The 1,105,374-nt window shown below is 46.2% G+C and overlaps 3 protein-coding genes across 6 annotated transcripts; all 3 read left to right on the forward strand.

The window, feature by feature from the left end:
• Positions 1-36,624: 36,624 nt before the first annotated feature.
• On the forward strand, positions 36,625-649,087 carry FBF1 (Fas binding factor 1). 4 transcript variants are annotated; one of them, XM_085616957.1, is made up of 33 exons: positions 36,660-36,912; positions 68,164-68,274; positions 69,651-69,847; positions 74,649-74,786; positions 75,634-75,661; positions 83,646-83,687; positions 83,992-84,082; positions 93,391-93,454; positions 136,430-136,480; positions 137,054-137,198; positions 141,462-141,542; positions 162,143-162,256; positions 167,949-168,099; positions 189,758-189,891; positions 221,643-221,745; positions 282,593-283,006; positions 285,998-286,087; positions 367,452-367,534; positions 368,980-369,090; positions 401,532-401,581; positions 444,335-444,469; positions 445,864-445,964; positions 449,661-449,867; positions 461,932-462,039; positions 512,840-512,979; positions 515,909-516,027; positions 539,259-539,381; positions 543,777-543,962; positions 557,910-558,086; positions 563,018-563,155; positions 563,245-563,362; positions 592,779-592,909; positions 648,652-649,087. In XM_085616957.1, exons 4-33 carry the CDS (start codon positions 74,784-74,786, stop codon positions 648,733-648,735), a joined length of 3,522 nt encoding a protein of 1,173 aa, XP_085473083.1. In that variant the 5' UTR covers positions 36,660-36,912; positions 68,164-68,274; positions 69,651-69,847; positions 74,649-74,783; the 3' UTR covers positions 648,736-649,087. The 4 variants fall into 4 exon arrangements, with proteins under 4 accessions (XP_085473085.1, XP_085473083.1, XP_085473087.1 ...); XM_085616961.1 differs by lacking the exon at positions 368,980-369,090; XM_085616959.1 differs by lacking the exons at positions 68,164-68,274; positions 69,651-69,847 and having other exon boundaries at positions 36,625-36,912.
• Positions 649,088-739,337: 90,250 nt separating this feature from the next.
• Positions 739,338-819,252, forward strand: MRPL38 (mitochondrial ribosomal protein L38). Its single transcript, XM_085616962.1, has 9 exons — positions 739,338-739,548; positions 767,153-767,332; positions 777,175-777,309; positions 782,834-783,042; positions 793,792-793,864; positions 810,257-810,302; positions 810,541-810,699; positions 817,867-818,003; positions 818,497-819,252. The coding sequence occupies exons 1-9, from the start codon at positions 739,461-739,463 to the stop codon at positions 818,631-818,633; spliced, it is 1,164 nt and encodes a 387-aa protein (XP_085473088.1). The 5' UTR covers positions 739,338-739,460; the 3' UTR covers positions 818,634-819,252.
• Positions 819,253-900,331: 81,079 nt separating this feature from the next.
• On the forward strand, positions 900,332-1,023,786 carry TRIM65 (tripartite motif containing 65). The gene is made up of 6 exons (XM_085616963.1): positions 900,332-901,766; positions 936,302-936,397; positions 972,212-972,445; positions 973,234-973,408; positions 1,016,714-1,016,800; positions 1,018,489-1,023,786. Exons 1-6 carry the CDS (start codon positions 900,879-900,881, stop codon positions 1,019,088-1,019,090), a joined length of 2,082 nt encoding a protein of 693 aa, XP_085473089.1. The 5' UTR covers positions 900,332-900,878; the 3' UTR covers positions 1,019,091-1,023,786.
• Positions 1,023,787-1,105,374: the final 81,588 nt, after the last annotated feature.

A 1,105,374-nucleotide genomic window follows, 5' to 3' on the forward strand; every position in this document is an offset into this window, starting at 1 on the left:
CAGGCAGTTGTCAACCATATCCAGACTACCGCGAACATCCTATCATCTTTGAGGTTAATTATCAATGTGCTGAAGTCACACCTGGCTCCTTCTCAGATGCTCCTCTTCATTGGAGCAATTCTGGACATGGTTCGGTTTCATGCCTTTCCCCCAGGAAAGAAAGTTCTGGACATTTAAGCTATGGTCCTGAGCTTTCAGTCTCTGTCCTGGATTTCGGTGAGGTCAACTCTGAGGCTGCTGGTATTGATGGCATTATGCCTGCTGGTCGCGCATGCCAGGTGGCATATGTGGGCTCAACAGTGGGATCTGAAGTTCCAAAAGGTCCATCTTCAAATGGACCTCTCGGACCTTAATCAGAGGAGACAGCAAAAGATTGGGTCAATGGCAGACCCCTCTCATCTCAGAATTGACAGGTGTGACCGATGCATCACTTCTGGGTTGGTGCTGTCATCTGGGCAAGGTGGAGATCAGAAGCCTCTGGTCTCTGCCAGAGTCCCGGCTCCACATTAACCTTCTGGAGCTGATGGCCACCCACTTTGCATTGAATGCCTTCCCTCCATCTATCAAGGGAAGGCTGATACATGTGCTCCTGGAGAACATCACCACCATATGGTACTACAACAAACAGGGCGGGTTGGGGTGGGGTCATGGACCCTGTGCCACGAAGCCTTGTGCCTCTGGAAAGGACTGGAGAACTGTAGTAAGGTAGGATCCTTCTGTCTGGTTACCCCCACTTTTTGCCTCATGTTGTAACTGTTTCTGACTAGTCTGACTGGGCTCCTGCTAATCAAGACTCTGTGCTTATTCCCTAAATTGGACATGGTGAGTACTTGGGTACACTCCAGATTGGCTACTGGTGTACCCAGATAAGTCCCCAGTATATGGTACTAAAGTATCCAGGGCCTTAGGTACACCAGTGGTCTCCCATGGGCTGAAGCATGTATTTTGCAACCCATGAGAGACCACTCAAATTGTGACTCCAGGCCTACCATTGAAGCCTGTGTAAGCTGGTACTAGCACCACTTACGTTTCCCTATATCGGAGGTAATTACGCTTAAAACCTATAAGTCACCCCTAAGGCAGGTCTTTCAATCCTGAAGGCAGGGTGCTGGGTCCTAAGTGTGAGGGTGCCCCCTACAACCTTCAGAGTCCATTCTCCCGGGTTGTAATTGCATCAGCCATTATGACATATAGAGTGGCCATGCGTCATTACGTGATGACCATCTCTAAACTGGCTGTAACAAACCCTGTCATGCTTGGTATCAAACATGTTGGAGCTGTAAAGCTCTAGAATAAGAGTGCTCCCCTTTGACCTATATTTATTTACCAAAGATTAAATCTAGTATGGGTATACATACATATTTACAACACAAATACATATATAATTATTTTTTTTAAATGTATTAGTATTATTTTTATCCTTTTTTAACCAATGCATTGAATGACTATTTTTTTTTTATAAAAGTGAGAAATTTTCTTTCCTTTTTTATATAAACATCATTCCAGTTTTTCCTACAAAAATATATATAAACTTGTTAACCCCCAATTGAATAATCAATCCTATATCAAACTCATTCATTCGTCATAATCGTTCAGTCATACAAGACACATGTACACATCTGGGATTAAGGGAAACCCAGAGATGTAAAATGTTTCCAAATACACAATGGATAACCAAAACAATAAGGTCTGGACACACGAGGTTGACTAGCGTTTCGGTGGGTTGACACACAACGTGAACCACCTTCATCAGGACCTTGCCCAAATAGAATAAAGTGTCACACAGGCAAATGAAAGGGGGTACACATTTCCTGTGGGAATGTTCCCACTTCTCAAGCAATGCGCAGGTTTGAATAGAACTTATGGCAGCAGTACCTATTTAATAAGTGGCTGTCAGTTCACTTCACCTTTGATATAGTATATGTATGGGCTTCAGGGTTTCTTATCCATATAGAAGCAGGACCACGGCAGAGATATATTAAAATATTATAAATGCATAAACGTAAGGGATTGCCTCTGTATACTTAACGAGCTTAAAAGTAGTATGTTCTCAATCGCAGTTTGGAAATATGTTCCCACAACATAACCATGAGTGCTCAGCTGAGCATGCCTTCAATAGATGTGCCTGTATTTGCAATAGCGTCCCTCTGAAAGCTTCGCGTCCATCAAGTTCTACCACACTTGGAACCCCATCATGCTTGGTATCAAACATGTTGGAGCTGTAAAGCTCCTCCGAAAGGCCCTCGGTGCTCCTGGTACCGGCCTTCCAGAACCGAACAGCAAATGCTAGGGCTGCTTCCGACCAGAGACATGGTTCTGCCCTCCTGCTGTGGAGCCATGCGCGAGCCGGGGAAGGCAGAACAAAAGATATCCTCCTTGCATACTCCAGTTCAAACCAATTCAGGGAGCCATTGGCTCCCGCACTGGCGTGAAATGGGACAAAGGACATGGGAGTATCCTCCCCACCGTCCAGCCCCTCCTGTGAATCGTCCCAAACCCGTTTCTAAGGGTACATAAGGGCTTACCTGTGGGTGGGTCCATAGATTTGTCGTGGGACAAGATTAAGATCATACACCAATTCAACTTCGACCGTCTGGGCACTCTGGACCTCGCAGCACTTCACGTTCCGAAGCGAGACTGCAACTGGGAAGACTCCTGCTGCTCCTGGTCTCTTCGCCCTGCAAGTCTGCTTTCAATGTCTTTGATTGTGCTCCATATAGGTTCTTCACAAGGCCTGTGGACATCCAAGACACCGAAGGAATCTCCCTTGCTGTAAAGGAGTCACGCCCTTGCATCTGCAGGCACCGCAACGCAGCTGACAGGTCTGCTTATCCTGGGCTCCCATGAACTACGAAAGGCTCAGCAATACAGGAGGTGGTTCTGCAACTCCCTCGAGGCCTGCGCTGTCTTCATACCGCGTTTGTGGCCAGAATCCCTCATCGGAACCGCTGGAACAGAACCCCTGTGCTCCGCATTGACTTGCTGTTGCCAAGGCTTGTTGACTCTCCTGTAGAGATCTTCGGGCTCCAACCTCAGGCCACTTTGCAGCCGAGATCTTTGTCCTCACCGCATCCTCTGCATCGTGGGCCTTCTTCATTGGTGAGCTGCTCGAGGTCCTCTTGGGAGTCCTGTGCCTTTGTCCTGTGGGTTGTCTTGAGGGTCTTCTTGGGCTTCAGTGGGCCCCCTACTTTCTCGGATCTCCTCTGACTTACCTGCTTGTGGTGAGTTACCTGGACCTTTCTGGTCCCAACATTGCACCTTTATCGTTGACTACGTTGTTTGCCACTGCCATGGCTTGTTGGTGCCCCTGCTGGACACTGACCCCCTGGCTCTCGACATCTGACGTGGGACAGCTCGTAAACCGCTCCTGGTCTTCCACAGTGTCTCCTCGTCTGCACAGCTGCAACTACAAGGGCACCGACAACCTTCTGCATCTCCGACATCGGTGAGCATTTGTCTTCCATGCCTCCTGGTCAGGCCTGACTGGCAAAAACGTTATCCCCTCTGCTTGCAGGTTCTTCTCACCTTGAATCCACCAGACTCCTTCGTCTTCTTCTTCAGCACCATTTTTCCTGTAGTCCTCCATTGTGGTCTATGGTGGTTTCCGACGTCACTTGACACCTATGCACCCAGCTTCCCTGGTGTAGGTATCCTGGTTTCTGGGGTATCCACGGGTGGGGTGGCTCTCCAATCTTCCATGGGGTGTCTTCAGGGTATACTGGGAAGGGTCCTTTTTCTTTAAAACTACAACTTACCTATTGACTAACATTGAGCACTTGGTTGTGTTCCCACTCTGCACACGACCTCTGTGGGGTCCCTAGATACTCACCTTGGGTGGCTCCTTCTGTCCCCGGCTCTTCTATGTCTTCTGGGACCATTCCTATCTTGAGTCGTGGTTCACATTCCACTATTTTAGTATATGGTTGGGCTTCCCCCTGGAGACCACTGTATATTTGTGCTACTTATGTGCTCTATTTGCAGAGTAATGTGTGTATTGTGTTTATATCTCCAGGTAGGCGATGATACATTGTGTTAGTAATAAAATACCTATTTTTAGAACTACCCTGTGTGATTCTTTTTCACTTAACCTATACCATAAGATTACGTACTGGTAAAACAAACTGCTTTACACTCCATCTGGACTAAGCCTGAAGGCTGCTCTCCACAGCTACCACTTAGAGAGCTTTCTAAGGTTGTCTAAGAACACTAAACTCACCATAAGGGTTGTCTGGATTAGTGCAGGGTGCTACCCTTACATAAGGGAGTACCTTATACTAAGCCAGCCTCTCACAATAACCAAGGAATTTTCCTGGTGTTAAACCACCTGGCAGTATCATTGAATATCAGGGAGGACAAGGTCATCTGTCGATGTCCGACAGATCACAAATAGCAGCTACACTTTGAGGTGGTGCACGGTCTCTTCCACAAATGGAGAGAACCTTGGCTTGATCTTTTCGCCATCTCCAACAATGCGCAATGTCTGTGCTTCTGCTAGTTGGAGTTTCCAAGTCGTCTTTCATTTGGAGACGTGTTCTGCCCCAAGAGGATCTCCAGGCTCCTGTATGTCTTTTCTCCAGTAGAACTCCTGCCCTAAGTTCTCAAGAAGATCATGATAGACCAGGCCCAAGTCATCCTAATGTCACTGGATTGGGCATGCAGAGTATGGTATCCAGAACTCTTAGGCTTGAGCATATGTCCTCCAATCAGGCTGCCTCTTCGGAAGGACCTCCTGTCTCAGCCACAGGGCATGGTTCTGCACTCGGGCTTTTGCAATCTCCATCTTCATGCTTGGAGATTGAGCGGCAACAGCTGAACACTTTCGACCTTCCTCCGGAGGTGGTTTATTTCATCTTGGCAGCCAGGCATCCCTCAACAAAGACTGTATATGCCTGTTGTTGGGACAAATGTGTGGCTTGGTATGGCACTCGTCAGATTGACTCCCTCCAGGCCACATTATCCTACATTCTGTTATTTGTTTTGTCTCTTGCCTGGCAAAGATTTACTTTGGGCACAATTAAGGTTGATCTTTTAGATTTCTTACAGTTGCCTGATCGGCCCTCGTTGTTTTAGTCACTGGTTGATCTGTGATCTTTGAAAGGGCTGCAGTACCCGTTTCCCCCTTCTCCTTTTGGTATGCCACAATGGGACCTTAATGTAGTTCTTACTCATCTGATGTCAATCCTTTTGAGTCACTTTACAGCTCCTTAATATCAAGACTGTGTTCCTCATTGCCATCACCTCTGCACAGCGTGTGAGTGCGCTTCAGGTTCTTTGCGTCAGTCCACCTTACATGTCCCTTTTCCAAACAAGCTGGTTCGGCAGACATGAGCATCCTTCCTGCCAAAAGTTGTGATGCCATTCCACTTCAGCCAAAACATTACCCTACCAGCATTCTATGCTCTACCTCAACCATCTAAGGAAAAGGAAAGACTTCATCGTTAAGACCCCAAGAGGGTGCTGAGCTTCTACTTAGATCTATTAAAGGCCACGGGATGGATGATCAGCTCTTTGTGGGGTTCTCTGGAGCGAAAAGAAGGCAAGGCCATGCAGAAGAGAACCATCTCCCGCTGGATCAGGCTCTGCTTTAAGATCTGCTATGCACAAGCCAAAAAACAGCCTCTGGAAAATCTGCATTCTTATTCTACCCGGGCCAAAGCTGCTAACACTGCATTGGCACACTGAGTTACTGTCTTAGACATTTACCTGGCGGCTATGTGGGAGTCCCTCCTTATGTTCACAAAGCAGTATTGCCTGGATAGCCAGGTTCAACGGGAGAGAAATTTTGATTGGTCGGTCCTCAGTGGTCGCTCCCCCGCTATGGCGGAGGAGCGTCATTGCCCCACTGCTTTCAAGCAGTGCGAGAAGCAAAAAGCATAAAATGATAATAACTTTCAGTTATCATTTTATGTTTGTGCTGCTTTGCAGGCGGGTGGGTGTGGCTCCTCTGCTCTCGGATGCAAAAAGAACAATTGATGGACAGAATGCAGAACAATGTCATACACTCACCCCAGTACAGAGATCTGGGCTTAAATCCATTGTTTTTTTTTTTACTCCCCATGCCATTCCAGTTTGGACCCAGCCATATGCAAATCAGTCTTGACCCTGTACCCAATTGGAACAGTGCAGCCCGAACTGCCAGGCCAGGTCCTCCTGGACTGGAAACGAGCATCCTATGACCGGTTTCGGGGTTTCAGCCCTCATCAGCCAGGATAGCATGACTCCAGTGGCATGGAGAGCACAGGACCCACGTCTGGGCATACCCGTCCCACTCAGGGTGACAAATGCAAAAGAACAATTGATGGACAGAATGCAGAACAATGTCATACATACACCCCAGTACAGAGATCTGGGCTTAAATCCATCGTTTTTTTACTCACCATGCCATTCCAGTTTGGACCTAGCCATATACAAATCTTGACCCTGTGCCTTTCGGAGCAGGACCGGGCAGGAGTGGTTTGCCCACTACTAAGTGCGCAATGACTGTTTGGTCGGCCCTCTCGAGCCGCCCAAACCTGCATTATAGCCTGCATGGAGAACATGCCCAGCCCCTGGCTGAGTGCAGTGTCATGGCACCCAGATCAGTTAGCGTTGCTTAGGGGAGGGAGCCTGGCTGCATGTATAACTGATGTATAAGCTGCACAAGAAGCATGCACTGTAGAGGAGCAAGGAGTACCACAAAATGTGCCTCAATCAGAGTTCCCACATTGTATGTATCCAAGATGGTGTTGAACTTCAGTTTCATGAGGCAATGTGTCCCCAGATTAAGACAACTCCCATAACATCACAAATCAGAAAAATACAATCAATGTAATAAGTGGGCCCAGTCATTCTAGTTCTAGATCAAAGTCCAAGTTAAAGTGTTTTACTACAGAATTCAAAAATTAAGCATTACAGAGTCAATGCCATGAAGCCTCTCGGTAAAACAGTAAAATTATGCATAGAATGCAAAAATCATACATTATTCTAAGTCCCAAGTGCAGCAAAATCGGCATAGAACCAGACAGTATCCCTAGTAGAACAGGAAAATCTTCTGGCTCACCACCAAAATCAAGGGTTTGTATACATCATTTTCACATATGAAATGACCAGGGGTGGCTCCTCCTCTATGGCAGAGGAGCGTTGCCGCACTGCTTTTAAGCAGTGTGAAGAAGCGAAACATAAAATGATAATAACTTTGTTATTATCATTTTATACTTACTGATGTGTCCTGCTGCTTTGCGGCAGGTGGGCGGGGCTGCTCTGCTCTCCGGGCAGGGGAGGAGTAGTTTTCCCACTCGAAAGTGCGAAAGGACTTTGTCCGGCTCTCTCGGGCCGCCCAAACCAGTCATGGGCACTTCCCTGTTCTCCATGCAGGCTGCAATATAGCCTGCATGGAGAACATGCCCACCCCTCCAGCCCCTGGCTGAGCGCCGTATCATGGCACTCAGACCAATCACAACGCTGCATTGCAGCGTTGTGATTGCCTCGGTGGAGGGAGGCTGGCTGGCTGCTTCCTGTTCCTGTCGGAGGCAAGAGAGCAGGAGAGGAGACGATGCAAGACCCAGCCTCAAGATAAGTTTTGATTTATTTCTCTTTCATTTCGTACCCCCTGCGCGAAACCACCCACGTCCCCCTTCCCCCCCCCCCCCCCCCCTCATCACAAACCCTGCGCATGCCCCCACCCCCCACAAGCCATGCCGGCCGCCGCTGGAAATTACAGAATCTGCAGACTCACAGTGGTGTGAACAAATGCAGCCTTTTTCTCAGAAAATCAGGGTACATGAAAAATATGTCATATTGTCTTAACATCTCAGCACTATCACACTACATGAATTATCATTCAGCACAGTCTATGCTAACGTTGTGCTAGAACAAAACTAAATACATGAACAATAACGTGGTATATGAATGAATAGCCACAGTAAACGAACCGAAGGATATTGGTAAATGTTTCAAGATGTGACAAAGTTCATCAACAGCATGCTAACTGGAAATAAACTTGTATATTTTAGCTTGACTGTGTGCTGCAGAGTTGGCGAAGATAGAAGGTGGGCAGGCGAAATCATGAGTGAGAGGGAAGACTTCACTCACTCCACTTGGCCTAGTTGCGCACCTGCAGCATAGTACATTCAAAATGAAACACAATAAACACAGTAGACACACACAACACAGAGCGACAAAAGCCAAGACCACGACACACACACACACACTCCATAGCAGGTGTATAATTTAAGTATTAGTAACAATAGGTCACACTGTCATCCAGCTCTAATGAAAAATGCCACTGCCACAGCTGTTATTGATTCAGGCCATGCATGGATGTTTATAGAGTCTTATATGAAATGACAATTTGCATAAGGTCAAAAAAACGAAGACAGACACTAGAAGTTGGTGGGTAGAACTTGCCCCGAGCATGTCCGCCTGGCCCCTTTTATAAGCAGAGTCACCTGACTAGTGACGCCTGTGTTGGATGGGTGCGGGAGCTGCTGCATGACTTGTCCAGCAGGATGCTACCTTCCTCCCAAAATCTAAAAGAAAGGACAAGGAGTTCAACCTGAGGAAACAAACAAAACAAACTAGATATCACATAGTACATCAGTCTTTAGAGTCATCAGCAAGACAGCAGTGGATGCATGGGCGGATGACGGTGGCTGCAGCAGGACATCTCTGCACATATACATACTTTAACTTCTGTGAGATAAGAGAGGAACACTTGTTTAAGGACATCCAACACCTGGCTGCATGCTGGCTGGAGTCATATCCATTGTGTGGAGTTGGCTCACTCTGCTGATGCCCCATATGATTCATAGTTGGTGGCAACAGTTTAAAAACCGGGTGCATCAGGAATGTTGTCGGAATCTATCGTGAAGCTTGCATTGGTGGTGTTGCTTGACACCTTGAAGACAGTCTTGGTGTGCTGCAATCTTTTGAAGTCTCTGCTCTTATACCCCCCTAACTCCTGGCATCCATTGGTGGGGCGGTCTCAAGTCCATCCCTTGTGGAGGCCATTTGGTTGGGTTGCCATTGGACTGAATGTTGTCTGCACTGTGGCTGCATGTGTGCAACGTCTGGGATGCTGCAAGACCAAGTAGCCACTGCCTAGTCGCTCGTGCAACCACAGGGGTAGGTGGGTCCTGGTTAAGACAAGCTCTCGCCACTGGGATCAGATTGCAGGCAGCGTGAGCAGGTAGTCGCTGGTTGACTGATACTGCAAAGTATCGCTGGTGCTTCTTGTCAGTTGGTATAACGGTCTTGGACTCCACTCTGGCTGTTCGATGCTCCATCGGTGGTAGTGATGATGCACAAGACTAGGACTGGCATAAGGGGGTTGCCAGTCGTGAGTGTGTATAACAGGTGGTGATGACTTGCCTTTATGGTCGCAGGCATTTCTTCTTGGGTTGACCACAACTTGGAGTGATGATGGCCAGGTGCTTATGTTCTTTCATTGAGGAGGCCCCTGTATCCTTCAGCCTGGATACTCTGTGTTGCTGAGCCGCTGGTTACAATGCCTGGATGGTTATGTTTAGTAGCGTGGGGCAGAGATTTGGTTTGCGCATACTTGCGGCTTAATCTCAGTTTCCCAATAGGCTAGGGGTAGAGACTTGGTTTGTGCATGCTCGTGACTTACTCCCAGTTCCCCCCGCTGGGCTTGAGGCTGAGACTTGGTTTGCGAACACTTGCGGTTTACTTGCAGTTCTCCCGCAGTGCTGTCACCAGCCCATCCTTCTTTCACCTCAGTGGCTTCTTTGTGTGGATAGATGTGTTCTGTAGGTGGCTCGAGTCCTCTCAAGCATGCCTTCCAGGCCTGGCCACTCTTGATCTTCCCTCCCTTCTAAGCTTGGATGGTCATCAGTTTTCCCAGTATGAACTGGCAGGTCACACTTTCTTCTCCTCTTTCCTTGGTGCTTCAGCATGCACCTTCTTTCCACTTATACTGGTGAGACTTCTCATTGCTCAAATCCGCTCTCCTTCAGGAGGCAGCGGTGTGCACCATCTTTAGGACTGGCCAACAGGGCCTCTCAGTGGTCGACTGTCTCTGTAGTCAGACCACTGGCCCCAGGTGCTGGGCTCTGACTTGGTGATAAGTGTAGTCACTGATCCCGTTCTCTTCTTCTTGAGTGCGGTGTGGTGTTAGGCCACGTGTCATGTGTTCACTGTTCAAGAACCTCTTGGAGCTCCTACTCCGTGGATAGGTATGTGTGACTGACCCTCTGCCTCAAGGGCCATACAGCTGACTGACTTTTTTTTTTCTGGGTCAGTGTAGCGGCATGACACATGTTGCTAATTTCTTTCTTAGGGCCCTTCTTGGAGGTCCTGCTCCATAGTGTTCCCTTTTTCAGGTCCTTCTTCTGTGGGCAGTAAGGAGCTGTGTTTTTGCCTCCTTTTTCTAGGTGGTGCAGGACTTGGCCTTGTGGCATCGCTGCTATTAGGCAGGGTTGGTGAGGTGTGGCACGCTTTGCCAAGAGGGTGCAGGACAATGATGCCCTAGTATCTTGACCACAGTTGCGGAATTGTATGCCTCTGTCCATCTTCTGGCCTGGCCTTCCTTTCTTTGGACAGGCTTGGGTAACAGTGTGGTGTCTCTGGGATTCCTAGTCTCTTTAATGGGTAACCTGGGCTAGGTTGCACATCATGCTCTGGGTCTCCTCTGATGCGGCCTCCATTCCTTCTTCATGTGAAGACCAGGGTTGGAGCACTCTCCTTCCTTTCGCTGTTAGGCTCATCTACACTTCTCATCATCTCGTTGAGGAGATAGGCCTCTGACTACCTCCTCTCGAGTCAGCTCTCTGGTGGTGCCACAAAGCAGTAGCGGCCTTTTCTTTGGGCTTGTCAGAATGAACCTGTGTGTCTCTGAGACTAACCGATGTGTTCGTCTCTTGGGCTTGGTGGCATTGTAGGCTTTGTCATCTTGATCCACTAGTGCTGTCTCTCTTTGGCAGTGTTCCGATGCGCTGGTGCCCTACAAGTCCTTAATTGCCTTTATTCTGTCCCCTATGTTGCAGTTGAAGTGCTTTCCTTTTATGCTTATTGTTGCCTCTCTGGTGTTGGGCATAGGGATGTACGCTACAGGGCTTGTGCACTCCTCTTTGTGGTATAGGCAGATGACTATGTACAAGGAAAGGGCTGAAGGGCAGCTTGCTCCTTTCTTCTCCCTAGTGGCTGCCTGTCCTTAAACTTTGTCAACAACCTTCAGGTGGGGTGTGAGGGGTGTCCGTCGTCTCCAGGTTGGGCTGATCTCTCCTCTCCTCTCAGTCTGTGCTTTGTGTCTGGCAGCACGGTCCTGAAGCTCTGCTTAGAGATTGTTGGCCTGTGATTAGTTGGTACAGGATCTTTTTCCTTTCCTGTGGGAATCTATTTCTCCGGCCTTTCTATAGCTGATAAGTCATGCTGAGGGCTGGGTGGCAGTGGGGACAGTTACAGAGCTCTCTTAGAAGGTGGTGGTCATGCAAAAATGCCCTTAGCATGCTCAGCCTGCAGCTGCAGTTTGGCCTGCTGTAACTCAGTCTCTTGTGGTTCTCCCTTTGCCCCTGGCCACTGGTTCTTTGCTGTTGGGCAGTAGGGGTCAATACTTATTGCCCACCAGGTCTGTGATAGATTTTCAGGCGTGCTTCATTGAGTTAGTGCTCCGAGTCTCTTTTTTGTTTAGTAGGGTATGCCCTGATATGCTGGTGCCCCTTCAGGCAGTGGCAGGGCTTCTCAGCCTTTTGTGTTTCTGAAGTGGTACAGAACTTAGGTAATGGTTGCCTATGTCCTTAAAACTACCAATTGTGATATATATACTTGACTCCCCCTTTGTTTTTCTCTGCTCAGGAGTAATCAAGTGTCTCGCAAGCTTAGTACCTTTGGCTTATTTATGGTGCCAGTGGCTGGGTTGGTGGCTTAGTGGACTAATACGTCCACAATAGGGGCCTGTATTTGACCTCATGGACACAGGTTCAAATCCTGGCGGGTCCATTCAGCCTTTCATCCTTCTGAGGTCGATAAAATGAGTAAAATTGAGTTGGGTAGCAATAAACATCTGATATTCAGTGCCAAGATGTCTATGGGTGAACGTGCACTTTACAAATAAACATGTTATGTTATTTGGCCCCTAAGTACTGCTCCTCCCCCATCCATTTTGATGGTGATAGTCTAGTGCAGTTCCAGTGCTCATCTGCAGAGAAAATAGATATGATGGGCCATACTTCCAACTCTGAGGCAGCGTGTACGGCTGGGAAAACTGCTGTGGTGCCTGCACTGGTAAGTCCTTGGGGCAGGTTTGCCCTTCAAGTGCTTGTTTCGCTCATGAATGGGGGGATTTGGCGCCACCCTAGCTCATGAATGTGTGCATCATATTTAACAGTGCCTGGCACTCTTGTCCCGTGTTCCTGTTCCTCCGATGGAATGTTCCCCCTCCCCTTGATGACAGTAGACTGGGTGGCTCAATGCTTGTGGGGGAGGATGCTGCCTGCTTCTGGCCTATAACTACTATGTGTCACAAGGAGGCAGGTTAGCAGGATCCACAGTGGGCAGGTTTCAGTAACCACAACTTTTCTGTCTCCAGATTCTTCGGCCGATCTGCCAGTTCTTCACTTTCATTTGTTGGAAATTGAGGCATGCGTGACACATCTGATGGCCGCTTCCTCCGGCACGGTCGGAGTGTTTACCTGCCTAGATCTAGGTTGCAGGGGCTCTGCAGGGTCTTTGTCATGTCTGGCAGCTCCTTCAGCTGTAGCCGCACACCTCCTCACCTTGCGGGGACAAGGATGAGCCCTTTCCTTGCATCATATAGCTGCGGCACACCACCAATTGGCAATACTGCACAGTGCCTCGTGGCGGCCTCAACAGTACACACGTTAGCTTTTGGACCTGGCCTTCTCTGCAGGGTCACCTCCAAATTCTTTACCTATAACCCTCCACTTTTTGATTAATTTGTTTGGTTGACCTTAAGACTCTGCACTTTACCACTGCTAACCAGTTCTAAAGTGCTTGTGCCCTCCCCTTAAAAACATGGTTAAATGGTCTTATACCCAATTGGCATGTTTAATTTACTTGTAGGTTCCTTGTAGAGTGGTATACTATATACCCAGGGCCTGTAAAGTAAGTGCTACCAGTGGGCCTGCGGCACTTACTGTGCTACCCACTTAAGTAGCACCTTAAAAAATGTCCCAGACCTGTTACTGCAGCCTGAATGTAGTTCTAAACTCCTATGTCGACTTGCCATTTAAACCCTCTTACCAAGCCTTAAAATCCCCTTTGATTACATATGTTACCCTAAGGTAGGCCTTAGGTAGCCAATAGGACAGGGTGCTGTGTAATTGAAAGGTTGGATATGTACTTTAAAGTTTTTCATGTCCCGGTAGTGAAAAACTTCTAAATTCGTTTTTCACTACTGTGAGGCCTACCCCTCCCATAGGATAACATTGGGGAATCCTTATTACATTTAATATGCTGTGATTCCTAATTGGGAGCAGGTAGATATATTCTGTTTGGTACCTATGAAATTGAAATGATAAACCCTCTTTAATGGTAAAGTCGTATTTTCATTTTCCATTACAATTTTGAAAATGCCATTTTTAGATTTTTTTTTTTTTTTTTGACATCTTTTGGAAAGTTGGCATTTTCCTGCCCTTAGCCCTTTGTGCCTGCAGCCTGTGTTGGGATTACATGACTGGGGTTGGCTGACAGTTATACTTTGTGAATTCCTCACAGACAGTCACGCAATAGAGGGATTAGGTCTGCCTCAATGGGCCATCTGCTGGCAGGATGGGAGGGAGGAGCTGAGCACAGCCCCACTTACAACTGAATAGTCTGTACTCTGTGAAAAGATGTGCCAATCCACAATGTGCTGGTAGGATACTTTATTAAATATGAAGAACAACAGGAGGGAGCTGCCAGGAAGCTCTCCAACAGTCAAAACCTCTCTTCACCCTCGATTCGAACCTTCACGACACACGTAGCCTAACCTCGCGTGGCATGTCTTGTGAAGTAGACTCATGAGTCTATCCAAATGCACCACATCTCTCTTCCCATATTAACCCACACAACTTAGTAGGCTTAGAAACAACTACCTAACAGTAAAATAAAAAAATTGTAAAAACAAAAAAAGCAGAATGTGTGTGTGTGTGTGTGTGTGTGTGTGTGTGTGTGTATATATATATATATATATATATATATATATTCACTGAAAAAAAAATAGGTTTCCGCCCGTTATAGTTAGAAATTAGCATTTAAAAAACCTTTCAAATTCACTGAAAAAACCATAGGATTCAGAGATGTTGGACATTTCACTCATAGAAAACCATAAAAATTCTCCTGTTATAGTTAGTTGAGCTAACTATAACTCGCATCCCCGCAATGCACTGCTGATGACGTCACATATTACATCATTCATGACATGGTCAGTGACATCACTGATGACATCACTGATGACTTCTCAAATGACAGCACTGATGACATCGCTGATGACATCATCCAGTGAATGTGTGTTTCTATCAAATGTAAATGTTTTATATATATATATATATATATATATATATATATACCAAGGTGTATTGAAGAATGAATGGGTGTATAAGAGTCAGGATGGATGATTAAGTAGGTGTGTGACTAACTGTATAAGTGAGTGATTAATTGTGTCTTGCTTAATTCATGTGTTAGTGACTGATACAGACATTCACACAGTTTAGGTTGTCAGTTGGTGTGTAAGCAGTTCCATGGTAAATGAGGATCTATATGAGCTATTGAGTGCTTGTCTGAGTACCTGAGTGTCTGTGTAGGTGGGTGGGGGGTGAGACTCTGTGCATAGATGTGTGAGTGGATAATTCACTGGGTATATGTGTTCAAGTCTGTATCTTTGAAGGGCTGTATGGCTTGGTGAGTGTGTGTATGAGTGTCTTGGTGAGTAAATGGATGCCTCAGTGGTACATGAGGCATCATGTACCACTGATGATGCCTATATGGAGTAACTCCATATGTGAAAGGCAGTATGTATGAGTGTTGGACTGTATAAATGACTATATGTGAGAGTGAGTGATTGTGAGAGTGCTTGTATGGATCAGTGTGTGCTTGTATTAGTTATTGTATTAGAGTGTAAGCATGTGTTAGTATATGTTTAAATAAGTGATGTGGTATGTGTATACCTGTACAGGTGAGTAAATGAAAGTGTGATTGATTATTTCCATTACTGACTAGGTGTGTGAATAACTATGAATGAGAGGTGGTGTGTGAGTGTCTATATAGATATGTGACTGGATATGATAATGCTATATTGATGGGTGACTGTATGTATGAGTGACTGTATGGTTGAATGAATGGATGTGTGTGTAGGAATTAGTGAGTGGATATGTACTTACTGGTGTTGGTGTGTTCATGGTTTCGAATATTATAGTCTGTATTTTAGAGTGGGTGTATCGAGTGTTATATTAGGGTCTGATAAGGTGCATCAGATTTTGACTTGGATGATGTCATCAGTGATGTCATCAGTGATGTCACTGACCATGTCATGAATTATGTAATATGTGACGTCATCAGCAGTGCATTGCGGGGGCGTGAGTTATAGTTAGCTCAACTAACTATAACAGGGGAATTTCTATGGTTTTCAATGAGTGAAATGTCCAACTAACTATAACATCCCTGAAACCTATGGTTTTTTCAGTGAATTTCTAAGGTTTTTTAAATGCTAATTTCTAACTATAATGTGCACGAATCCTATGGGTTTTTCAGTGAATTTCAAAGGTTTTTTAAATGCTAATTTCTAATTATAATGTTCATTAAACCTATCTTTTTTTCTGTGTTTTTTAATTATCAACCCATTCTCAACTTGGTGAAAACTGCAAATCTCACCACTCTTCCATCGAAACCTTACGCCAACAAAATCGCCACAAACGAGAGCCACAACTAACGCTAATGAAATGCAAAGTAGGCGTTCCCGTGCAAAGAAAACACCACTTCCCTCATATTTTCAACGACCAGCCAAATCTGCAATGCGATCCAAAAAGCAGGCGATAAGCCGAGTTAGCAGTAACAAATGAACATCAACCTTTAACTGGTGTAAGGAGGTCGACTATCTACTCCGTGAATTGGACCCAACTCACAGTCACATCTAAAGACCAACACGTGATCGAGCTACTGATCATGCAGGTCCGACACGCAACAAGACCACAACACCCAGCGACACCACCACTAGAACCTCCCCCCCGCACCATCGCCCCTACTACCACCAAGGCAGTGCAAAACAGGACAATGGACCTTCCCAAAACACCATGCCCCTCAGCCACACAATACCTGAATGTTGGCAGATGTGGCAACCAACTATATATGAAGGAGGCAAGTCACCCTTCAACAATAAAGCACACAATGCCAAGTCTAACGCTGATGTGCTGCACAGACCTCACTATGCAAAGCACAAACCTCTCCATGTGGAGATATACTGTTGATACTTGTAGTATAGTGCACAGTGAACGCAACCATGTGGGGAAGATCTCGGTCATGTAGCTGTGTTGTCCCCCCCTGGAAGCGGAGTGGGCTGCTCCAACGTACGCCACTCCAGCGTAGCAGTATGAATAAATAGGCCAGGCCCTAGGCGTGGTTCACTTGAGGGAAGACCAACGAGTCTGTCACAGCGGCAGCCCTCACCCTGGCACATGGCTGCCGCCATAACCGCGGGCCTCCTCGACACAGGCACCCTGTGAACCCTGGGGCACAGCACCGCAGACTTACGCCTGTACTGACTACTGCCTTCGATCTACACTGCGGACAGCAGCGCTCACAATTCAGATGCAGTGGCGATTGCAGATGTCGCAGTCCAGTTCGCAAGACACTTTGCTTCCAGTGCGGCTCGCCCGCATCATCGCACGGTGCGCACACGCTGTGTGCTTCAGGTGCTACTAACTCACTACACCATAAATTATAGCCACGTAGCTGTGCGCCCATCCTGACCTCTGCCTCCGCCCTACACTGGGGTTACACGGTTCACAATTCAAGATTAGTAGCGATGCAAATTGTGTAAGACAATATAATGGGTTAAGAAGACCACATGCTCCCAATCTGTGCAGCTCAAGTCTACATCACCTGCCGGTGGGCCTTTGCTGACCGCTGCCTCCGGCCTACACTGTGGAAGACCGATGACACGTGGTGCCAATTAACCCTGTTCAACACAAGCCGATCCCACATGTGTAAGTGTGTCCTGAGTCCTGAATTGCAGCGACCACAGCACCAGACTCCCTTCGATCAGTGAGGGATATTTCCATATGGAAGGCCGGCGACACGTGGTGCCACTGAACCTGCACTACGCAGACCGGTGGGGCCACCAACGTATGCACGTGGCTGTGGGCCCTTGCTCACCGCTACCTCTGGTCTACACTGTGGAAGACCGGCGACAAATGGTGCCACTAACCGTCTTCAACACAAGCTGATCCCACATGTGGAACTGTATCCTAAGTCATAATGGTAGTGACCCTAACTCCGTGAGACAACCACAGCACCAGACTCCCTTCGATCAGTGGGGCATATTTCCATATGCAACGGCGGCGACACGTGGTGCCAATAACTCTGTTCACAAGCCGAACAATCCCACATGTGGAACTGTGTCCTAAGTCCTGAATGACAGTCACCCCAAGTCCGTGGCAGCGACCACAGCACCACACTCCCTTTGATCAGTGAGGGGTATTTCCATATGCAACTACAGACTCCAGTAGGCAACTAACTATCACAGTCCTACACCCTACATATTATCCTTTTAGTATCCTCGCTTCAAGATTATTTTTTTATATCAGTTATAGCTTTACTACAATGACCAAATTAATCTTCAAATGCAAACTAACATGGAATAGCAGTCTACACTACAGGCAGTACAGCTCACAATTCCAATTTTAAATGCTAATTTCTAACAAGATTGTACTCAGAAAATACAACACTTCGTCAATGTATTCTATACTTTTTTCATCTTTTCATCATACGCCTACACTGCACTCAGTAGGGCTCACAATGAAAATTATTTCTTCATTCATTAACTACAGAGTCTACTAGGCAAGTAACTATTGCAAGCCTCAAATCTACATAATATCCTTTTAGTATCCTTTATTCTTGAACATTTTTGATATCCGTTATAGCTTTAGTACAAATGATCACTCAGCAGTCTACACTGCGGGCAGCAAACCTTACCATTTGAATTTTGGACACGTGGTGCCAACTAACACTGTCCAACACAAGCCGATCCCACATGTGTAACTGTGTCCTGAATGGCAGTGACCCCAAGTCCGTGGCAGCGACGACAGCAGCATACTCTTTGATCAGTTAGACATATTTCCATAAGCAAGGCCGGCGACACGTAGTCCCACTAACCCACTTTAACACAAGCTGATCCCACATGTGTAACTGTGTCCTGAGTCCTGAATAGCAGTCACCCCAAGTCCGTGGCAGCGACCACAGCACCAGACTCCCTCTGATCAGGGAGGCATACTTCCATATGCAAGGACAACAGCACATGGTGCCACTAACCCTGTTCAACACAAACCGATCCCACATGTGTAACTGTGTCCTGAGTCCTGAACGTCAGTGACCCGAACTTCGTAACAGCCACCAAAGCACCACACTTACTTCGATTAGTGAGGGGTATTTGCATATGGAAGGCCGGCGATACGTGGTGCCACTGAACCTCCACTACGCAGGCCGGTGGGGCCACCAACGTATGCATGTGGCTGTGAGCCCTTGCTCACCGCTACCTCTGGCCTACACTACGGTCAGCACGCCTCACAATTCAGATAGAGTCCTGATTCCACATGACGCAGTCCAGTAGCCAAGACACATTGCTCCCAGTGCGGCCCGTCCACACCAAGCACCATCACAGGCTCATACAGTCTCAATACTTCTGGTGCCACTAACACTCTTTAACAGAAGCCGATCCCACATGTGTAACTGTGTCCTGAGTCCTGAATGGCAGTGACCCCAAGTCCGTGGCACCGACCACAGCACCACACTCCCTTCGATCAGTGATGCATATTTCGATATGCAAGGCCGGCGACACGTAGTCCCACTAACCCTCTTTAACACAAGCCGATCCCACATGTGTAACTGTGTTCTGAGTCCTGAATGGCAGTGACCCCAACTTCGTGGCATCGACCACAGCACCAGACTCCCTTCAGTCTTATTTGTTGTTCTTTTCTTTAAATACATTTTTTTATATGTAAATCTATACATGACTAAGATTCTTCTTTGTCCAACCGCACAGGGACACTTCCAGGCCCAAGAAGGTTGTTGGGGGTATGATGGTAATGTGGGAAGAGGGTGCGTTACCTGCTGATGTGGGGAGAGGCAGCGTCAAAGGGGTATCTATCACAGAAAGAACTCCGATATGTTTTCACAAATGCCTCGGACAAATGCCAGCTGACGGACTGAATCACAAAATGGTTTTTCAATGCTTATGTAGTGCGAGTTATAAACAGTTCACACTAAGGCTTGCAGAGGGCCAGCTGTGGCCCGTCCGCTCGACTCAGACGCAGTACTACGAACCATCCGTGTTATTGTAGCTATCCCTGCCCTGTTCCGTCGTATGCCACGCCACTGTGATTACGTTCCGACGTTGGCCCCACATAGCTACCTGTAGCAGGCGTACTCGCTGTTGGTGTGCAGGTCAGTGGTCTAGTTCTCAACATCTCACGGCCACTCCCTCAGGGCAGGTTTGCACACACACCACACCCATCTGGCTCATGCGTCACAGGCCATGTGACCACGCAAATATAATAGATCGACAACGTCACATCCTTTATTGCCGGTGCTGACTAGATGGCGGACGCTCCACGTGTCTCAACCATAAAGAGTCTTTGAAAAGTTGCACAGAAGGTTAGTCGCACCCTGATCTGTATAGCCATCAGGGGCCTACCACCCCCTTGGCGCGGACTTCAGATGCACAGGGTTAGTACCACCCAAACCTCATATGGCCATCAGGGGCCTACCACCACGTGCACACACTTGAGTTCCACAGGCTTTGCGGCCCCAAAAGCTGAAGTGGTCTCCGCCATCGATGACTCAGGACTCAGCGACGTATGAGATCTGCCGGGCCACGGAGAAGCTGATGTTGTCTCCGCCATTGATGACTCAGGACTCAGTGACATGTGTTAGATCTGCCGGGATGTGGAGAAGATGATGTGGTCTCCGCCATTCGTGACTCAGGACTCAGCGACTTCTGTGAGATCCGCGGAGAAGCTGATGCTGTCTCCGCCATTCATGACTCAGGACTCAGCGACATATCTGGGATGCGGGAGTTTTGACGTGCACGTGGAGTGCCCACTGCTGCACACTCCGGTGTCACCAAGGTAATTTTTTGCTCCTGGATGTGCAGAGGCGGCAGTGTCTGTCTGTCTGTCTGTCTCTCTCTGTCTCTCTCTCTCTCTATCTATCTATCTATCTATCTATCTATCTATCTCTCTCTCTCTCTCTCTCTCCTTTTCCTTTTAGCTCTCTAACTCTCTCTCTTCCTTCTCCCTTTCTCACGCCCTTTCTATCTTTCCCTCTCTTTTTCTCTCTGGCTTTTATTTCCTTCTCTGTGCCTCTCTCCTTTGATATGCCCATTACACAAGTCCTTATTTTGTGCTTTATTTTCCAGGCTCTGTCGTCGATATCCATGGTCCCCACAGGAGTGTTCCGCCTTCTTGTTTTCTATTATTTTTCTTACATTTTGTTTATTAGTTTATCATTTATATATATGTTAATAAAAAAATTACTTTTGCAAATAGTTTTTCGTTCATCGTTTACATATATATTTATTAAAAAATTAAGTTAAAAAAAAAAAGAACTAATAACGTTTTTGGTTGTTCTCTTCACTGCTGTGTGATTTTCGTGTTCTTATTACTGTTACTTGATGGAGTCCACCATGGTGTTAAATTTTGGGGCACTTATCGTGGGAATACTGGTGATGTCTGCAGTTTACACCAAGTTCTGAATAGTGTGTTAGATTTATCTCAACTTTACTTCCATTAAAGTGCTGATAATGAAATGCAGACTAGCCGTTCCCGTGCAAAAAGACACGAGGTGCACCTTTGCGATTTATTCTAAATACTAAAATCCTGTATTGAATTGCACTGAGGTAGTGGCTGCACTTACAGTGGACACACAAAATCAATTAAGAACTCTCATTGTATTTATATTGATTGGGAATAGTGCGTAGTGTGGCAAGTGCTGGATCTTGACGAGATACACTGCTCAGTTCGTATATTGTTCTGCACACGAAAAAAATCACATCACAACTTTCACACCAACTGCAATGCAAAACAAATTCCGGCGATAAGCCATGTTAGCACCAGGTATTTTACACCTGCTTTCTGCTGGTGTTAAGCAGGATGACTACCGGCACCATGAAACGGAACACCCACAGGTGCCATAGAATCAATGAGCATGATGCAGGGATACCCATGAGTGCCACAAAACTTATCGGAACAAATTCAGGAGTGCCAACACCCCCCAAACCCGCATCTGCGCAAGTGTGTCCCTGTGGTCATTGTCTTAGCATAATAGGAACGGGCCCTGCAACATCACAGTGTGCTGTCACCTCAGCGTTGGCAGTGAGCCTGGACATGTAGCTACGTACGCATCCTCCTGCATGCACAACCGGCATGTGCTGGTCCGGAGTGCACGAGTCAGAGCAGGGGTGTGCCTATCCGGCAAGGGGAACAGGGTGTCTCGGACATGTCCGTGTACAGGAAGTGCGGTAAGTGTGTCTCTGTGTTCTGGTGTGGCCTGCCACAAAGGCCGCAGCACTCGATGTTGTAAAGTGCCATGCACCACCTCCAAACGACACTGTGATGGTGTAGTTTGACTGTAGCAGGACATGCGCGAATAGGCATTACAATGGTGTGCCATACGAGTGCACGAGATACAACCGCGCACCGTAGAAAAGTGTGGGGGCTCGTGGGAGGGAGAAGCAGCTGTTTGGCAATGTAACACACAGGGAACTCGCCCATGTGCCACGTGCTGGGCATCTCATCCATGATAACCACGGTCGCAGACATCCCACAACACCAACGACCGCCCTTTGTACACATCCTGTATGAATGCAGCGTGGTCTTCATTTCTATGCTCGTTCAGTGGTGTGATGTTGGCGGGTTGTGTGACTTGTGCTCCTTGTTGGTGTGTTTCATTTTGGCCATTGTTTGTCTATACTTGTGCTGTACTTAATTGAGCATACGTGCCATTCTGCCCATCTCTCCCCCCCCCCCCCCCCCCCGTCCCACCACTCCCTGCTTCTTCCTCTTCCTGGTGCTGTTGTGTCTATAATTTTGTTGCTCCACACATAAACACATGTAAAGAACAAATTAGAATAGTTCCTTGATTCTTTTAGGTTTCAAAACTTCTCTCTCTTGGTTTCTTTTTAATTTTCCATATAAACCGTTTTTTTGATATTCAACAACACATAGAAGTCAGAGGTGCAACGTATTCTATCAACACACTTTCTAGAACATTCTACAACACGTGCAGGTTAAAAGTTCATCAATTTTTTTAAGTTCAAACAGTGCCTTCCAAATGCAAGTAGCAGCTGTGGTTCAGTTGAGCAAATTTTATCCTACGATATGTACTCCACGTTGAAACTGCTTTTTCTTAGCCAATCACAAAGATGCTTTTCCACAAAACGAATGTGCACCCTACTTTAAAAAAAGAATGCTTTTCAACTCCCAATCGCGTATCGTTTTGTATGGCAAAAGAAATTACTTCCCCCATCTTTAAACATATCTCTTATTTTACCAAGGAACTGCATGAGCTACAGACATCTTTCCATACCTTCCAACCATACCTTCAAAATGCTAGTGTGGCTCGTAGGACATAGCTATATTTTCAGGTGCAAGAGGTATGCAGAACACAGATGCATTGACTTAGACCTAGGTTTACAAAATTTGGACATGAAATGGTTTGCACAGAGAAGATTGAAGTTGCACCAATTGCTACCTTTGGTTAAAACCTCTTTGCATCTTCCACACCCTGACCTCATGATTGTGCATTGTGGTGGAAATGACCTAGGCACATTGACAGGCATCCGGTTTGGAAATGCTTATGAAGGACACCCTTCGACACCTCAGCACAGCACCATGTGACTCTTGGCAACAGCTCACATAATTTCCACACCAGCCTCGAGGGCCTTCAGACCCATAGGGGTGAGTAGTTTGCGCTTTACAAATACCGTATTGATTTGATACGCGCAAATTTACCTTCGCACTCCCTGTATAATACCCTCTAAGCACCATACACAAGTTACAATGTTCAAAACAAAAGTTCCTCCGAGTAGGTCTAACTACATGCTAACACTACTTGACAGATGTGGCACAGCGGTCAGAGCACATGACTTCACAGCATATGACACACAGTTTGGACTCACGCTTTCATCCCCGACTCCGGCAGCACCTCAGCTTAGCACCATGAGACTCTAGACAATACTTCACATATTTTCCGTACCCCGGGACTTTCAAACCAGTAGGAGTCAGTAGTTTGTCCTAGTAGGTATAAACACATGCTGACACTACTTCCACAGGTGTGCTGCAGCGGCCAGGGCACATGACTTCACACCATAAGACACAGTTTAGGCTCACGCTTTCATCCCCGCCTCCCACAGCAGCTCACCTTAGCAGCATCAGACTACGCAATACCTCACTTAATTTTCATACCCAGCACTTTCAGACCGGTAGGTATGAGTAGTTCACTTCGCACCCCCTCTATAACACACCCTAAACACCCCACAGAGGTTACAGTGCTCCTACCCTCCTCTTTCCCACATCTTTTGCCTTTTTCCCCCCTTACTCGCTTCAACAGAATCACAGAATGGCGGCCAACACTTCCTAGTTGCAAACGCTTGCAGCGCTCGCAGCCAATCAGCAGCAAGCTCGTGCTCATAACGCCTCAGCCAATCAGATGGCAGAATTCCCAAATATCGATATCTGTACATTTCGATATTTCTCAAAAACTACTGAATGGATTTACACCAAATAAACAAATGCGTACTTTCTAAACCATGATCCTTCTCCCTGCCAAATTTGGGGTAATTCCGTTCACCCGTTCGACCTGTAGCCTTGTCTAAAGTTTCCTATGGAAATTAACATTGAAAAAACACGTTTTGGGACCTCCCTTTTTTCTCGGCCCGCCCTTGACGATTAATTAACCCCCAAACGTTCAACATAGGAGCTGATTTCAACAAAGAATTCGTTTTGACAGTGTCACGAAGATTCATCAATCGGCGCCAAAGTTATTGCAAATAGAATGTTGCCATTTTCCTATAGTAACTAGTTTCTAACTATAACTACCTACTGGCGACTGCCAGTAGGTTATATATATATATATATATATGGGACTCTTGTCAAAGAACGAATATCTGTTCCTCAAAAATGATTTTCCAACCACAGCTACCCTTTACTTTATTCCTAAGGTCCACAAGGGCATTCACCCGGTACCAGGCAGAACCATTATCTCTGCACGGAATAACCTTTTGGAAGCTATGTCTAAATATGTAGATTACTTTCTCCAACCTCATATGACCGCTTTGCCGTCCTTCATCAAGGATACTGGGGATTTTTTAACTAAAATCAAGGCAATTGGTTGGCAATCTACTTTTGTTTTAATTACACTTGACATAGCCTCCCTTTACACCAGTATTTTACATTCTCAAGGGCTGAATGCTGTCAAACATTTTTTAGATTCCCGTTCCATTAATTTCAAGGACCACAACACCATGCTCCTTCAAATGATTGAACTTTGTCTCAATAATAATCTATTTTTGTTCAATAAAGTACTATTCAAACAGTTGAGGGGTGTGGCTATGGGGGCATGTTTCTCTCCAACCTATGCCTGCCTTTTGGTCGGTTGGTGGGAGGAACATGTCCTCAGGGCCGACCACAAAGACATATGGGATGCACACATCCGGTATTATGGCAGATACATAGACGATATTTTTATCGTCTGGGAAGGTTCCAAAGAGGAGGCCTCCTCATTTGTAGCTTCTATTAACAACAACACAATGAACTTACAATTTACGGCTACCATTAGCACTGAGAGGGTGGAGTTCCTGGATGTGGAAGTGTTCATTATGGACCAACACATAGAAACTAAACTTCATAGGAAATACACTGCTGGCAACTCTATCTTACATGCCAGCAGTGCACACCCACCACATCTCATACGTAGCATACCCTACGGGGAATATCTCCGTCTACGCCGCATTTGTAGCCGTCAATGTGACTTAGAACAATGCCAACAGGAGGCTACTAACCGGTTCCTTGCCCGTGGGTACAAACCGGACAACCTTAAAAAAGCCCTTGACAAAGCTAATCTTTGTTCTCGGGAAATCTGCCTAAACACCGGACAGCCTCAAACTATTAGTCCTAGTTTGGAGGTGGACACAGAGGTCATTCAACCTATCAGACTCATTACCACGTTTTGTAAACAACATAAAAGCCTGCGACATATTATTTACAAGCACTGGCCTATTGTTTTAACCGACATGACTCTGAAATTTTTACTGCCCAATCTACCAAACATCACTTTCAGGAGAGCACCCTCAATGAGGGATGCGTTGGTTAAATCCAATCCTGAAGTCACGGAAAAGATCACGTGGCTAACACGCTTTGGCTTTTTCAAATGTGCTTCATGCCGTGCGTGAAAATTCGGAATTAATGTTTCTGAATATTGCACTGCATTTAGCAATGTTCCGGTACAAATTAAACAACATTTCACGTGCCGCACTGACTTTGCGGTTTACGTGTTAGAGTGTACCTGTCACTTAAGATATGTGGGGAGTACCAAACTACCGGTTTTCAACCGCATCTTACAACATCTTCGTGCGATTGTCAACTCGGACCCCACATATCCCGTTGCACGTCACTTCAAAGCCATTCATGCCAACAAGGTCAGTGACCTAACTTACTTTGTGATTGGGGCGGTACCACCTTCAATTCGGGGGGGTAACAGAGAAAAACAATTACGCCAGTTAGAATCCTCTTTCATCCTATTATTGGACACCAAGATGCCAAATGGGATGAACACGAGTGAGGATTTGCATACCTTTTTGTAAAATATGTTTCATTTGGGGTCTTTTATCTTTATTCTGAATTTGGTTATTCCAACAGCACTCACAACTTCAAACCAGCGGTTTTTTTGTTACTGGTAGTTTCGTATAGTATGAGTATTCACTCTAATGCTTCTTGCTCGAGTTTTTTTGCTTCATTTCCCTTTTTTGTATTTATTAATTTTGTTCATCCCAATTTATGCTTTCAATTTTTAGTTTAACTTTTATTTTTTCTTTAACCTTTTTTCATTGAGAGTGTGTTATTTGTAGATTCAAGAAATGAATTATTGTTGTTGTTTCTTTCTAAAACATGCAAGCCGTGGTTATGATTTGAAAATTAGCATTTTAGCACTTAGGGGCACTTGCCCTGTATTCCATTTGCTATGAACTGCTTTGTTGCATTTTATGTATCAATGTGTTTCATTAACCCGGTTACTTATGTTTCTGACTGATTTTCGGCATCCCTTTAAGGAAAACACACTCTAATTTGTAGTATTTCAGTTATGTCTATTAACTCTAGCATCATGATTTGGTGAATCTGATTTTAAATTGGATGGTCCGGCACCAGCGCGTCAGGTGATCAAGATCGCGGAGGCGATCGAAACGCGTCTGAGGCGGACACTTGTCTGACAAATGAATTAAACGTCAGAATTGAAAATTTGGAATCGTTTGGTGTCTTTACTTTTGGACGTCAGCATTGTGCATGGTGAAGAGGTCCTTACCTGCTTTCAGCTCCCTTTGTCTCATTGGGGAGTTCAGGACTTTGCTTTTATATATATATATATATATATATATATATATATATATATATGTATTGCACACAAAATAAAAGCAAAGCATATATGTGCACAACCATGTAACCAGTATCTTTCTCAAATATGATTATATAAATTCCACATAGAATATTATATTGACAAATCTGCCTTCTACATACCCACGAGTGTAGACTCACCCTGTGACATAATCTTCATGCCGAACCGGCTTCTGTCTAACCCTTGTGGAACAATGAATAAGACCACCGTCACTATGTTCTTCAAACCTTTGTCATATTTGCCTCTTTCCATTCCGCGCACCATGTTCTCCATTATCGTTAATGGCACCTTCTATTTCAGTCTTTAATCAACAGTCTGCAATTTTTACAACTCCACTCATTTCCATCACTCAATGATACGATGTAACCTTCTTAACCAGTAGAGGATTAGATAATTTGGCTAACTTTATAGTTGCGTCCTTTCATGACACATACCCATTCTCCTATTCCAAAACTTCTCCCTGGTCCTTCAACCTTCTCCTCCCATTTTCTTCTTTCCACTCCTTAGGGCATTGTAAGAAAGTGGCTCTGTATATACTGCACTAAAGTAAGGTTCAGTGTGCACAGAGTCTGCAGTCCCCAGAGGTTTGGCAGAGGCTAAAGTTAGATTTAACCTTACTCTCTAAAGTGGTAACTTGGTCGAGCAGTAAGGCAGTATCAGAGGACAGTGTAAAGCATTTGTTGTACACACTCAGTCAGCAAATGGTCTCACACACTCAAGAACTGAACTCTAGGCCAATGGTTTGTATATAAAAATATATAGTTGTTTTATTTTAGAACCAACAATAGGTATCAAAATATACTTTCTCAGAATGAGATGCTTTAGTTAAATACTTTCAATAGGCAATAGACTTTTGAATGCAATAGTTACAGTTGTTGCAATAGGTAACACAATTCAAACACAATTATAACATTGAGCTCAATGAGACTTTTTAGGTAAATGCAATTTCAGTTACTTTACGTATCATTTACTCGGGGTTGGATCCTGGATTCAACCCTGGTGCATTTCCTGTAAACAGTTGAAAGAAATCGTTTTTTTTTACACAGGCGATTTTTAAGGAATATTTGTACGTTTCAAAAATCGACACTTAGAAGAATTTCTGGCAAAAACCAGGCAATGTTATCCTATGGAGGAAAATCAAGTTATCGGTAAGTACGGTTGTAATTACTTTTCAGGGTCAGTGCTGGGCACCAAGATCCACCCCTGAGATCTCTCCTGATAACATGTGAGTAATTTCGTTTTCGTTGATCGGCTGATTTTTTGTGAATATTTTAAAGTTTCAAAACTCGACACCTAGAAGAAATTTCAAGTGAAACCAGTCAATGTTACCCTATGGAGAAAAAGTGAGCTATCGGCTTTTGGGTAAGTACTCGACTGGCAGAGTTAAGGTTCTGGGCATAGACTCGGGGGTCTCCCAGGGTCGGGTAGGTACAGTTGTTACACCCTCAGCGGCACAGGGGCAGCCAGGTGCAAAGAGAGTTAGGCCCAATGTTAGCCTATGGCGGGCAGGGGGCCTTTGGTTGGTGGCTGCTAGCAGGCAGGCCACACGGCTGTGGGAACTGGGCTCCTGGTCACTTGCTCAGGGCAAGTGGGGAAGAAAAATAGGACAGAGGTTGTACTCCCAGGGGCACTCGGGCGGCTGGGTGCAGGGTGCTTTTGAGCCATTGGGAGCTCAATGGATTTCAATGGAGAAGCTTGATGACAAACAAAGGCTGCAAGCTTGGGGACGAAGATTCTTCAGGGGCGACCACCACTTCGAGAGGTAAGTTGGGAAGCCGTAGGTTAGGTAGGCACCCAGGAGCTGGGCACAGGGAGCCGCAGGGGTGTCTTTTCGCGTCGGGAAATCTTACCCTCAGCTGATCGCGGTTGAAGGGGTCCCTGGTTTGAGGCTGCATGCATCGTCAGGAGCGTCGAGGTGGGTCCTTGGGTGCTGGATTCGGGGTCACAGTCGACGGGGGGGACGTCCTCGTGGTCTTTGTCCACTCCGGCATATGCCAGGCTTGGCGGGTGCAGAGTGTGCAGGAGTTGCGGTTTCTGGTTGGCACCAGGGGCTTGTTACTTGCTTTGAGCAGAACCACTGCTCGTGGGAGTCCCAGTCTTTTTAGAGTCACAAGGCAGTCAGATCCACCGAGGTTTTTGAGGTTGCTGACCACTGGAGACGCCGGGTTTTAGCAGGAGCAGGTTCGAGGGTCGACAGGCCTGTAGGGCTGGGTCCATTTCAGTTGGTGTCTTCCTCTTGTTAGCAGCTGCACGGCAGGTCTTCTTTCTTCTTGTTCTTCTTGCTTGTTTCGGATTCGGGATCTGAGGAAGGAAGGTTCAGGGTGCCCCTAAATACTAAATTTTGGGGCGTTACAGGTAGGTAGAGGTCAGGGACCAATGGGTCCCTTCCCTGGGGTGGGTACACCCCCTATCCTGGCACTCTCCAGTGGGAGGGGGGCAGGAGCCTAATCCTGATTGGGCAGGGCTCCCCATCCTCAAGATGGCGAGAGCCCGGAGTTGTGCTTCACCTCGCCTCCTCCACCCACCTGAGAGGTGGGGTTGGCAGAGGCTGGTACACCCCCTTTCCTCACTTGGGTTTTCCCGCCAGTCTTCCCGCCAGAGTGGGGGGTCAGAAACGGTGGGGGCCAGTTGCTGAGTACAACAAGTGGCCTGGGGAAGCTCACAAAGGCGGCATGCCTTTGAAGCTTCCCCTGCCCATCCTAGGGGAGGAGACCTAGCACCTCGCCCAGGATGTGCATTGTTGCAGGCCCAGGAGAGTGGATGGCTCTCTACCCAGGGGTCCAGCAACATGTCTGCTAAGTGGCAACCTAGGCAGCCTCTCAGTCAGGACGCTGGATGTTGGTTAGGTTCAGGGGGCATCTCTAAGATGCCCTCTGTCGTGCATCTTACATTAAATCCCACACTGACATCAGTGTGGGTTTAGTGTGCTGAGAAGTTTGATACCAAACTTCTCAGTCTTCAGTGTAGCCATCATGGTGCTGTGGAGTTCGTGATGACGACCTCCCAGCACCATATACTCTTAATGGAAGCACTGCACTTACAGTGCCCCCTCATGCACTTGTACCCAAACCACGGCCATAGTGCACCCAGCTAGAGGGGTGACTGAGGTATGCCAGGGCAGTGTGTTTGTGGACATGGCACACAGGGATGTGTGCCATGTAGACTCTGTTTTGTTCTGCACCAAGACACTCAGCCTGCAAGGGCAGTGTGTGTGTGTGTGTCAGTATACAGGGCCTCTAAGGGTGGCACAATAAGTGCTGCAGCTCTAGGAGCCTTCTCTGGACACAGTGCCCTGGGTACATGGGGTACCATTTACCAGGGACCAACCTGTGGCCAGAGCTGTCAATTGGGTTTTGTTTTGGGGAAGGAACACAGGCCCTGGGGTCCTGATTGGCAGGGCTACAGAGCACATCAAGTCAAAGAGCATCAGTAGACTGGCAAAAGGGGGGGGGGTTTACTGCCACAGAAACCCACTTTCTCACAGGCATCAACCCTCTCACTTTTCTTTCATGCATAACCTCAAACTGCACCTTCCCCGTGACACTGTTGGGCGTGGTATGATAATCCCACACCAATTTGACCTCCGCCCTTTTCTATTGATAACCTTGGCTCAATGCCAGCTGAAAACCCTCATTTAAAGTTCTATCCCACCTCTCCACAAGCCCATTGCTCTGAGAAAAATAGACTGAAGACCTGATGTGATCAACTCCATACAATACAAAGAAATCCTTAATTTCCTGTGAAACAAACTGCATACCATTGTCTTTCACCATCTGCTCAGTTATCCCTTCTCTATGCCATAATTCTTCCAAGAATTTCATCACCACCTGAGATGCCCCATGATACGTAAATTTCACCTCTGGCCACCATGAATAATAATCAATGGCCACCAGGGCAAATTTAGGTCATAAACCCAATACTCGATAAGGACCATAGATGTCCAAACCCAACTTCTTCCAAGGCGCATCCATTTTGTCCACTTCCACAGGTGAATATTCAACTGTCTTTTGTGATTTGTCGCTCCACGCACATGATAAACAACCTCTTATTGCCCTTCCCACCTCTTTGTCTAGTCCTGTCAACCAGTACTCCAATCTCACCTTGTGCTAGGTTGCACTCATGCCAGCATGACTCTCGTGTACTAATCTCACTATACGATTCCTCAATACCTCTAGTGCGACCAACAGCTAGGCCCGGAAGACTACTTCACCAATGATGGATAATTCAGTGTAAACATTCCAGAATGACTCTGCTTTATCAGAAGCTTTACCCTTGGCAGCCATCTCCACACCATATATTCCTTCACCTCTTGCAATGTGACGTCCTCACTGACTGACTGTACCCAATACCCATGAGATATCTGGCCCTCTGTGAGTATTTCCACATTCACCACAAGCCAATGCTCCTCTTCTTCAATCTCTCCAGTCTCACTTTCCACCAGTAACCCTGACAAGCAGTCAGCAACTAAATTTTTTCTTTCAGGCACATATTCGATTCTGAAAGTGTATTCTATCAACCTCAAAACCCACTTTATAATCTTTGATGAAACCTGATCTGTACCTATCATATTAAACACATCCACAAAAGGTTGATGATCAATGCAAATCACAAAATCCATATCCCACGTGAACTTCTGAAAGTGACACACAGCCCACCAACACGCCAAACCTTCTCTCTTAATAGTAGAATATGACAACTTGGCACCTTTCAAATGGCTTGAGGCATAAGCAATGGTTACCGCCTTTCCATCTCTGTGTTGCATCAAAACAGCACCCAAACCTACGCCATAAGCATCAGTGCAAATTATACATCCGTCTCTTGTGCCGAACGGCTTCAATGCTGGGGATAATGCAATTCTATTTTTGATCAAATCAAAATCCTTCTGACATTTCCCAATCCATTCAAATGTTACATTTCTTGCCAAGAGTTTTCTCATACATACTGTTTTCTCAACAAACGTCAGAACAAAACGTGAATAGTACTCCACCACTCCTAAAAATGACCTCAACTGGTCTTTGTTACATGGAGCAGGTGCTTCCTCAATGGCCCTCACCAACTTCAACTTGGGCGCCACCCCCTGATCATTTAAGCAATGACCTAAGTATTCCACACCTTCAACCCCAATTTTGCATTTCTCAAGTCTGATGGTCAATCCACACCTCTGCAAAGTTCTCGGCACTCTCCTCAATTCCCCATCATGCTCTTCCATGTCCTTCCCAAATACCAGGATGTCATCTTGGAAATGTCACCTTATTTTCTTTTTTAAACAACTAGTGCAGGGCGCTTTGAAATAAAGTTGACGTGTGAGTCCAGTCCAAAAGTCATATGCTTGAAACGGTATTCTCCTTCTGTAGTGACAATAGAAGTGAGTGACCTTGACTCTGGATGTAGTGCAATCTGATTATATATACTAACTACAGAGCCAGTGTAGGGTAATACTTAGCACCTTTGACTGTCATAAACATATCACCGATGTTGAGAAGGGGATGCCGATCTATCTAAATACTTTTGTTTAAGTCACGCTGATGCACACACAACTGCAAGTCCCTGTTACCCTTCTTAGCTAAAACTACTGGAGCCACCCACTCTGAGCCTTCAATTTCTTCAATGATATCCTCCTGGCATTACCTCTGCAGTTCCTTCCAGAAAGGTTCTCTCAACAACAATGGTACCCCACAAGGCTTGTGTGTTATGAGGCATGCGCCCTCCTTCTAGATAATTTTGAGTGCAAACCCCTTTAACAAGCCTAGTTTCTCCTGGAAGATCCCTGGTAATTCACTCTCCCACTTGGTCTCCCCAACTATATTCACCTAAGTTAATGCCCCCAACACTTGATCAGGATATTTGGGATCCAGGCTGATGTTAGGTTCTCACTGCTGTGGCCAACCTAAAAAATTTGACCCTTGCTTGGCCACATACACTTTGGAGAATGTCTTTTCACCTTGAAACTCCATTGTACCCATCCAATAACCCACCAAGTCAATGGGCTGATTCCCATATGCCACAAGCTTTTCTCCCCACTATTTTCCAACTAATGTTTAGTGTGCCCCTGAATCTGCCATCATGCGCGCTTCCACTCAGTTAATGGTGACACCACAAAATGGATAATCTCTCACCCCCGAATTTCCAAACTCTCTCGCTTCCAATAGAACTTTTTCCTGCAAATCCTGCACATCTTTCTTGTCATGCAACACCTTAATACTTTTCTTGTCTGCAGACGAATTAGCCCGAAACCCCTTTCCTTTACAAACTCTTGCAAAATGTCCCCTCATTTTACACCTTCTACACACTTGGCCCACGGCTAGACAAGTAGGATCAGTCGCTTAATGCCCCCTCCACCCACACTTGTAACAAATCATAGTTCTCCCCACCTCCAAGTGTTTTTCTTCATGGAATCCCTCACTTCCTTCTTCTCTCTGGATGTTTTATACACTACTCCTTGAACACCATCCAATTTCTTCACATCACCTATCGCCATCTCCTTCATCCCTTCTTCCGTGCTTTCAGCTATTTTGCTATATAAATGCAATTACAATTACTTTCTGTAAAGGCAAGCCCTCTGTGTTCAACAAGCTTTCTTGGACCCTCTTGTCTCTCAACTTTTGTAATAGTTGGCCTCTCAACATTTCTTCTAGAAGCCCCTTGTAGTTGCAGGTAGATGGCAAAATCCTAAGCACCGCAAATTTGTCTACAGACTCTGCTGGCAACCGTGTTTCTAAAAAAAAAAAAAAAATTGTAATGCTCCACCACCTCATTCTTCTTCTTTCCAAAATGTAACTCCAATTTCTGTATTGCCACCACATAGTCATCTCTTTCCGAATGACCTTCATCAGGTAACAATGGCAAATGTTTTAAAATACTACTTTCTTCTGTCCCCAAACAATGCTGGGGCATGGCCAATTTTTTCGAAGACATGGTAAAGTCCTCACCACGCACAGCTTCCACATATGCTTGGAAATCTTCCTTGCAATCATCCCAAATAACACTTGGTTGTCCTGGCAAGTTCAAAAATGATGATGATGCCATTAACCCTTCCATTGTACTACCAAATGCACTATATAAGACCCACTACCAAGAATTATACTCCCTAAAATGCAGATGACATTTGGCAAAGGGACAACAACTTAAATAAGAGGTGTGTGCATCACCGTAAATGAGCATACTGGATTGCCAAAGTTGTTTTCTTATAATTCCTTTTTTCCCCCCCTTATTTTCTGTTATATATTACCAACTCCAAAATGTATTCCTGTAACTGCATGCACATAGTGTGCCTGTCAATGAAATCCTGGTGAATGGATGATCACCCAGCCAGGCGATGATCAGTGGACAGGCAAAGCTTAACTCCCAGCTACAGGTGTGCCTCTCACCGTAATATGGAAACAAACACCGCATTTCAGCAAACTTCCAAAGAAAACGGCAGTTCATCCAAAACAGGGCTGCAAAGGTAACAGCAATCAATGGGAACTTTCCCAAAGCTTCAAAATAGCCACCAGATGTGCTGCGCATGCCTTTTCTGAAGTGCGTGGGCTTGTTTCACGATGCACCAACACCTAATATATGGCCACATAAGAGCGTCGGTCTGCACACTAGCAGTGAGCTTCCACTCATGCGCAGACCTCAAGTATAACTCTTTGCCTTACCAGTGGCAGAAATTGTAAAAAGGAGCTCAATCTTTAGTCGCGGTCAAATCAATTGCAGCTAATTTTTCCAATGCCGCACCGTGGCAACACCTCACAACCTCCCCACACCGTTTCAAACTGCTGCATTGCAAAGGTGTTCTCCTCCTGAGTTGCTGGTTCTCTTTTCGTCGCCATTGAAAAGATGCGCCGATCCACAATGTGCTGGTAAGATATTTTATTAAGTATGAATAACAACAGGAGGGAGCTGCCAGTCAGCTCTCCAATGGTATAAACCTCTCTCCACACTTGACTCGAACCTTTACCATACATGCAGCGGGAGCTTAGCCGTATGCCGCATGTCTTGTGAAGTAGACTCATGAGAGTCTAAATACAAAACTACGCCTTCACACATGGGGCCTAATGACGTTTCATTGTCACTGCAGCTAGCTTGGAGCCAGGGCAGGGGAGTCAGGAAATTCCATGCACGTCAAAGAACCTTTTGAAGCTTCTTCCACCTTCCAGAAGAAAAGCACTAAGGTATAAAAATAGGACTTTCAGACCCACTCTTCAGTTCTGCGGAAGGACTCATAGATGACTACCTGCTGCTGTGCACTCTGCCAGACTGCTGCTGTACCTGGAAGGACTGCTTTGCTGCTTGGAGTCTGCCTTGAAGCCTCAGAGGCCAGCCCTGCTGCTGAGCCCTGCATCTGCACCTGCACCCAGGACTACCAGAAGTAACTTGAAGGGCCACAGGGACATAAAAGACTCTCACCATCTTGAACCTGCACCTGGACCCAGCCTGAGTGAGTCCTGAACCCCCAAGAAGTGTCCCACCAGTCCTGGACACTTGGTTGTGGTGCTAATGGTGCCCAGATGGGCAATTCCCAAAACTGAGGACGTAAAATTTGGCCTAAAAATTGCTCTGAGAACCAGGAGGAGACCGGAACCAACCTGCTTGCCTATCCGCCCAAGGTACTTAGCCGGTTGGATTGACTTAGCAGCTCCTCCCACCACGTCCTTCTCTGCATCAGCAAATCCTTTTTGGCGGTTCTTCGCCAAAGGGGTATCCAGCCTCATGGAACTGTCTTCGGTTATAATTATCTGCTTCATCAAACTGGAGTTTTCCTACTTCTATTTCGGTGGCTAAGCCCGAACGTAGAAATCTTCACCCTGGCTTTGACCCGAGGCCATCCGACGATGAAACTCCCTCCTTGGACAGCTCCTGCAGCCTTTCCCTGCTGAAATTTACCTTCTCAGACACTTTTCTTCAAGAATTTTTCCAAGTCCAAAGGTAAGTGCTGACCAGGCTCAATCCACTTCTTGTATCTACATCGAGGTCAGCTTAACTTTTGACTTTGACTCGGTCTCACACGACAAGATGTCTGTGGTTGGTGCTTTGATCTATTAGGTGCTAGTTTTACAAAAAACGTAAACATTCATAACTCTGGTTCTACTGATTGGATTTTTGTCGGTTTGGTGTCAAATAATGTATTAAAATGTACTTTATTTTTCTTGAGTTGTATTTTCACTTTATTATTGTTTAAGTGCTGCATAAACACTTTACACATTGCTTCTAAGTTAAGCATGACTGCTTATTGTGCCAAACTACCCCCAGATCAAGCATATGTTACTTTAGTGACTTTCTGTGGATCATACTGCAAGGGACTGTGGATTTTGCTTAACCAGGGCTCACACCCCAGTCAACCAACAACTCAATTTCTCACCTGACTGGTAATGCCTGTATTGGATGGGTGCGGGGTGGTTGTTAGCACTGCCCCTAGTAAGGGGCTACTGCATGACGTCCGATTTTACTTGATCATCACCTATGGAATGACCATCATTCTTTTGCATGATTCCCCAGCTAATTCTCAGCGCATCGATTTCAGATGACCATTAAGTTAAATGTATGAAACTTTAAAATGTATGAAACTTTAACTATAATTTATTTCAGTTATTTGAAAGGACGTGTAATTCTACAACAGTTCTTACAACTCGCTTGCTGCCTTTTCTCTAATTCCCTTTGCGAAACGCAGCCGAGCAGGCATGCAATCGATCCAACTTCCATTTAAGAACTCGGTGGGGAAGGGCGGTCATGTGGGCTGTGTGGTTGCTAAGAACGCCAAAAGAACATTTCTCCAATAGAAACCAGCCGTCTGAAACTATACTATAGAAACTATACTTCCCATGTGGCTTTGCTGCTTGGTCCCGGAAGCAGATCCCCCAAAAGTCGGATGTGTTGTGACCGTCTGTTGCTGGTGGAATGAGTTTATTATGGCGGTAAGAAAGAAGTCTCTTGTGCTGTACCGTGACCACCCGGGGTTTTGAAGGATGGTGAAATATGGCGCTGGACTGACTGAGTCAATCCGACAGCAGACTAACAGCTAGCGAAGGGCCTCGGAGTTACAAGGAGAATAATGCTGCTAAAAGGTGGTAGCCATAGCAACAAGACGACGCCACTGGAAGTATAGCGAGTACGAGGGAGGTGAGTTGTGCTTTGGGTAGAGGCTACAGTGAAAAAACGTCCGCATTTTGAGGGCTTGTTTTGTAAACATGGCTCCAGTCCCTTTGCCCGCACAAAGGCGCTGCGGTATGATCGTCGTCTTTCATTTTGGTTCTATGCCCCTCTTAACTATCTCACAGTCACAGGACGAGCAAAGATCTCCCTTTTCGCCCTTCATTAGCTGTAAAATGTGCCCTGGGAGCTACGCGTGCGGGGTCGTGTATAATATCGCTTCAGGAGCACTTTCAGCCAAAAAGACTCCAATCTAGCCACATGCGAAAAAACAGATTTGAAAGTGTGAATGGCCTCTTTACTGGAGACCTATTCTGTGAGAATACTGTTAGGGGTTAGATCTTACTTTGTGCGTCTTACGAAATGCTGACATTTTGTCAGACCAGTAAACAGACGCATAGGGAAAGTATTATTTTCCCAAGATCAAACAGTTGTTAAAATAGTATACTCAAGACTGCAGTACACTCATACTTGCTGCACATGTTGGACAATCCCATTATATCGGATTTGGGGGACTATACTATGAAACTAGACAATTTCTCAATCCCCAGGTATTACCCAGTCCATATTTTAAACCCATTCTCCTTTGCAGCTTCTACGTTGATTCTAAATACTCTCATTGGTACCAAAAAGGGACCAGTGCAATACGTTAAAAAAGTGATAACTCAAGACCACCCATTTTGGCCAAATAGGAAGCCCAGCATTCAAAACAGTGTCTCCCGGTTTCACAGTTTCCATCTAGCCTACAGCTGGGGCGCGAGTGATTCTGATGGCAAGGCTAAGCAGCTACCCTTAACAGGAAAATGTCACTGTGTTGTTGGTCTTACACATGCTTTAGGATGCAGTATTTATTTCCAGCATGTTTAAGTGAAGTGAAAAAACTGAGATTAGATGTCAAGTATTGTAATTCCATGGCTAAAACCTACCCACGGGAACTCATCTGGTTCTGTTGTCTGACCACCCTAGTTACTTGCTCATCTTGTTATGTGCCTTTTCAGATTTTTTTTTTTTAGCAGTACCTGTCTTTTCTTTGGGCCATGTGTCAGTAGGTGGTTACTTGGTAGTGACGTGTTCGATACTTCTATTTATCATTTATGTTTCAAAGTTTAAGGCAATTTCATTCCGGATGGAGATTAGAATTGTTTATTTTCTAAACTTCTCTCAAAGTTTGCAATAGAAGTCAGGGCTTACTCCAGGAGGAGTAAAGAGATTAGAACATAGTATGAACAGTAATCACACCAGATACCCCCAATGACCAGGTGAGGTGTATCTTGTAAGATGGTTTGATTTACAGGAGGAGGATTTAGAATGAAAATCCAAAGTTGTTCTACATGACTCATAGTCCCTCTACCCAGCAAATGGTTTCCAGTGTCTCGACGTGTGCTGAAGTGTCCTGCAGAGTAATAATGAAAATATATCCACCCTAGTGGGGCTGATGTGGGTGTTAAGGAACTTGGGTCAGAGTGGCACAGTTTAAATACAGTTCTGGGAGGCGAAGAGACAAGTGCAGTTTTTCATTTGCAGGACTAGTGTTAGTTTGCAGCGATTAGGGGGGGATTTTAAGTGATGGGGAGGGGTGTGGGCGTTCGTTGAGGGAGTGCTATCCTGATGAAAGACAGTGAGGGGAAGGCTTAAGGGCTGTTCCATGAGCAGTTGCTATGTTGGAATGTGCAAGGCTGAGGATATTGTTATGCCCAATGCTCTATTGTTAGGGCTGGAGCCAAGCAAGCCTTCCTGTAGTTGAATCCAGAAATAACCTAATCATGTGTCACAGTAAGATCACCAGAGTTTGGAAAACTGACATTGCTGGTGACTTGACAGAAACTGACTTTCATGTTAACTGAGCAGATTTCCTATCAATGACAAAGTACGCGAGCTGTCACTGATGGTGTAGCCTCTTTTGTACTTTCCAGCACTGTGTGGCATTTGCCCTTATAAATGACATGGCTGACTTCAGAGGAGGGCTCCTACCGCTGCACAGGAAGTGAGGGCTGGTCTCCAGACATATACTTCTGAAAGTCCCTGTAATTGGCGAACAAGGGAAACTGTCAGTAATGGCAATAGACTTAATGTGGTTGATGGAAACTGATGCTAGTTGTTTGGAGAAGAATTGATGCTGAAGGTGGCTGAGGGGAATTGTCACTGATGATGACTGTTGGAACTGGCTCTGATGGTGACAGGGGAAAACTGGCACTGATGATGGACTGAGAGTGACAGATGCTGATGCTGACTGGTGCTAATAGTGACTGAATGTAATTAGAATAGATGGTGACTGATTGGAATAGGGGCCACTGGTGACTATAGAGCAGTGGTGCTGCTAGGAACTAATAAGGACTGGTGAGTATTATAATTGATAAGACTGTCGCTATTCGAGATTGAGAGAAACTGTTGCCGCTGCTTTCTGAGTGGCTCTGGCACTAATGTTGATCAATGGCTGCGTGCACAAATGGTGTTTGGAGGGGTTTAGTACAAATGCTTATTGGGGGAAAATGACAGGAAGGTTGACTACAGATAACCGACCTGTATTGTATGTGGAATTGGTGTGGATAGTGATAAGGTTGACTTATAACTGATGAAGAATAACATAGTGGCCCCAATGGAGAATTAGGTTACTGGCACTGATGTTGGCTGTGGGGAACCGTGACCTCAGACGTGTAAAGGGAACTGGCCTTGATGGAGTTTAGGAGGAGTGGTGCTAATGACGGCTTGAGACTCTTACTGATAATCCCTGAGGGGAATCTGGTGCTGATGATGACTGATGGGAACTGATGCTCCCCTCAAACACTACCAGCGTCCTTTCCCCTTGGTTACCATCAGCACAAGATACACTCAGGCATTTTCAGCGACGATCTTCTCAAGTCAGCAGCATTAAATCTCTTCTGGGACTTTCAGTGTCAATTCCCCTTAGTCATCGTCAGCACCAGCTCCACTCTGGTACTATCAGTGTCCATCTCCTCAAGGCATCATTAGCATGAGTTGTTGTGAAGCAATATCAATGCCAGCTCCTCTTAGTTTCCTCAGAGCCACTATTCGTTTCAGTACCCTGATTCTCCATCATGGTGAGTTTGCTTAGTCTTCATCACTGCCAGGCCAATCTTAGTTGCGATCCACGCAGTTGCACCTTCACAATCTGTGGCAGTTATGCAAGAATTCACATCAGCCCCAGACACTTCCCAGTCACAATTATCAGTGCCAGTCACCACTGGTGTAGGTTTCCCTCAGTTACCTTTGGTGCAAGTTGCCATCAGGCACTATCAGCGGCAGTTCCCGTCGGTCGTCGTCAGGTGCAGAACGCCTCGGGGACTATCAGTATCCGAGTCCGTCTTGGTTGACATCAGCTCTCGATCCCGACAGGCGCTACCCTCTGGTGCAGATAATAACCGAGAGGAAGGGACACTGACTGCCTGAGTGGACCTGGTATTGATGATGTTTGAGGAGACCAAAGACAGCTGTGAGAAGCATACCCCCAAGGTGACTTTCTCAAGCGGACCTGACAATGTTGCTGAACTGAAGGGAATTCACACCTGTGAGGACCCAGGGGTGACTGGGATGGATGAGGGCATCATTTGGCTGTCATTAATAGTGACAAGGGTTTTTAGGGCAGATAGAGATTGAGGAGAATGAGCTAATGAGTGAAAATACGTGTGCTGATAGACTGAACTAGCATGATGAGGACTCTTGCAATTTGGTACTGTTGGCCACTGAAGGTGCCCAGCACTGGTGGTGCCTAAGCAGAACTGGGACGTTTGGTGTTTAAGGGTACTGTCATGGCTGGTGATTAAGGGAAACTAGCGACTGAGGGAACTTTAACTGGTGCAAAGTAAAGGTGTGGTGTCTCAGAGGAGCTGGCGCTTATGGAGTGTGAGAAGACTGGTGCTGCTTGTGAATGATCTGAATTGCCACAGATGGTGACTGTGGTGAATCAGCATAATGGTGAGTGAGGGCAACTTACATAGAGAGTGACTGGCTCAGTTAGTGACTTTGGCGAATGGACATGCATGATGATTAAGAGAAATTGGCACCTGTAGAGGCTAAAGGGAATTGAATCCAGTGAGTGGTGATTGAATGCACTGCTGGTCACTAATGGGTGTTGGCCTGGATGTTGACTGAGAATGCTGGTACTAATCTATAGAGCACAAACAGACTTTGTGTGAGGTCTTTGAGGAGGTAGTAAATCAATACCCTATATAGGTTATAGAAAATGATATCCAATGATTTTCTAGACACCAGAATATAGGTTGATTGAGGCAAAGGGACTGGACAGTCCCTAATAGTGATGGTCTGAGAAGCATAATGCGTCTCGCTGCGCACTCTCATCTGCTAAACAGAAATCCAACAAATACTTGTAAAGAGAAATAGGCCCACCTATGACAAGCAAAGGAAAGATCAAACCAAAATAGATGATTAAAGAAAGTGGGCCCCCTAAAGGATTCATCCAACAGTCAAAAACATGTCCGGCTGGGATTAGATCATCACATCTTGGATAGAAATTATTTTGCTACGCTCTCCGAAGTGAAAAAATGAGTTCTCTCCTTAAAAATAACCTTAAGTTTCGAAGGGTTAAGAAGGAAAGCTTGGGCTCCCTTCGTCTGAAATGAAGGGATAAGTTGGCGAAATTGCCAACGTTGTTGAACAGTAAAGTGACAATAGTCAGGACGAACGAAGAAGTCCAGTCACTTTCCCCTTCGTTTACGATCTGGCAGAGCAAGATCATACAGGGCTTCACGCGCCAGAAAGTTGTTCAACAAAATCAAAATAGCTCTTGGTTGGTTGTTAGAGGCCATGCCAAAAATCTTCTTAGGTTGGAAAGGGAACCTGTGTGCTCTGAGAAGCTCGCGGTCCCACTGCCACTGGGTTAGCTCCGGAAAAGCTTCAGAAAAGAGCTCTATAATAAACTGTCTGATATGAATCCCTTCACTTCCTTCGGGAATGCCTAGAATGCGCAAATTATTGCATCGTGATCTGTTCTCTAAATCCACAAGCTTCCAATTAAAGTCCTCCTTTAGATTAACAAGAGTAGAGAGCTGGGAACTCTGCTGGGTCAACACGTCTTCGATAGCAGAGATCCTCCCCTCAGCCTCCTGTACTCTAGCAGAGTTTTCGTTACATGTTTTTATCACCCGCCTTACGTTATTTTGGAGCTTACGTAAAACCCCTTACATTCGCAAGTTCTCGGCTCTGGTTTCTTCCCGGTGTTGAACCATCACTTGGTACAGCATATCTAAGGTAACCCCCGATGTCTGAGAACTCTGCAGCGAATCGCTTAAATCTGGATGAGTATTTCCAGAAGGAGAGATAAGAGCAGGAGATTCTTGGTACTTAGCAGCTTCTGGGTTTGCTGATGAGGCGCCCCCCCCCCCCCCAGGACAGTATTTTCCTCACCCCCCCCCCCCACTCCATTCGAGCAGACGGAGAGTCACCGTTGACTGACCCTTTTTCGCTGGAGTGATTAATATTATCTTGAACCCCAGCAGTTGAGCTAGAAATACTAACATCGTCTCTCCATTCCTCATCCCCATCCTGATCTGAACTTTCCACCTCCAGCGCGGCTGATAAATCCGACATTGAGTAAAAATTCCCTGCAGAGTCAATCGAATGTACGTCCACAATGTTATCAACCAGCTCCTGAGAATTAGCATGGGATATGGAACCAACAGTGGAACCAACAATGTTATCAGAAGACATACCCTGGGATTGGGGTTTGGGGGAGTGGGGAGGGGGGGTGTGGGGATGGGTCAAGCAAGTTCAGGATTATTGCAGTTAACTCGTATTCTAGTTTAGCAGAGGAAGTTACGAATGCTTTGTATTATATAGATTTAAGTTTTCTCTTTTTTTTAAATTCTGAATTATGTAAAGAGTGGGGAGAAATGATAAATATACAAAAAAGAATGAATCTGAAATGGCCAATTTAAGAGTATGTTCTTGGAATATCTGTGGGTTGAATGATAAGCAAAAGAGGGGTATGTGTGCCCACATTATTCAAAGTATGCGAATAGATGTCCTCTGTTTGCAAGAGACACATCTGTCATGGAATGATAGAAAATGTCTAAATGATCTAGGAATGCATCTTGTGGGATGTACGAGTCAAGGAACTACTACTAGGGGGGTGGCAGTTCTCATCAGAAAGGGGCTAGGGTTCTGTAATCGTGTCAAAACTGATCAGGTTGGAAGATGGGTCATAATAGAATTGTTTCTAGATGGTAGACAAATGACTATTTGTTCTATATATGGCCTTAATTCTGATGACCCTGACCTTTTAAATTTTGTAAGTGTCGAACTAGCTGGTTGGCCCACTCCATTAATACTTTGTGGGGATTTCAATATACATATTGACAGAGATGTCAACCTCACTTCAGAGATTCCTTATTTTGGGCTTAAGAAGAAGGTTTACAAGGCACTAAGAGGTTTAGTTTCAGAGGTTGGCCTTTCTGATGTAGGGTTTGTAAAAAGAGATACGGCACCGGGATTTACATTTTTTTCAGCCCCACACCGGAAAGTGGTTCACCTAGATTATTGTTTTGTGTCTTTTGTACTTTTAAATAATATTACCTATGAGGTATTACCTAGAATAATTTCAGATCACAATCCCATATTAATTGAGATTAAGCATGGATTGGGTTCATCTCCGAAGATAAATTCTTGGACATTTGAACGTAAACTTCTGGCTGACCCATTGTATATTGAACACATGTCTAATTGGATTAAGCAATTCTTTGATATTAATCGTGGTTCTGCCTCCACTCAAATGGTCTGGGATTCGTTCAAGGCCGCGGTCCGGGGAGAAACTCTGTCATACTCTATTAATAAACACAGGTCTTCCCGGGCCCAACTTATTACCTATCAGAAGTTAGTATCAGAGTGGGAGGCTAACTTAGCTTCTGCTATTACTGCAGCCCAAGATATTGAACCTATTAAATCAACACTTGCCATACACAAGTCTAGGCTCTATGAGGTCTTTGCTTTGAAATTGGCGGAGCAGGTCACAGTGTCTTGCTCCCAAATTTATGAAGTGGGGGAAATGACAGGTCGGATTTTGGCTAAGAGGCTTAGTCAGCAGGAAGTGTTCAATACTGTGAGTGAGATTCAGGGGGACTCGGGTCAAATTTATACTCTACCGGAAGAAATTTTTGAGGTTTTTCGCTCATTCTATAGCAAACTTTATACTGAGGAAAATTTATCATACTCATCAGAATCCTTGTTAAATTTTTGTGGAGCCGATAACATTTCCAAGCTAACTGAGGCTCAATCTGTAGCATTAGATGTAGAAATTTCATGGGATGAAGTAGAGGCAGCTATTCTCTCGCTGGCTTCTGGGAAAGCCATGGGGCCAGATGGTATACCATTAGAGTTTTATAGAGTATTTAGATCCCTCCTCAAACAAGATTTTCTTCAGACCTGCGTAGAGGCTCAAAATGCGGTTGCACCCCCTTCTTGGAGTCAATCGAAAATCAGGGCGTTTCTCAAAAAAGGCAAACCCCATCTTCTTCCTTCATCTTTTAGACCAATATCCCTTATTAATTCTGATAGTAAGGTTTTTTCAAAGATCTTAGCAAATCGTATATCCAGGGTAATCTCTACAGTAGTATCGCCTTTACAGCATGGCTTTATTCCTCATCGAGATACCTCGGACCATGTTAGGCGAGTAATTACTTTAATGGATCGGGCCGAAACGATGCGGTGTGATTTAGGTATTACCCTGTTGGATGCCGAAAAGGCATTCGACAGGGTAGCATGGTCATATTTGTGGGAGATGTTAGCAATAAAAGGGTTTGGTCCACGCATTATTCTTGCCTTAAAATCTCTCTATGTATCCCCCACATCTTGTATAAAATTGGGCTCTAAAAAATCTCTTCTCTTTCCTATTTCCAGAGGTACTCGTCAGGGCTGTCCTTCTTCCCCACTTTTGTTTGCCATTTATATAGATATATTTTTAAACAAACTGAACTTAGCATCTGAAATACCTCCAGTTTCCGTTGCTAATAGTAATTACAGAGCGCTTGCCTACGCTGATGATATTATAGTACTTACAACTAATATCTCGGAAGCTCTTCCAGTGGTTGAAGACCTTGCTATTCAGTTTGGGGCCTTTTCTGGGTATAAATTGAACATAGCGAAAACACAGAATGTATTTATAGGTCAGATCCCTCCCCCATCGATTCCTCTAGTATCTGTAGCGACTTATTTGGGTATTCAAATCACATCCCCTGTATCAGATATCCCAGCTATAAACTTTAACCCGGTTCTTCAAAATGCAAACTCTACACTTGAACGGATTGATCACCTTCATTTATCTTTAGTTGGTCGAACAATGTGTTAAAAATGATTATACTCCCAAAATTTCTTTATATGTTTCGATCTATTCCACTTGAGTTTCCCCTGACTTTCTTTAAACAATTGGAAAGATTGGTATCCAGGTTTATCTGGGGTTATAAAAAACATCGCAGGGCATATAAAAAGATGATTTTACCAAAATCTAGGGGGGGATGGGGAATTCCACATTTTTTGTTTTACTATGCTGCCTCTGTTTTACAGTTTATTTCTCCTTTGATTATTGGGGAAAAAGTAAGGATTCCTCAGAGTCATTCACCCTCTATATATGAACACTTAATGGGAGAGGAATGCCGTGGCTGTTTTCTCAAAAATACAGAACCAAGTTACTATAAAAAAATTAAATTTAAGACGTTGAAAGCAGCCTTTGGGGTATGGAAGTTAGTTAGGCATCAATTTGGAATTATGAAACTATTGATTTATACACCTTTTTCTGCCTCTAAAATATTCCCTCCTGTTTTTCAGGATGCAGTCATGTCTAGATGGCGAAATAAAGGAATTTACTGTGTGAATGATATATGGCAGGATAGCCGGTTACTTACCTTCTTGGAATTAACGGAAAGGTATAAACTTTCAATGCAGGATTATTTTAAATATTTACAGATTCATAGTTTTTTCTGTTCTCTGTCAATGTTGGAAGTAGCCGGCATTGTAAGGATCCCACTCATTGATAATCTGTTTGTTAAAAAACGAATTGGTTATTTGTTGGACCCGGCCTCGTAGAATGGCCCTCCGTGCCACCGAAACCTGGTACCTACAGCCCAAGCACACGGCCCAGCCGAACCTCCCCACCAGGACACACGCACCGACCCGGACATCCCCGTCCCTGGCCTCTCTCCTTTCGGCCACCCCGGGCCCGCGTGCCCACTTCATGCACCAAGATGGCCGCCCGGCCCCAGCGCGACCCGGGCCTAGAGGCGCCACTCCGGCTGGAGGACATCACGCTTCCAGGGGATGAGAGAGGGAGGAGCAGTTTCTATCGCACCTCTGAACTCCCCCGGGACGATGGGTTTCGATCGGCCCTCCGGCCTCCCTGAGGGCTGGCTCCATGCCTGCTGGGTGTCTGGGACTCCTCCCGACCCGGCCCTGAAAGGATCAAAAGACAATAGCAGGAAATCCCGACAAGCGACCCCCAGGTGACAAGACCCCTGCCTGCACAGACTCCGGACATCAAAGAGGGGTCGACCTATAACAAGGGGTGCTCTAGGTCTGTCCGGCAGATTCGACGCTGGAACAACGAGAGCCTGCCGACGTGGTCGCGGCTCCTGGAACTTGGACCCACCTGAGCCCTGCTGAGTGACTCGCGGCTCCCTGAAGATCATAAGACCTCCGAACTTGTACCTGAGCCCTGCTGAGTGACTCGCGGCTCCCTGAAGATCGTAAGACCTCCGAACTTGTACCTGAGCCCTGCTGAGTGACTCGCGGCTCCCTGAAGATCGTAAGACCTCCGAACTTGTACCTGAGCCCTGCTGAGTGACTCGCGGCTCCCTGAAGATCGTAAGACCTCCGAACTTGTACCTGAGCCCTGCTGAGTGACTCGCGGCTCCCTGAAGATCGTAAGACCTCCGAGCCTGTACCTGAGCCCGCTGAGTGACTCGCGGCTCCAACCGACCCTCACGGTCCCGCCGGACCCCGACTACAACATCGTATCCCCCAGCTCGAGGATTGTGAGCTGTGCGCCGGATACGTCCCTGCTTGAACCTTTACCAGAGACTGTCCCGCTACCCCCTACCCCTTCCGAGACTCTTGAGCCCGTGCTTACCTTGTACATATTTGCAGTGATAACCTACTTGATAAAGATTGTTTTCTCAGAATACCCGGTGTGGTCACTCTGTGTCGTGTGGTGCCAGAAGTACGATCCTAGATACGAGATTCCTCCCCCTGGGGAATCTCCCGCCAGTGCCCGGCTACGATACCTTGAGGGTGGGACTCAGGGTAGTCAGGACCCCTTCCAGGCTCCTCTGAGGTCGCCGTCTAACATTGGTGGCAAGCGACGGGATTCAGGCCCATCACCTAGAGATCGTACCGTGAACAACGGAAGCACTACCGACAAAGATGGCAGAAGGAAGCGCCGTGAGCCCCGCAGAAACCAGCGCCAACAGGATGTTCCAGGTGGAGCAGCTAGAAGAATACACACACAAGGAGCTAAAGCAATTTTGCAAAGAACTTAAAATCGCTACCACTGGTCTCAACACTAAAGAGGATTTGCAGAAGGCACTGAAAACTTGGGTGGAGACCGGGGCCTCCCGCCCGGAAGGCACGGGGGAGCTCCCCGACGAAGCCGAACCCCCCCAAAGTGGAAGCAGTAGCAATCAGGTGCGAGGCACCGTACCAGACGGGGGCCTATCCCCGGAAGAGCTCGCGGACAGAGAGAGAAGCCGCAATCCTGAACTCGAGTTAGCCAAACTCAAAATCGAGGGCGAATTGAAGTTAGCGGAAAAAAAGCTAGCAGTAGAGCAAATGCGTGTACAAGGCGAACTAGAAGAAAAGAAGCTCCAACGGGAGCACGAAGGAAGGAAGCTCCAACTAGAGCACAAACGCAGCTTGAAAGAAATCGAGCTCAAGGCCAGAAGCGAGGAAGGAAGGCCCCCGGGAAACCGAGAGACAGCCTCCCCAGCGGAACAGAAGGTCCACATCCCCAAGGATGTGGTCAAGGAATATTATAAAAACGATGACATTCAGCAATGGTTCAGGGCCTACGAGGTCGCCATGACCTCCCATCGGATCCCGCAGAAGGACTGGGGGGCAGGGTTGTGGGGGCGGTTTCTGAGCGAAGGAAGGGACACCCTGCTCGACCTACTCCTCTCCCTGCAGACCTCCTACAGCCACATGAAAGAGGCTCTACTCACAAGATACGGCCTCACCCCAGAAATGTACCGTCAGCGATTCCGGGACTGCCGGAAGATCCCGGGCACCACCTGGGTGGAGTATGTAAACTTTTTCAGTCGGGCCTTCGATGGGTGGATCAAGGGCAGCAAAGTCACCACCCTTGCCGAACTCACTGACCTCATGTTGTGGGAACATCTGGCTGCGAACTGCTTCATAGAACTACGTCAGCATCTGCTTGACAGCAAGCTCACAGATCCCCGGAAGCTGGCTGTGGAGGCCGACCGCTGGAGCAACACCCGGGTCTCCCGGGGCATGGTAGGAGAGTACCCCCGAGCCGGTCAGGGACCACCCCGCCAGAGAGGGGGAGGGAACCAGGGAGGGCAGAGAGAGTCCCAGCCTAGCCCCCCGAAGACACAACCTCCACCTTTCCCGGCGCCCCCCCCACCGGTGACAGGGCCCCCTGGGAGACGGGGACACCGGGTGACCGGCACATGTTTCCGTTGCCAGAAACCCGGGCACTACGCCAATGACCCAGAGTGCCCCATGGCCACCCAAGTCTCCCCTACCACCCCTGCGAGACAGATAGCCAACGTAGCTCTGGGGGAGGAGGTTGAGGAAGCCGAGGAGTGGGAACCCGCAGCAATGGCCCTAGTATCCCTGGGAGATAGAGAGATGATCCCTGGTAGCCTCCTACCCTCCAACACACAGAAATACGGGCAGCTCGTCAAGATCAATGGCCACCAGGTAGAGGCCCTGCGGGACACCGGGGCCAGTATCACCGGTGTCCTCAGGCACCTAGTCCCCGAGGAGCAGATCCTCCCCAACGTCTTTTGCCCCGTAATATCCGCAGACAATAGAGAAAGTATGTGTCAGGTAGCCCTGGTGCCGTTTGAGTGGGGAGGGGTGATAGGTAAACTCAAGGTGGCCGTAAGAACCTCCCAGCCGGTCGACTGCCTCTTAGGGAACGGCCTAGAGAGTTCTCCCTGGAAGCACGTCGAGCGCAAGGCCCACCTAGGAATGATGGGACTCCCCGAGTGGGTGTGCGCCACCACCCGATCTATGTCAGCCCGGCTCCCTCCCCGGAGAGAAGTCGAGAACACCCCGATCGAAGAGACCAGTACAGTCCCCGCCGAGGGTCCTCCCGTCCCCCCAACAGAAGGGTCCGTCGCCCGCGACGAACCCGCACCATCCGACCCCGCCCCGGTCCCCGAGTTGGGAGATCTACCCGAGTTGGCCCATTGGCGCCACGAGGGCGGGCCCACTCGGGAAGAGTTTTGCCGGGAGCAAGCCACTTGTCCTTCCCTGGTCGGACTGCGGCGCCAGGCCGAGGGCCAAGCCGCAGGTGACCAGACCGGGACACACCGAATCTATTGGGAAAATAGCATCTTGTACAGTGAGCAGAAGTCGGTGGAGCTGGGATCCGGACGGGTACTGGTGGTACCCCTCCGCTTCCGAGATTTCCTCCTGGGCTTAGCCCACGACGTCCCCCTCGCCGGCCACCTGGGTCAGGACAAGACCTACAGCCGACTCGTGACCCATTTTTACTGGCCTAGAATGAGAGCAGCGGTAGAATCCCACTGCAAGTCCTGCCCCACGTGCCAGGGTAGTGGGAAGAGTGGGGGGAAGTGCAAGGCTCCCCTCCAACCCTTCCCGGTCGTCAGTACCCCTTTTGAACGGGTCGGAATCGACATCGTGGGACCACTGGACCCCCCCACCTCCCAAGGCCACCGTTTCATCTTGGTCCTCGTGGACCACGCCACCCGCTATCCTGAGGCTATTCCCCTACGCACCATTACGGCCCCCGTGGTGGGCCGGGCCCTGATGGGGATCTTTTCCAGGGTGGGTTTTCCCCGCGAGGTCGTGAGCGATCGCGGCACTAATTTTATCTCGAAGTATATGACGTCCCTGTGGCAACAATGTGGGGTGTCCTATAAGTTCACCACCCCGTACCATCCCCAAGGGAACGGCCTAGTAGAAAGGTTTAATAGGACTTTGAAAGGGATGATCGCTGGCCTAGAAGAGCCCCTCCGGCGTAAGTGGGACGTCCTGCTCCCCTGCCTCTTGTTCGCTTACCGGGAGGTCCCCCAGAAGTCCTTAGGGTTCAGCCCGTTTGAATTACTCTATGGACACCCCGTCCGAGGTCCCCTCAGTTTGGTTAAGGAAGGGTGGGAGGCAGCACCCCAGACCACCCCCCGAGATGTGTTCCAATACGTCCTGGCCCTCCGAAACCAGACCAGGAAGTTCCGAGAACTGGCTGAGGCCAACCTGGAGGCAAGTCAAGAGGAGATGAAGCGCTGGTACGACCAGAATGCCACTCTGGTCGAGTTCCAGCCGGGCCAGCAGGTGTGGGTCATGGCCCCCGTGAAGCCTGGCGCCCTCCAGGACCGATGGACTGGGCCCTACAAAGTGGTTGAGCGGAAGAGCGAAGTCACATACTTGGTGGACGTCCAGTCACCTCGGGATCCCCTCCGGGTCCTGCACGTGAACCGCCTCAAGCCTCACTTCCAGCGGACAGAACTGAGCCTCCTGCTGGCCACCGATGACGGGGCCGAAGATGAGTCGGATCCCCTCCCGGACCTCCTGTGTGTCAAGGAGCAGGATGGCTCCGTGGAAGGAGTGAACCTCTCCCCAGCCCTCACTGCTCAGCAACAAGCGGACTGCCGCCAGCTCCTAAGAAAATTTTCCGACCTCTTCTCCCTGACCCCCCGAGTCACCAACTGGTGTGTTCATGACGTGGACACCGGGGACAGCCCGCCGGTGAGACACCGAGCCTACCGTGTTCCCGACCGGGTCCGGTCCTGCATTCAAGCGGAAGTCTCGAAGATGTTGACCCTGGGGGTGATCGAGCCCTCTGACAGTCCCTGGGCCAGCCCCGTGGTCCTGGTCCCGAAGGCAGCGGCCCCCGGTGTCGCCCCCGAGCTCCGATTCTGCGTGGACTACCGGGGGCTCAATGACGTTACCCGAGCCGATGCCCACCCCATTCCACGAGCCGACGAACTCATTGACCGACTAGGGGCAGCCCGGTTCCTCAGCACATTCGACCTCACCTGCGGATACTGGCAGATTGCGCTCACCGAAGGGGCCAAGGAGCGGTCCGCTTTCTCCACCCCCGATGGGCACTACCGCTTCCGCGTAATGCCCTTCGGGATGAAAAATGCCCCGGCCACTTTCCAGCGACTGGTGAATAGGGTCCTGGCCGGGCTAGAACAGTTCAGCGCGGCATATCTGGACGACATCGCTGTCTTCAGTTCAGAGTGGAGTGAGCACCTCCAGCACCTCCGGAGGGTGCTAACCGCCCTGCGCCAGGCAGGCCTCACAGTAAAAGCCAGCAAGTTCCAGATCGGGCAAGGATCCGTGGTCTACTTGGGGCACCAGGTCGGGAGTGGCCAGGTCGCCCCCCTACAGCCAAAGATCGACGCCATCCTGGCCTGGGAACCACCCATCACCCAGACGGAGGTCCGAGCCTTTCTGGGACTCACGGGCTACTACCGAAGATTCATTCGGGGGTATGGCAGCCTTGTCGGCCCTCTCACAGAACTCACGTCTAAAAGACAGCCAAAGAAAGTGCAGTGGACGGCTGCCTGCCAGGAAGCTTTCGATGCCCTAAAAAAGGCCATGTGTACTGCCCCCGTCCTCCAGGCTCCCGACTACGCCAAGGAGTTCATAGTCCAGACCGATGCCTCCGAGCATGGCATTGGGGCCGTCCTGTCCCAAGTAAATGGCCAAGGCCTAGACCAGCCCGTCGCCTTCCTCAGTCGGCGGCTGTTGCCCCGAGAACAGAGATGGAGCACCATAGAGCGCGAAGCCTTTGCCGTGGTCTGGGCACTCAAAAAGCTACGACCCTACCTGTTCGGCACCCATTTCAGAGTCCAAACTGACCATCGGCCCTTGCGATGGCTCATGCAGATGCGAGGAGAAAACCCCAAGCTACTGCGGTGGTCAATCTCCCTCCAGGGGATGGATTTCACCGTGGAACACCGCCCTGGTACGGACCACGCCAATGCTGACGGCCTCTCCCGGTTCTTCCGCCTCAGCGAAGAGAACCCCCCAAGCTGATGGGCAGTTCTCTCCGGCTTTCAGCTGGGGGGGACGCGTGTTGGACCCGGCCTCGTAGAATGGCCCTCCGTGCCCCCGCACCACCGAAACCTGGTACCTACAGCCCAAGCACACGGCCCAGCCGAACCTCCCCACCAGGACACACGCACCGACCCGGACATCCCCGTCCCTGGCCTCTCTCCTTTCGGCCACCCCGGGCCCGCGTGCCCACTTCATGCACCAAGATGGCCGCCAGGCCCCAGCGCGACCCGGGCCTAGAGGCGCCACTCCGGCTGGAGGACATCACGCTTCCAGGGGATGAGAGAGGGAGGAGCAGTTTCTATCGCACCTCTGAACTCCCCCGGGACGATGGGTTTCGATCGGCCCTCCGGCCTCCCTGAGGGCTGGCTCCATGCCTGCTGGGTGTCTGGGACTCCTCCCGACCCGGCCCTGAAAGGATCAAAAGACAATAGCAGGAAATCCCGACAAGCGACCCCCAGGTGACAAGACCCTGCCTGCACAGACTCCGGACATCAAAGAGGGGTCGACCTATAACAAGGGGTGCTCTAGGTCTGTCCGGCAGATTCGACGCTGGAACAACGAGAGCCTGCCGACGTGGTCGCGGCTCCTGGAACTTGGACCCACCTGAGCCCTGCTGAGTGACTCGCGGCTCCCTGAAGATCGTAAGACCTCCGAACTTGTACCTGAGCCCTGCTGAGTGACTCGCGGCTCCCTGAAGATCGTAAGACCTCCGAACTTGTACCTGAGCCCTGCTGAGTGACTCGCGGCTCCCTGAAGATCGTAAGACCTCCGAACTTGTATCTGAGCCCTGCTGAGTGACTCGCGGCTCCCTGAAGATCGTAAGACCTCCGAGCCTGTACCTGAGCCCGCTGAGTGACTCGCGGCTCCAACCGACCCTCACGGTCCCGCCGGACCCCGACTACAACATCGTATCCCCCAGCTCGAGGATTGTGAGCTGTGCGCCGGATACGTCCCTGCTTGAACCTTTACCAGAGACTGTCCCGCTACCCCCTACCCCTTCCGAGACTCTTGAGCCCGTGCTCACCTTGTACATATTTGCAGTGATAACCTACTTGATAAAGATTGTTTTCTCAGAATACCCGGTGTGGTCACTCTGTGTCGTGTGGTGCCAGAAGTACGATCCTAGATACGAGATTCCTCCCCCTGGGGAATCTCCCGCCAGTGCCCGGCTACGATACCTTGAGGGTGGGACTCAGGGTAGTCAGGACCCCTTCCAGGCTCCTCTGAGGTCGCCGTCTAACATTATTATTATAGACTTTTTTTGGATACCTGCCTAGATGATTTAGCTGTTCATGCAGCAAGATGGGCTGAGAGGTTAGGTACCAAGGCTATTTGCTTAGAAGAATCAATCACCTTGGCTAATTTGGTTTTGGTTACTGGTAGATCACGTACTCAGCATTATATGGCTGTATTTGATCTATATTATACGCCTTTAAAAATTTCAAAATGGGGTGGGACGGCGGGAACAGTATGCAAAAGGTGTGGTAGTCAGGCTGCAGATTCGATACATATGTTTTTTGCCTGTCCGCGGTTAGCGCCCTTTTTTAGAGGCAATACAGACTTTTTTTTAACATAGTGCTTGGGTCCTCACCTACTCTAACGGGGGAACTTGTTTTGATTGGCGTGAATTCAGATACGTTACCAGAAGGAAAACAAGCCTTTTTATTTATTTCTATGGCTTTAATTAGGGCTTGTATAACTCAAGAATGGATTAGTTTATCTCCTCCCTCATTTGAAGCATAGAGAGCGCGTCTCTTAGCCTCCTTTAATATAGAAAAAGCTATTTATAGAACAAAAGGCAGAAGGAAAAGTTGTTTTGGTAGAAAAATTTGGGACCCTCTTCGGCAATGGATTCAGGGGGAGCTGGCCTGAATATTATTATTGTAAATGCATTTCTTGTATTTTTTTTTTTCTCTCTTTATTCTTTTCCGTTAATTTTTCTTCCTTTGTACTTATTGTACTGTCAAGTTTGTAGTAATCCTGTATGCCTTGCAAAAAATAAAAAATATAAAAAAAAAAAAGAATATAGGTTGATTGAATATCTCAGTTTTATTTATTTCAAGAACAGAAAGAGGCCAAGATGTATTTCACAACATAAGAATCGCTTAATCATGGCTAATTTATTGTCTTTAATAGTATGAAATAAGATGCAAATTTCCACGTCATACACAGACATTAATCAAAACCAGTAATAAAATGAATGAGTTATAAGTTTATAAATTAAGAAAATAATCATACATAGAAAAGTCACAATTGCTAACAAATCATCTAAGCAATCCCCTATATTGACAATTCATTGAAGTAGAACAAGAAGAAATCGTGCAAAATATAAACAAGATTGTGCCAAAACCATGCATTATTTAAAGAAATATATCTGTAACAACCAAAGTGGAAGTGGTTTTATAGAGAATAGTCTCTTTCTCCTCTTCACCACGTGGGAAAACCGATACAGATTATAAAAATAACACTGTGAAAAGTGAGACAAAGAGTCAGAAAAAAACACAAATGTTGACGGAAAAAGAAAGAATCGTGACAGGGCCCTGATACTAACTTGGGGAGAGTAGCACATGTGGGGAGTGAGGGGAACCGCTGTAGATGATGACTTTGACAAACAGACACTCGTGGTCACTGAGCCAGTGATATCTGAGGGAATTAGTGACGACAGAGAATACTATCACTTTTAGTAATTATATTTATAGTACAAATAATCACAATGTTGTATTAAAGTGCAACCAATTGTGTGTAATATTAAACATTGTTTACAATTTTGTAGCATTAAAGTTGTAGTAATCTAATGTACTTTATACTTCACTGCAGTATCAATCTGCTGTCCAATTTCCCATCAGTGTTTAGAAGCAAGAGGCTGTATCCTCAATCATGTTTCTTTAATTGAACATTGCTTTATACTTTTGTTCTGCTTGGGTTTTCGGATCAGATAGAACCCGCTCAACAGAGCCTCTTTAACCCAGCCAGAACGTTACCCCCTCCCTAGGGCCTATTCACACCTAAGAAACCACATATATATATATACCACCTAAGGACAGGGAATTCCTACTATATATATATACCAAGACCTCTTATAATACAAGTGGCGGCCTCGCGGTCCTAAATGGACCCAGGACTTCCTACCCAGACGGCGGCCTCAGCCTCGCGGTCCCAAACGGACCCAGGACTTCCTGCCCAGACGGCAGCCTTAGCCTCGCGGTCCCAAACGGACCCAGGACTTCCTGCCCAGACGGCAGCCTTAGCCTCGCGGTCCCAAACGGACCCAGGACTTCCTACCCAGACGGCAGCCTCAGCCTCGCGGTCCCAAACGGACCCAGGACTTCCTGCCCAGACGGCAGCCTTAGCCTCGCGGTCCCAAACGGACCCAGGACTTCCTACCCAGACGGCAGCCTCAGCCTCGTGGTCCCAAACGGACCCAGGACTTCCTGCCCAGACGGCAGCCTTAGCCTCGCGGTCCCAAACGGACCCAGGACTTCCTGCCCAGACGGCAGCCTTAGCCTCGCGGTCCTAGAGGGACCCAGGACTTCCTACCCAGACGGCAGCCTTAGCACAAGTTCATCCTATAATTACCACGACATACAACAAGGGAACCAGTGTTACTATGTATCAGATCACACAAAGACTGCTAGTTGAGCACAACCTGTTCCCCAGTTCGAGGGGCTCCTTTCTCCCTTATTCAGTTACCACTTACCTGATCAGGATTAACATCTGTTCATATCAAGTCACAGCTGACTAGAAGAATAGGCTACCCTCTTATACAAGAACACGCAGCACATGTTGATTCACTACAAACTGGATACTTTATTTAGTTACTACATACACGCTCACAGAATACATATCACATATAACCTGCAAAGAAAAGTGAAAGATTAAGTTGTACACTCTAATAAAAAGGGGTTGACATCACCTTGGTCGTATGTAGCCTGCACTCAATGGTCATCTAGGTTTCCTTCTCGTCTGTGCCTCGGCTTCGCCTGGAAGTCACACCTCCGCAGTCACGGATCTACTCCCCTCTCCTTCTCCGAGTCACTGGGACCTCTTCCTCATCGGCTACTCTCTTTTCTTTGGCTATTCTGTTAGAAGAATATCTATCTCTCGGTTTTTCTCCACCTTCAAGTTTGTCATCTGTCTTCCCTGGAATAAGTAGTAGCTTTACTGCTAACGGCCAGGTGCCGCCTACGGACTAAAAAGCAAGTGCCAGTATCTGCCTCAGACTTTCACTAATATAGAGGTGCATTTTCTCATGGAAAATTCCAGCCCGTAACCTGCCGCCCACCAAATTCTTGTACCTCCCCGTACCAAGGACACGTTCCCAGCCGGCCGGCCTGATGTAGTGTCTTCGGCATGAAGAAAAATACAATCCTTCGATAAGGGCCGGCCTGAACCGGTTCTCTCCAAGCGAATAACACCTCATAACTAAAACATCACCCTCGACCTAGAAACTTTCCAAGCTGCCGGAGCGGAAAGAAAGATGGAGTCTCTCCCGTTTAAGGCCTACCAGGCCTGGATTCAGCACGGCTCCATGAAATACCCTCACTATAGAACAGATTACCCCTAATACTAACGAATCTATCCTCTAGGATATATGTGCAAACCCTGATCTATGGGGAAGAACACAGGATCATGTCGAAGAGCCTAATAAATAGGCTCTATACACTACTCTAACCCTTAGACTTGGATGGAAAGAGACTGAAGTCACATTAGTTCCCCTTAATCACAAGAAAGCCGGGAAAATCGAGCAGTACAACTTTCCTAAGACTTACCTGAAGAATGGGCTAATTCTAAAAGCAAATTCTGTTCCCAGAAGCTAGTTTACCAAGGTATCATGAAGCACTTTGTCTTCTATAAAAATTCACATCTGGGTTTCCTGTGAGGGCTGTGGCTCACAACTAAACTGTGCAGCCCTGTTGCGCTTCTTCCAGACAAAAATAGTAAACCTCAATTGACTTTCTCCCATACTGCCTCACAAGACTTGGCCATTTTATCTTGCCAAGCTCTCAGTGTAGCACAAGTCATGTAACAAACTCTAAGCCGCCAACAAAGGGGGGGAATAGGAACCCGGATCGGGAGGCTTACTTCCCGGCGGCTCAGCTCCAGTGGTTTACCCAGTGGATTTATTCTGCAAGGCTCCCTGCGGAGAAAGGCATGGGGACACTATTGAGTCTCTGCGTTCTATACCAGATCTTCCTGAACTCCAGGTGACTGCTGCAGGAAGGTACCACAGACCTGCGAGTTGCTCAACACTACTGGTGACGTGTTCTCCAACGCACCCATGTCGACATGCTGTATGCTCCCGACCTTCCACTGTGGGGACTGGAGCAGATAGCTCAGGGAGACGCATTGAGGAGCCTAGCGGAGTGATCCACCAATGGGGTAGACCGAGTTGGAGACCTCTACAGAGATGGGGAATTATTAACATGTGATGATTTCGCAATCAACTTTAATGTATCGAGGGGGTCAATTTTTATTACATCGTGCAGTAATGGCTACTGTGTGTGACCACTGAGGTACAGGTACGGAGGAGCCCCCACATCACCAGTGTTGCCAAGTCTTGTGCACCACGTCGGGTCATCTCACGGCGGTAACATGCTTATACCAAGTCTTGCGGCGTGACATTACCACACCTTTGATAGAGCTGTGTGAAAAAATGTGAAGAGGACATTGCACTCCCATTCACGGAAGTGGACTGGACCAACATTCTTACGGGAAAATATACGATGTCCAGGAACGCCAGATTTAAATTGATTAGCTTTTTCTTCCTGCACAGGGCTCATCTCCCCCCAGTAAACTCATCCGACTTTTCTGAGCTACTGGGGTGGCCTGCAAGGTGTGGTGAAAATATGGCAGAGATGTTTCCCATGGTGTGGTCTGGTCCCCTGTTAACAGCCATAGCTATTTCTTTTTTTTAACCAATTTTATTGAGTTTTTAAGCAGGCTTACAATGATGAGATCCTGAATACAGTTACAATAGTTGGAAAGCAAAAAGTAAAAAAATTAGAGAAGTAGGTAAAAACCTTTGTCGCGGTTGCTCATTGCTCCCAGTTGTAGAATTGAAATAAAAGGAAACATTTCAATGGTCTGATGCCCAATCTTGACTACTACATGGTAACAACATAGTAAAGTTTTATTAAACCACTAAGTTCACTTCTGTCAGTCCTTGTGTTTGCTGTTTGATTTCTAACCTTCCCACAACTAACCCCCCTCCTTCTCCTCACCCCAAGCGTGTCGCTTGTAATCGGTCCGTATCTTTGCACAATAGGGTTGTCCTAACGTTGATCCGTCTCTCGCCCTCGTGGGATTATGCGGCTAAGTGCTGGGTTGAGGGGCTATTGAGGTAGCGAGCCCGGACTAATGTACTGCAACCAGCTAGATTCAGTGTCTGTGTACTGGAGTTAGTCGCTGTTGTCAGGGGCCTCCTCTACCAGGCTGTCCTCCCTTTCCTCATCTGGGTGTTTTAGGAGCTCCACCAATGCCATCCATGCCCTGGCTGTCTCCAAAGTTTTCTCGTTCCCTGTCCTTTTTTAGGTCTCGCTGAGCCAAAGGCTTGAAGAGACATTTTGTATGTGGGATTTTCAAAGTGCTACCCACAGTCTTTTGGCTGGCCTAAACCTTGAGTGCACGATCACATGCACGTGCACAGCTGCTCCCACTCCCCCCCTCCCTTCTCTATAGCTTTCTTTCACTTTAGCCGCTTTGACCCTTGCATTACCCCCTCCCTTCTCACCCAGCCCTTTGATGCTCTGCTCGATTACTTTCACTTTCGCCGCTTTGATGTTTGATTTTTATTGCCTTTGTTTATGTGACGGAGATCCATTGCATTTGGCAGAACATTTCTGGGGCCGTATTGCATGAAATACACCAGGTGGCGCTAACGTGTTTTACAGAGCACCATACAGCTTTAGGAGCGGAAAGGAGCTATCCCTTTTACTTGTATTAAAATGTATTTTTAAAGGTGTCTCAAAGGATCCTGAACATAGTTTATACTAGCATGCTCCAATACTGTCCGTATTTCACTCCTGATTGCACTGGCCTTCCAGGTCCTAAGACTCAGACTCATGATTTTACTGTTATTTCAAAACCAATCTAACATTTGTTTTGTTTTGGGTATTACCTTAGTAAAGCATACCTATGTGATCTTACTCTCCTTGGTCAGTGTTTTATTATGGATGACAAGATGTTTTCTCATTAGGACTCGCACCATAAGCCTCTTTCATTCCAAACATCTGGAAACGCATTCGTCTCTGTAACTATATAGTAATGGCTTTCAGTTACAGCTGGCGGAAATTATGCTACACACCTATTTATTGCCTTCACCAAACGATTCTGCTTTCACTGGTGTGACCATAACTTGCCAAAATATTTTACTGATGCTTTCGGCAGTGTCTCCACTTCTGTCTGATCACTCCTCAAATGACACCTTCCTTAATCCCACCCACAAGCAAGGTAAGCCACTCAATTTTATGCTAATTTCAAACACTTTATCCAAATCTAAACCCATCATCGCTCCATCTGACATCACACATTTCACATGCAAATCAGTTCGCCTCCTTGTAGATCGCTCTCTCATGTACCCATCTGCTGTAGAAAACAGGACCCCACTGCTCTCCCTGCTTTCCACGTGATCTTCATAAAGACCTCACTTCAGTCTTGCACTACAGCTCATACAACTGCTTCATTATCCACCTTGTACCAAAGATAGGCCTCAGCCATGAATTACACTTGAAATAAGAGCGCATAACAGTAAATGAGGGCAGCAGTACATAAATGGCGAAAGCACATATTCACTGCTAACTTCTTGGTTAATAAGCAAGCCCTTCCTACACTGCATAATGATCTAGGAGGTGTCAAATCTATCTATTTCCAGGACCTCATTACCTCACCATCCACAAGCGCTCTGTGCAAACCTTCAGCTCTTTACTCTCTCCATCATCTTCAATTATCAGTATTCTATTGTTCATCCTTACCTGCTCATGACTTCACCCTGCTACATCTGCTCCAAGATTAACACTATAATTAGTCCACAGTGCTCAAGTCCTCACTCGCCTCAACCCTGCGCAGTTACATTATTACGATTCAACACAACATCCTCCTAACAAACGTTTCCTCTTATGAAAGTAGCTAATCCACCCTGTGCCCCCCCCCCCTGTAACCATTTCGTCCTCCCTTCATCAAATCTTTGCCTCTTTCATCCAACAGTTTCCCCTGCGTTTCCCTTCGCACTGACTGCCTGTCCTGTAACCGACTACTCAACCCTCTCCTGTGTTCGGGACCCTTCATTCCACTATCCTATCCTCTCCTCTGTTCTTGTCTATGCTCATACTCTTAGATCGTTCTGCCTCTCCTTTGATATTGCTGGTCACCCCACACTTTTCTCAATGAGCGCACGGGGCATTAGCTGGGTACCAGCCCTTATGCTCCTCAATAAGCAGCAGCAATCGTTGCAGTTTCACCAAGGTGAGTGTAGTAAAAGTTTATTTTACTACTTTCGATAACTGGTGCCTTTCGCAAACAGAAAAGGTAATGACAATGTATGGCACATTACAAGATGGCATGTTTTAATACTAGGGCTTCTGATTATATGCATAACGTTTGATCTAGCAGACATGATTGAACATATGGTGAGACCCTTAAATGAAGGCTTAGGGCTCAAATCACAAAGGGACTAATATGCAATAAAGTTACGTGTCTCTTCACTCATGGCAGAATCTCCACACTGCACTCACTGCAGTGCGCTGGACAGAGAGGCTGCCCAGAGTGCAGAGACTCCACACTTGCACCTTTACTACACGTAAGTCCCTTTGCAAATCAGACCCTTAACCTCTACTTCTTTGTGATTTTTAAAATAAAGAGAGGGAAGCATTTATAGTAAAAATGGAAAACTCGTGTCTCTATTTACAATGCAGTTATTGGTTGTTTTTAACTTTCAAGAAAATAACACATTTGTTCTTAAACGACATCCATATCTTAAATCACACATTTTATGATTTTGACATTTGGAATTTCATGTCATACCCTTCACTTGTGCCCATTCCCGACTTCTTATACCCTTGTTATCTAGCAGTGCTTTCAACACCACAGGCCATCAAATTCTGGACGGAACGGCCCTAAGCGGTTTCGCCCATACCTCTATAATCACACTCAAATGCTAGCAAGCATTGGCATAGCCAATAGGTCTCGCCTTTGGGACCGTTTAAGTGTTTAGTTATCCAGCATAATATCCTTGGTGCAGTAACATTAACTGTTGCATGGCTAAACACTTATAAGGTCCCAAAGGCGAGACCTATTGGCTATGCCAATGCTTGTTCTATTTGCATTCTGACTGCTCCATCGCATTCTGCGCATTTTTCAAATTCTCTCACCCATCTGGTTATATTAAGGCCTCCCCTCGCCTTCCAGTGACTAGTGATATCCCTTTTGGCCAGTATTAATCCCAGATCCAAAAACGTACTCGTGAATTGTTTTTGGCTGTGTGGGGGAACCAGTGCAGCAGACAAAAACCTGGGGATGCTACAACCTCTCTATCTGTCACATTCGCCAATACTGTGGTCACCCCTTCCCAGAAGCTGCCCAAGTTTAGACACTTCCAAAGCATATGCATAAGTTCTGCTCCCTCCAAGTTGCAGCGGGGACAAGCGGCTGATTGTGTGTCAAAGTAGGTGTTAATCTTGCTTGGGGTGAGATATGCCCTGTGAAGGATATAGAAGTGCACCAGTTAGAATCTAGCGTTCTTGGTGCTCTTCCAAGCTCTCTCCACCCCAGGGTTTTTCAGCTATAGTCTTGCCCAGATCTGCTTCCCATTTGAGGCGAAATTCAGTCAGGGGTTGTAGTGTTTCATGTATTATGCATCTGTAGAGGCAAGTGACCGCCTTAAAGGTGCCTGCTGCTATTGCTACATAATGACAGACTGCTGCGACTGGGGCTCAGAGAGTCACTCCCACCAGTGTTTTCGTATGGCTGCCGTGAGAGCTGAGTGTTGGAGAAAATCTTCCTCCGCCAGGTCGTATCTCTCCTGAAGATCATTAAATGGGAGCATAGCACTCCCCTCGTACAGATCTCCTATGACAGTTATTCCCACTTCTCCCCAGGCCTCTAATCAACGCCACTTCCCCCATAGGGTAGAGCCTCACAGATAGTCGGTGGGATCTCAGGCGCGTAAGGGCTCCGAGTCTGCGCTCGGCGCAGGGCCCTATTCCAGCATTTCCGCACTGTAAGTAAGTCAGAGGGTACTATTTTGGAAAGAGATTCATCAAGGTCCTCCTGGAACAGCATCCATTGCCTTTAGAGAAGAGCTCATTGTAAGAGGCTCAGTGGCAAAGATGCTTCTTGACCTCTCAGCAGCATATTGGTTAAAAGTGCCATACAGGGAGAATACACTGCCACCTGTGAATTAAATGATTTCCCTTACAATGGAACCAGGAGATTTAAATAAGCTTTGTGTTTATTACACAAAACAAACCTCCTTGTCCATAATTTTTTATTCAGCCTCTACATTTGCTGTCTAATCCAACTAATCAACTGTGGGGGATGTGCCTTCATACTCTACAACCATGACTGAGGAGTACGACGTGATCGTGCTGGGCACCGGGCTGACGGTGAGTGAGGCGAGGGTGCAAAGTCTATGCGTCGGGTTAGTAACCGAACACAGCCACGTCCTGGTCGAGAGAGCATGGCAAATTTGGGGCGGATGTGTAACCTGGGGTGATCACTATAACCTGGGGTGATCACTATAAGTTCAGACATGTGATCGTATTAGCACCTAAGAAGAAAACGTTTGAGCCCGGAGACCGTAGGATTGGAGCTGCGATACCACTGGATCCAACTGTGATCTGCGCTGCGGGATGCTCTGGTCCGCTGCTGCACTTGTCGGAAGCACTGAGGTGAGCCCCCATGCACCATTAGACCACGGCAACATCGAGGTCCACATTGTGATCCCAGGAGCCCCCAGCGCACCGGTCTGTGCAGCAGCCCCATATTCTCCCTGGTCCTGGCCTTTTTAGGAGCATGAGCCGGCAAGAAATATTTTTACAAGTCCTGCTTGGGGATTGTCACTGCGCGACAGCGCTTAATTTGATGGCGGAGACGGTAAGTCTCAACATTGCTAACAATAACTTTGATGTGTCTGGGAACTGACGGCGCAAAATGGCGGATCGCGAATCTCCTTGATAGGAGTTCCGTAGCGGCCCATCTAAGACTCGGATTGCCTTGTCTCACATCGGTTTGAATACCTACACCCTCCGATTATGTATTCATAGATTCATGGCGATTCTTTAATTAAAATGGCCTGACTCTAAAATGGCGACGATGTATTCGCTGTGAGAACTATCCTGCCGGCTTCGAGTCTGCTATCTTATACAAGAAAAGAGCACGTTCATTTGTTGTGGCTGCGTTCTGAGCAACTGTATGGAGCATTCTGAAACGGGGGACACTCGCAACCTTCTGTTGTCCTATTGTTGTTCAGTGCCTGGCCTTAGTATGGCGACCATGCAAGGTCACCGAAGATCGGCTATTTCGGTTGGAGGAGCTGCGTACTGAATCTCAAGCGTGACCAGACCTTGTGCTTATGCGATTGCTCTACATGCGAAGAACTTCGATGCTCGTCCGATTTTCCTATCATGGCTGTCCTTCGATACCCACGACATGGAGCCACCATTTTGTTGTTTCTTGTCCTTTCCCTCGGTCCATTGGACTTCATCCTGCCGACCCTCAGACATTGCTCCTCGGCTGAACTGCCTTATCTCTTTCTCCCCCCCCCCCCCCCCCCCCCCCCAGGCCCCTGTCTCTCCTATCGTCTATCTTTTCTCCCCCCCTCCCTCTCTCTACCCCCTTGGATGTCTTATTTCTCTGTTTACTCTGTAGATAAGTAATATACAATCATTTTTAGCCTAATCGTTGTGTAAATGGAATCCTGAGTGAATTTACTATTTGCATAGTTACAACTCTAACCACTAGTATATGTAGTAGTTCTTTGTACTTAATATTACTATTTTGTGATTCTGAGCTTTCCCGTTTGCATCTCTCCCCTGAGTGACTCTACAACGTATACATTTCCTTTTCTGCTCTCTATATCTCTTCCTTGTGGGACTCTTCAACTCGCTGACTCCCTCCCTTATCCCTGGTATGGCGCCCCTTGCCAATGCACTCCCTCTCCCCTTGTTGGGGAAGGATCCAGTAGGTAGGCCTTGGAGTCTCAGAGACCCCTCTGAGAGAGTCAACTGCGTTAAGGGAGCCTCACACAGTGGAGATGTGGGAATGATACCACTTCCCCTGGGATCACAGCTTACCGTATCTTGGACGTGGCTTTTACTCGTCTACCGGTCTGTGCCCCCCTCACCCTTCCCCTCCTCTCTCATGCTCTGTCTCTCACCCTCCCCCACTGCTTTCCCTCTTTCTTTCTTTGTCTACTTCCCCTGCTCCTATTCCCTCTCACCTGATTCTTTTCCCTTGCCTGCTACGCCGCCTAGCCCCCTGTCCCTTGTGCCCTTTGACTAATCACTCCATCTCCCCTTGTTGGGGAAATATCCTATATTTATACTCTGGAGTCTCAGGGATCCCTCTGAGAGTCCACAGCGCCAAGGGAGCCACTCGCAGTTGAGGTATGGTATGGCGCCTCTTGCCAAAGCACTCCCTCTCCTCTTTTTGAAGAAGAATCCAGTAGATAGGCCTTGGAGTCTCAGAGACCCCTCTGAGAGAGTCCACTACGTAAAGGGAGCCTCTCGCAACGGAGATGGGGGAATGATACCACTTCCCCTGGGATCACAGCTTACTGGACTTTGGACGCAGCTATTACTTGTCGACCGGCTTGTACCCCCGTCACCCTCCCCCTCCTCTTTCCCTCCTTCATTCTCTGTCTACTTCCCCTGCTCCTACCCCCTCTCCCCTGAATCTCTCCCCTTGCCTGCTTTTTCCCTTACGTATATGTCCTTATTGTTTGTCTCGACTTAACATGTAACTATGTAGCTATGCTCTAAGAATTTGTAACCTTTGTAACGATGTAACCTGCAACTATGGTCTGATACTCATGTAGAGCGCTCTGATACCCCCGGGTCTAGCCAGCGCTATATAAAACCTTTCAAATAAATAAATAAATAAAAAATCAATCAAACGGTGGTGTCTCCAACGAGTAGCTCGGGAGCTACTGGTTGCCCGCCAGTACCTTCAAAGTAGCTCTCACATGAGAAGTCAAGCCCAGTATCAAATTCATAGAGTAGGTGCCTATTAAAGAAGGCAGCACTGCTCATCTTACGATCTTTAGAGTGACAGCCAGACAAACCTAGAGCAGTAACTCCTACTAACACTCAAACACACACACTGTATTGGCATATAGGGCCTGGCACTTGACACTCTGTATCCAATCTCAATATAACTAAGTCACAAGGAGATTGACCATGTTGTAGATCCCGCTTTATCAGTCACAACATTTGTGTGAACAGTGGACCACAAAAGAAGTATGGCAGTAGTATCCTGAGCAGTAATCAGTGCTGACACACCAAATTGTGGGACTGCAGGATTCAGAGTGAAAATGGGTCAGTTGGGTGCATGATCAGCTCAAGACCTGAGTAGAAGAGGGCATGATCCAGACCATAGAAAATTAAGAGGCTCATCAGCATTTATCTGCGTCCATAATAAACACTTTTGCTTCTTGAAAGCAATGCCTGGTGTCCAGGACCACCAAATGTGTATGCTAGCCCCATCATAAGGGTGTTATGACATAATTGGGTTAGATCCTGTCATAATAGTGCCAATGGCATAATAATGGTAATCTTTTACTATTTTTGATTTAGTTGTGGTATACTGGCAGCCATCATTCACATATTAGGAGCATGACTGGCCTACATTTACCTGTTCCTGGCATAATAATGGCCATGACTGATATATGGTCTCTGGGTTTTCCTCTGGAAAACTGAGTTTGTTTGCCCACAGTGGAAAGTGGTATTTGATACATTTTCAGAAGCTAATGAATGATAATTCAAGCTAGGCTGGGGAGATCTACTGCTGTACTTATGTTCTTTGTGCAGTGGGGCATGTCAAGATTTGATTGTTACTTCATAAGTCCTGTGGCAGCATTTTATATTGATGAACTATTTCCAGGCATTTCTGGTGGTCACCACACCTGGAATACTTAGGTTGTAACAGCTGATAGCCCTGCTTAAGGTGACAATAGTGTACTGTAGTCACTATTTTACAGTTCTAAAATTTGCTAGTAGCTTTGGAAGAATTTCCTTGAGCAGAAGTAGCTATCACTACAGAAAAGGTTGGAGACCTCTGGCCTATGGTAACATATGTAGGCAGAAGATAAACAGGCCTTCTTCTGGCTGTAGGTTGATTACTGATGCAGCATCAGCAAGTGACCAAAACCACTTTTATTTTTGGATGCAATGATCCCAAAGAAAATCATGCTGTTAGACAACTTCAGCAAGCCCCTTCAATTTTCCTGGCTTCAGTCCTTGGGTCGTCACCCTGGTTCAAAAAAATAAAAACATTGCCCTCATGTTTGATTCTAGTCATCTAAATATTGCATCCTCAATTGCAAATACTTAAGAAAACAATAATAATACATGTACTGCAATCTTAAAAGTGAGTTGAGGTCACAAGATCACTGGTCATGAAGGTCTACATATGTGCACCCAAGAACCAGATTAAAAAACTACAAGGGATTTACCCCTTTGTTGAAAGTGTTTTTCAAATAATACATCTATTATATAGCAATTAATTCTGATGTTTGTGCCATATTTAAGCATTGTAAATTAAAGTGTTACTATTTACCAAATTAATTGTACTCATTCTACTGTCTTTGGAAAGACACAAAGTGAAGTTGGCCTTGCTGGGATTCAAACTCTAACATGCAGGTCACAGCTTGTGTGAGCTGCTAGCTTTTAACTCACTAAGCCCCCCTGTCGACTAGAAGTGTACTCTTCTAGTGTAATGCGAGTAGTTTCTGGGGCTTAATGCACTTTTGAGGCACGTATGAGACAAAAGAGTACTGTAAATTGCTGGTGAAGTAACATCTTAACAGCCCTAAAAAATACTCCTAACTTTAATGTCCTGGTCTCTATTTCCTTTAACTAGAAAATCATGGTAAATCGGTGATTATTTGTGTGTCTATGTTGCATCAGTGGCAAAGGTGCAAGCTCCAAATTATTTCTATTTATTCAAAAAGGTAACCGTATATTAAACTTAAAAGTAATGTTGCTCAGATGGACTTGAAGGCAGTTAGACCTGGAGTAGTGGTCGACTTGCAGGCATGTCTGGCAGAGTTGGAAAGTGACTAACTCTAGTGAGCCCTTGTTGCATTCAGAGGCACCAGTCTTTTGGGAGCAATCTAGATTTCCCTATATGTCAGTCTGGTTCTGTAGTCTTGTCTTTACATTCCCAAAACTATTTTTAGTGAGATATTGGGGGGGAAATTCTGTACCCAGTGGAGCTTGCACGCAATGTGGAGCTGGCGTCTTTTATGTGCGCGTGACTAGTGGTGCCTCGGATGACTTCAGGAGGCACTGGTTGATGGGTCAAGCTGATAAGTATGGATTCTCATCATTATGGCTGACATTTTTAAGTATAGGGACTTAGTACTCGGAGTCTTGTATTTGAATCGGTATGAATGGTGAATGGATAAACGGCACCAATGTTTTTAGTTAGTTTGGGGTTGGGGGGAGGGGGGTGGTTGTGGGGTAGGGCTATATTGAGTATTGTATTGTTCTGCTCTCTGTAGGTGCAGGACAAACCACTCAGGGTGCAGGCTACTAGTCTCGTTTGCTTACACTAATTGACAATGTTGGAAATGCAGTGGCGCATTGCTGGGGTGGTGGATCTTTGTCACTTGGTTATCAGATTGTAGACCTGTTGGTTTTTGTTTATCGTAAAATGCACAGATGACACATGGATACCGGATGTAAATGTGATTGCTTTTGTCTGGTGCACAATAAAGATATTTTCAAAAAAAAAATGAATGGTGAATGGAGTTTTGTGTTTCTTTTTTGTTAGAGGTTATTTGCGACTCACCATACACTGTGGACATCCTATGAATACGTGGACAGTCATTCCTCTGAAGGCATCACAAAATTGTTTAAGCAACATTTCAGGATAAGCGACAGGGTGAGTGTTGGTTCCCAGCTGTATTGTATAGGAGATAATCAACTTATTGCTGTACAGCTTGTGTTTAAGTTTTAACTTTCAGCAGGCACATACAACTTTGAAATGTGTGGTGTATACACAAATGTATCTGTCTGCACGTGACGTATTGAGCCAATAGGCTATCATTGGAAGCCTTGGAGATTAGAAGGGCACTACTAAAGGATTCCTTAATTCAGAATAGAGCTCAAGGTGATTAGGTGAGTAATTTCACCTTAGTAGGGAAACACACACGTGTTGATTTTTCTGTCTCTTTCTTGAGTAGGGTGCTTTCATTCCTTCACCCTGAAGAAGGCATGGCATAGATGCTCACAACGGGTCAAAACAGAATATACATGTGGCCTCACTGTAGGACTGAGTGGAAATTTAAGGAGAAGAATTTGCTTGTCTTGACCTTCAGATTGACATTGAGGGATTGTACAGCTGGGCCTGACAAACGATTGTACAGACAAAGAAATGCCATCATTTCTTTCTTAAACATTATCACACACTTTTCACTCAGCACGAGCACTTTTTTGTCTCACCAGTGCGCAGTGCACTTAGCCTAAATGGTCTGGTTGGTGACCTATTTCGAAATTGCTTCCACAGTATTGCATATTCTATTTTTTCTTAAGCTTGTGTGTTTCTTATAAATCTATTTTCATTGATTGTATATGAGGAGAGATTGGATAACCCCCTATGAACTAAGAAAATGATGATCAATTTATTCCAATAGACCCACTAATGATTTGTACTGTTAAAAGCCCAGGTTCTAAGGAACACAGCTATACCCCATTAAGTATTACATACATTATCTAAAGCATTTTTCAGGGTTCGACGGACCTGTTATGATTTACATTGTTGGGCATTTATCTAATCCTATAAAATAGCTTTTAATGAACCACATTGAGCTTACTTATTCCTGTAGCAACACCGTAATATTGAAGCTATCGTGGCTCATTGTTGCTTTATCAGTCCAAACCCTAGTCTAATGTACGCTTGAACAGACCACTGTGGGAGGCAGAACATTTGCATGAATAGATTGCATTGGACAAGGTCAACCCAAGAAGATAGTCTAGCATGAAAATCTTTGTTACTGTAGCATAAAGCAGAAAGAATGTTTGCCCTTTTTACTTCCAGAGTGGGAACAAAAGAAGTACCTGTAATCTCACTAGGTAATCGTGATAACATAGCTAAGAACAATGCTGATTTTGACTTTAAAGTGTTTGAATGGAAACGGTGGCCACCTTTCTCATATTGCTATAAGGCAAGGTATTCGTTTCAAAGGTCCCTTGAATATTCAGTTACTGTCCTTTCTCATTAAAGCATTTTTTAAACCAAATAATACTTTTTTATTTTAGGGACATTCACTTACTGGAAGTTGATGTCACAACTGGCTTCCAGGGCAGTAAGTAGGCCTGTAGGCCACCACCTCTCTTGTCTAGTGGATGGTGCTGTCAACATATTGTACAATTGGTACCTGCTTCCCACCCAGCCTTGGAGGCCATGGCTTGTCATTCATAAGGGCAATACCTCTCTGCAACATGCACATTGAAGGGTAAGAAAGCTGACACAATTTTTCCTCAAGCATCTACTTGTTTTTATTGGTTCAGAGATCTGATTACCCTTCCCTAGTTTGACACAAACCCAGCTGTCGTGATACAGACACTGCATGACCTTGGAGTAATATCTCTGGAATTGCCCATCGATGCAGCTTGTTCCTTAGAAGATTTCACTTATGCTCTCCAATGCAGTTTGGAAATCTTTACAGCATGCACATAGTGGAGTACTGCCACGGAACATGTTGGCTTTCATTTACCCAACCCTTTAGGTGTTCCATTCTCAAAGAGTCATATAATTTTGCATTTACATCAATCAGAGCCATCTTTCTGTAGTTTTTGAGATCTGATCAAGGGCCATTTCTGTGTAAGGGGTGCAGAACAGAGCAAAGCCAAGTGTTTTGTATGTCCGTAATTCTGAAGCACACATTGAATAACAAATTTAAATATATTGACAAGAGGGAGATATTCATGCTTAAAAACCACAGGGGGTGGTGGCACTATCTGCTCTGCACTTATTAATGATCACTCTGTCCCTGGTTGCCAATCATATGAGGCTCTGTAAAGCATGGTAGTCTCTTCAGAAGCATCATAAAGAGATTTGTTACGTATTTGCCATTAATCTGAAGAGATACTGATGATGTGGGCTTTGATCTAATCTATTGCTGAATTTCATTAGGTTCCCTTTTGGCTTCCCATGTTGCTCTTTGATGTGGGTTTGGTTGAAAAATTCTTCACCGACAAGTTGATGGTGCCAGCAAATTTTTTGCCTTGCCATGGCAGACCAAGCTGTTGCTAACAAAATGTTTTCGCTGTTGTCACTTAGATAGGATACCAAGTCTTTAACTGATGTTGTTTCCAACCAATTTCATATTTTTTGTGGTCAACCTCCTATTACTTGGTAGTCTCATGTAATTCTTACCAACTATGCAAAACCGCCAAAGACCCCCAGCCACTGTGTCTTTTGATGCACAGTACCTCATTTAGACCGGTTGAATATTTTAGGAAAGTGGTCGCTCTCCTTTCTTAAAATTATTTAATATTTGTTAATGGCCTGAAACAACCAAAAAAATGCAAACTTGTAGTCAAGAATGGTCATATTTGCCAATTACCCATATGAAATCCCTTGAGAATAATTCACTCACCTGATAACTATGGTGCAAAGCTTTCTTGGCAGAACAAAATGCCCTTTATTTCTCTGACCAAATTCTGTAACTCTCGATGGGGGAATTGGAGCAGCTGACATAAAAGTGTACTATTGAGCATCCCAGTTGTTAGTCATTAATGAATGAAATCACATCGCTCAGCCAATGAGACTGAGAAATGGATCATGTGGTGCGATGTACCCTGCCCATTATCCATGTGTTGGGTACTCACACATGGCTCTAACCAACCCTGCAGTGATTACAATGCTGAAAGGATGGAGAGACACCCAGTGAGACATGGGCTGGTTCGTAGACTAACTTGGGTGAGTCTGTTATGATCGGGGGGCAAGGCTTGGTCAAGTTAATTCATTGCAAGGTTTTAAAGGATGGGATGGCATTGTAGTATGAAAAGTTGGGGGTGTTTTTGAGAGCCCCAATCTATGTTTATTTGAGGACTTTTAGGGAAACTTTTATCTAATCAAAAACCTGTTTTTAGATATCTGCAGTTGAGACACACCTTTCTCCCCTAACAGGGACCTGACAGAACATCTTGAGTTTAGCCCACTGGAGAGGAAACCAATCGGGTCACATGGAGAAATGTAAGCTATCTACCTAACACCGATCCACCGTGCATTATTCTCCTGACACTGTCCTGGAATTATGGGAGCCGTGGGAAAAGGACGTGGGCTCCCTAGATGGCGGGGAATGACAATAAGCTTGGAAGGCCCAAAGGGAGGATTATTGAACTTTGGTGTTTTCACCGAATGTATTTCAACAAATCTAAATTATGGATATGTGTCATTCCCTCGATGACTATGCGGCGGGGACACAGAGCTGACATTATCCATACTGTCTGCAAGTCTCCTCGGCTCAATCTTCTGGAATTAAATTTGTAATGAATTAAAGAGAGTAACAGGACAAACTATTTGACTATCTCAAACTGGTGTAACTACACAAACAGTGAGTGAAACAGGAACAGAAATAAACTGTCATTAATCCATCTTGGCTTACTGCTAGTAAAAAAGATAATGCCAATCATTCGCAAGACTGAGACCTGCCCAGCACTGAAGACTGGGCAAAAGGGATGGTTCCGTCCAGGGCCTTAAAAGTACCCAATTACAAAGTGAGTGGATGTCTGCATAAATACTTAAAGGTCTGGGGGGATTAGATGGACTATCGAGGCATTGCCATTGACCCTTACCTGAGGTGGATAAGCCCAGAAATGAAATGATAGATGGCATTGTGTGTTTTTTTAATTTTTTTTTTAGAGTTTTATATAGCGCGAACTAGACCCGAAGATATCAGGTATCCGAGCGCTTTACATGAGCACCAATTTCGTTACAGATGGACACATTATGTTTTTTTAGGAACAGGGAGATTAAGTGATTTTCCCAGAATCACAGGATGTTAAGCGTGGTTGCCGAGACTGGAACCAGGTTCCCCAGCTTCGAGGTCCACTCCTCTAACCATAAGGCTACATCCTCTCCCTCATTTTTTTTTTTTTAAAACCGTTTTTATTGCAGAATCACAGGATAGGCAACATACATACACAGAGGCCCTGCACCCTACATCCTCTCCCTCATTGTGATGACTTTACTAAATTACACCATATCTTATTGTGGAAAATTGCCTTGTGTTGGTTGGAATCGCTGATTTTGAGTGTGATTTCTAAAACGTGCAACTGTTCTTTTAATGCATACCTTTCAATAAAAAAAGATTGCCATACTGTTTTAAAGAGTGTGTTTCATTCCCATGAGGCAGATAAGGCAGATAATTGTGTGATTCAATGCTCGTAGATCTAAAGCAGTTCGGTCATTGACTGCTTGACACAAGTTGGGCCTACCTGAGCGAGAATGCTCCAAAACTGAATATTGGTCTTCCTACTCCCTTTTAGTAAATCACAGTTGAAATCGCTTTTGACCAATAAAAACATACTTGGGGAAAATAAACTTGTATTGTAGTACATCTAGTAATTGGCATAGTAGTTGTTTGTTTTGTAAGTGATGCAGGTTAAAGTAAATGTTCATGACAATAAAGTCCAGTGCGTACATTTATATGTTAAATGAAAGACCAAGATTAGAAACGTGGTCCTAGTGACATGGAATCATGTGGTTCCCCCTTCAGATCAGGGCTGTACTCAGTTAGCAATGGTTTCCAAACAAAATGTAACTCCATTCAGAATTCATAGACCCTGCTTCTGGGGTGGGGGTTGCCCTGCCTAGATGTAGTGTACGCCATAGACAGTCTCTTCACTAGGTGGGCCTTGTAGGAAGTTTGCAAAAGCTGAGTTTTCTGACCGATAGGACCACTGCTGGCACAGAAGCAGGAAGCTTTGACTTCACCAAATACATCCAACTAGTCGACACAGAGCCATAATTGCAGAGACTCTATTCTCTTTTTATTCCCATATTAACTTAATTGGATAGATGAGCTCTATCCTTACTATTTACAGTATTCTGCAGCAGTCACTTGACAGACTCTTAACCAATTAGTCTTATTAGATATTACTCTGTTAGAGATAATTCTGACCTCAACATAAACGTATTGTTATGTACATTTACGAATTGCAGCATTAAAAAATGGCCTCATTGTGGGATGAAACCAGTCTCGGCTATTGACTGAGAATAGATTCTTCGCTGTCATCTTACACTACGAATTGTACCTCACAAACACACCTAGAAAGGAGGTTTGATTACCACATTGATAGTCTTCTTGCAAAATAACTCGTTTGAACTTGATTGGTTTAGTAAATATAATACTTCAGTATGGAGCACTGAAACTCTGATGTGTGCCATCCCATAATTGTAATACATGTTTTAGTATGTGCAAGCAAGCCTTCACAGGACCATTGGACATGTTAAAGTGATTGTGTTTCCACATTATCAGTACTTTATAGCAAAATTGATATATTTATTAAAATAATACTCCCTAATGCTTGCAAATGACAGTTTTTCATTCTGGTTTAAATGGCATTGTATGCACCACTGCTTTAAACAGCATGTGGTTTTACCATAAGTATATTTGTGATCATATTGTTCTTGACCAGTGGATCCTGTAGAGTGTATTGGCTCTGATGTTCAGGTACTCATTCCAATGGTTATGGGCAACCAAAGAGAAGGAAGGCACAAACACTAGATTTTGGTTGGAGCTCTGATGGTGACTAAGAACACTGTTGCACATGAAAGCTGAGGGATTGGAGATGGTGGTGGCTGTGATGGTAACTGAGAGAATGTCATTGATAGTGACTCTGGCTACTGAAACTGAGAATAAGGTATTGACACTGTTGGTGAGGTTGGGCATTGAAATCAATGGTATGGTGTACTGACACTAATGCGATTCTGCATGTTGACACATCGGGATTTGGGTACTGACACTGTTGGTTACTGAGGGGATTGCCACTCGAGGTATATGAAGGCCCAAGTACTGGTGGTAGCTTGAGTCACTGGCTCTGATAGTGACTGGGGCTGAAGATTTGTACTGATTGTGACAGAATTGGTTCTAGTTGTATCATAGTGACTAACACTCTGTGGCACTGAATGTACCTTATTTAGAATATTGTACTTTCAAGTATGAAGACGTTCCAAAGGTTAGCCTGCTACTTTGATGACCATATTTTTCTGGCAAAGAGAATAACACTTTTGCATTCTTTTTTCAGGGAAGACCTGGTGTGATTTTCCGAATGACTGGTGGAAGAGAGAATCAACAAGAGACCCAAGCATATATCACCTGTGGACACACACTGGAGGTGTGACTCGTAATGGGGAGAGCCAGAAGTTCCTAAGAGTAAAAGATGGTAAGCAAATGATAGCAGTAGTTTGGGTGAGCGGCTTGCAAAATCGAATGAGGTGAACTGTGCTTTCACCTGGCACCTGACCCGATGTTAAATTCCACTTTAGCCTCTCTCGCTACTAGGATAGACATAGGAAACTAGTATATTAAATCAATGTCAGTCTGTACAAGAGTAACCCAGCACATAAGGGTTCCTACCTCTTGAGGCATAGCTGCATCTTCTGACAGTGTGAGAGATGTGACTGTCCCCACTGACTCTCTGACAGCAGGAGTGGTGTTACTGCTACACAATGATACGTTAGGCTAAGTGCGATGACTAAATGAAACAGTGGGCTTTATAGCCTAGGAAACCTAAATGAAATGATGGCCTTTACACCCTAAGCGAACATAAATGGACAAAGGAATCTGGAGTCTAGACATTCTAGGTAATTTTGCTGAATTTCCCCCCTCTCACAGCTGATTGACCGTTACTGCATCCCTAAGACAGTGAGAGGAGTTATGCCTCCCCCCCACAGATAGCAGAAACATTGTTCCTGACACTCTCTGCTAGCAATTGCTGAGCCATTGCACATCGCTATATTTGGCAGACTATCACCATGTATTTCCCATCTTTTACATCAGAATATCTGGAGCACTGACTCAAACCATTCATTAAATTTCCAGTAGGTTTGTTTCATAATGAGCCTCCGAAGGTAGACTAAAAATCTTGAAGATCCCTATCAGCTGCCCTTTAAAAACCCACTATTATGTGTGGTTTCCCATCCTTGTAGCAGCAGCAGCTGAAGCACCTAGAAGTAATTAAGAAGTCCTTCATTTCATTTTTCAATAATCACAATGTGTTTCTTTTATAGGCAACAAGAAGCAAGAAAGGCCTAAAAGGTAATCTTTGATGTGTATCTATGGCTGCTTTCATTTCTCTGTAAAATCTAAACTTAATATAAAAAATTAAATAGCTTTAATCATTTTTCTAGAGAGGGGCATACATTGTTTGGGAAAGTTACTGTTTGACAGATTGGTAATATCAGGTTAAAGACAGCAGTTTTGACAGGTACAACCAGCAACACAACGTACAGCGTTAAACACTACATCATTGTGTTTAGTTGGAGCTTGTTATGTTGGGGTCAGCTTTCATAGTTGTTCAGGTAGTGTGTTTCCTGGGGTTTGCCTGAGATAATACCCCTGCCTTTGTGAGGTGTCTTAGGGTTAGTCTAACTACAGGTGTGTGTGGGGACCAGTGCGTTTGCCTCAGCATTTTCAAGCTGGCCAAGATATGTTGTGAATGGGTCCCAGATGTTGTGAGGTCGATTTGCTGGGGTAATGAGTGCTCAGTATGTGGTCAGTTGCGTTTGGCAGTAGGAAACATCGGCGAGCCACGCCTTCACGGATGGTGCTGTTTTGCGACCCCAGTGCATCTCCACCCTGTTCTTGGCCAGCAGCAATAGCTTCGCTACTAATCATTGGTGTGTGTCTGAGTTTAAAATCTGGCGGGGGGTCTAGCGTAATGGTGCTTATCGTTTTGTATACAGATCGCCAATATTCCGCCACCTTCAGGCAGTTCCAGGACAGGTGCATGAATGTGGCTTCCAGTGCGGAGCATCGTAGCCAACTCGCATCGTTAGACAGGCCTATCCTATTTAGGTCCTTCGGGGTGTGAATAGATTGTATGTAAATATTTAAAGTATATCAGTTGTAATCTATAGTTTGGAGAGAAACACTCTGTTTGTAAAATCTTTACTTTTAGTATCAGTCATCGTGCTGAAATTGCTGTGTTCTGCACTGTGCCTATCTGGGACAAATATACTGAACAAGGATTGCCTCCAATCAGATTGCTGTTCGAAATACTAGTGGATAAGTATGGCTAAAGTAAAACTGGTGTTAGTGAAAGTTAATGATCGGAATAGGGCTAAATAAAAGAAATGTGATATTGCACCTGTTAGAGGAAATGAAAACAGAGATTTTCTTGTAAGAGACCCACAGGACATCAGGATTTAGTAACTAAGTAGTCATGGATATAGGAAACCATGTATTCAGACACCACTACTGCAATACGATGGATGTCAATTATTATTAGGAAAGACAGGCATTGAATATTAGAAGAAGAAAAAAAGAATGGGTCTGGGAGATAGCTTATTTTTGTTTAGTAAAGGAAACGTTCTTGTTGCGTACAGTGGCAAGATCCATCGAGGTTTGGAGGCTTCTTCCATCAAAGATGATTTTTCACCAAATAAACAAAACAACTATCTTATTGTTTGGCAGACATATTTTCATTAAAGAAAATATGAACCCCCTTCAATGCAACAATGTATAGTCCCCAAATAATGACGGTACTGTAGTTGGTTTCTGGTAGATGTCACTAAACTAAAGATTGACCAATTTGAAAAAATGAAACTTTTCTTTTTTTACTCAAATAATTATATTAACATTTTTTTTTTGCAATGGCAAATATGTGTTTCAAATATGTTGCTTTGTGGCTTTCTTTTTTGAAAAATACATGACGGGAAAGTGAGACCTTCCACATAAAAGACTTTACTTTAGAAAGCAAAGCTTTTTTAACTAGACCCTAGTCTCCAGCTGGTAAATTAGATGATGGAAATTCGGAAAACCTTGGTAATTAAATTCATATACTGGTTCCAAAACAAAAAAACCTGTTTCTGTGATCCCTTCAGATTTAATAAGCGCTTTGAAGGTCAATACTTTTGATGATACCTATCTTGCTTTGTGTGACTGCGTGTTTGCTATGGATTACAGGTCTGTCACACAGCATGCCCCAAAGTTCCACAGTTAGTTTTCACACCCTGCGCAAAGGCAACAGACCTAACTTGCACAATATATATCCCATCATTGTCTCCTGTTAGATATGAGCTGCTCTCTCAGTAGGTGGCCCTTCTTTCCCTCAATGCCACCCCTAAGTTGACTCTAGGGTTGAATGCTTTCTTATTGACTATCAATATAAATGGAGATAACAATCTAGTGACAAGCACTGCAGATAAACATTTGACTTTTTTTCAGAACCTTCGCCCAGGATTCTGAAATAACATCTCCATATCTAACAAGGCCACCACAACCCTATTTCAATGTAGGAAAGATCTAAAGACACAGCTCTTATAAAAAAAAAGATTTACATTGTGATGCTTGAACAAATCACTCTCCACTCAGAACTCAGTTACCATCCCTCCCCTACCCAAGAATTGCACATACTATTACCTACATACCTTCTTTTTTTATTGAACATAATCTCCTGGAATTTAGCACATTTACCTTTGAAAGAAAATGCCTTAGGAGGTCATTTTAGAACGGGTGGTTGACTCTCCAGTTCACTATAGGCTATGTACTCTTCTACCTGGTGGAGATCTCCACCTGCCTGGGGCGAACCTTAAAAGTCTTCATTGCAGACCTTGATGCTCCATTGCACTAAAGGCAGAAAACTGTGGCTAGCAGGCGTCATGTTTGTTTCACCCACTCAACAACGTTTTTTGTTTATCAATAACAGAATCCCAACAATCCCTGAGCAGGTGTGTTCATTTGTGTTTTTTCCTGTTTGGAACTTCTATGCTTATCATGGCAGTTTCAAGCAGTAAAACGTACAGCAGCCCTGCTGACATTTATTAACTGACTGACGTGTGGCAAACAGACCATTTGTTAAAGACTTAGGACAACAAAGCCTGCTGAGGCTTCGCCACCTGAACCTTGGCACTTGGCCCATCTCTAAATGGGGCAGACCAACTGCAAATTTGGGTGACTGTTAGAAATGGGATTTCTGGTTCGCTAAGGCTTGCACCAAAGCCAGGCAGAAACCACCACTCTAGTCAGGGCAAGGGAGTTACACACCAAAGATAACTCCTGCTTCACCCCCTTGATAGCTTGGCACGAGCAGTCAGGCTTATCCCGGAGGCCATGTGTAAAGCATTTGCGCACGCACACAGCAAAAACATACCAGGCACACCACAAAAGGAACTCCACACAAAAATAGCCTTTGCATTCTCATAACACATTAGAATAGTAATCACATAATATACATTTTGCCACCTGGCACTAGGTCATATCTACAAAGGATTATATACACCTGACAGGGCCAACTGGACCACTGTCAGAACCATCACAAAGTGAACTTAGTAAATGTAGAACTTATCATAAACCTAGAGCACAACCAGTAATTACTGGCAACTTCAGCATCATTCTGTAACATAAACCACATTATGCACAGTACCACATTAGGCGCGAATTACATTCTGCGCCAACCTCACCAGCATAAACACATTATGCAATCCTCTCATAAGTCTAAACGCATTAGACCCTCACCTCCTAAGCATAACTCACATTAGGGGCATAAATCACACAGTGGAACATAATCTCACTAGCATAAACCATAATATGCGAACCAACCTCATAATCATAAAACTACATTTAGAGGTATCAAACCAGGGTGCGTAAAACATACTACATGAAACACATTTCCTAGCACCACATAAATCACATTAGGGCCTGGCGCCCTATTAACCTCATAGTCCCCCTGGCCAACTGGTCTTCTCAAAGGGGCTCAAATGCCCTGTGTCCAGAATTTCAGGGTGCTGCCAATGCAGCAGAACAGAAAGCGCGCCATTGCGCTGGGGCAGAGGAGTGCATCTCACTCCTATCTCTCAACACATGCCCCAAAGAACTTTGCCTAAACGTTGCAGCTGGCACTAAGTGCTGCGCAGCTGTGAATACCAAATGTGGGGCACTGGCACTGACTGTGCCCTGCAAACAAATATGCCCCAAAATGTTGCAGCTGCCTGCGCTCTCGAAGGACAGCTGGGATCAGCCATCAAACCACAGGCACCACGATGCCTCTGAACCCCCACTGGAGCCCTATGCAAACATCATGCCCCACGTTGGAGGGCGGGCACCGACAATGTGCTCCTCAATGCCCCCAAGTCGCAGCTGCCCCCTAACAGTTGGGGGCCGCTGTCTAAATGGCCAAAACGGAAGGGGAAAAGCATGGGTACTTATAAAATAATTATGCCCATCGTTGGAGCCACATGGGGCTCGAAAACCATCATGCCCCCGTTGGAGCCACATAGGCTCTTAAAACACCTATACCCCACGTTGGAGCACACAGGACTTTAAAACACAACGCCTGGCGTTGGAGCGGCCCACTGTCAGGTGGGGCCGCTCAGAAGATAGGCACTGGTGCCTCGATCTCACCTCCCCTCAGCCATCCCACTCACTGGGCTCTCTCTCGACTGGGGGGGGGGAGGTCTCCTCTTTGCGCAGCATCAGGCGGGGCTCTCCTCTTCATACGGGAGCCCCGTGCTGCTATCGGCGGTCTCGGACCCCCTTCACCTGGGCCCCCTCCTGGGACCCAGGACATAAACGCGGAGCCTGCGAGGCTCCAGGCAGCTTCTTCCGGTGGGCAGGACTTCCTCTCCCGGCCCCGCCCACGTCCCAGGCAAGGTTGACTTCCGGGTCGCGCTGAGAGTGGCCCGGAGAAGACGTTACCCACGGCTTGGGCAACGGTGGTGATTTTCAATCTCGGCGGCAGTGAGGGGTAGGCTCCCTCGTAATATAAAATATAAAGCAGGCCCTGCAGGATCAGCACCAAAGTACAGAACATTTTCATGAGGTCACAGCCCCTATATTTATATCACAAAATCCCTTAGTGTCACAGCACAGGGCTTGGGGGATACCAGTTAGAACCGGTTTAGGGGAGCTTTGGAGCACTTTGTTTTGCTCAGCTCCTCTCTCTTTTGTCAGGTGGAGGCTCAGGGATCAGACGCACCACAGGTGGCGGAGCTGGCATTGTGGAGGGAAGGCACATCCCTATTCAGGTCCCAGGTGCAACTCCTCCCTCCCATCTGCATGCAGATCTCTCTATTCACCACTGGGCTGACTCCCCCTTTCTCCTAGAGCCACCCACACCTCTCAGCTCCGGTCAATCATAAGCTAGACATGGTTCACTTCAGGCAGGCAGGCACACAGTACACAGAAATGGCAACTTCTAAAAGTGGCATTTCTCCACCAGTCACCATAAATCTGCACACACCATTGCGCAGCATTTATCCTCATGAGTTCATACATACTAAACTCGACCCTGCACTCATCTCATACCAGGAATTACCATGGACACACTCATCCCCAGTGCATTCCTATGGGAGGGCAGGCCACTCTCACCACACATACACAGAGAGCGCACGCACTTTACACTGGACCACAGTGCTAAAGTGCTCAGAGGCCTAAAATCACCAACACCAGGTTACAGAAAAAGACTAGGAGAATGCAAAAAGTTTCGGGGTGAACCTGCCAAAAGGGCCAAGTCCAACAGTGACTGTGAATTTGCTAATTACTGGAAGATGCCCATATCCATGTTTGTCATCCTAATTACAGATTGTATATATGCTGAAATACAATAACCTTTTCCAGACTTTAGTTAAGTGGACAGAGTCTAGATTCCACTGTTAATTAGCAGTGATCATTCCATCCTGCTTACTTGGACAGAAAAAGGCCTTGCAAGAAAAAACATTGCAGTGGAGAAATACTGCAATACCAATACACTTGTGTCCATTACTCACAATCAAAGATGGTTAACTTGGCCTCACATGTAGTGTCCTCTTCTGCTGGGAGACCAAACAATCGTCATGACAAAGTCATCCAAGTACCTAAGAATAACTTCGTCCTGCAGTTGGAAAATCACCTACAATAAACATCAATTAGAGCAGATGGGTCTTGTTAGAGCATTTTACAAAAAAGGCTTTAATAAAACCTTTGATCACATTTTTAAGGCGGTGTCACAAATCTGAAGTATAAGCACCGGCAGCATAATATGTGGAAGGCTGGAACGGTGTCTCTACAGCTGCAGGTGCCTTAGAGACGGACAAGACATGAGTACATACTGAGAGCAGTGTCCAGCAGCCCACTCTGCTATACAAACACAAGAATGTTGTGTGAAACCGATCACATGTTTGACAAAGCATGCAGGGAGCCCTTCAGATCAGGCCAGAAAAATGCTTATGTGCTTCACCTCGAAAAAGACCTAGGACTCCGGAACCTAAGGGAAAACTTGCTGGCTTTCCACAGCCCTGACACTGGAAAGAGGGGTGGTGAGTAAAAAAGCTCCTCAAGAAACTCCTTCTAGAGAAGAATGAATGTGACAGAGCAATCAAAGGAAATCCCGCTATGCCCAGACAAACAGCCAGCCAACCATATTTTGATGCAAGAATTTGGCAACACAATATATTACCCATCATGACTTACTTCAATAGCCTCTTGATCAACCATTTTATCTAAGCTGTTGCCACTATTTGGAAACACTGACTTACTTCCCACTCCTTGCTGGGCCTTTCCTCAGTTAAGAAAAGAACCATCTAGCTGGTGTTTAAAAAATTAGGCTTCAGGTTATCGATACTATTGAAGGCACACATTTTTATGGAGCGGCTTCTCACTCCATGCCAGGGAATTGAAATTGCTGAGTAGCAGCTAAATATTCCTTAAAACCTTTCAATTACAAATGTTCATAATAGATATCTATGTGTATATGTTATGTCTAATGTAGACATCCACACCAATAAGTGACTATACCCTAGGAGCCAAAACTAAAAATTGGATTTATACCAAACGTGGCTCACATGATTATTCTAGCTTTCCCTTTCATTTTTTCTTAACATTTTTCTCTTTCTTTCTATTTTTCTTTTGAATTATAGTTCCACTTATTATTCTTTTGACCATTCATGAAAGAGCTCAAATTAAAATAAATATTTAAGTTTGAAACCATTGTCACCTTTCACATGAAGAGGAAAAAAAATCAAGCCTAACCAGAAAGTGTCATCAAGTACAATGGGGTGACCCAGTGCCCCTCAATGGTTAATTTTCCACATTAACCAGAAAGCCTAGCATTAACTCCACGTGACAATTGGGTCAATTTAACATGTTTGCACTTAGTACTAAGGGCCTTTTTGGAACCAATATACATTCTACATCAAATCATTGTTATACCAATATCAGGCTAAAAGATCATTGAGATCAAGTGAAGGCTCAATGATAACCTGCACTCTTGCAAACACCAAAATACAACAAACAAAAACATTCTCTCATCAAGGCATTCTTTTATGGATTACTTTGGTCGCTTGCTTAGCTCAGATATCAAACTTCAAACACTGTGAAATGGCTCATTTCAACCCTCAGATTTTTCAGAAGTAAAATGCCATTTGGGTAGTTCTGTCTCTTCTTGACCGTTTGTCCTGCTTGCCCTTTCCACTTTATATAATGCTAGTAGTTTGGAAAACCTTGCAGCCTTTACATGTGATGGCAGTGAAATTCTGTAGAAGGTAAAAAATATGGCATTTTGAGACTGGTCAAACTACATTCTCCATCTTCAAAGCAAGAGCACTTCTCCATGAGATAACATGTAAAACAATCTCTTTCTCTCTCTCTCTCACAGATGCACACACTCCTCTTTCTTCTCTCTCTCTCCGCTAATCAAAGCAATAATTAGAGCAACTGAGTGTTTGCATCCCATTTTGTGATCTGTAACTCTTTGGAGCCAGTGGTATAAATCTTTGTGGGTGACTGGTGTCTCTGGGAGAACAGCTTCAAATATTCATCTTTGTTTATTTATTTTGGAATAACAATAATTTCAGTATAAAATCCTGTCATTTATGGAAACTAAAGTAAACTAAAACAAATGTTTGAATCTAATAATAAACTGGGGCGTGGCTACCTTCTAACCTTCACATCGGCTTTGAGTGTCTCTCTATATGCATTTCCATATCTAACATATTTGTACAAAAATACTAAATGGTGAAGATGGTAACTGCTCCTCATGGCATCTACGTTGGTTGTGCTGTAAGCATAATTCAGTGTCATGATGCATCTGTTTGTCTTGTTTCAGGTTCCATCGATGACGTGCTGGGAGGCCTCCTTGATCAGGATGGTAATGCATTTTCTGTGGAATATAAAGTGATCTTATTCTGACCACTCGAGAGACTGGCCTTAAGCAAATGTTAACTCTGCTTCAGACAGTTTCCTGCTTTATTTACATTGTCCTTTACCTCCTCACTACAAAACATGAAAATCTGTCTTCCATCAAATGTAATGAAATAGTATTTTTAAAGTTTTGTTTGGGCCTTACTTGCATCCTCCCAAAAATCATTTGGTTGCATGCTAATTCCTTTACCTTTTATTTGGTGTCTGATTGGCTTTAGCAGGGGCTCTGAAGACTTATTCTTCTGTTTCAGATGCTACCATTCGCAAGACACCCCTAGCCTCACCCCTTTTAGGAGAGGCTACTGGCAGACCAAGGGGTATTGTCTCTACAGCTAGTAAGAGGTGAGTAGATTCATACCAGTATCAGGTGAGAGTATGTTGATCCCAATGTGAGACGGCTTCTTAAGTCACAGCTCCCTTTCTATTTACACACTGAGCATTCATCCCCTTAAAGGGTGGTGGCAATGTCAGTATCTTTATTGTGCATGATTGAGTAAACTCCTTACACACAATATTGCTAAAGGTATAAAATATGTACAATGCATCCATATTTTCTGAATTATATGCAACAAATCTATCCAGAACTAGTTGTAATTCCACCAATAATTGATTAGTGATTACAATTTCCAGTGCATATTGCATAATGTGAATTTTTCAATACACCCCACCCACCAACATCGGTGAAAATGCATGTGTCTGACCTAAAAAGTGAGCCAGGGCATCTGTATATATAAGAATAGTGTGCAGGCCAGTGCAGAGTCCTGCTCCAATTCTATATTTCTGGTCATTCTCTATGATGTGTGTTCCAATTTGTCTAGCTTGCAGCTGCCCTGGGTGTAGTGATACAGAGATTGTGTTGCTCATAGCATGGTGTTAAATGTCTGTGCAACGTTACCTGTGCTCTGACCCACATGCCCCCTCATTGCCCCAGTTTTTTTAACACTTCTCTGATAATTTAGTGTAGGTCTTACTGGGCTCCCACTGAATATAGCAGAAGGGTGTTTTCAACATACTAAAGACTGGCGAGTGAATATTCAGTTTCTTACCTACTCATGCTGGTATAAGTGACTGTTATGATCTACTTGTTATTGTTGACTTATCTGTTTGTAACCAAGAACCAAGTGCTCCTGACGGACTAAGCACAATGTCATACTTTGATGAGACCTATAGGGGAAATGAGCTCCCATGTTTTTTATGAAAACCTGGATCCGCTTGTTTATGTCTTGTTCAAGTGATGCTATACTGAAAAATCATACCATTGGTTAAAAAAAGGTGTTTTCAAATAGTGACTCTTCGGTTGCATCAGACACTCACAGGGCACTTCCAGCTCTGTCTAAGTTGAGAGCAGCAGATCCACATTGGTAATATCTGTATGTCTGTTTCAGGACATTCTCTCAGATCCCATTTCTACCACTGGAGATTCTGGGAACTCTGATATTTCACCCTCAGCTTGGTAACTTGATAGAAGCTTGAGGTGTCCACAAAGTGCCCTATGTGCTTGATAGCAGCGAAGACACTAAGATGTTGGTGCCTAACACTGGCTTCTGACCAGAAATGTTGCAACTTAAATTAGTATTTGCCAGCTGTTGTATAGTGGAAATAATCTGCATACACCAGTATGAATACCTGCAGCTCCATGCAACCCAGTAGCCCCCAATGGAGTGTTGCAAAAAGGTCCTGTAAATGGTTTTATTGTAAGATGGTTGTTGTAATCTAGGAAGTTTATAATGCATCTACTCTCTGTTGCTGTCCTTGCCTTGCTGCTCAGTCTGTGTGATGTCATCGGAATGTTGAGTGTGTTTGAGTGGGAGCAAAGATCAGTTGGTGAGATGGGCTGAGCAGCAGGGAGGCTGCTCCTGGTGGGGCATCAATGGATATTAATCAAGGCCTAATCTGAACTTGTTGTGGATCCTATCTAGAGAATAAAGCTAAGATCTTGGACCACATCTCATGGACTACCTAGCATTCTTTAATTGTAACACTGGCGACGAGTTAGAAGAACCTGAGTGCTGATTGGACTTTTAAAAGTGAAGAAATCAATTTCTGTAAGTGAATCATCTGGATTTGAAGGAACCTGGCAACCCTGATGCCCCACCAGTGACCCTGTCAACGGTCGCCCACAACTCAAGGTGCCAGTTCCTGCTACATTGTCTCTGTATTGGCCTGCTGTAAGATTGGAGTGTATAACCTTGGATATGTTTTTAACTATGATGGAGTCTGTTTGAGCCATTTGTGGTCTGGGAAGTCTGGCACACGATCGTTGCCCCGCACCTTCCTTGAGTGAGGCTTGGAGGAGAGAGCTGATGTGCTGCTGCACATTTCTCGTGGTACTTTGGATGTGTTGGATACATGTCCTGTAATAGATCAAGACAACTGAAGTCTGAACCGGCGGATATCTGGAGGAAGGAGTGTTGGATTTATTGAACTGTGGAGGTATTTTTATAAGGCTATCTTAAGCATTTTCAAGCGTCACATTTATTGCGGTTGACTGTTACGTTGGGATTTGAAAGCGTCGCTCGTGCCTGGGTAGCGCGCGCAGAAGTACCTGTGAGCTGGTCAGCGGGGAGGTTGCCATGGATCCACTTCGATGAGCGCATAGCCTGCATGCGATGACGTGCCGTGAGCCATCCGGCGCGCCGTCACCTGCGTGCCAGCATTTTGGGATTCACGGCTGATTGTAAGAGTGGGGACTTTCCCGTGAAGCAGAAGCGCATTCAGTGGAGCGCAGTATCGCAAGAAATGGAGCGGCGAGACACGGAGTAGCAGGGAAGATTTCTTTGTTAACTCTTGTTCTAAAACTCTGATTGTCGTTTTTTCTGACTATAATTTAGAGATGGAATGTTACAAGTCCAGAGCTAAGTTGGCAGCCAATTGGGAAGTTTTTTTTTTTTTTCCAAGTCCTGCGAATGTTACTGCACTGTAGTGCGTAAATGGGTGAGGTAGGGGAAGCGTTATGTGTTTCCAGTCCTGTGAGTTGGTGATTATGAGGGTTGTCCTTGTTTTTAGTATGTTGAATAAGAGGGAGAAAGTGAGTATAGTGTCTTTGGTTGTGTTAGTGTATGTTTTGTTAACTTTGCCATGTGCGAGGTGTTGGTCTGTGTGTTTGAGTACGCACGTCAGAAGATTCTTAATGTGAGTCTTCTCAGACTTACCTGTCTGGTTTTACCATTTGTTAGTGGTTACCTCGAGTGAGGTCTCGGTCTGTGTGTTATGGGTGCGCACGTAAGAAGACCTTTGTTTTAAGTCTTCTCAGACTTGCCTGTCTGGTATTACCCATGAGTTGGTGGTTGCCTCGTGTGAGGTGTCGGTCTGTGTGTTATGGGTGCGCACGTAAGAAGATCCTTACTAAGGCTTCTCGGACTTACCTGTCTAGTTTTACCCATGAGTGTTGGTTACTTGTGTGAAGTGTTGGCCTGTGCGTGGTGGGTGCGCACATTAGAAGACCTTTGTCAAGGCATCTCAGACTTTTCTGTCTGGTTATACCTTTGGGTTAGTGGTACCTCGTGTGAGGTGTTGGTCTGCGTGTTATCAGTATGCACGTTAGAAGACTCCTAATGTGAGCCTTCTCAGACGTATTTCTGGTTGTACCCTTTAATAGGTTACTTGGTGAGAATGGTTGGTCTGTGCGTCATGGGAGTGCACGTGTAGAAATTGTTTATCTTTTTATCATCTTGATTTGTTTGTCAGGGGATGCAAGTTACCCTTTTCAAGTTTTTACTTGAAGCTCATTGGTTTTGGGGATGTGTGTCTTTCTATCTTCGCACAGTTTATTTATTTGGCCTTGTTGCATAATGTACTTTGTTTTTGCATTCTACTATCTTCACAATTTGCACAAAAGTACATTGTTTTTGCATGTTCATATTTTCACTAATTTGATGAGGGGGGGATGTGTTGTAATCTAGGAAGTTTATAATGCATCTACTCTCTGTTGCTGTCCTTGCCTTGCTGCTCAGTCTGTGTGATGTCATCGGAATGTTGAGTGTGTTTGAGTGGGAGCAAAGATCAGTTGGTGAGATGGGCTGAGCAGCAGGGAGGCTGCTCCTGGTGGGGCATCAATGGATATTAATCAAGGCCTAATCTGAACTTGTTGTGGATCCTATCTAGAGAATAAAGCCAAGATCTTGGACCACATCTCATGGACTACCTAGCATTCTTTAATTGTAACAATGGTCTACTAGTACAATATTGGTGAAGGAGGAAAAGACTTCAGGCCAACAAATCTGAGTGCTGGGTAGCACTTACTCATTGCAAGCTGAATTTCTGTCTCACATTCGCTGATAAGCTAAGAAAGCAAGGGGGATTTGTCAAAAATCACACTTGCCTGAAGTTAGAATAAGGATTGATGAATAATAGAAGATCTAAAACCTAACTTAACATGAAAAATGCAAGTATCATAAGTTCCCAGAGTTGAAAAGGAAAGATGTGATTAGTCTGGAGTCCATTTTGATGCTACCTTCGCCTAGTTCTTGCAATCTTAGGTTGGGCATTATATAACTGCATAACATCCAGCACAATTTTGTCCTATTAATCACTGAACTGGATTCAGAATTTTCATTTGGATTCTTAGGCTATGTCATCTCTGGCAATATTGCTTCAAGCATTATGGCATTAAGTACACATTAAAGCTTCAAGTAAAGCCACAAGCATTGAAAACATTAAACTAGAAAGCTTTTGCTTGGTTGAATTATTATACATCTAAAACATTGAAATTATATAGCACTTATAATATTAGTAGCGCTCAATGTGTTTCATTGAACATAAGTAGCTCTCAGTACAGAAAAGGTTGGAGACCCCTATGATTCCATCCAATGTGCATTTCATTCAGTACTTGCCATGTAACACCAGCTGTTGATAATAACCTTTGGGAAGCAATTCCATTGACTTCCCAGTACTGAACTTCCAAACCTGACTGCCCATTGCTGCAGCAGCCACCAATTTTCAATGACTTTGCTCTCCACTTTCATGAGTTTCATGTAGAGTCTAGTATAGGAGGCGTGAAAGTATAGAAAATTGATTCAGAAGGGGCAGAGGACCCTTCCACTGCCTCAGAATCTCTTGTCTGGTGTGGGGATCGAGGAAGAAGAGGATCATAAAAACACTCCGCTATTTTGAAACACCAGGATAGTTCCAGTCAGGCTTATCCCACTAGACATGATATCCAGGTAGCACTGCTCCAGGAAACCCATCTAACGAAGTACACGGAGGCGAGGGTGGGCACGCACTATGCCGGGGTTGGGCTGGCGCCGTCGGCATACACAAGGGGGGTACTAACGCCCATAAGAAAAGGCACTCCATTCACGATGACTCACTCTGTAATAGATGACAGGGGGCGCTACTCCATACAACAGGGCAAAATGCATGGAACACTCTTCACCATAGTAAATGCCTATAGGCCGAACATAGACGACCCCGATTTATATGTAGACATCTTGAATGCGCCGCTGCCACACTCAGAAATAATATGGGCTGTGATCTGAACACTTATTTGGACCCTTGCAAAGATAACTCAAGCCAGCAGGGTGGGCACAATTTCAAGGTGGCCAGTGTTATAAGGAACGGGATGGTCGAGCTGGGCCTGATCGACGTCTGGAGAATCCGGACTTCAGATAGGTTGGAGAGCACCAACACATCCACCGCACATGGCAGCTGGTCCAGGCTTGACTATTGACTATTGGCTGGCGAGCAGAGGGGTGAACGCCTGGGTGACAGACATTGGGTGACTGCCAAAAACATTAATTGACCACAACCCGGTCAGGCTCAGTATGAAGAATCCAACATACACGACAATTTACGTGGAGGTTCAGGCCTGTTGCACTGTTAGATCTGACCTACAAGGCCACTAGGCTATCATACAATATTTCACAATAAATAAGGGGTCGGTGAGTGAAATGGCTACGCTTTGGGAGGCCTTTAAGGCCACCATCAGGGGAATATGCATCAGTGCAAGTGCAGGCATCCTCAAGGACATCGGGGGCAACTCCAACGCACGGCAGCGACCCTGAAATAATTTGAGCAGGAATATGAGGCCACTCCGAGTTCCGACACACTACCTAGAGTTCGAGAACTAGTGACGAATTACAATGAGTTAGCAGCCAGGGAGATACGCTACCTGGCTATCAGACACGTTATGAGGGCGTACGGAGAAGGAGGGAGACCTGGTCATAACCTAGTCACTAAAATAAATATGGGCGGTGGCCAACACAGTATTATAAAACTAACAGATAACACATGGGTGGATCATTACGACCCTAGAGGAATCCTAACGCAATTCATGAGGTTCTGTGCTGATCTTTATACATCGAGAGGGCATGTGAACCCAGGCCAACTGGAGGGCTACCTGGCGGATATCGCGCTTCCATGGCTGTCCAGTGCACATTGGCAATACCGGAGTCAGCCAATTGGGGAGATCGGTGCAGCCATACGAGCCTTACCAATTAAAAAATCAAATGGCCCGGATGGACTGACCAGTGAATTCTATAAAGAGTTCGCTGATCTTTTAATCCCATATCTAGAAATGTAAAGGGGGGCATATGAGAAAGGTAAGGTACCGCCTATGCTTTGGTAGGCCCCGATAATCACTCTGCTTAAACAGGATAAGACTCCGACAAGGTGCGAATCGTATCGGCCATTATCCCTAAGAAATATAGACGCAAAAATATTAGCAAAGGTATTGGCCTCAGGGCTTCAACCGCTGATGCAAGCTATGGTACTTCCCGACCAATCAAGATTTATACCGACTAGATTTACCTCGCACAGCCTGCCTACGATCTTTGCTCCGTATCACATACTTAATCCAGCCCAAAAGGCTGCAGCGGTTATGTTAGATGCTGAAAAAGCATTGGACTCTATCGAGTGGAGTTACATGTTCAGAATATTGTAAAGAATGGGGCTTTCAGGGCTCAGCATAAACTGGAACAAATCAACCATAATTCCCCTTCCCGAGTGCACAACTCAGCACGAACTTGAGTATCCTCTTGAATGGTCAATGGAGCCAGTCAAGTATCTGGGAATATGGGTACACAGGGACCCGGATCTGGTAGTACGTGAGAACTACGGCATGGCACTTGATAAGCTAGAAAAACAAGTGAGCAGCTGGATACATTTGCCGCTGTCACTTGAGGACAGGATCGCCCTTATAAAAATGGTAGTACTTCCCAGATTTCTTTATCTGTTTATTAACATTCTCATTGCATTACCCAGTCAGCTGATTAAAAATATACTCTCTCAACTGGTAAGGCTCATCTGGTGGGGAAGCAGCCACGGCTTAAGTGGGAACCGCTCACCTTGGACTACAAAGATGGGGGCTTTAGTGTGCCAGCTCTATATTTGTATTATCTATGCGCCCAAATGCACTTTGCGCATTACTGGTCTAATTCTCATGGATACACCCCGCATCTAGTGGTTGAGGACGGAGATGCACATCTGGTCCCCCTGCGGAGTATACCACCACACCACAAACGAGGGATACCCAGAACCGAAATAAATACAATAAGTTGCACTATGGCAGCCTGGCAAGCTCTGGGCCGGAAGGCTGACAAGCTCCCGCTATATGCCCCGCTGCTCCCACTAGTGCACCATCCAGCCCTATCGGTCACGCAGAAGATAAGGGCGCTGAATATACTACAGGAGGCAGGTATAGTGAAAATGCAGGACATCTGCCCGAATGGCAGGTTCTCATGACGGAGGATTTACAATATGTACGAAACCAAACACCGATGTTTGCATTCATGTACCATAGACTCAGAGCGGCTGTGAGGGAGCTCTACCCCACATTCCCAGAGGAACCATCAATGCTACTTGCCATACAGGTGCTCTTGGGTAGTCCCACGCGGCACAAATTGGTTACCAAATTATATAAAACGGCTAGGGATGAACCATTGACTGACCCGAACCACAGCTTAAACCGCTGGAATGAGAAACCCCAAATTACGCAGGAGGACTGGGTGTACTGTTGTAAGCAGACTGAGTTGTTAACGGCTAACTGCAATTTGCACATAATTCACTTCAAATAATTACACCAATTATACCACACGCCAGCTAGATTGCACAAGTATGGAATTACGGACAGTGATATGTGTCCGAGATGTAGAACACAGGCAGCGGACTTTCTGCACCTCGCATGGGAGTGTCACCGGATACGTGGGTTCTGGGAGTTGGTGGTTCAACAAATGCATATCATGACAGACACCACAATACACTGTAGCCCGCAGGTCTGTTTGTTGGGCCTCATTCAACACCCGATTGGAAGAGTGCGTAAAAACAATTGCTTTGTTGTTGGCCAAGAGGAGGGTGGCGGTACACTGGGGCAGTAAGTTGGCACCCAAGCTAGAGCGCTGGATAAAGGGCTTGGTGTACTGCAAAGAAAATATGGAGCTTTATGCTGAGGAGTTGCCAGAGCCATCGAGGCCTAAAGACATTTGGGGGCCTCTTACGGACTACTTGAGGACAACAGACAGTTCTGATTGAAGGGGGAAGGCTGAACATGCACGAGTAATCATCTGTGAAACAGTCAGATTGTATGATGTTAACATCAGATGTGTTGGAACAGGCAGGTATTGCATGTTGTTGAGCTGTAAGAGGCGGCTGTTGTTGCGGGCTGGAGCAATTTTACGCTCCACCCAACTGAGAGCAGACTTGGTGTTTGCTCCTGCTTGGCAGGAGGTTTGAAAATGGTCCCACCAAGCCAGAGCAAACACAGGTTTTACTGCCACAGGGTGGGCTCCCTGGGACATAGCATGTGAGCTGGCCAGGGAGGATAGGGTTCCCCAGGGCCTTTAATGGCTCAGGGAGGGGGGGGGAGGTGTGTGTGTGTGTGTGTGTGTGTGTGTGTGTGTGTGTGTGTGTGTATATGTGTGTGTGTGTGTGTATATATATATATATATATATATATATGTGTGTGTATATGTGTGCGTGTGTATATATTTATATATATATATATATATATATATATATATATATATATATATTTTTTTTTTTTATTTTTTTTTATTTTACAAAGCGCTTTGGGATCCTGCACGTTGACGGGACAGTTCAGTGCTTATGACTTTGATGAGGTAGTCTACATTGGTCTCCCTGTATCACTCTTGAGGAAACTTCAGGTGGTCATGAATGATGCGGCAAGGTTGATATTCAAGCTGCCTCGAAAAAACGCACGCCCCTCCCTTGTTGCGTCATCTGCACTGGCTACCTATCAAACAAAGGGTAAGCTTCAAGGGCTTGTGCATTGCACACTAGTCCCTGTTTGGTGAAGCCCCCAAATACATTAGATCGTTTGAAGCCCTATGTCCCGGGCCGTCATCTCCGTTCCTCGCAGGCCACTTTTCTAACCTGTCCCCGTTTTAGCATGACGACACTTGGTGGTCGAGCCTTCTCGGTCTTTGTACCCCAGATGTGCAATAAGCTCCCAGAGGATTTGCGCAAGGACACAAAACTACTCTCATTTCGGAGGAGGTTGAAGACCATGTTATTTCTGGAGGCCTTTGCTTAGGCTTATGGGGGATTAGGCTAACTTAAGCGTTTCTGCCATGTTATGTCTGTCGTCTATGAGGAAGCGCTTAGAGACCTTTGGTGATTAGCGCTATACAAATGAGAACAAACATAAACATAAACTTTGCTCTTACAATTTCCTTGGTGTCTTCGGTGTCTCACAGGTCAATTGGGGATGATGAGTTCTTCCGGAATTTGGCACAAGATGCCGGAGTTGCAGATGGTGAGGTAAGAGGTAACCAGTAGACAAACTGATGTGGAATATTTAGTGTAGAAGGATGGGTGTTTTTTTTTATGCCAAGCTGTTCCACTCAGCACTGCCACATCACAACATGACCCAGTTTGTTCTTTTGTCAGTGGTCTGCCTTGATAATAGTTAAGAAATGCGTCCAGTATCAGCTAGTTGGTAATACTTTGTATTAAGCAACATAATCTCACCAGCGCTTTCATAGGCCACTGGGGCATTGCACTTTTCTTGTCTACTGAGACAGGCAGCTACACTAACCAATAGAAGATGGCCATGTGACAAATGTAGCAGGATTCATTTGAGCGATCAACGCAACCATATGCTGCACAGCTCAAACATGCCACATCCCCAGTGGCATCATACACAGACTACCAGATTCTGACGAGCCCACAGACCTAAGAGATTTGCAAGCAAAAATAAAACTCTTCATCTGCAGGTCTCCAACAGTAAAATCATACAGCCATTTTATTATTTATTTTATTTTTAGAGTTTTCTATAGCGCGAACAAGACCCAAAGAAGGGTATCGGAGCGCTTTACATAAAGAGCAAGGTGTATAACATATTAGTGAAAAACATTGTATACAAAAACATAGCATTAAAGTAGCAGCATATAGGAAAAGGGTCCGGGTGAATAGCAGCAGTGGGAATTGTTCTGAAAGAATAAAAACAAGATTGAGTTTGTGTTGGTCTTAGCTTCGTGGTCTCAGTGACTCGAGAGTAGAGGAATTTAGGAGGTTGTATAGCCTGGGTCGTATTGTGCTGATTAAAGGTAGGAATTTGCTCATCAGGAATAATGTTGCTTCCTTTTTGAAGAGAGGCGTAGAGGAGATTTTTCTGATGTATGGCGGAAGCGAGTTCCATATTCTTGGCGCTGCTCCGGAAAATGCTCTGTTAGAGGATTTAGTCTTGTTGAAATGTGAGGGTTTCAGAAGTAGGTTGTCTGCGCTCCTAGAGTGTCTGTTTCCTCCTGATAAGGTACGTTTTTGGGCTAGGTACTGGGGGGTGTTGTGGTGTAGCGCCTTGTGAGTGATGCAGGCCTTCTTTAGGTGGATTCGAGCTTCATAGTGTAGCCAGTTGAGTGCCTTCAGGTGTGGTGATATGTGGTCATATTTCCTAGATCCTGTTATGAGTCTTGCTGCGGCATTGAGACAGGCTTTTAGAGGGGCGGTTGAGATTTTGGGAAGCCCTGAGAGGGTTGTGCATTCGTACTCCAGACTCGAGATAACTAAGGACTGAACTGCAGTTTTGAGGTCCGATTTCTCGATGAATGGCTTCATTTTTCTGAGATAGCTGAGGTGGAAGTGGGCGTTTTTAGCCAACAGGTTGATATGACTTTGTATGTTACGGTTCTTATCCAGTGTGATTCCAAGTGATAAGGTGGAGTCCACCAGAGTCTGCGTCCAGTTCAGAGCAGTGATAATTTTGATCCACTCCTTTGTCACCGTGGTGTTATTAGGTGGGGAGATTAAAAGAAATTCATTTTTTTGTGAGTTTAGCTTGAGGAAATTGGTCGTTAGCCATTGGCCGGTCTTTTCGAGAGCTAGATTCATTGTCTTTATCTCTTCGATGGAGGAGATCTTGATGTACAGTTGGGTGTCGTCCGCGTACATGTGGAAGGAGATGTTCGCCTGCTGTAGTAGATCGGTAAGTGGTTCGACATATAGGTTGAATAGCGTGGGGGGTAGGGTAGACCCTTGTGGAACTCCTAGTAGGTTAGGTGAGGAAGCAGAAAGATTTTTGTTGATCATGTACGATTGTGTTCTGTTTTCCAGGAAGGATTTGAACCATTGAAGGACTTTCACAGATAAACTCATCCTGTATTCTAGTCTTCTTAGTAGTTTGTTGTGATTGACCTATCAAAAGCTGATGAGAGGTCGAGTAGAACTAGTAGGCAGGTTTCGTTTCGGTCAAGAGCTTGAAGGGCGTCGTCTACTATGTGCAGGATGGCTGTTTCTGTGCTATGATCAGTCCTGAAACCCGATTGGTGGATGTTCAGTAGATTGAAGTTCGTGATGTGTTGGTTTAGTTGTTGCTGAACACATTTTTCTAAGACATTAGCTAGCATGGGAATGTTGGTTATTGGTCGGAAGTTGTTGGGGTCGGAGGTGTTAGCTGTGGTTTTTTTTAGGATAGGGGTGACTTGTCCTGTTTTCAGGCAATCCGGGATGTGACCTTGTGCTAGCGAGGCATTGATGATTTTGCTCCAGAGAGGTGTGATGATATGATAGAGGTGGGGTAGGCAATTTGAGGGGACAGGGTTATTAAAGTGGTTATCCGAAAGAAACACGTTAGTTAGATTCCTCACCTTAGAATATCCCCAGGCGTCAGGCTGGATCCGTCCAGATTTTTCATCAGCAATACCCCTTGCGCGTCGCTAGGCGTCGTCTGCGGCTCCGCGTCCGTCGTCGGCGTCGGGCGCCGGAATGACGTCGTCAGAGTGCTTAGACGCCGCCCTCGCGCGCTGACGTCAGTTCTTCTTTTTTCCGCGCCAGACAGCGCCGATCTGGGAAGAGCTTACCCCTTTAGTCACTTTTTGACTAAAACTTTTTGGACTCCTTTGTCTACTCGATTTGAACTGGTGCCGGTAGGATGCCTGGTTTTAAAGCCTGTGACTCCTGTCATCGAATAATGTCGGTGACGGACCACCACCGCCGGTGCCTTTACTGCCTGGGGGCCGACCATGATGCGGAGTCGTGCCTTGACTGCCAGGCCCTGAGCTCGAAGGCTAGGCGGGAGCGGTCCCGTAAGCTTCTTGAGCTCCGACACTCTGCTCCGCGCCGTTCACGGTCCCGGTCCAGGAGGAGGTCGAAGGACCGGTCGCGGAGCCGCAGCCACCACCACCGCTCGTCGGGATCGAAGTCTTCAGGTAAGTCGAAGCATGCTAAGAAGTCTAAGAGGCGACACCGCTCTTCGGACTCCCCTCGCCGGTCACGCAACTCGGTCGAGGGTCCGGGTGATACCACCCCCGCGGCTCCGTCGGAGCCGCAGGAGCCGCGTCCGTCCCCATACCCACCGGTCCCTGGGACTGACGAGACTCCGGCGGAGATCAGTGCCTTCCTCTCGGCCATGAGGGGCCTGGCTCCGCCGTCGACGCCTGCCAGTGCGCATTTGGGCCCCGCGGGCTTGACTGGGCAACCTAGCGAGCCGGCGGCTCCGGCGCCGTCGTCGACTTCGGTCCTGACGCCGCAGGTACCCGTGGGATCCAGGCCTGGATCTCAGTCGGTGCCGGTCAACCTCACGACGCCTCCTCCGCCGGCGCCGACACCGGTTCCACCCCCGGCGCCGTCTCCGGATGACACCGTTCCCCGGTTCAGCCCCGGTCGGGCCTGGCACCGGTGCGGCGCCATCCGGCGCCGCGGCAGACGCCAATGGATGACAATTTCATATACAGTCCGGCTCCGATTATTCCCCCTGTTTATCAGGAATCGGATGACTGGGGCGACTGGGAGGGGTCTGAGGACCCTCTGGCCATGCAGGCCAACTTATCTCAGGACTGGGCAGATGAGCTGGGGGATGCCAGTGGTCTGGACACCTCCCCGGACACTGGTTTCATCTCTCCTCCGACTGTGGCTTTGGAGGAAGGTGCTGCATTTTCAGTGGTGCTGCACAAGACGGCCGAAGCCCTTGGGCTGGAGCTGCCTGCTGTGGCCGTGAGGAGTAACCTCCTCACTGAAGTGCTTCAACCTCCTTCCCGCCCGCTCCCCCGGATCGGGAATCCAAGAGGTTAGAGCAGTTCGGTAAGAAGCTGTTCTCTTCCCTTAGTTTGGGTCTGCGGTCCTTGAACACCGCTTGCCTCTTGGACCGTTATTCCCACTCTCTGTGGGATACGGTGGAGGACGTGCTGCCCCAGTGTCCGGAGGAGGCGCGGACGCAGCTCGCCCAGGCTCTTGCCGACGGGCGGGATGCAGCACGGCATGCTATTCGATATGGACTAGACACTACGGACTCGCTGGGCGATGTCAACCACGGTGGCGCTCCGCCGCCACGCCTGGCTGCGGTCCACGTCTTTCTCAGGGGATGTCCAGAGCACCCTCATGGATATGCCCTTTGATGGCACTCGCCTTTTTGGCGAGAAGGCGGATAGTGCGCTGGTGTGCTTCAAGGTCTTCCGGGCTACGGCCAATTCTTTGGGCCTCTCGGGACCGCGACCGCAAACTTCCGCCTTTCGTCCCTTTCGTGGCCAAGGAAGGGGCGCCCCCTCACGTCCGCCTAGCCACCGGCCGCAGAACCAACCTGCACGCGGTCGCGGATTCCGCCGAGGTGGTACCGGGGGTCAACGTGCCGGTCAGTCCACATCAACCCCGGCAGCATCCGCCTCAAAGCCCTCCTAATCTGTGCTTTCAGGCCCATTCCACGCCAGTGGGAGGCAGAGTTCGCCATCACCTGCTCCACTGGCGTTCCATCACGTCGGACAGGTGGGTGCTGCAAATCGTCTGAAGGGGCTACTCCCTCCCCTTCGAGACGACCTCTCAAGCCATGCCACCGCAGTGCCACTGCATGTCGGGGGATCACTTGAATCTTCTACGGGAGGAAGTTGCAGCCCTCTTGGCCAAGGGGGCCGTCAAGCGCGTTCCTGGTCAGAAGTAGGTCATGGTTGCTATTCCCACTACTTTCTGGTTCCCAAGAAGGGCAAAGGGGGCCTACGCCCTATCTTGGACCTCAGGAGCGTCAACGCCTTCCTCCGGAAGGAGAGGTTCAAGATGCTTACCCTAGCTCAGGTTCTGGCTGCCCTGGATCCAGGAGACTGGATGGTAGCGTTGAACTTGCAGTGCGCTTATTTTCACATTCCCGTCCTGCCGGCCCACCGGCGTTACCTGCGGTTCACGGTGGGTCAGGAGCTTTTTCAGTTCACGGTGCTCACCTTCGGCCTCACCAGTGCCCCTCGGGTGTTCACGAAAGTGATGGCGGTGGTCGCAGTTCATCTGCGCAGATCAGGGGTTCCAGTCTTCCCCTGTCTCGACGACTGGCTGTTGAAGGCGGGCTCGCCCCAGCAGGTCGTCTCCCACCTCCAGACTACGGCCGACCTCCTGCATTTTCTGGGGTTCTCCATCAACGTGCCGAAGTCGCATCTGAGTCCCTCCCAGAAGCTCCTTTTCATCGGGGCGGTTCTGGACTCGGCGCAGTTCCGGGCTTATCCTCCGGAGCAGCAGGTCCGGGATATTCAGGCTCTGATTTCCATCTTTCAGCCTCTATCCCGGGTTTCGGTCAGGTTGGTGCTGCGGCTTCTGGGTCCGATGGCCTCCTGCATCCTGTTAGTGCATCACGCCAGGTGGTGAATGCGGGCTCTGCAGTGGGACCTGAAGTTTCAGTGGGCCCAGCATCAGGGCAACCTGTCCGACCATGTCTTGATCTCGGAGGGCACTGCAAAACAGTTGCAGTGGTGGCTCACGAACCGCGATTGGGTCAGCGGCAGATCCCTCTCCCTACCCCACCCGGAGCACGTTGTGGTGACGGATGCGTTCCTCCTGGGATGGGGGGGCCACATGGGGGAGGCGGAGATCAGAGGACTCTGGTCTCCGGCGGAGTCTCGGCTCCATATCAACCTTTTGGAGATGAGAGCGATCCGACTTGCACTGGGGAAGTGTGGTGCAGGTGTTCACAGACAACACCACCGCCATGTGGTATTGCAACAAACAGGGCAGGGCTGGGTCGTGGACCCTTTGTCAGGAGGCTCTGCGCCTCTGGACATGGCTGGAACATCAGGGCATCACCCTGGTGGTTCAACATCTGGCGGGCTCTCTGTACGCCAGAGCAGACGAACTCAGCCGCTGGTGCATGATGGATCACGAGTGGCGTCTCAACTCGGGCGTGGCGCAAGGCTTCTTTTGGCAGTGGGGAGAGCCTTGGTTAGATCTATTCGCCACCGAAGAGAACGCGCAATGTCAGCAGTTCTGCACGTTGGAGTTTCCAAGGCGGCACTCGCTCGGGGACGCTTTTCGTCACGAGTGGAGTTGCGGTCTGTTGTACGCCTTTCCGCCTATACCACTTCTGCCCAGAGTGCTGAAGAAGATCAGGCGCGACCAGGCCCAAGTCATCTTGGTGGCTCTGGATTGGGCACGAAGGTACTGGTATCCCGAGCTACTCAGTCTGTCAATCGATCCCCCGATATACGACTGCCTCTTCAGGAGGACCTTCTGTCGCAGCAGCAGGGGACGATCCTCCACCCGAACCTGTCCAGTCTCCACCTTCATGCGTGGACATTGAGCGGCGACAGTTGATGCCATTTGACTTGCCTCCTGACGTCTGCGATATCATTCTGGCAGCCAGGCGTCCCTCCACTAAAACGGTATACGCCTGTAGGTGGAACAAATTTGTGGCATGGTGTACAGCAAAGGCTGTGGATCCCCTTTCCGCCCCTCTTTCTGTGGTTCTCCTCTTCCTTCTTTCTTTCGCCCAGCAGGGCTCTGCTCTGGGCACTCTTAAAGGTTATCTTTCTGCTATCTCTGCCTTCCTTCGGCTTCCTGATCAGCCTTCTCTCTTCACATCCCCCGTTGTTTCACGATTCCTTAAGGGCATTACTCACATGTTTCCTCCTGCTCCTTTCGTAATGCCTCAGTGGGATTTGAATCTTGTTTTGACATATCTGATGTGAGCTTCCTTTGAGCCACTTCATAATTGTCCTCTTCATCTCTTGACGCTTAAGACTGCTTTCCTGGTAGCCATCACCTCTGCTAGAAGGGTGAGTGAGCTCCAGGCTCTCTCTTCTAAGCCTCCTTTCCTTTCTATTCATCCGGACAAGGTTGTGCTCCGCACTCGCCCTTCCTTCCTTCCTAAGGTTGTGACTGCCTTTCACATCGGGCAGTCTGTTACGCTGCCCACCTTCTTTCCGCCTCCGCATCCCTCGAAAGAGGAAGAGCGGCTCCACCGTCTGGACCCAAAACGTGCGCTCTCCTTCTATCTGGACCGCACAAAACAGTTCCGGGTGGATGACCAACTCTTCGTTGGCTACGTGGGCGCTAAGAAGGGGCGGGCGGTGCACAAGCGGACCATCTCTCGGTGGGTCGTTTTGTGCATCAAAGCTTGTTACTCCTTAGCTAAAAAGGAACCTCCTGTTGGGCTGAGGGCCCATTCCACTCTGGCCACGGCGGTGACGACTGCCCTGGGTCGGGGAGTCCCCTTGCAGGACATTTGTCAGGCAGCAACGTGGGCCTCGATGCACATGTTTGCCAAGCATTATTGCCTGGACAGCCAAGTCCGGAGAGACAGCTTCTTTGGCCGTTCTGTTCTCCAGGACTTTCTGGTGTGATCTTGGTTCGCAGACCCACCACCGGGGTTGGTATTGCTGGGGTATCTATTCTAAGGTGAGGAATCTAACTAACGTGTTTCTTTCAGATGAACAAGTTACTTACCTTCGGTAATGATGTATCTGTAAAACATTAGTTAGATTCCTCACCGACCCACCCATCCTCCCCGTTCTGTAAACCGACATCTAGGGTTAAGGTTATCCTTTTCAGGGCCCTAGACTTTTTTGGCACCAGTGTCGGTCTCTTGCATGGCTCTGCGTTCCTGGCGCGGAAAGCTATGTACAAGAACTGACGTCAGTGCGCGAGGGCGGCGTCTAAGTACTCCGACGACGTCATTCCGGCACACGACGCCGACGATGGACGCGACGACGCCTAGCGACGTGCAAGGGGTATTGCTGACGAAAAATCTTTCCGGATCCAGCCTGACGCATGGGGATATTCTAAGGTGAGGAATCTAACTAACTAATGTTTCTTACAGATGCATCGTTACCGAAGGTAAGTAATTTGTTTGTTGAGTTTTGTAGTCGCTAGAATATTGGTGATGTCATTAAGATCGTATAGTTTGAAAGTAGACCAATGAGAGTTATTTTTGGGCCGCGGTAGCTCATATAGTACAGAATTATCGGCTTGAATGATCATTGGGGAGACTGAGTTAATTGCTGCAGCACTAAGCTCGAGTTGGAGAGAGTTCGTTTTTGTTGTGAAAAATTAGGACAATTTTTCCCTGCTCAGCTGTGATTTCGATGTTAGGAGTGAGGAATTGGCAAATTTGTTAGATTGTTGTTTCAGGATTTCGAAGCGCCCCTTTGGTCTATTTTTAGCCTTGTCTAGTTCTGATCTGAAAAAGTCTTTTTTTGATTGTAAAATGCTTTTATTGTAGGAGTTTCTAGATTTCCGGAGAAGTTTAAGATGCTGGGGGGGGGGAAGGATGTTGCCTCCATTTCCATTCCATTGATCTAAGATTGCGTCTCTCTTCATTCAGGGCTCCGCTGAACCATGTGTTTTTGTCTTTGTCTGTAATTCTTTTTAGTTTTGGTGGAGCGGCTTGGTTGAAGACTTTGGTCATCGAGGAGTTATAGAGAGCAGTGAGGTCATTGATGTCTGACATGTTGTGGGAAAGGGGGGGGTGAGAGCCTTCTCACATTGGGAGGCTAGGTTGTTCCAATCGATGTTTTTTGTGTCTCTTATCTATTGTTTTGGCTTAATTTGTTTCACGAAAGTTTTCTTGTGAGCTGAGGGAATTTGGAAGGTGATAATGTGATGGTCTGACCAGTCACAAGAAGTAACTGAGAGCGATTCAATCGTATTTTGTTTAGAGATGATCCAGTCGAACGTAGCACCCTTTGTGTGAGACGACTTTGAGATGGCTTGGATCAGGGAGTGGTCTGCTAGGAAGGTTTTGAGGGCGTTAACCAGCTTGTCCAAGGGGTTTTCCCAATGGAGATTGAAATTGCCAATGAATATGTCATTGGAGTGAGGGGAAGAGTTAGAGATGATGATTTCCATAAGATGTTCTGTGAACTCTGCGTTCGGACCTGGAGGATGGTAGAGTACATGTAGTTTGTGGGAGTGGATGTTTGATGATTTAACAGAAATCCCCAGGTATTCACAAGTGTCCAGGGGTTCCAAGTGAAACTTCGAGATGGTGATGTTGGAACGATGTATGCAGGCTAAGCCTCCGCCTATTTTGTGAGTTCTGTCTAGTCTAAGCCATGGTTCAGTGAATGAGATACTGCCACCCCACCATCTGATACGACCACATATGTTCCTCCTGCATTAAACTCCATGTTCAAATGCCAAATCACTCTGTTTATCACTGTCTTAACAATGAACCAGAACATAATAACCAAAACACATCATCATATGACAAATCAGACCACAGTCCAGTCTATATGGAAACAGTGGAACAACATGAAAACAGCTCACAGATCTACAAGACCTTAATATTTCCAAAGTAACTCCAGCAGTTTCTAGTTATCTGTCCTGGGGTGTCGAGGTGCAGAGGTGCTGGTCGGGTTGGTAGCTTTGCGCTCTAAGCCAGTGGAAAGAAGGGGTGGGGGCACCTAGAAACAAGCTGCTGAGAGGGGCTTGGGGACAAGTCCAGGAGGTCCCAATCGGGGCTCGAGTCACAAGGGTCCTGGTAGCAAAGCACAGCCAGTTCATCGGTACCTGGGCTGTGGCGCTGGGTTGTAGAGTAGATAGGTCGGCTGGGCACTGTTTGTCAAAGGTCCTCGGGTTGTCGGCCTCACCGGTTGAGGGTGAAAATATCAGGGTAGCTGGGCCACTCTGGCAAGGGGCCTCTGTTGTGCTGTCGTCCCTCAAGAGCTGCACAGTCTCTGTGCTGTTAGAGTCCCGACTGGACTTAAACAGTCCTTGGTTGCTGCAAGGGGTCGGGTACCCTAGGTATTAGGATAGGATAGGATATATGTTTGTAGAGCGCTCGTATGCCGTGGCGTCTTGGCGCTAAGGGGTGAGAACCTAGTTAGGCCTATAGCCTGTAGCATTCGCCTATGTTGTAGCAAACAGCCAAGTCTTCAAGGCTCTCCTAAAAGCCAGTCTATTAGGTTGAAGACGCATGGCTACAGGCAGCGAGTTCCATAGCTTTGCCGCACGGTGGAGAACGCTCCACCACCCCATCTTGCCTTCCTAATCCTGTCCAGGCGGAGAAGATTCAAGGTGCCAGACCTTAGAGATTGGGCGGGAATATAAGGTCTAAACAATATGCGCATAGCCCTAGCACCTCCTCCGTAAAAAGCTTTGTGGACCAAACATAAGGCCTTGAACTCAACACGATGCTGAATTGAAAGCCAGTGCAAGGTTCGGATAGCCGCAGAGATAGACTTGCCTCTGGGTATATCTAGAAATAATCTAGCAGCAGCATTCTGCAATGATTGAAACCTGTTCATTTGGGACTTATTAATTCCCAGAAGTAGGCCATTGCAGTAATCTAACTTGGAGAGCAAGAGGGCTACTACTACTGATTTCTGTTGTTCCTTCCTAATGAAGGGAAAAATCTTCTTCATAATTTTAATTAAGAAGAAACAAGAAGAGGCAAGACTATTGACTTGGACCGAGAAAGTTAAATTACAATCCAAGATAACCCCCAAATTTCTGATCTTGGATGCAGGGGTAGGACATTCCCCGGCTGGCGTTGGCCACCAGGATGCATCCCATCGAGGTTGCCCCTGGCCAAATTCAATAACTTCTGTTTTGTCAGTGTATATTTTTAGGAAGCTATGGTTCATCCAAGTTATAATCTCCTCCAAACAGGCATGAAACCTAACAGCCGTGTTCTCTGTATGTTTAACCATGGAGAATATAAGCTGAGAGTCATCAGCATATGATGTAAATTCAAAACCATGCCTCCTAATCAAACTGGCCAGTGGTTACATATAAATATTAAAAATGGTAGGTGACAGTGCGGAACCCTGGGGGACCCCACAGGGCAGGAAGAAGCTCTCCGATTGCAAACCCTCCCAACATAGGCTCTGCACTCTCCCGTCCAAAAAAGAGGTTAGGAGGGACAACGCTGAACCCCCGATACCCACATCTCGGAGCCGCTGAACCAACACCGTGTGGTTCATGGTGTCGAAGGCTGCCGACAAATCAAGCAGAACCAAGACTGCATTTCCCCCTTGATCCATTGTTCTGCGGATCTCTTCTGTAACTACAATCAGGGCAGATTCAGTCGAATGATTAGATCTAAAACCATGCTGAGTTACATCCAATATTTCATTGGTCTCGAGGTACTCAGTCAGGGTTCTGTTCATTGATTTTTCCAGGATCTTAGCCATTATGGGCAGGCCAGCAATCGGCCGGTAGTTCTTGAGCTCTAAGGGGTCTAGCGTAGGCTTTTTTAAGATAGGCCTAACAGTGGCCATCTTCCAGCTTGCTGGAAAGCTGCCTGACTCCAGAATTTGATTGAATAATGGCGTTAGTACCTCCCCAATCCTATTTGCAACCCGGTGTAGTACCGTAGCCGGGCAGGGGTCTTTAGGTGATCCCGATTTTAAGGAGAGGAGTAAATCACCAACTTCCTCTCGACTAATCATAGGCAAGCTAATTAGTTCCCTCGAAGGTGGTCCCACTGTCGCCTGTAAATGTTGCACTATATCTGGAAGCTGACAGGCTTCAGAAAGGTTATCGTAGATAACTTGAACCTTATTTTGAAAGAAGATTGCCATCTTATCTCACATTATTTGATCAGGATGAAAAGAGTGCCCAGTTGGGATTTAGAGAGCAAATTTACTGTTTTAAAAAGCTCTCTGGAGGAGTTTCCCGCTTCCTCAATTTTAGTGGTGAAAAACAACTTTTTTGCCTCTATGATTGCCATCTTGTATTCTTTGAGGGCAGTATTATAAATCATTTTTGCAGATTTATCGTAATCCTGCTGCCATTTTCGTTTGGCGGTACGGCATTTCACCTTTATGGCTTTGAGATGGGAGTTATACCAGGGGGAAGTCGGCTTATGTCTTCTAATGGTAGACCATCTTTCAGGAGCTACCTGGTCAGCTGCTATCTGGAGCCAGTCGTTAATATCGGAGGCCGCCTCATTGCTATCCTTAAATCGCAACCTGGGGCCTGTACTAAGAGCCACTAATAAGTCATCTGCACTGACTTTATTCCACCGTCTGGACATGACTTTAGTGGGTTTTATTTGTTTCCGCAACGGTGGAAGTGAGACCTTAATCCTAAAAAGCACCGCATAATGATCTGTCCATGGCAAAGGAGTAACTTTTACCACGTTTATGTTCGAATCATTTGAAAAAATACCATCCAGAGTATGGACCGCCTGATGGGTAGGTTCTGTGACCAACTGGGTGAGTCCAAAGGTGAAAAGATTGTCAAGAAGTCTTTTCGTATCAGAATTGTCCCCAAGATCCAGGTGAAAATTAAAATCCCCGAGTAGCAAGAACGGGCCGTAGTCAGTTTGCGACTCTAGATAGGTCATCAAAAACTGAGCAAATATCGCTTTTGGGCCGTGGGGGCGATAGAGCAATAGGCCCTGAACATTTATTATGTTATTAATACTAATGGTAAAATGCAAGGCTTCTGCCGAAAGATCTTTAGTGGCATTTATTCGCAGGTTTATGTAATCTCGATAAACAATAGCTATGCCCCCCCCTCTTCCCACCTCTCTGTCTTGTGAAATCACTGTGTAGCCTTGTGGCAGGGCTATGTTCCAGTCCGGACATGAGGCGTTATCTGCCCATGTCTCGGTAAGGAAAATGATGTCTGTGTTAGTACTTCGAATCATATCCTCGATCTGATACTTTTGTTTACTTAATGATCGAATATTAAGCAACATACATTGGATATTTCGTTCCTGAACACAGAAGTTGTAACCAACCACTTTAGGCCGGGGGGGCCACTTTGGATATCCCTTGGGGTTTCCACAGTTCCACCTTCCCTCCCTCCTATCTTAGCGCTGATCAAACCTCCCAAGCAAAACGGACAGTTAGTACACTCTATCTTACTTAGAAGAGTTAGGTCGTGTAATTTACACGATCCTTGATCGAAGGCTAACAGCTCCTCCCTGCTATATTTTCCGGGGCCGAACCGGCCAGGGGCTATGGCGCTGGACGCGTTACGGGCGCAGACGGGCTTGCCTTTGGCACGCCGCCAGCGCGCCCGCTGCGCGCGTCCTCTGCGCGTCTGCCCCAGCGCGACTAATAAAGGTTCCGTGATATGGAGAGCAAGGAAAGACTAACGCGCCAACCCTGTGTGCTGTGCGGGCCCGCTAACATCCGGGGCCCGCCAGGGTCAAGCGAGAGTCGGTGCGAGTAATAGAAGTGAGGTAAGGGCTCAACAGTAGCAGATTTTGAAAGTATGACAGTTAAAATTTCCCCCCTTCAGTATAGCAGCAAAAGTGCAAAGTGCATTTCAAATGTAACGATATTAAAAACGTATTGTTTAAAAAGCAAGCACGGCAATACAGTAGCAGCAAACAACAGGGCTATCATCACCACAAGGTTCTCTCACCCGCTGCGCGTCCACCCCAGCGCGACTAATAAAGGTTCCGTGATATGAAGAGCAAGGAAAGACTAACGCGCCAGCCCTGTGTGCAGTGCGGGCCCGCTACCATCCGGGTCCCGCCAGGGTCGAGCGCGAGTCGGTGCTGTGCTCCTCTGGTTTGTCCTGGTGTTCTCTCTCTGGGAGGTTAAACGGGCAGATATGACCTTTAGGAGCACATATCCCTTTTCTTGAGGGGCCGTTGCATCAGGCTGGCCGGGGAGCGGCAACACAATAAACTGGACTCTGTTTCTTCTTTGCCTGCAGACTGCAGGGGAGTAGCTCCTCTATTCCAAGGAAGATTGATTGCAATTTGCACAGGGCTGGCAGTCTACCGTAGTTCTTGGTAGTTGCTTGGCTGCAGGACGAGTCACTCTGTCACGATTGTCGAGACTGGTGCAGGCAGGCAGGGTTTGGCGCCAAAAGTTCATAGCAGTCTTCAGTTCTCAGTGTCTTGCGGCTCTTCTTTGTCCTTTTCTTTTAGATCAGTCGAACCTTAGTTCCTGGCATCAGGGGTGCCTCCTAAATATTCAATGTAGGAATGTTGAGGGGAGTGACAGGTAGTAGCCAATGGGCTATTTACTTTTAGGGCAACTATACCCCAAAAATGGCCACTTCCTATGGGAAGTGGGCATAACCCTGACCCAGTGAGCTAATTCCACCAAAAACCAAGATGGTGAAATTCTAGTTCTCGTGTTCACATCAGGTAGCCCACCTTAGAGGTGGAACCAGCCTGATGGGTAACACGCCTCCTGGCTAGTTAATTTTCCCACCTGTCCTGGTGCCTAATGAGCCCAGGGCAGGGGGTGGGATTTCCCCTGTCTTGGTCTCATATCAAAGGAGGTAAAGGCCTTTGAAGCCTCCTGCTTTGATATACTGATTACTTAGCCATCCTGCTTGGAGGAGGTGACAACACCTCTGGCCAGAGCAGGCATTGTTTCTGCCCTCAGAGAGCATGGGCTCTCACCTGCAGGGGGGTCAGAAATCTGTCTGTGGTGGCACGTTGATCCACACCAGTCAGCCAACACACTAGTAGTCAATAGGTTTTCAGGGGTCACCTCTAAGGTGTCCTCTGGGTGCATTTATTGACAATTCCATCACTGGACTCAGTGTGGGCTTATTAATACGAGATGTTTGATACCAAACATCTTTAGTTTCATTGAAGCCATCATGTAGCACCAGTGCCCAGTACTCAAGATAGCTTCCCTGATCACTGGCAATATCCAAGAATCTACATGAACATCACAGGGGCATATCTGCGTATGCAGATATGTACACACACGTAATATAGTGCACCATGCCTTAGGGCTCTATGGCCTGCTGTAGGGGTGGCTTACCTATACTGCATGCAGGGTCTGCTGATATGGCACATAGGAGGTGTGCCATGTCGTGTCTTCACTTTTCTCCGCAACATGTCATGCAGCCTGTAATGGCCGTTTGCATGTTGGTGCTGAGGGGTCCCTTAGGGTGGCACGATGCATACTGCAGCCCTTAGGGACCCTCTTTAGTCTCCTTGCCCTAGGTACCAGGTTGCCATTTACAGTGAGAGCTAAAGGTATTGCCAAGTGGGGAAACAATTGTACAGTTTTAGTGAAAGAGATCTGGCACCGGGGACCTGGATAGCAGGAACCCAGTGCATTTCTGTCAAAATTGCATCAAATACCAGACAAAAGGTGGGAGTGACCATGTCAAAAAGTGGCACTTTCCTACATGTATCACTTAAACGTTGCAACTGAGAGCAGTCTATCTTGCTCTGAAGGTTTTCTGCTCAGCATTAATGTGTTGGTGTCCATTATGACCAAGCAGACCATACCAAAATGTAATATTAAACATACAAGGTGGCATGAAAACCATATAACGCTAAAAGCAGCTCAAGGTCTCCAGGTCACAGCTGCTCCTACCGTGCCCGTCAGATTTTGAAGTAGACAAGATAATGGATCCTTGAAAGAGAGTGTTTGATGATGACAAGGTTTTCGAGGATGTTTTCACAGAATAAAGGAGAGCACAAATACTTTTTTTTTTTTGCCACCACGAAAATTTGAATGTTGAGTTTTACAGAGCCCAGCTAAAATGTGAATGCTGTAAAGGTAGACCAGTCAGTGATGAATAGCTTTTCCAGTAACCCTCTCCTCATGAAATCTCTGACCAGGCTTAAACAACAGTTATCCTTATTGCTGTGGACTGGTGCGGTCTTTAGTGGTACTCTGTCCTAAGAACCCTCCAGGTAGCTTCCTATTTAGGTTGTCAAGCAAGGTCATACATAACAGCCTACTATTACTGAGTCGACTGCCTGGTTGCTTAATACGTCCAGCACTTTCATCTAAATAGCAGCATAGAATGCACGCAGATCTCGAAAGATTAATCCCATCCTAACACACGAACATTGTATACCTTAGACTTGAAGTGATTCTTCATTAGGTGTCTGGCAGAACAACAAACACGTGCCAAATATGCGTAGTATTGATTCCACCTCGTGCCTCTGTAATCCACAACCAGACATTCCCTACCTCTTTATCTCACTCTGGCAGGTTCCTGCTTTCTGCCTTTGTCACAGTTTTTCTATCTTCTGCTTCCTCTTTCTTTTCTCCTTGCGTGTTTCACTTTCTTCCTCTGGGTCAAAGTCTGATGAGGAAAATAAGTGCAGAATGAGTGCCGGTGGGTTCCACTTGCAACCTCTGGCTCAAATTGAGCACCTAATTTGACTCTCCTAGCTAGTTTTAGTTTTTGCCTTTCTCAGTTATCGTTTTTCACTTACTCTATTATTGAAGACATCATAGGGGCCATAAAATATTTTTTCCACTATCTGGAAGATATGCCCCATTAAATCTAATGCAGTCAAATATTGAAGGTCCTATATTTGAGTCCATACCTAAGCCAGATTCTGTTGCATTGTTCTGAATACTAAAGATGCTTCATTGACAATTCTCGAAGCATCTTAATAGGGCTCTTTCTGATTTACTCAGATCAAAACAAAATCCCCTATTGGTGCCCAATATGGTTTTAGGAAAAATCATAGTACAGAATCGGCTTTGGTGGCTGCCACAGAGGAGATCAGATCTATTCTGTACAAGGGAGCTGGAATGATGCTATTGGACCTATCCGCAGCCTTGACACGGTGAGTTACTCCGTCCTTTTGGATCGTTTAGAGGAGATAGGGATTTCTGGAACAGCGATCTGGGTCGCTCTTTTCTAACTAAAAGGGAGCAGTCTTTTAACCTGGTAGAGTTCATGTCTAAAGCATTCTCATTGCCATTTGGAGTCCCTCAGGGGTCGTCTCAGAGCCCACGCTGTTCAATGTGTATGTTGCGCACTTAGCTAGATTGATTTGCCCTTTCGGCTTTTCGACCATTTTCTATGCTGACGACACCCAAATTGTGGAGTCGATTTCCAGTGATATTGAGGATGTCTCACAACGCTTCAATAGTTGCATGAGCAGGGCTGTCTGTTGGATAAGTCAAATTCCCTTAAATTAAACTCTGATAAAACAGAGGTCTTCCTTTTTGGTAAGGATGTTTTCTTTGGTGGCCACAACATTTGGGTTCCCTTCCTCTTCCTATTCCAAAATTTAGGAATTTGGAAGTGATTTTCGACTCTAATCTCACTTTTGCTTATCAAAGCAACAAGCTCTATTCCTCTTGTTTTTGTCTTCTAAGAATGTTGAGGAAGATCTTTCCTTTCATCTCCTTTGATCTGCAGAAATCAGTGATCACGGCATTGGTACTCTTCAGGTTGGATTATTGCAATGCCCTGTATTTGGGCATTCAACAACGCTTTTTGAAGAGACTTCAAATTTTACAGAAAGCAGCTGTCCATCTTCTCTTGAGAGTACCTACATTTAAATTGGTTTCTCACAAGCTAAATGAGCTACATTGGCTGCCAATTAAAAAGCGAGTTACCTTTAAGGCATTCTGTTTGGTCCATAAATCTCTTCTTAATACAGGCCCAGAGTATCTGAGGAAGTCCTTCTCCTGGTAAATGGCTTGGAGAGCGCTTCGTTCTGCGGCATCCAAAACTGTTATTATCCCCAAATGTTATATAGTCTTTGGGGGGGGGGGGGGGCAGAAGTTTTGTCTTGCAAACTCTGAAATAAACTGCCCATCCAGTTAAAAAAATCTGCCTAATCTTACATGTTTCAGGAAACAACTGACATCTTGGCTGTTTGCACTACAGTATTAGTCTAGGCTTTACTTAAATCTCAGTCTTTTATATACTTCCTTTGATGCATATCTTTCATTTGCCAGCGCCAAGACACCACTGGGCGTTCGTTGCACTTTTTAAATAATATCAGTATCAATTGATAGAGAAGAGAAGATAACTTTTTTCTCTATCCTGGGAAATGTTCTTTTAATTCATAAACATCCCAACTGTAGGAGAGTAGGGTCTGCTATCCTATGGTCACCCCAAATTTTTGCTTTTTGCTTCACTGGTTTTTGACATATTGAGGCTGTGGGCCTGCCAATCAGACCCCCAGCCTGCTGTTCTCTCTACTAAATTAAAACTATGCACCCTAGGTGCATAACCAATTGGAAGTGGATCACCCGGTCAGCCCCTGTACCAGTGTACACTAGGTACCCAGGGCATTGGTGTACCCAAGGCCTGCCAAGGGCTGAAGCATGTATTATGCCACCCCAGGCTTGGCCTAACAATTTGACACAACTGGCTGATCACTCAGCTGGGGTAAGTTGGTGTAACCACCTCTTACTTAGGTGTAGTATACCTATACCTAACCTTAAATGGGACACCTGGTAACCTATAAGTCACTCCTATGGCAGGCCTTAACAATCCTGAAGGCAGAGTGCTTGGTTCCATGTGAGATGGTGCTCTGGCATGAGCTGAGCCTGTCTGCAGTGGTCGGAACAACTTCCTTCTACTGTTTCCAGATATCGTCATACCATATACTCTTAAGTGCATTATGAACCTCGCGGTTAAATGCCATCTTTGGTTTGGCTTTATCAAAACATGTCGAGTAAGGTGTCATACGAATTGGAATACTAACCCCTCGCCAATTCTGGCGACGGGGTTAGCATTCCACCCTTCTAGAGGGACACGACATGTACAGTACCTGAAACCCGGGTAAAATCAGACATAGCCTCAGCTCCACAAAATGGATGCTGCCACCACAGACACAAGTCTGCCCTCCTGCTGCTGGGAGTCCTTCCAGCTTGGGAGGTGTGGACAAAGGGTTTCCTGCCAGGGGAGGTGCGTGCACCACCCCAGACAGGATTTTGTGTATTGGTCAGGTAGGGCTTGAAAGAAACCAGACATGCCTGTGGCTCACAAGGAGCCTCGGTGCATATGCCAGTTCAAACCGGTCCTGGGGCACACCAGTCCCGGGCCTGGGGCGAGCTGGACAAAGGATTGGGGGTGTAACCACCCCCCTTCCTGGTCCCACCCATAGGGAGGGACCTAGCAGGTAGTCCGGCCCCTAGAATCCGCTTAAAGGTAGGAGCTGTGTCCTAAGACTTCAGACATCCTGGAATCAACTTAACACTAAGAAGAAGACGGGAACTTCGACGCTCTGCTGCACAGAGGACTGAAGCCAATCTCCCCTGTGGTCAGGGAGTGACCACCTTGCTAACGCAAGCACCATCCAGCGAATCAACGTCTGCTTTGCCGCCGCCTCCCGCCGGAGCCCGAGCCCAGAGACTGACAAGACCTGGACCTCCAGACCTCTCACCGCCCGATCCACAGTCCCTGAAAAGAGGAGACCCGTGGAGGCACCGAGACACGTGGAGCCAGCCATCTTGGAACGACTACGATAAGCTGACAAGTGCAACAACCGAGGCTCCCTCCAAGTTGTGCTTTGGGATCTGAGAAGCCCAACACCCGAGCAGCATCTGCACCAAAGGTGAGCCCTCCAGCATCTCCACGATCTGCGTGGGGCCCTTCTGCATTTTGCCACTCGACGCGCCTAACCGGTTGCTGGCCCGCTGGCTAGTAGCCATCTTGGCGACGAACTCTACGAAATACACCGCTGGTCTGGTTGCTCCAGACTGGCCCTTGCTCCCCTCCAAAGGAGCAGTCCTTCTGACCTTGCTGGTCAGAACCATCAGCTTATTTCATCTCCTACAACAATTGCTTTTGCCAAGGCTTGTTTGCTTCGATCAAGTCGCCGACAGCGAGAGCCTGCGTGGGACAGCTCGTGAACCGACTCCTGGACGTCGTCGACCTCCAGGGACCACGTGGCTGCAGAGACAAGCTATACCTTTCTTCCTGTTTGCACCCGACATTGCCTGGTACCCACCTGGTGCCACACTGGTCACTGGCTAGTGACTGTGAACACTGTCCCCTCTGCTTACAGGTCTTCAACATCTCCGATCCACTCTGGGATCCACTGCATCTCTCCCGGACCGACCGCCTGCAGCATCTTTGGCTTCAAGCTCCACGGAACAGATAGAAGAAACCCGACGCACTTCGAGGCCTATGCACCCGCTTCCTGTGGGTGAGGTAAAGCTGGCACACCTGTGCCCAAGTGTAGTATTACATCTCTAGTGCCTGTGTTCCAAATCTTGAGTTCCTAGTCCATCCGGAAGATCCTCTTTGCAGTAACTTTGTACTTTTTACGCACCCATTGAAACCTATGGGAGCACGCGTGTGACTATTTGCTCTGCACACGCCACCCGTGGACCTCCTGGTCACTAACTGACGTTCGCTCCTTGTAGGCCCAGCGATTCTAGAGGCCCTAGGCCTTTTCCCTTTTCTGTTCGTGGTACTTATACCACTATTTTAGTATATGGTTCGAGTGGCCACCAGGGCCTATCCATATAAAGTGCAACTTCTGTGTATTCTGTGATAATCTTGTTTGACGATTTGTGCTCCTGTGCTCATAAAGAGACTAGGGGTTACTTTGAGAAATAAATACATATATATTTTGAATATATATCTGTGTGGTGTCCTTTCATTGGTATAAAAGGGGGTTGCATTTGGTAAAACAGCTGGCTTAACACGCTTCACGAGTTTAGCCTCAAAGACTGCTTAGCCTACGCTACCACTAGGGCAGCTAGTCCGAAAAGGTTGACTTACAACCACACCATAAGGGTTGCTTGGCATGGTACAAGGTGATCACTTTAACTAGTGAGCATCATATACCAGGCCAACTTCTCACATTGGTGAGCAGCGGTTGGATTTGAGCTTGCTGTGTTTTACCATTGTAATCTCGTGGTTACCAATTGAAAGATCACATAGGTACCTGTAGGTACATATAAAACAAGATTAGATATACTTAAGTTCTACTGAACTTAGTTGTTGTAGAGCAAAGGGAGTAGCACACCCTGACTACAACTACTAGATAGGTTTAGTAGGTAAACCCAAGTGTAGGTAGATTGCAACAAATCCACCCACACTTAAGAGCAATGGCCGGGGCAGAGGGGTCCACTGTACCCATCTCTGTTGAGAGTGACCCCCAGAGGGCACCATCCAGCTTTGCTACCCTTAACCAGAATGAGCTCAGGCATTTGGCAACTCTTAGAGGCCTTAAACAGCCCAAGAACCCTACCTCTGCTGAGCTCAGAGAACTCTTACAAAATGATGAGAATCAGAGAAAACTCAGGAAAGCTTCCCAGTTAGCCCCCTTAGGGTCAGGAACAGGAGGCCCCCCTTCTGAAGATGCCACAGAGGTACCCCCTTCCAATAGCCATCCCTTAGATGAGCACCATACTACAGAGGAGGAAAGTGATGGGGATACAGAAATTGGTGAGGATGAAGGGAGAACTAGCCCAGTGCCAAGTGTTATACTTGGCCCAGCTAAACTAAGGCTATTGGGGACTGACAATGGGTTTACCCCATTGGATCTCCCCAGTGGACTTAACACAGGGCTTGGGAGGCAAAGGAATTGCTCAGGTGACTCCAATGCTTCTCATGGCTCTAGAGGCTCTCAAGGTCACTCCAGGAAAAGGATGACCACCCCTCAGAGGAGGGAACATGAGGCCAGAATGCAGGAAGCCCAGCTGAGGATCAGGAAGCAGGAGCTAGAAGTAGCCCTGATGGAAGAAAAACTGAACAAGGCTAGGCAACCTAGAGAGGGTGGGTCTATACCCACTGGTGGCAGCATTGTCCCTAAGGACAAAGATAGGGTCTTTGACAATAGGAACCTGTCTAAGGTTGTGCCCCCCTACAAAAGTGGGGATGACATCCACAAATGGATAACTGCTCTTGAGAGAGCCTGCAAAGTACAGCAGGTTCCTGAAGACCAGTGGGCAGCAATCCTCTGGCTCTCCTTTGAAGGAAGAGGCAGAGATAGACTCCTCACTGTTAGAGAAGAGGATGTCAGAAACTACAGAGTCCTGAAGAGTGTTCTGGTTGATGGGTTAGGCTTAACCACTGAACAGTACAGGTTAATGTTCAGAGACACCCAAAAGACACAGACTCAGGACTGGTCTGAATATGTTGAATGTGCCACTAAGGCTTTGGAGGGTTGGTTGCTGGGAAGTAAGGTATCTGATTTTACAGGATTGTATAATTTGATGATGAGAGAACAGATTTTAAATAACTGTCAAAACCAGCAACTGCATCAACACTTGGTTGACTCTGATCTGACCTCTCCCCAAGAATTGGGAAAGAAGGCAGACAAATGGGTCAGAACCAGGGTTAAGCAAAAGAACCAGAACCAGGGCCAAGGGGGTGATCAGAAGAAAACAGACCAAAAGGGTGGAGATCAGAAATCTAAAGACCAGAAGTCTTCAACAGGGCCCCAAACTACTGCTAAGGAGGGTGGGTCCCAACAACAGTCCAAAAAGAAGAAAGAAGGTCAAAAGAAACCCTGGTGCAATCATTGCAAAAATACAACTCACTGGACTAGTGATTGCAAAAAGGGTGGAGCCCCCAACACTGTTGCCCCTAAGGCACCTGCTCCCAGTACTACTGTTAGCAGTGTTGGTCCCCAGACAAAGGGTGTAGTGGGAATCACTATGGGAACTGAAGGAGATTCTGACTTAGACAGAACCCTGACACAGGCAGTCTTGATCTGTGATGGGGACATTGATTTGTCCCTGACTGTGAGCCCCAGTAACCTGGGCAAGTACAGACAGACTCCTTTAATTAATGACAAAGTGGCTCAAGCCTACAGGGACACATGTGCCAGTGTCACTATGGTGACACCAGGCTTTGTGGACCCTGGACAGTACATACCAGGTGAGAACTACCTGGTGACCAATGCCAGCAATGCCACTACTTCACATAGTGTGGCAGTTGTTAACTTCTCATGGGGAGGGGTAACTGGCCTCAAAAGGGTTGTGGTTAGTGCAGACCTCCCAGTAGAATGTTTGTTGGGCAATGACCTAGAGAGTTCTCTATGGTCAGAAGTGGAGTACAGGACTCATGCAGAGATGTTAGGTATATCATCACATGTCCTTGCTGTGACCAGGTCACAGGCCAAAAAGTGCCTCACTGAACCTCAGGTCTTGGATCCTGGAACAATGGACCAAGCGCCTACCAAGAAGAAGAACAGGAGGGTCAAGGCTGTGCCTTCCCCCCTGCCTCAGAGTGGTGATCAGCCTTCCCAGGAAGCTGATCTAGAGGACCCTGAAGGAACTGTCCCTGAAGAGCTTGAACCTGATCAGGTTGAGTTTCTGGGGACAGGGGGACCTTCAAGGGCTGACTTGAGGCAGGCTCAGTTATCCTGTCCCTCTCTTGAACCCCTCAGACAGCTGGCTGCTGCTGAGGCTGCTGGGAATGCTCAAGGTACCCATAAAGTGTATTGGGATGAAGGGCTCCTTTATTCAGAGGCTAGAGACCCCAAGCCTGGTGCTACCAGGAGGTTGGTTATACCTCTGCAATTTAGGGGCTTCCTTCTTACCTTGGCCCATGATATTCCTTTAGCAGGACACTTAGGCCAGAACAAGACTTGGGACAGGCTTGTCCCTCACTTTCACTGGCCTCACATGAATGAAGATACAAAGGAGTTTTGTCGCTCCTGTGTTACCTGCCAAGCCAGTGGCAAATCAGGTGGCACAACAAAGGCCCCCCTAATACCACTACCTGTGGTGGGGGTCCCCTTTGAAAGAGTGGGAATAGACATAGTGGGTCCCATGGACCCTCCCACTGCATCTGGGCACAGATTTATACTGGTGGTAGTGGATCATGCCACCAGGTATCCAGAGGCAATTCCCCTTAGGACCACTACAGCACCTGTTGTGGCCAGGGCCCTGCTGGGAGTATTCTCCAGAGTGGGGTTTCCTAAGGAGGTAGTATCTGACAGAGGTACCAACTTTATGTCAGGATACTTGACAGCTATGTGGAAGGAATGTGGTGTCAACTACAAGTTCACCACCCCTTATCACCCACAATGCAATGGGCTTGTTGAGAGATTCAACAAGACCCTAAAGGGTATGATCAAAGGATTACCTGAAAAGCTCAGGCGAAGATGGGACATCCTTCTACCCTGCCTTCTGTTTGCTTACAGAGAGGTCCCACAAAAAGGAGTTGGCTACAGCCCCTTTGAATTGTTGTTTGGGCACCCTGTGAGAGGCCCACTGTGTTTGGTGAAGGAAGGATGGGAGTTACCTCTCAAAAAGCCTAAGCTAGACATAGTGGACTATGTACTTGGTCTCCGCTCCAGGATGGCTGAGTATATGGAGAAGGCATCCAAAAACCTTGAGGCAAGCCAGGCCTTACAGAAAGCTTGGCATGACCAAAAGGCTGTCTTGGTTGAGTTTCAGCCAGGACAGAAGGTATGGGTGTTGGAGCCAGTGGCCCCAGCAGCACTCCAAGACAAATGGTCTGGACCCCATACAATCCTGGAAAAGAAGGGAGAGGTCACCTACTTGGTCGACCTAGGAACTCCCAGGAGTCCCCACAGGGTACTCCATGTTAACAGGCTTAAAGCATATGTTGACAGGGCAGACATGGGCTTGCTCATGGCTACAGATGAGGGACAGGAGGAAGAGAGTGACCCTCTCCCCGACCTGTTGTCTCAGAACCCTGAAGATGGCACAGTTGAAGGAGTGACCCTTGGAGGCAACCTCACTGCCCATCAGCAGACTGAATGTAGACAGGTTCTACAATCATTTTCACATATGTTTTCCTTGATACCTAGTCAAACTGACTGGTGTACCCATGTGGTGGACACTGGTGACAGTCTGCCTGTAAAGAACAAGCTTTACAGACAACCTGACCACGTCAGGGACTGTATAAAGGCTGAGGTACATAAAATGCTGGAATTAGGTGTCATTGAACCCTCAGAGAGCCCCTGGGCTAGCCCAGTGGTTCTGGTCCCCAAACCTCACACCAAAGATGGCAAGAGAGAGATGAGGTTCTGTGTGGATTACAGAGGACTCAATGCTGTCACCAGGACAGATGCACACCCTATTCCAAGGGCAGATGAGCTCATAGACAAACTAGCTTCTGCAAAGTTTTTGAGCACATTTGACTTAACAGCTGGCTATTGGCAAATCAGATTAGCTGAGGAGTCTAAGGCCAAAACAGCATTCTCAACCCCAGGTGGGCACTACCAGTTTGTGGTGATGCCCTTTGGTCTGAAGAATGCACCTGCCACCTTCCAAAGGCTGGTGAACCAAGTCCTTACTGGGTTGGATGACTTTTGCGCAGCATATCTGGATGACATTGCTGTCTTTAGCTCCACCTGGGAGGATCACCTGATCCACCTGAAGAAGGCTCTTGAGGCTCTGCAAAGGGCAGGCCTCACTATCAAGGCTACTAAGTGCCAGATAGGGCAGAGTAAGGTTGTATATTTGGGCCACCTTGTAGGTGGAGGCCAAGTTCAACCACTGGAGAGTAAGATACAATCCATCAAGGACTGGTCCCCTCCAACCACCCAGACTCAAGTTCGAGCTTTCTTGGGCTTGACTGGGTACTACAGGAAGTTTGTTAAGAACTATGGGTCCATTGTGACTCCTCTTAATGATCTGACATCCAAGAAGATGCCCAAAAAGGTTCAGTGGACAGTAAGCTGTCAAAAGGCATTTGATGACCTGAAGGGGGCCAAGTGCTCTGCACCTATCCTGAAAAGTCCTGACTACTCCAAAGAGTTTATTGTCCAAACAGATGCTTCTGAGTTGGGTGTGGGAGCTGTGCTGTCACAACTTAATGTAGATGGTCAAGACCAACCCATTGCTTTTATTAGCAGAAGGTTGACCCCCAGAGAGAAGAATTGGTCAGCTATTGAGAGGGAGGCCTTTGCTGTGGTGTGGGCCCTGAAGAAGCTGAGGCCATACTTGTTTGGCACTCACTTCAAGATTCAGACTGACCATAAGCCCCTCTTGTGGCTAAATCAGATGAAGGGTGAAAACCCCAAACTGCTTAGGTGGTCCATTTCCCTACAGGGGATGGACTTTACAGTGGAGCACCGGCCAGGTACTGACCATGGGAATGCAGATGGTCTCTCCAGGTACTTCCACTTAGGACATGAAGACGAGACTGGTCAAGGCTAGTTTAATGTCCCAGCGTTTGGGGGGGGGGGTTGTGTAGGAGAGTAGGGTCTGCTATCCTATGGTCACCCCAAATTTTTGCTTTTTGCTTCACTGGTTTTTGACATATTGAGGCTGTGGGCCTGCCAATCAGACCCCCAGCCTGTTGTTCTCTCTACTAAATTAAAACTATGCACCCTAGGTGCATAACCAATTGGAAGTGGATCACCCTGTCAGCCCCTGTACCAGTGTACACTAGGTACCCAGGGCATTGGTGTACCCAAGGCCTGCCAAGGGCTGAAGCATGTATTATGCCACCCCAGGCTTGGCCTAACAATTTGACACAACTGGCTGATCACTCAGCTGGGGTAAGTTGGTGTAACCACCTCTTACTTAGGTGTAGTATACCTATACCTAACCTTAAATGGGACACCTGGTAACCTATAAGTCACTCCTATGGCAGGCCTTAACAATCCTGAAGGCAGAGTGCTTGGTTCCATGTGAGATGGTGCTCTGGCATGAGCTGAGCCTGTCTGCAGTGGTCGGAACAACTTCCTTCTACTGTTTCCAGATATCGTCATACCATATACTCTTAAGTGCATTATGAACCTCGCGGTTAAATGCTATCTTTGGTTTGGCTTTATCAAAACATGTCGAGTAAGGTGTCATACGAATTGGAATACTAACCCCTCGCCAATTCTGGCGACGGGGTTAGCATTCCACCCTTCTAGAGGGACACGACATGTACAGTACCTGAAACCCGGGTAAAATCAGACATAGCCTCAGCTCCACAAAATGGATGCTGCCACCACAGACACAAGTCTGCCCTCCTGCTGCTGGGAGTCCTTCCAGCTTGGGAGGTGTGGACAAAGGGTTTCCTGCCAGGGGAGGTGCGTGCACCACCCCAGACAGGATTTTGTGTATTGGTCAGGTAGGGCTTGAAAGAAACCAGACATGCCTGTGGCTCACAAGGAGCCTCGGTGCATATGCCAGTTCAAACCGGTCCTGGGGCACACCAGTCCCGGGCCTGGGGCGAGCTGGACAAAGGATTGGGGGTGTAACCACCCCCCTTCCTGGTCCCACCCATAGGGAGGGACCTAGCAGGTAGTCCGGCCCCTAGAATCCGCTTAAAGGTAGGAGCTGTGTCCTAAGACTTCAGACATCCTGGAATCAACTTAACACTAAGAAGAAGACGGGAACTTCGACGCTCTGCTGCACAGAGGACTGAAGCCAATCTCTCCTGTGGTCAGGGAGTGACCACCTTGCTAACGCAAGCACCATCCAGCGAATCAACGTCTGCTTTGCCGCCGCCTCCCGCCGGAGCCCGAGCCCAGAGACTGACAAGACCTGGACCTCCAGACCTCTCACCGCCCGATCCACAGTCCCTGAAAAGAGGAGACCCGTGGAGGCACCGAGACACGTGGAGCCAGCCATCTTGGAACGACTACGATAAGCTGACAAGTGCAACAACCGAGGCTCCCTCCAAGTTGTGCTTTGGGATCTGAGAAGCCCAACACCCGAGCAGCATCTGCACCAAAGGTGAGCCCTCCAGCATCTCCACGATCTGCGTGGGGCCCTTCTGCATTTTGCCACTCGACGCGCCTAACCGGTTGCTGGCCCGCTGGCTAGTAGCCATCTTGGCGACGAACTCTACGAAATACACCGCTGGTCTGGTTGCTCCAGACTGGCCCTTGCTCCCCTCCAAAGGAGCAGTCCTTCTGACCTTGCTGGTCAGAACCATCAGCTTATTTCATCTCCTACAACAATTGCTTTTGCCAAGGCTTGTTTGCTTCGATCAAGTCGCCGACACCGCCGACAGCGAGAGCCTGCGTGGGACAGCTCGTGAACCGACTCCTGGACGTCGTCGACCTCCAGGGACCACGTGGCTGCAGAGACAAGCTACACCTTTCTTCCTGTTTGCACCCGACATTGCCTGGTACCCACCTGGTGCCACGCTGGTCGCTGGCTAGTGACTGTGAACACTGTCCCCTCTGCTTACAGGTCTTCAACATCTCCGATCCACTCTGGGATCCACTGCATCTCTCCCGGACCGACCGCCTGCAGCATCTTTGGCTTCAAGCTCCACGGAACAGATAGAAGAAACCCGACGCACTTCGAGGCCTATGCACCCGCTTCCTGTGGGTGAGGTAAAGCTGGCACACCTGTGCCCAAGTGTAGTATTACATCTCTAGTGCCTGTGTTCCAAATCTTGAGTTCCTAGTCCATCCGGAAGATCCTCTTTGCAGTAACTTTGTACTTTTTACGCACCCATTGAAACCTATGGGAGCACGCGTGTGACTATTTGCTCTGCACACGCCACCCGTGGATCTCCTGGTCACTAACTGACGTTAGCTCCTTGTAGGCCCAGCGATTCTAGAGGCCCTAGGCCTTTTCCCTTTTCTGTTCGTGGTACTTATACCACTATTTTAGTATATGGTTCGAGTGGCCACCAGGGCCTATCCATATAAAGTGCAACTTCTGTGTATTCTGTGATAATCTTGTTTGACGATTTGTGCTCCTGTGCTCATAAAGAGACTAGGGGTTACTTTGAGAAATAAATACATATATATTTTGAATATATATCTGTGTGGTGTCCTTTCATTGGTATAAAAGGGGGTTGCATTTGGTAAAACAGCTGGCTTAACACGCTTCACGAGTTTAGCCTCAAAGACTGCTTAGCCTACGCTACCACTAGGGCAGCTAGTCCGAAAAGGTTGACTTACAACCACACCATAAGGGTTGCTTGGCATGGTACAAGGTGATCACTTTAACTAGTGAGCATCATATACCAGGCCAACTTCTCACACCAACCTACTCCATTTGAAACTTTGAGCATTGTTGGAAACTGGTCAATTTGATCTTTATTTGGACCTTTCCTGCTTTATGAACTCATCGGAATGACACTGCCATGCCTTTAGGCACAGTGGCATGCCTGTGTTCCTGAAATGAGCAGTGCTATCATTCTTCAATATTAAAGGTGAGTTCTATACACACCTTTTCTTGTTATATTTTTTTTCCGGAAAGATTAAGTGGGCTATTCAGCCAAATGAACTTTATTTGCCAATGTGCATTTCTGGATGACTCTTAAAAAAAAAAAAAAAAAAGTCCAGACTATATAATTTCAACAAGCAAAAGACACAAATAAGGGCCGGAATGCGGAACAAATCAAAACATTCATCCCCAGTCAAGAGATCTGGGTTAAACCCATCATTCTTTTTCTCACCATGCCACCCTAGTTTTGACCCTGCTCCTCATGGGAACAGTACAGCCCGAATTGCCAAGCCAGGTCCTCCTTAGAACAGAAACAAGCATCCCTTAATTTCAATAGACAAGTTCCTTTATGAAGCGCTTGGAGATTGTGATACACCGGTTAGGTTTTGCCTCATTGGTGTTCCGCAGCAGCACCTTCAGGCAAAGTGTTGTTGTTTTAATAAACGACCTTTGGCACGTCACAATGCAAAAGTAAGTACCTTTTTTCCTATGCAGGTGTAGGTAAGCTTCCACTTAGATAGCAAAGTTTAAGAAAAGAGTTCCCCCCCGCTTCTGCTTTTCTAGCAATAGGAAAAACAAAAAATAGATTGCTTCCTTTAGGGGTAAGCTATCCGCAGAGCTAGTACTTCTCTCTCTATGAGAGCTCCCTTCTGTTCCCCTGAGAGCGCCTACAACTACCCAATGACCCCTTTGCCTGCTGCCCGAGCATACCTGATGCCACACACTCCCACAGCAGACTTCTCAAACCTTAGCAACTTTCGACCTATCTCACTTTTTCCATTTCTGATTAAGAAATTTGGAAACGTTTATGAACAGCACCAATTCTGCCCTGGTCTCGGTTCTGGATGACTTTTGTATGGTGGCAGGAAAGACGCACCTTGTTGATTTGTATTATTAGGTCTGTTTGCTGCCCTCGATACAGTCACACAAAATTCTCATCAACAGACTGGAAGGGATTGGGGTTAAAAGCACGGCTCTCAGTGGTGTAGGTCCTATCTGAAGAACAGGAATCCAGCAATTCACCTTCCCCCTTTTTCATTCCGCGTTCTGACCGATTAATCAAGAAGTCCCTTGGTAATCGTCGCTGAGCCCAACACTTTTCAACTTGTATCTAAATCCTTTCTGATTCAACTGATCTGGAACCATGGGATCAACTTGATTTGATCATCTCAGTGGACCAATCTTCCCCAGCCTCTTTAGTGGCTTTTCTCGCCTGCATTCATGGTACAACCACCTGGCTTGGTCAAAACTCACTTACATTCAATAAAAAGAAGACAGAGGTACTCTGCTGCTTCACTAGTACTATCCCCTGGTCACTGTCAGCGAATCCCTGGGCAGGAAACTGCGACACTCCGGTAACTATGCTTTCATCTTCACCCTGGATTAAGAGGTAAAGATTTAATTACGATTATACTCTCATTCCCTCCAGTCAAATGACAAAACTCTCATCTACTTCTAACTCGCTTTTGAAGATATTGTGGAAAGTCCTGCTTCTTCCAAGTCACATATGCCCTCTGGTTGTCCAGGCCTCCGTTTTGAGCAGGCTGAATTATTGGTAATGCCCTCTTTCTAGGTGCTCCAGACTACCTAGTCAAAAAACTATACCAAATTTAATCGGCCGCAGCTAAACTTGCCTTATCTTTCCCACAGCAGGCCTCTCCATCCAAAGCTTTTGATTCCCTCTACTGGCTTCCGGTGTTCAAAAGAATAAAAAAAAAAAAGAAATTGCCTGGTGTATATAAGGCTATTCATGACACTGGTCCGTTATACCTACAGCATAAATTAAAGAGTTATACACACTGCTGCTCACTTCATTTGGCAACTTCTTATCTATTCTGCCAGTCTATATTTAGAAGAGTGAGATCTGATGACTGTGCCATCTCTGTTCAAGCATCTCACCTGTGGACTAGTCTTCCTCAGCATGTCCGCTCCAATAACGATCTACCACAATTCCTAAAGGACCTCAAAACTTGGCTGTATACCCGCTAACAGGTTTTCCTGTTCAGTACTCCTTCATTTTTTCGGCCGCTTATCCAGCAACAGGATGCCTTGTATAGGCAATAGATGTGCTTTACAAATACATTTTATAATAATAATAATGTAAATATTATTAATATTGCAAGCTTTGAAAAACTAATAGGTCTGGCCTTCACATATTAATGCATGGAAACACCATTTTTGCATGCCTGTGTTTGCATATGCTACTACAGTTAACTCTAGCCTATTGGCTTTGCCAAAGCTTGTCACTGCCTTGCACCTGCATTTTGCAGACTGCGTATTTGCTTTTTGCTTAAACCTAGGAACACATTTTTGCCATAGTCCATGTGCGACAATACCAGCATAGTGACTTCTTCAGCTGACTAATTGTTGATTTTGTTTGAGACACTGGACTAAATCTTGACTTGAAGATGATGTAGTCAGAGGCTGTTTTTAATAATTTAGTCTCAGAAACCGGAACAGTATTCAAAAAGATTGGGAAGACGTTCTAGCCTTGCAGAATCCTATAACCCATGCTTGATTGCTTTCAAGCAGAAGAGAGCGCAAGTGACATTCTGCAAATGGCAGCACAATAAAAATGTTTTCCAGTATCCTGCTCATTTGAAAGGAGATACCCAAGATGGAAAACTAGTATTGCATTGCAAGTAAGTAATTTTTCTAACACTGTTAGACCTGTCAGCCCTTTGGGTGGTCCCTCCTCATCATTATTTATTTTGTCCCACTTTTGCCTCAAACCCTGTTTGAATTTTTCCTTTTTGGGAACCACCAGACTTTTTAGTGTTGCTGCAGATTCAGGGAGCCATTTTAGCTACCCCTGAACTTCTGTCTGAGGGCCTGGAGCACAAAATGGTGGCCACCTGTGACATCACCAGCATCCACTGGAACCTGCTAGCACCTTCCAGAACATTCCAGAACCCTGTGACAGTTGGAGGCGGTTTAGAATGTTGGGAAGCTAAGACAGAGAGTTGGCAGTTGGAGCTGGCAGTTGGCACCTGACTGGTGAGGAGTGAGCAGCAAAAACGTGAAGGAGGAAGGAGTGAAGCAGCAGGGGTGGAAACTTGTGCCTGGAGTGGGGTCCATAAACCCACCCTTGATACTAGTCCCTACTGACGGAGCCCAGCCTAGAGCCCTGTGTGGGAAGAAGTCAGAAAAACCATCCTGAGGACCTGGACAGCAGGAACAGGCCTTAGAAACAAGAGAACAGCAAGATCCTGACCTGGAAGCTGGTTTCCCTGAAGTCCGACGTCGAGTAGCCTAAGACCTGGAGCCCGAGGTGGAGAAGCGGCGCTGACTGGAAAAGCAGACGTCGTACCCGGAGCCGCCAGAGGTCGAGAGAGGGCGCCGTCAGAGGTCGTGAGGAGTACCAGAGGTCGAGGAGGAAGTCACCCGAGGTCGAGTGAGCGGCGTCATCGGAGGAGTGAAGTCCGCCCTCCGGAGTCGTCGGAGACCAAGGTGAAGTGTAACGGAGGTCGGGAGTGAGGATCGCACTCCGGAGTCGCCGGAACCTGTGAGAAACGTGCCGGAGGTCGGGAGTGGAGGTCGCACTCCGGAGTCGTCGGAAACCTAAGGAGAGGAGCACCGGAGGTCGGGAGTGAGGATCGCACTCCGGAGCCGCCGGAAGTCGACATCGAGGCAAGGCCGGCCGACGTCATCGAATCCGAGGTCGCCATCGGACCGGAGCCGCCCGAAGTCGACATCGAGTAAAGACTGCCCGACGCCATCGAATCGGAGGTCGAGATCGAGCCGAGGCCGCCGACACCGAACCGGAGCCACCTACCGGCGTCGTCAAGAACTGACATTGTGCCGAGGCCGCCGACATCGAACCGGAACCGCCTCACGGCATCGACACGACTCCAGCGGCGTCGGAGCATCAGAAAAAGGGCAGTAAGTGGAGTAGAGGGCGCCTAAGGCCCTGTGGAGACCTGAGAGACTGCTCTAAGGGGCTAGGGAGGTGCTGGAACCAACCTGACTGTGCCAGGGGTGAGCTGGGACTAATCTAGAGAGGTTGTGTGGAGAGAGAGAGCCAGGTCTCTGGTATTCCCCCTCTTGATCTACCTCAGTTTAGGCCTCAGCCTTGTCCAAGCCAGGGAGTAGACACCCTCAAGCCTTCCACATCCCCACAAGCTGTGCCTGGGCCAAATCAGCCCTTAGGAGTTTAAAAGTGATCTGATTCCATGAGTGTCACTGTCAGCTTTTAAGTATTTATTAGGGGCACTGTATTTATTGTATTTAACCTATTTATTGTTCCACTGTATTTATTGGTCCACAGTATTTATTGATGCACAATATTTATTGGTTTACAGTATTTATTGCCTCAGAATATTTAATTGCCTGTCTGTATTGCACTTTTATTTAGGCCTTCAGTATTTATGATCACCCCTATTTATTGAATCATTAAGCCAGTATTTATTTGTCCTGCACTTTCTAAAAAGTTTGTATATTGTGATTGTTATTTATTTATCCAATCAGCAACTAAGAGAAAAAGCAGATAAAGAAAGATATTTTCATAATTTTTACGGTGTAGAGTCGTTTTTGGAACGGATGCACGCATGGTTATTGTTTGGGTATGTTGTATGCTTAGCACGGAGCCTGATTCCTGACCACTCGAGCCAAGCTACCACAGTGTGTCCGGAAGACCACCACCACCCCTTCTAGTGTGGGAGTGGTTTTCCAACATAAATTGGTGTTCAGTGGTGGGATAGAGCTGTGCCTACGTATACTCAACAATAACTGTGGGTAGTCCATAGGCCTACACCGGGAGTTTTCTCAAAGCGGCCTTCCTAATTGTGGGTTTTTGTTTTTTCCAAATTTACTCTGGTGGTGGGAGGAGGTATTATTAAAGGTACCCCCCTGCATAGTTACTGCACAAAACCTGTCCTCTAACCTAAGTGGGCGAGATGGAGTTTGTACTAGAAAATCTAGAAACGTACACTGTGGCCCAACTCAGGGAGTTTTGCCAGCGGGAGGGGGTGTATTGTCCCCCAGGAGCAAAGAAGGGTACACTCCAAACCAGCTTAAGGGCTTGGGGGGAGGCACGCCGAGAAAGCAAGGCTGAGGAGGAAGACAGGGATGGAGAGCCTGACCCCGAGGGGGCTGAGATGTACCAACCTGAGGTGGGGAACCTGTCAGCAGGGCCCAGAACCATTTCTAGGAAGGGCAGCAGTGCCTCTAGCGGTGGCTTGTCTGAGGTGGAGTTAACAGACCGGAGGGAGAAAAGACAGCTCACATGGGACTTAGCAAGGCTGGAGAAGGAGAAGGAGGAGCAGAGGATGGCCCATGAATTACGACTGAAAGAAATAGATCTTCAGATCTTGAGAATCGGGGCACAACCTGTTCCTAATGGTGGCAGCCAAACCCAAGAGATCACCAGGGAACCTAAACCATACCTGCCAAAGGACATAGTAGCTAGCTATGGAGTGGGCGACGATATCGCCAAGTGGCTAGCGGCCTATGAGGTCTCATTGAGGGCCCATGGGGTTCCAGAGAAGTACTGGGGAGGGGGATTGTACAAGTACATGCCTCCAGCGGGTAGGGATGCTTTATTGGCCCTCGAGGAGGATGAGCAGACCCACTACCCCACCATGAAACTGGCGCTCATCAGAAAGTTTGGACTAACACCTGAAAAGTACAGACAGAAGTTCAGGGGTAGTCACAAACTGGGCACGCAGAATTGGGTGGACTTCCTGGACTATGCGAAGAAGGCAATGGAAGGTTGGATTCAGGGCAGTGAAGTGAGGAACTACGAGGGGTTGTTTGACCTGTTACTGAAGGAACACCTGCTCGAGAAATGTTTCCCTGAACTGCGGCAACACCTGGTGGATAGCAGGCTGACCAGTCCCCGGAAGCTTGCTGAGGAGGCGGACATTTGGGCTAGTACCCGGGTGTCCACAAGGGGGACTGGAGGGGATACTCAAAAGGCCGGACAGGGCGCCCCCCAGAAGAAAGAGGGAGGGGAAAAGAAAAAGGAGTTCTCCAAAGGCCCCCAAAATAACTTCCAAGGGAAGGGAACAGGATTCACCCCTAAGGCTAACCCGCCCAGAAACCCTAATCCTGGCCAGAGTCAGCAGCCAAGGGTTGTCCATTGCTATGAGTGCGGTGGCGTTGGACACTATAAAGGAGATCCGAAGTGCTTGAAACGACCACCCCCTCCCACTGGAGGAAAGACCCCCGGAGTAGCTAGTGTAGTGCTCGGGGAGGAGATGCCCTTAACTAAGGGAAGGGAGTGGGCGGGTGTCACTTTAGTGTCCCTGGGAGAACGGGAGATGGTTCCTAAGATCCAGGTGCCCGCAAATACCGCAAAGTATGGGCAATGGGTCACCATCAACGGCCAAAGAGGGGAGGCTCTGAGAGACACAGGAGCCAGTATGACTATGGTGCGTAGCCAACTGGTGTCTCCAGAGCAGGTAATTCCCGATGTACTCCACCCAGCCGCGATGGCTGACGGCAGAACAGGCCACTATCCAGTGGCCGAGGTTCCCTTTGAATGGGGGGGGGGTTGCAGGTTCACTTCGAGTTGCCGTAAGCCCTGCCGTGCCAGTCGATTGTCTGCTGGGGAATGACATGGAGCACAACGCTTGGAAGGAGGTGGAATACCGGACTCACACCGAGATGCTGGGTACACCTGACTGGGCCTGTGTTAGCACAAGGTCCACGACTACCCGAAGAGGGAGTTCATTTCGGCTGGAGCCTGGAACAAAGGCCCAGCCAGCTGCCAGTCAAGGGAAGAACCGAGGACAGGAGGAGCCTGCCTCGGCGTCCCCACCCCGTAGGACGGATAGGCCACCGGAGGTGGTGGACCAGGAGTCTGCGGTGGGGGACGTTACCAACCTGGAGGACCTACCCATCCCGGCCGAGTGGCACGTGGAGGGAGGCCCGTCCAGGGAGGAATTCTGCCAGGGCCAGAGGGAGTGCCCTACCCTTGAGGGGCTGAGGCGACAGGCCGAAGCCCAGGCAGCAGGGAACGTTGAAGGGAACTACGGTGTTTACTGGGAGGATGGCCTCCTCTACAGTGAACCCAAGGCACCCCTACACGGATCGTCACGAGCCTTGGTAGTCCCTCAACGTTATCGAGCCTTCCTTCTGGAGTTGGCTCACGAGATACCATTGGCAGGACACCTGGGGCAAGACAAGACCTTCGCCCGTCTTGTCCCACACTTTTATTGGCCTCAGATGAAAGTGTCGTCCGATACCTACTGCCGGACATGTGTGTCTTGCCAAGCCAGTGGGAAAACAGGAGTGAAGCTGAAAGCTCCCCTGGAACCACTGCCTGTCGTTAGCACCCCCTTTGAAAGGGTGGGCATCGACATTGTGGGTCCATTAGATCCGCCAACTACAGCTGGTCACCGGTTTATCCTGGTTCTGGTGGATCATGCCACACGGTACCCAGAGGCAATACCTCTGAGGACCATAACAGCACCTGTTGTGGCAAGGGCCCTGATGGGAATCTTTACCCGAGTGGGTTTTCCCAAGGAAGTTGTGTCCGACAGGGGGACCAACTTCATGTCAGCGTATATGCGGGCAATGTGGAAGGAGTGTGGAGTGACATACCGGTTCACCACTCCTTACCACCCCCAGACAAATGGTCTGGTGGAAAGGTTTAACAAAACCTTGAAGGGCATGATCAGAAGTCTGCCTGAAAGCCTGCGGAGGAAATGGGACGTCCTCCTACCCTGCTTACTTTTTTCCTACAGGGAAGTGCCACAGAAGGGAGTGGGCTTCAGTCCCTTCGAGCTTCTGTATGGGCACCCTGTACGTGGACCTCTCAACCTGGTGAGAGACGGATGGGAAAGAACTCCCAGAAAGCTTCCCCAGGATGTGGTGAGCTACATGCTGGCCTTCCGGAGCCAAATGGCTAAGTTGTGGAAGCAAGCTTCTGACAACTTGGAAGCCAGCCAAGCAGTGATGAAGGCGTGGTATGACCACAATGCTCACCCGGTGGAGTTGGAGCCTGGCCAGAAGGTGTGGGTGATCGAACCCGGAGAGCTTAGTGCCCTCCAGGATCGCTGGTCAGGACCCTTTGAGGTGTTGGAGAAGAAGGGTAAGGCTACCTACTTGGTGGACCTGAAGACCCCTCGTCAGCCCCTGCGGGTGCTGCATGCCAACCGCCTCAAACCCCACCACGAGAGGCCCGAAGTCATCTTGATGATGGTGACTGACGGAGGAGAGGACGTGGAAAGCGAGCCTCTCCCTGATCTGTTTGCGTCTCAAGAGAAGGATGGGTCGGTGGAGGGAGTGATTCTCTCCCCATCTCTAACTCCTGAACAGCAGGAGGACTGTCGCCAGGTCCTGGGGCAATACTCCTCATTGTTCTCCCTTGTCCCGGGTAGGACTCACCTGTGCGTCCATGACGTGGACACAGGAGACAGCCCACCTGTGAAGTCCAAGATCTACCGGATGTCAGACAAGGTGAAGGCCAGCATTCATAGTGAAGTCACTAAGATGCTGGAGCTAGGAGTGATCGAACCTTCTAGCAGCCCCTGGTCCAGTCCGGTGGTGTTAGTACCAAAAGCTGCACCACCGGGTGCCCAACCAGAACTGAGGTTCTGTGTGGACTATCGGGGACTGAATTCAGTGACCAAAACTGATGCTCATCCGATCCCTAGGGCGGATGAATTGATTGACCGGCTGGGAGCTGCCCAATATCTAAGTACCTTTGACCTTACTTCAGGGTACTGGCAGATCTCTTTGACTGATGGAGCAAGGGAAAGGTCAGCCTTCTCCACGCCCAATGGCCACTACCAGTTCTGTGTGATGCCCTTTGGGCTCAAGAACGCACCTGCCACGTTTCAGCGCCTGGTAAACCAGATCCTCACCGGAATGGAGAGTTTCTCTGCTGCTTATCTGGATGACATAGCCGTCTTCAGTAACAGCTGGGAGGATCACTTGCGTCACCTGCAAGCTGTTCTCCAGGCCCTGAGACAAGCTGGATTGACGATCAAGGCCAGCAAGTGCCAGATCGGTCAGGGGTCGGTAGTGTACCTTGGACACTTGGTGGGTAGGGGAGCGGTGCAACCCCTCCAGGCGAAGATCGAGGCCATCATGGCCTGGGAACCCCCCAAGACACAGACTGAGGTCCGAGCATTTTTGGGCCTCACGGGATACTACCGCCGCTTCGTGAAGGGGTACGGTACCATCGTAGCCCCCCTCACGGAGCTCACGTCCAAGAAACAACCTCGACGGGTAGTCTGGACGGAGGCTTGTCAGCAAGCCTTTGAGAGATTGAAGAAAGCCATGTGCGAGGCCCCGGTCTTAAGGGCCCCAGACTTTTCCAAGGAGTTCATTGTCCAGACAGATGCATCAGAACATGGCATTGGGGCAGTGTTATCGCAACTCAACGAAGAGGGTCTGGATCAACCCGTGGTCTTCCTATCCCGGAGACTACTTCCCAGGGAACAGAAGTGGAGTGCAATAGAGCGTGAAGCCTTTGCAGTGGTATGGGCTCTGAAGAAGTTGCGGCCATACCTGTTTGGCTCGCACTTCCTAGTTCAGACCGACCACAGACCCCTTCGTTGGCTGATGCAAATGAAGGGGGAGAATCCCAAGTTGTTGAGGTGGTCTATTTCCCTACAGGGAATGGACTTTCAGGTGGAACATCGGCCTGGAGTGGACCACGCCAATGCAGACGGTCTCTCAAGGTATTTCCGCCTTAGTGATGAGAACTCCCAAGGGGTTGGGTAGCTCTCCCCACTTTCAGCTGGGGGGGACGCGTGTTAGACCTGTCAGCCCTTTGGGTGGTCCCTCCTCATCATTATTTATTTTGTCCCACTTTTGCCTCAAACCCTGTTTGAATTTTTCCTTTTTGGGAACCACCAGACTTTTTAGTGTTGCTGCAGATTCAGGGAGCCATTTTAGCTACCCCTGAAACTTCTGTCTGAGGGCCTGGAGCACAAAATGGTGGCCACCTGTGACATCACCAGCATCCACTGGAACCTGCTAGCACCTTCCAGAACATTCCAGAACCCTGTGACAGTTGGAGGCGGTTTAGAATGTTGGGAAGCTAAGACAGAGAGTTGGCAGTTGGAGCTGGCAGTTGGCACCTGACTGGTGAGGAGTGAGCAGCAAAAACGTGAAGGAGGAAGGAGTGAAGCAGCAGGGGTGGAAACTTGTGCCTGGAGTGGGGTCCATAAACCCACCCTTGATACTAGTCCCTACTGACGGAGCCCAGCCTAGAGCCCTGTGTGGGAAGAAGTCAGAAAAACCATCCTGAGGACCTGGACAGCAGGAACAGGCCTTAGAAACAAGAGAACAGCAAGATCCTGACCTGGAAGCTGGTTTCCCTGAAGTCCGACGTCGAGTAGCCTAAGACCTGGAGCCCGAGGTGGAGAAGCGGCGCTGACTGGAAAAGCAGACGTCGTACCCGGAGCCGCCAGAGGTCGAGAGAGGGCGCCGTCAGAGGTCGTGAGGAGTACCAGAGGTCGAGGAGGAAGTCACCCGAGGTCGAGTGAGCGGCGTCATCGGAGGAGTGAAGTCCGCCCTCCGGAGTCGTCGGAGACCAAGGTGAAGTGTAACGGAGGTCGGGAGTGAGGATCGCACTCCGGAGTCGCCGGAACCTGTGAGAAACGTGCCGGAGGTCGGGAGTGGAGGTCGCACTCCGGAGTCGTCGGAAACCTAAGGAGAGGAGCACCGGAGGTCGGGAGTGAGGATCGCACTCCGGAGCCGCCGGAAGTCGACATCGAGGCAAGGCCGGCCGACGTCATCGAATCCGAGGTCGCCATCGGACCGGAGCCGCCCGAAGTCGACATCGAGTAAAGACTGCCCGACGCCATCGAATCGGAGGTCGAGATCGAGCCGAGGCCGCCGACACCGAACCGGAGCCGCCTACCGGCGTCGTCAAGAACTGACATTGTGCCGAGGCCGCCGACATCGAACCGGAACCGCCTCACGGCATCGACACGACTCCAGCGGCATCGGAGCATCAGAAAAAGGGCAGTAAGTGGAGTAGAGGGCGCCTAAGGCCCTGTGGAGACCTGAGAGACTGCTCTAAGGGGCTAGGGAGGTGCTGGAACCAACCTGACTGTGCCAGGGGTGAGCTGGGACTAATCTAGAGAGGTTGTGTGGAGAGAGAGAGCCAGGTCTCTGGTATTCCCCCTCTTGATCTACCTCAGTTTAGGCCTCAGCCTTGTCCAAGCCAGGGAGTAGACACCCTCAAGCCTTCCACATCCCCACAAGCTGTGCCTGGGCCAAATCAGCCCTTAGGAGTTTAAAAGTGATCTGATTCCATGAGTGTCACTGTCAGCTTTTAAGTATTTATTAGGGGCACTGTATTTATTGTATTTAACCTATTTATTGTTCCACTGTATTTATTGGTCCACAGTATTTATTGATGCACAATATTTATTGGTTTACAGTATTTATTGCCTCAGAATATTTAATTGCCTGTCTGTATTGCACTTTTATTTAGGCCTTCAGTATTTATGATCACCCCTATTTATTGAATCATTAAGCCAGTATTTATTTGTCCTGCACTTTCTAAAAAGTTTGTATATTGTGATTGTTATTTATTTATCCAATCAGCAACTAAGAGAAAAAGCAGATAAAGAAAGATATTTTCATAATTTTTACGGTGTAGAGTCGTTTTTGGAACGGATGCACGCATGGTTATTGTTTGGGTATGTTGTATGCTTAGCACGGAGCCTGATTCCTGACCACTCGAGCCAAGCTACCACAGTGTGTCCGGAAGACCACCACCACCCCTTCTAGTGTGGGAGTGGTTTTCCAACAAACACCATCTATCTCTACCATCTCTGGTTACTATAGATGCAGGACAGGTCAGGAAACCAAGGCTGGCTGCATGCAGGAAGCATGCACCTTGATCACAAGTAGGATGCATGAGCAAAACCACAGGGGGTTCACATGCAGAAAGCTCACAACAGAGGATAAGGACACCTGCAGGACAAGTTGAAAATGCATGTATTATTTTGTATTGTAGTTGCAAGGAACACACATTGAAGGAATGGGTCACAAACAGGAGGTGTAGGAAAGGCACGGGCCACATGCGGGTAGCCTGCACTGGATGAATTGGTCACCAGCAGGAGACGTGGGGAGAAAACGGGATGCACATTCAATTAGCATTCAGTGAAGGTCTTAGCCACTAGCAGAATGTGTTTGAACGGGATAGGGGAGTTAAAACACACACAGATAATGTATGGAATACTTACTGGAGTGCCACTGGCAGGACGAGTGGGAAAGGCATACGGGCTCCACATATAGGTAGCTTGTAGCACAGGAATAAACCACCACCACCATGTGTGGCAAGGGCATGAAAGCATGCACCAGAGGTATGAGCCAGAGGCACTGCAGTTAGTCCACAGGGGGCCATCTACAGGGAATGCAGACCAGACAGATTAGCTCCTACACAAATCATGAAAGCATATGAAAGAGCCACATTTAGAAAGCATACTCCAGCGGAATGGGTCAGTGGCAATGCAGTATGTCACAAGGAGTCTGTCTACAGGAAGTGCACACTAGATGAGTGGACTACAAGCACAAATCATTGGACGCATATGAGGGGCCTACATTCAGAGAGCACACTCCAGAGGAATGGTCCACCATCAAGATGTGTGGGTTATGTCGGGGAGGGGTCACATGCAGGAGCATGCATTTCAAGAAAGAGGGGCTACTGGAAAAGTGGGTGATAAAAACATGAGTGACCACTTGCAAGGAGCATGTATTGGAGAAACAGACTACGTGAAGAATGCATGGATACAGAGTGGCTCCCATATGCATTGAGATTAGCACTTACATAAGGACTTCCCCCTCCAGTATGACAAAGGGGAAGGACACCATAAGATCACATACGTGAAGCACTGGAGGTTGGAAGGAAGCTCCTTCCAGTGGAAATGGGAAAGGCTTATAAGAATCCCATTCAAGGAGCGCAAACCAAGGAAACCCTAAATTCTGATAGAGATTTTACTTTTTCAACGCCTATGGTGACCTGCTAGGAATGAAATTGAGGGGTTCCTATTACAGTAGGAACGTCTCAAAGTCATCAGTGCAATATTTGCAGCCATGCCTGGCATGGGTGGGCAAAGGGGGTGATCTCATGCACAGCGTGTAGCCAGTGCAGATCTTTAGGCAGCAGAGTGACCTTGATCTCTCTGAATGACCACATGACACGTATGATAGCTCATTGCACAAACTTGCGGATTACAAGCCTATACCTGCGGCAACACCCATCCAATTCATACATTAGGGTTTTTCTTATCCAAATGTTTCCTGTTAGAACAAACCATTGATCTGTGTCAGGCTATCATTTCGCTCACTTTTACCTTTAAAAAAATATTATTGTTACTAAACATCAGTATAAATGAGGTAATTGCACGGGTCACTACTTAGTAACTGGCACTGTATGTTTGTTTATAATCATTACCTTTCATGTAACAATTTAACAAAAATATCCGGGTCGTGGTCTTGTTTCGCCAAACAGAACCAATAAGAACGAACCAACATACCCTAAAAGCACGGACTTGTAAAAAGGCAGTACATAACCTGCAGACATGATTTCCTGCCGACATGGCCCAATCTGACAACCCTAATGGCACTATAATGTTCAGTGCAGAGCAAATCCCTTGACCTTTTTTGTGATTGTCACCAGGGTGCAGGGGCCTGCAACAGTTTGCTGAGATCGTCTAGTAAACCACTGTACATACAGTTATTTAGCTGTGACCCGGTAGACATGATAGGACTTTTAGCTGATATGTTCTTATAATGGGAAAGTGACGCCAAGAACCAAAATACGTGTTACTATTAGCAGAAAATAAAAACAAAATTGGAGAAAGTTCGACACCTGTGTATGTGGTTCTATGTCAACTAATATCTGGGTCAAGTGTTATGACCGGAGTGAATTGATGGTAATTTGCCATCTTGAGGTTCGCATTAGTGAAGGAAAAACTAATCATTGCAATGCTGAATATGTGTTGACATGCGCAGTGGGGTTCCAGTCTCGTACCATATTGGGAGATGTCTGATATGCACCTGGATACTTATTCTGTCTGGGCGATAGTACTTCAGCTCCACAAAAATTAAATATGAAGTTGTCATATTAATATCATGCTGCCTATTGTATCCAAAACAAAACCACCTTATCCTGTGTATTGTATCCATAGCATGTTACATAAATGTAGTTTGAAATGCCAATTTTACCAATCATTAGCAAATAACATCAAAGAAATATGCATAGCAATGACAATATGCTACTTCAAAAATATACTTCTTACAACAGCACATTTAAAGCATATTTGCATGCTACATTTGTTTGATTATAAACTCAGCCAGATCTGTTTATTTTGTCAATGCTTGTGCCAAATAGCTTTTGACCCTCTAATACTTCTCCATTTTCTGTGACTTCCAGGAGTCCGATGTGTCTGATGTGGACCCGGTTGCTTTGCTGCAGAGCATGCAGGTAAACTGGTCTGTGTTCTTTATCTAAGTATGTCTGCTTTGCTGGTCATTCACTCGTTCAAAAACAACTAATTTGTAGAGTTTCTCCCTTCTAGTTATCTAGCCCCTCTAGCAGCAACACAAACGATCCTCACACACAACACCATGCTGCAAAGGTAGCAGCTCTGCAAGATACTTTGGCACATGCAGAACTTGAACAGCACAGGCAGCAGCAGTGCATTTTTCACGTACATAGAGAACGTACTGCAGTGCCAGCAGCACTGTAGACAGGCCACACACAGTCTGAGTAGATGTCTTAGGAAAGCTTGTTCACTTCACTCGCAATAGGATTATATTTTTACTCTTCTATGACCAGCACTTTTTTTTGTATCTCTTCTTAACTTTGTGTCCTCTTCTTGGATCTGAGCCTGAAGAACCAGTTAGATTAAATGTCTAAAACTTGCATTCTTCCAGTATTATCTACCATTAAGTTCTCAACTGTGGATTTGAGGATACTGCTCCAATCTTCTGGTGAATGTGCATTTTACACAGCTCATCTTTTTACATGACATGTCTTCCTGTTTACTCCCTGTAGGATATGGATGACATGGATGCTGATCTTTTTGGAGTAAAAAAAACCAGGTCCGCTGCCAGTAAAACCACTGCAAAGGATTCTGGTATAGGTGGAGTTACTGGGGATACCTTAAAATCTGCAGTAAAGCCAGGAGCCTCGGTGAAAGGTAAGCAATAGAACAACACCATTATTACACAACGTTCTGTCTAGCTGCCCTGCCCTGTTCTGCTCAGCATAATCTATATTCTCAAATTCGATCTCTAGATATCTTCTTACTTCAGTATGGCAACCAGTTCCCCTATGTGGGCTATAAATGTCAACGTCTAGTCATTATGACTTTTTCAGCTCCTCTTTGCTAGTTTGTTCTGTCGCCATCTACATGGTCCCACAGCATCACAATGGTAATGCAGTGCTTTAATCCTCTCATGATTATGCCTTAGATCCACAGCGTTAGCTCTTGGCCTCCTTTCATTCAGCATCCAGCTCTGTCACACAACCTCATGTTGGCTTCAAATGCCCTTTGGTTGCCGTTTCCTGTGATAGACCCTAGACTCTCCAGTGCTAGTTCTCACTGCCATGATCCTCTCAGTACATTGCTATTTATGTTCCTGTTCCCCTTCTTGTGAACCCCCCTGCGTTACCTCTGTCCTGTGCCTCTCATTTTGAGCCTCTCACCACCCCACTGCCGACATCCCTTTGAACGGGTTCCCTACTGACTAGACTTCTCTGTGTTGTATCCCCCGTCAGTCTGATCCCTTACCTCATCATTAACTTCCCTCGTTATTTTGTTCCCTATTATTTGTCTGCCACTCCATCCACCTCCATAATGGTTACTCTAAGTGACTTTCTCTCTTCCCAGCTTTTTGGGAATCTCCTGTGCCAGCAAATAGGATCACATACGCTTTTCAAAAATATACGTGCGCGGTATGTTTTGCTGTAGATACACATTCTTTGTATACTCCTGTCATCTAGTGTTGGGTCCAGATGTGTGCATGTTGTTTTTCTTCTAAGATGTCTTTCAAGTCACAAGGTAAGGTGACTCCTCCTCTTGGGAATAGTGCACATGGGCATCGACTTAATATTTAGATTGTTTTCTTTCCGTTATCTCGTTTGGACGTGTATTACAGCGCACCGGTTCGAGACCGTTTCCGTGATCCTTTCAGTGAGTAATCCACTCTACCCTCATCGGTATTGTTTTCAAACACGTTTCTATCCCTCGCGTATCGTAATTCAGAAGACTCACACCCCAGTCGCGGCCTACAGGCCTCACCTGTCCAGGCTACCTTATATTCATTTGACTCCATCAATGACACTCTGCTGATGGAACAGAGTCCATGTCGATTTTGCCCACGATGCCGTTCCAAGTACCTGCGGACCGACCTTCATTAGGTCTGCAATCTGTGCTTATCCCCAGAGCACATAGAAAAAAATTACTTCACCAATAACTTTTGGAGAAGAGGATAATCCGCCTTTAGCCTTTTTACCACAATACAGAACTAGCTGAAAATATCACTGAATATGTCATGGCTTCCCTAAATTTTGAACAGGTGCCAAATAGCTTGACTTATCACTTTAAAGGTAAAATTACTCTATATGTGCCTGAGCCTTAACCTGCTCCTCCTACAGGCAAACCATTATTAGGGACCAAAAACATGAGGGGAGCATGGGAAATACCAAGGGTCACTCTCACATTAACTTGTAATAAAAAAGACAATGGAGTAAAGAGGAATAGCACATCACGTAGAAATTCACAGGGTTCATTAGTGCCAACAGAGCCGCAACTTAAAAAACAAACTCATTGCAATATGAGAATTGAGTGTAGCTGAGTGCTATTCATCAATGTTTGTAAATCACTGACACCTCACAGGTACACCTAGAGTGTGTGAGCTGTCGTCAAACACAGACTCCCATTAGCAGGTGTTGTACCACCAGTGCTTAATTTGAGTCAGTTTTTGCAGGTGGGGGCCACTTGCGCTTATTTTTGCAGACCGGCACTTTTTTTTTTTTAACAGACTTTGATGCAGAACAAGAGAGAGAAAGACACAAAGGGGTGGGGAGTCGGAAAAATAGTTAAAAAGGGGAGAAAGCAGAGAAGAAGAATCTGGAAAAATGAGATAAATTAGCAGTCAAGGTCTGGTGGTGGATTAAAGAGACATGAGGTTGAATCAAGACTATGCAGCTTCAGTATTTGTCACCCTGAGCTTCAATAGCGCCAGTTGTGGATTTTATTCAAAACTTTGGGCCCCTGCACTTATTCTTTTACAAATTAGACTCTGTGTACCATAGTATCCCCGTTGAAACTTCAGGTAAATTGTGACCATAATATCAACTTTGGAATATCGTCAAGGCTGAGTTAATAATAGTAAATCTCCACTTGTCCTGACGATATTGTAGGATGATATTTCATGGTCGATAATGTGAAATACAATCGATCATCTGTGTCTTTTACTGTGTGTAAGTTAGTTATTGATGATGTAAAGGAGAAGCTGACTCATAGGTTTCCTACCTGTAAGTAAAACGGTGGCTTGGTGCCTCTAAACTGGCACTGCTTACTGCTTTAGCATAGTGATTAGCATATGACATCACCTACAATGTGCTGGATTCAGTAGTTGGAATCAAAGTATCCCAATACAAACAGTAGTAAAATTGCTTATTGAGAAGAGACTGAACATTTACTAGGTCTTATGTTGACTGAAAAAACGGCTGAATAAAGAGTGGCTGACATGTTCCACTCCCTGGAAGAGAGTTAAACAGTTGCATTAGCTCCCCCAAAAAGGTTTGGACGCTCTATTTACAATGATCCTGCAAGGTCAGCGTTTGGTTCATGGCAGCGAGGAGAAAACTTACTTGGTAAGCAGTGAATGCTATAAAAGTAAGACACAGTGTGACATTTTGAAGTCCCTGAAAACAGTGCTAAGTAGGCACAATGACAAAACACAAACCATAAGATTAATAGAGTAGTTACTTACCCTAATGACTCATAGGCTAGAAAACGGAATGTCTCCCAGATGGGGCGAATCATAGATTCCAAACCATATGAAGTTCTTTAACAGCAGGCTGAAAATGGGTAGAGTTTTGTGTGAGAAAGCTGCTCTTAACGCTCAGGGTTAGCTGCGATTCATTTGCAAACCTTTCCATAACAAATACAAGAAAGAGTTCCTGTGACGAATATTTCTTCATTATGAGTAAGTTGTAAGCCCAGTCTGCTGCTGTCTCTGCAGCCCTCAGTAAAAGAAAATTATAAGGTCATTGTGATCTTTTATTTTAGAAAAGGAGGTGAGAGCCTAGGAAATGCTGGTTAAATGTTTTATAAGAATGCCAGCCAGTACAGCCTAATTAACAATAGTTGATCATTTTCATCATCTTTGCTGCCAGAATACTTTTGGCTAAGGGAAAGGATGTGGCTTTACCGCATCTGCAAACAACGAACGACCAATTACTTGATGAACAACTAAGTTGTGTGAGAAGAAATGTTTGGTTATCAATTTGTGAATTAGTATTTAGGGCAAAGTTGTTTGACTTTAATTTTAATGGCAAAACCTATCTATCTATCTATTTATCTATCTATTTATCTATCTATAGATATAGATGCATATATAGATACATATATATAGATATATAAAGCTGTATATTATTGTGTGGCTTGACCTCCTCAATATAGTTTAAATGTTGCTCAATGCTTCAGCGACACACCGGTCTTGCTGTCGAATGGCCTACGAAGAACACTGCCGTACAGCTCTTGGAGCTTTGCAAGAAAGGATGCATGAGAGGAAAAGCAGATTTGGCTCTCTATACCACAGTATTAAGAGTGGTTGAAGGACAAGTTAGTAGATATCAGAACAGAAGTAAAGCCAGAGTGGTAAGGTCTTCCTTGCGTCTTGTACTGTTGAGTCACGAATGATTTTACAATTGTTTTCTATCCTGGAGGTAGCACGCACTCTTCAGCAGTCTAGTTAGTTGAATCCACTGCAGAGAATGTGGGGGATCCGGCTGCTGAAAGTCTGTGATCCCTTATTACCTTTCACAAGTCTCAGACTCTCCATTTGCAGGCCTCTGGGCAATTGACTGATTGCTCCAATAGCAGGCAATGTGTGCACCCATCATGCTTATGATGCATTTCCATCTTTCATTGGCAAGTGATGCAAAGTTTGAAATATATTTAATTTTTTTGTTACCACTTTAAAGACCCTAGAAATGCCGCAAAGAACTCAAGATAAACAGTTCAACCTGTTATCTATGATTGAGCACCCTGAAAACTCATCTGTGAAATGCGAAACTGTAAAAGATACTGCAGTTTGTGGCCTTGGTTGTAAGGGGAACATACAACCCTGATGTGGGGTTTTCTAGGCTCACTCGCTATGATTCACATCTGCATAAGATCACTTGCTATTGCAGGAAAACGTAATGTTGCTTTCTTACTTCTCCACAGAACTATCCCAGGTGACTGTGAAGAAACCGCTCTCAGCTCCCGCAGACACCAGTCGCCAATACAGAAAGCTCTCCTTCGATGGTATGTTCAGTCTGTATCCTGGATGAGAATGTGTTTGTGTGCATGATTTGAGACCTGTGTTGAGGACCTTTGTGTGTCTGTGTTGGGGTGCTTTCTCTCCATGTAACTCATTGGTGTTACAGAGCTCTGGGTGTTTTAATCAAGTCCGTTCTAGAACCCTGCATCCTTTTGATGCAGGCCAGATCTCGAGGCTTCAGGAGTGTGGAGCTGTCCCCTCCTGATGAAGAGCTCGTTTTAGTTGCTTGAGATGAGTGGGCCTACTTCCTTTTGATGGTAGATTTTCAGTCTTGAGGGGAGTGGACGCGAACTCTATTTGATGGTAGATATCAGGTCTTTTGGCCTGTTGAGAGTTGTTGCATTCCTCAAATGGTGGTGGATAGGAATTGTGCCCTGTGGAGCGGGGACCTGCCTCCTTCAAGTTGTAGAGATCATATCATGGGGGTCTCAATATTATGAGCCAGCCCTCCTTAACATAGTAGCTATCAGGTCCTGCTAGGTGCAGAAGAGTGATACTATCATCTTTTAGTTTATAGCGATCTAGTCTTGCATGCCTGACAAAAGCAGAACTGCCTTCAAGACTTAGTAGAGGTAAGGCCCTACTGGCCGTGAGGAAAGCAGCCCCCATCCTATATGGAGGGACATCTTTAGATGCCAGCGCACCATGGAACTGCCTTCATCATATAGTGGACAAGTTTAGGAGCTCTGGAGTGACTGTCTTCTTTTGATAATATCTGTCATGCACAGAGTGCCTTAGGGGAGTTGTCCTCCTTTTGATGGTAGAAATGAAGTGCTAGGGGCCAGAGGAGTGTGGACTTGCCCTCCTTCAGATGGTAGAAATTTGGTCATCTTAAGAGTGCGTTTCCTTTCTTTACATAGAGGTCAGAGAGTGGAGCATGCCCTCCTTCAGACAGTAATGGTCATGCTTAGTGTCTGTAAAGAGTGAACTTGCTATCCATTTGATAACTACAGCTGAGTTCCTATGGCCCAAATGAGAGTTAACTTGCATCCCTCAGATACAGTTCAGGCGCTATAGACCTATATATTTATGAATTAGCCCCATAAATTATATTGTAGGAACAACAATTGGTCCAGACGTACCTCTTTTGGAGACCGAAGGAGGCAAAAAGACTCTTCAAATTAATTTACTGAGTCACCGAGAAGATTTTTTCTTTACGATTACTTCAAACAAGAGAGTTAAAATACTCTTCCAACATACACCAGAGAGAAAGACAAAACAACTGAATTCAAGAGACAAAATCTTTTTTTTTTTTTTTTAAATGTATTTTATATTTCTTTATTAATTTTTGTCTTTCTTGGAAGGCACAGACCATGTTCATATACAATACATTTCTCTCACATGACAACTGATACCATGAACATTCCAAGTTTGAACTCCGGAATATAGACGTATATGCTCCTCCAGAGTGGTTTGCCAATTTAGACAAGGATTTGGTGTGCGGTAAACAAACTTTAACTGAACCCCCCCCGCCCCCCCTATCATCCCCAACACCCTCCCCCCCCCTCCCTCCTGCCGGTACCATGCACCTTAGGTCCGATTTTCTTAAGCACTGTCTGGGGTCTCCACCTATCTCCCCTCCTGACTGTGGGTTTCCGTCCTAGTGGAGTGCGTCTCATCGGGCAATACCTGTGTGGACTGTGGGGCCTGCCCCTCTATCTCCTGTACCATCATCCCCCATGCCAACAGTACCTCAGGCAGTTTGTCATCTCTTCTTGTGTCGCGCATATGCCCCTCCTCAGCCAGTGCTCATTCTCTCAGGTCTGTTCTCCAGCTTGCTATCTGTGGCCGCTGCTGCGCCAGCCAGTGTATTGCTATCCGCCGCCTAGCTATTATGAGCCCCAACACCAGGAAACGTCTTGCGTTTAGGGTCTCGGGGAATTAGACCGAGGAGACATGAGCTCGCCTCCATGGCAATCGTCCAGCCGGTTATTCTGTGTAGGTCCTCTAGGACCTCCATCCAGTATGTCTGAATTACTGGGCAGGTCCATACCATATGTGGAAAGTCTGCCTGAACATGGCAACATCTGGGGCATGTTGGATCCCTAGAGATATCAATGGCGTGGAGCCGACTGGGTGAGAGGTAGGTCATATGTACTATATTATACTGTATTTGTTTGAATCTGTTAGAGACCGATACCTTGTGTACGCTGCCGTGGATCTTCTCCCAGTCCCGCGGTGTAAGTTCCTGCGGACACACCTGCTGCCATTTCTCTTCTACTTTTAAGGGTCCAGGTTTTTTTATCTTTCCTCAGTGCCCTATATAGATGGGTGACAAACTGCCGCTCTCCCGCCATTGCTATCATCTTAACCAGGATATGGGTGGGTTCCGGGGCTTCAGGGAATGAGGGCCATAACTGCCGTGCTGTGGCCGCAATCTTGGCATATTGCAGAAATTGCCCCGGTCCCAAGTCAAAGGTAGCCACCGCCTCCTGATAGGTAATGAACCTATTTTACGGGTATAGGTCAGATAACATTAGGCAGCCCTCCGGCCTTCCATTTGTCAGTCGACATAACCCGCTCAATTTGAGCGAAGGGTGGCATAAGCCAGAGATCAACTCCAGGGCGAACGGTCACTCTCGGATAAGTCTCTTAATCACATGATTCCAGATCGCCGTTAATAGTCGTACTAATGGAGGACAGGGCTCCCGAGACCCCCCTGTCCGCCAAAGGAGTGCCCCCTGCTGCTGGCCCCCATATGTGTCCGCCAGTAGGGCTCTCTCCCAGGAAGGGTCTGTGTCCAACCATGCTATGGCATGCTGCAATTGCGATGCAAAATAATAAAGCTCTAAGTCTGGTATTTCCAAACCGCCTTTGCCCCACTTGCGTTTCATGACCTCCAGATTGACCCGGCACCGTTTCCCGTTCCATAGCAGTTGTATAAGCAGTGCGTCTATTTCTTTAAATATCCGATGAGGGAGTTCAAAGAAGGATCCCTGCATCCTAAAGAGGCATCTAGGCAAGACCACCATTTTTATCAAGGTAATCTTCCCCACCAGCGAGAGTTTGAGTGTGTTCCAGAAGGTAATACTGCCCTGAAGACCCCTAATAATCTGCCCTATATTATGGTGATCGAAGATGTCCCTGTCTCTGGCTATCCATAGCCCGAGATATCAGAGTGTGTCTGGTACCCAGGGAGCCCTATCTCAGGGGGCTGGGCGTCATCCCTTTCGTCTGGCGGTCCGATCGCGTATAGTTGGGATTTTAATTTATTATTGTCAAGTCCGGAGGCCCCCGCAAATTGCTCCAAAACCGCAAATAGCATCAACATGGACTGGGTCGGTTGGCGCAGGTACACCAGTGCATCATCGGCGTACAATGATACAATATGTTCCGTTCCCCCCACTCAAATGCCCTGCCCCTGAAGTACCCCATGGAGATGACAAGCCAATGGCTACATTGCCAGGGCAAACAACAAGGGGGAGAGCGGGCACCCCTGTCGCGTCCCCCTTTCTATTGTGATTGTATCCGACAAATATCTACCCGTGCCAGCGGGTGAGCATATAGTAGTTTCACCCAGTTCACAAAGCCCTCCCCCAACCCCATCTTTAGAAGCACCTGCCACAAGTATTCCCAACGGATCGAGTCGAACGATTGTTCGATATCAAGGAATACCTGGGTACTCAGGTGGGCCGCACCATCCACTGATTGCATAACATGAGCGAGACGACGGATATTCCTCAACGCATTCCTGCCAGGCATACAACCGGACTGGTCATCATGAACCAACTGCCTAAGATACGGAAGGAGCCTGCCGGCCAGCACTTGACTGAGAATTTTAAGATCCACGTTCAGCTTTGAGATTGGCCGATACGAACTGGGGAACATGGGGTCCTTCCCTGGTTTGGGGATTATAACGATCAGGGCTTCGAGCATGGAGTCTGGGAGTAAGCCAATCTCGCCTGCTTCCACCGTGATTTCCAGGGGTTTAGTAATTAAGACCCCCCATACTCCTTATAGAGGTCAGCCGCCGGGCCGTCCATCCCAGGGGACTTCGCGATCTTCAAATGGGCGATTGCCGCTCTGATCTCCTCCCCTCTAAAGGGGACCCCCAGTGATTCCTGACTCTCTGGGTCAAGACATGGTAGTGCCAGCTCGGCAAGGTATGTCTCCACCACCTGTGGTGCTGTGGGGGGGCCTGGGTTCTGAATATATCTTTTGTAGATGGGTGATAAATGCTCTGTTGATCTTGTGTTGTGTATATACCATTTGGCCCCGCTCCGTTTTGATTGATAAAATCGGGAGAGGCTGCGTCTCCATCCTAATCAGGCGCGCCAATAGGCATCCAGCCTTCTCCCCCTCTGTGTACCAGCGGTGTCTACTCGTGGTTCTATTGTATTTTCCCAGTGAGTCCCAGATGTTCCCTATCTTCCGTCGTAGTTCCGCCCACTTGGCCGGCCCTTCCTCAGCAGTAGGAAGCCCTCTTTCTAGAACCGCCAAGCGCTCCTCTTGTTGACGTAAATCCTGTTCCAGCACTCTCCTCACCCCCACCTCTGTGGACATACACACCCCTCGCAGCACAACCTTCATCACATCCCATTCAAGCGCCCTAGTGCTAGCCGTACCCCAATTCAGGTCGAAATAGTCGTCTAACCCCTTCGTTATCGCGTCTTTGTATGTTGGGTCCGTAAAGGCTTCGGTGTTCAGTCTCCACAGCGGCACCTTGGATCGTGGCCGGTTTAGAGTGTACAATATCATCAGGGGGGAGTGGTGAGACAAATAGTGGGCCAGATACTGCGTCTCCTCTACCCGGGAAGCCGATGTCATCTGGATAAAAAAATAATGAAGTCTACTGTATGTGTTGGCAACAGGTGTGTGGCACGAGTACACGCGACAGCAGGGATTGCGGTGGTGCCAGACGTCTAACAGGCGATAGCTGTGGAGCATCTGGCGTATGGTCTCTCTCGCTTTTGGTTTGGCGTCTGGTTTCGGGGGGGGGTGTCTGTCCAGTTCTCCGTCAAGGGCACAATTAAAATCTCCTGCGATAATCAGCTCTACCTCTGGATCCAGATCTAACTGACCCAGGACCCGTCCCAGAAACTCTCCATCGTCACTATTTGGGGCGTATATATTTACCAGACTTATGCATCGTCCATCTAATGTCCCCTTCAGCACCATGAACCTCCCGTCAGGATCTAGTCTAGTGTTCACCGCCTTGAAAGGGACTCCTGGTGCTATCCATATAAGCGCTCCTCTAGCAAACCCCAAAAAGGAAGTCGCAAAAAACTCGCCTCTCCACCTGCGTTGGACGTATTTAAGACAGTCTCCCCCTAAGTGTGTCTCCTGGAGAAAGGCTATACTTATCCCGTATCTTCTAAGATAGTACGCCACCCTAACCCGTTTAACCATGTTGTTAAGCCCCCTAACATTCCACGGTATGAATTTATATTTCTGGTTGTCGCCTACCATGAGTATGATATCTGGTGGTGCCGTGACCCCCGTCGTTCGTGTGGAGGATCCCGCCAGTGATATAGTGTGACCCCGTGTGCTGAAACCTCATAAGACAAGCATTGATATGACAGAGTATAGTCCCGCTATGAAACTGTGAAACATAACAATGTAAACTCCCAAACCCTCCACCCCCCTCCCTCGGGCAGTAGTACTGCATTCTCATAACCCAGCCGTGGTCTGAGGACTCAGGACTCCGCCCCACCGTTATCACCCTCCCCTTACCTCACCCCCTCTCCCCCACCCAATCAAGTCAACTATCACGTTCCAGTAAAAACTTGCACTAGAAAAATAACCCTTCCAATCGCAGATATGTAGCCAAACTGTCTGGCACCGCGCGTCCCCGCCCGACCAATGGTCTAGCGAGGCTGCCACAGCGCACTACAGTCGGAGTGTCTAAACTGTAGAATGGCGGAATGGTGCCCATCCCCTCCATAACGCCTCCGTCTCAATCCATCGCCCCTGGGGCTAGTGGCCCCTCAAGTAAGAGCTCCATGGCCAGGTTCAGACCCATCTGGGCCAAGTCCTGTACTTCGTGTCGGTGAATATTTACCCACATATTTCAGTTCGTTAGCTGGCCTTCAAAGTCTCATGACTCCCCATCGGCTGGGCTGGCGGCACCACCCTGCTCCGACTGCGTCTCCTGCACCAGACACAATGGGGAAAACTGATTCTGTGTCTGGATCTTAATCACAGTAAAGTACTCCACTATTATTCTTATCAGGTTACTACTTGAGAAAAAGGAACCAAGAGAACAGAAAAAGAGGCACTGGGATGTCGCTACGTGAAGCAGCCCCTAACGGAGTCGTGTAGGAAAAGTCCTTGTTTTAATTTATTTTCCCTCACACACCCTAGTGGTGTCATGCTTCATCATCGGGACACCGCGACCCCTATAAGTCGCGGTGGGCTCAACCAATATTTCAGGGAGCACTTGGATAATATAACAGACCAGGGGGATAAAGATTAAAAATTCACTGCTCGACCCCAATATCCCTTTATTCTTGGGTCTGACAGGAATATTAAAATAATTACAGTAGGGTCGTATGGAGAGTTATGGTCCTGAGACCCTAAGGCCAACATGTTTCAGTCCTTAGATGCCCAAAAAACCAAGTTTGCTGCTAGGACTTTCTTCAGAGCTATATGATCCCCTGGTATAGACAGAACAGATAATTACCCTATCCTGTTTACATAAAGGGCAGATAGCTGCTCCTTTGTGTCTCGGTATTATTTTTGATGTTGTGTCACTCCATCTGTGAACACAAAACAACAGAAAAGATAGGGCATGTATCTGTATATCCGAATCTTCAGATGCTAAATGGCACCACAATGTGAGAAATGCCCTCATATAATCCCAGTGAAAATAGGTAGTGCTCTTGTAATATTGTGTGTTAATTGGAACCCATATCTGATATCAAGAGCATCCACTGCAGTGGTTTTGTATTTGCTATTTGCCTTTTTGTGGTATATCGTGCACCCAAGTGACGAAAACAGGAAGAGAGTCCTGAATTGTCCATACACACAATCACACGCTCGCCTTCATACACATCGCTTAATAGTTTTATAAAGATTTGTTGAAACAAAAAGGACAAAACGTATAACTTCGATGTTCTTACCCCGTTTGGAGAGTGATAATTCGCGTGAAATCGCGCTATTGCAGGGGTATCCCTGATTCCCGAATTTTGTTGAGAGACAAAAGACAAAAAACAAAAGATACCGGACCATTACATTATAGAGGTCGGTTGAAAAAAGAAACTAAGGCACAAGGCGCGGGCAGCGTAACAAGGTATTATCTCGTGGTGGCAGTCTCAAAAGCCAACGAGATTACCATAACCAGAGCTACATGTAAAGTACTCACGGACTGCCCGGTCTCTCCCTTCTGATCACCTACGCGGTGTGGATTCCATCGGCTTGAGGCGATGTTCCAACGCATGCTCCAATTTTAAATGTCCCGGATGGAAACTGTCCATTTCCGGGTGATGACGCGAGATCACTTGATTCACGTCGATGTTGCCGATGAAGTTATAAAGTAAACAAAAAAGGGAAAAGAACCTGTTATTTTTATTAAAAAGAGCAAGTATCGGGTAGGTTTGTTTAAAGATTCTGAATCCCTCTACATTGCTTTTCATTAAGTATAGAAAACTATACGAAAGAAGTCAAACCTGAACCAGCATCAGTGATAGACAAGCATTTGCAATGCAATAGGTCTCGCATTTACGCGAGTTTAAGCTATTGGCATTGTAAATGACAAAGCCTTTTATTTATGTTTTTAAAACTAGAACAAAAATAAAAGGCATTATCATTTACAATGCCAACAGCTCAAACTCGCGTAAATGCGAGACCTATTGCATTGCAAATGCTTGTTGCATTTGTCGCCCCGAGTGGGACGGGTATGCCCAGACGTGGGTCCCGTGCGCTCCATGCCACTGGAATCAAGCTATCCTGGCTGAAGAGGGGTGAAACTCCGAAACCGGTCCTAGGATGCTTGTTTCCAGTCCTGGTAGGACCTCGCTGGCATAATTTTTTGCCTTTGTGCCAATCTGTACCTCAGCCTGTAAGAGATAACTGGTCTAAAGTTTGTGTAGTTTCTGCTCGGGTTTCAGGTCTCAATTGCTCTTTCACTTCCTCCCTACATCATGGGGTGTATGTATTCAGTAGTTAACAATATCCCATCTTAAAAAAAAAAAAACACTTGAATAAATAAAGAAAAATGGTTCACGACTTCTGGTTAGGTCACCAATTCCCATCCTTAGCTCGCAGGTGTCCTTTTGTTCCTTCAACAACCCCTCCGCCCGGCATATGTATTGTTGGCTCTTTTGTGATTTACCCCCGGTTTTGGTGACCGTGCCCACAGCATCCCGCTGCCCCCATGGCTAAGCTGGTGAGTCCTTATAATTTGCGTGTCTCTCTCTCACACAAACCCTCACCCATCATACCTCCAGGCGCTGCATCCCATAAGACTGTAGGTGCACCTCGTGGTCATCACACACGACAAGAAAACACTCCCAGTAGAGGCTCGGGTATAGGTGAAGCTTGACATCAGGGCGAATTAAGCGCTTTAGTGACTCATATACGGGGAGTAAGCGCTATACAAATGCTGCTGTACAATACTGCCCTCCTGTTTGCTTTATGCTTATTGGAGGTTCTGCTCACTCCTATGGAGTACATTTTAGTCATTCTTTGCGATTCCCAACATTATCAATGTTTGTCCGACCGATAATGTGACATTCCTAACAATATTCGCAATAACATGCCAACATTACTGGTAAAGATATGAATGAAGTTATAATGTACAACTGAAAGGAAGGGATTCGAGTTCCCCAAGAAAGTTGTGCTGCGGAGATCGGTTGCATCAGGTCTCGAGCACGTCTCCTGGCCCGAGGCTTGTCACCGAAATACTTCCCACATAAACTGTGCTAATAAACACTCTACCGTGCATACACAAGCGGAGGAGCTGCACATTCCACCTAACAGAAAGCGCACAGAGAATATCAACGGGCAGGAAAGCGCTACACAAATTCTACAATACAGTAGACTGACTGATGGCAGGGTTAAGTGAAAAGTGCCAGGGCCGGGACGATAAAGTTACACAAATTGCTATTTAAACGCATCCAGTGGGCACCAGTAGCACATGGAAAATAATGGACCCCGAAGAGAGCCGTGTTCAGTCCGAATGTAAACAGAAAAGTTGGTTGAACTTAAAAATAAGAGCGTCCGAGCTGTGAAAATTGTTCAATGTACTGCAAACAAGCAGAAATAAGTTCCAATTAGTTCTTAACAGAGGCGCAACTAGAGCCAAATTTCGGGGGGGGGGGCTGAGCAAAAATTTCGGGGGGGGCTGAACTGTAAGCAATAGGCAGAGTGGAGCTGCAGGGGCTCTTAGAAGGGGTGAAAGAACAGCGAGGCCTCATTAACATGCGAATGGTCTTTTAAAGACCTGTGAAGTGCTCGGGTGCGGCTGCTTCTTTGCCCAGGAAGCGGTCTCATCCCGGGCTGCCACACACGACGGGGGGGGGGGTGCTGAAGCCCTTTGAGTCCAATGGGTGTTGCGCGCCTGGTTCTTAACGACATCGAACTCCCTCATAATCGCATTAGTGTTATGCAAAAACCTAGGGCGGGCAGTCTATAGCAGCAATGGCCGTGAAACATAGCCTTAAAACTAGAAAAGAGTGCCGAGATAGATATTTCAGCTCTAAGCTCTCCCCTCAAAAAAATGTATCTATGTTCTAACTTTTGGAAAGTTTTCTTCACAATACAAACTGCATGCAGCTTTTCGAACACGCTGCCAGGCAGACAATCCTCAAAAATCCAACATAAAGCAAAAGGATTAACAGGAGAAAAGTGCGTGGTGGAACGATGAATGTATTTGGTCGCGATAGTTTTCTGTCTCGCTCGTCCTAATAAACTACAACGCTCTTTGAGTGGGGTGTTTACAAGAGTACATGCAGCTCTGTGGCTCCTTTAACTTACCAGGGCAGCATTACCCACGGCACTCGCGTAAACATTTGCATATAAACCGACATAGCGAATAGACGTTTAGGGCGTCGTTTCGCGGCTCAGGGCTCCTGGCGGTGCGTCCCGAAGCTGCTGTAGGTGAGAGGTGCCTTCGAGATACACAAACCAACACGATCCGCAACTAGCCCAACCGGACGGCTCCGCATGCACTCTCCGAAGTAACCACTTCGGCGCCGCCGTCTCTGCCGCAAATTAAAACAAGTTGACTGAACCTTGAAGGGATGCAGGAAAGTTGAGGATGGACACTGGAAATTGTTAATTTGTGCTGATGGTTTCCCCGCATCCTCAGGCTCCCTACAATTGGTAAAACTTTTTGGAAACAATGTGCAGGTAAAATGAAGGGGTAACAAAAGGGTGCTCTTAATAGAGTTGCTGCTATAGGGTGCCCCAATGATTGTATGGGGCTAACATAAGCATGTAGCATTAGGGTTAGAGCGGTGGACCTCGGAGGGGGGGAACCGGGTTCGAGTCTCGGCAAGGACGATGTAACAAAAATTAATGTGTCAATCTGTAACAAAACTGGTGCTCATGTAAAGCGCTCTGATACCCGATGTGTGGGGTCTAGTTTGCGCTATATAAAGCTCCAAAAATAACAAGCAAATCGCTGGGCAGAAAGGTAGGGAAAGCAGGAGCTTCTGAAGGAAATGGAGATAAGGGACTAACGAAGGTAAAGAGAATGTCTCCGTGAGCCTTGTGCTCGGCTGGGGCCTCGGGCATGTTTACTACGGGAACACATGGGAATGCAAAGCCATTAATCAGGCAAGATGGCTCTGTCTCCCTTCACGCCCAGGGAGGAGGGAGATGCGAGCAGAGCATCAAAGGGCTGGGTGAGAAGGGAGGGGGGAATGCAAGGGTCAAAGCGGCGAAAGTGAAAGTAATGGAGCAGAGCATCAAAGGGCTGGGTGAGAAGGGAGGGGGGAATGCAATGAGCAGAGGAGCAGCTGTGCACGTGCATGTGATCGTGCACTCAAGGTTTAGGCCAGCCAAAAGACTGGGTAGCACTTTGAAAATCCCACATATAAAATGTCTCTTCGAGCCTTTGGCTCGCGAGACCTAAAAAAGGACCCAAATAACGTTGTAGGGAATTATGGGAAATGTAGTTTTTTTGTCCTAGAAGACCAGGTGAGTGGAGTCTTCTGTTTTGTTAAAAGAGAACAAGTAACGGATAGATCTATTGAGAGATTATAAATCCATCTACATTGTTCTTCATTATGTACTACAAGTTGTGCAAATAAAGTCAAAACTGAACCGTCATTAGTAATAGGAGATGGCCCCAAATACCGTTGTAGTAAATTATGGGGAAAGTAGTTTTTGCTTCTAGAGGACAAGACAAAAGGGGAGTCACCACCTGATAGATGACCTACTTTTTATGTTTAAAATGTCAGAAATAGAGACTATGTCGATTCATATTAATTACTACTTGGTAATTATGGGAAAAGAAGAGTATATTTGAACCAACATACTCAACCCCATCGCAATGTAATCGGGATAGAGTAAAGAGGGTACTTCTCCTTCTGGAATCTCCACCCTTTGTGTGTTTGGAAAAAAATGAGACTATTTTCAAAGAATATGTCGCCTAATAAGGGGACTAGATAATGTTATCTTTTATGCATATGTCCCCAGACCATGGGCATTAGTAATGGTATCCTGATGATTTAGAGAAAGGAATGATGACATCTTGTATCGATATCGAGTGTCAGGAGTGTATGTTTACCATGTTATGTTTGATTGTAACTACATATCATAGAATGTTGATATTTCAGCTCTTTATATTAATTTGACTACAAGGAAGGGAATCGTTAAGTCCATGGATGTGTGTTTTTAGGCGATACACCCACCGTTGCTCTCTTTCAAGAAGTTTCCTTGTCAGATCACCTTCACCTCTGACCTTTTCGATCACAGTCCAATGCACATCCATGTCTGTGTGTTGCATCTCAACAGTGGGACGTCAGTCTAGTGGCTGTAATTGCTCTCCTGGTGGTACTCTTATGTTCGCTGATACAAACCTTAACTTTTCTTCCAGTCATTCCGATGTACATCAGTTGGCATGGGCACTTGATCATATAAATGACTTTGTCACTATTACAATTTGTATGTGTCCTTTGTTCCCTAGTGTGGTGCATGCCCAGTTCAAGCTCCTTTGTATGTTTGGTTAATGGGCATACTACACATGCTCCGCAAGGGTAGTGCCCAATGACCGAAGGTTGTTGCCAAAGTGTTAGTTGTTGTGATGTTCTTTTCTTTAGATCCGTGTGTATCAAATTGTCTCTCAGACTTTTATTCTTCTTGAAGGAGAACATAGGTTTCTCAAACTAATTTGTTTGATGTAAGAATCTGCCACCTTTTATTAATAATTTTCTTGACGTCATTAGATGATGCGTTGTATGTTGTGACACAGATGATGTCTCCAATAGAGCAGATCTAGGTGTATTACGAGATCTTTTCTTAGCTTTTTCGATAACGTGTTTAGGATAGGCTCTCTCTTCTAGTTTCTTTGTCAATGTTTCTGCTTCAATTTTGTAATCATTTATATCTTCGCAGTTCCTACGTATACGTAGAAACTGGTCAATGGGAAGATTTTCCCGGAGAGAGCGTGGATGTCCGCTCTCAAAATGCAGAAGACTGTTTTTATCGGTCGGTTCGGTGTATAGGGAACTTGACAGGCCTTGATCTTTTGCCCTGATTTTTATGTCAAGGAAGGAGACTTCATTATGATGATACGTCATGGTGAATTTTAAATGTGGATTCAGTTGATTAAGCCACCCATGAAAGTTAGACAGAGTTACTGCCTCTCCCTTCCAAATCAACAGGACATAGTCGATGTAACGCCACCACTTACAGATATTAAGGGAGTAAGGGTTGGCTGACCAGATATGTTGTTCCTCTATCTGGTCAACATACAGACACGCTATGCTAGGAGCAAAGGTGCTGCCCATCGAAGTGCCATGGACTTGGAGATAGAGCTGGTCTTCAAAACTGAAGATATTTTCCGTTAGTGCTAGACGCATCACCGTGATGATCCACTCAATTGGGGCATCCCAGGTCCAATGTTCTTGTTTTAGCCGGTTTTCAATTACCCTAATGCTCTCCTCTTGAGGGATGCTTGTGTATAATGCTTCTACATCCAAACACACCAGTAGGTTGTTTGTGCGGTCATATGTAATTTCTGATCTTAGATTTAGTAGATGTTTCGTATCCTGTACATATGAATTGATACACTTGACCAGTGGATGAAGGAACCAGTCCGTGTATTGGGAGAGAGGTTCCAGAAGGGACCCAACGCCAGACACAATGGGTCTTCCGGTTGGCGGTATTCTTTCTTTGTGTATTTTTGGTATTGTATAAAATACTGGGACTCTTTGATCATCAGGATTCAGAAACTCATGTTCTTTTTTGTTTATCCAGCCATGGTTCAAGGCTTCTATAGTGATAGTGCTAATCGTTTTTTTCAGACGCGCTGTGGGATCTTTGTTAATCTTCCTGTAGAAATTGGTGTCTGTCAGAAGATTCAGGCAAGAAGTTCTATACGCAGTTATGGTCTGGATCACAGTGGCTCTGCCTTTATCTGCGGGTTTTATGATTATGTCATCTTTCATACTCAAAGTTTTTAAAGCCATCCTCTCCTTTGTACTGAGATTGTCATAGATATTGTATTTTGGTGCTAGCTCTTCAATGTCTTTCGAGACGCTTTCCTCAAAAGCAATAACTTCTGGAGGCATAAGTGATGTTGGAGGAAAAAAGTTTGATTTTGGGCGTAGTGCTGTATGGGAATTATCAGTCACAGATGGTTCTTTTCCCATAAAAAAAGGGTTTTACACGTATCTTCCTGAAACATTCACTTAATTCACAACGTAGTTGGAATTTGTCCAGGTATGTTGTGGGAACGAACCCAGGGCCTTTATTCAGTACTGCTATTTCATCTGCATTCAAAGAGAGGAGACCAAGAAGAGGAAACTTTAATCAAGGGTTCCAACCACCTCCTATGTATCCATGGCCAAGTCCATTTGGCCCTGTACAGTTTCATGGACCTCCACAATTTCATGGGCCCCCTACATACCATTCTGCGCCCTGTTTCCAACCAAATTACAACCAAACTTGTTTTTTAGGACAGGGCGGCAGAAGAGGAAGACGAGGCAGGAGAACCAATACAAACAAACCGGTCCAATGGGAGGACAGCAACACTCCTATGAACACACGGAGCATGACAAAAGGACCACAAAGCGGGGTGAACAACAACAAGGACTCGTGGTGAATCTTTCAGACCTCTCTTTGAATGCAGATTAAATAGCAGTACTGAATAAAGGCCTTGTGTTCGTTCCCACAACATACCTGGACAAATTCCAACTACGTTGTGAATTAAGTGAATTAAGTCACTCCTGACAGGAAGAGGCAGTCAAGTCAACAGCTGTAGAGGTGTGACACAAGAGAGGGGCAAGCAAGGGTAACTAATTTTCACCCAAACCTCACAAAATGTACGTACTTATAGAGGATGCAGAAACAACCTAACCATTCAAGAGTTAAACCTACTGTTTCCAAAATGCTACCCACACACCATGGGCAAGCAGGGTTAGGTGAAGCAAAAAGGAGGAAAGACAAAATAAAGCGGGTAGGGGGAAGGCGAAGTAACACCCGTTTTGAATTATTACTGTGGCGGAATTGCTTGTCGTTATTTTTTGTAAGTTGGGTTTTAGGAGATATGCACTGCGGGCTAGAACGGGACTTAGAAAAAATAACAACAAGTAATTCTGCCATAGTATTAAAGGGAGCCTGCACAGCGATACAAAATGAGCATGCTTTTAACAGTCCAGTTAGCCGTGTAGCAATACAAAAATAAATTAATAACATGTACATACACACCAAAAGCGGCTGAGAGGCTTGCCTAGTGTGGAGTCATGCCCTCTCCTCAGAGCTCCCCACGCATACTTCCCCGCCCTTCCTGCCGGGGTGAAATTCAATCAGCCACCAAACACTGTGTATGTAGTACTGCTGTCACTCAATTAGCATAAGGCGTTCTAGAGGAAACACAGAAGGTACCAAGTTGAATTACAAGCAGAGGGAAGAGATGGCAAAAAGAAACAGGAATCGAAACCGGACAGCTGCAGGCATAGGTTTCCCAGGGCCAGTTTCGCACAAAGTTCTGTTAATAGGAGTACTGCACGGTTCCAGAGCCCTTACACAGACCAATGTGTCACTGTGTAAAATGGTACACCCTTCATCAAAACGGGTGGAAAAACAACCTTTTGTTAAGAGCCTCTCGCGTATGCTGCATTTAAAAAAAGTGATCAAAGCGAGGCGCAGCCGCAACAAGCCGTGGGAGGGGTCTGCATCTGAAAGCCAGCAAACAACGTTCCAAACTTGAGGCAAGGTAATCTAAAGAAAAAAAAAGTGCACTGCAACTACTGTAGACACGCATAACGCGCTTCCTGGGAATACCCTAACAAAATCAAGTGTGGCGCCCCGCGCCTACTGTCCTCCTCCTGTCCCCAACAGCGGATGAAAGGGTGTGGGAGGAGTTGAAGCTGCGACGGAGTGTGTGGGACGCACAAATTCAGCCCAGTGACTGACGAGGAGGAAGGGAAAGAAGGGAGGGGGGTAGTGAGAGCGAGGGAGGGGGAGAAGGGAGGGGGAAGTGGGTGGAAAAACAACCTTTTGTTAAAAGCCTCTTGTTGCGCGTATGCTGCATTTAAGACAAGACAAGCCCGGTGGAGCGTGGCGCGCGCGCGCTTGGGGGCGGGGGAGCGCATACCAGGCAGGGGAGCGGACCCTTTGAAGTGCTCCCAAAAAGCGGATTGCATGGCGGCACGATGCGCGTTATTGTGCGCGTGCTAGCCATGCAATCCGCTTTTTGGGAGCACTTTTAAAAGCCCCTATAGTCTCGCTTTGCGATCGCAAGGCGAGACCTAAAAACCACTGTATGATAGTGGGTGCTCTTGATATCAGATATTGGTTCCAATTAACACACATTATTACAAGAGCACTACCTATTTTCACTGGGATTATATGAGGGCATTTCTCACATTGTGGTGCCATTGAGCATCTGAAGATTCGGATATACAGATATACAGATACATGCCCTATCTTTTCTGTTGTTTTGTCTTCACAGATAGAGTGACACAACTTCAAAAATAATACCGAGACACAAAGGAGCAGCTATCTGCCCTTTATATAAATAGGATAGGGTAATTCTCTGTTCTGTCTATACCAGGGGATCATATAGCCCTGAAGAAAGTCCTAGCAGCAAACTTGTTTTTTTGGGCATCTAAGGACTGAAACATGTTGGCCTTAGGGTCTTAGGACCATAACTCTCCAATAGACCCTACTGTAATTATTTTAATATTCCTGTCAGACCCAAGAATAAAGGGATACTGGGGTCGAGCAGTGAATTTTTAATCTTTAGCGTGGTGTCCCGCTGATGAAGCATGACACCACTAGGGTGTGTGAGGGAAAATAAATAAAAACAAGGACTTTTCCTACACGACCCCGTTAGGGGCTGCTTCACGTAGGGACATCCCAGTGCCTCTATTTCTGTTCTCTTTGTTCCTTTTTCTCACCTGATGAGAATAATAGTGGAGTACTTTAATGTGATTAAGATTTAGAATCGGGAGGGTGTACGCCCCCTTTTTCTCCTCTTGACCCTTCAAGTATTCAGGACTTTGCGGTTTCTGGATATCTAGTGTATTATCTGTGTCTGGATCGCCTCTCTCTCGGTTAGTAGGGTGCCATCCGGCTCTACCATGATGCGACCTCCGTCTGTTAGGTCCCGTTGTCTGAGTCGCTGTTCTGCAGTGGAGCGCTGCTGGTTCCATTGGCGTCCACTCCTCCTCTTCTGTTCCTGCCATCCGTGGTTGTGGTCCTGTCCTGTCCAGCCAGGCCCAACGAGTCCATCCATTCCATCACCTCCTGCGGAGTACCAAAAAAATTGACCCTGTCCTCATATTGTACGCAGAGCCGGGCCGGAAACATTAGGCTGTATCTGATATGGAGGTTCCGCATCACTTGACACCCAGGAAGTCGTTTCTCAGGTCGTGTACCTTTTTTGTGTAGTCTGGGTAGATGTGAATGGCCTGATTTTCGAACCTGGGGACCGTTGGTGCGAATACATTGGACGATCTTGTTCCGGTCCCTGAAGTTAAACAGACGTGCGATCATTGCTCTAGGTGGAGCTGCTGGTTTAGGTAGGGGTCCGAGGGAGCGATGGGCCCTCTCTATCGCGAACGTGTTAGAGAGCTTAAGGTTTGGGAGTGCAGAGCCAATCCATTCCTCCAGAACAGATCCACCGCCAGCCCCTCCGATTTTTCTGGAAAACCCGAAAAGCAGAGGTTGTTCCTCCTTGATCGCCCCTCTGCGCCGTCCGCCCTGTCTTCTAGCTGCGCTGTGTGCTCCTGGAGCGCATATACTGTCGCACGCAGTTGTTGAACTTCGGTCTGTAGTGTGCTCTGGCCTCCTTCCGTGGTGGTAACTCAGTCCGCCACTTTCCTTAAATCCAGGTGCAGATGGTTGATGTCCATGGCCATCCCGTCCATTTCCGACTCCAGTGCCGTTCGTGATTCCCTTATAGCCGCCAGAATGTCAGACGTGTCACGGGCCGCTGAGCCGTGATACGGCGCCTGTTCCTGGTCAGGTCTAATGCGGTCAGCGGATGTCGGCCCGGCACTGTGTACCGCATGATTTTGTTGGTCTGGGCGCCTCTAAGGGATCTATCTCTCCCCATAGCCGGTGAGAAAGTTGCAGGGCTGTCTTTAGTGTCTCCTCCCTCGCATTCCAGGGATGCCAGGGCCGGCCTGAGGTCCACCCGGAACCTGGGGAGATTCGCACACTTGTCCTGTGCTGCCCATGGGCCGGGACACTTTGTCACAAAAAGGAGGAGTGCCTCCCAATTCACCACATTCAACGTCTGCACCCCCAGCCCTCTCGTCAGATCGGCTCTTCAGGTCCACGGCCAGTCAGTGCCTCCACCACACTGTGGAGCGAATGCCCCAGCCGCTGCCCACCTCCTCAGGGCGCACGACTCGCCGTCACAACCAATGTCCTCACACGGGAGGGGAAGACTCACCTCCAGAACCGGGGTCCCTAGTCCCCTCAGCCCGATGTCCGCCAGGCAATGCTGATGGCTCCCAGTGACTAGGTAGCAGGCAATGGCGAGTCAGACGCGGCCCAAACTGCACCGCTGTCAGACTCCAATCATACACACAGGTAAAGTCACTGGTCAAGTGCAGGATCTCCATTTTCGTCTCCCCCACAATACGGCTCGTCTTACAGTGAGCCGTTACTATTTGAGACAGGCCGGGGCCGCCATCTTGAAACTCCGCATTCTACCGGGTCTCCTGGCGTCCAAGGCAATTTTTTCCGGGCCACGGCTCCGTTCTCCAGGCATCCGTTCCTCAGCGCCGACCCCGTGCCCTCCCCAGTGCCAGGATCCGGCACGCGCCAGAGGGGGCCGAGAGGGCCGGGCGCAACACTCACGCAGCCCCGGCGTCCCCTCAGCCCGGTGGTCTGCCATAGCTCCCACGTCACCGGATTCGCCGTTGTAGCCCCCAGGCATGACCGCACAGGTCGAGGCTCCGGAGACGTCCCGGGCCCGTGCCCTCACCCCCTCCGCACTCCAGAACAGCTTACAGTGGCCCGCTGTCCCCTGGGTCAGACCTGGGCCGCCATCTTGTCAGGTAGGATTCCAGGGGGATACAAGTTGATTTCTCCGGCCGCGGGTCTTTTTCACTCGCCCCGACCGGGATCCTCGGGGCCGGAGGCTACTCCAACGTCAGATGTCATAAAATGGGACACAATTCCTTCAGGATTATAAAAGGATTCTGTCTGGTGGGGCAGGAGCTACACCACTGTACGTCTAGCCGGCCATGTTGTCAGGCCACGCCCCCTCTCGACAAAATCTTCTTTGTAGAGTGCCCTGTTGTTTTCTATGGAGAACCTCTGGTTTGCAAAAGCACTGCAGGCAGTGCTTCACCTTGCCTCCCTCACCTGAGGGGTGGAGTTGGCAGAGGTGGGCACACCTCTCTTCCTCACTTGTCTTTTTTTCCGCCAGTTCTCCTGCCCACAGTGGGGTAGAACCAGTGGGGACCAGTTGCTGAAAGCAGCAAATGGTCTGGAGAGGCTCACAAAGGCGGCATGCCTTTGAAGCTTCCCCTTCGTGAACCCTGCCATTCCTGGGGGAGGAGGCTTGTCACCTCGTCCCAGGATGTGCATTGTTTCAGGCCCCCGAGAGCTGCAGCTCTCGACCCAGTGGTCCAGAAACATGTCTGGTGGTGGCAGCCGAGGCAGCCACTCAGTCAGGTCACTAGAAGTTGGTCGAGTTTCAGGGGGCCTCTCTAAGATGCCCTCTGTTGTGCATTTTACATTAAATCCCACACTGGCAACAGTGTGGGTTTAATGTGCTAAGAAGTGTGATCCCAAACTTCACAATCTTCAGTGTAGCCATTATAGTGTTGTGGAGTTCCTAATGACAAACTCCCAGCACCATATACTCTTAATGGCAGCACTGCACTTACAGTGCCCAGGAATGGACTTGGGCACTGTAGGGGTACAGGGATAATGCACCTGTACCCTCACCACTGGCATAGGGCACCCAGCTAGAATGGTGACTGATGTATGCCAGGGTAGTGGTTTGTGGGCATGGACACAGGGATGTGTGCCATGTCGACTCTTCACTTTGTTCTGCACCAAGACACGCAGCCTGCAAAGGCAGTGTGTGAGTGTCAGGGTACAGAGCCTCTAAGGGTGGCACAATAAGTGCTGCAGCCCTTAGAGACCTTCTCTGGTCACAGTTCCCTGGGTACCTGTGGTACCATTTACCAGGGGCTGATATGTAGCCAGAGATGCCAATTGGGTTTAGGCTTCAATGCAGTTTTAGGGAAGGAACATAGGCCCTGGGCACCTGATTAGAAGGAGCCCAGGGCACACTCAGTCAAAGAACATCAGCAATGCAGCAAAAGGTGGGGGCATACCATGCAAGAAAGAGGGCTCTTTTTCACATGCATCAGATTAGGAGAGTGGGTGGTCAACACACTCTGAAGGAAACGTGTTGGTTCCAGAAGAAATTAGTGTTTAATCGAATCAACATAATTTCAAGTGAAAGAGAAAGAAGTTTTCTATATAAACAAAGATAGAGTTAAAGCAAACGGAGCCCAGCTCTATTAACATTAAAGTGACTACATGCACCGATATGCGTCATCTTAAAACCGTGCAAAAGTGAAATTGTTTTTCTGTTTCCATCCATGTTTATAAGCGAATCTACCTTAGTGGAAAAGACAAATATTACTTGCAAGGAGAAACGATTCCTACATTTGATATTAAATCGGATAATTACAATATTATCTTTGTATGCTGGTTCAGACACCTAATTAATAATGAATGTGGATATATAGTTTATACTGTGGTTGTGATAAGTATGTTAATTTATTTTGGTCCCATTTGGGTGTTCAATATTCATAGTGTTGTATCTTTTAATCATTTTCAATTCTTGCATCTACAGATGGCTGTAAGCAGTAGCCACTCTTGAATGTGAGAAGAGGTTTTAGTGACAGGGACATTTTGAGTGTGGAGCTGTATTTAGTATTTGTGTCTGTGCTCATTCCATCTCTCTACTCTCAATATTTGTGTCTTTGCCCCGTAGAGTTTGACGACCCTTTGGCCGGTCTCTTATCTGATGAAGATGACAATACTGCAAAAAAACGTCAAGCAGTAACCACAGCAGTCTCTGAACGTGCACCAAGTACTGCAGTCAAGGGTGAGAAGGGTGATACTTGGGAGTAGGGGCAATACAGTGCTATTTCCCTATGATCAGTGTCCACTCCAGTGTGTAATAAGATGAGTATGATTTAATGGAGCAGTGTTCCTACCTATGAATGCGAGCTGTTGGCTGCTAGAATACATGTGGATCTAGTCTAATGATGAAGGGCACACCTAAGGAATTTTCTTGCAGTTGCTCAAAGGATTAAACCTGTCCTCTGCATTTGGTCACTGGCATGTGACTGCTACAAATCAATATGCACTCCCCTCCCATAAAAAACAAAATCTTGCAAGGGTAATATATTTATGAATCAATGCGAGACATATCACCTTGGGCCAATGACGACCAGTGGTTATTGGTTTATTTACCAGTGGTGTTCTGGAACCAGAGTACCATTGGATGCCAACCTTAATAATCAAGTACCCTATTTAGCATCTGACTCTTTATGGTATTAAAGCAGAGCTAAATACCCCTCCATAACTGCTTGTCCAGTTAGTTCTTTACTTCATAAAGGAGAAATACTTTAATATACATAAGAACAATACACTGAGTATTGTTAAGGTTATCAACAAAAAACAGAGCTCTCTAGCCAGAGAAATATGACCCCCAAATTTCATTATAGAGTTTATGCACTAATCAACATAGTTATTTAGTATGGTGTTGGACATCATTTGCTATTAAGTGGGAATGAATACCTGAGCATGCTTGCACCTTTGGAACTTCAGCTTTAGCATCAGTCCTTTTCCAAAGATGGTGTAAAAACTAACAGTAGCTCAGATCTCCGCTCATAACGTGCACTTAAAAACAGCATTGTCTCTCTTGCTGCTCTTCAAATCTTTTTCTTTATTCTGCTGAAACTGATTTTACATGCTGTGGCTGTAATTTTAATGAGCTTGAAAGCACTTGCATGCCCACAGACCCACTTCTATATCGGGTCTACGTTTGTGAGACAAAATGATAACTTGTAGACCTGCAGGACCAATATCTGGCACCCACAGACTGGGGACAGTAGATGAAGTGCTTCTCATCCACTGGTTAGTCACAGGGAGTAACAGCTGGTTTTGTTGTAGTTAACTCAAATATCTGTGCGGTTCAGCTGCTTAAAACGTCTGAACCACCTTTGATAGCAGAATAGGTTAAAAAATACTGGACTCGGTGTGACGTCCTCCAGAAAGATCTCTGGAGGCAACTGGAAGGTCCACACAGCACAGATGGGTTCAGGAGTGAAGGAGGCTTCCCCTCCTCAGACGTATGAGATGACCGGTCTTTCCGTGAGCCCCAGGTAATAGTCATTTGAGTTGATGATAAACTCAAACAGCCTGCCTGACTGAGACCTCTTATCCTAGAGCTGACATTGTTCCACAATGACTCCCATAGTCTCTTTAATTAGCGGAGTACTCACAGGCGTGCAGCCTTGCTAAAAGGTGAAGTCCAGCATCTTTTCCACAAGCACGTCTTTCCTTACACAGCACGTCTTTCCTTACACAGCATTCCTCTTAAATCCTGTATCCAGGCCTGTCCCTAGTCTGAAATGTATATAGTGACAAGCTGAGTGAGTGCTATCTCTGGAGCAGTCTTCTACAGCTCCATCTTGAATGTCAACCAAACCCTGAAACAAGGTACAGACTAAGGGACCTGTTATGTATGGTCATGGCTTACCAGTGTCAACATCTGCAACCTCTCTATTCTAGTCCTAGATAAATGAGCATGACTGCTGTATGAGTAAGTTATAAAGCTGGCTCTTCTCCTGGGCTGTTTCAAAGTGGCCAAGGTTAAATGTAGATCTGCTCCAGATGCGGGGTAATGTTTTTCAGAGATGCAGATCTCAGCCGAAAGGGTGGGAGTGTCTGTTAGCACTCTGGCAAAGAAACTGCCCCTTCAAATACCTGCTCTGTCATTTCCCCCACCCAACAAGAAATACAGTTGCAGAACTTTTGGGGCGCCCCGCAGAAATCCGAGTGATTGCCGCCCCAACATTTAGCAGAGTGCGGCTGGCGGGACCTACTCGTGCACCTCAACCACCCGCTAGGTCACATTTAGCCGAGATATGCAAATGGGTAAAGTGGTTTTGAGCCCTCATTCCAGGCACACTGTGTACAGACAACCCACATAGAGTGAATGCGGGCTCCACGGACACCATGTGATCACATGGAATAACCGGAGTTCTGGAACTATAACACGGGAAGGCCTTGCGATGTTGATAATCGGATGGTTTGCGAATGCAAACTGACTGTGGGGCAGATTTATCATCATTGTACTTTGCGACTCCTTATTAGCAAATTTTACTGATTCGCTATTAAGGACTCGCAAAATGCAACGTATGTAGGTTTCGCAATAATAATTGCGATTCCTACATATTCCTTAATTGCGAATCGCAAATTGCGATTCGCAATTAAGGAATACCTTCCAATTAATTCCTATGGGCCAAGAGGCTCATAGGAATGAATGGGAAGACATTCGCAATTTGCGAGTACCCAATAGGTACTCGCAAATTGCGAATGCAATTTCAAGGGTGCCAAAAGGACACCCTGTTGCACCCCTGAAATATGCATGTGTGCACATGTGGCACACATACATGCCCATGAGGGCATGTATGTGCGCCACACGGCACTTTGAAAAATGCAAAAAAGTGAATTTTTCTAGGAAATCGCAAATTACCACCAACTTGAAGTTGGTGGTAATTTGCGATTCTTTAAGGCCAGATCGCAAATTTCGGGTGCTTCCAGAATTGCATTTACGGAAGCGCAATTTGCAATTCCTTGAATGCATTCGCAAAATAGGAAATCGCAAATTTTGCGATTCCTTATTTTGCAATGGCTAAAAGGCTTTTTCCTGTTCGCAAACGGGCCGATTCTGTGAATCGGCCTGTTTGCGAATGGGATAACCCTTGATACATCTGGCCTATGATATATCGGACTCTTAGTCTAGGAATTGGCAGAATAGGAGGGCTTTGAGCTGCTTATGAAAGATCGAGAGAGGGGTCATTGTTCCATGATAGAGAGGCAGTCCAATGTGCCGTGGGTGCTCCTTGAGCATGATTGTTTTTATGTTGTACATATTTAGAATTAAGGAGGGTTTTCCTCATGGCTGTATGCACAAGACACCAAGGGCCAGATGCATCAAGCATTTTTCTTCTCACAAGCGAATCGGCTCGTTTGCAATCACAAACAAATGCGTTTGCGAGGCATCCAACCCAATTTTGCGATTCGGTAACCTGTTACCGAATTGCAAAATGGGTTTGCAGTTCGCTGTTTGGAAGGGGCGTGTTTAGGGCGTCCCTTCCAAATAGCGAATCCTAACAGTATGCATGAATGTTTTGTGAATGTGAATGCAGTCGCAAAATATTCGCATATTACCACCTACTTCAAGTAGGTGGTAAGACATTCGCAAATGGGAAGGGGTCCCCAAGGGACCCTTTCCCCTTTGTGAATGTTTGTAAAAGCATTTTTAAGAGCAGGCAGTGGTCCCATGGACCACTGCCTGCTCTTAAATAATGAAAAGAAAACTTTTCATTTTTCTTTTTGTAAAGCATCTTTATTTAAAAGCAATCACAGACATGGTGGTCTGCTGATCCCAGCAGGCCACATTGCTGTGATTTTTGCGATTCCTTGGGGGTCGCAAATTGCGACCTACCTCATTAATATTCATGAAGTAGGTCATTTGCGACCCCTTAGGAATCGCAGAAAGTGAACTGCACACTTTCATGCATGCCGTTTTGCGATTTCCTAATTGTGAATCGCAAAGATTCGCAACTAGGGAATCGCAAAACATTTTTTTCATGCATCTAGCCCATAGGAATGAATGGGAAGCCATTCCTTAATTGCGAATCGCAATTTGCGATTCGCAATTTAAGGAATGTTTATAAATCGCTATTTTAATAGCGATTTCTACATGCATAGGCTTTTGAGAGCCCTAATTGCGTTTCCTTAATAATCACAATTAAGGACTTGCAAAAGCCTACTTTGATGCATGTGCCCCTAAGTGATTTTGGCTGTGATGGATAGCCATTTCAGATTTCAAAGTATTGGGATGAGGTGGTCACATCTACCTGGAGAATGAATAGGTCTCGCATCTGAGTTTAGAACAGGTCTGAGTGGGGCAATGGATATTTGTGGGGGCTCCTGCACAAATTGAGTTTCTGAAGTCTAAGTACGTTCTCTTGCATCCATGTTTGGAATTGGGATAGACAGCATCATAGGTTGCCACTAGCTTCAATCTTTGAGGTTTTTAAATATAATTGAATTTCATCTGCGTCTTGATTTAAGGTTACAGCTGAGTTTTTTTTAGCTTTATGCTTTTAATGGTTCTGTGTACAGATTAAATAAGGTTGAAGCTAGAATTGAGGCCCGAGGAACACCACAGAGCATTTTGATGGTGGTGTAGGTGGCCGTATAGACACACCTTACACTTGACCACAACCTACACTTGCACTTACCACCCTGCATGCATGCCCCACACATGATAAAGGTAATGGGTCACAGTTTAAGAAAACTGAACGGCACTTTTACATGGAGGCCAGCAGGCATCTCCCCCAGCAGGTTCCATGTAATACAGGTAAAAAGACCATTCTGCATATAAAATTACACCATTACCACTGCCGTTTTCTCATATTCTGGGAAGATAGGGCTGCAGCCATTGTCTGAAAGCGGGGTGCTTTCCATGGCTGTGCAGTGAAGTTTCTGCCCCAACAAGAGGAGCCATAATTTTGTCTAATATTAATTAAGAGACCTTTGGGGTCATGCAAGCAATTATCAAAAAATATGCTGTGTCAATGAACGAATTGTCCTTACTTCCTTGCTTAGTGCTTCTTTGCCTTGTAAAGGAAAAAAGTGCTGTGTTGTATTTTTCTGTTGTTTCTAGTGGTCTGCAAGTACCACTTGCTGACAAGGCTGTTTCATATTGCTGACTGAGCATCTTGCTCTCAACTTGGAGGTAGTGAAAACATGCATTCGTTGGTTCAGTGGCTTTGTCTCCGGTTGCTTAGCTGTGTCAGACCTTGCTTGCTTGGTTTGTTTGTGTTAGGGGTTATGTCTTCCTGAACAGCCATGATGTAGCAAAAGAAGATTCTACACTTGTTCTGTAGCTGTTCATCCTAGTAGGAGTTGTGTGAGAATCCCCAGCACAGTATCCGGGATAGACAGGAGCTGGCATTCTGACAATGTAATGTGCTGATCGATGAAGCTGCAGTGCTAGCCAGTGGCATAATACAAAATGATGCCCCCCCCCCCAGCAGAGTGTGAAGAGGGCCCCCTTACTCTCCTATATCTCACATATATTGGCCTTTGATCGAATGGGGGCCCCCTGAAGTGTTTTGGGGCCCTTGAGGGATTGGGGCACCCCCTTGGCTGTATGGGCTTGCAATACGCCCCTGGTGCTAGCGTTGCTCAGAAGTTTGAAATCCGGGTATTGGGAAGGTAAGAAGGGATCTACTCCCAGGCTAAAAAGACGTGACATGGAGCTTTTTAAGAGGACTCTTGAGTGCCTTTCACCAAAATCTGCATGTTCTGGAATTAACTGCAGCTGCAGTTTTTCTGGTACATCATAACATTCCTTTAGAACTACTTATGGAGAAACAAAGCGTAGAGAGAGGTCACATCCTCAGGACTTGCCTTCAGCTGTGAGGGGCCTAATATTTAATAGTGGATTCTGATAAGTTTCATATGAGCAATTTCCTTGCTTTGTTTCACAGAGACACCTATGGCCCCTGCCGCAAAACCTATCGCTGCCCCTCGCAAGAAAGATGAGCTCACTTTTGAAGATGATTCTGATGACCTCATGGATGCCCTGGGGTTCGGAGACAGTCCTGTGGTCCAGCGGAAGGAGCATAAGACTGGAGACAGGTGTGGAGTCATATTTGAAGTTCATGGTGTGAGAGTGTAGTGGAAAAGGTTAATATATAACAATATTAGAAATCATATGCTGGTTAGTGGGGAAAAATGAACTAAACATGAATGAGCAGCAGTAAAGCACTGGGCCCGTTCTGTATCCACTGGAAGCACAAAAATCAAGCGGCAGCAAATGGCTGAAGACTTGGACCTCTAATTCCAGAACAGAGAGTCAGCATCAGCATAAAATGTGCTACAAATAAACCTCTGCCCAGTCATAGGATTTGCTGAGGATAAAAGTCCCTCTCTGCAGGCGGAATGCTGCTGCGCTAGTATAGCGCCACAAAGTGGCAAAGAGTCAACTTTGTTGCCCTAAACAACAAGCATTGGAAAAGCCAATAGGTCTCGCCTATGGACAGTCCATTCGCTTTGGCACTCGGATTGGTATCGAAAGGGCGGGTGGGTGTTAAAGGGTTTATTTTATTTTTTTGTGCTTCTGGGAGGAGTTCAAGAAAGCCAGGAGGGAGGGTATTAAGGGGAGAAGAAACTGGGACCAGAGTGAAGAAGAACCAGGATGGGGGTGGGTAGGGGAAGGTAAAAAAAAACTTAAAAAGTGGTATGATGCAGCCAACGTTGATCATGTCATAGCACTGGCAGAGGAGCACTTATAACATTGATTTAATCTGTGCTGGACCCATGCGCCACAAAAAAAAAAGGAACTGACACGTGGCGAGCGCTGCCCAATTAGAAGGCATCAAAAAAGAGTGACAATGTTTCAAGCGAATGGTAAGTAATGGACTGGTTCCAAGCCCATTATAGGGCACAATAGTCTTGCAAGCGAGAGTGCATGTGCATGCTCATGCAGGCGAGACTTAAAACACTAAGGGAAAAATAGGGCATCCTATTAAAACTAGCTAGTTGGGGGTGAAAGGTTAGCACAATACTCCAGGAGGAGTGGAACTTCCTGTCGTCCAGTTAAAACATCACAGTATGCTAGGTTAACCAGCAACGTTCTCTGGTATGCCTGGGGAATCACTATAGAGTCACCACTCAGTGAACTTGAAAAAGAAGTAGCTGTTAGCAGCAGCACTGATATCCCTCCCATCTTGGACAAAACTGCAGAACTTTTATAAAGAGTTCCTTTACAACCGACCTTACCACCACAAACTCTTGCAACTAATAGCTCCCTATTTGGGTGTGAGGAGGTACCCAAGTGCACCAATTGCACTCGCCGTGTTTCTTTGCATTCAAGCAGAAAAGTTTGTGCCTCTAGTGACCAGAGAATTGGACTGATCTGAACACTTCACAGGAGGTAATAGTACTACCTGCTGCCTCAATTAGATCTTAAAAAGATACCTGCCTTAATGGCTCTGGTATACTGTAGTACCTTCTTACGCTGTAGCAATGTAAATGTAACTTTAAGTGAGGAAACAGGCTTTTTGTTGGTTTACCCCCTTCCCACACACACCCTTTTGCACCTATTTTTGACTACTAGGTACTGGTGTAATGACTTTGAAATGCCCTGAGCCCTGCTAAAATGGTGTATGTTTAATTGGCTTGCCCCCAGTTGGCATAGCCTTACTTACTTGAAAGTCCCCAGTATATGGTATGAGGGGTATCCAGGGCCTATAAGTTAGAGTGTCCCCCAGGGACTGCAGCACTTGCTGTGCTACCCTGAGTGAGAAAATGTAAAACATGGCTCCCAGTCTGCCACTGCAGACTGGAAGAATAGTTTGAAACTGCTAACTTGACTTTGCCATTTAAAGTAATGTATGTAGGTCCCACCCATTTCATGCTTGACAATCCCTTCCAGACGGACCTCAAACTATGGAATAGATACATAGATTATATTTTGAACATCTGGTAGGGCCATCTCCCAACGCTGTGTACCTTTACTGAGTGGCTCAACACCAGGAACAAAAATCTCAGATTCACCTACGAGTACAGCAAGCATTCGCTACCTTTCTTAGATCTGTTATTATATCCTAAGGATGGAGGTATTTTCTCACAGTTGTGCAAGAAACCCATGGCCCGAAAATCCTCATTATCTTTTTTTTTAAACACTTTATTTTCAGTATATAAAACATTCAAAGTTTGTATGAAAATCACTTCATTCATCACATTGTAAAAATCATTGTTTAAGATCTACATGTCCAGCCCAATAGTACTATACAGTTATAGGATCACAAAAATGAAATATCATAACAGATGTCATATTCAAGAAGTCTTCCCTCAATCCCCATCCCTGTTTAATCCACCGATGCACAGGATACTTATGCCCCACTGACCTTCGGCCGAAGTGCACAGCAGAACCACGCCACCCACTGTCGCCCTCGGCTTGTATGTTAATGCTACTGAGACGATCACCCCACTCCCTCGGGCACAGTACCACTTTCCTCCTGTGAGCTGGAGGCTTGCTTAGTATCCTCCACATATTTCCGGAATGGGCCCCTTATATCCCTGGGGCGGGACCTAGGGGGCGCGAGGCTGGCATAAGTCTCTGCATTAACGTACTTTGGGTACTGTTTTCCTACCCCAGTGTATGGTAACCTCCCGTTTGGCCAACAATAGTTTAAGCGTATGATTTGTGCGGTATCTAAGTGGACGTGGATCCCAAGATATTTTACCGATTCGGTACACCATTCTAGGGGATATTCGCATTCCCACGGTGTGGTGCCCGTGGTTAAGGGAAAAATGATGGACTTGTGCCAGTTTATGCCCAGCCCGGAGAATCTGCCAAACCGCAGAATTTCTTTAATAAGGGACGCTAAGTTGGTTTGGGGTTCACGGACGTGTAGAATGGTATCATCAGCATAAAGGGAAACACGAAGAGGGCCAGTATTAAACTGCAGTCCCTGGTGGAGGTGGCGTTCTTGGAAGTGTTGAATCAGTGGGTCCATTGCCAGTATGAACAAAAGAGGAGATAGGGGGCAGCCCTGTCTGGTCCCACGAAATAATTTGAAGGGCCTGGACAGCGTACCATTTAGACGAAGCCTTGCCGTGGGCCTGCTGTGGAGGAGCGCTGTGGTGGCAATGAAACCCAATGGCATGCCCATTTGCTTCATCACTGCAATGATAAATGGCCACTCTAAAGAGTCAAAGGCTTTCTCCGCGTCTAATATTATTGCGGCCGCGGGGGTATCCAGATTTATTCTGTGAAGGACTGAGAACAGTGTCCGAAGGTTCAGGGAAATGGTCCGGTGGGACACAAAACCGGACTGCACTGGGGAAATAATATACTCCATTAATTGAGACAACCGATTTGCGAGGACTTTAGCTAATATTTTATAATCTAAATGTAATAGGGATAGTGAACGATAGGACTCACAGAGCGTGGGGTCTCTGCCAGGCTTGGGTAGGAGAATAATTACAGCCTTGCGCAGTATGGGGGGGTGGTACCTGTTTTTCCAATGCCTCTGCATACACCTCAATGAGCTGGGGTACTACAAGACCCTTATACTCTTTATAAAAATCCCCTGTAAAGCCGTCCAGCCCAGGAGCCGTGCAGCCCCGAATGTTGTCGATAGCGAGAGCAACGTCAGCCTCTGATATGGGCTCAGCCATGAAGTCTTGCATATGTCTTTCCAGATAGACCAACGCGAACTCGGAGAGATAGTCAGTCTGGGCTGTATCGTCAGACTAGACTCTGGACGTGTACATAGGTGTAATAGTCTAGGAATTTGTCACGGATATCGGAGATGTTGGTAAGTGTGTGCCCAGAGGCGGCGCAAAGTTCAATGATGTACAGTTTGCTATACGGTGGCCTCAGCATGTGAGCTAGCACCCTCCCCGGTCTTTCCCCTTCACCATAACGCCTGGCTGTGTGATACTTCCCCAGATATAATATTTCCCGGTCCGCGGTGTCTCTGCAGGGTCCAGGGTCCATGTGGGGGTCGGAGTCAAGCGTTGCGAGGTCTCATTCAATGCGGGACATCGTATTGCGGAGGTCCCTGAGTACCCCAGCGTGTTTGGAGATACATACACCCCTAATAACTGCCTTTAAACCCTCCCATAATACCGCGTAGGAACTCACAGAACCGGTGTTTATCTCGAAATAGTCCTCTATGGCTTCCCGTACCTCCGCCTTGAAAAGTTCATCATGCAGGGACTTGCTGGGGAAGCGCCATTGTCGTGCATATCCCTCAGGCCGTGGGAGTTTCAAACGTAACACTATCGGGGAGTGATCTGAGTATGTCCTAGGGAGTGTCGTGAGTGAGTCAAACCAGTCGGCGTATTCCGGTGAGAGCAGCCAGTAGTCTATGCTGGTCCAGGTGTTATGCTGACCTGAAAAGTGAGTGTATTCAGTGAGAGTTGGGTTTCGCTTCCGCCATATATCTGTCAGTGTGTGTTGCTCGCAGAGGCCCGTCAAAGCTTGTCGCGCCCAGGGTTTGGAATCGGGCCCGTGAGGTGCTGTCAAGTCTAGGATCCAGTAGCAAATTAAGGTCCCCTCCTAGCAAGAATTTATGTGGGTCGTGTTTCATTAGCTGGGCATTCAGCGCAAGGAAGAACTCAGGGGAATCAGTGTTCGGGGCTTAGACGTTGACCAGGGCGACCTTGTGGCCATTTAGGGAGCCTGTGACAATGATTGATGTACTTGCCTACCGGGTCACGGACAACCTTACTGAGACTAAAGGAGAGTCTCTGTGTATTAAAATTGCGGTGCCCCTTGCATAACCACTGTAGTTGGCAAAGAACCTATGCACTCCACCGCTGGCACCGAATTACGCCGCATCTGTGGGTGGGAGATGTGTTTCCTGCAAATAGGCTGTGTCTACTTTTTGTCTAAGCAGGTAGTGAAGCACCTGCCGTCGCTTACGGTTGTTGTTGAGTTCCCGGACATTCCACGACATCAGGGAGAGTGCTGAGGGACCTTCAACATTACCCAGTCGTGCCATCGGAAAAGGGTGTGTAGTCTAGTTTAACAGAACAGCGATGAGTGCGCAACATTGCTAGCGATAATGAACAAATGTGCAAATTACAATTAGTGATGTGAACATTCCAATCGACCACTCCCCACCCAGCCACCTTTCAGCCCAAAGGAGGCCAACCCTCTGTATACATGCATCTAAGAAGTACAAATCAACTTTAAGTTTGACTGATGTTGCCCAAACACAGTACCCCAGTGTATAAAGAAACAAACTCAACGGATACACCATGTGGGGGGGGCAACACCGGGTCGGGGACCGGCTAGCGGACACAATAATGCAAAAATGAATAACATTTTCCCAATTACCTACATTAGAATGATTAAAATTAAGCAAACGTGTTAACCAGTGCCTGGGTTAGGAAAGAGTTCTTCACTCGCATCTGAGCCACTATGAGGCAGGGAAGGTTGACTCCCCTCCGCGGCGGATTGTTTGTTCCGTTGTTTAGAAGTGCGGCAGAATTCTTGAGCCTCAGTCAGTGCGTCAAATATTCGAGCCCAGCCACCCACATCTATTCTCAGTCTAGCAGGGTAAAGCATGCCATATTTGAGGCCTAGGTTACGCAGAGCGGCCTTCACCCCATTAAATTTACGTCGGGCCTCCTGTACCATCGATGTAAAGTCAATATCCCTCCACCGGCACCTGCACCCCCGCCAAAGATGGTGGGCTGGCCCTGCGTGGGTTTCGAGGGGGCGCGAAGCCGGGCAGCGGAAGTTGGGGGAACCACGATGGCGAGCTGGCAGTGGGAGTGGGGGGGCAAAGAATCCGACGCAGTGCCGCCACTCACCGCATTGTTCACTTCAGTGTTCGGTAGTCGCCAAGGCCTCGATCTTGTTCTCGTCATGAAAGGCGCCTTTCCACCCAGCCGCCGGCTCCACCCCGCGCAGTCGAAGCGGGCTGCAACTCCGCCGTTCAGGCTTCTTGGAAACTGGAACTCTGCTCCGATGGTAGAGGGCACATTCCGCTGGCCGGCACTGTACTGTTAGGCCGATTTACATAGCGATCTTGTAGGGAAAATGCCAAGGAGCCGGGTCGCCCTCCGGAGCTTCTCTACCAAGTGACCATCTTAGCCGCCAGTTTCCACCCACATGCGCTTCAAAACAACTTTCCAGTGGTACAGTTCCTCAGTATCAGGAGAAACTGTACAGAACTTGAAAATTTCAAAAGACCCACAACAGAACTGAGTAACAGTCTTGCACAGAACCTCATCCGTGAAGCGGCAAAAAGGGCCAGAAATAACCATAGAGAAGCTCTTCTGAAAACGCTCCCCAAACGCACTTGAGAGAGAGTGGTGTGCGTTAACTCATTCTGTCATCTGACCGATACTGTAAGAAAGGCCATTAATAAAACCTGGCACATTCTCAATACAAGTGAAGGCAAACTTGAAAGACCATTGTTTGCCCTTAAATGGAGCAAAAACATTAGAGACATAGTTGTTCACACCAGACTACTTATGTCCCAGAGAGAAAGTCAAGATATGTTATGGTCTTTACCACTGGGACACTTTCCTTGCAGTTCCTGTTCAGTCTGTCTTCTGACACAACCTCAGGCCTTGGGCGAGGGACACCGCGGATGCTACACATCCATACTGTAGCGAGGATACGGGATTCACTGCGGGCATTGCTAAGTTAGCATATGTTAGTACACGCTTGGTTGCTATGTTGCCGCTTTTGCACACATTTCTACATGACTTTGTTTTCGCAAATCCTCTGCTTGTGCTCGTTCACATGAGAACCGTCTACCTTTCACGTTTCTTGCTGTACTCTGTGAGTTTCGTCTGCACATCGTGTTCAAGGTCGAAAACAATGTCCCTTGTTAATCTGCTTTTGTCAGTCCCCCGCATGTTAGACATAATACACACACAGCTGCACTACTGAAAATCATGCATGTATGTTAGGCACTTCAAGAATACCTTTCCAGAGAGAAGAATGTAAACTTTTGCATCTAAACCTGGAGGTATGGGACCCCCCTGACAAAACCCAGAGGTCTTCTATTTCTATAATAAACTAGTTCCTAGGACGGGGAGGGTGGCAAGGCACGGTAGTCCTTTTTCCACTATATTTATAAAATGATATCCCCGTTCATTTTTCCATGGAATTGTAACAATGCTTACTATCTTGTGTTTATGCATTTTGCTGCTACTATTGGCCCGTATATTGCATTATAGAGCACGTTAGTTAAAATAAACATTTTAAACTATACGGTGTCTCTGATTATTCACATTGTGGACAAGTATGAGTGAGTGAACAAAAGAGTGTTCTTGCTCCTGCGATTCCTGGGAGAACCTGAGTTACATGTTCTAGGATGTCTAATCATTGGTAGCTTTGCTGTAGTACGGAGAACGAATGAGACACTATAGCTAGTCGGATTGGGGTTCCGGGTACTAAGGTGGGTTTTTGGTACACCACTATTCACTGAGGTCCTTGTTTCCTGCGCATAGTTCTGTATATGTGCAGAATCCTTGCAACAATACAAATAGCAACACTAGTGGGGTCATCTAAGTCATCACCTGTCCCTGCAAACTCCAGTATAACTACCCGCAAGGTTAAAATCCGGGTAGTTGAACACCGCTGCTCTGTGAGATGCAAAAAATCCAACACAAAACTGACCAGACATATTTTGACCGCCCTTCATATTGATTAAGAGATTAGATGGGTTATCATAGACGAACCCCACTACACCACCCACATGGGCAACCAGGAGACCTTGTTGTTCCAGAGAGAACAATGTTGGATTTTCAGACTCAAAAGTCACTTACGGGGGCTGCCCGATGATAGTCCGTGGACTGCCCTATAACGACCATGGTCTTTGGCCATCACTCTTATACAAAGACATGACTACCTACATAGGGGTCCCTTCCATCATATACTTTTCCCCCATTGTATTCATAATACTACCTTGACCCATGCACATACTTCCGCGGCTTATATGATTGGAATGAGGAAATCATTAACTTTACCATTGGCACCTACTATTGCCCTCAAATCCCTTCGTTAATATGCACCTGTGGCTTGACACTCACACCACATGCTTCAACTATGGCTCTCCAGCATTTCTCCATGTCACATATTTTAGGGTCTTCATTCTCTTCATTAAACCCCTTCAGGCATCCCTCTATTACTCCTGAACACCTGACTTTTTTTCTGCTGCAGATACCATGTTTTTGTACACTTTCAGACACATATGAAATACAGTGCTGCTTAATTTATTTACATTTACATACTTTTCTACATGAGTATGATTCTGTATCATGTTATATGAGACCCCTCTAATCCTGCTGGTCTCTGTTGCAAAGTCTATCGACCCCATCATCCCATGATGCCTGCCTATTCGCCTGTGGGTTTATAAACACTATGTTTCCCATGTTGCCCGGAACACCTGCTCCTCATTAAGTACCTGTGCTGATGCACATCCCCTTGAAAGGCACACCCGTCTTCAATCTCGCTGGGAATGCCATTCAGGGACCTCACAGACAATGAGCATAACAATTTTTGAATTACTCTCATACACATTGTTACAGACTGGGTAACAGGATTTTGGTTGCACCCGAAATCCCCCCTGTAGATGTCTTTCTCGATGCTCGTACTATTCAAGCAGCCTCCCCGTACTGTCTCCTAGATTTTGGATGCCCCGTGTTTTTTTCACGTTTCATACATACAATTGTTGGTCGCAAAGCTAGGAGCTGCGACTTGAGACCATATCTCACTCTTTGATTTTGGTCTAATAACACATAAGGGATCCCAACTGACCCCTCACACATTACTCTCACCTCATGTAGAAGTGATTTAACATTTTAAAGGTCTCTCCTGGGCCCCCACACCCCATTGATCTCCTGTATTATTATTTCATCTGAGAGCAGACATTATCCAACTTTCAGCAAATAGCAGTTTTCTGCATTATTAGAAATGGTTGGCACTGCTATTGCTGCCTTCCCACAGCAGATATTAACCTGCAAATACATTTCTGTATATATCTAGTGGCCCCTTAGTCGCTTGCTATATGCAGCCCATGATCGGGACTGATTTTATTCCTTTTACTATTGTGCCATACAGCTCTGCGGTCTAAGAGGCCTCTCGAGGCTCAAGAGTGAGCAGAACACTTATGTTACGGGTAAGATTACCCATCACTCTGCCTCCAGCACTAGTGTGCAAATTGGTGGAGGGTACTTGTCTCACTTTCTCTCTCAGGTCTACAAACTTCACTTTAGCAGTAGACTTTTACATTGTTGTCATGTACTTGAATGCTTTTAATGATTGTGTTTCCAATATTTAGTACGACAGTGGACCCCATGACTAAGACATTGTGGGCTATCGTCTGTATCACCTGGCTTACTATTGTTTGACCAGGATCAGGTTTTAGAATTGTTATTGCAGTGTGACTGTACCATTTTGGTCCCGATGAATGCCCCTGGACTCCATGTAGGGTCACTCCTGGGTACAAACATGTTGACCTCGCATAGGGAGTATTTTTTCCAAACTCCCTGCCACTTATCCACTGGGGGAAGCAGCTTAAAACTGATATTGAGCCCACCAGCAAAGAGAGGCTGCACCGCTAGCCACCTGCTGCACCTGCACATGGTGGCTAGCAAAGAGAGGGACTGTGCCTGCTGTGTCCTGCTCATTGAGAAGCTGTCTCCGGATCCCAGTCAAGCCAAGGGAACTTCAAGGGCTAGCTAACTGGCTTCCTGTTCGCAGCACAGGGACACAGCAGCTGATGAAGCCCGGTGGGGCAAGTTGGTAGCCCAAAGTCTTGAAGCCGCTACCACCACCGCCACGCAGCACCAAGGACCAAGACCCGACGCACCTGAGTTGCACCTGAGTTCGCTGAGCCCGGGAGAGCTGTAGGAGAGTTGCTGTTACCCTCAGAAGGGTAGTAATCAACCCACAAAGGATTGGTCTGTGACCGCGACAATGTGTGACTGGCAGCTCAGGAAGAGACCAGTCGACTGCATCACATCCACAACATCCTTGGAGCATCTTCAGCATCTTTGGAGCATCTTCAGCATCCTTCATCCCTTGCATCAGGACCACTTCATAGAAATCCATTGCAAGGCAGATAGAGTGCCTGCAACTGCTGAAGGACTGCTTCTTCTGCGAAGGTGACTGTTCTTGAGGACCTTGCTGGTCCCGTGACCGGCTCCCTGCTGCAGTTGGTCGCCACAAGAACTTCTAACCGACCTCATTGACACCTAAGTTTTCTTTGAAAAAGTTTCTAAGTACCTAATTCATTGACTTTGCCAAGGCTTGTTCGCGGTTGAGTAAAATTGCATTGATTGATTATTGCTTGTAGAATTTATATCTCTGGAAGCCTTCAGTGGATCTTTTTCATTCTAGTGTCTAAAATGTCATAAATATACTGTCTATTTGTATACATTGGTGTCAGATTTCGTTTTTGACAAACATTTTATTAAGCCTCTTAAAAAATGCAACAACTATTAATATAACAATACAGGTCTGACATCAGTCATCTTGACGGAGAACAGGTACATACTCACAAGCGCCTGACAAAAGGGTCAGCATGATCCACAATACAATGCAGCGCAAAAGCAGGCTATACATGAATACTCAGGAAATGACAATGTCAAGTTCCTGGATTTCAGAGGGGGTCCCTAAATTACTGCCTTTCCCTCATGACGCCTGGAAAGAGAAGATAACACACAAAGCCAAGTAAAGCATGGCTGCTTCAATCAGTGGCGTTAACCGATTGACCAATGTCTTTGCAAAAATCTTGATCACCATGTTCAATAAAGAAAACTGATGATAGGAACAACAGCTCTCGAGAGGTTTCGCAGGTTTATGAATTACCCCAACCTTTGCCATCCAGAGGTCTGATGGCATGGAATGTAACAGGCCAATAATCTTTGAGGCAGTAGCTTAAAAGATTTCCCTGGGAAACCGTTAGGGGTGGGGTTTTCCCTGCCCAGGAGCTGAGTCAATGCTACTAAAAGTTCCTCTTTTCCAGGCTTGGTTTCAAGTGAGTCCCGCTCCACAACCGAGAACCGCAGTAACGGAAGCTTACGGAGACAACGCTCCACCTCTGCCCCGCCTAGTCAGTCCTCCCTAGTATAAAGCTGTGTATAAAATGCTGCAAACTCACCCACAATCCCATTTGCGCTAGTGAGTTCCACCCACAATTGATCAATTATGTGCTCAATCGGGGAGTGTTTGAGTGTACCACATAACCAATGAAGGGTCTTGCTGGCTTTAACACCCCATAGATACGTGGCTAGGTGGTGCGCCACACTTCCGAACTTCGTCCATGTGTAACTGTTTGATAGTGTCCTGTGTATGGATAAGGCTTCTGAGGGTGACTGAAGACAGGAGACCCTGCTGTAGGTACTTAGTTGGTGCACTCTAGCCTCCAGGTTCAATAGTGTCTGATCTTGTCATTTGTTAACCCATGATTGGTAACTGATAATGTCTTCCGTGGTTGGTGGTCTTGAGAGCCTCACAGACCGTGCCCGGGTAGGCCACCGAGCCAGCGTTAATCTGCAAAATAGAACCAACCCTAGCGGAAATGTCACCTATGTTCGTGCGCGGGAAGGAGCCAAGAATCCAGACGCCAGTGGAAGTGTGGAGCGGTGTGTTTAAGCTGCACAAAAAGCTCAAGGGGGTGGGGGGGGTGGTCAGAGAGCCCCCAGCTAATATTTGAACACTTATGACCCTGCAAATATCACAGCTGGGAAGAAAAAAAATTATTGATGCAGGCAAAACACTGGTGTGTGCCAGAGTAGAAAGTGTAAGCCCTCTTGTGGGTAAAAAATCCACCAACAGTCCATAAGGCCCAGGGCCATAAGGAAGTCAGATAATGGAGAACTTTGGCCAGCGTCTCCGCAGTCCCATGTGAGCGGTGTATCCCCCCCCCCCCTGTCCACCATACCATTGAAATCCCCCCCTCCCAATAATCTGGGTCCCTCTGGGAATCCTGCCAAGAGAGTGCCCACAGTCCGTCCCCAAACACGATGCAGATAGTGGAGAGTGTGTGTAAATGCTGGCCATTGAGATCCGGACGCTGTCCAGAAGATCAGCGATCGCAACATATCTTCCCAACCTATCATACCATGTGTGCATAACCCAAAGAGGAAGTCCCCAGCAAATCAAAATGGCAACACCTCTGGAACCCTTGGTGATCCATGCAAAGCCCAGACGAGCAAGGAAAGGCCATCTATTTCCTAGGAAACGAGTCTCCTGAAGAAGCAATATATCAAGATTATGTTTGTGTGTGGCACCTAAAACTACACCTCTCTTGATACGGCCAGAGAGCCCATCAACATTTCAAGATAAAAGTGTAAGGCCTATTGCCCCATTACATGCGTGCCTCTTCATGTGATAGCTGGATGAGTGTAGGCGATAACAGGTACAATAATCAGACAGCAACCCACCCTGTCCCCCTCTCTCCCACCTACCCTGCACTTCTGAAACAAGAAGTATCTGTCGCATTGCGGCGATGGGACCAACCTGAACAATACAACACAAACAAAATGCGATCTTACCTCCTCCAACCCCCCACCTTTCCCCAAGAAGGAAGCAAAAACAATAGTGCAAAGAGAAAATGGAGCAAACAGAAGTGAAGCAGAATCCACAATAACCCCCATATAAAAACAGTTGGGGAGGGAGGACAGTTACTCAAGACCTCTTATGATAATGACCCTTGACAGCATCCAATATAAGGTGTGTTATGTAATGACTAACTCAGTACAAAGGGGAATGTCGACAAGGAAGATAGGACAGCAGATATCTTTTTGGTGCAGCATCTAGGGGGCGGCAGGCAGGGAACCTTTTACATGCATCTCCTGTTGTGCACAAGAGTTCAGTTCTGACATGTCATCAGGTTGAAAGTTGTCGAGTTTACCACCCCTGCACTCAGATCTTGCGTAGTCTGCCTCACCTGAGCACCGTCGGGCCCATCTGCTGGATCGCAGATGCCTGGTGTGCATCTCTGGGTCCGTTGCATTGTACCCATCATGTCACCAGGCCAGCTATTGGTTCGGTCTGAGGGGGCACCGCTCCTCCACCCACTCACAAACCTCCGCCAGAGAGTCGAAGAAAAAGGCGCACTCCTAGAACATAACCTTCAGTTTGTCGTGATAGAGCAATATGGAATGTGTGTTCAGATTTCTCCGTTTATGTTTAACCTCAAGAAAGGACTTGTGTTGTTGTTGCACCATACATGTGTAGTCTGGAAAGATCATGATCTTCCGGGACTCAAACCCAATGGACGGCTGACCGTGGGCAAAAAGAAGGATCGCATCCCGATCATGATAGCTCAGCACATATGCAATGAAAGGACAGGGTGTTGCCCCCATCGGAGACCTTTGGGTCAAGTCTGTGAGGGCCGTGTCAATGTCCATACAGGAGGACAGGGAGTCCGGTGGCATGACAGACGTTAGCAAGTTATGCAGGAATTTCTCTGGCTCCAACCTTTCGCAACCCTCTGGGAAGCCTACAGAACTAAGGTTTTTCCTGCGGGCCCTCACTTCAGCGTCCTCCACTCTTGAAGCTAGTTCTCTTGTGACCACCTACATTTTAAAAATGAATTGTTGCTGTGTTCTGACATAGTCCTCTACATCTGAAACTCTGACCTCTGCTGCTGCAGTCCGTTACACCAAGTTCCCCAGGTCTAGATGAAGCAGCATTACACTGGGCGGACCTCCCCAATACTTGATTCCGGCACCTCGTGGGACTGAGTGATACCTGCCAGGAATGCGTCCATATCCATTGTTGGTGGAGTCACCGGTGGGGAAGGGATGGTCTGGGGCTGTGCAGATGCTGATTCCGGACGCACGACCTGCAACCCCCATGGATGTACTTGTTTATGTTGCTTTGCTTCCCCATTGGTGGATGATTGTCTTTAGTCATCTCTGTTAGAACTTCAGTTTCAGCGCTGATGCAGACGTGGCCCACCAGCCCTCACCAAGGATCCGGGATGGGTCAGCACGAGCAGTCGCTCAGGGAAGAGGGACAGACGATGCCAACCACTAGCAGAAATCCACAACTCCCAGGGGTACAGTCCACCCCTGCACCTGCTCGCCCTGCAGTGTCCCTTTCCAGTCCAACAAACGGAGGAGTACACTAACCCCAGGTATAAATTTAGACTGCCTCAATGTCTCATTACTACCCAAATCAGTTAGGTCATGAGCTACCCCACATGCCCACTCCGTGCGCACTCCAACCACCAGCAGAGGACCTGGCGCCTCCAGGGCCTACAGTGTCCTAAGAGACCTCGTCCCTTGTCAGAAGCACATTAGTGTCAGAGGCAGTAGGGCAGGGCGTCTCAGTCCAAGGATCCAAGTTCAGACCCACCTGGGTCCCAAATGCCATCTTCTTACCCCAAGGGGAGGCCAGCAGGTCCACACCAGAAAACACGTGTGCTTTCTAAGGAGGGGGAGGCCGCACTTTGTCTAAGCCGCTTCGTGACTGGGACCACGCATACTCTCCCCCATAAAGCCCACTGTCCCCCACTTAACACAGCATTGAAAATAATCCTGAAGGGGGAGAGGGGGCTGTGTTCACTCGGGCATGTGCAGCCCCTCCTCACTCCGCCCCACTTACCCGTCCCACTCAGCCCAGGCGGCGGCCCAACCCGCAATGTCGCCACCTCAGTCCCCCATGCCCAGACACGCCAATCCACTGACCAGGCACGGCTTGCTCGCGACCCTCACAGGCCACAAGAAGGTCGCCATCTCTTTTTAGCGGGCCACGACTTCTCTGCGCTCCTCTCGATGAGTGTGGCCCCTCAGTCCTATCCGGGGGCAAGGAACAGAACTGTGATGCGCAGTTGCGCTGATGACCGTGAACAGCTCTGCACAGGGCCTCAACGCTTTTGTACCTCCGCAGCCGTAAGGATCCCTTGGCCCAACCCAGGTAGGCCTCAAATGGTGGTCTCCACTCCAGGCTGGCGCAGGATGGCAGCAGCCCCCCTCAATCCCCAACGGGGACCAGAAGCAGTCCAGTGAAACTCTACCGCCCAGATGAATGCGGGCAGCACCAACCAGGTTTGCGCTTCCTTTGCCACACACAGCCGCAAGAACCATGCGGTCCGACTGCTGTAGGCCTCAGCTGTCAGCTTGCACTTCAGGTCACCTCAGGGTGCCTGCAAAGCCCACACAGGGGCAGCGACAGTCCCCTGGGGAGGTCCAGGAATCGCAGGAGGAGTGTCTCCACGTTCTTGCCACCAACAATCAATAGGATCGTGTCAGGATTATTAAAAGGTAGGTCAGAGCTCGTTGAAAGTTCTGCTGTCATGTTTGGCAGTTCAGCCACGCCCCTTAGTGTAGGAATCCTGAGTGTTGTCAGTGATTAAATAACCAAGTCTTGAGGAGTTTTCTGAACTGAGTGAGGTTAGCGCAAGAGTGGATGTGAGGCAGCAGTTTGTTCCAGTGATGGGGAGCCAGGTAAGAGAACGAGCGGCCACGCACTCTGGTTTTATATATCCTTTTGGGGCATAATAATCGATGGTCGCTAGATCTAAGTTGACGGGTGGGGAATATAAGGCTTTAGCTTCTTTTTAAAGTAGACTGAACCCTTCCCCTGTAGTGTTTTCAAGATCATACACAGGAGCTTAAACACTGCCCGTTTTTTTTATGGGCAGCCAGTGGAGCAGTCGCAGGAGGGGTTCAGATGGTGTCCGACGGGGACGATTTAGGGCTAGGCGAGCTGTTCTGTTTTGCACTACCTGCAACCTAGAGAGTAGGCCTTCCCTTAGGGAATTGTCATAGTCCAATCTACTCACTAATAGTGCCTGAATTCGAGATTTTGTGGCTGAGAGAGGTATCCACGGGAATACCTTTTTGAGCATTCGCATTAGGCCAAAACATGTGCTGAGATGCTTTTCACATGTTCATCCATGGATTGCTTGTCATCCAATATGACACCCAGATTCTTCACCCTTTTTTGGGGGGGTTGGAGGCTCACCCAGCTCAGGAGGCCACCAGTCAGCAGACCAAATCCCGTCAGCCTTTCCGAATAGGAGCATCTCAGTTTTGTTTGTGTTGAGCTGCAAAAAGTTTGCAGTCATCCACGCTGCTGTTTTTAACATGCAGTTTTACATTTTTTCTTTAGAAACAGCGGGGTTGGGTTCTATAGGTATTATCAATTGTGTGTCATCCGCATACGAAATGGTTTCAAAACCACATGATCTGATAATCGTAGCCAAGGAGGACACAGGTTTTAAAAAGAGTGGGACTTAGAATAGATCCCTGGGGTACCCCTTTGTCCACGATCGTGATCTGAGATGTAGACGAGTCTAGCTGCACTACATGTGTTCTGTCTGAGAGAAAACTTTCAAACCATTTTAGCGCCATTCCACTGACACCAATCTCACTTAATCTTTAACTAGGATTCGATGGGAGATGGTGTCAAACGCTGATGACAAGTCTTGGAGGATCAACCTGGTTGGGGTCCCCTTATCTAAGGCCAGCTTTATTGTGTCCGTAACTTCCGTTGGAGCTGATTCTGTGCTATGTGATGTGCGGAAACCTGACTGGGAAGGGTCCAGTAAATTATTCAATACTAAATATAAATTATTTGAGAGGACCAGTCTGTGCTTGAAACAGCAGGGGCCTGCGGAGTACACTTGAAAAATATGTTTTTGAACCGACAAAAGGAGAAATTAAACGATAACATACCAGCCTTAGGGCTTGATTTAGATCTTGGCAGATGGGTTACTCCATCCCAATGGTGATGGATATCCGGTCCGCCAAAATATAAATCCCATAGGATATAATGGGATTTATATTTCAGTGAACGGGATATACTTCACCAGTGTGACGGTGTAACCTGTCCAACTGGATCTAAATCAGGCTCTCAGTCTTCACAGTTAGTCAATGCCATAGAAAATTTTGTTTGTGAATTGTCAAAACAACGAAGTGAAAGACTGGCAGCAAGGAAGAACTTAACTGTGCATAGCTGCATGTTTTCACTTTCCAGTTCTTCACAGCACAGACGAGCGGAAATCAGGCACACAAATGATATTTATGATAGTACATTGGGAGAGTGCAGATTAATTTGAGTGTGATTTTCACTAAGCAGCAAGTTAATGTTAATTTTGTACTAAAGTCTCATCTCCTGTTCTAAAGGAGCCCAGCTCGTTATCTACTGTTCCAAATGTTTGAGCAAACTGATAACTTCGAAGTTAGACCAAACAAGTTCACACCCATGCCTATGCTGCAGGCAGACTATTGATCTAAGACTTTACAGGAAACAAGTCAGAATTGGGAAAATGAACAAGAAATACTAAGCTTTTATCTGCAATTTGTGCATTTCTGTGCACACAATAAAAACATGTGTAAATATATACACATTTTACGTTCTGTTTTCTTGATTTCAATTAGTGAAAGTTAGCGATTTGCATGCTACAAACTCTTGAAAAGTCCACTCCATGTCATGGTAATATTGGAATTCCCACATATACATGATGGAATGAGTAAAACGTCTGGAATTCTTAAAGGAGAAAAGATGTTTTGTTTTTGCACTTATGACAACCTACTCCAGGACCATCATTTCCTGCTGCACAGGTTTTTAACAGGATACACATGAAGGCACACATGAAGACAGAGAATATATTTCTTAGGTTTGTTTTCTGTTCTAAAGGCATTCCTGGCGAAATTATACATGTGAAGAAGTATTCTACTACTTTTTAATTCAGAGAGAAGAGACATCATGGAGAAGTACTATTATTAGTAACTTTTCATTGTTCCCTCCGTTTTGTTATTTATTTGTCTCTCATATTCCACAGAAAAAACTTAGTAGAGGTCTAACATATCTAGAATGCAATTTTATAGAAAGAGAACAAAACTACTTATGTGGCCTTAGTAAGCTGTATCATCGATTGGTGGTATATGCCTGATTAAAAATTGCTAAAACCATCATTTACAGGACGGTTGTTTCTTGTATATGTTAAATCTATGAATGTAGTTTGTCAAAGACTTCATGCTTATTCTAGTACAGGAAGCAAAACAATCCATTTGGGTCCTTTTCAGATATTTCTTTGCAGCCACATGGGCTACTTGTAATCCTTTTTCCGAACACTATTCTTTAGCTACAATAATAGTACATTTGATTTATGCACTCCTATGCCGTTGTGTCTGTGCTGTACTCGAAAAATGGGGATGGTGAGATTTCGACTCTTGTGATTTACAAGGTGACCCTCATGAGTATCACCTTGTAAATCACAAGAGTAACAGCCTTATTATTCATTGACGCAAATAATCTTTGTTGCAAATCAAGATTACGCTATTGAACTTCTGCACTTAATAGCGCTTACCTCGGTAAAAATATTATACAGTCACATCCGATATCTCACCAAACCCTATTTTTCGAGTACAGCATGGATACGATGACATATTGAGTGCATACATCAAATGTACTATTATTGTAGCTAACCGGAAAACTGTGTGTTTGTCTGTCTTGTTTTAATGTTTCTTCCTCATTACAGATAAATCTTTAGAGGGTACTACTCTCTAAGCCCATAGTGCACCTTAGCGAGTGCAGCACATATTCGGTCACTTATAATTTTTTTGACCTCACACTTTATACACATAAGGTCCCGAAGAAAGCCAGATCATTTTCAAGGCCTGGCTGAAACATGTTGACCGCAATGGATGTGGGAGATCATAGTTAACTCCGTGCACATCCGCCGCCTTGTTTTTACTAATGCCAAAGGCCCACCTATTAAACAACCCCTGTGGGTAGTGGGACCCGAGGACAGTTTTCAACTCACATTCACACAAAATCACAGCACACTCATTCACCAAAACCCACCCCGCTGTAAACAGGCGTAGCACACCCCGGGCACGCTCGGTGCCACCGGGTGGGGCCCGATGATGAAGCATGCCACCAACTAGGTTGGTGGGTGAGGGCTTTCATAAAAAAAAGTTTTTCTTCTCTTTATAACTGCACAGTTTCTTTTGCTCTCTTAACATTAGCTACTTCCTATTGATTGAGTAAATGTTCGTAGGGGAAGAGAACTAGCTTTCTTCTTCCTCCCTCTCTTTTTGATACTAAATGTTCTAGAGTTGCCACATGATTCTGATAGCCCATCTGTATCTGATTCTCAGACATTCAAGACCAAAGTAGTCCCCTCATTCTATGGAATGCCCACCTTTGTTAGCAGAAACCTCTGGTTTTGCATCCCTTCCTTTTATGGCCCATCTTAGGCACTTGGATTTTGAGTGATGGTTTACAATCACTTTAAAAAAACCTAGTGATCACCCAGATGCTAAGGGGCAATTTACCAGCCATTAGTATGAGGACAGATGGCCCAGATTTGTCATTGCGCCTCATTCCACACAAGCAACCCGATTGCCTTCTTATTTGGGTGTTTTGTTATTGACCTCATTCCAAGCAAGCAACTTGATTGCCATTTTATTCGCGTGGTTTTACTTAGTTTTCAACCGGATAAGTTCTGATATTCAGGTGGGTGGACTTTTGCAACATTTAATTAGCCTTTTACTGTGCTGTAAATGTAATGTAATTTCCCATCAGAAAGCTATACTTGCACAAGCATTAAGCACTAAGGGAATTTTAGGACCCTATGCCTGCCATGCCTGGCTTAAAGTTATTTGCGGAAATCTAGTAAGTGAATTTCAAATGGTTTCTGTAGACATTTTGCGAGGAATGGTAGCTTCCCTTCATCAACCCATGTTTAGTTGGGTTTTCTGTTGCTGCCTGCCTGTTTCCAAGATCCAGAACAAAGGAAGACTAGACAAGAAAATTAGGACAAGTTACTCATTAAAGTGACATTTGACTCTTTTAGTCCTTATTAATATTTAATGTTTGGTCTGTAGTGCAGTTGTAGCTCTAAATGTGTAAGTGGGCTTTACATGTGATGGAGTTAAAAGTGGTTTTACTTACTAGAGGAAGGAAGGGGATCAAGAGGGAGGACGATCATGCTGGTACACATACTTCAAATGTATCTGGAAAAGGTAGATTTTCAACTGTTTCCGCAAAGCAAGTAAATCTGCTCAATTATGAGAAGGCCAGAAAGAGCGCTCTATTATCAGGTCCCAGCTTCAGACATGGACTGCTTTTGAGTCCAAAGAAGAGTTCTTGTCTGATGTTTGTTGCAGGAGTGATATCTTGATTTGTTGTCCTCGCTAACCACCAGATAAGTTGAGAAGTTATGCCAAGAAGGCAAGGGAGTCTTGGTGAAGAGCTTTGTGAGTAAGGCAGCTGAATTTGAATGGTATTGAGGCTTAAATAGGTAGTCAACGAAATTAATTTAGTATCGGTATGTGATTGGATTTTCTTATGGTAGGTTAGTTGAGTTGTATTTTTGAAGACCACCTTGATAGGAGTGAGATATGAATGACCAACACCTGAGGGTACTGCATTGTTCTAGTCAGTTCAGGAGATCACCAGTGGCTTTGCTTCCATTTTCAATCTAGAAGATATTTAGCTTTCTTTCAGAGCTTGGAAGAAGATGTTAGCCGAATAGTTAATTGATGTTGGGTAATAAGGTTCATGTGTTATCAACTGTAAAATCCAGCAATTTCATAGATGAGAGGCAAGGGCTGGGCGAAAGTTGCTAAGCAAGTATTTCTTTCAGCACTTGGTGTCCAGCTTATTTTTATTCTGTGGACTGGTGAGTATAAATTCAGGCTTTTATTGGTTTAAAGAAGTTGTTAGACATTCATTGCTTTAGTTTCTTGAGGCGTGTCTTCAGTGTGATGACTTCAGCTTTACAGTACATTTTTTGGATGTCTCATCATATTGGTGTATGCTGAGATCAGACACTTGTATTCTTGTATCTGATTTGAAATGAGTTCCAGATGGAAATTGAAAAGTAACTGAGCCAGTACTGATTCTTGTCGGATTCAGCATTTTATGTAGGATTTAGAGGAGATGTCTTTCCTCCACTTGATCTAACTTCTCACAATCTGTTTAGTTGTGTAGAACTAGGGAGGAGGTACTGAAGAAGAGAGGCTGACTGGGGTATAGGGAGACTAGGCCGGTCTCTGGCTGCTCATGTTTCTGCTTCAGATTGATCACTATTGAAATATTTTAGAGACCAGGCGAGTTAAGTAGTATCGAAGCACTGTGCATTTAACACTACAGGTAGGAGAATCCAAATAGGGGTTAGATGTTTAATTTAGACAATTGTTTGATTGTGAGCCAGTGCAGTATCTTCAAGGCTAGGAAAATTAAGCAAATAAGGGCAAAAGTGATGTAGGATGCATACTTCTGAACTCTATTTAGTTGCAGTAATGTATTGGCAGACAATCATGAACCTGCCCTGCTATAGTCCAGTTAGGACATTACTGTAGGGCGGGCTGGAGTATTTAGATTTGGTTACAAAAAAGTAACTGTGCACCTGGTCTCACTGATTTAACACATGAAGTAGTCACGTAATGATATGTGGTGTACCAGGAGGAAGAAGGGAAGAGAGCTGAATGATAAATGTGCTTTGGAATTGACACTTAGGTTCTAGAGTTGGAAGGAAGATCGAGGTCAATAGATGGCAGACTGTTGTTTGTGTGCAGCACTCATCTTTGTATGTGTTAATTCCCTATTCATGTTTTCTCTTAGTTCGCCCCTAGGTTTGTGAGGATCCACCTTTTAAGCAACATTGTCCATGTATGAATTTCCTTATCCACGTTAATTCAACTATATCTCCAGTGTGTATCCACTTCCTTGGGAAGATCCCTCATTTATGTGATCTGTGCAACTCCATATTTTCCTTTAGAGTCTGAGTGCACCCCCATGTTATATGCCATGTCTAAAGCTTTTGCGTCTCTTTAATTCCACCAGTGAACTCCCCCGTCCAGCACGTTCCAAATTGGATGAGCTCCTTGGGCGCGGGACACCATCCAAGCTTCTGGAGCGACCAACCACAGGAGAAAAGAAGGAGTTCAAATTAGACCCGAAGTACCAAAAGCAACCAGGTGAAAGTTTGCCTTTAAAGAGAGACTACATCATATGATAGGACCCTCTTTCCTACATCTCTACCTCTCTGTCTTCTACCTCACTCCTTCTACTCTTCTGCGTTCCTTGTCTTTCACTCATCTTAAAACATCCTTCTACTTCCCTCCACATTTCCTTCTTCGAGTCTCTCTCTCTTCCTTACTATGTCCATCTTGGTCTTATGCTCCATTTATCTCCTTTCATCTCCTCTATTTCCCTTTCTACCTTGTCTATCTTTCTTATTGTGTCTATCATCTCTTTGTCTCGTTTGGTCACTCTTGCCCTTTCTCTACTTTTTACTCATGCCACTCCACCTTTTTTGCTTCCACTGCTTATTCTTCTACCCCTTCTCTTATACTACCTTTCTTCTATTAAGAATTATTGAACTTCTCTCTTTTCTTCCTTCCTCACTTCTTGGTCAACTTCCCGTCCTTTCCTTACTTTTCAACATCCCACCCTCCACTCCTTCCCCTCATTCACTAACTTCCTGTTCTGTTCTTCTTGTTCTGCTTTCCTGTCTTTCATGTTTACCTCCTCGTGACTAATACACCTTTTTCTTTGTCCTAACTATAGTGCGCCTAATTAAATATTTATAATATTAAGGGGCAGTTGAAAATTAGAAGTGTTTTAGGATGGTGCCTTGTAGTGATAATTAAAAAATGTGAATTTGATAGCTTGGGCAGTTTGAGATTCAGTTGCTGTGTGATGCCTCACCTACCTTAAAACACCACCCCACTCAACCCACACATTAAAGCTGAATTATTGTTTTTACATAAATTGTTTATTGATTCTAACAAAGGAATTCTTCAAAAATACTTCATTAATCTCATAAAATGGACATATTAATTATATCCTCCCAATCTATAAGAATCTGCGAAAAACAATTATGAAAACGGGCACCATAGCACTATCATTGCACTCACATAAACAAAGGAACTGCAGAAGATTAATATGGGTTGTCAACTGCATACATCCAACTATATTATTAATCAAAAAGCTGAGAGATCCTGTCACCCAACCCACATCAAACTGGCACCTCCTGAGCTGATATACAAATGCCTTCCACAAGTAATCTACTCCAGAGTGAGGTCCTCCTGTAATCCAACACCCCAATCCCACTAAGCAGGGCAAATCCTGACACAACTTGACCTACCCAGGACCCCAATATTAAGGACTGATTTCTGCCAATGAGGGATCAGAGGACAAAGAGTGCAGAAGCTATTAGAAGACAATTCATTAAACTAGGCAGGCCTGCTATATACCAGTTAAGACGTCACAAGTAAGGGTTTAGGCATGGTTCCCACATCTGAATGAAGATACCCGCCTGGTCATTGGTCTTGATTGTGATGCGTTCACAGTCAACTATCAGCCATTTTTTATGAATCCAGAAGAGAGGGTGTCCTATATTTTAAGTTTTTGCTTCTGCCAGTGCAGTTGCTAGCCACCTATATCTGTTTTTAGGGACGACCATATTGTCAAGTAATGCAAGTCATTAGGGTGTTGCCCAAAAACGGCATAATGTAGTGCAGCCCCACAGAATATAAGCAAGATGGTATGCACTGTCTCCGCAACTCTAGCACATACAGTGAGACAGAAGATCAGCTATACGCAGCCGGAGCAGAGTCCAATACCAGTTATGAAACATTTTACAAAAAAATAATTTCAACCTGTAAGAAGGTCACTGGGATAGAGTAGGTCTGATCAGTAAAACTGAATTCTAATATGCATACTAACCATTTGATAGGAAAGGCTATAAGACTTCAAGTGTATTGTGGTATCTATCTTTACTATACCCGTAGACAAAGCAGACGAGTTGACTGGTATGGAGAGTGCATATGAACCATGGCACTCGTTATGCTATGTGTATTTGTTAAGCATGCCATCACCTACAAGGGTATCCTGGTGCTTTAGCATAAGGGTGTTCAGGTTCCATAGTAGAACTATCCTAATTGTTTGAAATATGATTGTTTGTTAAACTTTTGAATCTGGACTAAATGAGTTTGTACCCTTCTCTATCACTGTTTGTCTGTTTTTTATATGCAACTTCGAAGCGAGATGGCCTCTACATGTCATCCATGGAGTGTTTGCTACCCTAGGCAATTGTGGCCAATATCATCCTGTCACTCCTCACCCTTCCTGTGAAAAGCCATACACACATTATTTTTTGTAACCTATACATCACACCCTAAAGTAAGATTGTTACTAATTGCAAGGTATGTGCCAATTTCAAAGCTCTCTACACAAAAACATATCTGGGCAGGCACACTCATGCCTGTGGATATACCTACCAGGCAATGTTGAAGCATTCATTAACGAATGAATAGATTGTTTTTAGAAGCATTTGTAATTCAAAATAATCAACTTGGTGTCAGAAATACATCAAAACGTATGTCTGACATGAATTATGAGATTTGTGATCATGTTTTTTATTAGCGCTCTGAAGCATCCTCCACACAGCTTGCACACTGCATGAAAGCAACAAATGTTATGAATATGGAAAGAACATTTAGATTTCCTTTTCACCACTTTTACACTTAAAGGAATAATTGAGTTTGGAAGTCACTCAAGAGTGATTTATTTTAAAGCGAATGTTGACTTACCTTGGTTAACCTATTTAAAAAGTTTTTTTCTCTCTATTATTTTCTGGATGTAAGTAGCAAGTTTTTTTTAAATAAACATTGCTTCAACTGAAATAAGGTAAGATGTTTTTACAGTTTCATAACACTGCTAAAAAAAATGAAATGGATGATAGCAGACGTTCACAGATTGATCATCGTTAAAAACCATCATTGATACATTAACAGTACAGTTATTTCTGATGGATACATCTTACAGTAAATTATTCCTTACTAGTGAATATTCCCCAGGTATCAGACTGAATCCAGAAACTTTAAAGCAGCACTCCTGTGTGTTGGCAGGTGGCATAGTGCGGCTCCACGCTAACGTCGTTCCTCTCCAGAAATGACGAGCGGGGCTGCATATAACGCCACCTACGCACCCTGATGTTAGTTACTTTCTTTCCGTGCCTAAAGATGCAGATCCTTTGCTACTCCTTCGTCTTTCTAGACCCTTTGTAGCAAAAAACATTACCAATATGTAATGGAAATATCACATCCTAAGGTAATCGGGTTCAAGCTATGTAGGGACTGTCGCTATCAGATGTCTTTACAGACACTCGTGAAGTATGCCTATGGTGCCTGTGGGGAGGCCATCTGGGAGAGTTGACCTCTGGTCTCCGGCAGAAGCTCGACTCCACATCAGTTTGTTGAAGTTGAAGGTGATTTGCTTGGCGTTGAAAGACTACCTGCTCACCATCAGAAGAACGCTGGTGCAGGTGCTCACGGACAACGCTACTGCCATGGGATACTGCAACAAGCAATGTGGGCTGGGGTATTGGGCCCTGTACCAGAAGACGTTACGCTTCTGGAAATGGCTGGACCGCCAGGGGATTTCCCTGGTGGTGAACCCCCTGATGTGATCTCTAAATTTAAGACAGACATATTCAAACGCTAAATCTTAGCAGATCAGAAATGGCAGCTACAGCCTGGCTCGATCTTTTCACCACCACCCCCAGAACACACAGTATCAGCACTTTTGCATGCAGGAGTGCGTAAGAAGACACCCTTGCATAGACTTATTCGGCCTAGAGTGGAGCTTAGTGCTCCTGTATGCCTTATTGCCTCTTCCTCTCCTGCCATGAGTTCTGAAGAAGATCAGAAACAACCAGGCCCAAGTCATCCTAGTGGCACTGGTTTGGGCCAGGAATGTATGGTACCCTGAAATCATGGGCATGCGTATCTGTCCTCTGCTCAAGCTGCCACTTTGGAAAGATCTTCTGTCTCAGCAGCAGGGCAGGGTCTTGTACCCATCCCTGTGTAGTCTGCATGTCCATGCATGGGGATTGAGCAGCATTTCACCTTCCTCCTGAGGTCGTTGATTACAGTTTGGCGGTGAGGCATCTCTTTGCGAAATTGGTGCATGCCAGCCTTTAGAACAGGTTTGTGGCTTTGTGCAGGATTCCCCAAATTGATGCACTGCAAGCCAAGTGACCATTATTGTTTTTGATAGTTTTGCCTCTGGCCCAGCAAAGCTTTGCTTTGGGCATTGTTAAAGGCTATTTGTCGGTTCTTTCATCTTTTTTGTGGTTGCCGGATCAGCCTTCTATGTTTAAATCACCTGTTGTGATGCGACTTTTGCGACACTTGTTCCTAACAAAACTCTTTGTACTGCAACAGTGGGTCGTGAATTTAGTTCTCACTTTTTTGATGTGTACCCAATTTAAGCCGCTGCACAGTTATCCATTAAGGCTTCTGATGTTGAAAATGATCTTTCTCATCGACATAACATTGGCTGTGCATGTGACAGAGCAGCAGGCTCTTTCTGTCATCCCACCTTATACAACATTGTTCCCAGATAAGTTGGTGTCGAGTACCCGAGCTTCCTTTCTGCCGAAAGTGCTCACTCTATTTCATGTCACCATTCTTGTGTTCTTTCCTCCACCTCATCCGTCTAAGAAGGAAGTGAGACTCCATTAACTGGACCCTAAGAGAGTCAAAGGGCTAGATATACAAAGCTTTTTTGTATTCGCATAAGGTCCGATTTGCGGAATAGGGCCATTTGAGACCTCAAAGAGGCATTTTGGCAAGTAAGAAACCCAAATTGCGATTCAGTAACATATTACCTGAATCACAATTTGGGTTTGCAATCAAATACCAACATCAGTATTTGAAAGGGGCTTGGTCAGGGAATTTTTTTTCAAATAGCAATTTGGAATGGTATATATTAATATTTTGTGACCAAAATCCGTCTACAAAACATTCATGCTTTACCTACTAGGCAAATGGGATGGTAAGCCAATCGCAAACAGGAAAAAGTCCACCTGGGATCCCTTCCCATTTGAGAATTTTTTTAATAGAATCTTATAAGCCAGTTACAGTTCTCAGGTTTTTTTAAAACACACCACACATAGTTTTACTATATGGAAAATGGGTTGCATTTAACAAAACAATGCTTTATTTAAAGCAATTGCAGACATTGTGGTCTGCTGACCTTAGCAGGCCACCAGCCCTTTGATGGCTGAGACTTATAGTGTGTCAAAGTTTGTGACCTATCTCATTGATATTCATGAGGTAGGCTTAATTGAGCCACACTACTAATTGGGTTTTGGCGAACCGACTTATTAGTAAAGAGGTCAGTTCGCATAAAACAGAATGGATTTAGTAAAAGTCAGTGCGCAATTTGCAGTAACTTTTACCAAATCTTTTCTTAGTATATCTGACTCTTCTAAGCTTTTATATAGATTACACCAAAGAACGTTAGGTGGAAAGATTGATATATAACTTGTTCGATTGTCCCAGAAAATAGGCTTGCTATGTTTCTGCAGTTCCTGTTTCAACTCTGGCCACATAGACATTATGTGTGGATCATCTTGAACTCATTTTCATTACAATGCACATAAATGTTTGTTGTTCTTTATTACACTAGTTTAGATCCCTAACTTGACTACTAAGGTAAATTCAGATTACCTTTAAAATAAAATGTTAATCTTTTCTGGTACAGCAGTTCCAGAAATTGGCCTTAGTCTCTGAATTGTATTACAATGAAGCTAGTCAAATACAAAGCTGAATTGTCATGTTACTGTCTCATCTAATATAATGTGCTCCTAGTAAATATATATATATTTTGTTAAAGGTTTTTTTTTTGTGTTAAGACCGAGGAATGGCTGAGGCAGCGGTCTCAATAGCAATGCTTCACATTTACTTGGTCTTTTAGAAATGAGCACCCTTGCAATAACATATTCTTGCTAGTATTAGTCATATTCTGCTGCCCCAAGGAAATGTCTAGGTGTACTAGGTTTTAGGCCACTATTGAATTTAATTTAGAATAAAAATAGTTGTTTACTTATTCTTCTAGCTAGTTCCATTCCCGGGATGCAGTTTTAAGATGTTGGTCTGTACTACTGTTTTTTTTTTTACATAGGATGGCTAGGCCTACCACAGTATAGCTATTGGGTACTAGTCACTGAAAGGACATGTTAACATTACATTTCTACACGTCCTACTTTTAAATAACATGCAACCGGCCTTTGGAAACTACAAGGACTACGTGGAATGATTTATTAATATTTTAAAAGGATGTTTTGACCTGGCAAAGGGGTCTATTTTGACAGGTCAACTTGCAGTTTTTACACTGCTACAGTCAAGCTACACTGGTAGTTCTGAAGTTTAACTTACAGGCCCTGGGTGCATTTGAATACTAGGGACTTGTATGTAAGTTAAATTTACCAATTAGGAATATGCCATGTCAACCATATTTAAAGGGAGAGCACAGGCACTTTACCTCATGTTATCAAGGGTAAAGTGCACAGAGTTCTAAAAGTAGCAAAAATATAGGCTCCATAAAAATCGAAAAATACGGTGTGACCATGCTGAAAATGTGGATGTCCTCAAAGGCTGACCCCAGCCAAGAGCTAGAGTATACTAATCAATCCATCAATGGACTTCCCTGCTCAGGCGATAAGCCAGGTTGCCACCTCTGTGATGGCACATTTCTCTGCCCCTCTGAACTTACCTGTACCCTTCTGTCAACATGTCTCACACACTAATTTTGGCCATAGGAAATACTTCTGCTCACCAGCAGACCCCACCTGGAAGACAGCTAAACCTAGCTAGCTCACTGATGCGTTCCACTAGGGGAAAAGTACTGCCATGGCCAACAACGTTGTGTGGCCCATTCTGACCCTAGATCAGACTTCTGTCCCCAGTCCAGGGTAAGTTCCGCCTAAAAGGCTGATAACCAACAGAAGCGGCTGACAGTGTGAGGGACCAGAACTCTGGCTATCCACTGCTAGGTGGAGGCTCTAGTCTAACGTCTTGGGTATGCCAGCCTTCTAGCAGTGGGGCTGCCAAGGACTCCCCCAGTTGCTCCTGAAGTCTCTCTTCTTAGGTTTCTCAGAGTGGAGGGGGGGGGGAAACCCTTGGGTGCTATACATCCTCCCTCGACTCTTTCCTCCGCCATCTCAGGGATTACACCTTGTAGATGGCCTGTCAGTTCAGGGTCTGCACCCTGGGACTGAACAGGTGCCTGGCAATCCAGGATTCTAGTACAGATACACAGTACCCCTCAAGGGTGACACACTCGGTCTGTGTCATGCACGGGGATGCCTGAGGCAGGTCAGTCTTATTGTGCCCTGACCCACTGGCCCTCCCACTGTGGATGGCACCCACTTCCTATCCTTTAATCTTCATCTGGGCAACTATTCTTTCCACTTGTAGAGAGGAGAACTAGAAATCTGTGTTAATGGGGTGCCCTAGGCGACTGACCTCATGTCTCTTTTTTCATTAACAGAAGCTCATTGCAACAGATGCAGTCAATGGGCATCTAGGGATTGATAATGACCCTCCTCTAATTAAGGACCTCCTCCCATTCTAGGATAACATGGCTACAAGGCGGAACAAGTCCTGCCAACGGGCCTGGGTCACCTTACAGATCTGTCCTGGGGAAACCAGCCTTGCTACCATTATAGTCTGCCTGGCACATGTTTACCGCAGAGCAGTGACAGGGACCCCATTCACTCTGACCTCATGTAAAGGATGGCTACCACCCTCCAAGATAATGAGCTTACATTCTAGGTTAACTTCCCAACTAATGTATACTAAGGCCTGCTCTATCCTCTCCTCCTGGGGCCACCATTCTCCAGGGCTATACTGGCCACCTTTGTGGAGTGGCCAGTCTCCACAAGTAGACTGACCTGCAAGCCACCTCTGGGTGGCTTCCTGGGAGATACAGAATCATCCTTCTTGTGCCCTGAATGGAGACAGTTATAACATTGATGTCTGGGAATTCTTCTCCTCTAAACAATTTCGGAACCGTTTTTGGAACTTCTCTGTATTACCTTTATGAAGGAGAATCTGAACCATTTTTTTTCCTGTGGCCACTCCTGTTGACACTCTGGTGCTGATCCAGAGGTCAGCTTCCTTACCAAGTTCTCTGGTGCTGCCGTCCTCTAGTGACTTTTACCTTACAGGCATGCATTTTGTACCATATACTAGGGTCGTATATGTATGTTAAATATATTAATTAGGAATATGCCAATTAGACCATGTTTAGAGGGGCAGCACATGCACTTTACCACTGGTTAACAGGGGTGAAGTTTTCAAAATTCTAAACCAGCAAAAATATAAGGTTCGGTAAAAGATGAAAAATACAGGGTGAGCATGCAGAAAAGGTGAATTTTGTACAATGGATCTGTGGTCTCCTATGCGTATAGCATTTGCTACAAAGATTGAAATGTATGTATGTATGGTACTTCTGTATTGTGAGCCTAGCCAAAAGGCAGCAGAGCTCTGCACATAGTCAAAAAAGCAAGCTTAAAGTCATTGAGTAATAGGAGAGCAAGCTGGATTGAGGACAGTTAATGCATTGTGATGTAGTGTTCTTTAAAGAGTTGAGTATTCAACTCTTTCCTGAATTGTAGCAGCGTAGGGGTAGACCTGATGTCTACAGAGAATGTGTTTCCAGATCCTAGGTGCATAGATGGAAAAGGCCTAGTTTCTTGGTTTTTCCTTTGCCAACCAAGTGGCGGAGAACCACCAGATATGGTGAACTTGTCTGCAAGATAAGTCAGAGGTGCTGGTTGGGATAGTTTTGTTAATGATGGAGCTAGTTTTGAAGATGGTAAGGTGCAGGCGGATAAGGAGAGTCAACAGAATTCAATCAAGGTGGGAGTGATGTGATCATATTTCTTTATGCCCTGGATGAGATGTCCTGCGGCTTGTAGGATACCTCAAAGGGGTGTCGGTGTTGAGGCCATGGAGTAGGGCATTACCATAATCCAGATGCAAGAGATGGACACCATTTCTGAAGTTGCTTTCTGGAACAAACAGTTTGACTTTCTTTGAAAGATGACGCTCATACCAGAATGTCTTTTTTTCTATTTACATTTTTTAAAGTAATGAGTTCCTTTAGGGAGAGTTTGATGCCCATGGTTGAATCCAAGTGATTTGGCATTTGGTGAGTGTAGGGGTTTGAAACCATCAAAGTTCATGTAATTGAGGCAGATTTATACTGTATCTTGTTTGTTGTTCTTGATAAATAAAAGGGATTCTGCCCTGGTTGAGTTCAGCTTCAGCTAGGCATTGGCCATCCAGGTTTGAATCATGTGCATGCATAGTTTGAGGCATTGGATGTCTGAAGCGGATGAGACTTTTATAGTTTAAATCTTTTATTAGCATTTTCAAAAATATCCAACGGTTACAGCAGCAGGTTTTAGTCTTCAAGGGTAGACGACCCCAGAGGGGGGCGATACAAAATGTTATTTTGTGCTGAAATTGAAATTAATACAAAAAAATAAAGGAAACCCCTTCAAAACTCTGCCCCCCAAATCCCCACCACCCTTCCCCACTCACCCTCGTGCAAATCAAGAATCATTGTACTGTTGCTGATTTGTTCATTGTTCCAAAGGCTTCTCGGGCTGAGGGGCCTCCAAAAGACGCAATGACACAAATGGGCCCCATAATTCCACAAATCCTGCCCCCTTCCCTGTCAATAAAATTGAAATCTTGTCCATTCCCAGTATGTGCCAAAACCTTTGTAACCAATTTGTATGCGTGGGGATAAGCGCAGTGCCCCAGGGAGCTAAAATGGCTTGGGCAGCTTCCCTTGTCACCATCCCTCGGGTGGATCTTAAGGGGTATGTTAATGGATTCGGGAAACCTAGTAACACATAGGCTGGGAATCGCTGTACCTGTGTGTCTAGATGTTTATCTATGTCATCTAGGACTTGTGCCCAGTATTGTTGGATCTGAGGACAGCCCCACAATATATGTATCAATGACCCTCCGCATCCCCGCCAACCTCTTTCGCTTTGCGTGGGTTTGATTTCATGTAACCTGACCGGTGTGTAGTACCAATGTGTCGTGATTTTGGTCAACGTCTCTGTGAGTGCAGTACTATGTTCAGTGTGGCGGGCCCTATAAGCTATGCCTTCCCAGTCTTTAGCGCTCAGGGTCCGTACTAGCTCATCCTCCCATCTTGCCTGTCCCGCTTGATATGTGTGTATCTGTGTTGGAAGTAAGATAGCATATAGATCGGAGATCAAGCCTTTGTCTGTCGATTTTGTAAGGACTAATTTCTCGTATTGGGTTATGTGACGTTGTGCATTGGCACAGTTTGAAGGGTGTGTGATCCAGTGTCTAAGTTGTAAATAGTGAAATATTTCGGATTCAGGGAGCCCAAATTCTTTGCGCATTTGGGGGAAGGAGAGTAAGCCCTCTGGGTTGAAGAAATGACCCATGGAGCGGCAAACCGACAGTTTACAGGTTGCGAAACCTGTCGCCGTGGTTCCTGGGGTGAAGTCCGAGTTCTCGAAAAGGGGTGTCAACGGGGATGGGTAAGTGGTCAGACCCATCTTGGTGCTAGTGTGGTCCCAGGCAGTCATGGTTGTCCAGGTTATCGGGGATAGATATAGATTTCGGGGCCTTTGTGCTTTAAGAAGAAGCTGGATCTTCCAGAGGGACGTGCCCGCGATCGCTCTATCCTGAAAGAGCGAAAGTTTCTTTGACTCTGGGTGGCTCCACTCCACTAGATATCTTAGTGGCGCCGCTTTGAAAGCTGCTTCTGAGATACCCAAGCCTCCGGCTTTGGGTGGGAGGTAACTCAAGGATCTTTTTGTGCGTGGCTTCCGTCCCTGCCAGATGAAATGCCCTAATTCTGACTGGAGTTTGGCAATCATGCCCTGTGGTGGGGAGAGGGGCAGGGTCTGAAAGAGGTACAATATCTTAGGAAGGATCGTCATCTTACAGGCTGCTATCCGTCCCACCCAGGAGATTTGGAGGTGTTTTCACCTTTCTAGATCATGCCAAATTTGTTGAAAAAGCCCCTCATAGTTACTATCTACTGTTGCTTGGACCGTAGGGACTAGATTGATCCACAAGTATGGAATTGTCTCGGAGGCCCATTGGATAGGGTAGCGGGTGGCCAGGTGATCTACTGTGCATTGAGGCACAGAAAGATTAAGGGCTTGAGATTTATCCATGTTTATTTGGAACCCCGATGCCGACCTAAAGGCTCCCAGTTCCCCCATAAAGGCTGGTATAGAAGTAGCTGGATTCACCAGAGATGCCAGAACACCATCCGTGTATAGGCTAATGGAGTGCCTATCACCTCCAGTAATGTTGTGATGATCTCGGATCCTCTGGGCCATTTGGATCCATATAGAGAGCAAAAAGCAGCGGGGATTGATGACTACCCTGCTGGGTGCCTCTATGAATTGGGAAGGGAGTGGAAGTGTAACCATTGAGACGAACTGTCGCGGTTGGGGCTTGATAGCAGTTTAGAATGTGTGTCCTACATTTGTCCCCGAACCGAAAGTGTTTTAGAACTTGGCCAGTGGACCTGGTCAAAGGCTTTCTCTACGTTGACCGCTAAGAGCATATATTACCCTTGCGCCCTGCCCACCTTTTCTGATATACAATCACAAAAGACATGGGTTTTTGCATATATGATCTGCACATCCACGAATACAGTAAAACACACAAATGTACATATATATTTCGAATCGCATATAGAGGTGCTGTCACGGTGTCAACAATACCCACCCATCAGGGTATAAACAACCATGGGACGAGACCCAAGGCAACGTACAAAGTCAAAATACACCTGAGCACACCCAAGTAGAGTCACTATAATCCAAAGGTTTTAGTCAGAACCTCAGCAATATGAATAGTAGTTTGGAGTGACCTTTGTTTTCTCTTTTTTTTGTAATTGGATATAAAGAAGTTTCCCAATCAGGTCCTGTTGCAGATTATTTTATTCAACAAACAACAGCGCAGAGCAGCAGCAGCCGACGCGCGTTTCGCCCACCGGGCTTTTTCAAGGCTGCAGGAAAATATATATAAAATAATAATTGTACAGTCATCAAATATAATCAGTGAAAATCACCGCAGTGAATAAACACATAGAAACGCCCTTAGATATCACAAATCAAAATTACAAATAGATAAACACTTCTGTCATTGGTTACGTATTCTTCCGTCCACATAGATAACAGACAGACGTAGGAGACGCAACTCAAAACCTCTAATGACATGATTGGACAGGATAGCACATGATGATTGAGCCAAGGCTGAGCAAAAGACATTATTTCTGTTAGGATCAAAGAAACACCATCCTAGTTCTGATAAGACAAACAGCACGCTATGTCAGGTTAGCCCATCTTAATGCATGCATCTTAAAAACTGTAAGAGAGCCTATATGAGTCTCCTTTCAGTGTGATCAATATCACACATGACCAGATCTAGTCGAAACCTGATTGCATGTAAGTAATACAAGAACAGTTTTTTCTATAAGTCATCATGACACTCCAAAAAGTCAATGACATAACTCCAACAATATCAGAAAATACCACCACCAATACACCGATAGTGCAATAGAACAACTTTGTGAATGATACTTTACATTACAAATATTTCTCTCACCTAGTAAATCATACCAACGTCCCCTGAATTGATTAAAATCATGCGCTGTGAATCCGTCACTATCTGGATTAATTCTGATAGAAGAACACATAAGAAAAGGAACAAATGTTGAAGCCGAAACTGGATATAAAAGTGAGTTTGGTTATACTCACAAGCGTTTTAGGAGTCATTAATAAAACTGTTTCTCACCCTGTTAGATCCGTGTCCACTTTAATGTTCTTGTCGAGTTTCTAAAAGGCAGCCTGGGACACGTAATCGAGCCGCATCACATGTTGTGATTAAGGTACCCCTTCAGGTGCGGGAACCAAAATAAAGGACCTTGATAAGCCCTATATTAGACAATATCAATAATATAGTTTTACTAAAAGTGCCCAAAAGTAAACTTAGAAAATTCTAAGTATTAAAAAACAGAGGACGAACTACATCGTTAAAACTAATGTGCTCCCGTGAGCGTGTCTGGCTATGTATTGGGCGTGATAGCATGGAGCATGTACACTCGGATCCGGCGCTAAGTTCTTCGGAGCAATAGATCGATATTATCTCGTTTAGGCTTTACCTGAATGTCGCAGCAGTGTCCTAACGAAGACGCGTGGCAACTCGGCGTGTCTGTAAACGCGGGTGCCATTAGAACCGTCTATTTAAATCTTACTCAACAGTCATAGAAAGCGGACTTGGTATTGTTGTACCATTCAGTATAGCGCGATTTCGTACAAATAGGTACTTTTGCCTCACTAATACTTTTAGAGTTTTAACTTTTGGCCATAATGTAATTTACTTGTGAGCATCGCCCATTAAGAGGCATATCATGTATTAAAAGTGACAGTAGTCTAATAAACATGAAAAAAAGACTAGCTGCCCTCGTCAATGGTTGGTATTTCTATCTGAATATTGGATGCGAGTATCAACCCACTGGAATTAAATGTGCAACTAGCTCCTGAATTCTCATGGGCATGTATGAAAACAATACGTGAGGAGCATAAACATGCTGAGAAAATCCCCTGATGACTAAATCACTGCGGGGAAAGACTTGTAACAATATAGTCAAAAAATGCACACAACTCATAGGTCGTGCACCTATTCATTGTGATCAGCAATTAGTACAAAATGTATGTACAAGGTCAAGAATGTCCTTGGTGTCACAAGCACATATTGACCATGCATCTATTTATCAGACAAGCAAAAGTACCGATAACCTGTCCAATACCAGTAACAGCTAACGGAGGACTGGAAAATTAAGGACTCACTCCAAATGTTGATTTGGTAATATTATGAAAGTGTCGATGGACAAAAGAGTTAAGAAGGGCTAAGAGCCCAAGGTATACTGATACGGGATCATGTAATCACATGCCAATCAGCCATTACAATGTTAGAGAAAGAAGAAATCAGCAGATATAAGGAATAGTGCGTATGTCAGTAAGAGGGCATATGGGTGTCTTAACTTGATTCATAAAAATTCACACAGCTCTTTATCACGATTTAACCCGTGTTCCACCGCCCTCAGTCTGATGATCCAAGTACTCTCTAATTTGCGTAACTGCGACGTCATGTCGCCACCCCGTACATTCTGACTTAATGCATCTATGCCATGGAAGCCAACTTTCTGTAGGTCAAATGGTGTGTGTTCACTATTGAAATGGACTGCCAGAGGATATTGTATATTGTTGTTTCTGATGGCACGAATGTGTTCTTGAATCCTCTCCTTTAAAGGTCTAATTGTGCTTCCAATATATATTTTTGTGCACACACATTTGATACAGTACACAACCCATTTGGTGTTGCAATTGATAAATCGTCTGATGGTATAAGTTTTCTCAGTGTTATATTTAAAAGTGTTGATTTTGTGAAGTCCATAACAACATATATTACACAAACCACACCTAAAAAAACCATTAGGGGCAACGGGTAACCAGGTAGATTGCTGTTCGGGAGGAATGAAACTCGGGCACAGTTGTTGTCTCAATGTTCGCCCTCGTTGGTGGATCATCTGCGGTTTTGGTCCAATCACACCCTGTAGGCTGATATCATGTGTTAAAAGATGCCAATGTTTTCTCAGAATCTTATACACATCTGAACTCAGACTAGTATATGGAGTGATAAAGGCACTCTTTGATACTTTCGAGCTTCTTCTCTTTTTTTTAGTAATAATGGATAGTAAGTTTGTTCTGCTGACTTTGTTGGCTTTCTGTCTTGCTGATTTGATTATGTTCCTGGGGTACCCTCTCATTTCAAATCTTTTCTCTACAATGCTAAGTTCTTTGTCAAGGGAAGTTTCAACGCTACAATTGCGTTTGATACGGAGCATTTCTCCAAGCGGAATAGAATTTATCTGTGAGGATGGATGTGCACTACTGGCGTGCAAAATCGCATTGCATGCTGTAGCTTTCCTATAGGGTAGACTGACAAGTCTACTGTCATTCACTTTGATGGTTAGATCCAGGAAATTGACCTGCTCAGTGCTCTGATTTTTGGTAAATGATAGGTTGTAGTCATTATCATTGATGTAAACAAAAAATTCCTCTAGGGCACTGCTGGATCCCGCCCAGAAGAATATGATGTCATCAATGAATCGTCCCCAGTATAGGATATTCTCAACCAGATGATCAGGACAATTCCTCCAAATGTGGGTATGTTCAAAAAGACCCATATACAGGTTTGCGAAAGATGGAGAAAATTTAGCTCCCATTGCCACTCCTCGTACTTGGCGGAACCAACAACCATTATGGGTGAAAATATTGTTGTCTGTCTCTAGTTTAATCATTTCTACCAGCATCGTGGTGTGTTCATACAGATTGATGGGTCGACAGTCTAGGAAATGTTGTACAGCTGTTAAGCCCCTATCACAAGGTATACTGGTATACAAGGAGCAGACATCCATAGTAACCAGAAAATGATTTGGTGCCCATTCTACATCAGCAATTTTGCTTAGAATATCCCGTGAGTCTTTAATGTAAGATGGTAAGTTGATTACATGAGGTTGTAGATACAGATCGATGTATTCAGAGATTTTTTCTGTCGGTGAATCAATGCCCGAGATGATCGGTCTCCCTGGTGGGAAGGCACCACCTTTGTGTATTTTCGGCAAGATGTATATGCACGGATTGGTTGGTTTGGAATTGAATAGATATTTGAATTCTGTATCTGAAATTAAACCCAATTCTTTCCAATGTCTAAGACTGGTCTCAATTTTTGTAATGGTCATGTTCATGGGGTTACTACTCATTTTGACATAGGTGGTGTAGTCTCCCAATTGTCTATCAATCTCTTGAATATAGTCAATCCTGTTCATTAGTACGACGTTACCTCCCTTGTCGGCTTCTCTTATAACAAGGGAGGCATCGCCAACAAGCAAATTCAAGGCTTTTCTCTCATCACTAGTAATGTTTTGTTTGGTCTTTATGTTCCTCAAAAGGAAACGATCCTCAAGTTTATACAGATCTCTAAACACAAGTTCCTGGAAGATGTCAATCGCATTGGGGCCTGGAAAGTGGGGGGTAAACCTGGATTTATTTTTTAGACCACTGTCTGAGTCAGAAAATGTGTCCAAGTTCAGTTCACTAGTAATGTTATCGATCGACATAGGAGTATCATGTTCATCCAGAGATAAAAGGAGTTGTATATCCTTTATGTCCCTGATGGTTTGGACATTGTTAGGATTTTCAATAGTCCCTGGCTCTGGCGACCAATTATGTTTGTCTAGAAAAAATTTATGAAGTTTGAGTTTCCTAGTAAGTTTAAAACAACTCACATGGAGTGTTGTGAAGTTGGGGAAAGAACTCGGACAAAAACCCAATCCTTTGCTGAGTAATTTTATTTCATTGTTAGTCAAAACATGATTCGACAGGTTTACAACATTGATTTGATCAGTGCCACTTATATTCACTTCATCAGTTACATTTGCTGTGTACGGGCCCCCGATCTGGTTGTTACTCCCATTCTTTCTTTTGTTGCGGGATCTCGATCTACATTTGCCCCTCCTGGTTTTTGTGTGCTTCTCTCTTTTTGGAATGCTTGTTTGTTTCCCTTCCTGAAGCGTTGCAATTCTAAAAAAAAGGGGTCTGCATTGTTGGATAATTGGGGGCCTTGAGCACCAAGTGATTCACTACTCGTAATGCTACTGATACTAGAAGTGTCAGAATTTTCAGGTGTCTCTAGTCTCTGGGGTCTATTATCAACAGATGTTGATGGTCCGCTCGTTCTAATGTTATCGAACTTTTTCGCAAAAGTGTAGACCCTCCCACTTAGATAGTCTCTCTCATCCCGTTTGATTTTTTGTGACTTTTTCTCTTTTAAATAGAGTTGATGTTTGTGTATTTCTTCTTTGAGTATGATCAAATTACGTCCTGTCACTTCAGGTAGATTCAAATCTTGGATTTCTTTCTCCAAGAGTGAGATTTCTAACAACAATTTTTCACGTTTCAAGTCTGCATCTCTGATAAGGATGTCCATCATCCCCACCGATGAGTTAAATAGAAGCTTTTCCCATTCCTTGAGGTGTCCTGCATTTAAATCCTCAAAGGATGGGAAAATCAGGATACGCAGTCCCCTTGGCACTTGTTGTTTTTCAATGTATTTACGCAGGACAGTAGCGTCCCACCATCTTGAGAGCTCTTGTTTTTTGAGCCTCTCCAGTCTTAGAAATTTCATTTTAAGTCCTTCCTTTCCAGAGTCCCTAGTTGATATTGTTGGAGTTATGTCATTGACTTTTTGGAGTGTCATGATGACTTATAGAAAAAACTGTTCTTGTATTACTTACATGCAATCAGGTTTCGACTAGATCTGGTCATGTGTGATATTGATCACACTGAAAGGAGACTCATATAGGCTCTCTTACAGTTTTTAAGATGCATGCATTAAGATGGGCTAACCTGACATAGCGTGCTGTTTGTCTTATCAGAACTAGGATGGTGTTTCTTTGATCCTAACAGAAATAATGTCTTTTGCTCAGCCTTGGCTCAATCATCATGTGCTATCCTGTCCAATCATGTCATTAGAGGTTTTGAGTTGCGTCTCCTACGTCTGTCTGTTATCTATGTGGACGGAAGAATACGTAACCAATGACAGAAGTGTTTATCTATTTGTAATTTTGATTTGTGATATCTAAGGGCGTTTCTATGTGTTTATTCACTGCGGTGATTTTCACTGATTATATTTGATGACTGTACAATTATTATTTTATATATATTTTCCTGCAGCCTTGAAAAAGCCCGGTGGGCGAAACGCGCGTCGGCTGCTGCTGCTCTGCGCTGTTGTTTGTTGAATAAAATAATCTGCAACAGGACCTGATTGGGAAACTTCTTTATATCCAATTACAAAAAAAAGAGAAAACAAAGGACACTCCAAACTACTATTCATATTGCTGAGGTTCTGACTAAAACCTTTGGATTATAGTGACTCTACTTGGGTGTGCTCAGGTGTATTTTGACTTTGCACCTTTTCTGATATGTAGGGCTTGTTTAGTATTGTCGCTAGTCTGTCTGCAGGGGATAAAGCCTGCTTGATCCGGGTCCACTAAAAAGGGGAGGTATTTATTGCTCCTATGAGCTATAATGCTAGTGTATAATTTTAAGTCTATAATCAAAAGAGAGATGGTCCTATAAGAGCTGCAGCGTAGTTTGTCTTTACCCGGTTTGAGCAAGACTATTATAGAGCCCGTGAGCATCTGAGCTGGGATCATCCCCGGTTCAAAGAAGGAGTTATAAAGGCTTGTAAGAATGGGTGCTATTATTGAACAATAGGACTTATAGAAAGCCGCGGAGAACCCGATGGCCGAAATGACCTCCTCAATGAGAATGTCCTTGTCAAGGTACTCCGCCTGTTCTGGGAAGAGCGTGGAGGTTTTAGCCTCACTGAAATACTGAGATCCGGCCTCTGCGTCTAGAGATTGGTAGTTATATAAGTGCGCATAAAATTCCTTGAAAGCCTTCGCTATGTCAGGACCGTCGGAAACTAGATCCCCCTGTGTAGAATAAATCGCCGAAATACCCTGATTTTGTCTTTTGCCCCGCAGAGTGTTAGCCAATTGGCGGCCGCATTTGTATACCCCCATGTAGTAAGAGTGGTGCAGGCGAAGGGCAGCGTATTCTGCCCTGTCTGTATCCAACGCTGCCAGCTGAGTGCGGGTGTTGGTTAATTGGCGCCAGACCCTAGGGGCACCCGTGCGCTGGTGTATGGGTTCAAGTTCTAAGGTCCTTTTGGTAAGCTCCTCTCTCTTTTTCCTGCGGATCTTATTGTCTGCTCAAGCTATTGCAATGAGTTCTCCTCGTATAACAGCTTTAAGTGTCTCCCACAGTACCGCGGGTGATGTCTCGGGGTATCATTGTGTGTGTGGTAGTCTTTAAGTGAGTGTTGGATTTGCTTTATAACATCTTTGCGATGCAACATGGAGTCCCTTAAGCGCCAGAACTTGAAGGGAGGGATAGCCAGGGAGAGACACAGCGAGATCTCGACCGCCCGTGGTCAGACAGCGTAGCTGTGTGTATATCTATGTCTTTCAGGAGTGAACGGAATTCTCGTGTTCCCAAGAAGTAATCTAGCCTGGCATATGTTTTATGTGCATTAGAGTAGAATGAAAATTCCTTGGACTGTGGGTGTTTGGCCCTCCATAGATCCACCACTCCTAGCTCATGTAATTGCACCTGCCCTTCATTTGACAGAGCCCCTGTCTGGCCATGTCTCTGTACTGATCTATCCAGTGAGCTATCAAATACTAACTAAGTTGAGTTAAGTAGTAGCACCAAGTGATCCCCGGTTCCCAGCGCCCTCCCCAAGGCATTATGTAGAAACCCCTCTTGTTTCTCATTAGGAGCTTAAATTGAGCCGACCACTAATAACCTCCCGGCTAGGGAGAACCAGTGCAAGAGAAGTCTGCCCTTGATTTCTTCGACCTTCTGCTCGACCACTCCCCTAAAGGATTTGGCCACCAAAATTGCCACTCCTGCTGATTTGGAAGGCGATGAGAAGAACTGCTGTGGAAAGGCCCTTGACTTCAATCTATGGCAGTCCCCAACTAGGAGATGAGTTTCTTGTAACAGGCAGATATCTGCAAGAGGACTCAAGGTAATTGAGTATTGCCCTGCGCTTAATCGGATTATTGAGACCTCGTACATTGAGTGTCTTTTTCATCATATCTTGGGCGGCTCCTCAGAGTACCCAATTCAACTAGACAGAGCTCACCGGGTGAGTCCCTCCAGACAGAACACTTCTAACCCATGAAAAAGGTCACGGACAAAACCAAAGATGTCCTCCCCCTCTGTTTTGGACGCCACACCCCCGAGATGTGATTGCAAGTCGATGTGCTGTTCCCGGAGATAAAGAACTTCCTGTTGTAGCGACTCTGTCTCCTCTTCTCGGCCCCCTTCTCTGTCCTCCAGCTCCGACACTCGCTCCCCCCGAGCGTCCACGTCACTCCGAGTCTCCTTAATTTCTTGCATTTTAGAGAATGTAGCTCTTCTCGTAAGGACGTGAACAGAGCCTCCATAAATGTGCGGGTCACTGGCTCTTCTGAGGATTGGTCAGCTTGTGACCCTAGCATGCCTCACTGCAGATTTGTGTCCTCTGGCGTGGTCACCCCTGGGCGTCAGAGTAGTTCTTTTATTGAGCCGTCTTCTTTGGAGGGACTCAGCCGGTGAGCTCTGTCCAGTTGAATTGGGGACTCTGGGGAGCCGCCCAAGATATGATGAAAAAGGTCACGGACAAAACCAAGGATGTCCTCCCCCTCTGCTTTGGACGCCACCCCCCGTATACGCACATTGGTTCTCCAGGAACAATTCTCTAAGTCTTCGAGATGTTATTGCAAGTCGATGTGCTGTTCCCGGAGATGAAGAACCTCCTGTTGTAGCAACTCTGTCTCCTCTTCTCGGCCCCCTTCTCTGTCCTCCAGCTCCGACTCTCGCTCCCCCCAAGGGTCCACGTCCCTCCGAGTCTCCTTAATGTCTTGGGAGAATTCACGTTTTAGAGAATGTAGCTCTTCTCGTAAGGATGTGAACAGAGCCTCCATAAATGTGCAGGTCACTTCTGAGTATTGGTCAGCTTGTGACCCTAGTATGCCCGACTGCAGATTTGTGTCCTCGGGCGTGGCCACCCCTGGGCGTGAGAGTAGTTCTTTCATTGAGCCGTCTTTTTTAGGGGGACCGGACACCATTATGATGGTTCCAGCTCCTTTTGCTATAAATGTTCACCTGGGTCTCAATGCCTCCTCTCACCCTGAAACCGGGTGGATTCTGTGACTGCTATGATGTAGGTAGAGCTTCACCTCTTGCGGGCGCTGCCTCGCTGCCCTTTGCGAGCCACAGCTGGTAGGTGTGCAAGCAGCTATGGGTCTCGGAGCTCACTGGGCTTGTCAACTTCACGGGGGAACCCCCTCCTCGCCTCAGCAGGTCAGGCTCTCCCTACGCGCCTGGGGACAGGCGTCGTTTTTGTGTTGGCTCCCAGTGCTGGAGGGGGCACTTTGCTCCCGGGTTCCTCGGTCCCTCGCCACCCCTTCTTACTTCGGGCTCCCCCGCATGTGATGTTGAGGAGTAGGCCTGGGCTAAATTTCCATTCCGCTCGCGGAAATTGCGATAATTTGAAATTTTCGCATTCCGCAGCTTAGCGATAATTTGTTTCTTGCTCGCGCTGTAAAATAATACATTCTCGCGCGCGATCGCCTTACCTGAATCCCCGCGTTTGCCGACAAGTTTTCCCGATCCGGTCGCGTTCTCCACAAGATGTTTGATTGTTGGTAGCCATTTGCGCTGTCTCGCGACAGTTCGTGCCCGCAGTAATGTCATTGGTCGCGCGATCACGTCTTTCTTCTCGCGATCATGCACCGCGAGAAGAGTGAAAACAAGATGGCCGCGCCCGCGAGCAACCTCATGGGTAAGTTGGCGAGCCGCGACCACGCAGAAAATACCGCGAACGGGCGGGAAAAAAACGTTCGCATCTTCGCGATATTTCCACGTGTTTGCGGAGATTTTTAACATTTTCGCGATAATTTGCAAAAGTCACTTTCGCAAATTCCGCCCACCCCTATTGAGGAGTTTAAGTTTCGCCCGAGATTTAGGCCACAAATATCACAGCTGCCGCTTCCCTCCTTCAATGGCTGCTAGACAGTAGGTACTCAGTCCGGGCCGATCCACCCGGCGAGTGGGAGAGATGGAGGACGGGTCCCGGAAGGGCTTTCTAGCGGCTCCGCTCCGACTCCGTGGGCTGCTTTCCTCCCCCCGCTCCGTAAGTGATTTAAATGTACTCAGCCCCAGGTCTTGCTTTCAATTTCTGGTCCTCGCGCCTTGCCGAGTGTTTCAGCTAACCTCTGTGGAAGCTCGGTGGAGGGGGAGTGTGCTGCTAAGGCTGCCCTCAGGTGTAGCCTTCCTCCTCAGCCCTTCGGAGTACGAGGCCGTGGTGCTTGCGTGCCTCCGAGTCCCGGGCATGGTTTACGTACCGTGGCCTGCGCATCGTCCCTCTCCTGCTGCCGAAGGCGTTTCCCTCCAGGCTCCCCCAGGACACGAATTCTGGGATTCCACAGCCTCCTGCTATACCACAGGCTCTGATGCTCACTCCGGTGGTAATAACCACTAGTAATGAGTGGGTACCCCTAGATTGATTGAGGTAGAGCAAAAGGGGAAAGAAAACCAATAAGACAAGAGGGTGCTCCACCTATCTGAGTTCTATAAACGCTAATAAGTCGTTAAATCAAAAAAATCATTCAGGCCAGACCAAATATGCAAAAGGAAACGAATGAGCTAATGCATTATTATGACAACATTTATTGATTTTTTTGTTTATATTCCAAACAAAAGCGATTTGGTGTCAGAATTCGTAATTATTATATAATAAAATATGTACAACACAAATATCCCCAAAAGTTTAACAATTTAAATGGACAGCCTGACAACCCTCATTCATCCAACTCAAACATTCAAAGTCCCATTCACAGCCTGATTTAATACTCCACTGATCTCGCTAAAACTTTCAATCTATATCAAACGAAATATTCCGACCAAAAGATGATATGGATAATTTGTATCAGTTCAGAGATCAAAGAATAAGAAAAACACGCCAACGCGCGTTTCGGTGCTGTCACCCTTTCTCATGGGTGTCACCTTCTTCAGGGTGTGAAAAGTGTACGTTTCAGGGTTCCAAGGGGCCTGTAAAGTGATAAAAAAGATGTCCAAAACATACATATTGTTTGTTGATTAGAACTAAGTAAGCAATCTATAAACCAATACATATGTAGCAGTAATATTAATTAACCGCCGCACGAGACATAAATGGCCTGGCCTGAGGACAACAAAACTTGATACATGATAAACTAGCCCACATAATAAACTGCACAAAATCAATAAACTACATACAAAAACAACCAATGTTCGAAAGGTATAGATAAGATAAGATAAAAGACAAAAGGAACGCTGAATAAATGAAAAAATTATAAAAACACCAAACATTGAAAAGACAAATAAAAACAGAACAAACAAAGACAACAAAATAAGGTAGTTTAAAAAATAGTAAAGAAATAAAGAAAAGTCAGAACAGTATAGACTAGAGATGGAATTCAAAAGATAATTACTTATAGTTACTCTAACGGAAGGGGATGGACAGAGAAGGGTTTTGAGCTAAATACAAAAACTCACCAAAGCGTAGAAGCAGAAAAAGAAATCCCGATGGGAGTGTTAGGAGTGATGAATCCGATGTGTCTGTAAAATAAATGTAATATAAAGGGGATATAGAGGAAATATCGCAGGGCTCAATATGAAAAGACCGTAAACGACATACAAATAAAGGATACCTAACATAGAAGAGCAGCAAACAAACTTGCTTGAGGATTCGATGAAGTAAGGAGATACGGTATTGGAAAAAATTTATGTAACCACGCTGAAGATAGAAAGGGTTTCACGCAATGCGTTAGTTTGCTCTGGACTGTCGTCTATCTGAAAGAAACAGAGGAAACAATACAAACGATAACCAGGACACATTACATTGTATCAATTGCAGGATACTAATGTAAATATTTTCAAAAAGGTTTGTTTAGCAAACAAAAACCGGTCACAAAGGGTAATATTACAGATAAAAATATCCCTGCAGATCGCCGCTTACTCTAAGAGGACTGGCGATAAGTTGGGATAAATAAGACAGTGCTCAGTTGTGCAAAAAGATCCGTATAGATGTTTGCGGATCTTCAAAAAGAGCAAACTAGCGCATAAAACACCTGGACCTAGTGAGATGATAATCACGTTAGGACAGACACGCTGCAATATAAGCAGCCAAAAGATGTGGTGTAAATCGAGTAGAGGGTACCTTTAATCTGCTAAGCAGTCACGTGTAGATGAAATGAACGCGTTAGTTCCGAAAGATTCCATCCGCTTAATGAAGATGATTTAAGTAGTCCAATTTAAACTCCTAAAATGATAATAAACAGGAGCTAAGGATAAACATAAAAGATTGAAGGCTAACAAGAGCAGAATTAAAGATAGGTGAGAATGATCGGACTAGGCGATATCACCTGACAAGTAACTGTTGAAGATAAAAGGAGCTGGCCACTCGATAAGGTCATGGACGCAAACGCTCTGCCAATAACAGTTGTAAAATGCTCGCGAAAACTAGCGGGATTTAAATAATGCCGAGGAGACTGACTGGTTTGAAAACAGCCCGGAAGAAGGATCTCGGAAACACGTGATAGTGGCCAGAATTTAAACAGACAGGATCCCAAAAACATAGATACTATTGTAAAACATGGGCAGATAATTTCAAAATGTACATGAAACACGATCCTTATGAGAAATTAAAAAACAAGAGGACCCCTAGACAAAGTAACAAAGTAGGTGGCAGACAAGTTAAAAAAATAAAATAATTAATAATAAAAAATCAAGAAACAAAAAATGCAGAAAGGTCCTACCCATAGGTCATTGTAATGGAAAACATTTATTCAGAAGCGGAAATCTACTGGGTAACAGAGGCCCAAGAATGTTTCACGGAAAATACACGGGGATTCAGGACGCTTAATAGAATGTACAGCTGGTTAAAATGAAAACCAGGAAAAGTCTGAAGCGAGAATAATTAACTGCTATTTATTTAATAGCATTTTCCTATAGAAGGGATTCATTCAGGCCATTATTTTTGGCGTCCAGAAGAAAAATCCAGAATACCTCCCGTTTTTTCCGAATGTTGTTGTCATCATTGCCTTTGTGGCAATGTATTTTTTCCAAGATGGTATAGCGTAGATCATTTTCACTGTGTTTGGCCTCTTTCCAATGAGACACCAAAGGGGCTAAAAGATTCCCACGTCTAATATTAGACCTATGTTCTCCTATGCGAACTTTGTATTCCCTAGCTGTTTCTCCAACATAGGGAAGTTCACACGGGCACAGGATAACATAGACGCAATTGGAGGTTCTACAGTTGGTCATTTCGCGTAGCTTGATGGTACGGTTGCGGATTTTGATGTTGTCGTTTACAATAGCATTGGGACATGCATGCATGTTCCACACCTATGATGACCTTGGATAGGTTGTTTTCCTCACTCCGGTGGTGCTTGAGCCCCGAAAAGCGATGATTAGGGCGATGGCGGGCAGGGGAGTCGTCGAGGCACTTCCTACCTCTGCGCCATCTTGGCCACGCCCCCTCAGATGAGACTTTTAAGTAGAGTTGTGTATCATCGGCATATTTATGAATCTTGATGCTGTTATCTGTGATTAAGCAAAAGACACACAATTGATGGACGGAATGCAGAACAAATCTAAACATTCACCCCCAGTCAAGAGATCTGGGTTAAATCCATCATTTTTTTGCTCACCATGCCACCCCAGTTTAGACCTGGCTATATCCAAATCAGTCTTGACCCTGTGCCTCATGGGAACAGTCCAGCCACAACTGCCAAGCCAGGTCCTCCCTGGACAGGAAACAAGCATCATAGGACCGGTTTCGGGGTTTCACTCCTCTTCAGCCTGGATAGCTTGAGTCCAGTGGCACAGTGAGCCCAGGACCCACGTCTGGGCATACCTGGCACACTTAGGGCGAGAAAGCAAAAGACACACAATTGATGGACGGAATGCAGAACAAATCTAAACATTCACCCCCAGTCAAGAGATCTGGGTTAAATCCAACATTCTTTTGCTCACCATGCCACCCCAGTTTAGACCTGGCTATATCCAAATCAGTCTTGACCCTGTGCCTCATGGGAACAGTCCAGCCCGAACTGCCAAGCCAGGTCCTCCCTGGACCGGAAACAAGCATCCTAGGACCGGTTTCGGGGTTTCACCCCTCTTCAGCCAGGATAGCTTGATTCCAGTGGCACAGTGAGCCCAGGACCCACGTCTGGGCATGCCTGGCGCAAATAGGGCAAGAAAGCAAAAGACACACAATTGTGATTAAAGCACTAAGTGGCTGCAGGTAAAAGTTGAAGAGGATAGGAAACAGTATAAAACCCAGGGGGCCTCCACATGTAAGAGATTTTTTGTGACCTGGAGGTGTCCATGTGAACAAATTGGTGTCTATTGGAAAGTTAGGAGGAGAACCACTGAAGGACATTACTGGTGAATCCCATTCACAACTCCAGGGTGTGTGTATGGGTGGGATGGTCGACTGTTGTAGGGAACTGAGAGACCCAACAATATCAGGAGGCATGGGCATCTTCATCTGTGGTCAGGAGGGCATCGTTGATGATGTGTAAGGTGGACGTCTCCTTGCTGCAGTGTGATCTGAAACCGTACTGGTAGTCATGCAGGAGATTTTTAGCATTGACATGATCTTAGAGTTGAACATGGACTGGTTTTTAAATTATCTTGCCGATGAATGGTAGGTGAGTGATGGACCAGTAGTTGGTGAGGTCATCAGAGTCTAGTTTAGGATTCTTTAGGAGTGGGAGGATCTGGCCATAATTGAGAGCTTTTGGGAAGATGCCTTGAATGAGGGAGGAAGGGACAATGTTAAGTAGGGGTAAGAGAGCTTTCCGAGAGAGCTTTAATGAAGGACGAAAGTAAGACGTCATCTTTATAAGAAGTGGCTTTTAGGGACTCTGTATGTCAGCCAGATCTGGGAAAGATATGGCTTTGAAGGCTGACCACTGCGGGATTCTACCAGAGAAGTTGGGTGTGAGTAAAGACCAGGCTTGGTGTCCTTGCTGTGCTGTTTAGGGTGTGAAGAATAGGTGGGCCTGGCAGGGATTTAATGCAGTTCTTGATTGTCGTTAACAGTGTTATGCTTCTGTTGGTGGCTTCCTTGACGGTGATGGTATAGTACTTTGCTATGGCTAATGTGATAAGCTGTTTGGATGCTGCGCTGATGGCCTTCAATATCAAGAAGCCCTCAGGAGTTCTGTTTCTCTTCCATTTTCATTCCAGTCTGCAAATAGATTGTTTTTCAGCAGGGGCTTTAGAATACAAGGATGCTGAAGGCTCCAGCTTGCACTTGCGTGTTTTAATTAGGCCGTGGACTTTCACAAAACAGTCCCAAAAATTGTTGAAGTTGTTCAGAAGGGTGTTGGCATTGGAATTGGAGCCAATGAGTAAGAAATAAGTTCAATTATTAGATTTTCTGTGGTGAAGTCATTGAAGGATCAGAAGGTTTTGTCCTTTCTTTTGTGTTTACCTTGATTCTTTGGTTGTACCCTGATCAGGAAGATAGGGATAGCAGAGTTGTCAGTCGAGTCCAAGCTTATTTGTGGTTTGCATTGGATTGTTTGTGATGTTGAAAAGACTAGATTGAGGATGTGGCCTTTGTAGTGTGACATGCTGTCCTACATTGAGTGTGTCGATGAGGTTGAAGAGTGTGTCTCTTTTCGTGATGCCAAGCATGAATCGGTCCCAGATCCTTTAACTGCTGCCTCCCCATAGCCGATATTTCCCTCATCGGTGCTCCTGCTGCGAGCACATAACTAAGTTGATATCCCGCTCTGCCAGGATTAAGGGATCCAAGGAAAATTCCCCTATGACCAGGCTGGTCTCTTTCAGAAAGGTTTTTTGTCCTTTGTTAGGAACCATACACAGAAGCCAGACATCCCATACACCATTGACTTCTACACACCTATCCTCTTTGTCCTTTTTTCTGCCACCTGTGGGTTTATCAATGTTCCCAACCTATTCTCTTCATAGAAATTTAAGATAAGTATGTTTTGGTGATTTGGCAGGAACTTATTCTCGCCTGATCATTTTGTGGAAAGTGTGTCTCTTGAAGTAAGCAAATGCCTGACCCCAAGGCAGATAGCTCCTACAAGTCACTCAAGTGTTTGGGTTGTTCAGTCCTATATGTAGCAACTACCTGTAACATCATCATGTCACAGTTTCATACAGTTCTCTGTACTCTAACCCACTGATGTATCTTACATATGTGGGTGTTTGGGGAGTGGGGGGCAGGATGCTTTATGCCGTATGTCAGGTTTGTCTCTCTTCCCCTCTCATCTATCATCAATACCCATAGTCAATTCCAACAATGATGATAAACAACTAAGCAAAGTTTGAATCTCTACCACTAGGATGCCTCTGGAAGTTTAAGGACTCTGAACAACTGTGTAGACCCTAAAAGAGGCAATAGGTTTAAGAGTTAACCTCCTTCCGAGCTCCCACATATGTGGACTCCCACCAATAATTATATGTCCACTATCTTGTGAAGGCCCCAGGAGTAGCTCAAGGTGTTCTTATCAATCGCAGCTGCTGCTCGCCTCAAGTCACTGTTGTCTTGTGTGTAGGTGTCAGAATCTCTAATGACCTGTGCAGGTGCTGAAAGATGCTCTCTCCTTATTCACTGTCATCTCAGCTGAGCTCAGATAATTCCCACTGCATTTCTGGGAGATCCTGTGCCACCTTTCACTAATTGTCAGCAGGGTTCACTTCTTCCCAGAAGAGGGCCTCAGTCCCCTGCAAGGTCTAGTCCCTATGCAGATTGGAATGTTTTTAGTGAAGGAAAGATGCATAGTTTTTCTTCCCACTGAAAAAACGGTGTAAATGAGTGGCCTCATCGATGTCTGATGCCCTTTTTCCATAGGAGATTTGTAGCCTGCTTAAATGCCTTGCATTTTGCTGAATTACTGAATTACTGAGAAAATGTATTGTAAAAAGAACTGCGCACCAGTGTAAAAGATTGATCCCCCCTGGTGTGCTTTGTCCATGATCCTCTCCTTGTCGGAAAAGAAGTGAACACTCACTAGGCAGTCAGGCGGAATGTCTGCCCGGTGACATTGGAGCCACTCTGTGTGCTCTACCATACTTAATGTGTTCTTCTCCTGCTCCTGCCAGGAAGACAAAAACACACTGGCCCATGTTGCCTGCTTCAACCTAACTGTTCTCGCCTGGGATGAAGATTTCTTTATTTCTTTAGTGATTGCAGGATTAGTGTTGCTTTTCCATCTGTAGCATACCTGGTTGAAGGTGCTCACAATCGTTGACCTGCTCATCTTGTTCTCGTCCAGCATATGCACTCTATATTCCTGCTCGGAGATGTCTTCTCGTAGCTCCACTTTGACTGATAGTATTTAGTCTTCAAGTTCTTGAAAGGCTTGACGAAGGAAACGTTTGATAATGGTTCCCCGTTTTGTCTGGAATATGTTGTCTAAATCATCAGACGAGTTCCTCATTATGGTCTTTCCAGGATAACTGGTAAACTTACAGATGGCTCCCTGCTGGGAACGTCTTTTATGTTTGAGTCTTTCCTGCCTCATCCTCTACTCATGGTAAGATGGGCAAAGACAACAGAGCCACTGGCGTATTTATGAGGTATTTCCTCTCAACTCCCCGGTGTGGCAATATCTTACCTGTTATGGTTCAGGGTACCTTACTTGCGCCCTACAGTGATCTGGGCCCTGTGTGGGAGGAAGGCCACATGCAGCCAGTGGACCAAGATTAGTCACTCTGCATCCGTTGCAGCCCGCTGGGAGAAGGACTGTGGTGTGGAAGACCCCTGTGTCTATCCGCCAAATAGAAGAGTGCAGGTGGAGTTGCTGAATCACATTCCCCACTAGGATTCTGGCCACCCCACCCTCAAGCAGAGTTGGTAAACTTTGTCGTCTGAGGGCTGAGTGCATTGTCTCCAGTGGGGAAGAGGTTGTGTAGTGAGAGTTGCTGTGCAGCTGTATGAACAAAATGTGTCCCATGAATTGATCAATGTCTTTGTCTACAAATACACACTCATGCCTTGCATCAGTGCAAAATTACATAGGAGAAGGATGATCGCTGCCCCACCTGCCATTTCAGTCCTTAGGTCTCACAAACCTCATTTGTGGGACTTGTGGTCGCCCAGTCCTGGTAGAACGGGGTAGGTGTGTACGAGACACGGACTCGGCGTGTCAAACGCGAGGAACTCCTTGCGTTCATCTACCAGGAACTGCAGTGGAATATCCTTAAGAATTGCTAGGGTAGACCGAGCTGCAGGTAATACCGTTTTGTGACAGAGATTGCACACTGTTTATTTAAATATTAGTTTAGATGTAGATAGACTAACATTTTTATTGGTCCTGAAGAATCGCCAGAGAACTTCTCTAAATGGAGCGAGAAACATGTCGACCTAACTGAGGCAGTGTATATAACTTAGTTAATAACTCCGAGTTAATAACACTAGACCTCAGAATCTTTTAACTAGGGGAGAAGACTTCCTAATAAATTAGTTGAGTAAGTACTTCGACCCCTATTTTAATACCCACACATCTTTCATCTACATCACTTTAGAGCCCCACACACGCACGCATCCACCGGCTTCATTGGATTTAAAAGATCTCCATAAAAGTGCTCCTTGAACAAGAGCCCGTCGGGTATTGCACCAGCCGACTCGACGCAGGAGCAGCCCGATGATGATGCAATACATTCAAGGGGGTAACGTAAATTACGATAGCCCTGAGTTTGTGTGAGGGCCTCAAAATCCAGTATTTTAAGTGTCCGTGAACACATTTTTCCCTCCCCTTTCTCATATCTTCCTGTCAGGAACAGCCTTGTTTTTGTTGTTGTACCTATCCAGGGAGACTCAGCTGACTGTCACTGCAGGTCACCATGAACATGCAGCCTCCATCCTGCAGGTTCACACTCTGCCCCTCAGCTACCTTGTTACAGTTGTCACTCCCAGGCTGAGGTGCCATTCCCAGTCTCACCTCTGTGATGAGTAGTTTCTCTCTGCTTCTAGACTTTGTGACAGGACTAAAACACAGCTACATTGTGGTTGCCTGGTGGGGACCTTAAGCCACTAACCTATCATTTTTGATTGCCTGACCAAGCCAATCTTGTCCTTTTTTTAAAATCCTGCTTCCCTGTTGACCCCTTGTAAGTCTCTCCCTCTTATACCATTCTACGTCTTCCAGTCTGACTGTTGCAATCTTCTACCCAAGCACTCTTGTTTTTCCACCCCTTCCCTCTTTTATTATACTTTCCGTCTGACCTTCTGCCTTTTTCCCCCTCTATCTCCCCCTTTCTCTAGCCCTTTTTTAAAATATTTTTTAATTTTTTAATTTTTTTTTAAATTCTTTTCTCTTTTTTCTTTTCTTTCTCCTATAAGTCTTTCTGTCTGTTCTCTAATTTAGAACGAGCCTAGAAAGAAAGCTGCCTATTATTCTACCTGTGGTCCACTTAGCTCTTTGATTAGCACTTGTTGCTTCAGTGATTGAAAAATTTAGCTTTCTTTCAGGAAGGTCAATTCTAAGGCCATCTGCTGTAAGTGGCATTTACATATTGATTTATCTGTGCGAGCATCTTCTGTACTCATTTGGCTGCACATTACTGTACACATATAGAACCATGAAGCTGTGACTCTGATATTTTTATAAGTATAATCTTGTAAATTCACAATCTAGTGAAACACCAAAATATGCCAAAGCTGCACTCTTCCCATATAAACATTTAGCCAAGTTGGGAAGTAAACACGTTGACAGATAAGGCTTCAGGCCTACAATTAGGCATATGGTTCAGATTTATGATGGTCTTGCATGCTGCAGAAATATGTGTCATAGTATAGAGGTTGAGGTACTGGCCAGCTCAGGTAACAAGATAGCTCTCCATGCTATACCAAAGCAGTTTGATTAAATTACGCATAAAGGTCAATGAATGGTTGCCCTCCTACCCAGTTAGTGGATTGTATTAATAACATAAAACGTGGCCCCTTAACAACTGTGCAATTGATTATTCAACTAAATTAACTAATGGTTCAACTAAGTCAGGTGTTGGCTTTAATTATTTCCGCAGTAAGTTGAAAATTGTGACGCGATATCTGTGATTTGGCCGAAGAAAGGGTGACCTGCTTGTGAAGTGTGGTAAACTAGTCAGTGCTTTTTTCTTAACAATTGATTTATAATCTCTTTTATTTTGAAGAAAAAGAAGATCCATGGGCAGAAGATGACTTTGTGTTCGGTTCTTATCAACCCACCATGTCTTCCACTCCTGAAGGCCGTCAGTCACGCCGGCAGTCTGTGAGGTACACCAATATGTGTCTCTAGTTTGGGCTTTTTAATTAATTTGATTGCATTTTCTGACAGAAGACAATCCTAATAAAGAAAATCTAATCACATACTGCAAAACAGAAATTCTGAGTTTAATCACAACAAGCATTGGCATAGCCAATAGGTCTCGCCTTTGGGACCTTAGAAGTGTTTAGCCATGCAACAGTTGCATAACTAAATACTTATAAGGTCCCAAAAGCGAGACCTATTGGCTATGCAAAGCGGCCATGCGGGATCACGATCAAACACCAAAGCGGCCGCGAAAGTGAAAGTAATTGCGTTAAAGCGCGGCGCCCGCGCACATGCACTGTAGCTCTAGGCTGGCCTGGTAGCACTTTTTGGAGCCCTCTCAATAAGTCTCGCCAGACCAGCGCATGCGCTGGGTCAGGCGAGACCTAAAAATGGGGTGGTGGACCATGCACGTCAAATGAGTTTAGTTTATCCTGAAACCACAGAAGAATAAACATTCTGATGGATACTTCGAACTGACGATTCCTCCCATTGTGAAAATTCCCAAAGCGCCAGACTGGATTAAGAAAAATACTAAAGCATTACTCCTGCACACTGGTCCGTGGTGCAATGTAGCTCTGCACCAAATTTCTTCTACTCCGGAAATGATGAATGGAGCAGCATATAAACACCACCAATGCATGCTGATGTCCGTTTCTTTCTTTTCCTGCCTTTAGATCCAGAGCTCTATTCCTTTCATCATTTTCTTTTTCTCAGATTTTTTTCAGTATGCAAGGGAAATGCCCCTTCCTAAAACAATAAAGTTTAAACCTTGTAGGGACTGTCGCCAACTATTGTAGAAAGATGGTGATAACAAAAGTTTATTGGGGCACATGTCCTTAAAACCTTGACAAACAGTAAAGCTTGATAGAAAAAAAAGCAATTAAATTAAAAAAATCTACAACTCTATGAGACCAAACCAGAGAACTGGAGAGAACTAGAGAGAAGCGCCAAAGTTCGCTAGGCGGTCTTTAGTGTATGTTGATTTGTTGGTGCTCTGGAAAATACTGCTTTTAAACCATTTTAAATGTTTTAAAAACGCAACCTCTGCTAATAAAAACCTGTGTTTGAATTTGCACATGTATTTTTAATAACTGAATCTGACCTGTTTTTAAAAAAATTGAAACCGACCGGTACCTGTAGCACTTTTCCCTTACCGACGCACCCTCCCAAGTCATCCGCACTTCCGCTTGCCCAACACGGTTTAGTGTTTAGGGGGAGAACAGCTGCCGCTATGCAGAGCTGATTGGTTTAGGGGCGGAAGGGGAGTACCTAAATCGCCACTCTGGAGCGGACTAGCAGCGAGAACTAGAGAGAAGCGCCAAAGCTCGCTAGGCGGTCTTCAGTGTATGTTGATTTGTTGGTGCTCTTGAAAATACTGTTTTTAAATTGTTTTAACTGTTTCAAAAGCGCAACCTCTGCTGCTAAAAACCTGTGTTTGAATTTGCACATGTATTTTTAATAACTAAATCTGACCTGTTTTTAAAAAATTGATACCGACTGGTACCTGTAGCACTTTCCCCTTGCCGACGCACCCTCCAAAGTCATCTGCACTTCCGCTTGCCCAACGTGGTTTAGTGTTCAGGGAGAGAACAGCTGCTGCTACGCAGAGCTGATTGGTTGAGGGGCGGAAGGGGAGCACCTAAATCGCCACGCTGGAGCGGACGTGCAGCAGGCGCGCCGAAAGCACCCCAAAGGCAAGCCCGTCTGCGCCTGTCTGCTTCCGACCGGGTCCAGGGGCCAGGACCCCTGGTCAGTTGTTGTTGTACTCAGTGAAAGAATTACAGACCTTAGCCTCAGGAAACTATGCTCTAAGCAGCAACGTTGTAGCTAAGATGAGAGAGGTAAAAATCCTGAGGGAAGATGGAGGTGGCAAACCTATGATCCCACCTCCAGTATCCCGTGAATACACCATATCCAAAAACCTGCCAAGGTTGAAGGTGCCGATCCTTAACACTTGCTCCTTACAGAAGAACCACCTTGAAGTCTTCTCACTCTTGCAAGATGGGGACATAGACCTCCTGGCGCTTACAGAAACCTGGTTAGGTGACATCTCAGTCCCTGACATCATTGCAGCGTTACCTGGAGACTTTGATGCCCTCTGGCATAACCGTGGAGACAAAACAAGAGCAGGGGGCGTGGCCATCCTTTTTAAGAGGCAGCTAATGGTCACCAAAATAGTGGCAAAGAACATTGATAATGCAGACATACTCGGGGTTAAAATCTCATTTCAAACCTCCTGTCTTCTACTCCTGGTAGCATACCGTCCCCCGCGGTCACCCCCTGCTTTAATGATCTCTTTTCGGAGATTATCACTGACCTCTGCTCATGATACCAACGACTCCTTGTGGTTGGGGACTTCAATTATCGTTTGGATAAGGTACCGAAAGAGCCACTGGCCTGCCAATTTGAGACAGCACTGGGCTCAATGGGGCTCCATCAAGTAGTCGATGGCCCCACTCACACCAAAGGTCACATCCTGGACCTCAACTGGACCTCGCAACCATGGGCTAGCTTAATAGACATCAGCCCCTGTGCCTGGTCTGACCACTCATTAATTAGCTGCTGGGTACCGATGAACAGCCAACTGTTTCAACCACCCCCAGAGTGGAAAAAGGTGCGAAGCTGGAAATAAATTGAGTCGGCGAACCTAGGGGACACCCTACGCAGTATCCCCTCCCCTAAATTTAAGACCGGAAACTTGGACCAGGAAAGTGAAGCCCTTACCGGTAGACTGTCTGCAGCCATAGACCAAGTGGCATCAGAGCGGAGGGATAGGGTTAGAGATAAGGGTAAGGGGGCCCCCTGGTTCAATGAGTTTTTGAGGGAAAGGAAGCAAAAATTCCGCCAAGCTGAGAGACGGTGGCGTAAAGCTTATGACCCAGCCGAGCTGAAAATTTACAAAACTTTACTTACTCCATACAAAAAAGCTATTATGACTATAAAAGCTGAATAGTACGAGACAAGAATTACAGTTGCAGCAAATAAACAGAAAGAGAGTTTCAGAATATTGAAAAAGTGTGAGCGGAAATTGGTAGCTGAGCCTATTGACTGCAATACTTTTCAATCCTTCTTTCTTCAGAAGGTCAGCGATATCCTCTCTGAGATTGATAACACCCCGATCAATCAGAGCTCCCTGTTTCAGCTCCTAGCTCCACGCCCAGGGAGCTGCTTACCACCATTCCCGAACTAGACTCAGCCTCTCTAGCATCTCTGATGAATCGAACCAAATCGGGTTCTCCTGCAGATCCCTGCCCTCCGAGGATCTTCCGAATGGCCCTGCCCGGGCTGGAAAGGCAGAACCCCACCCAATTAAATAACTCCTTGGACTATCTGCCATCCAATCTGAAGGAGGCCAGAGTCATCCCCCTGCTAAAGAAACCAGGGGCAGATACGACTAATCCAAAAAATTATAGGCCCAGCTTCCCTTCCTGGCGAAAGTTGTGGAACAGCATGTCCTTAAAACACTTTCGTCCTTCCTGGAGGAACACCAGCTTCTCCAGGGGCGTCAGACAGGTTTTAGAGCCCATCACAGTACTGAGCTAGTGATGCTGTCAGTACTTGACGAGCTTAGAATTATGTTATGTTATGTTATATATGCATTTATAACGCGCACAGATACTCTGGAGTGTCCCGGCGCGAATTATGACTGACAATAAAAAAACAAGTGCCCTGATTTTACTAGATCAGCGGCGTTCGATACTGTCAGCCATGCACAATTAATGGCTCGACTGACTGCTCAGGGCATCCGCGGCATGGCACACTGCTGGCTTGAATCCTTCCTGTCAGGTCGATCCCGGAGGATTCAGCTGGGCGAGCAGGTATCGGACAGGGGCATCCTTACTTGTGGCTTCCCTCAAGGCTCTGCCCTGTCCCCACTCCTTTTTAACATGTATAAACAGCCATTGGTAGCGGCCCTAGCCAGCTTGGACTGCAAAGTCTTCAACTACGCGGATGATACCCAACTCATCCTCCGTATAGACAACTTTTCCCATGCACATGATCTGGCACAAAATATTCTCAGATTTACAGCTAATTGGATGACCGCAAATTCGCTGAAAATCAACCCAAATAAAACAGAAGTCCTGGTTATCCCTACCAAAAGCAACCCTTGGAGCGACCTTTACTGGCCCCAGGAGCTAGGTGCCACCCCTTTACCAGTGCCGGTCGTGAAAAGCCTGGGCATAAAAGTCGATTTCGAGCTGTCCATGGCCAACCAGGTCACCTCAGTAGTCGGCACTTGCACAGGCCTCATGCGGCAGTTGCGGAAACTTGTCCCCCTTCTCTCTACTACCTCATTACAGATGATTGTGTCAGCCACTATTGTCTCAAGGTTAGACTATGGCAATGCCTTCTATATTGGCCTTCCCCAGAAACTTATAAATAATCTACAGGTGGTACTGAATAATGCAGCCAGGTTGATCTTCATGCTTCTAAGAAGGTCCCACGCCACCCCACTGCTGTGTAACCTGCACTGGCTCCCCGTCAGGCAGAGAGCAAAATGTAAGGGCCTCTGTATTGCCCACAAAGCAATCTATGGCCAAGCCCCGACCTACATTAAAGAACGCCACAAGAACTATGTTCCAGGCCGTACATTACGGTCTTCTGAAGCTTGCTGCCTGTCCCTTTCGCGGTACAACACCGCATCAAAAGGGGGCAGAGCTTTCTCCATCCTGGTTCAACAATTATGGAACCAGCTACCTAAGCACCTCCGCAAGGAACCCACACTCCTCCTGTTCAGGAAGCAGCTCAAAACGTTTCTGTTCAGAGAGGCCTTGGATACAGTTTAACTCCTTGTTCATGCACTGTTTAGGACACCGCTAGTAGTTTCTGGCCACTCTCCTCAAAGCGCAAAGAGACCTGTTGGTGATTATGCGCTACACAAATACTAGTTAACAATAACCATATAATTTCACATTGAAATACACCTGGATTGTCTAATATTACTCCCTATCTTTAACACACAATAAAACACATGCGAGTCTCACAGCTATGCCGGACACAATTCCTATTTGTCAAAAGTGGAATCCCCTTCAGCCTAGAGAAGATAATGTCTGATATTTAATAAATAGAGGTTTTAAAAACTTGATTTGCGCTACTTTAAAATACAATCTTTCAAAATATGGCAAACGGATCACTTCATCTTTTGGCCAAACGCACACACACCATTATACATTCGCCAGCTTTTATATCACTGTTGATGAGAATAGACTAGATTACACACACCTTAATTTTAAACGATAATTCTGAATAGGCAGACAAAACACATATGGGATAAGACCTCTATGCCCTAAAGATTTATGAGTAAGAATAATGGAGGGTCTCATTGAAAGATAGTGATCATCAATATTTGTGGAAAACATGGCTGCTGTATCCTTCAATGAGCAATTTGAAGGGAAGGAATCCCATTTTGAAATTTAACCTGAAAAAGTAAACCGCATTGTAAATTAATTGAACCTATAGACAACTGCCCTGGCCCATTCCCTTTCACTAATAAGGATTTCCTTCCAACGCAACCTCTAGATTTTGGGAGGCAGATTACCCAGAGCTAATTGGTTAGACGACCTTAGGACGCAGACGCCGGCCATAAAACACCAGGACATGAGATTAAATTCATACCGGATGCCTTGAACCATTGACATTTTGGTAAGCACAATAATCTTTTGAGGGCAGCTCTTTTAAGGGCATCGTAGAAATAGCTACGCTCCAAGCAAAAAGCACTCTGACCCACACAGGGCTAAAGGATGAGTTTGCCTACTCAAAGCTTTCATTAAGGAGGTCCATGAGAAACCACCATAGGTTGGATTGAATTTTACAAGTGAGCCTGTCTAGATCAAGATCCTGGTCTTTGTATAGTTCATTTGGGACTCCCATCTCCGATTACTTGAGAATGTGGGGCCCAAATATTTATATAGGCTCACGATCTCATTATGATAGGCATCCAAATGCCATTTAAAGTTCTTTACTTTTGTCCAAGACCAGAATCTTTGTTTTCGCCAAGTTTATCGTTAATCGATTTTTACATACAATAAAGACCTAAGGCAACTAATTTCCTCTGAAGACCCATGGCTGTATAATCAAGCACAACCAAGACGTCCGCATAAAATAAACAGGCAATGTGGGTGGAACCCATTTCAGGGGAGATCTACGTAGTTCCTCTTAAAGCAGCAAGTAAATCTGCCACATGAAGACTAAAAAAGGTGGGGGCAAGGACACAGCCTTGCTTCAGCCCCTTTTAAATATCTATGTTTCTCGATAGTCTCCCTGATTTATCCAATCCCACCTGAGCCCAATTATATGTGTGGAGCTTGTGATTTGCAGAAAGCAAATCTGTCGCCAACTAATTTCTGTGAAATATCCCCACAAGGTGTGCCTCTGGTGTCTGGGATCTGGAGCTTGTGAAGCTGTTTGTCACAATGCACCACGATATTCTACGCTGTCCCCAGTCAAAGTCGAGGACAAGATCCTGCTTCCGCTCCTTAAGTTGTACCCACATCAGATCTTTATTGTGATTGAAGACTTAAAGGTAAATCGAAGAAGGAGCACATGATGTCTAAACTGGAATCTGTCCCTTCCTGCCATTCTGGAATTCCAGAGAAGGCACAAAAAGGTGTTATTGTGCCACACGGTTTTTCTCCTGGGGAGCCAACTTCAAGTCTGGTCCGGATGCACCCTGTTTTTCGAGTGCTGTAGTGACGTTGCAGCAAATTGGGTCCTTTAGGGAAGCTGTGCTGCACATTTTTGACATGCTTCAGCTTTCTCTGGCATACCTCCGGACGCCAAGGCACCGCAAGGGCCTCTAGTTGGCCTACTACTCCCGGATTACCCTCTGCTCCCTTTAAGCCTGCTTTAGGTTTTGCTCTTGCTTCGGTGCTCACTTCCGTTCCAACTCCACAATCTGCGCCGGACCTTCCGACATAGGTTCTGGTGCCAGAGAAGGATCCACTACCTATTGTGCTTAACGGCTACAAGCCAAACTCATATCAACCATGGTCAATGACGTGCCCTTATCCCATTTCAGCATCACCAATTGGCAATCCTTCTAACTCTGACACACTGCCTTTACCGGATAGTTGCACACAGACACAGATTTTCAGCTCAAATTAAGACCAAAGTCAGACGTTTGGTGATGACTGAGACAAAATTGTCCCATAGTGTGATGAGGAAAACTGGTACAAAGAACTACAGAATGAAAATGGCCTGGACATCTCCCCAGACTAGATTAGTCTCCCTTCCTGTTCCAGTCCTGCCACAGAGGAGAGTGCATCATTTTCGGTGGTAAGTAGAATGGCTACAGAGATCCTTAACCTTGAGCTCCCAACTTTAAAGGTTAAAATGTACACGTTTATTAAGGTCCTTCAGGCTTGCCAAGCACCTACCAGTCCTCATTTGCGATTTAATTAAGTCCCTATGGATATGATTTTGGGCACTAGGAGAAAGCCATGTTCTGGTTTTCCTATCAGGGAATAAGTTGCTCATTGCCACAGTGACTTTCGTACGTAGCATCGAACTCAGGATAGCTTGGTGGTGTAGGTGTCTACCAGCACAGTCAACTCTAACGCTTTTCCTACATTCTCTCCTGACTGCATTTCCAAGTGTACAGAGACATTCGGCAAATGCATGTTTTCATCCACCAGTCTAGTCCTCCATTCAGTAAATGACATTTGCCTCCCTGGGGGTTACACCCATGTACTATGCGACATGATCAGTTAGATCTTACTGGCGGTTCTTGGTGACTTACAGGCTTGTTTATACAGGACTATTAAGGATGGCCAGAGTGCGGCTAAATAGATTTTCTGATAGAGATTTACAACTGCAGATTACTCACCTTTAGAACATTCCCCAGGCGTCAGACTGAACTTTTTTCAGCAGTACCTATGTGCACCTGTCAGTGGCACTGTGTAACACTGCACAATGCTGTTCCATTCCAGATATGATGCGTGGAGCCTTTACACACACACCACTCCAGTAAGCTGATGTCCGTTCCTTTTTTTCTGTGCTACCAGATGTGGATCCAAAGCTCCCTCTCGTCTCTTTGAGACACTTTACCTCAAATAAACTGTGTCCAAGGGAAATGTCACTTCACAAAATAGCAAGTTTTAAGCCTAGTAAGGACTGTTGCAAACAAATGTCTGTTACAAATTCTCATCAGGTTTGCCTGTGGTGCCTGGGATCAAGCCATAACTCTTTTAAGCCTGCAATAACTATGCGTTGCTTAACCCAAACGCCATATCAGACTATGAGGTAAAGCTCTGTCGCCAAGCACCAGAAGACTTCACAACGAGACCATTCCAAGTCGAAGGGTCAGTATGGGTCTAGAAGTCACAGGAGCCGTTCTCGAGCTGGAACATTGTCACCCTCCAAATGTTAGGGTAAGTCGAAGAAAAAACATAAAAAATCCAAGCGGGACTTTGCCCCTTCCCGCCAATCACATTTATTCGAGAAGATGAAAGGGCATCGCCATGCCCCTCGATCTTGCTCCTAAAGTCAGTCAACCTTGAAGCCCTCTTCACAACTGGTCCCGGCACAACCAGAGTTTCTGGGGTCATCTGCCACACTGAGGCAGATGAAAGAGTTCCCCGGGGCCATGTTCTGGCTCATCATACCCTTACGGCGGTATGGAGCTGAAAGGCCCTTCACCTGGGATACCTCTTGTGGTTTTGCCTTCGAGGCTAGTTGGATACTCCAAATCCACCAATGGGCCTCTCCTAGCTCCTGTATTGACCCTGCCTCCGGAGCCACGCTCCACATCTGTACCCAAAGTCTCTATGCTGATGCTGATTCCATAAACACCAGAAGACGAGATGCTCATTGTGCTCTCCAACTCAGAGTTGGCACCAATGTGTTCGACTAAGGCCGCTTCCGATTTCCGACAACGTGCTGACCCAATGCACCTCTTAACTTGACTCCTCTGCAAGGACGAACACATACGCTGTATTCCTTATTTTGTACAGATTCGGGCAACGATCATGATGCAGGTGATGAGATAGGGTACCATACCACGAAGACAATTGGTAGGATGACCTACAAGAAGCCAGTGGCCTTGACACTTTCCTTGAGTCAGGACTTCTCTGACACCCAGGCCCTGCCACTGAGAGTGCATCTTACGCAATGGCCATTCGTAGGGCAGCCAAAGATCTTGATCTCTAGCTCTCCACCTTAGAGGTTAAACCCTTGTCCTGATGGAAGTACTACAACTGGGGGCAAACATCTACTGAGCTCCTCTTCTTTAATGAGGCAGTTACAGATGCTCTCTTAGAAGTGTGGGCCAAACCTTTCTCTGGGCCCCCAGTCAATCGCCAGATTGCGAGACGTCACCATCCTGCCCCAGGCGACCCCGCATATTTGTCTCTGTACCCCTCACCTGAAAGCATAGTGGTGCAGGCAGCCACAGTAGGATGCACAGATGTTTTACGGCTGAGGCCGTGGCTCCCAACGCCCCTGATGGTCAAGGTCAGTGAGCCACTTAGTCCACTGCTCTCCAAGCCACCTCCTCACAGCCCCACCTTCCAAACATCCTTAGGGTGCCCTTAGTGCAGCAGGAGGGGTTGGTCCTGTAGATAGTATGAAAGGGGTACACCTTGCCCTTTAGTGCCCATCCGACGCACCTTCCAATGTTGCCAGAATGACTGACGGAGGACCATATGTCCATTTTAGCCAAAGGGGCTATCGAGATGGTTCCTTTTGGCCAAAGGGGCTATCGAAAAGGTTCCTGCGACAGAAGTAGGTTGTGGTTGTAGGTCATGCTACTTTCTGGTGCCAAGAAGGACGCAGGTGTTCGTCCTGTTTTAGACCTGCACCCTCTCAACTCCTACCTGGGCCTTGTGTCCGGAGGCAAAATGCCTCTGGAAATAACTGGACCATTAAGGGATTTTCCTGGTGGTGAACACCCTGGCAGGATCTTTGGCTCAGCTGCTAATGTCTAGCGGATCATGAGTGGCGCTTGCACCCAGAGGTGATGCAAGGTCCCTTCTGTGAATAGGGAGAGTCTTGGCTTGATCTATTCGCCACCCCCGAAAAGGCATAATGTCAGCAGTTTTGCACGTTGGCATTTCCAATGTGTCTCTCACCAAGAGACTCACTCTGCCTAGAGTGGAACTTGGGGCTCCTGTATGCCTTCCTGCTGATACCTCTTCTGTCCTGAGTTCTCAAAAAGCTCATGGCCAAATGGTCATCCTAGTGGCCCTGGATTGGGAACGCAGAGTATGGTATTCAGAACTCATCGGCTTGAACATCTGTCCTCTGATCAGGCTGCCCCTCCTGGAGGATCTGCTGTCGCAACAATGGGACAGTGCTCTGCACCTGGGCCTTTGCAATCTCTACTTTAATTCTTGGAGATTGAACTGCGACAGCGGAACACCTTTGAACTTCCTCTGGGGGAAATTGATGTTATCCAGACAGCCTAGACAAAAACTGTACCTGCACCCTCTCAACCCTACCTGGGCCTTGTGTCCGGAGGCAAAATGCCTCTGGAAATAACTGGACCATTAAGGGATTTTCCTGGTGGTGAACACCCTGGCAGGATCTTTGGCTCAGCTGCTAATGCCTAGCGGATCATGAGTGGCGCTTGCACCCAGAGGTGATGCAAGGTCCCTTCTGTGAATAGGGAGAGTCTTGGCTCGATCTATTCGCCATCCCCGAAAATACATAATGTCAGCAGTTTTGCACGTTGGCATTTCCAATGTGTCTCTCACCAAGAGACTCATTCTGCCTATGGTGGAACTTGGGGCTCCTGTATGCCTTCCTGCTGATACCTCTTCTGTCCTGAGTTCTCAAAAAGCACAAGGCCAAATGGTCATCCTAGTGGCCCTAGATTGGGAACGCAGAGTATGGTATTCAGAACTCATCGGCTTGAACATCTGTCCTCTGATCAGGCTGCCCCTCCTGGAGGATCTGCTGTCGCAACAATGGGGTAGTGCTCTGCACCTGGGCCTTTGCAATCTCTACTTTCATTCTTGGAGATTGAACTGCAACAGCGGAACACCTTTGAACTTCCTCTGGGGGAAATTGATGTTATCCTGGCAGCCAGGCAGCCTAGACAAAAACTGTACCTGCACCCTCTCAACTCCTAACTGGGCCTTGTGTCCGGAGGCAAAATGCCTCTGGAAATAACTGGACCATTAAGGGATTTTCCTGGTGGTGAACACCCTGGCAGGATCTTTGGCTCAGCTGCTAATGCCTAGCGGATCATGAGTGGCGCTTGCACCCAGAGGTGATGCAAGGTCCCTTCTGTGAATAGGGAGAGTCTCGGCTCGATCTATTCGCCACCCCTGAAAAGGCATAATGTCAGCAGTTTTGCACGTTGGCATTTCCAATGTGTCTCTCACCAAGAGACTCATTCTGCCTAGAGTGGAACTTGGGGCTCCTGTATGCCTTCCTGCTGATACCTCTTCTGTCCTGAGTTCTCAAAAAGCTCAAAGCCAAATGGTCATCCTAGTGGCCCTGGATTGGGAACGCAGAGTATGGTATTCAGAACTCATCGGCTTGAACATCTGTCCTCTGATCAGGCTGCCCCTCCTGGAGGATCTGCTGTCGCAACAATGGGGCAGTGCTCTGCACCTGGGCCTTTGCAATCTCTACTTTCATTCTTGGAGATTGAACTGCGACAGCAGAACGCCTTTGAACTTCCTCTGGGGGAAATTGATGTTATCCTGGCAGCCAGGCAGCCTAGACAAAAACTGTATATGCCTGTCGTTGGGACAAATTTGCAGTTTGGTACACACTTACAAGATTGGCCCCTTTCAGGCAAAGTTATCCAACATTTTGTTTGTTTTGTCTCTCACACAGGTAATGCTTTGCACACTGTTAAAAGATTCCTTTCAGCTCTTTCTGCCCTTTTACTATTGCTGGACCAGCCCTCAATGTTTACAGGTTATGTTATGTTAGTTTATTTTTGTATAGCGGTAAATCACTGACAGGTCTCTAAGAGCTTTAGAGAGAGTGGCCAAGGGCCAGTTGGTGGTAACATAACAGCCTCGCAGGGGAGGGTTAGTTAGACAGTTTTGAGTTGTTTCCTGAAGAAGGGGAGGAGTGCAGGTTCCCTGTGAAGGTGATCCGGCAGCTGGTTCCAGAGTTGTGGGAGTAAGACAGAGAACGCTCTGACTCATTCTGCCTATGGTGGAACTTGGGGCTCCTGTATGCCTTCCTGCTGATACCTCTTCTGTCCTGAGTTCTCAAAAAGCACAAGGCCAAATGGTCATCCTAGTGGCCCTAGATTGGGAACGCAGAGTATGGTATTCAGAACTCATCGGCTTGAACATCTGTCCTCTGATCAGGCTGCCCCTCCTGGAGGATCTGCTGTCGCAACAATGGGGTAGTGCTCTGCACCTGGGCCTTTGCAATCTCTACTTTCATTCTTGGAGATTGAACTGCGACAGCAGAACGCCTTTGAACTTCCTCTGGGGGAAATTGATGTTATCCTGGCAGCCAGGCAGCCTAGACAAAAACTGTATATGCCTGTCGTTGGGACAAATTTGCAGTTTGGTACACACTTACAAGATTGGCCCCTTTCAGGCAAAGTTATCCAACATTTTGTTTGTTTTGTCTCTCACACAGGTAATGCTTTGCACACTGTTAAAAGATTCCTTTCAGCTCTTTCTGCCCTTTTACTATTGCTGGACCAGCCCTCAATGTTTACAGGTTATGTTATGTTAGTTTATTTTTGTATAGCGGTAAATCACTGACAGGTCTCTAAGAGCTTTAGAGAGAGTGGCCAAGGGCCAGTTGGTGGTAACATAACAGCCTCGCAGGGGAGGGTTAGTGAGACAGTTTTGAGTTGTTTCCTGAAGAAGGGGAGGAGTGCAGGTTCCCTGTGAAGGTGATCCGGCAGCTGGTTCCAGAGTTGTGGGAGTAAGACAGAGAACGCTCTGCCCCCTTTGGATACGATGTTGCAATGTGGGGTGGACAGGCGGCAGGCCTGTGATGACCGCAATGTGCAGCCCGGAACATAGTTCTTGAGGCGGTCTTTTATATAGTCTGGGGCATTTCCATAAATTGCCTTATGGGCAATGCAGAGACCCTTAAACTTCGCTCTCTGTTTAATGGGGAGCCAGTGCAGCTTGCACAGTAGAGGGGTGGCGTGATTGCTTCTGGGGAGCCTAAATATCAACCTGGTTGCGTCGTTCAGTACCACTTGCAGCTTATGGGTGAGATTCTGGGGGAGACAAATGTATAGGGCATTCCCGTAGTCTAGTCTGGAGACAATTGTGGCTGACACTATCGTCTGTAGTGATGCTGATGAGAGGATGGGGACACATTTCCGCAGCTGTCTTGTGTGCCCTATACAAGTTCCAACCACTGTGGTGACTTGGTTGGCCCAGGAGAACTCGGAGTCTATTTTTATGCCCAGGCTTTTCACAACGGATACTGGTGTGGGGTGTCACCCAGCTTTTGGGGCCAGAAAAGATCGTTCCATGGATTGTTTTTTGTGGGGATGACAAGGACTTCTGTTTTGTCCGGGTTCATTTTTAGTGAGTTGGTAGTCATCCAGTTTACTGTAAATCTGAGGCTGTTTTGCGCCAGCTCCTGAGTATGGGTGGAATTATCGATCTGAAGGATGAGTTGAGTGTCATCCACGTAATTGAAATTCAGCAGTCCATGCGGGCTAGGGCTGCCACCAGGGGCTGTAGGTATATGTTGAAAAGGAGCGGGGACAGTGCGGAACCCTGGGGAACTCCGCAAGTGAGAGTGCCCTTGTCCGATACCTGCTTCCCCAACTGAATCCTCTGAGATCGACCTGACAGGAATGATTCCAGCCACTGATGTGCCAACCGCGTATGCCCAAGTTTGTGATTCAGGCCAGCGGTTGTTTATGGCTGTACATCACCAGTTGTGATGTTTCTTTTTGATAAGGCCTGCAACATTTGTTACCTCCCTCTCCTCTCTCTCCTTTTCTCATGCCACAGGGGGACCTTAACTTGAAATTCCCCTCCAGCCACTTCACAGCTGTCCTTTGCGGCTCCTCTTCCTCAGCGCAATATTCTTTATCACCATCACTTCGGCACAGCGAGCGAGTGAGTGAGTGAGGTCTAACCGTAGGTATCTCCCACAATGCCCTATTCTGGATCAGATCCTTCCTAACTGATAGGATACAAACTGTTGTCCTAGGAGAATTTTCTTCTAAAAGATTAACTGATCATGAGGGGTGTACCGCAGGGGTCATCCCTCGGACAAGCCCTTTATAATAGCTATATTGTCCCTCTTGTATCTCTGATTGACTCCTATGAAATCACAACTACGTCTTATGCGGATGACACCCAGTTGATCCTCTCTCTAGACAGAAGGTCAACGGGCCCTTAATTGAATTTCCAAAAGTGTCTCCCCAATGTTATTTCATTAATGCAAAATAATCATCTCAAATGAAATTCAGAGAAAATGGAAATTCTTCTCTTCGGAAAACCTAATTCTTTTTCTGTTATACGCTGATGGCCAAACCCAGTCCCCTCTCCACCAGACACAGAGTAGCAAGGAACTTGGGAGTCAAATTTGACATTGAACTGTCTTTTCAACTGGCGGCAATAGCTGGGATGTATTTTAATCTGGTTAAATCTCTTTAAAAAGGTTTTCAATTCCTTCCCTGCATCGCCAGGATAACTATAGCGTTTTCCCCCATCTAGTTGAGACTAGACTATTGCAACAGCATATGTGCTGCCTGCTCAAAAAAGATAATTTACAAACTGCAGATGGTTTAACACGCAGCGGTTACAGCTCCCCAAACGGAGTTCTGCATCAGCTGCTTTAAAAAGACTTCACTGACTTCCTATACATAAAATAACCTGGGTAAAACCTTGTTGATAGTATTTAGACCATTCAAGGCTACGGGCCCAAGATACATAACGGCCAGATTTAACCACTACAAGACCCTGATAATATTGGGATCCTCAAGTGCAGATCTGCTGAAGCCCCTGTCATTCAGGCTAAAATCATGAGGTGGAAAATACTTTATGGTGCTAGGCACCAAAGCTTTGACTCAAAGGCCAAGACACCTCCGATTTATAGACACAGAAAATGCATTTTTAAAAAACCTTGAAAACTTGGTTCTTCCAAACGCCGGACACACCTTCAACTAATTGTTCCATTGTGGTGCATGACAAGGTTCGCAGTACAGTGCCAGGATGCTCAACTAGGAGTGACAAGACGCTTAAGAAATTCCCCATTCATTCATTCATTCATTCATTTATGTTAACCCGCAGTACACCACCTTCCACCCGAGCCAAGGCTGCCACTACTCTGTTGCACACAGTGTACCCATCCTGGATATCTGGCAGGCTGCTATGAGGGCATCAGTGCACTTTGTCACAAAGCACTACAGATCTGATCCATTCTACAGACCCACCACACTGAGGAGATGCTGTTTTGGTATCTATTCCCAAGGTGAGCAATCTGCGGTTAGAAGGAGCCATCAGAAGAACAAGTTACTTCCCGTCTGAAACGCTATATTCGAGGCATATGAGCTGCAGATTACACACTGTGCATAGATCGCCATCTGGTGTTGGGCCCGGATGTTTGCACTTGTTTTTGTCTTGGAAAGTCTTTGGAAGTCACGAGGTATGTGACTCCTCCTTTGGATCATAGTGCGCATGGGCATCGCCTCCATCCTCAGATTGGTTTTTTCCTCCATTGGGCTCGGATGTGTTCTCGCGTTCCAGTTCGGAACAGTTAATGGTTTTCTCTTTCGACGCGCAATCCTTCCCATCTCGAAGGTATTGTTTTCGATCGCGTTTCCAGCCACACGCGACCCTTCAACTTCGAAGTCTTCGATTCCGGTCGTCGACAAAGGCCTTTGGGCCTACCCGGGCCTCATCTCCGGCTCATGGAAAGGACGCCATTTAAAAAGTGTCCTCGATGTGGGTCGAAGTTTCCCCACACCGACCTACATGAGGTGTGCAACCTCTGCCTCTTACCGTAGCACGAGGCCAGAGACTGTCCAGCTTGTGCCTCCTTCCGCTCCAAAAAGACCATCCGGGACCGACGAGCTCAAAGAACAATGGCGCGCTCGTCATCTTCGATCCCCGACGACATCTTTCAAGAGGACGTCGATGTTCCGGAGCAGGGGTCGAGTCGAGGAAGCTATCATCAGCGCCTCCGAAGCAGATGATTCCGACGTCGAAGACATCACTCCAGCTCAAAGGCCCGTGAGTACAGACGTCAAACACCGACCCACTCCCCCTCCCCCCCCCCCCCTCGACACCATCTAAAAAGGCTTTGGTACCACCTCCACCTTCGGGCCCAGGTGCACGCCGAGACACTGCTTCCCATGCCCCGCCTTCGGGCCCGGTAAAGAAGCCTAGTAAGCCTTTAGGCGACTCAGGCTCGAGTCAGCCTACCCTCGGTACCGAAAAGCAACATCCGGCACCGAAGAAAAAGGCGTCATCTACCTCATCCACGGCGGCCGCTGCTCCCACATCGAAGCACTCGTGTCGAAGCCTAGCACCAGTTCCTCGGCACCGACAACACCCTCGGAGCCGACTAAAAAACGCCCGCCGAAAGGCCCCGATACTTCCAAGCCAAAGACGTTGGAACCAAAAAAACAGCAACCGGTTTCAACTGATAAAGACACTTCAAAACTACACGGTTCCAAGCCTAGAACCGCTACCGAGTTGACGCCCAAAAAGCTTACGGCACCAAAGCCCTCGGCTCCAAAGAATCTGTCTCCCACAGATGAACTGTTTAGTCCAGATCCTACCCAAAGGACTTTAATGAAGGATCCTAAGACTGGTCATTTAATGCTCAGCATCAAGAAAAGACCACTAGAAATGCCTGCGCCCGCACCGCCACCAAAGAAGAGAGACTGTGCTACCTCTCCATTAAGGATTCCTTCTCCTCTTCCTCCTCCACCTCCTCCTCCCCACCACATCACTCTCCCACACCATCACCTACCCCAATAGATGATGATGATGACAACACCTCAGATGATGCAGGGGGAGGTGCCGACAATCAACCCCTTGGGGACCCTACTCCTACTGGCTCCCCTGACTCCTGGGATGATTACAGTGTCCCAGATGTCCCTTACACCCCACAAGATGATATTTATCCCTCCAGGCCTTCCCCCCCCCCCCAGAGGACAGTATTGGATTCAACTAGCTTCTTCAAAGAGCTGCCCAATACCATGGGGTGGCCCTGCATACAGACCCAGTAGGGGAGGATTTTCTTATGGATACCTTTGATACCACACAAAGGTCCACCTCAACACTGCCCATGCTTAAAGGGGTCAATAGGCACGCACCAGAGATCTTTAAAGACCCCATCAGGGCTCGGGTCATCAACCCAAGAATAGAAAAGAAATATAAAGCTGCCCCTACTGACCCAGTACACATTAAGGGCCCCGCACCACTAGACTCCCTAGTAGTCTCTAATGCCAGAAAGAGAGCAAATTCCCAAACGTCAGGTGACGCACCACCACCAGACAATGAATCAAAACTCCTAGACGCCTCTGGCAAACGCACAGCGTCACAGGCAGCAAATATTTGGCGCATTGCTAACCCCCAAGCGCTCCTAGCCAGGTATGACAGGGCACATTATGACGAACTTGAGTCCATAATGCAGCACCTCCCTGACAAATATAAAAACAGGGCCAGTGAACTAATCCAAGAGGGTAAGACCATCACTAACACCTCCATCCGCTGTGCCCTAGATGCAGCAGATACCGCCTCAAGGGAAATCAATACCAGTGTCCTTTTGCGCAGGCATGCCTGGTTACGTATATCAGGTTTTAAACCCGAAGTACAGAGTTCTATACTCAATCAGCCTTTTGATGAGCAACACCTATTTGGCCCCAATGTAGACGTATCCCTTGAGAAAATGAAGAAGGATACAGAAACCGCCAAATCTATGGGAGCCTTGCAATCGCAAGCTCCCAGACGGTCCTTTCGTCGCTCATCCTTTAGAAGCACCCATCGAGGCTACTCCTCTGATAGCCCCTCCACCTCTTACAAAGCTCCCGCACAATCCACCTTTACTAGAGATTACCAAAGGGGTGGTTACAGGGGGAATAACAGCAAAGGCAGAGGCAAAAACAACAACTCCCGCTCTGCCTCCACACCTACCCCATGACTTCCCTCCACACCTACCCCATGACTTCCCTCCACTTCCCCCCGACTATTCCACTCCAGTCGGGGGAAGACTCCACCAATTTCTCCCTGCCTGGATAAACATCACTTCAGACAGGTGGGTCCACGAAATCATTCAATCGGGCTACTGTCTCGAACTAACATCTACCCCCCCCAAACATACCACCCAAACACCGTCCAATGTCACAAGAACATTTGTTACTGTTAAAGCAGGAGGTAATCTCCCTCCTACAAAAAAGTGCAATAGAACCAGTTCCCCTGCACCAACAAAACAAGGGAGTCTACTCCCTCTATTTTCTCATACCAAAAAAGGACGGATCTCTAAGGCCTATTTTAGACCTCAGACCCCTAAACCTATACATACATTCAGACCACTTCCACATAGTCACACTTCAGCAGGTCCTCCCTCTGCTTTCCCAGGGCAATTTCCTTGCTACTCTAGACCTCAAGGATGCCTATTTCCACATTCCCATTCACAGCGCTCACAGAAAATATCTCAGATGCGTAGTGGACGGTCAGCACTATCAATTCAAGCTACTCCCATTTGGAGTCACAACAGCACCAAGAGTGTTTACCAAGTGCCTAGCAGTGGTGGCAGCACACCTAAGAAGACAACACATACATGTCTTCCCATATCTAGACGACTGGCTTATAAAAGCCAAATTGTACAATCAGTGTGTACAACACACTCACGCCACTATTCAACAACTTCACGACCTGGGGTTCACAATAAATCACGCCAAGCCCCAGCTGCAACCGTCCCACACGCAACAATACTTTGGTGCCACAATAGACACCTCAAGTGCGCTCGCCTACCCCAGTCCCGCCCGTATAGCGAGCATCCAAGCTCTTCTCACCAGATTCCAACCGCAACACTCTCTTCCAGCTAGAGTGTTCATGCAACTCATAGGAATAATGACCTCTTGCATAGTCATAGTGCCTCATGCAAGACTCCAGATGCGTCCTCTCCAAGAGTGCTTAGCACGCCAATGGAACCAGGCTCAAGGTCAGCTGACAGATCTGGTGTTGGTAGACGGTCGTACCCATCGCTCTCTGCAGTGGTGGAACACCAAGAACCTTTCCAAAGGGCGACCGTTCCTCGAGCCAGTTCCTCAAATAGTCATGACAGCAGACGCATCGCTCTCCGGCTGGGGAGCTCACCTACTACATCATACCATGCAGGGCAGGTGGACACCTCAACAAAAGTTACTCCACATCAACCACTTGGAGTTACTAGCCATATTCCTAGCCTTAAAAGCATTTAAAAAACAAATATCAGGGAAGACTGTCTTAGTCCGCACCGATAACATGACAGCCATGTATTATATCCAAAAACAAGGCAGGACAGACTCTCTGCAGCTCTCTCAGCTTGCACAGAGCATATGGAGGTGGGCTATACCTCAGAACATTTTTCTCTTGCCCAACATGTCCCAGGAGTCCAAAACACAATAGCCGACCTCATGAGCCGTCAAACACAACAAATCCACGAATGGGAACTTCATCCACAAGTTCTTCAACCATTTTTTCAGATCTGGGGGCAACCACAGATAGATCTCTTCGCCACCCAAGAAAACACCAAATGCCCAAACTTCGCCGCCCGGTATCCTCACCCATTGTCCAAAGGCAATGCGATATGGATGAACTGGTCAGGCAGATTTGCGTACACTTTTTCGCCTCTCCCACTCATTCCACTAATGGTGCGCAAACTACAGCAACACTCATTAACGCTCATCCTAGTTGCTCCAACTTGGGCCAGACAGCCATGGTACACCACACTGCTGGAACTCTCAGTAGGTCGCACCAAAAACTACACCTCTCTCCACGCCTCTTAACCCAGAACCATGGTAAGATCCAACACCCAGACCCAGCTCAGCTCAACCTAGCGATCTGGCTCCTGAAGTCCTAGAATTTGGTTACCTTAACCTTCCTCCTGACTGTATGAACGTCATCAAAGAAGCTAGACGGCCTACCACTAGAGCATGCTATGCAGCCAAGTGGAAAAGATTTGTAGTATACTGCCATAACAACAACACTAATCCCCTAGATGTGTCTATCCAACACATCATAGGCTACTTACTACACCTCCAAAGATGCAACCTAGCCTATACCTCTATCAGATTGCATCTTGCTGCCATAACAGCATATCTACAAAATAGACAGCATCTCTCACTTTTCAGAGTACCTGCCATAAAGGACTTTATGGAGGGACTCAAAAGAATAATTCCCCCCAGAGTACCACCTTCCCCTGTGTTGAATTTAAACATCGTTCTCACAAGACTAATGGGGCCTCCATTTGAACTTCTACATAAATGTGAGCTACAATTCTTAACATGGAAATCTGCTTTCCTTGTAGCCATTACTTCTCTACGAAGAGTTAGTGAACTACAAGCACTAACCATTCAGAACCCTTTCTCCAGATGCATCTTAATAAAGTGGTTATCCGAACTAATCCTAAATTCCTCCCTAAAGTCATTTCTCCCTTCCACCTCAATCAATCTGTAGAGCTGCCTGTATTCTTCTCGCAGCCACAAACAGTCGCAGAAAGAGGTCTTCACACCTTAGATGTCAAAAGAACACTACTATACTACATAGAGAGAACAAAACCCTTTCGTAAGACCAAACAACTATTTGTGTCTTTCTCACCACCACACAAAGGCAACCCCATATCAAAATCTGAGATAGCTAGGTGGATTGTCAAATGCATACAGATTTGTTACCACAAAGCAAAACGTACACTATCTGTTCCTTCTAAAGCCCACTCTACACGAAAGATAGGGGCTTTAATGGCATTTTTAGGGAACAATCCTTTAGATGATATCTGCAGAGCAGCTACATGGTCTACACCGCACACATTCACAAAACACTATTGTGTCGATGTGCAAACTAAACAAGACGCTAGTGTGGGCCAGGCTGTACTCAAAACACTATTTCAAACTACTGGAACAGATACTGGTGGTCGCCGCTAGGAGGGGATACTGCTTTACAATCTATGCACAGTGTGTAATCTGCAGCTCATATGCCTCGAACGGAATATTCTGCTTCCCAGTATGCATCTGTTCTTGGCATGTACAGCTGCAGATCTACACACGCCCACCCGCCTCCCCGGCTACCTTTATCTGTTCCAGTATTATCTTACTTAGATACACCACACATGGGCATCTTTCCTGTTTCTTACTAAGCTCCATCATTTCCCTGCTGGCGAAAAACAATCTGAGGATGGAGCCGATGCCCACGCGCACTATGATCCAGAGGAGGAGTCACATACCTTGTGACTTCCAAAGACTTTCCAAGACAAAAACAAGTGCAAACATCCGGGCCCAACACCAGATGGCGATCTATGCACAGTGTGTAGATCTGCAGCTCTATATGCCAAGAACAGATGCATACTGGTAAGTAGTATATTCCTTCTGGTGGATATGCTATCTAACTGCAGATTATTCACCACCCTGCCACCTCCCTGTTCTGTGGAATGGACTCTTTTTCCATCTAAAAAGGTTCCAATCGAGAAATCTGCTCACTGTTCATGCCATATTTTCTGATAGATTGTGCGTCTGAGGTTGCGGACAAGCCTGTGAAAGACACTGACGTCCGCACATATGGGTGGCACTTATATGTGGCTCTGTTTGTCATTTCCAGACTGGAACGAAGTTGATGCGGAGCTACACAGGGACACCTACCGCAAACATGAGTACTGCTTTAGAGTTTTTCCAGATCCAGTCTGATGCCTGGGGAAAATTCACAAGGTGAGGGATCTGGGGCTAGATACAGTATCCCCAGAAAGAACATCAAATGACAACTTTGAACTGAGAATGATAGACATAGAAAAGAGATTCATCACAAGGACTCTGGAATTATGCTTAGTTATTTTAGGGGACCAAAGGTTTAAATATTTTTTACAGATGTTATGGAGTGTAGCTGTCTGAGGACTATGCCACTGGCAAAGGCCTGTGTCAACAGACTTCCAGAATTAAGAATTAAATAGCCAGTGCAACATTTATCAAACTGTTCTGTCACAGAAGATTGGTTCAAACCGGAAATGTTTCACAAGAGACTGGTTCAGGCAGATAATGTCTCGTAGGACACAGCTGCTTCTCAAAACAGTGCTCCTGCCAGTGTCTTGAGTGACTTTTGATTGGGAGATATACTATTGTGTTAAATTTTTACTCAAGATACGTTGTAGTTCAATTTGTCATAATTTCGGATGATTTTCTCAAAACTTTGTAATGAAACGTTACTCAATCTTGCACATGCCACAATAAAACCACCCCAAAAACAATGAGACTGTACTCTCCTCGCCGTTAGTCAGTATAGTGAGGGGGGCTGAGGGATGTATCACGAATCATCTATAAGAGTGTCAAAATATTACAAAAGACAAATGAGCCTGGAATATTCTTTGGAGTGAATATTCACTCAAGTTCAGCTCCCCTCTACCTACTATACCATCAAAAATCTTTTCAACATCATCAAGATTTTCTTTGAAAGGAAGTGGATGCCATACTGCCACATGTTCCTTCCCACCAAAAAGGAACAGGAATTTATAACTTTCTGTTCAGAAGAGAGGACCAAAAAGAGAATTCATACTCGATCTGAGACTAACAAACCAATGGATACAGGAAGAAAGGTTCAGAATGTTGGTGTTGCACTAGATTTACCCACAGTTACATCAAGGGGAGTGGATGAGCGCAATAGACTTACAAGATGCACACTTCCATAGTCCTATCATAAGGAAATACATACATTTTGTGAGGTTTGTGGTAGGAAAAGATCACTACCAGCTCATAATTCTGCCTTTCGGTCTGAAGTATGTTCCTCGCACATTACTGTATAGCAGTGGTTTCTGCTTGCCTCAGGAAGTTAAAGCTCTTCGTGTCAGGGAATTGAGGCCCAGTCGAGGATCTCCAGTCGCAGACTGATGGAGAACTCCTGGTCTTGACTGTTTTGGTCTGCCGTAGCTAAGGGCAACCTCTTCTAGTTGCTCCGTTGCTGCTGACACAGGAAAAATCCAAGCAGGAAAGTGCTGTCCAGAAAAAAGCCACAGAGCAAAAAGCCACGAAGAAGTCCGTGGAATTCCCGTGGAAGAAAACATGGCGAAGAACCAGAAAGATTCACACTGGAGGCGACCCAGGAGAAAATTACAGAACTGCAGAAAGAGTGACTTGAATCATAGGGGACGAAAACCAGTAGATTAAGGAGCAATGAACACTAGTGCAAGTAACATGCAGCATTGCAACACAAAGAATAGGTAGGTCAAACTAGCTTCATAGGGAATTATGGGAAGGAGAAAGCCTGGGGGAATAGAGGCACTATTAGTTTCCTCCATGTGCAATCCTCACCCCTCCAGGCCACAGAAAGAGGCACGATGACACCGGCGGGTCAGCCCCTGTAAGGTGAGTGCTCCCTGCTGGTGTGCAGCTCGCGCTCCCCGCCGCTGTGTGCAGCTCGCGCTCCCCGCCGCTGTGTGCAGCTCGCGATCCCCGCCGCTGTGTGCAGCTCGCACGCTCTGCAATTGTGTGCAGCTCGCGCTCCCCGCCGCTGTGTGCAGCTCGCGCTCCCCGCCGCTGTATGCAGCTCGCGCGCTCTGCAATTGTGTGCAGCTCGCGCTCCCCGCCGCTGTGTGCAGCTCGCGCGCTCGGCAATTGTGTGCAGCTCGCGCTCCCTGCCGCTGTGTGCAGTTCGCGTACCCTGCTGGTGTACAGCTCACTCTTCCAGCCGGCATCCAGCAGGGCATCCCACCCGCCCAACAGAAATTTAGACATCGGGCAGGAGGCGAGTGGCCTAGCCACACTTCGTTTATCCATGCTTAGATGATTGGATGATAAAAACAGCATCACTGGATCAAATAATGAAGTATTTCAGACAAGTAGCGAACATCTTGCCAAGTCCAGGATTAAAAATCAATTTACAGAAATCCAATTTACTACTTGAGAGCAAAATTAGACACCAACGTTGCAAAAGTGAAGAAGAGACTCACATCTATCAGACTGAAATGTTGCAGAGTGAGTCAAACACTTCAATCAACCGCTTAGCAGATTTCTTAATTACTAGGATCGATTGCATCACGCATCTTCCTAGTTTGGAATTTCAGAGTGTATATGAGACCATTACAGCAGTGCCTGGAAGACCAGTGAAATCAAAAAACAGGAAGTTAGCCGAACAAATTGACGTTATCCTAAGAAGCACTCCATTTATTCCCTAGGTGGTCTCGGGCAGCCAGTGAGGGGAGTTCCATTTCATCAGGACCATTCCACACCATAAAGTCATATGCATCACTACTAGGATAGGGTGTTCACATGGACCATCTACAGATACATGGTCAGAAAAAGAGAAGTTCTACCATATCAATTTGCTGTTGAGCTAAGGAACGAATATATGCACACACAGATAAACACTACAATTACATATAAAGTGAACAACGTGAAGTGAATACAGAACTATAAATATATATATCACAACACAATATACAAAGGACACATCAATACAAATTAAAAAAAAACACATTTAGACAAAGTGTAAAATATTTCGTCGATGTATCAGCCCAGTTTCGAAATTAATCTAATTATTCATTGTTCCGGGTGATCATTTGCACTTGATAGTTAGCGTCGACATTTCAACCCCAAGGACTATTGCGAAAGTTTAATCGTCTACAGGGGGTCTTCTTCAGGACTAAAAAACAATCTGTGTGTGGCCTTCTAAGAAGTTCCACCCTGACTTCTGTGACAGCACGACAACTTGTTCACAACGAATGACCTGTTTATCTGTGTGTGCATATATTCGTTCCTTTTGAATACACAATTTATATACATTTTCTATAACTCTCAAAGCAATGCATGATTTTTTAAATTTAATTTTGGGTTTGGATGCAACTAAAATACGTAAAATGTTTCCTTAAAGGGCAGTCCTATCAAGAGAGAACGACACTAATTGATTTCAAATGTTAGGCTCTTTTGAAGCTAGTAAGTGGCAGAACCACTTTTCCCTTAAAGCATAGATCCCCAGGTTCTGCGTAACTGGGCTACCCCATTGTCTTATATTGATGTTTAAATTATGGCACAGTGAAAACTAGCTTTCCACTTCCAAGCAGTCCATCTCCCGATGGATAGTTTCTTGCAGTAGAGTTTGTTATATCTTAACAAATAAACCACTTTCTGGTAAGCATAATGCCTGTGCAACTAGAGAAAAAGCAGCTACAATGACTCCATTGAGAAAAATGCCGATCTCTAAGATTTGTTTAGTGGAGATCTATACATACCTTTTCTAGACATTGCTGTTTAGATTCAGATTCAAAAGCAGATGCACAAGTCATCCAAGCCTTTCTGTGCTGTCTATTTAGGTGTCATTAAGGACTGTATGCTTTTCTCTCTTGTCTGTGAAATATTTTGGGATGAACTTGCTGTGAGAAGCTGGCCTGGTATATGATGTCAACTTATGTAAGTGGGCACCTGGTACCAGTCCAGACAACCCTTATGGTGATTTAAGAGGTCTTAGACAACCTTAGAAAGCTGTCTAAGTGGTAGCTGTGGAGAGCTGCTTCCAGGCTTAGTCCAGAAGGAGTGTTAAGCAGCTTGTTTTACCAGAATGCAATCTTATAGTTTAGATTAAGTGAAAAGAACTACACCAAAGGGACGATTACGACTGCGGAAGGCCCGTCACCACCAGCCATGCGGTGGCGGTCCTTCCGCAATCTTTCCGTGCTTTTCCCCCACCACAATACGATGGTGGAGGGAATCGCTCTAGGACCGTGGCGGACACAAAGACTGTCCTCCACCGGTCCGCCTAAAGCAATCTCACAGATTGTCTGGCGGACGGTCCTCAAGGCCAGATATGTTGGCGGTGCCTAGCAGGCACCGTCCACCAAATCATGATGCGGGCTACAGCTGGCATTTCCATGGCAGGGATGCCGCTATGGAAAGGCTGGTGGGGAATTGTGACAGGGGCCCGTTGTGGGCCCCCAATGTGTAGGGGGGAGGTAAGGGTGCACTTGGGGGTATAAATGGTACCCGCCTACATTTTACAGCACCACGTGGCAGGCAACGTGTGGTGCCTGCCAAGTAGTGCTGTGAAATGCAGCACCCGGCATTTTCGCATCCCAGCGGGTGCTGACGCAGTGTTAAAATGCAGGATCCATCGGCCATGGTGGCGGACGCATCATGATCTGGTGTGAGGGATCGCCGCATGCATGGCGGATGGTCCCGGTTTACTCCAGGATGGCGGATAATGAGCCCCCCGTATTTATAAAAATATGTATTTATTATATAACACTCTGTAGTACGTTCCAATATCTCTAACACGAAGATAAATATAATGCACACAATACTTTAGCAAAGAAACACAGTAAATAACACAGAATACACAGTGTACCCCAGGGGGGACCAAACCATATACTAAGAAAGCGGTGCATATACTTCTCGGTGTAGCCTCAAGAAACCCTGTGGAAGACAGAAGCTTGGAGAGCCGCCCCACCCTTGGATACCCTAGTGCCCACGTTACCTGTACCAGGGAATCCAGGTGCATCCGTGTGAAGTGGTTATGGAAACCACCGTTGAACCCAATGGAGGACTTCAGGAAAGTGCCGCTGTTGCAGAAGGAGAAAGTGTTCGGTGGAATCCGAAGGTGGATTCTAGATGAGAGGTATCTGCAAGCAGAGAGGACAGAATCTATGTCACTCAGGGGTGACCAGGAGACTTGGAAGACGAATGCCCTCCAATGTCGGGTGTTGCAGGATGGGTGACAATGACCTTGTCTCTGCAGCTGTGAGAGCCAGGAGCCACGCACAAGCTGTCCCACAAAGGATGTAGAGTTCTGAGGGATTGGTGTCCGGCAGGAGACCCAACAAGCCTTGGCAAATGCAACCAATGCAGGAAGTGAAGAAGGAGCAACGTCGGGACCAGCAAGTTCCAGGGGACTCACTAAAAAGCAGGGGAGTCAGGGCAGGCCCTGAGCAATCTGGGGAGCCCAAAAGTAACAAGTGTGACCTTCAAATGAACCCACAGGCTGGAGGCATTGGAGTCGGCAGAGGACCCCAAGCAGCTCACCAAAAGATGCAGGCCATGGTGCACACGATGCGATATGGACGAACACTTTGGCCACTGGAGGTGCTCGAGGTTGGGGCTACTTGGAGCCCGAAGATCTTCTTGGAAGGAAGCCAACAAGCCTTTGCAATTGCAAGTTGGACGAGGTGCACATGGGTTCAGAAAACCACCACCTCTGTTGCAGAACCTCACGGAGTCCGTAGGAGCTCAGGATCAGCAGACCAGTAGTCTTAGTTGCGTTGCCTGCGAATGCAGGGGAGTGACTCCTTCACTCCAAGGAAGATTCCTTCAAGTGTCTTTGATGCTTCACAGGCCTTGGAAGGTTCCTGTATGATGCACATGCACAGACGATGCAGCAGACTGGAAGGGAGATGAAGTTAAGCCCAAACGAAGTACAGTGAAGTCCAGAGTGCCCAGACGGTAAAAGAAGTGGTCTCTGATCTGAATCTTATCCTATGACGAATCTAGGGACCTACACCCAGGCAAGCCCTTAAGTACCCTAGGGAAAGGGTTGGGAAGATTCAGGGACCCTCCCAGGGAGGGTCTGGACAGGGGAGAGGTTATTCTCATGTCCTTTGTCCAGTTCCGCGCCAGAGCGGGAGCCAACCGCCCCCAGGACTGGTTTGAACAGACCTATGCAGGGGCACACAAAATGAGCCCCTCATGGAGACTTTCTGGCGCTGACAAGTGCACCCACCCAGTCCCAATACACTAAATCCTGTCAGGGAAGTTGTTACACCTCCCTGTTTTAGGATGCCTCTTGTTCCACCTTCCTCTGCTCGAGCTTGGTTCAGCAGCAGGAGGGCAGAAATGTGTTTCTGGTCGACAGCAACCATTTTGTACTGTCCGGCTCTAGAAGGTTGGCACCGGGAACACGGAGAGCCTCACGGAGGGCTCTTCCAGTGCTTGGAATCATACCCCACACACCGTTTACAGTGTGGGAGTATGATTCCAACATGTTTGATACCAAACATTATAGGATTCGTTGCATCCAGTTTCGAGATGGTCATTGTGTAATTACGTGGTGCCCCTTTAAATAGTATATGGCTGCTTCACTGACAGTCTGGTAGAATGTACTCCGTAGGCTGTAGGGGTGTCCTGCTCATGTACGGGCACCCTCTCACTTAGAACCAAGCACCCTGCCTTCAGGATTGCAAAGGCCTGCTATAGGGGTGACTTATAGGTTTTAAGTGCAGGGACTAGAAATAGAAAACCTATATCTTTAGTAAGTGGTACACAGACTACAATGGCAGGCTCATAGTTCCATTTTGAATGGTCTCTCATGGGTGGCAAAATACATGCTTCAGCCAATGGGAGACCTCTGGGGTACCTATGCGCTGGGTACCTTAGTACCATTTACTAGGGACTGATAAGGGTACCCCAGTATCAATCTGGGATGTACCCAAGTACTGAACAAAACAATTAAGGGAGAAAGCAGCTAGACTGGGGTCCCGATTAGCAGGATCCCAGTCAGTCTAGTCAAAAACAACATCACAACAAGCAAAATGCAGGGGTAACCATAGAAGCAGATCCTATTTTCCTACACTTGCTATTCTGTTCAGTGTTTATGACTATTGTTGAGAATCCCCCGAAAGAGAACAAAATGTTTCTTACCCCTTCTAGGGAAATCCTCATCAAAGTCATAAGCAACCCTTCCTCCACCCTGGATAAGATGTTTAAAACAAAGGGTCTTTCTACTTTACCCAGGATCCTATTATCACCACAAAAATGAACTGATGTAGTTGCTGAATAGGTGCATGATGGGACACTGGAGGAAGGGTGAAGCCCCTAACAGTGGCAGTTTTATGGCTTTTGGGTGTGCAGTCTGCCTGCTAGCATTGCCCTGCGTTCCCTTTATTTTTCCTTTCTGAAAAAAGATTAATATATATATATATCTATATATATCTGCTTGCACCAAGACCAGGGAGCCCTGCTCGCAGCAGTGCGCGTACTGGGTGAGGATCCCTTACGTAATCCACAACACACCTCTCTCAACCTTTCAAGAGAGACGCGCACTGCGGTGTTGAGAGGACAATATTTCCGCTTTATTTAATCGCTATTACAAAGCTGAAATCCCTGTGCACTTGCATGATGCCTTGTTCACATGAACATGTCATGAAAAAATTGATAACAGCCGTTGGACAAAATAAAAGAGTTTTGTGGAAAAAAGATGTGGAGGTTGATCTCTCCAAAGAGTGGAGTATGATGGTTGGCTAGGTTGCAAGGTTGCTGTTAAATACCTAATTTATATTAATTTGGTTTAATTTTTTCCATCGCACTTAACTGATGCCTTCGAGCTAGCACAGTATTTATGGCAAACACCCAAAAACTTACATCTGAAAGAAACACGTTATAGATTCCTTACTTTAAAATTACCCCCAGGTGTCAGACTGAATCCGGAAAGTTTTTTCGTCAGCAGTACCTCTGCGCGTCGGAAGGTGGCGTCGGTCAGCTCCGTATCTGTCATTGGCGTCGTGGCCGGCAGGATGATATCACCGCAGCTACTTAGACGCCGCCCTTGTGCGCTAACGTCAGTTATGTTCTTCTATTTTTTCACACCAGCCAGCGCAGATACGGGAAGAGTGGTACCTCCAGTCACTTTTTGACTGAATTTTTCTCGACTTTTGTCGACTTCTTTTTCGAGTCTTCGACTCCTGATGCACGAAGGATGTCTGGTTTCAAGCCTTGTGGGTCCTGTCATTAGATGATGTCAGTGACGGATCCGCACCGCTTGTGTCTCTGTTGCCTGGAGCGCGACCACATCCCCAAGTCGTGTTCCGACTGCCGGTCGATGGCGCCGAAGGCTTTGCGGGAGCGGTCACGAAAGCTGCTTGAGCACCGGCAGTCGGCTCCGCGCTGTTCGAGGTCCAGGTCACGAGGGAGGTCGAAGTACCAGTCGCAAAGCCACTATCATTCGGGTTCCAAGTCTTCGCACTCGGGGTCGGGTAAGTCGAAGAAGTTGAAGAAGCATTACCGCTCTTTGACTTCTCCTCGTGGGTCGACCGACCCGATAAGGAATGCGGGTGGTGCCCCTCCCGCGGCTTTGCACGTGGAGCCTGAAGAGTTGAGTCTGCGTTTCCCTCCCTTTCCAGGACCCGGAATGACTCCCGCCCAGCTTCGTACGTTCTACGGGCCGATGCATGCCATCTTTGGGTGACCCGAACCCGCTGGCGCTCCATCAAGCCCCGCGGACTCGGTTGGGGGACCTAGGCCTTCTCCGCTGGCTGCTCCGGCCCTGACGCCGCAGGCCCTCCTTGGATCCAGGCCTGGATCCGGATCAGCGCCGGTTGACCTCATTAAGCCTCCACTGGCGCCACTTCCTCCAGCACCACTGGCGTGTTTGACGCTGGTCGCCCCCCCCCCGGCCGGCGTCGGCCCCGGCCTCCATCCTGACGTGGAGCCCGATGCAGCGCTGAGAGGAGTTTTTGTGCCCCTGTTCATTCCAGGAGTCCCTTTTCGACCAGAATGGCACCCAGAGGATGAGGAGGAGGACTGGAATGGGTCAGGTAAACCTCTGACTGACCCGTTGGACAGTGAACAGGGCTTGAGAGAGGAACTGGGGGATGCCAGTGTTTTGGACACCTCCCCTGACCTTGGCATGTTGTCTCCTCCTACCGTGGCTACGGAGGAGAGAGTGTCATACGCAGTGGTGTTGCGTATGGAGGCCGAGGCTCTCAACCTAGAGTTTCCAACGGTGGCGGTCAGGACTATCCTCCTGACAGAGGTGCTTCAACCGGCTGCAAGCTCTTCGGAGCAATTGCTGTTGTTTAATGAGGCTCTCACCAACGTCCTCTTGGGCACGTGGTCCAGGCCCAACACGGGGGCTCCCATGGACAGGATGACTGCCCACTTTCCTCTCCCAACACCCTTCCCCAGAGAGCTTGGTTGTCCAAGCCTGCACTTCCAAAAGCGCATTGCCTACCGCTCCACCGGAAAGGGAATCCAAGAAGCTGGACTATCTTGGAAAGAAAATGTTCTCTTCCACCAGCTTAGGACTGCGGTCGGTAAACACCGCATGTCTCTTGGGCTGTTATTCCCATTCGGTGTGGGATACGGTTGCGCAGGTGCAGTCTGTGTCCGGAGGAGGCCCAGGCAGTGCTCTCCCAGGCTGTCGACGCCGGGAGGGATGCAGCAAAGTTTGCCATCCGTTGTGGGCGGGACACAGCCGACTCTCTGGGCAGGACCATTTCAACGTCAGTAGCACTTCGTCGCTACGCCTGGATGAGGTCAACTGGCTTTTCAGGGGATGTCCAGAACACCTTGATGGACATGCCCTTTGATTGCCGTCACCTTTTTGGTGACAAAGCAGACAACGCCCTAGAGCGTTTCAAGGACTCACGGGCTATGGCCAAGTCCTTGGGCCTCTCCACCTGCCCTGCGCAGTCTGTTTTTCGCCCCTTTGGTGGCTACGGAAGGGGTGCCCCGCTACATCCCGCCCAGAGCCACAGGCGGCAGCAAGTTACCCAACCTTCGCGCGGCCAGGGATGCAAGAACAACTGTCGTGGTTCCGGGGGCCAGCTGGCGGGCCAGTCCACCAACCCCCTCCTCTGCAGCAGCCTCCAAACCATACTAGTCCGAACTTTCAGGCCCATCAAACGCCAGTAGGTGGCAGGATTTGCCATCACCTCCCCCACTGGCGCACCATTACGTCGGACAGGTGGGTTTTGCAAATAGCCTGAAGGGGCTACTCCCTCCCCTTCGAGACTACCCCTCCAGCCATGGTACCGCGATACCACCGCATGCCGGAGGATCCTCTGGCCCCTTTCCAGCAGGAAGTTTCGGCTGCCTTGGCCAAGGGAGCCATCGAGCGCGTTCCTGTCCCAGAAGTAGGTCGTGGTTGTTACTCCCACTACTTTCTGGTTCCCAAGAAGGACAAGGGCCTGCATCCTATCTTGGATCTCAGGGACGTCAACCGCTTCCTCCGGAAGGAGAAGTTCACGATATTGACACTGACTCATGTCTTCTCTGCCCTCGACCCGGAAGACTGGATGGTAGCGTTGGACTTGCAGGACGCTTATTTTCACATCCCTGTCCTGCCGGCCCACCGGCGTTACCTACAGTTCACGGTAGGCCATGTGCATTTTCAATTTACCGTGCTCATCTTTGGCCTTACCAGCGCCCCTCGGGTGTTCACTGAAGTGATGGCGGTGGCGCAGCTCATCTGCGCAGATCAGGGGTTTCAGTCTTCCCCTATCTAGACGACTGGCTGTTGAAGGCGGGCTCGCCCCAGGCAGTCGTCTCTGACCTTCAGACTACGGCCGAACTCCTGCATTCGCTGGGGTTCTCCATCAATGTGCCAAGGTCACACCTGGTTCCCTCTCAGAAGCTCCTCTTCATCGGAGCGGTACTGGACACGACTCTGTTTCGGGTTTATCCTCCCGAACAGCGAGTCCGGGTTATTCGAGCTATGATTCCGATCTTTCAGCCTCTATCCCGGGTTTCGGTCAGAATGACTCTGAGGCTGCTGGGCCTCATGGCCTCCTGCATCCTGCTGGTCGATCATGCCAGGCGGCATATGCAGGCTCTGCAGTGGGACCTGAAGTTCCAGTGGGTGCAGCATCAGGGGAATCTGTCTGATTTCGTCCAGATCTCAGAGGGCACTGCTCGACAACTGCAGTGGTGGCTCTCGAACCAGGATTGGGTCAATGGCAGATCTCTCTCCCTTCCCCAACCACAACTCACAGTGGTGACGGACGCATCACTTCTGGGATGGGGCGGCCACATGAGAGAAGCGGAAACCTGAGGCCTCTGGTCTCCAGTGGTGCCGGGCTCAGCATTCACCTTCTGGAGCTCCGGGCGATTCGTCTTGAACCCTATGTCAAGAGGCCCTTCGTCTCTGGACATGGCTAGAACATCAGGGAATATCCCTGGTGGTCCAACACCTGGCATGTTCCCTGAACGCCAGGGTGGACGAACTTAGCCAAGGGGCATGATGTTTCACGAATAGCGTCTTCACTCGGAGGAGGTGCTATGTTTATTTCGACAGTGGGGATAGCCTTGGTTAGATCTATTCTCCACCGAAGAGAACGCGCAATATCAGCAATTCTGTGCGTTGGAATTTCCAAGGTGGCACTCGCTAGGCAACGCCTTTCGTCGCTAGTGGAGCTGCGGTCTGTTGTACGTCTTTCCACCTATACCATTTCTGCCCAGAGTGCTGAAGAAGATTAGGCGCGACCAGGCTCAAGTCATTCTTGTGGCCCCGGATTGGGCACGAAGAGTCTGGTATACAGAGCTGCTCAACATGGCCATCGATCCTCCGATCTGACTGCCTCTTCGGGAGGATCGTCTGTCGCAGCAGCAGGGGACGGTCCTCCACCCAAACCGGTCCAGTCTCCACCTCCTTGCATGGAGATTGAGCGGCGGCAGTTGATGTCTTTTGACCTGCCACGCGAAGTTTGTGATGTAATCTTGGCAGCCAGGCGACCCTCCACTAAGACGGTATACGCCTGCCGGTGGAATAAGTTTGTGGCGTGGTGAACAGCAAAGGCTGTGGATCCCCTTTCTGCCCCTCTTTCGGCCATCTCTGCCTTCCTTTGGCTGCCAGATCAGACTTCTCTTTTCAAGTCCCCGGTAGTTAACCTTTTCTTGAAAGGCTTAACGCATCTCTTTCCTCCAATCCCCTTCGTTATGCCTCAGTGGGACTTGAACCTCGTTCTTACCTATTTAATGTGCGCTCCCTTTGAGCCGCTTCACAACTGCCCTTTAAGACTCTTGACTCTTAAGACTGCTTTCCTGGTAGCCATCACTTCTGCTAGAATGGTGTGAGCTCCAGGCCCTTTCTTCCAAACCTCCTTTCCTGTCTGTCCATCCGGACAAGGTGGTTCTCAGGACCGTCCATCCTTCCTTCCTAAGGTGGGCACTGCCTTCCACATCAGGCATACCATTACTTTGCCCACCTTCTTTCCGTCTCCGAATCCTTCGAAAGAGAAAGAAAGGCTCCACCATCTGGACCCAAAACGTGCGCTCTCTTTCTATCTGGATCCCACAAAACAGTTCCGGGTGGATTAACAACTCTTTGTTGGCTACGTGGGTGCCAAGAAAGGACGGGCCATACACAAACGCACCATTTCTCGATGGGTTGTGTATTAAGGCATTCTATTTTCTGGCTAAAAAGATGCCTCCGGTCGGGCTACGAGCCCATTCCACTAGGGTGATGGCAGCCACTGCTGCCTTGGGAAGAGGAGTTCCTCTAAATGACATCTGTCAGGCGGTCACGTGCGCATCTCTGCACAGCTTTACGAAACACTACTGCCTGGACAGCCAAGTCCGGAGAGACAGCTTCTTTGGCTGTTCTGTTCTCCAGGACTTTCTGGTGTGATCTTGGTTCGCAGACCCACCACCGGGGTTTGTATTGCTGGGGTATCTATTCTAAGGTAAGGAATCTATAACTAGCGTGTTTCTTTCAGTTGAACAAGTTACTTACCTTCGGTAACGATATATCTTTAAGAAACATTAGTTAGTTATAGATTCCTTACTGCCCCACCCATCCTCCCCGTTCTGCGAACTGATTTCTAGGGTTAAGGACATCCTTTCAGGGCCCTAGTTTTGTGCACCAGTGGTCAGTGTCTTGCATGGTTCTGAGTTTCTGGCGCGGAAAATAGTGTACAGAACTGACATCAGCGAGGGTGGCGGCTAAGTAGCTGCCGCAATGTCATCCCGGTGGCCACGACGCCAACGACGGGCGCGGAGCCGACCGGCGCCACCTTCCGACGCGCAGAGGTACTGCTGACGTAAAAACTTTGCGGATCCAGTCTGACGCCTGGGGGTAATTCTAAGGTAAGGAATCTATAACTAACTAATGTTTCTTACAGATTAATCGTTACTGAAGGTAAGTAACTTGTTCAATTGGTGCAATGTAAATTATACTGATTTTTTTTTATAGATTGTGGACTTGTCCTGCAATGCATAGTAGCAGGTCAGAACCCTTATCATCCAAATCAGCTTGTTTGTCTTCCCTGAACAAGGAATCCAAGACCACTAATTTGTATACTCCGGACTATTGCTGGAAAAGCTACACTTAATGATGATGTGGAAATCGAAATTAAGTATCCAGTACTCAATATGTGAGCTAGATTTTGTCAAACGGACAGAAGAGGGGTGTGTAGTCCTGAGAGGGCAAGGCCCATAAGAAACATAGCTGAAACCCACACCAGTCACAACTCTAACTAGTCCCAACGTTCAAACTAGAGGGAAAAAAGTTTTGAAAATTGGCTAGATGTCACAGTAAGTCATGTGGAGGTATAAAACGTTATCTTTTAAGTGTCTGGTTACTGTCAGATGTATCTAGCAATGGAGACACCCTCGAAGCACCTGGCATCTACTGGACCTGTTTGAAACAAAGCTGGAATTTTAGGGTTAATAACCCTTAAAATGCAATATTTGTGAACTGTAGAATGTACAGAGATAGTTTAAGTGATCTCCTGAAGGGGTGGTGCAGACTCACAGTAAACAGTCCTTGAATGTATCACGCACATCCTCAGCTCTATGGATATACATGTATAGATGTTCTTTTTTTTAGTTCACCTCTAACTTGCAGTGACGTTCTTGTGACTTTTAGACAGCTTTCTTCCTAATAATATCCTGCATGTGAATCTTTTGTTAGCTGAGCCATGTTCTTGGTGCGCGTGGTCATTATTGCTTCTCTCATTAGTGGACAGTCACCATTCCTTCTTCCAAGGGACAGTATCTCAAGTGTAGTTGTCTTGGGCCCAGCCTTTGGGGAATTCAGCCGCTTGGGATTACCTGGTTCTGATCAAACACATTTTCTGGACTGTGAGCGTCCGTTTTAGACCAAATCAAATACAAAAAAACAACCATTGAATCAAAATTGTGTATGCACTCTCTTGAAAGCTGTTTATAAGGATGTTTACCCCCATGAAATATAGGTCAATTGATACTCATTTAAAGTTTTCTGTAAGCACTAACAGTCTACCATATAATTCCAAGTCGATAGGTTTGAAAGTCAATTTCAAAGGAGATTATGGGGGTGCTCTTAAAGACAACTTTTAATGATTTACTAGTTTGGTCTCGCGTAAGCAGCACATGCGCTGTCTCTTTGAGACATGCTGTTATCTACTCTGTGGTGTAAGTGTAAGCCCATTGCTTTTAATTGTTTCTTTGTTGTGCCTCTCGTAAATGTGTGTTTTTTACTGGTCACTTAGTTGTATTTGTCCTTCCTTTCGTTGCTTGGTTTCCTCCCATGGGGACTTCCCCTGTTACTTGTATGCTTACTCTTTTCTTAATTATGTGTTTGTCGACGCACTATTTTTTTGCTAGGTTTGGCTCGTTTTCAGGTTCAGAATGGCAAGAGACTCTCCCTTCAAAATGAAACGCAAGTTCGACATCCAGCCGCTACTGCCCTTCCTCATCCCTGCAGCACTCCAGGCTTACTTAACAGGAGTCCTGCTGTTTCTAACCATCACTGTTTTTTCCCCGGAGTTTAGTTATACATTTTTCTGCTTTTTGCAGCTCGTCAAATGTAAGTAAGTTGCTCTTGGCTTCTGTGGAGCCATGAGGCATTTCAGCCCTCCAACTCCCCCCTTGTGCTTTTGTCCCATCCCTCATCCCTCCTGACATGTTACTTGCTTGGTGCGAGCCCTCCGAGCTGGATTCAGGAATGTGCAGCCGCTCACATGCTTACAAAAAACATAAAACAGACATGTTTGCTCACTTTGATGTCCTCCTTTGAGGCCCAAGACACCCAAATTCTACCTGATAGGATGTGACCTTTAACCCCTCCTGCCACGTTACTTGTTTCACAGAGACTGCTTCCCTGGGGCTGTGTGCAGAAGCGTTTCAGGCACTGCACCGGTTACTGCTGGTTTTAATCCTAGTACAAGAAAATGCTTATCTTGTGCTACCTTTTTAATTTGTGTTTGTCCCACAACAACACGCTAAATTAGTTACACTGAGCATCTTCTAAAAGACTGGACTACGCTTTTGCTTTCAGATGCTGCCAGTGTTAACACGTGGGCACTAGTATAAGAAGTGTATTAGACTCAAGAGGACTCTGAAAGCAGTCTGCTCGTTTTTTTATACAAAGTAAATTAGCTCATCTGCCTCACCTGTGGCTTTTATGACACTTTGGTGCAGTTTCGTTTTTAATCACACTCCGTTGCTGCATCATTTTATTTACACAGAGCCAGGACTTTTATTGTCACACTCTACCTTATATCAGTCTTGTGTTTATTGTCCTGTGATTTAACTGTGATTCAACCATACATACCATGATGCATTCAAATGATATATAAATAATACATATTAAGTATGTCCTTTGCTTAGTGTGCTTTGACTTATCCCTTTACTTTCATAACAATTGTATGATTGTTTTTGATTTTTTGCAATTGAAACTGTGCAATTGATTGACCCAACAGAACACACTGTGGCAGCTATCAAAGGGTGCATTTTCAGCACAATTTTCACAAAAGCCATAGATTTTGAAGTGGCACTTATTAAAAAGGAAGTCCTCTGCCTGACTTTGGGAAGTTGTGCCATCCTGTCCTTTTACATTCTTCTGGCTAACCCTATGGTTTCTCCCAATAAGATTTGCAATTAGAACAGGCAGGCACAAGTTGCCAGCATTGATAAGACCAAAACACTTGAAGACATTTTTTTATGTTCATTCTTTTTTAATAGGATTGTTCAGTTGTAGATAATGTCTTCTTGATTATAAATAAGGTAACAAAAATACTTATAACACTTTTTTATTATAACTTTTCAACATGCTGCACAGCAGCCACAATGCTCTACAACATAGTTTAAAGAAATTGGCAAACTCAATAGCTCTGGCTAAACACTTATAAGGTCCCAAGGGCAAGACCTATTGGCTATGCCAATTCTTGCTTTTAAGTCGTTGTAACCGTCCACTCAGGTCCAAAGCGCACAGGTTTCAAAGACAAATTGCAAAAGGTAGTTTTTAAGCTTTCAATTAATACAGCAACGTGTGCACTTAAAAGTACATGCCACTCAATAACTCTAGGGAGGCACCCTTCAGAAGCTTCCATGTGCCAGATTGTGACAACTCTTCCAGTAAAAAGTTATATGAAAAAAATATAAAAGGGTTGGAATGACTAAATGTGATACAAACAATAATCAAGAAAGCAGTTACTTATCTTGAAAAGGCTTGGGCCTTATTCAATGTACATAGCTTTTTGTAAGTACAATGCTTCAGTTCCATGCAGTAGCTGCACCTACATGCACTAGATATTATTGTTGTCTTGGGTTTGCAGTACCTATCAGCTAAGAGTTCTGTGACTAGATTGGTAATCTAGATGAGAAACTGGTGATCAGGTCCTGAATTCGTGAATATGGCACTGTTTTCTGTTCATGGTCTTCTAGCCAAGCGGTAGACCACCCAGCATACGTAGAGATTGCTTTTATGGTCATCTGACCGAAATAAAGCTATCAAAGAAGTAACATAGAGATTTACATCTGGCAAGAATCCCCGAACCATGCTGCCAGTATGAGGATGCACTTGAGGCTCACATGAATTCGAGCAAGTTTACATGTTTTTTGACAATGATAAAGAACAATGGTTCCTTCAGAATCACTGAAACTCACAATATGTCAGGGATGTTTATATTTTGTTTTTCAGCAACAAACTGTTGCTTTGGGAGCTTGTTTTTGAAATAGAAAAAAGGTTTGCTGAGCAACCACATAAAAAATGGCAAAGCTTCAGTATCTTCAGAAAGTCACTATGGTGGTTGCTCCTCTGAAAGCACCTGCCTGGTGAAGATCTCTCAATATGGGCTTCTACAAGGACAACAGGGTTACTCCCTTTGCTACCCTGGTGGACTGACGTACCTGCAGCAAAACTCTAAATTCTCTTCCAGGGGATCCTCATCAATAGTCATAAGCACTGAATATTCCCGCCCTTGTGCGGGGACAACGGAAATAATAAAAATTATATATGAAAAACATATATATACAGCTCTATATATATACATATATATATATTTTCTCATATCAATGCAGCTCCCATCTAGGAAGCTAAACAATGTAATTACACACATAAAGACTGTATTTGCAAATATATATAAAAATACAAGAGGGCAAGTAGCAATTGAACTCTGTTTTTTAATGAGCAAAGTACTCATAAATATCAAACTGCAAATAAAGTAGACATTGTTAGCCTACAGACGGCATTGTTAAGCAATAGCATAGAAAATGTAAGCATTTTCAACAAAAACTGGCACCGTGCCTTTAAGGCATCCATGACCCCAAGCTTCCCATCATGCCTCAGGGGTGACAGTTAGGTCAGTTGTTCTTTCCGGCTCCTTCAGTCAGGACCCTGGTTTTTCAGCTCTTCCTTTTTTTGGCTTTTAGTCAAGAAATACTATAAATCTTTCAACTTTTTCTGCCTTCACTCGACGTCTTTTTGACTTGGAGTGAAGGTAACACCTTTTTTGAGTTCAGAAAGGGGGTTATTTTCTTCAGAAATGCCTTCTTTATTCGACTCTTGCCCTGCCTGTGGCAAGAAGGTCAGAGCTGATACACATCCTGTGTGTGTTTTCTGCCTCCCTGAGACTCATCCTTCTAGCAATTGTCATCATTGTAAGACGCTATCCAGGAGAACTTTAGAAGAAAGGGAAAGAAATCGCCCTTTTGGCCTCTCTGAAAGAGGTAGGTCTCCTGTGAGGCAGCAGAAGAAGAAAAGAACTCGATCGACGTCGAGAAAAGTCACAACCTGTTCTCCATCGGCATCGGGATCGATGTCGAAGTTACCGGCGGTGACGAAATCAACATCGAAGACTTCAGTGATGCCGGCGCATCATCGACCATTGACTACGAAGACTTCGTCGGCGAAGGTAACAGGTCCTCCGTCGACGCTAGGGGAGTGATCGACGTCGAGACACAGTGCTCCGTTGGCGCATCATCGGCGCTCGATGTCGAGGCATATTTCTCCGTCGTCGCCTCGTCATCGGCGATCGACGTCGAGAGGCAGATCTCCGACGAGGTCAATCCAGAGATCTTCGTCGTCGAGGCACAGTACACTTCCTTCGACGTCGAGGCAGAAGTCTCCGTCGAAGCCAGGTGAAGAATTGTCGACGTCGAGACATCATACTCCATCAGCGACGCCGACACATAAGTCTCCGTCGAGATCAGGCCAACGATCTTCGACGTCGAGGCAGCGATCTCCGTCATCGGCAGTCCAACGCCGATCGACGTCGAGGCATCAGTCTTCAGAACGAGGAAGGCAGACATCCAAGCAGGGCCCTCCTTCTACGTCGGGCAGACGTTCGACGTTCGACGTCGAGAGCAACGTTGAGTCCACCTTCTAAGAGGAGAAAGTCAACGTCGAGGCGGACGTCTCCGTTGAGGTGACAATCTGCGCAGAGGCGCTCCAGATCGCAGTCGAGGCATGCATCCAAAGAAGCCTCACCTCCAGTAAGCCTATCCTCTTCACCTTCATCTAGGGCTGACTCGCCCGGTTCTCATCATGGGTCAACGTCCAGGTCTCCAGAAGTGGTGATCTCAACTTCATGCAGCCCAGAGTCACGAGGACACAAAACATCTCCAACCAGATCACGAGAGAAGGTGAACTCTCCTCCTCCTGCAAGGTCTCCCGAGGGACGAGAGAGGCGCAGATCGCCTTTCATTCATTTATCACCACGGTGGTACAGGCGGTTGCATCACTGGGCCAATCCATCAGCCACAGGAGTCCAGCTTTATTCAAGCCCTCTCCACAGAGCTTCGTTGTCTCGTCTAGTGGAGGCTGCTGATAGAGAACGTCCTTCCTCAAGAGTCAGGTCTCGCAGTCGCACTCCTGCTCGTTCCCACAGTAGTAGGTCTCGATCTAGAAGCAAGAGAAGGTCGCACAGATCTCCTACTCCGTCCTCTTCATCCACTCGGTCTTCTCACAGAGACTACTCGCCTACTTTGACACACACTCCACCATCGAGGGTCTCTCCGGTGGATGATATCTACACTTTCCAGGACATTCTTGGTAGAGGAGCTACGAAGCAAGGTATTCCCATGCCTACTCGTCAAAGTAAGTCCTCTGTGATCTTCGAAACCCTACACAAGCGAGAAGAATCCAGACCTCTTCTTCCAATAGTACCAGGCCTCATAGAGCCAGTAATGGACATCTTTCTCACTCCGGCAAATGTAAAGACCGCCCCAGTGAGAATTTCTAAAAAGTACCGCTCACCAGAAGACGATCCACTCTTTCTTAGGGCCGATCCTCCCCCAGATTCTGTCATAATTGCTGCGGCAAAAAAGACCCATGCTGTTGCCTCCTCCTCTACAGTGCCTCCAGACAAGGAGAGTAAAACACAAGATTTGTGGGGCAGAAAAGTTTGCGGCACTTCCGCCTCCATGTTAAAAGTCTCCAATGCATCATCTCTTCTGGGCAGGTATGACAGATCGCTATGATACTCACTACAGAGGTTCACGGAGAAATTGCCAGAGGAAGACCGTAAAGATTTTGAGGAAATCTTGAAGGAGGGCAGCTCGATTTCGAACCAGGTTATCAGCGCTGCGGTGGATCGGCTACACTTTCAGCCCATGCTTATGCACATGGAATATGCGCAAGAAGAGCATCTTGGCTTAGACTTACGGCGCTTAAGCCAGAAGCGCAGGCGCTTCTCCTGAACCTCCCTTCTCTGGTTCGTCTCTGTTTGGAGCTCACACGGATGAAGAGATGTCCCGCATGAAAGCAGAACTGGACACAGTGGGCCTTGAGAAACGGAAGCAATTCCGCAAAAGATACAGACTTTACAACCGGCGATCCTCCCAACAGAGGTTCCAAACCCCTCATTGGCAAAAAAAATCAGGATCCGCAAGGTCAACAACGATCACAGTATGGAGGCAGATGCCCCTCCAGAGGAGGAGGAAACTAGCGTCAAGGCAACAACTACGCCAAGACGCAGACAAAACATTGAGGGCCCACTTCCCCTGTCGCCGTTAACCACTCCAGTGGGGGGAAGTAGTGCAAATCATCTCGAAGAGTGGCGAGCTATCACAAAGGACCAGTGGGTGCTAGCTACGCTACAATGGGTACTCTCTACATTTCCGACACTGTCCTCCCTCAATCCCACCAGCTCCATCATCGAGTCACCAACTGAAGCTCTTACAGAAAGAGGTGGCCACCCTTTTCAGAAAGTCAGCCATACAGAGAATTCATTACTTTGGTGCTCTGATAGACTCCGAGGTAGGAAAAGTGTTTCCTTCGGAGGAGAGACTGTTCCCTCTTACAGAAATGCAAGCTAGTTCTGCGCGACACTGGGTTACCGGTTCGTCAGATTGCCTCCGTTAGGGCCGATGGCATCCTGCATCTTCCTGGTCCCCAATGCCAGACTGCGTATGCGTCCTCTTCAGCAGGATCTGGAGGACAAGTGGGACCAACAAGCAGCTCGCTGGGACAAAAAGATAAGCCTTTCACACGCAGAAAAAACCTCCATCCTGTGGTGGATGAAGGAGGGGAATTTGCAAGTTGGAATTCCTTTTCACCAACCCCCTCCTGTTCAATCTCTAATCACAGACGCCCCATTACAGGGTTGGGGAGCCCACATGGGGTCTCTCCAGACTCAGGGCTTATGGTCAACAAAAGAACAATCTTACCACATCAACCTGTTAGAGCTGTGGGCTGTTCACCTCACCCTCAAGGCTTTCCTCCCCTCGATTCAGACAAATTCGATCTTAGTACAGACAGACAATACCACCACCATGTACTACCTGAACAAACAGGGGGGAACACGTTCACTCACTCTGTCATTGGAAGCGCAAACGCTCTGGCATTGGCTCCTAGCAAGGAATCTCTCGGTCACAGCAGTCCACTTGCCGGGAAAACAAAACGTGAAAGCAGACGCTCCCAGTCGTCACTTCGAGGACAGAGAAGACTGGGTTCTCAACGACGAAGTCATCGAAGGCATTTTCCAAGAATGGGGTCGTCCCACCATCGACCTCCTCTCGGACGACGAAAATGCAAAATGGCAAAACTTCGCCTCAAGGTTTTACCGACCAGGGTCGAAGGGGAATGCCCTTTTGATCAACTGGTCGGGGCATTTGTGTACGCCTTTCCACCTCTTCCGCTAATCACGAAGGTGGTGACCAAGCTGTCTCATTCGTGCACCAGGATGATACTGATTGCCCCGGACCGGCCAAGACAATGGTGGTACCCGGACCTTCTGCACCTATCAGAATGCCCTCACAGGAAGCTGCCGTGCAGACCGGACCTGCTGTCCAAGATGAACGGGAGGATTCATCACCCCAACCTTCCCTCACTGAACTTGGCAGCATGGCTCCTGAGGTCCTCCAGTATGGCCACCTAGGACTTTTTGAAGGAAGCAAGAAGACCGTCCACAAGGCATTCGTATGCATGCAAGTGGAAGCGGTTTTATATGTGGTGTGTGCAAAACAATTGTAATCCAACCAAAGGTCAGGAAGAGGTCATCCTTCCTTACTTACTTTATCTGGCGGAAGCAGGGTTGAAGTTTTCTTCCATTAAGGTGCACTTAGCGGCGATAACTGCATATAGACGCTCACCTTCTCAACCTTCTTTATTTCAGTTACAGGCTGTTAAGGATTTCTTACTGGGTTTAAAGAAGGTCTACCCTCCGGTTCGGCCTCCTTCACCACCCTGGGTGCTAAACCTGGTGCTATCAAAATTGATGGGTCCGCCTTTCGAACCCATACACAAAGCAACCTTGCAACATCTTTGTTGGAAGGCGGCTTTCTTGGTAGCGATCACGTCAGCTCGCAGAGTGAGCGAAATACAGGCTCTCTGCTCTAAAGAGTCTTATACAGTTTTCCATCTTAATAGGATCGTGTTGAGAACGCATCCCTCTTTCCTTTGCTAAGGTGGTGACAGATTTTCATGTGAATCAGACCATATCTCTACCCACCTTTTTCCCAATACCTCCACTCCAGCTGAGAGGGCCTTACACTCTCTGGACCTGAAAAGGGTTTTAAAATTCTATCTAGACAGGTCCAGATCTATGAGAAAATCTGATCAACTATTTGTTAACTATGAGTCGATCAGAACTGCTTTTGCAGCTTCAAAGCGGTCCATCTCCAGATGGATAGTTTCATGTATCAAACTTGCTTATCAATTAGCACAGAAGCCCCTTGGGTTTACTCCCAAGGCACACTCTACCAGAGGAAACGCAGCTACTACTGCTTTTCTTCATAACGTGCCCATGTCTGAAATTTGTTAGGCGGCAACTTGGAGGTCCCTCCATACATTTACGAGGCACTACTGTCTAGATTCAGACACCAGAACAGACACTCAAGTAGGCCAGGCCTCCTTGAGGAATCTGTTCAACAGCTGATTTCGGCAGTTATTATTTGTTGGGTCATGTTTTTACTCTCATTTGTCTGCAGGTGGTTGATGGGCTTGCTATTCTATTCAGTGCTTATGACTATTGATGAGCATCCCCTGGAAGAGAAAGATAAGTTACTTACCTGTAATCCTAGTTCTCTTCCAGGGGTATCCTCATCAAAGTCATAAGCCACCCACCCGCCTCCCCAGGCAAATGAGATTCTTTTCTGAAGTGTTAAAGGATATCTTTGTGCCCTGTCCTTCAGGGCTATGCAAAGAACAACTGACCTAACTGTCACCCCTGAGGCTTGATGGGAAGCGTGGGGTCATGGCTGCCTTAAAGGCACGGTGCCAGTTTTTGTTGAAAATGCTTTCATTTTCTATGCTATTGCTTAACAATGCAGTCTGTAGGCTAACAATGTCTACTTTATTTGCAGTTTGATATTTATGAGTACTTTGGTCATTAAAAACAGAGTTCAAGTGCTACTTGCCCCCTTGTGTTTTTATATATATTTGCAAATACAGTCTTTATGTGTGTAATTACATTGTTTAGCCTCCTAGATGGGAGCTGCATTGATATGAGAAAATATATATATATGTATATATATATATATCCACAAAAAAGAACTCCATTACCGGGGGCCTCCAACCCTGCAGGGCGGCTTCTGCCTTCAGGAATGGAGAATCCTGTTGAAAGATGCAAAGCGAAGAAAATTGCAGAAGCCCAACTCCGATTTAAAACCATGCTGTTGTTTTATTCATCATCAAAGTGGCAGCCAGTAGACTCATTCAATCCTGACGCGTTTCGGCGATCGTGCCTTGTTCACAGGTGAGTTCAAACTGATGTAAAATGTCACTGCTTAAATCCATGTGGTCACGTGTCCTGAGGTTATCTCCTACAGGCCCCAGAATGCACCTATGTTGTTAATTTATGTTCGTTCAGTGGTGCGCTTTTCAATCTATGCTTAATAGCGTCTCTTTAACACCAAAGTTCGAGTTATAATCATTTTTATCTTCAGTGCAGACTGTTCATTTAAAAATTAGCTAAGTGCATTGTGTTGCTGCCACTTAATCTTGTTTGCACAGAAAACGGAATCTCCAGAGAGAGGAAAACCTCCCTCTTCACCCTTTCTCACCTGCGTAATCAATGTTACCACGGAAGTCCAATGCTAAGTGCACAGGCAAGCAGGTCATGCCCCCTCATTAGTATCCACAAAAAAGAACTCCATTACCGGGGGCCTCCAACCCTGCAGGGCGGCTTCTGCCTTCAGGAATGGAGGATTCTCAAGATTAAGTGGCAGCAACACAATGCACTTAGCTAATTTTTAAATGAACAGTCTGCACTGAAGATAAAAATGATTATAACTCGAACTTTGGTGTTAAAGAGACGCTATTAAGCATAGATTGAAAAGCGCACCACTGAACGAACATAAATTAACAACATAGGTGCATTCTGGGGCCTGTAGGAGATAACCTCAGGACACGTGACCACATGGATTTAAGCAGTGACATTTTACATCAGTTTGAACTCACCTGTGAACAAGGCACGATCGCCGAAACGCGTCCGGATTGAATGAGTCTACTGGCTGCCACTTTGATGATGAATAAAACAACAGCATGGTTTTAAATCGGAGTTGGGCTTCTGCAATTTTCTTCGCTTTATATATATATATATATAGAGCTGTTTTTCATATATAATTTTTATTATTTCCGGGGTCCCCGCACATGGGCGGGAATATTCAGTGCTTATGACTTTGATGAGGCTACCCCTGGAAGAGAACTAGAATTACAGGTAAGTAATTTATCTTAATCCTCTTTGTCATTGTTGAACTTCAAAGATGGGCAGTTTATCATGAAAGCTTGTATTTCATTGATCTTCTAATTTATGAGGTGCAAGGCATGCTGTCACTAAATTTGATACCTACGTTTATGAAAAAGTTATCCCTAGTTGATTAGTTCTCTTCAGCCAATCTGCATAATGCAACAGATAGGGAAATAGGCATCTGTTTCTCAGGTTTGCTATTCCTGAGAATTTCTTGCATGCTTTATGTTCCTCCTGTGCCTACAGTAGGATAACAGAGCCCTTTTGGAGGCTGTACATTTTCACTTAGAATATGAATAACGACACAGCCTGGGACTTGTATCAGTTTTGTGTCTTAACCGTAAGTAGAAATATTGTTTCTATGATCAGAAGCAACAAATATGACTACCTCCTGTTTCTCTTTTTTTTGGATTTCTTATCTCTTGTTTTGGGTTCCTGTGCCTATTCTGTCACTGCTATCTGAAAGGTTCAACTCTAGAGTACAAAGATTCTTTGTTCCAGCAGAGGTAATGTCTGCTGCCTCATATGGTTCTTAGTGATAATTCGGCTGGTCATTCTTTCACCACTGATTGACAGCAGATAAAGGCAGCTCAGGCTATGGCGTGAAGTGTATAGGATTTACATTTTTTATTAACAGTGCTTTCGTCCCAAATGCGAATCAAAGCAACCTTAAAAAAAGAAATAGAGAAGAGGTATATGTATATTCAACTTCAGTCGGCCAAAACAGAAAAACAGGTGGGCACTCCAAGAAGCGTGTAAATGAAGTTATTTATTTCAGCAGATTCTAACGCACGGACGTGTTTCAACAAAAGCCTTTCTCAAAGTGTGTAACTGACATACCTGCTTTTCAACCGATGCAAGAATTGCTGGATGAAAATATGACATACACACAATTTGATGAGCAAAGTGCCTGTGGATATAACAAAAAAGATCGGGGTATGGAAGTAACCCCTTTTAAACCAAGCTCCAGCTTCAATCCAATTACGCCTCGTGATGCCATCGAGCTATTTCAAGAGCAAATAGTGAGTGAAATTAAGAAATTGAATCACAAAGTCCAGAGGTTGACACGAACAAAGAAAAACAAAATGGACATTCAATACCACTCATTAATGACAAAACTCAAATCCAACACGGAATTGATTATACGTAACTCTGACAAGGGAGGAAATGTAGTCTTATGGAATAAAACGGACTACATCAAAGAAGCAATGCATCAGCTCCAGGATAGACAATGCTATCATAAATGCGACCAGGCAACTCTTAGGACAACATACAATACATATAGGATGAAATTGATAGCCTAGAAGAACGCAGGGCTACTAACGCAACAGGAATATTTATTCTTGCGAAACGATCATCCAGTAACGCCCATTATGTACTTTATCCCTAAAATACATAAAGACCCCGCCAAACCACCAGGAAGACCGATTATTTCGGCAAGAAACAGTCTCCTGGAGTGAACTTCTGTGTAAGTAGACTATTTCCTTCAAGACTTTGTACAAAACTTACCCTCGTACATCCGGGATACTGGAGATTTTTTATCCAAAATCCAGAACTGTGAGTGGAACAATGATTATCTTTTAATAACATTAGATGTTTTCTCACTCTATACATCTATAAACCATCAAAACGGTATGAGGGCTTTGACACACTATCTTGATCAGAGACCACCTGAGTTTATACACCATAGTAAAATGCTTAAAGATATGGTCAAATTCTGTTTGAATAATAACTTCTTTATATTCCAGAACACTTTATTTCAACAACTACGAGGTGTAGCTATGGGGGCCAACTTCTCCCCCAGTTATGCATGTCTCCACATGGGATCGTGGGAGGAGCTGGTCCTACTCAAAGAACATGAGGAAGTAGTCACCAAAAATATAAGGGTTTGGCTAAGGTATATCGATGATCTTTTCATCATCTGGCAGGGGACCCAGCCAGAGGCAGAAAGATTCATTGAAAACCTCAATATTAACAACTTAAATTTAGAGTTCACAGCCACCATAAGTAATCATATGGTCAATTTTCTTGATGTACAGGTCTATATCAGGGAAGGAAAAATTGCCACCAGATTACATCGTAAAAAACGGCTGGAAATGCAGTTTTGCATACTAGGAGCTCTCACCCGCAACATCTAATACAAAGTGTACCGTACGGTGAGATGCTCCGATTAAAACACATTTGTAGGAACAACGATGATCTACAGTTGGCCCAACTAGGTAGTCAAAGAAGGTTTCTTGAAAGGGGTTAATCTAAAAAAAACAAAAAAAACGATTTCAACTGCGATAGTCAAAAGCAATACTATGAAAAGAGAAACCCTATTAACACCACAGTTAGGGTCAAATAGAACGAGACCCAATGATTCAAACAATCAGCAAGATAACAGCGAAGAGTCTGAAACCTTCAGATTCATCATTGGCTCTAGTAAACAAGCAAGAGCCAAAAACAATATCATCAAGAAAACTGGACACTTGTCCTAAGCGATCCAACTATAGGCCATCTACTACCCACTAGGGCAGCAATTACCTACAGCAAAGCGCCTTCAATGAGAGACGAGTTAGTCCACAATGATCCTTGGAACTGTACAAAAACCATGTGGCTTTCTCAACGAAAGGGCTTTTTAAATGCAGATCCGGCAAGGCGTGTCAATATGGGGTAACAAATCCTCCTATAGAACACCCTTCAGTGACACCCATATACTGAAGCCTGACATGCAAGTCAGAATTTGTAGTCTATGTGCTGGAGTGTCCCTGTGGCCTACGATATGTAGGAAGTACCATCCTTCAAGGCCATAAGAGGATACTCCAGCACATTAAGGCTATTAAGAATAGTGATCAGACCTACCCAGTGGCACGTCACTTTGAGAATTCCCATAGTGGAGAACCCAAAGACCTTACATATTTTTTAATTGACTCAGTGCCACCAAACAAAAGGGGAGGCAATAGGGAAAAGGTCCTGGGAAAGCTAGAAACGAGATGTATCTTGGACAGTAAGCAACCAGGGGGTCTCAATGGAACGGAGGATCTTTGCACCTCCCTCTGACACTTGATACTGACAGTAGCTGTTGGAATTTTATAATTAAGAGTCATAGCAAGGCATCAAGAAAACCGCATATAGCCCCCTTTTATAACCATCACAGTTAACTTTATAGGTTTTAGCTTTTATACACAGAGGTGAACTACACATGGCACTTTACTTGTTTACTAATTTGCACTTGCACTTTTTTTGAATAACGCAATGGGTAACAGACATTGAACTATTAGTATTAGTATAATAAATGCACAGCTATGGATAATATATATCTAGTGAGGTTAACATTGTTTAATGAATAACGATGCTTTTTGCAAACTTCAAATAAATCCCTGCCTTGGTGATATTAGGTATTTAAACCGGGATGTTTTAGCAGCCATCTATGCTTTCTGAATCCAGTATTTTACAGAGCATTTAATAATGAGTTTACAACATCAGAATTAAGATGTTTAGCAATGAGTGGCTGTTTTAGACCTATTCTGTACTGAAATTTTAAAATATATATATATATATATATTATATAATGGCATTATATAATATATTATATATATTATTATTATTATATATATATATATTATATAATGGCAACCAGTCGCTGTATTATAATAGTATGTCTATGTTTATGTACCTTGCGTTTTACATGCACCAGTCACTTTGAGAGAAATGTATAAAAATGGTTTAAAAGCTGACCAACAACTGTAGGTCGCGTCATGTGATCTAGGGCCCACGGGCCTGAAACACGTCATGGCTGTGGTTTGTTGAGCTGCCAATAAAACAGCTTACTGCACGAATTTGTGGTCCGGGCTCCTGTCCTTCACCGTCAATCGAAAAACGAGAGGAGTTGCGGTTATATATATATATATATATATATATAATAATGGGTACCCATTTGAGTTTTTTAAGCGGTACTCCACGACTTAGAGACCTCATCTTCTCCGGGTGGTGGAGGAGGCACAGGAACGTGGCTGCCTCCCACAAGATTGGTGACATGCCGAGGTGGTCGTGTTTCACAAGCCGGGCCGGCCTCCAGACCAACACACATCATATCGCCCTATTTCTCAACTGAACGTAGAGGCTAAGATCTTGGCCAAGGCCTTGGCCTACCGCCTCCGTTCCCATATTGCCTCATTGGTCCATTCAGACCAAGCTGGTTTTATGCCTCAGAGGGCGAAGAGACATAACATTCGACGGGCACACATCGCCATAGACACTATTCGGGGGCTGGAGTTGCCAGCCGCACTCCTGCTTGCAGACATGGACAGGGCGTTCGACTCCCTCAATTTGCCCTTCTAGACCGCCTGAATATGGGCCCATGCTTTTTGTCCTACTTAAAATTGTTATATATGCACATTACAGCGTTGGTCCGTGTTACGGGGTCGACCTCCTTTACTTTCCCTATTGGAAGGGGCACCTGACACGGGTGCCCGCTGTCGCCATTTCTCTTCGCCTTAGCGATGGAGCCTTTGGCGGCATGGGTGTAGATTGATGCACAGGTGACCGGCTTTGAGTGGGCCCGGGGACTATCGGACAGAATTGCGTTATACGCGGATGATGTCCTGTTTTTTCTGACGGATGTCAATAGAACAGGACCACGACTACTCCGGATCATGGAAATTGTCGGCGAGTCGTCAGGTTTGTTCATGAACCCAAGTAAATCCGTTCTGTGCATGCTGGGGGGCCAGGTGGAACTTGGTGCCTGGGCTTCGGTGGTGCAGGTCACCGCAGTTGACATAAGGAACTTGGGGGTCTTTTTGTTGGATTCTGCGGGGGGTCTTGGGAACGCAATATCTTACAGGTGTGGGCGCTTGTGCGCGACAAGCTGAAGGCCTGGTCCCACACGCCCCTTTCTCTCTCTGGTCGGTCGGCCATCTTTAAGATAGTTTCGGTGCCGCGACTCCTCTACCAATTAAAGAATTACCCCTTCTCCTTGTCGTGGTTTCGCCAGGTTAATTTGGCTCTGGGGCAGTTTCCGTGGGCAGGCAAGACACCTAAAGTAGCGCTGTGGACGTGTTTTTAGTCAACCTACTGTGGCTGGTTGGCCACCTCAGATGTCCACTCCTATTATACTCCTGTTATATGGCCTCGCAACTATTGATCTTAAACGACTGGTGGTACGGGGATAGGTCTGACCCAGCATATGTGGTGGAGTGGCGGCGCATGGGGACAAACACTTCACACTATTCTATATTCGGCCGCCATACGTAATGCCCTGCCATCCGCTACTAGGGTGGTTTTTCAGGTGTGGCGGCAGGCTCTACGAAAGATGGGGTGGTGGGGCAGGTTGACAAAGGAGACTCCCCTGTGGTCCAATGGTAGGTTGCCGCAGTTGGTCAATTAGGCGGGCTTTCGAGACTGAGATTATATTGGGATCTCTACCCTGGGAGACGTGATGCGTGGTACAGTCCTCAAGTCTTTCCAGGATCTCCAGAGTGAATTCCAGATGCCAAAAACCCAATTTTTCAAATACCTGCAGTTTAGGCACGCTGTCCTCCCAGTGTTGTGGATTTGGAGTCCCTCCCTGACTTTAGTCCCATCGAGGCTAAGTTGTTTAAGGGCGACCTCCAAGACCATAACATTTCTAAGCTCTACCAGCCCCTGGTGACGAACTGCCCCACTACACTGGATAAACTCAGGGTGACATGGGAGGAAGACCTTGGTCCTCTGGAAGGAGGTGACTGGACGGAGGCGCTGGGTGCCCCTCGGTGTCCAGCAATAGCAATGCTCCTCCAGCTGGTCCAATTCAATTATTTGCACCGGGTATATTATACTGGGGGTCAGTCTGTGGAGGGCAGGTCTGGTAGCATCCCCTCTCTGCCTGCGATGTGGTCAGGAGAATGGCACTTTGTTTCATACGGTCTGGCAGTGCACGGTGCTTACGAAGTTCTGGAGGGGTGTGCTGGCCTGCCTTGTGTGGTTCTGGGGTGGAAGCCTCCCTCTTCACCTAAATTGGTGCTGCTGCATATAATGGAGGGGGTGGGGGGAAATAGTCATAAGCGCCACTTGATGTTATTGGGTCTCACGCTAGTCAAACGAGACATTGCAAGGCAATTGAAGGCAGAGCCTCCCCCCTCACCCCCTCCCCCCCCCCCCGTGGGCATGGTAAAATAGCCTGGATTTCAGTATGGGCCTGGAGGCTCCCATTTTTAAAGCTCGGGGGTGTCCGCAAAAGCACTTTAAGATCTTGAAGAGGTGGGCGGACTATAGAGGCCTCTACATTGAGCCTATTTCTATTGGAGATGCTGCTATTTGGGGTTAATTGGGCAGGACAGTGGTTCAGGGATTTAGGGATTCAGCAGGATGTGTCATCAGGGAGGTGGGCGGGTACTTGTTGCTTTATGTGTGGTGCAAAGTCAGTGCATTGGGGGAGTTTTGTTCATGTATGTTTCTTTTTGCACAGTACATATATTAAATGTCAAAGATATGTTTTTTTTCTTATTGTATTATAGAAAATGTAGCAGTCGGCCTCTGGGTCACAGAGCTCTGCATGGTATTTGTCTTTGACGCAATAAACATTTTAAAAAAATAAAAAAGAATACTTCAGTTCCATGAGTCATTTGCACTTACATACACTAGGCTGTTTGCCTTCTTGGTATGCAGTACTTATCAGCTATGAGATTTCTGTGACCAGATTAGCACGGTAGACGAGGAGTTGGTGCTCAGGCACTGAATTAGTGATGTCAGAGCTGTTTTCTGTTCACCATCTTGTGGCCTTCTCTCTTTCTCTTAGCTAGAACATAGTGCATTTTTTAGGTGGCTCTAGAGTAAATGAGTGCTCAATGTGTCTTTGCTTCTTTCATTCAGATGGCAACGTTATTGAATCCAAAGGCTATATTGACCTTTGCTGGTAATATTTTTGACATTGACGAAGTGTCTAAGAAGATGCCTTGTCTGTGCTACAATCTACCAACCGAATAATTTTTAGTTCTGACATAGGTTTTCCTTTCAAAAGCCTGCAGTGTCTAAAGTGCTGCACTTGTTATTTGTATCTCATGTCTCTCCTACATAACGTAACATACGTAACAAGGTGGTTCTTAGAACAAATCCTAAATTCCTTCCCAAAGTAATCTCTGCTTTCCATCTTAATCAATCTGTAGAGTTACCAGTGTTTTCCAAAACCCACATTCCGTAGCAGAGAGAGCTCTTCACACTTGACGTCAAAAGAGCTGTACTTTATTACATTTACAGGACTAAACTGTTTAGAAAGACAAACCAACTGTTTGTAGCTTTTTCTCCACCTCATAAAGGAAACCTCATCTCCAAAGCTGGAATTGCCAGGTGGATAGTCAAATGCATTCAAATATGCTACCAGAAGGCAAAACGCACATTAACAATGCCCCTTAGATACTTTCGGTATTTGCAGATCCGTCATGCACTATGCTCCGTCTTCCCGGACGTTGCCTCCATCCCGGAGTATTCCCCCCTGGAGGATAGAGTGCTGGATGGACACGTTCCGGACAGCACGATCTCACTGATCTACAAAAAACTGATCAATGACCGCTCGGGATTGCTGACTGCCCTTCGTGAGGCTTGGGTTGCCGATGGACTGGAGCTGGCCGACGAGGACTGGACCTCTGCGGTGGCCTCCCCGAAAGAGGTGGCCATACCGGCCCGCCTTCGCTTCGTCCAGCTCAAGATACTCCACAGGGTCTACATGACGGGGCCAAGGCTCCTGCGTATGGGCTATGCTGTGGACGGGTTGTGTAAGCGTGGGTGTGGTGCTTTGGGGACCTTTCTGCATATCTTGTGGGAATGCCCGGAGGTGGAGCGATTCTGGCGTGGTGTGCATGAGGTGCTGCGAGTGGTTACGCATGTGGCGCTGCTGCCCGAAGCGAGGAGATGCCTGTTGAACGTGTGGGAACCTGCCGACTACTCGGCGCCACAGACGTGGTGGGTGACTCTGGGATATATGGTGGCCAAGCGCGATATTGCTCAACTGTGGGGATCCCAGAGGTCCCCGACTGTCTCGGCCTGGAAGGAACATATGGATTGGTGCATGTTTCGGGAAAAGGTGGTGTATGTGGCGAGAGGTAAGCCTGGGACATGGGTGAAAGTATGGGGCCCCTGGAACGCCTACCGCGGGGGAATCTGTGCTCCGCCGTTGTTGCCCGATCCGTCGCCTGCCCCGTCCCCTTAGCCGACTCATCTCCCCGGTACCGGGCATTGAGTTTACCCAGCCCTAGTCCTGATCTCTTCCCCTTCTTGATACTCCTATGGACTGGTAGGGTCCCCCTTCTAGGGGAGCACATGCTGCTATTTCCGATTGTGGATTGCCTTGTGGGTTTGTTTTTCTGGTTGTTCTTTAAGTTTAAAATGAAACCGTACAGTGGGGTCCGGATGGTGTGGCTATCAACGCTGCTAACTCCTGTGCATCTTCCTCAGCCGCAACACGCGCTCTACAATGTGTATCATATGCTCCTTTTGTCTGCTAGCGGCCGGCCGGAAGGTTGTAGGCCCATCTTTGTATATTTTTTTGAGTTTTGTAATAAACGGTTTAAAAAATAAAAATAAAAAAAAACAATGCCCCTTAGAGTGCACTCAACACGCATACTAGGGGCTTCCATGGCATTCTTAGGGAACATTCCCCTAGAAGACATTTGTAAAGCAGCGACATGGTCTACTACACACACCTTCATCAAACACTATTGTGTAGACGTGCAGGCGAAGCAACAGGCTTCTGTAGGCCAGGCTGTTCTTCAGACACTTTTCCAGACCACTGCATCAAATACAGGTGACCACCGCTAAGGGAGACAGTGCTGTACAGTCTATGCAAAAGTATGAATTCTGCAACTCATATCCCTCGAACGCAAAATGCTACTTACCAGTATGCATCTGGTCTTGGCATGTAGAGCTGCAGAATATCATACGCCCACCCGCCTCCCCGTAACCTGTATCTGTTCCAGTTTTATCTTACTTAGATACATTCACATGGACATCTTTTCTGTTTCTTACAAACTCCATCATTTCCCATCATGGCGAGAAACAGTCTGAGGATGGAGTCGTGCCCGTGTGCGCTGTCGTCTGGGGGAGGATTCACCTGTCTCGTGGCTGCAGGGGACTTTTTCAGAGGCAGTGGCGGGGTGGGGGCGTCCGAGCCCGGCGCCGGATGGTGATCTGTGCAGGGGTATGATATTCTGCAGCTCTACATGCCAAGAACAGATGCATCGTTAAAGAGCTCTCCAACCCCAGCGCCAGCAACAACGACATCATGCCATCGCAGGGCCTCTGCAACTCACTCGCCATGTTCTTCCACCGCAAGATCGCCGATATACACGACGCCCAGACCACGCACCCAACCACCGAACCAACGCCCCCCACCACCACCCTCTGCACCTGTACCCCCGTCAGCACGGAAGACACCACCCACGTGATGAACACCATCCACTCCGGCTCCCCAGCTGACCCCTGCCCCCACCACATCTTCAACAAAGCCGACTCCATCATCGCACCCCATCTCCGGAACTTCATCAACAACTCCTTCGCGTCCGCCACTGTCCCAGAGAGCTGGAAGCACGCAGAGATCAGCGCCCTCCTGAAGAAACCTACCGCGGACCCCACGGACCTCAAGAACTTCCGCCCCATCTCGCTCCTTCCCTTCCCTGCTAAAGTCATCGAGAAGACAGTCAACAAACAACTGACCACATTCCTCGAGACGAACGGCTCCCTCGACCCATCGCAGTCCAGATTCCGAGCCAACCACAGCACCGAGACCGTCCTCATCGCAGCCACCGACGACATCAGAATCCTGCTTGACAACGGGGAAATTACCACCCTCATCCTCCTCGACCTATCGGCCGCATTCGACACAGTCTGCCACCGCACCCTAACGACCCGCCTCCACCACGCCGGGATCCAAGGAAAGGCCCTGGATTGGATCACCTCCTTCCTCTCCAACAGAACCCAGAGAGTCCGTCTCCCGCCCTTCCGCGCCGCAGCCACCAAGATCATCTGCGGCGTACCCCAAGGTTCCTCACTCAGCCCGACCCCCTTCATGGTCTACATGAGCCCCCTCGCAGCCATCGCACGCAACCACGACCTCAACATCATCTCCTACGCTGACGACACCCAGCTGATCCTCTCCCTCACCAAAGACCCCGCCACCGCCAAAACCAGCCTCCAGGAAGGAATGAAAGACGTCGCAGAATGGATGAAGCTCAGCCGTCTGAAACTGAACTCAGACAAGACGGACGTCCTCATCCTCGGACCATCTCCCTCCGCCTGGGACGACTCCTGGTGGACCTCTGCACTGGGCACCGCCCCCGAACCCATGGACCACGCACGCAACCTGGGCTTCATCCTGGACTCCTCCCTCACGATGACCAAGCAAGTCAACGCCGTATCATCTTCCTGCTTCAACACCCTTCGCATGCTCCGTAAGATCTTTCGGTGGATCCCCACCGGAACCAGAAAGGCGGTCACCCAGGCCCTCGTCACCAGCCGACTAGACTACGGGAACGCCCTCTACGCTGGAACCACAGCCAAACTACAGAAAAGACTCCAGCGCATACAGAACGCATCCGCACGACTCATCCTGGACATACCTCGACACAGCCACATCTCTGCCCACCTGAGAGACCTGCACTGGCTCCCCGTCAGCAAGAGGATCACGTTCAGGCTCCTCACCCACGCACACAAAGCTCTCCACAACATGGGCCCAGAATACCTCAACAACCGCCTCATGTTCTACACACCTACCCACCAGCTCCGCTCTGCCAGCCTCGCCCTCGCCACCGTCCCTCGGATTCGGAGAACCACCACCGGAGGAAGATCGTTCTCCTACCTGGCTGCCAAGACGTGGAACTCCCTCCCCACCCACCTACGACTTACCAAGGACCATCTCTCCTTCAGGAAGCACCTCAAGACCTGGCTCTTCGGGCAGTAGCAGCCCCCCCCCCCCCCCAGCGCCTTGAGACCCTCACGGGTGAGTAACGCGCTCTATAAATGTTCATGATTGATTGATTGATTGACTAGTAAGTAGCATTTTCCTGTCCAGCCACTCTCCCGATTCTGATGTGGAAGTGCACAGCGCAAATAATTTTAATCGCTAACACTTACAATAAAAGGATCCAGAGCTTGAGCAGTACTGCAATTATACACCGTGAGCAAACACTTTAAAGGGTGTGTACCTCTATTTTATTTTAACAAATCTGATCGTCTCTCTTGCATCTATTAGTCAAAATCTGGGTACAGTCTGTGGCAGGTCTTTTTCGTTCACCCTTTAAAAGCTATTTTAAATGTGCACTGCTTATAAATTTCTAGGACCTGCAGCCCTTTATGCGAATTAACCACATCTAAGGAGTGCCAGCTCTCCAAGTCACCCATATGTTGACCCATCCAACCATTTAATTACTCATCTTAGCCCTCACTCCCCACATCTTATCTTCTTCCTCACCTTCATCACGCCCATACAAATCTAGTTGATACACCTTAACTGCATGCCTCTCTCTTGACGTATCCCCCCTTTCCCTCTCTTCTGCTCTACAACCTTGTCTCATTTGCTTAAATAAAACACAACCTAGAGATTAGTAATGGTATCTGAAAACCAAAGCGCTATAAGTGGAAAAAAAGTGCAATAGCTGGAGCCATTAATTGATTAGGGAGGAAATATATTTATTAGGTCGAGCCTGGGCAGCGCATGCCCTGCTCTGCGAGGCATGCTGTATTCAGGTATGGAGTTGAAGCTCCGCCCATCTTTTCGATTGGCTCCTGTTACTGTTTCTAAATGGCTGATTTTGATTCATGAAAAGGCTTAGTAGACCCTCCTTAGTACCGGCTTGTCTGCATTTGTAACCTCCCTTAAGGACTGGACTTTTTACCTGTGTTGTTACATGGTCTGTTTTATCTACAGTCTGTGAGCAGTATTTTCTTTAATGATTTTCCTCTATTGCAGGCACAAAGTGCTTTCCTGCAAGGGCCCCACTTTGCCTTCGGTGCCTGCGTTAACATTTTTATTAATAGGGCCACCTTGACAAACAAATGCTTTTTTTTGGAAGGGCTCCCCATGCCGCGCTTTCAGTTTAGTGGCGTCTACCCATCTTTCGTTAGACAAGCCGCGTCTAGCGAAGGGTGCACAGCTGTCATTCAACTGGGGGCGCGGCGAGGGGCGCTTTTAAAAAAAGAAAGCATTTGTTTGCGGTGCAACGTGTCTCGCATTTGGGAGAGTTTGGGCCCTTGACATTGTACATGACTGCCTTTTATTTATGTTTTAAAAAAACAAGATTTAGATCGAAGGCGTTGTCATTTGCAATGCCAATAACTTGGACTCTCGCATGTGCGAGACCTGTTGCATTGAAAATGCTTGTTAACATTGATCTCAGCTGAAATAACGTGCATGAATGAGAAATAACATGCTAACTTTCCAGCTGATGTGGGAGACTGTACAGGGGTAACTGAATTCTGGGATCATTTTGTTGATGTATTTACCAGGACCTGTTGGCTCTGTTTAGAAAGGACATCTCAAACAAATTTATTGTATATAATCCCCATAACATAATTGTATTTCTTAATGTGGCTGTGTTGACATGTATAAACTAGATATGGGCTATTTAAAAAAAAAAAAAAAACTGCAGGGAGAAGGGTAAATCCAAAAAGCAGGAAAGTCCTTCATTATTTATTCTATTTGTGAGCTTCCGTGACATGAACTTCTAATATGCGTATGGTTCATTGTATTATTTTATTGTGCTGCCATAAAACAAGTCAAAACGGAACCAAATTATAAATTGCTTTTCTTACTCTTACTGATTGGGTGCTTGGATTAGGGCTAAGATTGGCTGTAAGGTCCTGGTCTCATATTGGTTCTAGATTTTTGGGCTAGTGTTGTGATTGGATAGTGTTAGGGCTAGGGTTCACATTGGCTGAAGGGGTCACCTGACTACTAGGGCTATAAACGGCCAAGGCTTAGGGCGTCTCAGCCCGGGCATCTCGGCTAAGGGTGGAGAGGAAAAGGGTGAGTGCCTGTTTGAGCCTGTTCGAGACTGGTCGGGACCTGGGCCAGAAATGCTGCCCATTTTCCCATTCATTAATACTCACTCTATGTATGTGTTCCTCTGTATGTAAGCATTAATTTCACTATAGATATGTACCTATCTTTGTGTATTGCTTTGTATAAACATGTAGAATAATTATGTTGTTAAATAAACCACACAAAAAATATATATATATATATATCTTTGGTCTACATATACTTGCTTCTATTGTGCATCTATGTATCTCCATGTACTTGGATCTGTGTGTCTGTTACTTTTCTCCTGAAAAAGCATATCCAATGCACTACCCTATTACTCATCCTGTACCTCTATCAATATCTTTAATCTGCATATACTTACCTACTTTATGCATCTATATACTCTCAATGTACTTGTGGATCTATATATTTATCACTTTCTTCTAATTTAGCATTTCCAATGCACTATCCTATTTCTCAGACTATATTTCTCTCAATATATCTTCTAGCCCAACTTTCTGACTCATCTCAAACTTTTTTCTACTACTCTTTCTAATGCACTACCCTATCTCTCACCCTATCCATCTATCTTTACATCCTCTACACCCACTCTCTCATTTATCCCAAACCCCATACCACTACTGTTACCCAAAATAACCCTTTCTTGACTCTCTCCTACTCTACACCTCCTTGCATCATCTGACACTTCTTTTCCCATACCGATCCCCCACAAAAAACCTTTCCAAACTCTTCCCTCTGATTCCTCCCCTCCAAAAACCCTTTTTACTCATCCAAAAGCCTCCTCCTACTGCTTTGACCTAAAAAAAGAAATCCTTCACTCTTATATCCCTCCACTATCCTTTTCAACCAAAATACCAGACCAACATGTTCACTTCTCTAATTCCATATTCCACTATACTAATTCACCACTAATCCTTTATGGGTTCCAGAGTAACGTGCTACCCGCCAACAAAGCGTTTTAACACCTCATCAGGGTTACTAGCGCTATATAAATGCAAACCTTTCTCACTTTTTTACCCCTCCCCAACCCTTCTCAATCCAAATAACTGACTAACATATCCACCACTCAAATTACTTCATATTTCACTATACTGATTTTCAACAATAATCCTTTATGGGTTCCAGAGTAGCCTGCTACTTGCCAGAAAAGCGCTTCAACACCCCATCAGGGGTAACAGGCGCTATATTAATGCAAACCTTTCTTTCCCTTTTATCCCTCACTCAAAATAGCGGACTAATATCTACCACTCAAATTACTTTCATATGTTCACCATACTAATTAACCACTAATTCTTTATGGGCTTCCGGATGAGCATGCTACTCGCCAAAAAAGCGCTTTCCTCTTCTATCCTTCTGCTATCCTTCCGAATCCAAATAACTGACTAACATATCCACCACTTAAAATTTACTTGCATGTTTCACTATACTAATTCAACACTAATCCTCTATGGGTACCGGAGTAGCGTGCTACTCGCCGAAAAGCGCTTCGACGCCTCGTCAGGGGTAGTAAGCGCTATACAAATGCAATTACAATACAATACATACATTTCAATTTGCTTACCATTCTCTTTAATTTATTACTACGGTGCTTTGCTTTGTCCTCTCGTCTTGTTTACTAATCTCTTTTCTACTCTATTTTACAGATTCTCATCTGAGAATATCAATGAGGTTAAACCGGATCAAAAGCCAACCACTCCAGCCACAGCGAGCCCTGCACGGGGTGGCCGGAATGGGGGCGATTGGTTGGGATTGAAAGATGAAATTCCAGAATTTGCACTTAAAGAAGCCACTGCTTCACCTAAGGCTACCCCCTCCAGTCCGGTCATAAAACGCGCCTCAACAAGCCGTCCTCCATCTGGTGCCAAAGTAGCGGAGGATAAAATGAACAGATCCGGTCTGTTGGAATCAAATGCTACTCCAGCAGAGGATGACAACTGGCTAAGCAGTGCCTTGTCCAGAAAAAAGGCTTTGAAGCAGGAGAAACTGGAAGACAAGGGGTCTGACACAGTGGCTCAACGGGGACAGGAAGAAAGGACAGAGAGCCATCCTCGAGTGAGGTGAGTACTTGAAATAACAGATCGCCTTGCAGGCACAGACTAAGGTGCTTTGGCCAGACTGTGTGCCGGTGTGCCTGATTGTATTAGATTAATTATTTGCTGCATTTCCGGACTAAAACATTTAGTCTTAACAGTGTAGAGGTCACACAAAGTCCGTGTAGTTTGCACATCTCCACATCAGTCTGCCTCAGTGGACTGTAGGCAATCTACTGGCAACTTTTCGCCTAGATCAGGCAAGCTAGCCACATAAAGCTGGATAGTCAGTCATACTCAGTAGTGCCATCTTAAGGATTTTTGGGGCCTATGGCATGCCATATTTTGGGCCCTGTTTGGAACAAATTTAAATTAATTGCCCATTTCTGCTAATTCAAGCCCTTTTAATGCTGAACAATATTGTATTATCCATTAAGTATGGGGCATGCACAAAAAAAGCCAAAAGCTCAAAGCTGCCCAGCAACTCGTAACATATTTTTTTTGTTGAAAAAGCATTAGTTTAGCTATTCATTTATGCACATATATTTCGATTAATTTTGTCTTTCAACAACATTCGTTTATGTGGTCTTCAGTATTTAACTATAATCAGTCTGTTGTTCCCATAGGAAGACACAGTTATGGTCACTTCATGGGTTAAGGGAATTTGGTAAATGTTTAGTGAACTACTGTACTGCAAAATCTTAAAACAAGACACAAGCACATGGCACTTCAAAAGTAACTTAAATTGCTAGATATTCGTAATCTCCAAAACTACCCTTCAACGCTGGCATTCTCTCTGCATGCAATACTGCTCTGAACTGAAGATTTTCACCATTTAATTATTTGTAATCTTACAATTTTCTCCTTAATTCTCCCTCTCCACCGTGCCCCTCCTACTGTTTTTCTATGTTTACAATTCTCTAGCTAAGCAGTGACCCTCAACTCTGCTAAGTGACAGAAATGGGAGTTTTGGGGATACAGGAGAAGGACAGAGAGGGTGGTATAGCAAGAGAGGTCAAATAGATGGAGAAGGGAGGTGGACCCAGAGATGAGGTACGGAAAGACATCAGGTAAAGAGATAAATGTGAATTAACTAATAAAAGAAAGTTTACTATATGACTAGTGAATGGTAGAGAAAGAATGAGAGGTGGAATGGTGAGTAAAGCTTTGGAGTAAGGTAGAGAGAGCTAGGGATGTGGAAAAAGAAATCTAGAAATAAGAAAAGGGGTAGGGTGCGCCGAGAGGTGAAGTAGAAAAAGAAGAAAGGGAGAAAGAGAGATGAGTTATTGAGAGGAAGAGAAAGAAAGGGTAAAGTGAGGTGGTGAAAGAGGTATAGAGTGATGCAAGGCAAAGAGCGGGGAAATATGAGAAGAGGTATATAAAGAAGACAGGTCAGGTAAAAGATAGTGAGGAAAATAGAGAATGATTGCTAAAAAGACACGAGGTGCAGGGAAAAAGTGTAGAGACAGATGTGAGGTGGAGAAAGAGGTTAGTTTGAAACAGAGGTGTAGTGAAAGATAGTGCTGTAGGGTTTGGGCTTTGTGAAGGAGAGAGATGTATAAAGAGAGTTAGAGATCGAGGTGAAGTAGATAGGGTAAGTTGAAATTCAAAAGGTGGTGATAAGAAAGATGAGCGAGAGGAAGGAATCATAGAAAGGGTTTGAGGTAGAAAGAGAGGTGGCAAGAAATTAGTAAGTAAAAGAGGTGAAGTATAGTCAAGGCCGCTGGAATTATGTGGTAGGGGACGGCCAAATTATGCTGCAGTAATGCAGCACATTTTATAATAGTGTTACCTCCTTATTTTGTAATTTTTACACTTGTCAATCACTGTTTAGGCATTGGTAGCACATCATTAGTTTCAATTTAATATCCAAATACAGCAATAAGCAACAGAAAAGTGACCAGTCAACTTTTGCAAAAGGCTGTCAACTGCAAAGCAACACGTGCCACTGTACTATTAGTAACCTTTTAACCATTTGAGCTAGAAACATTTAGTTAAAATCTGCAGATTATGCAGAAGATGATGGATTATGTGGGAAATGCAGCAAATCCATAATTATGCCAAAAATACTGCGGCCGCACAATCGTATTACTCCAGTGGCCCTAAGTACAGTGAGCAGAGACAGAAAGAGAAGAGGTTAAGAGTTGTGATAGTGAGCAGGCGGTGAGGTAAAAAAAGTAGTCTGGTAGAAAGAAAGAGTTGACGCAGTAAAATATCTAAAGCGGATGAACCTCACTATGTGGGCAGCAGAACGCTTTGCAGAGAGCAGGTCAGGGTGTATAGCACTTTGCATTAAACATTAAAGGCAACCACAACACTGTCACTTTTAAGAACCAAGAGAAGGTAAATTGGTGGATGAATAATCCTGAGAGAGGACAGTAATTGGAGGCATCTGTGATATTGATTATGTGTTGACAACGGAGGTGAACAGGTAGGTTCTGCAGACTTTACAGAAGGTTTACAAAATATTTTCTCATGTGAATGTATAGCATGTTAAAATTAAAACCTGGTGAGAGTGACTTAACCTGGAAAGTAATGTAGCGCCTCAAATAAAGGGAATAGTTAATAATTCAAGATCATGAACAAAAAGCAGCCATGGAGGGACTGATGGGGGGCATTCTCTTCATAAGTCTCCAGGAAGGCGGAAGGAGTGGGATGTCTCCTCATTGGTTGCATAACTTTTATATATAGAATGCAATTGCAATTCTATGCCTAGTAGGTCTGTAATATGAATACACCATAAAATATCTGATGTGTGCAGAATAATACGGTAACAGTTACTACAGCCCCAAAATGCACATTCTTTATGCAGAAAGCAGTGTTGGTTTTTACAAAAATGGGCACAGATTTTATAGAATGATGGACAGAGCTAGGACTGTTAAAATTGGATTGTAATTTTCCACTGCCTATTCCCTGTTTAGTGTGTTGTTACTTCTTAACAAATATGTCTGTACCTGACTTTTCTGTGCCTCTCAACAAATTGCTGACTAATTAAATGTTATTGCCTATTGTTTGCAGTAAACCTTCACCCGCTCCAAGTACACACCAGGAAGCCTCCAATATGGCAGTGGTGGATGCTGCCAGGCTCGACGGGGCAGAAGCATCTAGGTAGATATTTTATAAATAACGTCATGGCAGACCTTATTTATGTGTTAGAACTCTTGATACATGCAGATACATAGTAGATAGGCTACAGTTGTGCACTTGCTTTGGTAGTAGATACTCTCAGTTAGAACCTTGGCTGACACAGGTTTTTGAGGGCAGATTTGGACATAAATATGGGTGCAGATGTGCTGGGCATAGGTTGCGTAATGGCTGATGTACAAAACTGGACAGGTAGTATTTTGTGTTGCCTGGGATCATAGTCTCTCTTTGACAGGTAGTGTACACGGGCTATAGAAAAACATGCTGACAGATGTGCAGACTTTAACAGGTAGTGCACATAAGTCGCTGGGTCACCCGGAGATCGACAGCTCAACTGAACAGATGAATCATATCAGTTGTTTGGTGACCTGCCTGTGGATATGCTAAAATATGGATGATGTTGAATAACTTGTTCATTGATCTGCTCTTACAGGCTGATTGTGCGTAGGTGTTTTTGGGTGCTTGTGTGCTTAATTAGGCTGGGGTAGCGTGGAAGTTATATGCTCACGTGGAGTACTGATGTTGGATAGCCTGGGACTAGATTAAACGGATCATGTTGGTTAGGCTGGGAACAGATATGCACAATTAGTTAAGTGAGCTTGGTAACATGTATGTTGTGTGAAACGTTTAGGTGTACTGGTACTGGTGTACTGGTACTAGTTTGGTGTTTTTCCATGCATTGAATTGGAATTGTGCTGCTGTTTGGCAGCCTGGAACTTGATTTGCTTTTTTGGGTTATTAGAATTTTGGATGCAAGGGAGCATATATGCACGGCCGAATGGATCCAGGGGCCTGCAACCCCGGATCTTTTGCTTCAGAACCTCTCCGGTACTCCTCTGAGCCTTGCGGTCCATCTGCCCCAAGCTTTTACCTTCTTACACTCATAAACTATCACTTACAGAGAGCTTGAATAGATGCCTTCATTGTGATTGGCATTTCACTCCCAACCCTCACTGGCTAGCTCTTTCTGTGACCCCAGCCGATAGGTCACTTAATTTTCGTCTCTTTTCTCAGAACTGTGCATTTGTGGACTGGTAGAGTATAGAGCTTTATGTGGGATTTTTACTCGAAGTGCTTAAATTAAGATATTTTGGATGTTTTTGAATTTCAGAAAAAACTGGAAACCCTCCACAAATATGAGCTAGGAATTTGGAGGTTTCTATAGAAAGCATTGGTTACATTATGACAACTATATTTGAAGCCCCTAAAGTACTCTCAATCAGGTTTACATCCCGTAGATCAGGATTCATCTAGTATCTCACCTAAATAATGATTTTCCTTATATTTACCCATGATGCCATAGACACTGAAATATTTATACTTGTAAACAATTGAAACAACTTAATCATTTTAGGCATGGAATGGTAAGACTTCCCGTACAAAAAAGATAACTCCGTTTCTGTGTACGTGTAATTTAGTTGTATTCGTAGTGCACAGAGGTCACTGTGTGACATTGAATGCTTGTATGCCAGTATAAATTGCCTCTTATCAAATGCTTTTAGGGCACCTGTGCACTGCTATTTATGGAGAACAGATGGCCTGCTTGCTTTATCCTTAGTTGTACTGGTAGCGATTTTGGTGTGGGACAGACGACACAGCGACCTCATGTTTGGTCCCACTCCCCATCACCTTACTAGCCTTATGCCCATTTGGCCTGTGTGCAGGATCCATGAAACTTAGAGAAAACTCTACTTTACAAAATCAGTAATGAAATTTATCTAAAGACATTTTCCATCTATTGCCCTAAACAAAACATTCCTCATTAAAGAGAACAGTTAAGCCACTAGCTGGCTTAACAAATGTAGGACATTGAGCCGGCAGCAGTGACAAAGAAGAATGTGTCACTTGAAAGTAGCAAGTCGTAGCATCGTCCCATAATACTGCGTAGTGACAGTCATTGAATTTCTTTCTCTCTGTAACAAAGAACCCTAAAATAGGAACTCTTCCCTATGTCTATTGCAACAGTGTCAAGGTTGCCTAGATATCGAGGATGCCTTTGTGTTTAGGCTTTCTTGTCCTTGTGGTTTCATTTTAATGCAAGAAAGGTCCCTGTCAGGCACATGAGTACCACTTGGTTAAAGGCTTTATTAAGGGATTCATGTAACAACAATATCCCTATACCAGAAGCTTAATTGCAGAGAGGGCTTTAACAGTGATGGACGCACAAGCATCATGCAGTCCTTTATGACAAAAGGTAGTTCAATATTGTTGCTCGAATTGCATTCCCTTAAAAATCAGAAGACAAGAGACGTTTGGCAAAACAGGAACAGTTTGTTTAATTAAACAGTTTGGCCGGGAGAACAGTTACAGGCAGAAGGTCTGAGGACTGTCTCAATTTACATTGAGTTTGAGACTTCTTTAAATCCAATATCACAACAGCCATAAAAGGTTTCCGGCGTGCCATATATGGTGAGGAATGTTGGTTACTGCCTTTAGGGTCATAAATTAATGGTCAGGTGGGTCTTGACCTGCATTGACAGAGTGTGGCCTGTGGTGAATTTGGCCAGAAGTCCGGCATGGGGATTGTGTGATCACTATTTGTGGTAGGCCGATTGGCTAAGTGTTCCTAAGTCATGTGGTATCTCATTTTATGGTGTTTTAGGAGCACATACCCCCACTGACGATGTGTGATTTATTGGGGAAATCTCCCTTGACTCTCTGACCATTGTAATTTTGCTGCGTCTATCTGTGGAACTGATCAGGAGTTTCCTGCCAGAGTGTTTGCCTGCTAGCTATACACCCTCTCACCTGTAACCCATCTGTGGAAATGTGGATTTTCCTGATCAGTTATGTCCCCTATCTTGGACCCCAACGGTTTTATATGCATGTTACAAGTACATGTATGTTCCCTCCAGTTCCAGTTTCTAAGACGCAAACATATGTGTGTCTACCGTCAACATGTTCTCTGTCAGATCCGCCATCAATGGGCTGGATATTCGATTCCTTAGTATGAAAGGCCACCGACTTTATATGGCTAAGTTACTCCATTTTTACAGTTCAGGCGAGTAGGCCCGATTCTGTCCTCAAAGCCTTTCCCTGCTCTCTGTCTCTGACAGCTTCAGCTTGAGCTCGCATCTGTATCCATGAACTTTGTCCTACTCCCTGTGCAGCTAACGGTGCCTGCCTCGGCTAGTTTTCGCCTGTCTGCCAAGAAGTTGTATTTCACCTTCGAATTATCTATTTTGCTCTTCAGCCGGTGCATTCCTGTCCAGTGATTTAGGTAAACATTTCCTCTAGCTCACAAGCAAAGGACTCAGCCTTTCCGTCCTCCTGCAAGTGATTCATAGCCCTGTTGCCATGGAAAGTTTTCTGCCCCTCGCATCTCATATAGACACTTAGACGCTTGTACACGCACACAGTCAGTATAGAATAGATTCTGTCCGAGAGTCTCTTCCTTGTGGATAACATAGTTCTTTAAACATAGGATGTTAGATATGATTTGGGATTAGGATGACTTGACCCCAGACTTCTCGTCTCCACATGTAGAGCTAAATGTCAAGTCCCCTTCACCCCCTAGTTGCACGTCAATTACACGTCATGCTGCCGCGCGCGCATCTATGCCAAGTATTATCTTATAGATCCACCTATGTCTGATAATTCTAACCAATCATGTTTCTTTTATTCCTTATTACGCCTAGTTTCGATTATGTCACTGTCACGTCATTTTTCTTATCAAATGTTACGCCTTCTACATTCGTTTCATTGTAATGTACTTATTATAAAAATACATGTCTGTTAATAAATTATTGTACTTCACTTCCTGAACCTTCGTGGTGACGGAACCTGAGGGCCGCGACTCGAGTCGGCCATTTTGAATGGAATAAAGCCCATTAGAAACCTCTTATACCACGGATTCTGCCTCTTGTTATTTTGAGCTATTTACTTTAATTTAAGATTCCGCATGAAATTCAGTCCGGTAATATTTATTTTATTTACCACATAATGGCGCCCGAACAGGGACACTTTCTCATCTCACGCGCCGGCGGTGCGTTGCAGGCCCGGTCTCCTGCCACAGCTGGACGGACCATAAACGCGTACCAGCAGGATTTCCTGTAAGCTCCCTCCGGTCAAGCGGGGGCGACTGAGGCTGCGATCAACCCAGACGAGGCGGTGAGAAGTGCGAAGTATCCCGACCAGAGCCTAGCTGAGAGAGCAAGATCCGAGGTATACAGAGGCCCACCAGGTTTTCCGAAATTCCGACGTCCAGAGGGTCCGATGTCCGCAGTTATCGAGTCCTGTCCATTCTCTGAGGCCTTCCGTTTCAAGGAGCTACTCGGTGAGTACCATCGCCGGGGAGGCGTGTTGACGCGCACATAGGTTGTGCCGGTCAAGACGGATTTGGGTACACAAATCCGGTCTGCACTGTTTAGCAGTGTATATGTACTGTTTAGCAGTATATCAAGTATTCCGAAGTATTCAGTTATTGTCAAGAATTCAGCGTGGTGATTAGTTAGGCAGACTGTCATCATTGTCGATCATTGTTATAATGTTTAATGTTTAATGTTTAAAGTATTCAGAAAATGTCTTGCATATTGTGGTATGAATGACTGTTCATTGTTCACTGTTCATTATTGTGTTTCTCGTATTAAGTAAGTTCAAGAGTAAGTATCAGATCAGTTGTCAATATGCCGCTCTTCTCGAAGTTAAGACAGATTACTACCAGAAAAGGGGTGCTTGAAGAAGCAGTTCCTATTCCTCCTAGAGACACTCCAGGACATTTCATGTACCATAAACATGGCTTAGATGCCATATTGTTTCTTGATCTATGGGTAGATTATACCAAAGGATTACCGGAAAGTCAAAGGTGGCCCATAGCGGGAACCTGGGATGCAGAGTGCATCATGAAAGTGGAGGAAGAGTTATGGAAAAGAAAGGTCAGACAGTCACAGAAAGACGCCGTTGAGTTATGGCGTAAAGAATCTCACAGACGAACAGAAAAAGCACGTAGACAAGAAGAGAGGAGTAAAGAAAGTTCAAATAAAGTTCAAGAAAATCTATTAATTGAGGAAGGTATCCGAGTGAAATCAGAACAAGTAAATAGACAAAGAAATGCTCTTATGAATGGTATGTATCCCCTTCTAGCCGAAGGACTACCTAAGGCTGTTACGGAGGTGCCAAAAGACTTGCCACCCCCGTTATTTCCAATTAAGGTACATCCAAAGGGGCATCCCAGAACCGCAGAAGATGTTTTCCTTTCCTCATATCTAGACGATGCAGCCCCCGAGTATGCTAACGCCACACCACATAGACCGTCTGGCGGAGGGGTTCAACGTCAGGATCAGGTATCTGTCCCCGTGCAACAGCAAGTCCCGATACAAGCATCGGCAAGCACATCTGTTTCCGCATCTGTTTCCGCAGTCGACTCTACAGGGGTATCGACACCCATAGTTGCTGTATCACGTTCGACGAACCCTTTCACACCCGACGCCCCAGATGGGGCCACGGGAGGTGCTAGCAGTATTTTTACACCACCTAGAATAAATAAACTTGTTTTTCAAGAGTCAGCACATTCACGTACACCTAAGTTCGTAAATGAACGTACGCTTAAGGAACTTCTTGTAAATTGTAGATATGACCCGGTGGTTGGTAAAGAGGACGAAATGGTCCTGGCATCATTACGTATCAAGGTTACCAGGGATGGCTACGCATCTAGATAACATATATCATTTTGTTCAAACAGGACGAGATCCAGGATGTATTAACAGAGCTATGGAATTCCAGAAAGTAGAGATACAAGGGGAACTGTTACGTTTCCTCATAAACTGTGTGATCAGAAATCAAGATCGTCCGGGGGTAGACCGGAATGCAATGCTTATTCTTACAAGATGGAGTCAGAATATATCAGAAGGGAGACACGATAAGCAAAATTGTATAATAGCCATGTGCCGAAAAATACGTAAAGAAATAGAGCGTATTCATGAAGAGAGATTGGGAACAGACGAGTTTGAGCAAGATGAAGTGTCCGAATCAGGGGACTCTGCAAGACAGTCAGAGACCATAGCCTATGTAGGCAGAGGAAGATCTTGTGAAAATACTAGATGTTTTTCTGATCCAATACACTCTGTATGTCCAAATAATAGCAGAACGTATCCGACGCCTGTAATAAATCTGAAATCTCCTGAACATTCGTTTCAAGCCGCAGATAAAATACTACGAGAACGAAGGGGTTATCACCTCCTCGATTCCATGGATGAGCAAGAATTAGCCAGATCAGCCGTTCACTGGATTGTTAGTCCTGAAAAATACGGTGATGAGACCGTAGCACACACGTTTCTCAACCTCAGTACAGATGAACAACGTTTAGCTGGAATCTATATGATTCAGCAACTCCTCATATTATATAAGAGCCAACATGCTGACCCTGGTCCTTTACCTGATATATTAACGGAACTACTTACGTACAGATGGAGAGGTTCTAGTAACAAGCTAATTAAAGAGATATTAGTGTCACGTAAGCAGTACGTCCTTTTTGTAAATCCAGATTCTCTCTCCCTGCCCCCCAGAGAAAGAGCACCGTACTACATGGATAGACAAAATCCTCTACGAGAAGTGCACCCAATAAAAGGCGAAGACAATGAGTTTCACCGTGTATTTGTTTACACACCCATATCAAAAATGGAATTATTAGAAATGAAAAAAGTAGTACCTAGTCATGACAAAGACCCAGCGGGTTTCCACCGAGAAATTAAAGACATGTTACTGATGGGAGAGTACACCTTTCCTGATATTATGACGATTTTAAAAGTGCTTTTGCCTGCTGGCATATATGAAAAACTGAAAGAAAAAGAGTGGGAAGTGGGAGACCAAAAGATAGACTGGACAGCATTAGCAGAGGAAGAAAGGGGCCGAGCCGCAGGTTCAGGGCTCGGGGATAAAGTTAAACTATTACCAGGTTTACTAGTACAGGTACTGCCACGTTTATTAACTACAAAAAAGGAAGATTGGGGTGCAATCACAGCCTGTAAACAAAAGCAAGATGAAGACACAAGCGATTATTATGCTCGATTTGAAAAATGTTTTGGTATAAATAGTGGTATAAAAGCAAGTAGTGACTCATATCCACATTTATTTGTGACAAAATTAGTGGAAAATGCATTGCCTCCAGTGAAGAATAGAATATTGAAATTCGAGAGTACCTGGCAAAGTAACACTCCGTCGCAAATGCTACAAATGTTACAGTATCATCACAATAGAATTAGGGATGAACAAGAACACGAGCATAGACGCATGAAGGATACAAAAATGAAAATGCTAGTTTCTCAGACAGTACCAGCAGATGGTCACAAAAAGGGTGTGACACATTCTGGTGATTCTGCAGTTCCTGTAAAGGGAACCTGCAATTACTGTAAACAACTAGGCCATTATGTACATGATTGTCAAGTCCTGAAACGAAATATAGCTACAGGTATTGCAAAAGAGAGACCACGATTAGTTAGACAAGATCAGAATGAAAAAGGAGCTATGCAGCATGGACAGTCCGTGCCAGTTCAGCAACAGTCTATGCCAGCCTCACAGCAACCCATACAGTTTGTGCCAGCTGCACCACCGTTGCCTACTACTGCCACACAAACCACAACACAACAAATGTATCAGACTGCACAGTATGAATACCCTGAGTATCAGCGTTACGCATGAACCAGCCTAGAGAGGGAAGTTGACTTACCGCTTATCGAGATTCCGGTAGATCAAGAAGGACCTTATGTACATAGTGAATTATTAGGTCAAGATAGAAAATTCTTACTCGATACAGGGGCAAGTCGAACAACCATAAAACATAGTGAAGTTCCAGGGGCACCCCTCTCAGGCTCTCAAAATGTTTCCCTTGGTTTTTCAGGAAAACCTATTGTTAATGAAGTATCACAGCCTCTACCACTTACGATAGGACCTTTGACACGAATTACAGATTTATTGCTTACTAAATCATGCCCAGAAAATTTGTTAGGAATTAAAACTCTGAAAGCACTAGGAGCCATAATATGTTGTTCTCCGGAAGGAGTAAGGTTGTTTTTGCGTGATTTTAAAGGTCACTATGTGTCTAGAGACATGGATCCCCGACTACAGATTTTACCAGTACATCTATGGGCACAAGGCCCTACGGATGTTGGCTGCATGAACATTACACCCTATCGAGTTACATTGAAAGCAGGAGTGGTACTACCACGAATGCGACAATACAAGTTACCGCATGATGCTGTAGTGGCTTTGTTGAAAATCATTGATGAACTAATTGCCCAGGGAGTAGTTGTAGAAACAGACTCCAATGTATGTAATTCACCGATAATTCCGATTCTTAAACGAACTGATCCTACTGCTCCGCCAGTATACCGATTGGTTATTGATTTGCGTGAACTAAACAAGTGTATTGTACCACAATTCCCTGTGGTCCCTGATATATCATCATTGTTGACAGCAATTGATTCCGAAGCAACATTCTTTACTGTAATTGATCTCAAGAATGCCTTTTTCAGCGTCCCAATAGATCCGGAAAGCCAATACTTGTTCGGATTCAGTTTAAATGGGCGCAGCTTTAAATTCTCACGCGCTCCCCAAGGATTTACAGAAAGCCCCAGCATCTACAGCCAAGCACTGAAACGAGAACTTGACAGTATACACATGCCAGTCAATACTGCACTGCTTCAATATGTCGATGATCTGCTGATCACCGCGAGAAGCGAGCCAGAATGTGAAAAAGCTTCTCTGACAGTTTTACATTTCCTAGCCGACAAGGGGCACAAGGTGTCCCCTTCTAAGCTGCAATTCTGTGTTCAGCGAGTTATTTATCTTGGTCACTCGCTGTCCAAGGAGGGAAGGCAGCTTACACCAGACCGTATCCAGTTAATTGCTAACATGTCAATACCCCAGACACAGAAGGAGGTGCGGGCTTTCATAGGCCTCACTTCATATTGTAGGCAGTGGATCCCTCAGTACGCATTTCTAGCAAAACCACTCATTCAGTTAACCACACAGGAGGCAGCCACATCGACTGTTCTCCCTTGGACTCAGGAACATACACAAGCTTTTGAAAGCCTAAAGGAAGCTTTATGTCAAGCACCTGTTTTAGCAACACCATGTTATAGCAAACCTTTTACACTCTTTGTTACAGAACGCGAAGGTACTGCCTTGTCAGTACTCACTCAGGATCAAGCAGGATCACGCAAGCCATGTGCTTATTTTTCCAGTACATTAGATCCCGTAGCTCAGGCTTTGCCTGCATGCCTGAAATCAGTGGCAGCGACAGCTTTAGCAATCAGACAAAGCGATGCCATAGTATTAGGACACCCATTGACAGTACAAGTACCACATGCAGTAGAGGTTCTTGTGAACCGAACACAAACGCAACACTTGACCATAGCAAGACTTACCGGTTATGAACTGACATTGTTTCAACCACACATAGAGATCCGACGGTGTAATACATTGAATCCTGCTACACTATTACCTGTAATTGGAACAGACCCACTAGCTCATGATTGTGTTGAAATCATTGAAATAAAGACGAAACCTAGACAAGACTTGACAGACGTTCCATTGTTAGATCCAGACCTGACGTTGTATGTAGACGGATCATGCATGAGAGCAAGTACAGGAGATTTAGTGGCCGCGTATGCAGTCACAACAGACACTGAAGTTATTGAGACACATTGTATAGATATTCTGTCAGCCCAAGCAGCAGAACTTATTGCTCTAACGCAAGCCTGTATTCAAGCCACAAATAAGAAAGTTAATGTATACACTGACTCACGTTATGCATTCGGAGTTGTACACGACTTCGGCGTGCTGTGGCGAGAGAGAGGTTATCTAACGTCCCATGGTGCCCACATTCAGCACGGACCCCTCATTCATGCCTTGTTAGACGCAATACATCTACCCACTGCTATATCGATTATGAAATGTAAAGCACACACGAAGGTTACTGATACCATTTCTCAAGGCAATGATTTAGCTGACAGAACAGCTAAACAGACTGCTCAGAATCGCACATTAGACATGACAAAGCCAATAGTTCAGACACCAACACAGTGTATGACAATTAAGGATCCCACACTTGACGTAATTGACATACAGACACATGCCACAGCAGAAGAAATAAAGAAATGGACTGAACTAGGAGGGATCCAGACAGATCAAGGATGGATGACGAAGGAGAAATCTGTATGGTTTCTCCCCGATTCCATGGTTCAAGCCATTATAGCTACAGTTCACAGTCCAGCACATTTAGGAGAGAAGGCTATGCTAGACAGCATTCAGCACATTTGGTTCAACAAACATTTACGAGCAGCAGCTAAACAAAAAGTTCGTACCTGTATGATATGTTGTCAGTTTAATCCAGGAAAGAGTGTTCCCGTAGAGCAGGGTGGATTTCAGCCTCCTGACCATCCTTTTGAAGTCCTCCAGATGGATTATATTCAGATGAAACGTTGTCGAGGATTCAAATATGTCCTTGTAGTTGTCTGCGCTCTCTCCCGTTGGACAGAGGCGTATCCCGTATCAGATTACACTGCCTCGACTACTGCCAAGCAGCTAGTTCGAGAATTCTTCCCACGGTACGGTTTACCACGTGTTGTATATTCAGATAACGGTCAGCCTTTCTCATCCGAATTAATGAAACATGTCTCACTCCTGTTGGGATATCAGTGGAAATTCCACTGTGTCCGACACCCCGAAGCAGCAGGTCTCGTAGAAAGACATAACCAGACACTGAAAATCAGACTGTCCAAAATATGTAGAGAGAAAGGTGTCGACTGGATAGTAGCATTACCAGTTGCACTCTTTTACATGAGAATGGTAGCACACTCTAGAACAGGGCTATCCCCGTATGAGGTGATCTTTGGTAGACCGCCGAATATGTGGGGGACGCCTATACCACGTAAAATAACTGATGTTGACTGTAATATGCTGACAGATTACCTGGCTTCCTTGATGTCTGCACTACAATCTTCTCGTTCACAGGTAGCTGCAGCCTTTCCCGACAACACTGAGGCGAAACCCCATGACGTTGTTCCGGGTAATCTTGTCTTTGTGAGAAATTTCGACAGGAAGAGTCAATTGGAGCCCAGGTGGAAAGCACCCAAGTTGGTCCTGTTGACCACAAGAACAGCCGTGAAGATCGAGGGACGAAAAGGGTGGATTCATTCCAGTCACGTAAAAAAATTTCATGGACTACCTTCAGATATAGACACTGTGCCCTGCACTCCCTCACAGACTGATTCAAAACTTCCTTTTGTTGAACTGAATGACTCTCAGTGCTATAAACAGAAACTCAGGTCCAGATCTAAACTGTCGGACGATTTGATTGTTTAAGTCCTCTCCAAGGTGAAGCGGTTGAATCTGTCCCGACATGTATCCCTTAGGTCTGAATCATGTAGAGTCCAGAATCATAATGAAACGACATGCTTATTGTAAATTACTGCGTAACCACTGTATTGTGACATTATTAATTTTGTTTTTATTGAGTATTTTAGTAATTATTACGAGTATGATTTTGCATATGTATCATCCTGTTTCTAAACGTGTTCTCAATATAACTGATGAACATTCTTTTAGTGACCTACCGCCACATGAGTTGTCTTATAGACTTGCGCTGCGCAATAACACATTCATTAGTATGTTACATCATTCCCATCAGACTAGTAATGCGACCAATTGTTGGGTGTGTGGCCGACTCCCTCCCTATCAGAATAACAAAGGAGTTCTGCCTTTCTTTCCACATCCGTTCACACACAATGGCTCCTGTGGAGCATGGTTTAGTTTATTAAATTCCATAGACCCAGACACAGCAGTTTATCAACAACATTGGATATGGGGAAATCTGAATCTAGTTTTATTCAAAGTCTGTCACCCTAATAAGGAGGGTCACCTCAGTAGAACAGGAACTGATCTAGAAAATGAAGTGTATAAATTAGGTAATTTTACACCTAATCTTATGATTTTGAATGTCAAATCCGAAGTTGAACTAATTCTGCCCACTATGTCAGTATTTCCAGTTAAGGGTGAATTATGTGTTAGAAAAGTTGGTTCCAAACACATGGGCCATAGCCAATGCGTTACTACAGTAGAATATAGTGATCAAGGTAAATCTTCATTTAGAGCTTCTCGCCATTCCTACTTCATATGTGGTCAGACTGCATATATGCGTCTGCCTCTAGATTGGGATGGTACCTGTTACATAGCATTCCTTTTGCCACCTGTTTTCCTAGCTCCCCCTGATTATTATCGAAATGTTCATTTAGTACACAATAGAGAGCAAAGAGATCTCCCAGTTGTCGATTATACTGAGACATCATGGGACAAGTATGTAGATTTCAATAAAGGTATCTTTCCCTATATAGGTACTATATCAAATAGTAAGCTGATACGCAGACTCACCAAGACTCTTGAAGCTGTAGTAAACGAGACTATAGCCGCCCTAGGCAATCTGACAGAGGAACAATCAGTGATGAGAATTGTTGTTCTCCAGAATCGTCTTGTCCTTGACGTCATCCTGGCCGATAGGGGCGGAGCTTGCAGGGTCATCGGATCCAGCTGCTGCATATTCATACCAGAAAATTCGCCATCTGTATATAAAGCTATAACACGCCTTCATAAGATTGTAAGCCAGATACACGAGAATCCAGACACTTGGACGTGGTCCGGGTGGTTTTGGAGTGTGATATCAGCCTGGGGATGGAGAGTTCTATCTTTCCTAGGTATTGGCCTTCTTATGCTCTTCAGTTGTTGTCTATGCCTGCAATGTGGACCAGCGATTTGTGGTCTGTGTGCCACATCGTGTATTCCACATCAAAGTTTTCGCTCAAGATCCCGGAAGAAGAAAGAAGAAGAAATGATGCTCCATGAGCAAATCAATGGAATGATGAAGATTGATGTCTCGTGAAGGGCAAGAAGGGGACAAGGAGGGAATGTGGAAATGTGGATTTTCCTGATCAGTTATGTCCCCTATCTTGGACCCCAACGGTTTTATATGCATGTTACAAGTACATGTATGTTCCCTCCAGTTCCAGTTTCTAAGACGCAAACATATGTGTGTCTACCGTCAACATGTTCTCTGTCAGATCCGCCATCAATGGGCTGGATATTCGATTCCTTAGTATGAAAGGCCACCGACTTTATATGGCTAAGTTACTCCATTTTTACAGTTCAGGCGAGTAGGCCCGATTCTGTCCTCAAAGCCTTTCCCTGCTCTCTGTCTCTGACAGCTTCAGCTTGAGCTCGCATCTGTATCCATGAACTTTGTCCTACTCCCTGTGCAGCTAACGGTGCCTGCCTCGGCTAGTTTTCGCCTGTCTGCCAAGAAGTTGTATTTCACCTTCGAATTATCTATTTTGCTCTTCAGCCGGTGCATTCCTGTCCAGTGATTTAGGTAAACATTTCCTCTAGCTCACAAGCAAAGGACTCAGCCTTTCCGTCCTCCTGCAAGTGATTCATAGCCCTGTTGCCATGGAAAGTTTTCTGCCCCTCGCATCTCATATAGACACTTAGACGCTTGTACACGCACACAGTCAGTATAGAATAGATTCTGTCCGAGAGTCTCTTCCTTGTGGATAACATAGTTCTTTAAACATAGGATGTTAGATATGATTTGGGATTAGGATGACTTGACCCCAGACTTCTCGTCTCCACATGTAGAGCTAAATGTCAAGTCCCCTTCACCCCCTAGTTGCACGTCAATTACACGTCATGCTGCCGCGCGCGCATCTATGCCAAGTATTATCTTATAGATCCACCTATGTCTGATAATTCTAACCAATCATGTTTCTTTTATTCCTTATTACGCCTAGTTTCGATTATGTCACTGTCACGTCATTTTTCTTATCAAATGTTACGCCTTCTACATTCGTTTCATTGTAATGTACTTATTATAAAAATACATGTCTGTTAATAAATTATTGTACTTCACTTCCTGAACCTTCGTGGTGACGGAACCTGAGGGCCGCGACTCGAGTCGGCCATTTTGAATGGAATAAAGCCCATTAGAAACCTCTTATACCACGGATTCTGCCTCTTGTTATTTTGAGCTATTTACTTTAATTTAAGATTCCGCATGAAATTCAGTCCGGTAATATTTATTTTATTTACCACACATCAATCAGTAATCCGGGGCCTAGGTTGCAGGGCCATCCTGACCACGTGCTTGCGTGTCGTGGTAGATGTGGAGTTCAGAACGGGTGATTCTATTAATAAGCATGATAGTTCATTTTTGTCGAACAACGCATGAATATTCATATTAACATTCCTCCCGCTAGTTGATACTTCAACTACTGTATCTAACTCATGTGTTTGTACCATTATTTTATTTTGGTCCTGCTGTTCCCTGTGCTTCCTTTTGACTAAAACAACCTCCCTTATTACTTGCGTTTTACCTAGTTTGAGGAATGCGTTTTCACAGCAGGTGATCCCCAATTGTATAACCCTGAAAACCAATAGAAACACAGTGATAACTGGCAACAGTGATTTACACAGACCGGATATCCACCGTGGGAGCTAGGAGAATCTATTCAAGAACCCCTCCTGCTCAGGGGCACCTCCTTCACGCATGCTTCTCTGTAGGTTATTCAGTGCTTGGATGGCAAGCGTCAGTGTTCCATTGTCCATGTTGTTGCATGGGATAAATGTGCCTATCTTGGCACAGACCCCTCCCTCCATTGCAGTCATTAAGTTCAGCACATATTGGTGCTACATTATCATTGGACAGATGACTCACGTTGTTTCCTCCATCGAATTGAGGACTAGTTAAGTGCTCCTCATCTTCTTTTTTTTTTTAGCAAGTAAGAGAACCTACAATGGATATTATTTCAAAGAAGTGACACAGTAATTTGACAATATCATTTATGAGTGCCTAGAGGAATGGCCTCAAACATAGAAATCTTGAAAATTAATTAATATAATCAAGAGTGCAATTAATCAAAAAATAAATCAGTAACTGGTGTATTCTTTTTTTTTGTGTAGACATTTATGATCAAAAAAATACATTTGAAGGGTACAAAACAATATGCACATATCCACAAGTAACAGAGATTAACAGTCTTCCAAATAGAAATATCTACTCATCACTTATGTAAGTCACACATTTCTAAAACCTATTTACAAATAGAACTTTTTCTATAACATTTAGTAAAAATTCCTATATAACAATATTATTTTGTTGAGAAAAATGGGTTCAACTGGTCAACGTAGACAGGAAGAGGAAGTTGGAAACTGATCAGGGTTTTGGTCTTGTCATGTGATACATCTAGTAGACCATCTTCAGGAGAGAAAAAGTTCTTATGTAGAATAAAGACCCCCTCAAGAATAAATCAATATAAGACCTGGAGGTAATAAGTCCAAGTAAATAGTTGACTCTTGAAGAAAAATTGTACCACCGGTATGTCGTGCACGATAGGCATAATTCACATCGGAGCTGTAAACAGGTAGTGACGCTGTCTGGATTTGGCAGGTCTACAATGGCATTCTTGAATACGGAAGGCACCTTCCGTATTCAAGAAGTTCAGCAGTGCTTCAGTGAACAGCCTGAATTCTTCTGGAATGTCTTTAAGCTGAGCCCAACCAAACTAGTCTGTCGCTCTCTTTTAGCGAGCTTGGTGCAGCAGGGTGGTCTTTTTCTTCAGTTGGTGCTGGTACAACTCGGTTAGTTCTTCTCTGGGAATGACTAGCGTCAGGGTGTACAAGGTCCCAAGGGAGCAAAGCCCCCTCCAACCGGGAGCCAGTTGGGTGTAGGCATGTTCGCAGTACTGCCAGTAGAAATCCATCAGATTAGAGGTGCCCCATTGCATATCCGGAATGTGCAAAATCACTCTGCAGTTAGCATTCGTGCCCATTGGAAGCGTTTCTTTTCCTCTGAAACATGAGGAATACAGTGTAAGTTTCTGTAAAATTAGGGGTTGACCCTTCCGTTCTAGCCATGTGTATCCACCCACCTCGGTGTCCCAGGTTTCCTGATATGGGTTAGCCATACTTTCATTGAACCCTCCCCCATGCGACCCATTCCCCTTTTTATCCCTGAGCTGGACAGCCCTACACAGGAATTCCATGTCAGTAGGCCACTTTTGTTTAAAAAAGACCGCCCCAGATACGCTAAGGGGCCACCCTCCGTCCACAGATGGATGCCGGAACGGACGTGTTTGTGCACTGAGTTGAGGGTTTTGCTAACTCCAAGAATCTCTTCTCTGGGAAATCTCAAGACCAAACCGTATCTTCCCCTATAGTGCCCTTCCTACACATTTTGTCCAGCTCGTTTTGGATATCATTGGGTTCAGTGAAGAGATATAACGCTGTTGGGTTGGTGTCATATCAGGTTTACAACTACCCTAGGTGGCTCTATCTTGTTAGGCTGGATCTTGGCCTTTATTCTACAAGAATAAAGGTAAATGAGGCACTTTGCTTTTTTGGAGGCTACCTCTTGGGACAGGTAAAGCCTATCTGCGCCTACTGCATGTGGGATCAGCGAACAGACATAACATGACCTAGCTGATGCTTGGGAGCCGACTGAGATCATGTGTTGGTAACAAGTGTTATGTAGGAGGGCACCATGTAGTGTTTGCGGAATGCTAGTGTTTGGTTTAGTGTAATTGTTGGTAATGTATGAGTGGTCCCTACGCATGCACTGTAGTTCCCCCATTTGTGAATCTCTTTTAACTCTGTAGTTCCTCAATGATAGGTAGGTGTGGAACTACCCACAGTAGGCAGATCGTACTTAACCATTCAAGTATACATAACTTTTGTCGTACTATCGTAGTTCGTGGTGTGAGTCCTTTTGGAGCCATCTGTGCTACTCTAGTGGCTGTGTTTCTTCTGTCCAATTGGAAAATGTTTGCAGTTTTTAGTTTAAAGGCATCACCTTCATGGAAGGGTCTGATTAAACGTTAGGACGATGCACCCGCAAAGGTGTTAGGCAGACCCCTCGCTGAGGGCCCGTGAGTTTTCTCTCCTTCAATTGATGCAAGTTTGAAAATGTCCTTTTCCATCTGGGTCTTGAAGGCTTACGAAGAAAACGACACTGGTGCACTTGCTGTGTTGGTTGTTACCTGTTTTGAAAGAACTTTGTTGTTTGTTAATTCAGCTAGTATGCAGCCTGTCAAACATGCTTCATTACTGATAGATTCCGGAGGCCCTGTATTTTGTCATGGGGGTGTGGTACCGTCAACCTACTAGTCGCGATCTAGTGAGACATCGTAAGGCAATCCCTGTTAAAACGTCTTTGAATGGTATGGGGAGTTGTTATCCTCTATATCGATCTTATTTTTTATAAGACGTTGAGCCACCTCCCCCCTCCCCCACCCCCACCACCATCTCCCCAGGGGCGTGGTCTTTTGAGCCCTCGACATTTTTAGTGTGGGATATGTTTGTGAGGTGGATCTCATGAGAACAGGGAGTGATGGGACTGAGGCTCCTAGTAGGAGTACTATGGGTGAGGCTCAGTCTCTCTATAAGTGCGTGCCTCGTGAACATGTTTTTATGCCTTTGTAGCTCTCTATTCCCGGCACGTGGTGTGTGACACAGCCCTCCTTCATGGCCTCAGATGGCTGGTTTTGCTGATCTTGACCCTGCCTTTATTCCAGAATCTTCCTTTTGGGCTGGATTTTGGGTGTTTTCCTTGAGCCGCACCATTTGTTGTTTTTCCTTGCCCCGCTGGGAGAGGGTCAGAGGCTGCTCTGTGGTCCTTCCACCTCTCCTATACTGCCCCCGTGGGATCATCAGTTAGGGCTGACTGTTTCCTGGATGGTGCTTGTAGGATTGGAGCAAAGTGAGCAAACTATACCCGGAAGGGGGTTGAGACTGGCCTGGGGAGCACCCGATGCCCTGTGATCCCTCTGTTGCAGAGTGGAGACTTGGAGACCTCCAACCCTGGCACCCCTCTCTCCCTCGGGCCATACCCCGCCTTGGAAGGCTGTGAGCCCCCGACTGCCATCCCAAGCTCATCATTATGCTGAGGTGGGGTGACCCAAATTTTTACAAACCTAAAATTGGCTCATTTTTCACAAAAATGGGAGTAGGAATACAATTTAGTATCACAGAGGGGCGCTGAATGCCCAGCAGGCAGCCAACACTGACCTCCGGCACTATGGGACATAGACTAAATACAGGCTAAAAAGGCCTGCCACGATTTTGCCCAATTGCTGGACCCTTGCTGTGGTTGTGAGTAACCCTGGGCGGTGAACTTCGCTCTGCTTGCGGAGTTTGCACTCATCAACATCAAGTTGGCGAGCACAATCAAGGAAAATCCACCTCCCGGCGAGATTTTTCTTCGTTCGCGATCGTCCATGTCAAGCTGGCGAGCGCCAGCGTGGAAAATCAACCTTCTGGTGAGATTTCTCAACACAGGCGGTTGGATTTCTTATTGCGAGTGGTCGCGTGGGCTCGCGACCGCTCGCGTTGAAAAACTGTCCGTTCACGTTGAGAAAGTTGCCGCTAGGGTAAAGAATCTACTTGAGCGGCAGAAAGAAAGCAGCGCCCGCTTGCGCTGTGCATGGCGTCGTTCGCAATGATTGCACAGTGCAGACAAACACCCGGCACTAAAAATCACCAGAACTGCGTTAATCGAACGGGCTCCACCACTTGCAGAGCTCCACATAGTGCAGCAGAGTTTTTTTCGCACTTCGCGGAGTTCCGTGTAACTCTGCAAACTCCGCCCAGGCTTAGATGTGAGGCAACCGTCAGACCACCCTGAGGCTGAGCGTAGGGCACGCTCTGATTACCCTGTGCTTGGTACTGAGGAGGGGCGTTCACAGAGGTTTGTGGCAGGTGGACCTGGTTCACTGGCCTCTGCTGTTTCTGCTGGTCATTGTATGCCTTTATCCAGCACCTCTCTTCCAGATGACCCCGCCTGTGGAAATAGAAGCACTCTCTAGGGTCTGGTTGTGACCAGCCCTTCTGGCCTCCACTACCATAATTTGGTTGTGCTCCTGGACTGCCTGTTTGGTACCCTCTAAAGTTTTGCGGTGGCGCCCCCATTGTGACTGATGTCATCTGTACAGTTGCGGCCATCGTTGCCCCCTCGGGCGGTCTTTTTCAACTTGTGTTTCTCTTTGGACCTGCTCCTGCTTCTCCCTATCCTTCTCTTGCTTCTTGTGGTAGTGGAGCATATGAGCTTGTATCTCCCACCAGGTTTTGGTGTCTAGCCCCACTATGCTTTCCAGCCCGCTTTGTATCTCAGTGGGTAACCCTTTTTAGGTCTCTCCTGAGCCAGCGTGCACGTGCTGCTCTGCGAGGCTTCTAGTAAGGACATCTCGCACATCTTTTCCTTGTGTTGTTAGGTCTTGCGAGCCAAAGGCTCGAAGAGACATTTTATATGTGGGATTTTCAAAGTGCTACCCAGTCTTTTGGCTGGCCTAAACCTTGAGTGCACGAGATCACATGCACGTGCACAGCTGCTCCTCTGCTCATTGCATTCCCCCCTCCCTTCTCACCCAGCCCTTTGAGGCTCTGCTCCATTACTTTCACTTTCGCCGCTTTGACCCTTGCATTCCCCCCTCCCTTCTCACCCAGCCCTTTGATGCTCTGCTCGCATCTCCCTCCTCCCTGGGCGTGAATGGAGACAGAGCCATCCTGCTTGATTAATGGCTTTGCATTCCCATGTGTTCCCGTAGTAAACATGCCTCCAATAAAGTTATGTTTTGATGCTATAGACTTGACCCACTGAGCTTTGTGTTTCCTAGGTGAATGTAGTGAAAGGAAAATGCCTTCAAAAATAGGGCCCTGCCTTTCTGGCCAGCGTCTCAGTGCAACACCTCAAACTGTCAGACTTAATACAGCATGTCCACCGTTTCTAAGCGCTGAAAATACGAGATGCCATATTACACAGTTTAACAATACCCATTTTATTTGGTGGGAAGCTGTGTAGGCCTTGTCTGAATTGAAGTAGGGGAGCTCATTGAAGGCTCTGCCCACCTTGCAAGGCTCGCAGCAGCTGCACCTCGCGGGCCCCTTTACTGGATACACCTCGGACCAGGCGCGCAACACCCATTGGACTCACAGGGCTTCAGCCCCCCCCACCTGTCGTGTGTTGCCCCCGGGATGAGACCGCTTCCCGGGCAGACACAAAGCCGTGCCCGAGCACTTCACAGGTCTTTAAAAAGACCATTTGCATGTTAATGAGGCTTCGCTGTTGTTTCACCCCTTCTAAGAGCCCCTGCAGCTCCACTCTGCCTAGATTCAGCCCACCCACCCCCGAAATCAGCGCCACTCTGCCTACTGTTTAAAGATTCAGCCCCCCCTCGAAATTTTTGCTTTAGCCCCCCCCCGAAATTTGGCTCTAGTTGCGCCTCTGCCTCGGACCTCATCACACTAGCAGCTGCTGCGCTCCATTCAACAGCTTCCTACACATTTTACACAGTTCCTGTTTTATTTAAACAGATTCAAGTTGCTTGCGCGGTTAAAAGCTGCCCTTTATTTGGTCTATTGTCACTTTCGTTCAACAGAAGAGTGAAACACGTAAATAACCCCCTCTCCCCCCAAAAAAACTTACTGTTGGGATTGTTGTACTTGAGCCGCTTTTCGTTCTAGGAGGGGCTGGGTCCTTACATCTTCACCACGTACTTTTCAAGCGCAGTTTGTGTAGTCTTCCATAATTCCCGAGTTTCCATTTCTGAGCGTTCGATTCATTCTCGAACATTGCTGTTTGAAGAATAGTGCACTGTGGTGTAAATGGAGTAAAGGTATCCTTAAAACGTCCGGGACTGCCCAACATTATTATAGGTACGACACTGTTTAAAATATTTTTTCTGTTAAGATTTCGTGTGGCAAGACGAAGAATCTCGTAAAAACGAATATTTTTCTAAGTGTAGAATTAATCAGAGCTGAGCCTCACCGCTGGCGTCGGCTATAAGAGTTCGGATCCCCCAAGGTAAACTCAGCGTTCCATGCTTAGGAGGTTGTTAAATCCAGTACCTTTACATTGGAGCTAATAGTAACAAATGCTCTTTAGCGCTTAGAAAAGGCAAAATCGGTGTTAAGCGCTATGTAAATATCACACCATTGTTCTGTGAAGGTTATTTGTCTGCAAATATTAACATATTGCGGATTCCTTGTGCTCTTTAAGATGCCAGGGCTAACAAGCATTTGCAATGCAATAGGTCTCGCATTTTCGCGAATTTAAGCTATTGCCATTGTAATTGACAAAGCCTTCTATTTATATTTTAAAAACTAAAACAAAAATAAAAGGCAGTTATTTGCAATGTCAATAGCACAAAGTAGCGTAAATTTTCAAAACCAACACATAGATAAAAGGTTTGTCATTTACAATGCCAATAGCTCAAACTTTTGCGAATGCGAGACCTATTGCATTGCAAATGCTTGTTTTTATTTCCGGCCAAGCATTTGATTGGCCATTTGCGTAAGGCTTCCACAAAAGAAAGCACGCAAATGGGCAATGGCTCGGGAATGTCCCGCCTTCTCTTGAAATGTTCCCTCCCATAGCCTATGGGTCTCGGGAGCGAGCAGGGGCGCACAGGCTGCTAGCTGGCTGCTAACTGCATTCCTGGTGTCTCAGGTTACACATGCGGCGCGCGCCGTGCTTTTGCCTGTTAATTTCGAGCTGCCTTGAGAATCTTGCCCAGCATGCCCTCTGACTTCCAGGAACTGGACGGGGTAAAGTTCCGGAATTCCGGGAGCCGCGCCACAGACCTTCCGAGTCCAGATTCGATCCGATGGTCTTTGGTACACATGCCCACCCGGGTCAGACATTTCGCCACGGAAAAACAAACAGTCGCCAAGTGGAAACTGCCAGGCAATTAGTACTGCAATGCAGCAGCCATACAGTGTTTGTGGGGAGGGGCTTTCCCAGTAGTTATCTGTCAAACAGAGTTTTAGAGGAGCAGCCTAATCCGTAAATATGAATGGTTACAAATAGCTGCAGCAGAGATGGATTCGTTTTTATTAACTCGCCAGTGTTATTTTGTCATCGGGTCTGAAAGCTTACTAGAAGGAATGCTCACATAATGTTCCATAATGTTTTCATTCTTTTTTTTTTTTTTGCTGCTGCTGCTCCGGGGAAATATTTTTGTACGGAGTTCTTCGAAGCTGGGATCTACGCACAAGAGATATGGCGCCCAATAGGTCCACCTGTGGAGATACGAGGAGCGCGCCCCCCGCCTCAGCACCACTGGTCGACTGCTCGGAACAGCTAAGAGCGTATTTACAAGCCCCTTGCGCCCCTGGTGTGTCACTTTTAATATGGGAAACAGTGACATTGGGGCGACACACGGGGTTTGTAAATAAGCCCCTTTATTTCCAGTGCCACTGAGATGCACAGGACATACTTTCACAATCTTTTTTATCCTTTATTCATTAAAAAATGCTTTTCATATAAACATAAACAATTTGTCTACTTAACGTTCTGTTCACGTTTTTCTGTTGACGAGATTTGCTTTACATCTATTTGTGTTATTGTTTACTAACAAAAACACAGTATAACGATTAACTGCGCTATCTCAAAAGTCATAGGGCTGTGTTATAAAATTAATCGCAGGTTAGTGCCACACTGGCGTCTTGGCGCTATTTCTATCTTTAAATCCACGCAGAGGGAGTACTCGTAATGAACAGGACGCCTGCGGTGCAATTGTCGTTTAGCGTTTGGTGCTCACCCTACTCGCCTCTACAAATATTTAAACAAATGTCATATTGGAAAGCTAGGTTAGAGGCCACAAATCATATATTTCAATGAAATCCTGTTGCATTTTCAGGGGAAAAAAGAGATGTATTTTTAAGACACATTTTACGTGTTTTTCTTCATTTGGGCTTTTGCGGCCAAAGTTCTTCTCTGCGCCTTGCTGCGGACTTCCGACAAAAGAGGCTTTATCGGAGAAAGGGCTCCGAATGAAAGTTGGATGAAAACTGCCTTCAGGCGAGTCTGAGGCACAGCTATGAGGCCCACTCTGCTCCTACGCGCTACCGTCAGCCTTCAAGGGCAGACAATGGGCAGAGCTACCGCCTGAGGACCCGGGTAGCCCGCTTCCAGTCTCGGCGTCGGCTCAACATCCTGTGATCCTGGGCAAATCACTTATTATCTCGGTGCAGTAAAAAAACGAATGAATGTGTCCTTCTGTAATGTAACTGGTGCGCATGTAACGCGGTCCAATGCTTTCCGGCACAGGATGCGCTATATAATTGCATAAATAAAAAAATGAATACACCTCTCCCCTCCATAGCCGTGCCCCCTCTGACGTCATGTTCGAACTCTTTCATGTCGCAGGGCAGCCCCCGACATGGTGCTCTCACAGGGCAAATTAAGTGAAACTTTTGTACAGCCGTAGTGAACAGGCTGCGCTTCCTTTGTGTCGTGTTTCCACTGACTGTGACAGTGCCCGTAACCTAATGTAGGAGTGCTAAAATATTAATTGTGCACATATGTATCACGGACGTTCCCATGGCAACGAACCAGAGTTAACGGCGAAGGCAACAGGCTGTTATGCTGGGACATACGTCTTTCATTATTGGTGTACAGTTTGAAGTCCAACATTATCAAGTACAAAAAAGGTTATTTCACAGCATGCGGTGCACATATTCTCTGTAATATAAACAGTGCGAGGACACACATGTTTAGCAATCAAATTGTTAACTCGATTTACTCTCTCTTTCCAATTAAATAAGTGCAGGTACTCCATACTGGACAGTAGCCTGCCCATTTAAAGCACTGCTTTCATGTAAATCAGGTGGGAGAAAGATACCAATCCAGTGGTTAAACTGCACAATGTGGAGCCAGAAAAACTGGGATCAATCCCGACTTCCCCGCTTGACCAAATTGTGTGACTGTAGTCAATTGTGTTTTTTCACCTAGCCACATTATCATATATGAAATGACCTTTAAAAACTGGACTTCAGGGTGTGCGCTGTACAAAAACCTCTTGTCTTTGATTTAATAGACTATATTGTTGCTTTGTGTACAAGAAACTAATCCCCATACATGACGGCTGTCTTGCCTCTTATTTCACTAGTGCATTGTTGTCAGGGGCAGGACATACATTATTTTAAGTTCACGTTTACAAATGATCATTTTTAATAAATGCATCACAATAACAGCGATTTAACTTGATGCACTAATTTCAAAACTTTCACATGTTAAAAAATTTCATTTTTGGAGTTTTGAAGAGGATTTATCATATTTTTATGTACTGTTGTGATATGATTTAGACGCAAAATATTTTCCTGGCTCGTTCTCTCAGGGCCAAAGCCAGGCCCTTGGCTCCGCTCTCCGTTAGTATTTTTCCTCGCCCAACTGCAATAGTACTGAACGGCTCAACAGCACACAGGTTACACTGGGCAGAGTTGTGGTGCCTGAATAACCACTGGCATTAGATAACTGAATTGTCCTTATCTCTCAACCAGAGGAGACTGTCTGCGCCGGCCTTGTAGTGGCTCGAACAGGAAAAAAAAAACAGTCACCATCTTGCTGGCTTTATAACATCTTGGCAGATGGCAACAAGTCTAAGGTCCTGAACTCATTTATATCCGATGCCCGTCCATAAAAGAAGCAATAAAGAGAAAAGATAGATTGAGCTAGATGTAAACAAAATATTTTAGAGGTAGAGTACTGGGAGTCTGCACGTATTGTCTTCTAAGCAACACGTATATCTAGGGGAGATTTAGTGAAAAACTTTAAGCTAATGCTGGCTCAAAGGTGTATGTTGGGCAGAACTGGCAACACTGGGAGCAAGCACAGGGAAGTAGCTACACTGTATTTTCTAGGTTCTGTAATATGTATTCACTTAGCTCGGCTTTATCCGTCAGACCGAAAAAGGCAACCCGATGCAGGAAAAACAAGCGCTCGCCATGACGTATTTGCTCTGCTTTTTCTGCCGTCCCACTTGGACGGCCTCGCCTGCTAAAAGGTTTCTTATCTTTATGGGGCCATGTGTTTGGCCCCATAAAGATAAGAAACCTTTTGCGACGCAAGGAAGGCAGACAAACCCGTCCAAATGGGACGGCTCAGAAAGCCGAGCAAAAACGTCACAAACACCTCTTTTCCAATGGCTGGCCACCATTTAGCATAAACGGTGACGCCGGCCAATGGAAAAGAGGGGAAGGGGCTTAACCCCTTTGCTACCAGGCCTTTTCCCCCTCCTGTGCCACGCCCTTTTTTGGCTATTTGGGGTAGTGCGCGCTGAGGCCCCTGTAACTTTTTGACCACATAAGGTATCCACGCCAAATTTGCGTCCTTTTCTTCCAACATCATGGGGATTCTGAGGGTACTCAGGGTTTGTGGATTCCCCTGGAGGGGTCACAGAAATGAGCCAAAATACAGCAAAATTTAGTTTTTTGGGGGGAAAATGGGAAAAACGGGCTGCAAATGAAAGCATCTTGGTTTTTCACTGCAAGTGTTATCAAAAAAGAGTTTGTGGGGCTGAAATCACAATTTTCCCAGCTTTTAGGGGATACCAGACTTTTGTCCGAAACCCAACATTTTTTACACAGTTTTGGCATTTTTCTGGGACATAGCCTATTTTTGCTATTTTTTGTGCTTTCGACCTCCTTCCAGTTAATAGTAGAAATGGGTACAAAAGCAATAATGGATCCTGGAAAGCTATACATTTTGGAGAAGTAGACAAAATTCTGAATTCAGAAAGGGGTCATTTGTGTAGATCCATCAAGGTTTCTTTATAGAAACTAACAGTTAAATATAGGATAAATTGAAAATTTGTTGAAAAAAAGCACCTTTTGTGTCAACGTTTTCACCTGTAACTTCTTCTAATTTTGACAGCTCTTTGAAAGCAATATACCGTTACATCCGCTGGACATTTCTGGTTGTGGGATATATAGGACCTGTAGGTTCACCAAGAACCCGACGAAGGCAGAGCCAAAAACTGAGCAGCAACTTGCAATGGTTTTTTATTATGTACCGGGTATTTAGTAATTATTCTGTAAAAATGTGTACATGGAAAAATTGGTATGAAAGACACCTATGTATTTCTGAAATGTGAACAAAATATAGAGTTTAGAAACAGTAGATATTTGCACATTTCCGAAATTGGGAATACTCATACTAGCATGAGAATTATCAGTCATTTTTTAGAATGACTTCTTTTTTACACAATGTCTTTCATTTGGAAGGCAGAAATGCATCGAAAGTCAATAGGTAATAACAGTTCCTTTACAAATCTGAATTACCCTAAGTCTCCCGATAAAAATGGTACCTCACTTGTAGGGGTAGGCATAGTGCCCACGACAGGAAATGGCTCAAAACCCAACGTGAACACACCACATTTTCATAATGCAAAATGACCCTTTTTTAGCAAAGTGCCTAGCTGTAGTTTTTAAACCATAGCTCTGCCGGCACCTAGGGAAACCTAGCAAACCTATACATTTTTGAAAACTAGACACCCGGTGTCTAGTTTTCATAAATGTGTGGGTTTGGTAGGATCCCCGAGGTGGCCGCCGAGCACCGGGCCAAAAACCCAGGTGACCCCCCCTTGCAAAACCAGGTCGTTTTGATGTAGGCAATTTTCATGTCGCCTCAATACGTTTTGGGCCCTTGCCTGTCGCGGGTACTTGGGCCTCCCACACGAGTGAGGCACCGTTTTTATCGGGAGACCCGGGGGAACGCTGGGTGGTAGGAAATTTGTGTCAGCCCGGTGGTGCCACAACTTTCCCACACAAAAATGTGTGGAAAAGGTGAATTTTTCAGCTAAATTTGAGGTTTGCAGGGCATTCTGGGTAAGGAAACGTTGGGGGATCCACGCAAGCCATACCTCCCTGGAATCCCCCGGGTGTCTAGTTTTCAGAAATGTGTGGGTTTGGTAGGTTTCCCTAGGTGGCCGCCAAGCCCGGGGCCAAAAACTCATAGGACCCCCTTTGCAAAACCAGGTTGTTTTGTGATAGGTAATTTTGATGTCTCCTCAATAGGTTTTGGGCCCTTGCCTGACGCGGGCACTAGGCCTACCCACGCAAGTGAGGTACCATTTTTCTCTGAAGACTTTGGGGAACGCAGGGTGGGTGGAATTTTTCGACCCACGCAGATTTCAGAACTTTCCACCACAGAAATGTGAGGAAAATGTGTTATTTTGGACACATTTTTAGGTTTGCAATGGATTCTGGGTAACAGAACCTGGTGAGAGCCAGTGAAGTCACCCCATCCAGGATTCCCCTCGGTGTCTAGTTTTAAAGAATGTACAGGTTTGCTAGGTTTGCCTACGTGCCAACTGCGCTAGGGCCCAAAATCCACAGGGATGCACATTGCAAAAAACAATTCGGAGCCCAATGGGCTTTCTGCCGCCCTGGGGGGGAATCGGAGAAGGGGGTTTCATCCTGATATGCCCCTAAAGGGGCAGAAAGACTGTGGCTATTTTTTGTGGGGGCATTGGTATGACCATTTTGGGCAGCCCCCACGCATAAAAAAAGCCTGCGTACTCGCTGGCGCCTAGTGGGCTTTCAGCCCCCCCCCCCCAGGGGGCAGATCAGGGGCCACTGCCACCATATGCCCTCCCGGGGGGGGCAGATAGACTGGAATTTCGGTGGGGGTGGGATGGGGTAATGTCATGCCCATTTTGGGGAGCCCCTACCCCTACACTAATAAAACAAAAAAATCCATGGTTTCTAGTTGGCATTCTGCGCCCCCAGGGGGAGCCTGATTGAGGGCTACAGCTCCCATCTGCCTCCTGGGGGGCAGAAAGACTGTCATTTTTGTGGGGGGAGGGTGGGGGCATTGGCGTGCCCGTTTCGGGCAGCCCACACCCTAAAAACAATTGCGCTAAAAAAAATCCCTGGTGTTTAGTGGGCTTTCTGCCCCCCCCCCCCGAAGGGGCAGATTAGGAGCCAATGCTCCATCTGGCCCCCGGGGGGGGGCAGAAAGACTGTAATAATTGGGGGGTGGGGTGGGGTGGGGGCATGGGCCTGCCCGTTTTGGGCAGCCCCCACCCCTATTTTTATTTTTTTTGTAAATTCCCTGGTGTCTAGTGGTCTTTTTGCCCCCCCCGGGGGGCAGATTGGGGGCCAATGCCCCATCTGCCCTCCAGGGGGGGCAGAAAGGCTGTAATGGTGGTGGGTGGGTGGGGGCATTGGCGTGCCCGTTTCGGGCAGCCCCCACCCTATAAAAAACTGAAAAAAAATCCCTGGTGTATAGTGGGCTTTCTGCCCCCCCCGAAGGGGCAGATTAGGGGCCACTGCCCCAGCTGCCCCCCGGGGGGGGGCAGAAAGACTGTGATTATTGGGGGGTGGGGTGGGGGCATGGGCCTGCCCGTTTTGGGCAGCCCCCACCCCTATTGGTATTTTTTATAAAATTCCCTGGTGTCTAGTGACCTTTTTGCCCCCCCGGGGGGGGGGAAGATTGGGGGCTACTGCCCCCATCTGCCCCCTAGGGGGGGCAAAAAGACTAAATAATGCCCAAAATATTTGGGGAGAGCAGAGGCCCTTGCCCAAGGGGGCGCCCCCCCCTCCCTGGTGTCTAGTGGGTGGATCCCTGCTTGGGGATCGCCCTCCTGTGGCGATCTCCAAGCTGGGATCCCTTGGGGAGGGGTACCATTGGAAAGGGGAGAGTCTCCCCTTTCCAACGATACCTCTCCCGTCTTTCTACGTGTTCAGGGGGCTGAGATAGCCCCCTGAGCACGTAGAAAGTGAAACTGAAATGAGCCTCTTGGCTCATTTCAGTTTCACTTTCACTGTAATGACGTCGGCGCGACGTGCGCGCCGATCGTCATTACAGTGAAGGGGGGGGGCCTCGGGAGCTGGGGAAGCTCTTCCCCAGCTCCGAGGCTATTTTGCATGAAAGGGAATCCCTCTGGTGCCCGCACCAGAGGGATTCCCCAGGGTATGCCTCATGACGAGCTGGACTCGTCATGGGCACAGCGCGACTGTCCTCCATGACGAGTCCAGCTCGTCATGGGTATACAAGGGGTTACTGACCCTTACAGAAAATAACCAATGTCATTAAATCTCGCCAGCAAGACTGCGCATGTGCGCAGCCTACGCTAGCGAGACCTAAAAATACAAGTGGCCCTCTCAAACCGGAGACCCCGGTGCCACTGCACCTGCTGCCGTAATTAAAGCTACGCCTCTGTTGACAATAGAGCTGCTGCACTATAGCTGCGCCCCTGCTGGCGAAAGAGATACCCTGGTTGGTGGATAATTAGTCAGCGTTGCTGTGCATGTACAAGAGGAATGCAAAAACAACAGTTAATGGACAGAATGCAGAACAATGTCATACATTCACCCCAGTACAGAGATCTGGGCCTAAATCCATCGTTTTTTTGCTCACCATGCCGTTCCAGTTTGAACCCAGCCATATGCAAATCAGTCTTGACCCTGTACCTCATGGGAACAGTCCAGCCCGAACTGCCAAGCCAGGTCCTCCCTGGACTGGAAACAAGCATCCTAGGACCGGTTTCGGGGTTTCACCCCTCTTCAGCCAGGATAGCTTGATTCCAGTGGCATGGAGAGAAAGGGACCCACGTCTGGGCATACCCTTCCCACTCGGGGTGACAAATGCAAAAACAACAATTGATGGACAGAATGCAGAACAATGTCATACATTCACCCCAGTACAGAGATCTGGGCCTAAATCCATCGTTTTTTTGCTCACCATGCCGTTCCAGTTTGAACCCAGCCATATGCAAATCAGTCTTGACCCTGTACCTCATGGGAACAGTCCAGCCCGAACTGCCAAGCCAGGTCCTCCCTGGACTGGAAACAAGCATCCTAGGACCGGTTTCGGGGTTTCACCCCTCTTCAGCCAGGATAGCTTGATTCCAGTGGCATGGAGAGCAAGGGACCCACGTCTGGGCATACCCTTCCCACTCGGGGTGACAAATGCAAAAACAACAATTGATTGACAGAATGCAGAACAATGTCATACATTCACCCCAGTACAGAGATCTGGGCCTAAATCCATCGTTTTTTTGCTCACCATGCCGTTCCAGTTTGAACCCAGCCATATGCAAATCAGTCTTGACCCTGTACCTCATGGGAACAGTCCAGCCCGAACTGCCAAGCCAGGTCCTCCCTGGACTGGAAACAAGCATCCTAGGACCGGTTTCGGGGTTTCACCCCTCTTCAGCCAGGATAGCTTGATTCCAGTGGCATGGAGAGCAAGGGACCCACGTCTGGGCATACCCTTCCCACTCGGGGTGACAAATGCAAAAACAACAATTGATGGACAGAATGCAGAACAATGTCATACATTCACCCCAGTACAGAGATCTGGGCCTAAATCCATCGTTTTTTTGCTCACCATGCCGTTCCAGTTTGAACCCAGCCATATGCAAATCAGTCTTGACCCTGTACCTCATGGGAACAGTCCAGCCCGAACTGCCAAGCCAGGTCCTCCCTGGACTGGAAACAAGCATCCTAGGACCGGTTTCGGGGTTTCACCCCTCTTCAGCCAGGATAGCTTGATTCCAGTGGCATGGAGAGCAAGGGACCCACGTCTGGGCATACCCTTCCCACTCGGGGTGACAAATGCAAAAACAACAATTGATGGACAGAATGCAGAACAATGTCATACATTCACCCCAGTACAGAGATCTGGGCCTAAATCTATCGTTTTTTTGCTCACCATGCCGTTCCAGTTTGAACCCAGCCATATGCAAATCAGTCTTGACCCTGTACCTCATGGGAACAGTCCAGCCCGAACTGCCAAGCCAGGTCCTCCCTGGACTGGAAACAAGCATCCTAGGACCGGTTTCGGGGTTTCACCCCTCTTCAGCCAGGATAGCTTGATTCCAGTGGCATGGAGAGCAAGGGACCCACGTCTGGGCATACCCTTCCCACTCGGGGTGACAAATGCAAAAACAACAATTGATGGACAGAATGCAGAACAATGTCATACATTCACCCCAGTACAGAGATCTGGGCCTAAATCCATCGTTTTTTTGCTCACCATGCCGTTCCAGTTTGAACCCAGCCATATGCAAATCAGTCTTGACCCTGTACCTCATGGGAACAGTCCTGCCCGAACTGCCAAGCCAGGTCCTCCCTGGACTGGAAACAAGCATCCTAGGACCAGGACCGGTTTCGGGGTTTCACCCCTCTTCAGCCAGGATAGCTTGATTCCAGTGGCATGGAGAGCAAGGGACCCACGTCTGGGCATACCCTTCCCACTCGGGGTGACAAATGCAAAAACAACAATTGATGGACAGAATGCAGAACAATGTCATACATTCACCCCAGTACAGAGATCTGGGCCTAAATCCATCGTTTTTTTGCTCACCATGCCGTTCCAGTTTGAACCCAGCCATATGCAAATCAGTCTTGACCCTGTACCTCATGGGAACAGTCCAGCCCGAACTGCCAAGCCAGGTCCTCCCTGGACTGGAAACAAGCTTCCTAGGACCGGTTTCGGGGTTTCACCCCTCTTCAAGCTATCCTGGCTGATGACGGCTGATAGCCAGAAACCGGTCCTAGGATTCTTGATTCCGGTCCAGGGAAGACATGGCTTGGCAGTTCGGGCTGGACTGTTCCCATGAGGCACAGGGTCAAGACTGATTTGCATATGGCCATGTCTGAACTGGGGTGGCGTAGTGGGCAAGAGAACGATGGATTTAACCCAGATCTCTTGACTGGGGGAGAATGTCTGCATTGTCAGCATTCCGTCCATCATTTGTTTGTTGTAGTGCATGTACAAGAGGTCACGATTTGTGAGTGAGGCCTTTTATATCCATTTAGAACTGCAGACATAAGTTGGTAAAATCCAAACAGAACTTTTTTCGATCATCTTAGCTACAGCCCTGGTTTAATCTACGTTCTCCCTGCCTGCACTACCCCCACCCCATCCACCTCTTGGTCTACCCAGACGTTAGCGGTGCGGGGACAGCCCTCATGTGTACAGAGGTCATTTGTTCTCACCTCAATGCCATCCTCTGGCTCCCAAGTGCGCCCCTTGGCCTCAATGCTATGGTGTCGCTCAGGATTGTAGGACAGTAGCACCCAAACCCTCTCAGCTTGTTAAAGTCTTTCTCTTGGCGGAGAATGCGAGGGGGAACTCAATGGGGGAGGAGGGGGTTGCTCCCTAGATTCTATAGATATGCTAATGTGATCATCTTCTCCATGTGTGCTGGTGTCAAAGCGTTGGGGGGGGGGGGGGAGGGTCACAGGTTGCCTCCAGCAGCCCCCTGCCAGGAGAAGAGCCGAGGTGCAGTGCTTTGTTATGAGATACGGGCCCTTGCTGTGGGTGTGCAGTGCTCATGGGGCTACCTTCCAAACTCATTAGCATCTAAAAGAGACACTACGGTTCCAGAGTCCTTAACATTCCAGCCAGAGTCCTGGGCCCTGCGGGACCACACCTGCAGAGTGTAACTTAGCTACACAACACTTTCTACTTGAATGACAGGGCAAACCACGTTTTATGTGCTTAAATGGGCAGGTACTGTCTGGTACTGAGTATCTCAACTTCTTTAATTTGAAAGGGAGAGTACCTGCATTTCTCAGAGTGGCAAGTGCCGGGACTTCTCAGGAGCAAACAGGTACTCTAAATAGGGAGTACCTGCACTTCTCTATATTGCCATTGAAAGCACTGTGTATATGTAAACACAACAGATGCAGAGCGTGCGCCTTTATGTGCACGGTCATCTTTTGTAACAAATTATACGTGCACACTGAGTGATCAAACCTTATAAAACTTTATCGACTACTGCATGCACCCTGTACTCCGCACACCTGATTTTATAATGATTGTCCGCATGCACGATAGTCAGGTTTTGAATCAGGGATTTGGTGTCTTCGGGTTCACTGCGATGTAGTAAAATATCAATAGCAAAGATTGTTTGGACTTTTTCAAGCCCATTCTATAAATATACTTATGAGAGAGATGTTAGAAATGGGGGGTCTCTAGTTGGCAATGGTTTGCACCTTTGTCCAAATAGGGACCCTTCCTTCTAGTAAGATAAGGGGAATACACTATTGAAAATAACCCCTGCTCACCCCCTTGGCAACCTTGACCGAGCAGTAAGGTTTATCTCAGAGGTAGTGTGTGAAGCATTTGCACATAACATACAGTAATACAGTGAAAACACTACAAAGGTACATCATACCAGTTTTAGACCAGCATTGGCATAGCCTTTGGAACCTTATAAGTATTTAGTTATGCAGTACAATATCCTTGGTGCAACAACATCAACTGTTGCATGTCTAAACACTTATAAGGTCCCAAAAGCGAGACCTATTGGCTATGCCAATGCTTGTTTAAGAATATTGTAGAAAAATGTGACGTGTGGGCCTGTATCGGTCCATGGTGTCTGGTTTCCTGTCCCCATTTCTCCCTCATTCTATTCAGGAATTTGTTTATGCTTTTCTCTGGCATCGTGGTCTCTGCCTTAAGCCCTCCTACATCTGTGTGTTCAGAGAATAATTCCCTCAGGGCTGTCCAGATCCTGTGGCGATGTGTATTAAATGCGGCCCGTCATGCTGGGTATCTGTTAGAGTGATTGCTGGAATGCGAGCCTGGGCGAACACCATGTTCATCTGCTCCCCAATTAGACTGCTCAGCAGAGTGTTGATATCTCTTTTCGCTAGGTTGATACCTGCGGTGTTCTTCGAGAAGCATGTAATCCACATCTCTGCCCCATGCGGCAATGGCGGTAACTTGGTTCTCAACCCCTCTTTATTCATCAGGGCCCATGGCACGTATACAATCCCGCTGTGCCCTCCTGTAGTTACGGGTACCCTCTCATGCTAGGTGACTCTACAGTATACCCTCTCTCAAGGCATCGTGCATGTAGAGGAAGTCCTACTTAGGGTTTCCTCCTTCATGCCTGATGCTGTCTTCTGCCACTGCCATGTCTTCTGGTTCAAACTATCCTTTCCTCTGCCAAGGCCAGTGATAGTGGTCCCTCTCCTCAGTCCAATGGTCTAACAGGTCACTAAATGGGTACACAAAGGTCTTGCCTTCCCTCTTACCGATTATCTCCCTCGGGGTTTGCCTATGTTATGTTAATTAATGTTATGTTAATTAGTTTTCTAACGCGCGCAGCTACTCCAAGGCGCAAGCACAGAGGAACTGAGAGCATATCCATACTAAACAAAGAGATGAGTTTTTAGCAATTTTTTAAAAGACACAGGATCTTCAAAACTGCGAAGTGCAAGCGGCAAAGCGTTCCAGGCCTGGGCCACCAAAACTGCAAGGGAACAGCCACCCAGCCTATGCCGATGAAAACGGGGAACCTTTGCCAGGCGAAGAGCGGAGGAGCGTAGCAGTCTCCGTGGAACATAAAAAGAGAACCGTTTCTGCAAGTAAGTTGACCCAAGGCCATGCAGAGCACGATGGGCAATTGTGATAAATTTAAATTTCACCCGGGCCGCCATCGGAAGCCAATGAAGAGAGCGGAGATAACCTCACACGCTACTTCTTAAGGGAATCTCTCCCAAAAGCCGAGCCGCCGCATTTTGCACCACTTGAAGTTTGTTAAGGGAGTATGCCGGAATCCCCACATACAGCGCATTAGCGTAATCCAGGCGGGAGAGAATGAGCGCGCGGACTACTGTCTCTTTCGCCGCCTGTGGGAGAAGTGGGAGAAATCTCAAGATTTTGAGGAGGCCAAAGCAGCACCCTGAGAGTCTCTTTACTTGGGTGGCAAAAGATAAATTATCCTCAAACCAAACTCCCATGTTCTTAGCAGTGCTACTGCTAGAAGATGGTGGCAAGAACTCAGACGGCCAGATCAGATCTCTAAAACCAGGGGAAAAGTTACCATACAAGAGTATCTCCAACTTGTCTTCATTGCATTTTAATTGGGCGCCCGCAAGCCACTTAAATACCGAAGACAGGCAGAATTGAACAGACGCCACGGATTCCTCATCTTTATTCCAGGTGAAAAGTAGCTGGGTATGGTCAGCATAGACGATCACCTTAGCCCCCAAATCCTCAGCCAATATGACTAGAGGAGTGAGATAGATGTTAAACAAGAGGGGGCTAAGGGACGACCCCTGTGGGACCCCAGTAGTAACCGGCTGAGAGGCAGACGCTGCCGGTGGAAGCCAGACTTGTTGTACCCGACCCTCCAAAAAGGACTTAATCCAGCCCCAAGCCGACCCTGAAACACCAATCTCCGCGAGTCGGTCAAGCAACAAAGAATGAGGAACCGCATCAAATGCAACCGACAGGTCGAGCAGCACTAAGGCTGCTCTCTTGCCGACATCAAGGCACTCTCGAATAGCCTCAGACACTTCCACCAACGCCAGTTCGGTGCTGTAAGAGGACCGAAAGCCCGACTGAGCTGGGTGCAAGATGTCCGCTCTCTCCACGAACTCAGTCAGTTGTCTATTCACTACCTTCTCACAGACCTTGGCGATACTGGGAAGAAGAGAAATGGGCCTATAATTCCCAGGAATCAAGGGATTGAGGGCAGGCTTTTTTAATAAAGGAAGAATTTTAGCCTGCTTCCAGTCACTAGGGACTCGGGCTTCTGACAGAGAATAGTTTATAATGTTGTTCAAATCAGGATTAACAAACTCCGCTACTGCCGCCATTAATCTGGCGGGACAGGGGTCATCAGGAGAACCAGATTTTAGTCCCTTCAAAATTTTTCAATGTACTAGACAAATCGAACGGGAAAAAATTACCCAGGGAGTTCCTAGGAGAGGTAGGATCAGAGGAAGACGACAAAGAATTAGGTGGACACAGTATAAAGCTTGCTTGAATCCCTCGGATTCTATCCATAAAAAAATTAGACAGCGTGTCACACCAGGCATCTGTGGCTGGCAGAGAGCTTGACTGTGCCTGGGTGACATAAAGCTCTGTATAATTGCAAAGATTTCCTTTGAATTGTTTTGAGCCTGATCAATACGGACAGCATAATAGTCCCTTTTAGCTTGAGAGATAGCAGTGTAATAAATTTGCTGTCTCTGCCTAAGCATACCCTTTGCCACCGGGCAGTACTCACTGAGACGCCAAGAGCGTTCCAGTTTTTTACAGTCTTGTTTCAATAGAGTCAGCTCAGCTGTAAACCACGGTTTAGAAGGAGTCTCCCTGGTGCGCCTTGCCGAAGTAGGAATAGCAATGGTAGTCATAGTAGACCGAACCCAGTTGGTAAAAGCCAAGAGTCTCCCTTCCAAATCCTGTGGAAGTGCCGGCCTACAAGTGGTCAGAGCCATTACAAATTTGGAGGGCTCAATTCTTTTAAATGCTGATTTGCAGGAGGCAGGGATCGTCAGACTAGCTGAGGCCACCTCCCAGGAAAAAAAGGTCAGATGATGATGAGACCAAGAAACTGGAAGGGGGTCAACAGCTATGATGGAAAAGTTAGAACAGATGGGATCGAGAATATGGCCCCCTTGATGGGTCGGCCGAGTGACCCATTGAGAAAAATGGGCGAGCTGAAGAGTGTCAAAGAACTCTGATGAATCCGTAGAATCCATCTGATCAAGATGTATGTTAAGATCGCCCAATATCATACAGTGGGAAAAGCGCAGAGCCCGTGCGGTCACTGCCTCGCCCCAAGCTTGAAGAAAGGCCTTCGCACGGCCAGGGGGTCGATACAGAGTTTTTCTTAAAAGTTCATATGGTTCGAATTCGATAATCAACGTTTCGCTAAAATTGGATGTTGATTACGTATGTGGCCGGCTATCAAACCGCTACTGAAGACTGTGTGACTTATAGAAAACGTTGATTATCGAATTCAAACCATATGAACTTTTAAGAAAAACTCTGTATGCCATACATGAAAGCCCTGAAGAAGTCTCATTGGAGACGAAACGTGTTGGCTATGAGGACATGAAATGTGAAATGTAAAGAACTTCTACCTGTGAAAAATAAAGAAGAACATTTCTCTATGAAACATACATCTTGAATTAGATGTCTTCGTTATTGAGCAACTGTCGTTGAATATTAATATGTCATGTCAATATAAATGTACATAGTGCTGAAACCTTTTGCATTGAATGTTGTTGTAGGACTTGTTCCTACTTTTTAGGGAGTAAAGAGGGGAGTACTCTCTGGTTTTGTGCACTATTTAATAATTAGACACAATATTCATTTGTTGTGTGCAGACTTGATCAGCCTCCACCCTCAAGTTTTGGTTTCTATAATAACAATACCAACCTGCTGGTGCTCTCATGTTTTTTTTAGCAGCTGAAAATACATTCAGAGGATTCATCAACCCTCATTATTCAAGCAACACACATTATACCATAGGATATTTATAATTTTTGAGATCTCCCTAGAAAGAGGTCAGGGCATCCGCAAACATTCTGGAACCTTTTACATAAGGTTGGGGCCCTTGGATGGCATCTTCCTCTATTACCTTCAAGCCATAGTCATTTTGCCAAGGACACCATATTTTAAGGAATTTCTGTGGACACTCCTTCCCTACAAATTACTTTATCAGCTCCTGTGCATTGGTCTATTCCCATGCACCATCATGTTTTAGTTGGATGTGATGAGTTCCCCCATTCATGTGCTATGTCTCTCGGGGTAATCATCAGTCCCATTGAACACATTGTCAGTTCAGTCAGAGCAAGGCAACATAATGTGGTTTACCTAGAATCACAAATTATATCATGAAAGGTACAGTGACTACAAGGCTGGACAAAAATTTCCACCCCTCCTCCTCCTCCTTTTTTAATTACCTGTTTTTCCCTGCAGGATGAATGCAAAAATGAGTCCCCTAAATTTCATATATTCACTATCCAAGCAAGGCCTACTTCATAATGAACGCTTCCAACATTGTAGGCTAGGTGTAGAAGTTTAAGTTGGATTAAACTCAAGCTTGCTTGATTCGCCATCGCACTGGGGTGCGTCAATGCTGCCTCCTAATTACAGCCACCAGAGTGCCATTATCTACCTCTATCTTGCCCCTAATTTTAGCCTGGCATTCTGGTGTGTTTTTAATTGGTGTGCAGTATTTTAGCGAGACAGTCTTCCTCATTCATCAATCTATACTGTGTCCTAAAGTGGGGCTGTTTTAGGAGAATGGGGACGCAATTCAAACTTCACCTGCAGTTGGGTAAATGTTTTGATGCATTTGGCTTGTCACTGTCATCCAGAGCAGAAACCCTATGAGGTCCCATCTCCTAAATCGCTGTAGTTGGTCCACATTCTCCATTGCATTGCTCTACCCATGAGGGAGTCATGCAAGTTAGCCTATCCTTCCACCACAGTGCCATAGTAGCCAGTCTTCACATCTTTATCAAAGTGAGTGTGGCCTGCAGGAATCTAGTTGGTAGTCCTCCATCATATAAATGAAGCATATAAGTTATATCGCCCATCGCTTACTTGTGTAACTTAAATGACTACTCTATAGTTGAGGGACAATTCCAGTCATTGATAACAACCAGTAGGAAAGCCCATAGTACTACCAGATGTTTACAACACAGAAACCATCAATTACTCTCTGCATATAGTGAGAGGTCGACGAGTCTCCTCCAAGACATCCTCCCTATCTAGCCACTTTAGTAGGCTAAATCTGGTAGAGTGTTAAAGCATAAAGCCTGATTGATCCAGATGCACGAGGGAGGGCCAGGGGATGGCTTTGTCAGTGCTTTCTTTCTTCACTCTTTCAGGTAGCATGAAGAGATGTCTCAAGGTGGGACAACCTTCTTCCAGAAACGTTTTGGGCTGAATGCAACAGTGTGAAAGTTGTTTCTCCAAGCACGCTCTTCCACATGGTCTACACTTTACTCTAGATCCTTGGAAGTAGTCACTAGTTGCATCACTATAGACTTGATCTTGATTTAACAGTTGCCACATTGACTCAAATATTTTAATTTTTCAGTTCCAGATAGATTCAGGTACACTGTTTATTGTTTTCCGGATTTCCTCAGTGGATAATGTAGGAGCTGCAGAATCACTCGCCGCTGCAAAGAGCCTCATCTGTCAGTAAATGGACTGGGTTTTGTGTATTTGCATTGTTTTGCATTTGTCCTGTTTCCTCGGATTCGGAGGAGCAACCGCATTGTTCAGTGTCTGCCCCCCCTTGCTGATCAGTACAGCCAGAGATCAGTACAGCCAGAGGGGGGTGGGATTTACCACTCTCATTCAGTTATGAATCATAGGCCCAGTCCTGCACACTCCTCGTTGACATTTTTTAATAGGCTATTAACAGTTTTCACCCTTTGACAGGGAGGGAGCCAGTGCTTTCCATAAAAGGCGGTGATACCTATGGGCTCCTCAGAGCACAAGTGACACTGTCCACCTAATCCTCTCTGAGCTTGCAGCAGTCACTCGTTTAATATTTCTACCAGAAAACTAGAGAGGAGCAGGATTTTTGTCAATGGAGCACCTTTGAGACTGCCTCACCGCTCCAATACCTGAACTCCTTCTCAGCCAGCCCGTGGACACCACTTGGCAGGAATCAGCCCTTTTAGCAGATGTATTTTCCCTTGCCTGTCACATCAACAGCCAGAAGGATATCTGTTTAACAGACAGGGTGCAATTGTTCTCTTCCTTGGCTTGAGATGCGTCACTGACCCTACACTAGACCTGAGTCACTTCTCACCACTCCTGTTATATTATGGGCAGGCACTGCTGAGTCTCAGCCACTCCAGCGGTCACAGGTCTACACAGATCAAAGAGGCAGCCCCACCTAACTTGACCACCACCACCAGGGTTTTTCACTCTCTTGCCATCCACATCCTTGGCCTGGCTCTACTTTTCTGGGCTGGATCTCTTGTGTCATGTCCCCCTATGTGATGCACTTATGTTTGGACCAGGCTGCAAATTCAGGAAAATAGTCTCCCTTCACACTGCTGCTACCAGCTCCACTGAGGCGCCAGGGATTAAGAAGGAAACATTCCAGTGTTGGAGAATATTGCACTTATTAGGGATTTTTACATAGGGTTACCGCAGCTATTCTTAGCAGAGCACGTCCGCCATCTAGCCCTACCTGCCTATTCCCCCATTTTCTCTTTCTTGGCATTCAGACATACGTAATGGGATGAAAAGTATCACTGTTAGAATACAAAGCTCTTGCTAAGATTGTGATCTGTTGAGGGACACAGGATTTTAATTTCTCTATAGTGAGCTCTTGAAGTATACACTGGTCTGTGAAAACTATCCCTATTGAGGATGTTGTCTATACTATGCCAGATGGGCCTCTAAGGACTTGGTTCAAAGGGCACTTAAGTTGATGTATGCAGTCTGTTATGTGAGTCTTTGAGACCTGCCAGGTTTATCATAGCCAATAACAGATCCATCCTAGGACAGTAAGTCATATTTTCACCAGTGCTATTTGATAATGACCCCAATCATGTTATGGCTATGTCATGAGTGAATAAGTTAGAGGTTTTTAGGTTTTGTTTCACTTTCAGTCAAACAGAAAATGAAGCAGCTCTTATTCTAAACCTTGTTTTTCAACCTGATTGTTCTTTCGTGTTGGTGGTACATTATAGCACAAACTCAAAAGCTTAGTTTATTACTTAATGATTCTTATAAAAGAAATACAAATAAAGCCATTTTGTGGACTAGAAGTAGTTCTCTGATTTTGTTTTTCTTCATTTATAATCTGCTACCAGCTCTTGTTATTTGAATAATATACCTCCGTTGGATGTAGCAAGCACTGCCTTTAATTTAATAGATTTGGGCATAAACTGCGGTACAATGTGAGTATTCTTACTTTTCATTAGCTTTTCATTATTTCCCAAGCACTGACTATGGAGAGTAGCTGTTTTCTGGAAGAGAATAGCCTTCGTCTAAATCCTTAGCATATGAGTTATATCTCTTGGCGGAGTCCCTGCTTCTTTTCGTTCTTTCCACTTCTCCCATTTGTTCGGTGTTGTTGTGGCCGGATGCCTCATAAGACTCTGAACTTTTTTTTAATGAGAGGGATTTGTATTTTACCAGTTCTAATGTTCCATTTAGACAGTGTCCCATGAGTAGAGGTACTTTAAGCCCTGTTATTAATTTATGAACTGACAGACATTTGTAGTGTAATTCCGCTTTCTGTAGTCTCAGTTCTAGTAGTATGCTGAAAAGATTTGCATAAATACTATAACTTTTTTAAGATGTCTTCCTTTGTAGATTTAAGGTTTTTGGAGTTTCTACAACAAAATACTGATTTTAAGTGCATCTCCTTCCACTTTTTAGATCGGGCCTACCAAGCAGTGTAGCATAACACCTGTTGTGGGTTTACCATATGCTTGTAGCCTGCCCATTGCTTACCATTGGTTGGTTTTATTGTCCCTCTCATTTGCTTGCTTTTTGTTCAATGACTTTCTGTGTTCCAGCTTTTCTATCTTTTGTTTTTCACTTCCCCGGAGCATTGTCTCTTTACTGTCTCCCTGATTGGATGGCTTCTACCCTTCTATAGCAATACAAAGAGATGATGAACAGAATGCTGAACATTGTCTAACACTCCCTCCTCCCCCCTTCACAGATCTGGGTTAAATCCATTGTTTTTTGCTCATCAAGCCACCCCAGTTTGGAATCAGCTATATGCAAATTAGTCTTGACCCTGCTCTCCATGGGAACAGTCCAGCCCGAACTACCAGGTTCTCCCTGGACCGGAAAACAAGCATCCTGGGACCAGTTTCAGGGTATCACCCCTCATCAGCCAAGCTAGCTTGAATCCAAAGGCATTTCGAGCATGGGATCCACGTCTGGGCGTACCCTTCCCACTTAAAGCAATTATAGTAACACAAAACGATGATGGACACCACTGGTTTCAAGCTAGCCTGGCTGATGAGGGGTGATACCGTGAAACTGGTCTCAGGATGCTTGTTTTCTGGTCCAGGGAAGACCTGGCCTGGTAGTTCAGGCTGGACTGTTCCCCTGGGGAACAGGGTCAAGGCTGATTTGCACATAGCTGATTCCAAACTGGGGTGGCTAACTGGTCCCCGGATGCTTGTTGTCAGTCTTCCATCAGCCCCAGGAACAATGTTCAACAGAGTTATCCTGAACTGAATGAAGTAACAAGTCGACTCACTGTTATGAGATCAGCGAGCTGGCTTCTGCAAAGACTGATTCTGTACAGACCAGATTGCAACACTGCACATCATCATTGAGCAGTCAATGGAATGGAATTCCTCCCTCTATGTCAACGTCATCGACTATGAGAAGGCATTCAACAGCATGGGCAAGGAACCCCTTTGTAAACTCCCCCACCACTACGGTGTGCCAGATAAACGGGTGAGAATCATCAAGAACTCTAACAATGTAATAACCTGCAAGATCGTCTAGGGAAGACAGCTCACAGAATCCTTCGTAGTGAGGACCGGAGTCTGCCAGAGTTGTGTGCTCTTGCTTTTTCTCTTCCTGCTGGCCATAGACTGGATCAAAAAGACATCACAGCAAGTAGAAGAAATGGGATCCAGTGGACACCTTGGACACAGCTCCACGACCTGGACCTTGTAGACGACCTGGCTCTACTCTCCCATGGCCATCTACAGATGCAAGAGAAGACAGACAAGGTGGCAGCCACATCAGCACAACTTGGCCTCCACATTCACACGGGAAAAACCAAGATCCTGAAGGCTAACATAGCCAGCACAACTGCAGTAACTCTTGCAGATGATGCACTGGAAGAGGTTGAGGCCTTCACCTACCTGGGAATTGTCATAGACGAGCAGGGCAGGACAGAAGCAGACGTCAAGGCAAGAATCGGCAAAGCAAGGGCTGCCATCAACAAGCTAAAGAAGACCTCTAGCTCCAAGGATCTAACGCTGCAAACCAAGATCAGGCTTTTTAACACCAACGTAAAATCAGTCCTTCTGTATGAAGCAGAAACTTGGAGGACAACAGTGACCATCACCAACAAAGTCCAGACCTTCATCAACACCTGCCTGAGAAAAATCCTCCAAATCTGCTGGCCAAACACCATCAGCAAGAACCACCTATGGCAGCAGGCTGGAGCCTCAACACTAGATAATATTCTTGCCCTAGCCTACCTGGTTGAACAGTCCACCCAGGAAAAACACTGCCCTTTTTTTGCTTGCTTTGTGGACTATTCTGCAGTCTTCGATGGCGTCAACAGGAATTTACTTTGGCGAACTGGGGGATCCCAAGGACACTGCTGAATGCAATCATCACTCTTTACACCGAAACCTGGGTACGCGTCAAACTAACCCAGAATGCTGCAACAAAGAAGGTGTATATATACCAAGGGCTGAAACAAGGCTGCGTCTTAGCACCTTTGTTTTTTAACTTGTATACTGCAGACCTTGGTAAATAAATATCAAAAGCTAATCTGTTAGCGCCTAAAATTGGGCAGACCAGGTTGTTTCTAATGCAGTATGCAGATGATATGATTCTTATGGACCAGACAGGTCTGCAAAGAGCACTGGACGCATTGAGCATCTATAACGACGCCAATGAACTGACAGCCAATGCCAGTAAAACAAAGGTAGTGATCTTTGGAAAATATGCGAATAAATTAAAACATAATTGGAGATTGGGCAAATTGAAAATAACCATGGCATCAAAATATAACTGTCTGGGGGTTTGGTTTATGGGCAGCAGCAAGCTCACTTCACACATTTTGACCATGGAAGTAAAAGCTAAGGTGGTGACGCACGCCCTGTGCAAACTTAACTCTAAATTGCACAGTCCATCTGCTAAATCAAATCGAAAGGTTATAAAAGTTAAGCGACTACCCTCAATCTCGTATGGGCACTTAGCCTTTCCTGGGGCATTGGTCCATACCATGGAGTCTGCCAACTGCTGGGAGTTCAAACGGATCTTTCAAATTCCTGCCCACGCACGGAATGTCTTGGTGCGGCTGGAGTTCGGCCTAAGCAAACAATCCTATTAACACCGGGCATCGATCATCCGTTACTATTGATCAATATGTGCAGCACCTCCAAATACAATAAAAGCAACCTTGAAAGAATGTTTTACAAAAGGTAAAAACCCCAGGGCTGATTTTTTTGCCTGTGTCAAATTAAATCTCGACATGTCCACCTGAGGGAAGTTTATCCATCAAACAGGAATTTTAAAAATGGATTTAAGGAGATAAGTAACTCTTTTATCTAAACAAGATGACCTAGGGCTAATAGAGACCTCTAGAAGCAATATACAGATCTTAGCCAGCTCATACAAGAACAAACTAAGCCAGCCATATTTAAATTCTGCACTGGATAAACCAATTTTAAAACAAATTCTTTCAGTCAGACTTATGGTTTTGCCAATTAAAGACATTAACGCTCGCTGGAAATCCATTGAGACGATCACCTCTTGCAGATTGTGTCATCAATGGGATACAAATCAAAGGGGAACCATCCCTGGTTCCACCAGGTTGCACAGCCATGTCGCAGTATGAATCCAATGAATTAAATTCAACCTTATTTTTAACTTCCTTTTATCCATATTTTTCTAAAATTCTTCATCCTTTTTTTACCATTTATTCAATTCGTTTTATCCATACCACTGCTCCCACCAAGATGTTAAAACGGGCTCCAAGGCACAGGTTGGTTCTACATGTCATGATGTTTATTAAAAGAACCCAATGCATTCCGGGAAAAATATTCCCTTCGTCAGGGGCATCGTGACATGTGCTTTTTCGTCGAAAAAACCATTTAAAAAATGCCTCTTCAATAAGAAGACTGATTCTGCAGTTGTTACATATGCCTTTTTCAAAACGTGCCGCAGCGCGTGTGATGCGTTTAAACTGCAGAATCAGGCGCAGGCTCAACCTCAAATTTAGCTGAATAAATCACCTTTTTCACACATTTTTGTGGGGGAAAGTTGTAGCATCACCGGGCTGACACAAATTTCCTACCACCCAGCGTTCTCCCGGGTCTCCTGATAAAAACGGTGCCACACTCTTGTGGGAGGCCCAAGTACCCGCGACAGGCAAGGGCCCAAAACGTAGTGAGGTAACATGAAATTTGCCTATCTCAAATCAACCTGGTTTTGCAAGGGGGGTCACTTGGGTTTTTGGCCCGGTGCTCGGCAGCCACCTAGGGAAACCTACCAAACCCACACATGTCTGAAAACTAGACACCCGGGGGATTCCAGGGAGGTATGGCTTGCGTGGATCCCCCAACGTTTCCTTACCCAGAATGCCCTGCAAACCTCAAATTTAGCTGAAAAAATCACCTTTTTCACACATTTTCGTGTGGGAAAGTTGTGGCATCACCGGGCTGACACAAATTTCCTACCACCCAGCGTTCCCCCGGGTCTCCTGATAAAAACGGTGCCTCACTCGTGTGGGAGGCCCAAGTACCCGAGACAGGCAAGGGCCCACAACGTAGTGAGGTGACATGAAAATTGCCTACCTCATAACGACCTGGTTTTGCAAGGGGGGTCACTTGGGTTTTTGGCCCGGTGCTCGGCGGCCACCTAGGGAAACCTACCAAACACACACATTTCTGAAAACTAGACACCCGGGGGATTCCAGGGAGGTATGGCTTGCGTGGATCCCCCAACGTTTCCTTACCCAGAATGCCCTGCAAACCTCAAATTTAGCTGAAAAAAATCACCTTTTTCACACATTTTTGTGTGGGAAAGTTGTGGCATCACCGGGCTGACACAAATTTCCTACCACCCAGTGTTCCCACGGGTCTCCCGATAAAAACAGTGCCTCACTCGTATGGGAGGCCCAAGTACCCGCGACAGGCAAGGGCCCAAAACGTAGTGAGGCGACATGAAATTTGCCTATCTCAAAACGACCTGGTTTTGCAAGGGGGGTCACTTGGGTTTTTGGCCCGGTGCTCGGCGGCCACCTAGGGAAACCTACCAAACCCACACATTTCTGAAAACTAGACACCCGGGGGATTCCAGGGAGGTATGGCTTGCGTGGATCCCCCAACGTTTCCTTACCCAGAATGCCCTGCAAACCTCAAATTTAGCTGAAAAAATCACCTTTTTCACACATTTTCGTGTGGGAAAGTTGTGGCATCACCGGGCTGACACAAATTTCCTACCACCCAGCGTTCCCCCGGGTCTCCTGATAAAAACGGTGCCTCACACGTGTGGGAGGCCCAAGTACCCGAGACAGGCAAGGGCCCACAACGTAGTGAGGTGACATGAAAATTGCCTACCTCATAACGACCTGGTTTTGCAAGGGGGATCACCTGGGTTTTTGGCCCGGTGCTCGGCGGCCACCTAGGGAAACCTACCAAACCCCCGGGTGTCTAGTTTTCAGAAATGTGTGGCACCGTTTTTATCGGGAGACCCGGGGGAACGCTGGGTGGTAGGAAATTTGTGTCAGCCCGGTGATTCCACAACTTTCCCACACAAAAATGTGTGAAAAATTTGATTTTCTCAGCTAAATTTGAGGTTTGCAGGGCATTCTGGGTAAGGAAACGTTGGGGGATCCACGCAAGCCATACCTCCCTGGAATCCCCCGGGTGTCTAGTTTTCAGAAATGTGTGGGTTTGGTAGGTTTCCCTAGGTGCCAGCAGAGCTAGGGTTAAAAAACTACAGCTAGGCACTTTGCCAAAAAAGGGTCATTTTTCACAGCGAAATTGAGGTGTGTCCACGATGCGTTTTGCGCCGTTTCCTGTCGCGGGCACTAGGCCGACTCACACAAGTGAGGTACCATTTTTTTCGGAAGACTTTGGGGAACACGGGGTGGGTGGACATTTGTGGATCCACGCACATTCCAGAACTTTCCACCACAGAAATGTGGGGGCAATGTGTTTTTTTTGGCAATTGTTTAGGTATGCAAGGGATTCTGGGTAGCAGACCCTGGTGGGAGGCAGTCAAGTCACCCCATCCTGGATTCCCCTGGGTGTCTAGTTTTAAAAAATGTATAGGTTTGCTAGGTTTCCCTAGGTGCCGGCAGAGCTATGGTTAAAAAACTACAGCTAGGCACTTTGCCAAAAAAGGGTCATTTTTCACAGCGAAATTGAGGTATGTCCACGTTGTGTTTTGCGCCGTTTCCTGTCGCGGGCACTAGGCCGACCCACACAAGTGAGGTACCATTTTTCTCGGAAGACTTTGGGGAACGCAGGGTGGGTGGAAATTTGTGGATCCACGCAGATTCCAGAACTTTCCACCAGAGAAATGTGGAGAAAATGTGGTTTTTTTGGCAATTTTTTAGGTTTACAAGGGATTCTGGGTAACAGAACCTGGTGGGAGGCAGTCAAGTCACCCCATCCTGGATTCCCCTGGGTGTCTAGTTTTAAAAAATGTATAGGTTTGCTAGGTTTCCCTAGGTGCCGGCAGAGCTATGGTTCAAAAACTACAGCTAGGCAATTTGCCAAAAAAGGGTCATTTTTCGCGGTGAAATTGAGGTGTGTCCACGTTGCGTTTTGCACCGTTTCCTGTCGCAGGTACTAGGCCGACCCACACAAGTGAGGTACCATTTTTCTCGGAAGACTTTGGGGAACACTGGGTGGGTGGAAATTTGTGGATCCAAGTAGATTCCAGAACTTCCCACCACAGAAATATGGGGAAAATGTGTTTTTTTGGCAATTTTTTAGGTTTGCAACGGATTATAGGTAACAGAACCTGGTGGGAGGCAGTCAAGTCACCCCATCCTGGATTCCCCTGGGTGTCTAGTTTTCAAAAATGTATAGGTTTGCTAGGTTTCCCTAGGTGCCGGCAGAGCTATGGTTCAAAAACTACAGCTAGGCACTTTGCCAAAAAGGGTCATTTTTCGCTACAAAATTGAGGTATGTCCACGTTACGTTTTGCGCCATTTCCTATCGCGGGCACTAGGCTGACCCACACAAGTGAGGTACCATTTTTTTCGGAAGACTTTGGGGAACGCGGGGTGCGTGGAAATTTGTGGATCCACGCAGATTCCAGAACTTTCCACCAGAGAAATGTGGGGAAAAAGTGTTTTTTTGGCAATTTTTTAGGTGTGCAAGGGATTCTGCGTAACAGAACCTGGTGGGAGGCAGTCAAGTCACCCCATCCTGGATTCCCCTGGGTGTCTTAGTTTTCAAAAATGTATAGGTTTGCTAGGTTTCCCTAGGTGCCGGCAGAGCTAGGGTTAAAAAACTACAGCTAGGCACTTTGCTAAAAAAGGGTAATTTTGCATTGTGAAAATGTGGTGTGTTCACGTTGGGTTTTGAGCCATTTCCTGTTGTGGACACTATGCCTACCCCTACAAGTGAGGTACCATTTTTATCGGGAGACTTAGGGTAATTCAGATTTGTAAAGGAACTGTTATTACCTATTGACTTTCGATGCATTTGTGCCTTCCAAATGACAGACATTGTTTAAAAAAGAAGTCATTCTAAAAAATGACTGATAATTTTCATGCTAGTATGAGTATTCCCAATTTCGGGAATGTGCAAATATCTACTGTTTCTAAACTCTATATTTTGTTCCCATTTCAGAAATACATAGGTGTCTTTCATACCGATTTTTCCATGTACACATTTTTACAGAATAGTTACTATATACCCGGTACATAATAAAAAACCATTGCAAGTTGCTGCTCAGTTTTTGGCTCTGGGTTCGTCGGGTTCTTGGTGAATCTACAAGTCCTATATATCCCCACAACCAGTAATGTCCAGCGGATGTAACGGTATATTGCTTTCAAAGAGCTGTCAAAATTAGAAGAAGTTACAGGTGAAAACGTTGACACAAAAGGCTTTTTTCTTCAACAAATTTTAAATTTATCCTATATTTAAATGTTAGTTTCTATAAAGAAACCTTGATGGATCTACACAAATGACCCCTTGCTGAATTCAGAATTTTGTCTACTTCTCTAAAATGTATAGCTTGCCAGGATCCATTATTGCTTTTGTACCCATTTCTACCATTAACTGGAAGGAGGTTGAAAGCACAAAAAATAGCAAAAATAGGCTATGTCCCAGAAAAATGGCAAAACTGTGTAAAAAGTATTGGGTTTCTGACAAAAGTCTAGTATCCCCTAAAAGCTGGGAAAATGGTGATTTCAGCCCCACAAACCCTTTTTTGATAACATTTGCAGGGAAAAACCCAGATGCTTTCATTTGCAGCACGTTTTTCCCATTTTCGCAAAAAAAACCTACATTTTGCTGTATTTTGGCTCATTTCTGTGACCCCTCCATGGGAATCCACAAACCCTGAGTACCTTCAGAATCCCCATGATGTTGGAAGAAAAGGACGCAAATTTGGCGTGGATACCTTATGTGGTCAAAAAGTTACAGGGGCCTCAGCGCGCACTACCCCAAATAGCCAAAAAAGGGTGTGGCACAGGAGGGGGAAAAGGCCTGGCAGCAAAGGGGTTAATAGAATTGAAACTTTCCATTATGACAGCTAGGAATTTTTACGTTCTATGTCAGGACCTGAGGCGAGGATTATGCTCGTTCAAAGCTTGTCAGCTACCAAAAATGCCATATCCAAGATTGGTTTAAAATAGAATCTTTTAAACATGGAATTTGAAGACCAGTCCGCTGCATTAATGATGTTTTCCAATCTCGCTCCCAGGGAAACAGCCTTGGAGGCCATCGCTCCGCGAGTCGTGTGTGCCGCAGACAGAGAGGTGTCTGTACCTGCCTCCTGCATAATCAATCTCACCAACCTAGCTATATATAGTAGGGGATTCAACTCCCTTGAAAGGCTTACGAATGTAAATCACGTTACTCCAGAGGTCTCAATTCCTCAGTCATATTATGATAAGTCTGGAGGCATCTGACCACACATAGCCTGAGCCTTTTATCAAAAGTTGGATAGGAAACAGTCTTAGAGTTACATTTAGCTCTCCTCACGATGTGAAAGGTAGCTCCGTCTGGGGTAAAAACACTACCTGTAATATCCAAGGCCCAGACGTCTGACACTCGCCAGCAAGAGACAAGACACAACAGCATGGCCAGCTTACATGATAACTAATTCCTTGAGAGGTATCTGTTACTCTGCCATGAAAGAAGGACGTTAAGGACTTTATTTACATCCCACAATAATGAGTATCGGGGCTCTGAAGGAAGAAACGAGCACTTACTTACCAATGGATGTTCCCCTGCAGAAGAACTATCAATCGGGAGGTACCCCATGGAGATGGGAGATCGGAAATTATTTACTGACCTATAAGCAATGCCCTGCAAAGCCAAAGATGCCCAAAAATTCAGTAAGTGCACCACATCAGACACATGGCCCTCGGTATATCCCTGTTGTATCCTAAAAAGGGATCAGGTGTGATCACTGTACCGGTCATGGCCGAGATATGGGTGAAAACAGACGCCCAATACACGGATATCGTCGGGCAGGTCAATGTTAGGTGTGTGAAATCTGCCTTCGGGGCAAGGCATTTAAGACAATGGTCGATCCATGTCTGATCGAATAGAACGATGTCAGTGAGGGAGAGAGAGGTGCGATGTAGAAATTTAAAATGTAACAACTTGTGTCTATGGTTAACTGAAATGCATTGAGTCTGTGAGCAACAGTAAGACCATATTTTATATGTGAGAGGAATTCCCAGCTCCGCTTCCCAGGCCTCTCGCATGCATGCAGTGGTATCTGTCTTCATGGCAATGCAGAGGTGGGATAATCTGGAGAGCATCCAATCGCCATCAGTGTCAGATACAACAAGCGTCAAAGATGGGCAATCCTCTGGGGCCAATGGGTAAGCGGAGAGGAGGGATGGTAAAATGTCATGTAATGACTTGAGTACAAAACGGTGCATGTACGAAACATTATGGAAGCGAGTATCATCAGAGTGTTGCAAGACGTGTCCATGGGGAAAGAGATCCCCTAGAGTAAGCAGGTTTTGGTGATGAAGTGTGCACTATACTAGCTTTTCACGCATGAGTAGTAGCCAGGGATTATCTAGTAATGTGAGAGCAAGGGAATAACGAGGTGCATCGCTCAGTGTCTGCTCAGGTGTGCATTTAAGTGCCCAACTTCTGATGGAAATGTGTAAATCCAAAGTGAGAGAGAGAGAATGGATGTCAAGAGACCCCATATTGAAACAGACCATAACAATTGAAAATGAAATTGTGTTAGATGTAAAGTATGTGAAAGCTGTATCTGATAGCAAGAATGAGGAAGTGGATGTGGTGAATAAAGGTGATTACAAGAATTAATTCAGGGATGACAGAGGTGCAAATGACTGAGGATACAATCTTCAGAAAAGGCAACGTATTGCAGGTGCAGCATTTAGATTTCAAGAGAGCGTGTCTAGTGTGGGATTCATGGTCATAAGGCCAATGAGAATATAGGGAAAGCTATCCGGGAAGCGAAATCGAGCATGGAATTGTGGCCCACCCTTCCCCTCTCCGTGATAGGCAGGGTGGCCTTGTTGAAAATGGTGACCCTGCCGCGGTTGTTATATCTATTTGTGGTACTCCGGGTCTGGATTCTGGCAGGGATTTTCCGCAGCTTGCAATCCCTAGTAAACATTATTTGGGGAGCTGGCAGATGTAGAGTGGCACGAACCACCCTCCTGAGACCTAAGACAGCGGGGGCCTGGCACTCCCGGACTTTGAATACTGCTATCTGGCTGCGGAGCTACAGTGGCTCATGAGGTGGGTCGCTGGAAGGGTGCGCAGGATGGACCACCTGGAACCCACTGTACCAAGCCTAAGTTTATTGTCCTGCACAGTGTTGCGTTTGCCCGTCTTGGGAGCAGGAGACAGTCCTGAATTGAGAGTATTTCGTAAGTGTTAGTTTAGAAGCTTAAAAAGTCGAACATTAGACATCCATATGCCCCAGGCTTCCCATTGGAATTTTGTATGGCACTGCCGCACGGGGGAGACTGGCCATGTTGAAGACATGGATGACTGCCAGAGTATCCACTATTGGTATGCTATATGAAGACAGTTCCCTATTACAATTTGAAGACTTCCGGGAACGTTATGATTTACCACAGGGTAATTTCTTATTACACAGAGCCGTCACTGCAGTGATACTCAAACACTGGGGGGCGGGGCTTTCTGAGCCTCCACTGTCAGGCAGGTGCCAATATGTAGTAACCTCCTCTGGGACACACAAAGCTGTCACCTGCTTACACCGTCGGCTCGTGAATGAGGCATTACCCGCACTTAATAACCTACGATTGCGCTGGGAGGAAGATCTGGGGGGTAACTATTGAGGAGAAACTATGGGATGGTTTAGTCGAGCGCATCTCTAGAGTTTCTAGGAATGCCCGATTCCAATTAATAAATATTTATGTACTCCACTGAGCATACCTCACACCGGCACGCATAAATAGATACTTTCTGATTGAAACAGCTACATGCCCCTGATACGAAGAGGTAGGATCCGAATTCTTGCATATGTTTTGGAGTTGTCCAAAGTTGGAGAGCTTTTGGGGGACGGTGACAGACACATTAGCCGAGGTGACTGAAAGAGAGGTGAACTGTACACCAGGGCATTGTTTATCACATTGGTTTCCTCATACTTCCAAAACTAAAGTAACAAGTACATTTCAAGACTTCGTACTCTTATTGGCCCTGAGAGAGATATTGTCATACACTAAAAGTCCTGGGGGGGCCATCCTCAGAGGGGTGGAGGAGAGAGGTCATACGATGGGCAGATTATGAAGGGGCAGTACGACTGAGAGAGTCCGGAAGGGGCTGAGGGTGCTTGGAAGCTGCCAGGGCATGGGAGCCACTGGTGACACTTTTGAGGCATCCTGACTCCCCCTCCTGCGAGGAGGCGCCAGATACTCCCTGATGTTGTAGGTCACTTAACTACCTCCTGCGGCGCTCCCCGTTCTACAACCAAGTGGTTTGCCCTCAGCCTACGTTACTGGAAGGACGTGGGCAAGACTAGAATAAGTGAGTTAAAATAGATCATTACCCCACACTATTAGTGTGTTGCATCTCATATTAGGACATTAACCTCAGTCATGGCACACCCCACAGGGGGGTGGGAGGGAGGGAATGAGGGAAGAGTTACTTAATTTGTTTTAGTTGGCATTGCAATGTACTGTAGAAAGTATTTCCTTGGTTATAGAAGGACGGATACCTTCCTATGTACCTACATTCTGTTTGTAAAAGATATGCACTCACAAACAGATTAATTCGTTCTTACACCTTACTTAACCTAAAGGAATACAATCTGATCTATGAGTAGGTTGAAGTCCCAAATGTAATATTGACTGTTTTCATACTGACACATTTATACCTTGCCAAGGGTTTATACGAAGTAAAATTTGTTAAAAATAAATCAAAATCAGGCCAATTAGAAGGATTGCCCCAGTTCTAAAATCGAGTGTGGTATTAAGAGCATTATGCCATAATGCACCACAAAAAAAACTTAAAGACTGAAGTAAGAAGAATGACTTGCGAAGGGAGTGAGGGTGGCGATTGCACTGCCATTAGTCAGAATGCTCTAACCTGAAGTTAAGATCCATTGGAAGAAATGTACTTTCCCATAGTTCTCCATATCCTTAGACAATAGTGATATGTCTGTAGCAGTAGTCCTGGGATAAGTAGAGTGGGATAAGACAGAGGAGGAGAGAAGAAAAGACACAGAATATCCCCACTCTGACGAGCCACTTTGCTGACGCGGAGGTCTATTTTGTGGCTGTGGATGTCTGCTGGTTTGCAGTGGATTTGTAAATATGAGAGTTATAGTTTTAATATGTAGATTGGTTCATACCCCCTAGGCGTAACAATTGTTAAACTTACAGAATGTCTCCATGCCTCAGACTCTGGTTTTATATGGAACTCTGGTGTTCCATATATAACCAGAGAATCTTTGTAAAGCATATACATAAGTGTTTCTTATATTCTCCCTCCCTTTATCATAAGATAACTACCTTCTACTATGTGGGGACAGAAGTGAATTCAAGCTGTCATTTATATTATTCCCCCAAAAGGGGTATTTAGGTTCACAAGAATTTGTTTTGGAGTAGCATTCACATTTTCTGTTTTCCAGCATACGATGGACAATTGGTAGGACCAAAGGTATCAGGTGTCTCCAAGATAACATTTTGATCAAGACTAGCACAGAGAAAGAACTTGATAAACTATTTACCCACGTGTTAGCGACACCCAAGGAGAAAGGATTGACAGTGAAAAGATCCAAGTGTAGAATAAAAGGGAACTCAGTAACTTCTTTGGGACATGTGATACCTAAAGGCGGTGTCGGTCCGAGGAGTGAGCTCATTTTAACAATGGCTTACTCAACTTTATCTGGGAAGAAGGACAAGCTGAAGTTTTTCTGTTCCTCATTTTAATGACAAGATGTGTGATGTGCATATGTTATTGAAGAAAGGATGGCTATGGTGTGAGAAAAGTCAAGAGCCTTTTGAGTTGAAGCTTGAAATACACTTCTACAGCATTGAATCTTTCATGCATTCACATGCTTGAATTATTCTCATTTATCAAAGTGAGAGTCCCTCTGTAAACCAAACCATGTCAATTCATTGGCACATGCATCTCACTGTAAAAGTCCCAAATGTCAGCCAATGGGGTGAGAGTGCGCTTTGTCTCACCCCTCACAGAGGTCCTCACACCTCAGATTTCTACTGCACATCATGTGGTCTCACTATCATCTCAGATAAGTCTACAAATTACCTCAGAAAACATATTTTTAACCTCTATCTTAGTTTTTCAACCACCACTACTTTTGTTCAAGGGTAAAGAATTGGAAAAGATTAAAGTTGTGGAGAAATCGAAGAGAAGTCTGTTGTAGGCTTGTGACTACTGTGGAAAAATTATGATTTCACAGATGATCCACATAAAAGGTGTATATATTGCTTGTTTCTCGAGCACAAGCCTAAGGACTGCAAAATTTGCAGAACATTTTGAGCAAAACCTCTCAATGAGAAAGAAGGGATTTCCAAAGTTGCAGAACACCCCTCCTCAGTGGAGTCTGAATCCAACTACCGTAGGTTTGAAAAGAAAAAGCAGCTCAGGCTTTGATGACAAAAATGGTCCCTAGAGACTAGTCTTTTCATGAGCCACATGAAAAATGTCACAAGAGAGTAGTGGTAAAAGCTGAGAAACCAACGTCTCATGAGAGGCAACACAAAGAGAGGCATTGTCCCACATCCATGCATCTTCTGTCATCTCCTCTGACGAAAAAGGCAAAGTCAATCATACTGTCGAAGAACACCCTGTCCACAGCCAGACGACCTCTGTCAATGTCCCCTCAATGACACCACAAGGTAAAAGGGGGAGACCTCCAATCAACGAGACGATCGATTGACTCGCTGACGAGAGCACCAGTGACTGACCTATCTACAAGCTGCCAACCTATGAAGAGGCAACAGCACCATCATTGACCGACTCGTCGACAAGGCCACCACCTACTGACCCATCATCGACCGCACTGTTGATGACTGCACATTCCACAGCCTCACCTTTTCAAAACTTTTTCAACTATATAGTCTCAAAGCCAAGATTCAGGAGATTTATGCCCAATTCTGCTTGCAAAAAACCTGTCTGAATGCCATATAAATTATTTGGTATGGAATCTGAGGAGTCCAATCCCAATGATTTGTATGGACCAGCATTCAGCCCAGGGCAAATTAGAAGTAAATACAAGGACACAGAGAAAGCTATGGTATTCTCCACAAAGGCCATCAGAGTCTCACATCCTAACTGCTCTTCGCATCACTAGGAGACGCAAAAGAGAGAATTCTAGGGTACACATTGTGACCCATATAAAACAGCCTATGAACATTATCAACAGTGTCAAATGATGAGAGTGCAAGTGGACCTAATAACAGACCTATGCTATATGTTGGCAGATTACTACACTAGGTTCAAGAAAGGAGCACAGCAGCAATTGTCCCCTCAAACTCCTCAGAACCCTCCTGGACTGAAGTCTCCAATGCCTTTAGGATCAAAGGCAGGCCTTCCACGATGAGAAGATACCTTACCTCCACCACACCTGCCAATCTAGCAGTTTCTAGAGACACCTCAAGTGGGCACATCCAACAATGTTCAGATCACAGACATAGAAAATTACTCAGCTTAAATAAACTGAGAGCAGATGAGTGGGATGACCATGTCCTGCCCCTGTCTGATACGCCAACGTCTTTACTGATGACATGCCACCGGATGACATTGGTAAATTCCATACCCTTTTGGAAAGAGCTGCAAAGAGATTTGACCTTCCTATGGAAGTCAACTAACATGATTCTTTTCTATATGACTTCAAATAACCTACAAGGAGACAAATAAGACCTATTCCTTGTTGCCCGGATTCTGCACATACACAGAACTATGCACAGGAAAACAGGACCTCCGGGTGTAGGGGCTAAGTCTTCCTACCGCCTCAGTACCCAAAATCCCAGTACCAACTAGCTATAGTGTCTCATTCGTTCTCCTACATAATCACGAAGCTACAAATGATCCGACAACCCAGAACACAACACTCCTGACTCTCAGGAATCGAGGTAGCAAGATGTACCCTTTCACTCACTCACTCGTACTTGTCCACAACAAGAAAAGAGAGTCACTGTTATAGTTTAAAATGTTTATTTTAACTATTGTGCTCTATAATGCAGTATATGAGTCACTACCAGCAGCAAAACGCATAAACCTAAAGCAGTTATCATTGTAGCAAGTCCATAGACTATGGAAGGGGATGTCATCATATACAGACAGTGGATAAAGGACTATAAGGCCTAACCACCCTCCCCTTGGAAAGAATAAGTGTTATTATATAAAGGAAGATCTCTGGGCTTTGTCAGCAGACCCCATACCTTAGTGCCGAGATGGTAGTTTTACTTCACAGGAACAGCATAGCTCTTCTCCCTGGAAAGGTCCCTCTCCAAGTGTGTGTTAAACCAACTTGCAACCCCATAATATCAAAGCACAAGTCTCCAGCAGCCACAGCTGTGTAGCATGTTTTGTCTAAGTGCTAGGGACTGACCAGAACAGAATAACAAGGGGCATTGTTTATCGACACAAAAGCAGCATCATGGCAGCAGAGCTCATGCTAACTTAGCAATGTTGGCAATGACCCCAATGGCCATATGACACCCTCCCAATGGCCAGGTCGTAGCATATCGATAAAAAGACCCAAACAGAGTTCAAAGATAAACAGAGTCAAGAAGTGCTAAAAAAAAAAACAATTTAGAAAAAAAAAATTTGTCAATTAAAATGTTGTTGTTCATTGAGAACAGGATTAATTTGGGTTGGAAAATCCATCTAAGTACCTGAACCCAAGAATGCAATCCGTTCCAAAAAGTCATCCCTATCGTTCGTAGCAAAAAGGGATGCCATCCAATCAAGCACCTGGAAGGAACACACGTGTTCCTCATAATCCGATGCCTCCAAGAGCATATCCAGGCAACTTACGTGATATTCGATGGAACTCTGTAGCAAGAGGGGCTGTGCAGCCGCACAGATATTCCACTCAGCCAACACTCCAAGTGCAGCTGCACGCGCCATACGGTCATCCCAAGAAAAGGCCTGGTCATGGGCCAATAAGGGACCCATTAACAGATCATGATCCGGGTCTGTGCATGACGTATTGGAGAGGCATACATCCAAGGCCCAATAGAAAGGGCATCGCTGGCAGTAAAACACAGGTTGCACGCAAGTGAAGTTGGCAAAGCAAAAAGTTAGTCTGTAACTCACGCTAAGTGTCGCTAATGGCAAGCATCCAAAAAGTTGTTGCATTTGGTCATGGTACAGTTGCAATTGGCCGGGTCTGTGCAGTACCGCAAGATGTACAGCCATTGCGTAACAGGAGCAGAAGTGTCAGCACGCCAGCTGCAGCGCTAGTATTAAGGGGAACCATCTGAAGACGCTGGAAAAAATAGAATGTATAAAGGGCGGTATTACTCCAAAAATCGTCTAAAAAGAAGTCACAAGGCCAGATCCCACAATTTTCAAAAAATTAGCTAGTCCTTCTGTATCAAACGCATTAAATATTCTATGTTTCAGTTCTCAAAAATGAAGTGGGAGATTCGCGTTCAGCAGTGACTGAATCTCACTAGATGTTCTGGCCACCTGCAATTCGAAGGTCTCTGGAGCCGAAGTGAGAGCCACTTCTTGTTGAAACAATAGCGCTTTGAGTCTGCTTAATTTATTGAATTCTGTTTTCAAAGTTGGAATGGAAGGCCATATGGAACTATCTACGGTCCCATGCGGGGGTGGAAAAAGCACAATGCTACAACAATTAACACGCTGTGAAACTGTTACTATATACAGGATGCCATCACAGGCGTTTCTTTAAAAAAACAAGCCAGATTAGGTGCGGACACATTACAAGCGCTGTGCAACTTAACTTGTTTTCAAACTAGAGAGGGTCCTACATTGAAATCGCAGTCCTCCCCTGTTAGGAAAACCCCTGTACCCTCCTGTTGACATCTGTAGGTGAAAGGCAGGGGCCATAATTCATGGAGAAATGTTTCATGCAAGATTTAAATTGAAACACCGAAAACGGCAGAGCGATAACGCAATGAATTAACCATACAGCCGAATCGGTCTCCGCTACAGAAAATGGCAAGTGTTCTAATTGTTCAATGTGTAACAGTGTGTATGTAGCATCTTTCATGGACATGAATTTCTGTTTATCAGTTAGATTAAATGATAAAAACAAAGCAGAAGCGTTCAAATAATCCTATGGTACGTTTCCCATTTTGAGAGTCTGTAACGTCCATGCAAATTGCATCACAGATCGTAATTGATTTTGACCATGATACAACACAGAAACATCACTTTGAACAATTTCAATAACAGATGAAACAATATTATCTAAAGTATAAATGCGGGAAGACAGTTTATTTATGCTATTGTCGACTACTGCAAGTACCTTCTCTAAATGTGCTTTGTCAATTTGGTGCGGAATGAATGCCGCTTCCATCTTCAGCATCATAAGCAGCATAATACTTCAAATTAGAAAGCAATGAATGTTATGCTTGTACATCCCAATCATCAGAATGTATGTCCTGTGTTACCACATCTCCTAGGGAAACGCGAAACACGTATGGTATCTTGAGGACCTCCATCGGACCATGGATCTCTAATGCCACTTTATCCCAAACGAAACCATCTGCAACCGGGAAAACTGAAATGTTCACAAGGGCTTGATCACGTTTCATGATATGGGACGATGTATGGGGAGCCAGAATACCATCGACCAACTTTACTGCAGAGCGTTCTGGCAAATAATGACCATTGATGAGCAAGAAGAATACTGTCACAAACCCAATCGACATGAAGAGGAAAATCTGGATAAGTATCAACCAAATGTAGGTCCAGGGTGGGACCAGGTAAGTCTTTTTGAACCAAGAGATGATTGTTTTTGTCAGTGGAGGTGCCACAGAGAAGCTCGTACGGTCCTCAGAATAACCGCTTTCACCCACGCTCATTAACGATGGCGGCGCAGCAGCAGCATCATGATGTAAAGGACTGTCCGGTACTTCAATATGGAACTCATCAGCAGGATAAGTATACTCAACGTCTACGTTGGAGGGCACAGTGGATGAAGGCACAGCAGGCAACAGGCTAGCGGTTGTCTCCATTTCACCCTCAACGTTCCGGGGATTAGTTGAAGATGCAGGCATAATCGGATTCAAAGAAATAGCGTTACATGAAAACACTCAGTCACACTATTCAGAATCGGCCAGATGATGTAGTTTGACATGGTCAATCGAATTTTTTTTTGAAAACTCTGCATACATTTTCACATCTGGAAATGCAGTAAGTATGAGCCCAGGAACAGAAATATACAGACGCTGCTCTTGCGGTCAGCAGACCTCGCAGGCCTAGGGTGTTATGGTCCCCACATTATCTCTGAGCTATAAACAGGCAACCCAAGCCTGTGCCTGGGCCCAGCCCACTAGTGTGCACTGTGGACGCCGCACGGGGGCTACTAATTATATCCATATCCCCTGTGTGGAGTATCACATAGGTCATGGAAGTACAGCCACCTGGTTACTATTAACGAACTGGGGGTATGTAAACTGGGGAGTGCACCATACCTTGGAATATAAGCAGTGTGAGTCTAGCGTCGGAGAGCAGTGCCATTGCCTATCCTAATGTTAGGGTTTCGCAGGCGCGGAGAAGGTTCGGGGGAGGGGGGGGGGTTGGAGGTGGGCGTAATGATTCTTTTTCTGTGCGTGGGCTTAATGAGGGAACAGTTGCAGTCCGTAGTTTAGGATCCGCCGGGTGTCCGGGACTCCTGCGTGCCGCCCTGAGCGGGCTCCTGAGTCACGGAGGCCCCCGGAGAGCCAACCGTTCGCGGGCCCGCCGCCGGTAATGTTTCCTGTGCGAAGGAGTGCATTAGCATCGCCCGGGGCAGGGAGATCGGGTGTTTGCGATGTCCCCGGGCTTCCTCCGTTCTAAGTAGCGTTTCCTCCGCCTTCCCCCACTTCTTAACTGCCCCCACCCATGCCGCCAAGGGAGGTCCCTCTGGTGTCTTCCAGTGCATGGTAATGCATCGTTTGGCCAGGATAAGCCCCAGGAAAGCAAAACGCCTCTCCACCTTCTTATTCTTGTGCCGCCCATGAATGGCCAAGGTGCTGGCCTCCCATGTGTATAGGTCTTGCAACCCCGTGACTGTTCGAAGGGCGGCGTGTATCGCACTCCAATAACTGAGGGCTACAAGTGTTGGTTGCCTCAGGGTCCGTATGGCCCTGTATATCCAAGTGACTAGGTGCCGTCCTGGCCCCATCTGCAAAATCGCGTGGATGACCGGGTGTGTGGGGGGTTCCGTATCAATCGCACGCCACTGTTTGCGACAGTCCGTGAGAAGCTGTCTATGTCTTAAGAACTGTCCCCTGGGAAGCTCGAAATCGTCAACCAGTGCGTCAAATGTCTGTAGGCGCCCTTCGGAAAATAACATCCCCACCTCTGTCACGGCGTGGTCTGTCCATGTTTGCAGCATGCTCTCCGTGTAATGTACTCGGCCCCTGGGGAACCCTATCAGTGGCAGGAGTGGAGAGTACAGGGTGCATCCCGGTCCATACGATGGATACGAGCCAGGCAGGCGCGCGCCGTATTGACTTGTAGGGGCCCAGCCGGGATCGGCGCTGCACCTGGTAGTAACATGCGGTGAACAATGGGGGTTTGAATACGCCCTGTTGTGGTGATCAGCTCTCCCCGTGCCCGGTCTGCTGTCCAGCGTGACACCCATTGCAGCTGGGTGGCCAGGAAATACGCCTCGAATGACGGGGCCGCTAGCCCACCCTGGTCGAGGGGCAGCTGCAATTTTGCCAAAGCAATACGTCGGCGACCAGTGCCCCAGATGAGGGACCCCATCAGAGTATCGAGCTCGCGAAAAAAGGATCGTGGAGGAACCACCGGGAGGTTGGAGAAGAGATACAACAGACGCGGAACCAGGATCATTTTCGCGACCGCTATCTTCCCCGTGACCGCCAATGGTAAATCTCGCCAAAAGTGAACAGAAGAGCGAATGCCACCCATCACTTTTCGGTAGTTCCCCTCATATATATCTTTCGGTGTATGGTACAGTCAAACTCCTAAATAGCGTACCACTTGGGGGCTCCAGGAAAGGTCCACACTCCCCATTCGTACTCGGCATGGGGCCATGTCCTGTGTTAGGAGATAGACCGTGGATTTAGACCAATTGACCCTAAGGCCCGCCACCCTCGCAAAGTCGTGTAGGATACGTGATATTGGAGTTAAGTCGGCTGTGACATCCCGGACATATATGAGTACATCATCAGCGTATAGTGATACTGAGTGGGTGGAATCTCCTATTGGGATGCCCCACTCCTCACCCGCTACACGGAGCGCGGCTGCCAGCGGTTCCATGGCCATAGCGAAGAGCAAGGGGGAAAGTGGGCATCCTTGTCTGGTGCCGCGACAGACCGGAAAAGAGTCTGAGACCATGGGACCTATCCACGCTCTGGAACTGGGCGCGGAATAGCCGATTTGAGTATAGGCTTGCAGTCTATGTCCTATGCCCATACGTTGCAGGACTTGAAACAAGTAGGCCCACGAAAGAGTGTCAAACGCTTTCTCGAGGTCCAACACCAGACACGCCGCCCGTGGAAACTGCTCACGCACCTGGTCCTGTACATGAAATAGCCGCCGGATGTTATAAGAGGTGTGCCTTCCTGGGACGAACCCGTTCTGATCCGTATGGATTAACTGCGGAAGGATTGTAGCATACCTGTCTGCCAGGACCTTCCCGTAAATTTTATAATCTGTCGGCAATAGAGCTATGGGTCGGTAAGATCCCAATTGGAGTGGGTCTCTATCCGGCTTAAGAAGGGACACTATGACTGATTCGCACATAGATTGGGGCAGGGCCCCCCCGTCTAGGGCGGCCTGGAATTGAGCCTCCAGTTGCGGGACTAATTGGGACGCGAAGGCGTGATAAAATTCTAGTGGGAGGCCATCCAGTCCAGGAGCCCTGCGGGTCGCCAGTGCCTTCATCGCGCGCCTAATCTCGGTCGCCTTGATAGGTCCGTCAAGATCTTGACGTGTGTCATGATCTATGCGGGGTAACCCTATGCAGTCCAGGAATCCAGAAATGATATCATCCGATGTCAGGGGTGAGGGCTGGCATATAATAATGCATAATGTTCTCGAAACGCTCCAAGGATTAGGTCTTGTGAATATACTAGAATGCCTTGAGCATTGTGAATGGCCGTGATGGGTGGAAGGCTCGAGTCTTGTTTAACAAGCCACACCAATAGCGTGCCCGTCCGGTCGCCTTCCCCGTGAGCCCGCGCTGCATATGCCGCGAAATTAAACCGGCGCATACTGGCCAACGCCTCAGCATAAGCGATCTCAGCGCTGGCTATCTGGGCCGGAACGGTTATAGCCGGATTAGTCTGTTTGGTAAGCTCGGCCAGCTTTTGCTCCGCCTTTTGGATATCACGCTCCAGAACCCGTCGGACCCCTGTGATGTGGCGAATGCAGGCGCCCCGCATTACAACCTTAAATGCATTCCACTCCTGCGCCCGTGTGGTGGCCGTGCCTGTATTCTCCTGAAAGTAGTGGCCGATGTGATCCCCTAAAGTTTGTTTAAACACTGGGTCGTCAAGGCTAACCCTAGGGAGACGCCAGGTGAGGACGGGGATGCGGCGGGTGCCACCGAAGCGTTATCGTATGGGCGTCGTGGTCTGATATGGTTCTACCTAAATAATCAGTGTCTGTAACAATTGGGAGGATAGTGGGGGAACAGAGGAAACTATCCAGGTGCACTCTAAGGTCATGCGGTCTGGATTGAAACGAATAGAGTTTGGTGGTAGGGTTCCGGGTTCGCCAAACATCCGCTAGGGACCAGTGCTGTGCCCATGCTGCAAATCACTTTGCCTGTGTCACTATGGGGGATGCTAGATGGGGTGGGTGGGACCTATCTAGTGCTATGTCTTGCACGCAATTGTAATCTCCCCCCAGGATCGAGGGTATCTGCGTGTATGTGCTTAAGGGAGTAGACAGCGCTTCCCAAAATGTATTCTGTTCGGCATTGGGCCCATATATGCTGCCCAGTAGTACTGACTGACCATCCAGCCGACCCAGCATTAGTGCGTATCGGCCGTCTGGGTCTGTTATATGAGACTGTTCCTGAAAAGGGACCCCAGGACGTACCCATATAAGGGTTCCTCGGGCAAAGGCCGAATAAGATGTGGCACATATGGTTCCCCGCCAACGCCTGCGTAGTTTCGCCACCTCCCCCGCTGTGAGGTGTGTCTCCTGTAGAAACGCAATTTGTGCATGATGGCGTTTAAGGTATACATATATGGAATATCTCTTGCGTGCAGTATGCATGCCGCGCACATTCAATGTAATGATTGTGATTTTTCCCGTGTGTGCCATCAATGCGTATGTCTAGCGTATAGTGTAGGACGGGTTGGCAGGCTCCCCAGGATATACCCGGTTCTGATCCCCACCTCCCCCTCTCGCGCCTCTTGTGTGTCAACCCGGCTGCTCAGCGACTTGTGGATGAGGACATGGTGAATAAAATGTTTGGATAGAGGGGAGGGAAAACTGGGTTGGGACGAACATAACTTGCCCCAATGCGGGGGACCTATCGTCAAAGGCGATACGTCCAAACCTACTCTCAAATGATACGAGAGCCTCAACATATTTAAGGGGGTGACGACTCGTGTCCGCCGGGGGCTCAACGCCTAGGCTATGCGCGTTATCTATGACTAGCTCTGGGCCCATTGACCGCGCCCGGGAACATCCCGGTCTAAGGCACTAAGGGGACGCACGCAGCGCCAGGGCCAGCAATTTTGTGAGCTGAGGACACCTCCCCCTGTCGCAACTGCTCAACTTTCTGCAAAAGTCCAATCATATCAGGTCGTCCGCTGTTCGCGGGGTGACTGAGGGCAAAGCAACCGAGTCCACTCCAGACTGCGTCACCTCACTGTCCCCCTCCTCCTCTGACGTGAATAGATGTGGGGCGCGTTCAATGTCCGTTGCTGGGGAGGCCGGACAGAGTCCCGCCGCCGCCTTGAGGGCCTGTCGCCGCTCCTGCACTATTTGTTCCAGGTCCGGGGATCCCAGAGTATGCGGAAGCGGCGCAGGGGCACCCGGACGATGTCATCATCGCGAGCGCTGTCTCCTGGGGCCATCTGATTTCATGCGGTTCTCCTGGGCGCGTTCCGCCCGATGACCTCCAGTGCAATGTTGGTCCGCCCAGTCGTGCGCCTCCTCCGGCACTGCAAAGAAGTGGGTAGCGCCCTCGTGTATGATTTTCAGGCGTGCCGGGAAGAGCAGGGAGTATTGTATTTTCTCCGCCCACAGGCGTCTCTTCACCTCAAGAAAGGACGCCCTTTGGCGCTGGACCGCTCGTGAGTAGTCTGGAAAGATCATGACTGTCCTGTTCTCGACTCGGAGCGGTCCCGACTGTCGGGCCGCCCGTAGCACCGCATCCCGGTCTCTGAAGTGTAGCAATTTGGCCAACATGGGACGCGGCGGGGCCCCCGGCTGCGGGCGACGTGCCGGGACACGGTGCGCCCCCTCAACGGAGAAGTACGCCGTGCGGTCATCGCTGGGGGTGAATGATTTAGTCCAGGTCTCTATATACTCCACTGCGTCTGATCGTTTAATTCCCTCCGGCAGCCCAAGGACACGAATGTTGCAGCGCCTCGACCCCCCCTCCAGAACATCGATGCGTTCTTCCATGGTGGCCACACGACCCATGAGGGTATGCAGCGAGTTCTGGTGCGCCCGCACCGCCGGTTGGATGTCGGCCACCGCCTTCTCGTTGTCTGAGACTTTATCCGACAATTTACGGTGATCGTCGCGGAGGAGGTTGACGTCCGTAGTGAGGGTGCCCAACTGATGTTCCAGGGAAAGTCGCGACTGTTCTATCGCCGCCAGTACCTTGTCGAGCTTGTCCGATAGAGAGGGCTCCCCCGACGATCTAGCAACTCTGGAGGCCCCTCCGGGCTGGTTGGCCGGGGCCACCGACGCTGTCCCTGGAGCCGGAGCCGCGGTTCTAGATTTGCCCATTGTGTCCCCTGGGGGCCCCCTGTTATCGCGACACAGGTCACCTGAAGGATGTGTTTGTGACCTCCGACTGGCCTTCCGGCCCTGTGCTCCGCTGTAGTACTGGCAGGCGCAACCGCCGGGAATGGCCGCTTGTGTGGTGGGCGGGGATGTAGGAGGCACCGTGTCCGCTCCGGCGGTGGAGGTCGACGACGCCTCACCCCTCCCAGAGCGGCAGCGGCCTTTCCGCCTCTCACTCCACGCGTGGGGTATTTGTTCCCGCCTAGTCCGGCGATATCACCTCAGCCAGGCCAGATCAAGGTTGGCCTCTCAAACGTCCGCTCCGGCCATCCTCATCTTCCATAGCTTCCCGGGACCCATCTCCTTGAAGGTGAGCTTCAGGATCCTCCCCGGGCCGCTCCTCGAGGTCCCCCGCTCACCTGCACTGCCCGTTGAAGCGGAGCTCAGCCAGCTGCCATCTTAGGTTCAGGCAGGCCTCCGTGCGGCTACCAGGAGCCTCCTCCCGTGCAGGGCACCTCCCCGACACCCCTTCCAGTCCCCCTCGCCGATATCGAAGCCCACCTGTGGTCCGGTGATCATCCAGGGATCCAGCAATGTCCCCACCTCCGGGCCACCCGGAGCACGCCCCACGTCCTTCCCAGCCTGTGCACCCGCGGTCTTCACGTGCAGACAGTCCGTAGGCCGCAGGTAGAGATTCAGGGCGGGGGAGGAGAGGCACCTCAGCCCGGGACAATGTCAAATGTCAGGGAGATCGTGGATAGAACTCACAGTTTCCAGCCGCAGTCCTGGGGTCCGTAACCCCTCATAGGGACCAGTGTCGGATCCAGGCCTCACCCAACTCGGCAGCCGGCGCCTAGGGACGGCCCCCCGGCAGTGTGTGCATTCATGTCGCCGCTAGGCCACGGAATCTGCTCTCCACAGCGCCGGTCCATGCACCGCCGGCAGATCTCCCCCGCAGTCCAGTGGGGCGATTAGCGCAACACAAAGTGGCCCAAGCCACGCATCCGCAGGAGCTCCATCTCCTGTCGCAGGGCGAACACCGCAGCCACTCCAGGAGTCCCAGCGACGCAGTCAGCGTGGCTGCCGCACGCCCGGTCGGCCACCGGCCAGGGCTCAGGACACAGCCCATCCGCAGAAGGCAGATGGGGAGGTCGTGTCAGCAAGGCATCTCGCGCCGCCCCCGCCCCTCCGGAAAGGCCCGCAGGTGTCCGTGTACCGCAGCTCAGGAGCCCTCACTGTGTAGGCTGGGGCCCTCCGCCTCCGGGTCCCCCGTTTCAGCGCCGCTCGGCGCCCTCTGCAGTGCCGGTACCGGTCCAGGCGTGCGCCGAGTCTCTGCCACCCTCAATCTCGCCCCCGGCAGCCACCACTGTCGGCCAGCTTCCAGGCGCCGTCTCACGACAGTCCACCTCTCTGGTGTCGCGGGGCCGGGAGTCGCCGTTCCCCCTTCGTGTCAGTACTTGGTGCGGGGATCTGTGAAAGGAGCGGGCGCCATTTTGTACTCAGCGCCTCCTCTCCGCTGTGGCCCCCGGATTTCGGACCTCCCGGGGCTCCCGCAGCTTCAAGTGCTCGGGTGGCAGACTCCCGACGTCTCAGGGAGTTGTCTAGCACAGATCAGGACTCGCCAGGCTCATCTGGACCGGGAGAGTGGAAAGCCCAGTCACGGAGCCTCAGCAGGACACGTCCGTCGCGTCGGCCATCTTAGCCACGCCCCATGGTCAATCGAAATGCATCTGTTTTCTTTGCGACCAGGCGAAGGTGGCAGTATCACCGTACGAGTACCCTTCAATACAAGAACTGGGACTGGTGCACGATAAGAAGGACCAAATTCTTTTTTGTTCTCCAGCTTTTCTCGTACCAGATCTCCAATCTTAGGAAGCCAGCCGGCGACAGGAATCAGCATTGCTGTGTCATTGGAAGAGGGTATATGTTCAGTTGTGTAGCTGTCTCGGGTCTGTTGTAGATCCTGTAACAAAGTAGAATCGTAAGCTACGTCAAACATTGCAGCCGCCGCTACAACGTCTAGACCATCAAGGTCAAGCACAAACATTTTGATGACAAAGAGCACTTCGTACGGGGTCCGCCCACCCAGAGATCTTCTTGGGAGAATATTAAGTGCACGTTGAACCCCATACAAATGGGCCAGCCAGTTCCTGCCAGTACCTAAGACGCTAGCTGACAAAGATTGCTTTAAGTCACGGTTCATTCGCTCCACTATAAAATTGCCCTCAGGCCCGCATGGAGACGAAAACTGCACTAGCACCCCCAAAGACTTAATCGTGTCCTTATACGCCTTAGAGGCGAACGCTGTACCTTGGTCCAAATGGAAGGTGCAACAGGCAAACATCCCGACAAAGACATGCAAATCTCTAATGACATTTCGAGTGTCAGCACTGCGTTGTGGCCAAACCCATAGGAATCTAGTGCAGTAATCAACTGCAACAAAAATATATCTATAAGCAGTATCAGAAGTCAATGGACCACAGTGATCAAGATATATACAGCCAAACGGCTGATTTGATATACATAGCTGTGTCTATGGTGGACGCGAAACCGTAGAAGGTTTGATTTATTAACAAATGTCACAAGAAAGCACATAACTACGGGTTTGTTTATATAAACCACACCACCAGTAACGTTGCTGTAGAATAGACACAGCCGCAGACACTTCTGCATGTGCAGAAGCCATGCCCTCATGTACTGCTATGATCAAAGAAAGTCTGCGGTCCATGTTGGGAATCAGCCAATCCCCAAGTGACGGAATTGTAACATAAGCATCTTGTTCGGGAGATAAATGATAAGGATAAATAGAAGGGAAGACCTGCGGGCAAGCAGTTCAATACTTCATAGCAGCTACAGCTGCCAAAATTTAATTATCTATCTGAGTCATGGACCTTGTAGCTGCTGCAACGGAACACGTGGCTACTGCAGATTTGGCTTCTTCGTCAGCCAAAGAATTACCAATAGCATGTGCTCACACATGCTGATGGCCAAGAGTATGAATTACCTGTGTGAGTGGCAGATGTTTTTTAAGCTCTGCCACTTGAACCAGAGCATTTTATGCTTTATTGCGCGGCCCTTAGAGTCTTGATAATCATTTTGAGACCAAAAGAATAAGTTGTCATTAAAAGACTGGACACTGTAATAAGAATCGCACACAATAAGAGTATTCACATCAGGATCTGCAAACTCGAGAGCTAGAACGAGAGCACGCAGCTCCGCCAATTGTGTTGTACAGTCCCCAAGCTCTTGCGTATGCACAATCTAAGACTTAAATTCACCATTTACAATTAAACCAGCAACAATAGCGCAAGCAGCGGAATAAGCATTTTTGGACGCGATGGCCGATTGAGCCAAGCCATCGGTGTAAATGATACATTTGTACTCATCCAAAGGAAGCAACGACAACAGAGGAGGATGAACATGTTCATACTGTAAAAACTCCTGTGTCTGGAGAGAAGGATCAAAGATCAACGTGACATCAGCCGATGTCAAAGTAGTAGACTATTGTATCCAACGGGGATGTAAAGCTTTAGAGTTTGGTACACTTGCCTTAGTCACTGCTTCTAAAGCAGGGATAGGCAAAACTACCAGAATTTGTTTTCCCTGCGCCAACGAACGTTCTTTCTGAATCGCCATTTGAGCCGCAGTCAAAATCTTTTCAACATTCGAAAAGCGCATTTCCGCTGCTGTGTACAAATGTGATTTGTATGCAATAGGTAATGTTTGCCCTTCGTTGAACGTTAAGTACGTGAAACCCACCGTCCCCGGTACAATACGTATGACCAGGTTCGTAGAATTATCACGCATCAATAAGAAGTTAGTCTCTAGCAGATCAGACTGCAAAGATTGTAGGATAAAGTTATTTTTTGATAACCAGCAGGCAGAAGTAAATCTAGGTTTTATCAATGCATAGAGCAGTTTTATACGCTGGGCATAATCGGAAACGTATGTCCTCGCGAAATTCAAAAATCCCAGTAGAGACTGAAGCTTCTTCAGTGTAGACAGAGGTTGCAATTGTGCACATTTCTCCAGAAAGTGGGGGACTAACCCCCAGCCTTCTTTATTGAGCTTGTAGCCCAAAAAGAGCACCGCAAAGCAAGCAATGTGTGATTTAGCAAAATTAAATTTGTATCCATAGTCGGCAAATGACAGAATAATTTGGTTGACTGAGACAAGATGCAGTATCAGTTCGTCGTCCGTCAGATAAATATCATCTACGTACGAGAATGCATCTTGGTCTATGCTGTGTAACAAAGACACAACACGGGCAGGAAAAGCCTAGGGGGTGTTCTTATACCCCATAGGCAAACGCATACATTTTTTCTGATTTCCGACGGCGGTAAATACTGTCAGGTCACGGCTCTTGGGAGCCAAGTTATGGCTGTAGAAACCATTGGATATATCTAGTGTTGTCTTGTATTTTTTATGAACTATGCTGTTCACTAGCGCAGTGCTGTGTGTGTTCTGTACCGCAAACGTGCGACAATGACTATTCAAATTCCGATAATCTAATGCAGTGCGATATGAACCGTCCAGTTTCGATACCGAAAAAATAGAATTATTCATCGGTGATACACAGGATTCAATTACACCCTGATATTCCAATTGAGTCAGAATGTCACAAACAGGAGTTTTAGCCTCCCGCCTGATTGGATATTGCGGTTGTGGCTGCGGCATAGACCGTAATTGAATCTTGTGTGCCGACGAATCTCTATCCCAGCCCACTTGATTACGGTACACTGCCGGGGCAAGGGCCAAAACCCACTCCAATGCGCATGTCTGTTCAGCCTACTCTGGGACGTATGGTGAAAAACTCAGAAGTATCACGTCTTACCCTCTGGAAGCGGCCAAAACAAATGGTGGAGACCAATATGACTCCGCCAACAAAATATCATAAGAAGAAGTGATATTTTCCCAGAAAACCGCTGTAATTGTACGCTGTATATCACCCTCAATTTGGAGAACTATTTCATAGAGTCTATCCGGGGGAGCAACTTGAGTATCTGCTGTTTCAACTGTAATAAATGTATCAGTTGCTCTCGCCTCCAGACAGGGACGCAGTGCCTCCTGCACTATGGTAACCTCCGCTGCTCCTTCAAACAGAGGCACTGCCCATCGCCAGTTTAGGAGTAGCGTCCTCGCTGTCTGATGCATATTTCACTGTTAAAGCAGCAACTTTCTTCTTTTGATACGAGGGTCCAAATCGAGGTAGTCCCTCTTGTTTGGCCTTCACATCAAACTGGCGAGGTTGATCTCGTCCCTGTTAAATGGTCGTACCTTTGCCGCGATCCTGGCGCTCCCCTCCACTGACTCAAGAGTCCATTGAGTCCTGTAAAGAACGAGGAGATCGCTGATCAGGGACTTGAAATTGATCAGAGGACTTAATTTTCGCATGATCGCGCAAATCATAAGTTTGCTCAGAAGATTCAGGTGTCGGTGAACCAGCACGCGAACCCTGCTTCTGTTGTTGCTGCCCCTGTTTTTTGTTTTTCCAGTTCTTTTTAGGAAATAACCGCACCCATCCTTTTCAGTTTGGGCTTTTTGTTGAGTTTGAGGTTGAGTAAAAGGCTTAATTCCCATACTATTGTGCCCTAAGCTTTTATAAGCTTTAGTGATAATCTTTGGCAATTCGCGCTGTTTGTCTGCATCTGAAACAGCGTTGCGCCACTTGCAAGCTTAGTGCATCTCCTTTTACATTAGAAAGAATCATATCGCTAATAATATTGAACACTCCCACCAGTCTCATCCCCAACTTCAGTGCCGCTTCGGCCCCATGTTCATCCTGAGCACGTTTTATCACGGAAGGGAGAACGGTCATTGAGCGAGTGCCGAAACACATCGAATATACCACTGCAAACACTCTACCCCAAGTGTTACAATCAGCTAACTCGGGAACAACTCCTTTAGGTAAACTCATGGTCTGGATCCTGTGTTTCTCCCCAGATGTGGTATTCGGAAAACAGCTTCGAGTTGTCCAAATATTTCAGAAAGCCAATATGGAAGTTTTCCTTATTTTGCGGATGCTTGCTCATCACTGAATTAATCGTGACAGGACTAATAATTACACCACCGGGTCCCGGTGGTTGTGCAGCAACGCCAGGTGGTCCCACCTGCATGTTGCGTGACATGAACTGTATAACAGCTCTATGTACACGTATTAACGAAGTATGTAATACGCGAAGTTCTGCGACTGGAACATTAAGATAATTTGGATGCGGGGTATACCCAGTTAAAACAGCCATGTGGCCCCATCAGTTGACAAGGGGCCTAAACTGACCGCTGTTATAGGGTGAGGAAGGGCGCCATTAAACCAAATGGTATGTTGCCAGGCCGTTTACGGAATTTCAAGAGATCTATAAGGTCGATAATCCCACGGAAGTGCAGTGGCAGTATATTCGTGAAAGAAATTATCATTTCCATCCACTGCGGGAAAGGTGACCCAAGATTAAAATACCTCGAAGCGGTAAGCTGCATCCTCTTCAACAACAACAATAAGAGCAGCACCAGCATTAGGGACCCCATGTTGAGTCAAATAAGCTGTGACTGGAGCACGGTTAGGAGCTGTTATGGCAACCGCCATATTGACAGAATAGAATGATAACCTATGTGTGGCAGCGCAACACTGGCTTGAGACTGAGAAAGACCTTCTAAAATTCAAGCTTGAAAAACCTATAATATTTCAACAATAGGAGGCTACACTGTCACATCCGTCTCCGGAAACAGAGGTGAGGGGATTATGGACAAGCACAAGCACTACTCAGGAGTCTCGCAAATGAGTACCAGACCAAACGTTGGCTGTGCCATGTTGCGGGGATTCTGCACATACACAGAACTATGTGCAAGAAAACAGGACCTCGGTCTGTAGGGGCTAAGCCTTCCTACCACCTCAGTACACAAATTCCCAGAACCGACTAGCTATAGTGTCTCATTTGTTCTCTTACATAATCACAAAGCTACAAATGATTAGACAACCCAGAACACAACACTCCCGACTATCTCAGGAATCACGGTACTTGTCCACAGCAAGAAAAGACAGAGTCACTGTTATAGTTTAAAATGTTTATTTTAACTATAGTGCTCTTTAATGCTGTATATGAGCCACTACCAGCAGCAAAACACATTAACCTAAAACAGTTAGCATTGCAGCAAGTCCATAGACTATGAAAGGGGATGTCATCGTATACAGACAGTGGATATAGGACTATAAGGCTTAACCACCCGCCCCTTGGAAAGAATAAGTGTTGTTATATAAATGAAGATCTCTGGGCTTTGTCAGCAGATCCCATACCTTAGTGCCTAGATGGTAGTTTTACATCATAGGAACAGCATAGCTCTTCTCCCTGGAAAGGTCCCTCCCCAAGTGTGTGTTAAACCAACATGCAACCCCATAATATCAAAGCACGAGTCTCCAGCAGCAGCAACTGATTAGCATGTTTTGTCTAAGTGCTAGGGACTGACCAGAACAGAATAACAAGGGGCATTGTTTATCGACCTTGCACTCCGTGTTCAGACTAAACCCCAGCAACAGGCAGAGAGCACAGACAGCAGACAGTTCTCATGTGAAAGGCACAAACAGAGTCTTGCAAAATAAAGTCATGTTGTTTTGTGCGCAAAAGCAGCACCATGGCAGCAGAGTTTGTGCTAACTTAGCAATGTTGACAATTACCCCAACCGCCATATGACAGCCTCTAATGGCAGGAGGGAGTTACATTTGTGCACACTCCAGCCACTGTTGCAGCAATGGTTCCTTGCAAATGTACAATTGCAGACGATTCACCAGCTTGTCTCTTATGTCATCCAAAACCAGACTCTGTCATAATTCAGGCTGCTCAACAGCAATTATGAAACTCTTGTTCTGCACCATGAGATAGCGAAGTATGGATATGTTGAGAAAGAGATTTTCAACAATGACGGCAATATCCTTTAGAGCTGCCGATTTAATGATGATGGAAGGAAGATCTGACCGCTGGACGGGGGTAGATATTGCAGCGTGTCTGGACATGTTGACAGACAACAAAAAGCGAAAAGCCCAGTATATTCTACAGTAAGGTGAGAGAGCTAAGCAGTACTCATCGAATTGGCCATGCATGTGGCAAATATTGACTTTTATCAGTTAGCTGGAGCGACTATCCTCAGAAAGCAGGGTGGTTAAAAGGCACTTCCTTTAGGCCGTTTACCACAAGAAGCCGCTCCTAGTGTGATAACCCAAAACGAGTTACAGGAACGTCGTAGGTGTGGGCATCTCACAAAAAGTTGCGGACTGGTCTCACACACCACCTGGTGTCATGCTTCATCATTGACCAGTCCTCGCCCTCTAAAACCTTCGTTTGATAGAGGGCGGGCATACACTTGACGACAAGGATGCACTTTCTAAATGGTTAAGTGGGGGCCCGTGAGAATACGAATTCGGGAGGCTAGAGCGGACGCATAGGACACAGGCATACTCTGTTCCGTGTTACAAAGTAACATTACGGTGGATTTCCCCCGTCCCTCTTCCCCCCTTGGGACAAGTTGTCCGACCGATTAGGGCTTCACCTTTGGAAGCACCATAGGAAGTGAAGTGTGGCCTATGCTACACTCACGCAGTGGTAGTATCTTACCGATATCTGGTAAGAACGGAGCCCTCACTTATACCTTGGTCCTGATGAATGCCGCGGACCCTATAGGGCCATTATGGCAGAAACATGTTGACCACACATAGGACGGTTAGGGGACACTAAATACCCTATATACCGTTGCACATAATTTTTAATATCATATAGTTGTCAATCACATTAAAATCACTTTTGACCACTATAATGATTTTTAACCCCACTCACAATCTCACGGGCCCCCACTTAACCATTTAGAAAGTGCATCCTTGTCGTCAAGTGTATGCCCGCCCTCTATCAAACGAAGGTTTTAGAGGGCGAGGACTGGTGGTGTGTGAGACCAGTCCGCAACTTTTTGTGGGATGCCCACACCTACGACGTTCCTGTAACTCGTTTTGGGTTATCACACTAGGAGCGGCTTCTTGTGGTAAACAGTTATAGTGGAGGCTGCCAGCTCCTAGAACCCCTGTGCCTCTAGTTCCCTCCTCCACAGATCCAGTGGAGACTTTTTGTGTGTTAACTTCCTTTAGGCCGGCATTCAAAACAAACCATCTATATGTTGTTTGATGGATAACTCCTGTTCAGTAATTAAGTTGATGACACACTCCAGAATATTAAAACAGATCCCGAAGTGGCCAGATCACTAGGGTCGCAGCATTGACCGTATTCTTTTTGTGGTAGAGGGAGACAATATTACTCACATAACAAGGAGGACACAAACATAGGACTAAATCAGACTAAACATGAAGAGGGGAAAGAAACAGAAAAGAGGGAACAAAATAGAAAACTGGCAGACTTAGTTCCTGGCAATAACAACCCAAACTGGTAAACACAAAAGCAAATCACTTTGGGAAAACCCTTTGGGTTTTTAAAATTGCCCTCACCCCCTAGATAGTGGCATGCTTTATCATAGGGCCCCTGGCGCAACCCAGCGATCAGGGTAGGACGATAATATTTTGAAAAAAGGTATGAAACAGAATTATTTCTAACTAGGGATCACAAATTCAGATAGAACACTGCCAGCTGGCCGGCGATGGGAGCAGAGTGGCACACACGGCCACATTGCACCTTGACAAAAGTTTGACTACAGTGTGAGGTTCCCACTCTATCCCTGGGTTTGGACTACGAGCAATGAAACTCTGGTACGCCATTTGAAGTGCGTCTACTAAGGGCAAGTATGGCCATATATACCCTCTCTAACACAAAGTGATTGACTAGGAGGGAGTGAGATAAAGTTTAATGGATCTGTATCCTGAGGAAAGCCTTTGAACCTGTTGGTAGATAGTGATAGACGGAAACATGTCGGTGCAGCAGACAGGGTAATGGAGTCATTGGTTCTCACATATACCCGTTTAGTATGTGTTTTTAATCCTGCCAGGTGGGAGCCATAATATAAATATAGGCGGATACCCACTTAGACAGTTTTAATCGTATTTGTTTTCTGCAATTGGGATCCCTAGTTTGAAATAATTCTGTTTCATAATCCTTTTTCAAAATAATATCGCTCCACCCTGAGCGTTGGGTTGCACTAGGGTGTGCCAGCGGCCCTATGTTGAAGCATGCCACTATCTAGTGGGTGGGGGCAATTTCAAAAACCCAAAGTGATTCGCTTTTGTGTTTACCAGTTTGGGTTGTTATGGCCAAGAACTAAGTTGGCCTGTCTTCTCTATTTTTCCCTCTTCTGTTTCTTTTCCCTCTCCAAGTTTTAGTCTGATTTAGTCTTATGCTTGTGTCCTTTTCGTTGTGTGAGTAATATAGTCCTCTCAAGAGAGCGAGAGAAGGCGTAAACTCTTGTCCCTTCTGGGTGTGAGTATAAGAGGTAGACAGTACCCATAACATAGGTAATACCAGCTATACCAACACCCATCATACCAACCTCAACAGTTTTGGCCATACTATACCCCTTGTAGTTAGGTAGGATCCTTCTGCATGGTTACCACCACTTTTTGCCTAGTGCTAAACTGTTATTTACTAGTCTGACTAGAATCCTGCTAATCAGGACCCCAGTCTATCTGCTTTTTCCCTTAAATTGTTGTGGTTAGTATTTGGGTACATCCCAGATTGGATACTGGGGTACCCTTATCAGTCCCTAGTAAATGGTACCAAGGTACCCAGGGCATAGGTACCCCAGAGGTCCCCCATGGGCTTAAGCATGCATTATCCCACCCATGGGAGACCATTCAATATGGAACTACGGGCCGGCCATTGCAGCATGTGTAAGCAAGTGCTAGCACCACTTACTAAAGATATAGGTTTCTATATCTAGGGTCACTGCACTTACAACCTATAAGTCACCCCTACAGCAGGCCTTATCAATCCTGAAGGCAGGGTGCTTGGTTCTAAGTATGAGGGTGCCCCTGCATGAGCAGGACACCCCTACAGCCTACGGAGTCCATTATCCCAGGTTGTAAGAAAAGCTTCCATATACTATATAGAGGGGCACCTTGTAATTATGCAATGACCATCTCGAAATTGGCTGCAACGAACCCTATCATGTTTGTTATCAAACCTGTTGGAATCATACCTCGAGGTATGATTCCAAGCACTGTAAGAGCCCTCTGTTAGGCTCACAGTGTTCCCGGAGCCAACCTTCTAGACACGAACAGCACAAAATGGTTGCTGCCGACCAGAGACACGATACTGCCCTCCTGCTGCTGAGCCAAGCTTGAGCAGGGGAAGGCAGAACAATTGGCATCCTGTCACAGGGAGGTGGGTGCACTTGGGACCCAGCTTCCCTGGTGTAGGTAACGTGGGTACTAGGCTATCGAGGGGTGGGGTGGCTCTCCAACCTTCTGTCTTCCACTGGGTTTCTTCAAGGTCCACTGGGAAGAGTCCTTAATCTTTAAAAATCCAACCGCGACTTACACGTGTAGTTGTATGGAGCATGCGGTCGTGTTCCCACACTGCACACGCTCTCCGTGGGCTTCCTAGTCACTCACCTTGGGTGGTTCCTTGGGTCCACAGCACTTCTACGTCCTCTCAACATTGGCTTGACCCAAGTCGTGGTTCTTATACCACATTCTTAGTATATGGTTTGGTCCCCCCCTGTGTCCACTGTGTATTTCATGCTATTTACTGTATTTCTATGCAAAGTTTTGTGTGCATTGTGTTAATCGCTGTGTAGGAGATATGTAAATGTATTAGACAGTATTATATAATAAATACATATTTTTATAAATACCTTGTGTGGTTCTTTTTGACTTAATCTATACTATAAGATTGAATTTTGGTAAAACAAGCTGCTTTACACTCCTTCTGGACTAAGCCTGAAGGCTGCTCTCCACAGCTATCACTTGGAGAGCTTTCTAAGGTTGTCTAAGACCTCTTAAATCACCATAAAGGTTGCCTGGACTGGTGCAAGTTGCCCACTTACATTAGTGGATATCATATACCGGGCCAGCTTCGCACACCCCTTGACAACAACAGCTGCAGTACAGACAGTACCAAACCCAGCCATACATTTGAGCCTCTCTTCAAAGGCAGATGCGGAAAAGAGAAAGGTCAGGACGCCAGGCATCATGGACAACTCTGAGACACCTGCTACCATTTTCAAACAATTCAGGGTTTTAGGCCCCTTTAGCTGGCAGAATCTCTACGTTTTACAAGTGAGCAAAAATCACCATGGACAAGAGGGTCTTTGGTGTGGTCCAGTATGATAGATATGCTACAATTTTATGTGTGTCCACCAGCAACACCTTCACCAAGATCAAACACAAGCACTTGGCTTGGCAAAATGCTGCAGAAGAGAGCCATAGATCCTGTCCTGAAATTTTATCAAAATGTTGGGTTCTACTCAAGGTAATTTCTCATAAGGTGTTGTGTAGTCCCTATATATCCAATACAGGATCCGCGCGTTCGAATAACATGAACTGTGGGATTGGTGGCAGACTGGTTCGGAGCACCCCCACCGGATAGATTAGCCAGTCTGTATCAGCAAGCTCACAGTGCCTCAAGAATCTCCTCTTATCGGGGAGGGAATAGTTTCTGGCAACCTCAGAACATGACAACCCTGATCCCTCAGAAACGTGGAAACAATATACTACCTTTCGCTCAGTCACCTCTTGCTCACTTAGTTTGTCTCACAGATACACAGAATAAACAGTCTGGGCGTTTCAATTAGAATTTATTGAACAGTTGTTATTCTAGTGTAGAATAGATTTGCTGTAACAACCATTAGACAGTAGCAGAGATATATGATTAGCAGTACTACAAAAGTAAAGGGATGGTACAGTTCTACCATTTTGCAATAATCATGAATACATACAGGTATTTAAAACACATGATAAAACTGTTTACTCCTACGATGCCTCCCTAACTAGATGTACCTAAAGTTTACCTATCATCTGTGTAGGTGTTATGCCAAGAATCCCTCTAGGATCTAGTCAACCGCATTACCTGAGAAGGAGAGAATATGGGACCCCGTCCTGGTCTCGAGTTGGACACCCCGCAAGAGATTTTAGACCAATGCGAGCTGGAGTGCCTGCATGCAGGAACCTCAGCGTCTCTGGTCAGTGTGTCAACCGGGAAGTCATGGTCTCCTCTGTCTTTCTAAGTAAGACATGGTGCATATATACCCACAGGTCTCCCCAAGGGTCCTACCTTTCTGTGTTACTGTGTCAGCCTAAAGGCTGATGTTGGGCCTGAACTTTATACAGAGATATTATACAGGAGATGTTCGTCCTGCTGTCAGTCCTGCTTTGCTTCCAAGAAGCCTCATGCATAATGTATGAGTTTCGAAATAGGGAAAAAAAGCGTTCTGAATGCAGTGTCGTATCTAGGTAAATGGTCAGTCCCTATGAACCGTTATGTATGTAATGCAGGGAAGGATATAGGTGAAAGGTTGCAGTGTTACCTGCGCCTATATAGGGTATCTATATGGAATATACCAAAGGCAGAATTCTAGAGAGACAGACATGGTATAATAAATGGGCTGCTCTGAACTATTTAAATATGCTGTTTATTTCTCTGTGCAACCTACATGCTAAGTTGAAAACTAGATGTGCTAAGGCTGTGCCCATATAGTTTTACTCAAATGATCAGGATTCTTTCTTTAGGAGATTTTGATGACCCATTTCTGTATATTCAGCTGTATGCACTGAGATAGCTTGATAATGGCTCAGTGGGTATGTAAAAATGTACCTGTTAGACCTGTCAGCCCTTTGGGTGGTCCCTCCTCATCATTATTTATTTTGTCCCACTTCTGCCTCAAACCCTGTTATAATTTTTCCTTTTTGGGAACCACCAGACTTGTTAGTGTTGATGCAGGGTCAGGGAGCCATTTTCCCTACCCCTGGAACTTCTGTCTGAGGGCCTGAGACACAAAATGGTGGCCATCCATTGTCACCTGTAACATAACCAGAACCCACTGGAGGTTTCTAGAACCTTCTGTAACATTCTAGAATCCTGTGATAGTGAGAGGCAGTTTAGAATGTTGGGAGGCCATCTCAGAGTGGCAGTTGGCATCTGACTGGAGAGGAGAGAGGACAGAGATAGAAGGAGGTCGGAGTAAGGCAGCAGGGGTGGAAACCAGTGCTTGGAGTGGGGTCCAGAAACCCACCCTTGATGCTAGTCCCTACTGACCAAGCCCAGCCTAAAGCCCTGTGTGGGACCAAGCCCAGAAGAACCATCTTAAGGACCTGAACATTTGGAACAGGCCTTAAAGAGGAAGAACAGCAAGCTCCTGACCTGTTCAGCTGTGTCCTCCTGAAGTCCTGACGTCGAGAAGCCTGGAGACCTGGGGCCTGAGGTAGAGAAGCGGCGCTGACAGAAAGCAGACGTCGTACCCGGAGCCGTCAGAGGTCGAGTGAGGGCGCCAACGGAGGTCGTGGAGAGGCACCGGAGGTCGAGTAGGGAGTCACCGGAGGTCGAGTGAGGGCGCCGACGGAGGTCGTGGAGAGGCACCGGAGGTCGAGTAGGGAGTCACCGGAGGTCGAGTGAGGGCGCCGACAGAGGTCGTGGAGAGGCGCCGGAGGTCGAGTAGGGAGTCACCTGAGGTCGAGGTGAGGCGTCGACGGGGGAGTGAAGTCCGCCCACCGGAGTCGCCGGAAACTGAGGTGAAGCGCGCCGGAGGTCGGGAGTGGAGATCGCACTCCGGAGACACCCGGAAGCGGGGAGACCGTGTCCCTGCGACGCCGGAAGGCGACATCGAGTCAAGACCGCCCAGCGACATCGAGCCGAGGCCGCCCAGCGACGTCGAGACCGCCCAGCGACATCGAGTCGAGACCGCCCAGCGACATCAAGTCGAGACCGCCCAGCGACATCGAGTCGAGGCCGCCCAGCGACATCGATCCGGAGCCGCCTCACGGCGTCGACATGGCGCCAAGCGTAGCCGATCATCGAGGAAGGGACAGTAAGTGGTAGAGAGGGCGTCTAAGGCCCCGTGGAGCCCTAAAAGACCATTCGAGGGGCTAGAGGGGTGTTAGAACCAGCCTGGGAGTGCCAGGGGTGAACTAAGACTGGTGCAGTGACATCTGTGAGGGGCTGTGTAGTTTGGAGGGCCAGATCATTAGGTTACCCTTGTTCTGCCTCAGCTTAAGCCCTAGCCTTGACCAATCTAGGTGGGACACCCCCATGCCACCCAAATGACCACAAGCTTTATATGGGCAAAGTAAGACCAAGTTACCTCTTGAAAGTGATCTGATCTGTAACTGTCATTGATTGCTTTACCATTATTTATTGAAGGTGCTTTATTTATTGTCTTCCACTAATTTATTCTTGCACTGTATTTATTGTCTGACTGTATTTATTTGCCGTCTATATTTATTGCACATCTATTTATTCTTTGCTTAATGAGGACCTGAACCTATTTGTTGAAATTCCGAAGTAGCATTGTTTATTTGACCTGCTCTTTTGAAGGAAAATCCTAGTGTATTATATTTATGATGTGAAGCCTGCAACTAAGAGAAAATAAGATAAAGACATATATATTTTCATCTTGTCTTCCATAATTTTTACAGTGTAGTGTCGTTTTTGGAACGGATGAACGCATGGTTATTGTGAGGGTGTGACGTACGCTTAACACGGTGCCTGACCCCCAACCGCTCGAGCCAAGCTACCACTGTGCTGGGAATCTGGTGACTGCTAACCCGGTTGCCCGGTTTCCAACAGTACCTAAAATCAGTGACTGAATATACTTTATTTACTTTTTCAAAGTCAGCGGGGAGAAAAGCTGTGGTTTTCTGATCGTCTACCACTTGAAATATTCCCCTATTTACTGATACTTAGTACTTACATCTTTTAGCTGTCATTCTAGCAAATGTTTTTATTATTTCTGCCTATTTCACTATTGGAATTAAGAATTATTGGTTGAGCATGTCAAAGAACATGCCATCTTGTCAAAATGTGTTCAGTCTCCTCATCACCAGAATGCAGAACTGCATTTTCAGTTAGCGTTTTCCAACAGGAACAATTGGAAAATTTTAACTTATGTTTATTGAATTTCCATCCATCCATTTTTCATATATTCTGCAGTTGTTTTATATTGTATATTTTATAACTATTTCCTTGAAGTTTTATTAATCCAAAATCGGTTTATGGTTTTATTGCCAATGGTAACAGTTTTAGTTATTTCAAGTGCTTTTGTTAGACATAACAATCATTTAGTAATCAAAATTTAAGGTAGCTACTCTGATCAACATAATACTGTAATTTTGCTGCATGATGAAATATTTGTCTCCACACTTGACTATGAAAGAAGCAATTACATCATTATCAGTACATTGCCTCTTCCACAGGTCTCCAGCACTTCAGGGAGTCCCAAACGAAGCAGTGACAATTCCTCATTTGTTTCCGAAAAGTGAAGAGCCACAGCATGCAGGTATGTTTGCCACCTCACCTATCTTGCTCCGGGCAGCTTATCTGTGGTAGACCACAGCATCATCTTCTGATGTGTTGTTAATATTTTAGTGTGTCGCTCCAAGTAGGGCAGGTATGTCAAGATGTGGGTCTTGTGCAGACTCTGTCACAGGAACCAAGGTATACATGGCTGATGAGCCCTAACTATGGCAAAACTGGTCCTGGGTTGCTTGCTTTCCGGTTCAAGAAGGGCCTGGCAGTTTGGAATAGAATTTTCCCACTGGCGCAGGGTCAAGACTGATTTGCACATGGATGTGTCCAATCTGAGGTGGCATGGTGTGAAAAATAACAATGGATTGTGATGCAGTCCTAGTAATTTCCAGTGGCTGAGATTAATTCAAGCATTCCATCCATCACTTTTATTGTAAACTTTAGTGATTTCCTTATAGGCCAGTCCGACTCTACCTACAGACTTTCTTTCTCAACTTGGAGATTCCTATCTAAGCGTTGAAGAGGTTAAATAAATTACACTGTATGCGCTTAGAAGAGTATAAGCAGATTTCCTGTTCTGTGAGAAGCCTTTCAGCAAGAAACCACAATTATATGGCCATGTATTTTGTACCAAACTGTCAAAGTTGGAGGATGTCCTGTGCCTACTGGAAAAACTAAAGACTTTCTGTGAAGTAAAGGAGAGGTGTTTTGTCCCAAGTTGGAAAGCTGTTGGAAAAAAATATACTTCCCAATTTCTAAGTGGGCTTCTTGTCACACTTGAAATAGGATTAAGGCATGACTTCTGTCCTAGCTTGGGAAGAGTAACAATCAGAAGAATGCTATCTGAGCAGGGAAAGAGTCATCAGTAGAAGGGTGCACTTCTGGTGCATCTGGACAGGGTTCAGGTAAGACTTTCCAAGGTGTAGGAGCTAATGGAGAACATCATTGCTGAACTGACGCAATGTTATGAGAAGAATTATCTTCAGGGGATCAGAATAGATGATTGCCTGCCCCAGCTGAGGTGGAATTCATACGAATGTGTCGGATTTATTCAGCACATTAATTGTATCATTATTTATTTTTTCAGTCCCCTCTTTTCATGTTATTGCCCCTTTTCCTCCAGCTTCCTTAGACTGCTCAGTTGCTCAACTTGCCTTGGCTAACCCGGTGCATAGTCTGTGTCTGAAGGCCCTAGCCCTATACACTTCCTTGATAACACCCTGTGCTTCCCATGATGCTCTGGCGGTGCTGGATCTATCTAGCATCTCCACTCAGTTTCAAGCAGGCACTCCGCTTTCCGTTAATCTCAGACCCATCGTAAACTGAGGGACGTGGTGTATGTCGTATTGACTCCCTTCATCCTCTGCTGCATGTCATACTGACTCCTTCATCCTTAGCCATTGACCCAGCATCATCCCTTCAATAATCTTAATGCTTACACTGGACCTCGATTATTGCATCTCCCTTTTGCCTTAGGATCCTTTATTGTGGGACACCAACAGCAGCATCCTGCGCGTTCTTTACAGCCGTCTACCAACCAACCGTTCCAGAATATGCCAGCCTCTGTCCTGCTTCCTGAAGGCCCACGTAGGTTATAACATCCTTTCTCTTGCAAGTGTTTGTAATGTGGTAATCTAATCTAACTCAATCTGATCTAATGTAATCTGATTGTTAAAGGGGAGAGCTGTGTAACATTTCATAGGCAATGTAAACTTAAACCTCCGTATTAGATGTTAAGGCCTTCATACAATGAAATTTGCGCTCTGGACAAATCTCTTGTCCAGTACACAGGTCAGTTTAGTGACTGGAGCTGTAACAGCATTTAGCTGAATGTAGGAGAAATTCATTCATTACATTCTTTCTTAAGCCTTTCAAAGTTTTAATCGTAAACCCTGTATTAGATCAGTCATAAGTCCCAAAATGGCACATATGACCCCAATTCACCATTGAAAGTAGCAGTTGTACCTTTATTTTTCCGAACGGATACTCTTCACAACCTTTGAGAAGCCCAACACAAACACTGTTTGGTATGTTACTTTGTATAGTGCAGTCATCACACGAGAAGGTATCCAGGCACTGGGCCGGTGTATAGGTGTGTGGTCCCCAAGGTGCTTATATGAAGAGCCACATATTCAGCTTCTTGTGAAACTCAAGAAGTGAGGAGGAGGCTTTGATGTGTCAAGGGAGGTTGTTTCATGTATTGGGTGCGATATAGGAGAAAGAGTGACCTCCAGTTTTTCTTTCGCGAATGCAGGGAGTGTGTGAGGGTGAGAGTGAGGCAGAGCATAGGTGTCTGGTGGATTGGTGAAAGTGTATGCAGCTATTCAGGTATTCTGGTCCTGGGTTGTGTAGGGCTTTGTATGTGTGTGTGAGAAGTTTGAATTGGCTGCACTTGTGAATGGGGAGCCAGTGAAGCTTCCTGAGGTGCGGTGTGATGTAGGTGCAGAGTCGGAGGTCGAGTATGAGCCTTGCAATGGTGTTCTGGATGGTCTCTATTATGTGAAAGAGTTTGGCGATTCCGGCGTAGAAAGTTTTGGCATAGTCCAGCCTGCTGGTGATGAGTACTTGTGTGGCGGTCCTTTTGGTATTCTGAAGCAACCATTTAAAGATCTTTAGCACCATGCGTAGGATGTGGTAGCGGGAGGGGAACACTGCGTTGGCTTGAGTCGTCATGTTGAGCTTGTTGTCTAGGATGGATCCCAAGATTTCTTGTGCCTTCTGTGGGTGTTGGTCCTAGTTCTGACGGCTACCTCCATCTTGTCAGACTTGAGCTTAAGGCAGTTGGTTTGCATCCAGTCTGCTACCATGGTCTTGCAGTTGGTGAAGTTGGTTCTGGTAGTGGTTGTCTTGTCCGTCAGCAAGAGGATGAGTTAAGTGTCACTGGCGTAGGAGATGATGGTGATGTCTTGTGATTGGATGATGTTGGTGAGCAGTGTCATGTGTATGTTGAAACGGGTGGGGCTGAGGGACGATCCCTGTGGGTCTCTGCATATCAGTTTCTTGATTTCTGATCTGAAGGGTGGCAGCCTAGCCCTTTGGGCTTTTCCTAAGAGAAAGGAACAGATCCATTTGAGAGTAGATCCTTGTATGCCAGTCTCATGGAGACTCCTGATAAGAGTGTTGTGGGAGACAGTGTTGAAGGCTGCAGAGAGGTCGAGCTGGATGAGGGCCAGTGTGTCTTCTCAGTCTAGAATGTTTTGAATGTCGTTGGTGGCTGCTATGAGTGCTGTTTCGGTGCTGTGGTTCTTTCTGAATCCTGATAGATTGTTGTCTAGAAGATGGTGAAGTTTGAGGTGAGTTGTGAGTTGCTTGTTGATGGCCTTCTCAATCACCTTGGCTGGATCGGGGAGCAAGGAGCTGGATTGGAAGTTGCTCAGTTGCTTTGGGTCAGCTGTGAACTTCTTGAGGATGGCATGGATTTCTGCAAGCTTCTATTCACCTGATAACGTGGGGGCCATGATGGAGGTGTTGATGTGGGTTAGGGTGGTGCTAATTAATGATATTTCCAGGTTGTAGATTTGGTGGGAGGTATGGGTCAGTTGGGGGCCCTGTTTGGATGCTTCACATGATACCTGCTGTGTCGTTTCAGGTGAGGGTTGTCCATTCAGTCAGGTGGCCATCTTGGTTGGTGGTAGGTAGATTAGCGGTGAGTTCTCTGGGGTTAGATTAGTGTGCGAAGTTGCTCTAGATGTTTGCGAATTTGCAGAAGAAGAAGTTGTATAGGTTGTAGCAGAGTTGTTGAGAGGCAGCGATGTTGTTAACATTGACAGAGGGCGAAGTGAAAACCTTGACGATCAAGAAGATCTCCTTACAGGTGTTGGAGCTTCTTTCGATGCAGTCAACTAGCGCTTTTTTGTTGGCGTCTCTTATTTGCCGACGATAGCGTCTGAGTGTAGCCTTGTAGGTAGTTTCTGTTGGTGGTGTCGTCGCTGGCTCTCCATTTTCCTTCTAGCTGTTTACAGTGTTGTTTAGTGTCTCAGAGGTCTTTTGTGTACCATATTAAACTTTATAGCAAAATTATGAAAGCCCCAGATCCAAAATACTTGTTGAATAAACTCCCCAACATAAGATGACTCCAAAGGAGCCACACCATTCTCCATGAATGCCCTTTTACCCATTTCAGGCCAATTTCCCCCACACTAAAGACCATGAAACAGACCAAGCCATAGCAACCATCCTCGACTACCTTCAAAATTATTGAGCAGCCTTTACAAAACTCACAAGAAATGGGAAAGCTTGAACATTCTATGGCTGCTCGCAAGTGCACAAAAAGTATCATATTCTTGCAATCCATATTCTATATTCAAATATCTTTGAGGATTAGGGATAGACCGAACTCTAGAGACACTGCGTGCTCAGAAATACAAGCGATCAGCTATCAAATTGTCAACAATCTTATGCTCCTTATTCAAATCATTATACAAAGCAGCCCAGCAGTTTCCTCACACACAATGTAAAATCACACTCAGTCACCTCAGACTTCCCTCATTCAATTCCTGGTCATTACTATACTTCACATAGTTCAACCCGCATGTATCATACATTGTTATTGTCAACCGTACAAAATTAAATTTGTGTTACCACTTTAAATGATCGCAAACATAATTAAGTTTCAAAAGGTCTTTCACAATTAGACTTCATTGTTGGGTTTATAAATCTAATGGTTTGCACTAACGTATTGGGCCCTTTTCATAAATTGTTACGTACTTTAACATTTCTACACTTCCACTAAACAAACATTGAAATTGGATTGACATATAAAACCAGTATGCAGTGTCAACTGCTATATACTCCAGACCCCAAATTGTCTTCAGTCTTTTACCAGACAATCACAGCTTAGATATTCGGTTTTCACTTGTATGTCAAAGACAATATTATGTTTTTTAGTTAGCCAACCTTATATTTTACACAATTCAGTTTAATAATGTTTTTTATCTACCACCTAAGAAATGGGAAACATATTTTACAAATAATGTGTCTTGATGCACGTAATCAACAAACTGTACCCTTTACGTGCATCAACCAGCCTTATCAGAAGCATACTCACCCTTTGCAAATGTTTTTGGGCTGCCAAGGTAACACATATTATCAAGTTCATTGTGACATCCTTCCATGATTGTCTGGTTGCCATGCTGCAAAGATAATCTGTGATTTTACTAATTCTTTTCAAGAGAATACATGACTGACTCGGTGGTACTCATTTTATCTATGCTGGAAGGGTCTTTACCCCGCTGAAATGTGTGGTTGTGACTGAAGGCTATACACATATCTTAGCTGCAAGTACTCAACTCCACTGAACTGTTTTACCACTTAGCCCATGTTCTTCATAATGTATGTATGTTGGAACAGTCAGACGCTGGCTGTACATAGTACCCATGTAGTTCATTAGAAATCCATGCAATAAACCTAATCGGGGGTGTTCCATAAACGTGCATTGTAGAATGATGCAAACTGAATGATAGGCAAAGACCTTCTAAGTGGCTGTGCCTCTGCTTTTCAAAGTACCCTGGCTCTTGTCAAACCTCTTGCTTTCTTTACCAGCCTGGGAGCCTGTGCTAGGATGTGGTCTGGCGACTAAATTTGTGAATCTGGTCTGAACATGGTTATAATCCTTGTGTCCACATTTGAACACTTTGTGTGATTCTGGAAACATGCTTTCTCATTCCATTGCTACTTTCCTTATCCATGACAGCTTATGAATTATCTAAATTTAGGTATTAAGAACCATTTATAAATTGCCTTATTCAACAACTTCTACGCGGCACTTGAGAATTCATTTCTATTACTCAGAGGTGCTTTGTAATGGTCATAGGCATAAATATCAAGATATGAAAAGGTGAGTCGAACATATGCAGAGAAGAGCTGACATAAAAGAACAACTTATTAAAACAAAATAAAGCATATTATAAAGACATTGCAGAAGACAACATATGTCTTACATGTGCATTAATTCAAATGCCCTCATGGAGAAGAAGATAACTAGCTTTGTGGGAAGTACATCCACTGTTCAGTGTAAGGAACTTTCAAGACGGCTTCCTTTCCATCTTTTACCTTCTGAGACTTATTTTATATCACATGCTTTTTCTAGTGTACATTCTGTTTATGCTATTGTGACTGCAGCTTCAACAACCTTAAGAAAGGCGCTGCGTTGACACCCTCACCACCTACGGAAAGCAAGTTAAACAACACCCACAATATCCTCAAACTTATCAGAAGCAGAGAGAGAGAGAGAGAGAGAGAGAGAGAGAGAGAGAGAGAGAGATATGGAGATAGAGATGGAGATGTATGTCTTGGGCTGGTGATCCCTATCGTTGACATCACAGCCACCACATGTCCCCCTCCACCAAAAACTCAGTGCTTGGTAGGAAGGGGATGTGTCAAGCCCAGTCCCTTTGTTTTAGAGTAAGTGCTTCTGCTCAGAGGAAACCCACGCTTCCTCCTTTTCCTGCGCTGTGGCCACCTTTCCAGACCCTGTAGTCAGATGCCAATACACATCACACTGAGGCAGGCCAAACCGGTCTTAGTGTGAATACTAGGCACAAAGCTAGCAAATATGGCCAGAAAAAGTAGGAAGTTGTTTCTATAGGATTAGCGGGGTCATTAAACTTCAAATAAAGCAGATCCTGTTGTTGATTCTAGCAGAAAATCTTAAAACACAAGAGGAGTTCCACTGCTCACCCCATAAGTCAGTCATTTTCTGATAGAGGCTTCTAACCACTAATTCCCTACCTGGTGAATATCACCAGGTGCTAGACGGATATGGAGATTTTTTCCAATCGGAATTCCCTCGCTCTCGGGTAGGTGGGGCTGTGCGTCTGGTCCATCCCACCCTGGATGTTACCTCAGGGCAACTATATTTGCACTATCTCTGTGCGCTGTCAGTTACTTTCTTCCACGTTTTTCGGCATGGATCTGGAGCGTCATCTCTTGTGTCAGTTTTGACAAGCTTCTTTTCCTTTCAGTTTGCTAGAATGTCCCTTCCTAAAACCACAAGTTGCCGGACACTCACAATTTCGGTCTCTGGTGTCTCTGTTCCAAACACAACTAATCTTCGTGCGGCTGCTGTGCGAAGATGAACCAAAAGGTCTTCCGCAACAACGAAATCCAAACTTACTGTCGCGGAACTCCAAAGGAACTTTAAGAAATTCCAGTCAAGGGCATGGATGCACTCTAGCTTCTAAGGCTGGTCTAGTGATTAATCCTGAGAAGTCATAAAGCCCAAGTAAGTTGAAAAATTCCCCAAAATGTATAAAGTCCAAGCATGGCTCTCATTTGTTCCGCCACTCCCACCATTCAGAGTCGAGCGACACCTGTGGAGTTGTTTTTCGACTTTGAAGCAGATTCTGGCCTTGCTTCTATTACGCCCCAATCTTCCCGGGTCATTTGCGATGCCAAATAGCTCCATGAGTCAGCTTGGCCATAGATCAGATCTTGAATACCCATCCGAATCTCCCTGTAGTACCTTCGGGCTCTAAAGGATTTGAGGTGGCCTGAAGTCGGATTACTGACGGCGGATCCATCCCCGATGCAGACTGTGCCACTCTACCTCAATTTGAGACAGGCTCCCTCCTCGAGCTTGGCTCTGCGACCGACACCACCAGTTCGAGCCTTGACGTCAGCACTGCCATCAGAAGCAGAGGCAACATTTTTTGCAAACTCGTAGGCTCACCTGCAACCCCCTCTGAGGTTACAAATAGCATGCCTTTATTCGCATCCGGACCCGAAACTTTATGTTATGCAGATTTGTAGAACGCGCTATCATGCGGAAGCGTATCCTGGTGCTGAGGAGCTGTGAGTCTAGCCAAACCTAGGGCTTAGTGGGACTACTCGAAAAGACAGGTCTTCAGCTTCTTGCAGAAATCAAGAAGTGAGGAGGCTCTTATGTGTAGCAGCAGGTTGTTCCACACTGTAGGAGAGTTGTAGGAGAAGGCTTGACCGCTAGATCTGGTTTTCCGTATGCCTGGGATATGTACAAGTACGAGTCCTGACGAGCAGAAGTGTCTAGAAGGATTTTGGAAGCAGATGCAATTTTAGAGGTATGGCAGTTTGTATATGGGAAACCTGTGGAGCTCCTTCAGGTGTGGTTTGATGGTAGTGCATGTAGGAGGTTGAGAGTGATTCTGGCCGCCGAGTTCTGAATAGTCTGCAGCCTTCAGGTGAGTTTTTTGATAATCCCAGCATTGAGGGTTTTCCAGTATTACAGCTTGTTTATGACAAGGGCATGTATTATGGTTTTCCATGTGTTTATTGGTAGCCATTTGAAAATCTTCCTCAAGATCTTCAGGGTACGGAAGTATGAGGAGGTGAATGTGTTCACTTGGGCAGTCATGTCATGTTTGCTGTCCATGACGATTCTGAGGTTCTCAGCATAAGTGGTGAGGGGGGGTAGTGTCAGTCCTTGCTCTGTTGGCCACCAGGTGAAGCCCCACAGTGAAAATCACAATTTCGGTCTTGTCAGTGTTCAGCTTCAGACAGTTGGTCTTCATCCAGTGAGCGATTTCAGTCATACAGGCATTGAACTTGATCCGGGTACTGGGTGGCTTGTTCATGAGGGAGAGAATGAGTTGCGTGTCATGATCATAAGAGAAGACTTTGTTGTCATGAGACCAGATGATGCTGGCTATTAAGAGGGTAGGGCTCAGGGAGGATCCTTGCGGAACTCTGCTGATGAGGTTGTAGGCGGCTGAGGTGCACAAAGCCAGGCTTAACTGACTGGGTGCTTCCAGCCAGAAGGAGCAGATCCGTTGAAGTGAATGACCTTGGATTCGGATGTCATGTATGCTTTCTGCAAGCATTGGGTGGGAGACCATGTCAAATGCTGCAGAGAGGTCCAGTAGGATAAAGGGCACAGTGACTCCTCCATCCAGTCATGCGGATGTCATCTATGGCAGCAGTGAGGGCAGTTTCCATTCTGTGGTTGGGTCTGAAGCCAGACTGAGTGGTGTCGAAGAGTTGGTGGTAGTTGAGGTATTCAGTGAGGCGTCTGTTGGAAATTTTCTTTAAGACTTTAGTCGGGAATGCTAGCAGGGAGATAGGTCTGTAGTTGGTGAGCATTGAAGGGTTCGCAGAGGGTTTCTTCAGCAATTTGAGCATAGTTGCATGTTTCCCAGCATCTGGGAAGGTTGCGGAAGAGGTGGAAGCATTCTGAATGGGTGTGGTCATGGTGCTGATGGGTTGCAGTCCTCTGGAGTAAGCGGGGTGGGGCAGTGGATGGACTTCATGGTAGCGGTGGTGTCTTCTGAGGTGATGACAGGCCATGGTATTAGCATTGATTCTTTAAATAATACTGGGAGGTGTTTGGCGAGGTCTGCCTAGTTCAGGTGTGGATTGATATTGTTGTAAGTTGTAGTGATTTTGTTGCTTAAGAATTTCAGGAGATTGTTGCAGAGGTCCTGCTAGGCAGTGATCGATTTGGAGTCATTGCCAGTAATGTTGCTTTAATTTCGGCAGGGTGTTCTGATGGTGGTGTGTGCGCGCGTTGGACCGGTACGGGGATCCCAAACTTGATACGGGTGTGGTCTGTCCAGGAGAGTGATGTGGGTACTTTAACTCTGATTTTGTTGAAGGTGGTGAAAATGGGATCCAGGTAGGATGTAATTGCTAGCATCGAGGGCAATTGTGTGACAAAGTCAGTGATGGTGAAGGTGGTGTACAGTCCAGGTGATCTGGAGATGAGAGTGCCACTTAGGGTGAAATTGGCTGGGAAGTGAAGCTTGAAAGATTGTTGTTTAATAATGGGGGAGGCTGTGTCCGTGGAGGTAGTGCAGCTGATGGGGTTCTTATGGATGTTGGCAATTCCACCTCTGGGCTTGTGAAGTCTGTCTTGCCTTGCCTTGGGGGGAGGTGGCTGTGGAGATGTCAGGTGCCGATGCTGGGTTCAGCCAAGTTTCTGTGAGGAAAAGTAGGTCTGTTGCATTTGGGTGCAGCAGTTCCCAGGTGTCTCTGACATGTTTGGTTAGTGAGTGGGTGTTGAGCATGCATGTGAGTGCTGAATGTTGTGTGCATGGTTGCAGGACTGTGGGAGTGTGAGAGAGTGGGGTGTTGACTGCTGTTGGTGTGGGTGCAGTGAGTGTTTGGTGTGGGTAACTGCATGCAGAATTTGCAGGAAGTGCAGGAGAATTCTTCCTCAGTGTTGTGTGGTGTGGCAAGGTGACAGCAGCATGGGCATTGGCAGCTGGGCTTGAAGGCACAGAGGGTCACAGCGTGAGGGAAAAGGAGTGATATCCCTTCCTGTGCAGATGGGTGAATGGAAGTCCAATGATGTAATTTCCTGTGCAGCTGGATGATTGAAATTAGTTCTCTTGCTTAGCTTCTTCATTAAAGACAGTTTTAGTGTGAAACCAGTGATGTCACTTCCCGTGCAGATGGATGATCAGAAATCTAGTGATGTCACTTCCTGTGTAGATGGATGATGGAAATAAGTCCTCTTGTTTGAATGCTTCTTTTAAAGACCATTTTGGTGGGAAACCAGTAATGTCACTTCCTGTGCTGATGAATGGTGGCAAATCCAGTGATGTAATTTCCTGTGCAGATGGATGCTGGGAAATCCAGCGAAACATCTCAACAATATGATGATAGTGACCTTTACAATGGTGACAATCTCCTTCAGGACTTACAATACTCTAGTGGCATGGATACCTCTCCAGAGATTGGCTTTTCCTCTCCTAAACCTACAAAGGCAACAGAGGAGTCTGCCTCCTTTGCAACAATAATTAGGAGAGTGGCTGAAGTTTTAGATCTTAGCTCACTCACTAATGAAATCAAAACAAATGTCCTGATGGAGATCCTTAACCCAGGACAGACAAATCAAGAAATTCTCCTACCCTTTCATGAGGCTCTTTCTGACGTGCTGATGGGCACCTGGGAAAAAACTGGATTTTATCCTCCAGTCAATAGGCAGGCAGCAAGGCAGCATAGGCCTGTCCCGGATTTCCTCTTGTAACATTCAACTCTGGAAGGCTTAGCAGTGCAGGCTTCCACAAGCAGAATTAACCTGAATGCTTTTCCAACCACCCCTCCTGATATTGAATCTAAACACATGGAAACATTCACCAAGCACATGTTTTCCTCTACTAGCCTTACTCTTCGGTAAGCCAACACTAACTGCCTCCTGGGAAGATACTCACACACATTGTGGGATAGAGTGATGGACATCTTGCTGGCTATCTCTGAGGACATTCAGCCAACCCTGCAGGGGATGATTAAGACACCAAAGCATTCCATATCTCAGGTCTGGACACTTCTTACTGTCTGGGTAGGGCAGTCAAGACCAGTGTGTTGCTTAGGTGCCATGCACACTTTAATGGACATGCCTTTTGATGGCTCTCGGCTCTTTGGAGTGAACTTGGACTTTGCCCTGGAGAGATTTAAGAGAGCAAGTCCACTTCCCCAGTGCCAGAATGTGCCCCTGCAACAACAAAGCAACAAGTCTTGCAGTTCTTTTGAGGTAAAGGCAGGGAATCGGGCGTACAGCATTCAGACCCCCAGGGGCAACAGTCTGACCCAGTGGTACCCACATTTGTTTGACCCATGGTTCCATTGACCTATAGGCAATTGGCCGCAACTCCCCATTATGTTAAATGTTTTGGTGGGGGGGAATAGGGGGTAAGCCTCGCCTTCTGAGTGCCTCCATTTTTCTCCCTGAAAATCATTGGAATGAAGCTAATGAAGGTATTATTATAGATGTAATCCTATCGACTCCGGAGCTCCAAGCAGTGTCAATGACTTATTGGAGGGACATGGGATTTTCGGGGAAGTGAATTGTTACTGCATTGTGATGTAGGGCTCTTTAAAGAGGTGTGTCTTTAGCTCGTTCCTGAGCTGGGTTTGTGAGGCCCCCGTTAGATGCAGGAATGTTGTTTCAGATCACGGGTGCATTGATAGAGAAGGTCTGCATCTGCCATCTAGGTTTTTCTTTCTCTCACATTATTGCCTCCAATCTGATCGTACTAGGCTCTCCTTGTTTCCTTGGCAGTGTTGTCCTTGAAACTGAAGTTGGTGTCCAGGGTGAATCCAAGTAACCTGGTGTTGTATAAAAGTTGGGGTCTGAATTGGTCCTGGTTCATGCCACGGACTCAGGTTTGGACTAGGTATTGCTTGTTTTTCTTGGCAACTAACAGCCATTTGTGTGTCTGAGCTTCAGATCGATGCTGAACATCAGGTTCTGAATGAGGGGCAGACATTGCTTGTGGTATAGAAAGCATGGAGCAGAGGACACTTTCAAGTAATATGACCTTTCCCGAGCAGGGCCCTGTGAGTGGTAATCATGAGTGGTAATCATTTATGTAGCATATGCGCCCCAAAGTTATTTGCCTCCGTAATATTAGACTGTGTCACTTGCAAATTGTGTTACAGCGGATGGCACTAAGGACTGGATGTTGTGTCCCGTGAGTTACAGATGATCTTTATGGCAGATGCCTTAGCCCACTGAGCTATCTTTCTTTAATGGTATGCGTGCTGTAGAGCTAGTGCACTGATCTCCGCAGTTGCCAGATTAAAACTTCTTTCCTAGTCAGTGTGGATGTAAGACTGGCATGTTACACACAACACAGTTGCATATACATTTCTCAAGTACTTTATGCCCACTGAGTTTTCTCGCAGGTTAAAATGTGTTTCCACAGTAGTTTATTTTATTTTTATTTTTAAAGTTTTATATAGCGCGACCAAGACCACATGGGGTATCAGAGCGCTTTTCAGATTGGCAGTTACGAATGTACAGGAAGTGGAGACCGTAGCACAACCAGACAAGAAACGAAAATAACAGATCATAACAATCATAACACAATGGTTTTATTTTCCTTAGGATGCTCAGTTGGAAGTTTGCTCCTTAGGTGAGAGCACTAATGTGCTTCTGCATGTTCAGATGCTTATTTAGCATTATTCCCAGAGAACTCGCGTTGTCAATGTTTGGAGTGCAGTTGAGAGCTGTTAGTTAATGCATCCATTCTTCAATGTCTGGAGACTGTTTGGCTAGAGCGATAAGGAGGAATTCTGTTTTGAGAGCCTCAATTTCAGGTGATTGAGTGTCAACCAATTTTGCATTTCCTGAAGTGCTGAGTTGAGGAACCTAATGTCCTCTGGGGAGGAGACTTTCAGGTACAGTTGAGTGTCATTGGCATACATGTGAAAATGGATGTTGGACAATTTCAGGATTTCTGTTAGAGGCTCCATGAACAGGTTAAAGAGACTGGTTGAAAGCGTGGACCCCTGTTGCCCCCCCAGAGTGAGCGGAGAGGGGTTAGACAGTGACAGATTCACCTTGAGTCTTTGTGTTCTATTGTGTAGGAATGAGACAACTGTTTAGCACAGTCCCTGATAGCCTCATCCTATGTTCCAGTAAATTGGAAAGGGTATCATGATTGACCGTATCAAAAGCTGACAATAGGTCGAGGAGGATGAAAAGGCACGATTCATTTAGGTCCAGCATTTGTAGTGCATCTTCAACAATGTGGGTAAGAGTGGGTTACGTGCTATGACCCTGACAGAAGTCGGATTGGAATTGGTCCAGCAACTGCAATTGTTCAATGTGGTTACATAGCTGGGTGTGTACACATTTCTCTAGGAGCTTTGCCAGAGTAGGAATGTTGGAAATTGGATGAACATTGTGATAGTTAGTATGGTCTGCCATCATTTTTTTAAGGATGGGGTGACCGGCCTTGATTTTAGGGAATCCGGAATTGAACCTTGAAGCAGAGAAGCGTTGACTATTTTCATCCAAAGAGGGAGTATGAATGATCTGATCTCATTGAAGAGGTTCGATGTCAAGGGATCGCTGAAGTGGTCAGATAGTTTCAGTGTAGCCAGAATTTTGCAAATGGTGATTTCGTCCAAGGTTTGGAATAGGTTCTAAGAAGCATTGTTTTTGGGGGGGGGAGAATCAGAAAGGGTGGGGGCACACCAAACCCAGACGGAGGATAGGTGACAGGTAGATTCTCCAAAGCTGCCCGCAGTTCCAGTTCGATCTTTCTTGTCTTTTCACAGAAGAAGGCTGCAAATTCCTCACAATTAGGCTGCAAACAGAGTTCCAGGGTTAGCTTGGCTGTTTGATTGAAGCTTGATGAATTAAAAAAAATATTCGGCCAGTTTTTGGCTTACTCGAATTGCTTTCTGAAGAAACTAGCTGTAGAGCATCTGATGCGTTTATTATATATATTTCTCAGAGATCTCAGCTGAGTGAGATGGTTAAGGGAGGGCGAGGATCACCACAAATGTTCTGCCAGTGTCAGATTTCTTCTTTCAGTATTTAAGCTACCATTATACCAATGTTTGTAGATTTTGGAGGGCATTCTTTTTAGCTGTAGGGGTGCTATGCAGACTAAGATGTTAGTCATGGAGCGATTATAGTGGTCTGTAAGGTCGCGGACATCAGACATGTCCAGAGTAGGGGGCAGGATGTTACCAGTGCGGGAAGTCAGATCATATACGTTAATGTTTCTGACACTTCTTTGCCAGTGCCTGTTTTTTTTTTTAGCTGTGCTTTATTGGTTCTCACCAATTCTGAAGGAGATGCAATGGTGGTCCGTCCAGTCACAAGGGGCGATAGATTCAAGTTGAATGGAGTTGATCTTACTGATGACCAGATCTAAGGTAGCTCCCTTGTTGTGAGTGGGCCTATTGCATATTTGAGTGAGATTAAGGTCTACTAAGAAGGATTTGAGGATATTGACTGACGTGTCATTCATATCATTCCAATGGAGGTTAAAGTCTCCAAGTAAGATCTGGGTGCAGTGACACTCCGCATTTGTTGGGATGATTTCCATGATCTGTTCTAGGAAAGGGAGATTTTCTCGTGGAGGTTGATAGAGCGTGTGGAATTTGCCTGCTTGCCTGTTGTTGCGTGAGACCTCGAAGCACAAGTATTCACATGAAGACAAGGAATCTGATTGCAGATGTCTAACTGACAGATTGTTACGATGTATACATGTGATGCCTCCATCTTGTCCACCTGATCTATCTAGCCTGATGAGGTCATAGCTAGGGGGCCCTAGTATGTTGATAATTGGTGCAGATGAGTTGTTAAGCCAGGTTTCCGTCAGCACTAGAATGTCTGGATCATTAGCAATGATGAGGGCTGCAATGTCAGCAGCATGTTGTACTGCTCATCTGCAGTTGAGAAGCATGCATTTAAGCTGTGGTTTGGGATCATAGGAGGGAGGAATAGTGGTGAGGACTCGAGTGAGGTTGTTCTTATTTAAGGATCTAGAGTTTACTGTGTTTTTTAAACGGGTCAGAGTGGATTGCTTCAATTTGGCACAAATTCTCTGTGTTAACAGGATATGATGGGTCATAAGATAGTACAAGTGCTATAATATCCTTGTCTTGGAGTGGGTCTTTAACTCTGAAAGGCAGAGAGGCGTCATTGCTGAGGGGTGAGGTTTTCCATCTTTGATGTGTTAGGGGCCTCTTGTCATGAGGTCACAGTGGGTGAGGGATGCGCAGAGAGTCTGGAGCAGGAATTCGAGGGATGTGTGTAGTTGAGGCACTCAGTCTTCAGGGACCCACTAGACTTCCGATTTTCAGATACCTCAGAGGTGAGGTGTAAAATGCTTTGAATATCAGCCTTGAGCTGTTGAAGGGTAAGTGAAATCTCGCCCAGTCTGGATTCAAAAGCTGTGTGGGAGCAGGTTCCAGGTGCATGAGCTGTGATGGGGGTGGTCTAGGGGAGGAAAGGTTAGAGAGATGCAGAGGCGAGGTAGAGCTGTGAAGTGCGTTGCGAGGTGGGAAGAGTAGCAACTGGTTGCAAAGAGGTACAAGGGTCTTATGAGTCACGTTGCTGGCCTGGTTAGGGAGATCAGAATATGGGAGTGACACAGGTGTAGCTATGGGGAGAGTAATGAACACTATAGGAGAATACGCAATAATGTGTATGGGGGCGGGGTGTAAAAGGGGTGATGATGTGCCATAAGGGAGCTAAGTGACTGTGACCTATTTGCTGTAGGAGAGTAGTGAGCATGCTGACTAATTAGAGAATGGGAGGAGAGGGATTCTGGTCCACCTAATGTCATAGAAGAGTTGCTATTTAGTACGCAGGTCCCTATAACGGAGCAAAGATGGAAAGGGGTAGGGTCATCCAAGATGTCGAGGTTGTGAGAGGACACGTTTGTGGATTTTGGAGGTTGTCAGAGGAAATAGGAGGACCTTGGGAGGATGATGTTTCGTCACTAGACATTGTGTTCCTGATGATAGGGAAAATGGTGTAAAAAATGACCAGGTTGTGGACAGGTGAGTGTATAAGGATAGTCCCATTGTTGTAAAGAGAGATGGTGGCTTCTATTACGTAGGTAGGTCAGGGGGCAACCATAAGTCTAAGACCATGAGGGGGTGTTCTTGGATGTGATGAATCGGAGCAGTGAGTAAAATGTCAACCTCCATTTAGCACGTCTTTTCATAAAAAAGATAAGATCAGTTATTGTCGCACCATTTTTTATGCAGAATTAAGGATCCAAAATGAGAGTTTCTGCGTGCGCTTTTAGGAGTCTGAGTTTGACGTTTTTGTATGCGTTTTTTGATGGGTTCGGTGGGTATTTAATTGTATAAGCATTATGGCCAGATGGCTCCAAATTCGTACGGATAGGTCTTAAGGTTTTTGGATCCATGTCTGGGCTTCTGACAGCTGTTGAATGAGAGACCGAAATCGTAGACAGATAGGGTTGTAGAACCGGGTGATAATGAGTGTAGAGCTCTTTGTGTTCCGTGAACCTGCTAAGGCGTTCCAAAGTGTGGCGAGAACGTGGTGACTATGCAGGAGTATGATGGAGCAGGCTGTGTCCGCCAATGAGTATTCAGAGAAGCAGGCAATGATTCAGGCAAGAGGGTAGAGGCAAGGGTCACGAGGGGAACCTCAGAGGCAATGTCCGCCTCTAAGTGCTCCTGGGCCTCATAATCACTTTCCACAATAAAGTTCACTCCATTATGAGCTAATAGGATAGACACCACTGCTAGAGAGCATGATATGCAATTAGCCAGAACAGAAGAAGGAAGATAATGTGAGGGAATAACGTGTTCTAGTGGATGTGGTTCCCTAACAGCTAGGCTATTTCCCTAGGATGGGGACCTGAGCTTTCAGAGTAGTTTTGATGTGCCAAGATGAATCACTCAGAACTCTGTGACAAAGGTAGAGAGAGGAACAGAGGTTTGCTTTAGAAGGAAATTTGACCCCATGAGGAGAGAGAAAAATCATATTAGTGCAAAACGCTAATACTAAATGATTTTCTCAGTGATGTTGTCATGCCCGTAGCAAGTTGTATATTTTTCCACACCAAAAACCTTATTAACAAGTATTACACGCCTTACAACTGCTATACCTATCATATACCAGGTTGTACCGAATAATACAAATAATTAACAGAAATGTTTTTCACAGTTCAAGAGCTTACACTGTAGGCTCGGTCAGTAGCTTTTTCAGATGTATTGGGAAGGCTCAATGGAAAGTGGGACATATCGGGCCCATTTAAAATGTAATCCTTGAGGCAATTTAGAGCCACTGATGTCTTTTCTTTGAATATTGGGGATGTATGCATGCATTTGGGGAACACTGCATGCTCTGGCTGTTGACTTTTAGATTATGTGGAGTAGTGAGATCAGCTTCTTGGGAAATCTGTAGTAGTTTTATCTTTTGGAACCTACGTTTCTTCCCTTTGCATGTTTCTACCATGTGCTATTACTGTTAAGTGATTACATGTTTTTTGTCAATTTCTAGCTATTTCGCTCCTTGGAGCCACGAGGCTCTGTAACTCAATTGCTGTATGTTACCTGAAACAAGCTTTAAATGTAAACACAATCAGTGACACATATTTGCTTCAAGCAGTGATTCCCAAACTGTGTGCTTGGTGTGTGGCGCCCATGGCTGCTTTTTACGGTGCAAAGGGGTGCTGCGACATATATATTGGGAACCACTGGTCTAACTAAACACCAGTCCCCCCCTCCTGCTGATGCTGCAAAACCACTTCAGGTAATTTTCTGCAATGCATGATCGCCCAGTGGGAGGTTGCATCACCTTTCACCTCCCTGGGTGGAGGAGCATCATATCTGAACAATGGGGGCCTCAGATTGTGCAACAATTCCCTTCCTGTCTCCCCCCCATAGACATACCACCCACACCACACCACATCACCTTATCTGAGGAGACATTCTGGCTCTTTTAGCCAAGGGAGCCCATTCATGACAGTTGTGATGCAGCCAAGGTCATAATTTATTGTGGGTTGAACACCACCGACTCCATCCAGTGGGCCATTGGCACTAGTGTCGCCATTCACCACCATGCTTGGCTTCCGTCCACCGGTTTTCGAGGTGATATCCTGTCATCCCTCATGGGCCTACCGTTCGATGGAACTCGCCTGCATGGGGACAAAAGTGCTAGCCCTTTTGTCCAAAGGGGTTATCGAGGGAAAGCAGTCTGTGGTTGTTATTCCTGCCACTTTCTTGTGACCAAGAAGGATGGAGTCCTTTGTCCTATTTTTGACCTGCACCCTCTCAACTCATTCCTCCAAAAGGAGAAATTCAAAATGCTGACTCTGGCCAAGGTCTGGTATGCCCTTGACCTTGGAGACTGGATAATGGCGTTGGACCTACAGGATGCCAATTTCCATATGACTGTCCTGCCAGCCCCTTGACGCTACCTGAGGTTCTTGGTGGGAAAGGAGCATTTTCAGTTTGCTGTGCTCCCATTTGGTTTCACCAGTGCCTCTCTGGTGTTCATGAATGTGATACAACACAAGTAAGAGACTTGAGGGTCTTTGAGGCCAATTTGGTCCAGTTAGGTTTATCTGGCATCTCCTGGTTGTGGGTCAATAAAAGATTTTTGAGAAGTAGTCTCACCCTCAACTTATTGAGGCATGCTTCATCAGTTGACGACCTCTCACACTGGGTTAGGAGCAGTGCCGACCCGGCGGTCTCCACCGAGGGAAGTTAATCTAGCCCTGGGATTTCTTATAAATCTATGTTCAGGACAGTACTATTGGTCCTGCTTTTTTATGTGTAGCGTAAATATGAAATATACCTAGAGGTATCCTCAAAATATATTTTATTCGGGTCCCGTATTACGGCAGTGGATGGGGGTATACTTAATATATTCTTGACAATTTACAGGAGAACGTCTTGGACGTGAACTTCTCCTCAAACCTTTATCAACATTACCTGAATCATCCACATCCAAAGGTGCTGACACAAGCTCTCTATTGACTTCCGGTTCAAACAATTGGTCTCGCATGGAAACATCCAAAAACACATTTCCTTTATCTGATTCAGGATCTGCTTGACACTTGTCCTCACTCCACTTCGAACACTTTAAGTTTTTACAGGCCAAAATTCTACTTGCATTCCAAATTTTCCCACCCACCACTTTCACTGACCTGCCTAAAACTTTGACACCTTGAGCAAAATCAGACCATCTGGGTAACCTTTTATCTGATACCGCAGTTTTTTTTTTAATACAAACCCAATCTTGAATTTAGAAGATTTTCATCTATTCTTGTTCACCATCTTCTTCATTTTCTCTTGATAGTTTTTCACACATTCCTTTATTTTTTGGTAATCAAACACATTAGATTCTCCACTGCATTTCTTCAACCACCAAGGAGGTAATCTGGACCCTGGTCCCACTGCCACATTCAACCTTGTGTGATATGACAGCAAAGTAATCTGTAAAGCCTTCCTCCAATTTAATCCTCCTTTCATAGCCAATTGAATTGATTCTCTTACCACCAGGTTAAACCTCTTTATACTTGGCCATTTGACTGGGATAATAATTAGCAGCTATCTTTTTTTTGATACCACATCTCGGCAGATAATCGTACATTTTTTTATTCACAAATAGAGGATCATTATCAGATATTATATCTTCTGGCAAACCCTCTATACAAAAGAATCTTCTAAAAATTCAAACCGCCTCTGAATTTACTTTTTTGTTATTCTAGCTTTTAGCCACTTTGAAAGATAATCAATTAGTCGCTTGGGAATAATACAAAATGGTCCTACTATATCTATTCCCAACTTCCTCAATGGACGAGGAGCATACTCAACCGGTAAATAATCCTGTAACACAAGGTTTAGCAGTTTTGTCACTATTGAAATAAAATTCACAATCTTACCCACTCACCAACAATTCTGTCAATTCCAAGTCACCAGTAAATTTGACAAAGATGTCTTTTAGTTGCCGACTACCAATGAGGCCTTCATGACTAATAGAAAAAATGTCCTTCTTAACTCCAGAGGTGGCACAACCTTGCCACCACAAAACAAAAACAAAAATCAAACATCAGTTCACCTTTCCCTTTGAAAAAAACAACCACCTCTCCACTCAACATCCGCTCTTCAGGCCAGCCCCTGAAAAGATTTTCACAAACCAACTCCATTTCAACATCCTCTTCCATTCCACTCACATTTTTCCTGTACTTCCACCTCATCAGAATTCATACAACCAGCCAAATGTGACATAAAATCAGCATGCGCATTGGACTTCCACAGCACATATTCAGTCTTAAACTGATACGATTGAAGTTTTGCTGCTAAATGAGCTGATCTTGCAGTCAAACATCTTCCTCCCTCCTGGGCAAAGGACATACACAATTGGTTTATGATCTGTTCTCAAAATAAACCGCAGTCCCAGAAAAGGTTTCTGAAATGATCAGCTGCCCAAGTGCATGCGAGTAGTTCTTTCTCTATTACCGAATAGTTTTTCTCAGCCACTTTTGACATTCTTGACAAGTAAGACACTACCCACCCCTTGGATTTATCCTTTTGTAATAAAACCGCACTGAGACCACATGCACTCGTTCCTACAGCAACCATACATTACTTACCCAACTCAAAAGTGTCTAAAAAATTGTGCATTTGCCAATTCAGCTTTAAGATCAACAAACTTAAGTATGTTGTTCATTAACCCCACACAAATTGACAATTTTTCCTGAACAACCATCGTAGGGGTTCCACCTTAGTGGCGTAGTTATCAATAAGCCCAGAAATTATAGTAATTGTTCCTTAGTTTGTGGCACTGGAGCATCCACAACAGCCTGCACATGATTCTACCTAGGTTTTTGTTTTGATAAACAATGTTATTGAGTTTCAGTTGTGAACAGCACAATAAAACAAATAGAACATGTAATCGCACCTTCATCCCACCCACCCCAGCATGGCTCATTGGCCACACACAGTTCATCATAGGAGAGATTTTACTGCCTACTCCGAAGTAGTCCATCCCGGTTTTTCCAGTTGTGCACATCAGTTCATTCCCCTTCGCCACTCAATGCTGGTAGTCAGTGTATCCGATCTCCATCTACGAGCTATGTCTTGTTTTGCCACAACCATTGCCAATCCAATCGGGGATCGATCCCCACGGCTATCCCTAATCTCGTAGAGAAAGCCCACAAGTACCTATACAGGTGTAAGGGTGATGGGGGTCTCCAGTATTCGGGTCAGAATAGCCATATTATGTTACCAGTAGGATGATCAGCGCTAGGGCATGGGCATCTGGGACATTCTTTGTGGGTCCTTCCGACACCCCCAAAGCTGGAGCAGAGTGAGGTAGGTGGTGTGGAGGTAGATAAGTAATATGAGCCTAAGCCTTGATGATATTGCTATTTCTCGGGGAAAGTCACGGCAGGGTCCAGTCCGTGTCATCGAGTTGCCGAAGTCAACCCACCCACTTCTGTCTCAGGGATTCAAAATGGTCGGGAGCATTTATCACAGGTGTGTAGTAGATTTTGGACACCCTTCCCCAATAACCTATCAATAACGTGACCTCAAGATACTACAGAAACACTGAGATGGGCTTGGGACGGGCTGCGTCGGCGAGCAGGGGCCCTGATTTTGTATGCCCCTTCCATTCGCCTGGCACAAAACCCCATGCTGCCCAATATCAAGGATGAGATAGGTAATAGGATAGCGCAGAATATGACACTACGTATCTTTTGCGGATCTATACTTGAATGACACGTTCAGGGATCCCCCGGTTGCTGAGGAGGGTCAGGGGGTGCTATTTGGGGAGATGTTTCTCTACCACAAGCTACGGGCTGTATGTTGCGCACTGCATAGTGACTTCCCGGCGCCCCGTCCTCTTTACCAGCCTTAGAAAACATACTTCACTCTCCATCTCCAAGCAAACTTGTAACCCGTCTTTATAAACACATGCAGACCACTGCCCCTGTGACGAGGTCTGGAGCATTACGGAGGTGGAACTCTGAACTCCTTCCCCCACTGACCGAAGATCAATGGGCATACTGTTGTAGTCAACTGACTGAGCTGTCCCCTAATTATAAGCTCCGCCTACTCCATTATAAATTCCTCCATAGATTTTACAGAACGCCCATGGCTCTGCACCATATGGGGCTGAGAGAGGATGAGTGCTTCTGGCGCTGTGGGGCTACTTCCGCTTCCTTCCTGCATATGGCATGGGAATGCCCTGAACTCACTGAATATTGGGCACAGATTTTCACTTCAATAAATCAGATCCTTGGTATGTCCCTGACACCATCCCCTCTACTAGGACTGTTAGGGTATGGTAAGAAAACGCACGTCAAGAAACGCAAATTGCATGCGCTGTTACTTTTGTTTGCCAAGCGTCAAATAGCAGTACACTGGGGGAGGAGGAGGAAACCTACAATTAATGAATGGATTCGAGAGGTAACGTATGGTCAGGCCCAGCTGGCCGTGTTTTGGGAGTTAATGCCACCCACCTCGAGACCCCGCGATATATGGGAGCCATTCATTGCTTGGGTTAGGGAGCGGATGATCACTGATGGAGAGATTGAGCTGAATGCTACTACGGCTGGGGATGTGTAACCTGTGCTATTGTTTTTTCCTTTTTGTTATGGTGACATATGGGATACTATCAGGCAGGTACTAGGCTCCGCCATTGTACTCAGGTGTTTCAATTGATTAATGCCTACTATCATATGAAAACTGGGATAGATGGTACTAATGCATATCGTTGTTATACGATCATGAGGGCTACTGATTTCATTATGTCTTCTGTGCTATAGTATAATTTGAACATGTGCAACTGGTGTGTTGGTTTGTTTCTCTGAATGTATATTGCATTTATTTCAAAATGTCAATAAACAAAATTCCAAAAATAAAAAATAACGTGACCTCAAGAGGGCTATGTTCAGGAAGAGTGGAGATCTGACATTTATATGGCTGTAGGGCGTGTTGCAGCTGGAGGTACTTATAAAATTGTGTGACTGAGAGAGAGAGAGAAGTGTGTCTGAAAGTCATGGAAGGAGCTCACCACACCCACTGTACAGATGTCCCCAAGGATCGTAATGCCGATCCTGTGCAATTTTGCTAAGCCCTGCAATCAGGCAGTGCATGTAAATCGGCTACACTACCACAGTGGGGACTGGCGTGCCAGCTTTTTACCCCAGCCGTTTCCCCTGGATGCCTCCCTCCAGTTCTGGAGGACCACCTTGGTAACCTCAGGAGGTATTTGGGGACTGGGTCATCATATATGATCCCCATCAGTCGATCAAGGCCTAAGAGAGAGAATTTGTTGGGATAGGCAAGAACAACCCACCCTTCCGTTAACCATTCATTAATAACCAATTGTTGTATGGCTTTGTAGTGCACCTGGAAGTCTGCCATGCTCATACTCCAGTCATACACTGAGCTCCTCAGTCTGTTGTGGACAATGTGTGGGGGCGTGTGACCAGAAGAATGAGCGACGTGTGGAATTCAGTTCCAGGAAGCAACGTTCTGGGATGTGGACAGGGAAGTATTGGAAGACATACAGATACCTGGCGAGTACCATCATTTTAACTGAGGCAATGTCCCTGAGAATCAAAAGTGGTAGTGTCTCCCAGCGTTGAAGGTCTCTTTTCACTTTCTGGGTCACAAAGTTGAGATTGAGATTCCAAGTCTCGGCAGGGTCTCTGGAGATGTGAATTCTCAATGCCCTCAACACAAGCACCAACAACGCCTACACCCCCACCCTACAACAAACGCAACAGCAAACCCACATGTCAACACCCACTCGCATGCATACCTCTCAGCATACGATCACTCAGCAAACACACAACTGAAATATGGGACCTGCTAAGTAGCGACGCACCCAACATACTCTTCATCACTGAGACCTAGCTCAACCCCTCATTGGCGCCTGACATCGCCAAGGCAATCCCAGTGTGCTACAAGGTCGCTCAACTGGACCGCCTTCACAAGTCAGGAGGAGGACTCATTATCATCTATAAGTAATCCATCAAATGCACAACATGCTCAAGAAAGCTACCCCATTCCTGGAACACCTGCACTTTAAGCTGCAAATATCTGAAAACTTCACCCTGAATGGAACCCTTGCCTACCGACCACCCGGACCACGAGCCACCTTTACCAACCTTATCACCAACTTTGTCACTCTGCTCACCGTCAACTCCAGTGCCTGCATTTTCCTCGGTGACCTCAACTTTCACCTAGAAGACTGACACAACCCCTGCTTTACAGCACTCCTTGAAAGCTTGAGCAACATCGGACTAACCCATCTCATCCCAGAACCAGCACACACTCTAGGACACACACTGGACCCCATCTTCACCACAAACAACAGCATCAAATACAACTCCACCACTTCACTCACATGGACCGACCGCTCCATCATCCACTTCCACATTAACACACCTCAAGTCAACACCTCGCCCAGGTTCAGCATTCCAAGGCACAGAAGGGGCGCTATCACAGAAGCAGACTGGCTCGGCGCCTTCAGCATAGATCAACCTAGCCCCACAGACAACCTCAACAAGGACATCAATAAATTACACACCTGGATCAAGAACTGCACAGACTCCCTCTCACCCATCAAACCTAATACGCTTAGTAGATCAAACTAGCAGGCCAGCAGGTACACAGAAGATATCCGAGACACCAAATGACATTGTAAACAGCTAGAAAGGAAATGGAGAGCCAGCCACAACACCACAGAGAGAACTACCTACAAGGCTGCACTCAGCTGCTATCACCAGCAATTAAGAGATACTAACGAAAAAAAGCACTAGTGGACCGCATTTAAGGGAGCTCCAACAACTGCAAAGAGATTTTCCCGATCGTTCAGGATTTCACCTCACCCTTGGCCACTGTGAACAACATTGTTGCCTCCCAACAACTCTGTAACGACCTATCCAACTTCTCCGACAGCAAAATCGCAAGCAACTGCAGCAACTTCACACATCAACCCAACCCCAGAGAACTCGTTGCTAACCTACCCACCACCAACCAAGACGGCCACTTGACCTAATGGACAACTCTCACCAGAATCAACACAGTGGCAATTGCGGACCATCCACTCACGGGCTCCAACGGACTCATGCCCCCACTACATCTACAACCTGGAAACATAACTAATCAGCACCACCCCAACCCATATCATCAACACCTCCATCACGTCTGCTTTTTTCTGGATGAATGTAAACTTGGAAAAATCAACTGCATCCTCACCGAGTCCACAGCCGGCCCGAGTCAACTGAGCAACTCCCGACCCATCTCCCTGCTACCCTATCCAGCCAAATTGATTTGTAGGCCATCAAAAAGCAACTTGCAACCCACTACGAACTTCACACTCTTCTAGACAACACTCAATCAGGTGTCAGAAGGAACCACAGCACCAAAACAACACACATTGCAGCAACTGACGACATTCAAATCATTCTGGACTGAGGAGAAACAGCGGCCTTCAACTTGCTCGACCTCTCTGCGCCTTTCGGCGCTGTCTCCCATAACACTCTCATTAAAAGACTCCAAGAGATTGGCATGCAAGGATCTGCTCGCCAATGGATCTGTTCCTTCCTCACTAAAAGAACCCAAAGGGTCAGTTTGTCACCCTTCCCATCAGAGACCAAGAGATTGATATGCGGAGTCCCACAGGGATCATCCCTCAGCCCCACCCTTTTCAACATGTACATGATACCGCTCACCAACATCATCCAATTACAAGACATCACTGTCATCTCCAACGCCAGTGACACTCAACTCATCCTCTCCCTGACAGACAAGACAACCACCACCAAGACCAACTTCACCAACTGTCTGCAGCTCAACTTCGACAAGACAGAAGTACTGGTCTTTGGCAACAAGACCTCCCCATGGGAATCCACCTGATGGCCATCAGAGCTAGTACCCACACCTACAGACCAAGTAATAAATCTAGGGATGGTCCAGGCAAGCTCAACATGGCGGCTCAAATCAACGCGGTGTGCACCCTGTGCTTCTATATCCTACGTTTGCTACGACAGATCTGCAAATGGTTGCCTTATGGTACCAGACGAACCATCACGCAAGCACTCAACAACATCAGACTGAACTATGGCATCACTCTCTATGCCAAACTCTCCAAACAACACCTACACAGACTCCAGGCCATCCAGTACACCCCTGCAAGACTCATACTCAACCTCCCATGATGCATCCACATCACACCACACTTCGAGAAGCTTCACTGGCTCCTCATCCACAAGCGCAGCCAATTCAACCTTCTCACGCACACAAACAAAGCCCTACACAACACAGGACCACAATATCTGAACAGCCACATACAGCTTCACCAACCCACCAGACACCTATGCACTTCCTCACTCTCACTCATTCCCCGCAATCCGCAAAAGCAAAACTGGAGGTCGCTCATTCCCCAAGATTGCACCCAAGACATGATATGACACCCCTCACCACATCAGAGCCTCCTCATCACTTCAAGAGTTCCTCAAGAAGCTGAAGACCTGGCTATTCATTATAAGCATCTTGGGCACCTCACACCTACGCACCTGGCCAAGCGCCTGTATACCCTCTGGGGTGATTAGTGCGCTATCGATATAATGTAACATAACAGGTATTTAAAGCTAGTGGTGCAGATCGGCATAGGTGGAAGCCATATTATGTCCCTGTCTTATCCTGTCAGCGGTACTAGCAAGTATTTTCTCAGGTTGACCCGATGCTTGTTTATAGAGGTCTACTATTTCCACACAGCGGGGGCAAGAGGTCTGTGGGTTGGAGAGGTAGAGCAGGATGTCATCTGCGTACAGTGCAATCTTGTCCTCAGAGCTGTCTGTCCACTTCCAGCCCACCACTCAGGCATCACAATAGATTAGTCGGCCCAGAGGCTCAATTGCCAGGACAAAAAGGTGTGGTGACAGGGACATCCCTGTCTAGTTCCTCTGTGGGTGGGGAAGGTGCGTTACAGAACTCCGTTAACTAGTGCTCGCAGCTCAGAATATAAAATACCGATGTATCTGCAGAGTCTGGGGCCCAGTCCCATTCTCTCCAGTACTCTGGCCAAAACAGACCAGTGCACTGCATTGAATGCCTTTTCAAAGTCCAGGAGAAGGGCCAGTGGGTCTCGGAGGTCAGCCATCTGCTGCAATATCTAGTGCTGCGTTCCAGCATAAAGCTGCATTGGTCTGGGTGGACTTGTTTAGTCAGGACTGGGCAGAGCCTGTTGGCTAGAAGCTTAGCGATTATTTAGATCTCTGCGTTAATCAAGGAAATAGGCTTGTATGAGGTGCACTGGTCCCCGGGGCTCCCTGGTTTAGGTTTAGCCACAATAGTGGTGGTTTACATGTCTGGGGTAACTTACCCCTTTGGGCTGCCTCCTTGTGGAGGCTGAGCAGATAGGGGGTTAACTGAGTGGAGTATCTAAAGTAGTTCTCTGCTGGGAACCTGTCAGGACCCAGTGTCCTACCAGATTTTAGACTCTGGATCACGTCACTGACCATGATTGGACCGTCAAGTGCTATGCTGTCCGCCCGGGAGAGCGTTGCAAGCGGGACATAATCTAGGATTGAGCATTGGTGTTCACAGTCCGAGCAATCTTGCTGGGCAAAGAGCAATTTGTAGTAAGAGCAAAAAACTGCAAATATGTCAATGGACGCTGTGGTGGGGAGTGTGGGGACCATTGCGTATCTCTGGGACTACACGATATGCCACCTCCCCGGTGACCAGCCAGTGTATCAGTTTTCCCGATTTGTCACTGTATTTATAAACTCAGTGCGTAGAGGCCATCCAACATTGGCGGTCCTCCTCCATCTCTGTTTGTCGGTGTGTCTCTTTCGGTGCTATTATCTGGCGATGGAGAGTTTAACTCGGGTGGCTGGTATATAGCTGTTCAAGATCCAAGGTGGTGCACGCCTTCTTTTTTTCAGCACTTCTGACATAGCCTTTGGCAAACACCCTGATGGTGGCCTTGCCTGCTGCCCAAAGGACGCTTGGGGAGTCCACCATGCCCTTGTTGAGTGCACAGAAGTGTTCTAATTCAGTGGAGAGGAGTTCTACCCATTTCACATCCTAGAAGTGCCAGGCGTTGAGGTGCATATCGGTCGCAGCCTCCTGCTGCCACTTCCCAACTCCACCGCCACTGAGGAGTGGTTGGATATCCCCGTAGGGTGTATGTCTGCCGAAGTGACCTGCAGGATTTTGCTTGGGTTCAATACCATTTCTAGTAATATAACTTCCCAAATACTCGACTTCCAAATTGTAGAATATCATCTTGGAATGCAATTGCTCCCTCAGTGCTTTATAAGTTGTTTTCAAGAGTTCATGGAACTCACCTGCCCACGATGCCTCCGAGTCCTCCGACTCTCCAACGCGAACATACCACCTGAAACTCAGCCCTAGGCCACACAAATCTCTAGGGCATGAGCCCTCCCAACCCACCGCAGCACAGAACGCGCCCAGACATCTTAATCACGCCTCTTCTTCTTCTATCTCCTACTTTTGTTCTCTATCAATTCTTCTTGGATATTCTTCCCCACCGGCTGGTGGATGTAGGTGGTGGCTAATGTAATTGCATATATCCATATAAAATCAATAAAAACGAGTTAAACCATAAATTGTTTTTCTTAAATGCTGGAAAACTGACGCTGCACTGGCCAATCCAAGAGACATTCCTCAAAATTGAAACATGCCTTCAAGAATTACAAAAGCAGCTAAATGTTTAGATTCCTCATCCAACTCAGCTTGGTGATAGGCGCTGGCCAGATCTGAGGTGGAAAAAACAGTGGCCACAGCCAACGTAGAAGCTAACTCGTGTAAATTGGGTAAAGCATGTCTTTCTATCCATATTTAATTGTTGAGGCTCCTTTTATTGATTTATTTATGGAATTTGTAGAGCACATGGCTGCCAGAGGGCTTCCCAGTGCTGTCGGGAGAAGATACAGTTTGAATATGAGAACTTCAGGGAAATAGCCACGTCTTAAGTTTTTTCCTGAAACCTCTTTCGGCTTTGTTTAGTCTCAGTTCCTTGGTAATGGGATTCCAGAGTTTTGGAACAAGGTATGAGAAGGATCTCCATCCCCATGTGGCTCTCTTTATCCTTAGGGTGTTCATGAGGAGGTCAGATGAGGACCTAAGAGATCTATTGGGGACATAGGGGGTGACCATGGTTTTTAACAAGGATGGACCTTTGTCACACATGGCTCTGTAAGCTAAACATAGGGCTTTGAACCTGACCCTGGATTGTATCGGAAGCCAGTGCAGGGTTTTTAGCTCGGATTTTACAGACTTGTCTTGGGATCTTCAGGAGCATCCTGGCCACGGCATTCTGGACTACTTGCAACCTGTTGATCACGTATTTAGGCGAGCCCAGATACAGGGAATTACAGTAGGCCAGTCTTGAGGTCACTAAGGCCTGGACCACCGTTCTGCGTGACTTTTCTGGAATTAGACTCCTGATCTTATGGATCGTTCGCAGAATGCCAAAGCAAACTGCAGAGAGTTTTGTGGGCTGAGTTTCCATCGAGAGGGTATGGTCTAGCCACATCCCCAGGTTTTTTTACAGAGGTCTTTGGCAAGAGGGGCGCCCCACTCCTCTGGCCAGCTGATCTTAGACCAGGGCCCTGGACAATTGCCCGAGACCATCAGATCTGTTTTATCGCCGTTCAGTTTTAAATTGGAGTTAGCCATCCATGTGGTTATTTTTTCCAGGCACGGTACCAGCTGAAGGTGGTTAGAGTTCATTTCCTCAGATACTGAGACTACCAGTTGTGTATCATCAGCGTAAGACACAATGGTGAGTCCAAACTCCTGTGCAATTTGTGCCAGAGGAGTCAAGTAGACGTTAAACAGGGTCGAACTAATGGCCGAACCTTGTGGTACTCCCTGGGGTGCCGGTAAGGTGTCGGAAAGATACTCCCTGGGGTGCCGGGAAGGTGTCGGAAAGATCAGCCGATTCCATGCATTGAAACGCCCTTTTGTTGAGGAAAAATGTGAGCCATTTTTTTGGCTTGACCATGGACCCCGATGTTGCCTTGTCTCTGGATTAGAATGCTATGGTCCACGGTATCACAAGCCACACTTAGGTCCAGTAGGATAATGGCGGCGGAGCCCCCTTGGTCTAAAATCATTTTTAGTTTGTCAGTTATGATTATGAGGTCTGACTCTGTGTAAGGACCGGCAGGGAGTGGGGTTCCAGAGCAGCTCTCCTTGGATGCCTCTAATGTGATATGGGATAGGCCGTAGGCACTGCGCCTCCGGGAGGGAGCTAATGTGGACCGGTGCTGTGGATAAGGATAATCCTGGTGCAGCCAACTCTGAGTGGCTGACTGTATTTGGCGGCGTTTGTGGGGAGGGAGTTTGATGGGTATAAAAGCAGATACTATATTACGCTGTTGACCTGACATCTCTGTGAGGTGATCGCCTTGACACTCTGAGACACTGTGATGGCCCCCGGGATGTGGGCTGAATGGCTGTGTGCATTGTTATAACGACAGATGAGCTTTGAGATGTCGTGTGTGTGTACAGGTTGACTTACTGGATGCCTTGTTTACAACTCTGCAATAAAAACATGTTTAAAAAAAAAAATGAGGTCTGACTCTTTGCTGTGTCCTGGACGGAATCTCATTTGTGATTGATGCAGTATGTTGTTTTTCTCCAGGAACTGTGAAAGGATGATATTAACATGCTTTTCTAGCACTTTACCTAGGATAGGTAGTAATGAGTTGAGGCGGAAATTCCCCAGTACCAGTAGATCCAGTTGGGGTTTCTTAAGTAGCGACTTCACAATGGCGTGTTCCCACACTGTAGGAACTTTCCCTGTACATAGTGATAGGGAGTCTACTCACAATCTAGGCTCACCAGAATGTTACAGGCGAAACCCAAAGATATGATGCAGTTAGCTGAATAAATCGCATAAATCTTTTAACATCTCTTTGAGTCTAGCTCGATAGGTGAGGGGCACATTACTAACTTTGTGTCTTACAGGAACGGCATTGTCCAACAAAATTATTTTATGCTTAAATCCTACAAATGTCCTAAATTTGTCACAGAACACACCAGGAAAATCCCTCTTCAAATCTTTTATAAATTCTTCATCTTTCTAGTAGAAAGATAAAAAGGTAGAAAGAAAGTAGACATTAGGAATTGCTCGTGATTGGGAGGGCTGTACGAGATGCGCTTTTTAAATATTTTAACATTGCACATATTGATTGTTGTTCTTAGCATTTTTCTGTGGGGCTTAAAATTGTGGAATGTTTGGTAAGTAGGTCATTGTCCCTTTTTTTGGAGACAAACAATAAGTTGGAAGATGAGCAATTTGGGTTCAGGCCAGGCCATGGAACAGAAACAGCCTTGGTGACCGTTTTGGACAATCTTCGAATGCGTGGGGACAGGGGTCAATCGGCAACTTTAATCTTGCTAGACCTGTCCGCCGCATTCGACACGGTGAACCATACCATCCTCCTTGCAAGGCTGAAAGCTCTGGGAGTAGCAGGTGTGGCACTGAGCTGGAGGCGTTCCTATCCATCTGATAGATGTCAGGCAGTAGCGCTCCCCCATTTCAATCGGAATTTACTAAAAATGAACATGGGGTACCCTAGGGGTCCTCAATCAGCCCCATACTGTTTAACGCATACATGCGGCCGCTCCTGGATGTCATTAAAACCCATAGTATCAGCGTGGTTAATTACGCCGATGACACCCAGCTTATCGTGTCCCTGGACAGCGGCCACGCGGACTCCCAGGAAACTTTTCATGCATGCATGCGAGAAATGGTGAATTGGTTTAGAGACAACTCGTTACAATTTAATAATGAGAAAACAGAGATTCTGCACTGTAGGGTGAGTAGCGTACCATCAGTGCTACCAGCTGACCTTTGGCCCATACCCACAGTTGTTCCTTTGGTACCAGTGAGCACAGTACGCAATCTGGGGGTCAGCTTTAATGAGAAGCTGAATTTGGAATCCCATGTCAACAAACTGGTGGGAGGTTGCTATACTCTTATCTGGGGACTCCGTAAAGTGCTCACTACTGCCAGCCCAGGCAAGAGTCTTGGTATTTAGGAGCATTATTTTGAGTCACCTGGATTACTGCAATGCCCTGTTCCTGGAGTCTCCTGGATACCTGATTGCAAGGCTCCAGAGTATCCAGGCGACAACAGCAAAGCTTGCACTGACAAGGGCACGTCGTACATCCACAACCCAGGCGTTGGCAGAGCTGCACTGGCTCCCGGTGACTCAAAAGATTTTGTTCAAATCTCTTTGTATAGTGTTCAAGGCCTAAACTGCTTCAGGGCAGGTTTAAATGGTATGAACCTGCACGTAACCTCTGGTCTTCGACTGCTAATCTTGTCAGGATTCCTAGGAATGAGCCCGGGACCCACGTCTGGGCATCCCCGGCGCACTTAGGGTGAGAAAGCAAAAGACACACAATTGATGGACGGAATGCAGAACAAATCAAAACATTCACCCCCAGTCAAGAGAGCTGGGTTAAATCCATCATTCTTTTGCTCACCATGCCACTGGGTATGCCCAGACATGGGTCCCCTGCTCTCCATGCCACTGGAATCAAGCTATCCTGGCTGAAGAGGGGTGAAACCCCGAAACCGGTCCTAGGATGCTTGTTTCCAGTCCAGGGAAGACCTGGCTTGGCAGTTCGGGCTGGACTGTTCCCATGAGGTACAGGGTCAAGACTGATTTGCATATGGCTGGGTTCAATCTGGAACAGCATGGTGAGCAAAAAAACGATGGATTTAGGCCCAGATCTCTGTACCGGGTTTAATGTATAACGTTGTTCTGCATTCTGTCCATCAACTGTTGTTTTTGCAATGTCACCCCGAGTGGGAAGGGTATGCCCAGACGTGGGTCCCGTGCTCTCCATGCCACTGGAATCAAGCTATCCTGGCTGAAGAGGGGTGAAACCCCGAAACAGGTCCTAGGATGCTTGTTTCCAGTCCAGGGACGACTTGGCTTGGCAGTTCGGGCTGGACTGTTCCCATGAGGCACAGGGTCAAGACTGATTTGCATATGGCTGGGTTCAATCTGGAACAGCATGGTGAGCAAAAAAACGATGGATTTAGGCCCAGATCTCTGTACTGGGGTGAATGTATGACATTGTTCTGCATTCTGTCCATCAACTGTTGTTTTTGCGATGTCACCCCGAGTGGGAAGGGAATGCACAGACCTGGGTCCCGTGCTCTCCATGCCACTGGAATCAAGCTATCCTGGCTGAAGAGGGGTGAAACCCCGAAACCGGTCCTAGGATGCTTGTTTCCAGTCCAGGGAGGACCTGGCTTGGCAGTTCGGTCTGGACTGTTCCCATGAGGCACAGGGTCAAGACTGATTTGCATATGGCTGGGTTCAAACTGGAACGGCATGGTGAGCAAAAAAACGATGGATTTAGGTCCAGATCTCTGTACTGGGGTGAATGTATGACATTGTTCTGCATTCTGTCCATCAACTGTTGTTTTTGTCACATCCTCATGGACAGCACCTCCTTTAATGCAGGCTGGTGTACCCCACCTAAAGGCAGGAATGGGATTTTAATGATTTGTATATCAGGGCAGCAATCTTAACTACAGGCTGACCTCTGAATGAGACCAGAACTAACCAGGCACCTTTTGATAAGGGATTGTGTGGCTCTGCAAAAGCAGTATGTACTACCCTGGGGAGCAAAATAAAATACCCCCTGTGCTACCTTCTCCTTCCACTGAGTGGAATTGAACACCCCTAATAGGGCTCAGTAACCCACATTCTGAAAGTTACTTGTACTAAGACATGTCCTGCCCCCAATCTATGCATGGCAAACACCGAGCCAACCCTGATATGTCATATTTTGTGTGTTCACAGCTTCCTCCCAGTGGCACACATCAACCTCAAGACCACCTGAGAACAGCCAGGTAGGTGGTTTGTGACTAATTAAGTGTTGTGAAGTGCTTCTTTATAGAGCAGTTTGTGGTGGCAGGGGGATAGGTGCTAGTCTCAGCCTGAGGTTTTCTGTTGCCATAACTTTAGTCTTGTTCTCGCTTTTGTTTTTAGTTCTAAAATACAGCTATTCAGGTTTTGAGCACTTAGTTACTCTTTTGTTATTTTGCACATAGATATTTGCTATAAGAGCAAAGAAGTTCTCCACAAGACGAAAGGCTAGGAAAGGTCTGGTTACTGGGTTTCTCCTGTGCTTATAACTTGCAGCCTCCTCTGAGATATGTATTGTCTTGTAGTATCTCCTTTTTGTGCCTTTATCGATCTGAACGTGGATATTTCCGAAGTCAGGAGACCATAAGGGAGACTACTGCTGTCTTACCTTGTGGGACTGGAACCAAAGTCATTCTAAAAAAGTGGGTAGGGCTCAGAGACCACAGTGGGATAGCTAGGCTTACATCAATGAAAGCAGCAAACCAGCTCCAAATATCTCAGCATTACCAGGGCACAACCTGGGGCCATCATTCAGCCCAGGGCCAATAAATATTTGTAAGACTCAGAGGAGGCCCCTCATCACATTCTTCAGGGAGGGCCATCATTTTGCATTATGACACTGTGTTTCATAAAGAGTAGCAAGGATAGGATAGATTTGCAGTGCTTCGCCTGAAACGTCCCATTATAGCAGAGCACCCATGTCACATTGGTATTCAATAGTCAAACAGTGATACACAGACAACGAAAATAATTATTCATACCATTGAATCCTGTGGGTAGTGGGAGCAAGAGCCAATGCAGCATTTTGAGCGAAAACTCAGACAGGATTCCATGAGCTAAAGTATAACGCAAGCTTTAAATACAGTAGAAGATGACCACACAAAAAGGGCAAGCAAGCAATCTAAATAGACCAGGGTTTCCATACTAACATCACTAGAGAAAAGTTCCGAAGGGTTGGGAGGGAAATCTGGATACCATGAAACCAGGAGGGACTGCTGAGTGCTAATCATACCCTGCAAAACACTGACCAAGCAACTTAGAGGAGACATGGAGGAAACGGGGAACAATCCTAAAATTAACGAGTCTGTTTCACAAACGTTTTTTAAACAAGGACATATATTTTAGGGGGCAAAAAAAAACAATTACGCTTCAAAATTGCTCAGGCCGGTTTGAGAATCGAGATGAGGGGAAATTTTCAAACCGCAAAATACCCCTACAACAGTGGAAAACATGTCCAAGGGCCAAAATGTCCTCTCTTGTAAATTTAAGCTTGGAGATGGGAAAGGGACAGTAGTAGGTGCTGCGGTCTCAGTAATGTTCACTGAATAGCCACAAGGTTGTGGGAATTCACAACATTTCCTACCCATGTGCCGCACTTAAAACCGTTCTTGTTAAAGGCAGGAGGCTTTCCAGGGTATGAAAGAGAGGAGTACATAACCAACCCCTGTGGAGAAAAACAAGTTGATTTAGCAAACACACATTTTCAAATGATATACTTGTGTCGATTTTCCACCCAGTAAATTTTGTCCATGAGTATCATGAGTATCTGATAGAGACATCTAGCCGCTGATTCCTTACCTTTGAACTTCCTGGCGTCAGGCTGAATCCGGAAGATTTTGATAGTAGTACCCATGGGAGACGATAGGTAGAGTCGATCGACTCCGCATGACGTTGTAGGCGTCAGGTTCGTCATCGTCTGGACGTCCGAATCGTTAATTTAGGTGCCACCCCAGCACGCTGACATTAGATCTTTTCTTTCCGCACCAGCCAGCCCAGATCCGTCGAAGAGAGCTACCCCCTGCCATTTTTAGGCAGACTTTTTTCAAGTTTTTGTTGAATCCTTTTGGTGCGTAGGTCATGTCCAGTAAGAAGATCTCTGGGTTCAAGCCGTGTGGCGCCTGTCACCGCGCCATGTCGGTCACGGGCCAACATTTGGTGTATCTGGTACCTGGAGCGCAACCATGACACGAAGTCGTGCTCCAATTGCTGGGTCATTGCGCCGAAGGCTTTGAGGGAGCAGTCCCTTATGCTAATCGTACGCCGGTGCCTTGGCGGTCACCTCGTCGATCTCGCTCCCGGTCTCAGTCGAGAGGAAAGTCCGAGCACCGCTCCGGGAGGGTTGTGTGTCTTCTTCCTCGAAGTAATTACCGTCAAGTAAGAAGCACCATAAAAAGCATAAGAAGTTGAAGCGTGATTAGACTTCGCCTCGTTCGTTGTACAGCAAGTTGGAGGAGCCTCAGCTTTCGAGGCCCTGCTCCTCAGGATGGTTGCCTGGGTCGGCTCAGCGTTTCCCTCCCTTTCTGGGGCCGGGAGCGACCCCTGCTCAATTAAAATAATTTTATGATGGCATGTGCACCATATTTGGGCGGCTTGAACCTGCTGGCGCGCCTTCGGGCCCCACAGGCTCAGCTGAAGGGCTCCGCGCCTCTGGCTTCAGGCACTGGCGTCATGGCCTCTTCTTGGATCCGGACAGGCACCGGTCCTACCTCTGCGACCTTCCCCTGCGCCGCATCCGACATCGAGGCACTAGGTGCCACTGGCGCTCCTGCCTCCTTCATCGTCATTCCAGACGACACAGAGCCGGTCGGGCGTCCACCAACGCCGACGAAACCGTACAGCTCCATGCCGTTCAACCTGTTCTATTCGGGAGGGTTAGGCATGGATGATGAGGATCGGGAGGGGCAGCACAATCCCATAGAAATTCCGCAACCCAATCAAAACCTAGACTGGAATGAGGACCTGGGTGATGCCAGCGGCCTTGACACGTCTCCAGATTGTGGCATGCTGTCTCCCCCTACCCTGGCTATGGAAGAGGGAGCCTCATTTGCAATGGAGGTGCGTAGGGCTGCAGAGTTCTTGGACCTGCAACTTCCTACGGTGGCAGTCAAGCCTAACGTCCTGCAGCCTGGTGTCTCCTCCTCGGAACCCTTGCTGCCTTTGAACGAGGCCTTGATAGATGTTCTACTGGGCACCTTGTCCAAGCACGGCACAGAGGCTCCTGTGAATAGAACCGTTGCCCACCGCTACCACCCTGCACCGGACAACCCAGATTTCTTCTCCACCCATCCCAACCCACAGAGTTTGGTGGTCCAAGCCTCCACTTCCCGTGACGTGTTCCCTTCTGCACCTCCAGACAGGGAATCCAAAAGGCTGGACGGCTTCGGTAAGAAGATCTTTTCTTCCACCAGCCTAACATTGCGGTCGGTAAACACCTCTTTGGCTGTTACTCCCATTCGCTATGGGATATGGTTGCACAAGGGCTGCCCAGAGTCTCGGAGAAGAACCAGACTCTTCTCTCCCAAGCACTGTTACAGACGGGAGGAATTCAGTGAAGTTTGCCATATGACGTGGCTTAGACACAACAGACTCACTAGGCAGGGCGATTTCCTCAACGATGGCCGTTAAGCACCACGCCTGACTGAGGACGTCTGGCTTTTCAGGAGATGTCCAAACTAACCTCATGGACATGACCTTTGATGGCTCCCAGCTCTTTGGAGATGAGGCAGATGCAGCGCTTGAGCGCTTCAAGGACTTGCGAGCTACGACCAAGTCCCTGGGCCTCTCCATTTCATCTCGACCTGTGTCTGCTTTTCGCCCCTTTCATGGCTACGAAATGGACTTCCAACCACACCGATTCCACCCAGAGGACCCCGCAAGTCTAGCAACCTCTGCGGGGTTGTGGCTGCGGTTCACCCCGACCTCGCGGGGCGGGTGGCCAGAATTTAGGTCAAGCCAGGAACCCCTCCTCCACTGCAAAACCTTCCTAGTCCGTCCAGTTGGTGGCAGGAAACGCCATCACCTCCACCACTGGCGAGATGTCACCTCGGAAAGGTGGGTGCTGCAAATAGTCCGAAGGGGCCGCTCCCTCCCCTCTGAGACTATCCCTCCCTCCCTGCCTCCAATTTATGATCAGCTGATGGAGGATTACCTTGCCTTACTCCGTGAGGAAGTCAAGACTCTCTTGGCCAAGGGAACTAAAGAGAGGGTTCCCCAGCCAGAAATAGGCTGTGGTTGATATTCCTGCTATTTACAGATTCCAAAGAAGGACGTAGGTCTTTGCCCTATCCTTGAGCTCAGGTCTCTCAACTACTTCCTCAAAAAAGAGAAGCTCAAGATGCACACCCCTTGCTCAGGTCTTGTCTGCCCTGGACCCGGGTAACTGGATGTTAGCATTGGACTTGCAGAATGCCTATTTCCACATTCCCGTTCTGCCAGCCCATCATTGCTATATGCAGTTTACGGTGAGCCATGAGCACTTTCAGTTTACCGTGCTCCCCTTCGGTCTCACCAGTACCTCTCGGGTGCTCACCAAGGTGGTGGTGGCGGCGGGTGCAGCCCATCAGTGGAGATCAGAGGACCCAGTCTTCCCCTATCTCAATGAATGGTTGTTGAAGGCGAGCTCTTCCCAAGCACTCGTCTCCCACCTCCATACTACGGCGAACCTCCTGCATTCGCTGAGTTTCACTATCAACGTGCCGAATTCACACCTGACTCCCTCTCAGACGCTCCATTTCATCGGAGCAGTTCTGGACACAGTGCAGTTTTAGACTTAATCTCCCGAGCAGCGAGTCCAGGATATTCAGGCTGTGATACCGATGTTTCAGCCTCTATCTTGAATCTTGGTGAGAATAACTCTGAGGCTGTTGGGCCTCATGGCCTCCTTCTTCCTACTAGTGGACCATGCCAGATGGCATATACAGGTTCTGCAGTGGGACCAGAAGTTCCAATCGGACAGCATCGGGGAAATCTCACCGCCCTAGTTCAGATATCAGAGGGAACCCAGAACGACCTGCGGTGGTGGCTGACAAATCGCGATTGGGTCTGAGGTAGACCCCTCTCTCTTCCCCACCCAGATCTCACAGTAGTGACGGATGCATCCCTCCTGGGATGGGGCGGCCATCTGGGGAGGTGGAGATCAGAGGAAGTTGGTCTCCGGCGGAAGCCATGTTCCATATCAACCTGTTGAAGCTTTGGGCGATCCAGTTGGCACCGACAGCCTTTTTACCATCCCTCAAAGGAAGGGTAGTTCAGGTGTTCACAGACAACACTACCGCTGTGTGGTACTGCAACAAGCAGGGCAGACTGGGGTCATAGACCCTCTGTCAAGAGGCCCTGCCCTGCGTCTCTGGACTTTGCTGGAACAACAGGGCATTACCTTGGTGGTTCAACATCTGGCCGGTTCTCTGAACGCCAGAACGGACAAATTCAGCCACTGGTGCCTTGCGGATCAAGAGTGGCATCTCTGTCCGGAGGTGGGCAAGGTCTCTTGGTTAGATCAGTTCGCCTCCAAAGAGAACGCGCAATGTCAGCAGTTTTGCACGTTAGAGTTTCCAAGGCGGCTCTTGCTCTGCGACGCTTTTCATCGCGAGTGGAGCACAGGCCTCTTGTTCGCCTTTCCGGCAATACCACTCCTGTCCAGAGTGCTCAAGAAGATCAGGAGCGACCAGGCCCGAATCATCCTTTTGGCTCCAGACTGGGCACGGAGAGTCTGGTATCCCGAGCTTCTGCAAATGAGCATCGATCCTCCGGTCAGGCTGCCCCTTCGGGAGGATCTTCTGGTGCAGCTGCAGGGGAGGGTTCTCCACCCGAACCTGTCCACCCTCTGCCTCCTTGCTTTGAGATTGAGCGGCGACAGTTGACTGCTTTTCACCTTTCTTCTGAAGTCTGTGAGGTTATTCTGACAGCCAGGCATCCCTCCATGAACTCACGCCTGCCAATGGCAAAAAGTTTCTAAATACTGTACAGAACAGTCTGTTGACCCTTTGTCTGCCTCTCTGTCAGATGTTCTTCTTTTTATTCTCTCCTTGGCCAAGCAGGGCTCTGCTTTGGGCACTCTGAAGGGCTACCTTTCGGCCCTGTCTGCTTTCCTTCGGCTGACAGATCACTTTTTAAGTCTCCTCTTCTACAGAGATTTTTGAAGGGGCTTACACATCTGTTCCCCCTTCTCCTTTTATTATGCCCTAATGGGACTTTAATTTGGTCCTTACCTTTTTGATGTGTGCACCATATGAACCTCTGCACAATTGCCCTCCCCGGTTGCTCACTATCAAAACAGCCTTTTTAGTGGCAATAACTTCTGCCAGGGGGTGAATGAACTACCGGCACTGTCATCTCAGCCTCCTTACCTGACTGTCTTTCTGGACAAATTAGTGCTCCTCACTAGGGCATCTTTTCTGCCTTTTCTTTTCTCATCTGGCTCAGTCTGTTACTCTTCCCACCTTCTTTGCCCCTCTGCATCCTTAAAAAGGAAGAGGAGCGCCTCCACCATCTGGACCCAAAAAGAGCGTTCTCATTCTACCTTGATCGCACTAAAGAGTTCCGGGTGGACAACCAACTCTTAGTAGGGTACATTGGAGCAAAGAAGGGGCGAGCAGTTCAGAAGAGGACCATTTCACACCGGGTCATCTACTGCATAAAATATGTTATGCCTTGGCAAAGAAACAGCCTCCTGAAGGCCTTAGGACCCATTCTACCAGGGTGAAGGCAGCTACCACGGCTCTTCAGCGTGGTGTTCCAGTTAGTGACATCTGCCAAGTGGGCATCTCTGCACACATTCACCAGACACTATTGGCTGGATTCTCAAGTCTGCAGGGATGGCCTCTTTGGCCGCTCTGTCTTGCAGGATTTCCTAGTCTAAAACCGTTTTGCCTTATCTGGTAGAGACATGATCTGGCTGCAGATTCCTTACCGACTCACCCATCCTCCCCATTCTGCGGATTGGTTTAGTGCCAGGGCTGCCTTCCCTCACTGGCGTAACAAAAGTTGAGGGGGCCCCCCTTCAAGGTACATGAAGGGGCCCCCACTCAGTATATGAGATGGAGTTCTCAGGCCTGAGTACGGTGCTGAGGGGGCCCCCTGCAGCTCGGGCCCCCCCCCCGCACTGTGGGGGCCTGTGTTACGCCCCTGCCTTCCCTTCAGGGCCCTAGTTGTTAGGTCTCGCGTGTGTTGCAGCGCAAAGCGCTGCTCCACCTCCGCAAGAGATTTTGTAGGAGAGGACTTTCAGAAAAGGGCTTTAAGCCCCGCCCCTCCATTGGCCGGCGTCACCGTTTATGGTAAATGGTGGCCTGCCATTGGAAATGAGGGTTTTCTGTTTATGCCCTTTGTCTCCGAGCCGGACTGGCTCGCCTGCGTTGTGTCTGTCGTGAAGACATTTCTTATCAGCTTGTTTATTTAACATGCTGATAAGAAATGTCTTCAGGAGAGCCATGAAGGAGCATGCACCAGGCGTCCTGCAACCACACTGGCTTCACGCCTGGAGCCTGCACCAGTCAGCTCTCACATTGGTCTGTCGGTGTCCAGCTGCCAGAGGGCCCCACACAAGGAAGTGGCTACGTGTCTCAGAGGAGGATGCCCTGAGAAGGCGGGCAGAGAACGCCATGGAGTGGAGCTGCGGGTCTGTGCTGAGAGACCCACTTTGTGAGACCCAACTGCTCTGCAGGCAAAGACAGAAACCAGCAGCTTGTTAACTATGAAACTGAGCGCGGCGCCGCTTCACAGACACCGTGCGTGGATTATTTATATATTTCTTAACTTTGGCACTGAGTGCAGCACCCGCTTCAGGGGACCCCGCGCTAAGTGTTAAAGTTAAGAAATATATAAAGAAACCGAGCGCGGTGTCTGTGAAGCGGCGCCGCGCTCAGTTTTAAAAACAGTTTTAAAAAACAAGCATTTGCAATGTAATCGGTCCGAATGCATTTGCAATGCATTCGGACCGATTACATTGCAAATGCTTGTTTTTTAATGTCCTCGCGAAGCCTGCTCCATGTCCCTCACATTTTCATGCAGGTGGCGTGACTGCACAACCGCAGGCTCGTTCATCTCCGCCCGCCCCTCGGCACAGTCAGTCTAAGTTCCTTGGACAGAGAAGGTCTTTAATGTTTTTTTTACTTAATTACTATGGCATCCCTGCGTGATTATGCACTGCTTGTCTCTTTTTTTGTTGTTGTCCTTTTTGAATGTCCTTGCGAAGACTGCTCCGCGTCACTTACATTTGCATGCAGGTGAAGTGACTGCAGGCTCGTTCATCTCCGGCCCCACATCGGTACAGTCAGTCTAAGAACACTGACATCGCCCTATGCTAGTGCCCACCCGCTCCACCTGTGCTCCTTGGACAGAGAAGGTTGTGGGTGTAAGTGCTGTGGTGGTATTACTGTTAACCACGCTTGTGGTGGTGACGTGGGAGGACTTAGGAGAGCGTGTAGGTAAATCACAGCACTCCTTCGCTTGCACCTGGTTCCTATAGGAGGATGACATCAGCTGTGACCTCTAGCTCACGAGGTCGAATCTTTTACAGGGCCAACTTATGCGCTTATGCTTCAGAGGCCGACAAACTGAATAGCTTTAAATCGGATAATAGTATATTGGCCAGCTCACAGCACTTTCAAATGGGTAAATGTGATATTAAGAAGCTACATAAACTAATTATTGCGTACTGTGACCTTTATCAACCTCGGAGGGCGTGCTTATCTAGCATGCCACAGTCAGTCTAAAAGCACTGACACCTCCCTCTGCTAGTGCCCACCCACCTCACCGGTGCTTCTGGGACACAGAAGGGTGTGGATGTAAGTGCTGTGGTAATAGTACTTTTAAACACACTTGTGCTGTGGACGTGGGAGGATGTAGGTAAAACACATCACGCCTTCATTGCATGGTATGATGACATCAGCGGTGGCCTTCACACTTCTCGGGCTTTACCACTTCTACGTGAGCACACGTTTATTTTTATTCAGTTTTCTATAGTGCGGACACTAGCAAGGACAGGTAGTGCTTGTCTCTTCTGCTGCACCGGAAGAAACAAAACTGCTCCGCCTCCAGATGAGGTTACCCAGCCTCACATGAGCCACAAACAGGACGGTCCCACGCACACAAAAACAAGCATTGGCATAGCCAATAGGTCTCGCTTTTGGGACCTTATAAGTATTTAGTTATGCAGCACAATATCATTGGTGCAACAACATGGACTGTTGCATGGCTAAACACTTATAAGGTCCCAAAGGTGAGACCTATTGGCTATGCCAATGCTTGTTTACTTTTGTTTTTTGTTTGCAGTGAAGTGATCATATTTGCACAGCTGCTATTACCATTCGTATGGCGTTACGAAGTCGGTGAATCAGAAAATGGGCAATAGGTTATGAGGGAGGGTAGGTGAAAAATAAATGACAGCAATGGAAAAGGGAATGATAAAATAGGGAAGGACTTGCTGTAAGTTAAGAAAATAATCGTCTTTCCCATATACTTTTGGGAAGGCTGTATTCAGAAAGGGCTGCTTGGGAGAACCCAGGCAGATTGGAAAGTTAGCTTAACTACGAAGTAAACTGCTAGTTAAAGGGTTATAAAAACATATCCCCAACTAAAAGCAATCAAGTCACTCTTTCCTTTTTTTAATGAGGCAAGAAACCACTTAAAACACTTAGAACACTTTGAAAGGTCCAACTTCAGGGGCAGCACAGTGAATGCGAAAACCTCCTCCCCTACCCATGGCCCTTTTCAATTAGTAGCTCTAGACCATCCAACACCCTCCTTTATTTTGCAGCTATACTTTTGCAAGTTAACTCCAGCTACTCTACAGTTTTATCACTCCCACTATAAGCGGTACTTGCTGTAAGGTTTCTTTGAAGAAAATCTGGAAACCGAAGGAATATCTTCGAAAAACTAGAAAGCATTACCAGAAAAGCGAACCGATCAGGTAGGTGTCCCCAAGCTCCATAATGATCGCTCCCCAGCAATCTCTGCTGTTCAGCTGAAAAATATCCCACGCAGAGGAACGCAAATCCATGTTACAAATCTCGGCCCCCAACGCAGACAGCAAAAGAAGAAGCGTGGCAGCATACAAGTCTACGTGCACAATAAATGTGTGCAGATAATCATTTTCAAAACACTGAACACATGTTTAACACAACAAGGCAATTCTAAAAGTGCCTGGATGGTTTCTTTATGTCTTAAAACCCCGACATAAATCCATTCACGGAGTAGGATGGAAAGGGTGCAAAAACAAGACTAGGTAAATAATTAAACGGACACTCGATGTGACTGCAGCGATACAGTGCACAACACCCAACAATGGCATAAAGTCTACTAGTGGTGTATTTAACCGCATTCCACTGTTACAATGATTAAAGAGATCCCCTCTCTAGAACAAAGCTAAAATCTGCTAGATCTCGACCATGAGGGGGTGCTGATCCGAGAGCAGGGAGGGCTAGCAGGGAGCAGTGCTTGGGGGAAGAAGGGCCTTAGAAAATAAAAAAACACACCTCCCCTCCCCTGCTTCGTGCACGCCATGCCAGGAAGCAGTAACGAGCATTGGCAATTCACGCTTCGACAAGAGTGCCCTTTCGTTAAAATAAAGTTATTGCGTCCCTACTGAGTTGCTCAGCCCCCCTTCTCCCCACTCCTTTTAATTCCTATGTTAAGCTAAGTGGAGGCAATGTGGTAAGTAATCTTAAAGGAGCACCCCAGTCTTACGGTGTGTTTGCTACAATGGGCAGCAATGGTTTCCGAACATCCTTGCTCTGCTGCCAGGCGGGGTGAATAAGCCCCATGTTGTATATTTATATAGCGCAAACTCGACCCGAAGGTATTGGAGCGCTTTACACGAGCAACGTATTTACTTTACACATCCAGGCACGGGGAGATTAAGTGATTGGCCCAGAATCACAGGATGTGGACGCGACCCCGAGGCTCGAACCCTGGTTTCCAGCACCAAAGTCGGCAGTTTTAAGCCGTCGCGTCTCTGTGCAGTAGTTTCGATGTAAAAGTTATAGCATAGGCGTAGGATAGCATTATAGACATGGGAAAAGATTAAACGCGGCGGCCGTCGCACTGACTGTAATTAAAATGTATTATGCAGAAGCTTGCAGAAAACAAGCGTGCGCCTCGCGCAAGTAGGGGGTGGGCGAGAACAGACAGTGTTTCCCTGGCGGAAGCGAGCGTGATAATTGCTAACATATGGCTCCGCTCGCTCCCGCAAGGGAATCGTCAAACGGGCACATTGAAAGTAATGCAACGCGTGCACGTTTTTGCCTGCAAAGCTGAATCGATTTTAAGAGGTCTCTTTCCTAAGCAGCGCATGCGCGCTGCGTAGGCGAGACCTAAAAATATTACTTGGGTGCAGCAAATTAAAACTAAAGTATCTGCGTGCAGCACCGCTACCAATTTCGGTTGCATTGCATGGTATCTTTAACATTTAAATATTGCGTCTTGATATTGTGATGGTGAGTGTTTTCATTTGTTTGGCTATTTTGTGAGTACAGTACATCATGGATGCAAACGAACTGAGACAAGAAAGATAATTTGGGGGAAAATGAATTATACATGCAGCAGCAATCTCTGAGGCAGATCATTTCCCAATCGACCTTTTTGTCACTTAACGGGATTTTCCTCTGCATCCAGAGAAATCGGCCATCACTTCTCATATTACGTAGCGATAAATTGAACAGCTGAACAGGGCATCTGCTGGGCACATAAGACATCAAGTATTAAGGAATTCAGTGGGGAAATGAGTACGCTAACACACTGGTATACTAAACTGGAACCACCTTGCTGTGGGATATTGTCCATTAATGAAGCTTTATTCTTTACAATAGCCCGCATTTAAATAGTATTTTTACCCATGCATCAAATCATTTTTGTTCGAAACATCGAACATATTTGAGCCCAACTATTGTATCATTTCAGCCCTGTATTACTCAACTAAAAATATGTTTTCTCTAAAGTCTCATTTAAGGCGAGAGTTCATCTATCTGTCTTTGCCTTTCACTGCTTACCGTAGCAACAAACACTGCTGCCTGGTTCACAAGCATTTTATATGCTCCACAAATTAATTTTGGGCTCTGTCATTGCCATGTTCTATCTTATCAGCTAATCATAATAGTTAGCTTTACAAATACAGAATATCTTGCTGAAAGAAATGACCATTGTTTGCTTCAGGTTTTTTTTAATAGCGCAAATCAGCTTAGATTTGCTTCAGAGTAGTGTAAAAAGAGAAAAAAAAATCACAGGCGTAAAATTGTCATTATGGTATCTCTCCCATGAGTTGAGAAAGAATATTCAATGTTAACAAAGACATAAGTTGTCATCAGTTCCAAAATCAGGTACAGCTGTGTAGGTGTCAGGAAGCTAATGTGGTATCAGGAGTCAAACAAAATTGACATTAATATGTGGAATCAGGGTCACTTGAGAAATATGGAGTAAAATATGGTTGGGCGGTTCTAGAGAGCTCTTCCTAAAACATGTTGGGTTACGGTATCTTATAAGAGCTGTTTTATCGGAGACATTAAATACAACCTCTTTAGCATGCTTTTGTTGCCAGTGAGTTACCATCATTAACTCAAGATTATATCCCCAATCTTCACCCCCAACCTCAGTCATCATGTAGCAACCGCACATTCAAAAATAATAGACAGCGTCCATGTTACTTGGAGATAAAGTGTACAGACAGTGCCCTATAGTAACAGACCCAAAGGAGGCTATCTGCATAACCACGCTCAGTATGGGGAACTTAAGTTGCACTGAGGAATGGACACATGCTGCTAGGTAAGAAGAGGGCTGATTTGTCATACATACACCAATGATTGGGAATGTTAGAATGAAAATAACATAGACATGATGCATTTAAAAATATCTCTTTTATTATGATAATGCCTCAGTTTATGCTGCAATCAGTAAAACTTAATTCACTTTCACTATCAGGCCTCAGTACAATCAAACTTTTCTCATCATATTTTTCGGTCGACACAGTCGTTCATTTCCCTAGCACTTAGCCTCTTACAATAGAGTCTAACGAGCATTAAAAATGCAATAGGTCTCGCCTTTTTAATAAGTTAAAGCCATTTGCTTTGCTATACAATACCATTAGCAAAGCAAATGGCTTTAACTTAATTAAAGGTGAGACCTATTGCATTTTCAATGCTTGTTTTTTCATGCACCATGGTCAGTCACTTCATGACTCTGTGCTTCTGGCGTAGAAGGTAGTGAAAATTACTGACGTCAGTGCACCGGTGTGGTGCATATATTGACGACGCAGACGTTACGACGACGCAGACGTTACAACGACGACGAGCCCGACGCCTACGACATCATGCAGAGTTGACTGATGCCACCTATCGGCGCGCAGGGGTACTGCTATCAAAATCTTCCGGATCCAACCTGAAGCCTGTAAGTTCAAAGTTAAGGAATCTGCGGCAAAATCATGTCTCTACCAGAAAAGGCATTACCAAAGGTAAGTAACTTGTCCGTTAATATTTTACATTTCTAGAAGTACTGTTACTTCAAACAATGTTTTTACGTATGGGATTCTTTGTGAATGCCAAAAAGTGGGACATCTACCCCAAACATCTGAAAAACACTAGGATATGAGTTTTCTTACAGGGGCCAAGCCAGCCATGCTTTGTGAATTGAACCCTAGAGTGGGCACTTGAGAGAAACGAAGGAAGGAAGATAATAAATCTTGTATATAGAAAGGGAAGGCAGGGTTTGAACTGCGCTGTTTTTAAAGCTGTGCAGAAAATAAGGATACTATGAGGTGACCATCTCAATTTCTTGGAGCTGTGGCACAAAGAAGCAAAGTTGAGGGGACGTGGCTTAGCCGAACAACAAGATGGCCGCTTATTGGGCGGGCTCGGCTGGCTGAGACAAAACCCCTCATTAATCCACCTAAACCTGGTGGCAACTAGGACACCAACACAGCACATCAGCTTACACAGACCCCTGTGCTGCAGGTCCCAATGCAGAGTCCGGGTGAGGCACGGCTAGTGAGGCAACTGGGCCTGGAGAGTTAGGACCGCGCCAAGCCCGCTACACACCATCCTGACCTTGCGGGCCTGCTCGGATATAAACTGTGACGCGGGGAGAACACGTTCTGGTGCTGGTTGGCTACCATTACGCGTCAGCCTGTGTTATTCAGCGGCCCATCGCAGGAACTGCTTGTGCCACACATCTGCTGATAAGCAGGGGCTGCTGGAGGGCCCCGGGCTGCACATAGGAGAATTGAGGTGAGCGGTGCCCCTCCCCCCCCTCCCACAACCTGAGTTGAGGTCATTGGGCCACGCGCCGCCCTTGTTGCGCTGACCGTGAGCTGGAGATGCGGTCTCCCTTACCGGGCTGGATCGTGGGCCTTGTGGGGGCGACGGCTTGGCGGAGCGCGGATCTGTGTCTGATTCGGTGGTTGGGCAGTAAGCAGGGGGGGAGGGTAGTGCACTGATGCCTTCATGGGACCCTGCCAGCGTAGAGCGGAGGCTGAGACCTCGGCGCCATAGTTGGAGGGGAGGTGCTGAGCAGGAAGATGTGGGTGGCCTAGGCACCACAAACCGGTCCACTCAGGCTCAGTAATTCATTTATAGCCGCTGACAATCGACCTGTAATTCCAGCCTCCACCTGCCTATCAAATAAGACGTGCAGGAAATCTAGAGAGATAGCTTAGTAGCAGGAAGAACCCACGCATCAGTGCTTCCATCTGCACAGCAACCGTACAGACCAGCTCCTGGGCAGTACAAAGCAGTGTCTTGGGCTGCTCGTGCCCTGGGCCCTGGTCGGATGTCCGGGCATGGCGGTGCTGCTGATCTCCCAAAATAGACAACCTATTGTATCTTCGCCTGCCAGAGTGTACTGACCTCAACGGCCAACAAGGCTGAGATTGCTATACTTATTGCTACACCATGCACATGATGGGGAAAAATGACACAAAACAATCAAAACTCAGTTTTGACAACAAAAGACTAACCCGTTACACAGACACTGAGTCGGTGCAGAAAAATGATGCATCCTCCAGAGAAGACAATGCGCAACCAGAGAAGACAATGCGCAACCAGACATAGACATTTGCACTAATCTCCTGGAGGTGTGAAGTCCAGCCTAAAAACCATAGATGGGAAGCTTGATGCATTGACTGCCTGTCCGGATTAAGTTAAAAAGAGAGTAGATGCCCACGAGTCCAGATTAGATGTGCTTGAAAACAGATCAGATGCACACCAGGTGGAATCCAAGGAACCAATGTTGTAGATGGAGAAAGTTTTGTCAGTTATAAGGGCTAAGAACGAGGATCTTGAAGCGCGCTCAAGACAAAACAATCTGCGCATCACCTGAGTGCCAGAGACCACTGCTATATCAAAAATGGAAGACTTTGTTGAATCACTTCTACATGACCTATTTGTCACAAATCTTTCCACTGTCTTCATAGTAGAGAGAGCTCACCGATCCCTGGGCCCTAAACCCCCAGTCGGCACCACTCCTCGTCCCATAGTGGCGCGGATTCTAAACTACACGGATCGTGATGTCATCCTACGGCTGGCAAGAGAACACAGCATTGTACAACCGCAAGGTATCCTTCTACCCAGATTTCAGCCCCTTGGTGCAGGCCACTCGCCGTGACTTTCTGCCTGTGAAGTGGCTGCTCCAACAGGCGGGAGCTTCCTGTGCCCTTCTGTAGCCTGCAGAACTACGCGTCAACTACAAAGGGAAGCCGCATTACTTCACGGATGCTAAATCAGCACTCAAATTCGCCAAACACATAGGCGATCCGAAACACTCCTCATCGGCTTCACCTTGTGCCATGGCTACTGCTAACCTGAGTGACAGTGACTGATTTATTATGATGCAGATCTTTAATGTCACAGGTGCTTTGAGAAAACTGTTCAAACTGTAAGTCACAAACCCATGGGCCTGAATCCCAGTGCCTGTTGATGATTTAAATGTTGTTTATGTGGGTGTAACGCTCTCCCAACGATGTTAAAGGTGCTGCTGTCACATCAGGGTCAACACTGGGTACTCACAAATCTCTGCCACCTCACCGATTAAGATGAGGTTGTTTGCCGGTGAGTACTCCTGTCTGAACATGAGTTTGTATTTGCCCGGTCGCACCGCACATTGAGAATTACTAGGATGTTTTGGGTGACAATTGGTCACCTAATGAATTATTGACCTGCTGCGCCCTGACGAAGGAACTGTGGGTTTGTCACCCCACTACGAAACGCGAGTCACCTCTTTTCCTGTACTGCTGGTTACTATGTATTTATCAAATGAACTATAATATGTATTGAATTGTTTAGTTTAGTTGTGTTATGAAGTATGATTGTGTTGTGTATGATAGCTAGTTGGGTGTCTGTTGATGATTGAGTGCACTGTGAGATTTGTATTGAAGGCAAATGAATATATTTATACATCTAAAAAAAAAAAAGCATAAAATATAAATATTTTTGATAAATAAAAAGATGAAAAATGTATGTGTTAGTGGGTCAATGTATTTCTTTGATGATGGAGGAATTCCCGAATTTGTAATTGAATGTTAAGGAGAGTTCTGTTGTTGTTGTTCACATGTACCCTGCCTTCTTCTCCTTGGATGCAATGGTTCAGGGACCCTCTCTTGTTTCTAGGTGAGGTGGACAGACCTGGTAAAAACCTAGCCACTATGCTAAGACCCACTGGCCTGCCACATATGCCACAGAGCTACTAGACATTGACTCCAAACCGATAAGAGATCGGACTATTCTTTCTGACATCATCACTGATTTTTGTGCGAAATTATACACTTCGAGATCCTTCTTTGAGGAGAAGGTACTGGATGAATACTGGGACACAATACAGCTCGTTTGGTTAGACCGTGCACATAGAACCTATTTGGATAAACTTTTTACCACTGACGACATTATGCAGGTGATTCAAGGTATCCCAGGCCACAAGGCCCCAGAGTTTGACAGCCTCACTAACTCCTTTTACAAAACATAAGGCCATTACTGGTACCTCATCTACTTAAAGTTTATCAAGAGGCTCTAGAGAAAGGCAACACTGCCCCGTTCATGCAAGAGGCGATGATAATTACACTTCTCAAGCCCAGCAAACCTGGAAATCAGTGTGACTCATATCACTCATTATTCCTAATAAACGTAGACAACAAAATCTACTCGAAATTGCTGGCTTCTAGATTGCCGCCACTCCTACCCTTAATAGTCAGACCTGCTCAATCCGGTTTAATTCCTGGATGGCCCACTTCCCACAATCTACTTACACTATTTGCAGTATTGCATTACCTGCACCCCAGGTGTCGGCACTGGCCCCCCTACTAGATGCCACCAAAGCTTTTGACACCCTGGTGTGGTCAGATTTGTTTGCATTAATGACTCGAATTGGGTTCAGCTCACAGTTCATACTGCAAATACGTCTGCTATACACAGGCCCCATGCCACGTGTTCGGTTCAATAATCTCCTATCTAACTCCTTTACAATTTCCCAAGGTACACGACAAGGATGTCCACTATCACCCCTATTGCTCGCTATAGCGATGGAACCCCTGGCAGCGAGGCTCCGTCAACACCATGCACACCGAGGCCTGGGGTTTGCGGCTAGAGGACTGGTGGTATCCCTATATGCAGACGACATCACAATATACATCTGTAACCCAAAAGAAAATTTAAATCCCATGATATGGAAACTGATAAGATTTGGTCAGTTTTCTAGAATGCACATTAACTGGTCCAAATCTATACTGTTCCCCCTCACTGACACAACACAGTCATTTATTATAGTGGGCTGATGGTCCAGTTGGATACAGAGCGGTGATGGATTAAACCCAGATCTGTTGACTGGGTGTGAGTGTTTGATTGGTTCTGATGCTTCGTCCATCACCACCCCCTTTTGTACCGCTTTGTTCGCCATAAGTTTGCAGGGTATGCTCAGACGTTGAGTCCCTTGCTCACTTTGCCACTGGATTCAAGCAAGCCTGGCTGAAGACGGCTGAAATGCCAGAAAATGGTCCTAGGAAGCTTGTTTCCGGTGCAGAGAAGGTATGGCTTGGCAGTTCGGGCTGGACTGTTCCCATGAGGCACATGGTCAGGCTGATTTGCATATGGCCATGTCTGAACTGGGGTGGCAGAGTGGGCTACAGAGCGGTGATGGATTAAACCCAGATCTGTTGACTGGGTGTGAGTGTTTGATTGGTTCCGATGCTTCGTCCATCACCACCCCCTTTTGTACCGCTTTGTTCGCCATAAGTTGGCAGGGTATGCTCAGACGTTGAGTCCCTTGCTCACTTTGCCACTGGATTCAAGCAAGCCTGGCTGAAGACGGCTGAAATGCTAGAAACCGGTCCTAGGAAGCTTGTTTCCGGTCCAGAGAAGGTATGGCTTGGCAGTTCGGGCTGGACTGTTCCCATGAGGCACAGGGTCAGACTGATTTGCATATGGCCATGTCTGAACTGGGGTGGCAGAGTGGGCTAAAGAACGGTGATGGATTAAACCCAGATCTGTTGACTGGGTATGAGTGTTGGATTGGTTCTGATGCTCCGTCCATCACCACCCCCTTTTGTACCGCTTTGTTCGCCATAAGTTGGCAGGGTATGCTCAGACATTGAGTCCCTTGCTCACGTTGCCACTGGATTCAAGGAAGCCTGGCTGAAGACGGCTGAAATGACAGAAACCGGTCCTAGGAAGCTTGTTTCCGGTCCAGAGAAGGTATGGCTTGGTAGTTCGGGCTGGACTGTTCCCATGAGGCACAGGGTCAGACTGATTTGCATATGGCCATGTCTGAACTGGGGTGGCAGAGTGGGCTAAAGAACGGTGATGGATTAAACCCAGATCTGTTGACTGTGTGTGAGTGTTTGATTGGTTCTGATGCTCCGTCCATCACCACCCCCTTTTGTACCGCTTTGTTCGCCATAAGTTGGCAGGGTATGCTCAGATGTTGAGTCCCTTGCTCACTTTGCCACTGGATTCAAGCAAGCCTTGCTGAAGACGGCTGAAATGCCAGAAACTGGTCCTAGGGAACTTGTTTCCAGTCCAGAGAAGGTATGGCTTGGCAGTTCGGGCTGGACTGTTCCCATGTAGCACAGGGTCAGACTGATTTGCATATGGCCATGTCTGAATTGGGGTAGCAGAGTGGGCTAAAGAACGGTGATGGATTAAACCCAGATCTGTTGACTGGGTGTGTGTGTTTGATTGGTTCTGATGCTCCGTCCATCACCACCCCCTTTTGCACCGCTTTGTTCGCCATAAGTTGGCAGGGTATGCTCAGACGTTGAGTCCCTTGCTCACTTTGCCACTGGATTCAAACAAGCCTGGCTGAAGACGGCTGAAATGGCAGAAACCGGTCCTAGGAAGCTTGTTTCCGGTCCAGAGAAGGTATGGCTTGGCAGTTCGGGCTGGACTGTTCCCATGAGGCACAGGGTCAGACTGATTTGCATATGGCCATGTCTGAACTGGGGTGGCAGAGTGGGCTAAAGAACGGTGATGGATTAAACCCAGATTTGTTGACTGGGTGTGAGTGTTTGATTGGTTCTGATGCTCCGTCCATCACCACCCCCTTTTGTACCGCAGAAGTGGATAGGGCTGCTCCAATCCCACTCTCTACTGCAATCTATTAAGAATACCGACACCCGGGTAGCGAGGTAAACACGCTGGGGCGGGACACTTACTAGGCAGACGCCCTTGTGGATGGGCGCTTGGCTGAAAGAAACTTCATCCCTTCAAGGCTTCAGCTGATGGGACCGCATCGGGATTTCGCTCCTCGTAGATGTTTGGGTAGGGGACCACATTCGCTCGATCTCCAGCAAAGATACTCACTCCACTCAATTTTACAAATATCTACAATTAAGGCGTGCCCTGCGGTTGCACATTCCGTCCCCCACCTCCTTCCCGGAATTCAGCCCTCTCGAAGCCCAAGTGATGATGGGGAACTTGGGCAGAGGGGGGGTATCGCGGATTTACCGTTCCCTCGTCAACAATGGCCCAGCATCCCTAGCCTTGCTGCGCTCCCGGTGGGAGGGGTGGCTGGGTCCCCTAGAAGACGCTGATTGGAGGGATGCCCTTATGGCTCCCAAGACCTTGACAACCTCCTCCAAGCTGCGTCTGATCCGACTCTATTACCTCCATGCGGCATACCTCACCCCGGCGCGCCTCTACAGGGCTCGTTTGTGGCCCTCTCCATCCTGCACACGTTGCAGTCAGGCCCCTGCGGATTTCTACCATATGGTCTGGCAGTGCCCGGTCCTGGAGCCCTCTTGGGTGGGGGTGGAGCTGGAACTCACGCAGACCCTGGGATTGGAGGTTCCTCATGACCCACTGCGCCTGATCCTGGGGGTGTTCGATGGTCTTGATGGCTCCCGGGCCAATAAGTGCTTCCTGGGCACTGCATTGGCGGTGGCGAAAAGGGATATTGCGGTGCTCTGGTCCCAGGCCAAGCCTCCGACTAGGCGGAAGTGGAGAAGTGGGGTGGATTGGTGCGGTACCCAAGAGGAAGCCCTTTTTGAAGCTCGGGGTTGTTCTGAGCTTTTTGATAAGGTATGGGGCAAGTGGTTCAACCTGCAGCCTTAGGGGGTGCAGCCTTTTGTTTTTGTCATGATTGTAAGTGGGTGCATGGGTTGTTATTTTCCTTGCGGACACTTTGCAGGGCTTTGCCCTTTTTCTTGCCAATGTGTCTCTTCAATCATGTACATGGTCTTGCTGCCAGAAATGTTTTTTGTGATCTGTTATTGAAACCAATAAACTTGATTATCAAAAACAATATATATATGTCCTCCACATTGCTATTCTGTAGCTCCTCTTGGACCGTACTTGACTAATTTTTCATACAGGGTTAACATTTTTACCAAGTTACAAATAAGCTGTGGATCATTTGGATCAGGGCATTTTAATATTGCTGCTCTACAGGTGCGAATACCACTTATATTAAAATGTTTTTTCAATAACCAAATGCGATGTGATTTTAGGTTAGGGCAGACGCAAATTAGATGAATTAGATCCTGCTTCAGTGCTCCACAAAGACTGCATGCTTTCGGGCCTTTATATTGCCAGCTTGGTTGATCAGCATTTGATGGAATTGTGCCAAGACGTAACACCATGAACTTTGTTTTTAAGTGCGGCGCATACGTCTCACCTTGATACATTTCCGGCTTCAATTTGGTATATAATTGCAGGACCATCCATGCATGGGATCACTTACTCAGACTTGTGTTGTCCTCCATTAGCGAGTGCTTTATAGCCTCTTTCTTTAGCGTTAGCTGAAAGGAAGAAAATAGGAGATTCAATTACCAGAGACTTATAGTATTAGTAAGTTTTAATGATTCAGAATCCTCATCTAAGGCCCTCCACAGCGCATTATTGATTGAATTTTGCCTGTTGGTCCAAATTTTGTACCATGTTTTTGTACTTATATATCGCCTTTGCACGTGCTAGTTCTGCAACCCAAACTCTAACCTCACCTGGGCCGGGGGGGCGTTGCGGGGTAGAGAGAATACTATCTTGTAAACTTTTGTTTGTAAGGCATTCAGAGTTGCAGCATCTTTCCCATGCTGAATTTCACTTGCGTATGCCACTGTTGGCAAGAGTTTAGCTTTAACCCCTTCGCTGCTAGGCCTTTTCCCCTCCTGTGCTAAGCCTTTTTTGGGCTATTTGAGGTAGTGCGCGCTTAGGCCCCTGTAACTTTTTGACCACATTAGGTATCCACGCCAAATTTGCGTCCTTTTCTTCCAACATCTTGGGGATTCTAAAGGTACCCAGGGTTTGTGGATTCTCCTAGAGGGTTCCCAGAAATTAGTCAAAATACAGCAATTTTTTTTTTTTGTTGTGAAAAATGTGAAAAACGGGCTGCAAATGAATGCTTCTGGGTTTTTCTCTGCAAATGGTATCAAAAAAGGGTTTGTGGGGCTGAAATCACAATTTCTCCAGCTTTTAGGGAATGACAGAATTTTGTTAGAAAACCAACATTTTTTACACAGTTTTGGCATTTTTCTGGGACATACCCTATTTTTGCTATTTTTTGTGCTTTCAACCTCCTTCCAGTTAACGGTAGAAATGGGTACAAAAACAATAATGGATCCTGGAAAGCTATACATTTTTGAAAAGTAGACAAAATTCTGAATTCAGCAAGGGGTCATTTGTGTAGATCCATCAAGGTTTCTTTATAGAAATTTACAGGCAAATATAGGAAAAATTTAAAATTTGTTGAAAAAAGCAGCCTTTTGAGTCAACGTTTTTACCTGTAACTTCTTCGAATTATGACATCTCTTTGAAAGCAATGTACCGTTACATCCGGTAGACCTTCCTGGTTGTGGGGACATATAGGACTTGTAGGTTCACCAAGAGCCCAACGAACCCAGAGTAGAAAAATGAGCAGCATTTTGTTAAGGTTTTTTTTTTTGGTCCGGGTATATAGCAATTATTGTGGGAAAATGTATACATGGAAAAATCGGTATGAAAGTCACCTATGTATTTCTGAAATGGGAACAAATTACAGAGTTCAGAAACAGTGCATATTTGCACATTTTCGAAATTGGGAATACTCATATTTGCATGACAATTATTGGTCATTTTTCAAAATGACTTTTTTTTTTACACAATGTCTTTCATTTGGAAGGGAGAAATGCATCAAAAATCAATAGGTAATAACAGTTGCTTTACAAATTTGAACTACCCTAAGTCTCCCGATAAAAATGGTACCTCACTTGTGTGGGTAGGCATAGTGCCCACGACAGGAAGTGGCTCAAAACCTAAGGTGAACACACCACATTTTCACACTGAAAATTTACACTTTTTTTGCAAAGAGTCTAGCTGTAGTTTTTGAACCCTAGCCCTGCCGGCACCTAGGGAAACCTAGCAAACCTATACATTTTTGAAAACTAGACACCCAGGGGAATCCAGGATGGGGTGACTTGACTGCCTCCCACCATGGTCTGTTACCCAGAATCCCTTGCAAACGTAAAAAATTGACAAAAAAAACACATTTTCCCCACATTTCTGTGATGGAAAGTTCTGGAATCTGCGTGGATCCACAAATTTCCACCCACCCCGCGTTCCCCAAAGTCCTACGAGAAAAATGGTACCTCACTTGTGCGGGTCGGCCTAGTGCCTGCGACAGGAAACGGCGCAAAACGCAACGTGGTTTTGCAGTGAAAAATGACCCTTTTTTTGGCAAAGTGACTAGCTGTAGATTTTGAACCCTAGCCCTGCAAGCACCTAGGGAAAACTAGCAAACCTATACATTTTTGAAAACTAGACACCCAGGGGAATCCAGGATGGGGTGACTTGACTGCCTCCCACCATGGTCTGTTACCCAGAATCCCTTGCAAACGTAAAAAATTGACAAAAAAAACACATTTTCCCCACATTTCTGTGATGGAAAGTTCTGGAATCTGCGTGGATCCACAAATTTCCACCCACCCCACGTTCCCCAAAGTCCTACGAGAAAAATGGTACCTCACTTGTGCGGGTCGGCATAGTGCCCGCGACAGGAAACGGTGCAAAACGCAACGTGGTTTTGCAGTGCAAAATGACCCTTTTTTTGGCAAAGTGACTAGCTGTAGATTTTGAACCCTAGCCCTGCTGGCACCTAGGGAAACCTAGCAAACCTATACATTTTTGAAAACTAGACACCCAGGGGAATCCAGGATGGGGTGGCTTGACTGCCTCCCACCATGGTCTGTTACCCAGAATCCCTTGCAAACGTAAAAAATTGACAAAAAAAACACATTTTCCCCACATTTCTGTGATGGAAAGTTCTGGAATCTGCGTGGATCCACAAATTTCCACCCACCCCGCGTTCCCCAAAGTCCTACGAGAAAAATGGTACCTCACTTGTGCGGGTCGGCCTAGTGCCCGCGACAGGAAACGGCGCAAAACGCAACGTGGTTTTGCAGTGAAAAATGACCCTTTTTTTGGCAAAGTGACTAGCTGTAGATTTGAACCCTAGCCCTGCAAGCACCTAGGGAAAACTAGCAAACCTATACATTTTTGAAAACTAGACACCCAGGGGAATCCAGGATGGGGTGGCTTGACTGCCTCCCACCATGGTCTGTTACCCAGAATCCCTTGCAAACGTAAAAAATTGACAAAAAAAACACATTTTCCCCACATTTCTGTGATGGAAAGTTCTGGAATCTGCGTGGATCCATAAATTTCCACCCACCCCGCGTTCCCCAAAGTCCTACGAGAAAAATGGTACCTCACTTGTGCGGGTCGGCCTAGTGCCCGCGACAGGAAACGGCGCAAAACGCAACGTGGTTTTGCAGTGAAAAATGACCCTTTTTTTGGCAAAGTGACTAGCTGTAGATTTTGTACCCTAGCCCTGCCGGCACCTAGGGAAACCTAGCAAACCTATACATTTTTCAAAACTAGACACCCAGGGGAATCCAGGATGGGGTGACTTGACTGCCTCCCACCATGGTCTGTTACCCAGAATCCCTTGCAAACGTAAAAAATTGACAAAAAAAACACATTTTCCCCACATTTCTGTGATGGAAAGTTCTGGAATCTGTGTGGATCCACAAATTTCCACCCACCCCGCGTTCCCCAAAGTCCTACGAGAAAAATGGTACCTCACTTGTGCGGGTCGGCCTAGTGCCCGCGACAGGAAACGGCGCAAAACGCAATGTGGTTTTGCAGTGAAAAATGACCCTTTTTTTGGCAAAGTGACTAGCTGTAGATTTTGTACCCTAGCCCTGCCGGCACCTAGGGAAACCTAGCAAACCTATACATTTTTGAAAACTAGACACCCAGGGGAATCCAGGATGGGGTGACTTGACTGCCTCCCACCATGGTCTGTTACCCAGAATCCCTTGCAAACGTAAAAAATTGACAAAAAAAACACATTTTCACCACATTTCTGTGATGGAAAGTTCTGGAATCTGCGTGGATCCACAAATTTCCACCCACCCCGCGTTCCCCAAAGTCCTACGAGAAAAATGGTACCTCACTTGTGCGGGTCGGCATAGTGCCCGCCACAGGAAACGGTGCAAAACGCAACGTGGTTTTGCAGTGCAAAATGACCCTTTTTTTGGCAAAGTGACTAGCTGTAGATTTTGTACCCTAGCCCTGCCGGCACCTAGGGAAACCTAGCAAACCTATACATTTTTGAAAACTAGACACCCAGGGGAATCCAGGATGGGGTGACTTGACTGCCTCCCACCATGGTCTGTTACCCAGAATCCCTTGCAAACAAAAAAAATTGACAAAAAAAACACATTTTCCCCACATTTCTGTGATGGAAAGTTCTGGAATCTGCGTGCATCCACAAATTTCCACCCACCCCGCGTTCCCCAAAGTCCTACGAGAAAAATGGTACCTCACTTGTGCGGGTCGGCCTAGTGCCCGCGACAGGAAACGGCGCAAAACGCAACGTGGTTTTGCAGTGAAAAATGACCCTTTTTTTGGCAAAGTGACTAGCTGTAGATTTTGTACCCTAGCCCTGCCGGCACCTAGGGAAACCTAGCAAACCTATACATTTTTGAAAACTAGACACCCAGGGGAATCCAGGATGGGGTGACTTGACTGCCTCCCACCATGGTCTGTTACCCAGAATCCCTTGCAAACGTAAAAAATTGACAAAAAAAACACATTTTCCCCACATTTCTGTGATGGAAAGTTCTGGAATCTGCGTGGATCCACAAATTTCCACCCACCCCGCGTTCCCCAAAGTCCTACGAGAAAAATGGTACCTCACTTGTGCGGGTCGGCCTAGTGCCCGCGACAGGAAACGGCGCAAAACGCAACGTGGTTTTGCAGTGAAAATTGACCCTTTTTTTGGCAAAGTGACTAGCTGTAGATTTTGTACCCTAGCCCTGCAGGCACCTAGGGAAACCTAGCAAACCTATACATTTTTCAAAACTAGACACCCAGGGGAATCCAGGATGGGGTGGCTTGACTGCCTCCCACCATGGTCTGTTACCCAGAATCCCTTGCAAACGTAAAAAATTGACAAAAAAAACACATTTTCCCCACATTTCTGTGATGGAAAGTTCTGGAATCTGCGTGGATCCACAAATTTCCACCCACCCCGCGTTCCCCAAAGTCCTACGAGAAAAATGGTACCTCACTTGTGCGGGTTGGCCTAGTGCCCGCGACAGGAAACGGCGCAAAACGCAACGTGGTTTTGCAGTGAAAAATGACCCTTTTTTTGGCAAAGTGACTAGCTGTAGATTTTGTACCCTAGCCCTGCCGGCACCTAGGGAAACCTAGCAAACCTATACATTTTTGAAAACTAGACACCCAGGGGAATCCAGGATGGGGTGACTTGACTGCCTCCCACCATGGTCTGTTACCCAGAATCCCTTGCAAACGTAAAAAATTGACAAAAAAAACACATTTTCCCCACATTTCTGTGATGGAAAGTTCTGGAATCTGCGTGGATCCACAAATTTCCACCCACCCCGCGTTCCCCAAAGTCCTACGAGAAAAATGGTACCTCACTTGTGCGGGTCGGCCTAGTGCCCGCGACAGGAAACGGCGCAAAACGCAACGTGGTTTTGTAGCGAAAAATGACCCTATTTTTGGCAAAGTGACTAGCTGTAGATTTTGAACCCTAGCCCTGCCGGCACCTAGGGAAACCTAGCAAACCCACGCATTTCTGAAAACTAGACACCCGGCGGCTTCCAGGGAGGTATGGCTTGCGTGGATCCCCCAACGTTTCCTTACCCAGAATCCCCTGCAAACCTCAATGTTTGCTCAAAAAATCACTTTTTTCACACATTTTGGGGTGGGAAAGTAGTGGCATCACCGGGCTCACACAAATTTACCACCACCCAGCGTTCCCCCAGGTCTCCCGGTAAAAATGGGGCCTCACTTGTGTGGGAGGCCCAAGTACCCGCGGCAGGCAAGGGCCCCAAACGTAGTGAGGCGACATCAAAATGGCCTATCGCCAAACCACCTGGTTTTGCAAGGGGGGTCACTTTGGTTTTTGGCCCGGTGCGCGGCGGCCATCTAGGGAAACCTACCAAACCCAGGCATTTCTGAAAACTAGACACCCGGCGGCTTCCAGGGAGGTATGGCTTGCGTGGATCCCCCAACGTTTCCTTACCCAGAATCCCCTGCAAACCTCATTTTTTGCTCAAAAAATCACTTTTTTCACACATTTTGGGGTGGGAAAGTAGTGGCATCACCGGGCTCACACAAATTTACCACCACCCAGCGTTCCCCCAGGTCTCCCGGTAAAAATGGTGCCTCACTTGTGTGGGAGGCCCAAGTACCCGCGGCAGGCAAGGGCCCCAAACGTAGTGAGGCGACATCAAAATGGCCTATCGCCAAACCACCTGGTTTTGCAAGGGGGGTCACTTTGGTTTTTGGCCCGGTGCGCGGCGGCCATCTAGGGAAACCTACCAAACCCAGGCATTTTTGAAAACTAGACACCCGGCGGCTTCCAGGGAGGTATGGCTTGCGTGGATCCCCCAACGTTTCCTTACCCAGAATCCCCTGCAAACCTCAATGTTTGCTCAAAAAATCACTTTTTTCACACATTTTGGGGTGGGAAAGTAGTGGCATCACCGGGCTCACACAAATTTACCACCACCCAGCGTTCCCCCAGGTCTCCCGGTAAAAATGGTGCCTCACTTGTGTGGGAGGCCCAAGTACCCGCGGCAGGCAAGGGCCCCAAACATAGTGAGGCGACATCAAAATGGCCTATCGCCAAACCACCTGGTTTTGCAAGGGGGGTCACTTTGGTTTTTGACCCGGTGCGCGGCGGCCATCTAGGGAAACCTACCAAACCCAGGCATTTCTGAAAACTAGACACCCGGCAGCTTCCAGGGAGGTATGGCTTGCGTGGATCCCCCAACGTTTCCTTACCCAGAATCCCCTGCAAACCTCATTTTTTGCACAAAAAATCACTTTTTTCACACATTTTGGGGTGGGAAAGTAGTGGCATCACCGGGCTCACACAAATTTACCACCACCCAGCGTTCCCCCAGGTCTCCCGGTAAAAATGGTGCCTCACTTGTGTGCGAGGCCCAAGTACCCGCGGCAGGCAAGGGCCCCAAACGTAGTGAGGCGACATCAAAATGGCCTATCGCCAAACCACCTGGTTTTGCAAGGGGGGTCACTTTGGTTTTTGGCCCGGTGCGCGGCGGCCATCTAGGGAAACCTACCAAACCCAGGCATTTCTGAAAACTAGACACCCGGCAGCTTCCAGGGAGGTATGGCTTGCGTGAATCCCCCAACGTTTCCTTACCCAGAATCCCCTGCAAACCTCATTTTTTGCACAAAAAATCACTTTTTTCACACATTTTGGGGTGGGAAAGTAGTGGCATCACCGGGCTCACACAAATTTACCACCACCCAGCGTTCCCCCAGGTCTCCCGGTAAAAATGGTGCCTCACTTGTGTGGGAGGCCCAAGTACCCGCGGCAGGCAAGGGCCCCAAACGTAGTGAGGCGACATCAAAATGGCCTATCGCCAAACCACCTGGTTTTGCAAGGGAGGTCACTTTGGTTTTTGGCCCGGTGCGCGGCGGCCATTTAGGGAAACCTACCAAACCCAGGCATTTTTGAAAACTAGACACCCGGCGGCTTCCAGGGAGGTATGGCTTGCGTGGATCCCCCAACGTTTCCTTACCCAGAATCCCCTGCAAACCTCATTTCTTGCTCAAAAAATAACTTTTTTCACACATTTTGGGGTGGGAAAGTAGTGGCATCACCGGGCTCACACAAATTTACCACCACCCAGCGTTCCCCCAGGTCTCCCGGTAAAAATGGTGCCTCACTTGTGTGGGAGGCCCAAGTACCCGCGGCAGGCAAGGGCCCCAAACGTAGTGAGGCGACATCAAAATGGCCTATCGCCAAACCACCTGGTTTTGCAAGGGGGGTCACTTTGGTTTTTGGCCCGGTGCGCGGCGGCCATCTAGGGAAACCTACAAAACCCAGGCATTTTTGAAAACTAGACACCCGGCGGCTTCCAGGGAGGTATGGCTTGCGTGGATCCCCCAACGTTTCCTTACCCAGAATCCCCTGCAAACCTCATTTTTTGCTCAAAAAATCACTTTTTTCACACATTTTGGGGTGGGAAAGTAGTGGCATCACCGGGCTCACACAAATTTACCACCACCCAGCGTTCCCCCAGGTCTCCCGGTAAAAATGGTGCCTCACTTGTGTGGGAGGCCCAAGTACCCGCGGCAGGCAAGGACAACAAACGTAGTGAGGCGACATTTGGGATAGGCAATGTTGATGTCGCCTCACTACGTTTGTTGTCCTTGCCTGCCGCGGGTACTTGGGCCTCCCACACAAGTGAGGCACCATTTTTACCGGGAGACCTGGGGGAACGCTGGGTGGTGGTAAATTTGTGTGAGCCCGGTGATGCCACTACTTTCCCACCCCAAAATGTGTGAAAAAAGTGATTTTTTGAGCAAACATTGAGGTTTGCAGGGGATTCTGGGTAAGGAAACGTTGGGGGATCCACCAAAGCCATACCTCCCTGGAAGCCGCCGGGTGTCTAGTTTTCAAAAATGCCTGGGTTTGGTAGGTTTCCCTAGATGGCCGCCGCGCACCGGGCCAAAAACCAAAGTGACCCCCCTTGCAAAACCAGGTGGTTTGGCGATAGGCCATTTTGATGTCGCCTCACTACGTTTGGGGCCCTTGCCTGCCGCGGGTACTTGGGCCTCCCACACAAGTGAGGCACCATTTTTACCGGGAGACCTGGGGGAACGCTGGGTGGTGGTAAATTTGTGTGAGCCCGGTGATGCCACTACTTTCCCACCCCAAAATGTGTGAAAAAAGTGATTTTTTGAGCAAACATTGAGGTTTGCAGGGGATTCTGGGTAAGGAAACGTTGGGGGATCCACGCAAGCCATACCTCCCTGGAAGCCGCCGGGTGTCTAGTTTTCAAAAATGCCTGGGTTTGGTAGGTTTCCCTAGATGACCGCCGCGCACCGGGCCAAAAACCAAAGTGACCCCCCTTGCAAAACCAGGTGGTTTGGCGATAGGCCATTTTGATGTCGCCTCACTACGTTTGGGGCCCTTGCCTGCCGCGGGTACTTGGGCCTCCCACACAAGTGAGGCACCATTTTTACCGGGAGACCTGGGGGAACGCTGGGTGGTGGTAAATTTGTGTGAGCCCGGTGATGCCACTACTTTCCCACCCCAAAATGTGTGAAAAAAGTGATTTTTTGAGCAAAAAATGAGGTTTGCAGGGGATTCTGGGTAAGGAAACGTTGGGGGATCCACGCAAGCCATACCTCCCTGGAAGCCGCCGGGTGTCTAGTTTTCAGAAATGCCTGGGTTTGGTAGGTTTCCCTAGATGGCCGCCGCGCACCAGGCCAAAAACCAAAGAGACCCCCCTTGAAAAACCAGGTGGTTTGGCGATAGGCCATCTTGATGTCGCCTCACTGCGTTTTAGGCCCTTGCCTGCCGCGGGTACTTGGGCCTCCCACACAAGTGAGGCACCATTTTTACCGGGAGACCTGGGGGAACGCTGGGTGGTGGTAAATTTGTGTGAGCCCGGTGATGCCACTACTTTCCCACCCCAAAATGTGTGAAAAAAGTGATTTTTTGAGCAAACATTGAGGTTTGCAGGGGATTCTGGGTAAGGAAACGTTGGGGGATCCACGCAAGCCATACCTCCCTGGAAGCCGCCGGGTGTCTAGTTTTCAAAAATGCCTGGGTTTGGTAGGTTTCCCTAGATGGCCGCCGCGCACCGGGCCAAAAACCAAAGTGACCCCCCTTGCAAAACCAGGTGGTTTGGCGATAGGCCATTTTGATGTCGCCTCACTACGTTTGGGGCCCTTGCCTGCCGCGGGTACTTGGGCCTCCCACACAAGTGAGGCACCATTTTTACCGGGAGACCTGGGGGAACGCTGGGTGGTGGTAAATTTGTGTGAGCCCGGTGATGCCACTACTTTCCCACCCCAAAATGTGTGAAAAAAGTGATTTTTTGGGCAAAAATTTAGGTTTGCAGGGGATTCTGGGTAAGGAAACGTTGGGGGATCCACGCAAGCCATACCTCCCTGGGAGCCGCCGGGTGTCTAGTTTTCAGAAATGCGTGGGTTTGAAAGGTTTCCCTAGATGGCCGCCGAGCCCTGGGCAAAAAACCAAAGTAACCCCCCTTGCAAAACCAGATTAACTATTGTTTCTACAGCGTGAGAATTTAGGAATAATACTGCAAAGAAAATCTGGCAGACAGTTTGAGGTTTACAGGACAATGGGGATAAAAAATATTTCTCAAATCACTAGAGAGACATCACCATGAACTCCCAAGGGTTTTCGACAATATCTACAGTTGGTGGGTTATTCTTACATGGAAAGTGTACCTTGGCAGAGAAACTAAAGACAAAGATTCCTGCATAACCATCTATTCCTCAAACACACACACATACTGGTTGGATTTGGCATGAGGGCGAGTCATGGTTCAGTGTATTAAATTTTATTAACAAGAGATTTCACAAAAATGAAATGCACTGTCAATAATTAAATTCACAAAAAACCAAACCAATGACTTGCAGCTCGTGAGCTGTAAAGCCACGTCAAGGCACCAACCACTTTACAGGCCATTCACACACCTTTCATACGTGATACAAACAAGACCATTCGCACCACCAGGTACAAAAGCAACACAGTACAAAAATCACAAAAAAGGGACAAGGTACACCCTGCTTCAGAAAGACAAATATTACTGCACAGCCATCTAACCCGCAAGCACACACACATACTGGTTGGATTTGGCACGAGGGTGAGTGATGGTTCAGTAGATAAAATTGTATTACCAAGTGATTTCACAAAACATGAAATGCACTGATAATAATTGAAAGGGCAAGAAACTGAACCATTGACTCACAGCTCGTGAGCTGTAAAGCCACGACAAGGCACCAACCTCTTTACAGGCCATTCATACACCTTTCATACGTGTGAGACATACAAAACCATTCACACCACCAGCCGCGGGCCCATCACATAACAAAACTCACACCAGCACACAGCGCCATTCAAGGGCCCATCACTTTCACACGCCCACAATCCAGACACAGCAACTACACAGGCTGAAGGATTGCGTGGAGTGGCACTCAGCTAGCAGTGTGTGTAGTGACCAGCAGAAAGTCACTACTCACACACAGCCAGCCAAGCACCAGTCGACACACACCGCTAGCCAAACGGCAGTCCACGCACACCGCTAGCCAAGCGCCAGTCCAGGCACACCGCCATCCAATCGCCAGTCCAGGCACACCGGCAGCCAATCGCCAATCCACCTACACTGCCAGCCAAGCTCCAGTCCACGGACACCACCAGACAAGCACCACTCCGCACACACCACCAGTCCACGCACACCGCCAGCCAAGTACCAGTCCACGCACACCGCCAGCCAAGCACCATTCCACGCACACCGCCAGCCAAGCTCCAGTCCACACACACCACCAGACAAGCTCCAGTCCACGGACACCACCAGCCAAGCTCCAGTCCACGGACACCACCAGCCAAACACCAGTCCGCACACACCACCAGTCCACACACACCGCCAGCCAAGTACCAGTCCACGCACACCGCCAGCCAAGCACCATTCCACGCACACCGCCAGCCAAGCACCATTCCACGCACACCGCCAGCCAAGCACCATTCCACGCACACCACCAGCCACGCACCAGTCCACGCACACCGCCAGTCCATGCACACCGCCAGTCCACGCACACCGTCAGCCAAGCACCATTCCACGCACACCACCAACCAAGTGCCAGTCCACACACACCAACAGCCAAGCGCAAGCCTACACACACCGCCATCACATTTTGGATTTTTTTAGAAAAAAATAAAAACACAAACAAATTGCAAATAGATACAAATCTTCTAACAGAAAATCAGCAACTAAATACATTGCACTAACACCAACCTTGAAACAGAATCATATTTTCCAAAGAATACAGACCAGCCAGTTCACTTTACCACTCATGAATGTTCCCAAAAGTTTTTTCGCGTGTGGTACGCTCTGAAACAAGCAGGGAGACACAGTGCAGGATGAGAGGGACAATCGGGGCAGTACATACGACTCTCCTTCCGCAAACCTCTTCGCCAACAGACTCTACATCTCCTACTGGGAAAATCTTTTGCGGGTGTGGGAGGAATGTGATCTGGAAAGTGGCGTTCTTTCAATCTAGCAACATCCTCCACCAGTCCAACTCTAGGAACACTTGCCTGTTCCACTACAACAAGGCTGCCTATTACAGACTCCTGAAACTTAGCAAAAGTCATCTTTGACTCAGGGCAAGAATCCTGGAACACAACAAAAGCATTAAACATTGCCAAGTGGAAAAGATGGATAGCCAACTTCTTGTACCAAATGTAAGCCTTACGAAGAGCAGCGTAAGGTTCCAACCTCTGATCTACTCTGTCAACACCACCCATGTGCCTATTATAGTCTAAAACGCACACAGGTTTGCGCACTTCAGCGACCTGACCCCAAACAGTCACATGTGCAGTGCTTTCATCATGGATGGAAGTCAGCATGTAGACATCTCTCCTGTCTGTAAACTTCACAGCAAGAAGCTCCTGGCAACGCAACGCACTGCACTGTCCCCGCACAAGCTTTTGACAAACAAGTTCTTTTGGAAAACCTTTACGGTTACAGCGGATTGTGCCACAAGCAAAAGTGTCCACTTTGGCCAATTCCCTGAACAACCGCACACCAGTGTAGAAGTTATCTACATATAAATGGTGGCCTTTGTTAAAAAATCCTCTACCAAGTTCCCAAACAATTTTCTCAGTCACTCCAAACGTGGACGGACAACCAGGGGGGTTAATCCTGGATTCCTTACCGGTGTACACCCTGAAATTAGAGACATATCCAGTCCTACTGTCACACAGCATATACAGCTTTATTCCATAGCGTGCCCTCTTACTAGGAATGTATTGCCTAAAAACCAAGCGGCCCTTGAACAACACCAAAGACTCATCCACTGCAATTTCTCTACCAGGGGCATAAATCTCAGAAAATCTATCAACAAAGTGATCAAGGACAGGCCTAATCTTAAAAAGACGGTCACAATCAGGGTGATCTCGTGGCAACGCTAAACCATTATCAACAAAGTGCATCATCCGAAGCAGAAGCAAATACCTGTCACGAGTCATGACTGCCGGAAAAATAGACGTTGCCATCAAGGGACTGCTAGACCAATATGAAGCCAATGATGGCTTCCTTAGCAAGCCCATCAAAAAAGTTAAACCCAAGAACTTCTTCATCTCTTCAACATTTGTGGGAGTCCACCGGGTAGCTCTAGAGTGTGACTTAAGACTGGCACTGTTGTCCCTCAAAAACTGTTCGGCATACAAATTAGTCTGCTCAACAATCTCTGCCAAAAACACATCGTCCATAAACAACTGAAAAAAATTTACAGGCAAAAAGTTCTCAGTATTCACTCTAGACCCTGGAACACCAGTAAACTCTGGAAATTCCGGCTGCACCATGCCAGGGGCAACCCAGAGGTCATCACTTTCAACGGGAAGACTTGCAGCCCCAGCCTGCAGCCCAGATGTCTCTTGCCGCACTACACCAACGGAAAGGCTTGCAGCCCCAGCCTGCAGCCCAGATGCCTCTTGCCGCACTACACCAACGGGAAGCCTTGCAGCCCCAGCCTGCAGCCCAGATGTCTCTTGCCGCACTACACCAACGGAGAGGCTTGCAGCTCCAGCCTGCAGCCCAGATGCCTCTTGCCGCACTACACCAACGGGAAGCCTTGCAGTCCCAGCCTGCAGCCCAGATGCCTCTTGCCGCACTATCGGCACATCAGTCTCCTCCTCTAACACAGGCACTTCATCCGCACTAAGAGTATCTTCATCATCCGATGACCCCATACGGAGAGAAAACTCACTGCCAGAATCGTCCCCTGCCTCCTCTCCCTCAGAAGCAGAGTCAGTCTCTGACCCAATATCAGAGGAAGACTCAAACAGCAAACCAACAACCTGCTGAGCAGTCATCCTGCGGCTAGCCATTATACTTACTAAGATAGAAGACTGCACAAACAAGTCAACAACAACCAACAATGTGCAAACCAAGTAAGTAAAAAAATGTGTACCTTTTATCACAAAGATCAATGTACTCAAAAACTATACAATCCAATTACAAGAGACAGCTGCACTCACCAGAAACAAACTCTGCAGTGACACAGCAAAGACCAACGATATCAAACTAGAAAGAAGAAAAAAAAACAAATTACTCACAAGACAACAAAATACACATCGAGAACCAATGCAAAAAGTTTTTGACACTCAAAAACCAAACATACTGCTATTATTACACCATTTGCAAAAAAAAACAGGCAGAGAAATCAAACACATTTGCATTGTACAAAAAAACAGTCTCTTACCAAACTACACAAACAGCAGAACCACCAGTACCACAACGTCAACGTGAACAGAAGAAAAGCCTTCACCTAGAACAAAAAAGTAAACAAAAAAAACATTACAATTGGAAATCACAAAAAATATAACAATAAACATTATAACATGCCATGTCACTACCCAAATGGTCAATCGGTTTGTGTGCCAGGTGGGGCAGAAAACAGCAGGAAAAAAAAGGCTACTCAGTCCCGGGGTGGGTGAGCCAAATACATATAACAAATTGCACCCTGGAAGCGAGGGGTCACTTCTATTTCTAATTGAACTAATTCCCTGGTGTCTAGTGGGCTTTTCTGCCCCCAATGGGAGCAGAAACGGCAAAAAAGTAAAACCGATCTGCCCCCAGAGGGGGCAGAAAAGTCTTCAAAAAATTTAGGGGCCCAAGGAAGCGACCCTTGCCCAAGGGGTCGCTTCCTACAATAATATTTATATCCCTGGTATCTAGTGGGCTTTTCTGCCCCCCCCCTAGGAGCAGAAACGGACAGAAAGACGACCAATCTGCCCCCAGGGGGGGCAGAAAAGTATTCCAAATAATTAGGCCGCAAAGGAAGCGACCCTTGCCCAAGGGGTCGCTTCCTACATAAAGAAAAAGACATCCCTGGTGTCTAGTGGGCTTTTCTGCCCCCCCTGGGGGCAGAAACGGGCAGAAAGACGACCGATCTGCCCCCAGGGGGGGCAGAAAAGTCTTCTAAATATTTTACCACCCTAGGAAGTGACCCTTGCCCAAGGGGTCACTTCCTACATAACATAAAAGACATCCCTGGTGTCTAGTGGGCTTTTCTGCCCCCCCTGGGGGCAGAAACGGGCAGAAAGAAGACCGATCTGCCCCCAGGGGGGGCGGAAAAGTCTTCAAATTATTGGGCCCCCCAAGGAAGCAACCCTTGCCTAAGGGGTCGCTTCCTACATAGCATAAACGACATCCCTGGTGTCTAGTGGGCTTTTCTGCCCCCCCCTGGGGGCAGAAACGCGCAGAAAGCGGACCGATCTGCCCCCAGGGGGGGCAGAAAAGACTTCCAAAAATTTTGCCCCCAAGGAAGCGACCCTTGCCTAAGGGGTCGCTTCCTACATAGCATAAACAACATCCCTGGTGTCTAGTGGGCTTTTCTGCCCCCCCCCTGGGGGCAGAAACGCGCAGAAAGCGGACCGATCTGCCCCCAGGGGGGGCAGAAAAGACTTCGACAAATTTTTCCCCCAAGGAAGCGACCCTTGCCTAAGGGGTCGCTTCCCAAATTCGAAAAAACAAATCCCTGGTGTCTAGTGGGGCATCCCTACTCCACGATCGCGACGCTGTGCGCGATCGTGGAGCAGGAATGCCCTGTATTGAGACATCGGGGGAGAGGAAATACTCTTTCCTCTCCCCCGATGCCTCAATACTACAAATTTCACCGCCGCGGCCCCCACCGGACAAGAAAACCTACCTCTTCCCCCTTGGACGCGCTGGAAGAAATGGATTCCAGCGCGTCCAACGCTTCCTGATGACGCCGGCGCGCGCTGTGCGCGCTGACGTCATCAGAAAGCGTGGGGGGGCTCGGGGGGGGGTCGGGGGTGGCAGCGGAAGCTCTTCCGCTGCCACCCCCGTAAAGGGGGGCAAGATCGCTGCACAAGGGGGGGAGCGCCAGCGCTTCCCCCGGGGGCTGTCCTCATGACGGAACGGTTCCGTCATGAGCACAGCCCAACCGATGCTCATGACGGAACCGTTCCGTCATGAGCATCGAAGGGTTTAATAACTGCTAGCAGCAGTGTAAATGATAGCCCTTTCAGGTTCCTTGTCATTGAGCAGAAGACAAATATTAGCCAATTTCCTTTTTTCGTTTTGATCTCATTGTGGTCTTGAAAAGTAAGTCGATTATCCATGAGCACTCCCAGATACTTGTAGGTGCTAACCACTTCCAAGTCTATCTTGCTGATTTGGAATGGCAGATGTTTCTGAGCCCGACGACCTATGATCATAGCTTTTGTGTTTGAAGAATTAATTTCCATTGGGTTTTCCTTGGCAAATTGCACCAGTTTATCGATTGCCCTTTGTAGGCCTATTTGTGTCTGGCTTAGTAGCACTATATCATCTGCATAAGATAGATGGGTGATTGGCAGGATGCCTAGGCGTGGAGTATGTGAGTTCACCTTATCTAGCTTTGGGGAAAGGTCAGCCATGAAATGATTAAACAGGTGTGGGGCCAAGACACTCCCTTGTTTTAAAGTGGCGTTTGTGTAGATCTTCCTGGTGAGCTTATTGCCGTCTGCAAATTTGACTTGGATCCAGGTGTTTGTATAAGGTAACTGTATGGCTCTTAATGTTGTTTCCGGGAGTCCCCACTGCACTTACGTTGACGTTGACTCTTATCTGCCATTAAGCCTAGGGCAAGAAGGTTTGTGGTGGTATCTATGCCTTTACGGAATCCCGACTGGTTACGAGGGATTCTGTTAGACTCTGACCAGTCTAGCAGGTCCGATAAAATTAAGGAAGCGTAGTATTTAGCTTCTGTTTCGAGTAAGGCAATCATTCGATAGTTGGTTGGATCGGTTCGGTCCCCTCCTTTGTATACCGGATTAATTATTGATCCTCGCCAACTCTATGGCAGACTATTTAATTTGCCTACCTCGTGAAAGAGTCGAGGCAGTGGGACAGCCCAAAAGTTAGGGTCCTGTTTATAGATTGCCTGAGGGATCCCATTTGGGCCTGGCGCCCCATCTCGTCTACCCGCCTGAATCACTGAAGCTATTTGTTCTACAGTGTATTGGGGTAATTGCAAGCCTATTGCCATTTTGAAGTTAGCAGTGCTTGTTGTAATTTTCGGTTTCCCAACCGTTGTTTGTAATGGTTCTAAATTGTGTTTTTGCCTTGCTGCTACAGCTGATATAGCCGGTATAATCAAGCTTGTTGATATTGGGTGTATTGATGAATTACAGGCCTTAGCAAATGAGTGGTTGAATTTTTCCACATGTTCAACCCTTATAGCAGGTACGATAAAGAGGGTTGAGGTTATGTGTGTTATCCAGGCTAGCTCAGTTACACAGGTGTTATTTATTGCAGGCTTTGATCTCGTGAGGCCGTTTACTAGTTCCCAGAAAGCTCTTGTGTTTGATGTTTTAACATTGAATACAATCTTTGACCATGGGTTATCTGTTCTACTTTTTTTGTCTTCCCAGATTCGTTTCTTATATTGCCTCTTCAGTTTTTTTTATTTGATCCCAATACGCTTCAGGCACTGTAGTTCCCCTTGTCCGTTTGATTCTTCTTCTTAGTTCAGCTCTAAGATTTAGTGCTGTTTTACTCAATTGCTTGTCTTGGTTGCATCCTGTGGTGCTGAGATGGCAGGTTTGAGAAAATTCCTTCAAAAGAGTTTTTACGAATATGATCCAAACTTCTATCAATAAACCTTCCTGCGCTCCGAGGGTTATGATCAGTTCTTTTGCCCTTGAGGATATTTTTGGAAGAGAAGTACTTTTCCATTTTAATCGTTTTAAATTGAGCGATGTTACTGTACCTAGTTCAGGTGTCTCTATTGTTTGTCTGCTGAACGGTATTTTCAGCACAGGATGTTGAGCTGAATGATCACTTTCAATAGTGTATCTAATTAAGAATTCCTTAATTTGTGCAAGTAGTGGCAGGGTGAGGATTGTATATTCTATAATAGATCGGGCCTTAGGGCAGTGATAGGCGTATGTGGGAGGTTTGTCTTGCTCAGATCTTCCATTAAGCACACATAGGCCTAGACGTTCTAGGTCTACTACCAGTCTCTGGCCATTTATATCACGGCACTTATGCACAGGCGGATCTTGAGGTTGCACTTGCCATATTGCATTTGCTGTTATTATATCTTCATCCTCGTCCGGTGTGTGTATTGAGTTTGAGTTAAAATCACTGGTTACTATTATATCCCAAGCTGGGTACTCAAACGTTATTTCTTCTATTGCCTTAATTAATTTATTGAATAGGTTTTTTTTAGTTTCACTCATCGGATGAGCATACACATTAAAAAGAATCATGATACTTGCATATTGTTGGGTCCCAAATCCATTTTTATTACTTGCATATCTGTCGTGTAGGCAGGCATTTGGATTGAAGCTGTATTTAATGCCGTGGAAATGTAAACGGCCAAACCACCCTCTGGTCTGCCGTATCGCTGAGTTCTTATGGCTTTTTCAAAGTGAAGAATATATCCTGGAATCTGTATTGGGGATGTCAGCCATGTTTCTTGGAGGGCTAATATTCCTAAATTTACGGATCTATATCCTGACGATAAATTTATGCCCCCCTCAATCCCAAAAAGGTGCACCTCCCAATCTATCAGATATTCTTCTATATCATCAACTGCGTGCCACCTGCCGTAATCTGCACAATACATTCCTGGCACCACCCAACACTCTTACTGCACTGGAACACATATTGACCGATCCATCACCCCGTAAATTGATCACACGCTTGTACATTATCACACAACCAAAAACCCTGGTAATCCAGCCACGCGCATTGGAGAATCGGAGTTCAAGTCCCAATTACGCCTGAGCAATGGCGCTACTGCTGTAGCCATCTGGAGCTCCTGTCCCCGAATTACAGATTACGCCTAATCTATTTCAAGTTCCTACACCAAATGTTTAGAACACCATTGCAGTTATTGGATATGGGTCTCAGAACAAACAGTAATTGTTGGAAATGTCAGAAGCCATATTCCTTCATCTGGCATGAAAATGCCTACCATTAGCGAGATACTGGGATAAGGTATATAACACTATGCAAGATATCACAGGTGTGGATCTTAGACGTATACCCTTGGTGGATTTACTGGGATATGTAAAGGAAATTCCCCCTGCAGATCATCGTCTGATTGGAATGCTGCTGTTGTTGGCAAAACGTAGAGTGGCAATTAACTGGGGCAAAAACACCGCACCCTCCACTGATACCTGGATAACCGACGTTGGATTTTGTCAAGAACAATTGTCCACGTTTTGGGAACTCCTGCCCCTCACATCCAGACCCAAAGATATATAGGCTCTATTCCTGGACTGGCTTAGACAGAGACATGGACACTCCCACTTCGCCTGATATGCCTGGCACTTCCCCTTGATTGGCGGAATACAAGACCCAGGGATCTCGATGCGCTGTCTGATCTGCCATATGCACCAATGCTAAGCACTATCAGCCGTTGACAATGGGCGCCGTCTTAATTACCACTGCTGAATGTACTACTGGATTGACAATGTATGTATACTGTACCTATGGTTATGTGATTCCAATGTGTCCTCCAACCTTTGTAAAACATGTGGTGTCGGCCTGGGCCTGCAAGAGCTCTCTATTGCCCCTGTACCCCTTTTCGTTGCTTTGGTTCCTTCGTTGTTTTAAGCCACACTGTTTTACAACATTCTGTAACCATGTGGGGTCTTATGTGGCTTTGAAATACCAATAAAAATGATTGTAAAAATAAAAAAAAAGTAACAAAGCAGATTGCCAAATGCTGTTTCCAAGATCACTCACTACACTGGAAGGGGTCTAGCGCGCCAGTCAGTGCCAGCAGGATTGATCAGTTCACTGTGGTCTGTAGGTCATGAGTTTGAAGCTCAGTGAGGCAGACTCCGCCTTCCATGCTCCGATGTCAGTGAAGTGAGGATTAAATATTAGGTGAGAGGAACAGATGTTATGTGGTAGTGCTAAGGCCATTGTGAGAGGTGAGCCGATGAGGGTTTATTATTTACCGCATCTGGTAAATACCATTCATTATTCCACTTAGAGGTATATACCGGCTGTGGTAAATACCTCCCATTCCAAGTTCTTAACTTTAAAATGAGGCATAACGCGGGGAATCGTTATTTAAAGCACACATTCCTCATGCTTTTCCTTTTCCCCAGGATGAATGTCCTGACCTGCAGGGATATGTTGGGGGAGAGGAGCAGAGGGTGCGATGATTCTCAGGCAGCTTAGAGTTCTGAGCCCTGCGCAAGCTCCAGCTTTGAAGGATGAGAATTCAGTCTTCAACTTGTAATCGAGGCCTTAGAAAAGGCAGAAATTCGCTATTAAGTGCTGTGTACAACAGGCATTCGCAAATCCAAAAGGTCTACCTAACATTTCGATTCCTGAATAAAATATTGTAGAAAGCCGGCTGCATTGAAAAAACACAAAATATAAACCAGTTATTTTCTGCGTACAGTGCATCTATTCGAGAAAGAATTTGTGTGATGATTGATTGTACCTTTGAGATGTAAAGTAGTAGTTGCCCGTCTATAACAATGAAAGCAAACCATTGGAGGTTGGATAATACCAACTAGCCAGTTGATGGTGGCAAGAGTAACATACTTCTCTGGGTGGAGTCCGAGCCCACTCTAGGTATATTTTAGAGAAGCTTTTGCAGAGTGTGGCACTGCCAACTTAGACCTAAAAACATTATGTCCACACAGGCTGTAAATCAACAATCAGTACTGCAGACAAACATAAGGCATTAGGCACACTGTAATCACTGTTACAAGATATCGATGAAAAGTATTCATGTCTAAATCAGTGGTTCTTAAACTGTGTTCCGAGGACCTCTTGGGATCTGCAAGGTCTACTCTGAGACTGCAACTGTTTTATAGAATTAAATACTATTAAAATTAATAAATAAAAAATAATAAAGTGCATCCAAAAAAAGAAGATAAATAGAAGATGTGAAAACTTTTTCTGTATTTATTTGAGAATTAAACTTTTAAAAAATCAGTATTTGAGGATTTGCAGTTTTTGTATTTTTGTGTATTGTTTTGAAGTCGAATTCATAAAGATTGTTTCGCCAAGGGTCCCTGGCTTCAAATAACGATTCAGCAGGGGTCGCCGGTTTCCAGTAATGATTCAGTGGGAGTCCACAGAAGTCAAAAGATTAAGAACCACTGGTCTGAATGATTCAGAGAAGCAGATATTAAAATGGCAACAAGTTTCAGCTCTGCCCTCGTTCCCCGATGACAAGAAATCAAAAGGATGGACTCACATTGAAGGTAGACCTGTGCTGTGAGAGGCAGGAGGCCTCCTGTCGATCTAGGACTTGATGAGACCCTTCCTCAGCCCAACCCCCGGTGTCCAGTGAAGCTAGTCTAGACTGCAAGACTTGCGGCATCATGGCTGGTTCGTCCGCACTGACCTTCTTACGTTGGCTACTGATGCATATCAGGATACAGTTCAAGGCCCTATGCCTGGCACATGAAGGGGCCACAGGTTTTACACCATTTGACTTGTCCCTACTGTCCTAGGCGACTGCTACGCTTCTGGAAATCTAGCTCTGCTCCCCGTTGCCAGTGTCAAAAAAGCCTGGCGCGGGGGGGGGGGGTGGGGGGGGGGGGGGAGCTCATTTGCACATTTAGCACCCAAATTATGGAATACTTTACCAGCAGCACTCAGGAAGAATGAGAACGAGCTCAGCCTCAGGAAACTGCTTAAGACTTATCTTTTCACCTAAAACATGACGAGTCTGGCTGACCGACTATCGCTGGGAGGCCAGTTGCGTAGACATGCACTCAAAATGCGCTATGAATAGAATGACTTGAGAAAGCCCATTTCTGTCCCATGATTGACTGTTACGCAACCCTAGATGTAGCAACCGTAGTTGTATAGACTGATCTAGTAGGTGGATAGTCATTCGGTCCTGCCTCCACATTCCCTGTTCACCCTTTACTGCCTAGCTTTCCTGCCTGCAACTTGTAACGTTTCTTTTCTTTTTGTTACTCAGCCTCTGCTCCAGCCCCTGAGAGTGGACTCTGTGAACAGCAGCGAGTATGAGAAGCACTTTCTGTCCCTGCAGCAGGCAGGGCACCAGGCAGATGCTGGGGTCACTCACACACAGCTCATGGAGCTGATGAGCCAGGTAAGGGAAACACCTCAAACCCTTGTCACAGATTGCCTGTGAGACCTTCCAAGACATGTATCCACCCTGCTGGACTGAGGGACACCCACCTGGTGGTGCTGTCTACCAGCCCTGCCCTGGTTGCACCATTTCTCATGCTGCACCTAGACCATACCCTACTGTCCGTTGGAGACTTAAGACTCTACTAGTGTAGTAAAGACACCACAGGCTGTCAGTGCAGCCCATGCACAGCTCTTGTTACTCCACTACAGTCCCACCCTGCAGCACCAGTGCTGCACCAAGACCATAAAACACTTTGTCATTCCAGACAAGCAACCCCCTGCTAGTACATTAGAGACACCACTGTCTGCTAGTACAATCGCCCTACTGTGAACAGCTGTAATCTGCTTCTGCACTGTCCTGCAGCCCCACTGAGTGCTGCACTGTGACCATACTCCACTCAGGGATTGGAGAGATACAGGCACCCCCCGCTAGTGTAATGGGGACACCACAACCTGTTAATGCAGTACACCAGGAATGCACAAGTCTGCTAATCTACTGCAGTCCTGATCTGCAGTATTCCTGCTTATGCTGCACAAGGCCATACATACAACGGAGACACTACAATCCGCCATTGCACTTTATCCAAATCTGCAGCACAGCCCATTGTCCAAGCCCACATAGCCACATACAACTTTCCGATTTCACCTTACTCCTCACCTGTAGCATGTCCGACTATTATAGCACTGTTAGAAGTACACATCAACCATCCCAGGCATAATTGATCCTAGCCTTCAATGTGTAGATCCTGGAATCTACACATAATATGCCAATGTGCCTCACGCCTGTCATGCGACAGCCGCCCCCATCCCACCGGTGTCCTATAGGAAGCTCTGTTGGTCCTTGCAGTCCTAGCCAGCAGCATCCCAAGCCGTTCTAGTGTATGGACCTACATAGATACTGTGCCAATGCACCAGAGATCTGATATGATGTGCACCCTTCCAGTACTGAGGTCACTCAAAACTGTTTTTCAACTCAGTTTTGAACTGCACTTTACCGCTTACCTGCATGGCCAGTGCCGTAACTCAAACACAGACCTTTGTGTACTGCACTATGTCTCCATTACACTAGCGGGGGTAGAGGGTTATATCTCTCCAGTGCCTGAACTGAGTATGGTCTTGATGTAGGACAGGGTAGAAGTAGATCAACAGCTTCTCCTGGCAGGAGGTTTTTGCTAGTAGACTGTGATATCTCTACTGCCCTCGTATAGGGGCCCTTTGTCTGGATGTAGGGTAATAATTCCTGCTGCCTGCCCTGGAGCCTTCCATAGCAGAGATCCCATGTGTCGGGACTAGAGATGCTGACTGATGACTTTCAGGAGTCTGTTTCTTTCTAAGCTCACATTCTTTTGTTAGATCCGGAAGCTGGAACTGGAGCGGGATCAGCAGAAGATGCTGCTGGAGAGCCTGCAGCGTAGGCACCGCGAGGACCTGGAGCTGATCGAAAATGCACACAAGTGGGTAAAGGTGCCACCACTACTTGGAGTTAAAGCACGAGTGCCTTCTGCATGGCATGGAGAGAACTTCTGGAGATCGGGAGGGGAGTGGGGGTGTGTGTCAGTGTGCGTGTGTGTGTCAGTGTAATTTTCTTCACTATAGGATAGCCATCATACCTGCCCGATATTAGAAAAGAGGCTTTAGAGGCCCTTTAAGCCAGAAATGCATTGGATATGTAAAAACAAAAGGGCACCAAGCAGGGGAGTCTTGACAGTTTATGAGTCTGTTTTAAGGTACCTTAGAGGCCTAGACAAGTGGCATTTCAATGGGCACACCTAAATGTGCAGAGTATAATATAGTTATGGTCTGTTTCGAGGGGACATCATTTCATGCTTACTTATGATTATATTATTTGCAGCAAAGATGTTGTTCTTTAACTCAAGTAGATTCCCAGCTGCAAATATCTTCAGAACTCAATGTGGGTACACTGGAGCTCAAATATATTTTAGGGTTTCTGAATTCCATACAGAAAGCTCAAAGTAAAGAAGCAACGGCTTGCAGAGTCATGCAATCAATAGAAGATCAGCCGAACTCCAAGCAATAACAATAGCCTGTTAACAATTTCTGAAGCACACGCAAATTATATACAGTCATATAAAAGAACAAAAAGAATTTTCGTGTTCTTGGGCTTATCCAATCTTTTAATTGTTTAATTGTTCTTTTCATTGTTCAAATTCTTCCACAGTGGAAGAATTTGAACAATTAAAAGATTGGATAAGCCCAAGGACACGAAAACTCTTTTTGTTCTTTTATATGACTGTATTATCAAATGTATATAATTTGCGTGTGCTTCAGAAATTGTTAACTGTTTATTCAATCTTGGATTGGGATTTTGGGAGGGTTTGGGTGGTTACCCTCTTTTCTTGAATGCACAGCAGGATATTGATATTATATTACATATCATTGTGCAATTTTATATGAGCGCCTAAAAACTCTTATTTTCACCCAATTTTCGTAAACAATAACAATAGCCTTTTGTATAGACATCTCAAATTGTCTCTTTAAGATAATAAATTACAATACTATTATGCAACTCAATGCTAAATGCACTGAAGTGCAAAACTCCGGTGGCACCCACTGACCTATGTCGTTAAGGCTAGATTGGCCAACTACCTATCCCCCATGGTTTCCATAATGGCGGGAAAATCTGAATAATGGCAACGTTACACTTTTAACCCTAATCTATATCACTCTATTTCTTATTCACCTTAGGGTTGAATTATGTGTAATAAAAGGGGAGTTTAAGGCTTGGCAAGTGATTTTAAATGCCAACTCGAACAGTAGTAAACTGCACACACAGGCCTTGCAATGGCAGGCTTGAAAGGCTACTTGTGTGGGTGGCACAACTAGTGCTGCAGACCCACTAGTAGCATTTAGATTACAGGCCCTGGGTATATGGTATACCACTTTACAAGGGACTTATAAGTAAACTAAATATGCCAATTGGGTATACACCAATGTTACCTCGTTTAGGGGAGAAACACATGTACTTTAGCCCTGGTCAGCAGTGGTAAAGTGCTCAGAGTCCTAAGGCCAACAAAAAGATACAGCAAAAAGAGTAGGTAAGCAGGGAAACGGTTTGGGGGAAGACCACCCTACAGATGACAGGTGTAACACTTTCTCAATCACCTATATGATGGGAAACTCCACCCAATCAGAAGAAGGTGGATCCTAATTCTGATGCAAAGCCTCAAGCTGGAGATAAACAGGAGCACCTACATTCCATCAAACAGTTTCTCATACTGTAATGTTTAACGTAATGGAAGAACTTGATTTGATAAACTCTCCAAACCAGCAGCTTCATTGCTGTTTTAAAGGCTTAGTCGTTCAGATTAGTTTAGTCCTATTTTGGCTATGGAAAAATCTATTTTGAATTACACTTGGACAAAACCACATTGAAAGGAAGCACTTTCAAAATCTTTGGATAGTTTTCTTCATGCCTGTGTTTACAAATGCTAGCTAATTACTATTCACTTTGCTTCTACTTGCTTGTTTTTCTCAGTGAGAGGCCCTAAGTGCAAAGTGTGTACCCAGACTTGCTGTGCCATAGGTTTCAAGCAGTAACTTTATGATGAGTGCCATGGCACACAGCTAAGGAGTTCAGGCTAGACAGTTCCTACTGGAGCAGGACCTGCTTATTTATGTGTAGTTGGCCCCTGTCTATAGTGCACATGGAGCGGGAAATAAATGAATGGGCTGTAATATGGACCAGACTGATTACAAATGGCTGACATTATTTCAAATCTTGCACTCTTCACTGTTTTGTTTATCACTGTATTGAAAACTGGCTGCTGCTGTTCTCTCCACCTTGCTGGCAGTTATGATTGTTGTCCTTGCTGTGCTGGCAGCTCTTGTCACATTATGGGGCCTGCTTTTGTGACAGCTGGTTTTTTTGTTGTTCTTACCTTGCTGGCAGCTGTTATTGCTGTTGTTTGACCCTGCCATGGTGGCAGCTGTAGCCACAACACGTGTAGTCAATGCTGATGAAACAGTTTTTGCTACTGAGTTAGTAGATGTGTGTGCTACTGTTTACCCTGCTGAGGTGACAGTACAGCCTCCTCCTGTTGTAGCAGCTGTTGTCGCTGATTTTGGCCCTGCTGTGTTTGAAGCTGTTTCTAGTGTTGTCGCTAATGCAATGAAAGCTGTTGTCACTGCTGCTGATTGGCATCTGTTGTCTTTGCTTTGGTTATGGATGTGGTTGCTACTGTTGTTAGGTTCATGGTGCCTTCTATGGTCGCCACTGAGGTCTTTATTGCGGTTACATATACGGTGCAAGCTGTCATCGCTGCTGTGGATTGTGGTGTGCTTCCAACTATTGGTGCAGCTGTTCTTGCTGCGGTCTCTGCTGTTGTAAAAGTCAATGCCACTGCTATTGTTGTGTTGCTGTGGTGTCAGTTGTGGTTCATGCTGTGGTCCTTAATGTGGTTGCAGCTGTAGGTGCTGCCATGTTTTCATGGATACATATTCCCACATATTCCTCACCTTACGACCATCCCCAAGTGCCACTCTTGACCTGCAAGCTTTTTGTCTGGCAATAGCTTTTCAACACCATAGATAGTGTCACTGTACTCTAGTCACAACCCTGCACACCCATAAAGTCACAACACAGGCCTCTATACGGCCCCATCTGGAACGCTAGTTAATGCTGTTGCCCCTGCCATGGTTCCAGCTGTGGTTACAGCAATGGTTGCTACTGTTGTCCCTACTGTATTAGTAGTTATTGTTGCTGTTGTTGTCTCTACCATGGTGGCATCTTTAGTTGCTGGTGTGGACACTGTCTTGCATGTTTTGATGGCTGTCTAGCTTGACCATGAATATGCACTTGCTGTGCATACACATGTTTGTTGTAGTCCTGCTGCTTGTACTGTTTGACTTATGATTGTGCATTTATTTATGTATTTAGTATGGCAGTGTGTGTGTGTGTGTGTTGAAGCTTGACTGGTTTTGATTGTGTCTTTTGTGTGGGTTCACTTCATCTGTGTGGTTGTGCAGGTGTGATATTTGTCTTGGTTGAATTGCTATGTTCACACGTGTCAATGTGTGAACGTGCATGTTCATTTGTTACATGTGTGCTGACCCATGATTGTGCTGAGTAGCCACTATGTGCAAGCCTTCTTCCCACGGGCTCTCCTCCCTTGTGTTCTTCTCATGGACAGAAACCGTCTGAAGGTTGTGGAGCAGTCAGCCCAGCAGCGCGAGGAGCGGCTGCAGAAGGAGAACCAGGAGCTCTCCGCACAGTACATGTCTCGCTGCGATAGCACTGAAGAAGAGAAGTCGCAGCTCCTGGCGCAGTATCAGCGCAGGCTCGACGGATTCGAAAAGGAGAAGACGAAGGAGATCGAAAGGCTCCGAGAACTGCAGCGGTAAGTCTTTGCCAATGAGCAGACTATGGCCTCACCTGTGGAGTAGTGTGAAAGATAGGCAAGCAAACACCCCGTTGTAAATAACTTTTGGGACCAGTGTTTTGCTGTCAGTTTTGACATTGATGTTGAATAAAAGGGGTGTAACGTCCAAGTTATATTAGAGCCGATTTTGTGTGAATTATTATTGTATTTTCCCTTTTGTTTTTTACTCACTATTACCACTAGCTAAAATGTGGTAGTAGGAACGAGCGTAAATTGTTAGCACTTTTCATGCTCTGAGTGCCCCAAATTGTGTGCAGCGCTGATCTCTAAATGAGACCTTGGTAGTCAGGAGTAGGCTTTTTTTGTAGAAATACAGTGGTCTTGGGGAGAAATGTTGTCTGGCTTGAAGAGGAGCATTCATCTATCTTGTGAGGGAATAACCTCAATCGGGGAGGGAATATGAATGGTTGGAGCAGAAACAATAATAGGTGTTTGAAAGTTATCTGCTGTGTTCTGTGAAAGAAACTGCTTCTGTTGGGATGGAGAACTGCAGAGTGTGGAAAGGGAGCTGCTGTTGCCAGGGGAAAACTGCAGTGGTCTGGAAAGCAAGAGTAACAATGGTGTTTAGAGAGCACTTCATTGTTCTGGTGAAAGATGCTGCGGTGTGGGGAAGGCACTATAGGAGTCAGGAAGGATGCTGCAGTGCGGTAAGGAGCCCTAATAGTCTTAAAGAGGGATCTGCACGAGACAGGGGAGTACATTGCAGCCTGATGAAGGATGTCAGAACACTTTTGCAGACTGTGCCCTCTTTGCCCATTCTGATAAAATAATAAAAGCTGAGGAAGGCTCTCATTGTGATGGTCTTTCACAATCGGAGTATGGTGATAGTTTTTGGTAGTGGAATCTGCTTCTTGTCCTACTCTCTCCCTAAACCCGCCCCCACCCCTCAAATATTGACCCAAAGTCAAAATGGATGAAAGCAAAATCTTGGTTGATTAGTTCTGTCAAGAAGTCTGGTACACATTGCTTGAGATCTTTGAAATACTCTGAGGGGACACAGAACCCATTTTGACCATATAGAGAATTATTACAGAACTTAGGGTCCGATGTACTAAGAGTCCGTTCTCAAAAAGTGTTATCAAACTGCACATCGACATTGTGCAAATTAACTCTGATTATACAGGAATGATGAACTGCAAGGAACAGGAGACCACCATTCCTGCATTTGCATTCTCTTTATTTTATTTCAATTGTTTTTATTAACATTTTCCAATGAATGTAATATGCAATGTGAGCTTACAACATGGCACCTTCAGGAGTATAATATAATTATACATTAAGCATACACTTGAGAGACGCCTCGCCAATGTGATCAGTCTGAATTGTAGATCCTTCCCATGGGGCGCAGTGAGTCCATCGTATCTCTGGGTATGTAGGTCAGCTTCAAGTTCTCTCGTGCCAGTACCACCACTCCTGTCTGGAGCCTAATATGCTTGCTGTGAGGGTTGCATAATGTTCTCTCCACATACCCCACACCTGGTCAGATTTCTTAGGACAACCTCTGGCTGCATATACAGGTTTCTCTGCACCATACATGTGGTCATCCTGGCAAGCCACGGAGCCTTGGTAGGTATAATAAAGCAAACACAAGGAGATGATGGACGGGGTGCTGAAACTTTTCAAACACTCGCCCCCAGTCATAGATCTGGGTTGAATCCATCATCATTCTTTAGCTCACTTTGCCACCCTATTTCAGACACAGCTATATGCAAATCAGTCTCGACCCTGTGCCTCATGGGAACAGTCCAGCCTGAACTGCCAAGCAATGTCTTCCCTGGACAGGAAATAAGCATCCTGGGACCGGTTTCGGGCTAACAGCCCTCTTCTGCCAGGCTAGCTTGAATCCAGTGGTAAAGTGAGCAAGAGACCCACTTCTGGGCATACCCTGCCAACTTAGGGCGAACCGGAAACAAGCTTCCTGGGACCGGTTTCGGGATAACAGCCCACTTCAGCCAGGCTTGGCAGTTCGGGCTGGACTGTTCCCATGAGGCACAGGGTCATATGGCTGGGTTCAAACTAGAATGGCATGGTGAGCAAAAAAACGATGGATTTAAGCCCAGATCTCTGTACTGGGGTGAATGTATGCATTCTGTCCATCAACTGTTGTTTTGCATTTGTCACCCCGAGTGGAATGGGTATGCCCAGACATGGGTCCCGTGCTCTCCATGCCACTGGAATCAAGCTATCCTGGCTGAAGAGGGGTGAAACCCCGAAACTGGTCCTAGGATGCTTGTTTCCAGTCCAGGGAGAACCTAGCTTGGCAGTTCGGGCTGGACTGTTCCCAAGAGGCACAGAGTCAAGACTGAATTGCATATGGCTGGGTTCAAACTGGAATGCATGGTGAGCAAAAAAACGATGGATTTAGGTCCAGATCTCTGTACTGGGATGAATGTATGAGATTGTTCTGCATTCTGTCCATCAACTGTTGTTTTTGCATTGGTAGGTATAATAGGCAACCCCCACCCCCCAGGTCTGTGTGATATCGCTCTTCGCCACTATCAACCCAAGTGTGCAAAAAATCTGCTTTTCCTAGGGAGATCAATGTCCCCAGTGACCCCCAGGAGTATGAACTGGAGATTCTGTAGTATCTCCTCTCCCAGTATGGCACTTAGGTCCTGCAATATTGTGTCCCAATATCTCTGAATCTCTTGGCTCCCACACATAGTGTGGTAGAACGAACCTTCAGCCACTCGCATCTAAGAAAATTTGGCGTGGGGCTCTCCTCCATTCCTGTATTTCCATTCTCAAAAGGGAAACCTTTTTTATCAGACCAACCCAACATGCATTCCTTAAAGGAACCACTGCTGCTTTAAAAACAAAGAAAGAAAAGAAAAGTTTCCCATTAGAGAAAATATCAAGGGGAGCAGGCAGTGGTCCAGCGTGTTCCCCCACAAATATCAAATCAACAATATCGAGGACAGAATATCAAAAATAAAATATTGTAGGTAAGTAAGTCTAGATTTTCCATACCTAACTCCATATATATATGTACCTATGCATTACATATACCTTAAAGGTATGTAGATGAGGAGTTAGGAATAGTAAATCTATACTTCCGTATATGCATTTACCTTCTGACTTTTTGACTCTCAATATTCTTTACTCCATATTAGTATCTTACAATATTGTCATTGTCGATATGCATTAGTACCGTTGTGGACCACTGCCTACTACCTCCGAGACTGCCTACACTATTTCTAAAGGCGAAAGGGCCAGAGACGGACCGCTTACCCTTTGTAAATCAATTACCACCTTCTTAGAGTAGTCGGTAACTGGTGAATGGAGTGCAAACTAGAATTGTGGTGGCAAGCCATTGACCCACAACATACAGTATTGCAACATGTAAAGGACGCTCTATTCACTCCCCTACCAATTTACAATTATATATGGGCTGCAAACCAAATTCAGACTCATAAAATAGGCTTTGTAAATTGGAAAAAGCTATCTTGTGGTTTCAAACCCTGTGACTTTGCAAATTGCAGGGTTTGCGATCACAAAATTGTTTAGTACAGCCAGCCCTTTTTCTCCTTTTGAAGAGTACTACCTTGCTCTTGCTGGAACTTCCCCATCACATATTATGGTTTCTCAGATGGTTACTGAAAGGACAGTTTGTCAATTTGGTATTACTCTAACATAGAGAGGTTTATAGCGCTTTCTTTTTCCTTTCCCCCATGGCTATTACAGTTTTGGATGCTCGTCTTTTCTATTTTTCTGTTTGCCATCTCCTTTTCTTCTGCCTTTTGGGCATTATATGAAGTGCAGGGCTCCTTGTTCAGACACTTTTTCCATATCAAGGTTAACCTTTACATGCTTAGACGACCTATCAGTGCATCTGCTTTGGACGATGAGGAATTTGACTATATTATGGCGTGCTGCTGGAAAACGAAACACTAACTCTACCTGTCTGTTGTGCCCACTGCTGTTCCGTGCTCTCCTGCTGCCCTGTGGGTCTCTCCCCGCCACCGCGTCTCCTTGCATCGGCGCGTCCGCAGAGCGGGAGGGACTACCACCCCCAAGATCCTTTGCGGCAGGAAGCCGTCATCGACACCACCGATTTGGCGCCAGGAGGCATTTAAATTTGGAGGACACTCCCGGCAGAGCGGGCGTGCTGCTGGAAAACGAAACACTAACTCTACCTGTCTGTTGTGCCCACTGCTGTTCCGTGCTCTCCTGCTGCCCTGTGGGTCTCTCCCCGCCGCCGCGTCTCCTTGCATCGGCGCGTCCGCAGAGCGGGAGGGACTACCACCCCCAAGATCCTTTGCGGCAGGAAGCCGTCATCGACACCACCGATTTGGCGCCAGGAGGCATTTAAATTTGGAGGACACTCCCGGCAGAGCGGGCGTGCTGCTGGAAAACGAAACACTAACTCTACCTGTCTGTTGTGCCCACTGCTGTTCCGTGCTCTCCTGCTGCCCTGTGGGTCTCTCCCCGCCGCCGCGTCTCCTTGCATCGGCGCGTCCGCAGAGCGGGAGGGACTACCACCCCCAAGATCCTTTGCGGCAGGAAGCCGTCATCGACACCACCGATTTGGCGCCAGGAGGCATTTAAATTTGGAGGACACTCCCCGCGTCGCGGGACCGCGCGCGGGCTGCGCCGGGCTAAGCCCGGGCAAAGGGCGGGCCCTCTGTGGCCCTCAGGGGACCGAGGGAGACGGGACGGGCCACCCCCATTGTATTTATCTCCGGTCCGGGACAAAGTATTGAGGTGACTCCAGCATTATATCCGTGTGTCATATGATAGTTTGTGCGGATTTGTGCATTGGTTAAGTGTAGTGCTCTACACGTATTTAGTTGTATTGTTATATTCTGGGATAGTCTGTATAAAATGACGAAAGCCAGAAAGACACCTGTGGCAACAAGATCATCCACTAGAAAAAATCCTGTTCCACCTACATCCTTGCCATCTCTTACAGCTATCGACCTTATGTTACAAAAAACGATTGGTGTAGTTGCTGACACAATTCAAAATATGGAGAGACGTCTCTCCTTGACTCCGAATATGTGCTTTCCTAATCTTTCAATGCACACCACTGAGCAGAATAACACTGTGGAGTCCACTATTAATGTGGATGATTCACTTTTGCTGCAATCCTTTTCGGGGTTACCCAGTGGTAAAAGTTGCAGAAATAATACACCTGCAGGCCTAATCATTCTAAACAGTAATGAAAGAAGCCCTTTATATGTTACCAATGGTGGGGCTAGCCCGTGCCTAGTACAATCAGGAAATATGTCAATAAACTCCCCAGGGGAAGTGCTTGCAGAAAATTCCCCCTTGTCTGGTATAATAGTAGCAGATAAGTCTCCTTCTCCCAAAAAGAAGAAATGGCGCAATGGGAGAAAAAAAACCAAATCTATCATGAGGAAGATTTACAAACCTCTGGGCAACCATAAGCCCTCAGTTAAAGATGTGTGGCTTAATTTTAGATTGGCTAAACCTACAACGAGTACATCTAATACGACTACAACACCTGTCAAGCAAGATGTACCAATAACTAAAGAAAATCAGCCAAAAACTAATAAACCTCACATAGATGAGACAACTCAGACTGAAAGGGTGAGCTTAACGGATACATCTTATTTGACAGATTTAGAACGGTTGGTTAGACTTCTTCTTCAGCCTATAAGCGAGAAAATCACTAATATAGAGCAACTTTTAGTAAAACTCGAGAAACATCAAGATAAGGACCCTACCGGTAACCCTAAACTCCCTGCTGCCTCTGCACAGCTTGACAATACAGAAACTATCAGCTGCAACATGGCAACTATCAATTCCTTGGGAGTTAATGATCAGAATGACCCATTACAACACATAAGACCACAAAAAGAATTAATAGTGTTGCCGAGTGTATCTCCTATGTTGGCGTGTCCCATAGCTGATAGTGACGAGAGTGAATGGGCCACTGAAGGTTCATTTCAAGTATTACCTGGCGATCAAGCTAAGCCCGTTAGGATTCCACCAACGGTATCTCTAGCCACTAACACACGATCAGCGCGAAATTCCATGCAGCCCCAACAAAATAAAAAACCCATTCATATTAATCTCCCTCCTGAATCCCAATTATACACCATAGTAATGATAGGTGTACCGCAACTAGAAAAGGATAAGGTGGAGAGATATGGGGACTTGAAAAATAAAGTAAGTCACTGGTTAACCACCCATAGACCGATCCCCAGACACATTAGTGGTAAAATCTTAAATGTTAGGAGGGTCGATTGGGTGGGCCATAGATTTAAATCTACTGAGGGGGACTGCATTGTCGTTACTTTTGCTGATAATCGTGCAGTAAGGCACATTACTGGCTGGAAGGATGATATGATCAACAGTTTGATCCGTACTAAAGATTTAAGTTATTTTTATCCCTCAAGTGATTATAGCATCAATAAATTGTCTTTATACCCTAGCACTGAGGACGAGGAAAATTATGCCATCTACAATTCACATCTTAACGGAGAAATACCAAGGAATCATGATTTTTATAACATAGGAAACCACAGACAGTATAGAAGTGATATATCCGGGGGGTTCAGAAAAGCCAACCGCCCAGTTACCTATTACGAAAGACGGGAAGCCCCAAATGGATTATATAATTATCGTAATCATTCTCAATTAACACATCCCAACACATACTATAATGTACCTACCTCAAATAGGTTTGATGTTTTTTATGAGCAAAATGGTTTGGAGGGGGTTGATTGACTGTATGCTGTAGCAGCCACACCTATGCTTGTTGATTCTTCGTCAAGCAACTTTGATCACGATGCTATTATTTCCCCCCCAAATATAGAATTAGACAGCAATAATCTTGTAGAAGCAGACTCAGATTTTTTATTACCCAGGTCCGTATCAACTGATCGTGAGCATTTTAATACACTGCATCATCAGCCTGAAGTACTTAATTTTCACCCAACTCGTGTAAAATTACAACCCTCTGTAGTAGAAATCACGGGAGTTACTATCGATGAACAACTAAATCGGTTACCAGAACTTATTACTACCGAGGTTTCTATTAATACAGAGAATGATGATGTTTGTAAAGCGAGCCTAGTTTCTTGGAACATTGCAGGCCTGGCGGATAAGATATGTGACCCTGCCTGTTTGGCATTTGTTAAAAAATATGCTATTATATGCCTCCAAGAAACATGGTTGGAAGAAAATAATGCCTTCATTGAAGGTTATCAAAGCTTCCTCAGGCCAGCAGCCACCTCAGTTAGTGGTAGAGCAAAAGGGGGCCTGGCCATTTTTATCAACTTGGCCCTCTCTTGTGATATAACTAACCAACAATATGTAAATAGTAATTTTCAAGTGCTTGTACTGAAGAGAGGCAAAAACGCTTTGACTTTAGTTAATTTTTATAACGCCACATCTAGTCAAGGGGAGTGTAACATATTGTTGTTGAATGAAATGTTGAAAGAAGGAGCAGGCATATTGCCTTGTAATGTATTGATTGTAGGAGATTTTAACGTACATCCATGCGGTAACCCCAGAGATACCCCTGTGGGATCCCTTGGGTGTAACAGCATGGATGGATTTCACTTTGATCATACTAGACGTGGTTCTGTTCTCAATGATTTGTTAAATGAAAATAACTTGTTTGTAGCCATGTCCTTGGTCCCAGAGTCTAAAGTTTACGATGTCCCAACATTTAAAGGGTCACGTCATGGGTCTTTTATAGACCACATATTATTATCCGCTGACCTTGTTAACCAGACCTCTAGCTTTACCATCCATATGAATATTTATAGTGATCACAACCCTATTTCTATTAATTTGAATGGGGGTGTATTTGAATTACGAAAACAACGTAAAGATGGGGGAATTTTACAATGTACAAATGGTAAACGTCGTTTGAAATGGCACCGGGTAAACCAAGAAAATCTCTACAATGATATCAATAAGTTATGTGGTGAGGACTTAGTGGCCTGTGTTTCAACTTTTATGTCCCCAAAGCAAATTTTAGCTACTTTTGAAGGTGTAGCGTTAACAGTAAGTTCTATGTTATTAGTTCCAGTGAAAGGGCAAGTTGGTAGTCACCCTAAATGGTTTGATCACGCATGCTCCATGGCAAGCAGAGACTTAAAAAAGGCGTTAAAAATCAAACCTAGAGATCCAGGCGAAATTAAGATCCTCCGCTCCATTTATAAAAAAACACTAGATAAGCGGAAAAAGGAAATTAAGGCCAGCATCTGGGAGTCTCTGCTTGACCCAACAGTCCTGGGAAATAGCAGTAAATTTTGGGAGATTGTCAACAAACCTTTGTTTGACAACCCAAGTGATACTGCAATAGGTACAAATATCCCAGAGGCAGATTGGGTGTCCCATTTTAGTGCAATTTTTAAAAGCCATGATCAACATTCAGATTATGACTTCTTAACCCTAACGGAGAATTCTCCATGTTTTTCAGTCAATGAAGTAGAAAAGGCTATCCAAGGGTTAACTGGCAATAAGGCACCAGGTCCGGATGGCCTCCCTCCGGATCTTTTTTAAATCCTGTACCCAGCTATGGGCTCCAGTTCTCACGAAAGTAATAAATGCAGCTGCAATTTTGGGGTGCCCAAAGTCTTGGGGACAATCAACTATTGTCCCCGTGTTCAAAAAGGGCGACCGAGGTAGCCCGTTATGCTACAGACCAATATCTTTAATTAATTCTGTAGCAAAAGTGGTAGGGGGTGTGATTTTGAATAGGCTTACAATATGGGCAAATGAGAATAATGTTTTATCCCCAATACAATACGGCTTGAGACCTGGTCATTCAACAGTAACCCAGTGCCTGAACCTGTATTTGATTGTAGGCAAATACACTCTAGCCCGCCAGGGAACCATACATATGGCTTTTATGGACCTATCGTCCGCATTTGACTGTGTGGACAGAGGTAAATTATGGGACATTATGCTAAAAATGGGCATCGATCAGAACTTAATCTATGTCTTGATCGATTTGCACTCAGATACAAGAGCCAACGTCCGTTACTCCCAAGATTTGAAAGTGACAGGGGACATCAGAATAAATAGGGGCGTCCGTCAAGGATGTATTTTAGCGCCATTTCTCTTCAACTTGTACATAAATGAGCTGGAGGACTGTTTGTTGAGAACAGGTGCAGGCTACCCCTATGTAGGCAGAAAAGGTGTCCCAGTCTTACTCTATGCGGACGACGCTGTCCTTATTTCAAGGACCGCAATTGGCCTCCGAATACTCTTGAACTCTTTTTATGAATTTATGGAGTCTAGAGGCTTAAGTATCAATAATTCTAAGTCCTATACTATGAAAATAGGCCAGGGGTCGCGTAAACCTAATTCTTTTTTTACAAATGGGGAAAGAATTCCAAACTCCAAAACCTTCTCATACCTCGGGGTCCTCCTCGACGACCAACTAGAGTGGGGCCCAGCTGTTGCTAAAAAGAATGGCGAAGTAACACGCGTCAACGCAGCCATACTTGGCTTTGCAAGAAAAATGGACAATAGCCCGGTGGCTGCCCTGCTCAAATTATATCAAGCCAAGAGTGTTGCCATTGCTTGCTATGGCAGCGAGCTATTGGGCTATTGCCAGACGCGAGTCCTGGAGGTTGTAGAAAATAATTTTTTAAAGAAGGTATTGAGGCTGCCAAGGGGAACCGGAAATTTTTCGGTACACGAGGAGTTAGGTGTACCATTCCTGAGTGACAGAATAGCAGCAAATCCCCTATTATGTTGGCTGAACTCCTGCCTTAACGACGACATACCTCTTACCCATGCTATATTAAAAGAAGCTTTAACTTGGGAAGGTAGGTTCAAGGTTCCGTGGCTGAGGTACATTAACGACCGTCTCACTGAAATGGGACGGCCGGATTTGTTCTCATCCCCAAACTCTATAACCAAAGCTGATGTTATTTTCGTGAAAAAGACATTTATGTCTATTAGGTATTTTGCCCGGGAGGAGGGTGAGCTGTTGAAAGACAGTGTTAGGAAACATGCCCTACTTAAAACATGTTTTCAAATGGAACCGTATCTATCCTGGCCTATGTCTGGATATGAACGTTATCTCTTGACAAGGTTCCGTTTTGACTTATTTCATCTCCTGTTGGCAATACCAAGAGGAACCCATCGAGGTCAAGTGCTACCTGCTTGCGGCTGCGACGGGAAGTCTCCGCAAGATTTGGCGCACTTTTTATTTGTTTGCCCTTATTATACAGTACCTCGGAAGTTGTATCTAAAGCCTTGTCTAAAAGATCTACAATTTACACAGATCAAACCAGCACTTTATTACCTCCAACTCCTGAATTGTGACTGTACTCTATTTGTATGTAGCTTTTTGAAACTAGCTATCACTTTCAGGAAAAGTATGGAGGGTTAACTATGCTGCTACTATCGTTGTACTTTTTAACCTTTTTTTAACTTTGTATAATTATTTATATTCTTAACCTGTTGTACTCTATGTGTTGTTCTGGTTCTACAACATCCTTGCACATTATCTTTTGTCTCATAGATGAAATGGATGGTTCTCTTTTTACTATATATCTATGGAATATGTTTATGTTTGTATGTCTATGAAATGTACTTTTATGAATGTAAAGATTACATTCGAATAAAGATATTTGACTGACTGACTGACTATATTATGTTTGAACATTTGTTCCAGTGGTTCATTTTCTCCAAGAGCAGAAAATCAACAACATTCCTTTGTGGGTATGTTGTTGTTAATTTCTTCGTCAAACCTTGAGAATGTGGTATTTATATTAGATACTAATCAACTGGCAGCAAAAGATAATGAAAGGGGTAGACCAGCTTTCAAGCAACATTCAAGGAATTTTAATGATGTACTTGGCAAGATTGCAAAAAGATTGCTAAGAGAATCTGTTAAGAAGACTACTTTTAATTTTAGGCACACACTTTTATAGTTTGAATACAAAGAGGACCCCCTACTTTGTAGATATGACCTAAGCATTGTTACAGACCATGTTATTGTTCGTTGCCATTCTCAAATGTCTCAAAATGTGTAGCATATTAGGGGCCAATTATTGTTTGCCAGGCTGCTGGCCAGATTTTAGGGTGCCCTTATCTCCACTCCCTTGGTGTGGACTACCCACCATATTGCCATAATTGTTTTCCCACCCAGCACTTATTTTTTATTTTACTGAAACAAACACCCAAAGAAGAAGTTTGTTTCAGTAAAACAACTAATCAGAGGCCTGGACGCAAAAAGAGTGCATGTTTGTATATGTTTGTTTCTCCTGCCCAGAATCGGCATGACTTGCAAGATGGTCCCAGGCAGGGACATCCAGTGAGGGTCATGCCACACTAAAAAGGGCGAAATCACCATCACTTTTGCTTCTTAGCCCTGTAGTGGTAGGCTGGCAGGTCAAAGGTTTCCTCTGGACAAGCAGGCTGGGGCCCCTCCAGCAGAAACTCTGCAGTTTCCCCACTCCTAAGTTTGCTGGATTGTGTATGTAGTGTACTTTTGCTGGAGGCCTGGCAACTAATGAATCAGGCTGTATTGTATCGTGCAGTATGTTTTGTTATGGCATAGCTTGTTATACTCCTTATACAAGTCTTGGGCTTACTCTGCAAGAGGCAAGGTTATGATCACAGCATTCTTGAGGAATTACTCCATTGTGGACATTTTCAAAGCAACTCCATATATTTTTTTATTTCTTTTACATTAGTGTGTATATTCAGGTCACCAAGCTTATACTCCGGTTGTGGGCTCAGAAACCTGTTTAAGTAAAGGCGCATTCTACTGATAACTGGAGTAAGGAGCCTGGAGCTGTATCCAAACATCAAATTGTCCAGAGAATCTTACGCAAGAAAAGAAACTTACCTGTAATTCTGGCTCACAAGCTCATGTGCTGGAATTGGGCATGGTCCTTCTGTTTTTTTCATGCAGTGTTGTGTGTTACCATACTGTTGATGCTACCACACGGAAGACTTGGTAGCACTGAACGACCCCAAATAAATGGATTGGCTTAGGATCAACTGTGGGGGTCTCTGATATCAAAATATTACTTTTATAGATACATTATTTGATTGAAAACTTATTGTGTTACTCCAGGAAATCCATCCAGGAAATGCAAAAGGACCATGAAGACCAACTTCAACGGCTGAAGCGCCTGAAAGACCAAGAAATTGATGCAGTAACCAGTGCTTCCTCTCACACCAGGTATCCATGTTTAATTACAATCCAACCTGTTTCATACCTCTCTCATACAATTTTCAGGGTTCCCTCTCCTGCTAGACTGGGCTCAGTGATGCTGTCAGAGATTGCAATCTTTATTTTTCAATACAGCAGGTGCCCATTTGTTATGCACGCTCCAACCATCCCCTCACAAGAAAGAGAGGACTGGACACCTGACTCATACCACAACCTTCCCCTTACAATTAAAACTGGGCCTAACACTCCCTGAGCACACATACACTCCCTTCCACCACCTTTCCTCTCACATGGGGGACTGGGTTTAAAATCCCAAACATGCTCCATCCTCAGCCTAGCTGCACCATCATTTTTTGACCCAACTCCAGCACCCAGTAATTCCTTGGCTAATATTCATTTTACTGCCAACATACATGACAGGATATATACAGGGATGAGAAAGGAAGTTCCATCATAGGTTTCCTGTTCTCTGACGTAATTCTGCATTAAATGCTCATCTCCATCCTGTAGAGATAGAGAGCAGAAGAGAAAGGAGAGGTCAGAAAGATAAAGAAAAACTGGTGGAAGAACAGGACTAACCAGCACTAAAAAAGAAGGATAGGGACAAGGATAGGTGGGAGCCTCTCCCCATAGTTCTGAGGATAGGGACACCCTCAGAACTTTAGGGAGAGGCCCCCACCTGCCAGGAAAGTATCGGACTTAACCACAGAGACGCTCACCAGGGCTGCAGACCGAGAGTGGCAGTGAAAGGCTTGCATGCTGCCGCCTAAGACACTCTGAGTCCTGCCGAGCCCCGCACAACGGCCTAAAGTTAAGCGGTGAGGAGCGGTGACCAACCGGGGCGGCGGCCTAGCATACAGCGGACCTCTGGGGACAGGGACCTCATCGGTCACATTAGGGACATCACTGCAGGACGAGGGCGACGCGGAGCTGGATCCCTCGTGGCTGTAGGGATGTGGCCTAGAAGGCAGAGCTGCACTGGGGCTCCCTTGATCAGGCACTTAAGCGATCGGGCTATATAACCCGTAAATTATAGCCCGCTGGGCGAGTCTTACCGACTGGTTCTGTGTGAGGCAAGGTGTGGTGAAGTGCAGCTACAGTGGCGAACCCAGACATGGCGGCTGGCAGAGCGAAGAAAGACAGGTCTGTCAGGGACATGCTTCTAAAAATGCCCCAAACCGAGGAACCACCTGCCCAGAGGTGTACAGCAGAGATGGAGGGTGCAGGGGACACAGAGGGTCCGATCAGCCGCTCCTTCCTGGAGTCCCTTTTTTCCTCCCTACGGGAGGATCTGACCTCCATGAAACGAGAGCTGTTGGTGGATCTGAGAGAGGTATGACACGATATGGATTCACTGGGGGAGAGGGTCAACTTCCTGGAAGACCACGAGACTGGCAGGACCAAAGAGCTCGAGAGCTTGCAACAGGAAGTTAGCTGCCTGCGGGAGCAAAACCTTAACCTCCAAGCACATACGGAGGACCTTTAAAACAGATCCCGCCACAATAATATACGAATCTAAGGTATTGCTTTAGGGACGGAGGGTGTGAACATCGAGGCCGTGGTAATATACCTATTCGCACGCTACTGGGAGAACCGGAGGACTTTAATATTAAGCTTGACTGCACACATAGTGTAGGGCCCCGGAGAAACAGTTCGGCTCCCCAGCTGACATTTTAACTTGTGTACATGATTATCAGCTTAAAGAACGAATCCTATGAGCCGCCATAGATGCACCTGGTTTCAGATACAAGAAACAGAAACCCACTCTGCACCAGGACCTAGCTGCTTCGACTCTACTGAAGAGGAAGGCGTTCTGGCCAATCATCGCACACATACGATCAATTGGAGTTTCCAACTCCTGGGGTCATCCATTCCGGCTGATCTTTTCACACAATGAAGACCTTTGCCAGCTACGCTCGGTCGCTGAGGCCAGTAAGCTCCTGGGCCTTGCGGACCCCATGGAAGGAGAACCGTCACAACACAGACCAAATAGAAACCGTAGAAGCGGCCATGAATAGACCTGTATTTAATCTCCAGCCGGCACTCTGAAACCAGATTCGGACGCCATAACCAGAGAGCGACAGGCCATCCTGGCATCCCTTGCGGGGGAACCCTCAGGTGAATGATACCTGGAGTGAAATGGGGGAACATGCAGACGCTATGCAGCCACCTCTGCTTAATCCCCTCCACTGACGTCTGGGCCGGCCAGGGCGGGGAGACATTGGCCACAGGTACCCGTTCTTTTTTGTCTTCAGTCTGGGGCATAGGCCTCGGGCTGAGTTCATCCCACAATGTTGGACTTTTGTTACCTGGAACTTTTTCTTTTGGGTTAAATTGTTGGGGTTTTTTATTTAACTTTTATTGAGTTCGCTCACTCTCCGGGGAGGTGCGGGAGTAGGGGCAACTGGAGGGATATTAGCTTACACTGTCACTTCTGGTAGCATCACGCCGGTGCGCTAGCCGAGGTTAAAATTCTCACTCTAAATGTGAAGGGGCTGTCCTGTCTTATTTAGAGCATTCAGCAGCACAAATATGTCTACTGCAGGAGACACACCTCTTCGCCAAAGACACCCACCGACTTAGGTCACGGGCCTTTCCGCAGCAATACTTTTCCTCACATGCCACATTTAGGAGCGAGGCAGGCGGAGATCAAGGGCAGACTCTTGGCTCTCACGATCACCATTAACGTTCGCGATTACACCCTTGGCTCCATCTACGCCCCTAATGAGGGTCAGGAGGCATTCCTGCGGCAGGCAGTGATGGATTTCGCTGCTTCGCCTGATCAGCAACTCCTGTTGGGTGGCTACATCAACATAGTGTTTGATAATCAGCTGGATCGCTCGGCACAGGGACATGGCTTTGTGGGGGCTCTCACACAGGCAGGGCGGGAGTGGCTGCAAGACTTGGGCTTGGTGGATATGTAGCTTACCTTACACCCCAATGACAAAGATTACACCTTCTATTCGCACGCACATAAAACCTATGCCACGATTGATTATTATTTCGGATCCCGTTCCATACTCCCACACACGCAAGCCTCAGACATCGAGCCTCGCTCACACTCCGACCATGCGGCACTGACTCTCATGCTCACAATCTCCACACCAAAGAGACCATCATTCACCTGGTGATTGGCCGACACCCTGATGCACCGCTCGGAGGTGATAAAACGCTTAGACAACGCAATAAAGGATTTTCTGACTTTCAATGACACCCCTGACACCTCTATTATTACACTATGGGAAACACTCAAAGTATGCGCCAGACGGGAACTTATAGCCATCTCAGCAGCTGACAACAGAATTAGGCAAGAGAAGCAAAGGGAACTCACTGGACAGGTAAGAGAACTGGAACGTATTCACAAGCGGACTGGTGCATCCTGGGTGTGGCGACAGTTGGATGCGGCCCGCCGGCAACTCCCTGGCATTGATCTGGATAGGGCGGAATATGCCGCACTTCGACAGCGGCATTCTTTTTATGTCAGGGGTAACGGGTGCGGGCGCCTTTTAGCTAACAAGCTTCACATCCAGCGCTAGGCAACCTCAGTCCATGCGGTCTGCGACGAGGCTGGCAACCAGTGCACAGATGATGTATCCATAACACGTGTGTTTCGGGACTTTTATGCTAAACTGTACACTGCACAACAGCTTACAGAGAAGGACTCTCTAACTTATGTGCAGGGAGCTCCCCTCCCGAGACTCACCCAAAAGCAAGCAGCCAGTCTATATAACCCCATCCGTTTAGAAGAAGTGGTCTTAGCCATAGCTTGCCTTAAGTTACACAAATCTCCCGGCCCGGATGGCCTTTCTGCCATTTTCTATAAGACCTTCTGCACTACCTTGGAACCCATCCTCACTAGGCTTTTTAATGCGATAAGCGACACAGGAGACATCCCCCCCACGATGCTTATGGCTTCAAATGTAGTGATTCCAAAGCCGGGTAAGGACTTTCAACTTTGAGCCTCCTACAGACCAATATCCCTTTTGAATACTGATCTGAAGCTGTTCACAGGCATTTTAGCAGCACGACTAGATCCAATGATGCCGGGGCTGATCACAGGCTTTGTAGCTACCAGACAGTGTAACGACACACAAGAAGGCTACTCCACCTCCTTGATGAGGCGCAACATCAAAACGTGGAACGGGTAATGATATCGATCGACGCTGAAAAGGCATTCGACCAGGTGGACTGGGTTTACCTGAGGACCACCCTTGTGCAGTTTGTGGTGGGTGACTGGTTCTGTAAATGGGTGTTCAGCGGCTACAGCCAACCTACTGCAGCGGTGCGGGTTAACAGTCGCTCCTTGGAACCCTTCCAGATCTCTCACGGCACCAGGCACGGGTGCCCACTTTCCCCACTACTCTTTGCGCTTTACATGGATCCGATGGCTCAGAGTGCGGGAGGACCCGCATATCCCTGGAATACGATTTGGGGGGGACTCACATGCCATTAGTTTGTATGCGGACAATGTGGTTGCCACATTGGAAGAGCCACAGACTTCTATTTCCGCCTTTTTTGCAGAGCTGGAGAGGTTTGCAGAAGCCTCCGGCTTCAGAGTTAAAGTTGCAAAATCAAAGGCCATGGGGAATCTCACTGTGATCATCCACCACAGAGAACGTTGCACGCTCAGTCCCACTTCAATGGGAGGCTTAGTCCATCCCATACCTACGGTTTCAACTCACGAAACCTACCCATAGCACAGCAGCTCTGAACTACAAACCGCTCCTATCCCAGGTGCATAGAGATTGGAGTAGGTGGGGACCCTTTGGTTTCTCTTGGTTGGGACGGGTGGCTGCGATCAAAATGAATGTACTACCCAAAATCTTATATATTTTCCAAACACTCCCTGTAGAGCCACCCCCTAGGGTCCTTAAATTACTTCAGAAATAGCTCTGCTCGTTCGTATGGGCCAATAAGAAACATCAAATGAGCAGGGAACTGAGTTGTAGATCCCCTCGAGAGGGGGGACTAGGGGTTCCTAATTTAACCTGTTACTTTCAAGCCACCCAACTGCACGTCTTGTTAGAATGGTCACGTAGAGAGTCGGAGAAACACTGTCTCTTTATGGAAAGGGGGATTGCAGGATGGGCACTGTGGGGGGGTCCCCTTTTTACATAGAGCTCAGTGCCCAGTGGACATAGACAACTCACCAATTATTTGCAGAACTCTGAAAGCAAGGGACTCCACAGGGACCAAACATGGTCTAACTACATTTCCGTCGCCCCTTACGCCCATAGTTGGGAACGAGGAATTCTTTCCAGGGCTAGATCAGGGTCTTTCTGCCACTGGGAAGCCCGGGGATGTCGGTCCATTGGCCACAAGTTTGACATAGAGGGCCCTCAGACCTTCGAGGATATTCGGTCCACATTTGATTTGCCCAAGTCCGAACGATACAACTTCCATCAAGATCGGCCCAGAGATCCCTTACACCGTATGAAAAGTGGCTCCACACCAAGACGTCAAATGCGCACCTTATCACCGAACTTTACCATATGTTGCAACGTCCGGAACAGGCGGTCCCTACACCGGGGCAGCTGCGTTGGGAAGCTTAGCTGCGCCGAGCACTCTCACAGGAGGAATGTGGGGACATCTTTTACCGCCAGCACCACACCGCACGAAATGTATCTGAAAGAAACATGTTAGTTAGATTCCTCACCTTAGAATATCCCTAGGCGTCGTCTGCGGCTCTGCGTCCGTCGTCGGCATCGTGCGCCGGAATGACGTCGTCGGAGTACTTAGACGCCGCCTTTGCGCGCTGACGTCAGTTTTTCTTTTTTCCGCGCCAGACAGCGCCGATCCGGGAAGGTCTTACCCCTTTAGTCATTTTTTGACTAAAACGTTTTGGACTCTTTTGTCTACTCGTCGACTCTAACTGGTGCCGGTAGGATGCCTGGGTTTAAAGCCTGTGACTCCTGTCACCGACTTATGTCGGTAACGGACCACCATCGCCGGTGCCTTTACTGTCTTGGGGCCGACCACGATGCGGAGTTGTGCCTCGACTGCCAGGCCTTGACCTCGAAGGCTAGGTGGGAGCAGTCCCGCAAGCTTCTCAAGCTCCGGCACTCGGCTCCACGCCGTTCACGGTTCCGGTCTAGGAGGAGGTCGAAGGACCGGTCACGGAGCCGCAGCCACCATCACCGCTCGTCGGGTTCCATGTCTTTGGGTAAGTCGAAGCATGGTAAGAAGTCCAAGAGACGACATCGCTCTTTGGACTCCCCTCGCGCGACTCGGTCGAGGGTCTGGGTGGAACCGGCTCCGCAGGAGCTGCGTCCGTCCCAATACCCACCGGTCCCTGGGACTGACGCGACTCCGGCGGAGATCAGTGCCTTTCTCTCGGACATGAGGGGCCTGGCTCCGCTGTCGACGCCTGCCGCCTTCGGTCCCAACGCCGCAGGTCCCCGTGGGATCCAGGCCTGGATCTCAGTCGGTGCTGGTCAACCTCACACCAGTTCCACCCCCGGCGCCGTCTCCAGACGCCGCCGTTCCCCGGTTCAGCCCAGGTCCGGGCCCGGCGCCGGTGTGGCGCCGTCCGGCGCTGCATCCGACGCCGATGGATGACCATTTCATCTTCCGTCAGGCTCTGGTTCTTCCCCCTGTTTATCAGGAATCAGATGACGGGGGCGACTGGGAGGGGTCCGAGGACCCTCTGGCCCACCAGAGCCAGTTATCAAGGACTGGGCAGATGAGCTGGGGGATGCCAGTGGACTTGATACCTCCCCTGACACTGGCTTCATCTCTCCTCGGACCGTGGCTTCGGAGGAAGGTGCTACCTTTTCTGTGGCGTTGCGTAAGGCAGCCGAAGCCCTCGGGCTCGAGGTCCCTACTATGGCAGTGAGGACTAACCTCCTCACTGAAGTGCTCCAACCGTCAGCAAGTTCCTCGGAGCCTCTGCTGCCGTTTAGCGAAGCACTGATGGACGTTCTTAAGGGCACCTGGTCCAAGCCCTCCACAGTACCTCCTGTGGATCGGAACGTCGCCCGACGCCACCGCCCTGCCCCGACCCCAGTTTTCTGTCTCAACACCTCACCCCTGAGAGCCTGGTTATCCAGGCCTCTACTTCCCAGACCTCCTACCCGTCCGCTCCCCCGGATCGGGAATCCAAGAGACTGGAGCAGTTTGGCAAAAAGCTCCTCCCTTAGTTTAGGGCTGCGGTCTATTAACACCGCTTGTCTCTTGGACCGTTACTCCCACTCTCTGTGGGATACAGTGGAGGACGTGCTGCCCCTGTGTCCGGAGGAGGCCCGGACACGGCTCGCCCAGGCTCTTGCCGACGGGCGGGACGCAGCGCGGTTTGCCATCCGATGTGGTTTGGACACGACGGACTCGCTTGGCAGGGCAATGTCGTCCACGGTGGCGCTTCGTCGTCACGCCTGGTTGCGGTTCACGTCTTTTTCCGGGGATGTCCAGAGCACCCTTATAGACATGCCCTTTGATGGCGATCGCCTCTTTGGCGCCAAAGCGGACAGTGCGCTGGAGCGCTTTAAGGACTCCAGGGCCACGGCCAAGTCCTTGAGTCTCTCGGCCTGCGCCGGCAAATTTACGCTTTTCGCCCCTTTCGTGGCCAAGGAAAAGGCGCCCCCTCACGTCCACCTAGCCACAGGCCGCAGAATCACCCTCCACGCGGTCGCGGACATGGATTCCGCCGAGGCGGTACAGGGGGACAACGTGCCGGTCCATCCACATCCACCCCAGCAGCATCCACCTCAAAGCCTCCATTCCACGCCAGTGGGAGGCAGAGTTCGCCATCACCTGCACCACTGGCGTTCCATCACTTCGGACAGGTGGGTGCTGCAAATCGTCCGAAGGGGCTACTCCCTACTTTTCGAGACGACCCCTCCAGCCATGCCACCGCAGTGCCACCGCATGTCGGGGGATCACTTGAATCTTGTATGGGAGGAAGTTACGGCCCTCTTGGCCAAACGGGTCGTCGAGCGCGTTCGTGGTCCAGAAGTAGGCCGTGGTTGTTATTCCCACTACTTTCTGGTTCCCAAGAAGGGCAAAGGGGGCCTACGCCCTATCTTGGACCTCAGGAGCGTCAACGCCTTCCTCCGGAAGGAGAGGTTCAAGATGCTCACCTTAGCTCAGGTTCTGGCTGCCCGAGACCCTGGAGACTGAATGATAGCATTGGACTTGCAGGACGCTTATTTTCACATCCCCGTCCTGCCGGCCCACCGGCGTTACCTGCGGTTCACGGTGGGTCAGGAGCATTTTCAGTTTACCGTGCTCCCCTTCGGACTCACCAGTGCCCCTTGGGTGTTCACGAAAGTGATGGCGGTGGTCGCAGCTTATATGCGCAGATCAGGGGTCCCAGTCTTCCCCTATCTCGACGACTTGTTGTTGAAGGCGGGCTCGCCCCAGCAAGTCGTCTCCCACCTCCAGATTACGGCCGACCTCCTGCATTTGCTGGGGTTCTCCATCAATGTGCCGAAGTCGCATCTAAGTCCCTTCCAGAAGCTCCTCTTCATCGGAGCGGTTCTGGACTCGGCGCAGTTCCGGGCTTATCCTCCGGAGCAGCGGGTCCGGGATATTCAGGCTCTGATTCCCATCTTTCAGCCTCTATCCCGGGTTTCGGTCCGGTTGGTGCTGCGGCTTCTGGGTCTGATGGCCTCCTGCATCCTGTTAGTACATCACGCCAGGTGGCGTATGCGGGCTCTGCAGTGGGACCTGAAGTTTCAGTGGGCCCAGCATCGGGGCAACCTGTCCGACCATGTCTTGATCTCTGGAGGCACTGCAAAGCAGTTGCAGTGGTGGCTCACGGACCGCGATTGGGTCAGCGGCAGATCCCTCTCCCTACCCCAACCGGAGCACGTAGTAGTGACGGATGCGTCCCTCCTGGGATGGGGGGGCCACATGGGGGAGGCGGAGATCAGAGGACTCTGGTCTCCGGCGGAGTCTTGGCTCCATATCAACCTTTTGGAGCTGAGGGCGATCCGACTTGCACTGAAGGCATTCCTTCCCGTTGTCCGGGGAAGTGTGGTGCAGGTGTTCACGGACAACACCACCGCCATGTGGTATTGCAACAAACAGGGCGGGGTGGGGTCTTGGACCCTTTGTCAGGAGACTCTGCGCCTCTGGACATGGCTGGAACATCAGGGCATCACCCTGGTGGTTCAACATCTGGCGGGCTCTCTGAATGCCAGAGCAGACGAACTCAGCCGCCAGTGCATGATGGATCACGAATGGCGTCTAAACTCGGACGTGGCGCAAGGCCTCTTTCGGCAGTGGGGAGAGCCTTGGTTAGATCTATTCGCCACCGAAGAGAACGCGCAATGTCAGCAATTCTGCGCGTTGGAGTTTCCAAGGCAGCACTCGCTCGGGGACACCTTTCGTCGCGAGTGGAGTTGTGGTCTGTTGTACACCTTTCCGCCTATACCACTTCTGCCCAGAGTGCTGAAGAAGTTCAGGCGCGACCGGGCCCAAGTCATCTTGGTGGCTCCGGATTGGGCACGAATGTACTGGTATCCCGAGCTACTCAGTCTGTCAATCGATCCCCCGATACGACTGCCTCTTCAGGACGACCTTCTGTCGCAGCAGCAGGGGACGGTCCTCCACCCGAACCTGTCCAGTCTCCACCTCCATGCGTGAAGATTGAGCGGCGACAGTTGATGCCATTTGACTTGCCTCCTGAAGTCTGCGATGTGATTCTGGCAGCCAGGCGTCCCTCCACAAAAATGGTATACGCCTGCAGGTGGAACAAATTTGTGGCATGGTGCACAGCAAAGGCTGTGGATCCCCTTTCCGCCCCTCTTTCTGAGGTTCTCCTCTTTCTTCTTTCCATGGCCCAGCAGGGCTCTGCTCTGGGCACCCTAAAAGGTTATCTTTCTGCTAACTCTGCTTTCTTACGGCTTCCTGATCAGCCTTCTCTTTTCAAATCCCCTGTTGTTTCTCGTTTCTTCAAAGGCATTACTCACATGTTTCCTCCTGTCCCCTTCGTAATGCCTCAGTGGGATTTGAACCTGGTCTTGACATATTTGATGTGCGATCCCTTTGAGCCTCTTCATAATTGTCCCCTTTGTCTTCTGACAACTGCATTTCTGGTAGCCATCACCTCGGCTAGACGGGTGAGTGAGCTCCAGGCTCTATCTTCTAAGCCTCCTTTTCTTTCTGTCCATCCGGACAAGGTTGTCCTCCGGACTCGTCCTTCCTTTCTTCCAAAAGTGGTGACTGCCTTTCACATCGGGCAGTTTGTCACGTTGCCCACCTTCTTTCCGCATCCTTCGAAAGAGGAAGAGAGGCTCCACCGTCTGGACCCAAAACGGGCGCTGTCCTTTTATTTGGACCGCACCAAGCAGTTCCAGGTGGGCGACCAACTCTTTGTTGGCTACGTGGGTGCTAAGAAGGGGCGGGCGGTACACAAGCGAACCATCTCGCGGTGGGTCGTATTGTGTATAAAAGCTTGTTACTCCTTGGCTAAAATGGATCCTCCTGTAGGGCTGAGGGCCCATTCCACCCGGGCCACAGCGGTGACTACTGCCCTGGGCCGAGGAGTCCCCTTGCAGGACATCTGTCAGGCAGCAACGTGGGCCTTGCTGCAAACGTTTGCCAAGCATTATTGCCTGGACAGCCAAGTCCGGAGAGACGGCTTCTTGGGCCGTTCTGTTCTCCAGGACTTTCTGGTGTGATCTTGGTTCGCAGACCCACCACCGGGGTTGGTATTGCTGGGGTATCTATTCTAAGGTGAGGAATCTAACTGACGTGTTTCTTTCAGATGAACAAGTTACTTACCTTCGGTAATGATGTTATCTGTAAGAAACATTAGTTAGTTAGATTCCTCACCAACCCACCCATCCTCCCCGTTCTGCGAACCGACAGCTAGGGTTAAGGTTATCCTTTTCAGGGCCCTAGACTTTTTGGCACCAGTGTCGGTCTCTTGCATGGTTCTGCGTTCCTGGCGCGGAAAGCTGTGTACAAGAACTGACGTCAGCGCGCGAGGGCAGCGTCTAAGTACTCCGACGACGTCATTCCGGCGCACGACGACGGACGCAGAGCAGGCGACGCCTAGCGATGCGCAAGGGGTATTGCTGATGAAAAATCTTTCCGGATCCAGCCTGACGCCTGGGGATATTCTAAGGTGAGGAATCTAAATAACTAACGTTTCTTACAGATACATCGTTACCAAAGGTAAGTAACTTGTTCTTCTAGTATTGAAACGCAAATACAGCACTTCCCAGCAAACATTGTCTTAGGCTTACCCAACAAGATTACCTTTCCCCTTAAATCACGAAGAGGCAGACAAATGGGAATGGACCTGGGAGCAGCACTACAAAATATACTGTCCCACTGGGGCACGGATAGAATGCCCACGCTCCAGGGCTAGCTCTATAGGCTATGGAATGTTCTTGGTTTGGAAGGCATACCGCTTATGCTACAGGGCGACAGGGCCTCGTTTGCGGATCTTTGGTGCCCATTCTTATCAATACTGAGCACTAAGTTGAGAGAGTTAACCTGCCCCAAGTATCGGACATGAAGGCTGGAATGCCATGACTTGACCATCAGGCTGTCCTACTGAATGGGCCTGGGTTGGGGGTGGCTAGGGGGAAGATGCGAACTACATCAGGATTTGATCCGGGAGAGTGTTTTATTTTAAATTTTAAGTTTTAATTTTAATTTTTTTTTGGGGGGGGGGGAAAGGAGGGAGGGAGTTTGGGACCTTTTCCCTGTCCTGTATGTTTCTTTTCCTTGTTAAATGCCATGCAATATCTTATCACTTTCTGTGATTTCTTGCCGTTCGCATTGTTTGATTCATAATAATGATAATAAAAAAAGATCTCAACCTAAAACAAAGATTGACATTTTCTCAAGTCTTACAACTCTTAGCAAATCGTTAAAAAAGGAGTTTATTGCAGTCTTCTAGTCATAAACAGAACAGACGAGATAGGGCTTCAGCTCCCTGCAATATTTTATTAGGTCAATCTCAAGTCTGAGATGTTGTGGAAGGCCATTTCAGAAGGTAGATTCATGAATTTTGCATGAATCTCTTGCTCCTAAATTAGTAAATGAAGAATAGGGTCTTAATTGTCAATCTCAAGTGCAGTGAGGAGTCCGATATGACTGTATTCACACCAGATGGACATGTTCTACTCACGGATGCTTCCATGGTATCGGACAATGACAATTACTGTTTCTTAAGTTAGTCATAGATTTTGTCTTCCATGGCAAAATCCCCTATTCCAGTTGAACCTGTATGCCAGTTTAGGATGTACTTCCAAGCATCCTCTTATCCAAGAAGTTACGGCTATATTTGGCAGGATCATCTACTTAACACCCTCTACCTTTTACATCTTTCAATGGCACCAGCACAAGTCTTAAGCCTCTTTTGCTTGCCCTAGCTGATTCAGGATCCACAGTTCCATAAGGTAATGCAACAGCCAAATTATAAGAAAAGTCCCAAAATAGCTTTTTTACCAGAAATCCGCTGCTCCAATAGAGCAACATCCCATGAAGCACCAGAAATACTTGCTCTGTTTTTATTGTGATGCACATTCATCAACAGTTTCTGTGCATTTTGGGAGCGCCAAAGTATCACTTTGCCAAGGGCAACAAAATGTCTTCACCAGTCCTGCAAAGTTGTTCTTAGAATTCGTCCTAGCAGTGACTTTTCATGCATGCAAGCTGTTTTGTATCCTACCTGGCGTTCCATCCGAGCACAAAAACTGTTTCATATTTTAGGTTCAAATCTTTTTATTGATTTAAGAACAAACAAAATGCAGTGAGAAATGAAACCCAAGTCATGGGTCGGCATCCATCTGATTGCTTTGCAGAGCATCTATTTAAAACTGAAATGAACCGTCCTGTTACCCTCCTGCCTCCCGCCCTCTCCTCCCCCCTCCCGTCTCCTTCCCCATTCAAGCTGCTGAGACATAAAAGTGGGAATTGGGCTCAGCACATTATTGCTCAGTGTGATGGTGTGTGGGTTGCGTCTTGGTTCAGCGCGATAAGGTGCAGAAGCCGCAGGTTTCTAGGGCATGATAGTTCGCGGAATTCAGAGCATAGTAAAGTGACAAAGGGTCGCCACACGTCAGTGAAGGAAGCTCCATCCCCTTGAAACGAGAAAGAAATGCGCTCCATACCTAGCACATACCATGGGTGATGAAGCCATCCCTGGAGGGTTGTTGTCTTATCTGTGCCCCATAAAGAGAGTATATTCTGTAATGCCGCCCCTAGAGCTATATCTAGTTGCTTGCCTTTACGAGACTTGAGGGGGTAGGTAAGCCTGTCAGATACTCCCAGGACCACATATGCAGGGAAACATAATAGTGTGATATCAAAGTGACGGTTAATCTCGTCTAGTACTTGTGTCCAGTATGTTGTGAGATCGGGGCACTCCCACAATAGGTGTTGTAATGTGCCGTCTGCCTCACAGCCTCTCCGGCAAGTGGGAGAACGGTCAGGGTCACTTTTGTGGAGTCTGGAGGGTGTGAGATACCAATACATCGTAATCTTAGTGGCTGTCTCTATGCTAGAAGTGTTTCGTGCGGAGTGTCAAGCTCAGTAATGAATATCTGCCCATTTTTTGGGGGTCAGTGTCCGTCCGAGCTCAGCCTCCCATCGTCTTTGGTCCACTGACTTGAATACCTGTTCTGGGGGACGCAAAATGTGATATAGTTCTGTGATAAGTCTCTTTGTGGATTGTTTTGAGAGCAACCAGCGCTCATACTGAGTGAGAAGCCTCTCCGCTCCAGGACGGATCTGTGGCTGCAGGACCCAATGTCGTATTTGTAAGTAATGATAGCGCTTGGTTTTAGGCATGTTAAAATCATATTTAAAATCCTCGAAGGATCGAGGAGCCTCTGTATCAAAGAAATGCCCTATAGACCTGTGTCCCGCTTTGTCCCAATGACTGAATGCTTCCAAATCCAGGCCAGATGAGAAGTTTGGATTTTCAGTAATAGGGGTGAGAGGTGATGGAAAGGTTGTCAAATTATTGCATATGGCTGTGGCTTTCAGTGTTGCTCGTGGCACTGGTGAGCCATACAGCCAGAGGGCCTGGAGGCCTTGCAGAGGAAGGGGACCTTCCAGAGAGACTTTCCTGTCAATGCACGCTCCATATAGAGCCAGTTCTTCTCGGACTCCGGCTAGGCCCATTCTAATAGAATTTGTAGCTGCGTCGCTTTGTAATAGCAGTCGAGGTCGAGAATACCCAATTCCCCCTCTTCATGCGGTCTGAAGCTCAGGTCCCTATTTATTCGCGGCCTCTTATCTGCCCAAACGAAAGCGCTAAATTCAGACTGAAGTTGCTTCAGAACACCCGTTGGCGGTTCTACCGGAAGGGTTTGAAACAGATACAAGACTTTGGGGAGTATGCTCATCTTGAGTGCTGCCACCCACCCTAGCCACAAGAGATTGAACGGCGCCATCTTTTAATCTCTTGTCTGGTCTGTCGCAGTAACCTAGTATAGTTCAGGGATAGCGTCTCAGCTGTGGAGACTGACAGCGAAATGCCCAGGTATGGGATGACCTTCTGATCCCAGTGAATGGGGCATGCTAGGGCCAGGGTATCGACAGTTGACTGTTGCAGAGAGAAGCCTAGCGCTTGAGACTTAGTCACATTGACTTTAAAGCTGGAGGCTGTTGAAAATTCCTCTTGCTCAGCCAAAAAAGCCGGGACCGAAATCTGGGGGGACTCCAACGTAGTGATGACATCTGCATAAAGGCTAATGGTATGCTGCTCTCCCCCAAAAAGGATCCCCTTGATCCGCTGGTTTTCCCGAATCCTCTGGGTGAACGGCTCCATATAGAGAGCAAATAGGAGGGGGAGAGCGGACAGCCCTGTTGTGTGCCCCTGTTGATATGGAAAGGGTCGGAGGTGAAGCCATTCACCCGAACAGTGGCTGAGGGGCGGCTATAACCACTGAACACCCATTGGCAGAATCGGCACCCTATTCCAAACTCCTCCAAAACGGTCTCTAAAAAGGGCCAATGGACCCTATCGAACGCCTTTTCGGCGTCTATCGACAGGAAGACGCGTTCCTCGGACTAACGATGCGTCTTATCCAGAAGATGTAGTAACCTTCTGGTATTATCACTACATTGCCTAGTTGTGACAAATCTGGCCTGATCCGGTTCTATCAATCCCGGCATCATAGGTCCCAACCTGAACGCTAGAATCCCGGTGAAAATGTTAAAATCTATGTTCAACAGGGATATCGGCCTGTAAGTGGCGCAATATCTATTGTCCTTCCCTGGCTTGTGCAATACTGCTATTGACGCCTGAAGCATCGTGGGCAGTAGCTCAGTGGTGCCATCGACAGAATTAAAAAGCGAAGTCAGTATTGGGGCTAGAATGGAACAGAATGTTTTTATAAAAGATGGCGGTGAAGCCATCTGGGCCGTGAGATTTAAGGAGTTTAAGTCGAGCTATGGCCAAGATGATCTCTTCGGTCCTAACGGTGCTATCTAGGGCATCTGCCTGGTCAGGTGTCAAACTAGGATGTAGTATGGCCTGACAGTACCTGGAGGGGTTCCGATCAGACGATGGCTGAGCAGTGTATAGAGTCGCGTAGAAGTCCCTAAATGCATTAGCTATATCATTTTCCCGTGTAATCTTTGCACCCCCTTCAGCCAGGAGGAGCGGGACTGTTACCGTCTGTTGTTGTGCACGCAACTTATGAGCCAGCAAGCGGCCGCATGTGTCCCCTCCGGTATAAAATGTATGTTTCAGGTGAAAAGCGGCATATTCCGCTCTATCAAGGTCCAGGCTGGCCAGTTGAGACCGCGCTGCTTTTAGTTTCCTCCAGATTCGGGGGGCTCCTGCCCTCTTATGAATGCCTTCTAATTCCAAAACGTGCTTGGAAAGTTCGTCCCTCTTCTCCCTGTGTGCCCTATTGTCTGCGGCTGATGTGGCTATGAGGTCACCCCGAACTACCAATTTGAGGGTTTGCCAAAGGGAGATGATTGAGGTGTCCTGAGTGTCGTTGGTGGCTAAGAAGTCTTCCAGTGATTGGTCAGACGGGTTAGAACTTCAGGGCGGTGAAGGAGCGTATCTCTGAGTCTCCAGGAATAGGATGGGCGAGAGGAAACAGCAATTTGGCAGTTAGGGCCGCATGGTCTGAGAGCATCTGGGGTTCGGTTTCTGAGCTCTGTGCAGTTGGGAGGAGAGACCGAGTCATTAGGAAGTAATCTAGTCTTGCATATGTCCCCCGGGTGTGTGAGTAGAAAGTGTAGTCAAGTGTATGAGGGTGAAAATGACGCCACAGGTCTACCAGCCCCAGGCCTTGTAACCACTGGCGATTGGTATCAGAGAGAGCCCCGGTTTGACCCTGCCTCTGTGCTGAGCTGTAAAGTTGACTCTCGAACACGATGTTCAGGTCTCCCCTTTAAAAAAAATTTGATCAGGTGTAGATGTCAAGTCTCCTAGGGGCATATGTATCAAGTTCCGTTTTTGCAATTCTCAAATAGCGATTTTTAGCTATTTGAGAATTGCAAAACGGGATGTGATAAAAAATTCGCAAATGTTTTGCGATTCCTTGGCATTCCTTAATTGCGATTAGCAAATTGCTAATCGCAATTAAGGAAAACCTTCCCATTCATTCCTATGGGCTAGGAGGCCCACAGGAATGAATGCGAAGACATTCTCATTTTGCGATTCGCCATTTGAGAATCGCAAAATGAGAATGTAATTCCAAGGGTGCTAGGGTGTCAAAAGGACACCCTGTTGCACCCCTGAAATATGTATGTATGCACATGTGGCGCACATACATGCCCTAAGTGCATGTCTGTGCGTCACATGGTACTTTGAAAAATGCCAAAAAGTGCATTTTTCAATGAAATCGCAAATTAACACCAACTTGAAGTTGGTGGTAATTTGCGATTTCTTACGGCCAAATTGCAATTTTTCTAGGCTTCATACATTGCATTTAAGGAATCGCAATTTGCGATTCCTTAAATGCAATTGCAAAATAGAGAATCGCAAATTTTGCGATTTTCTAATTTGCGATGCCCTTCTGAGAATCGGCCCGTTTGCGAACGGGAAAAGGGTTTGATACATATGCCCTCTATTGCCTTACGTAAAAACGCCTCTTGGCCCTCGTTAGGAGCATAAATAGTTGCCAATGTTAGTGTGTGTCCCCCTATAGCCACTGAGAACGCCAGGAGCCACCCTCTAATCTCCGACCACTTGGCTCCCACCTTCCCAGGGAACGTGCGAGCGAAAAGAATGGCAACCCCAGCCTTCTTAGTGGGGAGGGAGGAGAAGTGTTGCTGTGGAAAGGCCTTAGAACGCATCCGATGTGTGTTGCTGGGCAGCAAATGGGTCTCTTGTAGTAAACATATGTGGGCTCCGGAGTTTCAGATAAGACAGGATGGCTATGCATTTAATAGGGTTATTAAGCTCGTTCACATTCAACGTCAAGATTGTGACACTCATCTACTTAGGTGGGGTGAGCGTTGCGTTCTGTCGGTGCATTAGGGCCAATCTAACCCTTGCGAACCGTGTCCTCCAGTGCCCCAGACATAATGCCCATAGTGTGCAAGAGCCGCTCACAAGTCAGGATAGACGCAGCAAGGGGGAGGAGACCCCAACAATGAAAACAACAAAAACCGCATTGAAACATAAACATGATACGAAAGAACAAGAGTCAATGTCCAGAGGTACCTGTGGCCCGTGGCTCCCCGCTCCCACCAGGCAGGCCTATGAAAACATTATCGACACTATCGGCATAAGGCAATGGTGCAATATCAAAGCAGAGAATGCAATTGGTGCAAGTTCTATTTTACTCCGAAGATTCCCTTGCGAGAGATGACAGCCCTGCTTGCCGCTCCTTGCCCATGGTGTCTGGGTCCGGGTGTGCCGCCGGACTCAGAGGCTTAATGGTAGTCCATCCATGGCCGCAACGACGTCTGCGAGGGCGAGAGTCTTTGCTAGGCTGGTCTGTCACAGGTTCTTCAATGCCCAAAAGCTTGTAGGCTGCCGGAAGTGAGCGGATTTGCCTCAATTCCCTTTTCTAGGGAAAGATCAACCTGAACGGGTGCCCCCAAGAGTATTTTATGCCAGATTCCCAGAGCTGGACTGTGATCGGCCGGAAGGATTTGCGTTTAAGCAAAGAAGAGGCAGCCAGGTCCTGGAAAAGCGTGAGTTTCTGCCCCTGGTATGTGAAGTCTGGGCGTCAACGAGACTAGCGAAGGATCCTTTCTTTCAGCTGATAGTCATGAACACATGTCAGTATGTCTGCAGGGGGCGCAGAGGCCGATTTCCATGGGCCCACCTTATGAGTGCGATCCAGCTTGACCGGGAACTCTGGGGATTCTCCGAGAATGGATCGTTCAGACTGCCGGCAACCCCAACAAACACTTCTAGGTGCCAATCAGTGGCAGATAGAGCCTGGAGGCTGGTTACTCCTGACACATTCCAACTCCACTCCTCCCTTAACCCCTTCCACGCGGGGGTAATTCCCCCGCGACGCGGGGGGGCGGCGGCTGTGGCACTGTGCTCGTGACGAGCCCAGCTCGTCATGAGGCACAGTGGAGCTGTGCTCATGACGAGCTGAGCTCGTCACGACCCCGCCCACTGATTGATTCTCCCGCACTGGCGGGTAATCAATCGCACATGGGCGGGCCGCGACCGTTATGACGAGCCCCGCTCGTCATGAGCACAGCTCCACTGTGCCTCATGACGAGCTGGGCTCGTCATGAGCACCGAAACGGTTAACGATCCAGAGGCTTTTGGTGCCCTCCCTGTCAACATGGGAGTAGCAAGCCTTAAAACTGAGATCATAAACATACTGGGTCAGTGTGCACCTAAATTAAAACTTAAACCTAAAAAGAGAACATCATCTGAGAAGTGGTACTCGCCTGAACTAAGGGCACTGAAAAGAAAGTGCAAAACAAGGGAACGCATATGGAGACTGTCTAAGCAAGGCTCGGACAATTTGGTATATAAGGCAGAGTTGAGAAACTACAACAATGCAATTAAGAAGGCCAAGAAAAAACTACTTTGCGAAAAGAATAAATGAGAACAGCAACTCGCCGAAAGAGCTGTATAGAATAGTAAAAGAACCCTGCAAACCACCCAGTATGCCCCAAACCCTTACTCCCTCAGAAGAATGCTGCAAGTTATTCTCTGATAAAATCAGCAAAATATATTCATCATTTACTATCAATCCCACACTAGATACGTCCAATTGAAAACACTTGGATCCCAACCCCGATTCCCTAGCCCATCTGGGAAATGTTTCCCCTTTCACTGAGGAAGAGGTTGCAAAGCCAATGGGGGAAGTTAAATCAGGGTCCTAACTTGATCCATGCCCACACTTCATTTACGCTCGGATTATACTGGCACTTTGCCCATATGTCACTCAACTATTCAACCAATCTCTAGACACTGCAGTTTTCCCCGAAACTTGGAAGCAGGCTATTGTGACCCCTCTGTTGAAAAAGGCAGGCACAGATGTTCACAACCCTGCCAACTATCGGCCAATCTCCCAACTCCCTTATCTATCCAAATTTATGGAGAAGTTAGTCAACAGAAAATTATCCAACTATCTTGAAACAAATGAACTACTAGACCCTTCCCAGACCGGCTTCAGTGCCACCAACAGTACAGAGGCAACTCTCCTGGCGGTCCTAAATAACATTAGATCCTTAATCGATCAGGGGAAGGCTGCAGCCCTGATCCTGTTGGACCTGTCAGCAGCGTTCGACACTGTATCACATGAATTGCTGCTGAAAACACTACATGAAAAAGGTATACACGCTAAAGCCCTTCAGTGGCTAAGCTCCTTCATGAGCAATAGAACACAAACTGTACAAATGGGCACATTCTCCTCAAGCCCAAAACCTATCAGCTATGGTGTCCCACAGGAATCCTCTCTGAGCCCCACGCTCTTTAATGCCTTTGTGTCATCTCTGGCAAAGATTAGTGTGAAATGGGGTTTTAGCATTTGCTCCTATGCGAATGACACACACACAACGGATGATAACCCGGGAAGATAGACATGAGGATACCAGGATTAAACTGAACAACTGTGTGGTAGCTGGAATCCTATGATGCAGCTGTAATGCGGTAGAACAGCATCACAGCTATGATTCTAATATTGACCAGTATTCTCTGTAATGCTGGAGATCAGTAATAAACTTCATGAAGAAACTGAAATTGAAGCTGTGAGGATTACTAGAAATTTTGGCGACGAGTTGGTCCTGCGCAGAGGGCGGGAGACACTACAACCTTCACCTCTGGAACACCGCTAATTATTAGCGCTATTGAAGAATTTTCCATGTCGTTTTGAAAGACAACTGCATCAAACTGTGAGTTAAATGTGGTAGAGTTTTCTGCCAGCACTCTTATATCTTGGATTTCTTATTTGGCCTCTTATTTCTTTAAAAAAAATTATTCCTTGCTTGCCCTATTCGTTAACAAGGCATTGTGCACGAGAACCGCGTTTAAACATCACACACGAGTGTCTTTTCCTCGTGCTGTTCGCTGCCTAGTAACAGAGCACCGTATTTGTAGATTCGAGTCTCATTTCCTAGCGCTGTTCGCCATCTAGTGGTGAAGCGCGAGTACTGCGCTTGTCGATGCGAGGTTTTCTGCCAAGTGAAGGAGCACTGCTTACCCTATGTGCGAATGCCTTTGTTTCTTCTGCTTGATCTGGACCAAGTATCAAAGGTAGAGTGAAGGCCAAAGAGGAGAGCTTCATCGTGATATTAAAAGATTAAAGGAAACTGTTGAAGGACTCTAAGTTAAGGAAATTGAAGAAAGTCTTTTAAATATCTTTCTCTATATTGAAAAGGGACTCACAACTCCTGCATTGAAACAAACAAGAGACTAGAGCTGGAACACCTGATTTATTTTAATTGGTTATTTTAATTAATTATTTAAATCAGTTATTTTAATTGGTTATTTTAATCAGTTATTTTAATTAATCATTTTGGATTGTTATTTCAGCTTATTATATTAAATTGTTATTTTACTCTCATTTTTTAGTTTATTAATTAAACTTTATTGCAGGTATGACAGAACAAAGTATGTCTGCACCTCCAAGTTTTTTACCAGTTCCAGGTGAACCATCTATTCCCTGGAAGCGATGGAAGAATATTTTTTTTACTTACCTCTTAGCAATAGACAAATATGGTCCATTAACAAAAACAAGCCATACTTTTACATCATCTTGGAGTAGAAGGGATGAGAATATTTGATGGTTTGCCTGAAATATCGTTAGGCATGGGAAATGGTCAACCAATGAATCTCTTCGATATGTCTTTACAGATGTTAGAGAAAAATTTTACTCCTAAAGTGAACGTCGTTTTTGAAAGACCTACATTTTTTTGTAGAGTACAGAACCAAGATGAGGATATAATGACATAGGTGGCTTCTTTGCGTGGCTTAGCCGTTACATGTGAATTTCAGGGTCTATTTGACTCTTTGATAAGGGACCAAATTGTGAGATGCACAAATAATAAAAAGGTGAAAGAAAAGTTACTCTCGAAGGATCCTACATTGGAAAAAGCTATTCAGATTGCTCGTAGTATGGAAAACACTGCTGTAGGGATGAAATAAATTGACAAAGGAAAGAGTTTGAGTGCAAGTGCAGTAATAACTATGGGAAAGGAAGTACCTGCTGAAGTAAAGGAGGTTAAAAGAGAAATTGTCAAGAAGCCAGTTAATAAAAAACAGTGAATATGTGCCTGTAAAAGTTGGAGAGAGACGACCCATAATTTGTTATAGATGTGGGTGTCCAGGGCATGTGAGTTCTAGTTTTGCATGCGAAGCAAGAAATTCTACATGTAGGTCGTGTGGAAAAAAAGGACATTTGGCAAAAGCCTGTAGATCGAAAGGGAGTGCGCAAACTACCAGCGTCAAGGAAATTGAAGATAAAACTGATGATCGTGAAGTTATTCTTGTCAGTAGAGGGTGCGAATTGGTTTCATCTCAAGTTATTGAATCTGTTGGAAAAGTTAAATTTTGACTCAGTTGTGACTATAAATGAGAATGATTTAAATTTGAAGAAAGAAAGTACAGAGAAACTGGAAAAACCTCATTGTGAAATCACTTTAGATAAAGGAACGGTAAAATTATTGGCTGATTCTGGTAGCTTATTTACTTTAATTTCTAAAGAGACTTTCAAAAAGAACTTGGGTGGACAGATCAACAATTGATTACAAGCAGATGTGAAGGCAGTTGGATATGGTGGAACAAAAATTAACATTTTGGGAATGCAATGGATGAACATTGTCTTCAATAAGAATGGTGTTTATGAAAGAGTTTATGTCACACATGAAGGATCCGATCTTTTGGGTTGGCGGCATCAGAAGGACTTGAACATTATACTTAATCCTAATGCTGCAGAACCGGTTATGGTTGTTGAGCCAGTAATTGGGACTATATCAACTAAAGTTGACGTGGAGGATGAGTGGGCAAAAGTATTTATGAAAAAGTATTTTCATGTTTTTACTGATGATTTAGGTGTGTTAAAAGGATTTTCTCATCGAATAATTCTTAAGAAAAATGCTAAGCCTGTTGTACATAAGGTTAGGACAATACCATATATGAGGAGGGAACCACTTCAAGGTGAATTAGATAAGTTGTTAAAGGCCAATGTAATTGAACCTATAGAGTCATCTGAATGGTTATCTCCGATTGTCGTTGCTCCTAAGGATGGTAACAAAATTCGTTTATGTATAGATTTGAGAGATTTAAATAAAAATATATGGGTAGATAGACAACCTTTACCGAATATTGGAGAAATGCCAAGCATGATGGGGGGTGGCAGTGTCTTCAGTGTTCTGGACATGTCATCAGCTTACCATCAGGTAAACCTACACCCTGATTCACGTCCTTTGACATCTTTTGTAACACCTTTAGGGGCATTTCGATATTGTAGGATATCTGCTAGTGGTATTAGACCAAAAAGTAGCACTGTAAAGGCTATAAGAGATGCTCCTTGTCCAATTAACAAAGAACAGTTAAAATCATTGTTAGGACTTGCTGAATATTGTTCTAAATGTGTACCAAACTTTGCAGATCTTGTAGAACCCATGAGACTTTTTTTTTTAAAAAAGGAAGTGTATTTGAATGGAATTCTATATATGTTAATCTCAAAATGTTTCTTTCCTGTGCTCCATCTTTGGGACATTTTGAACCAAATAGAAAATCCATGTTGATCACTGACGCAAGTAATGTTGGGCTTGGGCAGTTCTAATGCAGATGTCTGAAGAAGGTGAGAGAATTATTGGTTTTGCTTCACGCAGATTACAAGGAGCGGAAAAATCTTATTCAACCATTGAAAAAGAGGTATTAGCTTGTTGTTGGGGAATGGCACATTTCAGGTATTACTTGTGGGGTTTGCCTTTTGTTGTGAAGACTGATCACAAGCCACTTGTACATATTTTTAAAGGTGGTCGTGGTCTAGATGAAAGCATAACTTCCTCGTATTTCAAGGTGGCTTTTATCTGTACTAGATTACAATTTTGTTGTGGAGTACGTTCGTGGTAATAAAAATGTTATTGCAGATTGTATTTCTAGGATGCCTGTGGACGATGATTCTTGTATGGAAATTATGGTGGACCAAGTGGTTAATGTGGATGATGAGTTTGCAGTTGGACAAGAAGAATGGAAAGAAGCAGTACAAAATGATAAAGAGTTTAAGGTGTTGATGGAGCTCATTATGAGTTGTTGGAAGGATTTTGATGGTTGTGAGGAAGTGGAAAAGCAATTTTTGACAGTGAAAGATGAGCTTAGTGTGCAAGGTGATGAAATGTTAAGGAAGAGTCGTATAGTTCCCCCTAGTTTGTTTAGATCGAGATTGTTAAGAATTGTCCATGAGGGACATTTGGGAAGGAGTTTAACGAAGAGAAGATTGAGAGTGGTGGGAAATGGACAGGAATGTAGAAGATTTAGTGAAAAATTGTCATGCATGCAGTAATAGTGACATGGTGAAAGTAGTCAGAGAACCTCCTTTGAGATGTATAGATTTGCCTATGAGGCCATGGGATTAAGTGGCATTGGATGCGTTAGGTCCGATTGACAAATTGGGTACCAGTAATCATTTTTTAGTTGTGTTGGTGGACTACCATAGTAAATAGTTTACATGCAAATCCATGGGTCAAGTTACTACTGCTAGTGTGATAAGATTTCTTGAGGAAGTATTTCCTGAAGAGGGTGTACCTAGAGTTTTGCTGACTGATAATGGTATTCAGTTGGTTTCTTCTGAAATGGGAAATTTTCTTGCTAGACTTGAAATCAGACATGACAAGGTGGCTTTGTTTCGTCCACAGGCAAATGGACTTGTTGAGAGGGTAAATTGTATTGTGACTGAGTGTATTCAGCTTTCTCTTGCAAATGGTCTATCATGGAAAGAGGAGTTACGGAAGATGATGTGGGCTCACAGAATCACATTTCATTCTGTGACGGGGGTTTCTCCTTTTATTGCATTGAAGGGAAGAGAGCCTGGTACTAAGGTGTCTCCAATGTGGCTCCATGAGAAGAATCAAGTGTGGGTTGATAGAGAAGAAATGAGGTCAAGGGTTTCTGATTGTCAGTGGTGTTATAAAATTCACTTTGACAGTAGGAAACATGTTAAGGAGTTGGACATTGATAAGGGTGATTGGGTAGTTGTGAGGAAGACTGGTTTTGTGAAGAAGGGTGAGAGTAAGTTTTCACAGCCCCATAAAGTCATTCTAGTCATGGGATCAGTGGCTCAACTGGACGATGGTAAGAAATTGAGTTTTGGGGATTTGTGTAAAATATCCCATTCAAGTAGTGTATAATGATATTGTAATGCATCTTATTCTTAGAATGTATATTAGTATTGTTATGTTGTTAGTTTATTGCTCTATCTGGTATTAATGTACTAGTTTTGTGTATTGTTTTCCCTTCTTTAGGATAATATTGGGGGGGGGGGGGGGGATATGTGGTAGAACAGCATCAAAGCTAGGATTTCAATATTGACTAGTATTCTCTGTAATGCTGGAGGTTGTAGACGTTATTTCTACTCAGCAATAAACTTCATGAAGAAACTGAAATTGAAGCTGTGTGGATTACTACAAACTGCCACTCTGAGAAGGCGACCTGGATGTCAGAACACTGTCTGAAACTCAATGCAGAAAAATCAGAAATCCTGCTCTTTGGAGGAGCCAACCTAATCTGGGATGCATCATGGTGGCCCCAATCACTGGGAGACGCTGCAGCACCCAAGCAGACCTCAAAAAATGTGGGCGTTCTTTAACCATGCAGAACCATGTGCGAGCCCTGTGTGGAAGAAGCTTCGCCACTCTAAAACTTCAAAAAAGGCTTTTTCCTTGGATCCCACTGGAATGTAGAAGAACTATCACACAAGCCCTACTCAATAGTAAGCTTGATTATGGGAATGCACTGTTCGTCGGCATGGCAGCCTACCTCTTCACATACCTGCAGGTGATACAAAACGCAGCTGCCAAATTGGTGTGCAATAAAAGTAGATATAGCTCAGTGTCAGCATTATGAGACTGCTCCACTGGCTATCTGCATGTCAAAGAGCTAGATTCAAACTCCTGAGCCCCGCATGCAAGGCCCGACACCATTGCGGTCCCAAAATTCTTCAGAACAGAATCCAATTCTATGCCCCGACCAGGTGTCTTCGGTCATGCTCCCAGCGGAAGCTAAGACAAAACGGATAAAAAAAGCAAGGGCAGGAGGTCGCACCTTCTCCCACCTGGCTGCCACTCAATGGAATGAATTACCACTAGATCTATGTCTTACTGATGACTACACAACATTTAGAAGGAAACTGTAAACCCACCTGTTCCCCAAGATCTAATGGTTGGAGATACTGGCAGTACCCTACACCCCCCCCCACCCCCCGTACCATGGGATCCTGCTCCTTTAGCACTGTGATATCCTTCCAGATGAATGTTGCGCTTTATTAATAAATAAATAAATGGAAGAGGCCCACCACCAGCGCCTCAATGGCACAATCGCCTTCTTCATGCGCCATGCCTCGGATGCGGATATTGTCCGCCGGGACCTGTTTCTAGATCCTCGGTGTGGGCCTGTAGGTCCAAGTTCTGTTCTTGCAGCCTAAGGACTTCTTGTTGGAGGTTATCGATTTCCTCATTGCGGCTTGTTTCATGCTCCTCCAGTGTATGGACTTGCTCGCCCAGGGAGTCCACATCATGGCAGACATCTCGTAGGTCGGCCAGCAGTTCGTGTTTCATTGCGGACAAATCATCCCTAAGAGAGGAAAAAAGCAACCCCGGGAAGGATCGGCTGACTGGGGCCTCCGAGCTGTCACTCCCCTTGGTCTCGTCCGCACGCCCCACTCCCGGCTGACTCTCTGCCTGCTGTGTCGAAGCAAGAGGTCCTTCACTGACCTGTCCTTTCTGCTCTTGGTGGCAGCCATGACTCCTGCACGTGTGGGATTCGCCGCTGAGCTGAGGGCTGGATACCCAGGGAGTAGCAGATGCAGGAAGCCAGGAGGGAGAGCTGGAGGGCGATGTCACAGCTGGGTGGCCTCTGCAGCGCGCTGTGGATGTTGGAGGTCTGCCGCCGTAGCCCTGCCGTCCCAACGCTGGCGCGGTGTCGCCTTTCTCCTAGCAAGGCCGTCCAATGATGTGCTGGTTTATCCCGGAGGCCCACTGCATGCAAGGGATGTGGGCGTAAGGTACAGTGGTCCTGAGTGTCCTCTTGAACAAGGCAGGTGGATGGAAGGTGCCGCTGAGACTCCCCACCAGAGCGCCTCCATCTGCAAAATCTCCATGCCTGGGTGAAGTAAGGAGTAACGCTGGTGAGTAAATTTAACTTCTTTATTCATTAACAAAGTTACTGCATCCTCAGCCTTTTTGTCATACTAGCACATCGCCTACGAAGCCAGCCTCATCAACATTCTAAGGTAGACTTCGTGTCAGGGTTCTATGACAGTACCATATGCGAGCATGAGGGAGGGGTGCAGGGAACATTCCAAGTGGGGAGATTACAACACATCTTCCTCCCCTAAAAGACCAACGGGGTGAGGACCCCAACTTGTGGAGGAGAAGAAGAAAACAATAAAGTCTCCCTCAGGATCCCTTGCACAGCTGAAACCCCTGAGTAGGTACCTTTAGTTCAACATGGGCCTCCCATACTAAAATCCTTGTGCCAGATCGGAGCGTTCCTTTGCCGGCTCCCTCTCCACATTTGTGCATTCTCCGACCCGGCCCCCAGTCCCTGAGCCTTGTTGTTCTCTCTGTGGGACCCATCCCTCACATCCAACGCCACCCTGTCCATACTCCATTTTTTCCCATCTTCCAGGATTACCACATTTCTTTTTTCATCCTTTATTCTTTCCGGAGAGTAGTATTTTCCCCCTTTGCCACCCAGGATCTCTGGTTTCCTGATGTACACACTTTACCCTGGGCTGAGGGACTTCTCCTGTGCACCCCACTTCCTGTCATACCACTCCTTGTACATTTTCTGCCTGGTATCAGTTTTTTCCCTGAATTCATCCGTGTTGACCACTACCTTCTCCTTAGGACACAACCAATTCGGGGACAACTTTGAACTTGCTTTCCTTCCCCTCAACAATTCGAAAGGAGAACGTCCCGTTGAGAGACTGGGTGTGGTGTGGTATGCCCATAGCATGTCTCTGATTGCAGGCTCAATAGCTATCCCTGATTTGACCGCCAATTGTATGCACTCTTTCAACATCCTATTGGCCGTCTCCACCTTCCCATTGGCCTTAGGACAATACAGGGGGGTACGCACATGGGATATAGACATGTCCTTAAGGAACTCTTTCATCTCCTCCGAAACAAATTGTACCCCATTATCCGTGACTAAGGTGGAGGGAAGTCCCTCTTTCGAGAATACCTCGCTCATGAACTCTGAGTGTTTTAGTATTGATGGTGTTCACAAATTTACAAGAGATCCAATTCGAATAATAGTCAATAAGTACCAAGAGGTACCAATCTTGGGGTCCTTTGGCACGAATGGGCCCTGTAATGTCAAAACACAATTTGTCCCATGGGACCCTTGGGATTTCCACCGGTATGAGTGGGGAATGTCTTATACTTCGTTTTGTCACTGATACTACATGAATAACAGTCCTTTACCTTGTCTTCCATTAGCTGATCCATTCCAGGGAACCAGTAATCCGCTCTCATACGTGCCTTACACATACTCCTGCCCATATGTCCCTCATGAGTAAGTTCGATAATTTTAGATCTTAAACCCTCCGGAGGTACAATTTTCCCTGACTTGAGAAGTAATCTCCCCTCAATAGACAATTCATTACGTACATTCCAAAAAGGTTGAATGTCCTCTGAAAGATCTCTGCACTTGTTGGGCCACCCTTTGGTTACATACCTCTTCACTTCGCCCAGGTTGTTATCCTGGTCCGAGTGCAAGTCCCATATTTCTCTCGTTACAGCTGGTATCTTAACTTCCATCACACTATTCTTATCAGCATCTATATCAAAATGCTTTTCTAGAGGTGCTCTAGATAGAAAATCAGCAACTTTGTTTTGTTGACCCGGAACAAAGCCCACTCTAAAGTTAAAACCTTGTAAGCCCAGGATCCATTTAGCAATCCTTGGCGTCAAGTTCTCCAAGTCTTTATTCCCAAACAACCCAACTAAAGGTTTGTGGTCTGTGTACACTTCGAAAGGCATACCCCACACGTAAAAATTGAAGTGTTTGATTGCCCAATACACCGCCAATGCCTCTTTCTCAATAGTAGAATAATTTGACTCTGCTGCTGACAATGTTCTAGAAGCAAAAGCCACCACTTTCACACCATCCTTAGTCCTTTGCGATAGCATTGCACCTATCCCTTTGCTACTAGCATCCGTGGAAATGATGGTATCCTTATTCATATAAAAATTGCCAATGTACGGGGCCGTAGCAATGGCTTCTTTTAGGTTTTCCATCGCCTCTTCTTGTTTTTACCCCAAGTAAACTCACATTTTTTTTTAACATTTCTCTTAAGGGTTGAGCCATCATTGCAAAATTTCTGATGAACTTTGCCATATACTCTGCCAGGCCTAGAAACGAAAGCACTTCCTCTTTGCCCGTTGGCGTGGGAGCTCTCCTCACTGCATCCACTAGACTATATTTAGGTTTGATGCCTTCTTCCGAAATTATGTGCCCCAAGTAATCTACCGATGTGACACCCACCTTACACTTGCTTTCCTTTGTGGTGAATCCCACCTCTTTCAACCTTTCCAAGACTCTCTCAGCATTCACCTTATGTTCCCCTTCGCTTGTTCCATAAATAAGTATGTCGTCTTGGAAGCACATGGACTTTGGACAATCCTTGAGCACATGCTGCATGGCTCTTTGGAAGGCTGAAGCTGCTGAAGCCAGTCCAAATGGCATTCTTAGAAATTTGTAATTGCCAAATGGAGTGGTAAACGCCGTTAAGGGTTGTGATTCAGGGTGGAGCTTAACTTGATAATAGGCGGATGATAGATCCAAGACACTAAACACTTTAGCTCCCTGCAAAGTGCTCAGCATTTCATGTATCCTGGGTAATGGGTGTCTGTCCACAACTATATTTCCATTCAGGGCTCTCAAATCCACACAGAGCCTAATGCTCTTTCCGACATCCTTGGTCGTGATGACAATAGGTGCCAACCACGCTGAACTCTCAATCTCCTGTATAACCCCTTGTCTCACTAATTTTTCCAACTCCAACCTTAATGGTTCTCTCATTAATAAGGGGACAGATCGTGTCCTGTGAACCACTGGTATTGCCCCTTCCTTCAGTACAATTTTGTGCTTGTAGTTTTTTAGCAATCCCAACTCTTCATTAAAAACTTCGGGATAACTCTTAATGAGTGTGGCACCATCCCCTGTGGGTTCAATAAGTAAGACTTGTTCACTATTGTTGGGATCAAGCTTAATGCCTAGCTCCTTGTGATGTTTCCATCCCAACAAACTCGACCCCTCTCTGGTAATATATACCTTCCCCACTGTGTGTCTATCCTTGAACGAAATCCGCATCCTCACCATGCCTTCTAAGGGTATGGGAACTCTGTTGTACCCTGAAGGAGAAATGTCTGCTGTTTCTATTTTGATGTCATGCTTGGAGAATTTCTCATCAAATATTTTCTTTTCAACCAGTGTAAAGGGAGAACATGAATCTGCGTAAACATTCATCATCCAGCCTAATCTCACAAGTAGGATACACTGTATTATTTTCCGTGCTCTCCTCTATCAATCTGAAAAATAAAATTCTTATCTGTTTCCTCTCCAGCTTCACTAAGATCAACCATATGTACTTTTGGTGTAAACACATTACATACTTTTGAAAAATGCCCCTTTTTGTTGCATTTCCTACACACAATATTCCTGGCTGGACACTTCGAATTGTTCGCTAAATGATTATGGCTACCACATCTGAAGCATTGCAAACTTCCCATTTTCTTACTAGCCACCTCTCTGTGTTTTTGGTCCACCATACACACTGCCTCTGTGTTCGCCCCCTCTTTTGACTCTGACCTCTCCTTTACTGCCTCCCCTATTTTCATTTCTTTCATACACTGTGCCGTGTGTTCCAGCCCTTTGGCTATACTAATGGCCTCCTCTAGATCTGGGTTTCTTGTGAGTAGTTCCTCTTGCACCTTCACATCATTCGTGCATCTCACCAATTGGTCCCTTATAAGAGAATCTGTGAGAGCACCAAACTCACACGTGGCTGACATGCCTCGCAACACCGCTACATAGGAGGAGACCTTTTCGTCCTTCTTTTGACTTCTTTTGAAAAATTTGTGTCTCTCTAAGACCACATTTATTTTAACCTTGAAATGCGCCTCCAATTTCCTCAACGTATACTCATAGACATCCACTCCTTCGTCCTCCTCCAGGGGTTCATCCTCTACCAGTCTCCCTGTAACATCCTCATACACCTTTCTGCCCTGAGTTCCCAGATTGTGTAGCAAAATGTGCTGCTTTCTTATGTTTGAAAAATTTCCACCCCCAATGGCAATCAAGTAGGATTTGAATATACCAACCCATCTCCTCCAAGGAATATCTGGCTCCCCTAACTCATTCAAAAATGGGGGTGGTTGACTCATCTCTGCACCTGCCATATTACTCTAGGCATAAAACTCAAATTACAAATGTGCCTCCTGTTACACGTCTCCGCAATGTAAAGATCACACCAATTTTATGAATGAAATAATACCCCAAGGGAAGGTCGGTGACCAAATGAAAAGAAAATGAGGTCTGGGTAACAGAGGCCCTAAATTTTGTGCCACTAGTTAGCACCCTCACAGTTCTGTGGACCTACCAAAGAATGAATATGCCTCATAAACACCACAGAGAATGTTTTCCAGTCAATGTACTTTCATTACTTTAGCAGTCCTGTTTTTATGACTGTGCTATTGCCTGTAACACCGCCTCCTCCAGGAACTGGGCGGGTGCTTCCACTCAAATTGCCGGTGTGGAGAGGGAGGCGCCGACTGAAACGCTGACAGGAAAGTCCTCTCCTGGAGTCACTCCCTTCCGAACGCCGCCAAACGCAGAGAAGCAAACAAACGCCGCGTCGAGACAGGTTAGCTTTCCTCACGCTTTCAATTTCCCCACAAACTCTCCAAACAGCGACATGGAATGCCGCCGAGCGCCGCCTTTCATCTCTCCTCAGAAACTGATAGCGCCGTAGCAGCAGCCTCACTCCTTGAGCTTTCCTCCTGCGTTTAATTTCCCCTCAGACTTGCCACACATCGATAGAGTAAGCCGCCAAACGCCGCCTCTAGCACTCCACAGACACTGACGGCGCTGTATTAGCGACCTTACTCCATCCCGGCATTACTTCCTAATTATTCCGCCGCTCCCCACTGTCAGATCTGGAGTAAAGTACATGGGACTCCTGAACCGCCACTGCCCCCAGGAGTTCTTAGGATATACTTTATCTGCTTGAACGGGTACGATAACACCACACTGCTCGATGCTCACCCGGCCAAGGAGACACTTTGAAGATTACACACGCTGCCTTCGTGCCTGCGATACAGACAAAGACTTCATTCAATATTAATCCTTTACACGGATAGGAGATACGTGCAGTTTACTCGTTAGTTGGACCCTCCGTTATTCACAAGCTCAGCACAGCATCCAAGGGCAACATATTTAACGGTGTTCCAGCCCCCTCAAATATGGCGCCTCACCGTATAGAAGGTTGTTTAACTTCAGTCTCAACCGATGCCCTCTCGCCGTAGCCTGGTCCACTTTTAACTCCGACTCCAAGCTGAAACGCTACAGGGGAGGATGCAGTGCCGTCCCTGTCACGCATCCCTTTTCACTCGTCGCCAAAGTGAAGTAAGGAGTAACGCTGGTGAGTAAATTTAACTTCTTTATTCATTAACAAAGTTACTGCATCCTCAGCTTGTTTGTCATACTAGCACATCGCCTACGAAGCCAGCCTCATCAACATTCTAAGGTAGACTTCGTGTCAGGGTTCTATGACAGTACCATATGCGAGCATGAGGGAGGGGTGCAGGGAACATTCCAAGTGGGGAGATTACAACACTGGGGCAGGCCACTAAAGTGCTCCGCTTACTCGCCCCTCTCACCAGCTGCCATGCATGCACTACCGCTCACCGTCCAATCAGGCCTCCCTGTGATGCAATGCGCTGATGTAGGTGCTCTGCCTGGGTGAAGGGCGCTGGTGTCTGTAACAGCAATCCCGGGAAGGCCCCCAAGTCGGGCCGGCAGGTGGAGAGGCCCAGCCACAGACCCCCACCAGGGCCTCCCAATGCTGTGGCTGCATACATGTCTGAGCTGGCTTCCGGGCTCCTCCAGCCTCACACACTGCTCCACAAATCTCTCCCTGAGGCCAACCTCAGAGGCCGCCGCACTGACCTGGGCCCAGCAGGGTGGTCGGATTGTCCACTATGTGCTCCCCGACTGGCTCTCAAGTGGGGCGATGCTGTAGAAGGCGCAACGATATCTGGGCACCCCGGGAGCTGCAAACGTGGCAGCCCCTTCCCCACTCAGCGTTCGGAGTTGGGGCCTACTTGCAGCAGCAGAGCCGGGGCCTCGCGTGATGTGTGCGGTCCGAGGCCCCCTTTGCCCGGCGTATTGTGGGCTTGCCCTTCGCCGCGCCGGGGAGGTTCACCACTGGTTAAACATTGCAGCGGTCCCCAGGACTCACAGGGACCGCCGAGTGCTGCCGGGCCGTGCGTTTCGAGCCGGAGGTCATGTGTTTCCTCCCGGGCGCCCAGCAGCTCCGTGAGTCGCGACCTGCCGCGGCATCTGACCTGGCGACGGGGCTCAAGCGCCACCAACTCAGCTGCCCACAGGTGCAGTATTGCTCGCAAGTTAATTTCGCCGGTGCCAATCTGCCGCCAATATCGCCGTGAAAGGCCCGGTGGGAGCAGAGAGCTTCAAAGCTGTGTCCTACAGCAACGCCATCTTGGCCACGCCCCCCTGTTTCATATTTCAAACAAAAAGTTGGCTTTGTGGATAGACAAATGATTGTCTTTCGGGGTAGCTATTTGTACATTTCTTTCAATGATTTCAAAGCAAAACTTGTCTCATGCAGGATGATTTTATTGTGCATCTGTTTCTATTACGCTACAATATTTCTTTGACTTTAATTATGGTGGCCTTTTGAATAAGAGAATAGATACTACTGTAGTATTCCTTGGAAATGTTCATTTGGCAAATGTTTACAAACTTTCAACGTAGAGATCACTGCTCCTATTCTGCTAACAAAACTGCATGGATTCCAGGACTGACACTTTTTTTGAGCTTTTGGTTTTAAAAGATTTTTGGTACTGCTACAGAACCTGATAACAGACACTTGGGATCTACAAAAACCCCAAAGTAAGAAAAACAATTGCCTGTGTGCAAATATCTAGCAAGTGGGAACTATGAGGTTTATCCATATGGACTATTTAAGAGGAGGTGATAGGACGGAATTGAGTGGATAAATCAGATTACCAGTCTTAAGCACCAGACTTGGCAGGGGAAGTGGGATGAGGATTAACTGGGAAGAGCACTTTGGACAAAAGACACTTTATCAAATATATTTTTTAACAACAGTAAATTCTGCTGTTGGGACTCTGCATACTGTTTGCCAGGTCAAGAAGATGACAGATCAGTCTAGTGTTAACACTTGCAAGTCTATTATAAAATCAAATTAGTTTGGTCATTTATTCTAGGGAAGACTTTTCAAAGACAGTTGCTCGATGTTACATTTTTGCATACATTTATCTGTGAGTTGTGGTCTGTTTTTTGCACCTAGCCTTTTGTTGTATTAGTCTGAGATCCTTCCATAGACTGTTGATCAAATTATGTATTTTGGATAGTGAGATGTCTGTGCAAATTTCTTGAACCCGTTTTGGCCTTGCTAGTTTTAAATTGGTTTATGGTATCCTTAACATCCTGGAATGAAATTGGAGTTTCTAGCATATGCATAGTTTCTTTGAGAATTTTAAGGCCAATATAAAACACCTGTAAATTACCCGATAGACATATATAAGTAATAAGATAGAATTTGACAACGGATTCCTCAATTGAACAAGTATCTTTGACCCTGTAATCTACTAACTGCAGGTCCCTCACCTTGTGAATATCCCCAGGCACCAGACTGGATCTGTAAAACTCAAAAAGCAGTGCTGCTGTGCATAGGTAGGTGGCGTCATGCAACTCTGTTTGGACTCCTCTCCACTCTGGAAGTGATGAGAGGAGCTACATTCTAGCATCACCCATGCACGCTGACGCGGTTCCATTTTTTTCTGTGCTTTCAGATGCAGATCTGGAGCGCCGCTCCTCTTTTTCTTCTCTCTGTAAAGAGATGTTTTCCTCTAAATTCTTCCACTGTGCAAGGGAACATGTCCCCAACTAAGACTCTACAGGTTTTAAAACGTTTAGGGTCTGCTGCAAACAGATGTCTGTGACAGATCCCCATGAGGTGTACCTTTGGTGTTTGGGTTTGGTGCACAACTCCAAGGCTTTTGATGATTGATCCCAGATGAGAATGCAAAGCTCTACGATGGCAAAACACCACAAGACTTCATGCAGGTCCTTCTCCCAGTTGAAGTCAAGAGTGCGGACCCGCTTCTGCACCTGAAGTTGTTTCCCCAGCAGATCTTCTTTGTGGTCAAAGTCTTCAGATAAATCCAAGAAGAAACATAAGAAGTCCAAGCAGGACTCTGCATTTCCAATCACTCTCATTCTTCAGAGAAGCCGTGAGGGTTTCACCGTGCCTCCAGGTCTCGCTCCTGCTCCACAAGGAGTTGATTCCAACTTTTGTCCCAATGCATGCTGAGTTCCCAGGTCAATCTGCGACGTTGCAGCTGGTCCAAGCCTTTCAAGAGGTAATGCTGCACATCTTTGGCATACTTCTGGCTCTGTCTAGTGCACCTTGGGGCCCCAATGGGCCTCCAGTTGGGTCGCTGCGTTGGATCTGTCATCTGTATCCTTTCAACTCACTTTGGGTTCTGCACCAGTGTCAATGCCAGCTTTGGATGTGTTGCTGAAATCTGTGCCAGTCCCCTGGACACCACCAGAGGAGTAGCCACAGTCTACTGTGGTATTGGACTCCGAGCTGAATTTGTCTCAACCTTGACCAATGCCATGCCCAGATCTTGAATCAAAGGGAATGCCCATTCTCTCAGATTCAGACACTATTGCACTACTTTGTAGTGGCGCACAGACACTCCACCAACTTTCTGGCTCGGACTCCGATCAGAATCAGCCAAATGGAGATGGGATGGGATGGGCAAGAGTTTGTCTCCACCTTATTATGAAGATAGTTGTTATATGGACCTTCACAATGCAAATGGATTGGATACCTCACCTGATACTGGGTTGTCCTTTGCCTCCCTATTATGGAGGTAAAATCAAAAGTGCTCACTGAGGTCCGTGAGCTTGGCCAGGCACTGACTAAACCTCTCCTGGCCTTCAACAAGGGCGTCACTTTGGGCTCTTGAGCAAAACCTTTTTGTGGATCTCCATTCAATTACCATGTTGCACACCAACACAAACCAGCTCAGGCGACCCGACTACTTCTCCGAATAGAGAGTTCAAACATTTCGAAACAGAATGTTCTTCTCAGCCAGCCTTGCCTTGAGTTCAGTCAATGCCATCTGCCTCCTTGTACGTTACACCTATGCAGTCTTAGACATGGTTAATGAGATTTTACCAGCAGTCCTAGAAAATGTACGCACTTTCTTGGCCCAGACTATTCAGGAGGGCCAGGATGCGGCCAAGTTCATCATCCAGTTGGGCATAGACATCTCTGACTGTCCTAGTATCCTAGTAAGGGTTATTGGGACAAGTGTGAATAAGAGCCACAGGCATGTCTGGGGATGTCCAGGTATCCCTACTAGACATGCAATTTGACGGTTCCGACCAGTTTTCGTGAAAAGAGCAGACTCGGTGCAGGATCGTTTTAAAGAGAGTTAATCCATGGAATGCTGTTTAGACCTTTCAGTACCGGTCCAGCAATTACTCCAACAGTTTTGCCCTTTTTAGGAACATGCAAGGGGCTTGGCGTATCGATAGCATCAGGCCCTGCCTCCTGCTCAGCAGGATTCCCAGCTCTTTCGAGGTCAGGGCTGTGGGCTCAACAGAAAATGTCCAGGTCATCAGGGACAGTGCATATCCCAATTCCCCAAGGCTCCAGCAACAACCTCAAAACCTCTTTTACTGCACCCATAGTGGCACACAGCCATCCAGTAGGAGTGTCAGAACATTTAATCTGGCAGGTGGATTGTTCAAATTGTCCTACAGGGCTATGCCCTACTATTCATCTTCAAACCACTGCACCTGCCACCAGGGCCGAACTGGGAACGCAAACCAGCCCTGGCAATTAAGTCCGATCAGCCCCCGGGGGGAAGGGTTACAGCCAGTGCGGGCCTGCCTGCCACCAGCATCAGAGCAGCTTTCGGAGGAGCATCTGTCTGTTTTGCACCAGTCGATGCAGGCCTGTTTGACAAAAGGTGCCATAGAGTGGGTTCGGCCCTCGGAAGTGGGGAATGGATGTTATTCCTGCTGCTTCTCCAACATCGGATCTTTTATATATTCACATGCTTGAATCATTGCCTGTTGTCAGGATGGGAAAATCTTCAAAAACCCAGTTTTTATCCACAGTATTGATAACGAGACCATCAATGAGACCGTTGATACGAGACAGTCAACGTTGATGGCTTGCAGGTCTTCTACACGGCCCTGGTACAGTACCATTAATGACAACCTTACTGTCGATAACACCATCGACGATGACGATACCGTCAACTCCAGCACCGTTGTCGACACTTTTAATAGGGAATGTCTTTTCACCATTAATGATGCGAACATTACTCCCAGCTCAGATTTTACAATCTGATCAGGAAGAGGATGCCTCGCAGACTGCTCACAGTCCAACACAATTGAAGGTAAAATATTTCCAGATTTGGTGATTAAATGGAGGAAAACTAATATTATGCAGGGTATAGTTACCAGCAGGATTATATTCCTCAAGTTTTGCATTCTTGCATGCCACCTAGACAATACAGAGAGCCTGAAGTGGTTCAAGTGCCCACGGTCTTTCTATCTACATTGCTGCAGATGATGGATAGTTTCCAAAAGCTTTTGTCACAACATCCAGCTAATAATCCTTAATTTGTTTTGCCTGCACCTAATCCTTTGCCTGCTACCTCTCCTCGACAGCCATCCCCACTGCCTCCTCCACGAACACCATAAGAATCTTCCAACAGACCTGTTCAAAGACCACTACTCCCACTAGCTGCTGAAGACACGGATGGATGAGGATGAATCCAATAATTCTATATAATCTGATACAGATGAGCAGGATGATGTACTTCCACTAGATGACGGAGGACAAGATGATATTGGACAGGATTTCATTGTCCCACGGAGAGTGGATGACGTAGCTAATTCACAGGATTTAACAGGTGATATTTCTAGTTTTCATTCATTAGTGGAAAGAGCTTCAGAGAAGTTCACTCTACCAATGAAGTCAGTGGATCAGCAATTTTTCCTTTAGGACTTTAAAGAGCAGCCACAAAAGCCTATAAGATCAATACAGATTTTGGATTGTCTGGTCGAAAGGCCCACAGCTAATGAAAACACCAGCAATGAGATCTCATCTGTAGAAAAAGTATAACTCCCTGGATGTGGCTCTGGCTTGCTCACTAGGCATACTAAACCAGATTCATTCCTCTCCTCAGTGGCTCAGCTGAGAACCAAGATTCCAATCACGCCGTCCTGTGGTCTGCCAGACAACTTTAGTAGACTTATTGATAACTTGGGTCGAATAATTTCATCTATGGCAGAGACCTCTATCAAGACAGCCAGTGCTCTGGCAATTTTAGGATGTTATGATCACCAGATGTGGAATGATATTGCACCCTTGACTTAGCTCATCCCGGAAGATAAGAAGGAGACGGTGAGACCCATCCTTAAGGAAGGAGAACTTACTTCCTCATTCATCATTGACACAGCACGGGATGCTTTGAATACACGTTTTCGCCAACTTAAAGGAGGAACTGTATTAACAAGACAAGGCTGGCAAAAGTGTACAGCCTTACATCCTGGGGTACAATCTAAGATTCTGGACATGCCTTCCGCTGGCCTTACTCTTTTCGGCAATCATGTGGATGAGGCTCTTAAAACTGATACGGATACTGGCAAGGCTTTAGGTCTTTTTACTGTATCGTATATATGGATCATCTACATTTTGTGGCTCTCGATCACTAAATTTCAGAGTAGGATTCAATCCATATGGAGGTCAGGAAGGTTCATTCTGTTCTGAAAGACAATCCGGATGCAATCAAGAATACTTCTATAACCGTAATCAGAGACAACTTTATGAGAGATGTTCAGGAAGGAAGAGAAATTTCTCTCAATCACTCACCAATGACAATCAGAAGAGAGCTTGACTCTCTACCCTTGCCCCCTCATCCAGACTTTACCTTTCTGCTCCTGCTTGGGAGTCTATAATAAATGGGTGAGGCAAATTGTTCTTTCAGATCTCATGTTGGAGTTCAACAGTGACCCCCTGTATGCCCGACAGAGAAGGAGCATCATCTCCATTTGAGGGAGCTTCAACGGGAAATTCTCCTGCTCCTCCCCAAGGGGTTTATAGAGATTATCCCCAAGTCACAAAGAAACCAAGTATTTTATTACAGGTCAGTGAAGACCAATCCTGAATCTCAGATAGCTGAACGAATTTTTAAAGAAACAGTCTTTTCGGATAATTAGTCAACAAGAAGTCCTCGTGATGCTGCAAGAAGGAGTTTTTATGATTCCTCGGATCTTTGGGACACATACTTTCACATACCTATTCACCGAAAAGACAGAAAATATCTCTGATTCTTGGTAGCAGGACAACACTACCAGTAAGGTGCTTCCTCTCGTACTCAAATCAGCACCTTGAATGTTTACCAAATGTCTCACTTCAGTAGCTGCCTTTCTCAGTTGAGAAGGTCACCAAGTGTGCCCATCCCTGGCCTGCATTAATATCTTCCAGAGATTGGGTCTCACTTTGAACAGAGAGAAAGCATCATTAGAACCTCAGACAAAAATTTAGTTCCTGGATGCATTACTTGACACGTAGCTGGGAAAGGCTTTTCCGTCATAGGAAAGGGTGAGAAAGTTGCAATCTGTGATGAGGACCCTTTTACAAAACAATCAGTCACAGTGAGACAATACAAGTCCCTGTTGGGCATGATGGCATCATGCACATGTCTTGTCCCCTTTTGTAGGCACTGTATGAGGCCTGTTTAGCAAGAACTGGATTTGCAATGGAAGCAGGTTGAAGGATCATGGGAAGATACTGTCTGTGTCACAAGGCGCTGAAGGAGGCATTGCTGTGGCGGAGGCTTCCAGCAAATCTGAATGCAGGACTTTCTTCCTGCCTATAACTGAAGGGATGATACAATGAATGTGTCCATGGAGAATTGGGGAGCACACCTGCAAGAACTTTCAACAAGAGGTCTATGGCCAGATGTAGAGAAGATGCTTCTTATCAATGTGTTGGAGCTCCAATACTATATGTCTAGGTTTATAAGCGTTCTTTCCCAGATTAGCAGGCCGACCAAGTCCTATTCAGAACATACAACACAACTACTATGTTGCACAAAGTCAAACAAGGAGGAACACGGTCCCGACCCCTCTCAGAAGAGACTTAGCTGCTGTGGAATTGGACTATTTCTCACGAGATTGACATTGGTGTGAAACACCTGCCAGAACGATCAGGTAGATGCACTCAGTCAGCAGTTTTTGGATTGTCATGAGGGGGAAATAGAGCATAATCATGTGAATTACATATTCAATCAATGGGGTCGACCCATGATCCATCTGTTTGTCACTCCAGACAACAGCAAATGCCAGTGCTTTGGAAACAAATTTTGATGTCCAAGGATATAGGGCAATTTCTCTTTGATCATTTTTGTCCAAAATCTTTTCTTACACTTTTCCTCCATTTCCCATGATCCCAAGGGTGTTGACGAAAGCAAAAATAGATCATTGCACTATGATCCTCATTGCTCTGGCGTAGACACACCAATATTGGCACACCAATCTCCTTTAACAGTCAGTACGTCCAGCCATTCATCTTTATATTTACCCCGAGATCCTAAACAGACACAATGAAAAATTCTGCACCACGACACCATCGCTGAACCTCACTGCATGGTATCTGACCACTTAGAGTCTGGTCGTTTGGATCTGCCGCAAGAATGTAGAAATATTCTGGCTCAAGCTTGAGCTCCAGTGGCTACAAACACCTACAACGGTAAGTGAAAGTGTTTATGTGTCTGGTGCAGGGATAAAATGCATCATCCACTTCGAATAAGACCCCATCAAATTATCCTGTACTTGTTGGATCTGTCTAAGAGTGGACATAATTTTCTTCAGTCAGGGTCCATCTGGCTTCAATTTCAAGGTTCAAGATAACGGAGTTGTCGTCATCTACTCTGTTCCCCCAGTGTATCATAAAAAAGTTTATGAAAGGGCTCATCAGAGCATTCCCTCCTCTCTGACATCCTCTGGTTCCACCAGAACTTAATACTGCCATCAGTCAGTTGATGCTTCCGCGTATTGAGCCAATACGTAAGGCACATTTGAAATTGTCAAATGGAAGACAGCGCTTCTCCCGGCTCTGACATATGCAAAAAGAGTGGAAGAGATTCAAGTGTTCACCATTAAGGAACCTTTTCTCCGATTCACAAAAGGCAAGGCACTCCTGAGAACCAAGCCTAAATTCATACCTAAGGTTCCTACTGCTTTTCGTTTAAATAAACCTGTCATTCTCTGATCTTTCTTTCCAAATCCTCCTACAACAGCAGAAAGATCATTGCATTCATTGAACTTACGTAGAGGCATCCATTTCTACATAGATAGGACAAAGGACATACGCACATTGGATCAGCTGTTTGTGTCTTTTGGACAGCCACAAAGAGGTCATCTTATGTCCAAACGGGATAACTCGTAGGCTTACAGCCTGCATTACCTTCTGTCATGTCAAGGCCAAGCGCCTGCTATATGGAAGAGCGAGAGCACATTCCACCAGGAGATTGGCATCAACTGCGACAGTCTATTCCGGTGTGCCATTGAAAGACATCTGCCATGCAGCCACGTGGATGAGCAGGCATATATTCATGAAGCATTACTGTCTTGCCGTAGATGCAGAAGCTGAGGCAACAGTGGTGTAAGTAGTCATGAGAAACTTGTTTTGACTCCTTCCTGCTTTTATTATGCATTATAATGTATACTGCTTGCTATTCTGAATCAAGCATGTGAATATATAAAAGATTCAATGTTGGAGAAGAAATTAGTTCTCCAATGTTGGCATCTTTTATATATTCACATGCGACCTCCCCTCCTCCCCGGTAAGGGGCTCATTTGTTATTTCTCTTCTAACACTTGAGCATTGAAATCTGAGCTATGGTGGCCTCTAGGCGGAGTAAGAGAGCTTAAACTTCCACCTCATTGGCTAAAGTTATGGTTATTTCAAATAAGGAGGATGTGTTATTGAACAAATGATATTGTTTCAGGCCTATGCCCATTTTAACACTGTTGCTACTATTTTAATATAACCAGGATTCCCAGCCTGAAGATCGGAGAATGATTTAAGCTTGTGAATATATAAAAAATACCAATGTTATATTCCATATAGGTACCCTATATAGGCACAGGTAACATTGCAACCTTTCACCTATATTCTTCCCTACATTACATACATAACTGTTCTCAGGGACTGACCTTACCTAGATACGACACTGCATTCAGAACGCGGGTTTTTCCCTGGTTCAAATCTCTTACATTATGCATGATGTTTCTTGAAATTATAGCAGGACTACCATCTCCTGTATAATATCTCTTTATAAAGTTCAGGCCCGACGTCCTCCTCTAGGCCGACACAGTAACACAGCAAGGTAGGACTCCAGGGGAGACCAATGGGTATATATACGGCACATCTTGCTTAGAAGGGCAGAGGAGACCGAGACTTCGGCGGCTGACACACTGACCAGAGACGCTGAGGTTCCTGCATGCAGACACTCCAGCTCGCAGTGGTCTAACATCCCTCGCGGGTTGTCCAACTCGAAACCAGGATGGGGTCCCATATTCTCTCATTCTCAGGTAATGTGGTTGACTAGGTCCTAGAGGGATTCTTTGCATAACACCTACACAGATGCTAGGTACATTTAGATACATCTAGTTAGGGAGGCATCGTAGGAATATGCATTTTTTATCATTTATTGTATGTACTTGTATATATTCATGACTACTGCAAGATGGTAGAACTGTACCATCCTTTTACTTTCATAGTACTTCTAATCATATATCTCTGCTACTGTCTGATGGTTGTTGAAGCTCATCTATTCTACACTAGAATAACAACTGTTCAATAAATTCTTATTGACAAATGCCCAGTATGTTTATTCTGTATATCTCTGAGACAAACTAAGTGAGCACGAGTGACTGAGCGAAAGGTAGTATATTGTTTCCACGAGGATCAGGGTTGTCATGTTCTGAGGTTGCCAAGAACTATTCTCTCCCCGACAAGAGAAGATTATAGTGGCACTGTGAGTTAGCTGATACAGACAGACTAACATACCCGGTGGGGGGCACGGAATCAGTCTGCCACCAATCCCACAGTTTATGTAATTCAAACGCGCAGATCCTGTATAGGTTATATAGGAACTACAAGACACCAAGGTTGGAGAACTGAAGTTACAAGTAAGTAACTAGTTTCTTCCTTGTTTCGAAAAAGGATGTAAGTCTTCCTCCGAAATTTGGATCTCCACCCTCTCACCGCCTTTCTGTGCAAGGATAAACTCAAGAGTCTAATGCTAGCCATTGTTCTTTCTGTCCTGGATCCCGGAGACCAGAGATGGTGTTGTTGGACCTGCAGGATGCCTATTTTCAAATTCTTGTCCAAAGGCCCACAGGTGTCTCCTGCATGGGCCACAAGCACTTCCAGTTAGCTGTACTTCCTTTCGGACTCACCAGTGCCCGTTGCCGACCACTTATAGACGAAGTGAACCACTAGACATTGTCGGGGTTCTCAATCAACCTGCCGAAGTTGCACCTGACTCCTTTACAGAATCTCCCTATCATCTGAGCCATCCTGTATACAGTGCACTTTCAGGCCTTGCCTCTGGACCAGTGAGTACAGGACATTCAGGCTATGATCCCGGTGTTTCAGCCTTTGTCCTGGCTGAGGATGGTTCTGAGGCTTCTAGACCTCCTAGTTTCCTGCATGTTGTTTGCTGACCATGCTAGATAGCACTTGTGGGCTTTGCAGTGGGATTTTAAGTTTCAGTCTGCCCAGCATCAGGAGAACTTGTCAAATTCCATCCAGGGGTTCGGAGGAGATTGCAAAAGATCTGCAATGGTGGCTCCATGGAAGAGCAAGTGCCCATTCCACCAGGAGCATGACAGCAGTCTAGGCCAGTGTGCCATTGAAAGACATCTGCTGTGCAGCCACCTGGAAGAACAGGCATATGTTCATGAAGCATTACTGTCTTGATGTGAATGCAGAAGCTGATACAACAGTGGAGTTGGTGGTTCTGAGAAACTAGGACCGGTTTTGTACAATTTAGGGCTCATCAACCAAGTACAGCTTGGTTCCAGTGCCACAGTGTGGACAGGACCCACGTCTCGTGTTCCGGTTTATGGAGGACCAGGCTTGGCAGTTCAAGCTGGACTATTCCCATTGGAGCAAAGTCAAGACTGATTTGCATACGTCTGGGTCCAAACTGAGGTGGCATGGTGGTTAAAATAATGATCCACTGGAATGCAGCCCTGAATAATTGCCCGTGGCTGAGAACAATTCAAGTATTCCTTCCATCACTCCTTTATATTCAGGGTGCCCTGAGTCATGTGCCCGGAGGCTCTGAACCTCTAGAACTGGCTGAATCATCAGGGCAATTCTCTGGTGTTATATCACCTGGCTGGATCTTTAAACACCAAAGCAGACAAACGCCGCTGACAGCACCTACCAAATTACAAATGACAGTTACACTGGAGGTGGCACAGGGCATCTTCCAGCAATGAGGAGAACCCTTGCTTGATCTTTTCGCCATGACAGCAGGGTTGGACTGGGAGCTCAAAGTAGTCCTGGCAATATTCTCGGACCAGCCCCTGAGGAAGAACTACCTGGCCCCCAGAGACTGGAAATACTTGCATGCTGTTTGTTACTGGGGGCTGATATTGCAGCACCTCTGCAAAACTGGCCCCGCCACTGCAAAACCAACCCCCACCCTTCCAGCCTCACGGGGAAACGCCCAATGCCGCTACTGCCAGTCTGGCCCTGCATGGCAGAAAACATAAATGTCAATACCTTTGTGCTTTGGAGTTTCCATAAAGGCTCTCCCTCGGAGACTCATTTTGCATCGAGTGGCACACGGAACTCCTATACACCTTCCTGCCACTACCCCTTCTTCCCCACATTCTGAAGGAGATCAAGAACCACTGGGCCCAAGTCTTTCTAGTGGCTCTGGATTGGGCCAGGAGAGTGTGGTACCCAGAACTTCTGGGCATCAGTGCCGAGGTCACAAGGCACTATTACTTTGGCAGTCACGTCTGCTGACCTGGAGGACTTACAAGTCTGAGACATTCTACAGACTCACCACCTTGGAAGATACTGCTTTGGTATCTATTCACAAGGTGAGGAATCTGCGTTTAGAAGTATCAATCAGAAGGACTAGTTACCTACTTTGCTAATGCTCTTTCTGGTGGATAATCTAACTGAAGATTCTTCACCACCCTCCCACCTCCCCACTTTGTCGAATGGTCTCTTCTCCATCTAAAATGGTCCCAGTTTAGGAATCGGTCACAAGTTCATCCAGTTCTTGAATAGGTTCTGCGTCTGACGGAACAGATGAGTTTACCAAAGAAACTGACGTCCGGGTACATGGGTGGCTCTTAAGTGCAGCTCCACTCGTCAGTACCGGACCAGAGCAGAGCGGAGTCGTACAATGCCACAAGGTAAGGAATCCAACAGAAAGACTATTATTGAAGGTAACTTCTTCATCAAAGTCTGTCCTGACTAATGCATTTGTACTACAGCTCTTACAATGTGGGTAATTAACAATCATGAGGTTGGCCATATTTGCATCCTAAAAAATTTAATTCTCTTATTGTGTAATTATTATACCAGTTTGTTAATTATATTTGAATTCGGTTGCCTGTTGTTGGGTGAAATATTTCAAGGCAGCAAAGTATCTTTGTAATATCTCTCTCAATATTTTAGATTTGTCACTATCTATATTAGTTTGATTTCAATTATAGTGTTTTGTAAGCTAGGATACCAATTATTTACCAATTATCGTGCCCCTGATTGAAGCTTAAAGGCATTTCAACAAACATTATTATAATAATTTCACTTGCATTCATTTAGAAAAAAAAGATTTCTATATATTTTATGTGCATAGATATTTGTTCACTAACCTTGTTACCTAATGATTAGCTCTTGCCTGTGCAACGTTTGCAGCACTCCGTTTACACATTACATTAATTTACCTAGTGTTTTTTTCAGTATGATCTGAGACAGAAATTGGCTCTAGCCATGAACTGATTGGTATATATAAAATAGCTTCAAACGTTAGGGGAACTGCAGTCTTGAAGGACTTATGATGATTAGAAAAAGAGAAAGTGGGTAAATGGGTGGAGATTGGTTTTCATTCTTAAAGAGTCACTCATTTCCAGAAGTTTTTGGTTGCTTTTTGTGTTCTGGAGGACTGGTACTGAAGATATGTGCCTATCAACTAGTGGGTCAAATGGCAATTTGAAATCCCTTTACCACTGGAATAATATGGGAAACAGAGAAAATCTTTCCTTGTCAGTCCAAAAAATGGCAGCATCATTAGCATAAAATGTCTATTTCCAACTCAGTCTGAAAATATACAGCGAACATTGCTGTCTTTGTGGTGAGATTTTAAGCATGGGTCTAGGTTTTTTTAGCTATAAGAATCTGCAGTGGGACCCTCTTTTTATTCTGATATGCAAACTCTACAACTTATCCCTAGTATAGTTGATGAGCATGCTGGAAGACAGACTAGAGACCTCACTCTCAGAGCTTACAGCTCAGGACCTAGGACTCAAGGACACTTGAAAGGGACACAGCCATAATATCGTAGAGGTATCTTCAGGCTTGCTTGGATTATTTACAGGAATATCTTGTGAAACTAGGAAGGAAGCGTGAAGCTTTATGGAACGTAGACTGCTGTAGCAAGCTGAGAAACACAAGGCACCCCCAACCGAAAAGGAGGCAGCACTGGAAGAGAGCTCACCGGAACCCAGAAGGATAGTTCACTTGAAGGCCTTGGACTGAAGCCCTCCCTGAGCAAGTGCTGAAACTGGTAACACGGATGAAGACATAATAGAGCCTTCAGTGTGGGCTGACATTACGGTGAGGCACGTCACCTTGCTTCAAGCCAGGTCGATGGCTCAGCCTATTGTGGTGGTGTTTGGACAAGGCCGGTAAACTAGTCTGCATAGCTGAGGATTGAGACACTCTTTGACCACAGAGAGGACTTGTTTGTGAGTGTTGGCTCCCCAGGGAGGGACAAGCTGCATAGATTAGCAGGCCTGAGCTGTGTGCACCATACCTTTCAACGCTGTGGGTCCACAATCTGCGAGAAAATGAGAGGGAGGAGAGATACGAGACGGCAGAGTGTCATAGTTGGTATGAGGAGTACCTCATTTGCGACACACATATTGACTGGGGCAGGGACAAGAAGGAGTCGAGTATCATTGACATATTACAGAAGGGGGCTGCTGAAAGGTCTGGGGACAGTCAGCACTGCAGTGATGAGCCCAATGGGGCGCAATCTAGGATGCCTTGAGGAGTGTCACACTAGATGGGCCAAGTGCAAATGTCTGAGTGGATGGACTATTTATATAGGACAAATAAATCATCAGGCAGCCTGTCCGGATTGCCTCCTATCCCTTCTGCTTTTTACTCTTGTTCTAGAACAACTGTTGCAGAAAAAGTGCAGTGAGGTCATAAAAGGAATCCGGTAGGGCCAAGACACCTTCAAGGTCACTGCATTTGCTGAAGATATTCTGATTGCGCATGTAGAATCAGTGGGCTCTTTTTGGGAGCTCGTGATTGCGCTGGAATCCTTTCAGGCATTATCTGGCTTTTGCACAAACCTAGTTGAATCAGAAGGACTCCAAATTGCAGGAAGCATTGTAGACTGATATCCCTTTTTGGTGGATTACTTCTGGAATCCAGTATATAGGTATTAGGTTGCCACCCAACCTATGAACTTGTACTGAGGAGAACATGACAGGCTTACTGAGAATGGTCAAGGCCAGTGTGACATCTTGGCCCTCCCATATGATATCCCCATTTACTCCCTTATTTGGGAACACAGACTTGACTCCAGGGCTCGATAGGGGAAGATTGCAAATGTGGTAAGAGGGCAGGTATCGTAAGCTACACGACCTATTCATACACAGAACTTTCAAATTATTTGGGGAAGGAGTTAACCTTCCCAGAATCTGAAAGGTTCCACTGTTTGCAGCTGAGGGTATAGGTTCTGCAGCCTGATGTTAAAAAATTGACTCAATGGAAGTTAACTTCCTTTGAGAAGTGTTTCTGTACTTTAATGTCCACAAAACATTTGGTGTCCAGACATTATCGCTTTCTTAATTCACAGGATCCAGCTTGCAAGTTCCCCTTCCAGTGGGAAGGAGACTTGCAGATTACTCAGAGCAGTGACAGCAGACATAGATGAGGGCAAGCAGTTTTGCCAGGCACACCCACTGGAAAGAACCAGTCTACAATATCTTGTACAAATGGCACCAAACCTCTCCTGGTATGCACCTAAGCGACAAAGAGGGGAAGCAGTCAGAACATTGCGGTCTATACCACAAGTGTTCTGACTCCGCAAGCCCTACCACGCATGCCTTAACCACACATATGTGTGTTTAAGGCAATGCGCGGTCTAGTTGTGGGCTGCTGCGGACGGCAGCAGGAAGACCTCGCAGGAAGCAGTGAGGTAAGTGGGACAGGGTGTAGTTCTGAGCTTGGGGTGGGTTGGGGGTTGTTTTCTGTGCTGGGGGGTAGGGTAGTTTTTTAGGCTGGGGGTGGGTCTGGAGTTGTTTTTTGAGCTTCGGGGGGGTCGGGATAGTTTTCTGGGCTCGGGGTGGGTTGGGGCTGTTTTGTGGGCTGGGGTGTTGGCCGGGGGTTGTTTTTTGGGCTTGGGGTGGGTCGGGGTTGTATTGTGAGCAGGGGGTGTCCTTGGGGGGGTCGGGGTAGTTTTCTGGGCTGGGGTGTGGGTCGGGGTCGTTTTGTGCGCTGGGGGTGGGTCGGGTTGTTTTGTGGGCTTTGGGTGGGTCAGGGGTTGTTTTGTGGGCTCGGGGTGGGTCGGGTTATGTGCGCTGGGGGTGGGTCAGGGGTAGTTTTGGGGGCTGGAGGTGGGTTGGAAGTAGTTTTCAGGGCTGGGGGGGTTGGAGGAAGTTTTCTGGGCTGAGGGTTCAGGACTAGTTGTTAGGGTCAGGGGTGGGTCGGCAAATTTTCAGGGCTGGGGGGGTCGGGAAGTTTTCAGGGCTGGGGGGGTTGGAGGTCGTTTTAAGGGCTGTGGAAGGGTCTGACTAGTTTTCAGGGCTGGGAGTAGGGGTAGTTTTCATGGCAAGGGGGGTCGGGGAAGATTTCAGGGCTGTGGGCTTTGGAGGTAGTTTTCAGGGCTGGGGGTGGGTTGTGGCTTGTTTAGGGCATCCCTTCTAAATTGCGATTTCATAGGGTATGTATCAAAGTTTTGCAACTGCAGTAGTAGTCGCAAATCATTGATAGGTTACCAACACCTCAAAGGAGGTGGTAACCCATTCGCAAATGGGAAGGGGTATCTTTGAAATCCCTTCCCCTTTGTGATTGATGTGTAAAACTTTCTTTTAGGGGTAAGGGTGGTTCCTCCTTACTCATAAAAAAAAATTGAAAACAGGCTGCATTTTTTAAAAAAGAAATTGCTTTATTAAAAAGCAATCACATACATGGTGGTCTGCTGACCCCAGCAGGCCACGATCCCTATGATGGCAGCAAATTGTAGTGGGTTGCAATTTTCAACATGCTTCATTAATATTTATGAGGTAGGTCGAGTTGCGACACCCTAAGATTTGGTATTTTGCAAGCCAAAGTATTTGAGCATATGTCGGTTTCCAAATACCAATGTGCACAAATTGTGACCACTTTTACTGAATGCATTCTATGAACATAAGGGCCTTAGGCTCTCTATTGGGTGAGTGGGAAGACAGTAGCCCACCTGCTAGTAGCAGGAACGTAACTGATACTGGTGCTGTGGTGGGGAGAACAGATTCCAACATTAGAACTGTGGTTACAGAAGATACGGTGACTCTTGAGTCTCCAGAAGCTCACGTTTGATGCCTTAGATATTGGGGGGAGGGATCTGTAAATTATAGGGCCCGGTGCATATATACCCCAACACAGACCATGAAGGCCTAACGGGTCCGAGATGGCTAAGAGAGTTGGAACTACAAGATGAGGCCACCTACCTAGTTTGAAATTAAAGGGGACTGTGGAGAAGTATCGAGCCAGCATGTAGCATCTCACCGATGGAGAGTTGACAGTAGGGTTAGAGGACGGGGGGGCCAGAGATTGAGCAGGGAGATATACTGGAGAGTGGGTGTGATGGAGGAGGGTTGCTTGGGTTGGGGAAAGTTCATTGGTGGTTATGTCTGGATTTTGTTGTATCTTATTCCTTCAAAGAAAATCTAATTACGATCGAAAATTAAACATTAGGATTACAAAGGGCCAGATGTATCGAGGGTTTTACCGGTTGCAAACGGGCCGAATCGCACAATAGGCCCGTTTGCGAATGGTAAAAATCCTTTTGGGATGTATCAACCCAAAAGACATTCGCAAAATAGGTAATCGCAATTTTTGCGATTACATATTTTGCGAATGCAGTTAGGGAATCGCAATTTGCGATTCCCTAAATGCAATGCAAGAAGCATTCTCAGAATACGAATTTGCTTTAAGGAATTGCAAATTAATTTGCAAATCCTTAGAAAAATGCACAAAATTGCATTTTTCTAAGTGCCATCCCTATGTAGAACCCGATTCACGGTCAAGAGTGGAAGAAAGAGAAGATGAGCATTTCTCATCGCCGTTACCGAGTGCCAGGTCTCTGCCTCTGCTGCTGTAGTGCTAGCTATACTGTACGTTTATAAACTATGGCATCCAAATGTACAGAGAAATTGCACATTGTACTTGGCGGCTACGACCAGACTTTGAACATAATGCAGCACCGAGCATGTGATGCACAGATGGGAGAACATTGATGATTCACAGGGTAGTGTGTGGATCCACAAGTTACCAGAGACTGTCCCCCCAGCTTGCATCAGGGGGCTCGGTGGTGTGTCCCCTCAGATGTTCAGCACTTCCCCAGCCCCAAGAACATGCGCTTTTTTTGAGATTTCAACCTTGTCTGTCTCCCACAGGTCTCTGAATGGAGTGATTGAGCAGATGGAGGGCTTCTCCAGTAAACTCAGTGACCTCTCGTACAAGGTGGAGAGCACGCACCAGAACACCTCCCAGGAGCTGGAGATCGGGGCCCGCCAACGCGACGATCAGCTCCGCGGTACGTGGTTGGCTCTCTATTGTCATCATTACTCGTTACCATTAGCTTGCTCCTTCTCTCTCGCTTACACCCTGGCTTCTTCAGGCAGTCGCTTTCTTTTTCTCTTTGTGACATTTCCGACCATTTCCTAATTGGAAAAGTCCATACAGTCGCACCTGTTTTAAGAGTCACATCTAAAGCCAGTGCCAGCAGCCCTTCTTAAAGGGGACATGCGATGAATGAGGTCACCATAGCTCTCAAAGCCCAAGGCGGCGTCATCGATCAAAGGAACATTCTAGAATGCTGTATTTTGGGGAGTGTTACAGATTGAGGCCATTTTTTCTCTACTGGATAGTCCCTTTAATAAACGAGTGCTGTATGGATAATGGCAGTCAGTTAGACTTTCCTTGCCTTGGTCTCCTGTCACGTCCACTTTCACTTTTAGCCTGCTGCTTTCCACTAATAGATTCCCTGTTCTAGCCTGATGCTTTCGGTATTACGCTTTTCGTCGTCTCTTGTGATGTGCTGATGCCCTGAGTCTGATCTGTTTTCACATAGGTTCTTCTTGGCTCTCTCTGATAGGGCCTGATGCTGCGAGGACGCTGTATTTCGCTCACTATCTTCTCACAGTTATATTCTGACATCTTGAGCACTTCCCCTTACCCCCTTCTTTTAGACTGCTCTAGAGGCAGTGCGTAATTGAGCAGTGGTTGTATGCAGGGTCCACCAGCACTTATTTTTGGGGACCGGCACTTATTTTAATTCATTAGATAGAGGGGAGAAAACACACCAGTGGCAAAGAAGGAGGAAGAGAAAGAAAGAAAAAACAGTGGCAAATGGAGAAAGCAGGATTGAAAAAGAACTTGCAAGAGTGAGATAAAGTTACGGGTGTGTATGGTTGAATATGAAAGAGACATGAAGTGGAATCAAGACTACACAGCCTTGGCATTTGCCTTCCCACATTATGGGCTTCTGGCCAAAGCTTTCACCCTGGCACGAATTCTTTTACAAATTAAACACTGTCTAGAGGAACACTTCTCATATGAGGGGCAAACACAGGATGGTTCTGATGTTAGTGTTAGCTGATGTTGCAATAGGAAGTAGGGTCATTACTTTCCACCCACCTACTCCACCCCAATCTCCAAAACAATAAAGTAATGTGTGGAATATGGTAGGAGGGAACCTTCAGTCTCAGGTCTCACTACAGCAAACCTATGCCCCGGGTAACATAGGCCAAAAGGCTATGGATTTAGAAAGCAGAGATATCTCTCAGAAGACTTAGAGCATACAGGTTCAAGCTGCACACTGTCACATACTAGAAATTCCACAGGTGATTCTGATCTTCCAAGTTGTTGCCTTTGAGACAGCTGAACTGTGTTTCAGGCTTTACAAACCTTTACGGGCTCTGTTCCACAAAGAAGGATTATTCTTCAGAGAAATATTTTTGTTTTTAGACAGCAGAGCTTTCTGTTTGATAACAAAGAATTTACAAGTGTTGATAATAAACAGCAGATCTATCTCTTAGTCTAAATATATTTTATCTTTATGACCCGTATAGCACAGCTAATGTATAACATAAAATGCAGGCATTGTATCCGTCTCATGCTTAAGGCATCCGGTCTATCTCTCATGTTGCACACAGCAGACATTTGGAGTCCTTAGGCTGCATTGCGCTACCTTGGGGTAAATAGACAAGCAGACTATAACTTTAGACAGCAAAGCTTTATATTGCTGGACAAAGAATTCACATCCAGACCTGACACTGTAGAGCTACTCCTTGGTTACACACATCCTTCAGGTGCTAACTTTAAAGAGCAGTGCTTTCCTACAAGCTGCATAGATTTGTAGGCATTGTTTTAGACGACAAAGATATATCTTGGGATTCACAAATCCTGCAGATTCAGGATTGACAGCAGAGTAATCCCTCATTTAAGCTACAAGGCACGGCTAATGCTCAGATTATGCATACTTTACAGGATTTTACTCTAATCAGCAAAGCTATTACATAGGTTACTCAAAACCTACAGGTTTGTCACTGAAATAGCAGAACTGTCTCTAACCAATACTGAATGTACAGTTTTAACCCACAGTTAGCAAGCTGTCCTTCAAATGGCATAGGCTCGGTCAACTGAAAGCAGAGCTATTTTATGGACTCAGTAGTCACCAGCAGATATATTCCTCCAGATTAGGTGTCCGACAACTAAGATTTCAAGAGCAGTGCAACCTCCATGATTGATTAAATGTTTCATAAATCATCCATGTACTATGCCTCGAATCACACCCAGTATCAAGCAAGGAGCTGAGTCCTCATTATTTGAAGCTCATCTTCTTGTGCTGCCGCTCTGCTGTCCACCCCATCCCTCTTGCTCTCCTAGGGATGTGTTTTCTTATATTTACAGTACTCGTTATTATATAAAGATGAGTCCTGCCCATGCTTCATTGCTGTTATGCCTTTATACACAAGCTCTCCGTTAGCCAGTCTCTTTCTTCATGTTCTCTCTTGTCCTCTCTCATTTTTTTGTTTTTATTTATTTTTCACTAATTAATTTACCATCTGTCTCATTAATTGTGTCTCACTAATCCCAAAACTATGCTATTAAGGGGAAAGGGAATATTTGTTATCAGCTGTACCCTCCACTCCCAAGTATGTTGTGCTATCATAGAGCTGAGGGGGCTGGAACATAACATTATTAAAATATTTATGTAACTTATATCGTATTAACATTTTATAGTTATTCCAAGTTCAGCAAACTACTAGAACTCTACTTTCTTCTGATAAGCAGATTCCCAAGACTACGTCCCTCCTCCTGTGTCCATGTACAAATAAATACGTATTATATGCCCCTGCACAAGAGAGTGATCGTTATAAAGTTTCATTTTCTGAAAAGAGTTGGCAGAGAGGTAGCCTACTTCATCAGAGCAGCAGAGGGATTTTATTTTTCTTTCTCAGTTCTGCAGGAGAGGTTAACCAGGCAGCAGAGGGACATGGAGGAGGAAAGAAGCAGGCTGCATGAAGTGATCACAAAGATGGAAACCAGACTGAGTGAGCAGGCGCGGCTTCTGGAGCAGGTGGGCAGACATAGAACACCATCCCAGAGGGAACGACGAGGGTTTTGGCTCTGGGGAAGAATCTACTTATGAAAACAGTGTCTTCTCATGATAAGTCTCTTTCAGGACCTAGGTCATAGAACTAAGATGTAAATGAACATTTGTGTTGTTTTAAATGTATTGCACACAATCGCTGTGCTTAACGTATCATATAGAGACTTCTAGCCGCAGAATCCTTACCTTTGAAGATTTTTCGTAGCCAGCACCCCTGCGTGCCAGTAGGTGGCATTGTTCTGCTCCGCATGTGTCGTTCTCACCAGAAGTGATATCGACGGCACCTATATAGGCACCATCTAGGTGCGCTGACGTCAGTTCGGCTCTTTCCTTGCCAGCCAGCGCTGATCCGTAAAAAAAGCTATCCCTTAGTCACTGACTGGATCTTTTAAACATTTTGTTGAGTATTTTTTGATGTTTGGCCTCCTGGTGTGTAGTATGTCATCTAGAAAGACAGGATTCAAGCCGTGAGGAGGCTGTCATCGGCCGATATCAGTGACAAATTCACACCTTGTCTACCTGTGGTGTTTGGAGCATGACCATGACCCGAAGTCGTGCTCCGATTGCTGCGCTGTGAATCCTAAGGCCTTACGGGAGCAATCCCTCAAGCTCATAGGCCTGGCTCCACAGTAGAGCCTGTGCTTGGGCCGACTCCGTGCCTCCCCGATTTTCCGGGAGCTGGAGCGACTCTCGCTCAACTAAAAGAGTTCTATGAGGCCATGCGCCTCATATTTGCGAAGTCTTACCACTCTGGCGCGCCTTCGGGCTCTGCTTGGTCAGAGGGAAACCCATCTGGTTCCACGCCAATGGATCTGGCCCTAGCTCCAGTGAACCCCTATGGATCCATTCCTGGATCCTGACCGGCGCCAGTCGTACCAACTGAACCTTCCCCGATGCTGATGCTCCCGGCAGCGCATTCCCAATTGTGATCCTTGACTGATACGGAACTGGATGGGCATCGGCCGACTCCAGCACCGAGAGGAGCTTTGCCTCCTAGATTGGAGCCCCGAGCCCTGTTCCCTTGGGTTAGAATGGGAGGGGTTTCTGGACCCTGGAGAATACCAGCCATATGAAGAACACCCTAGCAGGACTGGTGTTAGGAACTGGGTGAATCCAGTGGCCTGGATACCTCTCCAGATACTGGTATGCTTTATCCCCCTACTGGGGCTATTGAGAGGGGAGCTTCATGCGCAGTGGATAGTGCAGAGGGTGGCTAAGGTCCTTGACCTTCAGTTGCCCTTGGTGGCATTCAAGACTAACATCTTGACAGAGGTGCTGCAGCTGGGAGTCTTCACATCCGAACTGCTACTCCCGTTCAATGACGCTATCATTGACATCCTTTTGGGGACTTGGTCCAAACCCAACACATGGGCTTCTGTGAATAGGACGATTGGCCACTGCCCCACTCCAGGGCCCCAAACTTCCTCTCCCAACACACTACTCCAGAGAGTTTGGTGGTCCAAACCTCAACATCCCATGGCGCATTCCCTACCACCCCTCCAGATAGGGAATCCAGGAGGCTGGACTCCTTGGGGAAGAGGATAGTTTATTCTGCCAGCCTGGTGTTGCAGTCGGTGAACACTACATGGCTATTGGGCCATTACTTCCACACTCTGAGGCACACAGTTGCGTTAGTGCTACCTCAGGTTCTGGAGGAGGCCGGGCTGTAGTCTGTTAGGCTGTTGTAGATGGGAGAGATGCAGTAAAGCTCACTATCCACAGTGTGACTTGACATGACCAACTCACTGGGCAGAAAGGTTTCATCGCGGTGGCCCTGAGGCGCCGCGCCTAGTTGAGGACAACTGGCTTTTCGGGGGATGTCCAGGCATCCCATTCGATGGCAACCATCTCTTCAGAGACTTGGCAGATTCGGCGCTGAAGCGCTTAAAGGACAGCCGGGATTCTGCCAAGTCCTTGGGCCTTTCTATGGCTGCATGTCACCCCCAATCCGCCTTTCTCCGCTATGGACAGGGCTTTAAACCACGCCAATTCCTTCCCAGCCACCAAGCTGCTTATGCTCCCCAGCCTCTGCATTGCCAAGGGCATGGTACCCACATTCCTCCTGGGTTGGGTAGCCAGTGGTCTAGTCAGTCTGCGTCCCGCCTCTGCCCCAGCAACTGCAGCTTCCAATCCCTCCCAATCTGCCCCTTTACCACCATGGGCATCCGGTTGGCAGCAGGATTCGCCGCCCCACTGACAGTCCATTACATGGGACAGGTGGGTTTTGCAAATCATCCGCTGAGTCCGGGTCTGGAGGCTCAGTGGACTAAGGCAGCCACTGCAGGGGCCTGTGTTCGACCTTATGGTCACAGGTTCAAATCCCGGCGGGTCCACTCAGCCTTTCATCTATCTGAGGTCGATAAAATGAGTACCATTGAGTTGGGTAACAATAAACATCTGTTATTCAGCGCCAGGACACCCACGGGTAATCGTGCACTTTACAAATACACCTGTTATGTTATGTTACTCCCTCCCCTTCGCAACAACCCCAGCCTCCATGCCACCATCTCACAACCAGCTGATAGAGGATCATCTGTCCCTTCTCCATGAGGAGGTCATGGCTCTCTTGGCCAAGGGAGCCGTAGAGAGCATTCAGGTGCCTGAAGTAAGCTGTGGTTTATATTCCCGCTATTTTCTGGTTCCCAAAAAGGACCAAGGCCTTCTTCCCATTCTGGACCCAGGAGACTAGATGGTAGCATTGGACTTGCAGAACGCCTACTTCCACATTCCCGTACGGCCTGCCAACCGGCGCTATATGTGGTTACAGTAGGCTACGAGCACTTTCAGTTCGCCGTACTTCCTTTAGACCTTGCTAATGCCCCTCAGGTGTTCACCAAGGTGATGGTGGTGGTTGCAGCTCATCTGCTGAGATCAGGGGGGCTGTCTTCCACTATCTCGACAACTGGCAGTTGAAGGCAGGCTCAATCCAGGCTGTCATATCCCACCACCAGACTATGGCTAACCTAATGCACTTGCTGGGGTTCACTATCAACATACTGAAGTTACACCTGACTCCCTCTCAAATGCTCCCTTTCATCGGATCTGTTCTGGACACAGTGCAGTTTCGGGTTTATGCTTTCTAGCAGTGAGTCCAGGATATTCAGGCTATGATATCTTTATGGATTGGCCAAACTTTATCAATAATCTTTTTTTAGCTTTGCACAGCTTGCACTATCCTCTCACCTTAAATTGTTCTTGAGAGTTAAAATAAAATTCATTGAAACCCCACAGTGACCCTTAACACAAGCCAGTTTATCATTTATTCCTGACTAAAATGAGCAGACTGTGTAAATAGGATGACTACAAGATAGCCAGGCAGATGGAGGCATACGAATTATGGTTCACAACAGTGGTCTCCACCTTTGACATCTCAGGACATACAATTCTAATATTTTTAGGAATTTGATGTAGTGCAGACCTAACTCTAGTGAAGTAGAACACTGTAGAAAAAAACAATTTCATTTTATCATAAGCATTGTGGACATTCAATGCTCTTCATAGTACAGTATTGGAGGGATCTAGAGTTTACAGGATCAAAGACCCCAGGAGATGATGGCATGGTTATATCACTGGAATAGTACTACAAAGCGCTTGGCAATTTATTTTTATGTCATATAAATTTACACAATGAGAATGTTTGTGTTCACAGTTGTTTTAGAAAAAGTATATTCTGATACAATGCACCTTTGCTGTTGTCTGTCACATGAGTTGTTTTATGAACCATATTGTCTATTTGTACACCAAAGTCTTTTATTCAAAAATCATTTTCGAAAGAGGTGAGCAGGTTTAAGATCCTTGCATGCATTGTTCTGAAAGTTTGCATCAAAGTCTGTTTTTTCCAGATCATGCTGGCTAGATCCTAATACTATTTGAGGTGATTTGTTTTCATATTTCCTGAGGGGTGATTCCTTACAATTACAGATTTGTCACTTCATTCAATATGTTTAATGTCCCTTTACAAGTTATACATGCAGATTAGTGAAGTGCCCCTTTTTAGGTCGAGCATTCGAGACCTCTTGTATATACTTTAGTATATACTTATTATATACTTGTATGTCTATGTACTATGTGGGCTCTGGAGATCAGCCCTAGGACTTGTCTGCTTCCGCTTAGGGACTTTTTTTCTGTTCAACTGCCTCTATTTAACTGTCTTGATAGAAAACGACCAGCAGAGGTCAGTACAATACCAGAATTGCTTTCTGCTGAGAGTCTTTCTTTTTTAAATTTTTCTGGCAACTGCCTCTATTTAACCTTCTTGATAGAAAACGGCCAGCACAGGTCAGTAAAATACCAGAATCACTTTAACATTCTATAGATTCCAGTGCATAGAAATTGTCTACCACAAGCACACGTAGACAATAATATATTTTTTTTGAATCTTGTATTTTCAGTGATATGACCACCGAAGGCCCTGATTGTATATTAAAAACAGAGCTTTGGACTATACCATTTCCCGCTGAAAGGCATTATTTCTCTCCATGTGTTCCCATACCTGGCGTGTCACGCAGTTTGGTGCTTACTTTCCCTCCATGTTAAAGAACAGTAGATGTTTCAGCACCCAGGCTAATGTGCTGCATAGCTAAATACATATAAGATCCCAAAGGCAAGATCGATTGCATTGCAAATGCTTGTTTACTAATGCCTTCACTATTTGTGGTGTTCCCTTTCTGTGGAAACATGCTCATGCTCTAGAAACCATATCTCAAGGCAGCAAAAGTAAAATAATTGATGCTACTAGCCACAAGGTGTGTGATTCTGATGTGGTTCTCCTTAAAATGGCTATTGAAGACCTTACTTAGAAAGGCTGATAAACTGAGTTGGGACATTATAACCTTTTTGCTGAGAGCTTACTTAGGGAATGCAGACAAGACTTTTTAGACGTCATTCAAGAAGGAAAGCTAGTGCCAAACAAAGTCATCAGTTCAACTGTTGATTCTACATATTTATTTGCCGCTCAGTATTGCCATAGTATCTCACTTCAACAATCATTCTGGTTGAGACTTACATCTCTTAAACCAGACTCTAAAGGCAGTGGGCCTGTAAGAAAGTAAAATATATTACAGATCCCAATACTGATGTCATGACTTCAGATACTAAGAACGTTTGAAGGTTCAACCCTCTCACTGGACCTACAGGCAAAACATTCAGAGACAGTAACTGTAATTCACAACACCTAATCAAAGTCATCCCTCTCGAGGAAGAGTCCACCCAAACCAACAGCAGCAACGTTCCTCATCCTCCGTAGGTCAAGAATTTAGTCTAAACAATGAGGTCCTCACTTCTTCTTTATTCACCACTACAGTGGGAGGTAGTCTATCAAATACTAAACAATGTGGTCCTCACTTCTTCTTTATTCACCACTACAGTGGGAGGTAGTGTATCAACACACCTAATAAAGTGAATCCAAATAACATCGCTAGATGGTTTCTACAAATTAACAAACACGGATATGCTATCCAATTTAAACCTCCTCCCACAGTTCCACCAAAAGGTGCACCAAAACACTAGCTGCATGCAAGAAAAGAGATTTTTATTATCTCCTACATAAACAAGCAATAAAACCTGTTCCTGTATCACAAAGTGGAAAATATATGCATTAAAGATATTTTTAGTTCCCAAAAAAGAATATTGTTCAATTCTAGACCAAAGACAATGCAAATAATTTCTAAAGAGACAAAAATTCAGGATGTCGGCTTTACATCAAATGTGTCTACAATTGATAAATTGATATTGATGTGTTCGGTTGATCTAAAAGGTGCCTATTTTCATATAACAATTCTGAAAAAGCACAGAAAATTCTTGAAATTTACTGTAGGAAAAGTGCATTACCAGTACATTGTTCTTCATTCAATGTGAAATCTGCTCCAAGAAGGTTTTCCAAATGCATGGCAGTAGGATCAGCGTTCCTAAGGGAAAGGAAGATTGAGGTTTACCCATATCTCGCCGATTGGCTTATGAAAACGAACTCACCATGGATAGTTCGCCAAGAGTACAGCTTCCCCATTCAGTTACTTCACCATCTTGGGTTACAGGTCACCCATGTAAAGTCAAAAGTAAAAGCAGTTCAGACTCTCAGTTAACTAAGAGCAACCTTAAACACAAAAAGATGAGTTATCCCCTTTGAAAGTTTCATCCATGCTAGGAGCGATGGCCTTTTGCATTTTGCTAGTTCCAAATGTACATCTCTACATGAAAGCTTTTCAACAATGCAAGGAATATCAGTGAAACCACCACAAGAACAGTTGGTAAGACAAGCTGATTCTCACTGTTCAAGCCAAAGAGTTGCTCAAGTAATGGTGTTGAAAAAATAATCTTTTAAAAGGGACTCCTTTCCACCAGAACCTTCCTTCTCAGACAACAGTGACAGATGCGCCTTTTGACTGGTTGGGGAGCCCATCTACAAGGCTTATCAATACAGGGATTATGGTTGAAGAGGCAGCAGCTTTGTCATATAAATGTGCTAGAACTCAAAGCTCTGCACCTAGCATTGAAAGCTTTTCATCTGTCCATAAATACAAACAGCACATTCTAGCTTCAAGCACATGCTGCATAAAGTGTACAAAAACATATCTTCAGAAACACAATTTGTATTCCAAAGTTTTCTTTAATCATTCGGCCTGTCTGTCACTTCTTTCTTTTTAGCCAGAAAGACCCCACATTTTTCGTTGTTAATTCAGCATACCCCACTACTTCCTCAGGGCTATATAGTTCAAATAGTATCAGTTTCTTAATTTCGGTTATACTTCCATCCTAGATAAAATCATTAGTGCACTCCTTTGAGTTGTATATCATTCTATATCATCAAGCATCCATTATTCCATATACTGTGTAGCAATGCCACTGTCTTATTCGGGACACGTCTCCTGAATCCAGAGATCAACTTAAAGCAGCATGTGCTTGAGGCTAGAATGTGCTATTGGCAGTGATTTTTGATCACGTTATTGGGGAGTTGTGAATCTCCCTACCTTTGAGAGAACCACAACCATAATAGCATCGGGTCAGATATTGTGTGGAATAATCAAGTCAATCAATCAATCCAGGTTTTTTAAAGCACAACTACTCACCTGCAAGGGTCTCAGGGGAAAATTGGGGGGGGTGACTCCGTAGCGTGCTGGGGTCATCCGAAGAGCCAGGTCTTTAGGTCCTTCTGGAACTGGGGCATTCTGTGCCAGGTCCCTATTTAATCATTCATATGAGACTCGGTTTGATATAAATACAAAGAGATTGTTGATTCCAACAAACACACCCACTATATATTATTTTAACAAACCAGGCGGGCCCAGATCCAGCATTCTATATTTGGAAACAAAAGCAATATGGCATTGGTTTCCTGCAAGTCAGTTGTCCATTTAAGCAGTATACCTTCAGGTCTCCAGGATTGGCACGCAGATCTGCTAAGCAGATATTAAAACGAAAGTCACAAGTGGGAGCTCAATCAATCAATCAATCAGGGGTTTGTATAGCGCGCTACTCACCCGTGAGGGTCTCAAGGCGCTGGGAAGGGGGGGGGGGGGGGCCCGCTCCTGATCAGTCGAACAGCCAGGTCTTGAGGTCCTTCCTGAATGTGTGCAGGGTCGGGGAGCGTCTGATGTTCACAGGGCGATTGTTCTATGTCTTGGCTGCGATGTAGGAGAAAGCTCTCCCGCCGGTTCTGTTTCTGCGGATGATGGGACCTCAGCCAGGGCGAGGTCGGCGGAGCGGTGGTTCCTCTTGAGTACGTGGAAGGATAGTCTCTCGTTGAGGTATTTGGGTCCGATGTTGAGGGATTTGTAGACGTGGGTGAGGAGTTTGAACGGGACCCTCTTCTTGACGGGGAGCCAGTGGAGGCATCATAGGTGTTGGGTCATGTGCTTGTGACGCGGAGTCTCGAGGACGAGTCTGGCTGCGGCGTTTTGGATGGTTTGGAGTTTGCGTAGAAGAGTTCTGTTGATTCCGGCGTAGAGGGCGTTGCCGTAGTCCAGTCTGCTGGTTATGAGTGCGTGGGTGACTGTCTTTCTGCAGTCGGGGGGGATCCATTTGAAGGTCTTACGGGGGATGCGAAGGCAGTTGAGCTAATTGGCTACATCACTCAAGATATTTTCTAAGAGGGGTGTGGCTACGGCGCCATGGCAGGCTGAAGCTAGAAGTGTGAGCTACTGCTGAGGAAGAGTGCAACTGGCATGAATCTGGGCTCCAGACTCAGCCCTGGACGGAGTAAGTTGAGGAGACATCCGAGGCCCAGAATCACTCGTCGAGAGGGTGTAACTCTCCGCAAAACAGGGCAGACAGTAAAGCTCAGGCTGTGGCAGAAATCCGATATGTCTGCCACTCGCGTGGCACTGTAAGCAGGCTATCTGCGAGCAGTAGCGCCGCAACAGATGGTGGGCCCCATACTGAAGACTCCCTCCCAAGCCAACAGGATTTGCAGGCTCCCCAGACCCCTTTGCGAGGAAACAGGATAGAATAGGGACACAGCAGAGACTACCTCGGGGTACAAGGTGACCCTACAGGAAAGTGTGCATGTTACAGGGAGGGACCTGACTGGTGGGAGATTTTGCGCCTTTCTCCTTCCCTCTCCAGTCCATTGGTTGTTGCAGCACTTCATCATAGTAGACCACAGAAGCTCTGCTCTGAAGGCAAATACACCCATCGGGGGAGAGCGATCCACATCGCCCCGACTGGAGGACAGAATGGTCCTGAACAAAGTCCCTAAATCTCAATCGAACAAAATGGATAGATATGCTATGAGGAGCAGTAAGGCAGGAGACGTGGGTGGCAGACCCTCCCCTCCGAACCTACACAAAACAAGCGACAGGGATTCCTCACTGGGGTAGCTGCTACTGACCATCAAAGAAATAGATTGGTGTTAGAGAATACGATTGACACGTTGGCGGTTGATACGACCCTTATTTGCGCTGATGTAGGTAAAATTGCAGAACGGAGGCACACAACAGAGGTCACCCTGGGGGAACATGCAGAAGCTATTAAAACTCTTCAAGTAGAGGTCCGCTGCCTTACAGAAAAGTCACCTCAACGCCAGGACAGAAGACGCAGAGAACTGATCTCAGTGCAATAATGTGCGCATTGTAAGCTTCCCAGAGAAGGTGGAGGGCCAGCCAGTCAAGTGGTTTGTTGAACACTACTGTTACACTGGAGGGGTTCTCACCACACTTTACAGTTGAGTTTGCATGCCTGGGACACCGCCCAAACCGGCGGCCCAGCCGAAACCACGCTTAGCCCAAATTTTCAACTCTTAAAAGCAGCTCGCCAACATAGCCGTCTAGATTTTGAAAACCACAGAATAATTGTCTTCCCAGACTACACACAAGAGGTCTAGGCGAGGGGGAGATCCTTCGATAAAGTGAAAACGGAGCTGCGTCAGTGTGGGGCACAATACATGATGATCATCCCAGCAAAATTGAAAGTAATGTAGGAGGGAAAATCCTGGTTCTTTGGGTTGCCAGATGAGACTAGGGAGTGTCTGGAGGGCTGGAGAGTGGAGAACAGAAGGAGTAGGATGGCTCCCTCCCCAAGGAAGGAAACCGATGCTTTGTGACTGGTCCGGGAGAAAAGGGAGGCACAGACAGACAAGAGGAATGACCTAAAGGCGAAAAGACTGACGTGACATGAGAAGCTGCGGTATGCTTGCAGGCTCAAGTGCGGCCAGCAATAATATAGTGGCATGGTGCACTCGTAGGGACTGGCGGCACAACCACGCACCCATCTATTAGACAAAACTATTGTTTGCTGTGACATCATACGGAGAGCATAGAATATTAGAGTTCACTTACAAGTTTGGTAAGGGGAAGGGGGCGACAAACACCTCAGTATGGGGGGGTGCAGGTCGTTTTTGACCTGTTGCAAGAGGGTGCGGGGAGTTTACATGAGGGGGTGGGTTAACTGACACAGAAGAACACACACGACAACAGGATAGACCACACACAAATCATGCCAACCAAAGCCATTCAGGCAAAGATAGCAAGTGTAGCAAAGAAAGCAAGTAACAAGGGGGAGTTTAACTTCCTGACTTGGAATGTTAACATTCTGGGGAGCAAGGTGAAGAGACGAATAGTGGCAAAATTCCTGAATAGGCAAAACCCAGATATTATCCTACTGCAGGAGACGCATTTCTCGGGGGCCAAGTGTCGCTTCCTGGGGAGAGGTAATTATACGGTCCTGGTTCCCTCTGGGTTTACATTTTAGTCTTGTGGGGTGGTTATCCTGGTCTGTATGTCGGTCCTACTAGAGGTCACTAGAACCTGGTCCGACCTAGGGGAATGCTATGCAGCACTGAGTGGGAGGTGGAATGAAGAACCAATCACAGTGGCCTCCTGGTATTTCCCCAGGGTCTGCAATCAAAGCTACTAGGGGTTATAGGGGACTGTTTGACCCAAAGACTGAAAATGCTCACCTCATCCCCATGAATTAAATAAATATATACATTTATTTTCTAAGAAATAGGCTTTCCACAAAATGATATTTGTGTTAGCAAACTAAACGCAACATTTCCAAACATCATTTCAAGAGTATGGGAGCCAGATTCACTGGGCAATACTATTTTAATGAATTGATCGAACAAATGTCTATGGTTTCCCACTGTTACTCCTGATTCCAAAACCACTCACAAAGCTAAGGCACTCGAACTGTAAAATAATTCTCATAGCTCCGAAAGGCCAAGGCGATGGGGGTTCCCAGAACTGCTCCACCTGTCATTAGTACCACTCAAGGAACTGCCATGCAGACCACAAGTTCTATATAAGAAGCAAAGGAGAATATCTCAACACTACATACATCATTGAATTTGGCTTGAAGACCCTGAGGTCATACAGTATAGTCACCTAAACTTACCTCACAAAGGTATGGTTATACTTAAAGGAGCCAAACGTCTTTCCTCAAAAGTGTCAAATAATTTTAGTTGGAAAACATTTGTTGTATGGTGTTTGAAAACCAAATACAATCGAATTCATTGCACAGAATATGTAACCATACCTTACTTGCTGTTCTTGATGAATTCAAACCTATAGTATTCCTCCTTTAAACTTCACCTGGCTGCAGTTACTACAAACAGAATGGGCCCAAATCAATAGTGCTTTTTCTCAATCCCAATGAATAAAGACTTTTTGGACGGTTTGGAGAAACTTTGCCACCAAGACGAAAACCTTCTTCCCCATGGGAACTGAATCTTTGAGACAATCTATAAGGCCATGACATGAAAAGTGACTTTTTGATAGCCATTACACCAGTGAGAAGGGTCAGTGACCTTCAAGCTTTATATTGAATTGAGCCTTATACAAACTTCCATCATTATAGAGTTCTCTTAAGAACAAGTTCAAATTTCCTACCCAAGGTAGTTTTGGATTTTTATATTACCTAGGCTGTTTCCTGTTGGTCTTCTTCCCTAATCCTTTCACTCATGCAGAGAGATCACTCCATTCTGTAGATGTTAGAAGAGTCCTATAATTCTATTTAGCTAGGAATAGGACTACGGACAAAAGAAACACGAATCACCTGCTGTTAATTATGGGCCCTTCCATAATGGAAAAGTGTCCGCAAAACAAACCATTGCTAGATGGATAGTTTCATGTATTATTGTTGACTTGTTATTATCAAAAAGCCAACAAATCCTTCACAGAGCTCATTTCACGAGAGGGAAGGCAGCAACTGCTGCTTGGTTGAAGAATGTCCCAATAATAGATATGGGTAAAGCAGCCACATGGAAATCAATCCACGCGGTCACTAAACATTGTTTTGATGCAGATTTGTTGTAGGTGCTAGAGCTGATACTATAGTTGGACACGCAGTTTTAAAAAACCTGTTTGCTTATCATGGTGTCTTTGATTTTTAAAGTGGCACTAGTTAAATTTCTTGGACATTGACATTTGATTTGAGAAATAAGCTTGCTAATCCATTCTACGTTTATGACTATCAGTGAGCATCCTACGATGCAGAAGAAAGAGTTACTAACTGTAAGGCTGGTTCTGTATTGTAGGAATCCTCACCGAAATCACGAACAACCTTCCCTCAATGTCTATAATGTTCCCCGTTAAAGGTTTCTTTTCCACTTCTAGGCATGCTGGAAACAGAAAGCTGCTGACTTCTAAAAGGGGCAGTATGCCTTTTTAACCATATGCACTCTTAACCTTGCAGCCATCCTTTACTTTAATTTTTCTCCTGAAACTGGGAAGTTTAAGTCTCTCTAGTTTTTGAGGGGCTACATTATTGTGCTATATGCTTCAGTGTAGGTCTTTCAAAATAATTATTGCAGAGACAAAAAAACAGTAAATGCTACCTTCATTTAAAAAAATTGAAGTAACATATTTATTGATAATTTTTAAAAATATCCACCATCACTGAACTATGTTACATAAGTATTCTGAGGTGCCTGCACACTAGCACAAAGTATTCTACATTTATGACTTTAGTGAGTGTTCCTACGATGCCGAACCAGTATTACAGTAAGTAACATTTTCTTTTTGCAGGTCTGAACAACCTTCGTTAGTCCTCAAACGCACACACCAGATGGCAGCCTGCACATATAATATGACTATGTGATGCAATCAGACAGGGTGTTAACAACTCCACTTCCATTTATGAGAGTTTGTTTCAACTCACCAAAGTTCTGTGTGTTAAGATACAGTCTGCATTCAACAGCACGTGTAGAAGGAAATGGTTCACTAGTCATAAGTATGCTGGGAGGGACCGTTGTCCCGTGTTTTCATTCTGTTCTTTTGTTTTTGTTTTTCACCAACCTGCCTGCGGACCTGGGACGCGACCGGGCAATGCCCAGAATCACAACCCCATTTGTTACCCTTTGCATTTGCACTCCTCTCGGCGCACGAGAGCCACCTTGCACCAAGACACCATACTCACCGGCTCTGGCTGAAGTCCCGCTTCCATGATCCTTGTTGTGCTTGCCCCAGCCCGGCCCCCTGCACGCCTTCCCCCTGCACGGTGACTCTGACGGCGGTACGCGACTCCAGATATTGTCCTGGAATGTTAATGGCCTGTCAGGCGCACAGCTGTCCTGCGATATGCCCAGCGTCAAGCCGCAGACATACTTATGCTTCAAGAGACCCACTTGATGGCCAATCATTGCCCCTACCTGGCGCGGCATGGCTATGGCAGAGTCTGGCACTCTGGATTTAGTAGGGGGTCGCGGGGAGTGGCTATCTTGGCGCGTCGTTCCCTTCCCCTGGTGGTACGCAAAGTGACGCACGATCCTCAGGGCTGCTTTATCCTCCTGGAGGGGACCCTCGGAGATCGCCCTCTTAATTTACTGGATGTCTATTCCCCTCCCACCCTGCTGGCCTCCACACTCCAGAGACTTACCTCGGAGGTCGCTGCCCTACCCTTAGGAATGACTGTCGTTGGGGGTAACTTTAATGCAGTCATGGACCCCAGCCGAGACACCGCTTCACCTCCCTCCGCCTACAGAACTGCCCAGTCTGGCCTCCTCTCGACATGGGCCTCCAACCTGTGTCTCGGTGATGCCTGGAGACTTTGGTACCCGACAGAACGACAATACACCCACACCTCAGCCTCTCACCACACACATGCACACATAGATTATGTTTTCCTGCCGGCCCAGGACTGCAGGGCAATCCAAAAGATTGTTATCCTTCCCAGGGTCTTGTTGGATCATTCCCCGGTACTGCTGCAAATCGGCTCCCCGTCCCAGTCCTTGCGGCCGATCTGGCGACTTAACGCCTGGTTCCTCCAAGACAAACAGTTTAAAGACCAAGTGGGTGCTGAGCTTCGCCACTAACCAGGGGTCGGTGTCTTCCTCTCGTACTCTTTGGGAGGCCGGAAAACTAACCATTCGGGGCTTTGCCAAAGGCCGACTTAAGCTCACCCGTATGAAGCGCGATTCCCACCTCACATATTTGGAGGCGCAGGCCGCCCAGCTTGAGATGCTACCTGTGGCAGATAGATCTGCTGCCCAGGACCGGAGGCTTGCGTTCTTGCGGGATGAAATCAGACAAACCTCTCTGGAAGCTGCCAAATTGCTTTGGCGATCTTCTGTCGCCCGAGTATACAGCTGGGGAGATAAGAATGGGAAGCTCCTCCACCGCCTCGCTACTTACCCTATGGCCAATCGTATAATTCCAGAGGTAGCTGATGCGAGTGGTGAGATCCACCGCGTCCCGAATGCGGTGGCCGAATGTTTTGCCGCCTACTATGCCTGCCTTTATTCGGCGCGGACGCCTTGTCTTCCGCTTCATTCTATCATTCCGTTGATACAAACTTCATGGATTCTCTTGCAAGTGCAATGGCGACTTCATTGGCAATGAGATGCTGTTTGTAGTTGTAAACTGGATAGCCAGACTAAAATGTTCGACAAGCCCCTGGATGGAACTGTTCCCCCTCCCACGTCTTCGTGAATCTGAGGTGGAGGCGCTAGACCTCCCGATCACCCCGAAGAGGTGTCAGACGCCATATCATGCATGGCGACTGATAAGACGCCGGGACCGGATGGGCTCCCCCAGGAATTTTATGCTTCATACCGAGACACCCTAGTCTCACCACTAGTGGCAATGTATCACGAAGCGGTGGAGTATGGCTCTTTTCGCCCAGAGACGGACCTAGCCACCATCGCAGCGATCCTGAAGTCCCAACCCCCTTCGAGATGCTGCTCGGACTACCGGCCCATTTCTCTTATAAACACTGAGCTCAAGATCTTCGCCTCTGTTCTGGCCAGCCGCATAAGACCGCACCTGGCCACCCTGGTTCACCCAGATCAATGCGGCTTCATGCCTCTCCGAGGGACTAGGCATTGTCTTCGACGCCTACATCTTGCCCTGGCAAACCGGCACCTGCTGTCCCCCTATTTGTCGCTCCTTCTGGTGGACTTTAAGAAGGCGTTTGACTCGGTCGACTGGGGCTATTTAGAGGCAGTGTTGGAACAGATGGGCTTCAGAATTCCTTTCCGCAACTTGGTGAAGACGCTTTATTATCGGCCCCCGGGCGCAGGTCCTTGTCAATGGGACTCGATCTCGTCCCTTCGCTATCAGGCGAGGTACGCGGCAGGGGTGCCCCCTCTCACCGATCCTGTTTGCCTTAGCAATGGAGCCCCTGGCCTGCCTTATTCGATCTGATTACTCCCTCACTGGCTGGCGGTGGCCTGGCTTCGTGGAGGACAAGATCGCGCTTTATGCCGACGATGTGCTGCTGTTCCTAGCGGACCCGGCCCAATCGGGGCCCGATGCCTTCGGCTCTGGATCTCTTTGAGCGCACCTCTGGCCTCCGGTTAAACCCGGCCAAATCTGTCTTGGTCCCCCTTCATTTGTCCCGTGAGTTCGTTGATTGGCAGTCGACGATCCCCCTTCGACGGCACTCCTTCAAATATTTGGGGATCTGGGTGGCCCTTCTCCCTGATCTTGCGTGGTCCCTTAACGTCACCCCTCTGGTCAAGCGGGTTCGCGCTGACCTCCTTAAGTGGCGTACTTTACCCCTAAACCCTCTGGGCAGGATAGCTCTATTTAAAATGATGATTTTGCCTCGCTTTTTATATATACTTCAAAACACGCACCTTTCGTTCGCTAGGTCCTGGTTCCGAGAGATGGACGGGCTGGCTACTAAGTTCCTGTGGGGGGGTCGGAGGCCCAGGCTGGCCCTGGCCCAATGCCACGTCCCGCCCTTTGACGGTGGTATTGGGATGACGAACCTCTACCTCTATTACTCGGCGACCCAGCTTCTTGTGGTACACGGCTGGTTCAACGGCGGCTGGTCCGACCCGGCGTACCGCTTGGAACTACACACCCTTGGCTTTGCCACTATCCAGAGGATGCTATACGGGGACGTTGTCCCCCAAGCTCTCCCCGATGTCATGCGTGCAGTGCTCCTGGCCTGGCGGGCCTCCCTGCGTCATACTCGCTGCTTGGGTAAGCTGACCCGATCTACTCCCTTGTGGTGCGGCACCTGGCTCCGGGAGGTCGCCTCTCTTTCCAAATTTCGGCCCTGGGACCTTATCGAGATTTCCCTGCTAGGCGATGTCTGGAGCGGTACCCACTTGCGCTCCATTTAGGCCCCACTTTTTGGGTCTCATTTCATGCTCCAGATAGACCATAACCCCCTCAAATTGTTGATGGCAAGCAATAGTGGAAACTCTTAAGCAGCTATGATGAGCCAATTCCACCTTTACCTACTGGAAGTTTGATAGATAAATAGGTTTCTCAGATAGTGCTTCCTTAAATGAATCACTTACAGATCAGGTGAAAGAAACATGTTTGAAGCCCAGTCTGCCCCGGCAGCAGGGTGACTATGGCTATCCCTTCAATGCACACACATGCTTCTGACAAGAAATGGAGTTGTGCTAGACAGACCTAATGAGGGTTTGGCCAACCATCTCATACGTTTTAGACTCTTCTTGTATAGAAGAAATAAAGTAAATAAAAAATGTCTTTGGTGACTGAGAAAGGAGACATTCAGCATTTTCTGGGCCCTCACAATTCCTGAAAATAGTGCAACTTCTCTAAAGAGAAAGGGACACCCCTACAGCCTACGGAGTACATTCTACCAGATTGTAAGTGAAGCAGCCATATACTATTTAAAGGGGCACCACATTTCTGCCCTCCTGCTGCTGAACCAAGCTCGAGCAGAGGAAGGTAGAAGAATAGGCATCCTGAAACAGGGAGGTGTGACAACTTCCCAGACAGGATTTAGTGTATTGGGACCGGGTGGGTGCACTTGTCAGCGCCAGAAAGTCTGCATGAGGGGCTCATTTTGTGTGCTCCTGCATAGGCCAGTTCAAACCAGTCCTGGGGGCACTTGGCTCCTTCTCTGGCGCTGAACTGGACAAAGGACATAGGAATAACCTCCCTCCTGTCCAGACCCTCCCCTGGGAGGGTCCCCTGAATCTTCCCAACCCTTTCCCTAGGGTACTTAAGGGCTTACCTGGGTGTAGGTTCCTAGATTCGTCGTGGGTTAAGATTCCGAACTGAAACCATTGCACTTCTACCGTCTGGGCACTCAGGACTTCGCTGGACTTCGTTTCGGCCTGACTTCGTTGCCCCTTTCAGTCTGCTGCATTGTCTGTGCCTGTGCACCATACAGAATCCATTCAGGACCTGTGGAGCATCAAAGACACTTGAAGGAATCTCCCTTGAAGTGAAGGAGTCACTTCCCTGCATTTGCAGGCACATCAACACTGCTGACCGGTCTGCTGATTCAAAGCTTATGTGGACTCCGAAGGGGTCAACAACACAGGTGGTGGTTTCCTAAGTCCCTCGAGGCCTGAGCTGTCCTCTCACCGAGTTTGAGGCCAGAATACCTCGTGGGGGCTGCATTAACCAAACCCCTGTGCACCGCTTACTGTTTCAAGTGCAAATGCTTGTTGGCAACTTTGCGACAAGTGAGTTGGGCTCCAAGTAGCCCCAACCTCCGGCAACTTCTTCCACCAAGATCTTCAGCCACACCGTCCGTGGGCACCATGGCCTGCTTCTTTTAGCGAGCTGCTCGAGGACCTCCGTGACTCCTGTGCCTCCGGCCTGTGGGTCCATTTGAGGGTCACCTTTGTTTTCCTTGGGCTCACCTGATTGCTTGTGCTTGCCCTGACTCCCCTGCTTGTGGTGAGTCCCCTGGACCTTGCCGGTCTCAACCGTGCACCTTCTTGACTTCCTGCGTGGGTTGCATTCGCCAAGATTTGTTGGTGCTTCCGCAGGACACCGACCCCTCAGCACTCGACATCCTTCGTAGATGCACCCGGTATCAGAGGTCATTCGTCTTCTAAGTCTCCTGATCATTTCAGAGTGACATAGACTTGGTCCCCTTTGCTTTCATGTACTCTCCTTCAAGAATCCACGTTTGGATTCCCACGAACACTTTCTCTTCTCCCAGCAGCAGCACTTTCCTGAAGTCCTCCAGTGAGTTCAACTGCAGTTTCTGACACCACTTCACACGTATGCACCCGCCTTCCCTGGTGTAGGTAACGTGGGTACTATGGTATCCACAGGTGGGGTGGCTCTCCAACCTTCTAACTCCCAAGGAGTTTCTTCAGGGTCCTCTGGGAAGGGCACTGATCTTTAAAAATCTAACTGCGACTTGCTTATTGAATTGTACAGAGCATGCAGTTGTGTACTCACACTGCACACTCTCTCAGTGGGGTTCCTATCTACTTGCCTTGGGTGGTTCTGTGGGTCCCCAGCGTTTCTACATCCTCTCGACATCGTCCTGACTCGAGTCGTGGTTCTTATACCACTTTCTTAGTAAATGGTTTGGTCCCCCACCCCTCCCCCCTGGGGCCACTGTGTATTTCGTGCTATTTACTGTGTTTCTTTGCTAAAGTATTGTGTTTATCTCCGTGTTGGAGATACTTGAACATTCTAGAGAGTATTATGTAATAAATACATATTTTTATAAATACTTGGTGTGGTTCTTTTCACTTAATCTCTACTATAAGATTGCATTCTGGTAAAACAAGCTGCTTTTCACTCCTTCTGGACTAAGCCTGAAGGCTGCTCACCACAGCTACCACTTAGAGAGCTTTCTAAGGTTGTCTAAGACCTCTTAAATCACCATGAGGATTGTCTGGACTGGTGCAAGGTGCCCACTTACATTAGTGGACATCATATACCAGGCCAGCAGCTCACAACCATGGGCCTGATTCTCAAAGTTAACTTACACTTTTGAGTAAATTACACTTTTGAGTAAGTTTGCTACTTTCCGGTATTCACAAACTCCGAGTGTAAGTCTACTACAAAAGTGTAAGATGCATGTCTCCACCCCATATGTATAACAGTTGGTTTACTCATGTGTGGGTGGCGGGTGACATCCCTCCCTAAACCCCTCTTATTCCTCCCTAATCCCATCCTGTTTTCTAGTAAGTCTGTCCCTTTTTCCATGGACTGCCTCTTGTTCCTCCCACATTTACTATTAAAATGTATACTTATGTGTGTAGAAACTCCTCAGTTGGGGCGTAAAATGCTTCACACATAAGTATAGGTAATGCGGAGAAGAAAAAGCTGCACATATTTTATAACTAGCACTTTGTAGTACATTTTTTAGTATTCCAAAACGTACTACAAAATGCAGTTTGTGAAGCTGGCCCATCATCTTCCCCACCAAAACCCTGAGGAGGTCCATTAGGAAAGAAAATAATAAATGCTCCAAAACGATACAAGTCTTCCTTTCTCTTGAGATATACTTATCTGAACTTTGGAACATCTGGAAAATCTGATGTCTTTAAGTAAGACGCAATTTTCTTCTTAGCAGCCCTCAAAATGAAATCAGACGGCCCAAAGGCGTTTCACCTTACCCCGAAAATGGTGCCACTGAGCTGACACCCACTTTGGTTTCTTCTTAGGTGGTGAGATGAAAGGTGCCAACACCATACCTGGTACCAGAGCTGAGACAGCCTTCAAAAACAGCTCTTCTACAGAAGGCTTAGAAGCAGAGTCAGACAGCTTTGCACTTATGCCTGCCAGGATAAGGATCCGCTGTGTTACTGCTGCCATTTCCAGGTTGCTTTTTACCGCTGTACTGTAATGTAGTACTGTGTCTGCAGTTGTAATCACGCTAAAGCATTTAGCATTGTGCTGACAAAGCTTTTAAACTGCCTGTTTTATGTGCGCCTTTGTTTTAATTACTGTACTTTCACACCTAATCGCACGCTCCCGTTAGGGGGCCATTGCTTTCCGGTCTGCCGCAGCTTTACTTGCTGATTGTACGGAGAAAGCATTTTACTCATTTCCGGCGGTGACGGTGGTTAGCGCTCTAGTGTACTGGGCCATATAAGCCAATGCCAGGCTGGGCACCCAGAGGGCGCGCCGCTGGTGCACCAAAGCCAAGCTTGTCTGCACCCGTCCATTACCTGAACATCGCCAGGACCCCTGGATCTCCTAGGGTAAGCTATACTGGACCGAATAAAAGTTACCATTACTCTTCGGCTACCCTTCATAAATTGAGGGTGCCGATCAACGTCGGTGCCCTCAACAACTTTTATGCTCTATCAATGTCCCCTCAAATCTTGATGGCCCTGTAGCCTGTCTCAATTGTCATTTTCAAAATTCCAATGAACTTGGGTACTACACAGGGACTGACTTCTGTGCCACATGTGCCAGGACTGACCTAAAATGCCTCCTCTGTAATGTAAGGTCACTAGCCAAACATGCTAATGAGAGATGGGATTTAATTACCACTCAGTCCCCAGATATTTGTTTCCTGGCAGAAACTTGGCTGAGCCGATCCAACCTTCCAGCTGTAGCACTAGCCATTCCGGATAATTACAAATTGATTAAATTGGACAGAGGTCCAAAACTAGGCGGGCATTGCTATAGCCTTTAAAGATACAATTAATGTAAACTGGATTACAGCTACTATCTCTGACTCTTCAGAGATGGGTATCTTTAAAATAAACTTCCCTGCTACTGACACCTGGAGCGGTGCCCTTATCTACTGCCCCCCAGGATCCAAGTCCAACTTCAGTCAACAGCTGGTGGAAGAATTAGCCACCCATGTCTTAGCCTCCAACAAATTCTTGTTCCTAGGTGACTTCAACTACCATGGGGAAGACCACTCCAATTCCGAAGTCACTAAGCTGTTAGAGGACTTGGAAACACTAGGACTCTCCCAACGTGCCAGAGGACCCACACACATAGCAGGCCATTCTCTCGATCTGCTGTTCTCTAACACTGAACTTTTACAATGTTAGGCACCAACTCCTCTCACTTGGTCTGACCATTTCTTTATTACTTTCTATCTTTAGTCTCTGCATCCATCCACCACAAAGAGAAACAGTAGACCCACACCTCCTACTCAAAGACCATGGCATCGACTTACTCCTGAAGTTTTCAGAGATGCTTTTTTCCCCAGTCTGCTGCTAAACAGCCCCGACGTGTCACCAACCTACTGAAGTCTTTCAACACCGCCCTAAGTAAAGCTTTGGATGCCACAATCCCCTATAAAACCATCGCCCCTCCAAACAGCGACCTTCGGCCCCCTGGTTCTCCTCTGAGGTAAAAATAGAAAAATCATGGTGTAAGAACGTAGAGAGGTGCTGGCGTAGAAGTAAAAAGCCTCAAGACAGAGATCTGTGTAAACAAGCCCTATCCTGTTACCACCATAGTATTAAACTTGCAAGGCGTAATGCTATTATTCATCAAATCGAACAGGCAGGCAATTCCCCTAAAGTTCTTTTCAATATGGTCCACAACTTTACCACCCCCTTTGGCATGTGTTCATCCCTCCTCTGAATCCCAGAAACTCTGTGACGCACTGGCCAACTTTTTCCAAGGCGAAGATTTCTCACATTTATGCACAATTTTACCTCCCATCTTTGCCTGATGTGGGAACCATGAGTCCCGATAGGGACCAGTTAAGTTAAAGGAGTCGCCCTACACCTTAGATAATTTTGCGCCCTTCACCCTGGAGGAAATTCATTGCTCTCTGGCGACAGCTAAGTCAGGCTCCCCTTTGGACATTTGCCCTCCCCAAATAATATCCTTGTTGGCCAACCACCTTGCCCCGACGATCCTAGAGATCTTTAATTGCTCTGTGAAAACAGGCTCCATTCCCCCTGAGTGGAAGATGGCATGTGTACGTCCTATCCTACAAAAAAACGCCCTGGACCAAAAATCTTTGGCCAGTTACCGCCCTATATCTCTATTACCTCTTCTGGCAACCAGCTTGAGAGTCTAATTAACAAACAGCTAGTTACCTACCTCGAATCCAATCAAATCCTCAAGTCCTCCCGATCTGGCTTTCGACCAGGCCACAGCACGGAAACAGCGCTTCTGGCCGTAACTGATTCCCTGCGTTGCCGGCTGGACGTAGTCAACTCTCAGCAGCCTTCGATACAGTCTCTCATACAAGGTTGCTGGAAAGTCTGTGAGAGATGGGCATACAAGGCCTTGCACTAAAATGGCTCCACCATTTTTTGGAAGGTAGATACCAAACCGTCATCCTTGGTCCGTACTGTTCGTGTAAGTCAATCCTGGACCTTGCCAGCAATGCCAAGCATATTGGCTTTGAAATAATCTCATATGTGGATGACACCCAGTTGATGTTTACATTTGACCCTGACATGACAGCAGCAAAGGTCAGTTTTACCCTGGGCATGCTAGCCATCTCTGACTGGACGAACAGGAACTATCTCCAATTAAATGCTGACAAGACAGAGATCATGCTGTTTGGAACAGCTGCCTCTATATGGACGGACGATTGGTGGCCTGACCAACTGGGTTCCATCCCGGTACCCAAACAAGTAGTAAAAAAATCTTGGCATGAAAATAGACCAAGCACTAACCATGAGAGAGCACATCTTGGCCACCTCTGGAGTATGCTATCATAATATGCGCCTTCTGCCCAGAATTTTCCCCTACCTTCCAACTTCTGCCCACAAGACTCTAGTCCAAGCCTTAGTAATGAGCAGGTTGTACTACGGCAACACCCTCCTAGCAGATGTAAATGAGACCCTCGTTGCAAAACTCCAGACAGTTAAAACACTGCAGCCAGACTTGTTCTTAACCATCCATCAGGCACAACCTCTGCACGGTTGCTGAGGGAACTGCACTCGCTACTGGTGAAGAAAAGATTGCGTTTTAAGATTTCCTGCCTTACCTATAATACCCTAAAAGGGAAGGGGTCTAAGATCCCTGGATAAAGCCCTGTTGTGTGTTCCTCGCATTCGCTTGACCCGCAGTGGAGGAAAAGCCTTCTCCTACCTTGCCCCCCACTACTGGAACAAGCTACCACTGTAAGTTCGCACATGTGCAAACTACTACAAATTTAGGACACTCCTCAAATCCCACCTTTTCTGATCTTCCTCTTTCTCTTGATCCCTGCTTCTGCAACACTGCTGAGATGTCCCCGGGTGAGTTGTGCGCTATATCAAATATAAATAACATAACAGTGCTGAAAGTTACTAGATCCATCTAAGTGGGTCCCAAAGGTGCACAAGTAGAACAGTTGACTATATATGGCGAACACAGCTTTTTCAACTGCTCCAACTTTTGAACCCCCAGAAGGTGAAAAGATCCTCTTTTTTTGGTGGTGTTTTTAAATTTAAGTACCCTACTTTCACACATTGATCGGACATGTTTTCGGGTTAGCTCCTATCACCGAGCTATATGTCTGTTGTAGCTCTTCATGTGTTATAGTGCAAATGATGGTGTCAAGCATTATAGAGATAAAGCATGCTTAGGATGTGAAAATACAGAACTAAAATGTAATTAATTATGAAAATTCCTCTAATAAATGTTGCATCTCTATGTTAACTTCTGTAGGAACGCTGGAGAGTGAATGCAGAACAGTCCAAGGTAGAGTCACTGCAGCGCTCACTGGAGGAGCAAAGACGGGTCATGACCCAGCAGTTAAGCATGGAGCGGGAGGAGTTGGAAAGGGCAAAGGTAAGGATGTTAGAGTGCTACTTTAGCTTGGGTGAATAGTATGGAGTGGACCAGTCTATAGGAAAAATAGAAAATTTCTAAAAGGCAGGTTTCTTGGAAATGCAAGTAGAGCTTGAGTAGAGTAAATCAAGGCAGGTGAATTTGACTACCACAAAAGCTGAGTGGGAGGTACTAAGGTGGCAAAATTTACTCCAAGCTCTAGTAGCCCGTGATTCGAGGGCGTTTTGGAACATTGTCCGAACGGGCACGGTTGCCAGTCCCCCTGCAATTATTCCCAATCTTAGCGAGGAGGTCTGGCTCGCCCATTTCCAACGCCTCTTCTCGGTCACTAACCCCCCGGGTGGTACCGATGCAGGCTTGCCACGGACTGATATTGCCACGGACCTGTTGTGTCAGGAAGGAATTGAGACTAGTCTCTTTTCTATACCAGAAATAGAATTGGCCCTCAATTCCCTATCAGTAGGGAAAGCTCCGGGGCTTGACAAGATCCCCGGTGATCTCTACAGAAGTGATGTAAAAATCTGGGCCCCTTATATATGTGTATATTTTAATGCTATTCTGCAGGGCCTTAGAATTCCGGACACTTGGCTGGGTGCAGAAATTATACCCATCCACAAAAAATCTTCCCCACTGGATCCAGCCAACTACCGCCCAATAAGCCTGATTGATGTTTTACAGAAGCTTTTCGCCCGAGTCCTCTTATCCAGACTGCAGTTCTGGATGGAGGATCAACAAATCCTAACCTCCCTCCAGGCGGGGTTCCGAGCCAAGGTTTCTACTATTGATCAATTATTTAGATTACTTTTGATTTATTGGAAAACAGTCAGCATGGGTGCTGGTAATTTGTTTCTGATCTTTGTGGACCTCCGGTCCGCTTTTGATATGGTGCAAAGGGAAAAACTCTGGGCCCTCTTGCTAGAGATGGGTGCCCCCCCCTACCTTTGCCATTTATTCAAACGCCTCCACCTAGGCACCTACGCAAGGGTGAGATTTGGGAGATGCGGGGAAATCTCTGGGCCATTTCCGGTAGAGAAGGGTGTGAGGCAGGGCTGTGTCCTGGCCCCCACCCTTTTCTCCCTTTTCATCAATGGGCTGATCGAGTATCTACTGCGCTCCGCTAACTTGGACTCCCCTGTACTGGCAGGGCGTAAGGTCCCGGCTCTAATGTTCGCTGATGATACGCTCCTGTTATCCCAATCCTACATGGGCATCCAGCGTACATTAGAGGCCTTTTGTTCCTTTTGTAAAATCAGGGACCTGGAATTGAACCTTTCGAAGACCAAATTTATGGTTTTCGGTGCTAATTCATCTAATTGCCCCCATCCTAAACTGGGAGAGGTTGAGTTGGATAGGGTTGCCACGTTTGAGTATTTGGGGGTGACCCTTAATGATAAAATGAATTGGGGGTCCCATCTGGCGAAGGCAAATTTGAGATTAGCCCAATCAGTGGGGGGAATCCTGAAGGTGTTTAATAACTCCTCTTTTAAACCTTTGGGCCCCCCCATGGAAATCTATAAATCCCAAGCGAGAGGAGGAGCACTTTACGGTGCTGAATTATGGGGATATTTCCCCCCCGCTTCCCTCTCATCTATTGAGAATTCTTTCATCAGGAGATTGTTGAAACTACCTGCCAGCACCCCATTAATTCCTCTAAGATGGGATCTGGGTCTGGTTCCCATAGAGGAGATTGCCCGGAACCGTCCGCTGCAGTTCTGGAGGCGTCTTTGGTCAACGCCCGAGTTGGTAAGCTACAGGTATGATCTTGGTGACATTATGGCAAGGGGAAAATCGGATAAGATCCCTTGGCTTGCTTACATAAAGAACCTTTGTAACCTAATTGGGATGAGGAATTTATGGTCCGCCCCGGAAGCGACCTGCCGCTCACTCTCGAAGAATTCATTGCGGGAGGTTTTAAAATCTTATAGGAAGGGTATCCTACTCCATTCCTCCCTGGGTAGGCTTACTGACACCTTTCTGGATATTAAGTGTAGTCCCCAGTTTGAAGTTTTCCTGGACGTTATCCAACCACCTTTGGCAAAGAAACTTTACACCCAGTTCAGACACGGTTCGCTACCGTTGAGAGATCTCACTCACAGATGGTGCAATGTTGTAGATCCCGTTAGCTCGTGTCCCTTATGCTCTGCTATCTGTGAAACAGAGCTACATGTTGTTCTCTTTTGCCCCTTATATACTACTGCAAGGAAAAAGTGGATTATCCAGTTATGTAAGTCTAGGGGTCTCAGGGACTACAAGGAGGTGTTCAGAATTCTGAAATATGATACCACCCCTTTGATAGTGTTTGCAATGGCTAAATTCCTTCTCTCAATGTGGTTTGCAAGGTCCAAATTTTTGTCTTCTGTCGCTCATCTTTCTGATTCAGTATTATCTTTATCATCATCATAGTACTTTGAGGTATAATGTGTATATCTTTGGCCCTGGATTAATTTTAACATTTTTCTCTTCGCGGAAAAGTTCACGTTTTTACTGTGTATGTTTTATGGAAATTGTCTTAATGTCTTAATGGATTACACTCTACGCAATGTTATTTAATCATGTTTTAAATGTACATATGTATTTATGTCTTTTTATGGTATTATTACCGAAATAAAAGCTTTGACTGACTGACTGACTACCACAGGCTAGAAAAGCTCAGTCCTGGACTATCCTAGCACTCTCTTCCTGGTTTGCAGGACTGCTTTTGTGGCCATGAAAGGCTATCAAAGCACCTTTCTGCCTTTGTTTTTTCTGCATACAGTTTTCATTTTTTTAAATCTTTTCTCTTTCACCCTCTTTTCTTTTCCTTACCTTATCATATGATCTTTCCATCTATACCCACTCTCTCTTTACCTCCAGCTTTACTTGCTCCCTCCTTCTACGCTCCATTCTTTCTCCTTCCCCTCTACTCCTGGCTTATTTTCAGAAGATCTTCTTCCAAATTAGTGTCAGTTCGCAAAATAAAGAAAGCTTGATGGGGAGGGAGAATGTTCTCCTTCTTAGCGTGAGAACTCTGGACTACCATGCCCCTTACCCTCAAATCTCAATCTAACAGATCATCTTTTACAAAATTACTAAGAACTTGGCTTTTTTCTATTCAAACCCAGTAGACAGTTGCTTATCACTCATGGTACGCTAGCACTAAGACGCCTCGGCATTCGTGCGCTTCAAAAAGATTTTTTACTTACTTTATTTTTCTCCTTGCCTTTTTTCTGCATCCTTCTTTGGCCTTTTTCTCTCCCTTTTCCATTCCTCCCTCTCTCAATTTACTTTCATGGCCCTTATTTCCTAGTCACCCTCCATTCCGGTCTCTTCCCCTCCTAGAATCCCTCTTCATCCTACTGCGATCTCTCCTCCTTTTTCACCAGTTTGTTTGACTCCTTCCTTGGTCGCTTCCATGGTCCCTTCATGTTTCTCCCCTTCTCCAACTCTTTGACTCCTCTCCTCCCTTTGTCATTGTTTTTAACCAACTCAGCCCATCCTTTCTTGTATTCCTCCATCTGTACTCTTATTCTCCACATCTACTCCTTTAATCTCCATATCCATTCTTTCGCTTCTTTCCTGTTCTCTCTTTCCCTCTATACCTATTCTCCAATTCACTCTATACATACATTAGTATTTCCTCTGCCAAGTCTCTCCCTCCTTTCCCAGTCCCTCTTCCTCCTTCCTTGGTCTTGTAGTTTCTCATCTTCCTTCATGGTTTCTTCCTCATTCATTAGTTTTTTGTCTTCCTTTTCTTGTCCCTCTCCCTTCATCCCTTGATTCTCTCCCTAGTCATGCTTCCTCCTTCAATGGTCTCTATGCTTTTTTCTGTGGCCTCTCTCCCTGCATCCCTGGTCTCACTTCCACCTTCCCTGGGTTCTTTCATTGGGCTCCAAGGAACTCTATTGACCAGTGTGCGCTATGCAAGTACTTTCGATCAAGCAGTAATTAATCTTCTATTTCCAGTTTCACATCCCAGGTATCATTTTTTTCTTCTATCTTCCTCTTTCCTAGGTATCTCTCCCTCACCTGCTTTTCAGTCTCTTCTCCCATCCCTACTTTCTCTTCTTCTGTCCCTTGTCTATTTTTCTTTTCCTGGTCTTTTGTCATCCTTTCTTTGTATTTATTTATTTTTCCCTTGTTTCTATTTCCCTTCTCCTGCTTCCAAGGTCTCTTATATCTTCCTTCCCTCTCTTGACCCATACCCAGTCTCTTTTATTCTCTTTTTCTGGTTCTCTTGTTTTCTTTTGCTCTTTCACTCCATTTCTGTTACTTTGGCTTTTCCTTGCTTTCAGTCTTTTTTTCCCCTAGTATACTCCTCCATCGTTGGTCTCTCTTCCCCTCCATATCTGGTATCTTGCTCTCTCTATTAACATTTTTGGTTTCTCCTTAACTAACTCTTTCTCCTTGACCTTTCAGAGTGCCCTGCTGGAGGAGCAGCAGTCGGTCATGCATAGGTGTGCAGAGGAACGCCGGAAGTTGGCTGCTGAGTGGTCCGATTTCCATACCCAGCAGAAACTCATCCAAGAGCGGGCAGAGCGGGATGTCAGTCGTGTTCTGCAGATTGACTCGCAGCGGGAAGGTGCCATCATGAGCTTCGCCAAGGTAAAGAAGGAAATGCTCCTTCTGATGTGCAGCAGCACCTTCGGCAGGTGCATGCACATAAATAGTTTGGCCGACAACATGGAGGTTCCTCCAAATGTCAGACTCAGACAAGTCTTAGGGAAGTCACTAGTCCATGCCATGCTAATTTTTTGCTTTTGCGCTTTTTAGGACACAGGGACGAGGTAAGCAATTGTTTCATGCTAGAAAAGTGCCTCTGAAACAGAATGGGTAGGGTGTGTCTCCAGCATTTGGATCTCATATAGATTCACATATATGAAATATTCCCCATTGGCGGGCTGGTAATCCTTGGTAGTCAGTGTATACATTTACACTCCATTAACATTGAAAACAAACATCTTGTACTTGTAGCCTCCAAAAATCATTGTTCAAACTCAGTTCAAGGAAGTGGAGAGACATCGAGATCAGTTTCCATTAGCGGATTCAACTGACATTTTTTCTATCCCACATCTTTTGAGAGGCAACCCTTCTGGAGCACCGCTCCTAAATTGTTCCATTTTGGCTTTTTTACTTCAGTCCTGCCTTTTTCTAGATTCACTTCACCTCATCTGCACTAAGGAAGAATGTGCATAGCATTTTTATTCATTTTGCTTGTGGATTTCTGATTCAGATAAACCTCTTCACTATGTTAGGGAAAGCCAGGAAAAAAATATGTAAAGGAATACTGTTCCTGTAGCAAAACGATTTATATAGATGTTTCACACACTAAGAGCATGCATTATCTTCACTCTTCACATGAATCCAGAAAAAAAGATATTGCCTCTGATTTTCAGCAAAGACACTGAACGACCAGGAGAAGGGTCCTGTCATGGCATTTTTAGAGTAAAAGTCTATTACTTCTGTTTTTCTGTCATGAAACAGAAATTGCATTTAGTGACTGCTAAAGAGAAGTTTTTCACTCAGACTTGCTATGTGGCCATTCAGCCCTGTGACCCTACCCCTAGGGTTCAAATAGCAGGCCTGCCAACTTCCTCTGTGTCTAAGGAGAAGCTTCATCCATGTAGCCTTTGTCTTTTTATGATGTTGTCAATCCTAAGAAACACCCAAATGACATGGAAAAGCTCAGTCTTACCTCATTATTTGTCGATTCCTGTTGGGCTTAAAATTATTCCATCAGATATCTGCTGCACAACCAGCTTCTATATTGCTCACTGTGCAACCATATTTTTGTAAACATATGTTATTGAGTTTTTGTGAGTGTTTACCGAGATTGTATACAGTCAGCAAGTAATTGTGACATAGTATCTTTCCAGAGCATGAGACATCCAGCAGATTGATAGAAAACGTAAGCTTCGGGCTATGGTCCCTGTGATTAGCAGCATTGGTTACTACAATTCAGCAGTGCATGTCAGTGGTCATTTATTAAACTCAAATTTTGTTAGCTTTGCACTATCCCATCCCACCATTGTAGAACTCCCAACTACCTCCCTTCCCTACCCCATGTGCCCATAGTGTCTTGTGTTTCTTGATAAGATGGAGAGAGAGAGAGATGCAGGTAGCCACAGTGCCAGAGGGGTCGGCCTTTTAGGGCTCATCCTTTGTCTTTCGGGGTCACCCAGTGTCTGGTGTCAGTCCAGGCTCACAACCATTGACCAGGTTAGAGGGGTGTGGTTCCAGATCCCATTATCTAGGGTCTCAGGCCTCGATGCAAGTGGGGGCCTCATGGGATGGGGTGTTACTCTTCTCTGTCATAGCCTCCCTTGTCCCATGTATCCAGTGTTTCCCTACCCCTCCTAGCTTCTCGGACGAGCACCCCCCTTCCCATTCTGCCCATCTAAAAAGGTCTGTCCTCTATCTGGCTATCTGTGAACCGGTGGGGTCCTTCCCCTTCATAGTTATACAACGCTTGGCTAGGACCAGGGCCAGGTCTATGAAACAGAATTTTTGTCAGGACGGGCTAGAGCCCCAGTATGTAAGTCAGAGGTGTCAAGTTGATATTTCGTTCTATGATATCTTTTAAAATGCAGAGTACTCCGACCAGTGTCCCATTAACAACGGTCATTACCGCTCTCCCGACTCCCGGTTGGCATCTAGGTTAAGTGTGTGCTGTGTTAGGGAAGTAGGCATTGAGTCTGCTGGGGGTGAGGTATGCTATTTAACTCACTGTGCAGCCACACAGTCTGTTCTCCAGTTATCATTTTTGTTGGGCATTGTCCAGAATTCCCTCATGGGCATGCCGTTAGACAGAACTCACATGTTTGAGGCCAAGGTGTACTCCTCTGTCAAGTGGTTCAAGGAGATTAGGGCCACAACACGTTCCCAGGGCTTGTCTGTCCCACCTCGCAAGCTGCATCAGACCTACCTCTCACTTTGTGGCTTTGGCAGAGGTGCCCCTGTTCAACCCCAACAAGGCAGTTGCACAGAGGCAGTAGTGCCCATCGCCCCAGCGGTCAAAGTCATCAGGCCATCCAGTCCACTAACCCCGATGCAGCCCCACCTGCCAAACCCTTTTAACCTTAGCGGGACACAGGCACTCGGTGGGAGTCAGGATCCGATGCTTCTTGCTGGGATGCCAGGTCATAACATCGCACAAGTGGGTCCTAGACATTGTTCAGTGGGGATATGCCATAGCATTCATTCTCTCGCCTCTGCCCCTTCCACCGTCCCCCCATCAACTGACAGATGGCGATCTCTCCATTTTGCAGCAGGAAGTGCAAGCCCTTTTGTCCGAAGGGTCAATCAAGAAGGTGCCCACACCAGAAGTAAGGCGTGGTGTTATTCCCGCTACTTTAAGATGCCCAAGAAGGACACAATCCTTCATCCAAATTTTAGACCTTGCCCTCTCAATGCCTTCCTTCGGAAGGAGAAATTCAAAATCCTCACACTTGCCCAGGTCTTTTCTGCCCTTGACCCTGAAGACTGGATGGTGGTGCTGGATCTTCAGGACACATATTTCCATATACCCATCCTGCAAAAACGTTGGCGCTATCTGCAGTTTGTGGTGGGACAGGAGCATTTTCAGTTTGCTGTGCTCCCCTTTGGTCTCAGCAGTTTCCCTTGGGTGTTCACGAAAGTGATGGTGGTGGTGGTGGTGGCAGTGCACCTTCAAAGATCAGGAGTGCCACTCGACGACTGACTTTTGACAGCGGTCTCATCACAGGCAGTTGTCATCCACCTCTGGACCAAGGCGAATCTCCTGTCATATTTGAGGTTGAATATCAACGTGCCGTAGTCACACCTTACGCCTTCTCAGGCAGTCCCTTTCATCTGGGCCATTCTGGACGTAGTTTGGTTTCGTGCCTTTCCTCCAGAAAGTGAGTCCAGGACATTCAGGCTCTGATCCCAGTCTTTCAGCTTCTGTCCTGGATTTCAGTGAGGTTGACTCTGAGGCTGCTGTTACTGATGATCTCCTTGATCCTGCTGGTGAGCCCGCCAGATTGCATATGCGGGCTCTGCTGTGGAATCTGAATTCTCAGTGGGCCCAACATCAAGGTGATCTCTCAGACAATGTTCAGATTTCAGAGAGGACTGCACAAGATCTGCAGTAGTGGTTACAGGACTGTGATTGAGTTGGCAGCTTCCCCTCACAGAGCTGACAGTGGTGACCAATTGCTTCTAGTTTGGGGTGACCATTTGGAAGAGGTGGAGATCAGAGGCTTCCGGCGGAGTCCCAACTCCAAATCAAACTTCTGGAGCTGATGACCAACCGCTTGGTGTTGAAAGCCTTCCCTCCATTTGTCAAGTGGAGGCTGGTACAGGTGTTCATGGACAACACCACTGCCATGTTCTACTGCAACATACAGGACAGGGTGGGCTCACAATCTCTTTGCTTAAAGGCCCTGCACCTTTTGGAAATGTCTGGACTGTAAAGGATTTTTTTCTGGTGGTGATTCACTTGGCAACATCATTGAATGCCAAGAAAGATGAGCTCAGCCATCTGCACCTAGCGAGCAAGGTCTCTTCTGCGAATGGGGAGAACCTTGGCTTGATCAGAGAACGCCCAATATCAGCACTTCTGCATGAGGCGTCTCTCACTCAGAGACAAGTTCTGCCTTGAGTAGAACTCAGAACTCCTGTCTGCCTTTCTGCTGATTCAACTCCTGCCCGAGTTTTTAAGAAAATTAGAACCAACCGGACCCAAGTCATCCTACTGGCCCTGGATTGGGCATGGAGAGTATGGCATCCAGATTTCTGGGCTTGAGCATCTGTCCTCTGATCAGGCTGCCTGTCCAGGACAATCGGCTTTCGCAGCAGCAGGGAAGGTATCTGCACCCAGGCCTTTGAAATCTCCACTTTCATGCTTGGAGTTTGAGCGGCAACAGCTGAACACCTTTAATCTTCCTCCAGAGGTGGTTGATTTGATCTTAGCAGCCAGGTGTCCCTTGATAAAAACGGTATTTGCCTGTCAGTGGGAAAAATGTGTTGCTTGGAGTTGTGCCTGGCAGATAGACTCCCTCCAGGCAAAGTTAACTGATGTTTTGTTGTTTGGTTTATCTTTAGCCCGGCAAGGCTTTCTTCTGGACACTAGAAAGGGTACCTTTTGGCTCCTTTGTTTTTTTTTTTTGCGGTTACTGGATCAGCCCTTTTTGTTTAAGTCTCCAGTTGTTATGGAAGTCTTGAAAGCTTTACTTCATTTGTTTCCACCCTATCCCTTTGTCATGCCACAGTTGATCCTCAATTTGGTCCTTGCATATCTGATGTGAGGCACTTCACAGCTGTTCCTCGTGCCTTCTCAAGACAGTGTTCCTCGTCGCCATAACATCGGCACTGTATGTGAGTTAGCTTCAAGCTCTCTCCCTCAATGCACCATATGCCACCTTCGCAGACAAGCTGGTTTTGGGATATGGACATCTTTCTTGTGCAAAGTTGTGACGCCATTCCGCTTCCGTGAAAGTAACACCTTGCCAGCGTTCTATGGTTCACCTCGCTCCTCTAATGAGAATAGACTCCACTATTTAGACTCCAAGAGAGCTCTAAGCTTTTATATTGATCACACAAAAGAACACAGTGTTTTTTTGGAACGAAAAAAGGCAAGGATGTTCAGAAGGGAACCATCTGTAGCATGATCGTGCTCTGCATTAAGATCTGCTACGCAGTGGCAAAGTAGCAGCCTCCAGAAAGACGGCATGCTCATTCTACCAGAGCGAAAGCTACTACCACTGTGGTGGCATGCGTAGTCCCTTTCCTGGCAGGCGGCTATGTGGGTGTCCCTCCATATATTCAGGAAGCACTATTTTCTGGGCAGCCAGGTTCATAGAGAGGGGCATTTCGCCCGCTCTGTACTGCAGGACTTTCTGGTTTTGGTTCATCCACAGACTAACCTACAAATTGATACTTCCTTGGCAACTATTCAAAAGGTGAGGAATCTGCTGCTAGAAGTCTCTATCAGAACAAGTTACTTACCTTTTGTAACTATCTTCCTGTTAGAGACTCTACCTAGCCTCAGATTCCTTACCAACCCTCCCATCCTTCCCGTTCTGTAAATGGACTCTAATAAGATCCCAAGTCTTGAAATCTGCAAAATGGTCACACTAATTTGGATTTTTGGCTTTGCGTCTGGGGGCACGGATAGTCTCAAAAAGCAACTGACAGCACACAGGTGTGGCACCTAAATAGGCTCTGCATGTCACTTACAGATTGGAACGGCAAGAGTGCTGAAATGTTTCCTGATCCAGTCTGATGCCTGGTGAAATATTCCATAGGTAAGGAGTCTGCAGCAAGTTAGTCTCTACCAGAAGGTGCGTTACTGAAGGTAAGAAACTTGTTAATTTGTGTGTTGTCTCCTGATTATCACTGTGCTGACTCATGCTTGATCTGAATACCCCATACATGCCGGTTTGGAATTTACACTATTCCCTCCTTTTCCATATTACACTTCCACACTCGAGCCAACGTATCTCTTCCCCCCACTTCTCACAACTCTTTTAGAATGCACATTACATAGGGATTGTCCTACATCAGCCTGGGCTGAGTCTTCATGCATTCCCCGATGTGAGATTTGGTATGCCACACTTACAATGTGGGTAAAATGTCCTAACCAAATGTATTTTAGCATGTATTTTGTGATGTTCTGCCTCATTGTCTATGGTCTGCACTCTACTTGTGGACATTACCAAACAGATCATTTGGTAACCCACAAACATACTGCCTGTCCTTATAACTGTTGCCTTTACAGTGAGGGTCCCTGGGGCGTGTGGTTCAGGGGCAATAGGTCTCAGCTCCTAGATTACAGTTTAGGCATTTTATCACTAGCCCTTTCCTCCCTCCATTATTTCACCCATTATATTTTTAATCCTTACCCTTTTTACCTGATATAACCTTTATTCCCCTTGCACCTCATACATCCATGGTTTATCCTCAACACATCCAGGAACATTTGAAAGTAACTCACACAAGCCTACTAAACGTATTAACTTTATTGGCATGCCTGTCAATGCATGCCTGTATTTATACTACAGGGGCTCTTACTGCTTTTCTTCCTTCTGCCTCAGATTAACTACTTAATTTACAACGCTTCGCTGTAGCTCAGGTCATGTGTCTCCACTGAATGGGATATGCCATTCCTCGATTCCCCAAAAACAAACCCTTAAGTTTGGCAACCTTCAATATAAATGGGCTATCCGATTATGTTAAGAAGAAAAAAGTCTTACAGATCCTTCTCCACTATACAAAAAACCGACTGTTCTACTCCAGAGAACATATCTATTCATACTTGAATCTGCCAAACTTAAGAGATTGGGTGGGTTTTGTCATTAGCAGCAGCTGTACAGCTCCAACAAGTGTGGAGTAGTTTCCTTATTCACCATTCTCTTCTATCGGATATTGAAAACTTGGACAGATGTCGCTACGGATGCGCAAAGCTACATATCATAGATACTATCAATCAGTTTTTATAGAGCGCAGCTAATCACCCCTAGGGGTGCCCAGGCACTTAGGTCTCGTAGGTCTCTAGTCAAAGAGCAGAGCCTTGAGTCCCTTCCTTAAGTCCGCCAGTGTTGGTGCTGTCGTGGAGATTGTTCCAGGACCTGGTGGCGAGGTACGAGAATGAATGACCTCCACTGTGGCTCCGGCGCAAAGCAGGGAACATGGGCGAGGGAAGTGAAGTGAAGTGCAGTTGCCTGGTGGGCTGGTAGAAGCTCAGGGGGTGGTTGATTTAGGCTGGACCCTGGTCATGGAGGGCTATGTAGGCGAGGGTCAACATCTTGAACTGGCATCCCTTCTGTATGGGGAGCAAGCGGAGGTTCTTGAGGTGGGGTGTGTTATGGGTCTGTTTGGGGAGATTAAGGAGGAGTTTGACGGCTGAGTTCTGTATGGTCTAGAGTCTCTTGAGGAGTTTGGTGGTGATCCCAGTGTAGAGTGCTTTTCCGTAGTCCAACTGGCTGGTGACAAGGGCTTAAGTGACTGTCTTCCTGGTGTTGATGGGGATCCATCTGAAGATCTTGTACAACTTGAAGAGGGTGTGGAAACCAGCGGAGGAATGAGTTTCCTGTCCAGGATGATACCGAGGTTGCGGACATGGTCTATGGGGGTGGGTGCGGGTCCGAGCTCCAAGCACCAGGTGTCGTCCCTGTCTTTTCTGTGTAGAGCTTCAGGTAGTAGGTCCTCATCCAGTTGACGACGTTCGTCATGACATTTCGGAAGTTTGTTCTGGACGTGGTGGGGTCTTTTGTCAGAGAGAGGACAAGTTGGGTGTTGTTTGCATAGGAGATGATGTTGAGTCCATGGGCGTGGACTATGTCATCCAGTGGATTCACGTAGGTATTGAACAGGGTGGGGTTGAGTGATGATCCTTGGGAGACACCGCAGAATCTTGGGATCACTACAATCATCCTGTGGACCATCTCTGCACCCAAATCTAACAAGAGCATTCCTTTCCTGTTTATCTACACTCATGCACAAATTCAGTAGAGTCTAGGTCATCCTGGGTGTGACTGGAATTTAATGCCTCATCCCTTACTAGTCAAACTGGGCCATTGGATAGCAGCAGTGGATCTTCTTTTGGATTTCCAACTGCCTCTCCCACCTCCTGAATTGTGTTGTATGAGGGCTAATGCATACAAAACCCTTGAAGTCAAGAAGGCTCTTGCCAATCATGTCCTTAGTTGCTTACTTAATACAATGGTGCAAAAAATCCTGAGTGACATATCTCCGGGGGGAGGAGGTGATCCTCTAGAATACTGTATATTGAGACTGAACCCTAGGTGTAAGAAGGGAGGACCACAGAATAGGTTCGCCAACCTGGCACTGATCCTGGCCAAACGCTCAGTCACAATGAGATGGAAGGCTGCAAAGGCACCATCAGTTCAGGACTGGTATAATGAAGTGGTTAGATGGGGCAGAGCTGAAAGCACGGAGATAAACCTGGAAGAAAATAGGGGACTGAGAAAGAAGCCTAGCTCACTGGAATGGAATGTGATGCTCAAGGAATTTATAGCTACGGACATACTGATACACTAGGCTAACGCACCTCACTAATTAACACATTTAGATACGCAGAGAGAAAGCGACCCGGGTGCTACACCGCGATATTATATTGGGAAAGTCTAATGACTTTGTTAAGGGTGTTAAAGCACTATCTAGAATACCTATGCTGACTAGAAATGCCATGCAAGGAGAAGAAATGAGTCTGTAAGCAGGGGGTAGGGGAATGGAACACTGTTGGTTGGTTATTAGTTGTGGGTGGGAGGGGGGTCGCCTTTTTATTATCGCACCTGTACCACATTGATTATGCAGACATACTCATTGCTACTGCTGCTATTGTAATGTAATGAATATATACATGCTATACTTGCTAGAATGTATCGACATTAGGAAACCTTCACATGTCTTCTGCATTTTTAAGATGTATACCATTGATAATGGCCTTTGTTGTACTAAGACAATCAATGAAATATGTTTAAAAAAATAGTTGCTTACTCAATTTAGATTATTTCTCGTCAGCACAGATTCTGTGGGCTATAGTGAAGGTCACTTTGAGGAGGGACCTTGTTAGAGATTCTGCTCTTGCTAAGAGGGCCAGGTGCATGCTTGCGTTTAGGCTGAACAAGAAGAGAGAGACCTAACTTTTGCAATATAGCTCAACACCACTACCTGAACTTAGATGACGACTTAAATACATCGTACCCACAAGCAGCAGAATGTGGTATGGCAAAACTGAAGCTAAGCCACTATGAAAGAGGGGAGAAGGCTGGACGTCTACTTGCAGCACAATTAAAGCACAGGAAATCCCAATTAAATATATTGTCCATCCAGTTGTCCTAGAGTACCATATTGACACACCCGATATAGTAAACAGGTTTACTTCTTACTATAACTCTTTAAATGATTCCCCACAAGCGTATACATTGGCTATATATTGGAAGAATTCCTGCAGCCTTCCAAATGTCTATCTGTGACTGCAGAAAGCAAGGCTCTGCTTGAAAGCGAAATATCCGTAAAGGAAATTTCAGCTGCTATATCCGACCTTCGCACTTGCTGCTCACTTGGAGAAGATAGTTATCCAGGACGACTTAAACAAGAATGCTAAGCCTCTGCTAGTGCCACTGCTCTACAAAGTTTTTAAGTAGTCAAAACCTCTGGCTCCTTGAGTGGCCCTGTCTAATAGAGAGATCGTATCACTACTACCTAAAGCTGGTAAAGATCCTCTTGAATGCCCTGGCTATAGACCAATATCCCTCATTAAAATGTATCTTAAAATTCTTGAAGATTTTAGCTACTAGTATAGGTATGGTGCTACCATTGCTAGCCCATGAATAGCAAATTGGCTTCATATCTGTTAGATCTTCCATGAAGCACATGCACCCGCTATCACATCTTTGGGTCATAAAGGACCTCCAGGCAGAGGGTCGGACCCTCCTGCTGGATGCAGAAAAGGCTTTTGACAGAGTCAAGATAACATTTTCGGCATCCTTGAGAGGTCTGGTTTCTGCTGGGATTTTATCTGTAAAGTGTGCTGGCTTTATGATGCACCAATACCAGCTATAAGCTGCGGGGGTAGCAGTTATCTGAACCCATCACTATCCAACTGGCCATTGGGCTGGGCAGCCCATTGTCCCCTGTCCTCCTTGTCTTAGTCCTTGAGCCACTGTCTGCAGCCATTCCCTCATTAATGATCAGGTCTACTCTCATTCATTGCCCCTATCAAATTATTTCTGTATGCAGACAACATTCTCTTAACCATTAAGAAGCTTTCGGTCTCGATTCTCACAGTTATGTCTCTTATTGAGTAATTTTCCCAGTACTCTGGATACAAAATTAATTGGACAAAACAAGAAGCTCTCCCCCTAACAAAGATCACAACTAAGGTAAGTCTCCATTCTTCTAAGGACTGATCCACTCGTACCTTTGTCGGACTAGGCAAGCTTATCAGAAGGACCTGGAGGCGTGGAAATGGGAGGCTCTGGGAATCACAAAATTAGATCACTTACTGACCAATGGAGAGTATAAATATTTTTGAGGTCTTCAAAGTGAATTTACCCTATTCAACCGGCATTACATTCAGTACAGACAAATACATACCACACTGTAACCCTAATCACATCTAATGGCACTGCTTTGACCTAAAACCCTACTGCCAGAGTGTGTGGCGAGAGCTGATTAAGTCCTTCTCCCTGATTATCCTAGCCATGCTTCTACCTGTGCTACATGATACTTCTGACATAAAGAGGCAGAATACATGGTTAGCCATCTCCCTGGCAGTAGCTAAAAATGCATTCTTCATGAATGGCATATCAGACACTTCCTGCTATAGCAGAATGGCTCATTGAGTTCACAAAAATTGCATACGGTAAACAAGTTATCTACAGAATTGCGATAAACGTTTTAATTTTGAAGGCATATGGGGTTCCTTCCTCCCAGAGTTAAACCCCCGTTGACTATGTTCTACATAGGTATGTATCTCATTGTCATCTCCACAACTGTAAAATCATTTTGTTCCATTGTATCCCAGAGCATGTAGATTTTACTATTGTTATACTCATGGTTGAATGTGCAATGTTGAGTCATATTGTTTGTGATTCTCATTGAAACAAAGCATAGTCAGACATTGTGATAGTCGTAAGAACTTGCCATGGACCTTTGTATTAGTCATGATCTGTGCTGATGGAGCCAGTTTCTATGCTGCCTCAGCATAAAACTACTGAGGCTTTTTTTCTTGGTGCTATATTTGCTATAGTTAGATTTTTGGCAATATTTAAGTGATTATCTCTTCTAAGCATGTAGCGTTTAATTTTTTGCTACAGCAGTGCTTATATAGGTGACGCTTACCACCTGTTATTCTTTGGCCACATTGATTTATCACTCAATAAATGGGATTGCCAATACACTATTCTTACCTTCTTCCACAGCCCTCTCTTACCGCGGGGTGGTAGTGGCACTGTAGAGCTAGCTGGTCTAATGGTTGACATATCCTGTGGGGGTGTCCGGAAGCAGTTGGGACACCAAGGCCTCAGTTTTTACTTCATCCAAAATGCTCAGGTCCTGGGGGACCTCCTAGGAACTACACAACACTTGTTTTCGGTATAGAATTACTGCAAAAAAAGAACACATGAGCATGACTTTGTAGTGCTTTTCACCTCCTACTTGACTCTGACAGTGGGTCGGCAGAATGACGGACACCGTGTTAGTCATAAAGTAACCTCCTAAGCTTCCACTCAAGAAGGTAGTCCACAAGCACATGGGAAGTTAAAAGATGACATTTTCAAATTACTTCATAAGAGTAATCTGGACACTTAGTCCAAGGCTTTGAGGGGCAACCAATTTTATTCCAGTATGGAGAATGGTATCCCAGCAGCTTGAACAACTATTTCAAGAAGCAGTGTTTCTGTATCGCCATGCTTCAGGAAAGCCTTTCATTGATCAACCTTCATGGTTCAAACTCTAGATCTGGTTCTCAAACATCCTTCCCCTGCTTCAGGTCATATGGTTTCCATCATGCCAGGCATTCTAGCCATGGATGAGGAGAGGATCCTTCTACACTCTGTGCAGTCACTCAGCCGAGCACCCGTTCCCGCGTGAGACAAACTTTGTCTAATAAGGCCTTTCCTAAGATAACCTGGTTCATTTGATGACTCCGGGGAAATCTACCTCGTGTCAGTAGAAAAGCATGGGACTAAGGTTTTGCCACTTGCATTTGTCTTCGAGCCTCAGTCTCGCTCATATCAATTAATCTGTTGGGGGTCATGTCTTGTTCAGGAAACTACTAAAGTCAGTTATAGGTGGATACTTGCTTAGTGGCAGTCAGAGCCTACAGAAGTCGGAAAGGAAAATCGTTTTCCACTGACGACAATGTTATCAAGCATCATCAGAATGTCCTGTTGAATTTTTCCCCTCTATGGACAAGATGTAGTACCAGTTTGGACCTCAAAATTGTCCTGTCGCACATAATGCACAAGCCTTTCAAACTTTGATGCAGCTTTCATTAGAAATTGTGTTCTTGATAGCCATAACAACTGACACAGCACATTCCTTAGCTGTACAAAACCTAATCATGCACCATTATCTTTCAGCACAAGGTGTTATTCTGGGATCACCCTTCTTTTGTCTTAAAGGCATTGATTGAATTATACTTTAATGGGAAGGTTTAGCTGCAAGTTTACTGTTTACAGCCTCACACTTTGTTGATTGAGGAGATGTTTAATATCAGTGTAAGATATACTCTGTATTACTTACTGAATAGAACTAGCTTTTCATTAAAATAGATGAGTTAGATGTGTATAAAGTTTCTTCCAATAGCAGTGTCCCCTTATAAATTACTTCCTATATCTCCTTTTACTGTTGCTTATAGGTGATTTCCCTTACATCGCTTGCCTGTATTGTGCATTCCATTAGAACTGTAATGGCATTGGAGTCATTCTCCTGATATGTTTGTCAGAGAGGATATACAGGGGGACGCCACACATGCATTCTGCAAGCCAACAATTGTACACTTTGGATACAATGTACAGTTTTAGCAAAAGGTCTTAAAGGGGTTTGCTTCATTAATTGTTTATGGAATCTAACCATAAATTGGAAATTAGAGATAGCCAGTATGTAGGAAAAGGATAAAGTTACCTTCATGGTGAGCCTGTTATTCCTAGTAGGCTGTCTCCCTCACCCAAAACCTTCCCCACCCTCTTGGCCATCTTTCATATATGGCACACCAATGGGTTCTTTTTTTTTATTGGGAACTGCTCATGCAAAGCATGACGTGATGAAGGTAATTGCGCTCTATGTACATAAACAGGTATGCTACTCATTGATAAAGTTCTGCATTAACTACTCGGAAAAGCAGTCTCCAGTCCAGTCCCTATGTGATAGGATACCCATAGGTTGGAATTAAGAGCTGTGAATTAAGAGCTGTGCACTATGTCTAAAGGTGGATGAAAAGTCAGAAGGACTGAAATCTGCTTTTTTAGTTTGTAGCTAAGCAGATTTTAATTATGCATAACAATCATCTCTGCTGCTAGCTAAGATAAAAGGGCGGATTACGTGCCTAACTTGCCAAAACCTCTTGCGTTCAAGCTGCTTGTACTATCCATAGACCACAAAACCGTCCAAAAAAGTGCAGGCTTCCCCAGCTATTCTAATTATTTTCTGCAAGCCGTCTGCATCCGTTTAAAAAAAGAGGGCAGTTCTTGTTGGTTGAAGGGCAACCAGTCAGATTGACTGAAACTGCAAGTTGGTTGAGAAGTTTAGATTTGCAATCCTAAAACCATTCAGAACTGTCTTTGTTTAGACCATTCAAAATAGGTGTAGCAGGTCACACCTTCAGGGTGTGGGTTATATCACTTGGGATGGAAGGGGCAGGTCACCTGGAATATTGAAGCTGTCTGCAGCCTGCTGCAGGACTCTCATTGCTGCCTGTCTACAAGAAAATATTTTCACACAATAATGTGCTTCCCTAATTTGTAGACAGAATTATAATTGATCTACCTTTGCTAAGAGTAACATAGTAATCATTAAGATTACTTTAGCACATTTAACACTAATGTTTTTCTTTTCTGTCTTCAGGAGCAAGCTCAGCTGAAGATTCAGGCCAGTGAACTACGTCTCAGGGAGGAGCAGTTGTCTGCAGCAAAGGAGGCTCAGGAGCAGGAACGCCAGGAGCTAAAACTGGAGAAGGAGCGGGTGAATGCAATGGCACAGCGCATTAAACAACGGGCTGAGGATATCGAGAGCATGAGTAAGGTGAGAGTTTCACTTGTTCTTCACGAGTAGAGCGTGAGCAAGATGAGGAGCTAATTTCCCTCTCACCAGTGGGCTATTTTCTTTAGCACATGAGCTTGATGAGCAGCCATTCTCATGCTAGCGCCTGGATACCATCTTTTTTGGATCATTCTGTTTTATTAATAATGTTGAATACACGTAAACTTGCTTACATCCTCTGGCCACCAGGGCCATATCGAAATAAAAAATGTAACTTAAATCGTTAACTTTATAACTTAAATCTCCCTGCAACGCGCCCTGTGTATTAAAATACACCATGAATATATGATTAATGTACAGTCACAGATACCTATTTATTCTACCACATTGTAGGTCCATAATTCCATTTGCCCACTATGTGTTACTTCCCCACACGGTTCTTCATTTATCGAAGCACCAGTGCCATCACATCAACTTTCTCAAACTCTTGGCAAACCATCAAGCACTGAAAGATTTCCTCAAGCTTGTCTGTGGGAAAACATAAAGACCAACAACATGACCACCATGTACTATATTCAGAAGCAGGGTGGACTCACTTCCCACAGTTGTCCTCACTGGCTGAGTAGATCTAGCCTTGAACAATCCTCAGCAAGAGCCGCCTGTTAGCTGAGCATTTGGTGGGGGTAAACAACGACTTTGCAGATCTGCTTAGCAGGACGCATCGACAAGTCCACAATTGGTTACGCCACCTACAAGTCCTACAAAGGTTCGTTCATCAGTGGGGCGCCCCAACCATTGGTCTCTTTGCCCCTCTTCAAATGTAAATGTCAAAACATCACCTAAAGGTATCCACACCTATAGTGCATGGGCAATGCATAATGGATAAATTGGTCTGGGATATTTGCCTATGCTTTTCCTTCTCCCACTCTCATTCCATACATGTGATGCAGGTGTCCATAACACACATCCTAATGGTCCCAGCCTGGGTGTTGGGCTACCCTAGTTCTCCATGCTTCTGGAGATGTTCATCAGCCCTCCTAAGTAGCTGCCCCTGATGCATGACCTTCTCATTTAACAACAGTGTCAACTCAAACACCCAGACCCCAAACAGCTAACCTAAAGATCGTGTAACTGAGGTCCTAGAACTGCGTTATCTCAGCCTCACAGAGGAGTGTATGCTTCTACTGCGTGAGGTGTTTAAACCCACCACATGTGCATGCTATGCGGCCACATGGAAAAGATTTGTCTACTTCTGCATCTCAAAACAACAGACCACTTAAATTCTCTGTACAAGATTTTATTTCCCACCTTCTAAACTTACAAAAGGCAGGCCATACCTACACATCCATACGCTTACACTTAGCCACAGTTATTGCCTGTATACAAAATAAGGAACATTCATCCCTCTTCAAAATCCCCGGGTGAAGGCCTTCATTGAGGACCTTAAGAGAGTGATTCCTCCCACATTGCCTCTACCCTCCCCAATCCCACCCCTCGGGTGGAATCCCAGCATAGTCCTCATATGGTTCATGTATTCACCCTTTCACCTCCACTTCTGTAACTTGCAACCTCTGTCATTGAAGGTAGTTTTCCTTATTACAATAACCTCACTCAGGCATATTAACGAGATAAAAACCCTAGCAATCCTTGTACCTTTCATCGAGGTCCACAAGGACAATGTGGTCAGCAGGACCAACCCCAATTTGTGCTACAGAGTCTGGTTATGAAAAGAAGAGAGATCAATGGTCTGACTGATGTGGAAAGGTGAGAAATGTACAGAGTTGTAAAAACTTTCAAATCAAGTACAGAAGAATGACAAAGACACAGTTCAAATGTACGCATGTCTTCGGGGCATGTTAGTCTCGGGCATTCCACGGATTCCCTTTTGCTGTTTACACATGTGTCCTCTACAAGAGGCATTGGATGCAGAATGGTGACCAGATTATTCGACGACTGGAAACAAGTCACACTAGTAAAGATTAATGTGTTAATATGGTGGCTTTAAGAGTCCAACCTAACATTAGGTCATTCTTTCCATCAAGAGGCTAGACAGTTTGTTATGGTCACAGACACTTCATCAAAGAGCTGGGGTGCCCATCCTCATGAACTAGTCCTGAGAATAGAGTTGCATATGTATATGTTGGAACTCAAAATGGTCACAAGGAGTGTTTAATTCTTTCGTCCTCCCAAAAACAGCAACTGCACCAGTGTTGGTAGGAACAGATAGCACAACCACAATGTTTTACATAAACAAGGTGGTGTATTCAAATTCTTATTCGAAGAAGATTAAGACCTGTGGAACTGGCCATCTGGTCATGATTTGCAGACCAATTAAGGACCCAGCTGGTCTCCCTAGTCTGACGAATAGGGGCGGGGGAGTTATTGTTGTGAGTCAGCATCCCCTATGATGTCCAGTTGTACAACAAATGAAGGTTCAGTTTCTCTGTGATGGTGTAGACTCACAGACTAGGTGTAGGAAAACTTCTCTGCAGCCCGAGCCCCTGGTGATGTTTAGTCTCATCTACAAGCTAGTTGGGCTGCTGGGTTCTCAAGGCTAATATGTGATTTGGCATCTTCCAAGCAGATCATCAGTCAGATGAGCTTTATGTAGAATCTCTAGTGGTTAGAGATAGCTCCTGTCCTTGCAGGGCCATCAGTCTTCCTGTCTGCCACAAGTCTGAGCATCAAAATGTTCCAGAAATCTAGGCTTGGCCCCAGCCTGAGGGAAAACTGCTTTCAGCAAAGGTTCCTGCACTGGCATTGGTTCTACTCAGCGCTGATGTGTAGGTTCTCTTAACTATTAGATACGATTTATAGAAAACTAGCTTATCAGTATTTTTCCTTCTTGGATGGGGCAGGAGGGAAAATCCCTCTTTAAATTTCTATCCAAAAAACTAATAAACTAATCGGCTCTACAGTCTGCATAAGAATATTAACACTCTCCCTTTTAGGAATGTAGAAGCTCTGTAGCATTGTCAGATTGATCATTCTTCCCCTGTTAATGGGAAAACAATATCGGTCACTCTGTCTGAAGCGACCAGCACCCCGGTCAGAGGAAACTTGTAGACCATTTTCCAATGTGGCTAAGCATAACAATAGACATATTGGTGTTAGACCTTGTACAGAATAGAGACAAGCTCCAAATTCAGAGTTCCTTGTCCAACATTCCACTCAGGGTATCGAAGCCTTTTCTTCTGTGCCACTGTAAAAGGTGACACGTTTTGATCAAGTAAGAAACCCACCAAAGTACTACACCACTAGTTAGGGGTAAAAAAAGAAAGGGCCAAAGGAGGATCCAATTTTTATTGGATCCTTATTCTTATGTCAAAATGGCAAAGACGGGGTTTAGAAAAGAGAAAATGAACATGCTAGCAGTATACCAAATCATGACCCCAATTACAACATGAGTATTGAAGTGGACAGTGCTTAATTTGTTAAAGAATGAGCGCCGGTGCCCGACACTCTACTCAGAAGCCGCCGACCTGTACTATTAAACGTTGGCGCGCCTAATACCAAGGCCGATAGTCACTAATCAACTACCAAACATTCCCTACCTCTTTTTTCTTGCTCTTGCAGGCTCCTGCTTTCTCCCTTTTAGACAATTTTACAGTCTTTCTCTTCAGTCATCTTTCCGATGTGTGATTTCCCTCTTTCCACTCAGTAAATATCTGATACTAAAATATAAGTACCAGTTCCCAAAAATAAATGGCAGTTGCCACCTCCAGCAACCACCAGTTCACATTAAGCTCTGGTTGTGGGCATATATTTTCCATACATACATTTCATTTGCAAATTATAAATAACAAGAGAAATAGATTTGCTTAAAAATTTACAGCACATGCACATTTTCAAAGTGCATGGCGATTTTGGTAGCCTTGCATAGGCAATCACACAGTGAGAGATAGAGGATGAAAACCACCACAGCAGTTGGACCCCTGCAGTTGGCCAGAAATAAAGAATATCTGAAAACTCCCACTTTTGGTTGAGCCCGCTAGAATGGTATTTTCTTACTCTGGTGTGGTGGGTGTTTGCAAGGATGAAGCATGCCACGATAAGTTGTGAAAATGAGGCCAATTTCTGTTGTGCTGTCTTCTGGCTGCCTCTGTGACTCTGTCCCAGGTGGCTGCAGGAGAAGCGGGTTCTGCTATCTAACCTTTCCGTAGTATCTGGAATTGGAAACAGCAGCACTCACATGGGGTGTGAGAGCATCATAATATTGACCCAGTTGAGAAGCATATGACTGGTTTTTTTCTTAAAATGATAGTGGCAACAAATAATCCCCAGTCTCTTTCTCCCCTACATTTCTTTCACCAGGGTGGCGAGGCCTCTTAACTTTATTGACCCCCTAGACCATTGTAAACAGTCATGTGATGCAGAGGCTTTGTGGGTACGAAAATACCACCCGAGTGGAATTCGCCGGATTAAATTGCCTGGCACTGATATTTCTCTGGGAGCTCACACAGCTGAGATTCACGTTGCTGCTGCCTGAGGCAGTCGGCACGCACACCTTTTATATGTATATAAACTAATACGAATGTTGGCAGCATGAATTTCTACTGCTCTGGTGAAGAGTGTTATGTCTCTTATCAGTGATCAGTGCTCTGCTGGCAGAGTGGAAAACAAAATACTATTAAAATAGGGAAAAAAATTGCAGGTTAGGAAATGCAAAACAGAGTTCGGTTTACCTTATTCCTCACACTCTTATCTTAAACTTTCCCTTGCAGTTAATATGGGAGAGAAAATCTGCTGCCTTTGTTATTCTGTATCTGACCCCACTGGTTAATGTTTAGTGATAGTCTCCACACTAGCTTTACTTTTGACCTAACTTTATCTGTAGAAAGCAGTTTTTTTCAATCCATGACACCAGTGCAGCATTAAAAGTTACAAGTTAGACCTTTCGAAGTATTGTTCGAGGTTTGTATTTCTTCCTGTAATCATGGTTCCAATGATTAATTCTGTTATCCTGTTCACAGTTGGCCTCGCAGAAGTATGAGGAAGGTGAGAAGGCACTGCTGGATGCTCAGCGGGTGGAGTCGGATCACCAAGGTCGTCTACGGACCGTCCACCAGCAGATGGAGCGACTGAGGGTTCAGGAGCAGCACTTACATGAGGTGTGCACTTAGAGCAGCTATGAATCTCATCAGAAATTCTTGTGTGAGATTTGTTTGAGATGTGATCCCTTCTTTCTGCTATATTACAGGAACGGATAAACATGGCTCAGCAGAGACGGCAGTTGGAACAGCTTCGACGAGGGCTTCCAGCTGACACAGCTCCAGTGCTCTTGATGGGAACCGAGAAAAGCCTCCCCAGAGTACACAGTATGACTAATGTGTTTATTTTATTAATTTATTTATAAACTGTGCACAAAGCTAACGCAAAGCTAACCTGATTGTCTCAACATTCCAAAGAGAATCAAAATGTGAGCTGGGACTAGCCAAACCACCAGAAGAACATTTAAGAACTACTAGGCTCATACTGTAAATCTCGATTATATCCCTCACCTTTGAATTTCTATTTTTCCACTATACTTGGCAGTGACAAGTGCAAGATTTACGGGAGGGGTAGGGAACTGACTCAAATAGGTACTATGGACTTGATTTATTTGTGGGCAGACAGCCCGCCGTGTTGCCATGGGGAAAGAGTAACTTACTCCATCCACATGGTGAAGAGGCTGCCCATCCAATTTATAAATGACCACCAAGCAAGCGGTCATTTATAAAAACAACAGTGGTTCCTGGCAATGCATATTACTCTGTGCTACGGGGCTGCATCAACAGGGTGCAGCCCTGTAGCGCACAGCAAATGGAGGAGCAGGAGACCCTACGCAATCCACCTCACTTAGTCACCCACCAACCCCCACTGCCCCCAGCTGGATTCTAACATAGGTTTTAAAGGGATTCCATAGATTCTTGAATTGATACGCCTTAACTGCTATGATTTGTTTTGTTTGATCTGTTTATTAAATTTTAACATGAGGTAATACAATTGAAAGCATATCTATTACCACATAGAACCAGTAGGTAGTTCGCAAGATGGAGAGCCCAGCATAACATTACAAGGACATGATGACCCGGATTACATGAATTCAAATTCAACAACAGAATACCATACCCCAGGTCACATATACAATGGAAAAGCAAAACAAAACAAAAGAAACAAGCATTTACAATGCAATGGTCTCGGCAATATTATAGGTAGAGCTATTGGTATTGCTCATTATATTTTTTTCATTTTTGTATCCCTAAATAAATGGCATTGCCATTTCTATTGGGGGCACCTCTGCCAATACCACAATCAAAGCTCCCTTATTCCCCAATGTCAAGTCAATGTCAAGTAAAATGTGAACTCGTGGGATTTTTTATTACATAGTTATAATTCCTCTGGCGCTGTTTTGCAGCACAGTCATGACCCAGGTGGACAATATACATAAAGACCACTGTGACAAACACCCTTTAATATACCCACTGTGGCAAATCTACAGACCCTGTGGAAGCTAGCTGAATTAGGAAAGAGTTTTAATGTATAACTCCTGTCCCCCAGTGTAGCACCTGTCCCCACAAGACGCAGGCCTGGTTTGCAAGTCTGCAGCTGTAAAATTAAAATGTCTGTTTTCTTGAAGAGAGCAAAACATATGGACACAGCCCGAGACAAGACACTGCTATTCATCAGCAATTTGTCGCAAACGGTTTACATCACTGCAGCAAGTTGTGAGAGAGCTCAGGTATTTGGCATTTGTGTGTTGGTCATTCACGGTCACCGTGGAGTGATGAAATCGGAAATTAAATTTCGGAAGACAAAAATATTGCGGGAAACATCGAAATAGATGAATGAACAATACAAAAACACATCAGAATAGGAATAGGGAAGTAATAGCGGTTAAGTGAGGGTTTAAGGTAATAATGGAAAAAAAAGTCATGCAGGAGGTGAACATTTTAAGAAAGGCACAGCTCAGAAATGTTAGTTATTTAGGGGCCACTGTGGCTGAACTGGTGGCTGAAGTAATGTAGAGGCTTAACTTTCTTTGATGGTGTCCAGATGTTGGGGGTAGATTACTCATATTTTCTATCCACTCTGCTGAAGTCAAGGTGTCCGTTCTTACAGAAAACGAAATGGCAAAAGACAGCGCAATTTCCTGGTCGAATCCTTCACGTTCAAATACGCAGTTGCTTGTGATGTCTTAAGTGTGCATAGCCGGGGAGTGGCTTGTGATGTCTTAAGTGTGCATAGACGGGCAGTTGCTTGTGATGTCCTAAGTGTGCATAGAGAGGCACTGTGCTCTTCTGCCTGGGATAGCATAGCATGCGCCGGAACTGCGGAACCAGAGGCGCTGTACAGGACGGGTCAAAAAGCAGTCATGTGCACTATCGCAAAAAATGCCATTGTGAACAGAACACGGCATACCTCTGTCTTTGAAGGCACAGGCAACTAACGTTTTCATTATGTTTTCTGCATCAATTGTAATATAAAAATTTGAAATATCGGAAATTGAGGCAAGCGCCGCAGAATCCCGGTGCATGATGTACAGAAGACGAGGTGAATGTTGTTGATCGTATAACAAAGGCAAGACTTGCACACCACGTACACAAGGTGCGGCGACAACACAACCCCACTAGTTACCTTTCCACGAGACCAAAACACAACAGAGCCATGCCACCTCTTTTTATCATGCGACTGGATCAGGTTCCCAGCACCATAAGCTTATTATGAAGAAAGAGAAAACAATGTCCCCGGATTTCAAGACAAGGGGTGCAGAAAGAGAAAAAACACCCAATGTCTTTCATAGTTTTAGTTATTTTACCTCTTATTATTTTCCACCACGACAAGTACAGACAGTGCATTCAGGACGACGGAACAACAGCCAGCCAAGTAATTCACCACACGGGAGCCGAGAGCAGGGGGAGAGGACGCCATTAAAACCACTGCCTTTCTCCGAGGCAAAGCAGAAATGCCTCGGAGAAACGCAGTGGCGTTTTCGGATTTGGGGCGTGTTTCTTTTTCTCTCCTCTTGCCATTGGCTGGAGGAGAGAAAAATAAAAACACGCCCCCGAATCCAAAAAGAACGGATGGAAGCTCCAAAACTTTTTCGGCTTCGAGGGCGTGTTCCTGCTGTTCTAAAAGGACGTGGCTAAAAAGTGGAAAGAACAGCAAGGAACACGCCCCCGAATCTGGAAAAGACGGAGCCTATTTGGAGGGACGGCTCTCTCCTCCAATGGCTGGCCTCCGTTTAGGAAGCCAGCCAATGGAGGAGAAGCAAAAAGAGAGGCGGGCTAAATAGCCACTCTAGGAAACATTAAATCTCCGACTTCCGGTTCTGCCTTCGGCAGACCGGTAGTCCTCGACCTAAAAAGGGAGAGCCCCATATACGCATTCAATTGTCCAGGTTGTTTTGCAATAAGAGCATATTATACATGCATGGTTGTATATACACATTTGTTTTTTAGGTCTCGCCTGAGACAGCGCTTTAGCGCTGCTCTGGCGAGACTTATAGTAAGCGAGTTTTGGAAGTGCAAACAGTGGCTTTTCAGGCCTCCAAATACAGTGCATGTGCGCCGTCCGGGCGCGCGCACCATTTGGAGGCCTGAAAGCACTCGTTTGCTTTCACTTTCGCGGGCCACACGGCCGCTTTGAAGTGTGATAGCGATCGCGATCACTTACATTTCGCGGGCGCTTTGAATACATTTGAATACAGGGCCGCTTTGATGTTTGATCGCGATCGCGATCACTTTCACTTTCGCGGCCGCACGGCCGCTTGTTGTTTTAGTTGACTTGTCCCTTCTTTCTTCATGCATGTGCTGTGATCAGACCCTCACCAGGGTTTATGGTTGGCTGACCCCACTCTGAGGAGGCTACATTTGTCCATGGTGCATTGACCTGGAGGTGACACTTCACCACGCTCCGGGAGATGCCGCAGGGTTAGATGGTCCCATGTTTAGACCATAGCAAGCACTCCATTGCAGGAGCGTGTTTTCATTGACATCGCTGGAAAACACGGGCTCCACTGCGTGTTTGAGATTAAATAGCTCTGGCTTCTGCCAAGCGAGCGCGGCGCCTAATTGCAGCCCCTCACTCACTGTCTGACCAAGGGGAACCGTTCTTGGTTGTTCCCCAAGCACCGATTATGCTAACGCTCCACTTTTTCTGCGTGCTCACATGAGAGAGCTGACCCCGTGCCCCACCCCTCAGAGTCCTAGAGGGGCAGCGACGTCGCAATCCTCAAGGTACCGGGAGCGGTGTGAGCCCAAAGCTCCTGACAGCTAAAGTGCTTCGTTTACTGACATCCGACCCGAGTGGCCTCGGAGGAAGACCCAAGCTGTCTTTGCGTTAATGTGAAGCCGATTGCACGTCCTCACTTGGATTGGACCTGAGCGGTCCCAGGACCTCTTTAATGTCAGTTGTCTGCCTGTTTCCTTCGTATATGCCACTGACAGCCGTGCTTCTAAAGCAAGGAATAGTTTGCAAAAGCGCACACGCATTGTTCTTCATGAGTACAGTACACTCAGTTGTAGAAGTGGAGCGGCAGCCTTTGCAATATAGAATTTAAGCTTGCGATTCACCTATGTTGAGCCTTCGCTGAAATATTCTCAAAATTCCATCTTCATGTTCAGTGTTTTTCACGTCTTTTCTGATGCCGGGTCAGAACCGTGAGGTCTTCTTTCCTTCGTTCTGCAGGCCGATCGCCTTCCTCATCTGCTGTAAGGTTCGTTCTTTATATCTTTGTGTATACTGCCTACCATTAACGGAGCCCCTCAGTTGCCTTTCTATTCATGCAGACACACTGCAGGGCACAGGTGGGACTGAGGCAGGAGCACACGAATGGAGCAGAGCCTGTCTGCACCAATGAGGACTTTTGGCACAGTGTCGAGGGAAGCTGCACCTTTTATCTTTTACAAAAACGTTTTGCTAAAGACATTGCTAGGGAGTTTTTTTCATTCAAATTTATACTTTGCCATGACAGATTTGGCTAATTGTATTAGTTGATAAAAAAAGAGTAAAGGTCGTCTACTAGTGACATGGTTCTTTTTGTTATTTTCAATTTTTTTTTCTTGATTTTCCCGTCTATCCCTCAGTCAGCCGGTCGAGCCAGCCAGCCCAGCTGAACTGCGGGACCCCTCCGCGGCCGGCCATTAGCTGGTCAGTCTTGCGCTGGTCGGACCCAGGAGGGTTTCGCCAGACAGGGGGTAGATTTAGCCTTCCAGCCATGCCGTTCGGGCCGCCGTTCCACCGAGGTCGTCAGCCTGGCTGACCTTATGTAAACAAACATTTGCAATGCAATAGGTCTCGCAGTTATACGAGTTTGAGCTATTGGCACTGTAAATGACAGTGCCTTTTATTTATGTTTTAAAAAAACCAAACTTAAATAAAAAGCATTGTCATTTACAATGCCAATAGCTCAAACTCGTATAAATGCGAGACCTATTGCATTGCAAATGCTTGTTTATGTATGGCTTCACTCCGCCATGTCAGTTCAATTAACCAAACATTCAAATAATCTTTTAGGTAACATAATCATAAGAAAACCACACAAAAAAATTGAACTAATGGGAGGGGTAAGGAAGGAAAGCAGGATCACCACAGAATTGGGTAACAGGCGAGGACTGTATCACAAACCAGTGCAGTAAAAGTTGATCATATAATTGTGCATTTACATAATGTGAATACCTGTTTTCAGTGAACAACATGCACTTAGGGCATATGGGGCACTATATAATGTTCAGCTCACAGGTGAAGCCAGAGTACCATACATATCAAGAATAACACTAAGTAGTGAGTGTCAAGTGGGTCATCCAGAGCTAACCTCCCTTGTAGCGAGCACACCATTACATTACATTCCGTAGAGATGGGAAACTTACGGAGGCCTAACATATCCTATCTTATTAAAGAAACCGCCTCAGCCTTAACCCAGTTTAGCATAGATTGAAACCAAGCTTTCAGTGGTGGGGCTTCCTCTGATTTCCACCGGTGTGTGACGAGTCGCTATGCTACGACCAGGTCTAGATCTAAAAAAACTAGAAGAGGCTTTATGTTGTTTACTTCTTGGGAAAATCCCTGTTATACATGCCTCCCATGTCCGCTGTAGTTCCCTATGCGTGCTAGCAGCTAATGCGCGGATCACCCCATCCCAATACGGTTGCAGTGCGGGACAAGACCAAAGCATGTGTAAGAAGTCCGCATCCACTAGTGCACAACGAGGGCAGCATGCATCTAATCTATTGAAATATTTATTGATCTTTTCAGGTGATAAGTATGCCCTATGAACTATGTAAAATTGGATTAGTCTAAAGCGGGCGTGTCTAGGGATCAGTTTGGGGGCTTTCTAAAACCGTGGATCATTCTTTATCTGAGTGTGGTCTTGACCGATCTGCTTCCCATTTAGTGCGTAGCGGTGTCAAGTCCACCATGGTGTGTTTCCGGATCGATTCCGCGAACCACTTAACTAAATGTTGCCCGTGCCCATTACGTGCACATATTGTATTAAAAGATGTGTAGGGGGTTCCTGCGAAATGTCACCCCATCAGCGTCGTAGCATCGCTGTCCAAGCAGCATGGTTCAGGAACTGGCCCGGGGGGACTTCTTCTTCTTCCGTTAAAAAGAGGAACGCTTGTAGCACGCCATCTCCGTATAAATCACCCAATGTGGTTATATCAGCCTCCAGCCAGTCGGGAAGGTCCAATGTCCGGACTCGCCCCCTCGCCATACCCAGTAAGGGCAGAACGGGTGCATATGATGTAACGTGCCTGGTGAGTTGTAGCGCCCTGCGAAAACATTTCTGCGCAATCCGGACCAATAAGGGTAGCGTCTCAGAGGATCTGTTTGCGGGATGAAATAGGAAAAGGATCCTATCCCGGGAGTACGGTGGTTCTCGTTCAGCTGAGTCTGTCATGTGCAGTTCCTCCACCCACTTCGCCACCCACAGTATCTGGGATGCCAAATAATAGTGCTCAAGGTTGGGTAAAGTCAACCCACCCTGTGACCGTGGCAGATACAGCTTTGCCAATGCCACCCTACACCGTGTGTTGTTCCAGATGAAAGCCCTAATTACCCATTCAAGGGAACGAAAGAAGGAAGCAGGCAGATAAAGCGGTAGATTGGCAAAATAATAAATAAGACGTGGCAGCATCACCATCTTTATAAACTCCACCCTTCCTATAACAGAGAGGTTAAGAGTCTTCCAAACTTCAATTTGGGATTTGACTGCCCTGGTAAGGATGCCGTCTAAAAGATCACAATCATCGTGATAGATGCGTATGCCCAAATATCGGAATGCTGCAAGCTGCCGTTGGACCACCGTCCCATCCACCTCCAAATGAGGATCTTCCATTCCAGGGGTGAAGGGAAAAAGGCAAGATTTGCCCCAGTGTACACCCAGCCCAGATAGTACAGCAAATGACTGCAAGATGTCAGGAATCACCTGTGGAACCGCCCGGACTTCCCGGACATAGAGCAGGTTATCGTCTGCATAGAGTGAGACTGCGTGCAGGCCGTCCCCAAGGTCCCCCAATCCGGTGCCGTGTTTCGTAGTGCCATCGCCAGGGGCTCAATTACCAAGGCAAAGATTAACAGGGAGAGAAGGCACCCCTGTCGAGTACCCCTTTCGATCAATATGGGTTCGGAGAACAGAGTTCCCAGACGCATCCGAACAGTGGGAGCACCATATAGCAACCTAATCAGGCTAAGTAAGTATGGCCGAATCCAAAGCGATGAAGTACGGCAAACATATATGGCCACTCGACTGTATCAAACGCCTTTTCCAGGTCTAATACGACACACCCCGCTGCAGGTCTTTCTACTGCAATACATCGCATCACCCGAAACAGCTGACGGATCTTCAGTGATGTGTTCCGGGCAGGTACAAACACATTTTGGTCTTGATGAACCAATTGTGGGATAACGGCGCCAGTCTGCCAGCTAATATACCCGCCAAGATTTTATAATCTCCGTTCAGTAGCGCCAGGGGGCGGTATACTCCGACAGAGGTGGGATCTCTGCCCGGTTTGGGAAGTGCAATCAATGTAGCCTCCGTCATTGAGGCAGGGAGGGAGAGGCCCTCCAGTGCTTCCGTGTATACTCTGAGTAATTGCGGACCCAGGGGGTCAGCTTATGATTTGTAGAACTCATGAGGGAACCCATCAGGTCCCGGCACTTTTCCAGATGGTAGGGCTCTCATCGTACCCCTAACCTCTTCCGGTGTAATCGGGGCATCTATCTCCGTCCGCTGTTCCGGTGTCAAGGTTGGAAATGAGAGGCCATCTAGGAACTCCTGCAGCACTATTTCAGGAACCCTCCGGGCAGACCTTTACAACTGCGCAAAGTGGGAAGACAGCTCGGTGTGTATTTCATGCTGCGTAAATTTGAGCGTTCCATTCCGAGAACGGAGAGTCGTAATGGGCCCAGTCGACAGTTCTTGCCTGATCAACCAGGCCAACAACGGACCCGACCGGTCCGCTTTGGCATGTACGGAAGCAGAGTGTGTTGCAAAGTTGAGGCAACACTGACGGTCTGAGAGCTCAGCATGTTTCTTACACGCTTATAACAAGGAAGATATTTCTGCACTATGTGCTATCGCTCGAGACTCCAATGCTAGTAGTTGCTTCTCTGCCTCAATCAGGTCCAACTCTACCTGCTTCTGCAATCCACATCCCAGTCCCAGGCATTTCCCTCTGACAATGACCTTCATGGCTGCCCATTTTTTTGAAGAAGATGAAGCAGTTCCAGAGTCGAGCTCAAAGTACTCCCCTATAGCCTCTCCAACTGCCTCCCGAAAGAACGAATCTTCCAGCAGCGCAGGCTGTAGTCTCCAGGTAGGGACCCCAGGAACTCCACCCTCCCAGCCCAGTGTGACGCAGTTTGGGTTGTGATCCGAGTGTGTACCGTACTTCCAGCCCCCCCCCCCCCCCCCCCACCCCCCTCCCTCATATTCCGTACCAGCAATGTAAGGGAGCAAGGAAGGAGATCTAAAAAAACTTTTTTAAGCGGACATGTAGATTATGTGGTACTGAGAAGGAGTATATCCTCACCTCGGGATTGTGGTGTCGCCATACGTCAATCAAACCCCAAGCATTTAGCACTGCAGAGTTTGTTGTGGCAGCCATGCCCCAAAATGGGGGAAAGGGATCTATCCACCCCTGTGTCTAGAATACTGTTCAAATCCCCGCCCAACAACCAGGGGACCTCACACCATTTCTGCATTACAAGGGATAGCTGACTGAAGAACTGGCCCTGATCTACATTCGGGGCACATATGCTTCCCAGCAAAATGTGTCAGCAGTCCAATTGACCTCTTATGAGCACATATCTACCCTCCTTGTCAGTAAGGACCTCTTCCATCGCCAACGACGTCCCTGGGCATACCCAAATAGGAACCCCCCCAAGCAAATAGAGTGTAATCCATGGCATAAATCCTGCCCCTCCATCTGCGCTGGAGCCTGGTAATTTCTACTGCGTTCAAGTGCGTCTCCTGCAGGAGAGCTTTACGCACGTTTTGGCGCTTAAGGTATGAATAAACCGCATACCTTCGGGATGGTGTGCGGAAACCCCTCATATTCCACGTAACTATCGTGTGACCCATCCTGAAACTAAGTTATTTGAACGAGAGCTATCTTCTCGACCCTCCCATACACCCCAAAGCGACAGTCGAGTATGCACTGCAGCATCTTTCATGCCCCCCTGGGAAGTTCCTGCAAGAAGGGGAAAAGCCAACATGGCAAAGAGAAAACATCACAAGGGCCACCCCCACAACCTTGAAGTGTCGCCCAAACTGGATAGATAACAGCGCATCTGCATGTCCTACTGGTTCCCAAGATGCAAAAGTGGCAGGGGGACGTGTAACCATGCAAGGAGTACCATTGTAAATTCCCTCAGTAACATTAAATTAAGCATCACCAAAGAGAAAATTTTGCGATAAAGAGGCCGTCCCCAGGGGCACAGAGGTCAACTTTGCACAACACCCCAAATCTCGACAAAAGAAACCCCAATATCCCTTACACATAACCGCTTAAAAAGTTCTCATCCACAGCAATTTAGGCACCACTACTCGTATTGGGTAGCTAGCCTAGACTCAGTCATACGATACCATCCGCCGTCTGAGAGGTGACAACTGGCATTCTCAGCGAGATCTTGTCTGATGATGTGTCTGCCACTGACGATCCACCGATCTCTGAGGAGCGAAGGGGAGCATCTGCTCTATCCACTAGTTCCACCGCATCTGCCATCTGTTCTGCGATGCGTACCAACGCCTGACGTTCTTTACAAATCTGGTCCAGATCTGGTGCTGCCGCCGAGCCAAGAAAGCGCATCCTGGGTCGTCGTCGCCGCCGAGGGCTAACTCTGCCTGTCCTATCCACCCACACAGCTGTAGTGCCTGCAGACCGTGGACCCGAGTATTGACCCGAGGTTTCGAGCCAATCCCATGCATCTTGGGGCGTATCAAAGAACCTCGATTTTCCTTCAAAGACCACACGAAGCCGAGCCGGAAACAGCAATGAGTAAGAGATATTTAACTGCCGGAGCTGCTGTTTAACATGCAGGAAGGACCCACTTTGGCGCTGAACTCTCATTGTGTAGTCGGGGAAAAACAGCACTTTAGTATTTTCAAATTTGACCTGGGTCTTGTGGGCAAATTGAGCATATGTTACCCTTTCTGTCTAAAGAAACTTTGACATTAATTTTCCCACTAAGTATGCATAGAATATAAACTATCCTTTCCAGGATAACCCAGGAGAATACCTGTGATGTCTAATGGTAGCGTCAGCACTATCACAGCCTTCATGATAGCAGTTAGATCTGCCCAATATGGCTTGACCCGTGAGCATGTCCACCAGAAATGTATTAACGTTCCCCTCATCCAGCAATCCTGCCACCACAAGTCCAACCTCATATCTTTATAAGGTTTGCCAGAAAAAAAAAATCCTTAGCAATGAGTACCAACATGGTGTAAACTACAAACAAAGACAAAAACACAGAAAAAAGAAAACAAACAAACTAAACCAGGCGGGGGGAGGGCATGGGGCTGCCCACAACCCTCCCGAATAATCTGGGGAGAATGATACTGAACTTCAGCTTAAGGAACCCTGGCTGAAAAGGTAGAACCCACAAAGAGGTCAGGTCAGACAATACCCCTAGCACATTAAGAAACACTCAAAAGATATTTGCTGCTTGTCTACGCTATCAGACCAGACCCTTATATAGACACTTAGTCACCCAATGCCCATCCACAGCACCCTCCCCCCCCCCTCTTCCCCACAGCTACATGTTGATCACCCATAGTTGCACCCAGGCAAAAGCTGCGATGGGGCCTCCGCTACCCGCAGGATGTAGGAGGGGTGAGGTGAGGCGTGATCAGGGGCTTTTTGGGAGTCCCAGGCCTGAGTCACTAGACCACGGCAGGCAGTGGCAGTTGCTCACCGGTCCCCTGACCCCCAAGTAGGACAGTTTGGCTATTGGCTGGGCACCATTGTTTTCCATCCCTGTGGCATGGGGTTCGGAGATTCCAGGCCCCCTGGCCCCCCAGGGGTGGTGTTGATTCTCTTCTGGGCCTTTTGGCTCCCCTTTCCTTGATGCTAGATTTATCCTGTGAAAAGGAGAGAAGGGCTAGTAGTGTCATGTAAGTGGCTGACCATATGTCAGTGCAGTTTGCGATTCTCTGCCCCTATGCTTGACTCCGACTTTAACTTTGGCCTTGGCAGCTGTTTTAGTTGTGACCTGTCACATTAATAGCTTCAATTTTGGCACTTCTGACTCTTTTCGGGTCTTCAGATTGGGCCTTTGGATTGGTTGGACTTGCCTGGCTGTCAGCCATGGCGCCTTCGCCCTCCAGCACACTAGAGTCTTGGGGCCTCACACACTGACTGTGAGTCGCACCCTGAGGTCCGACGATGTGGAGGGGTAATCCTATGTTTTCAGGAAACTTGGGAATGTACAGATTTTACATATGGTGGTCATTTAATAATTTTCTGTAAAGCAAGGGCTTCCAATAAGGGCCATGCTAGTGTGTGGGGGAATAAGAATACTGCGAACTGGAATCAAGAAGTTTTTATTCATCCATTGAATTGATGCCTCTGTTTGAAATTGGTCCTCCAAGATGAGAGATGTTGTCCGTCCTTCTCCCTGTAAATCATTTGATTATCTGCTGAGTTTATTTCTTACCTTTGTTTATGATACTGGTATGGTGAAAGATTTTCCCCTGGTAATAATCATGGGTGATTAAAACTCAAAGGTCTCCAACTCGGCTTCTTCGACTTTCGGCAATATGAAAAAAGAAGAGGCGTGGTCTATTCCGAAGATATTCTTACCGAAAAAGATTAGAACAGATAGGCCCGGTTTCCTCTTATTGTATAATCTTAGGAAGTATGACTTGGTGCTTCTGAATGGACAAAACCCAGATGGTGAGCTGGCCTCTTATACTTTTCATTATCATGTCAGTTGGAAGCACAGTAAATTTGTAGCAAGCCCCAAACATCTGATAGGACACTATCGCATAATCATGGAGCTGGAATAACATATGTGGTTCATAACATTGGATATGTTCATTTTTATTACAAAATTTTGTATATGATGTACATTTTTCTAAAAATGTGTTTTTCATCAGATTAATGTATGAATTCATTTGCTGATTTTGTCATGTTGCAAGCTGTTGCTAATAATTTTTTTCACAGTCTAACTCCATTTTTGTCTTTAAGTGTATGTTATTGTGAATTGTATATACGTGTAAGTTCATTTATTTAGAAATCTGTTTATTGAGATTTTTTGAAAGGTGTACATCACATCATGAAACATAATAATGTGCAGCGACCTTTAAATCATAGCTAAGTATTCATACTGGCATACAAATAACTGTAGGAATGGGTGCACCTCTCGATTCCCCACCGCGACAGTGGCATCAACCATTGAACCGCTGTGTGTCCTGAGGCCTTACCCCATAGGGAGTGACCCTAAGGCGAAAGTTTTACTATTGCACCCATTCTCCCCTAGTGTCTCTCCATAAAGAAATAGCAAACTTATATATCAATAACAGGAACTAAACAGTTGGGTAACCATCGCCCCTGCAAAACAAAAACAATGATAACAGCAGCAGTGTCCGGCCATTGTCCAAGTATCGTCCACCCAATACCCCGTGGGTCGACCCCCCAGCCCGCACCCCCCCCCACTCGGGTCGCTGTACAGACTGCGTTGCGTTTGCCCTTATGCCTCGTCACTCTGACTAAGTCTACGCTGCCGTATGCCATGGCACTCTGCCGGACAGCCCAACTCCCCACCACCCGGAGCGGCTCCCTCAGTGCGCCCCTGACAGTCCTCTGCGGCATCCTCCCCTAACCGTAGCATAATCTGCAATAACGCCTCCCACTGGGCCGCAATGGGCGTCATCCTGAGGCCCAGCGTTTCCTCCCTCCGGAGGGCCACGGCCTCCGCCCTAGCCCAGACCAGGAAGGAGCCGCGCCATGCCCTCATGTGTGGTGGGGCAGCTGTCTTCCAACGTTTGGTAAGAAGCCGCTTCACCACCACAATCCCCAGGTCTATGAATCTAGAGGTGACCTTTGTGGAGGGTGTTCTGTGGAAAAGGTGTAATAGGTAGGCAGACCACTCAAATGGAATATCACGACCTGTGCACTCGCAGAGCGCCTCCTGTACTGCCTGCCAGTATGTGCTCAGCACAGGGCAGCTCCACAGCATATGGATCAGGCCAACATCCAGTTCCGCACAACGGGGGCAGCATGCATCCGCACGGTGAAAGTATCTATTAATAGAGGCGGGCGTGAGATATGCTCTGTGTAAGATGAAGAATTGTATTTGGCGGAAGCGCATGTTCCTGGGAACTCTCTTCGGGCCCTGCAGTACCCCATCCCACTCCTTGTCAGTCACAGGTCGAGCCCGATCTGCCTCCCACTTACCATGCAGCGGCGCCAAACTCAGCGCCGTGTGCGTTCGCAGAGACGCCGCGAACCATTTAACCAGGTGCCTCCCCGCCCCATAACATGAAGGTATTGTACCATTAGATGTTGTTCTGGCTCCTCCCTTAGGTCTCCCCAGCAGCCCGCGAGCGTCGCCACCAGAGCCCGGTGGCGGTGAAAGTGGCCCGGAGCTAACCCCGTCTCCTCCGCCAGGGCGATAAATGAAAGAAGAGCCCCATCTCGGTAGAGGTCCCCTAAGGTGTGTACGTCTGCCAAGCTCCAGTCTTCTAGTTCCGAAGCACTAAGCACCCCCTGCCCACTAGGGGAGCCCTTGAGCGGTATAGACGGGGCATAGGGGGTCAGAGACCGGGTAAGACAATAGCATTTGTAGGCCACTGCTAGTAGCAGAGGCTCAGGCTTCGCCACCCCCGCAGCCGGATGAAAGAGCCCAAGGATGTCAACCAATGAAAAGGGGGGGGGCCGCCGCAGTCGCGGTATCCTCGCGGCCTCTATCTGCCAGCCAACGGGCTATCCACTGAAGCTGCGCAGCCAGATAGTAGTGTTCAAAACACGGCATTGCAAGTCTCCCCCTGGCCAGTGGGAAGGTACAGTTTGGGCAACGCGACCCTGTGACGCATGGCACCCCACAAGAGGTCCCGGAGGGATCGCGGCAATCCTATGAAGAAAGACGCCGGGACATAAACGGGCAGATTGGCGAAATAATACAGAAGACGGGGCAAAACCACCATTTTAACTAATGCTATTCGGCCGGTGACCGAGAGAGGAAGTGTACTCCAGAACTTCATCTGAGCCCGGACTGCAGATACGGCTCTACCCAAGTTGCCCTCCACAAGATCCGCCGGTTGGCGGTATATTTGGATACCCAGATAGCGAAAGGTGTCCCGCCGCCATTGCACCTGCACTCCCCCAAGGTGATAACTCGGATCTTGAGTGTCGGCCCTAAACGCGTATAGGCAGGACTTAGCATCATTTTCCCGGAGATCTGAGAGGGCCTCGAATTCGAGCAGGATACGCTCCAGGTCAACAGGAATGTGAGACACATCCCTGACAAACACCAACAGGTCGTCCGCATAGAGTGACACTTGGTGTGTCGCATCGCCTAGGGGAATGCCGTCAGTCAGTTCTCTGCGAAGTGTGGCCGCCAGCGGCTCCATCGCGAGCGTAAACAGGAGGGGCGAGAGCCGACACCCCTCTCTGGTGCCGCGGCCAATAGGGATGGCATCAGATATGTACGGCCCAGTTCTCACTCTCACCGTAGGGTCCTTGTACAGAAGGGCTGCCAGCTGGAGGAAGCCGAGGCCCAACCCGAAGTGCGACAGTGCCGCCACCAAATATCCCCACTCCAGGTAGTCAAAGGCCTTCTCAAGGTCTAAAACTAGGTAGCCCGCCCTGGGCCACCGCTGGACACTGTCTGTCGCCACTCGAAAAAACCGCCGCAAGTTAAGAGAGGTACTGCGCTTAGGTACAAAGCCATTTTGGTCTACATGCACCAGCGCCGGTACCACTGGTGCCAGGCACTCTGCCAACACCTTCGCCAGAATTTTATAATCCGCATTGAGCAGGGCGAGGGGGCGGTAAGACCCCAGCTGGGTGGGATCCCGCCCAGGCTTGAGCAGAGAAACCAGATAGGCCTCTCGCATTGAACCGGGTAAGGTACGCTCCTCAAGGGCGGCCAGATAAAGAGTGTGCAATTTGGGTATCAGTGTTTCCCGATAGGTTTTATAATATTCCGCCGGGAGCCCATCGGGGCCCGGCGCCTTCCCAGTGGCCAGAGAGGTAACCGCATCCCTGATCTCGTCCGCAGTGAGGGGACTCTGGAGTGACTCCTGGTGTTCATCTGGGACCGTGGGCAGGCAAGCAGCCTCCAAGAACTGGTCTAAGTCATGTGCTTGCCGACATCCCGTCGAACGATACAGAGACGCGTAATGCGCCGTCATTACCTGGTGGATCTCCCACTGCGTGTACACCAACGACCCGCCAGGCCCACGTATAGCGCCGATCGGAGTGTGAACAGTCTCCTGCCGGAGCAGCCAGGCCAGTAGCCTCCCTGCCCTATCTGACGTGGCATGAACTTGAGCCGAATGGGCCGCATAATTGTGACAGCGCAGGTGCTCCAGCAGTTCGGCATGGCGCGCCCGAAGTCTCAGCAGCTGGTCCGAATCACGACCGCTGCCCTCCCCGAGTCGTTCGCACGGGAGTAGGCGAGATTCCAAGGCAGCAAGTGACAATGCGAGTTGCTTGCGAATATTCCATGTCACGACTAAGCAATGCCCACTGATGCTGGACTTGTGGGCATCCCACTCTATCAGTTCGCTGCTCGTGGTGTCCTCGTTCAGGTCAAAGAACTGCTCTATCGCGGTGCCTAAGGAGGCTTGAAATTCCATATCCTCCAGAGCTACCGACTGGAGGCGCCACATGGGGATTGGGGGATGGCCAAGGCTCCACCGGAGGCAAAACCTGAGTGGGTTGTGATCGGAGTGTGTCCGACTTAGATATTCAGCCTGATCGAACAGGGGAAGTAAAGGATAGGAGCTCACCACCCTGTCAAGACGCACATGGAGGTCGTGTACTGCCGAATAGTACGAGTAGACGCGGTCGTCGAGGTGTAGATTGCGCCACACATCGAGCAAAGCCCAGCGCGACATCCAGTCCATCAGAGCCTGTGCGTTCGAGCCCACTTGTGTACGACGGAGGGGCGGAAAGGACCGATCAAGGTGCACGTCGAGGACCTAGTTGAAGTCCCCACCCAGTAGCCAAGGGAGACCCGCATACGGCGCTAACACCGTGGACAGACGGGCAAGGAATGATGGCTGCTGAACATTCGGGGCGTACAATGAGCCTAGCAGTATGTGCTGCCCATTAAGTCGCCCATGCACTAATGTGTATCTCCCGGCCGGGTCGACCAGTACCTCCATACATGTGAACGGGGTGCCCGCCCTCACCCAGACCAATGTGCCCCTGGCTTGCGCTGAATATGTGGTTCCGAATAACTGACCCCTCCAGCGGGTGCGCAACCGGACTATTTCTGTCTGCGTCATGTGAGTCTCCTGGAGGAGGGCTATGGCCGCCCGTGTCTCTGCAGATAAGCGAAAGTGTAATATCTACGCGCTGGCGTGTGCATGCCCCGAATATTCCATGTGATTATATTGGTGGTGGCCATTTGGAACAATTATAGTCTGCATAGGTGGCGGGGCCGGGGTTCACCCAGCCAACATGGGGTACAGGAGCTCTATATGTCAAGCCGGGGCGCCGCATTAATAAACAGAACAAAGAAACATTTACGCGGTGCCAAACACGCGAACTGAACAACAAAACCAGCATAACTATCAGGGCAAACCCCCGTGCGGGCATTCGTCCAAACTGTAAGCTAACGCTTATAGAGTAAAACTAAGCCTGGTAGTGGCTAACGGGTGCTTATTGTGGCTTTAGCTGCCGCAAGCTGCTCCTCTACCACGGTGCCCTTGCGCGCGCTGTGGATGTCTCCTGTGGCATGGGCTCGGACAGGTATGGGCGGGTGACCTAACCACTGCTATCTACATCTCCAGTCGCAGATTCCGCCTGGCATGCCATCCCCCCTCCCAGGGGGAACCGGGCCTCCCATCCCCCCGCACTCACACAACTGCCAGCTAGACACATCACCGCCATCACACAGCACTTCCCCACTTTGTGCATCAGAGCCTTTTAGCAGTCGGCCACCGAAACTCATCGTCTGTCTCTTGGTGACGTGTATGTCAGTGGGTGCTGTCCCCACATCGCTCCCGGCTCACATGATCTGCTCGGAAGTCTGGGGGGGTCACCAGTGGCATTAGTTGGTCCTCGGAGAGCGTGGTGGATGGAGAGGACGATCCGCTGGTCTCAGGATCACTATGCCTGTGAGTGTCTGCTTCTCCCTGACCACTTGGAGATCCGAGGGTTGCCACCGCCACCAGCGCTCCCTGGCGCTCCAGGCATATCCGCTACGGGCTAGGAGCCACCCCCGGACCCATTCCCGCATCTCTTCGGGACCCTCTCCGTCTCCTCCGGCGGGGCCTCTTCCCCCGATGATTGCCAGGTTCCGAATTCGGTGGCCTCTGCCCACCACTCCGCCCGTCTCCTCCAGCCAGTCCCAGACTTCTGACGGGGCATCGAAGAAGCGGGTCCCCTCCTTTGTGACCACTCTGAGGCGTGACGGAAATAACAGGGAGTATGGGATCTCCAGGTCACGGAGTTGGCGCTTCACCGCCAGATAGTTGCTCCGCCGCTTTTGCATCACCGCCGTGTAGTCCGGGAAGAACATCACCTGCCCACTTCCCACTGTGATTGCGCCCAACTTCCTGGTGTCACGGAGCACTACATCTCTTTCCCGGTAATTGAGAAGTTTGAACAAGAAGGGACGGGGCCGAGCCCCCGGTCTGGGCCGTTGTGCTGGGACCCTGTGGGCCCGCTCCACCACAAACTGCGGAGAGAGTACCCCCGGACCGAGCAGATCTCGAAGCCATCCCTCGACGTATTGCTCTGGCAGTCGTCCCTCCTCGCCCTCCGGCAGTCCTACCACCCTGATATTACCGTGCCGGGAGCGCCCTTCGGCATCTTCGGCTCGATCCTCCAAGGTGTGGACGCGATCTATTAAGTCCTGTAGGGTTACAGTGTGGTTGTTCACCACTGGTTGGACATCCTGAAGGGCCTGGTGCTGTACAGCCACCGTGTCCGCTAACTTGCAGTGGTCCGCATGAAGGAGAGTGAAGCCCACCGTGACCTTGTCGATTCGGGATTCTAGGGAGGCCTTCGTCTGCTCCAGCGTAGAGCCGATCCGCTCCACCGCGGCAAGTACCGTGTCCAATTTCGCCACCAGCGGCGTCGCCTGGGGCTCCACGCCCTCACCGCGACTCTCCGCCATGGGGCCCGAGCCCGCCGACAGTGTCCGGCCTTCCTTTGGCGCGTTCCGTAGCCGGCCCATGGCCAGTTGCTGAGCCGTAGGCATCTGCTGGGAACTGCAACACCAGGCAGGTGGTCCGGGCCCAGACCCTCAGCCTACCACCACAGTAGAGAGCCGACGCCGTAGGCCTCCTGAACCGCCGCAGGAGCGGGGAACAGAGAGGGAAAGCCAAAGTCCTCTCCGCAGAGTCCGCCGCCACACACCGGGAGACGCCTGTCCCCCACTACTCACTGATGCCACGGGACCACAGCAGCTGCCACTCCTCCGCTGTGTCTGAATCCCTGTTCGGTCACCCCTCCTCCACCTGAACATCGGTGTCCCCTGGCAGTTAGGGTTGGCAGGTATCCGTCGCCTCACCCCTTGTCGGCTGCTCCTGTGCAATCGCCCGCTGTTGGGCACCACTTCAGCGCTGCAGCCGCGGTACCGGCATCGACACACCCCAAACGGCTTCCCGGCACCAGCTATGTCAAGACACCGCGTGTAGCGCCCGTCCTCTCCAGCACCTACCGGTCCATCCGTGCCGCTCCTATTCTCTCGGTGCCTTACTGCATGTACGGTTCTTGGCGCCAGCACCTTCGGTGTGCGACTGGAGTCCAGACGCTCCCCTCGCGTCAATGCCAGGCGGTCTCCCCCTCCTCCACCTCTGCTCCTTGCGCTGACCGGCACCAGGACGGCTACCGATCACCCATCAAGCTCCAGGACTCTAGGCCCCCACACAGGCTCAGCAGGTCACTGCGCACTCCGCCCCAGCGAGGGCCACCCCAGTGTCCGGCGTCCAGTCCACCACTCCACAGTTGTACGTAGGGAGGTCCGCTTTAACCATCCGACCGCCTCACTGCATCTGACTGTTCTGCGGAGCCCCCCGGGGAGAATCGCCTCCCAGCGCTCTGCCCGTCCACTCACTGGGTCACTTCAGGCACTTGGACAGGGTCGCTGCAGCACCTCGAGAGTCCGCAGAGGGGTCCACACCGCAAGGCCGCCCGCCCCGCGGCGCCACCAGCAGGCCACGGCCACCTCCGCCGCTATCAGCACTAACCCCCGACGTCAGGGCAGCCCCGGCTATTCTCCTCACGACTGGTCCCACTCCCGCTGTCGTCGCTGGTCCGGGGCACCACATGCAGAGGTTCCGGCGGCGCCCCGCCTCCTCCTTCGCCGGCGCTTCAGCCCGTGCGGCCTGGGGCCCTCGTGGCGAGCCGTGGGCTAAATTTGTTGATGCGGCCGGCCGCGGCACATGCCCACCGCACCGCGTCTGCTGGTCGCGACTCTCATGCGGCAAGACCGGAGCTCCCGACATCCGCGCCAGTCAGCTCGTGCTCCATGGTGGCTAGGGGGACACAGGCCTCACCCCCGCCAGCGCCCAGAATCCGGAAGAAGCCCAGCCAGGAGAAAGTGCCAGGATAACGGCACCGGGCAGCTGGAGCTTCACTCACTCGCGGACATCATGCAAGCGCGCCCAGCCACGCCCCATATGTCGTATATACGTGTAAGTTCATGTTTGAATTTGATGTCTATGTTTCTTTTTCAGTTCAAAAAATAGTTTTGATTAACTTTTAAAGAAACAGGAATGGTCTAATAAGACAGATAAAAGAGTTGACTGTTCGTTACTCCATGAGTAGTAGGAGTGTACGGTAGTACGGAGCCGGGTTCATTGTTTTGTGTTCTGAATCATCTCCACCACTGGCAGTACATCACGTCAGACAGGTGGGTGTTGCAAATAGTCTGAAGGGGTTACTCCCTTCCCTTCGAGACTACCCCTCCATCCATGCCTCCAGTATACGATCGGCTGGCAGAGAAGTCCAGACTCTCTTGGCCAAGGGAGCTGTAGAGAGGGTTCCCGTACCAGAAGTAGGCTGTGGTTGTTATTCCTGCTATTTTCTGGTCTCTAAGGACGGAGGCCTTTGCCTTATCTTAAACCTCAGAGCCCTAAACTACTTACTCAAAAAGGAGACGTTCAAGATGGTCACCCTAGCTCAGGTCCTGTCTGCCTTGGACCCAGGAGACTGGATGGTAGCGTTGGACTTGCAGGACTCCTGTTTTCATATCCCGTCCTGCCTGCCCATCTTCGCTACCTGTGGTTTACGGTGGGCCACGAGTGTAGAAAAGTGGCTCTGCATATGCTCTTCCAAAGTAAGGTATAGTGTGCACAGAGTCCAGTGGAACCCCAAAAGTAGGGAGAGGTAAAAATAGATCATACCTTACTCTCTATTTGTGGTAGTGTGGGCGTACAGTAAGGCTTTATCAGAGGGTAGTGTTAAGCATTTATTGTACACACTCATGCAAGAAGTGAAGCCACACACTCAAAGACTGAACGACAGACCAATTTGTTTGTATACAAATATTATTTAGTTATTATATTTCTAAAACCAAGCCAGGCCTGGTGCAGGTAAGTGAAATAATACTTTTTCAGGTATAATGCAGTTCAATACATTTGGAATGCAGATTCAAATGCAGTTGGTTGATTTACAAGTAAGTCAACAGTTCAAATTTACTTTTCAGTTACTTTAAGTATTATTGTGCATGTTACTTCTTGGATCATTTTTAAGTTACTTTTGCTAATCAGTGTGATACGCCTAGATATCACACTGAGACATTTCCTAGACAAAAGGTAATTGATTCCATTTTTACACATATGCAGTTTCTTAGGGTTTTCCTACAAGCCAACTACACACTTAGAAGAATTTTCAAAGAAAAACAGTCAGTGCAATTCTATGGGAGGAAATGAAGTTATCGATTTACAGATAAGTACTTGGTTGTGGGAGTTGGGTTTCTGGGGTTAGAACCAGGGTTCCCCCAGGGTCGAGGATGCACTCTCAAAACACCCTCAGTACCAATAGGGTGGCCGGGTGCAGAGTGCTGAGGCCCAATGTTATCCAAAGGGGGATTGGGGGCCTCCGGTTGGTGGCTGCTCATGAGCAGCCACATGGTTGTGGAGCAAAACTCCTGGTGTTAGGCTCGGGCAAAGGGGGATCCGCTTTAGCACACAAAGTGCACGCACAGCAGCCGGGTGCAGGGTGCTGTTTTGGCGTTGGGTGCCCTGTTGATTTTAATGGGGTTTCTCTGGTTGCAACAAACATCAGGCTCGGGGATGAAGATCTTCTGGAGGCGACCACCGGTTGGAGAGGTAAGTTGGGATGCCGGGACACTGTCGGTTGGGCTACCCAAGGCTGTGGGACATCGGGTGCAGGGGTGTCTTTAGGCGTTGGGTTTTTCTTACCAGCTCCGGTCACGGTCAGTGGTTCCTCCAGAAAGGGGCTGCAGGCATCGGTTGGAGACTTGAGGCAGGTCAGGGATCACCAGATCCGAGGTCAGCATCGCCGGGAAGACCTCCTTGTCGTGTTGGGCCACTCGAACTCGGGCCGTTGGCGTCGGGTGCAGAGTGGTGCAGACTCACAGATTTTGCCAGAGTCTGTGGGTGAGCAAATCCGGTGCTCACGGGAGACAAAGTCTGGTTTGGGAAGGCAAGGCAGGTCCTCCGGGTACTTGGGGGCTGCTGGTTGCAGGACACACTGGGATTTCGCTGGAGCAGGTCGAGGTTGGAACAGGCCGGTTGGGCTGGGGCCAAGGCAGTTGGTGTCCTCCTCCTCTTCTTTTTTCAGTAAGGATTCTTTGGTCCTTCTTCTTCTCTATTCTTGTCTGTGGAGGCAAGGTTCGGGGTTGCCCATAAATACAAAATTATGGGGTATTAAAGGTAGATACGTGTCGGGGCTAGTGGGTCCCTTCCTTGGGGTTGGTACACCCCCTAGTATGCCACCCTCCAGTGGGAGGGGGCATAAGTCTCACTCTGGTTGGCTGGGTCCCCCCATCTGCAAGATGGCGGGGACAGACAGTTGTACCTCCCCTCCCCTCCCTCACATAAGTGGTGGGGTTGGCAAAGGTTGGCACACCTCTCCTCCTAACCTGGTTTTCCCGCTGATTCTCTTACCCAAAGTGGGGATCAGAACCGGTGGGGGCCAGTTGCTGGGAGCAGCAAATGGCTGGGGTAGCTCACAAAGGCAACAAAGCCTTTGAAGCTCCCCTTTCGTGGACCCTGCCCATCCTGGGGGAGGAGGCTTGGCACCTTGTCCCAGAATGTGCTTTGTTTCAGGACCCCGAGAATGGCAGGCTCTCAACCCAGGGGTCCAGAAACATGTCTCAGCCAGGACACTAGGGTTAGGTCCTTTTTCAGGGGGCTTCTCTAGGATGCCCTCTGAGTGCATTGTTCATTAAATCCCACACTGGCATCAGTGTGGCTTTAATGTGCTGAGAAGTTTTGTACCAAACTTCCCAGTTTTCTGTAAAGCCACTACGGTGCTGTGAGTTTGTAATGACAAACGCCCAGTACCATATACTCTTCATGGCATTACTGCACTTACAGTGTCTAAGAATTGACTTAGTAAATATCAATGTGGAATGGATCACTTGTACCTGCAACCAGGGTTCGTGAGTTCTAACCGTCATTACTTAAAAAACCCTCATTCACGTGAACAGGTCATTAGGAGGTATATCTTGATTCTCCGCCTTGTTCAGATACCTGACAGCATCATCATTGGGTTTCTTTTTATGCTTCCTCCACCTGGAGGGAACCACTGGTTATTTCAGTAGTGATTAGTAATAAAAGGAAAAAGTGAGAGTGCTCAAGTGGTGAACTTAAAAAATCCTCATGCTACCTAAACTTCAACTTTATTCAGTTCGGAGCATGGGGAAAATAAAAACAGTGTTGTGCATAGTCGGACAGGTTATGAGTCCACTGCACTTAATAGTCCAGATAGATGGTCGACATGTTTCAGCCACTATGGGCACTCAGAAGGGTCGGGGGCTTTCTTCAGGACCTGGAAGAAGTGATGGTGGAGCTGGATATTCTCCCAGTCCCAGCTGTGTAAGTCAGAAATCGTATATCTGAGTAGTAGGTCAAAAGTACCTAGAGTGTAGAATAAATGAAACAAAGAGAGACAAAAAAATGATGATTCTAAATAAATGCTAAAATATGTTAAAAAGGTCTCATGATGATGTTGACAATTGTTAAACTTGAACATTTCATCAGAATAAGCAATTGAGAAAATGTCAATACTTTAAATCCCAAAACAGGGGAAGGGGATTCTGCATGGTTACAAGTATAGGTAGGTTACACTTAAGCGCAATAGAAATTCGGTGGTCGTATGCTAGAATGATTGGGCAAGGTATAGTAGACGCCTTTGTGAGATGCCTCAGTGTGTGGTCTGGATATTGTGTTTGAACTTAGCAGTTTGTGGCTATAGGGTGTGGCTCGTGCTTATCATGGTGGTTACATGCCCCAATGTGAAGAAGGCGCGTCCCGAATGATTTGAACTCAGCGTGTATTGCGTTATGATTATGCGTGCTTATCAGGGTGATTACATGTCCCAATACAAATGAGGCGCGTCCTGAATGATTTAGACACAGCTTATATCGCGTTTTGGTTATGCTCATGGTTTGCCTTTCTAATTAAGGAATGTACATGTGAGGCTTCGCTAGGGCGCTGATTGATGCACAACTGTCGGAAATATAAAGAAACATAAAGAAACAAGGAGAAGACACAGGCGGGTGACTCAGAATGTAAGCGTCACCTTGCCATAGCTAATGTTCAACATTGCGAAATTCCAAAGTTAAGCGCATACATTTAGTCTTAAATTTGGCTTTGGACATTGGTGGTGCAGAACACTGCTGGGAAGTTCAAGGAATACATAGTTGAGCATTAGTTTGGTGTAATACGTTGCGTGTTTTCAGGCAGTTATGGAGTCTTCCAGTTCTTCGTACCTGATGCGGCAGTCTTGCACAACTTGTGCTGACTCTGCCTTCAGGATCCCGGATGACTCGAGAGCTCCTTTGAGTGGCCATTAAATGTCTGTAGTGATAGTGGCTAAGGAAGACAGACTACGAAATGGTGCCTGGTGATATCAGGACCGCTAATTATTTAAAAAAATAATTTAAATTATCAGAAAGGAAGCAACGAATAAAACGAATGGAAAAAATAATAATGGAATAAGGGTGTTGTGTCAATATGTTCGCTTTAGCACCTGGAGAACAGTCAAAAAATCAGTTTATCCTGGATCACTGCCGGAAGTTTCAGGTTGCTCATAAGGTGGATGTGTCGAGATGGACATGTGTTATTTAACTAACATTTAGTAGTCAATTGTATATTCTCCTTTAAGTGTAGATCAGCCACTCTCAATGACCTGCTAATTACGGAGTGGTCATGTAATCAGAAAGGGAAATTATGTAATGCTGAGCCTGGGAATATTATCATTCAGTCCTGTGGAATTAGTCTTCAGACGATGTACCCATCTTTGTTCTTTTTCAAAGAGTATTCTTTCGGCATTTTGAGTTTTTCCCGTTAGTGTTTCAAGGACCACCCAATGTAGGTCATCAATGGTATGTTGTAGTTCAATGTAATGGCTACTCATTTTTGTTGTCCCTCTTTTGGACATTGCTCCAATGGCAGTATGTTTGTGTAAAGGTACAGGGTCTCTAAGGGTGGCACAATAAGTGCTGCAGTCCTTAGAGGCCTTCCTTGTTCACAGTGCCCTTAGTACCTATGGTACCTTTAACAAGGGACTTAAATGTGGCCAGAGTGTGCCAATTCGGTTTTGCATCAGTACAGTTTAGGGAAAGAACATAGGTCCTGGGTACCTGGTTGGCAGGAACCCAGGGCGCACTCAAAGTACATCAACATTAGGGAAAAAGTGGGGGGCAACCATACAAAAAGGGGCACTTTCCTATAACGAGCACTTTCAATTTGCAGTGCTCCTCTTCGGCCTCACCATCGCCCCTCGGGTGTTCACAAAGGTGATGGGGATGGTTGCAGCCCATCTGCGGAGATCGGGGGTTCCAGTCTTCCCCTGTCTAAATGACTGATTGTTGAAGGTGGGCTCACCCCAAACAGTCGTCTCCCACCTCCAGACTACGGCGAACCTTCTGCATTCGCTGAGGTTCACTATCAACGTGCCGAAGTCACACCTGAACCCCTCTCAGACACTCCCTTTCATTGGAGCTGTTCTAGACACGATGCAGTTTCGGGCTTATCCTCCTGAACCACAAGTCCAGGATATTCAGGCTATGATACCGATGTTTCAGCCTCTATCCTGGATTTCGGTGAGTATGACTTTGAGGCTGTTGGGCCTCATGGCCCAGGCATCCTGCTAGTAATCAATGCACAGTAGCATATGTGGGCTCTACAGTGGGACCTGAAGTTCCAATGGGCACAGCATTGAGGGAATCTCACCGACATGGCTCAGATTTGGGAGGGCACTGCGAAAGACCTGCAGTGGTGGCTAACAGACCGTGATTGGATCAAGGGCAGACCCCTCTCTCCGTTCCCCACCCAGATCTCACAGTAGTGATGGATGCGTCCCTTCTGGGATGGGACGGCCATCTGGGGGACATTGAGATCAGAGGACTCTGGTCTCTGGCAGAGGCTCAGCTCCATATAAACCTGTTTGAGCTTTGAGCGATCCGACTGGCACTAAAAGCCTTCTTGCCGTCAATTAAGGGGAGGCTAGTTCAGGTGTTCACCGACAACACGATTGCCATATAGTACTGCAACAAGCAAGGCGGAGTAGAGTCGTGGACTCTGTCAAAAGGTCCTTCGTCTCTGGACTGGGCTGGAACAACAGGGTATTTACCTGGTGGTTCAACACCCGGCCGGTTCTCTGAACGCTAGGGCGGACGAGCTCAGCCAAAGATGCCTTGCGGATCACGAGTGGCATCTCCATCCGGAGGTGGCGCAAGATCTCTTTCTGCGGTGGCGAGAGCCTTGGTTAGATCTGTCCGCCTCCAAAGAGAACGCACAATGTCAGCAGTTTTGCGCGTTTGGGTTTCCAAGGCGGCTCTCGACCGGTGGCGGTTTTCGCTGCGTGTGTGGCTCAACCTCCGATACGGCAAGTTTTAGACAAATATCTTTGTTAGATGCAAAGGGTAAACTTTTCTCTAGGAGTTTACTGTTTCACCTGCAACAATGTGTCCAAGAAAACAAATCCTGTCCAGACCAGACTGGCTTCAGGGGGAACAATAGCACTTTAAGTAACATTGCTGTCCTCCAAGCGATTATTGAAAAATATCCTCATTCCAGTGGCATGCCGTTGTATACGGCCTTCATTGATTTCGCCACAGCTTTCAGTAGAGTTGGACGCTGTGGAGAAAGTTACTCCTATTGGTGTCCCACCTTACCTTCTGAGGCTAATTACTGAACTTCACTCAGCCACCTGGTGTCAAATCCTGATGGGAGGGACTCGGGGCTTATCCAGAAAGGTTACGTCCCATAACGGCTTAAAACAGGGTTGCCTGTTGGCTCCTATGTTGTTCTTCCTCTATATTTATGATTTTGCAGGTCATTTATGTAAGGTGCGAGGAGATTCCCAAAAATTTGTGACATGTCTACTAGTTGCCTGTTATACGCTGATGATGTGGCAATACTGGTCCTAACTCCTATTGGTTTAGAGCGCCGCCTTATGGCTTTGATGAAGTATGCAGAAGACCATTTCTTGAAAATAAATACATCAAAAAGTTAAATTGTTAATTTTCGTAAGAAAGGAGGTGAGAACGGGGTGAAGTTTAATTGGCAATTAGGGGAAGACAAATTGGAAAAAGAAGAACTGTATCCTTACCTGGGTAAGATCTTCTCTAGTAGTGGGCAGGTAGACGAACATGTAAACCATTGCTCGAGGAGGGCCTTATCCCAGGCAAATGTCCTCAATGGACTGTATAAAAAGTGTGGAAAACGTCACTCCAGTCACGTTTTGTCAATCTGTAGGGTAAAAATTCCTCCTTCTATATGCTACACTTGTGAGGTGTTGGATATGAGATTTTGGCGATTCTTTGAGGTAATAGAATGTCACATTTTTCGTCAGATTTGTCATTTGAATTCTTTTGCTGCCCCTCATGCCCTACGTTTGGAGTTTGGACTTTTGTCAACTTTTACTTATGCAATGGCCCCTATTCTGAGATGGGGAACTCTTTGTGCAGCACTTAAGTGCGAAATGTTTGTTCCCCAAAAAGAGAAGAGGTCTGTTTTTAAGTCCTTTGTGATGGCTAAAGGAACTTTAAGGATTGACGTGAGTGTAGGCTCTTTAATGCCTAAATCCCTTGTAAAGAGTTATTTTATAAAGTATTTTTTTTATATAGGTCAGGACAGAGACATTGCTCTATATCAGTTAAATCAGCAAAATCAGGTAGTGCAGGAGACCAATCTCTGGACAAAAACGCAACCTTATCTAACTTGGAATCTCCCTCATGGGATCCGAAGATTGAACTATTTGTTGAGAATGGATTTGATCCCCCTACTTATTATCTCAGATATTTGGGATAAAGTCCCAAAAAAGGAGAGATTATGTGAGTTATGTCACCTGTATATCAATCGGGTAATATTTGCATGTCCTATGTTGCACTATGCAGGTCGTCTCTTTCTAAGGCCAGTGTTTCTTAAATATAATATTTAATCATTATCGGAGGCCCATAAGTGCTTAATGTTTCCACATAATGAAATAGTATATGCCAAGATCTTCCATTTTTTTGTTATGTTTTTTGCATTTGTACTAATGAAGCTATATTGTTGTGATGAATTTAGTATATTGTTTAATTTTATGGAGCTAGAATGCATAATTATGTATTTTATCCTTGCATTTTGTATATTTGATATTATATTATGTGGTCCTTCTTCGGAGTTCCATATCAAAAATACATTGATTCATTGGGAACATCATTTCCATTCTTGTTTGATATTGTAATCTTGTACAGTACAAAAAGTGCAATGAGTGGTGTTGAACAGTGGGGATATATTGCATTTGGAACCCAGGAAAGAACCATGTGCAGTATATTATAGGGTGGTAACCTACCTGTCCCCAAAAGTATCATGCCCACTCCATGAAATGTCTGGGTAGCATCTCACTCAGACCTCCACCTCCATTTGAGTATGTCATATTTATTTTTCAGGTGAATAACCTTTCAAATGGGGTGGTTATGGTTTGACAGGTTTAAAGTGCTTCTTAGAGGAAAGAATTCCCCATCATGGAGTTGAAATGGTATTTTCTTGGGGTGGCTTTTGGGACTCGGATAGTAATAACCTGTTTCTAATGTAATTTAATCATTTATTTTTATATAGTGTGAAATACTAAATTTTTGCTGTTTCAAGCACTCTAAGTAGCAGATGTCGTTATACCCCAATATATGGTGCCACAGTTAGCCACCATGGATGGATGGAAGACTGAGTCTCTTTGCCAGGATTCTAGAACAGTTTACCGGCTTAACACCAGACACTCACTAAACTTCAACTGTGAGACATTTTCCAGACCCAACAGATGGTCATTAGTTATTACCTGTATTTAATTTAACAGATGTTTTTGCATTGAGGTGTGCGACTGAACTGAATAACTCAAGTGACAAAATGTTACCTATCAGGATTACTGACCAAATGTCAGGCTGAGAAGTAGGTTGACGTGAGTATTACACACTGCATGACTACCTTGCGGTAGGTAGTCCCAATTCCATCTACCCTTTAGTAGATCTCAGCCCACTTGGGGCATGTACGCTAAGCACAGAACCCATGTAATATAGGCCATAGTTCCGAGTTAAAGTGATCTAAGATCATCTCTGTGTCAGAAATCTACCTTGCACTTTGTGTTTGTGAGCAGAGGGGGAGGGCATACATTTTCTGAATTATAGCCTCCTACAGTGGTAGAACAGGGCAGTCCAGTGTACACACGTTTGCTAGTGCAATATCCTGTTGTCTCACAGTCAGATGTCAAATCTGTACATTTCTGTCAACTATCTTCCCCTCTGCACACATTTGTTTTGCAGCTGTGCTGACACATTCCCATGACCTCCACCTTTCTGTTCTAACTTTAGTGGAATACCACATTACAATGCCTGTCTTTGTGTGAATAGTTACTGATTTGATCTTCTCTCCTTTTCCTGCTTCTTTCCTAGATTTTCCTCAGTCTGTCATTGGTTCTGTCCAGCTGAAGGCTTTGCCCTCTGTTGGTGCATCAGATGACACAGCACTCGCTTCCTCTGAATTCCATGCCAAGTTGGCCCTCCTCAAGTATACAGCTGCCAAGGTAACATATGACAATGAGCTCAAGTGTTGGACTCTCTCTGCTGAAGTATTTAGATATCAGGAAGGTACAGGTTTCTGGCTCTGTAACCATGAAGTATGTGATTCCTAGGATAAGGGTATGGCAGGGTTGTCTGTGGTGTTCTGTATTTGGCACTCGTACAGTAAGTTGATGGCAGAAGCTGTGTAACTAGCAGGATTCTAGTGATTAAGAGAGATGGGGTTGTTATGTGCTTGGCATTTATGTAATGAAAAGCAAGAGGGGGAAAAGTGTACGTGAGAGCAACAAGTGGGTGTTGGAGTTTGGCAATGCTTAATTATATGTGCAGGTCAGATTTGTATAGCAGACCTGCAGGCTGGCGCCAGAGACATACTTTTCTGAAATATGTAAATTCCATGGTAATAGTTTATAACAAAGTATGGTTGTGATGCTAAGAGTTTATGACAGAGAGACAGGTGGTTCTCTTACTCTGCCATCCTTGCAGTATGTGGCTGCCAAGGTTATGAATGTATGGCAGAGTTACAGTTGAGATTTGGACTCTGACAATCCTGAAGTAAGTGACTAGAAAGCTATGCATGTAAGGCAAAGCTTCTGGTGAGTGTTGGGCTCTAGCACGCCTAAAACAAGTGCCTAAAATGGTAAGTATATACGACACAGCAGCAGGTGAGTGTTGGACTGTGGCAGTGCTGAGTCAAGTAGCTAGAAGATAAGTATGTATGGCAGAGCTGCTGGTGAATATTAGACTTTGACAATCCTGAAAAATGTGTCTTTAAAGGTAAGCATGTAGGACAAAGCGACAGATGAGTGTTTTGTTCTGGTAACACTAAAGTAAATGGAAATAAAAAAATATTTGCAACCAGCAGAGTTAGAGTGCAGAGGAAAGCAGTGGGTATATGCCTGACTCTCTAGCACAATTGAGGTATGTTGCTGTCTGGGTGAGCGTGTATGTAAAGCAGTGGGTAAGTAGTTGACTAAGACAGTCTTGAAGTATGTGGATGCTAAATTACGGCAGAGCTAAGGATGGACACATCTTTAAAATCTGTTCAGCTGAGTCTTTAAGCTGATATTGGTGCAACAGAGATACCAAGTGTAAGAGGTAGGTAGAAGATATAATTCTCTTCCAGGCGACCCTCATCATAGTCATAAGCACTGAATTGTCCCGCCCACTTGTGAGACCCCTTTTAAACGTTATTCATATATGTATATCTAACTTTGTCCAGTAGTACAGTACATACATGTTTGCAGCCAATACGGCAAGTCTACAAATGGCCAAATATAATTTAATTTCCATTTTTTTAAAAGAAGCCAAATCAAATACAAACATTTTTGTCACAGGGAGTAAAGTGACATAGAAAATCTTTTACAAACCTTTTTAAAAAGGAAAAGGGAATGTGTGACATTGTTAGCCAATAGGCTGCCATGCAAAGCATAGTAGAGAAAAGCTGGCACAGTACCTTTAAGAACCTCACAATACATCCTGCACCCCATCATGCCTCACAGGTGACAATAGGTAAGTTTATTTTTCTGCCTTCGGGAGACAGGATCCTGGGGCACTGAGTTCTGCCTCTTTGGTTTTAATTATTGGAAAATATTTCCAAAAACCTTCTTTTGATATTTGCATGATGTCTTTCAAGACCTAGAGTGTAGTCACACCTTTTATGACAGAAAATTATATGTTAAAATGCCTTCACCTCTAGACTGACGCTTTTATACAGCACAGAAGACATCGGGGGGAACAGGTATAAAAGACATCTATTGTTTCTTGGTCTCACATTGGCTAAGCGGGACATAGCACAGCACTGGAAAGATACGTCCCGCCCTGTATAACTAACTGGAAAACGGCCATGGATAGGTGCATGTCGGCGGAGGTTGCGGTGTTCCAGGCGAGGGGTTGTCCGCAGAAGCATGGGAAGATCTGGGCTCGGTGGGCCAAGTACAGGGGTATTGATTTGTCCTTAATGGTGCAGCCAGCCACCCGGGACACTATAGAACGGCTGGTGGTGAATGATTTACCAGTTTAAAGTGTTGGTGCTACAAAGAGGTAGACAGGAGGAATTTCTACGATATGTGCATATAATGTTTCTAAAGTATGTGTGGTGTGCGTGCGGGGGGCGGGGTGTTTTCTTTGGTCTGATGTTCCGCAGACCTTAGGGGTGGGTAATTTACAGTACCTAGAGACCTTGCAGTATGAATTTCAAATGTGCTTTGCTTGCTGGGCTTCGCCCATCTGGTACTATAGAAAATCAATAAAATCTGTTGGAAAACAAAAATGCCTTCACGTTTTGTGAAGCGCCCTTCTTGCGGGAAAAGAAGGCCTAGTCATATCCACACTCTGTATTGTTTGCATTTCGGATGATCATCATCCAGAGGCCTGTACCCACTGTCAAAAATCCTCCAGAAGGACCCTCAAGGACAGAGAAAAGATCAGATTGCATTGTCTCCAAGAGAGAAGACAAGAAACAGCAGCTGGGTCATCAAGAGGCCTTGGGGACGTTCATCTTTCTACCTTAGCGCTCTCCTCCCGCTCCAAGACTCGTATAGAGGGAGATCCAGGGAGAATCCCCACCAGAGGAAAGGGACACGCTCCTGGAAGAGGTCGAGAAACATGACATCGAGAACAGACAGAAGAGCTACCTGCATGTTCTCAATCAACAAGTATTTTGTCGAGACTCAACTAGACATTGAGGTACACTTGACGTTCACCATAGAAGCACCCGTCGAAAGCCCATCGACCCTTGATGTTGAAGACAGCATCGAAAGACACACAACATTCTCCATCAAAGCACTCAATGTCGAAGAATATTTCAATGCTTTCATTAAACAAAGCCATCTACCACAGAATGTAGACTACACTACACATCTAGAGCTACATCTCAGGCTAACAAAAAGAGAGTAGGCGCATACTACTTCACATCCCAGCACTCAGTTCGCCCCTAATCATTATGGTAAATGTATTGCACTATAACACTTATTTCTGTGACAGTCTTTAGTTTTTCACTATTGTTGGTGCAGCCAGAGCTGCGCATATCTAGACATGTGTTTCTGGATAGTTATCCTTCAGTAGATGCACATCGTTTTGGAGGTGCTGGAAATGCTGCCCTTCTCAGGTTTATGTAACACGCACTGGGTCCTCAAAAACAACGTTGGCCAAAGTACTCGACGTCCAGGCATATTTCAACACAGTCATTACAAACAAAGTTATCTACCACATAATCTAGACTTTGCTCCACATCCAGAGCTAGATCTCAGTCTACTTTAAACATCTCACCACAATGGCTTCAAGGTATCCAGCAAAGAAGTATGCTACATACATCAGACTCAGAGTATTCCTGCATTGATTCTCCACCACATCACACCGGAGATCCAGCTTTCAAGCACACCATTTCCTAGGAGATCAACGTTTGCTCATTTCTCTCTGGGCACACCACCTAAAAATTCCTCCTACTGCTTCTCTAAGACCTGTGAACAGCCCACATCTGACAACTTTGCCACCTAGATCTCTGCAAAGATCTAGAAGTTCAAGATGGAGCCATCACTCCAGATCTAGGTCTAAATTAGGAGACGTTCAAAAAGCAGGTCAACATCTAGATGTTCCAGAAGATCAAGTAGGAGATACCGATCTCGACACAGGGGATCTCCAACCTAGACCACTGCTACTTGTTCTTTGGTCAGAGATTATTCACCTGCTCTGACAGATACACCTCCAGCAATAGTCTGTTGACTTTTAAGAATATATTAATACAAGGAGCAGCAAAGTTAAACATCAACATGCCTATCACTACTTCATCAGCCTCTGTTATTTTTAAAACCCTACATCACAGAGCGACAGCAAGTCCCTTACTTCCTCTAGTACCTTGCCTATTGAAACCTGCAATGCAGCTATTTCTCATGCCTGCATCATTGAAATCTGCTCCATCTAGAGTTGTTAAAAAATATAAACCAGAATCCTCTGTTCCTTAGAACAGATCCTCCTCCAGATTTGGTGATCGTAACCACAGCAAGGTTGTCTCATACTGTTGCTTCTTCCTCTTCTGTAACAACGGTTTAAGAGAGTAAAAAAATGGATTCACTGGTAAAAATTATGTGGAACATTGGCATCTCTAGTAAAAGTTGCCAGGGTTTCTGCCTTGTTGGGGGGATGTGATAAATCGCTGTAGGACTTTAAAGAAATTCTTAATGAGGGAGGCCAGGTATGACACCAGATAATAAGTGTAGCGGCTGACACAGCAGATCTTGCTGCTCGTGGCATTTGTCATGGAATTTGTGCACAGGAAAATTCTGGGCTCAGGTTGACTGGACTCAAACCAGAAGCACATTGCATTCCAAATTTGCCACTTTTGGAGAACACACTCCTTGTACCTCATGCACACTACAAAATGTCTAACATGAAAACTACAAGCATTGAAAATGCAATAGGTCTCGCCTTTTATTAAGTTAAAGCCATTTGCTTTGCTATACAATACCATTAGCAAAGCAAATGGCTTTAACTTAATCAAAGGCGAGACCTATTGCATTTTCAATGCTTGTTTTATCTTATGCCATTGATTAAACGTGTACATTTTTTTTCACTAGTAGAAATTGATAATAACCAGATGGCACATATGATGAAATTATTACTGGCACTTATGGGGGTGTGGAACTGTTCTGGTCGGTTTTGTGGTTGGCATGTGATCCCGTCACTGCATTACCACCGGGTTTCTGTCCATGGCTTTCATTTTGCACTCTGTAGTTGCCTGGTGCTCTAGTCGAAGTGAGTCGATTGAATTAAACTAAGACTACAACTACCAGAGTGCATTGTGTTAACTGATAGCCCAGCACTGGAAACGAGAGGCCTCTACCAGCATGCACTCATGATCTGATCACGGTAAGTGTTGAGAGTTATACCTTAGCAATAGGATACGAGGGAGGCCCTGAAGGAATGAATGGATGGATTGTCCTGGGAGCACAAGAGATTAAAACGGGCCGATGAATTACAACCCTCTTAGTCGCCGATAGCCCTTGGCAGGAGACAGCAGGCGAGGATTTATCAGCAGGATGCGCCTTCTGAATGATAGTTTCCTTCATCAGTCCCGTATAGGGCAAAAGGTCAAACGGCTCGTGTTTCTCTCCCTTCCTGCGCTACTAAATAACTTTCTTCACATTATGGTGGGTGGTTTCTACGTCGTTTTTTTCTTAATTATTCGCAAGGTCATTTTTTTTTTCTGGAATGCATTCGTTTTACCAACTTGGGCTTCTGTTTTCTTGTGCTCTAAAAATTGTGTGCACCTGCCCACAACATAGCCTTGTGCTAACTGTGATATGCCCTGCAGGTATTTATGTATGTGTTTTTGTGCAATTGTATATAGAGTGGACATTTCCCAAAGGTGCCAGAACGCTTTACAATAAAACAATGATGGTTACATTGTTGAGTATCTGTTCACTTTGAAGGAACCGCGCTTTGCATTCTGGGTTTTATAGGTCTAGGTTTCTGTTGTAACCTCTAGGGGTGTGAGAAGTTGTGTTGAAGGGGTAAGCGGTTGAGGTAGGTGAAACCTGTCAGTGCTGAAGTCTGTTGTTAAACATTTTGGACCTGCCAATCGTGAGGATGTGACTTAATGGCTAGAGCGGGCGACTTTGAAGTTGGCGAACTGGGTTTGAGATTGGTGTCGGCGCAAACATCCTGTGATTCTGGGCAAATCAATTAATCTCCCCATACCTAAAAATACGAATGTGTCCTACAACTGATGCTCATGTAAAGCGCCCTGATTCCTTCGGGTCGAGTTCACGCTATATAATAAGAAAACTGCAAAAAAATAAACTCGCAAACATTTTTCCACGAGAAGTTGTCTTCCTTCAGAACTTGGCGTGGTTTACTCCGGGGTAGACTTTCTACAAAAGTGTTTATTTCACGTAATGGAGACTCCGACGGCATTATATGCTTCGTAGCCCAATTTTGTATTCTGGGAAAGGGTGAGTTTCGTGCCCTACCATGTATTCCTGTGGAGCCCTTTTTTTCCAGTCAGAGGCACTTACAGAAGGTACATGCTCTGGCGTGAGAGGCAGCTGCCATCTCTAGTGAATATGGCAATTTTTAGGTCTCGCCTGAGCCAGCGCTTTAGTGCTGCTCTGGCGAGGGCTTTAGTAATTGGGGGATTTGGAAGTGAAAACTAGTGCTTTTCAGGCCTCCAAATACAGTGCATGTGCGCCGGGGGCGCGCACCATTTGGCAGCCTGCCTGATCACTTTCGCAACCGCTTTGATGTTCTCAGTGAGCCGCGTGGCCACTGAGAACATCAAAGCGGCCGCGAAAGTGATCACCATTTGCCACCCCCTCCCTTATCCCACTTCCTGCTTGTTATTTTGAACTTGCCTCGTTCCTCCGTTGTCCCTTTGTAGCCCTTTTCGTTTGTTTTATTTCTTTCTGCAGTCTGGCTCTCTTATCTTTTAGAAGGGCTTTTCGGATAGTCATGAGTAAGTAAAGTAAATTATTAAATAATTTATAATGCTTCATTTTTGATGAGTAAAACTAGCTGAATTCATAAACTCACACCAAGAAGTAAATGTGCAAATTATGTAATTTTGGCTGATACTACTGCTTCCATGCAAGGAACTAGTAATCATACATTTTTAAATGACTTTGTATACCATAGAGCTACCAATGAGGAGTAGCTGAATATATCACTGAGACCAATAGTATTGTAGGAGGAGTATCGTAAACTTTGAGCGTTGTATATGGAATAGTTGGCATAGGGGCTCTAGAGCAGACTGATTTACAGAAACCACATTGTGATGGTATGGGGCTGGTTCTAGACATCACACTGCATTTTTCATATTTTCACATCTGGATGCATAGCTAATGTGTGGTTGTACGAGGTTGCAAAGATTTTCCTCCCCAAACTTTGTGAAGATGTCTTCAAAACTTTTCAAGGTTCACAACATTCTTAAATAAGGCAACATTTTCATTGCGAGAAACAAATCTGCAGGGCGTGCTAAATTAAACCTCAGCAAAACCAAATTCTCTCTCTAAAAAGTTTTAAGTTTACAAAACATTCTCACGTTTGTAAAGGGAAAACATACATTTAGCAAAACTATGCAGGCAGAATTTACATTTCACCAACTCGAAGTAATAACAAGCATTTGCAATGCAATAGGTCTCGCATTACTGAATCTTTGAGCTGCTATTGGTGTTGCATTATCATTAGCAATGCCAATAGCTCAAACTTTAATAATGCAAGACCTATTGCATTGCAAATGCTTGTTTTTAAAGCAAGCGCCTTATGCCTCGCCTCAGCTGATGAAAGTGCTACATAAATAGGAACACATTATTGAAGGCTTGGAGCGAGGTGAGATCGTGTGCTGCGAATGAACGCGCTCACTTGGTATTGTCCGTATGATGTCACCGCACCCCATACAGGCCCTTTTGACAAGTGAGAGTTCTTTGTCCTGAGGAGTGGGGTCTGGGAGGTCTTGAGGCTTCCCTCTGGAATTTCTGGGGGAGGAGGGGGGGAGGCAAGCTTTTCCAGCTGCTGCTGCACACGCTGTACCTCCCTTTTGTCCTCGGGCCTTGAAAAGAGATAGCAGTCTTGACTCAGCACCCGGGAAGGAGGCGCGAGGAGCATCTGGGGCCACCCTTGCCAACACATGCTTCATTCGTAGGGCACATGCCGACAGTACAGCTTAACAAACACAAAACCAAAAATGTTACAAATGACAACATTAAATCAACCTTTAAAGAGTGATTAGTGCATATATACAACCATAGTGACGAGCCACAAAGTGACTTCACAGAATCTCTCACACAGTAGCCTGTAAGAATCACATATGTTCCTGCTGGTGCCGAGAGGTGTCGCCATCTTGGTCAGTTGGCGGTGTAGCTGTCTCACACCAGAGCCTATTTACATGCACGCTTCTCGGGAGCGCAGCGGACGAGCAGAGCGGGCGCGCCGCTGGCACGCCGAAGGCAAGCCCGTGTGCGCCCGTCAGCGCCCCGGAAGCGACCAGGGCCAGATATGCTGCTCGCGGATCAGCCGGACGTTGTAGGAGTTACTCGGCGGCCTCTTTGCAGGCCTTGGCCCCCATCCACAGTTGTCAGGCGGAACGCTGGGATGTTAGTAAGATCGATGAGCATGCTTGCCACACCTGTGGGCTGGTGTTGAAGTCGGGCCTGGTAGACAAAGAGGGGATTGGTATGGGTCGGGAACGACATCCATCGGCAGGCCTGAGCAGGGCAGCCTCCATCAATGCTCGTCCCTTAGAAAACACTATGCGGAAGTGTTTGATCATCTGGAGGAACGTTCTCTTGATCTATTATTTTTGACAGAAACCTGGCTTGATTCCTCCTCCGATCCGATAGTCACCTTAGCCATACCCCCGGAATACAAAATCACGCTGGCTAATCGGATGGTCGGGAGAGGGGGGGGAGTGGCGGTTATATATATAGATATATGGAAGCTGCATAGGATAGAGGGTTCATCTTGGAGTAGCTGTGAAGCACTAGATGTTAGTATTCAGATGTCTGCCCACTTCACTCTTGGAGGGTCATTGATTTATAGACCCCCAGGACCGGCAGGGTCGTTTCTCCAAGAATGGGGTGACGCCATTGCCTCCAGGGCAATCAGATTTTCTAACTTCCTTATCCTTGGAGACTTAAATATACATCTGGACTGTACAGATAGCAAGGACACACAGGAGCTGCTGGATGGGCTGCTGTTTGCTCAGCTTAAGCAGCACCTCAGCCTCCCTACACACCAGGCCGGACATGTACTCGATCCTATCTGTTCCAATTTTCCGATTTTAGAGGTGGAGACCAGTCAGGTGACCTGGTCAGATCATTATATAACATATTTTTCTTGGGAGGTTGTTAGGACTGAACCCCCAGTACCTCCAAGCTATAACTCTTCGTTTGGGAAAATTGATCCTTCTGCACTTAGCACAGTCCTGGGAGCCTCTAAGCCAAAATTGGTCGGAGATCTTAATGCTCAGGTGGCAGAACTCTTCAGTTGGATCTCGACAGTAGTGGCAAGGGTGACTTCTCCTTGTCCGAATAGGTTGATGAGAAAATCCCCGTCTAAACCTTGGTTCAATGCCTCGTTAAAGGGATTGAAACATGACTGTAAGGTCTTGGAACGGTCATGGAGGAAGGGTGGATATATTCTGGAGGATAAGAGGAAGCTCAGGGATAAGCAGAAGGTTTATTATGCTTCAATTAAACAGGCTAAGGGGCTATTCTATTCAATTCGTATTGTAGCAGCAAATAACAACGCTAGGGAACTATATGCGATTGTTCAGAGTTTTATGGCTCCGGTGGCTCAAGCTAGTAAAAAGGCCTTCTTCTCCCTCCTGGTGTGACACTCTCTCCCGAGCTTTCAGGTATAAGATTTTGGGCATCCAAGCAACCTTTACCTCTCGGAGTGCCCACGTAGAGGAAGTCCTGGTTGGTTCATCAGAAGGCACTGACCATGGATTGTCTGAATTCGGTCCAGTGGTCCCTTATGAATGTCTTAAAATCTTAAGGGCCTTAAAATCTGGATCTCCTTCTGATCCATGTCCGGCCAGGCAGGGCATTGGCAGCAGTCTCTGAGACTGTTTATAGAGAAGTGACCACTATTATTAATCTCTCCCTGAAGGAAGCGGTTGTTCCTTCATCTTGGAAGGATGCCATCATTCGCCTCTTCTTAAAAAACAAACGCTTGACCCCCTTTGTCCTGGGAATTACCGACCTATTTCTTTACTCCCCGCTCTAGCAAAAGTTTGTGAAAAGGTGGTAAACAAACAGCTGACTGACTTTGTGGAGAGGGAGTTGATTCTACATCCAGCTCAGTCTGGCTTCCGAACGGGACATAGCACTGAAACTGTACTGGTCGAGGTGGCGGAGGCCATATGAGATTGCCTGGATGCGGGCGGGAGGGCGGCACTTATCCTGCTTGACCGCTCGGCCGCGTTTGACACGGTTCCCCATCCATTGCTTCTATCTCGCTTGGCTAGCATTGGGATATCAGGTGCTGTATGGGAATGGCTTCGCTCCTTTCTGGAAGCCCGGACTCAGCAGATATGGATGCCACCTTTTTCCTCCTCTCCACAGAGGGTTTCAACGGGTGTCCCACAAGTGTCTGCCCTTAGCCCCTTCCTATTCAATATCTATATGACCCCACTGATTTATTTAGCGGAGGAACTGGGGGCTAAGGTGATGGCGTACGCGGATGACACTCAGCTAATATTTACCTGGAAGAGAGAGGGGGGTTCGGTATCTCAGGCACAATTCTGCCTGGCCTGATGGTGGAGGCACAGCTAAAGTGTAATGAGGGGAAATCGGATGTTCTGCTATTCTGCATGTTCCCTCCGAACTTCCGAGAGCAGCTTTGGCCACCTGAATACCCCTGTCCAACTTCCTCCGGGAAATCGGCAAAGAATCTTGGGGTTTGGTTTGATGAGCGTCTTTCTTTTGAGACACACATTAGGAAGTTGGCTGGTGGCTGCTTTGGTTTGCTTAAATCATTTAGAAGTTTTTTCCCCCTTATACCAATAGCAGCGAGACAAACAATTATATGTGCACTGATTATGTCCCGTTTGGATTATGCTAATGCCCTCTTTTCTGGCATTCCGGGCTATCTGTTAAAGAAATTACAGGTAGTCCAGAATACTGCTGCCAGACTGTTATCCGGGCTGTCATCTAGGGACAGTGTGCAGAGCCAGCTTCGTTTGTACCATTGGTTACCAGTAGCCGCTAGAGTTAAATTTAAGCTACTGATCCTGGCCCATCGGGCTCTTCATGGAAGCGGGCCTCTCTATCTTCAAAGGCGGATCTCTTTCTATGTACCTGGGCGGGCATTGCGCTCCGCTTCTCTGTACCTTGCTCATGTTCCTCGCTTTAAGCGACAGAGGTCCAGGGGTAACTCTTCCACAGTGAAGGCAGCTACTGCCTGGAACACTCTTCCGTTGAGCTTGCGCACCACCCAGGATTTGAGGGTTTTTAGGAAAAAAATGAAAACCTTTCTTTTTGTTTGACGATGAGTACAGTACCTCTATAGACTCGCACCGGGATACTCCTGAGTAACTGTGCGCGTAATAAATGCATATAACATAACATAATAGCAAAAGAAAGTGCTTAGCGGCTAATTAAGAGACACTTTGTCCCGCCGCAAGTAAAAGATCCAATCCCGGTGGGCGTGACCAAAAGCGGACAGTGTGGCAACCAGGAGGGATTGAAATGCCTCCGGTGCAATCATTACACTATCTTTTGCATAATTCATGACGCCAAACGACACGCACAAATGAAAACTGCAGGCGGAGCAGAAACACGACTGCGGAATTTGTTTTGATTCCAAGAAGCCATCGCATGGCTGTTTGTTTAGAAAAAAGAAAAGAATTACATAGGAATTACAGGCCCAATGGCAGTAGATATTTTCCTCGGATGATTCAAACCCCTCACTGGCCTCACCACCCCCAGCAACAGAGACAACCGTATCATCCTCATAAATCATAGAGAGGTAGAGGAAGCCAACAGCAACAATCTATGTCTGAAGGAAAACCTCCATCTAAACAATGAGTCTCTACTTTCCCCTTCTCTGTCATTCACTCTGGTGGGGACAGTATTGTCAAACATCTGGAAGAGTGTCATTTCATTACAACAGATAAATGGGTCTTGAATACTGTTTAGAATGGATACTCTTTGTTTCAAGTCCCCCCCTCCTCCTTCTGTTACAGCAGCAAAATATAAGCAAATCACAGGGCTTTACTGCGTAAGAAAGTCAACAGTAATTGAGGAAACATGCTGTGGAGGTGATTCCTTATCACCAGAGAGGATTGGGAATCTATTCTCGATAACGTTCTGGTTATAAAAAAAGGACCAAAAGACGAATTCAGACTCATTCTTGATCTTAGAAATAAATATTCTGGATTTTGGCATTTCACCAGTTCTATCCTCAACTACATCAAAGAGACTGGATGTGTGCAATTGACCTTCAAATTGCCTACTTCCAGATTCGATAATAACAAAACATCAAATGTTTCTTCGATTCATACTAGACTCCAAACATTTCCAATACAAAGTCCTACGTTTCGAACTATAATCAGTCCACAAACATTTGTATAATGTATAGCCGTCATCGCAGCTCATCAAAAGTAATACAAAATATTTGTTTATCATAACTTAGATGAGTGGCTAATAAAAGGCATATCATTAGAGGAGATACTGAAACATTTTCAAACCTGCCTTAAAAGATCAACCAAGTTGGGTCTTCAAGGAAATCTACAACTTACTCAGTGCAAACAATAGAATACCTTGTAGCAATATTGGATACACAGTTCACAAAAGTGTATCCTCAGAGGAGAGTTTATAATTAATTCATCTGAAGTGTCACAATCTCTTGCACATTCATCATTAAACGACATGACAGATTTCATCCCTACTGAGTTCGATGGCCTCTTGCACTTTTCTGTTACCCCGTGCAAAACTTCTCATGAGGCCACTACAACTATGGCTAGAGGACCAGTGGAATCAACTCCCAGACAACTGGGAAATGAATCTCTAGCAGTCTGCAATAAATCTCATCATCATGAAAACAGGCAAAGGATCTACTAAAAGGGATATTGTTCCATCAATTACATCTGGATCTTCCAGTTCAAACTCTGGTTACAGATGCATATCTCCAGGTATGGGAAGTGCACATGGGACACTTACAAACCCAAGGGGAGAGGTCGGACAAAGAAAGACCTACCATTATCAACCTTCTAAAATTGAGAGCTGTTTATCTGGCTTTGAAGTCTTCTCACCCATCCATAACAACAAACTCCCTTCTTATTCAGACAATACAACAATGTATTATCTGAACCAGTAAGGAGGAACTTACTCAAGACCACTATCCCTTGAATCTCAGTAATCTCAAGTCTTGGCCTTATATGCACCTCCAGATACAGACGGGCAAGATGGGGTGGCCGCTCATTTGCCAGCTGTGCAATTCAATTATGGAACAAGCTGACAGTGGCCTTGCGACTTCAACAGAATCTTCCCTCTTTCAGGAAGGCCCTGAAGTTCCGGTTGTTCAACATCCACTAGCTATTAGCTCTCCCCTCCGCCCACGTTCACACACCCTAGCGCCAAGACGCCTTATGGCATTCGAGCGCTTAATAAGCTTCTTTATACTTTATACTTATACTTTATATGCCAAAGGTTATTAGCCAGTAATTTTTAACAATAATGGCTGTTCACCTTCTAGGTATTTAGAGCGAACAAGCAGATTCACTCAGCCGAGTAGTTCAAGAAAATCATGACTGTGTTCTAAACAACAAGGTCTTGCAAGAAGGTTTTCAAGACTGGGGCTATTCACAAATAGATTTGTTTGCAAATGCTAATGCAGAAAGTGCCAAGATAACACATCCAGATTCTATGAACCAGGGAAGGCCCTTTTGATAGATTGCACATCTCATTACGGATTTCCCTTATTACCTCTCATAGCGATAGTTCTCATCAAATTCTGCAAGTGCAAAACCTGGCAGAGTGACTGCACAAGAGATTGCAGTGCAGACCGGATCTCTTCTACAAGATCGGAGGCCAAGTGTTACATCCCAACCTTTCATCACTGAACTTCATGGCCTGGCTCCTGAATTCCTTCAATATGGTCATCTAGGTATTCTACAAGACTGCTTGAACATTCTACAAGAGACTAAATGACCTTCCACTCGAAAATCGTATATGCCTTTAAGTGGAAAAGATTTTGCTTGTGGTGCATTCAGAGCAGCCACAATCCATCATTGTGTCAAGAAGGTTTGATATTACCTTACTTACATCATCTGTCAAGGTCTGGTTTACAAGGTATTAATAAGGTATGGCCTCCTATTAAGTAACTTTTTCCTCCTTGGGAACTTAACATTGTCCTATCTAAATTAATGGCACCCCTCTTTGAGCCAATTCATAAAGCCTCTTTACATCATTGAACATGGAAGCAGCTTTCTTAGTCCCCATTAACTCTGCTTTTAGGGTAAGTAAGATTCAGGCTTTATGCACTACTAAACCACACACAGTATTCCATAGTAATAGAGTGATAATGAGAATGCACCCCAGTGTTCTTTCTAAGATGTTTCATAATTTCATACTAAAAACCATCTTATACCGACATCTTGTACCAACATACCAACATTCTTTCCTAATCCGTCAACTCCAGCAGAGTAATCTCTACATTATCTAGACATAAAAAGAGTTCTGAAATTCTATCTAGATAAAACTAAAGATCTACGACAATTGGGCCATCATGTAATAATTATGGTCCAATAAGAACTTGCTTACCCTCATTCCATTTCTAGATGGATGATCTCCTGTATACTAATTTCATCCCAGCTTGCTAAGAAGCCTGTGCCTGGTAGACCTAAAGTGCATTCCACATGTGAAAAGCTGCTACAATAGCTGTTATTTGAAATATTCACATTTCGGAAATCTTTAAAGCCGCTATTTGGAGATCTGTTCATACTTTCACTAGACATTATTGTCTAGACTCAGATTCCAGAGCGGATACTCAAGTAGGACAGGCTTCTTTGACAGAACTTTTTGGTTATTGTCCGCTTTTTCCTTATAGGATGGGCTTGCTATTTGATTCAGTGCTTAAGACTACTGATGCGGATCCACTGGAAAAGAAGGAAACGTTACTCACATATATTCCTAGTTCTCTTCCAAGGAATCCGCATCAAAGTCCTAAGCAACCCTCCCACCCCACCAGAGAAGAAATTAATCAATCAATCAGTCAATGAATTTGAAATTTTTCAAGCGTGCGAATACCCGTTGGTGTCATGGCGCTAAGAACCTGAGACAAACTAACAGAGGAACTTTAGGGGTTACAATGATGAGGAAAACATCCAGGATTTCAGCTGGGTACAGAAGCTGGAAAGATTCGACTGACTTTTAGGACGTAATGGCAGTTTATTCCATAGCCGGCAGGAGGTGTATTCAAAGCTGCAGCAGTCCCAGGAAACTTTCTTTATCCTGGGAACAGAGACTAATCTAAGGCAGCAGATCTCAATCTTTTATTTGGTTGATACCACCTGAATTTACTTGAAAGATAGTCCGGTCCTGCACCCTGCAAGGCCTTATGTGCCAAGTAAAGTGCCTTGAATGCGACCCTTTTCTTTACAGGATGCCAATGAAGTTCCACTAGGGCGTTATACACTGACTTTTGTTTAGGAATTATTTTGAAAAGGCGAGCAGCTGCATTCTGCAACATCTGAAACTTTTTGAGTCTCAGTTGTTTGATGCCCATATAGAGGTCATTATAATAATCAATCCTGGATAGGACAAGAGCAATGACCATTGATTTTTGGAGTAGGAAAGGAATAAAAGGCAGCCCCTTCCTCAAAGACTTCAGCATCAGGAAGATGTTAATTTATTAATTTGTTCCCGACAGGACAATTCTGCATCAAAAACTACTCCAAGATTTCTTACTTTGGAGATTGACAAATGGAGGGAGCCAAGTGCCTGCGGCCACCATGAATAATTCCAAAAGCTGGACTCTTTCCTAAAAATGAGAACCTCTGTTTTGTCTGAATTTAACGTCAGGCAGTTAATAGTCATCCATTTGATAATGGCATTCATACATTTGTTAAATATTTCATTGCCCTCCTCCATGTTGCTCAAGACTGATACCACAATGTGGGTGTAATCAGAATAAGACAGTTTAGTAAGATAGTTTGCAGGAATTCTTTACCCAGGAACCTCTAATTTAATTGAGAATGACCTGACCTAACTGTCACCTGTGAGGCATGACGGGATTCAGGGTGAATTGTGAGGTTCTTAAAGGCACAATGCCTATTTTCTCTCTACTGTGCTGTGCATTGCAGCCTATTGCATTCTCTTTCCTTTTCCTTTAAAAAAAAGTTTTTGAAAGATTTTCAATGATCACTTTGCTATCCGTGACAAATATTTTATGTATTTGGCTTCTTTTAAAAAAATGAAAATTAAATGCCATTTTAGGCTGCACACATTAATGTACTGTATTATTGTAAAAGGTTAGATATTCATATATGTATCATTTTTTTAAGTGCTGCTGGACCCCAGCACATGGGCAGATCTTCCTTGTAGAAACTGGTGTGCCTTTTTTTTCTGGAGGTGCCTGGCTCCAAAACTCAGCACCATCTTGCATTGGGTTGGTGTACCCGTTTTATTACGTTTACGATTTTAATCTTTTTCACATTTCCTTTAACCAATTTTCGTCAGTACCAGAACTTTTGCGGGGGAACCTGTGGAGTCCTGCGAGGTTGCTGGACCCCAGTTCATATTTTACTTTGCCCACACTGTTTGCTACTGGTCGCGTTCGCGACCAAGGTCAGCTGCGACCTGAGCCACGCCACCTAGACCACAACCCCGGCTAGAAAAATCAGAAGACAGAGTGTTGCCAAAGGCAAGCCGGTCTGCACCCGTCTGCGCCCGAACTGCGCCAGAAATGCTGGCCAAAATTGTAAGTATTTACGTGAGTTGTTACTTTCTGTCAGTGGATAGGATTATAGGGACAACTGCTCATTGTTCTCTTATAATCATCAGCAAGATCTATGTAGATGCAATCAATTGCACTTCACTTGCCACTCGAGTAAACTACCTGTGAGGCATCACGTCAGTAACCCACTCCAAACTTTTTCGTGCATACTCTTAAACGTATGGTCTATGCTTAAGCAGAAGTACAAATTGTTTGAATTTCTGGTTTCCCGCATCCTGGACATTGTTTTTCTAAAGGAAACAAATGCAGACAATGCGTCAGACCCGGACGTCCTTGCAGCACTTCTGGCTGCCTATTAAATTAAGAGACATGACAGGGTAGGGAAACGGGATGGCGGATTAGCTATAATTTAAATGAAAACACTATCTACTTCCTGTCATCAGGTTACTCTCGCGGGCTGTGAGTCCCTTTCATTTAATTTTAAACTCAACCACCATGATGCTTTCCTTGGCCTGCTGGTCTACAGGCCGCCAGATCACAGAAGGAATTTTATTGAGTTCTTTTAGCGACTATTTGGAGGGCAGTTTCACGAGTAGTGATTACAGTGTCCTGGGTGACCTTAATTTTCATTTAGATGACCAGGACAACACTGACACTAAAATATTATTGGATAATCTTGCCAGTCTTAGTCTTAAGCAAGTAGTGAATGCCCCTACTCATATAGGAGGTCATATTTTAAATGTCATTGTTTCTAATCTCCCTACTAGAGGTAGGAAACATTCTCCCAATGACGTGGTCTGACCACTGTGCAGTATTTTTTAATATCAAGACGAAGAATCTGGTTAATGACCCTAGCCCAGTGCTCAAAAGTACGGTAAATAGACCTTGGAATTCGCATAATAACTGTAAACTGGAAGAAACCCTAGAGATATTGAAATCTATTTTAGGTAAGTAATCTTTATTGTACAGTTAATTAAAACTCACAATTTAAAACTCATGATTTAAAACATTCAAACATTAAAATACATAAATCAGTCTTGTCTCTCTTTATACATTGGTGATTAAAATTCACACTTCCAGATTAGCTTGTTGATGTTATACTATAAACAGGAGTCCCAGCTCCATTATCAATACTGTCCTTCTAAATATATAAGTCATGGACAAGGAGCGTTGAACTTCGGTTTGCCTATTCAGGCCATCTTTAAAATGAATAAGAAATAAGACATGATAAAGTGATTGTGCTTCAAGGTGCCAAAACTTGGGCTGCCTGTTATTCTGCTTCCGCGTCATGCTGATGCTTTAGTCTTCCAGCCACTATATCAACGTACTTTGCAAGACGGCAGTTTAGCTGAATCTCTTCTGGGTTGAAACACAGTTTTACAGCCTGCCTGCAGGTCCTGATTCCCTTCTGGTTCCATTTTACTCGAAGTAAGGCGAGCCTTATGTCCATCAAACTTTGGCAAATACAGATAATGTGTATTAGATCCTCTTTTCCTGTTCTACAGAGACAACAGGCCTGTTCTTCTTGTCTCCTTTGCCAAGATGCCAAATGAGGGAGGATTGGTAAAATACCAAAACGTAACTTTAAAAACTTTTCTTTTATCTTCTGTTTGATTCCCTTTTTCAGATAAGCTTGTGGCGTGAGAGCTTTGTAGTCATTCAACACTATCCATCCGTGAGCCCTCTTGGCCAGAGTTTCCTTGTCTTCTGTTAAGGATATCATTTTCGTTACTTTGGTTACAACCTTTTTGAAGCTCTTATGATCTGTTGATGATTCCCAAAGATCGGTCAGTTCTAGCCTTTCTAATAATTCCAACAGGTACTCCCTGGCAGGTGATTTCTCTCATTGTGTCAACTCGGTCCAGAGGTGGGCATTTAGAGATCCTTGCTTTGCACCTCTGATCTTATGCCAACTTTTTATTTAGGCACCTCTTCTTTCCACTGTTTGCTTCTGAAGGCCAAATTCGAGGCGTATTTGGGCAGGTGATACATAGTTGGGTAGCTGAAAAATTGCTCTGTATGCTCTGCAAATCATTTTATCTAGGACCAAAGCATCTTTTTCTAGCGTTGGTTCGCTCCCATATGTGAGCATTGGCTGTAGTCGTGCTCTGCTCACTTGTAGTAGAGGGTCAAGTGTACAGTCTGGTAGGGCTTTCTTCAGGGACTTCATCGCGAGATAGCTTATGGTGCCCTTTCGACACAGGGTCTCTAGTTGAGGTTTGAACGAGCCTCTGCTGTCCAACAGTACCCCAAGGTACTTATAGCTAGTTTCCTGATCCAGTTTCCTCCCTTCCAAATACCAAGTATTTTTCCTGGACTTATTGTAATTCACTGTCATAATTTTTGTTTTGTTTAAAAGAGTACTTAATCCGTTATATTGCGAGAATTTGCTAGTAGTATCTAGAAGGTGTGGGAGGCCAATTGGAGACTGGCTTATTAAGACCAAGGCCTCCGCATAGAGGAGATTAGACAGCGATATTTTTCCCAATCGTGGGGCATGTGATGTAGTATTGTCCAGTTCCCCTGGCAGGTCTGCTAAGTAGAGATTGAACAGCATGGGGGCTAGAACGCACCCTTGTTTAAGTCCTTTTGAGGTGTTAATCTGCCTTGAGAGATGCGTCCCAGCTCCCAGCTTGATCTTGACCCAGGTGTTAGTGTGTAATAAGATCAGCTGTTTCACGAGATGTCTCGGTATCCCCCACTTTTCCAACTTTTGCCATAGTTTAGCCCGATCCACATGGTCAAACGCTGCGATATAATCTATAAAACATAAGAATAGCGAGCTCTTTGCTACCTTTGCCGCGTTTGTCAGCAGGGTTAGTGCCATGATGTTGGTTGTAGTGCCTTGTCCTCTACAAAACCCTGTTTGATTTGCGGGTATTATTCGTTTTGACTAGGCACCCATAATACTTTGCCTCTATATCAATTAGGGCGACGAGCCGGTAGTTGCTAGGGTTGCTCCTGTCGCCCTGCTTATAAATTGGGCTTATTATCGAGCCTTTCCAACATGCCGGGCTGGTTTCTGGTTTCTGACTCCTGAATGCCCTTAAATATTGGTACCAGTAAGTTGCTCCAGAATTCAATATCATACTTATACGTTATTGGGGGTATTCCATTTGGACCTGGGCGCCTTCCGATCTGCCTTTTAATATTTGTGATTTTATCCGAGCGCTGATATGTTAATACTATTTTCTTTACAACTTTCTGGTAATTTTACGATGGTTTTTCCTGCCACATCATCGTTCTTTTGTTTTTGCCATTTCTCATCCTGTTTGGCGTCCTCGCTAGTCCCTTGTTTAGACTTTCCTATGTAGATGTTATTCTTTTTCACCTTAGTGGTCCATGATTTCTCTTCAATTAAATTCCCCTCTTGGTTTTTATCATTAAAGTGATTGTACAGATGATTTGCCCAATCTGCTTCCGCTATATGTGATCTTATTCCGTGGTGACATGGCCGTTGGAGATTATGGATTGTCCGCCAAAACCTGGCGCTGTTTTTCAATTTCTAATCGTACATCTTCTTTGCCCAGAATTCATCATTCAGTTGCCTTTTCTTTTCCCAGATCTCCTTTTTTAGCTTTGCCTTTAAGTTCCGTAGCTCCCTTTGCAGGGCTTTGTTTCGTCGTTGTGTTCGAAGCCATCTTAAAATTTGATTTATTTGCAGTTTAAGTCTTTTTATCTCAGGTATTTTAGGGGATGAGCCTAATGAGGCTGTGCTGAAGTTCACTAACTGGATTCGGAACGCCATAAATAATACCATACCATCAAACCAATCGTTAGACTAGGCCAATCTACTCTCTGGTATTCTACCCTGCTCAAGGATTATTTCTTTTAAATGTTGACGCCAAGAGAGAATTTTGAGGTCGGATTATGACCTAGCTGAGAAAAGGAAGTATAAAGATCTGATAAATCCCTAATAATCGCAGAAAACACCAAATACTTTACAGACAAGATCAGGGCTACAGTAAATTCATCTAGAGAGGTGTTCCAAACCGTTCACAAACTATCTTCCCACCCCCCAACCCCACTATCGATCCCTCCAACCCAGGATATGTGTGAAAGCCTTGCCAACTTATTCAGGAACAAAGTAGTCAATTTACCAGGACACCACTCACATGAGACACAACTACTCTTTGGGACCACATGCAGTTACTTGTGATGTGGATCACCCTGTGCTCGACAAATTCCAAAAGATCTCTGAAGACAGCTGGGTTAGTCTCCTAAGTTGCACCAAATCAGGTGCCCCTACAGATCCCTGCTAGACTTTTCAAGGAAATAGGAGATTACATTGACCCTTATCTCATACAAATGTTCAATACCGTTCTAGCATCAGGAATGTTTCCCACAGAATGGAAGACCGCTTCCATTTTGCCCCACCTGAAAAAAGCCACACTTAATCCTTTGGAGGAAAAGAATTATCGTCCTATCACCAGACTTCCTTTTTTATCTAAAATGCTAGAAAGACTTCTTAATATTGTTCTCACCAACTGCCTGGATCAGAATCACATACTAGACCCATGTCAGTTTTGATTCAGGAAAGGAAACAATACTGAGACTATGCTGGTTGCGGTCTCAGAAGAAGTCAGAGATGTCCTGGACTATGGAGGAAAGGCAGCAGTGGTCCTGTTGGACCTATCCGCTGCCTTTGATACGGTTTGTCATGATAACCTGAAACAAATATTGTCTAACATAGGTGTCTGCGGTTCAGCACTTAGCTTGTTATCTTCCTTTGAAGACAATAGGGAGCAGACCATTAACTTGGAGACGCATACTTCAAAACCTTTTACATTACCGTACGGTGTCCACAGGGATCATCTTTGAGTCTGACACTTTTTAACATATATATGACTCCCCTGATGAAATTGATTAAATCCTTCAACTTTTCTACGGTGTCGTACACAGACGACGCCCAAATTGTGATCTCTAATGAAGGTAACACGGATGAAGTCTCTGATAGGTTCAATGCATGTATGGTTGCAACAATAGACTGGATGAGCTCCCAGGCTCTGAAAGTTAATTTCTATAAAACAGAGGGTTTTTTTTTCAGGCGGGATTCCTCTTTTTGGAATTCGTCCTGGTGGCCACATTCCTTCGGACCCCTGCCATGCCCGGTCCCAAAAGTTAGGAACTTGGGTGTCTACTTGGACACCAAACTTACTTTTAGGGACCTGACAAACCACCTCACATCATCCTGCCTTCTGGTCCTGAAACGTCTCAAAAAAGTCCTCCCTTTCTTATCACCTGAGCTCCAAACATCTGTGGTCATTGCACTGGTCTTATTAAGGTTAGACTATTGCAAAACCCTGTATGTGGGAGATCAGCAAGGTGTCCTAAAGAGACTACAGAGGCTCCAAAATGCTGGGGTCCATGCTCCTACTAAGACTAAAAAGTGTGATCATATCTCCAAAGACAGGCAAAATTTGCACTGGCTCCCTGTTAAAAAGAGAGTGGCTTTTAAGGCCCTCTGTCTTACACACACAGCTCTTTATCGTAAAGGCCTAGAGTTTCTCATAAAGAAAATCTCTTGGTACACACCAACAAGAGCATTGCAGTCATCTTTAATAGACTAATAAGGTATGGGTCCCAGTTACCGGGAAAGTGTCCTGGGGGAACAGAAGCCTTGTTTATAACGCCTCTAAGTTATGGAACCAAATGCCTTGGGATCTGAGGAACCAAGCCAAACATCTCCCCATCAGGAAACCACTGAAGACCAGGCTCTTCACCATTCCCCTGTAATTCCTCATTGTCTGCTCGAGAAAGACCGTTCCCAGACTCCCAAGGGCAGATGTTGCACTTTATAAAATTAAAATCAATCAATCAGTGTTTATGACTTAGATGAGGATTCCCCTAGAAGAGAACTAGGATTACAGGTGAGTATCTTTTCTGTCCTCTGTGACCCACCCAATCTTTTCTGCCACTGATGCTGGGTCCGTACTGACATCGCTCCACCATGGAGGAGAGGCCCCATAACATTCATGCATATCGACGTCGGGTCCTCTCTTTCCACATCAACAGATGCGGATCCGGAGCTACCTATTGTCTCTTTTGAGAGCTAAATTATTTATTTTTTTATGTTGCTATAGTGTGCAAGTCAAATCTACAGGGTTTAAACCTTGTGGGGAATGTTGCGAACAGATTTCCGTGACAGAACTGTACACGGTTTCCAATGCCTGCCGTGACTGTACCTAGATGCACCCAGAGGCCATCCGGGATCGGGAAGCATAGCAGTTCATTACTAAGCTCCTCAGTACTCCACTTCGTGAACAGTTGCTGTCCAAGGGAAGGTCCAGTTTCGGAGGTTGTGTCAGCAACAGATCATCTGTGCAGTCCAAATCGAGGATCGTAAGTCAAAGAAAAAATACAAAACATCCAAGCAGGATTTGACCTCTTACCGCCACTCTTGAACTCCAGAGAAGGTGCGAAAGCGTTAATGTGCCTCTCGGTCTCCCTCCCAAAGCTTTTCCCCCTTGGAGCAGATTTTGACACTTGTCCTAAGGCAATCTGAATTTTCGGCGACGCCACAGGAAATCAATGAACTTGTGATGGAATGCTGCAGCTGTTTGGCACGTTACCAGCTCCCTGTGGCAAGACTTTGGGCCCCACGAAGCTGGGAGGCCTCCCGACTGGGCTTCTGCCAATGGGTCCACCATTGGCTGCAGTCAGGCCCGCTGGTTTCATTCTGGGTTCCACTCTGACTTAGCTATCGGTTTCCTCTCTAGCACCACATCCAACACTGGAACATGGTCCACTGATACCAGTGCCATTGACACTGGACGAGGACGGCCCACCCATAGTGCTCTTCCATGGAATCGAAGAGGATAGAGACCTTTGGAAAGCAAGTATTCTTGTCCACAAGTTTGGCCCTCAGCACTGTTAATGCCAGCTGTCTTTTAGGATGCTACACTCATGCTTTGCAGGACTCAAGGCCCTGGTGTTGCGATTGTATCTGAGGAAGCACTTGTCATCCTCTCCCTGGCAAAACAGGACCGTTGTGATATGGCCAAATTGACCATCCACTGTGATCTGGATACCACAAACTCTATTGATAGAGTCATTGGCACCAGCATGGTCCTTCACAGGCATGCCTGGATGCAGTCCACTGGTTTTTCAGGCGGTGTCCAGGCCAGTCTCATGGGCATGCCCTTATGTGGTTCCCATCGTTTGAGGGATAAAGCCAACTCTACCCTCAAGTGCTTTAAATATAGCAGTGCGCTCCCTAGGTTTATCCGCTCCTTCACGTCAGCCGTGTCTCCAGTTTCGCCCCTTCTATGGTTATAGTATGGGTTTCCAGAACCACCAGCAGATGCAGCCAGTACAGCAATCCCTGCATCCCTTTTGTGGTCGCGGCCTCAGTATCCACTGACTACATGGGCAATAGGGGCAGCGTACAGTTCAGTCTTTAGTCCCTCCTGCTTCCACAGCCCCAAAGCCTCTTTAGTGTGCTCTTGACACAACGCCAGGAGGGGTTACTCTTTACCATTTCTCCCAACCTGGCAGCACCTCCCGCCACCGCTCTGTCACATTGAAACAAGAAGGGTGGGTTGAGGTCGTGGACCCTGTGCCGGCTTCAAGCCCTGCGGTGCCTATCATCACTTGATGTCAGTGATGGACCCGCACCTTCTGTGCCTCTGGTGCCTCAAGCGCAACCACGACCTGAAGGCCAGCTCCGATTGCCACGCTATTCACCCAAAGGCCCTAAGGGAGCAATCCCTCAAGTTCCTGGTGGCTCAACGTGCAACGTCGCAACTGTCCAGATCACGGTTGAGACTAAGATTCCAGGAGCAGTCACGGAGTCCGAGAACTTTGTTGCACTCGAAGTCGTAGGGTTATTCGGGTAAGTTCTGCCACACAAAGAAGACAAAGCTTGCTTCGACTTTGATTCGTCCGTCGGCTGATGTGATGAGGGAGAGCCACTGGAGGCCTGGCTCTGAGGTTGATCCAGCGTCTGGGCCAGCCCCATGCCTTTCTGAGTTTTCGGGAGCTGGAGCAACCCACACCCTGTTGAGAAAGTTTTATGAGGCTATGCACTTTATATTTGGGCGTCCTTTCCCTTTGGTGCACCTTTGGGCCCCAGTGGTTCAGAAGGGGCCTCTACTCGATCCACACTGGCAGCTCCGGTGCCAGTCAGGCCCCAGGGATTCACATATGATCAGGATTGGTGCCGGATGTGCCATGTCGACCTTCTCCAGTGCTGGTTCAGAGATCCACACTTCTGGAATCCCCATGGTGGTATCGTCCCCGTTTACACCTCTGCCCCAACACGGATTTAGACGGGTGTCGCCCAACTTGGGCCATGCCTTCCAGAACAGAGCCTGAGTCCTATTCCTATGGGATATGATTCGGGGCAGAACGGGAGGGGTCGCTGGACCCTGAAGAATTCCAGCCTTATGACTCCTTGGACTGATGTGAGGATCTGGGTGAAGAGAAGGGAGCTTCATTTGCAATGGTGGGGCGGAGGACAGCTGAGGTCCAAGACCTTAGCTTGCCCTTGGTGGCAGTCAAGACTAATGTCTTGACAGAACTGCTTCAGCCGGTAGTGTTCCCTTCAAAACCGTTTCTTCCATTCGATGAAGCACTTACTGGTGTCCTGCTTGGGACCTGGTCTAAGCCCAGCACAGGGGCTCCTATGAACAGGACAATTGGCCATCATCACCGCCCTGCTCCCAAGCACCCCAAATTCCTCACGGAACACCTAAGCCTCCACTTCACTCATAAATCCTGGCTCAATCCCAACTGCCCCACCGAATCGGGAATCCAAGAAGCTGGACAATTTAGGCAAGAAAATGTTTTCTTCCACCAGCATGGCATTGCGGTCGGTGAACACTGCATGCCTTTTGGGTGCTACTCCCAAGCTTTGTGGGATACAGTTGATAAGGGCCTGCCTATAGTCCTGAAGGAGACCCGTGCTATGCTCTCGCAGGTTGCTGCCGACAGGAGAGATGCAGCTGAGTACACTATTAGATGTGGACTAGACCCCACCTCACTAGGCAGAGCGATTTTGTTGACAGTGGCCCTGCGGCGCCACGTCTGGTTGAGGACTACTGGCTTTTCTGGGTATGTGTGGACATCACTCATGGACATGCCCTTTGATGGCTACTTTCTCTTCGGAGACAAGGTGGATTCGAAGCTGGGAAAAAAAGACAGTATGGCTTTGGCCAGGTCCTTAGTCCTTTCCATGGCCCCTCGTCTCCCTCAATCCGCCTTTTGTGGCCACGGAAGGGGTGTACAGCTGCATCCTTAGACACCTACGCTGTAATCAACCGCCGCATAAACTTTACAGCCTCTGTGTGGCTGTGGACACGGTACCTACCGGCCCTGTGGGTCGCGTTGCCAGGTATCGGGTCAGTCCACTCTCCCACCCCCCAGCAGCTGTAGCCTCCAAACCCTCCTAGTCGGCCCATTTATCATCATAGGCACCCGATGGGCAGTAGGGTTCGCCATCACCTGGCCCACTGGCAGTCCATGACATTGGACAGGTGGGTTTTGCAGATTGTCCGAAGGGGCAACTCCCTCCCCTTCAAAACTATCCCTCCCTCCATGCCAGCGACTTATTTATTTATTTTTAGAGATTTTTATGGCGTGAACTAGACCCGAGACATAGGGTATCAGAGCGCTTTACATGAACACCAGTTTTGTTACAGATGTACACATTCATTTTTGTTAGGCACTGGGAGATTAAGTGATCTGCCCAGAATCACAGGATGTTGAGCGTCATTGCTGAGACTCGAACCCAGTTCCCCAGCTTCGAGGTCGACCGCTCTAGCCATAAGGCCTACTTATGACCACCTGTCTCTTCTCCGTCAGGGAGTGACTGCTCTTTCGGCCAAAGGAGCCATAGAGAGAGTGTGGACGCCAGAAGTATGTTGTGGTTACTAATACCTCTCTACTTTCTGGTTCCCAAGGACGGAGGCCTTCATCCTATCCTCGACCTGCGATCTCTTAATTTCTTCCTCAAGAAGGAGAAGTTCAAGATGCTCACTCTTGTTCAGGTCCTGTCTGCCCTGGACCCAGGAGACTGGATGGTACCTTTGGACTTGCAGAACATTCCCTTCCTGCCTGCCAACAGGCGTTTTCTGCGGGTCACGGTGGGCCACGAACACTTTCATTTCACTGTGCTCCCTTTTGGCCTCATCAGCACCTTTCGGGTGTTTACCAAGGTGAGGTGAGGTGTGTGGTTGCAGCTCATCTGCAAAGATGAGGTGTACGAGTCTTTCCCTATATAGACGACTGGCTGTTGAAGGCAGGCTCGCCCTAGGCTGTCTTCTCCCACCTCCAGACTACGGCAGACCTGCCGAAGTTCACTATCAACTTGCCAAAGTCGCTCCTGACTCCCTCTTAGATGCTCCTTTTCATCGGAGCTGCTCTGGACACGGTGCAATTTTGGACCTATCCTCCCGAATGGAAAGTCCAGGATATTCCGTCTATGTTTCCGATGTTTCAGTCTCTTTCCTGGATTTCAGTGAGGCTGACTCTGAGGCTGCTGGGCCTCATGGCGTCCTGCATCCTGCCTGTGACACATGCCTGTTGGGATATGCGGGCTCTGCAGTGGGACCTATAGTTCCAGTAGGCACAGCATTAGGGAAATTTCTCCAACATGGTCCAGAGTTTGGAGGGAACTGCAAAGGATCTGCAGTGGTGACTTACAATTGGTTTAGCGGCAGGCCCCTTTCCCTTCCCCATCCAGATCTGACAGTAGTGTCAGATGTATCACTCCTGGGATGGGGCCACCTTCTGGGAGAGGTGGAGATCAGAGGACTCTGGTGTCTGGCGGAATCAGGACTCCACATCAACCTTTGAAAGTCTTTCTACCCTCCATCGGTGGAAGGCAAGTGCAAGTGTTGACAGACAACACCACCGCCAGGTGGTACTGCAACAAGCAGGGTGGGGTGGGGTCATGGACCCTTTGTCAAGAGGGCCTGCATCTCTGGACATAGCTGGAACTGTAGGGCATATCCCTGGTAGTTCAACATTTGGCGGACTCTCTAAACACCAGAGCAAATGGCTCATGAATGGCGTCTCCATCTGGAGGTAGTGCAAGGTCTCTTTCAGCAGTGGGGAGAGCCATCGTTAGATCTGTTAACCACTGTCGAGAACGCGTAATGTCATAAGTTCTGTGCGCTGGAGTTTCCAAGGTGGCTCTCACCTGGAAACGCTTTTTGCCTCAAGTTGAGCTCAGGCCTCCTGTAAGTCATTCCGCCCATACCACTCCTGCCCAGAGTTCTCAAGAAGATCAGGAACGACCAGGCCCAAGTCATCCTTTTGGCTTCGGACTGGGCATGGAGAGTATGGTATCCTGAGCTGTTGAGCATCGCCATCGATCCTCCGATGAGGCTGTCAAACTTGTCCTATAAATTTGTATACAGTCAACATAAATGTCAGATTATGGAGACTGAGTCCATCTGTATCATCTGAGAATGTTGGCCTAATCCTAGCTAGATCTCATTGCCCCATCTGAACCCCTAACCATAAGAGGGTACCAGATGGTATCTGCAACCTCAGAACATGACCACTCTTATACCCCAAGGAAATCTCGGAAACCGATCTACCCTTTTGTTTTTAATTAGGCATGCTCAAAGTAAGACACAAGAAATGTACAAATTGACGTATCAAACATTTATTGAAACAATTGTATCCTTGTGTAAAAAAAACATGATCTGCAATTATTAGCAGGAGAAAACATAGCATTGTTACCAGCATTACAAGAATGGTGAAGAAGATGAGCAGTTATGACAGCAATATGTGATAATATTAATATATGATCATGCATATACTTATACTCCTACTTAATACTGTCTACACTATCAAGAGCATAGTGAGAGTACCCTCTGACAGATCTCTTGGGACAACCCAAACTTCCCATGCCTGTAGTTGGTGTATCAGGAAGCCGAACAGGTCGCCTTCCGTTGCAGGGTAGGAATTAGAGTCAACAAGATGGCTTCTCAGTCACAGGCAAGCGCTCCAGGATAATCCATAGAAGAACTCGCCACATTCAGCTCAGAAGTGGTTTATATAATAAATGCATGGTTCCAATCGCATTGTGTCAGAGGTGCAGTGCAGATGTGATTGTTTGTCTTGCGACTCAAAGCAGTCCCCAGCCGGACAACCAAAAACAAGGGGATCATGCTCAATGTTACTAGCCTTGAATTGAGTGTACTAGGCAACTTGATAATATGCTTACTAAGAAATGTTTTGCATGCAGAATGATTTCTAAGTAAGCCATCATGTATGTGCAAAGCATGTAGAAAGTCCCCTTTTAAAAAAAGATGTCGAGTTTAAACGTGTGGTGAAAAAGGGCAATTTGTGCTCAAGCCCGTTGAACCTTACAAGGCTGCCCCTTCGGGAGGCTCTTCTGTCGCAGCAGTAGGAGAGGGTTCTCCACCCAATCCTGTCAATGCTCCACCTTCTTGAGTGACGATTGAGCGGCGGCAGTTGACAACTTTTGACCTTCCTCCTGAAGTCTGTGACGTTATCTGGGCAGCCAGGCGTCCCTCCACCAAGACGGTTTGCTGTTGGGCAAAATTTGTGGCATGGTGCTCTGGGCACTCTGTAGGGCTATCTCTGCTATTTCAACTTTTCTGCAGTTGCCTGATCAGCCATCCCTTTTCAAATCCCCTATTGTAAATCGGCTTCCAAAGGTTTTACTACATATCTTTCCACCTTCTCCCTCTATTATGCTCCAGTGGGACCTCAATCTCAGTCAGGTCCGTAGGGATGGGCATTTTGCAAGTCCTGCAGGACTTCCTTGTGTGAAAATAGTCCGCAGACCCACCTCAGGATAGGTATTGCTTGGGTGTCTATTTTAAGGTAAGGATTCTACAGCTAGAAGTCTCTATCAGATTAATAAGTTACTTACCTTCAGTAACGCCTTATCTGGTAGAGGAATCTGCGGCTAGATCGCCATTGACCTCAGAGCGATTAACAAAGGACTAGCTTCATTCCTTTCAAGGATTCATCAATGTAACCACAAACGGATAACACTATGTTCATGTATTACGTTAACAGAAAAAGGAAGGGAGCATGTCACCAGCATTCACAGGAATACCAGCAACTATGGAGATAGTCGAATAGCAATGTTATATCACTAAAGCAGAAACCCACCAGGAGTCACTAACGAGTGGGCAAACTCAGTCCACAGACAAGGATTAGAGTGAAGTCAACCAGAGGGCTCTGGACTCAGTATTTCAGAATTAAAAAATAATGCTGGGACTTCACCATCAGACACTGGCAACCAGGGACAAGGGTAGGATGCATTTTCAATACATAGAATGAAATGTTTGCTTATGCCTTTCCGCCATCGCCCCCATATTCTTCAGACTGTAGCCAAAGTCAAACTGCATTGCTGTCCATCATTCTTGTTGCCCCATCTTAATACAGAGCTTCTAATCCTGTCAGTATCACCTTCAGTTCACATAGACAAGAGTCAGTTCCTTCCGTCACACCAGAAAGGCCAAATATTTCATCCAGACCCAGATTCATTAAATTTGAGAGCATGGCCCCAGAGCACCATGAGTTTGCAGGATTAGTCATTCTGAAGAGTTGTAGGAAGATCCTCTCAGGTCAGCGCGCAATACAGAAATAAAATATTTTTGATGAATACTTCTACCTGGAGATTCCTCCAAATTTTTCCCAGACATCAGATTGAATTTGGAAACTTTTCAATAACTCTACACGCCGTTAGGAGCAATTGCTCTGCTTTGGCTCTGGAAGTGGGATTGTCATGACGTCACTAGAGCCATGAAGCTCCCCTGTCGGTGCAGTGACATCAGTTCACTTTTTTCCACACCATCCGGAGCACGAATCTCCTGAGGAGATCAACATGGTTGAATCTTTCTCTAAAAAATATTGTCTACAGGTACATTTTCTTAATGTCACCCTCTAAACAGTCAGGATTTAAACTGTGTAGAGACTGTGATGGGCAAATGTAGTTGGCAGTGCCAACATCGCTACACCGGAAATCTTACCTATGCTTGAGTTTCCCTGACACCATTCACGCAAGGAGACTCAACGCCTCATAGAGGAGGGAAGATTTTCATTTAGGGACTCTGACCCTCAGGATGACCCCAGCCAGGACATAGATGATGGGAACGGACACTCCATGACCTTAGACTGGATCATGAATTGAATTGAATTGAATATTTGTAGAGCGCAACTTTCGCTTCCTTAGGAGCAACTTGGCGCTGTGCCGGTAAGAGCAGGATTTAGCGTCACCAGGGGGGAGAAAGGATGCTGACCTTATCGAATAATAATCCCTGGCACATTGAGTCAGTAGATGAAAACATACAAGTTTTAAGATTTTTCTTAAACAGGTGTTCAAAGTCAAAAAAATCTCATCTGTTTAGGGAGTTTATTCCAAGCCTTCGTTCCTAAGACTGCAAATGTTTTACCGCCTTTGGTCTTACACCTAAATGTAGGAGGTCTAAGAAGATTAGCTGAGGAGGATCTCAGGGTGTGGGAGGGGTTATAAGGAGTGATTCTGGAAGCTAAATATTTGGGACCTATTAATCTGTATGCTCTGAAAGTGAGCAGGATGATTTTAAATAAAATGCTCTTGTGTATAGGGAGCCAGTAGAGGGTATTGAGGACAACTGAGGTGGAGGAGTGACATGGTAGTTTCAGCACGAGCCTAGGGGCTGCATGTTGCACTACCTGCGGTTTTTGAAGAGTTTGGTTGTGCCGGCATATAGACTGTTACAATAGTCCAGTATGCAGGTAATTATTGCAACAGTAACAATCTTTCTAGCTGCAAGTGGGAGATAATCAAATCATTTTTTTGCAGTGATTTTATCAAATTGAAACATATGCTTGCCACTGCAAGATCTTGCACGACTAATAGGCTCCAGTGGCTGGATATTTTGCCTGAATGGGAATTCTACTCCCCAACTGGGTTGGCTCTGCCTGATGTCACAATCTATCACCCTGTCATAAAGAAAGCAACAGAAATGTTGGACCTCCAGCTTCCTTCTACTGAGGCCTAGGCCAGCAGTTCTTACCAAAGTCCTTCATGCTGTGTCGCACAATACAGAGACCCTGCTTCCCTTCGATGAGGCCATAACAGGGCCCAAACTTGTGGCCTTGGAGAAACGTATGTCCTCTGCTGCAGTTCACAGAGCAATTGGAAAACACTATAGATTAGCACCTGGCAACCCAGCCTTCCTGTCTTCTCACCCATCACAAGAAAACCTTGTTATTCAAGCATAATGCTCCTTGAACCAGGTGCCATGCATACCACATGGTGGGATAGGGAATCTAACAAAATGGAGCAATATGCCAAGAACATTTTTCAGAAGGCAGCATGGCCCTAAAATCACTAAACCCTGCCTGTCTCCTCGGATGCTATACACAAGCTCTCTGGGACATGGCCTACACAGTTCCCTTTCAACGGTTCACGTCTCTTCGGGGCCAAAATCGATACTGTCTTAGAAAGGTTTAAGGAAAGTATAGCACCTGCAAGATCCCTGGAACACAAACTCAACTAAGAGACTACCGCCAATTTAAGATGTTTCGCAACTTCTCAATGAGGTTTTCATTTCGAGGCTGTCCGCAACAAGTCTCAGAATAACAGCAGCAACCAAACCCGCTTTAGAAGCAATATAGAAGCTGGGCATTATGAACAGCACATACCATACCACTCCTTCCCCTCTCCTCTTCCACCAAGGGACAGGTTTCCTCATTTCCAAAGGCCTGGAAGGCCATTACTTCTGACCTATGGGTCTTGCAAATTGTGGAAAGGGGGTATGCCCTGCCCTTTCAGCAGAGGACAATATCATGTTGGATCATCTTTCGCAACAAAACGTGCTAGTGGCAGAAATTTGCAAAGTGGTGACATGGGCTTCCTCCATACTTTTGCAAAGTATTACTGCTTAGATTTGGAAGTGAGGAGGAAAGGTACTTTTTAAGCTCAGTCTTCAAGATATTTTTGGTCTAACCAGCCATGCTCCCAGCTCATGGTTGAGTACTGCTTGGGGACTTTATCAAAAGGTGAGAAATCTGCAGGGATAAGTTCCCGTCAGATGAAAAATGTACTTACCTTTCTGGTGGATACTCTATTTACCTGCAGTTTTCTTATCGACCAACGCCCCCTCCTCATCTCATGGTTGGGTTACTAAGTACGTCTTCTTAACAATGTCGCAGTTCCATAAATTGAGCTGCACCTGTCTTTAATGTCATTTGCATCCGTCTGCCTTGAAGTTGCATAAAAAATGGACATGGAAATTATGGCAATCCGCTGAAGGGAACGCTTTATGGCTACACTGACGTCATGACGATGCCGCATCCGCTACCAAAGCGGAGCCAGCAACCCCTTCTGCTATCGAAATCTATTGAAAAGTTTCTGGATTTCATCTGATGCCTGGGATATTCAAAAGGTGAGAAATCTACGGATAAATTGAGTATCCCCCCAAAAGATTGTTACCAAAGGTAAGTAACTGTTTCATCAAGTGAAGTGAAAATGTTTCTGTATCTGGTGTTATTAGAAATGGAATTTCTGGTTGGCTAAGGCTTGCGCCAAAGCCAAGCAGAAACCACCACTCTAGTCAGGGCAAGGGAGTTACACACTGAAGAGCACCCCTGCTCACCCCCTTGATAGCTTGGCATGAGCAGTCAGGCTTATCTCAGAGGCAATGTGTAAAGCGTTTGCGCAACACACACTCACAGCAGCAACACACTAGGCACACTACAAAAGAAACTCCACACAAGGTGATATCAAAAATAGCCTTTGTATTATCATAAACACATTAGAAACATAATCACTCATTTACACTGTGCCAACTGGCACTAGGCAATATTCACCGGGGATTATAAACAGGACCAGGCCAATTTGGCCACGGTCAGAACTATCAGATCAGGTAAGTAAGTATAACACACAACCAGTAATTACTGGTACAATAATGAGCTAAGCATTATCACATGGCATAAAATACATTAGGCCCAAACCTCACCAGCATAACACATTATGGCATAGACCTCCCAAGCATAAATCATATTATGCAATCACCTGAGGCATAAACATATTACGCAATATCACATTAGGCCTAAATCAGCAGTGCACCGCAGTACACTACTACCAGGTGCATACATCACCCAACTGTCCCTAGGCCAATCTGTTCTTCCACTGGGGCTCAAATGCCCTTTGTCCAAATAGTCAGGGCTGGGCTGCCAATGCAGCAAACTCCAAAGTGCGGAAAGCGCAGGGGGGCAGGGCAGGAGTGTAACTCACCCTTTTCTTCTCAAATGAAATGCCCCCAAGGAAACGAATGGGGCTGGCACTACTGGGTCCCCACTGGGACTCTCTACAACAACTGTGCCCCAGCGTTGCAGTTGCCCGCTACGGCGATGCAACTGGAGAGCAAAAACTGAACAACGAGGCACGGGCACTAATTGGCCCTCTGGACCCCTACTGGGGCCCTGACAACAATGTGCCCCACGTCGCAGCTGCCCGCTATGGCGGCGCAGCTGTGAAGCTAACCAAGACAGGCCCAAATGAGCACTGGCACTCTTTGTGACTGGGGAGCCCCATTTCACGGGGCTCCTCCTGGTGCCTCCTTAGCAAATGAGGACACCAGCACCCACCGTGCCCAAGGGGCACCAACAAGGCTCCATACTTCGACCCCCAACGTTGCAAGTCAATCCCCACTTATCGGGGTGGCTCTGATGGTCTCTTCCCCTGGGCTGCAGCTGCAATCGCCAGCTCCTCTCTTCTGGTAATTTAGAAATCAGAGCACTCATGAGGCGCTAGGAGCCCTAGCTCCAGCAGCAAAGTTTTTAGAGGCATATGGCTGGGTTCAGGCAGGCCAGCTCGCACTGCCCTCCAGCAGGGAGGCAGTCCCTTGTGGCGGTTCCTCCTGGAGCACAGCAGCAGCGGCCCCCAACACAGGAACAAGCTCAACAACACCTGGGGTCACAGCCCCTACATTTATATCACCTTTTCTCTTTGTCTGCACCAGCACAGGGCTTGGGGGAACCAGATACAACTGGTTCAGGGGGGATTTGAGCACTCTGTTGACAGGGCTCCTCTTCTCCATTGTTAGGTGGGGGCTCGTCATCAGACACACCACAGGGGGGCGGAGCCAGCATTCAGTAAGGCAGGGACACTCCTATTCAGGGACCAGGGACTTCTCCTCCCACCACTCCAAATGCAGATGTCCCATTCAGCCTGGCGCTGACTCACCCTGCCCTTCCTGGAGCCATACACACCTCACCAGCCCCTGTCAGACATGCAATTCACATCAGTCAGGCAGACACATAGCACACAGAAATGCTAACTTCTAAAAGTTGCATTTCTCAAAATAGTTATAATAATCTGCGCACACCACTGCGTAGCATTTATTAATACTATTTCAAACATACCAAAACTTGACCACGCTGCGCCTCCCATATCAGAAATTACCACTGAAACACTTATCAGGGAATCCCCAATGCATTCCTAAGGGAGGGCAGCCCCACAGTAGTGAGAAACCAAAATGGCTGTTTGTCACTACCAGGACAAGTCACACACTTAAGACACATGTCCTATCTTTTACCTACAATGCACCCTGCCCATAGGGAAGGCTAGGGCCTACCTTAGGGGTGTCTGACATGTAGTAAAAGGGAGGTCACGGACATGGCACACACTTTAGGTGCCACGTCACAGCTGCAGTAACAATGCGTGCACAGGTCCTGCAATGGCAGAGGCCTGAGATAGGTTTGAAAGGCTACTTTGGTGGGTGGCGCAATGAGCTCTGCAAACCCACCAGTAGCATTTAATTTACCAGCTCCGGGTATATGAGATACCACTTTACAAGGGACTGACAGGTAAATTAAATAGACCAAACAGGTGTAGACCAATCTTACCATATGTAACACAGAGAGCGCACGCACTTTACATTGGACAGCAGTGGTAAAGAGCTCAGAGTCCTAAAACCACCAACACTATGTCAGAAAAAAAGGCAAAATGTTTAGGGATGACCCTGCAAAAAGGGCCAAGTCCAACACAACAATGTACTTCTAAAGCACTTAATTTGACAATAGCACCAAAGCACTGGAGCCATGCTCCCTCCTTGTTTGACCCATTCCAAGTTCCTTCACCCCTTTCCTCCTCCCCTCCATTACCTCTCCCAATACCCTCCTTTTATTCCCAGTATTCTAATTTCTGGTTAGTAGTTTCATAACACCACACCTCACCTTCTGCTGGATGTAGGCAAGATTATGTGTACACTGATAAAAATTAATAAAACAGATTTGAACAATAGAGGGCTTACTATACTGCGCTCTTAACATCATCAAGTGCTCCATTATTTTCTACAGCCAGCAGAGTCTGGTCTTCGCCTTAGTTCCATTAAAGTCCATCTGTTGGCAGTGTCGAAATCCTGGCACTCCAATTCACCCCCTCTCTTCTTTCCAGCAGTCATTAAGGAGTCCATGAGGGGCCTACTTAGGACATATCCTACTTTAAAAAAAACACAAGTGCCCAGAGACTCAGCTGTAAAATGGTTGGTTGGAATGCTATTCTGATCTTTTACAGAATTTGCAAGCAATCATCCTATCACTTTTGTGTGTTATTTTTATGCAATACACTAAGTAGCCAAATATATGCCTGAACTTAAGTCTCTTGCTCCCTGTGCCACAGGATCAAAGCCATATGTCACTGGTGAGGCCTAATAAGGCGGAAATCAGTCGGGGCTTGCTTATGTTCCATTCTGGAGGTTGCCTCTCTTAATAGTTTGGGATGGACTCTTCCAAAGAGACCAGGGAAAATACTGATTTGAATAAGGTGGGCCTCTGTCTAGAGTGGCATAATGGGTGAAAATCAGTAGGCTGGAATGCTACACCAAGTAATTGCCAGTGGTTTAGACTATTCAGAAGTATTCACATCACTTTCGCATGTTCCCTGGGGGTTGAACCCTGTGCTCGCTCAATTAGTGAATAGATCCTTCAAACCAATATATAGGGTGGAATTGAAGTGTGTTTTCTGATAAACAGCATTCCTTCTTACTCTTATGTCTGCTTGGAGAATAGGAGAATTTCAAGTGTTAACCATAAAATAACTGTATCTCGTGTCAGAAATAAAGTAATCTTGAGTAAAAATCCATCCATCATGCCAAAGGTGCTGACGGATCTCCACTTACCTAACCTGTCATTGAGAAGTCTTTCTTCCCTGACCCATCTAATGGTCCCTAGAGAGTCCTGTATTCACTAGATGTGGGTAGGTCTTTAAAATGTTACCTAGCCAAGACAAAACACTCAATAGAACTTGGATCAGCTTATCTCCTTTGGCCACCCAAGCAAAGGTAGGCCTCTAACGAAAAAAGAGATTGCAAGATTGATTCCAGAAACAAATCCTTTTTGTCTTCATAAGGCCTACAGGCCACTGTCTGATAAGGTACAGGCACACTCTACAAGAGGAGTGGCCGCAACTTCAGTTCTGTATACGGGGGGTACCGCTTATTTATAGTCCTCTTCAGAATGTCAACTTGAAATAACCACTGTACATTTACAAGCACTACTGGCTAGACACAGAAGCTGCAAAGGGCTCAGCTGAAGAACAAGCTGATCTTTGCAACCTCTTTTAACATGGTGAGCCTTATTCTCACCTTCCTTTAAGAAAATGTAATGGCTACTGCTTACTATACTGACTCAAGCAAATTACATCTATGGGAGATCAAATACTAGAGTAGAAAATGTTCTGCTTACCTGCAACTGCAGATAACTCCCTCTTCCCCTCTTTGTGCTCACGTCTTGCTACAGTTATTATAACTATACATCACCTGCTTAAAAAATGTGAGAAGTAATGACCTCTGAGAGGAGTGGATTTCAGGACCCTTACACTTCATTGGCCAAAATTGAGGTATTTTCAAATGAGGTTGAATATCTATACATAGACGGGTTTGTAGTTATTTTTGTGGGAAACTGTTTTCATTGGGGAAGATTCAAGTATCTGAATCTAAGAAAGATACCAACGCTGGAGAACTGCGGTTACATGTATGTAACTCAGTTTCATACTGTTCCATGCATGCCTTCCATTCTTGGTCCAAGTTGTTCATAAAACCCCTGAAGACTTTAAAATTGTATTTCATTACAGAGGCATGACTCTATTTGGGATCGGATTATCTTAGGGTCCTCATAAATATATAAGTTAAGTCTGAAGAATGTGCTTCTGGGGAAAAAGTGAGAACTACTTTGGCAAGAATATGGCTTCTAAGAAAGTGATCCCCAAGCCCTCTCCTTTGATGATTGTGATTTGATAATAACCCCATCTCTTTCTTAATCTCTCCATTTATGAAACATAGTCTAACCTCAAGCATGATCCCCCACTTTCTAAAGTCCCCTCATCAGTAGATCTTTCAGCAACACCCACGGATGGCCATCCTGTTGTTGAAAGCATTGCCAAAGACCTATTCATGATTAAGCCCCAAAGAGTAAAGCATCAGTGATAAAGATTCACTGGCTACAATGAACACTCTGTGTACACCAACAATCTCATTAATAATGGATATACAATTGACAATCAAAACTAGCAGTGCTGAGATGACTGAGACGTATTAAGCCAGTCCATCTTCACTGGATTTTGGATGAAGAAGACATTCTCCAGCATTGGAGCCTTCATAGATTTACATGCTTGATTTATCCTTCTTGACGATTTGGGAGTTTTACGATATAATTCAAAAGCAGTGCAATGCAATTCATAGCCTGGTAAGGATTCAAGCACTGCCCCTTTTATAGGCTGCTCACCTCATTGAAAAAGGCCAGAACTCAGACTAATGAAGTGAGAGGTGAATCTCCATCATGCCCCTTAAAAGCTACCATACCTCAGATTTGTACTGCACTTCATGTGCGAAGGGAGTCTGCTTTTGAGCATTTATCTCTGCAGATTTTTAATTTACGGGCCCTAAAACAGCCTCTCCTTTATATTGGGTTGTATTCTAAGGTAAATAGACCATACCCGATTCATCATAAAGGGGTCTCTTCAGACCTTGTGGCTCCTGAGGCATGCTAAGACTCTATTCTAAGGCTTCCCATAAGGAATGCATATATTTTCTGATGGATACTTCTAATGACATGTTCCTCACCTCAGAATACTACCTGGGCGCCCGACTGGATCTAGAAACTTTTATTCGCAGTGCTTCTGCACGCTTCTACGTTGTGCCGAGCAGCTACAAGTTGACTCTGTACTGCCCCGAAAGTGATGAACGGAGCCTAATATAAGCACCACCCTGCATGCTGTTGTCCGTTCCTTTCATTACTCCCATTCCAATGCAAATTCGGTCTGCTCCGAAACTTTTCGGTCTTCCAACGACTTCTAAAACTAATTCAAGTGTGCTATGGAATGATATCCACTCCCTAAATGGCAGGTTTTAAAGCATGCTGTGACAGCAGGAAATAGATGCTTATGGCCCACAGTAGGTATGTCTCTAGTTTCTGGGTTTGGGCCACAGTTGAAGTTGGGCGATAAAGGTACCCTCACGCACCAGAAGACGATTCAGGACTGGGAAGCAGTATGTCGCTGAACACTAGCTGCTACTCCAAGTCGCGATGCAGGCTCTGACCTGATCCAGACCTTTTCCCGCAAGTCAACTTCGCACACAGAGTTCTCTAGTAAGTCAAAATTGAAGCCCAAATGCAAACATAAAAATATGAAGCAAGATTTAACCCCATCCCACCACTCTGAATCTAAAGAGAAAGCTTGAGAGCATCATATTAGTCATTAGCTTTCAGGTTTTCCTGTTGCAGAGCCAATTCCGCATCTGATGCCAGTGCTCCCGAGTTTCCCACGCTATCAGCAACACTGCAGCAGATTGAAACTTTCAGTAAGGCCATGCTGAAGATTTTGGTGTGCTTCTGGTTCCTTCTGGCATACCTACGGGCCTCAAGGAACTGCACGGGCCCCAGTCAGGTTACTACATCCTCAGCACTGTCTGACCCCTTGGAAACCATTACAGGCCCCGTACCAACACCAGTACAGATTTCCCTTCCAGCTCTGAGTCCTGTGCCAGTCCTTTCCACACTCACTATGGTACCCACACCACCGGAAGAGGATCCAGTACTGATAAAGATATCAGGCACCAAACCAAATTTCACTTGACCATGACCAATATCATGCTACCAAATTACAAAAGTGCAACCAGACGTCATGCACCCTGTCTCTGACCTGGTGCCTCTACCAACACGTACACTCCAGCAGAGTCTCTATTATATTTTTGGCTCTGACTCAGAACAAGGAACACACCTGGATGTTATTGATAATGGTGACGATGGGGATGGATCCTCTGTCCCCAATACACAGATATTGCCTTCTACATGAATTTGCAAGAGGCCAGTGGGCTTTACACTTCTCCTGAGGTTGGGATTGACTCTCCACTTGGACCACGTAAGGAAGAAAATGCCTCCTTTCAGTGGTGCTCTGGAGGGCAGCTGAGTTTCTGGATTTATAGCTGCCTTCATGCGAGACAAAAAAGAACGTCTTGAGACTATTCCAGAGGGCTGGCGTATAAACAGAGACAATCTCCCCAACCACCACAACAGTCACTCCAGTCCTTAGAGTGTGGATGTGGGTCTGGCAAGCAGTCAATGGGCCAGTAGGGACATCAGTCCTCCCATTCCACTTCCCCTGCTGCAACAGCAATCAAATCACTTCAGTTTGCCTTTAGTGGTGCATGCCCATCCTGAAGGATTCATGATTTACCTCAAGGGTGGTGATCCATCACGTCTGACAGGTGGGTCTTCTAACACATTCAACATGACTATGCCCTGTCTTTTCTTTTATGCCCCTCCAAAGATTCTCTCCATCGAGCACATTTTAGATGAGCACCTGTCCATTCTACTTCAAGATGTTTGAGCATTACTCTCCAAAGGTGCTATCGAGTGGGTGCCACACTCGGAAAGAGGAGAGGATTATAAGTAACTCTCACTATTTCTGTGTTCTGAAGAAGGATGGGGTCTCAGGCTAATTTTGGAGCTTTGGCCTCTGAATGTCTTCCTGCGGAAGGACAAATTCAGAATGCTCATGCTGGCCCAGATCCTGTCTGCCCTAGACCTTGGTGGTTGGATGGTGTCCTTCGACCCGCAGGATGTGTATTTTCACATACCCATCCTGCAATCCCACTGATTGTATCTGCGGTTCAAGGTAGGCCAATAGCTTTTTGAGTTCTCATTGCTTCCCTTCTGCCTTGCCAGCACCCATTGGGTGTTCACAAAAGTGATGGCGGTAGTAGTTGACCACCTTCGGAGTTGAGGATTAAAGTTTTTCCCTATCTCGAAAATTGGCTTTGAAGACACGCTTGCCACAGTCAATCTTAGACCACCTCCAGACGATGGCGAACTATCAATGAGCCAAAATCACACCTGACTCCTTTGCAGAGCCTTCCATTAATTGAACCTGTATTAGACACAGTGCAGGACTTAGTCTTCCCTTCCCCGCCATGAGTCTAGGACATTTGTGCTATGATCCTAATGTTTCAGCCTCGGTCCTGGATCACTTGAGAACAGCTATGAGGCTTCTTGGCCTCTTAACCGCCTGCATTCTCTTTGTAAACTATGCCAGGTGGCGCATGCAGGCTATGCAATGGAGTCTGAAGTTTCAGTGTGCCCAGCATCAAGGAAATCTGACAGATGTCATTAAAATCTCGCAGGAGACCACTCACAATCTTGAGTGCTGACTGTTCAACCGAAATATGTCCAGCAGCAGGCTCCTCTATCTTCCTCACCCGGAGCTGACAGTGATGACAGATGTATCCCGGCTGGGCTGGGATGGTGATTGGAGATCAGAGGGCTCTAGTGTCTGTCATAAGCCTGACTCCACATCATTATGCTGGAATTGCAGGTCAGTCGTCTGACTCTGAGGGCCTTTCTGCCACCCATCAACGGAAGACTGTTGCAAATTCTTGCCGCCATGTCGTATTGCAACAAAGAGGGCAGAGCAGGGTCCTGTGCAAGGAGGCTCTGCGTCTCTAGAGTTGGTTGAAACACCAGGACATTTCCGTGATCGCAAACCTCGGAGCATCCCTAAATGCCAGAGTTGACAAGCTGAGCAGGCGGCATCTGGCAGATCATGAGTGGCGTTGTCATTCCGAAACAGCACATGGCATCATCCAACAGTGTGGAGTGACCCAGCTAGATATTTTTTCCACCAAGGATAATGCGCAATGTTGAAGGTTTTGTATGATGGTGTTTCTACAACACCTGCTGGGTGATGCATTCTGTCTTGAAGGGAACATGGGACTCCTGTATGCCTTTCTGTCCATGGCTCTCCTGCCCGAAATATTAAAAGGATCAGGAACAACCTGCCCAAGTCACTCTAGTAGCTCTGGATTGGGTCAGGAGAGTGTAGTACCTGGAACTTCTGTTTACCACTTTGTGAGGTTCTCTGTTGCAGCAACAGGGCAGGGTCCTCCACCTGAATCTGCGCAATCTACACCTGTGTACTTGGAGATTGAGCAGCAGCAACTGACTGCGTTTGATCTGCCAGTTGAAGTTGGATGTCGTTCTCAGAGCCAGGTGGCCTGCCATTAAGTCCACGTCATAGCTGCTGCGGTTTCCGATTGGTTATCTGTGACATTTCCATGGTTTTAATGCTTTTATGAGTGACATTCAACTACAAATGAGTGGCACTTAGAGTGGCATTCTGTCGCACATAAAAGCAAGCAATCAAGTGCATTGAAAGAGCTAAAATACAAGAAACTTCAAACTTTTGAGCAGTGAGAGGTTCTAAAAATAATGTGAAACTAATGCAAAACTCCTGAAGTCACTAACCTAAAAGCTCTTTCTAAGATGACCATTCTATAAAACAACTGCGCACCATCGTTCATCCCAATTAAAACTCAGCTTGAAAACATTTTGCAGGGGGCCAGACACCAGCAGTTGTTCAGTAACTGCTGCACCAGCTAGTGTAGAATTGCTGTGAGTCCCGCACCACAGAGCTGAAGTAGGGCATCACATGAGCAGAGCATGTCATATGTACCTTTCAGGGGGCTGACTTGATGTCAGATGTACCCTTGAGGATGGGGCGGCAGCTGTCCTGGCCGGAAGGTAGGGGGGAGGGAGAGAGGGAAGCGGGAAGAGGTCCAAGGCAAGGAAAAAGAAAACTGCCAGCCATGTCCATATATGCTATATATATGTGTGTGTTTTGCATACGTCAGACTCTGTCCATTTAAGCTTGCTGCAGGAATTTTTTTTTTATCTGAAAATAAAGAGCACTTCAACCCAGCCTACCTACCTAGCCCGACAGGCCCACAAACAGACACAAAATCATCCCACACAGTGACCTTACATGCCGTCTCGACACTAGATTGCACTGTCGGCTGAACGCCAACGAAACAGAAAGCTGCAGCCTGCAACCTCTGTGTCTCTGGGGGCAAATCACCATAGTCTCACCCGTACCCAGCATACGCTTACAAAAAAGTGACACAGCTGGAGTACGAGGCCATTTTCAGCTTCATTGAAGCACAGAATCTACAGGGAAACATTTCACCTACCGAGATATACTTCGGCCACCCATATTAGGCTAGAATTTGTTCTAGCCAAACAATCAATAGGTAGAAGAGCAGCATCTTCTGTTTCCAGTCTGTGGAAAGGAACTCAATAAATCATAACGTTTGGCTGGAGATTAACAAGCCCCTCTCAGCAACTGGAAAATACCTCAAAGACTCCATCGACTTGCTTGGACTAGCTCAATTATAGTCCGCAACACCCACTCCGAAGAATAACTAGCAACATTTCGAACTTAATCTCATCCCTAGAGGACAAGGCATCCCTTGAGAAGGGTGCCCAAACATGAATGGTACTAAACAGCTATAAATTGATAAAACCACGAGTCCTCATGTAGGTGAGACAATTTTGTTACAAGGAACATTGGGACCTCTTAATTCAGACCCCAGCTCAATTCAAGGAGGACCCCTTTCTGCTGTCCTGCACCACAAACCAGTGTTCCTGGACTTGACTGCTTGGCTGCCTCAGACCTAGAGTTGGAATCTCGGGAGGTACCACCTATTTGCAGAAAGATCCTACCAGCTGCCATAGCTACTTCCATGATTACAACTCCCTCATTGAAATGGAAAAGGTTTTTATTTGGGTGCAAGAAATAGCAAAGACCCTCTCACCGTGCATCCACTTGACATACTACCTTACCTGCTAAACTTAGCCGAGTCTAGATTTTGTTGTATAGCCATCAACCTCCATTTGACAGCTAATTCTGGATATTTATGAATCCCTTTTTTCGCTGTCTTTATTTTCCACTAGAGTGGTGAAAGTATTCATGCTGGGTCTATGCTGCACTTATCCAGCTCTCGTCAAGAGTTTGCCGTGTGGGAATAAAATATGGTAGCAGGCAAACTCATCAGTAAGCAATTTGAGACTCTGTATAGAGTTTCCCTGTAAATATTATCATAGAAGACAGCTTTCTTATTAGCAATAATATCACCACGAAGAATTTGAGAAATTCAACCTTTTTCAATTAAACCACATACGTTAGATTTGATAAAAATAAGGTAACATTGTCTACCAATCCAAAGTTTATTCCTAAAATGCGGACATCTCTTCACCTGAATGAAAAGATTAATTTCCAACCTTCTCCAACAACCATCTAAAATGGCTGAGCAAGCGTTACACTCACTTGACATCAAGAGATGGTGACAATTTTATATTGACTGAATATCAAATGGGTAGTTGTTTGGTTCGTATAAAAGTTCAAACAAAAGCTGACGTTTATCGAAGCAGGGCATATCCGAATGGCTTACTTCTCATAAATCATATTTTCATGTCAGAGCTGGCAGACAGTGGAGACAAAAAAGTTGGGGTGTAATACAATAAGCATAGCAGCAACAGCTGCTCTGTTTGCTGGTGTGCCTTACTCGGCATTTAGTGTGCCCCACCTGGATGTTAACCCACACCATCGGCAGAACTATTGTGCAGATGTCCAATTGTCAACTGAGATATTAGTCAGCCAGATGGTGTTGCGCAGCCTTTTCTGTTAAGGTAAGTCTCATTTCCGCCTATTCTTTTTTATTTTTAAACAAACTTTATTGCCTTTTACATATGCTTCCATCATCGCTGCATCAGCATTACATGTTTTCATTTTGCATTATCTGCTTATCCTTTATTACATAGCTCTCCAACATGTCAGTCATATTTGCACTATTGTTATCTCTAGTGCCATAATTCTGGTTGCTATTCATATTCTTACTCAACCCCCCTCCCCGCCCCCCACTGAAGCTTATATCCATCTACCCCCCAACCCCCCGCACTGCTGTCTTCTATGGTCGCAGGATGAGTCCTTCAGATCACTTCTGCTGTCCCCTGTTATGTGGTTCTGTTTTGTTCGGTTGCTCCCTTCCGGTCCCCCCACTCCCTCAGTTCTTAGGCTTCTAAGGGTCCTCATCCCCTGGTGCCTGCTCTGTTCTTCCCTCCTGATTCTGCCTCAGGGGACACCCCTGTCGTGATGGTCCTACAGGGGTAGTTGCTTCAGACCCGTGATCATTGCTCCTCATTTCTTCCACCAGCACCTCCCATGCGTGAGCCCTCCAACCTGTCCAGACCCCTTCTCGCATTTCTGAGCAAGATCCTGCCCTCGCACCCTGCCCATTTCTCTAACTCTCACTTCCATCTATGTATGCTGGGGCCATTCTGCGCCTTCCATCGACTCATACTTTCCCGCTTCGCCAGTATGCAGGCGAGGTCCTGAAACTTATCAGTGACTTTAGTCTTAGCTGTGTGGGGGAACAGGTTGAGTAGGATATGTTCCGATGTGCAGGGTACTATCCATTCTGTTATCCTAGCCGTCTCCCTTGTTACCTCTTACCAATATTGCATTAGGGACTGGCAGCTCCACATTATATGGATGAAATTCGCCCCTCTTTCTCTACTTCTTGGGCATTCTGCATCTTCCCTGTGGAAGAACCGGTTTATACGTTCCGGTGTAATGTATGCTCGGTGTAACATGTAAAAGCTAATTAGACTGAAGCGTGCGTTTCTGGACACTTTCGTTGTTCTCCCAGTCCTTGTCTTCTAATGGTCTGCCTATGTCTTCCACCCACCGAGTCCTCAACATGTCCAGCGGCTGTACAGAGTCTCGCCCTATGGCCCTGTATAAGCATGTGATGGCCTTTATGGTACCCCCTGCCAGGCCTATGTATTCGCAGGTGGCATGTCGTGGTGGCTCAGTCTCGCCCGAGCCCCAGTGTCGCCGCGTTGCCCCCGTTACTGCCCTTGTGACTGCCCCATAGAGTAGAAAGTGTCCCTGTGGGATGTCCCAATCTGTACTGAACTCTTCAAAAGGGAGTAGCTCCCCATCTCTGTATAGGTCCCCTACCCTCGTGGCTTCAGCCTGTTCACAATCTTCTATCCTCCTCCATTGACCTCCATGCGGAAGTGCCCCTAGGAGTGTCAGTGGCATTTCCGGTGAGTATGGGCGCCGTGTCCTAGCCTTCTGCAGGCACCTGCCCCAGCATCGGCGTATCGCCTTATGTTCGTTGTTTTGGGCCTGCTGTGCTTTCACAGTCCCCGCAGGGTACGGAAACCATTCATCCTGTCCGGGGCAAATGGAGGCGTCCCCCTGTCTGGTGTCGGGCTCCCTACCACCCACTGTGTGAATCTCTGCAATTGCCCTGCCAAATAATATACCCCCATGTCAGGCAGGGCGAGACCCCCTTCTGACTGTGTCCTTTTTAGCATGGTTAGGGCTACCCTCCTTCTGCACGTCCCCCATATAAATGCGGAGATGGAGGAGTCCAGTTCTCGGAATCATTCCCCTGGTATCCAAACCAGCAGTGTGGTAAAAAAGTATAGTAACCTGGGGAGAGCCACCATTTTTAATAGGGAGATCCGGCCGGCTACCAAGAGGGGGAGTTTTCCTCCAAAATATCATGTTGTCCTTGAGCGATCGTAGTGCTCCCCCCACATTTCCCTCCTGCACGTCCACCATGGAGTGGAAAACCTTCACTCCCATATACCTAAAGCATCGGGCTCCCATTGCAGTTCACCAAGTCCCTCTGGTGGTGGTGTGCCCACCTCTATTGGAAACAGTCAGGACTTCTGCCAGCTAATACGCAGCCCGAGGCGGTACCAAACTCCTCCATCATGTTCTTCGCCCCACTCAGCTCCCCCTCCGCGTTTTTTAGGAAGAGCAGAAGATCGTCAGCATACAGCGCTATGTAGTGCATTTGCTTTCCCAGCTGGAGGCCTCTGTATCCTTCGCCGGACCGCGTCCTACATGCTAGTGGCTCTACGGCCAGTGCAAACAGCAATGAGGAGAGGGGACACCCCTGGCGTGTGCTCCTCTCTACCCGGTACAGCTCCAATATTGTGCGTCCCGTGCGGACCCTCGCCACCTGGTCGGCATACAGCAGTCACACCCACCGTATAAATCCCTCCCCGACCCCCATTTGTGCTAGGACTGCGTAGAGGAACCCCCATTCCAGGCTGTCAAAGGCCTTCTCTATATCTATTGCGAAGATCGCACCCTCCCGCTCTTCCACCGTACCCAGCTCTATGATGGAACGTAGGCGTTGTATGTTCAGGGTTGAGTTTCTGCTTGGTAAGCACCCCGCCTGGTCCTGGTGCACCAGGGATGTCATATGTGGGAGTAACCTTGTTGCCAACTGTTTGCTTAGGATCTTGAAGTCGAGGTTCACCATTCGCCGTACATTCAAGGGGGGACTTATCGGGCTTAAGCGGTGAAATTACTTCCCGAGTAGTGTTGACCTCTCTCCCCAGTCTCTGCATACATCTCTACTAGCCTGGGGGCTAACTCCTCCACATAAGCTGCGTAAAACTCTTTAGGGGGTCCAACCGTGCCCGGGGTCTTCCCTCTTGCCAGCTCCTTCCACCCTGATTTCATGTTCCGATATTTCTGCCCCTAACTGATCTGCATCCTCCGCTGATAGGGTGTGGAGTGGGAGCTCCGACAGGCATTCCTATATCTCACCTTCCCTCCTATGCCCAGAGCTCTTGTAAAGTTCTTCATAGTAGCCATGAAATCTATTGTTAATGCCATCTTGCCTGTATAGTGGGTGCCCTGCCTGATTGCTATTTCAATTATGGTATTCCCCCTTCGAGTGGGGTTGGCAAGCCATGCCAACAGTGTGCCCACCTTATCCCTCTCTGCGTGGGTCCTATCTGTGTATGCTTTAAAGTCTAAACACCTCAACCGTTCCTCCTGCACAGCTACCTCTTCCTTCGCCTCCAGTAACTCCTGACGTAGTTTGGAGTGTTGCAGGGGCCTGAGTTCAATCTCCCTCAGTGCTCGGTCTGCCCTTTCAACTTCTGTGTGCAACGTCCTCTGTACTCCGATAGACGTTGCAATGCACCATTCCCTGATTACTGCCTTAAAGGCCTCCCATTCCGTCACCCTGGGGTCAGTGGAATGGGCATTATCAGCAAAGTATGTTGCAATATGACCCCTAATCTCATGCAAGAACACCTGGTACTCCAGGGCCTCGGGCTTGAGGCGCCATGTAGGGAGGGGCTGCTGCTGTGTTCCCCATTGCAGCCTAGTCAATATCAGTTTTCCGCCTATTCTTTATAATTACTGCTTTAAAAACCATAAATCAAGCATGTGAATCTATAAAAAAAATCCAGAACTGCCGAAGAAAAAGTTACTTATCTGCACCATTGGTATCTTTCATAGATTCACATGCATCTACCCTCGTCCCACTCATAAAGCTAAACATCTGGTAGGTGGAGCCTCAGAGGAGGGTTGTAATCTGGAGCCCCTTCACCTGATTAGGCAGACTTCCAGGCAATGAAGAGGTGCATTGGCTAAGTGTGGTCTATGAATGTTTGTACATTTGTTTTCAATGTGAGTGGCTGTATTGAAATTAAACATTGACTACCGGCATGATAATTTAAGCATGTGAATCTAAGAAAGATTCCAATTACGCACAACAGTATCAGAGGATATGATATGTAATATTTACTCCCACTACTTTTTTGTCAAAGAAAAGGAGATCAAAAGAATAATGTAAAAAGTGCATCCTATACTAGGCCTGAAGACAGCAAACCAATAGATCGGTTACTGGATGTTCGCTTTGCACCAGACTTTGCTCGATTACAAAGTGAATGAATGTATTTTAAACACTTAGAATATGGCGATTTTCAGATATTAGCTGCTACCCTAAGTCCAATGTTTCCCTCCCATTGAAAATATACGGTGTTCCATTTGGTTTTCTTGAGTGTTCAATTCGTCTTTCTGTAAAGGATACAGTATGTCAAGGTAATATGAAAGTAGATTATAAATCCAGCCTTATTTAATTTGTCCATTTCCCTGTCACAGCACTGTATATTTTGTTGTTATTTGTAACATACGTACGCACTTTTATTGTCTCCGGTTGCATCGATCCCACTTAATCTTTAGCGCCATCTGCCCTATCACTAGAATTACTCCCTTTTTTAGGTCGAATCTGGGCAACGCATGCGCCGGTCTGCTCTGCGAGGCATGCTGTATTATGTATGCACTTGCAAATCCGCCCTATCTCCTCCCATATTTTTTATTAGCTTGTGTCATTGACCATTGTAAATGCTGGCTTCTGATTCGGTAATCGGCTTGTTAGTCACTCCTTAGTACTGCCTTGTCTTCATTTGTAACCTCCCATGAGGACTGGCCCTTTTACTTCTGTTGTTACACCGTCTGTGTTATTTAGTCTGTAAGCACTATTTCTTTAGTGAGTTTTGTCTTAAAGCAGGCACGACGTGGTTTGCAGCAACATGCAGCGCGCCATGCGAGCTTTCACTTTCCTTAGCAGCTGGGGCAATGGCGGCTGCTTCTTTGGAATGCCATAGGTCTAGGAGGTTTAGGAAAGTTTGAGCTGTTGGCATCGTAAATGGCAGTAGCTTAAACTCTTGCAAATGCGACACCTATTGCTTTACAAATATTTTTGGGGTCGTTTGTTTCCAAGCGCACCATGCTGCGCTTGCCCTTAATAGAGGCCACGCCCCTTTCTTTAGACGCGGTTTGTCTAAAGAAAGGGGCGTGACCTCTATTAAGGGCAAGCATGGCATGGGGCACTTGGAAACAAACAATATTTGCAAATTAATAGTTCTCACATTTGCGAGAATTTAAGCTATTGACATTTACAGTGCCAATAGCTCAGTCTCATAAATGTGAGACCTATTGCATTGCAAATGCTTGTCTTTTCCAGTTATTTTCCCTCTCACTAGAATGACCCCCTTTTCTTTTCCAGTTCCTTTTTTCCATTTCTCTCATTTTGGGCCTCACCATACCCGCAGTAATATCATCCTTTGCATTTAATTCATGTTCTAAATGTGATATGAAGTCGACGCGCCAAGGACAATATTGTGTACTTACTGTGTAAATCAATAACATTTTACCTGTCACCCCGGGAATTCACATCGCTGAGCACAATGGAATGCGCTGTTCTTAAATATGTGTGAATCCTGAATTGTAACTGACGCGACCCAGGCCAAGCACCAAGCACCTACCGGAGAAGTAGAACGGCGGATCTTTGGCGGGGCACCCACGCTGTTTGTCTCCCCCGCTGCCCTGACGACATCGAGGGCCGCGGTGGGGGGAGACTACAGCTCCCGTGAGCCTTTACTGCCACGCCCCATTCCAGGTGATTGCGCGCCCGGAGGCGCTTTAAAATCAGCGGCTCCCTCCGCGACGCGGGACGCGCGCGGGCGGCGCCGGGCTGAGCCCGGGCAGAGGGCGGGCCGTCTGTGGCCGTCCGGGGTCGCTGGAGGTCGGGCCGGGCAACCCCTCTTGGCCTCTCTAAAAGTTGGTGCCCAATCGGAAGTCATCGCTAAGTTCGTGAGTAAAGTATACGTTGTGCCTGGGATTTAATTATCTACTGTTGTTCAGTATACTCAAAACATTTATCGGAAAATGGGGAAAAAAGCTCCACCTGTGCTTAAACCTAGTCGTAAGCAACTAACATCTCCCTCAACTGCTACTGTCCCCACCCCGTTGCCTAGTTTGACTGCAATTGATAAAATGCTGCAGAGGACGATCGGCGTTGTGGCTTCTGCCATCCAAAGCACCGAAAGACGCCTCTCGCTCCCACCAAGCACGCAATTACCTTTGCTGCAGGACAATACACTGGATTCCCTGGTGGCCACATCGGACATAACATCCTACGCGGGGCTACCAGGCACTGATTCAAATGTGAATTGTATAATCCTGGACAGTGTATCCCCTAATCATTGCACAATGGAAAATAGACTATCACAAACACCGTCCATGTCACGATCAAGTGTTAATAGAATCACTGATACATCCCTAATTAATGAGCAGGAAGGGATAGAATTATGCCCAGACACGGACGTATCAACCACAGATAAAGAAAAAAGTGATAGTACACCAGCACGAACTAGGGGTCAAAAAGCAAGAAAACAAAAAGCAAAGCGGAAACAGAAACACTTAGAGTCACTAGCAGATAAATGTAGAGAGAATGGTGGACGCCCTCAATTGAGTAGGCCTTTTTCTCCTGTAGTACAAAACCATACTCACAGTGAGGTGCACTTGGGCAAAAATAATGAACAAAGCTCATTAACTAATGCAATGCCGGGTAATGAAGATTTTTGGGGGAGACTGGAGACCTTAATAACTACTCTCTTAGGACCTATTAGTCAACAAGTCCTTAATATTGACAAGAGGCTGAAGGCATTAGATGACCATGTGTTGAAATTAGGCACAGGGTGTAATTCTATAATTTCAACACACCATGTTGCATCTAACACTAATACACAAAAACTACAACACACTATGGCCAATAAGAAAAGTGTAGTGGAGACTAATGCCTCTCCCTCCACATCCAAACTGAGTAGAAGTAAAGGTCAATCAAACACAGAATCCTTATCCAGACAGGCATTAGACACGAAAACTACAACAACAGTTAGTTCGGGAGTAAGGGAGAAACCCACTGACACAAACAACAGGCCAGTAACGAGGCAAGTGCAGGATGTTAACCAAGATCACCCAACAGATAAGTCCGATATAATTGAAGTGATTAGTAAGAGACAGATTCCGGCCCGCATTAGTTTGCCCCCAGATTGCGGCCCATATGTTTTGATTTTAGCTAATGTCCCAAAATTGGAGGAAACCAAAGAGGAAAATTACACAAGCTTAAGAAATAGAACTCTCCACTGGCTTTCTGCAAACTGTAATTTCCCAATGGAAGGAGCAGGGGAAATTATTCATACACAGAGAGTAGGGTGGGTGGGCCCATTGAGGAAAAATTTTGAAGGAGATTGCATCATTATAAATTTTAGATCTCCACAATGGGTGCAATCTACACTCTCAAAAGCCCCACTGCCCTCACCCTGGGAATTTAACACTACTCTGCTTCCTCTTGGGTACTTTTATAGACATTTAATTGACCTTCATTCTAATCCTGGGATTAACTTTTTAACAGATCAACCGGGCATGAATCGTAACATTGCCAATGGCTATGAACACCCTTACCAAGAGTTTAATACTAATTTTAGGAACGGTCGTTCACTAGGCCATCGGATTATACCCCCACCATATCAATTGCCATATTTACCTCTCCCCACTCCCTCCTATCCCAACCCAAGGGAGAGACCTTACGTAAGGCCTAAACAAAACTTTAACATGCCCCAGAACGAGCCAAGGTATATATACAATATACCAACGCACAATCGTTTTGAACACGCTCTCTCCAATTTGGAATGTCAAGATTGACTGGGGAAAAGAAATAGGGGGTGTGAGGATGTACTAATTACTGTTAAGGAAAATCCCTCTGATGTACAATACAATGAGATTGTGACAATGGCACCACGCATTGTTTTGACTATGTCCCCAGTTACACATGAGAACATAACTACTCCATCAATTCAACCTAAGCAGCCTAGTGGCTATAATACCTCTTGTGCCCTAAAACGCCCCAAATTGTCCATCCTTAGTTGGAACGTTGCTGGGTTGGAACCAAGATTGCTCGACCCTCAATGGATCAAGCTATTGGATAACAAAGATATTGTTATGTTCCAGGAGACATGGGCTGTCAGCAATTTATTTATCGAGGGCTACCACTGTTTTAGCGTAACCTCAAAGAAGTCCATTTTTGGCCGTGCAGTGGGAGGATTATTTATAGGTGTTAGTACATTGGTGGGAGGTACCATTAAAGACCTATCAGAAGGGAATCCGAACATTCAGGTCCTTGAGCTGAAACTTAAACCCAGGATTTTTATAATTAATTTTTATAATAACGACTTTTATTCCACACCCAACACAAACTATATAGCCCTCTCTAAGACTCTAAGAAAATTGGAAACAAACCTGGAATCAGAGGGGGGGATAGGGATCCTAATCGGCGGAGATTTTAATGCTAAATTATCAAAGAAGTCTTGGACCGAGGACACTAACAATATCACGGACCAAGCTGAAAAAAGGGGGCTTGAAATAGCAAAATTATTGAGTGAACACACCCTTGGAAATGCCATGGAAGTATCTTTAACATCTGACATGGACTATGTCCCCACGTTTAGGGGGCGCGATTGTTGCTCAACTATTGATTTTATCTTTATGTCCCCCGATTTGCTGGACCGTGTATTGGAATCCAAGGTGATAAAAACATCTTTTGGTGATCATAACCCCCTCACAGTTACTTTGCACTTAGGCTCCCGCCCTGTATATTCGAAATCTATTGGTGCAAGAGACATTACACCATCAGGTGACGGTCTGCGGCTGAAATGGAGGGGGATTGATAGCGGAGCTATTTTAGAAAATGTGCAGAATGATCATTCCGATTTAATTAATTCTTGTCTATTTTTGAACGGAGATAATAATAGAATAATCTCTGACTTTGGCAAATTGTGTTTAGTGATTAAAAAATTGTTGTCAGTCCCACTACCAAAAATAGCGAAAGAACCGAGATGGTTTGACTCGACTTGTTCTAAGGCAAATAGGGATCTACGTAAAGCATTGTCTTCTAACCCAAGGTGTATACTAGAGGTACAGCTGGCCAGGAAAAACTACAAGCTAAAAACAACTGAAAGGAAGGCTGCGCTGCTGATAGAACAGTGGGAAACATTGGTCGCGAGTGCAAATTTGAAGAGCAGCGGCCCCTTCTGGTCAGCCGTTAGGAAGACGCGAGATATGGGGAAACAATTGTCCCCAATTAGCTGCAATATTACTAGTAGTAGTTGGGAGGCTCATTTCGCCAAAATATATGCTACCCCCTCTAAGGAAGTAACTATTCCTTCTTTGAGGGTGATATGCAATCTCAAGATTGACCTCCCCGAGATAGTCACAGCCATTAAAGAAAGCCTTGGTAACAAGGCCCCTGGCCCCGATGGGCTTCCTATAGACATTATTAAGTATAACACGGATTTATGGGCACCAATTCTCCTTAATGTTTTCAATAGTCTACCTATGGCGCCAATGCCTGATACTTGGGCGACCAGCACCATAGTTCCCATTTTTAAGAAGGGAGATAGGTCAGACCCAGCCAACTATCGTCCAATCTCGCTATTGGACAATACCTTAAAAATCCTTGGACGAGTTATCTATAATAGGATGATAGAGTAGACTGAAGACACTGACCTACTGGATCCGTGCCAGTTGGGATTCAGGAGTGGCGTAGGCACGGTGGAGCAGTGCCTAAATTTGAAATTGATTATCGATAAGTACAATGTTGCTCGCTCTAGTCCAATCTACCTCGCATTTATGGATCTTTCATCTGCATTCGACCTAGTTAATAGATCCAAATTATGGCTTATGCTTTCTAACTATGGTCTGGACGCAAGTCTTGTTAATTTTCTGGCCTATCTCCACACGGACCTTAAAGCACAAGTTAGGATCGGGTCTGGTGGCGATGTGTCCGGACCCATAAAAATAGGTAGGGGGGTGAGGCAGGGGTGCGTCCTGGCACCTCTGCTATTTATTATTTATATTAATGGTCTTGCCAAAGCCCTGAGACAAGTGACGAGAGATGTTCCAATTATCCAGGGGAATCCACTACCAGTTTTATTATACGCAGATGATGCGGTCATTATGGGCCGCACCCCTAATGCTCTTCGTTTGCTTATTAGAGCATTCGTCCAGCATATGGAGGCACTTGATCTGTGTGTGAATTTTAAAAAATCTTTTATCATGTCTAGCGGACCCGGGAAAAGGAAGCTCAATACGATAAATGTAGGTTCGGATAAATTAGAATCCGTAACCTCCTTTCCATACTTAGGATTGGTTTTCGCTGCGAACGGCTCATGGAGTGGGCATTTTGCCCACGCCATGGGCAAGTTCTCGAAAGCCACCAATTCTATACTGAGCCTCCAACGCCCGAAGAAAATAGGTGCCACTAGGGCCATTTTAAAATTTTTTAAATTACAGTGCATTCCTGTGGCAACATATGGGGCTGAGGTCTGGGGCTCAGGGAGAAATTCAGGGATTCAACGGGAGGAAAATCGTTTTTGTAGAAAAATATTGGGTGCTCCCTTTTCAGCCTCTGAATTCATCTGCCATAAAGAACTAAATCTCCCTTATGTACGTGATTTTATCAGAGCCAGACCAGCCCTATTTTGGATTCGGATTTGGACAAATAACTTTGCGACCCTAACCAAAAACATTATATTGGATTGCCTAAAGTGTGACCACCATATGTCAATACCCTGGTTAGCTGAGGTTTCTAAAACATTATGTGCAGTGGATAAAAGCAATCTTTTCTTAGAACCCACAGGAATTGAGATGAATGATAAGGTCGTAGTCAAACAAGCACTTTATGCACTTTTTAATTCAGAAAGAATGGGGAAGGAGCTATCTAAATCTTCTGTTGCTACATACATGGGGTACGATTTGTGTAGACACCCACTACCATCTTACCTAACTCTCCCCATGTCCAATTGGGAACGATCGCTGCTCTTTCGTTTAAGGGCAGGTTCTGTAAAAACCTTGCTGGCCTTCCCTTTGGGGTATCATCACACAGTAGAATACAATCCTTGCCCATGTGATGGAATTAGCAAACAGAATGACATTCACTTCCTATTCTTCTGCAAATTTTATTTAAAATATATTAACTGGTTTTTAACTCCCTATTTTAGGAAATTAAGACCCCTTTCACTGGGGGAATCATGTTCATTATTATTTTCCCTGGATACAGATGAACTAATTTTTCGCACCAGCACTTTTCTGAGATTAATAGTACACGCACGCAAAACGATGGAAAATCCCTGAAAACTATTTATGTTAGTTGTATATTTGTAAATGAATTACTGTGATTGTGGTGTTTTTATGGATTGTAATACTGTATAAATGTGTTGTTTTTCTTTGTTGTACTTTTATGGATTTTATGAAATTCGAATAAAGGTCTTTTGAATTGAATTTGAAAATATGTGTGATGGTGTTGTACTGTGGCCACTCTTGTTCTCTAAAGGCCGGTGCGTCATTGACTCACGTCTCCTATTCTTGCCCCTACAGGACCGGGACTTTCTTGAGGACGAGCAGCATTTCCTGGACTCATTGAAGAAGTCTGCGTACATTTCCACCTCACAGACCGCCTGAATCAAGAGGCCTAGGCGCCCCACTACCCATGTGCCATCTAGCCTGTCCTCAGTGGGAGTTGATGTACATTCACATTTTACCCCCAATAAATGTATTTGAAAAGGTAACCAGAGTTTCATATATTGATTTTTGATTTTTTTTATGGTCGTTTTTAGGAAAACCTTGTTTGTACTCTCTCCATTGATGCCACCTCATTTAATTTTTTTTTATAACTGACAGGAGTTTTGTGGAGAACAGTGTCAAAAGTGTCCAAATAAATGTTCAATAACATGTGTTTTCTCTTTGTTGGAAATCTTTTTATATTCTGCTCGTTTTCTATATCAGACTTTATAATAAAATAATGCCTTTTTAACATTGTGTCTGTGCTATTATTTACTTTTACGAACTTGACCTAAACACGCGTCTTCCAGTAGTCAGTCAACATTTAGGCAGAGCCTGATGGGATACAAAAAGGACACCTGGGCACTAGCAGCTTTGGGAAACTTCACCGCCTAGTGAGCGGCAGCATGAATGGAGCTGCCGACTCCTTTCTGAGGCACATCAAGACTAGACTCTGGGTGAAGCCGGAAGAAGAGAGGGGCGGACTGGGGTCCAGCAGGTAGTCGAGAATGGGAGACAAGAAGGTCAGACAGAGTTGGCACATGGGACACAGATAATTGGTTGGGAGAGAGAACAGCAATGCAGAGAGCAGTGGCACCTGTCCACATAGTAGGACCAGTGTACTGGTGTCTTTTTACACAACACAACGGTGAGGATGCAGTATATTCATGCAACTGGGAAGCGCACTTTCGAATGCGTATTCACAACTCCTCACTGATTTCCTGTGCGATCCTGGGTCATTCGTATCCTTTTTGTCAGGTTTCACACTCAGGCAGTAAGTGCAGTGCTCCCAGAGGATTGGCTGGATGACCCCATATCTGTAGCCGGACAGGTAGTCTGCTCTCTAAAGCCTGAAATGGTATATTGTTTGCTAAGTAATAGCTCTGCTTTCAGGGGGCGGGCCTGTGCGTTCTGTGCAACTTGAAAAACATAGGGCTAGATATGCTAATTGTTTATGCACAGCAACCACCTTTGCTGTGCTAGGTTGCACAAGGGGGGAACCAGTGCAGAGACATCTACTAAGATTGCCCAGTCACCCCCTGCCCTGTTGCTACAAAAAAACTGCCTTGCACAACACACATCCTCACACTAAGGTTAAGAGGTGATTGTGCACAGTTTAGCATAGCTTTCGAACCAGAAGCATACTTTTCCAGCACAAAATTCTATTCCTAGACAACAGTGGCGGCTGGTGACATTTGAAAGTGGTGAGGCGTAGAATGTTTTTTATAGTGCACCATAGCGAGCGGGCATAGCTCGCAAACCCGAACAACCTAAAGTGGGGTTTGGGGGGGGGTTCTCCCCCCGAGAAAATTTTGAAAGAAGAGTGGAGAAATAGTGCATTTTCAAACAAATTTGAGAAAGCAGGAAGGTTAATAAAGCAATTGTGAATGTGCAGTTATTACATTAATGAAGAGATGTCATATAACATAGGTAGCTGCTTATTGAGTATAACCACAGAGCTTCATAACAGACTTAGAGATACACTGCATTTCTGAGTACCTCACAGGCTTTACCAGGTGATGAAAATAAAAATGTAACAATTTAGTCAACCAAACACAGACGGTCCTCTCACAGATAAGGCAGCGCCCCTCAGCCTTCACATGCAAGAATCAGTCCATCCTTTTCAGGGCTACTCATGTGGGTGGCACAATCAGTGCTGCAGTCCCACTAGTAGCATCTGATTTACAGGCCCTGACACACTCAGTGCACTTTACTAGGGACTTACCAGTTAATCAAATATGCCAATCAGGGATAATAAATTAGAATAACAATTTACACAGAGAGCATATGCACTTTAGCACTGATTAGCAGTGGTTAATTGCCCAGAGCCCTAAAGCCAAGAAAAACAGGTCAGGAAAAATAGGAGGAAGAAGCAAAACGTTTGGGGATAACCCTTCAAAAAGGGCCATTTTTAACAGGTACCCATGTATCGGCTGCCTTCATTACTTATCAGCTATAATGTACTGTGTGTGTGCTGTTTTTCTACTGCGCACATTTCAAATGGAATGCTCATTTAGGCAGAGAAAATAAAAATAAAAATGCTAGCATATTTCAGGTCTTTAGGCATTGCATGTTCGAAAAAGCTGTTTAACATGCATACGTTTGCCAGTTTATGTTTCCAGTTTCTGCGATAAAAATAAATTGTTGTACACTCACAACGGAAATGAGACCCTTGAGTAGAAAACAACTCAACAGAGATATGTGTTGATGTTACTTAGCCGCAGTGTATGTGAGGCATGCATAACATATTTGAGTTGTCATTCCTATATTTACATTTAACACACCACCATTGAGTTCATTAATCTTGCCAAGTGCCCTCCGACTCCAAACAACCACTTATTCCCTACTCCCTCTAAAAAGATGCCATGTTTGGGTGAGGCTAAAAAATGCATTGACAACGAACGCTTGGTTTCTCTGTCATTGTAACTCGCAAGGAAGATGGTGACTCATCACTCCAGAGAACCATGCATGGATGGAGTGCCCACATCCAGCCTCAACTAAGGCTGTTCTTCACACAAAGCAGATCAAGAGACTAGGATATGCCCAAAATGTGTCTGTATCCCACCTTGGTGCTTTAAAAACACACCAAACTGGGTCGGCCCAACTAGGGGACCTTCCCTGACTCCCCATGCAGCTGTAAGGGTTGAGTACAAGGCTCTCTGAGTGACTTACAAATTCCTGGAATTATTTGTTTCCAAATACCGTCAGGATACATACAAAAACAAACATGGGCAAAGCCAATAGGCGTGGCCTTGATAAACTGGTACAAAAGAACAACCAATACGAGGCTCAACATGGCTCCCAAATGCTGGCACAAACTAAGCAAAATTTTAAAAACATTCACTCATACGGCAGGTTTCCATGTAATTTTGTTCTATATATGATAGCCTTTCAGTTGTAAAACAACCAAAGCAAAACAGATTGAGAACAGGAGGATCTAAGGGAATTTTAAAGACCACAGTGGATTTATTCCCCAATCAACATGCTAAACAACAGTACGAAATCCACGGGTCTCAAACAAACGCTAAGAAAAAATGTGCAATGAAAGCTACAAACAGATGAATGTCTAAGCTGTTTGAACAAAGTCACAACTCGCATACCTCAAAAAGCCCAAGGGCATTTCCCTTGTTAGGACCAAATCCCTCACTCACCACAAAGGTGACATGCTTCATCATGGGGATTCTCCTCTCCAAGGAAACCTAGTTCCTTGGAGGGCTACAACTCTCTCAACTCGAGAGAGGAGCACAGGGATGTTTTACCCTATTGAATAGGATATCCTAAATCTTCTAGTGAAAAGTATGAGTGCGAGTGAAGGCGCAGCGCAAAACAAATATATTTAAATGGATATAAGTGCAAAAATGTGATATAAAACTGGATAAGGGTTGTATCAACCAGTATTTATTCAAATACACCCTTTGCCAGGATTAAAAACCGCGCACCAGCGGTATGGATTTAAAACCGCTCCGGTGACAGTGAAAAGACGGTCGACATGTTTCAGCCAAAATGCCCGTAAGTAGGGCAGGCTTTCATCAGGACCAAACCAAGTGCTACTGCAACCAACGTGAAGAACAGTGCAAACAAAGGATACAAAATATGGTATTCCAGTATATCCAATCACTCTTCAGGCAATCATTGGGATGAAGAGGAATATATACCTAAAATGTAGAAAATATGAAAAAAACGGATAAATCAAATATTCTACATGCTTCTCAGAGGTATGAAATGAGACTCAATCAAAATTAGACAAAATACTAATTGCAAAATTCTTACCCGCATCTGCTGGGTACTTGAACCCACCTCAGCCTGGCAGCTGCTCAGGAAGGGGGCACCGCTCTAAAAAGGAACGGTGTACATAGTAAGATGCCAACAATGTCCTTCCTATGCCTATGGGTGAGAAATCACTCCTATAGAAAATCATGGAGGCATATCTATACACACAATTGCAAAGCTAGGTACGTCTCAGGGACCTGAACAGTGTGACACAATACAAAATAAAAATTGAAATTGACTTGGACACCGCCACACAAGGAGCCACAGGTCTGTTTTAAAAGCATCATAATGACTGACCCCTTAAAGACTCTCATAGTTGTGGCTAAAACTAAGAAGCAGTGAAATGGTCAAACCAATCCCCCAACACTGACTCTCTCCATTAATGCGAAGTCAACAGGTGCAAACGGCCAAAAAAACGGGTCTCTACAAGGTCTCTACAGGGTCCTGTACACACTCACCTATCCGTCGGTACTCCAAACGGTATAGAGCCGACCACCGGAGGTGAACTACACACGGGACCTGAGCCTTAAATAGTACACCACTCCGTTTGAACCGTTTGCAGCTGGGCTGGTCACGTGGAAAAGAAAAGAAAGCTGCGCAATCGCAGGAGCCGGTATGCTTACTGACGAAACCACTCCCGCCTGCACAGACGCAGACGCTGAAGACGCTCTGCTAGTTCCTAGCCACAACTATGAGAGTCTTTAAGGGGTCAGTCATTATGATGCTTTTAAAACAGACCTTTGGCTCCTTGTGTGGCGGTGTCCAAGTCAATTTTATTTTGTATTGTGTCACACTGTTCAGGTCCCTGAGACGTACCTAGCTTTGCAATTGTGTGTATAGATATGCCTCCATGATTTTCTATAGGAGTGATTTCTCACCCATAGGCATAGGAAGGACATTGTTGGCACCTTACTATGTATACCGTTCCTTTTTAGAGCGGTGCCCCCTTCCTGAGTGGCTGCCAGGCTGAGGTGGGTTCAAGTACCCAGCAGATGCGGGTAAGAATTCTGCAATTAGTATTTTGTCTAATTTTGATTGAGTCTCATTTCATACCTCTGAGAAGCATGTAGAATATTTGATTTATCCGTTTTTTTCATATTTTTCTACATTTTAGGTATATATTCCTCTTCATCCCAATGATTGCCTGAAGAGTGATTGGATATACTGGAGTACCATATTTTGTATCCTTTGTTTGCACTGTTCTTCACGTTGGTTGCAGTAGCACTTGGTTTGGTCCTGATGAAAGCCTGCCCTACTTACGGGCATTTTGGCTGAAACATGTCGACCGTCTTTTCACTGTCACCGGAGCGGTTTTAAATCCATACCGCTGGTGCGCTGTTTTTAATCCTGGCAAAGGGTGTATTTGAATAAATACTGGTTGATACAACCCTTATCCAGTTTTATATCACATTTTTGCACTTATATCCATTTAAATATATTTGTTTTGCGCTGCGCCTTCACTCGCACTCATACTTTTCACTTGAGGATTTAGGATTGCCTATTCAATAGGGTAAAACATCACTGTGCTCCTCTCTCGAGTTGAGAGAGTTGTAGCCCTCCAAGGAACTAGGTTTCCTTGGAGAGGAGAATCCCCATGATGAAGCATGTCACCTTTGTGGTGAGTGAGGGATTTGGTCCTAACAAGGGAAATGCCCTTGGGCTTTTTGAGGTATGGGAGTTGTGACTTTGTTCAAACAGCTTAGACATTCATCTGTTTGTAGCTTTCATTGCACATTTTTTCTTAGCGTTTGTTTGAGACCCGTGGATTTCGTACTGTTGTTTAGCCTTTCAGTTGTGCCATGCATTCTGTTATTATCATCTCTGAAGGAGGCAAAAATAACTCCCCGCCTAACCTAGCACGCTAGTTACCGACAGTTAAAATATTACAATGTATGTAACTTAAGCACTTTATAACTTTAAAATGGAGACAGAAAATAAATCACCATCTAACTTGGCACTCGAAAACCTATCAAAATAAATAAATACAATTTAAAGCTAATATAAAAAAAATAACAAAGTAAAAAACACAATTGGCCCCAGCGTCCGCAGAGTCTGCATAGCTAAGGCTACAATGCACTTTATAAGTGGTTTTCAAAATCATGCCTTGTCTATAACTTTGAAGGTGGCGAGTTAACAAATTAACAGGGAGAGTCGAGCCCAAGGTCTAGCTCGGCTCTTAGAGTCCATGCACCAGCCAAGCCCTGAAAATGTCTGCTATTTAAATCATACAAAAACATCATGTAAAATGTATGTCTCTTCCAAGTAGTATATTTCTTGAGCATGTGGAAGCTTTGACTTTAATACGCCACTTTATAACACTGAGTAGTCTTTACTACCTGAGTACCAGTTACATTGCACAAGGTCATGTTCATTTTTTGGGGCACAGGGAGATTTAAGTGATTTGCCCAGAATCACAGAATGTTGAGTCAATGCCAAAACTCGAACCTGGTTCTCCAGTTACCAAGTGGGCAGCTCTGGGCCTAACACCACATAGTGAGTAGAGCTAGAAGGAGGGCAGCAGGCCGAAGCCACATGAAATCTCAGCTCATTATGGGCTTGAGGTTCCAACAAGACCTCACGCTGAGCCAGAGCTAGGTTTCAGGCTCGAGCCTGGCTCGGGCTTTCAGTAGCTCTCCCACCTCTACACAGCTATAGTACACGTGTATTTATGTTAAAAGAACAGCAAAACATTTTCAGAGTTACGTTACCGTTGCTGAAGATTGCAGAAAGATAAAGCCTGGTCTGCAATGAAATGCATGGATATGTACATCAACACTCCCTTCCATTGTGCTTTTCTTTTGGCCTGTCTCTCCTGTATCCCCATGTCTCATCCCCGCCACTTACTGGAGTCTGCCCAAGTCAAACATGCAGTAGTGTCCCATGGTGGGCACTGGTGCAAGCAAGGAAAATGGCCCCTTTGACTCCAGCTGGGGCAGTAAACTACAGGAATTATCAGGGTTCGGTAGACCTCGCAGACTGATCAGTAAAGCAAAATGTAAAACGGGCCGCTCTATAATCTCTCTATCGTTGTTACCTTTTGATTATTAAAAGGGCCCGAAATCTGGATAATAACCTAAACCTTGTCTGTTCATCAGAACAACTATACCAAATGCCAGGTACTAAAGCGGCGTCTGAAGTCAAAGTAATTACACATTCTGCACCTCATTTCAATGGGCTGTGGTCACCTTTTAATGATGCGGCTCATTACAGCTGATGCACCTTTAATCCACCTACCGCCGCGGCGCGCTTTTTGAAGAAGAGCTTTCTGGGAGATGAAAGTGATCAGGTTATTCTGAACAGGAGCCACCTTCATTGACTTACAGCCGAGATTCTGATCAGCACGGGTCCAAGGTTAAGATAAATAATCCCTGGCCCTCTTGACATTCACTTCCCTTGGTTTCATAGCGGGGACAATCAGATGGATGCGAGGGTTAAGAAGGAGCCTGGATATTTGAAAGTGTTCTTAAAAATGGAACAAAAGAAACAAAAAATGGGGAACCGGAGGCCTTTGTTCGAGTTGCGCTGGCAAATTAAAGCGCAGCAGCCTTTTCACCCGTGGTTTTAAGTAGCCTGCCCCTGCGAATAGACAAATAGCCTGTGTGTTTACTCGTTAAACTTTTCAGGCATCTCATAAAACTTGGAGAAAAAATGAGCGTTGTAGCAGTGCAAGCTCCTGAGCACCCAAGACTGATTTAAACAAATAAAACAACAAACACGCGTTTCTGGCTTACTTTTCAAAACATGTGAACAATCACAGACGCATGTTGCCCCGTTGTCTGATCTCAGTGCGATGAAGTGGTTGTGCTTCGGCGGTAGTGAAGTCTGAAGAGCGAACAATGCCTCAAATCTTTAAACACAGCCGAGTCATAAACGGGAAAATGTAACATTAAGCATAGCGCGCAGCAGGTGTGTATATTTACCAAGATACCAGGCGCCGCATTTCATCCAACCCCCTTAGCCAGCTGCGACAAACAGAGCCCATGGTCCGTAGGTTTTACTTCCCGGGTCATCGCGGGTTAATCAACAAGGAACACTACTTTTCATTGCTAATACTACACCTGCCGTAGAGCCGATTCATTTGTAACTTAGAATGTTCCTGCCGCGCTGGTGATGCTTCTATAATAATGCCATCTTATTCAGCAAATCAATTATTAAAAATCAAGTTTATTTCCTAATACGCAAATGATGTAGTGTAAATGTACCTTGCCTGCGTCAAGCTGAGGTCTGCCCGGCTAACGACAAACTCAAAAGGGCCCCACGCATTGGATCTGCACTTCAGCACACATGCAATGCATAGATATTGTTGAGAAATGAACACATTTCCCCTTGTAACACATGCTTCAAGGTGGTGGTATTTGCAGTGAATTGACACGCTCAAGTAATGCCCATTTGACGAAAGTGATACAAAGCTCTTTCTTAGTCAAAAAAGGGCCCCTTTCCAGCATAAAATATCATTTGAGCTCAAAAGTGAATACCTATCCGTTGCTTTTTGTCACTTTTGTGATACAGCAAAGCCTTAGTAAATGTGGCCATAGTGTTTCTATGTAATACCAAAGCAAGTCTACGTAGGTTCTGTTTTACCTGGATTTACCGCTGTTAAAGTCAGTGCCTAGGAGTGTGAGATAATGCTGCTGTTTGTAAGCCAAAGCTACTGTACATTGTGTGCAACACTCTCTTCTGTGTACAGAAATCTCCTTTAAGATCAGTGGAACCTTTCAGACCGGTCTGCAATCTAAAGCTAAAGTCGGAACATTCAATACCTCTTTAGGTGCAGCTCTTTTCAGAGGACTGGGCATCCAACTCCTCTGTGGTCTATCTCGGCTGTCTAAACCCAAATTCGGGGTCTGTCATCTTTTATGCACGCTGTGAGGCCTTTCCACCTGGTTGTGCATTTAGATGATGTGCTAGTGCACTGGAAAACTGACAAGGGTATCAATAGCACACCTTGCAGGGAGGCCCCTTCAGAATGTGTTACATGTGCACAGACACCCTGGTGGAGAAAGTCCTATTAACGCCTGCTTCACCAGCTCCAGATTCATGACTAACCAGCAGTAACCACTAGCTTCAGATGGCCCCGGAGGGATCCCCTGACTGTGAATGAGGCGTCCGGTTGGCTATTTACAGGGTAGTGCCCTCTAGGACATTACCTGCCCCTCCCCTTTCCTGAGATTGTTGGACCAGCGATGGGAGACAATGGGGACTGGTGGGGGTGAGATCGAGCTCCTTCTGTGTAAAGATCTCTGAGCGATGGGGGGAGCCTGGGGCTGGTGGATGTGGAAATAGGAGGGGCTGCTTTCTTGTTGTAGGGCCCCTTCGGGAACAGATGTTGTTGTCATGTGTTATTGTTTCCATGTGCAATTCGTTTGATTAATTATTTAATGAACCAATGACGCCTGCTAATCCTGGTGTCACCTTCCATATGCATAACGCTTATAGTGGGGTCGTGTTATCGTGATATGTAGGATATATATACATAATAATACACTGTGCTGTAATAAAATTCAATAAAGATGGTTAAAAAATAGCAGTAACAAATGATTGTGGCAAATGGGGCTGACTGAACCATCAAACCCGTTGTTCTGGGAGGGGTTTAACTTTGCCTTGATAGGATACTCCAACAGGCCTTGATCCAGCTATGTCTTTGAACCATTTGCTAGGGGAAAACGTTGGAATCAAATTAGGGAGCTGACCGACATGGCCCACTCTTAACAGCACAGTCAGGGACGCCAGTGTAGAATCAATAGAAGGCAGGGGTTGACATCAATAAACTGGGATATCAGACTTGACGGGTCCAGGAAGAAGATCCACTCCTAACCACAATCTGGGGAGCTTAATCGCCAGAAGAAAATGGAGCTCAATTACGGACAGAGACTCGCCAACAGCGATTTAATCGGTAAAAGGGTGTAGTATGATCTCCATGCGTGGCTTTGTAGGGAACCAGTGCTAGAAGGCATTTTAAAGAATGGGAAAACTAAGTGAGAAGTTTAGTAAACTTGTCAGGTTGGGGAGGGGGAGTTTGGAAATCATCCAGAGCTTCTTGGAAAATAGGTATCTGGGGAATGAGCTGACTGCTGCCAGAGCCTTCACAGGTTCTTTGGGAGACGAGGGGTTGCCCCCATCCTCAAGCTTTCCATAGACAAATGAGAAACCACAGGTGGAACTAGGGCCACGGAGAGACAAGTGGAACGGATAGAAAATGGGGCAATGCCCACCGCCTCATGACTCTTGTCCCAATCAAAGCTGGGTGAGCCCACGTGCTCCAGATACGCTGAGGAGGGAAATAAAAGTTCTCTGCAAAAGTGAAACATTACATATGGAGGTATGGATTTAAGTGAAAGAGACAAGTGGTCCAGGAAACAGAGCTCTGGATGCAATGGCAATTAGGGCGCTACTACAGGAACAGAAGACATCCCCCAGAGAAACCAGCCGAGCGGGGGAAGGGGAGAGATTGCAGCCCCCATGTAGGTGATTTAAGAGAGCCAGTAAGCAGTAACCAACAGGTGAAGAAAGCTGGAAAATCTCAATTTCAAAAGGAGCAATCACGTTCATCTCAATGAAATAAATAAAATGTACCTTTTAAAAGACCAGCGCGAGCCTGAAAATGTTGAGATATACAAGAGGAGGGTGACTGAGGACAACCTCTAACCTTGAGCAAAATCCTAAAAAGGTTAAACAAGTAGAAGACCTCTACCCCTAAACACTAATGTGAACTGTAGGACTGTGTGCAAACTGTCGAGCACAACGAAAGCCCTGGGTTAGCAGATCGTTTACATGCGGACGTGTACCAATCGATGTAAAACAGGGGGTCGGAGTGTCAACAAAGAGGCCTTCGAATGGAGACTCCAGGGAAGGAAAGTCGAACACAAACAAAATCGGTTGTAAACGCATCCTGTTGATGAACGTCCATCAACTATCTAGGGACAGAAAAAGAAAGGACGGGAAACGGAGCATTCCAAAAATCCAGGGTATGAGAGACAGAGCCTAAGGCAAGCCCGTCTGCGCCCGTCCGCGCCTTGGACGCGCTGGACCCTGCCGAACATCTTAGTAGAGGTAAGATACCTCCTAATAACCTTAGTCCCCGTGTTAAGTACACTATTGATGACCTTAACAATCTTAATAATGTGGAGAACTGTTGTCCCCACTCTCTTTCAGTTGGCCCCATGGCAGCATGGAGTTGTGACATGTGCCACTGGTCCCTCCCTCCTCCTCAGTGCATTGTGCACCATCCTTTTTTAGGGGAACATACAACCGTTCAAAATATACCCTTGAGTTCTTATTCTAATAATGATCTTAAACTGATGCTTTTAAATACGCGTTCTGTAAGGCAACATGAATATCAAATCTTGGATCTCCTCTCAGACTCTAAACCTGACGTGTTATTTATTACTGAAACATGGTTACATGAAGGCTCTAACCCTACTATTGCCAATGACATTCCCACGGATTACCTTATTGTTAGGAGTGACCGTGTAGGGGGACGCGGAGGAGGAGTTGCAATCATTTATAGAAATATATTTACCTGCTCCATACTTCCCAAGTTGGATTTGGTGAAAACGGAAAGCTTGAGTTTTCTTCTCAAAATCTCCCCACAGTATTCTATTGCCGGGGCTTTGATCTATCGGCCGCCTGGGCAGGCCACCAGTTTTTTAGAGAGTCTGAATTTTCCATTTCTTCCCTGGCCGCCAATTATGATCACTGCTTAATCTTAGGGGATTTTAACATACATATGGATGCACCCCTTAATTTAGATTCAACTAAGCTGTATGACTCTTTAAACATGCTTCATCTTTCTCCTTATGTCACTCAGTCTACCCATGATAAGGGACATATATTAGATCAAGTTTTTTCCAATAAACCAATTGAAATGGATACACCTTTTCCTGTAGCATGGTCGGATCATTTTTTACTTACTTTTAGTATTAAAAAACCACTTGCTACAATAGCTAAGGCCTATGTACCACGTACAAATAATTTCAGGTCATTTAAATCAATGACCCCGGCCGCCGTCAGATCCTTTCTAGAAATACATCCCCTCTCATTTAAGGACAACCTGGCAACTGATGTATCCTTGTTGGAGAACTGGCTTGAATCATGCGTTAATAATTTGGCCCCCCTCCAAACCCGAGTTGCCAATAGAGGCCGACCAACTGCACCCTGGTTCACTGAAAATCTTAGGAAAAATAGGAGCCATTGTAAACTACTAGAAAGGTTATGGCGACAAGATTACGACATGTGTACTAAGCAAACCTATAAGAACGCTTTAAAAGCATACTACTGTAATATTCGCATAGTCAAAATTAATTTCCTCAATACGAAAATTGAACAGGCAGCCAATAAAAGTGCCGAACTCTTTAGGGTTGTAAAAGACTTTACGTCCCCCAATGTTTTAAAAAATCCTTTTACCCCTACCAAAGCATGGACAGAGGATATCGCCTTATTATTTTTCAATAAAATTGCTTCTCTACAAGCTTCTTTTGAAGGGGTGAGCCCTAACTGCGATTTGGAGCTAGACCGGCTGCTCCAGCAACTTCCCCTTGCTACTAACTGCCTACTTCATATCCCTGCTATTCCCTTAGAGAACTCCTTACATCTTCTTCGTTCTCTAAAGTCTGGCTCCCCAGCTGATCCCTGTCCAGCAAAAATCCTGGCCGCTATTGCGGAGGTTATCAATCCTGCAGTCAATAAAATCTTGAATCTTTCACTCTCCTCGGGGACCTTTCCGGAGCAATGAAAATTGGGTAAAATTCTTCCCCTGTTAAAGAAACCCTCTGCGGACCCCTTACAGGCCAGTAATTACAGACCCATTTCATTACTTCTGGCTTTATCTAAAATCCTGGAGAAATATGTTAATCATATTCTCGGAGAATTTATAGAATCCAACAACATTCTACATTCCAGTCAGTCTGGTTTCCGTGCTAACTATAGCACCGAAACCGCTCTCCTTGAGATCTCTGAGTCGATAAAAGTCACTCTGGACAAAGGCGGGCGAGCAGTGTTGGTCCTGCTCGACCTATCTGCAGCTTTTGATACCGTACCTCATGACCTTCTTCTTGATCGTCTTTGGAGGTGCGGTATCGGGCACACCGCCTTACATTGGTTCAGATCTTATTTAACTAACCAACAGCAAACTGTTTGGTCCCCCCCTTTTGAGGCCGACATTAAAGCTATGAATGTAGGAGTCCCCCAAGGCTCAACCTTGAGCCCTACACTGTTTAATGTGTATGTTGCTCCTCTGGCACTGTTGGTTGAATCCTTCGGCGCCAGAATCGTCTCTTATGCAGACGATACTCAACTGCTTTTCACTTGTGCCAAGGGCGAAGTCTTGGACGGGCTGTCCATCAAGCGCTGCCTCGCGGCAGTTTCCTGCTGGTTTAACACTAACCACCTGAGATGTAACTCGGATAAATCAGAAATGATTTTCTTTGGCGGGGCACCTGATGAAAATTGGCGTGATTGGTGGCCTTCAAATATGTCTCCGCCCACCGACCTGGCTACCACGGTCAAGAACCTGGGGGTGAAACTTGATAATAATCTTTCCATGAATGCCCAGGTTCAGTCAGTGGTAGGCACTTGCTTTGGCTTACTCAGGATGATGCGTAACTTTCTTCCACTGCTCTCTCAATCGCATAGAAGGACAGTCGTTCAGGCTTTGGTATTATCTCGCCTTGACTATGTGAATGTTCTGTATCTTGGTCTACCTGAATATCTTCTGAATCGTCTCCAGGTGGCTCAAAATGCTGCTGCTCAAGCGATCTTTCTTGCCGATCGTCGTACTCATACGACCCCTCTTTTGAGAACTCTTCATTGGCTTCCTGTACGCAAGAGGATTCTCTTTAAAGCTCTGGTACTGGCCTTTAAGGCCTCTCACAACATCGGCGCACCTTATTTAAGGGATCGCTGCCAATATTATGTACCTTTACGTACGCTACGGTCCTCTTCTGCCCAACGGCTCTACACTCCCAGGTTTTTTCTTTCACGTCAGGGAGGCCGTACTTTTCAGGTACTGGCGTCTGCTCTATGGAAGAATCTTCCTTCTGATCTACGCCAGGAATCTGATCTCTTGCGCTTTCGTCATAAACTAAAAACATCACTGTTTCCATGATTTGTGTCTGTGGTATCTGTCTGTTGAGTATCTTTGTTACGGGTTCTATGATCAGCGCCGGGACACTCTTGGGAGTAGCCGTGCGCTTAACAAATACCCAGTAACATAACAACATAACAGAAGCAATAAACACCCTGAGATGGGGAGTGTGGATGCTTTGCGAGTGGTTGTGCTGTCAGCCAAAGTGGGCAGAGCAGAGAAACAGAATGGAGGCCGACAGCAAGGAAGACCGGCTGGAAGACATTACAGCTGGTGAAATACTGCAACTGGTTCCGCCTAATTCACTCTCGCCCCGAAATGGACCACACCAGACTCGTGAAATCTTGCCCTCACAAATATACCAACGCTTAGCAACTGTGCCTTGCACAGCGGCTTGAAGAATGGGGTTTATGAATGACTGTCAAGAAACTTCGGATATGGACGTATAATGTACACACAATGTCTGTGCGGTTAATCGAGTAGAAATGGCTTCTTTATTAACTCAACAGCAAACCGACCTAAAGTTCCCAGGCCATTACAGAAGTAACTGACTCGCCTGGTGTCCCTTTGACGTCACACATTACCGTTTCTGTAACAAACCCAGAACATCCCACCCTCCCACCACACACACACAGAGCCCCTGTGGCAAGGAGCCCCAGACACCCACATGCTAACAGATCTAAGGTATATAACATATCATCCTTCTTTATATAGCAAAACAAACATAGTATGCCTATAAACCAGGTATACATCAAACAAGATATAAAACTTCGAACCTTTACATCATTATATAGCCCAATACCATGGTGGTAGTTGTTCTCTTCGACTTCACTTCCTTAGTTCCCGTCCACAGCTCTCATCCAAGACTACCTTCCACAGTGTCCCTCGCCTCTCTCCTTTCAACTCACTCTACTGCTTCAGGCATCCATCCGTCCACCTAACATTTCAGTGTCTGCCATGAGCATGTAGCTACTACACCCTTCATTGCTTCTCCTACTGTCTCTGTGCTCACACCTCCCCTTCACTCCTCACTCCGCCTGCAATAACGGCTAATCCTTCTTTTGTTCCACCATCACATATTACTCAGCGCTACATGTCGCTCAGGTACCTTTACCACCATGAGCACTAAAACATACTCCATTCAACTCCTTTTGTAGCGAACTTGACATTTACCAGGTTTCCTGGAAGAATCTTCCCCTCTAACACGCTTAGTTCCCTTGCCACCTAGGTCACTTTGCCCCATCTAACCATTGCGGAACCAATTGACACCTGGGTTCACGGCCCCTCAAAACCTGGAAAGGTATTTTCCCAATAGCGCCATGGTGCAATATGCCCTTCTGAATTGTGCCCTTAACAAACCGATGGACACCCTTTTACATAATAACCGTTAGTGGAGTCCCTAGCAATACTTCTCATATATTCATTCGACCTTTAACCAACACAACCAATAACCCACCATCACCAAGCATTTCTAGTCCCCCAAGTAATTCATAGCCCAATGAAATCCAAGCACACCTTATGCCATGGCCCTTCCAAGATACACAAACTGCCCATAGACTTTCCCTACCTTCAACTGCTTCTCACACCCACAACACACACTAAACCTCCCCACCAAACCCCTCAAATCCTCATTCATACTCTGCCACTAGAACTTCTCCTTTGATCGTTTTGTGGTGATTGTTTGGCTCAAATGCCTTGAATGGGCAGTTTCACTTGTTAATGTTGTGTCTTTTTCTATTCCGGGCAATCCCCTGCTTGAGTTACATGTGCTAAACAATTAATCAAAATGCTGAGCACACATGATTCATATGACACAAACGTTTATATTATTATGTTCTGTCCTGATTATTATATATGCAATGTATCTGCTGACTGCTTTGTTTTTACGTTAGTTTGTTATTCATTTCTATGAGTTTTTAGAAGGTTGTTAACTATGTGTCTAGTTTTAGTTGATGCACTAAAGAACACATTCTTTTAGCCGCAGATTACTTACCTTTTGAATATTCCCTAGGCATCAGACTGGATCTGGAAACTTTTCAGTAGTACCAGGGCACACAGTCAGGTGGCACCGTACCCACACCATTCAGCTCCAGAAATGAGTTGCAGGGCCCATATGGGCCCCATCTCTGCATGCTGATGTCAGTTGCTTTCTTTCTGCACCACCAGACGCTGATCGGAGCTCCCTCTGCATCTCCTTGAGACATTTCCTCAAAACTATTTCACAGTGTGTAAGGGATGTCACACCTAAAAACAAAAGATTTAAAACCCAGTGGATACTGTCCCAAACAAATGTTTGTGATGGCTCCCCCACCAAGTATGCCTGTGGTGTCTGGGGTCAAGCCACAACTTCACAGCCCGCAGTGACTGCAAGTTGACGAAGACCATCAGGGACCGCAATTGCAAAGCTTTACATTGCGAAGCACAAAAAGACTCCTCGGCTGAAACTCTCCAAATCACTGTAAGCATAAAAAGTTCAGTTCCGTTCTTGCTCCCAAAGTCATCAAAGTCACTTGAGACATCAATCTTCATCGCTGTCAAAATCATCACGGAAGTCTAGGAAGAAACGCAAGAAATTGACCCGGGATTCCGTCCTTCGGGCCACTCTCATTTGCTTGAAGAGTTGTGGGGGCAGCTCCATATTACTCTATCTCACTCCTAAAGTCAACCAACTTCAGAGCCGATCCTACAAATGGTCCCGGCACAAGCCGAATTTCCAGAGGCCATCAGCAACACCTAAATAGATCGAAGAGTTCTGAACAGCCACGCTTTGGCTCTTCGGATCCTTACCAACTCTCTCAAGCACGCCTTCGGGTTCCAAGGAAGCAAGAGCCTTTCCATCTGGGGTACAGCCGGTTGGTTTGCCCTCTGTGCCAATTGGACCCTCCAAACCAATTTGGCTTCTGGTCCCACTTCTGCTCCCACTTCCGGCACTATGACCTATGCCAGCCCTGGGCTCTTCGATGCTGATGCCGACGCAGACTCCATTGACGCTGGAGGAGGCCATCCAGATCATTCTTGCCAATGTTGGTCTGACCTAAATCAAAGTTGCATCCGATTCCACACAAGGCACCTCTTCCCCCACTTAATTTGCCACCCCCTCAAAGGGAAAAAACACACCTCACATTTGCTTTTTTGGACAGAACCCTATGGGTATGACCCATGTGATGAGTTTGCTCAGCCCCACCAAGATGATAATTGGTATGAGGGCCTTTAGAAGGCTAGTGGTCTCGATACTTCTCCTGAAAGGGAAGCTCTCTCATACCTTGGACCTGCCATAGAGAAATCTGCTTCCTACACCATGATGATGCGTAGGCCGGCTGACGTCCTTGACCTCCACGCTATGGAGGTTGACTACTGTTCTAACAGAATTCCTACAACTAGGGCAAACATCTTCTGCCCCCTCCTCCTTTTTAACAATGCACTGACAGATACCTTATTGGGGGCATGGGCCAAACCTTGCTTAGGCACCCCAGTCATTGACAAATCGCCAAGCACCATCGCTGTACACCAGGCAACCCTGCATTTCTTTTGCAGCATCCTTTGGCCGATAGCCTGGTGGTGCAAGTTTTGTCTAGTTGCTCAAACCCTAACACCTTTCCTACCACTCCTCCTGACCGGGAGTCTAAGCAAGTCAAAATGTTTGGTAAACGTGTTTACTTCTGCCAGTCTGGTCCTCCGATCTGTTAATGCCAACTGCTTGCTGGGTCGTTACTCCCAGGCCCTTTAAGATTCGGTTGCACAAGTCCTACCTGGTGCCCCAGAACACCTTTGGCCTGTTCTCCCTTAGGTGATTCAAGATGGGCCCAAGAGGGAATTGGTCATGATCAGTGTGTAGATTCCTAGACTTAATGTATTCAGTCCAATCAAAGAACTGGGAGGATGGGAGAGTCAGTAAGGAATCCATGGCTAGATAGAGTTTCTACCAGAAAGAGCTTTACCGACCGTAAGTAACTTGTTCATCTAGTAAAATGAAAATAATTGAAAGGGCATCAGGCCACTTTCTGTCATTTGTTTACAGTAGTAGTTCTCAACAACAATGAGATTATGTTACAAATTGGAGCACAGAAAGTGAAAGCCGAAGGGGAGTCTTCACACCATGCAACATAGGTACCGGCTGTATAGAACAAATCTCTAGCTCCGATTGAAGGCTTTCAGAACTGGAGGCACTTAACCTTCACATGCTGTTATCAGTTCACCCACCTTCATGATATGTGAATAGCAGACCTTACTGTTTTTTAACACAGAACTTCATTGTACACACAGGTATGTAGATGTGCACCATCTCTGAAACTCGTTATTAGGTTTTATTTTCTTATTTGCTAGAATTCTAGAACAAGTAGACTAGTGCTTTGGAATACCAGAAAGAGGGGAGGATTGCTATGTATTAATAACCGCAATAATGTTGCAGTGGTATCTATTATTCATACTTTTTGTGTGTTGTTGCTGCTGCCATATCATTTGTTTTTATTGTGGTTACAATTCATATCGTGTGCACCCTACAAGGGTTTTAGATTTAAATCGTGTTCTAGGTACCTAAACACATCTTGCTCAGTGGATTGTATAATGGTTGCAGTGCAACTGGTTTTCTTATTTGGGCTGGAACTATGACTGGGTCCTTAGTTCCAGGGTGGCCTAGAAAACCGACTTCTGTGCTTCTGGAAAAATCTAGAAAACATATAATTTCCGCCTTTTTTCTCTTCATCCTTCAGGTGGAATTTACCTGTCCCCTCTCATTACCTCCCTTGTTGCCCCAGATGAATCTCATCCCTCCGTTTACCATAACTGCACAACCTGGGCACCACATTGCTGGCCCTTTTCCATTCTTCTCTTATACATTTTACTAACACCTTAAAAAGCATGTCTTTTGGTGTCACTATCTCCCATTCCTCTCATGTCAAGGATCCATCTTCCTTCTCCAACACTTCTTCCACACTTGCTACTGCACAATCTGACCATTCGCCCTTAACCACATGTTTCTTGAAACTCATAATCAAGAGGCAACCATGATAGGCAATCCGATTGGCCATTCTGCCACACACTCAGCCTTGACTTTGAGCTCCTGAATCCTCGGAACAAACTAGACTAACATTGCTGGACCTCTGACACCCACCCCGGTTATAACAGTCCGAGAAGAAGCTTGCGATCTGTCCATAACCTAAAGTTCAGACCCCACAAGTAAGTGCGAATATAATATGCACCCCATGCTGCAGCTAATGCTTCCTTGTCATTGACACTTTAGTTCTGCGCAGTCATTATTAATGTTCTTGATTAAAATGCTATTGTTTTTTCACACACCCTCTGATTTGAGAAAGTACAGCCCCCAGCCCACTGGCTTTCAATGTTAACATAATAGAAACTTTGACATCAATTTTCTGTTTGGTATGACTAAAATCTCTTTTGCCGTTCTTTTGTATCTGGTTTATGATATAATGCATCTTTCCTGTTTCTCTGCCCCTGCTGCTCAGCCAGTGTGGATGTGCTGTGTGGAATGTTGGTGTGCATGGGTCTGTAATGGAATGTGAGGAGGCCTGGGATGTGGAGTGTCCGTTGGAGTATGGGCTGAGCAGCAAGAAGGCAGCCCCTGTTGTGGCTAAATACAGATCTACTACAAGACCATCCTAAGAACAATAAACCTTCATCTTTAATCTACATCTCGGCCATTGAATTGACTCATTATAACACGTTCCTCCCACACAAATTGCCTCCCTTTCCTCGACAGTTCTCTCTGTCATTTATGCAAATGGCTCCACATATTTCCAGTAGTGCTCTATTAGCTCATCTCACTTTGGAAAAGATGCCAACTTTATGGACCGAAATAGGTCTGCTTTTGGCTTCACTCCCTGCCCAAAACAGTATATAACCTCCAACAAAAACATTCTCTGTGGGGAGGGTAAGGTCTGGATTGTGTCAAATTGTAAGTACTTGCTGTACTCCTCCGTTTTAGCATAAAACAAAATGTCACTTTGGAAAAAACACCTTATCTGTAAGTGCTTGAATGGATGACTCATCCTATGTTAAAAGGCACTGACCACTGGATGAGGCCAAAGGGAGTCTTGTGCATTGATGTGCACCCTCCATTCTCACAAAAGCCGCCAATTACTTGAACTTCGCCAGCTTCAAGGCTAACTGAAAAACATAATTAACCAATAAGAGAATTAGCTGATTAATAATGGGCACTGGGAAGCTGCGCAGTACCACAGTCTGGTTTAAACTCATGAGGTTCATGGAAAACCTCAAAGGGCGACCTGTTTACTTTGTAATAAAACCTGGAGAAAGCCACTCTGAGGCCTCCACCGCCTTTGTGATCCCTGCTTGCTGCATTTCGTTCAACGTCCTCTTCCCCTCCTCTCTCATTACAATGGGAACCCTTCCCATGCTGTGACACTGAGGGAAACAAGTTTTATTTATTGCATCTACCATTCCAATGTGCTCACCTTTTCCTGAAACACCGCCTGGTACTTACCTAGACTGCGTTCCCATGCTACCCCTTCTTGAACCTCTAGAACGTGTGATCTGGGATCCAGAAACACATGTAAGCCGCACTGCTGGGTCCACCGAGTATAGCAGGCCCATTGAGCACATACATTTTGCCTAACACACTGAGCCCCCTAAACTCGAAAGTAGCTGCTAAACAACCCACAATCTGCATATCCGCCTCTCCACACCCTTCGGTTTGATATCACTGGGTGCAATGCAATGCAACGTTAGGCCACGGTGCATCGATTGAACCTTTCAGTAAAATTGTAAACAAGGACTCCGGATGCACCATGAACTCCACTTCCTAATTGTTAACTGTAAAAACCGCTCTGAGGCCGCTGCTCCTCGCCTTATCGGCGCTCTCTATGCAGAATAACCTATGTTCTCCCTTCCCTCCTTAACACTGGCTATCCGTGCTTTGTTTAATGCTGTACACAGCCCTGACAGATGGCCTTTCTTGCCACACTTATAGCAGTCTTTATCACAGACAAAACACCCTTTAAAAAAAAAATATCTTTGATTTTCAAAAAAATACATATTTTTCCAACATGTTGGGGGTACATTATCGTACACAGCTGCACTGTGTTGATAATAACATGCGAAAGGAGAGGCATTAGTGATACCATCTCTACAAAGCAGTGTTAGTCATTAAACCATTATATGGACAGACCGGTAAGCAGAGGAGGCGGAATTGCGATCGCATTTAAACAGCAATGGGCCTGCAAACTAGAACTAGCTAATTTGGCAGGATGTGAGCCGGGTGTTTTCACCATAACAATCGACGGGAGCATGACTGTAAAGGGTCTGCTAGTTTATCGCTCACCGGGACCTATGTCCAGATTTAAAGGCAATCTTTTAGAGTGGGTCACAGAAACAGCGATAAGGAGGGACAAGTTTTTGTTGTTGGGAGACTTAAATATACACCTGCAAGACTCACTAGACAAAGGAGCGGTGGAGTTCCGGGAAGAACTTCACACCCTACAGCTAGAGCTAAAGGGGCAGCTTCCAACACATAATCGTGGGCATCTGCTAGACTCTATATTTGCCAATTGGGAGGATGTCTTAGTTGCTCCCCCAGTGCCCCTGCCCTGGACAGATCACTTTTTTGTTCCATTCATTATTCACTTGCCCAAGCATAAAGCTAGCGCTCCCACCCCTCTCAACTACCCTCGACGTAGGTGGGCAAGATTCTCCCTGCTAGAGTTTAATAAGGCTCTTATCGCGGAAGGGCCCCCAGGAGGCAATGACGTGGCAATGGCAAATAAATTGCTCAATGACCGCATCACGGCTGCTCTGGACTGCACAGCCCCATTGGGCCGGTCAACCAAAGGTGTCCACAGACAAAGAACTGCTCCCTGGTTCAGCGAGGTGCTGCGCTGCGCCAAAAGGGACTGTAAACGAGCAGAAAGACAATGGAGAGTGGCATATGATGACCGGATGAAAGAGGCCTATCTCATAAAGAGACGAACCTATCATAACAAAATCCGGATAGAGAAAGCCACATACTATGCAGACAGAATCCACGGGGCAGAAAATTCCGCCAGGGAACTGTTCAGCATATATAAGTCCCTATCCACCCCAAAAACCTTCACTCAAGATGAAGACCACTCAGTAGCAGCATGCAATCGCATTGCTAACTACTTCGGAGACAAAGTGTCTAAGATTTATTCTGCTTTTCCCGATATACCACCTGTAGCGGAAGAGCCTGCAGACTCAGCAGGAGATGAAGCCGATCAAAATCTGCTACTCCATTTTACTATCCCCTTACCGGAGGATTTAGTTAAAATTTGCAGATCTGTCAAATCTGGCTCCCCTCGAGATCCCGCATCCCCAAATAGGTTGAGTGACAGTCTGGAGACACTTGAACCCTACATCAGGCACCTGCTAGATGTCTCCTTTCGATCCAGTTCTATACCTGAGGATTGGAAACAGGCTGTGGTGCTTCCCCTCCGCAAGAAGCCCAACATTAGCTTTGAGAAGCTGGACAATTTACGCCCCATTTCTCTGCTGCCTTATTTCTCTAAGGTAGCGGAGAAGGTGGTAAACAAACAGCTAATGAAATATGTGGAGGAAAGCAACCTTCTTCACCCTACCCAATTTGGGTTTCGGCCCCGTCATTCCACGGAGTCTGCCCTTCTCAAGGCTACCGAAACCCTCAGGCAAGGTGCTGACGAGGGACAAACCATGGCTTTAATCCTCTTAGACCTCAGCGCGGCGTTCGACACTGTAGCACATTCCATCTTGCTACAGTGTCTGAACAAAGGTGGGGTGAGAGGGGCAGCGCTGAAATGGATTTATTCATTTCTTGCAGGCCGAGGCTTCCAAGTGAGGCAAGGTGACCATTACTCTGAGCGAATCGCTTTGGACCAGGGGGTGTCGCAGGGCTCGTCCCTGAGTCCAACACTTTTTAATCTCTATGGGGCATATGCATCAACATTAGCATTTGCGATTCCTTATTAGCGAAAAATAAGGAATCGCTAATAAGGAATAGCAAAAGGCTATGCATGTAGGAATCGCTATTCAAATAGCGATTCCTTAACATTCCTTATTACCGAATCGGTAATACCGAATCGGTAATAAGGAATACCTACCCATTCATTCCTATGGCCTTGGAGGCCCATAGGAATGAATGTAAAGCCATTCTGTATTAGCGATTCGGTATTACCGAATCGCTAATAGCTGGAGCACTTTCAAGGGTGCCAGGGTGTCAAAAGGACACCCTGTTGCACCCCTGAAAATGATATGTGCACATATCTTGCACACACACATGCTCTAAGGGCATGTGTGTGCGCAACATGACACTTTGAAAAATGCACAAAAGTGCATTTTTCAAAGTTTTTGCAAATTACCATGCAGTTCATCTTCATGGTAATTTGCTCCCCTTATTAGCGAAATCGCTAATTTTTTTAACTTTGATGCATTGCATTTAAGGAATCTCACTTTGGGATTCCTTAAATGCAATCGCTATTTAAGGAATCGGTATTTAAGGAATCCCTATTTAAAGAATCGCTATTTAAGGATTCCTTAAATACCGATTTCTGCTTTTGGGTTGATGCATTGGGATTGGGTATTTTATACTTAATACCGGGAGCTAATAAGGAATCGGTATTTTACCGACTGGATTTTGGCTTGATGCATAAGGGTGTATGTTGCCCCGATTGCCACTTTAGTAGAGAGTCACAGCTTCCGAATGGTGTCTTATGCCGACGACACGCAGTTGGTCATCTCCCTGTCGCGCGCACCCGATCTTTCGGCGGACATCTTCAGAGCTTGCATGCAAGATCTAGCTGCCTGGATGTCCGCCAATTGTCTCAAGCTTAACGGAGGCAAGACCGAGGTGCTGGTCGTGGGGGGAGGCCGATCGGCATGGACGTCGGCATGGTGGCCACCATGCCTAGGTCCAACACGCATCCCGTGCCAGAAAGCAAAGAACTTGGGCATCTGGTTCGATACTGACCTGACCTTTGGCCCCCAGATCAATCGGGTGGTCGGATCATGCTTCGGGAGCCTCAAAAGTCTCAGGAAGGCATTGAAGTTTTTACCTGTAAGAGCCCGTCAAACCCTGGTGCATGCACTAGTCACATCAAAGATGGACTATGGCAATCTTCTCTATTTAGGGACCTTGGAGAAGAATTTGAGCCGCCTACAGGTCTTACAGAATGCCGCTGCCCGACTAGTGCTTAGACTACCCAGAGGAGCCGCATCTTCAGTGGCCCTCCGGTCTTTGCATTGGCTCCCGATCAGAAGCAGGGTAGAATTCAAAGCACTATGCACGTGCCATCGGATCATCAATGGGAGGTCTCCTCTCCCTTTGAAAGGACTGCTGACGTCTTATGAGCCGTCCCGCTCCCTGAGATCTTCCGGCTCAGGACTCCTGGCTATCCCCAAGGTGTCTAGAGCACGGATGGGCGGAAGATCCTTTAGGTACCTTGCAGCTTCTAGATGGAACACACTACCCATAGCATTGCGACTAGAACCATCAGAACTAATCTTTAGAGCCAAGCTTAAAACTGCACTATTCGAACAGTAAGGTATTCCACTTCTGTAGGTTCCAGTAAGTATCTGCTCCTCAGCGAGGGGACACGCCGCTGGGCGTCACCAAGCGCTTTACAAAACCTCTAAATAGAAAGAAAAAAAAAAAAATATCCAGAGCTCTAGTGATTGACCCACAGTCGGTGAAGTAGGTGCAAAACATAATAACATTGTAACCTGCAAGCAAAGGGGGGGCAAGCGATGCAGCTCTAGTGTTTGGGTGCTTCTATCTGCGGTGAGGGTGGCATAAAAGTTAGGGAGATGCTTGACGTGTGAGGGATGCACCATCCTGTAAATGTAGCCTGATTATTGCGGGGCAAGAGGCACCTTTAGTTCCATCACTGTGAGGTGTGTCTTTCAGTCTGAGGGGTTAGGGGCTGGTACTGTGCCACTCGATATTTCGGTTTCGGCCACCAGGCTCCGCGGAGATCAGAAACTCACAGCTGAATCGGAATGGCTAAGTGGGATTTCCAGAACACAGTTAGTCTCTGCTTGGCTAATACCAGTGCTAAATCGATAAATGTATTGAGGGCTTTCTGTTTGGCAGTCGCGTGATGCCCAGTAAAAGATGTAAGTCCTGCGGGGTAATTCTCGTGCCTGTGGTCTCCGTGAGTATATCCAGGGCTTTAAGTGGGAAAAAAAACCTCGGGCTGGGGCAAACCTCTTAAAGGGGTGTGGTCTATCCAAGTAGGGGCGTGGTCTAAATCAAGATACCTAGCATTGTGTGCTTAAGAAAATCCCCTCCAATTATCCTACCTTCGGAAAACACTCTCTTTAAAGGATTTCCCTTCCTCCTACAACGCGGCTCACCTAGCATGACGTCTCCACTTCTCAGTAGTGAGCAAAATCAGCATGCACATATCGATGTGCCTGCTCTCACTGCAGTCCAATAAAAAAAAAAAAACAGACTACCTTTGCGAGGCCCGAAAATAGAGCCCGATAGAGACCAGTTTCGAGGCCCCCTGAAAATAACTGCCGGTGCCCACTTCAAGCCCTGCATCCATACATCCTAAGCACTGCGCCATCCAACCATCTTTCAATCCATCCATACATTCCTACCTACATGCATACATACATCTGTCCCAGCACCTATCCTAAGCATCTATCAGCCCACCCGCCTATCCTACGTACTGGGCCATTCATCCATTCATCCTTCCATCCATCCATCCATTCATCCACCCATCCATTCAGCCAGCAATCCATTCATTCATTCATCCATCCAGCCATACATACATACATGTGTCCCTGGACCTATCCTAAGCATCTATCAGCCCACCCACCTATCCTAAGCACTGTGCCATCCATAAGCCCATATATCCATACATACATCTGTCCCAGAACCTATCCTAGGCATTTATCAGCCAACCCGCCTATCGTAAGTACTGGTCCATTCATCCTTCCATCCATCCACCCATCCATTTATCCAGCCAGCAATCCATTCATTCATTCATCCATCCATACATACATTCATCCATCCATCGATCTAGCTATCCATTCATCCATCTGGCCATCCATCCACTTGCCCTTTATTCACCTATCCATCCTTCTGTCCTTGCACCCTCCATCCCGATCCTAAACACCCCATATTATACTCATCCACCCAGCCTCTTAATGGGCTGAAAAGGCTGGTAATAACCATTGACAGGCAGATGTTTCTGATAAAGAACAAGAAAGCTTTCAGTTGCTCTTTGTGGACCATAGTTCACCACCCTTCTCTGGTGGTGTTTTAAAAAAAGGTTGATCCAGTGAAAGAAATGTAAACCAGCTTTTCAGTGTAAGACGCTAAATCAGAAATATAACCTTTTGTCCATTTCTATATAGGAACACTGCTTTAAATTGGCCGTGACCGACAGATACTGAATACCTGTAGTTCTTACATTTGAGAGATTTTACCGAACAGCTAATTTGGGGTGGTGAGAACCTGCCCTTCTATATTTCCATGTGAAGCACAGTATAGGAATATAAAGGTAATACCAACGCTACTATCTTCATATTAAAGAGGGGGTGTGAGAACTAAGTGAGCCAGGCAAAGTGTGTGTTTTCGTAGCACTAAAACAAGACACTGTGAAAGGTCAGAGCAGGGTCATGCTGGAGTTGGCTGCCTGTGGTCATCTCCAGAGGCGCAACTAGAGCCAAATTTCGGGGGAGGCTAATTCTTCCAGCAATAGGCAGAGTGGGGATGCTGGGGCTCTAAAAAGGGGTGAACAACAACAGAGCCTAATTTACAAGCAAATGGTCTTTTAAAGACCTGTGAAGTACTTGGGTGCGGGTGTGTGTGTGCGCCCGGGAAGCTGTCTCAGCCCGGGGCAATGGGCGTTGCGCGCCTGGTCGTCTCTCTCCTAATCATCCCACGATGATGTTGCTGCTCCTGCGCTGCAAAAAGAGAAGGGAAATCCTGAGAGAAAAGGGCTCTCTTTAAAGGATTTCCCTTCCCTTACAACGGGGCTCAACTGGCATGACGTCTCCACTTCTCAGTAGTGAGCGATGTGCATGCTCTCAATGCAGTCCAATTAAAAAAAAAAAGAAAATGGACTACCTTTGCGAGGCCCGAAAATGGAGCACGATAGAGACCCATTTCGAGGCCCACTGAAAATAACTGCCGGTGCTCAGACCTGGACAGACCCGGCCCACTTAAAGCCTTAAGTATATCTGCTACTGATTGCCAGTATGGTTGTATCTGTGAGCATTCCCATACCATGTGGCATTCGCACGTTGGCATCTAGGACAGGCATCTGTAGTGCTGGGGTACATTCATGCCAGTCTGTGAGGTGTGAGATGTATGATGGAGATAACTGAATTGTGTGTATATGAGTCTGGCATTTGTAGAAGCGGGTTTTGGTGCCCCCAAACATTGCTCCCATTGTTAATCAGCTAAGGTTGTACACATCAGAGATTCCTAGTAGTCTCTCAGTCCTGACAGAGGTGTTGTGTTATCTAGTCGTAAAGAGGTGTGTAGCATTGTGATGGCACGTTTGTATGAGCCGTGAGTGAGCAGGGTTTGGAGTGTTCTAAATGATTCTGGTTCGTCGTGTGTTTTGTTCCATGTCTTGTGCAGTTGGCGTATATGAGATGCGTATAGTAGAAAGGAACCTGGGTGTATCCCGTAATTGTCTACCAAGTTCTCGAAAGTGCGAAGAATCAAGTCGGAAAACAGATCCCCCACGTGGTAATGTCGGCCCTAGTCCAGTCTGCTGCTGGGGGGCCATAAGTGTGTGTTTGATGCAGCCTGGGGTTACCCAAAGGGGTAGGTCGGGGCATAAGGGGGGGGGGAAGCGTTTTCTGGTCAGATAGCGGGACCAGCAGGATCGGGCTGTGTCCATTAAGATGTTCCCTGCATCTTTCGGGAATACAGTTGCGGATCCCAGTAGCCACTCTAACATGGCTTGTGGTCGTTGCCCTGTAGCCCATCGTCCCAATTCCGCTATATTGCAGCCGGTTAGCCAATGCATCAGCCATTGCAATTGTGCGGCAGCGTAGTATAATTCATAGTTGGGGGCTTCGAGTCCCCCCTCTGATAGTGGGGCATAGCACTTAGTGAGTGACAAACATACTCAATGCTTGCCCCATATAAGAGAAGGCAGTAAGGTCCTATAGTCGTGGAATAGCTTTTGGGGTATTGTGTAAGGAAAGGCGGCTGAGAAAAAATAAAGGAGCCTAGGCAGTAGTATAATTTTGGATATAGATACACAGGCCATTGAGGAAAGCGGGAGGTTCGTCACAATTATAGGGAGGATCGGGTTCCAGCTAATACCTTGCTCAGGTTACCCTCCATTAGGTCTGGTGCAGAATGATAAACCTGCACCCCTAGATAGTTAAAAGTTTCGCAGAAACAGGGAAGCGGAGTGTTAAGTAGATCCGCCCTCTGTTCGGAAGGCAGAGGTATCTTGGGGAATGGAAGGAATTTGCCCCAATTTACTTTCAGAACTGATATTCTGCCAAAGTGATCTAATGATGACATTAACGCAGTCAGTACCGTCAGCGTATAATGAGGCTATGTGTCACTGGCTGTATGCTTCGATGCCCCACTCACATAGATGGGCACATAATGCACAGGCTAGGGGCTCCATAGCCAATGCAAAGATAATCGGTGATAATGGGCACCCCTGACGGGTGCCTTGTCCAATTTCGAATGAGTCCGAAATGATGTGACCCATTTTGACTCATGCCGTCGGCGAGTTATAGAGGAGAGAGATTCCCTTTAAAAAGTTTGAGCCAATGCCAAATGCTGTGAGGACGGCAGTGAAGTATCCCCAACCCAAAGTATCGGAACACCTTCTCGATGTCTAAAGAGGCAATCCAGGCCGGGCTGTCTGTCGTGCGTGCCCACTGTAGGAGCATGAATAGCCGACGCAGGATGAGACAAGTGTTTTTGCCAGGTATGAATCCGATTTGATCTGGGTGCACCAGTAAGTGGGTTATTTCAGTTAGCCTGTCGGCTAGGACTCTGCTGAAAATTTTGTAGGACAACGGATGGCAGGAACCTAGTTGAAGTGGGTCTCTGCCCAGCTTGGGTAATTCTACAAGTACCGCTTCGTGGAGCAAGGAGAGGAGTATACCGTTCTTGTATGCCTCTGGGCATAATCTGTGTAACTGAGGTGGCAATTGCACGTGAAATGCTGGTAAAATTCTAGAGGCCACCCCTCAGGGTCTTACCCGTCGCAAATTACCTGATAGCATCTACCATTTCAGTTTATGTTATGGAGGATTCTAATACTGTACGTTATGCATCGGAGATGCTTGAGAGTTTCACATTATGAAGGAACCACGATATCTCTGTCGTGTCCGCCCCCAGAGGGGCTCGTATAGGGAGGCATAGTAGACGCGAAAGGGTGTGTTGATTTAGTTCTGTGAGTTTACTAGGCGTCCCCCTACTTCAATTATGGCTGTGATCGGATGTCGTGGTGAGGCGAATTGGAGAAGCCATGCCGATAAACAGCCTGCCTTGTCTTCCTCCGCATGTCTCCCGGCCATGTACCCCCTATGATACAGTTTGTCAAGCTGGTCCAACACTAGTTTGTGTCGCAATCGGGCTTGGGCCAAGGAAGTGTAGTGAGAAGTGCTTTCTCGTGTGTGTGGATCTCTTTTTCTAGGGAATCCGGCTCCCGTCTGAGTGTCATGCGTGCGTCGTAAACCGCTTTAATCATGTACCCGCGCAACACTACCATAAGTGCATCCCATTCTTGCCCCGCGCTGGTTGTCTTTATAGTAATTTGTTATTGACTCAGATAGGGAGGAGTGGAGTGGAGTGGAGCAGAGCGGAGTGCATTGAGTGGTAGACGCCAGGTAGGAATCTTGGATTTACCCCTACCCCATGTTAGTTGGATCTGCAGGGGGCAATGATCTAATAGCGTGCAGCCAAGATATTTCACACGGGTTACCCTAGTGAGAGCATCACAGGAACAATACATTAGGTTTATTCTAGTATGTAGGTCATGTAGTCCCAAGTAGTATGAGTAGTCCCTTTCTGATGGGTGTAGGTTTCGCCACTCCTCTTGCGCTTGAAGATTAGTAGGCCACGTCTGTAAGTGCTGTGCAAGCGAGACTGAGTGTGCACCCATAAGTGGGGGGCGTGAGCGGTCCTTGTCTGTGTCAGGGATATAGTTAAAGTCGCCCCTCCAGTATGACGGGCCGAAGGGAATTAGGGCAGTGCTGGAGAGAGTGAATGCAGGAATGAGGGCTGACCTGCATTGGGTGTGTACAACAAAACCAGTGTTATTAGGTGCCCATCCAACAGCCCCTCCAGTATCACATAACGACCCTTAGGGTCCTCGCGGTTGTGTACAATTTCTAGCGGTGACCCTGGTGCCACCCAAATCAGTGCGTCCCTACAAGGATGCCCCTCCACCTTCTGCACATTGAAGTCAGCAACTGGGCTGTGAGGTGAGTCTCCTGCAAAAGGGCTATTGTTATTTTTCATCTCCTCAGGTATTGATATACCCGGTATCGTTTAGTGTAACCCGCTAAACCCCAGACATTCCAGCTCAATAACAGCGTGGATGGCGTTTGTAGACCTGAAGACAAGGGCTTGGGTGTGGTTGCGGCTTCCCAAATAAGGATAACTGTGGCCCCAACGTCTTACGCGAGTTGTCCCCCTTCGCAGGAATTGGAGTGCCCCACAACTTACGACCATTCATTCCTTCTTTCCATTGCAAACAATAAAAAACAATCAACAACATTCCCCCAACTCCCAGTCTCTGGCCAGAGTGCCAACGGGCAACCAGCACAGACAAAACACCCTTTGAAATCATCTGCATACAAAGCACTCCCACATCTGTAACACCCTTTCTTTAACAACTTTAAAGTCTTAACATTGGAAAAGTCACACACAACTGCATCATATTCCGTTACATTATGTTGTATGCAGATGTACCTATACAGTATAATTGTAGTTGGCCCTTTGCAGGGCAACTTAATCCAATAGGGAGAAGTGGCCATTGGGACTCAATACTGACAAGTCTGCACCGCATATGGACAGGTAAGCTGGTGGGGGTTTTAGTCCAGTCGTGCTGCTTGGTGGGATGGTTGGCTCTCCTCATTGGAGGCCGACATTTCACAAATGCCAGGGGCTGGTAGAGTCTTGGACATCAAAAGGTGTGGGCCTCCGTATCGTTGCAACCATTACAGATAAGTAGTAAATGGGCACCAGGTTTTGTCGAATTTGGTGGCCCTGTCTTGCACTAATGCTGTGAGTTCCTCCATTGTGAAAATTGACCACACTTTGCCTCACAACAGATTGAGTGATGGCACCTGGGGGTTGTTTCCACATTTGGTCTATGCACATCTGTGTAGCTGAGAGTAAGTGGATGAACAACTCCCCCATCAATGTAAATGTGGGGTATATTCTTTGGTCCATAGGGCTTCCCAGCAAGATAAGTAGAGGGTCATGGGGCAGTGTAGTAACTGTGATGGCTCGTATTGTTAGGACTGCCTCCCAAAAAGCCTGGATGCTTGGACATGACCAATATGTAAGCAAGAATGTGCCTCTATCGCCATAGCCTTTCCTGCACAAGGCATAGCCGTCGAAAATCTTGTGCAGTTCAACGGCGGTGAAGTACCATTGTTTCAACAATTTAAAGGCATTTTCTTTGTAACGCAGGCAAATGAAGAAGTTGGAAGCCCTCAGCCATATACCTTTCCACATCTCTTCTGAGATCTCAACCCCCGGCTCTCTTTCCCACTGGGTCACATAAGCATGTTTCTTAGGAGAGATGAAGTCTACAATGTAGCGGTAAAGCCAGGAGATGCCTTTGCGTCGGACTTTGCTAGTGAACAAGGATTCAATCGGCTTCTTCCCTCTGGAACACCCGCCAAGAAAGGTTGCTCCCCTTCCGATGTAGGGCTTGCTAGGGCTTGCGTAAGCCTATATGCATTTTATTTTAAATACATTTTTTATTATTTTCCATTTCCATCTCCACATCATCTCTTACACAGGTGTTGTAAGCATTATTCAGGAAGATTGTGCTCCACCCTTCATCCCTACAAAGTTGTCATATTATGCAACCACAGTGATTTACATTATTACCCACAGTCTCGTTGCCTATTATTCGCCAACTTCCGCCCTACCATCCCCCTTAAGCCCTTTTCCCCACAACCCTCCCGAAATCCAGAACTACTATTTCTACCCACCCCTACCCTCCCCACCAGTGTTTCTCCCCCCCCAAACGTAAGCCTATATGCATCTCGCCTAGTCAGAGCAAAATTCTCAACCGGCTCCTCCATCTGTCGCAGATCCTCACCACTATAAAACTTCCTCAGGCAGGGTGGCCGACCTCGGTTCCACAGGAGTAAGCCTGGATCTGACCCTCCCGTTGAAAAATCTGATTATTGGTTTAAAGGGTGGGGGGCAGTGGGTAGGACAGGAACGTCCACTTGCTACGTATCATGTGCCAATAAGACATTAGCATGGACGTTAATGGAGGAGGGGAGCAAGACAAGGCCTTCTCTGGTTACCATAGACGGTCCTTAAGTGGCATGGGTGAAAATGACTGTTCTACCTGTACCTATGGTTTACCCTTGGGTTGTGGTTCGAATCGAGGGAGGGCTGACGGTATATAGATCTGTCGGGGAAACCCCAGACCCCCTTCATGTGCGGGCTTTGGGAGAGATACGTGTGCCACCCTAGGGGGCTTGCCCTTCCAGACAAAGGTAAGAATTTTTTGACAGAGTGGTTGCTGAGTTGAATTTGGTAGAGCAAGAGGGAGGGTTTGCAATACATATAAAAGGCAAAGGCATAAAGTTCATTTTAAGGCTGTTCAACTGACCCATCCAAGAAAGTTCCAATTTCCCCCATCTATAGAGGTCCTTGATTAGAGCTGTGATCAGTGGTGGGATATTGCAGTCGTATAGTGCCCGGAAATGTTTAGGAATGTTGAGCCCCAGATATCGTGTCTGTAACACCCTTTGAAGAATGTTTATGGCACCTTGTTTCCAGAATATGTTTTGCCAGTTTTGGTTGCATATTCCTTTCCTTCCACTAGATTGACTCCATCCATTAGGATTGCATTTCTACTAGCCAAGCGCAGATTAACTATAAGTTGGGGGCCTGGCCAGCTTCCTACTGTCAGAGTGGCTGCGGGATCTAGTATATTGTAATAATAGTGTAAATATGTATCCCATCCCTGCTCACCCTATCCAACAGAATAATACTTTTATGGTTTAAATCTTTTATTAGCTTTGCAAAAAGCATACAAACAGGCTCCCATAGCCCCTGTGGCGAACTCTGTACCCAGCCTCTAGAATAATACTTTTAGAAAATAGACAACAATCGTCTGACAAAACTAGAGTGTAACATTGAAGCAATATGTATGATCACGTATAGATGTGGGTCAGTGTGGCCTGTTAAGGGGTACTAAAGCTTACTGTCAATTTTAACCACTGGGACTTGGAAATGTAAGTTTGTTTTTACATAACATAAGTGTGAGGAAATGGGTTGTATTATATGGTGTGGTTGTGTGCAATCTCCCCATGTAATACACTTACCAATCCCTTTAGAACCCTTAGGTTTCGTCTGTCAAGCCCTCAGCTCAACCCTGGGTAGCTGTGGCACCGAACAGCAAGACTTACATAGAGGAACAAGTGTAAAGCATTTAAAAAGCATCAAAACAATTAAAGAAATCGACACAACATTCAAGAAATCTGACATCAATTTATAAAAATAGACTGTATTTTTAGAAGAATTTCACCACTAGAACGAAAAAGATCCACCCAAGGGCTCCGGAGATATGGATTTTACAAGTAATAATAAATCAAAGCATTTTTCACTCAACCGTGAACAAGCCTTGGCAAATCCAATGAATTCAACTCTTAGAAACATTTTCAAAGAAAACTTGGGTATGTGTAAATGCAGTCTGGTAGAAGTACTTGGGACTACCAACTCCAGCAGGGAGCTAATCAGGGGGACCAGCAATTAGAAACTGTTACCACCACAGAAAAAACAGTCCTTAAGCAGTTCCAAGCACTTTATCCAGATTGCAATGGATTTCGGTGGAGTTGTCCTGATGCAAGGGATGGAGGATGCTGAAGATGCTTTAAGGATGCTGTGGATGTGGCGTGGTCAACGAGGGTCTTCCTGCGGGGATTCCTCCACCCTGACGGTGATGGGGTCCTGGTTGCTGGGTCGACGTCCCACAATGTCCTATCTGGCCGAGACCCGTCACCATCGGCCCACCAGTCACCCGGTATCGCAGTCACAGGCCAATCCTTCCAGGGGCGATGCCTCGCCTTCTGAGATTCCCAGATCTCCGACAGTACTCCTGGGCTCTTCGAACTTGGGTGCAACTCTGTGCATTGGGTCTTAGTCCCTGCTGATGAACGGCGGCAGTGGTAGCAACTTGAATACTACCAACTTGCCCCTGCAGGCTTCTTTAGCTTTTGTGTACCTGTGCTCCGAACAGGAGGCCCGTCAGCTGGCCCTTGGAGTGTCTTGGCTTGACTGAGCCTTAGAGACTGCTTCTCCTGGAGCAGGACATGGCAGGCACAGTCCCTCTCTTCGCTAGCCAGAAAGTGCTGTCTTTGACAGTGCAGCCTCTCTTTGCTGGTCCCTCAATGCAGCAGGGAAGGCCTTTTTCGGTCCTTTTTCCAAGTTTGTTGGGATCTGAGGTGTGGGTGCAAGGAATGCACCTTTTATGCTCAGAAAATGCCCTCGGGGAGGATGTGGTTGGTAACCAGTGGGCTACCAGGTTCCTTCCCACCTAGTGACCACTTTGTGTGGAGTGTGGCATCTGGCTAATCCAGGATGCACCATTCAGCCCACTCCAAGATGGCGAGACTCCTCTATCGGTGTTCAGACCTCCATAGCTCACCCTTAGGGTGTGGCTATCTCAAGGCTATACACCCTTGGGGAAACGGTTTGGCAACTGATTTCCCCTCTCTGCTCCCTGTGCGAGCCTGTCTGCCTAAACAATTGGACACCCCTTTCTAGTGTTGCCCTTCAAAGGTGTATTACCATTTGAAGCCTTTTTTGGGGCTAACACCCAAGTGGCTTCCTGCAGGAGGGAGGTAACGCCTCCCTGGCCTACAATCCCTCATTGTTCTCCTTCCTGAGAGTAGTTGACACGTCTCTCTAGGAGGGCAGAAAGCTGTCATGTGGAACAGGCTCCATGTGTGCCCGGGAAGGCCCAGGAGTTTTAAAGGCAACAAGGTGGCAGCTTTGTAAAAGCTGCAGACTGCAACAAGTAACATTGATTTCGACTTGAGATAAAAGTCGGCCTTAATGTAACTAGTTGTTTGATTCGTTGGAGTGCCCACTGTGGTCTCACCGTTCAGGAGTTAGCACAGCTAATGGATCTGCATGTAATCCTGTACTTGTTAATTGGGCGACCAAGTCTTTCCATAGAAAAATGCTGTGTTTTTGCATCTTTACTGTCAGGACATGTAAACTTCATGTCCTGCCTGTGTCATATGGTATTTGGACAAAATATTGAGTTGTAAATATCGTGATACAGAAATGTCAGAAAAAGAATATTGTGATACAAAAATATTGTGATGCCGAAATATCGTTGTTAAGAATATTGATTATTTTTTTCCTTCAGGTAAGTTATATCGTTGTTAAGACTATCATTGTTGTTAATATCGTTTTCAATAATATAGTTGTAAAAATATTGTTTTTTAATTATCTTAAGGTGATTTAGTTCATATATTAATTTTATGTTATTATTGTTTGTATAATTTTTTATAATATTTTTAAAATATAGTTTGCAATTTTAAGTGATTTATATTTATTAATTTAATTGCTAATCGTAATTTATAATGCCCTAGCAGGTTTCTAAGTTTGTAGGGGTATAGAGTGGGAAGTTAATCAAGTAATAATTCATTAACAGTGAATTATTAATTTAATTGATTAATAATTATGTCAACTGTGTAATAACTTTATATATCTGTTAGATTTTAGGTGTGGGCTGTTGCGTTGGTAGGGATATAGGATGTTAAATTAAGTAATAACTATCAATTATTTATTTATTATTCATTATTTAATTGATAATGTAAAATTTTTAATATTGATTTATTTTAGTTATATTTTAGTTGGGGGGGTGCTAGGTTTGTAGGGGTAAGGGATGGGATGTTAATTAAGTAATAATTAATTATCAAATAATTATCAATTGTGTAAATTGTGTTATACATATCTTATTGATCTATTTTAGTTATAGTGTAAGTGTGGGCTGCTAGGTTTGTAGGGGCATAATGTGGGAAGTTAATTAAGTAATAAATAAATAACTGTTTATTTCTAATTGATATTTATAACATTGTTTAATTGTGTAAATTGCTTTTATATATAATTTTTGGGGGCTAATTAATAATATTCATATTAAGAGTTTTATATTTGTTCTATATTATTATGGTTATTCAAATATGTAATGTGTTTGAAGTGAATTACTTTCCCTACTGTAGCACCGACTGGGATAGGAATAGTAAATTTAACTTCTCTGAAGCCCATCACTTTCCCTACTGTTGCACAGACTGGAGTGGGAATAGTACATTTAACCTCTTCAAAGCGCAAAACTTTCACTACTTTTACACAGTCCGTAGTTGGAATAATAAATGTAATCCATCTGAAGTCCAACACTTTCCCTGCTGTTGCACAGAGTAGAGTGGGAACAGTAAATGTAACGCCTCTGAAGTCCAACGCTTCCCTACAGTTGCACAAACTAAAGGGGGAATAGTAAATCTTAATCCTCTGAAGAGCAACACTTTCCCTACTATTGCACAGACTGGAGATGGAATAGTAAATCTTAACGCTCCTAAGTCCAATTATTTATTTACTGTTGACCTGTTTGGAGTGGGGATAGTAAATGTAACCCCTCTGAAGCTTAAGCTTTCACTACTGTTGCAGAAATTGGAGTGGGCATAGTATAGCTATTATTCCCCACTTCAATACTTATTTTTAATATTGTTTAAATATATCTATTATTATTTGTTTATTGTTTAAATGTTATTTTATTTGTATATATAAAGAAATGTTTGCGGCATGCTAGCGAGCTGCCAAATCACTATAGGTGCCTGGAAAAACAGCGCCACCGCAAGTGCTAGAAATATCCAAGAAATCTCCCCAAACTCCAAAATAAGAGAGGTGATCGGCACTCGAAGTCAGGGTTTAACATTCTGTTTATTCAATCAGGTCACACAGGGCACTGGAACCTCAGAGAAGAGAGACTCGTTTCGGCAGTAACACTGCCTTTTTCAATTCAAGGTGCGCCATGTTGGTTTCTCTTTTTATACTTTTAAATCCATCAAAATAGGTAAGGCACTAATTTAAAAGCAGCAAGATGGCAAACGTACTGACATTGTAAAGGGACAAGCGCAAAACATATGCAAAAACATCAATCCAACTTCACAGTGGTTAGAAGCAGCATAATTGGCACTCATATTGAGTTAATATATAAGTACTGCTAACCGTGGTTAAGCAGTTTGCTCTTGATACCTCAAAGTCCCATCAATCACCTTTAAGCTCATGTAAAAAAACCGGATTGGAATGTAATTCGAGTCCTTCAGCTGCAAAACTGGCATTTAAGTGTCTCTTTAAAAGTCCAAACAACATGCACTAAAATCAACTTTTAAAATGATATTGTTCACAGTAATGCTGCCTTTTTAGTTCACTTAGGAACGCCTAGCATTTAAATCAAACACTTTGCCGAGAAACAATCCAATCCACCACTGACTTCCCCTTCAGAGAACAAAACGGCATCAAGAATATCCCCACAGTTTATTCCCTCAAAACACGATGCGTTTCGGTTGTACAGCAACCTTTGTCACCTAATGAGGTCCATTTTGAACATACTACATATACTTTTTTCTATCATAAACACAAAATACTGTTGGGTTCACTGCATGCAACTCAATAACAACAATTAGTTGATAATTGTGCTGACATCAAACGAAGGGAGTTCATGAAAGTTATTTTTATGTGTGCAACAGTATGTTTTAACTGCTGAAAGTAATGACGACATGTATGTGAAAATGGATATGTATGGCAATGTCTAGCTATTTCAGCCTCATATGTAAATGAGTTTTAACCCCGAGTGTTGTTATTGAGTTGCATGCAGTTAACCCAACAGTATTTTGTTTATGTTCATGAGAGAAAATGTATATAAAGTGTGTTCAAAATGGCGCTCTTTAGGTGACAATGGTTGCTGTACAACCGAAACGCGTCCTGTCCGAAGTGTTTTGATGGAATAAACTGTGGTGATATTCATCTATCTCAGAGTGCCATTTCTTTCTCAATCAGTGGTGGATTTTGTAAACGCCAGCAGTGGTGCACCACCAGTGTTTTGGATGTAAGATGACCTAACCACAACCTCTTGTGTTGTTAGTAATATATATAAATATATATAATATAAATATATAATATTTTCAGTAAATATTTTTTGGGGAGATTTTAAAGTTTTTTATATTAAATTTGGTCATTTATATAATGTTTTGCAGTTGATTTGTTAATATTTATTATGTTTCACATATATTTATATATGTGTGTATATACGTTTTATAGTAGTACATTCAAAAATATATATATGTATTATAATGTAAAATATATATTTTATAATATATTTTTAATAATAGTTTTACATTATGTATATGTATATATACACATACACTCACATATGTGTTTGTTTATATAAGTATGCATTTATATATAGTATTAAACATTCTTCACATTTATTCAATTTACACTATATGAACGTTGCAGATAAAAATATTTAACATTTACTATTTAAAACTATATATATATATATATATATATAGGAGGGGGAGGCGACCAGGGTACCGATGTCTGCCAAATGCTTGATGAGTTGGAAATTTCTTATGACAAGGCAGCAGAAACAGAGTTTAAACCCAAGTCGACATTCCTACCGAACATGCCCCATGACAATATTGACACATTTCAGGAGATGATGGGGATGGAACTTTTAAAATTTAGACAAAAGAATTGGGCAAAGAAAATGAGAAAATTGAAACACAATTTGAATTTTTCACAAAAAAAGGTCCATGCGAGACTTGGCAGCAGATAATGTGATTATTAGACCCGCCGATAAACGGGGGAATATTGTGATTCTTACAATAAAATGTACGTGAGCGAGGCCATGCGTCAACTCAGTGACACCAATGCATATACACCATCGCATCAAGAGCAGAATATAACAGCAGCATCACCACTATCTGTGGTAAACTGGAAGATTGGAGGGACAAAGGCCTGATTGAGTGGGAATTTTGTTTCCTTAAAAAAGACCATCCTATACTTCCAGTGATGTACCTTCTTCCGAGGTACATAAAAACAAAACCAACCCCCCAGGAAGACCTATAGTCTCCTCTAGGGGAAGTGCCCTGGAAAACATAACTCGCTAGGCTGACCATTTCCTTAGGCATTTTGTTACGACACTGCCCTCATACGTGAAGGACACAAAGGATTTCCTCAACAAAATAATGATCTTGAGTGGCAAGAAGGATATCTCCTCATAACCATGGACATAAATTCACGTTATACAGTAATAGACAATGAAACAGGGGCTATTGGTGTGTGCCAAATTCCTTGGACGGAGATACATACACAGATGATACTAGACATGATTAGGTTCTGTCTTACGAACAATTTTTTTCTGTTCAACTACAGACTGTACAGACAGACCCTTGGCTCTGCAATGGGCACATATTTTGCCCCAAGCTTTGCCAACCTGTTCAAGGAGGCTTGGGAAGAGGAGATAAGGAAGGATATCAATTTACGTCAGGACCTAGCCAATGTCATCATTTGGCTGAGGTATATAGACGACCTGTTCGTCTTCTGGAAGGGCAGCGAGCAGAAAGCCCGGGAGTTTGTAGCCAAACTCAACCACAATTACCACAACCTCAAACGTACCAGTATGATCAGTAGGAGAGAGGTAGAGTATCTGAACACCAAGGTGGAGATAGTTTCTATGGAAGGTCCACACCAGCCTTTTTAGAAAATGTACAGCGGGAAACATTTTGCTCCACGTCATGAGTAGCCACCCAGACAATCTCAAATGCAGCATCCCCTATGGGGAACTGCTCAGAGTGAAACTAAACTGCAGTTCTGATGAAGCATTCACCAAGGAGCAAGGAACTATGATTGCCAGATTCCAGGAAAGGGGTTACCCATTATGGGTACTCAAGAGTGCAACAGACAGGGTCAGAAACACATACAGGTGCACCATACTGGAGGACAAGACCAACAGTAACTCAGAAACCACTGACAGCAGTGAAACTAGATTCATCCTCACGTACAATGGGAATTCGAACATATTATGCAAAACCATTGCACGTAATTGGAACATGCTTAGAGGGGATCCTATCCTAGGTAACATCATGCCTCCCAAACCCAGCATTACATGTAAGAGGGGATGCAACCTACGAGACTTACTGGTGCACAGTGATCTCACCAGCACAGAACAGACAAGGGGAGGTAACCTATAGTGCTTCTTTCCATGCGGCCACTGTAAGGTCTGTGGCAGTAGGGGTATGAAAAAAGAATACTTCAACACAAGTACCAACAGCTCGATACCCATTAAACAGTTCCTTACATGCAGTACCACATTCACAATGTATGTCTTGAATTGTCCCTGCAAGCTCAGATACATGGGTAGTACGACACACACAGCCAAAAAAAGAATCATTGAGCACATGAGGGCCATAACAAACAGAGACCAACAATACCCAATAGCCAGACATTATGAAACATCATTTTTCCTCCAAACTCGTCTATTATGCAATATAACAGGCGAGCGGGAACAGAAGACAAGGCGACCTCAGGCAACGTGAGTATAGGCATGTAATAGGGATGGGCACTCGCTATCCGAATGGGCACAACTTAAATGAGGAAATGGCAGGACACCTGCAGGAATTCTAGGCTGAATACATACAGGGTGTTCCACCGGTAAGGTTCCAACTTACCTATGCAGTAATAGTTACCTCCGACCCAGTATATACAGATACACCATTCTCTTTCTTCCCGGACCATTTAACTGTTTTGCCTATTAACTATGCTGCATTGTTTTTCCTTGCACGTGCTTGGTATATCTGCAAATGTATTTTAACCCACTGACACAATGCTTTTTCTTCCTCTTTCTCTGTATCTCTTACAGGAGGGGATCCATGTCTCGTACCCTTTTCTTCATGACATCTCTGTGTTGCATCTCAGCTCACAGATAAGACATCTTCACTTGTCAATTTATGTTAATTTTTTCTTTTATGTGCAATTAGGAAGGATCGGAAGTGAAAAGGATGTGCAGTTCCTATGGGGGCAAGTGTACAAGTCTCTTATGGATTGCCCTCACACACCCCGGAGGATGTCATGCTTCATCATTGGGCTGTGCTCCTCGTCGGGCAAGCGCTGCAATGCCCGACGGGCTCCGGGGTGTGTGAGGGTAATCCATAAGAGACCTGTACACTCCCCCCTCTCCATAGGAACTGCACATCCTTTTCACTTGTGTACCTTTCAGGAGAATTGTGCAGGACTTATTAGTAAGCTCCTGGTTCCTCCCTTTTGATTAACTCACTTAGGAAGGATGACATATAGGGTGTTGTGATTTGTACATAGTGTCTTGCATTTTATGCTTGTAGGTCCGAGGAATCAGACAACATGCCACTGGGTGGGTCATACTCTCTGAGACATGGAGCGTGTAGGGCTGGATACAAACTGGTACTTTAGCTTTTATCACAAGTGGGAAGGCACAAAACTGAGACACATGTCTGGCGTACACATAGGGGCAGTCATACCACTTGAGTGAATGCAGACAGTTGCGTTTGACCCTTCAAGGGGAAAGGCATTATGTTAACATTTGGAGAGTCTTACCACTAAGGTGGACATACATACGCATCAACTAATTTGTGGCACACACGATCATGTTGATCTGGGCCCCGCACCTGTGACGCATTTAGTACCCACACACAACACCCTAGGATTGCCTGTTACATACCCACATTAGACGCGAGACATGTGGAACATACGGGTAATCCCCAGCGGTCACTTAGATTCCCAAAAGTGCCAAAAGCCTATGCAGACTTAATATTGTAACATAATATGGTACCAAATGTATCCGCCTTCAGTACAATCGAATAGACAGTGTTGTTGTTTATTCATCGCACAAATTTTGCCATTAATTCTGACATCATTTTCCCACTTAATAATGCAGTACTTTACTTTCCGGTGTCTATACTGCAGTACTTTACTTTTTACTTTACCTTCTCAAGATGGCGGACGATATTTGTTCCATTGTGTGTACATACTTTGGTTGAGTCCTTTCTCAATCTTTACCAGGAAATGTATGTAAGTCACAACTAATTTTCACTCCGATGTGTGATCAAGACCGTCCGAGGTCTAAACGGGTCACAGAGGATTTATGAATTGGAATGAACCCCCTTATCTGTAATTGGAACGGTGGCTGGTGTTTTTTGTGACCTGAGAGCACGCTACAACCAAATTTCATAGGACATTGAATGCTGGTATTACTCCGCTGGTCAGCGCACCATCCCTCGATGGGCAGTGATTTACAGAAGGAGTTTGGATTAATTGGATATATATATATATATATATATATATATATATATATATATATATACAGTTTCACAAGTTACCCACAGGGCAGGGCGCACTCACTAATCGACGCTTCATGTGGGCAAGGAAGAGTCAGGCACATCCAGCGTCTGCAGTAACCTGACGCGTTTCGAGTATTCCACCTGCTCTGCTATACAGAAACTGCCAACATGAAGCGTCGATTAGTGAGTGCGCCCTGCCCTGTGGGTAACTTGTGAAACTGCATAAATACGGCCGACCCGGTCGAGGGCCGCACCGCCGCGAAGCATGCGGCTCTGCTGCTGGAGTTGTTTTCAGCGGAGCAGAACATACAGACGTACGGCATATTTGGGAAGTGTTCGTTCTGGCGCAACCATGATTGAACATTTATGTACACAAGAATTGCCTTCAGCCCACTTGGGATTTATTGTATGGACTTCCAGTCCCAGTATGCAAAGCTATACTCACCTGAGTTTGATAAAAGGGAGATCACTGGAATCCATTTTGTTGGCAGTTTCTGTGTAGCAGAGAAACCTATGATTAAGGGTGGAATACTCGAAACGCGTCAGGTTACTGCAGACGCTGGATGTGCCTGACTCTTTCTTGCCCACATGAAGCGTTGATTAGTGAGTGCGCCCTGCCCTGTGGGTAACTTGTGAAACTGCATATATATATATATATATATATATATATATATATATATATATATATATATATTTTAATTTTTTTAATGCATATATTACCTACTGGCAGTCGCCAGTAGGTAGTTATAGTCAGGACCAAGTTTCCATAGGAAGAGCATTTTTTCTTTTGCTTATAACTTTGGCGTTGTTTGATGAATCTTCATGAAATATTCCAAACTAATTCTTTGTTCATATCAGCTCCTATGTTGAAAGTTTGGAGGTGATTCGTCAAGGGTGGGCTGAGAAAAAAGGGGGGTCCCAAAACACGTTTTTTCCATGCAATTTCCATAGGCTTTACAAGGCTACAGGTCGAACGGGTGAACGGAATTACCCCAAATTTGGCAGGGAGAAGGGTCTTGGTCTAGAAAGCACGCTTTTGTTTATTTGGTGTAAATCCGTTCAGTAGTTTTGGAGAAATATCGAAATTTACAGATATCGATATTTGGGAATTCTGCCATCTGAGGCGTTATGAGCACAAGCTTGCTGCTTATTGGCTGCGAGCTGTTGAAACTAGGAAGTGTTGGCAGCCACTTTGTGATTCCGTTGAAACGAGAAAGGGAAAAAAAGGGCGAAAATAATTGGAAACAGGAGGATAGGAGCACTGTAACCTCTGTGGGGGAGTGCGAAGTGAAGTGCTCACTCCTACCAGTCTAAAAGTGCGGTGTTGCTCAGAGTGACATGGTGCTGAGATGAGATGCTGCTACACTCTGGTATGAAACAGAGAGCCTAAACCGTTGGCTCATTGCTGTAAAGTGATGTGCTCTGGTCTTTGTAGCATACCTGTGGAAGTAGTGTTAGTAGGCGTTTATACCATACAAGGAGTGGGAAGCGAACTACTGACCCCTACCGTGTGTTTATACTATACCGGAAGTGGGAAGCGAAGTACTCACGCCTACCGGTGTGAAGACTCAGGGATCAAACCAAGCTGATTGCTGTAAAGTGATGGGCTCTGGGCGCTGTAGCATACTGGCCGCTGTAGTATAACTGTGTAAGTAGTGTTAGTTTGCGTTTATACAGTACAGGGAGTGGGAAGCGAACTACTCAACCCCACCCGTCTCAAGACTCGTGGATGAAACCATGAGCTCATTGCTGTAAAGTCATGTGCTCTGTGTAGTATTCCAATGTAAGTCATAGTAGAATGTTAGTATGTAATGCTACTAGAATGTAAGTATGTAATGTTAGAATGTAGGGCTGTCATGAGGGGAATCTTGGGGAGTTTGTACACGGTGCTGGAGAAGACGGTTCCCTTGCTGTCTGCTCCTGTTGGTGGCTGTTTAAGCGGTCTTCTTTTCCTGTAATAAATCTACTTATGGGATCCACTGCTGTCTGTCTCTCCACTACATAAATTTGGCGAGGAGCGGGAGAAGGTAAAAAGAAGGCAGCACTCACCAATATTTTGAGCTTCCTTGCGTTCTGCGGAAGACCAGTTTTCTTCGTGAAGCTGTTTCTACTCATCCCTGGGTCGTCTACTCATCGGACTATGTGATCCGACCTCTGGTAGGATTTATATTTTTTGATTTTGGGCTTCCTCTGCCTCTTCACTACACTCTGGTCGCTGTACTACACGTGTGCAAGTAGCGTTAGTATGCATTTATACTAATTCTGTAGTTATGCAGTAACCAATGCATCATGGCCCTATGGAGCGCCACCTCCCAGGCACAGCTCATACAATGTCCTGGGGTGTGCATCCGCAGGACATTTATGTTTGCTGTTACAGGGCGGGAGCATGGCTTCCACCCTATGATAGCAAATCCTTGTTTGCCTCGTTGAAGCGAGAGGAGGAAAACCTCGTATCGCTTCAATAAAGCGGATCCGGATGGTAAAAATGGAGAAAAAAAATTAAGCAGGGTCTCACCCGTTCATTTAAATGAGCCCCCTGGTGGGTAATGTTTCGGGGACAATCCTATTATTATATTGCTGGGCTTCTGCAGCACTGGGGACCTTAATCTCACATGTAAATTAGGCGCGGGAGGACACAGAGACGTTTCGCAGCCTAGGGGATCGCCACCTCCTCGGGTATTGTTTACTAATTGTTCAGGGGGCTTCGAGGCCAACTCAAGTCCGGGGATCAGCAACCTCCGGGGCCTTACTTAAATATGCAGGGTGGGCCTCGCCAGTCGCTAAAGCCTCAGTGGCCCTAGGCAGTGCCTTATTGGTTCTGTAATCACACGGGCAGTACTCATGGTGTTATAAAGTGATACACTCATAGTGCCCATGCAGTTGTAGAATTAGCCAGGCTTCATTTATGCAATAGTCTGTTGGTTTATATTTGGTAGGTGCACTGCAAAATTACAAATGTTTTCCCTCATAACCTCCTATCAAGCGCAGATTTTCACAATAAACTACAGACAAGTGTTGTCAGAAAAAGAAGACCCACACACACACTTATTTATTGGTAAAAAAAATAACCTTTATTAAAACAACACAAATAAATGGAAACACAACTTTATTCGAAGAAACAACAGTATAACATGAAATAAGTGGGTGGGACTCCTCCGGAAGCAGCGTACAAAACCTGCAAGACAAAAAATATGACATGTCCAAGAGAAAAAGAAAGGTAGTCAGAATGAAAGTGAGAATGGGACAGAGAGCGAGTAGGTGGAAGGGAGAAGGGGAGGGAGAGTCAAGAGAACAGAGGGAGGAAGAGACAGAGCGCCGGCCTACTGCACCCAGGCCACACTGTTCACCTCCCCTCACCCGTGTGTCTGGGACGCTGGGGTCCGCGAGAAAGAGTGCGGTCCAGCAAGTCCTTAAAATGAAACAAATATATGAATGAGGCCAGAGATTACATTATTATCTATGGCAACATCGCCTGCCTGCACCTGTGCACCCAGGCTGTTTCACCCCAGCCCCTTCCCCCGCACTGTGCTCAATTGCAGCTCCTGCGCACTGAGGCTTCACGGCTCACCTGTGTCCAACGACGTGCCGGTGCGAGCTCCGACTCCGGGGTGCCTCTCTCAGGGTGGCACAGCAGGTCTCCGGTTTGGGACGGTATCTTGATACCACGATGGAAGGCGTCAGAATGCCCAGGGCATCATCACGGGCTGAGCACCTACTGTGCGCATTTTGGTGCAACTAACTCAGTGTCTGAAAAGGGAGAAATAATATAATGCTGGAAACGTCTTGAGGTAAATGAAGGTTTATTTCAAGCTTAATAGAGAACACCAGTTGAGTGCATCCTTCCTTCTTGAAGTACGATCTACCAACTGTTAGTGGTAATCGTGGTTCAAAGAGGAGTTGGAGTGTACGAGAATACACAAGGTTAAATAATAATATGTAATGCCAATGTTCACATACAAAGGAACAGAGCGCATGCTAGAAGCATAATGTGTGCATGTAATGCAGTGGCGCAAGCCTGTGTGCATGTACACATAGTAATCAGCTCACTACAGTGCCCCAAAAGCCAACGCCACATGTCTGTAGGGCAGAACTGGCCGCTGGCTCAGGCCTACAGTACGGTACAGCAGGTCCTTAAAATGAGACAGAGATATGACTGAATGAGGTCAGAGATCACATCATTACGCACTGCAACATCGCTTGTTCGCACCTGAGCACCCAGGCTGATGCACCCCACCCCTCCCGCAGCACAGCGCTCAATTACAGCCCCTGTACACCCAGGCCCCACTGCTCACCTGCTGTCATTGTTGTGTGTCCAAACACGACGGCCAGCAGGGTACAGAATTCAAATGGAGTTTTAATTGTGAGGATGGTGTACACCTCATGGATCCCTTTTTTTTATTGCGCATTGGATGTGGCCATATCACCTGAGGCAGTGTGGAAGAACTGGGATATGTGGCGTTGTCGTTATCCTATTTATACGTACGCAAAGTGGGCTGGGCTTGCGTACGCCAGGCCAGCGTAGGGGTGTGAATAATTACTCCAGGGACCTGGGCGTTGTTCAGTTCCTGCCTGGCAAGGAAGTGTACTTATGTGTGTGCCCCTGTTGCAGTTTTGACGTCGCCCAATTCGCAATTTACATTAATGTAGCATGTACTGGGAGGGCAGCAACTATTGGTAATGAGACGCTGTCCGAAAACATTGAATGGCCAACATCACATGTCGTTGTCAAGCTTGTGGATATGCGCAGACTAGCATGTCAATGGTGTGCTGTATCATTAAGTGTTGCTATCGCAAAGCGCACACATGTGAATGTGCTCGGATGGAGGGAGGATCAGCAGTGAGGCTACGTCATACACAGTGATAACGCTCATCACAGTCAAGCAATGCATGTCAAACGTGAATCTGAAAGTCTCACATAAGACACACTACTATAATGGTAAAGCCTGACAACAGAGCGTACTGCAACACAAATAAACACCTTACTCTTTACTGTTTGTCACATGTGATCTAGGATGTGCACTCTGCCCATGGCTGATGATTCTCCTTCGAGCCACCAATACCCAGGTCGAAAGGCAGCACAATAATGCGCGCACACACACACACCAGGAGCATCGTGTAACACACATTTGTTTTTTGATGTAACGTTTCAGATGCATTGCCATCACATGTGGAAGGCTATGGTACAGACCATGAATACTGATCAAGATGATCGTCGCATGTTGTGTGTAGTATAAGATATGTGTACACAGCAAAAAACTTTTCAAAAAAGCTCTCTAAGCAGAAGAGGTGTCTCTCATCAAACGCTGTAGAGAGAATGACTAAAATGGGTGGGGTTCTCCAACTGTTACAATGGGAAATGTTATGAACCAATCAAATGCTTTTTTTTAAGGTCCCATGGCAAGCGCAAGGGGGATGCACCCGACGCGATTTTGAGAAAATATATTTACCATAATATAAGTTTATTACAGTTAGAAATATATAAATGTTTAAAATATTTTAGATTATCGCATGCGCTCGTATACACTTTAAGCTTATTTAGATATAGTTTTGAGACATAAGGGAATGGCGTATCCGGCGCGACACCATACGTCTATGACGTAACACAGGGCCTGGCAGCGTGCACTCGACGCATACGCAATGCGCAGCAGGCACGACCCCATACGTACATGACGTAACGCGCGGCTTGTTACTGTGTACCAGTCGCATACCAAAGTAGCAGCTGGCACGAACTCATACGTATATGATGTTAAGCGGGACGCGGTGCCACGAACCCGTCGGATACGAAATGCGCATCATTTACGAGTTTAGCAATATGGCGGATAGGATTCGCGTGCTGATGGAGCTTAGTACACTACCGGTACGGGACTCCAGTTTTCTAAAGACAAAAAATAAATATATATACATATATTTTTTTGAAGATATAAAACATTATATAATTTTTAAAGTAAAAAAAAAAAGCATAATAGAGTTACAAAATATTACAAAAAAAATAGAAAAAATATAGGTTTTATAAATATTGAAATATGAAATTAACATTTAAAAAACATTCGAAATTCACTGAAAAAACCATAGGTTTTACAGACGTTATAGTTAGTAATTAGCATTTAATAAACCTTTGAAATTCACTAAAAAACCATAGGTTTCAGGGACGTATAGTTGGACATTTGACTCATATAAAACCATAGAAATTCCCCCGTTATAGTTATATTGCGCTAACTATAACTCGCGCGCCCGAAATGCACTGCTGATGACATCACATATTACATCACTCATGACATGGTCAGTGACATCACTGATGACATCTCAAATGACATCACTGATAACAACACTGATGACATCATCCACTTGATAATATGATGCACATACTGATGCCCTAATATAAACTTTGATACACCCACTCTAAAATACAGACTACTATTTTTGAAACCATACACACAACCATGCCAGATACTACATACCACCGACTATTTCCTAGGTCTACACACACATCTAGTCACTTATACATGCAGTTACTCATCAATACAGTATGCACAGTCACCCAACCCCCACCCACCCACACAGACACTCAGGCACCCATACAGATACTCAGACAATAAATCAGTAACCCATATAGACACTCGTGTAGCTACTCACCAACCCATGCAGTTGCTTACACACCAACTGAGAGACTAATACAGACTTTCACACAGTTTAGTCACTAACCCATGCATTCAATAAGACACGTTCAATAACTCACTTATACAGTCAGTCACGCACCGACTAAATAATCCCTTCAGGCACTTCTAAATCTACTCATTCTTCAATACACCTTGGCATAGATATATATGAAAAATATTTAAACTTTACAGAAACACACAATCACTGGATGATGTCATCAGTGATGTCATTTGAGATGTCATCAGTGATGTCACTGACCATGTCATGAGTGATGTAATATGTGACGACAACAGCAGTGCATTGCGGGCGCGCTAGTTATAGTTAGCTCAACTAACTATAACAGAGGAATTTCTATGGTTTTATATGAGTCAAATGTCCAACTAACTATAACGTCCCTGAAACCTATGGTTTTTTTTGTGAATATATATATACATATATATATATATATATATATATAACAATATTTAGGATTTTTGTTTAATAATATTAGTGTGAAACAATATTTATTTTTCTATATTTTTGTACCTACCATCTTAAGTTTGTGGACATGGTATTCTTGTAACCGATATTTTTGACACAGTATTTTTGTACCATGATATTGTTATTTTCAATATTGTGTCAGTGATCTGAGTCATATACTGCAGCCTGCGCTAGGAATCAGTAGGCATTTCAGAGGGGTGACTTACACAGATGTACAAGGGAAGTAGTGGCTCTAGCTAGAAGTGCACGACTGCTCTGCCAGTATTCAGTGACAAACTAATGGACTTGTTTTATTTGGGGGACCTCTAGGGTGCCACAAGCAGTGGTGCAAGCCCTGGTGCACCCCTTTAAAATTAAAAGCTCTGGGTACCAGGGTACCATATACTAAGCCTGGGCAAAGCACTACGCTACGCTCGCGTAGTTTGCGCTACTTCGCACTACGTGAATTGCACGTTGCACAGTGCAAACTCGCGTAGCGTAGCGCAGCGGTCATTTTTTGCTTGCTCGCGGTCCTCAACGTCAAGTTGGCGACCGCGAGCAAGCAAAATGACATCCCGGCGAGAATTTTTCCTCGTTCACAATCCGCAACATCAAGTTTCCGATCGCGAGCGTGGAAAATAAACCTCCCGGTGACCTTCTCAACGTGGGGAGGTCAGGTTTCTCATTGCGAGTGGTCGCGTATGCTCGCGGCCGCTCACGATGAGAAACTACCAGTCCGTGTTGAGAAAGCTGCCGCTCGAGTAGAAATCTACTCGAGCGGCAGAAAACAACCGCTTGAACTGTGCAAGTTGCAGTTTGCACTGATTGCACAGTGCGGACAAGCATCCGGCACTGTGCAATCAGTGCGAACAGCATCTTGCACAGTGCACTACGCAGTTTGCGTAGCTACGCGTAGCTCATGTAGTGCAAAGTGCACTTCGCGTAGCTACGCGGAGCGCTACTTCGCAAACTACGCCCAGGGTTACCATTTACTAGGGACTAACAGGTAAATTAGCTATTTCCAATTGGGCACAGCCAATTCAACTACACTTTAGGGTCCGGGTACAGGCACTGAGGTCTGATTCGCAGGCCTCAATGCACTCTCAGAGTTAAAAAACAAGCAGCATCAGTTGAAATATGGGGGGTGACCATACAGAAAGAGGGATTTCCTTACATCAAGCCTGAGTCGCACAATCTCTGCAAGACAGCCATTATGATTCACATGCTAATCTGTATCATCAGTGTGATGTGTTTATTACTCGATCTACCACTGTCTTCTGTCCCTTCCTGCACAATCAAGAATGCATGTGTAATGCAACTCCCTTGTACTTTGCTTTATGAAAATAGTAATCATTTTTTTTAAACCAGTTACCTCGAGTAATAATGGTAAACTTTGAGAGGCACGTTTGATTCATTGTTGTGCACACACCGATGCTTAGCACCGGCCCTTATTTCTAAGGGCCGGGTCTACTGAATTTTTCTCCCATCGACGGTGGTCCCAGCGTTTAATAACAAGCATTTACAATGCAATAGGTCTCGCATTTACGCAAGTTTGAGCTATTGGCATTGTAAATGACAATGCCTTTTATTTATGTTTTGGTTTTTAAAACATATATAAAAGGCATTGTCATTTAAAATGCCAATAGCTTAAACTCGCGTAAATGCGAGACCTATTGCATTGCAAATGCTTGTTTATTTTTAACACTTGTATAGAGTGCCCGGACTGATGTGCGTTAGGGTGTTTTACAGAGAAAAGGCAGTTGCAAATGGTGGTTATATTCAAAGCAGCACAAGCAAAGGCAGCGATCACAGAAGAGATGGGCTCGGTGTAAACGCCCTTACTCCCCGTACTCCCAAGAGCGTTAGATTTATTGACCGGCCTGAGTGTTGACAAAAGGTTCTCACTGTTTAACTAAATGTAGAAATCTAACTCAGTTGGTTAACAACGTTTACACTGTTAGTTTTCTATATCCCTGTGCAGGGTATAAATTAACGCATTGGCAGATGACCTTTACTTGTGAGGTATACTCAGAGCTTAAAGTGGGCCGGGTCCTGTTGGTGCTCAGCACCAGCAGTTCTAAAAAGCAGACCCTGGGACCGGTCTCCATTCCGCTCTGCATTTTTGCACTCAGGGTGGGAAACAAATCTTAACTCTGCAGCAGTGCCACCCTTCACTGCCTTTGCGGTAACTTCAAAGAGACTCGCTATAGTTCTTTCACAGTGTCATCATTTCAGAACTGAAGCATTTTCAATATTCTGTACAAGGAGGCCATTGTTGTTTATTTATCTTACAAAACTAACAAACATTGGCAAAGCCAATAGCTCTGGCTTCTTCTATGTGTAATGTTACTTGTTGTATTATATATCTGGATGCAATGACAGAAGCAGCAAAATACTTGTCGGGCGGCACACTATGCTAAGCATAGGTTTTTAGCTTGCATATTTTTAAGCCACGCCCTTGATTAAATAGGCCATCTCCCTCCGAGAGCCCCCCTAGGGGTTTTCATTCCTCTTAAAGACCTGGGCATAATGCTTCAAAACGAATTTAACCGAACAATTAAGGTGAAATTAAAACGGGGTCAACAAAATAATGAGCAAAGAATTTAGACAAAAATCGCACATCCTAATTAATGAAGCTGTACTTTCTTCCTGACTGCACATGGTTTATATATTGGACTGAGGGATACAGCAGGAAAAAGGCGGTGTACCCTTGGCAAATAATGCAGTGCACGTGCTTTTTTATGTCAAATATTCTCACACTGCCACCTCGAGTCCATCTTTCTAGTAAATTCCAAAATGTGGCCAATTCAGCGTGTACAAGCAAAATATATATTTCACATACTTGTGTTCTACCCATTGAGAGCTGTTTGCCTTCTGCCGTGGCAGCATGTGTGACTTTTGTGTTGGTACAGGAATCTGCAGTGCATCTGCTGGGCATAACTGCACCAGTCCCTTACTGCCACTGCTGCTTCGAAGCAGAACATGAACTTGTTATCAGTTTTGGACTGAAGTAGAGACGCGTATCATTTCTTCAGCACCTGCTCATGGGAGGTTCTGCAAGGTGAGACCACTGAGGCATGTGAAGTTCCGAGCCTGTTGCTAAATTTGAGTTCCTGCCACATGCAGATTACTGATCCTTATAAACAGGGGTGTGTTTTTGACAGCGATATCAGTGGTGCCCTGTTATTTAACAGCTCAAGTTCAAATATTCTGTTGGTGATCTTTTTTTCTTTCACTTTTCTTTGCAATTAGTTATTTTGAAATATTTGGGATATTCTCTTCTGGACATTTGTTATTTCACCTAGCACAAATAGTACATTTTCTCATCCAAGCGGTCTGCCTATGGGACAAAACAAGCTGCAACTGGGGGTGTTACTGACAAAATGAGTTGCAACGACAAACCGTCGTGGTAGTGTTGTCGACACCGTGGTGTTGCACCCCTTTTTTCCCAGCTGAAGAATTCATATCACTCATATATGGGCTGCACTATCTGAGAGTCACCCTGACATCTTGAGGATCCCGAGCTGGCTGATGGTCGGTCACAGTCGCATGTCACTGCGGGACCTTATTAGAATGGTTTTGTTTAACATTGCTCCTTGGATCTGTTTTACTTGGCGCTGGAGTGATTTGAATACCCCTTCCTGCCGTGCATCAGACATCTATAGGAGGCCGCATAAAATGCTTAAAGGAAGGCCAACTTATCTTATTCAACCATGATCAGTTTGATCCTTCTCCTGTGTGGTTATTGGTGGTACCTTCTTCTTCTCTGTATTCTGTTGCTGCCATTTGGCAAGCAAGAAGGGTGACTAGAAAGCTATTTGCTACGCGGCACCATGCTCTCGGGGATGTATGTCGTTACAACGCACACTTTTACAACGCATGCACTTACAACGCATTTTTTACAACGCAACATCCACTACAACGCATTCCATTACATAGCATGACACTACAACGCATGTTTAAAAACTACCTTTACAACGCATTCCATTACATCGCATACTACCTTTACAACGCATACCATTACAACGCATAGTATAGGGGTAAAAATTACTATTCTAACTCCAGGGGGTGCAACAGTAGGGTAAGTGTTGGATTGCGTTGTAATGGTATGCGTTGTAAAGGTAGTATGCGATGTAATGGAATGCGTTGTAAAGGTAGTTTTTAAACATGCGTTGTAGTGTCATGCTATGTAATGGAATGCGTTGTAGTGGATGTTGCGTTGTAAAAATTTCGTTGTAAGTGTAGTGCGTTGTAACAGTTGCGTTGTAAAGGTTGTTCACCTGCTCTCGGAGTTGGGAGCCCTCGGCTCCAAATTCTCCCCAGTCAGCTGCCTCTCGCTCTAACATATGCTGCTTTGTCATGGACAGCTTATAATTACATTCATAATGATGCAGTGGCTATTGCTAATCCTACCTTCCATGCCAGCTGCTGGTTCTTGTCACTCCATCGCGCCAATAAGTTGGCTGCTGTAACAAATAAGATAGTGCAAAACAGCATCTTTCCCATGCATTTGTCATCTTGCTGAAACCATCCTATTATTGCCGACTGCTGGGAACCAGGAAGTCCATTTGAATTCCAGCAGCTCCCCTCTCGCATGATTCAAGTTAAGTTAGGTGGGCATGCCGTCATTTATCATGCAGCTGCTCCACCGTTGATGTGGTAACCACGCTGCCTGTATCGGAGACGCTTGTCTCCCAGACCTACATCTCGCTGCAAACACACCTCAACAAGAGCAGCAGTCGGCGTTAAATCAGGGAATGAGCATTTTTACCGTTTACAACCCCCAGGCAGCGTCAGCTGCAGATCTCGCTCAAATCCCAGGGCTTAATCTGTCGTGCTGGCTGGTATAACACATCCCCCTGGTTCCTTAAACAGACAACTCTGCTCCTTTCTGTGTTCACAGATCGCTCTGTGTTTCAGCTCAGAACCACAGCTTTCTTGTAGTGTGTCTTCCTGCTACACACGTGCACCAGCAGCGTGTGCTTGGAAGACTGCTGTGGATACAAAACTGGCTTTGGATTTTCAGCTCAGCTCCTGCTCGTTGTAAACAAGCATCAGCCGGAAACTCCCACAGACAAGCCCTGCGCAACACTCCACAGTGTGTTCCCGGTTCAGCTCCTGCAGAGTGACCCGCCCGGATCCTGTCCACTCCCTCCTCCATGCCGCTGCAGGCGGCAGGGAAGAGCTGGTGCTCCTTGCTGCCCGTATGCTCTGTCTAACGCAGGAACAGGAGCCAGTGCCCCTCCGCCGTCCCGGGGCGCACCCGGGAGGCTGTCCTGCAACACACCTGGCCCGTAGCATGAAAAACCCTGGCGTGTGTTTAAAAACATGCGGCCGCCATTGGTCCAGCCTCAATAATTGAAAAAGTTCAGTTACCGGGTAACAAGCAAGTAAAGGGGCCAGTAGCCATGGGAGGATACAAATGACGACATGACCGTAATAAGGATGGACTAACAAGCCTATAAATGAATCCGAAGGCAGCATTTACAAAGGACAAACACACAAGCCAATGAAAAATAAGGGCTGAGGGGTGCGCAAAGCTTCTCTCCGTACTCTACTACCACAGATCTTCGCAGAGCAGCGTTTGCGCGCTGGCTCACATTCAACCTAAAAATAAATGTGCCTGTCCTGTTCTCCTTCTGTTCAGATGTCTTCTGCTTGGTATGTCTTAAACACTGGTTATGATTGCCAATGCTTGATGGCCGCCAAGTTACACTGTGTTTTTATGGTCTGTTTTCAATTTCTCACACCCCACTGCATTGCTGGCCCGCCTTCGTGACTCATGGAATGAGCAAGAACTGAGTGCTTACAAGCAGGTCACATTTTATTCTTTCCTCTGATTGTGGAGTCAGAGAAGGCTGCTCTTTGACTATGAAACTCAATGTGCTGCGGGTCCAACACAATAGAGGTGAAAACATCACTCTCCAATCTCAGTATGCGCTTTTCCCATGTGAGCAAAATTGCAAACAACAAAACCCAATGGGCTTATACATTTTAGATTTATATTCTACTCACATGCATGTCTGTGGGGTATTTATCTAGCGTACAGTGAGCTAAAAATCAAGGCACTGTCCAGAAGCCGTTGTACAGACTGGGAGTATATCACACAGGCTTAAACTTACAGTCCAGAGGAAAGGGTACAGAAACCAAGAGGGGTTGAGCAGTGGGCAGTGGTGTAGCAACGCTCCCCTGGGCCCTAATGCTAGCAAAGAAAATGGGGCCAAAATGTTCCTGTTGGGCAGTACAAACATCAATAATTGGGGTTCAGAGGGCCTCTGTGGCACTGCACCTGCTGCACAATTTACAGGCCACGTCCCTGGGGCTGGGAGATAGCAGGAAATATCCAGAGTGACAGGGGGGATCGTGGAACTAGAAGTAAGTGACAAGCTGAGGAGGCGAGTGCGTTTTAACAGTACACGAGCATATTGGGGAAGACAAATTCTTAACACAAGAACATTGTTTTCAGACACAATTCCAACACAATCCAGTACCAAATCAATGGGTATTAGCTTGTTTTTCTACAGCACTTCATATTACACTTCTTGTGTTTAGAAGCCCCTAAATAACTGCTGTTTCTGTTTAACCAACTAGAAGGTATTTCATTTACTGACACCAGAAGGCTGAATAAGCCTTGCCATGAATCAAACTCACCGATGGCAAATGAATGCATGTTTAAACAGCAGGTGTTCACCTCACTGAGCTATCTTTGAAGTGTGTGTAAGAAACTTAGATGTCAATCTATTGACTGCTCCAGGCTGAGACAGGGCCATTTGGGTTAGACTGCTAAACCATGTGCCAGCTGACGGCCAGTGTCTCAGAGTGCTTTGGGACATGGATACATACAGAAATATGTGGGCAAAGGGATAGTGCTATGTAGAACCAGTCATGAAGAACCAGGTCGACCCTTAAGTAAGAGTGGGGCATGCTTCCATCGAACATGTCTTAAAAGATGACCAGGCCTTAAAAGAGCAGAGTGCTGAAAGCCACAGGTGAAGAAGGCATGCTGCTCTATTTATATAAATGTTTCAAGTCCAAGTGTTTTAGGTCACACTAAAGCTGAAAGATTCCATCAAATGTTCCCGACCATCAAAATATCAACCTTTTCTTTAAATAGTTTTCTTCCCATTTGCAGTAGGGGTGTGAGCTTCAGATTTTCCACAATCACGCTACGTATAGTTTGAAAATACAATTTATGGCAAGCAGGGCGCATGAGAGGGGTCTAAAGGTCAGTGGAAAAGGTGAGAAATGCGGATTGGTAGTGGTACTAAGTGAGATAAAATTAAATACAATAATTTGTAAAATAACCAATGTTTTAGAAGGCAAACAAAAAGAGGGAGAGTGTGTGTGTGTGTATCTTTGTCCAAATGTATGTAACATTTCCTGGTGAAATGTTTGATCTCAGGGTCATAAGTTTAATCTTGGTGTGGCCACTTAATCTTTCATCTTTCTATTGTCGATAAAATTAGGGCCATTGAGTTGGATAACAACATGTATAATTCGGTGTCAAGGCCCCCTCTGGTGAATATGTGCTTTACAAACATACATGGTGTGTTAAAGAATATTTTGTTTTTTCAATTTCTTTGCATCATTACACTGTCATTTTTACCTCTGTTCCTCCTGCCCAATACCTTTCAGACCCGTTTCCATTCCCTTGACCTCCTTCCTTTCCTTCGTCCCATCTGTAGGAAGGTGGAATCTGACTAATGGTTGCCCCCAACTTTTTGCCTGGTATTTGAGTGGTTTTTGACTAGTCTGGCTGGGATCCTGCTATCCAGGACCACAGCCAATCTGCTTTCTCCCTAAAACTAATGTGAAGTACCCTAGGTACAAACCAATTGGATGCTGAGGATGCCCTGACAGTCCCTTGTAGATGGTACCCTAGGTACCCAGGGCATGGGTCCCCCAGTAGGCCTACCAGGGCTGCAGCACTTATTGTGCCACCCTGGGACAGCCATACAAACTGACACCACCAGACCACTACTGTAGTCTGGGTAAGGTGGTGCTAGCACCCCTTACAGGGATATAGGTACCCTATATCCCACCCCATTACAACAAATATACTCTCATAGGTCACCCCTATAGCAGGCCTTGCTAATCCTACAAGGCAGAGTGCTGAGGTATGTGTGAGGGGAGACCCCTACATAAGTAGGGCCTCTCTGCAACCTTCGTAAAATCATTGCTGGGTTGTTTGTAGTGTAGCCATACCATATACTCTTAACCGCATTATAAGTCTATCGCGATAACGCGATAACTTGAGAATGGCTACTCAGAACCATATCGTGTTTGGTGTCAAACATGTAGGAATCATAACCCCAGTCCAGCCATGGGCATGAGGGTACAATTCCCCCCTGCTAGAGGGGCGATATGGGAAAAGCGGCAGAATTGAGACACCAATTTAAAAGTGCACAAGTAGTACAAAATGGCTACTACCCGCCACCTACACGACCCTGGCTGGCTGTTGCTGGGGAAAATCCCAGCCTCGCCAGCTGGGCAATAGGGCTCCTGTGGCAGGGAGGTGCTAGCATCTCCCCAGACAGAATAATGTGGATTGGAACAGGGTGGGTGAACCAAATGTCCTTTCAGAGTTGCACGTAGGCAGCTGCAGAGACCAATTCTGCATACACCGCTTGGAACCGGTTCAGGGGCATCCTGCCGCTTGCCCAGGCGGGAAACACACAAAGGGGAGAGGGTGTAGCCACCCTTTCCCGCCTCACCACTCATTGGTGGACACTACTCTGGACACTCCCCTAATCTTGGGGATAAAGGTGAATAACCTTCGACTTGCTGCTGCCCAGCTGACGGAAGAAATCTCCCTTGGGATAAAGGAGTTATCCCCCTGCTTGGCAGGCACCTGAAACATTGCAAGTGACCCGGTTGGAACCTCGCTGCTCCTACGGACTTTTTTTTTATTTATTGAGTTTTATTGACAATTGGCATAGAAAACAACCAACAAAAAGAACATGACATCCTTGGCATAATCATATAGAATACATATTGGTCAGGCAGTAGAGTACCATGCAAAATAGAACAGCACTGAAATATGGATATATCGACATGCAAATGAAGTGGACAATTCAGGCATTTGGAGTGCCCTCAAGGAACAGCATGCGCCAGCATATAGGTAGTAAAATGGGCCCAGATGTCCCGTGGACAGGACACACTTGGCAATTCCTCGTCATAGCAGGTAAGCTGGTCCCGGCAGTATGTTATGTCTTGTAGCCAACACGTTAAGCGTGGCGCCGGACGCCCATCCCAATGGAGCGAGACTCTGCGCTTCGCCAATTGCAACGTCAATGCCACAAATGTACGACTTGCAGACTTAATATGAAGCACATGTCCTAGTAGGCAAACCTTTATAGTACATTCAATGGGTTCTCCAACCATTTTAGTCAAAGTATCTGTGACTTCACCCCAAAATTTCGCCACCTTTAAACAGGACCATGCCAAGTGCAGAAAGCCTGCGTTATCAGCTCCACAGCGTTTACAACAGTGCGAGTCGCGCAACCCATACCTATACAATTGTACTGGCGTATAATATACCTGATGAAGATATTTATAGTGTAGATATTTAAGATTGCCATTCGCCGCGAACTGCCCCGTTAATCGACAACAGACCTCCCAGTCCCCGTCCGTGAGCGGGTGCGGTAGGATAGCATTCCACAGGGCAAGTGAGCCCGACTCCGCAGGCCCCTCATCTTGTTGTGAGGCGCTGTACAATCTGGAAACCAACTTCGTATTGGCTTGTGTGGTGTATAACAATTGCAGGGCGCCGAGTGCCAGCGGTTCATCCGGGAAACCGGGAAAGTGCGAGCGCAGCGCAGCCCGTAGTCTACAGTAGATGAAGGTCAGCATGGAAATGTGCTCCCTGTCCCCCACAAAGTCCCGAAGGCCTATGAATCACCCATTAGGGAAGATGTCGCCCATAGTGTGCGCCCCAGCCGCGCGCATCTCTTTAAGGGAGCCGGCCTCTCCGGTCACCGAGACAGCCATGTGGTGAACCAACGGCATCGCCGGCGCATACAGTGGCAGCCTCCCAGACCGGCGGCCAAGCTCCTGCCAGGCCAGATAGGTACATTTCACTGTGTCTATTTCACCCCGTTCAAGAACCGTGGTGTTATTCACTATCATTGCCTTGAGAGGAGTAGGATGGGTTGCACCCGCCTCCACCGCAACATGTGTCGTGAATGGTGGAGCATTCTGCCAGTAATAGGCATAGTGTGCCTGAGCACACAGATAGTACAAGCGCATGTCTGGTATAGCAAAACCTCCCATCTCATACGGCTTCGTAAGTGTTTCCCACCGTATCCTTGGCTTCTTGCCCCCCCCATGCCAGCGTAATAAGTAAGGAACGCAACGTGGCAAAGAAATGCTGTGCAAGGCAAATCGGGATATTCACAAAATAGTACAAACATTTCGGTAAGACCACCATTTTAATGATAGCAACCCTGTCAGCAGAGGTAAGGGGCAGCCTAATCCACCGTGACACCTGATCCTCGAGCCGAGAGATTGCTGTACCATAATTAGTACGAAGAACAACTTGAGGGTCTCTATGCACCCAAATACCCAGATACCTAACGGGCTCATCAGTCCATTCTAAGGGGTAGTCAAGGGCAACCTGCGTAGTACTAGCCGTTAAGGATATTACAACCGATTTGTTCCAATTGATGGCGAGACCCGAGTACCACTCAAACCTCACATACTCACGAATCAGTCGCGCCAGGTGGGCCGCCGGCTCACGCACATACAGGACCATATCATCCGCATACATAGACACTGCCAACGGCCGCTGAAAGAAACGCAGAGCAGCATCAGCGTGTCTCTGTCGTAGGATACATGCCAACGGCTCCATCACCACCGCAAAAAGCAGGGGCGACAGAGGGCAGCCCTGACGCGTACCGCGTTGAATGGGCAGCGGGTCTGATGTCCGCCCGTGGACCCGAATCCTGGCCACCGGGTCCGTGTAGAGTAGTTTAATCCAATTTGTAAATACATACGGCACCCCCATACGGTGCAATACCGTGAACATATAACTCCAGGCGATGGAGTCAAACGCCTTCGCGGCATCCAGCAGGACAGCCGCTGCTGGCAGTCTGGGCTCCAGAAGATGTATCACTGCAAACAGCGTCCTGAGATTGTGCGCCGTTGAACGGGCTGGTATAAACCCAGATTGGTCGGGCAGCACCATCACCGAGATCAGGAGATGCAGTCTGGTGGCCAGCACCTTTGCAAGAATCTTAACATCAGTATTCATCAAGGACAGGGGCGGTAGGAATCACAGCTGTTGGGCGCTTTCCCAGGCTTCAGAAGGGTTACTAGCAAAGCCTCTTGGAGTGAGTCAGGAAGCCGCTGTCGCTCATGCGCTTCCGCAAACATGGCCTGCAATTGAGGCACCAGGAGATCCACGTACTCCTTATAAAACTCCGCAGGCAACCCGTCAGTTCCAGTAGCTTTACCATTAGGCAATGCAGCGATAGCCTCCCTAATCTCATCAGACGTCAGCGGGTGCATAAGAAAATCTTGCTGTCTCCGCGACAGCCATACCAATGCTACGTCCTCCAAGTACTGATTGATATCATCCTCTGCAGCCGTCTGACGACCACCATACAATTCCTTGTAATGCCTCACAAAGGCTGCAAGGATCCCCGGCGCATCGCAATGAGTCTCCCCTCCTTCCACTATAGAGTGCACCGCACAACTCTTCATGCACGGTTCTGTGATGCGCCTGGCTAAAGCGCGCCCAGGCCTACCCCCTTCTCCATAGTATCTAGCTTGCCAGCGCCGAGACAGATGTCTCACTTCCCGATCCGCCAATTCATTGTATTCCGTAATTTTAGAGCGCATGGTCGCCAAGTCCGCGGGGGCCTGGTTCTCAGCATAACTACGCTCCAGCTGCCCCAGCTCGAGTTCCAAACGGCGCATGGAGCCCCGGAGCGATCGAAGCACACCAGCCTGAAGGCCGATACACCCCCCCCTTATGGTGACTTTAAAGGCTTCCCACAAGACTCCGAGCGTTTGCACTGACCCCATATTCTCCGTAAAATAATGTTCAATTGCTTCACGGACACCCTCCCGAAACACGGGATCAAGCAATTCCGTCGACTGCAGCCGCCATTGGAATTGCGGTGATACGTACGTGGGAATAGCCATAGTGAAACACACTGGGGAGTGATCAGACAGCGTACGAGGGAGATGCACCACCCGCGTACTCCAGGTGCTGACATCAGCGGTTGCCAACCAGTAGTCAAGCCTCGACCACGAGTTGAGCGCGTACGAGTGGCAAGTACCCTCCTGCCCTGTGGGGTGTCACAGGCGCCAAAGATCCAGGAGACCCAGAGTGTGCATACCGTTGCGAATCGCCTGCGCAGCCTTTTTAATGGCAGTATCCGCGGTGGTACGCCGATCCAAAGCGGGGTCCAGCACCGCATTAAAATCCCCTCAACATATAATAGCAGCCGCAGGCAACTGGCAGACCTTGCTCCAAAGCTCTTCATAAAAATCAGGGTCATCCACATTGGGCCCATAGTCATTAATTATAGTGACTAACGTGCCACACAGCTTACCCTGTATAATTATGTATCTACCGTTAACATCCGCATGTTCATAAGTACTAACAAATGGGACACCTTTCCTTATTAAAATCAGAACCCCACGGGCATAGGAGGAATAAGAGGAGGCAAAGCGCGAACCCGCCCACCTGGTAGCCACCGAAGAGGCAGCCGCCCCACTGAGGTGCATCTCCTGCAGCAATGCTACATGTATAGCATGACGATCGAGATACGCCAACACCTGCCGAGTCTTTTTAGGGTTATTAAGACCCCTGACATTCCATGTGATCCAATTCAGTGTGCCTTCAGTATGCATCAACTATCCTAATGAAGTTACTCTGCAGCTTAAGCGCGGTGTACTGCCTGTACGCATAGACTACCCACCAGACCTGTATTCGGCAAGCTAATGATTGAGCATGAAACAACCCCCAGAACTCCCCTCCCACCCACCCCAGCATCCCAATCATACCGGAGATACCCATGTAACTGAACAGCAGAACTAAAAGTCTCCAGCTGGTCATCCACAGGCGGCTAGCCCACCTGCAGCGACCACTGTCAGTCATCAACAGCATGGGGTGCACCCTTTGGCAGGACGCCAGTTGCCCGCATTCCCCCTCGGTGTAAGAGGGGGGGGGTCAGGGCCCAATGAAAGCTCTCTCTACATCACGTCCCAGCAAAGCGAGACCATAAGCATCTTCCACCACCAGCTTCTACATACAGAACTCAGTCATGTAGGACCTGCACAGCACCACAACACCGTGATCATAGGACCAGCATCGCCGCCCATCTACCAGTCATCCATTAAGCAGCGCAGCCATCCAGTGCCTCATCTGGCGCGAAAAGCATCAGAGGCAACCAACTGTACAGCATGACCCAGATCCACAGCCATGCGCCTACCAATCTGCTATCAACCCAGCAACAAGCCCGCTCACCCAGACTCACAAGCAGGCGAGGGGGCGGAACAATCCCACAACCATATAGAAACAGCAGAAAACATGTTACATGTCATAGGCAACTGACACATCAAACAGTTCACAAACATCACTAGTCATCCAGCTCAGCGTCGTCTCCAGCCACTTTATCAACTTCCTGTCTCCCGAGCTGCCTTATGAACTGCATAGCGTCCTTCGGTGTCGTGAACAGTCTAGGCCCACCGCCCTGGTGTATCCGGAACAGGCGGTATGTCTGACCGTGCAGACACCGGACAAGACATGCACATCTCAAATGTCATCAGTCCTCAACTTCTGCGTCATCTCCAGCCACTCTTTCCGTCTCCCTGCGTTCAAGCTGCTTGACATAGTGCATAGCGTCCTTCGGGGTCGTGAACAGTCTAGGCTTACTGCCATGGTGTATCCTGAGCCGCACCGGATAAAGCATGGCGTATTGAATCTCCATTGCTTGCAGCCTCTTCTTAACTGGTTGGAATTCCCGACGAGCCTGCTGCACCGCTGCTGTAAAGTCCGGGAAAAGTTGCACCTCAGTGATATTTTGTAGTGCCACGCTCCCTCGCCATCCTGAGCGCCGCGTCTCGATCCCTATAGTTAAGAAGCTTAGCTATCATCGGGCGGGGGGGGTGACCCCGGAATCGGGCGCGGCGCAAGGGAACGGTGCGCCCTCTCGACCACCAGCATGTTGGAGAAGTTCTCCGCACCAAAGAGAGTTTTAAGCATGTCCTCGATATACAGCTCCATTTTCCCTATATTGGTTGATTCGGGCACCCCTATAACGCGCAGGTTGTTGCGTCGGGACCTAGCCTCTAACTCCTCATTCTTCGCAGATATCACCGATAGTACCTTCTCTATTTGAGCGCAGGAGTTACTGACCTTCTCGACTTTGTCCTCTGTGGAGGAGATGCGCTGTTCCGCCTCTGCAATGCGCAGGCCGTGCTTGTCCAGTTTGGTCGTCATATTATCCATGCGGAGATTGAAAGCATCGATTTTACTGTCTATGGCCTGTAAACTTTGCTGCATGGTGAGCATCATCCGTTCGAGTTTACTAGTGCCACCCGCCTCCAGATCCATATCTGTCTCCGAGTCCATCGCCGCAGGTGGAGTAGCTTTTTTGAGGCGTTTTGACTCAAAAGACAGTTTAGGTTGCACCTGTCTATCCGACTTTCCCATCTTGGTGGAGGATTTGCTGCGCCAAGTTTGAGGGCCTGCGCACAGTCACAGCACACTTGTTTGAACACCTGCAGGCGTTATATAAAGTTAGCATGCAGAAAAGCAGCCCACACTAAAGAAAAACAGCGGGGGTCACCCAAGGCACCCTGATCCTCTCAGCGACCGTTGGCACGCACTCTGTTACACTGCGCCTCTGCAGTGCACTGCCAGATCTCCCACAAATGCACTGCGCACCAACAGGTATTTGCCACAAAAAATGAAATGGCCAACTGGCAGTTAATAAACTTTGTAGCTCAGCAGGCAGATTCACCACTTCAGCAAATGCGCGCCTTGATTGTGAGGCAAATGCAGTGAGGCCAGTCCAAACAGCCTTCAGAGACAATAGGAGTCCACTGCCAGCCGTAGCCGCAGCTCGCGCTCAGACTCCAATATGGCGGATGTAGAGGAGCCCAGCACCCTCACCGAAGCCACAGCACTGACAGCGGCGAGGTGAGCCCACATACCTCGTGGCAGCGTGAGTGCTCCGTGCGCAGTCCCCCGCAACAGCAATGCAGCCTGCACACTCGCCGCTAGAACCAGGACAGTCCTCCGCGATGCCGGGATCTCGCCAGAACCCCGCAGCAATGCTGACATGCACGCTGGCGCCGGGCAGCCGCTCCCTCACCCGCAGGTTAGATGCCGCCACCACAGGGCCGCGCACAGCGCCAGCAGCACCGCAAGTCGCCGCTCCGCTCTGCAGCACAAAGCAGGCTCCCACACCGACACAGGCTCACCGCTTCCCAAGAGATGTCACCACCGGAGGCGTAAGCGGGTCCAGCCGCGCAGCAGCGCGTCGCGATGGGCAGCACCAGTCACCGCAGGTCCCGAGCCGCCATTTTCTCGCTAGGGCCAGAGCGCAAGTGTCACGGGACGTCTTCTAAGGCATACAGCACATCGATGGTCCCGGTGTCCAGAGCGATCTGTTGCTTGCAGGTAGGGAAACCAAATGCACTTTATCCAGCCATAGTATAGACCAGAGAGAAGCAGGATAAATGATGGATGTTGGCCCTGACCAGCAGAGCTGCACTAATGTGCGGCCATTTTGCTTCGGGCTCACTAGCGCCCCCCCTGCTCCTACGGACTTCGACGACTTCCAGCACCCTTGAGGTGGGTTTCCAGCGCATCCCAGAGGCCAGTGAGTGTGCTCAACGAGTTTGGGCACCGTGGACCGCGTGGGTGCCGAGATCCCCAATATCCCAGGACACCGGCCACCTCTTGCGTAGCACACGACCCTGACCAGTGGGGAAGTTGTGCTTTGGCCCGTTTACGAGCCAACCACTCTACAGCAATTGTGCCAAAGACCAGCGCCCTAGCCCCCTCCGGTGGCCCGTGGGTGCCCTTTTACACACTCCAAATTGCCGCCTCCCGCGGTCCCTTGTCTCTCGACATGTGGGCCCCAGCGGAGGTCTATTTCAACAATCAAGAGTTCCCCTGCTTGCTCCAGGCCTGCTCTACAGTCTCTCCAAAGGAGACCTCTCCCAGACCTCGTGGGTCAGTACTGTAGCAGATTTGTTCATCTTGCGTGGGTTGCGGTTGCCAAGGCTTAGTGGATCCAATCCGGATACTAACACCGCAGCGACCCTCATCCAACGTGGGACAGTCGCCCTCCAGAAGCTGGCCTTCCTTGAAGCCTCCTGGAGCCCGTGGCTGCAGATCCAAGCTACACCACTTTCCACCTGAAGCACCCGACATCGAAGGGCTCTTTGCTTTGAGCCTCCTGGTCACTTTGCCGTGACCCAGACTCTGTCCCCTCTGCTTTCAGGTTCTTCTCTACAATCTTCACATCTTTGATCTTCACAGCATCATCGAAGCTTTTGGCTAGCAGCACTTTTAAACATTTTCCTATAGATAATCAGCCCGCGACCCGACATCGAAAACAACCTATGCACCCGGCTTCCCTGGGGCAGGTAACAGTGGTACCTCGGTATTCTCGTGGTAGTGGGCTCCTCAAAAGCTTAAGTCTAAAGTTTTAACTTTGTACTCCTGCTAGAAGTGACTTTAATCTGTGTAATTTCAACCGCAACATTCTCCATAGGCTATAATAGAGATCCCGATAGCAGCTATTTCCACTGCACGCGCCTCCCGTGGGTCCCCTTCCTCATAACCTGGGGTGGATTCTTAAGGGGCCAGCGATCCTAAATGCCCTAGGCATTGTCTGTAGAATTGTCGTGGTTCTTATACCACTTTTTTTATATATGGTTTGGTCAGCCCCTGGGGCCCTGTGATTCCTGTGCTATTTATTGTGTTTATAAATGCTTGTTTGAATTGTAACTTTGCCACAGCTTCATAAAGAGACTGTGGGATTCTGTCTAGAATAAATACATATATTTTATATATATACCTGTGTGGGCTACTCTTTCATTTGGTTATTCAAGAGGTTATCTATGGTAAAACAATAAGCTTAACACTCCTTCAAGACTTAGCCTGAAGGCTGCTCTCCACAGCTACCACTAGGATAGCTTTCTTTAAAGGTTGTCTTAAACCTATCATCAATAAGAGTCGAATTGGACTGGTGCAAGGTGTCCCTATAACTAGGAGACAGCCTATGCCAGGCCAACTTCTCACACCATCTTTTCTTTTTTCTCCTCCTCAGCACCTCAAGCCATGCCACCTTTCTTCTTTCAATTCTTGCTTCTTTACATCCCCATTCATACCCCACCCTTCCTCCATTGGTGCATTTCTTCCTTCTTCCATTTGTTCCTTACTTTGTTTTTTTGCTATTCCTTCCTTCATCCCTTCTTTAATTTCTTCCTTTCTTATCCTCAACTCTTCCTTCTGCTTTTCTTCCTGCTTTCCTTTCTTCTTTCTATTTATACATCGCACATCGTTCACTTCATTTCTCTTTCTATCCCTTCATTTCTTCCTTTCACATTCTTTTCTTATTTCTTCCTTTTTTCATCCATTGCTCATTTATTTCCTAACTCCAGTGGTCTACTTCCTGCCTGCATTTGTTGTTGCTTTCTTTAATGTATTCCTTCCTTCATCCCTTCCTTTCTTTAAACCGAACAACACAAACACATTCTCTTTAATTTGCAAATCTACCTCAAGTCCTCAAATGACCTTTCCTAAAGCTGCATTTTGAGATGTACACACATTCTCTAATTTGAGTTCACTTTTGAGTTGTTGGCATAGACTTTCATAATGTTATATTATGTTATGTTATATTGGTTTGTATAGTGCACTAATCACCTAAGAAGGTATCCAGGCGCTTGGGCGGGTGTGAGGTCCCCAAGGTGCTTATATGAAGAGCCAGGTCTTCAGCTTGTTGCTGAACTCACGAAGTGAGGAGGTGGCTCTCATGTGTTGACCCTTGTGGATGTGGGTGGGGCCAATAAAGGAAGTGGGTGGAGCCAGTGAAGGAAGTGGGCAAAGCCGGGGGAAGTGGGGGTGGCCTCCTAAAGAAAATGTAGGCACTTGCACTTAATAGTTTACAAATTAAGCACTGGCGCACACTCAAATAATCCACACTGTTATCACAGTCGGGACAGAAACACAATGTAAATATTATGAAAGCAGCCAAAATATTTTAGGATGCATTTTTTAGGAATGCCTTAATGTCTATCTTTAAGTATCAAAGATTTTGCCATAATGAAAGTTTAGTATTTTGAAAGAATAAACACATATTTATACCTGATATTCATATGTTGTTCCAGTTTGTGGGCCTCTTTGCAGGACAATGCTAAATTGTCTCTCTGCAAGAAAGGATGTTATGAGACAAACCGCACAACTGGCATTTGTATGGCTCAGCTTGGAGGCAAACTGCTATGGTGTCTGGAATGTCTTTGAAGTCTAGATCTCTATTATTTGGAGGGCTGTAAATGACTCCTTTATGCCATCCATAGTGAATATTTTGAGAAAAAGAAACTTTGTGATTGTGATGTAAGGTGAGAGAAATAATGTGAGAATTCTCTTGTACACATGTTAAAGCCTAAAGCTATTAACATTTTACCTAGAGGGGGTGTGGCTTCTAGCATCAAGATGGCGGTCGCACTCTAAGAGTGCTCCGGACCCCTCCGTCATCGCTCGCATTGCTGTAGCCCTCTGGAGCAGAAATGTCAGCACCGATTCGTTTGAGCAAGGGCGTCCAGCTGTGGTTATAACCTGGTTTGGCACACGCTCCGCAAACATATAAAGACGGCCCATGCAGTGAACCCGGGACAAGAGACGGCAAGATGGGGGGGGTCTCAACTGAGGCCTGCGACCCCCGTTGGCCAACACAATATCCCCAGAAAATGAGAATGACGCAGGCCGGGACTCCAGAACCCTCCACGGCAGACCCCACGAGATGAGGTTAGTGGGACCTCGATCCCTGGCTGGGGGGAACGCACAGAGAAAAGCGCAAAGTCGACCTGCGGACCGGCAGGGCACCAGCTGTGACAACAGTGGCTGTAGCGGACATCCCGAGGCCTCCTGCATGACCCACGCAGCCCCTGCAACAAATGGGGCAGCACCCAGCAGGACCACCCGGTGGTGTCCTGGCAGGTGGAGACGACAGGCAGTCAGGCAAGCCCACAGCAGAAATGATGCCCGTGAGGATAGCGGCCGTGGCGGATGCTCTGAGGCTGCCCACGCAGCCCGCACAGCCTCCACAGCAAAATGGGCGCCGCTCATTGGAAATACCTGATGGTGTCCTGGCAGAAGGGTATGCAACAAAGCACTCCCTAAGCAGTCGGGCAAGCCCGCAATAGGTACAAGGCCCGTAAAGACACCAGTGGCACGGACAGTGGCTGCAGCAGACATCCTGAGGCCTCTCGCGCGGAAGCACGATCTCCGCAGCGTGGAGGGGAGACGTTCGGCAGCGAAACCCTGCGGCATCCTAGCAAGAGGGGGCAGCGCATTGAATTTCCCAGGCAATCAGGCGGGCCCGCGACAGGGACGGGCCCATAAATACAGTCCCTTGGAGGAGTCGCGGACCCCCCTTCTTCTATCCCCTGAAGAAGGCAGTGGTGTATACTCAGCCTGAAGGCCAGCAAAGTGGCAAGAGAACCAGTAGCAGCAGCAGTGGACTCCCAGGGGGCCACTCTAGTAAATCACACCTGTCCTCACAGGGCGAGGGCAGAATCCAACTGAACCTGACCTGGGGCTGCGACCTGACAGGGAGAGAGACGGTCCACTGCACCTAATAGCAAGCAAGTGCACCCAAGCCTGTGAAGAAACCCACTACTGTAAACCTGCAGTCGCCCGGATTCATTCTTACCGCCCTACTGATAACTGGTGAGCCCGATCAGGAGGGTTCAGTGACGGTGACCTGATAGTAGGAGAGGTATGTACAGATATGGCCCTCATACGGCAAGACCTCTGCAACACCACTGCCCCCATAACGGAAGCCGAATCTCGGATAGCCGCAGTGGAGGATGATGTAACACACCTGCAGCTGCTGACCCGCACAAGAGATCTGCATAAGCATGTGGAGGATGCGGAAAACCACTCACGCTGAAATAATCTCTGCTTGGTGGGCATTCCCGAAGAGGCAGAATCAACACAGGAAGCCACCTTTGTGGAGAACTGGATCAAATCATGGGTGCCATCGGCCGCTCATTCGCCATGGTTTGTGGTGGAACGTGATCATCATGCCCTGATGCCTAGGCCACCACCCGGAGCCCCACACCGGCCGATCATTGCCAAAATCCTCAACTTCAAAGACAGGGATGCCATCGTGCAAGAAGCCTGCACCCATCCTACCCAGTCCTATTAAGGAAACAAGGTAATGATCTTCCCGGACTACTCCAAAGAAGTTCAGGCACAAAGGTGATCATACTCTGCTGTCAAGCAGAAACTGCGGGTCCTCAACCTCCAATAGCGACTTCTATTTCCGGGCCGACTCAGGGTGGTTTTTCAAAACAAGACCCACTTCTTCGACACCTTGGAGGTGGCATGGACCTGGGCGACGAGGAACGTCCTTTCCAATCAAGAGTAGCCACCAGTGAAGTAGCTAATGGAAATCTCCTTGCATCTCCGGCAGTGGGATTCGAAGATACGGACCTTTCACGAAGCCCATAGATCTGAATTGGAATTCAGCATTGGAACTGATCCTGCTCCAGAGGCACAAACATCCTGTTATGTGGAAGGGTCCACCTTTCTGCTCCTGCATCAAGCTTAATAGTTTAAATATGTGTTGAGTTTTTATTACCTGGGTGACAGATGCTTCTTCCACAGAAGTATAGGGTGGGTGGGGTTGGTTGGGAAGGTGGGTGAGGACCGTTGTTCCTGTTCTTGTTATATCCCAGTCTCTGGCCCTAGATAGTCAAGTCGAATGGATTGCCAGATTGAATTACCCCCCCACTCACATCCAAGTGACACGGCTACACCCCACTGTGAGGGAGAGTCCCTACGAGTCCTCTCCTGGAATGTCAATGGACTGCTGGACAAAGTGAAATGCACGGCGCTGCTAATGAATTCGCAGAGGTCCACCCCAGACATCCTTTTCCTGCAAGAGACTCATCTCCTGAGAAACCAGTGTCCCTTCCTTGCACGCCTGGGATACAATAGAGCCTGGCACTCGGGCTTCTCACGGGTTCTTGGGGGTGGTGATCCTCTTGCGGCGATCCCTCCCCTTCACAATTGTCTGAGGGATCAAAGGTCCTCAGTGCCATTTTGTGGCCATTGCAGGGACACTGGGGAGTGGCACTCTCAACCTGATGTTGCTCTATGTGCCTCCAACGACCCTTGAGCTCACCCTTCGTGCTATCGTAGATGTACTATCCTCTCTTCCCCAGGTGCTGACAGTGGTAGAAGGGGATTTCAATGCAGTCATGGAACCCGCTAAGGATACCACTGGCCACCCTCCTCCCACAAAAACCTAAATGCCAAACGACTTGTAGGCTGGGCCACCAGACTAGGTCTGTGCGATGTATGGTGAACATGGAATCCCAGGACGCTCCAATACACCCACACCTCCGCTGAGCACCATACCCACTCCCGCATTGATCTGCTATTTATGCCTGCCACTGTTTGCCGGGCGGTCACCAATATCCAAATTCTAGCTCGTGGCATATCTGATCACTCTCCCATTCTCCTCCACATAGGGGCTCCATCAGGAGCTCTACACCCCATCTGGAGGCTTAACACCTGGTTCCTCCATGAGACTGATCACAAACAGGCCATTGGAGGAGAACTCAAACAGTATTTAAAAACCAACGAGGGCACAGTCGACTCTCAGGGTACCCTGTGGACAACTGGCAAGGCCACGAACAGAGGCTATGCTAAAGCTTATCTCAAACACAAATGCCTGATACAAGAGAGACACCTCTCCCACCTGGAGACCCAGGCACTTCGCCTGGAGCAAAGTACTGCGATGGCGGATGGGGAGGCCGAACACCAGAAGCTTGAAATGCTGCGGGAAGAAATAAGTCACGTATCACTAGAATCGGACAAAATGGGGGGCATGGCCTGCTGAGCTGTGAAATGGCCGCTCTCTGAGCGAGCTCCGCCGGCCGAGAACTAATCCTGAATGTATCCGTATGCCTGGAGAGCTGGTGCAGTGCTGAACACATCTCCAAGAACACCCCGAAACACGGTGAACCGCATTAACTAACCTGTGTCCCTGCATTCGGCTCCTGAGCCGAGAGGTGTGCCCAATCGGAGGGGGGCCCGGCCGTGCATGCTCATTCCACTGGTGTGCGAGTGGGCTGCTCCGGAAATCGAGCCCGCGGCACTCCATGCGGTGAAGCCCGCACCCGGAGCAGGAGAAGACTGCCCGCTTCCGTGACCGGGAAGTCAGGAGCTGAGCGCCGGAGGTGAGGTGCCGGCCCGCTTTAGAACATCGGATCACGCTGCATTGGCCCCATTGGTGCTGCACGGAGTCGGGGAGTTCAACATTCGACCCAACATACATATGAGAAGCATAAGTTCTGAGGCGGTTGGTTCCCTAAACTGATCTGTAGGCAGATGATGTCTGCTGGCCCCACCTAGTCTACGGCTTGAAGGTGGACGAGCAATCAGAGCACAGGATTGGAGGTGGACACACTACGCGTGTACTGCCTGCGTCCAGCCAGAGGGCCCTGAAAGAAACGCCAGCGGCACCCGAGCGAGCCATGGGTAAAAAGGACGCAAAGCAGCCAAAGCTGACCTTCGACCAGAGGAGAACCACGAGACTCATGGAGTCAGTTCCAGAAGCGGGCACGGAGAGGCCTCCAGAGTCACAGGCGGAAGACCGAGGGGAGGATCTACGCACCCTGATGCTCAAGATGAGATCTAGCCTGCGGAATATCGATACCAAGCTGGATGCGTTGACTACCCAACTGGATGCCGTCAAAACACAGGTGGGATCGCACAAGACCAGACTTGATGTGCTCGAAAACAGGGCCTCAGACTTCCACGAGTTCCAAGTTGCGACCAAGGAACAGCTCTTACATATGGTCAAAGTGTTGGGCATCATCCGTGCCAAGAATGAGGATTTGGAGGCTAGGTCACGCCGCAATAACCTGCGAATCACAGGCATACTGGAGACAACAGCAATTGCCAAGATGGAGACCTACATAGCTGACTTACTCCGTGAGTTCTTTGACACCCACCTATCCGCGGAATTTGCATTAGAGAGAGCGCATCGTGCCTTGGGTCCCAAACCCCCAGTCGTAGCAACACCCAGACCCATCCTGGCCAGGATCTTGAACTACCAGGACCGTGATCTTATCCTGCGCCTGGCCCGAGAGAAGGGAACTATCACACACAAGGGCAAAAAGATCTCATTTTATCCAGACTTCACGCCCGCGATGCAGTCGGCGAGGCGTGAGTTCCTGCCTGCTAAACGTCTCCTGCTGCAGGCTCAAATTCCTTATTCACTAATATACCCTGCCAAGCTTAAAGTCACCAACGACGGAACTGCACATTTCTTCACGGATGCCAAGTCCGCCCTAAAATTTGCAAACACATTGGCGGAAAAAAGTCCAAACAAGGTTCCAATTCTGAGGACTCAGCCGAGGCCAGGCTGAGTGACAATGACTGAGGTGACTCCAGCCTAGCTACATCCCTCGCTTGAGCTGCTATGCACTATGACGGGGGGGGGGGGAATGAGATTTCTACAGTACTGGGAAGGGATTTTTTCACAATAGTTGTGTCCCACTCCCCTCTGAAATAGGGGTTGATGTTACTTAAAAGGCTTGCGAGTTAGATGTGGCTGGGTATATAGCAGGCTGGATTGTGCCGGGGCCTGCAAGTCTCAAATCATTTTGGGTTGTACAAACTGTCTATGCTCCTGAACCACTAGTTACGATGAGCTGATATCATTCAAATTTACTGTGTAACTGGCACAGCTCTCTGCAGTTCTCTTGCCCACCTTGTATTAGCAGTGGAGTACGCTTGTGGTACTGTGCCCCTATGGGAGAACTCCCTACTGTTGTCTTCTTCTTTAAGATGTTGGGGGTGGGTTCTCTACAACCGGGGGTTGGGGCTTGGGGTTTCGATGTTCTGTTCTTGGCCAGTAGATTACTATACAGTTCAACAGACCACAACTGGGTGCCACTGAATATGCTGCGGTGCTTCGCTCCTACTGTAATTTTACAATATATTATGTTAGTCATCATATGACCAGTTTGAATTTCTTAACGTGGAACATCCAGGGGCTGAATGACGGTAGGAAGTCCAGGCTTGTCCATTCATATCTGCTAAGGCATCACGTAGAAGTATGCGTGTTACAGGATACGCATCTAAATGTTGTACCCTTTCCCAGGCTGAAGCATAGTAGATGGGGTTCGGTGTACTCATCCATCTATTCAAATTACTCTCGAGGGGTTGCCGTGTTGATCAGACGGGGTCTAGACTGGAAGGAAAGGGAACTACAAACTGACTATCATGGGCACTCTCTGTGGGATCCCAGTAGTGATAGTTGCATTATATGGCCCCAATGTCGACTCTCCTAGCTTTTTCCAAGATATATGGGCCAGAGTCAAGGCGACGAACTGTGACATCATTATCAGGGGTGGGGACTTTAATGCAATATTACATGTCAAATTGGATAGGAAAGGGACATCTCGAACATAACACCCCTCAGCTAGTGCTGCATTGCATACCATCATCTCAAACGTAAACTTGGTGGACATTTCGAGATGTAGTCATCCAATGACCAAAGAGGGGACATGTATATCTGAGCACCATAGAGCGAGGTCAAGATTGGATTTCTGGTTGGTGTCACGGGATATGGCTAACTGGACTAGTGAGGTCTCACATCTTTCCAGATCCCTGTAGGACCACGCGCCTTGCCTTTTGCGATTAGTACTTCCCAACTCAGTTCCGCGTCTATTTACTTGGCGGTTACCACCGAATGCCTTCTTAGATGAGGCCTTTAAAGAAGAAATCAGAGAAGACATTACTGACTATTTTACCCTTAACACTGGCTCGGATGACACTGAGGCCTCTTTATGGGAGGCTTTCAAGATGGTTGTCAGGGGCAAACGCATCGCCTGGCAGGCTGGGGTGTTGAAGGCAATTCGGGGCATGCTTGCATCTCTAGAAAACCAGATTAAAAAGCTGGTAACACGGTTTTACTCATCTAATGATCCCACGACGCTGGCTCTCTTGAAAGGGAAGCTGCTTGACTTTGAGGAAATAAGCTCAGGCCAGGCGATACGGAGAAGGTGACTGGCCGGGGAGGACTCTGGTGGCAATGATTTGTGCCCCACGGCCCACCGCTTATATAACTGAGCTGAAAGGTACACAACAGTCTGTTATTAGAGGCCAGACAGGAATTTTAGATGAATTTCCCTCTTTTACTCTGAACTATATACTGCTACCCAGGAACGGTCTCACGTCGGCACCATTTGGTATCTCACGAGGTACAAGGCAGTGATGTCTGCTGTCCCCACTGCTCTTCGCGATAGCGATGGAGCCGTTGGCAGCGCAATCTAGACATCATCACACCGCCGAGGGAACACAAGGAGCCTTTTAATTCCATTATACGCTGACGACGTCACATTGTACGTGATCGACCTGGCGTCACACCTAGATCCATTACTTTGGGAATTTATTAAATTTGGTGGCCTCTCTGGCATCTCCATTAACTGGGCTAAATCAGTTATTTGTCCTTAAACAGACACCACTATCCTGGCCCCATCCGAGTTCCCTCTAAAATGGGAGGACGAACCTGTGAAGTATCTGGGCGTATGGCTCAGTAGAAATATGCAAGAAATATGGGACATGAATTACGGATGTGCTATAACATGGCTTGAAGAGAAAGTCACAGCGTGGGCCAAGCTCCCACTCTCCCTAGCCAGTAAAATAGCACTAGTCAAGGTGGAGGTACTGCTGAAATGTCTTTATTTATTCGCAAACATTCCTATTTCTCTCACGCAAGCCTTCTTTAAATCTCTCAGATCCCTGCTGGTCTCGCTGGTTTGGGCGGGCGGACAGGTGCGTGTTTCGTGGGACCTACTGACGCTTCCGCTACGTCAGGGAGACCTGGGAGCCCCAGATATGCAATTGTATGCATGGAGCGCTCAGGCTCAGTTTCTCCACCACTGAGTACACCCGACGCCCTTTCAACCCCACGCGGCTGTAGAAACAGATGCTGCGGCGCCTGTCCCTCTACAAGTAGCTTTATATCAGCCCCAGGGATGGCATAGACACAGTAGAGACTTTGCGGTGGGCGTGGAATGAGTTAAGCAAAAGAGCCGGTATGCCTATACTGTTTGCCTCGTCCATACCCCTGGCTGTGCGTCCATACCCTATGCTACCCAACATAGGCAAAGGCATAAGCAAGACCGTAGCACAAAAGATGAGCTTATGAACTTTTGCAGACCTTTATCCCGAGGAGACATTTCGGCCGCCCCGGTCCCAGAAGAGGGTCAAACAGTGCCATTTTCCGAACTCTTTGTATAGTATAAACTTTGGGCCGCATGTCGGTTTTTATATAACACTTTCCCAAGCCCCCCGCCAACCCTGTTCGCATTGGAGAATGTGCTTCAATCATCTTTACCACGCAGACTAATCACACGGATCTATAATCACATACAAGCCTCTGCCCCTCTGACACGGCAACGGGCATTCCAGGCATGGAATGAAGAACTTCAAATTTCGCTCACGGAGGACAAGTTGGTCTACTGTTGTTGCCAGCTCACGGCTTTGTCCCCTAACTATAAACTTTGTTTAATACACTTAAAGTTCTTACACAGATTTTATAGGACACCAGCAGGTCTGCACCGCATGGGACTGAAAGATGATGACAGCTGTTGGAGATGCGGTTTCACTCCAACAGCCTTTTTACATATGGCATGGAGCTGTCCACGGGTGGCATTATTCTGGTCCAATATATTTACGGTTATCCACCAGATAATAGACACATCTGTAGATCCCAACCCCCTGCCTGGCCTGTTGAGTTACGTGAAGGATACACCAGTTAAGGTCCGTAAACTACATGTGATGCTACTTCTATTTGCTAAACGCCAAATTGCCATACATTGGGGTCGGATGGAGGCTCCTTCTCTAAATGAGTGGATCCGAGACATCGCATATGGGCACTCACAACTGTCCACCTTTTGGGAATTAATGCCTTCAACATCCAGGCCCAGAGACATGTGGGACCCATTTGTTACGTGGGTCCGTGAGCGTAGGGAGGATGTTGGAGGTATGCCGATGGAATCAGTGTCTTTGTGAATTAATGTGGGCAGCCTGGGGGAGGACAGAGGCTGGGTAAGGTGGATGAATACGAGGAGAAGGTAAAAAGGGGGGAAAAAGATGCTGTCTTTATGCCAAGGAGACTAAACTGATATGCATAACCTTGGGGGTGATGTTGTGGATTTCTTGTCAAGCTGTCACCTGGGCTTTCACAGATGTTTTTTGTAGTAAAACAAATCTAATCTCCTTTCTGTATCAAACAGAGGATCGTGCACGCAGGAAATAACATTTGTAATTGATATGATATGCCATTGTGCAGATAACTATGTATTGATGAGCTACTGGCTAGTTGTTTGCAATGTTTGTAGCATTGTTTTAAACTGCCAATAAAAAGAATGTAAAAAAAAAAAAAGAATCGGCCAAAATGACGTGGAGGTCCTCAAATGCCCAAATTTATGGCTGAGGCAACAAAAATGGCAAGCTGCTCAATTGGCTGGCTTTGCACCCCCTGGCTAGCCAGATAGTTCCGGAGATCCTTGACGACCAGTGATGGACACACCGCACCCCTGCAGCTGTTGCACAGGCCTTTGCTAACTACTAAACATCGCTCTACGCAGCAGATAAATCTCGTACACCAGAGTCCGGTCCCCTTCCCACGGCCGGCAAAACCCGATACACAATGTCTGGACTATCTCATCACGCAAGAAGAAATTGAAGAGGCAATCTCACTGGTTGCTTCTGGGAAAACGCCTCGCCCAGATGTATTGCCATCAGAGTACTATACTGCATTTAGAGAAACCCTGGTCATTCCTAAAACGCACCCCCTCAGCCACATGCTCGGACTACTGCCCCATTTCCCTCATTAATACTGAAGTCAAAATCTACACGACATTCCTGGCCACACACCTCAAACCAATACTTGGCACTCTCATACGTCTTAACCACGCCACCCAGTTTTATAATAAGTACTTGCAGCTCCGAGACTCTTGGGGAAGGGAGGGGTGTCTCAGATTTATTGCTCACTGGTTAACAACTCCCCTTCCAACTAAGATAATATGAGGAATTAATGGGAACAATGGCTGGGACCGCTGGAGGAAAAGGACTGGAGAGATGCCCTGATGGCTCCCCGAAATTATCACCATTTCTGCCCGGCTTTGCCAAATTCAAATAAACTACCTCCCTTATGCTTACCTCACCTCTTCTGTCTGTATCGAGCTGGCTTTCTTCCTGCCCCTAAATACCTAAATGTTTGAGGTGCGCAACAAAGCCCATGGATTTTTACCACATGGTTTGGGCCTGTACTGCTCTTACCCAATACGAGTTGGCAATAGCGACAGAGTTGAGTGCCATACTGGGCTGGGAGGTCCCACTTAATCCAGTAGTTCTGATACTGGGGGTTATGGAAGGGATGGATGGTTACCGAGCTGTCAAAACACTCCGGGGCGGTGGCCACCATGGTAGCAAAACGGGACATAGCGCCCCCCGGCTGTCTCTAATGGTGCAGAGGAGTGGACTAGTGCGCCATGCAGGAAAAACCAATGTATGTGGCAAGAGGATGCCTACCAAGTATGGTTGTGTATGAGGCAAATGGTTGGTACTGGCGAAGTGAAGGGATCCTACCCCAGTGGAAGTGGTTACCAGGGCTTGTGTGGCGGGCACCCCTGGACTGTCTACATTGGGTAATAGCTTGGGAGAACTTGGGACCGTGTTACATGATATATTGTAATGAATTTGTGTGCTCTTGTTTTTCAAAACCAATCAAATTTGATTATTGAAAAAAACATTTTACCAAAGCATCTAACATCAAACTTAGAAACTTATTATCAAAACACACAATTTCAAGAGGAACTGAAGATGATGCTGAAACCATGCACTGCTTCTTATTGTCATTGAGAAAATGACTAATTCAAATTGTGACTCCTGTTCAAGAAAGATTTGGTCCTGATTTGGAGTATTAAATATATTCCTGTAAGGCAGGGAGTTGCTGAATTCATCACAGCTAGGGTCAATAATAGCTCAAAAGCTGGATTGATCACACCTGAACACTGTGCAACATTGGTCTTGCAGGAGCTATGCTCATCAGTTAGAGAAGCCGATGAGATGTTCAGCTTCATAGACTCCTTTTTTAATACTGCAAACAAGCATATTCAAAGTCAGTAGGGTTCACCATGGGAACCTTTGGCTTTGCCAATGGTTTTTAGCCATTCAGAGCAGCAAATTTCCCAATGCTGTGCATCATGAAAAAAACATGGCACTATGACATGGCGCCCTCTTCATTTTGTAGGCACATGCAACATGCATGCATGTGCCTACAAAATGACACGTGTTTTTTTACTGAGTTGCATAGGAAAATACAAAAAATAAAGCTAAAAAACATTTGGGCTTTTTTTAAGCATGGGCAAAGGAGCAACACATAGGGTGCAGAAGGATTGAGTCTCAGAAAAGACGCAGGAGGGGGAAACAACATAGATTGTCCGAATGGTGGGAAACAATACAGGTGATGCGGGTCTTGGGAAACAACACAGAGGGTGCAGATGAAGGGAAGCAACACAGAAGGGAGCATGTGAGGGAGAAGCAATGGGCGAGAAAGAGCAACGTGGAGTTAGTAAGGGAGAAGCACACAGGTGAAAGATCAAAGCAGGGGGAGAAGTACACTAGGGCGAGTTCAACATGGAGGGCATTGGGGAGAACACATGCACGTTCATGGAGTGCTCCACAGGAGGGACCTACACAAGATTAACATGCTGGGACACAAATAAAAAGAAGGCAAATGAGAGTGACTATAAAGCCAAGCAATGGTAAAAAATGGGTGGCCTGCAAGCCTTGTATGTTTTTGGTATGCTCACAATATATCAGCAGTTCTTAACCTGTGGTCTGGGGACCCAGGGGGGTCCATGATACCTACTCAGGGGATCCTAGACTGTTTAAAAAATAAATAATATTAACAGAATAATAAGCTTACTATAAATAAATAGGCAAATTGTAAAACAGAAAATGTGCTTTTTTCTGTAAATGTAAAGGGATTTGAAATTGGAGACTAAAAATTAAGTTGATGTCCTTGTACTGATTTGTGGGAGCAGTGCAAGTGCATCAAACAGAATATAGTATGGACGGTAGGTGGCCTCAATTGAATTTAGAAAAACTCTAACCTTCCCATTAAAAATGTAAGTTTTGATTTTTTTATATTTATTTGTGAATATAATACATACATTTAATATTTTGTGTGTTTGTCTAATGAAAGCTTATTTCCGTATTTTTGTGCATTTTTTGTGTGGTTCAAATTATTAAAATCACTTAGGTGGCGGTCCCCAAATGCCAAATATGATTTAGTGAGGATCCCCAGATTCAAGTAATGATTATGTGGTGGTCCACAGACATCAAAAGGTTAAGAACCACTGGTCCATTTGCCATCAAAACCCTCTCCTCATAGAAAGAGAATAGTTGTATCGTACTGAAAATTGGCAACATCTCCACAGTTTGATATATTAATTGTCTGGGAGGAGCACCAAGCTCATTCATACAAGTGGGGTACCTTTAGCACATCTCTTTTTGGTTTGTCATGTCTTTTGCAAAGCTATATTGTTTGGGAACCTACCGGACATTTATCAATTGAGATTAAAAAAACAAACCAATATTGCCTGAAAGCAAAACATTATTTGGTCTCAAAAAAGCACACATTACCCTAGTACTCCCTGGCACTGAAGGGAACTATTTTGTGTGTGGATGTGCTCCTTATGAAAGGGAAGCATGCAGTAACACATAGTGAAGTTGCCAAATGGCTGAAGTGGGGTGACGCGCTGCCCCTTGATGCATGCTCAAGTGGGTTGGAGAAAAATGTGAAGGACACAGCCATGGATAAATGGATGAAGTGGGCTGAAAACCCTTAAAAGTAACTAGGGGTCTGTAATGAAAGAGCCACTCTTCTGGTTTGGCACCCTATGATGACCTTCGACTACCACCATTTTAATTGACTTTAGTGTGTTATTTTACCCTAGTCTTAATGTAGGATGGTCCTGCATATGCCTGCTTCTCTTCTGCCTTGTAATCTTGCTGTCTTTTAGTGTCACGGAGTAGAACAGTACTATTGGCTTTGACATGGCCTCATGTCATTCTTTTTCTCTGGCTTTGCCTTGCTGCTCGAACCTAGCTGCAAAGTGGTGAGGCATGTTTCTGTGCCTCACTTGTTTTTCACTCTTCACTGGCCAGAGTGAACTGGACATTATCTGTAGAATGTGCAACTCTGCCTCGAAGTCAAAATACGGAAGCTTGGCCAGACTCCGTCTTGGCCTTGACGCAGATTGGTACAGCCAGTTCGGTTCTTTCTCATGAGAAGGGGGCGAGGTTTTCTAGAAGCTTCGCCTCAAGTTAAGTAATGGTATTAAAGCTGGGAGCCTTCGGGGGCCAGGTGGAAGTTCACCACAGAATAGACGTATTGCTGTGGAGGTGACGGAACATGAGTCCTGACTGAACTCCTTCCTGGGCTGTTGAAGGGCTTCCCCAGCTTGAGTTGGCAAGGATGATGCAACTTCAGTTGGTGACGTATTCCTAACCATTTATATGTATATATTTTCTACTCTTTGCTATTTGTATATATACTGCATTTTATTCTAATGGTTTATTGTAGTTAATTGGCACTTGGGAGTCTGCAATTACTGATATATTCAGCCTGCCTTTCTAAAATATATTGCATTAATAAATGTGTGTGTCAGGGAGGAGCCTAGCGCGCAACCAAGATGGCCGCGTAGGTGCGAGGCTCCCGAGGACCTCTGCGACCTCCTGAATTAATCCTGGCTATATCCTGTCCTTGTTGAGGGGACTGTGTCTGTGAACCCGAGCTGAGGCGACACCCGTTTTCCGTTTTCGAATCGGACCCCGGATACCGGTGGGAGCACCGATCGAAGGTTGCGGCCTTCTCCGCGCCGGCCCCCCGGATTGGAGTAGTGGGGCGATCCGGGGACAAAGCGAACAACAGCGGCGGGCAGGGCTGGGCGACTCGCGTACCCCGCGCTTTCACTTTCGCTTTTGCGCCCCCCTTGCCCTCAAGCGAGGTAGGGTTGCGGAGCGGGGTGCGGTGGGGTGGCCTTGTCCAGGTGCCCGGCTGACCCGCCGGCTGTGAGTCATCCTGCGGTCCAGTGGTCGCCCTCCCCCCGGAACCCGTGAACTGGTTTAGCGGCCCTTTCGAGGAGATTGGCACGACGGTGGGAGAGCAGGCATGTCCACTAAACAAGATGGCGACCGGGCGAAGATGAAGACGACCCGCCGTGGCCCGGCGCATCAATCCAACAGTATGGACCGCTACACCCTCCAGAAGGGATCTCCGGAGGCATCGCGCACATCCCCGGCGGGCCCGACTGAGGCGTCTGCTCAGCCAGTGGATCTGACCCTCCGGGACGTCATGGGCGCCATCGCCGAGATGAAGGCCTCGGTGGACCAGCGCTTCGATACCCTAGCGCAAAAGATAGACTCGGTCCTTGTGGATGTGAGCCTTGTGAGGGCTGACTTGTCCAAAACAAACGACCGGGTCGATTCCCTGGCCCACACCACAACGAGCCTCACGACAGATGTGGTGGCCCTCCAAAAGGAGGTGCGCCGGCTTGGCCAGGCGAGCGCCCTGATGGACCGTCGATTGGAGGATTCTGAGGGTCGGGCCCGGAGGAATAACGTTCGCATTGTGGGGGTGCCGGAGGGACGAGAGGCGGAGGCGGCAGATCTTTTTGTGGAAGAATTGATCCTTACCCATCTCCAGCCCCGGGGGCTGAGTAAGCTTTTTGCGGTGGAACGTGCCCACCGGGTCCCTGGGGGCAGACCTAAGGCCGGTGCCCCGCCGCGGCCTCTCATTGCCCGGATTTTTAACTTTCGGGACAGAGACGCTATCCTGCAGACCTCCAGGCAGCAGGGACCGGTCAAGCTTGATAACATGGACGTGCATTTCTACCCTGACTTTACTCCGGCGGTCCAAAAGCAGAGACTGAGTTTTCTCGGAGTTAAACGTCGCCTACGGGACCTGAACCTTAAGTACTCAATGCTTTTTCCAGCTAAGCTAAGGGTGGAGGTGGATGGTCGCATGCACTTTTTTGACCGACCCGAGGCGGCTGGGGACTGGTTGGACACTCTGCCTGGGGATCGGGGCCGAGGGGGTGGGGGGGGTGCGGTTGGCGGGGAGGGCCCACCGGATCAGAACTGAGGGGTGAATAATAGGCCTTGCTCTGGACAACATTCCTTTACCATTTACTGATCGTGTATGTTCCCCTCCTATGGAGGTCGTACGGGGTTTATTGGGGGCTTCCCTCCTCCTCTGGGGGACTAGTTAGTTTTTCAGCTATGGGGCGACAGGCACACTGCACTTTGGGGGGGCTGTCTGGGCTCATGCAGGGGTGCAGGGAGGGGGGAGTTCTGTTGGGATGGGGGGGTGGGGGGGGTGTGTTGTTTGTTTGCACCGCAAGGCAAACCCTTTACTGTATTGTTGCTCTCGAGATGCTCTGTGGGGGATGACTGATTGCTTCTACGTATGATGGGGGGTAGGGATTTGACTGTGTTGTCATGGAATGTTAACGGCCTGGGGGACAGGATTAAGCGTGGTGTGGTCCTGCAGTACCTGAAACGTATTTCACCAGATGTTGTCTTCCTGCAGGAGACACACCTTATAGGTAACTCCTTTCATGCCATGAATCGGCGGGGCTATCGTTTGGTGGCCCACTCGGGCTTCACCTCGGGCTCGCGGGGGGTGGGTATCATGATCAAGAACTCGCTCCCGTTGGAGATTGATGAGGTGCGCCATGACGAGAGGGGACGATACACTGTCCTGGTGGGTAGAATGGAGGGTAGAGTGTTTGTCTTTATATCAGTGTACGTTCCGCCTGGGTTACAATCTACTACATTTGCGGACCTGGGGCGCCTTCTCCTAGACCTTCCGGGTGGTCTGCTGGTGGTTGGGGGGGACTTTAATGCGGTAGCTTCTGGGTCTATGGATCGTCATCCCCCTAGGGACCTCCCCCGGGCACAGGCGTGGCTGTCCGGCCTTTTAGATACATTAGGACTGGTGGATTGCTGGCGACTAAAGCATCCCGCGCAGCTGCAATACACCTTCCACTCGGGTGCCCATGGTAGCCTCTCGCGGCTTGATTACATCCTTGTTCCTGCGGCCTATGCCGGGAGGGTGGGAGAGGTGTGCCATCTGGCGCGGGGTATTTCAGATCACTCCCCATTACTGTTACATTTCGATGTCTTCCCGAGGGGGGAGGGCAGGGTGGCCCCAATCAATGCTTGGTACTTGCGCGACCCCACTATTCGTGCTGACTTGATCAAATCCCTGCAGCGATACTTTGATGAGAATGTGGGGTCTGTCCCTTCGGCCATCTCCCTGTGGGAGGCTTTTAAGGTAGTTCTCAGAGGGGAGGCCCTCTCCTTTATCTCCCATGCCCGGAGGCGCGAGCGGGAGGAAGTAACCCGGGTGGAGGCCGAAATTGCGGAACTAGAGGGTGACCTGGGGAGCGGGGTGACGGATGCCAAATTGCATGTTCTACACCTCAAGCAGGCGGCCTATAGGGCCCTCGTCACGGAGGCGGCCAGGGGCCTCAGTAGAGAGCAACAGGGGCGATTGTATGATGTGGGTGATAAGGCTGGTAAATTGATTGCGTGGTTGGACAAGAAGGAGAGAGCGAGTCGTGTGGTTCCTTTGATCGAGGGGATGGATGGTGTGCGTGTCACCGAGCCGGAAGCCATTGTCTCCTGCTTCGCGGATTATTTCCGCGAGGTGTACTCCCCGGTTTCTCCTTGCTCGGAGGAAGATTCCCATGCCCTGCTTCGGGACATCGCGCTGCCCTCCCTTTCGGTGGAGGACAGGGATTCGTTGGACGCTCCTCCCACCTCGGATGAAATTGCCCTTGCTATTCGCTCGGTCGCATCCGGCAAGGCCATGGGCCCCAATGGTATCCCCATCGAGCTGTACAAGCTGCGACCGGATGTACTGGCGCCCCACCTGCGCGCGATGTTCGTGGCGGCCCACTCGCAGGGTTCCCTCCCGCCGGACCAGCGTCTGGCCACAATCGTGGTGATCCACAAGGAGGGGAGACCCCGTGAGCGGGTCACATCCTATAGGCCTATCTCGCTCTTGAACGCGGAGCCCAAAATCCTCGCCAAGGTGTTGGCCAACCGGCTGGTCGGCGTGGTGGGCGATTTGGTCCACCAAGACCAATCTGGCTTTATACCCCATCGCAACACGGCTCTTAATCTGCGACGCTTGCACGGGGTGCTCGCGCGTGTCCCGTTTGTGCGGGAGCCGGCCATCTTGGCGTCCTTAGACGCCACCATGGCGTTTGACACGCTTGAGTGGCCATACATCTGGGCGATGCTGGCGAAATTTGGATTTGGACCGGGATTCATTAGCTGGGTCAAATTGTTGTATTCGGGCCCATTGGCGCAGGTGGTGGTGAATGGGCGAGTCTCGGCCCCATTCGCGCTGGGACGGGGCACGCGTCAGGGTTGCCCCTTGTCGCCGCTCCTGTTTGCACTGGCCTTGGAGCCCTTGGCGGAGTGGCTGCGGTGGCACCCTTCTATCCGTGGTCTTCACTGGACCCCCGAGCATGAGGACCGCGTGTCCCTCTACGCCGATGATATCCTTTTGTATCTCGCCTCCCCGCGTAAATCGTTGATTGTCCTGGTTGATGTTTTGCGCTCCTTCGGTCGGAACTCAGGCCTTGTCATCAACTGGGCGAAATCCTGCGTATATGTGCTTTCCGGGGAGGCTCCGGCCCTACCACGGGACTGCCCGATCCAGATCGCCTCCCAGGGGTTCCGGTACCTGGGTATATATATTGCTCTGGACCCGGAGGCCCGCTACGAGCGGAACTTGCTACCCCCCCTCCAGCGCTTGAAGGAGGACGTGGCGCGTTGGCGGCGTCTTCCGCTTTCGCCGCTTGGCCGAGCGGCCTTGTTTAAGATGATGTCTTTGCCGCGCTTTCTGTACGCGCTCCAGAACACGATGGACTTGGTTCCGGCGCGCTACTTCCGTGAGGTGGAGAGCCTGCAGCGGCGCCTGTTCTGGGACGGGAGGCCGCGTATTGCTCTGGCCAAATTGACGCTCCCGTGGTACGATGGGGGGGTTGCCCTCCCGGATATTAAACGGTATTACTGGGCCTCCCAGCTAGCTGCAATTAATCATGGCCTCTACGGGCCCGCCTTGAACCCGGCATTTGAAATGGACAAGATGCTCCTGCCCGGTGGCGATTACAATCGAGCGCTCTACTCTGGCGCGCCCGACTCCCGTCTGACGGGGCCGACGCGTGTCATGGTGCGTGTATGGCACGCGGCTAATGCAGCTATGGGGTGGAAGGACCGTTTGACCCGGGCGTCACCGCTATATGCGTCTGAGAGGTTGGGCTCCCTGTGGACATCGAAGGGCTTCGAGAAGTGGGACACGATCGGAATCAGCACAGTGGGAGATCTCTGGACGAGGGGGGGATTCAAAACTTTTGAGACGCTGCAGACGGAGTTTCAGCTGCAAGGCAGTGAGTACTTTCGGTACTTACAAGTCCGCCACGCGCTGGGCTCCGTCTTCCCGGATGTCGCGTCCATTCCGGAGTCTTCCCCCCTGGAGGACAGAGTGCTGGATGGCCATGTTCCAGACAGCACGATCTCCCTTATATATAAAAAACTGATCAACGACAGATCGTGCCTGCTGACTAGTCTCCGCGAGGCCTGGGTTGCCGACGGGCTGGAACTAGACGACGAGGACTGGATCTCCGCGGTGGCCTCTCCGAAGGAGGTGGCCATCCCGGCTCGCCTTCGCTTCGTCCAGCTTAAGATCCTCCACCGGGTTTACGTGACGGGGCCAAGGCTTCTACGTATGGGCTTTGCTGGGGATGGATTGTGTAAGCGTGGCTGTGGTGCTTTGGCAACTTTCATGCATATTCTGTGGGAGTGCCCAAAGGTGGAGCGATTCTGGCGTGGTGTGCATGAGGTCCTGCGTGTGGTTACGCGTGTCGCGCTGTTGCCTGAAGCGAGGAGATGCTTGCTGAATGTGTGGGAACCAAATGACTATTCGGTCCCGCAGACGCGGTGGGTGACTCTGGGATACATGATAGCTAAGCGGGACATTGCTCAATTGTGGGGATCCCAGAGGCCCCCGGCGGTCTTGGCCTGGAAAGAACACATGGATTGGTGTATGTTTCGTGAAAAGGTGGTGTATGTGGCGAGGGGTAAGCCTGGGGCGTGGGTGAAAATCTGGGGCCCCTGGAACGCCTATCGCGGGGGTATTTGTGAGCCGCCACTGCTACCGGCTGCCTCACCAGCTCCGTCCCCCTAGCCGACCCCCTCCCCCAGCCGTGGGCATGTGGGCCCCCAGTCCCGGATCTGCTCCCATTCCCCCTCTTCAGAGTTAGGCTGCGGGTTGGGATCCCCCACTTAAGGAGCACGTGCCGACATCTTGGATTGCGGGTTGCCTTGCGGGTGTGGTTTTTGGTGTTGTCCTGTTTTGATAAAAGGGAACCGTACTGTGGGCTTGGAGCTCTGTGGCCTGCGCTATTGCTATCTCCTGATTTACCAATCCGAACCGCCAAGAGACTCTTACTGTATGTATGTCATATGCTTCTGCCACTCTAGCGGCCGGCCAGATGGTTGTAGGCCCATACTTGTAACTATTTTAAAATGCAATAAACGGTTTCAAAAAAAAATAAATAAATAAATAAATAAATGTGTGTGTCACTTCAAATGCACCTGGATTTGTTTTCTTGCCTCGCCTAAAGAGAGGTCTGCGTCCTTTTCCTCATCTTTAGGGGGTGCTGCTAAAAGTGTATATTATTTAAAGGTGCAGTGGTATATTTGCGTGGGAGTGCAGGGTTTTGGTGTGTCCTTTTAGCGAAAAGCACATTCATTACAGGGTCTGATTATGAGTTTGGTAGGGCGGCACGCCACCACTCGGCTCCCACACTACCAAACTCCACCATCGCCTGCCGGATTACAAGTTGTAATCCGAGTGGGCAGTCCTGCGGCGGTTGACCACGGCGCTGCCTTTCAAAGGCTCATCGGAGAGCCTTAGTAAGTCAGCGCCGTGGGACAGCCAAAGGGCGTTCCAGTATGGCATGGACTGTAAAGGTCCCTGCCATGCTGAAACTTGGGGTGTAGAAAGACAGGGAGGCACACCATGTGCTCCCTGCATGCACCCCCATGCACAAAGGCACCTTTCCTCATCGCCAACCTTTTCATGGCGGGCTCACCGCCGTCATAAAAGGAGGGCAGTGAGGGAACTCATAATATGTTTGGTGGTGCCGCAGCCGCACCACCAAGCATATTGTGGCCTCAGACAGCTACGCCACCTCCAGGGAACGCAGAGCCCTAGCGGTTGCGGTGGTTCTCCGGAGGTCCAACCTTCATACTTGTAATATGGTGGTCCCCGACCCCCACCACACCTCCACGCGAGTCTGGAGGCCCCATGGACCGCCAAACTTGTAGTCAAGCCCTATGTCATACACATAAATTAAGTAAAATCAAAATGAATTGGCTAAAACAGACCTAAAGAAACCAATCAGTGTGCCATTAGCTGCCAGCCTCTTGCCTTTGAGAAACAAAGAAGGAAGAAAAGATTTAAAGAAACAAATAGAAAGGAAGGCAAGGAGGCAGTAAAGAAAGAGACAGCAAGAAGGAATGTAAGAAGGTAAGAAATAAGCAAGGCAAGAAAGAAGGAAAGAGTGACAAAAAAGAAGGAAGACTAGAATGAAGGCAAGAAAGAAGAAAATAATTAAAACAAAAACATAGGATAGAAAGCATGAAAAGGAAAACAAAAGAGAAAACGAAAGAAAGAAGGTGGGAGAAGGAAGGGAAGAAGGAATGAAAGCAAGAAAGAAGGAATGAAAGCAAAGAAGGCAGGAAGGAAGGAAAGAAAGAAAGAAGAAAAGGGGAAGATAGAAGGTAAGAGAGAAAGAAAGCAAGAAAGACTGAATGAAAGAGAGAAAAAAAGGAATCAAAGAAAGAAAAAGGGAAACCAAAAAAGAAGGAAATAAGAAATAAAATAAAAAAGGAAATCAAGGCACTATGAAAGAAGAATTTAAAATAAAAGGAAAAAAAGAAAGAACAAATGACAGAAAAGGAAGAGAAGGAAAGCAAAAGTAAAAGAAAAAAGGAAAGAAGGAATTAAAGGTTGAAAGAAAAAAGGAAAAGTGAATGAAAGAAAAAAGGGAAATGTGAGTGTGAGGACTCCGCACACGATCGTGGCGGCCCGGAGATACTCGTTTACCCAACTCTATCAGATTCAATCGACCTCGCCTCCTTCTCAGTCACGGAAATAACACCTGTTGCCGTCGCAGTGGAACGGGGACCCGACCCTGCACCTTGCCTTTCGATTCCCTCGTTGGGGTTCCAGTGGACTGCCCGCACCAGTTCCTTGTTCACACGCAGACGTTCATCTACGCTGCCCCACATACAAGGACCTGATTCTAGACGCTTGGTTCCTTTTCCATTCTTGATTTTTCTAGTCCACCTCTTCTCATGATCTACAGCACCCCCAAATTGGCTACCCGGTCCAGAAGATGATTCTGATTTACTAGGATCGAAACGCCGTCAACCAGTTTACCAGTGCAACTTATGGCGCACACTCAACTTTGGTTCACAGAATTGCTTTAAACCCTTATCAATGATCTAAAATATTCCTTGTGTTGAACCAATTATTTTGTACATATCCTATACCACTTTATCACTTCGCGCCCAATGCTGTGTTTTCTCACTTGTCACTTGCACCGTCACCTTTGTCACGAGCACAACGTGCACCAAGTTCCTTAGGGTTGCCTCTGCATTTATGCCTACAGTGCTGATATAACTGTTGTGTATAATTTGTGTTTCTAATATATGATGCCATGAGCACATTCCAACAAACTAATTGGAGTCCGCCTTTTTTGTTTCCCTTTTGTAATGTCTTGTTCATACATGTATATTAGTTTTCATTAAATCTGGTTGAGACTTTGTTGCTAGCTTTATCATCAGACTCTAAACAAAAGAAAACATCAAAGTAGTAAATTAAAAACAAAAACATTTCCACAGAATGAAACTAGCTTGTGTGCGGATGCGCTCGTCGTAAAAGAGCAAAATACAGTCACTCAATGTGAACTTATCCAATGGCTGACCTCATGCTTAATGCAGTAGTGGGCAAAAGCAAAATGTGAATGATCCACCACAGACCAAGAGATGAAGAAAGCTGGCTGAAAGACCCTTTTCTATAAGTATATTGTATATATATATATACATATTTAATTCAAAAGGTCTTGGCTAACGCCAGACCAAAAAATGCAAAAACTGTGGTACAAATCGTGTTTTTGATACAACTCTGCTTGTTCCAACAAGCTGGGATGATTGTGATCCTAGCACTGAAAAGCTTTTGCTGATAGTCTTCTTTGCTGATAGTCTTCTTGCACAGCACTTTTTTCCAATTTTCATCACAAAACCAACATTTAGCTACAATCTGGCTAACTTCTCTGTTCTACGGGGAATCCACAAACCCTGGGCACCTTTAGAATCAGCATGATGTTGGAGAAACGGGGCACAAATTTGGCATGAATTGCTTTTGTAGGAAAAAATGATGAAGATTTAAACACTGTGTACGCCTAAAATCCAATAACAGTTTAGCAGGTGGAAGCTGTACCACTCAAGCCCACTTTCCTACTACAAGATGGCGCGCATGTGCAACTGAGTGGTGCTACTGGAACCGCCTCTCACCGATTCCCAGACAGGCAGCCGACCCAGAAATGATTCCGCGACAGCCAGCCGATCAAGAAACAGGTCGTTTTCAAAATCACTGGCACTATCAGGCACCACCTCTGCTGCCCGTGGACAGGTCCTGAGCCCGTGACGTACAGGAGGCGGGCCTTGGGAAAGATGGCTGCGCCCTTGCTTAGCGGAGTGCTGCGGGCAGCAGGGGCATCAAAGGGGCCCGTTCATTACGGTCGCCTGCTGAATACTTCTGGTAAGAGTGGTGGACTGTGCACAAGGCATATACTCTTTTCTCGGGGGAGCCACGGCCACTCTTATTCCTCCTCAGCGCCCTCTTAATGGTTAAACACTCCCCCCTCCCCCCCCCCTCAATCCTTCTGGATGTCACCTCGACACAGACAACGTTTCAACGAGGAGCCTGTCCCATTACAACATACTCAACCCTACCCATCCCGTCAGCAAGCACAACCGAAGAACAGCCCATCCAAAAGAGTCGCCCACCCCCAAAAGATCAGCCTTTTCTCTGAGCAACTCCAAAGAATTCAGAGCATCCTTAGAAGGACATAACTTTTATAGTATAGCGGTCCAAAAAAGGCAGCAAAGAATGCCACCCTGGAGAGAGACTTCGGCAAAGAACACATTATTAGAGAGATCTCCCCTACCAGATAGGGTGACCAACTGACATGAGTGCAAATTCAGGACGGTGAGTGTAAAAATTCAGGACAAAACTTAAGGACAAAAGGTACATTTTACAGACACATCAGAGGAGGTCGCGCAATAGAATATAATTAAGCCCATCCATATCCAAACATATCTAATAATTTGCAAACCTATCCATCATGTATCCTTTTATCCATCATTTCACTCATCCATCCCTCCATCCACCCTTTCACTCATCCATCCATTATCCATCCATCCATCCTTTCACCCTATCCATCAGTACACTCATCCATCCACTCTTCCACCCATCCATTCACTAATCCATCCAGCCTTTTATCTTTTCACCCATCCAGCAATCCTTTCACTCACTCATCCATCCATCCAGTCACTCATCCTTCCCCCCCATTCACCCTTTGTTATCAATCCATCCTCCCTTTCTCTCTCCATCCAACCTTTCACTTAGCCATCCTTCCTTCTACCCATCCATCTACTCATCCACTCATGAATCCATCCATTGACCTTATCAGTCATCCATCCACCCTTTCACTCATCTATCCATCCATTTGTCCATCTACCCTCCCTTTCACTCCCTCATCCATCCTTACATCCACCCGCTCACTCATTTGTCCAGCCATTCACCCTTTTACTTATCAATTTATCAATCAATCCATCATTTCACTCATCCATCCAGCCATTAACTCACCCATCACCCACCCGTTCACTCATCCATCAATCCATCCTTTCACTCTTCCATCCACTCTTTTACCCATCGATCTACCCTTCCACCCATACATACATCTTTTTACTGTTTCTCTCATCCATCCTTCAACTCACTCATCCATACATCCTTTCTCTCATTATCCATCCATTCACCCTTTCACTAATCTATCCAGCCATCCACCCATCCCTTCATTTACTCACTCGCCCACCTTTTCATATTAATAATGATCTGAGCCTGTGTCTGCAGAATTGAGGACAGAAGAGGCCCATCAAGAATTTCACCCTTGCTGTAGTTCCTAAGGCAATGGGTGGGGGTAGGATTCCCTATGCCCCGGCACATAGGAAATCTGAAAACATGAAATTCATGGGTCATGCATGATGGACAGTGCCAGGCCCTGAGGTGACTTTGACATGGTGTTGTTTCCAGGGCTTTAAGTGGGATGAAAATACCGGGGGTCTAACCAAAGGGGGTGTTCGATGTAATTAAGGGCGTGGCTTAAAACACGTAAGCTAAAAATCTGTGCTTAGTATAGTGTGCTGCCTGACTGGTATTTTGCCTCTTCTGTCATTGTATCCAGATATATAACAACAAGTAATGTTACACCTGCAACAAGCCAGAACTATTGGCTTTGTCAATGGTTGTTAGTTGCATAAAATAAAAAAGTAGCAATCATGGCTTCCTTGAATATAATGTTGAAAATGCATAAGTTCTAAAATGACGATACTGTGAAAGAACTCTAGCCCCTTCTTTTTAACTTCTTTCACCAGCACCTTTTGTTGAGCTGGATTCTCATGTAGAAACATTGGTGTTTTTGCACATTTCTTCTGTCTGACAGAATGCCCTGCCCTAGACAGAGCCTGGGGGAGGCCCACCACATGCTTTACCAGCCTAGAATGGACCATTATCATTCTGTATGTGGCAATCAGCCAGCATACAGAATGACAATGGTCAGGTGGGGCTGCTCTTGTGCTCCGAGGAGGAGTGCAAGGCAGCCCCATCAGGGAGTTGAGGCTTCATGCAGGGAACAGTGCTGTTCCCTGCAATGCCCAAAATTACGGACATATGGCGTCCCGTAAAAGGGATCCCAACGGACGTGAGGTCCAAATTACGGACAGACTGTGAAATTTATTGATGGTTAGTCACCCTACATCATACATAATCACATAAAGATGCACCCTCACATGCACACACAGACCATCACGCACACATGCCACCTCATATGCACAGAGTAGGAACTCACATAAATCCAATTACATCATAAGTTGCTAAAATAACACAAACACGCATACCTCTCACCTTCGCAAACCATAAATTAAAATCATATATGCTTATAACATGTGAAAATGGGCAAATGTTTGGAAACCCTTTGTTATTGACGCCTATATTTGCTGAGTCAGCATTTTACAGTGGCAGAAGAGCAGGCATCCCACCTAGTCTAAAAAAAAAAATAAGACACCTTCCCCGCTCTGGGTGTGGTGTACACTTCGGTGAACGTCCCTAATAAAATGAAGGCAAAAGACTTTGGAAAATGGAGCACTTTTGCAGCATCGGGAAAGGACTATGGTGAATAATGAAAAACTGAACCCAGATTCTAAGTTTCTTAAATGTACTTGATAACACTCCTCCACAGGCTCAACTACCTCAGTGGTATTAGACCAGAGCCAGTTCTATCAAAGCTGTGTTTTGAGTAATTTTATTGCAGGCTGCACAACTTGTTATGAACCAAGAGGAATCCTGTCCCTTGTGCGAGAGATGAGACACCAGCATCATGCAGACGCTCAGGAACACTTAAATCAGTTTGGGTGAACTGACCCTGGCATATGCGTTTGTTGAATTTGCCACACTGTTCACAAATATAATGTATGTTATACCAATTTGGATTTTTTTTCATTTGTATATTTCTGGACCCTTCCAGGTTTTTTCAGTGTACCTACTGGTGTGACATAGTACAAGTATCTTCTGATAAGTATCAGACGTCTTACATTAATACCTTTGGACGCCTTCATTTATCACTAGTTTCTGAACAGAATCAGAATGCCATGAGCACCTATTACATTACACAAGGTCACATTAGTTTGTAGGCACCGGAGATTAAGAGATTTGCCAGAATAACACAATGTTTAATCCTGAATTTATTTATTATTTCATTGTGTGTGGGTTACTTTTTTGCCTTCTTAACTGCATATGAAATAAAGTCCTTACAGAATAGTTTGTTCTTCTCAGCAACCTCTTTGACCCTGCCACCAGTCTCAATGACCCCAGCCCCCATAGCACGATTTGTATATTTTACACTTCAAGTCTGTAAATGAAAACCGCCTGGAATTGCGCCAATAAAGAAGGCCACACTTCCAGGCTGTCTTCATTTACACTTCTCTACTAAGGCATTTGCACCCCCCCTGGGAATGCAGTCACAGACCCCCAGGGGGCCCCTCCTCACAGTATGAAGACCTTCGGTCAGAAGGAGGCCCAGCAAATGCCGTATCTGTACAGGGGTGCCCATCTTCACTCTGTGTTTGACAATCAGAATGATAATGGCTGATAGCAATCTGTGCCACGAGGGGCTGCTGCAGGCCTTTCAGTTCACAGCAGTGCGAGCTGGCCCCCTGCAGTGAGAGTTAGAGAACTCTCAGGCTGCTTGCAGGGGGGACAGCTTGCACCAATGCCCAGAATTACGGACAAAAGGCGTCCGTGAAAGATTTCCTGACGGACAAGAGGCCCAAATAACGGACAGTCTGTGAAATTTACGGACGGTTGGTCACCCTACTACCAGAAGATTTGTCCAATAGAACAACCCCTACTTGCCAATGTTTTATTTTGCTTATGTGTGACAGTTCCATGTTTTAGGGTGGCTATGTGACATAGTGAATGACAATCGATCGTTAAAACAGAACGTTTCTTTCAGTGAAATGAAAAAATGTAAAGGAATTATGTGGGAATACAGTTGTCTAAAACTGCCTTTATTCCCTGTACTACAACTATAAGTCTACGAGCTCTATAAAGAGTCGAAGGCTACTGCTAAATTCAAATGCAAACAGAGCACGAATTTCTATTATTAACTAATACAGAGAGAGGTATTTGCACTAGAGACGGATACAAGTGTCAGGCTCTCGTTGATTTTCTGCGCATGACACCTGTAGAGCAAACCTGAGAGACAGCTGGTGAATAATGCATCTGTAGGAAGGGACAGAAAATTGTTTTGAAAGAATATTGTCACTAAGAACTTTAGGTTGACCCTGTGTGCATCTTTTGTTTGCTAGGTCCTAGTAAGGCATCGCCAACAGTTTCTTCTAAATTCCTGTCATGGTTCATGATATATGGGTGAAGCTCAGCACATCCTCTGAAGGAATGGCTAGTGCTGTAATTGAAGAACAGCAAATATTAAGACTAGCAGAATAATGTTCATTTTCTTTTGATGAGGATGTTATTTTATTTTGAATCATTTAGACCTTGTGCTACAAGGCATTCCAAAGGCTACTTAAGGGCATAGGATGCATAGTCACCAATGTATTGTTCAGGGGATGTCAGCAGAAATACAGGTTTATGGCCTGGTTTATAGTTTGGTAGTTTGACTGCAAAGCCACTGGCGAGGCACAGGAAACGTATCCAGCACATGAGTGGAAGAAATTCTGCATTTAAACGTTGCTGACAATGATATTGTGGCTCACAAACCTCCTTGAGGAGGGAGGGAGGGGAAAAGAGAGAAGGAAGGAACTCTGATGGCTATTCCTGGATACTCTTCTGGGATGGTGATCCAGCGCAAAACTGGTGGGGGGGCAAATTTACAAATATCCTCCCTGTGTCGCAGACCCGTCGTCACACACGCATTCATTGGTGGGGCCCATAACACCAACACTCATACGTTTCTCTCACGAGTCTGCACACAGGAGGAATGATGTGCTGGACATGTGGGGGGTACCTTATTACCTATAGCAAAGAAAAGTTATATTGCAGAATATACATTTGCATCACCACCTATAGAATCTTAACCTTAACATCAAGGCACTCCACCACTTGGTCGACGGACCAATTAGTTGGACTGGTTGATGGTGATTTAGAACCAGCTAAAACACATTTAAGCTATAGAATCCTCTAATCTTCAATTGGAAAAATCACAAACTCATAATATCTTGTTAATTAAATTGTTTTATCTAAATCTTATTTTCAATTAGCATTTTAGTCAATCAAAGTTGAAATTTAGTCAACCAACACAAATCGCATGACATTTTATATTTACCTATTCTTACTATCGGGGTCTTTTCTAATTCAATTGGCTCTGCATAAACCGAATTTTTCTGCTCAATTGTCCCAAAAGCAGGCCAAGATTGAAAGTCCGGAAAGTTCTTTGCTCAGCACGTCACAGTCCCAAAGATCTCCAAAGGACCAGAAAACGTGCATGCATCTAGCTCGTCTGTCATCGCCTGTGGGGTTGGTAGGGGTGTGCGGTAACTCCTCCCTATTTTACTGCCCTTTTTATAATAAAATTCTGGATAACAGGAAACATTCTTTTATCAATACTACAATCCGATTGGTCCATTTGAAAGAAATTTTAACATCATCCTACTTTCCCAGACCTTTGATTTCCCAAAGAAGTGTAAGTCACTTCCTCGGTCCAGGACATGTCCATGCAACTTTGTAATTCTTCCTGGTTGTGCAAATTCATTGTTCTTGTATTGGATTTTATTAACTGTAGTTTGGCAGTCCTCTATGTTCCTATCCTTGACCAGGAACACTGTGCTGTGACTTGAGGTTGCCTGGAGGTCTACGGAGCCATCCGAGTCTGCGCAGTAGACATCGCGCTCACAAGACGGTGGCCACTTCTGAACTCCATTTTGGATATCATGGTTTGGTAGGCCCAAATGCCAACTTAAGCAAAACAAACACAAGAGTAATTAATATACAGAAATGAAGATTCTAATGTTAAACCCACACTAATCCCTTTATGTATTAGTATTTTCCTAGCTTTTAGCGACTTTTAAAGCAATAAACTCACCATTCGGTCCAAACGGGAACGCAAACGTCACCAAAGCAACATAAATCATGCAATATCCTATCACCACACGTACTACTGTTAATAGGTGTACCACAGTTAGTTATTAGGGTTATTCTGCCATGCAAATAGCAATGAGTCCCGCGTGTAAATGGTGTTTACTAAAAGTGCAAATGGTTGGTTAGTATAACACTGCAAACAGTTAATTCCAATTATAATATAAATCGGTTATGTAATTAGTATTTTCATGCAAAATAGAGGAGGTATACAAAATGTTGCTTTACCTGCTCTATCAATCCCCCCTTTGGTGATTTTTAATATCACCGCAAATTCCCTTAAATTTTGATAACATTTGTAATAGAAATTAATTCAGTTCTCTTAAGTTTTGTTAGATCACATGATTGTTTCTCCTGTTTCCTCCTCTCTTGCCCTTTTATACACATTCTCTTTCCATTCTTCTAATTCTATCTCTTCCATTTCTTTCTTTTCTTTCTTTCTCTTTTTTCTTTGCAGCTTCTCTTTTTATATGATTTTGTAATTTTCTTCTTTTGCTACATAAACATCCAAGTCTCAGAATTGTTTTTTTTTTTTTTTTTTTTTTTTGAAACCGTTTATTACAGTTTATAAAAGTTACAGGTATGGGCCTACAACCACACGGCCGGCCGCTAGAGCATCAAAAGCATAGTACATACATACAGCAAGAAGTCTCTCAGCGGTGCACCGTAGGAAAACAGGGGTAATCTATGGTGCAGGCCTCATAGCTCCATGCCCACAGTACGGTTCCATTTTCTTAAAACAAAACAACATCAACAAACCACAACCGCAAGGCAACCCGCGATCCAAGTGACAACACGTGCTCCATAAGTGGGGGATCCAAACAGCAGCAAAACTCTGAAGAGGGGGACGGGAGTGAATCAGGGACTGGGGGACCACGCGCCCGCGGCCGAGGGAGGGGGGCCATCTAAGGAGACGGAGCAGGCGAGGCAGCCGGTAGTAGTGGCGGCTCACAAATACCCCCGCGGTAGGCGTTCCAGGGGCCCCAGAGTTTCATCCACGCCCCAGGCTTACCCCTCGCCACATACACCACCTTTTCACGAAACATACACCAATCCATATGCTCTTTCCAGGCCGACACCGCAGGGGGCCTCTGGGATCCCCACAATTGAGCAATATCACGCTTAGCTATCATGTATCCCAGAGTCACCCACCGCGTCTGCGGGACCGAATAGTCATTAGGTTCCCAGACATTCAGCAAGCATCTCCTCGCTTCAGGCAGCAGCGCGACACGCGTAACCACTCGTAGAACCTCATGCACACCACGCCAGAATCGCTCCACCCTCGGGCACTCCCACAGTATATGTATGAAAGTCGCCAACGCACCACAGCCACGCTTACACATTCCATCACCGGCAAAACCCATACGTAGAAGCCTTGGCCCCGTCACGTAGACCCGGTGAAGGATCTTGAGCTGGACGAAACGAAGGCGAGCCGGGATGGCCACCTCTTTCGGAGAGGCCACCGCGGAAATCCAATCCTCGTCGTCCAGCTCCAGCCCGTCGGCAACCCAAGCCTCGCGGAGACTAGTCAGCAGGCACGATCTATCGTTGATCAATTTTTTGTATATGAGGGAGATCGTGCTGTCCGGAACATGGCCATCTAGCACTCTGTCCTCCAGGGGGGAAGACTCCGGAATGGATGCAACATCCGGGAAGACGGAGCCCAGCGCATGGCGGACCTGTAGGTACCGAAAGTACTCACTGCCCTGCAGCTGAAACTCCGCCTGCAGCGTCTCAAAAGTTTTGAATCCCCCCCTCGTCCAGAGATCTCCCACCGTGCTGATTCCGATCGTGTCCCACTTCTCGAAGCCCTTCGACGTCCACAGGGAGCCCAACCTCTCAGATGCATACAGCGGAGACGCTCGGGTCAAACGGTCCTTCCACCCCATAGCTGCATTAGCCGCGTGCCAGACACGCACCATGACACGCGTCGGTCCCGTCAGACGGGAGTCGGGCGCGCCAGAGTAGAGCGCTCGATTATAGTCGCCACCGGGCAGGAGCATCCTGTCCATCTCAAATGCCGGGTTCAAAGCGGGTCCGTAAAGGCCATGATTAATTGCAGCTAGTTGGGAGGCCCAGTAATACCGTTTAATGTCCGGGAGGGCGACCCCTCCATCGTACCACGGGAGCGTCAATTTAGCCAGAGCAATACGCGGCCTCCCGTCCCAGAACAGGCGCCGCTGGAGGCCCTCCACTTCACGAAAGTAGCGTGCCGGGACCAAGTCCATGGTATTCTGGAGGGCGTAGAGGAAGCGCGGCAGGGACATCATCTTAAATAAGGCCGCTCGGCCGAGCGGCGAGAGCGGCAGACGCCGCCAGCGCACCACGTCCTCCTTCAAACGCTGGAGGGGAGGCAGCAAGTTCCGCTCATAGCGGGCCTCCGGGTCAAGAGTGATATATATACCCAGGTACCGGAAACCCTGGGAGGCAATCTGGATCGGACAGTCCCGTGGCAGGACCGGAGCCTCCCCGGAAAGCACATAGACACAGGATTTCGCCCAGTTGATGACCAGGCCTGAGTTGCGACCGAAGGAGCGCAGAACATCCACCAGGACGATCAGTGATTTGCGCGGGGAGGCGAGGTACAAAAGGATATCGTCAGCATAGAGGGACACACGGTCCTCATGCTCGGGGGTCCAGCGGAGACCACGGATAGAAGGGTGCCACCGCAGCCACTCCGCCAGGGGCTCCATGGCCAGGGCGAACAGGAGAGGCGACAGGGGACAACCCTGTCGCGTGCCCCGCCCCAGCGCGAATGGGGCCGATACTCGCTCATTCACCACCACTTGCGCCAACGGGCCCGAATATAGCAATTTGACCCAGCTGACGAAACCCGGGCCGAACCCAAACTTCGCCAGCATCGCCCAGATATATGGCCATTCGAGCGTATCAAACGCCATGGTGGCGTCCAAGGACGCCAAGATGGCCGGCTCCCGCACAAATGGGACACGCGCGAGCACCCCGTGTAAGCGCCGCAGATTAAGCGCCGTGTTGCGGTGTGGTATAAAGCCCGATTGGTCTTGGTGGACCAAATCGCCCACCACGCCAACCAACCGGTTGGCCAACACCTTGGCGAGGATTTTGGGCTCCGCGTTCAAAAGCGAGATCGGCCTATAGGATGTGACCCGTTCACGGGGCTTCCCCTCCTTATGGATCACCACAATTGTAGCCAGACGCTGGTCCGGCGGGAGGGAGCCCCGCGAGTGGGCCGCAAGGAACATCGCGCGCAGGTGGGGCGCCAACACATCCGGGCGTAGTTTGTATAGCTCAATGGGAATACCATTGGGGCCCATGGCCTTGCCGGATGCAACCGAGCGAATAGCCGAGGCAATTTCGTCCGAGGTGGGCGGGGCGTCCAGCGAATCCCTGTCCTCCACCGTAAGGGAGGGCAGTGCGATGTCCCGAAGCAAGGCATGAGAATCTTCCTCCGAGCAGGGAGAAACCGGGGAGTAGACTTCGCGGAAATAGTCCGCGAAGCAGGAGACAATGGCTTCCGGCTCGGTGACACACACACCATCCACGCTCTCAATCAAAGGCACCACGCGGCTCGCTCTCTCCCTCTTATCCAACCACGCAATCAATTTGCCAGCCTTGTCACCCACATCATACAATCGCCCCTGCTGCTCTCTACCGAGGCCCCTGGCCGCCTCCGTGACGAGGGCCCGATAGGCCGCCTGCTTTAAATGCAAAACATGCAACTTGGCGTCTGTTACCCCGCTCCCCAGGTCACCCTCCAGTTCTGCAATCTCGGCCTCAACCCGGGTCACCTCCTCCCGCTCGCGCCGCCGGGCATTGGAAATAAGGGAGAGAGCCTCCCCTCTAAGAACCACCTTGAAAGCCTCCCACAGGGAGATGGCAGACGGGACCGACCCCACATTCTCATCGAAATAGCGCTGTAAGGATTTGATCAAGTCGGCACGAATGGTGGGGTCGCGCAAATACCATGCATTAATCGGAGCCACCCTGCCATCCCCCCTCGGGAAGACATCGAAATGCAACAACAATGGGGAGTGGTCTGAGATACCCCGTGCCAAATGGCGCACCTCCCCCACCCTCCCTGCATGGGCCGCCGGGACAAGGATGTAATCAAGCCGCGAGAGGCTACCATGGGCCCCCGAGTGGAAGGTGTACTGTTGCAATCCAGGATGCTTTAAGCGCCAGCAGTCCACCAGGCCCAGCGTGTCTAAAAGGCCGGGCAGCCACGCCTGTGCCCGGGGGAGGTCCCTAGGGGGATGGCGATCCATAGACCCAGAGACAACCGCATTAAAGTCCCCTCCAACCACCAACAGGCCACTCGGAAGGTCCAGAAGGAGGCGCCCCAGGTCCGCAAATGTAGTGGCTTGTAACCCAGGCGGGACGTACACTGATATAAAGATAAACACTCTACCCTCCATTCGTCCCACCAGAACAGCGTAGCGTCCCCTCTCATCATGGCGCACCTCGTCAATCTCCAACGGGAGCGAGTTCTTGACCATAATACCCACCCCCCGCGAGCCCGAAGTGAAGCCGGAGTGGGCCGCCAAACGGTATCCCCGCCGATTCATTGCATGAAAGGTGTTACCTATAAGGTGCGTCTCCTGCAGGAAGACAACATCTGGTGAAATACGTTTTAAATACTGCAGGACCACACCACGCTTGATCCTATCCCCCAGGCCGTTAACATTCCATGACAACACAGTCAGATCCCTACCCCCCATCATACGTCGAAACAATCGGTCGTCCCCCACCGAGCATCTTAAAAACGACAAAACAGTTGCGGGTTTGCCTTGCGGTGCTAACAAACAACACACCCCCCCCACCCCCCGGTCCCAACAGAACTCCCCCCTCCCTGCACCCCTGCATGAGCCCAGACAGCCCCCCCAAAGTGCAGTGTGCCTGTCGCCCCATAGCTAAATACTAACTAGTCCCCCAGAGGAGGAGGGAAGCCCCCAGCAGACCCCACCCGACCTCCCTGGGAGGGGAACATACGAAAGCAATATATGGTAAAGGAACAACATCCAGAGCAGGGCCTATACAGTCACCCCTCAATTCTGATCCGGCGGGCCCTCCTCGCCAGCCGCGCCCCCCCGCCCCGATCTCCAGGCAAAGTGTCTAACCAGTCCCCAGCCGCCTCGGGCCGGTCGAAGAAGTGCGTACGGCCATCCACCTCCACCCTCAGCTTAGCCGGAAAGAGCATCGAGTACTTGAGGTTTAGGTCCCTTAGGCGACGTTTGATACCAAGAAAGCTCTGTCGCTGCTTCTGGACCGCCGGAGTAAAGTCTGGGTAGAAGTGTACATCCATGTTGTCCAGCCTGACCGGTCCCTGTTGCCTGGAGGTCTGGAGGATGGCATCTCTGTCCCGAAAATTAAAAATCCGGGCAATAAGAGGCCGCGGCGGGGCACCGGTCTTAGGGCGGCCCCCGGGGACCCGGTGGGCACGCTCCACCGCAAAAAGCTTACTCAGCCCCCGGGGCTGGAGATGGGTCAGGATCAATTCTTCCACGAAGAGATCCGCCGCCTCCGCCTCTCGGCCCTCCGGCACACCAATAATACGGACATTATTCCTCCGGGCCCGACCCTCGGAATCCTCTAATCGCCGGTCCATCAGGGCGCTCACCTGGCCAAGCCGGCGCACCTCCTTCTGGAGGGCCACCACGTCCGTCGTGAGGCTCGTCGTGGTGTGGGCCAGGGAGTCGACTCGGTCGTTTGTTTTTGACAAGTCTGCCCTCACAAGGCCCACATCCACCAGGACCGAGGCAATTTTTTGCGCCAAGGTATCGAAACGCTGGTCCACTGAGGCCTTCATCTCCGCGATGGCGCCCATGACGTCCCGGAGGGTCGGATCCACCGGATGGGCAGGTGCCTCCGTCGGGCCCACCGGGGATGTCCGCGATGTCTCCGGAGAACCCTTCTGGAGCGTGTAGCGATCCATACTATTGGCCTGGTGCGCCGTGCCACGGCGAGTTGTCTTCATCTTCGCCCGGTCGCCATCTTGTTTGGTGGACATGCTGGCCCTTCCACCGTCGTGCCAAGATCTCCAAACGGGCCGCCACACCAAATCACGGGTGTCGGGGGGGGGACGGGGGCGACCACCGGGCCACGGGTCAACCCACCGCCGGCGGGGCAGCCGGGCACCTGGACAAGACCACACCACCGCACCCCGCTCCGCAGCCCGACCCCGCTCGAAGCAAGGAGGGCGCAAAAGCGAAAGTGAAAGTGCGGGGTACGCGAGTCGCCCAGCCCCGCTCGCCGCTGTTATTCACTTTGTCCCCGGGTCGCCCCACCACTCCAATCCGGGGGGCCGGCGAGGAGAAGGCCACAACCTTCGATCGATGCTCCCACCGGTGTTCGGGGTCCGATTCGAGCCCAAAAAACGGGTAGCGCCTCAGCTCTGGTTCCCCGACACAGTCCCCTCAACAAGGACAGGATATCGCCAGGATTAATTCAGGAGGTCGCGGAGGTCCTCGGGAGCCTCGCACCTACGCGGCCATCTTGGTTGCGCGCTAGGCTCCTCCCAAGTCTCAGAATTAATACTAAAAATATCACACACTTTACTGGAATTAAAATCTTACCAATATATGTACTACCTAATCTTAGTAAAAAGTTTTTAATGTTAGAAAACCATTTCCCAATCCTTTCCCAAACACCTTCAACCTCCAGTGGAACAATCTCCTCGTGCAAATCAGTTATATTCTTAATGTATGTTTTCAAATCTTGACTTTCGTCAGGAATATAAGTACAACAATGTTGAACCTTCAGCATTCCACAAACTCCACCCACTTTGGCCAAAATAATATCAAGGACAAGTCGATTTTGCATCATCATAGCTCGCATGGCAACCATTTCTGTATTTACCAATAAAAATCCTCCAGCAGTGCTTGTTGATAAGCGATCCACTACTGTAGACAATTTTCTAATTTTGTGTGCATTCAGAGATATTCCAACTGCTGGTATCAGTGCTCCAAAAATATCCCCTACAATTTCTGACCAACTTTCTCTCCTTCTACGTGTTAGTTGTCTACCTATCTCATGTGCACCATCCTTTCCACTTCCCACATGAAATATCTTTGGGAAAACCAAGCCTAGATAACATGTACCTTACCAATGGTCCAGTAATCGATAGTAAGCTTTGTTCCCGCAGATAAAATATAATCCAGGAAATACTGGCTCATTTCCTCCTTTAAATCCCCATCCACCCATGATTCTATAAGTAGCATGGCAGTCACTCGCATCTATGAAATAGTTATCATACACAATTTGATTTCTTCTTATACACAATTTCCCTTTCTGAGGCCAATCTAAAGCCATAGCTGGACTAGTTTCTCCTTTCAAATGTTTTTCTCTTTCAACATCCCAGACTGTCTTTTCTTCTTTTCCATCAGATACCTTCTTCTGCATTTTTATTCTACTCTCTTCTACCATATCTAAGTCTTTTCTTCTCTCTTCAGACTACAAGTGAGATTATTTTTAAATACTGATTCTAATCTTAATTCTCGAGTTTCTACGAAAAATTAACCTAAAACATTACCAGGTTTTACTTTATTCAATTTATGCACTACTGGTACTTGTGAAAATATGTTATCTATATCTGAAAAATAATATTCTAGTTTTCCTGTCTTATAAAATAAACTTGCTAATATACTACATGTTATTCCATATGTCACTGGAAGGTGATGGTACGTCACTCCCTCAGACACTGATGCAGGCAACTGCATGCATACATAGCAGTCTCACATCCATTGTTTTTACGTATTCATACAATAATTTTGAGAAAACATTGTTAGAAAAATCAGTTATGGGACCTATCTTTATGTAAGTAATTTCTATCTTTGTTTAGTCGGATGAATCTCATGAATCTTTTCTACATCAGTCTTATTCTTACTATGACTTTCTATTGTTTCTAGTGTTACTTTAAATGAAACTAATAAAGCTAACGCACTCCACAGAAGCATTAGTAATCCTGTACAACAGCAACACACCTTGCATTATCTTCGAAGGAACACACATGTAGATTTTCTACTTTCTGTGTTTGCCATTTCGGAAAATGCTCAGTGTCTTTTGACTTAGCCTCGTCTACTTCACAACAAGTTTTGTCTAAACCCAAGGCTCTAAGCACCTACTTGGTTCTTTTCGGTTATGTCTTTTTATTCGGTATTTTTAAAATTTCTCCTTTGGGAACACCTTGATTTCCTCAATTTGGCATTTGATCGTCTTTCACTTTACTTTCACGGTCTTTATTCAGAATTTCCTGAACATCCGTCTCTTCTCCGATGTCGGACAAGATAACTCAGGATTTCCGATTCTTCGTCTTCCTCAACCACTTCTGGTATAGTCCCCTCTAGATCTCCTTGGCTGTCTGCTGCCTCTGGTACTTCAGGAAGTGCCACATACGACCATTCTGGTGACTTATACTTCTGGTTGGGGTTCTTAGTCCGTTTTCCTTTCTCTACTAGTGTCTGTTCGATTTCTTTTGATTTCTCTTGGCTAGACACCTCTTTCACTTGTTCAGCTTTAGATGACTTTACTCATGTCAAACGGTATCTTAGTCTCTTTATCTTGTTTGGCCAAACTTCCTCCTTTGCTGGCCTCTTCAACTTATTTCCCTTTTCACTTCTCTCAGTTCTCCATACTCTTTTTCTCAGGACTTGACCTTCTGGCACTTCTTCATCACTGTCCTCAGATTCAGTTCCACCTTGACTCTTACTTTCAGTAGTCTTTCTTTCCACCACTTCCTTTTTCTTATCTACTTCTGTCCCTCCTCACGTTTCTTCCACACAATCTTCCTGCTGACTAGCTGACCTTCTTCTTCCTGGATGTATGGTTCCCTACACCTCCTCGGGGGTCTTCCATAACAATCTTTCCCTCTCTCTTTGTATCTGGTACCTCACCATCTACTTCTGTGATTTTCAGGTGGAATTTCTCTTGTTTTTACATGTGGAGCTTCTTTTTCAAGAATTTCTTTGACAGTTTCCTCACTGTTTTTGAATTCTCTTTCATGTGCTTGTGCTGGTTCAGTATCTGACTCAGAACTTGTATCCGAAATCTGTAATCTCCTTCTTAATGGTTGATTCTCTGTTGCTACTATTGGACTTTATTCTAATTCCCCCCTGAGTTGGTCTTGTTTTGGTTTCTTCTGAGTCTGATTCGGAACTTGTATCAGATTCTTCAAAGTATTCTTCTTCACTGTTATTCGCTGGATTAGGAATCCGCAAGGTATGACTCGCATGAATCCAATTCTTCACTCCTGCACATTTCACAGCCTTTGTCGTGGTCAAGATACCCTGCCGTGGTTTACCCCAACGTGGGACCAGACAATTTCTTCTTCTATGCACTTTAACTCTCACCCAGTCACCTGGGCTTAGATCATGAGCTGGCTTCTTTTCAAGAGTGGTTGTATCCGAAACAACCTGATGAAACACAGAATGAACGGAATCAACCAACCCCTTGCAATAATCCAACACCAAGTCATCTGATATAGGCAATAGCTTGTTGACAGGAATGAAAACATGTCTCATTGCCCTCCCCATCACTATCTCATGGGGACTCAATCCGGTATTCCTATCCGGAATAGATCTAATAGTCATGAGTACTAGAGGCAAGACATCAGATCATTTCAAACCAACTTCCCAACCACTTCAGCATTCCTTATAGGAGTTCCACTCTATGGCAAAAACCCTCTTTGGGACCAATTTTGCCCAAAGTCATGCACCACACCAAAGCCATACTGACTATCGGTAATCACAGTCACTCTCAGATTCTTTCCCAACTTGCATGCTCTTGTTAATGCAAATAGTTCAGCAACCTGAGCCGATTTCACTCGTTTCAGACAAGATGCTTCCAATACAGCTGCTACAGTACACACTGCGTATGCTGCACTCAAATTTCCATCATCTGTTCTCAAGCATGACCCATCCACAAACATTACATAGTCACTTTCTGTCAAAGATACATCTTTTATATCCGGGTGTGGCTTGGTACAAAAATCAAGCACTTCCAAACAGTCATGATCCACATCATCCCTGACTTCCACATTCTCAGCATCAGGTAACAGTGTTGAAGGATTCACATTCAGACATCTAACAAGGCTCACATCCGTTGCACCTAATATGACCTTCTCGTATTTAGTTAGACGACTATGCGTCATAAACTGAGTACGGCTCCTAGTTAAAAGGATCGCTACGTCATGAGGTACAAACACTTTCACAGGATATCCCATCACAATTCCTTCACTCTGCTCCAGACTCTTACATGTGGCTGCTACAGCTTTTAAACAACCAGGCAATGCCACAGCTACAGGATCTAGCATAGCCGTAAAATATGCAATTGGTCTTCTCAATTTTCCATGTTTCTGTAATATTACAGAAAGTGCACATCCATTTCTTTCGCTGCAATAGAGTTCAAATTCTTTCTCATAGTCAGGCATGCCAAGAGCTGGTGCTTCACACAAACCATCTCTCAATTGTTTAAAAGCCTTTCAACTCTTTTTGTTTAATTCAGTAGGATCTTTTACATCACTCTTTGTCAATCGTACCAGAGGTTTTGCAATCAATGAGAAATTACTAATCCACTGACGGCAATATCCAACCATTCCTATAAATATTCTCACCTCTTTGTGTCATTGGGGCTCTCATTCCTTTGATTATCCTGATTCTATCTGTGGTTACTTTTCTTTGTCCTTTTTCAATTTTATGGCCTAAATTCTGTGCTTCCTTTTGACAAAATTGTACCTTTGATGAGGACGCTTTAAGTCCTCCGTCTGCTAAATGATTCAGCAATGCAACAGTATCCACTACACAGGCTTCTCGAGTCCCCGATGGCACCAAAAGGTCATCGATATACTGGTCTAGTACCAAACTTTCTGGCATTTTTAAAACTTCTAGGGACTTTTTTAAAATCTGATTAAATATTGATGGGCTTTCTGTATAGCCCTGTGGGATTCGGCACCATGCCAAGGTACGTTCGCCAAACCGGAACGCAACAATCTGTTGGCTATCTGGGTGCAATGGAATAGAAAAGAAAGCATGACACAAGTCAATGACTGTGTACCATTCTGCATCATGAGGAATCTGATATAAAATCACAGAAGGATTTAGTACAATGGGACAACATGATACAACGATTTTATTCACTTTTCTCAAGTCTTGTACTATCCTGAAAGTTCCATTAGGCTTTTTCAAACCCATAATTGGCGAATTACATGGACTGCTCATTATTTCTCCTAAAATACCTTGTTCAATCATTTTGTCTATTATAGGAGTGACTCCTGCAATTATCTCAGGTGTCAATTTATACTGTGGAATATTTGGGTAACTTACTCCTTCCTTTACAGTAATTTTTACGGGATCTACATTTTTCATTAATCCCACATCTTCTCCCGTGAAATCCCATACCTCTGTTTTCACTGTTCTCTTCAATTCCTGAGGCAATTCCTCTGGGTCAAATACAGCAAATGCCTCAGTTACTTCGGGTTCCATATTAGCTATAGTCATTTTGTACAGTACATCTTCATCAGGAGTCTCAAAAGCTATGCCATCAGGAGTACAGAAAATTGTGCAGTTCATTTTGCACAGCAAGTCCCGTCCCAACAAGTTTATAGGGCTGCTCTCGCACACGACAAAACGGTGCATCTCAGAAAATGTCCCTATTTTGACCTTAACTGATTCAGTAAGATACGTTTTTATCTGTCTGTTGGATACTCCAACTACTTGGATTGTCTCATCCGAGAGAGGAAGGTTTTTAACATCAGCTGATCTAACAGTTGATCGAGTAGCACCAGTATCTACCAGGAAAGTAATGTTTATATAATTTATCTTCCCATCCACAAAAGGGCCTGTCTGGTCTACTTCCAGAGTTGCGCCAAGTACACACTCTTCTTCCTCTCCTCGGCACCGTCAATAACTTTCTTCCGACTCACTCTCATCGCGTTGCAGCCAATACTGCGAAACAGCACTAGCGCGCGGCAGCTTAGTTACCTGTTCTTCGTTGTAGAATCCTGTCTCATTACTGTATCTCCGAGGATTTACGCTCTGTGGAAAAGGCGGTTTTGGCACCTGACACTGTTGGGCAACAACCTGCTGCTGTCACTGGGGTTGACAACTCACCTCATTCTGCACCTGTGGATTCAATGATGCATTATCGCCATAAGCACTTGGGGGAAATTTACACTCGGTCTTCCAATGCCCTATCCTTCCGCAGTTATGACATGGCCACTTCCTTTTGGCTTCTTCTATACTAATCTGTCCTTTTTCCTTTCCCTATATTGGGCTTTTGTTTCATGCTCATGCCACTTGCCTGTCCAATCAGTGGTGCTTCCTGTCTTTCTGCCACTTTTACTTGAGCCCACATGGCTTTTTCTTTTAACTTACGTTGCTTGGCTCCAATATCATCACTAAAATATTTCAATACTTCATCTATCTTTTTATTTTGCCAATCCACTGTATGCTGTTTAATCATTTCACTTACTTCAGGACGCAATCCTTACACAAATCGATATACAAAATGACTTCAATCTTTCTCACTCAAATTTTCATCACCACTGTACTGTTCAAAAACCAATAATAATCTTTCATAATAGGCATGTACAGATTCTTTTACTTCTTGATGAGTTCTATAACTTTTTACCCAATCAGTTTCTTTTGGAGGTATTTTGTTTTTCAGGAAGGTAACTACCTCATTTGTAAATGATAAAATGTCCTGTCTAGTCCAGGGGACATGCACATAGCCTCCTCCTGGAATCTCCCACATGGGACACTCAGTTACCACTTTTTCTTTTTCTCTTACTGGAAAAGCTGCGAATGTTTTGTTTGTTGTATCGTCCCGTTTTCAAAACCACCTACTTTTCCATTTATCTACATCGCCCCATTTTCTCAGTAAAACAATTAACTCTTTAATTTGAGTTATTCTTCCTGCAGTATTCAAATTCTCAATGTCTTTTTCAGCAAAGTCTACTCTGTATGGCTTTTGCAATGATTTTATTTTTTCAAAATCGATACCCATCTCACTTGCTATTTCTTCCAATCTTTCATGTAAATTTCTCGCTCTCCATTTTATACTTTTTTCATAGAAACATTAGTTCTTCATCCTGATATGCTTTTAATTTTTCTGTGGGAATAGTTCCTACTATTAATTCTTCTAATACTAATTTTAATTTTGCCACATCTAATGGTCGAGGTTCAGCATCTTTTTGCTGTAAACTCCTTAACCATTTGCTTAATTCATCAGAAGTGGGACCTACAGGAATTGTTTCACTCCTTGGTGATCCTGGCACTGACTCTGTCGTCATTATTGCTTTATTCGCTAGGCTCTGGTTCACTGTCAAATTTTTAGGAGTGCTTAATCCAGAAGTTCCTACCACTTGTCCCCATGGATTTTCTCTTGAATCTCTTTTTTCCATTTTGATTTGTTTATTACTGTTGTAAGGGATCGTTAGACAATGTTCACTATCCTTCTGCTTATCAAAAATAGGCATTACTGGTCCTATTGTTACAGGAACAGTTACAGCTTCCATATTTTTGGTCAATTCCCTAATCTTTTCAGTTTACTCTAAAGTAGTTCTGGCTAATTCAGCTGAATTTTCATTTGTCATTTTACCAGATTGTACTTTTTCTGATTCTCTAAAGGGATTATTTTTCCCTACCTCAGGTGGCATTGACTCAAATGTTATACTTTGTGGTGATTCTTTTACTGGGGCACTTGGTGTCAATAACGTGGAATTTGGTTGATACGGGGGAGGATTTTTATAAAACATGTTCTCAAGTACATCATCCTCCGACTCATGCACACCATACTTCGACTCATGCACACCATACCAATCTCTCCAGCATTTCTCATAGGGAACATACCATCAGCCATATTCGCACTTCACCATCTCCTCATTCTGCCATCATGATTCTCTTGTCCACATGGTCTACCAAACATATATTTATACCTTCCGCCACTCCGCTGTCGTTCTCTGTCATACATCTCATCTTCCCATTTGAATGCTTCAAACTGAGTAGGTCTCGGTTCTAACCTCATCATTCTTTCTCTTAGGTTCCTTAATACCGCTAAATTAAATGAACCATGTTCTGGAAACGCTAAAACTCCATCATCTTTTGTATACTTTGCCCAATTATCTAGCCAAATACATGTATGATATCCATATTTTGCAACCATGAAGGATGTGGGCGATTTCGGCGGAGGAAGTAACTGTCCCTCTCTAGTCACAATCGGTTTATCCTTTTTGAATACGTTTTTAATCTTTCCAAACCAGAACTTTTTCCATTGGATCGTAATACATCATTTTCCTTATTCTGTGTCGTTAGATTTCCTCTACGACTATTCTGTGGTCTTATCCAATCGTAGCGCGACTCACACTAACGCACCAATCCGGAGCGTCTGTGTCACTCTTGCAATTCTCCAATCCCAGCGCGACTCACACTAACGCACCAATCTTGTGCGTTTACGTCGCTCTACAGCTGGCCAATCCCAGCGCGGTCTTTCTGACGTCCGCTTTTCTCGCTACTTCTGCTGACCCCTCCTTTACAAAATTTATCGGCAAAAGTTTTCTTACGTTTTCTTTCACTCAAAATCTGTTAGTAACGACATAAAAACGCCACCATTGTCCGCTTCGCTAAACAAAGGAGATAGTTTTGACCTTTTAAACAAGAATTCCGTATTTCTCGAGAGCAGCGCTTACCTCTGCCCTACCACAGAATTATTCCACTCGTTGATAAGATAGCACTTCCCTCTACCTTACCCTTCTAGCAAGCATTAGCTAACCGTTTCTCTGGAGATAAAACACCTGTTGGAGACTACACTGCTCCTGAGAATTAAGACCAGAGTTTCACAATTAAGCCGAATGCTATTTAATTTACACACATTCATACGGAAAATGTAGTCCACTCGCACAGAATCCTGTATTTCTCGAGAGCAGCGCTTACCTCTGCCCTTCCACAGAATTATTTCATTTGTTGATAAAGTAGCACTTCCCTCTACTTTACACTTCTTACAAGCTTAGGAACACCTATTACCTTTCCAGTGATCAGCGTAATCAGAGCTCACAATGGACTCCTGTTACTTAAGACCAAACTTTCACAGGTGGCCTTCGCTACCCATACACCTCTTTCACACAGAAATGTCCCTAACGATAACACACGACGATGTTACCAATTTGAACCCAGACAATGCGTCGTGCAACTCCAATCGTTACACGTTTTCCCCGTGTACCTACAGGGCAACAAACGATACACCATGTGACTTCACTTGCCACAGGGCATCCGACTTCCTACGTCCCAGAAGTCTTCAAAACAACATAGAACGCGACGCGACTCAACATAGAATGTAAGAACATAAATCAATACTCATCCAAACATCCGCAATCAATAATCAGAAATCAAAATCAATAAGCAATAATCACCAAACCAATGCAATAAAACCATAACTCTGCTACCAGAAAAACTGATCCAGTGCGAAACTGGGCGGGGGAGGGGGGGCAAATTTACAAATATCCTCCCTGCGTCGAAGACCCGTCGTCACGCTAACTCATTCACACACGCATTCATTGGTGGGGCCCATAACACCAACACTCATACGTTTCTCTCACGAGTCTGCACACAGGAGGAATGATGCGCTGGACATGTGGGGGGTACCTTATTACCTATAGGGAAGAAAAGTTATATTACAGAATATACATTTGCATCACCACCTGTAGGATCTTAACCTTCACATCAAGGCACTCCACCACTTGGTCGACGGACCAATTAGTTGGACTGGTTGATGGTGATTTAGAACCAGCTAAAACACATTTAAGCTATAGAATCCTCTAATCTGCAATTGGAAAAATCACAAACTCATAATATCTTGTTAATCAAATTATTTTATCTAAATCTTATTTTCATGTAGCATTTTAGTCAATCAAAGTTGAAATTTAGGCAACCAACACAAATCGCTTGACATTTTATATTTACCTATTCTTGCTATCGGGGTCTTTTCTAATCAATTGGCTCTGCATAAACCACATTTTTCTGCTCAATTGTCCCAAAAGCATGCCAAAATTGAAAGTCTGGAAAGTTCTTTGCTCAGCACGTCACAGTCCCAAAGATCTCCAAAGGACCAGAAAACGTGCATGCATCTAGCTCGTCTGTCATCGCCTGTGGGGTCGGTAGGGGAGTGCGGTAACTCCTCCCTATTTTACTGCCCCTTTTATAATAAAATTCGGGATAACGGGATAACAGGAAACAGTCTTTTACCAATACTACAATCCGATTGGTCCATTTGAAAGAAATTTTAACATCATCCTACTTTCCCAGACTTTTGGTTCCCAAAGAAGTGTAAGTCACTGTGCTGTGACTTGAGGTTGCCTGGAGGTCTACGGAGCCATCCGAGTCTGCGCAGTAGACATCGCGCTCACAAGACGGTGGCCACTTCGGAACTCCATTTTGGCTATCCTGGTTTGGTAGGCCCAAATGCCAAATTAAGCAAAACAAACACAAGAGTAATTAATATACAGAAATGAAGATTCTAATGTTAAACCCACACTAATCCCTTTATGTATTAGTATTTTCCTAGCTTTTAGCGACTTTGAAAGCAATAAACTCACCATTCGTTCCAAACGGGAACGCAAACGTCACCAAAGCAACATAAATCATGCAATATCCTATCACCACACGTACTACTGTTAATAGGCGTACCACAGTTGGTTATTAGGGTTGTTCTGCCATGCAAATAGCAATGAGTCCCGTGTGTAAATGGTGTTTACTAAAAGTGCCAATGGTTGGTTAGTATAACACTGCAAACAGTTCATTCCAATTATAATAAAAATCGGTTATGTAATTAGTATTTTCATGCAAAATACAAGAGATATACAAAATTTTGCTTTACCTGCTCCATCAATGGTCAAATTGCGGTCACAAATCTGGGTACTGGAGATGCAAAGTACATTTCTAGCACCCACAACAGAAGAGTCAGGGTTGCCTCTGAATGCCTAAAAGCATGTTAAACAGAGAAGACAAAGATAAAATGCCTGAAGTGACCAATTGAGGTATTAGATTAAATTCCTTTCACTTTAAGTAAGAACAAGTTGTACGACATAGTAAGATGAAGAAGCTGTTTCACATCTACCCAGGGCTTTAAGTGGGCCGGGTCTCACCGGTGCTGAGCACCAGCAGTTTTTTAAAGGGGCCCTCGAAACAGGTCTCTATCGGGCTCTGTTTGGTGCAGGGGCAACAGGCACATTGATGTGCGCTGCTCACTTCTCACTAGTGGAGAAATGATGGCATGAGGTCATGCCAGGAGACCGTTGTAGGGGAAGGGAAATCATTTGAAGAGAGCCTATTTCCTCTCTGGATTTCCCTTCTGATTTTGAAACTCAGGCGTAGCAACATGGTTGTGGTGCTTTAAGTGGAAGCTTTTTCAATATTATATACAACAACCCATAGTTGCTGCTTATTTATCTTATGCAATGAACAACCATTGACAAAGCCAATAGTCCTGGCTTGTTGTAGGTATGATGTTACTTGTTGTATTATATATCTGGATGCAATGACAAAACAGCAAAATACAAGTCGGGTGGCACACTTTGCTAAGCACAGATTTTTAGCTTACATGTATTAAGCCACGCCCATAATTACATTGGCCATACCCCTTTGAGAGCCCCCCCCCCCCCCCCCCACGATCTACCTCGTGGTCAGGTGAGCTACTATTGATGTAACATTTCTTTTTCTTTTGTGCACAAGCCTGAAGAACTGCTTCATCAGTAGCTCTCGCTGACTGCTTAAAGTAGTCAGCTTGTATGTCAAAAAATAAGTAACAGACGTATTGGTTCCCATAAATGCTTTTTCCCAACCTAAACAGGCTTTAAATTGCCTTAAAGAGGCTATTTAGCAGATAGAGAGGTAGAAGAATATTCAAATGAAGTGCACAAGTTAGAGACTACTGGTTTTCGAAATGATTGTGACCTACTTGTTTGTCAGAAATACAACTAGAACCCATTGCGTTTGAAGCGTTGTCAGTGTAAAGAAATCAAGACAAGATGACATATAAGTTGTTACTATGTCACAAGGCTGCAATTAAGAAAGATAATCTGCATTTAATTAAAAAATTGTCAGGTCCCTTGCTAAGATATTTGCACCACAGCATAATGCCACCACGCGCCACATGCACTCAAGCGCAGCAGCCACATGATATTTATATGGCAAACTGAGGCTGGACATGGGGTTGGGGAACGGAGTTAGGGAATGAAACGCCTAGAAATAGAATTAAATAGGCAGATTTTCCATCAGGCCAGGTTTTTTGTGCTTTGAAGCATTATCTAAGTATTTCTGCTAATCATCAAGTAGATTCTACCTGAGCTACAGTCTGCGTTTATCTGTTGCTGAAGAGGTTAGGATCTCTGCTTCCAAGCGTTTTATGAATGAGGGTAAAGGATTAGCTTCTATGATCTGTTTTAAAATATCATTTTAATGTTAACATACATTCTTATCCAATAGCAACAAGAACTTACAAGTCACTAGTGTATACGTGTGTATGTATATATAATGCTCCATGGTAAAGTTCTGGTCCCAATTTGCAATATTCAGTGGAAAAAATATCCAAAAGCTGCCCAGAGATAGTAGTTCCCAAATTGTACTAGAGGTACCTTTCACTTATTTGTTCCTGGCCTCAATCTGCCAGCTAGAGTTTAAACAAGCTGTAAAGTTCTGAATCTTCAAAAATCTGCTCTCCCCAAGAATGATGACCTCACATGCACAGGCCCATGAAAGGATTAGCTGCAATCTGGAATCTTTGTACCATCTCTAGAACTCCTGCTGCATCCGCTTCCTACCACATTGACTAGCGGTTGAGGATGGACATGGTCTTTTTTTATAGAGGAGCCTCGTCATGCAGAACAGACTGATTCGCAGTACCCCGCTGATCACCAACACGAAGGAAAGTATAAATCCACCAATGTGTCCAGTAGGACATATTCTCCCTGTTGTAGTAAAACATCATCCTGTTTATCTTTATATTACTACTTAGTGATCTTGCAATATTTTGGTGGAACACAATCTCCATGCCCTCGGTGTGGGGGAGAGGGGGCAGATTTTCGCCACATGTTTTGGGCTTGTCCGCAGTTGGGCGATTATTGGGCTGAGGTAGTGGACTGCCTGAATCAGGTGACAGACCGCTCTATCACTCCAGAGATGGGGACTTGCTTGTTGCTATGGTTCCCCCACACCCGCCGCACGAATGTCACTAGCAGGTTCTATGATCTGGGGTTGATCTTAGCCAAGAGAGAATTGACCCTGCACTGGAAAGCTAGGGGAGGGCCTAGCTATTTGCGGTGGAGGGCAGCGCTAGTGAGATGGGCGGGGGCGGAGGGTACGCTCCGGGTGCAGTTGGCTCTGAGACGAGATGATGAGAAAGCGCTAGCGACAACCAGGTCATGGGAAGCGTTGGTAGTGGAGCTCCAGGGGCTGATATCTGAGGAAGGGGAAGGAGGGAGCACGTCGGATCGGCCAGAGATGAGGGGAACTGGGGAATGAGAGGAGATGGGAAGGAAGGAGTTCCCTAGCTATATACCAGAGGCATGGACAAGAGGGACGGTTTGCCTACACAGAGAAGGGGTGAGCAACTGTAACTGATCTCCTTGGAAGGGGGGGCACACCGGGGGAGAAGGAGGAGACGGGGGCGCACTGACATGGGGGTGGGGGGGAGGGGACGAGTTGGGGTTGGGAGGGAAGGTACCCTTAATGAACACGGGGACCCGTGGTGTAATGAACAGTCATTGTTGTTTTGGAAAATAATAAAAAATGTTTCAACAAAAAAAAAAATATATTACTACTTAGTGATCTGATTTCCTTCCTAAAAATTCCGCAGTTTTGGTTAAGATGTATGTTAAAAAAAATCTTAAATCACCACGCTTATTCAGTGCCACAGGACTCTATCACTTCCATATTAGCACCTTGAGAACTGACCATATTAGCCTACATTGTATGTGTGGAGCAGTGATTTCCCACAATCATATTCATTTTCTTTTCATAACCCAAATGATGACTAGCACCTGCAGAAATTCGTTCACATCAAAGTTTAAAGCTGTACTTCTGTCCAGCGGTGCCCAGCTTCTTCCATGTTTCATCCCTTTTCTTTTATCTAGCAACTTTTCAGTGAGTTTGTGTCACTGTTCCTCGAGGGATTTTTTGTTCAATACAGGCTCCAGCTGTAGGCTGCACTATTACCTTTATATTCACACGGCCTGCACCCCAGGTCAGCATGATTATCCTTACTTCATACACCCCCCTCCCCTTAACCGGAGGATACCCCCACATCCAGAGAACAGTTACCCCAATCCAAGAGCATAGGCACCTATGTTTAGGTTCTAACTAGGAAACATTCCTCCTCAAGGGCATTATATACAGAGAGAAAGTTGCATCTGTTAAGAAATGCTATCCTTTTTTCCAAAAACTCTCTTTGGAACTTTCAGATGTAAGTTTTAAAAAGGAGCCTGAGAATATCTTTGTTATGTAGCTTGTTTTGTATTTGTGATCAGCGTGCAAATGTTTAACCATCATATGTCAAATGTTCATCGTGGTCACAGATAATTAACATTACGCCTGAATTACTATCCTTGGATTTCAACCCCAAAGTTATGAGACAAGCAGAAGATATGGACATACCGTTTTTCAGAGAGCAACACCCATGTTTTAGCTTTTGACACTTTCAATAAGAATTTGAGAGTAATATCCTAATCTAAAAGCAGTATCGTTTTAAATCTGCCTCTAACAGCCAAAGTAACAGTTGAGAAGTGTTAAATAATCTGCCATGTTTTACTCTATTTATGTGCTTGAAGGTGATTCAGTTTGCAGTGCACTCTGTATAACATCCTCATTCTGAAGGAATGTGCTGGTTATGTGAGCCAGTTTTTCTGAAGTATGTACATTCTTGATCCCTCTGAGATATATATTATTTTTTTGGGAAAAACATTATTGTTGTTTGCGTTAAACATAGCTGATTACAATCTCGTATATTTTGCAGTTCTAGCGTTATACGTGCCAGCGCCACAGAGTACATCACACATATGCACTTTCGCTTCTCCACAGTACCCATTAGAATTGACATTGCAGTACTTAAAAAGATTCCCAGTAAAGCACTATCTGTATTTGTCATTCACTCAGTTCGGGATCTGATTCCTCTGGAGGCGGGGCGCATAAGTTCCCTCGAAATGTGTTCCATTTCCCCCACACTCGCATCCATTTACGTGGACACCCTCTATGAATGAATACTGCTTCCTCTGAGATATTTTAAGGTTTTGACTATATAGATTCCTTTGACACATGCGACATAAGAGATGCAGTGGTTCATATTTCTCATGAATGGAAAAGCATTTGGCCTTAAATAAAAGAGGGAATCTTTCCCATATGTTGGCCTGACAAGGTTGAGAATGTAGCGTTCTAGCAGCTGCTATAAAACTGTGTTCTGGGGTGTTTTTCTTTTCCAGCTGTTCTTTGCAAACGAACACCTCCCCTGGGGCCGATGCCCAATGAAGATATAGATGTCAGTAACCTGGAGGCACTAGAGAAGTACCGCAGCTTCACACGGTACTACAAGCTGGCCGAAGAAGAGCGCAAGAAGCCCCAGTGGTGGCGAACCTACAGAAAGTACATGGAGCAGGACCAGGGTGGGTGTGAAGCAGTGCATTTAGTGTCCTGTTATCAGTCTTCTGTTCTCATGAAAAGGTTATTGGCATTGCTGAGTTGTCTGATTGACCGATAATAATAAATACTGATAGATAATCTTGTACCTAATGGCTAGAGCGGTCGACCTCGAAGCTGGGGAACCAGGTTCGAGTCTCGGCAGGGACGCTCAACATCCTGTGATTCTGGGCAAATCATTTAATCTCCCCGTACCTACCAAAATGAATGTGTCCATCTGTAATGTAACTGGTACTTATGTAAAGCGCTCTGATACCTTCAGGTCGAGTTTGCGCTATATAAAACTCTAAAAAAAAAAAAACACAACCTTACAACATAAATAATGACAGAAAATTATGGAACATGAATTGTGAAACGTGGCAAAGAGCCTAGCTGCTTAGCTTGTTTTGGAATGTGACTGAGAACCAAGTTCAATAGATAGTGAAGAACCACCATGTATAATGGATTAGAGCCGTGTGTGCAATGATGAAAGAGCCTGTCAGCATGAATGGCATTGAAGATCCATGAAGCATGAGTGCTGATGGATAGCTCTGCATAAGACAGTGCATAGAGGCGTATTAAAAATCTGGTGATGGAAAGTGCTCTGGAAACCCTCATTGTACAATTTCCGGTGACTTGTGAACAGAAGCACTGCCACTGGAAAACCATTGATGCACCGGAACAAAGGAAAGAATCACGTGTAGAATAAATGGGGTTGAGGATAAATTTAATTTTAGTTTTAATGTATCTTTATTGAAGAGAGCAAAGTGAATACAGTTAACTGTTCCTGGCCTGGGTACAATGGCAGGGCTCGTACCAAAATGAAGCTCAACATCTGCACTCCTAAAAGAACAACAGTATGGGTAGGAAAGACTTTTCTGGGGGGAAAGAAGCTGCTATCCAATTGCCATTTCCAAACTGTACTCGCTGCCTAGAGCAGATGGCAGGAAGAGACTGTCGGGCGAGAGGGAGGAATTGAGTCAACTGGACCAAACCAAATAGGGTTCACAAGGAACTCTCTTCTAACACCCTTCACCAAAATAACAGTAGAAGGTGCTTCCCAGTAGTCTACTAACTTCAACACTGAGCAGTGCTACCTTTTGAGATAGCACTGTACAAATCAAATATTCGCCATTTTGACAGTTTCTTGAAAAATGTGTTCCTGTGATGGGTGACCATGGATTTTTCCAGGTATGACCAAGTTGTTGGTATCTCTAGCCTCTGCAATTCCCTCTCTACTATCATAAGAGCCGGGCTCGGAGCAAGAGGACATGCTTGCTCCCCCCAACTGCTGCAAAACTTTCTTCCTTTTCATACCAGCTCACATAAGATCTTTCTGTTCAGGAAAACTCGCTACATCATTTGTAAAATAGCTGCCCATACAGGATGTGTTTTTGTGGACCTCTTAGTTGGGAGTGTGAACAACATCTTAACCATCAGGCGTTCTTGGGCCACATGTACTCACAAAAAGAAGGGAAAGCATCCATGTGATGCCTATTAAATTTATCGGAGTCTGAGGGTTGGAAACACTAGTAGTTTGTTAATACTGCCCTCACCCACTAGTTAGTGGCATGCTTCATCATTTGGCCGCCACTACTCCCTGCTGCAGGCCAACATAAAAATATTTTATGGAAATGCACTAGGGATCCACTTTGCAGAGGCAGTAATGGGATAAAACTATCTAGGAAGGTACCCTCTCTACTCTTTGCTCCTGGGCCCTTCCTGATATTGTGTACTTGGGGAAGTAACATCCCTGTCACCCTCTCTGCTTTGATCACCTTGTTTAATCAACATGATTAGGAACCATTCTTCTAAGTCATATATATCTTTTTGTTTTTTAATTCCATTTACACCCCTAGGGAATTACTCCATTCCCAAACTTCTGAAAAATCTCTCTATGCACACTGCCTCACACCAGTATCTATGTGTGTGTGTGTGGTCACTCATCACTAGCATGCCACTAGCCCCATGCAGGGACAGTGATATACCTCACTCTTTATAGTTTATAAAGAAACTAAATATTTCTGTTATGTGTATAGCAAAAACCATAAATAAGAGCTCTTACTCGAGTTTCATATGTTCCGCTCTAAACTCTGGATGAGAGTTGGACGTCGTTCTTAAGTGACACACTGCATAAGGAGGAACATATTTTTTAGTTTGTATCCTCCATTGATTTCAAGTTTCCATTATGTATATAGTTTAAGGGATAGAACATAATGTAGCTTTCTCTGTTGCTTGCTCGTAACACTCCTATCCAGTGCTCTTTTCCAATACCCAACCTCTTTTAGAGCCTTGTACCTGTATCCCAACTATCGACAATACTTAGTTTATTATCTAGGTTACCAGTGTACATCTCCCTTAAAATATTCTCCCCATCATCCAGTGCTCGCTACTTCAAGGTCTGATCGCGCCCATTCGGTCCACTCTACACCCTCTGGTGTTGGATCTCTGGGTTCTGGTGATCCATTTTCAAGTGAACCGGAGCCCGTCTCGTTTCCCGTCATATGACCTACATGTCATTACGGCAAGGAACCCTAGCGTAGCTCAGGTCACATGATCTTTTCGAAGGCGATGCTGTTCATGGAACTCTGTCCCTGTCATATTGAAAGGTTTTGTATTTAACCCTTTAGTATGTATTGATGCTGTGTGCCTCATCCATATTCCTTTATCCAAATCGAATATTTTAATATTCTTTTACATCACAAAGGGAAATCGGTAAAGACCACAAATGTTGTTATTGTCCCGTGGTCATTATGGAGGGGTACTCTCCAGCAGTCGTCTATCCCACCATATTGGGAGGTATTTAAACAGTTTTCTATGTGTCGTTCCTCCCTTTATATCGATGCTGTATTGATCAGCCACATTTGCATTCTTCAGCATAGAGCTACCAATAAGGTTATCTTCCTCATACTTTTTTAGGGGGTGAGATGTTCGCACTTAATTGAAATTGGCAGTCATGTTGATCTCCCACATTCATCAGTCAGCTTCCCTACAGATTTAATTGCACTAACACAATTGCCACCGGAAATTGGTACATTTGAGCAAGCAGTCAACCGAGAAATTGAGTTAATGAATAAAAAACCTAAAAAGAATTTCTTCAACTTAACAAATCAAGAAAACAAAGCGATTCAAGAGTTAAGAGATGACTCTAGAATAATATAAAACGGCAGATAAAGGGGGAGCAACAGTACTTCTATCAATAAAGGCCTATGACATTGCGTGTCTCTGTCTACTCTCAGATAGACAAAATTACAGGATCCTGGTAAGTGATCCCACCCCAGAACATCTGAGAATGATAAGAGGGGTGGTAGAAGAAGGCCTAGCAAATGGATGGATAGGTGAGAAAGAGGCAGTGTTTCTGTGTAAAGAAAAATGGTGACTCCCTATTTCTATACATTACATGAAGTCCACAAACAAACACTGGAAGACCTATAGTTTTTTTATCAAATCTGTTTTTATTATTTCAAGAGTACACTCGGTGATAACAGGCATTGCACACACAAGTTTGCAATCATGCATAAATTGTTAATCAGTACATGGGCGCATGTGACCACATTAGTTTAATATGCATTCAAACTTTACTACGAATAAGACCATGAATGCTCACCCAGGAGCTAGCTGTACTGCATTCTGCCAGTTCTGATTCCATCTCTAAGGTGCAGTAGAAAAGCAGTGTATCAACCTCCCGGTTACTCGTGTGGTCCAATGCTGATCGTTCAGCTCGAGCAATGAAACAGATGAATTACTTACAAGCAAAGAAACAATAACAATGGCAGCGTAAACCATTTGTACATGCGTAACTCCCTCCCCCCTTACCTTTTTCCCCACCCCTCGCCCCCCGGGGCCACTTGTGTGCTCCTCAGCCATAACCGCGTTAGTGTAGTTGCACTCGTGCCAGGGTAGGGTAGGAGAAAGTGGGACCATACTATCCCGTCAGTACAGCAGCCTGTGGCATGCATCCGCCTGTGTGGTCATTACCAGCTTCCTCCATATGTCTCATGTGGCCCTCCTCCTTCCGCAACCCCAGTGTTTCCTCCCTTCGGATGGCAGTCCCCTCTGCCCTAGCCCATGCCTGAAATGAGGAACTCCATACCCGTGTGTGCGGCGGGTCATGTGCCTTCCATCTCCTTGTAAGGAGGCGCTTTGCTACCATGAGCCCCAGATCCAAGAATCGGGACGTTTCCTTGTCTTAAGGGGACCTCTTAAAGTGGTGCAAGATGTATTCGGGCCAGTCAAAGGGTATGGAACGACCCGTGCTACCCTGCAGCAGCCCACTAATCGCGCGCAAATAGATGCCCAACCCAGGACAGCTCCACAGCATGTGCATCTGGAAGACCTATAGTTTTGGGAATCAATCCTGTGTTGGAACCCCTGTCTCAATTTTGCTATTTCTTCCTTAGACCACTTTTAGTGTAGAAGCTATCTTACCTTAAAGATACGAGGGACATTTTGAACTTAATCATTGTATACCAGTATCCCCCAGGAAGAAACACTGAGGATAATAGAGAAAATCATATAATCCGGTAAATGGGAGTTTCAAACTCAAGAGCTTTTGTTTTGAGTTTAGCAGAGATTGCCCTATCAAAGAACTTTTGTTGTTGTTTAAGGATACACTGTATCTACAGTCACATGGAACTTCCATGGGCAGTTCATTCGCCCCTAGTTTGGCTTCTCTTTACACTTCGGAATTTGAGGATGAATACATCTACGCTTCCAACCCCTACTCTGAATCAATAAAAATCTGCCATTGTTACATTGACGACGTCTTCTCAATTTGGAAAGGGGACAGAGACTCATTGGAAGAATTCTTCAGGTGGATGAATAGTAGGAATCCCTTTTTGTTCTTTACATCCACAATTATTACCACCACCTTACCATTTGCTGGATCTAGAGATCAAACCAGAGGTTGGCAAACTGGTGAGTGGGTTGTATCATAAACCCAGGGACAAGACCAACTTGTTGCTATTCAAGAGCTTCCACCCAAAAGCCCTCAAAGAGAATTTGCTGTATGGACAATTTCTTTGTATCCGGAGAAATTGTTCAGAAATCAACATCTTTGAGGTGGAAGCAAAAGTGCTGAGCAACAAACGCCAGGAATGGAATTACCCAAGACAAGTTATCAAGAAAGCATGAAAACAAGCTCAAAATAATAATAGGGAATCTATTTTGGAGACCCAAGAGAGACCAAAGGCGGATAAAAAAAATCACAACATTTAGCACCGCTTCTAATTGTCAAGAAAATTGTGAAGAACTGGCGCATCCTAACTTCAGGGGGTCTGAAGCTACAAACACTACTGTTCGCATTTAAGAAGAGTGCGAGCCTCAGAGACTCCTTGGTAAACACGACCAACATTAGGAAGATCAAGAATTGAACCTAGCCTGTGGGGCTTACCACCAATAGTGTGTCAGTTTGCATGTGGGTCATGCAAAGCTTGCCCATTGACTAACAATATGAAAACTGTTGTTCTAGGACTAAGGTCTCCATGGAATCTAAATACACATACTAACTGCAATTCAGAGAAAGTGATATATCTGATCAAATGTCCCTGTAACTACTTTTCTGTAGGTATGACTACAAGACTGGTAAAAATTGCACAGAAAGGGATATAAATTGAGTGGTAATTGACAAACCTTTCATCCCAACAAATGAAATAGATATCCAATTATTCTTGTTTAAACGCGAACAAAGATGGTTATATAGGCTAAAGTGTGATAAACAGGAACTGAACGATGCGATTCCCTGGCACCACGTGAATAGTTTGGAGTAGTCTGCCCATATAGAGAAGGAGAGTAAACACTAAGATATCCCACACCTAATACCAAGAGAAATATAGACAAAGTGAGCAGAGAAGGAAACTGTACATGAACCCTATTCTTACCTTTGTACACCCAATAGTGATCTAAACACTGAGTCACGTTATGTACTCCAAGAGAAATCTGTAGGGAAACTGACTGATGAATGTAGGTGATCAACATGACTGACAATATGAATTAAGTGCCAACATCTCACCCCCTAAAAAAGTATGAGGAAGATAACCTGATTGGTAGCTTTATGCTAAAGAATGTAAATGTGGCATCGCTATAAAAGGAGGAAAGACATATAAAAAACTGTTTAAAAACTTTCTAATGTTGTGGTACAAACGACTGCTGGAGAGCATCCCTCCATAATGACTATGGGACAATAATCATGTTTCTGGTCCCTACCAATTTCCATTTCGATGTAAAAGAATATTAAAATATTCGATTTGGATAACGGAATATGGATGAAGGACACAGTATCAATACATACTGAATGATTATTTGCATACAATACCTTTCAATATGGCGGGGACAGAGTTACTTGAAAAGCATTGCCTTTGAAAAGATCATGTGATCTGAATTACGATAGGGTTCCTTGTCGTAATGACGTGTAGGTCACATAACGAGAAACCAGACGGGCTACGGTTCCTTTGAAAATGTATCACCAGAACCCATAGATCCACTGGCGGTGGGTGAAAAGTGGACTGAATGGGTGACGATCGAACCTTGAAGTAGTGAGTACTGGACGTTGGGCAGCTTAATTTAAGGGAGATGTACACCGGTAACCTAGGTAATAAACTAAGTATTGCTGATAGTTGGGGTATGGGTGCAAGGCTTTAAAAGAGGTTGGTTATTGGAAAAGGGCACTGGCTAGAGGTGTTATGAGCAATCAACAGAGAAAGATGCATTATGTTCAATCCCTCAAACTATATACATAATGGAAACGTGAAATCAGTGGAGGATATCAACTAAAATATATGTTCCCCCCCTTATGCAGTGTGTGTCTATAGGATGACGTCCCACTCTCACCCCGAGTTCAGAACGTAACATATGAAACTCTGGTAAGAGCTCTTATTTATCGTTTTTGCTATGCACCCAATATAAATACTTAATTTCTTTATAAACTGCAAAGAGTGAGGTATAACACTGTTCCTGCACTATGCTGGTGGCATGCGAGTGATGAGTGAGTACACACACATAGATACTGGTGTGAGCCAGTGTGCATAGAGAGATTTTTCAGGAGTTTGGGAGTGGAGTAATTCCATTGGGGTGTCAATGAAATAAAAAAACCAACATATATATGACTTAGAAAAATGGTTCCTAATCATGTTGATTAAAGAAGGTGATCAAAGCAGAGAGGATGACAGGGACGTTACTTCCCTAAGTACACCCAAAGATAGAATGTTTTAACCCTGTCAGGAAGGGACCAGGAATAAGAGAGGGTACCCTCCCAGATAGTTTTATCCTGTTACTGCCTCTGCTAAGTGGATCCCTCGTGCATTTTTATTCAATTTGCACTCCACCCTGTATGTTGGCCTGCAGCAAGGTGTAATATCGGCCCTATGAAGTATACCACTAACTATTAGGTGAGGGCAGTATTAACAAACCCCTTGGGTTTCCCACCCCCAGACTCCGATAAATATAATATAATAGGCATCACATTGATTCTTACCCTTATTTTTGTGAGTATATGTTTGAAATAGGGAGGACTGGGGAAAGCTAAAAATTCTCGTTCCTTTGTTCTAATTGTGACGGAGGTTCTTGGGATACCATCAGATTCTCCCATCAGGCACTCCAGAAGTGCCACAAGTTCATCCTCCGCAGCTTTGGGCAGGAAGCCTATCATTCAAATCCACACTCCTACCTGCATTCTCTCAAAGGTTTCTAGTTTTGATTCCATCATAGAGATACCATTCCCTGTGCACTGCTGGAAGCAGATGTTATCTTTTAATATATCTTTAGTGTAATAAGAGCCTGATACCTACATTCCTCGTATTATCCGTTCTAAATACCCTGTTCTCAGGGCATTTGTCTTCTCACACATGGTGCCAAGTGTCGATCATCAGTTGGGGATGGCTTGAGACTTATTGAATTGCTATCATCAAACTGTGTCCTTATGAAATGTGTCACAGACCGTTTGATTCCTAGTCTATCAATTCCCAGCCTACTGCAATCTGTGGGTCTCATACAGGTTTCCCAGTAAGTGACGTTTTGCACGTGCTGTTGTGGGCCAGCAGTCCTTCTCTCCACTCCAGAAAGCCGATGTTGGCTTTAATGGATTTCCATGACATATAGTGAGGAGAGCCTTCCTTCCGTCGTGCCACTATCCATGGCATCTTCTTTAAACTGCCTTGTCTTAAAGTCACTAATCATCAAATATCCTGTCTTAGCTGGTGCTCCATCCTCTGTTTGGAACCCCTCCATTTCCTAGTGGCACATTGAGGCCTTGACATCATTTTAATATAGTACTTTTTAGTTTCAAGTAATCCAAGTGTAAGGCTAACTAGTAAATCCTGGCAGAGGAACAAAACATTTTAGAAAGAGAATCTGTTATTTGGAAGTGGTGACATATATGTGTTGTGCACAGTGTTAGAACGGATTGTGGAAATTGTGTGTATGTGTAATATTTAGTGGCACATTGTAGGATACACTGTAGGAAAATGCACATGGTATTTACTTATTAATGGTTTATTTTTATAGTGCTGCATATTACCTTTCGTTTACTTGAGACCACTATAATAACTAAAGGGGGAAAAACAAGATGAATCATTTAGGACCAGTCCGATATTCTTCTTCACAATCCAGAGTTAAAAAACTCAGTTACAAAATGATCTACGAAGCAAATATGAAAAAGTTTAGAAAACATGGGTGGGCTACCACGGACTAGAAGGTTAGACCAAACACAAATTGATACCTGGAATGTTTGGGGAATATATTGTTGAGGTGGATCAGACTGTCAATGTATCAATAAAATGCAGAGCAATTAGTTTGTTTGTATGCTGTAAACTTGCAATAAAATGTTTCTATAAAAAAAACAAATCAGTTAAAGGTAAGCCGGTGGGGGCGGGGGGGTGGGGGGAGGAGGGGTTTACTCTTTAGACTAATCCCGAAATCCATGTTGTAGGGCAGTGCCTTCTGGATCGGATTTACTGTGTTCCAGTCTATGACTTTGAGTTTCCATGGTTCTGCCTCTGTGCTTGATTTTTTTTAAAACATTATTTTAGTGGTTGGTTAAGTAGATTTGAAGTGCAAGGCCCAATCCGGTTTGGAAGAGGTTCTGAACCTTTGTAGTATCAGTATCATGGGTCTTTGCCCTTGTAGGTGTTATAGATTGTTCAGAGAACTTTAAGCTTTATCCTAGGATCTACGGGGATCCAGCAAAACACTTTCAAGGGTGCTTATATGCTCGCACCACTTGAGATCCGGCCAATGACTAGTTGACTTATTGTGGGTCTTTTCATTTTGGCAATGAACATTTTTGATAGACCTTTCTACACAATATTGCAATAATGTAAAACATTTTACAGCAAAGCTCTTTCAAGCTTCACCCTGTGGTCCTGTCAGAAGAGTGACCGAATTCTGCAAACAAGTGAGAGTTGATGATGGGTGTTCTTAGCCACGGCATTGACTTTGGGTGGTAGGGGAGGAGAGGACAAATGAGACCTCCGCATCAAAAAAAGTTCCCAGGTTTTTTTAAATTTCAGTGCTGCGTGCGGAGGTGCTTCTAGGGTGGATGTCCATTCAAAGGGCGGAGCCTTGATTTCTGTACCACCACTAATTATTATTTATTTCTTTAAGAGTCATTTATGGCACACCTGCACTAAATGGTATTTGGACATTTTCCACAGAACTTAACAGATTCAGATTGAAATTGAAAATGTTGATCTCAGCATGAGTGTAAGAAGGTGAGTGAGAGTAGAGTTGAAACGTGGAGTGCTTCTGATATATGAGTTGAGCAAGTGTAGCTAATCCAGGTGTGCTATACGTTTGGCCTCTCATGGCTTTCTCACTTAAGTCACTTTGATCCTAGACAATGAGGAGAAAATAGACATTAGTCTACCCTTCAACTCGCCACCCCGGGGGAAGGAACGGAAGGACAGGATACAGTGGATTAAACAGAACCGGAGAAACGCAGAGCTGGAAAGAGCATCCCGTCTAAAGACATGTGAGTACTTCAGTGATTCCTCATGTGCAGGACTAAGGGCCTGCTCTGCCTCCCTGTGAGTGCCTGAGATCATTTCTCTGCCAGTGCGTCAGCAATGGATGGTGGCAATTGTGCCACTGTGGATGTAGCTGGGGCCTATCTCTGCTTATGTGAATTACCTGGGGGCAGTTCTGCCTATAATTGAACAACAGCTCTGCCATTTTGTGACCAATAGTTTCAATACCAGAGAGCAGTCCTCTGCCTTTGCAGTGGCTCGCATGCCTGGCATGCTTCCAGGAGGCCAATGGCAAGTGGCACAGTAATTGCAGGAGGATAAATCCACACCTGGAATTATTACTACAGTGTGGTACAACCTGCCGTTATTCTGTAAAAAAGCGAGATAGTGGCCCTGATATCGGAAGTAACATGCAGAAGTGGGTTTAATGGTTATGTTTATGCATGTTTTTCCTCATTACTTGCCCATTGGCCGGATGCCAGTTACACCTGCTTTTGGCAGGTGGAACTCAGCCCCATTATCAAAGCACCTGATATTTTCCAGATAGTGAAACCAAGGAATTTAGAATCTGTCAGAGTAGCATCTTCTAAGTCAATACCATTCTGCTCAACTCCAAATCCAGTGAAAATGGGTTATTCTGCTCTACAGTAGGAAAGCCTTAGAGTCAGCTCGGTCTCTGAATAGGTATCTGCTTTGATTCTTGACAGGTTTTAAATCTGCCTCAGAGCTGTATTCATGAGTTGTTAAAATAATCGAGGAGCCCAAACCAAGTAAAGCCTGTACTCAACAGTGTGTTATCCACAAACTTCCAACATTTATATAAAACAAATCTAAATTCTGAACTTAAACCTTGAAACTTGAAATAGCAAATTACCTAACAAAAGATAAGATTCCTAGTAATTCCCGAATGTTCTTTGAGTTACTATTTTTTTTTTTTTATTAAACATACAATTTAGACTTTGTAATGTAATGAAACCTGCAAGAAAATCGTTGAAACAAAAAATGGGAACTATAGACCAAATATACCAAGAGACCGGTCGCATAAAGAGGTCCCAAATTGCACAATGACTTTTGGCAACTGGTTTGATTTTGTGATGTGACCTATGTGCTGATAGGTCACATTGCAAAGTCTTTAGTTACAGGGAGTTTCAAAATGACGTATGTAATGAATATTAATTAGACAGATCACTTGTTGCGAACACGCCTGATTGGCTACAGTCACAGGGATGATGGCCTGTGTTTGCATTCCAAGTGGGATGTTTTTTTAAAGCAGCTCATGTTCCTGCTAGGAACTGGTGATGCTTTAAAAAAAAAAAATTGTTTACCTTTGGGAGACCAGTGCATCTCCCATCGAGTCACACGTCCTTCACAATGGGAAAGGTTTCACCATCCCCTTTGTGAATTTGTTATTACACCACCTCAGGAGCAAGTAGCTCATCAGTACTTTGCAGTTAAAGTCTCAAACCATTCATAGATTCCATGCCGAATCGCAATTAGGAAGGGACACCCCTTCTAAATTGAGATTCAGTATGGATCACTAAATGCATTTTGCGAGTCGGGAATGTTTCTCTGACTCACCTAATAGGTTTATTACATCCCTAAAAGCCATTTTGCTGTTGCAAATCCTGTGACTGTGTGAATCATAGGGTTTGCCCTCGCAAAATTGCGTGCCCAAAGTTCTTTTTGTTCTTAAAATTTGCTTTCTGTTCTAGAATGTATATTACTAATATATCAATAGAGTAATTCCACAGTAAGATATGCTAGTAGGAAGCCTTATTAGGCAGTAAAATATTTGTGAATTACACTAATAAATCTTTGGTGACATAAGGTGTTTGTAGGGAATGATTGCTCTGCAAATAATTGTTTGTTGGGAAGATATTTGGCATAACTGGATGTATCCAAAGGATTTGATATTTTGCATCGGGCCTGCTCATTTAGCGACTGTACCATAAAACACCAGAACACCCATAAGAGAAAAGTAGAAAATTGTCCCCTAGCCAGCTGATGGTACTCTAGAATATAGACAACCCTTCTTGGACACCTTTGAGTTCAAATGTAGTTATCTTGGTACTCAATAACTTGGATTTCATTTCATTGATTGATTAGAAACACTTTTGTAAAGCAATAAAAAAATTTATTGAGTGCGCTATTGTGAAAATGTTACTTGCGATGACGGGGCCAGGCCCCAAATTCTAAAAACAAAATGATTTTATACATTGTGTTTTAGTGATCTAAAATGGGATAAAAAGGGTGCAGAACAGTAGCGTTTAATGAACAGAGTCCCTCCCCAGTGTCTTTGGTATATTTGTCAGCTTCTGATGTGGGTGGGAAAGTAAGGTAAGTAGCTCACATAAATATAAATAGCTTTTTAACATAAACGACTGTCAAAACAGGAGGTGCTTATTTTCAAGATTTACCTCACTGCTCAGAGAGAAGGCAGATCGTGATATCTTGGTTGTGCAAAGTCGGCCTGCAGCATTTCTTCATGCGCCTGTCGTTTTGTGGTTTATTTGTAAACTTTACAATGTGAAAGAATCTTCATTTGCTCAGTTAGACTCTTGCCCACACGCATGAGACTGTTTTTCTTTCCAACAAAATGTATCTAACAGTTGAGCAAAGCAGGATAGAAATGCAACTAGCCTGCAACAGTTGGAGCTCTCAGTGTATGTTGGAATTTATGTTAGGTGTGAGGATGGTTTTAAACGGATGTGTTTTCGTAGCCTCATAGATATAACCTGGATATACGGCAGAGTATGGGCTAATTTTATCTCATTGGATATAAAGGCATATAGCTTGGTAGCACAGCAGAAAAAAGTATAATTGGCAGTTTTATTTTTTCTCATTTGATTTTCCCGTTTATCTACATATTTTACTGCCAGTCTTGCATTTGCACCTGGAGAGGATCAATTTGTTATGCACATATGGGAGGTGTCAGCCAAGTTTATTTCAGTTAATAAAAAGCATAGAGGACGATAAAATGTTAAAATTGCAAAGTGACTGGATACCCCCAAAAATACTTATTTCTAACTCACAATAAATGGTATAATTTCGAGCAAATTTCTGTTTACAATACAAAAGATAAAAAATTGTATACAAATGAGAATAAAACGTGAGCGCAGGATTACTGTAAAGATTCAAATGTATACTAAGATCATCAAGCTCACAATAGCTTTGTTTAGTGCTCCCCAGTGATTCCCATGAGCATAAAACTGTTTATTAGATGAAGTCAACGGAATTATAAGTTTGTTTAAAGTGACCCTGTTCCCTTCCGTTTCCACCTTGTTTCTAGGTTTAAGTGCATACGCGTCTGTTCAAAATCGCCTTACATGCATACGGGTTTTGGGCAAATAATGCCACAGCATCCATGTGTTATAATTTCCTTACCCAGTGGCCAGATGTAATCAATGTTATAACAGATTTATTCAAAATGTCACTTTGCCATTCTATTCCTTCAGTACGACCAGAAATGCAGACTTGTATTGATTCAGGTTAATTGATTGGAGAGCTACATGGCAGTCATCGGGCCTTTTGCTGACAATAACTGGTCAGCTTTAGGAAAGAATTTTATAAAGGCTGCTATTATTTGTGAACATTCACCTTTCATACAAAAGAGTAAAGCATGCCGTCATGTTCTAATACCATGGTGATTAAAAATTATTTTCAGTAATGTTTTACATTCGGCTAACAGAATGGGACAAAATGATAAAATGTGTGAACAGCTTTCTTCGTGTAAATAGCATGGTCTAAATTTAGTAATCTGTGTTTGACATAGACCAAAGCGCAGATGAAGTTGCTTATTTTTTTTTTAGAAAGATCTAAGTAGAGTTGTTCAATTGTGCTGTGGACGAGGCTGCCTATAGCAGTCCATGATCGTCCATGCATGACTTCTTTTGCTGAGCTCTTTCTTGTCTCTGTGCCATGACGACCTTCTTAATTGTTTTATTTATTGCGTTCTTAAAGGAGTAGTGGGTCAGAGACAGTTCCCACCGCTCTTTTGCTTTCAGGTCCTTCTGCGCTGCATCGAGGGCCCGAGCACAGTTATTTGAATTTGTCTGAGCACCAGTTTGGATTTCTTTCCACATCAAACCGCGTAATGTGGCTTCGCCTGAAGACTTTAAAAGCAACATATATTTGAGTAATGGGCCTTTTTGTGTTAGATCTTGGTTGTCGAGGCCGAATTCAAGTTAAATCTGAGAAGGCAACACGTTCTGGGGAAGATGGAACAGGAGATGGAATACCTTGTTTTGTGCAGAGTTAAGGAAATCCTTCAACCTTCCTTGAAAATCTTCTGTCTCATAACAAAGTGTTGGGATGAACTTGCCCTTTATTACTGTGAGTGTGGCAGGTCGGGCTTTGTAGTTTTTTTTATATTTTAATTGAAATGCTAAGATCAAGGAAGCAATTCTTGGTTTCAGTGAGTTAAGATGGAGTTGGTGCAACAGCCAATATTGTAGCCTCTTGCCAAGATATTTATATGATGACCCTCGAAAAATTGATTGCCCACCCAAAGACCAATTCCCCCATATGGTTTCTGCATAGGCCCAGCCTGTCATTTTTTAACCCCACCCCCCAACACCAACGTTTGCAATTTTTGAATTCTTTTTTTTCACTGTCTCAAGCAGATTGGTCAGGGCGCAGGATTTTAGACTCTCACATATAGACTGCAACTATGGCTTCTTCTTACTATTGTATAACCTCATCTTTGCACATGGGCAATAATGGTGCTCCTTCTCGTCTTTTAATAACTGTTTTATTGTTTAAATTGCTATGGTTTTAACTAACTAAACAATACATTCTTTAAATTGAACTCCCCTTCTTGTTGATATTCCTGCTAAAAAGCGCAACCGAGATTTTGTGAGGTTGATGGTCATTTCGTTTTTGATGCAATATAGATTAAGATAGTTAAGTAACCCTTGCAGCCGAAGCCCAGTCAGGTTCATCAGGATAAGTCATCGGGATATTGTAGTGAAGACACTTTGCGAGAACCCAGGCTTGGAGGATGGGAATTGACTGCGTCTTGGTATGTACTTCGGTCCGCCAAGAAGAGATTAAAAAGAATTGTCGCTAAAACGCAGCCTTGCTTTAAGCCTCTCATTATTGGGATTTTAGGAATGTTTATACTTTGTTTACCTTTCTTGAATAAATTGTTAATAAAACAATTGTCCGTGTATTTAGGCTATTCTGTGGCTGCACTGTTTTTCCAGTTGGATAAAAGTAACACTAACAGAGAATGTGGTGGATAATTAGCATTTTTGCTGCATAATTTAGCCGTGGTGCATAATTTACTCTTCTTTACTACATAATTCTAGTAGCCTTGACCGTGTTAAAGCTCTGCAGAGTAGTTTGGGGATTTCATTAGGATGATATCGTTTTTCCACATTTAACGTGAAATATTCCATATTTCATGGTTCCTTGTAAACATAAGTTTTTATACCACTGTATTTTGTGCAGTAAAATCACCAAAACATGTAATATATTTTTTTCATATGTGAGGAGATTCTTAAACACACAATTCTGGTTTTCCTTCAGTGCAGATCCCTCTGCATGACGTGAGGGCAGAGTGGGAGAGAACCGTTGGACCACTTCACCTACAGCGTGCTGCAGAGCATTATGGGATATATCGTGATTTGTTTGATGCTGCTACGTTCGTCCCACGGGTGCCTCTGCGAGTTGAGTACAGCCAGGACCAACAGTGGGTCATGCCAGTATATCATGGGAACGCTGTTACGCCCTCCGAGGTAACTCTCACATGGGTTATAATGTTGTACATTGGTTATATTGTTGTATGGGTCATGATGGCACTAGCTGTGTAATACATGCTCACAATCTACTCCCTGTGCCTGATCCCCAACCTAAAGAGTGGTATTCTGTGTGGGTTTTACCCTTTCATCTTCCTCATCCTGGAACAACCCGGGCAAGAGATCAACCAACATAACAGAATGCCCTCTCTTCAGTGGTTGTCAGCAGACTATCCGATTTTGCGTTAGTTGTGTTTGAATAGTACAGGAGGTAAATAGCGAAAGATATTTGATGCAGCAGGTGAAATTGCAATGTATAGTTTCTTAGGTATTTTTGGGAGCACTGAATTTGAGAGGGTCATGAATTAGCGAGGCTTCTACCATAGACTGGTCAATCAATCAAGCGTTTCTTAAGCGTGACTACTCACCCGTAAGGGTGTCAAGGCGCGGGGGGGGGGGTGAATGCAGGATCCAGCCCATTAAGGAGGGGGTCTGTCGAAGAGCCAGGTTTTGAGGTTTCTAGCGAAGTTGAGAAGCGATGTCTGTTTGAGGTGGAGCGGTAGGGCGTTCCAGGCTTTGGCCGCGAGGAAGGAGAAGGAGCAGCCTCCCGATCTGTTTTTTCTGGTGCGGGGGACCGCGGCATAGGAGAGCTGGGCTGGTCGTAGGGTCCTTTGGGGTGCGTGGAGTTGGAGTGGGCTGATCAGGTATGCTGGTCTGGTGTCGTGGAGGGCCTTGTGTGCGTGGGTGAGCATCTTGAAGGTGACACTAGCCTCGATGGGGAGCCAGTGGAGTGTGCGCAGGTGCTGGGAGATGTGGTCGTGTCTTGGCAGGTTGAGGACCAGTCTTGCGACGGCGTTCTGGATGTTCTGTAGCTTAAGGGTGAGGTTTTTGTTTATTCCGGCATAGAGTGCGTTGTCGAGTCTGCTGGTGAGCAGGGCGTGAGTGACGGTCTTTCTGTGTTCGAGGGGGATCCATTTGAAGGTCTTATGTAGGAGGCGGAGGGTGTGGAAGCAGGAGCATGAGACAGAGTTGATCTGGCGGTCCATTTTGAGCTTGGAGTCCAGGGTGATTCCCAGGTTGTGTGCGTGGTCCGTGGGGGTGGGCGGGCTTCCGAGGGCGGGGGGCCACCAGGTGTCGTGGTTTGGGCTTATGATGAGTACTTCAGTTTTGTTGGTGTTTAGTTGTAGGCAGCTGTTTTTCATCCATTTGATGACTGCTTCCATGCCTTCTCGAAAGTTGTGTCTGGCGGTGTTGGGTTTGTTGAATAGGGAGAGGATGAGTTGGGTGTCGTCTGCATATGACACGATGTTGAGTCCGTAGGTTCTGACGATGGTGGCGAGCGGAGCCATGTAGACGTTGAAGAGCGTAGGGCTAAGGAGGACCCCTGGTGGACTCCGCAGGTGGTTGGTTTAGGGTCCGAGAGGAAAGGGGGGAGTCTGACCTGCTGCGTTCTGCCAGAGAGGAAGGAGCGGATCCAGTCGAGGGCCTTGTCCTGGACCCCTGCGTCGTGGAGTCTGCGTATTAGGGTGCGGTGAGAGACTGTGTCGAACACCGCTGAGAGGTCGAGGAGGATGAGGGCTACTGTTTCTCCTTTGTCCAGTAGGGTGCGGATGTCGTCTGTTGCAGCAAGGAGGGTGGTTTCCGTCCTATGGTTTTTTTCTGAAGCCGGATTGGGAGGAGTCGAGGATGTTGTGCTCTTCGATGAATGTGGCGAGTTGGCTGTTGATGGCTTTCTCGATGACTTTCGCTGGGAACGGGAGCAAGCAGATGGGTCTGTAATTTTTTAGGTCGGTGGGGTCTGCCGAGGGTTTCTTCAGGAGGGGGTTGACCTCGGCGTGTTTCCAGTCGTCGGGGAACGAGGCGGTCGCCAGGGAGCGGTTGATGGTGTGGCGGAGCATGGGTGCGATAGTGTCGGAGGCTCTGTTGAAGATGTGGTGGGGGCAGAGGTCCGTGGGGGCCCAGGAGTGGATTGACTTCATCGTCTTCAGTGTGTTCGGAGGTGGGGGCTGTCCAGTTTTCAATCGCTGGCTTCAGGGTGTCGGGGGTGGTTGGTGAGGGTTCAGTGTGTTGGTTGTCTTCGTCAAAGTTGTCGTAGATGCTCTTGATTTTGTGGTGAAAGAAGGTGCTGAGTGTGTCGCAGAGGTCTTTTGAGGGAGGGATGTCAGCCGACTCGCTGGTGGATTGGGCGAACGCCTTGATGATAAAGAGTTCTTTGCTGATGTGTGCGTGTGTGGAGATTCTGTCTTCAATTGCTTTTTTCTTTATTTTTCTAATGAGTTGGTGGTGGGCGTTGGTCGCAGCTCTGAAGTTGTTGTGTGCTTCTGTGGATTTGGTGTTCCTCCAGGCCTTTTCGAGGCGGCGGCAAGTGCGTCTGGACTCTCGAAGTTCAGTAGTAAACCATATGGCTTTCTTGGCGTGGGGGGTGTTGTTTTTCTTGAGGGTGGCTATAGTGTTGGTGCTATCGGAGATCCATCTGTGCAGGGTTCGGGCTGCGGTGTTGGGGTCGTCGTTTTCAGCGATGGTTGGGATGGAGTTGCTGAGTGAGGAGGTGAGCTGGTCGTCGGTGATTCTGGTCCCGTATCTTTGTGGGAGCAGGTCGGTGTTCTGAAGGTGAAGTGGACGCATCGGTGGTCAGTCCATGGGAGTTCGGTGGTGTGGCTGAAGGTGATGGAGTTTCCTGTTGTGAAGAGGGGGTCGAGGGTGTGTCCTGCTGAGTGCGTGGGTTCGGTCACGATTTGGAGAAGTCCAATGTTGTGGAGGTTGTCCAGGAGGGATGTGGTGTGGAGGTCCAGTTGGTTGTCGAGGTGGAAGTTGAGGTCTCCCAGCAGGGTGTAGTTGGTGGATGCGATGGCATGTGGGGTGATAATGTCAGCGATGGAGTTGGCAAATGGTCCGGGGGGTCGGTAGATGAGGGTTCCTCGGAGGGTGGTGGTAGGGCTGGTCAGTATCTTGAAGTGTAGGTGTTCCATCATGTCTGAGGGCTCATCGGGGAGTGTGCTCAGGCGGAGGGTAGATTTGTGGACGATGGCAATTCCTCCTCCCGTCCGGGTGTGGCGGTCCTTCCTGGATATCTTGTATCCTTGGGGAATGGCGGTAGCGATGTCCGTTCCCGAGGTGGTGTTGGTCCAGGTTTCGGTGAAGAACGTTACGTCCGGGGTGGTGCTGTCGAGGAGGTCCCAGATTTCTGTTGCATGTTTGTGGAGGGATCGGACGTTGAGGAGGATGCATTGCAAGGTCTTCGGTTTGGATGTGTTCTTGCGGTCGGGTTGTCCTGGGTCCGTGTTCCTGGCGTAGCGTTGGCGGGGCGGAGCTCCAGGGCTCCTAGCGCTGGTCACGGTCGGGCATAGCTGGGCATGCCAGCGGCATGGCCGCCATTAAGTAGGGGTCAGGGAGGGCTGGACAGCTGCGGGAGCGGAGAGGGGAGCTGGATTGGGCCGGTCGTGCTGGGGGGGGTGGGGCCGCGGGGAAAACGGGTGGAAAAAGGGAAAAGGATGAATAAAGAGGAAAAAAAAGATCAAAGTGAAATAGGGCAGAAAAGTGCAGATAAGTGCACAAAAGAGATTGTGCTGAGGGTAAAAAATGAGTGAAACAGAAAGGGAAAACGGAGCAAGAGAAAGGAGACAGAGGTCCACTGGACCACCATGGAGATAAAGCAGAAAAAGTGCAGAAAAGCGCAGAAATGAAATTGAGCTGAGGGTAAAAAACGAGTGAAACTGAGAGGGAAAGCGGAGCAAGAGAAAGGAGAAAGAGGTCCTCTGGACCACCAGGGATTAGGCCCAGTTAAACCTGCGTGTGGAGGAGGGCCTTGAACACCAACACTCGAGAGTTCAGGGGCTCGGGGGAGGCCTCACTTAATGGTGGAGCTGCGAGGGAGGGAGAGCAATTTCACTGACAATGAGTGAGTGGTCTTGCTGGTGTGTGCGACCCATCTACTGTGAGCGATTTTAGGCACTTGTATGTGGGTAAGGTAGTTCTGGGACATTAAGCATTTGTATTCCAGATAAGCAAAATCGCAGCTCATATTACTCCTTAAAATCAGAACAGTACTCACCACAAACCAGGAGCATAAAGCAAAAGATTGCAACAAAAATCAAAGAATTTGGCTGTATTTTCACCTCCACTTCGCTGCTGTTTTGGTCAGCTCAGTGCTATGTTCAGCAGTCGTTTTAGACGATAATGCAATATGTACTTTACTAGTTCTGACAGGACTGGGGATTTAATTTGACCTAGGTGAATGCACCACACGAGGTGATTGGATGGGGAATCAAATGCAAACGTATGATGCTGAAGAATTTGGGCATCCAGATCTATCACAGCTACAAAGATTTTAGAGAAAGGATTGTGGGGGGGGGGGTACTCGAAAGGCACTGAAGGGCAACTTCGCGTTCTGGCACATGCTGAATCTACCAATAATGGTCAGAGGAGTGCTGTCTAAAATGGTGATGCTCTTCCACTTTTTTGTATTTGTTTATGAACCCCCCAATGTGGATTCTTGAGTCTTGGTTCAAAGCCATGAAAACCTTAGTTGGAGAACTGATCTGGGATGAAGGAAGGTGGATGACACCTCTCCCCATATTATAATGCCCCTTCAAAGAGAGCAAAATGGGAGTCCTAGATTTTGAGCAGCACCAGTGCAGTGAGTGGCCAGATGGCTGGGTGGTACAAGACATGAAGAGCTGGGATATATTGGAGAAACTTAGGGTGAGAACACTTAAAGCCATCCTTCTGGGGACAAGAATATACTATGTTGGTATCCAAACCTCCTCTCACAGCATTCCTCAATTGGAAAAACAATAGTCAAGAAAACCTGGCAGAGACTCCTGTAAGCTCTAGCACTACCTCTGGTGGGTTTCCCCTCACCCAGTGGAGAGTATTTTACAGCCCAGAGAATGGAGAGGTCGACGGAAATGGGGATACTCACTGTGCGTGATTACAATAATAATGGGGTGGTGTGCAGCTTTGCCCCTCTAGTTGAAGAGAATGGCTTATCTGAGTCACAATTTCTAACTTACAACGCCTTTGTATGTCCAATGTCTCACTGGCAGGGGAAGGGCAAACAGAACTTACCACACATGACGTTTTACAGGTGTTTATAATGTTTGAGGAAGGGCAAAATGTAATATCTTGGATATATAAAACTGCACTGTCCATGAGAATGGACACTATGTCAAAAGTGAGAACTTAATTGGAGGGGTGAGTTGCTGGATAAAAAATGGACCACAGTCCTACAATATCGTCGCAGGTGTCCAAGAACTCCAGGTTCAGGTACACACAGCTCAATTACCTCCATACTACTGATCTAACACAGCACAGGTTAAACACAATAGCAGGAACCGAAGACAAAATTTGCCCTCAGTGTTTGCTGATAGATGCAGACTTTATGCACATGGTCTGGAATTGCCCAGTTATTACAGACTATTGGCTGTACGTAATAATCAACTTAGAACGCACTGTTTGCAGGATGAATTTGAATAAAATGGAAACAATCCTACTAGGCCTATACCCCCATCTACAGAAACTGAAGGTAGGCTCCATATTCCTTGACTTGGAGCTAGTGATAGCGAAGTAAGCAATAGTAATGCACCTGGAGATCACCAGAAGATCCTCCCATAGCAGATGGAAGGCAGAAGTTGAGAGATGGGACATCCTAGAGGAGCAGTCTTAAAGGCTGAAAAAAGAAGAGGTGTGTTCAGGGGGATGTGCTGGCATTTTCCCATGGGTAGAAGCATAAATTGTACGATGCACCCATTGATTACATAGAACATTTTTATTAGAGAATGTATGCTGAAATAGGTTGGGCATCACTTTTTTAAATTTGTTTGTGATTGAAAGCCGACTTTCATCATAGCTAACCTGATAGACACTGTATCAAGAATGAGATACTGCAAGTTCGCCATGAGGAGTGAGCTGCTAAAGGGAAAGATATATGTATTAAACTACCAAAATATAGCTGCATGATACGAATGATATTAAAATGCACAGATAAAAGTTAAATAGATAAAAAAAATATATATTTTTTTAAAATTGGAAATAATTTGACGTTGGTGATAGCTAAGCTGAAGTATCAGTAAATTATCCAGATGGAGAGGAGTGCAGTATTGTGCTCTGTTTTCTGCTAAGGCACTTGACTACAAGCAAACACCCCAAGTGCTCTAAGCCAGAGTGTGCCAGGCGGGATGCATTTAAGTCAGGTATTAGATGACCACATACTACTCAAATGGGTCCCATGTATGTTAATTGCATTGTATTGTTTTTGTGCAGAGCATTTGTCACACTGGAAATATTTTCACAAAACGTTTCTTATCCTTCCCCGCTGGAAACCCAAGAGTGGCCGTGCTATTCCAGGCCTCCACGTTTTCCAGTCCCAAACAGATTTACACCTTTGCTTACCCTGAGAGGATTCCTTATATGTCTCCTCTGGACATGATGATTTTTTAGGAGTTGAAGAACACTGTATTTTATTGATCCTAAAGAAATTGTCTGAAGACTAATTGCAACTCGGCCACTAGCCAAGCTAGTTCCTAAAGGGAGATGTATTCTTGAACTTACACAAGGTGAATCTCCCTCTGTGGTGCAATTCATCTCATTCTGAAACTCCTTTCTGTATGGGGAATCCCAGGAAGTCCCTCCATTGACTACAGGACACGCATGATTTTCCCCAGCTTTTTTACAAAATGCAGGTCTGTTTAGAATTGATCTCCAGCCTAACTTGGTACTGAGAATACTCTCTCTCTACTACTTGTGAATGGCAGTTCACACTTATTGTATCTTTTCTTGTTTGCAACCGCCCCCAAGCTATCTCTCTACGTGCTCAAAGTTAACTGAGAGGCAAATGAGGAGGTGCCGGGAAGGGTTCTAAATACTGCTTTGCATAACAAGATAAAAAGATGAGCAGAGATGGGGTACCTTGGCAGAGGAAAAAGCAAAATGTATGAAAAATGTACAAAGACTAAAGGAACTAGGCAGAAGATGCAAATACAAGCTCCATGAAAAAAATGGGAAAATGGCAAAAAATGATTCCCCTAGTATCTCAAGATAGGAGAAACAAGGGAATGGAGTTCAGTGAGCGAACAATGTAGAGGAGCCGCGAGTGCAGAGACAAAATGAGGATTTGAAATGGGCCCATTATATAGTGTGATCGTTTTGACCCTTGTCCACAAGCCCTAGAAGTGGTTTCCCTTCGTTATTTATTAGAAAGTCATATACTTAAAATTGTACTTCCTGATGCATATTACAATGTAATTCCTTCCTCCAACCGCTAGAGAACTCGCTACTAAATAAAATATCTCTGTTTAGCCCTTCTTTAGGTCTCTCCTAAAATAGCAGGCATGCGTATGTCACAAGCAAGAGATGTTGTATACAAGATGGGGCTTGGAGCCCACCCATTGATTACCATTCATTGACTTCAGTGTCACTCTTATTTGCTGCCTTCTAATTGGATAACGGGTGCCAGCTTCACTTCCTCTTCTTTTATCTAGAGCATGGACCAAATACGGATTGCTTCACATTGATTATTGTCCTTCTGATGCTCGTGCTCTGATTGAGATGCGATTTTCTCCTTCACCTGTCGGCTTTTCCTGTTTCTTTCCCCCCCCCCCCCGCCCCCTTGCTGCTTCTTTCCCTTTCACCCTTGTCCGTGTTGCTTCTTCCCCTCCCATGTCTGTGATTCGTCTTCCCTCGGACCCCCACCCCACTCTCCTGTTGTCCATGTTTCTTCTTATATTCCACCCTCCCGTGGTCCTGTTGCTTCTTCCCTCCCCTAAACCTCCTGTTGTCCGTGTTGCTTCTTCCCTCCCACCCTCCTCCATTGTCTGTGTTGCCGCCCCCACCCACCATAAGAAAGAAAGCACTATGAAGTGTTGTCAATGTTGCACTCCCACACTGCACCATTAAGACACAGAAAAGTACTTTGACGTGCCCAGCACCGGCTGCGTCATAGCTTTTTTAGGACTCGCCTGAGTCAATTGTTCTTAATGAAGAAAAAAAAAGCTATAAAGGGCTTTGAGCCCACTTCAACTTTAGTCTCATTTCCTTGCTTCTCATAGGTCAGCGGGTCCTGAGTTCACTTCCTCTTCTGTGTTTCTCCTTTCAAGTTCCTCCCTAAAGTAGTTTCAACATTCCATGTAAAACAAACAATTGAGCTGCCAGTGTTCTTTCCTAAACCAGATTCAGTAGCAGAAAGAGCTCTATACACCCTCAATGTTAAAAGAGCATTCATATATTACATTGAAAGGATGAAACCTTTTCACAAAACACAACAACTTTTTGTTGCATTTGTAAACCCATAAAAAGATTCCCCTATTTCCAAAGCTGGAATCGCTGGATGTATAGTAAGATGTATTCAAACTTGCTACCACAAAGCTAAGTGATCACTATCTGTAACCCCACGAGCCCACTGCACACACAAGAAATGAGCCTGCATGGCTTTTCTGGGAAGCATCCCATTAGCAGATATCTGTAAAGCAGCTACTTGGAATAATACACATGCATTTACAAAACACTATTGTGTTGATGTCTTAGCTAATCAACAAGCTAGAGTGGGTCAAGCTGTATTACGAACCCTTTTTCAAACATCTACCACTCGCTAACCACCCCTTTTTGGGGAGCACTACTTTACATTCTATGCTAAACATATGTATCTACAGCCAACTCATTCTACGAACCAAATATGTTACTTACCCTTCAAGCATCTATTTGTAGCGGGTACTGCCGTAGGTTCATATAGACCCACCCTCCTGCCCGGAAGCAACTGGCTGACGTGTTATCTTCTCTACTAAAATACTCAAACTCATCGTAACTTTACTCGTATGCTCATCTTTTCTGTCACTATCATTCTCCTGTCCTAAGCTAACACGAATAGCCAAAAAATAATCTAACAAAGGAGCCGATGAACATGTGCCATACAGACTATAGGATAAGTCACATTACCTCATGACTCGAAAGACTTCTTTGTAGAAAAACACGCTGCAAACGTCCGAGCCTACACTAAATGGCAGAAGTATGCTAAGCCTATGAATCTATGGTCCTGTACTCTACAAATAGATCCTTACAGGGTACGTAATATATTCCTTATAAACCGTAAGCTTTTAATTGCATTGTTTATCGGTCAATAGTGTGAAAAAAGCGTGAGTTATGTCTTACATATTTCCAGTTACACTAGTTTACATCAATTTTGACAGTTCAAGTCTGCGCAAATAATTACCTTGGAGAAACTGCGACTAACAGCATGCCTGGTGGCAATCCTTATTCTGCAGGGATTCTCCGAGTGAGACTCCCCCCTCTGACATAGCCACCGCATTTACATGAACACTTGTGGGGACAGGCGCAACAGTCCTCTTTTTGTAATCATCGATGTGGTCACTGCTTCATGGCAATGACGTCAAGGCGTGAAGCATGCACACGTGAACTGTATGTGGGAAAAATGGTAACCTCCAGTAGCAGTATGATTAAGAGGTACTTGCTTTTGCTGGCACAGGAGAACATTGAGTTCAGGCTGCCAGTGAGGGACAGATAGCACATTAGACGGCTACTGCTACTTGCACTTAACACCTCATCAACATTGGGTGCAAATTTCAGAGCTGTCAGTATGCCTCACTTCATTAACCCCTTCAGTGCCCGCCCCTTTCCCCGCCCTGTGCCGGCCGTTGTATTAGCGGGCGGGGTCTATGACGAGCTGGACTCGTCATGGGCACAGCGCCACCGCGGCCCATGACGAGTCCAGCTCGTCATGGGCACTGAAGGGGTTAAGTATGTCATCTTTACGTTTGTTTTCATCAAAACTACTTGCATTCTGGCTCTCTTTATAATATCCATGACCTGAAAAATCAGTATACAAGGCATTGTTAGTTAAAAAGCACTGGCGGGTGGTGTCGGACATAATGGGACTAAGTTTCCATCTATATTAAATCACCTTAGTTTCTGGAGGAAGCTTTGTGGACTGCTATGCAACCCCAGTAGTACTTGAAATGGAAATAACTACCATTGGCCAAGCCAATAGGTCTCGCATATTGGAGAGCCATCGGTTTTGTCAGTGTGTTTTAGCCTTGTTGTACAGCAGCACGCCAGCTGTGCATCATGGCTGAAGGGAAAGAAAACAAACTATGATGCAGTTAGACCTGGCTACATCATATCACCATTTTTTCTTTTCTTGTAGCCATGCTGCACAGCAGCCACACTGCTGTACAACATGCTAAACAAAACCTTGACAGAGCCGAAAGCGCTTGCAAAGGCAAGACCTATTGGCTTTGCCAATGCATGTCCTTTTTTTCCAGTTTCAAAGAAAAATGGCCTCAAAAGTTAAGGGGGATGCCTAAAGGTAAGCGGAGTACTTATTCCATATAGCCAGGGGTGAAAAGGACAAGAGGGTTGAGAACAGACCAGCAATACACTTGGAGCCACATCAGACAGCACTACAAACAGCCCCCTAACGGCAGCAATATCAACAAAGCATATAAGATTGCCACTGAGCTCTAGGGCTAACAGTAAACAGGACTGCCATTGAGCGGACAGATGTGCACTCCTCTTCCGTCAAGCCCTGGGGCTAGCAGCACTCCCACCAAGCCTCAAGGCCAGCAGCATGCACCACTGCCTTCAAGCCACAAGACTTCTCTTGTTATTGATGCCTCTTTATACTAGTAGTCTTCGTTTCCTTTCATCAGATTAATGAATTCCCTCTCGTATTGCATGGTTTTTAAAGTGAAGAAGGGAGGATTTTACCCATCCTGTTCTTTTTCATTCTCTTCCCTCTAGGCGCTGAATCCTCCGCAGGTGACATATGATGCAGATAAAGGCTCTCTTTGGACATTGCTACTCACTAACCCAGGTCTGTATGCACTGACAGAATTATAAAGCTTGTCGCCTATTTACATGCAAAATCCACCTGGGGAGGGAGGAACTCTCTCAATGCCCTGCATGTGGAAATTCACTAACCCCCTGCCCTCTTTGCTGGCACTTACATATAGACTTAACGTGTCTACTGTACATATCGCTATACACCTACATACTTCCGTACACAACCCAACCGCAAGCTACTGCTCTCACGCACTTGTGCCTTGGTTTCCCTAGCGCTCCCCTGTTTCCACTTCCACTGCTAATAGATATCCTTCAGTGGGTAACTTTACTGGGTGCATCTTCACCTATGGACACAGATGCTGTGACATTCATATGTTTATTCTGCACTCACAGCCACGGCACAGAGACACTGACTGCTTCAAAACTTTTTTAGTCAGCCATGTACATATGTACATAATATGTATGTAGGTATGTGTTATTGTCTCTTTTATATAACATTTAACTGGCAGCACACAATATGGTATAAATTAATAGGCAATAGTTTGTCCTCCCCCTTCATAGAAGTCGCTCTGAAATGCTTTATTCTTCAGTTTTAATGTCTTGTTCTCCTCTTTCACACACGGAATTCACCCTGTCCCTCTCATTAATCTTGTCCTCCCTCTGCCCTGTTAATGCTGGTCTCTTTTAGAATCAGTGATTCCTTATGATCTCTGCCAACCAGGTAGTGTCTGGGTCCTTTGTACTCGCGTCCCAATGCCCCCTCTACTCCCACCGCCCCTCCCCCATTAAAACCAGGCTGCGTATTGAGTCTGACTATTTGTACCCGCAATACCACTTATGTCAGCCTCATTAATTCCCTGGTCCCTGTAGCTCTACCTTAGTGCGCGTATCTCCTCTCCTCCACATTACAGTAAGGTCTCTTCCACTCCTCCTTGGTGTCAGGGTCCGTTCTGCTACTTATTGCTGTTGGAGTCCCTCCTCCCCGACCTCTCTAAAGACAGCCTTTCTTTTGCACCACACCCATCAGTGCCATGGCTTCCGCTACACCTCCCCTCTTCAGTACCATAGTTGATTACATTGCCAACCCACTTGAACGTGTTTCCTTTGGTAATGAAGACCCTTCTACTCACCACATAAGAACAAGGTTATTTCTACTTGGTTAGTGCCATCATATTTCTTGCCCTCACCCCCTTCATTAATACTGGTTCTTTGGGGCAGTCACCTACCCATATCTTGAACTGTACCGCCGTTATTTCTACATCACCGCCACCTTAGTGCCACTTCCCCATAGAGACTGTGTCCTTTTAACACCTTCTTACCTTAAGCTAAAAGAGGGTCCCTTCTACCTCCTCCCTTATTAGATCTTTAGTGTCTGACACACCGGCACTATCAGTGCAAGGATCAGTTGTCCCCTTCCCTAGTCATATCTGCATTTCTAGCCCCACCTCGCCAGTGCCAATATCTCCCTTGTCATTATTGGCATGAGCCAGTCTCCCTCACATTGGTGGTGACACCTGTCCTACCCCCTTCTCCAGAAGTGCCAGTGTCTCCTTTATCCCTCGCCATTGGTGTCTTTTACTCTCTTCCTCGTTAGTGGCAGACTGTAGCCACCTGCTGCAAGCAGTTTTTGACTTTAAAAAAAAACGCATGCAATTCTTTTGAAATATTGCACATATTTTGCATGTCTTTGTGAGAAAATTGTGCAGAATCCTTTAACAATGCACATAATTTATATTAAAAATGCATAGATCGGGGGGCGTGGCCAGCCGTCATGGCCGCGAGGACGTGATTCTGCTCGGCTCCTGCAAAAGCGTCCTCGTTGAGACCTCCATCGGCGTACCCAGCCCACCTAAGACACCGCAACGACGCCAGGAATGACGGGTGGCCACTCAGCCACTGTTTTCAAGGCCTTGCGGTGCCCATGAGGAGATGTAGCCCCACTTTCCCTACCGAGGGGAGCGCGGCCATTAGCGCAATATGGCGGCCGGGCCCTGCTGTTAAAGAGCCCACGGCGCAACTGGCCATTTCTTGGCACCGGGGTGAATCTGGCAGCAGGAGAGCACTCCCTGGGCCTCACGAACTGCAGCTGGGACGACTGACCATCGGCTGGGGGTCTCGCATTCACGACGAGAGGAGATACCAGTGGTGCGTGGCAGTGACTTCCAAACGGCAGGCGCCGTGATGTAGGGACCACTACCTCCAAAGCCCACTGAAAGACACCGCACCTCAACCGATCCAGGTGCCAGCGGTGCCCTGCACACGGCCTCCTGTCAGCACTGCGCATCTGGCAACTGAGTCCCTTCATGCAGACTCGACAGCCACTGTTCCCTGTGGTGAGAGAGCACGCCGACTCCCGGGGGACCCCAGTTTGCTTCGCAATGCCTCCTGCCTCTCACTGCTAACTGCACTGCCCGGGGGGGACCCTTGCACAACCGGATTAATGGCCGGGACCTTGCAGCCATGAGAGATGCTAGAATTCAAGCCTGCATGACCTCCCTGCCTGACCCTAAGATGGCCGCCTGAGCTTTTACTCTCCATACTTCTGAGGCTACCTGGGGCCACATAGTCGCCCACGAGCTCCCGTGAGACGCCTCCTGGGGGCATTGGGGTGCCCACTTGACGGCGGGGAGGACACTTAGATCCCGTGACTTACCCAGTACAGCTCGAGCCCGGATATCACGACCACGGGTGCAGGGAGTGTGCCGACACCCCAAAGGGTGGCCTGATCCTATGACTCGCCCATATGCCGCCCAAAAGGACACAGTCCAACAAGGTTTCAGGTTACTTTGGCAACTCTGGCAAGGGTAATGGACCGAACAGTGAGCACACCCAGACAGAGGGCACGATGGCGCAATCCCGCAATGAGCTCCTGGCCACGCTCAGGGACTTCAAAAAAGAACTCAGAGACGATATTAAAGCTGACATCAATGCCTCTCTCGACGCCTTCAAGTCTGATATGGCCTCAAAAATCTGCGATCTCCGTGCTGACGTGGATTCCCGTGGGGACCCGCACCCTAGACTTGGAGGACAAATGTCAGACTCTCGAGGATCGACTCCAACCGATTGAAGACGGCGCCGAAGCCCTTACAGCACAATTGAACTCTGCACTCCTCAGATGCGAGGACCTAGAGAGCTGCTCCCGGTGGGAGAACATTAGAGTGCGTGGCCTAGAGGAAGGACGAGAAGGAACTGACCTGGAGCAATATATCGTTGACCTCTTCACCGCCATTATAGGTAGAGATGGCCCGCCGATTCAACTGGACCGTGTTCAGAGTGGTCCCCACCCTGCGAGGGAAACATCAACGACCCCAAGACATCCTAGCCAAATTTGCCTCCTTCAAAACAAAAGAGCTGGTGCTCCGCAAAGGCAGAGGGCGGGACACCATTGACTACCAGGGGGTATCATGCACGTTGTTTCAGGATCTCGCCCCTGCTACGCTGCTGCATCGCCAGCAGTTTCACCTTGTCACCACCGCTCTGCGAGACAAACAGATTTGATATAGATGGACATACCCCATTGGAATCGCCTTTACTCTCGATAATGAACAACACCACTGCACTGAGGTGGAGGGCGCCGCGAGACTGCTTGGCCTCGCCCACACATCAACCCGGGGGAGCCCGACCCACCGGGCACTGCCGGGGGAAGAACGAGAAGCAAGGAGACCAATGAGGACTGGCTGACGGTTCCGGCCACTGGCAAAAAGACTCCCTGACCACCCTCTGCAATCCGCCCTACTACACTTGCCGAAGGCGCCCCATCCCCCAAAAGCGGAATGAACTCTCACACCTCCTCAACAGGAGACCTATTGCAGAACTCATACCAGGCTGCACCCATCAAACTTTTCCCAGCTTACGAGATACCGGCAAGGGGATCATCTACTATACTTAGCGGATTGCTTGGTGCGGGACTGGTCCTACCCCTGAGGACATTCGACAATGCAGACCTCGAAGTCTACGACGACTGTTGTTCGTTCTCTTTTTTGTATTGATTGTTTTTTTTTCTTTTAGGTGTTCTACCCAGGGAGGGATATACTGGGGGTAGGGGGAGTGGTGGGGGGGGGTGAGGGGAGGCTCCGACCTCAGCAGGACTATCTCTCAATGGGAGTATGGGGATCAAGCTCTTATCTTGGAATGTTAGGGGCCTCAACTCCTCTAACAAACGACACAAGTTCTGGAAATATATAGGGGATCAGGGGCCGTGGGTTGTGGCTATTCAGGAGACCCACATAAAGCGAGGGAAAGAATGCAGACTTGGGCACAAGCGCTATCCCCAGATCTACCAAACCACCAGTACTAAGAAACAGAATGGGGCCGCCCTAATATTCCACTCCTCCGCTCATTTTGTCCATGAGACCACACAGAAGGACAAGGAGGGCAGATTTATCATGGTTAAGGGATCTCTGATGGGCAGGCCTTGCACAATAGCTTCTGTATATGCGCCCAATACGGGGCAAATTGACTTTCTCACCTCCTTTTTAGATACCTTACTAGGTTTTGCAGTGGGGGACCTCGTCCTCATGGGGGACTTCAACCTCATCTGGGAACCCCTTCTGGACTCCACTCATACACAATGCTCCAGGGGAGGCACATTTCCCACTCCACTCAAACAAACACTACAACAATTGGGGCTGACAGACATCTGGTGCCACCCTCATCCGACCAAGAAGGACTTCTTCTTCTATCATGTTCACAAAACATATTCTCTCATTGACCACATTTTTATCAATCAATTGCTCACTCATGCGGTCACTGCTTCTGCCATCCTCCCTATTGTTATCTCCGATCACGCCCCTCTAACCTGCCTTTTAGATTGGCCAGCCCCGCGCTCTAAACTCACGAGATGGTACTTCCCAGAGTTCCTATGCAGAGACCGTCTCCACCGAGATGACCTTCTAAAAGCGATCAAAGACTTCTCTCTCTTTAATGATCCAACCGATACATCCTTAGCGAATAACTGGGACACGTTTAAAGCACATATTAGGGGACACTGCATCTCTCTTGCCTCCTCCCTCAAGAGACTCCAAACCAAAGAACGCTTAGACCTGGGAAAAGTGTTGGTGGTGGCAGAGGGACAACACAAGACCTCTCCCTCAGCCACGTCCCTGAGGAAGGTCACGGTCATCAAAGGGAAACTTAATGCAATCTACACAAACAGGGCAGAGAAAACAATCCTGAGACTCCGGGCCAGAGGTTATGAAGGGAAAGATAAAGTGGGCTCCCTACTAGCCAAACAATTACGGGTCAAACAAAAGAAGGAATATGTACAACAGATCCTAGACGACCATGACATAACCCACACTAATGAGGAAGAGAAGGCTCAGGCATTCCACGACTTTTATCAACAATTATACCGAGCTGACGTCCATAGCGAATCCAGGCAATCGCAATACTTGGCTCCCCTTAACCTGCCCCAGCTCTCTGGCACCGCCAATTAAAAGCTTGGTGGTTGTATTACTCTGGAGGAGGTGCAGGTAGCCATCGACTCCTTAAAACGCCACAAAGCGCCAGGGCCTGACGGCTTCACTGCCCAATTCTACCGTACTTTCGCAGCAGACCTGGGCCCTCACCTGACCACCCTCTTCAATGACCTCGCAAGCCGGCAGGCCGTGACCCGGTCTGTGGGCGAAGCTCTAATTTCTATCATCCCGAAACCCGGGAAGGACCCCCAGCGGTGTTCATCATACCGCCCCATTATCCTGCTTAACCTAGACGCCAAGCTATACTCCAAGATTCTAGCTACCCGGCTCAAGACATATCTCCCTGACCTTATCCATCCAGACCAATCAGGGTTCATCAAGGGGCGGCAGACTCATGACAATCTTATATGCATTTTTCACCTAATTGACAAATCCCAAAAGAAGAAGATCCCTGCTGTGCTGCTATCGCTGGACGCAGAGAAAGCTTATGATCGCGTCGACTGGAACTTCCTGGAGCTCTCTCTGCGCCAATTCGGTTTCTGCAACGCCTTTATTGCAATGGTACATGCCAACTTTAGTGCCCCTAGGTCTCGAGTTATGGTAAATGGGGTAGCCTCAAACTTTTTTAATTTAGCGAGAGGAACTAGACTGGGATGCCCCCTTTCCCCGCTCCTCTTCGCTCTAAGTATTGAACCCCTGGCAGCCTGGATTCGTGCTAAGCAAACTATCACGGGAATCTGTTTTGGGACGGACAACCATAAGATCACCTTCTTTGCAAACGACATCCTTTTACCAATTACTAACCTGGCCACCTCCATCCCTGCTACTAACCAGGAACTAGAGCAATTAGAAGCAGTATCCAGCTTCAAAGTCAATCTAACTAAATCGCATATACTGAATCTCACCTTACTTTCCGACACGCAAAAGACTCTGGAGGAAACATCCCCCTTCCGATGGGCATGTAAAGCCATTACATATCTGGGGAGTCAAATTACTCCCAAGCTCACTGACCTCTACAAGGCCAATTTCCCTCCCCTTTTGCAACGCTTAAGAGCTGACTGTAAAAAAATGGAGCACAGCCTACGTCTCATGGATCGGCAGGATCAACGCAATTAAGATGAACGTCCTGCCACGTCTCCTCTACCTCTTCCAGGGCCTTTCCATCCAGCCGGACACGGCACTCTTCCCTGAATTGAAAACCTTGTTGCTCAAATTCATTTGGCAAGGGAAGCGTGCACGACTCTCCTATCGCCTATTAACCCCAGACCATGTCTGAAGGGAGGCCTAGCCCTACCAGACTTCCTCACCTATTATAGGGCGACCCGATTAAGGGTTCTGAGTGAATGGTCACTACATGAATCAGACAAGTTGTGGCTCCACATTGGCAGACAGGTGACGGGTAGGACGATCTGGGACCTAGCATGGTGCAGCAAAGCTGATGAGCGTTGAGAGGTCTATCTGAGCGTACCCACATCCACCACCTTCCAACCTCCAAGTATGGGACACAGTAACTAAAACTCTATCACTGACTACTTTCCCTTCCCCCCTATTTATTTATTTGTTTATTTGTGGGTTTGTATAGCGCTAGAATCGACTCCAACTGGAGTATCTCTGCGCTTTCTGGAGCCGGTAGAAACAGAGGAATAATAGGAGCTAGATCTCGTTTCTGAACAACACAGTCTTCAGGAGTTTCCTGAAAGTGAGATGTTCTTTGCACTGTCTCAGATGAAGAGGAAGTCTATTCCATAGGGTAGGGCCTACGATAGATAACGCTTTACCACCGTGTCTAGATTTCTTTGCACGGGGAATCACCAGAAGAAGACAGTTACTGGACCTAAGTGAACGACTTGGAACATAAGGAACAAATTTGTTCTGAAGATAAATAGGTCCTTGTCCATTTAAACATTTATGGATCAGGCAGCATAACTTGAACTTAGATCTCTGGCGAATGGAGAGCCAGTGCAGTTTCTCCAGAAGAGGTTTGGACGCAGTTCTTGGAGGAACATTAAGGACAAGACGAGCCGCGGTGTTTTGAATGACCTGAAGCTTGGCCAGCACATTTTCGTTGGCAAAAAGCAACAGGCCATTGCAGTAGTCAATTCGACTCAGAACCAATGTCTGGACCAGAGTTCGTCTGAAAGAGTCCGGTAGTAAGGGAAAGACTCTGCGTAGCAGGCCAATCGTATGGAAACAAATTCCAGCAGTATGGTTAGCATGCTGTCCAAATGACAAGTCTTGATCCATCCGAATCCCTAAACTCTTCACAACCTGTTTGGGTTCTGGGGCTACTCCCAAATCGGGGGGCCACCAATCAGGGGTCCACAATAGTTTGGCTTCTCCAAACAGCATTAGTTCCGTCTTACTGACATTGCATTGCAGGAAGTTGGAAGACATCCAATTAGCCACCGCCTTCATGCCCGCAGAAAAGGAGTTTTTAATTTCTGCGGACATGGTCTTGAAAGGGAAGAGGAGCTGCGTGTCATCAGCATAGGATACTGGAATGAATCCATAGCTGCGCATCACTCTTGCCAGGGGTGCCACGTAGATGTTAAATAAGGTAGGGCTTAGACAAGAGCCCTGTGGCACCCCTTTCGATATCTCCACCTCCGCTGATCGGTACGTGTCCATGATCACTCTCTGGGAGCGCCCTGATAGGAAGCTCTTTAGCCAATCAAGGGCTTTATCCTCAATACCAGCGTTCGACAACCGGTCAATAAGAATGGTATGGGACACGGTGTCGAACGCTGCTGAAAGATCTAAAAGAACTAGGATTACTGAGAAACCCTTGTCCTGATACATACCCCCATACACTTCTCCCAGGACTTTCCACCAGCCCTTCAAGGGGGCCTTTTGACTTATGGTACAAAGGGGGTTGTCTCATGATCTCGGACCTCTTTCAGGGCACTAAACTACACTCCTTTCACGACTGCATGAACCATTTCCACCTCCCACCCACTGAGCGATACCATTACACTAAACTAATCCACTGGGTCCAACAGCCACTGATTCGGCAAGCCGCCACCAGAGCATATCTTCCAATAGAGACCTTTGTACAAACGGGCGCTACGGGCAGAGGTTGTATCTCCTTTCCCTATAATCTCCTACTCCTACTAGCACCGCATCGTAACCAGCGACACAGGGAAGTCTGGGGAGATATGCTCCGGAAACCACCTTCAGACAAGCAATAGGAATCCCTGTATAGAGACATAGCGAAATTTAACAGATCCATGCACCTCAGAGAAGCCCATTACAAAACGCTTTATGACTGGTACCTACATCCCCACAAACTCCACACTATCTTCCCGGACACTTCTGATCGGTGCTGGCGGGACTGCGGTCTGCTGGGAGACTTTAAACATATCTGGTGGGACTGCCCAGGTTATTAAAACCTTTTGGAAAGAAATCCTCTCTCAAATTAAAGTGATGCTAGGCTACCCAATTGGGGATTCCATAGACCATGTGCTGCTGGGGCTCTGCGACCCCCTGCACAAATACCAAACACATGCAGATAGATCTGTTCGAGGCATGTGGGCTGCTGAATTCATATCTGTGCATAGATCGCCGCCTAGTGTTGGGTCCGGATGTTTGCACGTTGTTGTCCTGGAAGAGTCTTCCAAGTATCCTTGGATAGGTGACTCCTCCCCTGGACTACAGTGCGCATGGGCATCCTCTCCATCCTCAGATTGTTTTTTTCCGCCATTGGGTTCGGATGTGCTATCTTAGCTCAAGTTAGGAAAAACTTTGTCGAGGCCAAAAGGCCTTTAGTTCGCGTCGGTACTGTTTTCTCGATCGGTTTCGATACTACCTTTGTTAGTTTACTAACTTTCAGTACCGACTTTTTCGCATCTTACCTGCCCATCGACGACATCGACAATGGAATCGAGGACACCATTCAAGAGGTGTCCGGTATGCAATGCGAAATATCCCCACATCGACGTCCATCCGGTGTGCAACAAATGCCTTTCGCCGGATCACGACGAATCTACATGCATGGCCTGTGCCCGGTTCCGTTCCAAGAAGACTCTACGGAATCGACGAGCGGCGAGACTCGAAGCGCAGCACGCGGCACCGGCCCCGGCAGACATCTTCAACGAGACCGAAGATGTCGAAGAATTGGAGATCCTACCCTCCAGTCCCGTTTCCGAACACGACTCCGGATCGGACGACGTCGACGAATCACTCTTTCGCAGAGATGAAGACGACACCGAGGTAGGAGACTACGATGAGGCCTTAGGGGCCGAAGAGAGTAGCTCCAATGACGAGCAAGGCCTACCCGTTCAGACCGAAGAAAGCCCAGTGCCACAGTCTATGGCTCCGGTCGAGGGATCGCCTTCGGGCCTTACCCGAGACCTATCCCGCAGTTCTTCGGCCCCGCCCTCGGGCCCGGCCTCGGACATTCAGCGGCAGCCATTATTACCTAAACCGGCTGGTTTCCCTTCTACCAAACCGAAACCGAAAGCTGCACCGGTTCAATTGAAACCGAAACCAAAAGTGGCGCTGGTCGGATCGAGGCCTTCCACGCCTTCGACGCCAGCGAAACGCGTCGGCACCGACCGCACCAAGCGAGACTTCGGTGCCGAACTTGAAGCGGCCGACGTCGGAGTCGACATACGGAAAAAGGCCTTCGGTGCCAACAAACCTGCTCGGCTCCCGGCGCCGACGCCATCGACTCCGACACCAAAGGTCACACTGCCTGCTGCGTCTCATATCGCTTCCACGGCAACACCAAAGCCTCATGCATCGAAGACGTCGACGGCCATTCCCGCCCCTCGACTCGATGACCCACCGGCGCCGAAAAAGTCCACGGCCGCCTCTACACACTTGGTCGGCGCTAAAGCCTCAAGGGCGCTCCAAGTGCGACCCGTTGCAGCACAAAGCAGCAAAACCAAAACAGTCCTCCAGGACACGTCGGGCTCCGGCCCAATCAAAGCTCCAGCAGCCTCTTCGGCGCCAGCCAACATTACTTTTGGCCTGCCTCCATCCACGGCCCCGAAAATGTTCCAACTCAGGACACGGGTCACCCACACCACAATTACACCTGCTGAGACGTCTCCGTCACATTTCATCGACGCCAACACCGGCAGGATGGTTATCCACGAACGGAGGATAACTTCGGAGCCACCTTTGGACCCTTTCCGGATCCCACTAAAAAGAAAGCTGCCTGTGGACTCAGAACCTGTCCTTTGCGAATCTTTCAACTCGCCCTACCAGGATCCACAATCATTCTCTCCCACACATTCCTACACGGATGCGTTGGAGGACTACATGGGTGACCAAGTCCCCTACCACGGAGACATAGACCCTGATGACCAACAGGACCCTGATCAAACTTGGGGCGACCCTGTAGACCCGGGTGCACCTCTTGACGCACAGGACCCACAACTCTATGGGGCGAAAACATCTCCCACAGAGGACACTGCAGCGTTCAACGCTCTTATTGAACGTGCTGCGAATAATCATGGAGTGCAGCTTCACTCTGACACCGTCGAGGACGACTTTCTTATAGACACCTTCGCATCTTCAGAAAGGCATGTAAAAACTCTGCCCATGTTGAAAGGAGTCCTCAAACCAGCCAAGGACATCTTCAAAGAACCCACCAGGGCACGGGTGTTAAACCCCAGGATCGATAAGAAATACAGATCGGCGCCTGGGGACCCTACTTACATCAGAGGCCAATTACCACTAGACTCCATTGTCGTAGCGAATGCTCGCAAGAGGGCACACTCGCAAACGACAGGTAATGCTCCTCCCCCGGACAAAGAGTCCAAGGTGTTAGAGACCTCTGGCAAGCGAGTTGCCGCCCAGGCTGCCAACATATGCGCATAGCCAACACTCAAGCGCTCCTCGCTCGCTACGATAGAGCGCACTATGACACATTGGAGCAACTACTCCAACATCTCCCTGACCCGTTCAAAGAAGGTGCAGAAATTCTTATCAGAGAGGGACAGCTACTCACAAATGCTTCCATCAAGTGTGCACTAGATGCTGCAGACACGGCTGCCAGGGCCATAAACACAAGCGTCATGCTGCGACGACATGCCTGGCTGCGAATCTCCGGATTCAAACCTGAGGTGCAAAATAATATACTCAACCAACCTGTCAACCCCGACTATTTATTCGGGCCGGAGGTTGACACCGCCCTTGAGAAAATAAAAAAGGACACGGACACTGCAAAGTCCATGGGGGCTCTCCAGACTCAGTCCTTTCGGAGCAGCTCCTTTCGTCGCCCCGGAAATAGAGGAGCAGGTAGAGGACAGGGGTCACAGCAGACATACAAGGGCAATACCCAAACCACCTACGATAAAAACACCCGGGATGGATATCGTGGCTCCAGTACAAAGGGCAGAGGACGCGGCTGCGGCAACACCAGGTCCTCCCCCAAGAACAAGCAGTGACGCCCTCTCCCTTCCTCCCGACCACATAACACCTGTCGGGGGAAGGCTACAAAGGTTCCTGTCCACGTGGAACTCCATCACCACGGACAGGTGGGTCAAAGATATTGTCAAATACGGTTACTGTCTAGAGCTAACCTCCACTCCACCCACAATACCTCCAAGAAACCGTCCTATGTCCTCAGAGCACTTAACGCTCTTACAGCAAGAGGTGCAAAGTATGCTTCTAAAAGGCGCTATAGAGGTCGTACCCGTCCACGAGCAGGGTACGGGAGTGTACTCCCTCTACTTTTTAATACCGAAAAAGGACGGGTCACTCAGACCTATACTAGACCTAAGACCCCTGAACCGGTACATTCTTTCCGAGCACTTTCACATGCTCACTCTCCAGCAAGTCCTTCCGCTTCTCAAGCAGGGAGACTTCCTGGCCACACTGGACCTCAAGGATGCGTATTTCCACATACCCATTCACCCCTCACACAAAAAATACCTCCGGTTCACTGTTCAGGGACAGCACTATCAATTCAAAGTCCTGCCCTTCGGCGTGACAACAGCACCCAGGGTTTTCACAAAGTGCCTAGCTACTGTGGCGGCACATCTACGGAGGCAGCACATACACGTCTACCCCTACCTGGACGACTGGCTCGTTCAAGCGAAGTCAGCCCAGCAATGTGCCAGCCACATGTCCCGCACCATTCACCTCCTTCACAGTCTGGGATTCTCACTAAATTACCCAAAATCCCATCTCCAGCCCGCACACGTACAACAGTACCTGGGTGCGACTATAGACACTCTGGCGGCCACAGCTCAGCCAAATTTAGTGAGGATCAACAGCATGCAAATGCTGATTTCCAAGTTCAAACCCCAACACTCCCTTCCTGCGCGAGTGTTCATGCAATTGATGGGCATGATGGCCTCCTGCATTTTCATAGTCCCGCACGCGAGATTACATATGCGCCCGCTTCAGGAGTGCTTAGCACGTCAGTGGAATCAGGCTCAAGGACAGTTGAAAGACCTAGTGTTGGTGAGCGGTCGGGCATACAACTCTCTGCATTGGTGGAATCCACAAAACCTTTGCAAGGGCCGACCGTTCCAAGAGCCTGTTCCACAAATAGTACTGACAGCGGACGCGTCTCTCCAGGGATGGGGAGCTCATGTACTCCACTACACAGTGCAGGGACTATGGACGACACAACAGAAGAAGATGCACATCAACCTTCTGGAACTGATGGCAATCTTCCTGGCCATGAAGGCATTCAAAGTACATCTGTGCAACAAGGTCGTGTTGATCCGGACGGACAACATGACCGCAATGTACTACATACAGAAGCAGGGAGGAACGCACTCTCCACAGTTGTGTCATCCGGCTCAGAGCATGTGGAAGTGGGCCATTCAGAGGAACATGTTCCTCATGGCGGAACACCTCCCCGGCAAGGACAACCAGATGGCGGATCTGCTCAGCAGACACAGCCACCAGATGCACGAGTGGGAGTTACACCCATCAGTACTCCAGCCGTACTTCCAGCAGTGGGGTCATCCAGAGATAGACCTGTTCGCCACAAGCGAAAACGCAAAATGCCAAAGCTTTGCCGCCAGGTTCCCACATCCGCAGTCGCAGGGCAATGCGATATGGATGAACTGGTCCGGCAGATTTGCGTACGCTTTTCCCCCAGCGCCGTTGATAACGCTGGTGGCTCGCAAACTTAGACAACACTCCCTGACACTCGTCCTAGTAGCTCCTACGTGGGCACGCCAGCCATGGTACACCACCTTCCTCGAACTGTCCGTGGTGCCGCATCAAAGGCTGCGGATCAAACCCGCGCATTTGACGCAGAACCATGGAGAGATTCAGCACCCAGATCCGCAACAGCTGAACCTGGCAATCTGGCTCCTGAAGTCCTAGAGTTTGGCTACCTCAACCTGCCACCTGACTGTATGGACATCATCAAGGAGGCCAGGAGACCCACTACAAGAGCTTGCTATGCAGCCAAATGGAAAAGGTTCGTCATTTATTGCGGTAATAATGACATTAACCCGCTGGACGCATCCATCCAAAACATCATTTGTTACCTCTTACACCTATACCGATGCAATCTGGCGTACACCTCTATACGTGTCCATTTGACCGCAATATCAGCCTATCTGCAAACCAGGCAGCACCTCTCACTATTCAGAGTGCCTGCCATCAAAGCATTCTTGGAAGGACTCAAACGAGTCATTCCACCAAGCCACCCACCGGCTCCAATGTGGAACCTCAACCTGGTCCTCACACGCCTGATGGGTCCACCCTTTGAACCTCTCCACTCATGCGAGATTCAATTCCTCACCTGGAAAGTAGCTTTCCTGGTAGCGATCACTTCTTTAAGAAGAGTTAGTGAACTCCAGGCACTAACAGTTCAAGAGCCATTTATACAGGTTCACGCCAACAGGGTCGTACTACGTACCAACCCCAAATTCATGCCCAAGGTAATATCGCAGTTCCACATGAATCAAACTATTGAACTGCCCGTTTTCTTCCAAAACCCACAAACTGTCGCGGAAAGGGCACTCCACACACTAGATGTCAAAAGGGCCCTCATGTACTACATCGACAGGACTAAACCCTTTAGGAAGACAAAACAACTGTTCGTTGCCTTTGCCCCACACCACAAAGGTAACGCCATCTCCAAAGCAGGGATAGCCAGATGGATAGTTAAGTGTATTCAAATTTGTTATCAAAAGGCAAAACGCACATTAACTATTCCCCCACGAGCCCACTCAACACGTAAGTTAGGGGCCTCCATGGCTTTTCTAGGAAATATTCCCCTGCATGATATATGTAGAGCAGCCACCTGGTCCACTACACACACATTTACCAAACACTATTGTGTAGATGTGCAATCAAAACAGCAGGCAGCTGTAGGACAGGCTGTTCTCAAAACCCTTTTTCAGACCGCTGCAGCTGGCACTGGTAGCCGCCGCTAATAGAGGGCACTGCTATACATTCTATGCACAGATATGAATTCAGCAGCCCACATGCCTCGAACTGAATATGCTACTTACCAGTATGCATCTGTTCTTGGCATGTAGGGCTGCTGACATTCATATCGCCCTCCCTCCTCCCCGGCGCCTGTAGCAGCTGCAGCTCTCAGAATTACTGTAAGCATGGTCATCACTTTCTGTATCTACTCCATCACTGCCACAATGGCGAAAAACAATCTGAGGATGGAGAGGATGCCCATGCGCACTGTAGTCCAGGGGAGGAGTCACCTATCCAAGGATACTTCGAAGACTCTTCCAGGACAACAACGTGCAAACATCCGGACCCAACACTAGGCGGCGATCTATGCACAGATATGAATGTCAGCAGCCCTACATGCCAAGAACAGATGCATACTGGTAAGTAGCATATTAAATTCTCTGGCTCTGCTTGGGAGCCGCGAAGATGGGCATAGCGGGGGCATGGAAGAAACCTGAGGCCCCCTCGTTCACCCAATGGCACGCTCGACTGTGGAAGGCCCTAGCAATGGAGCGACTGACGGATATAGCTGAAGAATCACGAAAGGGCTTTGATTACATCTGGACTCCCCTGGTCAGCTACCTCTCAAAGGGTTTTCCTCTGTTTACCTGTAGCCCCAGGTTGAGAGCTCTCCTTCTCTTCCTGATTTAGGCTTCCTCTATCCTCCCAAAGACAAACATCACAGATGCGATGACCCCGGCTATGTAGCATCTTGCGCTGGTCGTAGGGTGCTCCCGCCTTGGCCTCCTCCTCCCTCTACAGCCACCAATACAGCTCTACTACTTCCCTGGGTACCACCATGGTTAGAACGTTGTATTTTTCTACCTTCTTGTTTAGCCACTTTTGTTTCTTTTTCTTTTGTTTATAGCTGCTCTTCTAGACCTACATTACATACCCTGGAGTAATCTAGGCACTGTTGACAGAAAATTCTCATTCTGTGTCTGCTGGATGCCAGTCGTGCATTGCGCGTTGTTGTTTACCTAAATAGGCGCTATATGGCAGATAGGGCTTGGTAGCTCCGGGGAGATACGGGGTATCCTCTCCTATTGTTACTTATGATATATCGCCCTCCGATATAGCATATTGAGGGGCTACACTGCCAAGATCAACAGAAACTGTGCTTTTTATCTTAGCTACTTGAAGACCGGCATGCATGCCCACTGATCTACACGAAACGCATTGTGTGATGTATGCGCTATACACTGTTTGCACTTTGTTGCAAAATGTCAATAAATACATTTTGACAAAAAAAATGCATAGATCATATGACGGACATGGTTGTTTTGAAAAACATAAGCTAGTTATTTAAAGGTTCAGGTCAGACATTTTCAGAATGTGTACAGTCTTTCAATAAAATGTGCAAAGTTATTTAGGTTTACAAAATACATTTTATAAAGTGGAGTATTCTTTACAAAGGCGTTCTCACAGTGCTCACCATTCCTAACAAAATGAAGCGATAACATTTCACGTCATGGTAGAGCTGAAGCTCCATACTTGTTCAGAGATGAACCTACAAAGGAAACCCTTTTAGTTCATAACCTTGAGTTCTCTGCCACGCACATGGACTGTCTGCTCCTGTTGTGTTTTAAGCTGTTTTTGTTTTGTTTTGTATGCAGACGGGCACCTGCAAGAGACGAATGCAGAATATGTGCACTGGCTGCTGTGAGTACTGATCTGGGTGTTGTTTATGCATTTGTCGCGGGGTTAGGGTGGTTGTACTCCTTGATTGATGTGAATATTGTTGGCACGGCTTGAGCTTGAGCTTCAAACTAACTTGCCTGTCTTGTCTAGCCTTGCCTGAGAGGAGTCATGTTTACATGGATCATTATTTCTTCACTTGGATTCTGACTTCTATTATTTGTGGCTGCTGAATTCTCATTATCTTTCCATTTTCCTGCAGGGGAAACATTCCTGAGAATCAGTTGTTGTCCGGAGAGGAAGTTTGCCACTATTTCCCCCCTTTCCCAGCAAAAGGAACTGGGTTTCACCGTCACATCTTCATACTCTTCAAACAGGAGCGGAGAATCGATTTCAAGGATGATGTCCGACCAGTGCCCTGGTTAGTTCGGTCTATGCCTCAAGAGAATTGGCAATTGTTTCAGTCTCTGCTGCATCCAGGATCTTGGTGCGTTACAACGTGCATGCAGTGCTGATCCCCATGAGCTCGCAGCGTGGCTGGAACCCTACACTGGTGCACTGATACTGAGGCATCTGATATGTAGAGCCTTGGGCTTGTCTTCAAAATTCATGCCACCAAGAGGGCTCAGCAAATGAAGCTCTCACTACTGACATCTGATGCAGTTTTATGGTTAAAATCCCTTCAGGGTTGACACACTTTAATGTAGTAGGTTAATAACACTCTGTTGTTTGGTTGAATTAGAGCTATATTGAAGTATTTGCACTTATATGTTGTTTTTGTGACGAGTTATGTGAGATGTAACTCTTCACCATTAGGTTTCCCCCAGTCTTAATCTGGTTTTTTTGGCTGTCTCATTCGTGTGATGTTCTTACGTCTGAAGCGAAGGATTGCGGATAATTTGTTTATTTTTGGTGAATGGCCAGTATCTTTAACTAGATACATCCAGTCAATGAGTGCTTCTTGGCATGTGTTAGGAGAGAGCCCTTGAGTCTTGTTGACCATTCAGTCTGTGGATATAAGATATCCTATGCAAATTCTAGGAGAGAGGTTACCTGTTGTGTTAAAATACATTTTCTAGTAGTTTTATGTAAAGATAGAAAAGGAAAAGGGGACATATGGAGCATAGAGGTACTCCATAAGGAATTTTAATTGGATATGAGGATATAATTAAAAATGTCATGCATTAGGAACTGTCTGAAAGATAGTACTTGCACCACTTAAACCCTGTTCCTTCAATTTCAATAAGATCGGTTAGGGCTGTTAGGAGTGCTTTGTGGTCATCATTAACAAAGGCCACTGATGAGTTAAAAAGGATCAGAATGCAGGCGTTTGCCTCATAGAAGAGTTGAAGGATGTTGTCTATGGTTTTGAGAATGGCGTTTTCTGTTCTGTGTCCGGTTCAGAAACCAGATTGAAAATTTAAGAGATTATTGTTACTGGGGAATTCTTCAGTTGGTTGACAACACATTTTCCCAGAATCTTGGAGTGGACAGGGAGGCTGTGATGGTCCTTTAACCCCTTCAGTGCCCGCCCCTTTCCCCGCCCAGTGCCGGCCGTTGCATTAGCGGGCGGGGTCTATGACGAGCTGGACTCGTCATGGGCACAGCGCCACCGCGGCCCATGACGAGTCCAGCTCGTCATGGGCACTGAAGGGGTTAAGTTGTCCAGCATTAGCTCTTTTGAGAAGAGGGCGAAAATAACCCACTGGAAGTCACTCTGTGTGAGAACAGTTCTTCAGAGAGGACTTCATGATTTGTAGCCCCAGAAGGGAGAGGGCATTAGTGTTCCTTAGTGAGGGCGGGGTTAGCTCTTGTTGGTAGAGCGATGACTTTCCCTTATGTTTTTGTGGTAATGCGTATGAATATTCTCCAAGTTATTGTGATATATTTCTTTGTGAAATTAACACCCTCAGATGTTTGTTTGGCTATGTTTTCCATGACTGCCATGTTTTTGTGGAGGAATGGGAGGGTAGATCTGTTGGATCTAAATTTTGAGAGGTGATGTTGATGCATAACATTCAGAAAGGGACCATTTTGAATTGTCTTCAGGTGTTTTTAAGCAGTATAAGGCTGAGTGAGTGAATATGTTAATAGCTAATCCCTTCTGCAGGTCAATTGATGCTGTGGTATGGAGCGTTGTGATGTGTTGTATTTTGTTTCCGATTGGTTGTGTTGAGGAAAAAGGTGGCTAGTTTGGTGGATCTTAGAATTAGTAGTTTAGAACAGTACAGACCATTGGATCTAAAATATGGTTTATTTCATTTATCATGCAACTTTATGTTACATGTATTACATAATCCTCATTGTATTTGAAGTCTGTCAATATATAGTTTGTATATTTCGTATAGTCATTTCACAGTAGTTGTTAGGGAGGTTTTATGGTTGACCAGGAGACATCTGGTGGTGTTTCAGTTCTTTTTAGGTCGAGGACTACCGGTCTGCCGAAGGCAGAACCAGAAGTCGGAAGATTTAATGTTTTCTAGAGTGGCTATTTAGCCCGCCTCTCTTTTAGCTTCTCCTCCATTGGCTGGCTTCCTAAACGGAGGCCAGCTATTGGAGGAGAGAGCCGTCCCTCCAAATAGGCTCCGTCTTTTTCAGATTCGGGGGCGTGTTCCTTGCTGTTCTTTCCACTTTTTAGCCACGCCCTTTTAGAACAGCAGGAACACGCCCCCGAATCCGAAAAAGTTACGATTCTTCCATCCGCCATTTTATTGCTGTCCTCTGGCCGTGAGGATCTTCGTGCTGTTGTGCGTATAGTTAAGGCATTTCGCCTGTTTGTTCGTCCTTGCTCTTTTTTTTTTCCAGTCGCCTTTAGCAAAGTCAGCCGTGTCAAAGTCAGCCGTGTGTTTACTTTCGGGCCGTGAGGATCTTCGTGCTGTTGAGCGCGTGCACAAAAGGCTCTTATCTACAATTCGGTGATCGATTGGCGAAATTACAGCAATCTGTGCTCCATCTAATGAGGAAGCCGCTTGCACGTCCCCTTAATGCGCCTGTCAGCAGCGGCATGGTCGCTGCATCCGAAACCACTACGTTGTTAAATGTATTTTCTTCCGAAATGGCACCTAAAAGATTTCAGAAACAGAAGTTCCGAATAAAAACGAGCGCGCACGGAGGGGGCCTTCTCCAGAAGAGAAAAAGTGCACAAAAAGAATACATTTTCAGCTCCCGGGAAGAGGCTGAGTATAATCGACGGAAGGCCCCTCCTCTCATCCCACTGAGATCTCGTCTGCTCTAGCTGCAAACAAGGAATGGCGCGTGCCTGGCACCCAGGCTTGAGATGCCGCGGCGTACTGGGCATTAAAAGGTCTTCAAAAACAATTGGTTGGAAATTTGGAATTTTGTGCACTGTTCCGAGAGCGGCGATGTTATTATGCTGCCTAGCTCTCACACAGACCCACACAAACAACAAAACCGTCCACTGCTTGGAGAGCTCGTCTCGGGGGCTGCCTCTAGCCCATGCAGTACCGCACAATATCCAGCAGGGGGAAGCATTGTAGTAATAGTTCTCATCCGAGCCCTCAGGCCAATCCCATGGCACGTTACACACTCTTACTTTAAGGCAAGTTTGTAACTCTTCATTTTGATATTAAGTTGCTTAAAAACCAACAGTAGGGTAGCTAATAATTTTGAGCTAATGGGTGTGCGCCAATTTATAGGAAATCGTTCGTCAGAATCCAGAAACAGTTGCTTACAGACGTTGGTATTTATGAACTGGGTTTAGGCATGAGTGGTTACATAGCGCCGGACTATGATTCGAATGGCTTCTAAGCGCTGCCGTCAGGTTCAGACGCTCCGGGGGGCCTTGCGCAATTGTGGGAAGAAAGGTGCAGGAAATTAAATTGCCCAACACGTCAGTCGCTTTTTTTCACACACTCAGGGGTGAGAGATGGATTGCAGCTGGGTTTGATACACCCCTCCCCCCTCCCCACCAGACACATGCGCACGCACATCCAGAGCGGGGCATTTCTTTCACTGGATCCAGGGACCTTACTTCAATTGATCCAACCGAACGCAGCAGAACCACAACTCCCAGAATGCACAGTGCTGGTAAACAAACATCACTTAGCACTGCGTCCTGGTGACCCGGGGCCGTCCGGTCCTTATCAGCAGCAGGGGGCTGTAATGTTTCAACCCCCTGGGCTGTCAATACCACCTTTTGGGAAAAGCAGACGTCTTTTGTGGCCATGTATTTCCAGTCGTAGACTGTGTAATTACACAGAGAGCGTCTGGTATAGCACCTCTGCTGTTTCTAGGTGCTACGAAAAGCTGGTGTCACTATGACCCAGAGCGATGGTGCTCAATATACTTACCCCGGCAGGAGGAGGGCTGGGAGTTGATCCTGAAGTGTGACCTGCAGTGACTGCAGATGTCAGCAGCGAGCGCCGAACCGCCGCGCCCTCACCTCACGATGGGCAGGTACAAGCAGCCAGGGAGCCTCGGGACTGGCTCCTTCCCAGGCCTGGCTCAGGGCCACTCCCTCCCCACATGAGGCATAAAGACCGGGCTGAGGCTCCCCACCAGACACATGCGCACGCACATCCAGACCAGGGCATTTCTTTATTAACTCACTTTAATATCGAAACCAAAACTCTAGCTTCCAGCAACTGGAGGTCTCCCATCCAAGTACTAGCCAGGCCCAGGCCTGCTTAGCTCCGAGATCAGGCGAATGCAGGGTGGTAAGGCCCTGGCCTGTAAAGCTGATTAATTACTTGCTTCAGCATCTGCAGGCGCAGTGCCGACATGCCAGAGGTGCCTTTTCACAGGTCTGGCGGCATTGCCCATCGCCGGGATTCCATCACATCCTCTCCCAACGGCGCACCACAGCCGAACCCGCTGGGCCGTGGTACACTTTGCTGTTAACGGTTGCCTGTAAATGATCTGGTTTAATTTGAAGCTGTATGCAGCTCCGCATATGCCTCATAATGTATGTTGGGTGGCTCTGTATTTGTATGTGGGTGACTGTGTATGTGTGTGGCTTTGTATCTGTATGGCTCTGTATATGTGTGTGAGTAGCTCTGTATGTGTGTATGGGTGGCTCTGTATGTGTAGATCAATGACATAGTGTATGTCTACATCTATGTGACTAGGTCTATATGTCTATGTAGTTGATTCTCTCTCTAAAACTACCTCACTATCTCTCTACCTCTCTCTCTCACTACCTCACTCTCTCACTACCTCTCTCTCTCTCTCACGAACTCACTCTCTCTCTACCTAACTATCTACATCACTCTCTCACTCACTACCTCAATCACTCTATCTCACTACCTCACTCTTTCTATCTCACTAACTTACTTTCACTCTCTCTTTCACTACCTCTCTCTCTATCTCACAACATCACTCTATGCTTATATATCACTACCTCACAACATCCCTCTCCCTCTCCCTCACTACCTCACTCTTTCACTACCTCACTCTCTCTATTTCACTACCTCACTCTCTCTCTCACTACCTCACTCTCTATTTCAATACCTCACTCTCTCTATCTCACTACCTCACTCTCTCTCTGCTAATGCAATAGGTATCACATATGCAAAAAAAAGCTAATGCCAATAGAAATGACAATGCCATTTATTTAGGGATACAAAAATGATATAAAAATAATGAGCAATACCAATAGCTCTACCTATAATATTGCCGAGACCATTGCATTGTAAATGCTTGTTTTCCTTTAGGTTTGGTTGTATTTTTGTGGTTCGCAAGTGAGTTGAGCTAGGAACACGAGTATTTAGCAACCATCCTAAACAATGTTCTTGAATGCCCCAGCGGTCAAACACCTGGTGACAAACCTATACATCTCAGTGCGAGCCGATACCCTCTCATCAACTTCCTGGGCGAGAATACAGGGAGACCCAGACTTAGGAAGAAGTATTATGGAAAAGGAATGGGCATACTGTTGTGGTCAAGAGGGGGAGCTGTCTCCCAGTGACAGGTTGCGTCTTGTGATTTTTAACTATATCCACAGAGTGTACCACACCCCTGAAAAACTGTATGCTTACAAGATGAAAGCGCACTCTTGCTGTGCCAGATGTGGTGCTCTAGAGGCGGACGTTTTACAACCTGCGTGGCTGTGCCCGGCAATAGCTGAATATGGCTGTAAAGTGGGTGACTTGCTCACACATATGATTGAATAAGACAAAACGTCAACTCAGTTGTTTGCCCTCTTGGGATATACTTAAGACGTACCGCGTGCTGTGCACTAATTTACATAATTGGCACTGCTATTGGTCAAGAGGCGAATGTCTTGTGTGTGGGGTGATGACTGTAGACCGAGGGTGCATGAATGGCGAGGGATATGTCATATTGCAACAAATATAACTTTACAGTTCCATGGCTCTCCCGACTCTACGTCCCAGGATAATCTGGACCTCCTGCAACCTTACCTCTTAAATCAAAATATTGAGAACATTGAGGCTGACTGAAGTGGGTAACTTTGCTTGGGTGGAACTATACCTGTGCAAGCATATTAGGCATTCATTGTAAACCATAAGCAGCGGGCAAGCCGTGGTGCTGAGAACAGAGCTACCAACATTCATCCTCTGGGACTTCTTTTAAATACATTACTATGTTGATGCCACTGAGCGCTGTGTACAGTATACTGCTGGGCTGTCTCTGTTTGTTTGACTTGTACGACTGTTTGAACTCAATACATTAATAAGAAAGAGTATATTTCAACGTGGCTATCATGCTTACTTAGTCTTAGCTGCTGTGGTGTGAAGCACAATTGAGGAGAAGCTTAAAATACATTTTCAGGTGTTAAGGAGCACATCTCTTGGCTTGTGATTCCCTGTAATCTGTTTTTGGTCCTTATTTTGAGTTTTTATTTAGTGAAGGGAGGGTGATGTAAGAGTCAGGTTTTAAGCGTTAACAAAATATTTAGCAGTTTATTTTGGGAGGGAGTTTCAGCGTTTGAAAGCCTGGACTTTGAATGTGTTTCCACTGCATGGGCTCTGTTACTGCTTATATTGAGACTGCTGATAATAGGCCGGGTGGTAAATTGAGTGTGTGGTGATTTGCTGAAAGCTATCTCTCTGTGCCAGAGAACCCATGAGGTAGATGGTGTGGAAGAGAGACTACTGGTCGTCCGTCTCTGGATGAAACTGCTCATAACATTTCTGCAGTCAGATATGTCTGATCAGGCAGTCTATATTTTTGTTAGTCTGGCTTGAGGTGAGGCAGGCTCGAATTAACTGTGGTCATTTGTCTCTAGGGGAGACTGTCCATTATGTGGTTATAGTCACTTGTCTGTGGATGAGACCATTCGTGGTACAGTTGATGGCACCTGCCTGAAGGTGAGGCCATGGAGCTGTAAATGCTTACTGCCCCTAATCTCTGGGGGAGAAAGTCCATGGAGGGTCGAGGGGGTTTGGGTGACAGTCCATTATACCTTTGCAATTTCCTCTAGACAGGATGGATGCTTCTAAGGTCAGGCACATGGTATGGACACATTTCTCTACGTGGGTGATATTGTGCAGTGCCAACTTGCGAGTGGTGTGCCACTCTGCTGCAATTATCGAGGAAAAACTAGTGTTGTTTAATTGATTTTTGATTGAAATGATCAGTGCTGACGTGGTACGTTTGTTCCTTTTAGTCATAGCCTCCAGAAGAGAACATTCAAAACCCTGGATTTCTACAGGAAGCACCAAGATGACATGACCCCAGCTGGTCTGGCCTTCTTCCAGTGTCAGTGGGAGGAGTCTGTGACCCATGTATACCACAACATGTTAAGTAAGGATGCTAAAAAGGAACTATGGGATTGTATTAAGAGGGTGCACAACAACAAAACATTGGATTGGAAGAATGAAGGAGCTGGTATGATAAGGAAGCATATTATTGGAGGAATGGGGAAAAGGAGCTTAATGAGGAGTGCGAAAACCAGGAGAAAGGGGTGGTGAATAAGAAAGTACTAGAGCGAAGACATTGAGAAAAGGAAAGCTAAAAACATAACGTGTTTTAGAGAATGCAGAAATGTATGCTTCACAAGAAAATATAAATTGCCAGAATGGATAAAGGGTTCTAAGGAATAAAAAAAAATCTGAGACGATTGGATAAAAAATGAAGGTATTTATAATGAATAGCAAATTAATTCCTTTTTTTAATCGCTCAGAAGTATCTACTGGCTGATGTGTGCAAAAATGATCCCTTCTAGAGTCTTTTGTGTGTTGTGCATGCTTGTACACGAAGCTTCTTTCCTCAACCTTCTGTCTTCTCTTCCCCTCAGATATGAAGGAGCCAATCTTTGAGTTTGAGCACCCACCTATCTATCACCCGCCTCAAGTCAAGTTTCCCCATGGTCAGCCACTGAGATACCTTGACCGGTACCGGGACAGCGAAGAGCCTACATACGGCATCTACTGATTAGAAGCCCAACTCCTTCAGAGGAGGAACAGCCTACCAGAGAACAAGAAACTCCTGGAATACACACCAGCAGACCTGCTGTGTGTGCAGAAAAAAGGGGATAAGAACAGAGACAAAGGGGAAGGAGTTCTCAGTGTACAAGTGAACTGCACATATCGGAATAATTTGTTCTCTGTCATATATGTATATTTATGTTAAAACTCCCCAAGATAGAATCTGCCATTTTTTGTAGCCAAGAGGCCCAAGTTTGATGTATGAGTTTGTGCACATCTTTCCCGACACCCTACGTTCTATTTATTCTGCACAGCAAATGACAAGTGTATACAACTAGTGACTTTAAACTTTGTTGTCAGAGATTTTATAATGCTGACTCCCTTCTGCCCAGATCTTGGAAACCTCTTCAGAACAAGATGAGGTACAGCTCTTTCTTTCAGTTGAAGCTGCTGAGTTTCTGTGACCCACATGTTCAATAGCGTGATACTGTCCCCAAAGGGAGCTACACCAGGGAAATGGAGTTTGTTTGAACAGAAATGCCAATCACCCTTACCCCTTCTTTTTGTGAATGAACTTTTCTTTTTGTACAAAAGTTCAAAACAATAAAGTGTTCTACTAATTGGAATTCGTGGACCTTCATGAAATGTTTAGCCTTTTCAGAGGAAAGCTGCAAGGGATCGTCCTTTGTTTTATCTTCATAAATGTCTGAGTGGATTATGCTGGGTTTACCGGTGGGTTATCCGCAAGTAAGTGATATTTCTCTAGTGCATTATCCGTACTGATGGTGTGGGTCTTTCACTTAAGCGAACGCTGGCTTCTTGATGAATGTTTGAGTTAGTGCAGAAGTATAGTTGCCCCCAGGTCTCTGATGGGAGCTCTTCACAAAGACATAGACTTCACTAAAGGACAGAAAAGGCCCCATGGAGGTGGAAGAGAAGGGGTCTCCAGCTTGAGCATTTGGGCGGGTTGCCCCTGAAAGTTTTATTCTTGTATGTTTATCAGTTTGACCTTTGTGTTTAACTTTTCAGTAGAATTGTGAGGTCTGTTTTGGGTTCGATAATCTTATGATGCAAGCACTGATAGCGTTCTCTGTCCAACAAATATCTAGGAAAGACAAGAACATCCTTTCATCCAGCCTCTGAAGACTAACCAGGCCTAATATGAATGCATATTCCTGCTAAGTGCAAGTAGTAAAGGCTTAACAGCAGTACTCTCAGTGTGCCAGAGCCTGCCACTGTCAGGCCCTGGCAAAGCCCAAAAATGGATCTTGAACCAGGAACCTATGGGACCCTCTATTTCAGTCATTCATTGGCTGGAAGAGAAAAAAACATACCTTCCTGCCCGTTGCACACTGACTGCAACACAATGTCACAGACGTCCCATTTGGGACACCGGGACAAAACGGCAGTTGGCTACTGTTTACCATTAGTGCTCCAGGACCTAAAGCATGTCATTTGAACTGAATAACTAATGTAGAGCCACTTACTTTTAAACATATCCTGTCAAGTGCATTTGTTTCATATCCCTGTATTTAGAGTTAATGGTGCCTGGCTTGGTGCCGGTTAATTCAGCGACCCCTGAACGATGGCTGACCAAGCTGGCTGTGCTAGGATTTGACATGTTCACCTGTAGATTACAAGAGACATCTGCAACAGTGCTAGAGAGTACAAGATCCCCAGCTGCAAGGCACAAGGGCTTGAAAGGATTTTACAGGGCCTTCTACCAAACCGTATAAACTGTGAGTGGTACAGAATACTAAAAATCTTGATAGTTTTTCCGCCTTCTAGGCGCCTAACTCTTATTTTGAGTGGTGCCTACGCTACTGGAGTAGAAAACACTGGAAGTCGCAAGCCGAAAAAAACAAAATGTTTAGGCAGGGAGTTAAAAGCTCATGATTAACATTTATTGGTAACCGCACATCAGGAGATTGAATCACTTCTCATCACATTTCAGATGGATCATGCCAAACAAAATAATTCAAGGCTTACTTCCAGTCAAAAACCATTAATAATACTCTGTTCAACCAGACCACTGGCTTCAAAAATTGCCCCCCAAATTCTGCACATTTATAACACACTTTCCATTTATTAAACTAGTGAACTAATTGACAGTCTTCCAAAATATTTTTAAACTAAAAAAAAAAAAAACTATTACCGCCTGGTTTTATACTAACCAGTATGATCATTAGCACATCCTTGTACGTGAAGATTTACTCAACAAACTGAACATTTCCTACATTAAACATACTTAAGAAGCAAAGACTTGAAACATCAGACCCAGCAAACTACAAATAGCAAACAGACCGTTCCTAATGAAACTTATCAAAGAGGCATCTTTCATCCAACTCTCTGATTCCATCAAACAAAACACCCTACAATCTTACAAACAGATGGCTTCCATCCCAGAAGAAGCACTAAATCTGTGTTACTGGCTAGCTGGGAAAACCTCACAAGCACAGTAGATTCTAGATATGCGGTAGCTCACCCCCTTCTCGACCTGTCACTCAATTTAGATACTTTTGACCATTAACTACGGCTCCAAAGTCTGAATGACACTGAAATCCAATGCACAGTTTTTAACTGAATCAAGACTTATTTGGCAGACAGAAAGCAAATAGTTATCCTTCCTCATTTCCGCTCACCCTCAATCAGGTGGGTGTCCCACAAAGTTAAATAATTGCCCCCTTTCTTTTCAATGTTTGTGTCCCCAATCCTAGAGCTCATTAACTCTTTCAGGCGTACTTGATATAATTATGCTGAAGACATCCACCTCATCCCAAAGCTTGAAAAACCATCAGAGCGGGACACTTCAGGAGTTGACCTGTGCCTATGGGTTGTAGAGACTTGGATGCTAAACAATCACCTGAAGCTCAGCTCCTCAAAAACAAAGAAAACTATGACCTCATAAGTCTTAAATAAATTAGACCTCCCCCAAGACCTTTGTAGAATTAATTAATCTAGATGTGATCAGAGAATCTAAACTCTCATCTCAAACTCGGGTTAATCAAGTGAGCAAAAAAACGTACTGCTCATCATGAGAATACTAAGCAGGACCTTCCATTGTTTGGGACTCTACCATATTCTACTGGTCTCAGTAGATTCAGTCCTGTCTTGGTTCACCTATGTCGTTGGGCTTTATCTCGATATTCTGAGAGATCTCCAAAATAAAGAACATATTTCAACAATCTCAAAATTCTGCTGCTAGACTGGTGTTAAATCTGAGCAGACACAACAACATCATCTTTGCACTTGATGCCTTACAGTGACTCCATCACTAGACGTATTTCATTCAAAGCTTCTGCCTGGGCCACTGGGTCATCCACGAGACCCGCCCTATCTTTCCAAAACAAACCCAGGCTATATTGCTAGAGGAGGAACCTGAGATCCAGAATAGCTATGCTCTTGATCGAGTCCTCGCACCCGGCAGGAAATAGCCACATTGGCATGTGAAGTTGCCGCAGACCTTGGATTTACTGCCTCTACTTGAGGCTATTCTGGCAACAAACTGACTGCAGCTGGCACTTGAATGGTAGATCCTTTCCTTTGATCGTTGATGGCCCCTGTTTGTACTATTCCCTTTATATTTTTACTTATGCACTTTTCAGGAGAGTGATTTTAATAGGTCCTGGTGCAGTTTCTACACCTTTGTTTAGAGTAATCTATGGGCAGAAACATGTTGACCCAATGATATAGTCAGGGGTGAGTGTCCTCCCTGCTTCACTTTTTTTAATCCTGTCTCTAGCAGACAAAAATAAAGTTGGATGGACTGAACCTGCAGTAGTTTTATTATTCACCACACTTAAGTTTTGGCGCTCTGCTTAACTACCCTGGACTCTCAATGGGTAGTTGAACCATCCAAGAGCTCTTCCTGTTTTAGGAGTTGTAGCCCAACCCATAACAGGCCATTATGTGAGGAGGAACACTATGATGAAGCCTGCCTCCTCACGGTGGGTAAGGGGTCTCGTCCTAAAAAGGATTGCTTTTTCTTTTAGTGGAAACATAGTTTTGAGGTTATTTTCTCTACATCCTACTCAGTTTTTTTTGCTGTTAGACCTAGGTACATTGTTGTGTTTGCTTTATTCTTTCAGAGTCTCTACCGACTGGTCTTAAAGTACTCCCTGGCCCTTTTTGTGCTATTTGTAATCTACAGGTGAACATGTCAAACCCTAGCACAGTCTGCGAACCGGCAGGGATCGCTGCATTCACTGGGACCATTAACTCCAGATACAGGGATGGGAAACGTAAAGACATTAGTAGCAAACCATATTTAAAAAATTATTGTTCGTTTCTCTTAAATATGAAGCCCTGGTGCCTGATTTAAGTTGCTACCTTCATTGTAAGTGTCTGCAGCTAATCGTGGCTGTTTCGTATTGCAGTACAAATGCTCCTGTGTATCAAAGTGAGGCAGGCCATCCTCTGCAGGCTCAGCCACACTTCATCCATGTGCCCTAATTGAAAGCATTGCATTGGGTTGTATGATTAAACAACTACCTCTGAAATCACGAGTGCCTAAACCACGAAGGCTAAACAACGACCAATCTTTGGACAGGAAGAGGGCAAGTGCTGCACTGTTTCTGTATGTCTGTGTGCAAGGCCGCACTCAGAAGAAAGTAATAAACAAGTTGCTACTTTCCTCTGATCCCAGCCTTTCACTCAGGATCTCAGTAAAAGTGCAGTACATGCCACCTGCCTGATGTCACAGCAAGCCTTGTCTGCAGTGCAGCACCCTCTTCCTGCAATCTTGCACGTCATAGTAACGATTCCTCTGGTGTTGCAGATCCTTGGCGTATATGGCGACACACCTTGGGGCTTACCATTAACTAGCCTAAATCTGTCTTGGTCCCACTGAAGGGGCCGCATCTTGACGCAGAGTGGTCAGCGCAGCTTACGGTGCACAGACTGAGTTTTCGATACTTGGAAATGTATGTAGCCCTGTGGCCAGGTCCAGCCTGAATATGTGTCTCTTTTTGTCCTGCTTAAGGATGTACCTTACCAGATAAGCTAAGTTGCCTCTTTATGTCTTGGATCGCACCGCCCTGTTCAAGATGATCGCCCTCCCCCCCACTTGCTATACACATTACAAAACTATCCCCTGCTTTTGACGCAGCATTGGTGGGGTCGGCTGCATGCCAAAACCCGGGCCTTTCTTTGGCTTAACCAACCTCTCCTCATAGTGTATAGGAAATGCACTCAATCCGAATGGGATAGGGGGCTGGAGATGGCAGATGTGCGCCTTAACCATTGGGCGGCTCAGCTGCTGGTGGTCAATGAGTGACTGAGCGGGGATGGGTAGACCCGTCGTTTCGGCTGGAAGTGGCCGGTATGGGCCTGGACAAGATTATAGGGTTGTTGTATGGCACTCCAATTCTCTCTCCCATCTCCCTGAGCTCACAAGGGTGGTTCTTGAGACCTGGTGTATAGCACTACGGTAGACTGGTCGCGATCGGTGGATTACACTTGCGACCCCCCCTTTGGGCAGGTGGGTGGTTGCAACAGGCCTCCTTCATAATAAGGGTTTAGTTGTTGGGGTAGGCTTGGGATTGCCGTGGTGAGAGACGTCTGGCAGGGAGCAGACCTTAAGTCCTATCAGGTGTTGCAGGAAGAGTTAGGCCTGCACAGGTTTTTTTAGATAGGCACAATTGGACCATGCCCTGGAGCATTCCTTGGGGGAATGTTACTGAATGTAGTCCCCTGGATTCCCAGACCCTTATGGGCGCCATTAAAGAAAAGGGGATTTCATTAACTTATAAATCCCTTCTAGTTTATTTCAGCGACTTGTTTGCGCCCCTCAAGTCCAGATGGGATGAGTGGGTGGGAGCCCTGAATGATTCTGATTGAAGGGATGCTCGCAGGGCACCTAGGGTGCAGGTTATCTCTTCACTGCTCTGGCTCGTTCCTGCTTAATTACCTACACATGACCTATGGGACCCAAGAGTGGCTTTGGTGCCCAGGTGGACTGAAGTCGCCGGCATGCTGGCACTGTTGGGCGACACCTGCTCACTTCTACCATATGGTATGGGAATGACCATTGATGTCAAGATACTGGGTTAGGATAATTAAAGTCTTCTCCAGGAGAGACCTTTTGACAGCTCCCATTCTATTGGGAGTCCTCGGGGGAGTATGTGATGCCAGTGGGGAAAAGACGTTGGGGATTGACGTTGCACTGGCAAAAAGAAAACCGCTAAATGGTAGAGGTTGGCCTCCCCCTCCTCTGATAGCTCCCTGGATGAGGGCAATGGATTGGCGCGCGACACAGAAGGTGGCTGCATACACTGCTAGTGGATTCCCCAAAAAGCATTCAAAGGTTTGGGGGGGTGGAGGGAGTATCGTGAAACGTTTTGAAGTATATGACCTGGTATATTGCGGTGGTGTACAATCAAGGGTATCATACTGTCTTGGGGGCTGTGGAAATGTTGTGGGTATTTGCTTCAAAAATCAATCAATATATATATATATTTTTAAAGCACCTATCGTGGGAGGAACAAGTCGCATGGTCTGTACTTCCGTATTGGATCTGTGTAAAAGGTGAGAGAGGAAGGAAAACAAACAGTGGGTCCGATGCGCAAATAAAAGTTGCACATTTCCATAAAGATATACTATTACACAGGTATAAAGGTACAACATTTAGGAATTCACAGATATTCTCTGCAGTAGTGTGTGGAAAGCTGCACCAGTCGCAGATTCCAGACGTACTGCTGAGAATGCCATATAACAGCTGCTATTTTCACAAAACAGAGTTATATGCAGTATATAGCTACATATTTGGGAAATGCAGCCCACTGTGCAAATGCACAATTCTCCGTTTTCTTTCAAGACAGGAAAATGTTTTTACAGAGGAGAAACCCCTTCCTCTACACCACACGCACTGGGGAAGGCTTCTTTCCCCATCCAACCTTGAGTCAGTGAAGAGTTTGTGAAAGCCAAGAGGCAGCCGTATGTCAGATATTAAACATCAAAAAAGTAATACTACAAAAATATTGATTCCAGAAAACTGACCACTACATCAGTCAAAAATCCTTCATTGCCTAATTAATTAAAATCATTTGCAATTAGTAAACGTAAATGCAGATCAAATAAGTTATATGCAAGAGCTTAAAATTCTGATCAATTTCATTGTAGGCTTCATAAAATTGCCATTTCATAAGCAAGATCGTTACTAAAACCATATCATTAATATCCAGAAAGTGCTAGGACTATAAAGGTACATGATATCTTCAATACGGGGTGAATAGGGTTAAAATTAAAAAGTCTCTGAGGGGACTAAATATGGCAGATGATAGGTAGACATAACTAGAACGCAGTTGATTTTTGCCTCTTTGGGATTGGTGATGGCTAAAAGGGACATTGCCAGGAGATGGGGGATGGGGGGGGGGGGTTGGCCGACAAATCGACCATCCAGGAGTGGATGAGAGCAATGGACATGTACATGACTTCTGAACAGGTCACATATCGTAGCAGAGGGTGCCCCAAAAAATTTCACACGATCTGGAACCCTTAGAGAAAACACTTTATGGGTTGGATGAGGGAGATGACACGCAGCAGTCTATCAGACACACTGCAACAGGAGACTCAAACGTAGGGGTCCGAGCTCATAACACTTTTAAAAATTACTACTTCCACTTATCAGAGACTGTTCCCTGGTTCAGGATGCAACCACATAATCATGACGACAGTTACCTCTGGCTTACCCGGTTTTATATTGATGAAGGGAAGGGGAGATGGACTTGTTCATATCGATCATATCTGTAACGGCTTGAGATCTAATTTCATTAATGTGCCATGTAAGCAATGTTTTGTGCTGATTGTTCATTTGAATCAAATAAAAAATAAATCCCCCCCTCCCCCCCCCACCCCCCCTCCAAAAAAATGGCAGATGATATCTGGGAGTGAATATTTACTCAGAACCATGTGGACCAAATATACATAACTGTGCTTACAGGCATGCAAATCTGTTGTATCTCATTTAGAGTCTGTGGTGCTTGATGGTGATGGTTAGAGTGTTAGTCCAATTTATCAGCTTCCTTAAAAGCTGCTTGCAACAGGAAAAAATACTTGCCAAATTTTGCGAGGTTGCATGGCTCCACCATATTGAAAACCAAGTTTGAGGCCTCTTTGCAGGTTCGTATCCCATTTTTAAGGAACAAAGGTTTTAGCAATGCACGATGAACATTTGAAAGGACAGGACAGCAGCACAGCAAGTAGTTAAAAGTTTCCATTTGATATCCACATAGTCTGCAATTAGTGATCAAGGAAAGGGAATGTCATTTAGAATTCAGCTCTTTTGTTTGTAGGCACATCAACCTTGCAGCAAAACACACAAGATAATGGACGGAATGTTGCACAATGGCAAAACATTCACCCCCAGTCACAGATCTGGGTTTAATCCATCGTTATTTTGCTCACCACGCCACCCCAGTTCAGACATGGCCATATGCAAATCAGTCTTGACCCTGTGCCTCATGGGAACAGTCCAGTCCGAACTGCCAAGCCATGTCTTCCATGGGCCGGAATCAAGCATCCTAGGACCGGTTTCGGGGTTTCACCCCTCTTCAGCCAGGATAGCTTGACTCCAGTGGCGTAGTGAGCACGGGACCCACGTCTGGGCATACCCTTCCCACATAGGGCGAACAGCAAACACACAAGATGATGGACGGAATGTTGCACAATGGCAAAACATTCACCCCCAGTCACAGATCTGGGTTTAATCCATCGTTATGGCTGGGATCAAACTGGAATGGCATGGTGAGCAAAAAAACTATGGATTTAGGCCCAGATCTCTGTACTGGGGTGAATGTATGACATTGTTCTGCATTCTGTCCATCAACTGTTGTTTTTGCATTTGTCACCCCGAGTGGGACGGGTATGCTCAGACGTGAGTCCCGTGCTCTCCATGCCACTGGAACCAAGCTATCCTGGCTGAAGAGGGGTGAAACCCCGAAACCAGTCCTAGGATGCTTGGTTCCAGTCCAGGGAGGACCTGGCTTGGCAGTTCGGGCTGGACTGTTCCCATGGGGCACAGGGTCAAGACTGACTTGGCTGGGTTCAAACTGGAATGGCATGGTGAGCAAAAAAAAAGATAGATTTAGGCCCAGATCTCTGTACTGGGGTGAATGTATGACATTGTTCTGCATTCTGTCCATCAACTGTTGTTTTTACATCAACCTTGCAGCCATGATTTGTTGTAGGCATGTCCTTCTGATTGCGTGCCAGAGATATGGCTGTGGTCTCGGTTGTGACAGGTGGACAGCATTATATGAGCCGGCCACTGCAGTGAATGCTGTCGAGCTGTGGGATTTTAGTTTTGCCAGATCGGCGAGAATTGTTTGTACTTTTGTTTGTCGATTGAACATTTTTTAAGAGCCAAATGTGACAAAAGTTTGTTGTTCAGCACAGACCAGTCTATTTGAAGTGTATCCGCTGCTTTGGTTTAGTAGTTCAACCATAGTTTTGGCTTTATGGTAAAAATCTGTTGAAGAATGAATTTCAGGGTGCTCGGCGAGGCCTTAATTATCCTGTAATAGTATTTTAAGAACGCTCCCATGTTAGACCACATTTTTTCATCAAGGCCAAATTCTAATCTTATCAAGTAGCCACTTGTTTAAATTGGTAGTCTAAAAATTCTCTTGTAGGCTTGGATTTCAAATTTATCAAGTAATTTCATGAAGGTTTCTGGGAAGGCCTCCTGGCCATTAGTGAATGTTGGCATAAGAGAGTCCTGAAGGACCGTCGAATGGGTATGGTAGAAGGGCTCTCTAAGGTTGTGTTAAGCTGGCTTAATCTTGTAATGATCAGTGCTGACTTCGTTTTCAGGTGACCTTGATGGATTTTAGGTCCACCTTTTGCGAACCGCCACACACTCAGATAATTATAGACCTTTCACATTTTGGGTGGTCAGGGGGCACTGGCTCCAGATGGCACTTTTTCTTATTGCTTCGTCCGAATACAACAATTTTTGTCTTTGACTCGTTAACTGTCAGTTTATTTACTTTGTTATATTTGTGGAGAGCATGCAGGACTTTTTGAATCCCAGTTTGCGAGTGGTCCATTACCACAATATCGTCTGCATATTGTAATAATGTTATCTTTTAAGACCCAATTTTGTGAGGAATCTGGATTGCGTGTTTTAGGGCTAAAAACAAATCCGCTGTACACAAGTTGAATAAAAGGGGGGCCAGTACACACCCCTTCTTTAATCCGCTGTTTGTCATTATCTTCATTGTTGTCTGTGTGACAGACAGCTTGATCTTGACCCAAGTAGACGTATATAAAGACATTATTGCCCATAGCAGATGATTTGGAATACCCCAGTCCTGTAATTTCTGCCACAGAATGTTCCCGTCCACTGAATCAAAGGCGCAATTAAGCGACTACCACTACGTCATGAAGCTATATTTCTTGAGGATATGCAGCTGGTCAAGGTATGTACAATTGAAGTAAAAAATAGCCAATCTATGCTTACATCTATTTTATCACCTTCATAAAAACGTGGTAGTCAATATACTGGGGTCAACATTTTTGTAGGAAGATATTAAAGCTTGACATTCTTGTATTACACCCAACTGAAGCACACGTTTGTGGGCATACACGCAATTTCAAGGCAAACTGTGCCTTGATTCTACCCCTCCTGTGGCGTTTACGTCTGCGTAATTGTACACAGTCATGATGTACAATAATGCAGTTGCAAAACCATGTCTGCCTGAAGATAGATGTCAATTGTGCAGATTTCAGCCGTGAATGTAGGTTTGTGGTTGTAAATTGCTTTGTGAATGTGGCTCAGTATTTTCCTCTGATCCCAACTCTCACACACATTCTCAAAGTGGCGTATGCCTCCTGCCTGTCCAATCATCAACCAGGTCACAGTTCTCATGGCGAAAAATAAACATGTATATCATACTGCAAACCAGATCCAATACATTGAGGAGAGTGGTTGTTGGCTTGCTGTTTTACATTCATGCCAGAAGGTTACTTAAGGTGGTGATTGTTAAGAAAAAATATGGTGCTCTTATCACGCAGTCAGGCAGCACCTCCATGGACTCTGAACTTGGAGTATGACTGGGTATCCTCACAGCCTAGATTGCACTGGTGTTCCCCCGGTTGCAATCGCCTAGAGGAACACCCTGCAACTTGTGTAACCCGTTGACTGAGAATGAAGGCAATTGGCCTTCAGAGACCTGCGTCACAAGTAATATGCCAACCATGGATTTTCATCTTTGCTTGACTTGTCAACACCATGTGTTGTAAGAAAAGGGTGTGGCTAAGCCCTATCAATTACCCTTTCCAAGATGGTGGCCTGTTTAATGATTGTTGACCAAAGTTCCCAGTTCAAGACAAAGTTGAGTGTATTCCTGTGTTGTAAGTTCCTGTTTGAAACAAAAACAAAGGAGACCTTAACAAGCGATGGAAATGTTGCAAAGCATTTACTCCCTTATTTTTAATCTTATTCATCGCTTATTTGTTATTAAGTTTATCCTTTAATTCTGCTCTTAGCAGTCAGAATTGCCACTGAATTTTCTTCTGAAAAGACCTCAGTTGCTATTTGGTTCCTTGATTATCTATTCTTCATAAATCTGCATCTTCATCGTTTTTGTAATGGATTAGTGACTCCATGATTGGCTTATTTCATTTACTTGTCAGACCATAGTACAGTGCACCATTTGTGCCCAGGGCCTGTAAATTAAATGCAACTGGTGAGCCTGCAGCACTGGTTGTGCCACCCACAGAAGCAGCTTTTAAAATATGGCTCAGGCCTGCCATTGCAGAGCCTGTGTGCAGTCTGGGACTGCCATGTCGACTTGGCAAGTGCACCAACTTGCCAGTCCCTAAACCTTCCCTTTTCTACATATTAGTCACCCCTAAGGTAGGCCCAATGGCAGGGTGCCTTGTATGTTAAAGTTAGGACATGCCCTGATGTGTGTTGCATGTCCTGATAGTGAGTTACAGCCAATTTCGTTTTTCACTATTGCAAGGCTATCTGTTCCCATAGGCCAGAATGGGCAGTTGATTATAACATCTTATAATCCTAACTCACCAGGGAACAAGGTAAAAAAACAAATTTAGTATGCGTGACATCAGAATGTTAAAATACATCTTTTTGTGTGGGTGATTTTTACATTCTGTGTTTGAAAATACCACTTTTAGAAAGTAGGTATTTTCTTGCCTAACCATGCAGCATGCCTCTGCTAGGTTTGTGTATTCCATGCCTGGTTTGTGAGTGACAGGGGGCTGGAGAGGGCCTTGGCTCCAGCAGTCTGATGGATCAGGGCTGGGCTGAATAGGACCTGCATTGAATAGAGAATAGGGGGAGGAAATTTCCTTTCACTTGCCTGAGCCTTCATAGAATAGAGAGTAGGGGAGGAGTTTTCCTTTCAGCAACCTGGGCCAGGTCTGCTTTCAACTCCATCTCCTGCCAGAAAGCTGCACCAGGGAGGACAGAACTGGTTTTGGCTAGACACAGGCACCCTCTGCCTTCAGAGGACAAAGGATTTTGCAGTATAAATATTGGGGCCCAGACCCCAGAACTTTAGATCACTTCTGGCAATCAAGACAAACACTTTGCCAAGGAGAAGAATCGTAGAAGCTGAAGGAAGATTACTGCCCCTGTGCTGTTGCTGTTTGGGGTTGGCCTGCAGTGGTTACTTTATTGCCAAGGAAAGGAGAAAAAGGAACTTTGTGTGAACTTTTACTATCTTGAGGAAGATCTTCAAGGGCTTGAAGTTGAGCTTGCCTCCTGTACTGAAGTCTCAGGGACACAACGACTTCACCACCAGCTCTCCCTGAATTTCCTTGCTGGGAATTCTACCTGCAGTGAGGTGCCTGCTGTTGTTTTGGGCCTTCTGGAGACTGAGGGTCACTGGGAGCTAGAAGCGCGACGCAACGAGACAGAAGCGTGTCGCCGCCGCATCATCGAAGGAGCGTGCCGCATCACCGAAGGAGCGTGCCGCAGCTGTTTGCCATCGCATCGCCGAGGAAGAGTGTCGCATCACCGGAGAAGCGTGTCGCAGGGCCTGTTGCGGCTCCAAAGTTCATCGATTTCACTGCACGACCGTCGGGCGTGCAGGCATCGCATCCGTGTTGTCGCATCGCATCAAAGACGCCATTTTGTCGCATCACACCAGATCGCCGCATTGCATTGAGGTGCCATCTTGTCACATCGTAACTGGAATACTGTAAGAAACCAACGCATCACCTCCTCTCTGGTAAGGAACCGAGGCATCACCTCCCTTGCACTACAGTAAGGAACAGACGCATCACCTCCCCGAAGCAAGGAACCGACGCATCACCTTCCCTGCGACCCTTTTGTTTGTTTTGCGTGACGCATCCAAGGTACTTTGAGAGTAAAGTGTTGCATTTACCAACTACATTGAACTAAGCTAATTCTACCATTTTAAAGTCATATTTTTATTACGGTACTGTGAATTTTTGTCGTTTGGTCTTGTGTAAAGTCTAGGAAAGATTACTTATTTTTCTAAACTGGCGTGGTGTCCATTTGTAGTGTTTTCACTGTATTACTGTATGTGTTTACAAATGCTTTACACACTGCCTCTGAGATAAGCCTATCTGCTCGTGCCAAGCTACCAAGGGGGTGAGCAGGGGTTATTCAGGAGTGTAGCCCCTTACCCTGACTAGAAGCAAGGGTCCCTATTTGGACAAAGGTGCAAGCCATTGTCAACTAGAGACCCCCATTTCTAACATTGGTGGTTAGCGGTGAGGATTTGGACTTGCATTTGTGACTCATATACAGTGATTGGTGTACACTACTAGTGAGTGCAGACCATAACGCGACCACATACATTTTGGTAGAACTTTTTCCCTGGGACTTCTATTTTAGCTAAGAACTGCCAATTCTTGCCACCATGACCAAAGCAGCATCTAATGCATCTATTGAAATACAATTTGAAGAAGAGAGGGTTGATACCTACACTGTGCCACAGCTTAAAACCTTCTGTAAAAGATTTAAAATCCCTGTGAAAGGCATCACCAAGAAGGAAAAGTTCCAAAAGGCACTGAGGGCCTGGTTGGAATCTAGAGATGCTACTGAGCATCCTGAAGAGCCTAGTGAGGAGGCAGAGAATACAGATGGGCAGCTGGATGGGCCATTGGGTCTGACCGGGGAGAAAGTACCTTCCAGGCCAGGCAGCAGCGTTTTTTCAAAGGGCCTGTCCCCAGAGGACCTGGAGGACAGGGAAAGGGATAGAATGCATAAGTTGAAGCTAGCCAAGCTCAAGCTGGGTGGTGAGATGGAATTAGAGAATAAGAAGTTAGCCTTGGAATAGATGAGGATGCATTTAGAGCATGAGAGAATGTGGAGGGAGTTCGAATTGAACGCCAAGAGTTTAGAATTACTCCCTCTGGTGGCTGCACACCATCTGTGCCTGTAGAAACAAGAGTATTCATCCCTAAATATGGCATTAAGGAGTTCAACAAGAATGAAGATATTGGGCAATGGTTTAAGGCCTATGAGGTAGCTTTGACCTCCCACTGGGTCCCTGAGAAGCATTGGGGAATGGAGTTGTGGGGGAGGTTTCTCAGAGATGGGTGGGATACCTTGTTAGACTTGTCCTCTGAATATTCTAATTCCTATGTCCATATGAAGGAAGCCTTAATGAACCGGTATGGGTCGACCCCAGAGCTTTATAGACAAAGGTTTAGGAATTGTAAGAAACTGGAGTCAAGTACTTGGGTAGAATATGTGTCTTTTTTTGGCTGAGCATTGGATGGTTGGGTGAAGGGTAGCAAAGTGAATCCTTTTGAAGGGCTCTATAACTTCATTGCATGGGAGCACTTGTCGAGTAATTGTTTTCCAGAGCTACGCCAGCACCTTATTGATAGTAAGCTGACTAACCCTAGGAAGTTTGCTGAGGAGGCGGACTGCTAGGTGAGTACCCGGGTCCACAAGGGTCATGTGGGAGACTTCGCCAAGGGTCGGCAGGGTCCCCAGCAGAATAGTGGGGGGCCAAGGGTAAACAGGAGTTCCAGAAAGGGCCCCAAAGTAATCCCCAAGGGAACCAAGGGAAGGGTTCCCAGCCTCCCCCTGAGAAGAAGTCAGGGGCACGACAGATAAGCCTGTTCAGCGGGGTCCCAAGAGATGTTTTGGTTGTGAGCAGGTGGGCCACTTCTTCTGGGATTCTCAGTGTCCCAACAAAGGTAAACCAGCACCGACTGGTGCACCACCCCGGTAGATGGCTAGTGTAGCCCTGGGAGAGGAGATGGGTGCCCAAGGAGGGTGGGGTTCTGCAGGGATGTCCCTAGTCTCTTTAGGAGACTGTGAGGTGGTCCCCAGGACTCAGCTGCCTGATAACACTAAGAAATACAGGCAGTGGGTGACCATCAATGGCCAAAGGGTGGAGGCTCTGATAGACACCGGAGCCAGTGTGACAGCTGTCAGTAGTCGGCTGGTGTCTGAAGAGCAGGTGATCTCCAATGCATTTTACTCTGTTGTTGCCACTGACAGGTACCCTTCAAGTAGGTGTGAGCCCAGCCATGCCTGTTGACTGTCTGTTAGGCAATGATTTGGAGAGCTCCTCTTGGGCTAAGGTGGAACGAAGTGCTCATTTGGAGATGTTGGGTCTGCCTGAGTGGGCATGTGTGACCACTCTGTCCATGGCAGCCAGTAAGAGTGTTCAAGAGGACCTGGAGCCTGAAAGAGTGGCCCAGGTGCCTGCCTTAAAGAGAAACCAGCCCCCAACGTTCCCACAGTCCAGGAGGAGGCAGACCTTGAGGGGGATGCCCTGGGACCTACAGGGGAGCAAGTAGCTGAACTAGGGCACCTGCCTGAGCTGACCCATTGGCAGCAGGAAGGAGGACCCTCCAGGGAGGAGTTGTGCGAGGAGCAGAAGAAGTGCCCTTCTCTTGTGGGTTTGCGGCAACAGGCCACAAACCAGGCAGCAGGTGATCAGTCTGAATCACATTGGATCTACTGTGAGAATGGTCTCCTGTATAGCGAGATAAGCCTGTTTGCTTGTGCCAAGCTAACAAGGAGGTGAGCATGGGTTATTCAGGAGTGTAGGCCGTTACCCTGACTAGAAGCAAGGGTCCCTATTTGGACAAAGGTGCACGCCATTGCCAACTAGAGACCCCCATTTCTAACAGGATCCCACTTCAAGGGCTTCTTTCATATACAAAACGTTGTCCTCCCCCATCAGTACAAGCAATAAATCTTCTATTGAATTACTATGGGAAAAAAGATCTATCTCAATCGTTCTCTGTCCATCAATGAGATCGAATGTGGCAAAAGATTTTTAAGACTGCTAAAGCTGCTAATATTACACAATCCCTGTATTTCATATATAACAGACTGCTTGTTACTCCCCAATTTTTGCATAAAATTGACCATTCTATCTCTCTGTTGTGTTGGCCATGTCTCTCCTCTGAAGGTACTTTGACGCATTTACTTTATTATTGTCCTAATGTATATGAATTTTGGAAAGTTATATGATCTAAATGTTTACTGATTGTTTCTTGTAATATTCCATTTGCTATTCACAAGATCTTTTTGGGAACTATATCTACTGATTTTGATCATCTCCCCTCAAAAACTATTCTATTCGAACTTTGTATCACTCTTGCTTTTAAAGTTATGTTAACCTGTTGGAAAGATAATTCTAAACTATCCTTTTTGTTTTGGTGGAACTTGAATTGTGATAAACTTCTGTTTCTCATTCCTCTGTATTTCAAAAGATTGAATCCGATTTATTATGGTTACCTTTTACCACTTTTCTATCTTCGCACTCATCCTTCTCCTAATACCTTTATTATATTTTATCCATCTACCTCCTCTTTCTTTCTTTCCTCTTTCCATTTTCCCCTTTCCTCCTCTTTATTCTCTTGCTTTTTTATATAAAACAAAAATAAACAAACAAAATTGAGACAATTCTTATGTAAAATATACATTTACTATGTTGATGTATTTATTTTTTACTATTTCTCTCTTCTCAAATAGTTTTCAATGATATGGTATTTTCTAAATGTTATTAAGTATTTTTCTTGTTCCAATTAATTTTGTCAATTCTTCTATCTTTGTTATTTCTTACATCTCTTTTTACCAATGTAATGTTTTATTACTGTGTCTGTATTCTCAATAAAAATTATAAAAAATAAATTTTGGGTTATAAGTATCAGACCTAAAACCCCTGAACCTTAGATCATTCCTGGAATTCAAGACCTTCAACCTTTGCTAAGGAGAAGAGCTGGAGAGACTGAGGATAAGTACTGCCCTTGCTGTGTTTCTGGGGTTGGCCTGCAGTTGTTGTTTCTGCCAAGGAAAGGAGAAGGACTTTGCTGTGTCCCCTGCTTGAAGGAGATCTCCAAAGGCCTGAAGTGAGCTGGCCTCCTGTTCAGAAGTCTCAGAGACACAAAGACTTTACCCCCAGCTTCCCTGAACTCTGCTGTTGTGAGTTCTGACCTGCCTTGAGGCGCCTGTGCCAGTTGTGGGACTCTGGAGGTTGTTGCTGCTGTTTGGGAGCTGGAAGAGAGAAGAAACTCAAAGAACTACAGAAATCGGCGCATCGCTCTTCTTGCAGCTGTTTTTCCGACGCATCTTCATGGCGGAGAAGAATTTCCACGCATCGCCATGCCGCTGCGAAAGTCATCACGGCGCCTGTCGTAGCGGTAAGAATTGACGCATCGAGGAATCGCAGCTGAAGAGGACCGACACAGCAGCGCCAGGCTACGCCGCCACATCGATCGACGATGCATCCCGAAGAGCCACGCATCGTACCTGTGTGGCACGCTTCCCCGGCGCATCACTTGTGGACCGGAACCGGCACGAAGAATCCAAGCCTCACTTCCCATACAGACCGGACTCGACACAATTCATCCTCTGCATGTCGCAGAGCTGTTGCATTGCCTCCTCAATGTCTCAGGAGTGTTGCATCTCTTTGTTTTCCAATGCTGCGGCTGTTTGGCTTGGTGAACTCTGACGCAACTACAGGTACAAGTTCTGGAAACCTTTTGAAAGTCATATTTTTAACTGTGTATGTTGGATTTTTGTTGTTCTGGTCTTGTTTAGTTTAGATAAAGATATTTTATTTTTCAAAATGTGTGTAGTGTCCATTTGTGTTGTTTTCACTGTGTTACTGTGAGTGTTGGTACAAATACTTTACACTTTGCCTTTGGGATAAGCCTGTCTGCTCGTGCCAAGCTACCAAGGGGGTGAACAGGGGTTATCTAGAGTGTGTATCCCCTTATAGTTACTAGAAGCAAGGGTCCCTATTTCGACAAAGGTACCTACCTCTGCCAACTAGAGACGTCCATTTCTAACAAGCGCACTATTAGGTAAGGACTAACCCCTTTCAATAACCTGATCCTGGGTGGATTCAAACTCAACTTTCATCCAATGCAAGCGACTTTGATTGATCCTGGACACCAAACTCACCCTCAAAGAACACGTCACCAAGAAAACCAAGATGGCCTAGTGTCCGCTCTCTCTGCTGAAGAAAGTGAAATCATTCTTCCCAGAAGGTGACTTCAGAACTGCCAAATTAAGGAGATGTCTTATACCTGGCTACCCTTTCGGGTGATTAGTGTGCTATACAGTTCAACATGACATAACATCTGGATGGTATTGACCTGCTCCACCCGCTCCTGAACTCCACAATGAGGCTGCCTAAGGGCATCCTTCTCTCTTCAGCACAGTTAATCGAGGCCATGAAGAAATAGGGCCATGTCACCATTTAACCTGATGGATATATCCACTAGGTCCATTTGCCAGCCTACACCATCTTGAAAATCACCTGCATCATCTTCGAAGCCCTGACAGTCCGAACCCTGCATATCTGGCTGACAACCTCATGACCTCTGGTGGTTCTTGGCATACCCACAAGCAAGATACCATTGGAATGTATACAAAGTTATTCAAAAAAAGAAAAGGGCCTTCTTCATTCATGCAACCAGGATCTGGAACAACATCCCTGTGTCCATCAGGACCACCCAAACCCTCCTCCAGTTTAGGCTAGAATTGAAGACATGCCTCTTTAAAGAACACATCACCACAAAGTAATAGCCCAGCTCCACTATCAGAACCCAGCTCCCCTCCAAAATCGTATATGTTTTATCTTTGTCATTGATTCTGTACGCTGCCTTTTGGCTAGGTTTCTAATATACAAATACCACATACATACATACATACCAGCTGCAGACATTTGTGGGGGTTGCATTGGTTCTGTGCTCTGAAGTATTACTTTCCAGGGAGTAGTCATCCTCCCTGGCCATTATTTTTCTTGGTGGATCTCAGATGTCGAGGAAGGATTATATGTGGAGAGGTCTAGGTGACTATTCTGAGGTTGTTAAAGAAATTCCTCTGGCCAGTCAGGCTAGTGTTAGAGTAAGTGGAGAGGGATGGTTATTGCCCTGGTGATTTATCTGGAGGTTGGGGTATCCAGATACTTCAATGGAGTTGTATTGACTAAATTGGTATTTTCCTCTGACTTTCCTAAAGAAAACCGGCTATGTGTGTTACTACAGATTGCTGCTGGTTCTAACTCATTGCAAGGGTTATGGGGTACTTTCCCAACCCAGAGACAAATAAGGATGTATATGTGCCATGTCCCACCAAAGACATGCTTCACTGGGACAGAACCCTGTGCCTCAACATCCAAGACTGTGTAACACGCAAACCAAGTACACAGATTGAGTTCCAAGATGAGCTTTACTAGAAACACCCCATCTAGAATCCACACCACTTCTACAGTACCCACTAAGATCTTTCAAGTACGGTCATATTAAAACATTCCAAGTTAGAAAAGATTTAAAAAATCATACAGAAGTTACACATCTTCCTTTGCTAACAACATCTTGGGGACATTATGAAAGCTTCCCTGGGAATGCATTTCGTCCGTGTTTACCTTTGGCTTTGTGGTTGTAACTCACATTTGCTTGCTTTCAATTTGCTGGCTCTTATTTATTTTAGGCTGTCCAGCTCAAGTTCATTCCTTCCCTTGCCAAACCCTGTGTACTGTATTCGTCCACCAGTGGTTGATTTCTGTAAACAGGCCTTTAAATCCTCTCCTTATCTTGTCGCATTTGCTGTGCTTTGAAAGACAGCGACCAAATGTCATGCTCTCTCTCTCAGGAAGCTTGGTGTTTACTTTTCTTTCGCTGGCTTCAAAGTGTGAGGATTTATGTGATAATCATGCTGGCCCTGGAGGAGTGCTTGAGGAAGGATGTACAATGTTGTTTTTTTCTAGTACACAACACAATTTAAATGTCCTTAAATGAGCTGTGCAGATATTTTAGAATTGGAAAAGCCCAAATTAAGCACATTTTTTCGTAATGCTGAAGTGTTTTGGAAACAAATATTTTGAAACAATCAAAACAAGTCTATACACTAGGTCATGACAATTCTACACATCGTTTGTGGGCTGCATACTTTCATCAGTGAAACTGCATGTCTACAAATGTAAGGGTGATTTAAATTAAAGATGTGTTGTCTGTAATGGAAGTGTGCCACCACACCTGCATATTTCCCTCTAAGACACTCCCCTCTACTCTGCACCACTCCATGTCACTGCACTCTACTTTGCACCACTCCACTTTTCAACATTCCACTGAATTCTACTCCACCATGCACAAATCCACTCTACGTCACTGCACTCTACAACACTCTGCAACACTTAACTCTACACCACTGCACTCTATGCCAATACACTTTCCGCCAATGCAGTCTACTCTGTACCACTCCATGCAATGCCCCTGCACTCTATACCAATCTACAGTACGCCACTCTAATCTACTCTGTATGCCTGCACTCTGTGCCACTGCACTCTACACCACTTTACACCATTACTCTACGCTACTTCACTCTACCCTGCACCACTCTACTCTATGCCACCTCACTCTACTCTGAACCACTCCACTCTATACCACTTCACTATACTCTGACACAATTTACTCTACGCGCCTGCCCTCTATGCTACTGCACTCTACGCCTTTCTATGCCACTACACTCTAAGTCACTCTTACTCTGCCACTCTACTCTGCTCCACTGCAGTCTAAGCTACTGTATTTTACGCCAATGTCTTCTATGCCACTCTTCTCTGCACTACACTCTACTATGCACCACTGTACTCTGCCACACTGCATTTTATGACTCTGCATTGCACGCCACTGAATTCTGTACTACTGCAATCTATGCCACATTACTCTGCAACACTCTACACCAATGCACTCTACACCACTCCACTGTTATCCCCTATGCCATTGCACTCTAGTCTACATCATTCTACTCTACGCCACTGCACCCTACTCTGTGCCACTCTACACCACTGAACTCTATGCCAGTACGCTTTGTGCCACTGAACTCTGCACAACTCTGCACTAGTGCATTCTTTGCCACTGCACCATAGGCCACTCTACTCTGCATCACTCCACTCTATGCCACTTCACTCTGCAGAACTCTACTGTACGCCACTACACTTTGGGTCACTGCACTCTACGGCACTATACTCTGCAACACTGCACTCTACACCACAGAACTCTACACCACTCTACTCTACTGCATTCTTTGCCCTACACTCTACGCCTTTGCACTCTATGCCACTCTACTCTGCATCACTCCACTGTACGCCACTTCACTCTGCAGTCCTCCACTGTATGCCACTGCACTCTATGGCACTGCACTAACTCTACACCACCCTATGCCACTCTACTCTGCACCACTCAACGTCTCTTTACTCTGCACCACTCTACTCCACTGCACTCTATGCCACTCTAACCTGCACTGTTGCACTCTCCGCCACTTCAATGTACTATGCAACACTCTACTCTACGCCACTGCAATCTGCGATGCTGCATTGTACACCACTGAATTCTATGCTGCTGCACTCTACACCAATTTACTGTGCAACACTGCGCCAATGCTATCTAAACCAGTACACACTACTCTGCTACACTGTATGCTAAGCGACTCCACTCTGTCACCCCATTTTACAACACTCTACTCTTCACCATTCCACTGTACGACACTCCATGCCACTCTCTTCTACGTCACTAACTTTTTTCCATGCCGAACTGCAGCCACACTGGTGTACAACATGGCCAATACACATTGGCAAAGCCAAGAGCTATTGCATAGGTGAGACCTATTGGCTTTGCCAATGGTTCTTTATATGTTTTTGGAAAATCTTAATTACCCAAGACCACATAACATAAAATAGCATGTGAGAGAGAACACAGGGGAGACAAAGAAAACCTGTATACAACAGAACACTGAAACCTGCTTAGAAATAGAGGATGTTTTAAGTTTAAGGCTAATGACACAGATATCTGAAAGGGACATGTTAGTGATAGATTCCTTACCTTAGAATATCCCCAGGCGTCAGACTGGATCCGGAAAAGTTTTTCATCAGCAGTACCCCTGCGCGTCGGTAGGTGGTGTTGTGCGGCTCCTCGTCCGTCGCTGGCGTCGTAAGGGCAGAGATGACGTCAAGGAGACTAGTTAGGTGCCACCCATGCGCGCTGACGTCAGTTCTTTCTTTTTCCGCGCCAGTAAGCGCAGATCCAGTTAGAGCACGTACCTTGGTCATTTTTTGACTATCTTTTTGAGACTTTTTGTCTCCTGTAAGTTTGAGTCTACTCTGGTGCACATAGGGATGCCTGGTTTTAAGTCCTGTGGGGCCTGCCGTCGCAATATGTCGGTGGGGGACCCCCATGACGTCTGTCTCTACTGCCTGGAGAGCGCGGCACTCGTCCCCGCGCCATTCACGGTCTAGGGGCCGCTCCAGAGAACGCTCGTGGGGTCACCATCATCGCTCCTCGGGCTCCAAGTCTTCACCCTCTGATTCGGGTAAGAGGCGACACAAAAAGAAGTTGAAGAAGCGTTGTCGCTCTCCAACGTCCCCCCGTCGGTCACCGGTTGTGGACGAGGGGGACAGGGGTTCTGCCCCTGCGGCTCCTTCAGAGCCCAGGAGTCCCGCGGCCTACCCACCTTAAGCGGGTCCATCGGCGACTCCCGCACAGGTGCAAGAATTTCTTGCTACCATGGACCGCCTGTTTTGGACTTGGGCTCCCGCCGGCATGCCCGCAGGCCCCGTGGTCCCCTGTCAGGATCCTGTCGGGCCACCGGCGGCTCCAGCCCCGGTGCCGCAGGATACTGCACCGCTGGCTCCAGCCACGGCACCACAAGGTCCCGTGCTGCTGGCTCCGGCCCCAGAGCCACCCTCGGCTCCACCTCCGGTGCCGCAGTGGGTCCCATTTGTTCCACCCCTGCCCAGGTTCTCGGACAATTTTGCCCCTACCTGGGATCCGCACTGGGACACAGCGCCGGTTCGGCCCCGTCTGGCGCCGTTTGTTCCTTCCCCGGTCCCTGCCCTGCCGCCGCAGTCTGTCCCACATATGTCAGAGGTGGAGGACGACTGGGAGGGGTCCGAAGACCCTTTTGCTCATCAGTGTGACTCCGAGCAGGACTGGGTGGACGAGTTAGAGGAGGCCGGCGGCCTTGATCTCCCTCTGACCCAGGGTTTGCCTCTCCTCCGCCTACCATGCTGGACGGCGCTTCGTACACGATGGTGCTCCGTCTGGCCGCTGAGGTCCTCCACATTGATCTCCCTACAGTGGCCCTAAAGACTAATCTCCTCACTGAGGTGCTCCAGATGGCATCCACTTCATCAGAGCCCCTGCTGCCATTTAATGACGCCCTCACTGACGTCTTACTGGGCACTTGGGCACGGCCAGCTACAGGGGCCCCGGTGGATAAGAATGTCACCCGGCGTAATCTCCTGGCACCGGGTGATTCTGCCTTTCTGACCACTCATCTTACGCCTGAGAGCCTAGTCATCCAAGCTTCGACGTCCCAGAATGCCTTTCCCACGGCTCCGCCGGATAAGGACTCTAAGAAGCTGGAGCAGTTTGGCAAATGGTTGTTCTCTTCGGCTAGCTTAGGGCTGCAGTTGGTGAACACCGAATGCCTATTGGGCCGCTGTTCCCACGCGGTGTGGGATGCCGTTGCAGAGGTGTTGCCTCAGTGTCCTGTAGAGACCCAATCTGTGCTGTCTCAGGCTGTTGCCGAGGGTAAAGATGCAGCTAAGTTCGCCATTCGGTGTCGTTTGGACACCGCGGACTCTCTAGGTAGAGCAATTTCTACGACTGTGGCGCTTCATCGCCACGCCTGGTTGCGATCTACCGAGTTCTCGCCAGACGTTCAGAGCTCACTCATGGACATGCCCTTTGATGGCACTCGCCTGTTTGGCATTTTAAGGACTCGCGGGCTACGGCCAAGTCCTTAGGTCTTTCCACGAAAAGCCCAGCCGCTCCTGGTTTTCGTTCCTTTCGTGAACTCGGAAGGGGCGCCCAGGCACGTTCCTTCAGCAAGCCTGTGCAGAACCAGCCTCAGCGCTGATGCGGTTTCTGCAGGGGCGGGTCTGGGAATCAGCGTGGGGGTCAGGCCACCTCCGCCCCCGCTGCTTCTACCTCCAAACCTTCCTAATCCGAGCTTTGGGGGGCACCACACGCCAGTGGGTGGCAGGATCCGCCTTCTCCTCCCCCACTGGCACGCTATCACATCGGACGAGTGGGTGTTGCAGATCATCCGCAAGGGTTACTCCCCTCCCTTTCAGTCCACCCCTCCAGCCATGCCACCTCAGTACCACCGCATGTCAGGGGAATACTTGGTATCTCTCCAGCAGGAAGTCAGGACCCTCTTGGCCAAGGGGACCATCGAGTGCGTTCCTTGGCCAGAAGTAGGGAGTGGTTGTTATTCCCACTACTTTCTGGTCCCCAAGAAGGACAAAGGGCGTCTGCGTCCCATCTTGGACCTCCGGAACGTCAACCGCTTCCTCCTGGAGGAGAAGTTCAAAATGCTGACTCTGGCCTTGGCTGCCCTCGACCCTGGAGACTGGATGGTAGCATTGGACTTGCAGGACACATATTTTCACATCCCCGTACTGCCGGCCCACCGGCATTACCTGCGGTTCACAGTGGGCCAGGGGCATTTTCAGTTTGCCATGCTCCCCTTCGGCCTCACCAGCGCCCCTCGGGTGTTCACGAAAGTGATAGCTGTGGTCGCAGCTCATCGGCGCAGATCAGGGGTTCCAGTCTTCTCCTACCTCAACGACTGGTTGTTGAAGGCGGGCTCGCCCCAGGCAGTCGTCTCCCACCTTCAGACTACGGCCGACCTCCTGCATTTGATGGGGTTCTCCATCAACGTGCCGAAGTCGCACCCGAGTCCCTCTCAGAATCTCTCCTTCATCGGAGCGGTTCTGGATTCGACGCGGTTTCGGGTTTATCCTCCCGAGCAGCGAGTCCGGGATATTCAAGCTATGATTCCGAACTTTCAGCCTCTATCCCGGGTTTCAGTCAGGATGAGCCTCCGGCTCCTGGGCCTGATGGCCTCCTGCTAGTGCGACATGCCAGATGGCATATGCGGGCTCTGCAGTGGGACCTGAAGTTCCAGTGGGCGCAGCATCAGGGCAACCTGTCTGATCATGTCCAGATCTCGGATGGCACTGCACGACAATTGCAGTGGTGGCACACGAATCGCGATTGGGTAAATGGTAGATCCCTCTCCCTTCTCCAACCGGAGCACACAGTGGTGACAGATGCGTCCCTCCTGGGATGGGGAGGCCACTTGGTAGAGATGGAGGTCAGAGGATTCTGGTCTCCTGCGGAGTCCCGGGTCCATATCAACCTTTTTGAGCTTCGGTCGATCCGACTTGCACTGAAGGCATTCCTTTCCTCTGTCGGGGAAGTGTGGTGCAGGTGTTCACGGACAACACCACCGCCATGTGGTATTGCAACAAACAGGGCGGGGTGGGGTCCTGGACCCTATGTCAGGAGGCTCTGTGACTCTGGACCTGGCTGGAACATCAAGGCATTACCTTGGTGGTTCAAGACCTGGCAGGTCCTCTGAACGCCAGGATGGACGAACTCAGCCGCCGGTACTTGATGGATCACGAATGGCGTCTGAACTCGGACGTGGCGCAAGGTCTCTTTCAGCAGTGGTTGAGAGCCTTGGTTAGATCTATTCGCCACCGAAGACAACGCGCAATGTCATCAGTTCTGCGTGTTGGAATTTCCAAGGCGGCGCTTTTCGTAGCGAGTGAAGTTGCAGTCTATTGTGCACCTTTCCGCCTATACCACTTCTGCCCAGAGTGCTGAAGAAGATTTGGCACGACCGGGCCCAAGTCATCCTTGTGACTCCGGATTGGGCACGACGATACTGGTATCCCGAGCTACTTAGCATGGCGATCGATTCCCCGATCCGGCTGCCTCTTCGGGAGGATCTTCTGTCACCGCAGCAGGGGACGGTCCTCCACCCGAACCTGTCCAGCCTCCACCTCCATGCGTGGAGATTGAGCGGCGACAGTTGACAGCCTTCAATCTTCCTCCCGAAGTCTGTAATGTCATTCTGGCAGCCAGGCGTCCCTCCACTAAAACGGTATACGCCTACAGGTGAAACAAATTTGTAGCATGGTGCACAGCAAAAGCTGTGGATCCCCTTTCTGCCCCTCTTTCTGAGGTCCTTCTGTTCCTTCTTTCTTTGGCCCAGTAGGGCTCTGCTTTGGGCACTATCAAAGGATATCTTTCGGCCATCTCTGCCTTCCTACGGCTTCCAAATCAGCCTTCTCTGTTTAAATCCCCGGTTGTTAACCGTTTCTTGAAAGGCATTACGCACACATTTCCTCCTGTGTCATTCATAATGCCTCAATGGGACTTAAACCTTGTTTTGACATATCTGATGTATGCTCCCTTTGAGCCCCTTCATACCTGTCCTTTGCGTCTTCTCACTCTTAAGACGGCTTTCCTGGTAGCTATCACCTCTGCCAGAAGAGTAAGTGAGCTCCAGGCTCTTTCTTCCAAACCTCCTTTCCTTTCTGTTCATCCGGACAAGGTGGTTTAAGGACCTGTCCTTCTTTCTTGCCAAAGGTTGTCACGCCCTTCCACATCGGGCAGTCCCTCCCTTTCCCCACCTTCTTTCCGCCTCAAAATCCGGAAACCGTCTGGACCCAAAACATGCGCTCTTGTTCTATCTGAAGCACACACAACAGTTCCGGGTGGATGACCAACTCTTTGTTGACTACATGGGCGCCAAGAAATGTTGGGCTGTGCACAAACGAACCATCTCTCGGTGGGTTGTGCTGTGCATAAAAGCATGTTACTCATTGGCCAAGAAGGATCCTCCTGTGGGGTTGCATGCCCATTCTCCCAGGGCAACAGCAGCCACTACTGCCTTGTGATGCGGCGTTCCCTTGCAGGACATTTGTCAGGCAGCTACGTGGGCTTCGCTGCACACGTTTACCAAGCATGACTGCCTTGACAGTCAAGTCCAGAGAGACGGCTTCTTTGGCCGTTCTGTTCTCCGTGACTTTCTGGTGTAATCTTGTTCGCAGACTCACCACCGGGGATGGTATTGCTGAGGTATCCATTCTAAGGTAAGGAATCTATCACTAACGTGTCTCTTTCAGATGCACAAGTTACTACTTGTGTAACGATATATCTGCAAGAGACATTAGTTAGTGATAGATTCCTTACCGCCCCACCCATCCTCCCCGTTCTGCGAACTGATTTCTAGGGTTAAGGTCATCCCTTTCAGGGCCCTAGTTTCATGGCACCAGTGGTCAGTTTCTTGCATGGCTCTGCGTTCCTGGCGCGTAAAGTCGTGTCCAGAACTGATGTCAGCGCGCATGGGTGGCACCTAAGTAGCCTCCTTGATGTCATCTCGGCGCTTACGACGCCAGCGACAGACGCAGAGCCGCACAACGCCACCTACCGATGTGCAGGGGTACTGCTGACAAAAAACTTTTCCGAATCCAGTCTGACGCCTGGGGATATTCTAAGGTAAGGAATCTATCACTAACTAATATCTCTTACAGATATATCGTTACACAAGTAGTAACTTGTGCGTTAAGGCAATTGATTCAGACATAGCAACAAACAGCATCACAATTTGGCAGTAGCTTGTTAGCATAACAGTCCTGTTACAATTTTCCAGAACACATACCTGTATGCTTACATATAAAAAATACATCACCAGGATCAAACAGAATATCACTGATTATTGTACACATGACACTGTACCCCAAGGCCACTGATCAAGAGATTGTACAAGCGTTGATTTCTAGTTTAAGTAAGCATTTCATGGCCTGACAGGTGCTGCCGCAGAAGATCTCAGGTACATCTGCACCTTGATGAAGTCAGCAGTAGAGTTGTACACACTTCTGAGTTGTTGTTGTTAAGTCTCTGAGCCAGCCTTTAAAGTTGGGCATTGAGCCATGTGCCAGGTTATTACAACTCTGAGTTTCCCCAGTTTCATAGATAGAGGATTGTATTTCCTGTAGGGTTTAGGGATCTCTTTCATGGGCGTTGACTCACCAAAATGCCTGGGGTACCAGAAGTGACTTCAAACACCCTTTGACGTTAATGATGCCGCCAGAAGTGGCATCATATGATCGTTGACATAGAATCTTCCCAGGAAGTGATGGCATATGTCTTTACCCACCTAACATTGTTGGAGTTCTATAATAGCTGAATTGTTAATTTACCCATATCACACAGCCAAATGTCTATTTTTCTTATAAACTATATTAAGGCGCTGACATATGTCAAGGGAACATTTATCGGATCTGTACTAAGCAAGCAAAAAGAGTTAGTGAGACATCTTCTTGAGGGGACAAGGTTTTCCCATAAATGTGCTAATAAGCGATAGGCTGTAAAACAATCATTGGTAAATGGATTAGGTTTTGCTTGTATGATTAATAAAAAGCTGTTTTTTTGTTGTAAGTTGCGGCTTGCCGATTAGTTGTACAATGTAAGTTGCAGAAAATCTGTTAAAGTGTTATGACGTGTTTATGTACAAAAAGGCAATATATTGTGCTGTCACTAGTGGTATATTCCTGGTAACTAATAGCAATATTTTGAAAAATTAAATGAACGAGGTAAATAATAGAATTAATTGATGTAATAGCAATATTATGTGTTTAGAGGAGTTCTGATAACTTGTGGCTTGGTGCCACTGCACCTGCTGCATCATTCAAATCATGACCCTATTGCCTGTAAGGTAACTGTACTTGTGACAGCATGTTTAGTAGGTAATTATTACAATATTTGGTGTTTAGAAGGGTTCCTAGATCTTTGGGGCCCGGTGTCACTGCACCTGCTGCACCATTCAAATAATGACCTTGTTGCCTGCAAGTTAATTGCATTTGTAACTGCCTGTTTAGTAGTAAAATATAGCAATATTTGGTGTTTAGTGGAGTTATGACCACATTTGGCCCCGGTGCCACTGCACCTGCTGCACCATTCACACCATGAACCTGTGTTCTGCAAGGTAACTGCACTTGTTATTCTGTTTAGTAGTAAAATATAGCAATATGCGGTGTTTAGTGGGATGCATAGAGCTTTTGGTCCTGGTGTCACTGCACCTGCTGCACCATTAGAAATATAACCCTATTGCCTGCTAGATAACTGTACTTGTGACTGTCTTGTTTGGTAGTAAAATGTATCATTAATCTGTGTTTAATGGGGTCCATGGAGCTTTTGGCCCCAGTGCTACTGCACCTGCTGCACCAATCAAATTATGCCCCTTTTAACTGAAAGATAACTGCAAGTGTGACTGCCTGTAGTAGTAGTAGTAAAATATAGCAGTATTAGATGTTTTGAGGAGTTCTGACAACTTTTGGGCTCGGTGCCACAGCACCCGCTGCACGCTTGATATCATGACCCTAGAGCCTGAAAGATAACTGCACTTATGACTGTGTATTTAGTTGCAAATTATCGCAATAATCGATGTTTAGTGGGTTGCCTAGTGCTTTTGGTCCCAGTGCCACTGCACTTGCTCCATTATTGAAATCATAGCCCTAGTGTCTGCAAGAAAACTGTACTTACGACTGCCTATTTAGTAGTAAAATATAGCAATATTTGGTTTTTAGTGGAGTTATGGCAACCTTTGGCCCCGATTCCACTGCACCTGCTGCACCATTTAAATCAAGCCCCTTTTAACTTCAATTGTGACTGCCTGTATAGTAGTAAAATCGATCCAATAATCCCTACAAAGTGCAAAGAAAAGTACTGGTGCATGAATAGGAAATACCACAAACGTTATAAGGTTAAAGCATCTGCTTTACACAAAAAAGTAATTAAAAAGCAAGCATTCTATCAGAAGTGGTCTGCCTCTTCCCTGGATAGTTTAACAGTCCCTGGAGCCTGGACAGTGAATGGGGCTTAAACAGTGTGAACAACTTTAGTATAAGATAAGTATTGTAAATGTGTGCAGCCATGGGGAAGATAAGTATTTGTAAACAGTACATGCTGTGCGGTCTTAATGTAAGAAAAAACGTTCCACCCACTAAAGCGGATTGGAAGGAGGACTTTGGCCTTGGGAACTTATAGGAGAAGCCCCTTTTAAGATATATTGAAAACAACAGATTTCAGAAGCACAGCGATGCGAAACCTAAAAACCACATATTTAAGATTCAGGTTCTTTCATGGTGTGTCAAACTGTAGCCGGGTCAGAAGGAATACGCAACAGGCTACGTCGGGACAAGGAAGGTTTTATTTTGAGATAGTCGCGTCTTCTGTGGGATGCCAGTTTCAAGTAACAAACTCAACGAGTCACGAACATAGGGACTAAAAACACTCTCCAACAGGTGCACAACGACGAGTCTTCCTCTTTGTCTCGGGCGGGGAGTTGTTCGTTTTGGTTGTCTTCTCAGTCCTCCCTTAAACGTCAGGTAGAGGCAGAGGGGAATGCTCCGGGGTCCGCAAAGAAAAGGAAGAACAACAGAAGGATGGAGGTCAATATTGCATCCCATTTGACCAACCTCAAGAGGGTAGGGAGTGAGGGAAACACACCTGTGCACAAGTGAGCAGATAGGAGTTTAGACGGGTGGCGGTGAGGAGTGGCAGTGAAGGAGGGGTGTTACTATTTACAAGTAGGAGGCGGCGAACGGCAACGTTTATCAGCCCTCGGACTTCTCCCGCCTCCCGACCCAGCCCGAGAATCTTTCCCGTACCTGGGTCAGCCACGCTCCTCCGTGGGTGTGGCTCGGCGAAGCGTGGTCGCGGAGGCCTCCTGGCTCCGGCTTCCCGTCTCTGCTCTCGTTCCGTCCGGGCTGGATGTCTTCTCTGGGCATCTTGGAAGCTCCTCCGGGTCTCGACTCTTCGGTTCTTCATTCTCCGTCTGCTCTAGCCTCCCTTCGGTGTCCATGCACACCGGATTCCGATATCCGGGATTCCTTATTGGGTGCCAGCCGATGATGTTATCAAAGGGGGCGGGGCCCTCCTGCAGCACGTCCCAGTTAAAGGGACCAGCATCGGAGTCTGATATGTCTGTTTGGGAAGCCTGCCACGAGTCCCCCTGGTGAGAAGAAAGCATAGGGTCCATGAGTTCACGGGCTTCCCACCAGTCACCCCCTTGTCCGACGCCTTCCCCGCTGACCTTGTGACACTCCTCCACCATTGGTTTCTCTCGATTGGGGAGAGGAAATGTCCTGGACAGATAGTCCGTGCTGCCATTTTCCAACCCCTTGCGATGTCTAACCGTAAATGAAAAGGGCTGGAGGGAGAGGAACCAACAGAGTACCCGTGGATTGTTAGCGATGTTCCGGCTCATCCACTGGAGGGGGGCGTGGTCGGTGTACAAGGTGAAATGACGGCCTTCGAGATAATATTGCAGTTTATCTATGGCCCATCTGATTGCAAGACACTCACGCTCAATAGTGGGATACCTCATCTCCCTCGGAAACAGTTTTCTACTGACATAGACTATCGGGTGCTCTATACCATCTGTTGCCCTCTGTGACAATACGGCGCCCAGGCCCTGGTTGGAGGCATCGGTGTGTAAGATAAAGGGGAGTGAGAAGTCAGGTGAGGATAACACGGGGCTAGAGGTGATGATGTGCTTTACTGTATGGAAGGCTTGTAACATCTGTTCGGTGGGGTGTAGGAGGACCTGGGGTTTTACCTCTTTCTGGAGAGTGTTGGTTAAGGGAGAAGCTACCTCAGAGACCCTGGTATGAATCGTCTATAATAGCCTATCAGGCCCAAGAAAGCCCTCATGTCTCGTTTAGTGAAGGGAAAGGGGGTGTCGGTGATGGCCCTCACTTTTTCCTTCTGTGGGGTTATGAGGCCGTGACCGAGTACATACCCCAGATAGTTTACTTTTTGGAAGGCTACCCGTGATTTCCTGGCGTTAACATGTAAGCCGGCTTTTTGTAGTGTCTGAAAGATAGTATGAAGGTGCTGTATGTGCGTCATCCAGTCGGGGCAAAAGACCACAATATCATCTAGATATGCTGATGAAAAGGTGTGGTGGTCTCTGAGGATCGTGTTCATGAGTCGCTGGAACGTCGCGGGGGCACCATGCAGTCCGAATGGCAGCACTGTGATTCGAAGAGTCCATCGGGGGTTGAGAACTCTGTTTTCTTTCGATCCTCCTCCCGCAAGGGCACTTGCCAGTACCCTTTTGTTAAATCCAGTGTCGTGATGTAACTGGCTTCCCCCAGTTTTTTGATTAGTTCGTCTATACGTGGGTTGGGGTAGGCATCGAAGGACGATATCTCATTGAGAGCCCGAAAGTCCATACAGAAACAGATGCTCCCGTCCGGCTTTGGCACCATCACAATGGGCGAAGACCATTCACTCCTGGAAGGTCTGATCACTCCTAGATGTAACATGTCCTGTACCTCCTGCTGGACTGCTTTCCTTCTGGCCGCGGGTATTCTATACGGACGCAGTTTGATCACTTTTCCCGGCACAGTGTCTATCCGATGTTCAGCGAGGTGGGTCTTCCCAGGGAGGTCGGAGAACAGCGATGAATAAGAGTCAAGGGCTTCCCTCAGCTCCCCCTCTTCTTTCGTGGTGAGTTCGGTGTTGATGAATAAGTGCTGCAAGGTGTTGTTATCACTTGTCAGGGTGGTCACAGTGAGGGTGGCGGTCTTTGGTGGCGAGCGTATCCACTTTTTCAACAGGTTTATGTGGAATACCTGGGTACGATTCGGCGTTAGCTGCAGTTTGTACGTAGTATTCCCAATGGTAGCGACGACTCTGTAAGGGTCTTTCCACTCTGTCTTGAACTTGTGGGTAGACGTGGGCAGCAGCCCCAAGGCCCAGTCGTTCACATGCTGCAGATCGGAGCATGTAAATTCTCCCTACTTCCACGGACAGAGTAAATCCACAGTCACACGCACATACACTCATCATACGCTAGGGCCCATTACACTAACATTCATTCTATTACTCTATCCACACTGAATATATGAGAGAAAAACCTAAACAATCTGCATCTAAGGTGAGGTCAATGCGACCTTAAAGATATGTCTTGAGTCATGATTTTAAACACAGGAAATACATTTGGAACTCAATAAATGACAAAGAAATAACCACCCGACACTGGAATTCAAACAAAGGTCATCTTTTTATCTAAATTAGCTCAAAGAAAGTGAATTATTAGCAAAATCATTATTCTCATAGTTACCTATTCTAGCTAAGTGTCATTTGGGTCAGGACAGGTCTCTCAGTAAAGTCTCCCGAGTCGCCGTCCTCTCAATCAGCGTCGATCCTCTCGAGCATAGGTTCGGGAAGAAGTGGCCTTAGACCCTCTCTAGTCTAACATTATTTATAGGCAAAATAACAAATTGAAAGTAACAAACAAACTCTAAACGTCCGTTGAGCTGCTGAGCAGAGCGAGCAGGAAAGGATGTTGATTCGCAACATTTAGAAAATCTCCGCTCACAAAAATCACAAAAATAAAAACACGGAAGAAGGAAGCTAAAACTAAATAATGTTACATTCATGAATGCTCTTCCTCGGAACCATTGTGAAGCCACCGCAAGTTTATCAAAGTTCATTGTGGCTTTATTCTTCTCCAAGGGCAATTGGCAGCATGCCTGGAGCTGTTGTCCTCACGGAAACTTTTAATTCAGACAGAGGCCGAAGTCAGGTGGTTTCAAACCATGTTCAGCAAGGCCTCTCGTCACATTTCAATCACTCGAGTGCAGGCTGTAAATATCGGCCATCTTGGATTAGGCCAAAAGAGACCATCTTAATTAAAAGAAATACAAAACAACGTTACCACATCGTAATGATTATACAGTGTTAATACCCACTAATACCCTTATGTGTATGTAATTATCTAGCCGTCTGCAACACAAAGAAGCATTAAAGCACGTTATTTAAAAACGCAAACACGAAACAAATAGCACTTTTGTGACACTTATTTAATTAATTTGCTCACCAATTTAGTTCACGTATTAATAAAGCAACATATATGCATTCCCGCGAGTAATTCTTTCATTAGTAATGTTGATTAGTCAGAGATTTTAACAAAATTAATAATTATCAATTAATTATCAGTAATTTTAATCATGACATATAACATAAACTGGAGTTTAAATCTCAATAAATTTTCAATAGAAAACCCTGCTCCAGCAATCCCCCCTTTGGTGATATATATCACCACAAAAACCAACCTAAAAAAAAAACAAAAACATTTAGTCCCCATTTTTAGGAGAAATTGAAATGTCTTTTTTTTTTTTTTTTTTTTTTTACGACACTACACACCAGACTCTCTTTCATCATCCCTCTTTGACTCCAAGTAAACACTCTCCCTCAATTCTTCTAATTCTATTTCTTGTGGGTCTCTCTTTGACCTTTTTTGTTTCTTTGCAGTATTTCCTCTAATTATTCTCTTTTTCCCTCCCCTGTTTTTACAACACAAACACCCTAATCTAAGCATCAATAAAGCAACAATTACACATGTCAAAGGAAATAATATTTTACCAATAATGGTACTACCTATCTTAGCAATAAAACTCTTAACAGCAAGTAGCTTATTAGCCATTTTAGTCCAGATACTTTCAGCTTCCAGTGGTACTAATTCTTCATGCAAATCAGTAATATTTTTGATATAGACCTTTAGATCTCTGCTTTCATCAGGAATGTAAGTGCAACAATGTTGAACTTTCAGCATTCCACAGACTCCACCCTCCTTGGCCAATAGAATATCAAGGGCAAGTCGATTTTGCATAGACATAGCTCATACGGCAATCATCTCCGTATTAACCAAAAGAAACCCTCCAGCGGTACTTGTTGATAAGCGATCCACCACCGTTGACAGTTTCCGAATTCCATATGCATTTAAAGAAATTCCCACTGCTGGAATTAAAGCTCCAAAAATATCACCTACAATTTCTGACCAAGTTTCTCTTTTAAAACGTGTTAGTAGATTAATATGTTCTACATCTTCTATCTTATCTATATGGAAAATCTTTGGAAAGACCAGGCCAACATAACACGTGCCATACCAATGGTCAGGCAACCTGTAATAAGCCTTATTCCCACAAATATAATACACTCCCGGGAAAACTGGATCTTCTCCACCTTTAAAACCCCATCCCGTTGCAATAAAGTATGTATCATGACACTCACTAGTCCCAACAAAGTAATTATCATATTGGGATTTCTTTCTGGTAATGCATAGTTTACCCTTCTGTGGTGCATCTAAAGCCAAAGTTGGACTGGCCCCATTCCTCAACTCCTTTCCCATCTCAATATCCCATATTGTCTTACTCACTTCATATTTCCCTGCCTTTTCATGCATGCTCACTCTCCTTTTCTCTACCATGTCTAGGAAAGCCTTCTCCTCTTCTTTCAAACTGCAAGTTAAATTGTTTTTAAAAAATGTAATCTAATGTTAATTCTTCTACCTCAATAAAAATCTCACCAAAAATGTTAACTTCTTTAGCAGGATTCAGCTTCGCGTTCATAGGTAATTGCCCAAAAATGTTATCTTTGTTAGACATCTCATAATCTATTTTCCCTAACAAATAAAAAACACTACTTAGCACACTACATGAAATCCCATACGTAGCTGGTAAATGGTGATAAGTAACACCCTCTGAAACGGATGCAGGTAATTGCATACAGACGTAGCAATCACTAACTTCCATTGTCTTCACGTATTCATACAACAACTTTGAAAAAACATTGCTAGAAAAATCATTAATTGACCTATCTTTATGTATGTAAATGTTGCTAATTCTAGTCGGAATTACTTTCTGTGAATTCTTCTCTATGTTAGTCACATTTTCAGCACGTATTCCAAAAGTGTCTATTGTAACCCTAAAGGTAACTAGTAAAGCTAGCACACCCCATAACAGCATTAATAATCCAGTACAGCAGCAACACATTCTACACCATCTTTTCAAGAAGGCACATCTACTTTGATTATTTTCTGTGTTAGCCATTTTACTACTTTGGCAGTGTCTTTTGACTCAGCCTCTTCTACTCCTCTACTAAAATTGTAGATCCCTATATTATTTCAAACAGCTAATTTCAGACTCTCTTCTTTTCACTTTTCTCCAAGTGACTCCTTTAGTTCACTCAATTTGGATTTTCATCACTTTTCACTTCTTCTTCAGCAACATCAAATTGTATCAGATCTTCAACATCCTGAGCATCCGACTCTTCTCCAATGTCAGTCAAGATAACTTTCAGGATTCCAACAGTTTTCTCCTCCTCAACCACTTCTCGTACGGTCCCCTCTGAATTTCCTTGACTTTCTGCCACTTCACCTTCAGACAGTGCCACGTACGTCCATTCCGGTGACCTATACTTCTGGTTAGGTTTTCTGATTCTATTGATCTCCTCTGGTTCTTTTGAGACCTTTTGTTTATCACCCTTTGCTTGATTCTGACTGGACACCTCGTTCACCTGTTCAGCTTTCGATGAACTTGAACTCGCACTTGCTCGTGTCAGTCTGTACCTTAGCCTCTTTATCCTGTTAGGCCAAAGATCTCCTCTTACAACCCTTTTCGGCCTCACTTCTTTATTATTTCTTTCTCCGATCCAAGTTCTCTTTCTCAGAACTCGACCCTCTGATTTTCCATTGTCACTCTCATCCGATTCTATCTCATTTGCCTCTTGTTCATCAACAATTCTCTTTTGCTCCACAGTTTTTCCCTCCACCGATTGAGACTTCCCTACTACTGTCCCTCCTCGAGTCTCCGACACGCAATCTCCTTGCTGTCTACTTGTCCCTTCCCCTAGCTTATCAGGAATGTTCCCTACACCTCCTCGGGGGTCTTCCGCAATCTGTCCCTCTCTATCTTCTACTGACCCTGCTTCTTCAGAAGTAATCTCAGGTGGATTTTCAACCTCTTCATCTGATTCAGGTGTAGTCTCTGTGGAATTGCTCTTTTCTCTTCTTTCTTCTCCACTGCTTGTTGGAACTTCAGGCACTCTTACAGAATCCGATCTCTCCTCTGAGACCCTCAATGTTTCCCTTGAAGTCTCTCTTGGAAAGAAAAAAGAATCGCCTGACTCTCTTTCTCCTTCCCCCCTTTCAGGATTCTTTTTTCTTCTCACTGGTTCAGTTTCTGCATCATCACTGGAATCTGACTCTTCAAAATACTCTTTACCAGTCCCATCCTTTGGATTTGGAACTCTCAGAGTATGACTTGCATGAACCCAGTTCTTCACACCAGCACACTTCACTGCAGTTGTCGTAGTCAGAATAACTTGTCTTGGCCTTCCCCACCTTGGAACCAAGCAATTTCTTCTTCTGTGCACCTTAATCCTCACCCAGTCCCCTGGACTCAGATCATGGGCTTGCTTCTTCTCAAGTGTAGTGGCGTCTTCTCCAACCTGGTGAAACACAGAATGAACTGCGTCAGCCAGGCCTTTACAGTAATCCAAAATCATGTCATCAGTTATTGTCATCAACTTGTTGACAGGCACGAAAGCATGTCTCATCGCACGTCCCATCAATATTTCATGTGGACTCAACCCTGTGGTTCTATCTGGAGTAGACCTAATAGTCATTAGCACTAGAGGCAAGACATCAGGCCATTTCATTCCAGTGGCCAAACACATCTTACCAATTCGGTTTTTGATTGTGCCGTTCATCTGTTCAACAACACCAGAAGCCTCTGGTCTGTATGCACAATGTAGTTTCTGCTGTATGCTCAATGCTTCACAAATTAAACCCATGAGCTCATTGTAGAAGTGTCCACCTCTGTCTGACTCAATTGTCACTGGGAACCCGTACCTAGGAATCAACTCTCTTAACAGTAACTTTGCCACTGTTATTCCATCATTTCTCCTAGTCGGATAGGCCTCCACCCATCTCGAGAACAAACAGACTACCACTAGAACATACCTCAATCTGTTCACTTGGGGCATTTCAATGAAATCTATTTGCATTCTGGTAAAAGGACCTCCTTCTCTGCCTATTGTTCCTAGACTCACCACTGTCTTTTTTCCAGTATTGAACTGCTGACAAATCAAACATCTTTGACAGATGCTCTCTGCAATTAACCTGAACTTTGCATTGTACCAGGTTTGCTTAAAGGACCTAATCATTGCGTCCCTCCCCAGATGTCCCTGGCCATGATACATTCTTGCCATCGTAGATAACATTGAATTTGGCATAACTGGTCTTCCATCTCTATAGATCCAAACATGATCTGTCTCTCTTGGGGCACAACCTGCCTTGATCCAATCTCTCATTTCCTCATCTCCTGCTTCATCCTGCAACTGTTTCACTTCATCCCACGTTTCTAGGACATTAGTAAACATCACAGAACAAAAAGACATCTCCCTTTCTCGTCCCCGATTAATCGAATGATTGTTCTTTGCACAATACTGTGCTATGTCATTGGCAAAACGATTACCAAGAGTAACAAAATCATCTCCTTGTCCATGAGCAGCACATTTCACAACTGCTAGCTCTTTAGGCAGCTGTATCGCCTCAAGCAACTTTCCAATCACTTCAGCATTCTTTATTGGAGTCCCACTCGACGTCAAAAAACCTCTCTGTAGCCAAAGCTGGCCAAAATCATGAACCACTCCAAATCCATACTGACTATCAGTCATCACAGTCACTCTCAGATTCTTACCAATCTTGCAAGCTTTCGTCAATGCCACCAATTCAGCCACTTGAGCAGATCTTACTCCTTTTAAAGACGAAGCTTCCATAACTTCTGAAACCTTGCACACCGCATATGCTGCACTCAGCTCACCATCATCAGTTCTCAGACATGATCCATCCACAAACAGCACATGATCACTCTCAGGTAATGGCAAATCTCTTATGTCTGGTCTGGGTTTTGTGCAGTAGTCAAGCACATCCAAACAATCATGATCAACATCATCTCCCACATTCACATTTTCAGCATCTGGCAACAAAGTTGCTGGATTCACATTTACACATCTCTCAAGAGTCACATTTGATGCTCCTAGAATGATTTTCTCATATTTAGTCAGCCGACTGTGTGACATATATTGAGTCCTGCTTCTTGTCAAAAGAATTGCCACATCATGAGGTACGAATACCCGTACAGGATATCCCATTATTATACCCTCACTCTGTTCCAAGCTTCTGCATGTAGCAGCTACTGCTTTCAGGCAACCTGGCAAACCCACAGCTACGGGGTCAAGTGTTGATGAGAAGTACGCAATTGGCCTTCTCAATTGTCCATGTTTCTGAATCAACACTGAAAGTGCACATCCATTTCTCTCACTGCAGTACAACTCAAACTCCTTCTCATAGTCTGGCATTCCCAAAGCAGGAGCTTCACACATTCTACTCTTTAACTCTTCAAATGCTGCCATTTGTTCTGCATCCAATTCCAATGGGTCTCTCACCTCACTTTTAGTCAATTTCATCAGTGGCTTTGCTATCAGGGAGAAATTACTTATCCACTGACGACAATAACCCACCATTCCCAGAAACATCCTCACTTCTCTCTGGATCATTGGGGCTCTCATTCCTCTGATAATTTTGATCCTGTCATCGGTCACCTTTCTCAGACCCTTTTCAATATTGTGTCCAAGATAATGCACCTCTTTCTTGCAAAATTGCAATTTGGCTGGAGATACCTTTAACCCTCCATCTGCCAGATGATTCAGTAAAGCTATGGTATCTACTTCACAAGCTTCACGTGTCTTCGATGCCACAAGTAGGTCATCGATGTACTGCACTAGTACTGAGCTTTCAGGCATGATCAAGCTCTCCAATGATTTCTTCAATAACTGATTGAATATCGAAGGACTCTCTGTATACCCCTGTGGGATACGACACCATGCCAAAATACGCTGTCCAAACCGAAATGCAAAAATCGGCTGGCTGTCATGATGCAATGGAATTGAAAAGAAAGCATGACACAAATCAATTACCGTGTACCACTCAGCATCATGAGGAATCTGATACAAAATCACTGACGGATTTGGCACAATGGGACAACATGCCACCACAATTTTGTTAACCTTTCTCAAATCTTGTACAATCCTGAACTTCCCATTAGGTTTCTTCAGCCCCATTATCGGTGAATTACACGGGCTACTCAGTAACTCTCTCAAAACACCCTGTTGAATCATCTTGTCAATTATAGAAGTTATTCCTTCAATTATCTCTGGTGTCAATCTGTACTGTGGGATATTAGGATAAACAATCCCCTCTTTCACTGAAATCTTCACTGGATCTACATTATTCATCAATCCCACATCTTTTCCAGTAAAATCCCAAACCGCTGTTTTTACTGTGTGTCTCAACTCCTGAGACAAATCATCTGGATTAAACACAGCATATGTACCAACAATCTCACTCTCTCTATTGTCTAGAGTCATCCTGTACAAAACATCCTCATCTGGTGTTTCAAAAGCTATTCCATCCGGAGTACAAAAAATTGTGCAATTCATCTTACACAATAAGTCCCTACCTAACAAGTTCACTGGACTAGTGTCACAGACTACAAACCTGTGCATGTCTGAAAATTTCCCTATCCTTACCCTTACTGGTTCGGTAAAACGAGTCTTAATCTGTGTATTGGCTACACCAACCACTTGGATTGCTTCGTCCGAGAGAGGAAGATTTCTTATATCTGCTGACCTGACAGTTGATCTCGTCGCTCCTGTGTCTACCAAAAAAGTAACACTCTCCCCATTTATTTTCCCATCTACAAATGGTCCTGCCTGGTCTATTTCTAGAGTTGCACCAAGTATGCACTCTTCCTCCTCTCTTCGGCACCGTCAATAGTCTCCTTCAGACTCACTCCCCTCATTCTTTAACCAATACTGCTGTACCAGGTTAGAACGTCTCGGTTTGTTTACCTGCTCATCATTGTAGAATCCTGAGTCCTGGTTATACTTTTGGGACCCTCTATTCTGCGGCAAGGGCGGTTTTGGCTCTTGGCTCTGCTGTCTGACAACCTTCTGCTGTTGTTGCTGATGATTACACCCCTCGTTCTGCACCTGTTGATTCAAGGATTTATTCTCATTACTCACTAATGGTGGATTGGTACACTCGGATCTCCAATGCCCCAATTGTCCACAGTTGTGACATGGGAACTTTTTCTTTGCTTCTTCTAGATTCCCCTTCCCTTTTCCTGCATATCTGGGTCTATTTCCTGGATTATTTGCTTGTTCCACCATCTGTGCTTCTTGTCTTTCAGCAACCTTCACCTGTGCCCACATTGCTTTCTCTTTCAGCTTTCTTTGTTTTGCCTCAATCTCATCACTGAAATACTTTGCATGTCTCAAGATTTCATCAATCTTTTTACTCTGCCAATCAACTGTATGCTCTCGAATCCTTTCACTGATTTCAGGTCTCAGGCCATATACAAATCTGTATACAAAATGACTCAAATCCTTATCACCCAGGTGTTAATCTCCACTAAACTGTTTAAAAGCCAGTATCAGCCTTTCGTAAAAAGCATGAACTGATTATTTTGCTTCTTGATGTGTTCGATCTATCTTAACCCAGTCTGTCTCTTTCGGGGGTACCTTATTTTTCAGGAACACAATAACCTGCTCGTACTTCCTTATAACCTCTGGGTCTGGTGCTCCCGTTTTTGGATCTCTTGGGTACTCCTTAGCAGGCCAATCTACAACTATCTTACACTCTGCCCACAAGTCTGCTGGAACAATTATATCAAACAGACTATTCAGGTCAATCCACAGCACCTTTGACAATTTCACAAACCTGTCTACCTGCCTATACCACTCGACGGGCTTTTCTCTCAGTCGAGGGAAATCATTCGTAAATGACAAAATATCCTGTCTAGTCCATGGGACATGTACATATCCTCCTCCAGGAATCTCTCTCATAGGATAAGCATCCACTGTTTTTTCCTTTTCTCTCATGGGAAAAGCTGAGTAAGTCCTGTCCACTGAATCTTCCCTTTTCTTGTACCATCTACCCTTCCATTTTTCCACATCACCCCATTTTCGCAATAAGGCAATCATTTCCTTAATCTGCCCTGTTCTACCAACACCATTTAGATTTTCAATGTCCTTGTCGGAGAAATCCACCCTGTAAGGCTTCTGCAAAGCTTTCACCTTATCCATGTCAACTCCTTGCTCACTCGCTATTGCTTTTAACCTGTCATATGTACTCTTAGCCCTCCAGGTGATACTCTTGCACATAAATAACAACTCTCCATCATGATGGTTTTTCAATATCTCTGTAGGAATTGTTCCCGCAATAAGTTCCTCCAATTCTATGCGCAACCTGGCTACATCAATTGCCTGTGAATCTTTATCCTTCTTTTGAAGAACTTTCATCCAATCATTCAAATCTTCAGCTGTTATTTCAGTAGATTTTTTCACTGCACCCACTTGTTCTGCCATCCTCTGTGGTTCCAAAATTGTTCCTCCCAAACAACCAGTATTCAATCCTGAACTAGGCTGTACATCTGATCCTCCACTACATGTGTCATGTCTCAGCTGTCTCAAATTATTTTCTCCCGTCCTCATTCTTGATTCCTCCAAAGTGCAAGAACCAACCAAACCATTTCCTACATAGGGAACTGTCAAACCATTTTCACCCATTCTTTGCTTATCAAAAATAGGCACAACCGGACCAATGGTTACAGGTACTGTAACAGCTTCTAGATTTTTCGTCAGCTCTCTAATTTTCTCAGTCAGCTCAGATGTCGTTCTGGCTAATTCTCTTGTTTTCTCATCACTGATTTGATTCTCTCTCTCTCGCTCTCTCTCTCTTTCCATTTCCGTGAAAGAGCTACCACTTTTCAAATCAGGTGTTACAACCTCAGTTTTAACAATTCGCAAAGTATCTCTTATGGGAGTAGCAACTGGCGTTCTTTCTTCTGGTTCTGGTCTATATGGAGGTGGTCTCTTATAAATCATGTCATCCAAGACCTCATCTTCATAATCATTAGCCCCATACCTTCTCACTTCTGTATCAGGCACCTTTTCTGCACCTTTCCTCCCTTCCGCTTCTTCAACAGTTCTCATAGGATATAATCCCTCTGACATACTAACATCTCGCCATCTCCTCATTCGATCATGATGAGTTTCACGATCATATTTCCTCCCAAACATATACCTATAATTGCATCCACTCCTCTGCTTTTCTCGCTCATGCACCTCATCTTCCCATTCCACCAACGCCTCGAACTGTGTCGGCCTTGGTCTAGGCTCTAGACACATCATCTTTTCCCGTAAATTTCTCAACACGGCCAAATTAAATGAACCATGTTCCGGGAACGCTAAAACACCATCCTCCTTAGTGTACTTAGCCCAGTTGTCTAACCATATACAGGTATGATACCCATATTTCGCAACCATGAAGGATGCAGGAGTTCTCGTCGGAGGTAGCAATTCACCTTCTCTAGTTATTATGTTTTTATCCTTGTCGAACCACCTTTTAATTTTACCGAACAAGGATTTCTTTTTCTTTTCCTCCGGTTGATAATACATTTTCGCGTTTACTACAACCCTCTAGTCCTTTCCGCAACTGTACAATCTTTTGTGTAAATAACAGCGCGACTCACACTAACGCACCAATCCTGGAACATCTACGTCACCCTGTACTCCTTACAATCCCTGCGCGGCTCACACCAACGCACCAATCCCAGCGCGAGCACTGTTCTAATCCACTGTCCAATCACAGCGCGGTCTGTATGACGTCAGTAGTCGCTGGCTGCAGCTTCTACTCCTGTCTCCTGTCACTCGTCTACCCCTCCTTTACAAAGCCTTCTCAGTAGACTTCGTTTCAGATTCTACAAAATCTATTAGTTACAACATATAAACATCTCCATTGTCTGCTTCGCTAACCACAGAATAGTAAAGAAAAGTCTTTTTCACAAGAATTCCGCTTCTCTCTAGAATAGCGCTTGCCTCTGCTCTACCACGAAATGATTACTTTCGTTGACACAGTAGCACATCCCTCTACTCTGCCCTTCTAACATGCATCCATTAACTGTTTCCTCCAGGAATGCTCCAAAGAGTCTCACAATCAACTAAATGCTCATACATTCACGCACTTTCACACCAGAAAATGTAGCACATCCGCAGAGCATCCTGCCTTTCCCGAGAACAGCGAACAATCTGTCCCACTACAGAATTATAACACACGTTAATCAAGCAGCTCTTACCTCTGCCCAGTCCTTCAGACAAGCTCAGAGAATACCTATTACTACTCCAGCAGTAAGCTTTAACGGCGAACCTTACGGATCCCTGGGACTTAAGACCAGAGTTTCACAGATAACCTTCGCTATCATACACACTCCTTTTATACTGAAAATATGTCTCAATAGTAACACACGACGATGTCACTGATTCCGAACCCAGACAATGTGACGCGCAACTTCAATTGTCACACGTTTTTCCCCGCATACGTACAGGGCCTACAATCCTGTCTTTCCCGAGAGCAGCACTCACTTCCCTCTGCCCTACTACGGAACCGTCACCAGCTCCCCACGTTCCAGAAGCCGTACACACTACATAGAACTCAATACGACGACTTCAACATATAGTATTAGTACATATACCAACATCAATCAATAAATCAATGAATCCAAAAGCCTATGTACAAGCAATCTATCAGATCAAGACAATAATCTAAAACCATCATACTGCTACCAGGAAACTGCTGCAGATCGGAGCATATAAATTCTCCCTACTTCCACGGACAGAGTAAATCCACAGTCACACGCACATACACTCATCATACGCTAGGGCCCATTACACTAACATTCATTCTATTACTCTATCCACACTGAATATATGAGAGAAAAACCTAAACAATCTGCATCTAAGGTGAGGTCAATGCGACCTTAAAGATATGTCTTGAGTCATGATTTTAAACACAGGAAATACATTTGGAACTCAATAAATGACAAAGAAATAACCACCCGACACTGGAATTCAAACAAAGGTCATCTTTTTATCTAAATTAGTTCAAAGAAAGTCAATTATTAGCAAAATCATTATTCTCATAGTTACCTATTCTAGCTAAGTGTCATTTGGGTCAGGACAGGTCTCTCAGTAAAGTCTCCCGAGTCGCCGCCCTCTCAATCAGCGTCGATCCTCTCGAGCATAGGTTCGGGAACAAGTGGCCTTAGACCCTCTCTAGTCTAACATTATTTATAGGCAAAATAACAAATTGAAAGTAACAAACAAACTCTAAACGTCCGTTGAGCTGCTGAGCAGAGCGAGCAGGAAAGGATGTTGATTCGCAACATTTAGAAAATCTCCGCTCACAAAAATCACAAAAATAAAAACACGGAAGAAGGAAGCTAAAACTAAATAATGTTACATTCATGAATGCTCTTCCTCGGAACCATAGTGAAGCCACCGCAAGTTTATCAAAGTTCATTGTGGCTTTATTCTTCTCCAAGGGCAATTGGCAGCATGCCTGGAGCTGCTGTCCTCACGGACACTTTTAATTCAGACAGAGGCCGAAGTCAGGTGGTTTCAAACCATGTTCAGCAAGGCCTCTCGTCACATTTCAATCACTCGAGTGCAGGCTGTAAATATCGGCCATCTTGGATTAGGCCAAAACAGACCATCTTAATTAAAAGAAATACAAAACAACGTTACCACATCGTAATGATTATACAGTGTTAATACCCACTAATACCCTTATGTGTATGTAATTATCTAGCCGTCTGCAACACAAAGAAGCATTAAAGCACGTTATTTAAAAACGCAAACACGAAACAAATAGCACTTTTGTGACACTTATTTAATTAATTTGCTCACCAATTTAGTTCACGTATTAATAAAGCAACATATATGCATTCCCGCGTGTAATTCTTTCATTAGTAATGTTGATTAGTCAGAGATTTTAACAAAATGAATAATTATCAATTAATTATCAGTAATTTTAATCATGACATAACATAAACTGGAGTTTAAATCTCAATAAATTTTCAATAGAAAACCCTGCTCCAGCACACGTTTAGGGACCTCCATTTTTTTCCTCGATTGTAATAGCGAGTCGGTTTCTCTTGTTTCTTGGCGAGGCTTGAATACGCCAGGTCGCGGAGTTTCTTCAATCCCTGAGTATATTCCAGCATTCCTCTGGTCTCCAGGATTTCTTCCTTCTCCCAGGCCTCTTTTGTCATCTCCAGGAGGCTCTGTGGTTGGCGACCATAGAGCATTTCAAAGGCGGAGCAGCCTAGGCTGCTTTGTATCTGGCTCCTTATAACGTATAATGCCAAAGGTAGGAGTTGGTCCCACTCCTTGCCATTCACCTCTAACTTTTTTTAGTGTAGTTTTCAACGTTCCATTATATCATTCCACCAACCCATCCGTCTGAGGGCGGTAAACGGAAGTCCTTATGTGACGCAAGTCCAGAATCTGGCATACTTCTTTCATTAGATGGGATACGAACGGTGTACCCTGGTCTGTCAGGATTTCTTTAGAGAACCCTACTCTCTAAAAGAGTTCCAGGAACCGTTCTGCTATTTTGCGAGTGGCAGGGGTACGAAGAGGGTAGGCCTCTGGAAACCGGGTGGCATAGTCCACTATTACTAGCACATATAGGTGTCCTTTTTTTGTGCGGGGCAAAGGCCCTATTAGATCCATCCCTACTTGCTCGAATGGGGTCCCTATCACGGGTAGGGGTTGTAGCGGGATGGCTGGGGGCCTATGGGTGTTCCGTTTTTGACAAACAGTACAGGCCTGGCAGTGTGCTTTGATGTCTTTATAAACCCCCGGCCAATAAAAATGCCGCAATACGTTCTGTGTTGTCTTTTCGGACCCTGTGTGCCCTGCCGTGAGGTAAGAGTGGGAGAAGAACATGATTTGGTCCCTAAAGGACACGGTTACCAGTAACTGCTGGGGTTCCGAAGGGGAAGCCTGTCGATACAGCAGCGCGTCTTTGATGAGGAACCGGGGATACGTGGTGGGAACGCCGTCAGAGGTGCTATGGGCCTGTTCCCACGCGTTATATAGAGAGGCATCGTTGGCCTGTGCGAACCTGAAACTGCGGTCAAGGAGCCATGGCTCCGGGGTTATCAGGGCAGGGGCGGTAGGGTTAGCGTCATTACCCTGTGGTGGCTCCCTCCCGCTGTGGTTTGTAGCACCCGTCTAAAGAGGGCAAGGAAACCGGGGTTGTCTGTCCCTATAATGAGATCCTCGGGAAGGTTATCTAGGGCCCCAACTTTTATCTGGCTTCTGATCCCTGCGGAGTGTATAAGAGGTATGACTGCTAGTGGGTAGGGCTTTACATCACCATGCACACAACGAATGTGCACAGAGGACTCAGGCATCAGTTGCTCACGAGTGACCCACATACCCTGAATGACAGACTGCTTGCAGCCGTAGTCTAGAAGGGCTCGGTTACTCTTACCGTTCACCTGCACACTTACATGAAACGCGGTCCCCATCTCAGCGGTGTACATGATGGACTTGGGGATGTAACCCACTTCCATAGGTTCCTCCGTTGGTCTCCTCTTAGGGCATGCCCGGGCAATATGACCCCACTCAAAGCAATGGGGTCCTTTTATGATGGGTAGTTCAAATTTCGTTTGTCGTGGTTTTGTCGATTCCGGGATCTTGGGTCTTTTTTCTCCATCCGGAAGGTTAGGTTGCGCGGCTTCTCTCCCTCCCAACCGCCCACCTTCGGCTGTGCTCGCGAAAAGGTGGTGGCCTGTTGGGCCGTCAGGTGGGTGTGCCGACGCAGCCACCTCTGTGTATTATATGGAAGCGCCTCCAAGTACTGCTCCAGATTTATCTTCTCCATGATCTCTTCCTTGGAGCTAGTGCCCGGGTTTAGCCATTTGTCAGCTGCCATTTTGAGCCTAAAAAATAATGTTTTTGGGTTCTCACCAGGTGCTCCCTTCTCTTTCCGGAAGCGTACCCGGTAGGCCTCGGCATCTAGGCCCAGGTGGTCCAGGATAATTGTTTTTATGTCACCATATGGGGTGTCCCCGGTGGCATTAGCTACCTGGTAGGAAGCTTGAGCCTCTCCTGTCAAGAGAGGAGCTAAAAAGAATGGCCACTTCTCCAGGGGCCAGCTACATGCCCTGGCTACCCTCTCAAAGTTAGTAAGGAAGGCGTCTGGATCTTCCCCATGTATATACTTCTGTAACGAGACCCCAGCGGGGGTGGGGTGACTGGGGCTTCGGGGTTCCCGAAAGTATGTGGAAGGGGGCTCTGTCACCGCTTTCTGGAGACCCTCAATCTGCGCCGCAATGGTGTCTTTGAACACATCCCGGTCTGCTTTGCGGAGGACATCTGACACTCGATAGCCCACTCCAGCTTTTCCTGACCCTTAATCAAATGTTGGATCAACGCATCCATCTTTACTTCACAGATGGGGTTTTCTATGCCCGCATTCTCCACCAGTGTAGCCGGGTCAGAAGGAATACGCAACAGGCTACGTCGGGACAAGGAAGGTTTTATTTTGAGATAGTCGCGTCTTCTGTGGGATGCCAGTTTCAAGTAACAAACTCAACGAGTCACGAACATAGGGACCAAAACACTCTCCAACAGGTGCACAATGACGAGTCTTCCTCTTCGTCTCGGGGCGGGGCGGGGAGTTGTTCGTTTTGGTTGTCTTCTCAGTCCTCCCTTAAACGTCAGGTAGAGGCAGAGGGGATTGCTCCGGGGTCAGCAAAGAAAAGGAAGAACAACAGAAAGATGGAGGTCGATATTGCATCCCATTTGACCAACCTCAAGAGGGTAGGGAGTAAGGGAAACATGCCTGTGCACAAGTGAGTAGATAGGAGTTTAGACGGGTGGCGGTGAGGAGTGGCAGTGAAGGAGGGGTGTTACTATTTACAAGTAGGAGGCGGCGAACGGCAACGTTTATCAGCCCTCGGACTTCTCCCGACCCAGCCCGAGAATCTTTCCCGTACCTGGGTCAACCACGCTCCTCCGTAGGCGTGGCTCGGCGAAGCGTGGTCGCGGAGGCCTCCTGGCTACGGCTTCCCGTCTCTACTCTCGTTCCCTCCGTCCGGGCTGGATGTCTTCTCCGGGCGTCTTGGAAGCTCCTCTGGGTCTCGACTCTTCGGTTCTTCGTTCTCCATCTGCTCTAGCCTCCCTCCGGTGTCCATGCACACCGGATTCCGATATCCGGTATTCCTTATTGGGTGCCAGCCGATGACGTCTTCAAAGGGGGCGGGGCCTTCCTGCAGCACATCCCAGTTAAAGGGACCAGCATCGTAGTCTGATATGTCTGTTTGGGAAGCCTGCCACGAGTCCCCCTGGTGAGAAGAAAGCACAGGGTCCATGAGTTCACGGGCTTCCCACCAGTCACCCCCTTGTCCGACGCCTTCCCTGCTGACCTTGTGACACAAACTAATGAAACCTGAAAGTCCCAATGAGTTTACCCCATTTTTTAATTCCTATGGGCAGTAGCAGCTGCCATGTACCGAGGGCAGTGGGAAAAGGGATTAGGCGGGGACGCAAAAAAAAACACTTACCTTGAGGCGCAACATCCTCCTCCACCACTTGTCTCTCTTCCGCGGGACGCAGCCAACTCCCCTAACCAATCCTGGCACTGATCTCATCAACATGAGAGCAGCGACAGGATTGGTTGGAGTGGCTCACTTAGCGCTCTCAAAAGCACTAGAGACCTGCGCTTTCTCTAACCCAGCTGTCTTAGGTTAGAGAAGTCTGGCAGGCTGTTACAAGACAGCCGGACAAAGAGACATGCATATTTTGAAGCACATTGCTCTCTGCTGCCACTTGGCAGCACTGGCCATGCCCGTACCTGTCACTCAGTTCATGATGGGTCGGTTGCTCAAAAATACAAGCATTTGCAATGCAATAGGTCTCGCATTATTAAATGTTTCAGTTAAGTGCAGGAGCTCTCCCACTGAATATATTGAAGCAGTGCTGAGAAGTGCAGGTGCTCTCCCACTGAATGTATTGCAGAAGTGCTGAGGAGTGCAGGTGCTCTCCCACTGAATGTATTGCAGAAGTGCTGAGAAGTGCAGGAGCTCTCCCATTGAATGTATTGCAGCAGTGCTGAGAAGTGTAGGTGCTCTCCCACTGAATGTATTGCAGAAGTGCTGAGAAGTGCAGGAGCTCTCCCACTGAATGTATTGCAGCAGTGCTGAGAAGTGCAGGTGCTCTCCCACTGAATGTATTGCAGAAGTGCTGGGAAGTGCAGGTGCTCTCCCACTGAATGTTTTGCAGAAGTGCTGAGAAGTGTAGATGCTTTCCCACTGAATGTATTGCAGAAGTGCTGAGAAGTGCAGGAGCTCTCCGACTGAATGTATTGCAGAAGTGCTGAGAAGTGCAGGTGCTCTCCCACTGAATGTAATGCAGAAGTGCTGAGAAGTGCAGGAGCTCTCCCACTGAATGTATTGCAGAAGTGCAGGAGCTCTCCCACTGAATGTATTGCAGAAGTGCTGAGAAGTGCAGGTGCTCTCCTACTGAATGTATTGCAGAAGTGCTGAGAAGTGCAGATGCTCTCCCACTGAATGTATTGCAGAAGTGCTGAGAAGTGCAGGAGCTCTCCGACTGAATGTATTGCAGAAGTGCTGAGAAGTGCAGATGTTCTCCCATTGAATGTATTGCAGCAGTGCTGAGAAGTGTAGGTGCTCTCCCACTGAATGTATTGCAGAAGTGCTGAGAAGTGCAGGTGCTCTCCCACTGAATGTATTGGAGCAGTGCTGAGAAGTGCAGGTGCTCTCCTACTGAATGTATTGCAGAAGTGCTGAGAAGTGCAGGTGCTCTCCCACTGAATGTATTGCAGAAATGCTGAGAAGTGCAGGAGCTCTCCCATTGAATGCATTGCAGCAGTGCTGAGAAGTGTAGGTGCTCTCCCACTGAATGTATTGCAGAAGTGCTGAGAAGTGCAGATTCTCTCCCACTGAATGTATTGCAGCAGTGCTGAGAAGTGGAGGAGCTCTCCCACTGAATGTATTGCAGAAGTGCTGAGAAGTGCAGGAGCTCTCCCACTGAATGTATTGCAGAAGTGCTGAGAAGTGCAGGAGCTCTCCCACTGAATGTATTGCAGAAGTGCTGAGAAGTGCAGGAGCTCTCCCACTGAATGTATTGCAGAAGTGCTGAGAAGTGCAGGAGCTCTCCCACTGAATGTATTGCAGAAGTGCTGAGAAGTGCAGGAGCTCTCACACCGAATGTATTGCAGCAGTGCTGAGAAGTGCAGGTACGCGCCCTTGCAAATTAAAGAAGTGCAGGTACCAGTACCTGCCCACTTAAAACATTGTTTGTGGCCTTGTGAATACAGTAATCATTGGAGGGCCCTGCAATTATTTAACGCGTTGTGTTCCATGGGCTGCAGAACACAGTACTGGGGAGGTGGTTCTGAGCCACATTAAGGGTCTAGTGAATCAATCGCACTGCTGAGGCATTCCGTGAAGGCCCTGCTTGGGGTTACACCACACTGCCAGGGGTCTATGTAGCACACTGCTGGGCCCTGGACTTGTATATCGCGTTGTGTACCAGGGGCAGCAGAGCACAGTACCAGGGAGGGCTCTGTGCCACACTGTGGAGTCTGCAAATGGCTGCCGTGACGAGCTCCAAAGCGGCGCCCGCCCCCTACGCATGCGGCGATACTACGCATGCAATGTAACAGCACGCGTACTAAAGGCAGTGCGTTGTTACATCGCACGCGTAGTAACGCTTGCGAAGTAATGGCATGCGTAGAAACAGCTGCGCACTAATGGCTGTTCACCCTAGTGAGTCCACGCGCACTGCTGAGCATTCTGTGAAGGCCCTGCTTGGGGTTACACCACACTGCCAGGGGTCTGTATAGCACACTGCTGGGCCCCATGGGTATTGGTTTCAAGCCGGGCTGCCTTTGCGATACAACACATGGGCCATGTTTAAATTATAAAACCTATGAAGGTCGTGCTGATCAAACAGAGATAAATATTATCTGCATTGCACTCCCATGCGCGCGCTTGTTGGGTCTTGGCTGCACACCGCACGTGCCTGGCACCAAGGGCACAAGATTAAACTGAAAATTACAACCAGGCTTCGCGGCTCTGGGCGGAACTCAATAATGCGGAGTTCGCACTACCATAATCCTGGTTGAACCCGCTCGCGCACACATGCCCCCCGACCAAGCAACTGCAAAAGGCACACCGAAATCAAAGCCCTTTGAAGGAGCACCTGTTCGAGCAATAAACCCGCGACGACAGCCCGACACTCGCAGAGCCGAGTCACTGCGTGTACTTGTAGGGCCGGCATCCCTTGGAAGCTGTCTGGCTGAACTCTGGCCAGTTGTCCCAGGGCAACCAAGGGGGCGCTGGCCCCTTCCACTCACGATCGATTCCAGTTGTAAACACTGAAGCGATGTACACTAACTACCACAGAAAAGAAGTCCCAGCAGAGACTAGGTATGCGACCTAGAGTAAACTGAATCTGGACCCAAGTACTCCGGGTTGCAATCAAAATAGACTCCTGCTCCAACCTCTGACATCACACCTGTGCTGACTGACTGCCCGTGCTGCATCATGGAAATCCCACTCTAGGGGTGGGGTTGGTTTTCACAATGAAATAACACTGAAACAGAAAAGGCCAGCATTTTAGGTAGTTCCAAATCTTTTGCTTTCAGAGTCTCGGGTTAATGTAATAATGCTAAAAAAAATGCTTGTTATATAGCTGTAAATAGGCGGAGTTGTGCTGTTTTATTGCGCTGTAAAAAGCAGGTGTCAGTTGTTCCATAGCATTGTAAACCGCAGGCATGTTGCTGTTTCTTAGTGATGTAAAATAACAGGCGTTCAGTTTTTTTGTTGCGCTGTACATAACAGGTGCTCTTCGCTCTGCTCTTCCAAGTACCATTATCTAAATTAACTGTACTCAATCAAGCCGTCATTTATATGGCAGAACTCCAAAATACTTCAAGGTTTAACCAATCTACCAGGCACACACCAAAAAAATCATGTACCAAAATAATGGCCCCTGAACCAGATTGGCTGAGGACCTGGGTCTGATTCTGGTCCCAACTTCCCAATGTGATTACTGATCATTTTGAATATGTGCCACTGTAACAAGTCCATAATGATTTACGTGAACTGGAAAATTCAGATTTGGCGAAACACATTTCTACACTACGCTATATGATATTCCTTGTGCTCTGGCATTCTAAACAATCTCTAGGGCACACATCAACACCTAAATAATAACTGCACTTAATGTTAGTATTGAACTGAACCAAAAAAATACAGCACAGTCCTCAGGTGCAAGTATGGGACCATAATACAACATGTGCATACACAATTTCTTTCCCACAAAACAGTGTGCAGGAGGTGACGGCGGCAGCTTGAGTGGAAGCTCAGCCCTGAGCCAGGCAGAGCCTCTTTGTGGAGGAGGACTGGGAGGGGACTTACAAGCTCAGCTGGCAGGGAGACGGGTCTGCGAGATTTCGCTCAGCTAGCCTGAAATGCCTCTCTGAGATACCGGCGAGGGGGTAGAGTATACCGGCTTCCTGGGAGGGACGGTGCCGCCACCGGCCGCAGAGGTGGTGCTGATGGCTACGACCAGCCCGGGGGTGCAGGTGCCGCCGCTGATGCCACCGCTGCCAGAGAGCAGGTTGGGGCTGCTACCGCCTATGCCGGGGGTGGGGGCGCTGGATGCCACTGGCAGCAGGGGCTCCGACCGGAAGAGTCCTGCACTGGAGGCGCCTCTACAGTTCCCAAAGACACCGCTACAGGTGGAAGCCACACCGGTAGTGCTGTTCACGCAAGTGAGGCATAAAGAACAGTTAGGAAAAAACAAAGGAGCTCGTGAGTGGTGCGCACGCACGCACCACAACCAAGCATGTCATTTCAAGTCTCACGCCCGTGTCTGGGCACGATCATTGCTCCTCCCACGGCCTATTGGTGTCTATTACGCGCTTGGTACGCGTAATAGACACCAATAGGCCGTGGGAGGAGCAATGCGCCCGCATTTGGCCAATAGCGTGCAGTCTGTCATTAAAAGTCGCACGCTAAGACCAATGGGGTAGCTGAAAAGTAAACGCACACGCACGAGCGTTTGCTTTTCCTAGGTCACTATCCCAACCCCGTTTTTCACCTACTAAATGCCTCGCGCTGCGCGAGCACTGCTGTGCAGTGCAACGCTAGGCGCGAGACCTAAAAATGGTAATAAATAAACATTATTACCATTTTATTTTTCATCTCTGGCCTGTGGGGCTACGCTCCTCCGCTCAAACGGAAGAGCTTCCCCATGGTCTGATATTGGCAGCCAGCCTTTTGACTTTGTAGATGCCTGTTTTTTTTATATCATGGCCTTTGCAAAACATAGTTGGGGAAGCTGCTGGGCCCTTGTCAATGTAAAATTTTTTTTTAAAAAAAATGGCTAAAATATTTTTTCAGTCTCAAAACGCACTCATTGACATTATAGTTACTGTCACAAAAATGAACTACTTTGTGTGTGGATGTTCTACTTGTTAAAGGGAAGAATGCTGTCATGCCCAGTGAAGTTATCCAATGGCTGAAGTGGGGGGACCTCCTACCCCGCGCTGTATGCTGTAGCAATTAGACGAAAGATGTGAATGACACAATATCAGACCAATAGATTTAGGGGTGGTTGAACGTCCATATATATATATATGTTATACTTCTATTTTTAGTAAAATAAAGAGGTCTTGGCTATCGCCAGATCTACAAAAAAATAAAAAATTTAAAAAGTCGGGAAAAGCTGTGAAATGTGATGTATTACCCTTTTGCAATATAACCTAAAATAGCAAACACATGAAAAATTACTTAAAATGTATTTGAGAGCTGTCTAAATTATTTCCAAATACTGAATAAAGCAAACGGAGGGATAATTGTCTTGTTACAGAATACTGAAAAGTTTATACAAATCCTGTTTCACCCACTCACTCTTTTCACTTCTAGAAGAGCAAAAAGTAATCAAATAGTGGTATTCTAAGAAAGGTGGCAACCCTATTCTTAGCCTAGTTCTTCGTTTCTACTCTTCAAATCCTCCCGTGGGGGATGCGGGTGCCTACTAAAGATTGAAAATGCGTCTGCCTGCGGCGCATGCAGTGGGCTCTTTAAGAGGGTGGCCCCCTTAGAGCTGCATTAGGCACATCCCCGTGGACCAGCAGCCAGGACACCTTCCCACAGGAGTCCCACCTATGTCCAGCGCCTCTGTGGCATCATATCTGGTGCGCTGTGGGCTGAGGACAAGTATTTATACCTGCCCCCACTCATTGGCCATCTTCTTTGTTCTCCGCACAACAACCTCACATCGGGCCACAGTTTTTCTGAAACCTGAGCCCCGGTAACATTAGCCATAAGGTCTCATGCTTTAAGAATAGAAAGTTAAGGTAAAGCTCTACTGGTTAGCACTGATTATGGTATCTTTGAGGGTGCAGAAGTCCTTTTCGTGCAAGGCCAGCGCCACTGCCACTGGATCTATCTCTGCTACTTTGGGCCCAAGGCCTCATCAGCAGTGGCCAACAGCTAGGCCGTGGTCGGCATTGGAAGTTCTGCACCATACTACCTCTGGTCTCCTGCCAGCTTATTCTACAATACTGGTTCAGCGTATCAGTGGGAGACTCATTGGAGGTGCAGTTATTCCAGGCGGACACAAATGTCACAGTCCTGGAACTTAAGGAAATAATTACTTGAGCAGAATTTATAGTGTTGGGATAACAGAAATTGGTCTCCAGGCCCCAGTAGTTTGCAGTTCCACCAGGAGCTTATGTCACATGAAACAGGCAAAAAACTCCTTACAGCACTCAGGAATTTTCAACCCTTCCATTAGGTATCACAGACTCCACCCAGCCGGACCCAGCCTTTTCCCACAAGCTGGTTGGCATCTGGTAAAAGTCTTTCCATGGGGCAGACAGGAGGAAGCAGGTTTTGGGGCAGGTCAGCAGATCTCAAAGGTCACTCTGCGGGTCTAATGTGTTTTTCTGGTCATTATGGCCGGGTAGAGCCATTCTCATTTTGCATCCTGCCTGCGTCTTGTATTCTTCAGCTGCCTGACAATTAGAGGTATGTCTATGGTAAATTTTTGTGCTTATTAATGTTTTCATGATCAAAGCGGATTGTGGTATTTTTTTCAAGGGGAAGAAATATAAGTTAAGTACCTCATTACTTACAATGAAGCACATTAAGATGGGTGGCATAACATTTTCAAGTTGCAACCATTAGAGTCTCCCATTAATGTCAGCAACTGCTCACATTGTTAGCAGTTAAGCAGCTTGGGAAGATTGGGGCAAAAAACCACAGATTAAACTGAACATGCAAAATTCCTGTAGGAAAGGAGGAACACATGGCAATTTCATGAGGATACCCTTGCTTAATGTCACATATTTCTAAGCTCATCTGATAGTTGAGCCGACACACATCATAGCGGGATAGTTGCCAAAGTAGAACAGGCTATTGGGTCTGCCTTGTCATGACATTGTCACACACTTTATACGAATTGGAGCCTCTATAATGTATAAAAGTTGAGAACACAGACTTTGGTATGTTTGACCTCGAAAATTCCCTTTACCAAGCTGCAGTGTGTCAGGTAATTGCTAGGTGTCTTTGAGTACCAGGTAAGTGCATTAACTGAGCTGTATTAAGTAACAAGGTTACTTGCAGTGAGGCAGAGGGGTTCCTTGGGACCCACAAAAAGGTGGGCTGCGTTAAAACATAAAACTGGGAATCTTAGATCCCGACATTTTCATCGTACCGCTCACACTGTCAACATACCGCCGGAGAGGATTGAGAGCAGAACCGTACAGTTCCTTTAGGGAATAATAATATGTAAGGCTGTCTGGCTATGCTGGGTAAAAATGTTCAAACAAGAATTACAAAGTTACTAGGAGGTAACCCGAAATACGGCAGGTCTTTGATTCTGGTGGAGGGCAATCAATTACGGGGATAAACAAAGCGAACTAGGTCTATTTGCTGGATTAAGCAACAAGGGTCACAGCTGGTTAGCACTTAGTGTGTATCTGTGAACGGACTTTGCACACTCAGCAGTGAAGAAAGAAAAAGAGCAAGCACATTGCTACAAACCTGAAGTGTGACGGAAGCAATTATTTTTAATCCAGCCAAAACAAATCAAGGCACTTACTGGCAGATGCACAACAGACAAACATTCACTTGGACCAAACTTGACACTATTAGGTGTTCGCCATAGTTTATCAATATATCTGACTGTGCCACTGTCTGGTCACTCATCAGAAAATGTGCACTCCATAAACCAGGGCGTGTTACAGGTGACTTCAGCTAAGCTAAATTTTGCTCGCTTTATATATTGGCAGATGCACAACAGACAAACATTCACTGGAACCAAATTTGACACTATTAAGTTGTTCACCATAGTTTTTTCTATAAAACTGTCTGTGCAAATGTCTGGTAATTTCAGCACAAAATGTGCACTCCGTAAACCAGTGCAGGTTATTGGTTGCTTCAGTTAAGCTAAATTTTGCTCGCCTTATTGCCCTTGCAGCCAGGCGGGTTGCGTAAGTTTGTTACTTAACATGCGAGCTGTGGTTTCAAGCTTGGAAATACTGGATTAGAGCACAAATGGTCACAAATATTAAAACACATTGGGCATTCCCATTATCCAGGAAAGGGCAGGTATCTGTACATAATTGTTCTCCTCATGTCCACCATCCCAAAAGTCTGTCCATCCACTGTCTGCATTATGGTATCCGTCAGCAGAAGTATGGAACTGGACGACTTGCGCCAGGGTGGGGACATTTAGTGGGCGACACAGCATCTAAAGATTACTGTCAGGCGGGGAGGGGCTTGCAGGCAATAAGGCCTTGTAATGAAGCAGAATATAGGGGTACAGACCTCCCCCGCCCCTCCGATCGCACTAAGATGTTAGGGCAGTGGGATTCGCAATGCTACAGGCGTTATATTCGCCCATACAGGGGCAGAAGGGTACATTGCAGAAATCTGTGTTACTAGAGGGAGTGCTAGTCCTATAGAAGATGTGCACCAAGTAAACATGAGAGTATGGGTAACTGATCCTGAATTAAAAAAAGAAAAAAACTTCTCTTAGTGGCCATTCAGCCAGGTGGGTTGCATTAGTTTGTCATGCCAGAAAGTGTGCTGTGGCTCCAACAATGTTGAGAAATATGGGTTCTGAGCACAAATGCTGACAATTCCAGAGCGTATTGGTGCAGGTAAATATGCTCATATAATTTACTACATGTCCTCACAATCCAAAAGCATTAGCATCTTTTTCGGCACTTGGGACACCTGCAGCAAAAGCTGGCTATGAGCCATATACGCTTGGGTTAGGACACCAGCATGGCGACACAGCATCTGAAGATCACAGTCAGACTGATGGGTGGTGCAGGCAACAAGCACATGTGATGTAGAATAATATGTGAAGTACCCTTAGGGGACCTAAGGGCTCACCCCCCTGTGGTTAGATCCACCTTCGTCTTGGTTTAGGTGGGGAGGTCCACCTGGCGTCCTTCGATGGCATGACAAAGCTTAAATTCGATACATGTCATCTGTTTCCGATGGGTGAGAGGGCCATGCCGAGGTGCTAGTTCAAGCAGGGGGTACCATCGGTCACAAGACTCTACTCTGTCCCCGCCCAATGACCCTCTCCAAGGGTTCCATATAACCTGCTGGTGCAGCAGATAGTTTGAACCTGCAAATTTGGGACCCGCCAAGTAGTGGGGGGTGAACAAGGGCATTGTCAACCCCCAAAGGTAAATGCATAATCTTGCACATGGTGCACAATGGATTATATCACACAGAACTGTGGTTATGAAGAGAGAAATAGTTTTAGATGCTTTTGGGGTCCTATTTCCTGTTGGCACTCTGCTCCCATACAATTGGAGGTCAATGGGTAGAGATAAGGGTATCGGTTGGCCCCAAGCAATAACTTGAAGGGTAAATAAAGCTGTAGTTAAAGAAGAGAACAGTAGTTCCGGGGAGGCCAGCAAACAGTCATTCAGAAGAGTAAATAAAGCCATGTACAAGCCCACCAAGCAGGAGGGCTTGGTTCAACTCAAATTCAAATCAAATATGAAGGGCTTGGTAAACTAGGTGTGGCCTCTTTTGTGCAAACACCACACGGTACCCTGATAGGGACGGGGCACACCTATCAGAGGTAGATAGGGAAATGGTCCAGCTAGAAGGACTGGTAACTTCAGGTTGCAGGAGGTTATGGAGACTGCAGTAATTAGAAGGGTAAATAAAGCTGTGGTTAAAGAAGAGAACAGTAGATCCGGGGAGGCCAGCAAACAGTCATACAGAAGAGTAAATAAAGCCATGTACAAGCCTGTTCTGCTTGGGTTTTCGGATCAGATAGAACCCGCTCAGCAGAGCCTCTCTAACCCAAACCAGAACGTTACCCCCTCCCTAGGGCCTATTTACACCTAAATAACCACATATATGTACCACCTAAGGACAGGGAATTCCTACTATATATATACCAAGACCTACAAGTCACAGCCTCGCGGTCCCAAACGGACCCAGGACTTCCTGCCCAGACGGCAGCCACAGACTTCCTGCCCAGACGGCAGTCACAGCCTCGCGGTCCCAAATGGACCCAGGACTTCCTGCCCAGACGGCAGCCACAGCCTCGCGGTCCCAAACGGACCCAGGACTTCCTGCCCAGACGGCAGCCACAGCCTCGCGGTCCCAAACGGACCCAGGACTTCCTGCCCAGACGGCAGCCACAGCCTCGCGGTCCCAAACGGACCCAGGACTTCCTGCCCAGACTGCAGCCACAGACTTCCTGCCCAGACGGCAGTCACAGCCTCGCGGTCCCAAATGGACCCAGGACTTCCTGCCCAGACGGCAGCCTTAGCACGAGTTCATCCTATAATTACCACGACATCAGTGTTACTATATATCAGATCACACAAAGACAGCTAGTTGAGCACAACTTGTTCCCCAGTTCGAAGGGCTCCTTTCTCCCTTATTCAGTTACCACCTACCTGATCAGGATTAACATCTGTTCATGTTAAGTCACAGCTGACTAGAAGAATAGGTTACCCTCTTACACAAGAACACGTAGCACATATTGCTTTACTACAAACTGAATACTTTATTTAGTTATTACATGCACACTCACGGAACATAATACATATCACATAACCTGCAAAGAAAAGTGAAAGAGTAAGTTGTACACTCTAATAGTAAGGGGTTGACATCACCTTGGTCGTATGTAGCCTGCACTCAATGGTCATCTAGGTTCCCTTCTCGTCTGCGCCTCGGCTTCGCCTGGCGGTCACACCTCCGCAATCACGGGTTTACTCCCGTCTCCCTCTCCGAGTCACTGGGACCTCTTCCTCATCGGCTACTCTCTTCTCTTTGGAATATCTATCTCTCGGTTTTTCTCCACCTCCAAGTTTGTCATCTGTCTTCCCTGGAATAAGTAGCAGCTTTACTACTAACGGCCAGGTGCCGCCCATGGACAAGAAGCAAGTGCCAGTATCTGCCTCAAACTTTCACTAATATAGATGTGCATTTCCTCATGGAAAATTCCAGCCCGTAACCTGCCGCCCACCAAATTCTTGTACCTCCCCGTGCCAAGGACACGTTCCCAGCCGGCCGGCCTGATGTAGTGTCTTCGGCATGAAGAAAAATACAATCCTTCGATAAGGGCCGGCCTGAACCGGTTCTCTCCAAGCGAATAACACCTCCTAACTAAAACACTGCCTATGACCTAGAAACATCCCAAGCTGCCAGAGCAGGAGGAAAGATGGAGTCTCTCCCGTTTAAGGCCTACCAGGCCTGAATTCAGCACGGCTCCATGAAATGCCCTCACTACAGAACAGATTACCCCTAATGCTAACGAATCTATCCCCTAGGATATGTATGCAAACCCTGATCTATGGGGAAGAACACAGGATCATGTCGAAGTGCCTAATAAATAGGCTCTATACACTACTCTAACCCTTAGACTTGAATGGAAAGAGACTGAAGTCACCTAAATCACCCTTCAACACAATAAGACCGGAAAAATCGAGCAGTACATTTCACCCTTGACTTCAGTCTATTATACATTCATTAAATGGAGCTAACATCTGTGGAAGAATAATATGAAACAAAGCTAACTGATCTATGTCTAGTACCAAGTGTGCAGAATTGAAGTAATGAAGGAATACACTGAATAAAGCAACAGATAGAAATCAAAACAGAATACCACCTAATATTTGGCGTAGCATGTATATATCAGGTAACCAATTAAAGAGCCAGTCAAACCAGCCCTGGTCAATGTGTTTTCTAACTTCTTCTGTTAAGTCACGCAACTTGTCGATGTGAGCACAAATGGATTGTGTATGGTCAGACAAGTTAAAACAACAGAGACCTTCGAAGTCCGAGCAATCATGTCCATGTTTAAGCAAAAGATAATCAATGGCTGCTCTATTTTGCAAAATGGCCCTACGTTCACCCTGGGCGTCTAATAGCATGTCAGACAAAATTGTAGAAGTATGATTAATAGATTTCACCATCCAGCAGGCCATTTTCCCAATAGATTTGGCATTATAAGCCGCCAAAGCAGGAACACCAATAATTGAAACAGCTAAGCTAAGGTATTCAGACTTGGAATATAAATGCAAAGATGGGTCACAATCCTCCTGTAATATTACAGTATCTCGAAGCACACGAGAGTTGGCATTCGGATGCGATGCGAACATCAACAAACTGAGTCTCGTAATGGCACAAGGGCCTCCGGCTCATCGGTGTCAAACAGAAGTGAGGGGCGTCAGTCACCCTCTTAGCAAGTGCGGTCCAAAAGTTCGATGATGAATCCCATGCAGCGAAGGAACGCAACACTCGGGTTCCCAGTTCATCCCGGGTTGATAGGATCCCTCCTTTCTCGTCGTACCAGTCCGAAAACAGTCCGGCTCCGACACATCCTGCAGCAACAATCCAAAGAATGATCTGAAAGAGAACCAAATACAGGCATTAATCATTCTCGTAAATAACATTTATCAGCCGGGACCGCTTCCCAGCTATCTTTCCCTGGTCTCATAACCAAAATGGTATTATCCTGACCGGTGGCAATGACCTCTGCTTGTTCAGGGGGATTCTTAGGCGACTGCACCCAAACTCTGGCCCCAGGATTATCCGTGGAGCCAAAACCTTTCTGGCCACGTACAGTTAGCAACGTTGGAGCAGTGCCTTTCATTAATACACCACTGAAAACAGGCATTATGAGTAATTGAGCCACTCGGTCAGTGCGATGTATCAGTAAGTCAACCTCACTGCTATTCAGCAGGAGCACCTTAATCTCTCCCTGATAATCACTGTCGATAATTCCTCCAAGCACCTGAATGCCTTTTACAGCCAGCCCCGATCTAGGGGCGATCAATCCGAAATTTCCAGGTGGTATCTGAACACCAACACCTGTCTCTATGATGACTCGATCTCTACTTTTTATAACAATGTCATCCATAGCATGCAAGTCTAAACCTGCCGACCCTGGGGTCGCTCTACATGGAGCCAAAGCTCCGGGAGTAATTTCCCAATACATCACGGTTTCTCTGATTTCATTAGGCATAGCCTCAGCATTCGGGGGAAACAAACGCATGAGTGGAGATTCAGCATTTAAAAAAGGACGATTATTCAAAATCAATAGTGCTTGGGGCAAAAAGTCTCGCCAATTTTTATACTTGTCATCCGTTAACTTACGCAGCTGGTCCTTTAGCAGGCCATTCAATCTCTCCACCAGGCCCGAGGCCTGTGGGTAGTAGGGGATATGGAATATCCATTCAATATTGTTTTCCGCACAGAACTCCTGTACCAATCTTCCACGAAAATGGGATGCATTATCAGATTGAATTTGGAATGGCACACCATAGTACATCATAATTAATTCTAATGTTTTAATGGTATTCAATTGGGTAGCTTGCTTACAGGGAAGGGCTACCAGCAGGCCACTGTATGTATCAACAATAGTGCAAACATATTGACAATTCCTACTCATGGGAAGTGGACCAATGTAATCGATCTGCCAAATTTGAGCGGGCAATTTGCCGCGATGTAAATGACCTTTAACAATTTGGGGCACCTTACGCCGTCTGATATGCTGACAAACGGGGCAGTGTAAAATAAAATTTTTGATTAAATCTAAGGGAATATAAATTCCTCGATCAGCAGCCCACCTGCTAGTGGCCTTCTCTCCAAAATGTCCTGCCTTCTGGTGTGCCCATTTCGCCAATCCCGCAATATCAGAATCTTGCCTGTCCACCACTGCCTCAGCAATTTTAGACTTCTCATCTGCAATGTTATGAAACAATTTGTCAAGAGAATCTATCGGGGTGTGAGCGTCCACATGGAAGATTGTAACAGTACTCTGTGGGAGCATCTCCCAAATTTCTTGCCATAACTCTTTTCCCCATAATTCTTTGGAATGTAACTTCCAATTATGGGAATGCCAAGTTGGCAACCAAACAGCCAGTCCATTGGCAGTAGACCAAGAATCAGTGAAAATATGACATGTACCAGGTAACTCTTGTTTCAAAACTTGGTAAACAGCGTAAAGCTCGGCAAATTGGCTGCTTTTACCTTCACCAGTTGTGCTCAACAATTTCTGTGTGATCGGATTATAGGACACCGCCTTCCAGTGCCGTGTCATCCCTATAAACCTCGCTGAACCATCAGTGAACCAAACATGGTTTCTTTCCGCTGCGGACAAATCATCAAAAGGCTTACCCCACTTGACAGGAGACTCCTGTGCTAAAGGTACGGAACATTCACTCTCAGTCTCAGTCGATGGCGCTCGCGCCACCTGCTCATGTAAAGAAGCAACTCCTTTCGGGCCCACACGTGCCCTGTCTTGTATGTACCATTTCCATTTAATCACACTCGCCTCTTGAGCGTGTCCAATTCGGTGAGTTTTCGGCGAACTCAGAACCCACTGCATGATAGGAATTTCCGGACGCAGAACTATATCATGTTCCAAAGTCAATTGCTCGGTATCCACCAGAGCCCAATAACAAGCAAGTAACTGTTTCTCAAAGGGTGTGTAACGCTCACCAGCATCAGGTAACTTTTTGGTCCAAAAACCTAACGGTACTTTACTCCTGCCTTGTTTCTGCCACAAACTCCAATTTGCATAAAGGCCCTGTACAGACACATTCAAATCCACGTCACCATCACGTACAGGCCATAAATCCAGAGCATGTTGAATTGCCTCTTTTGCCAGACTAAACGCATCTTGCTGTGGTTTATCCCATTCAAATGCATTCTTTTTACGCTTGACCCGGTACAAGGGGGCCAATATTTGACTCAAATGAGGAATATGCTGGCGCCAAAAGCCAAACAGACCAATGAAGCTCTGGGCTTCTTTCCTATTTCTAGGAACTGCAAAATCAAGAATCTTCCGTTTAACCTGAGGGATCACTTCACGGTGCCCTTCATGCCAATTAATACCCAAAAATTTTACAGCCTGGGACGGACCTTGCAATTTATCTGGGTTGATTTCCCAACCTTTCTCACGCAGGCACTCAATGACTCTGTCTAATTGGGTCTGAACTTCCTCTTGTGTTTCGCCTTGGATCAAAACATCATCAATATAATGACATATCTGAATTTGGGGATGAACCGGTACCTCAGCCAAATGCTCTGCCACCAGCCGGTGACATATCGTAGGACTATGCACATAGCCCTGGGGAAGACTTCTAAACGTCATCTGACGCCCGTTCCACGTAAAACTGAATTGTTCCTGACACTCTGGGGCAATCGGAATTGAAAAGAAAGCATTAGCAATATCAATGGACGCGTACCATGTACCTGGATGCTTTTGGATTCTCTCAATAAGTGTAATAACATCCGGTACTGCAACAGTCAAAGAGGGTGTGTGCTTGTTCAATTCTCGATAATCAACGGTCATGCGCCAAGAGTTATCACTCTTACGCACCGGCCAAACAGGATTATTCCAAGCAGAAGTAACTGGGGTTATGACTCCTGCATCCACTAACTCCTGAATAGTGGTACTAATCTCCTCATGACCACCTGGAATACGATACTGCTTCTGACAAACCACTTTTGTCGCATGGGGAACTTGTATGGGGGGCATTCTTAAACGACCAACCCGTATAGGTCTGGACGATATATAATGCGTTGTTCCAAATTGGTAACATCCGTCATCTAGATGCAAAGTCATTCCTCTCAAAATATCAATCCCAATTATGAATTCTAGAAGTGGCACTACTAGTACAGAATACTCTTTTCTAGGAATTCTACCTATTCTCATTTCAAGCAAAGTTTGAACTGCAGGGGTTTCTTTTCCACCTAATCCGGTAATAGTAAAAGGCTGACCTGTAAACTTCTTTGATTTTCCATGAATAAGAGTGGCCTCCGCTCCTGTATCTACCAATGCTCGGGCCCTTTGGATATTACGATGTCTCCAATAAATATCAATATCTACATAGGGTCTATTATCTCTGTGAGCCCATCTGTGTACCGGAGCTTGACCTATTTCCTAGTCATTCTTACTGCATTCTGTGTACCAGGATAAATCAGGATAAAGACTCTCACGTTTCTTAGGTATCGGTACCTCCTGTTCATATCCATTCCCAGTACGGAACGGATTCGTATCTTCTGCATTGTACTGCGGGTTACGATCGACCAAACTGTGACGATCCTCTCTCCTCCTCAACTCAGGGGATTGATCCCTATCATCTCTACGTCTGCTGTAAACATAGTCAGTTCTCCCCCTTTCTCTTTCCCCCTCTCTCTCCCTGTCTCTCTCTCGACGGGGGGACACATCACGTGCAGAACGTCGATCATCACGACAAACAGAGCGCCCACGGCGGTCGTCATCACCGCTACCGTCAGAACCACCACGATCACACTCAGTGGTCCGAACACGCCGGGCACCCTCCTTTCGATCCAAGCCACGTTTGCGAAACAACTCCCACAAACGAGCGGTAGTCTCACCATCAATGTCCTCCCTCCGCACACCATCAGACAGAAGACCAGAAAAAATATCACGTCTAGTAAGTTTATTTTCACCAGGAGTACGAGTGTCAGGCCGGGACTGACGTTCAGGTTTAAACCACTCACCCAACTCACCGAGTTGGCGCACCGATTCCAAAACCGTAGATAATACGTTACCAGTCTGATTAATCAATAAAGTCATCATGACCTGCTTATAGGCAACAGGGGAAGATCGAATGATACGGTTCCGCACAGAAGATGTCAATGAACCATCAAGCAACCTGTCAGCAGTACCCAGAAAAATTGCCGTTTTCATCACCTCCTCTTTGAGACGTTGAGCAGCATCACGCAAAGTATACCACGGCTTGTCATTCACAGGCCAGTCAGATTCAGTAGGATATTTTAGATTACAACCCTCAGTCGCCAATTGGAGTAAAGAAATCTGACCAACACCATTATAGTTACGAAAATGATCCTGCACAGCAGAATCCAAACTCAAGGAACAGAACTTTAAACAATCGCCAGTATCCAACATAATACCAGCAGCGCCCAGTTCATAAAGGCGCACCATCCATGTGAGCAAGGACTCGCCAGCTCGCTGCCGAAATCGCTGCAAAATATCACTAATTTCCTGCTGAGTAAAGTCTTCTAAACAGTCCAAAGAAATACCCTGCGGAGCATTGGGAGACTGCTGCAACTTCTGACGGAAAACTGGATGCGCAGAAACCGCGGGACGAGCATCACAAGGAGCCCGATCAGTACTCGTAGAGGGACAATCAGTGTAAGAAGCATTGATCCCACTCGAAGAACGAGCGTAATCACGGGGTGCACCATCAAAGGTGCGAGAAGCAGACTTACAATCATGGCGGGAGCGAGAAGACTCGCGCTCGGCAGACTCCTCACCCGAGGAACAAGAATCAGTCGAGTTCCAGATATTACCATCCCATTCATCAGGATTCCAATCCAGCCCGGCTGTCGCCACGACCAGACGCACCTTTCGCGTCGAAACCCGACCGCGCCTGTTCTTGTATTTATAACGAGCAATTCGCACAGCCGCCCGTTCGGCAATAGTTTGGTAAGTCTCAAGTTTATCAGCAAGCAACTTATTTTGACACCGCAACAAAGTATGAGAATTCTGAATCTCAACAAAGTGCGCTTCCACATCTTTAAGAGATATCTGTAGCTTCAACAATCTCTCATGCAGAATCCTGTATGCAGACAAAAGAATCCAACCTCTGCGCCCCAAAATGGGAATCTCCTCACCCTTCGATACGGGTGCCTTCTGCAAACAAGCAATCACATCAGCCGGCTCTGCCAGCTCCAAAGAAGAATTCCAATTCTCACTCAAACCAGTAGAATCAGCCCACTCACGGGCCAAGGCTTCATAAGGCGTTGAATCCCATCCGGGAATATCAACGGGCAACTTAAAAGTAGATTTAGACCTTCTAGAAAACATCGTGAAAAAGGAAAAAGAAGAAAAGAAGAGAAAGAAAAGAAGGAAGAAAAATAAAAACTATACACACAAATATACAAAAATAAAATGCAAACAAAACCACGCACGCGCCGAAAGCAAACACAAGACAACCACAACGCACACAGGTTTCGTAAACGGTTCGTGACGCCAAATGTTCTGCTTGGGTTTTCGGATCAGATAGAACCCGCTCAGCAGAGCCTCTCTAACCCAAACCAGAATGTTACCCCCTCCCTAGGGCCTATTTACACCTAAATAACCACATATATGTACCACCTAAGGACAGGGAATTCCTACTATATATATACCAAGACCTACAAGTCACAGCCTCGCGGTCCCAAACGGACCCAGGACTTCCTGCCCAGACGGCAGCCACAGACTTCCTGCCCAGACGGCAGTCACAGCCTCGCGGTCCCAAATGGACCCAGGACTTCCTGCCCAGACGGCAGCCACAGCCTCGCGGTCCCAAACGGACCCAGGACTTCCTGCCCAGACGGCAGCCACAGCCTCGCGGTCCCAAACGGACCCAGGACTTCCTGCCCAGACGGCAGCCACAGCCTCGCGGTCCCAAACGGACCCAGGACTTCCTGCCCAGACGGCAGCCACAGCCTCGCGGTCCCAAACGGACACAGGACTTCCTGCCCAGACGGCAGCCTTAGACAAGTCACAGCCTCGCGGTCCCAAACGGACCCAGGACTTCCTGCCCAGACGGCAGCCACAGACTTCCTGCCCAGACGGCAGTCACAGCCTCGCGGTCCCAAATGGACCCAGGACTTCCTGCCCAGACGGCAGCCTTAGCACGAGTTCATCCTATAATTACCACGACATCAGTGTTACTATATATCAGATCACACAAAGACAGCTAGTTGAGCACAACTTGTTCCCCAGTTCGAAGGGCTCCTTTCTCCCTTATTCAGTTACCACCTACCTGATCAGGATTAACATCTGTTCATGTTAAGTCACAGCTGACTAGAAGAATAGGTTACCCTCTTACACAAGAACATGTAGCACATATTGCTTTACTACAAACTGAATACTTTATTTAGTTATTACATGCACACTCACGGAACATAATACATATCACATAACCTGCAAAGAAAAGTGAAAGAGTAAGTTGTACACTCTAATAGTAAGGGGTTGACATCACCTTGGTCGTATGTAGCCTGCACTCAATGGTCATCTAGGTTCCCTTCTCGTCTGCGCCTTGGCTTCGCCTGGCGGTCACACCTCCGCAATCACGGGTTTACTCCCGTCTCCCTCTCCGAGTCACTGGGACCTCTTCCTCATCGGCTACTCTCTTCTCTTTGGAATATCTATCTCTCGGTTTTTCTCCACCTCCAAGTTTGTCATCTGTCTTCCCTGGAATAAGTAGCAGCTTTACTACTAACGGCCAGGTGCCGCCCATGGACAAGAAGCAAGTGCCAGTATCTGCCTCAAACTTTCACTAATATAGATGTGCATTTCCTCATGGAAAATTCCAGCCCGTAACCTGCCGCCCACCAAATTCTTGTACCTCCCCGTGCCAAGGACACGTTCCCAGCCGGCCGGCCTGATGTAGTGTCTTCGGCATGAAGAAAAATACAATCCTTCGATAAGGGCCGGCCTGAACCGGTTCTCTCCAAGCGAATAACACCTCCTAACTAAAACACTGCCTATGACCTAGAAACATCCCAAGCTGCCAGAGCAGGAGGAAAGATGGAGTCTCTCCCGTTTAAGGCCTACCAGGCCTGAATTCAGCACGGCTCCATGAAATGCCCTCACTACAGAACAGATTACCCCTAATGCTAACGAATCTATCCCCTAGGATATGTATGCAAACCCTGATCTATGGGGAAGAACACAGGATCATGTCGAAGTGCCTAATAAATAGGCTCTATACACTACTCTAACCCTTAGACTTGAATGGAAAGAGACTGAAGTCACCTAAATCACCCTTCAACACAATAAGACCGGAAAAATCGAGCAGTACAAAGCCTACCAAGCAGGAGGGCATGGTTCAACTCAAAATCAATATCAAATAAGAAGGGCTAGGTAAATTAGGCATGGCCTCTTTCGTATGACACCACATGGTACCCCGATTGGGACAGGGCACACTTGTCAGAGGTAGCTAAAGAAATGGTCTACCTGGAAGGACTAATGGCAGGTTGCAGGTGGTTATGTAGCATGCCATGGTGGGGGGGGGGGGGTGCGGATATGACAGCAGCCACATCCTGGGCATTGGCGGTGTTACAGAGTGATCCAGAGGATGATTGGTACAAAGGGGTACCCTTTCAGGAGCACAGAGTGGTGCCTTATGCCAAACCCCAGGAGTCTTTATGGCAGGACCCTGGATGATAAAATTGGTGCCCCGCTAGTCCTTCAGGCAGTTGTAAGCCTGAGCAACTGGGGGCTGGTCTTGCAAAGCTTCGCCCCTAAAAAGGCATGAGTGAAGTTATGGACTGGTGGTCTATTGTATTTAAGGGGCATAATCCCCAAACAAATGTTAACATTGATTGGGTTGGCCACGGTGCAGTTTCCCCAATCAGGGGGGCAGGGCAGATTAGGCCACTCACTGCTGCCTGCCCTTGGATCACCCGTAAATTAACCCACCACATTGGCATACTTCTTGTATGAAATAAACCTGTGGCAAACTGTTTTCCAACAAAATTTGTGTGGACTGATTATTTTGTGCAGCGCGACCATTCACTGCTAAGCGGGGGATTGCTGATATCAGCACTATGTGGCTGTCCGCCGCTCACACAGTGGGCCCTGTAAGAGGTCGGCCCCCTTAGTGCCGCATTAGGCACATCCCTGTGGACCAGCTGCTGGGACCCCTTCCCACAGGAGCCCCACCTATGTTTGCCACCTCTGCGACGTCATTTACAGTGCACAGTGGGCTGGGGACAGGTATTTATACCTGCACCCACCCATTGGCCATCCTCTTTGTTCCCTGCTGGACACGCTGTCACCCTCCCAACCGCTTACCCTGCTTGCTGGCAGGCAAAGGAATTGAATGCATTAATGTTTGAATTTGTGTTGCAGGTGGAGTTACAGGGCGATTCGGAGGCTGATTGGTACAAAGGGGTACCCTTTCAGGAGCACAGAGTGGTGCCTTGTGCCAAACCCCAGGATTCTTTATGGCAGGACCCTGAATGAAACCCTCAGCCCCCGCTAGTCCTTCAGGCAGTTGTAACTCTGAGCAACATGGGGCTGGCTTGCAACGCTCCGCCCCTAAAAAGGTGTGAGTAAAGTTATGGACTGGTGGTCCATGGCATTTAAGGGGGATAATCCCCACATAAATGGTAACACTGATTGGTTTGGCCATGGTGCAGTTTGGCTCATCGGGCGGGCAGGGCAGATAAGGTCACTCACCGCTGCCTGCCCTTGGATTACCCGTAAAGTTAAGCCACAACTTTGGCATACTTCTTGTACCCTCCGGTGGTGTCGTCCTCCCCATGGTCCCCTAGTCTCCTCAAAATCTATCCCATACCCCTTTAGCACCCTCTGCTGTCTCTACCTTAGCTCCGAAGGGCCCCCCTTTAACTACCTCTACCCATAAGTACAATTCTCCTTCAATGTCCGATGAGTTTGAGCTGCGACATTATAGTCAGAATACTACTAGGCTTGCTACCCCCTCCTCTAAGATAGCCAGCTCTATCTCCCCTAGCTCTACAGCTCACAGCATTGACCCAATTCTCCCCAATATCCCTTTCCCCAGCCCAGCCCGTAATCCCAGTCTGCTCTCACTGGCATCTGGAGGTCATTATCCGTCACACCCTTCCTCCCCTATCTTACCCAACCCTCTGAACACCCAGCTCCAATTCCTGGAATCTCTCCCCTCTGAGCACATACATTCGCCACCGGCCCTACTGTCCACTGCTTTTACTAGCCCTCTACCAGCGCAGGGTCCACAGATCCTAGCCTCCCAATCCCATTCCCACACCTTAGTGGAAGACAGACTTAATGAGATCTCACTCTGCCTCTTACAACTTAAGTCAGAGGTACATAATCTATTGCATATCTCTGCAGAACTGGCTGCCAACTCCAGGCTTAGCTGCGCCACTGTGACCAATCCCCATCTCCGCTCGCTCTCATCTAAAGTGTGTACCTCGCGCCCTTCCTCCCCTACAAATCGTCGGGCACCGGCGTACATCACCCACTAACCCCATAGGTGGGCTTCCGCTCCTCTTCCTAACGACCCTTATCGGCCATCCAGATGTCGACCCTCACTGTCGGATAGGGATATCCATTCTCTCCTACTTTCCTATGATCCTGCACATTCGTCCAACATATCCAACTTGAAACAAATTGAATTCATCACCACTGGTCCCTTCTGGGAACCTAGGTTAAACACTAGAGTATTAAATGAGAATAACCTCACGAAGGTCACCACTACACAAAGCCAACACAAAGCTCAAATGCGTGCTCCTAAACTGTAGATCAGCAGTGAAACATGCTGCAGACATTGCCGACCTCATCCTTCCACAGGACCTGGACCTTGTAAGGCTGACTGAAACATGGTTAAATGACTCAGCCGCTCCCATCCTGGACATTTTAGTACCTCCCAACTATGATATAATTCGGTTGAACAGAGCAAGTGGTCAAGGTGGAGGCATCGCCTGCTTACATCGTAGCAACCTAATTGTGAAAGCACTACAATCGGACCTCCTGCCGTCCCGTGAATACCTATGCATTGAAGTGGTTGGTAGCAACAATCATCCATGCAAACTGAACACGTTCTACCACACGCCTCTAGACAACCTTCCCTTCACTGAACAGATCATGGACATTATCTCGGCGAACGCTGATTTCCATGGCACTCAGATCTTCCTGGGAGATTTCAACCTGCATTGGAACGATGTGAATGATGAGGTGGTCAATAGCCTTAAAACCTTCTAACTGGACTTCAATCTAATCCAAATCTGTGACAGCCCTACTCATATTAAAGGAGCTACCTTAGATCTTGTAATTGGTAAACCCAACTCCATCCGTTTGGATTCGATCCTCCCATGTGATTGGACCGACCACTACTGCATCACTTTCCTCATCCTGGAGTCGGTAAGAGCTAGTAGAGCCCAGCCAAAGAACCCCAAACAACTGAAAAGATGCCTACGGAACATCAACTTGAACGATCTGAATGCGCTCTGCGATGACATCCTGCCCCCTCCCATGAACATGTCGGATGTACATGACCTTACTTCCCATTGAATTGAAATAAGCTTTATTTCGATAAAACAATATCTTAAAAGCACATACATAACAAACATGTGAGATCAAAAGGCTAGCCATAAGACTGTAACATCATCAGATTTCCAAAGCAGACGAGATAAAAACACATATAGACAAGATAAATAAGACAATTTAAAAAAAGAGAATATGTACCAGTGATAAAACAAAGGGACTGCTTATGTATGAGCTACAAGGGCTTTGCATCTTATGAGCCAGGACCACCTCAAAAATTTCGATAGAGCGCAGACATACAGGGATCGTGTGTCTGATTTTAAAATGCGCAAAGCCATGAGATGGTCTCGCGTGCCCAGATCTCTACACAAAGGTTTAAGCCAATAAGACCTTGGAATTTTGTATTTGGGACATGCAAATAAAACATGTGCAATTGACTCAGTGTGGGTCTCGCAAAAAGGGCAGAATGGTGAAGTCTGGGACGGTGGCTTCCAGCGCGCGGTCAACTCTCGCACCGGGAGAGTGCCAACTCTGAGTTTAAAATAAAGGACACGGTCAAAGGGCTTCTGAATAATATCAAGAAAGGGCTCATTGCGTACTTCGTCTTTGAACCTTAGAAACTCAATGGTGCATCTGCCACCATGACAGCTAGAGTTCCTCTTTGCGATAACCCAATTCCAATAGAGTTTCTTCAATACATCTTTCGGGGGCGAGGTTCTGTTCTCCCAGGCGTCTTTGAGGCCAAGGTCACAGAGCAAGGTCTTTACATCTTTCAACCATTTAACTTTATGCCAGCAAGGCATAGACAGTAATTCAGATAGTCCCTCCGCATACTTAGCTAACTCAGGGGTTCGCCAGAGCCGAGCCCATAAAAGCAGGGGGCGTACTTTTGCCAAATCTTTCAACGCATGGCACCCCAGATCCATCAGTAAAGGTACTACTGGAGTGCTCTGGGGAAGTGCCATCAGTTCCTTATAGAAGCTGGAGTCGGATTTAGTAAGCTCGTCCATGTTATTCAGGCCCCAAAGTTCAGCGCCATAAAGTGCCGAGCTCACGCCTTTCGATTTATATATCTCGAGGGCTGGGGCTATAGGTCTGGACGCGGAGGAGCGATGCTCCCTAAGGAGGGCACCAGAGACCCTCTTATGGGTTAGAAGCATCTTATGTATGTGGGATGACCAGCGCATAGTGTCTGAAATGCGGATACCCAGGTAATCGAATTCTTTAACCCTTTCAAGGATAGCCGCATTCAGGACTGGGGGCCACCCTAGTTTTTTGGGTGGGTTCAGTATTAGATATTTTGTTTTGGCGGAGTTTATTACAAGGCCTCTGCTATTACAAAAAACTTGAAAGCTGTCTAAAAGGGTTTGTAGACCCATAGGTGATTTAGACAACAAAAGAGTATCATCAGCGAACAGGAGAGTTGGAATGCATTCGCCCGCCAGGGATGGTGCGTCAGATGGAACTTTCATCAGGTGATCCACTACGCCGTTCACGTAAAGTGAAAAAAGCGTAGGGGCGAGAACAAATCCCTGGCGGACACCCCTGTTCACTGGAATTCTCTCCGTTTTCTGGCCTTGCAAGCCCCACCGTACTTGGGCATAATTTCCCTCGTGAAGTTTTACTAATAAAGCCAATAAGTAGGGGGGAATATTCATATCGGCCAAGACGCCCCACAGAGTGTCACGGGGCACAAGGTCAAACGCTGTTTTAAGGTCTATAAAAGCGAGGTAAAGGCTGCCCTTACCAAGAAGGACAACCTTCCAATATATAAGGAGCAGTCCAAAGACCTGTTCTATGGTGCCTGTCCCGGCCCTGAAGCCTGCCTGGTAGTCTGAGAGGATGTTGTTTTCGTTCACCCAGGATAAGATCCTCTCCAGGATTACCTTCCCAACCACCTTCTGGGATGAATCAATCAGACTAATTGGGCGGTAGTTGGCTGGGTCCTCTCTACCGCCCTTCTTAAAAATCGGGACGACCTCAGCCCCCTTCCAGGATTCAGGGACCGAAGCACCATTAATTATGGCATTAATTAAGGTGGAAAGAAGCTTCCCCCAGCTAGATGGATCTAGTCTGAGAATGTCACCAGGGATACCGTCCGGACCAGCTGCCTTCTGGGGGACAATGGACTTGATAGCATAGAGTACTTCCTCTTCAGAAAAAGGGTTAGCGCTCAATGTGTCCATGGAAGGAAAAGCCATGTCAGGAGGAAACTCCCTCGCTACCTCTGGTCGGAAAGAGTAAAGTTTGGAAAAGTGTTCAAACCAGACCTCACTAGTGATATTACATGTCAAGAGTTCATGGGCTGGTCTATTCTTAGTTCTAATTACATTCCAAAAGGAGCCTGGGTCGCGTTTTAGGGAAGCCTCCCATAATGCCTGCCAATACTGTTCCTCCCAGACCTTTTTGGCGTTAATTACACAGAGTCTATATTCCTTCCTGGCCTTCTGGATCTTTGGTGTAATCTTACTTTTAAGGGCCATAATTAGAGCAGATTTCATCCGCCTGCAGTGTTGCGTATACCAACCACCCATAAAGGTATCCTTAGCCCCCCCCCTAGAGGGCCCACCTTTGTCATGGGCTCGAAAAAGGTTGCCCAGTTCTTTGATGGTACCTTGAAAAACGGTTAGAGCCTTACCACAAGCAGCCTCATGGTTGTTAGACGAAGCCAACTCGGCTTGCGCTGCGTGCAGTATTGCCCCAATCGACTGGACTTTCCCATCATCAAACATTACTTTACACCATTTGAGGCGTCTCTCGCAATTTGCGGGGCGCACCTTGTGGGTTTGCATAGGGCTAGCTGCTGAGGGGACCAGGGACCCACCTACTTTCTCCCAGAAAGGTTTCATACTTAAGGATAACTGGTTGTGATCACTATCATGGGAAGGGATTATCTCCATATCCACCACATATGTCCAAAGATTAAAATCAAGGAGTATATAATCTATCCTTGAAGTGTGATTTATCCTATTATAAGTATGAGCACCTTGCAGGTCTGAAGGTGTTCTACCATTTACCGCTCTTAGCCCAAACTCTAGGGTCATGGTGTTCAAGTATATAACTGATTTGGTCCAACTCCTGATGGGGGGCAATGTTAAGAGCGAGATGCCTCTTTTGGTGTCGTCTTCCAGTAAATCAGGGAGGTCAAGCGATGCAAGGGGCTCAAAGGAGCAGTTAAAATCTCCTGCCACCAGGACATGGGATGCGTGATGGCACTTCCTTAATTCGCCCTCAAGAAGTATGAGAGTAGGTGACAAGGCTCCACCACTTAATCCTCTAGCATAAACATTGAATATGTCTAGAGTCTTCCTGCCCTGGGCTCCCTTAAGAGTGAGCCTTAATATATCAGGAGAGATGTTGTGGGCCTGCCTGATAGAGCACCCGAGAGAGATGCTAACCCAAATCATGAGACCGCCCGAGGGGCGTCCTCTCCCCGATGGCGATAGGGTGGCTGGTACAAAAAAGGTGGTATAGCCAACCATGTGTTGGGGCACTATGCTCCAAGTCTCCTGAAAAATACAAATACTATAGGGCTCTATTAGGGAATTCCAGTATGGGAGATCTAATTTGCTGGCAATGCCAGCTACATTCCAGCTTAGAACCCTTAGAGGAGGAACAATAGAGGCTATATCCCCTGTTGTAGGAAGAATAGAAGGACTAAGGATAACCTGAGGCAAGGTAGGTTTGGGAAGCAATGACGAGTAATTTATAGCCTGGGGATTTGGGGTAAGTTGTAAACTAAGCTGCTGGGCATGGGGGCTCAGGATGGTTGGGGAAGGGTCCCCCGCTAGTTCAGTAGATGCTGCTGCATCTTTTTTATTTTGTGCGCCAGCGAGGGAATAAGATCCAATCAAGGCAGGGGTTCCTTGTCAATAATGGTTAGAAGGACCATATAGTTCTCGGGGTCTGATAGGGACAATTACAGAGGAATCATTTTCACCATTGATCCAGGCCCTCTTAGAACACCCATTGTGAGCCAAATGAAAGAAAGAGTGTGAGTAGTGGAAATACACAGAGTCTGAATAGAATTGGCTTAAGTCACGACATCCCATGCCATTAGTGACAGGATTTGATTGTTGATTATAAATTAGCCTTGTAACACGAGGATCCCTGAAGTTTACAATGATGCAATCACCAGGCGTATTCTTGGGTCTGTTGCCCACCCAAGAAACCCTTCTGACATAAAGGATACAACCGTCCACATGCCTAGGGAGCGGCCTGTTGGTATTCAACCAATGAGTTGTTTTATTTTTTAATTCAGTAAAAGATTCTGACTTGCCAGCTTTGAGCTGAGGGACTCCAGTTAAGACAGCAACATAGGGTAGACACTCCGGTGGCAAGTTGATGTGGGGTAGGTTTTGTTGGGTACGGATGGCATTTTCATTCGAATGGGCAAGTACGGTGTCCTTGATAGATTATATAGGTAAGGTCTGTGTGGGCTCTATCTCATGACCTGGTGCTTCGGAGTTTGTATGGCTATCGATTGAGCCAGAAACTAACTTATTATGTGTGGATTCTTTACACAAATTAGATGGAGGTGCTGGAGGTTTAGGTCCTATGGAGATAGCTCCATTCGTGGGCCCTGGAATTGGGGAAGTACTTGGATGTAACAAGGCAATTTGAAGAGTAGACTCGTTATGGGTAGTTGGAAGGGAAACAGCAGTAGCGTAATTAACGTGGCCAATCTTCGAATGTAACTTAATTAGAGATTTGAGAGAGAAGAAGTTGTCTAAAGAGGCCTGCTCGAATCTCTCAAGCTTCTCAGACAATAACCTTACTCTTTCAGTCAAAGGAAGTAGGAGGGATTTAATGAGTAATTCGAATTGGCTGACGAGGGAAGATTGGAACTCAGGGCCATATGGTTCAGGGGCTGGAGGGGGCTGTTCTACAGAAGTTTGAGAGACCAGGTATGTAGGATGCCCAGAGGGTGACCTGGTCCTCTGATGTGAAGATGTAGATGCCGCTATGCAACCCGCTTTCCTGTCAGCAATATTACGCAATTTACTTTTGCATTTTTTAGATGTTTTTACGTGGTCCTCCTTATGGCCGCTACCCACTCTTTTCCTTTTACTCGGAGCAGTTTTAGGACCTGCGATAATATTTAACTCAGGGGGGACTGGGATTTCAGAAGAGGGAGTTATATTTGTAGTAGTCTCCGGGGGCACTGTCGGAATAGGCTGCAAGGGTGAATACGACAGGTCTAGGTGTACTAGAGAACTGTTACCTACAGGGCTAAGAAGATGTTTGTCCGTGCTAACCGCCATGGTTTGGGTATTCCCCAATGTAATACTATTTATTTGGGTGGTTTCTGGGACGGGGGAGACAACTGAAGCTATTTTGCCTAATGAAGAATGTTTATTATTGAGCTGGTCAAGAGAGAGTCGACGTTCAGTGATAGCAATTTCCTTTTCAAGCACTGAGCAGGCACGTATTATAAAATGATCTAAGGTGCCGCTCACTCCGGCCCCCCCTGACCCACCTCCCTTTCCCGAGCGCGTAGACATTGCCATAAGGACAGAATGAGAACACAAGTCACAGCATAAAATACACTTGCCTGTGTGTTATAAACACAATGTCCACACTAGGGCCGCAGACTAAGAAAATAGCATAACACTGTATCACATGAAGCAAAACAAAGGGGCCAAGAGGGAGGGCCCGGCCTGGCCTCCTGTGGCCTCTGACGGTCACAGACGGTCCCGCCATTGTCCCGGGCTTCGCCCGGGCTCGTTCCCGCGCGCGTTCTGCGCTGCGGAAGCAATAATGGATAGTTATACAACCAGTGGGCGGGAGGATCGGGTGGGCGGCCCTAGGCACAGGTGGAGACAGCAGAGGGCGCCTGGGTGATGTAGTCTTCCTCCCTTCCCCACAGCAACGGCTAGAACCGGCAGCGGAGGCTCGACGTGAGCAAGGAACCACGAAGATCAACACTGCTGGATACAATGTTGCAGGAATATCCAAAGGGCTGCCAAAGACGAAGCGGGACCCGCGCCAGCGGGTTCCGCGAGGTTTCTTGTAGGAGCAGTGGGCGGGAGGATCGGGTGGGCGGCCCTAGGCACAGGTGGAGACAGCAGAGGGCGCCTGGGTGATGTAGTCTTCCTCCCTTCCCCACAGCAACGGCTAGAACCGGCAGCGGAGGCTCGGCGTGAGCAAGGAACCACGAAGATCAACACTGCTGGATAAAATGTTGCAGGAATATCCAAAGGGCTGCCAAAGACGAAGCGGGACCCGCGCCAGCGGGTTCCACGAGGTTTCTTGTAGGAGCAGTGGGCGGGAGGATCGGGTGGGCGGCCCTAGGCACAGGTGGAGACAGCAGAGGGCGCCTGGGTGATGTAGTCTTCCTCCCTTCCCCACAGCAATGGCTAGAACCGGCAGCGGAGGCTCGGCGTGAGCAAGGAACCACGAAGATCAACACTGCTGGATACAATGTTGCAGGAATATCCAAAGGGCTGCCAAAGACGAAGCGGGACTTCCCATTATAACCGCTCAATGACCAATGTTTTAGACTTGGTTGCGCCTGTACAGCTTAAAAGACTGTCCTCCAAACTCTCCAAACCCTAGTTTAATGATAGTCTTAATACTGACAGAAGGAATCTAAGACTTGAGTAAAGACTGTGGCGAGCACATCCCACCCTTGAACATCTCTACCATCTGAGATCCTTAAGAAGCATCTACAACAAACGCATCTGATGATCAAAGGCCACCTTCTTCCGAAATCAACTAGAGCAAGCAAAAAACCGTCCCAAAAAACTGTTCGAACTCATCAAGTCCCAAGCGAACAGTCAGCCTAATCCATCGCCACAGGGTCGAGTGCTACTACCGAACTGCGATGAATTTGCGGACTTCTTCATAGATAAGACTGCTAACATCAAAGCTGAACTACGCTCTGCTCAACTGTCGTTCAGGCCGCTGAAGACCCTCCCGCCCACTGGGTTGCTTGTCACGGTCCCGGTGCAGCCCTACCTCCCCAAAAACAACGCATCCTGGAGCCTGTTCCAATCCTTGGATGAAAGCACCATACACAAACCGCTGGCTACTCTGAAACCGTCTAATCACTACAAGGACCCCCTGCCATTGAACCTCTTCTCTGAAAAGTAGTTAGAACCTCCCTACTCCCTGTTTGGACTAAGATCGTCAATGCATCACTTCGCCAAGGTGCTATTCTGGATTGCCTAAAAGCGGGTCAAGTTACCCCGATCCTAAAGAAACCATCTGTAGATCACATGGACCTTCACAACTTTCGCCCAATTTCTAACATCCCCACTCTGGCAAAGCTCCTGGAGAAATGTGTTCTTGTCCAACTCTGCAACCACATCGATCACTTCCAACTCCTGGACCAGTGTCAATCTGGTTTTCGCCCGGGTCATAATACAGAATCAGCGTTAACTCACATTGTCGGTGATGCACTAAGAATGTTGGATCAAAATTAATCTTGCCTTCTGATCCTTCTTGACCTTTTGTCAGCATTTGACACCGTCAAACACGATAACCTAATTGACCTCCTGGAACAAAGAATGGGGCTGTCTGGGCCTGTACTAAACTGGTTCTCCGCATTCCTTCATGACAGATCTCAAAGCTTCAAGGTGAACCAGTCCCTCTCGCATCCTTCGCCGGTCACGCTGGGGGTCCCCCAGGGTTCAGGGCTCTCATCCACGCTCTTCAACCTGTTCATGGAGCCTCATGGAGCCTTTGACAGAAATTCTGAAATCATCCAGCATTCACTATCACATGTATGTGGATGACACCCAACCATACTTGAAGATCGCCTCCCTTGAGGACATCTGGTCCCTCAATTCAGTCCTACTGGACACTCAAAGCTGGCTGACACGCAACCACTTGAAGTTAAACACTCTCAAAACAGAATTCCTACTTATCGCACCACACAAGCAATCTCGGTCATCGAACAATGGTTGAATCATCTCACTGCTCTTAACTGTAGGCCGCACCTTGTTGATTCTGCAACCTCTCTGGGAATCATGTTAGACAAAAGTCTGAACATGAAAAGGCACATCAGCTGCCTCTCCAAAGGAGCGAACTTCCAACTCAGCATTCTAAGGAAACTCAAACCTTACCTCCCTGCTCATGACCTAAAGGTCGCAGTGCAAGCCTTAGTGTTATCAAACCTGGACTATGGTTGCGCAACCCTTTGCGGCATACGTAGAGTGAAGACTGCTCCTCTTAGGGCTGCACTCAACTCAGCTGCTAGGCTCGTACCAGGCACCAAAAAATACAACCATATCACCCCTGACCTTTTGTCCATGAACTGGTTGCCTTATGAAGCTCGGATACAATGAAAAATTGCCTGCATGGCACACAAAGCCATTCACTTCAATACCCCTTTGTACCTTGCTCAGAATCTGGAGCTCTCATGTGGCCAGAGAGCCTCCAGAAGCACCAGCACCCTATTGCTCAAACCGCAAAAATTCAAGAAGAAAAAAACCTATAATCGAGCCTTTTTCCGGTATAGCACAGAGAATTTGGAACTCCCTACCCCCTAAAGTCAGGGTGAACCCTTCCATTGTCCTCTTCAAAAAGGAAGTCAAAGTGGTTCTTGATGAAGAAATGTCTGCCTCTGACTGGCTATTCAAGTGGATACTGAGGTAACAGTCGCAGTTCTGTGGCCCAGCTGCTATGGTCACGAGATTCCCTTTGCTCTATATGACTTTGTATCGTCTGCTTTGTGGATTCTGTTTTGATTGCATGTATCTGCATTCCTCTTGATGTATAAATCGTAAAGCGCTCTGATACCCTCGGTGGTAATATTCGGCTATAGAAAACTTTCAAAATAAATAAATAAATATATGAATAAATAAATAAATGAACCTGCAGCAAAGCGTTTTCCAACAAACTTTGTGTGGGCTGATTATTTTGTGCCAGGGTGACCAATTACTGCTGAGGTGGGGAGTGGGGGAGGGTTTGCCGACTCGGCACTATGACTAGTAATCCTAGCGTGGGGGACACAAGGTGGTCGTTGCATTTCTTGAGTGAGTATGCTTATACAATGTGTGTAACCTATCAATATCATTGTGTAATTCAGTCTTCCTTTGGGTTTGTCTTTCAAGTAATTTGGTGTAAGCTTTTCCCGAATCAGCGTCCCTTCACCTACTTCCTCGAAGTTGTCTGTGTTGTTGGGTGTCTCCCTGGACTTGGCAATACACCTGTCAGTTTCATCGGCGCTTCACGACCCGTTTACTTTTCCTTCGGGACTGCGCTTCTCCCTCGCCCCCTTTACCCAGAATACTCACCCCGAGGTTCTCCTTACTAAAAGCACTGACAAAACACCAGTTTGCAACTTTCAGGCTACGAGCTTGAGAGCAGCGTCTGGTTTTTACATAGATAAAAATCAGCTAAAGTACGATGACAAAGGCTGTTTAAAAGTACCTTTTATCAACTTATCTCGGCTCCGCCGCATCTCCAACAAGAATTTTTCCTCTTGCCTCTGTTCGTGTTTGCTTTGGCTTTCCAAGCCTTCTACTCTTGCCAATCTCCAGACACCCTTGTTGTTACCTCAACCTGCCCCGGGCACGATCCATTAAGCTGTCTCTCCAAGCCGGCTCCTTACCACGTAAGAATTCTGCCCGTCCCTTGCTCTCTGTGGAGCCGCAAAATCTCATTCATCCCTGCCGCGCTCCCCTCGTCTCCTTCCAGAATGTTGAAGACACTCCACGAAAAGCTTACTTGTTCTATCTGCCTGGAACCCTACAAGGAGCCTGTGACTACAAACTGCGGACACAGCTTCTGCCGGGCGTGCATCGAGCTGCACTGGAATCAGCCAGAGCACCAGAGCCATGCGGGGACTGGCCCCGAGCACCCAGTCCCCACCCGCGCCTATAACTGTCCTGCCTGTCGGAGCTCTGAGCCCCAGAGGCCCCAACTTGCCACCAGCGTTACCCTGTGCAGGATTAGAGAGGCTGTGGTGCCGGCTCACGGGCATACCCCGGACTCACCACAGTCGCCGTCCTCGGAGCCACAGCCTCTGGTACATCTGGAGCCGATGCATGGGCAGAGTAACCAGGCCCTTGTGCGCCCAGTGACCCCACTCTTGTTGACTCTGCTCCAAGAAATGCTGGTCTGCTCCATCTGCAACGACGTCTACAAGAAACCAGTGACCACTCCCTGCGGGCACAGTTTCTGCCGGGAGTGCATGGAGAAGCGCTATAATCAAGAAGAGGGACTGTTGGGCGCATCCGGTGCCGTAGCGGCCCAAGGCTATACTTGTCCCGATTGCTCTGCATCTGAGCCCCAGAGGCCTCAGCTCACCAACAGCGTGGCCCTGTGCGATATCACAGGTGATGTGAAGAGGTGGACTGGAGGGGACCCTAACGGGTCACCCGAGAGGCGGCCTTCGGAGCAACAACCCATAGTACACTCACTAAGAACGCAAAACAGACAGTGCCAGGCCCTTTGCCCCCGCCACGGCCGCCCGCTGGAGCTGTACTGTATCCCGGAGCAGCGCTGCATTTGCTGCGAGTGCACGGTGCGTGAATGTCGGGAGCACCCCAAGGCCCTAACAGAGGAGCAGAGGAAGTGCCAGGAGGTGAGCCTGGGGAATGAGTGATGGGGCACCAGGGAACATTTTAAAGCTAGAGTGTAAACATAGGGACCATTGGTAGGAATTTTTTAAATTATTGCTGATTCCGTAAGTTTACCTCACAGAAATGCAAGGTAAATGTGCAATTTTAGGCAAAGTTTGAGGTTTGCAGGGTATTGTGGGTAAGAAAACTTGATGGGATTCGCAAGGCTGTCCCCTGGACTCCTCCCTGGGTTTGATAGGTTTCCCCAGGTGGCAGCTGACCCAAGCCGAAAAGTGCAGCCATTCAGCTCAGCATAGAAGTAGGACGATGTTGGGACTTAGCACAACTCTGCTACCCATATGTATAAAAAAAAATCCAAAGTCAAAATTTTTCTTCTTGCCAAAAAGACTGGGGTGATTTAGTCCCCAGGGGGTCAGAAAGACAGTTGGGGTCATATTGAAGGTGGAGTCTAGGCCTGATGAGTGGGTGTGTGGGCAGGCCACCCCAAACCTTGGCTGAAGAGGGGTGAAACCCCAAAACCGGTCCTAGGATGCTTGTTTCCAGTCCAGGGAGGACCTGGCTTGGCAGTTCGGGCTGGACTGTTCCCATGAGGCACTGAGTCAAGGCTGATTTGCATACGGCTGGGTTCAAACTGGAATGGCATGGTGAGCAAAAAAACGATGGATTTAGGCCCAGATCTCTGTACTGGGGTGAATGTATGACATTGTTTTGCATTCTGTCCATCAACTGTTGCTTTTGCATTTGTCACCTCGAGTGGGATGGGTATGCCCAGACGTGGGTCCCGTGCTCTCAATGCCATTGGACTCAACCTATCCTGGCTGAAGAGGGGTGAAACCCCGAAACTGGTCCTAGGATGCTTGTTTCCAGTCCAGGGAGGACCTGGCCTGGCAGTTGGGCTGGACTGTTCCCATTGGGCACAGGGTCAAGACTGATTTGCATAAGGCTGGGTTCAAACTGGAATGGCATGGTGAGCAAGAAAATGATGAATTTAGGCCCAGATCTCTGTACTGGGGTGAATGTATGACATTGTTTTGCATTCTGTCCATCAACTGTTGTTTTTGCAATTGTCACCTCAAACCTTATAGCAGTAATTAAAACTCCCTGAGGTTTAGTGGGCTTTCTGTCCCTCCCAATGGGCAAATTGGAGTTACAGACAGAAACACTGTTACCGGTCATCTGAGGGGTTGGGTTAGGCCCAATTCCTAGGAGGGCCACCCCCACCCATTTCTTCACCAAAACAAAATCCCTGGTGTCTAGGGAGATTTCTGCCCCTTCCAATGGGCAGGTTGGATGTAACAACCTCCAATCTGCTAAGGGAGGGGGGGCATAAAGACCTTTGTGCTCGGGGGGGGGGGGAGCATCAACCTGTGTCCAGGGGGGTCGCTCTCCCCTCAAAATATAATCCATGGTGGTACCCGACAGGGGCAGAAATACTGCTGGGGGTTGTATGGGTGGGTGGGGGCTATCTCTACCCATTTTGCCTTTAAACAAAACTGTGATCTAGTGGGCGTTTTGTCCCCCCTTCCCCTGGGGTTGATTAATGGCGGTAAGAACCTCCAATCTGCCCCTAGGGGAGCAGAAAGACTTGTGGGGGGGGGGAGCACTAGCCCATTGCCAGCCCCCCCTCCAAATAAGATTGGAGGAAAACGCCTCCTATCTTCACAGACTGCTGACGGTTGTGTGTTTAGGTGGAGGCTGGGCTTGATGCCTGGGAGGGAGCCCCCCCCCCCAATTTTGCTTGCATAAAAAAATCCCTGGTGTCTAGGACATTTTCTGCCCTTCTGGTGGGCAGGTTGGAGGTAAGAACCTCCAATCTGCTCAAAGGGGGGGGCACAGAAAGACTTTTGGGCATGAGGGAGGGGGAGCATTTGCCCTTTGCCAGGGAGTCGCTCTCCCCTTAAAAATGTTCCCTGGGGGGTCTAGTGGGTGGATCCCTGCTTGAGGTTTGCCCTTCTGCGTCAATTCCCTAGCAAAGATCTACTAGGGAAAGGTACCGTTGGAAAGGGGAGACTCTTCCCCTTTCCAGTGGTATCTTTCCGCAGTGGCTCCTCACCTTTTCAACGATACCTCTCCTGTTGCTTTGGTACTCGGGGTGCTGACATATGCTCCCAAGCAACGAAGCAGTGAAAGTGAGATGAACCGATTGGCTCATTTAAAAAAAAAATAGCCTCAGGCGCTGAGGAAGCTCTTACCCCAGCTCCCGCGGCTAATATAAATGAAAGGAAATCCTGCCTCAGGTGCGAGGATGGCCTGGAGCTGTCCCCAGCACACGAGCATTAGTGCTCAGGACGGCTCAAGGCTGTCCTCGGGACCGAAGGAATTAAAGACTTAGTGCCTGATTTAGAGTTTGAGGGACAGGTGTTCCATCACAAACGTTGTGGCCTGCTTTTCAGTCTTCTTACAAGTTCCATAGGATATAATGCATTTGTAATAAAGCCGACAGAATAACCGTCACATTTGCGATAGATTAACTCATCCGCTAAACTCTAAATCAGGCCCTTTGTGACAATCCTCATTCAAAATCACCTTCTTGTGCTGTTTTTTTGGAGGTCAGTAGAACAACTCACAGAAGTGCTCCACAACGTTGCTTGTTAGGCATAGCTATAACTGCATAACGGTATGAATGGTACAAGAGCCCCAAGTCAAGGACCCCTTAGATGGTACCCTGAAGATGCTGTACTTTCCTGTATCCGACGTGATGTCCAAGTAGACCACTGTATTTGACCAAAAACAAGAGCAATCCTTATGTTCATGCGAACAGGAGTATCAAGTAATCCTTGGAACAGGCATTCACATGGAACTCATTTGTAGGCAAATTGTGAGTGTCACAGAACTTTCTGTGTGGAATTACTCAATATAGACCAGTGTTACTCAATAACGTTTTGCGAGAACCATAATAGCACAGCCAGTATTTCTGTAAGCAACTGCGGTTCAGCCGATCCGAGTTTTATTGGACAAGAAATATTTCAACACGCAATATTGTGAGTATCTTTCAGGACACTAAGGAAAGAAAGGCCTCAAAAGAAGTCTAGGTGTGATTTTTAGAAAGCAAACCAAAGGCGCAAATGTGAGCACATGTGGAGGTACAGGTCGATCTGATCATAAACTGGATCTCAAAAGCAAAAGAGGAGTTTAAGAGGCACTCAGTGAGATCTGGAAGAACTAGGTCTGCCCCATCCGGAACTGAAAACGTTTAATCAGACAAAACATTTAAAATTCGGATAAGCTCCGAAAAAAGTTGCACACACGCAATTCTATGACAATAGGCAGAGTCCTTCCACCTATAATATTCTTACTTTTTTTCAAAACCATCAAAGAGAATCACTCAGAACTTTGTGGCAAGGAGGCTATAGCAAGCCCAGACTTCCCAACCTTCCTACCTTAGCGGCCGTAGCCGTTAGGGACCCACTGATCTAACGCACCAGATGGGACTTTCATGCTAAATCTGTCAAGAGGGAGCAACAGGATTTACAAGTAACAAAGACCCAGGAGAAAAAACAGACCCAGTGCATTTCTCATGTAAGACAGAGCAACTTATAAATAATACAACGCACATCGTCACCTGTCAAGTGAAAGTTAATTCCCTGCTTGTTGGCTTACAATAACTCTAGCTCAGATACTGAACTATCAAGGCCTCCAAGTTCATTAACTCCACCAAGCTTACATCACCCATTCAGGCTCGACTTTGGACCTGCAAGCATCATGCACCTCTCTCCATAGACTCAACCCTGCATAGAGGGAACAACAAGAGAATGTCTCCAGTAGCCCGAAAGGGGCTCCCACTAGCAAGGAGATAGTTTTCCTCAACTTCGTAAATCGCCATGCCTATACTTCAAACATGTAGGTAACTGCAAATCTGAATCCATGACCTAAGGACTACATCTGACCCCAGCTTAAAGCATATAGCCATCACTCACGAAGGCTCGAAAACTTCGGTGAAAGTGAACACAAATCAATTAAAGTATTAGGCTACTCTTTTGGATATATTAGAGGCAACTATTGATTTTTTTTGTTTGAATCTGTTTATTGAAAATTGTTCTTTATGTTCCCTTATGCATACACTGTCCTAATGACCAACAGCCTGACCACTTATTACACTGTAGAATACAGAAAAAGGTGTAAAACAACCAGAATAGCGCAGTGGCCAGACTGTGGACTCTCTGTAAATACAACTTGGTAATAAAAGGGCTCTATCAATCCCACATATCAAGGTATAAACATAATCTAGGTGCAGTAGTAGCATGTATTTCAACTAGAAGTATTTTTAAGTACAGCACGATACATATCAATGTGACAGTCCCCATAGAGAACTGTTAGAAACTGTGTAATTTACAGATCCATACTTATAAATCATTCAACATTGAAAACTAAAATTTGAAAACATGCCAGACCACACAGTTTTTATAAACTGTGTCCACACAGGGCATTCTGAACCACCGCCTAACGCCATGGGGGATATCCAGCACCAAAAACATTGAAACATGGGTGCACGGTGAGGGTGCCACGATGATAGATATATCGGTAAAGGTCAGTCTACAACCTAATCCTGTAGGTGTTTCTGTAGTGGTGTGTTCGCTGACTACAGGTTTGTGTGCATGTGCAATTAGTCCTGTAAATCAGTGAAGACTGTCCCAATAAGTGGCAATAGGGTACTTTCGAAACCCGAGTCTGCCTACCCTATGTAGAGCTGTACTTTCAGCCTGCGCCCCGGTCATCATTGAGTGCTTCCAGGCTGTGAAAGGCGGGGTGGGAGACTTCCATCGTCGGGTAATAAGTCATTTAGCCATTACAAACCCCAAGTCTAGGGCTCGGGAAGTGATCCTTTATTTTTTGTGTCTACGGAACAAATCCAGGAGACATACCTCTCATATATGTAGGTCTGAACGTTCCGTGCAAGTAGACAATGTGGAGGTGATATTGTGCAAATAAGTATGTAAATAGGGGCAAGCCTAAAGCATGTGCAGTAGATCAGCGTTTACGCATGCGCAATGCGGACAAGCCGCGTCATCTCTACGATAAAAACGATTAATATTGGCAGGGATGAAATAAGCTCTGTGTATTATTTAAAGTTGAATAAGTTTAAATTTGGCATTGTGTGACACCTGTCTGGGACCCTCTAGCAATGCTGCCCACTCCTTGTCCTTGTGCTACAGACCTGCTTTCCAGCACTGACGCAAAGTTCGAAGCTGTGGGATAGTGTGTAGAGGTATGGAGTCCGCGAACCAGCGTATGAGGTGACTGCCTCTCCCCATAACCTGTAAGTATTGTATCTTTAGGTGAACGGGCAGTTCGGTGGTCATGTCTCACCAGTGGTGCACCAGTGTAGCAATCAGCGAACCATTGAACAGGAATTGACCTGGTGCAGACCCTCCTCTTCCATCAGCGCCTCGTACGCCATCAGGAACCCATCCCTATATAGGTCCCCCAGTATATGTATGACCGCAGCATTCCAAGGCGTCCGCTCTGATGAGGTTATTGGTCCAGAAGCTCTAGGCGTTCCCAGTAACTATAACCGCAGAGCACAGGGAAGGACATGTCTGGTAAGATGACGGCATCTACAGTAGCATTTATATGCAATCTTCAGTAGGATAGACTTGGGTTTTCACGCATTGGTGAAAGAGGCGCTCAATAGCTTGGAAGGTCCAACCAGGGCAGGATGGGCTGTGTCCGATAGATGTAACCCCGCTAGCCATTACGCAATGCATTGGATTTGGGCAGCAATGTAGTAGTGTTAAACATTTGGGGCAGCTAGACCTCCCTTATCTGTGGGTAAGTAGAGCTTTGCCAATGCCACCCTGTTTCTTGACACCCTCCAAATAAAGTCCCTGACCTGTTGATCGAACATCCAGAAGAATGCTACAGGGAAGTGGATAGGTAAATTAGTGAAGAAATATAAGAGACGGGGAAGAACCTCTGCCAGTGGTAGTGTGCGCCAGAAGACCATCTGGCACATAACGACGTTACCGCCGGAGTGACATTTCCATCATATATGTCCGTCAAGGAATGGTATCTCTGCACCCTCAGGTATCTGAAGGTGTTCTGCCTCCAATCCAACTGCGTCCCTCCCATCGCGGAGCAGAGGTTAATAACATCGGGGAGAAAAGGAAATAGACATGATTTCATCCAGTTAACACGTAACCTGGAGATTGCTGTAAAACATGTCAAGATGGAAGCCATTGTGGGAGGGATGTTATGAGTGTCTCCGATGTACAGTACCATGTCACCTGCATATAATGAAATTACATGTGTCCCATTGCCTGAAGGAATGCCCCATTGTGCGCTCTAGCATCGCAACGCCGATGCCAGTGGTTTAATCGCCAGAGAGAATAGCAGGGGTGAAAGTGGGCAACACTATCTCGTCCCCCTATGACTGGGAATGGCATCTGAAAGGAGTGGTCCCATTTTGACCCTGATTAGAGGGTCCGTGTATAATAGTTTCACCAGGTAAATGGAACGACTGCCTATACCTTATTGAGTCAGCGCAGCAAACCGGTAACCCCTCTCCAGGGAGTCAAAGGCTTTCTCAAGGACTAAAACCAGACATCCCTCTCGAGGCCAGGCAGAAGGGGCGTAGGTTAGGACCCGGAATAAGCAGCATAAGTTCAGAGAGGGGCTTTGAGTGGGGACAAATCTATTTTGATCATGTTGAGCCAGTGCCGGGGCCAAAGGGACTAGACGATCTGCAAGTACCTTCGCCAATACCTTGTAGTCAGCATTGAGCAATGCCAGTGGTCTGTAAGAACCAACAGTGCCGCGATCCTCAGTAGGAAGTGGCAGAGTAGCAGGCACCCTATCCCGTCAAGGGCGCAACAGCGTCTCCCACAATCCAGGCAAGGAGATGACGGTTACTTCCCTCTGAAAGTCATATAGTACTCCTATGGAGAGGGCCTCCTCATACTGCCACCAACCAAGAGGCCGGCTGAGTTTTGTATGCTTTGTACAGATATGCGGGTAGTCCGTCAGGTCCTGGGGACTTACCATTTATCAGTGCCTTGATTGCGCTTTGAATCCCGCCTAACCTAACGGGTTCGTCTGATTTCATTCGCTGATCTAGGGTAATACAGGTACAGTGAGGTCAGCTGAATGCAGCATATGCATCCATGTTAGTTATCTTAGCAGATTGGTATACCCAGTGTAGTGTAGTGTCATCTGTTCATGAATAGCGTGTTGTATATAGTGAAGGGAGCCTGCCTCTGAGCGCAGTACCATTATGGGTCTATGCGGTTGATCCTGCCAGACTAGCCACAACAAGAGTCGTCCAGCTCTATCTGTGGTGGCATGTGTGCATGCCAAGTAAGCAGCATAATCAAGGTAGCGCAACTTGTCAAGCAGTGCAGCATGTTCTTGACGCGCCAGCGCTCCCGATCTGCTATGATCATGGGCAGTTTAGTCTCCAAGTCTAAGAGTGTATGCTCCAGCTTAGAAATATCTTTGATGAGCGTTCGCCTCATATTCCCCTGTACACCCAGACAATGCCCTCGCAGCGTCACTTTGAAGGTATCCCACTCCACTTATTTAGTGGAGGCCGTGTCTGCATTATTGTGGAAGTAGTCTGTAATTGTTGTCTCAAAGGAGATTCTAAATGGGGAATCTCCCAACAATGCGGCCTAAAAGTGCTGGGTGGGAATGGGGGGTTAATTCAACTGTCCATGTGGGGATTATGGTCAGAGTGAGTTCGTCCTATGTAGTACACCAATGTAATGGAGAGAAGCAACGTTTGTGTGGCCACTAGCCTATCGATGTGCAGATGTAAGTTATGAGGGGCAGAGGAGAATGAATAAACCCTTGTGTCTGCGTTCCTAAATCACCATGTATCAACCAATTGCCATTGCTGAAGCCAATGAGTTAGTATTTGTGCGTTGGAGGTTACAGTTGTTCGAGGTAATGGGCGAAAGAAGCGATCTCAGTTAGTATAAATTACAGTATTTAAATCTCCTCCAATTAGCTATGGCACACCACACCAGCAAAAGGAGGAAGCCATCTTTTCCTCATTTATGCATACACAGAAAGAGGGTACTGAGGCATCAGCCAGGGTGGTGCCCATTGGAGCCAAAATAACATCGATACTAGATAGCTTCACACCATTAGAGATTCAAGATTCGATTAAACTTTTGATGGCGATCCGGTCAGGATCCCCTTTGGATCCTTGTCCTGCGTCTGTGATTAAACAAACCCCAGAGATTATTGTGACAGCCCATACCCCCCTGTTCAATACTATCTTCAACCTGGGTCAGTTTCCAAAAAAATGGAGAATGGCATCTTTTATTCCAATGCTTAAAAATCAAACCCCGATCCCAAGGACTTGAATAGCTATAGACTCATTTCGCACCTCCCCCTACCGGCAAAAATGATTGACAAAGCCTTGAATGTTTAACTCAGCCTGTTCCTTCAGACTAACAATAAACTGGATCCAACACAATATGGCTTTAGAGCTGAACATAGCACAGAGCTGGCCTTGATTAAATCCACAGAGGAGGTAATAGAGGCTTTGGACCAGGGAGGCACTGTGATATTGATCATGTTGGATCTCACGGCAGCCTTCGACACGGTTCATCATAAGTTTTTGATGGACCGTCTGTCTGATGGTGGGGTACAAGGCACTGCCTGGAACCTCTTGAAATCCTAACTCAAACGGTGGACTTGGATAAAGATAGGTCAAAGCCTTTCTTCCTTCCTTGTGGGGTACCTCAGGGGTCGTCCTTTAGCCCTACACTTTTTAATGTATATGTGTCCCCATTGGCGGCCCTGATAAGATCATTCGGGTTCCAATTGACATCTTACGTGGATGACATGCAAATAGTCCCTCCAGTGTGGCCAAGAAACTGAAACTGGAACAAGATGTCATGACTGCATGAAAGCCATCTCGGGGGGGATGTCTTCGAACTGCCTGAAACTTAACTCTGGAAAAACAGAGGTTAATATATTTGATAACAATTTAAACCTCTGGACGCCTGACTGGTGGCTGTAAGAATTGGGAACTCTCCCGGAACCGACTAAGAAAGTGACGAATCTGGGGGTCATTGTGGACAGTAGTCTCACTTTCGGGGACCAGATAAGTGGGGTTGTCTCTACATGTTTCTTTCTCTTCAGAATCCTGAGGAATATAAAGTTCTCATTATGCCAGGTTTGGACTACTGTAATAGTCTCTACTTGAACATCCAAAAGAGACACATGAAGAGACTCTAAATCGTGCAAAATGCAGCAGCCAGGTTGTTGACGGGTACACCTAGGTTTGTCTTGGTCAAGAAGGGACTAAGACATCTTCACTGGCTCCCAGTCCAACACCGGGCGCAATTCAAAGCCCTAAAGGGAGCAGGACCGACTACTTGAAACAACGGTTTCAATGGTATGTTCCCAGAAGAACCTTGCGCTCTATGGCAGCAAAACAAGTGATTGTTCCCCCAGTTACTAAATCTAGCTGGGGTGGCGGGAGTTTCATTACATGTGCCGCAAAAGCTTGGAACAATCTACCATTCCACCTCAGAAATGCAACTGAGCTCCTCTCCTTCAGGAAAGGGCTGAAAACCTAGTAATTTACGCTATAGTCATTCACTCAACAGTAACCATTTAGGCAGTGCTCAGTGCCAGGACACCTTGGGATAACAGTCGCGCTTTAGAAATCATATTAACATAACATAACACCACAGAGACAGAATGCTCGTTAACGCTTGAAAGAAGACAATCTGGCCAGTGTGAAATAGATCCTAAAAGGACAGGTCTGCCATCCAGACGTCCCTTCACAAGGACATCTCGTCCCTCTGGATATAGTATTGTCTTTTCAAATAAACTGTGTCCCAGGTCTTATCCACAGCAGCACCCATCGAACATAACTGGAATAATTGGTGTCAATCACTTGTCCACATCAGCGCCTTTGCAACCTAACAGTTTCAGTGTGTCTAAGATCGGTCTCCTGTTGTAGCGCAATGTGTTGAGCAATGTTTTAAGTAGGTGTAGACTGAGTAGCCACACTATGGAGTGTGCCTGCCCCTCACATTCCACGTAAGTATATTAAAGTGAGCAATGAGTTTCGGGGCACATCATCCAGTCTTCGGGATGTGCACGAGTCAATTATGGTGCAGTGTTGTGCGCCACGCAGCGGCGTAGTGTGTAATGAAATTTTGATACAGAAAGTGCTGCGGGTCAAATAAATACAAATCAATAACAATCTAATAGTAATGCCATTAGAGCAGAGGCACAACATGTGTCCGCCCAAACAAGTGAAGAGATAAACTTAACAAGAGCTAATCAGTCGTAGAGCTTAAGGGGGGGAAAGCTAAACAGCCAGTATATATACACCGTATAGACTGCAAAGGATACTTCGGGACCCCATGTCTGGTACAAACCTGTGGCACCTGTTGGTATCCATTGACAGATGCTGAGTAGCCAAGGTCCAGACCTGGATCAGGCGACAGATCCTCATAAGTGAGGCCAAATACCCCCATTGAACAAATCTAAGTATAGTGCACACTATTTTGTGCAAACAGGTCAAATTGTGCATCATAACCATGAGGAAATTGCTGGGTGTTAGTTGACGGCTTTATCGAGTGGTGGCTGCTCCTGGGCATTATTAGTGGGGTGGGCAGAGGGGATTTAACAAAAAAGAAAAGATCACTTACCTGCCGGACATTTCTTCTCCTCCGTCCTCTCCGCCTCTGCTTACTAATGAACCGAAAGCACACAGGCGCCCAGACTCCCCTAAGCTAATACTGACACCGCTGTCGCCATGACAGACGCGTCTTGATTGGTCTGAGCGCCGTGGTTCGGTACCCAGATAGGGACTGGGAGGCTGTGCATGATTTCCACCCAGGCAGTGCATTACAGCCCGGTGGAGAACATGCTAAATGCGCATGACAGTTTGGCCGGCCAAGACGGCCGACCAAACTGGCATGCGCACTTAGAAAGTGCCCTAACCACTCCTCCCCCTGCTCTGTGAGCAGCCGAGCCCTGCCCGCAGATCTGCCTCAGTACGGAAAAATAAAATGATGATAACATTGTATTATTATCATTTTATTTTTCCTTTTTTGCAGTGCTGAAAACCAGTGGGGCAACGCTTCTCCACCTTAGCGGAGGAGCCGTCCCTGGCTTTAACACACATCAGACATCTGCGGTGTGGACTGTGGTCAGGCGGAAGAGCCTGCCCTGGTGGACATTTAGTTGAGGATCCTTCATTGCTGAATGATCGGACAGAGTCTATAACTTGCCCTGAGTTTCGATCACGTTCACCTATCTCTGCAGCAGTTTGTAAGACCTTTCGTCGTTCCTGTATAACTTGCTCCAAATTTGGTATAGCTTTTATTTGGGTGATGCTTTGCTTTGACTGTCTCCTGTTACGGTGATGATTCGGCATCCTGAAGCAGGGAATAGTGCAAAAGTCAGCAGATCGACCAGGTGTCCCGCCGCCTCAAGCCAATCCTATGTATCCTCAGAAGAGTAAAAAAATGTGTCTTGCCTTCAGGGACTATTCTCAGACACCCTGGAAAAAGGAGAGCTTAGCGAATATCAAATTCCTGTAAATGTCGCTTCACTGGGAGGAAGGAGCTGCGCTTTCTCTGCACTTCCATAGTGTAATCCTGGAAAAACATTGTCTTGGCATTATCTAACGTGATCTCCCCCAGCTTGAGCGTTTCGTGTAAAATAGCGTCCCTGTCTCTATAATGCAGCACATGGAACAAGAATGGTCTGGAAGCAGATCCTGGGAGGGGCCGACGCGCAGGGACCCGGTGCGCTCGCTCCACTGTAAAGAACTGTGAGAAGGTATCCTGGGGTAACAGTTGCCTCATCCAGTGTTCAACATATCCAACAGCATCTGATCCCTCATTTCCCTCTGGCAGTCCTACCACTCATACATTAAAGCGTCTTCATCAACCCTCCGCCCAACGCTCCAGTATCTCTACGCGCTCCGATAGTTGTCGTATCGAGGAGTCCATGTTCAGCGAAAGGTCAGTTATAGTTAGTTCAGCAGTATGGACCTTGTTAGCAAGTTTGAGGTGATCCGCATGAAACAATGTGAGATCGGTTGTCACTGCATCTATCTTACTCTCCATTGATGTCCACGTGTATTCCAGCGTGGCGCCGATCCTCTCAACTGCTGCTAGAGCAGAGTCTAGCTTGTCACTGATAGAGACAGGAGGAGTGGCTTCCGCGTGTGGCTCTGTGTTATCCACCAACCAACCGATCGTATTCCAGAGGGGGTCTTGAAGTAGCGCCCTGGGTGACTGTGTGGCCTACCCATGTTGCTGGGTGGTGCCTGGTGTGTCAATACGATGTGTCTACTCCTCCTGGGGCCCACTTGTCAATTCCCAGGAGACTGACAGCCCGAGCAGCCCCAATATCCCAACATCGCGGCAGGGGCAGGCAGGCATGGCTGCAGGGCAATGTGTGGTTCAGCCCCTCACAAAGAATCCCTTGACGAGTGCTGGCAACGCAAGGGAGCAGACAGTAGCACACAGCGGCACAGAAGAGGGCCCACTAATCCGTGCTTCTCAGGACCCCCGGGTGCTGTAGCAGAAGCAGCCTGCTTCCTCAACAAGCATTGGCATAGCCAATAGGTCTCACTTTTGAGACCTTATAAGTATTTAGTTATGCAGCACAGTATCCTTGGTGCAATAACATCAACTGTTGCATGGCTAAAAACTTATAAGGCCCCAAAGGCGAGACTTATTGGCTAAGCCAATGATTGTTTTCAGAAGCTGGGCATGCAGTTTTAAATGTAGGCTGGTAAGAAAGGTGCCAACCCGAGGGGCAAGGTCTAGAGAGAAATAAGAACGCAAGAGAGGCGAGTTATAATGAGATAGCACAAATAGAAAGGTGAAGCACAAAATGACCGGTCAGGTAAACAAAGCAGAGAGGCAGGTAGAGCCGGTGGGATGAAAAATAGAAAGATATGAGAAGTAGAGAGAAAAGAGGTGCAGATGAGGTAGAGAGATGAGGCTAATACAGAGGAAGGGGGAGGGAGAAGTAGAGAATGGTGAAATAGGGAGAGAGAGACAGAGGTAAGACAGATGTATTAAACGAGCGAGACATTGGAAGCAGAGAGAGTGAACGGAAACAGTGATGGAGATAGAAAGAGAGATGAAAGCAAAGGGAGTGATAGATGGAGTAGAAGAGGTAGAGAGAGCATTGTAGAGAAAAAGAAATAAAATAATGGGAAAGGTCAGGGAAAGAGGACATTAATAAAAAGAGACATAGAAGGCCAATAGGTGAGGTAAATTGAGAGGCTAGATAGTGTATGAGAAGTGGGGAAGAGAGAGATGAGGCAGTGAGTTGTCAGGCAGAGAGAGAAATGAAAGAGAGAATGGTGAGGTAAAAAGAGGCATGCGAGTGGTAGAGAAAGGTAAGGTATAGATGGCAAAAATGATAGAAAGGGCAAGATCAAGAGAGATGAAATTAAGAGGGAGGTGAAGTAAATGGAAGAGAAATGAAGAGGGATGAGATGCAAACAGAGCAGCAAGATGCAGAAAGAAGAGAAAGTGTAGAGAGAGAGAGAGGCACTTGAGGAGAAGAGAGGGGCAGAGAGCTAGAGATCTAGAGGTAGGATCGGAGAGAGGTGGCAAGTTGAGGTCATGAGAGGCAAGTGCTGTGGGGCACTGAGGTTTATTGAAAGAAAGTTGTGACGTACAGAGCGAGTTTAAAGGTAGAGCACTAGTGTGGTAGGTACGTAACCATGTATAAATAGACAGGTAAAAAGGGAGTGTTTAGGTAAAGGAATGAGACATGGGACAGAAAGGTGCGACAGAGAAAGAAATGTATTAGGTGGTATAGAGAAGTGACAGCTAGTCACAGAGTGTGGTATGTAGAGAAGTAAGTTAGAGAGAAGGGTAGGGATTTAGTCTCTGGTCAGGTAAAGAGAGTTAACTTACAACAAGAGAGGAAGAGGGAGAGATGAAGGAGGGAGATGTGAGTAGAGGTGGGAGGTAGAGAGGCAAAACAAACAGGAGCTAAGAGTAAGTTAATGGGAGGCAGACAGAAAGTAGAGAGGTAAAGAAGGGCTAGCAAGACAGGGAAATAGATGATAGAGCAAGATGTAGGTGAGGTAGAGAAAGAGGTGGATATAGAGGTTGAGATTTGTGGGATGACAAGGGACCCGTAAGTCAGAGACACACCAGGTTTTTGACCTTAAGCTCTCTACCAGTGCAGTAAACATGGATCACCCATCTGTAGATAAAGAGTGTGTCTTTATTTCAGGTAGAATAGTATATTTTATCAGTCATTAACTGCCCGCTTCCTCACTCCAGCCTTCCTTCAGCAACTGTCCACACAACTCATCACATATAATGACGTCTCTGTTACATTGGATGATTCTAACAGAAGACTGTACCATATGAGCAGCTAACACAGAGAGCGACTTTTGTTTAAATTGCTCTTTATTGAGATTTTTATAATAACACAATACTAAAATGACACTCGTATAATTGTCCTGTACTGTGCACAGAGGGGACACCACACAATATACAAATTGCAGCACAGCTCCAGGAGACAAACTGTCATTAAAAAACATTCCAGAGAGTGTTCTGAGTGTGCTGTGGTGCACAGATGGGGCTTACTTGTTGAACTGAGAATTAGCACACCCTGGTCTCAATTGGAGGGAGGGTACCATAGGACGGTCTGGATGCTGTGAGCGAGGAAAGAAGGCCGGGGTCATCTGCTTCATCGCTGATGTATTTGGCAATGTGTAGCACACTAGAATATTCCTCGGCCTGCGCAGTGGTCTACAAGGGTCATAAAACACATACGAGATCCACTAAGAGCTACATCTAACCAATGAAATCCATCCAGATCTACAGCCTAATAGTAACTTAAATGCTCTTAAAGAAAGGAAGAAAAGAAAGAAGAAAGGAGATGAGAAAAGGAAAAAACAAACAGAGAAAAGTGAGACAGAAAGGAGGGGAGGGACAGAAATTAGTGACGAGAGGGAGAGGATTGGAGAACCAAAGGCAATAAGGGTGAGCGAGTGAGGGAAAAACAGAAAAGACAGAGAAAGGGAGGAAGCTAACCAAAAGGGTGAGAGAGTCGGTTAGAGGAAGGTAGAGAGGGAAGACAGGCAGGAGGGCAAGAGGGAAACAGAATGGGGGGGCAAGAACAGGAGAGGCAGAAAGATAGAGTAGAGTGAAGGAGTGTGGGAGACAGGGGCACAAGGTTGGAGGAATGAGAACAGAGAACCAGTAGAGATAAAGATGGGGGGAGGGGGGCGGAGGCTGACCGGGAGGAAGAAAGGGATGGGGGCGCTGGAGGAGCAGAGAGACGGAAGAAAGAAACACAGGCGGAGAGAGAGAGACGCTGTGAGAGAAAGAGACGATATGAGAGGAAGGAGGATAAAGCAGAGGCAGGGAAAAGAGGCAGTAGGAAGACACACAACCTCTCCAAAGTATAATCAAACATTTCCCTTAACAAAACTAGAAACCTAATGGCTTTGCTGAACTTGTTGAAGCAGATGACACAATAACCCCCACAACTTCACATACAATATGGCATGTTTTGTAATGACTATATCTGGAATGTAAACTTGAAAATACAAGCATTTGCAATGCTATAGGTCTCGCCTTTACGCAGGTTTAAGCTATTGGCATTGTAAATGACAATGCCTATTATTTTTGTTTTTTAAAACATAAATCCGAACTGAAAATGTAACTTCTCTTTATCTAGTCCTGCATCCCTAGCAATCACTAACAACTCGTAATCCATAAAGTTTGTTTATTTGGAGATGTCTACTTGGGTTTCAGTCAGACCTGGTGTGACATTAACCGGATGGCCCCTTTACCATTTAAGGCAACCAGGTTTGTCTGCCCTAAATGTTCTAAATGGATGAACTGAACTCGACCCTGATTGCCAGGGATCAACTGAATTTAAACAAATGCACCACTGTGATGGGAGAGAGGAGCCATTTCAGTTTTTTAACCGTGTATCTGTGTACAAAGGTGGATTCTTACCCTGCATATGTGTGGGGTGATCTGGGACTGGGCCTAGGCTGTCGGGACTTAGGTATGAAAGGCTAGGATTGAATGATAGCACCTGGTTCTAAGAGTTGAAGGTTTAAGAGAAGGCCTGCTTCAAAATGTTACAGATTCAAGAGTGTGATTAATACGTGAGCTGACAACTAAGGTATGGAAACGATTGACGACAGAGTGCGGTCAAACATCTCATTACAGAGTGAAGACAAACATGACAACACCATAAGTAAACATATCACAACAGAGCGTGAGCGAGACTACATATGACAAAGCTGGAACAAACAATACATACGAAAACACTGCAAGAGTAAACATTACATATGCGTCACAGATCAAACAAGACAGAGTGCAAGAAGATATTACATAGGACAAAAGAAAGCAAGCAAACATGACTGAGGGAAAGCAAACATTACATCTGAGGACAGAGCATGAACAAAAATTACATGACAAGAGAGCGCCAGCAAACTTTCTATATGAAAACACAACATGAGTTAACATTCCAAATGAGAGAGGCCGTAAGCAATCATGACATATGACAACAATGTGCGAGCATACATCGTCAATACTGTAAGCTGAAAATGACAGAGCATGCGCAAAAATGACATGTGATACAGTGCGAGCAAAGATTATAGATGAAAACACAGCATGAGTAAACATTACCTGTGACAATAGAGAGAAAAAAATGACAGCGGGCAAGTGACATAAAACTAGCAAAAAAATAGACATTATATGTAAGGCACTAGCAAACGTATGACAGAGTGCAAACAAACATTACTTATGACGACCAAGCACAGTCAAAAATTACATATGACGAGAGAACGCCAGCGAACCTTCTATATGAAAACACAACATGAGTTAACATTACAAATGCCGACAGACCGTCCGTAAGCAATTATTACATATGACGAAGCTGTGCGAGCATACATCGACAACACTGTAAGCAAACATGACAACAGAGCATGCGCAAACATATGAAGACAGAGCATGCGCAAAAATTACATATGATAGAGTGCGAGCAAACATTCTAGCTGAAAACACACCACAAGTTACATGTAACAATAGAGAGAGAGAAAACATGGCATACATTACATATAACAACAGAGCGCAAGTGACAACAAAACTAGAAAAAATAAATATGATATGGCACAAGCAAACATACGACAGAGCGCAAGTAAACATTATTTATGACGACGGAGCATGCAAACATTACATATGACAGGGTGGGAGCGAGCAAAAATTGTGACAGACCGAGAGCAACTATTATATATTGTAATTGTATTTATATAGCGCTTACTCCCCCTGATGAGGCGTTGAATATTTATAATGGTAGAAATAGAACGCGAGCAAACCTATGATAGTGCAAGCAAGCATGATGAAAGAGCGCAGCCTGCCACTGTTTTCATCAAACATCACCTGACGATATAAGCGAGACCTATTCAAACATCAGCAATGAGATGCTGTATATATACACCGGGCTGAACACTACGATGGTACGGTATGGATCACCAAAGCACACACCAAAGGTGGCACTGAACACAGGATGTCTGAGGGTAAATTCAGGCAGAGCAGACGTGAGGCGTCCAGACAATAAATGGCAGCGTGTGCAGTTAAGGAGGTCACAAGAAAACCACAAGGGGCGCATGTGAAAGGCGGTGGGCTTCAGGTGTGCAAAAAGGAAATTTAAAAAAAAAGCACGCGAGTGGTGTGCGCACAGCAGCAGCGAAAGTGATCGCAATCCAGATGGCGTAACCGCAAGCGCTAGGCCAGCAAAAGTGTGTGGTAGCACTTTTAAAAGCCAATTACTAAATGTTTCGCAGCGCAGCGCATGCGCTAACTCAGGCGAGACCTAACAAAAACGTAGTGCAGCAGCCACTATAGACAGCAATAGGGGCAGCAACTGTCACCAGGAGCACATTGTATCAATGTCCAGTAGGTCCTCGCAGATCAGAGAGGGAACGTGTAGTTGTGGGCCCAGCAGCGGGTCATGGTTTATCGCGCTGCATATGGGCGCTGTCGCAGGAATACTGCACAATTTCAGGTACCAAAGTATACCAGCTCCCAATCAGCCGCTCTAGAGTGCTTTCAGTCCTCCCGCTCCCTCAGTGAATAAACGCGCGTCCTCAAAGAGTCTGCTCCACTGGCTGTGGGAAGCCAGGGACAAGAGAGGGACCGGCTCAGGGTCGGATTGGTAACCTGGGCACTCGGGAAATGGCAGAAGGGCCGATAGCCGAGTTCTAGCTGTGGGCTGCTTTTTTGGGTAGCCTTGGGGCTGTCTGTGCTATTAGGATGCCGCCAGAGGCCCAGCGGGTGCCTGAGTGGCCTTTCCAGAGACAGATTGGCGGAGGTATTACTCCCTTTCTCTCGCTGGACCGGCCCATTAATGTATGCTGATTGAGCGGGGGCAGGGGGCCTGAGCTGAAGTGGTCTCACTTGCATTTGTGTGTGGCTCAGCAGTGTGAACTAATCTGTGCATTTTTTTGAAATCTAAGTGAAGTTAATAAAACAAGCCCCTTACCCGCTTTCTTTTGCCTCTGTCCTGGCAGAAAATGATGTCTTATGAATAGGGAGCGTGACATCGCCTCGACAAATCATCCAGGCTTCAAGCGTTGCTGATCTAAGTGACTTCCCTCCAGCTCCAATTTATATCTGTTCTTGGAACATCTCAGGCATTGGTTGAAAAAAAGTTTCTGACCCAGAAACAGTTGAGTACCTGAGGAAATTTCACATCATCCTTCTACGAGAGACCCGGATGGAGTATTCAGTGCTGCTGATGGGGTTCCTTGAATACAGCAAGATAGCCCTAAGAACAAGCCATAAGTGCCGGCCAAACATTATCCTCTCGATTTATATATTTCAGCACAGGTAAACATAAAAGGAGAAGAGTTAAATTACTCTGAAAGCTGGCTCCAGGTCATCAAATTTGAAAATTGGAAACGTGGATTCATGCAACCACTTCTCTTAGTTAATGTTTACATCAGTCCCATATTCAGGGGGAAATCGGCAGTCATAACGAAACTGGAAACTGTCCTCAGCAACACGATGAAGGACCACAACACATATTACATGATTAGTACAGGGGATTTTAGCTCAAATCTGTTTCATCCGGACAGTACAGACGAAAAAATGATAGCTCAAAATGAAGTGCGGAATGTTACATCTCATGTAGTCCCGTCCTCAAGAAAGAAGGATTTCTATGGCATTGCCTTGCTTCCCTTATGGCAGCATCAGGCCTGCGCATATTAAATGGATGACTTGCAGGGGACAGGCCCCCAGCCTGAACACAGATCTTGCAAAACATTATCCAACAGTAGATAATTCAGCAGCCTCACTGCTCCTCTTCCCAGAGATTTCAGGATAGAAGAATGTGAAGAGAGCGATGATAACCCTGAATTACAGGCAAAACTCGCATGGACCAGCCAACATCTTAGTCTCCGATCCAACTACAGAATACTTGAAGAGATGACAATGACACATAATGTTGCCATTTTCCAAAAAGGCACAAATCTGCTGAACAAATATCGACTAACTGCGCATAATGCAATAACTAATTGGAGAAATACTGCAAGGTGCTGATGGAAAAACATGGTAGAAAGAACATCCCCAGGAATCGCATAGCCGCAAAAGAAAAGGGAAAGATCTGCAATGGATATCTAAACAGCTGACCTCGTTATCGAGAGTGTGAACAGAGAGTACCATCTACTAAAAAACAATAACTCTAATAAAGCTCTGCAGGAAAAGGTGAGGCAGCTGAGATTAAACTATAACAGGGCAGTTTGGCTAGCCCAAAAAGATCACATGGCTATATTCTGGGCAAAAATGCTTCACACCTGCAAAACCAGAAATAACTAATCTTTCCTGGAAAATAATTAGAAAAATTGACAAGGACCCAACAGCTACCCAAAATGCAAACATACCCGAGGAGGTCTGGGTACACTATCTGATGAATCATTACTCCATCACATCAGCTGACCACTTAAACAAGCATTGGCATGGCCAATAGGTCTCGCTTTTGGGACCTTATAAGTATTTGGTTATGCAGCACAATATCCTTGGTGCAACAACATCAACTGTTGCATGACTAAACACTTATGAGGTTCCAAAGGCGAGACCTATTGGCTATGCGTACCGCAAGCAGGCCAGATATGTGTCCTGTCATAGCGCTGCGGTACCGCAAGTAGGTCAGATCTGTATGCTGTCATAGCGCCGAGGTACCGCAAGCAGGTCAGATCTGTGTGCTGTCATAGCGCTGTGGTACTGCAAGCAGGTCAGATCTGTGTGCGGTCATAGCGCCGGGGTACCGCAAGCAGGTCAGATCTGTGTCCTGTCGTAGCGCCGACGAACCGCAAACCAGTCAGATCTATGTGCTGTCATAGCGCCGCGGTACCAGGCTGGGAGAGGTGTTGGCTTCATTCAAGATCACAGGCTGCTAGATGCAGATCTCACCCCAAAATCACACTGAGTGTCAGTTGCATAGAAATGAGTATAAAAATGAGAGTCACAGACACCAAGATCACACACAGCCAGACGAAGATCTCGGCCCAAGATCAGGCAGACTGGCAGCTGAATAGAAATGAGAATACTGAATGGGAGTCTCAGACACCAAGATCACACACAGCCAGACGCAGATCTCAGCCCAAGATCAGACAGAGTGGCAGCTGAATAGAAGTGAGTATATTCAGTGGGAGTCACAGACACTCAAGATCACGCACTGCAAGACCAAGATCAAATGTAGTGTGTTAGCTGCACATACACTAAGGTCACACGCTGTGTCAGCTTCACTGATGAATACTGTAAGCTGGACAGATTCCATGAAACAGAGGTGCAAACACCAAGATCACACAGTGTTAGAGCAAAACTGACGAATATCACACACAGCGTCAGCTACATAGAAAACACAAGGGCACTCAAAGTGAGGGTCACAAACACCAAGATCACCCACTGCTAGATGAATACCACGTACAGATACCAAGATCACAGATACTGTCAACAGGATAGGATCATAGCGTCAGCTGCACAGAACTCAAGATCAGGCACGGTATAACGCACATAGATACCACGAACAGACAGCAACAAACACCAAGATCACACGGTGACAGAGCACACTGTTAGAGATTAGACAGGCGGATTCACAGACACCAGGATCACACACGGTGGCAGAGCCTCATATAGTATCTGCTACACCACTGAGTAAAATTAGGGTCGCTGTGGGGGCTTGCTGGAGGAGACACTGCATGTTCTCTGAGTGCTGTGCTGGGCTGGGGAGAGGTGCCGTGTTCATCTAAGATCACACACTGTTAGACGAATATCACAGTGTGTCAGCGCCACAGACACCAAGATCACGCATAGGGTCAGCCGCAGTCAACGGTGCTGCAACAACTTCCCAAATGATGGTGCTGCCATTAATGTTAGCAATTGTGAAAAATCTGTGTTTTTTCCTAAAGGGGCATCGAAGCGGGTACTCTGTAAATTAATATTTGCTTGACGTTCGTGCCAGTATGTCAGCGTTGTGTTTTTCCATTATATTTAAAAATAATTTATCAAATGTGGTTACATATGCCTCTGGTTTAACAATGTACACCAGGGACAGGGCAGTGACCTCCTGAGAAACGCACTCCAGGGAGTGAAGCTTGTCTGCAGTACCGGCAGAAGTAGGGTTGCAAAAGCGGCGCAAGCAGATGCTTCTTGCCTTCTACTCTATCGAGTACCCAATCTGAGTTGTAGGTGGAAGGGGAAAGAAAAAACACTGCAACTGCAACTGAAAACACACGAGTGAGTGGGCGAGGAGAGAGGCGTGTTTAAGTGAAAGTGATAGCGATCACGCTGGGTGCCCCCGAGCAATGCGTTTAATGAGCCATGACGAGGAAAGCCAAATGCCGGCTGCGCTCGTAACCGCAAGCTCTAGGCCACAAGCAAAAGCGTGTGGTGTGCTTTTTGAAGCCCCAATTACTAAAAGTCTCGCCAGGGCAGCGCATGTGCTGGCTCAGGTGAGACCTAAAAACTCTGAGCGCAAGTGTAGAGACATCTCACTAGATATTAGAAAAACACAAGTGAAATCAAATATGATCAGGTGGATGTAAAAACCAACAGACCACACACGTCACACAAAACCCGAATGATGGAAATATCAATCTTGACTGGACAGTCAGAATACCCTGGCCGCCAGGGTTTAGTAGATCAAAAAGTATGCCCCATAGAGAAACCATAATAAAGACGAATAAATCCCTAAAATCAGTAAGGCCCTTAAAACGGCGACCAAACACTATTTCACTGAAAACACTGATTCCGTCAGGAGCCCGGCAACCCTCTGGGAGGCTTTTAAAACAGTCCTACGCGGTCAGGCCGTCTCCGTCATTACGGCTCACAAGAAAACCCAGCGACTCGCAGTGCTGGAGCTCGAGCGAGGGGTGAGTGAGGCGGAAGCGCTTCATGCAACGCAGGCAGACGACGATTCGGCACATAAAGTACGCATGGCGCAGCAGGAATACAGATCCCATCTCTGGGAGGCAGCACGCGCTAAACAGGTGGCGACCCAACATACGATCTACGAAATAGGGGACAAAGCAGGCAAACTGCTGGCATGGCTGGAAAAAGGGGAACGAGCGGCGCGGTGGGTGGCTCGGATTCGGCTAGGCAACGGGGAATTTACCTCGGAGCCGAGGCAAATAGCGGGGGCTTTCGCGGCCCACTATAAAATGATATACACTCCGGAGGCCTCCTCTACCGTTGCTGATAATGAGCTCTTCCTTCGGGACATCACAATGCCGCGACTGACGCCTTCGGGCGTTGAGGCCCTGGAAGCGAACCTGACGGCTGAGGAGCTTACACTGGCGATTCTGGCCCTCCGCACCGGGAAGGCGATGGGGCCTAATGGAATCCCGATTGAATACTATAAACAAAACTCCTCACTAGTAGTCCTGCACCTTCTGGCCATGTATAGGGACGGTCTATCGACCGGGCTCCTCCCCCGCGATCAGAGGATGGCTACGATAGTGGCGATCCCGAAACCTAACAAACCGACGCACGAATGTTCATCTTACCGCCCGATCTCGTTACTGAACGCAGAGGCGAAGATCCTAGCCAAGGTGCTGGCGACACGACTACAGCCATACCTCTCGACCCTAATACACCCGGACCAGTCGGGATTTATGCCCCACCGAAACACTGCTTTAAATATACGACGTCTACATGGAATTGTTGCGTGCCGCTCCTCGATAGAGGAGGACGCGGCCATCCTGTCACTAGATGCGCGGATGGCGTTCGATAGGGTAGAATGGCCTTTCTTGTTTGCCGTTCTTCGTCACATGGGACTGGGCCCCAAGATTTGCGCGTGGATTCAGCTTCTTTACACCCAGCCACTTGCACCGGTGGTAGTAAACGGACACGTTTCGGACGCCTTCCCTTTGGGTCGGGGGACGAGGCAGGGATGCCCCCTTTCCCCGCTCCTTTTTGCTTTGGCTCTGGAGCCTTTGGCGGCATGGGTGCGACAGGACCCTGTGATCCGAGGCCTCAAATGGATGATGGGGTGGGAGGATCGTATCTCCCTATATGCGGACGATGTCCTGCTGTACCTTGCCTCGCCGGCACGCTCCATTGCCTGCCTCCTCGACATTTGTGCGTCGTACGGGAAGAGGTCCGGCTATGAGATCAATTGGGAGAAATCCATCCTGTATATGCTCCGGGGCTCCCCGCCTCGCCTTCCGAGGAGCTGTAATATTCGAGTGGCCAATGAAGGATTCAAATATCTCGGCATCTATGTAACTGCGGATCGCGACAAATTTATGGCTGAAAATCTAATGAAGCCCCTGCAAAGACTCCGCACTGACGTCAAGCACTGGCGCTCCTTGCCCCTAACATTGCTGGGAAGGACTTCACTTTCCAAAATGCTGGCCCTCCCTAGATTCCTATACATGCTACAAAATACCCCTTTCCCGGTTGCACCCTCTTACTTCACGGCTATCAACGCAGAGGTCACCGGCCTCCTATGGGAGGAGAAGGCGCCACGGATAGCTCTACACAAGCTCACCAGTGGCTGGTACGATGGCGGTATAGCCCTCTCAGATATCAAGACCTATTACTGGGCGTCGCAACTTATGATTATAAACCAATGGCTTCATGCGCCTGGTGATGACCCTGCTTACCGTATGGATAGGCAACTGCTAGGGGTAGAAGGGGTGGTAGGAGCCCTCTACAACCCCAAAAAAGGTCACGTTCCAGCGGGGCCCGCATCACACACCCTCCGGATATGGTTTGCGGCACAGCGAACAATGGGCTGGGCTGGAAGGATTACCCAGGCTACGCCTCTCTGGGACACGAAACAGCTTGGGGTACTACGCACCACCAAGGGATTCCACCAGTGGGATCTAATCGGTATCTCCAGGGTCGGAGACCTCTGGAAGCGGGGAGAGGTGATCACTTTTACCCAATTACAGGCAGACTACGACTTGGCAGATACCGAGCGTTTCCGATACTTACAAATCCACCACGCACTCCGGGCGGCGATTCCACCGGGGACACGGCTCCCGGAGTCGTCGCCCCTAGAGGACCGGCTCCTCACGGAACATCTTACTCAAAGAGCGACGTCCCTAACATACCGGAAAATAATAAATAATCGCCCTGATCCCTTCCTGACCCTTAAGAGTAAATGGGAGGCAGAACTCGGAGACTTAGATGAGACGGAGTGGCAGTCCGCGCTGTCGTCCCCCAGAGAGGTGGGCATATCGTCCAAGTTAAGGCTGGTCCAACTTAAAATTTTGCACCGCACCTATTACACCCGTACACTCGTATTTAAATTGCAACGGGCGGAGTCCCCGCAATGTCTCAGGAACTGTGGCCACGAGGGATCTTTCTTTCACACCCTATGGGAATGCCCAGTCATAGCGCTCTATTGGAAGGGGGTGTTGCACACGCTCTCCCAGGTGACCAGAGTCCTGACGCCCCCGGAGCCTCGAAGATGTCTCCTTAACATCTGGGAACAAACGGACCATAAGAGAATGACGCAGCTCTGGGTGACGTTGGGGCTCATGCTGGCAAAACGCAATATAGCCCAGCGATGGGGTTCGGGGCAGGCACCTACCCTGGCGCAGTGGATACGTGACATGGACCACGTAATGGTGGTTGAAAAAAACGTATATATACATAGAGGGTGCCCCAAGAAATGGTCACAGGTGTGGGGTGGGTGGAATGTGTACAGAGGGAATATATGTGAGCCCCCGCCCGATACATCAGATTCTGAACTCAGTGACCAAGAGTAGTTCCCCTTTCGAGAACAGTGGTTGGGGATGGGAACGAATGTATGATACATATGGAATGTCTTTATGTCTCAATTGTACCTGTACTGCACTGTGGAATTCCGTTTGGAGTAATTTCCTGCTAAGCCTGAAACTCGATGAGTGGTGTTTATTCTCTGTTGTGTTTGCAACTTTAATAAAAATATTTCAAAAAAAAAAATAAAGACGAATAGAGCAGATGGGACCTGACCCAAACAGTTTATCATCAGCTATTTTTAGGTCCAACATCGAATTCTGAGGTGAAAAACTCAACATCATGTATAGCGCAAAAGGCGATATGAGCAACCCAGCCAATTATTGTCTGATCGCTCTGCTTGATATAGATTCTAAGCACTATGCCAGTTTGAGATAACAAGATCTCTTAGAATGGGCAGATAGCCTGGAGCTCATTCCTTGGAATCAAACTTGCATCCATGCAGGGGAGTGCAGATCATCGAAGTTTGCGGCCCTTGCAATATGCATGGAAAAAGCCTTCAGCACAAAAACAACCCTATACGCCAATTTTTATAGACTTTAAGGCTGCATGAGACATGGTTTCCCGAGATTCACTCTGGCAGAAACAGCACGAGCTGGGACTCCATCAAAACGAATGAAAGCCATCCAATTGTTGTACTCCAAAACATGGCTTTGTGTGAAGAGTGGAGATGGCACCAAGCTTTCCGAACTTCAGTCTGTTCACGGTTGCGTTCTCGCACCCCTTCTGTTTAACATCTATAGCTTAAGCCTGTTGAGATTTAGACATATTGAATGCCCACGTGCCAAAACCTGGGGGGGGGGGGGCAGTGCTCTCACTCATGTATTGTGTACCCACGAACTGCTCTTAATGAGCATGACCTCTGTAGGGCTGCAACGATTCTCAAACGCACTCTTTGCCGTCACGCTGCGGAAAAAATTGGAAATGAATCTCACAAAAAATAGTCATGCAGTTTAGCAAGAAGCTAAGCACACCTGACGACTTTTGGTACATTAATGGAACACGGCGTGCCAGTGACGCACAATATTAAGACCTTTGGGTAATATTCCAGGGCCACTAGCATCCCACATATGGACGCAATGAAATGCAAAGTCGCTTCTCTGACGGTATGTTTTACCACTCTCTCAAGAGCATTGCAGGGCCCCATTTTAGGACCAATGCAGAAGGCTTTAACGTCAAAATTTCTACCAGCGGTCACTTATGGCTGTGAAACCATACTGGGAAAGTTGTTCTGGGTGTTAGATCTATACTGGCCACAGCCAACTGAGCAGTGTATAAGCTTTCAATTTGAGATTCAAATACGCTTGGAATTTTGGCATTAAAAAGCCATTTACTCAAGATGTGTCATAGATGTAAACTCAAGATGTGTCATAGATGTAAACATCCTGATGAAAACTCTCTAGTGCTATTTGCCTGGAAAGAATTATATGCATAACTCACAGTCTATATTTAGCCGCGCATTAGCAGAAGCAGAGCAATCGCTACAAGCTTCCAATTTATGGAATACCCAAGTGCCACCAAATGAATGAGAAAAACAACTTGTGACCAAATGCTTCCTGCAAGAGGATAAAGAACCCTGGTAAATAGGGCTCATGCCTGGCAAGTTAATCATTCCTACAGGTCTTTTAATCCACAAACTAGGGGTATGCGCAGCATATAAAGCTAAAGTTTATGCGACTCCAGCTAGGTGTTCAACCAACACTGGACTCAATGCTTACTTTGCTAAAAATGACCTGTGCAGTAGTCTGCAAATGGTGTGGTTCGGGGAAAGAGACTTTGATCCATGTCCCCTATATTTTCCCTTGCATTCTACCTGACTAAAGAGAGATGTTACAAGGTGTTTTCAAGCAAGCCATGATACAAACATGCAGACAGTCTCATAACAGCACGTGACCCTGAGCACATGCAACTAAATGTACAAATGGTGAAGCTTTTACCAATATTCAACACAATGGTAAAGTCTGTCATGGAGCAGAGCAAACCTCAAAATTGCTGTGACAGTGAACCCAAGGACGAAGCATGATGTTGTTGCTGGGGGTGTGACTCGAACAAATAACACACAAAAAAGGCTTGAGGCGGTCTAAAGACCAACAGATGGTCTAAAGACCAGTAGGGGATGAGTCCCCTCTACCACAACTAGAAAACACAAAATGGCCTCCTGGGTCTCAGTACAGAAAGAAGAGTGCTGGAGTGTCCCTTTTACAGGACGTTTTCCCTCACCCAGAAGGTAAAGACCATTCTACTCCACAATGATCCAGGAGCATTTCTTAACAGTGACATGCTTCATCATAGGGCATCCTCCTCGCATTGCAAACCTGGTCGCAATGTGGGCCACAACCCCCTCTCTGAGAGGGAGGAGCTCAGGGATGTTTTAGTTGAAAGGAAAGAGGTATCCTCAAACTTCAAGATAAGCAGTGTGGTGAAGGATAGAAAAGAAAGGGTGTAGGTGAGCTAAAACTAACTCTAAGGTATGCCAATAACTTTATTGGGGCATCCAAAGGTTAGAATTAAAAAACAAGACTATGATAGGGGGATAGTCAACCTGTCATAGGATGGAGGGAGTCGACATGTTTCGGCCTCATACCCTCCGTAGAGGTGTGACAGCTTTCTTCAGGACCGATGTCAAAAAAAGGGGGGAGGAGGGGAAATTACCCACAAAAAAATTCAAAAGATTGAATTAAACCATAAGGTAAATAGTGAATATACAGAACCAGTGGTTGGAGTGGATCGCCACTCGGGCGTGAAAGCTACTGGTCGGTGTATTAACTGAAAAGAGACAATGTGTTAAGGTATCACACAAAGATAAAACAATGCACTGTTTTAAATAAGTACTCTAAACCAAAAGTTGGTGTTCACAACAAAATTGTTAATCAACCAATCATTCATCTCATTGGTAATCAAATAGTGTAGTTATTAGGTACATTTGCGGCTTACCAGTAATCTCAGGTAAAAAAACACCTTTACCTTGGCGCAAAACTCGAGGTGGCATCTGAGTCCTATTAAGAAGGAAAAGTGGGATTATGGTTGCTTGGCAGTTTTGCACCACAATATAAACACAGCGTAAACAGTTGACTCGAATCATACAAAGAATAGTGTAGCAATTAGGCTGCATCTCACGGACTTGAATTAATCTGATGTATAAATCTAATAGAATCGAAAGACACCTGTCTAAGGGTAAGGCATGCTTATTAACATGGCGCTGTAGTCAGAATGTTAATGCACTGTGTGGATCAACTAGGCATGTAATTGTAACACCCATGAACAGTTGTGCAGGCAAGGAACCAGAAGGTATGTAATGACCAGGCCTCCTGTGACAGTAAAGTGAACCAAATGGGTGTAATGTATGTAAAGAATCATGTATGTGTAGCTTTTATCAGATGTTCTAAGTCCATGGATAAAAGCACCCGAGATCTATACCGGATTTCCCTAGTACGCAGAAACCTCACTTATCAATGGTAATTAATGATCACCAGTCATGCCTCATGGGCGTGGGTAGTGATTTAACAAGGGGCTGATTGCGAGTGGTTAGTCAAAAAAAACCATGTTGGATGAAATACACATATTACGGAGTCAAAGGCACTTCTCCGACAACTAGAAAGTGCACACAATCGTGAAAGTAAAACGGGACTGGGGAGCATACCTCGTGTCTCAGGTGCAGCGGGCGCAGGATCGCGACTCAGTAGGATCACTGGCAGTGAAGATGTCAGTTCTTTTTACTTCCTGGTTTCCCTGTGGGGCAGACTCCACCAACCCGCTGATTACTGGAATGTAGTATTTCAAGTGGAGACAGACCATGTAGATCGAGAGGTTCCGTACTGTCCGGAATGAGGGCGGGGCGCACTCCACCCTCCCACATTTGCACCTATCAGCTATAGAGCGTGAAACTGTTGCTGGCTTAACAAGGCTGTCTTGAAGGACCTCAACTCAGGTTTGATGACCACTCAATCACCTTTCTGCAATCTTTCCAAGAGTGAACAACAATCCCTCCAGACCCTGAGCATAGATGAATGTATAACAATAAAGCCAGTGGACAGAGAGGGTGCTAATTTCATTATGGACACCATCTCCTACAGAGACGAATGCCTCAGACAACTTGCAGTCAGAAGCGCTTAGCGGCCTCTGAAAATGGATCTCAATAAGAGACTTCTGGGAACCATCATGACACTAGTAGATGATGCCAGGGACAATGGTTAGTTTACTCAAAAGGAAGAAGAGTTTATGATCAATATGGACCCAATAATGCCCTATTTTTATGTGCTCCCCACAATCCACAAAAGCCAAAGATCTCCACCAGGTCCCCTGATTATTTCCGGAATAGGGTCTCTTCTTGAGCCCCTTTCTTAATTTGTAGGCTTCTTTTTAAGATCATTGGCCTAAGAAATTCCTACCTATTTATAGGACACAAAAGATGTTTTGTGTGGCCTTACAGATGTGGAGTTGAATATCGAGACAGACCTTTTGGTTTCTTTCGATGTGGAGACCCTCTATACCTTCATCCCACAGGATCAAACCTTGTCCACAATTGAAGCTCTATTGAGATCTATAGAACTAGACACAATATAACACCTTTATCTTTCATCATGCAATGCGCTATGCTTGCCATGAAAGAGAATTTCTTTCAGTTAGATGACAACTTGTACCTACAAATCTCGTGGACATCTATGAGCAGTACTTTGGCCCCAAGTCTGGCGAATTTGTACATGCACACAAGACAGAAGTGCTCTTAACCCCAACTAATCGTTTTCGCTCCAACATCCTCATGTGGAAGCTTATATATCGAGGATATTCTGGTCATATGGCGTGGCACTGCAGAAACCATAATTTTCTTTTATCAGTGGCTCAACACATGCAACGCCTTCCTGAAATTCACATGTTAATACAGCCAGGAAAGCCTTCCTTTCCTAGACCTGTTGATCTATGCCTCCCAATGGACACTACAGACAGAGTTATATAAGAAACCTGTGGTGAAAAATGCTCTGCTGTCCATTTCTAGGTATCAACTGAAATTCCTGAGGGACAATTTACCTTTTGGCAAATTTCTGAGGCTACGACGCAACTGCTCAGATGTGAAGAAATACAGAAGCCATGCGGCAAACCTACAACTTGTGGATTGTCAGTACCCACTGACTCTGATACAATGATCTGCAAAATGAGCCAGGAATAGCAACCGTGAAGCTCTACTTGAAGCTCGCCCTTATAAGGAACCTACCGACAGACTTGTTTGTGCCAATACTTTTAGCAGCATGTCGGGTCTGATCCAGAAATCAATTAATAGGAGCTGGAAAATTTTAAACAAAGGATCACACTCTATACCTAGAAGACCCATGTTTGCATTCAAGTACAAACCTGAGAGACAAATTGGTACACACTAGACAACGGACTCAGACCATGAATCTACAAGCTACCCTTTGGGGTCTTCGCGCATTAAAAGGACATTGTCCGTGTGGGTCTTGCATTATGTGTGCCCAAACTTCACAGTCAACACACACCGACCTAGTTACAGGCAGACCTTTGGAGCAAAAACATCATACTAATTGCAGCTCGGATTGCCTGATCTATCTGATTACGTCACACACACACAGTAGATGGGGGGGTAGGAGGAGACGCCCCACTCCGACCTCCTATTATACAGCTCTACACACACATAGAAATGGGGCTAGTCAAAGAAAGTCACTAATATGCAGAAGTATGTTGGCAAGACACACATGTTATTAAAACTGCCCTCACCCTCAAAAATCTGTGGCATGCTTCATCATAGGGCTGCTAACACCTCCGCGCAAGCCAATGACAGAGGTGGATCAATAGGGAGGGGGAGACGAGACAAACATAAAGAAAAACTATGAGGGATCAAAAAAGAGAAAGGTGCAGAGAAGATAATGTTAAAACTATGGCGGGCAGTGCAGCCTGACGATCCCCCCTACCTCCAAGCTGAATATCCTTGCGCACACATTAGGATGGTCAGACATGGCGCGTGCTCCACCCTACGGAGCTGGGGTTTTCGTACACGTCTGCCGTACATCACACACTTTCGCGGCTAGACTACATATTTCTCCCACACAGTTATGTACACAGACAGGCACATACCTCCATCTTGCCCAGGGGCCTCTCCGACCACTCGCCCGTTCAAATTAAGTACCGCCTACAGGTCCAATGGACCCTTTGCAGGTGGCGTATGTCTCCATGGCTCCTCTGGTACGCTAAATACCAGAAACCTTTACGATTCGGCATTGCGGAATAGCTTCAGTTTAATGTAGATTCATCCCCATCACGTATAACACTATAGGAGGCTCTTAAGCTGACAATTAGGGGGACTGACATAGGCTTCTGTACAGGCGAGAAACGCAGGCGAGCTGACACAGGTGCTGGAACTAGAGGACCGTCTAAGCCAGTTAGAGGCACAAATGTTAGAAGGGTCGGACCCCAGATCTCGGCGCAATCTTTTACTTGTCCAACAGCAAATTCACCAGCTCCTTACTGACGAGGCCAAAGAAGCATGGCTGGCGACCCAGCACAGGATCTACCAATGGGGCGATAAAAGTCCAGCCAAATGCTTCACCGGCTATGTCAGGATAGGTCAACCCCTGTGCAGGTACCCCTCATGAGGGCCCTGGATGGAACATTATGCACCTCCCCCGAAACGGTGGTCCAAGCTTTCGCATCCTTTTACTCCAATCTCTACCGAGAACGGGAGTTGATAGCGGAGCCCCGCATCGATGAATTTCTTTCAGATATCCCTCTCCGTAGGCACTCCGATCAAGTATGGGACTTGCTGGATAGCCCCATAACGATGGATGACCTACAGGTGGCGCTAGCAAACATTCATCCAGGTAAGACCCCGTGCCCAAATGGTTTTCCCAGCGACTTTGTTCGCCCACATATGGCGACCTTGGGCCCCCACTTACTCGCGGCTCTGCATGAGGCTCTAGAGCAGCGCTTTTTGCACATGGATTGGCGCCATGCCGAGATCGTGGTGTTCCTTAAGCCTGCCGTCCCCCTGAGGACCCAGCCTCGTATCGTCCTATCTCATTGCTCAATTTCGAGCCTAAGCTCCTGGGGAAAGTCCTGGCGGACCGCCTCCGCTCATGTATACAAGATCTCATACACCCTGACCAGTCTGGCTTTCTGCCACAGCACTCCACCAGACATAATATCAGGCGAGTTCACAACGCGATCGCGGGAGCACACAGACTGGGTCGCCTGGCGGCCGTCTTACTAACCGACATAGATAAGGTATTTGATTCCCTGAGCTGGACCTAACTCTTCAAGCTCCTTGATGCCATAAACCTGGGTTCTCGGTTCATAGCTTATGCTCGGCTGTTGTATATGGATCTCTCTGCATCTGTTCACTTGGCGGATTATCGATCGGCCCCCTTTTCCATCCGTCGGGGTACGAGGCAGGGATGCCCCTTGTCCCCCCTCCTGTGTGCCCTAGCTATAGAACCTTTAGTGGCATGGGTGCGTCGAGATCCACTGATCCGGGGGATGGACTGGACACAGAAATACTCCAATAAAATCACACTCTACGCTGATGATGCTCTTTTTTTCATGTCAAACCCATGGTTCTCAGGGCCCCACGTCCTCCAAATCCTCAGAATCTTTGGCGAAATGGTGGTATGCGTCCCAGTCAGAACCGGCCTTTGCGGTCGAGAGGGAGGACATGGCTGGCACCCCCTTGCTGCACCTCTTGTATAGCAACGCATCCCTAGACACTCTCCCTCCAGCGTGACGGAAAGTCAAACAGATCTGGAGGCCTACGGTTCAGTCCATGGGATGGTGGGGCAGACTAACTGGCTCCACTCCCCTCTGTCAGGGCACTTATCTGCGGCCTGTTTCTGCTCTGAGCAGGTTCCGTAAATGGGACCTTATTGGGATTTCTATGGTGGGGGACGTCATGCAGGGCACTACCCTTAAGTCCTTTCAACTGCTGCAATCTGACTATGATTTACATAAATCTCAGTTCCATCAATATCTGCAGCTTCGACACGCATTAGACCCCCAGATTCGTCAATTGGAGGCCCTACCAGAATTCCACCCACTGGAAGGCCGCTTACTGATGGGGGACATGGGGGATCATAAAATCAGGCGAATCTCTTAGATGCTCAATGCACACACGAAGACCACGATTCACAAAACTAGTGGTGCAAAACTGCCAAGCAACCATAATCCCACTTGTCGGTGTGTATTGTGTTACCATACTGAGAATGGACGATCCATGGATGTCAATGAAGGAAACCGCAGCAGATATTTATTTTGCCAAAACTGTTACTGTGCTTCAACCTTAAATGGCAGACTTCAAGGCTGGCTGGAGCTCCTCAGTCAGCCACGTGCCAGCAGTTCCAGAGGGGATTGATTCTCCCAGATCTAGCTGCACATTCAGAGGTATCACAGGGTTAAGAAAACTATACATTTCACAATAGGCCCGTTGACCTCTGTAATCCTGTATTTAGATTGATTTGTATGCGAGTGTGCTTCGCAGTGCCACGAAACGGTCACCTGCGCAGTGCAAAGCTCCATCTAAGTGGAATTAATTAAACTGACTAAAAAGTTGAAATAAACGCCCATTCCGGTCACTTATTTGTTTGGAGCTGAATGGGAAGACAAACCAGAGACAAACCAGAGACATGCTTACAAAATGCAACATTCCACCAAGTATTGGTTGAAGGCTCAAATTTAAAAAAAAAGTTTTGCGCCTAAGTGGCAACTCGTGATTTTTCATTTGATTTCTCAAGTGGAGAGGGGGGTTTGGGATGATGGGTGAAAGGATACAGGGCTTGACAGTGATTGTGGGATCAGACTTCATAGGGTGTGGGTGAGTCCAGATAGTTGTGAGTGTCTGTGTTAAGGCAGGAGTGTCTGTGTTAAGAGTAGGCTAGCTGAGAAAGAGGATGGGATAAGAGTTGGTTTGCTACGGAAGGACTGGGGCTATAAGCGAGGTTAAGAAGAAGTGAGGGTGGCCAGCGAGTCCCTCATTGAAGTTTAGCAAACAGCACACCATGCATCAGTGTGGCAGTATTGTCAGAGATGTCCTTTAGGCTTCTCTGTTACCCCTGGATCTTGGTGCAGCTGCAGGATCAGTGAAGCAGGGAACAGCTGCACTGTGCACACATTTGGGACTCGGAGCATCATGAATGTGTCTCTATATGCTGCATAGTCCATGGACCTTGGAGAGAGTCGATAATCCATGGATCTGAGAATGCGTACAGGATCCCCGTCACTAACCCTCTCATTGGGATGAAAGATCTGCATTGTAGGTGGAAGGGTGAGAGCGGGGTAGGGGAATTGGTAAAAACACCCATTGATGTTCTCTTAATATGTCCATTTGTTTCTAGAAAAACGTACGTGAAAAACTGATGGGAACTGAACGTCAGCTGGCTTCAACAGAAGCAGAGATATGTAAAACAACGGAGAGAGCTAAAAGCATTCAGGTGAGCACGCGCGTTGTGTGTTCTGTTTCACCAACAGTTGTGTATTTGTTGCATCCTTATCCTTTGTCTGGCTTCTGCTATCGAGGTCTAGAACCTTTCCTGGTTGCGATGTGTGTGTGCCATTATACGAGGTAATGCTGGTCTTCATTTGTATAATTGCCATATAAAGTGGATTTCCAGAAATAGTTCTATAAACATTAGGTGAAATACCTGTGCTGCAATAAAGACCTGTCCCTTCGCCTCATATTAGAAGGGAGAGTGGGGGGTAAGGATGAGGCTTGAAGGGTCTAAATGGTTCTATTCTGCATTCTCCCCACAACCTACATAACCAGGTGGGTGTGGCTAGCTGTGTGGCAAGCAGTTCGAAGTCTCGCCTTGTGTGAAATAGCAGCGAAGAGAAAGCGGAGAACATGAAGGCGGCGGTGTGCCACGGAAGACCTGCCTCAGAAGCTGCGAGGTATCCCTGCCCGAGGAGGACGAAGCAGATATGCTTTAGGACTCCACTGCTGACTTGGGAACCTCAATACCTGGGCTCTCATTTGGGCTTCAACACTTTACCCAAAATCTTTTAATTCTCTGCAAATTCTCTGCATATGCTACATTATAAATACTTGTAATATAAAAATCCCGCTGGTGTTGGATTTTTAAATAGTGGTTTACACTGCTGTAGGGTCCCCTCCAAGTGTTGTTGGGGAAGAGGAGAGATTTTTAAAATAGATCTACCAGGAAAGGTAAACCGATGCAATAAAGAAAGAGTTTTGTATTAACAGTTGTCTTTCCTCACAACAGTAGCATCTGACTGGGCAGAGAAATAATGCTTTGTGAAGAAGGTGGCCCTGGGTGTTCCACTGGGAGGGAGGGACATTGAGAGCTGAGGCAGGTGACGGGTGAAGCTTAGAAACAAGAGACCTAAGTAAGTAGATGGGTGCCGGGCTGAGGGACAAATTGAGGCCCTGCCAGAAATGTACTAACGATAGTTCATGGCCTGAGAGCACCCACAGAGACTACCTCCTCCACATACCCTCTCTTGCTCCCTAGACCCACAAAGTGTACACTCAGATGTCAGGTGCAGCTGGAAGGATGATGACTGCAGATGACAGAAATAGGCTGCAAATTCAGTTTCAGGAACAAACTCCATCAAATAGACATGGAGGGTAGCTATGGCGGAGGAGCGTCGCCCCACTGCTGCTAACCAGCAGAGGCAATAGTGATAAAAGAAAAGGATAATTTTTTTTATTTTATTATCATTTTCTTTTTCACCGTTGCCTTTGATGGGTAGACGAGTTGTGGGGGTGGGCCATCTTCCTAGCTTCAGGTAAAGGAGTTGTGGGCAGTACTAAGTTTTAGGCCGGCCAAACCGTCATGCGAACTTAGCATTTCTCCACCTAGTTGTGTTGTAACTGAGTGCTCATTACTTTATTTGTTCTTTATTTATTACATATACCTTGAGGGGTTTATATTGGTGAGGTTGTTGGTAGCCAACCTTTGCCCTAGAGCACCACAAAAAATACGTATTGTACTCCCTGTCCCGGACATCTGGTGATTACCTCCGGTCAGCCTGGTTACCACCTATCTGTTGAAAAATCATAGTATTTGATGTTTGGGGCACCCAGGCCCCCTAGTTCCACTGGTAAGCCTAATTTAGCTACAGCAACTCTTTGTTGGCCAGTGTGTCAAACTAGTTTCCTCAGTAATGAATCTAATTATTTTCTTTGAGAGCACTATGGAAATAGTGGTAATATAATATAATAAGCTAGGCAGGATAACCATCTTGGGTAACGTACTTCGCTTTATGGGTGAGAGGGGGTGCATTCTCCAAAAAGCTACTTGTGTTATGAGAGCCGTCATAGCCTTAATGTGGTTACTATCAAAGTTTTGCTCAACGTGATAGATTCTGATACCTAGGTAGCAGAAGGAGGTCCCTTCCCACATAATATAATTGGTTCCTAGGTTCACGGCAATCGGTATTGCACTATGGTGAATTGGAAATATGCACGATTTTGAGCAGTTAACGTAGGCCAAAGATTGTGCCAAAGTCTTTAAGGAGTTGAGCCAATGTTGAATGATCCTTGCTGTAATCTCAAATATATATCAGTATGTCATTGGTGAACAGGGATGTCGCATGTATGCTGTTTGTAAGAAGGATATCCCACGTTCTCCCCTCTCACCTTAAGGTGATGGTGAGTGGCTCAATAGCAAGAGCTAAAAGTAAATGGGAAAGGGGGCAGCTCTGACAGGTCCCTCTGTTTACTGTAAAGGGGGTGAGATTAATATACCCAGTCTGACCCGCGCTGTAGGGGCTGTATAGAGGAGGAGTTTAATGAGGGGTATGATGTGTTTCCTGAAGCCAATTTATGTGAGGACCATAAAAAGGTATTCCACTCTAGAGCACTGAAGACATTCTTACGTTCAAGGACAAGGGAGGCAGAGCAAGACCAAATTTGTGGGGCCACTTCCAGTAGCTTGTAAAGCTGTATGGCGTTTAATAAAGTGTTTCTCCTGGGGACAAAGCCATTTTAGTCAAGGTGGATCAACTGGGGTAACACCTGGAGTATGTGGCCCTCTTGAATTTTTCCACGTTTTTTAGAATCTAAGTTTAAAAGTGCTATTGGTCTAGAAGAAGTCAGTTCTTCCAGGGACAGTCTACATGTTTGTATTGAAAGAATCAGTGCCTCTCAAACTCTGCTTCTGCCATCTCTTAGACGGCTGCAAGTCAATATGATAAGACAGCATATGTTTGGTAGAACATAATCGGAAAACTATTGATGCCCGGAGTAATTGAAGCATCTATCTTTCTTTGTGAATCAGTGGGTACTTTAGATAATGGGATTTCATTGAGGAAACTCACTGTCTTTCCTACGGGGTTGAGGGATGAACTCTCATAAAGTGTGTGGTAGTAAGTATAAAAAAAACCGCAAGAATGTCTTGCTGAGAGTACACGAGGTTGCTTCGAGATGTTATGACTATATGAGTAGTTTCTCTGTTGATGAGCCAGGTCACCAACCTACCATCCTTGTCCACTATGGTGTGGATCCGATTTACGTAGGAAGTACAATCCAGGCTTCTCAATTTTTCGGTTATGGTTGCTACTTTCTGATAAGCAGTATGTAGGGAGACTTGCATGGTGGGTTCTTCCCTTCGTAGTCTTTCAGTTTGAGAACAGGCCTCTTCCTCTTGGTCAGGTTCCTCACCCAGACACATATGGGCAGCACCTACTGCGTTTATACAGTGGCCTCGTGTGACAACTTTGAAGGCCTCCCTTTCAGCAGCTAGAGAAGAGATGGAACCATTGTTTTTCTCAAAGTAGTAATGTATTACTTCCCTGAGCCTGCTGCGGAAGGACTGTTTCTCTAACATTGCACTCTAAACAGCAGGAAGGAATGGCTGAGATGGGTGGGCCGCAGGTCAATTTAGATTGTGTAAGATTATGGTCCGAGATGTTCCTACTCAGGTAATCTGATGAGAATATGGACAAAGTTGGGACGTGTAGACTTTCCGGTCCAGGTGCATGCATCATTTTTGCGGGGAGGATTAATAAATGTAAAGTCTGGTATTTGGATTGTGAAATCTCCAAACATCTGACAGTGTCCACCCGGTAAGCCAAAGTGATAGGGCCTTGGAGTTGTGTGTTGCATGTACTTGTGGAAGATGATCTGTCTGGCACAATGTCCAAGACACTGTTTAAAGTCCCGAACTAGGATACATAGAACATGGTCCCATTTTGTCAGTTGATCTCATAATCGGTTCGGGCAGGTGTTCAGTTCATTGTTTGGGGCATAGATTACTACCTAGCAGTACAGAAGCGCCATCTACAGGACCTTCTACTAGGGCAAATCTGACATGTGAGACTGATATGATTAAGTGTGTCTCAAAGTGTATACCTACCGTATCGAATTAAGCACACCCTACCTCCTCTCTACCCTCCAGGGCATGCTGAGAAGTTGGTAGAAAAGACTTGGCCACACCAGTGCTTTTGAAGTTTAATAGCCTCTGCAGCAGTGGGTGGGACTTTTAGAGAAGGGATAATTGAATTCCCTTACATTGAAGGAATGAATTGACTTTTTATTCTCTACGAACTGTGTGCATTTGTCTGATGTTTCATGTGCATTGGGGGTAATCATTGGATTGTATTTTGTTAGGTCGAGGACCGCCGGTCTGCCGAAGGCAGAACCAGAAGTCGGAGATTTAATGACTTGGAGAAGAGGGGCTTGAACCTGCCCCTCTTCTCCCCTGTTCTCCATTGGCTGGCCTCTTGAATGCTGGCCAGCCATTGGAGAAGAGGTCCCGTCACTCCGATCAGGCCCCATCCTTTTCGGATCTGGGGGCGTGTTTTTTTCAGAAAGTCTAATTATCTCCTCCAGCCAATGGCAAGAGGAGATAACAGAAAAACACGCCCCCGAATCCGAAAACGACACTGCGTTTCTCCGAGACATTTCTGCTTCGCCTCGGAGAAAGGCGGTGGTGTCTTCCGGTGCCCTCGGCTTGTTACACTCGCTGTGTGTGAGCCTGCGTTATCATTAGTCCATCGTCTATGTTAATTCTTGTCTAGATTGAAAGTTTATGGTATGACAGCAGAGTCAGGCTCTTGAGCTGTAAACCGGAAGTAATACCGTAGAGCCGGTCCACTCTCTTTTCCGCTTTACTCTCTTTCCAGTGGCGGCGTGCTTTTAAGCAGCCCCTGAAGTGGCAGCGCCATGAGTGTCCCAGCTTTTATCGACGTGACGGAGGAGGATCAGGTGAGAGGCGCACCCGATCCCGGGAACTGATCCCTCACTTCCTCGTTCGTCTCCGTTTGTATCCTTGCGTGCATCGTCTACTATCGTATTGCCTCTCCATATAGCCTAGTGCTTGGGTTTCTGTGACCCACTGCCACTCTTACAGGAGTATTGTTGACATCTGGGCCTTTTACTTTGTACAGAGAATATTTCTGGGCCTGTGCCCTGCAGTAATCTTAACTTTAATACGCCAGTCCCTAGACATACATATCTCCAATAATACACTTGTATCCTGATCCGCAAAAAAAAATGAAATTTAAGATTGGATATGCATTTAATATCAGACGATATCAGAAAGAAAAGTAAGGGTATGGGTCTACAGTATTAAATGCGTCGTTTTGTGGATGACAGTATGTCGTAGCAGTGTTAAGAAAACCCAGCAAACAACAGTTGATGGTAAAGAAGATGGGTAATTACACTGATGTGATTCTGAACTTTTTTTTGTCCATTTGGAGTTTTGAGAAAAAAAAGATGCAGCCCAGACAGCAGAAACAATGCTGGCATATTTCATTTACGGGAGCAAAGAACTAGCAGCGACAGTAGCAAAAATCATACCATCCCAAATACAATGATAGTAATATGTGCAAAGTTTCCATTTACAAGAAATACTGCCTGTCTACCCTTGGTCATATATGTCTGATTTTCCGCAGAAATTTCGCTACTTGAAAAAGTTCCCTTAAAAGTTGGGCTCATATACAATTCATACCCTTTTACATGCGGATGGTATTATTTTGTTTGGTGTAAACCCTTAGGTCTACAAAGACACCTGCAAGAATTATGCACTTTAGCTAAGCCTAAAAGTCGCTTTCTATAGATAAATGTTTGAAACTCTAAGATGCTAGACTTAAGCGGGAAGAAGAAAGGTTTCAAGTTTAATTGGTACATAGACTACGAAAAAGCGGAGGTTGGTAACTATGTTTACTTGGGGAAAAACCTTTGCAATCAACCTCTCCCACAAGCTGCACTTTCACTATTTAGGGGAAAAAACCTTCGCCCACGCAGGTGCTCTTGCCATTTTTTATTATCCCATGGGAAAGAGACATTTTAATTATATATATCAGAATTATCTAGAGCAAAGATTACTGCAACTTTGATATATTATTTGCAATATGCTCCTGTCTCTAGCTGGGCTTTTTAAAACTTGCATGAAGGGAAAATTTTAAGGAAATTTTGCAGTTTGAGTTCAACCTATTTCCAAGAACTTTCAAGTGTAATCTGTTCGGGATAGAGGCTCATCCACGCACCTGCTCTTTCGTTAAGGACACTACTTAATGTAAGTTTGAGAGAAGGACCCGGAGGAAAAAATAAAAAAAAATTGTTTTTTAGAAATTTGCCTTTTACACTGGCATATGTCAAATGTGATAAGGCTGTTCTGGAATTGTGATCTCCAGGCCAGCTATACCACTTTTTGAAAGTCTAAGTGGGCAAGCTAAATTATATCAATGAGCAAGAATATGGGAGAAATGCTTACATCCATAGCAGTTTGGCAGCACGCACTAGTTTTGAGGAAAGACATCCATATCTCAGGTATCTAATATAACACAATGTGAAAGGGCTTCTTCGGATAGTATACCTCCCCCCCCTTAACTCCTATCGAGCTAGAAGAAGAGGATCCTCAGTTGATTCTGCTATTTGTAAACTGTGAATTAGGTCTCCACAACCTTTATTCATGTACTACATCTCTTCCCAGTACTAAGTGGCGTTAGAAGGTGTTTTTTTTATTCCCTTTAACGGAATGCTTTAATATAATTACACATCATGATTTGGTATTTTTTAATTACTCACCCACCTAATGAACAAGTGTGTTTTTCTATCTCTACATTTTTAAGAGTTTTTTTAATCGATAGTTGAGAAACAAGATAAATTGTTATTTTATACTGCTTGAAATCCGTTTGTATTATTAACATTTTTAGGTGTTTCATTATTAATGGATGTATTGTGGATCTCTGAGGAGGTCTAAATCAATTTTCTTAATACACCTGAAAATGCCTACTATCGTACTCCCTCTCTATAATGGCTAATAGTTGGCTTTCTGTGATACCTTGCTTCTCTCTTATAGGACCATTGTTGACATCTGGGCCTTTGATAAGTATAGAGAATACTTCAGGGCCTATGCTCTTGCAGTGATCTGACCTTTATTATGCCAGTACTTAGACATGCAGATAGCCAACAATAGACGTGTATCCTGATCTGTAATAAGCAGATACAAATTTAAAATTGGATGTGTATTTAATGTCAAACAACATCCGTAACAAAAGTAAGGGAGAGGGCCCTTAAGAGTATTAAATGTGCCGTTTTGTGGATGCCAGTATGTTGCTGTAATGTTATGAAAGGCCAGTAAAGTACAGCTAACGGTAAAGAAAATGGGTGATAACTGGTGCACTGGTCTCGGCATTGGTAAAGTTAGATCTATTAGCATTGCTCATGACATTATTTTTGTTTATGTTTTTGTTTTTTAAACATTTAAAGAAACGGCATTGTCATGAGCAATGCCAATAGCTCTAACTTTAACAATGCCGAGACCGTTGCATTGTAAATGCTTGTTTTTAGGCATGCTATGGTTGTTTGGTGTTTAGAGAAATCAACGCTTCATACCCATCTGTCTTTAAAGAGGAACGTTGTCTTCTATGGGATTGAAGAATTGAAGGTGTGTCAGGCCTTCTTCCTCCGATCCAACGTCCATAAAACAAGATATCTGATACAGCAATACAAAGGGGAGGGGGCATGGGCGTCCGCAGAAATTTTTCCAGGGGGGGGGCGAACCTGGCAAATGAAGGGGCGTGGCTAATGTTAATCAATGGGGGCGGGGCTAAAATGGCAGACAATCAGGATCGGGTAATGTTCAGGCCAACCTGAGAAAAACAAGCATTGGCATAGCCAATAGGTCTCGCCTTTGGGACCTTATGACTGACTCACTGACTGAAGAACTTATATAGCTCACTTTTGCCGAGGCGTCTTGGCGCTGGGTAAGTATGATGCCGGCAGTATAAGTATTTAGTTCTGCAGCAGGTTCCAAAGGCGAGACCAATTGGCTATGCCAATGCTTGTTGTTATATCTGGGCATGTTGAGAGGCTAGGGGACTGGGTCTCGATGTCTGGTTGGGAGCACAGCAATGACCTACTCAATTTGAATGCATAGGTAATACAACCGGAGGGGTGAAATGAAAGGTTCGCTACCAGGAATAACAGGAAGGTAGAAAGTTAGGCTGGTTAGAAAGATAAGGAGGGGTAGAGACAGGCATGGTGGTGAGGGGAGAAACAGATGCATGCTAGGAGAGCGCTGTGAGGGAGTGAGGCGAAATGGGAAGAGGCACTGAAAGGTGGGTCGGGTAAAGACCGTAGTAAGGCAAACAGAAGGGTAGCGAGGGGTGAAGGGTAGACAAAGAAGTGAGGTGTAGAAGAAAAAGATTCAGGAGCAGCGACAGGTAAATCAAAGCTGGAGAGGGGAGAATAACGCAGTCGTAGAACGTGAGGGGGCCAGGTAGAGAGAGGGAGAGGTGTGTCATAGACATGTAGAGACAGCTGAGGAAGAGGGAATAATAAAGACTGAGGTAGACAGGTGAGGTAGAGGGGTGCGTTGATATAATGGAAGTGCAGAGATGTGCCACAGATGTTACTGAAGAGGAAAAGAAGTAGAGATATTGAGAAAGATGTAAGGCACTAAAAGAAGTAAGGGGGTGAACAGAGGTAGAACGAGTGGAAGGGGAGAGAACACGTAGAAGATGAATGGCAGGGTAAAATGAGCGATCAGGCAGTGAGTGTGAGGAGTGGGATACAGAGGCATATGTGGCAGTGAGTGTGATGTGCGGGGTACAGAGGGATATGCTGTGGCAGTGTGCACAAGGTGCGGGGTACAGAGGGATATGTTGTGGCAGTGTGCACAAGGTGCGGGGTACAGAGGGATATGTTGTGGCAGTTAGCGCAAGGTGTGGGGTACAGAGGGATATGTTGTGGCAGTTAGCGCGAGGTGTGGGGTACAGAGGGATATAAGGCAGCAAGCGCGGGCAGGGCCGGCTTAAGCGCTCGTGGCGCCCAGTGCGACAATGCTTTTTGGCACCCCCAATGACCACCTCCACTACAGGTTCTTCATAACCATCCTTTCACAGCGCCCCTCAAGCCTCCGTAACCATTCAGTCTCAGGTGCATTTAATTCATTTTATAGCGCCGCTCCTATCCGTGTAAGGTGTCAGAACACTTTACATTACACAGATTACATAGAGACAAACAATCCTAAGTGTGTAAACAGTGCATAGGAAATGTTACATAAGAGAGAGGACAAGAAGTTGTAGGAGTCACAGGTCATCCGTACAGGTAGGCAGGATAGTTTAAGAGGGCTTGGCCAGGAGAATCAGAAACCTAGAATTTAAAACCTAGCACCATGGATGGGGGGTTCCCTTTATTAATAAGAATTGATTTCTACCCAAATTAACCCATTTTGCCACATTTGGATAATGAAAAGCTGGGGGGAAATCATAACGCTCTAGCCCATACCCTACAGTTTGCATGCATCTTTCATAACAGTTACTTGCTCACTGTTCCACATTAGGATTTTAACTCATAAAGAGTTATCAACAATATGGTCTCTCTGACAAAAGTGTGACCCACTGACCTATTTACATTACATTTTACGCACTTTGTGAGCTGCACGTTCTTTGCAGCAAGCATAGTAACCCTCTGCACTACCTTAGGATGAGTAGAAACTTCCATTACACAAAACTTCGATCTCTCCCTCTCTAAGAAGTGCATTAATCACTGCAGTCATTTAGACATTTTTATTGGTGGCTGAAAATTTCTAGGAGTCCAGGAAAGAAGCAGGTGCTTTTAAAATCATATTAGCGCCCCCTACACAAAGTCAGCACCCGGGGCGGTGGCACCGGTCGCACCGCCCTAGAGCCGGCCCTGAGCGCGGGGAGTGGGGTACAGGGGGATATGAGGGAGTGGGGTGCAGGGGGATAGGAGGCAGTGAAACACAGGGTCAGCATGTCCTGCCAGACATGATAGGGTGCATACTGGCAGATAGATATGTTATTGACACGAGTCTGTGTACGTTTTGGTGGGATCTGAAATCTGGGCTATGGCGCAACCTCAATTTTTGACTTGGGAGAATAATGCATCGACCCCCCCCCTAGAACTTCATTCAGAAGACCTCTTGCTCTCAAGCTACACTGTGTTAAAAGCAGTGCTTAATTTGAGCCGGTGCTTTCCGGTGCTCAGCACCGGAACTTATTTCACAGGGCCGGGGCTATGATTTCTGAACCTGCAGGTGGTCGTCTCAATATTAATTATTCCATTCCAAAATATAAAGTATAACATACCTTGCCATGGTGACTGTCTGGTATGTGTTCACAGGCAGGCATACACCGGTTCAGGCAGGCATGATTGTGTATCACCACGTTAGTGATGATGTCATCACACCTGTCACGAATTCAAGAAGTCATCGTCAAAAAATGGCTTGCGTTCGATTCCCCGAGTCTGTTGCACCCTGCCATTGCCTGAGCCTCCCATTGGCTAATTGTAGGTGGGGGCTAGCTCATGACGGATTTCAGGCAAGGAAGCTCCGAGAGCTCATTTGGAACTTGGGAGTGAGGTCGCGAGGAAGAATAAACTAAATTAAGTGTGCATTTTCAAATTGCTTCGTGACCAGAGTGGTATAGATGGCAGCCCTACATTGCTGCTATCCGCAATGTGCTCAATACGGCTGTGGCCGAGCACAACTTTTGTGCGCCATGGAGTCACCTGTTTGTGCGCTGCCCCCCAGCATGCTAATTGTTCAGCGCGTGAGTCCAGCAGGCGCCACAGCCATACACACCGGCATTGGCAGCATTACGGTCGGGGACAATGCTTGTGCTGTAGCAGTCAGGGTCACAGCAAGCTCAGCATTGGATGCCGATGCCGTTGTCACCCCTGGACCTACTAATTGCAGGAGGCACTAGCAGTGACCTAACCTGCTGTGCTGGAGCAGCCGCCTGTTCCGCAATGCACTGATTAATATGTGCAAAAAAGCATTTTATTTTGGTGTGCATTTCTTTTTTTTGCACTTGTGTCGTGTCGGTTTAGATAAAGAATTAAAATACATGTCACCTTGCCCTTCTTTAGGAATGACAAAATAGCAGGGACATGTACAGGCTAGAGACAGGGCTGAGAGCACTAGTAAAGATGAGAGAGAGCAAGAGCAAAGAGGGGAAAGAAACAAGGAGAAGAGAGGGATAAAACACAGAAGAGTAGAAGAAAAGGAGGAGAGCAAATCAGATACAGAGAGAAAGAGAAGGCAGACATGGTGCGCAGCAGACAGTGATAGAAGGGAGAAGATAGATTGAAAGGATGTAGAGGACAGGACATGACAGAGAGAAAAAAAGAGCAGAGAAAGGATAAAACGGAGATACAGCTAATCACTGCTAGAAGAGTGAAAGTAAAGAGCCAAGATCGAGGGGAGAGAAAGCAGAATATGGATAAAAAGGAAGATGAAAACGGGCATGGGTAGAATGCATAAGGAATAGAGGGCAAATCAGAAATACAGGGAAGTAGGTAACACACCAGGTGTGACAAAGACGATAGAAAATGATTAGAGAGGTGAGAGGATAGACTCTTAGAGAAAAGACCTATGGGACAAACATCAGAGCAAGGTTAGAAGATAGACTGAGGCAGTGCTAGTGTTGAAGGTGGGGCACACCAGAGATAGAAGTGGGCTATGGCCTCCTTGGAAACATTTTCGGCACCGGCACTTCTGCTTTTGCAAATTAAGCACTGGTTAAATGGAGGTCTTTGTGTCCAGACCTAACCACTCGTGCTTGTGGCACGCAGCTCAAACTGGCCATTGTCATTCTGTTTGTGATAATCAGCCACAGACAGCATGACAATGGGCGGGAGGGGCTGCGAGGAGGAGTGCGAGGCGCCCGATCAGGGAGTTGAGGCCTCTGGCAGGGAACAGCTCTGCTCCCTGCAGGGCCCGTAATTACGGACAAAAGGCGTCCGTAAAAGCATGGATGGCCACAAGGGGGGCAAGGAGGAGCACTCCGGGGGGGGGGGGGGGCAAGCGCCCCTCCTTGCCCCCCCCTGCGGACGCCCATGGGAGGGGGCAAACGGCAGACGCCCCGAACACACCTCCAGTCCGTTCCATGGAGGGGCGCGCGGTTGGCTCTGTGTATTGTGGTCGCAGAGCTCGCTGGGAGGGCGCCCACGTGGCATCACATACATCAGCAGTCACTGCGAGAGAGAGAAGAGGGAGGGCGTGAATGGCGAGACTATTAATTAGGCTCCCGCGGATTTGCATATTGCTGCTGGTTTGTGTAAGGGTCTGCCAGGTGAGGCCCAGTGGAGGGGAAAGTCCAGACATGAATAAAGGAGGGTTTGGATTGATTTTTTATGACACATTTTATTGCTTTTTTGGTTAAGCAACATAAGCAATCGAAACCTCGAGCTCGAGCCTCATGGAGCACAATATAAACCTCGAGCCTCATGGAGCAGAATATAAACCTCGAGCTCGAGCCTCATGGAGCAGAATATAAACCTCGAGCACTGCAAATAAATGACGGAAAGTTGCACATTGAGTCAGAAATGGCAGGGATCACAGCCGCTGAGGTGGAAGCGCGCATTACCGTAACATGTGACCATAGCATCAACAGTCGGACTTCTCATTCCATTACATACCCCCCCAGCCCCATCCTCCCACCAGATGCGGTTGAATTCCTCTGGACCGCCCCTCCTTATACACCAGTTTTTCGAAAGCGGCACAGGAATCTTTGCCACAAATCCACTCCTGTATGGACGGAGCCGGCTCATCTCTCCAGTGTCTGGCCAGGTCTCCTTTGGCTACCATATATGCTGTTGCGAGGAGTAAACGGATTGCCCTGGAGTCCCCCACAGAGTCCATTATTCCTAATAACACTATTTTAGGATCAAGTTCCCAATATGCTTGCGCCTGGGATCGTCCAGATAGCGTGGTAAAGGGTACCTTGGTCGGGCCCACTGCGCAAGCACGCAGGGTCACTGGCCTGGCCATGCGCCAGATGCGTTCGGGGGGAGTAATAGATCCTGTGAAGGTATTTGAATTGAACTAGGTGTAGTCGCATTGATACCGCTAACTTCCTTGCGGCCATCATTGCTTCCCCCAGTCCTTTTCGTTGTTTTTGGCCCCATCATCCTCCTCCCACCTGGAACCTCAGTGCTCCCAGCGGGTCGGGTGAGTTCGTGACTAGGGAAGCCGGGGTACCCCACTCCTACCCAGAGTGTCAGTCACCAATTTGCATTCAAATGGGTTGAATTTGGGAAGCGCCGTAAGCCTGTCTTTATAGCGCTGTAAGGCACGCCTCAGTTGCAAGTAGTGGTAGAACTGAGAGGGATGAAGGGTGAAGTCATTTGCCAGTTCCTGAAATGAGCGCATATGGCCCTCTCTCCAGGTATTGCCCAAAGTGGAGATGCCAATTAGGTCCCACAACCGGAATCCGTGCAGTCTTGCAGTCTCCACTACCCACGTCCTGTGCCACAAAGGGGTACATGTGCCATGGCGCCGCATATGTTGGAGCGCTGAATGCCAACAGCCAATAGGGATTTGGGTTACTGGTGGGAAAGAGTGGGGGATCCCCCCCCTTACAGCACGGAGAGCAGACCATTAGGCGAAGGACTGTGAGCCCCGGCCTGTGGTCTGGGTCACCCCTGTCTGCCCGTAACCAGTCGTCTATTATGACAAGCTGAGAAGCCCAGTGGTATAAGCGAATATCTGCCCAACCTGAGGGTTTGCATTGTCAACACTGGTAGGGTGCCCTGTAATACAGCAGGGATGGCCACTTGAGCACTCTAGGGAGACTCTTAGGATACGCATCAACACAAAACAACACAAGCATTGGCATAGCCAATAGGTCTCGCCTTTGGGACCTTATAAGTGTTTAGCCATGCAACACTTGATGTTGTTGCACCAAGGATATTGTGCTGGATATCTAAACACTTATAAGGTCCCAAAGGCGAGACCTATTGGCTATGCCAGTGCTTGTTTGGATTGGGAGGAGGTGTGTGTGTTTGTCCGTCCGTTTGTCACCAAAACAGTCCAAAACGAAGGGCACACTTTGCACAGCCTGTGCATACGTAAGGGGTGGACTACCCCTGATTTCATATTCTCCAACAAAAGATAAATGGCGCTGCACTCGCCGGGGAATTTCCAATTATTTATTGACAGCCAACTCACTCCACCTACGCGTTTCATCCACACTGGTCTTGGTCACAGTAAACAACTTTAGTCCATCATTACTTTCTGTTTAAATACCTCTCCCACATTATCCATTAGGAGGCATTGTGGGAATGGTATTCCACATTGTTAGCTCAAAGTAACAGTAATCATTTTTACAATGTAATACAAAGTCAAGTGGAATATTCTAACAAAAACATACTTCAAAATCACAATTTTCGTACTATAGTATGTTTGATAATAGTTTTAGTAACTTTTAACCGCATGTGTGAACATGCATGATACTGTTGTGCAATCAATCAAATCCTTGCAACGTGTTCTTTTTCCATTGTAGTATGGAAAATCCCATGCGAGTTGTTATATATATATTCGCGCGCACACACAAAATCTGATAGTGGAAATGGATGATTTTATGCCCCACATGTGCTTAAAATGCAGGATATTCTGCGGCAGCTCAATAAAACCAGACATCCTGATTTCTTGATCCCTGAAGACTGACTTCTTTGAGTAACACATACGTCACCTGTGGTAGTCCTTAGTCACCAGTCTGCGTATTTGGAGGTGTACAAATACATGCTTAATTGGAGGCGCTATACAGTCCAGTCGCAAGATGGCCGCAAATTAGTGTGGCTCTCCTGGCAGGAGCACTAATCTATCATTTATCCTACAAATACTGGGGCAAAAGCCCTGGACTACCCAGTGGCATAAGCAAAATTAATTTGGCCTTGATTCTGAGCAGTGCAGGAGCTGTTAATCGTGTAGTCTGAGAGGGAAAGGCAGTCGACTGCGTGGCTGGCATTGAGCTGAGGGTGAGGCCAGATGGTGTCGCGGCCGATACCTGATAGCGGCGTGCTCCCAGGTCCCCTGCTGATTGTGGCCTGATCTGTATTGCCCCCATGCGCCCCTGCCTAGTAGACGGCGTGGCTGGCGGTGAGCAGCTGGGGCAAGTCGGCCTGCATGCGACCCGAGCCTGCTAGAAGTGCTTGCTGCTCCCTTACACCACCACTCCTGGAGGAGATCCCGAGATCGGCTTGATCGCCAATGCCGAGACATAGACATGAGGCCTGGGAACCCCATATACGGACGCGCCGTTGAGAGGATCTGATCAGCTCGATTTCGGCTTTTGACTCTGGCCCATCGCGCCTGCCTAAAGTTGCCCTGGTGAGTGGGCTGCTAGTGTGGCACGTCAAGGGAGCCTGCAGCCAATCGGCTGACTGGAACACCTAAGGGTATGCATCGCCATGTGATGGGGCAGTTAATATGATAAGTGAAGCCCGTAATTGAATGCTACTTTGGAGCACAAGAAAGACAAGTGCAAGTCTGGACATACTGCTGTGAAGGCCGATCGGAAAAAGGCACAGTGGTAAAGAAGACGTGACTGGGCTGTCCCAGGCCATTTCAATGACAGGGCTGTTGCCATTTCATTTTAGTGGACATCAGAGGCGCAACTAGAGTCAAATTTCGGGGGAGGTGGGGGGGACTGAGAAAAAAATTCGGGGGGGGGGGGGGGCTAATTCTTCCAGTAGTAGGCTGAGTTATGATGCAGGGGCTCTTAGAAGGGGTGAAGAAACAACAAAGCCTCATTCACAAGCATATGGTCTTTTAAAGACCTGTGAAGTACTCTGGTGTGGCTGTGTGTGCGCGCCCGGGAAGCTGTCTCAGCCCGGGCTGTCACACAACGGGCGGGGTGGGGGTGGAGGTGCTGAAGCTCTTTGAGCCCAATTGGCTTTGTGCGCCTGGTGGACATCATATGTGATTACCCATTAAGTGAGACCTGTTTAGCTGCGACCACGAGGGTGGATCACTACTGCCAGGAATTAAACAGGGGAGGAGGTGACGAAGACCACCTGGGGCGTCGCATGTAAACGGTGCAGCTCTGCGTTGCTTCAGCGTCATTGCTGTGTGGATCCCTGTCCTACTCCACCCCCAGGGGGAGCCTCAGTGAAGCGGGGCTGAATACTTGGAGTTCCGCTCTGTCTGAAAAGCACTCCACAACTGGAGAAGGAAGCTAGTTGTTTTTGCTGATTCGAATTTAAGCACGGTGCTAGCGCTGGTGTTCTGCTGGTGCTCCCTGTGGACCAATTGATAGGGAGTGGCGGGACCCTGGCAATGATGGGGGGAATTCCTGAGATCAGCTTCTGTACTGCACTTGTGGCCATGGTGATGCCTTGAGTGAACTGACTAGCAGAAGATGGACAAAGCTGACGCCAAACAAGTGAAGCTCACTTTGAAAACAGAAGACAGACATGCACTCTGGATCTTCCTTTTGCCGATCCTCTACATTGTCAAGACGTCGGAGCTGACCAGGGCCCGGAACCTGTTATTAGAGCTATGTTTCTGGACCTCAAGCAAAGTCTTACAGCAATTGACACAACAAGCACGGCCGTAAAAGTAACGCACATCAAAGCGGCCGCAAAAGTGAAATTGATCGCGATCAAGCGCGGCCAGCAATGCGCTTAATGAGCAGAGGAAAGCCATATGGCGCCTCTGCTCGTAAGCGCGCGCCCGCGCACATGCAGGCAAGCTGTAGGCCGGCCAGGGTAGCATTTTTTGAAGCCCTAACTAAAAGTCTCGCCAGACCAGCGCATGCGCTGGGTCAGGCGAGACCTAAAAACCATTCATTACTCCTAAGGAAAGAGATAATCTCATTAATGGAGGTCATCTGCAATTTATGGGGTCATTGTCAGGACAGTCCCCACGTCTCAGAGAGGGGTCAAGAATGGTGAGGTATCCTCAGACGAGGGGATGAGGTGGAGACTGGCACCTGTGATGACCCTCGGAAGGAGACTGCAGCCACCAGTGTAGAGAGTTTAGTGACTCTGGCTTATTCACTGGAGAGTGTTGCTATAGTAGAGGGTGAAGTGCTCGGTTTCAGTCTAGGTCATCTGCGTCCGCATTTGTATTTCATTTGGCTTTTCAAAACTCCTGTTTTCGAGGAAACATTAGCTTTGGCAGGAGATTCCGTGACTTTCCACCCCATCTCAGGCCATAATAGGTTCAGTAAAGAAAAATGCTAGACAACATTTTGAGCTCGCCCAGGAGTATTTGACATACAGTTCTCTGATCTTTCTTTTAACTCCTCTGACTGAAGCATGTTTTTTGTTAAACATTTTTATTGATTTTACAGCATTAATAGTTGGTTATATCATGCAGCTCGCGTCAATATGCCGTTATTTGTCGACTAGAGTATACCAACTCTAATTCTATTCCCTCCTCCCCCTACCCCTGAATGAGGCATGTTGATGTTGTTCGGCCAGCATATAGTTTGGGAAGAAAAAGATCTAATGGTTATTAATTTCAAGGTGCCCTCGCTGACCATAAGGAGCTTGATAACTAAAAGCCTTGGCTGGGCACCAGGAGTGGGTTGTTGGGCTGATATTTGGTGGACTCTTTTGATCGAGAAGAACAAAGAGGAAAGCTTCTGGGTGGGAACTAAGCTTTCTAGCTAAGTTTCCAGAAATTCTGCTGGGTCGTGACTATCAGATCCTTCAGGCATGCCATGGAACGATGCTACACTTGGACCACCCCTCCGCATCTTCTGCTCTACCCTTAAGGAATCGCAGTTGATCTGTGAGGTCCAGGACTTGCTGCTGTAGGTTGCAAGTCTGTGGCTATAGCTCTTGTATAGCCTTCTCTGATTGAGTTACTCTCTCAGCTAGTCATTTGTGGGCATCCCTTAGCAGCCTGACATCAGTTACAAAGGTGTCGATCATTGGTGACTATCAGATCCTTCAGGCATGCCATGGAACGATGCTACACTTGGACCACCCCTCCGCATCCTCTGCTCTACCCTTAAGGAATCGCAGTTGATCTGTGAGGTCCAGGACTTGCTGCTGTAGGTTGGAAGTCTGTAGCTATAGCTCTTGTATAGCCTTCTCTGATTGAGTTACTCTCTCAGCTAGTCATTTGTGGGCATCCCTTAGCAGGCTGACATCAGTTACAAAGGTGTCAATCATTGGTTCCAGGAAGGCTCTTGTTCTGTTATTGGCAGCCAGGATTGCATCAAATTTGTCTGGGCTAGTTTTTTAAACATTGGTTGCAGTAGAGCTGTGGTGGTCTTCTATTGCGTGAATGCAGAGTTTAGTCAATTTAGTTCTTCCCATAGCTATTAATGTCCCTGTTGAAGATCATCAAAGCCTCTTCTAGGTTGGAAGTTCAGGAGTCAGTATGCAAGATAATTGACCAATAAGAGAGTTCAGCAGTCTAAGGTGGAGATGCAAGCAGTCAGTGTCAGATGGTAGGAGGATCCGAGATCAGCAGCATGAGCAGTCTGATTTGGGTGACCTGGGTCTGCAATCAGGAGACTCTCTGTGCCCAGGGCAGACAAGAAGATCAGCAGGGCCTGACAGCAAGCCTAGTAGGCTCAGGATACTCCCCTGTATCTCTAGAAGTTGAAGGGTGGGAAGAATTGACATTCTCAGAAGTGATCCGAGCAGTTACTGGGCTCAGAGAAGGACAAGTGTCAGCAGCTAATGGTCAGAGAGTTCCTTTCTTCTGGTGGCCATGCGACCATTTACCTTGCAGAGAAGCCACGAGGTCGCTCTTCACATTGATGCTGTTTACATTAATATCAACCTGGTTATGCAGAGATTTGGTATGCGCTACCAGGGTATGAATTCTTAGTTGGTAAGGTTGGTGTACCAGGTGGATACATTGGTCAACCTCTTAGATAAATGGGTGACTACAGGAGAGACACCCCCCCCCCGTTGGGACTAGTAGAGCCCCATCTCCCCAAGCATAGAGTAGCAAACGTAAGGCTTACTGAGAAGGTACGACCATCTTACTTCTAGTACAGTACTAGTTAGGACATGAACACCCACAGAGTCCTAGTTACCCTGGCAAAGGCCCAAAACCTTGTTGGGCTATAGATTGGGGCCAAAACATGTTGGTAGGAAGGATGACTGAAACATATCTCTTTTCCATCCAATAGTTGTTTTTAATACTGCCCAGTGTAAACACTTATCTTTATAATTTCTGCCAAGGTATCTTTAACATTTGATATGGATGCCGTTTCCATCCAGTACAGACTTGGGTTTCCCTTACCTTAAGGTTGAGACCGCCTTGGTGATAACATCCAACCAAGGTGGAATAGAATCACCCATGATGAAGCATGACACTGTTATGCGGGTGAGGCCTGTCCATCTATTTGTTCTCAAATGGTCTGGTCAGGGTAATGGCACTCCTCTAGCCGAGATAGGGTGAACTCTACTTCTATATTTTTGGTGTACACGTATTTGGTTTTGGAGGACGTATGGTAGTATAATTCCTCGTCGCCTCTCGCTGGTGCCAGTTTGTTATAGGTAGGAAATATGCCAGTTGAAGAAGGAGGGGCACGTTGTGTGCCCACTGACCTCAGGGGCCCTGGGATATCTCCTTCTGTTTGAAGCTGTGGTCGTCTGGAGCAGCCAGGGGAAATTTCACTGCCTCCTGATGAAGTATAGATGTAAGTGATTGAGCTGGCTCAAGCGTGAGGCCCACCCAGCCCAAGTGGTCCTCCTCTGTCTAGGCTGGCTGGCGGTGAATCAGGCCAGTAGTGGGCTCAGAGCAGGTCAGAACAGTGTCCCCAGTCCTCGCTCACCTCTCATCAAGTTTGGAGGGGGGGAGGCAACAAACAAAGCCTATGCAGCTAGGTTTGCTTGGCCTGGGTGCTTCCTCAAGCTCTACTCTTCTCCAGTATTGCTTGAGCTTCCACGAGGGCCCTTCGTTGCAGGCCTAGGTCCTCTGCCGTATTGTACTGTCCTTGGGGTGCAGATGGTTATAGATGTTGAGGTGTAGTTGGCTCTTGGGTGTGCCTGCCCATAACCCCGCTATGAAGTGTCCGCTATCTTCGTTTGTGTCATTCTCATCCTCCTTTGGAAATTTTGCTGTATCGGAGTCCCTGGTAAATTCCACTGAACTGCCTTTTAACTTTAATATTAATACAGAAGTCTAGATTGATTCTTCACATATACTTTCTCAGCCGCTGGCTAATCATAACAACATACGTTGCTAGGAAGAGACCTGTCAAACAAAATAGACCCATACCCATTAGTTAACATCCAACTTTCTCATTTTTTAGAGAGCAACAAGGGGATGGCCCCTCTCAAACCAGGTTCAGATCCCAAAACCGAACTGAATCCACCCTGTTGTTGGGATTAGAAAGTATCAGGTCAGAGGTGATCAGGGTAAAGCTGCAGCCCTTATCCTGTTAGAATGTCCTCTCCTTTCGACGCTGTCTCTCATCGTGTGTTGCTACAGAGGGCGCATGAAATTGGCCTGCACTCCGGTGGGCATTGTTAAGGCCTCGTAGTTTGAGATCCTTACGTTCGCAGACCATACTCATTATTTCCATCGATTAGAGACATACGGAGACACAAGGGAACCTAATAGGCTGCCTCTCTGAAGAAGCAAAGTGGATGCAGGTACATTGTCTGAAACTCAACGTTGACAAAATCATGCTCTTTGGTGGGGCTTACAGAGTTTGGGGCCTCCTCTCTCAGGTCCTACTCCAAGGCCAATGAGGATAGTCGGGAATTTAGGCTTTCTAATCAATGACTCACTTCCTATGCAGGCTCAGGTAAATGCTGTGTGCAGGAGTTGTTTTGGACTCCCACGTTTGCTGCGCAGGCTATTTCAGCAGATCCTTGTAGCGTGCCTGAAGAATGTTGCACAAGCATTGAGTATGAGTAGGCAAGATTATGGCAATGCGCTGTATCTACGAATGGCTGACTACTTGTTCGCTCGCCTCTAATCTATTCAAAATGCGTTAGTGCGAATAATTTGTAATAGAACCAAGAGGAGTTCGACTACAGCCTGTACAAATTCTCTCCACTGGCTTCCCGTGCACACGAGAGTCATTTTCAAGCTACTCTGTTGCACACGTAAAGTACTCTATGACACCCGGGTTGCTTTTTACAAACCAGCACGTGCTCTCCGCACTTCTAATCAGGCTCTGCTATATAGCGGAAGAATGAAGAAATCAAGATGGGTGGCCCCTCTTTGAAGTCCTTAGTGGCCTCTCACTGAAATACCTTGCCTGGTAATCTTTTCAGAAGATGTTGACGACCTGGCTGTTTCCACTTTAATGGCATTGCAGTGGATGGAGCTTGTTTAGTTGAGGTCTAGCGCCAGGATATCCCTGAGGGGATTATGGTGCGCTTTATAAATGCTATAAATAATAATAATACACTCAAACCAAGGAAAAAGAGCAAGGAAAGCTGCTGTGTAGAACGTTGCATTTTCAATACTCAACTTATTCTCAAAGAATGCTTTAGTATAGCCACAAGTACAGATACCCCAGCATAACCAATTTTGGCCCATATAAGAGACCAAGCAAGGTTCCATGAGGGGGAAGTAAGCAATATTAGTCCTTGTGGAAAATGAATACATTGGTATTACTCTGTCAGCAAATGCAGACAACCTGTCAATATTCAAAGGTCTATATGGAGGTGACAAATATTGACCTACAGAACAGTGGTACCCAACCATGTTACTTATTGTTCCAAAACTAATCACACACACTCGACACCTAACATATTCAATAGCTTATCTACCTATGTTGCTAGCAATAATAAGAGAGCTTAGTTGTATTCTTTTAATGCCTGTGCCCCCATGTTCAAGCCAGTTAATGGGACACAGCAATTTTAAGAATTCAAAAGTTGATTAAGAGAACACAAACTGATTTAATCTTACTAATTCATCTGTACAAATCAGAGGGCAGACAAGACGTCCTATGGACAACATCCCTTTTGTATATCAAAGGATATTTACTTTGTCCCCGTCCATAGCCCACAAAGGTTAAACTAAATAATACTGGAACAAAAGACACACGTCAAAATCTTATGTCTGGGCTCGAGCACATTTGGACACGTGAATAAGGATTAGCAGAATATTAATTTATATCTGCATGACAAACCTCAATTGAAAATTTGTGTAACAACCAAGGTGAACCATTGGTGAATTACTGTTGCACTAGAGCCCATTGCGCAAGAACATTCTTATAATCAAAGGATTGCGCTTGGATCAAGAGAATATCGCTCAAACGCTAGTTTACCCAAGAGAGGTCTCCTCCTTCAACAATGTATTGAAGGAGCGCCTCTGACAACATGCCAAATATGCGTCTCTTGTCACAAAATCGTCAAGAACTAATCCTTTTTAATAAATTCCGCAGATGTGTTTTATGGGGACACTGTTTTATGGAAGAATGAGAACTCAGTAAGGTTCGGGTTATTGGAAAAAATGCCTTCCAATCAAGCCAAGGTGGGGGCAAGTGATGGCCTTGCCATAGGAATATCTTCAACATGCAAAGGTCTGAAAGTCCACTGGATAGTGTTTTGTGATGGCATTGAAAATTGAGAATTTCCTATTTGAAGAAATAAAGATGTGCTTGTAGGGACTTAATAGAGGCACTGGGACTCTGATGAAAACTTCTCAAAACACCTTATTATAGTGCAAGATCTTAGTTGTAGCTCTGGTGAACGTGAATGTGCCGATTTGTGCTTTTCAGTAAGTAACGTAGGTTGGAATAGTCCAGGTGATAGATTTGTGCCTAATGCTCAAACAGCTGGGGTAGGATGGACGGACGATCGGGGAAACACATTATTTAAGTGGATAACATTTTTCTGTGTAATTTTGTCAGATGTATGCCTGTTATGCAACTTGTTCATCTACTGGTTCAACGCTTATCTTGCCAGTTAACACACTCAATTGACATGTAAACTTTTCTATCGTTATGAGAACAGTTGCTTGCTGCTTATCTGTAAGATACTTGGGATGGTGTGTATTATGCATACCAGAAAAGCATTCGGGATCTTTGATCACGTGGATGGACAAATACACATATAATGAAAATGTATCCCATTATCTGAGCCAGACAGACAGACAGAGAATGGTTTTGTCCTGGTAGATCTAGGGGATAACTTTGTAGCATAAGCTGCAAGTGATGATGATGCACTTCATGGATGGTGTACTTGACTGTGCGTATCTACCCGTGATGTATCAGTGGTTCCAAGTAAATGGTCCTGCACAGACACCATCATGCCATTAAGAAATTCTAATGTTCAACTGTTATATAGTAAAAAGTGTAAAAAATCTAAATTTACTCTAACAAAAAGCATTCATGCATTAACTAAAACATGCAATAATAACACAAAAGAGAGACAAAGGAAAACTTAGAACATTTACGGAAAGCTGGTTTGTAGATCCAGACCAGTCAGGGTATTTCAAAGAGAGCATCATTTTCAAAAACAGCTGCATCATCACAAAGCAATTATGACCAGCACCGCTACTTATCTTGCAGACAAACTTACCATCTCTGGTGGTTCTTGGCACTCCAGCAGCCAGGACACCATCAGTGCAAGCTAAGACGTATGAAAAAGAAAAAACTTTTTATGTACCCAGGATCTGAAACAACATCTCTGTATCCATCAGCACCGCTCCAAAGCTGCTCCAGTTTAGGCAAGAGTTGAAGACTCTCCTCTTTATGGAACACTACATCCCAGTGCATCATCCTTCCACAACCCAGCTACCTATCTTATTACTTGTTGACTTTATACGTATCTTTGATCCTGTTCAGCACTGAGCTATATTTTGGTTAGGTGTGCGCTGTAGAAATACCATATACATATGTACATACATACAGAGGTGGGCTAGGATGTGGAAAACAGTCTAGAGGAAATATGACTAGCAGTTCTGGAGGTTGGTGAACACTTGTCTGTCTTGGCCCTGAAAATATTTATATTCCCCTATTAGTGATCCAGGAAGGCAGATTCGTATCAAGTAATTGTGTGTGGAGACACAGATGCATGGGAGTTTACTTGGTCAGTAGGGATAATTGTGAAACTGATCTAGGCGAAAGCCTCCAGGGCACCAGGACAGAAGAAGATCCTGATCGCCGTATTAAAATGAAACCCTACATTTTGGGTAACCCAATTATTTCCAATTTTTCAGCGCCCTTCACAAAGTGGCACCATTTCTCTGATGTGGAAGGGAAGTGTTTTGGTGCCCAGTCATAAAAAGGAAGACCACAGGGGTTATTATTGAACAGTTGTTGGCTTATAGCCCTCGTTGCTGTTGAGAGTAAACTGTTTGCTCTGCTGCTTTTATTTTACATGCCCGAATAAAGCGATGCTAATGGTTTGTTACCAGCAGCTCAAACTGGATTCAGTCAAGGTTCTACCACATTGCACAACATGATGGCTTTGTACCCTGTGACTTCTATAATACCCAACAAACATCGAAGGTTGTACTTCAGTGCAGCATTCGACCAATAACATAGGCTAACAGTTTGAAAAACATAGCAGAAGCTTGAAAAACATGACGTATGACCAAAACTGTTGAACCTGGTAAAAGAGTTGTATGAGAACACCTAGGCTCAGGTCAAGACAAATACGAATGATGCATTAACTCCAAAAATATCCACCCCTTTTTGGATTAAACCACAGTTGCACATTGGCACGCACGTTGTCTATTTTTTTTAGTGTTGGATTTGAATGTGTATTTACTTCAAAGCTCGATGTTTTTCATACTTAGAAGGTGAGGTGCCAGTACCTCTGCTAGTCCATGCTGATGATTTGATCTTTTTTGTACCAGAAACCATCAGTTCCGTACTCTTTCAAGAAACCTGCTGTGAATATTAGCAAACCCAAGGTAATGGCTTTTGGGAAGAATAAGAAGAAGTTAAGAAGTTAATTGGCTTGTGGATGGATTCAAATAGGTTCAAAATGCAGTTGTTTATGTGTGTTATTTACTTTTACCTTCAGTTGGGATGTGTATTTAGATGATTTATCCACCAGAGTTAGAAAGTCATTTATGGGTCTTGAGATTCCACTCCGTCTCTGAGGGGACTCGGAAGACCCTATTGTACTAATCTTTAGAATACATTTTGTTTTGTTTTTACTTCCAGATCTGCTTCCAGGTTAGATTTCCATGAAGGTGTAAAATAATTAAAAAGTTCTCCTTGTATTAATGGTCTCAAGAGGGGCAGCCATTGCGGAAATAAGCTAACATTGCATGCTTAGGAGAAGCGATGAAGCTTGTTTTTTTTTTTTTACTTAGTGTGTTTTTAGCCATGCAGCACAGCCTCCAGATGCTATACAGCAAGGTGAGACCTATTGGCTTTACCAATGGCTTTTAAAGGCGAGAGCTGAAAGCTTTACTAAATTGTGTTGCGTTTTTAAATATGTATTTTCAATATACATTTCTAATACCACAATCCACAGATTTATAATATTGCACAAAATATTAATATCAGTTGCTTGGGTGGGTACGAGAAGTAGGATTAAAACTGGGTACCCCTAAACACGGACACTTAAAAGTAGGTCAACAAATTAATTCCAGATCTTCAAAGCTACTATGTAGTGGTACACATTTAGTATATAGTTGGTTGGTTCTCACAGGGTGGAAGCTAAGACATTAACTTGATGGCAGGCCTACTGACTTGGTCAGATATGTGTACATTTACTCTTATACTTTGTTGTAAATGTACTTCTCTTGGCTAGTCACCATTTAAAAGTGTACATTTACTATAAAGTGCAGGCTTAACAATTTCAGAGGATGGAGCCACATTTACAGTGCATAGTTACAAAGCAAAGTTAAGCGAAAAAGTAAAAAGTGCATTAAAGTTAAACAAGTACTATTTTTTTTTTTAAAGTTAATGTAAATTAATTTTATATATTTTAAATGTAGGACAAAGTAATACAAATGCTTTTGCACTAGTAAATTAATTTTGAATTTTAAATATTTAATTGGAATATAGTAAAGATTTATTTTAACAAAAAATCTGTTTATGTAATCCTTTATGCTGTACAAATTACTGTTTTGTACAGCTTCAATTTAAATTTACAATAAAATAATTTTTTTAGGTATAATTTTAACATTTAATTAAATGTATATATTTCTTTAAGAGATAAATGGTTATATTTGAACATTATTTACTCTAGGGTGTAATTTTAAGTCCCTTCGAGCATTATTTTCAATGGGGGAGTGTTGCGGCATCGGTGCTTGGCCATACGTACATTTGCACATAAAAAATAGAAGAGGCGGAGGCATAAGCCTTCTCTATGTAGATGAGTGAATAAGTAGCATTCTGAAGTGTGAATTTGACTATTGTAGTACTACTAAACTTACTACGAAATGCAGCAGCTTATGAAAAGGCCCGATTGGCCCCACAGCACTCTTATGGCTGTTGCCAAAGTTTATGGCAATCTCAAGGTATATAGATGTTTTCAAATAGATAACCAAAAATTCTGTTGACATTGAGGACCTGTAGTCAGGAGATCAGTTTATACTGATTCAAATCGTGCTACAGCTATACTCATGCCCACATTACAGTGTAGTAGACTACGCAAAACAGCATTAGACAAATGGGATTATTGTGATACAGCTCTTGTGGTGTCACACATGTTATCAATGCTGGTGGTTATGGGCAGGGCAGTTGTTACAATGTTAAATGCATCCATTAGGAGAGATGTACAAAACCTGAATTGAAAAGCAGCGGCAACTGGTGGTTAAATGGTGGAGCCCCGCCATCCGTTGCAGAATGGAATAGGACCCTGTGATTCGTTAAAAAAAAAAACCAAGTAATGCTAGATTTCGATTGATGTATTTTAAAGCAGTGCTTTCCGAACGTTTTAGAACCACGGCCCTATTTATAGAAGGACAAACTTTCACTAGCCACCTAGCTTTAAAGGATATGAGGTGGGCACTTTTTTTTTAAATGTAACTAAAGCATCATGTGGTAGCGCACTGTCAGTTACAGACAGCCCGTTTTCCATCGAAATGGCCACTAAATGTGCACAGATTTACAGATTTACTGGTAAAACTATATTGCACACAAAAGATAAAGGGTAGACTTAGGGTTTCAGTGAATATTTAGCCTATATGAGTCGCCCAATAAAGTGTCTTGATTTGGTTAGATCCTATTGAAATCTTTGTTTACATCACGCTTCACTTTTGCTTTCCTAAATGCTGAATGTGAATTGTTCATGTACAGCTATTTACATGTTGTTGTGTTACAAAAGTGACATCCTACAGCCTTTCCTTTCACATTCCCTGTACCACAGCAAGTCTTTCACAAAATTCACTTTTCTTTTTCCTAACTGCAAAGTAAGAGGAGTTTGTAAACATCCATCCCATGTTGAAAAAAATAAGTGTCAATTTGTCCGGAGATATATCCTGACAAAAGAAAATGTGCAAGATAAATACAGATTTTAAAGGCATCTTTGTTTATTGCTTGGAGTTTCGCGACTCTCCGAAAATCACCGGTCGACCACAATTTTGGAAACACTGTTGTGTGTAGTGTGTATTACCCCTCTCTGACCCTGCATAAATTGATTCATCAAGGGGACCCAATTGCCAGCAGTGCATTTCATTCAATTGGTTTAGGAATGTGACTTCTTCCGTTATCTGGGAATTAAAATTGCATATAACGCAGAGCGATGACACACGCTTAATATACATTGGGTAATCCGTGGATTGGCGAAGGTAGCAGAGATCTGGAAAACACTACCACTTCCTATTGCAGGAAGAGAAATGTTGACCAAAATGGTAGTGCTGTGATGCTTTGTTTTTTAAATGCTGTTTATATAATTTATTAATCCAAAGATTCATAAAATTGGACAACATTGTAATAAGTGTTTTGGGTGGGTACGCCAGTGTTGAGAAAAAGGTGACTGCAGTGTTTGGGTCCATATGGGGTTGGTATTGCAAAGTTGATAAAGGCAGGCATCTAAGGCATTACGACGTTCAAAATTCAGAGTAGGTTTTAAAAAAAGGAAGTAGAACTTGCATTTTTTGTTGAAAAAAAGAACTGACCTAAATTGGTTTATAAATCAATAAAAATATATTTTAAAAAGCTATGGTTAGGCGTACACTTAATATTCAGCAATTTCTTAATGGAGCACCTCCAGTCAGCTTCCAGTTTGCTTAGTGCAGCGGAGATAATAAAAAAGTCGGTCAGGAATAAGATCATCTCCTGTTGCTCCCTGTTTCTTCACAAGGTATGCTTACCATATTTTCGGATACACTGGTCATTATTCATCCATTCAGTGATACTTTGTAATGCATACATGGGCAATACATTATATGTCATTTAATCTGCTGCTGTACCTTGCTCCTTTGTAAAATGTGTTTGTCCTGGTATGCCCTGTGAGAGAGATATATATATATATATATACATACACACACAAGAAAGAAGGGTCGAGGTAAACAGTACCGCACTTAACATCAAAAGTTGTTGGGCTGAAAGTAAAGTACATGTGGTGCAAAGAACCTGGAGCACAGCCCTTCTCTACTCTAAATTGAAAACTAGTTTTCAAATTACCATATTCACATCATGGTTCAGCACACATCAAAAGACAGTCTCTACTACCACATTACTGGTAATCGAATGTGAGAATAATTCACAATTTCTGTACTTCATAACACGCCGGGTAAAAGTTAAGAAATTCTTTATAATCACTGCATTCAACACCAGATATAAAATATTCTTTATTCTATTCTCTTCATCTTTAAAACAACGTCCTAGCCAACGTGTTTCGTCCTTTCTCGGACTTCTTCAGGGCTCAGATTGTAAGGTAGATACAAGATCCTAGTGGTCCTTTCAATAAAAAAAGATGTCTTCAATCATTAGTACGCTCTATCTTCCAAAGGTGTTGTGTTCATATGTATATATATATGTGTGAGCAAGGCAGTTGTGCCGAAACGCGTTGCTTTTAAAGAATAAACCCTAGCCGGATGGCTAAGTACATCTCCTGTGTCGGTGTCCGATTTTAAGAAGATCGGGTTTGGTTTTGATATATATGTAGGTGTGTATATATGTGTGTGTGTGTGTGTGTATATGTATATATATATATATATATGTGTGTATTCAAACGCAGTTCGCTGGTCTCCCTGCCGCTTTCTCGGTGGCGGGCTCAAGCGAGGTAGCGATCCTCATCAAAATTTCCAATATGCCTTTCCATGTGTCTTAAAAAGCAATCTTTTGCCTAACTCCGTAAGCGTGAATTATTTATTTATAAAATGGCAAACAAACGCCCGACGCGTTTCGGTGCAGCCGCACCTTGGTCACGGGTAATTGGCAGTTTGTAAACAGTGAAACATATAGTGCTTAAACATTACAATAGAAGTAGGACTACCTGCCCCAACTCTATAACAAAGACATTCAAACTTGGCATCCATTTTGAAATGGTCAAAATTCTAATGTTCTTTTCTTATGTTCAATGTTATTAACATGTTTTTGCTTTCAGTTAGTTATACGGAGAACTATTCAAGTGAATATTATAATAACTCGATATTTTCGCCCTAAGATGATTTTGCAACAATGTATGCAGTAAATACACGCTATATACATTATATGCAGGTCAACCTCAAATTAAATTAAATCAGTCCCGCCCCAGTAGGCAATTTCTTACAGGCAATGAAAGGGTTGGAAAAAGACACTGACAGTGACATAAATGTAGAAGATTGTTTAACTGAAGAGAGGATAATTTTTGATTGTAGTAGTGACAGCAATTTTCAACCAAAATCTAGATTTTTACCACAAATTCATAATGAAATTATTGAAGTGTTTGAAAAAGGAGTAATCAAGGAATTCCAAAAACTAGAAAAATTCAGTAAACCTAAACACAATAATTTGATCCAATAACAGAGAGTGGCAGTTGAGGAACTACAAAATAACAAAGAAGTGGTCATTAAAAAGTCCGATAAGGGCGGAAATGTTGTTGTGTGGCCTATCAATATGTATTTGAATGAGGGCAGGAGACAGTTGGAAGATGTAGAAAGCTATACAATCAGTGACAGAACCAGCTATGAGAAAAGCAATAATGAGTATCAGTTGCAATTATTGATTTGGAAACGTGAAAAATTACTTTCAGATGAGGAGTACAGATTTCTCAAATGTGACCATCCAAAACTGGCAGCATTATATTTATTGCCCAAGCTACACAAAGACAGTGCAAATCCTCCAGGACGACCTATTGTGTCCTCCACTGGAAGTACTTATGAAAACACTTCAAGATATATTGATCATTTCTTGCGTCCTTATGTCCAAAAACTCCCTTCTTACTTACAAGATACTCAAGATTTTTTAAGAGTTATTGAAAAAGTTCAGTGGGAAGAAAACATGTGGCTAATGATACTTGATGTCAATAGCCTATATATGTGCATACCCCATCATTTGGGAGTTAAAGCAAATCAACATTTTTTGAAACAGCGGGACATGAAGTACTTTTTGCATACGGAAATGTTATTATGTATGATGCAAATATGTCTCTCGAATAACTACTTTCTGTTTGACCACGTTATCTACTGCCAGGCCCGGGGAACGGCGATGGGAACCTGCTTCGCCCCCAGCTATGCGGGCTTGTATCTTGGCTGGTGGGAGGAGCAGGTGGCTTGTAACATCTTGGCCTTTTCCCAGAATGTGGTCCTCTGGGCCAGGTATATAGACAACGTATTCTGTATTTGGAAAGGGGAAAAGGATGATGCTATGCAATTTGTTGCCAGATTGAATGAAAATGATTGTAATTTAACATTCACAAGCACTATAGAAAAAGAAACAATCGAATTTCTAGATGTAGTTGTGAAGGTTAAAAATGGCAAATTAGAAAGTAGGCTGTTCCGTAAATTAACAGCAGGGAACAGCCTTTTGCATGCTGAAAGTTGCCACCCAAAAAATCTGATCCGTAGCATACCGTATGGAGAACTTTTACGGGCAAAAAGAAATTGTAGCACAGAATCAGATTTTGAATTGGAGATGTCAAATATGAAAGAAAGATTTTTGGAAAGAGAATACTCAAACAAAGTAATAAAACAAGCCTGTACTAAGGTAAAAGCAGTTTTGAGGGAAGATCTTTTGAATCCAAAATCTTTAAAACGAGAAGAAGATGAACCAATCAGGTTCATCACCGCATATTCTAATCAGTCATGGCAAGTCAGAAACTGTTTGAAAAAGTATTGGCATGTTCTGAACATTGACCCAATTTTGAAAAAGTCAGTGGGAAGTCAACCGAAGATTACTTTTAGAAACTGTTTAGCTCTTAAAGATATTCTTTGTAGTAGTACTTTGAAAGAAGAAAAAAATCTGAGAGCAATAAATGGATTCTTCACATGTAATTCATGTAAAGCATGTAAAAACAGCGTAAACCAAAAGGAATTCCCTTTATCCAAGAATCCTAAACCTTATGTGATTCAAAAACATTTGACATGCAAGTCAGATTATTGCGTGTATGCACTATGTTGTCCTTGCCCACGTGTATATATTGGGAGTACCATTCATCAAGTGAAAAAACGAGTTCTAGAACATACCAGGGCGATCATTAATGAGGATAAGCAATATCCAATTGCTAGACATTTTAAAGAACTGCATGGGAAAAATGTTAATGTCCTACAGTTTTGTGCCCTGGATAGAATTCCAAAATCAGAAAGGGGAGGGAACAGAATAAGAGAATTGCGACAATTGGAGTCCAGAATGATCATTAAATATGATACGGTACAGCCACTAGGTTTGAACAAGGATGAGGAAATGTCAATTCATTTGGGTTAACCGCATCATAATAGATTATTGCTGCCAATTACCCGTGACCAAGGTGCGGCTGCACCGAAACGCGTCGGGCGTTTGTTTGCCATTTTATAAATAAATAATTCACGCTTACGGAGTTGGGCTTAAGATTGCTTTTTAAGACACATGGAAAGGCATATTGGAAATAAATGTGTGTATATGTATATATATATGTGTGGGTATATGTATATATATGTGTGTGTGTGTGTATATATATATATATTTGTGTATGTGTAATATATATATATTTATACACTGAAAAAACCATAGGTTTTAGGGAAAGTTATAGTTATTTGGACATTTCACTCGTACAAAACCAGAGAAATTCCCCCGTTATAGTTAGTTCAGCTAACTATAACTCGCGCCCCCGCAATGCACTGCTGATGACGTCACATATTAAATCACTCATGACATGGTCAGTGACATCACTGATGACATCACTGATGACATCATCGAGTGACTGTGTGTTTCTGTAAGGTTTAAATATGTTTAATATATATAGGGAAAGGCGTATTGAAGAATAAGTGGGTGTATAAGTGTCTGAATGGATGATTTAGTAGGTGCATCACTGACTCTATAAGTGAGGGATTAAATTTATCTTACTGAATGCATTAGTGAGTAAAATGTGTGAATGTCTGTATCCGTCTGTCTGTTGATGTGTAAGCGGCTGCATGGGTTTGCGAATAGCTACATGAGTGTCTATATGGGTTATTGATTGGTTGTCTGAGTATCTGTATGGGTGCCTGAGTGTTTGTGTAGGTGGGGTGTGTGTGACTCTGTACATAGATGTGTGAGTGGGTGATTCACTGGGTGCATAGTTTCAAGAGTGCATCTGTGATGGACTGTATCGGTGGGTGAGTGTGTGTATGGGTGTGTTAGTGAGTGAATATATATCTCAGTTGTATATGTGTGAGTAACTACATATGTGAAAGGCAGTATACATGTGTGTTGGAGTATATAAATGACATAAGTGAGAGTGTGTGATTGTGAAAGTGGCTGTATGGATGACTTTGTACTTGTATCAGTGATTGTATAAGAGTGTAAGTATGTGCTAGTATTTGTATGAGTAAGTGAGCTGGTGTGTGTATAACTGTATAGGTGATTAAATGGCAGTATGATTAATTATTTGCATGACTGACTAGATGTGTGAGTAAATCTATGGATGGGTGCGTTTGCGCAGTGGTGCAGGGAGGGTGTGTGGCCTGATGTCACAAGTGTGGAAACGCACCTCGTGGCGCGTTTTAAGTTGATGAATTAAAGTCCCCTTGAATCCTGAGGGTCCCTGGGGTCCAACTAGCCCACAATGTACCTCCAGTAAGCGCCACAGAGCTGCGTTGCAGAGTGGTGTAAAAAGGGGCATGGCCTGGGCCACCTCTCTGCAACGCAGAGCAGTGGCACTTACTGGAGGTAGTGGTGGGCCAGTTGGCCCCCCTTCTCTTGGCTTTTTTTGTGCCCTGGGGACCCCATCCCCCAGGGCCTGGCCCCCTTTTTTTTCAAAATAAAAAAGTAAATGGGAGGGGGGGCCGCGTGGGTCCCCCTCCCGTGGCCAATTGCGGCCCCATTCCCCGGGGCATGGCCACACACATTGTTTTTTTATAGACGGGGGCTGCATGGCTCCCCCCTCCTAAGGCCTCGATTGGCCCCAGGGACCCCATCCCCGGGGCCCGCCTGTGTTCAATATTTTTTTTGGGGGGAGTGGGGTCGCGTGGCCCCCCTCCCGGGCCACTTCTGGCCCCGGGGACCCCATCCCTGGGGCCTGTCCATCCTTTTGTATTTTTTTCATCAGACCCAATATGCAGCTCCCCATGTGGAAAAGCAATCTGCTTTGCTTCATTGAAGCGAGAGCAGGTTTCCCTGCTCTCGCTTCAATGAAGCAAAGCAGTTTGCAATGACAGGGCGGGAACCGCGAGGCTCCCGCCTTGTCATTGAAAACAGCAGTGTCCCGGGTTGGGCACCCCGGGACACTGCAGGAGCCGGCCCTGGGGGGTGGCGGTCCCCAGGGCCATCACTGGCTCCATGAGGTGGGCCGCGCGGCCCCTCTCACAACCAATGCACAGCTCCGGGGGGTGGTGGTCCCCAGGGCTCGGGGGTCCGTAACAGACCCCCAAATTGGAATATTAGTGCCCCGGGGAGGTGGCAGTCCCCGGGGCGTGTGGGGGGCCGTGTGCCCCCGCTAATTAAATAATGAAAGCCCCGGGGGGTGGCGGTCCCCAGGGCTGCGGGGGGGCCGTGTGCCCCTCGCAAATATTTTTGTAAAGCCCCAAGGGTGGCGGTCACCGGGGCAGTGTGGGGGGATTGGGGTCCCCCCCACACATTTTTTTTGGTATGCCCCCGGGACTTGGCTCACCCGGGGGCTAATTAATAACGAAGCGCGGGAGCCTGCGCTTCATTTTTTTTCTTTTTTTGCGGCCGGATCCGCGGATGCTTTTTTTTTGCCCTGGGGGTCCTTGTGGGACCCCTGAGCAGGCCTAGAGGGGTCAGGGTGTTTCTACCTTGCCACCTTTTCTTGTTTTGCGCCTACGTTTTTTTTTTTTCTTGTGCCTTGGTTCTACCATCCAATGCACAGCCCAGGTCAGGTGGTGGTCCCTGGGGCTCGGGGGTCCGTAACGGACCCCAAAATTTGCATTTTAGTGCCCGGGGAGGTGGCAGTCCCCGGGGCGTGTGTGGGGGCTCAAGCACCCCCACACAGGTTTCTTTTTTTTTTTAAAAAACAAGCCCGGGGGGTGGCAGTCCCTGGGGCTGTGGGGGGGCCTTGGAGGCACCCCAAAGATTAAAAAAACAAGCCCCGGGGGTGGCGGTCCCCGGGGCTGCGGGGGTCACCCTGGGCTCCGGCATTTACATTTCAGCATTCCCCCGGAACTTGGCCCACCAGGGGGCTAAATAATAACGAAGCGCGGGAGACTGCGCTTCGTTTTTTTTTTTGTTTTCGCGGCAGGATTCGTGGATCCTCTGCAGATTTTGGCATTTAAAAAAAAAAAAATGCTTTTTTGGCCATGGGGGTCCTTGTGGGACCCTGTAAGCAGGCCTAGGGGGTCAGGGTGTTTCTACCCTGCCCCCTTTTCTTGTTTTTCGTGTTTGTTTTTCTCTTTTCTACATGATGGCTGCCAACACTTCCTGGTTTGGAGTGTTGACAGCTAAATAGAATAAAGCTCGTGGTCGGGAGGGTCCGCGGATCCACCGCGCCTCTAGATATTGTAACTTTTATTTTTTTGATTTTCTCAGCAATTACTGAACGGATTTACACCATTTAAAAAAAGGGTGCTTTCTGAACCAAGCACTACCTTTTTGCCAAATTTGGTGTAATTCCGTTCAGCAGTTCGAGCTGTAGCCGTGTCTAAAGTTTCCTATGGGAAATTCATTTTCCGACCTCTTTTTTATTTTTATTTTTCAGGAACTACTGAACGTATTTACACTATTTAACAAAAAAAGGGCTCTTTCTGAACCAAGGGCTATCTTTTTGCCAAATTTGGGGTAATTCCGTTCAGCAGTTCGGGCTGTAGCCGTGTCTAAACTTTCCTATGGAAAATAACATGGAGAAAACACGTTTTGGGACCCCCCCTTTTTTCTCGGGCCCCCGCTTGGCGAAGCACCCCGAAACTTTCAGGATAGGAGCTGACCGGAGCGGGCCACAAGTTTTGAAAATTTCGCGAAGATTCGCCAACCGGCATCAAAGTTATTGGGAAAAGAAAAAACACTTTTCCTATGAAAACTAGGTCCTAACTATAATTATCTACTGGCGACTGCCAGTAGATAATATATAAAGATATATGTATATGTATATATATATATTTATATATCCAAAGAAAACCCTACTCACTAGGAAGAGAGCACACACACGAAGAATTCTGAGTTCAAGGGCACTTTATTCCATAGGGCCTCCTCCGACCCGGCAACACAGAGAGACGCGTTTCGGCTGTCATAGAAGCCTTCCTCAATCTGGTGAGCGCCTTTTTTTAATATAACATTTATACTTGGTCAATTCATAGACATGGTAAACATCTTTTGCTTTCACATTTTAGAAAAAAAAAAAACAATGTGTTGCATTTAAATACATATTTAAAATATACAACTGAATGCTAGAATACATAGGGTACATATTCTGATGTGACCTAGATACTTGTAAATCACACAAATCCCTTACACTGTGCGCATGCCATAGAATCTGCTGCTCTATATTTGCTCTTGTTATTTGTAAGTACTAATTATCAGGATAGATTGTGTACAATATTGAGTCTGCTTGCTTACCCCTCCTAGTTATTTGTAATGGTTGTGTACTACACATTAGGAAATTTAACATCTTAATATCATCATTCCTTTTTGCCCAGGAAAACTCTGACAAGTTCATTGTGGGGATAGTTGAGCGCTTTGCCAAGCTGCACCGAATGTTAGAGGCGTGCCAGACTTTATCGGTGGATGTCATGCAAGGAGTAACACATGTGGCACTGAAGCAGGCAGAGTCCAACTTGGAAGAGCTGCAGAGCCGCAAGGATGAATTGGTGCAGCACCGTCTGAAGGCAGAAGAGCTTTTAGGCTGCTCAGATGATGTAGCTTTTCTGCAGGTATGTTGTCTTTGCTAGACATCGAGATAAGGAAAGGGAGGACATGTGCCTTCAAATAATGAAGATGGTCAAACACTGCTTTGGGAACCCTTTAAATATGTTGACTGATTTAACAGGCAAACAATTATTTGATCCCAGGAGCCACCTTTTGCTTCAAATCTTGGTACAATGGATCAGGTCAGTTGTATCACTGAGAATGGTATCTCTGGGCATGTTGTGCATATCTGTGCGGACCTGAAATATGGAATTTGCTTCAAATGAGCAATCCAACCCCCTCCCCCCCACCAGAAACTGCAGATGTAATTTTCACAGTTTGCTTTAAGATTGCGCTTTTATAATACATTTCTGACACGTCTGACAATCTAAGTCAAATGCAGAACTTGTGAAATTCTGGAGGGATTTTCCTCATCTCATCTCATCTGCATATACAAGTATGTGGTCAGGCTCCAAGACTCTTAAAGAATATTTTAGGATTCCTTCAGATGGTGTTGTTTTGGAGCTTAGGCCTATAGCTGCTGTCAGACCTCATTACTGTGCTTGAGTATTTTTCCTTTTGCCTGCAGACAGATTGTTTTAGATGTTTTACTGATATCTGCCAACAAGTTATGGGAATGCTCTGGACTACACCTCTATTCAGATGTCTAAAGATATGTTTTGTTCTAGAACATTTTCCTTAGTCTCACAGAGAGGTCTGGAAAATGTTTATTAGCTTTTTCAGCATGTTAGAAGAGGGGACTTGGGAATAATTTATTTTGTTTGGTAACTACATTTGAATTGTTTTTATCCAGATGTTTCCTCTCCTCTCCATCCCCGGGGCATCTGTGGCTCTGCCGGCTGTTGAGTTCCCACTCAGTCAGAAGGTGGCTCCCATTGTAGAAACTCTTTCCAACGTTTCAAAGTTGCTCCAGGAATTAGCCAACTCTCTGCACATGGTACCCAGTGGCAGTGAGTACCCAACTAAAGGTGAGACTTTTGAAGACATCTATACTGTGGGGAAATGTACAAACACGCAAGCTTTATTTAGCTTGAAGATCCCCCCCCCCCCCCCCCCCCCCCAGCAGGTGTAGTCAGGATCAAGTCACGGTGCCAGCTGACACCCCTCCAAGGTTTTGAGTCAATATCATGACATTTAGTAGGGTTCAACTGTCAGTTGGGTGTGATTGAGTAAATTGAGTCCTCTGACTAGTTGGCTCCATACGCCTTTGCTTGCAAGGTGGATGGGAATGTTTGCAGGTGTGGAAATCTGCAACCTCAACACAAACATTTCAGTGACTAGACATCCATTGCTGAACATTTATGAAATGTTGACAATGATAGATCATGCTGGATGATGATTCACAGCGGTGAACCCCTTACCCATCATCTACATACATTTTTGCACACAGTGTTTGCCATTTTAAATACTTTTTGTGCCATTTGTGACTTCTCTGTTTCAGCTTACCCTATTGATAACTAACAAGATGTGACATTTCCCAGTGTGCAATGCAGGGGCTGCTTGGGTCACAGTAGGGGTTTCCTTTTTTTCAGGCTTGCATATTTGTTTGTGTTTGGAATGAATGTGAGTTTGATCACTGACCTGGGGAAGTCTGTGAGGTACAGAAGAGAAGTAGTTTAGCCCAAGAAGTGACAAATGAAAGATTAGTGTGTGTACTGTTAATTATTTGGGGCACACTCTGTGAAAGATAAACAGCTTAAGGTAGGTTTGGTAGAGGCCGTGACTAAGGTGGCCATTCCGACTGTTGCGGATGAGTTAGTCTTGCCTCTGGGTTCTTGGTTTGGCATACACATTTTAACCTAACCTCATCAGTGGTAGTTCCATAGTGTGCAATTCAGGGGCGGCTTCGGTAACATTAGGAGTGCCGTTTTTCAAGAATTACATTTATTTGTGTTAGGTATGAATACGACTTGGAGAAGTCTTGGAGGCATTGGAGAGAATCACATCACTTTAGCCTTAAGGAAATACAATTGTTGGATTAAGTTGCTTAATATTACCTATATGGGTTACACATTGTCTCTGGAAGATATTCAGTTTAAATAAGTTGATTTTATTTATAATGCATAGCAGTGCTAGAAGCCCAACTTCGAGGTGCAGAACAAAACAGCCCACAAAACAGGTAAACACTGAAACAAGATAATGCTTATAAAACTGTCAGCAATAAGCCGAAATAATAACAAATCATATCTTTAATAGGTTTAAATGCAAACTTTTTAAAATAAAAATGGCAGAGCCCAGAAAGCTTGCTACACTATCCATGTATAAAAATGTTATGGCAGGTGTGGTTTAAGTCTTTATTTTTTATTTTTTAAGTTGTCAAATCCGGATCCATTCTCGGGCCTTTGGGAAGTTCATTTCACATCTTTGATCTTGCCGCCTTGAGTGGGTTGTATGTGACCTCATAGAAGAAAGATTTCATGGAAAACCATTACTGAGCACTATTTCACCCAAACTGTTCCATTGTAATTTGCAGGATGAATGGCATTTACCATTTCATAGAAAGAAATGCATAGAATATCTCTTTTGTTTATTGGCTATTCCATGCTTATGTTTTTTAAGATGTAAATGCAATGGTTTCAGGTTTTACTTTCAGAAACATTTTTCCAAATGTACCTATTTTGGTGCTTTAAGTCAGGGGACATTATTTCAGATTCATATCTTTTACATTGTCAAACAATTGCATCGGATGCTTTTAATTCACGAATCCCTCACTACCCATAAGCACCATCAATCCCTGCTCCCTAAAATACCCTCACGACGTTTACACTACACTCACCCTGGCCCCTAAACTCCACTCATACAGAAGGCTGAATCCACTCACTAACCCTAAACTGAAGCCATTCCTGAACCCTGAAAACCCTTTTCTATGCCGACACCACACGCATCCCTGAATTCTTAAAACCCCTCACCACCCCTTAACTGCCACATCCATAAACCCTAAAAACCCTTTCTACATCTCAACTCCACCCAACCCTGAATCCTTAAAACCCCTCATCCAGCCCTGCTAAGTATCACACATCAGGCGTGATACTAACGCATTTCAGTGTGGTGATCCGCATCACCGCACTGAAATGCATGATCACGCATTTACCTCAGCTGTCTGCAGCCGTGCTGCTATTTGGCACCTCCAGTCTCCACTGACTGTCAAAGGTCATAGCTTGGGGGCTGGCTCAGCTCGCAGCTGGCTACAATGTAATGTTTCACCCAATACCGCCCGAACATTCACTGAGGGAACGTCACAAGTCTGTCCAATGATTACATTTGCCCAATCACCATAGGCGCCATGGGCGGGCGCGGCTGCGCGAATGTCCCATGATTAAATTTGCCCAATCACCATAGGCCCCATGGACTGGCGTGGCTGCACGGCATAGTTTCAGTTCTTTCGCAGCCAGCACGCTTTGGGCCTGCCGCTACATCTCTCAAAATGCAACTGCCGGGCCTGGCCGGCATAATGATTCGACCGTGCTGGTGGTGGTGCATGAGCATGACTACTGCCTCAGCTGCTGCCTGCAGTCCAGTCGGTCAGAGACTGAGGTGTGTCTGATCCAGACTCCGGCCGCGGCACTGCTCGGGACTGTGGTGCAAGGGGAATTGTAGCACCTGTATCATCAATGGGGTCGGCGCTGACACAAAGTAAATGAAGTGTTTCTTTTTGTCTTCCCGACCGGCAGGCATTTTGGCAACTTGCACTCTGCACGCCCCCTTTAAACTATGAATCCCTGTTCACCCCAACCCGCCTTCCTTCTCTTTTGAAATCCTCCTGCCACAGTCGCAGGCCTGGAAATCACCCCCTTGGAATCTATGAGCTCAGAGGAACTGGAACTCTGCATTTTTAGATTAGATGGGCTATGTAAGGGCACCTGGTGAGGAACTTTAGTATATAGACCTCCTGGGCCAAGAGAGGATTTCACACATATCTTACTCGAGATAACTGCCCCTCATGTCCTTGCCGAAGAGAATTTCCTTTTAATAGGAGACTAATCACCATGCAGAAATTCTGTCTGACCCAGACACAAACAAATTGATCACTAGTATGGACACTCTGGGGTTAGTCCAAATGGTGACTGGCTCCACACACTCTGCGAGACATACTCTGTACCTGTTGTTCCCCAACTCCAAAGACATCTTGACTGAACCTTTACTTCCACTCTCGTGGACAGATCACAGTCTATTGAAATTTACCATCCCAGTGCACATTATTAAAAATGAGACTAGAAAGGATCCGAATCATTAAACACTCTGGGAGAAGAAGTTATCAACTCTACTAGCCCTCCTCCTCTACTGGTAGATTTTTCCCAGTTTAATTCGGAGGATGTGGAAACAGCCATGTTGAAAATCAAATCTGGCTCACCAGTGGACCAGACGTCCCCCCGCTTTCTCTCCATCATTGCTCCTTTGCTCCTTGATAATCTTACTGACCTATTTAATAGATCACTATTACAATCAACGGTTCCTATGATATGGAAGGCTGCTAGAGTTAGGTCAATCCTAAAAAAAAACCTTCTGCAGACCCTAAAATTCCGACCAACTATCGGCCAATTTCGCTACTTCCCTATTTTGGAAAAGTGCTTGAGTCTTTAATCAACAGACAACTTGTAACCCATCTTGAAAGTAATGGCCTATTGGATCCATCACAGTCTGGTTTTAGGGCCGCGCACAGCACTGAAACAGCGCTGGTGGAAGCCGTAGAAAATATCAGGCTGGCACTGGATAAGGGACAATCATCTATCTTTATACTGCTAGATCTGTCGTCTGCCTTCGACACCATCTCCCACAGCATTCTGGAACAATGGCTCTGGGAGGTTGGTGTCAGAGTGAGGGCCTTGAGGTGGCTCAAGAGTTATTTAACCGATCGAGCCACTGCAGTCCAGATTGGTAACGTAGTGTCATGCAGTCGACCAGGAAGTATGGGAGTACCTCTGGGCTCTATTTTGAGCCTAACACTTTTCAGTCTTTATGTAACCCCACTGGCTAGGGTGATCAGGTCATATGGCTTTGATGTAGTGTCATACGCCGATGACAATCAGATTCTGATCACCCTCACCCTGACCCCATGGACACAAAAACACGCTTTATCAATTATATGCTGCACGTTGACAGATGGATGAGCAGTATTCATCTGCAACTTAACAGTAACAAGACCGAGGTGATATTCTTTAGGAAGGCACATTAGCACTGGTCAAAAGACTGGTGGCCTCCCAATCTGGGCCCCTGTCCAATTCCCAGGCAGGCAGTGCGTAATCTTGGTATTCTAATTGATGACCAACTATCAATGAAGAAGCAGGTTAACCAAACGATAGGCACCTGTTTTGGCATCATGTGCAGTCTGCGCAAAATCTTTAAATGGATCCCGATAGAAGCAAGGAAACCTCAAGTACAGGGATTGATCATCAGCCGGATGGATTATGGGAATGCCTTGCTGACTCCAATAAATGAAGACCTACTGTCCAGGCTACAGGTTCTGCAAAACACCGCAGCAAGGCTAGTGTTGAATCTTCCACCTAGATCATCCTCAGCACCGAGCTTAAAATTCCTTCACTGGCTTCCCGTAAGGAAGAGAACTAGGTTTAATACTCTCTGCCTAGCACACAAGATCATGTACGGTAGTTGCCCCAGCTACCTGGCAAAGAGACTTAGCTGGTACCAGCCTCGCAGGCTATTAATGTCTAGTAATACATTTCTCCTTACCCTTCTTAGAGTCCGTACTGCAAAAAATGGTGGAAAATCATTTTCCTTTCTGGCGCCCACCCTCTGGGACAAATAGCCCCTCCTCTTACGCACTGCAACTGATCACAACTGCTTCCATAGGGAGCTAAAAACATGGCTGTTTGATCATTAAACCAGCAAGATTTCTCTTTAGCCGGAAAGTCAGAGTTGTCCATCAGCGCCATGAGACCTTCGGGTGATATGTGCGCTTAACAAATATCCCTGATTTTGATTTGATTAGACTTTGAAATTGCAGTGCAAAGTTATTTGGATGTGCATCAGTCAGTGCGGCATTGTTGGCGGAAGAATAAACCTTTCTCACTCTGGGTGGGAGTAAAGTATGCTTCCGGACCCGACCGCCCCCACACAACAGAAGCAGCATTGACAGCAGCAGTGCAAAACTGTGTGGGAAACGCATGTCCTACTCTACCACCCACACGCAGCCTCTTTTGTATATCAATCAAGTCGATTTCATACTCACTAGTCAAAATGATTGGCGCCGCCCTCTCTTGTTCTAATACCGGCATCAAGATCCCACAGCGATCACAACAAAAACACGCACTTAAATCAGGAATGGATGCCATTTAATAATGAAGTGAAATAGTGCAAAAGAAACAATCACATACTGTTATGCAAGCATGCTTATTGTTGACGTTTTCTTGAGTCCACGGAGCATGGGCTTCGGCTGATGGATGTACTGTTTTGTGGAGGCCACGTCTGCCCTTTCTCCTCTGTGTACCCGTGCTGATTCATTGTTGGTTCTTGCATTAATTTGCTACTTGCCCCACTTTTGTTTTCATTTCTGATCTTTACCATTAGCTGTATTGTATCCTTATTATTAGACAAGCTGGTTACAATTGCTCGAAGTAGGGCGCGCTTGCATAAAAACGATTTCTAGATGGGGGAGAAAAGCCTCTACAAAACGGCTCGTGTCCTAGTTACCAGTATATTTATGTGCATTAGCGAATGTGAAATTTGTGGGGTGTCCAAGAGGGAATCCACATACCAGTCAGAGTCCCATACGAGTCAGAGTTGGGTAAGTTCGAATGTTTGCTCTCTGAAGAAAGCGCCTAGAAGTTCTTGCACTGCTGGCGGAAAAGGAGGTGTGCGCTTTCACAGTGGCAATGCAATAGGTCTCGCATTTGCAAGAGTTTGAGCTATTGGCATTGTAAAAGACAATGCCTTTTATTGATGTTGGTTTTTAAAACATAAATAAAAGGCATTGTCATTTACAAAGCCAATAGCTTAAACTCTCACAAATGTGAGACCTGTTGTATTGCAAACGCTTGGTTTAGTGTGTAGGCTTTTGAAAAGCATTAGCCTGAAATCACCTCACGGATGTAGTTGTTAACAGTGCTATGCAACTGCTGTAATAGCTAGTTAACCCAGATATTATGTTACGGAAGCAGTTTTTAAAACTAGCATCGCAAGGGGCGTGGCTTGGGAAGCCAAGATGGTAGTCACAAGTTAAAGCCGCTTTAGACCAAGCATCCACTGCCATCTGCCACCTTATCACAGGCTGAGACCCGCATGGCAGTGAAATGGCGTTTTCTCGTGTTGGGCCTGCTGGCACGATGTTTGTTGAGGGCCCCTGGCTGCTCGTGCTGCCCACTGGAGTAAGAGGGCCACAGAATGTCTGCCTTCCACCTTTCTCATTGAACCCAGTTGAGATATTGTTGTCCTTTCAATGAAAAATATGGGCAGAGAGTGGGTGGAGCTTCAAGTCCATACCTGAATACAGCATGGCTCGCAGAGCAGCGCAGGCGCAGCCGAGGCTCGACCTAAAAACGTTTGCCCATATTATCAGTCTTTCAATTCCTGATTTGCATTGACTGATGACAAACAAAATAAATGGTGTAATAACTTGTTCCTTTCCAAAAAAGACTTGAAAGATTGTTTCCTAATATCTATTTCTAGTACAGGTGCTTCATTCTTCCCTCTGATATTATTCTAGAATTATCAGCTCATTTATGGCCTTCAACTCGTAGTGAACTCAAACACGCCACCTGAACTTACCTTTATTCAAGGTCAGGGGCACAAACATTGTACATCTGATCTCTCTTGCAAAAGTAGGAGAAAGATGCAAGACAATGTGCACCCCTCCTGGCCCACTGTATGAAGCTGGCTCTCTATATACTGTACCAAAAAGAAGTATAGTGTGCAGAGACTCTAGTGGATCTCCAGAGGTTTTACAGAGGCTAAAGTAGATGATACTAATGCTCTCGTCTGTAGTGTGGGCGAGTAGTTAGGCTTATCAGAGGGCACTGCTATGTATTTCTTGCACACACACACTTGCAATAAATGAGGCACACACTCAATGAATAAATCCGGGAGACAATTTATAAAAATAATACCTGGTTATATTAATTTTGTAGAACCACAGAACTTCTTCTCAGGTAAAAACGTTTTGCAACAGCAATACGTTTCAATATCAAAAGTGGACACTGTGCAATTCTCAGACTGTGCAATGTTAACCTATGGGAGGAAGAAAACATTCAGCATACAAACAGGTAACATCGACTTACAGAACCAGTCTTCGAGACTGAAGATCAGTATTGGGCAAGGTTCAGTTCAGCACCAACAGTACACCACCAGCAGCTCACCACCAGCAGCTCAGGGGCGGCCGGGTGCAGGTTGCAAATATGGTGTTGAGCGCTCAATACAACTCAATGAAGAATGGGGCAATCCGACAGATGCTGCTTATAGGTAAGTAGCAGTGCCTTAGTTAACTAGTCTCCGGAGGTTGAAGCAAGCACTGGGTAGGGTCCAAAGCAGCACCAACAGTACACCACCAGCAGCACGGGGCGGCCGGGTGCAGGGCGCCAACACAGCTTCAGGTGCCCAATGTTTAGCAATGTAGAAAGGCCGAATCGGAAAAGGGCTGCAGGCTCAAACCAGGAGGCAGGTCAGAGGAAACCAACAGCTGGAGAGGTAAGTTGCGATTCTCTGGGTCGTAGGGACACCTTTGGCCCTCTTCACCAAGGCCTAGGGCAAAAAGGTGCGGGGTGCCTTTTTGGTGTCAGAAACTACTTACCAGAGAAGGTCACGGTTGAGGGGGTCTCCGTGCTGAGGCTGCAGGTGTTGTTGAGTAGTCCGGGAGGGGTCAATCCACGATGGACTCGAGCTCTGGAGTGCTGGGGAACCTTGCTGGAATTGGTATGCCACTTGGACTTGGGCTGAAGGCGTCAGTTGTAGAGGTGGAACCGGGAGCAGGGTTTCATGGTTCTTATGGTCACAGAGGCCTTGCTTGAAGCCTCTTGCTGCTGACAGATATATAGTTCTCGGAAGATCTTGATCTTTGGCGAAGTTAGGCAATCCTCCCAGGGTTTTCGAGGTCGCTGGGCTGCAGGACGAGTCATCTTTGTCACAGGATCATCGAGGACTGCAGACATGCCGGTAGGGCTGGGGCCAAGTCAGCAGTTCTCTGCAGTCTTCTCTGCTTTTGCAGATCTGTGGTATCCGGCTCTTCTTAGGTCATCAGTAACTGCAGTTCAGGGGCAGAGGATTCAACCTAAATACTAGATTTAGAGGCGCTACCAGGGAAGTGGCCTACAACCTCTAATATGCCCACCTCCTGTGGGACGGGGACATAGCTCTAGCCCTGACTAGAGGGGGTCCCACCATTGAATATGGTAGGCACTGAAAAGTGTACTTCACCTTACGTCCAGCACTTGAGGGGTGGAGTTGTCAGATGGGGAAAACTTCTCCTATAGTTTTCCCCTGTTCTCCCACCAAAAGAGGGTGAGGACAGGAAGGGGGGCCGGCTCCTTCTAAGAGGAGAGACTGGGGTCGTGTTACAAAGGCTGCAAGACCTTTGAAGCTCCCCGCCACAGAGGCCTTATCCTTACCAGGAGGAGGTGTGAACACCTCTACCCAGGACAGGCATTGTTCTCGACCTCATGAGTGTGAAGGTGCTCACCCCATGAGATCAGAAAGAACACGGTCTGGTGGTAGAAGACTGGCTTAGGCCAGTCGGTGACCACAGTAAGGGTTGGTCGGTTTTCAGGGGATCCCTCTTCAGTTTTTATTAAATCTGACACTGGAATCAGTGCAGGTTTATTATGACGAGATGTTTAGTGCCAAACTTCCCATACGTCAGTGAAGCCATCATGAAGCTGGGGAACTCTTAATGATGAGTGTCCAGCCCATGTACTTATTATGGCTTCCCTAGTCACTTACAATATCCAGGAAACTACATGGATATTGCAGGGGCATATCCGCTCATGCAGGTATGCCATCACAGAAGATATAGTGCACCCTGATTTAGGGCTAAGGCCTGTTAGAGGGGTGTCTTACCTATATCCCATGCTATGTCTGTGGGCATGGCACACTGGGATGTGTGACATGTCAACTCTTCATTTTTGTCTGCACCAAGGAACGCCGTCTGCAGTGTGAGTGCAGGGCTTGGTGAGAAGACTCTCGGGTGGCACAATTCGTGCTGCTACTCTTGGGATCCCTCTTCAGTGCCAATGCCCTAGGTACCAGGGGTACCTTATACTAGGGACTTACAAGGGGTACTGAAGTGGTGCCAGTTAGGAAACAAACTATACTGTTTAGGGAAGGAGCTCTGGCACAGGAGACCTGGTTGGCAGGGACCCTGTGCACTTCCAGTCACAATTACATCATTTTCCAGGCAAAAGGTGGGGACTCACCATGTCCAAAAGAAGCACTTACCTACACCCACCTTTAACACAACTTGCCTCACGCTTTCACAAATTGTTTCCACCCTTTCCCATCACTCATTAACAAACTTGTGCCTAGGAGACAGACAAAATAAAGACCAATAAAAAACGGATCCAGACACGTCATATAAAATCAGCTTTACAGCCCAAACTCTAAACTAGAACATATCTCACACATGCCTGTTAATTGTGCAATAATTGTCAATAGTCCATAAAATAAACTTTTTAACTAAAAGAAAGATATCAACAACTTCAAATCCAAGATACAGAGGCGAGAAAATTTTGATGTGATTATAAAACTGTGATTTGTTCAGGGAAGGGGAAAATACACACTTGTGCCTTCACAGAGTGTTTGCAGCTGTGAGAGGAGCAGTAATGGAAGAGAAAGGGGCCTGGTACCCAGAGCTATACATGCATTAACATGACCTCTAGTTCTTTTTTGTGTTCTACATTCTGCTCTTTTTGGGCAATCGAAGCTATAACTATATTTCATTTGTATTTACAGTTTTATGTAGCCCTACTGTGTTAAAAGCAGTGTGCTTTACATGAAAATGGTTACAAGATACAGGGAAAATACAATATAATTTAAAAATCATGACACAACAGTTATATTGAAATTTGATGGATAAAACTCTCAAGTAAGACTTGTTATCCGGATTTAAATTGAAGGTTGATATTTGGTTGAAAGGTCAATAGAGGGGTTATTTTCCACAAAAGAATTGAGTGAAATCATAGGCAGTCATACAAAAGAAGTTGTCTGTTGTCACTAGAATCTGTTGGTAGAAAACTCTCCATTCTGCCTTAGGGGATCTCTATTGATAATTATAGGCATGAACAGTCTTTCCTACTTGTGCAATCCTGGAGCACTTCTAAAAATTACTATTGTGTGTTACATCTTAACCTTACTTTGGGAAGACCTTCATTTTTTGAGAAACAAAAAAATAATTCAACATCCTATAAAGTAGGCTGCAGGAAAGTCTCTAGAAAGCTAGGTCACATTTAAACAACCTCTTAAACCTTTTTTTTAAAAAAAAAAGTGAAGGGAAAGAAATAGAGCAATTGTAGGCAATCTGACATTTCTGCATGGTCACTCAGTGTTTTTCGCCTTTTGCTGGTCCCTATATTTCTGCTGGTGTTAGACGTCTGTTTGCTTTTCTTTTTTTTTTTTAAACTTTATTGTGCAAAGAACCATCATTACAAACATGGGCCTACAACCACCAGGGCCGGCCGCTAGTATATGCATGTCAATTGCTTGACGTCACGAAGCAGCGACTGATCCCCAGAGGCTCAGCAGGATTACAGGAGATATTCGCGGCAACTCGGAAGTTAGGCAGGATACAAATATTTTAAATTTTAAAAGAAAAGAACAAACAAAGAAACAATGAAACAAAACTCAAGGCGAGAAACAGTCTAGACGGTGTCGAGCGCCGATGGGGGGATCCCACCATACCAGGTAAAGAATCAGGAGGTCAATAGAGATGACCAGGGGAAGGGGAGGCAGCGGGGAAGTCAGAACAATCAGCAAAAAGGGTACAGTATTCCAGGAACCTCAGGATCAGGGGGACAGAGAAATGTCAGGAGTATCTTCAAAAGGGGGCGTACAAATGTTACCGCGGTAGGTGTTCCACTGACCCCAAATTCTACCCCACGCCCCGGGCTTGCCCCGAACCAGATATACCGCCTTCTCTCTGAACATGCACCAGTCCATGTTCTCCTTCCACACTGACACGGTGGGAGGCCGTCGGGAACCCCAAAGCTGCGCGATATCCCTCTTTGCAATCATGTTCCCAAGTGCCGCCCACCGGGCCTGGGCAACGTTGTAATCATTCAGCTCCCATACATTCAACAAACATCGACGAGCCTCAGGCAACAGAGCGACCCCAGTGACACACTCCATTACCGCATGCACACGGCGCCAATAAGCCGCAACCTCACGACACTCCCAAAGGATATGAAGGAAGGTGGCGCTCATTCCACAGCCGCGCTTACACAGCCCATCCGAAGAAAAACCCATCACAACCAAACGAGGACCCGTCACATAAACACGGTGAAGAATTTTGAGCTGGACGAGACGGAGACGGGCAGGAATGGCGACCTCTTTCGGGGAGGACAGTGCGGACTGCCAGTCTTCGTCATCCAACTCCAACCCGTCTCCGGTCCAGGCCTCCCGAAGACGCACAAGGAGGTCCGCCCGATTGTTGATTAATGTCTTATAAATCAAGGAAATCGTACTATCGGGCAGATGACCATCAAGTATACGGTCCTCGATTGGTGAAGATGCAGGGACCGTGGTACCGGCCTTGAAGACCGACAGCAAAGCGTGGCGAACCTGTGCATATCTGAAAAACTCCCTCTCACTCAACTCATACTCACTCTGAAGCACCGCAAAGGATTTGACCGCACCTTTCACCCAGAGATCACCCACTCTGCTAATGCCAATCGTATCCCAATTCTCAAAACCTTTCGTTGTCCAGAGGCATCCCAATCTGTCCGACGCAAACAAGGGGGATCGCTCGTGTCAGGCGATCAGTCCAACCCATGGCCACATTGGCATCCTTCCACACACGAACTGCAATCTTAGTGGGTCCCGTTAGGTTCCTCCCCGCCGCCCGAGAGTAGAGCGCTCTGTTGAAGTTGCCCCCAGGCAACTGATATTTATCCATCTCGAAAGCCGGATTTGGACCGGGTGCATATGTAGCATGGTTGATAGCGGACAACTGGGAGGCCCAATAATACCTCCTGATGTCCGGGAGCGCAATGCCCCCGTCATACCAGGGGAGAGTCCGTTTTGCAAGAGCGATGCGTGCGCGACCGTCCCAAACAAGTCTCCTCTGTAAACCCTCCACCTCCCGGAAGAAGGCCGCCGGAATAATTTCAAAGGAGTTCTGGAGTGCGTAGAGAAATCGGGGCAGCGACATCATTTCAAAAAGTGCCGCTCGACCGAGTGGCGACAACGGCAACCTACGCCACCGAGCCACTTCCAACTTCAATCGCCGGAGAGGAGGAAGGAGACTATGCTCGTGGCGGACCGCCGGGTCCAACGAAACGTAGACCCCCAAGTACTTGAAACCGGAATGCGAAATTTGAATGGGAAACCTATTCGGTAAGGGGGGAAGGCCACCGGAAATAACATACACACAAGATTTAGACCAATTAATGATCAAACCGGAGTTTTTACCGAAAGAGGTGAGGACGTCAAAGAGGGCATTAAGGGATTCACGCGGGGAGGTGAGGTACAAAAGAATATTGTCGGCGTACAACGAAACCCGGTCCTCAAAGCCAGGGGCCCACTGAATGCCCTATATCGACGGTTCCCATCGGAGCCAGGCTGCGAGCGGTTCTAGAGCAAGAGCAAAGAGCAGGGGGGACAACGGACACCCCTGCCTAGTACCCCTCCCGAGAGCGAAGGGCTGGGACACCCTCCCATTGACAACAACCTGAGCTAGCGGATCCGTATATAATAGTCTCACCCAACTAATGAATCCCGCCCCGAAACCAAACTTCGCCAGAGTGGCCCAAAGATATGGCCATTCTATCGTATCAAAGGCCATCGTGGCGTCCAAGGAAGCCAAGATGGCCGGCTCGGAAAGAAACTCCGCCCTGGCGAGAACGCCATGTAAACGCCGCAAGTTGAGAGCAGTGTTCCGGTGCGGAATGAAACCAGATTGATCCGGATGAATCAGGTCACAGATAACAGCGAGTAAGCGATTAGCAAGGACCTTGGCGAGAATCTTCGGTTCAGCATTCAATAGGGAAATAGGCCTGTATGAGGCACAACGATCACGAGGCTTGCCCTCCTTAGGAATCACAACTATGGTGGTCACTAGGGAGGGAACCAAGCTCACGCGACTCCAAAAACATATCACGGAGAAACGGTGCGACTTTATCCGGGCGCAATTTGTACAATTCAATAGGCAATCCATTGGGGCCCATAGCCTTGCCAGAACGAAGGGAACGAATCGCGGTAGCAATCTCGTCGGCCGACAACGATGCCTCCATGCACTCTCGATCCTCTTCAGACAGGCAGGGCAGCGCAATGTCCCTCAACAAGAAACGAGAGTCATCCTCATCTCTATCGGACACCGGGGAGTAGACCACACGAAAATAGTCAGCAAAACACTCCACAATCTCGCCCGGGTCAGTCACATGCACACCGTCGGAATTCTGAAGCACAGGGACCACACGGTTCACTCTCTCCTTCTTATCAAGCCATGCAATCAATTTACCCGCCTTATCCCCAACATCATACAGTCTACCTTGCTGTTCCCTGTACATTGTCTTGGCGGCATCCGTAACAAGGGATTTATATTCAAACTGTTTCAAGCTAAGGGCGTGGAGCCTATCCTGGGTGACACCTAAGTCTAGATCAGCCTCCAACTCCAGTTTTCGGCCTCCAGCCTCACGACCTCCCCATTCCTAGCTTTCTTGGTCTCAACTATTAAAGATAGGGCCTGTCCACGAATAACAGTTTTGAAGGCTTCCCACAGGGACACTGAGGACAAAACAGACCCCTCGTTCTCCAGGAAGTAGTGGTCGAGCGACTTAATGAGGCTGTTGCGAGTCTTGGGGTTGCGCAGATGCCAAGGGTTAATAGGGGCGATCCACCCCGCGGCTTGCGTCCCCGTGTCGAAAAGAAGCCACACAGGGGAGTGATCTGAAATGCCCGGGGCCAAGTGTCTAACCTCCCCAACGTGGGTGGACTGGCCCGCGGGCATGAGGAAGTAATCAAGCCTGGAGAGACTCCCATGAGCCCCGGAGTGGAAGGTGTATTGATATTGCGTCGGATGCATTAACCTCCGGCAATCCACCAGACCAAAGGTGTCCAAAAACCCACCAAGCCATGATTGGGAAACGGGAAGGGCCCTGGGGGGGTGGCGATCCAGATCGCCGGATAGCACAGAGTTGAAGTCCCCACCCATGAGGAGAAGACTATCGGGGAGTTCCAGCAACATCCGACCAACATCAGAGAAAGTGGAGGTCTGGAGGCCTGGGGGAACATATATCGTGACTAAAGGAAGAGTCTTACCCTCCCACCTACCGGTTAGGGCGGCATAACGCCCTCTGTCGTCAAGGATGACATTATCAATCTCTAGTGGGAGGGAAGACCGGACCAGAATACCAACCCCTCTGGAACCAGTGGTGAACCCGGAGTGTGCAACCAATCGGTATCCCCACCTATTCATAGCATGACACACATTGCCGACCAAATGCGTCTCCTGCAGGAGTACCACATCAGGAGTCAAACAACGCAAATATTGCAGTACAACACCCCGTTTGATACGATCCCCCAATCCATTGACGTTCCAAGATATCAACCTCAACCCACTACCCCCCATCCCCACAAAAGTAGCATGAGTCTCCCCACAGAGAGCAGGACACCTGAAGCAGAGAAAGAACCAATATGCCGCCTTGAGAAAAGAAAACAAGAACACAAACACCCCCTCCCACCCCCCAACCGAAACCCGTTACAACTCCCCCCTCCCTGCAGACTATAAAGCCACCCCAAAATGCAGTGTGCCTGTCGCCCTAACAAGCCCATTCTACAAAAAGACCCCGGAGGAGGAGAGAGGCCCGTCTCCACCCGCCACCCGGACGCGAACTACTATAAGGCAAAATATACAAAAGAAGTAGAACCCAACTGAGCAATGTCCGATTGTCAAGGTTAGGGACCGAAAGGTCACTTCTGTGGAGGCTCACCACCCTCGGCACCGCCAGGGTGCCCCGTTCAATCGCCCCGACCAGGCAGGGAATCCAACCAGTCACTCACATTGTCCGGTCGCTCGAAAAAGAAGGTCCGTTCCTCGTATTCCACTCGAAGCCTGGTAGGGAAAAGCATACTTCAAACCCAGGTCCCGGAGACGTCGCTTAACCCCCTGAAAGCCCATCCTCTGTCTCTGGACAAGTTGAGTGAAGTCCGGGAAAAAATTGACAGAGGAGTTTTCAAATTTCACCGGGCCGTGCACTCTCGAAGCCTGCAAAATCGCATCACGGTCCCTGAAATGAAAAAGTTTTGCGATGATAGGCCTCGGAGGAGCGCCAGGCTTGGGCTTACCGCCCGGGACACGATGTGCACGCTCCACAGCGAAAAACTTGCTCAGTCCAGAAGGGGCAAGATGGGTGAGGATTAGATCTTCGACCAGGAGGTCAACCGAACGAGTCTCGGGATTCTCTGGAACACCTATGACGCGAATGTTGTTGCGTCGTGCCCTGTTCTCAAAATCCTCCAGCCGATGGGACATCAGGTCGTTGGCCGATTTCAGAGCGCCAAGGTCTGTTTGAAGTGCCGACACATCGGCCATGAGGCTGGAAGTCTTCAAATCCAATGACTTCACCTTCTCGTTAGTCTTAGACAGGTCGGCCCTGATTAGAGTGACATCAATGGCGACCGTGTCAATTTTACGAGCCAGAGCCTCATACTGCTGGCCGATGGTCTCCTTCATGCCGGTGATGGCGCCCATAATGTCCTGCAGGGACAAGTCAACAGGGGCAGAAGGGTCTTCTCTGGCGTCCTCCGGGGTACTGCTGGAGAGCCCGGGGGATCCTTTGGCTTGAGTATAACGGTCCATAACATTTGTCTGGAACGGTCCCCCACAAAGAGACGTCTTGGTCTTCCGCTTCTCGGGTTCACCCCTGCCCGTCATGTTGGAAGATGCACCCCGGAGGGGCCCGCAAGACCTGGTGAAAATGGCCGCCGGCAGGTCGGGCACCAACCGGCCAAGAAGCTGGCTCGTAGGGTCCGGAGAGAGTCACGACTTGACCCAGTAGGCTGTAATGAGGAGGCAGCGATGACACTAAATGGAGGCTGGATTGGTCCCCGGCCGAGCGAAACGGTCCCTCAATCAGACCATGCCAGGATCCGAAAGCGAAACCGAAAGTGGGGGTACGGCCACCGATGAGGTCCCAATGCCGTTGTTGTTCAACTACGTCCCGGCTCCACAGATCACCAAGTCCCCGGCACGGCCTGCAGGTGGGCCTCAAAAGTTCAAAGTTCTGTAATTCTGGTCGCCCAAGTCCGATTTAAATTCTGAAAAGAGTTATGGACTCAGTCGAGGTTCACCTTCGAGAGTCCGTCAAAGAAATCAGGATATCATCAGGATAAATTGCGAGGAGTGGCGAGGGTCCGGGGAGCCCTGTGCTCACGCGACCATCTTGGATGCGCGCTAAGCTCCTCCTCGTCTGTTTGCTTTTAACCCTGATAAACAGTGGTAAAGTGCTCCTCCTTTAAACATGATGAAATTGGTATTGTACTAATAGGATTGTGTAACCTACCTATACGTCCCTAGTGTATTGTATAAAGTGTACCCAGGGCCTGTAAGGTAAATGTCACTAGCGGACTGCAGCACTTGTGGCAGTGAAAACAGGGCTACAGGCCTACCAGTGTAGCCCGACTGTATCAGAGTAAAAGCTGCAATTCGACCTATCAAAATAAACCAATTTGAGGGGTCAAAACCTCCCTTCCAAATATTAATAAGACCCCCTTTGTAGGCCTTGTACTTTACTTTATTGCCAGTTTGGACAGAAAAACATCCATCAACAAATACAAATTTGAATACCACATTATACATTTACACAGCAATACAATTACATATTAAAATAAGAAGAAGAAGATTAAAGACATTGGCAAATTCATCTGTCATATATGTACCCTAGCTGTACCAGAGTACAGTTCTAATGTCAGTGCTTTAGTTCTTAAATACCATGCTGATTCCATGAATCTAGAAATAGCAAACACAACACAAGTACTAGTATCGGACGTAGATATTCTAATTGCAAACCGGTATTGTCTCATTCCCTACCACAGACAAAGTGGCTTCACCCATTTGAGCCTCTGTCTCTTGTAAGCAGAACAGAAACAAGCATTTTCAATGCAGTAGGTCTCGCATTTGCGAGAGTTAGAGCTATTAGCGTTGTAAATGGCAATGTCTTTTTCCCATGTGTATTTGTTTTGAGTTTTGTGGCTGGATGTGGTGCACTGTAATTGTAATTGCATTTATATATAGCGCTAACAAGATGAGCCTGCAGTGTGCTTTGAAAAGAAGGAAGCAGGATGTGTTTGTTATTTAAAAGGGTGGAAGTGACACAGGCCAGACGGAAAAAAACACATGCCAAACAACTAAATATTCTGAAAACTAAAATCAATTACAACAGCTTTTAAAATACATCCACTTACTACCAGATTTGATAACTTTGACAGAACTTGGGTCAGCATACATCCAAAAAAGTCCTTCTCAATAGTGTTTTTAAAACAGCTGGTGGAGGGGGGTGGGGAGGACACATCACGGTAGTGAAAGCAGGGGCACCAAAGATACTAGAAAAAGAAGGAAAAAAAAGCACGATCTCGCTCTTTAAAGGCGCAGCACCCCCGCCATGTGTTCGTGCACGAGGCACTTTGCTGCTGGCAGGCGAGCGAACGTTATGCACAGCAGTTGCGGATTATGAGCCAAGTTATAGTGCCAAAGAGTAAACAGTGAATCTGATAAGAAAACATCCAGATTACTAACAGTAGTCTGAAACAGTAGTTGAACTACAATACCCAACGTGCACCACAAAGAAGACGTGTAGCAATGATAGCACTTACTGTTAACGCCAAACAAAAGAAATGCAAACTAAACAAATCCTGCCAGAAGTCAGCAACGCTATGGCTGTGCATGAAACGACAAATCTTCTGCTTCCTGGACTTCCTCACTTTAGAGTGTGATGAAGTGGTGCCAATAGTTACACATTATTGCACATTACTGTAACATAGCTTCACTCACATGTATTTTTAGCACAATGACATCCCCAGGTGATGGTAATCACCACAACACAGGGAAGACCCAACGACTTCCGGTGATTATTATATATATATTTTTTTAGTCACAGAAGCACAATTAAAAGCAGTAAAGTAATTAATAATGGCATCAGCCACTAAACAGGATTAACGGCTGTCTAATGGGCAAAATGTAGATTTTGGAGGTTAGCTGGAATCTGAGATTCTGATACTCGTGTTTATTGGTTATTTTTAGGACTTTAGAAGCAGGCTCTACCACTAACGCTGCCTGCTCTCTTCTGCTAAACACACATGGAAGGTGTGCAGACTCCACGTGAGCCTGTGACCCCGACACAGCTCCCCCCTGCCACACATAGCTCCTTACCTCTCCAGTGGCTGCCTCCAGGCTCTCTGTAGTACACAGAGAAACAGAGGCATGAAGTCACGCTCAGGCAGAGGCACGTCTGTAGCAAAATCTGACTCACTGCCATTTCCGATCAGATTGTCTGGCAAAGAGTTCCAGGCAGCGAGATAAGCAGGCAGAAGGCACAGACGGCACAAGCTGGAGGTCTCTTAGAAGCCACTTGGGTAACAGCCACTGGCTGCACAGGGAGAGTCCCTAGGTCATCTGTCACAGGCATCGGCGGTATGATGAACTGCCACAGGCAGAGAGGACCGACAGCAGAGTAAGCAGGCAAGGTGCACTAGGCAGCACGTTTTGCAGGCAAGGCCAGGGCAGAAGCCACAGGGTCAGCAGCCACAATGAGCAGGCACAGGCAGGACAGATGCAGCACACGCAGGCTGTACAGTTAGAAGATACAGGCAGGACACAGTTAGCAGAGCCGACAGGCAGTACAGAGAGCAAGCACTGGTGGCAAAGTGAGCAGGCACTGAGAAGACACGGGCAGCAGAGGCCGCAGGCACAAGCAGCAGGCTGAGTTGTCAGGGTAGGCAGTCGGCTCAGGCAGCGCACTAGCAGCCGAGTTGAATTTGAAGCATAGGCTCCCCTGCAATGCAGCTCGCCTGGCCCTACTGGTGTCAGATGTGTGGGCAGACAGGAGTCCTCACGCAGTCCCACGCACCAGATAGCGCCGAGCAGGCACTGTGCGCACGAGAAAAGGAACAGCCTCGGGGAGAGGGGGTGTCTGTGACATGGGGATGATGCAGAGAAGCCGGGGCTCCTACACAGAGAGCTCTCGCCCCACTCAGCAGCATCACGTCCCATCTGTTCCTCATGAATCGCGACAATGCCGGGAGGAAGGGACATAGAAATCCAATTTATTACATTGCCGCGAGGTGTTTGTGGGGCGGGACAGTGTGAACAAATAAAAATGCCTGCAACCAAACTTCCGAGCAGGGGCAGGACACAATAACAAGCGCCCGCCATTGCCGCGAGTGGTGTTTGAGGGGCGGGACAGTGTGAAGAAACAAGGGCACACGAGCAGCGGCTGCAGTTGGGAGCTGCCAATATGAGGGGGCGCAGGATTAGGACTTCACTTGTGGCTCTCGGGACGGAAGCAGTGTTCTGCTTGGGTTTTCGGATCAGGTGGAACCCGCTCAACGGAGCCTTTCTAACCCAAACCAGAACGTTACCCCCTCCCTAGGGTCTTTTTACACCTAAATAACCACATATATATGTACCACCTAGGGACAGGGAATTCCTATTATATATATATATATATATATATATATATATCAAGACCTCACAGTCTCGCGATCTCAAACAGACCCAGGACTTCCTACCCAGACGGCAGCCTCAGCCTCGCGGTCTCAGACAGACCCAGGACTTCCTACCCAGACGGCAGCCTTAGCCTCGCGGTCTCAGACAGACCCAGGACTTCCTACCCAGACGGCAGTCTCAGCCTCGCGGTCTCAGACAGACCCAGGACTTCCTACCCAGACGGCAGCCTCAGCCTCGCGGTCTCAGACAGACCCAGGACTTCCTACCCAGACGGCAGCCTCAGCCTCGCGGTCTCAGACAGACCCAGGACTTTCTACCCAGACGGCAGCCTCAGCCTCGCGGTCTCAGACAGACCCAGGACTTCCTACCCAGACGGCAGCCTCAGCCTCGCGGTCTCAGACAGACCCAGGACTTCCTACCCAGACGGCAGCCTCAGCCTCGCGGTCTCAGACAGACCCAGGACTTCCTACCCAGACGGCAGCCTCAGCCTCGCGGTCTCAGACAGACCCAGGACTTCCTACCCAGACGGCAGCCTCAGCCTCGCGGTCTCAGACAGACCCAGGACTTCCTACCCAGACGGCAGCCTTAGCACGAGCTCATCCTATTATTACCAGAATACACGACAGGGGAATCAGGGTTACCATGTATCAGATCACACAAAGACTATTAGTTGAGCACAACCTGTTCTTTGGTTCGAGGGGCTCTTTTCTCCCTCTTTCAGTTACCACTTACCTGATCAGGATTAACATCTGTTCATGTCAAGTTGAATCTGACTAGAAGAATAGGCTATCCTCCTATACAAGGATACACGACACATGCTGACTCACAACAAGCTAAATACTTTATTTAATTGCTACATGCACACTCACAGAATACATCATATATACAACCTGCAAGGAAAGTAAAAGGTTAAGTTATACACTTCAATAAAAAGGGGTCGACATCACCTTAGTCGTATGTAGCCTGTGCTCAATGGTCATCTAGGTTCCCTTCTCGTCTGTGCCTCGGCTTCGCCTGGAAGTCACACCTCCGCAGTCGCGGATCTACTCCCTTCTCCCTCTCCGAGTCACTGGAACCTCTTCCTCATCGGCTACTCTCTCCTCTTTAGGTTCAAGTTCATCATCTGTCTTCCCTGAAATAAGTAGTAGCTTTTCTGCTAACGGCCAGGTGCCGCCTATGGACTAGAAGCAAGTGCCAGTATCTGCCTCAGACTTTCACTAATATAGAGGTGCATTTTCTCATGGAAAATTCCAGCCCGTAACCTGCCGCCCACCAAATTCTTGTACCTCCCCGTACCAAGGACACGTTCCCAGCCGGCCGGCCTGATGTAGTGTCTTCGGCATGAAGAAAAATACAATCCTTCGATAAGGGCCGGCCTGAACCGGTTCTCTCCAAGCGAACAACACCTCGTAACTAAAACATCACCCTCGACCTAGAAACTTTCCAAGCTGCCGGAGCGGAAAGAAAGATGGAGTCTCTCCCGTTTAAGGCCTACCAGGCCTGGATTCAGCACGGCTCCATGAAATACCCTCACTATAGGGCAGGTTATCCTTAATACTAACGAATCTATCCCCTAGGCTATGTATGTAAGCCCTGATCTATGGGGAGGAGCACAGGATCGTGTCAAAGTGTCCAATAAATAGGCTCTATTCACTACTCTAGTCCTTAGACTTGGATGGAAAGAGACTGAAGTCATATTAATCGCTCTACAACACAAGAAGGCCGGGAAAATCGAGCAGTACATTTCACCCTTGACTTCAGTCTATTATACATCCATTAAACAGAACTAACATCGGTGGAAGAATAATATGAAACAAAACTAACTGATCTATGTCTAGTACCGAGTGTACAGAAGTGAAGCAGTGAAGGGATACACTGAATAAAGCAACAGATAGAAATCAAAACAGCGATAGCAATCAAAATGCCACCTAATGTGTGGCGTAACATATGCACGTCCGGTAACCAATTAAAGAGCCAGTCAAACCAGCCCTGATCAATGTGTTTTCTAACTTCATCCGTTAAGTCATGCAACTTATCTAGGTGTGCACGAATGGATTGTGTATGATCAGATAAGTTAAAACAGCAGAGACCTTCAAAGTCTGAGCAACCATGTCCATGTTTAAGCAAAAGATAATCAATGGCTGCTCTATTTTGCAAAATGGCCCTACGTTCACCCTGGGCGTCCAATAGCAAGTCAGACAAGACTGTAGAAGTATGATTAATAGATTTCACCATCCAGCAAGCCATTTTCCCAATAGATTTGGCATTATAAACCGCCAAAGCAGGAACACCAATAATTGAAACAGCTAGGCTAAGATATTCAGACTTGGAATATAAATGCAAAGATGAGTCACAATCCTCCTGTAACATCATAGTATCTCGAAGCACACGAGAGTTGGCATTTGGATGTGATGAGAACATCAGCAAACTCAGTCTGGTAATGGCACACGGGCCTCCGGAAATGTTTGCAGGGACATATGGCCAGGAAGTGTTACCACATGAGAAAAGCCATCCGGCAGGTAGCAACATCGCACGATAGTGACTGGGAGTAACTACCAAACTATTGCAAGTCATATTGTTCTGGACTGAGACACATGTGGTCGGTGTCCTCTGAAAACACAAAGTCCGTTCGTGAGTTGTGAATGAAGTGGCGCCTCTTAACTTGAGGCGTAGGCATTCAGAAATTGCATTAGGATTACATGTAAGAAAGAAGCATAGGTCACCTCGTGTGATATTATACGTAATTATTTGGGACTGGATGGGGAGTTGCTCATTCGGCAGTTCAGTGCACAAAGGACAATATACATGGGTAGCAAAATCACCCAGGATAATATTCGGACGAGCCTTCGAAACGTTAAAGATACTAATTAAAGTCTCCAGTGAGGCGGGGACAGCAACTAGACAAGTCGCTAGAATGTCATGCACAGATCTCATCGGTGTCAAGCAGAAGTGAGGGGCATCAGTCACTCTCTTGGCCAGTAATGTCCAAAAGTTCGATGACGAATCCCACGCATTGAAGGAACGCAACACTCGGGTTCTCAGTTCATCCCGGGTTGACGGGATCCCTTCTCTCTCTCCGAACCAATCCAAAAGGAGTCCAGTTCCGACACATCCTGCAGCAACAATCCAAAGAATGATCTGAAAAAGAACCAAATACAGGCATTAATCATTCTCGTAAATAACATTTATCAGCTGGGACAGCTTCCCAGCTATCTTTCCCTGGCCTCATAACCAAAATGGTATTGTCCTGACCGGTGGCAATAACCTCTGCTTGTTCAGGGGGATTCTTAGGCGATTGCACCCAAACCCTGGCCCCAGGGTTATCCGTAGAGCCAAAGCCTTTCTGGCCACGTACAGTTAGCAAAGTTGGGGCAGTGCCTTTCAATATCTCGCCACTGAAAACAGGCATAATGAGTAATTGAGCCACTCGGTCAGTGCGGTGTATCAGTAAGTCAATCTCACTGCTATTTAGCAGAAGTACCTTAATCTCTCCCTGATAGTCACTGTCGATGACACCTCCAAGTACCTGGATGCCTTTTACAGCCAGCCCCGATCTAGGGGCGATCAATCCAAAATTCCCAGGTGGTATATGAATACCAACACCAGTAGCAATGATGACCCGATTCTTACTCTCCAGAACGGTGTCATCCATGGCGTGCAAGTCTAAACCTGCCGACCCTGGGGTAGCTCTGCATGGAGTCAGAGCTCCGGGAGTAATTTCCCAATACATCACAGTTTCACTGATTACATTAGGCATAGTCTCAACATTTGGGGGAAACAAACGCATAAGTGGAGATTCAGCATTTAAAAAAGGACGATTATTCAGAATCAATAGTGCTTGTGGTAAAAAGTCTCGCCAGTTTTTATACTTGTCATCTGTTAACTTTCGTAATTGGTCCTTTAACAGGCCATTCAATCTCTCCACCAGGCCCGAGGCCTGCGGGTAGTAGGGTATATGAAATATCCATTCAATATTATTTTCCACACAGAATTCTTGTACCAATCTTCCACGAAAATGGGATGCATTATCAGATTGAATTTGGAATGGCACACCATAATACATCATAATTAATTCTAATGTTTTTATGGTATTCAATTGGGTAGCTTGCTTACATGGAAGAGCTACCAGCAAGCCACTATATGTATCGACAATTGTGCAAACATATTGACAATTCCTACTCATGGGAAGGGGTCCGATGTAATCAATCTGCCAAATGTGAGCGGGCAGTTTCCCGCGATGTAAATGGCCTCTAACAATTTGGGGTACCTTACGCTGTCTGATATGTTGACAGACGGGACAATGTAAAATAACATTTTTGATTAGATCCAGGGGAATATAAATTCCTCTATCAGCAGCCCACCTGCTAGTGGCCTTCTCTCCAAAGTGTCCTGCCTTCTGGTGTGCCCATTTCGCCAATCCCGCAATATCAGGATCTTGTCTGTCCACCACTGCCTCAGCAATTTTAGATTTTTCATCTGCAATGTTATGAAAAAATTTGTCAAGGGAGTCTATTGGAGTGTGAGCATCCACATGGAAGATTGTAACAGTACTCTGTGGGAGCATCTCCCAAATCTCTTGCCATAACTCTTTTCCCCACAATTCTTTGGAATGTAACTTCCAATTATGGGAATGCCAAGTTGGCAACCAAACAGCCAGTCCATTGGCAGTTGACCAAGAATCGGTAAAAATATGACATGTACCAGGTAATTCTTGTTTCAAAACTTGGTAAACAGCGTAAAGCTCGGCAAATTGGCTACTCTTCCCTTCACCAGTTGTGCTCAACAGTTTCTGTGTGACCGGATTATAAGACACCGCCTTCCAGTGCCGTGTCGTCCCAATAAACTTTGCCGACCCATCTGTGAACCAAACATGGTTTCTGTCCTCAGCGGACAAATCATCAAAAGGTCTACCCCACTTAACAGGAGACTCCTGTTCTAAAGGTACGGAACACTCACTCTCAGTCTCAGTCGACGGTGCTTGCGCCACTTGCTCATGTAAAGACGCAACTCCTTTCGGGCCCACACGTGCCCTGTCTTGTATGTACCATTTCCATTTAATCACGCTCGCCTCTTGAGCATGCCCAATTCGATGAGTTTTCGGTGAACTCAGAACCCACTGCATAATAGGAATTTCAGGACGCAAGAATATATCATGTCCCAAAGTCAATTGCTCGGTATCCACCAAAGCCCAATAACAAGCAAGTAGCTGTTTCTCAAAGGGTGTATAACGCTCACCAGCATCAGGTAGCTTTTTGGTCCAAAAACCTAACGGTACCTTACTCCTGCCTTGTTTCTGCCACAAACTCCAATTTGCATAAGGGCCTTGCACAGACACATTCAAATCCACATCACCATCACGTACAGGCCATAGATCCATAGCATGTTGAATTGCCTCTTTCGCCAGACTAAATGCATCTTGCTGTTGCTTATCCCATTCAAATGCATTCTTTTTACGTGTAATTCGGTACAAAGGGGCCAATATTTGACTCAAATGAGGAATATGCTGGCGCCAAAAACCAAATAAGCCAATGAAGCTCTGGGCTTCCTTCCTATTCCTCGGAACCGAAAAATCAAGAATCTTCTGTTTAACTTGAGGGATCACCTCGCGGAGTCCCTCATGCCAATTAATACCTAAAAATTTTACAGCTTGGGACGGACCTTGTAATTTATCCGGATTGATCTCCCAACCTTTCTCACGCAGACACTCAATGACTCTATCTAATTGTGTCTGAACATCCTCTTGTGTTTCGCCTTGGATCAAAACATCATCAATATAATGACATATCTGAATTTTGGGATGAACTGGTACCTCAGCCAAATGTTCTGCCACCAGCCGGTGACAAATCGTAGGACTATGCACATAGCCCTGAGGAAGACTTCTAAACGTCATCTGACGCCCGTTCCACGTAAAACTGAACTGTTCCTGACACTCAGGGGCAATTGGAATAGAAAAGAAAGCATTAGCAATATCGATGGACGCATACCATGTACCTGGATGTGTTTGGATTCTTTCAATCAGGGTAATAACATCCGGTACTGCAACAGTCAAAGAGGGCGTGTGTTTGTTCAATTCTCGATAATCAACAGTCATGCGCCAAGAATTATCACTCTTACGCACCGGCCAAACAGGATTATTCCAAGCAGAAGTAACTGGAGTTATAACACCTGCATCAACCAACTCCTGAATGGTGGTACTAATCTCTTCATGACCACCCGGAATACGATACTGCTTCTGACAAACCACTTTGGTCGCCTGGGGAACTTGTATGGGGGGCATCCTTATACGACCAACCCGTATAGGTCTGGACGAGATATAATGCGTCGTCCCAAATTGGTAACACCCATCATCAAGATGCAACGTCATTCCCTTCAAAATATCAATTCCAATTATGAATTCTAAGAGTGGCACCACTAATACAGAATATTCCTTTCTAGGGATTCTACCTATTCTCATTTCAAGCAAAGTTTGAACTGCAGGGGTTTCTTTTCCTCCTAATCCGGTAATAGTAAAAGGCTGCCCTGTAAACTTCTTTGATTTTCCATGAATAAGAGTGGCCTCCGCTCCTGTATCAACTAATGCTCGGGCCCTTTGGATATTACGATGTCTCCAATAAATATCAATATCTACATAGGGTCTATTATCTCTATGAGCCCATCTGTGTACCGGAGCTTGACCTATTTCCTAGTCATTCTTACTGCATTCTGTGTACCAGGACAAATCAGGATAAAGACTCTCACGTTTCTTAGGTATCGGTACCTCCTGTTCATATCCATTCCCCGTACGGAACGGATTCAAGTCTTCAGTATTATACCGTGGGTTACGATCAACCAAGCTGTGACGATTCTCTCTCCTCCTCAACTCAGGAGATTGATCCCTATCATCTCTACGCCTGCTGTAAGCATGATCATTTCTCCCCCTTTCCTTTTCCCCCTCTCTCTCCCTGTCCCGCTCTCGACGGGGGGACAGATCACGTACAGGACACCGATCATCACGACGACCAGAACGCCCACGGCGATCGTCATCACCGCTACCATCAGAACAACCACGATCACACTCAGTCGTTCGAACACGCCGGGCACCCTCCTTCCGATCCAAGCCCCGTTTGCGAAACAACTCCCACAAATGAGCAGTAGTCTCACCATCAATGTCCTCCCGACGTACACCATCAGCCAAAAGACCAGTAAAGATATCACGTCTAGTAAATTTATATTCACCAGGAGTACGAGTGTCAGACCGGGGCTGACGTTCAGGTTTAAACCAGTCACCCAACTCACCGAGTTGGCGCACCGATTCCAACACCGTAGATAGCACATTACCAGTCTGGTTAATCAACAAAGTCATCATGACCTGCTTGTAGGCGACAGGAGAAGAGCGAATGATACGATTCCGCACAGAAGAAGTCAACATCCCATCAAGCAACCTGTCAGCAGTGCCCAGAAAAATAGCCGTTTTCATCACTTCCTCCTTAAGACGTTGCGCAGCATCACGCAAGGTATACCACGGCTTGTCATTGACAGGCCAGTCAGATTCAGTAGGATACTTCAAATTACAACCCTCAGTTGCCAATTGGAGCAAAGAAATTTGACCACCACCATTATAGTTACGAAAATGATCTTGCACAGTAGAATCCAAACTCAAAGAACAAAATTTCAAACAGTCGCCAGTATCCAGCATAATACCGGCAGCGCCCAGTTCATAAAGGCGCACCATCCATGTGAGCAAGGCCTCACCAGTCCGCTGCCGAAAGCGCTGCAAAATATCACTAATTTCTTGTTGAGTAAAATCTTCTAAACAGTCCAAAGAAACACCCTGCGGAGCATTAGGAGATTGCTGCAACTTCCGACGAAAAACCGGATGCGCAGAGACCACGGGACGAGCATCACAAGGAGCCCGAGCAGTACTAGTAGAGGGACAATCAGTGTAAGAAGCATCGATCCCGCCCGAAGAACGAGCATAATCACGGGGTGCACCATCAGAGGTGCGAGAAGCAGACTTACATTCATGACGGGAACGAGAAAACTCGTGCGCAACAGACTCCTCACCCGAGGAACAAGAGGTACTCGAGTCCCAGATATTACCATCCCATTCATCAGGATTCCAATCTAGTCCAGCTTTCGCCACGACCAGACGCACCTTACGCGTCGAGACTCGACCACGCCTGTTCTTGTACTTATAACGAGCAATTCGCACAGCCGCCCTTTCGGCAACCGTTTGGTAAGTGTCAAGTTTGTCAGAAAGCAACTTATTTTGACATCGCAGTAGAGTATTAGAATTCTGAATCTCAACAAAGTGTGCCTCCACATCCTTAAGAGAGATCTGTAATTTCAACAATCTCTCATGCAGAATCCGATACGCAGACAGAATAACCCAACCTCTGCGCCCTAAAGCGGGAACCTCCTCACCCTTCAATACAGGTGCCGTCTGCAAACAAGTAATCACGTCAGCCGGTTCCGCCGACTCCAAAGAAGAGTTCCAATTTTCACTCAGACCAGTAGAGTCAGCCCACTCACGGGCTAAGGCTCCATAAGGCGTTGAATCCCATCCGGGAATATCAACGGACAATTTAAGAGTAGATTTAGATTTCTTAGAAAACATCGCGAAAAAAGAAAGAAAAAGAAACGCAGAGAAAAGAAAGGAAGAGAGAAAGAGAGAGAGGAAAAAAAACTATACACGCAAATATATAAAAAAGAATGCAAAGAAAACCACGCACACACCGAAAGCAAACATAAGACAAACAAAACGCACACAGGTTTCGTAAACAGTTCGTGACGCCAAATGTTCTGCTTGGGTTTTCGGATCAGGTGGAACCCGCTCAACGGAGCCTTTCTAACCCAAACCAGAACGTTACCCCCTCCCTAGGGTCTTTTTACACCTAAATAACCACATATATATGTACCACCTAGGGACAGGGAATTCCTATTATATATATATATATATATATATATATCAAGACCTCACAGTCTCGCGATCTCAAACAGACCCAGGACTTCCTACCCAGACGGCAGCCTCAGCCTCGCGGTCTCAGACAGACCCAGGACTTCCTACCCAGACGGCAGCCTTAGCCTCGCGGTCTCAGACAGACCCAGGACTTCCTACCCAGACGGCAGTCTCAGCCTCGCGGTCTCAGACAGACCCAGGACTTCCTACCCAGACGGCAGCCTCAGCCTCGCGGTCTCAGACAGACCCAGGACTTCCTACCCAGACGGCAGCCTCAGCCTCGCGGTCTCAGACAGACCCAGGACTTTCTACCCAGACGGCAGCCTCAGCCTCGCGGTCTCAGACAGACCCAGGACTTCCTACCCAGACGGCAGCCTCAGCCTCGCGGTCTCAGACAGACCCAGGACTTCCTACCCAGACGGCAGCCTCAGCCTCGCGGTCTCAGACAGACCCAGGACTTCCTACCCAGACGGCAGCCTCAGCCTCGCGGTCTCAGACAGACCCAGGACTTCCTACCCAGACGGCAGCCTCAGCCTCGCGGTCTCAGACAGACCCAGGACTTCCTACCCAGACGGCAGCCTTAGCACGAGCTCATCCTATTATTACCAGAATACACGACAGGGGAATCAGGGTTACCATGTATCAGATCACACAAAGACTATTAGTTGAGCACAACCTGTTCTTTGGTTCGAGGGGCTCTTTTCTCCCTCTTTCAGTTACCACTTACCTGATCAGGATTAACATCTGTTCATGTCAAGTTGAATCTGACTAGAAGAATAGGCTATCCTCCTATACAAGGATACACGACACATGCTGACTCACAACAAGCTAAATACTTTATTTAATTGCTACATGCACACTCACAGAATACATCATATATACAACCTGCAAGGAAAGTAAAAGGTTAAGTTATACACTTCAATAAAAAGGGGTCGACATCACCTTAGTCGTATGTAGCCTGTGCTCAATGGTCATCTAGGTTCCCTTCTCGTCTGTGCCTCGGCTTCGCCTGGAAGTCACACCTCCGCAGTCGCGGATCTACTCCCTTCTCCCTCTCCGAGTCACTGGAACCTCTTCCTCATCGGCTACTCTCTCCTCTTTAGGTTCAAGTTCATCATCTGTCTTCCCTGAAATAAGTAGTAGCTTTTCTGCTAACGGCCAGGTGCCGCCTATGGACTAGAAGCAAGTGCCAGTATCTGCCTCAGACTTTCACTAATATAGAGGTGCATTTTCTCATGGAAAATTCCAGCCCGTAACCTGCCGCCCACCAAATTCTTGAACCTCCCCGTACCAAGGACACGTTCCCAGCCGGCCGGCCTGATGTAGTGTCTTCGGCATGAAGAAAAATACAATCCTTCGATAAGGGCCGGCCTGAACCGGTTCTCTCCAAGCGAACAACACCTCATAACTAAAACATCACCCTCGACCTAGAAACTTTCCAAGCTGCCGGAGCGGAAAGAAAGATGGAGTCTCTCCCGTTTAAGGCCTACCAGGCCTGGATTCAGCACGGCTCCATGAAATACCCTCACTATAGGGCAGGTTATCCTTAACACTAACGAATCTATCCCCTAGGCTATGTATGTAAGCCCTGATCTATGGGGAGGAGCACAGGATCGTGTCAAAGTGTCCAATAAATAGGCTCTATTCACTACTCTAGTCCTTAGACTTGGATGGAAAGAGACTGAAGTCATATTAATCGCTCTACAACACAAGAAGGCCGGGAAAATCGAGCAGTACAAGCAGCAACGGACCTAACGCAACATTAAAAAACAAGATGTGGTGAACGGTGAAACAAGGAAGTAGTCCCTACATGAATCGATAACGCAGAGCAGCGGAACAAAACTGTAGTTGATCGGTGCTGCTTCCTGCAAAACGAAAGTGCCGCATCGGATCGCAAGCCAACTATAAGCCCGATAACAAAATAAATGAGAGAGTTAACGAATGGCAAGTGGCAGGAGAAACTACCGGCAATAGGCGGAGTTTTAGCCAACACTCACAGATCACTTGATGCCAAGTAGAGCAGCGCATTCGCTGCCTATGCGAAACCTAAAATGGAAATGCTCCTTAATTTCATCAGTCTGCTTGCCCACTGGGCATAATTTAAATATGGGTTGAAATGTTAGCCATTTGCTTGTAAAGGTTGATATTGGTACCGTTACCATCCTGAACTTAATATAAAGGGATTTCATTTGGGAAGGATGGATTTCATCCATAAATTATTCAAACGTATATTCCCATTTTATAGATAAAGATCCACTAGGCACTTGGCCTGTTGAAGATGATAACTGTATCTCTGTGGGCTCTGTGCCAAAATCTCTCTTTTACAGTACGATAAGGATTTGGAGTAATAGATGGAATATTTTCCTAGGTTCATGTCTGCTATGGTCTGTTTTCTATATCGCAGCCAGAGGCTGTTAGACGCCTGAGATTTTTCAATTACATCAAGCAGACCCTCTCTTTACTGGCCAAGCTCCTTGGTTGACCAAATTTTTCATCCAGTACAGGATGGTTCCCAGTTCTGCAAATCCAATTATTGGTTTCATAGCCATATCGAGTTTTAGGAGTGCTAATTCAGTGCTCTGGGGTAGCCTTAGTAAAGATCTTATAAAAGCATTTTCAGCTTATCCAAGACTCTCCAGATTGCAATAACCCAAAAGTTCTGAATTATATAGTGCCCTACTAGCTGAATGTGCTCTGTTTATTTCGAGAACCGATATTACTGGATAGCCTATCACACCCCAGGCAAACTTTATTTTTGAGTACTCTTTATGTTTCAGTAGAAGAGTGCTCTTTAATATTTGCTTACTGCATAAATGGGAATCAGATAACCTGACGCCAAGGTAATCAAATTCCATTATTCGTTCCAGAGTGTTAACACCCAGTGCTATTTTGCCCCTAAACTTTTTATTTGGATTAATTGCCATACATTTTGTCTTATGAACATTTATATCCAACCCATGGATACTACAAAATGTGGCACACCTCCACAGCAGGATCTTAAGCCCTTTTTGCATTTTAGAAATCAGCAAGGTATCGTCTGCAAAAAGAGGCGATACCTTCTTACCAGCCAATACGGAGGAGTCATTCTTGTAATTAGTAAATAACCCACACAGCCATTTGTAAAGAAGAGAAAACAGGTAGGTGCCAGAATGCAGCCCTAGCCTCGGTTCTTTCAGTAAGTTCGCCATTTGGGCCTCATCAAACCCAAGAAAAAGTATCCGTATTGAATAGTCTGATGATTTCCAAGAGTTCTGAAGGTACTCCTAGGTCAGATAGGTCATGCCACAATTTCCCCCTTAGACCATATTAAACGCATAATACAAATCAACAAAGGTAAATTACAAATCAGCTCTGCTGATGTCAACCACTTTCCACCTAATCAAAAGAAAATGATAAGACTGATTCATTGTCCTTGTTTTCGGTATAAATCCAGCCTGGATTTAGTTCAGAATATTATTTTCCGTCATCCAGGCCGTAAGCGTATTAAATAGCTTCTTACAAAATATGTTCTGTAAATTATCAATGAAGCTTATTGGTCGTTAATTTCTAGGTAAGGCGTGGAAGCCCTTCTTATTAATTGTGAGTATATATGCACCCCTCTATGTTTCTAGTATCTGGGCATCTGTGGCTATTGCATTAGATAAAACATTTATGTAAGGAACCCAAATATCGGGCTCAGAAAGAAAAAGGTCTGTGAAATGTTATCTTGACCAGAAACCTTGCCCTTTTTGCTGGGCACTAACAGCTATCATGATGTGAGATAAAAAAGTTTTACCCAAGTAGTGGTCGACTTTTGCTCGAATTGACAAAATTCCACAGGTGCATCTAGGATGACTTTTGACAACTGTGCAACATAAAGAGTCTGGAAATACACTACACAATAATTTGCCTGAATGTGAACTTCTTGCCTCATCGATTATTGCAGCCCCATGTGTCCCTACATATTATCATCATTCAATTGAGCTGAATCTAATAAATTCTCCTAAATTCCTTTTTCCCACCTGATCTCTGCTCCTTTTATGGTCCTGTTGTAAGTTGCCTTTGCCATTTTTTTTAGATCTTTTTTTACCCAATTTGATAGCAGCTATAGGATTAGATGTCCTTGTCCTACAATACAAGTTGAATCATTCTTTACCCTTTAGATAGTCCTGGTTTTACAAAGAATACTTTGAGGACATCAAAAAGCTGATTAAGAGCATCCAATAGTTAAGTGAACAGTCTTACGTTTTCACCAAAAAACAAACAGTGTTGTAATAGCAGTATCATAGATGCATTAAATGATCCTGGAGTTGTTAATAATTTTCCCCATTTCACTTTCTTCCTGTTATTGGTAATAGCTATGTCAAAGCCCTTTGTGTTATATCCATCTTCTTGGTTGTGGATTAAAGATCCATTTAAATGGAGAGCTAGAAGATCGTAGTCACTCTCCTATCTCAGAATTAACATCATGTCATTCATTACACCCCACAGCCTCGCATAAAAAAGTATATAATCAATATTATTTTTACATAACCATCTTTCGAAAGTTGCGGCAGCCTTAGCATCTCAAGGGGAATTGCTATTGCATGTACATAACCCAAAAGAAAGTAAAATGTAAACTAGTTGCAGCGCTGATCTAGTTAGTTGTAACCACATTGATGCCATTAATGCTCGCTTTCTTAGTAATAGGAAGGGTTCAAAAGAGGTATTAAAGTCTCTCCTGATGATTACTATGGAATCTTTACTGTGTGTATGTATTTCCTTATCTGTAATGATGGCTTTTTAGCTTGATTTAGTGAGCGTCCCACAGTGTTCTGTCCCATCATTAACAACCCCCCCATTGTCATTTGTAAAATTACATGAGCAGGGTGCAAGAGCATTGAGACGAGCACTGCTGTTAACCACAGCCGCAGCCATCTCCTGGAAGGGTATAGGACAAACATGGGCCTGCTTGTGCATTAAATCCATTAACGTCGTTATTGTCTGTTTTAAGTCAAGAATCTCTGTTTTTGACAAATAAATGAGGTTACTAACATTGAGATTCATATGACAAAGCTGTTAGTCTAGAACCTTTGTTTGAGCTCCTGCCTGTACTTGATTACCCATGTATTCCTCTGGATAGTCAGACCATCCCATGCCCTTTCACTGAAGAACATCAAATCTATTTGAGCAAATCACATTTGGCATCAAGTCTTCTGTAGATTTTGGGGTGCCGACCTGGGGCATGCCACAGACCTTCTCAATAGGAGTGGGTGGATGTGTAGCTGTTGTCTATAAAGCTTTCGTTATACTTCCAAAATTGTTTGCCAACCTTTTTGGTTTTAAATTTCGCTCTTTTATCAAACACCTTTAAACCAGCATGGCTTCCACTTCCTCTATTAGATTATCAGTCTCTTTCACCAAGCAGTTCTCCGCTGCATGCTTTGTGGCTTTATTCCTGCTTTGGAGGCCATATGGACAAGACACCATTTTTCTCTTCCCCAGGTTAGTAGCCAAATTGTGAAATATATGCCCCTAGTTACTCATCTCAAGCAGAGTTAGTAATAAAAGTGGAGTACACGCAGGGACCTTCAAGAATTTCAGGCACACAATGGCTATTGGCGTAAAACTACATAGTAGTAAAATCCAAATGTATTTTTGAGAAACATTCCAACATTTTTTCATGTTCTTCAGAATTAAAAACCCAAAGGGAGTGGCCCAGCCCAGCCTCTTCCGGGTGATGACAGGCTAAAACGGACTTTTCCTTGGCCCAGACTTTGCCCAGACACGGCCCCTGCTGCTGGAGTAGTGGAGGCACTTTATAGTGCTGGAACAGTGGAGGGGCCTGCTCTGACCCTCTCCTGCTGCAAAGCATTGTGGCACACAGAGTCCCCTGTCAATGGGAATGGCGTCCCACGTTGAAGGAGTAGTGGATGTGCTTTATAGTGCAGGAGCAATTGAGAGGCCCTTTAAATACACACTGCCTGTAAGTTAAACCGGTCTGCTTTGTGCCATAGCTACTAGCGGTTTAGCTCTGCTTCATTTATTGACTTTAGTGGTTCACCCTGCCAAGGCTTTTGATTGTACCGTGAGGTAGGTAGTCACCCATAATCCAGTTTCTGACAACATTGTAGCCATGCTTAGTTGAACAGTGACACTGTTCCTTTAACGGTTTCAAGTACTCTAGAGTCCTACAAAAGCACTGTACCTGATAGTTATCTCAGTTAATTTATTTGGCTTCTTGTAACAGAATCATGAAACACTGAGCCCAGACCTTTTTTTCACTAGAAAATCTTTACAAACCTATTTTAATACACCTTTACTCAATGTCTTTGGATGTTTAGAATATTGTCCTGTGGCTTGTAGTAGGAAAATAGTTAAAACAGACCTACATAGTCTGTGTATACTTCGCCTTCTGGATATCCGCATTCCTGACAGGTGGAACATTGCAGGCATTTTTCTAGGTGCACCCTAAGGGACAGAGAGAAGATTTGCCATCATGGGAGAGAAGAATTGCGCAGGCAACAGGAATCCCTGTCAGAAGGCACCAGAAGGTCAGAGGAGTGAGGATACACACGTTCTCTACCAGTTTTCCATTACCTATCTCTGATAACTCCCCCTAGACTAGAGGGAGATCTAAAAAAAGACATTATCATGAAAGGCGGAGGAGTTCCTGTTCGATGTTGAGGACTAGGAGACGTCGAGACAAGGTACAACAAGCATTGGCATAGCCAATAGGTCTCGCTTTTGGGACCTTATAAGTATTTAGTTATGCAACTGTTGCATGGCTAAACACGTATAAGGTCCCAAAGGCGAGACCTATTGGCTATGCCAATGCTTGTTTATGTTTGTACGTGGGTCATAAAAACAAAATAAAATGCATTAAAAAAGTGGACTTCAAGCTTACTTATTAAGATGCTTAATGTGTGTGAAATGGTGCTAAAGCACTTGTCCTCAGTTTTCCAGACAATTTACTGAAGAATTTCTCTTCTAAAGGACGTGTGGGGAATCATTATGTTGGTTTATTTTAACTGCTGCAATCTATTGAAGCATTGGCTCACGGAGAACATCAAAGCGGCCGCGAAAGTGATCGCGATCAAACATCAAAGCGGCCGCGAAAGTGATCGTGATCAAACATCAAAGCGGCCGCGAAAGTGATCGCGATCAAACATCAAAGCGGCCGCGAATATGAAAGTAATCGCGATCAAGCGCGGCGCGTGCGCCCGTGCACATGCACTGTAGCTCTAGCCTGGCTATGGTAGCACTTTTTGGAGCCCTCACAAAAAGTCTCGGCAGACCAGCGAATGTGCTGGGTCAGGCGAGACCTAAAAAAGGGCTATGACGCAGGCAGTGCTGGCCACGTCATAATAGTGTTTTTTTTTATTTACCTTCAGCAATGTTGCACAGCAGCCTCGCTGCCGCGCAGCATGGCTAAAATACATTAACAACACCATTAGCCCTACCATATATAGGATAAAACCTGTAGAGCGCACTAATACCAATGGGTGTCAAGGAGCTATCACGTAACAAAGGGAAAAGCAGAAGTCAAGCTGCCAGGAAAGGGGTACTAAGGTGAGAAGAGCCAGGTTTTCATATGTTTTTTTAAAGGCCATCAAAGAGTCCTCATCAGAAATATAGGAAGGTAGGGCATCCCATAGGTTGGCGGCTGCTACAGAGAATAAGTGACCACCCCATCTAGTCTTACGGATTCTGGGGATGATACGTTTATTTCACAATTGTGAATTGTAAAGCGTCAAGATATATGGCTTTCTGTGTGGTAGCATGCATTTGAAATTAATTTACATCGTTCTAGAAGGTGGATGACCATTGGATGAATGAATGAGCTGGGGGCTGGCAACGCCATATGAGGAAAGATACATGTTGGCATCGTCTCTGCTATTCAGTTGTTTTTTCAAGTTAAGAATACAAAGCACAAGTCAACGGCCCTAAAAAGTAGTTGCTTGGTAATGTTGTCACACTTTCATTATATATTTGCTGCTGGCCTCTGGAAGTTCAATATATTTTCAATTTGCTCTAGTAAAACATAGATATCGTGTTATTTCAATGTATGAGCAGAAGGCTCTAGTTAACCTACGATGCATTCACTGCTAATTCATTAATGGAAATTGGATCGGGTGCAGCTTTTTGTACACCTAGTCGTTAGACAGATGAATTTTTAAATTAGGTTATGTGTAGTAATCCGGAAAACTGTATTGCAAACGAAAAAAAAATCACTGATTACCTCCTATTAAGCTTCCAAGTTGTTCAAATGTTTAATAGCAGCGTAGCCATTAACAGAAAAACGGCAATTCATCCCTTCAGAACATTAACAGAGCATACATCGCTACTTCCCCTCTCTGTTGGTTAGAGATCCTGGAGCCAGAGAAGCACGTGATACTTAGTTCAGTGGGAACTGGGAAATATTGCACAAATGCCAAAACAAAGAGGAACAAGCGGCCGAGAAAGTGAAAGTATTCGCGGCAAGTGCGGCGCGCGCGCCCGCGCACATGCACTGTAGCTCTAGGCTGGCCTGGTAGCACTTTTTGGAGCCCTCTCAATAAGTCTCGCCAGACCAGCGCATGCGCTGGGTCAGGCGAGACCTAAAAACAACGTATGTCAAGGGAGCATTCAACGTTGAAGAAGTCAAGACATTGGGCAGGGAGGAAGATTTCAACATAGATATGATATTGAAGCACACATACTTCCTCTTCTATGAGGAACCCTGTAAATGATTCCAAAATATGAAAGGTAGGAGGCTATTAGTGTCCCTTGATTCCAGGTACTCTAGAACATATTTACCTTCCAGGCCTTCGCCTCCAGTGGTCTTTGTGAAGTCACCAATTCTGGTTCCTCAAGCATCACCTTATCATCCAGCGACAACTCTTTTGCCACTGCCACCTCCTCTACAACAACCATTATTGCCTGCAGTGCAACCACCAGGACCTCTGGAAACACATCTGTTCAATCCACCCTAGGCAGCTCTTCCTATTCTGCCCAGAAGATCTAATTGTCCATCTCCATGTTCTAGCACAGACCAAGATGAAGACCACAGTCAAGATTAAGGTCTGAATGCCATTCACACCAATGCAGACGATCTTGGCATGCCTCTTCTTCAAGGCGCTCTACTAGATGCAGACATCCGTCTAGATCCCACTCCTCTTTCTTATGAACCTCTTCATCTTATAGAGGAAGATATTCTCCAATGCTTATTGGAATATCCGTGATTCAGTGATCATTGGAACCCACTTCAGTGATCATTGAAACCCTTTTCCAGAAGTCTTCCACACAAAACTATTTTTGACACTAACCTCGGGGGCAACAGACCCTTGTAGGCTGCAAAAGAAATACAAGACTTACAAACAGGGACCTCCTTATTTTCAAGATGGATCTTCCACCAGACTCCTTAATAGTGTCTGTGGCAAACAAATATAATTTCACTGCTCCTTTGTCCACAGTACCTCCAATGGAAGTAGGAAACTGGACTCTGTCGGGGGGAAAAGCTCTCCTTCACTACTGCTACTACTAGGAAGACAGTAAGTGCTACTGACCTATTAGGCAGGTATGACAGATCTTTGTGGAACTCACACCAACAATTTCAAAACAGTCTCCCCAGAGAATGAGAAGACTATTTCATGGAAGTCTTAAATGATGGTGTCAAGCAAATCCTCGGCGAGGTAACAGACATATCTATTAAATTTCCCTTACTTTGGCAACACATTAATTGGCAGCCATACCGATGACAAAATGACCAGATTTAAATCTGAAATGGAGAATTAAAGGGCTGTAAGGCTGGAAAAATTAAAAGATCAAAGAAAGCATTCATGCAGAACCCTACACTTAGTGGTATTACCCAAATAGGGTTCAAACCCCTTGGCGGCCTCCAAGTCAACAACAGACACACCACCTTTCCAGTATTAGAGATGCCAGTCCGAAGGTAGAGGCGATCACCAACCAGATGCAGCAGCGGCCACGCTATCCACAGGAATAAAGTAATGACCGTTCACTTCCCCCCTTTTCTGTTGCCCACTCCGTTGGGGAAAAGCATCTCATAGTTTACGGAAGAGAGGAAAAACATCACAGCCAATGAATGGGTTTGGAACATTGTTCAAAATAGCTTTGTCTTGGGTGCAAAAATCCCTTCAGCCAGCAACATCACTAAAAGAAGTCATCATAACACCTAGAATACTCCAGCAAGTAGTTGACATTCTCTTGCAGAAACAAACTGTTGAGAGAGTTCTCTGTTACAAGAAAGTGCCTTGGAACTACATCAGACCCATTCTGGGCATGAAACTGAAAACAAATGGACATAGAAGGTAAAATTCAGGATGCTGGCAGTCCACCATATCTACCCTGAACTCCATCAGGGAGATTGGCTGTGATCCATAGGTCTTCATGATGCAAGCTTTCATATGCCTATTGCCAGAAAACATGGGGAGTTCCTGGGAATTGTGGTCGGACATAATCACTATCCATTTGGCTTCAAGTTTGCCACAATGACTTTCTTGAAAGTGATGGCTGTCACTGCTACTCATCTTAGGGAACTGAAGACCTTAATCTCTCCATATTTAGAAATCTGGCTGATCAAGGTGTCAGCTTATTAACAAGCTCATTAACATACAGCTAACAGTTTCTTCCCTCAACCGCTTCGGACTGCACATGAATCATGAGAAATAAACATCAACTCTGATCAATTCTAGACACTTAAAGAGCTAGACACTTAAAGAGCAACAGTGTATTCTTTGGTGGAGAGACTTATCTATCAATCTTGAATGTTGCAATCTGCTGAAAGCAACCAATCTGACAAAGAGGAAAATAACATCACTTTTGGGGTCAATGGCGTCTTTCATTTTATTAGTTCTGAACTCTCATCTCTACATGAGATCACTGCAGCAATGCCTGGAGGACCAGTGGTGCCAATTCTTGGGCAAGTGGAAAGACAAGCTCACCCTGTCTCCCCATGCACCTGAATTCCTGTAACCATTCATCACAGGGGTCAAATGCAGATTCAAGGATCCTGGTCCTCACCCCTTATTAATTTGCTAGAATTGAGGGTTGTTTGTCTGGCTTTGAAAGCAGCTTTTCTCCCATCGTTTTTAATAGACTTTCTCCCTTTTCAGACAGACAATACAGCAGCAATCACCTGAAAAAGCAGGGAGGATAAGTTCCCGAGCCTTGTCCCTGGAAGTTCAAACCACTTGGAATTGGCTGATAGCCAGGAACTTGAGAATCACTGCAGTCCAATGCTTAAGCAAACTCACTGAACAGATTGATGCAGGAAAACCACGAGTGGATGCTTAACAGTTCCATTCTTCACAGTCTTCTGCAAATGTGGTTTCACTTTATTTGATCTGTTTGCGAGTGTGGACAACAAAAATGCCAGGACTTTGCCTCTTGATTGTAACAGGATCAAAGGCGAATAATGCTCAATGGGTTGACTGGTCTGGCAAGTTTCTTTACACCTTTCCTGAGATTCCCCTGATACTTGCAGTAAATCACAAGCTTACTTGAGAACCATAATTATACTAGTAGCACCAGAAAGGTCCAGTTAGTGGTGGTTTACAGACCTTCTACACCGTTCAGAATGACCACGCAAGAGGCTGTCGTGTAGCCTGGACCTTCTCCACAAGCTCAGGTGCCACATTTTGTATCCCAGTCCCTTATCTTTGAATTTGGCAACCTTCATCCGAAATTCATTAAATATGGACATATGAATCTCCCACAGGAATATAGTGACCATCTTAAAGAAGCTCAACGTCCATCTCCAAGGGCTTCTAAATCTTTCAGATGGAAGAGATTCTTCATCTGGTGTACTCGAAACAACTTTAATCATACTACATATCAAGAAAAAGCTTTACTACCATAGAGTTTTCTTTAGGCCAGCTCAAGATTACAGGTTCCGTCTATAAAAATCCACCTGGCAGCCATCAATGTCTACAGATAACGTCCTTCAAAACCTCTTTTTTTCAAGATCCCAGCAGTTAATTGCTTCCTGGGGGGCACTTTTTATCCCGAATTGCCTTCTCCTGAATAGGAGTTGAATGCTGTCCTTTCACCACTCATGGGATTTCCATTGAAATCTGTCAACAGGGCTTCCTTACAATATCTGTACTGAAAAGCTGCTTTCATTGTATCTATAACATTCACACTGTAGAATCAGCAAGTTTCGGACTCTATAGTCTCATAAACCATATGAATAATTACCTAGCAATAGAGTAGTCATGAGTACAGATCTGACATTTCTGTCTAAGGTAGATTCGGATTTTCATGTTAACCAAAAATTAGAACCAAAGTCTGTCAGACCTCTTCTTCTCCAGCAGAGATCTCTCAATGCATGTTGTGAGAACAGTCTAAATTCTATTTTGATAAAACTAAAGACATAAGTAAATACAAACCATTGTTTATTAATGTTGGTTCTATACACACAGATCTGGCTACATCCAGTCACTATCCAGATGGATGGCCTGACAAGCCAAACGTCTATGCTGCTAGAAACATGGCAGCTACGGTTGCATTACTAAGAAATATCTCCAGTGATAAGATTTGCATAGCGTCCACCTGCAGGTCTGTTCACATCTTTACGAAACAATATTGTCTCCATTCAGATTCAGGTGTCCAAGTAGGACAGGCCTCCCTGGGAAATTTCCTTGCATAGATTTTCATTGGTTTGTCTTTTCCCTTGTGCTGCGGTTATTAGGGATGGGCTTGTTATTCTGTTCAGTGCTTATGATTATGAGTGCAGACCCATGAAGGAGGAGGAATGGTTTCTTACCTGTAATCTTAGTTTCATTGACTCTCCATTGAAATTGTCAGCAAGAGGGCCTCCTCCCTTGAGAAAGGGGTAAAGAGAATTAAATGCTTTTAATTATTCCATCCCGTCTTGCGTTGTGATGAAGAACTGAGGAACCGCCACCTACAGGGCATGATTGGACTCTAGAGCCCTTAAAGGCGGAGTGTCAGTTTTAAACTTAGCATAGCAGCAGCCTATAAGACTACATTAACCTGATTCCGTTCCATTTATTTACTTCAACAAATGTGGAAGAGGATTTTTACGTGTCAAGTCGTTTACTAGTGACATTCCTGTGTTTTTAGTATATTTTCATTTTTTTAAAGAAAATAAATGTAATTGTTTAACACATCCTGCTTTCTAAGATGCTAAATTATTTTTTGTGTCATACAAAAAATATTACCTTTCCGAAGTTAGGTGCAAACTGTAACACGGAGATATACTGTTTGAAAAAAGTGGATAGGACTGTTCAGTCCTTAGGAGATTTCCCTGAAGGGGAACTAGGATTAGAAGTAAGAAACCCTTCCTTATTGATTTCACCTATTCTGTGTTTTTATGTAGTCTATTACTCCCTCTGCCTCTGTAGGTGGTTTCAGCACCGATGTACAGCAGGCGATGAGTATTGAGGGTGCCCTACACATCATCGCCTTTTGTCAATTTGCCCCACTTACCGTAGGCTGTCCCTTATATATATTTAAACAAAATACCTGATATGTTGCCACCCCTCACTGTGACCTGCCTCCTCTCCTTACTATGTAAGTTTTTGTTTTTTTAAATGGTGGGTGATTGCTGTCCTGACATCTTTCCTCCTCCCTCTACAGCCCCCTCCCAATTATAACCGATACACTTGGCATCTTATCACCTCCTCCCAATCTCCAACTGATGTGCTTTCCTCTCTTAGTGTGCCACGATATCTGCACTCGGTGAGAAAGCAGCACATAGGTGATGTGCTGGCAGCCGCTCTGTCAGAGGTGCTGCCAACCACGAGAGATTCATCGATTATCTGGAAATTCTCTGGTGGGTTTGTAGCCGAGGAAAGGGGAGGTTGTGGCACTGCAGCATCACCCCTCATTCTCGCTTGGGTCTCTGGCGGTGTGAACTCGGGAGACATGACGATCGGGTATAGATCCTTGTAATGCCTCCTTTGGGTTTTTGGAGCCTCAGGTGATGGAGAATGAGTGCTTGTCCATCCATTGTTTCTTGCTGGCTTCAGGAGACCTCGGTAAGGCGAGTGAAGCCTGAGGGGGCGGCTGCTTCTCAACAAGGCATCACGACACTGCAACATGGGTTTTGTTTTTCATTGTTTTAGCATGCAGGGTGTGAGTAACTGGGGTTTGAATCCAGTATTCACACTAGTGGCTTGTATACACAAAAATGAAATGTATATCAAATGTGCCCCCTCGTCGTGACATACATTCTCATATCTATAGTGCATTTCTCTATTAGTGCAGCCTGAAACTTATACCCCATCCACAGAAGCGTACAGGTGCATGTGTGTGTGGATGAAAATACAGTCATCCTTTGGTGCTCTGCTTCTCACTCTTTTTAGAGGTGTACTTCCCACACATACGCCCGTCTGGAGTCAGATCACCCTTCCAGGGTGCTCCGCCTTTGTCACTTGGGGTTTCCTTTCAGGTTCTAATTTGTCAGTCAATGGCTTTGATTCTCTGCATGGAATATTGTTGAGTACATGTTCTGGTGCGTTATAATATTGCATGATTCTAGTTACTGTCTTCCTCCTCTCTGCATCTTTAATTCCTCTCATCTTTCCCCAGAGTCTCCAGTGTTAAAGATACCCTCAACTGTGAAGCTTGAGCCCAGCAGCCTTCCAGAAGGGACGTTGAGGACAGAGCTATTTAAAAGTAAGGGACTTGCCAATGTCTGCTGTCTGTGTCAGTAGAGGAGCTTTAGGGGCATAATATAGTCACTGGGAATGGGCATGTGCCTGAAATTTCCACACAAACACTATGGTTTACCTAGTTAAAAACTAAAATGCAACTAGAGGCTAGAGGCAGTGTTAAGGAGTATTGAGAGTGTAGAGTCTAAGTGATATAAGTGGGAGGGAAAATTATATTTTGAAAAGTAAATCACAGCCAATCAGATATATTTTAAGATTGAAGTATCTGTGTGTTGCTCAAAAAGAGCTTGAGAAAAGAAAGCTATCCAAATGCATCATATGAAGGTTGCATGATTCAATCCCACTGAGGTTAAGTATCTGCTGCAGTGATGTGTGTGTGTGTGTGTGTCCAAACTGCAGATCACAAGTTCCAATGCCAGTAACATGGCTCTGTGAGATGATGCGTCTACCTAACACACGTATGCGTGTAAACTCAAGGTTATTTTTTATTATTTTGTTAGGTATTTCATAAATGTGATTTTCATCCCAAGAAGCAGCGAGGCTCCTTAGAAAGAACATTTTATGTCTGCAAAATTATCTCAAAGTGAAGGTGCTGCCTACACAACCGTGTTGTGTGTGTGGGGTCTGGTTGAAACCAGAATTTAAAAAAATGAATGTGCTGAGGCAGTGTAAACTACCAATGTATTAGAGCATTCCCACGTTATCAGGTCTGAATGGATGTTAATTGCTTCCTTGGATTTCCCCCACCTTGTGTGTGTGAATATGGGGAGGAGGTGTTGGTGTTAGGGAGCAATCAGGAATTGAGGAGAACACGCTCCTGTGCATGGATTGCTGCTGATCTCCTGAGACTCCAGAGGAGCTCTCTTCTGCAGCTTGCAAAGAATGCCCTGCTGTCCGCACAGCAGACTGTGAAAGGTGGTGCTCCTCATTATGAAGCTCTTTATGGGCCATATTCTTTCCACTGACAAGGTTGTGAAAGGCCCTCTCTCCTCCAAAGAGCATGAAGGAGGGGCTCCCAGTGCTTAATTTGTAAAAGGATAAGTGCCGGGGCTCTCGTCAGAAGGCAACTGCAACTTGCACCTCACATAACCCATGCCAGCGCTGCCAATGACAGTACATACGCAGCTACTAACCTGCACACTCCTACAAGTGTGACAAGTCAGACCATTACAGGCCCCCAAAGCCAGAATAATGGCTTGGGAGGCAGATATTAGTCATTATTAATGCAAATTGAATAAATAACCCTCTGTTGTTGTGTTCATACCTAAATTTGCAGGACAGCGTCACCATGTGGCAGACTGCCATAGCCCCGGTGCTGACAATAAGGTGCCGGTGCTGAGCACCGGAAAGCACCGGTTCACATTAAGCACTGGGGGCTCCTCTTTGAGGAGCTTTTCAAAGAGTGCTCCTCGGAGATGCTTCTGGGAAGTGTTGCTCTCTCTATTGAGGATCTTGTGAAGAGGTTTTGCCCACCATAGGGGGCACCATTTTAAAATGAAAAGTTCATGGAAGGTGTTCCTCTCTCTATTAGGGAATAGCAACAGCTGGTGCCTTTGATGCAGAGTGTACTCTTTCCTGCATTTGGGTGGACAGAATAGCAGCAACTGCAGGCGCCAGAAATGCAGCATTTGTTCCCTTCCCTGCAGGCAGCACCAAAGCTGAGGCACTCACATATTTATTTTATCCTTGCAGATTACCGGAACCTGACGTTTGACCCCAACACGGCAAACTGCTATTTACAACTGTCAAGGCAAGGCCGAAAGGTGAAGCACATGGAGACTCTGGACACGGAATGGCCAGAGCATCCTGATCGCTTTAAGTCATGGCAGGTGCTCTGTTGCGAGAACTTCCAAGACGGGAGTCACTACTGGGAAGTGTGCCTTTCAGATTACTTTGTCTACCTCGGTGTGGCTTACAAGGAGATTGACCGCAAGAGCACAGAGCGGAAGACCAGCACCATTGGACGCAATGCAGTCTCTTGGAGCCTGCAAGTACAAGACAACTCCCACAGCGCTTGGCATAGTGGTCAGGAACAAAAACTTGTAGCACCCCTGTATCTCCGCATTGGAGTGCATCTCGACTACTCAGCCGGCTCCCTGACGTTCTATGGGATTGGGGATAAAATGGAGCGCATACACACTTTCCCCTGTATATTCACAGCCCCGGTTTATCCAGCTTTCTGGATTGGTGAAGGAGTGCACGTTTCTCTGGTCCATCAGAAACTAAAAGAGAACTCTCAACTGAAGGAAGGTAGTGTCGCCTTCTCTGACCCTGGGAGTGTGGTTCTACCTTGAACAAAAGAGTCCTGTGGCATAAGAAATACTTCCAGAAATTGATTACCTGTGGTTAAGGAAGCAGTGTAATAATGTTCAGGCTAGAATCCTCTGAAGAATGGTGGAGTAATAATCCTCTTACCGGTATATATCTTTTATTTCAAAGGGACAAAGGTCGTAAAAAGTTATTCTGTTCTGGATGAACCCAGGAAATGTTCTACCCATACAGCACCCTTTCTTTCTTCAAAAGGCACAGTGCTAAAAACCCTGGAGTCAAAATCCAGGTATTTTATATTGCGGAAAGTCACAGTTTGTTTCCTGTCTTAGGTTAGGGGAGTGTATGGGGGACTCCCGAATGCTATGAAGAGATGCTTCCCTTAGCATTAAAAGATAGCTGTGTTTTTTCATGTAAGATAAGTCAAGCCATCTGCATGGGATGTAAATTTGTAAATCGATATTGCATCTGATAGCCATTCGGAAAAGAATCCTGACATGAAAAAGCAGGTATACCTTTTGCACAACAATAGCAATCCACATTTGACGGCTGTCTTCTTCTGTTATAAGGAAACCTATTTGGAGAGAGAAAGATATGAAGTTGGGTAACCCGTATGAAAAGGGAAAATGGTGAAGCCCACATCACCGCAGGTCATATGGCTACCCATTAAAGAGTGGTAGGCATCTGTGGTTTATTGGACGAATAAAGCAATGGTATGCTGGCAGGGGTGGACTGATAAAGGTTTAGGTTGTTGTTCTCATATCCAGGGCAGTATTGTTATAGTATATGAAGTAAAGTAACCAGTCCAGGTTTCCTAAATATGTAGAGAAGAGTAAGCAGGCTGTTTTTAAAGTGAATAATTCTATAATAGAGAGGGTAGAAACCCTAGGACTGTGCTGCCTAAAATTGACTTGACACGCCTTACCCTGAGGAATGGGAAATACCCTATACCCACACTAGAATCCGTTTAGAGAGAACAGGGTAGACAGTATACAGTTTTTTAAAAGAATTTCTAATGAGATGAACCTCTGATATTCAATCAAACAATTGAAATCATGATCTCCACTGCAATATCAGTGTTTATTTTGATAAGATCTGTTTAAAAAGTTAAGCCAGCCAACACGTGGTCTACCGGCAGAGACTTCAACACACAACATAACTGTATACTGTCCTAATACAGCAGCTTTCTACAATGTCCCAACATGTAAACACCATAGCTAGTCCTTTATCCACAATGCCCCAGTTTGTAAAGTACAGTAGAGAGAAGAGGTTCACAGTGTGGCAATATGTAAGCACCATAGCCAAGGTAGACCCGAAACATAATGCTCTGGTACGTAGTACCATAGGTTGGCCAGTTTTCACAATGCTTTTATGTAATTAATTGGATTATATGGGGTGGGTGGCTGCCCACTTCAAGGAATGATCACAACTCTTGTCAAGATAAACACCTAAAGCCATTAAATTTACTTGAGCTCAACCTCTAGGCTAGGTAGCCATGGCACAAAACAGACAGGTGTAATTTATTTATGTATTACCAAAAGACCAATAAGGTCACAGAACCAAATAATAGAAATCTCAAATCGAATTAGAAAAAGTGAGTAAAATTTAATACACAAAATGACAAAAATCCAACCGTAGATATACATTTTTGAAGGTTTAAGTGCTCACCAACACCAGGCTTCTGCCTATTGGGCATAATGAAATGAATGAAAAGCACCTAATATAAGTGTCTGCTTTCATGGTCACCCCCACTTTTTGCTGGTGTCATTCCGTTTTTCTAACTAGTCTAACTGGGGTCCTGCTAATCAAGACCCCAGTCTCTGTGCTTCTTCCCTAAATTGGTCATGATGAGTACTTGGGTACACCCTAGATTGGCTACTGGTGTACCCTTGTAAGTCCCTAGTATAAGGTACTAAAGTACCCAGGACATAGATACACCAGGGGTCCCCCATAGGCTGAAGCATGTATTATGCCATCCGAGTGATACCACTCAATATGTGACTACAGGACTGCCATTTCAACCTGTGTAAGCTGGTGCTAGCACCACTTACTACAGATATACATTTCCTTATATCAGAGGTCACTGCACTAAAAAACCATAAGTCACCCCTAAGACAGGCCTTCCAATCCCGAAGGCAGGGTGCTCGGTTCTGAGTGTGAGGGTGACCCTGCATGAGCAGTACACCCCTACAATCCAGAGAGTCCATTCTCCCGGGTTGTAAGTGCATCATCAATTACGATACATAGAGTGGCCATGTGTCATTACGCGATGGCTAACTATAAACTGGCTGTAACGAACCCTGTCGTGTTTGATATCAAACATGTTGGAATCATATCACAGCACCATAAACGGTGTTGGAGGTATGATTCCATGCACTATAAAGCTCCTCTGGGAGGCCCTCCGTGCTCCCGGTACTAGTCTTCTAGACAACAAACTATTGCTGCTGCCGACCAGAGACACTGTTCTGCCCTCTTGCTGCTGAGCCAAGCTCGAGCAGGGGAAGGCAGGACAATAGGTTTCCTGTCACAGGGAGGTGTGACCACCTCCCAGACAGGACTTAGTGTATTGGGCCATGGTGGGGGCGCTTGCCAGCGCCACTAGACTGCTTTGAAAGGCACCCTTGGTGCCCTCCTTGAATACTCCAGTTGGAACCAGTTCAGGGAGCCATTGGCTCCTGCTCTGTTGCGAAACTGGACAAAAGACATGGGAGTATTCTCCCCACTGTCCAGTGCCTCCTGTGGGACGGACCCCTGAATCATCCCAACCCTTTAAGGATTGGTCTCACTATGCTTTGCATAATGGACATGTGTGTTGCTGTGGGAGACTTGGGGCTTGCCTTTTATGATCTATGTTGCTTATATTTTGTGTTTGGTTTCTTTATTTTCCAGTGTTTTTCTTCTCTGACTGTCAATTTGCATACGCAACTTGTGCACTATGTCAGCACGCCTTATTTGGGTAAATAATGGGAATGATATACACCGGGAATTCCTTCTGCAATCACCCTATCTCAACAACTGCTGTACGATTTTTTCTCCCAACAGTTACTTTCCTATACTTGTTATTAGCATTGCATTTTTTAATCTGAACTATTCCCGCTTGCAGACACCACCTCTCCACTGGCATGTGAGTTCCCCATTAAATGATGCACTGACTCTGTTAAATATTTGGGTATTCATGTTCACTAATCAATAAAAAAAGTAATTCATCCACTTGAACTATGGCCCTGCCACAGATACGTTGACAGCTCAAATTGAGGGGTGGATTCGGCTTCCGCTATCCATGAGCAGTTGAATCGCCATCATTAAATTTCATCTTGTTGCGCAATGTCAAAAATGCCTATTGTTGGTACCACAGAGAAGCGCGTCTTCCGTACAACAAACATGAGCACGACCAAGCGGGGCTCTACCACTACATTCCATCCTTTTGCGGGGTATTACGCTTGACCCCACTGATATTTAGACACTCTCCACAACTAATTGGGCATGGCTCAAACGCCTCTGGTTCCTTGGGGGTTATCCCCTATACTCTCCTTCTTTGCCCCTTGCGGATAACCAATGGCTATTTCCTGCGCCAGAGTCGCTAGTCAAACGCATGTTGTCACTACATACATTGCACGCATTCGGGGACCTTTCCCCGGACGGTCACAATATCTTGCAAGCTGACGATCTACGGTTTGCAGATGCCACTCCCATGGATCGCTTTGTTAAACGCTGCATCCATAGTGCACTACACTTGCAGATCCCCCCCTACCCACTAGCTCCATATATTTTCAGCCCGTTGACCTTAGTGATAACTGATCCTGGCGGGGGTGGCTAGTCTCCAAACTCTATCACACTAGTGTAACCCTGCTGCCGGGACGGGCTGAGGGAGATCTGGGAGCGCGAGCTACAATGTCCCCTACCTGATAAAATCTGGTATTGTTGCCAGAAACTAAGATCATCTCATACACTTTAAATTCATTAGATGCACATATACCATGCCAAGCGCCCTGGCCAAGATTGAACCCACATGGTATACGAATTGCCCTAAATGCCATACAGAAGGGGCCGATTTTGCACATCTGACATGGACTTGCATTCATGTGGGGGTCTTCTGGAGCACAGTTTTCTCCCAACTCTCCTTAAGGATAAAACCTGACCTGGCATCTGACCCACTCCTTACTTTGCTAGGATATGTCTGGGATGTACCGCAAGGGGCCCATAAGTTTACTGTTATAATGTTGCTGTTAGCAAAGTACAAGAATGCGTTGCACTGGGGAAGTAGATGAAGCCCGACTGCTCCTGACTGGCTTAAGAAGATGACATTTTGCAATTCCAATACTGAGATATATGTCACATTGCAACCTCCCACAGCCAGGCCCAGGGACATCTGGCAACCACTTCGAGACTGTTTGTTGCAGCACGAACATCAGGAGTCTGATTGAGTTGTATTGTCTAAATCAATCCATTCAGTGCTGCCCTTTTTTTATCCTTTTACTACTGGTTATACAGTATCTAATGCAATGCCTTATGTTTAGCTCACCCGTTATAATTTCCGTCGATGTATGTTCTATGTATCATGCTGTAATATGAATATTGTTTCTTTTCTGAATGGTCCTGCCAACAGGTTTGTTGTTCACTGCAGAGCATACTCCTCTGCCCAGTGTGTGGGATGTTTTTTGTACGGTTTGTATGTATTCAAAGATGATAAATAACATTTTTAAAAATAAAATAAGCATTGCATTTTTGTAGTTCTTCCCTTTGGTAATGGCATTCGTTATGTGGCCAAGGACTTTCAAGAACAGAAAGGTGGCCTTTAATGTTGATAATACAGCAGTCGTACACCGAATAGACCGTCATCAAGGATCTTAAATTTCTTGAGCTAAAAAGATGCTTTCTATGCTAAAGAAATAATGGCAACTAGGTGGACTTAATCACTGCACAACCCACCATAGTCTCAAAATACGTTTTACTACACCAATATTGCTCACGTCAAATGACCAGCTGCCAAATGGTCATAAATCAAACATAACAGAACACAAGCAATGAGAGGCAACGTATAAACAAAACAGATCCGTTTAACATCAGGTCAACTGTATGTATTAATTGCAGACTCCAGTATTGCTTGAATGTTGTTTTTTAAACAGAGTTTATTTGTCAAGTTGCACATATATTGCAGAGCTCTGCATCCCAGAGACATCTGCACAATCAACCCACACAGCTATGATGACTTTGACTTTTTCCAATGTTGCCCGAACAAATTTATGCAACAAATAAGTTGAAAAAACCCCAACTCCCCCCCGGCCCCAGCCCCCTCCCCCCGATCGCAAAAGATCTGCTCAGCCCTGCCCCCCACATACGTGCAAAGCCAGGTGAATGGAACTTCATGAGTCCCTCCGCCCCTGCACCCCCACCCCCCACATCATAGCCATAACCTATCACAATAAATGAGTTTTCTCTGCCGGTGGCGGTTCTAACATCAGACCTCGATAGTCCGCCCAGCATCTCCAGATTTTGTAGTGCTTGCGTGGGCATCCCCTGGCAACAAAGATAGGCTGTTCCAACCCCATACAAAAGTCCAGCCCATTCTTTCATGCGGCCAAAGACGGGGCCCTAGGTGCCTTCCATGCCCTGGTGATGTCCCTCCTCGCCAGTGTGAAACCCAACAGCATGAGGTGGCTCTTGTAAATATTACCACCTATCCCCTTCATGACGTGCAGCAAGGCCAATTGTAGTGTGCGTGAGAGCCTCCACCCCAGAACTTCCGATAGACAGTCAAAACACCCACCTCCAAAAACGATCCAAGGACAGACAATGCCATACCGTGTGAATGAATGTGTCCTCCTCCCGCCCGCAGCGAAGACACTCGGGGAGGCAATCAACCCCGCCCTCCACAAGCGGACCCGTGTATAGTAGACCCTGTGAAGGTACTTGAACTGGACAAGGTGGAGTCACATAGCTATAGCCGCACCCCGCGGTGCAGCCAGGGCCTCCGTCCAGTCCTCCTCCTCCAATGAACCCACGTCCTCCTCCCAGTCTCCGGAGCTTCTGCAGGGTAGAGGAGCAATGTATAACCAGGGATTGGTATATACGGGAAATTTTCCAGTCTGGCAAGTCTCCCATGAAAACCTTTGCTTCCAGTGGACTGAATTCCGGCAGGGATTCTAAGCCCTCTAGGCTGGGGGATAGGGCATGCTGAAATTGAAGGTAGCGAAACAACTGGGACCGTGGCATATGAAACTCGGCCTGAAGATCTTGGAAGGATTTGAGCGTCAGGCCCCTCATGACATCCCCAAGTGCTGAGATGCCTATATATTCCCACCCATGAAACCACTACAAAGTCGCCAATTGGGATAGTCACCCATTGTTCCAGAGGGGGGTCTCCCTAGTCAAGGTATTCCACCAACCCATTTGTCGCAGTGCCTGTCTCCAAATCAGGAATACCATCCTCGTAACAGCCGGAAGAGAGCCCCTCAAGGGCGCCGAGTAGAGAATTGTGTGTAATGAATAGGGCCCCATAAGCCATCGCTCGACAGCGTATGTCGGGTCTCCTCTATCACTGTACCATCACTCGTTAAGGACCAACCGATGCGAAGCTTGGTAATACGATAGGACATCAGAGGACGCCAGCCCCCCGCAGTATGTTGACAAGAAACATGTACACAGAGCTACGCGCACCTTACCCCCCTCCCATAAGAACTGCCCAAGCGCTGCCTTCCCTGCCGGAACCATAGGGGCGAGATCTGATGTGGATGGTTTTGCAGCTGATAGAGGAGCCGGGGGAGCGCCACCATTTTGAAGATGGCCGACCTGCCATACAATGATAGGGGCATACGAGACCAGGACTTAAGGTCTTCTCGGGTCTGTGCCCAAACGGGAGCCAAATTTCGCTCCCAGGAGATCGCGGGGACTGACAAAGACAAGAACACCCCTAGATATTTCAGTCCCCCCACCGTCCGCTGATCCGAGGGGATCCACATGCCCAAGCCCGTCTGCTCTCCCAGAAGCCATATCGTCGATTTGCGGGGGTTCATATAAAGTCCTGAGTTCTCCCCAAAGATCTGCATAATTCACAGCAGCCATGGCACAGTCCTATCTATAGCCGTAAGGAAGAAGAGGACATCATCCGTATACAATGCGATCCTGTCAGATAGGCCGGGGTCCATTCAAACTACCGAACCTGCGCATCTATACGCACCCATGCCGCTAGAGGCTCCATGGCTAGCGCAAACAAATACTGGGACAGGGGGCAGCCCTGCCTCGTGCCCCGTCGGATGGAGAAAGTAGAGGATGCTGCCCCAGCCATCCGCACCTATGCCGTCAGATCTGTGTACAGGAGCATAAGGTAGGAGAGAAAGCGTCGTCTCAACAGAGCAAAGAAATAAACCCAGCTTAGGGAGGCAAACGCCCTGTCCATGTCCGCCAATAAAAGCGCCGCTGGTTCCCCCAGCCGCCGGGCAGCTGCTATCGCCACATGCGCTCGCCTAATGTTGTGCCTGGTTGTCCTCTGAGGCATAAATCCAGCCTGGTCCGGATGCACTAGGGCGGAGATGTGGGGCAAAAGACGATTGGCCAAGGTCTTGGCCAAGACCTTAGCCTCCACATTTAAAAGAGAAATGGGACGGTGCGAAGCATGCTGCTCCGGTGGAGGGAGCAAGCCTCGCTCTCGAGCAGCCTCTATTACGGGGTGAAAATGAGGGGCCAACTGTACAAAATAGCTCCGAAAGAATTCACTGGGGAATCCATTGGGTCCCGGCGCCTTTCGGGGTTAAGTTTCCCCAATGCCACACCCAATTCTTTGTCTGTCAATGGGAGCTCCAGCTGGTCCCTCACTTCCTCTGACACTATTTTGGGCGGTAGATCAGTGATAAATTTGTCTATAATGGCAGGTGATAGGCATTCCTTGGGCACATATAGGGCCACATAATACTCTGCGAAACTTTCCGCAATGGCCGGGGGGGTCTGTAATTGGTTCTCCCACCTGGTCTGTCATGCCTGGCAAGGCCTGGGAATGGAAGGTTCCCTGGCACAGTCGATGCAGCATCTTGCCGGACTTATCTCCCCACTGATACACTCTGCTGCGCGTCGCTAGCCAGGCCTGACGGGCTTCGTCCATCAAGTCGGCAGCATAGCTCTGCTGGGCCATCAATAATTGCCTCCGAAATTGGCCCCCTCCTGCTTCGCGGCTCCTGCGCTCAAGGGCTTCCATTTCTAGTTCCGCCCGCTGTAACCCCTCTCTACGTTTCCTACTCGCTGTCGTGCACCAAGAAATATCTACCCCCCTCAGAGTGGGCTTCAGAGCCACCCACAAGGTCTCCGCACCGGAGACGGAACCCGCATTGGTTGTTAAGCAGTGATCAATGGCGTCCCCCATATGTTCTCTGTATTCGCCATTCTGCAGATGCCATACTGAGAGGCGCCACCTAAACGGCTGTCGTCCTCGCCCAGTCCGAAGCGTAAGAGCTATTGGGGAATGGTCGGAGAGGCCCCGGGGCAGGATCTCCGCCGACACCACCCTACCAACTGCCGTCCTGGGGACAAAGAAGTAGTCAAGTCTAGAATACGAGTCATGCACCGCAGATACATAGGTGAATTCCCGGTGATCGCCATTAAGGCGCCGCCACACCATCAGTCCAGGCAAGTCCCGTCACTAAGGAGTGCAATCCCGTGGTGTGGCCCCCCTCCTGTCCAACACGGGCCCGCCATCAATCCCTGGTCCGCTCCATGATGTCATTCCAGTCTCCCCCGACCATCGATAGGATATCCGACATGTCTGTCCATTGAGTCATCAATCTTTCCACTAAATTCCACTGCAGAGGGGGAGGTGCATAGGCACTGCCCACCACCAGGGGGTCTGCCCCAATCTTGCCCTGCAGGAATAAGTAGCGCCCCTGTGTGTCAGACCACTGTCTATCACGGTGTATCAGAATCGCCACCCCCCCGTGAGCCCCTTGCGAAGCCGGAGGGGAAGACCTGCTGAAAGCCAAATCGCTGAATGCAGAGCGCCTTCGTACCCATGAGGTGTGTTTCCTGTAGCATAAGTATATCGGCCCCCGCTCGCTTAGTGTAGCGGAGCACGGCCCCGCGTTTAATTTTATCCAGGGCACCGTGGACGTTCCAGCTAATAATACAGAGAGTGCCTGGTGTCACCTGCTCTCCTCTGGGCGTACTAGCCATCTGGGCGGACATCTACACCTATAGAAATTGTGGGGACATTTCGGTACAAAGGAGAAGAGCAATGACCCAGCAGCAGCCGTGCGATCTGACAACAAAACCAAACCCCCCCAACAAACCACCCACCCTATACCTCAAGAACATTGAAGCATCTGTCGCGGTGGGGCTAGACCCGGATCCCCAACGGGGGACCGGAGTCCGCTCCAACAAATGGATCCCCAGCATACAGGCCTTAGTCCCTGGGCATGTCCCCCGCCGGCAAGGGCCCGGCAGAGAAACCGGCCCATATCATAGTCTCCTCCGACCAGCAATAAACAGTTCGGCAATGTAGAACGCCGCAGCTCCTCGTGGACCCATTCATCAATCTGCCGATAACTGACACCCTGGCACCGAGCCTCCCCCAGAGGATGAGCCACAAGACCGGGAGCGACACCGCGACCGCCTGTTACCCTTCAGCTGCCCCCGGAGACCTCTCCGGGCCATCTAGCTCGATGAGGAATCTGATTCTCTCCCAGGTGGCGTGTGGACCCTCACCTGCACTGTCTCATCAGTCCATTTAAACACCTCCTCCGGAGTGTCGAAGAAGTGTGTGTGGGAGCGGTACACCACTCGAAGGAGGGCAGGGAACAGGAGAGCATAGGGAAGCATGAGGTCCCTCAGGCGGGCCTCTGCTGCCATGAATGACTGTCGCTGCTGTTGCACAAGACGCGTGTAGTCAGGGAAAATGAGGATGCGCAAATTATCGTAGAGTAGGGGCTCTTTGACCCGGGGGGCCTGCTTCAATATAGTGTCCCGATCATGATAGTTCAAGAGTTTTGTAATCACTGACTGCGGGCGAGCTCCCACCGGAGGCTTCTGTGTGAGTGCCCTGTGGGCCCGCTCGACAACAAAGCAGCGGGATAGGGCCTTCGGGGGAATCCAACTCTCCAGCCACTGCGTGATGAAGTGTTCCATATTGCTCCCCTTGCAGCCCTCCGGAAACGAATCAGAGGTTATTGCGTCGGGCCAGCCCCTCTGCATCCTCCACTCGTAAGGTGAGCCCTTTATGCACTTTTTCCATGGCCGTGACTTTGATCTTTAGTGCACCAAGATCATCTTCCACTCCGGAGTTACGAGTCTTGGCATCAGTGATGCGTGATACGGCGTTGCACAAGTCTTGCCTCAACAGCATGACATCCGAGCCAACCGCCCCTATTTTCGCATCCAGCATGTCTCTGGATTGAGTAATGGCCGCCATGAGTGCCGCATTGTCGGGTACCGTCCCCGCCTGTCTTCCTGTTGACCCGGCCGCCGCCCCCGCTCCAGTATATTTGTCTATGGGGCCCTGCTTTGTCGAGCCACCCCCTCCCTTGTTGCGTGTTATGGCCACCTTCGTCACTCCTCACACGAGCCAAGGGCGATTAGAGGAGGGAACAGGAACAATCACCACCCCACTGCGGGCCCCGGCGGCCTGACTGACCGCCGACCGGGATCCGGCGGTGCGCCGCACCACAACCAAGGCCAACACGTGATCAGGGAGTCTTTACCGCTGCAGGCCCAACCAGTGTCCCTGGCAACTACTGTGCGGACCGACCAACCACCGAAACTGCTGCGCCCAGGGAGCACCATCTGATTTCCCCCCCCGTATGCCCGCAATACCTCCACGCTCTCAGCTGCACACCCCCCCCCCCAGCGTGCCCCGAGTGGCGCTGGTCATACGGCCCCTGATAGCACCCCCGCGGCTCGATGGACCGCCGATGGGCGTGCTCCTCGTAGCTCGAAGGGGGGGTGGATCCGCTCCCGCTGATGCCCTGAATGAACTATGGATCCTCAGCAAGCCTTCGCCGCCGTCCTCCGCGAGGCGACCACACTGCTGCGCGCCCACCGCTAGGTAGGCCCAGTGAGGGGGGGGAGGGGCCAAGGAGGCGAGCTCCACTCCACCGGTTCACAGGCCACACATACCCCCGGACCTCAAGCGCCACTGCTGCCGTCTTCTAGGAAGTCACACGGGGCGCGAGCACTCCAGGGGGCCCGCGGGACACCAGATACAGCAGCGACTCCCGCCCCCGAGAGCCGCTCCTCACCTCCCCGCTGCGGCTCGATTCAGCCGCCGAGCCGCTCGGTCCTGCCCCGCCTCAGGCAACGCCGCGGAGCAGCAGCCAGCTCACCGCCAGCTCCTTCAGCCCAGATATCAGTCTCCGGAGCGTTTCTCACGGCTCGCTCTCAGTGAACCGATGCCGACACTGCCGCTCTCTCCTCCACAGCGGGCAGCTACCGATCGTCAGTGCGGGCGCCCAGCGAGCTAGCCCAGCCAGCTAGGTCTCGCCGTCGCGCGGTCCCATCCCGGTCCGCTCGAAGATATGCCGCTGCTAATCTCAGGGCGGCCCAGAACTACCCAGTTCAACACCGCTCAGGCCACGGGACTATTAAAACAAGCAATTAGTCGTCGGAGGACCAGGATAAATTAAGGATTTATGGTGGGCTGGACTGAGCTCGCTCAGCACACGTCCGCCATGTTGGCTTGCCAAGCCACGCCCCCGAATGTTCGTTTTAAAAAATATATATTTTCAATCTTGAAGCTGTTACAAACAGACGCAACCAATGTGTTTCGTCCCAGACAAGGGCTTCTTCAGGGCTGCAAACATATTCAAAAAGACATATAAATATACATTGACTAAGACAAATTCTATATACAAAAAGACATAACAACATAAATACAGTTTAGTACAGTACATGGTCCAGGTATAATATTTAAAGAAACAACCTTGACTTAAATTTAGAAGTACATAAACACCCACAAAGAGCCCAGCGGTGACATCCTATCTCCAGATGCATGTCATTCTTCTGGTAACTCCTAAACAGGGAACCATGGTGCATAACAGGTCTTAAAATACAAGTATTTTATAAAAACACCCAAATGTGTCAAACGTTGCCTGTCCACTACTCATTATCCTTTGGCGAAAAAGAAACAGAATAAAGACAGAGCAAGATAGTTCTAAAAAGGGACAGGCAAAGAACAGCAGATAAAAAAGACAGGGGTAACACTGGAACGCAAACTCAATATCTCGCATCCACAACAAAAGAAATGTGATTATTCTTCTATCCATCGATTCACACCACTTTCCTCGAAAACACATATGCATCCTACAACACATTGTACTCCAAAGGTCAGAAAAAACTCTTACCAAGATAAGTCTTGTACTGGTGATGGTAAAAGGCAGCAAGAGTTCTACCAGAGTCCCAGATTCTTCGCTGCCTACAAGCAAAAAACGACCACATTTTCTAATTCAGATCACAGCCTCAACTAAATATTAATATCAATATTTAAAAAAAAATGAAAAAGAGATACTGTGTAGTGTAAAGAACCCATATGTTCCTTAGCCAGTTAAGTTTATAAGTGACTTATAACAAGAGAAATCACCTTACAAAAAATACCGTGACAATATGACAAAACGGTGCACATAAAAGTATATTTTAGGGATTTGCAATATGTATGTAAAAACATCTCCAAACTTGGGAAAGTCCCATACTGAAAGCCAGTGTTAACCCATGTCCAACCACCAGGGCAAGAAAACATATATAAAAGGCCTGTATACGTTCAAAATAAGAAGATAAGGGATCTGTAGCATCAACCGAGCCATGTATTTCTCAGCACATACATGAGTATTGAGTAGGTGAAACCGTAATCCCAGTGAAAAGAGTACTTTGGAGAGGAACGAAAGACAAGACCATAAACGAACCAGATACATTCCAAACAATAGTAGAACAATAATACACAGAACTGACATACACATGAGCTCAAAGCACTCTACGTTAATTGTATTAACCTTGCAAATAGCAAAACAAACTGTCCTACGAGACTCGGGGACACATATTAGTTTGATAACCATGTCAATGATCTGCTCTAGGGCATGTAAATCTGGTTCAATATCAGTATCCGTCACGTGCGACGTAACATGCCTTTAGTCAAAAACACGCACTCTCGAAAAGTTGAGAAATGAACACCAAAATGCAGATAGAATAACTTAGTGCGGTGATGCCCACCAAACTGCCATACCTGTGTACAAAGATTCCGTCATGTGTTGCATGGTACAACAATTACAAATCCAATAATTATTTGGAAAGGTAAGGAGAGCACAAAATAGTGCCATCCTAGGTAAGATGCAAGTGAGCAGTCCGTCAGGGCTTTAAGTGGGCCGGGTCTGTCCTGGTCTGAGCACCGGCAGTTTTTTTTTGGGGCCCTCGAAACGGGTCTCTATCGGGCTCTATTTTCGTGGCTACTAAAGGTAGTCCGTTCTTTATTTTTTTTTTTTTCGGACCCGTTTTCAGGGCCCCAAAAAAAACTGCCGGTGCTCAGACTCTGCCCACTGTTGCTGCACTGTTAGGTAACCTGACCCCGTCTCCCTTCGCCATCCTCCACTTTGCTGAACTTGTTGGGAACCTATCAGCTCAGTGGTCACGGCCTGACGTCACTACAGAAGGCCCCTCGGCGTGCACCTAGCTGCCTTGAATGAGTCTCCCCTCCTGCAACACAGATAAACACACGAGGCTCCGACTCTCTGAGGTGCCTTGCACGAGTGCCTTCCCCCGCACTTTAATGCCGTGGTGCAAGAAGGTTGGTATGAGGCACGTGTTTCTGAACCTAATTTCAATGTGCTGTGGTGCGTCTCTGTCCCGAAGGGTCTTGCACTGGAGCGAAGGTTGCACAGTGTGAACCTCTCTCGTGCATGCTGCTGCCAAGGTACATTCTTCAGCCCGGTTCTTAAACTCTTTTAAAAGTAGGCGCAGCGCCACCAGGCAAGTAGGAGCCTGGCACTGTCATGGTTGGCATTCCATGCCCACGTTACTGTACGAGTCTCGGACACGGCCCCTCGTGGCTTGCAGCTTTCAGCTCATAGTTCCATGAAAACAACTCGCTTCTAGATTGCTTTTCTTCGCCCTACCTGTAATGTTCCGCCCTGGGCTAAAACCCGTCCGTAGCCTTCCGTACACCCCTTTCGCCCCAGGGGCAGCCTCGAGGGTGGCCACCCTCCCCCATTGGCGCATCCTCCTTAAACTTCTGAAGTCAAAAGGAGGCTTGAACGAGCACATTTTTTGTAGGTCGGTTGGTAACTTGTACGTTTAATGGGATACAGGACGTTAAAGTGACAAGCGTTGTTAGCATCGTTTTCGAAGAATAACAGCCAGAAGTAGCCCCCTCGAGATGGTTTACTCTTACTTACCTGCTACCATTTAAGGGAGAGTGTCTTTTGGCTATTCATTAATTAATATATGCGTGTTAATTTACAGTATACAGTGTATATAACATGTATCCGCAGAGTAAAGTACAAATAGCCTGCCGGGGTCCGAGGAACCTCGTATTTGCGCAAGACGTATACCGGCTGCGAAAGAGGCTTTGGGTAAGAATAAAAAAACATTAGCGGTACAACTTGATCGAGAGAAACGCGACCGTAACGGTGGAGTTTATTTCTCCGACTTTTGAAAAATATACACATTTAGTCAAATGCAGTCGAAGTAGCGAATGGACAGACTTCCGGTCTCGGGGGGTTTGGAACAGCGACGCGGCGGCTTTTACAGTTTCAGTTGGGCCCTGCTGTGCCCGGGATGCGTTTTGGAAAAGGGAATGGGCGTGACGTCATTACAATGACTGGAACTATAATACCCCGTGCTAATAAAATATATATATATTTCTTACTATCATTATTATTATTTTAATGTATTTTTCTGGGTTTTTTTTCAAAACGTTGCATCGCTCATAATATACAGTGGGCGATAAAACACAAAATATGCGCAGGCCGCGGTGATTCTCGCCAGCTCTTCCTTGTTGGAAAATCCTAGATTCTTAGAGTTGGGCACCATGTGTGCAAACATTAAAAGGCCAGCGAGGTCAAAGCTACTCTTGGGTGTTTTTGTTTATGGTTTTTATGTGGGGCTGGTGAAAGCAACACCCCAACGCGTGTTTTTTAAAGTGTTTGGTATTTTTATGGGTTATACTTAATAAATATACCTTTTTGCCTATTTTATTATCCTTTGCTGGATGCGACTTCATGATTTTCTTAAGCACACAGTGCTAGTTATTTTGATTTAGACTACGCCCCTACTCGGATAGGCCACGCCCCTTCAAGACATTAACCACGCCCCTTTTAGAGCACCCCCAGTTTTTTTTCCCACTTAATGTCAGGATTCGTAGGCCGACGCGCCTACCTAGTGTTTAGACTACATTTCCCAGCAGCCTCGGGGACCCGGAAGTAGACGTCCTTATAACGACGTCTCCCACAGCCGAAGGTGTGCGTTATTCGTCTTTCAAGAGGAACTTCCGCGTTCGCAGCAGAGGAGCGGAGCTGCGTATCGTCCTCGGAGAGCACCCGTTGTTCTGAGCACCTGGCAGACGGACGCCCACGTGAAGCGGAAGGACAACATCCCGCGACTGCCGAGATTCATTCCGGAGCAGGTAGGAAGCATTTCCCTGGCTCCCTTTCCCGCAATACAGTGCTCGCGACCCAGAGGGTTGACGAGAGAGCAGAACAGTTTGTCCGCGTTGAGCGGTTTAACTTTGGGGCACCATAGGAGGTGCATAGGACATGATCTAATTCGTGGGTAATACCCACCCCACACAGACCCCCTCCCGTTCCCGGAGGAGGAGAGAGAAGACCAAGACTTGCTCGGCTGAGCATGGAGACATAGAGCTCTTTACAGGCAAGGGGGGGGAAAAGGCATTGCAGTCCACAGGCTGTACTCGTGGTAAGGATTAACCACCGAGGAGCGGTTTTACATTTGGGAAGCAAGACTCCTAGCGTGTTGATCCTCACGGGAGTGAAGGAGCGCTAACTCTTTGTAAACACAGGCGGCGGTATAAACACCGTGGAAGCCAACAGACAGTTCCTGGGGGGGGGGCAGCCTGGGCAACAGAGTGTGGATTACTTACCCTTGGTCTGAAGGAAGACTGAGGCTCGTAAACTCTTTGTAAACACAGGCGGCGGTATAAACACCGTGGAAGCCAACAGATAGTTCCTGGGGGCATACTGGGCAACAGAGTGTGGATTACTTACCCTTGGTCTGAAGGAAGACTGAGGCTCAGGCCATTGCGTGTATGACTGTTGCGGAGTGGTGGTGACTGCCAGACCCGGAATAGGCCTGGGTATTGGAGTGAGATTTTGGCAGTCCTGAGAGAGTCATCTCAGTGATCGCGGGGAAAGATTCCCACCACACATGGTAACTACCTTTCCTAGTGCGACTTATATGAGAGTAGATATTCGATGTAACTCCTATATGACTGTTGTTCCATTTGTCTTTCAGGTTCTATTCCCTGCTGTCCCTTCCCCCCTTCCTGTTTTCCCTCACCTGATCCTCTGGGCTCTGTAACCATTTGGTTGGAGTCCGGGGATATCGGGAGGTGGACCCCTGTTACGTCGCCCGGACCCTGAGGAGCCCCTCATTCCTAACACTTAAAGCACTGCAGTCCGTCGTATTTCCGCGCCACCCACGAGCCGCGCTACTCCAAAGAACTACTACAGAGAGAAAAACACAAAGAGATCTCATCCAAACTTGGAAATATACCTTTGTTCGGATATATGCCGTCTGGCCTACGCCAACCAACCTTCTCGAATCCTGGAAGTCACCTAAATAGGGAGCGGCCACGTCCGTGGTACAACCCGAGTCCGCAACCCTACTAATTGAGTGCGCATGATAGAGATCAGGGTGCATATAATATCCCTACTTCCACAGATAGAGTAATCTCACAGTTACACGCACATACATTCTTCATACACTAGGGCCCATTTCACTAACATACGCTCAAATACTCTACCAGCAATAACTTGTGGAAAGAAAAACTCCTAGACACCCTGCATCTATATCGGGGTCGATAAGATCTGGTTATTGAGACTGCCCTTAAACATAATCTAAACAATCTATACAATAATAATCAAAATAGGATACTCAATAATTGACAAGAAATAAGAACCAACACCATATTCAAAGTTATATTGCTTTATCTAAAATTAGTCAAAGAAAATCAATCAGAATAAATCATTTTTCTCATAGTTACCTATTCTAGCTAAATGTCAGAACGGGTCAGGACAAGTCTCTCGGTAAAGTCTCTCAAGACGAAGTCCTCTCAGCAACGATCCTCACCAACGCAGATTCGGAACGCGGCAAAAGGCAAATGGCAAGTGGCAAAGCCCTCTCTAGGCTAACAATTCTTATAGCAAGTTGAACAAAGAAAAACATAATTTGTAATAACTTCTTCCGTCAAACCTCTGAGCAAAGCGAGAAGGAAAGGATGTAGCATCGCTACATTTAAAAATCTCCGCTCAGGAAAAATCACAAAATAAACATAACGGAACAGGAACCAAAAAATACATTTGTATCGTGTAACTCCACGTCTCCTCGGCAATGAGATCATAGTTCAGAGTCTTTCTTTAAAGCTCCTTTGTTTTCCCAAAGCTGCCAAGGACGCTTCATTTCACTTGGAGATCGCCCAAAACTGCTGCTGTCCTCACGGAAAATTTTCAATCAAGCAAGGCAAGGACTGTGGTCAGCTGACTTCAGGACCATATTCAGCAAGGCTCTCTCTCGTCACGAATTCTACTCGAGGCCAGGTTTTGCAAATCGGCCATCTTTGACTAGGCCACAATAGGCCACAATAGACCATCTTAATTAAAAGAGACAAAAACAACGTTACCACAGCATAGTGATTGAACTGTGTTAACCCCACTAATACCCTTATGTGTATGCAATTATCTAGCTCTTGCAACATAGAAAAGCATTAATTCGAAAAGCATTTCGTGCTTAAAAATAAACAGCACTCAGCAACGTTTATTTAATAAAACATGCACATTGTCAATAGCAACACATAAGCGTCCCTCGTGTCGGTTTTTCTCTTGTTAAAACATACATGTTGATTAATAAAAAACAACCCATTTACACAAAACAAATAATTAATGATTAAAAATTAGTAATTTTATTTTTACCACGTTTAGACAACTGAAGCTTCAAAACCCGATGAATTTTCAACAGAAAACTCTGCTCCAGCAATCCCCCCTTTGGTGATTTTATCACCAAATAAACCCAAAAAAAAAAAAATTTGTGAAAATTTAGTCCCATTTTAGGAGAAATCGGAAATGTCTTTTCCTCATTACACAACACTAAACACCAGTCACTCTTTCATCATCCCTCTTTGTTTCCAAATAAACACTCTCCCTCAATTCTTCTAATTCAATTTCTTGTGGTTCTCTTTTCAACCTTTTGTCTTTCTTCTCTTTATTCAGTTTCTTCTTCCCTCCCCTATTTTGTGAACACACACACACTAATCTCAGTATCAATAAAGCAATAATTATGCAAGTTAAAGGAAACAATATTCTACCTATAATAGTACTACCTATTTTTGCAATAAAATCTTTAACAGCTATCACTTTATTAGCTATTTTAGTCCATAAACTCTCAGCTTCAAGTGGTACTAATTCTTCATGCAAATCAGTAATATTTTTGATATAGACCTTCAGGTCTTTGCTTTCATCTGGAATGTAAGTACAACAATGTTGAACTTTCAGCATTCCGCAAACTCCACCCTCCTTGGCCAATAAAATATCAAGGGCAAGTCGATTTTGCATTGACATGGCACGTACGGCACTTAATTCCGTATTCACTAAAAGAAACCCCCCAGCGGTATTTGTCGATAAGCGATCCACCACTGTTGACAGTTTCCGAATTCCATAAGCATTTAAAGAAATTCCCACTGCTGGAATTAAAACCCCCAAAATATCACCCACAATTTCAGACCAAGTTTCTCTCTTGAAACGCATTAGTAAATTAATATGTTCTACATCTGTTATTTTATCTATATGAAAAATCTTTGGAAAGACCAAACCCACATAACACGTGCCATACCAATGGTCAGGCAACTTGTAATAAGCCTTGTTCCCACAAACATAATACACTCCTGGGAAAACTGTATCTTCACCACCTCTGAAACCCCAACCTGTTGCAATGAAGTATGTATCATGGCACTCAGCCGTCCCAACAAAATATGTATCATATTGGGATTTCCTTCTTGTAATGCATAGTTTACCCTTTTGTGGTACATCTAGAGCTAAAGTTGGACTAGCCCCATTTCTCAATTCTTTTCCCATCTCAATGTCCCAAATTGTTTCACTCACTTCATATTTCCCTGCTTTCTCATGCATGTTCAATCTCCTTTCCTCTACCATATCCAGGAAAGCTTTTTCCTCTTCTTTCAGACTGCAAGTTAAATTATTCTTAAAAATGTAATCTAATGTTAATTCTTTTTCTTCAATAAAAATTTCACCAAAAGTGTTAGCTTCTTTAGCTGGATTCAGCTCTTTGTTCATTGGCAAATGCCCAAAAATACTATCTCTGTTAGACATCTTATAATCTACTTTCCCTAACAAATAAAAAACACTACTTAATATACTACATGAAATACCATATGTAGCTGGCAAATGATGATAAGTAACACCCTCTGAAACGGATGCAGGTAATTGCATACAAACGTAGCAATCCCTTACTTCCATTGTTTTCACATATTCATACAACAACTTCGAAAAAACATTACTAGAAAAATTATTAATTGACCTATCTTTGTGTATGTAAGTATTACTAATTCTATTCAAAACTACTTTTTGCGAATTCTTCTCTATATTTGTCATATTTTCTGTATGCATGTCAAATGTAACTTTAAAAGTAACTAATAAAACTAAAACTCCCCATAGTAGCATTAATAATCCAGTACAGCAGCAGCACATTCTACACCATCTTTTAAAGAAGGCACATCTACTTTGATTATCCTCTATGTTAGCCATTTTATTACTTTGACCTTGTCTTTTGACTTAGCCTCTACTACTCCACTACTGTTATGCTTTGGATTACTTCAGACAACTGAATTTTAGACTTTCTCTTTTCACTTTTCCTCCAAGTGATTTCTCAGTTCACTCAATTTGGATATTCATCAGTTTTCACTCCTTCTTCTTCAGCAACATCAAATTGTATCAGATCATCAACAACATCTTGTGCATCTGACTCTTCTCCAATGTCAGTCAGAATAACTTTTAAGATTCCTTCTTTTTCCTCAACCACTTTTCTCAAGATCCCCTCCGGATTATCTCGAGTCACTGTTTCTTCTTCTCCTTCTTCAGACAGTGCCACATAAGACCATTCCGGTGATCTGTACTTTTGGTTGGGTCTTCTTATTCTTTTTATTTCTTCAGGTTCTCCTGATTCTTCTTGCTCCTTTCTTTTCACTTCATTTTGACTCGATACCTCATTCACTTGTTCAGCATTTGATGTATTTGTTCTTATTACTCTGTATCTCAATCTCTTTACTCTGTTGTTAGGCCAACGATCTCCTTTTATCACCTTCTTTGGCCTAATTTCTTTATTGTTTCTTTCTCCAATCCAAGTTCTCTTTCTCAGAACTCGACCCTCTGTTTGTTCATTCTCATTCTCATCCAATTCTGTTTCAAGTGCCTTCTGTTTTCGTTTTCTAGCAGCTTTCTTTTCCTCCACAGTTTCTTTCACCACTATTTGAGACTTCCCTACTCCTGTCCCTCCTCGGATCTCCGACACGCAATCTTCTTGCTGTCTACTTGTCCCTTCACCTAGCTTATTAGAAGAGTTCCCTACACCTCCTCGGGGGTCTTCCGCAATCTGTCCCTCTCTATCTTCTTCTGACCCTGCTTCTTCAAGTATAATCTCAAGTGGTTCTTCAGTCTCCTCCTCTTCTGATTCAGGAGTAATCTCTGTGGAATTGCTCTTTTCTTTTCTTTTTCCCTCACTGCTTTTTGAAACTTCAGGCTCTCTTACAGAATCTGATCTCCTTTCTGAGACTCCCAATGGTTCTCTTGGAGTTTTTTCTGCTTCTTTTCTCACTGGTTCTGGATCTTCATCATCACTGGAATCTGATTCTTCAAAATACTCTTTACCAGTTCCCTCTTTTGGGTTTGGAACTCTCAGAGTATGACTCGCATGCACCCAGTTTTTCACACCAGCACACTTCACTGCAGTTGTCGTTGTTAGAATGACTTGTCTCGGTCTTCCCCACCTTGGAACTAAGCAATTTCTTCTTCTGTGCACCTTAATCCTCACCCAGTCTCCTGGACTCAGATCATGAGCTTGCTTCTTCTCAAGTGTGGTAGCTTCTTCTCCAACCTGGTGAAACACAGAATGAACTGCGTCAGCCAGGCCTTTACAGTAATCCAAAATCATGTCATCAGTTATTGTCATCAACTTATTGACAGGTACAAATGCATGGCGCATTGCACGTCCCATGATTATCTCGTGCGGACTTAAACCAGTAGTTCTATCTGGAGTAGATCTAATAGTCATTAGCACTAGAGGCAAGACATCCGGCCATTTCATGCCAGTGGCTAAGCACATTTTTCCAATCCTATTCTTGATTGTGCCGTTTATCTGCTCAACCACACCAGAAGCCTCTGGTCTGTATGCACAATGTAGCTTCTGCTGTATGCTTAATGCTTCACAAATCAAACTCATAAGTTCATTATAGAAGTGTCCACCTCTATCAGACTCAATCGTTACTGGAAACCCGTACCTAGGAATCAACTCCCTTAACAGTAATTTTGCCACTGTCACTCCATCATTTCTCCTAGTCGGATAGGCCTCAACCCATCTTGAAAACAAACAGACTACAACTAGTACATATCTCAGTCTGTTCACTTGGGGCATTTCAATGAAATCAATCTGCATTCTTGTAAAAGGACCTCCTTCTCTGCCTATTGTTCCCAGACTCACCACTGTCTTTTTCCCAGTGTTAAATTGCTGACAAATCAAACACCTTTGACAGAGGCTCTCTGCAATTGTCCTGAACTTTGCATTGTACCAGGTCTGTTTGAACGACCTTATCATCGCATCCCTCCCCAAATGTCCCTGGCCATGATACATCCTTGCCATTGACGACAAAATGGAGTTGGGCATTACTGGTCTGCCATCCCTGTAGACCCAAACATGGTCTTTTTCTCTTGGGGCACATCCTGCCTTAATCCAATCTTTTTTCTCTTCCTCTCCTGCCTCATCCTGCAACTGCTTCACTTCATCCCATGTCTCTAAGGCATTAGTAAACATCACAGAGCAAAAAGACATTTCCCCCTCTCTTTCCCTATTAATTGACTGATTCGATTTTGCACAGTATTGAGCAATGTCATTTGCATTCCGGTTTCTAACCGTGATAAAATCATCCCCTTGTCCATGGGCAGCACACTTTACAACTGCTAACTCTTTAGGCAGCTGTATCGCCTCAAGTAATTTCCCAATTGCTTCAGCATTCTTTATTGGAGTTCCACTCGATGTCAAGAAACCTCTTTGTAGCCAAAGCTGGCCAAAATCATGCACCACTCCAAATCCATACTGACTATCAGTCATCACAGTCGTCCTCAAATCTTTCCCAATCTCACAAGCTCTTGTCAATGCCACTAATTCAGCAACCTGTGCAGATTTCACTCCTTTCAATGGTGATGCTTCCATAACCTCTGAAACTTTGCACACCGCATATGCTGCACATAGCACACCATCATCATTTCTCAGGCATGAACCATCCACAAACAACACATGATCACTCTCATGTAAGGGAAGATCCCTTATGTCTGGTCTCGGTTTTGTACAGTACTCAAGCACATCCAAACAATCATGATCATCTTCTGTTTTCACACCCACATTTTCAATATCCGGCAAAAGTGTCGCTGGATTCACATTTACACATCTCTCAAGAGTCACATTTGATGCTCCTAGAATCACTTTTTCATATTTAGTCAACCGACTATGTGACATATACTGAGTTCTGCTTCTTGTCAAAAGAATTGCCACATTGTGAGGTACGAATACCCTTACAGGATATCCCATTATGATTCCCTCACTCTGTTCCAGACTCCTGCATGTTGCAGCCACAGATTTTAGACAACCTGGTAAACCCACAGCTACAGGGTCAAGTGTCGATGAGAAGTACGCAATAGGCCTTCTCAGTAATCCATGCTTCTGAATTAACACTGAAAGTGCACATCCATTTCTCTCACTGCAGTACAATTCAAACTCCTTTTCGTAATCAGGCATACCCAAAGCTGGAGCCTCACACATTTTATTTTTAAGCTCTTCAAATGCTGCCATTTGTTCCCCATCTAGTTCCAATGGGTCTGTCATCTCACTTTTTGTCAGTTTAATCAGTGGCTTTGCTATCAGCGAAAAATTAATTATCCACTGACGACAATAACCCACCATCCCCAGAAACATCCTCACTTCTCTCTGGGTCTTTGGAGCTTTCATTTCCCTGATGATTCTGATTCTGTCATCAGTCACTTTTCTCAGACCTTTTTCAATATTATGTCCAAGATAATGCACCTCTTTCTTGCAAAATTGCAATTTGGCTGGAGATACCTTTAACCCTCCATCTGCCAGATGATTCAGTAAAGCTATGGTATCTACTTCACAAGCTTCTCGTGTCTTTGATGCCACAAGTAGGTCATCAATATATTGTACTAGTACTGAACTTTCAGGCATGATCAAACTCTCCAACGATTTTTTCAACAACTGATTAAATATCGAAGGACTCTCTGTATACCCCTGTGGGATTCGACACCATGCTAAAATACGCTGGCCAAACCTAAATGCAAAAATCGTCTGGCTGTCATGATGCAATGGAATTGAAAAGAACGCATGACACAAATCAATCACTGTATACCACTCAGCATCATGTGGAATCTGATACAGAATCACTGATGGATTTGATTAACTTTCCTCAGATCCTGTACGATCCTAAATTTCCCATTAGGCTTCTTTAGCCCCATTATCGGTGAATTATACGGACTACTCAGTAGTTCTCTCAGGACTCCCTGCTGAATCATTTTCTCTATTATAGGAGTTATTCCCTCAATTATTTCTGGTGTCATTTTGTACTGAGGAATGTTAGGATATTTTCACTGGATCTACATTATTCATCAATCCCACATCCTCTCCAGTAAAATCCCAAACTGTCCTTTTCACTGTGTCCCTCAGCTCTCGAGGCAAATCCTCTGGATCAAACACAGCAAATGCACCAATTAACTCACTTTCCCTGTTTTCTAGAGTCACTCGGTACAAAACATCCTCATCTGGTGTTTCAAAAGCTATTCCATCCGGTGTATAGAAAATTGTGCAATTCATCTTGCATAACAGATCCCTACCTAACAGGTTCACCGGACTCGTGTCACAGACAATAAATCTATGCATGTCTGAAAATTTCCCTATCTGTACTCTTACTGGTTCCGTAAGACGTGTTCTGATTTGTGTATTGGCTACACCAACTACTTGGATTGCTTCATCCGAGAGAGGAAGATTTCTAATGTCTGTTGACCTGACAGTTGATCTTGTCGCACCTGTGTCTATTAAAAAAGTAACACCTTCTTCATTTATTTTCCCATCCACAAATGGTCCTGCCTGGTCTATTTCTAGAGTTGCACCAAGTATGCACTCTTCCTCCTCTCTTCGGCACCGTCAATAATCACCCTCAGATTCACTCCCTTCATTCTTTAACAAGTACTGTTGTACCTGATTAGAACGTCTTGGTTTGTTTACCTGCTCATCGTTGTAGAATCCCGAATCCTGATTATACTTTTGTGCTCCTCTATTCTGCGGCAAGGGCGGTTTTGGCTCTTGACTCTGCTGTCTCACAACTTTCTGCTGTTGCTGCTGTTGATTATTCCCCTCGTTCTGCACCTGTTGATTCAAGGTTTTACCCTCATTATTCACTAATGGTGGATTCGTACAATCATTCCTCCAATGTCCCAATTGGCCACAGTTGTAACAAGGAAACTTTTTTTTCGCTTCCTCAAGATTCCCTTTTCCTTTCCCTGCATATCTAGGTCTATTCCCTGCATTATTTCCTGGATTATTTGCCTGTTCCATCAACTGTGCTTCCTGTCTTTCTGCAACTTTCACTTGTGCCCACATTGCTTTCTCTTTCAGCTTTCTTTGTTTTGCTTCAATTTCATCACTGAAGTATTTAGCATGTCTCAGAATCTCATCTATTTTCTTACTCTGCCAATCCACTGTATGTTCACGAATTCTCTCACCAATTTTCAGGTCTAAGACCATATACAAATCTGTATACAAAATGACTCAAATCTTTGTCACCCAGGTGTTCATCTCCACTGAATTGTTTAAACGCCAGTATCAGCCTCTCGTAAAAAGCATGAACTGATTCTTTTGCTTCCTGTTGTGTTCTATCTATTTTTACCCAATCTGTCTCTTTTGCAGGTACTTTACTCTTCAGGTATACCATCACCTGATCATACTTTCTCATTACCTCTGGATCTGGTGCTCCTGTTCTTGGATCTCTTGGATATTCCTCAGTAGGCCAACTCACAACTATTTTACACTCAGTCCACAAATCTGCTGGAACAATTATATCAAACAGACTATTCAGGTCAATCCACAGCACTTTTGACAATTTCACAAACCTATCTACCTGCCTAAACCACTCGACGGGCTTTTCTCTCAATCGAGGGAAATCATTCGTAAATGATAAAATATCCTGTCTGGTCCATGTCTGGTCCATGGAACATGTACATATCCTCCTCCAGGTATTTCTCTCATAGGATAATTATCCACTGATTTCTCTTTTTCTCTCACTGGAAAAGCTGAATAAGTTGTTCTATCTTCAGATTCCTCTCTTTTCTTATACCACCTATCCTTCCATTTTTCTACATCTCCCCATCTTCGCAATAATGCAACCATTTCTTTAATCTGCCCTGTTCTACCAGTTGCATTCAAATTTTCAATGTCCTTTTCTGAAAAATCCATCCTGTAGGTTTTTTGCAAAGCTTTAACCTTATCAATGTCAACTCCCTGCTCATTCGCTATTGCTCTTAACCTGTCATGTGTATTTATCGCTCTCCAGGTAATATTCTTGCACATGAACATTAGTTCACCATCATGATGACTTTTAAGAATTTCTGTTGGAACTGTTCCTGTAACAAGCTCTTCTAATTCTACCCGTAACCTAGCCACATCAATTGTTTGCGAATCCTTATCCTTTTTCTGAAGAACTTTCATCCAATCATTCAAATCTTCAGCTGTTATAGCATCTAATATTTCACTACATGTGTCACGTCTGGACTGTCTCAGGTCACTACTTTCTGTCCTTTTTTCTGAATCTCCTGAAGGACCAACTGAACTTATCAAATTATTCCCAACATATGGAATCACCAAACCATTTTCACCTATTCTCTGCTTGTCAAACACAGGCATAACCGGACCTATTGTTACAGGCACCGTAACAGCTTCTAGATTTTTCGTTAACTCCCTAATCTTTTCAGTTAGCTCTGTTGTAGTTCTAGCTAATTCTCTTGCATTTTCGTCACCACTTCGATTCACTTTCTCCCTGAAAGAATTACCATTTCTTGATTCAGGTGTCACATTTTCTGTCTCAATGATACAAACTGTATCTCTTATTGGAGAAACAACTGGTGTACTCTCTTCTGGTTCTGGTCTATATGGAGGTGGTCTTTTGTAAATCATGTCATTCAAGACTTCATCTTCATATTCATTAACTCCATATCTTCTCATTTCTGCCTCAGGAACCCTCTCTGCTCCTTCTTCAACTGTTCTCATTGGATATAATCCCTCTGACATACTAGCATCTCGCCACCTTTTCATTCGATCATGATGAGTCTCACGATCATGTCTCCTCCCAAACATGTACCTGTACTGTCCTCCAGATCTCTGTTTTTCTCGCTCATGTACTTCCTCTTCCCATTCCACTAAAGCCTCAAACTGTGTAGGTCTTGGTCTCGGGTCAAGACATAACATCTTTTCCCGTAAATTTCTCAACACGGCCAAATTAAATGAACCATGTTCTGGAAATGCTAGAACACCATCTTCTTTAGTATACCTAATCCAATTCTCCAACCATATACAGGTATGATACCCATATCTTGCAGCCATGTAGGATGCAGGTGTTTTCGGTGGAGGTAACAATTCACCCTCTCTCGTCTTAACATCTTTATCCTTGTTAAACCACTAATTTTTCCAAAGAATGTTTTCTTCTTTTTCTCTTCTTGGTAATACATTTTAGTTTTTACCAAAGCTCTCTACTCTTTTCCGTATTATAAATATACAATACAGATTTTCAACCAATAATAGCGCGACTCACACTAACGCACCTATCCTGGAGCGTCTACGTCACTAGAATAGCTCTTCCAATCCTTGCGCGGCTCACACCAACGCACCAATCCCAGCGCGAACACTATTCTGATCTATTATCCAATCAGAGCGCGGTCTTCCTGACGTCAGCAGTCGCTGCAGTCGCTTGTCTCCTGTCTCCTGTTACTCCTCTACCCCTCCTTTACAAAATCTTTTCAGTAGACTTCGTGTCAAAATGTCTACAAAATCTATTAGTTACGACATATAAACATCTCCATTGTCTGCTTCGCTAACCACAGAATAGTAAAAGAAATCTATTTCACAAGAACCTCTCGTTGACACAGTAGCACTTCCCTCTACTCTGCCCTTCTAACATACATTCATTAACTGTTTCCTCTAGGACTTATCCAAAGAGTCTTACAATCAACTAAATGTATATACATTCACGCACATTCATGCAAGAAAATATAGTACATACACACAAAATCCTGCTTCCCGAGAACAGCAAACAATCTGTTCCACTACAGAATTATAACACACATTAACCAAGCAGTTTACCTTGCCCAGTTCCTCAAACAAGCTCAGAGAATACCTATTACTCCTCCCGCGATAAGCTTTAACGGCAAACCTTACGGATCCCTGGGACTTAAGACCAGAGTTTCACAGATAACCTTCACTACCATACACACCCCTTATATACCAGAAATATATTCTAATAGTAACATACAATAATGTCACTGATTCCGAACCCAGACAATGTGAATTTTCCTGCATACATACAGTACCAACAATCCCGTCTTTCCCGAGAGCAGCATATACTTCCCTCTGCCCTACTACGGAACTGCTACCAGCTTCCAAATTCCAGAACTTCAACATATAGTATTAGTACATATACCAACATCAATAATCAATATGTAATCTAATCAGATCAAGACAATCATCAATAACCATCCTCTGCTACCAGGAAATTGATAGAGATCAGGGTGCATATAATATCCCTACTTCCACAGATAGAGTAATCTCACAGTTACACGCACATACATTCTTCATACACTAGGGCCCATTTCACTAACATACGCTCAAATACTCTACCAGCAATAACCTGTGGAGCCCCTCATTCCTAACACTTAAAGCACTGCAGTCCGTCGTATTTCCGCGCCACCCACGAGCCGCGCTACTCCAAAGAACTACTACAGAGAGAAAAACACAAAGAGATCTCATCCAAACTTGGAAATATACCTTTGTTCGGATATATGCCGTCTGGCCTACGCCAACCAACCTTCTCGAATCCTGGAAGTCACCTAAATAGGGAGCGGCCACGTCCGTGGTACAACCCGAGTCCGCAACCCTACTAATTGAGTGCGCATGATAGAGATCAGGGTGCATATAATATCCCTACTTCCACAGATAGAGTAATCTCACAGTTACACGCACATACATTCTTCATACACTAGGGCCCATTTCACTAACATACGCTCAAATACTCTACCAGCAATAACTTGTGGAAAGAAAAACTCCTAGACACCCTGCATCTATATCGGGGTCGATAAGATCTGGTTATTGAGACTGCCCTTAAACATAATCTAAACAATCTATACAATAATAATCAAAATAGGATACTCAATAATTGACAAGAAATAAGAACCAACACCATATTCAAAGTTATATTGCTTTATCTAAAATTAGTCAAAGAAAATCAATCAGAATAAATCATTTTTCTCATAGTTACCTATTCTAGCTAAATGTCAGAACGGGTCAGGACAAGTCTCTCGGTAAAGTCTCTCAAGACGAAGTCCTCTCAGCAACGATCCTCACCAACGCAGATTCGGAACGCGGCAAAAGGCAAATGGCAAGTGGCAAAGCCCTCTCTAGGCTATCAATTCTTATAGCAAGTTGAACAAAGAAAAACATAATTTGTAATAACTTCTTCCGTCAAACCTCTGAGCAAAGCGAGAAGGAAAGGATGTAGCATCGCTACATTTAAAAATCTCCGCTCAGGAAAAATCACAAAATAAACATAACGGAACAGGAACCAAAAAATACATTTGTATCGTGTAACTCCACGTCTCCTCGGCAATGAGATCATAGTTCAGAGTCTTTCTTTAAAGCTCCTTTGTTTTCCCATAGCTGCCAAGGACGCTTCATTTCACTTGGAGATCGCCCAAAACTGCTGCTGTCCTCACGGAAAATTTTCAATCAAGCAAGGCAAGGACTGTGGTCAGCTGACTTCAGGACCATATTCAGCAAGGCTCTCTCTCGTCACGAATTCTACTCGAGGCCAGGTTTTGCAAATCAGCCATCTTTGACTAGGCCACAATAGGCCACAATAGACCATCTTAATTAAAAGAGACAAAAACAACGTTACCACAGCATAGTGATTGAACAGTGTTAACCCCACTAATACCCTTATGTGTATGCAATTATCTAGCTCTTGCAACATAGAAAAGCATTAATTCGAAAAGCATTTTGTGCTTAAAAATAAACAGCACTCAGCAACGTTTATTTAATAAAACATGCACATTGTCAATAGCAACACATAAGCGTCCCTCGTGTCGGTTTTTCTCTTGTTAATACATACATGTTGATTAATAAAAAACAACCCATTTACACAAAACAAATAATTAATGATTAAAAATTAGTAATTTTATTTTTACCACGTTTAGACAACTGAAGCTTCAAAACCCGATGAATTTTCAACAGAAAACTCTGCTCCAGCACGCATGCGTTAAACTGTTACCTAGAACGCTTCCAATAACCAGTAAGAGGAAACCTATTTTTACGTGTGTTAATAAACTCCTGTAACAGCATCAGCCATCAATGCTTTAATACCGCAATGGGCGAGCACAGTGCCTTGCCTCAACCTCAGTTGTATTTCAAAAAGAACAGCGGTCCCTTGTACTTAAAATATTAAATCTGTGATTTACATAAGAATATAATATCTGTGCCTTGACTGTCCAACTGGACATAATCATTTTAATGTAAACGGTTAATTAGAAAATGTATAGGTGGGTCATTTGACAAAAAGGAAAAGGAGAATTTCATTGGCATTAATTAGTAAGGCCTGTAGTATTATTACATAGTTTAGACCAACAGGTACACCTTTTGGCACCGTAGCACAATTTACTAAACCGTAAGATTATTTCAAGGTGCAATTAGTCGATGACTTTTCGATCCACTTATCAAAATAATGGGATCATCTTCAGGATAACAAGGATAATGCCTGAGGTAAAAATTAATGGCATTAATAGCCTGGAAAGTTAACCCAGAACGTTGCAATACTGTGTCCCGGAGGAACGAATCCTGAGCGCGGTGGTATAGGAGTCCAAAGGGTGTTGCACGTACGCCAGTGTGCAGTGATGAGCCCGGAGGACAGGCGGTGAGCGTAGGAGCAAATCAATAGAAATATTCAAATTACCATAAGGTATAGTAGTTGAATAATATGTGGATAACTTAAATGAGGTCAAATTTGAACAATTGCTTTAGAAAGGGTTATGTAGTATTGACCTCGATGCTGCGGGTCAGTGTGAGTTAGGAAGGAGAGATGCCATGAAATAATGAGACAGCAACGTGAGGATGTGACCCGACGCGCAGCGCTGTAGTACAGTTGTAGACATGATTTGAAGCCACCCTTGTTGGCACACGTGAGCTGTGTCTGGTAACCATCCATTTTGGAGATAAAAGCCATCGTTGTTTCTATGAGATGTTTGTATTGTGCTGGGTTGGTGGAACCCTACTCTAGCAACAACCACAATCCTTGTGAGGGTGAACCGCAAAATGTCACTGAACATTTTGGCACGAAAGTATCCAGGCTTTACTTGGAGGCCCTGTGTAAAGTATTTATGCAGCACTTAAACGGTAATAATGTGAAAACACAGCACAATGAAAATCCCACACTAATTTAGAAAAATAGAGGACATTTTAATACATTATTTGGATATTTGAAAAATCCAATTAGTAGAACTGGAGATATACAATTTTAAAGGTATAAGAAAAATAGTGCTTGAAAGCACGAAGCGCCAGCTGTGGTTATTTGGTCACATAAGACCGGGACGAAGTCATAAGTTCAGACCAACCGCGATGGAGCGCGGGCTGAATACATGGACCAGGTCATGTCAGCTGAGATATGAGATGCATAGTGCAGTGTCAGTTCCAATGAGCGAGCGGGGTTCTGCATCGTGTTGCGTCGTGCTGCTTCAGTTCCACTGGGGAGCTGCAAAGGCTATGTTGCTTCGGATGGGTACCACAGCTGGGCTAGCAGAGCACATTTATACCCTCACTTCCTAGGGTCCAGGACTGAGAAGGCACCACGTGGGGGGGTGAGGACTCGTAGCAGGCAGAGTCCAGGTGCAGGGTTCAAGTGTGTTGGAGCTTGTTGTCTCCCTGTAGCTCAGAACAGGAAGCCAGCCATCTATCCCTTGAAGTCACTCTAGTGGTCCTGGGTTCAAGGTGCAAGTCCAGTCCTTCTTCCTCGGGTAACAGGGCAACAGAGCAGTCCCTCTTGCAGACAGAGCAGTCTTTTTTTGCAGCAGGACAACAGACTAGTCCTTCTCTGAGTCTTCCACAGGTCCAAAGGTGATCTGAAGGGTGGGTCTGAGGGGCTCCATTTTATACCTGGTGCCCACTCTGAAGTGGGAGAAGCTTCAGTGGTGTCTGGAAATTCCTGTCTCTTTGCCCTAGTCCCAGTCTGCCTAGGGGGAAAACAGGATAGTGTAAAGTCCTTTGTGTGTGCTGGGCCAGTGCCGTTGAAGTGCATGTATGGTAGGTGACAGCTCCACCCCCATCTTGCTAGAGGTGACACATCCTGCTAACACCCAACCCTCTATTGTGATACTGTCTGGGAGGAACACATAAAGGCCAGCTACACCTAGCCATGTGTCCCAGGCAATGCTCCCTCTAATTATTTGCCTCTGTGTGAGGCAGTGTAAGGTCTATGTGTGCTGCAACCAAGGCTGTGTGCATCAGTAACCAGGCGTGCGTGTGGGTGCAGCGCTAAATATCACTCCAAACTTTTGCTTAAAAAAGTGAAAAGACGGTGCATTTCCTCACATACAGATCCACGTGAATGGTGTTAAGGCAGGTTTGAAACCGTCCCAGATAGCAATTTGAAACCTTAGCAGCTATGTTTGCTGCATTTCTTTTCTTAATAGAGCTGGGCTGCGGGGTGATTGTGTGCATTTGTTCAAGTTTTCATGTTGATTTCAGCTCATGATGGGCGCTGCGATTAACATGAAAACTTTAACAAATGCTCTCTATGAACAGGGAAAATACAATTATAATAACGGTATTATAATTTTAGTTTTCGCACTTTCAGGGCTGGGTTAGGGTAGGGCCGCATCAGGCTTTTGACTAACACATTTTAATGCTAGTGACCGTATCACCGCATTAAAATGCATTAGTCATGTATTCGAGCGCCCCTCTGACAATACTGCAATTGAGGCACACTGCCAATGAGGCAGCACCAGCATGCTAAAATTGCCTAACATATGAGAGCATGCAACTGCGCCTTCAAATTTAAAATGCTATGCGTCAGAGATATAATATTCATGAACAGCGCTGAGCAGGCAGGCCAGAATTTACCAGATCAATTAGCCGTGCCCCAACCAGCCTTCCTGTGAGTCTACTTCTTTAATTTGATAGATTCCATTCCCCTGCTTTTTTATTTTAAACATGTGTCCCAGGATGGCAGAAATAGCCAAGGCCCACAGATAAGGCTCGGAGTTCGGGGCAGGGAGGGTAGAGAAGGAAAAGGACTCTTGTCTCTTCCTTCTTGCCCAGAGAAGACCTGGACAGTGTCCACTTCTGCACTGCCGCTGGCAAAAGCACTCACTGATACCTGAATAATTATTAATGTAAAAGCGTCAAGGTAACCATGTTGTTCCTGCTTACATTTCACATGCTTTACTTAAACTTGCATTCCCTATGAGTGTTTGCTTTCTCCATGATTTTGTAACTTTTTTTTAGGCAGCATATTACTCTCGTCTAATGCGTAATTTGAATTGTGTCGCATCCAGGAGTTTATAGCGGGCCACAATTGGGTTGTAGCTGAAGGCAGTGCAAGTTTCTCTCAGTGGGGCAGTATGGTGTTCAGAGGAGGAGAGGATGTGGCACTATGGTCAGAGCTGCCGAGTTTGGAACTTGGGAACCAGGTTCAGCCTTCATGACCAGGCCACCGGACCACTCTCCTGAGGGAGCACATTCCCTTGCTATACCTTAGAAGACCTGGTGTCTTTGCACCATCATGCGCACCCTAACGGTGGCAACTGTGGGTTAACCGTAAAGGCCTGGCAACCACAATCCATACCGAAGTTCACCTCCAGTCTTGCAGGCAGGCCTATGAAGCAGCACACCCTAGCGCGACAGTCACTGAGGTCACAGGACCCTTGAGCAGGGTGGCTCTAGGGTGGTGCGATTGCACCGGGCGCTGACTTTGGGAGGGGTGACATGCTAGCAGAAAAGTTTCAGATTATGGTGCAAAGTGGGAATCTTTTCACTTGCTGGCTATTCCCTTGTAGGATCCTCCTTGAGGAAAAGTCTTGGAACAACGTGAATGTGTCCAGAAAAAAAACTCATAAGAAAAAAGCTGAAGGCAGAAACACCGAAGTCCTAAGATCCAGTTGTGGAGAAGATGGAAAATAACCCACTAGATGAGTTAACTGAAAAGCTGCTCTATGCAGCAGCCTATGGCAGTATGCAGTCAGTGTGTGTCCCGGGCCAGCCGACCGGACCGAAGTGGTAACTTAAGTTTTACTTGACAGTTACTGTAACACAGTAACACAGTAGTTAAGCAGTACGGAAGAGGTTAAATTAGTGAAAGTAACTACTATTAGCATAACCACAGCCGCGATGCCACCATCACCATGGTCATGAATATGCCGCCCGTGGGTGACGGTGCCCTGGCATGGTGACCCAAGCCAAATCAACAAATGCAAATTTTTGTTTGGGTGCGTGACTCCACAGTCCACCCTCGGAATCCATCAGACTGTTCAGAGAAAACACAGACCCTCTACAAACTCCTGTAAGAACACGGGAGTTTGGACAAGATGCCTGCCTGCAGTGCAGTTTCATTTCTCTGGATTGCTTCATGTGACTGACTGCTGGAATCAACGCGTCCTCAGTTATTTTGAATAATGAGGTCATAAAAATAACTTCTCTCTCGTAACTGAAGAAAACAGATTGTGGTGTGGAATTCATCGTCGGCTGCCTCAAGCCACTTCCCCAGTGAAGACTGTGGCTGGGCTCTTAATTGCCATTCAGCATTTAATATTGCAAATGCGCATTCAAGTTGTGTATCACTTGATGCATTTATTTAGCATATTTATAAATACATAAAAAGGTTAAAAACACGCAGGAAACGTGAATAGCCGACATAGTGAACCAAGGCACAATGTGGACGGAATGTGGCCTCACGGTTATGGTGGTAGAGGTAGGAACTGAGGAACGGTGTTCGAGTCTCCGCAGGGACGCTCAAAAATGTCTGGTTTTGGGCAAATCAGTCAATCTCCCTGTGCCTAACAAACATGATTGCATGTGTATTTAATGCAGCTGGTGCTTATGTAAAGCGGTTTGATACCTCCGGGTCTAGTTAGCGGTAGATAAAACTCCACATATAATGTGAGAGTGAAGTGTAAAAGGTAAATATAGTAGTGAACAAAGCCAGAATGTGGCCTTACGGACAAGTAACGAATAAAAAGCGAGCTATTCAGGAAGGTGCCTTACAATTTGCAGGGACTTTAGGCTATAGTCCAAGTTGTAGCGCTTTAAAATGCTAACGTAATGGTTGTGTTTGATGTTACAGTATTGTGCAGAAGACAGGTGTGGTAAATAAATAAAAAACGTATTTGTACGATTTTGTGCAAGTTATTCCTGAAAAACATTTTGTATAAAGCTTGCCATATGATAAAAGCCGCGGCGCTTGTTTTCTTACAAATTAAGCAGTAGCAAAGCGGCTGTAGGTAACCCACAAACAATAAGGAACTGCAACTGGCTGGGTACATGTGCATTGCGGGGGAAGTTGCCTTTGAAAGTAAAATAAACGCGAGTGATGACAAATTAGATATGGCCATTGGGGGTACACATGGATGTGCGTAAAAGGCACGTCTGGAAGCCGATGTATATATGAGTTGTAAGTCACATACTATGCTGTTTATTAGGAAGGCAAGCAACAAACATTTTATAAAAACCTGCCGCCTATTAAGAGCCCCGGCACCTCTTTAGTGACAAATTAAGCACTGGTGACCTGGACGCAAATGCCGCGTTTGTAAGCTTGCTGCATTTCTTCTCATAATAGAGCGCAGCTGCAGGGTGATTGTGTGCCTCTGTTAACGTTTTCATGTTAATGGCAGCGCCCTTCATGGGCTGCAATTAACATGAAAACTTAAAAAAAGGCACACTATCACCCCGCAGACCAGCTCTATTTAGAGAAGAAATGCAGCAAGCTTACAAACGCAGCGTGTGCTTTTAAGTGATTCTTAAAAGCACACGCTGTGTTTCTGCGTTTCTTTTCTTTTCTAGAGTTTGGCTGCGGGCAGATTTGTGCTTTTGTTTACAGCCGCACTCTAGAAAACAAAAGACATTTAGCAAGAGGGAGCACTTGATAAATGCAGCGGCGGCACGAATGCTCTCGGGGATGTGCGCGCCACAGACACAGCAGTGCGCGCTCCGGGTCACGGAGGTGAGCTGGCGCACAGGCGCTTGCGTTCGTGGGAACACTGGTCCCAGGAACAGACAGCAGAAACCAAATGGTTAGGACGAGAAAATGTCAATTGTGACTTAAACTCCAACTTTACCATTAAAGAGAATTTTAAATTATAATAGCTCAGACATCAAAAATCAAACAATCAATCAAGTTTCTTGTAAAATGCGACAACTCGCCCGTTAGGATCTCAAGGCACTGAATTGGGGGCGTTCTGCGGTTCAGTAGAAGAGGCAGGTCTTGAGGTCCTTCCTGAATTGCGGCAGCAATGGTGATTGCAGGTGGTTCCAAGTCTTCGCAGCATGGTAGGAGAAGGAACTTTCTCCAGCTGCGGTCTTGCGGATCTGTGGGATGGTGGCCAGGGCCAGTTGGGCGGAGCCAAGATGTCTGGTGGGAGTGTAGAAGGAGAGGCGGTGTTTGAGGTCTACAGGTCCGACGTTGTGGAGGGCTTTGTAGGCATGCTTGAGGAGCTTGAAGGTAAATCTTTTGTAGTCTCTCAGGTGGCTGGTGATGTGGCTGCCGCGTGGGATGTTCAGGATAAGTCTGGCGCAGGCGTTCTGGATGTTCTGCAGTTTCTCTAGGAGTTTCTAGGTGGTACCGGCCTAGAGTGTGTTGCCATAGTGAAGTCTGTTGCTGACGAGCGCATGAGTGACCATTTTCCTGGACTCTGTAGGGATCCACTTGAAGATCTTATGAAGCAGGCAGAGCGTGTGGAAGCAGGAGGATGAGATGGTATTAATTTGGCAGTTCATCGAGAGTGAGCACTCCAGGATGATGTTGAGGTTTTGTGCGTGGTCTGTGGGTGTGTGGAGGGGGGTTCTGAGTGCTACGGGCCACCAGGAGTCATCCCAGGCAGAGGAGGTGGAGCCCAAGATGAGGACTTCGGTCTTGTCTGACTTGAGGCAGCTGTCCTTCATCCAGGTGGTGACTGCCTTCATCCGGTTGTGGAAGTTGCTCTTGGCGGCTGTGGGTTCATCTGTGAGGGAGAGAATCAGCTGGATGTCATCGGCATAGGATACCATGTTCAGTCCGTGACTTCTGATGATGGCTGCAAGCAGGGACATGTAGATGTTGAAGATGGTGGGGCTCAGGGAGGATCCCTGAGGCACTCCGCAGCTGATCTCTGTGGGTTCTGAGTTGAACAGTGGGAGTCTGACTCTCTGTGTTCAACCGGTGAGAAGTCTTGCACACAAGGTGTGGTGGGAGATGGTGTCGAAGGCGCCTGAGAGGTCCAGAAGGATGAGGGCAGCAGTCTCGCCTTGTTCGAGGAGGGTGCGGATGTCATCTGTAGCGGCGAGGACAGCGGTCTCTGTGCTGAGGTTGGTTCTGAAGCCCGATTGGGAAAGGTCCAGGATGTGGTTAGTTTCGATGAACTAGGAGAGTTGGGCGTTGATGGGTTTCTCAATGACGTTTGCTGGGAAGGGGGGTACAGAGATGGGTCTGTAGTTCATGAGATCTTTCTGGTTAGCAGAGCGTTTGTTTAGCAGGTGGTTGATCTCTGCATGTTTCCAGTTTTCAGGGAAGGCAGCAGACTTGATGGAGCAGTTGATGGTGCTGCAGAGTTCGGTGTGATGGAGGTGCAGGCTCTGTCGAATATGTGTTGAGGGCAGCGATCCGAGGGGGCTATGGAGTGGATGCTATTCATGTTCCTAAGGGTGTCGTCAGAGGTGAGGGAGGCCCAGACCAGGCAAGATCTGCTGGGGTCTGGAGCCATTGGGAGGTGGTGAGCTGGTCTTTGGCTGCCTTATTCCAGCTTCTATGAGGATAGCGGTGGGCGTGGTGGCGGACAATGGGTTTGGTTATGGAGAAGGGGACAAACAAGTGGTGATTGGTTCAATGTCGCTTGGAGGTGTGGCTGACGGAGATGTTGTTGTGTGCGGTGAAAATGGGTTTGAGCTTGGTTCCTGCTGAGTGGGTTGGAGATGTTACCAGTTGTTTGAGTCCAATGGTGGCAAGGTTCTCCAGTAAGGATAAGGTGTCAAGGTTGTCCAGGTTGAAATTGAGGTCGCCGAGGGGGATGTAGTCCGTTGAGGGGAGAGCATGGTGAGCGATGAAGTCAGCTATGACTTCGCTGAAGGGTGGTGGAGTCCAGGAGGTACAGTAGACGAGGGTGCCGTGGAGAGTGGTATTTGGGTTGGTCTGGATCTGGAAGTGGAGGTGTTCCATGTCGTGTGAATGGTCGTCCAAGCTGGTGGTGAGGCGGAGGGTGGTTTTCTGTACGATGGCGATACCTTCTTCTGGTCTGTTGACGCGGTCCTTGTGGAGGCTAGCTGTCTGGGGCTGAAGTGGGGTTCATCCAGGTTTCCGTGAAGAAGGCGCCGTCGGGGAAGATGGAGTCAAGCAGCTCCCAGATCTCCATGGCGTGCATTTTGAGGGAGCGGGTGTTGAGTAGAATGCAGCTGAGGTGGTCGGGTCCGGTTCTTTAGGGTTGTGTGGTCGGTGGGTCTGGTGTGAGGAGGGAGGAGAAGGCATAGTTGCAGCAGATGAATGGTCCTTGGGTGTTATTCGGTGATGTGAGGTGGCAGGCAATGGAACGTTCAGGGTTGGGTGTGTGGAGGGTGCTGGCTTCGTAGCGGTGGAGACCAGGGTCCCTGGCTCTGGGTGTGGGTCAGGCGCGGACTACCTTTGCTGCACCTTCGGCATGCCCACTGCATGGGCAAAAACATGACTTTCCTACCTGCTCCCAGTCAAAAGTTATCTCTTATTAAATGTAATAAGGTAACCCAGTGTTATCCGATGGGAGAGGTAGGGTTCACAATAGTCACTACCAGGACAAGTAAAACTTAAAAGTACATGTCCACCTGTTTAATTACAGTGCACTTTGCCCTATGGGCTGTTTAGGGCCTACTTTTGGGGGTGGCTTATATGTAATTAAAAGGGGTTATTTTGCCAAGTCGAATTAGCAGTTTAAAACTGGGATCAGGCTGCAATGGCATGACTGGAACATGTTTTAAGGGATACTTAAGTGGCACAACTAGCAGCATTTAATTTACCAGCCTTGGGTATGTGGTTTACCACTTTACTAGGGACTTTTAAGTAAATTAAATATGCCAATCAGGTGTAAGCTAATTTTATCATGTTATCGAAAGTGAGCACAAGCACTTCAGCATTGGTTAGCAGTGGTCAGGAAAATCGGAGGAGTGAAGCCAAAAGCAGTGGCGGCCGGTAATTTTAGGAGGGAGGGGAGCGCACTGGACACACACGCACACATACACACTCACTCACATTCATGCACTCATACGTGTGCACATACACACATTCATTCACAACACTCATTACTAAATATTCAAACATACTTTGATGCACACACGAACAAAATAGAAATTTTAATTAAAAAATCACATTTATCTGCACCTCTGTGTCAGAGGGTCACAGGAGGGTTGGCACTGCTGCCTTCCCTCATTCGTTCACCTTAGGTCACCTATGAGGGAAGGCAGCAGCCCCAAGTCTCGGAGGTCCCAGGAGGGTTGGGACTGCTGCCTTCCCTCACTGGCTGACCTTAGTCCCAACCTCGTCACAGAGTGTGCTGGAGTCAGTGAGACTGTTGACCCCACCCCATTCTGTGACGATGTGTCACTGATTTACACTCTGCCCTGGGCACTTCAGGGCTTAAAACTGAAGCACCTAGGTCCAAGGCAATAAGTTATGCTTTCCCTCGTCATGAGATCAAGGGCCTCAGGGACCTTTGCTGAGCTGAGGAGGGCACGTTCTCAAGAGCTGTGACATCCTCAGCCCAGCAAAGTTCAGTTCAGGCAGCCTGGAGCCTACACATATAGCGCATGTCTAGCTCCTGGCTGCCTGACCTGAAAATGAAGATTGTCTGCCAGGCTGACCTTTGCTCAGCCTGACAGACCGTCTTCTTGAGCGGGCGAAAGGTATGGAGGAGCGGCCCCTCCGCTCCTCAGGGCGGGCCACGGCTGGCTAAAAAGTTTGGGGGAAGACCATCTTAAGGCTGACAGGTCTAACAGCCAGGTACTGAGAATCATTTTTATATATATGTTTGAAACATTTTTATAGCGTACCAAAACCATTAGGTCTTAGGATGCTTTATATTAAAGCATGAGGGCATTGGCCACAATGCAATAGAACATTTTTGAATGCATCTGTGTTCATCCAAGCTTTCTGCTAAAAGGTCCTACCTGCCTTGATCACTCTACATGCAAAGATAAGGTAACCTGAATGGGCCTTGCTTTCCCTTTCGGATGCTTCAAGAACTCAGTCATCTGAATTATAGCCTGTACCTTCCTTGCGGTACCCTCACTTGCATTGCTACTGAATTATGCTATTACATCCCTAGAAAGGTCAATGCCGTAGCCAGACCCTTTGTCTCATCTGGAGCCAAAGGAACACCCAAATTTGCTGTTATCGTGTGAAAAACCTCCAGTGCCAGCCTGCAGCTTTCTTCATCCTGCCCACTAGTAAAGAAAAAAGCATCCGGATAATTGGTAACAGTTGCACAACATGTAACTAAAGTCAAAAAACATCCATTGCAAAAAAAGACCTAATCTACTCAAACATTGAACAGAGAATATAGCAACTGAATTGCAATTCTTTGTCTACATAGATCTGCCCTGGAAACTTTCAACCTAAAAACAGAAAATGAAATGAGTGCAAAGGTAGCAAAAGAAAGGTTGACCTAATATCGCTGTTCACCATCACTGTTCCTTGTCCAGATAACCTTATAAATGCCATTAGATTATTTGTGATACTAAAGTACACATAACTCCACTCCAATGATATAAAATAGTTCATGTCTGTTGAGGACAGACACTACATTAAGGGGTATTTTCTGCTCCTTATTTGGAACATCACAATGAGAGAATGATCAGCTATTCCATTGGCAAGTTACTAAAAGGCCTCTGGGCTTCCTTCATTCACTTCTTTGTGCAGCTTCTTACTATCTCTGGTTGCTCTTTAGCCAATCGTGAATTCTTGGCCCATCTCCCCACACTAAGGCCCTCATCACCCAATCAAAACTCATAGCCAAAACCTATATCAACAGCCCTCATAAGCCAATCAAAACTCATAGCAAAATCCTACATCAACAGTTTTCGGATAAAACGTAATGTTCATTGGGGTAATAGCCTTTTCCCACCGCCCCCAGCTACCATTTGCTCTGACTGTTGTGGCAGCCACCTTCAGCCCTCTAGGCTCTGGCTCCCATGCCAAACTGATGGAAGCTCTTTGTGATGAGATGTACACCACACACCAAACTCTCATGTTTAAACTTACAAGGCCCTGCAATAAACAAACCCTTGATGTAAGAACAATTTGCTACACCTGGCGGCAGCTGACCTTTGTATACTCTGCCCACTCACAAGTGTTCCACTCTTGATAGGACCAATACAATACAGACAGCCCACTGGCTGTGTAAATCATCAGCCCTGGCCTAGTTGCCACTATCTGCTGCAGCCATAAATCTGTATCTAACTCGCCCTATTTACCTTCAGCAAATCTAGCCCTGAACTCCTCATTGAATCCTGTCTTACACATGTCATGCCCTCAAATGTAATCTCCGCTCTTCCTATGATGCCATTATGCTTAAACAATACCCCACTGCTCTTTGGAACCTGTTTTTGTGGTAATCATTAGCTATCCAATTCCTAATTGTAACCTGTACTTTAGGACACCTAAATAGGTCTAACTCCTCCTACTTAGCGACACCTTCCAATATAGTTACTAAAAAAGATGTATTTGCATTCCCCTTTCCAAATCTTTTCCTTCGGCACTGCCATCAAGTGTGTGCCTGGTGGCTTATTTTCCATGCATCTAAGGCTACCTTTTTGGCTTATCAGAAGACTTGCCGTCTGCTCCAGTTTTGCTATTCCATTGGACCACTTCTTCTTTATCCTTTTTTTCTTTTTTCCATTGGTCTCTTCTCTGTCCTAACCCCTCTGTCTGAAACATACTGCCTTCTAAAAGCTGCTCCTCTTCTACCACTGCGACTTCGCCCCCTTCTCCTATGGACCTCCAAACTCTCCCACTTTATCCCCTTTCACCAGTTTATCCCATACTTGGTTTCAACATGGGCTGTCTTTCTGCAACCCTCTTTGCAGCACCAGAACATGTAATTTGGGGCACCTTCCATGCCTCGCCCTTTTTTACTAGGCACCTTTTTTCACATTGCACTTGAAAGGCACCAGACCTTTCCTCTCTGATAGCATCCTTTGACGCCTTCCATCAAAAAAAGCTCTCCTCCCACCATCTCTGTTCATCTCAATCCTCACCATTCATTGCCCTAACAGTCACCTACACAATGCTTTTCCTCACCCTCTTCCTCTTAGTCCATCACAGTTGCAACTTGGAGCATTTGAGAGTGGTGGGGTGGGCAAATGGGTGGGGGACACATTAAAAAAAAGAAAAAAATCACTTACCTGCACGAACGTCCTCCGCGCTCCAGTCTGGTTTTCATCTTCTCGTCTTCTCCTTCAGCGCAGGACCCTCAACTACTCCCCTAACCAATCCCCTAACCAATCCTGGTGCTGCTGTTATGCTGCATGAGAGCAGTGCCAGGATTGGAGGAAGCGGCCTCTCTTGTCGCTCCCGAAGACACTGGAGCCCTGCTCTTTGCACGTTTGGCTGGCTTCCTCAAGACGCCTGGCCAAAGGGACATCCACACTTTGAAAAGTGCACAGGCAGCCCACCCTCCTACTTGCTGCTACCACGCAACAAGCCCCGCACTGTCCTGACACTCTGTTCGGAATGGAGAGGAAGAAAAATAAAATGGTAACAAATCAACTTTATTGCCATTTTATTTTTCATTTCTGGGACTTTTTGGGGCACTTTGGTTAGTGGGGCGATGCTCCTCTGCTCAAACGGAGGAGCAGCCTCTGGTCCAACAGTGTATACTCTTTCAAATCTTAGCTACTTGTACCCAGCCTTTCTCCATCACACACAGCACTATGCAGGAAAGTCGAAAAATAATGATGATCCAACTCAACTAACTTTTCCATCCCTCCTCCAAAACCGTTAGGTCCCTTTCCACCATCAAGTTGGAGAACCCTTCAATACCTTCACTTTGAGCCAGGATTCCAGAGCGCGCCAGACTCTCCAACTTTCATATTATATTATGTTATATTGATCACCCAAGAGGGTATCAAGGGGCTAGTGTAGGAGTCAGGTGCCCAAGGTGCTTATACGAAGCCAGGTCTTCAGCTTCTTGTGGAACTCAAAGAAGTGAGGCGAAGGCTCTGATGAGTTGAGGGAGGTCGTTCCATGTCTTGAGTGTGATGTAGGAGAATGAGCAAACTCCAGTTTTGCTTTTGCGGATGCAGGTAATATGTACTATTGAGAGTGAGACAGAGAGTAGGTGTGTTGGTGAAAGTGTATGGGGGTGTTCAGGTATTCTGGACCTGTGTTGTGTGGGGCATTGTATGTGTGCGTGAGAAGTTTGAACTGGCTGCACTTGTGAGTGGAAAGACCGTGAAGCTTCTTGAGGCGCGGTGTGATGTTGGTGCAGGGTGGGCCTTAGAGTAGGAGTCTTGCAGCAGTGTTCTGGATGGTCTGGAGTCCGTGTAGGAGTTATTTGTAGATTCCAGCGTAGAAAGTGTTGCTGTAGTTTAGCCTGCTGGCGTGGGTGCTTACGTAATGGTCCTTCTAGTGTTCTGAGGCAACCATCTGAAGGTCTTTCCTAGCATGCATAGGATTTGGAAGCAGGAGATGCACACTGCATTGACTTGAGCCGTCATGTTGAACTTGTCGTCTGTGATTTTCCCTAGATTTCTTGCGCAGTCTGTGGGTGTGGATGTTGGTCCTAGCTCAGACAGCCACCAGGTAGAGTGCCACGGGGAGATCTTGTTGCCAAAGACCAGTACTTCTGTCTTGTTGGAATTGAGCTGCAGGCAGTTGATTGACATCCAGTCTGCTACCATGGTCATGCAGTTGGGGAAGTTAGTCCTGGCGGTGATTGTCTTATCTGTAAGGAAGAGGATGAGTTGGGTGTCATCAGCGTAGGAGATGGCGGTGATGTCTTGTGATCGGATGATGTTGGTGAGCGGTGTCATGTATATGCTGAAAAGTGTGGGGCTGAGGGACAATCCCTTTGGGACTCTGCATATCAGTCTCTTGGTCTCTGATGTGAAGGGTGACAGCCTGACCCTTTGAGTTCTCCCTGTGAGGAATGAACAGTTCCATTTGAGAGTTGATCCTTGTATACTAATCTCGGGGAGTCTTCTGATGAGGGTGTTTCGAGAGACCATGTCGAAGGCTGCAGAGATGTTGAGCAGGCAGATGACTGTTGTTTCTCCTTAGTCCAGTATGATTAGAATATCTTCAGTGGCCACAATGATTCCTGTTTCAGTGCTGCGGTTCTTTCTGAATCCTGATTGAGTGTTGTCAAGAAGATTGTAAAGTTTGAGGTGGGTTGTGAGTTGCTTGTTGATGGCCTGCTCTATCACTTTGGCTGGATAGCAGAGCAGGGAGATGGGTCGGAAGTTGCTCAGTGTATTTGGGTCGGTTGTGGGCTTCTTGAGGATGGCGTTGATTCACAAGTTTCCCTTCATCCAGAAAAGTAGTGGACACGATGGAGGTGTTGATGATATGGGTCAGCGTGGTGCTGATTAGTGATTTTGCCACGCTGTTGATACAGTGGGGTCATGGGTTCATTGGGGCCCCAGAATAGCTGGACCGCATGATTGTCGCTGTCTTGTTTCTGGTGAGGGTTGTCCATTCGGTTAGGTGGCTGTCTTGGTTGGTGAAGGGTAAGTTAGCAATGAGTTCTCTGGGGTTGCGTTAGTGTGCGAAGGTGCTTTAGATGTTTGCGATTTTGCTGTGGAAAAAGTTGGATAAGTTGTCACAAAGTTGTTGGAAGACAGCGATGTTGATAGTGGCTAAGGGAGAGGTGAAATCTTTAACGATTGAGAAAACCTCCTTACAGCTGTTGGAGCTTCATTTGATGAGGTCCACTAGTGCTTTTTCCTTTGTGTCTCTTATTTACTGGCAATTGCATTTGAGTGCAGCCTTGTAGGTAGTTCTGTCTGTGGTGTCGTGGCTGGCTCTCCATTTCCTGTCTAGCTGTTTACAGTGTTGTTTGATGTCTCAATGGTCTTCTGTGTACCAGCTTGCCTGCTTGTTTGATCTACTATGCTTGTTGGGTTTGATGGATGTGAAGGAGTCCGCGCAGTTCTTGATCCAGTTGTTGAAGTTGTTGATGTCCTTGTCGAGGTTGTTTGTGCGGTAGGTTGATCCGTGCTGAGGACGCTGAACCAGTCTGCTTCTGTGATTTTACCCTAGCTGCGGCTTGATATGCTGAACCTGAGCAGAGTGTTGACTTGAGGCCCGTTGATTTGAAAGTGGATGATGGGGTGGTCGGTCCATGTAAGTGGTGTGGTGGATTTGTATTTGATACTTTTACTTGTGGTGAAGATGGGGTCCACTGTGTGTCATAACATACTGTTGCCGGATCTGGCATTCTCCTATGGCATATGCTTAGAGCTGCACTCATCTGATCATCCCAGGCTGCCCTAGACCCACTATCAATGCCTCCATCAATCCCAAAATTGTCATTCAATCACTCACTTCTAATAGATGCCCATGTCCCCATCCATCCCATGTCCCCTGGCTCCTCACTCATCAAACCTCTGCCAGACTTATCCCCATAACCATTTGACCTGTCATCTCCCCTTGCCTGAGCAACTGAGTGCCCCCAAGGTCTGACACCCATTCCTTTCCTTGCCCCCAGCCCTCCTATTGCTCCATTGTCGTCATGCCAAATTCCATCCTATTACCCACTCTGCCTTTTTAGATGTAGCGTGAGCCAAGACCTTTTCATTTTACAAACAGTGTGTATATCATATATACCTACTTTCGATAGAGATTTCTAACTTCAGATTCTTACCAGGTGAATTCCCCCAGGTGCCAGCCTGAATCAGGAAAATTTTTATAGCAGGATACACTGTATCAGCTCTACCTCCATGTGCTGACGTTGGTTCCTTTCTTTCCATTCCTTCAGACTTTGCAAGGACTGTAATTGTCAAATGATAATAAACAGACAACCATAATGTCTGTCTCTGGTGCCTTGGCTACCTGGCACGACTTGCCGCCGTGCGAATGCTGCCTGAAGATGAATAAGAATGCCTTCTGCGACCGTAAAGCCAAACTTGCGGTCACAGAACTTCAGAAGAATTTGAAGAAAGCCCTGTCCCTGTGAAAAGAATGGATGCACTGTTGCTCCCGGGGCCAATCTCACTACCTTTTATCTTCAAAGTCCAAGTGTTCAGGTAACTACACTGTGTCAAAAAAGCACAAGAAGTCAAGCCACGGATCTCCTATGTCCCACCACTCCCACCCTTCGGTGTCGCTCGATGCCCTGGGTACCTCCTGGGTTGGTTATTTCACCCACTCAAAATTTGTTCCACAATTGATCCCGGTAGGCCTCAACTTTCACAGGCCATCGGTGACGCCTGAATAACTCCATGAGCTTAAGCTGGACTTGCACAGATTTTTTAGTCCACCACCTGATCCCTTTGGAGTGCCTTAATGCCCTAATGATCTGAGGTGGCCTTCAGTCGGGTTACCACCAGCGGATCTGTCCCCGACTGCGCCACTCAGCCTTGCTTAGAGGGCAGCACCTCTGTAAGCCCGACGCTGCTTTTGCCAGTCCCAGCGCAAAGTACTACTCCATCTCCCGAGCTGTGATCGTGCAGCAGCAATGGGTTTCGACACTGGCTCTTATGTCAGAGATGCCAGAAACAAAGCCCATAGATTTTTCGGTCTCTGAAACTCATTTTTTTACAACTTCCAACGTCACACTTGCTCTCCTACTTAGACCAAGGAACCTCATGCTGATGACAATAATGATGATGACTCTACGATGATGAAAATCTATTTCTCGATCTGCAGCATGCCAGTGGGCTGGATACATCTCCTGACGTTGGTCTTCCCTCCCCAAACCTGACTATGGTAAAAGATGACCCTGTCTCCTTCGCAACAGTGATTATGAGGGTAGCAGAAGTTTTTTAATCTCACCCTGCCCACAACAGAGGTAAAGACTAATGTTTTAACTGAGCTGCTCAACGCAGGCCAAATGAGCCAAGAACCTCTGCTTCCTTTTAATGAGGCCCTTACTGATGTGATTCACCTAGCTGAAGCCAGGATCTTGCCCACAGTTAATAGACAAGTGGCAAGATGGCACTGACCTGTTCCCGGGGGCCGAGGTTTTCTCCTCCAGCACCCCACCCATGAAAGCTTAATAGCACATGAGTCACTTTAGCCCTAATATGTTTCATACCACTTCACCTGACAGGGAGTCAAAACGCATGAAAACGTTTGCCCAGCATACGTTTTTCTCTGCCAGCCTTGCCTTCAGGTCCGACAGTACTACTTACCTCCTGGTAAGGTACTCACATGCATTGTGGGACAGAGTGGTTGACATCTTGCAAGCTGTTCTGGATGACATAAAGCCAACTCCTGCAACTTCTCAATAAAGATGGCCAAGGTGCAGCGAGGAACTTCATTTGCTTCGGCTAGGACACAACTGTCTGGGTAGGGGAATTGGGACAAGCGAGATACGTCTGAGCCATGCCTGGATTCGCTCCACAGGCTTCTTGTCCGACGTCAAACAATCCTTGATGGACATTCCGTTTTGACTGCTCTAGGTGGAATCGGCCTTAGAATGATTTAAGAAGAGCAAAGCCAATGCTCGCTTTCTAGGCCTAGCTCCGCCTGTTCGGCAGTTCCCCAGCAAACTCTCCCCTTTTGAAGCTTCCATAGGAGAAACCAGGAGAGGCAATGTCAGTGTGTGCATAAGCAGCAGCAAGACTCAGTCCTTTTGAGGTAGAGGCTGTGGATGAAGCCAAAAGCGTACAGGCCCCAGAGGCAATGTTTTAACTAAACTTCAGCCCTTCCTTCCTGCAGCTGCCACACAACTGTTTTAAGTGACGCTGTGCAGCACATCACTGCATGGTGGGAGGCCACATCACCTTCTACCTCCCCAGATGGAGAAGCATCACATCTGACCAATGGGTGCTCCAGAATGTGAAACACCGTTACTCCCTACCCTTCCGGTCATATTCCCGAGATGTGCCACCCACACAGCAACACCTAACGCAAGATGATTTGTCCATACTCCAAGGAGAAGTTCAAGCTCTCGTGGTCAAGGGAGCCATAGACAGGGTGCTTGCACCAGAGATCAGGCTTTGTTATTACTCCTGTTATTTCCTGGTGCCGAAGGAGGACAGAGGCCTTTGTCGCATCCTAGATTTTTGTCCTCTGAACTTCTGTCTCTAGAAGGACAAGTAAAAAATGCTTTCTGTTGCCCACGGTCTGTTTGCCCTGGATCCAAGGAGACTTGATGATGGCATTGGATTTGCAGGATGCATATTTCCACATTCACATCCTGTAGTCCCACAGGTGCTACCTGCGGTTTGAGGTAGGCAAAGAGCACTTTCAGTTCTCTGTGCTACAATTTGGCCTTACCTGTGTACCTTGGGTATTCATAACGGTTATGGTGGTGGTGGCAGCCCAACTGCAGAATTTGGGAATACCAGTCTGTCCATACCTCGACAAATGGCTACTTAAGGCGGGCATGCTCCATTTGTAAGCCATCTCCTGACTACAGTCAACATGTTGACATTGTTGGCATTTTTCATCAATGTGGTAAAGTCACACCTGAATCTTTCACAACGGCTCCTTTTCATCCGAGCCATCCTGGATACAGTGCTCTCCCAAGCCTTCCCTCTGTCTCAATGAGTCCAAGACATTTGGACTAAGATCCTGATGTTTCAACCCTTGACCGGGGTCTCAGTGAGAGCAGCTCTGTATCCTGCTTGTGAACCACATAAGGTGGCATATCAGGGCTACGACAAACTCAGCTGCTGTTGCCTAGCAGATCATAAAATGCAGTTACACTCATAGGTGGCCCAGGGCATCTTTCAGCGTTGGGGAGATCCCTGGCTCAATCTATTTGCTACTGCAGAGAATGCAGTGTTGAAGCTTTTTCATTTTGAATTTCCAGAGACAGTTCTTCCTAGGAGACGGCTTCCATTTTAATTGTGGCCCGCAACTCTCATTGCTGAATATCTTGCTCCCAAGGTTGAAGATATGGTGGGGGTAGGGGGTAGTGGATGCTCGCGTGGACAGAGTTCATGATGGCTGTGGTGTTTTGAGTGGTGAGCTGGTCCTAGGTGGTGAGCAGGTGGTCGGGTTTGCCTTTGTGGGGCAAGAAGGCTGAGGATGTCGGCGGTGGTGGGTGTCGCATAGTTCTTGGGAAGGGGTGATGATCTTTTTGGTGGTTGAGGGGTAGGAGAACCCTCTGATGATGATCAAGAGTTCTTTGCTGTGGTTAGAGCTGGCTTCGATGTGGTCAGCCAGCGCAATCTTTTCGTCTCTTTCAGAAGATGATGGTATTGGTTGAGAGATGTCTTGAATGTGTCTCGGTCTGTGGGTACCTTTCTGGTGCGCCATTTCCTTTCCAGTTGCTTGCAGTTGTCTTGTGGTTTTTAGTTCTGTGGTGTACCAACTCGCCTATTTAGAGGATCTCTCCGATATGGTGGGCTTGATGGGGGTGACTCTGTGGCAGAATCGGTGATTCAGGTGGCAAAATTCTTGACAGTCTGTTCTAGTTTGGTTGTGGTGTCAGGACGAGAGGTGTTGAGAGTGTCGGTCCACTGGCTCTCTGATACTTTCTTCCAGCTGCAGTGTGAGATGCTGGGTGTCCTAGTGGCAGTGCCAGGGGACGTGGACGATGGCGTGGTCTGTCCAGGTTAGCTTGATGACATGACTGTACTTGACTCTGCTGCTGGCCGTGAAGATGGGGTTGAGTCGTGTTTTGTGGTGTTTGTGAGGTTGGTGACTAGTTGGATGAGGCTGATGTTGCTCATGTTTCCGAGGAGGTGGGCGGTATATTGTTTGGTGTCAATGGCGAGTGGGGCGATGAATTCAGGGATGGCATTGCAGAGGCTGGGCCAGGGTCCTGGAGATCTGTAGGCAAGGGTGCCTCTGAGGGTAGCCTTGCCATCGGTTTGGAGTTGGAAGTTGGGGGTGTTCAATGATCAGGGTGGTGTCATCTGCCAAAGTGGTGCAGTGTACTGTCTCTTTGTGGATGGTGGTGATTCCGCCTCTGTGTTTGTTGTTGCGGTCTCTGTGTGCTATCTTGTAGCTGATGGGTGTTACTGAGGCGATGTTGGGAGTGGATGCAGGGATGAGCCAGGTCTCGGTGAGGAAGATGGCAAACTTCAAGTTGGTGGTATTTTGCGATTTCATTTCAAAAAGCACTCTTTGGCTTTTTGCAAAGTGCCATGTGGCACACATCCATGCCCTTAGGGCATGTATGTGCGCCACGTGTGCATACATGCACATTCCAGGGGTGCAACAGGGTGTCTTTTTGGAACCTTTGTACCTTTGAAATTGCGCCCACAATTTGCGAGTGCCTGTTGGTGACTCGCAAATTGCGGGCGCAAATCCTATTCATTCCTTTGGGCCTCTTGGCCCATAGGAATGAATGGGATGGGATTCCTTAATTGCGAATCTCAATTTGCGATTCGCAATTAAGGAATAATAAGGAATCGCAAATATTTTTGCGATTCCTACCTACATTAAATTTTGCGAGTCCTTAATAGCGATTCGGTAAAAATCGCTATTAAGGACTAGCAAAATTGAATTCACCCCACATCTGGCCCTATTTTCTTTAATGCATTTCTCCTACTGCATACATGACATACTTTCCTGCAACATCCAGCGTGCCATGCACGCTTTCACTTTCCAAGCAGCCGGTCCCGTTCCAAGCATCTTGTGGCGGCCGAGGTCTCCCTTTTACAAGAATTTGAACTATTGTCATTGTAAATGAAAATGCCTTTTATTTATGTGTTAATGATCAAAACAAATAAATATAAGACATTGTCATTTACAATGCCAATTGCTTAAACTCTCGCGAATGCAAGACCTATTGCATTGCAAATGCTTGTTTAACTACTACCATCGAAAAACAGTTGTTCTCTTTCTTTACAAACAGTCTCTGTTTGCCTGGGCCCTGTCTCTAAGTGCTTTGGTCTACACCATCTCTATCATCAACCTTGCCTACCGATAGGGGTCCCTTTTCGTTCTCTAGAAACGGTCCCACTGTTTAAAGAAAATTATAAGTTTACCACAGTCTCCAAAGCATCCTCTCTTTATGCTTGCCTCTAGAAGCAGTCTGTGACCCCTGTGTCCATGTGTGGTATCATTCGTCTCTAGGAAAGCGTATTCACTCAAGAGCTGTCTTTATTAACCCCCTTATCCGTAAAACATCTAATTTTACATAGAAGTCCTTATTTAATGTAACTGGTTCTATTGTGAAGCGCTCTGATAGCTTCGGGTAAAGTCCGCGCTATATAAAAACGCATAAATGAATAAATAAGTCCGCCTCTACAGCTGTTTCTCTTTAGCTGTCCCTACACGGGGTCTCTATCCCAGCTTGTTTCTACAAGCAGCCTCCACCAATCCCTGTAAGGCTGTCCGGGGGGGGGGGGGAGGTTGCGCAGCGGCCCCCCCCCCCCTAAGAGGGCGGCCGCCTTAGTGCCACAGGAAGGCACAGGGGTGGGATGTCTAGTCCCTGGGTCGCACCAGGGGAGACCCCAGCAGATGGCTGCTTCCGGCGGGGGCGGGGAGGAGACAGGGGTATTTATACTGTCTCCGCCCCCTCCTCGCCCTCTTGTCCTCTAGTTCGCCTTGACGCCGTTCTCTCCTCAGGGTCTTGCGGCGGGTTGTTTCTGGGTTGTCCGTGATCTCTGTTATCCCGGTGAGTGTTGTTGGGTGGAGAGCGAGAGTCTTTGTGGAGCGTAGAGCTCTTGGATTGCGTGTGGGAGGCCCGGCAGGGTCGGATTTAGGGTGATGCGACCGGGGCCATCACACCATGTGCTGGCCTCCTGGGGGCGCCGGGTTTGGAAGCTTATTATGCTACTTGAAGCACCGGATGCTGCGTCTCTTTCCGCGGCTATCACCGGGCCTCACAAAACGTCAAGATAGCTCGTGTGATCCTTTATCTTCCTGGAGAGCGAGCAGGTTTTGTATAGTGAGGTTTTGACTTCTGTGAAGTTTGTGCAGAGGGTTAATGTGCCTGCTGCAAAGAACGTGGCCAAGTAGATTACAGCGTGCATCTGATGTAAATAGGTCCACATCCTGTGTTTCTGGCAATACAATTTAATTTTTCCAAGATGCTTATTTTTTTTTTTTTTTTTTTTTTATAAACCTTTATTGGTACATAAAGCAGTTACAAACCCGGGCCTGAAACCATCACAGTCGGCCAGTAGTACAGAGTCGATCAAAGCAAATCAGTCAATCCACAAGAGTACAACAACCCGCCTCCCAAATGCCCCGTCGTAACTCAGGATAGTATCGGTACCATATCGGCACCAGGATGAAAGAGGTTTCTTTTAGAGTTTTAATAAAGAACAGGATCTAATGCCGCACAATCCAATAATACAAAGGACAGGGGTTACCACAGCTCAGGATATTCACAGGCGGGACTACTGTAGGCAGAACGTTGGCGGTGACGCACCTTAAACAGGATAGACAAGGAGCTATACAATTCGCCCACCAATACAGATTCATGCCCGCTGCAATATAAAAACGTTAAAGAAACATCCACCCCTGTAATCTGTAATACCAGGACGTATAGAGAGGAACCTGTGAGACAGTTCCCAAAAGAAATAAAAAAGAAAGAAGAGAAGTAAGAGAAAGCCAAGAGAGACAAAGAATAAGAAAGAGGCCCTAGGAACATAAAAGGAAAGAACAGTAGTACCCCTCCCCCCTAACCCCCCACCCTGCACCTCTGCCAATGGCTACGGCCTCCCCCTTAACAGCGTGCCTGTCGCCCGGTGTACGGAACCCGAAATATAGAAGAAAGGAGAAATATAAAAGAAGGAAATATAAAAGAGAAATATATATTGGGGGGTTCACCAGTACAGGCCCCCGGCCCCTCCGCGTAACTTACAGGTATATCCGTTCCGCTGCAGGACAGCCGAGGAACCCATCGACTCAGAATAGCAGTCGCCCCGCCAGCCCCCCCAGTTACCCCCCTGTCAGCATCTGAGGGAAACAATCACTATTTCGTAACCCAGCCCCACCCGGCCATTATCAGAAACATGTCCCAGTCCACACAAAACGTAGCCAACAAAGCACCAAGAGTACAATAGACAAGGATATCCAAAGAAGAGTAGTAGTTCTTCCAATACGCCAGGACACGACACATTTCACAGCCGTTCACAGCCCACAACCGCCTCCCACGCAGCAAGACATAGTCCGGTTCAGGAAGAGTAGGCAGTTCAATTTAAATGGGTTGCACGACGATGTCTGCCACAAGGGAGAGGGCAATAAAGGAGTCCCCACAGTCTCACATCCGATGGAATCCCCGAACACTCCATTAGTCCATGGACCAAGTTCCATTCCGACGATGCCCTTTGTAGCGATCAAGTAGACCCCAGTCACCAACGTCCACTCATCAGCAACGTATAGGGTCCCGTAGAGATACCCATCCGGGACATACCACAGATCGTAGAGGGAGTCACCAGGCAAAGGCACACAGTGAAAATACCGCATCAGGCTCTCTCATACTTCCACTTATGCCGGGGACTAATCGCCATGCGAACCAAACCCACTCGCTGTGCTTCCAAAACACGGGAAGGGGCTTCCGAACTCCACACTCCTTTTGAAATGCGCATCGCCATCGACTCGGGCGGGCAGGGTTCCATGAGGGTATCACTACCAAATGGGGCGCACAGCATTAAAGCCACCAGAGTTCACACTAGAGCCTCCATCATTTGTGCCATCCGGACGTCTTCCCGGTGGCACCCGTTATGATAGCCATCGCAACTGCCCCCCAGAGGTCTCATCTGCGCCATCCAGTGTGTCCGAACGACTCCAAATCGCCATGCAGCAATCGGCCCCGATCCGCCGAATCGCGGGATACAGGCAGCAGCTAGCGGGTCGTACCAATCTCCAGCAGAGAGACACCGAGCAGCGTCACACGTCCACATTTAGCGAGGCAGCGTTCGGGTGGGTGGGGGGGGGGGGGCCCGTCCGGCATGAGGGGACGGCACTCAGCAATGGGCGCTAGGATGTTGTTCAGGGCGGGTTCGAGCGCCCCCGCGGGTGACCGTGTTTTCCCGGCCGTTGTTGTTCCACTCACCACCGGCTACAGTATCACGTGAGGTCCCGGCTCCGGGACCCGCGTAGGCCACACCGACCGGGAAGCATATCTTCGTCCCTGAAGCTCGGAGAGCCGCCGGAGCGACTCTCGGTGAAATCGGTCCTTCTCCAACATCCAGGAGAGTGTCGGCAGAGCTGCCCCGACAGCTAGGTCCAGCAGCAAAAAGAGAGAGTCGACGGAGCCGGGAGCCCGGGCGGCCATCTTGGCCGCCGGCCTGGCTCCGCCCCCCAAGATGCTTATTAAATTATGGCCACTAGTCCTGTGCGCTGATTGTGCTTGGTCCCGGAGGTGTTTCTAGTCGGGGCGGGGGCTGCTACGTCTGGGGATGCTGCCCCACGCGCCGGGGCTCAAGGTGGATGCGCCGCCGACTTGGTGCTGGAACCAGGGTTCGAGCCTCGTGGTCGTGTCCACTTCCCGTGAATCTGGGCATCCTATTTGGACACTTCCGGCAGACACGATCCCATTTGGTAGAGTAGACCTTTATATTACCGAGCAATAAACAGTCTCTTTTTTGTCCGTTGTTATCTTATATATGTGAAATGGTTATCGTCAGACTTAATCATTCGGCCACTCAATGGTGTGGGCCATGTACATCTGCATCTCCTCGGTAGTGAGTCGTGTTTAGGCTGTACTACTGTCTATTTCTGCAGTCTAGGCCAGCCGCTTTGCATCTGTGGTGTTCGCAGCTGAGCGTCGCTTGCTGGTGTTTTCACAACACCCAGGATGCCGGTGGCCGGTTAGTGTGCATTGCGGACTACGTTTGCCCGGCTTTGTTGTCCAGAGCCCAGACCTGCAGGCCCCTCCAGAGTTTGCCTCATTTACGGCGGGTCAGCCGACACAGTCCTTGCGTGGTCGCGTTCACAGCCTGTGATTCGGGGTAATCTAGTAGGTTATCTCCGGGGGGGGGCCGCCGCCCTTGAATATGTTTTAGTCGGGCGGTATGAAGTTCTGCCACGGCGGTGCCTGTTTGGCCGTGAGAGTGCGTGGCGTCTTGAAATACTGTATCTATCGTTGCCATCTGGCACGATGCTGCTACGTTGATTTATGTTGTGCGCACGATTGTATTCCACACACCGCTTTTAGCTACCAATCGGAGGGCACGATTTCCCGAGCTGCTAGCGTTCAATCGGCGAGGCCTGAGGGGAGGAGATGTGGTCCGCGGGCTGCGCTGCCGACCTTGGGCCTGTAAACCAGGGTTCGATCCTCGAGCTCGCGTTCATTCCTGGGATTATGGCTAATCACTTATCTCCTTGTGCCTGAATATGTAATGTATATACGGTGCGCATGTGCAGCGCTCCATTACTTTCGGGTCGAGTTAGCGCTATGTTAAACATGCAATAGAACTAGAGTTTCGCTTCGGGCCCCCTCTGCTGTTGTCACCGCCCCCTCCCCCCCCCCCCCTATTTCTGTGCGTAGAAGGGCGCGACCGGGGCCAATCTCCAAGCGATGGCAGGTGGCTAATTTCGGCTGGGCAGGCCATGAGAAGCAATTGATCAGTTTACTTGGTCCTCAGGTTGTATCTGACGCCTTGCAAAGCAAGTGCATGCCGGCTCGGGCCGACTTTAAGTGTCTCATTGCTGCCTTTGGGAGGGCCTGTGGGGGGCCATGGGGATGGTCAGTATTCTCCGAGATGTGTTCGTGAGATCGCGCGTGCGGGCCGCGCTACCTCCGGTAATTCGCTCGGGGGCATAATGTGGAATCAACGATGCTGGCTTTCTTTTCCAGAAAGTATGCAGGCCACGTGGGGGGCGGAAGTGTATTGACAAACTGTCCGGGCCTAATGATTTAATAGGTTGGCGGCACCATCCGGTGATCCTGGGCAAATCATTTATTGTATTTCACTGGGCGTTGAGTGGGTCCGAGTGGGGCAGTGAAGATGGGTTCCGTTGGCGGCGCTGCCGCGGAAGGTGCGGTGCTGCAGGCTGCGAGCCTAGTGGTGGCGGCACCATCCTGTGTTCCTGGGAAATTATTGAAGGTAAATGCCCCTGTGCGTCGAGTTGTGACCGGGTGGTTCCTGGAGGAGGTGGTCCGTCGGCACCGCTGCCGCCAAATGTGCGCGAATGCAAGTTGCGAGCATAGTGGTCGCGTCACCATCGTGTGATCTCTGGCTTCGGTTAATTAGCCCCCCCCTCCCCCCCCTTGGTTCAGCGCGGGTAAAGGCACTGTGGCCTAAGGGTTAAGGTCTGAGAGAGACTCTTATTCGAGGTCACAGGTTCTATTCCCATTGAGTCTTACAATACGCGCTGCTGCCCCCTTTCATGTGCATTGCAGGGCATTTAAGGCGAAAGATGGCCATTTCTGGAAATTGTTGTATGTACTGCGTGAAGCCCTGCCCCTTGGCCACAGCATTGCCGTTTCTCCGCGAGAGTGTGAGAGTTTTACAGCATTTTAGTCATGTGATGGAGACGAGCATAGTTGAGTAGACTGCCTCAAGTCTTTAGTTTTGACTAGGCACTTTTTAAGAACTCTGCTTCTTGTGTGTGAGATGATTTTCATCTGGCAAGGAAATATATGGAAAGGGCCTTTAGGGGACTACATATTCTGATTGGCACAAATTAGAAATAACCTTGAGGAGGAAGGTAGGGGTCATGTATATCATTGCCTTGTTTTTTGTGAAATGTGATATATGGCTTAATAAAACATAGGGGCTGCATCACACAATTTGGTACTGAAGTAGTCGCTACGCAGCACAAACAGTGAACTGCAGCTATATGCAGGGGCTTTGAGTTGGAAGGCATTCGTGTAAATAGCTAATTGTTAGATCCCTGGGAGAATCCAACATATTTGGAGAGGAAACCTTGTACAAACCTCCATAAATTTCTTCATATTGGGAGTATGAAGCAAGAAGTAGGAGTGAACTTTGTCTATATGCAGCAAGAGCTGCTAAGAGCCAAAAGTTGAACTTAAGTAAATACAGAACATGGCCTCGCACGTCTCTTTTGGGACCTTTAGTGAGCCACCTGACCTCTTGGCAAACTGGAGCCACAGCTTCTTCGACTTGCATGTGGAAGATGGCCAGATGCTCTTGGGATTTTAACGTCGACTTTGCCTCGATACTTTCCATTAATTAAGGAACGGTTTAGGTCGTCGGTGCCTCTATTCTAAATTAGTGTGCTGGTGGTGAAGGGACAATAAATATGCCTTTAAAACTTGTTTTTACCACATGTGCTGTGCATTCAAAGACAGGTCATATGTCCCTTGTTGCGGTTTGGGTTAGCGGTGGTTGATTTGCCTTCCCCCCCATGCATTGACATGTCATGGCATTGTTGCTTGTCTTAGAGATTGGGTGACGTTGCTTGAGTTCTACCGGGCTGAAAACTGTCGGAGTGCACGTGGTGAGTCGGCCACCTTGGAGGCATGCTCCTGAAGGGGTAATGTGTATACAGCATCCATCAAGGGGTAAGTGTCCTCCGCCACAGTAGATTACCTCGTGGGCCCGAGTCGGTCAATGGCATAGGGTGAGGGGCCCGTTTTGTTGTGTCCGTCAACGTCCCTTGTCCAGGAAGGAGATGTGATTTCCCGGTTATTGCCTGCGGTGGGCCAGGCAGGTTGACCTATTGTGTGAGTTCTTGGTGGCCAAGTGCAACATCTCTGTGTCCACTGCTTTACCAGCCTTTTTGTGTACGTCGTTCACCGCCACCGGCCCAACATCGTACTCTGGTGGTTATGCATTGCAGATGTCCTTAACGTATTTGGTAACCCAGTAAATGTTGTAAATAGACCTGGGGAAGCAATGATCTGCCTGACTTTGCCTGGGCTCACCAATAATGACTACGGCTCTCACTGTTGGTAATGCACACCCTTCATCGGCATGGGCTCGGGGCCCGTAGGTATCCCTTGTGCCTTCTGATTCAAATAATATTCACACTGAAAGGGCTTGGGAGTGTAAAACTTTAGTAAGTTTGGCTAGTAGTGTTGGTGACCCGGCCTTACCATGCCTGAACGGAGGCATTTTTCAAGAGGATATGCCTGTTAGCCACAATGATGTCTCATTATCCTATGCACCAAAGAGGCATAGTCTAGCCAGTACTGATGTGAGATGGGAGGTTGATTGGTAGTATTCCTGCCTCAGCGGTTCTGGGGGGGCCTGGTTGCAATGCTTTGTTGCATTGGCAAATTAGGCCGAGTGGACTTGGAACACCTATTAAATGCGCGGTGTGTTGGTGGCCGGTCTGTATGCCATAGCCAGTGCCGGAGCATGCTGGGTAGCCCTGCAGTCCAGTTTTACTCTGGAAATCACTTGTAGCTGCGCAGGGCTCCCTCTGTTCTGTCGAGGTCTTTTATATTAGCCGAGCACTCCTGGGACTCTTCACCACAATGGTCGGGAGCAGGGGGAGGTGTCACTTTCCATCCAGCACCTAGGCTAAGCAAAGAGTTACGCCTAGTGTTGAGTGAGTGTTAATGTTACCTGGTCGTTCATTGGCCTCCTGAGGGTAGGATGACCTAGCGGCAAAGAACAGCTAGGGTGGTTTTCGTGTGCTTCAGTGATCAAAAAAAAAAAAGTATGCAACGGGGGCCCTGGCTCACACGGTAGTGGGCAAAGATCACACACGCCACAGGTGCCGAGGCCTGTCCTGATGCCTGGCGTTGGGCTCCCAGGTTACTTCTGAAGGGCTAGGCCTTCAGATGCTGAAAGGATGTCCGTTGTTATTTACTCGATTGTTAAACGATTGGTTATTTCCTGGGTCATCCGCGGGTGTAGAGCGTTAGGCGCTTGTCTTTCCATCGGGTCGGTTTGATGCGGGATGGTGGTTTTGGGCACAGCCACGTGGTGGGTCATGGGTTAGAGGGGACCATGTACCTAGGTCACGTACATCAGGCAGTGACAGGTGAACTGGGACCATATGTACTAGAATATACAGGAGTGGTTCCCACCACGGTTGGTCAGATGGAAGCTGTCATCTTTATTCTCACTGGATACCCTTACTCCATCACTCCTATTGTAAGCTGAGGATGCCTGTTGACACTGTTAGACCTGCTATTAGTTATTACACTCACCTGTGTGCCTTGGCATGGTTTGTCTCGCATCTGGGCCAGTTTGGGGTTACTGGCGAATTGTTTGCTCTAGGGCTGAAGCGGGCGCTACTAGAACAGGGCAAGATTGATTAGGCCAGGCAGCATGACAAAGGTCTTTTCGGCACTGGCTGAATGGTGCAGGCTGCGAAGTAGTGCCATTGCAGAACATAGATTTGTCAACATTCTGCTAGGAAATGATTAGCAGCAGGAAGGTATTGAACCATGGTGAGCAATTGGTTGTGGGTTCGTGCTCAACAGGAGCAAGGGAATTGCATTCTGTTCCATCAGGCTACGGGTACCGTCTATAGCACCAGAAACTTTATAGCTGCTATTTTCACCTGGGGCTGGCAATGTCCGCTAACTTTGCAGCCAGACACTGAATAGGCAAAGACAGACTTGCGTTGGTGCTACGGGCACTCAGCAGTAGTCAGCGGAGTATCATCACACCCTGGTATCTGTCTGTGATAAAACGCAAGGTTGTGTCTACACTCGAATAGGTACTCTAGGGCAGCTGGGGTGGGAGTGTGCCAGTGCCCGGAGGGTGCAGGTTGCCTGGTTAGGGCTGCCTGTTGGGAGGGAGCACTAATACGAATAGCCGCAAGAGCGCGTTTGCAGTCAGAGAAGGCTAAATTGATACTTTTATGGCAGGGTGCCAGTTGCTTCAGTTATGCGCGTGTTCCTTGGCAGTGTCAGGAACATCCAGAATGCAATGCTGGAGGTCAGCCTGTTGTCCTGCTTTTCAGAGGTGTCTTAAGCTCAGGCATGGCCAAGCATGGGTTAGAGGCCGGAGTCTGCCCTGGGGATTCGTGTTAACAGGCAGGTGAAGCAGCAGAACTTAGAGGGGCTTGGGTCGGACCCCTGGTTTCAAGAGCAGAGCCTGGTCAGCTCACTTAATAGCCTGTCCTTTAGTTCAACAATACAGGTACATTTATAGTGAGTAACGGTAAGGGGTGACTTCTCCCGCCCTCTAGCACTGCCTGGTAGCTATGCAGGCTGTGGAAGTGGCCTTCCCACGGGGGCGATTGGGTCCATATGTTTGGGGCAAACTCCTAGGAGGCATATTTGGGCTGCAAAGTAGCAGGAGTACCACTGGCATTCCCAGTATTAACATAGTGAGGCATTTATGCTTTGGTCCCCCCCTGGGTCACGCTGTCCTGTCTGCTCGCTGGTATGCGGGCAGAACTTTGGGAGGGCTAGGCTTCACATAGGGTGCTGACTGTCGGAAGGTGATGGTCATACTCCGACTAGGGCTAGACTCAGATAACTGAGGTAAGAGGAAGTAGAGCGGGTTTGTCAACTCTTACCTCCACCCGCGGGCACTTCCTGGCAGGAGTGGCTTGTCATAGGTATTGTTCTTCAGCTATGCAAAGGTAACATTGGACCAACGCCTATTTTTAGGTTTCGGGTCACATCAGTCAAACTCCACAGGGAGTTTTGATACAATGGGGGCACTTGCCTGAGGGGGCATGCCGGCTCCGGGCCTGCATGGGCTAAGACTGGTTTGGCTGGACCTGGGGAAGCCCGGTTATCAGCATGTTGTATGTTAAAAGGCAAATTTGGTTTTGGCTTCATCAGGTCTTATTCACGCCAAATCCACAGGGTGCCTGGAGGGAGATGGGGTACACCTCTCTAGTTGAAGCATGGATCTTTTCCTACTGGACTTAGGGGAAGCTTTGGCTGCAGCAGGTTGTAAGTAATAGGCTACCTTGGCAAGGAGCCCGCTCAGGAGAAGCCATTGAGGTGTCAAGGAGAAAAGTTAATAGCGCCATGCGCAAGTTCACTGAGCAAAGAGGCTTTGGCTTCATCAGGCATGGCCTTTTACACGCCAAATCAACAGGGTGTCTGGAGGGTGATGGGGTGCACCTCTCCACTCTAGGCATGGATTTAATTTTACTTGACCTTGGTGAAGCCTTGGCAGCTGCGGGTTGCGAATAGACTGGACCTACTGGACCTAGGGGAAGCTTTGGCTGCAGCAGGTTGTAAGGAAATAGGTCTACCTTGGTGGTGGGCCCTGGTAGTGACGGTGGCCACTCCCAAGGCTGTGGAGAAGTTACAGGGCGATCCAGGGTCTGCACATACCAAGGGGTACATCATGCAGCAGCACCGCGGGGTGCTAAGCCAGGATACCCAGGGATGTTTTAGCGTTGTCCCCTGGAAGAACGACGGCGCCCCGTTAGCCGACAGGCGGTTGTGGCTCTGAGCAACCGGGGGCTGCCATGTATGCTCCGCCCACCCCTCACGGGGCAGGGGGCGTGTGAAGCAAGTGGACTGGGGGTCCACGGATGGGAGGGGTGGCCCCTCCCATTAGTTGGTATACACCATCTGGTGTTGCCATGGTGACTCTAGGCTTATCAGACGGGCAGGCGGCATAGGGGCTGGCCTGCCCTGGGATCGCCCGTAAGATAACCCACCATGTTTGCATATTGTTTATGCTAATAAACCTGCAGCAATATTTCTCCACTTACAATAGTGTTGTGTGGTTTATTTATGTACTTATGTGTTTTGTGACAACTGTTGCCGATATTGGCACTATGCCTGTTGCAGTCATTTGCTACTGTATATCACTGGAAAAGGAAGCAGATTTGCTCGAGACCGGATGTATTCTTGCACTTGGATGAAACGTGTTCTTTCTGTGATTTGTCCAAGCTGCCAGTACCTCCTGGCAGGGTGGAAGTCTCTGGCTGGAGCTTGTGAAAGCCTGGATTTTCCGAGTGTTGGGAAAGCTCATACCACCTAGCTGTGCTTCTAGAACCACTCGGGACCGGCATTTACAACAGCCTCGACCACACAGCTGCTGTTTAGACGAGTCAAGTAAAGTAAAGCAAAGCTTCCCTTTTTTATTTACAGAACATTCTCACTCCGAACTCTGCTCGTTTTTTTGTAAACAGGTCAGTAAATCTGGTTATTATCTTGTCACATTTGCATAGCATCCAAAGACCGAGCACAAATGCAGAATCTGTTGTCAGAGGGACCTGTTCAATGTCCCACCCCCTCCCTCATCCCTGCTTTGTTATTTCGTTAAGAGCACTTCACACGAGTGCTGCGCCCTTGCTACGCCTCTGACCAGGTTAAAATGTTAAGGGCGGGATCAAAACATAAAAAAAATTGAATTACATGCTAGTGCTCGACATAACACAACGGAGAGGCACGGCCATGGGAGTCGCTGAGGACAATGCAAACTCAAAGAAGTGCTCATCTCTGTCCTCGCCTTTGATCATCTTGCTTGTGGTAAGCAAGTTTCAGGTCACAAATATTTTAGCCATTCTTTAAATTGCAAAGCATTACTAGGCGCTTTTATTTTGAAAATGCGGACTATATTGATGGCTGGGACAATGGCTATATATTGACCAGTAGATGATGACTATACTGACCAGTTCTTGTAATGGTATCAATCAACAGTGTTTTTTTCCAAGAGGAGAGTGAGAGAAGCAGCACAGTTGCAATCTCCCAAATGCTGTGTTATCACTAAAGGCAACTGCTGTTTTCTGTTCTCCCGACATGGGATGTACAGATTTTCAAAACTCCGTTTTTATAAGGAAATCCCTGAACAAATGATGTCTTAATACATAACCACTCAAAGTGGTGGAATATCCAAAGATATTGGAGAAGACGCCTCACTCACTAATAGTGACATGCTTCATCATTGGCGTCTTTCCACACCCAGGAACCAGTACTACCTGGGCGGACTCAACCACAGATGTTATGGGAGTTCTTATATAAAGTAACGACTGGTTATGCAGGGAACCAGATGGGTGATATAATAAAAATACCTCCAGGTATACCTCAACCATATACTTTATTCCTAAGGTACCTGGTGTGTAAGATAAAATCGTGAAAATAGTGGGGTTCTTTTGAATTGACTTGTTCAAATATACCCTCTGTAAAATGCCAACATGTTTCAGCCCTTAATTAAAGCCCTTCCGGGTCTAGGGCCTTCTTCAGGGCTAAAGTGTCTACTCTACGGAGTCCCTGCCTTGTGTTTAGCAAATTATTCATGCAACACAGAAATGAGGCCTATTGCACTCACCTATAATCATATCTCTTCCAGTAGATTTTCTACTGAATGGTGCTATTAAGCACCATGCGGGTCTTGTGTGTTACGGTGTCGTCTTTTAGTCACACATTCGTCAAAGATCTGACACCGTTGGACTACCTACGGTTTTCACACCGCCCGCTGTCAAGTAACAGTGCACATGCTTAAGAAGGGCCGATACTGAGCATTGGCACATTTTATTTGCCATCAGCAGAGATGCTGTACTTCCAATGAAATGGAAAGTAAAAGCAGCAGATACTTTGGAATAGTGAGTACCTGCACGTTTATGCATCCTTGTAAAGCACTGAGAAGAAGTACAAGACTTTCGGTGGAGCAGTACCACCCCTTCTCCCTGAACGGGGCCAGCACTTCTCATCAGAGCTGCACACATTTTAATATGAAGATGCTGATAGAGATCAGGGTATCTAAAATATGCCCACTTCCACGGATAGAGTAATCACACAGTTACACACACATACATTCATCATACGCTAGGGCCCATTTCACTAACATACGCTCAAATACTCTACCAGCAATAAACCTGTGGAAAGAAAACACCCTGCATCAATATCAGGTCGATCAGATCTGGTTTAGTGACTGTCCTAATCAATAACATAATCTACACAACATATTCAATAATGATCAAAAATATAAACCCAATAATTGACAAGAAAGAAAATTCAACACCATGTTTAAAATTATATTGCTTTATCTAAAATTAGTCAAAGTTAAATCAATCAGAATAAATCATTTCTCATAGTTACCTATTCTAACTAAGTGTCAGAACGGGTCAGGACAAGTCTCTCGGTAAATGTCTCTCAAGACGAAGTCCTCAGCATCGATCCTCAGCAACGCAACCTCACGCGGCAAAGGTAAAATGGCAAGTGGCAAAAAGGTGGCAAAAGAGTGGGCCAAAAGAGTGGGGAGATCCCTCCCTAAGCTAACAGTTTTTATAGTGAAAAATACAATGGAAAGACTCATCAAGTTTGCAAGAATACGCTGAATCACTGAGCAGAGCGAGAAGGAAAGGATGCAACATTGCAACATTTGTGAACCTCCGCTCAGGAAAAATACACATAGCGAAGACTACGGAACAGGAACCAAGAAAATAAAACATGTATCACATTTAATCCGGTTTCTCCTCGGCCATCGAGCCACAGTTCAGAGTTTTCCTCTACGGCTCCTTTGTCTTTCGAGATTGCCAAGGACACTTTCACTTTTCTTGGAGAACACCCAAAACTGCTGCTGTCCTCATGGAAAGTTTCATAGAAGGACCATGGTCAGTCAACTTCAAGACCAATTCCAGCAGGGGTCTCCCTCGTCACGTCTTTCACATATTCACTCGAGGCCAGGCTCTCAAAATTAGCCATCATGGATTAGGCCTCCATAGGCCACAATAGACCATCTCAATTAAAAGAAATAAAAACAACGTTACTACAGCATAATGATTAAACAGTGTTAACCCCACTAATACCCTTATGTGTATGCATTTATCTAGCTTTTGCGACATAAGAAAGCATTAATTCAGACAGCGTTTGGTGCTTAAAATAAACAGCACACAGCAACGTTTAAACATGAAAACTTGCACGTTATTTTTTAGGAAACAAAAACAGCACACACATGCTAACCCTTGTGTAGCTTTCTCTTATGTTAAGACAAACGAATTGATTAATAAATACACACTTGCACAAGACAAATAATTAATTTGTTATTTATTAATATTTAATAAAACGCATAGACATACTAGAGCTTCAAAAACCCCTGAATTTTCTAAGTGAAAACTCTGCTCCAGCAATCCCCCCTTTGGTGATTTTATCACCAAATAAACCCCCCAAAAAAATTTGTGAAAATTTAGTCCCATTTTAGGAGAAATCAGAAATGTCTTTTCCCCTTACACAACATTAAACACCAGTCACTCTTTCATCATCCCTCTTTGTCTCTAAGTAAACACTCTCCCTCAATTCTTCTAGTTCAATTTCTTGAGGTTCTCTCTTCAACTTCTTATTTTTCTTTTCTTTATTCAATTTCTTTTTCCCTCCCCTGTTTTTACAACACACACACACCAATCTTATTATTAATAAAGCCACAATTATACAAGACAAGGGAAACAATATTCTACCTATAATAGTACTACCTATTTTTGCAATAAAATCCTTAACAGCTATCATTTTATTAGCTATTTTAGTCCACAAACTCCCAGCTTCAAGTGGTACTAATTCTTCATGCAAATCAGTAATATTTTTGATATAGACCTTTAGGTCTTTACTTTCGTCAGGAATGTAAGTGCAACAATGTTGAACTTTCAATATTCCACAAACTCCACCCTCCTTGGCCAATAGAATATCAAGGGCAAGTCGATTTTGCATAGACATGGCACGTACGGCACTTAATTCCGTATTCACCAAAAGAAACCCTCCTGCGGTATTTGTCGATAAGCGATCAACCACTGTGGACAGTTTCCGAATTCCATAAGCATTTAAAGAAATTCCCACTGCTGGAATCAAAACCCCAAAAATATCACCCACAATTTCAGACCAAGTTTCTCTCTTAAAACGTGTTAATAAGTTAATATCTTCTACATCTCTTATTTTATCTGTATGAAAAATCTTAGGAAAAACCAGGCCCACATAACATGTGCCATACCAATGGTCAGGCAACTTGTAATAAGCCTTGTTCCCACAAACATAGTACACTCCTGGAAAAATTGTATCTTCTCCACCTCTGAAACCCCAACCTGTCGCAATGAAGTATGTATCATGGCACTCACTAGTTCCCACAAAATATGTATCATATAGGGATTTCCTTCTGGTAATGCAAAGTTTACCCTTCTGCGGTGCATCTAGAGCTAAAGTTGGACTAGCCCCATTCTTCAACTCTTTTCCCATCTCAATGTCCTAAATTGTCTCACTCACTTCATATTTTCCCCCTTTCTCATGCATGTTCACTCTCCTTTCTTCTACCATATCCAGGAAAGCTCTCTCCTCTTCTTTCAAACTGCAAGTTAAATTATTCTTAAAAATGTAATCTAATGTTAATCCTTTTTCTTCAATAAAAATCTCACCAAAAGTGTTAGCTTCTTTAGCTGGATTCAGCTCTTTGTTCATTGGCAAGTGCCCAAAAATACTATCTCTGTTAGACATCTTATAATCTATTTTCCCTAACAAATAAAAAACACTACTCAAAATACTACAGGAAATACCATATGTAGCTGGTAAATGGTGATAAGTAACACCCTCTGAGACAGATGCAGGTAATTGCATACAGACGTAGCAATCCCTTACTTCCATTGTCTTCACATATTCATATAACAGTTTAGAAAAAACATTACTAGAGAAATTATTAATTGACCTATCTTTGTGTATGTAACCACTACTTCTAATTGGAACTACTTTTTGTGAATTCTTCTCTACATTTGTCACATTTTCTATATTCATTCCAAACTCTACTCTAAAAGTAACTAATAAAATTAAAACACCCCATAGAAGCATTAATAATCCAGTACAACAGCAGCACATTCTACACCACCTCTTAAAGAAGGCACATCTATTTCTATTATCCTCTATGTTAGCCATTTTAGTTTAGCTTGTACTACTCCACTACTGTTTAAACTTCTTCAATTTTTCAGCAATTCTTCAGCTTTCAGTTTATCCAAACGATCTCTTCGTTCACTTTATCCAAGTGAATCCTTCTTTCACTCAGTTTGGATACTTGTCATTCTTTACTTCGATTTCTTCAACATCAAATTGTATCAGATCTCCAACATCAAGATCCTCAGTACTCGACTCTTCTCCAATGTCAGTCAAGAGTACTTTCAGAATTTCACCAGTATCTTCCTCAACCACTTCTCTCAAGACCACTTCCGGATTATCTCGAGTCACTGTTTCTTCTTCTCCTCCTTCAGACAGTGTCACATAAGACCATTCCGGTGATCTGTACTTTTGGTTGGGTCTTCTTACTCTTTTTATTTCCACTGGTTCGTTTGACTCCTTTGATTCTTCTCCTTCAGCTTTTGAACTTTGACTCGAAACTTTATTCACTTGTTCAGCTTTCGATGAATTTGCTCTTATTACTCTGTATCTTAGCCTCTTAACTCTGTTGTTAGGCCAACGATCTCCTCTTAACACCTTTTTCGGCTTTGTTTCTTTATTACTCCTTTCTCCAATCCAAGTTCTCTTTCTCAGAACTCGACCCTCTGTTTGTTCATCCTCATCATCTGTTTCAAGTGCCTCTTGTTTCCGTTTTCCAGCAGCTTTCTTCTTCTCCACAGATCTTTTCACCACTGTTTGAGACTTCCCTACTCCTGTCCCTCCTCGGGTCTCCGACACGCAATCTTCTTGCTGTCTACTTGTCCCTTCACCTAGCTCCTCAAGAATGTTCCCTACACCTCCTCGGGGGTCTTCCGCAATCTGTCCCTCTCTATCTTCTTCTGACCCTACTTCTTCAAGTATAATCTCAAGTGGTTCTTCAATCTCCTCCTCTTCTGATTCAGGAGTAATCTCTGTGTGATTTATTTTTTCTTTTCTTTTTCCTTCACTGCTGTTTGAAACTTCAGGCTCTCTTACAGAATCTGATCTCCTCTCTGATACTCGCAGTGATTCTCTTGAAGCTCTCTCTGCTTCTTTTCTCACTGATTCCGTAATCATCAGTATCTTCATCATCACTGGAATCTGACTCTTCAAAATACTCTTTACCAGTCCCTTCTTTCGGATTTGGAACTCTCAGAGTATGACTTGCATGTACCCAGTGCTTCACTCCAGCACACTTTACTGCAGTCGTCGTAGTCAGAATGACTTGTCTCGGCCTTCCCCACCTTGGAATCAAGCAATTTCTTCTCCTGTGAACTTTTATCCTCACCCAATCTCCTGGACTCAGATCATGGGCTTGCTTCTTCTCAAGTGTGGTAGCTTCTTCTCCAACCTGGTGAAACACAGAATGAACTGCGTCAGCCAGGCCTTTACAGTAATCCAAAATCATGTCATCAGTTATTGTCACCAACTTATTGACAGGCACGAATGCATGGCGCATAGCACGTCCCATGATTATCTCATGCGGGCTCAAACCAGTAGTTCTATCTGGAGTAGATCTCATTGTCATCAGAACTAGAGGCAAAACATCTGGCCATTTCATGCCAGTGGCTAAACACATTTTTCCAATCCTATTCTTTATTGTGCCATTAATCTGCTCAACCACACCAGAAGCCTCTGGTCGGTATGCACAATGTAGCTTCTGCTGTATTTTCAATGCTTCACAAATCAAACCCATGAGCTCATTCTGAAAGTGTCTACCTCTATCAGACTCAGCTGTAACTGGAAACCCGTACCTAGGAATCAACTCCCTCAACAGTAACTTTGCCACTGTCAATCCATCATTTCTTCTAGTCGGGTAAGCTTCCACCCACCTTGAAAACAAACAGACTACCACTAGAACATACCTCAGTCTGTTCACTTGGGACATTTCAATGAAATCAATCTGCATTCTTGTAAAAGGACCTCCTTCTCTGCCTATTGTTACCAGACTCACCACTGTCTTTTTCCCAGTGTTAAATTGCTGACAAACTAAACACCTCTGACAGATGCTCTCTGCAATTGTCCTGAACTTTGCATTGTACCAGGTCTGTTTAAACGACCTAACCATCGCGTCTCTCCCCAAATGTCCCTGGCCATGATACATCCTTGCCATTGACGACAAGATAGAGTTAGGCATCACTGGTCTGCCATCTCTGTAGACCCAAACATGGTCTGTTTCTCTTGGAGCACATCCTGCCTTAATCCAATCTTGTTTCTCTTCATCTCCTGCCTCATCTTGTAACTGTTTCACTTCATCCCAGGTCTCTAGGACATTAGTAAACATCACAGAAAGAAAAGACATTTCCCTCTCTCTTTCCCTGTTAATGGACTGATTGGTCTTGGCACAGTACTGCGCAACATCATTGGCGTACCTGTTACCAATCGTTATAAAATCCTCCCCTGGACCATGGGCAGCACATTTTACAACTGCTAACTCTTTAGGCAGCTGTATCGCCTCAAGCAATTTACCAATCATTTCAGCATTCTTTATTGGAGTTCCACTCGATGTCAAGAAACCTCTTTGTAGCCAAAGTTGGCCAAAATCATGCACCACTCCAAATCCATACTGACTATCAGTCAACACAGTCGTCCTCAAATCTTTCCCAATCTCACAAGCTTTTGTCAATGCTATTAATTCAGCAACTTGCGCAGATTTCACTCCTTTCAATGGTGATGCTTCCATGACCTCTGAAACTTTGCACACCGCATATGCTGCACATAGCACACCATCATCATTCCTCAAGCATGATCCATCCACAAACAACACATGGTCATTCTCAGGTAAGGGAATATCCCTTATGTCTGGTCTCGGTTTTGTACAGTACTCAAGCACATCCAAACAATCATGATCATCTTCCATCTTTATACCCACATTTTCAATATCCGGCAAGAGTGTCGCTGGATTCACATTCACACATCTCTCAAGAGTCACATTTGATGCACCCAGTATCACTTTTTCATACTTAGTCAATCGACTATGTGACATGTACTGAGTTCTGCTTCTTGTCAAAAGAATTGCCACATTGTGAGGTACGAATACCCTTACAGGATATCCCATTATAATTCCCTCACTCTGTTCCAGGCTCCTGCATGTTGCAGCCACAGATTTCAGACAACCTGGTAAACCCACAGCTACAGGGTCAAGTGTCGATGAGAAATACGCAATAGGCCTTCTCAATTGTCCATGTTTCTGGATTAACACTGAAAGGGCACATCCATTTCTCTCACTGCAGTACAGCTCAAATTCTTTCTCATAGTCAGGCATACCCAAAGCTGGAGCCTCACACATTTTACTTTTGAGCTCTTCAAATGCTGCCAATTGTTCTGCATCCAGATCTAATGGATCTGTCATTTCACTTTTTGTCAGATTAATCAGTGGCTTAGCTATCAGGGAAAAATTAATTATCCACTGACGACAATAACCCACCATACCCAGGAACATTCTCACTTCTCTCTGGGTCTTTGGAGCTTTCATTTCTCTGATTATTCTGATCCTGTCAGTAGTCACTTTTCTCAGACCTTTTTCAATATTGTGTCCAAGATAATGAACCTCTTTCTTGCAAAATTGCAATTTGGCTGGAGATACCTTTAATCCTCCATCTGCCAGATGATTCAGTAAAGCTATGGTATCCACTTCACAAGCTTCACGTGTCTTTGATGCCACCAGTAGGTCATCAATGTACTGCACTAACACTGAGTTTTCAGGCATAATCAAACTTTCCAACGATTTTTTCAATAACTGATTGAATATCGAAGGACTTTCTGTATACCCCTGTGGGATTCGACACCATGCTAAGATACGCTGGCCAAACCTAAATGCAAAAATCGGCTGGCTGTCATGATGCAATGGAATTGAAAAGAACGCATGACACAAATCAATCACTGTATACCACTCAGCATCATGTGGAATTTGATACAGAATCACTGATGGATTTGGCACAATAGGACAACATGCCACCACAATTTGATTAACTTTTCTCAAATCCTGTACAATCCTAAATTTGCCATTGGGCTTTTTCAGTCCCATTATCGGTGAATTACACGGACTACTCAGTAGTTCTCTCAGAACTCCCTGCTGAATCATTTTCTCAATTATAGGAGTTATCCCTTCAATTATTTCTGGTGTCATTTTGTTCTGAGGAATGTTAGGATATGTAATTCCCTCTTTCACTGCAATTTTCACTGGATCTACATTATTCATCAATCCCACATCCTCTCCTGTAAAATCCCAAACTGCTCTTTTCACTGTGTCTCTCAGCTCTTGAGGCAAATCCTCCGGATTAAACACAGCAAATGCACCAATTAACTCACTTTCTCTATTTTCTAGAGTCATTCGGTAGAAAACATCATCATCTGGTGTCTCAAAAGCTATTCCATCTGGTGTACAAAAGATTGTGCAATTCATCTTACACAATAAGTCCCTACCTAACAGGTTCACTGGACTCGTGTCACAGACAATAAATCTGTGCATGTCTGAAAATTTCCCTATCTGTACTCTTACTGGTTCAGTAAGACGTGTTCTGATTTGTGTATTAGCTACACCAACTACTTGGATTGCTTCATCCGAGAGAGGAAGATTTTTAACATCTGTTGACCTGACAGTTGATCTTGTCGCACCTGTGTCTACCAAAAAAGTAACACTCTCCTCATTTATTTTCCCATCCACAAATGGTCCTGCCTGGTCTATTTCTAGAGTTGCACCAAGTATGCACTCTTCCTCCTCTCTTCGGCACCGTCAATAATCACCCTCAGACTCACTCCCTTCACTCTTTAACAAGTACTGCTGTACTTTGTTAGAACGTCTTGGTTTGTTTACCTGCTCATCATTGTAGAATCCTGAGTCCTGATTATATTTTTGTACCCCTCTATTCTGCGGCAAGGGCGGTTTTGGCTCTTGACTCTGCTGTCTCACAACTTTCTGTTGTTGCTGTTGATTATTCCCTTCATTCTGGTTCTGCACCTGTTGATTTAAAGGTTTATTCTCATTACTCACTAATGGCGGATTAGGACATTCAGATCTCCAATGTCCCAGCTGGCCACAGTTGTGACAAGGGAACTTTTCCTTTGCTTCCTCAAGACTTCCTTTCCCTTTTCCTGCATATCTGGGTCTATTTCCTGCATTATTTCCTGGATTATTCGCCTGTTCCACTAACTGTGCTTCCTGTCTTTCTGCAACTTTCACTTGTGCCCACATTGCTTTCTCTTTCAGCTTTCTTTGTTTTGCTTCAATTTCATCACTTAAGTATTTTGCATGTCTCAGAATCTCATCTACTTTTTTACTCTGCCAATCCACTGTGTGTTCACGAATTCTCTCACCAATTTCAGGTCTTAGGCCATATACAAATCTGTATACAAAGTGACTCAAATCTTTGTCACCCAGGTGTTCATCTCCACTGAATTGTTTAAAAGCCAGTATCAGCCTCTCGTAAAAAGCATGAACTGATTCTTTTGCTTCCTGTTGTGTTCGATCTATTTTAACCCAGTCTGTCTCTTTTGGAGGAACTTTACTCTTCAGGTATACCATCACCTGATCATACTTCCTCATTACTTCTGGATCTGGTGCCCCTGTTCTTGAATCTCTTGGATATTCCTCAGTAGGCCAACTCACAACTATTTTACACTCAGTCCACAAGTCTGCTGGAACAATTATATCAAACAGACTATTCAGGTCAACCCACAGCACTTTTGACAATTTCACAAACCTATCTACCTGCCTATACCACTCGACGGGCTTTTCTCTCAATCGAGGGAAATCATTCGTAAATGATAAAATATCCTGTCTGGTCCATGGAACATGTACATATCCTCCTCCAGGTATTTCTCTCATAGGATAATTATCCACTGGTTTCTCCTTTTCTCTTACTGGAAATGCTGAATAAGTTACAGATTCTTCTCTTTTCTTATACCACCTATCCTTCCACTTTTCAACATCACCCCATCTTCGCAATAATGCCACCATTTCCTTAATCTGTCCTGTTCTACCAGAAACATTCAAATTTTCAATGTCCTTCTCTGTAAAATCCATCCTGTAAGTTCTCTGTAAAGCTTTCACTTTATCAATGTCAACTCCTTGTTCATTTGCTATTGCTCTTAGCCTGTCATGTGTATTCCTTGCTCTCCAGGTAACACTTTTGCACATAAACAATAGCTCACCATCATGATGACTCTTCAGTATTTCTACTGGAACTGTTCCTGTCACAAGCTCTTCTAATTCTATACGTAACCTAGCCACATCTATAACTTGTGAATCCGTATCCTTTTTCTGAAGAACCTTCATCCAATCATTCAAATCATCAACTGTTATTTCAGCAGTTTTTCTCACTGGAACCACTTTTTTCTGCGGTTCTAAAATTGGCATCCCTGAACAACTAGGTTCACTAGCATCCAGTAGTTCACTACATGTGTCATGTCTTGTTTGTCTCAGGTCATTTCTTTCTGCTCTTTTATCTGAATCTCCTGAAGGACCAACTGAATTTGTCAGATTATTCCCAACATATGGAATCACCAGTCCATTCTCACCTGCTCTCTGTTTGTCAAACACAGGCATAACTGGACCTATTGTTACAGGCACCGTAACAGCTTCCAGATTCTTCGTTAACTCCCTAATTTTCTCAGTCAGTTCTGTTGTCGTTTTTGCTAATTTTCTGGCATTTTCCTCACTATTTCGATTCTCTCTCTCCCTGAAAGAACTACTACTTCTTGATTCAGGTGTTACCTTTTCTTTTTCAATAATACAGACTGTATCTCTTATCGGAGAAACAACTGGTGTACTCTCATCTGGTTCTGGTCTATATGGAGGTGGTCTCTTGTAAATCATGTCATTTAAGACCTCATCATCATATTCATTAACTCCAACTTCTCCCTCTTCAATTGTTCTCATAGGATATAATCCCTCTGACATATTAACATCTCGCCATCTTTTCATCCGATCATGATGTGTTTCACGATCATGTCTCCTCCCAAACATATTCCTGTAATACCCTCCAGACCTTTGCTTTTCTCGCTCATGAACTTCCTCTTCCCATTCCACTAAAGCCTCGAACTGCGTAGGTCTCGGCTTCGGGTCCAGACGTACCATCTTTTCCCGTAAATTTCTCAACACGGCCAAATTAAATGAACCATGTTCTGGAAATGCTAGAACACCATCTTCTTTAGTATACCTAACCCAATTCTGCAACCATATACAGGTATGTAATCCATATTTCGCAACCATAAAGGATGCAGGTGTTTTCGCTGGAGGTAGCAACTCACCCTCTCTCGTTTTAACCTCTTTATCCTTGGTAAACCACTTTTTAACTTTCCCAAAGAACGTTTTTTTCTTTTTTTCCTCTTGATAATACATTTTAGCGCTTACTAAAACTCTCTACTCTCTCCGTATTATAAATATACAATACGAGCTTTTCAACCAATAGCAGCGCGACTCACACTAACGCACCAATCCTAGCGCGAACCTATTCTGATCCACTATCCAATCAGAGCGCGGAGTTTCTGACGTCAACAGTCGCTGCGGTTTGTCTCTGTCTTCTGTCTCTCGTCTACCCCTCCTTTACAAAATCTCTCAGTAGACTTCGTGTCAAGATTTCTACAAAATCTATTAGTTACAACATAAAAACATCTCCATTGTCTGCTTCGCTAACCACAGAATAGTAAAAGAGAATCTATTTCATAAGAGATCTTTCATTGACACAGTAGCACTTCCTCTACTCTGCCCTACTAACATACATTCATTAACTGTTTCCTCTAGGACTTGTCCAAAGAGTTTTACAATCAACAAAATGTATATACATTCACGCACATTCATGCAAGAAAAATATAGTACATACGCACAGAATCCTGTTCTTGGGAAACAGCGCACAATCTGTCCCACTACAGAATTATAACATACATTAACTAAGCAACCTCGCCCAGTTCCTCAAACAAGCTCAGAGAATACCTATTACTCCTCCCGCGATAAGCTTTAACGGAAATCCTTACGGATCCCTGGGATTTAAGACCAGAGTTTCAAAGATAACCTTCACTACGATACACACTCCTTACATACCAGAAATATCTAATAGTAACATACGACGATGTCACTAATTCCGAACCCAGACAATGTGAATGCGCAACTTCAATTGTCACACGTTATTCCTTACAATCCCGTCTTTCCCGAGAGCAGCATATACTTCCCTCTGCCCTACTACGGAACTGCTACAACAGCTTCCAAGTTCCAGAAGCACTACATTTAACTCAACATGACAACTTCAACATATAATATTAGTACATATACCAATATTGACAAAATAAAATCAATAATCAATAAGCTAATGTACAAGCAATCTTATCAGATCAAGACAACCATCTAAAACCATCCTCTGCTACCAGGAAATTGATAGAGATCAGGGTATCTAAAATATGCCCACTTCCACGGATAGAGTAATCACACAGTTACACGCACATACATTCATCATACGCTAGGGCCCATTTCACTAACATACGCTCAAATACTCTACCAGCAATAAACCTGTGGAAAGAAAACACCTAAACACCCTGCATCAATATCAGGTCGATCAGATCTGGTTTAGTGACTGTCCCAATCAATAACATAATCTACACAACATATTCAATAATGATCAAAAATATAAACCCAATAATTGACAAGAAAGAAAATTCAACACCATGTTTAAAATTATATTGCTTTATCTAAAATTAGTCAAAGTTAAATCAATCAGAATAAATCATTTCTCATAGTTACCTATTCTAACTAAGTGTCAGAACGGGTCAGGACAAGTCTCTCGGTAAATGTCTCTCAAGACGAAGTCCTCAGCATCGATCCTCAGCAACGCAACCTCACGCGGCAAAGGTAAAATGGCAAGTGGCAAAAAGGTGGCAAAAGAGTGGGCCAAAAGAGTGGGGAGATCCCTCCCTAAGCTAACAGTTTTTATAGTGAAAAATACAATGGAAAGACTCATCAAGTTTGCAAGAATACGCTGAATCACTGAGCAGAGCGAGAAGGAAAGGATGCAACATTGCAACATTTGTGAACCTCCGCTCAGGAAAAATACACATAGCGAAGACTACGGAACAGGAACCAAGAAAATAAAACATGTATCACATTTAATCCGGTTTCTCCTCGGCCATCGAGCCACAGTTCAGAGTTTTCCTCTACGGCTCCTTTGTCTTTCGAGATTGCCAAGGACACTTTCACTTTTCTTGGAGAACACCCAAAACTGCTGCTGTCCTCATGGAAAGTTTCATAGAAGGACCATGGTCAGTCAACTTCAAGACCAATTCCAGCAGGGGTCTCCCTCGTCACGTCTTTCACATATTCACTCGAGGCCAGGCTCTCAAAATTAGCCATCATGGATTAGGCCTCCATAGGCCACAATAGACCATCTCAATTAAAAGAAATAAAAACAACGTTACTACAGCATAATGATTAAACAGTGTTAACCCCACTAATACCCTTATGTGTATGCATTTATCTAGCTTTTGCGACACAAGAAAGCATTAATTCAGACAGCGTTTGGTGCTTAAAATAAACAGCACACAGCAACGTTTAAACATGAAAACTTGCACGTTATTTTTTAGGAAACAAAAACAGCACACACATGCTAACCCTTGTGTAGCTTTCTCTTATGTTAAGACAAACGAATTGATTAATAAATACACACTTGCACAAGACAAATAATTAATTTGTTATTTATTAATATTTAATAAAACGCATAGACATACTAGAGCTTCAAAAACCCCTGAATTTTCTAAGTGAAAACTCTGCTCCAGCAATGCCATCAAGTCTTGGCTGCATCTTGGGACAGTGCTGTGTCTGGGACCCCGCTGCAGACAGTTTCATGTTTCGCTGTTGCACCCCTGCTCACCTCTTTACGCAACCTGTAACACAATAATGAGGCCCAAACAGGCACTTTTTAGATGGGCTGCAGCACTTTAATGAATCTGGACTCTTTGACAGAGCTGCAGTAGTTTAAAGCGGGCTGTGCCCACACCTCTCTGTTGTTGGATCCCCTGTATTTCATGGTGTATCAGTGAAGCTTCCACATTAATCAAGCATTATGCTGGTGCAAGCTTTAACAAGCATTGACATAGCCAATAGGTCTCACTTTTGGGACCTTATAAGTATTTAGTTATGCAGCACAATATCCTTGGTGCAACTACATCAGCAGTTGCATGGCTAAACACTTATAAGGTCCCAAAGGCAAGACCTATTGGCTATGCCAATGCTTGTTTACATAGTGTTGCTGGGAGGCATAGTGTGCGTAATACAAAACCTGTAATATGGGAAATGTCCCAATTAGGTGGCATGACAGAGATTAGGAAACTGTTTTGGTTGCTCCAATTGCACGGTGGAACCCCCTGAATGGAGACTCCGCGCTCTGCGAGTATATGGTAAGCCTACATGCGGACGCTGGGTGGTGGGCCTCTAAGGGATCCCCTGCAAGGTTGCTGGGGGGGCACCGACTTACCCCATATACTGTGGACTTATAATTGGGAAGTTAATGCGATGGGAGTTGTATATTCACATGCCCAGACAAGAGATAGTTGTTGATTGTACTGTTTTTTGAGTGATTTCAATGCAAATAAACATATTTACCAAAAAAAATGACAGAGATTAGGAAACTGTAGTTTGAAATGCAGACTAGTGTATCGCTTTATGATCCATTGGATTGAATAAGTCTTGTCCTTGATAGTTACTACATTTTGTTATTTCACCTAAAAATTGAAGAAATTATGAAATAGGGCAATCAAGAATTATACTTAATTGGATGAGTGAATGGCTGACTTGGATTTGACATATTGTTCTATCAAAGGATAAAGAGGCCTCTGAAACTTGTGATTAGGCACAGGAGTTTTCCTTGTGATCCAAATAAATCTGTACATGGGGTGCATTTATAAATTGGGTTATGTATGGAATTACATCACGTGTAATATTTGATTTAAATACCAGCACATACCTAGCAGAGTGAGTTTTGCCCTTTCATTTCAGCCAAGTATCTGTTAACAGGCTCACTTGAGCATGGCAACATCTTCTGAGAGGTGACTGTGTTTGAAAGTTCTTTGAGACTTGCCTTGATGCAGTCGCACGTGCTCTATTAAATTGTGAAGTTTTAGATGGGCAAAGAGGATATTTTAGAAACTTCCTTACATTTATTTGAAATGCTATACAAAATGTTTGTTTCAGGGCTTCGTGTTTTATTCGTACTGCAGTAATGTGTACAAACATAGATAATAGAGTAGCATGCTGATTTATATGATTACTTGTAGTAAAATAACCGAGAATTATGTGACCTTGAATAACGGGCTTTGGAATTTTAAGTTTTCACTATATAATTTGATGGCGAGTAATATAATAAACTTGTGCAGCTTTGCAGGGCCTATTTGAGGTAGCTGATCAAAAAGGTAGGTAGCATTGAACTGTGCAAACTTCACAGATATTATTTGGACTACCACGACAGCAAAAATCACACAAAAAAGGCAACTGAATAGATTAAAACCTGGCTCGTGGTTTTACAAGCAGCGAGAAATCCTTACTTTGGGAAATTAAATTGTAGAAACTCCGGGTGAAAAGGGAGACTGCCACGTCGTTCCTTTCCACAATGGAGTGCAAATTTATCCAATGCTTAATTTGTTCCGAAGTTGAAAGCGGTAGGCACCTCATTTCTAGGGGAGGGTCTTATTTGTCATCACTATACTCTGACCCAGAGAAAGACAGAAAACGGATAAGGGGGAATTAAATATAGGAAAACAGTGACTGGGGAAAAAGAATGGATGAAATGAAACCTGTATGAGTGATATGTAGAGAAAGGAAGAGTAGGAATTGGTTAAGCGCCGTGTGAATTCTACCCGTTGAGTTCTAAACATGTGTAGTAGGGGTCGACTCATGTTGCACTAACTTCTAAGAAAAGTTTAAAGAATCACAAACGGAGAGTGAAATAAAATGATACGTTTGCATAGTAATAGCATTTCCAGCGCTTCGAGGTGGGATACGTAGCAGGGTGACGCTTTGATGGACTGCCACGCCTAATTTACACCTGATGAATGGAGAGAGGGGCTAACAGCCGGGACATAATGCTTGCTAGCCAGGTATACCGGGAGACTTGGGGGCCCTGAGAAAGGTCAATCCGCCATCACCCGCGGAAAACATATAAAGCGCAGAATGTATTGCTAACTGGGCCACTCAGTAAAGGGTTTCAGGCCTGGCACAGGGAGTGTTAGACGCTACATAACTACCATGAATACTAAACGTACCTGCTCTCCTAGCGCCCTCTTGTCATGGCCTCCCACTTGTCAAAACACAGTGGCAGACAGGAGCGATGACCGGACGCCGGGGTTGCAGCTCTTTTTTGGGAGGAGGGGCTCTGTAAAATCGTTCCAAATCCTGTTTCGAGATAAGAGGATTGTTGTCAACTCTGCAAGTGATCTCTACTCTCACCCACAGCCTGGAAGGAGCAGCTCCTGCGCGTCGAGGACCACACGAGGCATCTGTTGCCTGGCGAAGCCCAGTCATTGCTAGGAAATGGGAAGACAAGTAGAGGGTGGGGGGGAGTGCGGACGAGAGCAGGCAGTGTTTACCTTGCGGGAGCGAGCAAGATAATTGCTAACACATGGTGCCGCTCGCTCCCGCAAGGGAATCGCCAAACGTGCACGCATTGCCATTCAAAGCAATCAACGCGTGCACGTTTTTGCCTGCAAAACCGGATCGATTTCAAAAGGTCTTTTTCCTATGCAGCGCATGCGCGCTGCATAGGCAAGACCTAAAAATCTGCTCCTATTTCTTATTCATAGTGCTTGCTGACACATATCTGCAGCTTCGTAGAGCTTGCGGAACAAGGGGTGCTTGCACATAACCCCTCCGAGGCAGCTTAGTTGCAAAGCTGTCACGTGGACCCACCCAGCCATCCGAGGCAGCTTAGTTGCAAAGCTGTCACGTGGACCCACCCAGCCAGTATTTTTAGCTAACACTCAGCATGCTGAAACCTAAGGGGTAGCATACCTAGGATGAGAAAACCAAAACATGTCCCAGAATCCAAATTTTCTTTTGGCTACAAAGCTAGGACTGTTCAAAGGTGTCACATAAACCTGTTGCAAGAGTATGATTACTTACAGTACGCTATCCAAACTCATTCTGAACCTGGGGTTGTGGCTCTGCGATTGGAAAATATTACAAAATCAATTGACGGCCCGGCTAACGTGCAAGTTAAAAACAGTGTGTAGTAATTGTATAGCTCTTCAATCCCTTGCGGTATATATACAAATGGTATAGAGGGATAGATCATGTTTACTTTCTGCACAAGTGTTTATTAATTACCTCGGCAAAAAATCAATTTCTTCTGACAAAATTAAATGATTATAATACAGGCACAAATATCTATCGGTGCTCCTTCAGCGTCCGTCATCTCAACGAGCCGGCTCGTTGAGATGACGGACGCTGAAGGAGCACAGTGTCGGTGAAAAGGACTCATAACACACTGATTGAAAATTGCTCGAAGGAATCGAAGAGACCCAGAATTCCTGAGAAGATACAAGTGCCGAGGAGCTTCCAACTGACGTGTGGGACCGGAGTATAAATCGACCTTGTAATTCACGAGACCAGGTTGCCTCATTAGAACCCACAGATCATATCCCTGTCCTGAGGAAGCCATAACGAAAGTAGAAGGCTGAAACGCGAACGCGTCGACACCTTGACAAAGGAGGAGTCCACTGTATTGTGGAATAAATACATAAATTGTATTGGCATTACAAAATAAGAGGAAATACTATATCTGTGTATTGTTGATAGGACTACCCCCGGCTGTAGCACTACGCAATGTTAAGTGCACACATGTTTGATGGAATGAGCTAATAGGGAAAGGATTTTTGATTGAATTACTTTGTATATGAGTTTGTATATATGTGCTGTAGTGTAAATATAAATTGTTTCGTATTAGATGTATTGACTAAACTGTGTTACATTATGTGTTTGGATGTTCACCGATAGATATTTGTGCCTGTATTATAATCATTTAATTTTGTCAGAAGAAATTGATTTTTTGCCGAGGTAATTAATAAACACTTGTGCAGAAAGTAAACATGATCTATCCCTCTATACCATTTGTATATATACCGTAGATGTTCCCTTGCCCAGGTATAGGAGGGTCATTTGGGCAAACCCCTAATTATTTTGATTGTTCTTCAATCCCTTGCAGCACAGCACTAAGGATAATGTGCTGCATGGCTACACTATTATAAGGCCCAAATGGCGATACATATTGTCTAACAAAATGATCTCTTCTACATGGAGGGCAAGCACTTTTTTATGGAAGCACAAAACTTCTACCTATTCAAAACATGTACTCCTAGCTCCTAACATGTGGGCAGCGCCAAAGCCCCTCTCTAGTGATGCTCACATAATTGTCTGGTGACAGCTGTGCTGTCGAGCCAGACCACAAAAACCGGCCCACCTGGCCATAATACAGGCCCACAAACTGCTAAAACAACAGCCCACACATTGTTTTTTCACACCAGCCCATCAGGCATTGCCAATTTGACCATGCATAGCTGTGATTTATGACATTTAGAAACTTAAATAAACAATAGAGGCACTGTATAGAGCCATATATAACGAATAAATAAATCTGCCAAAGCCATAAAGAGTAAAGTAGACTGAAAACCGTCAGGGGCTGCTTCAGATATCAAGTAGTTCATCCAGTACAGCTTTCTTTGCAACTTAATACTTATTAATTTGGTTTTCCTATATACAAATTAAGTCAACAAGGAATTAAGTACAGAAAAATGCAGGACTGCATTAGTTAAGCAGGCCTAAAATAAAACAATTTGCGAGCTTTGCATTGATCAATTTATGTTCCGTTTGCTGACAATAATGTGCCAAGCGAATTACCAAACTAAGCGTTTGAAAATGTTGCCCAAGAATTCAGAGCCAAACGAACCGAATAACTACCGGCCCAACTCTCTGCTCTCCTATCCAGCAAAGGCACTTGAGAAAGCAATCAACTGGCAACTCACCCAACACCTGGAGCACCACAGCCTCCTGGACTAGATTTCGAGCTAACCGCAGTTCCGAGGCAGGCCTGATTGCTGCCACTGATTACATCAGTAAAACAGCAGCCCTCATCCTCCTGTACCTGTCAACCGCTTTTGAGACAGTCTCCAATCACATCCTGATGAACAGACTCCACCAGTTCAAGATCCAGAGACACACTCTCAAATGGATTGTTCATTCCTCTCCAGAATAACTCAGAGGATCCGTCTCCCACCGGTCACCTCAGAGTCCAAGAAGATCGTCGGCAGAGTTCCCCAGGGATCGTCCCTTAGCCCCACTCTCTTCAACACCTACATGACCCCCCTGCCGTGCACGGTCAGATCACATGGACCAAACATCACCTCCTTTGTCGACGACACCCAGCTCATCATCTCATTGACCGAAGACCCCTCTACCACCAGAGTCAACTTCCACACTTGCATGTTGATTGTGCTGAATGGAGGATGGACAACTGTCTCAAATTCAACACGGACAAGACAGAAGTCCTCATCTTTGGGAACAATATCTCGCCCTGGAACGACACATGGAGGCCCCCGGAACTCAGACCACCCCTGGGCCCGAAATCCCATTCCTGAAACCTTGGCATCATCCTGGACAGCACGCTATCCATGGAAAGGCAGCTCAACGCAGTCTCATCTGCCTGCTTCGACACACTCTGCAAGATCTTTAGGTGGCTTCCAGTCAACATCAGAAGAACCGTCACGCAGGCCCTTGTCACCAGCAGGCTGGACTATGGAAACACACTCTACGTAGGAATCATGGCACACCACCTGAAGAGACTTCAGTCCAGTGGTTAATTTGTAAAAACAAAACAAGTGCTGGGGCACTCATCAGGAGGAAGCTTGCACCAGCTCATTTCTCCTGTTAGCGCCGACTTAAACAGAACTAACTACTAACCATGAAAATAGGGAGAGGATGTGGTGTAATGGCCAGAGCTGCTGACTTTGGAGCTGGGGAATCAGGTTCGCGTTTTGGCGTCGCCTCAACAGCATGTGATTCTGAACAAATCACTTAATCTGCCTACCATAAATGAGTGTGTTCTTAACTGGTGCTCATGAAAAGTGCTGGTGTTGAAGATTAAGTGGCGGGTTGAGGACCGGAAACCACTGGCTCAAATTAAGCACTGCTTCAGACAATACAGAACACAGTGGCAAGACTCATCCTTGACCTCCCCAAAAGGACCCCATCACACCCCACCTCGGGAAGCTACACTGGCTCCTGATACAGAAGAAATTTAGTTCAAGATGCTGACCCACGCTTACAAACCCTATGGGGGAAGGACCAGCAAACATCACCAAACGCCTGACCTTCTACTAATCGACCAGGTACCTCCGATCTGCCTCCCTGTTCCTCGCAGAAAGCCCTCAGGTCCGCCGAACCAACAGCAGAGGACGCTCTTTCTAACACCTGGCAGCCAGGGCATGGAATAACCTTCCCCTGCACCTCAAGACTTCAGCGTTGTGATTAACCAAGGGATTCTGGGAGGCTGTGTGCTTCCTGTTGCAGCGTGGAGGAGAGGCGGCGGCTGGCGGAATCCAGGTAAGTCATTTTATTTTATTTTTTATTCTCCCCTCTGCCTCACCACCTACGTTCACTAGTAGCCGCTACTGGTACACAGTGCACCTTTCTTAAGACCGCAGTGGGGTAGGCAGAGTGGTGTGGTGGGATCGCCTGGACCCTGAACATTCCCAATGGCTTAACCAAAAATGATGGGGCGCCCTTGCAAAATGTGCTGAGGGGCCCCTGAGCTGACCATATCCAACAGATACTCATTGGCCAGGGGATGACCGGAGCCCTCTGAAGGCTTGAGGGGCATCCTAGAGGGTTGGAACCCCCCCTGCACCAAAAGGCTGCAGAGGCCTGGTTACACCCCTGCACGTTCTATTCTAAGCTATACCTGGTGTAGAAACATGCAGAGTTAACTTGCTCTGGGACACAGCTCTCAAATGTAAATTACAAAAGGAAAATTGAATTTATCAATAAAAAGTTTAACATACTGTCATAAGTAGAAAAGACAAGTTGTAATCAGTTTTTTGGGACATTGATTGGTGGAAATGCACAGATCATTTTAATGCATTATTAGTGGTGGCCATTTGTACGCAATTTTATATTGGGGGTGGTTGCTGCTGCTTAGGGGCATAGGGTTTGATCTGCATTAAGTGTCCACCAACTCTTGTGAAAGCGGCAAACACTTTAAAGCTGATGTAGGCTGACCTGCGAGGAAGTTGCAGGCCTGGTGCTTGTGCTGATGAGTTACTGTTGGCCCCACTCTGTAGCTAGTATCACTGCCAAGTGTTTTGTGCAGTTGCACTAATAGACTAAATGAGAGATTAACACAGAGGGAGCTACCATAAGTTAGATGGCTGTATGCTACGTTGTCTGCATCCAGCTTCCATTCTGTCGGGGATGAAAGGTGGCATCTTGTTGAAGGGCCTCATCTTGAAATTATGATTGAATGGTATCCTGTATCTCATGGGATAGGAGGTCTTTGGAGGTAGACTGCTGTTACTTTAGGTTCACTCACTGCTTTTGGACCCTCAACGTTTGATCTTGAGGATTTTCTTCTGCACATCTTCACTTTTTAGGTCGCTGCTTTGCCACCAGTTATTGTATACTTCTGTTACATTAACGTGCTCTTGCATATCTTCCTTACTCCTCTTACTCAGTTGTTTGAGATTGTGGTCCTGTGATTTTAACAGTTCCACATGACACAGCGTCCCCAAACACCTGTTCAAAGGACATGAGGATTGCAGACTGGAGAGTTGGTGATTTCAATCCCAATTCCAGCAGTTCTGTCTAGGCTCCATTCCATTTAGGAAACCTTCTCCCAGGCAATGCTGCAAAGATTTTTTTACAAGTTATGTTGAGCTAAAACCAGTGGCGTAGCTAGAGCTTCTGGCGCCTGGGGCTAGCCCTTTGATTGCCGCCCATGCCAGGTAGCGGGGGTGGGGAGGGTGCTGGGGAAAAAGGACGGCGAGCACTTGAAAGAGGTCCGAGAGACAACTGGTATCACCGCTAATAGTTACCTCGATCATGCAAGTTACATGCGCATACATGACACGGTCCAAGGCTACACAGTTGAATACACCGGCAGTACAAAGGATAACATATAGATTGCATGATCTATCTGGGGACTCAGAAAAAAACGCATGTGCCATCCATCAGAGAGCGTGAACGCTTACCTGGTAACCCCCTCAGCACAATGCAAACCTAACACATACATTACACTATTCGGGGATTTACAGCTGACATTAAGTGACCAAACATGGTCCCCCCCCATGAAAGCAGTGTGGACGTGCACAAACATGGTGTGCTCTGAGGACTGTGTCCATTAAGCGGCAGAGCCTAGAGAGTGAGCCATCTTGTACCAGGAACATCAGGCCTGACTGGCAGGCATTAAATGACCAAACAAGCACACAAGAGGCCGCAAGAGCCTGCTACTGAAAAGCAACATATCAAGAAGATGTCGGGCGATTGATGAATAGGTCTTTCACAGTGATACTCGCACTACTTAAATCTGCGGGTCCAGAAAAGCTCTGCCTAGTATTGTGCGCATTCTTACTCGCACAAGAAACACATCGTCCTATAATACGATACGAGAGACAACTGGAGTTAAAACTGGAGATGAGAAGAGAACAAAGAGAAAGCAATTAGAGGAGTGAAGGGGCACTAAGGGGATGAGAGGGTGTCTAGAAAACAACGAATGTGAGAAAATAAAAGGTGGAAGGGAGAGGAAAATAGGAATGTGATTGAATGCAAGTTCTAGTTGAACTTGAGAGGTAACACCAAAGGAGATGAAAGTGAAAGAAAGTAAGAGAAAGAGGATCAAAGTTGCATAGCGTGAGGAAATTGGAAGAAATAGAAATGAGAAAATTAGACTCGGAAAGATGCACTTGAGATATAGGCAAGAACAGATTAACAGTTGGACTTAATGATGAGTGGAGCACTGTGAAGCATGAAGGTGACGGAAGAAGAAAGGTAGACGAGCATCTGAGCTGTAACTGAGTGAAATTCTCTGATAGAATAAGAGCGAGGTATAGGACACACCAGAATGGGAAACTGGTCCAAAGGGGAAGATTTTAAGGTAAAAGGAAACTCAAAAAGTTAGATGTAAGGGAAAGAGTGGTGAATGTAAGATTAAAACAGAGTCAAAAGAGGCATGAGATTATGTGAAAAGGAAAATGGAAAAGATGGACATAACACTAGGTAAGAGGTTAAGGTCAAAGAAAGACAATGAATTGTTGAGACGAGAAATTGTATAGAAGTGAGAGAGGGTTAGGGTACGATTGATGAAAGTTCAGCAGGAGACTGTAAAGAAATGAAAATAAGGATCTTCAAATGGCTAAAAGGCTCCCTAGTCTTATCTCAACGTCACGGAACAGGGATTACTGTAATTCTCCAGATTAAAGCCTTTGTTATCACGTTCTTGGTAAACTGCATTTATCACAGAATGTACCTATTACAAAGAAGCAAAGCTAAGGAGTGCACTATGAAGTCCCACTTCCCTAGCTGTGCAATACAATACAGCTGTGCTGGGCTCAAACTAAGTACATTCTTCAATTTCTACCGAGT

Source organism: Triturus cristatus, chromosome 7, assembly GCF_964204655.1.
Source record: "Triturus cristatus chromosome 7, aTriCri1.1, whole genome shotgun sequence".
In the NCBI taxonomy this organism is placed as follows: Eukaryota; Metazoa; Chordata; class Amphibia; order Caudata; family Salamandridae; genus Triturus; species Triturus cristatus.

Bases quoted from the DNA above. Each gene is read 5' to 3' on its own strand.
- FBF1 (XM_085616959.1), top strand. The intron at 75,662-83,645 runs GTAATCTTTGAT...GTCTTGTTTCAG, and splicing joins AAGCAAGAAAGGCCTAAAAG to GTTCCATCGATGACGTGCTG. The intron at 84,083-93,390 runs GTGAGTAGATTC...GGTGTCTCACAG, and splicing joins GTCTCTACAGCTAGTAAGAG to GTCAATTGGGGATGATGAGT.
- MRPL38 (XM_085616962.1), top strand. From the start codon at position 739,461: ATGGCTGCGCCCTTGCTTAGCGGAGTGCTGCGGGCAGCAGGGGCATCA. The intron at 739,549-767,152 runs GTAAGAGTGGTG...TTTCTTTTCCAG, and splicing joins TCGCCTGCTGAATACTTCTG to CTGTTCTTTGCAAACGAACA. The intron at 793,865-810,256 runs GTCTGTATGCAC...TTTTGTATGCAG, and splicing joins ATTGCTACTCACTAACCCAG to ACGGGCACCTGCAAGAGACG.
- TRIM65 (XM_085616963.1), top strand. From the start codon at position 900,879: ATGTTGAAGACACTCCACGAAAAGCTTACTTGTTCTATCTGCCTGGAA. The intron at 901,767-936,301 runs GTGAGCCTGGGG...ATTTGTTTCTAG, and splicing joins AGCAGAGGAAGTGCCAGGAG to AAAAACGTACGTGAAAAACT. The intron at 936,398-972,211 runs GTGAGCACGCGC...CTTTTTGCCCAG, and splicing joins AGAGAGCTAAAAGCATTCAG to GAAAACTCTGACAAGTTCAT.